This window comes from Triturus cristatus, chromosome 10, assembly GCF_964204655.1.
Source record: "Triturus cristatus chromosome 10, aTriCri1.1, whole genome shotgun sequence".
Classification (NCBI taxonomy): Eukaryota; Metazoa; Chordata; class Amphibia; order Caudata; family Salamandridae; genus Triturus; species Triturus cristatus.
The window spans coordinates 10,867,926-12,021,358 of record NC_140593.1 but is presented as its reverse complement, the minus strand read 5'-3'; the positions used below and the strand labels follow the sequence as shown (position 1 = coordinate 12,021,358).

General features: G+C 45.4%; 1 protein-coding gene across 1 annotated transcript; it reads left to right on the top strand.

Moving 5' to 3' along the window:
* Positions 1–485,905: 485,905 nt before the first annotated feature.
* LOC146788719 (vomeronasal type-2 receptor 26-like) lies at positions 485,906–1,135,381 on the top strand. Its single transcript, XM_085630945.1, has 5 exons — positions 485,906–485,919; positions 486,028–486,325; positions 802,011–802,850; positions 1,077,288–1,077,411; positions 1,134,474–1,135,381. The coding sequence occupies exons 1-5, from the start codon at positions 485,906–485,908 to the stop codon at positions 1,135,379–1,135,381; spliced, it is 2,184 nt and encodes a 727-aa protein (XP_085487071.1).
* Positions 1,135,382–1,153,433: the final 18,052 nt, after the last annotated feature.

Here is a 1,153,433-nt window from a genome sequence, read left to right as displayed (position 1 = left end):
ACGACACCCAGCTGATCCTCTCCCTCACCAACGACCCTGCCACCGCCAGAGCCAACCTACACGAAGGGATGACAGACGTAGCCAAGTGGATGACGAACAGCTGCCTGAAACTGAACTCGGACAAGACGGAAGTCCTCATCCTGGGATCTTCACCCTCCGCCTGGGACGACTCCTGGTGGCCCCCCGCCCTGGGCAGCGCACCCAAACCAACAGACCACGCACGCAACCTGGGCTTCATCCTGGACTCCTCCCTCTCCATGACCAGACAAGTCAACACCGTCTCCTCGTCGTGCTTCAACATCCTGCGCATGCTACGTAAGATCTTCCAGTGGATCCCCACCGAGACCAGGAAGACGGTCACCCAGGCCCTCGTCACCAGCCGTCTGGACTACGGCAACTCCCTCTACACCGGAACCACCGCCAAACTCCAGATGAGACTCCAGCGGATTCAGGACGCCTCAGCACGACTCATCCTGGACATCCCCCGTCGCAGCCACATCTCCGGACACCTGAGAGATCTGCACTGGCTCCCGGTCAACAAGAGAATCACCTTCCGTCTCCTCACCCACGCACACAAAGCCCTACACAACCAAGGCCCAGAATACCTCAACAGCCGCCTCAACTTCTACGCTCCCACACGCCAGCTTCGATCAACCGGCCACGCCCTGCCGCCGTCCCCCGCATCCGAAGAGCCACCACAGGAGGAAGGTCCTTCTCCTACCTGGCTGCCAAGACTTGGAACTCCCTCCCGACCCACCTCCGCCTGACCCAGGACCACCTTGCCTTCAGGAAGCAGCTCAAGACCTGGCTGTTCGAGCAGTAGCGGACCCCCCCTCCCCTAGCGCCTTGAGACCCTCCGGGTGAGTAGTGCGCTATATAAATGCTTTGATTGATTGATTGATTGATTGATTGCATGCCGCCAAACACTCTTAAAACTTTCTTCAGGGCCAAGACCTGCAGATATTTTTTGTTTTACCCACACAAAAAGATCTAGTCTGCAGTGATGCAAATGTAATCAGTCACCTGACAACCTAACCACATGTCTGTTGTCAGGTGGATAGAGTGAACAACACTTTGCTGAAAAGCTTGTCCAGCCAACTGCATCACATCATGATGCGGCAATGGAACAGCAACTCTCGCAAAATAGGTCTGACTTGGTACCTTCCGTTGTGGGCAGGAGGCTGCCACATATTTTAAGAATCCCACTCCTTTCACAAAAGAAAAGAAAAGGAGGTCCAGTGCTAGCATTTGTGCCAGCTTTTCATTGTACAAATGTGCGGTTGGGTTGTTCTGCACATAGGGTCCCTCCTACCTAAACATGCCCCTAATTGTAGCCTCAATTTAGTTTTATTCTAGGGCCACTGACACAGGCATATTTCAAGAAGTAGCTGTTGGTGGCAGACTACAAGTTCATTGTGGTGGTGCAGTCACAGTATGCTGTGGTGTCTCCACGTCACTCAGAGTCTTCATTTTTTTTTCTGCAAATCTGTTTTTATTATTTTTAAAGAATACATGTTTTGGCAGCATACATTACACACAGAAGTTCGGGAGCATATGCAGAGTGTTAATCCCTCTGCCCTAGCCCATACCTGAAATGAGGAGCTCCATGCCCGCGTGTGTGGTGGGTCATGTGCCTTCCATCTCCTAGTGATGAAGCGTTTTGCTACTACGAGCCCCAGGTCCAGAAATAGGGACGTTACCTTGTCTTTGGGCGATCTTTTAAATTGATGTAAAATTTGTTCGGGCCAGTCTAATGGGATGTTACGACCCACACTCCCCTGCAACAACCCACTGACCACTCTCCAATAGGTGCCCAACCCAGGGCAGCTCCACAGCATCTGCAAAAACCCCGCCCCTCGTTCACTGCACCTAGGGCAGAGCGCGTCATTGCGGTGAAAGTACCTGTTAATCAACTCAGGTGTGAGGTAGGCCCTGTGTACTATGAACAGCTAGATTTGGCGGAACCGCATGTTTCTGGGGATTTGCACTGGGCCTTTAAGGACCCTCTCCCACTCCTTGTCTGCTAGCGGCCTCCCCAGGTCCAGCTCCCATTTGCCGCGAAGCTGGCCCAAACTGACCGCCGTGTGCTCCCGTAGCGAAGCCGTGAACCAGCGGACCAGATGTCCGCCCCTTCCCATGACGTGCAGGTATTGCATGGTTAGGTGCTGACTAGGCTCTGTGGCCATGTTCCGCCATTTGGCAGTCAGTCTCGCCATCAGTGAGCGGTGCATAAGGAACCCACCGGGTGGGAGCCCGTCCTCCGACACTAAGTTCTCATACGGTATAAGCTCACCGTCTCGGTATAGGTCCCCCAACGTGTGCACATCTGCTTCCCACCAGCCCGTCAGTGCAGGGGCCGCAAGCACCCCACCGCCTCCGGGGGAACCCTCCAGAGTTATTGCCGGCGCGTATGGAACAACAGCGCGAGTGAGGTACAAAGCCCTCCGAAAGCACTTATGTGCCACAGCCAGAAGGAGCGGCAGCGGTCTCGTAACCGTAGCTAGGGGGTGAAAGAGTCCGGTCACACGTTCCAGCGAGTAAGGTGCTACTGCCGTGGCTGTGTCGTCCCTGCCTCTATCAGCCAACCAGCGGGCAACCCATTGTAGCTGAGCGGCCAGGTAATAGTGTTCGAAACAAGGAGCCGCCAGACCACCCCTGTCCGTTGGCAGGAATAGTTTTACGAGCGCCAACCTGTGTCTGGCAGTGCCCCAAACAAAATCCCGCAGCATCCTAATGAGCCTACCAAAAAAGTTGGGGGGGACATACGTCGGTAAATTAACAAAGTAGTATAGGAGGCGGGGAAGCATGACCATTTTGGCGAGTGCCACCCTGCCCATGGTCGTCAGTGGGAGTGTGCTCCAAAAGTTCACCTGCGACCTAAGCGCCGTGACCGCTCTTCCCAGGTTCCCATCAAATAAGTCAGTCGGGCAGCGGTATATTTCTATCCCAAGGTATCGAAAGGTGCCTTCCCTCCATCGATCCGGCGTGCCATTCAGGTGATAACCCGGGTCCTCAGTCCCTGCGCTAAAAGCGTACAGACAAGATTTACCTGCGTTCACATGGAGTCCCGAGATAGTGGCGAAGGACTGCAACAACTGGGTCAGCTACTCCGGCATGCATCCCACATCTTTAACGTACACTAACAGGTCATCTGCATAGAGTGACACCGGATGAACAGCGTCTCCCAGCGGTATATGATCTCCCAGGGTCGTCCGCACAGCCGCCACCAGGGGCTCCATCGCCAGGGCGAACAGCAATGGGGACAAAGGGCATCCCTGCCGGGTGCCCCGGCCCACCGGTACCGCCTCCGAGACATAGGGGCCCAGCCGAACACGGACCGTGGGGTTCCTGTAGAGTAGGTCAACCATCCTGAGGAATTCCCCATCCAACCCGTATTGTAACAACACCTCGGACAGGTAGCCCCATTCCAGGCAATCAAACACCTTCTCCAAATCTAGGAGAAGGCACCCCGCTCTGGGCCATCTATGCACGGCCTCAGTGGCCACCCTGAAGTACCTCCTGAGGTTTAACGACGTGGACCTCGCAGGGACAAACCCGTTTTGGTCTGCATGCACCAAATGGGGGACCACTGGCGCCAATCGGTCCGCCAGTGTTTTTGCTAGGATTTTGTAATCCACGTTGAGCATCGCCTGGGGTCTGTACGATCCGGTTTAGGCAGGGAAACCAGGAACGCCTCCGGCATGGAGGGGGGGAGCGATCCTTCCTCTAGCGCCTTGTTGTAGAGCGCTCGCAGCAGCGGCGCCAGGGACTCACGGTATGCCTTATAGTACTCCGCAGGCAATCCGTCCAGCCCGGTGTTTTTCCCGATGCCATTGATTGTATCGCCTCCCCAATCTCCTCCAGGGAGAGGGGCCCACTGTTCCCTTGAGGCCACAGGCAAGTGAATGGAAGCCATGAACTCCCCAAGAAGGTGCCGGGGACCTGTCCCCTTAGCCTTATACAGTTGCTTGTAATGGTCTATGAAGGCCCGATGTATTTCGCGCTGTGTGTATACCATCACTCCATCCTCCCTTCGGATTGCTCCTATCGGGTCCCGGCGATCTTCCTGCCGGATTAACCAGGCCAGCAGTCGGCCCGCCCTATCTGCTCTAGCATGCATTCTGGCCGTGTGCGCCGCATAGTTGTGACATCGGAGCCGCTCCATGAGCTCCGCGTGTTTTCCACGGAGATCCTCCAGGCTATGCGAATGCCTACCCCCTCCTTCTCCCTCCCTCTCATACTGCAAGAGTTCATCCTCTAGGCGCGCCAGAGAGTCTGAAAGTGTCTTACGTATGTTCCACTTGGCCCCCAGGCAGTGCCCCCGAATGGCTACCTTATGGGCGTCTCATTCCACCAAGGCACTGCTTGCCGTCCCCTCGATTGAGTGAAAGTATGCTAGAATAGCCGTACCAAGGGAGGAGTGGAACTCCGAGTTCTCCAGCGCGCTCGGCTGGAGTCGCCAGGTGGGCACTGGCGGTCGATCCGCCACCCAGTTAATCCGAAACCACAGGGGGTTATGATCGGAATGCGTCCGCCCCAGGTATTCAGACTGCTCGATAAGCGGGAGCAATGACTGGGAGCCCACTATCCTGTCCAACCGTACGTGCAGGTCATGTACTGCTGAATAGTAAGAATATATCCTATCCCTCGGGTGGAGTATGCGCCACAAGTCATGCAGCGACCAGTGCGTGAGCCAGTCCCCCTGTGCCCGAGTGCTGGACTCCGCTACAGTGGCACAGAGGCGAGGGAAGGATCTGTCCATCTGGACATCCAACACCATATTAAAGTCTCCTCCCAGCATCCAGGGGAGCCCAGCATAAGGGTGTAGAAGCTACGTTAGTCGCACTAAAAAGGAAGCCTGATCCACATTAGGTGCATTTAACCCCTTCGCTGCTGGGGACATTCCGTTGCAGCGCTGGGGGGGGCAGGGGGGCAGCGCGGTGTGCCTGTGCTCATGACGGAGCCGCTCCGTCATGAGCCACAGTTGAGCTGTGCTCATGACGGAACGGTTCCGTCATGACTCCGCCCATTTCCGTTGTCGCCCCGCACAGGCGGGGAAACAGCCCCGCGCAGGCGGAGCGGCCGCCAACAGGATTGTCATGACGGAACCGTTCCGTCATGAGCACAGCGCAACCGTGGCTCATGACGGAACGGTTCCGTCATGAGCGGGGAAGGGGTTAACGAGCCCAGCAACATCTCTTGACCATTCAGCTTCCCCCGCACTAACGTGTACCTGCCTTCCCGGTCCACCACCACCTCTTCGCAATCGAAAGGGACTCCTGCTCGCACCCAGATCAGCATGCCCCGCACATGCGCCGAATAAATGGTGCCGTATGTTTGCCCTCTCCAGCACCTAGAAAGCCTGCGCAGTTCCGTCTGGGTCATATGCGTCTCCTGTAGGAGGGCAATCCCATCAGAGTGTCGCTGCAGATAGGAAAAGATGGAGTAACGCTTGGATGGCATGTGCATGCCCCGTATGTTCCAGGTCACAATGTTAGTGTGCGTCATCGCGAAACTAGCCGAGCAAGCCGGGCTGGGGGCGAAGTGACCGCGCCAGGGGAGGGGGGCGGGCCACGGTCCGGAGGGAGCATGTTAATGCGCTGTCATGGAAACAGTGTAACTATTATGAACAATTTAACAAATAGGGCGTATTCCCAACGGGGCATCCGTCCAAACCTCAGGAATGCTAAGTGATATTGTGCTATTTCAGTGTAGTGCCTGATGGGGTTTTGCGATTGTAGCGACTTGTTGGTGCTAGTTCCCCTCCCTTGTCTCCACTGGAAGAAGGAGGAGCAGTATCGTGCCAAGAATCAAACTGCCGTGTAGGCCCAGTGCAAGTCGCGGCGAAATGAGCCCGCAGGTATGACATCTAGTGACGTGTGCCATGCGCAACCCGTCCCCGCGAGGCCAGCCACCCTCAGCGCTAGTCCTACACCTCCCAGTAGGTCCCAGGGCCCCAGAACCCCCCAACGCGGTGCCATGTCTGGTACGTGGCCTTGTCTAACATGCGCAGTCCCTGCCCAAGTTTTGACATTATAACATCCTATCACACAAGCAGGTCAGCAGTCTGTGGGGTTACCACTGGCAAAATCAAGTTTTCCAAGACCACTGTGGACGGGGACGACGCTCCACTCGTTCCCGGAGCACTGTGCATGCAAATCTCCATTCGACCACTGGTTTGTGATGTTCCAAGTGTCCCCACCACCTCAAGTGCCTCCTGCCGCTTCATCCTTATTTTCTCCGGGCTAGGCGCCACCGGTCCTGGCCGCGCCAGCTGTCATGCCCCCCGACGCCCACGTCTTCTGGATCTTCTCCCTGGGCGGCTGTTGACATCCGAACCCTCGGGCCTCATTCCCGTCCACTGCCCCGACTCCTCCAGCCAGTCCCACACGTCTGCCGGGGAGTCGAAGAAGCGGGTCCCCTCTTTTGCTACCACTCTTACACGGGCCGGGAACAGCAGGAAGTAAGGTAGCGCCAGCTCCCGAAGCTGTCCCTTCACTGCCATGTAGTTGCTTCTGCGCCGTTGTACAGCTGCGGTGTAGTCCGGAAATAGGCTACTGCCCACGGTCAGGTCACCAGACTTTCTAGTTTTACTCAGAACCGCATCCCTGTCCCGGTAGTTGAGGAGCTTGAACAGAAACGGGCAGGGCCGGGCCCCCGGCCTGGGCCTCTGCGCCGGCACCCTGTGTGCCCTTTCCACAACGGAGTGTTGAGATAACACCCCCTAAGGCAGAAGATCCCGCAACCAGTTTTCCACGTATTGCTCCGGGTGTCTACCCTCCACTACTTCCGGAAGACCCACTGCGCGTATATTATTGCGTCGGGAGCATCCTTCCGCATCGTCTATCCGATCTTCGAGTGCATGGACCCGGTCCAGCACATCCTGCAGTGCTGCGCTATGGCTCTGGACAACAGGTTGGAGCTCCTGAAGCGTTTGGCCGTGTGCCGCTACCCTCTCGGCCAATTTGCGATGGTCAGCGTGAAGGAGGGTGAAGTCTGATGTGACCTTATCAATCCTTGTTTTGAGGGACTCCCTTGTTTGGTCCAGGGTAGTGCCGAGTCTCTCCATCGCCACGAGCATGGTGTCCATTTTAGTTGAGAGGGCCGCCATTTGCAGCTCCGTGTCTCCCCCCGGTCACCCCAGTGGGGGGTCCAGGCTCCCGGCACGTAGCTGTCCGTGCTGTGATTTGTCTCGAAGCCGGCCCATCGCGTACTGCTGAGCAGTCGGCATCCACAGCTCATCGCCACATGCCGTATGCACAACCGGGTGTGGTCCCTCCAATCCCGCCGGCACTCTGCTCTGCGCGACCGCCGGAGCTCTGCTCAGTTCCCGGGGCCCAGCCGCTTGGCCGCAAACAGCAGGAGGATGACCGGAGATACCCCACAGTCCGCACGAGCAACAGGCTCCAGAGGGGAAACACACCAGTGAGGTTCCCCAGTCCGTAAGGGGCGCATAGAACTTTTCGCCCCTTTCCCCTCAGGGCAGCGCACCACTTTTCTTGCCCCCCTGATGCGTCGACCAGCAGATGTCCGATCCAGTCCCGTTCCGGCCTTGCCAGGTACACCCAACCGGTGCCCGCCAGCAGACCGCTGTGTGCCCAGGCTCATCTCAGCTTTGCGTCGTATCACCATTCCGGTGCTGCGTCTACTGGAGCACCAGTCGATCCAAGCGCGGCAGCTCCGCCAGCTGGCGTCATGGCAGGGGCCACGCTTCCTCAGACTCTACGCCCAGCTCCCCGGCTCACAGTCTCATGTGGGGCCCCCTACCACTCCGCTGCGTGTCTCCTGGCGCTCCCTGCAGTGTCCGGCACACCCTATGCTGCCGCTGCCTCACACAAAATGGTGCCTCCCACGGAATGGCGCCCGCCTCCGTCTATACCAGGCCTCAGGCCCGCAGCGCAAACAGACTCAGCAACGGGCAGCTCACGCCGCGTGCTCCTGTCTCTCCAGGCACTCCAGGTGCACTTCTGCACCCCTCCTATGCGATAGTTGGCCTCTCCGCCTTACACCATGCATCACCCCCTGATCTCAGGGCCCTCCTCAGCGCACATCGCTCACACCGTCACCGCAGGCTCACTGTATCAGAGGGGCCTGCGCAGGCCCCAGGCCTCAGCTCACCTCGCTGTCCTGACCTCGGCGACAGCCCTCACCACTCGAGGCCGCAGACTCCTCCTTCCCTCCGGATCTCGTCATCACCCTGGGCCGCAGCTCCACAGTACTCTGCTGCCAATTGCTCCGCAGGGCACAGCAGGCCCCCAGCGTGCAGCCTAGTTGAAACTAAACGTTTTCTCCATATCCCGGGATTCCTATAAGAAATATCCTCTAGGAGTTCAGTAACCAATTGATGTTGTTTGCCAATTTGAGAAGCATATAGCTCAACAAGGAATTTAAGGATGACATTATATGACCCTAGAAGAATAAAATCATTAGTAATTACTTGCGACATTTCAGTCAAAGTCAGCCATCCTCCATTCCTCAGAAAATCTGAAACCTTACAGAAACCTACCGAAGCCTATTTTGCAGTAAATTCTGACGATTGCGTAATTCCTGATAATGGTAGAATGCTGGATAGTACGGAGGCTGAATTAATTACAGGAATGAAGTATCTTTTATAAAGTGCTTGTCGTTGCTTAAAAAACCAATGGAGACACTTATAGCGTACCAATTTGGAAGATTTGAACATTGAGAGAGGGGAGTGGATCTGACTTTCCTTACACATAAGATTCACCAAACTATTGATAAAAAGGTTTGACTGTAATTCAGGTTTAAATGAAGCTAATTATTGTACAAAATAAGCATAATAATAATCCCTGAGATTCGGAAGAGCTAAACCTTATTGTTCCACTTCTTCATATAACGTGCTGAGTGCAATACGTGATGACTTTTTAGCCCAAAGGAAAGCTGTAAACATTGATTCTACTTGGACGAAAAATGAACCTGATAAAATGCATGGGATAGTTGAGAACAGAAAATTAAACAGAGGGAGAACAGACATTTTAATCAAGGCCACCCGACCCAGAATGGATAAAGGGAGAGAGTGCCAGCGTAAAAACAAGGCCTGAATTTTTCGAAGGAGCGGTGTGAAATTTAGATGGTATAAATCACTAACATTTTCAGAGAAATATACCCCCAGATATCTTTTAGGTTTGGTGTTAACACAGGAAAGAATATCAGGGTGCAGATCCCAGCTCGCTCTGCCACATTGTAAAATTTCAGTTTTTCTTTTATTAATACGGAACCCACCTAAAGCCTCGTAATTTTCAAAAAGCTGAAAAACTTTAGCCTGAACCTCTATCTCTGGCTTAATAATAAGCATTATGTCGTCAGCACATAATTTCAGCTTCGCCATAGATGGAAATGGGGGACAGATATCGGCACAGTTCCTTATTGCTATCGCCAACGATTTGATAAAGAAAGCAAATAAAACCGGCGATAAAGGGCACCCCTGCCTTGTGCCCCATTTTACTGTGACCCGCCCAATCACCAACGCATTAAGAATGACATTAGCTTCAGCATTATTATATAGATTATGAATCAAGGTCATGATCTTGGGAGGAATACAAAAATAATTTAGAATCCTGAACAATGTCTCCCACACAACGAGGTCAAAAGCCTTCTCTGCGTCTAGTAAAAGGACTAATGCAGGTATCCTCTGTGTATAAAAATAGTTGAGAGCCTCAGTTAAATAGTGTGTATTAGTAGACAGCTGTCGACCAGCAATAAAGCCATTCTTAACCGAGTGGATCAGTTGTGCCGCATATTGATTAAACTGAAGTGATAACAATTTGGTGACTCTTGTTTAATCTGAATTTAATAGCGTTATCGGGCGATAAGAGTTCGGATCCTCGCTGTTCTTGTCTTTTTTTAAAAAACTGACTATATTACCCTGTCTAAAAGTCTCTGGTATTTCCCCCCAATAAAGAATTTATTAATTGAAGAAAAAATTCTGCAAATGAGCTAAAAAAGATTTTAAAAAATTCAGGTGGATACCCATCCGGGCCACAGGCCTTGCCGCTTGGGCGATTCTTAATGACTTCCTCCAACTCTTCCATAGTAAAGGGACTTCCCAGCGATACTTTTTCTAAACCTGAAAGCATGGGTAATTCACTTTTCTGTAGGAAACTTTCTAATAATGTCATGTCCACTGTCTGTTGTTCGCCGTAAATAGACACATAATGCTGTAGCATTATGTCCCCAATTTTGGCTGGGTCGTCGCTATGCAGGGTAGTTGCAGGGCATTTCAGTGCATTAATTTGATTTATAGCAGCTTGCTCCCTGGCTTGCCAAGCTAAAAACCTACCGGTAAAATTGCTTACCTCATAGATTTTTGACGCAGTTGTTGAGAGGAACCTTCACTGTGAGCGTGGTAGTTAGCACTAAGTTCCCTCTTGGCCTGATTGCACTGGCGCTGATTAAGCGCAGAGGGGTTCTTAAGAAATGCGGCATAGGAGGTTTTGATTTTCTGATCCAAAATTCTCTTATCTTCCCTAACTTTTTTTACAATTTCGGCATCTTTACCAATAATTAGCCCCCGAATAAAGGCCTTTAGTGCATCCCATACCACACTCACAGGTGTAGATTCACTATTTCGTAATAAAAATTTCTTAATCTCCGTCCCAATAAAACCCACCCAAGCCTCTTCATTAAAATATTGTCTATTCAACTAACAACGTTTAGGTGATTTAACACAGTCTCCTAGCTGCACCTCAAGCACCAACATTGCATGATCAGAGAAACCATTATGTAGGTTTTTTTGCTCACCATGCCATTCCATTTTGAACCCAGCATATGCCACTGGAATCAGGCTATCCTGGCTGAAGAGGTGTGAAACCTCGAAACCGGTCCTAGAATGCTTGTTTCCAGTCCAGGGAGGACCTGGCCGGGCAGTTCGGGCTGGACTGTTCCCATAGGGCACAGGGTAAAGACTGATTTGCATATGGCTGGGTCCAAACTGGAATGGCATGGTGAGCACAAAAACTATGGATTTAGGCCCAGATCTCTGTACTGGGGTGAATGTACGACATTGTTCTGTATTCTGTCCATCTATAGTTCTTTTTACACAACTTGGAGGAGCATGCTGAGCAGGAACAGGAATTTGAAGTCTTTTTGGGTCCTTCCTTCCGGTTTGAAAAAAAGGAAAAAGAAAACGCTTCTCACACAAAATAAACAACTCCTACATCCTTTTTGAGAAGAAAATCCACTCCAAAAGCCTCTCAGCTGCATCTCAAGCACAAAAGCTGTTAAAGCGCTCTGTTTGCAATCACGATCGGCACTAGGCTGGCGCCGTAGCAGCAGGTAGCTATGCAAGTGAGCATGAAGTCCTGCGGGAGCGCACTAGTAGTGCAAGAAGTCGTGCATGCACTCTCAAGCCGCTCAAGGGTATCTTGGCACTTGTGAGTGAGTGCAAAACAAAACTTGAGGTCGCAAACAGGAATACAACTCTGCTTCAAGCATGAAAGGCTGAATTCTGGAATTCCATTTTTCTCCACAGAGTGCCTAAATTCTGCAAACTCCATGAGCTGAGTTTTACCCCCACGGCCAACTCCTTATCCATACAGACTAGTATCTGATTCTCGAATAACGTGCAGCTGGAAGCTGAATATGGCTCTGCCTTTCCAGGAAATCCTGTAATCCAACCACCATTGAAGCTCGGTTCTTGTCTTCATAGTTAAAGCAATCAATAAAAAGTTACTCCCTTCTGAAAAAGATGGATCTTTAATCACTCGAGCACTCTGTATTGAAGAGGGGCCCAAAATATGGCTTGGATAGAGGATGGAGGAAGCCCTACTATCCTGGCTAGTACACTCAAGGACACTATGGGGCCGATTACGATCCTGGAAAAACCCGGTACAAACCGTGGGTCGAAGCTTTTTCTCCGTCCGACTCGTACCGGGTTGTAAAACTTTACAAACATGCAATTACGATTCGTACGGAAACACCATTCCTGTACGATTCGGAAAAAAGACCAACCGACAGAAAAATACATACAAATGTGATCCGGGACACCGCGGACGTGACGTCCGGACGGAGTTAGGCATGTTTTTACGTACCAGCAATTACGATTCGCACCGACTGCAGTCCGGATGGGAAAATTTTTACGGGACCTAAAAAGTGCCGGAAAAGCTAAGTACGCAGCGATGCGAGCTGATTAGGGGGCCCGGTAAGCGCCGTACCCCACCCCCCACCCCCCGTATGTACAGAGCGTACCCCCCAGCCCCCCGTATGTATGGAGCGTACCCCCCGTACCTCCCACCCCCGTATGTACGGAGCATACCCCCCAGCCCCCGTATGTACGGAGTGTACCCCCGTACCCCCAAGCCCCCTGTATGTACGGAGCGTACCCCCGTACCCCCCAGCTCCCCGTATGTACGGAGCGTACCCCCGTACCCCCCAGCCCCCCGTATGTACGGAGCGTACCCCCCAGCCCCCCGTATGTACGGAGCATACCCCCGTACCCCCCAGCCCCCCGTATGTACGGAGCGTACCCCCACCCCCGTATGTACGGTGCGGACCCCCGCACCATACATACGGGGGTGGGGGTATGCTGGGGGGTACGGTGGTAAGCTCCGTACAAACGGGGGCTGGGGGGTACGCTCCGTACATACGGGGGGCTGGGGGGTACGGTGGTAAGCTCAGTACATACGGGGGGCTGGGGGTACGCTCCATACATACGGGGGGCTGGGGGGTACGGGGGTATGCTCCGTACATACGGGGGGCTGGGGGGTACGCTCCGTACATACGGGGGGCGGGGGGTGGGGTACGGCGCGTACCAGGCACTTGTTTGGACATCTCCATGGTTGCTATTGGAGTTCGCTCCGGACGGTCTTTTTTCCATACAGTTGTACAATCGGACGGATGGGACGGATCGGGCTGGGGGCGAAGTGACCGCGCCAGGGGAGGGGGGCGGGCCACGGTCCGGAGGGAGCATGTTAATGCGCTGTCATGGAAACAGTGTAACTATTATGAACAATTTAACAAATAGGGCGTATTCCCAACGGGGCATCCGTCCAAACCTCAGGAATGCTAAGTGATATTGTGCTATTTCAGTGTAGTGCCTGATGGGGTTTTGCGATTGTAGCGACTTGTTGGTGCTAGTTCCCCTCCCTTGTCTCCACTGGAAGAAGGAGGAGCAGTATCGTGCCAAGAATCAAACTGCCGTGTAGGCCCAGTGCAAGTCGCGGCGAAATGAGTCCGCAGGTATGACATCTAGTGACGTGTGCCATGCGCAACCCGTCCCCGCGAGGCCAGCCACCCTCAGCGCTAGTCCTACACCTCCCAGTAGGTCCCAGGGCCCCAGAACCCCCCAACGCGGTGCCATGTCTGGTACGTGGCCTTGTCTAACATGCGCAGTCCCTGCCCAAGTTTTGACATTATAACATCCTATCACACAAGCAGGTCAGCAGTCTGTGGGGTTACCACTGGCAAAATCAAGTTTTCCAAGACCACTGTGGACGGGGACGACGCTCCACTCGTTCCCGGAGCACTGTGCATGCAAATCTCCATTCGACCACTGGTTTGTGATGTTCCAAGTGTCCCCACCACCTCAAGTGCCTCCTGCCGCTTCATCCTTATTTTCTCCGGGCTAGGCGCCACCGGTCCTGGCCGCGCCAGCTGTCATGCCCCCCGACGCCCACGTCTTCTGGATCTTCTCCCTGGGCGGCTGTTGACATCCGAACCCTCGGGCCTCATTCCCGTCCACTGCCCCGACTCCTCCAGCCAGTCCCACACGTCTGCCGGGGAGTCGAAGAAGCGGGTCCCCTCTTTTGCTACCACTCTTACACGGGCCGGGAACAGCAGGAAGTAAGGTAGCGCCAGCTCCCGAAGCTGTCCCTTCACTGCCATGTAGTTGCTTCTGCGCCGTTGTACAGCTGCGGTGTAGTCCGGAAATAGGCTACTGCCCACGGTCAGGTCACCAGACTTTCTAGTTTTACTCAGAACCGCATCCCTGTCCCGGTAGTTGAGGAGCTTGAACAGAAACGGGCAGGGCCGGGCCCCCGGCCTGGGCCTCTGCGCCGGCACCCTGTGTGCCCTTTCCACAACGGAGTGTTGAGATAACACCCCCTAAGGCAGAAGATCCCGCAACCAGTTTTCCACGTATTGCTCCGGGTGTCTACCCTCCACTACTTCCGGAAGACCCACTGCGCGTATATTATTGCGTCGGGAGCATCCTTCCGCATCGTCTATCCGATCTTCGAGTGCATGGACCCGGTCCAGCACATCCTGCAGTGCTGCGCTATGGCTCTGGACAACAGGTTGGAGCTCCTGAAGCGTTTGGCCGTGTGCCGCTACCCTCTCGGCCAATTTGCGATGGTCAGCGTGAAGGAGGGTGAAGTCTGATGTGACCTTATCAATCCTTGTTTTGAGGGACTCCCTTGTTTGGTCCAGGGTAGTGCCGAGTCTCTCCATCGCCACGAGCATGGTGTCCATTTTAGTTGAGAGGGCCGCCATTTGCAGCTCCGTGTCTCCCCCCGGTCACCCCAGTGGGGGGTCCAGGCTCCCGGCACGTAGCTGTCCGTGCTGTGATTTGTCTCGAAGCCGGCCCATCGCGTACTGCTGAGCAGTCGGCATCCACAGCTCATCGCCACATGCCGTATGCACAACCGGGTGTGGTCCCTCCAATCCCGCCGGCACTCTGCTCTGCGCGACCGCCGGAGCTCTGCTCAGTTCCCGGGGCCCAGCCGCTTGGCCGCAAACAGCAGGAGGATGACCGGAGATACCCCACAGTCCGCACGAGCAACAGGCTCCAGAGGGGAAACACACCAGTGAGGTTCCCCAGTCCGTAAGGGGCGCATAGAACTTTTCGCCCCTTTCCCCTCAGGGCAGCGCACCACTTTTCTTGCCCCCCTGATGCGTCGACCAGCAGATGTCCGATCCAGTCCCGTTCCGGCCTTGCCAGGTACACCCAACCGGTGCCCGCCAGCAGACCGCTGTGTGCCCAGGCTCATCTCAGCTTTGCGTCGTATCACCATTCCGGTGCTGCGTCTACTGGAGCACCAGTCGATCCAAGCGCGGCAGCTCCGCCAGCTGGCGTCATGGCAGGGGCCACGCTTCCTCAGACTCTACGCCCAGCTCCCCGGCTCACAGTCTCATGTGGGGCCCCCTACCACTCCGCTGCGTGTCTCCTGGCGCTCCCTGCAGTGTCCGGCACACCCTATGCTGCCGCTGCCTCACACAAAATGGTGCCTCCCACGGAATGGCGCCCGCCTCCGTCTATACCAGGCCTCAGGCCCGCAGCGCAAACAGACTCAGCAACGGGCAGCTCACGCCGCGTGCTCCTGTCTCTCCAGGCACTCCAGGTGCACTTCTGCACCCCTCCTATGCGATAGTTGGCCTCTCCGCCTTACACCATGCATCACCCCCTGATCTCAGGGCCCTCCTCAGCGCACATCGCTCACACCGTCACCGCAGGCTCACTGTATCAGAGGGGCCTGCGCAGGCCCCAGGCCTCAGCTCACCTCGCTGTCCTGACCTCGGCGACAGCCCTCACCACTCGAGGCCGCAGACTCCTCCTTCCCTCCGGATCTCGTCATCACCCTGGGCCGCAGCTCCACAGTACTCTGCTGCCAATTGCTCCGCAGGGCACAGCAGGCCCCCAGCGTGCAGCCTAGTTGAAACTAAACGTTTTCTCCATATCCCGGGATTCCTATAAGAAATATCCTCTAGGAGTTCAGTAACCAATTGATGTTGTTTGCCAATTTGAGAAGCATATAGCTCAACAAGGAATTTAAGGATGACATTATATGACCCTAGAAGAATAAAATCATTAGTAATTACTTGCGACATTTCAGTCAAAGTCAGCCATCCTCCATTCCTCAGAAAATCTGAAACCTTACAGAAACCTACCGAAGCCTATTTTGCAGTAAATTCTGACGATTGCGTAATTCCTGATAATGGTAGAATGCTGGATAGTACGGAGGCTGAATTAATTACAGGAATGAAGTATCTTTTATAAAGTGCTTGTCGTTGCTTAAAAAACCAATGGAGACACTTATAGCGTACCAATTTGGAAGATTTGAACATTGAGAGAGGGGAGTGGATCTGACTTTCCTTACACATAAGATTCACCAAACTATTGATAAAAAGGTTTGACTGTAATTCAGGTTTAAATGAAGCTAATTATTGTACAAAATAAGCATAATAATAATCCCTGAGATTCGGAAGAGCTAAACCTTATTGTTCCACTTCTTCATATAACGTGCTGAGTGCAATACGTGATGACTTTTTAGCCCAAAGGAAAGCTGTAAACATTGATTCTACTTGGACGAAAAATGAACCTGATAAAATGCATGGGATAGTTGAGAACAGAAAATTAAACAGAGGGAGAACAGACATTTTAATCAAGGCCACCCGACCCAGAATGGATAAAGGGAGAGAGTGCCAGCGTAAAAACAAGGCCTGAATTTTTCGAAGGAGCGGTGTGAAATTTAGATGGTATAAATCACTAACATTTTCAGAGAAATATACCCCCAGATATCTTTTAGGTTTGGTGTTAACACAGGAAAGAATATCAGGGTGCAGATCCCAGCTCGCTCTGCCACATTGTAAAATTTCAGTTTTTCTTTTATTAATACGGAACCCACCTAAAGCCTCGTAATTTTCAAAAAGCTGAAAAACTTTAGCCTGAACCTCTATCTCTGGCTTAATAATAAGCATTATGTCGTCAGCACATAATTTCAGCTTCGCCATAGATGGAAATGGGGGACAGATATCGGCACAGTTCCTTATTGCTATCGCCAACGATTTGATAAAGAAAGCAAATAAAACCGGCGATAAAGGGCACCCCTGCCTTGTGCCCCATTTTACTGTGACCCGCCCAATCACCAACGCATTAAGAATGACATTAGCTTCAGCATTATTATATAGATTATGAATCAAGGTCATGATCTTGGGAGGAATACAAAAATAATTTAGAATCCTGAACAATGTCTCCCACACAACGAGGTCAAAAGCCTTCTCTGCGTCTAGTAAAAGGACTAATGCAGGTATCCTCTGTGTATAAAAATAGTTGAGAGCCTCAGTTAAATAGTGTGTATTAGTAGACAGCTGTCGACCAGCAATAAAGCCATTCTTAACCGAGTGGATCAGTTGTGCCGCATATTGATTAAACTGAAGTGATAACAATTTGGTGACTCTTGTTTAATCTGAATTTAATAGCGTTATCGGGCGATAAGAGTTCGGATCCTCGCTGTTCTTGTCTTTTTTTAAAAAACTGACTATATTACCCTGTCTAAAAGTCTCTGGTATTTCCCCCCAATAAAGAATTTATTAATTGAAGAAAAAATTCTGCAAATGAGCTAAAAAAGATTTTAAAAAATTCAGGTGGATACCCATCCGGGCCACAGGCCTTGCCGCTTGGGCGATTCTTAATGACTTACTCCAACTCTTCCATAGTAAAGGGACTTCCCAGCGATACTTTTTCTAAACCTGAAAGCATGGGTAATTCACTTTTCTGTAGGAAACTTTCTAATAATGTCATGTCCACTGTCTGTTGTTCGCCGTAAATAGACACATAATGCTGTAGCATTATGTCCCCAATTTTGGCTGGGTCGTCGCTATGCAGGGTAGTTGCAGGGCATTTCAGTGCATTAATTTGATTTATAGCAGCTTGCTCCCTGGCTTGCCAAGCTAAAAACCTACCGGTAAAATTGCTTACCTCATAGATTTTTGACGCAGTTGTTGAGAGGAACCTTCACTGTGAGCGTGGTAGTTAGCACTAAGTTCCCTCTTGGCCTGATTGCACTGGCGCTGATTAAGCGCAGAGGGGTTCTTAAGAAATGCGGCATAGGAGGTTTTGATTTTCTGATCCAAAATTCTCTTATCTTCCCTAACTTTTTTTACAATTTCGGCATCTTTACCAATAATTAGCCCCCGAATAAAGGCCTTTAGTGCATCCCATACCACACTCACAGGTGTAGATTCACTATTTCGTAATAAAAATTTCTTAATCTCCGTCCCAATAAAACCCACCCAAGCCTCTTCATTAAAATATTGTCTATTCAACTAACAACGTTTAGGTGATTTAACACAGTCTCCTAGCTGCACCTCAAGCACCAACATTGCATGATCAGAGAAACCATTATGTAGGTTTTTTTGCTCACCATGCCATTCCATTTTGAACCCAGCATATGCCACTGGAATCAGGCTATCCTGGCTGAAGAGGTGTGAAACCTCGAAACCGGTCCTAGAATGCTTGTTTCCAGTCCAGGGAGGACCTGGCCGGGCAGTTCGGGCTGGACTGTTCCCATAGGGCACAGGGTAAAGACTGATTTGCATATGGCTGGGTCCAAACTGGAATGGCATGGTGAGCACAAAAACTATGGATTTAGGCCCAGATCTCTGTACTGGGGTGAATGTACGACATTGTTCTGTATTCTGTCCATCTATAGTTCTTTTTACACAACTTGGAGGAGCATGCTGAGCAGGAACAGGAATTTGAAGTCTTTTTGGGTCCTTCCTTCCGGTTTGAAAAAAAGGAAAAAGAAAACGCTTCTCACACAAAATAAACAACTCCTACATCCTTTTTGAGAAGAAAATCCACTCCAAAAGCCTCTCAGCTGCATCTCAAGCACAAAAGCTGTTAAAGCGCTCTGTTTGCAATCACGATCGGCACTAGGCTGGCGCCGTAGCAGCAGGTAGCTATGCAAGTGAGCATGAAGTCCTGCGGGAGCGCACTAGTAGTGCAAGAAGTCGTGCATGCACTCTCAAGCCGCTCAAGGGTATCTTGGCACTTGTGAGTGAGTGCAAAACAAAACTTGAGGTCGCAAACAGGAATACAACTCTGCTTCAAGCATGAAAGGCTGAATTCTGGAATTCCATTTTTCTCCACAGAGTGCCTAAATTCTGCAAACTCCATGAGCTGAGTTTTACCCCCACGGCCAACTCCTTATCCATACAGACTAGTATCTGATTCTCGAATAACGTGCAGCTGGAAGCTGAATATGGCTCTGCCTTTCCAGGAAATCCTGTAATCCAACCACCATTGAAGCTCGGTTCTTGTCTTCATAGTTAAAGCAATCAATAAAAAGTTACTCCCTTCTGAAAAAGATGGATCTTTAATCACTCGAGCACTCTGTATTGAAGAGGGGCCCAAAATATGGCTTGGATAGAGGATGGAGGAAGCCCTACTATCCTGGCTAGTACACTCAAGGACACTATGGGGCCGATTACGATCCTGGAAAAACCCGGTACAAACCGTGGGTCGAAGCTTTTTCTCCGTCCGACTCGTACCGGGTTGTAAAACTTTACAAACATGCAATTACGATTCGTACGGAAACACCATTCCCGTACGATTCGGAAAAAAGACCAACCGACAGAAAAATACATACAAATGTGATCCGGGACACCGCGGACGTGACGTCCGGACGGAGTTAGGCATGTTTTTACGTACCAGCAATTACGATTCGCACCGACTGCAGTCCGGATGGGAAAATTTTTACGGGACCTAAAAAGTGCCGGAAAAGCTAAGTACGCAGCGATGCGAGCTGATTAGGGGGCCCGGTAAGCGCCGTACCCCACCCCCCACCCCCCGTATGTACAGAGCGTACCCCCCAGCCCCCCGTATGTATGGAGCGTACCCCCCGTACCTCCCACCCCCGTATGTACGGAGCATACCCCCCAGCCCCCGTATGTACGGAGTGTACCCCCGTACCCCCAAGCCCCCTGTATGTACGGAGCGTACCCCCGTACCCCCCAGCTCCCCGTATGTACGGAGCGTACCCCCGTACCCCCCAGCCCCCCGTATGTACGGAGCGTACCCCCCAGCCCCCCGTATGTACGGAGCATACCCCCGTACCCCCCAGCCCCCCGTATGTACGGAGCGTACCCCCACCCCCGTATGTACGGTGCGGACCCCCGCACCATACATACGGGGGTGGGGGTATGCTGGGGGGTACGGTGGTAAGCTCCGTACAAACGGGGGCTGGGGGGTACGCTCCGTACATACGGGGGGCTGGGGGGTACGGTGGTAAGCTCAGTACATACGGGGGGCTGGGGGTACGCTCCATACATACGGGGGGCTGGGGGGTACGGGGGTATGCTCCGTACATACGGGGGGCTGGGGGGTACGCTCCGTACATACGGGGGGCGGGGGGTGGGGTACGGCGCGTACCAGGCACTTGTTTGGACATCTCCATGGTTGCTATTGGAGTTCGCTCCGGACGGTCTTTTTTCCATACAGTTGTACAATCGGACGGATGGGACGGATCGTAATTGTGCATTGGGACTTTAGTTTTCCCATTTGTACGTAAAAATGTCCGGGGACGTGTCGGAGACTTTTCCTGACCCGAGGACGTGTGGGGGAATTTTCCCAATGCGATTTGTATGGACTTTTTCCCATACGAATTGTACTTGGCAGTTTGTACGGCGCTTTTACCATTTGTACGGAAAAAAGTCCAGATTCAATTCGGTTGGGGAAATTTTTTCCAGGATGCTAATCGGCACCTCTATCTTTGTGAAGGATGGAACAGATCTCCTTTCAGACTTTGTGTAACTTCTATGGTGGAAGTGATAGCTAAGACGATAGGGAGTCAATTTGAAATCCCAGGAGTTCCATGCAATGAGAGGAAATATGAATATATTTATTTTAATTGATGATGAAGCCTAGGTCTTGAAGTCCCTGGAATGACCAGTTCAAATGATGTAGCAACAATTGCTCGTCTTGGGCCCTTAACAGAATGAGGTCTAGATAGATAATCAGACGAACACCTCTGGAGTGAAGACTCTGAACTACTGGGTGAATGACCTTAGTAAAATACCAAAAGTACGGAAGACAGGTTGAAGGGGAGCACCTTGAATCTGTACCATTGATCGACTCACACTAACTGGAGAATTTCTGGTGAGGTTGAAATATCAGAATGGAGAGGCACGCATTCTTCAGGAATTTTGATTGTCCTCATGAGCTAAAATAGAGCAACGTTCTCCTGAACTCTTCTGGAACAGAAACGTGCAGAACTAGCATAAGAAAGATGTCAGACCTGACAGCCTTAGGTTGGTCTTCTCCCCAACTTTTATCCTGCCTTCCTCCATTTTTCTGACTTGGTATTTACTGGTACTAGGACACTCTACACTTCACGACTTCTAACCAAGACTAAAGTGCTTGTGGTACTATTGGTTCACACCAACTGGCATATTAATTAACTTGTAAGTCCCTAGTAAAGCGCTAACCCCTCTACCCTGGGCCCGTAAATTAAATGCTACTAGTGGGTCTGCAGCATTCATTGTGTCATCCACTAAAGAGGCCCTTTAGCCATATCTCAGGCCTGCCACTGCAGACCTTGTGTGTGCAGTTCACACTGCCATGTCACCATGGCAAAGTAACCCTTTTGGCAGGCCCAAACTTTCCCTTTTTACACATATACTCTACACCTAAAGTAGGCCCTGGACAATCCAGATGTCAGGGTGCAATGTATTTAGGAGGCTGGATATGTACATTTAAATTGTACATGTCTTGGTAGTGAAAAAACCCAAAGTCTTTTTTCACTGCTGCAACAACTAGCGCTCCTATAGGATAGAATTGGGATTACCTTTTTACATTTCATACTTTTAAATTTCAATTGGGAAGAAATAAAACCAGGAATTCTGGTATCTCCGGATTCCTGCTTTAAAATCCTAACATAAAGTGAAGTCGGATTATAAATTACAATTCGGGAGATGCCACTTTTATACAGCTTAAAACACCACGTCAATTACCAATACTGACTCTTTTTATTTATACCTTTGTTTTTATTCATGTCCAATGTACTTAATAGCAGTGATCACCATTTGTTTTTTCATACATCAATCAATGAAATATTATTCCAATGTTTCACAGAAAAAAATATGAACATATCACAATTATACATTACAAAACATATCTCCCACCCCACAAAAAACAAATTCAATTACAATCATGTACATTACAAAACATCATATACATTTTAAAAAAGTTCTGAATTTGGATGCCCGAGAGGAAATACTCTTTGTAAGCATCTACCACATGAATGTAAATTCCTCCCTACTAGGCCTGTTAGCCTCACAGTACTGAGCTGGTTGGAAACAATGGAGTGACTCTGTTGATATTCAACACCATCTGCCAGAGGTCCCAACACTTAATATTGTTGAGCACTCATTCACTGAAGATGTTTCAACAGATTTCAAACCTTTATTATTTTGAGGTTCTCAACAGGACTCAGAACTAATGTCAACTCTATTCCATTTCTTCAAAGGACACAATCAAACTTTGAAAAAAGGCCTTCCCAGTTGTTTTGACCTCCTACGCAGTTATCTACATTTTTTACCCATGACACCACTGAATGTTACTGATATTGAAATTGGTGTGCTATACAATTGTCTCAGTAAAACTGCATATCAGTGCAAATGTTGTTGTCATTTCCTCCTGCTGAATGGGCATGGCTCATTCGCTTCACTTTGATGTTTCGCAATCCCTATGACTTCAGTGATGTGACATTGATGGCAGCACTCCCCACTCTGAACATTGCTCCAGCGCCACGGCTCCATTTCATAGGCAGGCGGTCGTGCTGGAACTGCAGAGGAAAGAAAGATGAAGCTGGTATGCACAGACTTGCTCATTTTGGTAATACCCTCTGCCAGTTCATACAGCTGGTACATTTGTGGAGTGCCAGTGGCAGTTATTGTGATACGGATGTAGAGTCTGGCAAAGAGATGTGATACCACTTGTGCACAGCCAATAGCTCCTGGTAAAGGGCCCTAATGAAAGACATTGCTGTGTCATGTGTTGTCTGTCATACAGTTTGTGCAGCACAATGACATAATACTGCACACAGTTGTATAGACTTTGCAGAACATAGACTCAGGCATCCGAGCAGGATGGGTTGCAACATGTCTGAAGTAATAACACTTGTCATGTGAAGGAAGCAGTTGTTAGGAACTGTAGTGCAGGGAGTACCTTGACACAGCAACAACCACAGTTAGTTATTCAAATGGGTCCACACGCCATGATTAGGGAGTCCTTAAAGTTGTTAGTTGGGATGATGTTGTAGTGTGGGCTAATCCTACTATTATCAGGGGATCCAGTTGTGGACTTTACTATTGGTGCCTCTACCTGATAACATACTAAAACACGTACTGTAACTTGTTTCCTAGAAAATCAAGTTGAACCATTATGGCTGACTTCCATGCATCGTGTGAGATCACATATAACCAGTACAGGTCACTCAGAGGAACTTCCTTGTAGTGCTTTCCGCTCGAGTTGTTAATTAAGACATGTGTGATGAACATTTTGTACTTTATTCTGCTTTCTGTCTGGCCATTATCCATGACCCATAAATTAAACCCTTAGTGCTTAAGTGACAACAGCAGAGAATGGAACATTTCTGAGAAGATGTCAGTCTCTGTGCTTGCTGACCCCTTCCTCCATTGGCATTGTTTAGCCTGTTGAATGGTGAGTGCAACTATGAATCCCACCCTGGGGTGATCCATATCCCATGGACCCCAACGCTGCTGTCCTGCCACATGGAGATCACACATGTATTTAGTCATCTTAAACTGTATATCTTGGTTCAGAATCTCTGCCTTGCAAACAATAACCCTTGTAGGTGTTGTGAATCTGTGTTCTTGTGCCGGATCCTCCTGAGACATCCACATTTAGAAGTGATCTTCTCTGTATCCACTGGAGCCATTCGGCTTTCAGTTGATGGGCCACCATTTAATAATAAACATTAAACTTGTTGTTCTTTGTCTCCTGTGGTTTGTTACCACTAAGAGACTGGGCAACCAAACAAGTAGCCATTAAATCAGCACATGAAAGTCTTTAGGGGTTTATGTGCATACAGAGTGTCTTGATTAGGAAGAGGGTGGGACAGGTTTAAATCACTATATAAATAGGCACCAGAGCCACAGTGTGCAGATTCTAATAAAAATTAATTTAAGACAAAGACCACAACTCAAGCAAAGTGAAACATTAATTTCGAGTCTTCAAACTATTACTATACCTTTGTCACTATGTGTTGTTGTTTCCTGCCCTCAGCAGGTTGCTTGAATCCTCAATGAATGATACATTGATTTTAAGCCAGATTACAGTTTATTTTCACAAAGACCTGTCTAAGAACAATGTGCAGTTCGACCTTGTTGGTGCTCAGTGACTTATATTTGATATACCTCACTCCAGTGCTGCTGATCACGTTTATTGACGCAGGTGAAGCTCGTGAAACACTAAGCCACAACTGTGTCTTACAAACAACCGATAATCCAGCAACAAGAAGAAATGGGACCCTGATCCTGGGTGCAGTGATGCAGTTTGGAAATGATGCTAAAGCTCCAATACCCGACTTTGAAACGAAACCTGTCTTCATTGACGAGTACCTGTATGTATTGTATCTCAGACTGATGTCTGCTTGTTGATCATATGGGTGTCTGTTACTAGAGCATCACTTTGAATTTTTTTTTATGTGTTTGAATACTAGATGATTAATGGGAAACATTTTATTAACAAAAGGAATCTTCTTCTGAAGGATTAGTGAAGTCGGGGAAAACATTAAAAGTTTCCATGAACCATATGCCAATATTGCATTTCCAAATTTACATTTTTCTCCAAAATATATTTACTCTTCCTCATAAAATAATGTATGATACAGTTGAAAACTGTTTCGCTTGGCACCTGCCCTCTTAACTGACCTTTTTACTGTGCTCAGTTATCCACTCACTTCCTCTATCACTCACTCTCTCTTTATCTTTTAGCTCATGCTATCTTTTTTGTTCACCTTTTCACTCACTCTCACCCCTACATTATTTTAGTTTATGTTATCCTATCACTATCTCTGTCACTTACTCTTCTTTCCACACCTTTTAGCTCATGTTACTCTCTGCTCCCTCCATCACTTCACTCTACACTCCACATATTTTTTCTAATTAGATCACCTCCCCCCTCTATTATTCACTGCTTCCTCTATTACTCACTCTCCTTTCTATACCCTTTAGTTTGTTTTATCCTCTCCTCCTTCTATCACTCACTCTCTTCTATAGATTCTAGCTCATATGACCCTCTCCTCCACCACTCACTCACTCTTGAAATCTTTTAGCTCATGCTATACTCTTCTCCCTCTATCTCTCACTCTCCTGTACACCCTACAGCTCATGTTAACCTTTTCTCAATCACTCACTTTCCTCTGCACAGCTTTTATTTCATGTTATCCTCACACACCTATATCAATCACTCTCCTTGCTAAACCTTTAAGTTCATGTCATCTTCTTGCTCACTTTTTTACTCACTCTTCTCTCTATACCTTTTAATTCATGCTATCCTCTCACCTCCTTTATCACTCACTCCCCTCTCTACAACTTTTAGTTTATTTTATTCTCACCCCTTCTGTTGGTCACTCTCCTTGCTAACTGTTAGCTCATGTTGTCCTCATCCTCCCTTTGTCACTCACTCTCCTCTTCCCATCTTTTAGCTCCTGTTATCCACTCACCCCCTCTGTCCCTCATTTTCCTCTCTAAACCTTTTAGCTTGTTTTATCTTCCCCTCCCTCTATTTCAAATTGTCCTCTCTAAGCCTTTTAGTTTGGATTATGTTCCCTTCCCTCTATAGCTCACTCTTCTCTCTACAACGTTTAGTTCCTGTCATTCGCTCCTTCCCCTATCACTCACTCTCCTCTTTACACATATTGCCTCATGTTATCCTCTCATCCCCTCTATCAGTCACTCTCTCCCTACTCCTTTGTTCATATTATGCTCTCACCATCTCTTTCACTCACTCCCCTTTCTACATCTTCTAACTGATGTTCTTCTTCCACCCCCTCACTCACTCTCCTCTCTATGCCTTTTTGCTCATGCTACCTCTACTCCCTCTCACTCACTCTCCACTGCAAAAATGTTAGCTTATTTTATCACATCCTCCCTCCATCACCTACACTCCTCTTCACACATTTTAGTTTGTAAATGTAAATTGTAAATGTACATTTTATACTTGTATAGCGCACTACTCACCCGCAAGGGTCTCAAGGCGCTTGTACGAATACCGCTGTGGAACCCATCCTGGCTTTCCCTGTGAGGCGTCCACTCCTGGGCACCCCCAAGGTGGAGGCCAGGCATCCTTAGCGTTGTGGGGGCCGTTGTGGAGATTAAGCAAGCTATTGCCCAGAGTTGCAGAGTGGGACTCTATGATTGGAATAGGCACCGAGGCGAGAATTATCAGGTCCCTGGAATTTTTTTGAGCCCAAGACCCGCCAAGGCGGGGAATTGAACCCTGGTCCCGGGCTAGACCTCTGCATCAGGGTCTGCCGCTCTAATCATTGAGGCACACTCCAGTTTATGTTATCCTCTGCTCCCTCTATCACTCATTCACCTCCACAATCTTTTAACTCTTGTTGGCTTCCTCATCTTGTATCACTCAGTCTCCTCTCTATATTTTTAGCTCGTGTTACCCTCTGCTCCGTCTATCACTCACTCTCCACTTCTTTTAGCAGGTTATCCTCTCTTCTCTCTTCACTACCCCATTTAGCTAATACTTTCCTCTTGCTCCCTTTATCACTCATGCAAAGTCTGTCATTCTCTCACCTCCGTCTATCACTGTCCTCTTTCCTCCTTACCTCACCTATTTCTAAAGACATGCATGTATTTCTTTTTTATGCATTTTAAAGTTTTATGTAGTGCTCCTGTACCATAATAATTTGGTGCACTTTGCAACTTGTGAGAAAATACAACCGTAGCAAACATTAATGACAAAGAAAAACAGAGCACTGAAGCCAAGTTAGAACAATTGTGTTCTGGAATGTCTACCAGGTTTAGTGGGTGGAACGGTTCAGGTGCAACCAGACAAGGTGGAATTAAGTCACTGTTGTTTCTAAGTGTTTTCAGACTTGCTGCAGTTCATAGTTTGTAGTGAGGGAGTACCCAGAAGGATTCAGCAGCTCCCACACAGTTTAGCTCCTGTGAGATCTTAAAATTAGCAGTGTCAAGGAATAGAGAGCTCTTTAACGGCCACATATGTTAAAAAGTTAGACATGTTAGGAGACCAGAGTAGTAGGTTATGTTTCCGATTTTAAATGTAATCTTTACTTGGAGGGAAAACAGTGGATTTCTACGAGAACTGGTAATAGGTTGTTGTATTTATTAGACAGACCAATAAGTTATATCTTGAAGCTAGGGGGATGATCTGAGGTACACCAGCCACGTTTCTGTTTCCCAAGCCAGGCTGGGTGAGGAAAAGTGCAATTGTAAAGGTGTTTAGCTGAGCTGGAACAAGAACCTTTATTGATTATTGAAGAAGTGATCCCCTGGTTAACAGCATATATTAAGTGCCTGAGGTTAATCAAATGCTTCTTCTTTCAGTGCAAAACATTTTCACTTGGTTGTTTTTTGGCGCAAACTTCACAATGAAAATAAATCTGCTCCCTCATCTCCAGCTATCCTTTAATATTTTATTTCCGATTATTGCCTTCCTTACACTCATCTCTTCAATTCAATGTAATCTTTAATCGGCTCATAAAACCACAAAACAGTGCGTAACATAAAAAAAAAAAATAATAATATACAAACATTGCGTCATAACAGTTGTAAATTGGAAAATTGCATGAGATAATTCATGAAGGGATGAGAGGTGAAAAAGAAAGTTCAAAGCAACAAACTACTTTTCCGCTATTGAAAACTGGACTCAGAAAGTGACTAAGAGTAAAAGTAAGTCAGAATATTAAAATTACAGAAAAATTGTCCAGCCCCTTTTTCACTACTCACTATCTAAAACTCATCAGAAAGACTAAAAGCAAGTAAGATAGATAAACCACAGTTAAAACATTACTTCCCAACCAAATGTGTTAGTCTTACTGCTGCTGAGAAGAATTTGTCAACCATTATGTAGACATATTCCGTTAGCATCAACTGCCTTCTCTTATTTGTGGCTCCCATTCTCTGCTCATTGTCCTGTCGGTTCTTTCTCCCAAGTGAACTAAGGTTCAGTCACTACCTTGGCTCTTCTGATCTCCAACTCTCCCTCACTGCGCTATGAACCCTCCTCTCCCCCTCTTACCTTCCACTCCATTTCTGATTTACACTGTTCTCTCAATGCCCTCTCTTTCCCCCTCACCCTCTCTCACTATCTGTCTCCTTTTCTCCTCTGTTTCTCATGGCCTTCTGTGTACTCACAACTCCTGCAATTCTTTGATCCTCTTACTCCCTCAGTGCTCTCTTTCATTTTTGCACTGTGTGTGACCCTCAGTACCAGCCACATGGTTGCCGTGCAGCGCTGCTGACCCCATTATTCTCGTTTGACCTCTGTCCTTCACTGTTTTCTCCACACATATCACCCTCTACTGTCCTCTGATCCCTTCACTCCCTCTCCATCCTCCCTCAACATAACATCCACATGTCACTCCTCACCACATCACCACCAGTTAGATTCCTGGTCATCTACATTCCTTGCTTTCTCTCCTCCTCTGTGCTCCCTTGGTCCCCCTCACTGATCTTGCTACACTTCTACTTTTCTCAATACTCTTCTACACCACTTAATCTCTGAGCCCCATAGGCCTTCTGTGGTAGTCCTGGAGGGAACCCTCTTGGGTCCAAAATGATAGTGACATAGTGTGCCCCAACTGTGGAATGTCTCCTCTTGCACTGCCTTGTGTCCCTATAGAATGACTTGTATCAAGTTCATGACTGTAAATCATAGATGAGTTCAATCTGAATTTATTTTCTAGTGGTGGTCTTAGGTATTCTTCAGACCATCAAATTTGTAATGACAAATTTCCAGAATAAGAAGCATGCATTTTTTGTTTTTTATCCCACCCCAATGCATTTGGGACTGGTATAGCCCTTAGTCAGGGGATAAACGATCTTCCCTGTTCAGTAATACACTCACTCTCATGTGCTTCTCTATGCCCAGATCCACATAGCTCTCTTGAGGCCTTTTCCTGTGCGTCTCCAGAAGATGTGATAAAAAACTAATAAAACTTAAAATGCATTCTTCTTATTCTGGAAATAGTTTGCCTGAAATTTGCCATTTGATGCTATCCAGGTAAGCCATTGTTTTTTTCCTTGGGATGCTGCAATAAGCTGGATTTTAGTTCTGTGTAGGAAAACTATGCTTGGCAAATCTGGGGAACCCCTAGTATCTTTACCCACAAAGAGGCACCTAATAAACAAAGAGAGGGAAATGGATAATCTGCTTGGAAAAAAACAATGGAACCCAGACGTGGATTCATTGCAGAAGGGATCTGCACAGCCAGACTGAAGTAAAGAATGACACAGCAGTGAGTTACTTCTTCTTTATTCCAAGATTAGAACAGCTACATCTCCAGCTTGCCGCTGGTGTACACCTCCTCAGGCTCTCTCATCAGCCTCTCACCAACATTCCAACAGAGCCTTCCTCCGAACATTCTAAGGAGGTACCACTAGTGGGAACGGGGTGGGGGGAACTGGGACATACCAAAAAGGGAAAGATACAACACATCTCCCTTCCCAAAGGGAACCCAAACACGTGGCATAAGATGGGAACCTGTAAAGTCAAGTAAAGAAAAGTCCTTCAATACATCATATAGTCTTCATGCCATGTGGGAGCATTTCTGTATCTCTGTCCCCTGCTCTCCTGCTCCACTTCCTGTCTACCACCCTGCCCCAAGGTCTTGTCTACTCCTATAGACCTGGTTTCGCCCTGATTGGTGGCCACCCTATCCATACTCCACATTTTCCCATTCTCAAGTATGACCACATTACCCCTTACCTCCCTGATCTTCTCAGGAGGAAAGAATTTTTCACCTTTGCTGCCCCAGCCGAAGGGCTTTCTTATCCACACCCTTTGACCCGGTTCCAGTGACTTGTGTCTTGCCCCCCATTTCTTGTCGTACCATTGCTTGTATTTACACTATTTGTCCAATACTTTCTCTCTGAACTCACCCGGATCGATTTCCCCTGATTTTCTTCGAGGCATCCAATTTGGAGACAACTTTGTGCCCGCCTTTCTCCCCCTCAAAAGCTCAAAAGGAGAATACCCCGTGGCTAGGTTGGGAGAGGTATGGTAGGACCACAACATGTCTCTTACTGCCGATTCTACTGGCTTGTGTGATGTTACAGCTAGCTGAATGCAACCCTTTAGCAGTCTATTCGCTCTCTCCACCTTCCCGTTGGCCTTAGGACAATACAAAGGTGTGCGAATGTGTGTGATGGACATATCAGCTAGAAATTCCTTCATTTCCTCTGATGCAAATTGTACCTGTATCTGTGATGATACTGTTTGGAATACCTTCTTTGGAAAACACCTCAGTCAAAAACTCAATTAGAGACCTCGTGTTGATTTTGCTCACAAATTTTCACAGACATCTGTTGGAGGATTAGTGTGAGGAGTATGGTAGGGAGGCAGGCTGAGCTTGGTCTGTCAGTTCCAAGTCTTCACTGGAACAGTTCTAATAAGACCTCCTCCTGTGCACGGGATGCAGGGACAGAGCTGGACCAGTAGCTGCATTTGATGAGAGGACGTTGTCCTCTCTTGCTGTCCCATGTGTCCTGCACTGATGGCTTCTGCTATTGCGCACAGCACACACTAAACTACTGAACACTTGTGAACATGTCTATTTCTACAAATAAATATATCTATCCTTCCCACAGTGCTAGATGCTTAGTCAGTTCCATCCTTAACTACAGGTGCAATGCGAGAGGGGAGAGGGCACTAAGACTGTGGATGGTACAGGAAAGGAGATTGGGCTGTGGGGGCCGGTGTGGGAGCCGGGATCACTCTTAGGCTGTAGGCATCAGACAAGAGAGAGTGGTGAAAGCAGGCAAAGGTAGCAGGACGGGGAGCAGCAGAACAGGCTTGCGATGAAGCACTGCAACTGTTGTGATGTAGTGTGGCAGTTGACTGGTCCTGCAGGCTAAGGGTGTGGTCTGTGGTGCAGGTTGGGGAAGAATTTACAGCTCAAGAGGTACTCCTTGGCCCTGCTCTGAGCCCCATCCGCCTTCATAAAATCCACTGTGAAGAAAAGCTGAGGGTCATCTATAACCAGACGTGCTGTTTTTGCTGCTACTGAATAAACTATGTAGACCACCATCTGGGCCCTGTTGGTCTGCATAAAAATAGCGGTCTGCAGGGGCTGCTATTGGAGGGGAGAGTGTGCTGGGGTTACAGCTGGTGTGTGAGAAGGGAGAGTCTGTGGAGGGGGCAGTGAAGTTGAGGAGAGTGAAGTGAGGTTGTAGGTTGGTGTAGGACGAAGGACTGGGATGATTCTTTTGCGACACATGACTGCAGGCTAAGGTTGCAGTGAGAAGAACTTCTGCAGTGCAAGGCAGCTTGGGCAAAACAACCTTTTTGGTTTTGAATGTCACTTATGTAAATGGAGAATAAAAAGCAACCAGGCTCAGATGCTACTGCGTCATCAAGCTGGACATAGCAACCATTATGGATGAGAGAAATCCCTTGATGGGAAGCTCTGTTCACCAATACTTGTACCAGTTATACTGCTGTCGGCTCCCAGAGTAATATTCTGAGGCAAAACTATCACACCATTGTGGAGAGGTCTTCCTGCACACTGCCATGTTATTGTATTGAATGGGGTAGCCATGTTAGGCGAGGGAACTTCACTCAGGTGTCAATAGAAGTAGAAGAAGCACTGCACTCTTTCTCAGCAGCACCAAACATGTTCTGCCCAATCAAATGCTGTAATAGGGTAAATACGTGGGAGAACCCAAAGCCTCTCTGACAGCTGCATTTCTTAAAGCTTTATTCTTTTGCCCACATAAGGTATGAGATGGCTGTACCTAAAATGTACATTTAAGAAGTCATGAAACACATGAAATATGGTGCTTAAATACTCACATTATAACTAACCCTGGGCATAGTTTGCGTTATGCGTAGCTACGCAAACTGTACTCTGCACTACGCGTAGCTACGCGAACTGCATAGTGCGGTAGGGAAATGCTGTTTGTAATGAGTGCACAGTGCCGGAAGCTTGTCCACACTGTGCAATAATTGTGAATGGCATCATGCATAGTGGAAGCGCTTGTTTTCTGTGGCTCGATTAGATTTGTACTCGAGCGGCAGCTTTCTCAACGCGACCACTCGCAATGAGAAACCTGACCTCTCCGCGTTGAGAATCTTGCCGATCGGCAAATTGATGTTGCCGATCGTGAACGAGGAAAAAGTCTCACCGGGATGTTGATTTTGCTCGCTCGCGGTCGCCAACTTGACGTTGAGTACCGCGAGCAAGCAAAAAAATGCCCGCTACGTGTTATTTCACAGTGCTAAGTGCGATTCACGTAGTGCGTAGTTGTGCAAACTACACACACTCTGTGAGAGTAGCGTAGTTTTCCGCCCAGGCCTAATTATAACACTATACATTAACATATGTACATTAACACTTCAAGAATAAGATAAGGAGTTATGTCATGTGTTGTGGAGTACTGGTGATTATCCAAAAGTGTTTTTTAAAACAGTTTTTGTTCAATTAAAAATAATCTTTGTTTTCATTCCTTTCCCTCAATGCTCTTAGTGACTCTTGCTCCATTTCCAACTGAGCCCTTTCTGCCCTTGACTCCCATTGGAAACTTAGCATTAAGTGAAGGACACTAGAGTAATGTGACATACAGTGTATAGTTGGTCACTTTCAATACATATCCTTTTCTGGCAGAAGGCATGTGTCAGATCCAGTTCAGGGGACCTTGAGCTAGTAGGGGCTACTAGGCCTCAGCCATCGGGACAGGGCTGGTTCGCCTGACACAGAGTCTTTCCTAGTATTGTAGTTTCACAAACTTGGCTACATACAAACTCTCAGCACTTGTCTCTCAGTGGTAGCACAATAGAGCAGTCACACGGTTCTCAGGGAGTTAGTGTAGGGGTATGGAAACTCAGAAATCAGATTACCCAGAAGACCAATATCTGTTTGTCCAATCCAGTGCACTATTTTGACAAGGAATGTACTTTGATAGACATGCTTTAAACGGTATACTGCCACTTAGGCGCCTGCATGTTGGGACACTGTCTTTACTGTCTTCTTCTACTGTCTTTCACATGAGTTGCTCCTCTTGTGAGTCTAGGCGGGTCCCCGTTTGGTTAGTTTTGTGAGACATTATTCAAGGTGCAGGTGCAGGTACCCAATTATAATTATGGTTGTGCTCAGTTCAGAACAGTCTCCTAGATACAGCCACACCACAATGCAGATCTCTATGCATTTCACCATCTTGCGTCTCCGATTTCACCCACTTCCAGGAATGGACGGCATGGTTGCAGGAGTATCCCTTGGTTTGCATAGGCTGCTGGAGGATGAGGCAACCAAGGCTGCAGCTGTGAGTTCTCCGCTGAATGCAGGAAATGGAAGTCAGTGAGGACTCAAGGAAGGCTTCTGCATCACTGTGTAGCAGACTGGCCATCATTTACGCAAGTGTCACAACAGCACGTCAGCAGCCATGGAATGCAAGTTGTAAATAATGTAGTGGAGTCCGTCATGTGCACGAGTGTTGGGTAGAATAGAGATGTCCACCATGGACATGGGTTTTCACTTCTGTGGTAACAACAGCACAGGAGTAGGTCTGGGTGTCAGTGGCTACATTCACCATGGGAACAGCTCTTAATTTAAGCAACAAGGTCAACCATGATTGTTTCTATTGCAATGTTGTCTGCCTGCTTGTGATTCCCTCTTGGAACTGCACTTCTAGAGAGACTGCAACCACACTGTTCGGACTTGCAGATACATTTCTGCAGTCTTCTTTCTCCCGGTACACCTTCCACACATGCCTGGCAGTTTCTGGCACTGCCTGGACAGTCACACCTCCTCCTGCTTGACAGGCTCATTCAGTCTCTTAGCAGGCAAGCTGGCTACCAGGTGCTTCAGGTCAGGAGTATAGCTCCTCCACCAAGAAAATACTGCAGTTGATGTACCCTTTCCACTGGGAAGTTGGCTGTCCCACAGACATCAGTTCTGGCTGTTTTACAGCAGTCCTCAAAATATGCTGCAGAATGCTCCCTTGCTGAAAGGACTTGGACGTGGAGTAACAACGATGTATGTTGCTCTCACTTGTACACACTCTAAGCAGACAATGAACGTGGATTCTAAGTCTGCAATCTCATGACAGGTTTGGGGCGGTTCTTCTGTCAAGTGTCCTCTATAGGCTATTTGCCAGACAGAGCCTTCACGGAGAGGGATGCTCTTCAGAGCAGGGTAGTCCCCAGCCTGGATTACTCACAACAGAAGCCCAAAGAATCAGCCTGTTTCTGCAACTGGCTTTTCACGAGCCACACTAAACAGTGATCAGATTGAAGACAAAAACCTGGTTAAACCTAAAAAATCTCTCTCACCCTGAACAACAAAGATGAGAGTCCCACCCAGAATACCTATCCAATGTCAGTACCGCAGGAAAAATAATCAGCAGCTCCACTCAGCAGGAGCAGCTTAAGTGATTTCTAAAGGAGCCATGTCACCTACCTCCATTTTCAGTAATGACACATTACTCTTCCACTGTCTGTGAAAACCATATCACCTACATCATGCTCACAGGAGCAGGCTAGGGGCTTCAACATGGGATCTGAAGGCCTCCATTACTCTGCATGTACTACACTAGTCACACACGCACACAATCTGCTTGAATGTTAATACTAGGATGTACATTACAGATTGATGCAGAACTTTACACAACTGGGGGAGTCTACACAGATTGAAGGTCTAATCGCAATTGTGGATTCACAAAACATGGTATGCTGCCACCACCACTGTACATGCTAATCCCATGGCTGTGGCAGTAATACACTGTCAGCAAAATAAGAGCACAATTGGTGCACCCTTCCAGGTCACAGGACTTCACTTGAGTCAGGGATGGCAGAAGGCCTCTGCACATGTTATATTAGCGTGAGCCTTGAGGCCAATATAATAAATTGGGATATAAGTGAGTCACAGTCTAGCACTCAGGACATGACAACGTGACTTCACACCCCACAGGGAACATTCTTAGTCCTAGAGCATTCTCAGGCAATATGATGTTTTTTATAAATCAATATGGCTACCTTAACATCTTTTCCCTACAAATATGTTTACTTGACTCCTATAAATATCATATATTGTGGGTGGTAAACAGGTGTATATTTGTGTACAATCATTGATGTAAATATACATTATTACCGATCATTATCCATCTCTACATAGTGCACACATGCAGGAATAGCTGTTCTGCACCCTCAAAATATTGAGTAGCTTGTATGTATTGTTTTCATTTCTTCACAAAAACAATGAGTTGGTAGCAAGGAAAGCTGACTGTAGCCAGTAACGTTAGCGCTCCTTGTGACCTGGTACCTACCTTCCCAAAGGGGTACCTTCCGTATGTCCTGAAGAGCTTACCTACAGCTGCAGTGCTGAGAGTAGCCACAAACCCTTAACATGAGGCAGACAATTTGAATAGAGAGAGAATGTTAGGGGCATTCAGACCCAATGAGAGGCCTCAAGGTCATAAATGAAAGGTCCCCTAGAAGATTACAGAGGAAAAAGGGTCGGCCAGCCATAACATCTGAAGTAGTAGTACCTTATAACATCCTGATTCCTTGGCAGTACAACTGAAGGCCTCAGCACCATTACCCCATGCTCTTTGAAGGGCAAACCTGCATTGCGTTTCACCCACCAATTTTACTCTCCTTGCATCTCTACCCCCTGCTTAACCATAATTCCAGAGGCTCAATACAGTTTATCAGATAACAAAACAAAAAAACATCTACAGTCTCTTACCTGTAATTTCGTCAAGGCTTCAACAATCTTTCATCAATATTTCAACTGCCTGTGGGCCCATATCAATGACTAGCTCTGCAGCCAATCCAGTCAGAACAATCGACTCATTGAGTATAGGTATTTTCACAGAGTTAAGTCTGGGTGGTGAACTCTGCTACAATTGCAGAGTTTGTGGAGTTTTTCCCACTCCGTGTTACACAGAGCTCGTGGAGTTTTTTACCTCGCATTCATCAACGTCAAGTTCACGAGTGCAAGCAAGGAAAATCCACCTCCCGGCGAACTTTCTCCTCGTTCGCGATCGTCAACATCAAGTTGGTGAGCTTGAGCATGGAAAATCAACCTCCCAGCGATCGTTTAAATTTCCTCATGAAAGTGGTTGCGTATGCTCGCAACCGCTCACATTGAGAAACTGTCCGTTTGCTTTGAGAAAGCTGCTGCTCGCGTACAAATCTACTCGAGCGGCAGAAATGAAGCAGTGCCCGCTTGCGCTCTGCATGGTGGCATTTGCAATAATTGCACAGTGCGGATAAGCACCTGGCACTGAAAATCACCATAAACGGCATATATCTAATGCTCTCCATCGCTTGCGGAGCTCCACTTAGTGTGGCAGAGTTTTTTCTGCACTTCGCGGAATTCCACATAGCAAAACTCCACGAACTCTGCCCAGGCTTACTCTAAGTGCCTTACATAAAATCTTTTCTAAACCAAAATGCCTCAAAAATATACCTACATTCAAAGAAAATGACCTGCTTTAAGATATCGAAAAGAGATTAGAGTATGGCTGAGGCACAGAAGCAGCAGTGATTTCCACAGGAGATGATTATAAAACAACTGTGGATTAAAGCTGGAGGCATATCTTTTACGAGAACTCTCTCTTGCATTTAAAATTGTTCATCATCACTAGCTTCTACGGAGATTTGACTTCATCAGAGTGCAGGGCTCATAACTTGCTCAGGACGCCGCGTGGTGGTGAGCTGTGACCCTTGACCCTGCTCGCAGGGCCGGTCGCTCCACACACCGCTCGGCTCCCCCCGTGGGTGACCAGGACTCCTGCCCTCACCGCTGCTGCCGCAAGCCCGCCGCCGCACCCGCACTCGTGAAGTAGTATTGTTTTGCCCCAGTGTTTCCTCTGCTGCCTTGTGCCCTGTTAGTGCCTGTTGCCAGTTACTTTGCTTTTTGTTTATTTGTTTATTTGTCCCTCCGTGACTGTGTCCCACTTCTGTGCCCCCCGCTTGCCGCTGCTGCTCCCCTGCAGCCCTGCCCCTTTTCCCTTCTGTGCCCGCTCCCTTTGACGCCCATTGGCCACCCTGCTCCCGCCTCCCAGCAGCTCCTACCTCCCACTTGGCCATTTATGGAGGACGCCGTGCGGTGGTGAGCTGTGACCCTTGACCCTGCTTGCAGGGCCGTTCGCTCCACACACCGCACGGCTCCCCCCGTGGATGACCAGGACTCCTGCCCTCACCGCTGCTGCCACAAGCTCAGCTCACAAACACGCCATCGAACTCTGGGACCTCCTAGACTCCACCAAGCCCGACGTCGCCTTCCTCACGGAGACCTGGCTGAACACCACCTCAGCACCAGACATCGCCATAGCCATCCCACAGGGCTACAAGATCTCCTGCAGAGACCGCACCAACGGAGTGGGAGGCGAAATCGCCATCGTCCACAAAGACTCCATCAGAATCTCAACTAACACTGACGACACCATCACCACCGCCGAGCACATGCACTTCCAGATTCACACTGACCCCAACACAACCCTCAGAGGGACACTCATCTACAGACCCCCCGGACCCCGACCACAGTTCAGCAACACCATCACCGACCTCATCAGCACCCACACCCTCGCCTCCACGGACTACATCCTCGGAGACCTGAATTTCCACCTCGAGAACAACAACGACGCCAACTCCACCACCCTGATCGACAACCTCGCCAACCTCGGACTCAAACAGCTGGTGACGACACCCACCCACGCTGCGGGACACACACTCGACCCCATCTTCTCTGCAAGTCCCCACGTCTCCTTCAACCACACCTCTGAACCCCATTGGACTGACCACAGATGCGTCCACTTCACCTTCAGGAAACCCATCACACACCACCGCACCCAACAGCTGCCGCGCTGCTGCTGGGGCAAGGTCACCGAAGACCAACTTACGACCACCCTCGCCCGGAGACCACCCACCGACCCAGACACCGTTGCAACCAACCTCACACAGTGGATCAATGACTGCGCCAACACCCTCGCCCCTCTCAAGACCGCCACAACCAATCACACCAACAAGAAAGCAACCTGGTTCACCGAAGACCTCCGGATCTCCAAGCACACCTGTCAGAAGCTGGAGAAGAAATGGCTCCACGACTGAACACCAGACAGCCACACAACCCTCAAAAGCACCACCCGCAGGCACCACCAACTCATCAGGACCGCCAAGAGGACCACCTTCAAGGACCGCCTAGGCAACAACGCGCACAACACCAAAGAGATCTTCAGCATAGTGAAAGAACTTTCCAAACCCAGCTCCAACACCAGCGACATCCCACCATCACAAGACCTGTGTGACTCCCTGGCGGACTTCTTTCACCGCAAGATCTCCGACATCCACGACAGCTTCAACTCCGACACACCCGCACCCACCATCGAGTCCACCACCCTTGCGAACACCCGAACCAGCCGCCTGACCGCCTGGTCAAAAGTCAGCGACGAAGACACCATTAAAACCATGAACTCCATCCACTCCAGATCCCCATCTGACCCCTGCTCACACCACGTCTTCAACAAAGCCAGCACAACCATCGCGCCCCACCTCCAAAAAACAATCAACAGTTCCATCGACCTTCCCGGAAATCTGGAAGCATGCCGAGATCAACGCCCTTCTGCAGAAGCCCAAGGCAGACCCCAAGGACCTCAAGTACTTCTGGCCCATCTCCCTGCTTCCGTTCCCGGCAAAAGTGACAGAGAAGATCGTCAACAAACAGCTAACCCGCTACCTCGAAGACAACAACATCCTGGACCTCTCCCAATCCGGCTTTCGCAGCAACCACAGCACCGAGACCACCCTTATTGCCGCCACTGACGACATCAGGATCCTGATGGACAAAGGAGAAACAGCCGCTCTCATCTCATCCTCCTGGACCTATCAGCAGCCTTTGACACAGCCTGCCACCGCACCCTCTCAGCACGCCTCCACGATGCCGGAATTCAAGAGAAGGCCCTGGCCTGGACCACATCCTTCCTCTCCGGCAGAACCCAGAGTGTCCGCCTCCCACCCTTCCGCTCGAAATCCACCGAGATCATCTGCGGCGTCCCACAGGGATCCTCCATCAGTCCGACACTGTTCAATATCTACATGGCACCGCTCGCCCACGTCGCACGACAACATAACCTCAACATCATCTCCTACGCCGACGACACCCAGCTGATCATATCCCTCACTGAAAACCCCCACACCACCACAGCCAACCTCCACAGAGGAATGAAGGCCATAGGCGATTGGATGAAGGACAGCAGACTGAAGCTGAACTCAGACAAGACGGAGGTCCTCATTCTCGGACCCACCCCATCAGCCTTGGACGAATCCTGGTGGCCCTCATCGCTAGGCGCAGCCCCGGAACCCACAGACCACGCACGCAACCTAGGGGTCATCCTCGACTCCACCCTCTCCATGACCAGGCAAGTCAACACCGTCTCCGCGTCCTGCTTCAACACCCTCCCAATGCTCCGCAGAATCTTCAAATGGATCCCTACCGACACTAGAAAAACCGTCACCCAGGCTCTCATCACCAGCAGACTAGACTACGGGAATGCCCTCTACTCAGGAACCACAAACAAGCTTCTGAGTCGACTACAAGGAATCCAGAACGCCTCGGCTTGACTGATCCTCGACGTCCCCCACCGCAGCCACATCACCCCCCCACCTGAGAGACCTGCACTGGCTCCCTGTCAACAGGAGGATCATCTTCAAACTCCTCATCCACGCACACAAAGCACTACACAACACTGGACCCACCTACCTCAAAAACCAACTCAGCTTCCACACCCCCTCCCGAAACCTCCGCTCAGCCATCCTCACCCTCGCCACAGTCCCTCAGATCTGGAAAACCACAGCCGGCGGAGGATCCTTCTCCTACCTCGCCGCCAAGACCTGTAACACTCTCCCAACCAACCTACGACAGACTCAGGACCTGCTGGCCTTCAGGAAACTCCTCAAGACCTGGCTCTTCGATCAGTAGCGCCCCCCCAGTGCCTTGAGACCCTCACGGGTATGTAGCGCGCATTATAAATTGTAATGATTGATTGATTGATTGATAACTAAGGCAGACAGATCATCATCTCATGGCTCCCTTCATGTCAGCAATTCAATTCAGAAGATGTAGCAAACAATTTTATCCGCTCATTCACATTTACCTTTGCTCCGTATTGCACCAAGTCTGCTCCTTCATTTTCAAGTGTTATTGTTAAGCAGATAATAAACAAATCATACTTAAGTATGAAAACTCATCTGACTTTGAGTCATCAGACAATATCTAAAAGTCAAATAATGGATGATATATAATCACACCAAAATAAACACATCCCAAATAGAAATAGTCATATGCAGTAAATTGATCAAACATCACTCATCAACAATATGGCCTCAGCAAGTACGCCTGTAACCAACAACTCAGCTTAAGTGAGGAATCTACAAATAAAGATTATTTGTCTAATACATTTAAAATGCTGTTTGGCATTTCTTTCCCTCATTTTGGCTGCAAAGATATCTCTTCTTACATTGCTTAAAAATGCTTGTCCTGCCCCACTGACGGGTCCCCCCCAAAAGTCGGGTCTAGTTGTGATATCATCAGTGATGTCACTGACCATGTCATGAGTGATGTAATATGTGATGTCATCAGCAGTGCATTGCGGGGGCGTGAGTTATAGTTAGCTGAACTTACTATAACGGGGGACTTTCTATGGTTTTGTAAGAGTGAAATGTCCACCTAACTATAACACCCCTGAAACCTATGTTTTTTTCTCTGAATTTCTAAGGTTTTTTAAATGCTAATTCCTAACTATAACATGCATGAAACCTATGGTTTTTAAGTGAAAAAAAAAATAATAGTACATAATATATACACACACAGTCAATAAAGGTTAACGTAGAGCTATAGTTAGGTAAAACTCTCAGCAACAACTCAATGATTTACTCTGAAAAAAACCACTGAAATTCACCAGTTTTTGTTATCTCAAGCAACTATAACTTGTGTCTTAAAGTTACTATAACTCATGCCCTTGTCAGTCACTGGTAATTACGCCACATATTACATCAGTCATGACATGATCTTTTATATCACTCATAAAATCACTGAACTATCTGAAATGGCATCATTGATGAAAATAATGTGAGTTACTGTAGGGCACACATTTTTGTAGTTTAAGTTTGATTTGTATAGAATAATACCTAACATTTTCCTAACCATAATTAGGTGTTCACCTGTGCTATTTTCATTGAATTCTAAGGGTTTTTACATTTACAATAATTCAGTGGAATAGCGTAGATTGGAGTGGTGTAGTGTGGTGTGGCGTAGAGTGGAATGGCATAGACTGGAGTTAATTAGATTGGAGTGCCGTAAAGCAAAGTGGCATTGAGTGGAATAGCGAAGAGTGGGCTGGAGTAAAGTGGAGTGACATAATTTTGAGGACCATAGAATGAAGGGCATTCAGTGGAGTGTCATAGAATAGAGTGGCGTAGAGTGCAATGGCATCAAGTGAAATATTGTTGAGTGAAATACAGTAGAGTGACATAGAGTAGAATGGCATAGGTTGGGATATCGTACAATTTAGTGTCATAGAATGGGGTTGTGTAAAGAGAAGTGATGTACTTTAAAGTGGTATAAAATGGAGTGACTTAGAGAAGAATTAGTTAGAGTGGAGTGTCATAGAGTGTTGTATAAAGAAGTGTCCTAGAATGGAATAGCATAGTGCAGCATAGAGTGGAGTGGCTTACAGTGGGTATATTAGAGTGGAGTGTTTTTGAGTGAAGTGGCATATAGTGCATTAGTGGAGAGTAGAGTAGCATAAGTGGAGTGGCAAACATTTTAGTGGTGTAGAGTGGAGTGGCTTAGAATGGAGTGATGTAGACTAAAATGGTGTACAGTGGAGTGACTTACATTGGAGTCATGTAGTGTGCAATAGTCTGGAGTGGCATAAACTTGAGTGGAGTAGAGTGGAGTTATAAAGATTAGAGTGGAAAGACATACAGTGGAGAATAGAATACAGTAGAGCAGTGTGGCATAGATTCAAGTGGCATAGAGTGGAATAGAAAAGAGTGGAGTGATGTGCAGTGAAATAGCATTGAGCGGAGTCTCACAGAGTTAAGTGGCATACAGAAGAGTGGTGTGAACTGGAGTGGCATACAGAAGAAAAGTGTACAGTGGAGTGGCAAAGATTGAGTGGATTAGAGTGGAATAGCATAGAGTGGAATGCCATACAGTGGAGTGGGATAGAATAGCCTGGTTTAACGTGGAGTGGCTTAGAGTGAAGTGGTGTAGAGAGGAATACTTTAGGCTGGAATGGTTTAGAGCGAAATGGCATAGAGTGGAGTTACAAAGAAAATAATAGCATAGAGTGGATTAGCGGATTGGCGTAGAGTGGAGTAGCACAGAATGGAGTGACATTGAGTAGAGTGGAGTTGGGCAGAGTGGAGTGGTGTAGAGTTGAGTGCCATAGAGTGGAGTGGACTAGAGGGTAGTGACGTAGAGTAGAATAGCGTAGAATAAAGTGGAGTAGAAAGAAGTGGCATACAGTGGAACAGGCCAGATTGGAGTAAAGTAGAGTGGCTTACAGTCAAGTGGTGTAGAGTGGAATAGCACACAGTGATGGGATGTGCATTGGTGTACAGTCAAGTAGCATAGAGTGGAATAGGATACAGTGAAATGGCATAGAGTGGTGTACAATTGAGTCATGTAGAATAGAGTAGACTGTAGTGGCTTAAAGGTAAGCTGCATAGAGTAAAGTTGCATACAGAAGAAAGGTGCTTACAGTAGAGAGGCATAAACTGGAGTGACATACAATAGATTAGCGTGGAGTGGCGTACAGTGGCATACACTGACATTTCATGAAATAGAGTGCTGTAGAGTTGACTGGCATTCAGTGGAGTGATGTAGAGTGGATGGCATATAGTAGAATACTGTACAGTGGAGTGGCATAGAGTGGAATGGTGTACAGTAAAGTGGCATACAGTGAAATAGCGTAGAGTGGAGTATTATACAGTGGAGCAGTATACAGTGACATGGAGTGGCATATAGTGGATTGCATTAGAGTGGAGTGGCGTGCAATAGATTAAGATAGAGTGGAGTGGCGTATAGGAGAGTGACGTTGAATGGAATGGTTTTGAGTGGAGTAGCATAGAGTGGAGTGTGGCTGTTTTAAAAGATGTAGCGTGAAAGTGTGTGAAGGATGTACATGTAATGTGGCAGGTATAAATGTTATGGTGTGCAAATGTTCATTACTGGAAGAAGGTTTAAATAGTTTAAGTAGTGTTAAAGCTATAAATGTCAAAATACTTAGGTATATATTGGACCATGGTATGCAGAGGTATGAAGCGTTAATTTTGCGATATACGAAGGTAAATGCCGATGAATAGGCAGTACATAATTGGCTAATGTCCCTCTTTTTAAATCTAAAATGTAGTGAGGTAATTTTCTGCAAACCTTTGCTGTGTATTGTCAAGGGACTTAGGCATAGGTATCTATAGGTTTTATTGCTGTTCTCTACCTGTTATCATTTAATTAAAGGGGTACCAGTTAGTGAAGTCCATTTATATTTCTAGATATTTCTATGCTATGAGGATTGTAATATGTGAGGTCATAAGCAGTGCATTGTAGGGGGTAAGTTAAGGTTAGCTCGGGTAACCATAACTGCTGAATTTCTATTGTTTTGTACGAGGGAAATCTGAGCCAAACTAGAACATCCCTGTAAACATTGTTTTTTCAGTCAATGTATATAGCCAAAGGTTACAGGGAGATTATAGTTAGGCTCAGATTACACAACCAGAAACCGGAGCAATTCAGCAATTATATTTAGCTGTGCTAACTATTACTTGCTCCCCGTAATGCACTGCTTATGGCCTCACATATTACATCACTCATTACATTTTCAGTGACATCACTGATGACATCTCAAATGACATCACCCATGGCATCACTGATGGCATCATCCGGTGACTGGGAGTGTTTTTGAAATGTTTATGAGTGTTAAATATATATAAAAAGTTGTATTGATGAATCAGTTGGTGTATGAGTGTTTGTATGGATGATTCAGTGGGTGCATGCCTGACTGTATAAGTGAGTGATTGGGTGTTTCAGTGATTGTATGGATGAGTGACTAGGTTGAGAGAATGTCTGTATTAGTCTGTCAGTTGGTGTCTAAGTGGCTGTATGGGTTGGTGAGTGGATATGTGAGTGGCTTTATAGGTGATTGTTTGGTTGTCTGAGTACCTATATCGGTATATGAGTGTATGTGAGGTTGGGTGAGGGGGTATGTGACTGACTGCATGGATGAGTGTAAATACATATCAGTTCTTTATTGTTTAAGTTAATTAAAACCATAACAATGCAATAACAAAAAAAAGTAGGAAAAAAAGAGCATGTTACTAATTTTTATCCTAAAAGCTGGAAATAGTGTCCCTATCATGAGAGCTGTTAAAATTAGTTTGTGATTCTGTATCGTAAAATTGTTGTCAGGATTAAGGGTTCATCAGATATTAACATTAAAATCTTTTTAACTTTTTAAAATTGCAATAGAGATACTAAACATTACTGGGTTGGCAGTGCCTGCCTCCATCAGCCATATAGTTGTTTTCATAAAATAATACACATTTCATAATTTTACAGGTCAGCTGAGGGTCTGTTGTACCAAGTCCTCTAATGAAGGCTGATCTACAAGTTCGGATCCCTCTGTCTTTAAAAGCCTTTTTTAGGAGCGGTATGCGTTTCGATTTTAAGCTGGGGCAGACACACATGAGATGGATAAAATCTTGCCATGCTGCACCGCATAAGCTGCATGCTTTGATGCCTTTATACTTCCATGCAGTTTGATCAGCCAGGCTTGGTAACCCCAAATCTAATTGCCATTAACTTTCGTTTCAAGTGGGGCGAATAAGTTGTACCAAGGTATTCCGCCGGTCGAAGTGATGTATAAGATTGAAGAACCCTCCAGGCATGGGATCTTTTGGCTAAGGTACATTTGTCTGCTAGTGATGATTGTAGCTTAGCTGCTTTGTTTGTTATGCTGCGGAAGACTTGGAAGGAAGGGTCCTGTGCCATTTTCTGGAATGTGCCGCAACTTGAGCTTGGATCGTCTTCCTTGGCTCGCCACAAGGCGCAATAACAGAGTTTGTTCCAAATTTTAATAGCGGCTTTTTTTCTCCCAATCTCCTGTTTGATGAGGCCGAATTTCAGTTGGACCTGAGTCGGGGAAGCTATCTGGGGTAGACTAAAAACTTTTTTATAGGCGTTTGTTTGCACAGAGTCTAGAAGATTTCCGTCTTTGCCATTTAACACTAGGCTTGCATAGGTTACTGCAGGGAGTAGTTTAGTGGCCACCACTGCTATTAGTGGAATAAAAGAGGGATCATATAGATTTTTTGCAAGGACACAGAAAGCATAAATAATGCTGTTTTCATTTTTTTTCCAGATATTGTCGCTGAAATTGAAAATGTAATCTATTGTCAATATATACCGCCAGGTACTTATAGGTACTGACAATTCCAGGGCTCGTCTCTCCCAGTTTGAATTGATACTGATGTCGCGTACAGTTGCCAGGAGTGGAGGATGTGTATTTGCCTGATCCAAATGGGGTGAAAGATCTGCCATAAAGAGGTTAAATAAGTGGGGGGCTAGGAGACATCCTTGTTTCAGTCCGATCTCTGTTTGTATCGTCCTGGACAATTTTGTGCAATCTGTAATTTTCACTCTGACCCACGTACATGTATACAGTTGTATAATGGGGCATAACATTGTTTCCGGGAGACCCAGGTTCTGTAGTTTACTCCATAACAGACCGCGGTACACACGGTCAAACACAGCATTGAAGTCTATAAAACACAGATATAGTGGTCTATGCAGGCGTTTGCACTTATCAGCTATTGTGGCGAGGGCTAAAATATTTGTTGTTATGCCACATCCTTTGGGGAACCCTGTTTGGTTGAATGGAATCAGCCCTTTTATGTTGAACCATACTACCAAGTCCTCCAGGACTAATGAGGCAAAATATTTTGCTTCCACATCAATTAGTGCGATTAGCCTGCAATTTGCCGGGTCTTCCCTGTCACCTCCCTTGAAGATCGGGTTAATGACTGACGCCTTTCCAGCTTGGGGGGAGGGTATTTGTTAGACCAATATTGTTGTAGATACCTGTAAACGATTTTGCCCAATAGTCAGGATCACCCCTGAAGATGGCCTGCTGGATGCCATTTGGGCCAGGGGCCCCGTCGTTGAGACCCTGTTTTATGATTCTGGAGATATCTTCTACGGTGTAATGTTAACTTTCCAGGGCTTGTGGTAGGGCTAGGGTTGTACCGAGGTCTTGTGGTCCAGGATGTTTCTTCCATGAAAGTTTAGGGTACAGAGATTTGCAGTTACTGTTTGTTACGCTTTTCCGGAATGCTGTAAGATTTTCAAATATTTTACCTAAATGAACTACCCAACCAATCTCTGTTACAGAGGCTTTATTTATTACTTCTATTGATCTTGTTGTGCCATTTACTAGTTCCCAGAAGAGCCTGTTGTTTGTTTGTTTAGCACAAGAAAGTAACTTTGTCCAGAATGTCTCCTGTTGTGCTTTCTGGTCCTTCCAGATTTGATTTTTATACTGCTTCTTGATGATCTTTATTTTCTCCCAGGCGTGATTTGGGACTTTCTGTATGTTATTTTTCCTCACCGCCTTTCTCAGTTCTTTTCTTAGAGAGTAGACCTTGCTTGAAATATTTGCATTGGGCTTAAACCTTCTCTTCTATGTGTAATTAATTGTGGGTGCTTGAGTTAATAATTTGTTTGTGAAGGTGAACCTGTTCTCTACTGAGTTGTTGCCGGATGTGATCTTTGTTTCAATTATTTCTTTATCTAACATTATTAGTTCTGGCAGAGTTTCTACTGACCATCGAATACGTTTCAGGTTAGTTGTAGTCAGTTGGCCCATCTCAATGGGAGCGGGGCGATGTTTAAGATAGCCTGTTTGCAATTGGAGTACCTGACATGAATGGTCACTTCGGGTTGAGTACTTGATTGTATATTTCACCACACGGGTCAGTAGAGCAAGTGTTACAAGTGTATAGTCGAAAATTGACTGGGAGTGGGCACCCTGATAGGTCCATCGCAGAGGAGTGTCATCTTTTGTTCTACCATTTAAGACTTGCAAGCCAAGATGTTCTAGTGCCAGAACCAGCTTTTGCTAATTCAAATCGTGTCTCTTTATTGTAGCGGATGATTGTGGGAGAACAGACCATAGCTCATTATCCGCTGTTAGTTGCTCATCATCATCTGGTGTATAAATAAATATGAATTGAAATCGCCAGTTATTATTATCTCCCAGACTGGGTGTCAAATCTGATTGAAGTGATTATTGACATCAGTTTTTCAGACTGTGCCTCTTTTTTCCTGGTGTTCGGGTGAAAATTGAGGTTAATTAATATTAGTGTTGTCATCTGATTTTTAGGCCCTTGGACCATTTTAATTACTTGTAGGTCTGATGTCGTACTAGGTAGCTGTTTAGTTTTGATGTTTAGAGACGTAGATATATATATTGCTAAGCCACCCTTTGGCCTTCCATGGTTATGTGTTCTGGTTGCCGTTACGTGGTGAAGTGTGTAATTGGGCACCTCCTTGCACTCCATCAGCCAAGTTTCTTGGAGTGCGATGATGTCATAGTACTCCCAGTATGTCGGAACAGTGTTGTCCTGTGGTTCTCTTTTCGCACCTGCGATGTTCCAGGACAAAAAATTTACAGTATTGTTATTGGTGCTTTTTCCCTTTGTGGCGAGTCATTCTATTTTCCTGACGTTTAGGGCTGATGACATCCAGTTCCATTTATTAGTGTCTTGTTGTGGAGTTTGACTGCCCGTAATATCTTCAGAAAGGGTTGCTTTTCCTTTTGCATTTTGTAGTACTGAGTACACTGGGATGTTGTGTTCCTATTTTTTTTATTTCTTTGGCACATTCAGTAGGGTTGAAGGATATCGTGGTTTCGTTGGTCTTGCCATTGTAATGCCCCAACCTTCAATCTCTTGTCAGGCATTCATTATTAGAGCCACTGTTCCATCGTTTTTCCAGGTCAATAGTGTTTTTACCGTGCTACTGTTTTTTTCTTGATGAATAAATTCAATTGACAATAGGTCTGTGGTGGTCAGATGCTTTAAGGTTGGGATTTCAGCTACAAGTCTCAATATGTTTCCTCTATTGAAGAAATCTTGTTGCCCCTGAGAGATGTAGTGGTGAGTCAATATGAACTGCTTATTCAAGGTGTTTTCTTGATTATTGTCCAATGTTATTACTATAGGGGCTGAATGTTGTGAAACCTCTCTTTGATTGATTCTAGGTCTATCGCATGTTTGCGTATTGATTTTGATTGTGAAATTTTCCTTTGGTGCATCTTCTTTTGGGGGGCTTCTTTGCTCCATCTCTGGGCTGCCCTTTGTTTGCACTTGATTATACCTGATATCAGATGTTCGCTTCACAAGAGTCGGTTCACGGTTCACTGTTGCAGATTGAATCTGCCTGTCTGCGCCATTGCCTATTAAGGTTGTAATGAATTTTTAATGAACAATTGGGACATTTAAACTTACCAAAGGAGAATGGTTCTCGCTATAGGACTCTGGGTCCCATCATGCATCTTGTTAACCTATGCACTATGCAAACGGCCACTGGGGGCAGTAAAATTCAATGGTAAATTCCAGAAATGAATAAATAGCGGATATGCAAAACAGCGAGTTTTTGAATGTTCCTTTTGAGCCCAGGAAGAAGGAGTCTTGCTACTCTGAAACGTGTTTGCATGATTAATGAATTTTGGTGCAGGGAGACGGGCAGCAATGTGATAGCCACATGGTTGGAGGGATGTTGAATTGTTGAATGTGCTTCTGTGCACATGGGCACATTGTTGGAATATATATATATATATATATATATATATATATATATATGTACGCTCCAAGGTTGCCCAACCCATTTAAGCAGCACTCCAACAGCAACATGCTTTCAAGCCTTTACTAGGTATGGATGGCATGCCGATTTCTGATTCCGTTAACAGCTTTCCGTCATTCAGCCTGACGCGTTTCAAAGTCTTTAATCTTCTTCCTCAGAGGCTGACGGGTAAGTAAGTGCAAGCCGGTCACATTTTCCCTCATTTAAATAATCCAAATATCACACCCCCAGATGGGCTGCACGATTGAGACGGTGCAAGGTACTGTGGGAATTGTAGTACCAGCTTTATTTCTTCCTGAATGGATGCACAAATGTCACTGCCGGATATTTTAAAAGCCACACATTGGCCTCAGTTGTTGGGATCCATCCTAAATCCTTGTTCCTGTTTCCACATCAGTGCTCAGTAAATACCGAGCCCCGTGGCCCCCAGGATTCTTCGGGTGGTGCACGCTTGGTGGCAGGACGGCCGCCTGTAAATGTACGCTCCAAGGTTGACCAACCCGTTTAAGCAGCACTCCAACAGCAACATGCTTTCAAGCCTTTATTAGGTATGGATGGCATGCCGATTTCAGATTCCTTTAACAGCTTTCCGTCATTCAGCCTGACGCGTTTCGAAGTCTTTAATCTTCTTCCTCAGAGGCTGACGGGTAAGTAAGTGCAAGCCGGTCACATTTCCCCTCATTTAAATAATCCAAATATCACACCCCCAGATGGGCTGCTCGATTGAGACAGTGCAATGTACTGTGGGAATTGTAGTACCGGCTTTCTTTCTTCCTGAATGGATGCACAAATGTCACTGCCGGATATTTTAAAAGCCACACATTGGCCTCAGTTGTCGGGATCCATCCTAAATCCTTGTTGCTGTTTCCACATCAGTGCTCAGTATATATATATATATATATATATATATATATATATATATATATATTACCTACTGGCGGTTGCCAGTAGGTAGTTATAGTTAGGACCTATTTTCCATAGTAAATCCGCAACATTCTATTCCCAATAACTTTGGCGCCGATTGACGAATCTTCACAAAATTTTCAAAACTTTTGGCCAGTTCTGGTCCGCTCCTATCCTGAAAGTCTCAGGATGATTTGCATTTATATTTGTATTTATATAGATATACAGATTATATATATATATATGTTTATATATGTATGTATATATATGTATATATACACATACATATATATAAATGCATATGCATATATATGTGCATATGTGTGCGTGTAGAGAGAGGTAGAGAGTTAGAGGTGTAGAGGTAGAGGTGTAGAGGTAGAGATGTAGAGGTAGAGAGGTAGAGGTAGAGAGGTAGAGGTAGAGGTAGAGTAGAGAGTGGAGAGTGAGTAATAGAGAGTAGAGAGTGAGTAGTAGAGAGAAGTAGAAAGTAGTAGAGAGAGTAGCAGAGAGTGAGTAGTAGAGAGTATTAGAGTGAGTAGTAGAGAGTGAGCAGTAGAGAGTTAGTAGAGAATAGTAGAGAGTGAGTAGTAGAGTGAGTAGTAGAGAGTAATAGAGGGGGAACAACCTTTACAACGCAACTTTTACAACGCACTACCATTACAACGCATTTTTTACAACGCATAATCCATTACAACGCATGATATTACAACGCATGACACTACAACGCATTTTTAAAAACTACCTTTACAACGCATTCCATTACAACGCATACTACCATTACAACGCATACCATTACAACACATAATATTACACTATACTATCCAACACTTACCCTACTGATGCACCCCCTGGAGTTAGAATAGTAATTTTTACCCCTATACTATCCAACACTTACACTACTGATGCACCCCCTGGAGTTAGAATAGTAATTTTTACCCCTATACTATCCAACACTTACCCTACTGATGCACCCCCTGGAGTTAGAATAGTAATTTTTACCCCTATACTATCCAACACTTACCCTACTGATGCACCACCTGGAGTTAGAATAGTAATTTTTACCCCTATACTATCCAACACTTACCCTACTGATGCACCCCCTGGAGTTAGAATAGTAATTTTTACCCCTATACTATCCAACACTTACCCTACTGATGCACCCCCTGGAGTTAGAATAGTAATTTTTACCCCTATACTATCCAACACTTACCCTACTGATGCACCCCCTGGAGTTAGAATAGTAATTTTTACCCCTATACTATCCAACACTTACCCTACTGATGCACCCCCTGGAGTTAGAATAGTAATTTTTACCCCTATACTATCCAACACTTACCCTACTGATGCACCACCTGGAGTTAGAATAGTAATTTTTACCCCTATACTATCCAACACTTACCCTACTGATGCACCCCCTGGAGTTAGAATAGTAATTTTTACCCCTATACTATCCAACACTTACCCTACTGATGCACCCCCTGGAGTTAGAATAGTAATTTTTACCCCTACACTATCCAACACTTACCCTACTGATGCACCCCCTGGAGTTAGAATAGTAATTTTTACCCCTACACTATCCAACACTTACCCTACTGATGCACCCCCTGGAGTTAGAATAGTATTTTTTACCCCTACACTATCCAACACTTACCCTACTGTTGCACCCCCTGGAGTTAGAATAGTAATTTTTACCCCTATACTATCTAATACTTACCTTAAATGTAATTTAATATTATGCGTTGTAATGGTATGCGTTGTAAAGGTAGTATGCGTTGTAATGGTAGTGCGTTGTAAAGGTATTTTTTAAAAATGCGTTGTAGTGTCATGCGTTGTAATGTCATGCGTTGTAATGGATTATGCGTTGTAAAAAATGCGTTGTAAGTGCATGCGTTGTAATAGTGTGCGTTGTAACGTCATACATCCATAATAGAGAGTAGTAGAGAGTGAGTAGTAGAGAGTGAGTAGTAGAGAGTGAGTAGTAGAGAGTAGGAGAGAGTGAGAAGTAGAGAGTGAGTAGCAGAGAGAGAGCAGTAGAGAGTAGTAGAGTGAGTAGTAGAGTGAGTAGCAGAGAGTAGTAGAGAGGGAGTAGTAGAGAGTGAGTAGTAGAAATGGAGTAGTAGAGATTAAAAGGGAGTAGTAGTAGAGAGAGCAGTAGAGAGTGAGTAGTGGAGAGTAGTAGAGAGTGAGTAGTAGAGAGTGAGTAGTAGAGAGAGAGTAATAGAGAGTGAGTAGTAGAGAGTAGTAGAGAGTGATAAGTAGAGAGTAATAGAGTGAGTAGTAGAGAGTGAGTAGTAGAGAGTGAGTAGTAGAGAGTAGTAGAGTGAGTGGTAGAGAGTAAGTAGTAGAGAGAGAGTAGGAGAGAGTGAGTAGTAGAGTAGTAAGAGTGAGTAGTAGAAAATAGTAGAGAGTGAGTAGTAGAGAGAGTAGTAGAGAGTAGTAGGGTAGTAGAGAGTGAGTAGTAGGGAGTGAGTAGTAAAGAGTGATTAGTAGATTAGAAGAGAGCGAGTAGTAGAGAGTGAATAGTAGAGAGGGAGTAGTAGAGAGTGTGCAGTAGATAGTGAGTAGTAGAGAGTAGTAGAGAGTGAGAAGTAGAGAAAGTAGTAGAGAGTAGTAGAGTAGTAGAGACTGAGTAATAGAGTGAGTAGTAAAGACTAGTTCAGAGCGAGTAGTAGAGAGTGAGTAGTGGAGAGTGAGAAGTAGAGAGTAGTAGAGAGTGAATAGTAGAGAGTGAGTAGTAGAGAGTGAGTAGTAGAGAGTAGTGGAGAGTGAGTAGTAGAGAGAGAGTAGTAGAGAGTGAGTAGTAGAGAGTAGTAGAGTGAGTAGTAGAGAGTGAGTAGTAGAGAGTGAGTAGTAGAGAGTAGTAGAGTGAGTAATAGAGAGTGAGTAGTAGAGAGAGTAGTAGAGAGTGAGTAGTAGAGTAGTAGAGAGTGAGTGAGTGGTAAAGAGTAATAGAGAGTAGTAGAGTGAGTAGTAAAGAATAGTAGAGAGTGAGTAGTAGAGAGAGTAGTAGAGGGTAGTAGAGTAGTAGAGACTGAGTACTAGAGACTAGTAGAGAGTGAGTAGTAGAGAGTAGTAGAGAGCAAGTAGTAGAGAGTGATTAGTAGAATAGTAGAGAGTGAGTAGTAGAGAGTGAATAATAGAGAGTGAGTAGTAGAGAGTGAGTTGTAGAGAGTAGTAGAGTGTGGGTAGTAGAGAGAGAGTAGTAGAGAGTAGTAGAGAGCGAGTAGTAGAGTAGTAGAGAGTAGTCAGTCAGTGTCAGTCAGTGTCAATCAGTCAGTCAGTCAGTGTCAGTCAGTGTCAGTCACTCAGTGTCAGTGTCAGTCAGTGTCAGTCAATCAGTGTCAGTGTCAGTCAGTGTCAGTCAGTCAGTGTCATTCAATCAGTGTCGGTCAGTGTCAGTCAGTCAGTGTCAGTCAGTCAGTGTCATTCAATCAGTGTCGGTCAGTGTCATTCAGTCAGTGTCAATCAATCAGTGTCAGTCAATCAGTGTCAGTCAGTGTCAGTCAATCAGTGTCAGTCAGTGTCAATCTGTCAGTGTCAGTCAGTCAGTCAGTCAGCTAGAGCAGCTCTGCTGACCTGGTTCTCTGGCTCTAAAGCAGCTTGCTTGACCTGGTTTCTCTGGCTCTTCAGCAGGTCTGCTGACCTGGTTCTCTGGCTCTAGAGCACCTCCGCTGACCTTGTTCTTAGGCTACAGAGCAGCTCTGATGATCTGGTTCTCTGGCTCTACAACAACTCTGCTGACCTGGTTCTTTGGCTCTAAAGCAGCTCTGCTGACCCGGTTCTATGGCTCTAAAGCAGATCTGCTGACATGGTTCTCTGGCTCTGGAGCATCTCTGCTGACCTGGTTCTCTCCCTCTGGAGCAGCTCTGCTGACCTGGTTCTCTCCCTCTAAAGCAGCTCTACTGACCTGGTTTCTCTGGCTCCACAGCGGCCCTGCTGACCTGGTTCTCTGTCTCTAGAGCGACTCTGCTGACCTGGTTCTTAAGCTCTAGAGCAGCTCTGCTGACCTGGTTTTCTGGCTCTAAAGCAGCTCTGCTGACCTGGTTCTATGGCGCTAAAGCTGCTCTGCTAACTTGGTTCTCTGGCTCTAGAGCAGCTCTGATGACCTGGTTCTCTCCCTCTAAAGCAGCTCTGCTGACCTGGTTTCTCTGGCTCTACAGCAGCTCTGTTTACCCGGTTCTCTGGCTCTAGAGCAGCTCTGCTGACCTAGTTGTTAGGCTCTAGAGCAGCTCTGCTGACCTGATTCTCTGGCTCTACAACAGCTCTGCTGACCTGGTTCTCTGGCTCTAAAGCAGCTCTGCTGACCCAGTTCTATGGCTCTAAATCAGTTCTGCTGACCTGGTTCTCTGGCTTTAGAGCAGCTCTGCTGACCAGGTCCTTTGGCTCTAAAGTAGGCCTGGGCGAAGCACTACGCTACGCTCGCGTAGTTTGCGAAGTTCGCGCTACTTCGCACTACGCGAACTGCACGTAGCACAGTGCGAACAGGCGTAGCGTAGTGTTGCGTAGTGCTGCGGTCATTTTTTGCTTGCTCGCGGTCCTCAACGTCAAGTTGGCGACCGCGAGCAAGCAAAATGACATCCTGGCGAGACTTTTTCCTTGTTCGCGATCGCGAGCATGGAAAATAAACCTCCCGGCGAGATTCCCAACGCGAGAAGGTCAGGTTTCTCATTGCGAGGGGTCGCGTATGCTCGCGACCGCTCGCGATGAGAAACTACCAGTTCGCGTTGAGAAAGCTGCAGCTCGAGGAAAAATCTACTCGAGCAGCAGAAAACTACAGCTCGCACTGTGCAAGATGCCATTTTCAATGATTGCACAGTGCCGGTTGCTTGTCCGCACTGTGCAATCATTGAAAACAACATCTTGCACAGTGCGAACATGTTACTTCGCAGTTCGCGAAGTGCTACGCGTAGCTCGCGTAGTGCGAACTTCACTTTGCGTAGCTTCGCGAAGTGCTACTTCGCGAACTACGCCCACCCTTACTCTAAAGCAGACCTGCTGACCTGGTTCTCTCCCTCTAAAGCAGCTCTGCTGACCAGGTTCTCTCGCTCTAAATCAGCTCTACTGACCTGGTTTCTCTGGCTCTATAGCAGCTCTGCTGACCTGGTTCTCTGGCTCTATAGCAGCTCTGCTGACCTGGTTCTCTGGCTCTAGAGCAGCTCTGCTGACCTGGTTTCTCTGGCTCTACAGCAGCTCTGCTGACCTGGTTTCTCTGGCTCTAAAGCAGCTCTGCTGAACTGGTTCTCTGGCTCTACAGCAGCTCTGCTGACCTGGTTTCTCTGGCTCTACAGCAGCTCTGCTGACCTGGTTTCTCTGGCTCTAGAGCAGCTCTGCTGACCTGGTTCTCAGGCTCTAGAGCAGCTCTGCTGACCTGGTTCTCTGGCTCTAGAGCAGCTCGGCTGGCCTAGTTCTCTGGCTCTAGGGCAGCTCTGCTGACCTGGTTCTCTGCCTATAGAGCAGCTCTGCTGACCTGGTTCTCTGGCTCTAGAGCAGCTCGGCTGGCCTAGTTCTCTGCCTCCAGAGCAGCTCTGCTGACCTGGTTATCTGGCTCTAAAGCAGCTCTGCTGACCTGGTTCTATGGCTCTAAAGCAGCTCTGCTTCCTGGTTCTATGGCTCTAAAGCAGCTCTGCTTCCTGGTTCTCTGGCTCTAAAGCAGCTCTGCTGACCTGGTTCTTTCCATCTAAAGAGCTCTGCTGACATGGTTCTCTGGCTCTAAAGCAGCTCTGCTGACCTTGTTCTTTCCATCTAAAGAGCTCTGCTGACATGGTTCTCTGGCTCTAAAGCAGCTCTGCTGACCTGGTTCTATGGCTCTAAAGCTGCTCTGCTAACTTGGTTCTCTGGCTCTAGAGCAGCTCTGCTGACCTGATTCTCTGGCTCTAAAGTAGCTCTGCTGATCAGGTTCTCTCCCTGTAAAGCAGCACTTCTGACCTGGTTTCCATGGCTCTACAGCAGCTCTGCTGACCTGGTTTGCTGGCTCTAGAGCAGCTCTGCTGACCTAGTTCTTAGGCTCTAGAGCAGCTCTGCTGACCTGATTCTCTGGATCTACAACAGCTCTGCTGACCAGGTCCTTTGGCTCTAAAGTAGACCTGCTGACCTGGTTCTCTCCCTCTAACGCAGCTCTGCTGACCTGGTTCTCTCGCTCTAAATCAGCTCTACTGACCTGGTTTCTCTGGCTCTATAGCAGCTCTGCTGACCTGGTTCTCTGGCTCTAGAGCAACTCTGCTGACCTGGTTTCTCTGGCTCTACAGCAGCTTTGCTGACCTGGTTTCTCTGGCTCTAAAGCAGCTCTGCTGACCTGGTTCTCTGGCTCTACAGCAGCTCTGCTGACCTGGTTTCTTTGGCTCTAGAGCAGCTCTGTTGACCTGGTTTCTCTGGCTCTACAGCAGCTCTGCTGACCTGGTTTCTCTGGCTCTAGAGCAGCTCTGCTGACCTGGTTCTCTGGCTCTAGAGCAGCTCTGCTGACCTGGTTCTCTGGCTATAAAGCAGCTCTGCTGATCTGGTTCTCTGGCTCTAAATCAGCTCTGCTGACCTGGTTCTCTAGCTCTAGAGCAGCTCTGCTGACCTGGTTCTCTGCCTCTAGAGCAGCTCTACTGACCTAGTTCTCTGGCTCTAAAGCAGCTCTGCTGACATGGTTCTATGGCTCTAAAGCAGATCTGCTTCCTGGTTCTCAGCTCTAGAGCAGCTCTGCTGACCTGGTTCTCTGTCTCTAAAGCGGCTCTGCTGACCTGGTTCTTTCCATCTAAAGAGCACTGCTGACATGGTTCTCTGGCTCTAAAGCAGTTCCGCTGACCTGGTTCTCTGCTTCTAGAGCAGCTCTGCTGGCCTGGTTCTATCGCTCTAAAGCAGCTCTGCTGACCTGGTTCTCTGGCTCTAGAGCAGCTCTGCTGACCTGGTTCTCTGGCTCTAAAGCAGTTCTGCTGACCTGGTTCTCTCCCTCTAAAGCAGCTCTGCTGACCTGGTTTCTCTGGCTCTACAGCAGCTCTGCTGACCTGGTCCTCGGCCTCTAGAGCAGCTTTGCTGACCTGGGTCTCTGGTTCTAGAGCAGCTCTGTTGACCTGCTTCTTAGGCTCTAGAGCAGTTCTGCTGACCTGGTTCTCTGGCTCTACAACGGCTTTGCTGACCTGGTTTCTCTGGCTCCACAGCAGCTCTACTGACCTAGTTTCTCTGGCTCTAAAGCAGCTCTGCTGAACTGGTTCTCTGGCTCTACAGCAGCTCTGCTGGCCTGGTTTCTCTGGCTCTACAGCAGCTCTGCTGACCTGGTTTCTCTGGCTCTAGAGCAGCTCTGCTGACCTGGTTCTCAGGCTCTAGAGCAGCTCTGCTGACCTGGTTCTCTGGCTATAAAGCATCTCCGCTGACCTGGTTCTCTGGCTCTAAATCAGCTCTGCTGACCTGGTTCTCTGGCTCTAGGGCAGCTCTGCTGACCTGGTTCTCTGGCTCTAGGGCAGCTCTGCTGACCTGGTTCTCTGCCTATAGAGCAGCTCTGCTGACCTGGTTCTCTGGCTCTAGAGCAGCTCTGCTGGCCTAGTTCTCTGCCTCTAGAGCAGCTCTGCTGACCTGGTTATCTGGCTCTAAAGCAGCTCTGCTGACCTGGTTCTATGGCTCTAAAGCAGCTCTGCTTCCTGGTTCTCTGGCTCTAAAGCAGCTCTGCTGACCTGGTTCTTTCCATCTAAAGAGCTCTGCTGACATGGTTCTCTGGCTCTAAAGCAGCTCTGCTGACCTGGTTCTATGGCTCTAAAGCTGCTCTGCTAACTTGGTTCTCTGGCTCTAGAGCAGCTCTGCTGACCTGATTCTCTGGCTCTAAAGTAGCTCTGCTGACCTGGTTCTCTGGCTCTTAAGCAGCTCTGATGGCCTATTTCTCCAGCTCTAAAGCAGCTCTGCTGATCTGGTTCTCTCCCTGTAAAGCAGCACTTCTGACCTGGTTTCCATGGCTCTACAGCAGCTCTGCTGACCTGGTTCGCTGGCTCTAGAGCAGCTCTGCTGACCTAGTTCTTAGGCTCTAGAGCAGCTCTGCTGACCTGATTCTCTGGATCTACAACAGCTCTGCTGACAAGGTCCTTTGGCTCTAAAGTAGACCTGCTGACCTGGTTCTCTCCCTCTAAAGCAACTCTGCTGACCTGGTTCTCTCGCTCTAAATCAGCTCTACTGACCTGGTTTCTCTGGCTCTATAGCAGCTCTGCTGACCTGGTTCTCTGGCTCTGGCGCAGCTCTGCTGACCTGGTTTCTCTGGCTCTACAACAGCTTTGCTGACCTGGTTTCTCTGGCTCTAAAGCAGCTCTGCTGACCTGGTTCTCTGGCTCTACAGCAGCTCTGCTGACCTGGTTTCTTTGGCTCTAGAGCAGCTCTGCCGACCTGGTTTCTCTGGCTCTACAGCAGCTCTGCTGACCTGGTTTCTCTGGCTCTAGAGCAGCTCTGCTGACCTGGTTCTCTGGCTCTAGAGCAGCTCTGCTGACCTGGTTCTCTGGCTATAAAGCAGCTCTGCTGATCTGGTTCTCTGGCTCTAAATCAGCTCTGCTGACCTGGTTTTCTAGCTCTAGAGCAGCTCTGCTGACCTGGTTCTCTGCCTCTAGAGCTGCTCTGCTGACCTAGTTCTCTGGCTCTAAAGCAGCTCTGCTGACCTGGTTCTATGGCTCTAAAGCAGCTCTGCTTCCTGGTTCTCTGGCTCTAGAGCAGCTCTGCTGACCTGGGTCTCGTGCTCTAAAGCAGCTCTGCTGACCTGGTTCTTTCCATCTAAAGAGCTCTGCTGACATGGTTCTCTGGCTCTAAAGCAGCTCTGCTGACCTGGTTCTATGGCTCTAAAGCTGCTCTGCTAACTTGGTTCTCTGGCTCTAGAGCAGCTCTGCTGACCTGATTCTCTGGCTCTAAAGTAGCTCTGCTGACCTGGTTCGCTGGCTCTAGAGCAGCTCTGCTGACCTAGTTCTTAGGCTCTAGAACAGCTCTGCTGACCTGATTCTCTGGATCTACAGCAGCTCTGCTGACCAGGTCCTTTGGCTCTAAAGTAGACCTGCTGACCTGGTTCTCTCCCTCTAAAGCAGCTCTGCTGACCTGGTTCTCTCGCTCTAAATCAGCTCTACTGACCTGGTTTCTCTGGCTCTATAGCAGCTCTGCTGACCTGGTTCTCTGGCTCTAGAGCAGCTCTGCTGACCTGGTTTCTCTGGCTCTACAGCAGCTTTGCTGACCTGGTTTCTCTGGCTCTAAAGCAGCTCTGCTGACCTGGTTCTCTGGCTCTACAGCAGCTCTGCTGACCTGGTTTCTTTGGCTCTAGAGCAGCTCTGCCGACCTGGATTCTCTGGCTCTACAGCAGCTCTGCTGACCTGGTTTCTCTGGCTCTAGAGCAGCTCTGCTGGCCTGGTTCTCTGGCTCAAGAGCAGCTCTGCTGACCTGGTTCTCTGGCTATAAAGCAGCTCTGCTGATCTGGTTCTCTGGCTCTAAATCAGCTCTGCTGACCTGGTTCTCTAGCTCTAGAGCAGCTCTGCTGACCTGGTTCTCTGCCTCTAGAGCAGCTCTGCTGACCTAGTTCTCTGGCTCTAAAGCAGCTCTGCTGACCTGGTTCTATGGCTCTAAAGCAGATCTGCTTCCTGGTTCTCAGCTCTAGAGCAGCTCTGCTGACCTGGTTCTCTGTCTCTAAAGCGGCTCTGCTGACCTGGTTCTTTCCATCTAAAGAGCACTGCTGACATGGTTCTCTGGCTCTAAAGCAGTTCTGCTGACCTGGTTCTCTGCTTCTAGAGCAGCTCTGCTGGCCTGGTTCTATCGCTCTAAAGCAGCTCTGCTGACCTGGTTCTCTGGCTCTAGAGCAGCTCTGCTGACCTGGTTCTCTGGCTCTAAAGCAGTTCTGCTGACCTGGTTCTCTCCCTCTAAAGCAGCTCTGCTGACCTGGTTTCTCTGGCTCTACAGCAGCTCTGCTGACCTGGTCCTCGGCCTCTAGAGCAGCTTTGCTGACCTGGGTCTCTGGTTCTAGAGCAGCTCTGTTGACCTGCTTCTTAGGCTCTAGAGCAGTTCTGCTGACCTGGTTCTCTGGCTCTACAACGGCTTTGCTGACCTGGTTTCTCTGGCTCTACAGCAGCTCTGCTGACCTCGCTTCTCTGGCTCTAAAGCAGCTCTGGTGAACTGGTTCTCTGGCTCTACAGCAGCTCTGCTGGCCTGGTTTCTCTGGCTCTACAGCAGCTCTGCTGACCTGGTTTCTCTAGCTCTAGAGCAGCTCTGCTGACCTGGTTCTCAGGCTCTAGAGCAGCTCTGCTGACCTGGTTCTCTGGCTATAAAGCATCTCCGCTGACCTGGTTCTCTGGCTCTAAATCAGCTCTGCTGACCTGGTTCTCTGGCTCTAGGGCAGCTCTGCTGACCTGGTTCTCTGGCTCTAGGGCAGCTCTGCTGACCTGGTTCTCTGCCTATAGAGCAGCTCTGCTGACCTGGTTCTCTGGCTCTAGAGCAGCTCTGCTGGCCTAGTTCTCTGCCTCTAGAGCAGCTCTGCTGACCTGGTTATCTGGCTTTAAAGCAGCTCTGCTGACCTGGTTCTATGGCTCTAAAGCAGCTCTGCTTCCTGGTTCTCTGGCTCTAGAGCAGCTCTGCTGACCTGGGTCTCGTGCTCTAAAGCAGCTCTGCTGACCTGGTTCTTTCCATCTAAAGAGCTCTGCTGACCTGGTTCTATGGCTCTAAAGCTGCTCTGCTAACTTGGTTCTCTGGCTCTAGAGCAGCTCTGCTGACCTGATTCTCTGGCTCTAAAGTAGCTCTGCTGACCTGGTTCTCTGGCTCTTAAGCAGCTCTGATGGCCTATTTCTCCAGCTCTAAAGCAGCTCTGCTGATCTGGTTCCCTCCCTGTAAAGCATCACTTCTGACCTGGTTTCCATGGCTCTACAGCAGCTCTGCTGACCTGGTTCGCTGGCTCTAGAGCAGCTCTGCTGACCTAGTTCTTAGGCTCTAGAGCAGCTCTGCTGACCTGATTCTCTGGATCTACAACAGCTCTGCTGACCAGGTCCTTTGGCTCTAAAGTAGACCTGCTGACCTGGTTCTCTCCCTCTAAAGCAGCTCTGCTGACCTGGTTCTCTCGCTCTAAATCAGCTCTACTGACCTGGTTTCTCTGGCTCTATAGCAGCTCTGCTGACCTGGTTTCTCTGGCTCTACAGCAGCTTTGCTGACCTGGTTTCTCTGGCTCTAAAGCAGCTCTGCTGACCTGGTTTCTCTGGCTCTAGAGCAGCTCTGCTGACCTGGTTCTCTGGCTCTAAAGCAGCTCTGCTGACCTGGTTCTATGGCTCTAAAGCAGTTCTGCTGACCTGGTTCTCTGCTTCTAGAGCAGCTCTGCTGGCCTGGTTCTATCGCTCTAAAGCAGCTCTGCTGATCTGGTTCTCTGGCTCTAGAGCATCTCTGCTGACCTGGTTCTCTGGCTCTAAAGCAGTTCTGCTGACCTGGTTCTCTCCCTCTAAAGCAGCTCTGCTGACCTGGTTTCTCTGGCTCTACAGCAGCTCTGCTGACCTGGTCCTCGGCCTCTAGAGCAGCTTTGCTGACCTGGGTCTCTGGTTCTAGAGCAGCTCTGTTGACCTGCTTCTTAGGCTCTAGAGCAGTTCTGCTGACCTGGTTCTCTGGCTCTACAACGGCTTTGCTGACCTGGTTTCTCTGGCTCTACAGCAGCTCTGCTGACCTAGTTTCTCTGGCTCTAAAGCAGCTCTGCTGAACTGGTTCTCTGGCTCTACAGCAGCTCTGCTGGCCTGGTTTCTCTGGCTCTACAGCAGCTCTACTGACCTGGTTTCTCTGGCTCTAGAGCAGCTCTGCTGACCTGGTTCTCAGGCTCTAGAGCAGCTCTGCTGACCTGGTTCTCTGGCTATAAAGCATCTCTGCTGACCTGGTTCTCTGGCTCTAAATCAGCTCTGCTGACCTGGTTCTCTGGCTCTAGGGCAGCTCTGCTGACCTGGTTCTCTGGCTCTAGGGCAGCTCTGCTGACCTCGTTCTCTGCCTATAGAGCAGCTCTGCTGACCTGGTTCTCTGGCTCTAGAGCAGCTCTGCTGGCCTAGTTCTCTGCCTCTAGAGCAGCTCTGCTGACCTGGTTATCTGGCTTTAAAGCAGCTCTGCTGACCTGGTTCCATGGCTCTAAAGCAGCTCTGCTTCCTGGTTCTCTGGCTCTAGAGCAGCTCTGCTGACCTGGGTCTCGTGCTCTAAAGCAGCTCTGCTGACCTTGTTCTTTCCATCTAAAGAGCTCTGCTGACATGGTTCTCTGGCTCTAAAGCAGCTCTGCTGACCTGGTTCTATGGCTCTAAAGCTGCTCTGCTAACTTGGTTCTCTGGCTCTAGAGCAGCTCTGCTGACCTGATTCTCTGGCTCTAAAGTAGCTCTGCTGACCTGGTTCTCTGGCTCTTAAGCAGCTCTGATGGCCTATTTCTCCAGCTCTAAAGCAGCTCTGCTGATCTGGTTCTCTCCCTGTAAAGCAGCACTTCTGACCTGGTTTCCATGGCTCTACAGCCGCTCTGCTGACCTGGTTCGCTGGCTCTAGAGCAGCTCTGCTGACCTAGTTCTTAGGCTCTAGAGCAGCTCTGCTGACCTGATTCTCTGGATCTACAACAGCTCTGCTGACCAGGTCCTTTGGCTCTAAAGTAGACCTGCTGACCTGGTTCTCTCCCTCTAAAGCAGCTCTGCTGACCTGGTTCTCTCGCTCTAAATCAGCTCTACTGACCTGGTTTCTCTGGCTCTATAGCAGCTCTGCTGACCTGGTTCTCTGGCTCTAGAGCAGCTCTGCTGACCTGGTTTCTCTGGCTCTACAGCAGCTTTGCTGACCTGGTTTCTCTGGCTCTAAAGCAGCTCTGCTGACCTGGTTCTCTGGCTCTACAGCAGCTCTGCTGACCTGGTTTCTTTGGCTCTAGAGCAGCTCTGCCGACCTGCTTTCTCTGGCTCTACAGCAGCTCTGCTGACCTGGTTTCTCTGGCTCTAGAGCAGCTCTGCTGACCTGGTTCTCTGGCTCTAGAGCAGCTCTGCTGACCTGGTTCTCTGGCTATAAAGCAGCTCTGCTGATCTGGTTCTCTGGCTCTAAATCAGCTCTGCTGACCTGGTTCTCTAGCTCTAGAGCAGCTCTGCTGACCTGGTTCTCTGCCTCTAGAGCAGCTCTGCTGACCTAGTTCTCTGGCTCTAAAGCAGCTTTGCTGACCTGGTTCTATGGCTCTAAAGCAGATCTGCTTCCTGGTTCTCAGCTCTAGAGCAGCTCTGCTGACCTGGTTCTCTGTCTCTAAAGCGGCTCTGCTGACCTGGTTCTTTCCATCTAAAGAGCACTGCTGACATGGTTCTCTGGCTCTAAAGCAGTTCTGCTGACCTGGTTCTCTGCTTCTAGAGCAGCTCTGCTGGCCTGGTTCTATCGCTCTAAAGCAGCTCTGCTGACCTGGTTCTCTGGCTCTAGAGCAGCTCTGCTGACCTGGTTCTCTGGCTCTAAAGCAGTTCTGCTGACCTGGTTTCTCTGGCTCTACAGCAGCTTTGCTGACCTGGTTTCTCTGGCTCTAAAGCAGCTCTGCTGACCTGGTTCTCTGGCTCTACAGCAGCTCTGCTGACCTGGTTTCTTTGGCTCTAGAGCAGCTCTGCCGACCTGGTTTCTCTGGCTCTACAGCAGCTCTGCTGACCTGGTTTCTCTGGCTCTAGAGCAGCTCTGCTGACCTGGTTCTCTGGCTCTAAAGCAGCTCTGCTGACCTGGTTCTATGGCTCTAAAGCAGATCTGCTTCCTGGTTCTCAGCTCTAGAGCAGCTCTGCTGACCTGGTTCTCTGTCTCTAAAGCGGCTCTGCTGACCTGGTTCTTTCCATCTAAAGAGCACTGCTGACATGGTTCTCTGGCTCTAAAGCAGTTCTGCTGACCTGGTTCTCTGCTTCTAGAGCAGCTCTGCTGGCCTGGTTCTATCGCTCTAAAGCAGCTCTGCTGACGTGGTTCTCTGGCTCTAGAGCAGCTCTGCTGACCTGGTTCTCTGGCTCTAAAGCAGTTCTGCTGACCTGGTTCTCTCCCTCTAAAGCTGCTCTGCTGACCTGGTTTCTCTGGCTCTACAGCAGCTCTGCTGACCTGGTCCTCGGCCTCTAGAGCAGCTTTGCAGACCTGGGTCTCTGGTTCTAGAGCAGCTCTGTTGACCTGCTTCTTAGGCTCTAGAGCAGTTCTGCTGACCTGGTTCTCTGGCTTTACAACGGCTTTGCTGACCTGGTTTCTCTGGCTCTACAGCAGCTCTGCTGACCTAGTTTCTCTGGCTCTAAAGCAGCTCTGCTGAACTGGTTCTCTGGCTCTACAGCAGCTCTGCTGGCCTGGTTTCTCTGGCTCTACAGCAGCTCTACTGACCTGGTTTCTCTGGCTCTAGAGCAGCTCTGCTGACCTGGTTCTCAGGCTCTAGAGCAGCTCTGCTGACCTGGTTCTCTGGCTATAAAGCATCTCTGCTGACCTGGTTCTCTGGCTCTAAATCAGCTCTGCTGACCTGGTTCTCTGGCTCTAGGGCAGGTCTGCTGACCTGGTTCTCTGGCTCTAGGGCAGCTCTGCTGACCTCTTTCTCTGCCTATAGAGCAGCTCTGCTGACCTGGTTCTCTGGCTCTAGAGCAGCTCTGCTGGCCTAGTTCTCTGCCTCTAGAGCAGCTCTGCTGACCTGGTTATCTGGCTTTAAAGCAGCTCTGCTGACCTGGTTCCATGGCTCTAAAGCAGCTCTGCTTCCTGGTTCTCTGGCTCTAGAGCAGCTCTGCTGACCTGGGTCTCGTGCTCTAAAGCAGCTCTGCTGACCTTGTTCTTTCCATCTAAAGAGCTTTGCTGACATGGTTCTCTGGCTCTAAAGCTGCTCTGCTAACTTGGTTCTCTGGCTCTAGAGCAGCTCTGCTGACCTGATTCTCTGGCTCTAAAGTAGCTCTGCTGACCTGGTTCTCTGGCTCTTAAGCAGCTCTGATGGCCTATTTCTCCAGCTCTAAAGCAGCTCTGCTGATCTGGTTCTCTCCCTGTAAAGCAGCACTTCTGACCTGGTTTCCATGGCTCTACAGCAGCTCTGCTGACCTGGTTCGCTGGCTCTAGAGCAGCTCTGCTGACCTAGTTCTTAGGCTCTAGAGCAGCTCTGCTGACCTGATTCTCTGGATCTACAACAGCTCTGCTGACCAGGTCCTTTGGCTCTAAAGTAGACCTGCTGACCTGGTTCTCTCCCTCTAAAGCAGCTCTGCTGACCTGGTTCTCTCGCTCTAAATCAGCTCTACTGACCTGGTTTCTCTGGCTCTATAGCAGCTCTGCTGACCTGGTTCTCTGGCTCTAGAGCAGCTCTGCTGACCTGGTTTCTCTGGCTCTACAGCAGCTTTGCTGACCTGGTTTCTCTGGCTCTAAAGCAGCTCTGCTGACCTGGTTCTCTGGCTCTACAGCAGCTCTGCTGACCTGGTTTCTTTGGCTCTAGAGCAGCTCTGCCGACCTGGTTTCTCTGGCTCTACAGCAGCTCTGCTGACCTGGTTTCTCTGGCTCTAGAGCAGCTCTGCTGACCTGGATCTCTGGCTCTAGAGCAGCTCTGCTGACCTGGTTCTCTGGCTATAAAGCAGCTCTGCTGATCTGGTTCTCTGGCTCTAAATCAGCTCTGCTGACCTGGTTCTCTAGCTCTAGAGCAGCTCTGCTGACCTGGTTCTCTGCCTCTAGAGCAGCTCTGCTGACCTAGTTCTCTGGCTCTAAAGCAGCTTTGCTGACCTGGTTCTATGGCTCTAAAGCAGATCTGCTTCCTGGTTCTCAGCTCTAGAGCAGCTCTGCTGACCTGGTTCTCTGTCTCTAAAGCGGCTCTGCTGACCTGGTTCTTTCCATCTAAAGAGCACTGCTGACATGGTTCTCTGGCTCTAAAGCAGTTCTGCTGACCTGGTTCTCTGCTTCTAGAGCAGCTCTGCTGGCCTGGTTCTATCGCTCTAAAGCAGCTCTGCTGACCTGGTTCTCTGGCTCTAGAGCAGCTCTGCTGACCTGGTTCTCTGGCTCTAAAGCAGTTCTGCTGACCTGGTTCTCTCCCTCTAAAGCAGCTCTCTGACCTGGTTTCTCTGGCTCTACAGCAGCTCTGCTGACCTGGTCCTCGGCCTCTAGAGCAGCTTTGCTGACCTGGGTCTCTGGTTCTAGAGCAGCTCTGTTGACCTGCTTCTTAGGCTCTAGAGCAGTTCTGCTGACCTGGTTCTCTGGCTCTACAACGGCTTTGCTGACCTGGTTTATCTGGCTCTACAGCACCTCTGCTTACCTGGTTCTCTGCACTCACGATGCACGCACCCGACCTCATGAAAATATATGTAAAAATAATATACGTTTATTATAAGTACAAATATGTTATTTTTATAACTATCTTACATAATCTCTTGGCCTAATATGTATATTAAAGACACATACATATCATTTTGGAACTCTTTATTTTTGTGCGGGAGTTGCGCACCCAGCGCGCCCCAGCATGTATACGACATCACGCAGGACCTGCCATCGCCCAAGCATCTCGTACCGTAATGTGCATGTGTCGCGAATGCGCGGGAGCAGGAGTCGCGTACTGGTCGCATACCAATCGCGCACATCACGTAATATTAAATGTATATGATGTAACTGAAAAACACGCAGCCGTCGTACACCGTACGCAGATCCTTCACAACTTTTCTAAAATAGCGGCTAGAATCCACGCACCCACCGTGATGTGTACGACTTGAGAGCGCGACTCATTTTTTTAAAGAAAATACTATAAATATATTAAAATAAAAAATAAAAACAAAAAAAGTAATCAATATTTCAGATTGAATTTTTTTTAATGTTTTTTTTGCAATTTTCAGAAAAATATATAATGTTATTTAATGAATACAATGTTTATAAATGAACAGTTAAAAAACTGCAGAAAATCAGTACAAAAAAATAGGTATAACTACTATCACACTTAAAAATTAGCATTTAAAAAACCTTTGAAATTTATTGAAAAAAAACATAGGTTTCAGAGATGTTATAGATAGAAATTAGCAAAAAACATACGTTTCAGAGACGTTATAGTTAGATATTAGCATTTAAAAAACCTTAGAAATTCACAGAAAAAAACATAGGTTTCAGGGGTGTTATAGTTAGCTGGCCATTTCACTCATACAAAACCATAGAAATTCCTCCATTATTGTTAGTTCTGCTAACTATAAATCGCGCACCCGCAATGTACTGCTGATGATGTCACATATTGCATCATTCATGATATGCTCAGTGACATCACTGATGACTTCTCAATGACATTACTGATGACATCACTGATGACATTATCTATGTGACAATCTGATACATCTCATCATACACTAGTATCAACTTTCATCACTCACTGTAAAATACAGAGTGCCATATTTGAAACCATTGACACACCAATACCAGTTACTACATACCCACTCACTGATTCCTAAGTCTACACACAACTATCCATTCAACAACAGAATCATTTATACAAGCAGTCACTAATTATTAGAACACTATCAAATGCACGTATACACATGTATAGACATTGACACATCTGCAGTCATCTTAGTTGGTTATGCAGTCATCCTAATCACTCATGAAAAAAAATAATCACACTTACATTTACTCACTTACACAATTATCCAACAACACCACATTTATTCAAACACATAGTAACTCATAGATAATATGTTAAAAAATCACCATTATAATTATACACTCATTCATATAGTTACTCTCACAATCACTAACTCTTACACATACTTATTTATATACACCAACTCACACATACAATGCCTTTTATTTGTATACTTTGTTGAAGATGTACAACTAAAACATATATGCGCTCACCAGCACACAAATAAATAGACTCAGTCACCCAAACAACTGTTTCCACATGTACTCTTAAACCTATACACCTAGTCAATCAACCATTCACACATATATATGCATAGAGTTACACACACTCCATCCAACCACACACAAACTCAGTGTCCCACACAAATACTCACCCAACTAATCAATAACTAATATACACACTCAATGTAGTTAGTGGCCAACTGATGCAGCATGTTATACAACAACAGAGACAGTGATGCACACATTCACATAGTTTAGTTACTAATCCATGTATTACGTGGGACACTTTTAAATACTCTCTCAAATAGACAGTCAGACAGCTACTAAATCCTCCATCCAGACAGTTATATATCCACTCAATCTTCAATACAGATTGGTACATATATATGTATATATATATATATATCAAGCCACAGGGGATTGCCCAAAATTAGAGTCGCACTCGAGTGGAGAGAAGCATTTCCCCAAAGCTTTATTTAAACCAAGCAGCCACACTTGCCAGGAAAATTAACAGCATGCGTCCGCATCCCTGACGCGTTTCGAGCAGTCTCTTCCTCGGAGGGTTTTACGGGCGGAAAAGCGCATTGGTGGAGTGCCCTTCCCTTTATACAACATCGCATGCCCCAATTGGCTGCCCTGTATGGGACTCTGCGTGATTTCTGGGAGTTGCAGTCCAAATAACAATCCAAATGGCAGCGCTTTAAAATAAATGCAAATCAAGCTCTACGTGAGCCCCTGGAAAGATCTGGTGCTTCCATCCATGCTCTCTACTCCCACAGTGGAATTCCGTGTATCGGAGCCCCGTGGCCCCGGTAATTAGGGGTGGTGCAGACCCTGCGGCGGGACAGCCGCTAAACATCAAGCCACAGGGGATTGTCCAAAATTAGAGTCGCACTTGAGTGGAGAGAAGCCTTTCCCCAAAGCTTTATTTAAACCAAGCAGCCACACTTGCCAGGAAAATTAACAGCATGCGTCCGCATCCATGTCGCGTTTCGAGCAGTCTCTTCCTCGGAGGGTTTTACGGGCGGAAAAGCGCATTGGTGGAGTGCCCTTCCCTTTATACAACTTCGCATGCCCCAATTGGCTGCCCTGTATGGGACTCTGCGTGATTTCTGGGAGTTGCAGTCCAAATAACAATCCAAATGGCAGCGCTTTAAAATAAATGCAAATCAAGCTCTACGTGAGCCCCTGGAAAGATCTGGTGCTTCCATCCATGCTCTCTACTCCCACAGTGGAATTCCGTGTATCGGAGCCCCGTGGCCCCGGTAATTAGGGGTGGTGCAGACCCTGCGGCGGGACAGCCGCTAAACATCAAGCCACAGGGGATTGTCCAAAATTAGAGTCGCACTCGAGTGGAGAGAAGCCTTTCCCCAAAGCTTTATTTAAACCAAGCAGCCACACTTGCCAGGAAAATTAACAGCATGCGTCCGCATCCCTGACGCGTTTCGAGCAGTCTCTTCCTCGAGAGTTTTACGGGCGGAAAAGCGCATTGGTGGAGTGCCCTTCCCTTTATACAACATCGCATGCCCCAATTGGCTGCCCTGTATGGGACTCTGCGTGATTTCTGGGAGTTGCAGTCCAAATAACAATCCAAATGGCAGCGCTTTAAAATAAATGCAAATCAAGCTCTACGTGAGCCCCTGGAAAGATCTGGTGCTTCCATCCATGCTCTCTACTCCCACAGTGGAATTCCGTGTATCGGAGCCCCGTGGCCCCGGTAATTAGGGGTGGTGCAGACCCTGCGGCGGGACAGCCGCTAAACATCAAGCCACAGGGGATTGTCCAAAATTAGAGTCGCACTCGAGTGGAGAGAAGCCTTTCCCCAAAGCTTTATTTAAACCAAGCAGCCACACTTGCCAGGAAAATTAACAGCATGCGTCCGCATCCCTGACACGTTTCGAGCAGCTGAGTCGCACCACCCCTGATGGTGGGGGCCACGGAGCCCAGATACACGGGGCTCTATCGTGGGGTAAAGAGCGTGGATGGCAACAGCAGCGCTTTCCAGGGGCTCACTTCGAGCTCACTTTGGCATTTATTTTTGAAGCGCTACCATTTGGATGTTAATTTGGACTTCATATCCCAGAAAGCTACGCATGCTAATTGGCGGCATGCGATTCTGCTGTGACTGAATAAAAGGGAGGTGATTCCACGAATGCGCTTCTGGCCCGCTGCTCCCTCTGAAGAAGAGATCACTCGAAACGCGTCAGGGATGCGGACGCATGCTGTATATTTCCTGGCAAGTGCTGCTGGTTGGTGTAAATAAAGCTTTGGGGAAAAGCTTCTCTTTAACCCGAGTGCGACTCGATTTTTGGACCACCCCATGTGTTTGATATATATATATATATATATATATATATATATATATATATATATATATATATATATATATATATATATATATATATATATATATATATATCCACTGAAAAAAACATAGGTTTCAGGGGTGTTATAGTTAGCTGGACTTTTCACTTCTACAAAACCATTGAAATTCCCCCGTTATAGTTAGTTCAGCTAACTATAACTCACGCGCCCGCAATGCACTGCTGATCACGTCACATATTACATCACTCATGACATCACTGATGACATCTCAAATGACATCACTGATGACATCATCCAGTGAATGTGTGTTTTTCTGAAAATTAAATATGTTTTATATATGTATATCTCAAGGTCGATGGAAGAATAAATGGGTATATAAGTGTCTAAATGGATGATTTGTTTTTGAAAAATTGATTGTGTAACTGACTGATTAAGTGTATCATAGTAAATACATGGCTTAGTGAGTAATGTTTAAATATGTAAATATCTGTATCAGTCTCTCACTTTGTGTATAAGTGGCTTCATGGGTTGGTGAGTAGCTACATGGGTGTCTATATAGGTTATTAGTTGGTTTTCTGAGTATCAGTCTGAGTGTCTGCATGGTTCGGTGGGGGGTATTACGTAGTGCATAGTTGCATGAATGAGTGACTCACTGTTTGTATGTGTTGAAGACAGCATGTGTGCAGGACTGTATGGGTGGATGAGTGTGTGTATGGGTGTGTTAGTGAGTGAATGACTGTCTCAATAGTGTTTTTATGAGTAACTACATATGTTTTAAACTAGTATATGTGACTATTGGTGTATATAAGTGAGTATATGTGAGAGTGAGAGATTGAAAGAGTTCCTGTATGAATAAGTATGTGTTTCTATAAGTGATTGTTTAAAAGACTAAGTATGTGTAAGTTTCCGTAGAAGTAAGTGTGGTGGTGTGTGTATAACTGTATATGCAAATGAATGTATGTTTTATTCTTTATTAGCATGAGTGACTATGTGTGTGAGTAACTCTATGGATGAGTGGCATTGTGTAACATGATGTATAGGTGTATGAGTACATATGATGAGTGAATACATGTATGAGTGACTGTATAGGACTGTTGGTGAATGAGTGGATGTGTATGTGGATCTTAGAATTACTGAAGAGGTTGTTGTAACTGGTATTGGTATGTCCATTGTTTTGAAAAGTTTAATCTCTATTTTTGAATGTGTGTATCAAAGGTTATATTAGGGTGAGAGGAGGTCTGCCACTCTATCACAAGGATGATGTCATCAGTGATGTCATTTGAGATGTCATCAGTGATGTCACTGACCATGTCATGAGTGATGTAATATGTGACGTGATCAGCAGTGCATTGCGGGCGCGCGAGTTATAGTTAGCTGAACTAACTATAACGGGGGAATTTCAATGGTTTTGTAGAAGTGAAAAGTCCAGCTAACTATAACACCCCTGAAACCTATGGTTTTTTCAGTGGATTTCTGAGGTTTTTTAAATGCTAATTCCTAACTATAACGTGCCTGAAACCTATGGTTTTTTCTGTGAATTTCAAAGGTTTTTTAAATGTTAATTTCTAACTATGCCTACAGAGATAGGACATGTGAAGAAAGAAGAAAAAATGCACAGAAAGAAAAAAAAGAAGTGCAGAAAGAAGCAACAGAAGTCCTCAAAGACAAAGAAAAGTGCAGGAAGAAGGATAACGTGCAGAAAGAACAAAAAGAAGAGCAGAAAGAAGCCTTGTTGCAAAATCATCCTGTACCCTCAACTTTTTCGGACGGATACTGGTGGTAACTGAGTCTGACTAACCAGTCCTAGAGCCAGTGCTATGTTAAAAGACACTTATAATACAGTGAAAACATCTACATACACTAGGGAACATTATGCGTTGGGGTCCCCCTGTGATTAGCATGACCTCCTCTGTAAGCCCCTAGTATATATTAGGGCAGGGGGATTAAAACTACCTCTTAAAACAGGCCACAGGGCGTTTTTGCACACATTAACTCAGGCCCCGTCCCCCCACTTCACCACTGTGTAAACACGCCCTGTGTCCGTTTTTAGTTGGGAGATTAAGTTCATTTGAATCCTGAGGGTCCCTAGGGTCCAACTAGCCCACTAGGTACCTCCAGTAAGTGCCACAGAGCTGCGTTGCAGAGAGGTGTAAAAAGTGGCACGGCCTGGACCACCTCTCTGCAATGCAGCTCAGTGGCGCTTACTGGAAGCACTTGGTGGGCTAGTTAGCCCCCAGGGGCCCTCAATAGTGAAGGAAAATTATATCCCCAATTTAAAACGTGCCATAGTGAGTGTTTGCACACGTCACCTCAGGCCCCGCCCCCTCCCTTCACCACTGTGTAAACGCGCCCTGTGGCTGTTCTAAGTTGAGAGATTAAGTCCCCTTGAATCCTAAGGGTCCCTAGGGTCAAACTAGACCACTAGGTACCTCCAGTAAGCGCCACAGAGCTGCGTTGCAGAGAGGTGTAAAAAGGGGCTTGGCCTCAGAACACCGGTCTGCAGCGCAGCTCCCTGGTGCATACTTTAGATGCCTGTTGGGCTAGTTGGCCCTCAGGGACCCTCAGTATTGAAGAGGAATTAATTCCCCAACTTACAACTCACCAGGGGGCGCGTTTGCAGAGTGCTGCAAGGAGAGGGCGTGGCCTCCGGCACGATGCCAGTCTTTTATTTATTTTAATTTTTTAAGAAGGGGGGCTGTGTGGTTCCCCTTCTTATTCTAATTTATTGGCCCTGATGACCCCATCCCCCAGGGCCTGTCTCCTAATTATATTTTTTGGACCCCAATCCCCAGGGCCGGCCACTGTTTTTTATTATTTTTAAAAAATATATATTTATAGACACACGTAGGACATGCTGGACAAACCGTACGTACCTATCACCATGACGATTTGCGTGATATTCATTAAAAGGCGACTATGCATACAATGAATCCACGTGGAATGCATTTACACCACTAGTGAAGCTCTGACATGTCTGATGCCCTACCGTGCCTAATCCTGGTAGACACCCTTGTCGTTTATTTATACAAACATGGGTAGCTATTGATGGGCACATTTAATACACATGCACACCAAGCCATTCAAAGGGGATTCGACAAAAATTCGACCAAAACTATGCAAGAAACCCCCCTCATGGTTAATAAAACACACATCCACTGCCGGATGTGTAATACTTTTTATTTTTCTCTCTGGAAAGGGGACGAACATCACTTGAGAGTCACAGCGCGCTCCTGGCAGAGCCCAATGCTGTGTTACACCCACCATTGCCTGCTGAGTGCCACACACCTCTCTGTTGTATTCCACTAGCTAGTGCATATGCTATGACACTCTCTAGCCCATGTGCACTGTAACACCACCCCGTGAATATGTCCTGCCACACTTGTCTTCGCATGGGTTATATTGCCCCATCTAACGTGCCTTCCTCGATGGCTATGTTATAACGCACAGTGCTATGCCATACATATTACAATCTGGGATCCATATCTTTGTCACAGTGCATATGCAATGTTACACTCCCCAGCACATAATTTATATTACAACTTTAGAGACTAGTTAGGTTACACAACACTGCCCTGTGCATATTACACTCCAAGGCGCATATCGCATAGCACGCGCTAGTGCCTGTGCTATCTCGCGCTCTCCAATGAATCTTTCATTGCGCACAATGTATTGCATATTATATTTCACGCCCGGTTCATCTTATATCACACTTTTTGGTGCATAGTTTATACCATACACTATCTAGTTTTCATTTTCAATCGTGCTCTCAGGACTATGTTCTATATAACACTGTGTTCACCTACCCTTTTCACGGGCATTACATTTTGCGATAGGGGGTGGAGGGTCAGGGGGTGTTTCTGCCAAGTGAGCCCCGAGTCACAGTCACAAACGTCCCCTTCTTCCTGAATAAAAGTGAGATTATGCTGCATACTTGTTCATATTTTAAGTAGTTCGCACAGACACACGTTTTAAAAATAATAAAGTTCCAAATACCTGCCTTCTCTGAACAGTTAGCTTGCTGCCCCATCCCCCTCCTCCCTATAATCTGTTGTGTGAATCCATGGACTAGCCTCCTCCCTCCTGCCATGCATGGTCTGATGTGCTGCCACTGCCCTCAATTTAGTATGATGTACCAGTCCACTCCTCCTGCCCTCCATTGCCCAATTCTATGCCCCATCATTGACCTCCTGCTTAAACTCTGTGCTTAGCTTGCTGCCCCTATTCTCCTTCCCCCTGCCCTCCGATGTCTTTGTGCATGCCCCTGCTCCATCCTTTTTGCCCACCATGTTCCATGGACCTGCCACTCCTATCTACTCTGAGTGTTCTGTTGAGCTGCCACTCCCCTCCCACCTGCCTAGCATTGTCAGATGATTGTAACATGTCCCTGCCACCTCCACCCTGCCTGTCAACATGCCATGCCCCTATCCTCTTCCTCCAGTCCTACATGGTCCATTGTACTGCCACACCCTTCTGCCCTCCCTGGTCTGTTGTGCTGCAACTGCTCCTCCTGCCTGCCCCGTGCGGTCTGTTGTGAGGCCCCTTCCCCTGAACTTTCTTGTCTGTGCACAGGTCCTAACCCTCCCTTCTATCCTCCATCGTCCTTTGTGCATGCCCCTGCACCCTCCTTCTTGCCCATCATAGCCATTGTGCTACCACTAACCCTCCCACTTGCCATGCATGGTCTTCTGTGATGCCATGGCCCCTCCCACCTTCCCTGTGTGGTCAGCTAGCTGCTCCTGACCCCCTCCACCTTCCCTCCATGGTCTGTGTGTATGACATCACAGTCTCACTGTTGCTCTTCATGGTGTGTCTTGCTTCTAGTGCCCATCCTGCCTGACCTCCATGGCTATCATGCTGCTCCTGCCCTGCCCCCTTGCCCCCAGCCCTCTGTGTACATGTGCAGACCCCTACTCCCTCCCTCCTGGCTTGTCTGTTCCATTGTAATGCCCCTGATCCATCCCTCCTGCCCTTTATGGTCTGTTATGCTGCAGCTTTCTCTCCTGTCTGTCCATTATGGTCCTGCCTCTTGCTCCTCTGTTCTCTGTTGTCCATGTGCATGGTCCTGTCCCCTCCCTCTTGCTTTCTATGGATTGTTGTGCTGCACTCCCATCCCGCATGCCCTGTGTGGTGTATTGTGCTGCTGCAAACCCTGATGCCTGCCCTGCAGGGTCAGTTTGGTGCACCTCTCCATGTCCCTCCTGTCCTCTGTTATCCAAGTCCATGTCCCTACCGCATTTCCTTCCATGATCCAATGTACCATACTTGCGAACATTTTGAACTTGGTAAAAGGGAGATTTTGAAAAAAAACTGGGTTATTGATTTTCCCCTTTGAGTTACATTGAAAAAGAGGAGATTGTAGACAGGAGACAGATAAAATAAAGCCCATTTGAGCTTAAAAACATTGGACGTTTCCTGGCTGAATCGGGTCTGTTGGCATGTATGGTTGTACTACCATTGCCTCTTCCTTCTGCCCACAATGGTCTATTACATTGCCACAGCCTCTCTTGCAAGTCCTGTATTGTTGGTTCGTTGCCCCTGCCCCCCTTTCCACTGCCCTCCATAGTCTGTTGTGCTGCCACGGCCCTTCCTGCCTGCTCAGTGTGGTTAAATTGTTGCCTTTGCACCCTCCTACCTGCCTTCAATTTTCAGAGTCCGTGCCCCTGGCCTCTGCTTCTCAACAGTATCCTAATGAACAACTAGATTGCTAACATTCTATATTTATTACAAAAGTGTGGAACGCCTGACGTCATCTTGATGTAATCAAAACTTTAATACCTAGAGCATTTCCTTTAGAAATTACATATATGAGAGGGTCTCATTGGCATCAAAATTATGGTTAGTGCTCTAAAAGACTAAAATTAGGACATATTTTCTGAGTTTTCAAATAGCGAGAAAGCACTTTTAAATTATTTGTTACCTTTATTTTTTTTATCCAGTTGACCACTTTATTAAATGTTGCACTTAGGGGAGAGGATGTGGTTTTACTTCCAGAACTGCAGACTTTGCAACTGGGGAACCAGGTTGGAGTTTCTGCTTCAGCTCGACATTCTGTGATTCTGGTCAAATCACTTAGTCTCCCCATGTCTACAACCAAAATGAATTTGTTCTTGTGTGATGTAACCAATGCTCATGTAAAGCACTCCAATACCTGACAAGTCTGCACTATATAACACTGCAAAAACACAAAATAATAAGTGTTTTGCACACTTCTGTCATTGGGCTATATTTGGGCTACATCTGGGTGATTTTGGGCTACATTTGGGCTCTTTTGTCTCCGGTGGCCATCTTGGGAGATTTATTTGTTATGAAGTTTCCTAATTTCCTCATGTACTGCAGTCTCCTCAGTAGGAAATGCTTTCAGTTTTTTACTTTGATTCCATCATGAAGGTATTCAGATATGTCACACATTTGCCATAAATTCTGAATGTTAGCACTCTAGTTGCTCATTAGATCACTTTAGTAAAACTACTGTTCATCATGGAAGTCTGCTCCTGGTATTAAAAGTGCATGTTTCAGTCTGCATGTCAGAATTTTTTAATGAAATAGAAGAGATTTGAGAAGTCACTCAAAATGTGCCGTCATTTTCTTTCTTCAGCATTAATCATAATTTCTATGGCAAAATGAACCCCCTCATTGTGTTCCTTTTTAAATTAAATGTTTTAAGTGTTACCAGTTTATTCCAATCAAGATGGCTTCAGGTGTGCCATACTTTTATCATAATGAAGACAGTAAGCGCTCTAGTTGTTTTTAAGAACACTCTGGGACATTCTGTCATTGGGCTATACTTGGGCTACATCTGGGTGATATTTGGGCTACATTTGGGCTCTTTTGTCTCTGATGGCCATCTTGGCAGACTTATTTGTTATGAAGTTTCCTAATTTCCTCATTTACTGCAGTCTCCTCAGTAGGAAATACTTTCAGTTTTTTACTTTGATTCCAAAGGCATTCAGATGTGTCACACATTTGCCATAAATTCAGAATGTTAGCACTCTTTTTGCTCATTAGATCACTGTAGTAAAGCTACTGCTCACCAGGGAAAACTGCTGCTGGTATTGAAAGTGCATGTTTCAGTCTGCATGTCAGAATTTTTTAATGAAATAGAAGAGGATTTGAGAAGTCACTCAAAATGTGCCCTAATCTTTCTTTCTGCAGCACTAATCATACTTTTTATGGAAAAATGAACCCCCTCATTTTGTTCCTTTTTAAATTAAATGTTTTAAGAGTTACCACTTTAATCCAAGCAAGATGGCTTCAGGTGTGCCATACGTTTATCATAAGGAGGACTGTTAGTGCTCTAGTTGTTCTTTGGAACACTCTGGGAAGCTGCAGTAGAACACAAAGGAATCAACTGACAGTCTCTGCCCTTGTTGATGTACATGTTTTACTGAGAATGTCAGACTTCATTCTCACATGACTGAGAAAGATAATGTGAATTTACAGAAAATAAGCTCTCAGTTTAGCTTATAGATCACCTTCCAAACCTCTGTGGGAAAAGCATGAGAAAATATTTTTCTCCCAATCATGATATCCCAGCAGAAGGCTTTTTCACATGGTGAAATCACCTTAGAACATACCACAATTCCTAAAATGAGTATGGTACCATCAACAAATGATTTATAATGTAACTAAAGTCTTAAAACCTTCTATTAACTGCAATGCTTTTTAATGAGGTGCTATCATGTATATTGGTCCCAAGATGGCTGCCAACACTTCTTGGATGAAGTGCTGACAGCCAATCAGATCTCAGGATGAGATGTGTGGTTAGGCTCCGCCCACATATATATATATGATTTTACTTTTGATTTTCTCAGGAACTACTGAACAGATTGACACCAGACCTGCAAAAGGCACATCCCTGACCTGAGGACTACCTTTCTGCCAAATTTCAAGTAATTCTGTTCAGCCGTTCGGGCTGTACCTTGGACTAAAGGTCCCTATGGAAAATTGTTTTGGGACCCCCCTTTTTTCTCAGCCCCCGCTTGACGAATCCCCCCGAGACTTTCAGGGTAGGAGCGGAGCGGAGCGCCCCACCTATTTTGAAAATTTCGCGAGGATTCGTCCACCAGCGCCAAAGTTATTCCAAATAGAATGTTGCGGATTTCCTATGGAAACACGGTCCTAACGATAACTATCTACTGGCGACCGCCAGTAGATAATATATATATATATATTCACTGAAAAAACCATAGGTTTCACACACGTTATAGTTAGGAATTAGCATTTAAAAAACCTTAGAAATTCAGTGAAAAAACCATAGGTTTCACACATGTTATAGTTAGCTGGACATTTTACTCGTAAAAAACCAATGAAATTGCCCCGTTATAGTTAGTTCAGCTAACTATAACTCGCGCGCCCGCAATGCACTGCTGATGACGTCACATATTACATCACTCATGACATGGTCAGTGACATCACTCATGACATCACTGATGACATCTCAAATGACATCACTGATGACATCATCCTTGTGATAGAGTGGCAGACCTCCTCTCACCTTAATATAATCTTTGATACACACATTCAAAAATAGAGACTAAAAATTTCAAAACAATGGACATACCAATACCAGTTACAACAACCTCATCAGTAATTCAAAGATCCACATACACATCCACTCATTCACCAACAGTCCTACACAGTCACTCATACATGTACTCACTCATCATATGTACTCATACATCTATACATCCTGTTACACAATGCCACTCATCCATAGAGTTACTCACACACATAGTCACTCATGCTAAAAAAGAATAAAACATACATTTACTTGCATATACAGTAATACACACACCACCACACTTACTTCTACGGAAACTTACACATACTTAGTCTTTTAAACAATCACTTATAGAAACACATACTTATTCATACAGGAACTCTTTCAATCTCTCCCTCTCATATATACTCACATATATACACCAATACTCACATATACTAGTTTAAAACATATGTAGTTACTCCTGAAGACACTATTGAGACAGTCATTCACTCAATAACACACCCATACACACACTCATCCACCCATGCAGTCCTGCACACATGCTCTGTTCAACACATACAAACAGTGAGTCACTCATTCATGCATCTATGCACTACGTAATACCCCCCACCGTACCATGCAGACACTCAGACTGATACTCAAAAAAACAACTAATAACCTATATAGACACCCATGTAGCTACTCACCAACCCATGCAGCCACTTATACACAAAGTGAGAGATACACTTAATCAGTCAGTAACACAATCAACTTTTCAAAAACAAATCATCCATTTAGACACTTATATACACATTTATTCTTCCATCGACCTTGAGATACACATATATAAAACAAATTTAATTTTCAGAAAAACCCACATTCACTGGATGATGTCATCAGTGATGTCATTTGAGATGTCATCAGTGATGTCATGAGTGATGTCACTGACCATGTCATGAGTGATGTAATATGTGACGTCATCAGCAGTGCATTGCGGGCGCGCGAGTTATAGTTAGCTGAACTAACTATAACGGGGCAATTTCATTGGTTTTTTACGAGTAAAATGTCCAGCTAACTATAACATGTGTGAAACCTATGGTTTTTTCACTGAATTTCTAAGGTTTTTTAAATGCTAATTCCTAACTATAACGTGTGTGAAACCTATGGTTTTTTCAGTGAATTTCTAAGGTTTTTTAAATGCTAATTCCTAACTATAACGTGTGTGAAACCTATGTTTTTTTCAGTGAATTTCTAAGGTTTTTTAAATGCTAATTCCTAACTATAACGTGTGTGAAACCTATGGTTTTTTCAGTGAATTTCTAAGGTTTTTTAAATGCTAATTCCTAACTATAACGTGTGTGAAACCCATGGTTTTTTCAGTGAATTTGCAAGGTTTTTTAAATGCTAATTTTTTTTTTTTTTCTTCATTTTTTTCAAACATATTTTTAATTTAATTTTTTACCTTTTATAAAGACTATGCTTAATTTTTTAAAATCATTAAATATTTATTTTATATAAATTTTTTAAAATAAACAAGTAAAATTTATTTCTAGATTATTTTTTTTTTTTTTTTTTTTTTTTTTATAGTACGCGTACCGTAAGCTCACGGTAAGCGTACGGTTTACGCAACGTCCGTAATCTATCTACGCTGCTTGCGTATAGTTACGTACTTTGCGTAGCGCGCGTACTGCGCGTGGGACGTATGCGCGCTTACGCAACACGCGCACGTTACGCGGAAGTGCCGGGAAATGACTGTTATGCGCATGCGCGCAAGCGCGTGTCTTTTTTACGCGCACGCGTACTTTTTGCCGTAAGCGCACCGTAAGCGTACCGTAAGCGTACGGTAGGTCATGTGATCATGAAACACAACTTTTGATTGGTTGAAACTACTTTCAGTTCTAGAACTCTCCTACACCACACCCATTCCCCTCATTTCTGCTTGTGATCCCTTGGGAGAAGGAGCTGGTTTGTCTTTGGGATACGATGGCAGAACAGCAGAGCTCTTCTGAGAGTGAGGCTAGCACCAGCAGCACTGTCTTGAGGCAGAGAGCGAGGAAAGTAAAGCCTTCTTATGTTTGGGATTATTTTACTTTTCCAGAAGGCCAGCAAAAGGTGAATGCACCCTTAGTTACTTGCAAGCTGTGTAAGCGTGTACTTTCTAGAGGTAATCCTGACAGGAAGTATTCCTTTGGGAATCACACCATGATGAGGCACCTCAAGGATGTACACAAAAGGACACATGCTCAACTTTTTGGAGGTAACTCTTCAGAAAGACGAGCCAGTACATCCACAGCAGCTCAGCCTGGACCATCACCTGCAGAGCTTACTCCTTCTTCTGCAGCTCAGGTGAGCCCTTCATCTGTGGGGGGAGAATCTCCTTTTGCTGGCCCTCTGGAAATGAACCCTCGATTTCGGAAGGTTGATATTCATTGCACATTTTGTAAAGCTCTAATTTGTTATAGGGAGACCAGTGTTTCCCTAGTGAATAACAAAATAGATCAGCACATTTGTAGCTTTGAATGATTTTCCCATGGTTCCTTTCCTCTGTCCCTGCATGAACACAACGGTTCTTTTAAGAGCCAACCTTATCTTTCATCTTTTTTTTACATTTTTTTTAAAAAACTTTTTTTTTTTTTTTTACCGTAAGCGTACCTTTTTTTTTATTTTTTTAAAAAAACACTAAAAATCATTTTTCACATTACAAGGTCCTTGAGAGACTACAATTATTACTATTGACTTACCATACTCACTGAAAAAAATATTTATTCATTTGTTTTTTTAAAAAATAGTTTTTTAAATGGTTGTAGTTTACGAAAATTTTCTATATCGATCTGAAAAAAAAGAAAAAAGTATTAATATTTTTAAACCATTTTATAATACAGTACACATATTTACATTTTTTACCCAAAAATATTTTTGCCTTATTTTTGCTGTTTTCAGAATATATTGCATTTCACTATAAATTGTGAAAGCAATTGCATTCATCATTTTACAGCGGGCAAAAAAAATTAACAATCTCAAAGATTGTATTAAAAAAGCCCAGAATCTCTTCTCACTTAAACTTATCATTACAGAAATGCATATTATTCTAAAAAAATATCATCTAAAAACAATACTTTTTTCTTTAAAATACCGTCTGATATGTTTGTTTGAGAAGTATAATCACAATATTATATCTCAAATAACTCCAAAATACATCTGATTTTATTTCCTTTAGGCCAAATAGTATTTTTTTTTTTTCCTGGAATAAATTTCCAAGGGAAATCCATTAAAATTCTAAAGTTTAATCTGTGCAGATCTCACCGATTCTCTGTAACATTTTGGTTCACGAAAATTTTTTGAATAATTTATTTAGTCCACAATAGAATTGGTTACTTTTCCACATGGCCAAATAGTAATTTTTTAAATCATTTTTGTAAAAATTTCTAATGGCAGTCCAATAGCATTCCAAAATTTAAAATGTGCAGAAGTTACCGATTATCTCTAATGTATTGGTTTTTCAAAATTGCATTAAAAATTTAAAAAGTCCACATTACAATTGGTTATCTTTCCTTTAGGCCAAATGATAATTTTAAAAAATATTTTTTCTACAAAATTGCAATGGTAATCCAGTAAAATGGTAAAATTATTTTGTCCAGATCTTGCCAAGTCTCTCTAAAATTTAGGTTTCAGAAAGATTAGATAGGAATTTGCTAAATCAAAAGGCAAACGTTGTTTGAAAATCAATTGGGAATCATTACACAGTGTCCAGCCTTTTTCACATTTAAGATAAACTGTGTAATGTCCAGAAGTAACAGTAGGTCCATCATGGAAAATTATTGCAACAGTTACAAAAGTTTTTCCTGAAATTGATAATTGCTGTCCTGTAAACTTCTTTATTAAAGTATCCAATTTTGAACCATCAGCTCTACATCGTTGCATCATTAAAATTACATACTGTCCGTATTCCCTTAAAATTAATGTTGAAAACATGTCAGAATTACACTCACCACATTTCATGCTATGATTAGCATCTTTAACTAATTTTGCAAAAGTGACTGTTTTACTCTCTGGCAATGTCAAATAAATAAACCTTTCATTATCAACAATAGAGCCACATATATTATAACAATTTTCACAACTATGTTCCCATTTATAAGAGAGACCAAAAAAAATGTCAATGGGAACTCCTTCTTCTTCCACTACCTGAAGAAAAAACAACAAGAATTCCTGTGCGTCTTGCTGTACATTTTGAGAAAACTGTGTTCGTCCTGAACATACATCTAAAAGTTTTCTAATGTCAGTAGCACTTTCTATTTGAGTTTTATCTTTACTCAGCTTTTGAAAAAGGAGACTGAGCTCTGAACAGAATCTTTTTCCCTGATTTACTATTATCTGCTCTTGCAAACTTTCCAGATAAAATACAACATTCAGCACTACATTAGCGTAGCAGTTGACACCAGAGCTATTTTCAAAATGACATCCTACAACCTGTTCTTCATTTTCCTTATTCTTTTTGCTTGCAATTACATCACTCCTCTTTTTTTTCCTCTTCTCTACATCTTCATTACAGATATTCTCATTTCTCCTTTTACGAGAAACTACACGTTTCTCCAACACAGGATACTGACCTAAATGAGGAGCATAGGTTCTTCTTAATCTATTATACTCCTTTACACAGTTTGTATCAGCACTAACTTTTGAATCATCAAAGTCAATCATGAATAAACCTGATAATGTTTTGACTCGTGACAAAGCTACATATGCCATACCTTCTTTGAACACCGTTGAACCAATGTTCACAAATGCACAATCTACAGTCAATCCTTGAGACTTGTGGATAGTTACAGCATATGCTAGTGAAAACGGAAACTGCTTCCTACGTACATATAAGTCTTTCACAAGCATGAAACGAACTGAACAACGACAAATGTCTTTAACTTCCTCTATCTGATCAAATTTTATTTTTAAACATTCAATTCCATCTTTTTTCTGATAATTAATAAAACCCACAACTCTTCCCATCGCTCCATTCACTAAGCCTTTTTCAACATCCAAATTTCTCCTTAAAAACACTCTACAGTTCATGCAAACATATAGATTTTTTTCTAATCCTGCTGTTTTGGAGATATTCTTCTCTAGTGAGTCCAATTTATTTTTCAGTTTGCCTGTTACTGTGACAGTAATTCTTCCATCCTCAATTTTGTCCACTGCTTCCAATTTCATGATGTCTTCATTTTCCAATTTCAAAAGCTCCTCATTAAATATTGAGCATTCACGTAGAGTTGGCATTAAGCAGATGACACTTTTGTTTTCTGCAATATTCTTGTATATTTTCTCTGCAACTATTTCTTCCTTTGGAAATAAGTTATGTAACAGCCGACTCTGTAATGCTTTTTTGCCAACTTCTGTGAGTAGTCCAATTCTGATATCTTTCAGAATACTTCCATATTCTTCATCGTTTGCTTGCCTCATATTAGTTGTAAGTTCCTTGTACTCAAAGAAGGACCAAATATTTGTATTTCCAATGCTTCCCAATGACTTCTTCGTGTCTTCATGTGTCACAGTATTAAACACTGGTTGTCCTTTAACTGGAGTAAGTTGCAAAAGATCCCCAAAAACTATGACGTGTTTTCCACCAAATAACACGTCATAGTCTGTCTTCAAAATTTGCTGCATTCTTAAATGCACAAAGGCAAGCATTAAGTTTGATACCATGCTCACCTCATCAATAATGAGAACTTGCATCTTCTTCAATACTCTTGACACTTCTAAGGATGCTTCTCCAGTTAGCTTGTTGAATTGTATTTTGTTCTCATGCTCCACTGGTAACATTAGCAAACGATGTAAGGTGATTCCTTTTATGTTATATGCTGCTAACCCAGTTGGAGCAGTAACCACACAAGACAAAGTAGAGTCCGTTTTTTGCTTTAGGTAGCTTCTGATGACTTTAATTAGGAAACTTTTTCCAGTGCCAGCTTGTCCGCTTACATACATCCTGATTGGATGAAATGATGTGCATGAGCACTCTTTTTTGATATGTAGAAATCCGTGATCAATTTTGTTTTTGATCTCTTCATAAATTTGTTGCTGCTCTTGATTCAGTTGTCTTTCCAAATTTTCTAAGTCTATAAATTCTTCTTGAGCTTGATTCATAGCCGTTTCCACTTCATTCATGGCTATTGATGCTTCATTTTCAACGATTGGTTGTCCTAGGGGATCTTGACTGTATGTTCCTGAACTTTGGCTGTCCTGAGAACTGTCTCTAGCTATTTCTGCTGCAATTGTAGTTTCCTGTTCAATTTCTTCATTTAACATTTGCAGATAAGTTGAGAATGTACTGCATTGTATGCTGTCTTTGCAAGCATTAAAAGAATCTTCATAGCTCTGGAATTCTCCCAGTAGTTCATCCTCTGTACGCCATGGTTTAAACAACTGTAAAAGAGCCAAGTAGTAAAATTCTTTCTTGTCGGTAGTGTCGCAACTCAGCTTCCGGTGATTTATCAAACTTCCTTTGGTTTGCTTCACCAAACATCCTTCTTCACCAACAACTTTATATTTTCCACTGTTGATGTCTTCTGCAGCTTTCCGTGAATAAATGTAGTTCTGCAGCACTTCATAGAGACACATGTTCTCCAGATGATGACTTCTCTTGGGATAATATGTGTCCAACATGTTTGTTTTCAATATGTCTGTACTTTCTGGGTCATTCTCAGCCAAATATTCAATTTCTCCAACAGATTTCAGTACCCGATTTCTCATTGCTGCAAGGCCTAAACTTGCCCAAATTATTCTTCTTGACTTCGAGTAGAGACTTGCAGAAGATAACCTATCTGAACATTCGTAGGATCCAATTTCTCGATGCGATAACATCTTCAAACTGAAACTGTACAGCTTCTTACTGACAGTCTTCTCGTGAGAAATCTCTTCCCACATTTCCTTCAATTCTGTTTTTTCTGATTTCGTAATGTAAGACGTTACATATCGAGCAACAGCAATGGAATTGTCAGCAACATACTGTATATCCATGTTAGCGTTCCACATGGATAAAATGACTGGGTTGTAGTCATTTATATTTTTTGATTCTTCTTTTCTTTTAAGGTTGTAGGTATTCTTAGGTGATTTTCTTGTGATAGTATGTCTCACAGCTGACATAAAACTGTTGACTCTTCCATTTGTAAGAACAGGTCTAGGAAATCCAAATCGACATTTAGTGTAGTATTTTTCTTTGCTCTTGTATTTCCGTCGACAGTATTTTCCACACCGATGACTTTGGAAACGTAGAACTTGCTCCTTTAACTTGTTCTCTTCTGTGCTTTTAGGTATAGCACATGTTGCATATTCTTCAATGTAAGATAACACTGCTTCATCAGTATCTGTTCCAAACTTTGGGGCATCCTTGATCCACAGCAGCATATGAATATGAGGAGCACCTCTTGCCTGGTACTCTTTTCTCCAAAAGAAATCCACTACTTCTCCAAGGGGTGGATTTTTTTTATTGCAGATGAAGGACATCATAGCCTCAAATCTATGATTGAAATATCTGCAAACATTAACCGGATCCAATGAGCACAGTTCTCCTGCTGTCTTGTATTCGATGTTTTCAATGTTTGAATTGGCCTCTCGTAGAAAATCCAGTAAATCATCCCAAGCGTACTCGGCGCAGCTTAGGGTAAGGAACCATGTTGGTGTTCCTAAGTTGCGTAACATGCATTTTAGTTCACCATGGCGTCGGTACCAATATTCATTTGTCCCACGCTGACAAGCCATCAGATTGATCAGTTGTGTTTCCAAATGATCATCTCGGTGCTGCACTTTCTCCATAAAATCCTTAGCAGACACATTTTGTAAATGTACTCCACTTTTTAAAATGTGATTTACTGCATAAGACAGTGCAGACAAGTCGCTTTCAAATAAAAGATGGAACAAATAAGGGATACTTTGTCGAAATCTGGGATCTTCAGCATATAGTCTTGTAGTCCGATACTCAGAAGCTGGAATCTGTTCCGGACGTTCATCGTATCGTCCTCCTTTTCCTGTAGGAAACAGCTGGGGAAAACATCGAGCTTCCAAGCTCTCCTCCCATACACTCACGGGATTTCCTTTCGCTTTCTTCATCTGAAAGAGATCAATATTGTCTCCCATAACTTCTTTCGAATGGAGAGGATGTATGCTAAAATGTTCATAAATTTCTTCTTCCTTTGACTTGTCCACTTTTTCAATTTGTCCAGTTGGTGTTTCTGTGTCTCCTTGTAAATCTTCTTCTTCTTCTTCTTCTTCTTGTATATAAATTGATTCATACCATTTGTTATTTTTTTTCAAATACAAATTTGCTCTTTGTACTTTCCGCACATCTACCAGCTCCTGCCAAATCTTCTTATTCTTTGTAGGGACACCATTAACCAGAATAATTAATGGTTCAGTTTCCAAAGTATCTGCATCAATAGTTTCCATATTTTTTTTCAAATCCAAGGGCAAATACACCACTCTACCTTTTAAACCTCTCAGTAAATCTGAAGGAGGTAATTTACCAGTTTTGGGCTCCATACGTACTATGGTCTGGAACGGATGAACACATTGAATGAGTATAGACTCATATGTATTTAATTCAGAAAGTTCAGCAGGAATAGCATCCAATTCTAAATTATTATGTACAGCTCTGGTCGGCATTCTATTTTCCTCTAACTTGTTGTAGCAGTATTTACAAATACGCTGATCTTCACCCAATTCAAAACAATTTTCAAGAAATATATATGTGGCAAAATCCATCCACTTATAATTATCTTCATTTTCACTCTTTCTGTAGAGATCAACATTCCTAGTTTGTTTTCTATAATGAGTTCTGCGGCAACAAATACAAGTAACATTTGGTCTTTCATTAGAGACTATTGCAAATTTTGTTATGTGATCATTAAATGTGTTACTTACAGAGGGTTCTACATTCTCTTCCACTTCTGCCTCATTTACTGTGTCCTTCTCTGCACTGTTTTGTTCAGGACCAAAGTAACAAAACTGAATTTCATCAACAACCTTCTCTACATCTGATACCGTTCCTCGGAACAGAGCCCTATTCAATTCATTTAACTTTATTGCTGGACTTTTGGCAAAATACAACCGTCTCACAAACTTTCTCATTTCAGTATGATGAACAGCCAGCATCCTAAAATGATGGAAAACACTATTGCACACTTTTCTAGATAGACAAGCAAGAGAATGACCCTGCAAACCAGTATTCTCTCTCACTCTGCATGGATCCAGACTTTGAAGCACCTTAATCTTTTGTTTTACACTTTTTTTACTATATTCTCTTAGAAACTCTCGAAATCTGTCAATAGATTCCTGACGCACAGTGCAAATACTACTACAATTCCAAGTGTACACTGGGGCTTTAGGACGTCTCCCCATTGCCTCATCTGCCATCACTTGTACCTCATCTCTTGGAACCATTATCTCCTTCTCCATTATGCAACCATTTTTTACTTCGTATGAACGACCTCTGGTGTCAACTGCATGCAGCAAACTATTACTTTGAAAATAGCTTTCTTCATTAAAAAAAGGTTCACTACTTGAACTATGCATCCACTTTCCTAAAAACACTTTACAAAAGTTTGTTCTGTTCACTACTCTTTTGCTTTTGCTTTGTGATTTCAGTACATTAACCATTTTATCTAATGTACGCATCCTATTCAAAATTAATATGAATAGTTTCCTTTTTAATTCTAATGCTTTTGCTGCAATGGCTTCAATTTCTTTTTTTCTCTTATAATATTTAGCCTTTTGCTTATATTTCTTTATATCCTTTATCAAATTGGACATAACTCTTCTCTGAAACATTTTTCTACGTATCTCTTTAAATGCTGTTTTTCTGTTTATGTTAAACTTTTCAATTGCAGAAGGTATATTTGCATTAACTAAATCCTCAATTTTTTGCTGTTCTGTAGGTTTTGTTACATTTTTCCGAGAACAGACATTTTGTACATTTTTGTTTGTTTTCAATATTTTGTTTAGGAATTGTTTTTTTTGCTTACCAGAAGATTTTTTCTTTTTCCCAACATCAGCATCTTCTACTAACTTTGGTCCTCCAGTTGTCCTCAAATATAGTTTTTTTTTTAGCGTTTTTTGAACTCGAGATTTTGTAGGCATCTTAAATTTTGTTCACTGTTCTTCAGCAATACCTGAAAAAAACTAAAAAAAAAAATCCTTTATTGTATTTAAATATATTACTACATTTCTTTTCACAACAGTCACAAAACGAAATTTCTTTGCCATTTTGAATGCACACAAACTGCTCTTTTTTTAAAATTTATTTAAATGCACATGTCCAAGCTTTTTTTTTTTTTCAGATCACCACCGTGTGCATTCTCTGTGACTGCCTACACTCCAGCAGGGGCAACCAGCCTTAGTGATGCTGAATATATTTGCATTACAGACTTAAACCTGAAAACCCCACTCGCTTCTAATTACTGTGCATGACTATACACGGCAAGGACATGGGTGTGTGCTAAGCCTCTGCTTCTTCCCCCAAAAATTCGCTCCTCTTTTCCATCTACTGCAACTGTGAAATCACCAGAGCAAGACGCAATAAATTTCTGCCTATAATTCTTCTATGCACACAGAGTCATGTTATCACATTAGTGCCAAAACGAAATTTCTTTGCCAATTTGAAAGCACACTTACTGCTCTTTTTTTTTTGGGCCAAGTGAAAATCTCTTTTTACACTTTGAAATCACTTTTACAGACTGACACATTCTGAAACCTTTTTTTTAAATTTATTTAAATGCACATGTCCAACCTGTTTTTTTTTTTCATTCCACCACCGTGTGTATTCTCTGTGACTGCCTACACTCCAGCAGGGGCAACCAGCCTTAGTGATGCTGAATGTATTTGCATTACAGACTTAAACCTGAAAACCCCACTCGCTTCTAATTACTGTGCATGACTATACATGGCAAGCACATGGGTGTGTGCTAAGCCTCTGCTTCTTCCCCCAAAAATTCGCTCCTCTTTTCCATCTACTGCAACTGTGAAATCACCAGAGCAAGACGCAATAAATTTCTGCCTATAATTCTTCTATGGACACAGAGTCATGTTTTCACATTAGTGCCAAAACGAAATTTCTTTGCCAATTTGAAAGCACACTTACTGCTCTTTTTTTTTCGGGCCAAGTGAAAATCTCTTTTTACACTTTGAAATCACTTTTACAGACTGACACATTCTGAAACCTTTTTTTTAAATTTATTTAAATGCACATGTCCAAGCTGTTTTTTTTTCAGACCACCACCGTGTGTATTCTCTGTGACTGCCTACACTCCAGCAGGGGCAACCAGCCTTAGTGATGCTGAATATATTTGCATTACAGACTTAAACCTGAAAACCCCACTCGCTTCTAATTACTGTGCATGACTATACACGGCAAGGACATGGGTGTGTGCTAAGCCTCTGCTTCTTCCCCCAAAAATTCGCTCCTCTTTTCCATCTACTGCAACTGTGAAATCACCAGAGCAAGACGCAATACATTTCTGCCTATAATTCTTCTATGCACACAGAGTCATGTTATCACATTAGTGCCAAAACGAAATTTCTTTGCCAATTTGAAAGCACACTTACTGCTCTTTTTTTTTCGGGCCAAGTGAAAATCTCTTTTTACACTTTGAAATCACTTTTACAGACTGACACATTCTGAAACCTTTTTTTTAAATTTATTTAAATGCACATGTCCAAGCTGTTTTTTTTTCAGACCACCACCGTGTGTATTCTCTGTGACTGCCTACACTCCAGCAGGGGCAACCAGCCTTAGTGATGCTGAATGTATTTGCATTACAGACTTAAACCTGAAAACCCCACTCGCTTCTAATTACTGTGCATGACTATACATGGCAAGGACATGGGTGTGTGCTAAGCCTCTGCTTCTTCCCCCAAAAATTCGCTCCTCTTTTCCATCTACTGCAACTGTGAAATCACCAGAGCAAGACGCAATAAATTTCTGCCTATAATTCTTCTATGCACACAGAGTCATGTTTTCACATTAGTGCCAAAACGAAATTTCTTTGCCAATTTGAAAGCACACTTACTGCTCTTTTTTTTTCAGGCCAAGTGAAAATCTCTTTTTACACTTTGAAATCACTTTTACAGACTGACACATTCTGAAACCTTTTTTTTAAATTTATTTAAATGCACATGTCCAAGCTGTTTTTTTTTCAGACCACCACCGTGTGTATTCTCTGTGACTGCCTACACTCCAGCAGGGGCAACCAGCCTTAGTGATGCTGAATGTATTTGCATTACAGACTTAAACCTGAAAACCCCACTCGCTTCTAATTACTGTGCATGACTATACATGGCAAGCACATGGGTGTGTGCTAAGCCTCTGCTTCTTCCCCCAAAAATTCGCTCCTCTTTTCCATCTACTGCAACTGTGAAATCACCAGAGCAAGACGCAATAAATTTCTGCCTATAATTCTTCTATGCACACAGAGTCATGTTTTCACATTAGTGCCAAAACGAAATTTCTTTGCCAATTTGAAAGCACACTTACTGCTCTTTTTTTTTCGGGCCAAGTGAAAATCTCTTTTTACACTTTGAAATCACTTTTACAGACTGACACATTCTGAAACCTTTTTTTTAAATTTATTTAAATGCACATGTCCAAGCTGTTTTTTTTTCAGACCACCACCGTGTGTATTCTCTGTGACTGCCTACACTCCAGCAGGGGCAACCAGCCTTAGTGATGCTGAATGTATTTGCATTACAGACTTAAACCTGAAAACCCCACTCGCTTCTAATTACTGTGCATGACTATACACGGCAAGGACATGGGTGTGTGCTAAGCCTCTGCTTCTTCCCCCAAAAATTCGCTCCTCTTTTCCATCTACTGCAACTGTGAAATCACCAGAGCAAGACGCAATAAATTTCTGCCTATAATTCTTCTATGCACACAGAGTCATGTTATCACATTAGTGCCAAAACGAAATTTCTTTGCCAATTTGAAAGCACACTTACTGCTCTTTTTTTTTCGGGCCAAGTGAAAATCTCTTTTTACACTTTGAAATCACTTTTACAGACTGACACATTCTGAAACCTTTTTTTTAAATTTATTTAAATGCACATGTCCAACCTGTTTTTTTTTTTCATTCCACCACCGTGTGTATTCTCTGTGACTGCCTACACTCCAGCAGGGGCAACCAGCCTTAGTGATGCTGAATGTATTTGCATTACAGACTTAAACCTGAAAACCCCACTCGCTTCTAATTACTGTGCATGACTATACATGGCAAGCACATGGGTGTGTGCTAAGCCTCTGCTTCTTCCCCCAAAAATTCGCTCCTCTTTTCCATCTACTGCAACTGTGAAATCACAAGAGCAAGACGCAATAAATTTCTGCCTATAATTCTTCTATGCACACAGAGTCATGTTTTCACATTAGTGCCAAAACGAAATTTCTTTGCCAATTTGAAAGCACACTTACTGCTCTTTTTTTTTCGGGCCAAGTGAAAATCTCTTTTTACACTTTGAAATCACTTTTACAGACTGACACATTCTGAAACCTTTTTTTTAAATTTATTTAAATGCACATGTCCAAGCTGTTTTTTTTTCAGACCACCACCGTGTGTATTCTCTGTGACTGCCTACACTCCAGCAGGGGCAACCAGCCTTAGTGATGCTGAATGTATTTGCATTACAGACTTAAACCTGAAAACCCCACTCGCTTCTAATTACTGTGCATGACTATACATGGCAAGCACATGGGTGTGTGCTAAGCCTCTGCTTCTTCCCCCAAAAATTCGCTCCTCTTTTCCATCTACTGCAACTGTGAAATCACCAGAGCAAGACGCAATAAATTTCTGCCTATAATTCTTCTATGCACACAGAGTCATGTTTTCACATTAGTGCCAAAACGAAATTTCTTTGCCAATTTGAAAGCACACTTACTGCTCTTTTTTTTTCGGGCCAAGTGAAAATCTCTTTTTACACTTTGAAATCACTTTTACAGACTGACACATTCTGAAACCTTTTTTTTAAATTTATTTAAATGCACATGTCCAAGCTGTTTTTTTTTCAGACCACCACCGTGTGTATTCTCTGTGACTGCCTACACTCCAGCAGGAGCAACCAGCCTTAGTGATGCTGAATGTATTTGCATTACAGACTTAAACCTGAAAACCCCACTCGCTTCTAATTACTGTGCATGACTATACATGGCAAGCACATGGGTGTGTGCTAAGCCTCTGCTTCTTCCCCCAAAAATTCGCTCCTCTTTTCCATCTACTGCAACTGTGAAATCACCAGAGCAAGACGCAATAAATTTCTGCCTATAATTCTTCTATGCACACAGAGTCATGTTTTCACATTAGTGCCAAAACGAAATTTCTTTGCCAATTTGAAAGCACACTTACTGCTCTTTTTTTTTCGGGCCAAGTGAAAATCTCTTTTTACACTTTGAAATCACTTTTACAGACTGACACATTCTGAAACCTTTTTTTTAAATTTATTTAAATGCACATGTCCAAGCTGTTTTTTTTTCAGACCACCACCGTGTGTATTCTCTGTGACTGCCTACACTCCAGCAGGAGCAACCAGCCTTAGTGATGCTGAATGTATTTGCATTACAGACTTAAACCTGAAAACCCCACTCGCTTCTAATTACTGTGCATGACTATACATGGCAAGCACATGGGTGTGTGCTAAGCCTCTGCTTCTTCCCCCAAAAATTCGCTCCTCTTTTCCATCTACTGCAACTGTGAAATCACCAGAGCAAGACGCAATAAATTTCTGCCTATAATTCTTCTATGCACACAGAGTCATGTTTTCACATTAGTGCCAAAACGAAATTTCATTGCCAATTTGAAAGCACACTTACTGCTCTTTTTTTTTCGGGCCAAGTGAAAATCTCTTTTTACACTTTGAAATCACTTTTACAGACTGACACATTCTGAAACCTTTTTTTTAAATTTATTTAAATGCACATGTCCAAGCTGTTTTTTTTTCAGACCACCACCGTGTGTATTCTCTGTGACTGCCTACACTCCAGCAGGGGCAACCAGCCTTAGTGATGCTGAATGTATTTGCATTACAGACTTAAACCTGAAAACCCCACTCGCTTCTAATTACTGTGCATGACTATACATGGCAAGCACATGGGTGTGTGCTAAGCCTCTGCTTCTTCCCCCAAAAATTCGCTCCTCTTTTCCATCTACTGCAACTGTGAAATCACCAGAGCAAGACGCAATAAATTTCTGCCTATAATTCTTCTATGCACACAGAGTCATGTTTTCACATTAGTGCCAAAACGAAATTTCATTGCCAATTTGAAAGCACACTTACTGCTCTTTTTTTTTTGGGCCAAGTGAAAATCTCTTTTTACACTTTGAAATCACTTTTACAGACTGACACATTCTGAAACCTTTTTTTTAAATTTATTTAAATGCACATGTCCAAGCTGTTTTTTTTTCAGACCACCACCGTGTGTATTCTCTGTGACTGCCTACACTCCAGCAGGGGCAACCAGCCTTAGTGATGCTGAATGTATTTGCATTACAGACTTAAACCTGAAAACCCCACTCGCTTCTAATTACTGTGCATGACTATACATGGCAAGCACATGGGTGTGTGCTAAGCCTCTGCTTCTTCCCCCAAAAATTCGCTCCTCTTTTCCATCTACTGCAACTGTGAAATCACCAGAGCAAGACGCAATAAATTTCTGCCTATAATTCTTCTATGGACACAGAGTCATGTTTTCACATTAGTGCCAAAACGAAATTTCTTTGCCAATTTGAAAGCACACTTACTGCTCTTTTTTTTTCGGGCCAAGTGAAAATCTCTTTTTACACTTTGAAATCACTTTTACAGACTGACACATTCTGAAACCTTTTTTTTAAATTTATTTAAATGCACATGTCCAAGCTGTTTTTTTTTCAGACCACCACCGTGTGTATTCTCTGTGACTGCCTACACTCCAGCAGGGGCAACCAGCCTTAGTGATGCTGAATGTATTTGCATTACAGACTTAAACCTGAAAACCCCACTCGCTTCTAATTACTGTGCATGACTATACATGGCAAGCACATGGGTGTGTGCTAAGCCTCTGCTTCTTCCCCCAAAAATTCGCTCCTCTTTTCCATCTACTGCAACTGTGAAATCACCAGAGCAAGACGCAATAAATTTCTGCCTATAATTCTTCTATGGACACAGAGTCATGTTTTCACATTAGTGCCAAAACGAAATTTCTTTGCCAATTTGAAAGCACACTTACTGCTCTTTTTTTTTCGGGCCAAGTGAAAATCTCTTTTACAGACTGACACATTATGAATCCACCATGTGTAACTACAACAAAAACAATTCCCATTTCTATTATTCATTTCTTAAGTTACCACATACATCCCCTCTCAAACTGTAAACTCACCTTTAAAATTAGTTAGTTGTGAAAGAAATGTGTCACTCAAACAGCAGATTATCAGAGCCAGGATCTCTGTTCTGTACACCTCTCTCCTCTCAGCAGAACCAGATAATGGCAAACTTTCCCTCTATTTTTCCACACATATACATGTAAGTTTCAAATCTCAGTGCTTCCCCCTTTTTTTCAAATGTAATGACACATTTCTATTGGTTGAAAACCAACCCTTTTCCAAAAGTACCCTGCCCCCAACTTGACTTCTGCCTAGTACCCTTCCCCCAACTTGACTTCTGCCTGCTACCATAGCAACAGCTCATGGAACACTGCTGTGTGCAGTTAGGTCAGAAGTTCGACACACAATGTTTCAATTCCACAGAGCAAGAGTGCTTGACTTTTCAATCCTAACTGCAAATCCATAGTACTGTTCTTTGCTTACACATTTTTTTGTACCAATACAAAACATGCTTCTATTAATTTTCACATACAGCCTAGTTTTTTTTCTAGAATGGTATGAAACAGCCAATCAGTTCTTTTTGTTTTGTAAAAAATATGTATGCCTCCATTTCCAAACTGTCTTTCTTTTCATATTGCCATTCTACTGAAAGACACCTCCTGAGTGCATCCAGTTCTCCTTTGAAGATGTTCACAGTGTGGATTGTAGGGCACAGCTATGTCTTCTGGAGTGAAAAGTTTGCAGAGAAAACAGATATGGTGAGAGACCTTGCTTTGCCAAATGTAGACATTAAATGGATTGGTCAGAGAGGGTTAAAGTGGCACCAATTGATGCCATTGGTGAAATCCTTCATTCAAATCCAACACCCTGACCTCATAATAGTGCACTGTGGTGGCAATGACCTAGGCACTTTGACTGGGGTAGGTCTGGAAATGCTTATGAAGGACACCTTTGCACAACTGTTTACACTTTTCCCTAAAACTGCCTTTGTGTTTTCCAACATATGCCAAAGGCAAAAATGGAACTGGTCCAATCATTTCTGTCCACAGATTGACAAAGCAAGAAAGCACGTCAACAAATCTGTTTCTGCTTTCCTCCGTGACTATGGTTTGGGTGCCATTTACCACAACAACTTGCGTTACGACATGCAAGACATTTATAGAGGAGATGGTGTGCACTTCAATGATGAAGGGAACAGAGTCTTCCTCTTGAACCTTAGACTCTGCATCGGTACTTACTTGTAGGTACCACTAAAAAAATGACTCCATAAACACAACAGCTCTTTTTAGAGCTCCCTAATTTCCAAACTCTTAAATCTGATTTTCATTTATTTATTTTTATTTTTTTTACCGTACGCTTACCGTGAGCTTACCGTACGCGTACCCCGTGATTTTTTTTAAAATCAATAAATGTTTTTTTTGTACTTTTCTGTCCTTCTTTGACCCCCTTACAATTGTTAGGGGGTCTGTAACTCTCCTCATTGCCCCCTTTCCTTGTTTTCACTCTTTTTTTTCAGAGTGAAATACACAAAATGGCGGCCGCCGCTTCCTGGTTTCGGCCGATTCGAATGTTTACTAAGATCTAAGAGCCAATCAGAATCGCGCTCGCGCACGCCACCGTACGCTTACCGTAAGCGTACGGTAAGCGTACCGTAAGCTGGCTCAGATATATATATTGATTTAAAGGCTATTTTCTCAAAATCTACTGAACTGATTTACACCAAACCTACAAAAGGCACTTCCTTGACCTACGGACTACCTCTCTGCCAAATTTCTAGTAATTCTGTTCAGCCGTTCGGGCTGTAGGTCGTTCTAAAGGTCCTATGGAAAAATGCATGGGAAAAACGTGTTTTGGGACCCCCCTTTTATCTCAGCCCCCGCTTGACGGATCCCCCCGAGACTTTCAGGGTAGGAGCGGACCGTAGCGCCCCACCTATTTTGAGAAATTCGCGAGGATTCGTCGACCGGCGCCAAAGTTATTCAAAATAGAATGTTGAGGTTTTCCTATGGAAACGTGGTCCTAACTATAACTACCTACTGGCGACCGCCAGTAGGTAATATATATATATCTATATATATATATATATATATATATAGATATATATAGATATATATACATAGATACATATAATACATATTTAAATTTCAAACTAAACTACATTCACTGGATGATGTCATCAGTGATGTCACCTGGGATGTCATTTGAGATATCATCAGTGATGTCATCAGTGATGTCATGAATGATGCAATATGTGACATCATCAGCAGTGCATTGCGGGCGCGCAAGTTATAGTTAGCAGAATTAACTATAACGGAGGAATTTTTATGGTTTTGTACGAGTGAAATGGCCAGCTAACTATAACACCCCTGAAACCTATGTTTTTTTCTGTGAATTTCTAAGGTTTTTTAAATGCTAATTTCTAACTATAACGTCTCTGAAACCTACAGTTTTTTCAGTGAATATATATATATAGATATATTTAAGCTAACTAAAACTTGTGCCCCTCAATGCACTAAGAATGACATCACATATCACATCACTCATGACATGGTCAGTGACATCACTGATGACATCACTGATGACCTCTAAAATGACATCACTGATGACATTATCATCTAGTGACTGGTAGGTTTTCAAATGTTTCTGTGTGTTAAATATATATACCAAGGTGTTTTTTGATTGATCAGTGGGTGTATGAGTGCCTGTATCGATGGTCAGTAGGTATGTGACTGATTGTATAAGTCAGTGATTAGGTGTTTCTGTGAATGAATGGGTCACTGACTAAGTTGTCTGAATGTCTGTATCAGTTTGTCCGTTGGTGTCGACGTGATTGTATGGGTTTGTGAGTGGGTATATATGGTACTGTATAGGTGATTGATTTGTTGTGTGAGTTTCTGTATGGGTTGGGTGAGAGGGTGTGTGACTGCCTATGAATGAGTGAGGGCATAGGTAAGTGGGTATATGAGTTAGTGATTATCAAAGAAGGGGTCTGTACATGAATGAGTGTGTCTATGGCTGTGTCAGTGAGTGAATGGATGTGTCCGTGGTATATCTGTGAGTAAATGGATATGTGAAAGGCAAAAGGCAATACAGGTAAGTATTACAGTATATCAGTGACTGTATGTATGAGTGACGGATTGTGATAGTGGCTGCATGGGTTAGTGAGTGTGGGTATGTGGGTCTGCATAGGACACTGATTATATGTTAGCATCTGTATAAGTAAGTTATTGGATATGTGTATAACTTAGTAGGTGAGTTAATGGCTGTCTGATTGACTCTATAGGTGAGTGAGTAGGTGTGTGAACAGCTCTATGAGTTACTGACAGTTTGTGAGTGGCTGTATCAATATAGCTGTATATATTAGTGAGTGAGTTGGTGTATGAGTGGCTGTGTGGGTGACTGAGTGTGTGTAGACCAATTAATCAGTGAGTTGATATGTAAGTACTTGTATAAGCACGTCAATGATTTCAAGAATGGTAGTGTGGAAGTTGCAGTGGGTGTATGAAAGGTTACATGGGGATGAATGGGTATGTCAGAGATTCTGAGGATGATGTCATCAGTGATGCCATTTGAGATGTCATCAGTGATGTAATCAGTGATGTCACTGACCATGTAATAAGTGAAGTAATATGTGACATCATCAGCAGTGCATTGCGGGAGTATGAATTATAGTTAGCTTAGCTACCTATAACAGCTGGATTTCTCAGGTTTTGTACAAGTGAAATGTCAGCCTTACTCTAACGTCCCACTAATATTTGATTTTTTATTATATAATATATATATCTATATCTATATCTATATATATATATATATATATATATATATATATATATATATATATATATATATATATATATTTATTTATTTATTTATTGAACAACACTCTTTTCTCAGAGAAATTCTCGTGCACTTGCAGTATTCGTAAATAATCTCGCTCCAGATTATGTTGCTAAAATGGTAGAAAACCATATGAAGATTGGGGTACAATTCGGCCCACTGGAGGGCTGGACCTTGACGATAAAGAATTGAGAAAAGATGATTTGCAATATGGATTGTCATGGTTATATTATTGCCCACTGGAGGGTTGAAAGGTGATGATTACAAAAACAAGGAGATGGTTATAATGAGAAACAAAATGTGAATGAATATGAATATGCTTAACATCATACGTATAAATCTGAAAATAGAAATGAGAAAATTCACTTGTAATGAATATTAGTGGGCTGGTTAGCCCCCAGGGGACCGCAGGATTGAAAAGGAATTAATTCCCCAACTTAAAACGCGCCACAGGGCGTGTTTCACACGTCACCTCAGGTCCCGCCCCCTTCCTTTACCATTGTACAAATATTCCTCTAAAATCAGCCGAACTGCGAATTCCGATTTACTCACCTTTTATCAGGAGAAAATGCAGGGCTGCTTCATTTAAACCAGCACTGGCCCTGAAAAGTAATTCTAAGCGTACTTACCAGTAACTTGTATTTCTTTCCATAGGAATCCATTGTGTGGTTTTCAGCAGAAAAGTTTGTGTCCATTTTTAAAACGTACAAATATTCCTCTAAAATCAGCCGAACTACGAATTACGATTTACTCACCTGTTATCAGGAGAGAACCCAGTGCTGCATGTTTTAGCCCAGCACTGACCCTGAAAAATAATTCTAAGCGTACTTACCAGTAACTTGTATTTTCTTCCATAGGAATCCATTGTGTGGTTTTCAGCAGAAAAGTTTCTAAGTGTCTATTTTCACAAACTAATAATATTCCTAAAAAATCGTCTGTATGACTTAAACACATTCTTTCAACTGTTTACAGGAGATTCGTCTGTGCTGGATCCAGGATCCACCACTAAGTAAGAAAAAGTAATGATAACACTACTTACCTGCTGAGTGAATTTTCTGGCACAGGAAAACATTGGTGATTCTATGGGAAAAAGTTTCTAAGTGTCAACTTTTAAAATACAATATTAATCCTTAAAAATCACTACGGTAACCAAAACACTTTTACTCAACTGTTTACAGGAGATGTCCAAGGACTGAATCTAGCATCCAGTCCTGTGGTTAGAAAAGTAATCCATAAAGTAACTAATTGCATTTGACTAGAAATTCGCATTGAGCTCAATGTTGCTTTGTGTTTGAAATTGTGTTGCCCATTGCAACAACTGTAACTACTGTACTTAAAAGTCTATTGCCTATTTGCAAAGTATTTAAACTAAAGTAATTCATTCTGAGAAAGTATATTTTGTATTGTAATGTATAATGTAATTAAAAAAACTGTTTAAACAATGTAGTAAATCAGTATCAAAAAAATCAGTATAACAATGAATACATTAAAAATTGTCATTTACAAAGCCTTTGAAATTCACTGAAAAAACCATAGGTTTCAGGCCTGATATAGTTAGGAATTAGCATTTAAAAATCCTTTGAAATTCACTGAAAAAACCATAGGTTTCAGGCCTGATATAGTTAGGAATTAGCATTTAAAATTCTTTTGGAATTCACTGAAAAAACCATAGGTTTCAGGCCTGATATAGATAGGAATTAGCATTTAAAAAATCTTAGAAATTCACTGAAAAAACAATACGTTTTAGGGGTGTTATAGTTAGCTGGACATTTCACTCGAACAAAACCATTGAAATTCCTCTGATATAGTTAGTTGTACTAATTACATCTCGCGTGCCCGCAATCCACTGCTGATGATGTCACATATTACATCATTCATGACATGGTCAGTGACAACACTAATGACATCTCAAATGACATCACTGATGACATCACTGATGACATCATCCATATGACAATCATATACACCTTATCATACACTAGTATAACCTTTCATCACTCACTGTAAAATACAGAGTGCCAGATTTAAAACCATTGAAACACCAATACATGTTTCTAAACACCCACTCAGTGATTCCTAGATTTATACACATATCTAATCACTTAGCTATAGATTCACTCATACATGCTGTCAATGATCAATAGAACACTATCAAATATACTTATACACCTATATCGACATTACACCCCAGCACACATCCTAATCACTTATGAAGTCATCCTACTCAATAATGCAAACAATGGATCATACTTACTTTTACTGAGCTATACACTTATAAAAACACCACTTCATCTATTCATATAGATAATAGCTCATACTTAGTGTGTTTTAAAATCACTATTACAACTATACAGTTATCCATACAGTCAGTCATACAATCACTGAGTGTTATGTATACTTATTTATATTCAACAACTGACACATACACTGGCTTTCATTTTTCTAGTTTGTTGTACATGTACCATTGAGACATATATTTGCTCATCGCCACACCCATAAAGATATTCTCTCACCCAAACAACTGTTATAACATGTATTTTTAACTTCATATCCCTACTGAATCAACTATTCACACATCTTTGGGCAGTCACACACCCCTCACCGAACCACACACACATTCACTCTCCCATTCAAATACTCAGTTATCTATTCAATAAATATTATAGACTTTCACGCAGCTAGTAACCAACTAGTGCAGCAGTTTACACAACAACTGACAAAGTGATACAGATATTCACACAGTTTAGTCACTATCCAATATATTTAGTTAGACACTATATAATTAGTCAAGTAAACAGTCAATCACACTGCTACTAAATCCTCCATCCAGATATTTATATTTATATATCCACTCATTCTTCAAGGTAAATTGCTATATATATAACACATATTTAAATAACGGACCAAACCACATTAACTGGATGATGTCATCAGTGATGTCATCAGTGATGTCATTTGAGATGTCATCAGTGATGTCACTTACCATGTCATGAATGATGTAATATGTGACATCATCAGCAGTGGATTGCGGTTGCCCGAAATGTAGTTAGTACAACTAACTATATCGGAGGAATTTCAATGATTTTGTTCGAGTGAAATGTCCAGCTAACTATAACACCCCTTAAACCTATTTTTTTTCAGTGAATTTCTAAGGTTTTTTAAATGCTAATTCCTAACTATATCAGGACTGAAACCTATGTTTTTTTCAGTAAATTTCAAAGGTTTTTTAAATGCTAATTCCTAACTATATCAGGCCTGAAACCTATGTTTTTTTCAGTGAATATATATATATATATATACATATGTTAATATATATATACATATTTTTATAGAAGTATATATTTATATATTTATATAAAACTACAAACATATATATAAATATATGAATGTATCTAAAAGCTGTTTCATTTTAAATATAAAAATGGAGTCACGTACCAGACGCAGTTCTTTGTGTTTTGTGTGCGAACCCATTTATATACTTTCAAGTGTAAAATATAGTGAAATGAATACTTTATGTATATCTTAAGGGTAGTAGTTTACAACTGGAGTAATAAAATGAATATGTAGTAAGGCTAAAGGCAATTTGAAAACAACATTTATGTATTTTGCGGGTTCGCAAAACCATTGCGTTCACTACCGGGCCTTACTTCTTGGACCGCGTAGGAATTGCAGCTCCATAGTGATTTCGAAAAGTGATATTTTAGAATTGATTATTACTTTAATAACTTTGTTTAAAATATGTTGTATCTCCTTGTTTGTTTCCAAGTTGTAATTGCTTTTTTATATGTGTTATTAATACATATATGCAGACAATAATTGCTTCAGGTAAAGGTTACAGTTATGCTAAGATATTAAAGAAACTTGAATATTAATAAGAAAACGTTATTAAACATTTGTTTAAATAATTTCAGGAGACACAGTATGTGCATGTATATCAATAGTCTAGTGCCTGGGTCAGTGGATGAGTGCATGGGCAGTGCTTAAGAGAATGGATGAGTGTATGTGTAGTGTTTGAATGAGAGGTTGAGTAAAAGGGTAGTGTCGGAGTGATTGGATGAGTACATGGGCAGTGTCTGGGTAATTGGATTAGTGCATGGGTAGTGCCTGAGTAAATGGATGAGTGCAGGGGTAGTGCCTCTGTCATTGGATGAGTGCATAGTTAGTGCCTGAGAGAATGCATAAGTGTATGTGTAGTGCCTGAGTGAATGGTTGAGTGCAAGAGTAGTGCCTGAGTGATAGGATGAGTGCATGGGTAGTACCTGGGCAATTGGATGAGTGCATGGGTAGTGCCTGGGTGACAGGATGAGTGCAAGGGTAGTGCCTGGGTCATTGGAAGAGTACATTTTTAAATGTTTAGTGCCTGAGAGAATGGATGGGTGTATGTGTAGTGACTGAGTAAATGGTTGAGTGCAAGGGTAGTGCTTGAGTGATTGGATGAGTGCATGGGTAGTGCCTGGATGATTGGATGAGTGCTTGGGTAGATTCTCGTTGATTGGATGAGTGCAAGGGTAGTGCCTGGGTCAATCGACGAGTGCATGGATAGAGTCTGAGAGAATAGATGAGTGTATGCGTCATTCCTGAGTGAATTGTTGAGTGCAAATATAGTGCCTGAGGAATGGATGAGTGTATGTGTAGTGCCAGAGTGATTGGATGAGTGTATGGGTAGTGCCTGAGTGATTGGATGAGTGCATGGGTAGTGCCTGGGTAATTGGATGAGTGCATGAGTAGTGAATGAGTGAATGGATCAGTGCATGGGTAGTACATGAACAAATAGATAAGTACACGGATTAATGTATGATTGTTGGGATGAGAGCAAAGTTACTCCTTGGGTGAATGCATGAGTGCATGAATAGTACTTGCATCAATAAATGAGTGCATGGTACTGGCTGAGTAAATGGATGAGTGCAAACCTAGTCGTTATGTGATTCATAAGTGTACATGTAGTGTGTGGATGAATTTATGAGTGCTCAGGTTGTACCATATACAATAAATTCTGTTGTTTAGAACTTAGGCCTATTACTACTATGATATGTGTTAAAGTACTTGTTCAAATGAGAAGATACATCAACATTCAAAACTGTCAAATTTTCAAATATAATAAAGAGCACTTTCAATACCCACATGTCCTGTATAATGATGAGAAACTAACACATACACCTTCATCTGCACAAATGCATAAACTACGTGGTGTGAAACAGAGGTATTCTGGTATTTGAAGACTTCTTTGATGTATCATGTCACCACAAATAGGCACAGACACACACATTGAGGTCTTGAAAAACATGGTGAGTCTTACAACAGTGACATGAGAAGAGTTGGCATGTCATATTTGCCTAGCCCTAAAATTGTGAGCTGTCAGTGAATAATGAAGTTGAAAGAGAAAAGTGGGATTTAACATATGATGGCAGATGGATTTGTGTTAATGCTAGTTCATATGAGTGTCTAGAAAGGTACACTTAAAGTAGACCACGTTAATTTAGGTTTCTGCTTCAAATGGAAAGTGCACTCTGTCAAGTTTGAATATCTGCATGCTTTCATGAGCGAGGTGGGGTCAACTTCTACATATATTCTGACAGGTGTTGTACATCTGATGACCCTAACTTAAAAACTTTGTAGCTTATCATACAGGTACACAAATTGTGTCAGTTCTACGAGAGCAATTAGTCACAGAAGCAGACATCTGTTACCTATGTAGGCATCAGAGATGTCCTCGAATAGAGAGTTCAAGAACCACCTGCCCTGTATAATGAAAAGAAAGTAACTCAAAATAAAAAGACAACTATTATTATATGCACTTTTGCAGAAAGTGAGTGTGATACTGCTCCTCAGGAATAGGATGATACTTTTCAAATAGTCTAAAAGTTGTTGACTATGTTTTCTTACATTTCAAGGAATTTAGATACATCATTCAGTAAATCTGTTTTAGAATAAGAGCAGGCAGAGCTGGCATGCTGCCACTACGCGGAGTTCCACAGAGTTTGAAAAAACTCTGTGGAACTCCGCTCTCTCACCCTCCCAAATTAATTAAAAATTGAAAAAGAAGGCATTTACCTGTGTGGTTGCCTCCTCCTCTGCCTGGCTGCTCTCCTTCCAGCTCCTCACCATCCTTCTTCTATGAAAAAACCCTACGTTGTATGCCTTGCGCATGCGAGGAGCAGGAAGGAGAGCGGCAAGGCAGAGAAGGAGGCAGCCATGCAGGTAAGTGCCTTTTTAAAAAAAAAATAATTAATTTATAATAGATAACATTTTCATTTTCCCTTTTTTGATGTTCTCAGATTGCACAGAACTTCACCATACACAGTGATTTGAATGTAACATCATCTTTCAACAGCGAAGACAAAAACAATCAAATTGATTGAACAAAAAAATGCCAAATCAGCATAGCACATCATTATCAATATGTGTAAGAATGTGTTTTCCTATATACACTTTGTCAATCACTTCTTTAATTTATATTAATTCCATTTTATATCACAAATACTTTTTGAAAAAATGTATAATCTCATTTACATCTGATACAATATTGACAACAAATAGATAAACTATTTGCTTTTAGACACAATTTCCAAATATTATAGATATTAGACAAATAATAATGAAAACACTAATTGCAAACACTGATAGATTGCTGTGCTTTCTATTTTTTGTTGACATTTTCTCCAATAGGTCGAATGGTGTTCTCAAAACCTTGTCTGGAGAAATAACATAAGAATTTGGTAATTGAAAAGGCTAGCTAGGTTTGAATTCCACGTGCATCATTGCAATGCGTCTATCTTTTGTTAAACTTTAAATGAACAGTATAATGTCCAGATCTTGTAGTAGGCCCATCATGGAAAATAATACCCACTGTTGCATAGGTTCTTCTTGAAATAGATATTTAAATTCCTTTAAAATTTGAAATTTTTGTTTCCACTCATCTTCCATTTGCTCTTCAACTTTGTAACATTAAAATGGCATATTTTCCTAATCTTTCTATATGTAATGTAGACAGCATCGCTGATCTACAATGTGAACATGTCATATCCTGATTTGCTGTTCTAATCAATTTGTTAAAAGTTGCTGATTTGCAATCTGTTATTGTTAAGTATAGGAATCATTCTGCTTTTTTTGAGTGGTAGAAGTAAATGAATACTCTTCACAGTTATGGTCCCATTTGTAACTTAGTGCAAATTAGTAATCAATGTGTATTCCTTCATGTTTTAATACTCCAAGCATGAGCATTAGAAATTCTTGTACATCTTGTTTTATGTTTAGAGTAAATGTCAATGAACTAGTACATATATCTAAAAGATGTTGAATCACAGAAGCAGTATGTATTTTACTTCTCTCACTTACCAACTGTTGAAATAAATGATATAGTGCAGAACAGATACTGTTTTCACGATTTTCCATGACTTCATGATGAAGATGTGGTAAATGAAACACAACATTCAGAATCAGTCAGTCAGTCATATTAGATGTATTTTGATAAAAACATATCTTACAAGCTGTGAAGCACAAGTTAAAAAACTACATTATACAAGGTACAGAGCATTTTATCAAGTGATAAAAGTACCCTAAGTGACTAAATAAAATAATTCATCAAAAGGTCCTTATGATGGGATAGTTGGCAATAACATTAAAAATAGTATTTACTAGATAAAAATATATAAAAAATGCATTCACAAGGTACAAGTAGCTCTTAGCAGCAAGAATACTTAATGATTAGCTTTCAGGGTTCTCGATCTAATCTTCCATGCCCAACTCAGGAATTTGTCCAAACCGCACGCGTGTAGGGCTCGTGCATCAGATCTTAGGATGCGCAATGCCGCGAGGTGACTGCGGGTACCTAACTCCCTGCAGAGCGGTTTAAGCCATAGTTCCCTTGGCACTTTATAGGCTGGGCACACTAACATGACATGAGCTATTGTCTCAAGGTTGGCTTCGCAATTTGGGTAGGAGGCTAATGTTTGGTGAGGCGCCTTCCATCGAGCAGTCATTTCGCGGGTGAGGAGCGAACCAACCCTGAACTCAAAATACAAAGCTCTGTCATAAGGTTTCTGTATGACATCTAGGTATGGTTCATAGTAGGTGGTATGTTTATGCTGCATAAACTCCTCAAATAGCCTACCTAGTTTACAATCAAGAAAACCCTTATTGCGGACGCAGGACCAATAAACTTTCTTAAGTTCTGCCTTTAGTGGGGAAGTTCTGTTTATCCACACCTCTTTAAGGCCAAGATCGTACAGCAATGTTTTTCGGTCCTTAAGCCATTTGATTTTATACCAACCATCCATGTTCATTATTTCGCTTAACCCCGCTGCATACTTTGCTAATTCTGGGGTCTGCCACAAGCGGGCCCACAGCAGAAGGGGGCAGAGTCTGGCCAGATCTCTAAATGAATGACACCCTAGATCTTGCAGTAGGGGCCTAGTGGGGGTCCTCGGGGCAGCATCGTGAGATCTTTTAAGAATTTACTTTCTGACCTCACAATTTGATCTAGGTTAGAAAAACCATGGAGTTCAGCACCATAAAGGGCTGAACTCACTCCTCTGGCCTTATATATATCAATTGCGGGAGCAATAGGCCTACTTATTTAAGTACGATGTTCTTTGAGTATTGCTCCCGCTACCCTTTTGTGGTTCAAAAGCATTTTTTGTATATGGGTACTCCAGAGCATGGAGTCAGAGATACGGATACCCAGGTAGTCAAACATGGTGACCCTATCTAACGGGACAGAATTTAAAACAGGTGGAGTTCTAAGATTCTTAGGAGGATTCAGGACCGAGTACTTGGTTTTCTTGATGATCAATCCTCTATTGGTGCAGAATGACTGGAAGCCGTCCAACAAGCCCTGCAAGCCCCTCGGGGTCTTGGAGATAAGGAGGGTGTCATCAGCGAACAGGAGGGTGGGAATTTTTTCGTCCACCAGGGCTGGTGCGTCAGATGGTATTTGCTGCAAATGCTCCACCACCCCATTCACCTACAAAGAGAATAGGGTGGGAGCTAAAACACAGCCCTGGCGGACACCCCTGTTCACCGGTATTCTATCCGTCTTCTGCCCCTTGAGCCCCATCTGACCTGGGCGTAATTACCTTCGTGGAGATGTATCAGGAGATTTAAAATATACTTAGGAACCCCCTGGTCCGCAGGACCTTCCACAGGCACCCTCGAGGGACTAGGTCAAAGGTAATCTTCAGGTCTATAAATGCAAGATAAAGACTGCCTTTGCCTATCTTGACCACCTTCCAGTAAAGAAGAATTAACCTGAACACCTGCTCAATTGTGCCTGTACCTGCCCTAAAGCCTGCTTGGTAGTCGGAGAGGATCCTATTTTCATCTGCCCATTCCAGGATTCTCTCCAACACTACCCTCCCAATGACCTTTTGCACAGAATCAATTAGGCTTATTGGGCGATAATTAGCAGGGTCGTCCCTAGCGCCCTTTTTATAAATAGGGACCACCTCTGCTTCTTTCCAGGAATCTGGTATCGGAGAGCCGGTGTCAATGGCATTAATAAGAATGGTAATGAATTTCGCCCATTTTACGGGATCTGCCCGAAGAAGATCTCCAGGAATACCAGCGGGGCCTGCTGCCTTAGCTGGGACTATACGCCGAATGGCAGTTTCCACTTCCAGTTCAGAAAATGGATAGCTGTTTAAATCCCCCGTGCGTATTCTGGGATCTATTGATGTATCTTCCAGTGGGAGATACTCAGAGACAGAATAAAGTTTCAGAAAGTGGTCGTACCAGGTACAACTTGAAATGTTACAGGTGATAGATTCGCTATCGGGCCGTGTATTAATTCTAATGAAGTTCCAAAACCGGCTAGCATCCTTCTCGAGACTGGCTGTTTTTAAATCTTGCCAGTACTGTTCTTCCCACTCTTTTTTGGCACTAGACACTGCCTCCTTATAGTCCCTTCTTGCTTGCTGGATCGTGGGGAGCGATTTACTTTTAACTGCCAAAACCAGCGAGTTTTTTTTTCGTCTACAAGTTTTCGTATACCATGTATTATTACTATTAGGCTTCCCGCACATTAGACGGTAACCTGCTCTAGTAGTCAGACAAAAGAAATTCCGAAGAGTGCTGATTGTTTTTTCATAAATTTTAGGGATTTTCTCAGTGACATCAGGGTCCGTAGAAGCCCCTCTTAATTTCTCTAGAGCCTCTGCCACAGTTTCTCTAATGCCACATAATTTCTTTTTGTCCAGAAGGATTCTGTGCCATTTCAAATACCTATTACAATTAGAGGGAATTACTTCCCTTGTTGGCATTTGATATTCTAAGTCAAGATGGCCAGAATTAGGCAACCATGAAGATTTTAGAGTTAGAGATAGTGGATTGTGATCGCTATCAACTGTCGATGTTATCACCATATCTATTAGGTGCTGCCACAATTTATAATTCAGTAGGATGTAATTGATTTGCGAGGAGCAACCTACCCTGTTATAGGTATGGGCCCCTTTTACATCAGATAGTGACCTGCCATTGGTTGCCCTTAGCCCATATTCTACGGCTAATGAATTCAGTTGGACAGCCAGCTCGGTCCATCTTTTTATCGGTGGGATACTCAACAGAGGAATTCCCCGCTTTGCATCATCCTCTTCGGTGTCTAACACATCCTTGACAGCCAGAGGCTCAAAAGTACAATTGAAGTCTCCCGCTACTAGGATGTGCGAGTCATAGGGGCAGTTAGAGAGCTCAACTTCCAAGGATGCAATTATGGGAGATTCTGCTCCTCCCTTTGTTCCCCGGACATAGACATTGAAAATCTCCAGTGTTCTACCTCCTTGGTTCTCCCGGATGGTCAATCCTAAAAGATCAGGAGAAATACATTGGATCTGTTTAATTGACCAATCCAGGGATATGCTAATCCATACCAATAACCCACCCGATGGACGCCCCTTCCCTGTTTGCGCCGGTACCGCTGGAACTTTATAAGACACAAATCCTACTTTATGATGTGCAATTTTGCTCCACGTCTCCTGGAATATACAAATGTTATAGCCTTCAATAAACCTGTTCCAATCTGGGAAAGAAAGTTTCCTAGAGAGGCCGGCTATATTCCAGGAGAGGATCTTCAAGCTTGCACTATCCACTTTTAGGGGCCCCTTCTTATCAGATAGTTAGGAATGGACGCAATTAGGTTCCAAAGAGGGAATTATAGTGCTGGGGCTTATTGTTACCTGCCCGAAATCAGGAGCCTGGTTATTTGTGCACTGTGAAGCAGTGGTAATTATAGAGACATGAACGGTGGTGCAGGGTCGCATATGTAAAAGATTGATGATTGGGGAATTCCTGTCAGTCAATCATTATCAAGATGCGACCCTCTAGGAGGCTCAATGGTTCCATCCCTCTTAATTGCAATACCTGCCAATGGAGGACATTTAATTGAATATCTGAAGTTGCAGGAGGGCAGGTCCTATACTCTAAAGCCAAAATTCCCTCTGCTAAATGAGGGGATATCAGGGTAAGCTCAATAGTGTCTAATCGTTGAGCTGGATGTGAATGTATAGTAGCCTTCACAATATCCTCTCTTATCAATGAGTAGCAGCCCCTAACATATCTAATCCAGTGTGTGACCTTATTGATTAACGTATCCTCATGTTCGCGACCCACCACCTTAGGAACATTAACCATAAGAACTGTCAGCTTTGGAGATATAGGGCAGGGAAAACGTCCAGCAGAGGGAACTCCTGGCGCTAATCTGTTATGTGTGTTTACCTGGGGTGTAGGAAGAACTAAGGCCGGTAAAGCGTCAGTTAGCTTCCTACGCTGTGTTAACGCCACAGACTCGCTAGACGACCCTACGTTATAATTTGGAATAATACACGCTGATTGATTAGATGCGGGACGTGTCCTACCAATTTGTTTGGGGTTTTTTGGTAATAAATTTGGTGACTGGAGGGCGGCTGGATTTTGTGAAGTGTGATACGATGCTAATATTTCCAAGGAGGCTTTTAAATCTATGACTAAGGCTTTTAGATCCCTCACTTCTGCTGATAATGAGTTAATGGTCGATATCAAAGCCGAAGTCCAGCTACTTGTATCCAGTCCACCCTCTATTCGGACACCATTAGGAACTTCCACTGGACCATAAGTTATCGGATTGCCTAGGCGGGGAACTGATTCATTGGCCAAGGCCGCAAACCTATTGGAGCACACTAAAACAGTAGGCTCCAAGTGGCTCGGCTTGTGCTGTACCAGAGACTAAGCTGGTATCTAGGGGGGGTGAGGTAATTTCTGGAGGAAGAATATTCTGTTTACTACTTGGACCAGGAGGTTTACAGAACATCTCCGGTATATGTGTGCGGGCTACCTTGGAGGATTTACACTGTTTGTCCTTCTGTGGTATATGTATTTCCTGATCTACAGCTGAATCCCCCAACAGTTTATTTCCACAATCCTCAACAAGAGTTTCTATACGATCCATCGCATCAGTTTTGGACATCTTCTTACTACTTTTCTTTACTTTCTTAGCTTTCCTAGGGTCCTGCATTATATTCAGTCCTGAGCCCCCCCTACCCCCTCCATGGCTTTCCTTTTACCCATAGAGATACAACCAAAGAGACAATGTAGCAGATTCAAGTTCCTTCAGAATTTATAAAAAAGTACCTTTAAACACAATCAGGGTTTCTTTGTTGCAGTCCTCTTTTCAATCCCCTCAGTGGCTAATGGCGGACAAAATGTAAAGTGGGAGGCCCTGCCCTGGCTCCTCCTGGCTGTGACGGGCGCGGACGGGCCCGCCCTTGGCCCGGGCTTCGCCTGCGCGCGTCCCGCGCTGCTTGTGCCCTGTGCTGGTTAAGAGGGCCTTTGACGCCCTCTGATGATGCCGATATTCGGCGCTGAGCAGGGTCTTATGGGGGATGCAGTCGATTCACCCCCAGGAGCCGTTCCCCTCACGGCGGCAGCCAGAAGAATGCAGTCCCAAGAAGCCGTTCCCCTCACGGCAGCGTTTGGTGAGGTATGGGGCCGATCTCCTTGCAGAAGGCAGAAATGTTTGAAAGCGCGTCCCCAGAATCACATTAGCATAACAGTTGATACCTGATCTGTTTTCCATCTGGTATTCTACAGTGTCATTATCACTTTTCACTTTTTGTTTTCTTTACGCCTTCAAATTTGTCTTGAATTGAATTCTGATTTTCAACTTTACTTAAATGTTTTATATCTTTTTGTTTGGGACACACTATACATGTCTCATATATTGGACATTCACCTAAATGAGAAGCATAAAGTCTTAAATGATTGTACTCTCTTACACAATTTGCATCAGCAATATGCTTTTTCTCATCAAAATCCATCAAAATCCATCAAATACAAACCAGACAATGTTCCTACTCGAGGCAATGCAACATATGCCATTCTCTCTTTGAACACCGTAGTTCCAATATTTACAAAAGCTCTGTCTATAATTAAACCTTGTGATTTTTGAATAGTTACTACATATGCTAGAGACAGAGGAAACTGTTGTCAAAGAACATACAAGTCTCTTGCAAGCCACACAAGGTTGAAGAAAATCAACAACTTTTCCCATTCTCCATTTACTAATCATTCTTCTACATTCAAATTAGGCCGCACAATTACTCGACAGTTTTTACATTCATGTAAACTCTTTTCTAATCCTGCAGTTTTAGACACAGACTTTTCTAAAGAATATAATTTAGCCTCTAGTTTCTCAGTAAGAAGAATTGTTACTCCCTGATGTTCAATGTTGTCAATAGCTTTAAGTTCCAGAATTTGTTGTTTTTCCAGTTTGAGAAGTTGTTCATTAAATGCAGAAAACTCTTGCAGTGCAGGTATTAGACAAACTAAAGACTTGTTTTCTACAAGAATAATGTGCATTACTTCTGCTGCTGTATTTTCAGATGTAAACAAGTTCCTTAGTATCCGACTGTTTAAAGCTTGCTTACCATGTTCTGTGAAAATACCAATTCTTATGTCGTTAAAAATGTTTCCATAATCTTCATCACCTGCATGTCGCATATTCTTAAAAAGATCATTATATTCAAAGTTTACCCAAATATTTACATTACCAATTCATCCCAAAGATTTTCTTGTGTCATCATGTTGTAGTAGGTCTTCAAATACAATAAAATGTTTTCATACAGAACATCTTAATCTGTTTTTAAAATCTGTTGCATTCATAAATTTACAAACGCAAGCATTAAGTTTGACACAATGCTCACCTCATCAATGATTAAAAGTTCTAATTTCTTCAGTACCTCTGAGACTTCATAACAAGCTCCTCCCAATAGCTTTTGATATTCTAATTTATTATCATGTTCAACAAGTAGCATAAGTAATCAATGTAAAGTAATACCTTAATTTTGTGTGCTGCTAATCCAGTTGGAGCTGTTACGACACAAGATAAATGTGAATCTGTAGTTTTGTGTAGATAACTGGTCTAAACGGTAATTAAGAAACTGTTCAACCTCATCATTTAAAATTTGTAAGTATGTTGGAATAATTGTACACTGAATGCTGTCTTTAGTTGCATTAAAAGATTCTTCATAGCAGTCAAAACCGCCAAGTAATTCTGTCGCACTACGCCAAGGCTTGAACAGTTGCAGAACGGCTAAATAGAAAGATTCTCTATTAAACTCTGTTTTCTGTGGTTAATAAGATTCCCTTTGACATGTTTCACTGAACATCCATGAAATCCAATTACTGCATATTTTTCTTCTTTTATATTTTCTCTAACATTCTTTTTAAACCTATAATGCTGAAGTATTTGATACAGATATAGGTTTACAAGATTTGGACTTCTTTTGGATGTTATGTATCCAACATATTAGTATTTACAATATCAGAGCTTTCTGGCTCATACTCTGCTAAGTGTTCGATTTCTTGTAAAGTTTTCAATACTCAATTTCATTTGGATGCTAGACCTAGACTTAGCCAAATGATTCCTCTTGACTTTGAATATAAACTGGCTGAGCTTAAGTGATCCGAACATTTGTAGGATCCAATCTCTCTATGGAAAAGCATATTCAAGCTGAAGCTCTACAATTTTATGCTAAGATCTTTTCCTTTTTTGTAAACAATGTTTACAGCGTCAATTGTCAAATACAATGCAGAGCTCTGTAACCCAGACGCTGACTGCTACATATTTACAATATAAATATTGTTTTGACATTTAATATATGCATTTTACAAAAGTAAAGGGTGACAGATAGTGCTCCTGAGGCGGAAGCCGGGAGCGGGTGATTATTTTTTAACATTTTAACAGCTTAAAGTGTTTTTAATCTTATATGTGATAACGTGTACCTGACATAGTTGAAACTTGCATTCCGCGGTGTTGGCGCCATCCCAGGGAAGCCCCTCGCTCTTGGACACGCCCACCGACGCTCGGCCACGCCCCCTCCCACACTATTTAAATCACGCAGCTGCACAGCGCGTATTGGTGACAGATAGTGCTCCTGAGGCGGAAGCCGGGAGCGGGTGATTATTTTTTAACATTTTAACAGCTTAAAGTGTTTTTAATCTTTTATGTGATAACGTGTACCTGACATAGTTGAAACTTGCATTCCGCGGTGTTGGCGCCATCCCAGGGAAGCCCCTCGCTCTTGGACACGCCCACCGACGCTCGGCCACGCCCCCTCCCACACTATTTAAATCGCGCCGCTGCACAGCGCGTATTGGTGACAGATAGTGCTCCTGAGGCGGAAGCCGGGAGCGGGTGATTATTTTTTAACATTTTAACAGCTTAAAGTGTTTTTAATCTTATATGTGATAACGTGTACCTGACATAGTTGAAACTTGCATTCCGCGGTGTTGGCGCCATCCCAGGGAAGACCCTCGCTCTTGGACACGCCCACCGACGCTCGGCCACGCCCCCTCCTACTCACCATAAGTGATGTGTTATCATAGACCGCGCAGCGGACGCACCGCTGGCGCGCCGAAGGCGCGCCAAAGGCAAGCCCGTCTGCGCCCGTCCGCGACCATACGGGACCCGGGGCCATAAACCCTGGTCTCCATATCACCCAGGTAAGGTCCTACAGTCCATCGAAACTCCTCAGCATTGGATCTGCAGTTGTGACACGCTGCACCCACAGTTTCCCACCTGATAAACTTCCTCCCCGCTGCCCGTCCTGTAAATACCCCCTCAACACCAAAATCTCTGCAGACACAACCCAGAAATTTTGTATGTATCTGTTGAACTGTAGGTCCCTTCCGAAACACAGCACGGAAATTGCCTTGCTGTTAGAAGAACGTAAACCGGATGCCATCTTCCTGACGGAGACATGGCTCACCCCCTACTCTGAGCCGGACCTAGTTACAGCTTTACCCCCTGGCTATCAAATCCATAGGCTAGACCGGTCGGAAGGGAGAGGAGGAGGCCTGGCTATCATACTAAAGGGTCAGTACCGTTGTCGTACTACCTCCGAAGCAATTCCCGAGTGTGAAAGTCTTGCATTCACTATCGACTTCTCCTCAAATATCTCCTTCTCAGGCACCCTGATATACCGCCCCCCAGAGCCGGCAAAAACGTTCCATAGACTTCTTCCGAACATTATAGCCGAACGTATTATGTCAACAGCCAACCATACTCTTCTGGGAGACCTTAATTTCCACTTTGATAGCCCCACAGACCACACTGCTTTGGAACTAACAGATGACCTAGCAGCATTGCAATTGACTCAGCATGTCTCAGCCCCGACTCATGAAAAGGGCCACCTACTAGACCCGATCTTTAGCAACTGCACGGAGCTGTGGGTCAGCCAACCCACTGCCCTTCCCTGGACTGATCACTACCTAATACCTTTCACCTGGTCTACCGATAAAGCCCCGCGGTCCACCCCCCAACCCAAAGCCACAAGGAACTGGGCGAAATTACCCATCAAGGCTTGGATAAGCAACTTAGAAACCACCTGCCCACCTCATTCCACAGACCCCAACATAGCAAACCAGGAATATGAGGGTTGGATCGAAAAATCTTTGGACGCCACCCTACCCATTCAGAAATCCATACCGAAAAGATTGCACAAATCAGCCCCTTGGTTCTCAGATATCTTAAGAGCAAAAAAAAGTCTATGTAGGAAACATGAGAGAGCATGGCGCCTAGACTTTCTACCTGAGAAAAAGTGCCAATACAAGGAGGCAATAAAGGCTTATAAAGACGAGATTAAGACAGCGCAAACCACCTATTTTTCGGCTAAAATTATGGAAGCTAAATCCAAACCAAAGGAAATCTTCCACTTGGTAAAAAGCTTAACAAAAGTGAATAACTCAGCTCTATCCCTAGCTAAAACACAAGCACAATGTAATGAGCTAGCGGACTTCTTCCATAAAAAGGTTACTAAGATCTACTCCTCCTTTCCTACAGTAGATACAACCCCAATAACAACTATCCAGGCACCACTGAAACACAGAACTCTCAAGGACCAACCTACCCTAGAACATTTTCTCCCCTTAGATCTGGATACCCTCAACCTTTTGGCCCGGCAAATCAAATCTGGCTCCCCACTCGACCCAGCTCCACCAGATGTTATGATGCAGGCTAACCAGGTCACCTTACCCGTGGTATTGGAGCTACTAAACTCCTCCATTTCATCATGTACTGTGCCCATAGGATGGAAGAGAGCTATGGTATGGGCTCTACTTAAAAAAGCCCAATTTAGACCCGGAAGATCACGCCAATTACCGCCCAATTTCTCTGCTCCCCTGGGCAAGCAAAATTCTTGAGAAACACATAAACATCCAGTTAATAAAATTCCTTGAAAACCACTCGTTACTGGATGTTTCTCAGACAGGGTTTAGACCTAGGCATGGAACCGAAACCGCACTGTTAGCGGTTATCGAAGAGTCGCGGAGGATACTGGATCAAGGTGGTTCAGTGGCAGTGATCCTCCTTGACCTAAGTGCGGCCTTCGACACGGTCAGCTATTCCACTCTGCTGAACCGTTTATCGAAGATCGGAATAGCAGGAAACGCACTTAGGTGGCTCAATTCCTTTTTGAGCAACAGAACATTTCAAATCTTTGATGGTGACACAGTGTCAACCAGCAAATCACTGAGCTGCGGGGTGCCACAAGGGTCCTCTCTGAGCCCTGCGTTGTTTAACGTATATATGAAGCCGCTGGCTGGGGTCATCCAACCGTTCGGTATCAAGATCATATCATACGCAGATGACACCCAGCTAGTGGTGTCTCTGACGCAGGAGGGTAACAGGCACTTAACAACAGGCCTTATGAAATGCCTACAGAATGTTAAGGAATGGATGACAGCCTCCTCCTTAAAACTCAACGGAGACAAAACGGAGCTTATGCTCCTGGGCCCACCTTCACCAGTGCCTTTTAGCTCCCTCTGGCCGTCCTGTCTAGGTCCTCCCCCAACCCCGAAGGAAAATGTAAAAAGCCTGGGAGTCTGGTTAGACAAAAATCTCTCGTTCACCACCCAAGCCACCAAGCTGTCTGCCACGTGCTTTGGCTTACTTAGAACAGTGAGGAAAGTCCTACCCCTCCTGCCAATGGAAGCGAAACAAGTAGCAATACAGGGTCTGATTCAATCCCGGTTAGACTTCAATAACGCCCTTTACTTGGGCTCCCCTGAGTCTACCTTGCGGAAGCTTCAACTGGTTCAGAACTGTGCAGCTAGAACCTTGCTTCAGATTCCACGCAGACAGTCAATCAGACTCGGATTACAAAAACTACATTGGCTCCCGGTGAAACAGAGAGTTGCATTTAAGGCATTATGTATTTCCCACCAAGCCTTCTGGAATAAGAGCCCAGCAATCAGCAACAGTCTAGTCACCCATTACCACCCTAGTAGGAAGCTCCGATCTACGGAGGGCTTTCTGGCCTCAATACCTAAAGTTAAAAGAGCCAGAACCGGAGGTAGGATGTTTTCCCTAAATGCCTCCAAGCTATGGAATTCTCTTCCTCTATCACTTCGCTCCGACCCTGACCTGCTATTGTTTCGTAAACAATTGAAGACCTTATTGTTCACACAGTCTCCCTGATCCTGATCACCTCCTCAATGATCACTTCTGTACACCTAGCGCTTGGACACCCTTGGGCAGCAATCGCGCTTTACAAATCTACATTCAATTCAATTCAATTCAATAAACAAAACTTCCCCCAATGCACTGTCCTTGCATCACACATTAAGCAGCATGTACCTGCCTTCTGCATAGATGACAAATCCCACTGGACCTTTTAGATCCCTGCACCACAGACCTGCCCAATTAAACCAGAACAGCAGCATCTCCCACGGAGAGGGGTCCAGGTGGAGGCCTCTATAATCCTCCCACCTCTTCCAGATCTTAAAATGCTTTTGTGGACACCCTCAAGCTTTAAAAATAGGAGCCTCCAGACCCATAATAAAATCAAGAACATTTTGCCATGCTGACAATGAAGGCGGGGTCCCTGCCTTCCACCTCCGTGCAATGTCTTGTTTTGCTAGCATAAATCCCAATAGCATCAGGTGGTGCTTATAAATATTTCCCCCACCCCTTCTATTATATGCAGCACACCAATTTAGGTGAATAGGGGAGCTCCCACCCCAAAACTTCAGCAAGACAGGCCAGTACCCCCCGCAAGAACATCACAAGCACCGTACACTGCCAAATCATGTGAAACAGGGTGCCATTCTCCTGACCACATCGCAAACAATGCTGGGACACTACCAGACCCGCCTTCCACAGCCTAACACGAGTATAATAAATCCGGTGTAGGTAATTGAATTGGATCAGCTGGAGGCGCATTGCTATTTCCACCCCCGATGAGAAGCCACTGCTTCCATCCAGTCGTCTCCTTCCAGAGGACCACGGTCTTCCTCCCATGTCTCCCTAAGTTTATCTAGTGTGGTGGGGCAGTTCGTCACTAGGGAGTGGTAAATCTTGGAAATGTTATGGTCCTGTAGGTCACCCATAAACAGCTTAGCTTCGATGGGACTAAAATCAGGGAGGGACTCAAAGTCTGTAACACTAGGAAGGACAGCATGCCTAAACTGCAGGTATTTGTAAAATTGTGTTTTTGACATCTGAAATTAATGCTGGAGATCCTGGAAAGACTTTAGAACCATGCCTCGCATTACGTCTCCCAGGGTAGAGATCCCAATGTTGTCCCAGTCTGGGAAACCCGCCAAACTGGCCAGTTGTGGCAACCTACCATTAGACCAAAGGGGAGTCTCCTTTGTCAGCCTGCCCCACCACCCCGTCCTTTGCAGAGCCTGCCTCCACATCTGAAATACCACCCTCATAGCGGATGGCAGGGCCCTACGTATGGGAGCCGAATATAAAATAATGTATAGAGTGTTGGACCCCATGTGCCTTCACTCCACTGCATAAGCGGGGTCAGATCTATCTCTATACCACCAGTCAGTCAATATTTTTAGTTGCAAAGCCATATAAAAGAAGTTGACATCTGAAGCGGCCAACCCATCACAATAGGTGGACTGAAAAAATGACCATAGCACCACTCTGGGTGCCCTCTCTGCCCAGAGAAACTGCCCTAGAGCTGAGTTAACCTGGCGAAACCACAAGGAGGGGACGGGGAATGGATAATTCTGTAGTTGGTAGAGCAGTGGCGGCAGCGAGACCATCTTGAAGATGGCCAACTGACCAGGGAGTGAAAGAGGCAAATGGGACCAGGCCCTCAACTCGGCGCGCACACGTGCCCAAACTGGTATGATTTTATTAGGCCTGGGCGGTAAATTCCTTTTCGCTCGTGGAATTTGCGGAATTTGGGTAATTTTGCGTTCCACGAAGAATGCGGAATTGCCCAAAATTCTGCGTTCCGTGGCTTTGCGGAATTTTTTGCTTGTTTGCGTTCTCAAAATCCGTGTACGCGAGATATTTCCCCCCGCGAACAGGAAAAAAAGCATAGCGAACAAGCAATTCCGCGTGTTTGCGGATTTTCTGCTCGTTTGCAGAGATATTTTACCGTTTAGGGGAGCTTTGCGTAGTGCGACTATGGAAATTCCACCCATCCCTAGATTTTATGCTCCCAGGACACCCCTGACGAGTCAGACAAGAAAACCCCCAGATACTTTAGACCTATCACAGTGACCTGCACCGCTGAGGCCCAAACACCCAGTTCCACCTGTTTTTTTCCAAATTTCTTTATTAAGTTTTGTTCTTTTGAAGGTATAGAGCATTTTCATATACAGTTACAAATCACAGATATGACAGCTGATACAATGAACATTCCAATAGTAGACTCAGGAATATAGACAGATACTCTCCTCCAGAGAATTTTCCCAATCAAATAAGGTTATTGTTATGCAATAATCAAACAGTAACTGTAGCTAAGCCAACCCCCCCAACTCCCCCATCCCCCCTCCTCCCCTCCCACCTCCCCCCTGCCGGGTCTATGCAACTTGAGGTCCATGTGTCCTAGGGACCATCGTGGGTCTCCCCATGTCTCCCCCTGACTGTGGGTCCCCCCAGTGAAGTGCATCTCATCTAACGATACCTGTGTAGAATGTGGGGCATGCACCGCTAACACAGTTCCACCTGTTGCCCAAGTGTCCACAGAATGGATTTACTCGGGTTCATGAACAAACTAGACGTCTCCCCAAGATTTCCATACTGCGCAGCAACCTTGGTCCAGTTCTATTGACGTCAGTCAAGAAAAACAGGACATTGTCCTCTTATAACGCAATGCGATCCGATAGTCCCTGGGCCCACTCAAAGCCAGTTACCTATGCATCAATCTGCACCCATGCTGCCAAAGGCTCCATCACTAAGGAGAAGAGAAATGGTGGCAGTGGGCACCTCTGCCGAGTACCCTGTCCAACAGGGAAAGTGAATGAGACAGACCCCGCGACACGGACAGATGCTGTTATGGGCATATATAATGATTTTAAATAGGACAAGAAGTGTGGACCCATATTCAAGTGGTTCAAAAGGGTAAAAAAATAGGTCCAGCTAAGGTAATCAAATGCCCTGTCCATGTCCGCTATCAGGAGTGCATCTGGCACCAGCAGCCCCCGAATAGTATCTATGGCAATGCCTGCCAGTCGGATATTATGTCGCGTCGCCCTCTGAGGCGTAAAACCCACCTGGTCCGAGTGGAGCAAGGAGGCAATATGGGAATGGAGGCTGTTGGCCAAGGCCTTGCCCAAGATCTTAGCCTCAATGTTCAGTAGAGAAATGGGATGATATGATGCATGCTGGTCCTTGGGTCGGCCCGGCTTATTAAACACGACCACCTCGGCATGTCTCCAGTCTTGCGGGAGATACCCACATTCCTGCACCTCCTCCACAACCCGAAGGAGATGAGGTCCTAATTTGGAGTATCTCTTAAAGAACTCCCATTAGGACCTGGGGCCTTCCTAGAGTTAAGATCCCCCAGAGCTGAGTCCAGCTCCTCTGCTGTGAGCGGGAGATCCAGCTTCCCCCGAGCCTCATCGGAGAGTGTGCGGGGTGGGAGGTCCTCTATAAAATGGCAGACCATAGATAGGGATTCTCTCGGGGCATAAAGTTCTGAATTGTATTGTGCGAAGCTCTCCGCTATTGCAGAGGGATCCCCTAGAGTCCTCCCATCAGGCCGCAGAATCCCAGGAAGAACCAGGGGGTGCATGGCTCCCTGACATAGACAATGGAGTAGTTTACTAGATTTATCCCCCACTGTTAAATCCTGCTAAGATGACGCCAGCCATGCCAGTTGAGCCTCATCTGTCATCAAATCGGTGTGTGTTTGTTTTGCCACCATCAACTGTCGACAAGCTTGGGCAACCCCTCCTCCCTACCAGCTCATTCTAGCTCCATTATATGAGCCTCCGACCGCAACAATGACTCCTTCTTAACCCGATGTGCTGAGGAGCAATGGAGATATCCACACCTTGTATGGTCGACTTTATGGGTGGAATGGGTAGATGGGACCCTACGATGAATAAGAATGGCAACTCATCGGGATCCACTCATGAGCCCAGAATGGAAAACCTGAAAATAGCCATATCTAAGAAAGCAGAGGGCCTTAGTCCCCTACAAATGCATCTCCTGCAACATAAGGACATCAGCCCGATAACGTTTGGCCTGATGAAGGATGGCCCCCCTTTTCACTTTGTCCAGCGCCCCCCTGACATTCCAACTCACAATCCGAAGAGCCCCAGTAAGGTGCTGTGAACTAGCTACAGGGGCAGGCATCTACATAATCGGCAGCATCAATGAGCAGGACATGTGACAACCTGTAGAGAAACAGCGGTACATAGCAGCGGTAAAACTGCGGTGAAGTAATAACAACCCCCTTAGACGTGGCACTTGAAGCAAGCAACATCGAGAGAGCAAGTAAAAGACCTACTTCATAATAATCCAGTGAGGGAAAAAAATCATCCCAACAGAACCCCACCCCAATACCTCAAAACTACTGAAGTATCCATTTTGGTGAAAGCGGCACAGGGAGCCCAACCCTCCTCCTCTAATGGATCACCTGAAACCCACGCATAGTTCACAGGCTGCCCCCCGGACCGCAAGAGCCCAACGGGGTGGTAGCCCCAACAGTTGCTTAATTTGTCAGATCAGATATGTACAAAAGTTTGCCATCTGAGAGAATTCTTATTGGGTTACGAGGCCAACTTCCCCGACTGGGGCACCGAGGCTGATCTGCTGGCATCGCTATGGGACAGCAAGCGGTATCTGGATCTTGATCGTCTGATTCCCTTTAAGCTTAAGCAGTTTGCAAACAGATTCACCCATCGAGGAGTTCGACTCCAGCCTTGGTGGTGTGTGTTGTCGCACCCTTACTGTTTCATCTGTCCAATTGAAGATGTCTTCAGACGAGTCAAAGAACAACATGCGTGACTGGTAAACTACCCGCAACCTTGCAGGATACAGGAGAGCATACAGCAGCTTCAAGTCACGGAGGTGTGCCTCATTTTGCCATAAAAGACTGCTGAACCAGTTAAGTATAATCTGGAAACACAAGAATACAAGCATTGTCAGAGTGCAGGGGTTCCTTAAGTCGGGACTGTTTCAGGATAGTGTCCCGATCATGATAATTTAGAATTTTCGCTACGACCGGTTGTGGCCTAGTTCTCGGGGCGATTTCTGTATGAGAGCTCCATGTGCCCGTTCAATGACAAAGCAGCCAGGCATAGATTCTGGGAGAAGCCAACTGATGAGCCACTTGGTCGGGAACTGTTCCATGTCCCCCCTCTCAGCCCTCCGGGAACCCCCACAAAGTGCAGATTACTCCTCCAAGCCCTTCCTTCCGCATCTTCAACACGAGAAGCCAGGCCTCGAGTGATGGTTTCCAGCATCGCCACCTTCTTTTTCAATGCAGTCACAGAGTCCTCCACCTTCGAGACCCTGGTCTCAGCCACCGTAATGCACCCTGTTGCATTCCGCAGATCTTGTCGAAGGAGTAGGACTTCAGAGACCAACTCCCCAATTTTGGTTTCCAGAGCCGTTCTTGACTGTGTGATTGCAGCCATGAGCGCAGCATTGTCCGGGACCCGGCCCTGTGTGCCTCTTTGGTCCGCTGCCTAGGCCCGAGGCCCAGTATAGCGGTCTAAAGTGCTTTGTTTCGCTGAGTCCCCCGTGTGCTTGTCCTTTGTCATGTTGGCAATAGGGCTCCAATACGATGAGTTCACCATCTAGGTTGGCCCCCACATGAAACGCCCAATCAAAATGGATTGGCCCAATCCTGGGTGCACAATAACCTCACCAGACTAAGTTCACACAGTGTGGGCCGAGTTCAGTATGGCGGCTCCTGAAGAGATAGGACACAGGAGGAGATCTCCCACCCACAAGCCACACCGAGCGCTAGCCCGGCCACCTCTGCAGGAAGTCGAAACTCCCCCTAATGAGTATCCCCTCCTTGAACAATCTGGGAAGTGTTGCACCCACCTGGGTGCAGTATCCACCAGACGTCTGCAATGTTGCTGTTCAGCATAGCTCCTCCAATGCCCGTCTCTATAAGCTGATTCAAGCGCTGCCACCACTCCACTCAATACCCGCCTCAAAGACTAGCAGCTCGATTGGGAAACAAGGAAACCCTACCCACAAGGAGCCTGGGTATTTTGTGCTGTAAGGAGACAATAGCTCATGCGGATTAATACTTATCAATATAGTATGTAATCTAAAATAATAATCAAAAAAGAAGCGGGGATTGTGAAAGATGTCAGAAGAAAAGGCAAAGCCGTACACGTTGGTTCTTTTTTTGTGAAGAATGATCTTCGTTTATATTACTAGAATATTTACACAAAAGGTGCACATAGATATACAATACAATTTTGACATTAAACAAACAAATTACAAATTAGTGTCCCAATGAAAAAAACCTAAACAGACAATTAACATACCATACAACATACAAACAAGGTTTCCATTTCACTTTACAAAGGCAATCACATACAATTAATAATTCAAATTAACAACACTTAATTAATATAGGTGTTGATTAGTGATTTGCCTATCGCGTCAACGGCGTTTCGACCCTGTTCCAACTTAAAGGGTCTCGTCAGGACTGTCTAATATAGGGACACCTGAAAGGAGAATAACGAATGTGTGTCAAAAAAAGAGCCAAAAAGTATCAAGAAAGGAAAGAAAATGGGTGATGCGCCTCTCTACCTTAACGTCCAGGACTGGTGTAGCGTATGAATGTGCAGTGACACCGTGTTTGAAGTGAAAGGATAAAATATACTCACAGGTACCCAGCCGGGTGCTGTGTGAGGACAAAAGAAAACCATTATTATCCATACCATGATCTGATCATTAATTTATCAGGTAGGTACCCAAATTTCTACTCACCCCTGTGAGAGGAGACTCACACGGAGGCAGTGGCCCACTGTAAATCGATGCAATCGTAATTGTACGTGATGTAAGGGTCCTTCAATATACCACACCAACCGAAGTTCCAAACTTTTGTATAGCTGTCACCTCGTAGTAGCGAGTCCGATCAACTATGGCAAAAAATACACAAGAGCGGAGGACGGTCGTATTAAAACATCTATAAGGGAAATAAGCCTATTTGGTCTGCAATTGTCCTAAAAACGGGAACCATTGAAGTGGAAAACCAGCTCCTACCTCTCTCCCTGCTTCCGAGTTTACGAGTATCCCGCGAAGTGCTGCAGCAGGCGAACAAGGTCCTGTCTGCGAGGTACGATCACAGCGGTTGGACCGGGAATAGAAAACTTAAGCCTGATTCGCTAAAGAAGAGCCAATAAGGAGCGTCGAACAGTGGTGTTGCTGTGACGCGAACGTGCCGTTGCCTAGTCTTTACAACAGGGTACTATCCCGGCACTCCAAGTAACAAAAACATGTATCACACAGTAAAGTGAAAGACGAACTACTAAAGGACATTGAAACACTTGAACTAGAGATTAAAAACCTCAATCTCCCGGAGCCCACTGAGAAAAACTATCAGATTCTGAAAGACATCCTTAATGGTTACCAGAGATATATCAAAGATAAAAAGATGAGAAAATTCAAACGAGACGAGAATGATTATAAAAATGGCAGAGTATTTACTTTTGCAAAAAAATTCGACGAGGAACGACCAACTAGAGGTCCTAGAAATATGGCAACTACTAGCGCCCCCAATGTACCATCTACCAGTGGGTCAGATATTTCCAGTATCTGTAGCGAAACGAGCAACACTACTGAACCAGAAACCGCTGCCCAGGGTATTCACTTGGACCCCACCACGAGCTCCTCTTTTTTAGAGGAACTGAACCGTTATCGGAAGGGGACTCGGAATATATACAACCGAGACACCTCAAAAAAACTAGAAGGGGCGGGAGGTGGAAACGCAGGGAGAGAAGGGGCAACGAACACCAGATCCTCGGCCCGCAATGTAAAGAATTGATGCAGACGACACACAACCAGCTCAATACGGAGACTGCGATGGCAGAATCTCCTGATCATGTACAAATCGTGAATCTGTCAAACCATGAGTTAACTAAATGTGAGGAACTGGCTCTTATGAAAGGATTGAGCTTTTGTCCAACCAGTAAACCGGACTTTGTTAATATTCATGTCGACTTGTACAAATTTGTGAGAAAAATAAAGCTTAAAAAATACTTTGAGGAGAACCAGACCTCTATTTCTTGTCCTGATCAGGTGATTACACCGTGTGGTAAGACTATTGGTGATGTTGTTAATGTACATGTTCTGTCTTCACTAAATGATGACTCTATCTCTATGTCTAACGTTTTGAGAGATCTGGGGATAGAAATGAACACTAATTGGGATAGTGGGCTGAGGACTGCTTCGCAATTTGTACCCCGACTACCAGCAGATAACATGATTGATGCATTCTACAGAGCTGTGACCAAAGATCTGCATGCTCTGGAGGATAAGTTAAGACTAAAGAACAAACACTACCGATACAATATGTCGAAATCAGAATACTATTCTTTGAAAAAACTCTCGGCCAACACACATCTAGTAATAAAAGAGGCAGACAAGGGAGGCAACATTGTTCTAATGCAAGAAGACGACTATGACAAAGAAGTTATTAGGCAACTATCAGATCATCAGGCCTACACTAAGCTATTAGGAAATCCCTTGAGAAACATCAACCTCTTGATTGAGGCTAAACTGACAACATGGCAAGAACAGGGCTTAATTAGTGATGGAGAAGCTAGATATCTTCTCAACCCTACACCGAAAGCACCCTGTTTTTACGTATTACCCAAGGTACATAAACCAGCTACGTTTCCCCCGGGCAGACCAATAGTCTCTGGTCTGGGTTCGCCTACCGAACGAATTTCGGAGTACATTGATCATTTCTTGCAACCCTTTGTACTTAATCTCCCATCTTATTTGAGGGACACAGGGGACTTATTAAACAAATTGGAGGATATTGAGTGGTTACCGGAAATGTCATTTGCCACATTAGATGTGTGTGCGCTGTATACCAGCATCCCATGGGAAGCAGGCCTACGGGCTCTTAAGGACACATTATTTCAAAGGGATGCTACACTATATGGACATACATTGATGCTTCTTGAAATGACCAAACTGGTTCTGGAAAATAATGTCTTCATGTACAGAGGGGAGTGGTACCAACAAGCAATGGGCGTAGCCATGGGGTGTAAATTTTCGCCATCCATAGCAAACATATACATGGGCATGTTCGAAAAACAACACCTGTGGATGAACGGCCCGTCAGAACTAACTGCACACATCATGTATTGGGGGAGGTACATTGATGATATTTTTCTTATATGGACAGGAAGCCAATCCCAATTCATCTCCCTAACAGAATTTCTAAATGACAACTCGTACAATCTCAAGTTCACTTCAAACTTTAGTACTACACAAGTTGCCTTCTTAGACATTACTCTCTATATTAAAGGCAATAAAATCATGTCAAAAATATACAGAAAGGAAACGGCATGTAACTCTGTGTTACATGCGGGGAGTGCCCACCCCATGACTCAAATCAATGCCATCCCTCTAGGCGAAATGTTCCGCCTCCGTAGAAACTGTAGTGAGGATGAGGTCTTCATGCATGAACTACAACTCCTACAAGAACGTTTCGTGCGTAGGGGCTACACACCAAGGATTCTTGCAACCGCTAGGAATCGAGCACTCTCAACACCTAGAAACTCACTCCTTAAAAAGAGTGGGAGCATGACGAGAAAGAAACTCACTAAGACCAAAGAAATAGGCCTTATAACAGACTATCATGTGGAGAGTATGGCAATCAACAAAATAGTTACAAAGCATTGGCACCTTCTGTTGTGTGATAAATCAGTGGAGAAACATCTCACTGATAAACCCAGAATTATACACAGAAGGAATAAAACGATGAGGGACATACTATGCAATAGTTACCTTCCACCCATGCCTAAGACTCTTTCATGGCTACCTGCTAAACCAAAGGGATTCTATAGGTGCACTCATTGTAACATGTGCCCCTTGGCATTAAATGGTATAAAGGAATTCAAATACAATACACATACGACCCACTACATAAAAGATTTCATGAACTGTGATTCCAAGTTTGTGGTTTACTGCATAGTATGTACCTGCAATCTAATTTATATTGGCAGCATTATTCGTGCTTTGAAGGAAAGGATTCAGGAACACATGAGGGCCATTCGAAAAAATGACCAGAGCTACCCTCTGGCAGTGCACTTCAATACCCTGCACTCAGATGACTCATTGCTCAATATTAAATTTCATGGGATTACCCAAGCCTTCAACCACCCTAGAGGGGGGGATCGCACACTTAATCTCAGAAAACTTGAGGCGCAATGGATTATCAGGTTACGTGCCGTAGAACAGGGAATTAACTTTGATAGGGAATTACAAGTGTTTCTAAGAGACTAAATGTCTGGGTTCCCAATATTTCAAAAACTGCAAGCTGCTATAATATTCAGGTTGGAAATTCTAATAACCTGGTGGGAGACTCCACACATCAAGCGGTACTTTCCCTTCCCTGGTGGCATACTAATCTACCTATGACTGTCCTTCTTTTTGACTGTCCTTCTTTTTTCCTTGTGTTTTCTAGGTCTACTTTGCTTATAGGGCTGTGACGAGATGGAGCATGTCATTGATTAAGATATTTTCGGATGGCCCTTTAAGACGTGTGAGAAGCCATAGAAAGACGCGGAGTAGAATTATTCACTTGAACGAGTTGCTTCTCAGAATAGTTGTTTCCATACTCGGTAACATAATTATCGTTCAAATATGGCCAAACAATTGGCAGGAAGTTTAGTCTTGTTTACTTCGGACTTGGAAACGGGAAGTCCGTCTGGGATGCGAAGTCTGTTTACTCTTTCTAATCTGGATTGAAAAGATCAGTGACGGGACCGTTACAGACTGCCTCCGAGAACTTCCGCCGTACTATGGGTTTGAGGTCCGATGACCGTAACTAGTAAGTGACCTAACGCGAGCTCACGTTTACTTTGAGGACGCCTTTAAGCGTAAGAATGGGAATTTTAGTTCCCTCTAGTAACTTTAATTAATATGTATGTAACGGAATGATTGGCTCTTTTTACAGGCACCTACCACAGTGCTCTCGTGCGAATTCATTCTACAACATGGTTCCGTTACTTTTTGAATAAGTAAGGATTATACTAGTAAGTACTTACGTGCTTGTTTGTAAACACGGTATAAGACGCGTACTATTCCTACTAAGAGAGGTCTGTTTACCGTATTATTGCCTTTTTACATATTGGACACTTAATGTCTTGTTAGAGACTTCAAATTCTATATACGTATTTCTGCATCCCGCAAGATTCATCTAAAGTGGCCCCAACATTTATATTTGGGTGCTACTTGTACTTACCACTGATTTTAGGAAGTGTGCTACTATGTCACACTCCCAGCATCGGGTGATTATGGGGTTCTTTTTGCCTTATAGATTGATTATATTGACTAAACGAATGGTACAGAACTTCGTCTACGGTTACCGCGTAGTATTGACACAAGGATGTGTGCTAAAATACTGAACTGACAGTACACAGAAAACAACCTCTGTGGGGGTAAGACTATATGTTACTTTTATTTTCGCTTGGGAGGGTCTATGCACTACTGGAGGGCACTTTACCCCCCTCCTTAAAATGTTAGACTGTACTCTTTGCTATGGCACATTTACGATTGTTTATGACTCATTACAGAGTAACCATATCCATAGGTCGTGGCGAACGTCCTTCATTTTTCAAATTTCGTCATATATCGGACGTCGCGGAAGGGGCACTACATACTACCTTTGTTCACATCGAGACTGCTAATATTGGTTAGTCTCCTTTAAGTAATGAAATCCTTATTGCATGGATCCAGATTACCTGAGGACCCACTTTGTACCTTTTTTCTTTCCATGTATTTTCGTTTCGTCCTGCCTAGGCACGAACTTGGGGTGCCGCGAAACTACATTAGAAGTGTGAACACAAGCTCGGAATTTCGGACATGGGAAATTCTTAACTACATTGTTCATCCCCCCACTCAGGACCACTAATACAAGGTATACTGATGCCTCATTACAGTTGATGAAGGCCTAATGATTAGGAAACCAATTGACATAATCTCTTATTAAGCCTAGAATGTTACATGATTTCCTTTCATATCTTTATTTTCAGAATACGAGTAGATTCTTCTTACTTATCCTGTTCACTTCGAGGAATGTCCTGCCTTAGAATTGGCACCAGACTTGGTTAGAATACGGTGTGATACCACTTAATACTACTCGACTTAATCAGACAGAAGGTAACGCTATAAGATCTCTTACTTTTCATCTTAACTGACTTTATACAACCCAGCAAAATCGCACCCTGGGTTCCATTGGTTTCTTTCCTCTACTCACCTTTGGTTCATCTTACTCATCACGACGGGTGACATGGTGCTTTGGATCTATTTCTCCTGCTCTCTGGTTAAACCCTAGTATTAGGGTCTTTTGTGAACATTGCTGTAGCCGTGCATGTTTGCTCACATTACCGCTCTTGGACAAATGGGCTTTGTTGCTGAGACTAATTTCGAGACTATGAATTGGTAATATTATAAGGAATGTTTATGTTTAAATGTCTTTTCGGTTTTACTCCAACAGCCTTGAAGAAGTTACATTAGTAACGAAACACGTGTCGGCTGTTTTGAAAACTTCACATTGATGTACTGTACATATATTTGTACTTATACGTGTTATTTAGGCTGTTCTGACAACACTACATTGGTGCACTGTACATATGTTTGTATTTACATGTGTTGCTTGAAGATAAATGGTACTATGTTTCTTGCTATTTTTTGCTAAAACATTGGTTATACATTGTTACATGCTGACTTTAAAACATGTATGTTGACTTTATTTGCTAATTAAAGTATGTACTCATTTTGACTGAACTGCATTGGTGCGGCACTGCTTATTTCCGGAACAATTGTGGGGAAAGTTGCAACTGCTAATTAAACTAGGCCAGACGGTTCGTCTTTCACTTTACTGTGTGATACATGTTTTTGTTACTTGGAGTGCCGGGATAGTACCCTGTTGTAAAGACTGTTCTAACCACTAGCACCATATCCTGGGCCTAGTGGACTTTCGCATCCTAGGTAGTGGGATGCTCTTCTATCCGGATGGGCACCTTGAAAGATGGTTCTAGCTACTAGGGAATAGATGTGCGACCTAATCCCATCACTACCTTGTTCTCAATTATTGTAGTGCCGTTGCCTAGTGACCAGGACCTGCAGACACTCAGTGTAGTTTAATTAAAAGGCTTACAATTGAAATTAGTCTAGGCGTTTGGAAGAAATGAAAGCTGAACTCCGTTCTTAACCGCTACGTTAAAAATAGTAGAAGAACCCATAAAAAACGGGACTGACGGATTGAATATCCACATTGCCAAGGTGATGGACAACTTACAAGTGTACACAGTCATTAAACTTGTCGGAAGCGGTCCTGCATTCTACGGCAGTAATCAATCAGTGGGAACTTGATAAGGGTAGCGGTATAAGAAAACAATTATCGTAGCAATTATTAGGTTGCACGAGGATACAGTGGTTGATAATATCAGGCTTAAATGTACGGACATTGGTTCTGGCATGTAGCAGTAGCAATGACTCTGGTTAATTGAACACTATACAGTGAATGTTACAATTTAAATGTGAAAACAATGGTGAAAATATTAATTGGTTTGAAACAATAAGTAATAAAGCACATACATGACAAACACTACAGCAAGGCTTAAAATCGTTGTCTTATCCAAGACAATATGTTTCAATCAATAGTTAACTGTTCAGTCAAAGGCATTGTAATACTGTACATTCGCTCTTATTTAATACCTGTGACAGTGGATCCCTAACCATATACTTTGTACATCACCCATTGTCACAAAAGTACAAATCAGGCTAGTTATGGAAAAGCATCACAAAGACTCTTTGGATTTTCAGTTGGAATAGTATTAAGAAAAATGTGTTAAGAGAAATGCTAGGTACACAAGCAACATTGATTAGGAAAGGGTAGTAATAAACCCTCGCCATTCCTCAGCTGTATTCAGTCCCTGTAGTATGGAGTTAGTACGTTCAATCCAACGACACTCTAGTCGTTGCAATATCTGCGATAGATCTCCACCTCTTTTCGGAGCAATCACTTTATCTATTACCTGCCAGCGAATGTCATTCACAGTGTGCCCTTTCTCTTCGAAGACTAGCAGGGCACAAGCAGGCTGCCCCCAGTGTTCAGAGGGCATGTCACCAAAGCCCAGGATAAATACCAAATCGGCTGACTTGTGCCACCCCTATTGGGCCACACGCGACCCAAAGAGTCTCACACAGGATGCCTCGGGAGAACCAACACACCCTCCCTGCACGCGGCCCGATCCAGCCACTGAATCTCCATAGGGGGACACAGGGGGGGAGAGGGAGCCAATGGCCCAGCCGTGAAAAGCCCTCCAATCCAGGAATATGGGAGCCAATGTAGTGTGTACAAGGCAGTACAAAAACCCCTCCATGGACCAAAATGACTGCCGATGAATCGCCAGGAAATGTAGGAGGGATGGAAGCTCAAGTCACACTCCCATTGGCTGCTGCAATGGCTGGAATGCCAAAAGCGCCACACAACTGCGTCACTGCACCGCCACTCAGCCCCCCTGCGTGTGGCCCGATCAAACCACTGAGATAAAGGTTGGGGGAATGGGGGCCAGCTATCACCGCCAGGATAGTCCAGCATGACGAGGGGCCCTCCAAGGCCCTGAGCCCACAGGGCAACAGACCCTTCCCCCTATGCAGCCCAAATCCCAGCGAGAGGGTATAGGGAAGGAGGGCCCCAGCACACTCACCTGTCCGCTGCCTCCCCTTAGCAATGGCACCACCAGCATGGCAATTCCTGCCTCGGGGCCGCAAACAGGGGCCAAAGACAGGCAGTAGAGCTCTTCCTCATAGGGCAGGGCCATGCCTCAGCTCCAGCCACGCTTGCGTCCAACCAATGCCCAAACCGGTATGCCAAAAGCTCGGCCACAGGGCCTCCAGGGCCCCACACTCCGGGGAAGACACCTCCTAGTTGCACGGAATCGGCCGGTATTACCATCGCCGTGTTCCCTTGAAGTTCCGCACCCCCTCAGATGGCTCTCCAAGCAAACAAAGCCGACAAAGCAGGAGAAATAAAAGATGTTATTGACGGGCTCAGCGGAGCTCGCCTAAAATGAACTGCCATCATGGCTCACTAGGCCATGCCCCCTCATGCTAAGATCTTTTCTGCCAAAATTTCTTCCCACATTTCTTTCATCTCTGACTTTTCAGATTTTGTAACATATGATGAAACATAAAAAGTAACAGCAATTGAATTATCTGCAACATTCTGAATGTCCATGTTTGAATTCCACATTTTCAAAATAATTGTATTGTAGTCATTATTGCACTTTGAATCTTCTGTTCTTTTTCAGTTCTATGTATTCTTGGGAGATTTTCCAGCTATTGTATCTCTTACTACTGAGAAAAAAATGTTTTACTATTCCTTTAGAAATTATAGAATGTGGGAATCCAAAACTACATTTTGTATAAAAAGTTCCTTTACATTTAAATTTCCATTTGCAGTATTTTCCACATCTATGACTTTAAAAGCGTAACATTTGTTGTCTCAAGCTCTTTTTTCCTCCTTCTTTTGGAATGGCACATATAATATACTGTTCAATGAAAGACAAAACAGTTTGACCTCTATCTGCTTTTGGTTTGTTTTAGTGCACTCTTTATCCATAAGAGCATGTGTTTATGAGGAGCACCTCTGGCTTGGTGCTCTTTTTGTAAAAAGAAATCAGTTACCTCTCCAAGCGGTGGCACACCTTTGTTACAGATAAATGACACCATAGCTAGAAACGTATGGCTAAAATTTCTGCAGACATTTACAGGATCCAAACAACAGAGTTCTCTCTTCTATCTTCAATTCAATGTTTTTCACATATGGATTTGCTTCTTGAAGGAATTCAAGTCAATCATCCCACATATATTCAGCACAGCTAAGTGTAAGACATTATGTAGGTATACCTAGGTTTCTTAACATGGATTTAAGTTAACCATGACGTTGATACCAATATCCATTGATGCCACGTTGGCATGCAATCAAATTCATTACGTGAGATTGTAAATTTTCATCTCTTTCTTGAACTTTGTCCATGAACTCTTCTGCCGAAACATTTTGAACATGATCTGTTTTGAATATATGGCATATAAAAGTGCAGAGGAATCAATTTCAAACAGAAGATTATATATATGTGGAATGCACTGCCAAAATCTTGGATCTTCACATTACAATCTTCTTGAGTGGTATTTGAATGCTGGAATCCGTACAGCTCACTCATCAAATTGTCCACCTTCTCCAGAGGGCAATAGGTGTGGAGAACAATGAACCGCTAATTTATTTTCCCATTCACACATTGCCTCTTTCATTTGAAGTAATTCAATACTGTTTCCTATCAATCAATCAATCAATCAATCAATCATGGAATTTACATCGCGCACTACTCACCCGGAAGGGTCTCAAGGCGCTTGGGGGAGGGGGACTGCTACTGCTCGAACAGCCAGGTCTTGAGCTGTTTCCTGAAGGCGAAGTGGTCCTGGGTCAGCCGCAGGTGGACGGGCAGGGAGATCCATGTCTTGGCCGCTAGGTAGGAGAAGGATCTTCCTCCGGCGGTGGCTCTCTGGATGCGAGGGACGACGGCGAGGGCGAGGTTTGCGGATCGTAGCTGTCGGGTGGGCGTGTAGAAGGTCAGGCGGTCGTTGAGGTACCTTGGGCCCAGGTCGTGGAGGGATTTGTGTGCGTGGGTGAGGAGTCTGAAAGTGATCCTCTTGTTGACAGGGAGCCAGTGCAGGTCTCTCAGGTGGCTCGAGATGTGGCTGCGTCGGGGGGCGTCCAGGATGAGACGGGCGGAGGCGTTCTGGATACGCTGAAGTCTTTTCAGAAGCTTGGCTGTTGTACCGGCGTAGAGGGTGTTTCCGTAGTCTAGTCTGCTGGTGACGAGGGCCTGGGTGACAGTCTTCCTGGTCTCGGTCGGGATCCATCTGAAGATCTTGCAGAGCATGCGGAGGTTGTGGAAGCAAGATGAGGAGACAGCGTTGACTTGTCTGGTCATCGATAGGGAGGAGTCCAGGATGACGCCCAGGTTGCGTGCGTGGTCCGTTGGCTTGGGTGCGGTGCCCAGGGCCGGGTGCCACTAGGAGTTGTCCCATGCGGAGGGCGATGGTCCCAGGATGAGGACTTCTGTCTTGTCCGTGTTCAACTTCAGGCGGCTGATGTTCATCCATTCGGCGACATCTTTCATCCCTTCGTGTAGGTCGGCTTTGGCGGTGTCGGGGTCTCTGGTGAGGGAGAGAATCAGCTGGGTGTCATCGGCGTAGGAAATGATGTTGAGGTTGTGTTGGCGTGGGATGGCAGCGAGGGGTTTCATGTAGATGTTGAAGAGAGTGGGGCTGAGCGACGATCCTTGCGGGACGCCGCAGATGACTTCGGTGGCCTCAGAGCGGAACGGAGGGAGGCGTACTCTCTGTGTTGTGCCGGAGAGGAATAAGATGATCCATTCCAGAGCAATCCCCTGGATGCCGGTGTCGTTGAGTCGTTGGACTAGGGTGCGGTGGCAGACAGTGTCAAATGCTGCGGAGAGGTCAAGGAGGATGAGTGCCGCTGTTTCACCTTTGTCGAGCAGGGCTCGGATGTCGTCGGTGGCTGCGATGAGGGCGGTCTCGGTGCTGTGGTTGGCTCTGAATCCGGATTGCGATGGGTCGAGGGATCCGTTCGTCTCGAGGAAGGCGGCCAGCTGCTTGTTGACGACCTTCTCGATGACTTTGGCAGGGAATGGAAGGAGCGAGATTGGGCGGAAGTTCTTGAGTTCGGTCGGGTCCGCTGTTGGTTTTTTCAGTAGTGCGCTGAGCTCGGCGTGCTTCCAGCTCTCCGGGAAGGTGGCTGTGTCGAAGGAGGCGTTGATGATGTCTCGGAGGTGAGGTGCGATGGTAGAGGCGGCCTTGTTGAAGACATGGTGGGGGCATGGGTCGGTCGGAGATCCGGAGTGGATGGTGTTCATCATGCGTGTCGTGTCTTCGGGGGTCACTGTGGTCCATGTCTGGAGGATAGCGGCGGGGTGTGTAGGTTCGGTCGGTGGGTGCGGGGGTGGAGCGCCGAAACTGTTGTGGATGTCGGCGATCTTGCGGTGGAAGTACGAGGCGAGGGAGTCGCAGAGGTCCTGCGAGGGAGTGATGTAGTTGTTGCCGGTGCTGGGGTTGGAGAACTACTTAACGATGTTGAAGAGCTCCTTGCTGTCATGGGTGTTCTTGTCCAGTCGTTCCTTCAAAGATTTCTTCTTGGTGGTGCGGATGAGCTGATGATGTCTGCGGGTGGCGAGTTTGAGGGCGGTCATGTTGTCGGTGGTCTTGTCGAGGCGCCAGGCCTTCTCGAGGGTGCGGCAGGCCTTCTTGGAGTCCTTGAGTTCGTCGGTGAACCAGGGGGCCTTCTTGCTTCTGGGCCTGGTGAGTGGGTTCTTCAGTGGGGCGAGGTCGTTGGCACAGGAGGTCAGCCATTGCGTGAGGTCGAGGGCTGCTGTGTTAGGGTCCGTTGTCCTGACCGGTGGGTTCTGGCTGAGGGAGGTGGTGAGCTGGTCGACGGTGATCTTGCTCCAGTTTCTGTGGGGAACCTGCTTCGGGTGGTGGTGGACCGTGTTCTTCTTGAAGCTGAAGTGGATACAGCTGTGGTCAGTCCAGTGGAGTCCGGTGCAGTGGCTGTAGGTGACGTGCTTGCTGGATGAGAAGAGGGGGTCGAGCGTGTGGCCGGCGTAGTGGGTGGGGGTGTTGACCAGTTGCTGGAGTCCGAGGTTGGCGAGGTTGTCCAGCAGGGTGGTCGTGTTGCGGTCGTTGTTGTTCTCCAGGTGGAATTTGAGGTCCCCGAGGAGGATGTAGTCGGCGGAGGGGAGGGCATGAGGGATGATGAAGTCCGTGATGTCTTCACAGAACTGTGCGCGTGGTCCCGGGGGTCTGTAGATGAGGGTGCCTCTGAGGGTAGTCTTAGGGTCGGTGTGGATCTGGAAGTGCAGGTATTCGGCGGTGTTGAATGCGTCGGTGGAGTCACTCGAGATGCGAATGGTGTCTTTGTGTACGATGGCGATGCCCCCTCCGGTCTGGTTGACGCGATCCCTCCTGATGATCTTGTAGCCGTCCGGGATGGCTATGGCGATGTCGGGGGCTGAGGAGGCGTTCATCCAGGTTTCCGTGAGGAAGGCGACGTCTGGAGATGCGGTGTCGAGGAGGTTCCAGAGTTCCACGGTGTGTCTGTGGACGGAGCGGGTGTTGATCAGGATGCACTTGAGGTGGTTGCTGTTGTCCGTCTTGGTGGGCTTGGTGCTTGTTTGGAGGCAGGAGAAGTTGCAGGATCGGCAGACGAAGGGTCCATGGGTGTGTCGTGGGGACGCTCGGTAGCACCCGGGGGCTCGGGCGGTTTTGAGTGCGATGAGCGTAGCGAAGTCGTAGGTCCTGCGGGGGGCTGGCGGGCGCGGGGGCCAGGGGGTCTGGCGCTGGGCACGGTCCAGGCGCGGACGGGCGCAGACGGGCTTACCTTTGGCGCACCTTCGGCGCTCAGTCAGTGCTCCCGCTGCGCGCGGTCGCTCAGGAGGCGTCATAAATAAGGAGCCAGGAGGGAGGGTCAGCTGGGAGGCGGGAGCGGGTTGTCCAATGGGCAGTGGGGGGAGGCGGGACTGCAGGCGGGAGCAGGAAGGAGGAGAGCGGGTCAGCGGTGGCGGAAACGGCGGGAAAAACGGAGCAGAAGTCACCGGGGCAGCGTCGGAGGTCAGCGGGCGAGGAAGGGCAGCAGCGGCAGGAAGCAACAGGCAGGAGGCAGGAGGCAGGAGGCGGCGGCGGCGTGAAACCAGGTGAGTGGCGTCAGGCGGAGGATACAGGGTGGGCAGGTGCCAGGCAGCGACAGGTAGGCAGAGCAGTGAAGAGGAGCGACCGGCTGTGGGGGCACAGGGGTCCTATAATTTCTTTCAAATGTAGAGGATGTATAATGTTCATAAATCTCTTCACTCATGGACTGGCCCACTTGAGGTTAGTGTTTCATCTTGTAAGCATATTACTTGTTCATCAACATTTATATTCTTATTATAAATAACACTCTGTACCAGGTACAATGTAGCCTTTCAAAGTTTATTAACATCTACAAACTCTTGCCATATTTATCTACTCTTTGTTGGTATACCATTTACTAGAATAACTACTGGCTCATTTTCCTCTCGCTCTATACAAACAGTTTCAATGTGTTTCTTAAAATCTAAGTATACAACTCTTCCTTTGCAAATCTGTTGGTGGCAGCTTACCTGTCTTAGACTCCATGCAAACTATGGCCTGAAATGGGTGTACAGATTGAATAAGAATAGACTCATATACATTTAAATCTGCCAGTTCCTGAGGAATAGGTACCAGCTCTAAGTGTGTTTTATGTACTGCTCTAGCTGGCATTTTGTTTTCTTCTAATTTGTTGTAACAGTTGTCAGGACTGCGTAATCCAGTCCGCTAAATACGCAAGCTCATTCCCCAGTTGATGAAATATTCCTAAGAGTTCTCCAATTTAGATCAGGAAAGGACTTATTCCTGAAGGATCTTCTTATTTCCTAGATTAGTCTAGGTTATTACCTCGCGGTATTCCAAGATGGCCGCTGATGATGCCATGATGCCATTCGAGGTTAGCAGTCTAGTGGTTGATCCTTTTCTTCTCCTGCAGCTGTGCTCGCAATTGCCCGCGCGGCAAACTGCGCACTTCAACTGTTTACCTGAGGAGTTCGGTCGCAGTTCCTTTGGCGGCGAATTACCAGGGTTTACAGGGTCCGGTTTCGTGAGTAAGAGTATATTAATCTTGAAACTTCGGCTTCCGCAGCTGCGGAAGGTAAGACTGTCATATCTTACTACTTTTGGGAAGTCGTGATATTCTTGAAGAAGGCTTAGACTCAGCCTTGAATTGTGAACATGACTGGAGTAGTATCATGAAGGGAAGCGCAAGGTTCGTGTCCAGTCAGCTTCCACATAGCGCTACAGTCAACTTGAAGTAAGGAAGCATTTCCTTTTCCAGAGTAGTCCATTTTCAATATTGGGTAAACGCTTTCATAAAAGACTGTGAGAGAATAAGATTGAAGTCAAGACCAATGAACATTTGAATGTATGTGTTCTTATATATATATATATATATAAAAGTACTTACCAACCAACGAAGACCTTCTCATCTGTTGGTATTCATCTGAAGACAAGACTGTACTGGAACTTCTTCTGAAAATAGAAAGAGAGACAAATATATACAACGTATTCATTTAAGGTTGCAAGGTAAACACATCGTAAGTCCAGAGAATTGTAATGAGATTTAGAAATATTAATAGAGTATAGATTAATTAGTGTCTTACCTCAACAGAGTCATTTAACACCTGAGATAGAAAAAAAGGCAACCAAACAAGAGAAGAGATAGCCACTTAGTTGAGACAGGTAATTACAGTGGTTTTAGTTGATAAGAAATTAGAAAAGATTGTTTGAGAATTACATGTAGATTTGTTCTGCAGGAAGGAATCTACTAGAAGAAGCAATCCTGTCAGCTGAGCGAGAAGCATCCAACTACTAGAAGCAGTCCTGTCTGAAGAAGCAAGATGTGGCGTTTTTCTCTTTTCTTCCAACTCCCCTTTCCCCCCCCTTGGTTGCCTAGGTTCGCATATATTAATATATTGTGTGCTGAGCATGGGCAACTGGGCTGGGAATTGTGGAACAGTCATCGGCTCCTGCGGAAGTCTAGCCTTTTTGGGACAGGTACTTGACAACAGTACTTATAAATAACTTGATCACTGGCTAACTCAAGCTGACCTTCTACAAACAAAGACCAAATTACTGCCACTTTTCAATGTTTGCTTTTCAACTTTTCATATATAAATCAACATTCCTAGTTTGACTTCTATAGTGAGTACGTCAAAAACAGATGCAACTGTGTTAAACTTTGTAATTTAATCTGCAAAATCATCAGTACTAATCTCTTTCACCTGTTCTTCAACACCTACACTTATCAAACTCTCAGTTTCTCTACATTCCTCTTCTGAACCAAAAAAATGAAACTGTATTTCATCACAAACTTTCTGTACATCTGATACAGAACCATGCAAAAGGGCTGCATTTATTTCACTTAAACATAATGGAGAGGTTTTTACATAGTAAAGTCTCCTCACTAACGTCCACATTTCAATGTGATTTACAGCTAACATTCTTAAATAATGAAAAGTAATTTGGCAAATTTTTTTGAAAGACAAACCAGACAACGACACTGCAACTTAGTGTGTGTTCCTATTTTACATGGATCTAGTCCTTGTAACATCTTAGTCTTCTGTTTAACACTTTTTTTGCATATTTTTGTAAAACAATTGTAATATGTCAATAGACTCCTGATGAATACTGCAAATACTACTACAATCCCAATTATATACAAGAACTTGTGTACGCTTTCCTTGACTTCTTCAGCTATTACTTCTTCTACATTTCTAGGAACCATGTTTTCCTTTGCAATGGGAGAGCCATCTTTCACTTCATAACATTGACCACTAGTATCAACTGCATGTACTAATGTGTTCTCTTAAAAATAGCTTTTTTCATTAAAGAAAGGCTCAGTAATGGAAGTGTGCTTCCATTTACCAATACACGTTTTACAAAAGTTACTTCTATTAACAAGTCTTTTTATTTTGCTTTTCTCCTTCATGAACACCATTGTTTTATCCAATGTTCTCATTCTCTTCAAAATGAATATAACATATATTTTATTTCAGTTCAAAAGCTCTACCTACTACACTTTCAATCTGTTGCTTTTTCTTATAAGCTGCTGATCTTCTGTTTTATCATTATTAAAAAATACTACATGTTGAATTACTCTACTTCTAAACATTCTTCTTCTTATATCCTTATGCTCATCGTGCCTTTATGTAATATGCCTTTTTTTCCATAATCTGATGCTGTTTTACCATGACAGTTTTTGTTTTACTTATGATTTGTTGATAAACATTTCTTTTTCTTTTCAACATTTTCCACATGTTTCAATTTCTGTAAAACAGTTTTAAGAAACTGTTTAGCTCTCTTGCCAGAAGAGTTTTTGTTCCTGTATAAACTTCCGCGCATCATCTAATTTCTTCTTTTCCCTCTTCTTCAAGTAGTACTGTTTTCTTTGTTCTCTTCTCTTTTCATGTTTTCTTGCAATTTTCAATTTGTGTTTCAAGTAAAATAAACATTTACAAAGCAAAGAACAGTTTCAATACTTTGTTACATCAATTAATATTTTAAAATTGATTATATATTAATATTTATAATCATCAATCAGCAGTTGCTTACAATTATATTTTCATTCTCTCCATAATAAATACATATTTTTAACTATATTCCAGTTGTACTATGATCGCTACCTAGGTAAATGATCTACACTTCAGTGACTAAATGCTGTAGTGGGACTAAGAACATTTGTCCAGCTGTCTGTTAACATAAATCATTTTTAAGTTAGTGTCCTCAGCTGCAAAACACATATCAGAATACAGATAGAAGTAGACACATATCTCAGTCATGATAGCATGTTCATATTCAAACTTTCCAGAGACTCATATGCACTAGCATAAACACTAATCCATATGCAAACATGTTTTAAACCTTAGAATGTGTGTGTCTGTGACTCTTTGTGGTGACAAGTTACATCAAACAATCAAAAGAATCCTTCAAATACCAGTATACGTCTGTTTCACACCACATGCTCTCTAATTACTCTCACCTCCTTATAAAGGGCAGGTGGGTATTGAACTCTGTATATGAGGGCTTCTGTGACAACTTAATTTTTAACAGATGTCTGCTTCACTGACTGCATGGTCTAGTAATACCGATAAGATTTGTGTACCTGTAAGATAAGCTACATAGTTTTTAACTGAGGGTCAGAATACATGTAGAAATAGACACATACCTCAGTCATGATAGCATGCAGATATTCAAACTAGACAGAGTGTACTTTCAATTTAAAGCAGACACCTAAATTAATGCTTCCTTCTTCAAGTCTACCTTTCCAGAGACTCATATGAACTATCATAAACACTAATCCATCTGCCAACATTTTTTAAACCTCTCTCCTCTCTTGCAGCTTCATTATTCACTGAGAGCTCAAAACTTTAGTACTAGCCAATTATGAAAGACCATCTCTTCTTATATCTATGTTGTAAGTCTCACCATGTTTCTCAAGACCTCAAAATGTGTGCCTGTGCCTCTTTGTGGTGACATGATACATCAAAGGAATCCTACAAATAACAGAATACCTCTGTTTCACACCACATGCTCTCTAAATTGGTATAGAAGAAGGTGTATGTATGACCTTTTCCTCATTATACAGGGCAGGTGGGTATATTGAACTCTGTAACATAGGTAACAGATGCCTGCTTCTGTGATTGAATGCTCTAGTAGGACTGATATGATTTGTGTATCTGTATGATAAGCTACATAGTTTTTAAGTTAGGGTCATCAGATGCCAAACACATTCCAGAATACATGTAGAAGTAGATACATACCTCAGTCATGATAGCATGCAGATATTCAAACTTGACAGAGTTCACTTTTCATTGAAACAGATACCTAAATTAATGCGGCCTACTTTAAGTGTACCTTTCCCGACACTCATATGAACTAGCGTAAACACTAACACATCTGCAATCATGTTTTAAACCTCACAATCTACGGCCTAGGCAAATATGAAAGACTAACTCTTCTCTTGTCACTATTGTAAGTCTCATACTTTTAAACTTATTTCAAGTATATATGATGTTACAACTAGGCGTGGGCGGAATTTGCGTAGTCGCGATATGCAAAGCACCGTGAAATGCTAAAAAATCTCTGCGAGCCCGCTGAAATTCCGCGAACACGCGGAAGTGCTTGTTTGCAATGCTTTTTTCCTGTTCGCGTTCGCTGTTTGCATGCTCGGAGGGAAATATCTTACGAACACGTATTTTGAGAATGCGAACAAGCAAAAAATTCCACGAAGCAGCGGAACTCAGAATTTTGGGAAATTTTGCGTTCTCCACGGGAAGCGAAATTACCTAAATTCCGCAAATTCCGCAAGCGGAACACAATTTACCACCCAGGCCTAATTACAATGCAAAATATTACAATGCCTACTTTACCAAATTGATTTTTACAGCCCAGCTATCATTACAATGCATACTATTGCAATACAAGCCATTACAACACATGTACCATTGTAATGCCTGCATTGTAATGGATGTTTTGCACACAAAGCGTTATATAGACTGAGATACAGGTTAATAAATCTGCCAACATGTTTTAATCCTCAGCTTTCTCTACTACTTTCATTACAGACTCAGGAAGCACATATTATTAGTATGCACAACCTATTTCAATCTTCATTTCAGTACAATGAAACAGACTACAATTCATGTTCCTACATTTGGTAACATATTTCAAACATCACATTTCTCTTATGCTTTGCAAGCTTTACAAATAATGCATCACAAAGATAAAAATGTCATTACAAACACTGAAGCAATGCTACACAATACATAACACACCTTACACGTTTGTAAGTCACCTCTGAAATACTATTGCAGAATATGAAGATATCAGAAACTCCTAAAAGATTTTCTTTCTCACACAATAAATGTGATGCGCCACTCTCAAAAAGGTAAATCCAGTAATGGCAAACTTTCCCTCTCTTTCTGCGAAAAAATTCATGTAATTAACAAATCAAAATGCTACCTTCATTTTTTCAAATTCTAAAACCCATTTCTATTAGATACACATATTAACCCTTTATTAGTCTCTACTATAAGTTCCCAATATGGTTCTGTAAATTACTGGAGTTAGAAATCCCCTGCGGTGCCGCAAAATAGTGTTGGGAAGGAGTCAAGACCCTGACAGGAAATCAAAAAGATATTTCCATCAATACTAATATTATTTTTTAAGAACACCCCTCTTCTAATCATAGTACTGATCTATCTATCTATCTGTCTGTCTATCTATCTATCTATCTATCTATCTATCTATCTATCTATCTATCTATCTATCTATCTATCTATCTATCTATCTATCTATCTATCTATCTATCTATCTATCTATCTATCTATCTATCTATCTATCTATCTATCTATCTATCTATCTATCTATCTATCTATCTATCTATCTATCTATCTATCTATCTATCTATTTATCTATCTATCTATCTATCTATCTATCTATCTATCTATCTATCTATCTATCTATCTATCTATCTATCTATCTATCTATCTATCTATCTATCTATCTATCTATCTATCTATCTACAATGTTTATGAACAGCCAATCAGTTCTCTGCTTTTTCTAAAACAGAATCTTCTCTAACATTTTAGCTATCTCTCATTCTACCAACTGACTTACTCAGCTACAGACATCTTTTGATGCCTTTCACACATCCCTTAAAAATGTTAACAGTATGGATTGTAGAACAAAGCTATGTTTTCTGGGGCAAAAGTTATGCTGAACACAGAGGTATTAACTAAGACCTAGATTTCCAAAATCCGGATATTAAATGGATTGTACAGAGAGGATTTAAGTGGCACCAACTGATGCCTTTGGTTAAAACCTTGTGCGTCTCCAACCCCCTGACCTCATGATTGTGCACTGTGGTGGCAATGACCTAGGCACATTGACTGGGGTAAGATTGGAAATCCTAATGAAGGATACCTTTGCACAACCAATGTTGCTTTTCCCTCACACAATCTTTGTATACTTTAATATATGCCAAAGACAGAAATAAAAGTGGTCAAAATCAATTATGTCCACAGATTGACAAAGCTAGGGAGCATGTTAATAAAGCTGTTTTTGCTTACATCAGAGATTGTAACATGGGTTCTATCTATAACAACAATCTATGTTTTGACATGCACAACATCTACAGAAGTGATGGAGTTCACTTCACAGACTAAGGGAACAGTGTGTTTCTCAACAACCTTAAGCTGTGTATCCGGACGTATATGTAGCGGCAACAAAATCATAATGAACACAGAGGCTCTTCTTAGAGCCAACCTATAACTTAACAGTGAAAGTTATATGTTTTTTAACATATATACTCTTTATAAATATTTTCCGAATTCGTGAACCCATCGCGAATCTGCAGTACAAAAGCACAAATTCAATGTACCACAACACATTTCACTTTTCAACATTAACTTTCTAACTCTGTCAATTTCAATGTGATTATGAAGTTCAATCTCACTAGCTCTATAAAAATTTACAACTGTAACACTACCTCTGGAATAGTATAGTATTTAATTATTTATTTAAGGTGGATCCATGAATCCAATGCAATGTTACAGTGGGGAGGGGCTGTGGTGAGCAACACAATAGAGTCGTGACTCGCACCAAGTGAGAAAAAAATGAATTATTTAACACCCTGAATTCTCAGAACCAATGTTGGCACCGGGGACCCCTTTCCCCAGCGCCCTGCCATTTTTTTTCTTTCTTTTGTTTTTTAAGGAAGGGGGGCGTCGTGGCTCCCTTTTTATGGGCCAGTTTTGCCCCAGGGGAACCATTTCCCTGGGGCTGCCCAGTACTTTATTTTTAAATTGTTGCTGGGGAGCTGCGTGGCCCACTTCCTGAGGTCAATTTCGGCCCTGGGGACCCCATCTCCGTGGCAGGGCACTATGTTTTTTAAAAAGAAACAATGGGTAGGGGGCCTGCGAGTTCCCCCTACCCAGGCCGATATTACCCCAGGGACCCCATCCCCCGGGGAATGACCACAACATTGGGGACCATGGGTGGAGCCTCAATGCCCACCCGGTCCCAGTAGGCTCCCAGCCTCCTGTGGGAGTCGGCATTGCTTTTGGGCAGAGGGAGCTGCAAACATGTAGCTCTCTCTGCCCAAAAGCAATTCTGCTCCGCTTCATGGAGGCAAAAGCATTTTCAATGGTCTCACTTCCATGAAGCGAAGCAGAGTTTGCTATGGCATGGTAGGAGTAGTACTCTGCAGAGCCCCCGGGCGGTGGTGGTCTCTGGAGCTGCGGGGGGGCCACGTGACCCCCCCACATTTCAAACAACTAGCCAGGGGGAGGTGTTGGTCCCCGGGGCTGCAGTAGGGCTGCGTCCCCCTGACATTAAAGATAATTCATCTCATGGAGGTGGCAGTCCCCAGGTCTGTGGTGAGCCATGAAGCCCTGCCTTCTATGTATAAGCTCCAAAGAGGTGGCGATCCCCTGGTCATGTGGGCGCCCGTGAGGTAGGCCTGTGGAGTAATTTTTGTTCCGCTCGCAGAATTTGCGGAATTTGGGTAATTTTGCGTTCCGCAAAGAACGTGGATTTGCCAAAAATTCCGACATCCGCGGCTTCGTGGTATTTTTAGTTTGTTCGTGCTTTCAAAATGCATTATCACAAGATTTTTCTCCCCGAGCACGCAAACAGCATTTGCGAACAGGAAAAAAGCATCGCAAACAGGCAGAACAAGTAATTCCGCATGTTCACGGAACTTTTGCGTACTCGCAGAGACTTTTTACCATTTCGCGGAGGTTTGCGTAGTGCGACTACGTAAATTCCACCCACCCCTACCGTGAGGGCCCCTACATCATTATTTGGGCCACCAGTGACTTAAGAAAACAAAGCACAGGAGCCCGAGCTTTTTTTTCTTTGAAGTTTTCCGACAGACTCGCTGGTACAACACTAATCCCACTGAAAAAAGAAACAAAAAACTGTTTATTGATTTTTAAAAATTGTCGACATTTTTTTTTGTGACTCAGTTCAACCGAGTCACAAGATGGCTTCCAACTCTTCCTGGTTTGAAGTGTTGGCAGCCAATCAGATCGAAGCCTCGAGATCAGGAGTGTTTGCGGATCCTCTGTGTCCCTCCTTGTACATCTGAGAAATGTTTACATTTATTAGGAACTATTGGACAAATTAAAACCATTTAAGAAAAAGAGTGCACTCTTGACCAAGAGCTACCTTTCTACAAAATGTGGTGTAATTCCATTTAGCAGTTCAGGCTGTAACTGAATCAACAGTTTCCTATGGAAATTAACATGGAGAAAAAAATGTTGGGACCCATCGCTATTTCTCGGCCCGGCTTGACGAATCACCCAAAACTTTCAACACAGAAGCTGAAGTGAGTGGGCTGAATGTATGATGTTATAATGCATACATTTACAATGCATGCCTTTATAACACAGTTTTTACATCGCAACATCCTTTACAATGCATTCTTTTACATCGCATGCCATTACATCGCATTTTCAAAACTACCTTTACAACGCATTCCAATACATCGCATTATACCTTTACAACACATACCATTACAATGCATACCATTACATCGTATTTAAGGTAAGTGTTGGATAGGATAGGGGTAGTAATTACTATTCTAACTCCATTGAGTGAAATAGTAGGGTACGTGTTGGATAGTGTAGGGGTAAAAATTGCTATTCTAACTCCAGTGAGTGCAACAGTAAGGTAACTCTTGGATAGTGTAAGGGTACTACGCATTATAATGGTATGCATTGTAATGACTTGCGATGTAATACCTGAGTTGTAATGACATGCATTGTAATGGCATGTGTTGTACTGACATGCGATATAAAGGATGTTGCGATGTAATGACTGCTATGTACAGGTAGTGTGATATAACGACTGCATTGTAAAGGCTGTTTACAGAGTGGGCCATTAGTTTCGAAAATTTCACAAAGATTCATCAAAAGACACCACAGATATTGGTAAAAGAAAAAACATTTTTTGTGGAGGTAGAAGTAGAGCTTGGGTGATTGCATGTGTTCATGGGTAGTACTTGGTGAGTGGATGAGTGCATGTATAGCGTCTGGGTGAATGCATGAGTAGTGCCTGAGTAAATGGATGAGTGGAATGGTAGTGCCTGGGTGATTGGATGTGTGTTTGTGTAGTGCCTGGTTAATTGCATGAGTGCATGGGTAGTGCCTGGTGATTGGATGAATGCATGGGTAGTCCCTGGGTGATTGATGAGGGCATGGTAGTGCTTAGGTGACTGTATGAGTGTATGGGTAGCACCTAGGTGATTTTCTGAGTGCAAGAGTAGTGCAAGGGTGATTGCATGTGTGCATGGGTAGTGCTTGGGTAATTGGATGCGTGCATGCATAGTGTTTGGGTGATTATATGAGTGCATGAGTAGTGCCTAAGTAAATAGATAAGTGCAAGGGTAGTGCCTGGTGATTGGATGTATGTATGAGTAATGCATGGTTAATTACATGAGTACATCGGTAGTACCTGGGTGATGTGATGAGTGCATGGGTAGTGCCTGGGTGATTGTATGAGTACATGGGTTCAGCCTGGGTGATTGCATGAGTGCATGGGTAATGCCTAAGTGGAAGAATAACTGCATGAGTAGTGCCTGAGTGAATGGATGAATTTATCGGTAGTGGCTAGGTGAGTCCATGAATACATCAGTAGTGTCTGAGTTAGTGGATGAGTATATGGCAGTGCCTGAGTGAATGTATTAGTGCAAGAGTAGCGCCTGGGTAATTGGATGAACGCATGGGTAATATATCAGTGAGGGCTTGAGTGCAAGGGTTCTGCCTGGGTCATTGGATACGTGCCTGGGCAGTGCCTGAGTAAATGGATATCTGCTTGAGTGAATGGGTAACTCTATGGGTAGTGGCTGGGTGATTCAATGAGTGCATGAATAGTGCCAAAGAAAAGGATGAGTACTTGAATAGTGCCTGAGTGAATGGATGAGGGCAAAGTTAGTGCCTGCGGGAAGAAATTAATGAGTGCATGAGAACTGCCTGAGTGATTAGATAAATGCAAGGGTAGTGCCTGGATGATTGGTGAGTTCTGGTCCTTGCATTCCTCACATTAGTGACTACATTAGTTTGGCAGCCCTCATGCTTTGGCATGGGATTTGGATCAAAGAGGAAACAAAATTTACTAAGATGATAATAATGGATTGTTTGGCCATAGATCTCTATAAAAAAATTCCCTGGGACCAATATATTCACAATCTTTTAATAGAATGTATGGTTGTAGTTGACTCTATAGACAAAATGAATATTCTGCATTATAGTGGAAGGGACCTTAAACAGAGACTTATAACATTAAGAGACATTCTCAGAGAAAGGGTATCCTGCACTTAAGCAGAAGTTAAGATCATATTGTGAGGGGCCAGTATCATTGAGTACCCAACCATATTTATTGAGTACAAGAAATATACAACATAGATTTTACTTGGATGGATTGTGTCTGGGTACCGTCCATCCCTTGTTTGAATTCCCAAAGAGAGGCAAGTAGCATTGTTCTCTTCCACACTGCCCCTGTGATGGAAAATCGCCAAAGTCTACATTGCATTTATGCTTTTTTGTTCTTTTTACTGAGATATTAGGAAATATGCATTTTGTTTATTGTTTATTGATAACAAACCTTTTTTATAAACATGCTTTTATCTATATTTACAGTTTAGAAAATGAAATGATCAGTAATGCTGTAATTGTTTTTATACAATTGGCGATCAAACGAACAATAGATAAATCTTATTTGGCGACCCTGACATATGAGGAAATTGGATCTTGAGATACAAAATATTTTAATCATTCACTGTGCAGCTATTGGTCCTTTCAGATCCTGGACTAATATTTTAATCTATTTAGTTAGATATGTATTATATCCTAGTTTGTTTTTTAATCATCCTTTGATTATGCACTTTATGTAATAGAATATATTGGATTGACTGAGGACATGGTAGTCCGGGGGTAACAATGCAAACCGTCCTCTTAAAAAGAACTTGTTGAAGCTTATATTCATTTTTTTTAAATATTGGAATGAAACATTTTAACTGCCTATTTTTAACTTTAATGCACTTTATGAACCAGAATAAACTAGATTGCTTGTGTATATGATATGCTTACTGGAACAATGTATATTCTTTTTTAGACTGCTTTTATGGTTGTATTGTACAAACCGTATAAAACTTCTTTGACTTTGACATTGATTGGTTAGTTCATGGGTAGTGCCTCTGTGAATGGATGAGTGCAAGGGCAGTGCCTGGGTGATTAGAAGTATGTATGGGTAGTGCCTGGCTGAATGGTAAGTACAAGTGTAGTGCTGGGTGATCTTATGACTGCACAGGTATTGCTTGAGTGAATGCATGAGTTTATGGATACTGCCTGGGTGATTGGATGACTGCAAGAGTTGTGCTTGGGTAAATGGACAACTACATGTGGAGTAAAAGCATGAGTTCATGAGTAGGCCTAGGTGATTGGGTGAGTGCCTGAGTAGTGGCTGGGAGATTGTATGAATTGAAGTGTATTACCTTAGTGATTAGATTACTACCTAGGTAGTTGCTGGGGTTTGGACGACTGCAACTGTTGTGCCTGGGAGAGGAAATGAGTATATGAGTAGTGACTCGATGAATCCATCACTAGATTAGTGATTTCACACACATAACAGACAAAAATGTGTTAGAATTTCATTCTGAACATTAATCAACCAAACAACATTCAATATTGTTTCACCAAAACTTGAATTCAACATAGACAAATGTTTTACTATTTTTTACTGTTTTCAGTTTCAAATGGGACAGGTGCAGAGTCACAGGCCAAAGGGTTGGTGAAGGTTTTTAGAATCTGATAATTGCATTTTTGAGAGATCCCTGCTTGTTCGAGAGAAGCTGCGATATGGGTTTTCCTCACATTTTTTAGATTGCGGTGGTAGTGTTTCAAAGCCACTTTGAATTTTTCTCTCTGAGGGATTTTGAGAGCGGCTCCAGTGGCGTTCGAGTCTCCTGCAAGAGCCCTTTTCTAGTCACAGGGGACTCGAGTACCATGGGGCCTGGTACCATTTGATGAAGGAGCGACATTGTTTCAGAGGTGCTAAACTATCTAAAGTAGCAAGTAGGCTAGCATTAAAGGAGGCTAGGCGTTTCTCAACCTTGTCTGTTTCTGCGTGATGAGGTGGGCAAAAGGTACCTTCAAAGTGAGTTGGAGTGGTCAAGTTCCACTTTCTATAGATTTTATTGGGGTAGCATTTGAGAACGCGGGGTGAGCTTTGTGGGTGTTGATCCGAAATCCGACCATGGATGGTCAGACCAGGTCAGGGGAGTTGAAGCAACGTAGAATGTGTCGGGCAAATTAGTTAGGATGATGTCTAATGTGTGCCCCGCCTGATGGGTAGGATCCTTATTTATTACAGTCAGGTTGAGTGCGGCCAGTTCGGACAAAAGAGATGAAGCTTCCGGGTTGTCTAGAATTTCACTATGTACATTGAAGTCTCCGAGGAGAAGGACATTTCTGGAGGAAATAACATGTGGGGAGATAAGTTTAATGAGCTGTGAGGTGGTGTTGGTTAGTGGTCCAGGTGGGCGATATACTAAGGCTTTTTTCCAGCTGATATTGTGGTGTATATTCATACTAAAGATCATTATCTCCAACTGATCGTTACTTATTTGGTCTAAGATGGAAATAGTAGTAGAGTTTTTATAGACTATGGCTATTCCTCCCCCATCCTGTGTGGTCTGTCTAATTTTAGTATATGGTAGTCCTCAGGGAGAGCTACTGATATGTCTGGATTGGAGTGATGTTTAGTCCAAGTCTCTGTTAGGAACACTACCTGGGGATTGTGAGAGGACAGCAGGTCCCATATATTAGCCGCATGTTTGAGGAGAGACCTTACATTGGCCAGGAAACATTTCCAGTCCTTGCTGGAATTTGTCCGGGCAGAATGCTCATTTATTGTGGGATATGAAGCAGCGTCTGAGTTTTGTTTAGGCTTAGTATTAGCTCTCATGGGGAGAGCTGGGTAAGTTTGGTATTTACATTTCCTGCAGGAGAATGGACCCATTACTTCCTTAGGGATGGGGCAGATATTAGTGGGTATCTCTCTGTTAGTATTGATGTTTCTGATCGTCCTCAGCTCTTTACTAGGCTGAGAATGGGCAGAACCAATAGGGGTTCCTGCTCCTGGCGACGACCAGGCGCGGACGGGCGCAGACGGGCCTGCCTTTGGCGCGCTTTCGTCGCGCCAAAGGCAAGCCCACTGTGCACGTCCGCTGCGCGTCTGACTAGGCATAAGTTTTTATAGAGTGAGATCTAGACTGCTAACCTTCCGAGGAGGTAGAAGGGAAGTGGTCAAAATTCACTTCCGGTTTAAGGCGCCTCCCTCCAGACAATCGGAACAATCCGTGCTGGACTGGGGAGAATACCGGGTGAGTGTTTGATCAAGCGTGGGTGGAACACAATGTGCAAAAAGCAATTTAAAATACTTCTAAAACATCAGAGCCCTTTACCAGGTGCTCTCTAAAAAGTAATGCCGAGTAAATACATTTTAAAATAGAGCCGCAAATGAAGTAACAGGGAGCCCTTTACCACGTGCTCCGGTCAGTGCAAGATCGATTACCTTAGTCAACCTAAGCTCGTTTGCTGCACGTCTGACTAGGCATAAGTTTTTATAGAGTGAGAGCTAGACTGCCAACCTTTCGAGGAGGTAGAAGGGAAGTTGTCAGAATTCACTTCTGGTTTAAGGCGCCTCCCTCCAGACAATCGGAACCATCCATGCTGGACCGTGGAGAATACTGGGTGAGTGTTTGAGCAAGCGTGCATGATGGAATGAGTGCATGAGCTGTGCATGCATGATTGAATGACTGTAGCCGTGGTGTGTAGATGAGTGAATGACTATATGAGTGGTATATGCATATTACAATTTTGTGTGTTAGTGGTACATGGGTGATTGCATGAGTGCACAAGTGGTGTATGTATGAAAGAATGAGCTCTGAATATATCATTGGTGATTGAATAAGTGCATGAGTGCTATATACATGATTAAATGAGTGCATGAGTGGTACATGCATGATTTAATGAGTTCATGAGTGGTTTATGGATGATTGAATGAGTGCATGAGTGATCCATATATGATGGAATGATTAGAGGAGTGCTGCATGGATGTTAGTATGAGTGCATGAGTGGTGAATGGATAATCAATTGAGTAAATGAGTTGGGTATGGATTATTGAATTTGTGCATGATTGATGTACAGATGATTACATGAGTTCATTAGTGGTGTATGAATGAATTATCACCAGGACCCTGCATTCCGCCCGACCATTTGGTGACTTTTTCTCCATATACCACTTACCTGGGAACAGAGCGCTGAATTCTGGGATATGGAGTTTCATTGACCATCTCGTCAACCACATACAGGACGAGTCACATTTCAGCAGGGTGGAGCCTTTTTTCAGACCAATAAAGGCGGCAGGACTACTCACCTGGTGACGATGGAGGCCACCTGGAATCTTGGGCGCTGAGGAAGGCAGCATTATGCTGAAATGCATTCGCCTTGTCATCTTGGTCCCATTAAACGCTTCTACGATCTTCCCCCGTTGTGGTCTCTGCTCATTCCTTGTGATGGGATTCGTGTGATTTGTGTTGCGTTGGCCAGAGACGCATTTCAGAGAACCCTGCTTCGTTCTGGGCCGGACCCTTCTGGCGCTGCTACGGCTGTTCGGAGACATTTCACGGTTGTGAAAAGGTCCATGCCCGCCCTGGGAACTGTGAGCTATAAAGCAGTGTGGAGTTATTTGGCCCCATGTGGGCGGCGTGTACACACACAGCTGCCCCTGCGATACAGCTCCTGGGACTCGGGGCTGAAGCGGTGTGGGGATTCGCTGAGGCATTTTTTTGTAACCACAAGCAGGACATTTTGGCTGACGTTATCACCAGGACCCTGCATTCCGCCCGACCATTTGGTGACTTTTTCTCCATATACCACTTACCTGGGAACAGAGAGCTGAATTCTGGGATATGGAGTTTCATTGACCATCTCGTCAACCACATACAGGACGAGTCACATTTCAGCAGGGCGGAGCCTTTTTTCAGATCAATAAAGGCGGCAGGACTACTCACCTGGTGACGATGGAGGCCACCTGGAATCTTGGGCGCTGAGGAAGGCAGCATTATGCCGAAATGCATTCGCCTTGTCATCTTGGTTCCATTAAACGCTTCTACGATCTTCCCCCGTTGTGGTCTCTGCTCATTCCTTGTGATGGGATTCACGTGATTTGTGTTGTGTCGGCCAGAGACGCATTTCAGAGACCCCTGCTTTGTTCTGGGCTGGACCTTTCTGGCGCTGCTACGGCTGTTCGGAGACATTTCACGGTTGTGAAAAGGTCTATGCCCGCCCTGGGAACTGTGAGCTATAAAGCAGTGTGGAGTTATTTGGCCCCATGTGGGCGGCGTGTACACACACAGCTGCCCCTGCGATACAGCTCCTGGGACTCGGGGCTGAAGCGGTGTGGGGATTCGTTGAGGCGTTTTTTTGTAACCACAAGCAGGACATTTTGGCTGACGTTATCACCAGGACCCTGCATTCCGCCCCACCATTTGGTGACTTTTTCTCCATATACCACTTACCTGGGAACAGAGCGCTGAATTCTGGGATATGGAGTTTCATTGACCATCTCGTCAACCACATACAGGACGAGTCACATTTCAGCAGGGCGGAGCCTTTTTTCAGACCAATAAAGGCGGCAGGACTACTCACCTGGTGACGATGGAGGCCACCTGGAATCTTGGGCGCTGAGGAAGGCAGCATTATGCCGAAATGCATTCGCCTTGTCATCTTGGTTCCATTAAACGCTTCTACGATCTTCCCCCGTTGTGGTCTCTGCTCATTCCTTGTGATGGGATTCGTGTGAATGAATGAATAAGTGCATAAATGATGAGCGAGCTGAGCTGTGTGAGATCTGTGGTGCTCCAGTTCGTTGTTTGATGCTGACCGACTGCCTGCCCGCTGCTGCCGTGCTTTACAGATGAGTGAGCGAGAAGGACGCCACCGACACCGCAGGCTCCCACGCTACCGACACCTCCCAGGCTCCTAACCAGCCACCTCACCCACCCGTCCCCCACGCAGTGGGGGCCCTTACACATGGGAGGGAAAGAGTGCGGCTCCACTGACACAGCGAGCTCCATCTCTGCAGCGGGGGAGCATTACCATTGCAAAGGAGCAAAGGTGAACACAGCTCGGCATGGCCACAGCAGGCGAGTGCACCCGTTTCTTAGTTGTTGTACTGGCTGGGATTTTCATTGTGGGACAGAGCAAGAGAAAAACAGAGAGAAGATACTGTGTAAGTGGCGCTTTAGTGACACTACTTGTATCCCCTATAGGGGTCTGCTGCTACAGGAAAAAAACACAAGGATCTGTATTAGCACCAGCATTAGACCCAGCTGCTTTTCAACTTTCTCCAGGCGGTACCCTTTCTGGTCACCTGCTGGACAACAGCTACAGTAGTATCAGTGTCAGGTGATTGGTGCCGCAGGGGGTGCATTTGAGGAGAACTTGAGGGAGATACACGGAGCCCGGCCATCAATGATAACATCAGCAACCCCTCTGGAACGTATAGAAGAACAATATGCAGAAGCTGAGGCAATGCTTTAGTGCTTTAGTGGGGCAGAGCACTGTGCTGATCCTTGCTGTTCCTCGCCTTACTGCCTTCCAACCGCTGCTTTCTGTTATAGAAACAGAGGTAGCTGAAGTAACAAGCTAGCAGTGAGTCCTGCCGACGGGGGTCAGGTTATCAACTGAAGCACACAATCATTGAACAATCAATTGAGTGGAGGTTGTGGTGGTGGTGGAGGTGAGAGTATCTACCCTTTGGCATGAGATGTCCTCTAAAAAATTACGCTCTGGGAGTGTACTTACCTCGTCACCAAGCTGTACAAGTAAATTGAGGAGATCATATAGTGTAACCAGACATCTACTGCATCTTTGTGATAAATCCCACCCAGCCATCACTGGCTTCTTTCAGGAAAATTCCCCAGACTGCTCCTGTGGAGGCAATATTGGGTAAAGAAGGTTTGTTTTCAAAGCCCATCTTAGTAACGCCTCCCCCATGTATAAGGGGGAACCACAGGGAAACTCTTGTGGTCCTGTGCGGAGCCAGATAATGTCCTGTGAAGGGGCCAGGGCCCAGACAAAATTAGGTGCGGAGGATGGCCTAAGTGGACACTCACCTGACACCTCCTTATGTGCAAATCTGTATCCTGGCTTATGTGTTAACCATCCGATCCAACAGTTCCAACAGAACCAGCAGAGTTTACAACATATCCCCTTGAACCAATTAAAAATAGAGCGCCCACCTTTTGGTACACCAACCGCATCGGGTGTTGCCCTGCATGCAAAGTTGGGTCCAGAACATCTCCGTAACCAACAGAGTCAGCTAATTATTTCCTTGAATAGGGAAAAAACAAACTGCAAGACTGTGGCTGTATCTGTTGCCCCTACGGAGGAGATAGGCGCCGACAAGGGAACCAGTGATGATGGTGCACTAGGGTGTGCCAGAGGATTCTGGGAGGATGCCAGGAGGGATGGCTCTGCGATGGTGGAGAAGGTACCAGTTTGTGGAAAATGTAATCCGAGGGAAGACTTAACACTCCCAGAAATTGATATTGAAGCTCAAGCAAGGGGCTGGGGAGCCCCTCGCGACCATGCTGATTAGGATGGTTATCCAATGAGTAGATTTAGGGAGAAGATCACTCCAATTGTAAGCTCCTCCCCTAGGCGTCTCTCTTCGCCTCTTTTATATTATAGTACAAGTCACTTGATTGGTAATTCTTTGAAGTCTGTTTCTGATGCTCATGATGTATTCCTGACTTGTTCACAACCGAAGCTGGGTAATGCGAGGGAACGTGTGCCTTTGGAATATTTTGCCTGTATCGAAAGATTATTAAGTTCCATTTTGTCTTTACTGGAGACATCTGTATTAATGTATGTATGTATGTATGTATTACATTTCTAACGCGCAGGAATCACCCCCGTGGAGGTATCTCCGCGCTAGCATAGAAAACAACGCAGGCTGACATGGTTTTACAAAACTCAGATCTTAAATAATTCCGTCTTGAGGAGTTTTCTGAAACGCATCAAGTTAGAGCAATTCCGTAGAACCTCTGGTAGGGAGTTCCAGTGTTTAGAGGCCAGGAAGGCAACTGTTTTGCCTCCAGTTCGACTTTTCTTAAAACGAGGAACCACCAAAAAACCTCTATTTTCTGACCTCAGATTCCGCTTTGGGCGATACAACTTAAACTTATCCGCCATATTGCTAGGACATTTGCCAAAGACTGCATTGTGTGCAAAGCAACAGAGCTTAAACTTAATTCTCTGACGAATAGGAAGCCAGTGAAGTGACTTCAGAAGTGGCCCAGCGGTGGTGCGTGGAGAATTACTAAGAACTAAGCGTGCGGCCACGTTTTGGACAACTTGTAGTCTACTTAAAAGAGCCTCATTTGCAGATGCCAACAAAGCATTACAGTAGTCAAGGCGACCGATTATCAGAGCCTGAACTAAAGTTTTGCGTACTGTCAGAGGCAGCCAAATGAACACTCTACGCAGCATACTCAGAATGCGATAGCAGGTCCCAGCAGTGGTCATAACTTGATCTTTTATTGACAACCATATGGCCAACTGAACTCCTACATTTTTTGCCACAAGAGTAGGAGAAGGAGCAGGGCCCAACACCGTCGGCCACCATCCAGGTGCCCATGAGGTGAGTGCAGGACCAAAGAACAAGATTTCAGTTTTAGCAGCATTTAGCTGCAAAAAGTGGTCCGTCATCCATTCTGCTATGGCAGTCATGCCTTCCGCAAAACGTTGATCTACTAACTCCCTATCTTTATCAAAATATAGGAGTAGTTGAGTGTCGTCTGCATAAGAAAATGGCTCAAAGCAAAACTTTCTAATAGTTTTGGCAAGGGGGGGCAAGTAAATATTAAACAAGGTTGGGCTCAGGCATGAGCCCTGGGGCACCCCCTTACTGAGCTTCATAGTACGTGAGCGAAATGGGCCTAGATTAATAGTTTGTGTAAGTTGGTCCAAAAAACTCATAAGCCATTTAAGCGCCACCTCCTGCAGACCGATTTCTTTTAGCCGAGATATCAATTTCTGATGACAAACCATGTCAAAAGCTGCGGTTAAATCCAATAGGATCAACATTACTCCTTTATTCTCATCTAAGGCCATTTTAATATAATCCGTAACTCCGATAAGGGTTGTCTCTGTAGAGTGATTGGATCGAAATCCAGACTGTGACGGGTCAAGAGCACCATTACTTTTCGGATATTTTGTTAGTTGCATATTAACATGGCTCTCTACCATTTTGCCCATTAAAGGAAGAAGTGAAATGGGACGGTAGTTGGAGAGCACATCATTCGCCACCTGATCTTTCTTCTTGATGGGAATTATTTGGGCTGCCTTCCAGTCTAAAGGCACACTACCTTCATGTAGTGAGGAATTCAAAATCTCAGCAATAGGAGTGGCCAAAGATGGGGCCAGAAGAGCGAATTTATGTGCCGGCATAATATCTAATAATAGCTCAGATCATATGCTGGAAATGATCTCCCAAATGTTGCTTGAAGTGCAAAAGGCAACAAAATTTGACAACATTAAACACTCACTTAATATACCTACGCAATTGGACGAGCAGACAGATGTTGGGCCTTTTTTACTCATCCCCCGGGGAGAGCAGAGATGCATCTGTGCAAGCAGGAACACCTCTTTTCCCATTGCCCCCATTAAACCTTTGTGAAATCTTGAAAATGAAGAGTTTTGTTTAAGCTCACTTTTTGGGGAGGCTGCAGTGGGCCCCCCTTTGGGAAATGTCATACTAAAACCTTATCCTTTGTTCATTAAGGGAACAAAGGGGGCCAATAGAGCCATTGAGAAAGAAGAGAAAGTTAGGGGTCATATTGGGTGAAAAGGCAGGGGAGAGAGGAAGGGGGAGGTCCCAACCCCATCTGCCTTACATGCCCAACTCCATAACTCATCATTGAAAAGAGGATCAAAAGCAGGGAAGAGTGGAGGTCCTGCAACAAACCTCAAAGGGAAAAATATGAAAACAAAACATAAAAAGACAAGACGACTCCCTAAACGAAAAGTATCAAAATTGTATTTTCCACAGATCCCCGACAGCCAGAGAGATGTTCAGACTATAATAGAGGAGGGCGGTCCCAAAACGCTAGTTGAGGAGGGTGCTCCCAGGAACCCCATTACAGCCCATCTGACTCCTGTCGGGAGAGTGGGGGCTATTGGAACAGCAGCAACTTTATTAATCTGCTACTGCAGTCTCCTCAAGTACCTCATTCTCTCCAGCTTAGTGAGGTGGGAGATCCATTGGGAAGGGGAACGAGAATGGGAGGTGGGGCTCCGATACACAAGACATGGTCGAGAGCTTCGGGGACCAGAGCAGATGGCAACCTAGAGGTGGGGCCTCAATTGCTGGGCAATTTACAGATGGGGTCGAATACAACACTTATAGGGTCAATAGCATTGGATAATAGAAAGTCAGAAGTCCCAACCACCTCTAGTATGTCACACCTGAATATTAAGTCCAATGAGGAGGTACAGGCTGTTAATCGTGGTGATAGGGTGCCTCTATGGATCCCCCCAAAGAGGCAGTAAAGAAAGACAATGTGGCGCAGAATGCTTCACCAACCATTGTGGATCTCATTTGGCTATTTGAGAATGAATCCTCTCTGATAAACAGAGGATTCATCCTCAAACTTTTTTCCAAAATAGGGGCACTGAATTTGATAGAAAGCAGGGATATTTTAAAGTGAATATTATCCTGCATGAGTTACCTTTCGCTCCCTGATAGTGGCCAATTTGGCTCTGCAGCATTGTGAGCAGTTTTTAAAACGAGGGCTAGATATAATGCCTGTATCAGTTTTTGAGGAATATTCTACCATGTGTCCTACAATTCAGTGTCCAAAACCTCTGAGGGCCGGTAATTCTGTGGTGTGAGATGCTATGGGCCCGAATTTGAGTACCCTTTAGGTAATGCCAAAAATATTACAGTTTTATTAAACAAAAGGGGTTGCTTAATAAATTTGGTGTCTGATTCCATAGTTGCCCATCAGGCCCCTGACATGGAAGATGATTTGGCCCAGTGGATATGGGTAGCAAAAGCCCTGAATCCCAACTGACCAGAGGTGGAAAGAAGCGATCCTTTGAGGTAGCCAGGTGGGGGTACTTCTGTCTTGGAATACGGCTGGCTTGGGTCATAAAGAGGAAAAATTGAATTTCTTAAAATCCTTAAATCCTCTGATCATATGCTTACAAGAAGCCTGGTTGTGCAAAGATTTTGATTTTGATGGCTTTATTATTTTCTCCTGTCATGCTAAGCACTCCGAGAGGGGACACGCTAGCGGGGGGTAATTCAATTAATTGGAATCAGAAAGTCTTTTACCATCCATCAAATCTCTGTATCTGCCTCAAGCTGGCATGTTTGGGAGAGTCTTGCAGGCCTACCTTTTTCTGTTGGCAAATCTTTATATCCCCCCTGGGAGACATTTAGACCATTTGTTGAGTATACTCTTTTTATATATATATATTAATGAGATAGCTACCATGGAATAATGCCACTGGAGATTTATGCTAATCCAGATAAATAGGAAATATGGCATATTCCTCATTCCTTTCTACTGGATAAAATAAAATAATAAAAACTGATAAACGTGGATCATACACAAAGCCTACTGGACTATGTGGTTGTTTCCTATCAAATGTTTGGGGCCTGTGAATATCTAGATGTCTCTCTGACAGTAAGGAGTGATCAAAGTGTAATAGGTTTGACATTGGCCTTTAATCTACCTGCAATCAATGGAACTTGGGCCAGGGCTCGGTGGTCTTTAACAAAACAAATGAACGTTCTTTTTGGTCGCAAGAAAATACCACAGAGGTAGGTGTGATAGTGAAGAAAACCTTTGTAGAACAGCAGGACCATGCTTATGCTAATATTATACAGTTCTTTGAGGCCCAAAAGAGGGAGATAAATAATGTAAGGTCTGAATCGACTGGTACCCGTCGGGCAAACCAGGGTACCCCTTCGCTGAAAGTACTAAATCAACAAATTAAGAAATGAACCGTTTAGTCTGAAATAAAAAATCTAAAATTTCCCACGGGTAAACATCAGGAATTAAATCGCCTTAAGTGAGTAAGAAGTCATTATAAACTTAGAGAAAAGAAGAAGCCGCGAGAGCCAAAGTTTCAAAAATGTATTGGCGCTTGATTGGAGAATATTGTGATTCAAGACAGAGGGCTCTCCCCATTCCCATTCCAGAAAGGGAGTGGGTGGACAATATTTCACTATTATATAAATACAACAGTTCAGTGCTTTTTCAGATGCCTGTAACAGAGGAGTCTTCCTTTGTTGAATGAGGTCCCCCATCAAGGGATGAAGTAGTAGGTCACATAAAGAATGCCAGAACCTCCAGCGCACAAGAACCAGATGGTATTCCGATTATGTTAATCAAAAAGGAGTCAGCTGCATGGGGAGCCTTTTTGGTGCCTTTGTTTAATTTTTGTTTTCAAACAAATAGTATTCCCTTCTCTTGGAAGGGGAGTATTATAGTTCCGTTGTTCAAAAAGAGGGCCCAAAAAGTTTACCTACTAGTTTCAGACAGATTGCGCTGTTGGACGCATCTGGAAAAGTATTTGCAAAAAGTATACTGTATCATCTGCAGCAATGGGCCCATGATCAGAACATCTTACCACAGGCAGGTTTCAGAAAGAACCATGGAACCCTGGACAACATTGCGGTTGTCCAGACCATTGTAGAGAAATATGTTTTCTCACGAAGTATGTCAGTTTATACGGCATTCATTGATTTCTCCGCGGCATTTGATAAAGTGGATCATCAGACGCTGTGGAGAAAGCTCTCCCATCTTGGTATGGCACACCATCTCCTGGGCCTTATAATATAATTACATACAGACACTTGGTGCCAAGTGATGATGGGAGGCATTGGTTCCCTACTATATGCAGATGACGTTGTAATTTTTGATTTAATTCCTATTGGCTTGCAACGTCATCTGGATGCCCTGACCAAATATGCAGAGGACCATTTTCTGGAAAACAATATTGCTAAAAGCAACATTTTAGTCTTCTACAAGAAAGGTCTAAGAATAAAGAAATGGTATAAGTGGTTGTTGGTGTATGAAGAACTTGAATTGTTCGACTCATATCTGTATCTGGGGAAGGTTTTTTCAAAAAAAGGGTGAGACTCAGAGCTAACCCTGGGCGTAGTTTGCATAGTAGCACTATGCTAAGCTACGCGAAGTGCACTTCGCACTACGCAGGCTACGCGTAGCTGCACGAGCTGCATAGTGCGGTAGGGAAAATGCAAACGGCGTCTTGCACAGTGTAGATTTGTACCCAAGCGTCAATTTTCTCAACGCGGACTGGTAGTTTCTCATCGTGAGCGGTCGCAAGCATACGCGACCACTCGCAATGAGAAACCTGACCTTCCCACATTGAGAATCTCACCGGGAGGTTTATTTTCCTCGATCGCGTTCGGCAACTTGATTTTGCTGATCGCAAATGAGGAAAAAGTCACGCTGGGATGTCACGGTGATGTTGAGGACCGCGAGCAAGCAAAAAATGCCCGCTACGCTATGTGTTTTTGCACTGTGCTACGTGCAATTCGCGTAGCGCGTAGTTGTACAAACTATGCAAGCGTAGCGTAGTCCTACGCCCAGGGTTACTCAGTGGTACAAAAGGGGGTGGTGATGGACGGAGCATCAGAACCAATCAAACACTCAAACCCAGTCAACAGATCTGGGTTTGATCCATCACCGTTCTTTAGCCCACTCTGCCACCCCAGTTCAGACATGGCCATATGCAAATCAGTCTGACCCTGTGCCTCATGGGAACAGTCCAGCCCGAACTGCCAAGCCATGTCTTCCCTGGACCGGAAACAAGCTTCCTAGGACCGGTTTCTGGCATTTCAGCCGTCTTCAGCCAGGCTTGCTTGAATCCAGTGGCAAAGTGAGCAAGGGACTCACGTCTGAGCATACCCTGCCAACTTATGGCGAACAAAGTGGTACAAAAGGGGGTGGTGATGGACGGAGCATCAGAACCAATCAAACACTCAAACCCAGTCAACAGATCTGGGTTTGATCCATCACCGTTCTTTAGCCCACTCTGCCACCCCAGTTCAGACATGGCCATATGCAAATCAGTCTGACCCTGTGCCTCATGGGAACAGTCCAGCCCGAACTGCCAAGCCATGTCTTCCCTGGACCGGAAACAAGCTTCCTAGGACCGGTTTCTGGCATTTCAGCCGTCTTCAGCCAGGCTTGCTTGAATCCAGTGGCAAAGTGAGCAAGGGACTCACGTCTGAGCATACCCTGCCAACTTATGGCGAACAAAGTGGTACAAAAGGGGGTGGTGATGGACGGAGCATCAGAACCAATCAAACACTCAAACCCAGTCAACAGATCTGGGTTTGATCCATCACCGTTCTTTAGCCCACTCTGCCACCCCAGTTCAGACATGGCCATATGCAAATCAGTCTGACCCTGTGCCTCATGGGAACAGTCCAGCCCGAACTGCCAAGCCATGTCTTCCCTGGACCGGAAACAAGCTTCCTAGGACCGGTTTCTGGCATTTCAGCCGTCTTCAGCCAGGCTTGCTTGAATCCAGTGGCAAAGTGAGCAAGGGACTCACGTCTGAGCATACCCTGCCAACTTATGGCGAACAAAGTGGTACAAAAGGGGGTGGTGATGGACGGAGCATCAGAACCAATCAAACACTCAAACCCAGTCAACAGATCTGGGTTTGATCCATCACCGTTCTTTAGCCCACTCTGCCACCCCAGTTCAGACATGGCCATATGCAAATCAGTCTGACCCTGTGCCTCATGGGAACAGTCCAGCCCGAACTGCCAAGCCATGTCTTCCCTGGACCGGAAACAAGCTTCCTAGGACCGGTTTCTGGCATTTCAGCCGTCTTCAGCCAGGCTTGCTTGAATCCAGTGGCAAAGTGAGCAAGGGACTCACGTCTGAGCATACCCTGCCAACTTATGGCGAACAAAGTGGTACAAAAGGGGGTGGTGATGGACGGAGCATCAGAACCAATCAAACACTCAAACCCAGTCAACAGATCTGGGTTTGATCCATCACCGTTCTTTAGCCCACTCTGCCACCCCAGTTCAGACATGGCCATATGCAAATCAGTCTGACCCTGTGCCTCATGGGAACAGTCCAGCCCGAACTGCCAAGCCATGTCTTCCCTGGACCGGAAACAAGCTTCCTAGGACCGGTTTCTGGCATTTCAGCCGTCTTCAGCCAGGCTTGCTTGAATCCAGTGGCAAAGTGAGCAAGGGACTCACGTCTGAGCATACCCTGCCAACTTATGGCGAACAAAGTGGTACAAAAGGGGGTGGTGATGGACGGAGCATCAGAACCAATCAAACACTCAAACCCAGTCAACAGATCTGGGTTTGATCCATCACCGTTCTTTAGCCCACTCTGCCACCCCAGTTCAGACATGGCCATATGCAAATCAGTCTGACCCTGTGCCTCATGGGAACAGTCCAGCCCGAACTGCCAAGCCATGTCTTCCCTGGAGACAACCGGTCCTAGGAAGCTTGTTTCCGGTCCAGGGAAGGCATGGCTTGGCAGTTCGGGCTGGACTGTTCCCATGAGGCACAGGGTCAGACTGATTTGCATATGGCCATGTCTGAACTGGGGTGGCAGAGTGGGCTTAAGAATGGTGATGGATCAAACCCAGATCTGCTGACTGGGTGTGAGTGTTTGATTGGTTCTGATGCTCCGTCCATCACCACCCCCTTTTGTACCGCTTTGTTCGCCATAAGTTGGCAGGGTATGCTCAGACCTGAGTCCCTTGCTCACTTTGCCACTGGATTCAAGCAAGCCTGGCTGAAGACGGCTGAAATGCCAGAAACCGGTCCTAGGAAGCTTGTTTCCGGTCCAGGGAAGGCATGGCTTGGCAGTTCGGGCTGGACTGTTCCCATGAGGCACATGGTCAGACTGATTTGCATATGGCCATGTCTGAACTGGGGTGGCAGAGTGGGCTAAAGAATGGTGATGGATCAAACCCAGATCTGCTGACTGGGTGTGAGTGTTTGATTGGTTCTGATGCTCCGTCCATCACCACCCCCTTTTGTACCGCTTTGTTCGCCATAAGTTGGCAGGGTATGCTCAGACGTGAGTCCCTTGCTCACTTTGCCACTGGATTCAAGCAAGCCTGGCTGAAGACGGCTGAAATGCCAGAAACCGGTCCTAGGAAGCTTGTTTCCGGTCCAGGGAAGGCATGGCTTGGCAGTTCGGGCTGGACTGTTCCCATGAGGCACAGGGTCAGACTGATTTGCATATGGCCATGTCTGAACTGGGGTGGCAGAGTGGGCTAAAGAATGGTGATGGATCAAACCCAGATCTGCTGACTGGGTGTGAGTGTTTGATTGGTTCTGATGCTCCGTCCATCACCACCCCCTTTTGTACCGCTTTGATCGCCATAAGTTGGCAGGGTATGCTCAGACGTGAGTCCCTTGCTCACTTTGCCACTGGATTCAAGCAAGCCTGGCTGAAGACGGCTGAAATGCCAGAAACCGGTCCTAGGAAGCTTGTTTCCGGTCCAGGGAAGGCATGGCTTGGCAGTTCGGGCTGGACTGTTCCCATGAGGCACAGGGTCAGACTGATTTGCATATGGCCATGTCTGAACTGGGGTGGCAGAGTGGGCTAAAGAATGGTGATGGATCAAACCCAGATCTGCTGACTGGGTGTGAGTGTTTGATTGGTTCTGATGCTCCGTCCATCACCACCCCCTTTTGTACCGCTTTGTTCGCCATAAGTTGGCAGGGTATGCTCAGACGTGAGTCCCTTGCTCACTTTGCCACTGGATTCAAGCAAGCCTGGCTGAAGACGGCTGAAATGCCAGAAACCGGTCCTAGGAAGCTTGTTTCCGGTCCAGGGAAGGCATGGCTTGGCAGTTCGGGCTGGACTGTTCCCATGAGGCACAGGGTCAGACTGATTTGCATATGGCCATGTCTGAACTGGGGTGGCAGAGTGGGCTAAAGAATGGTGATGGATCAAACCCAGATCTGCTGACTGGGTGTGAGTGTTTGATTGGTTCTGATGCTCCGTCCATCACCACCCCCTTTTGTACCGCAGGGTTACTCAGAGCAGATTAAATGGTGTGTTGGTAAGGCTGCCACCCAGGCTGGAACTTTAAACAGATTTTACTAAACCTGTGGGAGATGCCATTTTAACCATGTTATGTCAGTATTTAAGGTTAAAATTCCTCCTCCATTACCATATGCTGCAGAAGTACTGGACAGGAACTATTAGCTCGCATTTGATGGCCGGTTTTTCCACCAAATTTGTAATTTAAACTCTTTGGCTGCCCCACATGTTCTACGCTTGGAATTCCATCTAGTCTCTTCATATACTTCATCCTTGGCAGCGGTCCTGAGGTGGGGGAACTCCCTCTTTTGGGGGGATGAGGGCACCATTAGGACCACGTTGAGAATGGAAATCTTTGTTAAACTAAAGGATAAATCAGCTTTCCTCAGATCATTTGCTTATGCACATGATCTATTTGGGCTCAGTTTAAATTGTGCCTGTATTAAAGTAATTCTTAAGGAAGTCCGTAAGCTCAATTAGCATGGCAAGAGACACAGTTTTAAGTCAATCTAAAGCCTGCAATGACGTGGTCTGTGGGAGTGCCATGGGGAGTAGATCTCAGCCCTACCTTTCTTGGAATCTCCCACATGGGATTAGAAGGTTGATACTACTTTTGAGAACCAACCTGTTGCCCCTGAGAGAAGTGACTGGCATTTGGGAAAAAATTCCAAGAGGGGAGAGAATATGTGAATTGTGTTTTTTACAAATTCAGGATCTTAATCACATGCTATTTGTGTGCCCGGAACATCAAAGGGCCAGGCACATGTTTTTAAGACCATCATTTAACAAATGTAATATTCATTCTGCTCAGGAAGCTCGATCTTTTGTCATGTCCCCACCAAATGAAATGGTTTGCCATAGGATATTTCAATTTTTTTAAACATTTCTGGCTATAAGAGTTTAGTTTGTATGTTGTGACGTTTGTATGTTGTGACGTTTGATGGTTATATATATATATATATATATATTTTCTGTATGTATTTAAAGTATGTCTTTTTATTGTATTGGTGTATTTTTGTGGACCTCCATAGGAGTTCCGTAACAAATAAAAAATTGAATTGAATTGCATGAGTGATACATGGATGTTAGAATGAGTGCATGGATATTAGAATAAGTACATGATTAGTGCAAGGAAGTTAGAATGAGTGCATGAGTGGTGCACGGATATTAGAATGAGTGCATGAGAGGATATTAGAATGAGTGCATAAGAGGTTCATGGATGATTGAAAGAGTACATGACTGCTGAATGGATGATTGATTTAGGAAGTAAATAGAGGTATTAGTGCTAGTATATCTAAGTGAATTCATGTATGAATGGATGCATGGGTATAACAGTACATATATGAATGAGGGAATGGGTGTATAGTGTGCATATGGGTGAGTAAATGGGTGTATCAGTATCTATTTGGGAGAGTGAATTAATGGTTTACTTTGTATACGAATGAGTGAAATAGTGAATGAGTGTCTGTATCAGTCAAAAGTTGGCTGTGTGATTAGCTCTATAAGCAAGTTAATGGGTGGATGAATTTTCTACATAAGAGTGTAAATGGTGTGTGAGGGTTGTATGTGTGAGTAATTGGGTGCATTGCTTTACTTATGAATTATGAATGTGTTAATGATAGAAAAGTGATTTGACACATGCAATCTTGCAGAACTCCATCCACTATGGAAAAAGAAAAACAAATAAAAAATATGTTACATTTTCCTGTTGAAGATTAGAAAATTATACCAATATGCATTACTTATACTGTTACATTTTAATAAAACATTTCAAATATGTTGATTTCGCCTTTTACTGTTCTCAGCTTTCATACTTGTTCACTATAAACAGTGCTCTGTATGAAACATCATCTACGAACAGTGGGAAAAAAAAATCTATGGATTGTAAAAAACAATGCTGCATAATACATCTCTTCAAATCAGTAAACTACGCATAGCACTCAGTACAATTGATTAATTTTTGCCTTTTTGAAAACTTACTACTATAATCACAAGAAACGTTGTTTTTAGCTGTTTCTTATATTTACATATCGAATACAATATGACATATAATTATGAAGCAGATGGTGTTCAAAACATAATTCCCTCTACATTAAATTCAGTGGAAAATAGTGATGATCCATGTACATGAAATATCACACAGCAGTTTGTAGAAGATCTTGTTGGAGAAATAAAAGTTTTCATTTTTTGTTTTTTAAGACAGTTTTAGGTGGTAACTTAAAAGACTGCTGTTATTGTAGTATGTCCACTCAGTATTTATCTGTAATAAGATACTGTAGGATTTCGATGCTACATAAACTCATTTGTTGAATTAAAAGGAATATTTCATTTCTAATATTCTGAAGACATTACCCCAATAGGGCAAATAATATCTAATAAACCACAAATTCATTAATAAATAATACCCTGTACCAGTCTTTACAAATAATCCTCAGAACCTTGGTTAAAGAAATAGGAGATATGTGTGTGGTAATTTCCTAGGTAGTGTTTGTTTTAATTTGAGATTTGTTTCAATGCATTCTGCCCATCCAGATTGGCATCTTAAATACACAGTATAGTGCCCAGACATTGTATTTACCCCTTCATGAAAGATGATTGTCAAAGTAGGAAATGTTCTTCCTGAATTTGATAATTGTCCAGCTACAAAGTTTGATGGTTCAATATTTAATTTTAACCCATCTGGTCTACATCGTTGTAACATTATAATAATGTATTTTGATGTTCTTTGTAGGAATAATGTAGATAAAAGCTCTGATTTACAGTTTGAGCAGGTCATATGTTACTTGGTATGTTTTGTCAATTGCTAAAAAGGTATAGTTTTACAGTCTGGTGATATCAAGTACAGGAAGCACTCTAAATTGCTTACAGTACTGGCGGTGAATTGACAATCTTCACACTTATCCTCCCATTTGTGACAATTCAAATAAGTTATTAATATTTATTCATTCTTCCTCCAATACTCCTAGCATTACCATGGCAAATCAAATTATTGTGCATATTTTTGAATATTGAGAGTAAATACTACTGTTCCAGTAGACATGTCTATGAGATGTAGTAATCCTGAAACAGAAAGTATTATAGTTCTGTCACTGTGTGAAAGTTCAAGCAAACCATAGTGTGCAGAACAAATTCTCTTATCTATTCTTTATTCAAGTTCAGTAATAACATCCAGCAAATTGAATAATATATTAACAATAACATTTGCATAATACTTGACTACTGTAGTGTTGTCAAATTAGTAACCTACCATTTTTTCATCATTTACTAGTTTCCCTTTCTTTGATTGTTGGTGTCTCTTCTCCTATACTTCATTTTGTTCATCATCTGTATTCTGTTTTGTTATCTCCAGGTTTGAACAAATAGCTCATTTCTCATAAACTGAGTATTGGCTTAAATGAGAAGCAAATATACTCCTTAACAGAGTGTATTCTCTTAAGCAGCTAGCATCTGCACTAATTATTTTCCCATCAAAGTCAATCAAAACAAACCAGACAATTTTCTAATTTGTTATAGTGTAACATATGACAATCCTTCTTTGAATACAGTACTATGAATATTTACCAAAGTAACATCCTCACTTAACCCTTGTGATTTGTGGATTGGTTTAGCATATGCTAGTGACACTAGAAACTGTTTTCGCTGTACATAAATGTCTTTGACTAACAAGAAGCAAACAACACATCAACAAACCAGCTTGACACACTCAACCTCATCACATTTTATGATTACATATTCAACATCATCTCTGATAATTAACACAATGTATACCTTCACCCATTGCACCATTTACTAAGCCTTTTTCAACATTTAGATTCTGATGTAAAATTACATGATAGTTTTCACACAGACGTAACTGCTTCTCTAATCCTGCAGTTTTTGCATATCGAGTTTTCTAAAGAATCCAATTTTGCTTGCAGTCTATCTGTCAGAAGTCCTATTACACTCTGATGGTCAATTTTATCAGCAGCTGTAATCTGTACAATATCTTCTCTCTCCAGTTGGAGTAATTGTGCATTAAAGTTTGAGAACTCCTGTAGGGTTGGCATTAAACAAACTATAGACTTGTTTTCTCAACTAAAATAATGCATTAGTTGTATATTTGATGGAAATAATTTGCTGATAAGAAATGTTTTTAAAGCTTGTTTTCCTTCTTTCGTTACAACTCCTACTCTAATGTACTTTAGTATTTATCCTTTAGTATATCTCCTTACCACATATCTGTTGCTTTTTTGCATGTTTTGACTAATTCTTTATATTAAAAAATATTCCCAATTATTCACATTCCCAATACTTCCAAGAATATTTATTGTGTCATCATGTATTAGTGTCTTGAAAACAGGTTGTCCTTTTGCAGTATTAGTTGTAGAAGGTTTCCAAATACAATCAAATTTTTCACCAAACAGTACATGATAGTTTGTTTCTAATACCTGCTGCATTCTTAAATGTATGAAGGTAAGCATTAGATTCGACAACATGATTACTTCATCAATAAGAAGAAGCTTCAGTTATTTTAATACTCTTGCTACCTCATGACAAGCGTCACCTGATAAGTTTTTATATTCCAGTTTCTTTTTTCATGTTCAACAGGTAGTAATAAAAGTCAATGCAGAGTGATTCTTTTAATTTTATGTGCGCCTAATTCTGTAGGTGCAGTTACTAATTATGACAAATTTTAATCTGTAGTCTTACGTAGGTAACTAGTGAGTACTTTAATTAAGAAAAAATGTCCAGTACCAACTTGACCACTAATATTTAGGAGAACTGGTTTAAACGAAGAATACTGAAACTAGTTCTTACCATGCAGGTGTCCATGCTCTAATTTATCTTTAACTTTGCAAAAAAATATTTCTGCTCTTTATTCATTTGCTGTAGTAACTGCTCTAAGTCCTCAGTTTCAGCAGTTGCATGTTGCATTATATTTTCCACTTTATTCATAGCTATAGTTCCGTAATTTTTAATAATTGCATCTCCAAGAAGATCTTGACTTCCTGGTGCTGAACTGTCCATGGTTTTGTCAGCAGCAATTGTTTCCTCCTGCTTTACCTTAACTCTCAACATATTAAGTTAATTTTGAAATATTGATCACTCTATGGTGTCTTTGAAAGCATTGAGCAATTATTCATAACGGTCATACTGTCCAAGTAATTCTGAATCTGTCATAAATTAAACAACTGCAAACGTGCTAAGTAGAAAAAACTCTGTGGTGTGCGAACTCAGCTTTTTGTGGTTGATTAGATTTCCTTTTTTATATCTTATCAAACAATCTTCACATCCAAATAGTGCATATCTTCTATATTTTGAGTAGCATTGCTTCTATATTTATAGTGCTGCAGTATTTCACATTGACACATGTTTTCAAGATATGTTCTTCTTCTTGGGCAGAATATATTTAGCATCTTAGAATTCAGAATGTCTCTACTCTCAGGTTAAAATTCAGCAAAATACTGAATTTTTGGGGAATAATTCAATACTCTGTTACATGTGTTTGCAAGGTCTATGCTCATCCATACAATTCCTTTTGGCCTAGAAAATAAGCTAGTTGAGCTTAACCTGCCTGAGCATTCATATGAACCTATTTCTCCGTGGGAAAGCATTGTCAAAATAAACCTGTACAGTTACTTTGGAAGACATTTTTCAGCTAAAATCTCTATCCACATCTCTTTCATTTATGACTTCTCTGACTTTGATATATATGAAGTGACATAACAAGCAACAGCAACAGATTTGTCTGCAGCAAACTGTAGATCCATCTTTGCATTCCATATCTTCAGAATGACAGGGTTGTAGTCATTAATCTTCTTGTAGGCCTCTGTTCTTCTTAACTTGTATGTATTGTTCGGTGAATTCTGTGTACGGATGTATCTGACTGCTACTAGGAAGCTGTTAACTCTTCTTTGTGAGATGACTGGTCGTAGGAATACAAAAAAAATTCTGTGTATATTTTTCCTTTGGATCTGTATTTTCAATGACAGTATTTTCTACATCTACGATTTTGGAATCGTAGAACGTGTTGTCTTTAGCTCTTGTTGCTTCTGTCCTTTGGGATTGCACAAGTTGCAAACTGCTCTACGAAAGACAACACAGACTCATCACTATCTGTTCCAAACATTGGGCATTGTTTACCCATAGCAGCATGTGAATATGTGGAGCAACTGTACTATGGTACTCTTTGCTCCAAATGAAATCAGTCTCTTCACTGAGAGGAGGATTACTCTTGTTGCAGATAAAATCCACCAGGGCTTGAAATCTGCAGTTAAAATATCTGCAAACATTTGCAGGATCCAATGAGCAGAGTTATCCTGGTGTCTTTTGATTGATGTCCTTTATATTTGACTTTGCCTCTCTCAAGAATTGAAGCAGGTCCTCCAATGCATACTCAGCACAACTGAGTGTTGGAAACCATGTAGGTGCTCCTACATTTTTCAACATGCATTTTAGCTCACCGTGCTGATAATACCAATATTTGTAAGTCCCACTTTGACATGCAATGAGAGTAATCAAATTGTATTCCAGCTTTTTATCTTTTCTGTGAATTTTCTCAACAAATTCTCTTGCAGATAGATTTTGCAGATTTACTCCTGTTTTCAAAATGTGAATAAGACAATGCAAACAAATCACTTTCAAATAGAAGATGTAACATATACATAGACCTGGGAGAAGTTTGCTATTCGTAACTCTGCAGAGAGGAACAAAACTCAGCTGCACTACATAGAGTTCCTCAAGTGGGTGGAGTTTGCCGAAATTGCCAGTTTGTGTCATGATAGAAACATGGAGTGCTTACTATTACTCGCACTCCAAATCGCACATGAACTTCACAATGTGGTTCTCAATTGTGTTCTCATGTTCTAAATCACGTGTGAACTGGACCATGTGGTCCACATGTGCTTGTCCATCTTCTTTTTCTGCTCTCTGTTATGGTGCTGGCCCTGAATCTTAATCTCTCTTTATTCTCTCTAATCCTCCCCCTGTATTACTTATATACCCCTAAGTTTTTTAGTTTTTTTTTATAATAGTGTTTGTGTATTTTACGTTTTTGAGGAAAAAATAGCTTTTTGTGACTTTTGACTTTATTTCCCCTCACTTGCTAATTTCTTTCTACATTTGTGTCTCTTCCTTTTCCTTCTTTTTTCTGCGCCACCCAGCGCCATGGCACAGGGACTACTTTTATGCGGGAGGTGCCGCCTCCCAGGTGTGCATCTGTGGGCGATCTTTGAGGGGAGGAGGAAACAGCACTGTTTTTTTATGTGAAGCGACATCTCCCCTCTATGCGGTAGCAGGGGGAGGTCTGGTAGAGGATGTCCCCTGTTAGAGCATAGGTGGGGCTAGAAGATGGTGTGCCAGTGCATGCAGCACCGCAGCCAGGTTCGCTGCACTGCCGAGCAGCTGACACACCACTTGGCGGACATTCTGGACTGTGAACAGGACCTGCTCGACCTGCTAGGCATTGAGATTCTGGGTCTTGTGAGTATATTAATTATTTGTTGTGTTTGTGTTGTACAATGCTAACTTTTTTTTTTCCAATTAGCATGCTGCTCATACTCAGAGATACGTTATGTTTAGTTTACGCTAGTATATTATTGCATAATCCAGTTTCTGCTAGGTAGGTGCTCAGCGCTTCCTAATTGACCTCTTCATAGGCTCTCGCTTTGGCTGAATAATTAAGAAGCCATTGTAGACCGTTCTCCTGTCACTAAAGGGAATCAGTGAGTAGTGCATTCTCTCTGTGACTTTGTTTATGTAGCTTGTACAGTTCCAAACCATTTATTTCACAATGATGTGTAGGATGCATCTATACATTGCAAAAAAGGGAGACTGAGTTGGTCCATCAAGGGGGTTGAGAATTGGTAATAGAATCAAAGATCATTCACTGCAATGAATTAGTTCCAAATGTAGTTTTTGTTAGGGAAATTTGGAATAGGAATTTATGGGCAACTTAATGATAGTCAATAGACTCGATTTAAAACTAGTAGTACTAAAGGCGATCTATTTTAAGAATTAAAATGTAACTGTGTTTGAGTGCCATAAAATATTTTGTCGAAATTATTAACTAAATCACTCATCTATTATTTGATCTTCTTAATTTCTTTCATCAGCACCCAAGGTTAAGAAGATGGAAGTTCCCGAAGGGTGAAGCTGGTTAGTCGGCACCGACAACCAGCACTACTATGGAGCGCTCTGCTGATCTCAGTAGGTCCTTTTATGATTGTTGTTGACTTTTTAGGGTAGAATCTAAGGGTATTGGAATGTTGGTGCTGTCTATCATGAAGATTCTGATAGCAGGCCCATGGAAGCTAGTTTTATAAACAAAATTGCCATGTTTGTTGTTGCAAAGGCTTACATTTTCTTGCTCACGCTCTAATGCAGTTGAGTTAACAAGACAGTGGCCATGGTCATCATGGATGACCCCCAACCTCCAATGTAGCTTGCTGCTGTCAGATTCATTTATAGTTTCATGCATGGTTGAAACAAGTATGAGGTCCCTCTCCCATTGCATTTGCCAACCAACACAATATGTCTTTCCTTGACCATTATTCCACCCCTGGCTTGTCTAACTTTATGAACCAACCAATCCAATGCCCGGATTGATATTTGGAAGATGCTGTTATGTTAACTGTGGTAGTGTATTGCTGTTGCATTTGGGGTTGTGTATCTGGCATCTAAATTATGTGTAATGTTTTTATATTCAAGCCACAGAAAACATGGATGATCTTGGCTCCAGTGCCACTGCAGGAGGAGATGGGTCAGCTGGAGTGGGCGAAGCAGCAGCAGGGACATGTACTCTTAGGTCACATAATTTCTTGCAATTACTATGCTTACTAGCTATTGCCATGGCATTGTCATCAACATATGATCGTGAAGTGAACCTCCCCCAGCTTTACCAGCCAAAGCGGTGGTTGAGTAATTATCATGGCCTCTTCTATCTGCAACTCAGCAAAAGCTCACATAATGAGCATTGATAGCTCAAGGAAGTTATGAAAGAAGAGAAGGTGAAAAGAAAGGAAATGGTATTTGAATGAAAGGGTGGATGGGTGAAAGGGTGCGTGAGGGATTTAAGGGATGAATGGGCAAAAGGATGGATGAAGGATGGATTATGGTGGCTATGGGTGAATTAGAATGAAAGGATGAATGACTATTTGGATTGTATGGACAAATAAACAAGCTAGATCTTCTCATGAGGAGCATGCCACTTATCAACCAACTTCGCTTAATTTTTATTTTTATTTTATTTTATTGCGTTTGTCAACAAATTTTACAGAAAGAGGAAAAGAAAATACTTTGTTCTCATAATGCGGAGTACATGAAGCACAAATTGACAGGTATTGATAAAGCATTGTCCACACAGAGCGTTAGAAAGTCCATAATCCTAAGTATAAAACAACAATACAGGGTCATGTAGCAAAGACATTTTGACAATCCGGTTCCACAGGACTGGTTGGCTAATCCAATAGTCAATTCATCCTGTGTAATATTTCAATCAGTAAGTTCCAGATGTAATAACAGATAGGAGAGGAGCGTATGCCAGATGTTTTTGGGTCCGGAGGCAAGTGGAAGCAGGGACGAATATACATCACCCGTCGTATCACAATACATCATATCTCTGAGCCATGCCCACACCAAAGGTGGCACAGTTCCTCCCCAATTCAGGAAAACCTGTCTCCTAGCCAGCACTAGCGCAATGACAGGAAAGTGCCTTATCGCTTGACTCAACGGAAGCACATACCCCAGTAGGGCAAGCAAGGGTGTGGGTGAAAGCTCAGTCTCAACCATCTGGTCAAGATTTGCAAACACAGCCTCCCAGTAGACCAGCACCGCAGGGCAGTTCCATGCTAAATGGATAAATCAGCCTGCGTATCCCACATTTCTGTCAGTGGTCAGGTTTTAACGGTCCATCTATGTGAACAACGCAGGGGTAACATAAATTCTGTGTAAGAATTTAACGTGCAGAAGTTTGTGTTTATAATTATTGGACACTAGGCGTGTCTGTTCATAACAGTACACCCACATCTTGTCAGTCACAGGGTGGCTAGGTCCCTCTCAAAGGCTGCGTGAGCTCCACCACCCATCATCGGTCGAAGTGTCTTTCGAAGGGTTAGATGAGAGTCTTCCAGCCCACTTGCACCTGTATTCCCACCCAAATCAAATAGGTCAGCATCCCTCTAAGGGTTTTAAAAAAGGTAACCGTGGGATAGGAATATTCAAAAAGAGATGCAAAAACATGGGCAACACAACCATCTTAATTATTGCAATATGACCCATTATCGATAAAGGCAATGCAATCCATCGGTCTATCTGTATGGAAAGTCGATCGTTAGCCGGACCATAATTTAGCTGCACTAACTCTGAGGCCATGTGATATTTAGTTACCTCAAGGAATTTGGTAGGGTCATCACACCATTGCAACAGGAACTCAAGCGTGAAATGTGTGGTGAGGAAATATTTTGCACCACCTCTCACATGATAGGAGGAATATTTAAGGCCGGTTCACGGACTAACAAAAAAAATGTCATCCGCATATAGCGACGCAAGTAAGGGACCCTGATGAAACCCTATTCCCCGCTGTAGGTGCTGTTCCTGCAAACGCTGCACAAGCGGATCCATTGCGATAATAAAAAGCAAGGGTGATGGTGGACATCTCTTCTGGGTTCCCCTTAATTGTGTGAATCTGTTAGACAAAATCCCATTTATGCATAGCTATACATAGTTGTGCGACTGGGCTAGTGTACAGAAGGCAGACCAATGATCAAAAGTTTGGGGGAAGCCAAGTTTGCTTAAAGCAGAATGCAAGAAATCCCACTCTAGGGAATCAAATGCTTTTTCAGCATCTAACAAAATTGCTGCAGCAGGGAGCTCAGGATTGATTTGGGTAATTACTGCGAATAACGTACGTAGAGTTACTGATGTGGACCTTTTTTGGCATACAACCCGCCTGAAAGGGGGATATAATCTGCCTGATCATAAGCCATACCAGGGGCCTGTAAGCCCTCCAGGCTATCTATGACCTCAATAATTTTGTCTGTACCAATGGGTGAGGTGAGGAACTCCTGCTGTCCCCTGTCAAGTCATACCATTGCTATTTCATTTAGATATTCTGTCAGCGGTTTGCCAGTCGATGGTGAACACATGGTGTAGAGGCGAGTGTAGTAGGAAAAGAAGCATGATTAAATATCAGCGCCATCCGTAACATGGGTGCCGTTTGTATCTTGAATCTGTGTAATATATGTAGCTTGGTGCCTGGGAGCAAGTAAGTGTGCCAGAGTGTGCCCTGGCCTCTCCCACTCCCCATATACCCAGACATGAGCACATTTCCCCAAGTAAGTCATCTCCCGCTGCACCAGCTCCTGGAATTCTCCCAGTAGCTTGGCGCGCTGATGTAACTGAGCAGGGCCTGTGTCGGTCAGTTACCTGGTATCCATTCCCGTAGCTCCCGCTCAGTGACATTGAGTTCCTGGTGAATCGTGTGAAGTACCCTGGACTGTTTAGCAATGCAAATACCCCTGATGTACACCTTAAAGGCCTCCCACAGGGTGGTGTAATGAGGCACTGAACTAATATTTATCTGAAAGTATTCTACGATTGCATCTTGTACTTCACTCCTCAAAACGGTATCCAGAAGTGCTTCAGCAGGGTAGTGCCAAGCCACGGATGGATGCACAACAGTGGGCAAGACAAGTGACAGGAGAATTGGAGAGTGGTCTGAGAGAGCACGTGGCAGGTGGTCCATCTCATGTATTTTAATGAGCAAGTCAGGGATAACATACCATCGATCCATATGAGACCAACTACCGTGCGGCGCCCCAAAAAATGAATACCCCTGAGCAGCCAGGAACCCGTGCCGCCAGGCATCCACCAGGAGGTGTGTGTGTATTAATGTCTGAAGCTCCCTCGTGGAGCAGGGTTTAGTATTCCTTTTTTTTTTTTTTTCTTTCTGTAGCTCCCGCTCAGTGACATTGAGTTCCTGGTGAATCGTGTGAATCGTGGGGTTGATGAATGGATGGGAAAGGAGATTTGGAGAAAGGTTTAACAAACATAAATACTACAACACAAGGACAACATTTATCTGGGCAATGAACAGCAGCACATCATTAGCTATCACTCTGTTACTAGAAGGAAAAAAAGGAATGAGTATGGCGGTGTACATATAAATGTATTGCAAACAGTCTCTCTGCCCCCGAGACCAAAGTTATAAGAAATCAATATTTTTCTCATGTTGCAAAGTTGTGGGATCACTTGTTGAAAGCAAATGTCCTACCACCCAGCGTTCCCCCAGGTCTCCTGATATACATGGTACCTCACTTGTGTGGGTGGGCCAAGTACCTGTGGCAAGGAAGGGAAAAATGTATTGTGCAGACATCAAAATTATCTCTATCACAAAACAACCTAGTTTTGCAAGTAGGCACCTGGGTTTTTGGTCCCAGGCTCAGCGGCCCTCTAGAGAAACATACCAAACCCACACATTTCTGAAACCTAGACACCCAGGAGAGTCTAGCAAGGTGTTACTTGTGTGGAACCCCCCATGTTTTCTTACCAAGAATCCCCTGTCAACTTCAAATTTAGCTGGAAAAAACAGTTTTTCTCACATTTCTGTGTGGGAAAGTTGTGGGGTCACTGGTTGGACACACATTTCCTACCACCCAGTGTTCCCCCAGGTCTCCTGATAAATATGGTACCTCATTTGTGTGGGAGGGCCAAGTACCTGCAGCTGGGAAGGGGCCAACATGTATTGTAGATATATCAAAATAATCTATCACAAAAAGACCTGGTTTTGCAAAGGGGGCACCTGCATTTTCGGTCCCTGGCTTGGGGATCATCTAGTCAATGGTGCATGCAGTGACAGAGCAGTTCAGCAGCCGGAGACAACACTTACATGGTCTTCCTCATGCGGCCCCTTTTCTCATCCCCCTTCTGTTGCAGGCAGTTGCTGGGGGTGTGTTCTAGAGGGACTTGGTTGCACATTGTGAGGAATAGAGTGTTCACCAGTGTGTATCTAAGAGATCCAATGAATCAAGGCTAGACTGAGGGATCTCTGCCATTGAGACATCTGATTACACCTTAAGTAAAGTTGTGTTACACATAAGTGAATGTGGATCATAAAACTGTTTGTGTTTGCCAAACCAGGCTCCCACCCTTGCTATCATTTGGAGGACAGCCACAAACACTCAGGTTGGACACCACTCACAACTCGCAGCTCAACCTCTTCACTCACTGTCAGAGAAAAATACAAATCTAAAAGAAACTGCTGACAGCAAACAGCCATGTATCTATATCTATTGTTATCATTGGGTGAGAAACTGCTTAATGTTAGAGACTAGTTTAGTAAAGTAGCACTTGCTACACAGCCACAGGTTTAGGAGGAATGGGGTGAGAGCAGTAAATTCTGCTTTGCAGCAGGTGCCAGAGTTTTTGCTGAACTGCACCTTCAAGCAGAGTGTGGATTGTGCAAAAAGAACCTCAACATGAAATATGAGCATAATTATAACGTCCCTGTAACCCTTGTTTTTTTTTAGTAATTGTCTAGGTTTTTTTTAACATCAAGTAAGATGCATATCGCAATGCAGGGGGGGTTGAATGCAGGGCCTGGCCTGGCATTGTGCTGCCCTTACCCAAGCTTACTGCTTCTATCCCCTCCCTGCCTTCCATTGTGCAAGCCCATGCCACTGATCCCTCATTATAGCTGTGTGGCCGCTGTTCTGCCACTGCCCTTCCTGTCTGCCCTGAAGAGTTATCTTGCAGCTGCATCCACCTTCTCCCAACCCTCTGCTGTCTGAGTCCTTGCACCATCCCCCTCCATCCTGCCCTGCATGGTCTGATGTGCTGCCATTGCCCTCCATTTAGCTTAATGTCCCTGTCCACTCCTCCTGCCCTCTATTGTCCAACTCTTTGCATCAGCATTGTCCTCCTGCGTATCTTCTGTGCTTAGCTTGCTGCCCCTACTCTCCTTCCCCTTTCACTCTGATGTTCATGAGGATGTACCTGCTACCTCCTTTGTGCCCACCATGTACCATGGACTTCTCACTGCCCCCATCTACTCTTGAATGTTCTGTTGATCTGATAGTGCACTTCCCACCAGTGTGGCATGGTGAGGTGACTGTTGCCTGTCCCTGCCACCTCCACCTTGCCTGTCCAAGTTCCATGCCCCTATCCCGTCCCTCCTGTGCTCCATGTTTCATTTTGCAGCCAATCCCTTCATGCTGTGTTGTACTGCAACTGTTCTTCCTGCCTGACCTGCATGGTATGTTGTGAAGTCCCTTCCCCCTGCCCTCTGTTGTCTGTGTCTAGCCCCTACCCCTCCCTTCTGTCCTCCATGGTCCTTTGTCCATGTCCCTGCCCCCTCCTTATTTCCCACCATGACTGTTGTACCTCCACTGACCCTTCAGTATTGCATGCATGGATTTCTGTGCTGGATCAGCTCCTCCCATCTGCCTTGTGTGTCAGCTTGGTGCCCCTAAACCCCTCCCATCTTCTCTCTGTTACGTGTGTGTATGACATTATAGTCTCACTGTTGCCCTCTGTGGTGTATTGTGCTTCCAGTGTCTACCCTGCTTACCATCCATGGTTAGCTTGCTGCTCCTGCCATGCCCCCTTCTCTTTTCCAAGTACAGACCCCTATCCCCTCCCTACTGCCTTGTCTGGTCCATTGTTGTGCCCCTGCTCCCTCCCACGTGTCCTTCATGGTTCATTCTCTGCAACTTTTCATCCACTCTGTCTGGTATGGTCAGCTTGCTGCCCTTGCCTCTTCCGCCTCTTCCCCCTCTACCCTCTGTTGTCCATGTGCACAGCCCTGTGACCTCCCTATTACTTTCCCTCATTGGTTGTGCTGCACTGCTATACCTCTTGCACTGTGTTGTGTATTGTGCTGCTGTAACGCCTGATGCCTGCCTGGTGCCCTCTAAGGTCATTTTGGTGCCCCTGCCCATCTCCCTTCTGCCCTCTGTTATCCGAGTCCATGTCCATGTCCCCATACCATTCCCCCTGCCATCAATGACCCAATGTACCACACTTGTCAACATTGTGACCTTAGTAAGAGAGAGATTTTGAGAAAAAAGCTCAGGTGCCAGATACAATAAAGCCATTTTGTGATTAAAAATATCAGGAGATCGTGCCCAAACATAAGTGTTGGCATTTATTGTTGCACTGCCACTACCTCATCCTTCTGGCCTCAATGGTCTTTTAAATTACCACATTTTCTCTTGACTGTCCTACATTTTTGGTTTGTTGCCCCAGCCCCCATTCCCCTACCCTACATGGTCTGCTGGTCCATGGACAACTTGTTGCCTTTGTACCCTTCTCCACGAGAGGGTCTTATTTCCATAAAAAGTATTGTTAGTGCTGTAAACAACTAAAATGAGGACTTCATTTCTGAGCTCTCAAATATCGAGAAATCACTTTTAAATAATTTTCCATCTTTTATTTTTTTATTTCGTTGATGACTTTATCATATGTTACACTTAAGGAAAAGTATGTGGTGTTATGGCAAGAGCTGCATGCTTTGCAACTCAGGATTAAGATTCAGGTTTTAGCCTCAGTTTAACATCCTGTGGTTCTGGGCAAATCACTTAGTCTCCCCAGGCCTAAAACCAAAATGAATGTGTCCTTGCGTAATGTAACTGATGCTCATGTAAAGAACTCCACTAACTTCTGGTCAAGTCTGCACTATATAAAACTGCAAAAAAAAATATATAATGTTTGGCACACTTGGGTGATATGTATACTACATTTGGGCTCTTTTCTCTCTGGTGTCCATCTTGTGAGACACATTTGTTATGAAGCTACCTAATCTCTGTATTTACTGCAGTGTTCTCCGTGGAAAATGCTTTCAGTTTTCCACTTCAATTCCATCAAGATGACGTTCAGATGTGCCAACCTTTTGGCATCAATTCAGAATGTTAGCATGCTAGTTGCACATTAGAACACTGTAGTAAACTGCTGATCACCAGGGAGTTAACTGGCAGTCTGTTGCTGGTGTTGTAGTGCTTGTTTTAGTCTACATGTCACAATGTTATAAAAAATAGAATAGGAAATTATTTGAGAACTCACTTAACACGTGTCCTATTTTTTCTTTCTACAGCACTAACCACAATTTCCATGAGAAAATGAACGTATCCATTTTGTTTCATTCAAAATGAAATGTTTTAAGTTTTACCAATTTGATTCAATCAAGATGGCTGCAGGTGTGCCCCAATTGTGTCATAAGAAAGACTGTGAGCACTCTAGTTGTTCTTTTGAAGACTTTGGGAGGCTTTAGTGGAGCACAAAGAAATCAGCTGACAGGCTGCTCCTGTTGGAAGTGTGTGTTTTACCAAGAATGTCAGACTTCATTCTCATATGGCTGAGAAAAATAGTGTTAATTTACAGAAAATATACACTCATCATAGTCCCAAGATGGCTGCCATCACTTTTTTGGTGGACGTTTGCACAACCAATCAGATCTCACCATGAGATCTGTGCTTAGGCTCCACTCAGATATACAGATTTGTATTTACTTTAATATATACTAAACTACAGAACAGATTTACACCAAATAACAGAAGGCTGAGTGCATTTATCACATAAAAAAAGGTGCGATCCCTAGGGGACATTCTAACCTCCAGTCACTTTACCCCCAGAAAGAACCAACAAGGAAAGGGATCATGGTTGCTGAAGAACCAGGAAGGTTTTGTAAAATGCATCACATGTAAGGCCTGTGAATACGGGATTAACCGTAAGAACTATTGCATGATGGACGGTTGCACAATACCGATCAGAGAAAAGATAACGTGCAATACGGAATTTGTCATTTATGCACTAAAATGTGTCTGCAAAAAGCTGTATATTGGCAGTACGAAAAACAAATTGAAATTAAGAATTTTACAGCACGTAAGAGCAATTAGAGATGGAGAAGGCATACCCAGTAGCCTGCAACTTTGATCAACTGCATAATAAATCCTTGTCAACCTTCTCCTATCGGGGTATTAAACACATCAAGTCCCACCCTTTAGGGAAGATGCGCGGCGCAGCAGCCAGGACTAACTGACTCAGGAACCCGGGAACTCGCAGTTCGATCCCCGGTGCGGTGGCAGATCAGCCCAACACCATGTGACTCTGGGCAACACCTTGCTTAATCTTCCCGACGGCCCCCAGAGCCTTGACACCTTCGAGTAATTGTTCGCACTTTACAAATACTGGACATTTACATTTCCCCAAGAGGGGGAATGGAGAGAGTGAGTTACGGAAACAAGAATCCTGGTTGATTTTACTGATGCGAACAGAAACACCACGGGGCCGTAATAGAGCTGCAGAGCTCTTTGCACACTTATGACGTTGTGTATATATGAACTGGACAAGGACTGTGATTTGTCAGCACTGCCATGAATTATAACGCGCAGGATCATCTTTTCTATGTGCATATATTGAAATATTGGGTTCTTCAGAATGTAATTTATGAGCATTTTTTTTTTAAAATGGAGAATGATAAAAGAAACGGGTGTACATCCACACAAAAACCCTGTTTTTTATTAAAAAAATACTGTATATTAATTGAACCAGAGGAAAGGAAAATAGAAAAAGCATCATGCTCTTTTGACCAACTAGCACATTTTATAGATGCCATCTGATTAAATGCAGGGAAAATAATCTTATGTGAACCCGTCATATATAAGATACAGCATAGGAACTTTATTGAACAATCAACATCCTAAAATAGCTGTCCCCTGGGGTTAGAACTAGGATAGTTAAGCACCTTGCACTTTATGACTATTTATTGTAGAATGAAATAGGGCCTTTATTAATGATAAGTGGTTGAGCAGGCACACTATAATTTATTGCTATCTTTGAGATGTCATCAGTGATGTCATGAGTGATGTCACTGACCATGTCATGAGTGATGTAATATGTGACATCATCAGCAGTGCATTGCAGGCGCACGAGTTATAGTTAGCTGAACTAACTATAACGGGGGAATTTCAGTGGTTTTGTACGAGTGAAAAGTCCAGCTAACTATAACGCCCCTGAAACCTATGGTTTTTTCAGTGAATTTCTAAGGTTTTTTAAATGCTAATTCTTAACTATAACGTGCCTGAAACCTATGTTTTTTTCAGTGAATTTCAAAGGTTTTTTAAATGCTAATTTCTAACTATGCCTACAGAGATAGGACATATGAAGAAAGAAGAAAAAACGCACAGAAAGAAAAAAAAGAAATGCAGAAAGAAGCAACAGAAGTCCTCAAAGACGAAGAAAAGTGCAGGAAGAAGGATAATGTGCAGAAAGAACAAACAGAAGATCAGAAAGAAGCCTTGTTGCAAAATCATACAGTACCCTCAACTTTTTCAGATGGATACTGGTGGTAACTGAGTCTGACTAACCAGTCCTAGAGCCAGTGCTATGTTAAAAGACACTCAGAATATAGTGAAAACACCTACATACACTAGGAAACACTATGCGTTGGGGTCCCCCTGTTATTAGCATGACCTCCTCTGTAAGCCTCTAGTATATAATAGGGCAGGGGATTAAAACTACCTCTTAAAATGCGCCACAGGGCGTGTTTGCACACGTCACCTCAGGCCCCGTCCCCTCCCTTCCCCACTGTGTAAACACGCCCTGTGACCATTTTAAGTTGGGAGATTAAGTCCCCTTGAATCCTGAGGGTCCCTAGGGTCCAACTAGACCACTAGGTACCTCCAGTAAGTGCCACAGAGCTACATTGCAGAGAGATGTAAAAAGGGGCATGGCCTAGACAACCTCTCTGCAACGCAGCACAGTGGCGCTTACTGGAAGCACCTAGTGGGCTAGTTGGTCCCCAGGGTCCCTCAGGATTGAAGGGGAATTATTTCCCCAACCTAAAATGCGCCACAGGTCGTGTTTGCACACGTTAACTCAGTCCCTGTCCCCTCCCTTCACCACTGTGTAAACACGCCTTGTGGCCGTTTGTAGTTGGGAGATTAAGTTCATTTGAATGCTGAGGGTCCCTAGGGTCCAACTAGCCCACTAGGCACCTCCAGTAAGCGCCACAGAGCTGTGTTGCAGAGCGGTGCAAAAAGTGGCACGGCCTGGACCAGCTCTCTGCAACGCAGCTCAGTGGCGCTTACTGGAAGCACCTGGTGAGCTAGTTAGCTCCCAGGGGCCCTCAGGATTGAAGGGGAATTATTTCCCCAACTGAAAACGCGCCATAGGGCGTGTTTGCACACGTCACCTCAGGCCCCGTCCCCTCCCTTCCCCACTGTGTAAACACGCCCTGTGGCCATTTTTTAAGTTGGGAGATTAAGTCCCCTTGAATCCTGAGGGTCCCTAGGGGCAAAATAGCCCACTAGGTACGCCCAGAAAGCGCCATTGCAGAGAGGTGTAAAAAGTGGCATGGCCTGCACCACCTCTCTGCAACGCAGAGCCGTGGCGCTTACTGGAAGCACCTGGTGGGCTTGTTGGCCCCCAGGGTCCCTCATGATTGAAAGGGAATTATTTCCCCAATTTAAAACGAGCCACTGGGCGTGTTTGCACACGTCACCTCAGGCCCCGTCCCCTACCTTCTCCACTGTGTAAACGCGCCCTGTGGCCATTCTAAGTTGAGAGATTAAGTCCCCTTGAATCCTAAGGGTCCATATTGTTAAACTAGCCCACTAGGTACCTCCAGTAAGTGCCACAGAGCTGCGTTGCATAGAGGTGTAAAAAGGGGTGTGGCCTCAGAACACCTATCTGCAACGCAGCTCCCTGGCACATACTGGAGATACCTGTTGGGCTAGTTGGCCCTCAGGGACCCTCAGTATTTAAGGGGAATTAATTCCCCAACTTACATCTGGCCAGGGGGCGCGTTTACAGAGTGCTGCAAGGAGGGGGCATGGCCTCCGACGCGATGCCGGTCTTTTTTTTATTTTATTTTTTTAAGAAGGAGGTCTGTGTGGCCCCCGTTCTTTTTCTAATTTATTGGCCCTGGAGACCCCATCCCCCAGGGCCTGCACCATATTTTTTTTGCTGAAAAAAATGTATTTGGCTCTCCCAACGTCTTAATCGGCCCCGGGGATCACAACCCCCGGGTCATGGCCTTTTTAAAAAAAAATCTTTAGGAGGGCGGCTGCGTTACCCCCCTCCTCAGGCCACTTATGGCCCTGGGGACCCCATCCCCCGGGGCCGGCCTTTGTTTTTTATTATTTAAAAAAATATATATTTATAGAAACAACTAGGACATACTGGACAAACAGTATGTACCTATCACCATGATGATTTGCGTTATATTCATTAAAAGGCGACTATGCATACAATAAATCCACGTGCAATGTATTTACACCGCTAGTGAAGGTCTGACGTGTCTGACGCCCTACCGTGCCTAATCCCGGCACCCCCGCCGGAGGGTAGTCTCCAAGTAGACACCCTTGTCGTTTATTTATACAAACATGGGTAGCTATTGACGGGCAGATTTAATACACATGCACACCAACCCATTCAAAAGGGATTCGACAAAAATTTGACAAAACTATGCAAGAAACCCCCCTCATGGTTAATAAAACACACATCCACCGCCGGATGTGTAATACTTTTTATTTTACTCTCTGGAAAGGAGACAAACATCACTTGAGAGTCACAGCGTGCTCCTGGCTGAGCCCAATGCTGTGTTACACCCACCAGTGCCCGCCGAGTGCCACACACCTCTGTGTTGTATTCCACCAGCTAGTGCGTATGCTATGACACTCTCTAGCCCATGTGCACTGTAACACCACTCCGTGAATATGTCATGCCACACTTGCCTTTGCACGGGTTACATTGCCTCATCTAACGTGCCTTCCTCGATGCCTATGTTATAACGCACAATGCTATGCCATACATATTACAATCTGGGATCCATATCTTTGTCACAGTGCATATGCAACGTTACACTCCCCAGCACATAATTTATACTACTACTTTAGAGACTAGTTAGGTTACACAACACTGCCCTGTGCATATTACACTCCAAGGCACATATCGCATAGCACACGCTAGTGCCTGTGCTATCTCGCGCTCTCCAATAAATCTGTCATTGCGCACAATGTATTGCATATTATGTTTCACGACCCGGTTCATCTTATATCACACTTTTTGGTGCACAGTTTATACTATATACTATATTTAGTTTTCATTTTCAATCGTGCTCTCAGGACTATGTTCTATATAACACTGCGTCCACCTACCCTTTTCACGGGCATTACATTTTGCAATTGGGTGGAGGGTCAGGGGATGTTTCTGCCAAGTGAGACCGGAGTCACAGTCACAAACGTCCTCTTCTTCCTGAATAAAAGTGAGATTATGCTGCATACTTGTTCATATTTTAAGTAGTTCACACAGACACACATTTTAAAAACAATAAAGTTCCTAATACCCACCTTCTCTGAACAGTTAGCTTGCTGCCCCATCCACCTCTTCCCTATCCTCTGTTGTCTGAATCCATGGACTAGCCTCCTCCCTCCTGCCATGCATGGTCTGATGTGCTGCCACTGCCCTCCATTTAGCATGAAGTACCAGTCCACACCTCCTGCCCTCCATTGCCCAATTCTATGGCCCATCATTGACCTCCTGCTCAGCTTCTGTGCTTAGCTTGCTGCCCCTATTCTCCTTCCCCCTGCCCTCCGATGTCTTTTTGCATGCCCCTGCTCCATCCTTTTTGCCCACCATGTTCCATGGACCTGTCACTCCTATCTACTCTGAGTGTTCTGTTGAGCTGCCACTCCCCTCCCACCTGCCTAGCATGGTCAGATGACTGTAACCTGTCCCTGTCACCTCCACCCTGCCTGTCCACATGCCATGCCCCTATTCCCTTCCTCCTGTCCTCCATTGTCCATTTTACTCCCACACCCTTCTGCCCTCCCTGGTCTGTTGTGCTGCAACTGCTCCTCCTGCCTGCCCCGCGCGGTCTGTTGTGAGGCCCCTTCCCATGAACTCTCTTGTATGTGCCTAGGTCCTGACCCTCCCTTCTATCCTCCATGGTCCTTTGTGCATGCCCCTTCACCCTCCTTCTTGCCCATCATAGCCAATGTGCTGCCACTAACCCTCCCACTTGCCATGCATGGTCTTCTCTGCTGCCATGGCCCCTCCCACCTTCCCTGTGTGGTCAGCTAGCTGCCCCTGACCCCCTCCCACCTTCCCTCCATGGTCTGTGTGTATGCCACCATAGTCTCACTGTTGCTCTCCATGGTGTATCTTGTTTCTAGTGCCCATCCTGTCTGACCTCCATGGTCATTGTGCTGCTCCTGCTCTGCCCACTTGCCCCCAGCCCTCTGTTTCCATGTGCAGACCCCTATTCCCTCCCTCCTGGCTTGTCTGTTCCATTGTAATGCCCCTGATCCATCCCGCCGCCATTTATGGTGTGTTATGCTGCAGCTTTCTCTTCTGTCTGTCCATTATGGTCAGCTAGCTACCATTGCCTCTTTCCCCTCTGTTCTCTGTTGTCCATGTGCATGGTCCTGTCCCCTCCCTCTTGCTTTCTATGGATTGTTGTGCTGCACTCCTGTCCCGCATGCGCTGTGTGGTGTATTGTGCTGCTGCAAACCCTGATGCCTGCCCTGTAGGGTCAGTTTGGTGCACCTCTCAATGTCCCTCCTGTCCTCTGTTATCCGAGTCCATGTCCCTACCCAAATTCCTCCTGCCTACCATGATCCAATGTACCATACTTGCGAACATTTTGAACTTGGTAAGAGGGAGATTTTGAAAAAAAACTGGGGTATTGATTTTCCCCTTTGAGTTACATTGAAAAAGAGAAGATTGTAGACAGGAGACAGATCAAATAAAGCCCATTTGAGCTTAAAAACATTGGACGTTTCCTGGCTGAAACGGGTCTGTTGGCATGTATGGTTGTACTACCACTGCCTCTTCCTTCTGCCCACAATGGTCTATTATATTGCCACAGTGTCTCTTGCCAGTCCTGTATTGTTGGTTTGTTGCCCCAGCCCCCCTTTCCACTGCCCACTATAGTCTGTTGTGCTGCCACTACCCTTCCTGCCTGCCCAGTGTGGTCAAATTGTTGCCTCTGTACTCTCCTACCTGCCATCAATTTTCAGAGTCCGTGCCCCTGGCCTCTGCCTCTCAACAGTATCCCAATGAACAACTAGATTGCTAACATTCTATATTTATTACAAAAGTGTGGAACGCCTGACGTCATCTTGATGTAATCAAAACTGTAATACCTAAAGCATTTCCTTTAGAAATTACATATATGAGAGGGTCTTATGTGCATCAAAATTATGGTTAGTTCTCTAAAAAACTAAAATGAGGACATATTTTCTGAGTTTTCAAATAGCGACAAAGAACTGTTTTTTTATCTAGTTTAATACTTGATTAAATGTTGCACCTAGGGGAGAGGATGTGGTGTTACTTCCAGAGCTGCAGACTTTGCAACTGGGGAACCAGGTTGGAGTTTCTGCTTCAGATCAACATTCAGTGATTCTGGTCAAATCACTTAATCTCCCCATGTCTACAATCAAAATGAATTTGATCTTGTGTGATGTAACCAATGCTCATGTAAAGCACTCCAATACCTGACAAGTCTGCACTATATAAAACTGTAAATACACACAAAAATAAGTGTTTTGCACACTTCTGTCATTGGGCTACATGTGGGCTACATCTGGGTGATATTTGTGCTGCATTTGGGCTCTTTTGTCTCTGGTGGCCATCTTGGGAGATTTTTTTGTTATGAAGTTTACTAATTTCCTCATTTACTGCAGTCTCCTCAGTAGGAAATGCTTTCAGTTTTTTACTTTGATTCCATCAAGAAGGTATTCAGATATGTGACACATTTGCCATGAATTCTGTATGTTAGCAATCTAGTTGCTCATTAGATCACTGTAGTAGAGCTACTGCTCACCACAGAAGTCTGCTGCTGGTATTAAAAGTGCATGTTTCAGTCTGCATATCAGAATTATTTTATGAAATAGCAGAGGATTTGAGAAGTCACTCAAAATGTGCCCTAATTTTTCTTTCTTCAGCACTAATCATAATTTCTATGGCAAAATGAACCCCCTCGTTGTGTTCCTTTTTAAATTAAATGTTTTAAGTGTTACCAGTTTATTCCAATCAAGATGGCTTCAGGTGTGCCATACTTTTGTCATAAGTAAGACAGTAAGCGCTCTAGTTGTTCCTAAGAACACTCTGGGACATTCTGTCATTGGGCTATACTTGGGCTACATCTGGGTGATATTTGGAATACATTTGGGCTCTTTTGTCTCTGGTGGCCATCTTGGTAGATTTATTTGTTATGAAGTTTCCTAATTTCCTCATTTACTGCAGTCTCCTCAGTAGGAAATACTTTCAGTTTTTTACTTTGGTTCCATCAAGAAGACATTCAGATGTGTCACACATTTGCCATCAATTCTGAATGTTAGCACTCTAGTTTCTCATTAGATCACTGTAATAAAGCTACTGTTCACCAGGGAAGTCTGCTGCTGGTATTCAAAGTCCATGTTTCAGTCCACATGTCAGAATTTTTTTCATGAAATTGAAGAGGATTTGAGAAGTCAAAATGTGCCCTAATTTTTATTTCTGCAGCACTAATTATAATTTATATGGCAAAATGAACCCCCACATTTTGTTCCTTTGTAAATTAAATGTTTTAAGTGTTACCACTTTATTCCAATCAAGATGACTTCAGATGTGCCATACTTTTGCCATAAGTAAGACTGTTAGCGCTCCAGTTGTTTGTTAGAACACTCTGGGACATTCTGTCATTGGGCTATACTTGGGCTACATCTGGGTGATATTTGTGCTACATTTGAGCTCTTTTGCCTCTGGTGGCCATTTTGGGAGACTTATTTGTTATGATGTTTCCTAATTTCCTCATTTACTACAGTCTCCTCAGTAGGAAATACTTTCCGTTTTTTACTTTGATTCCATCAAGAAGGCATTCAGACGTGTCACACATTTGCCATAAATTCAGAGTGTTAGCACTCTAGGTGCTTATTAGATCACTGTAGTAAAGCTACTGCTCACCAGGGAAGTCTGCTGCTGGTATTGAAAGTGCACGTTTCAGTCGGCATGTCAGAATTTTTTAATGAAATAGAAGAGGATTTGAGAAGTCACTCAAAATGTGGCCTAATTTTTCTTTCTGCAGCACTAATCATACTTTCTATGGCAAAATGAACCCCCTCATTATGTTCCTTTTTAAATTAAATGTTTTAAGAGTTACCACTTTATTCCAATCAAGATGGCTTCAGGTGTGTAATACGTTTGTCATAAGTAGGACTTTTAGCGCTCTAGTTGTTCTTTGGAACACTCTGGGAAGCTGCAGTAGAACACAAAGGAACCAACTGACAGTCTTTGCCCTTGTTGGATGTACATGTTTTACTGAGAATGTCAGACTCCATTCTTCATTTTCACATAACTGAGAAAGATAATGTGAATTTACAGAAAATATGCTCTCAGGTTAGCCTATAGATCACCTTCCAAACCTCAGTGGGAAAAGTATGAGAAAATAGTTTTCTCTCAAACATGATTCATGATATCACAGCAGAAGGCTTTTTCACATGGTAAAATCACCATAGAACACACCACAAATCCTAAAATGAGTATTGTACCATCAACAAATGATTTATGATGTAACTAACGTCTTAAAACATTCTATTAACTGCATTGCTTTTTAATGAGCTGCTATCATGTATAATGGTCCCAAGATGGCTGCCAACACTTCTTGGATGAAGTACTGACAGCCAATCAGATCTCACGATGAGATGTGTGGTTAGGCTCCGGCCAGATATATCTATATGTTTAACTCTAATTTTCTCAGGAACTACTGAACGGATTTACACCATTTAAGCAAAAGGCACGAGTCTGTACTGAGGACTACATCTTTGCCAAATTTGGTGTAATTCTGTTCAGCAGTTCAGGCTGTAGCTGCGTCAACAGGTCCTATGGGAAAATGCATGGGGAAAATGTGTTTTGGGACCCCCCTTTTTTCTCGGCCCCCGCTTGACGAATCACCGTGTAATTTTCAGGATAGGAGCGGACCGGAGCTAGCCAAAAGTTTGGAAAATTTTGCGAAGATTCGTCAATCGGCGCCAACGTTATTCCAAATAGAATGCTGCAGATTTCCTATGGAAAATAGGTCCTAACTATAACTACCTACTGGCGACTGCCAGTAGGTATATATATATATATATTATTCACTGATAAAAAAACATTGGTTTCACGGACGTTATAGTTAGAAATTAGCATTTTAAAAAACTGAGAAATTCACTGAAAAACACAGGTTTCATGGACATTATAGTTAGTTGGGTATTTCACACGTAAAAAAAACCCAGAGAAATTCGGCCATTATAGTTAGTTGAGCTAACTATAACTCATGCACTGCTGATGATGTCACCTATTACATAATTCATGACATGGACAGTGACATCACTGATGACATCTCAAATGACATCACTGATGACATCACTGATGATATCATCCAGTGACTGTTTTTCTGTAAACTTTAAAAATATTTTATATATATATATATATATGCCAAGGTGTATTGAAGAATGAGTGGGTGTATAAGTGTTAGAATGGATGATTTAGTAGGTGTGTGACTGACTGTATAAATGAGTGATTAAACATGTCGTACTGAATGCATGGGTTAGTGACTAATCTGTGTGAATGTCTGTATCAGTCTGTTTGTTGCTGTGTAAGCGGTTGCATGGGTTGGTAAGTAGCTACATGAGTGTCTATATGGGTTATTGATTGGTTTTCTGAATATCTGTATTTGTGCCTGGGTGTGCATAGATGTGTGAGTGGGTAATTCACTGGGTGTATCTCGAAGGGTTGCATGAGTGTGTGAGTGTATGTATGGGTGTGTTGGTTAGTGAATGGATGTCTCAGTGGTACATGTGAGAGTAATTACATACATAAAAGGCATTATATGTGAATCTTGGAGTATATAAATAACTATATGTGAGAGGGAGTGATTGTGAGAGTGGCTTTATGGATGAGTGTGTGCTGATGAGTGTGTGCTTGTATCAGTGATTGTATAAGAGTGTAAGTATGTGTTAATATCTGAATGAATAAGTGAGGTGTGTAGGTGTAAATGGGAGTGTGATTGATTCTTTGCATGACTGACTAGGTGTGTGAGTAACTCTATGGATGAGTGGTGGTGTGTGAGTGTCTGTATAGGTATATGAGTGCATATGATAGTGCTGTATTGATGAGTGACTGCATGTATGAGTGACTGAATTGGTAAATGGGTGGATTTGTGTATAGACCTAGGAATAAGTGAGTGGGTATGTAATAACTGATATAAGTGTGTATATGGTTTCGAAAATGGTAGTCTGAATTTTAGAATGGGTGTATCAAAGGTTCTATTAGGGTATGAGGAGGTGCATCAGATTATCATGTGGATGATGTTATCAATGATGTCACTTACCATGTCATGAATGATGTAATATGTGACATCATCAGCAGTGCATTGCGGGAGCATGAGTTATAGTTAGATCATCTAACTATAACGGCTGAATTTCTCTTGTTTTGTATAAATGAAATGTCCAACTGACTATACCCCCTTGAGACCTGTGGATTTTTCAGTAAATTTCCAAGGTTTTTTAAATGCTAATTTCTAACTATCACATCCCTGAAACCTATGGCTTTTAAATTGAATTTCAAAGGTTTTTAAAATGCTAATTTCTAAAGATAACGTCCCAGAAACCTATTGTTTTTTCACTGAATTTCCAAAAATTTTAATACTAATTTCTAACTATAACGTCCTTCAAACCTATGTTTTTTTCATTGAATTTCTACGCTTTTTTAAATGCTAATTCATAACTATAACATCCCTGAAACCTGTTTTTTTCAGTGAATTTCAAAGGTTTTTTAAATGCTAATTTCTAACCATGCCTACAGAGGTAGGACATGTGCAGACAGAGGAAGAAAATAGCAGAAAGAAGCAAGAGAAATGCAGAAAGAGGCAACAGAAGTCCAGAAAGACGAAGAAAGATGCAGAAAGAAGCAAGAGATATGCAGAAAGAACCAACAGAGGTGCAGAAAGAGGTCTTGTTGCAAAGTCATCCCATGCCCCAACTTTTTGCTGACTGGTACTAGTGGTAACTGACTCTGACTAACCAGGCCCGGAACCAGTGCTATGCTGAAAGACACTTAGAATACAGTGAAAATAACTACATATAATAGGGTATACTGACCTCCCCTGTAAGGCCCTAGTTCATAATATGGCAGGGGATTAAAACTACCTCTAAGTCAGTGGTGCAGAAAGAGGCAAGAAAAGTGCAGAAAGAAGCAACAGAGGTGCAGAAAGAGGCAACAGAGGTGCAGAAAGTGTTAGAAGAGGTGCACAAAGAAGGAAGAGAAGAGCAGAAAGAGGCAAGAGAATTGCTCAAAGAAACAACATATGTGTAGAAAGAAGCAAGAGAAGTGCAAAAAAGAGGCAAATGAGGTGCAGAAAGAAGCAAGAGCAGTTCAGAAAGAACCTACAGAGGTGCAAAAAGAGGTATGATGGGTGCATAAAAAGGTAGGAGAGGTGCACAAAGAGGCAAGAGAGGTACAGAAAGAGGCAGGCGGTATACAGAAAGAAGGAAGTGGAGTTCAGAAAGAAGCAACAGAGGTGCTGAAAGAGCAAGAGAAGTTTGAAAGTACCAACACAGGTACAGAAAGAGGCATTAGAGAGGTACAGAAACAGGCAGGAAAGGTGTAGAAAGAGGGGACAGCGGTTCAGAAAGAGGCAAGAGAGGTACAGAAAGAGAAAATAGGGGTGCAGAAAGAGGCAAGAGGGGTGCAGAAAGAAGCAAGAGCAGTGCAGAATGAACCAACAGAGGTGCAAAAAGAGGCAAGAGGAGTGCAGAAAGAAGTAGGAGAGGTACACAAAAAGGCAAGAGAGGTACAGGAAGAGGGAGGAGGGGTGCAGAAAGAAGGAAAAGAAGTACAGAAAGAGGCAAAAGCATTGTTGAAAGAAGCAACAGAGGTGTAGAAAGAAGCAGGAGAAGTGCGGAAAGAGGCAAGTGAGGTGCAGCCAGAAGCAAGAGTAGGTAGGAGAGGTGCACAAAGAGGCAAGAGAGGTACAGAAAGAGGCAGGTGGTATACAGAAAGAAGGAAGTGGAGTTCAGAAAGAAGCAACAGAGGTGCTGAAAGAGCAAGAGAAGTTTGAAAGTACCAACACAGGTACAGAAAGAGGCATTAGAGAGGTATAGAAAGAGGCAGGAAAGGTGTAGAAAGAGGGGACAGCGGTTCAGAAGGAGGCAAGAGAGGTACAGAAAGAGAAAATAGGGGTGCAGAACGAGGCAAGAGGGGTGCAGAAAGAAGCAAGAGCAGTGCAGAATGAACCAACAGAGGTGCAAAAAGAGGCAAGAGGAGTGCAGAAAGAAGTAGGAGAGGTACACAAAAAGGCAAGAGAGGTACAGGAAGAGGGAGGAGGGGTGCTGGAAGTAGGAAAAGAAGTACAGAAAGAGGCAAAAGTATTGTTGAAAGAAGCAACAGAGGTGTAGAAAGAAGCAAGAGAAGAGCGGCAAGAGGCAAGTGAGGTGCAGCCAGAAGCAAGAGTAGTGCAGAAAGAACAAACAGAGGTGCACAAAGAAGAAACAGCAGTGCAGAAAAAGGTAGAAGAGGTGCAAAAGGAGGCAAGAGTGGTACAGAAGCAGTAAGGGTGTAAAAAGAAGGAAGAGAAGTGCAGAAAGAAGCAGCAAAGGTGCTGAAAGAGACGCAAAGGGTGCAAAAAGAGCACGAGAAATGCAGAAAGGAGCAACAGAGGTACTGAAAGAGGCAAGAGAGGTACAGAAACAGGCAGGAAATATGCAGAAAGAGGGAACAGAGGTACAGAAAGAGGAGCAAGAGGAGCAGACAGAGAAAAGAGGGGTACAGAAAGAGGCAAGAGGGGTGAAGAAAGAAGCAAGTGAGGTATGGAAAGAGGCAACAGAGGTGCAGAAAGATGCAAGAGAGGTTCAGAAACATGCAAAGGAAGTGCAGAAGGATGCAAGAGAATTGCTGAAAGAAGTAACAGAGGTGTGGAAAGAAGCAAGAGAAGTGCAGAAAGAAGCAAGAGAGGTACAGAAATTGTCAAGGAAACAGCAGAAAGAGGCAAAAGTGATGCAAGAAAGGAAATAAGGGTGCAGAAAGAAGCAAGAGAGGTGCAGAAAGAAGCAAGAGAGGTGCAGAGAGAGGAAATAGAAGTGCAGAAAGAAGCAACAGAGGTGCAGATTGAGGCAATAGGGGTGCAGAAATAAGAGATAGAAGTGCAGAAAGAAGCAAAAGAGGTGCTCAAAGAGGCAAGAGGGGTACAGAAAATGGCAAGAGCAGTGCAGAAAGAACAAAGAAATTTCGAGAATAAGGCAAAACAGGTACAGAAACAGGCAAGAGATGTGTAGAAAAAGAGAAGAAGGGTGCAGAAAGAAGTAAGAGACGTGCAGAAAGAAGGAAGTAAGGTGCAAAAGGAGGCAAGAGAACTGCAGAAAGAGTCGAGAGAGATGCAGAAACAGGAAAAAGGGGTGCAGAAAGAGGGAACAGGTGTGCAGACATAGGTAAAAGAGGTACCGAAAGAGGGAAGACGGGTACAGAAAGAGGCATGCATAAATTCGCAACAGAGGTGCAAAAAGAAGCAAGAGCAATTCAGAAAGAACCAACAGAGGTGAAGAAAAAGGCAAGAGGGGTACAAAAAGAGGCAAGGAAAGTGCAGAAAGCAACAAACGGATTACATAAAGAAGGAATAGAGGTGCAGAAAGAGGCAGGAGGGAACCAGACAGAAGGAAGAGAGGTACAGAAAGAAACAAATGAAGTGCAGAAAGAAGCAGAGATGCAGAAAGAGGCATGAGGGGATCACAAAGAAGCAAGTGAGGTACAGAAAGAGGCAACAGAGGGGCAGAAAGAGGCAGAGAGGTGCAAACATTAGAAGAGATGTGCAGAAAGAGGCAAGAGAAGTGCAGAAAAAGAAAGAAAGGTGCAGAAAGAAGGAACATATATGCAGAAAGAGACAAGAGAGGCGCAGAAAGAAGCAAAAGTGGTTTGCACACCATTAGTACCAATTTAACACCCACATTTAGCAATAAGTAACAGGTAATCCTTCTAGGTTTACAAAGGAGCTTCCACCACGCTGTAACACTTGTTGCTTCATTTTTGTAACGTTTGAGCCATTTGAGCTAGAAACAAGGCTTTTTTTGTTCAAATCTGCAGATTAGGCAGCAGATGATGAATTATGTGGATAATGCATAAAATGTATAATTGTGCAAAAGTTGGTGAACCCAAACAGTCGCGTAATTCCAGTAGCCCTGCTCATACCTCTGACTAGAGCCAGAAGTGCTCCTCAGGGATTCCTTCTTTTTTGTCTCATTGAGTTCACAGTTCAGCTTCTATGGAAAAGAGGAAGACTAAACCTGAGGATACCACTCCACAAAACAGACTAAACATACAACATAATTGCTCTCCATAACACATAATCCCGCCCTCTTTACACTAAATACCACATACTTTCTATCCACATAATTTCACTGCACAACATACCACATAATTCCACTACATGCAACCTACATCCACTCCAAGAAACATTACTAAAACACTTTTAGATTTACAACACTAATAGCTCTAACTCTTGCAAATGCGAGAACTATTACATTACAAAAGCTTCTTTAACTGGTAGTTGCATTTGAGGAGTGGTGGAGAAAGGGGGCTGGGTCTCCAACCAGCACTCAGGAATTCTGCTATGTTGGACTTACAGGAGGTACCAGGAGGGCTACTTGGCCATGCGTAATGATGTGATCTCTGACCTCATTCAGTCACATCTCTGTCTCATTTTAAGGAGCTACTGGAACGTACTGTAGGCCTGAGCCAGCGGGCAGCGCTGCCCTACAGACACGTGGCGTTGGCTTTTGGGGTACTGTAGTGAGCTGACTACTAAGTGTAGATGCACACAGGCTTGCGCCACTGCATTGCACATGCACATTATGCTTCTAGCATGGCGCTCTGTTCCTTTGTATGTGAACGTTGGCATAACATATTACTATTTACCCTTGTGTATTCTCGTGCACTTCAACTCCACTTTGAACCACGAATATAAGTAACAGTTGGTAGATCCTACTTCAAGAAGGAAGGATGCACTAAACTGGTGTTCTCTCTTAAGCTTGAAATACCCTTCATTTACCTTAAGACGTTTCAACCAATATATTATTTCTCCCTTTTCAGACACTGCGTTAGTTGCACGAAAAAGCACACAGCAGGTGCTCAACCGGTGCTGAAGCTCTGGTCTTTCTGATGCCTTCCATCGTGGTATCAAGACACCATCCCAGACCCAAGACCTGCTGTGCCACCCTGAGAGGCACCCCGGAGTCGGAGCTCATACTGGCACGTCGTTGGACACACCAGTTGTGGCAGGTGAGCAGTGAAGCCTCGATGCACAGTAGATGCATTTGAGCACAATATAATCTCTGGCCTCATTCATATCTCTGTTTCATTTTAAAGACTTGCTGGACCACACTGTTTCTCGCGGACCCCAGCATCCCAGACACACGGGTGACAGGAGGAGAACAGTGAGGGCTGGGTGCAGTAGGCCGACGCTCTGTCTCCTCCTCCCTCTGTTCTTTTTACTCTCCCTCCCCTTCTCCCTTCCACCCACTCGCTCTCTGTCCCATTCTCACTTTCTTCCTTTCATTCTGACTACCTTTCTCTTTCTCTTGGACATGGCACACATACTTATGATTCTTTTTTCTCTTGCAGGTTTTGTGCGCTGCTTCCAAAGGAGTCCCACCCACTTCTTTGATGTTTTACTGTTGTTTGTTCAAATAAAGTTACGTTTCCATTTATTTGTGTTCCTTTAATAAAAGTACAATTTTTTTACCAATAAATAAGTGAGTGTATGGGTCTGTATGGGTCTTCTTTTTCTGCCAGCACTTGTCTGTAGTTTATTGAAAAAATCAACGGTTGATAGGAGGTTATGAGGGAAAACATTTGTAATTTTGTGGTGCACCTACCAATTATAAACCAACAGATTATTACGTGAATGAAGCCTGGGTAATTTTACAACGGCAACGGTTCTATAAGTGTGTCACTTTATAACACCATGAGTACTGCCTGAGTGATTACAGAACCAAAAAGGCACTGCCTAGTGCCACCGAGGCTTCAAGGACTGGAGAGGCCCACCCTGCATATTTAAGTGAATCACCGGAGGTTGCCGATCACGGGTCTTGAGTTGGCCTCGAAGCCCCCGAACAATTCGTAAACAATACCCGTGGAGGTGTCGCTCCCATAGGCTGCAAAATGTCTCAGTGCCCTCCCGCGCCTAATTTGCATGTGAGATTAAGGTCCCCAGTGCTGCAGAGACCCTGGAATATTATAATAGGATTGGCCCCAGAACATTACCCACCAGGGGGCTCATTTAAATGAACGGGTGAGACCCCGCTTCATTTTTTTTCTCCATTGTTACCATCTGGATCCGCTTTATTGAAGAGATACTAGGTTTTCCTCCTCTCGCTTCAACGAGGCAAACAAGAATTTACTATCACAGGGTAGAAGCCATGCTCCCACCCTCTAATAGCAAACATAAATGTCCCGCAGATGCACACCCCAGGACATTGTATGAGCTGTGCCTGGGAGGTGGCGCTCCATAAGGCCATGATGCATTGGTTACTGCATAACTACAGAGTTAGTGTAAACGCATACCAACACCACTTGCACACGTGTAGTACAGCAACCAGAGTGTAGTAAAGATGCAGAGAAAGCCCAAAATCAAAAAATATAAATCCTAACAGAGGTCGGATGACATAGTTTGATGAGCGGATGACCCTGGGATGAGTAGAAATAGCTTCACGAAAAAAACGGGTCTTGAGCAGAACGCAAGGAAGCTAGAAATATTGGTGAGTGCTCCCTTCTTTTTACCTTCTCCCGCTCATCGCTAAATTTATGTAGTGAGGAGCAAGACAGCAGTGGATCCGATGAGTAGATTTATTGCAGGAAAAGAAGACAGCTTAAACAGCCACCAACAGGAGCAGACAGCAAGGCAACCGTCTTCTCCAGCACCATGTACAAACTCCTCAAGATTCCCCTCATGACAGCCCTACATTCTAACATTACATACTTACATTATAGTAGCATTACATACTAACATTCTACTATGACTTACATTGGAATACTACACAGAGCACATGACTTTACAGCAATGAGCTCATGGTTTCATCCACAAGTCTTGAGACCGGTAGGGGTGAGTAGTTTGCTTCCCACTCCTTCCACAGTTATACTACAGCAGCCACTATGCAACAACACCCAGAGCCCATCACTTTACAGCAATCAGCTCAGTTTAATCCCTGAGTCTTCACACCGGTAGGCGTGAGTACTTAGATTCCTACTTCCGGTATAGTATAAACACACAGTAGAGGTCAGTAGTTCATTTCCCATGCCCTGTATGGTATAAACGCCTACTAAAACTACTTCCACAGGTATGCTACAAAGACCAGAACACATCACTTTACAGCAATGACCTCACGGTTTAGACTCTCGGTTTCATACCTGATTGTAACAGCATCTCATCTCAGCACCATGTCACTCTAAGCAACACCGCACTTTCAGTCCAGTAGGAGTAACTACTTTGCTTCGCACTCCCCCACAGAAGTTACAGTGCTCCTATCCTCCTGTTTCCTACTCTTTTCACCCTTTTTCCCCTTTATTCATTTCAATGGAATGACAAAATGGCTGCCAACACTTTCTAGTTGCAACAACTCGCAGCCAATAAGCATCAAGCTAGGGGACAAACATCACTTGAGAGTCACAGCGCGCTCCTGGCAGAGCCCAATGTTGTGTTACACCCACCATTGCCTGCCGAGTGCCACACACCTCTGTGTTGTATTCCACTAGCTAGTGCATATGTTATGACACTCTCTAGCCCATGTGCACTGTAACACTACCCCTTGAATATGTCATGCCACACTTGTCTTCGCACAGGTTATATTGCCCCATCTAACGTGCCTTCCTCGATGCCTATGTTATAACGCACAGTGCTATGCCATACATATTACAATCTGGGATCCATATCTTTGTCACAGTGCATATGCAACGTTCCACTCCCCAGCACATATTTTATATTACAACTTTAGAGACTAGTTAGGTTACACAACACTGCCCTGTGCATATTACACTCCAAGCACGCGCTAGTGCCTGTGCTATCTCGCGCTCTCCAATGAATCTGTCATTGCGCATAAGGTATTGCATATTATATTTCACGCCCGGTTCATCTTATATCTTATATCACACTTTTTGGTGCATAGTTTATACCATACACTATATCTAGTTTTCATTTTCAATCGTGCTCTCAGGACTATGTTCTATATAACACTGTGTTCATCTACCATTTTCACGGGCATTACATTTTGCGATAGGGGGTGGAGGGTCAGGGGGTGTTTCTGCCAAGTGAGCCCGGAGTCACAGTCACAAACGTCCTCTTCTTCCTGAATAAAAGTTAGATTATGCTGCATACTTGTTCATATTTTAAGTAGTTCGCACAGACATACGTTTTAAAAACAATAAAGTTCCTCATACCCGCCTTCTCTGAACAGTTAGCTTGCTGCCCCATCCCCCTCCTCCCTATCCTCTGTTGTGTGAATCCATGGACTAGCCTCCTCCCTCCTGCCATGCATGGTCTGATGTAGTGCCACTGCCCTCAATTTAGTATTATGTACCAGTCCACTCCTCCTGCCCTCCATTGCCCAACTCTATGCCCCATCATTGACCTCCTGCTTAAACTTTGTGCTTAGCTTGCTGCCCCTATTCTCCTTCCCCCTGACCTCCGATGTCTTTGTGCATGCCCCTGCTCCATCCTTTTTGCCCACCAAGTTCCATGGACCTGCCACTCCTATCTACTCTGAGTGTTCTGTTGAGCTGCCACTCCCCTCCCACCTGCCTAGCATTGTCAGATGACTGTAACCTGTCCCTGCCACCTCCACCCTGCCTGTCCACATGCCATGCCCCTATCCTCTTCCTCCTGTCCTACATGGTCCATTGTACTGCCACACCCTTCTGCCCTCCCTGGTCTGTTGTGCTGCAACTGCTCCTCCTGCCTGCCCCATGCGGTCTGTTGTGAGGCCCCTTCCCCTGAACTTTCTTGTCTGTGCACAGGTCCTGACCCTCCCTTCTATCCTCCATCGTCCTTTGTGCATGCCCCTGCACCCTCCTTCTTGCCCATCATAGCCATTGTGCTGCCACTAACCCTCCTACTTGCCATGCATGGTCTTCTGTGCTGCCATGGCCCCACCCACCTTCCTTGTGTGGTCAGTTAGCTGCCCCTGAACCCCTCCCACCTCCCCTCCATGGTCTGTGTGTATGCCATCACAGTCTCACTGTTGCTCTTCATGGTGTGTCTTGCTTCTAGTGCCCATCCTACCTGACCTCCATGGCTAGCTTGCTGCTCCTGCCCTGCCCCCTTGCCCCAGCCCTCTGTTTACATGTGCAGACCCCTATACCCTCCCTCCTGGCTTGTCTGTTCCATTGTAATGCCCCTGATCCGTCCCTCCTGCCCTTTATGGTCTGTTATGCTGCAGCTTTCTCTCCTGTCTGTCCATTATGGTCAGCTAGCTACCATTGCCTCTTGCCCCTCTGTTCTCTGTTGTCCATGTGCATGGTCCTGTCCCCTCCCTCTTGCTTTCTATGGATTGTTGTGCTGCACTCCCGTCCCGCATGCCCTGTGTGGTGTATTGTGCTGCTGCAAACCCTGATGCCTGCCCTGCAGGGTCAGTTTGGTGCACCTCTCCATGTCCCTCCTGTCCTCTGTTATCCAAGTCCATGTCCCTACCCCATTTCCTTCCATGATCCAATGTACCATACTTGCGAACATTTTGAACTTGGTAAGAGGGAGATTTAGAAAAAAACTGGGGTATTGATTTTCCCCTTTGAGTTACATTGAAAAAGAGGAGATTGTAGACAGGAGACAGATCAAATACAGCCCATTTGAGCTTAAAAACATTGGACGTTTCCTGGCTGAATCGGGTCTGTTGGCATGTATGGTTGTACTACCATTGCCTCTTCCTTCTGCCCACAATGGTCTATTACATTTCCACAGCCTCTCTTGCAAGTCCTGTATTGTTGGTTTGTTGCCCGTGCCCCCCTTTCCACTGCCCTCCATAGTCTGTTGTGCTGCCACGTCCCTTCCTGCCTGCTCAGTGTGGTTAAATTGTTGCCTTTGCACCCTCCTACCTGCCTTCAATTTTCAGAGTCTGTGCCCCTGGCCTCTGCCTCTCAACAGTATCCTAATGAACAACTAAATTGCTAACATTCTATATTTATTACAAAAGTGTGGAACGCCTGACGTCATCTTGATGTAATCAAAACTGTAATACCTAGAGCATTTCCTTTAGAAATTACATATATGAGAGGGTCTTATTGGCATCAAAATTATGGTTAGTGCTCTAAAAGACTAAAATAAGGACATATTTTCTGAGTTTTCAAATAGCGACAAAGCACTTTTAACCTCTTCAGCGCTGCGCGGATTCCCGCGCGGTGCTGAAAGTTCTGAGCGCGGGCGGTTCCGTCATAAGCACAGCCCAACCGACGTGCATGACGGAACCGTTCCGTCATCGGCGTTGAAGAGGTTAAATTATTTGTTACCTTTATATTTTTTTATCCAGTTGACCACTTGATTAAATGTTGCACTTAGGGGAGAGGATGTGGTGTTACTTCCAGAACTGCAGACTTTGCAACTGGGGAACCCGGTTGGAGTTTCTGCTTCAGCTCGACATTCTGTGATTCTGGTCAAATCACTTAGTCTCCCCATGTCTACAACCAAAATGATTTTGTTCTTGTGTGATGTAACCAATGCTCATGTAAAGCACTCCAATACCTGACAAGTCTGCACTATATAACACTGCAAAAACACAAAATAATAAGTGTTTTGCACACTTCTGTCACTGGGCTATATTTGGGCTACATCTGGGTGATTTTGGGCTACATTTGGGCTCTTTTGTCTCCGGTGGCCATCTTGGGAGATTTATTTGTTATGAAGTTTCCTAATTTCCTCATGTACTGCAGTCTCCTCAGTAGGAAATGCTTTCAGTTTTTTACTTTGATTCCATCATAAAGGTATTCAGATATGACACACATTCGCCATAAATTCTGAATGTAAAACTACTGTTCACCATGGAAGTCTGCTCCTGGTATTAAATGTGCATGTTTCAGTGTGCATGTCAGAATTTTTTCATGAAATAGAAGAGGATTTGGGAAGTCACTCAAAATGTGCCCTCATTTTCTTTCTTCAGCATTAATCATAATTTCTATGGCAAAATGAACCCCCTCATTGTGTTCCTTTTAAAATTAAATGTTTTAAGTGTTACCAGTTTATTCCAATCAAGATGGCTTCAGGTGTGCCATACTTTTGTCATAATGAAGACAGTAAGCGCTCTAGTTGTTTTTAAGAACACTCTGGGACATTCTGTCATTGGGCTATACTTGGGCTACATCTGGGTGATATTTGGGCTACATTTGAGCTCTGTTGTCTCTGGTGGCCATCTTGGGAGACTTATTTGTTATGAAGGTTCCTAATGTCCTCATTTAGTGCAGTCTCCTCAGTAGGAAATACTTTCAGTTTTTTACTTTGATTCCATCAAGAAGGCATTCAGATGTGTCACACATTTGCCATAAATTCAGAATGTTAGCACTCTTTTTGCTCATTAGATCACTGTAGTAAAGCTAATGCTCACCAGGGAAAACTGCTGCTGTTATTGAAAGTGCAAGTTTCAGTCTGCATGTCAGAATTTTTTAATGAAATAGAAGAGGATTTGAGAAGTCACTCAAAATGTGCCCTAATTTTTCTTTCTTCAGCACTAATCATACTTTTTATGGAAAAAAGAACCCCCTCATTTTGTTCCTTTTTAAATTAAATGTTTTAAGAGTTACCACTTTAATCCAAGCAAGATGGCTTCAGGTGTGCCATACGTTTATCATAAGTAGGACAGTTAGCGCTCTAGTTGTTCTTTGGAACACTCTGGGAAGCTGCAGTAGAACACAAAGGAATCAACTGACAGTCTCTGCCCTTGTTGATGTACATGTTTTACTGAGAATGTCAGACTTCATTCTCACATGACTGAGAAAGATAATGTGAATTTACAGAAAATAAGCTCTCAGTTTAGCTTATAGATCACCTTCCAAACCTCTGTGGGAAAAGCATGAGAAAATATTCTTCTCTCAATCATGATATCCCAGCAGAAGGCTTTTTCACATGGTGAAATCACCTTAGAACATACCACAATTACTAAAATGACTATGGTACCATCAACAAATGATTTATAATGTAACTAAAGTCTTAAAACCTTCTATTAACTGCAATGCTTTTTAATGAGGTGCTATCATGTATATTGGTCCCAAGATGGCTGCCAACACTTCTTGGATGAAGTGCTGACAGCCAATCAGATCTCAGGATGAGATGTGTTGTTAGGCTCCGCCCAAATATATATATGATTTTACTTTTGATTTTCTAAGGACCTACTGAACAGATTGACACCAGACCTGCAAAAGGCACTTCCCTGACCTGAGGACTACCTCTTTGCCAAATTTCAAATAATTCTGTTCAGCCGTTCGGGCTGTACCTTGGACTAAAGGTCCCTATGGAAAATTGCATGGGAAAAACGCGTTTTGGGACCCCCCTTTTTTCTCAGCCCCCACTTGACGAATCCCCCCGAGACTTTCAGGGTACAAGCGGAGCGGAGCGCCCCACCTATTTTGAAAATTTCACGAGGATTCGTCAACCGGCGCCAAAGTTATTCCAAATAGAATGTTGTGGATTTCCTATGGAAACACGGTCCTAACTATAACTATCTACTGGCGACCGCCAGTAGATAATATATATACATATATATACATATATTCACTGAAAAAAACTTAGGTTTCAGGTCTGATATAGTTAGGAATTAGGACTTCATAAGTGATTAGGATGTGTGCTGGTGTGTAATGTCGATATAGGTGTATAAGTATATTTGATAGTGTTCTATTGATCATTGACAGCATTTATGAGTGAATCTATAGGTAAGTGATTAGATGTGTGTATGGATCTAGGAATCACTGAGTGGGTGTTTAGAAACTTGTATTGGCGAGTTGATGGTTTTAAATGTGGCACCCTCTATTTCACAGTGAGTGATGAAAGGTTATACTAGTGTATGATGAGGTGTTTCTGATTGTCACGTGGAAGATGTCATCAGTGATGTCATCAGTGATGTCATTTGAGATGTCATCAGTGATGTCACTGACCATGTCATGAATGATGTAATATGTGACATCATCAGCAGTGGATTGTGGGCGAGCGAGATGTAGTTAGTACAACTAACTATATCAGAGGAATTTAAATGGTTTTGTTCGAGTGAAATGTTCAGCTAATTATAACACCCCGAAAACCTATTGTTTTTCCAGTGAATGTCTAAGGTTTTTTAAATGCTAATTCCGAACTATATCAGGCCTGAAACCTATGGTTTTTTCAGTGCATTTCTAAGGTTTTTTAAATGCTAATTCCTAACTATATTAGGCCTGAAACCTATGGTTTTTTCAGTGAATTTCATAGGTTTTTTAAATGCTAATTCCTAACTATATCAGGCCTGAAACCTATGGTTTTTTCAGTGAATTTTAAAGGTTTTGTAAATAACAATTTTTAATGTATTAATTGTTATACTGATTTTTTTATACTGATTTACTACATTGTTTAAACTGTTTATTTTTAGATATTTTATTTTTTTAATTTCATTATACATTACAATACAAAATATACTTTCTCAGAATGAATTACTTTAGTTTAAATACTTTGCAAATAGGCAATAGACTTTTAAGTACAGTAGTTATAGTTGATGCAGTGGGCAATACAATTTCAAACACAAAGCAACATTGAGCTCAATGTGAATTTCTAGTCAAATGCAATTAGTTTATGGATTCCTTCTCTAACCACAGGACTGGATGCTAGATTCAATCCTTGCACATCTCCTGTAAACAGTTGAGTAAAAGTGTTTTGGTTACAGCAGTGATTTTTAAGGATTATTATTGTATTTTAAAAAGTTGACACGTAGAAAATGTTTCACATAGAATTATCAATGTTATCATATGCAGAAAATTCACTTCGCAGGTAAATAGTGTTAGTGTTACATTTCCTTACTCAGTGGTGGATCCTAGAGCCAGAACAGGTGAATCTCCTGTAAACAGTTGAAAGAATGTGTTTAAGTCATACAGATGATTTTTTAGAAATATTTTTAGTTTGTGAAAATATAGACACTTAGAAACTTTTCTACCTAAAACCACACAATGGATTCCTATGGAAGGAAATACAAGTTACTAGTAAGTACGCTTAGAATTACTTTTCAGGGTTAGTGCTGGGCTAAAAGATGCAGCCCTGGGCTCTCTCCTGATAACAGGTGAGTAAATTGGAATGCGTAGTACGGCTGATTTTAGAGGAATATTTGTATGTTTCAAAAATGGACACTTAGAAACTTTTCTGGTGAAAACCACACACTGGATTCCTATGGAAGGAAATACAAGTTACTGGTAAGTATGCTTAGAATTACTTTTCAGGGTCAGTGCTGGTCTAAAAGATGCAGCCCTGGGTTCTCTCCTGATAACAGGTGAGTAAATCGCAATTCGTAGTTAGGCTGAATTTAGAGGAATATTTGTATGTTTCAAAAATGGACACTGAAACTTTTCTGCTGAAAACCACACAATGGATTCCTATGGAAAGAAATATAAGTTACTGGTAAGCACGCTTAGAATTACTTTTCAGGGTCAGTGCTGGTCTAAAAGATGCAGCAATGGGTTCTCTCCTGAGAACAGTTGAGTAAATCGGAATTCGTAGTTCGGCTGATTTAAGAGGAATATTTGTACAATGGTAAAGAAAGGGTGCGGGGCCTGAGGTGATATGTGTGCAAACATGCCCGGTGGTGCATTTTAAGTTGGGGAATTAATTCCTCTTCAATCCTGAGGTCCCCTGGGGGCCAACTAGCCCACCAGGTACCTCCAGTATGCGTCAGGGAGCTGAGTTGCAGAGAGGTGTAAAAAGGGGCATGGCCTCTGAACACCTCTCTGCAACCCAGCCCCCTGGTGCATACTGGAGGTACCAGGTGGGCTAATTGGCCCCCAGGGGACCTCAGGATTGAAGAGGAATTAATTCCCCAACTTAAAACGCCCCACAGGTCGTGTTTGCAGACATGTCACCTCAGGCCCCGCCCCCTTCCTTAACCATTGTGCAAACGCGCCCTGTGATGCGTTTTAAGTTGAGGAATTAATTCCCCTTCAATTTTGAGGCTCCCTGGGGGCCAACGAGCCCACTAGGTACCTCCAGTATGCGCCAGAGAGCTGCGTTGCAGAGAGGTGTTCAGAGGCCATGCCCCTTTTTACACCTCTCTGCAATGCAGATCTGTGGCACTTACTGGAGGTACCTAGTGGGCTAGTTTGACCCTAGGGACCCTCAGAATTCAAGGGGACTTAATCTCCCAACTTAAAATGCGCCATGGGGCGCGTTTACACACTGGTGAAGGGAGGGGATGGGGCTTGAGGTAACGTGTGCAAACACGCCCTGTGGTGCGTTTTAAGTTGGGGAAAAAATTCCTCTTCAATCCTGAGGGACCCAGGGGGCCAAGTAGCCCACCAGGTGCTTCTAGGAAATGCCACTGTGCTGCGTTGCAGAGAGATGGTGCAGGCTGTGCGCCTTTTTTCATCTCTCTGCTACGCAGCTCTGTGGCGCTTACTGGATGTAGCTAGTGGGCTAGTTGGTTTCTACGGACCCTCAAGATTGAAGGGGAATTATTTCCCCAACTTAAAATGCGCCACAGGGTGTGCTTGCACAGTGGTGAAGGGAGGGGATGGTGTAGGAAAGTGGCTCTATATAGTCTGGACTGAAGTAAAATCAGCCAAACTACGAATTCCGATGTACTCACCTGTTATCAGGAGAGACGTCAGTGCTGCATGTTTGAGCCCAGTACTGATCCTGAAAAGTAATTCTAATCGTATTTACCAGTAACTTCAATTTCCTTCCATAGGACATCATTGCCTGCTTTTTGCTCAAAAAGTTTCAAAGTGTCAATTTTTGAAACTTACAAATATTCCTCTAAAATCAGCCGAACTACGAATTCCGATTTACTCAGCTGTTATCAGGAGAGAACTCAGTGCTGCATCTTTTAGACGTGGGACCCGTGCTCACTACGCCACTGGAGTCAAGCTATCCTGGCTGATGACGGCTGATAGCCAGAAACCGGTCCTAAGATGCTTGATTCCGGTCCAGGGAAGACATGGCTTGGCAGTTCGGGCTGGACTGTTCCCAAGAGGCACAGGGTCAAGACTGATTTGCATATGGCCATGTCTAAACTGGGGTGGTGTAGTGGGCAAAAGAACGATGGATTTAACCCAGATCTCTTGACTGGGGGAGAATGTATGCATTGTCAGCATTCCGTCCATCATTTGTTTGTTGAAACTGCATCTTTTAGCCCAGCACTGACTCTGAAAAGTAATTCTAAGCGTACTTACCAGTAACTTGTATTTCCTTCCATAGGAATCCATTGTGTGGTTTTCAGCAGAAAAGTTTGTAAGTGTGGAGTTTTGGAACTTACAATTATTCCTCTAAAATCAGCCGAACTACGAATTCCGATTTACTCACCTGTTATCAGGAGAGAACCCAGTGCTGCATATTGTAGCCCAGCACTGACCCTGAAAAGTAATTCTAAGAGTAGTTACCAGTAACTTGAATTTCCTTCAATAGGAATCCATTGTGTGGTTTTCAGCAGAAAAATGTCTAAGTGTGGAGTTTTGGAACTTACATATATTCCTCTAAAATCAGCCGAACTATGAATTCCGATTTAGTCACCTGTTATGAAGAGAGAACCCAGTGCTGTATCTTTTAGCCCAGCACTGACCCTGATAAGTAATTCTAAGCGTACTTACCAGTAACTTGTATTTCCTTCCATAGGAATCCATTGTGTGGTTTTCAGCAGAAAAGTTTCTAAGTGTCGATTTTTGGAACGTACAAAAATTCCTCTAAAATCAGCCGAACTACGAATTCAGATTTACTCACCTGTTATCAGGAGAGACCTCAGTGCTGCATCTTAAAGCCCAATACTGATCCTGAAAAGTAATTCTAACCGTACTTACCAGTAACTTGAATTTCATTCCATAGGCTAACATTGATTGGTTTCACTTGGAAGTTCTAAGTGTGGAGTTTAGGAACTTACAAATATTCCTCTAAAATCAGCCGAACTATGAATTCCGATGTACCCACCTGTTATCAGGAGCGACCTCAGTGCTGCATGTTTAAGCCCAGTTCTGATCCTGAAAAGCAATTCTAAGCGTACTTACCAGTAACTTGTATTTCCTTCCATAGAAATCTATTGTGTGGTTTTCAGCAGAAAAGTTTCAAAGTGTCGATTTTTGGAACGTACAAATATTCCTCTAAAATCAGCCGAACTACGAATTCCGATTTACTCACCTGTTATCAGGAGAGACCTCAGTGCTGCATGTTTAAGCCCAGAACTGATCCTAAAAAGTAATTCTAACTGTACTTACCAGTAACTTGAATTTCCTTAAATAGGCTAACATTGACTGGTTTCACTTGGAAATTCTTCTAAGTGTGGAGTTTTGGAACTTACAAATATTCCTCTAAAATCAGCCGAACTACAAATTCGGATTTACTCACATGTTATCAGGACAGACCTCAGTGCTGCATCATTGAGCCCTGTACTGATCTTGAAAATTAATTCTAACCGCACTTACCAGGAACTTGAATTTTCTTCCATAGGATATCATTGCCTCCCACCCCTGTTCCTGTTTAACAGTACTTCCATGAGTCATTGAGCTGACCAGCTCGTGGATGAAGCACCCGCATGCCTGTGAGAGGTATCTGACCTGAGAAAGATGTTGGCAGCCTACTCAGCAAACCCTAAATTTCAAAGACTGTAATCTCTACTGATGACGGTTAAAAAAACAGAAACATGTGTCTAGAGATCTGCACTATCTGCGCCAACTGTGGCGATACACTTGAACACTCTTGAAGGAAGCAAGTAACCGAAACTGCATTTACCACAGTGCCAGGGATGAACCTTCCTGGGAGGTGAAGCGGTGTGCTTCCACCCCTGTTCCTGTTTAATAGTTCTCCAGTGAGTCATTAAGCTGACGAGCACGTGGATGAAGCACCTGCATGCCTGCGAGAGTTACCTGACCTGAGAAAGATGTTGGCAGCCTACTCAGCAAACATCACATTTGAAAGACTGTAATCTCTACTGATGACGGTTAAAGAACCAGAAACACGTGTCTAGAGATCAGCACTATCTGCGCCAACTGTGGCGAAACACTCGAACACTCTTGAAGCAAGCAAGTAACCGAAACTGCATTTACCACAATGCCAGGGCCGAACCTTGCTGGGAGGTGAAGCGGTGTGCTCCTACCCTTGTTCATTTTTAATGGTTCTCCGATGAGTCATTGAGCTGACGAGCTGGTGGATGAAGCACCCGCATGCCTGTGAGAGGTACCTGACCTTAGAAAGATGTTGGCAGCCTACTCAGCAAACCCCAGATTTCAAAGATTGTAATCTCTACTGATGATGGTTAAAGAACCTGAAACACATGTCTAGAGATCAGCATTATGTGCACCAACTGTGTCGAAACACTTGAACACTCTTGAAGCAAGGAAGTAACTGAAACTGCAATTACCACAATGTCAGGGGCGAACCTTGCTGGGACGTGAAGCGGTGTGCTCCCACCCCTGTTCCTGTTTAATAGTTCTCCTGTGAGTCATTGAGCTGACGAGCTGGTGGATGAAGCACCCGCATGCCTGTGAGAGGTACCTGACATGAGAAAGATGTTGGCAGCCTACTCAGCAATCCCAAGATTTCAAAGACTGTAATCTCTACTGATGACGGTTAAAGAACCAAAAACACGTGTCTAGAGATCAGCACTATCTGCGCCAACTGTAGGGAAACAATCAAACACTCTTGAAGCGAGCAAGAAACTGAAACAGCCTTTGCCACAATGCCAGGGGCGAACCTTGCTGGGAGGTGAAGCGGTGTGCTCCCCACCTGTTCCTGTTTAATAGTACTCCCGTGAGTTATTAGGCTGACAAGCTCGTGGATGAAGCACCCGCATGCCTGTGAGAGGTACCTGACCTGAGAATGGTGTCGGCAGCCTACTCAGCAAACCCCACATTTGAAAGACTGTAATCTCTACCTATGACGGTTAAAGAACCAGAAACACGTGTCTAGAGATCAGCACTATCTGCGCCAACTGTGACGAAATACTCAAACACTCTTGAAGCAAGCAAGTAACTGAAACTACATTTACCACAATGCCAGGGGCAAACCTTGCTGGGAGGTGAAGCGGTGTGCTCCCACTCCTGTTCCTGTTTAATAGTTCTCCCATGAGTCATTGAGCTGACAAGCTCGTGGATGAAGCACCCGCATGCCTGTGAGAGGTACCTGACCTGAGAAAGATTTTGGCAGCCTGTTAAGCAAACCCCACATTTGAAAGATTTTAATTTCTACTGATGACGGTTAAAGAACCAGAAACACGTGTCTAGAGAGCAGCACTATCTGCGCCAACTGTGGAGAAATACTCAAACATTCTTGAAGCAAGCAAGTAACTGAAACTACATTTACCACAATGCCAGGGGCGAACCTTGCTGGGAGGCGTAGCGGTGTGCTCCCACCCCTGTTCCTGTTTAATAGTACTCTTGTGAGTCATTGAGCTGACGAGCTTGTGTATGAAGCACACACTTGCCTGTGAGAGGTACCTGACCTGAGTAAGATGTTGGCAGCCTACCCAGCAAACCCCAAATTTGAAAGACTGTAATCTCTACTGATGACGGTTAAAGAACCAGAAACACGTGTCTAGAGAACAGCAGTATCTGCGCCAACTGTGGAGAAATACTCAAACACTCTTGAAGCAAGCAAGTAACTGAAACTACATTTACCACAATGCCAGGGGCGAACCTTGCTGGGAGGCGTAGCGGTGTGCTCCCACCCCTGTTCCTGTTTAATAGTACTCTTGTGAGTCATTGAACAGACGAGCTTGTGGATGAAGCACACGCTTGCCTGTGAGAGGTACCTGACCTGAAAAAGATGTTGACAGCATACTCAGCAAACCCCACATTTGAAAGACTGTAATCTCTACTGATGACGGTTAAAGAACCAGAACCACGTGTCTAGAGATCAGCACTATCTGCGCCAACTGTGACGAAACACTCAAACACTCTTGAAGCAAGCAAGTAACTGAAACTGCAATTACCACAATGCCAGGGGCGAACCTTGCTGTGAGGTGAAGCGGTGTGCTCCCACCCCTGTTCCTATTTAATAGTTCTCCAGTGAGTCATTCAGCTGACGAGCTCGTGGATGAAGCACCCACATGCCTGTGAGGCGTACATGACCTGAGAAAGATGTTGGCAGCCTACTTAGCAAACCGCGCATTTGAAAGACTGTAATCTCTACTGATGGCGGTTAAAGAACCAGAAACACATGTCTATAGATCAGCACTATCTGCGCCAACTGTGGCAAAACACTCTTTTAAAATTTAAAAAAATGGTGCCCACGTAGCCCTGGGAACTGACACCTCCCCGGGAGCTTACTGATGACATGTGAGGGGCATATTCTCCTCACAGACCCGGGGACTGCCAATTCCCCGTGGCTTTATTTTTATTAAAATGTGAGGGGAGAGCTCCTGTCCCCGTGCAGCTCCAGGGACTTCAATCTCCCTGGGGCCTTAATTATTCTATGCAGGTGGCAAGCGGCCCCTGCAGCCCCGGGGACCACCATCTCGCCGGGGCTCTGCATTAAAAAAAATAATATGGGGGCCTCAAGCCTACCCACGGCCCTGGGGACCAACACATCCCTGGGGCATACATAATTTATTAAGTGTGGAGGTCTGTTGCGGACCTCCCCGGGGATTTAAACACAATGGGAGGGGGGCCACGTGGCCCACCTCCAGGAGCCCTTCCTGCCCCTGGGGACTGCCATCCCCAAGGGCAGGCTCCAGCAATGTCCCAGGCTGCCCACCCCCGGGACATTGCAATTTGGTATGGGATGGCAGTAGCACTGCTCCCACCATCCTATAGCAAACAGTGTACTCACTTTGAAAAAGCAATAGCACGTTTCTTTGGCTTGTTCAAAGCAAATACACTTCACTTTCTACCCCCAGGGAGCTGCATGTTAGCAGCTCCCGGGGGTAAAAAGCAATGCTGGCCCCCACAGGAGGTGGGAGCTGGCTGGCACCCCAGGGGCTTTCAGGCTCCCACCTTGGTCCCTTTAAACATGGCCATGCCCCGGGCGATGGGGTCCTCCTCCCTGAAAATAAAATTGAATTTAAAAAAAAGCAAAGCCCTAGGATATGGGGATCCCCACGGCTGCAATCGGAGCCAAAATAATTTTGTTGGGAGGGCCCCTCCCCTTTAAAAAAAATTACGTAAGCAAATGCCTAGCCCCGGCGGTTGGGGTCCCCGAGACCAGAAGCGGCCTCTCAATTTGTATTTTATTGAAAATGAAAAGTGAGTTTAGCCCTGGGGAACAGGGTCCCCGGGGCCCAAAAGTGTCAGGGGAAGGAGGGCCACACAGCCCCCTTCCTAAAATAAAAAGTAAAAAAAGAAGCCCTGCAACTCAACAGAAGCCCTGCTCCCTTTCACCACTTTTCTGCAAACTCACCCTGGCACACTCTAGGTTGGGAAATGAAGTCTCCTTCCCTACTGAGGGTCCTCGGGGGCCAACAAGCCCACCTCTTACCTCCAGTAAGCCCCACACAGTGGGATTGCTGAGAGGTTGTTGGAGGTCACACCCCTTTTCCCACCAGTCTGCAAATGTGCCTCTTGGTGCACTGCTAGTGGAGTGATGAGGTCCCCTTGCTTCCTGAGGGCTGCAGGACTAAAGTGGACTTTATTACCCAAGCAGAAGTGTGCCAGAAGGAGCACTTGCAGAGTGGTGTAAAAAGGGGGCCTGACCTCTGACTACCTCTCAGCAATCCAGCTGTATGGGGTGCACAGGAGGTAAAAGGAGGGCTAGTTGGCACCCTGCAACCCTCAAAAGGCAAGGGGACTTCATCTCCCAACCCAGAGCATGCCAGGAGGTGCGTTTGCAGACTGGGGAGAAAGGGGGCATGGTCTGCAACCACCTCTCAGCAATCCCACTGTGTGGGGCTTATTAGAGGTAACAGGAGAGTTAGTTGACCCCCAGGGACACTCAAGAGGCAAGGGACTTCATCCCCCAACCCAGAGTGTGCTAGGAAGCATGATGGAGGAGTTGTGGGCAAAGGGGGCGTAGCCTGCTATCAGAACTGGGCAATCCTGCTGTGTGAGACATAGTGGAGGTAAAAGGAGGGATAGTTGGCCCCCAGGAATTCCTTGGGGACCAACTACCCCTTCTGTTACCCACAGTAAGTTCCACACAGTGGAATTGCTAAGAGGTCTTCGGAGGCCACGCACCCATTTGTCCACCACTCTGCAAACGTGCCTCCTGGAACACTACTGGTTGGAGGATGAAGTACACTTTACTCCTGAGGGACTTTGGGGGCAAGAAGCTGTCCTGGTACCTCCTGTAAGTCCTATACAGAGGAAATCCTGAGCGTAGTTTTGAAGCCCAGCCCCCTTTCTCCACCACTCTGCAAATGTGACTACTAGTTAAAGAAGCATATGCAATGCAATCGGTCTCGCATTCGTGAGAGTGCAGCTATTGGCTTCGTAAATGTAAACGTTTTTTACTAGTGTTTTTGGAGTGGAGTGGATTTACGTTGTTTGTAATGGAATTATGTGGTGTGTTGTGAAATGAAATAATGTGGATAGAAAGTATGTGGTATTTAGTGTATATTAATTATGTAGAGAGGGATTATGTGTTATGGAGAGTAAATATGCGGTATGGTAGTCTGTGTTATGGAGTGGTAACCTCAGAATTAGTCTTCCTCATTTCCATTGAAGCTAAAATATAAACTCAATGAGACTCAAACAAGAAGGAACTATTGAGGAGCAATTCTGGAGCTAGTCAGAGGTATGAGCAGGGCCACTTGTATTATGAGACTGTTCGGCCGCAGCAATTTTCCCATAATTATACATTTTCTGCATTTTCCACAAAATCCATCATATGTAGCATAATCAGCAGATTTGAACAAAAAATCCTTGTTTCTAGCTCAAATGGCTAAAATGTTACCAAAAATACAGTGACAAGTGTTACAGCATGGTCGAAGGCCCTTTGCAAAGCTGGCATTGTCACGTGAAACTTATTGCTCAATGTGGGTGTTAAATTGGTACTAATGGTGCATAAACCACTCTTGCTTCTTTCTGTGCCTCTCTTGCCTCTTTCTGCATTTGTCTTAATTCTTTCTGTACCTTTCTTCAACTTTCTGCACATCTCTTCTGCTGTCTACACCTCCCTTCTTTCTGTATCTCTATTGCTTCTATTTTCTGCACCTCTCTTGCCTATTTCTACACCTCTGTTGCTTTTTTTGCACTTCTCATGCCTCATACTGTACCTTCTTCGATCTTTCTACACCTCATTTGCCTCTTTCTACACCTCTATTGCCTCTTTGAGAGAAGTGGAGAAGTGTGGCTCAATGATTAGAGCGGCAGACCCTGATGCAGAGGTCTAGCCCGGGACCAGGGTTCAATTCCCCGCCTCGGCGGGTCTTGGGCTCAAAAATTCCACGGACCTGATAATTCTCGCCTCGGTGCCATTCCAATCATGGAGTCCCACTCTGCAACTCTGGGCAATAGCTTGCTTAATCTCCACAACGGCCCCCACAACGCTAAGGATGCCTGGCCTCCACCTTGGGGGTGCCCAGGAGTGGACGCCTCACAGGGAAAGCCAGGATGGGTTCCACAGCGGTATTCGTACAAGCGCCGAGAGACCTCCGGGTAGTCGTGCGCTATACAAGTATCCATACATTTACATCTTTCTGCACTTCTCTTGCTTCTTTCTGCACCTCTCCTACTTCTTTCTGCACCCCTTTTGCCTCTTTCTGCACCTCCGTTGCTTCTTTTTGCACTTCTCTTGTTTCTTTCTGCACCTCTCTTGCTTCTTTCTAAACTTCTCTTGCTTATTTCTGCACCTCTCTTGCTTCTTTCTGCACCACAATCCCCTCTTTCTGCTCTCCTCTTTCTGAACCTCTATTGCCTGTTTCTGTATCTCTCTTATCTGTTTCTGCACTTCTCTTTTGGCACTTCTCTTGCCTCTTTCTGCACCCCTCGGCCTTTCTCTTCACCTCTGTAACTTCTTTCTGCAACACTATTGCTTCTTTCTCCAACCTTCTTGCCTCTTTCTGCACACCTCTTTCTAATGTCTGCATCTCCCTTGCCTATGTCTGCACCTCTTTTACCTCTTTCTGCAGTTCTCTTGCCACTTTCTGCATACCTGTTGATTTATTCTGCACTTCTGTTGCCTCTTTCTACCTGCCTATTGCCTCTTTCTGCCTCTCTGTTAGTTATTTCTGCACTTCTCTTGTTTTTGTCTCCATATCTCTTGTTCTTTCTGAAACCCCCTTCCCTCTTTCTCCACCTCTCCTGCCTGTTTCTACAACTATCCTGCCCCTTTCTGCAGTTCTATTGCCTCCTTTGCCACCTCTGTTGCTTCTTTCTGCACTTCTCTTACCTGTTTCTGCACCTTTCTGCCTGTTTTTGCACATCACTTGCCTCTTTCTACACTTCTCTTGCTTTTTCTCCACATCGCTTGATTCTTTCTGCAACACTCTTGTCTCTTTCATCTCTTCTCTTACTTTCTTCTGCACCTTTGTTGCTTATTTTTGTATTTCTGTTGCCTCTTTCTGTTTCCCACTTGCTTCTTTCTGTACCCCTCTTGCCTCTTTCTGCACCTCTCTTCCCTCTTTCTGGATCTGTCTTGCCTCTTTCTGCACCAATGTTCCCTCGTTCTGCACATAGTTTGCCTGTTTCTGCATCTCTCCTGCCTCTTTCTGCACTTCACTTTCCTGTTTCTATACCTCTGTTGCTTCTGCCCACACTTCTCTTGCCTCTTTATGCAGTTGTGTTTCTTCTTTCTGAACTTTGCTTGCCTCTTTTTGAAATTCTTTTGCTTCTTTCTGAACTTCTCTTGCATCTTTCTGCACCCTTCTTGCCTGTGTTGCACCTTGTTGCTTCTTTCTGAACTTCTCTTGCTTCTTTTGGCACCTCTCTTGCTTCTTTCTGCATCCCTCCTGCCTTACTCTGCACCCCTCCTCCCTCTTTCTTTTTGCGCTTCTCTTGCTGCACACCTCTTTCCTCTTTCTGCACCTCAGTTGGTTCCTTCTGCACTACTCTTGCCTCTTTCTACAGTTCTCTTGCCTCCTTGTGCACTTATGATTCTTCTTTCTGCCTTTTTCTTGCTTCTTTCTGCACCTTTCTTCTTCTTTCTGCACATCTCTTCTGCTTTCTGCACCTCCATTCTCTCTGCACCTCTCTTGCTTCTATTTTCTGCAACTCGCTTGCCCCTTCCTGTACCTTTGTTGTTTCTTTCTGCACTTCCCATGCCTCTTTCTGCACCCTCTTCTCTTTTCATGCACCTCTCTTGCCTCTTTCTGCACCTCCCATGCTTGTTTCTGTACTTCTCTTGCCTCTTTCTGTACCTCTCTTGCTTCTTTCTACACCCCTTTTGCCTCTTACTGCACCTCTGTTACTTCTTTCTGAACTTATCTTGCTTCTTTCTGCACCTCTCTTGCTTATTTCTGCACCCCACTTTCTTCTTTCTGCACTCGTCTTTCTGCACCTCTGTTGCCTGCTTCTGCATCTCTCTTGCCTTGTTCTGCACTTCCTTTGCCTCCTTCAACACCCCTTTTGCCTCTTTCTGTAACCCTCTTTCTGCACTCCTCTTGCCTCTTTCTGCACCCCTGTTGTTTCTTTCTGCACTTCTCTTGCTTTTTCCCCACCTCTTTTGCTTTTTTTCTGTACTACTGCTGCCTCTTTCTGTATCCCTCTTCCCCTTTCCTGCACCTTTCTTGCATATATATACAACTCTCTTGCTCCTTTCTGCAGTTCTATTGCCTCCTTCTGCACCACTGTCCCTTCTTTCTGCATTTCTCTTGTTTTTTTCTGCACTCCTCTTGCCTGTTTCTGTACCCCTCTTTCCTCTTTCTCTACCTCCCCTGCCTGTTTCTGCAACTCTCTTGCCCCTTTCTGCAGTTCTCTTGCCTCCTTCTGCACCTCTGTCGCTTCCTTCTGCACCCCTCTTACCTGTTTCTGCACCTCACTTGGCTGTTTCTTCACCTCTCCTGCCTCTTAGTGCACCTCACTTGCCTCTTTCTTGTCTTCTCTTCCTTTTTCTGATATATATCTCTTGCTTCTTTCTGCACCTTTGTTGCTTCTTTCTGTACTTCTCTTGCCTCTTTCTGTACCTCTCTTGCTTCTTTCTACACCCCTTTTGCCTCTTACTGCACCTCTGTTACTTCTTTCTGAACTTATCTTGCTTCTCTCTGCACCTCTCTTGCTTATTTCTGCACCCACTTTCTTCTTTCTGCACTTGTCTTTCTGCACCTCTGTTGCCTGCTTCTGCATCTCTCTTGCCTTTTTCTGCACTTCTTTTGCCTCCTTCAACACCCCTTTTGCCTCTTTCTGTAACCCTCTTTCTGCACTCCTCTTGCCTCTTTCTGCACCTCTGTTGTTTCTTTCTGCACTTCTCTTGCTTTTTCCCCACCTCTTTTGCTTTTTTCTGTACTACTGCTGCCTCTTTCTGTATCCCTCTTCCCCTTTCCTGTGCCTCTCTTGCTCCTTTCTGCAGTTCTATTGCCTCCTTCTGCACCACTGTCGCTTCTTTCTGCATTTCTCTTGTTTTTTTCTGCACTCCTCTTGCCTGTTTCTGTACCCCTCTTTCCTCTTTCTCTACCTCCCCTGCCTGGTTCTGCAACTCTCTTGCCCCTTTCTGCAGCTCTCTTGCCACCTTCTGCACCTCTGTTGCTTCCTTCTGCACTTCTCTTCACTGTTTCAGCACCCCTCTTGCCTGTTTCTGCACCTCACTTGCCTATTTATTCACCTCTCCTGCCTCTTAGTGCACCTCACTTGCCTCTTTCTGCTCTTCTCTTGCTTTTTCTGCAATATCTCTTGCTTCTTTCTGCACCTTTGTTGCTTCTTTCTGTTTTTCTGTTGCCTCTTTCTGCACCTCACTTGCTTCTTTCTGTACCCCTCTTGCCTCTTTCTGCACCTCTCTTCCCTCTTTCTGCATCCCTCTTGCATTTTTCTGCACCCCATTCCCTCTTTCTGCACATCTTTTGCCTGTTTCTGCACCTCTCCTGCCTCCTGCTGCACTTCACTTTCCTCTTTCTGCACCCCTGTTGCTTCTGTCTATACTTCTCTTGCCTCTTTATGCATTACTGTTGCTTCTTTATACACTTCTCTTGCCTCTTTTTGCATTTTGGTTGCTTCTTTCTGAACTTCTCTTGCATCTTTCTGCACCCCTCTTGCCGGTATCATCACCCTGTTGTTTCTTTCTGCACTTCTCTTGCTTCTTTTGGCACCTCTCTTGCTTCTTTGTGTATCCCTCATGCCTTACTCCTCACCCCTCCTCCTTTTTTCCACACTGCTTTTCCCTCGTTCTGTACCTTCTTTTGCCTCTTTCTGTACTTCTCTTGCCTCTTTCTGCACCTCTCTCCTTCTTTCTGCACTTCTCTTGCTTCTTTTTGCACACCTATTTCCTCTTTCTGCACCTCAGTTGGTTCCTTCTGCACTACTCTTGCCTCTTTCAGCAGTTCTCTTGCCTCCTTGTGCATTTATGATTCTTCTTTCTGTATTTTTCTTGCTTCTTTCTGCACCTTTCTTCCTCTTTCTGCTCATCTCTTCAGCTTTCTGCACCTCCCTTCTCTCTGCAGCTCTCTTACTTCTAATTGCTGCACCTCTCTTGCCTCTTTCTGCACCTTTGTTGTTTCTTTCTGTACTTCCCATTCATATTTCTGTACCCTCTTCTCTCTTCCTGCACCTCTCTTGCTTCTTTCTGCACCTCACCTGCTTATTTCTGCACTTCCCTTGCTTTTTTCTGTACATCTCTTCGATCTTTCTGCACCCCTTGTGCCTCTTTCTGCACCTCTGTTGCTTCTTTCTGAACTTATCTTGCTTCTTTCTGCACCTCTCTTGCTTATTTCTGCACCCCACTTTCTTCTTTCTGCACTCGTCTTTCTGCACCTCTGTTGCCTGCTTCTGCATCTCTCTTGTCTTTTTCTGTTCTTCTTTTGCCTCCTTCAACACCCCTTTTGCCTCTTTCTGTAACCCTCTTTCTGCACTCCTCTTGCCTCTTTCTGCACCTCTGTTGTTTCTTTCTGCACTTCTCTTGCTTTTACCCCAACTCTTTTGCTTTTTTTCTGCACTACTGCTGCCTCTTTCTGTATCCCTCTTCCCCTTTCCTGCACCTCTCTTGCATATATCTACAACTCTCTTGCTCCTTTCTCCAGTTCTATTGCCTCCTTCTGCACCACTGTCGCTTCTTTCTGCATTTCTCTTGTTTTTTTCTGCACGCCTCTTGCCTGTTTCTGTACCCCTCTTTCCTCTTTCTCTACCTCCCCTGCCTGTTTCTGCAACTCTCTTGCCCCTTTCTGCAGTTCTCTTGCCTCCTTCTGCACCTCTGTCGCTTCCTTCTGCACTTCTCTTCACTGTTTCTGCACCCCTCTTGCCTGTTTCTGCACTTCACTTGCCTGTTTCTTCACCTCTCCTGCCTCTTAGTGCACCTGACTTGCCTCTTTCTGCTCTTCTCTTGCTTTTTCTGCAATATCTCTTGCTTCTTTCTGCACCTTTGTTGCTTCTTTCTGTATTTCTGCTGCCTCTTTCTGCACCTCACTTGCTTCTTTCTGTACCCCTCTTGCCTCTTTCTGCACCTCTCTTCCCTCTTTCTGCATCCCTCTTGCATTTTTCCGCACCCCATTCCCTCTTTCTGCACATCTTTTGCCTGTTTCTGCACCTCTCCTGCCTCTTGCTGCACTTCACTTTCCTCTTTCTGCACCCCTGTTGCTTCTGTCTATACTTCTCTTGCCTCTTTATGCATTACTGTTGCTTCTTTATACACTTCTCTTGCCTCTTTTTGCATTTTGGTTGCTTCTTTCTGAACTTCTCTTGCATCTTTCTGCACCCCTCTTGCCGGTATCATCACCCTGTTGTTTCTTTCTGCACTTCTCTTGCTTCTTTGTGTATCCCTCATGCCTTACTCCTCACCCCTCCTCCTTTTTTCCACACTGCTTTTCCCTCGTTCTGTACCTTCTTTTGCCTCTTTCTGCACTTCTCTTGCCTCTTTCTGCACCTCTCTCCTTCTTTCTGCACTTCTCTTGCTTCTTTCTGCACACCTATTTCCTCTTGCTGCACCTCAGTTGGTTCCTTCTGCACTACTCTTGCCTCTTACTGCAGTTCTCTTGCCTCTTTGTGCATTTATGATTCTTCTTTCTGTATTTTTCTTGCTTCTTTCTGCACCTTTCTTCCTCTTTCTGCTCATCTCTTCAGCTTTCTGCACCTCCCTTCTCTCTGCAGCTCTCTTACTTCTAATTGCTGCACCTCTCTTGCCTCTTTCTGCACCTTTGTTGTTTCCTTCTGTACTTCCCATTCATATTTCTGTACCCTCTTCTCTCTTCCTGCACCTCTCTTGCCTCTTTCTGCACCTCACCTGCTTATTTCTGCACTTCCCTTGCTTTTTTCTGTACATCTCTTCGATCTTTCTGCACCCCTGGTGCCTCTTTCTGCACCTCTGTTGCTTCTTTCTGAACTTATCTTGCTTCGGTTCAGCACTTCCCTTGCTTCTTTCTACAGCCCACTTTCTTCTTTCTGCACTCCTCTTTCTTTACCTCTGTTGCCTGCTTCTGCATCTCTCTTGTCAATTTCTGCACTTCATGTAGGAGAGTAGGATCTGCTTCACATGGGTAACCCCACTTTTTGCTGGTGTTTCACTGTCTCTCAAACTTAGTCTGGCTGTGGCCCTGCTAATCAGGACCACAGCCTAACTGCTTCCTCTCTAAAATGGTTTGCATGTACATTAGGTACATATCTAATTGGATTCTGGAGTGCCTTATAAGCCCCAAGAATATGGTATACTATGTACCTAGGGCATAGGTACCTCAGAGGCCTACCAGGGGCTGAAGCATGTATTATGCCACCCCTGGGAAGCACTGCAAAATGGCACCACAGTTCTGCTACTGCAGGCTGGGTAAGGGTGTGCTTGCACCACTTACAGTGGTATAGGCTACCTATATCACTACCATTGCACACACATATAAAACCTATAAGTAACTCCTACGGCAGGCCTTAACAATCCTGAAGGCAGAATGCTTGGTTTTTATGTGAGAGGGTGCCCCTGCATGAGCAGAGCCCCTCTGCAGCGTTCGGAGTATCTCCACTGATGCTGTTTGTGGTGCAGCCTGACCATATTCTCTTAAGTGCATTATAATCTTGCGGTAAATGCTAACTTTGGATGGCTACACGGAAACATGTTGTGTTTGGTGTCATATGCTTTGGAATACTACCCCCCCCCACCAGTTCTGGTGGCAGAGGTAGCATTCCACCCTTCTAGAGGGAGAGTCATGTTCTAACCTGGTAGTACTTTCTAGAGCCCTGGCATCACAAAATGGATGCCTCTGCCACAGACACGGGCCTCCTGCTGCTGACCAAAACTCCGGCAGGGGAGGTCTGGACAATAGGTTTCCTGCCCCAAGGAGGTGTAACCACTTCCCCAGACATGCAGATGTGTATTGGGGCTGGGCGGGAGCACTCTCAGGTGCTTTGAAGTCCTGCACTGGGGGCACACTTGCTGTCCCTGTGCATAGTCCAATTCAAACCAGGTGCAGGGGCTACCTGCCCTTGCTCTGGTATGAAACTGGACAAAGGAAATGGGTGTAACCACCCCTCTTTCCAAACCCTCCCATAGGTGGGCCCTAGAGTATGTCCAACCCCCAGAATTTGTATAAGTATGGGAACCCAGTCCTTGCAACTTTAGATTTCCATGGATGAAACTCTGAAATATATATCCTGGACCTTTGACATTCTATCCTGACTAGAAGACTGAAGAAAACTCCCTTGGAGTCAAGGAGTGACTCCTCTGCTTAGCAGGCACCATAGAAGCAACTGTCCTGTCTGCAATTCTGAAGCTCCCGCTAGACGCCGAAGTCTCTGCATCACCAGAGGTGGATTTCCTGACTTCCCCGAGGCTACCCTGAGTCCACAGCAAAGCTGAGGCCCGTTGCTATTGTGGGTTATGAGGAACCATGACCCATGGGCACCACATACTATTGCTGGTACATCAACTTCCTGTTTATCCTTGAAGTTCTGCTTTGGGCTCTGAGTAGCCCCAGCCTAGAGCACTGACGGCTCTGAAGATCTCTGGGCTCCACTCCACGAGTGACCCGTGGGCTGGGTTCCAGTGCGACCGTTTGAGGCTCCTTCGCGATCGCTAGCCCATTGGTTAGTTGGTCTCCAAGAAGGCAACTCCTGTTCTGCTTGGGCTTCCCTGGTTGCTCCAGACATGCCCTGATGAGTCCCTTAGACCTTGCTGGTCTGCACCATCGTCCTTCTTCTCTTTCTATAAGACTTACCGTTGCCAAGGCTTGTTGGGTCCAATCTGGTCACCCACACTGCAGCACTTGACAAACATTGTGGGACAGCTCGAATCTGGCTGGTGCACTTTGTCGATACCTCCTGGACCTCGTGGCTGAAGAGTCAAGACACCCATCAACTCACCTGAAGCACCCGACATCTCATCTGTGGGCATTGGTCCATCCTGCCCTCGGTCACTGGCAAGTGACCCAGACTCTGTCCTTTCTGCTTTCAGGTTCCTTCCATCCTAGATCCAGGCTTGGATCCCTTCGGACACTTCTCCCCTTCATGGCAGCAGCAGTTCTTCACCAGCTCCCATTTTAATCGACTACGCGATCCAACACCAAAAGACACCTATGCACCCGGCTTCCCTGGGTGAGGTAACACAAGTACTCCGGTGCTCCCGTGGGTGCTAGCCCTAGAACTTCTTAAGTCCAAAAGGGTTTGGTCCTGACTTGATTCTAAGGGTCTGTAATCTTTAATTTTCCAACCGCGACATTGCCCATGGAAGCTAACGGGAACCCATGGTTGTATTTACACACTGCACACAGTCCCCGTGGGTCCCCTGTGTCACTACCTTGGGTGGTTCCTTGGGGTCCCAGCAATTTTACAGGCTTTAGACCTTGTGTCTAGTTCAGTTGTGGTTCTTATACCACTTTATTGATATATTGTTTTGTACGCCCCTAGGGCCCAAATGTGTATTTGTGCTATTAATGTTGATTGCTAATTTGTTAATTAAGTACTTCGAACTCCAGTCTCATAAAGAGACTAGAGGGGTGTGTTTTATCTTAAGTACATATATTTTAAATATATACCTGGTGTGGTTGTCCTTTCATTTGATCATTCAAGAGATTATAGACTGGTAAAACAAGCTGCTTTACATTCCTTCAAGACTTAGCCTGAAGGCTGCTCTCCATAGCTACCACTAGGATAGTTTTCAATAAAGGTTGTCTTTAACCTATTCACCATAAGGGGTTGGTTGGACTGATACAAGGTGCCCACTAGAACTAGTGGACAGCATATATCAGGCCACCTTCTCACACTGGACCTTCGATGTTCTACTTTGCTTAGAAGACTAAAGAAATCTCCTTTGGGGACAAGGAGTGACTCCCCTGCTTGACAGGCACCAAAGAAGCAACTGACAGGTGTGCATCGCTGAAGCTCCCGCCGGACACCAAAGTCTTTCCATCACCAAAGGTGGATTTCCAGACTTCCCCGAGGCTCCCTTGAGTCCACAGCAAAGCTGAGGCCCGTGTCTATCGTGTGTGATGTGGAACCGTGACCCCTTGACACCGTGATATATTGCTGATCCATCATCATCCTGGTTTTCCTCGAAGTTGTGATTTAGGATTCTAGTAGCCCCAGTCTTTAGCATCTCCTGCACCAAAGATTTCTGGCCTCCACTCTACAAGTGACCCGTAGGCCAGTTTCCAGTGAGAACGCTTGAGGCTCCTTTGTGATTGCTAGCACATTGGCTAGTAGGTCCGCATGAAGGCAACTCCTCTTCTTATTGGGCTTTCCTCATTGCCCCAGATGTGCCCTGACTTACCCTTGCTGGGTGAGTTCCCCAGACCTTGCTGGTCTGCACCGCCATCCTTTCTATGATTCCAAGTGACTTGCTGTTGCCAAGGCTTGTTGTGTCCAATCTGGTCTCCGACACTGCAGCACTTGACATACTTTGTGGGGCGGCTCAAATCCAGCTCCTAGTTATCGTTGGTGCCTCCTGGACCTCGTACCTGAAAGTCAAGCCACCCATCAACTCACCTGAAGCACCCGACATCTGTGGGCATTGGTCTATCGTGCCCTTGGTCACTAGTAAGTGACCCAGACTCTGTTCCCTCTGCTTTTAGGTTCCTTCCATCCTAGATCCAGGCTTGGGTCCCTTCGGACACTTCTCCTCTTCACGGCAGCAGCACTTCTTCGCCAGCTTCCATTGAAAATCGACGACGCGACCTGACACCAAAAGACACCTATGCACCCGCCTTCCCTAGGTGAGGTAACACGAGTACTGCGGTGCTCTCATGGGTGCTAGCCCTAGAAATTCCTAAGTCCAAAAGGTTTTGGTCCTGAATCATTTCTAAGTGTCCCTAATCTTTAAATTTCCAACCGCGACATTACCCATAGAAGCTAACGGGAACCCATGGCTGTGTTCACTCACTGCACACGGCCCCCGTGGGTCCCCTGTGTCACTACCTTGGGTGGTTCCTTGGGGTCCTAGCAATTCTACAGGCTCTAGGTCTTGTGTCTAGTTCAGTTGTTGTTCTTATACCACTTTATTGGTATATGATTTGGCACGCCCCTAGGGCCCAAACATGTATTTGTGCTATAACTATTGATTGCGAACTTGTAACTAAAGTACTTTGAACTCCAGTCTCATAAAGAGACTAGAGGGGTGTGTTTTATCTTAAATACATATATTTTAAATATATACCTGGTGTGGTTGTCCTTTCATTTGGTCATTCAAGATATTATAGACTGGTAAAACAAGCTGCTTTGCATTCCTTCAAGACTTAGCCTAAAGGCTGCACTCCATAGCTCCCACTAGGATAGCTTTTAATAAAGGTCTTTAGCCTATCACCATAAGGGGTTGTTTGAACTGAATCAGGGTGCAGACTATCAGCATAGATCAGGCCAACTTCTTACACTACACTTGCCTTTTTCTGCACTTCTTTTGCCTCCTTCTGTACCCCTCTAGCCTATTTATGTACCCCTCTTCCCTCTTCTTGAACTCCTCTTACCTCCTTCTTTTGCCTCCTTCTGTACCCCTCTAGCCTATTTATGTACCCCTCTTCCCTCTTCTTGAACTCCTCTTACCTCTTTCTGCACCTCTGTTGGTTCTTTCTGTACTTCTCTTGCTTTTACCCCACCTCTTTTGCTTTTTTTCTGCACTACTTCTGCCTCTTCCCTTTTTCTGCACCTCTCTTGCCTGTTTCTGCAACTCTCTTGCTCCCTTCTGCACTTCTCTTGCCTGTCTCTGCACCTCATTTACCTCTTTCTCCACCTCTCTTGCCTCTTTTTGTCCCTCACTTGCCTCTTTCTGCACTTTCTTTTACTTTTTTCTGCACATCTGTTGTCTTTTCAGCAACTCTCTTGTCTCTTTCATCACTTCTCTTTCTTCTTTTTGCACATTTGTTGCTTCTTTCTGGATTTCTGTTGCCTCTCTCTGCACCTTACCTGCACCCTTCTTCCCTCTTTCTGCACCTCTCTTGCCTCTTTCATCACCCCTATTCTCGCTTTATGCAAATCTCTTGCCTCTTCTTTCTATAGTTCACTTTCCTCTTTTAGCACCTCTGTAGATTTTTTCAGCACTTCTCTTGCCTCTTTCTGCATTTCAATTGCTTCTTTCTGCACTTTTCTTGCCTCTTTCCCTACCCCTCTTGCCTCTTTCTGCACCTCACTTGCCTCCTTCGGCACTTCTCTAGCATTTTTTCTGCACATCACTTGTTTCCTTCGCAATACTCTTGTCTCTTTCATCACTTCTTTTGCTTCTTTCTGCACCTCTGTTGCTACTTTCAGCACTTCTGTTGCTTCTTTATGCACTTGTCGGCGGAATTTGCAAAGTTGCCTTTTGCAAAATTCCGCGAAATGACAGGAAATCTCTGCAAGCACGCAAAATTTTGCATGCTTTTGGAGATTTTGATGCGCCCGTCAAGTATCGCCTATAAAGTGGTGCTACTGTGTTTGCGTGAGAATAAAACCGACCTGGTCACCGTGTCTTGCTTTATTTATTTATTTATTTTTCATGTTTTCTTGAAAAAAAATTCCCGCCCTTCTCCATCCAGACATGGGGGTAAATCGACTCCTGTTGAGTGACTCTTGTATACCACTGCCTGATATGGATTTCTCTTGCACAATTCTGTATAGCTGAGAGGGGTCGCACAATAATGGCTGCTGGCTGCGTCTACTTTACAATACTGTCTAATGTGGGCAAGTGGCTCTTCACAAGACCAACTGACTGATGAGGATGAATTCTGACAATCCTGGTTGATGGAGCTGACACTTGAACAATACCGACTGATCGAGGGTGGCCATTACAAAAATGAGTAATGGATTTACTTCTGTGCAAAACGAATGTATTGGCAAGGAATTGAGTCCAGCAATTATTAGCATGGAAATGTTCTTGCAGAAGGAATTTAATGCGTTTCATGGACTGTTCTCAGCAGGTGGGAGAAGGACGATGGCTGAGTAAAAATAGGTGTTTATTCAATCCCCTTACATAAAAAAAGGGAATGAAAAATAACAAATCAATAGTGAGATGATTTATCAAAAAAAATGTCGCCCTTCTGAGGCCAGCCGTCTGTAGCCTCTTCTCGCGCCAGGTGCACTGAGCCTGACAGTGGAATCTGACTGTAAATCTCATTCTTTTTCACCCAAAGAGCACAGAGCACAAGAGTCTCTCTTTCAGCCCCAAAGGGCTCTCTGCTGGGCTGCACAAGGGATCATTTCCTGAAGGAGAACACATAGAGCAGAGAGGGGTAAGTGAGTGTTTGTAGGGCAGCAGGAAAGCAGAGGAAGAGAGAGAGGGAGGGATGGAGGGAGGGAGGGAAGGAGGGAGGGAGGGAGGCAGAGAAGTGGACACTCGGGCTCCTGCAAGTTTCTCCATGCAGATGCTGCAATTTGAAAGAGAAAAATGAAAGAAACAGACTGCTTTTCCAGCAACAGAGTTTCATTCGATGTTGGATTCATTTCACTGGGGAACAAATGGAGGAAGTTAGCCAGCAAGTCAGTAGGATCGAGATCATCGAGGTAGAGATGGACGGAAAGAAAGAGAGAAAGGGAGGGAGGGAGGGATGTAGGCAGAGAAGTGGACACTCGGGCTCCTGCAAGTGCTTCCTGGTGAGGTTTAAAAAAACCTCATGCCCCCCGAATTCCATTCCGCTGCGGATCGTGGAAGTTTTGACATTTTCGCATTCTGCGCAGAGTGCAAAAATGCAGAAATTTTGCAAGTTCCGCAAGTGCAACGGAATTTGCCGCCCACCCCTACTTGTTATACACCTCTCTTGCCTCTCCATGTCCTTCTCTTGCCTCTTTCTGCACCTATATTGCTTCTGTCAGCATTTCTGTTGCCTCTTTCTGCACTACTCTTGCCTCTTTCTGCACTTATTTTGGTTCTTTCTGCACTTCTCTTGCTTCTTTCTGCTCCTCTGTTGTTTCTTTCTGCACCACTCTTTCCTCTTCCTGTATCCCTCTTCCCTCTTTATGCACTGCTCTTGCCTCTTTCTGCACCCCGATTCTTTATTTCTGTACCTATCTTGCCTGTTTCTGCAACTCTCTTGCCTTTTTCTGCAGTTCTCTTGCCTCCTTGTGCACCTCTGTTGCTTCTTTCAGTACTTCTATTGCCTCTTTCTGTACCCCTCTTTCTTGTTTCTGCACCTCACCTGCCTCTTTCTGCACCATTTTCCCTCTTTCTGCACCTCACTTGCCTCTTTCTGCACCACTCTTCCCTCTTTCTGCACCTCTCCTGCCTCTTTCTGCACCCCTGTTTCCAAGATCATGCCTGTGTATGCAACGCTTGTGCTTCTTTCTGCAGTTATAATGCCTCTTTCCGTACCTCTATTGCTTCTTTTTGCACTTCTCTTGCCTCTTTCTGAACCACTCTTACCTCTTCTGCACTTATGTTGGTTCTTTCTGCACTTCTCTTGCTTCTTTCTGCTCCTCCATTGTTTCTTTCTCTAATCCACTTTCATCTTTTTGCACCCCTCTTCCCTCTTTATGCACTGCTCTTCCCTCTTTCTGCAACACAGTTCCTTCTTTCTGCACCTATCTTGCCTGTTTATGCAACTCTTGTGCCCTTTTCTGAAGTTCTCTTGCCTCTTTCTGCATACTTTGTATCTCTTTCTGTACCTCACTTGCCTCTTTCTGCATCCCTCTTCTCTCTTTCTGCACCACCCCTGCCTCTTTCTGCACCCCTGTTCCCCTGATCATGCCTGTGTCTGCAACTCTCTTGCCTATTTCTGCAGTTCTATTGCCTCTTTCTGCACCTCTGCTGTTTCTTTCTGCACTTCTCTTGCCTCTTTCTGTACCCCTCTTGCCTGTTTCTGTACCTCACTTGCCTCTTTCTGAGCCTCTCTTGCCTCTTTCTGCACTTGACTTACACCTTTCTGTATTTCTCTTGTTTTTTTCCGCACTTTTATTGTTTCTTTCTGCAACTCTATAGTCTCTTTCATCGCTTCTCTTGATTCTTTTTTCACCTCATCTGCTTCTTTCATCACTTCTCTTGCCTCTTTCTGTACCCCCTTGCCTGTTTCTGTACCTCACTTGCCTCTATCTGAACCTCTCATGCCTCTTTCTGCTCCTATCTTGCTTTTTTCTGACCCCTCTTGTCTCTTTCTGCACTGCTCTTGCCTCTTTCAGCACTTCTCTTCCTTCTTTCTGCACCTCAGTTGCTTCTTTCAGCACTTCTCTTGCCCACTACTGCACTTCTCTTGCTTCCTTATGTACCTTTCTTGCCTCTTTCTGTACCTCTCTTCCCTGTCTGTACCACTCTTGCCTTTTTCTGCACTTTTCTTGCTTCTTTCTAAACCTCTCTTGCTTCTTTCTGCATCCCTTTTGCCACTTTATGCAGCCCTTCTGCTTCTTTTGCTTCTTTTGGACTTTTCTTGCTTCTGTCAGTAACTTACTTCTTTCTGCATCCCTCTAGCATCTTTTGCACCCCTCTTCCCTCTTTCTGTACCTCTCTTGCCTCTTTCTGCACTTCTGTTGTCTCTTGCTGTACCTCTCTTGCTTCTTTCTGCAACCTTCTTGCCTCTTTTTGTATCCCTCTTTCTGCATCACTCCTGCCTCTTTCTGCACCCCGGTTCCTTCTTTCTGTACCTATTTTGCCTAATTCTACAACTCTTTTGCCTATTTCTGCAGTTCTCTGGCCTCCTTCTGCACCTCTAATGCTTCTTTCTGTAATTCTATTGCCTCTTTCTGTACCCCTCTTGCCTCTTTCTGAACCTCACTTGTCTCTTTCTGCACCCCTCTTCCCTCTTTCTGCATCTTGTTTGCCTCTTTCTGCACCTCACTCCCTTCTTTCTGCCCCTCTCCTGTCTCTTTCTGTACCTCTGTTCCCTTTATCTGCACTTATCTTGGCTGTTTCTATAACTCTCTTGCCTCTTTCTGCAGTTCTCTGGCCTCCTTCTGCACCTCTGTTGCTTCTTTCTATAATTATATTGCCTGTTTCACCCCTCTTGCCTCTTTCTGAACCTCAGTTGCCTCTTTCTGCACCCCTCTTCCCTCTTTGTGCACCTCACTTGACTCTTTCTTCACCCCTCTTCCCTCTTTCTGCTCCTCTCCTACCTCTTTCTGCACCTCTGGTCCCTTTATCTGTACCTATCGTGTCTGTGTCTGCAACTCACTTTCCTCTTTCTGCACCTCTCTTGCCTTTTTCTGCAAATAACTTACCTCTTTCTGCACTTCTCTTGCTTTTTTCTACACCTCTCTTGTTTCTTTCTGACACTCTCTTGTCTCTTTCATCACTTCTCTTGGTTCTTTCGGCACCTTGTCTGCTTCTTTCATCACTTGCCTCTTTCTGTACCCATCTTGCATGTTTCTGAGCCTCACTTGCATTGTTCTGAGCCTCTCATGCCTCTTTCTTCACCTCTCTTGCCTCTTTCTGCACCCCTCGTGCCCCTTTGTGCACTACTCTTCCCTCTTTCATCACTTCTCTTCCTTCTTTCTGCACCTCTGTTGCTTCTTTCAGCACTTGTCTTTCATACTTCTGCATGTCTCCTGTCTCCTTCTGCACCTCTCTTGACTCTTTCTGCATTTCTCTTGCCTCTCTCTGCACTTCTCTTGCTTCCTTCTTCACCTCTTTTACCTCTTTCTGTACCTCTCTTCCCTGTCTGTACCTCTCTTGTTTCTTTCTGCACCTCTCTTGCCTTTTTCTGCACTTCTCGTGCTTCTTTCTGTACCTCTCTTACTTCTTTATTCATCCTTCTTCCCCCTTTCTGCAGCCCTTTTGCCTCTTTTGGACAGTTCTTGTTCTGTCCGTACCTCTCTTGCTTCTTTCTGCATCGCTATAGCATCTTTCTGCACCACTCTTCCCTCTTTCTGTACATCTCTTGCCTCTTTCTGCTCTTCTCTTGTCTCTTGCTGTACCTCTCTTGCTTCTTTCTGCAACCTTCTTGCCTCTTTCTGTATCCGTATTTCTGCACCGCTCTTGCCTCTTTCTGTACCCCGGTTCCTTCTTTCTGCATTCATCTTGCCTGTTTCTACTACTCGTTTGCCTCTTTATGCAGTTCTCTGGACTCCCTCTTTACCTCTGATGCTTCTTTCTGTAATTCTATTGCCTTTTTCTGTACCCCTCTTGCCTCTTTCTGAACCTCACTTGTCTCTTTCTGCACCCCTCTTCACTCTTGCTGCACCTCACTTGCCTCTTTCTGCACCCCTCTCCCCTCTTTCTGCACCTCTCCTGCCTCTTTCTTCACCCCTCTTCCCTTTATATGCACCTATTGTGCCTGTATCTGCAACTCTCTTGCCTCTTTCTGCAATTCTCTTGCCTCTTTCTGTACCCCTCTCATCTGTTTATGCACCTCACTTGCCTCTTTCTGCACCTCTCTTGCCTTTTTCTGCACATAGCTTACCTCTTTCTGCACTTCTCTTGCTTTTATCTTCACCTCTCTTGTATCTTTCTGACACTCTCTTGTAACTTTCATCACTTCTCTTGGTTCTTTTGGCAACTCTTTTGCTTCTTTCAGCACTTCTCTTTTCTCTTTCTACTCCTCTTTAGTCTCTTTATGCACCACTCTTGCCTCTCTCCTTACTTCTCTTCCTACCATCTGTACCTCTGTTGCTTCTTTCATCACTTCTCTTGCATTTTTCTTCACTTTTCTTGCCTCTTTATGTACCTCTCATGCTTTTTTCTGCATCCCTTTTGACATTTTCTGCACCACTTTTTTCTTATTTCTGCACATTTCTTGCTTGTCTGTAACTCTCTTGCTTCTTTCTTCACCTCTCTTGCATCTTTCTGCACCCCTCACCCCTCTTTCTGTATCTCTCTTGCCTCTTTCTGCTCCTCTCTTGCTCCTTTCTGCACCCTTTTTGCCTCTTTCTGTATCACTCTTTCTGTACCTCTCATGCTTCTTTCTGTACCCTGTTCCATCTTTCTGCACCTCTCTTGCCTCTTTCTGCAACTCTCTTGCCCTTTTTCTGCAGTTCGTTTGCCTCCTTCTGTACCTCTGTTGCTTCATTCAGCACTTACTTGTACCTTTCTGCACCCCTCTTCCCCGTTTCTGCACCTCAATTGCCTCTTTCTGAACCTCTCTTGCCTCTTTCCGCACTTCTCTTGCTTTTTTACGCACCTCTCTTCTTTCTTTATGCCACTCTCTTGTCTCTTTCATCCCTTCTCTTGCACTTTCTGCACCTCTGTTGCTTCTTTCAGCAATTCTCTTGCCTCTTTCTGAACCACTCTTGACTCTGTCTGCACTTATGTTGGTTCTTTTTGCACTTCGCTTACTTCTTTCTGTTCCTCCATTGTTTCTTTCTGCAATCCTTTTTCCTATTTCTGCACTGGTCTTCGCTCTTTATGAACTGCTCTTGCCTATTTCTGCACCCCGGTTCCTTCTTTCTGCACCTATCTTGCCTGTTTCTGCAACTCTCTTGCCTTTTTCTGCAGTTCTCTTGCCTCCTTATGCACCTCTGTTGCTTCTTTCAGTACTTCTATTTCCTCTTTCTGTACCCCTCTTTCTTGTTTTTGCACCTCACTTGCCTCTTTCTGCACCTCTACTGTCTCTTTCTGTACCCCTTTTCCCCATATCATACCTGTGTCTGTAACTTTCTTGCCTCTTTCTGCATTTCTTTTTATTTATTTTTATTTTTTATTTTTATTGAGATCAGGACAGGAGATCGGAACAACAAAAAAGAATAAAGATTAAAGTATCAGACAATCAAACAAATCAGACAAATCATACAGACAAATCAAAAAGGACATAAAGATACATATCGGTATTCCTGCCAGCATTGTCCAAGTCGACCAAATTACAAACAAATTTAGGTACATCAATCTTAACATAAAGTTGAGGAGCCCCAGATTCTATCTATTTTTTGGAGAGATTTGTGACCTCTAATCCTAGCTAGAGAAGTTTCCATAGTATGAATTTCTTTGACAAGAAGCCACCACTCCATCACGTGTGGTGGGTTACTTGAGATCCATGTCCTAGCAAGGGTCAGTCTGGCACAGCCAATCAGAATATTGCTAAGGTCAGTTTGTGAGGCTACAGATGAGAAATTTAACAGAGGAATGCCTAACAGTACATTAGTCAGACTTAGTGTGATAGGTTGTGACAGAATCTGAGCCATACCCTGGCTGATTTTAGACCAGAATTCAGTAAGTCAAGGACACGTAAACATCATATGTTCAAGATTAGCAGCTGATAGGTTACATTTGGGGCACCTTGTCCGTTCGCTGTTGGAGCGATTGCTGGACCATTTTGAAATTTTTTCTGGAGTATAGTATAGCTGGAATATCGTTTTATATTGTTGTAGTCTCAAACTTGAAGACTGAACCGAACGGTTGAAACTGCTTAGTGAAGATGATATCTGATTAGCAGAAATATTCAAGCCCAAGCGAGAGCTCCATTTTGCCGCAATAATCCCACAGTCGTCCGGTTTAAGCGAGGTTAAAGCTTTATAGCCAAGACTAATAAGTGATCTAACCTGATTAGAGTAGAAACAGTTCCAAATATCTGAATCTAAGATATTTAATAGCTTTATTTTACGTATTAAATAGTCGTGTATTTGAATATATTTAAACTGTGCAGTTAGAGGTAGTTTATAGATTGTTCTTAGTGTCTCGAAGGCCAGAAGACCGTCGTTACCATAGAGGTCCCCGAGTGTTTCTATTCCAGCGACTTTCCACATATAAAATATCCTATCATGAAATATCCCCGGAAGGCCAGGATTGGCCCATAGAGATAATTGAGGATGAAAAAGAGACGTATTACATTTAACCAGGATAAGTTGCCAAATTTTGACAGTGTCTCTGATAGTCTTGAATTTTACCCGTTTGAAATAATTTGGGTCGTTAGCTTTGGCTAAAAACATATTAGAACCCTCGCCTAAAGCAAATTGATAGCAAAAAGGTGCTTGCTTGTCACGGATGAGCAAGCAGCGAAGACGACTGAGGAAAGCAGAGAAAAAATATAATCTGAAGTCGGGAAAGGTCAGACCCCCTTGATTAAAAGGTAATTTGAGAAGATTGATTGACCTACGAGCCTTCTTGTAACCCCATTTAAAGCTGCTAAAGATCCCATCCAGCCGTTTGAAATATGTATTGTTGACGAGGAGAGGTATGGACCTAAATAAATATAGAAATTTAGGTAATATATTCATTTTAATTAAATTGATCCTACCGACCATATTGAGGGGGACCTTATGCCACTTTTTAAGAGTTGTAACAGTTTCTTTAAGGAGAGTCTCGTAGTTAAGTTTAATTATCTCGCTAATATCAGAAGAGATTTTAATGCCAAGATAAGTGGCAGTTCTACAGGTACCTACTATCTGAGTCGGGGGTTTGTGATTCACAATGACTTGTGTTTTATGTGAGTTAAGTTTGTAGCCGGAAACTGAACCGAATTTGTTAGCCTCCTCAGTGATTCCCAGTATAGCTGTCGGTATATTGGTTGAATAGACCACAATGTCATCGGCGTACGCCGTAATTTTTAGCGATTTCTGACCGTGTGTGAAGGGGATAATATTGGAATTAGCTTGTAAAGCGACAAGAAAAGGTTCCAGCGACAACGCAAATAGCAAGGGTGATAATGGACACCCTTGCCGGGTGCCGCGAAAGATTGAAAAGCTCATAGAAGTTAGCCCAGCATAACAGAGCCTAGCCGTGGGGTAGTCGTAAAGAGCCTGTAGCCATTTAAGAAATTGGCCGTGAAAGCCCATAGTAGTCAACGTTGACCAGAGATATTCCCACCCCACTCGATCAAAGGCCTTTTCGGCGTCCAAGAGAATCATACCGAGTGGGGTGGGTCTAAACCTGGCTACGTCGAATGCGGTGATAGCCATATTAATATGGGCAGTAGTATCTCTTCCCATGGCAAAGCCGTGTTGATGAGGAGATACCAGATGAGGGATAAGTGGAGCTAATCGAATAGCAAGTACCTTGGCAAAAATTTTAGCATCTATATTGATACGTGAAATGGGTCTGTATGGCCCACATTGGTCCCCAGGTTTACCCTTTTTTAGAAAAAAAACAATCCTGGTGGTGTTCCAGGATTTAGGAGCCTTCCCAGTGATCCCAACATTACTGATCACATCAGCAAGTAATAGCTTCATTTCCTCAGAGCATATTTTGCAAATATCTAATGGGATAGTATCCTCTCCAGCGGCTTTGCCTGAGGGTAATGTAGCTATCGCTTTTCTAATCTCTAGCTCAGTGATATTTTCAGAGAGCAACGCCATGTTTCCAGTCTGTTTACCCTTAATTAAATAGGATTCCAAATATTCTTGAATCTTATTCAGAGCAGGCTGCTCGTCTGGGGTATATAGTGCACTATAGAAAGCTACGAATTGCTGGAGAATCTGCTCAGGTTGGGTATAAACCATGTTATTTGGACCCTTAATTTCTTTTATAGATGTTCTAGACTTATCATCGGCGATTTTGTATGCTAAAATTTTACCAATCTTGTCACCACTCTCATATTGAGATAAGTGAAATTTATGTAGGCTATTCATATTTTTCTCCAAGAGTCTGGTTTTGATGTTGAGCTTAGAGCGAGCTAGTTTTTGGCAAATATCAGATACATTTGATAGACCCTGTGTCAAAGCCTGTGACAGCTGTTTTTCAAGCATAGTTATAGTGTTACTCATAGCAGCCCAGCCACATTTATATAGAGAGTTCTGCTTTAGAACGAACTGCTGTGTAAACCCGCGTATGCTAACTTTAACTGTATCCCAAACTATGCTGGGTGAAGCTGAGTTTATATTTATTGCAATAAATTCGCCTAAGTTTGCTTTCAATTGTGAGATATAGTCCTTATTGGACAGTAAGTGTCTGGGAAATGTAAATGTCCTGGGTTTCCGACTAGTCTGTGGCATACTGAATGTTAATATAATTGGATTATGATCCGAAGCCACTCTTGGACATAGCTCCATGTCACTATTCTCTATGATATTGTCTGAGGCCCAAGCCATATCGATTCTTGAGCAGAGTTGGTGAGGTGCAGAATAATATGTGAAACCAGCAATAGAGGGGTATATTGTTTGCCAGACATCTTTTAGGTTATGAATACGACCGAGTTCAATAAGAGCGGCTCGGGAACGCCGCATCCTCTGAAATGCTCGATGTCTAGTAGTGTCAATATTATAATCCATAATGAGGTTAAAATCCCCCATTATGATAAGTTCTCCGCTGCTGTCCAAGAGTTCTATATTTAACCTGTCTATAATGAGAGGATCGTCAATATTCGACCCATAAAATACACAGAAAGTAAAAATATTATCATGCCAAAGTATTTGAGCAATAGCCCAACGGCCGGCTTTATCCACCTTAGTTTTGATTAATGCTATATTTAATCCTTTCTGTGTTAAAATGGCAACACCTCTAGTTGGGATACTGCATTCTGAACGCACTATCGCATCGTATCCTAACTGCCCAAGAAGTTTACGGTCTTTATAGGAGATATGTGTTTCGGTGAGCAAGGCTATCTGGGGCTTATAAAGATTGAGCTCTTCAGAGACAAGCCGTCTTTTATTCCGAGCATTAAGCCCCGCAACATTCCAAGCCAGACAACTAATTCTATGCGTCATTTCGACATGTTAAGACCCTTTGCCCATTTTTGATTTTTCGTACAGTGTTGCAGAGAAAAATTGTAATAACAAAATACCTTCCCCTCCGACCTGATCATTTTAACATTTTTACCCCCCCCTAACCCACCCCGACAGAACCATCCTCGGAGGTTCAGCATGGAACTCCAATCCCAGAGAGGAGGAAAACCTCTTATACCCATCTGCCGGTGACTGGGCAGCGCAAAAGAGAGGCAGCAGCGGTGATCAACCTGCTAGACAAACAAACAGTGGATCTATCTTTATTTATATAAGTCTAGAACAATTAATATAGTATAATTGTGAAAGTGCCCCTACCACCGTTTTCCCCTTTCCTTTTCTCCCTTTTTCCCTATCCTACCTTTTCCCTTTTCCCTTTTCCCTTCCCCATTCCCGTAATCCCTCAAACATTATTTGCTCCCTTCCTTTCTCCTCCTTCTCCTTTCCTCCATACCAGCCAACCAATTAGATTGGACACCAGCCTTGATAAACAATTTGAGCAATTTGAACAATCCCTGTCCTCATTCTCCCTTATTGAGGTATGTATATGGTATCCTAGGCCAACGCTTGATGTTGGAAGTCAGGTATTGGTAATCCCTAAAAAAAAAAATATATATAATACCACTTTTTCCCCTGACTTAGTAATGAAAAATAAAGAATGAATCTCGTCTATATCTAAGGTGTTAGTTTGGAGAGAGCCTGTTCTGCCTCCTTCTCATCTGTAAATGTGTATGTCCGCCCACAATGGATGACTTTTAAGCGAGCTGGTTCCTGCAGAAAAACCTGACCACCCAGAGCCTTAAATGGATCGATAAGCTGACGTAGCCTCCAGCGTCTATCCATAGTACTTTTACTGAGATCAGATCTTACAAAGAAAGTGATATAATCAATCGTAACGGGGGAATTAGGCCTAGCTTTAAGTGAAACAGCCTGTCTAAGGAGAAAATTCCCAAAATTAATCAGAAAGGGGCGAGGAAATTTGCTCGCCTTGTTAGCTGTAAAGAGAGGAAGTCTGTGAACTCTCTGGAGCTGGGAGTCCCAATCCCAGTCTGAGAGGTCTGGGAAGGCTTTCTGGAACAGTGACACCATATATGCCCTTGGGTCGGCCCCTTCAGACCCTTCGGGTATGCCAAATAGTCTGAGATTGAGACGTCTTTGTCTATTTTCTATGTCTTCTATCTTGTCCTGTAGCTTTCCGATTTGTTCCTGGTATCTGTTAACCCTACTCTGGTGACAAGCAGTTGTTTCTTCCACGTTCGAAACCCTTTGCTGTAAGGATTCTATGTCCTGAACAACCCCTTCCACTTTATTATTCAGATCCTGAATAGAATGCTGAATCTTGATATTATCCTCTCTTAGTTGAAGAAACTGTAGTTGCGTTTCCTTATGTTGATCAGACAGAGTCTGCAGGATGATATTGAGAGGAAAGTTTTGTTTTTCAGTTCTATCAGAGTCGAGGTCTGAAGGAGGCAGGAAGTTTGTGTGAACGGGAAGAGGGACATCCGAAGGAGTGAGAGCCAGAGTTTGCTTAGAGGTAAAGACATTGCTGATAGATGTTTGCTCCTGAGTGGATGCGATAGTGGAGAAGCCTAGGCCATTTGATGAATTAGAGGCGGGCGGGCAAGAATCAGTGGATGCAGGGAGAGGGGGAGATGAGGAGATTGTTAATGAGTCCGCATGTACTTGAGATTGTATCGGGGACGTTTCTTTTGCTTGGTCTCCTAACAAGGAGCTGACACCAGACAGGCATAGAGCCATCTTCCTGACATTTCCATTGGCCTGAATCCATTTACGAAGAGGGCTATTCTCGACTGTGGGCTTCCCTTGTGGCTTCCCTTGTGGTGGCAAAGTGATAGGGCCGGCTTTAAAAGCAACTGTGGTTTTACCCTTTTTTAGCTTATTTTTGGTCTTAGAACTCCCCTTTTTACGTGTAGTTTTTTTTCCAGTAGCGTCAAAGAGGGTGCAAATGGAGTCCTCCCTACTTCAAACACTCTGGTGGTCTCACCTCTGATTAACGAACCGCCGGAGCTTCCTTTGCTTATTCCCGCTGCCCCGGTTCCGGGGCTGGGCGGGTCGGAAGAGACTCCCTGCGACCTGGAAAATTCAGACCCAAGCCATGACAACGATGCTGAGTCTGATGAGGAACCTGAAATCTCCCTCAACTCTCTGTCAGATTCTCTTTCTGCAGTTCTATTGCCTATTTCTGCGCCTCTGTTGCTAATTGCTGTACTTCTCTTACCTCTTTCTGTACCTCTCTTACCTGTTTACGCACATCACTTGCCTCTTTCTGTACCTCTCTTGCCTCTTTCTGCACCTAAAATACTTCTTTCTGTACTTCTCTTGCTTTTTTGTGCACCTGTTTTGTTTCTTTCTGCAACTCTCTTGTCTCTTTCATCATTTCCCTTGGTTCTTTCGGCACCTCGTCTGCTTCTTTCACTACTTCTCTTACCTGATTCTGTACCCCTCTTGCATGTTTCTGCACCTCACTTGCATCTTTCGGAACCTCTAATGCCTCTTTCTGCACCTCTCTTGCATCTTTCTGCAACCCTCTTGCCTCTTTCTGCACTGCTCTTCCCTCTTTCATCACTTCTCTTCCTTCTTTTTGCACCTCTGTTGCTTCTTTCAGCACTTCTCTTTCTTCCTTCTGCATGCCTCTTGCCTCTTTCTGTACCTCTCTTAACTCTTTCTGCATTTCTCTTGCCTCTTTCTCTACTTCTCTTTCTTCCTTCTTTACCTCTTTTGCCTCTTTCTATTCCTCTCTTCCCTGATTGTACCTCTCTTGCTTCTTTCTGCACCTCTCTTGCCTTTTTCTGCACTTCTCTAGCCTATTTCTGTACCTTTCTTCCTTCTTTCTGCATCCCTCTTGCCACTTTCTGCAGCCCATTTGCTTCTTTTGGACATTTCTTGCTTCTGTCTGTACCTCTCTTGCTTCTTTCTGCCTCCCTCTAGTATCTTTCTGCACCACTCTTCCCTCTTTCTGTGCCTCTTTTGCCTCTTCCTGTACTACTCTTGTCTCTTGATGTACCTCTCTTGCTTCTTTCTGAAACCTTCTTGCCTCTTTCTGTATCCCTCTTTCTGCACCGTTCTTGCCTCTTTCTGCAACCTGGTTCCTTCTATCTGCACCTATCTTGCCTGTTTCTGCTACTCTCTTGCCTCTTTCTGCAGTTCTATGCCCTCCTTCTGCACCTCTGTTGCTTCTTTCTGTACTTCTATTGCCTCTTTCTGTATCCCTCTTGCCTCTTTGTGAACCTCACTTGCCTATTTCTGCACCCCTCTTCCCCCTTTCTGCACCTCACTTGCCTCTTTCTGCACCCCTCTTTCCTCTTTTTGCACCTCTCCTGCCTCTTTCAGCACCTCTCTTCCCTCTTTCTGCAAATCTCTTGCCTCTTTCTGTACCCCTCTTGCCTGTTTCTGCACCTCACTTGCCTCTTTCGGCATCTCTCTTGCCTTTGTCTGCACATAACTTACCTCTTTCTGCACATCTCTTGCTTTTTCTTCAACTCTTGTTTCTTTCTGACACTCTCTTGTATCTTCAGGTTCAGGTTTTAAGGTCTTTATTTCGATAATAAAATCATAAAAGACAGCAAAATCAGCGCATACAGTTTGGACCATGCTTTACAATCACCATATACTGTCCAGTTTACAAGTATTTATTTACACACAATAAAAACAATACATTAAAAAACCCTTGTTAAACATCCCATTTATATTTAGACAACCCGTCTATGTATTTTTTTTAAAAGTATAAAAACAGTAGATAAAACCGTCTTAAACACTATACAATATCCATCATTAGATAAAATGTTTTAAATACAATTCAGATGAGCAATCCTTTCTACCTGTTTTTTAGCTCTGATAATCCAAACCCAGCCAAGAAATTTCGCTGTGCTCACCACAAACAACTCTGAGGTATTGGTCTTTAATACCCGGATGGCCTCCACAGACCTACTGCAGGTGAGGCGTTGGAACAGAGGTTTTATCCATTTTCTATGTGGGTCTTGATACATGGGACAGGCAAATAAAAGATGACCCTCAGTCTCCTTATGGCCAGGACACCACTGACAAAATTCGGTTACTCCAGAAGCCCAATTTTTAGTGAATGAATTCAAAGGCAGAGATCCCACCCGAAACTGATGGTAGAGTTTCTTGTCAAGAGGCCTGGTAATAATATCCCAGTAATTCTCGCGGGAAAGATCCAACTTGTTAGCCAGGAACCTTCCTGTTAGACTGGTAGAGCTAGAAGCAGACACTAGGGTTTGTCGAACTGAGGCCCAATACAATGCTTTAAATTCTTGTTTGGTGGGAAACACATTAGTTTCTGGAGACACCCACAGCTGTTCCAATCCCATTTCAACCAAAATGGTTTTTACCGTGCGTAGCCATGGAATTCTCCGGGATCCCTCAATGGACCTAACTCTTGTATCTTTCATCAATTCTCTTTGTTCTTCCGACACCTCTTTTGCTTCTTTCAGCACTTCTTTTGCCTCTTTCTGAACTTTTCTTACATGTTTATGCACCTCTCTTGCCTCTTTCTGCAGCTCTTTAGCCTTTTTCTTCATCCCTCTGTTGCCTCTTTCTGCACCGCCCATGCCTATTTCCTTACTTCTCTTCTTTCCTTCTGCACCACTGTTGCTTCTTTTAGCACTTCTCTTGCCTCTTTCTGCACCTCTCTTACCTCTTTCTGCACCTATATTTCCTCTTTCTGTATTTCTCTTGCCTATATCTGTACTTCTTTTGCTTCCTTCTGTAAATCTCTTATTTCTTTCTGTACCTATCTTCCCTTTCTGTACCTCTCTTGCCTCTTTCTGCACCCCTCTTGCTTTTTTGTGTTTTTGCACTTTTCTTGTGTCTTTATATACCTCTTATGCTCCTTTCTGCATCCCTCATGCCATATTCTGCACCCCTTTTGATTCTTTCTGCATGTTTCTTGCTTCTGTCTGAACCTCTATTGCTTCTTTATGCACCCCTTTAGCATCTTTCTGCACCCCTCACCCCTCTTTCTGTACCTCCCTTGCCTCTTTCTGCCCCTCTCTTGTCTCTTTCTGCACTTCTCTTGCCTCTTTCTGCACCTCTCCTGGTTATTTCAGAAACCTGCGTGTCTATTTATGCACCTCTAATGGCTCTTGCTGCACATCTTTTGTCTCTTTCTGAAAATCTCTTGCCTCTTTCTGCAACTCTCTTGCCTTTTTCTGCACCCCTCTTCCCTCTTTTTATACCTCCCTTGCCTCTTTCTGCACCCCTGTTGCTTCCTTCTACTCCTCCCTTGCCTCTTTCTGCACCCCTGTTCCCTCCTTCTACACCTCTCTTTCCTCTTTCTGCACCTCTCTTGCCTCTTTATGCACCTCTATTGTCTTTTTCTGCACTTCTCTTGCCTCTTTCTGCACCTATCTTGCTTCTTTCAGCAAGCCAAATGCCTCTTTCTGCACCTCTGTTGGGTCTTTCTGCACTTCTCTTGCCTCTTTCTAGAAATCTCATGTTTTTGAATGAAAGCATTACAATGCACACTTACTTAAATCTGTAATGCTCATCATCTGATTGTCCCCTTTATATGCAATTATATTCTGTCAATTTATGAAGACATCATCTGTAATAATTCTATGTACAGAGTACTTGTCTAAAATACATGACATGTGCACTGTGTTTTATCTCAGTTATTATTCACTTATATTTGCAAAGCTCCCCTCACTTTATCAGTGGTATTTTTGTTCAGATGTTGTTTAGTTCTTTGGGAATAATGTGTCTCTCGATTATTCTTTTTTCATTACCCTATGATACTGGGCTCTGAAATTAATACCATAGTGGATTGTAGACTTATGTTCTAAAAATCAATGTGGATGGGTTACTTCGTCACAATGGTGACGGATATCCCATCCGCTGAAATATTAATTCCATTATATCCTATGGGATTTATATATCGGGGGAAGGGATATCCGTCACTCTGATTACAGAGTAACCCCTCCATCGAGATCTAAATCAGGCCCTTCATTCCTTTTTAATAGAGGACTACCAATCCTACAATATTGACAAACTTCGCGCAATCCAGCAGCCGAGAAATTCTGTGATACCCTTCTATTGGTACAGTTAAGTATCTATCCACTAAGTCCAACAAGCCCATCTCAATCCAAACTTAGTTCTATATATGACTCCTACTAATCAAATTACTAATTCTGATATCCAAGCTCAATTACCTGACCCCCTCTCCATATATTCGAGGGCACCAAATGTAATTTGGCAGAAAAAAGTATTAGAATACACAATCCTCTACTTTCACATTACTACAAACCAATGGATCTTGCCGCCATGGTCCCAAAACACTCATAGATTATAGCGCATACTGAACTCCTAATAATCTTGTTTACCATTAGTGTATTTCATGGACTCTCCTTCTCATGGGAGAGTCCTCATATTTGAATACTACCATACTATAAATCTACTCCATTGTTTACTAGTGTGACACTTCTCTCTACCCATTAAACTTCTGAAAATCAAAGCGACAGCCTGTTGCAAAATGAAAGCAATGCAACCCTAAGTCTACCCTTACACAACTCTATCTCATTTGAGACCATCCTCTTCTCTAAGGCAGATTTCCGTTTCTCTTAAAGAGTGCGCTAACAGCAAAACTACATCCAACTGGTGGAAAATGTTTTCTTATTCAAAAACAGTTAGTCCCTCTCAGTTGCAATCCTTGCCATAATAACTCTGTGATTTCCATCACTCCTATTGCGACTAACTAGTAGCTTATAACAGATAGCTACACACTACCTTTCTGTTAAAATTGTTTCATCAAAAAGTCTTATGAGTTGTCGAATCCAGATTAAAATATGCAACAACCTATATAAACAGAAGGAAACATATTTTCACTCAGAGTTTTCTCTGCTATTGAATGATCAAACCCTAACTTTATAATCATGATCTCTGTACTACTGGGGTACTTGCCCTCGTATCCGAAGTTTAGAAAGAATATATGTACATGCTTACCAAAAAAGAAAAAGGAACAAATATATATATTTGTTCAAACTGGGTTACCTGCTCCATAGGAAGATCAAACTGAAAGACTCCAATCATCATCTACAAGCCTGTTGCTCAGTTAGCTACCTACCACTTAGCTACCTGCCTTCATATCCGAAGTTGAGAAAAATATATATACATACTTTAGAATTACCTCCCTCTGCAACAATTTATTAATGTTCAAAAGCTCCAAAGGTACTAATCACCTAATGTTCTGTAACACTCAGTGTAGGAGAGTAGGATCTGCTTCACATGTATACCCCCACTATTTGCTGGTTTTTCATTGTTTTTCGACTTTAGTCTGGCTGGGACCCTGCTATTCAGGACCCAAGCCTAGCTGCTTCCTCTCTAAAATGATTCCATGTACTTTAGGTACATTACAGATTGGATCTGGGGTGTCCTTATAAGTCCCTATCATATGGTATACTATGTACCCAGGGCATAGGTACTCCAGAGGCCTACCAGGGGCTGAAGCATGTAATATGCCACCCCTCGAAAGCCAGCCAAAATGCCTCCACAGATCTGCTACTGCAGCCTGGATAAGGTGGTGCATACACTCCTTACTGTGATATAGGTTACCTATATCACTACATATATACACACACATAAACCTATAAGTCACTCCAATGGCAGGCCTTAATAATCCTGAAAGGCAGAGTGCTTGGTTTGTATGTGAGAGGGTACCCATGCATGAGCAGAGCCCCTCTGCAGCATAAGGAGACCCTTCTCTGATGAAGTTTGTGGTGCAGCCTGACCATATACTCTTAAGTGCATTATAACAAATGGTAAATGCTAACTTTGGACTGGCTGTACAGAAACATGTCATGTTTGGTGTCAAACAACTTGGAATCATACCCCCACTCCAGTAACTGGTGTGGGAGTATGATCCCACCCTTCTAGAGGGAGAGACATGACTGTACTGGTCTACCTGGTAGAAACCTAATAGAGCCCTGGCATCACAAAATGGATGCTGCAGCCACAGACACGGGTCTGGCCTCCTTCTGCTGACTGAAACTCTGGCAGGAGAGGCCTGGACAATAGGTTTCCTGTCACAGGGAGGTGTAACCACCTAAAAGACAGGTTTATGTGTTTTGGGGCTGGGTGGGAGCACTCTCTGAGTACTTTGAAGTCCTGCACTGGGGGCACATTTGGTGCCCCTGTGCATAGTCCAGCTCAAACCAGTTCAGAGGCTTCCAGCCCCTGCTCTGGCACCAAACTGGACAAAGGAAATGGGTGTACTCACCCCTCTTTCCAAACCCTCCCATAGGTGGGTCCCCAGAGCTAGTCCAACCCCTTCCTTAGATATAAGTAAGGAACCTCTGTAAACAGAACTTTATATTACCCGGGATGAAACTCTGAAGCCAAATCCTGGACCTTTGATGCTCTGCTAAAGACCAGAGGACCATAGAAATCTTCCTTGGGGTCAAGGAGTGACTCCCCTGCTTGGCAGGCACCAATCAAGCATTTTGCCAGTCTGCATAATCAAAGCTCCCGCCAGACTCCAAATGGTAAATGCTATCAGTGGACTGGCTGGACGGAAACATGTTGTGTTTGGTGTCAAACACCTTGGAATCATACCCCCACACCAGTAACAGGTGTGGGACAATGATCCCACCCTTCTAGAGGAAGAGACATGACTGCACTGGATTACCCTGGATGAAATTCTGAAGCTGAATCCTGGACCTTCGACGCTCTGCTCAAGACCAGAGGACTGAAGAAATCTCCCTTGGGGTCAAGGAGTGACTCCCCTGCTTGGCAGGCACCAACAAAGCCATTTGCTGGTCTGCATCATGGAAGCTCCCACCGGACTCCAAAGTATTTGCAGCCCAGGAAGAGGATTTCCAGATGTCTCAGAGGCCGACTCAAGTCCCCAGCAAAGCTGAGACCCGCAACCCTGGCGAGTAGCGTGGAACCGGAACTCCTGTTCACCATGCGTTTCTGCAAATGCATTGACTTCTTAACATCTCTTGAAGTCATGCTTGGGCTGCCTTATAGCTCCCACCTCGAGCACTGAATCCACTGAAGATTGTCGGCCTGGTTATTCCGAGTGACCAGTGGGCCGCCATTTTGTGTTTTGCCTCAAGGTCCTTTCGTTATCCATGGTCTGTTTACTGGTGGGTCCCTGAGGGGGTAACTTTGAATTTCCTTGGACTATTCTGTTTGCTCCAGATATGCTGCGACTTTCCACCAAGTGGTGAGTCCCTCAGACCTTGTTGGTCTGCACTGAAGCATTTCGTTTCTTTCTGCGTGGGTTGCTGTTGCCAAGGCTTGCTGTGTCCTATCACGTCACCGATGCTGCAGCACTCGACATCCTTTGTGGGACAGCTCAAATCCAGCTCCTGGTCATCCTTGACACCTCCTGGTCCTCGTGGCTGAAGGGGGTAACTTTGAATTTCCTTGGGCTTCCCTGGTTGCTCCAGATGTGCCCCAACTCCCCACAAAGTGGTGAGTCCCTCAGACCTTGCTGGTCTGCACCGAAGCATTTCTTCCCTTTCTGCGTGGGTTGCTGTTGCCAAGGCTTGTTGTGTCCAATCCAGGCACCAATACTGCAGCACTCGACATCCTTCATGCAACAGCTCGAATCCAGCTCCTGTTTGTCCTCGAGACCTCCTGGTAGACTTGGCTGAAGAGTCAAGCTTTACCTTCTTCGCCTGAAATCACCCGACATCGGTGGGCATCTGTCCATCGCCTTCCTGGTCACTGGCTAGTAACCCAGACTCTGTCCCCTCTGTTGTCAGTTTCTTCTCCTCTTCGATCCAGGCTTTGCATCTACACGGCTGCAGCACTTCTTTGCCAGCTCCCATTGAAATCGACGACGCGACCCAACACCAAAAGACACCTATGCACCCGGCTTTCCTGGGTGAGGTAACATGAGAACTCCGGTGCTACAAGTGGTGTTAGCTCTAGAACTTCCTAAATTCAAAAGGGTTTGGTCCTGACTCATTTCTAAGTGTCCCTAATCTTTAAAAATCTAACTGCGACTTTCCCCATAGAAGCTAACGGGAGCTTGTGGCTGTGTTCACACACTGCACACGGCCCCCCTGGGTCCCCTGTGTCACTACCTTGGGTGGTTCCTTGGAGTCCCAGCGATTCGACAGGCTCTAGGCCTTGTGTCTAGTTAAGTCGTGGTTCTTATACCACTATTTTAGTATATGGTTTGGCTCGCCCCTAGGGCCTGACGTGTATTTGTGCTATTTTACTGTAATTATTGAAGTGTAACTTATGTGTTTTGACCTCTAGTCTCATAAAGAGACTAGGAGGGTGTGTTTAGTAATAAATATATATATTTTATATAAATACCTGGTGTGGATATCTTTCATTTAGTGACTCAAGAGATTATAGACTGGTAAAACAAGCTGCTTTACATTCTTTCAAGACTTTGCCTGAAGGCTGCTCTCCATAGCTACCACTAGGATAGCTTTAAAAAAGGTTGTCTTTAACCTATAACCAATAAGGGGTTGTTTGGACTAATACAAGGTGCTCACTATAACTAGTGGACAGCATATATCAAGCCAACTTCTCACACTCAGCAAATTCCTCATTGTCTCAAAGGTTGCCTTCATGTTAGTCTTCCATTAGGAATGGTTTCATTGTGTACATAGACGTTTGGCTAACCAATTGAACTACACAGTAGTTTGTAAATATTATAATTCTTCCAAAATGCATGACTATTAAATCACAGCTTCAAGAAACTACTTTGTGCTTTGATAGTCACTAGTGATGTGACCTTTTATCCTTCAGTTCCTATGAGTCAGTCTTAGTCCTCTGTAGTCCCCTTACTCTTTTCACGAAAGGAATGATTAACTTGGTTCAACTCCTCATTACGCTAAATGTCATATTTCATGAAAAAAACGACTGAATGTAGTATGTTTTGTAAAATATGTCTCTCAGAAGTTTTCATCCAGATACTCTCAGTGGAAACTGCCAAGTGGATACTAATACACATGTGCCTGTCCTAATGTAGACTTCTTTTGTATTCCATTAAATCAGCATGTACAGTTCACCGTCTACATTCAGACCATATTGTACACCCTGTAGCTTGTTTATCCAAATGGTTCCTGTGCTCTTAGTTTCTAGTCTAGGTCACCTTCACTCCAGTCTAAAGTTATGTGTTCTATACCCATGAAAAGGATACCATCTAATTGTGTCTATTTATGATTGTCTCTAAAGCTTATGGCTATGGTATATTTTGTGTCACAATTTTTGTTTGCCCTTCTATGTTCCTTCCATTTAGTTTTGAGTCTCCTCATTGTGGAATCTATGTATATTTTGCAACAAATGCAAGTCATAGCATACACACAGATACACATGTTGCAGTTGATAAAAGAAACAATATTTATGAGTCATTATTCCCTTACTGTCTGAAAAGGTATTTTTTTTCAATATGCTACATGTTTACAGCAGATACATTTACTGCATCTGTATGAGCCTTTAGGAGGCATTTCCAGTCTTCACTATTCTCCTTCTTTCTCTTTGTTACTATCTTCATAAAGAACAGTGTCTTAGAAATGTTCTCAAAGTGGGCTCTTTTCTATAAACCACTACCGGATTAGGAAGCAAAAAGTTGTAAGATCCATGTCAAGGTTATACCAGTGTTTTTTCAGAGTCTTATAAACCCTTTTGTTTCCTTCACTATAAGTGGTTATAAATTATACGGTGTTCTTATTCTGGATTGTTTTTTTTTAATTATCTTTGAGAAGTACCTCTCATAGGATATTCTGTTCTCGCGTTTTTGCTTTCTTGATTGCTCCCACATCATAGCCCCATTTTCGAAATCACTCGTAGATATCTCTTGCTATTTTAACATACTCTTTGGAATCACTGCAATTTTGGTTTGAAAGCAAGAATTCCCAGAAAGGTACATTATCTGTTTGCTTTTTTAAGTGGCCTGAATTTGCATGGATTTCTGTATTAATTGCTGTGGATTTCCTATATGATCTGTATTTTAACTTCCCTTCCACTGCAAATATATATATAAATGACTATATGTGAAAGTGAGAGATTGTGAGAGTGGCTGTATGGTTGAGTGTGTGGTTGTATCAGTGATTGTATAAGAGAGTAATTATGTGTTATTATTTGTATAAATAAGTGAGGTGTTTAACTGTACAGGTGAGTAAATGGGTATGATTGATTCTTTGCATGACTGAGTAGGTGTGTGAGTAAGTCTATGGATGAGTGGCAGTGCTTGGGTGTATATATAGGTGTATGTGTACATATGATACTGCTGTATTGATCAGTGATTGCTTGTATGAGTTACTGTTTAGGTAAATGAGTGGATGTGTGTATAGACCTAGGAATGAGTAAGTGAGTATGTAGTGAGTGGTATTGTTGTGTCTATGATTTTGAAAATGGTAGTCTCTATTTTAGAGTGGGTGTATCAAAGGTTATATTAAGGTGTGAGGAGGTGCTTCAAATTATCACATGGGCGTGAGTTATAGTTAGCTCTACTAACTATAACAGACAAATTTCTCTGGTTACGTACAAGTGAAATGTCCAACTAACTATAATGTCATTGAAACCTATGGGTTTTTCAATGAATTTCTAAGGTTTTTTAAATACTAATTTCTAACTATAACATGCATGAAACCTATGTTTTTTTCAGTGAATTTCAAAGGTTTTTTAAATGCTAATTTCTAACTATAACGTGCCTAAAACCTATGGTTTTTTCAGTGATTTTCAAAGCTTTTTAAGTGATATTTTGTAAGTGTTATATGAAAAAATATTTTTGTACCTATCTCGGTGGTTACGTGGATTCAAGCCGCCATATTGCTAAAGTCGTGGTGGTTGCGTGTTTGGTATGTGATGGGTGCGATGTGTCAGGCCTTGCATAATGTCACTTACGTATGCAGTCGTGCTGGGTGCGTGACTCCCGTAAAATGTTTATATTTGAAAAGTTTATGTATATAGTTTTCATATGTGTATGAAAGGAAGAGAATATCTAAACTAAATATTAAAATCACATATTTGTAATTGCAATAAAGGTATATTACTGATAAATATATTTTCCGAGAGTCGCGACTGATGCACGTTTGGTTTGCGATGGGACCGCGGTTTCTGGCCCCGCATTACGCCACGAACGTATGCAGTCGCGCCGGGTGCGCGACTTCCCTAAAATGTTTATCTTCTACAAGTATATATATATATTTTTGTTCTTTGGTGAATCTATCTGTTTGAGTCACTTCTTGCTTGGATATTTTATTATCATTGTATCCTTTGGGATCCAGATTTTTGCCCTGGCTGGCTGTTGTTTTCTTGTGATCCTTCATCTTCAAGTATAACTTTAATATGTGTATTAAAGGAAGAGATTATCTAAACGAAATCGAAAAATCCTATATTTCTATTGTTAAATATATTTATGCCAGCTGAAGGTGCTAGCTATGTGACACGCCCTCCTGGTATGGTGCTACGCGTCTTACCTGCACTTTTGGTGTTCACATGAGACTGCAACGCGTCACCCCCCGGCGTTTGATTTCCACGTGGAGTTTATCACCAGTATGGGTAGAGAGGAGGCAAAATTGTTTGCCTGACAAGGGGGACACAGGATGGCTTTACCACCCCCAGGGCTGCGGCGGCATGTGGATACAGGCCAACACAGTTTGGGACATCACTTGGTGTTATAAGAGACCCCGTCATTGTATGGGCTCTTACGAAGGACTACGCTAACCAGAATGCAGCAGTGCGGATGAGGAGCGCCAAGTGCCTTGCACCTGTGAGGCATAGGAGGGCCAGTAACCATGTGTCTGGGAGTGGTCACAGGTGGAACAACTTCTAAAAGAACCCCCTGAACAGCAAAGAAACAATCTGGAATGGGCACTGATGAAGCCATTGAGGCGGAAACGCATCTGCCCTGCGTTTCCAGAGACACTTTAATGACAGAGCTTGCAAGAATATAAAGCTGTTCTTTTCTGACCCCCGGAGCAGTGTCACACTCTTTTCATAGGAGTGCCTGGTTGGTGTATACATATATATATATACATTATCTACTGGCGGTCGCCAGTAGATAGTTATAGTTAGGACCCTGTTTCCATAGGAAATCGGCAACATTCTATTTTGAATAACTTTGGCGCCGGTCGACGAATCCTCGCGAATTTTTCAAAATAGGTGAGGCGCTACGCTCCGCTCCTACCCTGAAAGTCTCGGGGGGATTCGTCAAGCGGGGGCTGAGATAAAAGGGGGGTCCCAAAACACGTTTTTCCCCTGCATTTTTCCATAGGACCTTTAGACAGAGCTACAGCCCGAACGGCTGAACAGAATTTAATGAAATTTGGCAGAGAGGTAGTCCTCAGGTCAAGGAAGTGCCTTTTGTAGGTTTGGTGTAAATCTGTTCAGTAGATTCTGAGAAAATAGCCTTTAAATCAATATATATATCTGAGCCAGCTTACGGTGCGCTTACGGTGCGCTTACCGTACGCGTACGGTGACGTGCGCGAGCGCGATTCGGATTGGCCGTTAGATCTTAGTAAACATTCGAATCGGTCGAAACCAGGAAGCGGCGGCCGCCATTTTCTCTCTCGCACTCTGACAGGGGGTTGAAAAGCAAAGTGCAAAAACATGTAAAGAGGCTGTTTAGACAGCTCCCAAGCACCTAGCCATGTCGAGGGAGTCCCCAACGATCCCCCAAGTGAAAAAAGGGAATTTTAATTTTTTCGAAAATTTCGTCGATTACGCTTACCGTACGCGTACGGTAATAAATATAAAAAAACATCCACATTCTCACCACCCTGTGTGCAAATGGTGCCCGAAGAGCACCATTTTGTGCATGGCTTATTACATATAAACAAAGCATATATTTTACCTGTCACAACGATGCTCATCATATGTCCTCCATGTGCGCACGGTGCACGAAGCGCATTGTGCGTTCATGGCCCATCTAGCGTAACGTGGGCACGCGGTGCGCAAAGCCCGCGAAGCGCACCGTGCGCGCACGAAACGAACTGCGTTAAGTGGGCGCGCACGCCACAAATGGCGTAAAGTAACTTAGCATTTAAAAAACCATACAAATTCACTGAAAAAACCATAGGTTTCACACACGTTATAGTTAGGAATTAGCATTTAAAAAACCTTGCAAATTCACTGAAAAAACCATAGGTTTCACACATGTTATAGTTAGCTGGACATTTTACTGATAAAAAACCAATGAAATTCCCCCGTTATAGTTACTGTAGGCAACTATAACTCACGCGACCGTAATCCTCTGCTGATGACATATGTGTCTTTATGAAAAAAAAATATTTGTAATATATGTATAGCTAAAATTTAATGGAAGAAGACATGGGCAAATAAGTGTCTAAATATAGTATTAGCATCAGCAGAGGATTACGGTCGCGTGAGTTATAGTTGCCTACAGTAACTATAACGGGGGAATTTCATTGGTTTTTTATCAGTAAAATGTCCAGCTAACTATAACATGTGTGAAACCTATGGTTTTTTCAGTGAATATATATATATATATATTACCTACTGGTAGTCGCCAGTAGGTAGTTATAGTTAGGACCTATTATCCATAGGAAATCCGCAACATTCTATTTGGAATAACTTTGGCGCTGGTTGACGAATCTTCTCAAACTTTTCAAAATTCGTGGTCCGCTCCGGTCCGCTACTATCCTGAGAGACACGGGGTGATTCGTCAATCGGGGGCTGAGAAAAAAGGGGGGTCCCAAAACGTGTTTTCCCCATGTAATTTTCCATAGGGACAGTTAGTCGCAGCTACAGCCTGAACTGCTTAACGGAATTACACCAAATTTGGCATAGAGGTAGCCTTTGGTTCACACTTATGCCTTTTGGTTCAATGGTGTAAATCCTTCAGCAGTTCCTGAGATATTAAAAAGTAAAAAGATATATATATCATGGGCCGCGGATCCTCCCAAGCACGAGCTTTATGCTAATTGGCTGTCAACACTTCAAACCAGAAAGTGTTGGCAGCCATCTCGTGCCTCGGTAACCGAGGCACAAGAAAGAAGTGAAAAAAATGCAAAAAACACAAAAAGGGGGCAAGGTAGAAATACCCTGAACCCCTGGGCCTGCTCAGGGGGTCCCACAAGGACCCCCAAGACCAATTTAAAAAAATTGCGGGATGCGCTTAGGATGCGCGCATCCTGCAGTGAAAAAAAAAATTAAGCGCGGGATTCTGCGCTTTGTTTTTAATTAGCCCCCAAGGGGGCCAAGTCCTGGGGGCAATATGCATATTTGAATGGGGGGGCCAGACAGGCCCCTCAGCCCTGGGGACCGCCACCCCCGGGGCTTTAGTGAATTATGGGGGGGCTCTCACCTCTCCCCCAGCCCCAGGGACTGCCACCCCCGAGGCTTTAATATACATAGGTGGGGCTCAAAGGCCCCCCCAAGCCACGGGGACCGCCGCCCCGTGGCTTCAAAATGACCCTGTGTGGGGGGGCTTGAGCCCCCCGCTACCTCCCCGTTACGGACCCCCACGCCCCGGGGACCACCACCCCCGGGGCTTTAAATTAAGTGGGAGGGGGGCCACGTGGCCCCCCTCCTGTAGCCTTGTTGTGGCCCTGGGGACCGCCACCCTCCAGGGCCGGCTCCTGCAGTGTCCCAGTGTGCTCACCCCTGGGACACTGTAGCTTCCTGCAGGGAAACCTGCTCTCGCTTCAATGAAGCAAAGCCGATTGGTTTTCCACATGGGGAGCAGCATGTTAGCTGCTCCCCATGTGGAAAAGCAATGCCGGCTCCCGCAGGAGGCGGGGAGCCGGCTGGGACCATGGGGGGTTTGGGGACCCCCCCACGGTCCCCAAAGGAGGTGGCCAGGCCCCGGGGGATGGGGTCCCCGGGGCCAGAAGTGGCCACCAGTACCCATCTGAAAACGTTGAGAGAACAGGATGATTTTGCAACAAGGCCTCTTTCTGCTCCTCTGTTTGTTCTTTCTGCATGTCTTCCTTCTTCCTGCACTTTTCTTCGTCTTTGTGGACTTCTTTTGCTTCTTTCTGCATTTCTTTTTCTTCTTTCTTCATGTTTTTTCTTCTTTCTTCAAATGTCCTACCTCTGTAGGCGTAGTTAGAAACTAGCATTTAAAACACCTTAGAAATTAACTGAAAAAAACATAGGTTTCAGGCATGTTATAGTTACAAAATAGCATTTAAAAAACCTTTGAAATTCACTGAAAAAAACATAAGTTTCATGAACGTTATAGTTAGGAATTAGCATTTGAAAAACCTTAGAAATTCACTGAAAAAACCATAGGTTTCAGGGGTGTTATAGTTAGCTGGACATTTCACTCTTACAAAACCATTGAAATTCCTCCGTTATAGTTAGTTCTGCTAACTATAACTTGCGCGCCTGCAATCCTCTGCTGATGATGTCACATATTACATCATTCATGACATGGTCAGTGACATCACTTATGACATCACTGATGACATCACTGATGACATCACTGATGACATCATCCACGTGACAATCAGATACACCTCATCATACACTAGTATAACCTTTCATCGCTTACTGTAAAATACAGAGTACCATATTTGAATCCATTGACTCACCAATACAAGTTTCTAAAAACCCACTCATTGATTCCTAGATCTACACACAGATCTAATCGCTTACCTATAGATTCACTCATACATGCTGTCAATGATCAATGGAACACTATCAAATATACTTATACACCTATATCGACATTACACACCAGCACACATCCTATTCACTTATGCAGTCATCCTACTCACTTATCCAAACAATGGATCATACTTACATTTAGTCAGCTACACACTTCTACAATCACCACTTCATCTATTCATATAGATAGTAACTCATACTTAGTGTGTTATAAAATCACTGTTACAAGTATACAGTTAGCCATACAGTCACTCATGCAATCACTGAGTTTTATGTATAGTTATTTATATACAGCAACTATCACATACACTGCCTTATATTTTTCTAGTTTGTTGGACTTGTACCATTGAGAGATATATTCACACAGTTTCAACACTATCCAATATATTTAGTGAGACACTATAAATTAGTCAAGTAAACAGTCAATCACACTGCTACTAAATCCTCCATCCAGATATTTATATATCCACTTATTCATCAATGCAGATTGCTATATATATCATACATATTTAAATAACAAACCAAACCACATTCACTGGATGATGTCATCAGTGATGTCATCAGTGATGTCATCAGTGATGTCACTGACCATGTCATGAATGATGTAATGCGACATCATCAGCAGTGGATTGCGGGTGCGCAAATGATAGTTAGCAGAACTAACTAGAACGGAGGAATTTCAGTGGTTTTGTACGAGTGAAATGTCCAGCTAACGATAACACCCCTGAAACCTATGGTTTTTTCAGTGTGTATATATATATATATATTCAGTGAAAAAACCATAGGTTTCACACATGTTATAGTTAGCTGGACATTTTACTCGTAAAAAACCAATGAAATTCCCCCGTTATAGTTAGTTCAGCTAACTATAACTCGCGCGCCCGCAATGCACTGCTGATGACGTCACATATTACATCACTCATGACATGGTCAGTGACATCACTCATGACATCACTGATGACATCTCAAATGACATCACTGATGACATCATCCAGTGAATGTGGGTTTTTCTGAAAATTAAATATGTTTTATATATGTATATCTCAAGGTCGATGGAAGAATAAATGGGTATATACGTGTCTAAATGGATGATTTGTTTTTGAAAAATTGATTGTGTAACTGACTGATTAAGTGTATCATAGTGAATACATGGCTTAGTGAGTAATGTTTAAATATGTAAATATCTGTATCAGTCTCTCACTTTGTGTATAAGTGGCTGCATGGGTTGGTGAGTAGCTACATGGGTGTCTATATAGGTTATTAGTTGGTTTTTTGAGTATCAGTCTGAGTGTCTGCATGGTTCGGTGGGGGGTATTACGTAGTGCATAGGTGCATGAATGAGTGACTCACTGTTTGTATGTGTTGAACAGAGCATGTGTGCAGGACTGCATGGGTGGATGAGTGTGTGTATGGGTGTGTTAGTGAGTGAATGACTGTCTCAATAGTGTCTTTATGAGTAACTACATATGTTTAAAACTAGTATATGTGACTATTGGTTTATATATGTGAGTATATGTGAGAGTGAGAGATTGAAAGAGTTCCTGTATGAATAAGTATGTATTTCTATAAGTGATTGTTTAAAAGACGAAGTATGTGTAAGTTTCCGTAGAAGTAAGTGTGGTGGTGTGTGTACAACTGTATATGCAAGTAAATGTATGTTTGATTCTTTATTAGCATGAGTGACTATGTGTGTGAGTTGCTTTATGGATGAGTGGCGTTGTGTAACAGGATGTATAGGTGTATGAATACATATGATGAGTGAGTACATTTATGAGTGACTGTATAGGACTGTTGGTGAATGAGTGGATGTGTATGTGGATCTTAGAATTACTGAAGAGGTTGTTGTAACTGTTATTGGTATGTCCATTGTTTTGTAAATTTTAGTCTCTATTTTTGAATGTGTGTATCAAAGGTTATATTAGGGGAAGAGGAGGTCTGCCACTCTATCACAAGGATGATGTCATCAGTGATGTCATCAGTGATGTCATTTGAGATGTCATCAGTGATGTCATGAGTGATGTCACTGACCATGTCATGAGTGATGTAATATGTGACGTCATCAGCAGTGCATTGCGGGCGCGCGAGTTATAGTTAGCTGAACTAACTATAACGGGGGAATTTCATTGGTTTTTTACGAGTAAAATGTCCAGCTAACTATAACATGTGTGAAACCTATGGTTTTTTCACTGAATTTCTAAGGTTTTTTAAATGCTAATTCCTAACTATAACGTGTGTGAAACCTATGGTTTTTTCACTGAATTTCTAAGGTTTTTTAAATGCTAATTCCTAAATATAATGTGTGTGAAACCCATGGTTTTTTCAGTGAATTTGCAAGGTTTTTTAAATGCTAATTTTTTTTTTTTCTTCTATTTTTTTTAACATATTTTTATTTTAATTTTCTTACCTTTTATAAAGACTATGATTACATTTTTAAAATTCTTTAATATGTTTTTTTTAATATATTTTTTAAAATAAACATGTAAAATTTATTTGCAGTACTTTTTTTCTATTTTTTATTATTGTTTTAGTACGCGTACCGTAAGCTTACGGTAAGCGTACGGTTTACGCAACGCCCGTAATTTTTCTACGCTGCTTGCGTATAGTTACGCAATTTGCGTAGCCGCGCGTACTCCGCGTGGGACGCGTACGCGTGTACGCTACACGCGCACGTTACGCAGAAGTGCCGGGGAGTGACTGTTATGCGCATGCGCGCAAGCGCGTGTCTATTTTACGCGCATGCGTACTTTTTGCCGTAAGCGTACCGTAAGCGTACCGTAAGCGTACGGTAGGTCATGTGATCATGAAACACAACTTTTGATTGGTTGAAACTACTTTCAGTTCTAGAACCCTCCTACACCACACCCATTCCCCTCATTTCTGCTTGTGATCCCTTGGGAGAAGGAGCTGGTTTGTCTTTGGGATACGATGGCAGAACAGCAGAGCTCTTCTGAGAGTGAGGCTAGCACTAGCAGCACTGTCTTGAGGCAGAGATCGAGGAAACAAAAGCCCTCTTATGTATGGGATTATTTTACTTTTCCTGAAGGCCAGCAAAAGGTGAATGCACCCTTAGTAACTTGCAGGCTGTGTAAGCGTGTACTTTCTAGAGGTAATCCTGACAGGAAGTATTCCTTTGGGAATCACACCATGAAGAGACACCTCCAGGATGTACACAGAAGGACACATGGTCATCTTTTTGGAGGTAACTCTTCAGAAAGACAAGCCAGTACATCCACAGCAGCTCAGCCTGGACCATCATCTGCAGGGCTGACTCCTTCTTCTGCAGGTCAGGTGAGCCCTTCATCTGTGGGGGGAGAATCTCCTTTTGCTGGCCCTCTGGAAATAAACCCTCGATTTCGGAAGGTTGATATTCGATGCACATTTTGTCAAGATCTAATTTGCCATAGGGAGACCAGTGTTTCCCTAGTGAACAACAAAATAGATCAGCACATTTGTCGCTTTGAATAATTTTCCCATGCTTCCTTTCCTCTGTCCCTGCATGAACACAACGGTTCTTTTAAGAGCCAACCTTATCTTTCATCTTTTTTTTACATATGTTTTTAAAAACTTTTTTTTATTTTTTTTTACCGTACGCGTACGGTGCGCGTACTTTTTTTTTATTTTTTAAAAAAAACACTAAAAATCATTTATCACATTACAAGGTCCTTGAGAGACTACTGTCACATTATGAAACCACTTTTCAGATTTTTTAAAAAGCCCATGTCCAGACTGCTACACCACAGCTAGGGCAACCAGCCTTAGTGATGCTGAATGTATTTGCATTACAAACTGAAACCTGAAAACCCCACTCGCTTGTAAATACTGTGCATGATTATACATGGCAAGCACATGGGTGTGTGCTAAGAGTCTGCTTCTTCCCCCAAAAATTCGCTCCCCCTTTCCATCTAATGCAACTGTGAAATCACCAGAGCAATACGCAATAAATCTCTGCCTATAATTCCTCTCTGCACACAGAGTCATGTTTTCACATTAGTCCCAAAACGAAATTTCTTTGCCAATTTGAAAGCACACTTACTGCTCTTTTTTTTTGGGGCAAGTGAAAATCACTTTTACAGACTGACACATTATGAAACCACTTTTTTTGATTTTCTTAAATGCACATGTCCAAACTTCTTTTTCAGACCACCTCCATGTGTAACCTGGGTGGTTGCCTACACTCCAGCAAGGGCAACCAGCCTTAGTGATGCTGAATGTATTTGCATTACTGAGTCCAACCTCAAACCCTTAAACTATTCTTTTTTTTTCCAGTACACCTTAATTTATTGTGAAAACATACTCCATATTATTTTACATGTTCCTCACATTTAAATTTCTCCCAAAACAGAAAATGATAAACACAACTACAACATAAACAATTTCCATTTCTATTATTCATTTCTTAAGTTACCACATACATCCCCTCTCAAACTCTAAACTCACCTTTAAAATTAGTTAGTTGTGAAAGAAATGTGACACTCAAACAGCAGATTATCAGAGCCAGGATCTCTGTTGTGTTCACCTCTCTCCTCTCAGCAGAACCAGATAATGGCAAACTTTCCCTCTATTTTTCCACACATATACATGTAAGTTTCAAATCTCAGTGCTTCCCCCTTTTTTTCAAATGTAATCACACATTTCTATTGGTTGAAAACCAACCCTTTTCCAAAATTACCCTTCCCCCAACTTGACTTCTGCCTAGTACCCTTCCCCCAACTTGACTTCTGCCTGCTACCATAGCAACAGCTCATGGAACACTGCTGTGTGGAGTTAGGTCAGAAGTTCGCCAAACAATGTTTCAATTCCACAGAGCAAGAGTGCTTGACTTTTCAAACCTAACAGCAAATCCATAGTACTGTTCTTTGGTTACACATTTTTTTGTACCAATACAAAACATGCTTCTATTAATTTACACATACAGCCTAGTTTTTATTCTAGAATGGTATGAAACAGCCAATCAGTTCTTTTTGTTTTGAAAAAAATATGTATGCCTCCATTTCCAAACTGTCTTTCTTTTCATATTGCCATTCTACTGAAAGACACCTCCTGAGTGCATCCAGTTCTCCTTTGAAGATGTTCACAGTGTGGATTGTAGGGCACAGCTATGTCTTCTGGAGTGAAAAGTTTGCAGAGAAAACAGATATGGTGAGAGACCTTGCTTTGCCAAATGTAGACATTAAATGGATTGGTCAGAGAGGGTTAAAGTGGCACCAATTGATGCCATTGGTGAAATCCTTCATGCAAATCCAACACCCTGACCTCATAATAGTGCACTGTGGTGGCAATGACCTAGGCACTTTGACTGGGGTAGGTCTGGAAATGCTTATGAAGGACACCTTTGCACAACTGTTTTCACTTTTCCCTAAAACTGCCTTTGTGTTTTCCAACATATGCCAAAGGCAAAAATGGAACTGGTCCAATCATTTCTGTCCGCAGATTGACAAAGCAAGAAAGCACGTCAACAAATCTGTTTCTGCTTTCCTCCGTGACTATGGTATGGGTGCCATTTACCACAACAACTTGCGTTATGACATGCAAGACATTTATAGAGGAGATGGTGTGCACTTCAATGATGAAGGGAACAGAGTCTTCCTTTTGAACCTTAGACTCTGCATCGGTACTTACTTGTAGGTACCACTAAAAAAATGACTTCATAAACACAACAGCTCTTTTTAGAGCTCCCTAATATCTTAACTCTTAATTCTTCATTTCATTTATTCATTTTTTTTTTTTTAACCGTACGCTTACCGTAAGCTTACCGTACGCGTACCCCGTGATTTTTTTAAAAATCAATAAATGTTTTTTTTTGTACTTTTCTGTCCTTCTTTGACCCCCTTACAAATGTTAGGGGGTCTGTAACTCTCCTCATTGCCCCCTTTTCTTGTTTTCACTCTTTTTTTCAGAGTGAAATACACAAAATGGCGGCCGCCGCTTCCTGGTTTCGGCCGATTCGAATGTTTACTAAGATCTAAGAGCCAATCAGAATCGCGCTCGCGCACGCCACCGTACGCTTACGGTAAGCGTACGGTAAGCGTACGGTAAGCGGGCTCAGATATATATATTGATTTAAAGGCTATTTTCTCAGAATCTACTGAACAGATTTACACCAAACCTACAAAAGGCACTTCCTTGACCTAGGGACTACCTCTCTGCCAAATTTCGAGTAATTCTGTTCAGCCGTTCGGGCTGTAGCTCGTTCTAAAGGTCCTATGGAAAAATGCATGGGAAAAACGCGTTTTGGGACCCCCCTTTTATCTCAGCCCCCGCTTGACGGATCCCCCCGAAACTTTCAGGGTAGGAGCGGAGCGTAGCGCCCCACCCATTTTGAGAAATTCGCGAGGATTCATCGACCGGCGCCAAAGTTATTCAAAATAGAATGTTGAGGTTTTCCTATGGAAAAGGGGTCCTAACTATAACTACCTACTGGCGACCGCCAGTAGGTAATATATATATATATATATATATCACCTACTGGCAGTCATCAGTAGGTAGTTATAGTTAGGACCTATTTTCCATAGGAAATCCGCAACATTCTATATGAAATAACGTTGGCGCAGATTGACGAATCTTCATGCAATTTACCAAACTTTTGGCCAGCTCCGGTCCGCTCCTATCCTGAGAATTTCACGGTGATTCGTAAAGCGCGGGCCGAGAAAAAAGGGGGGTCCCAAAACGCGTTTTCCCCATGCATTTTCCCATAGGACCTGTTGACGCAGCTACAGCCCGAACTGCTGAACGGAATTACACCAAATTTGGCAAAGAGGTGGTCCTCAGTTCAGACTCGTGCCTTTTGCTTAAATGGTGTAAATCCGTTCAGTAGTTCCTGAGAAATCCAAAATCAAAATCACATTTATATCTGGGCGGAGCCTAACCACACATCTCATCGTGAGATCTGATTGGCTGTCAGTACTTCATCCAAGAAGTGTTGGCAGCCATCTTGGGACCAATATACATGATAGCACCTCTTTAAAAAGCATTGCAGTTAATAGAAGGTTTTAAAACTTTAGTTACATTATAAATCATTTGTTGATGGTACCATACTCATTTTAGGAATTGTGGTGTGTTCTAAGGTGATTTTACCATGTGAAAATGCCTTCTGCTGTGATATCATGAATAATGTTTGACAGAAAACTATTTTCTTATGCTTTTCCCACAGAGGTTTGGAAGGTGATCTATAAGCTAAACTGAGAACATATTTTCTGTAAATTCACATTATCTTTCTCAGTCATGTGAGAATGAAGTCTGACATTCTCAGTAAAACATATACATCCAACAAGGGCAAAGACTGTCAGTTGATTCCTTTGTGTTCTACTGCATCTTCCCAGAGTGTTCTAAAGAACAACTAGAGCACTAAAAGTCCTACTTATGACAAACGTATTGCACACCTGAAGCCATCTTGATTGGAATAAAGTGGTAACTCTTAAAACATTTAATTTAAAAAGGAACAAAATGAGGGGGTTCATTTTGACATAAAAAGCATGATTAGTGCTGCAGAAAGAACAATTAGGGCACATTTTGAATGACTTCTCAAATCGTCTTCTATTTCATTAAAAAATTCTGACATGCAGACTGAATCATGCACTTTCAATATCAGCAGCAGACTTCCCTGGTGAGCAGTAGCTTTACTACAGTGATCTAATAAGTATTTCCTACTGAGGAGACTGTAGTAAATGAGGAAATTAGGACATTTCATAACAAATAAGTCTTCCAAAATAGCCACTAGAGACAAAAGAGCCCAAATGTAGCCCAAATATCACCCAGATGTAGCCCAAGTATAGCCCAATGACAGAATGTCCCAGACTGTTCTGATGAACAACTAGAGCGCTAACAGTCTTACTTAAGACAAATGTATGGCACACTCAAGCCATCTTGATTGGAATAAAGTGGTAACACCTAAAACATTTAATTTACAAAGGAACTAAATGAGGGGGGTCATTTTGCCATAGAAATTATGATTAGTGCTGCAGAAAGAAAAATTAGGGCACATTTTGACTTCTCAAATCCTCTTCTATTTCCTAAAAAAACATCTGACATGCAGACTGAAACATGCACTTTGAATACCAGCAGCAGACTTCCCTGGTGAGCAGTAGCTTTACTACAGTGATCTAATAAGCAACTAGAGTGCTAACATTCAGAATTTATGGCAAATGTGTGGCACATCTAAATGCCTTCTTGATGGAATCAAAGGAAAAAAACTGAAAGTATTTCCTACTGAGGAGACTGCAGTAAAAGAGGAAATTAGGAAACTTCATAACAAATAAATCTCCCAAAATGGCCACCAGAGACAAAAGAGCCCAAATATCACCCAGATGTAGCCCACATGTAGCCCAATGACAGAAGTGTGCAAAACGCTTACTTTTTGTGCATTTGCCATTTTATATAGTGCAGACTTGTCAGGTATTGGATTGCTTTACATGAGCATTGGTTACATCACACAAGATCAAATTCATTTTAGTTGTAGACATGGGGAGATTAAGTGATTTGATCAGAATCACAGAATGTTGAGCTGAAGCAGAAACTCCAACCTGGTTCCCCAGTTGCAAAGTCTGCAGCTCTGGAAGTAACACCACGTCCTCTCCCCTAAGTGCAACATTTAATCAAGTGGTCAACTGGATAAAAAAATTAAAGATTACAAATATTTTAAATGTTCTTTGTCGCTATTTGAAAACTCAGAAAATATGTCCTCATTTTAGTTTTTTAGAGCACAAACCATCATTTTGATGCAAATAAGACCCTCTCGTATATGTAATTTCTAAAGGAAATGCTCTAGGTATTACAGTTTTGATTACATCAAGATGACGTCAGGAGTTCCACACTTTTGTAATAAATATAGAATGTTAGCAATCTAGTTGTTCATTGGGATACTGTTGAGAATCAGAGGCCAGGGGCACAGACTCTGAAAATTGAAGGCAGGTAGGAGAGTGCAGAGGCAACAATTTGACCACACTGGGTAGGCAGGAAGGGCAGTGGCAGCACAACAGACTATGGAGGGCAGTGGAAAGGGGGGCAGGGGCAACAAACCAACAATACAGGACTGGCAAGAGAGGCTGTGGCAATATAATAGAGCATTGTGGGCAGAAGGAAGAGGCAGTGGTAGTACAACCATACATGCCAACAGACCCGTTTCAGCCAGGAAACGTCCAATGTTTTTAAGCTCAAATGGGCTTTATTTGATCTGTCTCCTGTCTACAATCTCGTCTTTTTCAATGTAACTCAAAGGGGCAAACCAATACCCCATTTTTAAAAATAAATCTCCCTCTTATCAAGTTGAAAATGTTCGCAAGTATGGTACATTGGATCATGGTAGGCAGGAGGAATTGGGGTAGGGACATGGACTCGGATAAATGAGAACAGGAGGGACATGGAGAGGTGCACCAAACTGACCCTACAGGGCAGGCATCAGGGTTTGCAGTAGCACAATCCATAGAAAGTAATAGGGAGGACGACAGGACCATGCACATGGACAGCAGAGAACAGAGGGGAAAGAGGCAATGGTAGCTAGCTGACCATAATGGACAGACAGGAGAGAAAGCTGCAGCATAACAGACCATAAAGGGCAGGAGGTACGGATCAGGGGCATTAGAATGGAACAGACAAGCCAGGAGGGAGGGAATAGGGGTCTGCACATGGAAACAGAGGGCTGGGGCAAGGGGGCAGGGCAGGAGCAGCAAGATGACCATGGAGGTCAGCCAGGATGGGCACTAGAAACAAGACACACCATGGAGAGCAACAATGAGACTATGATGGCATACACACAGACCATGGAAGGGAGGTGGGAGGGGGTCAGGGGCAGCTAGCTGACCACACAGGGAAGGTGGGAGGGGCCATGGCAGCACAGAAGACCATGCATGGCAAGCGGGAGGGTTAGTGGCAGCACAGTGGCTATGATGGTCAAGAAGGAGGGTGCAGGGGCATGCACAAAGGAACATGGAGGATAGAATGGAGGGTCAGGACCTGGGCACAGACAAGAGAGTTCAGGGGAAGGGGCCTCACAACAGACTGCGCGGGGCAGGCAGGAGGAGCAGTTGCAGCACAACAGATCAGGGAGGGCAGAAGGGTGTGGCAGTACAATGGACCATGTAGGACAGGAGGAAGAGGATAGGGGCATGGCATGTGGACAGGAAGGGTGGAGGTGGCAGGGACAGGTTACAGTCATCTGACAATGCTAGGCAGGTGGGAGGGGAGTGGCAGCTCAACAGAACACTCAGAGTAGATAGGAGTGGCAGGTCCATGGAACATGGTGGGCAAAAAGGATGGAGCAGGGGCATGCACAAAGACATCGGAGGGCAGGGGGAACGAGAATAGGGGCAGCAATCTAAGCACAAAGGCTAAGCAGGAGGTCAATGATGGGCCATAGAATTGGGCAATGGAGGGCAGGAGGAGTGGACTGGTACATCATGCTAAATGGAGGGCAGAGGCAGCACATCAGACCATGCATGGCAGGAGAGAGGAGGCTAGTCCATGGATTCAGACAACAGAGGATAGGGAGGAGGTGGATGGGGCAGCAAGCTAACTGTTTAGAGAAGGTGGGTATTAGGAACTTTATTGTTTTTAAAATGTGTGTCTGTGCGAACTACTTAAAATATGAACAAGTATGCATCATAATCTCACTTTTATTCTGGAAGAAGAGGACGTTTATGACTGTGACTCCGGGCTCACTTGGCAGAAACACCCCCTGACCCTCCACCCTCATCGCAAAATGTAATGCCTGTGAAAAGGGTAGGTGGACGCAGTGTTATATAGAACATAGTCCTGAGAGCACGATTGAAAATGAAAACTAGATATAGTTTATAGTATAAACTATGCACCAAAAAGTGTGTTATAAGATGAACCAGGCGTGAAATGTAATATGCAATACATTGTGCGCAATGACAGATTAATTGGAGAGCACGAGATAGCATAGGCACTAGCGCGCTATGCGATATGTGCCTTGGAGTGTAATATGCACAGGGCAGTGTTGTGTAACCTAACTAGTCTCTAAAGCTGTAATATAAAATATGTGCTGGGGAGTGTAACGTTGCATATGCACTGTGACAAAGATATGGATCCCAGATTGTAATATGTATGGCATACCACTGTGCGTTATATCATAGGCATTGAGGAAGGCACGTTAGATGGGGCAATATAATCCGTGCAAAGGCAAGTGTGGCATGACATATTCACAGGGTGGTGTTACAGTACACATGGGCTGGAGAGTGTCATAGCTTATGCACTAGCTGGTGGAATACAACACAGAGGTGTGTGGCACTCGGCGGGCACTGGTGGGTGTAGCACAGCATTGGGCCCAGCCAGGAGCATGCTGTGACTCTCAAGTGAGGTTTGTCTCCTTTCCAGAGTGTAAAATAAAAAGTATTACACATTCGGCGGTGGATGTGTGTTTTATTAACCTTGAGGGGGGTTTCTTGCATAGTTTGGTCAAATTTTTGTTGAATCCCCTTTGAATGGCTTGGTGTGCGTGTGTATAAATTGTGCCCGTCAATAGCTACCCATGTTTGTATAAATAAACGACAAGGGTGTCTACTTGGAGAGTACCCACCGTCGGAGGTGCCGGGATTAGGCACGGTAGGGCGTCAGACACTTCAGAGCTTCACTAGCGGTGTAAATACATTCCACTTGGATTCATTGTATGCATAGTCGCCTTTTAATGAATATCACGCAAATCGTCATGGTGATAGATACATACGGTTTGTCCAGCATGTCCTAGGTGTTTCTATATATATATATATTTTTTAAATAATAAAAAACAAAGGCCGGCCCCGGGGGATGGGGTCCCCGGGGCCATAAGTGGCCTGAGGAGGGGGGCAACGCAGCCCCCTCCTAAAGAATAATAAAAAAAAAAGGCCATTACCCGGGGGTTGGGGTCCCCGGGGCCGATTAAGGCCTTGGGAGGGCCAAATTAATTTTTATCAACAAAAAAAATTAGGGTGCAGGCCCTGGAGGATGGGGTGCCCAGGGCCAATAAATTAGAAAAATAAGGGGGGCCACACAGCCCTCCTTCTTAAAAAAATAAAATAAATAAAAGACCGGCATCGTGCCGGAGGCCACGCCCCCTCCTTGCAACACTCTGCAAATATGCCCCCCGGCCAGTTGTAAGTTGGGGAATTAATTCCCCTTCAATACTGAGTGTCCCTGAGGGCCAACTCGCCCAACAGGTATCTCCATTATGCGCCAGGGAGCTGTGTTGCAGACAGGTGTTCTGAGGCCACGCCCCTTTTTACACCTCTATGCAACGCAGCTCTGTGGTGCTTACTGGAGGTACCTAGTGGGCTAGTTTGACCCTAGGGACCCTTAGGATTCAAGGGGACTTAATCACTCAACTGAGAACGGCCACAGGGCGCGTTTTCACAGTGGTGAAGGGAGGTGACGGGGCCTGAGGTGACGTGTGCAAACACGCCCTGTGGCGTGTTTTAAGTTGGGGAAATAATTCTCTTTCAATCCTGAGGGACCCTGGGGGCCAACTAGCCCAGCAGGTGCTTCCAGTGAGCGACACTGCTCTGCGTTGCAGAGAGGTGGTGCAGGCCATGCCCCTTTTTACACCTCTCTTCAAAGGCGCTTACTGGATGTACCTAGTGAGCTATTTTGCCCCTAGGACCCTCAGAATTCAAGGGGACTTAATCTCCCAACTTAAAAAAGGGCCACAGGGCGTGTTTACACAGTGGGGAAGGGAGGGGATGGGGCCTGAGGTGACATGTGCAAACACGTCCTATGGCATGTTTTAAGTTGGGGAAATAATTCCCCTTCAATCCTGAGGGCCCCTGGGGGCTAACTAGCCCACCAGGTGCTTTCAGTAAGCTCAACTGAGCTGCGTTGCAGAGAGGTGGTCCAGCCCGTGCTACTTTTTACACCTCTCTGCAATGCAGCTCTGTGGCGCTTACTGAAGGTACCTAGTGGGCTAGTTGGACCCTATGGACCCTCAGGATTCAAATGAACTTAATCTCCCAACTAAAAACGGCCACAGGGCGTGTTTACACAGTGGTGAAGGGAGGGGACGGAGACTGAGTTAACGTGTGCAAACAAGCCCTGTGGCACTTTTTAGGTTGGGGTAATATTTCCCCTTCAATCCTGAGGGACCCTGGGGGCCAACTAGCCCACCAGGCGCTTCCAGTAAGCACCACTGCGCTGCGTTGCAGAGAGGTGGTCTAGGCCGTGCCCCTTTTTACATCTCTCTGCAATGCAGCTCTGTGGCACTTACTGGAGGTACCTAGTGGTCTAGTTGGACCCTAGGGACCCTCAGGATTCAAGGGGACTTAATCTCCCAACTTAAAACGGCCACAGGGTGTGTTTACACAGTGGGGAAGGGAAGGGACGGGGCCTGAGGTGACGTGTGCAAACACGCCCTGTGGCGCGTTTTAAGAGGTAGTTTTAATCCCCTGCCCTATTATATACTAAGGGCTTACAGAGGAGGTCATGCTAATCACAGGGGGACCCCAACACATAGTGTTCCCTAGTGTATGTATGTGTGAGTGTCTTTTAACATAGCACTGGCTCTAGGACTGGTTAGTCAGACTCAGTTACCACCAGTATCCGTCTGAAAAAGTTGAGGGTCCAGGATGATTTTGCAACAAGGCTTCTTTCTGCTCTTCTGTTTGTTCTTTCTGCATGTTATCCTTCTTCCTGCACTTTTCTTCGTCTTTGAGGACTTCTGTTGCTTCTTTCTGCATTTCTTTTTTTCTTTCTGTGCGTTTTTTCTTCTTTCTTCACATGCCCTATCTCTAAAGGCATAGTTAGAAATTAGCATTTAAAAAACCTTTGAAATCCACTGAAAAAACCATAGGTTTCAGGCACGGTATAGTTAGGAATTAGCATTTAAAAAACCTTAGAAATTCACTGAAAAAAACCATAGGTTTCAGGGGCGTTATAGTTAGCTGGAGTTTTCACTCGTACAAAACCATTGAAATTCCCCCTTTATAGTTAGTTCAGCTAACTATAACTCGCGCCCCCGCAATGCACTGCTGATGACGTCACATATTACATCACTCATGACATGGTCAGTGACATCACTCATGACATCACTGATGACATCTCAAATGACATCACTGATGACATCACTCATGACATCACCCAGTGAATGTGTGTTTTTCTGAAAATTACATATGTTTTATATATGTATATCTCAAGGTGGATGGAAGAATAAATAGGTATATAAGTGTCTAAATGGATGAACAGAATTACTTGAAATTTGGCAAAGAGGTAGTCCTCAGGTCAGGCATGTGCCTTTTGCATATAATTTTTCATTTCATTTATGTACCTTGGAGCTCGTCATAGTAATTGCTGAAGCGCGACGAGGCCTCCGGGTAGTTACGCGCTATATAAATATAATTTTTCATTTCATATATGGTGTCAATCTGTTCAGTAGTTCCTGAGAAAATTGCAGTTAAAAGTACATACATATCTATAGGCGCGCACTGTGCGCGCACCGTGCGCTCACGGTGCCGTGCGCGTGCGTAATTCTGATTGGTGGTTACATGTCAGTCAACATTCGAATCGGTCGAAATCAGGAAGTGTCGGATGCCATTTTGTGTGTTGTGTGTGTGACAGGCAAAAAGAAAGGTGGAGAACGTGAAAAGGGGGCAGGGTTGAGAGTTCCTGACCCCCTAGCCTTTGTCAGGGGGTCCCTGAAGGATCGCAAAGGGTGAAAAAAAGATATATTATTTTTTAAATCGTGGCGTGCGCGCACGGTGTGCGAACGGTGCTCGAACGGTGCGCAAAGGGTACGCGAATGGTGTGCGAGCGGTGCGCGCACGACAGCAATAAATTCATAAAAAAATAGAATTAAAAATAAATTTTAAGTGTTTAGATGATGGTTGGCTCTAAAAAGAGCTGTTGTGTTCATTGAGTGTTTTTTGGTACCTACAAGTAAGTACTGATGCACAGTCTAAAGTTCAAGAGGAAGACTCTGTTCCCTTCATCTGTAAAATGTACACCGTCTCTGGGGAAAGCAGAAACAGACTTATTGACGTGCTTTCTTGCTTTGTCAATCTGCGGACAATATTGGTTGGACCAGTTCCACTTTTGCCTTTGGCATATATTAGAATATACAAAGGTAGTTTGTGGAAAAAGCAACATCAATTGCACAAATGTGTCCTTAACAAGCATTTCCAGACCTACCCCAGTTAAAGTGCCCAGGTCATTTCCACCACAGTGCACAATTATGAGGTCAGGCTGTGGGAGATGTAGAAAGGATTTCACCAAAGGCATTAGTTGGTGCCACTTTAACCCTCTCTGACCAATCCATTTAATGTCTACATTTGGCAAAGCAAGGTCTTTCACAAAACCTCTTTTTCTGCATACTTTTCACTCCAGAGACATAGCTATGACCTACAATCCACACTGTGAACATCTTTCAAGGAGATCTGGATGCACTCAGACGGTGTCTTTCAGTAGAATGGCAATATGAAAAGAAAGATAGTTGTAAAATTGAGGCTTACATACTTTAAAAAAAAAAAGAACTCATTGGCTGTTTCACACCATTCTACACTAAAAACTAGGCTGTATGTTTACATTTTTACAAGCATGTTTTGTATTGGTTCAGAAACATGTGTTTCCACAGAACATTACTTTGGATTTGCTGTTAGGTTTGAAAAGTCAAGCACTCTTGCTCTTTGGATTAGAAACTTTGTGTGCTGAACTTCTGACCTCTCTGCTCACACCAGTGTTCCATGACCTGTTGCTATGCTAGCAGGCAGAAGTCGTGTTGGGGGTAGGGATCAATTGGAAAGGGTTGAAATTTGCAACCAATAGAAATGTGTGCTTCCATTTGAAAAAATGTGGGAAGCACTGTGATTTGAAGTTAACATGTATATGTGTGAAAAAAGAGAGGGAAAGTTTGCCATTTACTGGTTCTGGTTAGAGGTGTACAGTTCAGAGATTCTGGCTCTGATAATCTGCTGTGTGAGTGCCACATTTCTTTCTCAACTAACTACTTTTAAAGGGGAGTTATGAGTTTGAGAGGGGATGTATGTGGTGAATCTTGATATAAATAATAGAAATGTGATTCTTCTTTTAAAGTTGTGTTTTACATTTTATGTTTTGGGAGATATTTAACTGCCTTGAACTTGTAAGATATTATGGAGTATGTCTTCACCATAAGTTAAGGTGTACTGGTATCACTCAGGAATTTTGTTTTGTGACTAGAATCACATCATGAGTCTGTGTGCACACAGGAAATGTTGTCAGAGATTTAATTCGTGTTGGTCTGGTTCTGTAAGACTTGCATTCGTAGGAAAGGGGCAGCTTGTTTTCTTGAACTGTGATGGTTAGCATTCAGCCCAAATCAGTATCTCACAAATGAGAGGCCAATGCTAACACATTTGAAATCGACATGGTAGATTTTCCTTCCACTCCTGCAATGGGTGAGGTTGTTTCTACATGTTCAAAACTCCAATTAACCCTTACCACACATGTACACTCACATGCATCTCTCCAGACTTCATGCAGTTGTGCAAGCGTCCATGCAGATCTCTCTTGCACCTGACAATACACAGTCTCCAGAAGCACACTCTTAGCACACAGCCAGCTGCTTCTCCTGCACTCTCATACTTACTATTCAGAACTGTGTGGTATTTCAGGTAGCAGTGAGTAACGCTAACACATTCAACATCACCAAGGCTCATTTCCTTTGCTGTTGTCTAATCACTCACCCAGGTTACACATGCTCATGGTCTCAAGTAGCTGTTAGGACATATGCTCTTTTCTGCTTCTCAAAACTATAAGGAAAATGTGTCAGGCTGTAACAGTAATTATCACTTGCAAAATCACAGTAGTAAATGTGCTTTCAAATTGCCAATCAAATATCGTTTTCTGCCTAGAATCACACCATGAGTCTGAATGCACACAGGAATTGTTGTCAGAGATTTAATTCGTGTTGGTCTGGTTCTGTAAGACTTGCATTCGTAGGAAAGGGGCAGCTTGTTTTCTTGAACTGTGATGGTTAGCATTCAGCCCAAATCCTTATCTCACAAATGAGAGGCCAATGCTAACACATTTGAAATCAACATGGTAGATTTTCCTTCCACTCCTGCAATGGGTGAGGTTGTTCCTACATATTCAAAACTCCAATTAACCCTTACCACACATGTACTCTTACATACATTTCTCCAGTCTTCATGCAGTTGTGCAAGCATCCATGCAGATCTCTTTTGTACCTGACAATACACAGTCTCCAGAAGCACACTCTTAGTACACAGCCAGCTGCTTCTCCTGCACTCTTATGCTTACTATTCAGCAGTGTGTGTTATTTCAGATAGCAGTGAGTAACACTAACACATTCAACATCACCAATGCTCATTTCCTTTGCTGTTGTCTAATCACTCACCCAGGTTACACATGCTCATGGTCTCATGCAGCTGTTAGGACATGTTGTCTTTTCTGCTTCTCAAAACTATAAGGAAAATGTGTCAGGCTGTAACAGTAATTATCACTTAAAAAACCACAGTAGTAAATGTGCTTTAAAATTGCCAATAAAATATCGTTTTCTGCCTAGAATCACATCATCAGTCTGAGTGCACACAGGAATTGTTGTCAGAGATTTAATTCATGTTGGTCTGGTTCTGTAAGACTTGCATTCGTAGGAAAGGGGCAGCTTGTTTTCTTGAACTGTGATGGTTAGCATTCATCCCAAATCAGTATCTCACAAATGGGAGGCCAATGCTAACACATTTGAAATTGACATGGTAGATTTTTCTTCCACTCCTGCAATGGGTGAGGTTGTTCCTACATGTTCAAAACTCCAATTAACCCTTACCACACATGTAGTCTTACATACATCTCTCCAGTCTTCAGGCAGTTGTGCAAGCATCCATGCAGATCTCTCTTGCACCTGACAATACACAGCCTCCAGAAGCACACTTTTAGCACACAGCCAGCTGCTTCTCCTGCACTCTCATACTTACTATTCAGAACTGTGTGGTATTTCAGATAGCAGTGAGTAACGCTAACACATTCAACATCACCAAGGCTCATTTCTTTTGCTGTTGCCTAATCACTCACCCAGGTTACACATGCTCATGGTCTCAAGTAGCTGTTAGGACATGTGCTCTTTTCTGCTTCTCAAAACTATAAGGAAATGTGTCAGGCTGTAACAGTAATTTTGACTTGCAAAACCACAGTAGTAAATGTGCTTTCAAATTGCCAATCAAATATCGTTTTCTGCCTAGAATCACACCATGAGTCTGAGTGCACACAGGAATTGTTGTCAGAGATTTAATTTGTGTTGGTCTGGTTCTGTAAGACTTGCATTCGTAGGAAAGGGGCAGCTTGTTTTCTTGAACTGTGATGGTTAGCATTCAGCCCAAATCAGTATCTCACAAATGGGAGGCCAATGCTAACACATTTGAAATTGACATGGTAGATTTCCATTCCACTCCTGCAATGGGTGAGGTTGTTCCTACATGTTAAAAACTCCAATTAACCCTTACCACATATGTACTCTTACATACATCTCTCCAGTCTTCATGCAGTTGTGCAAGCGTCCATGCAGATCTCTCTTGCACCTGACAATACACAGTCTCCAGAAGCACACTCTTAGCTCACAGCCAGCTGCTTCTCCTGCACTCTCATACTTACTATTCAGAACTGTGTGGTATTTCAGATAGCAGTGAGTAACGCTAACACATTCAACATCACCAAGGCTAATTTCCTTTGCTGTTGTCTAATCACTCACCCAGGTTACACATGCTCATGGTCTCAAGTAGCTGTTAGGACATGTGCTCTTTTTTGTTTCTCAAAACTATAAGGAAAATGTGTCAGGTTGTAACAAAAATTATCACTTGCAAAACCACAGTAGTAAATGTGCTTTCAAATTGCCAATCAAATATCGTTTTCTGCCTAGAATCACACCATGAGTCTGATTGGACACAGGAATTGTTTTCAGAGATTTAATTTGTGTTGGTCTGGTTCTGTAAGACTTGCATTCGTAGGAAAGGGGCAGCTTGTTTTCTTGAACTGTGATGGTTAGCATTCAGCCCGAATCAGTATCTCACAAATGAGAGGCCAATGCTAACACATTTGAAATCGACATGGTAGATTTTGTTTCCACTCCTGCAATGGGTGAGGTTGTTCCTACATATTCAAAACTCCAATTAACCCTTACCACACATCTACTCTTACACATCTCTCCAGTGTTCATGCAGTTGTGCAAGCGTCCATGCAGATCTCTCTTGCACCTGACAATACACAGTCTCCAGAGGCACACTCTTAGCACACAGCCAGCTGCTTCTCCTGCACTCCCACGCTTACTATTCAGCACTGTGTGGTATTTCAGATAGCAGTGAGTAACGCTAACAAATTCAACATCACCAAGGCTCATTTCCTTTGCTGTAGTCTAATCACTCACCCAGGTTCCACATGCTCACCTGACAATACACAGTGTCCAGAAGCACACTCTTAGCACACAGCCAGCTGCTTCTCCTGCACTGTCATGCTTACTATTAAGCACTGTGTGGTATTTCAGATAGCAGTGAGTAATGCTAACACATTCATCATCACCAAGGCTCATTTCCTTTGCTGTAGTCTACTCACTCACCCAGGTTACACATGCTCATGGTCTCAAGCAGCTGTTAAGACATGTGCTCTTTTCTGCTTCTCAAAACTATAAGGAAAATGTGTCAGGCTGTTACAGTAATTATCACTTGCAAAATCACAGTAGTAAATGTGCTTTGAAATTTCCAATCAAATATCGTTTTTTGCCTAGAATCACACCATGAGTCTGTGTGCTCATAGGAATTGTTGTCAGAGATTTAATTTGTGTTGGTCTGGTTCTGTAAGACTTGCATTCGTAGGAAAGGGGCAGTTAATATGAAAGGATTTGAAAAGCTCAAAAAAAATATAGTAATATATTTAAATTATATAAAGGTATTTTTTTGTTTCTTTTAGGTATTGCTGAACAACACTGAAGTAAATTAAACATGCCTATAAAATCAAGAAAGAGAAAAGAACAGCAAAAACATCTATATTTGAAGACAACTGGACAACCCAAATTAGTTGAAGAACCTCATGTTGGAAAAAAGAAAAAGTCTTCTGGTAAGCAGACTAAGGATTTTTAAAAAAATATCATCAAACAAAGAAAAAATGTTAAAAATGTATCCACTGCAAATAGTGTTTCAAGTAGAAAACAACAAGACAATAGTAAGAAAATACTAAATGCTAATGTACAATCAGAAGCAATAAAGAATGACTTAAAAAGAAAAAGAGAATTTCAAAACATTCGTAGAAAAATGTATCAGAGAAGAGTGATGTTCAATTTGCTGAAGGATGTGAAAAAATATAAGAAGCAAGCAACATTTTATAAGAGAAAGAAATATATTGAATCAATTGTTGCAAAGGCTTTGGAATTAAAAAGAAAACTATTCATTTTAATTTTGAACAGGATCCGTACATTAGATAAAATGGTCAATGTAATGAAGACAAAAAGCAAAAGGAAAAGAGTAGTGAAAAAAATAACTTTTGTAAAGTGTTATTAGGAGAATGGAAGCATAGTTCAAGTACTGAACCATTTTTTTATTGGAGAGAGTTATCTTCAAAGTGAGAGTTTGCTACATGCAGTTGACACCAGAGGTCGTGCTTATGAAGTTAAAGATGGTTGTGTAATGGAAAAGGAGAAAATGGTTCCAAGAAATGAGGAAGAAGTGTTAGCTGATGAGGTTATGGGGAGACATCCTAAAGCCCCAGTGTACACTTGGAATTGTAGTAGTATTTGTACTGTAAGACTAGAATCTATTGATAAATTACGTGACTTTCTAAGAGAATATATTAAAAAAAAAGTGTTAAACAAAAGATTGAGTGGCTTCAAAGACTAGATCCATGCAGAGTAAGAGAGAATACTGGTTTGCAAGGACATTCTCTAGCTTGTCTTTCTAGGAAAGTTTGTCAAAGTGTTTTTCACCATTTTAGGATGCTGGCTGTTCATCATACTGAAATGAGAAAGTTTGTGAGAAGATTGTATTTTGCTAAAAGTCCAGCACTAAAGTTAAATGAGTTGAATAGGGCTCTGTTCCGTGGATCTGTATCAGATGTAGAGAAGGTTACTGATGAAATTCAGTTTTGTTACTTTGGTCCAGAAAAAGAAAGTGCAGGAAATGACACAGTTATTAAAGAAAATGTGGAAGAGAATGTAGAACCCACTGTTAGTAAAAATTTTGAAGATCAAATGACAACATTTACTATCATCTCTAATGAAAGACCAATTATTACTTGTATTTGTTGCCGGAGAAGCCATTATAAAACTCAAACAAGGAATGTTGATCTCTATAAAAAAAGTGAAAAAGAAAATAATTATGAGTGGAAGGATTTTGCTACATATTTGTTTCTGGAAAATTGTTTTGATTTGGGTGAAGATCAGCGTATTTGTAAATACTGCTATAACAAGTTAGAAGAAAATAAATTGCCAGCTAGAGCGGTACATAATAATTTATAATTGGTTGATATTCCTGCAGATTTAAATACGTATGAGTCTATACTCATTCCATGTGTCCATCCTTTTCATACTATAGTTCGTATGGAGCCCAAAACAGGTAAATTACCTCCTTCAGATTTACAAAGAGGTTTAAAAGGAAGAGTTGTCTATTTGCCGTTAGATTTGAAAAAAAATATTGAAACAATTGATGCAGATAGTTTGCAAACTGAACCATTAGTTATTCTGGTTAATGGTGTACCTACAAAGAATAAGAATAAGAAAATTTGGCAGGAGCTAGTAGATGTACGAAAAGTACAAAGAGCAAATTTATATTTGAAAAGAAATAATAAGTACTATGAATCAATTTATATGGATGAAGATGAAGAAGTTTCACTAGGAGACACAGGAATACCAACTGGGCAAATTGAAAAAGTGGATAAGTCAAAAGAAGAAGAAATTTATGAACATTTCCTCATCATTCTAAAAAAGTTATGGCAAACACTATTGATCAGTTTCAGGTGAAAAAAGCAAAAGGAACTCCCGTGAGTGTATGGGAGGAGAGCTTGGAAGCTCGATGTTTTCCCCAGCTGTTTCCTACAGGAAAAGGTGAATATGAAGAACGTCCAGTACAGATTCCTGCTTCTGAGTATCGGACTACAAGATTATATGCAGAAGATCCAAGATTTCGTCAAAGTATTCCTTATTTGTTCCATCTTTTATTTGAAAGTGACTTGTCTGCACTATCTTATGCAGTAAAACACATTTTAAAAAGTGGAGTACATCCACATAATGTGTCTGCAAAGGATTTTATGAACAAAGTGCAACAGCAAGATGATCATTTGGAATCTCAATTGATTAATCTGATGGCTTGTCAGCGTGGAACTAATGAATATTGGTACCGACGCCATGGAGAATTGAAATGTATGTTACGGAATTTAGGAACTCCTACATGGTTCCTTACCCTAAGCTGTGCTGAGTACGCTTGGGATGATTTACTGGATTTTCTTCGAGAGGCAAATTCAAATATTGAAAACATCCAATACAAGACAGCAGGAGAATTGTGCTCATTGGATCCGGTTAATGTTTGCAGATATTTCAATCATAGATTTGATGCTATGATGTCCTTCATCTGCAAAAAAAAAAATCCACCTCTTGGAGAAGTTGTGGAATTCTTTTGGAGAAAAGAGTACCAAGCAAGAGGTGCTCCTCATATTCATATGCTGTTGTGGATCAAGGATGCCCTAAATTTGGAACAGATTCTGATGATGCAGTTTTAACTTTCATTGAAGAATATGCAACATGTGCTATACCTAAAAGCACAGAAGAAAAAAACTTAAAAGAGCAAGTTTTACGTTTCCAAAGTCATCGGTGTGGAAAATACTGTCGACGAAAGTACAAGAGTAAAGATAAATTCTACACTAAATGTCGATTTGGATTTCCACGATCTGTTCTTTCAAAAGGAAGAGTAAACAGTTTTATGTCAGCTGTGCGACATAACATTACAAGAAAATCTCCAAAAAATACTTACATCCTAAGAAGAAAAGAAGAGTCAAAATTTATAAATGACTACAACCCAGTCATTTTATCCATGTGGAATGCTAACATGGATATTCAGTATATAGCTGACAATTCTATTGCTGTTGCTCGGTATGTCACATCTTACATCACTAAATCTGAGAAAACGGAATTGAAAGAAATGTGGGAAGAGATTTCTCATGAGAAGACTGTCAGTAAAAAGCTATACAGTTTCAGTTTAAAGATGTTATCGCATCGAGAAAATGGGTCATACGAATGCTCAGATAGATTATCATCTGCAAATCTGTACTCCAAATCCAAAAGAATAATTTGGGTAAGTTTAGGCCTTGCAGGAATGCGAAATCGGGTACTGAAATCTGTTCGAGAAATTGAATATTTAGCAGAGAACGAACCGGAAAGTACAGACATTTTGAAAACAAATATGTTGGACACATATTACCCAAAAAGAAGTCATCATCTTGAGAACATGTGTCTCTATGAAGTGCTGCAGAACAAAATCTTTACACGGAATGCCACAGAAGACATCAACAATGGAAAATATAAAGTCATTGGTGAGGAAGGATGTTTGGTGAAACAAACAAAAGGAAGTTTGATTAATCACAGGAAGCTGAGTTGCGACTCTCCTGACAAAAAGGAATTTTACTACTTAGCACTTTTACAGCTGTTTAAACCATGGCGTTCAGAGGATGAATTACTTGGAGATTTTCACAGCTATGAAGATTCCTTTAATGCATGTAAAGATAGCATAGAATGCAGTACTTTCACAAATTATGTACAAATGTTAAATGAAGAAATTGAACAAGAAGCTACAATTGCAGCTGAAGTAGCTAGAGACAGTTCGCAAGACAGTCAAAGTTCTGGAACGCTCAGTCAAGATCCCCTAGGACAACCAATCGTAGAAAATGAAGCTGCAATAGCCATGACTGAAGTGGAAACAGCTATGAATCAAGCTCAGGAGGATTTTATAGACTTACCAAATTTGGTACAACAACTGAATGATGAACAACAACAAATTTATGAAGAAGTCACAAAACAAATTGATCATGGATTACTACATGAAAATAAAGAGTGCTCCTGCACATCATTTGAACCAATCAGAATGTATATGAGTGGACAAGCTGGAACTGGAAAAAGTTTCTTAATTAAAGTAATTAGAAGCTACCTACAGAAAAAAACTGATTCACCTTTGTCTTGTGTTGTTACTGCTCCAACTGGGTTAGCAGCATATAACATAAAAGGAATTACCTTACATCGTTTGCTAATGTTACCAGTAGAGCATGAGAACAAAATAGAATATCACAAGCTAACAGGAAAAGCATGTTTTGAAGTTTCAAGAGTGTTGAAGAAAATGCAAGTTCTCATTATTGATAAGGTAAGCATGGTATCAAACTTAATGCTTGCCTTTGTGCATTTAAGAATGCAGCAAATTCTAAAGAGAGACTATGACGTGTTATTAGGTGGAAAACATGTTATAGTTTTTGGGGATCTACTCCAGCTCATTCCAGTTAAAGGACAACCAGTATTTAATACTGTTACACATGAAGACACGAAAAAGTCATTAGGAAGTATAGGTGATGTGAATGTTTGCTCATTCTTTGAGTACAAAGAACTCATTACCAATATGTGGCAAGCAAATGATGATGATTATGCAAGTATTCTCAAAGATATCAGAATTTGGACTACTCACAGAACATGGCAGAAAAGCTTTACAGAGTCGATTGCTATGTAATTTGTTTCCAACAGAACAAATCGTTCCAGAGAAAATATACAAGAAAATTGCATTGAAAAATACTGTAATCTGCTTAATGCCAACACTACATGAATGCTCTATATTCAATGAAGAACTTTTGAAATTGGAAAATGAAGAGATAATGAAAATGGAAGCAGTGGACAAAATACAGCATGAAGGAATAACTATTACATTGACAGGCTATTTGAAAACTAAATTGGATTCTATAGAGAAAAACATCGAAATCAGCTGGTTTAGAAAAAAATCTTTATGTATGTATGAACTGTAGAGTAATTTTAAGACGTAATTTGAATGTAGAAAAAGGTTTAGTGAATGGAGATATGGGTAAAGTTGTGGGTTTTGTTAATTACCAGAAAAAAGATGGAATTGAAATTTTTTATTTTTTTATTTTATTTAAACCAATTCGGCAGTCAAACAGCATATAGACATTGGCAGGCGTAATCAGTTACAATCGGCACACAAATTATACATCTCAATACATGTATCCAACGGAGTATCCTGTTGATTAGGGGGTTACATGAGCCTCGTCTGCAGCTAGTCTGCTTTGTGGGGGACACACATCTCCTCTGTAGTGGTTCCAAGCTCCCCACACTTTACTCCACTTTCCGGGAAAACCCCTAGCCACATACACCGCCTTCTCCCTCCACATGCACCAGTCTAAATCCTCCTTCCACTTCCCCAGACTGGGTGGCTGTACCGCCCCCAACAATTGCGCAATGTTCTGCTTCACAATCATGAACGCCAGCATAGCCCACTGTGTAGTGCACACTTTGAGGTCCGTAGGCTCCCAGACATTGAGCAGGCACCTACGTGCCTCTGGGTGGATGTCAATCCCTAGCATGGCCCGCATAATGCGGTGCACACCTCTCCAATACTCCGTTATCTGCTGGCACTCCCAAAGGGTATGGAAAAAGGTCCCTAGTTCCCCGCACCCCTGTCTACACTCCCCGCTTTCCGCCCTTCCCATACGAACCAGTCCTGGACCCGTTATGTATGTCCTGTGCAAAATATTGAGCTGGACCAGCCTAAGTCGGGCCTGTGTTGCTACCACCCTGGGGGAGGAGACCGCCTCCTGCCAATCTTCATCGTCTAATTCCAGGCCTTCGGCATTCCATCTTTCCATAAGGTGCACCAGCGGATCTTCCATGTTATTGATTAGCTTCTTATAAATAAGGGAGATGGTTTTCTCTGGGATATGTCCGTCTAGGACCCTAGCCTCCAATGGAGACGCCTCTGGCAGCGACCCACCCTCTGGGATCCTTGCCAACAACGCATGCCTGATCTGCAGATACTGGAAGTGCTCGGTGTCCGCCATGCCATACAGCTCCTTGAGGGCTGGGAACGATAGAACCGTACCCTGAACCCACATGTCCTTGATGTGCGCGATCCCTATAAGATCCCACTTGTCAAAGCCCTTGGATTTCCAAAGACTACCCAGTTTTTCGGAACTTCACAGAGGTGTGGCCTGTGTTAGCTTACCGTCCCATCCCAAATGCTTGTTGACCGCATGCCACACCTGGACTGCATGGGCAGTAGGGCCTGTCAACGGGAATCGACCCGGCCTAGCGTACAGCGCCCTAGTATAGTCTTCCCCCGGTATCTGCCACCTATCCATAGCATACCCGGGATCACCAGGGCCACCATGTATCCCATGATTAATCGCAGCCAGCTGGGCCGCCCAATAGTACTTCCGAATGTCTGGGAGACTAATCCCCCCATCATACCAGTTCAGGGTCAGTTTGGTGAATGCAATCCGCGGTCTACCATCCCAAAGAAGCTGCCTCTGGAGGCCCTCAACCTCCTTAAAGTAGGACCCTGGGACCGGATCCATCGTGTTGTGGAGCACGTACAAGAAACACGGGAGCGCCATCATCTTGAAGAGGACGGCCCTCCCCAACATAGAGAGAGGAAGGGACCTCCAACTTGCGACATCCGTCCTGAGTCGCCGCAAGGGCGGGTCCAGATTGGAAGCAAACCGCCGCCCCGGCTCCAGGGACACATAAATCCCGAGGTAACGGAAGCTATCCGCAGCGATCGTAATTGGGCAACCCGGCGGTATCGCTGGTGGATCACCTGCCAGCACATAAATGACCGACTTAGACCAATTAACCGTGTATCCGGAATATCTGCCAAAAATGACTAAGACGTCCAACAAGCAAATCAGCGACGCCCCTGGGGAGGCAAGGTAGAGCAGGACGTCGTCCGCGTATAGGGAGATCTTGTCTTCCCAGTCCGCGGTCCACTGCAGTCCCCGAATAGATTGGTTTTGCCGAACCCAGGCCGCCAGCGGTTCGAGTGCCAATGCAAAAAGCAGCGGCGACAGGGGCAACCCTGACGCGTGCCTCTGCCTAGCTTGAAGTCTGCGGACTTCCGATTGTTCACCACTACCCGGGCCATCGGTTCAGAGTACCCAAGACGGATCCAGCCCAGGAACACCGGCCCAAAACCGAATCTGCGCAGCACCGCAAATAGATAGGGCCACTCTACCATGTCGAAAGCCATGGTGGCATCCAACGAGACCAGGGCCGCCGCTTCCCGTATCATCGGCACCGTACTCAACACCCCGTGCAGGTGGCACAGGTTAAGGGCCGTACTACGATGTGGCATAAACCCCGATTGATCCGGATGCACGAGCGTAGTGATTACCTTCCTTAGCCTCGTGGCCAACAATTTCGCCAGTATTCTGGCTCTGCGTTAAGGAGCGATATAGGCCTATATGATCCGCGGTGTGTCGCCGGTTTACCCTCTTTGTGTATGACGACTATATTGGCGACCCGCTGATCATATGGAAGCCATCCCGCCTCTCTGCTGCACTCAAACATTGCACGGATGTGTGGGGCGAGTTTAGTCGCCGCCAGCTTGTACAGTTCAACCGGGATGCCGTTAGGACCCGTGGCCTTCCCGGAGCGCACCTCACAAATCGCCTGCGCCACCTCCTCATCCGTCAACGGGGACTCCATATAGGCCCCGTTTTCATCCGAGACTATGGGGAGCTTTACATCCCTCAACATCTCACTATTTTCTTCTTCTGTGTACGCCCTGGAGGCACTATAGATCGTGCGGTAGTAGTCAGAGAATGCATCGGCTATGGCCTGTGGCTCGGTGATAGGCTGCTCATCATCACCCTGCAGTTCAGGCACCAGACGTGAGGCCCACTCCCTCTTGTCTAGCCACGCTATCAGCTTACCAGCTGTGTCCCCTAGTTCGTACACCCTGCTCTGGATCCTTCCGCTCTGAGCCTGCGCCCTATTTTTAGCAACAGCACTTAACTCTTCCTGCCGCAGTCTCAACCGGTGGAGGCCTTCAGGGGTCACTCCCCGGGCCATCTGCTCCTCTGCCCTCAGCACCTCTTCCTCCGCTCTAATCAGCTCGGCCTGCCTGTCTCTCTTCTTCCCGGCTACGGCCGAAACCATCTCCCCCCTTATGACCATTTTATATGACTCCCACAGAGTCTGTGCAGAGTCAACCGTGCCTCCATTCTCTCGGAAGTAGGCGTCCGTGGCTTTAATGGCAATCTTGCGGACAATGGCATCAGTCAGGTGCCAAGGGTTTACCGGGGCTATCTTACCAGCTGCGAAGGTTCCCATTCGCATTTGGAGCCACACGGGGGAGTGATCAGAGATACCACACCCCAAGTGACGGATCTCCTGGACGGTATGAGCCTGTGACGCCGGAACCAGGATATAGTCAATACGAGACATACTACGGTGTACGCTCGAAACATGTGTGTACTGAGTCCCATTGGGGTTGAAGGTACGCCACCCATCTACCATTCCCGTTGTTTCCAGAAATCCGGACAGCCACTTCTGGGCGGGCTGCAAACCTCTCGGCGGGTGCCTGTTCATCTCCCCGGCCACCACTGTGTTAAAGACTAGGATCCCCAATGGGAGTGTCAGAAAAACGGAGCCCAGATCCTTAAAGGCATCTGCCTGCAAACCGGGTGGGACATATACGGAAAGAAACGTCGCCGTTCTCCCTTCCCACTGACCCGAGATCCCAAGATATCTACCACGGACATCCATCCATGTTGCCGTTATCGCGAATGGGAAGGAGTTCTTCACAAGGATTCCCACCCCTCGAGACCCAGACGTGAACCCCGAGTGCGCCACCATTCTGTACCCACCCCTATGCAGGGCGCGGCAGTTATTCCCAATTAAATGCATCTCCTGAAGAAGGACCACATCCGGAGCGTGTCTCTTAACAAACTGGCTTACCATCCCTCTTTTCAGTCTATCCCCCAACCCGTTCACATTCCAACTGAGGATGTTGATCCCCAGGTCTCGCTCAGTCCCCATTTCTCCGGTGTGTCCGATGTCCCTCACGTTCCGCCCACCATTCTGACATTGCCGAAAAACACAAAACAACAACAAACAAACTGTCGCCCTAAACCCTATCCCAAACACAACTAAACGTAGAAAGGAGGAGGTAGCCCACTCACCACCCCCAGGTCCCCATCGTCTAAAGGAGGTCTGCCCTCCGTGTCCATCAGGAGTCCATTGCTGCGCTGCCCAGCTCCCACTGTTCGAGTCCCTCCGGGGGTCCGCGACCCCCATACCTGATCACCAGGGTAGGGTCCAGAGGGCAGTCCGGCAGCTTCAAGCCTGCCCCGATACTCCCTCTTCCTCACCTCCGCGCCTGCCACCAGGCCCCCGATCACGCCGCCCCTCGATCCAATCCGCTGCCCCCTCAGTGGTGTCGAAAAACCATATCCTCCACTCACTCTCCACTCGCAATCGGGCCCGGAACATCATGGCATACCTAATCCCTTTATCCCGGAGCTGTTTCTTGACCCCCATGAAAGTCTTCCGCTGCTTCTGCACCAGTTGGGTGAAATCCGGGAAGAAGGAGAAGGTGGCTTTCTCATAACGGAGAGGGGGCGACTTCCAGGCTGGCTGCAGGATAGCGTCCCTGTCTCTAAAGTTAAGCACACGTGCAATAAGAGGGCGGGGGGGCGCCCCCGGCCTGGGGCGTCCACCCGGGACCCTATGCACTCACTCGATGGTGAAAAACTTCCCAAGGCCCCCGGGCTTGAGGTGGTTAGGAATCAAGTCTTCTATGAAGAGATCCGGCGCTGGCCCCTCCGATTTCTCGGGAACCCCCAAAATTTGAATGTTATTCCGTCTAGACCTCCCTTCATACTCGTTCAACTTGCGCTCCCCCAATATACAGAACACCGTGAGGTCGCGGACCTCCCACTGGAGATCCGCCACATCTCCTGTCAGGCCGGCCATTTTAACGTCCAAGGTCTTGACCTTCTCATTGACTTTGGTGAGATCCGCCCTGATCAGGTTGACTTCAATGGAGACCGTATCCAGTCTATGTTCCAGGGTCTCCATCTTACATTCAAGGGAGGATTTGACCCCACCTATGGCGGTCATCACGTCCTGTAGGGTCAGCTCCGGGGGGGGGACCCCCCCGTCCCTCAAAGGCTGGCCCTGGTCCACCGGCGGGTCCCTGGGCTGCGTGTAGCGATCCAACTTGTTTGTCTGGACCTGTTTAGCACCTTTGCTACTTCTGGGCTGGGACTTGTCGGGCTCCACTCTGCTCCCCATGACACCGGCTGGTCACTCCTCTCCTGCGCCGGGGAGCGTCTTACTCTGGCTCGCGGCTCCGACACCGCCACAACACCCGTCTGCCCTCACTTCCCGCCGAGCCCGGCGCTGCACCACTCCGGGCTACGATGCCACTTGAAGATCCACCAAAGATGACCACGTCCAGTACCCCCGCAGCTCCGCCGTGCCACGTCTCAGTATATACCAGGACCGGGGGGCGGGAGACCAGCCAGCCGGGCCACCCCTCCGGCACCCCGACCACCTCGTCAGGGGTACGCCGCCGGCGCCACCAGGGGTTCACCTCCAACTCGGCCCCTCACCGCAGCAATGCTTATGCCGGCATGCCCACATGGCACGCTCCCTCAGGTACCTTATGCCCCCCGGGCAGCTCCGCAGGTCTTCTCACCGGGTCCCCGCCAGCAACAGGAGCGGTCCGCTATATTTTCTACCAGCAGCAGGGCGCCTCCATCCAGTGTGGCCCGAGAACTCTTCCTCGATGTCATTTGAGATGTCATCAGTGATGTCATGAGTGATGTCACTGACCATGTCATGAGTGATGTAATATGTAACGTCATCAGCAGCAGATTGCGGGCGCGCGAGTTATAGTTAGCTGAACTAACTATAACAGGGGAATTTCAATGGTTTTGTACGAGTGAAATGTCCAGCTAACTATAACATGTGTGAAACCTATGGTTTTTTCAGTGAAAATATATATATATATATATATATATATTACTTACTGGCGGTCGCCAGTAGGTAGTTATAGTTAGGACCGTGTTTCCATAGGACATCTCCAAAAAATTTTTTGAATAACTTTGGCGCCGGTTGACGAATCCTCACGAAATTTTCAAAACTAATGGGGCGCTCCGCTCAGCTCCTACCCTGATAGTTTCGGGGTGATTCGTCAAGCGGGGGCCGAGAAAAAAGGGGGGTCCCAAAACATGTTTTCCCCATGCATTTTTCCATAGGGACTTTAGTCGCAGCTACAGCCCGAACGGCTGAACAGAATTATGTGAAATTTGGCAGAGAGGTAGCCATAAGGTCCATGAAGTGCCTTTTGCAGGTTTGGTGTAAATCTGTTCAGTATTTCCTGAGAAATTAGCATTTAAATCAATATATATATCTGTACGCGCACTGAGCAAGTCCTGTGCGCGCACCTTGCCGTGCCCGAGCGCACTTCTGATTGGTTCTTAGATGTTAGTAAACATTCGAATCGGTGGAAATCAGGAAGCGGCGGCCGCCATTTTGTCTCTCGCATAAAGAGGGGGTGAGAAACAAAGGGGGAGAACTTGAAAAGGGGGCAGAGTGGGGAGATAGTGACCCACTAGGCATTGTAAGGGGGTCACAGTAGGACCTTGTAGGGCAAAAAAAAAGATTTATATTTTGAAAAAAAATATCGCCGAGTGCGCGCACCCAGCGCGCACCTGAAAACTTTTTAAAAACAAAAAAATTACAAAAAATTCGCAATTAAGTAAAAAGATATAAGGTGGCTCTAAAAGGAGCCCTTGTGTTTATTGTGTGTTTTTTGGTACCTACAAGTAAGTACCGATGCAGAGTCTAAAGTTCAAGAGGAAGACTCTGTTGCCTTCATCAGTGAAGTGTACACCATCTCCTCTATAAATGTCTTGCATGTTGTAACGCAAGTTGTTGTGGTATATAGAACCCATACCATAGTCTCTGAGGAAAGCAGAAATAGATTTGTTGACGTGCTTCCTTGCTTTGTCAATCTGCGGACAAAATTGGTTGGACCAGTTCCACTTTTGCCTTTGGCATATGTTAGAATATACAAAGGCAGTTTGTGGAAAAAGCGACAGCAATTGCACAAAGGTGTCCTTAATAAGCATTTCCAGACCTACCCCAGTTAAAGTGCCTAGGTCATTACCACCACAGTGCACAATAATAAGGTTAGGCTGTGGGAGATGTAGAAAGGTTTTCACCAAAGGCATTAATTGGTGCCACTTTAATCCTCTCTGACCAATCCATTTAATGTCTACATTTGGCAAAGCAAGGTCTCTCACCATACCTCTTTTTTCTGCAAATGTTTCACTCCAGAAGACATAGCTGTGACCTACAATCCACACTGTGAACATCTTCCAAGGAGATCTGGATGCACTCAGGAGGTGTCTTTCAGCAGAAAGGCAATATGAAATGAAAGACAGTTGAAAAATGGGGGCACACATAGTTTTTTTTATAAAAATAACTCATTGGCTGTTTCAAACCATTCTACACTAAAACTAGGCTGTATGTTTAAATTTTTAAAAGCATGTTTTGAATTGGTACAGAAAAATGTGTTACCAAAGAACATTACTATGGATTGGCTGTTAGGTTTGAAAAGTCAAGCACTCTTGCTCTTTGGATATGAAACATTGTCTGCTGAACTTCTGACCTCTCTCTTCACAGCAGTGTTCCATGACCTGTTGCTATGGTAGCAGGCAGAAGTCAAGTTGGGGGAAGGGTACATTTGGAAAGGGGTTGAAGTTTTCAACCAATAGAAATGTGTGATTTCATTTGAAAAAAAGTGGGAAGCACTGAGATTTGAAATTAACATGTATATGTGTGAAAAAAGAGAGGGAAACATTTTCATTTACTGGTTCTGGAGAGAGGAGAGAGGTGTAGAGCTCTGATATTCTGACTCTGATAGTCTGCTGTTTGAGTGGCACATTTCTTTCACAACTAACTAATTTTAAAGGTGAGTTATGAGTTTGAGAGGGGAAGTATGTGGTGATTTTTGAGAAAAATATTAGAATTGTGAATCTTCTTCAAAAGTTATGTTTTACATTTTGAGGTTTGCGAGATATTTAACTGTTTTGAACTTGTAAGATATTATGGAGTATGTTTTCACAATAAGTTAATGTGTACTGGTAAGAATGAGGAATACTGTTTTGTGCCTACCATCAAACCATGAGTCTGTGTGCAGAGAAGAATTGTTGACTGAGATTTAATTTGCATTGCTGTTGAAAAGTAAGACTTGCAGTTGAAAGAAAAGGACAGCTCCTTTTTAATTGTGATGGTTAGGATTTAGCAGAAATCACTTTGAAAGAAAAGAGAGGAAAATGGTAGCACATTTGAAATTAGCATTAGTTCTGTAAGAATTGCAGTCCCAGGAAAGGGGCAGCCTGTGTTTTGTGCCTACCAACACAGCATGAGTCTGTGTGCATATAGGAATTGTTGGCTGAGATTTAATTTGTGAAGTTGTTGTTCTGTAAGGATTGCAGACCCAGGAAAGGGGCAGCCTGTGCTTTGTGCCTACCAACACAGCATGAGTCTGTGTGCATATAGGAATTGTGGCCAGAGATGTATTTTGTGTTGCAGTTGTTCTGTAAAACATGCACTTGCAGGAAAGGGACAGCTTGTTTTCTTCAAATGTGGTGGTTAGCAGTCAGCAGAAATCACTAAATCGCAAATGAGAGGCAAAAGCTACAACATTTGAAACCAATAGGGTAGATTTTCAATTAAAAATAGCAAAGGCACAGGTAGTTGCCATATATTCAAAACTGAAAATAACCCTTAGCGCACATGCACTGTTACATACATCCCAGCAGTCTTCATGCAGTTTTGGAAGTCTCTTTGCTCATCTGTCTTGTACCAGACAATACGCAGTCTCAAGAAACAAACTCTTGGCACACACGCAGCAGCTTCTCTCACACTCCCATGTGTAGTACTCAGGTCTCTGTTTTGTTTCAGATAGCACTGTGTAACGCAAACACATTCAACGTCATCAAGGCACATTTCGTTTGCTCTAGTGTAGTCACTCACCCAGATTGCACATGCTCATGGTGTGATATAGCTGTTAGGACATGTGGTCTTTTCTGCCTCTGTGATCTAGAAGGAGAATGTGTCAGGCTGTAACAGTAATTATCATTTGTTCTACCACAGTAGTAAATGTGCTTTGAAATTGCAAATAAAATTCTGTTTTCTGCTTAGACGCACACTATGAGGTTGTGTGCGCAGAGGAATTGTGGCCAGAGATGTAATTTGTGTTGCAGTTGTTCTGTAAAACATGCACTTGCAGGAAAGGGACAGCTTGTTTTCTTCAAATGTGGTGGTTAGCACTAAGCATAAATCACGTAATCGCAAATGGGAGGCAAAAGCTAAAACATTTGAAACCAACAGGGTAGATTTCCCATTCAAAATAGCAAAGGCACATGTAGATGCCATATGTTCAAAACTGAAAATAACCCTTAGCACTCCTGCACTGTTACATACATCCCTGCAGTCTTCATGCAGTTCTGGAAGTCTCTTTGCTCATCTGTCTTGCACCAGACAATACACAGTCTCCAGAAACACACTCTTGGCACACACGCAGCAGCTTCTCCAACACTCTCATGTGTAGTAGTCAGCTCTGTGTGCTGTTTCAGATAGCACTGTGTAATGCAAACACATTCAACGTCACCAAGGCCTCATATACATTGTTCTAGTCTAATCACTCACCCTGTAACACATGGTCATGGTCTTAAGGAGCTGTTAGGACATGTGCTGTTTTCTGCTTCTGTAAATGATAAGGGAAATGTGTCAGGCTGTAACAGTAATTTGGTACTATTCGGGAACACTGTTTTGTTCCAAAAAACATAGCATAAGTCTGTGTGTATACAGGAATTGTGGGCAGAGATTTAATTTATGAAGTTGTTGTTCTGAAAGAAATGCAGTCCTAGGAAAGGGGCAGCCTGTGTTATGTGCCTAAAATGATGATATGTGTCTGTGTGCACACAGGAATTGTGGGCAGAGATTTAATTTGTGAAGTTGTTGTTCAGTAAGAATTGCAGTCCCAGGAAAGGGGCAGCCTGTGTTATGTGCCTAAAATGATGGCATGAGTCTGTGTGCGCACAGGAATTGTGGGCAGAGATTTAATTTGTGAAGTTGTTGTTCAGTAAGAAATGCAGTCCCAGAAAAGGGGCAGCCTGTGTTATGTGCCTAAAATGATGGCATGAGTCTGTATGCGCACAGGAATTGTGGGCAGAGATTTAATTTGTGAAGTTGTTGTTCAGTAAGAAATGCAGTCCCAGGAAAGGGGCAGCCTGTGTTATGTGCTTAAAATGATGGCATGAGTCTATGTGCGCACAGGAATTGTGGGCAGAGATTTAATTTGAGAAGTTGTTGTTCAGTAAGAATTGCAGTCCCAGAAAAGGGGCAGCCTGTTGTGTTTACACAAATTATCCCTTAGCACACATGCATTGTTACATACCTCCCTGCAGTCTTCATGCAGTTTTGGAAGTCTCTTTGCTCATCTGTCTTGCACCAGACAATACACAGTCTCCAGAAACACACTCTTGGCACACACGCAGCAGCTTCTCCAACACTCTCATGTGTAGTAGGCAGCTCTGTGTGCTGTTTCAGATAGCACTGTGTAATGCAAACACATTCAACGTCACCAAGGCCTCATTTACATTGTTCTAGTCTAATCACTCACCCTGTAACACATGGTCATGGTCTTAAGGAGCTGTTAGGACATGTGCTGTTTTCTGCTTCTGTAAATGATAAGGGAAATGTGTCAGGCTGTAACAGTAATTTGGTACTATTCAGGAACACTGTTTTGTTCCAAAAAACATAGCATGAGTCTGTGTGTATACAGGAATTGTGGGCAGAGATTTAATTTATGAAGTTGTTGTTCTGAAAGAAATGCAGTCCTAGGAAAGGGGCAGCCTGTGTTATGTGCCTAAAATGATGATATGAGTCTGTGTGCACACAGGAATTGTGGGCAGAGATTTAATTTGTGAAGTTGTTGTTCAGTAAGAATTGCAGTCCCAGGAAAGGGGCAGCCTGTGTTATGTGCCTAAAATGATGGCATGAGTCTGTGTGCGCACAGGAATTGTGGGCAGAGATTTAATTTGTGAAGTTGTTGTTCAGTAAGAAATGCAGTCCCAGAAAAGGGGCAGCCTGTGTTATGTGCCTAAAATGATGGCATGAGTCTGTGTGCGCACAGGAATTGTGGGCAGAGATTTAATTTGTGAAGTTGTTGTTCAGTAAGAAATGCAGTCCCAGGAATGGGGCAGCCTGTGTTATGTGCTTAAAATGATGGCATGAGTCTGTGTGCGCACAGGAATTGTGGGCAGAGATTTAATTTGAGAAGTTGTTGTTCAGTAAGAATTGCAGTCCCAGAAAAGGGGCAGCCTGTTGTGTTTACACAAATTATCCCTTAGCACACATGCATTGTTACATACATCCCTGCAGTCTTCATGCAGTTTTGGAAGTCTCTTTGCTCATCTGTCTTGCACCAGACAATACACAGTGTCTAGAAACACACTCTTGGCACACACGCAGCAGCTTCTCCAACACTCTCATGTGTAGTACTCAGCTCTGTGTGCTGTTTCAGATAGCACTGTGTAATGCAAACACATTCAACGTCACCAAGGCCTCATTTAAATTGATCTAGTCTAATCACTCACCCTGTAACACATGGTCATGGTCTTAAGGAGCTGTTAGGACATGTGCTGTTTTCTGCTTCTGTAAATGATAAGGGAAATGTGTCAGGCTGTAACAGTAATTTGGTACTATTCAGGAACACTGTTTTGTTCCAAAAAACATAGCATGAGTCTGTGTGTATACAGGAATTGTGGGCAGAGATTTAATTTATGAAGTTGTTGTTCTGAAAGAAATGCAGTCCTAGGAAAGGGGCAGCCTGTGTTATGTGCCTAAAATGATGATATGAGTCTGTGTGCACACAGGAATTGTGGGCAGAGATTTAATTTGTGAAGTTGTTGTTCAGTAAGAATTGCAGTTCCAGGAAAGGGGCAGCCTGTGTTATGTGCCTAAAATGATGGCATGAGTCTGTGTGCGCACAGGAATTGTGGGCAGAGATTTAATTTGTGAAGATGTTGTTCAGTAAGAAATGCAGTCCCAGGAAAGGGGCAGCCTGTGTTATGTGCTTAAAATGATGGCATGAGTCTGTGTGCGCACAGGAATTGTGGGCAGAGATTTAATTTGTGAAGTTGTTGTTCAGTAAGAATTGCAGTCCCAGGAAAGGGGCAGCCTGTTGTGTTTACACAAATTATCCCTTAGCACACATGCACCGGTACAGACATCCCTGCAGTCTTCATGCAGTTCTGGAAATCTCCTTGCTGATCTCTCTTGCAGCTGACAATACATAGTCTGCAGAAACACACTCTTGGCACACACGCAGCAGCTTCTCCAACACTCCCATGCGTACTACTCAGGTCTGTGTGTAATGCAAACACATTCAACGTCACCAAGGCCTCATTTTCTTTGCTCTACTCTAAACACTCTCCCAGGTTGCAGATGCTTATGGTATGAAGTAGCTGTTAGGAAATGTGCTCTTTTCTGCCTCTGTGATCTACAAGGAAAATGTGTAAGGCTGTAACAGCAATTATCACTTGATCTACCAGAGTAGTAAATGTGCTTTGAATTTGCAAATCAAATTCTGTTTTCTGGTTAGAAGCACACCATGAGGCTGTGTGCGCACAGGAATTGTGGCCACAGATATAATTTGTATTGCAGTTGTTCTGTAAAACATGCACTTGCAGGAAAGGGGCAGCTTGTTTTTTTTCAACTGTGGTGGTTAGCACTGTGCACAAATTAGTAAATCACAAACAAGAGGCAAATGGAAAAACATTTGAAATTATTGAAAAGTAAAAAAAAATATTTTAATGAATTATAATTACAAAAAGGATTTTTTTTAAGTTCCTTGCAGGTATTGCTGAGCAACAGTGAAAAAAAAAATGCCTTTAAGGACAAGAAAGAGGAAAGAAAAGCAACAACAAGTATATCTGGACAAAACTGGGAAAAAAAAATAGGAGGAGAAGCTGGTGATGGCAAAAAGAAAAAGTCTACTGGTAAGCAGAGCAGAGATTTCTTAAAAAAGATTTTCAAAAAACAAAAAAATGGCAAAAATAACTGTAAAACAAACAGTGTTTTATGTACAAAGCAACAACACAGTCAACAGCAAAAAAAAAAGCTAATGTACAATCAGAAGTATGTCAAACTGATTTAACACGAAAATTAGATTTTAAAAACATTCGTCGAAAAATGTTTCAGAGAAGAGTGATGTTAAATTTGCTAAAAGATGTAAAAAAATATAAGAAAAAAACAAAATTTCTAAAGAAATTTTTTTTTATAGAAAATATTGTAAGTAAGGCTTTGGAAATAAAAAGAAAACTTTGTATTCTAATTTTGAATAGGATGCGTAGATTAGATAAATTAGTGAATGCAATGAAGTCACAAAGCAAAAGGAAAAAAGAAGCGAAAAAAAGTAACTTTTGTAAAGTGTTCTTGGGAGAATGGAAACACAGTTCAAGTACTGAACCATTTTTTAATGAAGAGAGTTATCTTCAAAGTAATAGTTTGTTGCATGCAGTTGACACCAATGGTAGAGCATATGAAGTTAAGGATGGTTGTGTGATGGAAAAAGAGAAAATGGTCCCAAGAAATGAGGAAGAAGTAATGGCTGCTGAAGCTATGGGGAGACGTCCAAAAGCCCCAGTGTACACTTGGAACTGTAGTAGTATTTGTACTGTGCGTCAGGAATCTATTGATAAATTACGTGACTTTCTAAGAGAATATACTAAGAGAATATAGTAAAAAGAGTGTAAAACAGAAGATGAAGGTGCTTCAAACACTAGATCCATGCAGAGTGAGAGAAAATACTGGTTTGCAGGGACATTCTCTGGCTTGTCTATCTAAAAAAGTGTGTAAAAGTGTTTTTCATCATTTTAGGATGCTGGCTGTTCATCATACTGAAATGATAAAGTTTGTGAGAACATTGTATTTTGCTAAAAGTCCAGCAGTAAAGTTGAATGAGTTGAATAATGCTCTGTTCCGTGGATCTGTATCAGATGTAGTGAAGGTTACTGATGAGATTCAGTTTTGTTACTTTGGTCCAGAACAAGAAAGTGCAGAAAAGGACACAGTAAATGAGGAAAATGAGGAACAGAATGTAGAACTCATTATTACTAAAAATGTTGAGGATGAAATGACAAAATTTACTATCACCTCTAATGAAAGACCAAATATTACTTGTATTTGTTGCCGCAGAAGTCATTATAAAATTCAAACAAGGAATGTTGATCTGTATAAAAAAAGTGAAAATGAAGATAATTATAAGTGGAAGGATTTTGCAACATATATATTTCTTGAAAATTGTTTTGAATTGGGTGAAGATCAGAGTATTTGTAAATACTGTTATAACAAGTTAGAAGAAAATAGAATGCCGACCAGAGCTGTACATAATAATTTAGAATTGGATGCTATTCCTGCCGAACTTTCTGAATTAAATAAATATGAGTCTATACTCATTCAATGTGTTCATCCGTTCCAGACCATAGTACGTATGGAGCCCAAAACTGGTAAATTACCTCCTTCTGATTTACTGAGAGGTTTAAAAGGAAGAGTGGTGTATTTGCCCTTGGATTTGAAAAAAAATATGGAAACTATTGATGCAGATACTTTGGAAACTGAACCATTAGTAATTCTGGTTAATGGTGTACCTACAAAGAATAAGAAGATTTGGCAGGAGCTGGTAGATGTACGGAAAGTACAAAGAGCAAATTTGTATTTGAAAAGGAATAACAAATGGTATGAATCAATTTATATAGAAGAAGAAGAAGAAGATTTACAAGAAGACACAGAAACACCAACTGGTCAAATTGAAAAATTGGACAAGTCAAAGGAAGAAGAAATTTATGAACATGTTAGCATACATCCTCTTCATTCAAAAGAAGTTATGGGAGACACTATTGATCTGTTTCAGATGAAGAAAGCAAAAGGAACTCCCGTGAGTGTATGGGAGAAGAGCTTGGAAGCTCGATGTTTTCCTCAGCTGTTTCCTACAGGAAAAGGTGGACGATACGATGAACGCCCAGAACAGATTCCAGCTTCTGAGTATCGGACTACAAGACTATATGCTGAAGATTCAAGATTTCGTCAAAGTATTCCTTATTTGTTTCATCTTTTATTTGAAAGCGACTTGTCTGCATTATCTTATGCAGTAAATCACATTTTAAAAAGTGGAGTACATCTACATAATGTGTCTGCTAAGGATTTTATGGAGAATGTGCAGCACCGAGATGATCATTTGGAAACACAACTGATCAATCTGATGGCTTGTCAGCGTGGGACAAATGAATATTGGTACCGACGCCATGGTGAATTAAAATGCATGTTACGGAATTTAGGAACTCCTACATGGTTTCTAACCCTAAGCTGTGCCGAGTACGCTTGGGATGATTTACTGGATTTTCTACAAGAGGCAAATTCAAACATTAAAAACATTGAATACAAGACAGCTGGAGAACTGTGCTCATTGGATCCAGTTAATGTTTGCAGATATTTCAATCATAGATTTGAGGCTATGATTTCCTTCATCTGCAATAAAAAAAATCCACCTCTTGGAGAAGTAATGGATTTCTTTTGGAGAAAAGAGTACCAGGCAAGAGGTGCTCCTCATATTCAAATGCTGTTGTGGATCAAGGATGCCCCAAAGTTTGGAACAGATGCTGATGAAGCAGTGTTATCTTTCATTGAAGAATATGCAACATGTGCTATACCTAAAAGCACAGAAGAGAAAAAGTTAAAAGAACAAGTTTTACGTTTCCAAAGTCATCGGTGTGGAAAATACTGTCGACGGAAGTACAAGACCAAAGATAAATTCTACACAAAGTGTCGATTTGGATTTCCTAGACCTGTTCTTTCAAAAGGAAGAGTCAACAGTTTTATGTCAGCTGTGCGACATACTATAACCAGAAAATCTCCGAAAAATACATACAACCTAAGAAGAAAAGAAGAGTCAAAATTTATAAATGACTACAACCCAGTCATTTTATCCATGTGGAATGCTAACATGGATATTCAGTATGTGGCAGACAATTCTATTGCTGTTGCTCGGTATGTCACATCTTACATCACTAAATCTGAGAAAACAGAATTGAAGGAAATGTGGGAAGAGATTTCTCACGAGAAGACTGTCAGTAAGAAGCTGTACAGTTTTAGTTTAAAGATGTTATCGCATCGAGAAATTGGATCCTACGAATGCTCATATAGGTTATCATCTGCAAGTCTTTACTCGAAATCCAGAAGAATAATTTGGGTAAGCTTAGGCCTTGCAGGAATGAGAAATCGGGTACTGAAATCTGTTGGAGAAATTGAATATTTGGCCGAGAATGACCCAGAAAGTACAGATATTTTGAAAACAAACATGTTGGACACATATTACCCAAAAAGACGTCATCATCTTGAGAACATGTGTCTGTATGAAGTGCTGCAGAACTACATTTATTCATGGAAAGCCACAGAAGACATCAACAATGGAAAATATAAAGTCATTGGTGAGGAAGGATGTTTGGTGAAGCAAACAAAAGGAAGTTTGATAAATCACAGGAAGCTGAGTTGCGACACTACTGACAAAAAAGGAATTTTACTACTTGGCTCTTTTACAGCTGATTAAACCATGGCGTTCAGAGGACGAACTACTGGGAGAATTTCAAAGCCATGAAGATTCTTTTAATGCTAGCAAAGACAGCATAGAATGCAGTACTTTCACAACTTATGTCCAAATGTTAAATGAAGAAAATGAACAGGAAGCAAAAATTGCAGCTGAAGTAGCTAGAGACAGTTCTCAAGACAGCCAAAGTTCAGGAACACTTAGTCAAGATCCCCTAGGACAACCAATCATAGAAAATGAAGCTGCAGTAGCCATGACTGAAGTAGAAACGGCTATGAATCAAGCACAGGAAGATTCAATCGACTTACTAAATCTGAAACAACAACTGAATGAAGAACAAAAAGAAATTTATGAAGAAGTCACCAAAAAATTGATCATGGATTACTACATGAAAAGAAAGAGTGCTCATGCACATCATTTGAACCAATCAGGATGTATGTGAGTGGACCAGCTGGAACTGGTAAAAGTTTCTTAATAAAAGTCATCAGAAGCTACCTACAGCAAAAAACAGCTTCAAATTTGTCTTGTGTGGAAACTGCTCCAACTGGGTTAGCAGCCTATAACATAAAAGGAATTACCTTACATCGCTTGCTAATGTTACCAGTGGAGCATGAGAACAAAATAGAATACCACAAGCTAACTGGAGAAGCATGCTTTGAAGTTTCAAGAGTGTTGAAGAAGATGCAAGTTCTCATTATTGATGAGGTTAGCATGGTTTCAAATTTAATGCTTGCCTTTGTGCATTTAAGAATGCAACAAATTCTTAAGAGAGACTATGACGTGTTATTTGGAGGTAAACACGTCATAGTTTTTGGAGATCTTTTACAGCTCACTCCAGTTAAAGGACAACCAGTGTTTAATACTGTGACACATGAAGACACGAAGAAGTCATTAGGAAGCATTGGTAATGCGAATATTTGGTCGTTCTTTGAGTACAAAGAACTCACTACCAATATGAGACAAGCAAACGATGAAGATTATGCAAGTATTCTGAAAGATATCAGAATTGGACTACTCACAGAAGTTGGCAAAAAAGCATTACAGAGTCGTTTTCTACATAATTTATTTCCAAATGAAGAAATAGTTGCAGAGAAAATATACAAGAACATTCCTGAAAAAAATACTGTAATCTGCTTAATGCCAACACTACGTGAGTGCTCAATATTCAATGAGGAACTTTTGAAATTGGAAAAGGAAGAGATTAAGAAAATGGAAGCAGAGGACAAAATTCAGCATGAAAGAATTACTTTTACATTAACAGGCAAACTGAAAAATAAATTGGATTCACTAGAGAAGAACATTTCCAAAACAGCTGGATTAGAAAAAATGTTTGCATGAATTGTCGAGTGATTTTAAGGAGAAATTTGGATGTAGAAAACGGTTTAGTGAATGGAGCTATGGGAAGAGTTGTGGGTTTTATTAATTATCAGAAAAAAGAAGGAATTGAATGTTTAAAAATAAAATTTGATCAGATAGAAGAAGTTAAAGACATTTGTCGTTGTTCAGTTCGTTTCATGCTTGTGAAAGACTTATATGTACGTAGGAAGCAGTTTCCGTTTTCTCTAGCATATGCTGTAACTATTCACAAGTCTCAAGGATTGACTGTAGATAGTGCTTTTGTAAACATTGGTTCTACTGTGTTCAAATAAGGTATGGCATATGTTGCTTTGTCACGAGTGAAAACATTATCTGGTTTATTTATGATAGACTTTGATGACTCAAAAGTTAGTGCGGATATAAACTGTGTAAAGGAGTATAATAGATTAAGAAGAACCTATGCTCCTCATTTAGGTCAGTATCCTGTGATTGAAAAACATGTTGCTTCTCGGAAAAGGAGATTTGAAAATATCTGTAATGTGGATGAACAGAACAAAAAAAAAAAGGACAGTGATGAGATAGCAAGGAAAAAGAAAAAGGACAGTGTTGAAGAGGTTGTTGGTTGCCATTTTGAAAATAGCTCTGGTGTCAACTGCTATGCAAATGTAGTGCTGAATGTTGTATTTCATCTTGAAAAGTTGCTAGAACAGATAATAGTAAATCATGGAAAAAGATTGTGTTCTCTGCTGAGTCTCCTTTTTGAGAAGCTGAGTACTGATAAAACTGAAATAGAAAGTGCTACTGATGTAAGAAATCTTTTAGATGTATGTTGGGGTTCTACACAGTTTAAAGAAAATGTCCAGCAAGATGCACAGGAATTCTTAATATATATTTTGAGTGTACTTGAAGATGAAGGAGTAGAAGTAGAAAACTTATTTGGTGTCTCTTACAAATGGGAACATTGCTGTGAAAACTGTATGAACACATGTAGTAGTCATGTTGATTCAGAAAGGTTCATATTTTTACCATTACCAGAGAGTAAATCAGTGACTTTTAGTAAATTAGTTAAAGATGCCAATCACAACATGGAATGTTCTGAATGTAAATCTGACATGTTTTCCACGTTATTTTTACAGAAATATGGTCAGTATGTAATTTTAATGATGCAACGTTGTAGAGCTGATGGTTCAAAATTGGATACTTTAATAAAGAAGTTTACAGGACAACAATTATCATTTTCTGGAAAAACTTTTGTTACAGTTGCAATAATTTTTCATGAAGGACCTACTGTAACTTCTGGACATTACACAGTTTATCTTAAATGTGAAAAAGGCTGGACACTGTGTAATGATTCCCAATTAATTTTCAAGCAACGTTTGCCTTATGATTTACCCAATTCTTATTTATTTTTCTGAAACCTAAATTTTGAAAACTAAAAACTGCATCTGAATAAAGCACTTTTTGTAATTTTAAAGGATTATAATTGAAGATATCACTTAAAAAGGATTTTGAAATTTCTATTTGGCCTAAAGGAAAAGTAATAAAAACAATTTTGGACTCCTTTGACAGAAATTATTTTGGCATGTGTGCTTTTGCGACAAGGTTTAAAGACGGTTTGTCTAGAAAAATGTTATTCATCTAGAAAAGTACTTGTAATATATATGTAATATTTCTAACAAGGTATATTTTAGTGAGGAAAGTTTTAGGGCTTTTTTTAAACAATCTTTCAGATTGTTTTTTTTTTTGCCCGCTGTTAAATGATGAATACAATTGTTTTCACTATTTTAAGTGAAAAATAACAAATTCTGAAAACAGCAAAAAAAGGGCAAAAAATTGCTTTGTAAAATATGTAAAAACATGTAATGCTTTTTGTAATGTATGATTGAATATTAATACTTTTTTTCTTTTTTTGCAGAACTGGAAAGAAAAAAAAAAAAATTCTGTTCCCTTGCAAAATACTTTTAATTTTTTTTTTCAAATTTTTTTATTTTTTAAAAAAAATAAGTGAAAAATATTAGTATTACTCAATCCTCCCTTTTCATGCTTCCATTTCTTCAGCTCTCTTTGTACATTAATTTATTTTTTTTTTTTGTTTTTTAAATTTTAAAAAAAACCTTGGGTGCGCGCAGGGTGCGCGCACCCCCAAAAATAAATAAATAAATAAATCCCCCCAAAAAGTTTTTGGGGTTTAGTTTTTAAGTGGCTCTTAAAAGAGCCCTTGAGTTAATGGAGGGAAACAGGAAAAGAAAAACGAAAAAAAAGAAAAAACATCTATGGCCTACTGCACTCATGGGCATCAAATTTTCTCTGAATGAGATCAAGACTGGTCTTACACACAGAAATAAGTTTACCGCAATCAGTGCAGCGTGTGGACAACCTCGCAAAACAAGGTGGTCCAAAACGAGGTGTGGAAGAAGGCAAAGGCACCACTGCAGAAGAAGTGCTCGGCTGAGCTGCCGAAGATGTGCTCGGCTGAGCTGCTGCAGATGTCGTCGGTTGAGCAGGTGGAGGGTTTGCTCCAGAAGCTCGACGAAAAGTCACTGGATGCATTTTGTCAACATGCCTCAACATAGTGTGAATGCTAAAAGAATATTTCTTGTTAGGATTCCCACGTGACAAGACTTTTTGACAAAGTACACATGTAACTTTAGGTGCATTTACCTTTTTTTGTCCCTCTGGAAAAGTGAAAAACTGCCATGTAAAGCTGTCTTTCTGCTTCCTGCTCCTCTGCCTCTCAAGAGTGTCCTGGTCACTGTCTGAAGATGGTTGCTGTTCAGCCATTGTCTCTCAACAACAGAATAGCTCCTTCTCCAGAGGAATCAGAACTAATAATGAGGGGAGTAGGTGTGGTTTGGGAAGAATCTGGAACTGAAAGTACTTCAAACCAATCAAAAGTGATGATTCTTGATCACATGACTTGCCATGAGGGGATTGGGTGTGGTATTGAAACAATCAGAAACTGAAAGTAATGATAACCAATAAGAAGTGTTGTTTTATTATGCATATAACCCGAGGTGCGCGCACTGCGCAAGCCCCGAGCACGCACCTCGTGATTACGCATGCGCGAACACGTAGGTGCGCATGTGCATACGTCATATGCGCGTACGTAGCGCGCATACGTTGAACACGCGTATACGCGAACGTTACTGCGCGTAATTTAAGCGTATGCGGAAGTAAACCGCGTGGAGCGCGTAGGACGCACGCACGCATGCGTACGTACGTACGCATACGTACTGGGTGCGAGCTCCCAGCACGTACTATGACGTATATATGCGTACGTAAATAACGTACGACGGTATTCATAAAAAACTTATGAAACTGTACTAGGAGCGCGCTCAGAGCGCGCACCTCAAGAATTTATATAAAAAAAAAAAGTGGAGAAAAATTAATTGCAAAAATTAAAAAAACTGTTCAACTTTATCCTATTTGACATTTTTTTTAAAAAGCAAAAACAAATAAAAGAATACAGATAATATATAAATGGATACATAGGAATTTCATTTTTTAAAATAACATTTTTTTTTTTAATTAAATAATTCAAAAATTAGCATTAAAAAAAACGTACAAATTCACTGAAAAAAACAAAGGTTTAACACATGTTATAGTTAGGAATTAGCATTTAAAAAACCTTGCAAATTCACTGAAAAAACCATAGGTTTCACACATGTTATAGTTAGCTGGACATTTCTCTCATACAAAACCAATGAAATTCCCCCGTTATAGTTAGTTCAGCCAACTATAACTCGCGCGCCCGCAATGCACTGCTGATGACGTCACATATTACATCACTCATGACATGGTCAGTGACGTCACTCATGATATCACTGATGACATCACTAATGACATCACTGATGACATCATCCTTGTGATGGAGTGGCAGACCTCCTCTTCCCTTAATATAACCTTTGATACACACATTCAAAAATAGAAACTACAATGTTCAAAACAATGGACATACCAATACCAGTTACAACGACCTATTCAGAAATTCTAAGATCCACATACACATACACTCATCATTCACCAACAGTCCTATACAGTCACTCATACATGTACTCACTCATCACATGTACTCACACACCTATACATCCTGTTACACAATGCCACTCATCCATAGAGTTACTCACACACATAGTCACTCATTCTAATAAAGAATCAAACATCCATTTATTTGCATATACAGTTATACACACACCACCACACTTACTTCTACAGAAACTTACACATACTTAGGTGCCGATTACGATCCGGTAAAAACCGGGTACGAACCGTCGGTCGGAGCGTATTCTCCGTCCGACTCGTACCGGGTTGTAAAACATTACAAACATGGAATTACGATTCGCACGGAAACACCATTTCTGTACGAATCGTAAAAAACACCGACCGACGAAAATATGCATACGAATGTGATCCGGGAATGCTGCGACGTGACGTCGGGACGCTTCCAGGCAGCGTTTCACGAACCAGGAATTACGATTCGAACCGACAGCAGTCCGGACGGCAATATTTTTACGGAACCCAAAAAGTGCCGGAAATGCGAAGTACGGCGCGAAACGACCAGAGTAGGTGGCCCGGTAAGCGCCGTACCCCCCCCTCAGCCCCCGCATGTACGCGCCGTACCCCCCCCAGCCCCCGCATGTACGTGTCGAACCCCCCCGTGTATGTACACCCGAGTACGTGTCGAACAGTACGTGGCGAACCCCCCCGTGTATGTACACCCGAGTACGTGTCGAACTGTACGTGTCGAACCCCCCCGTGTATGTACACCCGGGGGGTTTGACACGTACAGTTCGACACGTACTCGGGTGTACATACACGGGGGGTTCGACACGTACTCGGGTGTACATACACGGGGGGTTCGACACGTACACGGGTGTACATACACGGGGGGTTCGACACGTACACGGGTGTACATACACGGGGGGGTTCGACGCGTACTCGGGTGTACATACACGGGGGGGTTCGACACGTACTCGGGTGTACATACACGGGGGGTTCGACACGTACTCGGGTGTACATACACGGGGGGGTTCGACACGTACTCGGGTGTACATACACGGGGGGTTTGACACGTACATGCGGGGGCAGGGGGGGTGGTACGGCGCGTACATGCGGGGGCTGGGGGGGTTCGACGCGTACATGCGGGGGCTGGGGGGGAACGGCGCGTACATGCGGGGGCTGGGGGGGGGTACGGCACGTACCGGGCACCTGTTTGGACGTCTCCATGGTTGTTATAGGGGTTCGGTGCGGACGGTCTTTTAACCATACGGTTGTACATTCGGACGCCCGGGACGGATCGTGATTCCCCGGTCGGACTTCGCTTTTCACGTTTGTACGGTAAATCGTCCGAGGACGTGTCGGACACTTTTTCCGACCCGAGGACGTGTGGGGAATTATTCCCAATGCGATTCGTATGGTCTTTTTCCCATGCGAATCATGATTGCCAGTTCGTACGGCACTTGTACGATTCGTACGGTAAAAAGACCGGATACGAGTCGCACGGGGAATTTTTTTACCGGATCGTAATTGGCACCTTAGTCTTTTAAACAATCACTTATAGAAACACATACTTATTCATACAGGAACTCTTTCAATCTCTCACTCTCACATATACTCACTTCTATACACCAATAGTCACATATACTAGTTTAAAACATATGTAGTTACTCATAAAGACACTATTGAGACAGTCTATCACTCACTAACACACCCATGCACACACTCATCCACCCATACAGTCCTGCACACATGCTGTCTTCAACACATACAAACAGTGAGTCACTCATTCATGCACCTATGCACTATGTAATACCCCCACCGAACCATACAGACACTCAGACACTCATACTGATACTCAAAAAACCAACTAATAACCTATATAGACACTCATGTAGCTACTCACCAACCCATGTAGCCACTTATACACAAAGTGAGAGACTGATACAGATATTTACACATTTAAACATTACTCACTAAGCCATGTATTCACTAAGATACACTTAATCAGTCAGTTATACAATCAATTTTTTAAAAAGAAATCATCCATTTAGACACTTATATACCCATTTATTCTTCCATCGACCTTGAGATATACATATATAAAACATATGTAATTTTCAGAAAAATACACATTCACTGGATGATGTCATCAGTGATGTCATTTGAGATGTCATCAGTGATGTCATGAGTGATGTCACTGACCATGTCATGAGTGATGTAATATGTGACATCATCAGCAGTGCATTGCGGGCGCGCGAGTTATAGGTAGCTGAACTAACTATAACGGGGGAATTTAATTGGTTTTGTATGAGAGAAATGTCCAGCTAACTATAACATGTGTGAAACCTATGGTTTTTTCAGTGAATTTGCAAGGTTTTTTAAATGCTAATTCCTAACTATAACGTGTGTGAAACCTTTGGTTTTTTCAGTGAATATATATATATATATATATATATATATATATATATATTACCTACTGGCGGTCGCCAGTAGGTAGTTATAGTTAGGACCACGTTTCCATAGGAAAACCTCAACATTCTATTTTGAATAACTTTGGCGCCGGTCGACAAATCCTCGCGAATTTCTCAAAATAGGTGGGGCGCTACGCTCCGCTCCTACCCTGAAAGTCTCGGGGGGATCCGTCAAGCGGGGGCTGAGATAAAAGGGGGGTCCCAAAACGCGTTTTTCCCATGCATTTTTCCATAGGACCTTTAGAACGAGCTACAGCCCGAACGGCTGAACAGAATTACTCAAAATTTGGCAGAGAGGTAGTCCCTAGGTCAAGGAAGTGCCTTTTGTAGGTTTGGTGTAAATCTGTTCAGTAGATTCTGAGAAAATAGCCTTTAAATCAATATATATATCTGAGCCCGCTTACGGTACGCTTACCGTACGCTTACGGTAAGCGTACGGTGGCGTGCGCGAGCGCGATTCTGATTGGCTCTTAGATCTTAGTAAACATTCGAATCGGCCGAAACCAGGAAGCGGCGGCCGCCATTTTGTGTATTTCACTCTGAAAAAAAAGAGTGAAAACAAGGAAAGGGGGCAATGAGGAGAGTTACAGACCCCCTAACAATTGTAAGGGGGTCAAAGAAGGACAGAAAAGTACAAAAAAAACATTTATTGATTTTAAAAAAAATCACGGGGTACGCGTACGGTAAGCTTACGGTAAGCGTACGGTAAAAAAAATAAAAATAAATAAATGAAAAGCAGATTTAAGAGTTTAGAAATTAGGGAGCTCTAAAAAGAGCTGTTGTGTTTATGAAGTCATTTTTTTAGTGGTACCTACAAGTAAGTACCGATGCAGAGTCTAAGGTTCAAGAGGAAGACTCTGTTCCCTTCATCATTGAAGTGCACACCATCTCCTCTATAAATGTCTTGCATGTCATAACGCAAGTTGTTGTGGTAAATGGCACCCATACCATAGTCACGGAGGAAAGCAGAAACAGATTTGTTGACGTGCTTTCTTGCTTTGTCAATCTGTGGACAGAAATGATTGGACCAGTTCCATTTTTGCCTTTGGCATATGTTGGAAAAAACAAAGGCAGTTTTAGGGAAAAGTGTAAACAGTTGTGCAAAGGTGTCCTTCATAAGCATTTCCAGACCTACCCCAGTCAAAGTGCCTAGGTCATTGCCACCACAGTGCACTATTATGAGGTCAGGGTGTTGGATTTGAATGAAGGATTTCACCAATGGCATCAATTGGTGCCACTTTAACCCTCTCTGACCAATCCATTTAATGTCTACATTTGGCAAAGCAAGGTCTCTCACCATATCTGTTTTCTCTGCAAACTTTTCACTCCAGAAGACATAGCTGTGCCCTACAATCCACACTGTGAACATCTTCAAAGGAGAACTGGATGCACTCAGGAGGTGTCTTTCAGTAGAATGGCAATATGAAAAGAAAGACAGTTTGGAAATGGAGGCATACATATTTTTTTAAAACAAAAAGAACTGATTGGCTGTTTCATACCATTCCAGAATAAAAACTAGGCTGTATGTGAAAATTAATAGAAGCATGTTTTGTATTGGTACAAAAAAATGTGTAACCAAAGAACAGTACTATGGATTTGCTGTTAGGTTTGAAAAGTCAAGCACTCTTGCTCTGTGGAATTGAAACATTGTGTGTCGAACTTCTGACCTAACTGAACACAGCAGTGTTCCATGAGCTGTTGCTATGGTAGCAGGCAGAAGTCAAGTTGGGGGAAGGGTACTAGGCAGAAGTCAAGTTGGGGGAAGGGTACTTTTGGAAAAGGGTTCGTTTTCAACCAATAGAAATGTGTGAATACATGTGAAAAAAAGGGGGAAGCACTGAGATTTGAAACTTACATGTATATGTGTGGAAAAATAGAGGGAAAGTTTGCCATTATCTGGTTCTGCTGAGAGGAGAGAGGTGAACACAACAGAGATCCTGGCTCTGATAATCTGCTGTTTGAGTGTCACATTTCTTTCACAACTAACTAATTTTAAAGGTGAGTTTACAGTTTGAGAGGGGATGTATGTGGTAACTTAAGAAATGAATAATAGAAATGGGAATTGTTTTTGTTGTAGTTACACATGGTGGTTTCATAATGTGTCAGTGTGTAAAAGTGATTTACACTTGCCCCGAAAAAAAAAAAGAGCAGTAAGTGTGCTTTCAAATTGGCAAAGAAATTTCGTTTTGGGACTAATGTGAAAACATGACTCTGTGTGCATAGAAGAATTATAGGCAGAGATTTATTGCGTCTTGCTCTGGTGATTTCACAGTTGCATTAGATGGAAAGGGGGAGCGAATTATTGGGGTAAGAAGCAGAGGCTTAGCCCACACCCATGTCCTTGCCGTGTATAGTCATGCACAGTATTTACAAGCCAGTGGGGTTTTCAGGTTTAAGTCTGTAATGCAAATACATTCAGCATCACTAAGGCTGGTTGCCCTTGCTGGAGTGTAGGCAGTCACAGAGAATGCACATGGTGGTGGTCTGAAAAAAAAACAGCTTGGACACGTGCAATTAAATAAATCAAAAATAGTGGTTTCATAATGTGTCAGTCTGTAAAAGTGATTTCAAATTGTAAAAAGAGATTTTCACTTGGCCCGAAAAAAAAAGAGCAGTAAGTGTGCTTTGAAATTGGCAAAGAAATTTCGTTTTGGCACTAATGTGAAAACATGACTCTGTGTGCATAGAAGAATTATAGGCAGAGATTTATTGCGTCTTGCTCTGGTGATTTCACAGTTGCATTAGATGGAAAGGGGGAGCGAATTATTGGGGGAAGAAGCAGAGGCTTAGCACACACCCATGTCCTTGCCGTGTATAGTCATGCACAGTATTTACAAGCCAGTGGGGTTTTCAGGTTTAAGTCTGTAATGCAAATACATTCAGCATCACTAAGGCTGGTTGCCCTTGGTGGAGTGTAGGCAGTCACAGAGAATGCACATGGTGGTGGTCTGAAAAAAAAACAGCTTGGACACGTGCAATTAAATAAATCAAAAATAGTGGTTTCATAATGTGTCAGTGTGTAAAAGTGATTTCAAATTGTAAAAAGAGATTTTCACTTGGCCCGAAAAAAAAAAGAGCAGTAAGTGTGCTTTCAAATTGGCAAAGAAATTTCGTTTTGGCACTAATGTGAAAACATGACTCTGTGTGCATAGAAGAATTATAGGCAGAGATTTATTGCGTCTTGCTCTGGTGATTTCACAGTTGCATTAGATGGAAAGGGGGAGCGAATTATTGGGGGAAGAAGCAGAGGCTTAGCACACACCCATGTCCTTGCCGTGTATAGTCATGCACAGTATTTACAAGCCAGTGGGGTTTTCAGGTTTAAGTCTGTAATGCAAATACATTCAGCATCACTAAGGCTGGTTGCCCTTGCTGGAGTGTAGGCAGTCACAGAGAATGCACATGGTGGTGGTCTGAAAAAAAAACAGCTTGGACACGTGCAATTAAATAAATCAAAAATAGTGGTTTCATAATGTGTCAGTCTGTAAAAGTGATTTCAAATTGTAAAAAGAGATTTTCACTTGGCCCGAAAAAAAAAGAGCAGTAAGTGTGCTTTCAAATTGGCAAAGAAATTTCGTTTTGGCACTAATGTGAAAACATGACTCTGTGTGCATAGAAGAATTATAGGCAGAGATTTATTGCGTCTTGCTCTGGTGATTTCACAGTTGCATTAGATGGAAAGGGGGAGCGAATTTTTGGGGGAAGAAGCAGAGGCTTAGCACACACCCATGTCCTTGCCGTGTATAGTCATGCACAGTATTTACAAGCCAGTGGGGTTTTCAGGTTTAAGTCTGTAATGCAAATACATTCAGCATCACTAAGGCTGGTTGCCCTTGGTGGAGTGTAGGCAGTCACAGAGAATGCACATGGTGGTGGTCTGAAAAAAAAACAGCTTGGACACGTGCAATTAAATAAATCAAAAATAGTGGTTTCATAATGTGTCAGTCTGTAAAAGTGATTTCAAATTGTAAAAAGAGATTTTCACTTGGCCCGAAAAAAAAAGAGCAGTAAGTGTGCTTTCAAATTGGCAAAGAAATTTCGTTTTGGCACTAATGTGAAAACATGACTCTGTGTGCATAGAAGAATTATAGGCAGAGATTTATTGCGTCTTGCTCTGGTGATTTCACAGTTGCATTAGATGGAAAGGGGGAGCGAATTATTGGGGGAAGAAGCAGAGGCTTAGCACACACCCATGTCCTTGCCGTGTATAGTCATGCACAGTATTTACAAGCCAGTGGGGTTTTCAGGTTTAAGTCTGTAATGCAAATACATTCAGCATCACTAAGGCTGGTTGCCCTTGGTGGAGTGTAGGCAGTCACAGAGAATGCACATGGTGGTGGTCTGAAAAAAAAACAGCTTGGACACGTGCAATTAAATAAATCAAAAATAGTGGTTTCATAATGTGTCAGTCTGTAAAAGTGATTTCAAATTGTAAAAAGAGATTTTCACTTGGCCCGAAAAAAAAAGAGCAGTAAGTGTGCTTTCCAATTGGCAAAGAAATTTCGTTTTGGGACTAATGTGAAAACATGACTCTGTGTGCATAGAAGAATTATAGGCAGAGATTTATTGCGTCTTGCTCTGGTGATTTCACAGTTGCATTAGATGGAAAGGGGGAGCGAATTATTGGGGGAAGAAGCAGAGGCTTAGCACACACCCATGTCCTTGCCGTGTATAGTCATGCACAGTATTTACAAGCCAGTGGGGTTTTCTGGTTTAAGTCTGTAATGCAAATACATTCAGCATCACTAAGGCTGGTCGCCCTTGGTGGAGTGTAGCACTGTGGACATGGGCTTTTTAAAAAATCTGTTAAAGTGGTTTCATAATGTGACAGTTTGTAAAAGAGATTTTCACTTGCCCAAAAAAAAGAGCAGTTTGTGTGCATTCAAATTGGCAAAGAAATTTCGTTTTGTGACTATTGTGAAAAGAAATGTAGTAATATATTTAAATACAATAACAGATTTTTTTTTTAGTTTTTTTCAGGTATTGCTGAAGAACAGTGAACAAAATTTAAGATGCCTACAAAATCTCGAGTTCAAAAAACGCTAAAAAAAAAACTATATTTGAAGACAACTGGAGGACCAAAGTTAGTAGAAGATGCTGATGTTGGGAAAAAGAAAAAATCTTCTGGTAAGCAAAAAAAACAATTTCTAAACAAAATATTCAAAACAAAGAAAAATGTACAAAATGTCTGTTCTCGGAAAAATGTAACAAAACATAGAGAACAGCAAAAAATTGAGAATTTAGTTAATGCAAATATACCTTCTGCAATTGAAAAGTTTAACATAAACAGAAAAACAGCATTTAAAGAGATACGTAGAAAAATGTTTCAGAGAAGAGTTATGTCCAATTTGATAAAGGATATAAAGAAATATAAGCAAAAGGCTAAATATTACAAGAGAAAAAAAGAAATTGAAGCCATTGCAGCAAAAGCATTAGAATTAAAAAGGAAACTATTCATATTAATTTTGAATAGGATGCGTACATTAGATAAAATGGTTAATGTACTGAAATCACAAAGCAAAAGCAAAAGAGTAGTGAACAGAACAAACTTTTGTAAAGTGTTTTTAGGAAAGTGGATGCATAGTTCAAGTAGTGAACCTTTTTTTAATGAAGAGAGCTATTTTCAAAGTAATAGTTTGCTGCATGCAGTTGACACCAGAGGTCGTTCATACGAAGTAAAAAATGGTTGCATAATGGAGAAGGAGATAATGGTTCCAAGAGATGAGGTACAAGTGATGGCAGATGAGGCAATGGGGAGACGTCCTAAAGCCCCAGTGTACACTTGGAATTGTAGTAGTATTTGCACTGTGCGTCAGGAATCTATTGACAGATTTCGAGAGTTTCTAAGAGAATATAGTAAAAAAAGTGTAAAACAAAAGATTAAGGTGCTTCAAAGTCTGGATCCATGCAGAGTGAGAGAGAATACTGGTTTGCAGGGTCATTCTCTTGCTTGTCTATCTAGAAAAGTGTGCAATAGTGTTTTCCATCATTTTAGGATGCTGGCTGTTCATCATACTGAAATGAGAAAGTTTGTGAGACGGTTGTATTTTGCCAAAAGTCCAGCAATAAAGTTAAATGAATTGAATAGGGCTCTGTTCCGAGGAACGGTATCAGATGTAGAGAAGGTTGTTGATGAAATTCAGTTTTGTTACTTTGGTCCTGAACAAAACAGTGCAGAGAAGGACACAGTAAATGAGGCAGAAGTGGAAGACAATGTAGAACCCTCTGTAAGTAACACATTTAATGATCACATAACAAAATTTGCAATAGTCTCTAATGAAAGACCAAATTTTACTTGTATTTGTTGCCGCAGAACTCATTATAGAAAACAAACTAGGAATGTTGATCTCTACAGAAAGAGTGAAAATGAAGATAATTATAAGTGGAAGGATTTTGCCACATATATATTTCTAGAAAATTGTTTTGAATTGGGTGAAGATCAGCGTATTTGTAAATACTGTTATAACAAGTTAGAGGAAAATAGAATGCCGACCAGAGCTGTACATAATAATTTAGAATTGGATGCTATTCCTGCTGAACTTTCTGAATTAAATACATATGAGTCTATACTCATTCAATGTGTTCATCCGTTCCAGACCATAGTACGTATGGAGCCCAAAACTGGTAAATTACCTCCTTCAGATTTACTGAGAGGTTTAAAAGGTAGAGTGGTGTATTTGCCCTTGGATTTGAAAAAAAATATGGAAACTATTGATGCGGATACTTTGGAAACTGAACCATTAATTATTCTGGTTAATGGTGTACCTACAAAGAATAAGAAGATTTGGCAGGAGCTGGTAGATGTGCGGAAAGTACAAAGAGCAAATTTGTATTTGAAAAAAAATAACAAATGGTATGAATCAATTTATATAGAAGAAGAAGAAGAAGAAGAAGATTTACAAGGAGAAACAGAAACACCAACTGGACAAATTGAAAAAGTGGACAAGTCAAAGGAAGAAGAAATTTATGAACATTTTAGCATACATCCTCTCCATTCGAAAGAAGTTATGGGAGACAATTTTGATCTCTTTCAGATGAAGAAAGCAAAAGGAAATCCCGTGAGTGTATGGGAGGAGAGCTTGGAAGCTCGATGTTTTCCCCAGCTGTTTCCTAAAGGAAAAGGAGGACGATACGATGAACGTCCAGAACAGATTCCAGCTTCAGAGTATCGAACTACAAGACTATATGCTGAAGATCCCAGATTTCGACAAAGTATTCCTTATTTGTTCCATCTTTTATTTGAAAGTGACTTGTCTGCACTGTCTTATGCAGTAAATCACATTTTAAAAAGTGGAGTACATTTACAAAATGTGTCTGCTAAGGATTTTATGGAGAAAGTGCAGCACCGAGATGATCATTTGGAAACACAACTGATCAATCTGATGGCTTGTCAGCGTGGGACAAATGAATATTGGTACCGACGCCATGGTGAACTAAAATGCATGTTACGCAATTTAGGAACACCAACATGGTTCCTTACCCTAAGCTGTGCCGAGTACGCTTGGGATGATTTACTGGATTTTCTACGAGAGGCCAATTCAAACATTAAAAACATCGAATACAAGACAGCAGGAGAACTGTGCTCATTGGATCCGGTTAATGTTTGCAGATATTTCAATCATAGATTTGAGGCTATGATATCCTTCATCTGCAATAAAAAAAATCCACCCCTTGGAGAAGTAGTGGATTTCTTTTGGAGAAAAGAGTACCAGGCAAGAGGTGCTCCTCATATTCATATGCTGCTGTGGATCAAGGATGCCCCAAAGTTTGGAACAGATACTGATGAAGCAGTGTTATCTTACATTGAAGAATATGCAACATGTGCTATACCTAAAAGCACAGAAGAGAACAAGTTAAAGGAGCAAGTTCTACGTTTCCAAAGTCATCGGTGTGGAAAATACTGTCGACGGAAATACAAGAGCAAAGAAAAATACTACACTAAATGTCGATTTGGATTTCCTAGACCTGTTCTTTCAAATGGAAGAGTCAACAGTTTTATGTCAGCTGTGAGACATACTATCACAAGAAAATCACCTAAGAATACCTACAACCTTAAAAGAAAAGAAGAATCAAAAAATATAAATGACTACAACCCAGTCATTTTATCCATGTGGAACGCTAACATGGATATACAGTATGTTGCTGACAATTCCATTGCTGTTGCTCGATATGTAACGTCTTACATTACGAAATCAGAAAAAACAGAATTGAAGGAAATGTGGGAAGAGATTTCTCACGAGAAGACTGTCAGTAAGAAGCTGTACAGTTTCAGTTTGAAGATGTTATCGCATCGAGAAATTGGATCCTACGAATGTTCAGATAGGTTATCTTCTGCAAGTCTCTACTCGAAGTCAAGAAGAATAATTTGGGCAAGTTTAGGCCTTGCAGCAATGAGAAATCGGGTACTGAAATCTGTTGGAGAAATTGAATATTTGGCTGAGAATGACCCAGAAAGTACAGATATATTGAAAACAAACATGTTGGACACATATTATCCCAAGAGAAGTCATCATCTGGAGAACATGTGTCTCTATGAAGTGTTACAGAACTACATTTATTCACGGAAAGCTGCAGAAGACATCAACAGTGGAAAATATAAAGTTGTTGGTGAAGAAGGATGTTTGGTGAAGCAAACCAAAGGAAGTTTGATAAATCACCGGAAGCTGAGTTGCGACACTACCAACAAGAAAGAATTTTACTACTTGGCTCTTTTACAGTTGTTTAAACCATGGCGTACAGAGGATGAACTACTGGGAGAATTCCAGAGCTATGAAGATTCTTTTAATGCTTGCAAAGACAGCATACAATGCAGTACATTCTCAACTTATCTGCAAATGTTAAATGAAGAAATTGAACAGGAAACTACAATTGCAGCAGAAATAGCTAGAGACAGTTCTCAGGACAGCCAAAGTTCAGGAACATACAGTCAAGATCCCCTAGGACAACCAATCGTTGAAAATGAAGCATCAATAGCCATGAATGAAGTGGAAACGGCTATGAATCAAGGTCAAGAAGAATTTATAGACTTAGAAAATTTGGAAAGACAACTGAATCAAGAGCAGCAACAAATTTATGAAGAGATCAAAAACAAAATTGATCACGGATTTCTACATATCAAAAAAGAGTGCTCATGCACATCATTTCATCCAATCAGGATGTATGTAAGCGGACAAGCTGGCACTGGAAAAAGTTTCCTAATTAAAGTCATCAGAAGCTACCTAAAGCAAAAAACGGATTCTACTTTGTCTTGTGTGGTTACTGCTCCAACTGGGTTAGCAGCATATAACATAAAAGGAATCACCTTACATCGTTTGCTAATGTTACCAGTGGAGCATGAGAACAAAATACAATTCAACAAGCTAACTGGAGAAGCATCCTTGGAAGTTTCAAGAGTATTGAAGAAGATGCAAGTTCTCATTATTGATGAGGTGAGCATGGTATCAAACTTAATGCTTGCCTTTGTGCATTTAAGAATGCAGCAAATTTTGAAGACAGACTATGACGTGTTATTTGGTGGAAAACACGTCATAGTTTTTGGGGATCTTTTGCAACTTACTCCAGTTAAAGACAACCAGTGTTTAATACTGTGACACATGAAGACACGAAGAAGTCATTGGGAAGCATTGGAAATACAAATATTTGGTCCTTCTTTGAGTACAAGGAACTTACAACTAATATGAGGCAAGCAAACGATGAAGAATATGGAAGTATTCTGAAAGATATCAGGATTGGACTACTCACAGAAGTTGGGAAAAAAGCATTACAGAGTCGGCTGCTACATAATTTATTTCCAAAGGAAGAAATAGTTGCAGAGAAAATATACAAGAATATTGCAGAAAACAAAAGTGTCATCTGCTTAATGCCAACTCTACGTGAATGCTCAATATTTAATGAGGAGCTTTTGAAATTGGAAAAGGAAGACATCAGGAAATTGGAAGCAGTGGACAAAATTGAGGATGGAAGAATTACTGTCACAGTAACAGGCAAACTGAAAAATAAATTGGACTCACTAGAGAAGAACATCTCCAAAACAGCAGGATTAGAAAAAAATCTATATGTTTGCATGAACTGTAGAGTGTTTTTAAGGAGAAATTTGGATGTTGAGAAAGGCTTAGTGAATGGAGCGATGGGAAGAGTTGTGGGTTTTATTAATTATCAGAAAAAAGAAGGAATTGAATGTTTAAAAATAAAATTTGATCAGATAGAAGAAGTTAAAGATATTTGTCGTTGTACAGTTCGTTTTATGCTTGTGAAAGACTTATATGTACGTAGGAAGCAGTTTCCGTTTTCACTAGCATATGCTGTAACTATCCACAAGTCTCAAGGATTGACTGTAGATTGTGCATTTGTGAACATTGGTTCAACTGTGTTCAAAGAAGGTATGGCATATGTAGCTTTGTCACGAGTCAAAACATTATCAGGTTTATTCATGATAGACTTTGATGACTCAAAAGTTAGTGCTGATACAAACTGTGTAAAGGAGTATAATAGATTAAGAAGAAGCTATGCTCCTCATTTAGGTCAGTATCCTGTGTTGGAGAAACGTGTAGTTTCTCGTAAAAGGAGAAATGAGAATATCTGTAATGAAGATATAGAGAAGAGGAAAAAAAAGAGGAGTGATGTAATTGCAAGCAAAAAGAAAAAGGAAAATGAAGAACAGGTTGTAGGATGTCATTTTGAAAATAGCTCTGGTGTCAACTGCTACGCAAATGTAGTGCTGAATGTTGCATTTTATCTGGAAAGTTTGCAAGAGCAGATAATAGTAAATCAGGGAAAAAGATTCTGTTCAGAGCTGAGTCTCCTTTTTCAAAAGCTGAGTAAAGATAAAACTCAAATAGAAAGTGCTACTGACATTAGAAAACCTTTAGATGTATGTTCAGGACGAACACAGTTTTCTCAAAATGAACAGCAAGATGCACACGAATTTTTGATGTATTTTCTTCAGGTAGTGGAAGAAGAAGGAGTTCCCATTGACATTTTTTTTGGTCTCTCTTATAAATGGGAACATAGTTGTGATAATTGTTATAATATATGTGGCTCTATTGTTGATAATGAAAGGTTTATTTATTTGAAATTGCCAGAGAGTAAAACAGTCACTTTTGCAAAATTAGTTAAAGATGCTAATCATAGCATGAAATGTGGTGAGTGTAATTCTGACATGTTATCAACATTAATTTTAAGGGAATACGGACAGTATGTAATTTTAATGATGCAACGATGTAGAGCTGATGGATCAAAATTGGATACTTTAATAAAGAAGTTTACAGGACAGCAATTATCAATTTCAGGAAAAACTTTTGTAACTGTTGCAATAATTTTCCATGATGGACCTACTGTTACTTCTGGACATTACACAGTTTATCTAAAATGTGAAAAAGGCTGGACACTGTGTAATGATTCCCAATTGATTTTCAAACAACGTTTGCCTTTTGATTTAGCAAATTCCTATCTAATCTTCCTGAAACCTAAATTTTAGAGAGACTTGGCAAGATCTGGACAAAATAATTTTACCATTTTACTGGATTACCATTGCAATTTTGTAGAAAAAATATTTTTAAAATTATCATTTGGCCTAAAGGAAAGATAACCAATTGTAATGTGGACTTTTTTAATTTTTAATGCAATTTTGAAAAACCAATAATTTAGAGATAATCGGTAACTTCTGCACATTTTAAATTTTGGAATGCTATTGGACTGCCATTGGAAATTTTTTCAAAAATGATTTAAAAAATTACTATTTGGCCATGTGGAAAAGTAAGCAATTCTATTGTGGACTAAATAAATTATTCAAAAAATTTTCGTGAACCAAAATGTTACAGAGAATCGGTGAGATCTGGACAGATTAAACTTTAGAATTTTAATGGATTTCCCTTGGAAATTTATTCCAGGAAAAAAAAAAAATACTATTTGGCCTAAAGGAAATAAAATCAGATGTATTTTGGAGTTATTTGAGATATAATATTGTGATTATACTTCTCAAACAAACATATCAGACGGTATTTTAAAGAAAAAAGTATTGTTTTTAGATGATATTTTTTTAGAATAATATGCATTTCTGTAATGATAAGTTTAAGTGAGAAGAGATTCTGGGCTTTTTTAATACAATCTTTGAGATTGTTAATTTTTTTTGCCCGCTGTAAAATGATGAATGCAATTGCTTTCACAATTTATAGTGAAATGCAATATATTCTGAAAACAGCAAAAATAAGGCAAAAATATTTTTTGGTAAAAAATGTAAATATGTGTACTGTATTATAAAATGGTTTAAAAATATTAATACTTTTTTCTTTATTTTCAGATCGATATAGAAAATTTTCGGAAACTACAACCATTTTAAAAACTATTTTTTAAAAAAACAAATGAATAAATATTTTTTTGAGTGAGTATGGTAAGTCAATAATAATAATTGTAGTCTCTCAAGGACCTTGTAATGTGATAAATGATTTTTAGTGTTTTTTTTAAAAAATAAAAAAAAAGGTACGCTTACCGTACGCGTACGGTAAAAAAAAAAAAAAAAAGGTTTTAAAAAACATATGTAAAAAAAAGATGAAAGATAAGGTTGGCTCTTAAAAGAACCGTTGTGTTCATGCAGGGACAAAGGAAAGGAAGCATGGGAAAATCATTCAAAGCTACAAATGTGCTGATCTATTTTGTTGTTCACTAGGGAAACACTGGTCTCCCTATGACAAATTAGACCTTTACAAAATGTGCAATGAATATCAACCTTCCGAAATCGAAGGTTCATTTCCAGAGGGCCAGCAAAAGGAGATTCTCCGCCCACAGATGAAGGGCTCACCTGACCTGCAGAAGAAGGAGTCAGCCCTGCAGATGATGGTCCAGGCTGAGCTGCTGTGGATGTACTGGCTCGTCTTTCTGAAGAGTTACCTCCAAAAAGATGACCATGTGTCCTTCTGTGTACATCCTGGAGGTGTCTCTTCATGGTGTGATTCCCAAAGGAATACTTCCTGTTAGGATTACCTCTAGAAAGTACACGCTGACACAGCTTGCAAGTAACTAAGGGTGCATTCACCTTTTGCTGGCCTTCTGGAAAAGTAAAATAATCCCAAACATAAGAAGGCTTTTGTTTCCTCGATCTCTGCCTCAAGACAGTGCTGCTGGTGCTAGCCTCACTCTCAGAAGAGCTCTGCTGTTCTGCCATCGTATCCCAAAGACAAACCAGCTCCTTCTCCCAAGGGATCACAAGCAGAAATGAGGGGAATGGGTGTGGTGTAGGAGAGTTCTAGAACTGAAAGTAGTTTCAACCAATCAAAAGTTGTGTTTCATGATCACATGACCTACCGTACGCTTACGGTACGCTTACGGTACGCTTACGGCAAAAGTGCGCATGCGCGTAAAAAAGACACGCGCTTGCGCGCATGCGCATAACAGTCATTTCCCGGCACTTCCGCGTAACGTGCGCGTGTGGCGTAAGCGCGCACGCGTCCCACGCGCAGTACGTGCGGCTACGCAAAGTGCGTAACTATACGCAAGCAGCGTAGATAGATTACGGACGTTGCGTAAACCGTACGCTTACCGTGAGCTTACGGTACGCGTACTATAAAAAAAAAAAAAAAAATCTTGTAATAAATTTTACATGTTTATTTTAAAAAATATATTAAAAAAAAATATTTAAGGATTTTAAAAATTTAAGCATAGTCTTTATAAAATGAAAGAAAATTAAATTAAAAATATGTTTGAAAAAAATGAAGAATAAAAAAAAACCTTGCAAATTCACTGAAAAAACCATGGGTTACACACACGTTATAGTTAGGAATTAGCATTTAAAAAACCTTGCAAATTCACTGAAAAAACCATGGGTTTCACACACGTTATAGTTAGGAATTAGCATTTAAAAAACCTTAGAAATTCACTGAAAAAACCATAGGTTTCACACACGTTATAGTTAGGAATTAGCATTTAAAAAACCTTAGAAATTCATTGAAAAAACCATAGGTTTCACACATGTTATAGTTAGCTGGACATTTTACTCGTAAAAAACCAATGAAATTGCCCCGTTATAGTTAGTTCAGCTAACTATAACTCACGCGCCCGCAATGCACTGCTGATGACGTCACATATTACATCACTCATGACATGGTCAGTGACATCACTCATGACATCACTGATGACATCTCAAATGACATCACTGATGACATCACTGATGACATCATCCTTGTGATAGAGTGGCAGACCTCCTCTCACCTTAATATAAGCTTTGATACACACATTCAAAAATAGAGACTAAAAATTTCAAAACAATGGACATACCAATACCAGTTACAACAACCTCTTCAGTAATTCTAAGATCCACATACACATCCACTCATTCACCAACAGTCCTATACAGTCACTCATACATGTACTCACTCATCATATGTACTCATACACCTATACATCCTGTTACATAATGCCACTCATCCATAGAGTTACTCACACACATAGTCACTCATGCTAATAAAGAATCAAACATACATTCACCTGCATATACAGTTATACACACACCACCACACTTACTTCTACGGAAACTTACACATACTTAGTCTTTTAAACAATCACTTATAGAAACACATACTTATTCATACAGGAACTCTTTCAATCTCTCCCTCTCACATATACTCACATATATACACCAATAGTCACATATACTAGTTTAAAACATATGTAGTTACTCCTGAAGACACTATTGAGACAGTCTTTCACTCACTAACACACCCATACACACACTCATCCACCCATACAGTCCTGCACACATGCTGTCTTCAACACATACAAACAGTGAGTCACTCATTCATGCACCTATGCACTACGTAATACCCCCACCGAACCATACAGACACTCAGACTGATACTCAAAAAAACAACTAATAACCTATATAGACACCCATGTAGCTACTCACCAACCCATGCAGCCACTTATACACAAAGTGAGAGATACACTTAATCAGTCAGTTACACAATCAATTTTTCAAAAACAAATCATCCATTTAGACACTTATATACCCATTTATTCTTCCATCGACCTTGAGATATACATATATAAAACATATTTAATTTTCAGAAAAACACACATTCACTGGATGATGTCATCAGTGATGTCATCAGTGATGTCATTTGAGATGTCATCAGTGATGTCATGAGTGATGTCACTGACCATGTCATGAGTGATGTAATATGTGACGTCATCAGCAGTGCATTGCGGGCGCGTGAGTTATAGTTAGCTGAACTAACTATAACGGGGCAATTTCATTGGTTTTTTACGAGTAAAATGTCCAGCTAACTATAACATGTGTGAAACCTATGGTTTTTTCAATGAATTTCTAAGGTTTTTTAAATGCTAATTCCTAACTATAACGTGTGTGAAACCTATGGTTTTTTCAGTGAATTTCTAAGGTTTTTTAAATGCTAATTCCTAACTATAACGTGTGTGAAACCCATGGTTTTTTCAGTGAATATATATATATATATTACCTACTGGCGGTCGCCAGTAGGTAGTTATAGTTAGGACCTATTTTCCATAGGAAATCCGCAACATTTTATTCCCAATAAGTCTGGTTCCGGTTGACGAATCTTCGCGAAATTTTTCAGACTTTTGGCCACCCTCCGGTCCGCTCCTATCCTGAAAGTTTCGTGGTGATTCATCAAGCGGGGGCTGAGAAAAAAGGGGGGTCCCAAAACGCGTTTTCCCCATGCAATTTCCCATAGGACCTGTTGACGCAGCTACATCCCGAACTGCTGGATCGAATTACACCAAATTTGGCAAAGAGGTAGTCCTCAGTTTAAACTTGTGCCTTTTGCATAAATGGTGTAAATCTGTTCAGTAGTTCCTGAGAAAATTAGAGTTAAAAAGATAGATATATCTATGGCCTCGGAGGATCTGCGCACCCTATGCGCACCCTGAGCACACCCTCTGCGAGCCGAGCACGCACCCTCCCGATCACGCACTGAGTGCTAATTGGCTGTCAAGTGTCTGTCTACATTCGAAACCAGGAACTGTTGGCAGCCATTTTGTGCCTCGGTAGAAACGAGGCTGATTAAGTAAGGGAAATAAGTGTGTGAAAGATGTAAAGGGGGCAGTGTAGAAATACTTTGACTCTCTAGTGTTGCTTAGGGGGTCCCAGAGAGACCCCCTGGGGCCCCCTTTTAAAAAAAAAACAAACGGCAAAATGCGGGCAGGGTGTGCAGATACGGACGAAAAAAAAAAAAACGAAGTGCGGGCTTCCGTGCTTCCTTAATATTTAGCCCTGGGGGGCCAAATCCCAGGGGCAAAATCTGTAAAAATGAATGGGGGCCCCCCAGCCCCGTTGACCGCTATCCCCTGGGGCTAGCAAATAGACAGGGTGGGGGGGCTGAATGGCCCCCCAAGCCCCGTGGACCACCACCCCGTGGGGCTTTATTGTTTGAGGGAGGGGGGCTGTGTGGCCCCCCTCCTGGAGCCCTTGAGGGCCCTGGGGACCGCCACCCCCCAGGGCCGGCTCCTACAGTGTCCTGGGGTGCCATCCCAGGACACTGTTGTTTGATATGAGAGGGCGGGAGTCTCCCATCCTCCCATAGCAATCTTTGTTTGGATTTTGAAAGAGAGAGCAGGGAAACCTGCTCTCTCTTTCAAAATCCAAACAATATTGCTTTTCCACACAGGGAGCTGCATGTCAGCAGTTCCCCATGAGGAAAAGCAATGCCAGCTCCCGAAGGACACGGGGAGCCGGCTGGCTCCCCCACGGTCCCCAACATTTTTAATTAAACCCCGGGGGATGGGGTCCCCGGGGATAATAAAAATTAGTGATAGGGGCTATTTTTTATTTTACGGTAAAATTAGGAGTCGCGCATCCTAACACGTTGGGTGCACGATTTCTCTCGCATAGGGTGCGCGGTTCCTAACGCGTTGGGTGCGCAGATCCAAGGAAAAAAAACTGAAATTTTGGGGAGATAAACATCAATCTTAAGTGTTTCGTTCTTGAGTGGCTCTAAAAAGAGCCGTTGTGTTCACTGAGAGTTTTTGTTACTTATAAGTAAGTACCTATACAGAGTCTAAAGTTGTTGAGGAAGACTCTGTTTCCTTCATCAGTCAAGTGTACTCCATCTCTCCTATACATCTCTTGCATATGAAAGAGCAGATTGTTATTGTAAATGGACCCCATTCTATAGTCTCGGAGAAAAGCAGAAACAGATTTATTCACATGTTTCCTAGCTTTCTCAATCTGTGGACAAAAATGATTGGACCAGTTCCATTTCTGCCTTTGGCATATGTTAGAATACACAAAGGCAGTTTTGGGAAAAAGTTAAATCAATTGTGCAAAGGTGTCCTTCATAAGCATTTCCAGACCTACCCCAGTCAAAGTGCCTAGGTCATTGCCACCACAGTGAACTATTATGAGGTCAGGGTGTTGGAGATGCATAAAGGATTTTACCAATGGCATCAATTGGTGCCACTTTAACCCTCTCTGTCCAATCCATTTAATTTCTACATTTGGCAAACCTAGGTCTTTGTGAATGCCTTTGTTTTCTGCATACCTTTGGCTCCAGAAAATATAACTGTGTCCCACAATCCACACTCTAAGCATCTTGAAGGGAGGTCTGGATGCACTCAGATGGTCTCTGTAAATGAAATGGCAGTTTGAAAAGTAAGATTTTTCTAAAATGGTGGATAAGATGCAGTTTTGAAAAAAGACAAGAAATCATTGGTTGTTTGACAACCTTCTACACTGAAAACTAAGGTGCATGTTTCTGTTTTTTAAATGCATGATTCTTATTAGTCAACAAAAACTGATTGAAAGGAACATTATATATGATACGCTGATATGTTAAAAAGTCAAGCACACTTGCTGTTTTGATTAGCAACATTGTGTGCTGAACTTGTCACCTGTGTGCTCAGTTCAGTGTTCCATGACCTGTTTCTATGGTAACAGGCAGATTGGGGGTAGGGTTCTAATTTATGTCATTTGGAAAGGATTGAAATGTTTAACCAATAGGAAAGTTTGTTAGCTTTTGAAATAATGTGGGGAGGAATGTGATTTGATGTTTACATGTATATGTGTGGAAAATGAGAGGGAAACTTTGCCATTCTTTGGTTTTGCTGACAGGTGCACAGTGCAGAGATTCTGTATAAGAAAATCTGGTGTGTGACTGATATACTTCTTAATCTACAAAACAACTTGAAAGGTGAGTTATTTAATTGTGAGGGGATGTATGTGGTCTATTTGCATTTTAATCAGACTAATGTATTTCTCCTGCTAAAGTTCAGGGAGTACTTTTTTTGTCTACAATCTTATTGACATTGTGTGTGCATGTAGAAACCATTCTGTGATAAGCATTTGTGTTTTTCATATGTTTGCAGACAGATAACTGTATATTTTGGTAGAATTAGAAACCAGCCATTGTTTATGAATTTGCAAAATGAGTCATGTTTCTACCCAAAAATGTAGTACTTGTAGATTAAGAAATGTGTTTTTGTATAGTGCAAAGGATAGTGTTGTTTATTTAGAATCACACAGTGAGTCTGTGTGAATTTAGGAATCATTTTTAGAGAAGGATTTTGGTACTAATGTGTAGTAGAACATTTTCTGTAATGTGTGGAGTCACCTTAGATCTTGTAGACTAGTAAATGTATTTTGTACAAGGGATAGTTGGCTGTCTACAATCACACTGTGAGTCTGTGGGCATTTGGGTAAGGATTGTGAGAGAAGCATTTGGTAACATTGTGTATTTGCTGATAGATAACTGTTTTAAAACCTGTCATGTTGTCAAGTTTTAGTAGCATTAGAAGCCAGTCTTTGCTTATGCATTCATAAAATGAATCAGGCTTTGACACTAAAGTGCAGTACTGAAATATGTAGATTCTGTGCAGTCCCCTTACCCCTTCCACAGTAGTGAATGAGTTTTGGTAAATTCCTAGGGATAGTGTTGCTTGTCTAGAATCACACTGTGAGTCTGTGTGCAATTGGGTAACCATTGTGAGACAAGCATTTGGTAACATCGTGTATTTGCTGACAGATAACTGTTTTAAAACCTGTCATGTTGTGAAGTTTTAGTAGCATTAGAAGCCAGTCATTGCTTATGCATTCATAAAATGAGTCAGGCTTTGACACTAAAGTGCAGTACTGAAATATGTAGATTGTGTGCAGTCCCCTTACCCCTTCCAGAGTAGTGAATGAGTTTTGGTAAACTCCTAGGGATACTGCCGGTTGTCTAGAATCACACTGTGAGTCTTTGTGCATTTGGGAACCACTGTGAGAGAAGCATTTGGGTACTTCATATCTTTGCATACACATAACTGCTTAATAACCTTTCCTGTTCTCAAGTTTTGGTAGAGTTAGAAGGCAGTCATTGCTTATGCATTCACCCAGGAACTGTCCTTGCAATACTGTAAACATTCAGTTAATATCTAAGTAGTAACGGAGTGAGGCAGGCCTTAGCACATGCGTTGATTCAAACGCTTATCCACTATGCATGCAGTCCTCTAACCATCTACACAGTTCTCTTTCACACCTTTAATTCCACAGTCAGTATCCATACGCTTCCAGCAAACACCCTGTCACTCTCCTTGTACTCCTCTAGTGACCCATTCAGCACCATGTACTAATTCATTCACTGCGCAAAAACCCAACCACTTATAAATTCACCCAGGCACTCTCCTTGCAGTACTCTAATCATTCAGTCAGTATCCAAGTACTCATGCAGCGAGCCAGGCCTTAGCACATGGACTGCTTCAAACCCCTATCCACCATGCATGCAGTCCTCTAACCACCTACACACTTGTCTTTAACACCTTCAATTCCCTAGTCATTGTCCATACACTCCAGCAAACACCCTGTCACTCCCCTTGCACTCCTCTAGTGACCCATTCAGCACCATGTACTACTCCATTCACTGCGCCAAAACCCAAACACCTATAAATTCACACAGGCAGTGTCCTGGCAGTACTCTAATCATTCAGTCAGTACCCAAGTGCTCATTCAGTGACCAGGCCTTAGCACATGGACTGCTTCAAACCCCTATCCACTATGCACGTAGTCCTCTAACCATTTATACACTTGTCTTTCATACCTGGAATTCACCAGTCATTATCCATACACTTCCAGCAAACATCCTGTCACTCCCCTTGCACTCCTCTAGTGACTCAATCAGCACCATGTACTAATCCATTGACTGCACCAAAACCCAACCATTTATAAATTCACCGAGGCACTCTCCTTGTCAGTCCCCAGGTACTTATGTAGTGAAGCCGGACTTAGCACATGGACTATTTCAAAAGTCTATCCACTATGCATGCTTGCCTCAAATCACCTATATAACTATCTTTCACACCTTCAATTGCCCAGTCAGTATCTATATACTCTAATAAATATCCTGTCACTCTCTTTGCACACCTCCAGTGATTCATCCAGCACCATGTACTAATGTATTCACTGTGCCAAAACCCAAAAACTTAAAAGATTCATGCAGGCACTCTTCTTGCAGTACTCTAAGGATTCAGACAGTACTCAGGTACTCACACAGTGACCCACGCCTTAGCCCATGGAGTTCTTCAAACGTCTGTCCAGTATGCATGCAGGCCTCTAGTCACCTACACACTTGTCTTTCACTTTTTCAATTAACTAGTCAGTATCTATAAACTCCAGTAAACACTCTTTCAGTCCACTTCCACACCTCTACTGACTCATCTGGCACTATGTAGTAATCTATTCACTACACCAAAACACAAAAACTTAAAAAGATTAATCCAGGCACTCTCCTTGCAGTAGTGTAATGATTCAGTCAGTACCCAGAAAATCATGCAGTGTCTGAGGTCTTAGGTCATGGACTGATTAAATGTCTATCCACTTTGCATGCAGGCCTCTAGTCACCTACACACTTGTCTTTGACTTCTTTAATTAACTAGTCAGTATCTATATACTTCAATAAACACCCTGTCACTCATCTTGCACTCCTCCAGTGACTGATCCAGTACCATGTACTAATCTAATCACTGCGCCAAAACCGAAAAAGTGTAAAGTTTTACCCAGGCACTCTTCTAGCAGTAGTCTAATGATTCAGTCAGTTCCCAGGTACTCATGTAGTGAACCATGCATTACCACATGGACTGCTTCAAATGTCTATGCAGTATGCATGCAGTCTTCTAACCTACTATACTCTTGTCTTTAACAGATTGAACTCCCCAGTCAGAATCCATGTACTTCCAGCAAACACCCTGTCACATCCCTTGCACTCTTCCAGTGACTTATTCAGCACCATGTAGTAATGCATTCACTGTGCCAAAACTGAAACACTTATAAATTCACCCAGGCATGCTTCTTGCAATAGTCTAATCATTCAGTCAGTACCTAAGTACTATGGAGTGAGGCAGGCCTCAGCACATGGATTGATTCAAACGTGTTTCCACTATGCATGGAGGTCTCTAAGTACCAACACAATTATCTTTCAGACCTTCAATTTCCCATTCAGTATCTATAAACTCCAATAAACACTCTGTCACTTCAATTGCACACCTCCACTGACTCATTTGGCACTAAGTACTAATCTATTCGCTGCACCAAAACCCAAAAACTTAAAAAGATTCACCCAGTCACTCTGTTTGTAGTACTCTAATGATTCAGTCAGTACTCAGGTAGTTTTGCAGTGATCCAAGTGTTACTTTATGGACTGTTTCAACGTCTATCCACTATTCATGTAGGTCTGTAGCTACCTACACACTTGTCTTTCACACCTTCAATATCCCAGACAGTATTCATACAGTTCCAGGTAGTTTTGCAGTGATCCAAGTGTTACTCTATGGACTATTTCAAACGTCTATCCCCTATGCATGCAGGTCTAGCCACCTACACACTTGTCTTTCACACCTTCATTATCCCAGACAGTATTCATACAGTTCCCGCAAACACCCTGTCACTCCCTTTATACTTCTCCAGTGACTTATTGAGCACCATGTACTAATGTATTTACTGCACCAAAATACAAATACTTATAAATTCATCCTGGCACTCTCCTTGCAATACTCAAAACATTCAGTCAGTATCAAAGTACTATTGAACTGAGACAGTCCTTAATATATGGATGGATTCAAAGACGTATCCACTATGCATGTAGGTCTCTAATCACCTACACACTTGTCTTTCACACCATCAATATCCCAGTCAGTATCCATACACTTCTAGCAAACACCCTATCACTCACCCAGTGTCTCTCCTTATAGTACTGTAATCATTCAGTCAGTTAGCATGTAGTCTTTTAGTGAGGCAGGCTTTAGGGCATGAACTGCTTCAAAGTAGTATGCACTATGCATGTAGTGTTTTAACCACCATCACACTTGTGCTTCAGGGCTATAGTTTCTTAGTCAGTATTTATATAAAATGTGTTTGTACATTATTTTTTTTTGTCTGAAATTGTATATATGTTGATATTTCTTAATAAGTTAATTACATTTTATGTATGTTTTTTCATTAGCCCTGAAAAAGTCTCTTTTTAGAGACGAAACGCGTCGGCTAAGATTCTTCATGTCTATGTGACCATGACTCTTCATGCTCATGTGATTATGCAATAAAGAAAAGGATTTTTTAAGAAAAGCATATTGACGCCTTGGATATTCTTTTATACTTATTGATTTCTTTGAACAGTACTGAACCCTTTTGTATGCACTGATGACATCACTGATGACATCATACAGTGACTGTGTGTTTCTGTAAAGTTTAAATATGTTTTATATATTTATAGGGAAAGGCCTATGGAAGAATGAGTGCGTGTATAAGTGTGTGAATGAATAATTTTGTAGATGCGTGACTGACTCTACAAGTGAGTGATTAAATCTTTGCAAGTGCGGGCTAGTGACTAAACTGTGTGAATGTCTGTATCTATCTGTCTGTTGGTGCGTAAGCAGCTGCATGGGTTTGTGAACAGCTACATGAGTGTCTATATGGGTTATTGATTGGTTGTCTAAGTATCTGTATGGGTAGCTGAGTGTTTGTGTGGGTGGGGTGTGTGTGACTCTGTGCATAGATGTGTGAGTGGGTGTTTCAGTGGGTGCATGGTTTTAAGAGTGCATCTGTGATGGACTGTATGGGTGGGTGAGTGTATGTATGGTTGTGTTAGTGAGTGAATATATATTTCATTAGTACATGTGTAATTTACTACATATGTGAACAGCAGTATATATGTATGTTGGAGTACAGAAATAACTATAACTGAGAGTGTGTGACACTGTGATTGGCTGTATGGATGATTGTATAAGACCATAAGAATTTGATAGTATTTGTATGAGTAGTTGAGCTTGTGCGTGTATAATTGTATAGGTGAGTAAATGGCAGTGTGATTAATTACTTGCATGACTGAGTATATGTGTGAGTAACTCTATGGATGAGTAGCAGTGTGGGAGTGTCTATATAGGTGTATGAGTGCATATGATAGTCCTGTACTGAGTGACCATAAGTTTGAGTGACTGTACGGGTGAGTGAGTGGATGAGTGTTTAGACGTAAGAGTCAGTGATGGAGAATCTACTTATTGGTGTTGGATTGTCTATGGTTTTGAGAGTGGCAGTATGTAATTTAGAGTGGGTGTGACAAGAAGCATCAAAATGATCACATGAATGACATCATCAGTGATGTCGTCAGTGATGTCATTTGAGATGTCATGAGTGATGTCATGAGTGATGTAGTATGTGACATCATCAGCAGTGCATTGCGGAGGCGCAGGTTATAGTTAGCCGGGGTGATTTGTCAAGCGGGGGCAGAGAAAAAAGGGGGGTCCCAAAACACGTTTTCCCCATGCATTTTCCCATAGGACCTTTAGACACAGCTACAGCCCGAACGGCTGAACAGAAATACTTGGAATTTGGCAAAGAGGTAGCCATAAGGTTAAGGAAGTGCCTTTTGCAGGTCTGGTGTAAATCTGTTCAGTATTTCCTGAGAAAATAGCATTTAAAAGCATATCAATATCTATACGCGCGCACTGTGCAAGCCCCGTGTGCGCACCCTGCCGTGCGCGAGCGCAATTCTGATTGGTTGTTAGATGTCGGTAAACATTCGAATCGGTCGAAACCAGGAGGAGTCGGCCGCCATTTTGTCTCTCGCAGTCTGAGGGGGTGAAAATCAAAGGTGGAGAACGTGAAAATGGGGCAGAGTGGACAGTTCCTGACCCCCTAGCCTTGGTCAGGGGGTCACAGACGGACCCCCAAGGGAAAAAAAAACCTTCTTTTTTTTTTTTAAATCGCGCACTGCGAACCGTGGGTGCTCGGTGCGCAAAGCGCACCGAGTGCCCACAGAGCACGCACGGTGCGCGAAGCGAACCATGCGCGCACGGTTCGCAGTGCACGCTGGGAGCGCGCACCTCGCGATTTAAAAAAAATAATACATAACTTAGCATTTAAAAAAACGTACAAATTCACTGAAAAAAACATAATGTAATATCTGACGTCATCAGCAGAGGATTGCGGTCGCGTGAGTTATAGTTGCCTGCACTAAATATAACGGGGGAATTTCATTGGTTTTTTACGAGTGAAATGTCCAGCTAACTATAACATGTGTGAAACCTATGGTTTTTTAAGTGAATTTGCAAGTTTTTTTTTTTTTTTTTTTAAACCGTTTATTACAGAATCCAAAAAATATACAAAGATGGGCCTACAACCTTCAGGCCGGCCGCTAGCAAACAGAAGGAGCATATAATACAGACAGTAGAACACACGCTGTGGCAGAAGGGAAATCACAGGAGTTGAAAGAGGCGTTTCATTTTTATATAAATAACAACAAAAAACAAGTTCACAAGGCAACCCACAATCGGAAACAACAGCATATGCTCCCCTAGGGGGGGGACCCCACCGATCCATAGGAATATCGAGGGGGGGAATAGGTCAGGACGGGGACTAAGTAGACTCATTGCCCAGAACCGGGAAGACAAACAGGCTAAGGAGACGGGGCCGGTGATGGATCAGGCAGTAGCGGCGGGGTACAGATTCCCCCACGGTAGGCGTTCCAGGGGCCCCATACCTTCACCCATGTCCCAGGCTTACCTCTCGCAAAATTGCAAGGTTTTTTAAAAGCTAATTCCTAACTATAACCTGTGTGAAACCTATGTTTTTTTCAGTGAATATATATATTACCTACTGGCGGTCGCCAGTAGGTAGTTATAGTTAGGACCCCTTTTCCATAGGAAATCCGCAACATTCTATTTGGAATAACTTTGGCGCCGGTCGACGAATCCTCGCAAATTTCTCAAAATCGGAGGGGCGCTACGCTCCGCTCCTACCCTGAAAGTCTCGGGGGGATTCGTCAAGCGGGGGCTGAGATAAAAGGGGGGTCCCAAAACGCGTTTTTCCCATGCATTTTTCCATAGGACCTTTAGACAGGGCTACAGCCCGAACGGCTGAACAGAATTACTAGAAATTTGGCAGAGAGGTAGTCCCCAGGTCAAGGAAGTGCCTTTTGTAGGTTTGGTGTAAATCTGTTCAGTAGCTTATGAGAAAATAGCCTTTAAATCAATATATATATATCTAAGCGCGCTCCGTGCGCGCTGGGTGCGCGCACCTCGCCGTGCGCGAGCGCAATTCTGATTGGTTGTTAGATCTTAGTAAACATTCGAATCGGTGGAAATCAGGAAGCGGCGGCCGCCATTTTGTCAATCGCATAAAGAGGGGGTGATAAACAAAGGGAGAGAACTTGAAAAGGGGGCAGAGTTGGTAGACATAGACCCAGTAGGCATTGTAAGGGGGTCAAAGTAGGACCTTGTAGGGCAAAAAAAAAGATTAATATTTTGTTAGAAAATATTGCCTAGTGCGCGCACCCAGCGCGCACCCGAAAAAAAACTTAATAAAACAAATTTAAAAAAAAACGCATATAAGTGTTTAGATATAAGGTGGCTCTAAAAAGAGCCCTTGTGTTTATTGTTTGTTTTTTGGTACCTACAAGTAAGTACCGATGCAGAGTCTGAGGTTCAAGAGGAAGACTCTGTTGCCTTCATCAGTGAAGTGCACACCATCTCTTCTATAAATGTCTTGCATGTCGTAACGCAAGTTGTTGTGGTAAATGGAACCCATACCATAGTCTCAGAGGAAAGCAGAAATAGATTTGTTGACGTGCTTCCTTGCTTTGTCAATCTGCGGACAAAATTGGTTGGACCAGTTCCACTTTTGCCTTTGGCATATGTTAGAATATACAAAGGCAGTTTGTGGAAAAAGCGACATCAATTGCACAAAGGTGTCCTTAATAAGCATTTCCAGACCTACCCCAGTTAAAGTGCCTAGGTCATTTCCACCACAGTGCACAATAATAAGGTTAGGCTGTGGGAGATGTTGAAAGGTTTTCACCAAAGGCATTAATTGGTGCCACTTTAACCCTCTCTGACCAATCCACTTGATGTCTACATTTGGCAAAGCAAGGTCTCTCACCATACCTCTTTTCTCTGCAAATTTTTCACTCCAGAAGACATAGCTGTGTCCTACAATCCACACTGTGAACATCTTCAAAGGAGATCTGGATGCACTCAGGAGGTGTAATTCAGTAGAATGGTAAATAGAAATGAAAGACAGTTTGGAAATGGAGGCATACATATTTTTTTATAAAAAAAAAGAACTGATTGGCTGTTTCATACCATTCTACACTAAAAACTAGGCTGTATGTGTAAAATAATAGAAGCATGTTTTGTATTGGTACAGAAAAATGTGTTACCAAAGAACAGTACTATGGATTTGCTGTAAGGTTTGAAAAGTCAAGCACTCTTGCTCTGTGGAATTGAAACATTGTGTGGCGAACTTCTGACCTAACTCCACACAGCAGTGTTCCATGAGCTGTTGCTATGGTAGCAGGCAGAAGTCAAGTTGGGGGAAGGGTACTAGGCAGAAGTCAAGTAGGGGGAAGGGTACTTTTGGAAAAGGGTTGGTTTTCAACCAATAGAAATGTGTGATTACATTTGAAAAAAAGGGGGAAGCACTGATATTTGAAATTAACATGTATATGTGTGGAAAAAGAGAGGGAAAGTTTGCCATTATCTGGTTCTGCTGAGAGGAGAGAGGTTTAGAGAACAGAGGTCCTGGCTCTGATAATCTGCTGTTTGAGTGCCACATTTCTATCACAACTAACTAATTTTAAAGGTGAGGTTAGAGTTTGAGAGGAGATGTATATGGTAAATTAAGAAATTAATAATAGAAATGTAATTCTTTTTGTTGAAGTTGTGTTTATTATTTTCTGTTTTGGGAGAAATTTAAATGTGAGGAACATGTAAAATAATATGGACTATGTTTTCACGATAAATTAAGGTGTATTGGTCTGGACATGTGCATTTCAAAAAATCTGAAAAGTGGATTCATAATGTGTCAGTCTGTAAAAGTGATTTTCACTTGCCAACAAAAAAGAGCAGTAAGTGTGCATTCAAATTGGCAAAGAAATCTCGTTTTGTAACTAATGTGAAAACATGACTCTGTGTGCAAATAGGAATTACAGGCAGAGATTTGTTGCGTTTTGCTCTGGTGATTTCACAGTTACATTAGTAGGAAAAAGGGGGAGCGATTTTTTTGGTGCAGAAGCAGACTCTTAGCACACACCCACCTCCTTTCCATGTATAATCATGCACAGTATTTACAAGCGAGTGGGGTTTTGAGGTTTCAGTCTGTAATGCAAATACATTCAGCATCACTAAGGCTGGTTGATCTTGCTGGAGTGTAGGCAGTCACCCAGGTTACACATGGTTTGTGGTCTGAAAAAGCAGTCTGGACATGGGCTTTTAAAAAAATCTGAAAAGTGGATTCATAATGTGTCAGTCTGTAAAAGTGATTTTCACTTGCCAACAAAAAAGAGCAGTAAGTGTGTTTTCAAATTGGCAAAGAAATTATGTTTTGTGACTAATGTGAAAAGATGACTCTGTGTGCAAATAGGAATTACAGGCAGAGATTTATTGCGTTTTGCTCTGGTGATTTCACAGTTGCATTAGTAGGAAAAAGGGGGAGCGATTTTTTAGGTGCAGAAGCAGACTCTTAGCACACACCCACCTCCTTTCCATGTATAATCATGCACAGTATTTACAAGCGAGTGGGGTTTTGAGGTTTCAGTCTGTAATGCAAATACATTCAGCATCACTAAGGCTGGTTGCCATTGCTGGAGTGTAGGCAGTCACCCAGGTTACACATGGTTTGTGGTCTGAAAAAGCAGTCTGGACATGGGCTTTTTAAAAAATCTGAAAAGTGGATTCATAATGTGTCAGTCTGTAAAAGTGATTTTCACTTGCCAACAAAAAAGAGCAGTAAGTGTGCATTCAAATTGGCAAAGAAATTTCGTTTTGTGACTAATGTGAAAACATGACTCTCTGTGCAAATAGGAATTACAGGCAGAGATTTATTGCGTTTTGCTCTGGTGATTTCACAGTTGCATTAGTAGGAAAAAGGGGGAGCGATTTTTTTGGTGCAGAAGCAGACTCTTAGCACACACCCACCTCCTTTCCATGTATAATCATGCACAGTATTTACAAGCGAGTGGGGTTTTGAGGTTTCAGTCTGTAATGCAAATACATTCAGCATCACTAAGGCTGGTTGCCCTTGCTGGAGTGTACTCAGTCACCCAGGATACACATGGTTTGTGGTCTGAAAAAGCAGTCTGGACATGGGCTTTAAAAAAAATCTGAAAAGTGGATTCATAATGTGTCAGTCTGTAAAAGTGATTTTCACTTGCCAACAAAAAAGAGCAGTAAGTGTGCATTCAAATTGGCAAAGAAATTTCGTTTTGTGACTAATGTGAAAACATGACTCTGTGTGCAAATAGGAATTACAGGCAGAGATTTGTTGCGTTTTGCTCTGGTGATTTCACAGTTACATTAGTAGGAAAAAGGGGGAGCGATTTTTTTGGTGCAGAAGCAGACTCTTAGCACACACCCACCTCCTTTCCATGTATAATCATGCACAGTATTTACAAGCGAGTGGGGTTTTGAGGTTTCAGTCTGTAATGCAAATACATTCAGCATCACTAAGGCTGGTTGCCCTCGCTGGAGTGTACTCAGTCACCCAGGTTACACATGGTTTGTGGTCTGAAAAAGCAGTCTGGACATGGGCTTTTAAAAAAATCTGAAAACTGGATTCATAATGTGTCAGTCTGTAAAAGTGATTTTCACTTGCCAAAAAAAAAGAGCAGTAAGTGTGTTTTCAAATTGGCAAAGAAATTATGTTTTGTGACTATTGTGAAAAGAAATGTAGTAATATATTTAAATAAAATAAAGGAATTTTTTTTTAGTTTTTTTCAGGTATTGCTGAAGAGCAGTGAACAAAATTTAAGATGCCTACAAAATCCAGAGTTCAAAAAACGCACAAAAAAAACCTATATTTGAAGACAACTAGAGGACCAAAGTTAGTAGAAGATGCTCATGTTGGGAAAAAGAAAAAATCTTGTGGTAAGCAGAAAAAACAATTTCTAAAAAAAATATTCAAAAGAATGAAAAATGTACTAAATGTCTGTACTGGAAAAAATGTTTTGAAAAGGAATAGAGAGGAAAAAATTGAGAATTTAGTTAATGCAAATATACCTTCTGCAACTGAAAAGATTTATATAAATAGAAAAACAGCGTTTAAAGAGATACGTAGAAAAATGTTTCAGAGAAGAGTTATGTCCAATTTGATGAAGGATGTGAAGAAATATAAGAAAAAGACAAAGTTTTATAAAAGAAAAAAAGAAATTATAGTCATTGCAGCAAAGGCATTAGAATTAAAAAGGAAACTATTCATTTTAATTTTGAATAGGATGCGTACATTAGACAAAATGGTTAATGTACTGAAATCACATAGCAAAAGGAAAAGAGTAGTGAACAGAACAAACTTTTGTAAAGTGTTTTTAGGAAAGTGGATGCATAATTCAAGTAGTGAACCTTTTTTTAATGAAGAGAGCTATTTTCAAAGTAATAGTTTGCTGCATGCAGTTGACACCAGAGGTCGTGGTTACGAAGTGACAAATGGTTGCATAATGGAGAAGGAGATAATGGTTCCAAGAGATGAGGTACAAGTGATGGCGGATGAGGCTATGGGGAGACGTCCTAAAGCCCCAGTGTACACTTGGAATTGTAGCAGTATTTGCACTGTGCGTCAGGAATCTATTGACAAATTTCGTGAGTTTCTAAGAGAATATAGTAAAAAAAGTATAAAACAGAAGATTAAGGTGCTTCAAAGTCTGGATCCATGCAGAGTGAGAGAGAATACTGGTTTGCAGGGTCATTCTCTGGCTTGTCTATCTAGAAAAGTGTGTAATAGTGTTTTCCATCATTTTAGGATGCTGGCTGTTCATCATACTGAAATGAGAAAGTTTGTGAGACGGTTGTATTTTGCAAAAAGTCCTGCAATAAAGTTAAATGAATTGAATAGGGCTCTGTTCCGAGGAACGGTATCAGATGTAGAAAAGGTTGTTGATGAAATTCAGTTTTGTTACTTTGGTCCTGAACAAAACAGTGCAGAGAAGGACACAGTAAATGAGGAAGAAGTGGAAGAGAATGTAGAACTCTCTGTAAGTAACACATTTAATGATCACATAACAAAATGTGCAATAATCTCTAATGAAAGACCAAATTTTACTTGTATTTGTTGCCGCAGAACTCATTATAGAAAACAAACTAGGAATGTTGATCTCTACTGAAAGAGTGAAAATGAAGATAATTATAAGTGGAAGGATTTTGCCACATATATATTTCTTGAAAATTGTTTTGAATTGGGTGAAGATCAGCGTATTTGTAAATACTGTTACAACAAGTTAGAGGAAAATAGAATGCCGACCAGAGCTGTACATAATAATTTAGAATTGGATGCTATTCCTGCTGAACTTTCTGAATTAAATACATATGAGTCTATACTCATTCAATGTGTTCATCCGTTCCAGACCATAGTACGTATGGAGCCCAAAACTGGTAAATTACCTCCTTCAGATTTACTGAGAGGTTTAAAAGGTAGAGTGGTGTATTTGCCCTTGGATTTGAAAAAAAATATGGAAACTATTGATGTGGATACTTTGGAAACTGAACCATTAATTATTCTGGTTAATGGTGTACCTACAAAGAATAAGAACATTTGGCAGGAGCTGGTAGATGTGCGGAAAGTACAAAGAGCAAATTTGTATTTGAAAAGGAATAACAAATGGTATGAATCAATTTATATAGAAGAAGAAGAAGAAGAAGATTTACAAGAAGACACAGAAACACCAACTGGACAAATTGAAAAAGTGGACAAGTCAAAGGAAGAAGAAATATATGAACATTTTAGCATACATCCTCTCCATTCAAAAGAAGTTATGGGAGACAATATTGATCTGTTTCAGATGAAGAAAGCAAAAGGAACTCCCGTGAGTGTATGGGAGGAGAGCTTGGAAGCTCGATGTTTTCCCCAGCTGTTTCCTAAAGGAAAAGGAGGACGATACGATGAAAGTCCGGAACAGATTCCAGCTTCTGAGTATCGGACTACAAGACTATATGCTGAAGATCCCAGATTTCGACAAAGTATTCCTTATTTGTTCCATCTTTTATTTGAAAGCGACTTGTCTGCACTGTCTTATGCAGTAAATCACATTTTAAAAAGTGGAGTACATTTACAAAATGTGTCTGCTAAGGATTTTATGGAGAAAGTGCAGCACCGAGATGATCATTTGGAAACACAACTGATCAATCTGATGGCTTGTCAGCGTGGGACAAATGAATATTGGTACCGACGCCATGGTGAATTAAAATGCATGTTACGGAATTTAGGAACACCAACATGGTTCGTTACACTGAGCTGTGCCGAGTACGCTTGGGATGATTTACTGGATTTTCTACGAGAGGCAAATTCAAACATTAAAAACATAGAATACAAGACAGGAGAACTGTGCTCATTGGATCCGGTTAATGTTTGCAGATATTTCAATCATAGATTTGAGGCTATGATGTCCTTCATCTGCAATAAAAAAAATCCACCTCTTGGAGAAGTAGTAGTTTTCTTTTGGAGAAAAGAGTACCAGGCAAGAGGTGCTCCTCATATTCATATGCTGTTGTGGATCAAGGATGCTCCAAAGTTTGGAACAGATACTGATGAAGCAGTGTTATCTTACATTGAAGAATATGCAACATGTGCTATACCAACAAGCACAGAAGAGAAAAAGTTAAAGGAGCAAGTTTTACGTTTCCAAAGTCATCGGTGTGGAAAGTACTGTCGACGGAAATACAAGAGCAAAGATAAATACTACACTAAATGTCGATTTGGATTTCCTAGACCTGTTCTTTCAAATGGAAGAGTAAACAGTTTTATGTCAGCTGTGAGACATACTATCACAAGAAAATCACCTAAGAATACCTACAACCTAAAAAGAAAAGAAGAATCAAAAAATATAAATGACTACAACCCAGTCATTTTATCCATGTGGAACGCTAACATGGATATACAGTATGTAGCTGACAATTCCATTGCTGTTGCTCGATATGTAACGTCTTACATTACGAAATCAGAAAAAACAGAATTGAAGGAAATGTGGGAAGAGATTTCTCACGAGAAGACTGTCAGTAAGAAGCTGTACAGTTTCAGTTTGAAGATGTTATCGCATCGAGAAATTGGATCCTACGAATGTTCAGATAGGTTATCTTCTGCAAGTCTCTACTCGAAATCAAGAAGAATAATTTGGGCAAGTTTAGGCCTTGCAGCAATGAGAAATCGGGTACTGAAATCTGTTGGAGAAATTGAATATTTGGCCGAGAATGACCCACAAAGTACAGATATTTTGAAATCAAACATGTTGGACACATATTATCCAAAAAGAAGTCAACATCTGGAGAACATGTGTCTCTATGAAGTGCTGCAGAACTACATTTATTCACGGAAAGCCGCAGAAGACATCAACAATGGAAAATATAAAGTGATTGGTGAGGAAGGATGTTTGGTGAAGCAAACAAAAGGAAGTTTGATAAATCACAGGAAGCTGATTTGCGACACTACTGACAAAAAGGAATTTTACTACTTGGCTCTTTTACAGCTGTTTAAACCATGGCGTACAGAGGACGAACTACTGGGAGAATTCCAGAGTTATGAAGATTCCTTCAATGCTAGCAAAGACAACATACAATGCAGTACATTCTCAACTTATCTGCAAATGTTAAATGAAGAAATTGAACAGGAAACTACAATTGCAGCAGAAATAGCTAGAGACAGTTCTCAGGACAGCCAAAGTTCAGGAACACTCAGTCAAGATCCTCTAGGACAACCAATCGTTGAAAATGAAGCATCAATAGCCATGAATGAAGTGGAAACGGCTATGAATCAAGCTCAAGAAGAATTTATAGACTTACAAAATTTGGAAAGACAACTGAACGAAGAGCAGCAACAAATTTATGAAGAGATCAGAAGCAAAATTGATCACGGATTTCAACATGAAAAAAAAGAGTGCTCATGCACATCATTTCAACCAATCAGGATGTATGTAAGCGGACAAGCTGGAACTGGGAAAAGTTTCCTTATAAAAGTCATCAGAAGCTACCTACAGCAAAAAACGGATTCTACTTTGTCTTGTGTGGTTACTGCTCCAACTGGGTTAGCAGCATATAACATAAAAGGAATCACTTTACATCGTTTGCTAATGTTACCAGTGGAGCATGAGAACAAAATACAATACAACAAGCTAACTGGAGAAGCATCCTTGGAAGTTTCAAGAGTATTGAAGAAGATGAAAGTTCTCATTATTGATGAGGTGAGCATGGTATCAAACTTAATGCTTGCCTTTGTGCATTTAAGAATGCAGCAAATTTTGAAGACAGACTATGACATGTTATTTGGTGGAAAACACGTCATAGTTTTTGGAGATCTTTTGCAACTTACTCCAGTTAAAGGACAACCAGTGTTTAATACTGTCACACATGAAGACACGAAGAAGTCATTGGGAAGCATCGGTAATACAAATATTTGGTCCTTCTTTGAGTACAAGGAACTTACTACTAATATGAGGCAAGCAAACGATGAATAATATGGAAGTATTCTGAAAGATATCAGAATTGGACTACTCACTGAAGCTGGCACAAAAGCATTACAGAGTCGGCTGCTACATAATTTATTTCCAAAGGAAGAAATAGTTGCAGAGAAGATATACAAGAACATTGCAGAAAACAAAAGTGTCATCTGCTTAATGCCAACTCTACGTGAATGCTCAATATTCAATGAGGAGCTTTTGAAATTGGAAAAGGAGGAGATCAGGAAATTGGAAGCAGTTGACAAAATTGAGGATGGAAGAATTACTGTCACAGTAACAGGCACACTGAAAAATAAATTGAATTCACTAGAGAAGAACATTTCCAAAACAGCTGGATTAGAAAAAAATCTATATGTTTGCATGAACTGTAGAGTATTTTTAAGGAGAAATTTGGATGTTGAAAAGGGTTTAGTTAATGGAGCTATGGGAAGAGTTGTGGGTTTTAATAATTATCAGAAAAAAGATGGAATTGAATGTTTAAAAATAAAATTTGATCAGATAGAAGAAGTTAAAGACATTTGTCGTTGTACAGTTCGTTTCATGCTTGTGAAAGACTTATATGTACGTAGAAAGCAGTTTCCATTTTCTTTAGCATATGCTGTAACTATTCACAAGTCTCAAGGATTGACTGTAGATTGTGCATTTGTGAACATTGCTTCAACTGTGTTCAAAGAAGGTATGGCTTATGTAGCTTTGTCACGAGTGAAAACATTATCTGGTTTATTCATGATAGACTTTGATGACTCAAAAGTTAGTGCTGATGCAAATTGTGTAAAGGAGTATAATAGATTAAGAAGAACCTATGCTCCTCATTTAGGTCAGAATCCTGTGTTGGAGAAACATGTAGTTTCTCGTAAAAGGAGAAATGAGAATATCTGTAATGAAGATGTAGAGAGGAGGAAAAAAAAGAGGAGTGATGTAATTGCAAGCAAAAAGAATAAGGAAAATGAAGAACAGGTTGTAGGATGTCATTTTGAAAATAGCTCTGGTGTCAACTGCTACGCTAATGTAGTGCTGAATGTTGCATTTTATCTTGAAAGTTTGCAAGAGCAGATAATAGTAAATCAGGGAAAAAGATTCTGTTCTGAGCTGAGTCTCCTTTTTCATAAGCTGAGTAATGATAAAAGTCAAATAGAAAGTGCTACTGAAATTAGAAAACTTTTAGATGTATGTTCAGGACGAACACAGTTTTCTCAAAATGAACAGCAAGATGCACATGAATTTTTGATGTATTTTCTACAAGTACTGGAAGAAGAAGAAGTTGCAATTGATATTTTATTTGGTCTCTCTTATAAATTGGAACATACTTGTGAAAACTGTTATAATATATGTGGCTCTAATGTTGATAATGAAAGGTTTATTTATTTGACATTACCACAGAGTAAAACAGTCACTTTTGCTAAATTAGTTAAAGATGCTAATCATAGCATGCAATGCGGTGAGTGTCAATCTGACATGTTTTCAACATTAATTTTAAAGGAATACGGACAGTATGTCATTTTAATGATGCAACGATGTAGAGCTGATGGTTCAAAATTGGATACTTTAATAAAGAAGTTCACAGGACAGCAATTATCAATTTCAGGAAAAACTTTTGTAACTGTTGCAATAATTTTCCATGAAGGACCTACTGTTACTTCTGGACATTACACAGTTTATCTTAAATGTGAGAAAGGCTGGACACTGTGTAATGATTCCCAATTGGTTTTTAAGCAACGTTTGCCTTTTGATTTAGCAAATTCCTATCTAATCTTCCAGAAACCTAAATTTTAGAGAGACTTGGCAAAATCTGGACAAAACAATTTTAACATTTTATTGGATTACCATTGGAATTTACAAAAAAAATGATTTTACAAATTATCATTTGGCCTAATGGAAAGATAACCAATTGTAATGTGGACTTCTATAATTTTTTATGAAACTTTCAAAAACCTAAAATTTAAAGAAAATCGGTAACATCTGCACAATTTAAATTTTGGAATGTTATTGGAGTGCCATTGTAAATTTTTTCAAAAAAGATTTTTAAACTACTATTTGGCCATGTGGAAAAGTAACCAATTCTATTGTGGACTTAATAAAATATTAATAAGTCTTTCGGGAACCAAAAAGTTACAGAGAATCGGTGAGATCTGTACAAATGAAACTTTAGAATTTTATTGGATTACCATTGGAAATTTAATCAAAAAAGAATTTTTAAATTACTATTTGGCATAAAGGAAATGGATTCAGATGTATTGTGGAGTTATTTGAGATATAATATTGTGATTATACTTCTGAAACAAAAATATCAGACAGTATTTTAAAGAAATAAGTATTGTTTTTAGATGATATTTTTTTAGAATAATATGCATTTCTGTAATGATAAGTTTAAGTGAGAAGAGATTCTGGGCTTTTTTAATACAATCTTTGAGATTGTTATTTTTTTTTTGCCCGCTGTTAAATGATGAATGCAATTGCTTTCACAATTTATAGTGAATTGCAATATATTCTGAAAACAGCAAAAATAAGGCAAAAATATTTTTTGATAAATATGTAAATATGTGTACTGTATTATAAAATGTTTTAAAAAATATTAATACTTTTTCTTTTTTTTCAGATTGATATAGAAAATTTTCGAAAACTAGAACCATTTTTAAAGCAATTTTTTAGAACAATAAATGAAAAAATATTTTTTGGAGTGGGTTGGTAAGTCACCAATATCATGGTTCCTTTTTTTCTACTTCTCTACAATCACATTTTCAATTTTTAATTGTAGTCTCTCAAAAAAAAAAAATAAATAAAAAAAAACATGGGGGCGCGCAGGGTGCGCGCACCTCAAAAAAATTTCAAAAAAAATTTAAAAAAAAAAAATTTGTTTGGTTAAGTTTATAAGTGGCTCTTAAAAGAGCCCTTGAGTTAATGGAGGGAAACAGGAAGAGAAAAACGCAAAAAAAGAAAAAACATCTATGGCCTAGTGCACGGATGCGCATCAAATTTTCTCTGAAGGAGATCAAGACTGGTCTCCCCCACAGAAATAAGAGAACCGCAATCAGTGCACCGTGTAGACAACCTCGCCAAACAAGGTGGACCAACAAGAGGTAAAGAAACAGGTGAAGGCACCATCGCAGCTGAAGTGCTCCCCTGAGCTGCCGAAGATGTGCTCGGCTGAGCTGCTGCTGATGTCGTCGGCTGAGCAGGTGGAGGGTTTTCTCCAGAAGCTCGACGAAAAGTCACTGGATGCATTTTGTCAACATGTCTCAACATAGTGTGAATGCTAAAAGAATATTTCTTGTTAGGATTCCCACGAGATAAGACTTTTTTACAAAGTACACATGTAACTTTCGGTGCATTTACCTTTTTCTCATTCTCTGGAAAAGTGAAAAACTGCCATATAAAGCTGTCTTTCTGCTTCCTGTTCCTCTGCCTCTCAAGAGTGTCCTGGTCACTGTCTGAAGTAGGTTGCTGTTCAGCCATTGTCTCTCAACAACAGAATAGCTCCTTCTCCAAAGGAATCAGAACTAATAATGAGGGGAGTAGGTGTGGTTTGGGAAGAATCTGGAACAGAAAGTACTTCAAACCAATCAAAAGTGATGATTCTTGATCACATGACTTGCCATGAGGGGATTGGGTGTGGTATTGAAACAATTAGAAACTGAAAGTAATGATAACCAATAAGAAATATTGTTTTATTATGTATAAACCCGAGGTGCGCGCACTGCGCAAGCTCCGAGCGCGCACCCCGTGATGACGTATGCACGAACGCGTAAACGCGCAGGTGCATACGTCATATACGCGTAACTAGCGCGCATACGTTGAACACGCGTATACGCGACCGTTATTGCGCATAATTTTAGCGTATGCGGAAGTAAACAGCGTCGAGGGCGTAGGACGCATGCGTACGTACGTACGCATACGTACTGGGTGCGCGCTCCCAGCGCGCACCATTAAGTATATTTGCGTACGTAAATAACGTACGCCGGAATTCATAAAAAACGTACGAAATAGTACTAGGTGCGCGCTCAGAGCGCGCACCCCAAGAATTTATTAAAAAAAAAAAAAAAGTGGACATAAAATAATTTAAAAAATTAAATAAAAAAAAATATCCAAATTGAATTTTTAAAAAAAATAATTTATAAAAAATACAGATAATATATAAATGAATATATAGTAATTTTATTTAAATAAAAAAAAATATCTTTAATTAAAAATACATAACTTAGCATATAAAAAACCATACAAATTCTCTGAAAAAACCAAAGGTTTCAAAAACGTTATAGTTAGGGATTAGCATTTAAAAAACCTTGCAAATTCACTGAAAAAACCATAGGTTTCACACACGTTATAGTTAGGAATTAGCATTTAAAAAACCTTGCAAATTCACTGAAAAAACCATAGGTTTCACACACGTTATAGTTAGGAATTAGCATTTAAAAAACCTTAGAAATTCAGTGAAAAAACCATAGGTTTCACACATGTTATAGTTAGCTGGACATTTTACTCGTAAAAAACCAATGAAATTCCCCCGTTATAGTTAGTTCAGCTAACTATAACTCGCGCGCCCGCAATGCACTGCTGATGACGTCACATATTACATCACTCATGACATGGTCAGTGACATCACTCATGACATCACTGATGACATCTCAAATGACATAACTGATGACATCACTGATGACATCATCCTTGTGATAGAGTGGCAGACCTCCTCTTCCCCTAATATAACCTTTGATACACACATTAAAAAATAGAGACTGAAATTTTCAAAAAAATGGACATACCAATACCAATTACAACAACCTCTTCAGTAATTCTAAGATTCACATACACATCCACTCATTCACCAACAGTCCTATACAGTCACTCATACATGTACTCACTCATCATATGTACTCATACACCTATACACCCTGTTACACAATGCCACTCATCCATAGAGTTACTCACACACATAGTCACTCATGCTAATAAAGAATCAAACATCCATTTACTTGCATATACAGTTATACACACACCACCACACTTACTTTTACGGAAACTTACACATACTTAGTCTTTTAAACAATCACTTAATGAAACACATACTTATTCATACAGGAACTCTTTCAATCTCTCACTCTCACATATACTTGCTTATATACACCAATAGTCACATATACTAGTTTAAAACATATGTAGTTACTCATAGAGACACTATTGAGACAGTCATTTACTCACTAACACACCCATGCACACACTCATGCACCCATAGAGTCCTGCACACATGCTGTCTTCAACACATACAAAGACTGAGTCATTCATTCATGCACCTATGCACTACGTAATATCCCCCAACAAACCATACAGACATCAGACACTGATACTCAAAAAACCAACAAATAACCTATATAGACACTCATGTAGCTACTCACCAACCCATGCAGCCACTTATACACAAAGAGAGAGACTGATACAGATATTTAAATATTTAAACATTACTCACTAAGCCATGTATTCACTATGATACACTTAATCAGTCAGTTACACAATCAATTTTTCCAAAAAAAATCATCCATTTAGACACTTATATACCCATTTATTCTTCCATCGACCTTGAGATGTACATATATAAAACATATTTAATTTTCTGAAAAACACACATTCACTGGATGATGTCATCAATGATGTCATCAGTGATGTCATTTGAGATGTCATCAGTGATGTCATGAGTGATGTCACTGACCATGTCATGAGTGATGTAATATGTGACGTCATCAGCAGTGCATTGCGGGCGCGCGAGTTATAGTTAGCTGAACTAACTATAACGGGGGAATTTCATTGGTTTTTTACGAGTAAAATGTCCAGCTAACTATAACATGTGTGAAACCTATGGTTTTTTCACTGAATTTCTAAGGTTTTTTAAATGCTAATTCCTAACTATAACGTGTGTGAAACCTATGGTTTTTTCAGTGAATATATATATATATATATATTACCTACTGGCGGTCGCCAGTAGGTAGTTATAGTTAGGACCTATTTTCCATAGGAAATCTGCAACATTTTATTCCCAATAAGTCGCGTCATGGCTGTAAAGGTCGAGGGAACTATCGAATACATCTTTGCTGGACTGTGCTTCGTTGCTGTCAAACCCTGCTCAAAGCCTACGGAGTTCAAGAAAATATATATATATATATATATTACCTACTGGTGGTCGCCAGTAGGTAGTTATTGTTAGGAACTTGTTTCTATTCAAAAAGCATTTTTTCTTTTCCCAATAACTTTGGCACGGTTGATAAATCTTCGCAAAAGTTTCAAAACTCTGGTTCTGCTCCGGTCAGCTCCTATCCTGAAAGTTTCAGGGTGATTCGACAAGCAGGGGCCAAAAAAGAAGTGGGGTCCCAAAACGCGTTTTCTCTATGTTATTTCTCATAGGAAACTTAAGACACGACTACAGCACAAACTGCTGAACGGAATTACAACACATTTGAAAAAAGGTAGCCTTTGGTTCAGAAAGAGACCTTTTTTTTAAAGGGTGTGAATCCGTGCAGTAGTTGCTGAGATATTAAAAAAATAAGAGTCAAAAAATCCATTTCCTATAGGAAACTTTATGCAAGGATACAGCCGAAACTACTGAACGGATTTACCCCAAATTTAGCAACAAGGTACTGCTTGGCTCAGAAAGTGACCTTTTTAAAAATGGTGTAAATCTGTTCAGTAGTTGCTGAGAAAATCAAAAATAAAAGTTCCAATATTTAGAGGCACGGAGGATCCGCGCACCTTCCCGATCACGAGCAGCATTCTAATTGGCTGTCAACACTTTAAACCAGGAAGTGTTGGCAGATATCTTGTGCCTCGGTAGAACCTAGGCACAAGAAATCAGTAAAACAAATGCGAAAAACAAGAAAAGGGGCAGGGTAGAAACCCCCTAACCCCCTAGGCCTGCTTAGGGGGTCCCACAAGGACCCCCAGGGCCAAAAAAAGCATTTCGTTTTTAAAAAAAAATCGCGGTATACGTGGAGGATCCGGCCGTGAAAATAAAAACAATGAAGCGCGGGCTCCCGCGCTTCGTTATCAATTAGCCCCTGGGTGGGCCAAGTCCCGAGGGCATATGAAAAATATATTTGTGGGGGCCCAGGGGAACCGCAGGACTGCCACCCCCTGGAGCCTTCTATAAATATTTACGGGGGGCACACAGTCCCCACCGCAGCCCCAGGGACCACCACCCCCTGGGGCTTTACTAAAATATTTGCAGGGGGGGTCACAGGCCCGTCACCCCTGGGACTTGTTTTAAAAATAAATAATGACCTCTGTGGGGGGCTCGAGCCCCCCCACATGCCCCGGGGACCGCCACCTCCCTGGGGCACTGAGATGTCATCAGTGATGTCATGATTGATGTCACTGACCATGTCGTGAGTGATGTAATATGTGACGTTATCAGCAGTGCGTTGCGGCACGTGAGTTATGGTTAGCAGAACTAACTATAACTGGGGAATTTCAATGGTTTTATACGAGTGAAATGTCCAGCTAACTATAACGCCCCTGAAACCTATGTTTTTTTCAGTGAATTTCCAAAGTTTTTTAAATGCTAATTTCTAACTAAAACGTGCCTGAAACCTATGGTTTTTCAGTGAATTTCAATGATTTTTTAAATGCTAATTTGTAACTATAACGTGCCTGAAACCTATGATTTTTTCAGTTAATTTCTAATGTGTTTTAAATGATAGTTTCTAACTATGCTTACAGAGGTAAGACATGTGAAGAAAGAAGAAAAAGAAATGCAAAAAGAAGCAACAGAAGTCCTCAAAGATGAAGAAAAGTGCAGGAAGAAGGTTAACGTGCAGAAAGAACACACAGAGGAGCAGAAGAGGCCTTGTTGCAAAATCATCCTGTGCCCTCAACTTTTTCAGACGGATACTGGTGATAACTGACTCTAACTAACCAGTAGGGGTGGGCGGAATTACCGGAAGTGCCTTTTGCCAAATATTGCAAAACGGCACAAAATCTCCGCGATCTCGTGATATTTCGCGAGATCGCGGAGATTAGTGCTTCCGGTTGGGTGCCCTCGAGTCAGCTGTCTGTCATAGTGTGGGAAAGGGTGGGAAGACGATGCCCACCGCTGGTGTGTGTGGCGGGGCTTCCATGCAGTTCACATGCCGCTTGTTTATAAAGGGCCAGAGACCGATCTGAGCAGCAGATGAGGAGACAGAACCTCCTGGTGTCAGGAGCTACACGGGGGTTGAGCTCGAGAAAGTCGTGGATGCACAGAGCAGGTACATCGAGGATCACAGCCAGGTAATTTTTGACAGTAGATGTGGGGAGAAAAGCACACCTGCCCAGCCTCGACCTTGCTCCCAAATGTTTTGTGCTGATTAATGCGTTACTGAATTTGAGCATCAACTCGGGCCCCTGCTTTATTTATATCTGTAAGTGCTTCCTGTTGAGGTTTAATTTTTGTGACGGAAGCATCGTGCCAGAATGAAACCTGCCCTGCATATCTACCCAAGAAGATGCCACCGTTTTGTGCAATACCTCTACTCAACTGGAGTACATTCTACTGGCTAATCAGTAAGTGCTACCTCGTTGGGTAAATGTATAGTGCTTTTCCTGCACTGCAGGTGCGTAAAGGGCCAGAAGACTTGTCTACAGTGACCGTGTGTGTCTGTAAACGTTGCCACAGCGCCGACGGGCCCCCTTGAGTCAGCTGTCCATCATAATGGGGGAAAGGGCGGGAAGACGCTGCCCACCGCTGGTGTGTGGGGCAGGGCCATACGGGCTGGGCTTCCATGCAGTTCACATGCCTCTTGTTTATAAAGGGCCAGAGACCGATCAGAGCAGCAGATGAGGAGACAGAACCTCCTGGTGTCAGGAACTACATGGGGATTGCGCTCGAGAAAGTCATGGATGCACAGAGCTCCATCAAGAACCACAGCTAACTTTTGACGGTAGAAATGGGGAGAAAAGCACACCTGCCCTAGCTCCCGAATGTTTTGTGCTGATTAATGTGTTACTGAATTTGAGCTTCAACTCGGGCACCTGCTTTATTTATATCTGTAAGTGCTTCCTGTTGAGGATATGTCCGTTCCGGTCGCGGATCGCGGAAGTTTTGACATTTTCAACACAGCTGCCTGCAATGTCGAAATGTCGCAATTTCCGCGAGCGGAACGGAAATTCTCGCCCACCCCTACTAACCAGTCCTAGAGCCAGTGCTATGCTAAAAGACACTTAGAATACAGGTAAAACACCTACATACACTAGGGAACACTATGTGTTGCGGTACCCCTGTTATTAGCATTACCTCCTCTGTAAGCCTCTAGTATATAATAGTCTAGGGGGATTAAAACTACCTCTTAAAACACACCACAGGGTGCGTTTGCACACTGGTGAAGGGAGGGGGGCTGAGCTGATATGTGCAAACACGCTCTGTGGCCGTTTTAATTTGGTAGATAAAGTCCCCTTTAATCCTGACTGTCCTTTGGGTACAACTAGCCCACCAGGTATCTCCAGTTAGTGTAGCAGAGAGGTGTAAAAATGGGCATGGCATGGACCACCTCTCTGCAACGCAGCACAGTGGCGCTTACTGGAAGCTCCTGGTGGGCTAGTTAGCCCCCAAGGGCACTCAGGATTGAAGGGGAATTATTTCCCCAACTTAAAACGTGCCATAGGGCGTGTTTGCACACGTCACCTCAGGCCCCGTCCCCTCTCTTCGCCACTGTGTAAATGCGCCCTGTGGCCGTTCTAAGTTGAGAGATTAAGTCCCCTTGAATCCTAAGGGTCCCTAGGCTCAAACTAGCCCACTAGGTACCTCCAGTAAGAGCCACACGTTGCAGAGACGTGTAAAAAGGGGTGTGGCCTCTGAACACCTGTCTGCAACGCAGCTCCCTGGCGCATACTGGAGATACCTGTTGGGCTAGTTGGCCCTCAGGGACCCCCAGTATTGAAAGATAATTAATTTCCCAATGTACAGCTCTCCACGGGCGCGTTTGCACAAAGGTGAAGGAAGGGGGTGTGGCCTGAGGTGACACATCTGCAAACACGCCCTATGGCATGTTTTAAGTTGTAGAATTAATTCCTCCTCAATCCTGAGGGTCTCTGGGGGCCAACTAGCCCACCAGGTACCTCCAGTATGTGCCTTAGAGCTGGGTTGCAGAGAGGTGTTCAGAGACCACACCCCTTTTTACAAAACTCTGCAATTTATCTCTGTATGGCTTACTGGAGTTACCTGGTGGTCCACGAGTTTTGAAAATTTCGCGAAGATTCGCCAACCGATGCCAAAGTTATTGGAAATTGAATGTTGTAAATTTCCTATGGAAAATAGGTCCTAACTATATATATATTCACTGAAAAAACCATAGGTTTCACACATGTTATAGTTAGCTGGACATTTTACTGATAAAAAACCAATGAAATTCCCCCGTTATAGTTACTGTAGGCAACTATAACTCACGCGACCGTAATCCTCTGCTGATGACATATGTGTCTTTATGAAAAAAAAATATTTGTAATATATGTATAGCTAAAATTTAATGGAAGAAGATATGGGCAAATAAGTGTCTAAATACAGTATTAGCATCAGCAGAGGATTGCGGTCGCGTGAGTTATAGTTGCCTACAGTAACTATAACGGGGGAATTTCATTGGTTTTTTATCAGTAAAATGTCCAGCTAACTATAACATGTGTGAAACCTATGGTTTTTTCAGTGAATATATATATATATATATATATATATATATATATATATGTTTTGAAAAGTTACCCCGCAAGGTGGAGGCACACCCAGGATAGCACAGGTCCCCAAGTGACAGCCTCTGCAATCTGTTGCTGCTACGCGTTTCAAGCCATAAGCCCTTCCTTAGGCAGCTGTGTTGAAAATGAAATGGCAAAACGACCACCAGCAATGCCCATCATTTATGTTTATTACTCCTTGATTACCCATCACGGAATTCTGGGACTGGTAGTCCAAACAAACAATCAGCCCGAAATCGGGTGCCATAATAATTCCTTTTCAATAAAACAATCACCTTTTGAGGAAACAAAGTCATGTGGGGAACATACAATTTCAGCCAGGCACTCCCGTCTCGCAATGCCGCTCGGTGCTCCGGCGGCGGCAAGCCCACACTCAATCTGTGGTGGTGCCGTCCGTGACCAGGGGTCGGTCACTGATATGTTTTTAAAAGTTACCCCGCAAGGTGGAGGCACACCCAGGATAGCACAGGTCTCCAAATGACAGCCTCTGCAATCTGTTGCTGCTACGCGTTTCAAGCCATAAGCCCTTCCTTAGGCAGCTGTGTTGAAAATGAAATGGGGAACTTTAAACCGGCGAACTGGAAAATCGCTGCCCAACTGCCTACCTGCTGGTTTGGACTCCCGCGGAACTGCTCCCTCGTTGCTGGCGGCTCTGTCGCGCCCTGGGCTCCTGTGTTGCTGTGTGTCTCCTGCCTCCACCATCGCTGCCCTTGCAGCTGGGGACTTCATTACCCACACTGCCTAGCGCCGCACACGCGCACGAGCGCGTATAAAGCTCCGGCGCTCACCTTGCAGAGCGGGAACTTTAAACCGGCGAACTGGAAAATCGCTGCCCAACTGCCTACCTGCTGGTTTGGACTCCCGCGGAACTGCTCCCTCGTTGCTGGCGGCTCTGTCGCGCCCTGGGCTCCTGTGTTGCTGTGTGTCTCCTGCCTCCGCTGCCCTTGCAGCTGGGGACTTCATTACCCACACTGCCTAGCGCCGCACACGCGCACGAGCGCGTATAAAGCTCCGGCGCTCACCTTGCAGAGCGGGAACTTTAAACCGGCGAACTGGAAAATCGCTGCCCAACTGCCTACCTGCTGGTTTGGACTCCCGCGGAACTGCTCCCTCGTTGCTGGCGGCTCTGTCGCGCCCTGGGCTCCTGTGTTGCTGTGTGTCTCCTGCCTCCGCCATCGCTGCCCTTGCAGCTGGGGACTTCATTACCCACACTGCCTAGCGCCGCACACGCGCACGAGCACGTATAAAGCTCCGGCGCTCCTCCCGCGTCGCGGGACGCGCGCGGGCGGCGCCGGGCTAAGCCCGGGCAAAGGGCGGGCCCTCTTAGGCCCTCAGAGGCCGATAGAGGCTGGGTTGGGGCTGCCCCCTGTTAAGTGACTGTTGGAGTGTTCCTTCTCTCCTGCAAATAATACAGGTGATTACCAGTCGGTTGGTTAGTGTTTTGTGCAGCTTGGAGGAATAATGTCGAAAGGGTCATCTAAGGCATGCTCAAGGGTTGCGGGTATGGGGACCTTGGATAGTTATTTAAAACAGGCAGAATCTGCCATTGTAAAAGAGATCGCTTCGGTCGAACGTAGATTATCACTGGACCCCATTAGATCAACTGTACCTTTATCACCCGCTGTAGTTTGTTTATCAAATAACACTCTTGAGGATGATGTGCATATACATGAGAATAGGAATGGCTCTTGCATTAATGTTAGTCCTACAATTATGACACCGCCTTCTACCTTAGTGAGTCCTGCTCAAACCTCTCCTGTAGTTCGCACCAGACAATTAAGAATCAGGTCTAATTTGACTGCTGGTGGGGGTAAAACTGTCACGGGGAAAAGGAAGGCGAAGGACAACCCACAGGGTAATAGAAAACCGGCAAAACTTTCTAAGGCTAACAATTCCGCTCCCGGTTTGAATAAAACCACTACCGAGGTTCCTTCCTCGGTTAGTAAGAACCTGGGAGCGGTAGGGAATGATAGTATTAAACCAGCTTTGGGTAGTTTTGCCGATAGAAACAGCGAAAAATTTATGTTAGAGTTCAAAAACATTCTCGATGAGCACCTTAAATCATTTACTGCCCCGTTAATGGTCACCCTAAGGCGCATTGAGGAGCGGCTGAATATAATTGAGTCACATTGTACTCCTAAGGTTTCTCTTCCTGGTCCTAGTACCGGAGCTATTACCTCTCTTAACTCTGTTACTGCCTCGGTTAATAATCTGCTGGATACCATAATCACTATACCTCAACAACCAGCACATCATGGTTTGTCCTTGGTTTCTGGCGTAAACCCACCACCTGTAGTTTCAAATCCTATGAGTACAACTCAAACGCTGGTCTCAGGCCCTCAGAATTTTGATAGGGGCCCCGGCTCTTCATCTAACTATGACAAGAGGGACTCCCTGCATTTACCCGTTGAGGCTTGTCCATACACTATTATTTTAGCTAACGTACCAAAACTGGAAGGGGATACAAGAGAACATTGGACTTCCCTTAAAAACAAGGCCATCCACTTCTTATCCAGAAAAACTGTTTTGGGACAACATCTTGCTAACAATTTTATGATGATTAGAAGGGTTCCTTGGGTGGGTAGAACAAATAAGAGTCTGATAGGCGATTGTATTGTTATAAGTTTCAGATCTCCTAGGCTGGTTGAGGATATACTGAAACAGGCGGGGTCAGTGAGAATCCAGACGGATTTTGTTAATGTTCTTCCTTTGGGCTTTTTTTATCCTCCTTCTCAAGCTGGACCGCCACTGTGTGACCCCTCTAGAGGTACAAGCTTTAACAACTATGCTGTCCCTATTTCTAATAGATTTGATGCTCTCTCAAATCTAAATGATAACGAATGACTAGGGACATTGGCTGAGTGTAATACCCTAGTTAGTGGGGCAACTGGCTGTGATGAAAATATATTGCAGCCATCAGATGATAGTCTTGACGTATCTACCTTTGGTTCACTGGGCAATTTATTTAGATTGGTCAGTTGGAACATAGCCGGGCTAAAAAATAAAATTGATGATCCAGCTTGGCGGGCACTCATTGGTTCAGGACATATCATTAGTTTACAAGAAACCTGGGATACAGAGAACACTTTGTTTGTTGATAGCTACAGGAGTTTTTTTGTTCCAGCTATACCCTCAAATGCTGGGAGGGCAAAGGGTGGGCTGGTTACTCTAATCTCCGCTAGTATATCAGGTCAACAGATCCAAATAGATACAGGTTCACGGAACAGTTTGGCTGTAGAAATTTCCTTGTCTAAGGGAGGCGTTCTTTTAATTGTAAACTTTTATAATTCTTTTGAAAGAGTCACCACAACGGATCATCTCTTAGCTTTAACACGCTTTTTGGCGGCTTACAAAAATGCTAACCATAATGACTGTTTTATTATAATTTCGGGCGACTTCAATATCCACGGCTGTCCTGACATTTGTCAGACTTTTGATCCATTAGGTTCATCTGTACAAGGTGATGCTCATTTTGAGCACTCTGTTCAGGGAGAATGTCTTGAGTCATTGTTAGCAGACTTCGGCCTTATACTCCCTTCCTTGACGTCGGAGGAAATTCCCACTTTTAAAGGGAATGGTAAACACTCTGTCATCGACTACATTTTTATTAGCTTTGCACTTGGTAGCATGATCCACGGTTACAAGGTGATGTGGTCACACTTTAGTGACCATAACCCTGTGGTCCTTAGCTTCTCAGAAACTCTTATCATCCCCATTAAAACTATGGGCAGGACGGATAAACTTAATATCCGCACCTCTGACCAGAATCGCAGGATTAGATGGAACAAAATTATTCCGGAGGACTTCCATTCTAACTTAAAAAGGAAGGTGGGTTCCGAGATAAATACTTGTTTGAACCCGGATGCCGGCAATAATGAAGTATTAGAGGCTTACTCTGTAATTTGTTCACAAATCTCTGCTGATCTTAGCTGCCCAGCTAAGGGTAATGATGATATCGACCTGGGATGGTTTGATAGTAACTGCTCTCTGGCAAACAGAAGGCTGAAGGCTGCTTTACGTTGTAAACCTATCAACAGGCCGATCATTGCTATGTTGAGGAAAGATTATGATAAAGCCTTGAAAACTAGAAAGCGAGAGATTAGAGAGGAGGCTTGGGTGGAACTAGCTTCCGTGGATGTTCTTAGAAATAGTGCAAAGTTCTGGTCTGTGGTGAATAAACCCTATTTTAGCGACGCTTGTAACGGCCAATTAGATTGCAGCATAGGGGAAGATTTGTGGTGTACCCATTTTAAGTCAGTCTATGAAGGGGTTAGAAATGGGGCACAGTCCCCGTCCTCCCCCGTTGTAAATCAATATACTTTATCGGTTACCAAGACCGAGGTAGTCGAGGCCATTGAAAAGATGACAAGCAACAAAGCCCCGGGCCCGGATGGTGTTCCGGTTGATCTTTATAAAACTGACCTCGAGACTTGGTCTGTGGTTTTAATGAATGTTTTTAATAGGATTTGTGTTTCAGGCATCCCGGATACTTGGTCTGAATCCGTGATTATACCTATTTTTAAAAAAGGTTGCAGGGGGGATCCTAGTTGTTACCGCCCTATCTCCCTTATCGATTCTGCAGTCAAAGTCCTAGAGCGTGTAGTTTTGGGGAAACTAACTGCGTGGTTGGAGGATAATGAGACCCTATCTTGCCTACAATATGGGTTCAGAGCAGGCCGAGGTACTATAGATCAAAGTCTGAACCTATATTTACTTATAGGCAAATACACTATTGCCAAAAAAGGGAAATTATATCTTGCCTTCATGGACCTGTCCTCGGCCTTTGACCGAGTAAACCGGTCAAAGTTATGGGACCTGCTTCTTAAGTGTGGCATTGATGAAAACATAGTATTTTTCCTGGCTGATTTACATAGGGATCTCACCGCCACCGTTAGATATGACCGCCTGGGCAACTGTACTGGTAGGATTGGAATTTCGAATGGTGTTAGACAGGGCTGTATTTTAGCCCCCCTGCTTTTTACTTTATATATCAATGATCTAGGTGCTGTTTTGACCAAATCGTGCAAGGACATTCCTAGAGCTGGCAAATTTTCCATTCCGGCATTATTATATGCCGATGATGCCGCCTTGCTAGCACGTACTCCTGTGGGTCTGCAACGTTTGCTGGACTCATTTGCAAATTTTATGAAAGCACTTGATCTTAGCGTGAATTTTTCTAAATCTCATGTTATGATTACGGGGTGTAAAGTAAAAAAAGCTAAGAGTTTGTATTGTGAAGGGCATGTTTTATCCCGCGTTAGCAGATTTCCCTATTTGGGGGTTATCTTTGATGATAGTCTTAACTGGTCTCCGCAATTAGCGGCTAAGCGTAATACTTTTGTTAGGTCCACCTTAGCTGTATTAGACTTTGCCCGCAAATTGGGGGTGAAGCCTATGCAGGCCATTTTGAACATTTATGTTGCTAAATGTCTTTCTATAGCAACGTATGGGGCTGATTTATGGGGAATTAAAGATGTAAAAACTCTTCAAATAGCTGAGGACAAATTTTTAAAATCTATTTTATCTCTACCTCAGTCAACCCCTGCCTTTATTGTTCATCAGGAATGCGGGTTAGATTACCTTGTGGACCGTATTGCTCTAGCTCCCATGTTAAAATGGATTACAACCTGGCTAAACCCAGATTTGGAATTAAACCACGCGATTTTAAAGGATTGTTTATCTCTTGAGTATGGCACCTCCATTCCCTGGATAAACTATGTTAAGAATTTATCCAGAGAATTAGGTCGTCCAGAACTATTTGATGTACCTGGCAGTCTAACTAAGGGGGATTTAAAATGGGTGAAAGTTGAACATAAAAAACGGATAACTTTAGAAAGAGAAGATAAGGAGCTACTTAAACCTTCAGTCAGGGCTCATCAGTTATTAATTACCGCAAACAGTATTGAACCCTACCTGGTCATTGTTAACAACATGCATCATCGTTTTTTACTTACCAGGTTCAGACTGAACAAATTTCATCTTTTGCTCACCGATTTCCCAGGTTGGTCAAGGGAGAAGGACTTGGGAATCTGTTCTTGTGACGGTTTTTCCCTTAAAGATACAGTGCACTTTATCTTCTTTTGTAAACACTTGTCGCCCATTCGTAAAAAACATATTATCCCCCTTATTAAGGAGAAAGGTTTTAGGCAAGTTAAACCTGCCCTTTTATATTTACAATTGCTGGGATCAACGTGGGAGATCTTTAATATTGCCAAATTTCTAGCAATCTCAATGAGACTAAGGAAGAAAATTTCTTGGACACAATCATTATTAGGATAATTCATGAATTGTAACCAGTACCTTGTATGCCTTTTTAATTCATTTGTAGTGTTTAATGTTAAATGTTATTTATATTGTATATATTTACATGCTTTTATGGTTTTTGTTATGAAACCGAATAAAGTAATTTTGACTGACTGACTGAAATGGCAAAACGACCACCAGCAATGCCCATAATTTATGTTTATTACTCCTTGATTACCCATCACGGAATTCTGGGACTGGTAGTCCAAACAAACAATCAGCCCGAAATCGGGTGCCATAATAATTCCTTTTCAATAAAACAATCACCTTTTGAGGAAACAAAGTCATGTGGGGAACATACAATTTCAGCCAGGCACTCCCGTCTCGCAATGCCGCTCGGTGCTCCGGCGGCGGCGAGCCCACACTCAATCTGTAGTGGTGCCGTCCGTGACCAGGGGTCGGTCACTGATATGTTTTGAAAAGTTACCCCGCAAGGTGGAGGCACACCCAGGATAGCACAGGTCCCCAAATGACAGCCTCTGCAATCTGTTGCTGCTACGCGTTTCAAGCCATAAGCCCGCCAGTAGATATATATTATCTACTGGCGGTCGCCAGTAGATAGCTATAGTTAGGACCTACTTTCCATAGGAAAAGCGTTTTTTCTTTTCCCGATAACTTCGGCGCCGGTTGACGAATCTTCGCAAAATTTTCAAAACTTGTGGGGCGCTTCGGTCAGTTCATTTCTTCAAAGTTTCGGGGTGATTCGGCAAGTGGGGGCTGAGCAAAAAAAGGGGGTCCCAAAACGTGTTTTTTCCATGTTAATTCCCATAGGAAACTTTAGACACAGCTACAGCCCGATCTGCTGATCGGAATTACACCAAATTAAGCACAAAGGTAGCCCTTGTTTCAGAAACAACTCTTTTTTTAAATGTTAGTTCCTGAGACATTAAAAAAAAGAGGTCGAAAAATACATTTCCCATAGGAAACTTTAGACACGGCTACAGCTGGAACTGCTGAACAGAATTACATCAAATTTGGCAAAAAGGTAGTGCTTGCTTCAGAAAAGTGTCCTTTTTTAAATGGTGTAAATCCATTCAGTAGTTGCTGAGAAAATCAAAAAATAAAAGTTTTGGTATTTAGAGGCACAGAGGATCTGCGCACCCTCCCGATCACGAGCTTTATTCTAATTGGCTGTAAACACTAAAAACCGGGAAGTGTTGACAGTCTACCGAGTCACAAGAAAACAGGGAAACAAAGGTGAAAAAAAAGAAAAGGGGGCAGGGTAGAAACACCCTGACCCTAGGCCTGCTCAGGGGGGTCCCACAAGGACCCCCAGGGTAAAAAACAATATTTATTACGTATTCATCCTCTTCCACATCGTTATAGGCCCAAGCTGCAGGTTTAGGGAATGTAACAGGCAGTGTAGTGCTCCCAAGCAGGATATAAAGCTATAAAATGTAACACGACCGTCAGTACCTGTTCAAAACAACATATAGTTCTTGCTTTTACCTTCAGCCTAGTCTGTGAAGCAATAACGCTAAAAAGAAGGAGGGAAAATAGTTCATAACATGAGGTATTGAGTGTCCCTCCCACAGTAGCACAGAACTGTCAAAACTCCCTTGTAAAAACAACGAAATAGCAACAGAAGATTTCCGTCCAAACCCTGAGCGGAAGCGCTGGCATGATTCCATTGTTTGTGTGGGCGCTGGGAGGCTGGAAGCGCTGGCATGATTCCATTGTTTGTGTGGGCGCTGGGAGGCCGGAAGCGCTGGCATGATTCCATTGTTTGTGTGGGCGCTGGGAGGCCGGAAGCGCTGGCATGATTCCATTGTTTGTGTGGGCGCTGGGAGGCCGGAAGCGCTGGCATGATTCCATTGTTTGTCTGGGCGCTGGGAGGCCGGAAGCGCTGGCATGATTCCATTGTTTGTGTGGGCGCTGGGAGGCCGGAAGCGCTGGCATGATTCCATTGTTTGTGTGGGTGCTGAGAGGCTGGAAGCGCTGGCATGATTCCATTGTTTGTGTGGGCGCTGGGAGGCCGGAAGCGCTGGCATGATTCCATTGTTTGTGTGGGTGCTGGGAGGCTGGAAGCGCTGGCATGATTCCATTGTTTGTGTGGGCGCTGGGAGGCCGGAAGCGCTGGCATGATTCCATTGTTTGTGTGGGCACTGGGAGGCCGGAAGCGCTGACATGATTCCATTGTTTGTGTGGGCGCTGGGAGGCCGGAAGCGCTGGCATGATTCCATTGTTTGTGTGGGCGCTGAGAGCCCGGAAGCGCTGGCATGATTCCATTGTTTGTGTGGGCGCTGGGAGGCTGGAAGCGCTGGCATGATTCCATTGTTTGTATGGGCACTGGGAGGCCGGAAGTGCTGGCATGATTCCATTGTTTGTGTGGGTGCTGGGAGGCCGGAAGCGCTGGAATGATTCCATTGTTTGTATGGGCGCAGGGAGGCCGGAAGCGCTGGCATGATTCCATTGTTTGTGTGGGCGCTGAGAGCCCGGAAGCACTGGCATGATTCCATTGTTTGTGTGGGCGCTGGGAGGCCGGAAGCGCTGGCATGATTCCATTGTTTGTGTGGGCGCTGGGAGGCCGGAAGCGCTGGCATGATTCCATTGTTTGTGTGGGTGCTGGGAGGCTGGAAGCACTGGCATGATTCCATTGTTTGTGTGGGCGCTGGGAGGCTGGAAGCGCTGGCATGATTCCATTGTTTGTGTGGGCGCTGGGAGGCCGGAAGCGCTGGCATGATTCCATTGTTTGTGTGGGTGCTGGGAGGCTGGAAGCGCTGGCATGATTCCATTGTTTGTGTGGGCGCTGGGAGGCCGGAAGCGCTGGCATGATTCCATTGTTTGTGTGGGCGCTGGGAGGCTGGAAGCGCTGACATGATTCCATTGTTTGTGTGGGCGCTGGGAGGCCGGATGCGCTGGCATGATTCCATTGTTTGTGCGGGCGCTGGGAGGCCGGAAGCGCTGGCATGATTCCATTGTTTGTGTGGGCGCTGAGAGCCCGGAAGCGCTGGCATTATTCAATTTTTAGGTCTCGCCTGAGTCAGCGCTTTAGCGCTGCTCCCGTGAGAGCTTTTGTAAATGGGGGATTTGAAAGTGCAAACTAGTGCTTTCAGGCCACCAACTACAGTTCATATGTGCCGGGAGCGCCCACCATTTGGCAGCCTGCATGATCATTGAGCCGCGCGGCTTCTGAGAACATCAAAGCGGCCGCAAAATGATTACTCTCATTTTAGCGGCCGCACGGCCACTTTGCATAGCCAATAGGTCTCACTTTTGGGACCTTATAAGTATTTAGTTATGCAACTATTGCATAGCTAAACACTTATAAGGTCCCAAAGGCGAGACCTATTGGCTATGCCAATGCTTGTTTTTGTGGGCGCTGGGAGGCCGGAAGCGCTGGCATGATTCCATTGTTTGTGTGGGCGCTGGGAGGCCGGAAGCGCTGGCATGATTCCATTTTTTTGTGGGCGCTGGGAGGCAGGAAGCGCTGGCATGATTCCATTGTTTGTGTGGGCGCTGGGAGGCCGGAAGCACTGGCATGATTTCATTTTTTTGTGGGCGCTGGGAGGCAGGAAAGCGCTGGCATGATTCCATTGTTTGTGTGGGCGCTGGGAGGCCGAGCAGTGTCAGCAGTTTGTACCACGTTAGATGAGGTGAATAAAACCCCCATTTCCCAAAAGGGTTCTCCGTTCAGTTTAGCACCGCCGGGCCTGACAGCAGCGGGCACACAATTCAAAGGGACAATTAGAGCCAGCAAGGAGCCGTGTATTTGACTCCTGCCCCGGGGATGTGTTCATCAGGGGCGGTTTTATCACCACTGCCGGTACTGGCCCTTCTCATTTTGCGCAATCTCGTTACATGTGGCTCGCTTCGCTACTTGACTCGGGCCCCTTTAGGAATACATACTGGAAATCATGTTTGCGATCTAGTTTTATTGCCGAGCTGAAAACATTTAGTTAGACATCAAAGAAGCAGAAAACGCTGACACGGGGATCCTTAGCACGCCAAGTCTATCCTCTTGATAGCTGAAGGAGGAAGAAATGCGATATTCTTTATTTACAACCGAATTTCGAACATTTTGCAAGGTGTCAAGGTGAAAGGTGTTTAGATTATGATACATTCACTATCGGTAGCTCCTCGTTTGCAATGACACAATGCACGCTCAAAACTGACAGGCCAGCACAGTGGTTCCTGAGTGAGTCAATACTGCGTTCCCATCCTTTCCATCCCATACCGCTCTCAGATGCCTCACATGGCGGATCCTGGGTCGCATTCCTTTGCTCTCATGAATATTCATAAGGGATGAAGGCAGGACGCCAGACCCTTTCGTGACCGCTGCTTGTTCTAAGGCTGTGGTCTCAGATCAGAAGTCTGCCTTGGAGTTAGGCATAAGCAAACTTCACTTCATCTTCCCAATCATAATGAAAACATTGATCGATGACATCATCCATAATGCAGCTGTTCGACTCAATAACGTACAAAGGAGAAAAGTCAACCAACACGGAAATCAGCTGAATTCTCCTCGTACCTAAACTTTCCACACAGTGTATTCTGAATCTTGTGCCCACCCGAGCTCATGCCCACACTCGTTCCAGTTCTTTGGTGAAAAGAACGGCAGGTTACATTAGCGTAGCTAGCGGGGGCCCGGGGGGGGCGGTCGCCCCTGGCGGCACTCTTCTGAGGCGGCGCGGTGGTGGAGGCGGCTGTGCCGCACACATGCTTGAAGCGCAAGCGCAAATGCTTGCGAACACTGCTGCACACACGTTTCCAGGCCGGCCTTGAGTCTCCTGGAGACGCGAGGCACGCTGCTTCCAGCAGGCTTTGGGGTTCGGTAAAACTGCTCACGGGCAGCTCTAGCTGCTAGTGACAATTTGACCACCAATCATCACGTCCTGCCGCCCGCGGCGTGTGCAGAGCTAGGGTCAGTTGCAGTTCGTTGGCTGCTAAGCCTGCTGCTAGCAATCGCTGTCTGGGGTTGATCTGGAGCTGTCCTCCAGTCAGTACACTGTACAGTACTGCAGCACCGACCGTCTCAGACTAGTGACGTAAGGCAGCTCAGCATAGTTGTTTTGTGTACGGGGCGCACCTCGACGCCGGGCGTGGCCCCTGCCTCTCCCTGGGCCCTGTGCTGCTGGGCAGGATGATTGCAAAAACAACAATTGATGGACAGAATGCAGAACAATGTCATACATTCACCCCAGTACAGAGATCTGGGCCTAAATCCATCGTTTTTTTGCTCACCATGCCTTTCCAGTTTGAACCCAGCCATATGCAAATCAGTCTTGACCCTGTGCCTCATGGGAACAATCCAGCCCGAACTGCCAAGCCAGGTCCTCCCTGGATTGGAAACAAGCATCCTAGGACCGGTTTCAGGGTTTCACCCCTCTTCAGCCAGGATAGCTTGATTCCAGTGGCATGGAGAGCACGGGACCCACGTCTGGGCATACCCTTCCCACTCGGGGTGACAATTGCAAAAACAACAATTGATGGACAGAATGCAGAACAATGTCATACATTCACCCCAGTACAGAGATCTGGGCCTAAATCCATCGTTTTTTTGCTCACCATGCCTTTCCAGTTTGAACCCAGCCATATGCAAATCAGTCTTGACCCTGTGCCTCATGAGAACAGTCCAGCCCGAACTGCCAAGCCAGGTCCTCCCTGGACTGGAAACAAGCATCCTAGGACCGGTTTCAGGGTTTCACCCCTCTTCAGCCAGGATAGCTTGATTCCAGTGGCATGGAGAGCACGGGACCCACGTCTGGGCATATCCTTCCCACTCGGGGTGACAATTGCAAAAACAACAATTGATGGACAGAATGCAGAACAATGTCATACATTCACCCCAGTACAGAGATCTGGGCCTAAATCCATTGTGTTTTTGCTCACCATGCCTTTCCAGTTTGAACCCAGCCATATGCAAATCAGTCTTGACCCTGTGCCTCATGGGAACAGTCCAGCCCGAACTGCCAAGCCAGGTCCTCCCTGGACTGGAAACAAGCATCCTAGGACCGGTTTCAGGGTTTCACCCCTCTTCAGCCAGGATAGCTTGATTCCAGTGGCATGGAGAGCACGGGACCCACGTCTGGGCATACCCTTCCCACTCGGGGTGACAATTGCAAAATCAACAATTGATGGACATGGCCATGTCTGAACTGGGGTGGCGTAGTGGGCAAAAGAACGATGGATTTAACCCAGATCTCTTGACTGGGGGAGAATGTCTGCATTGTCAGCATTCCGTCCATCATTTGTTTGTTCTAACGCTTTTCGCCCTAAGTGGGATGGGTATGCCCAGACGTGGGTCCCGTGCTCACTACGCCACTGTAGTCAAGCTACCCTGGCTGATGGCGGCTGATAGCCAGAAACCGGTCCTAGGATGCTTGATTCCGGTCCAGGGAAGACATGGCTTAGCAGTTCGGGCTGGACTGTTCCCATGAGGCACAGGGTCAAGACTGATTTGCATATGGCCATGTCTGAACTGGGGTGGCGTAGGGGGCAAAAGAATGATGGATTTAACCCAGATCTCTTGACGGGGGGAGAATGTCTACATTGTCAGCATGCTGTCCATCATTTGTTTGTTGTAACGCTTTTCGCCCTAAGTGGGATGGGTATGCCCAGACGTGGGTCCCGTGCTCACTACGCCACTGTAGTCAAGCTAACCTGGCTGATGACGGCTGATAGCCAGAAACCGGTCCTAGGATGCTTGATTCCGGTCCAGGGAAGACATGGCTTGGCAGTTCGGGCTGGACTGTTCCCATGAGGCACAGGGTCAAGACTGATTTGCATATGGCCATGTCTGAACTGGGGTGGCGTAGTGGGCAAAAGAACGATGGATTTAACCCAGATCTCTTGACTGGGGGAGAATGTCTGCATTGTCAGCATTCCGTCCATCATTTGTTTGTTGTAATGCTTTTCGCCCTAAGTGGGATGGGTATGCCCAGACGTGGGTCCTGTGCTCACTACGCCACTGTAGTCAAGCTATCCTGGCTGATGACGGCTGATAGCCAGAAACCGGTCCTAGGATGCTTGATTCCGGTCCAGGGAAGACATGGCTTGGCACTTCGGGCTGGACTGTTCCCATGAGGCACAGGGTCAAGACTGATTTGCATATGGCCATGTCTGAACTGGGGTGGTGTAGTGGGCAAAAGAACGATGGATTTAACCCAGATCTCTTGACTGGGGGAGAATGTCTGCATTGTCAGCATTCCGTCCATCATTTGTTTGTTGTAACGCTGGGCAGGATGAGGCATGCTGGGTTGCTTGCGCGCTCAGCGCCGCTGCCTGCGGCTGCCTGCCTAACGACGACGCAGAGTAGAAGAGCTTGGTGTTATCGGTGAGTGTCACTCCCAGTCTCACACTCCAGTCACTCTCACTCACACGGTGACGTGACTCGACTTGAGAGTTCATTATAGGCTCGTATATTTATTACAACTAACCAAGGTCCTAAAATATATGAAAACAATTCATTGCCCTTTGGCGGAAAAGGGAGGGAGGTGTAGATATTCATCAAGTGGCTTAAATGCACAATGTGTATTTCAAATCACTGGACCAAACTGATCCTAAACAAATCACTTTACTACGCTGTCGCTCATTTGTGAGTATCAAATCTGAGAGCACTTTGAAGGGCTGAGTTCTGGGTGTGTGCTATTCAACATCCCTTCTTACTGTGGTTTACCAGACAATTATGGTGGCGCACATGCATCATTCATAGGGGCATCTATAGAGTTCACTTTACAAAGTGTCCGAGCCCTCTTGAGTCATTCATGACAGTGCTGCCAGGGCATTGGGTGGGTGGCGCGGTGGGGGGCTTAATATTTACATTCTTTCACTTTAAGCAGATGCCAATCCGGTGATGCAAAATAATGTATTGAAGCGACACACACAGGTTCAAGAAATAACCTCTTTAGTCTGAAAGAGCCTTCGTCTGAGCACCTCTGCTACTATCTGGCACTGGTTGGTTAATCTTCTGACGCACATGTGCACTGGGCTGCCTGGCATGGGCTGCCTGGCCTGGGCTGCCTGGCCTGGGCTGGCTGGCCTGGGCTGCCTGGCCTGGGCTGCCTGGCCTGGGCTGCCTGGCCTGGGCTGGCTGGCCTGGGCTGGCTGGCCTGTGTCACTCTGTGTGCACTTACTGCACTGTCTGCTGCCACAAGTCGCTTTGCTGACCCGGCCCCAGCCTACAATCCTGTAACTCCTTGAGTTAGTAGCTGCTTTCTTCATCTTCAGGACGACGCCACGAGTGGACCAGGATGGTTCGGTTGACTGACTGTATCCTGCCCTAATATAAATAAGTGACAATTCACTTTTATCTCTCCCTTCAGGCTCCCTATACAGTAGGAGCTTTGTCTAGGTTACGATTCATGCCACAGAGGGGTGTGGGTGTGTGTGCACTGACCGATGCGTCGTTCCATTTTTCAATGTATATTTTTATTATGTCGCTGTCCTTTTCCCCCACACCTCCCCCCCTACCTGCCATGGGCTGCAATCTGGGAGATAGCCCCGGGCGCCAGAAGCTCTAACTATTCCACAGGCAGGTTACAAGCTCCAAGTTTATAATGCATTAATTCAGCGGTTCAAGCCATTTAGTGTCAGCAGTGAAACACTTCATGTCATTTAATTGCTGTTAGTTAGGGTATGTCACAGTAATTTTATGTATCAATTTTGGAGGAACGTGCCCACGATAGCTTTAAATACAGCGAGCGTTACTCTGACGAACCATCTATATTTATTTTAAGAAAGGAATAACAAAAGCTTTGGCAAACAGCAAAGGCTGTCTGGGAGACCTGAAAAATGGTTATGATGAAGAAAGTGACACACTAAGATTCTACATTTGAGGGACTGTGGGTAGTATGTGGGAAATATTTTCTGAAAAGAAGTTGACCTTTCATAAAGCTGTAGGTAAATATCTGGAAAGCATTACAATCTTGAGTGTGTGGTACTATCTTGTCACTATAAACGACACCATAAGAACAAAAAATGGCATTAAAAAGGTTTTGGGAGAAATGCAACTTCTAATGATATCATAACTTCCTAAATGCGTGCATCAGTCATTTGATTCATGGAGCACACATTATACCTTGCATGAATGACACACAACAAATGCACACACACAACACACATATAGGTACATACACCACACATAGCACAAGCGTACACACACACACATGCTGGCGCGCACACACAAAACACACACACAACAAATGCACACACACAGAACACACACACAGGCACACACAAAACACATGCAGCACAGGTCCCGGGGCAATATTTTATATATATGTGAAGTGCTGTTGGTAGCACTCCTTACTCAGACACCTGTGGAATACGAGAAAGTGAAGGGAGGCCATCTTATCTCCAAACCGGAAGACGCATCAGAGTGGAGGCTTAATCAACCAACCTGGGGAAGGGATGAATGAATGGGCGCGTCTAACTATGCAGCAATGTAAGTATTAGTGCCACTGTAAATTTAAGATGAGGGAGGCCAGGCATCAGAGTGCTTCCGAGCAAAGCTCAAACCCATGGTCATTCTGCAGAAGGGTGTTAACATAGACCAACTCCAACTAAGGAAAGGATGACAGGGGGCGGAGGGGGTCTGACGGACATCCTTTCATACACAGTCACCGAAAACAAACTCTTAACAGCGGCGCCCATAGGTCATTTACAATTAAGCATGTGCTGCTGCGTAATATCCAGCAAGAAGGGAGGGGTGATTAGGGAATGCCACTGATCCCCGGCCAGAGACCCTGCTGGCCGCACGTTAATCCTTGTGAGGTTGGTGTGAAATAACCAGAGCACAAACAGAAGATATCATTGAAGGAGTGGCCATGGTCAAACTTGAGGGTGAGCGGTCTAGAGTACGTGCTCATAAACGCACACAGCACACACACAAAAACACAACACAACACACAACACACAAGCGCACACACACACACAACAAATGCACACACACAACACACACGCATGTACATACACCACACAACATATGCACACACACAGAACACACACAAAGGCACACACAAAACACACGCAGCACAAAGACACAACACGCACACACAACAAACACGCAGTTGCACACACAATACACATGCACACACATTTACGCACACACACCACATTCCCGCAGAAACACGCACACTCGCAATTGTGCTGCAGGTATGCAGTAGGCACAGTGTCAGTACAAAAGAAAGACATATCATATTACTAAGAAGGCAGAGAGAAACATCATGCTCACTCATAATCACATACACGTGTGCTGACAGACACGTGCACTCAAGCGCACGCTAACAGAGTGCACACACACGCGGAGAGAAAGCGTTGCACTGTCCCCATAAAATACGTTATTGTTGGAAAGCAGAGCAAAATCGCAACGCCACATGTGTACAATTTTATTTACAGTGCACAGAAGATACAATGATGTTTGCTGGACGCTATCTCAATAAGGAAGTCAGACAAGTGAGTGTCACCAAAATGCCGATGAGCCGTTCAATGGCGATGGGTGTGCACTTTAAAAAATACCATCACTGCATTGCTTATTACCTGGAAGTTCCTGAAGGCCCCGTAGAGGTGTGCCATATGCAGTGCCAGGCAGCGGGTCATGCACCTGGCTCTGAAGACCTCCTGTGCCAACTTTGCCCCAGCCCCTTCTTCACGGTCCCTGCACTGGGAAGAGGCAACTGGCAGCACCCCGAAGCACAATAGGGCCCTGCAGTCCACAACCTCACATCCATACGGAGAGCTGGTGCCCTCAACGAGGTGTAACAAACATGGACCAAATGGGGTGATGCGCAGCACCTCTGACACCATGAGCCTGCCCTCCACACTGCCTTGCGCCAGCAGCGTGCAGCAGAATGCCCTGTGCGTGAAGGAATGCAGCCTGGCTCCTTTGGGGACCCTTCCTCCCCAGCTCCTGTGGGGACCCTCACTCCCCTCCTCTGCCTCTGTCTTGTCCCACCCACCGGCCCTGGCACACGAGGCACCAGCCAGGAGCTGTCTGTTTACATCTGGCCTGACAGGAATTTAGGCCCCTCACACATGTCGGAATATTCGCAGAGACCATCAAAAATTGTTCACACAGGACTTTTATCCTGAAAACTGGTAAAACATATAATGATCACATTTGGATGATGCTCCTTTTGTGCAAACTTTTCACCCGCTTTTGATGACGTTAACCTAATTGGCCCGTATTTGGAGCTGTAGAATGAATACACCTTCAGAGAGCGCCTCTGATACAGTTGGGCGCTGTGCCAGGTACATAATTTGCCAACTCCAGAATGTATTTTTACAGGTGGCAGTTCTGACTAATTCCTTCGAGTCTCATTTCACAGAAAGGTAAATGTAATTACGTGTTTTAGGGAGATTTCTGGTAATTGCATCAACCCAGCCTCATAGCCGGTTGCAGAGGGCTACCCTGGCCATGAAAAGCTCTCTACCTGTGTGAGAGGCTCAAACTGCAGGTGGGGGCCTATACCACCCAAGAGGGATTTTAACATCCATTGTCTCTCTAGCCAAAAGGACTACAGAACATTTCACCTGCTAAGGGGAGTATGCCCTTGGGAGGACCAGTAAAGCAAGTCTATACCAACTATTATTGCCACCCTGTCACCCCCTTGTCTTCAAAGCAGCTCCCAATCAGTGGTGTAGCAAAATGTGTGCCCCCCGCAAAGTGTTGACCCTGCAGTCATGCAATCACCCAGGCACTATCTACACACTACTCAAATCACCCAGTCATTAACCATGCAGTTATGCAATCACCCAGATATCACCCATGCACTTTTTCAATCACTCAGGCAATACCCATGCACTCCTACAATCACTCAGACACTACTCATGCACTCATACAATCACTTAGGTACTAGCCATGCACTCATACATGCCCGTACACATTTCTGCTGCACTTACACATTCACTCAAACACTACCCATATAATCTTCCAATCATCCAGACACTACCTGTACACTCATGCAATCAACCAGGTACTTGTTATGAACTCTTCCAATCACACAGAAACTACCCATGTACTCTTCCATGCACCCAGACATTATCCATGCACTCCTCCAATCACCCAGATATTACACCTGCATTCATGCAATCACCCACGCATTACGCATGCACTCCTACAATCACTGAGGCAGTGCTCATGAAGTCTTTCAATCATACCGACACTACCTGTACACTCATGCAATCACCCAGGTACTTCTTATACACTCCTCCATTTACCCAGAAATTACCGATGCACTCCTCCTTGCACCAATGCGCTACTCATGCACACTTACATGCACCCAGGCATTACCAATGCACTCCTCCAATCAACTAAATATTAACCTTGCATTCATTCAATCAATCACTGAAGCATTGCTTATGCACTCCTTCAATCACCCAGGCAGTACCCATGCACTCGTCCAATTACACAAATATTAACCATGCAGTCCTTCAATCATCCAGACATTACCTCTACACTCATAAAATTACCCAGCCATTAGCAATGCACTCTTCCAATCACTCAGGCAGCACTTATGCACTTCTCCAACCATACATGTACTACCCATGCACTGCTTCAATCACCCAGGCATTAGTCATGCACTCCTTGAATGACTCAAGCATTACCTATGCAGTTACAAAATCACCGAGGCATTTCCAATCCACACATTTAATCACTCAGGCAGGTCCGATGTACTCTTGCAAACACCCAGACATTACTCCTATATTCTTGCAATCACCCAGACATTACCCATGTGCTCCTTCAATCATCCACACATTACTCCTACACTTATGGAATCATCCAGGTATTAGCCATACAGTTCTGCAATCACCCAGGCACTAACTATGCACTCATGCAATCACCCAGACATTACTTATGCACTCCTTCATTCACTTAGGCAGTACCCATGCACTCCTCCAGTCACCCAGACATTATCGCTGCATTCATGCAATCACCCAGGCACTACGCATGTACTCATGCAATCACTCAGTCATAACCCATGCGTTTCTTCAATCACTAAGGCAGAACCCATGCACTCATCTAATCAGCCAGGCACTACCCATGTATTCATACAATCACCCAGACATTATACATACACTCATGCAATCACTCATGCATTACCCATGCATTCATCCAATCACCCACACATTACCTCGACACTCACACAGTCTGCATGGCATTACCCATGCACTTACCAAATCACAACGCACTACTTTTCAACTACTCCAATCATCCAAGCACTACCCTTGTACTCATGCAATCACTCAGGCATTACTGATACACTCCTCCAATCACCCACCCATTACCTCTGCACTCATGCAATCACCCTGGCTTAACCCATGCAGTTACAAAATCACCATGCACTACCCTTGCACTACTCCAATCATCCAGGGACTACCTATGCACTCATGCAATCACCCAGGCATTACCCATAAACTCCTACAATCACTCAGGCAGTTCCCATATACTCATCCATTCATCCAGACATTACTGTTACATTCATGCAATCACCTAGGCATTATCCCTGCACTCATGCAACAAGCCAGGCAATACCCATGCAGTCATGCAATCACTAAGGCACTACTCTTGCATTCATTCATTCCCTCAAATCCTATCCGTGCACTCATCCAATGAGTCATTTAATACTGTTGCCCTCATACATTCACTGAGACCCTACTTATTCACTAAAAGCATGACTCAGACATTACCCTTTCACTCATTTTAAATCTTTTTGTGTTTTTTAACTCTTTTAGTAATTTTGTTGGTGGTTTTTTAAACAAACAATTGAAAAAAACAAGGGAATGAACTAAAATATTTTTTCAAAACATTTTGCAATTAAAAACTTGTTGCAAATAATAATTTTTTTAACAACGATGATTGTTTGCAGCAAAAACAATAGCTCCAACAGATTGCTCGCCTGCACACAGACGTTTCTTGTACTGAAAAAACATAGGTTTCAGGGACGTAATAGTTATAAATTAGCATTTACAAAACATTTGAAATTCACTGAAAAAATAACGGTTTAAGGGACGTTATAGTTAGAAATTAGCATTTAAAAAAACCTTAGAAATACACCGAAAAAAACATAGGTTTAAGGGAAAGTCATAGTTAGTTGGACATTTCACTCGTACAAAACCAGAGAAATTCCCCCTTTATAGTTAGTTCAGCTAACTACAACTCGCGCCCCCGCAATGCACTGTTGATGATGTCACATATTACATCACTCATGACATGGTCAGTGACATGGTCAGTGACATCACTGATGACATCACTGATGACATCTCAAATTACATAACTGAGGACATCATCCATGTGATAATTTGATACATCTTCTCACACCCTAATATAACCTTTGATATAACCACTCTAAATTACAGACTACTATTCTCAAAACCAAAGACACTCCAACACCAATAACCACATACCCACTCACTGATGCTTAGGTTTACACACACATCCACTCACTCACTCGTACAGTCACTCATACTTATGGTCACTCAGTAAAGGACTATCATATGCACTCATACACCTATATAGACACACACACACTGTCACTCATCCATAGAGGTACTCAAACACCTAGTCAGTAATGCAAATCATTAATTACACTGCCATTTTCTCAGCTATACAGTTATACACACACCAGCTCTTATATAATCACTGATACAAGCACACATTCATCCATACAGCCACTCTCACAATCACACACTCTCACTTATAGCATGTATATACTGCAACACACATATATACTGCCTTTCACATATGTAGTTACTCACACATGTACCACTAAGATATACATTCTTCACCAACACACCTATACACACACTCACCAACCCATGCAGTCCATCACAGATGCACTCTTGAAACCATGCACCCAGTGAATCACCCACTCACACATCTATGCACAGAGTCACACACACCCCAGCCACACAAACACTCAGGCACCCATACAGATACTCAGACAGCCAATCAATAACCCATATAGACACTCATGTAGCTATACGCAAACCAGTGCAGCCGCTTACACATCAACAGACAGACGGATACAGACATTCACACAGTTTAGTCACTAACCCATGCATTCAGTAAGATACGTTTAATCACTCACTTATAGAGTCAGTCATGCACCTTCTAAATCATACATTCAGACACTTACTCATTCTTCAATACGCCTTTCCCTATATATATATATTAAACATATTTAAACTTTACAGAAACACACAGGTACTGGATGATGTCATCAGTGATGTCACTGACCATGTCATGAGTGATGTAATATGTGACGTCATCAGCAGTGCATTGCGGGGGCGCGAGTTATAGTTAGCGGAACTAATTATAACGGGGGAATTTGTCTGGTTTTGTACAAAACTATAACTTTCCCTAAAACCTATGTATATATATATAAATATGTAAATATATATATATATATATATATATATATATATTGCTCCCAAGTTTGCACCAAAAGCCAGGTCACTCACAGGCGGGTGCTATCTCGTGGCGGTGCCCCATGTATAAAAACTCCAGCTTCCCAAACTTTGTCGTGGTTAACAAAGTCAAGCACTCACGGAGGGGGTTTGTATCGGCTCTTGTTTAATTAGCAGATGAACCAAACAGAAAGACAGACGCATTTCAGAGATTCCTTCATCAGTGTCTGATTTCAGACGCCGCGCGTCAGCATTTAAATTCATTAGCGTCATTAGCATCGCGACAAAAACAATGACGATGGTATTCGCCTTGCTATTACAATACAACTAGGCGGCCATTTTAGAATGGTATGTATCATATGAAAGATTCACTATTCTTGATAAAATACATTCCATTTTTTGATTATCAACAGTGTGCTTTAACAATAATGATTAAATATCAAACATCTTAACAAGATGAGTAATACTATATGTGATGTCGGTTGAACCAGATGGTATAATTCCGTATGTGTTCAAATGATTAAAGTTAATCCCGTCAATCCGAAAACAACTTTATCAACTAACAAAACCGTTTATCGGTTTGTTGAATGAACTGCACTATCATAATAAAGCCGTGTATTGGCAATAATTCTTACTGAGACGATATTCTAAACAAATTTCATCGGACAACAAATCATCACATCAATCAATTGAGCTCATATCGTAAGCAGCACCCCTATTCTCAATACTGGTGCATCAAAAAATGGAAAGGAAAGAAGAGAAAAGAGGGGGGAAAAAGAGGAAAGAAGGGAGGAAGGAGGAAAACGAAAAAAAAGAGGAAACATGAGGAAAATATAGCAGTGACTAAATGTCAGCAAAGTTAAAATTCCGGCAATATTTCATGTATCAAAGGATAAATTATCAAGGAACATTATTTACATAGTACCAGTTTTGAAATCCAGGTCACAGTTAACTTCCCAGATGTACAGCTAGTTCCTCTCCGCTATTTAAACCATAAGGGACCTTGGTGTGTAAATCGATTATATAGCGGGATTCTAGTCGCCGTAATCTTTGTACTCTGTCACCACCCCTGGGATTCACGGGCACGTGATCCAAGCCAAAGTATTGCAACAGCTCCCTGTTGCTCTGGTGGGAGGAGCAGGTGGCCCTTAGCAATGAGATGAAAAAGTGGGCCGACTTTGTGGTTGTCTGGCATAGGTACATTGACGACCTTCTCCTAGTTTGGAGAGGGACGGAAGCACAGGCAAAGGATTTCATATGTGATCTGAATAACAACGATTTGAACCTCAAGTTCACATATGAAATCAGTCCAACAGTGGTAAGCTATTTAGATCTCAAAATAAGCGTAAAAGATGGAGTTCTTGAGACAGAACTTTTTAGGAAGCCCACTGCCGGCAACTCTATCTTGCACGCCGGTAGTAACCACCCTCCTAAACTCATTAATAGTATACCATACGGTGAGTTTCTTCGCCTCAAACGCAACTGCTCTAGAGAGGCTGACTTTGAGACAGCAGCTGCCCACTGTATAAGTAGATTCCAGGCCAGAGGTTACAATAAAGAGGTTTTGATCTCGACACTAAATAAAGTCAGAAGAATTCCAAGGAAATAACTTTTAATCCAAAAAGATGTCAATTCGGCAGGTAGAAAGAAAGAAAATCAGGATGGCAAATTCCACATGATTACAACTTTTTCGGATGATGCCAACACTCTAAGAAAATTGCTAAGAAAAAGCTGGCATATTCTTCAGAATGATTCAGTGATAGGTAAAGATGCCCCAGTAGTACCATTGATTACATTCCATAAATCAAGGTCACTTAATGATAAACTGGTTCATAGCCATCTATCACCGATAGCGCAGTCCAAAGGTACATTGAAAGAAATGCAAGGTTTCTTTCCCTGTGAGAAATGCAGGGCCTGTAGTAACAGCAAAAAGACCCTGAGATATAACATCCAAGGAGTAAAAAAACCCAGAGTCATCGATAAATTCATTACATGTTCCACTACTCATGTTGTCTATTGCCTGATATACCCTTGCGGGCTGAGATATGTAGGGAGTACTATCCACAACGTCAAAATGCGCATTCTTGAACATCAGCGCGCAATAAAGAACAAAGATCTTAACTACCCAGTAGCTAGACATTTCGCCCTTAAACACCAGAGCAACAGGGAGCTGTTGCCATACTTTGGCTTGGATCACGTGCCCGTGAATCCCAGGGGTGGTGACAGAGTACAAAGATTGCGGCGAATAGAATCCCGCTATATAATCGATTTACACACCAAGGTCCCTTATGGTTTAAATAGCGGAGAGGAACTAGCTGTACATCTGGGAAGTTAACTGTGACCTGGATTTCAAAACTGGTACTATGTAAATAATGTTCCTTGATAATTTATCCTTTGATACATGAAATATTGCCGGAATTTTAACTTTGCTGAGATTTAGTCAATGCTATATTTTCTTCATGTTTCCTCTTTTTTTTCGTTTTCCTCCTTCCTCCCTTCTTTCCTCTTTTTCCCCCCTCTTTTCTCTTCTTTCCTTTCCATTTTTTGATGCACCAGTATTGAGAATAGGAGTGCTGCTTACGATATGAGCTCAATTGATTGATGTGATGATTTGTTGTCCGATGAAATTTGTTTAGAATATCGTCACAGTAAGAATTATTGCCAATACATGGCTTTATTATGATAGTGCAGTTCATTCAACAAACCGATAAACGGTTTCGTTAGTTGATAAAGTTGTTTTCGTATTGACGGGATTAACTTTAATCATTTGAACACATACGGAATTATACCATCTGGTTCAACCGACATCACATATAGTATTACTCATATTGTTAAGATGTTTGATATTTAATCATTATAGTTAAAGCACACTGTTGATAATCAACAAATGGAATGTATTTTATCAAGAATAGTGAATCTTTCATGTGATACATACCATTCTAAGATGGCCACCTTGTTGTATTGTAATAGCAAGGCGAATACCATCGTCATTGTTTTTGTCGTGATGCTAATGACGCTAATGAACTTAAATGCTGACGCGCGGCGTCTGAAATCAGACACTGATGAAGGAATCTCTGAAATGCGTCTGTCTTTCTGTTTGGTTCATCTGCTAATTAAACAAGAGCCGATACAAACCCCCTCCATGAGTGCTTGACTTTGTTTACCACGACAAAGTTTGGGAAGCTGGAATATATATATATATGTCAATATCTCGCGCTGCGAACAACGCTAGAAACAGTCGCACTCAGGATAAATTTAAGCAGATAAATTATTTATTGACTTGACGCGTTTCGACACACTGTCTTTGTCAAAAAGTCATACATTGGATAACGGGTAGCCATGTCTTTTTAAAGAAGCATTTCCGGGTTATCATCATAAACATAGAAGACATATTTACATCTATGTAGGTGTATCCTGAACACTTGTTGGAAGAAAGACAATATAATTCAAACAACAAAACTTTATCGTTAGTAATTAGCAACATAGTCACAAATTATTTTCTAAATAAGACAAATTAAGAATTCACGAGTGAATTAATTATAATTGCTCAATCAACAATAAATGGCTCATATGTAAGAAAATACATGAATTCAAGCAAATTGAAGAAATGCCAAGTGGCATATATCTGAAAACAAACACTCGGGCCAGTGCCCGTGGCATATTGTATAAGAGTTCAGGATATAAAGTTTCAAAGGGAATGCAAATAAATCAAAGACCTAAAATCAAGTCTGCCCATGATCAGTTTTAAATTAGAAACATAATAAATCAGTATCAGAATGGCTTAAAAGCAAACACCGGGGCAATAGAGAAAACACAACTCGGAAGGGGGATATAAGCCTAGATTAGGCATAATCAGACCCTGGTGTCTTAGCTGCATGTGCATAGTACAGACAATTAAGGATCTCACAGCCGTGAGGATCTAACGCAGTGGCGTCCTAATGTCGTATGTAAATGACAAATAGCACAACTACACAAAATTATAGAGAGGAGAGAGAAATTCAGCCTAGGTGGACATGGAGATCTTCCTCATGGTTGAGGCCTCCTGGAGTCTTGCTTTGTAACTTCACTATTGTACTCTGATTCCAGGCGTCGCAATTGACATTCCCGGTCTCCTCCTCTCGTGGATGACACAACCCTGTCAATGCCAAAAAATGAAATTTTAGTGCTAATATCTTTGACATTAGGATGTGCCTGATCACAATGTTTGGCTATGGCATAAGACAAATCGCCATTTTTGATCGCGTGCAAATGTTCTAGAACACGCTTCTTCACCGGGAAGATTGTGCTTCCCACATAACGTAGGCCACAAATACATACCAAAACATAAACAACTCAGGTGCCAATTACGATCTGGCAAAAACCAGGTACGAACCGTCGGAGGGAGGCTTTTTTCCGTCCGACTCGTACCCGGTCGTAATACTTTACAAACATGCAAGTACGATTCGCACGGAAACACCATTTCCGTACGAGTAGTACAAAACACCGACCGACAAAAAGATACATACAAATGGGATCCGGGGAAAGAGCCGACGTGACGTCGGGACGCTCTCAGGCCGCGTTTCACGACCCAGGAAGTACGATTCGAACCGACAGCAGTCCGGACGGCAATATTTTTACGGCACCCAAAAAGTGCCGGAAAAGCGAAGTACGGCGCGAAACGACCAGAGTAGGTGGCCCGGTAAGCGCCGTACCCCCCCCAGCCCCCGCATGTACGCGCTGTACCCCCCCCAGCCCCCGCATGTACGCGCCGTACCCCCCAGCCCCCGCATGTACGCGCCGTACCCCCCCCAGCCCCCGCATGTACGCGCCGTACCCCCCCCAGCCCCCGCATGTACGCGCCGTACCCCCCCGTGTATGTACACCCGAGTACGTGTCGAACCCCCCGTGTATGTACACCCGAGTACGTGTCGAACCCCCCGTGTATGTACACCCGTGTACGTTTGAGTCGTACCCCCACCCGTGTATGTACGGTGCGTACCCCCAGCACCGTACATACATGGGTGGGGGTACGGCTCGAACGTATACGGGTGTACATACACGGGGGGTTCGACACATACAGTTCGACACGTACTCGGGTGTACATACACGGGGGGTTCGACACGTACTCGGGTGTACATACACGGGGGTATGGCGCGTACATGCGGGGGCTGGGGGGAGTACGGCACGTACATGCGGGGGCTGGGGGGGGGTACGGCACGTACCGGGCATCTCTTTGGACGTCTCCATGGTTGCTATTGGAGTTCGGTGCGGACGGTCTTTTAACCATACGGCTGTACAATCGGACGCCCGGGACGGATCGTGATTCCCCGGTCGGACTTCGCTTTTCACGTTTGTACGGTAAATCGTCCGAGGACGTGTCGGACACTTTTTCCGACCCGAGGACGTGTGGGGAATTATTCCCAATGCGACTCGTATGGGCTTTTTACCATGCGAATCGTGATTGCCAGTTTGTATGGCACTTGTACGATTCGTACGGTAAAAAGACCGGATACGAGTCGTACGGGAATTTTTTTTACCGGATCGTAATTGGCACCAAAGTCTGTATTGCAGTTTATAAAACAGCTGATTTTCCCTGTTTTACCATTAGCTAAGTTGAATGTCTTAACATTTGTACTGCTGTTGCATGCTTTGCATCTCCCACATTTGTGGAAACCTGGAAGTTCTTTTAACCAGGTTCCACGTGGCCTTGACTTGATTGTGAGGTGGCTATGCACCAAGATGTCTCTTAGCGACTGGCACTTCTTGTATGTTATATTTGGTGTAGGACTGACCTTTTTACCAATAACAACATCATTTCTGACTATATGCCAGTGCTTTTTTACTATTTTGTGAATCTCCTGTGAGGCATGATTAAAGGTGGTAATGAGTCTTATCTCATGTTTATCACTGTTCTTTTCTTTAGGTAACAGTAGGCTGTTTCTGCTTATTTTCTCTGCTTTATCAGTTGCTATTCTGATAGTCCCACCATACTCTCTGTTTTTAAAGCGAGCCCTCATTTGTTGTGCTTCTCGCTCGAAGGCATTCATAGTGCTACAATTACGTTTAGCTCTTAACAATTCCCCATAGGGGATACTGTTCTTAAGTCCCGTAGGATGATGACTGCGTGCATGTAAAATGCTGTTACTGGACGTGGGCTTTCTGAAGAGGCTCGTATTTAATGTTTTATGTTCGACCTCCACAAGAATATCAAGAAATTCAATTCTTGTTTGGTCGGTTATGCTGGTAAACTGTAGGTTTAATTTGTTTACCGACAGGCCTTGGATAAAAATATCTAGAGAGCTTTGTTGTCCGTCCCATATTAGAAAAATATCATCTATATAGCGGGTCCACATCATAACATTGTCGATGTATTGTATGTTATTATAATGCCACAAATGTTCCGCCTCCCACCACCCCATAAAAAGACATGCATACGATGGAGCAAAGCAACTTCCCATCACGGTACCTGTATACTGTTCATACCAGTCATCTTCAAAGAGGAAACAGTTATTGTACAGACAAAATTGTAGCATATGCAATAGTATTTCGGTATGATCGTACATAGTGGTGGGTCTGTCCCTAAAATAGTATTTACATGCTTGTATGCCCAAATCATGTTCGATACAGGTGTATAGTCCAACCACATCAATTGTCGCTAAGATATACGTTTCCTTCCATGGAATTTCCTGTACTTTAGTTAGAAAATCCATGGTGTCCCTACAATATGATGGTAAATTCAGGAAATAAGGACAAAGAAAATAATCAAGATAAATAGAAGTGTTTTCGAGGAGACTCTGTTTGGCCGATATAATGGGTCTCCCGGCGGGATCTGTTGGGTGCTTGTGCACCTTTGGCAGCATGTAGAATACCGGAGTTACTGGTTTCTTGACCAGCAAAAATGAATACTCGTTTTGGCTAAGCATGTCATCCTCGCGCCAGCCATTCAGAAATTTATGGTATTCTAAGATAGTCTTGTTGTATCTTGCCTGGCTGGATCTAAGGTAGCAACCTGAGAACTCAAGTTGCCTCTTAGCCTCTGTTCGGTACTTGTTAATGTCCCATAGGACCACGTTACCCCCTTTATCAGAGGGTTTGATAACAAAGTCAGTCGCTGCTTTTAAGGACTGCATACCAGTCTTTTGCGCAACGGTCAGATTCCTGGCAAAATTGTTGCCCTCATTTTTTCCAAAGGGACAACAGGTCAAGTAAAACAGCCTCATGAAATGTGTCTAATCCATCATGTAACGTTACAGGGTTAAATTTGGAAATGGGTTTAAAGTAATTTCTAGATCTTTTACTGATTTCCATGTCCAAACTCGATCTGTATCCCAATCTCTGGTACCAATTTGTATTTTCCTCATATCAGCCATAGTGTCAATATCCCGTATGGCTAAGGTGGTATCAGCGGGGGTCTGAGACATTGGACGCCTTTGTTTGGAAGTATATAACTTCAGTAGTTTTAATTTACGTAAGAATAAAAACAAGTCAATACGTGTTTTAGCAAAGTCAAAGTTTGCAGATGAACAGAAAGAAAGGCCTAACTCCAAGACCGATCTTTCCTGGGGGGTCAGGGTATGTTGAGAAAGATTAATGATAGTAAAAATAGAATTTGGTTGCTCACCCATCACTTGTTTCTCTTCGATTGCCTGATGCCTCTCCCATGTGGCGTTAAATTGTCGCTGGCCTTCGCCCCCTCTCCTGATTCTTCTCCTTTGTCTTGTCCTCTGCCTCCTCCTTTTCCTCTTCCCCGTGTCGGTTTTTTGGTGGCACTGAGGCTTAGTTGCATAAAACGGTACTCCTCCAAAGATGTAAATGGTCCTCTTTGTAATATTGAAGTGGTATTCCTGTCCTCGTCATCAGACGGAGCGGCGGAACTTGAACCCGATGTTTCTGATTCTAGAACTTGGATTGTTTCCATTCTCTTGTAATCCTTCCTAATTGCATCATATTTTTTGCTGAAGGTACGGATGCGTCCTTGCGCATAATCATTTCTGTCTCTCGTATTTTGTTAATCTGATCTCCATTTCCTTTATAAAATTCATGATTTCCTCCTGATTGGGCAATTTATTGAGTGCTTCACGGAGCTCTTTCAGTTCCTCCCCGATGAGTTGTAGCTCCATAGCCGCATATTTGGAAAGGAGACCAAGCATCTGTTTGCACGTACCTGCCATTAGGGCAGACCATTCCTCTAAAAGTTTAGGGTTGGGATTTTGGTACGTGGGTGTGACCAAGATTCTGAGCCCCCTCGGGACACGTCCCACTTCAATATAGTTGTCGAGGGAGATAACTTCCCAACTGCGGTTAATCTCCTTTTTGCACAATTTTTCAAGCTTGGTGAGGTCTTGTTTTAAAGACCGATTTTCCCACTGTGTCTCCCACAGTCGGCCTCGTGGTATTCGCTTCATTTGCATCGTCAACCTCTAGGAAGATATATGTTCCAAAAAAGCTCAGAGCTTTTGAAGATGCACTCCACAAGGTAAGTTTGACAAAACCTGTTTATTCCATGAAGCGGCATTATGAAACCCAGTTCAATTTTTCCACTGACGTGTTTCAGTGCTTCCAGCACCTTAATCATAGGGTTGGCTTGTAGGTGAAACAAAAACGGACTGCCTCATTTTAATACCCCTATGGCACTCGCTTTTCAGCAAGCGGTATGCCGGGAAAGGTAGTCCGAATTCTTCCTCCTCGGTGAGGTCGTTTCACAAACAATGTTTAACTACCAAATATTTCAATTATTTTTGCAGGCCCTGGACGAACTTTACAACATTCATTTTTTTTTTTGTCGTGGCATTGATTCAATGTTCCACTTGTCTATTAGTGGTGGAACGCACCTTTAGCAGGCATTTTTATTATTGTGAAACAAGTATTGCTAGATGGTTATACACGGTGATTGTGTAGGTAAATTGAGGACAACTGCTGGGCGGCTTAGCCCCGCCCGTCTTACTCTGACGTGGCTTGGATTTCTTCTCGTGAAGCGAGACTATGTGTTTGAGCCAGCGTACGTATACGCATGTATTATGACATTGCATTACTATGTGTACATTTTATTTTTGTGCACATTCTGAGACTTTAACCATCGATATGTAAAGGAGATTATATTCTTACCGTTACATCACGGCTGCCAAGTTTCTGTTTATTGACATGTCCTCTTTTGATTTCTAGTGTTTGCACTCGTGCTAAAACTTAATTAACTACCGCATCCTATGTGCTCTTTTCACGTGATCAAGGCTGTTTACATTCGAAACGCGTTGTGGAATAAACTTGGATATACTGAACTGGTGTCCTGCCCATGATCCTGAGAGCGTACTTTATTTGGACTTTTTTCATTGGAGATAATATTGCCGGTACGCTCTGCCGCCGTGTACACCACTCTTTTCGGGTCCCTGCACTCCAGAAGGAGCTACGCGTGTTTTTGAGATATATATATTACCTACTGGCGGTCGCCAGTACGTAGTTATAGTTAGGACCGTGTTTCCATAGGAAATCTCAAAATTCTATTTTGAATAACTTTGGCGCCGGTTGACGAATCCTCGCAAAATTTTCAAAACTAATGGGGCGCTTCGCTCAGCTCCTACCCTGAAAGTTTCGGGGGATTCGTCAAGCGGGGGCCGAGAAAAAAGGGGGGTCCCAAAACGCGTTTTCCCCATGCATTTTTCCATAGGGACTTTAGTCGCAGCTACAGCCCGAACGGCTGAACAGAATTATGTGAAATTTGGCAGAGAGGTAGCCATAAGGTCCATGAAGTGCCTTTTGCAGGTTTGGTGTAAATCTGTTCAGTATTTCCTGAGAAATAAGCATTTAAATCAATATATATATCTGTAAGCGCATAATGTGCGCGAACTGAGCAAGTCCTGTGCGCGCACCTTGCCGTGCGCGAGCGCACTTCTGATTGGTTGTTAGATGTCAGTAAACATTCGAATCGGTGGAAATCAGGAAGCGGCGGCCGCCATTTTGTCTCTCGCATACAGAGGGGGTGATAAACAAAGGGGGAGAACTTGAAAAGGGGGCAGAGTGGGGAGATATTGACCCACTAGGCATTGTAAGGGGGTCACAGTAGGACCTTGTAGGGCAAAAAAAAAGATTTATATTTTGAAAAAAAATATCGCCGAGTGCGCGCACCCAGCGCGCACCCGAAAAAAAACTTTTAAAAAACAAATAATAAAAAATCGCATTTAAGTGTTTAGATATAAGGTGGCTCTAAAAAGAGCCCTTGTGTTTATTGTGTGTTTTTGGTACCTACAAGTAAGTACCGATGCAGAGTCTAAAGTTCAAGAGGAAGACTCTGTTGCCTTCATCAGTGAAGTGTACACCATCTCCTCTATAAATGTCTTGCATGTTGTAACGCAAGTTGTTGTGGTATAGAGAACCCATACCATAGTCTCTGAGGAAAGCGGAAATAGATTTGTTGACGTGCTTCCTTGCTTTGTCAATCTGAGGACAAAATTGGTTGGGCCAGTTCCACTTTTGCCTTTGGCATATGTTAGAATATACGAAGGCAGTTTGTGGAAAAAGCGACATCAATTGCACAAAGGTGTCCTTAATAAGCATTTCTAGACCTACCCCAGTTAAAGTGCCTAGGTCATTACCACCACAGTGCACAATAATAAGGTCAGGCTGTGGGAGATGTAGAAAGGTTTTCACCAAAGGCATTAATTGGTGCTACTTTAACCCTCTCTGACCAATCCATTTAATGTCTAGTTTTGGCAAAGCAAGGTCTCTCACCATACCTCTTTTTTCTGCAAATTTTTCACTCCAGAAGACATAGCTGTGACCTACAATCCACACTGTGAACATCTTCAAAGGAGATCTGGATGCACTCAGGAGGTGTCTTTCAGTAGAAAGGCAAAAATAAATGAAAGACAGTTGAAAAATGGGGGCACACATACTTTTTTTTATATAAAGAACTCATTGGCTGTTTCAAACCATTCTACACTAAAAACTAGGCTGAATGTTTAAATTTTAAAAAGCATGTTTTGAATTGGTTCAGAAAAATGTGTGAGCAAAGAACATTAGTTTGGATTTGCTGTTAGGTTTGAAAAGTCAAGCACTCTTGCTCTTTGGAAATGAAACATTGTCTGCTGAACTTCTGACCTCTCTGCTCACACCTGTGTTCCATGACCTGTTGCTATGGTAGCAGGCAGGTTGTCAAGTTGGGGGAAGGGTACATTTGGAAAGGGGTTGAAGTTTTCAACCAATAGAAATGTGTGATTTCATTTGAAAAAAAGTGGGAAGCACTGAAATTGGAAATTAACATGTATATGTGTGAAAAAAGAGAGGGAAACATTGCCATTTACTGGTTCTGCAGAGAGGAGAGAGGTGTAGAGCTCTGATATTCTGACTCTGATAGTCTGCTGTTTGAGTGGCACATTTCTTAAACAACTAACTAATTTTAAAGGTGAGTTATGAGTTTGAGAGGGAAAGTATGTGGTGATTTTTGAGATAAATACTAGAATTGTGAATCTTCTTCCAAAGTTATGTTTTACATTTTGAGGTTTGGGAGATATTTAACTGTCTTGAACTTGTAAGATATTAAGGACTATGTTTTCACCATAAGTTAATGTGTACTGGTGACAATGAGGAATACTGTTTTGTGCCTACCATCAAACCATGAGTCTGTGTGCAGAGAAGAATTATTGACAGAGATTTAATTTGCGTTGCTGTTGAAAAGTAAGACTTGCAGTTGAAAGAAAAGGACAGCTTGTTTTTAATTGTGATGGTTAGGATTTAGCAGAAATCACTTTGAAAGAAAAGAGAGGAAAATGGCAGCACATTTGAAAAAAGCATTAGTTCTGTAAGAATTGATGACCCAGGAAAGGGTCAGCCTGTGTTTTGTGCCTACCAACACTGCATGAGTCTGTGTGCATATAGGAATTGTTGTCTGAGATTTAATTTGTGAAGTTGTTGTTCTGTAAGGATTGCAGACCCAGGAAAGGGGCAGCCTGTGCTTTGTGCCTACCAACACAGCATGAGTCTGTGTGCATATAGGAATTGTGGCCAGAGATGTATTTTGTGCTGCAGTTGTTTTGTAAAACATGCACATGCAGGAAAGGGACAGCTAGTTTTCTTCAAATGTGGTGGTTAGCACTCAGCAGAAATCACTTAATCGCAAATTGGAGGTAAAAGCTAAAAAATTTGAAACCAACAGGGTAGATTTCCCTTTAAAAATAGCAAAGGCACATGTAGATGCCATATGTTCAAAACTGAAAATAACCCTTAGCACACATGCACTGTTACATATATCTCTGCAGTCGTCATGCAGTTCTGGAAGTCTCTTTGCTCATCTGTCTTGCACCAGACAATACACAGTCTTCAGAAACACACTCTTGGCACACACGCAGCAGCTTCTCCAACACTCTCATGTGTAGTACTCAGCTCTGTGTGCTGTTTCAGATAGCAATGTGTAATGCAAACACATTCAACGTCACCAAGGCCTCATTTAAATTGATCTAGTCTAATCACTCACCCTGTAACACATGGTCATGGTCTTAAGGAGCTGTTAGGACATGTGCTGTTTTCTGCTTCTGTAAATGATAAGGGAAATGTGTCAGGCAGTAACAGTAATTTGGTACTATTCAAGGACACTGTTTTGTTCCAAAAAACATAGCATGAGTCTGTGTGCGCACAGGAATTGTGGGCAGAAATTTAATTTGTGAAGATGTTGTTCAGTAAGAAATGCAGTCCCAGGAAAGGGGCAGCCTGTGTTATGTGCCTAAAATGATGGCATGACTCTGTGTGCACACAGGAATTGTGGGCAGAGATTTAATTTATGAAGTTGTTGTTCAGTAAGAAATGCAGTCCCAGGAAAGGGGCAGCCTGTGTTATGTGCCTAAAATGATGGCATGAGTCTGTGTGCACACAGGAATTGTGGGCAGAGATTTAATTTGTGAAGATGTTGTTCAGTAAGAAATGCAGTCCCAGGAAAGGGGCAGCCTGTTGTGTTTACACAAATTATCCCTTAGCACACATGCACTGTTACATACATCCCTGCAGTCTTCATGCAGTTCTGGAAGTCTCTTTGCTCATCTGTCTTGCACCAGACAATACACAGTCTAAAGAAATACACTCTTGGCACACACGCAGCAGCTTCTCCAACACTCTCATGTGTAGTACTCAGCTCTGTGTGCTGTTTCAGATAGCACTGTGTAATGCAAACACATTCAACGTCACCAAGGCCTCATTTAAATTGATCTAGTCTAATCACTCACCCTGTAACACATGGTCATGGTCTTAAGAAGCTGTTAGGACATGTGCTGTTTTCTGCTTCTGTAAATGATAAGGGAAATGTGTCAGGCTGTAACAGTAATTTGGTACTATTCAGGGACACTGTTTTGTTCCAAAAAACATAGCATGAGTCTGTGTGTGCACAGGAATTGTGGGCAGAGATTTAATTTGTTAAGATGTTGTTCAGTAAGAAATGCAGTCCCAGGAAAGGGTCAGCCTGTTGTGTTTACACAAATTATCCCATAGCACACATGCACGGTTACATACATCCCTGCAGTCTTCATGCAGTTCTGGAAGTCTCTTTGCTCATCTGTCTTGCACCAGACAATACACAGTCTAAAGAAACACACTCTTGGCACACACGCAGCAGCTTCTGCAACACTCTCATGTGTAGTACTCAGCTCTGTTTGCTGTTTCAGATAGCACTGTGTAATGCAAACACATTCAACGTCACCAAGGCCTCATTTAAATTGATCTAGTCTAATCACTCACCCTGTAACACATGGTCATGGTCATGGTCTTAAGGAGCTGTTAGGACATGTGCTGTTTTCTGCTTCTGTAAATGATAAGGGAAATGTGTCAGGCTGTAACAGTAATTTGGAACTATTCAGGGACACTGTTTTGTTCCAAAAAACATAGCATGAGTCTGTGTGCGCACAGGAATTGTGGGCAGAGATTTAGTTTGTGAAGTTGTTGTTCAGTAAGAATTGCAGTCCCAGGAAAGGGGCAGCCTGTTGTGTTTACACAAATTATCCCTTAGCACACATGCACTGTTACGTACCTCCCTGCATTCTTCATGCAGTTCTGGAAATCTCCTTGCTCATGTCTCTTGCAGCTGACAATACATAGTCTGCAGAAACACACTCTTGGGACACATGCAGCAGCTTCTCCAACACTCCCATGCGTACTACTCAGGTCTGTGTGTAATGCAAACACATTCAACGTCACCAAGGCCTCATTTTCTTTGCTCTACTCTAAACACTCACCCAGGTTGCAGATGCTTATGGTATTAAGTAGCTGTTAGGAAATGTGCTCTTTTCTGCCTCTGTGATCTACAAGGAAAATGTGTAAGGCTGTAACAGCAATTATCACTTGATCTACCAGAGTAGTAAATGTGCTTTGAATTTGCAAATCAAATTCTGTTTTCTGGTTAGAAGCACACCATGAGGCTGTGTGCACACAGGAATTGTGGCCACAGATATAATTTGTGTTGCAGTTGTTCTGTAAAACATGCACTTGCAGGAAAGGGGCAGCTTGTTTTTTTTCAACTGTGGTGGTTAGCACTGTGCACAAATTAGTAAATCACAAATGAGAGGCAAATGGAAAAACATTTGAAATTAATGAAAAGTAAAAAAAAATATTTTAATGAATTATAATTACAAAAAGGATTTTTTTTTAAGTTCCTTGCAGGTATTGCTGAGCAACAGTGAAAAAAAAATGCCTTTAAGGACAAGAAAGAGGAAAGAAAAGCAACAACAAGTATATCTGGACAAAACTGGGAAAAAAAAATAGGAGGAGAAGCTGGTGATGGCAAAAAGAAAAAGTCTACTGGTAAGCAGAGCAGAGATTTCTTAAAAAAGATTTTCCAAAAACAAAAAAATTGCAAAAATAACTGTAAAACAAACAGTGTTTTATGTACAAAGCAACAACACAGTGAACAGCAAAAAAAAAAGCTAATGTACAATCAGAAGTATGTCAAACTGATTTAACACGAAAATTAGATTTTAAAAACATTCGTCGAAAAATGTTTCAGAGAAGAGTGATGTTAAATTTGCTAAAGGATGTGAAAAAATATAAGAAAAAAACAAAATTTATAAAGAAAAAAAAATGTATAGAAAATATTGTAAGTAAGGCTTTGGAAATAAAAAGAAAACTTTTTATTCTAATTTTGAATAGGATGCGTAGATTAGATAAATTACTGAATGCAATGAAGTCACAAAGCAAAAGGAAAAGAGAAGTGAAAAAAGTAACTTTTGTAAAGTGTTCTTGGGAGAATGGAAACACAGTTCAAGTACTGAACCATTTTTTAATGAAGAGAGTTATCTTCAAAGTAATAGTTTGTTGCATGCAGTTGACACCAATGGTAGAGCATATGAAGTTAAGGATGGTTGTGTGATGGAAAAAGAGAAAATGGTCCCAAGAAATGAGGAAGAAGTAATTGCTGCTGAGGCTATGGGGAGACGTCCAAAAGCCCCAGTGTACACTTGGAACTGTAGTAGTATTTGTACTGTGCGTCAGGAATCTATTGATAAATTACGTGACTTTCTAAGAGAATATAGTAAAAAGAGTGTAAAACAGAAGATGAAGGTGCTTTAAACACTAGATCCATGCAGAGTGTGAGAGAATACTGGTTTGCAGGGACATTCTCTGGCTTGTCTATCTAGAAAAGTGTGTAAAAGTGTTTTTCATCATTTTAGGATGCTGGCTGTTCATCATACTGAAATGAGAAAGTTTGTGAGAACATTGTTTTTTGCTAAAAGTCCAGCAGTAAAGTTGAATGAGTTGAATAATGCTCTGTTCCCTGGATCTGTATCAGATGTAGTGAAGGTTACTGATGAGATTCAGTTTTCTTACTTTGGTCCAGAACAAGAAAGTGCAGAAAAGGACACAGTAAATGAGGAAAATGAGGAACAGAATGTAGAACTCATTATTACTAAAAATTTTGAGGATGAAATGACAAAATTTACTATCACCTCTAATGAAAGACCAAATATTACTTGTATTTGTTGCCGCAGAAGTCATTATAAAATTCAAACAAGGAATGTTGATCTGTATAAAAAAAGTGAAAATGAAGATAATTATAAGTGGAAGGATTTTGCAACATATATATTTCTTGAAAATTGTTTTGAATTGGGTGAAGATCAGCGTATTTGTAAATACTGTTATAACAAGTTAGAAGAAAATAGAATGCCGACCAGCACTGTACATAATAATTTAGAATTGGATGCTATTCCTGCCGAACTTTCTGAATTAAATACATATGAGTCTATACTCATTCAATGTGTTCATCCGTTCCAGACCATAGTACGTATGGAGCCCAAAACTGTTAAATTACCTCCTTCTGATTTACTGAGAGGTTTAAAAGGAAGAGTGGTGTATTTGCCCTTGGATTTGAAAAAAAATATGGAAACTATTGATGCAGATACTTTGGAAACTGAACCATTAGTAATTCTGGTTAATGGTGTACCTACAAAGAATAAGAAGATTTGGCAGGAGCTGGTGGATGTACGAAAAGTACAAAGAGCAAATTTGTATTTGAAAAAAAATAATAAATGGTATGAATCAATTTATATAGATGAAGAAGAAGAAGATTTACAAGAAGACACAGAAACACCAACTGGTCAAATTGAAAAAGTGGACAAGTCAAAGGAAGAAGAAATTTATGAACATTTTAGCATACATCCTCTTCATTCAAAAGAAGTTATGGGAGACACTATTGATCTGTTTCAGATGAAGAAAGCAAAAGGAACTCCCGTGAGTGTATGGGAGAAGAGCTTGGAAGCTCGATGTTTTCCTCAGCTGTTTCCTACAGGAAAAGGTGGACGATACGATGAACGCCCAGAACAGATTCCTGCTTCTGAGTATCGGACTACAAGATTATATGCAGAAGATCCAAGATTTCGACAAAGTATTCCTTATTTGTTCCATCTTTTATTTGAAAGCGACTTGTCTGCATTATCTTATGCAGTAAATCACATTTTAAAAAGTCGAGTACATTTACAAAATGTGTCTGCTAAGGATTTTATGGAGAAAGTGCAGCACCGAGATGATCATTTGGAAACACAACTGATCAATCTGATGGCTTGTCAGCGTGGGACAAATGAATATTGGTACCGACGCCATGGTGAATTAAAATGCATGTTACAGAATTTAGGAACTCCTACATGGTTTCTAACCCTAAGCTGTGCCGAGTACGCTTGGGATGATTTACTGGATTTTCTTCGAGAGGCAAATTCAAATATTGAAAACATCCAATACAAGACAGCTGGAGAATTGTGCTCATTGGATCCGGTTAATGTTTACAGATATTTCAATCATAGATTTGAGGCTATGATGTCCTTCATCTGCAATAAAAAAAATCCACCTCTTGGAGAAGTTGTGGATTTCTTTTGGCGAAAAGAGTACCAAGCAAGAGGTGCTCCACATATTCATATGCTGTTGTGGATCAAGGATGCAGCAAAATTTGGAGCAGTTTTATCTTTCATTGAACAATATGCAACATGTGCTATACCTAAAAGCACAGAAGAGAAAAATTTTAAGAGCAAGTTTTACGTTTCCAAAGTCATCGGTGTGGGAAATACTGTCGATGAAAGTACAAAAGTATAGATAAATTCTACACAAAATGTCGATAAGGATTTCCACGACCTGTTCTTTCAAAAGGAAGAGTAAACAGTTTTATGTCAGCTGTGCGACATACTATTACAAGAAAATCGCCAAAAAATACCTACAACCTAAGAAGAAAATACATAAATGACTACAACCCAGTCATTTTATCCATGTGGAATGCTAACATGGATATTCAATATGTAGCTGACAATTCTATTGCTGTCGCTCGGTATGTCACATCTCACATCACAAAATCTGAGAAAACAGAATTGAAAGAAATGTGGGAAGAGATTTCTCATGAGAAGACTGTCAGTAAAAAGCTATACAGTTTCAGTTTAAAGATGTTATCGCATCGTGAAATTTGATCCTACGAATGCTCAGATAGGTTATCATCTGCAAGTCTGTACTCCAAATCCAGGAGAATAATTTGGGTAAGTTTAGGCCTTGCAGGAATGCGAAATCGGGTCCTGAAATCTGTTCGAGAAATTGAATATTTAGCTGAGTACGAACCAGAAAGTACAGACATTTTAAGATCAAACATGTTGGACACATATTAACCACAAAGAAGTCATCATCTTGAGAACATGTGTCTCTATGAAGTGCTGCAGAACTACATTTTTAAATGGAATGCCACAGAAGACATCAACAATGGAAAATATAAAGTTACTGGTGAGGAAGGATGTTTGGTGAAGCAAACAAAATGAAGTTTGATTAATCACCGGAAGCTGAGTTGCGACACTACTGACAAAAAGGAATTTTACTACTTGGCACTTTTACAGCTGTTTAAACCATGGCGTTCAGAGGACGAACTACTTGGAGTTTTTCACAGCTATGAAGATTCCTTTAATGCTTGCAAAGATAGCATAGAATGCAGTACTTTCAGAACTTATGTTCAAATGTTAAATGAAGAAATTGGATAAGAAGCAACAATTGCAGCTGAAGTAGCTAGAGACAGTTCACAAGACAGTCAAAGTTCTGGGACGTTCAGTCAAGATCCTCTAGGACAACCAATCATAGAAAATGAAGCTGCAATAGCCATGACTGAAGTGGAAACAGCTATGAATCAAGCTCAGGAAGATTTAATAGACTTACCAAATATGGAACAACAACTGAATGATGAACAACAACAAATTTATGAGGAAGTCACTAAAAAAATTGATCACGGATTACTACACGAAAATAAAGAGTGCTCATGCACATCTTTTAAACCAATCAGAATGTATGTGAGTGAACTGGAAAAAGTTTCTTAATTAAAGTAATTAGAAGCTACCTACAGAACAAAACGGAATCAACTTTGTCTTGTGTTGTTACTGCTCCTACTGGGTTAGCAGCGTATAACATAAAAGGAGTTACCTTACATCGTTTGCTAATGTTACCAGTAGAGCATGAGAACAAAATACAATACCACAAGCTAACAGGAGAAGCATGTCTTGAAGTTTCGAGAGTATTGAAGAAAATGAAAGTACTCATTATTGATGAGGTAAGCATGGTATCAAACTTAATGCTTGCCTTTGTGCATTTAAGAATGCAGCAAATTCTAAAAACAGACTATGATGTCTTATTTGGAGGAAAACACGTCATAGTTTTTGGGGATCTTTTGCAGCTCACTCCAGTTAAAGGACAACCAGTATTCCATACACTTACACATGAAGACACGAAAAAGTCGTTAGGTAGTATAGGTAATGTGAATATTTGGACATACTTTGAGTATAAAGAACTCACTACCAATATGAGGCAAGCCAATGATGAGGATTATGCAACTATTCTCAAAGATATCAGAATTGGAGTACTCACAGAACATGGAAGGAAAGCTTTACAGAGTCGATTGCTATGTAACGTGTTTCCAAAAGAACAAATAGTTCCAGAGAAAATATACAAGAAAATTGCTGAAAAAAATACTGTAATCTGCTTAATGCCAACACTACAGGAATGCTCTATATTCAATCAAGAACTTTTGAAATTGGAAAATGAAGAGATTATAAAACTGGAATGTGTGGATAAAATACAGCATGAAGGTATAACTATTTTATATAGAAAAGCGAATTGACAAGTAAATTGGATTCTCTAGAGAAAAACATCTCGAAAACAGCCGGTTTAGAAAATAATCTTTATGTATGTAGGAACTGTCGAGTAATTTTAAGACGTAATTTGGATGTAGAGAAAGGTTTAGTGACTAGAGCAATGGGTAGAGTTGTGGGTTTTGTTAATTACCAGAAAAAAGTTGGAATTGAAATTTTAAAGATAAAATTTGATCAGATTGAAGAGGTTAAAGACATTTGTCGTTGTTCAGTTCGTTTCTTGCTTGTGAAAGACTTATATGTACGTAGGAAGCAGTTTCCGTTTTCTCTAGCATATGCTGTAACTATTCACAAATCTCAAGGATTAACTGTAGATAGTGCTTTTGTAAACATTGGATCTAGTGTGTTTAAAGAAGGTATGGCATATGTTGCTTTGTCACGAGTGAAAACATTATCTGGTTTATTCATGATAGAATTTGATGACTCAAAAGTTAGTGCTGATGCAAACTGTGTAAAGGAGTATAATAGATTAAGAAGAACCTATGCTCCTCATTTAGGTCAGTATCCTGTATTTGAAAAACGTGTTGTTTGTCGGAAAAGGAGAATTGAGAATTTCTATAATGAGGATGTACAGAAGAGAAAACAAAAGGAGACTGATGTGAGTGCGAGCAAAAAGAAAAAGGACAATCTTAAAGAGGTTGTTGGTTGTCATTTTGAAAATAGCTCTGGTGTCAACTGCTATGCAAATGTAGTGCTGAATGTTGCATTTTTTCTTGAAAGTTTGCAAGAGCAGATAATACGAAATCATGGAAAACGATTCTGTTCTCTGCTGAGTCTCCTTTATGAGAAGTTGAGTAATGATAAAACTAAAATAGAAAGTGCTTCTGATGTTAGAAATCTTTCAGATGTATGTTCTGGATGTACACAGTTTACACAAGATGTCCAGCAAGATACACAGGAATTTTTAATGTATGTTCTTATGGTACTGGAAGATGAAGGGGTAGAAATAGAAAATATACTTGGTGTCTCATATAAATGGGAACATAGTTGTGAAAACTGTATGAACACATGCAGCTCTAATGTTTATTCTGAAAGGTTCATATATTTAACATTACCAGAGAGTAAATCAGTGACTTTTAGTAAATTAGTTAAAGATGCTAATCACAACATGGAATGTTCTCAATGTAAATCAGACATGTTATCTACGTTATTTTTAAATAAATATGGACAGTATGTAATTTTAATGATGCAACGTTGTAGAGCAGATGGAACTAAATTGGAAACTTTACTAAAGAAGTTTGTAGGAAATCAATTATCAATATCAGGTAAAACTTTTGTTGCAGTTGCAATAATTTTTGATGATGGCCCTTCTATCACTTCTGGTCATTGCACAGTTTATCTTAAATGTGAAAAAGGATGGACACTGTGTAATGATTCTCAATTGATTTTCAAGCAACGTTTGCCTTATGATTTACCAAATTGTTACTTAATTTTTCTAAAACCAAAGTTTTAGATACAAATTTCAGCATCTGAAGAAAGTATTGTTTCAATTTAATTGGATTTACATTGGATATTTCAATTAAAAAGGATTTTAAAATTACCATTTGGCCTCATGGAAAGGTAAAGGTAACAATTGAGGACTTCTTTGACAGATAATATTTTGGTGTACGTGCTTAAGCAGCAAGTTTAACAGATGTTATTTATTGGAAATAGTTATTGTTATTAGAAGATATTTTTTATATATTTGTGACATCTCTATCAAGGTCTGTTTTAGTGAGGATACATTCAGGGCTTTTTTAAACAATCTTTCAGATTGTTTTTTTTTTGCCTGCTGTTAAATGATGAATACAATTGATATCACTATTTTCAGTGAAATTCAATACCTTCTGAAAACAGCAAAAAAAGGGCAAAAAATTGCTTTGTTAAATATGAAAAACACATGTACTGTTTAAGAAAATGTTTTGTTGGATATTAATACTTTTTTTCTTTTTTTCAGATTTTGAAACAATATTTAGGTAATGTAATCCATTTTACTTGCAATTAAAAAAAAAACATTTATTTCTAATTAAGTTACTTTGTAGATCAGGTAAGTTTTAAATATTTGTATTTCTCACACCTTCCTTTTCATGCTCCTTTTTTTTCACCTCTCCTCACTCTGCTTTTCTCATTCCTCTTCTCTGTCTCTTCTTGCTTTACTACTCTTTCGTAACTCCCTCATGCCCCTCTGTTTCTACCATTCCTCCTCTCTCCATCACTCTTTGTCCATCTATGTTAATTTTTTAACCTTCTCCGTCGTTTTCCTTCCCTCACCTTCCGTAACTGTCACTATGCTTTACTCATAGTCACCACTATTCTCCTACTTCACTTCCTCCTGTATGTATCTCACACCTCTTCTCCTTTTTGCATTCTTTCCTTCAATCTCCCTCACTCTGCTTTGCTCATTGACATCCTGACTCCCTTTCTCTCACTCCAGTTTAATGAATCCCTCCATCCCCTCACTCTCCATTTCTCACTTTCCCTTACCCCATTTTCTAATCCTCATGGCTGTAAAAAAAAAGAGAATTAAAAATCAAATTTAAGTGTTTTGATGGTGGTTGTCTCTAAAACGAGCTGTTATCTTTTTTGAGAGTTTAAGTGTAGCTACAAGTAAGTACTGATGCACAATCTAAACTTCAAGAGGAAGATTCTGTTCGCTTCATCTGTTAAATGTACACTGTCTCTTTTATAAATGCCTTGCCACTCCCCTCACAATTTCTTCTTGTTTCTTTCCAAAAGGAGCTGAGAAGGTATCAATTTTCCTTTTAAATTGTAGAACAGCAGTCTAATTCAGGGAGTGAGGAGGAGACCTGGATCCACTCAAAAGGTTTCTTTCAGTAGAATGTGTTTATGAAATGAAAGATAGTTGTAAAATGGAGGCTTACATTTTTTTTATATTAAAAACAAGTCATTGGCTGTTTCAGACCACTCAACACTAAAAACTAGGCTGTATGTTTACATTTTTAAAAGCATGTTTTATATTGATTCAGACAAATGTGTTCCCACAGAACATTAGTTTGAATTTGCTGTTACTTTTGAAAAGTTAAGCACTCTTGCTCTTTGGATTAGAAACATTGGGGCAGATTTACAAGCCCCTTGACCACTTTTGCGGCTCTTTTTCAATGTTAAAAGTGACGCAACAGTGGCACAAGGGGCTTGTAAATCTGCCCCATTTTGTTGTGAAGTTCTGATCTCTCTGGTCACACCAGTATTCCATGATCTGTTGCTATGCTAGCAGGTAGAAGTCATGTTAGAAGTATCCATTTAAAAGAAAGGTGGAGAACATGGAAAGGGGGCAGGATAGAGAATTCCTGACCCCCTAGTCTTTGTCAGGGAGTCCCTGAAGGATCACAAAGGGTAAAAAAACGATTATGTTTTTTAAAAAAAATCATAGGGTGCGCGCACCCTAAAAAAAATGGACAAATAGATGTAAAAAACAAGTTTTTGTGTTTACTTGTTATGTGGCTCTAAAAAGAGCCCTTGTGTTAATGTAGGGACAGAGGAAGAGAAAAATGAAAAAATGAAAAAAACTATGGCCTGGTGCATGAGTGCTGCTCTAATTTCCTCTCAATGAGATCAATACTGGTCTCACCCATAGAAATGAGAGCATGACAGTCTATGCACCGTGTATACAGCCTCCGAAAAGAAGGGCGTATATCCAGAGGTGTAGAAGTAGGAGAAGGCACCACCGCAAAAGAAGTGCTCGGCTGAGCTGCCAATGGTGTGCTCGGCTGAGCTGTTGCGGATGTGCTCGGCTGAGCTGCTGGTGGGTTTTCACTTACAGCTCGAGCATAAGTCACAGGATGCACTTTTTCAACGTGCCTTAACATTGTGTGAATACTAAAAGAGTATTTCTTATTAGGATTCCCACGTGATAAGGTCCGGTGACAAAGTTTGCAGGTGACTTTGGGTGCATTCACCTTCTTTTCGCCTTCAGGAAAAGTGAAAAACTGCCATATGAAGGAGTCTTTCTGCTTCCTCTGTCTCTGTCTCACAAGAGTATCCTGATCACTCTCAGAAGATGGCTGCTACTCTGCCATTGTATCACAAAAACAGATTAGCTGCCTCTCCTAGGGAATCAGAAGTAATAATAAGGGGAGTGGGTGTGGTGTTGGAAGAATCTGGAACTGAAACTACTTTGAACCAATGAAAAGTGTTGTTTCTTGATCACATGACTTGCCTTGAGGGGAGTGGGTGTGGTGTTGGAAGAATCTGAAAGTGAAATTAGTATAAACCAATAAAAAGTGTTGTTTTATAATCACATAACTTCGGGTGCGCACTCCGTGCGCGCACGGCGGATCAAACACGCATGCGCGAACGAGTACGTGTATTACGCGCGTACGATGCACGCATACGCATTACGCGCGCATGCGCAAACGTACTACGTGCGAATGTTACACGCACGCGGAGTACGTCTGTGTGCGCGCACGGAGCGCACACTATGACGTACGCATGCGTACGTAGATAACGTATGCATGCATACACGAAAAACGTACGCATGCGTACTGGGTGCGCGAAATATGACGTACGCATGCGTACGTAGATAACGTACGCATGCGTACACGAAAAACATACGCATGCGTACTGGGTGCGCGCACTATGACGTACGCATGCGTACATAGATAACGTACGCATGCGTAGGGGTGGGCGGAATTTGCGAAAGCGACATCCGCAAATTATCGCGAAAATGTTTAAAATCTCCGCAAACACGCGGAAATATCGCGAAGATGCGGAAGTTTTTTTCCCGCCCGTTCGCGGTATTTTCTGCGTGTTCGCGGCTCGCCAACTTACCCATGCGGTTGCTTGCGGGCGCGGCCATCTTGTTTTCACTCTTCTCGCGGTGCATGATCGCGAGAAGAAAGACGTGATCGCGCGACGCATGACGTCACTGCGGGCGCGAACTGTCGCGAGACAGCGCAAATGGTTAAAACAATACAACATCTCATGGAGAACGCGACCGGATCGGGAAAACTTGTCGGCGAACGCGGGGATTCAGGTAAGGCGATCGCGCGGGCGTGAGAATGTATTATTTTACAGCGCGAGCAAGAACCAAATTATCGCAAAGCTGCGGAATGCGGAAATGTTGACATTTCCGCGCTCTCCGCGGAACGCGGAAATGCCAAATTATCGCAAATTCCGCGAACGGAACGGAAATTTTGCCCAGGCCTACGCATGCGTACGCAAAAAACTTACGCATGCGTACTGGGTGCGCGCACTATGACGTACGCATGCGTACGTAGATAACGTACGCATGCGTACACAAAAAACGTACGCATGCGTACTGGGTGCGCGCTCCAAGCGCGCACGGTAAAAAAAATCCCCCCCCAAAAAAAGAATTAAAATGTATATAAGTTAATAGAAGATATTAACTATGCTGTTTAACTTTATCCAAATAAAAAAAAAAAGCTTAGCCATTCCAAATTAAAGGATACACATAATCTATAAATATATACATAGGTAACTTGTTCTAAAATAAATATATAAAAAATATAATAAAAAATTCATAAATTAGCATTTAAAAAACCTTTGAAATTCACTGAAAAAAACATAGATTTCACACACGTTATAGTTAGGAATTAGCATTTAAAAAACCTTGCAAATTCACTGAGAAAACCATAGGTTTCAGGGGTGTTATAGTTAACTGGACATTTCACTCGTACAAAACCATTGAAATTCCCCAGTTATAGTTAGTTCAGCTAACTATAACTCGCGCGCCCGCAATCCACTGCTGATGACGTCACATATTACATCACTCATGACATGGTCAGTGACATCACTGATGACATCACTGATGACATCACTGATGACGTCATTCATGTGATAAATGAGTGCATCTTCTCACACCCTAATATAACCTTTGAAACGCCGACTCAAAATTTCAGACGGACATTTTGAAAAGCAAAGGTAGTGCAATACCAATAACTACATAACCACTCATTGACTCTTAGGTCTATGTATATCTCCACTCACTCACCTGTACAGTCACTCATAATTACAGTCACTTCATACAGGGCTATCATATGCATTTATACACCTATATAGACAGTCACACACCGCCTATCATCCATTGAGGTACTGACACACCTAGTCAGTCATGCAAATAATTAATCACAGTCAAATTTACTCACCTATACAGTTAAACACACTCAAGTTTACTTACTCATAAAAATACTAACAGATTCTGACGCTCTTACACAATTACTGATACAAGCACACACTCATCCATACTGGGACTCCCACAATCACACACTTTCACATATAGATAGTTATATACTCTTACACAGACATACACTGCGTTTCACATATTTACTTACTGACACATGTACAACTGAGATATACATTCCATCACTAACACACCCTTACAAACAGTCACCCAACCATACAGTCCATCACAGTTGCACTCTTAAAACCATGCACCCATAGAATCCCCCACTCACACATCTATGCATATAGTCACAAACACCCTACCCACACAAACACTCAGGCGCCCATACAGATACTCAGACAAGCAATCAATAACCCATATAGACACAGATATAGCTATTCACAAAACCATGCAGCCACTTATACACCATCACACAGACACATACAGACATTCACTCAGTTTAGTCACTAGTCTGCAGTAAGATACATTTAATGACATAGTTATAGAGTCAGTTACGCACCTAGAAAATCATCCATTCACACACTTGTACACCCACTCATTCTTCAACAGGCCTTTCCCTATATATATTAAACATATTAAAACTTTACAAAAACACATACTCACTGGATGACGTCATCAGTGATGTCATCAGTGATGTCATTTGAGATGTCATCAGTGATGTCATCAGTGATATCACTGACCATGTCATGAGTGATGTAATATGTGACGTCATCAGCAGTGGATTGCGGGCGCGCGAGTTATAGTTAGCTGAACTAACTATAACTGGGGAATTTCAATGGTTTTGTATGAGTGAAATGTCCAGCTAACTATAACACCCCTGAAACCTATGGTTTTTTCAGTGAATATATATATATATATACATAACTTTAATTTGTGTATCAAAGGAAGAGATTATCTAAACTAAATAGAAAAATCATATATTTCTAATTGGAATAAAGTTATATTATTGTTGAATATATTTTCCTGAAGTCGCGCTGGGTGCGTGCTCGTTGCGCGCCCAGTGCGCGAACCCCATACGATTTGAAAGGAAAGCATCTTATTAGTTTACAAGGTTTAGTTTCTAGAATTAGAAGGACCCCCTCCCTTTTTTCATTCCTTCATCTACATCCTAGGAGACACTCCTGTTGTGTTTGCTAGCTACCTCGCACCTTTTGGGGGTGTTTTTTCATCTAAAAAATGGCTGCTTCAACTGATGTCAATTGGTGACAGAGGAAGAAGAAGAGATTAAGGAGGAAGTAAAAAAGAAGAAAGAATCTATTATTTGTGCCTTCTTCAGAATTCCTGATGGGGAGAAGAAGGTCAATGCTAGAAAAGTAAGCTGTACACTATGCCCGGGAGTGCTCTCTTGCGTAAGCGTTTTTTTTTTCCTGTGACACGTCCAGCATGCTCAATCATCTCCAGACACTACATCCTCAGCATCTGGCCCGCGAACAACATCGTCGCGCCCAGAAAGCTGCGCAGCATGATGACCATGATGCTAGACCAAGCACCTCTGTAGTAAACCGTGGATATGACATTTGTCTAGAGTTTGCTAATCTTAAACAACTTTGCATCAAATGCAACGCTATAGTGTGTTTCGGCGAGCAGTCTGTTCATGCTGTGATTTCTGCAACAAGAAACCACAAATGTTCTTTTTTTTGTGCAAATTTGGGCACTTTGTTCTGTTGTTTTTCCTTTTTTTTAAAACACTTCAAAAATGTACAAAATAGTTAAAAAACACAAACAAAATTATAAAAGTGAAAAAAGCCCAGTTCTCTTCAGAACCACCTATTCTGTTTAAAAAAGAGCAATAAGTGTATGGTAGTGCCTGGATGATTGCATGGGTACATATGTAGAGCTTGAGTGACTGAAAGAGTGCATGGGTAGTGCATAAGTGATTGCATGAATGCATCACTAGTGCTTGTGTGATTGGATGAGTACATTGGTAGTGCCTGGGTGATTTCATGAGTACATGGGTAGTCCCTCTGTGATTGGACACGTGCATTGGTAATACCTGACTGATTGCATGAGTGCATGGAATGTGTCTGGTGATTGGACGAGTGCATGGGTAAAGCTTAGCTGATTGAATGGGCGCATGGGTAGTGCCTGCATAATTCGATGAGTGTATGGGTAATACCTGGCTGATTGTATGAGTGCATGGGTAGTGCCTGCCTGATGCGTAAGTACATAGAAAATGTGTGGTGATTGCATAAGTGTATGTGTAGTAGGGGTGGGCGTAATTTGCATAGGAGACCTACGTGGAGAGGCACGGAGAAGAAACCAATCTCCGCACTCTCTGCATAGTTCCCATGCGCAGTTCTCAGAAGAAGACGCACTGCAGAAGGATCAGAGCCCGGGGACGCCGCCGACAAGGTAAGGTTACTCTTAACAATTGTTATTCTTTTTTTTTATTGGAAGCAAAATTCAAACAATCAGTACATCTCTAATAATCCAACACAGGAGAAAAAAAAGAGCGTGGAGTAGAGAAAGCGTCAAATACTTCAGCAATACAAGATACAGTTGTAAAATGAAAATAAATAAATAAATAAAGATTATATGATCCAGAATGCATTTAGACAAAGAGATATATATAAAATATATAGAAATCAAATCTATATAATCGTTTCTAGCCATTTAGTAATCGGGGACCAGATTTTATGGCCCCGTATTCGTTTCTTGAGGCCACATCTTTTGTGAACAGATAGTTCTAAATTATATAACCGGAGAATCCTTAATCTCCAATTACAAAAAGTAGGAGCATCGGCATTGATCCAGTGGGTGGTTATACATAGTCTCGTAATGGACATAGTAATAAAAAGAAAGCTAATTTCAGCACTTTCACTGGATATTCCTTCTGACTCACTCTCCACCCCAAAAATTACCAACTCAGGGGTCAATATAACAGGCATTAATAGAATTAGATTTAAAAAGTGATTAATGTCTTGAAAGAAAGCTCTTAAGCTGGGACATAAAAAAAACATATGAATAGAATCAGCCCCATATAAACCACACCGATTACAGAAGTTATATGAATTCCCCTGGAAGTGAGTCCATTTAGAGATTTTGGCAGGGGAGTAATACAACTCGAAGACAGACGAAAAATTTTGTGATTTCAAACTACCAGACAGAACTACTGAATTTGCCAATTCCAGTGATTTAACCAAATGTATGCCACCTTTATCTAGTTTCCTCTCCCAACGAGCACATTGCGATATTAAATCGTCAGGGGATTCTGTCAACAGGGTCTGATATATTACCCTGATACGTGATTGTCATAGAAGCATTTCAATTATGCTAATTGGACCTAGATTCGCCTGCTCCACTTGTAGTTTAGAGCAAAGAAAACTCCGTATTTCTAGAAATTTAAAAAAATCATATTTAGGAAGGCCGAACTCCTTTTGTAAGAGTGTAAATAGCTTAAAGTTTCCGTCTAAGCTTAGATCACCAATAGTCATAATCCCCAAATCAGCCCATTTAAATGTAGTCCTATCCTGAAATATTGACGGTAGTAGAACATAAGCTGAGAAGGGGGTATATAAATTAATATTGAATATATTAAATCGTTTCCTAATTTTCTTCCAAGCAAAATATGCAGATTTGATTATCTTCAATCTAGTTTTCTTGTAATAGCTGGGTTCAAGAGTTTTAACTAATCTTTGTCGAGCATGTTCACCTAAGAGCATCTCATAAATTGTAGGGTTAGTAGCTTCAGATCTAATTCTTTTGGCGGTAACAAGTATCTCCTTATGCTGCAATAAAGCAGCCAGATGGTATAATAAAAAATCCGGCATACCCCAGCCTCCCCTTAATCTTGGAAGGGTCATCCATTTTATAGCCCTTTTAGGCTTTCGGTAACTCCATAAGAATCGACAACAGATCTGTTCAATTTTAGTGTAAAGAGAGGGTGGAAAAATGAATGGGATTGTTTGAAAAAAATATAAGATTTTTGGAAAGATAGACATTTTAATAACATTGCATCGACCATATAATGACAAATGCAGATGATCTAGTCTCTCCAGAGAAGTATTAATAATATTAATGATAGGTAATATATTGCATTCGGGAATACGTTCTACATCCGGCATAATCCTGACCCCCAGATAGGTAGCCTCAGAGGTTATAATATCAAGGGGGCAGGATTTATCCGAATGCAGACATTGCGTTTTATCCACGTTCAATTTATAACCAGAAAAATCACCAAACTGTTTAGCGCAGATATCCACAGTTGGGAAAGCGAGTCGTAAATTGCTGGTAAAAATAGCTATATCGTCTGCATAGGCCATAGTTTTATACAGGGTGTTGTTCACAATTACAGGCTCAATATTAGTTTCCCTTTCAAGTTTTTCTAGAAAAGGATCAATATAGAGCAAAAATATTAGTGGAGAGCATGGGCAGCCCTGCCGGGTACCTCTGGTGATATTAAGTGTTTGTGAATTTTGACCGGATATACGGATAGCTGCTTCTGGGGATGTATACAGAGCTTGAATGGCTTGAATAAATTCGGGTGAAAATCCTTTCCAGTGCAAGACAGACCACAGGAACCGCCAGGAGACCCTGTCAAACTCTTTAAAATAGGTTTTAACATTTGCCGAAATTTCCTGAGGAACTCTAAGGGGATTCCGTCCGGCCCAACTGCTTTACCAGTTGCTAAAGATAAGATCGCAGTCTCAATTTCATCCCAAGTAATTGGAGAGTTAAGAATCTCGTTTTGTTCCATAGTTACTTTATTCGTGGTTATTCCATTTAAAAATCCCATAATGCTATCAGTAGCAGCTTCTTCTTCGGCCTTTTAAAGTTGACTATAAAAGTTGTGAAATACCTTTAGTATTCCTTGCGGGGTATCCACAATTTGATTGTGCTTATCCTTTATTCTATTGATACCATTATTCACAGCTCTTTGTTTTATACGTTTAGCCAGAAGTTTCCCTGTTTGCTCCCCGAATTCAAAAATGTCTGATCGATATTGTATATATTTAGAAGCAAGTTCTTCTGCATAATAAGAGTGTATTTTGGTTTTAATAACAGAAATTACATTTAAACATTCGTCAATGCGTTGACCCGCACTAATCTTCTTGATAAGCTCTAGCTCTGCTATTGTTAATTTGACTATCCAAGATTTTATCAACTCTTTGGTCTTCCTCTGGAAGTGTAAAGAAAAGCTAAGTGTTTCCCCGCGTAGAGCAGCTTTGAATGCATCCCATATAATGATTTCAGAAGCGGTGCCATTATTGATATTAAAAAATTTGAGGACCCATTTGGCAATATGTTGGCAATAAGCCTCTTCCAGTAAAAGTTTTTTGTCAAATGTCCATGTATTTGTATGCCTAGGAAGACCGTATAGTGGCATCTCAATAATTAATGGGTTATGGTCAGAAATAAGTCTCGGATGTAGATTAATATTGACTTTATCGGCTAACTGTTGTGAGCAAAAAAAATAATCAAGACGTACAAGTTTTTTATGTGGTGCTGAAAAAAAAGTATATCCGGGCTCTCTGGAGTTGTATCGGTAACATATATCCACTAAATCATACTCATTGACCAAGCCCTGTAGAGCCTTAAATGTTTTGTTCTTGCGACCAGAATATGGCACGCTGCTGGTTAGATCAAAATTATGTTCTAAGTGAATATTGAAATCGCCACAGATAACCAGAGGCGATGGCCAGGTAGCAAGTTCAATATTGATATTGTTCAGAATTTCTGGGTCATCTAAATTGGAACCATATATGGAACAAATAGTAAAAAGAAAGCCACTAATATCTGCCACAAGGATCACCCAGCGTCCTAGCTGATCCTCTTTCTTACGCATACAAATGATAGTCCCATATTTTGCTAAAATTGCGACCCCACGAGTGTTGGTACCCTGATGTGTGCAAGCTAAGAGATCAAGGCCCAGCTCTCTAAGTAGGTTGCGGTTGCACCAAGAAATGTGTGTTTCTTGTACACAAAGTATTTCTATGTGTAACTGCTTAATTACTTTAGTAAATAATTTCCTTTTTTTATTGTCGTTAAGCCCACAAATAATGATGGTACAGATTGACAATTTGTCTCTAGCCATTCTCAAAATGTAGTAATTGAATCTGCATTTGGCCAGGGTCAAAATTTCCCGTAGATTTTTTGAATATTGCTGAATTCATCATTATAAATGTTATTTCTCTGTTCGTATAAAGATGTACACACAAAATAAATATATAAAGCATGTCATTTGCCCGTTTTCCCCCGCCACCCCCAGACCCGGTGCCCTGCCCTCCCTGAGATCCCCACACCCATCCCTCTACCCAAGTCACGAGGCATAGGGAACTCAGTCCCTGGTGATGACAAGCGAGACTCAGCCCCGACCAGCGTAAACCCCTTCCCCTCTCTAAGCTAAGGCTAACCAAACATTGTTACGATAAGTATTCCTAGCAAAGCTAAATGGAGGACAGAAATTCTTGAGCTTGAATCTCAGACATAAACAAATGAGTTTGCCCATGAAAGATAATTTTTAGCCTTGCACGGTTTAGAAGAAAAACCTGAGCCCTTTAGCTTGAAAAGCAGGTATCAATTGGCGCAAGAGCCATCTTTTCTCTACCGTAGCCTGACAAAAGTCAGGTCGAACAAAAAAATCGCACCCTTTGGCCTTGCGCTTTTTATCAGTTCTAGCTAGATCATATACTGCTTCTATAGCTACAAAGTTATTAAGTGAAATAAGGATCGCACGGGGTCTTTGCTCAGTTGATACATCAGTTTTCTTGCGGATATTAAAAGGGAAGCGATGAGCCCTTTGGATTTGTGTTTGCCATGTCCAGTGTTGGAGCTCAGGAAATGCTTCGGCAAAAAGTTCTACCACAAATTGTCGGACATCACCCCCTTCTTTCACCTCGGGAATTCCAAGAATGCGGAGATTGTTCCGTCTTGCACGATTTTCAATATCCGTCAGTTTCCACACAGTATCATCCTTGATGGTCTCAATTGTTTCTGTGTGTGATTTTTGGGAAATTAACTCATCCTCTAATTGGGAGATCCTCGTTTCAGCTTCCCCCATTCGAGTAGAGAAATCAGAACAGGACTTGGCAACTTGTCTAATAGAGTTTTGTAGTTTACGGTAAGCCCCCTGTGCTCTTAAGCTCTCAGATTTAGTTTCCTCTCTGAGGGCCATAATGGTTTGATATATTAGAGGAAGCGTGATTTCATCTTGAGCCAAAACCTTGTTATTACCCGCCAGTTGAATCTCTACTGGGATCCCATTGCTGTTCAATCTAGGCGAAAAGGAATAATCTTATGTCATAGAACCAGTTGCCCCCTTGAGTTGGTTTGCTGATACCTCAGAATCATGCGGTGCGGCAGTTGCACCTTGACCCAGCAGGGTTCTGTCATTCTCCTCCTCCCAGTGAGGGCTATTACAATCGCTTTCATCAGCCACAGAGTCATTGGCTGAATGTTCATCGCCGGAGGAATGAGAATAGTGTGAGAGGGAGTAGAATTTATCAGGCGCCTCCTCATCTTTATGGGTTAAAGACACTTCCTTACCCAAACTTGTTGGAAGCACAGACATGGGATTAAACTGGGAGTTACCTGAAGGGACTACAGTACCCACAATGCATTTGGTTTGATGTTCTAGGGTGCCCATACCATTATTATTATCTTGGAAAGTGCTGCAAACAGATTCAGGTGTTTCCAAAACCCCAAAAGCAGTTAGTTCATCAATAGTATGTTTCAAAGGCTCCAGAGTCAGCTCAGATGCTGATAAGTCAGCTGATAGAATTGCAGGACTTTGCAGCGTCAGCTGAGGCACAGTTTGTGCTGCAGCGGTAGATACCGTGAATGGTACATTGATAGATGCAATCGCCGGGTTGCCGGAGTTCGCTTTCCCTTTCCCGTCACATTTAGGAAGTGTCTCTCTATGCTTAACTCCGTGGGCTTTGAACAGGGCGCGTACCATTTTGGGATTGTTCTTATTTATTCCCCCAGCCCCTGAGAGACCCCCGGCGGGAGTACTCACGGAGCAGCGTTTGGTTTCGGTATTCGCTTTGATGTCAGGAACCGGAGCAGAGTTCACTGAAGGACCGCAATTCTTTGATCCTTTCATCCCGGCTTTCGACGGCATCTTTTCCAACACGTACACGCTGCGTGTAGACACAGAGACAGCGCTAAGGGCTTTCCAGGGCACCAGCTGGCACGGCAACGGTGCCTCCCAGAACCAAAGCCAAGATCGCCAAATCATGGAGTACAGATGGGCTTGAAGGTGAGGAGAGGGGGTTTTCACAGCCGGTAGAGGAAGCGAGTCAGCTCACACAGCCACAGCAGCAGCCGCCATCTTGCCTCCTCAATGTTCAACACAATTGTTATTCTAATGTATTTAAGGAGGGCGGGAGGCAGGAGGCGGGAGGCGGGCAGACAACTTCCATTATGCACACGAGTGTGCGGAGATTTGCCCAGTTTCTCCACCTATTATCGCAGTAGGCAGAAGGGCAAATCTCTGCACATTCCATGGTTGGCACAGAGTTGTTCGCCCACCCTTAATGCGTAGTGCCTGCGTGACTGGACGAGCTCATGAGTAATACTTGGGTGTATGCATGGGTAGTGCATAGAGGAATGAAGCAGTGCATGTGTTAGTGACTGGGTCATTGCATGAGTAGATGATTAGAGTACTGCAAGGAGAATGTGTGGTTAATTTATAAGTGCTTGGATATTGGTGGAGTGTTTGGTTTTGTACATGGTAGTGGCTGGGGCTGCAGGAGTGCATGGGGAGTGACAGGGTGATTCCTGGACTGCATGGGTACTACCAGGTTAATTGGAGGAGTGAAGCAGTAGTCGGTGGTTAGAGTACTGCATGGATAGTGCACATGTGTTTGTAGCACTGCATGTGTTAGAGCCTGGGTCATTGCATAAGTACATGGGTACTGACTGGATGATTAGATTACACTAAGGAGAGTGCATGGTGAATTTATGAGTGCTTGGTTTTTGGCAGAGTGATCGGTTAAGGACATGGGACTGGCTGGGTAATTGGAGGAGTGCACAGGTAGTAACAGGGAGATTACTAAACTGTATAGGTAGCACTCAAAGGATTGTAGAAGTTCATGAGTTAGTGCCTGGCTAATTGTATGAGTACATGGGTACTGACTGGATGATTAGAGTACTGCAAGGTTAGTGCATGGTGAATTTATAAGTGCTTGGTTATTGGCAGAGTGATTAGATTAGTACATAGTACTGGTTAGGTGATTGGACAAGTGCACGGGGAGTGACAGTGTGATTGCTGGTCTGCATGGGTACTACCTGGGTAATTGGAGGAGTGAATCAGTAAATGTATGTGTCTTGTAAAGCGCACTGCTGCCCTGAGGTGTCGTGGCGCTGTAGACCGCTGGGGAACCCGTCCTGGCTATCCCTGTGAGATGGTCCCTCCTGGGAATCTCCAAGGTGAAACCAGGCATCCCCGGCGAATGTGGGGGGCCGTTGTGGAGATGAGGCAAGCTAATGCCCAGAGTTGCCGAGTGTGTTCCTGGTTAGAGTAGGTACCGAGGCGAGAATTATCGAGTCCGTTTTGACCCTGGTCCACGACCCTGCCGCGTCAGGAATTGAACCCTGATCCCTGGCCGATTCTCTGCTTGCGGATCTGCCGCCTCTAACCAGTGAGCCACACCTCTCCAGTAGTGTGTAGATAGTTAGATGACTGCATGGATAGTATGCATGTGATTGTAGCACTGTATGTGTTAGTGTGTGGGTCATTGCATGAGTACATGGGTAGTGACTGGATGATTATAGTACTGCAAGGTGAGTGCATGGTGAATTTAAAAGTGCTTGGGTTTTGGCGCAGTGATTAGATAAGGACATGAGACTGACTGGGTGATTAGAAGTGTGCATAGGTAGTAACAGGGCGATTACTGAACTGTATATGTAGTGCTGAATGTATTGTAGAAGTGCATGAGTTAGTGCCTGTGTCATTGCATGAGTACATGGGTACTGACTGGATGATTAGAGTACTGCAAGGAGAGTGCATGATGAACTTATAAGTGCTTGGGTTTTGGCGGAGTGACTGGATTAGTATATGGTACTGGCTGGGTGATTGGAGGAGTGCATGGGAAGTGACGGGGGATTGCTGGAGTACATGGGTATTACCTGGGTAATTTGAGGAGTGCATGAGCAGTGTCTAGGTGGTTAGAGGACTGCATGGGTAGTACACACTTGATTGTAGCAGTGCATGAGTTAGTGCATGGAACATTGCATGAGTACATGGGTAGTGACTGGATACTAAGAGTGCTGCAAGGAGACTGCATAGTGAATATATAAGTGCTTGGGTTTTGGCAGAGTGATTGGATAAATACATGGTGCTGACTGGGTGATTGGAGGAGTGCATGGGGAGTGACAGGGGAATTGCTGGACTGCATGGGTACTACATGGGTAAATAAAGGTATGAATGGCCAGTGTCTAGGTGGTTAGAGAACTGTATGGATAGTGCAGAAGTGAATGTGGTAGTGCATGGGTAGTGTTTGGGTTACTTAATCTTACTTTTTTGATAGTAGATATGAAAATCTTTGAAACAATTTTTTCACTTGTTTATTATAATTTAAATTTAAAAAACATTCAAACTTTATAATTTGGGTCTGTAAAAGAGAATATAAAATACAGTTATAATCTAATATGTTTTTGATCAAGATGAGGAAGGCTGGGTTTCTGTATCTAGGAGAAATGGGAGTAGGGGACATGGGGCAGGTAGAGAGAACCCGACTATAGGTTTCCCCCTATCAGATCACGTTCAAACTCACAACCGATTTAGCTGTCTAGATATGGTGGATTGACCGTTCGTGCCATAGGGTGCTGGCGCCACGAATAAAAACAAGAACAATGTAGTCAACAGTCAATTAGTACCTTTGAAAGAGAAGGAGCTCTCTCTCCACACTAAAGTTTATCCAGAGGGAGGATTAGGGACTACTCATCTAACCTCTATTCCACCTTCTGAGTGGGTCAATCATGGAAGTAACCATGGTTTGAGCCAACTTCGGAGGATGGCCTCGGAAGAGGTTGCATACCTAAGTCCTTCCCCAGTGGCAGATAATTCCTCCTCCCTTAGGATTTTATCCTGTAATGTCGCAGGCTTAGCCAACAAATTGGACAACCCGTCTTGGAGCTCCTTCATTGAGCAGAAAGATATTTGCCTGCTCCAAGAGACGTGGGCAAGAGAAGACATCACCCACACGGGTTTTGCAACATTCTCAACTCCCGCATCCTGGGGGGTAGAGGGCGCCCTTCTGGCGGCCTCGCAATATGGGTTGCCACCGACCTGGGTTGCAGGGCTGATGTACTTCCTACTAACTCGGCAGATATTCTTGCTGTATTGTTGGAATGGCCAAATGCCCAAAGCCTCCTGTTGATTAATATCTATTCCAGGCCAATCAACATCACCCAAGAGTCACCCACTATTGCGGAGCTTGCTCTGTTTTTGAACGACATAGCAGAGGGCACCCCTTATCTCATAGGAGGAGATTTTAATTGCCACTATGAGCCCCTCTTGGGTACCATGGAAGGCCTGGCTATGGAGGAGGATCTCCTCTGGCATATACCGCCCCGCAGGCTCCGGCTGCAAAAACATGGTCCCCCCTGGTCCTACAAATCACCTCTCTAACTTTGAAATACGGCTTGCGGGGATCACTGACATAATATCGACTACAAAAATATAGACTTACAAAAATATCGATGCCAAAATATAGAATGCCAAAATATCGAAGTCCTATCTCCAAACAGGAAATTACAAAAATATCGAATCCAAAATATCGTTGTAAATAATATAGTTAGTCAAAATATCGAATTTTTTAAATGTTTTAAAAGTAATGTTAAATAAATGAAATAATACATATAATTAACTGACACATACTTAAAAATACTTAAATCACAGTAAACTTAATGAATAATTAAAGTAAGTAAAAAAAAAAAATTAATACATATATCTTAACGTGATATTAATTAAAAATATTCAATATTTTCTGTGTAGGATAGCGGGCGCGTAAAATTTACTATTACCACTCCAGTAAGTGCAATAGTAGGGAAAGCGTTGGATAGCGGGAGGGTAAAAATTACTATTCCCACTCCAGAGAATGCAACAGTAGGGAAAGCGTTGGATAGCGGGAGGGTAAAAATGACTATTCGCACTCCAGAGAGTGCAATAATAGGGAAAACATTGGATAGCGTAGGGGTAAAAATTACTATTCCCACTCCAGAGAGTGCAACAGTAGGGAAAGCATTGGATAGCGGGAGGGTAACATTTACTATTCCCACTCCAGTGAGTGCAACAGTAGGGAAAGCGTTGGATAGTGTAGGGGTAAAAATTACTATTCACACTCCAGAGAGTGCAACAGTAGGGAAAGCGTTGGATAGCGGGAGGGTAACATTTACTATTCCCACTCCAGTGAGTGCAACAGTAGGGAAAGCGTTGGATAGCGTAGGGGTAAAAATTACTATTCCCACTCCAGAGAGTGCAACAGTAGGGAAAGCATTGGATAGCGGGAGGGTAACATTTACTATTCCCACTCCAGTGAGTGCAACAGTAGGGAAAGCGTTGGATAGCGTAGGGGTAAAAATTACTATTCCCACTCCAGAGAGTGCAACAGTAGGGAAAGCGTTGGATAGCGGGAGGGTAACATTTACTATTCCCACTCCAGTGACTGCAACAGTAGGGAAAGCGTTGGATAGCGTAGGGGTAAAAATGACTATTCCCACTCCAGAGAGTGCAACAGTAGGGAAAGCGCTGGATAGCGGGAGGGTAAAAATTACTATTCCCACTCAAGAGAGTGCAATATTAGGGAAAACATTGGATAGCGTAGGGGTAAAAATTACTATTCCCACTCCAGAGAGTGCAACAGTAGGGAAAGCGTTGGATAGCGGGAGGGTAACATTTACTATTCCCACTCCAGTGAGTGCAACAGTAGGGAAAGCGTTGGATAGCGTAGGGGTAAAAATTACTATTCACACTCCAGAGAGTGCAACAGTAGGGAAAACGTTGGCCATCGGGAGGGTAACATTTACTATTCCCACTCCAGTGAGTGCAACAGTAGGGAAAGCGTTGGATAGCGTAGGGGTAAAAATTACTATTCCCACTCCAGAGAGTGCAACAGTAGGGAAAGCGTTGGATAGCGGGAGGGTAAAAATTACTATTCCCACTCAAGTAAGTGCAATAGTAGAGAAAATAATAAATGTATTTTTATTTTTAAATTAATTAATTATTAATACAAAAACAAGTATTACCATTAATTACCAATCACACAAGAATTGATCATTTTTAAATACCAATACATTTTTGTTTAATTAATTAACAATTAATAATTAATTAACAAACAATTGTTTTTCAATAACAAACATTAATAAATGCAAATATTACCAATTAATAATTAATTTATAATATTTTAATTAAGGATATACACAAATTATTTAAATAATTTTTTTTTTCCAATTATATTACTTCCCATTATATTCCCGTATAAACACAATACCCGCTACAAATATTAATTGAATACAATTAACATAATTATCAATTTACCTATTAATACTAATTAATTACCAATTAATACTAATTATTTACAAATTAATAATTAATCAACAAACAATTAATTTGCAATACCAATTAATAATTAACTAATAACAATTAAATTACTTCCCACCCTATTCCCCTATAAAGCCACAACCCGCTACAGAAGTAAAATGCAAAATTAAATTAAAGATATATTAATTAACAATATACACAAATAAATTACATAATTATTTATTTACAATTATATTACTTGCCACAATATTCCCCTATAAACACACTGCCCGCTACAAATATTAAATGAATACAATTAACATAATTATCAATTAAACAATTAATACAAATTAATTACCAATTAATACTAATTATTTACCAATTAATAATTAATCAACAACCAATTAATTTGCAATACCAATTAATAATTAACTAATAACAATTAAATTACTTCCCACCCTATTCCCCTATAAACCCACAACCCGTTACAGAAATAAAACGCAAAATTAAATTAAAAATAATTAATAATTCCTATAAATTATTATTTAATAATATATAATTAAATTACTTCCCACCCTATTCCCCTATAAACCCACAACCCGCTACAGAAGTAAAACGCAAAATTAAATTAAAAATAATTAATAATTCCTATAAATTATTATTTAATGTACTATAATTAAATTACTTCCCACCCTACTCCCCTATAAACCCACAACCCGCTACGGAATTAAATTACAAAAAAATAAAAAAACATAAAATTCAATAATTTAAAAATATTCTAACATACATTCCAATATTAATACATACTTTTAACACATATACTAACACTTAAAACACTATAAAAAATCGATATTTTTAACAACTATATTATTGCAATCGATATTTCTTACCTGTTTTTCGATATTCTTCACCACTATATTTTTGCAAGTCGATATTCTGTCCATTCGATATTAAAAACTCGATATTCTTGCTACTCGATATTTGTTTTTCGATATTATGTCTAGTTACCGCCTTGCGGGCATACAATGGAAGGTTTAACTCTGATATTCCGGCAAGATGTACTTTTAACAGGCAGGGTAGCGAGTCTAGGCTGGACTACATTCTGGTCCCCTTGCCCTCCTGGTCGCATATTAAAGATTTTTGGGTTACCAACAGGGACGATAGCGATCATAATGCCCTCGAATTAAATTATAGCCATCCCGGTCCCACGGCTACGCGGGAACAAAGGGAGGCAACTGAGGAGACCCTGGTCCTTGGGAATAATAGGCGTAGTATAAAGTGGGAGTTAATATCTTTCCATCCGGCCAAATTACCCAAATTATATGCACAGGTAGTACCCATTCTATAAAAGGTGGAGGTGCTTATGATGAAAGAGACCACCGTGGACACCCATTTCAAATTAGGACAGCTGCATGCTGCCCTTGCTAAAACCCTCTCCGAATTTTTTACTAAAAAAATTACCAGGTCCAATGGAAAAACATCTGGCCCTCTCTGGTACAATGGGGCCTGCCGCAAGGCAAAAACTGATCTTCTTAGATCAATCAAAGAAGGAAAGGGTAGTGAGGACATCAGGGCGAGGCGATTGGCATACAAGTATTTGACCTCAAATGCCAAAAGTGAGTGGGAACATGATAAATGGATTAAACTTACCAACTCCCTGACCTGTGCGGACTCGGGCAAATTTTGGCGCTGCGTCAACACAGGCTCAGAGGAATTGACATCTGCCATAGAACTCAATATCTTACCTAAGATATGGCAGAACCATTTTCAATCCCTCTACAAATTACCTGATGACGCCAGGGCAGAGCCTAGCCATTCCCACTGCCCCGCTGAGACTGGCGAGCCGTTTACAGTCAAAGAGGTACGTGTTGCCGTCCTTGGACTCGCATCAGGAAAGGCCCCAGGGCTGGATGGGCTGCCGGGTGATTTGTTTAAGCAGGAACCAGATGTATGGTCTCCCTACCTTATGACTCTCTTCAATGCTATTCTGGGATGCATGGCCATGCCAGGTACTTGGCTGGGCGCAGAGATCATGCCAATTTTCAAAAAGGGCTCGCCTCTGCTCCCAGCCAACTACAGACCTATTAGTCTTATAGACGTTCCACAGAAGATCTTTGGCAGACTCATTCTAAATCGACTCCAGGAATGGATTGAAGATTCGGCGAGCCATTATCAAGCAGGTTTCAGAAGAGGTATTTCTACCACTGACCAAATCTTCCGTCTAAATCTTTTATACTGGAAGACGGTGCTGATCGAGGGCGGCAGCCTGTACACAGTTTTTGTGGATCTTCGCGCCGCCTTTGACCTGGTGCCCAGGGACAAATTATGGGCGGTGTTAATGGACCTGGGGGTTCCTACTGACATTCTCTCAATTTTGAGAAGATTGCACCAGGGTAATTTTGCCAAGGTCAGATGTGGAAGAGGAGGCACTCTATCGGACGCTTTCCCCATTGACAAGGGGGTTAGACAAGGATGTGTCCTTGCTCCGACCCGCTTCTGTCTTTTTGTCAACGGGGTTATAAATCATCTCAGCGCCCTGAGTAACATCGATGCCCCAAAGTTGGATGGCAGCAGGGTTCCTGCAATTATGTTTGCAGATGATACCCTGCTGCTTTCCAAATCCCCTATGGGTCTGCAACGGGTCCTGGATGGGTTTGTGAGTTTTTGTGTGGAACGCGGTTTGGAGATCAACGCTGCCAAAACGAAATACATGATCTTCAACCCGCCCCTTACCACACGCGCGAGCCCTACCATAGGGGCCTCTAGACTAGAGAGGGTCTATACCTTTGAATACTTGGGGATAATCATTAATCAGTCTATGACCTGGGACGCACACAAAACAAGGGCAAATATCAAACTGACTCAGTTGGTGGGTGGCATTGCCAGGATGACCAAAGGATTGACCTATAGGCCCCTAGGCCCTCGTATACAAATCTACAAAGTACAGGCTAGAGGGACAGTGATCTGGGGGCACACGCTAATGCAGAAGCTTCAGGTAACGGAGAATACTTTCCTCAGGCAGTTGGCAGCCCTGCCTGTAAGTACACCTCTCCTGCCACTTAGACTATATCTGGGTCTAAGACCGATTTCAGAAGAGTTGGGCCTTAACCTTCTGGTGCAAAATCTGGTCTTCACCGGAACTCTCTAAATACAGAGCCGAGTTGGCAGAGATTTTGCGTCTTTGCAAGAATATACATATTCCATGGTTAAGTTATATAAAGCATACTTGTGAGTTATTAGACAGATCAGATATGTGGCACAACCCTGGAACAGCATGCCCCAGGGTCTCTCGCAAATTAATCTCGAAGGCTTATTACGAGCACTGCCTACGAGATGCTATATCAAACGTGCGGGAGGGGTCCCACACTGCCCATTTCTTGGCCCTCAAAGATTCATACTATCTAGAGCCGACTTTTAATGACATGGGCCCGCCACTAACAAGGAAGCTTTTTATGCAATGGCGCTATAATACTCTGCCTCTTAGGGCGTACACGGCACATTGGGCACACTCAGTTCACACAGTCCTATGCCCATTTTGTAAGCACGAACAAGAGACAGATTTGCATGTTATATTTTTCTGCCCAGCGTACCAAAGACCAAGGATGTACTGGATTCGCCCTTTGCTTAGAAATCTGGGCTTTAGACAGTATCTCCCTGCCTTTAGAATATTGAAGACAGATCTTTCGGTTTCAATAGCCTTTGCTGTTGCTAAATTTTTAATGTCTATGTGGTTCATCCGTTTGCGTTATCTTAAATCACTTCAGTAGATGAACTAACTTGATGATTTATTTTAAACTGAGTAATTTCCTATTTTTTTTAATGAAATATGAATACATCTATATTGTCATGATTTTATTGTATTTTCTGTATTATTTTAGGGTCCGAGAGACCGAAATAAAGATAAATAAATGAAATGAAATATGTTATAGCTTTAAGAACACAACATAATTCTACCATTACATAACATATTCAGTATGCCTTTTTTGCTGTTCTCAGAATCTATTGAATTTCACCATATACAGTGATTGCTCATCATGTACCAGCGGGCAAAAAAATACAATCAATAAGATTGTTAAAAAAAAACAAATCTGTGTTCAATATATTTACAACAAATTTAACGATCTCTTCACAATTCTTAAAATAAACATCCTCAATAACATTGCATATAATACAAAGATCAAATATATGAAATATTTATTTCTAAAACAATTTTGTAAATACAATATGAAAGAACAGAAACCATAATTGAATCAGCAATTCTAGATATCTTCTCTTTAGGCCGAATGATATTTCCGAAATCATTTGTATTGGGAATATTTAAAATAAACTTCTTAATTCATATTCACATCTTCCTGATAGGCCGAATGATGTTTCTGAATTTGTTTGTATTGAACATTTCCAATAATAACCTAATTAATTCCTGTTAACATCTTCCCAATAGGCCGAATGACATTCTCAGAACTTTGGAATCAAAAATATTAGATATGAATTTGGTAATTCATAGGGCAACCGATATTTGAATTGCAAATGGGCATCTGTAGGAAGGTGGAATCTGACTGCATGGTTGCCCCCACTTTTTCCTGGTGTTTTAATGGTTTTTGACTTAGTTTGGCTGGAAACCTGCTATTCAGGACCCCAGCCTATCTACTTTCTCTCATAAATTGATTCCATGTACTTTACGTACACTCCAGATTGGATTCTGGGGTACCCTTGTGAGTCCCTAGTATATGGTATACTATGTACCCAGGGCATAGGTACCCCAGAGGCCTACCAGGGGCTGAAGCATGTATTAAGCCACCCCTGGAAAGCCACCCAAAATGATACCGCAGGACTGCTACTGCAACCTGGGTAAGGTGGTGCATGCACCCCTTACTGAGGTATAGGTTCACTACACCTCACCTATCACTGCACATACAAACCTATCAGTCTTATGGCAGGCCTTAACAATCCTGCAGGCAGAGTGCTTGGTTATATGTGAGAGGGTGCCCAGGCATGAGCAGAGCCCCTCTGTAGCCTTCAGAATCTCTTATTCGCAGTTGTCAGTGGTGCAGCCTGACCATATACTCTTAAGTGCATTATTGCTTAAATGGTTAATGTTAACTTTGGACTGGCTGCACGGAAACATGGTGTGATTGGTGTCAAACACCTTGGAATCATACCCCCACATCAGTTCTTGATGTGAGGATATGATCCCACCCTGCTAGAAGTAGCGACATGGCAGTACTGGTATACCAGGTCGAAATCTAACACAGCCCTGGCATCACAAAATGGATGCTGCAGCCACAGACACGGGTCTGTCCTCCTTCTCTTGACCGAAACTCTGGCAGGGCAGGCCTGGACATTAGGTTTCCTGTCATAGGGAGGTGTAACCACCTCCCAGACAGGATTATGTGTATTGGGGCTGGGTGGGAGCCCTCTCAGAGTGCTTTGAAGTCCTGCACTAGGGACACAGGTTGTGTCCATGAGCATAGTCCAGCTCTGATGAGAAACTGGACAAAGGAAATTGGTGAAGCCACCCCTCTTTCCAAACCCTCCCATAGGTGGGTCCCCAGAGATAGTCCAACCCCTGCCTTAGGTATAAGTAAGGAACCTCTGTAACCAGAATTTTAGATATCCCTGGATGAAACTCTGAAGCTGCATCCTGGAACTTCAACACTCTACTAAAGACTAGAGGACTGAAGAAATCTCTCTTGGGGTCAAGGAGTGACTCCCCTGCTTGGCAGGCACCAATGAAGCATTTTGCCGGTCTGCACCTACGAAGCTCCCACCGGACCCCAAAGTAATTGCAGCCAAGGAAGAGGATTTCCAGACATCGTAGAGGCTGACCCGAGTCCCCAGCAAAGCTAAGACCTGCAGCCCTTGTGAGTAATGAGGAACCGGAACTACTGGTCAGTGGACACTTTTGCAAGTGCATTGACTTCTCAACGTCACTTGAAGACATGCTCAGGGTTACTTATAGCCGCCATCTCAGGCAGTAGATCCACTGAAGATTGTTGGCCTAGTCACGCCGAGTGACCCATGGGCCAGAATTTTGTGTTTCCTCTCGAGGTCCCTTTGTGATCGCTGGTCTGTGGACTGGTGGGTTCCTGTGGGTCCCTGAGGGGGTATCTTTGATTTTCCTTGGGCTTCCCTGGTTGCTCAAGACGTGCCCTGACTCCCAACCAAGTGGTGAGTCCCTCAGACCTTGCTGGCCTGCACCAAAGCATTTCTTTCTGCATGGGTTGCTGTTGCCAAGGCTTGTTGTAGCCAATCTGGGCACAGACACTGCAGCACTTGACATCCTTTGTGGGACAGTTTGAATCCAGCTCCAGGTTGTCCTCGACACCTCCTGGTCCTCATGGCTGAAGAGTCAAGCTTCACCTTCTTCACCTGAAACACCTGACATCGGTGGGCATCCGCCTATCACCTTCCAGTGACCCAAACTCTGTCCCCTCTGCTTTCAGGTTCTTCTCATCTTCGATCCAGGCTTGGATCTCTTCAGACACTTTGCATCTTCCCGGCAGAAACACTTCTTCGCCAGCTCCTATTGAAATCGACGACGCGACCTGACACCATTTGACACCTATGCACCTGTGTTCCCTGGGTGAGGTAACACAAGTACTCCAGTGCTCCCATGGGTGTTCACCCTAGAACTTCCTAAGTCCCAAAGGTTTTAGTCCTGACTCATTTCTAAGTGCTCCTAATCTTTAAAAATCTAACTGCAACTTTCCCCATAGAAGCTAACGGGAGCTCTTGGCTGTGTTCTCACACTGCACACGGCCCCCGTGGGTCCCCTGTGTCCCTACCTTGGGTGGTTCCTTGGGGTCCCAGCGATTCTACAGGCTCCAGGCCTTGTGTCTAGTTAAGTCGTGGTCCATATACTACTATTTTAGTACATGGTTTGGCTCGCCCCTAGGACCTGACGTGTTGTAGTAATGAAGTCAGGATCCATACCAGACCAGGATACTACACGTGTATTTGTGCTTATTACTGTCATATGTGAAGTATTGCTTATTTGTTTTGACCTCTAGCCTCATAAAGAGACTAAGAGTGTGTGTTTAGAAATAAATAGATATTTTATATATATACCTGGTGTGGTTGTCTTTCATTTAGCCATTCAAGAGATTATAGACTGGTAAAACAAGCTGCTTTAAATTCCTTCAAGACTTAGCCCGAAGGCTGCTCTCCATAGCTACCACTAGAATAGCTTTCATTAAAGGTTGTCTTTAACCTATAACCAATAAGGGATTGTTTGGACTGGTAAAAGGTGCCCACTATATTTAGCGGACAGCATATACCAGGCTAACTTCTCAAAGCATCATTACAATTTGTCCATCCTTAATTACATTTTAAATACACAGTGTAGTGTCCAGATCTTGTAGATGCTCCATCATGGAAAATAATTGCTACTGCTTTGAAAGTTCTTCCTGAAATTGACAGTTGACTTGTCGAAAAATCTTTAATATTAGTTTCCAATTTTCTTCCATCTGGTCTGCAATGTTGTATCATTAAAATTACATAATTGTCCAAATCTTTCTACAAAATATGGTGATAACATTTCAGATTTGCACTGACTACATTCCAAATTTTGATTTGCTAATTTTACTAATTTTTAAAAGTCACTGTTTTACAATCTGGTATTGTCAAATATATGAATCTTTCAGTGTCTATTTCCGTGGTAGAATTAAAGGTACAGTCTTCACATTTATGTTTTCATCTGTAACGAAGTACAAACAGATTTTCCATTTGTATTCCTTCATCTTCCAATACTGCAAGCATAAACATGAGAAATGTATGAGCATCTTGCTGAACATTCTTTGTAAATTGTGAAGAACAAGAACATATATCCAGAAGATTCCGAATGCCAGCAACTCTTTGGATTTTAGTTTTATCAGTACTCAATTTTTCAAAAATAGAATACAACAAGGAACAAAACCTTTTTTCTAGGGTTGAGCGGAATGTGCATAGTCGTGCTAGGCAAAGCTCCGCTAAATGGTAAAAAATCTCTGCGAGCATGCAAAATTTCAGCGAACACGCGGAATTGCTTGTTCCGCCTGTTCGAGATGCTTTTTTCCAGTTCGCGACCGCTGTTTGCATGCTCAGGGAGAAATATCTTGCGAACACGCATTTTGAAAGCGCAAACAAGCAAAAAATTCTGCGAAGCCGCAGATCACGGAATTTTTGGCAATTCCGCATTTTCCGTGGATCGCTAAATTACCCAAATTACACAAACTACTCAAGCGAAACAGAAATTACCGCCCAGGCCTACTTTTTTCTTGATTGTCCATAATTTGCTGTTGGACATTTTCTAGAAAAAATACAACGTTCACCACTACATTAGCATAGCAGTTGATACCTGAACTATTTCCTAATTGATTTCCTGCAATCTCTTCAACAGTGTCCTTTTTAGGTCTCACCTGAGCCAGCGCATTAGCGCTGCTCTCGCGAGAGCTTTTGTAATCGGGGGATTTGAAAGTGCAAACTAGTGCTTTCAGGCCGCCAACTACAGTGCATGTGCGCCGGGCGTGCGCACCATTTGGCAGCCTGCGTGATCATTTCGCGGCCGCTTTGATGTTCTCAGTGAGCCGCGGGACCACTGAGATCATCAAAGCGGCCGCGAAATGATTACTTTCACTTTAGCGGCCGCTTTGATGTTTGATCGCGATCACTTTCACGTCTGCACGGCCGCTTTGCATAGCCAATAGGTCTCGCTTTTGGGACCTTATAAGTATTTAGTTATGCAACTATTGCATAGCTAAACACTTATAAGGTCCCAAAGGCGAGACCTATTGGCTATGCCAATACTTGTTCTTTCTGTTTGGAATCTCAACATTGTCTTGATTTTTTTTCTTCTTTCCAACTTCACTACAGAGATTCTCATATCTTCATTTTTGACCTACTACACACTTTTCATATACAGGATATTCACGTAAATTGGAAGAATACAGTCTTCTTAACCGATTATACTCACTTACACAATTTGCATCTGCACTAATCTTTCTCTCCTCAAAATCAATCAAATACAATCCAGATAATTTCTGACTCGGGACAATGCAACATATGCCATTCCCTCTTTAAACAAGGTACTTCCATTGTTTACCAAAGCGCTGTCTATAGTTAAAACTTGAGATTTTTGAATGATGACCGCATATTCTAAAGAAAGAGGAAAGTGTTTGCTACGAACATACAAATCTTTAACAGGCAAAAAATGAACAGAACCACGTCTAATCTGTTTTACTTCTTCAATCTGATCAAATATGATCTTTAAAAATTCAATTCCATCTCTATTTTGATAGTTAACAAAATCAACAACTTTTCCATTGCTCCATTTACTAAACCTTTTTCCACATCCAAATTACGCCGTTAAATGACCCGACAGTTTTCACATACATATAAATTATTTTCCAAACCATCAGTTTTAGATATAGATTTTTCCAAATAATTCAATTTTATTTTTAATTTTCCTGACAAAATAATAGTAGTTCCTTTGTGCTCTATTTTATCAATGGCTTTTATTTTTATTATTTGTTGTTTTTTCAGCTGTAAAAGTCCTTCATTGAATGTAAAACACTCTTGCAGTGTTGGCATTAGGCAGATTATAGATTTATTTTCTCCAATTGTTTTGTATATTCTTTCCGGAACAACATTTTCATTTGGAATCAAGTTTGAAAGTAGCCGGCTTGCAGAGCTTCTTTTCCATGTTCTGTCAATACACCAATTCTTATATCTTCTAGAATGCTTCCATAATCTTCATCACTTGCCTGTCGCATATTTTTCATAAGTTCTTTGTATTCAAATTATGACCAAATGTTGACATTTCCAATACTTCCCAAAGATTTTCTGGTGTCTTCATGCACAAGTGTTTTGAAAACTGGTTGCCCTTTTACAGTAGTAGGTTGCATTAGATCACCAAAAACTATCACGTTTTCCTCCAAATAACACATCATATTCTGTTTTTTAAAATTTGTTGCATTCTGCACAAAGGCAAGCATTAAGTTTGAGACCATGCTCACCTCATCAATAATCAAATGTTTCATTTTCCTTAGTACTCTTGAAACTTCTAAACAAGCTTCTCCAGAAAGCTTGTGATATTCCAACTTGTTTTCATGTTCAACAGATAACATTAGTAAACGATGTAAGGTAATCCCTTTAATGTTGTGTGCTGCTAACCCAGTTGGAGTAGTTACAACACAAGATAATGTGATTCTGTGGTTTTCTTTAAATAACTTGTCAAAACTTTAATTAAGAAACGTTTTCCTTTACCAGCTTGACCACTGATATACATTTCAATAGTTTTAAAAGATGTGCAGTTGAATTTTTTTTTCATGAAGTAAACCATGGTCGATCTGTTGTGTCACTTGTTCATATAGTTCTTTCTGTTCAATATTTAGTTGCTCTTCCAAATTTCCTAAGTTCATAATACTGTGTTGTGCTTGATACATTGCTGTTTCCACTTCACTCATGGTGATTGCTGCTTCATTTTCAAGCATTGGTTCTCCTAGTGGATCTTGACTCAGTGGAGCAGAACTTTGACTATCTTGAGAACTGTCTCTAGCAAACTCAGCTGCAATACTAGCTTTCTGTTCAATTTCTTCATTCAACATTTGGAGATAATTTGGAAAAACTGTGCATTCAATGCTATCTTTACATAAATTAAAATAATCTTCATAGCACTGAAAATCTAAGTAATTCCAGTGCCGTACGCCAAGGCTTCAAGAGTCGCAGAAGTGCTAAATAGTAAAATTGCCGTTTATCAGGAGTATGGCAACTCAGTTTCCTATGATTAATAAGATTTCCTTTACTATGATTCACCAAACATCCTTCTGAACCAATCACTACATAGTTTTCTTCATTTATGTTCTCTGTAATATTTCTCTTAAAACTGTAATATTGCAGCACTTCATAGAGACATATGTTTTCGAGATGAGGACTTCTATTTGGATAGTACGTGTCCAACATGTTCATTTTAATAATATCTGGGCTTTCCTCCGGTTCTTTACTGCTAAATATTCAATTTCTTGTATAGATTTAAGTACTCGATTCCGTGTTGCAGCAAGACCTAAACTAACCCAAATTATTCCTCTTGACTTTGAATATAAACTTGCAGAGGACAACCAATCCGAACATTTGTATCCTATCTCTCAATGGGCCAGCATCTTCAAACTAAAGTTGTACAATTTCCTACTAAGACTCTTCTTGTGGGTAATTTTTTCCCACATTTCTTTCAACTCTGTCTTTTCTGATTTTGCTATGTATGACGTTACATACCGAGAAACAGCAATGGAATTATCCTCAACATACTGGATATCCATATTAGCATTCCACATCGACAAAATAACTGAATTATAATCATTAATATACTTTGATTGCTCACTTTTTTTTAAATTGTAAGCATTTATGGGAGATTTTCTAGTGATGGTATGTCTCACTGCTGACATGAAACTGTTGACTCTTCCTTTGGATATTACTGGATGTGGAAACCCAAAATGACATTTGGTATACAACTTTTCCTTCAACTTGTATTTCCGTTGACATTATATACCACATAGGTGAGTTTAAAACCATAAAACATGTTGCCTTAAGGTGTTTTCTTCTCTTGTTTTTGGTATAGCACATGTAACATAGTCTTCAATAAAATATAAAACAGTCTCCTCTGAATCAGTTCGAAATGTGGGTGCATCCTTGATCCATAAAAGCATATGTATATGAGGAGCACCTCTAGATTGGTACTCCTTTCTCCAAAATAAATCAATAACTTCTCCAAGAGGAGGATTGTCTTTATTGCAGATAAAAGACATCATAGCTTGAAACCAATGTTTAAAATATATGCACACACTTACAGGATCCAAGGAACACAGTTCTCCAGGTGTCTTGATTTCAATGTTTTTAATATTTGAATTTGCTTCTCGAAGAAATTCAAGTAAATCATCACATGTGTATTCAGCACAACTTAGCATAACAAACCACGTATGGGTTCCTGAGTTCCTTAACATATATTTAAGTTCTCCATGACGACGATACCAATACTTATTAGTACCACGTTGACACGCCATCAAAATAATCAATTGAGATTCTAAATGATCATCTCTCCGATGTACTTTGTCGAAGAGTTCCTTTGCAGAATGATTTTAAGGATGAACTCCTGTCTTTAATATGTGGTTCACTGCAAATGAAAGTCCAGACAAGTCACTTTCAAATAAAAGATGAAATATATATGGGATACATTGTTGAAATCTTGGATCTTCAGAGTACAATCTTGTCTGAAATTCTGATGCGGGAATCTGTACTGGTCATTCGTCATATCGTCCACCTTTTCCAGTGGGGAAGAGCGGTGGAAAACAACGAGCTTCCAAACTTTTTTCCCAAACACTCATGGGGGTCCACTTCACTGTCTTCATTTAGAATAATTCAATAGTATTTCCCATCACTTCTTTGGAATGTAAAGGATGTACACTATAATGTTCATAAATTTCTTCAGTTTTGGACATGTCCACTTTTTCAATTTGGCCCCTTGAAATTTCGCTATCATCTCCTAAAAGTATTTCTTCTTCTTCCACCTACATATTTTTGTAGTAATCATTGTTTTTTATGAGATATAACGTAGCCTTTTGCACTTTGCTCACATCTAATAATTCTTGACATGTTTTCCAACTCTTCATAGGAACACCATTAACTAGAATAACTACAGGTTTAGTTTCCTCTTTCTCTACACCAATAGTTTCAATGTTTTTTCTTTAAATCCAACTGTAAATACACAACTCTTCCTTTTAATACTCTTTGTAAATCTGTGGGAGGCAACTTACCTGTTTTAGGCTCCATATGAACAATAGCCGTAAACAGGTGCACATATTGAATCAGAATGGACTCATAAGTATTTAAATCTACCAGCTCCAGAGGAATAGCTACCAACTCTAGGTTAATATTGTAGTGTCTGCACTTCATACTTCCTTTCCCATAGTCTCCTGCCTAGCCCTGTAGAATGCTGTCATTCTTATGATGTGCTAAAATGCGCATAGCTCGAGGATTTCAGTTGAGAGTTAGGGCTGAGCTGGCACCATCCTGCTCCTGGTGGGGTTTTATTTCCTTTACTTTTACTTAATGAATGTACTCTTATCCTGTACCATCTTACTTTAAATAAACATACTGCATGAAATTACGTGGATCTTGAGCATGCTTCACCACACATTTTGATGACGATTTGGACGATCTTCAGCCTCGTTCTGAAATGGACCTTCTATTAACAATCTTCAACCTACTACCTACAAGGACTTTCAATTTCAAGCAACTACAAGATAATGAACTTCGACTTCTTCCTCATGCATACTGGCTAGCCCCACCAGTGACCAATCCACCAGTTGCCCTCTTCCTGAAACTGCCAGTCTCTTCTGTAATTGATGCCCTCTTGAAGCTAACATCCCAGACCTTGGTGCAATTTCCTGCCTAAGAAGAACACCTATTTCCTTCCTGATACCTTCGAAGTGTGTTTCTTCTAAGCGCAGTTTACTACATCAGCCCTCACCTTCCTGCTCCTTTTCCTCATGATTGCCTTCTACAGCAACTAACTACTTCTGCCTGCCTTCGGCATGCCTATCTTGTCTTCCTTCTTTATTTTTCCATCTTTATCCTGTGTTATGTTTTCCTTTTTCTCTTCTAAGTTTTTGTTCTCCTTTGCTTACACTTGCTGTTCTGGTTTTGTGCCTCTTATATAAGTGTGTTTCCTAATGTTTCCTCTTAATGTTCTTCACTGTGTCATTATGTTATTGCTATGGTTATATTGTGTACTTTTTGATTGTGTTTGTAAAGGGGGAACATGTGTAGTGTCTGCACTTCATACTTCCTTCCCCATAGTCTCCTGCCAAGCCCTGTAGAATGTTGTCATTCTTATGATGTAATAGATTGCTGCATAACTCGAGGATTTCAGTTGAGAGTTAGGGCTAAGCTGGCACCATCCTGCTCCTAGTGGGGTTTTGTTTCCTTTCCTTTCACTTAATGAATGTACTCTTATCCTGTACCATCTTACTTTAAACAAACATACTAAATGAAACTACGTGGATCTTGATCATCCTTCACCACAAATATGTGCAGCTCTAGCTGGCATTTTGTTATCCTCTAATTTGGTATAACAATATTTACAAATACGTTGATCACTCCCCAAATCAAAGCAATCTTCTACCAACAAATAAGTTGCAAATTCCTTCCACTTATCATTGTTTTCTTTTTCACTTTTTAAATACAAATCAACAGTCCTAGTTTGATTTTTATAGTGAGTTCGTTGACAACAAATACAACAAATTACCTTAAACTTTGTAATTTCTTCTTGAAACTTTTCAGTACTACTATCTTGCATGTCTTCTTCAACACCTACTTCTATGAATGTCTCACTTTCTCTACACTCTTGTTCAGGACCAAAGTAACAAAACTCTATTTCTTCACAAACTTTTTTTACATCTGATACTGACCCATGCAAAAGAGCATGGTTTAAGTCACTTAAAATTATTTCTGGAATTTTGCGTATTACAATCTTCTGTCTAATTTCCACATTTGAGAGTGATGTACTGCTAACATTCTGAAATGATGAATAACACTTTGACACGCTTTTCTAGAAAGACAAGCCAGAGAATGACCTTGCAAACCAGTATTTCTTCTCACTTTGCAAGGATCTAGTCCTTGCAGAATCTTAATCTTTTGTTTAACACTTTTTTACCATACGCTCGTAAGAAATTTAGTTAAATATCAATAGACTCCTGTCGTATACTACAAATACTGCTACAATCCCAAGTATACATTGGGGGCCTCATTTATGAAAAGTGACGCATCACTGCGTGAAAACAGTGATGCGCCACTTTTCAGTGCGCCCTCCCTGCGACTCCAGTGATGCGTCATATTTACAGTATGACGCATCATGTCGCAAGGAGTCACAGATACGTCAGTATTTCTGACGTATCTGTAGGCGCAAAAGTGACGCATCGCTGGAGTGTGTCACAAAAGTGACGCAACTCCAGCAATGTGTCCTTTCACATGGGGCAAGCCCCATGTGAAAGGGCCTGCGTCAGTCTTACGCCTGCTGTGAGGCAGGCACAAGAAATTGACGCATTTGCACACTAGAAGTGGCGCAGTGAAATCTCGTAGATTTCACTGCGTCACTTCTACGACCCTTTGTTGCGTCAAAATGCCCCCCTTGCATACATTATACCTGGCGCAGGTATAATGTGGCGCAGGGGTTTGCAAAGTGACGCATCTACCTAGATGCGTCACTTTGTAAATATGGCGCAACATGGCGCATGTTTTATGGCACTGGTGACGCAGCGGCGGCGCAAAAGTGACACAGGGGCTCATAAATGAGCCCCTGGGTCTTTACTACATCTCCCTAGAACTTCATCAGCTATCAATTCTTCTACATTTCTAGGAACCATCTTTTCTTTTTCAATTGGACAACCGTTCTTCACTTCATAAGCACAACCACTGGTACCAACTGCATACACTAATGTATTGGTTTGAAAATAGCTCTCTTCATTAAAAAAATGCTCTGAACTTGAACTGAACTTCCATTCACCCAAAAAAATATCACACAAGTTAGTTCTGTTATTTAGTCTCTTCTTTTTACTTTTGGCCTTCATAAAATGTATTGCCTTATCTAATGATCAAATTCTGTTTAAAACTAAAATTAATAATTTCCTTTTTATTTCAAAAGCCTTCTCAACAATAGTTTCAATCTTTTTCATCTTTTTATAAAATGCTGATCTTTTTTTATATTTCTTGCCATCTTTTAATAAATGAAGTGCTACTCTATTGTGAAACATTATTTTCCTTATTTCATCAAATTGATTCTTTCTCCTTTCACCATAGATTGTTTTTTGAAAATGTGATTTTCCATTAATTTCCCCTTTTTTCTTTTCATTCTTCTTTGTTGTTGAGGTATTCTTCCTACTTTCTACATTGTGCAAACTGTTTCTAGTCTTTGAAAGTCTTTTGATACATTTTTTTGTTTTTTATTCTCTTACCGCAAGACTTTTTCTTTTTTACCACATGTTGTAGTTCATCCAATTCTTGCTGTTATCTTTTCTTTAAATAATACTCTTTCTTTTGTTGCTTCCTCTTTACTGTTTTTTTAGTCATGGTAAGTCTTTTTTTAATGATGATGAAGAATATCTGGAAAAAAAGTAATATTTTAATATAAATCTATAAAATATACCATTCTATTACTAAACAAACACGTTCTACATAAAAACGATTTAAACGCTTTGTTTTGAAATCACAATGCATTTACTGTAGTACACAGGTACTAACTGGATAATTGTAGGAGTGAATGAGTAGTGTTTAGGTGTTTAGAAGACTGAATGGGCAGTGGAATGAGGATTGTAATAGTGCATGTATTAGTACCTGAGTAATTGCATAAGTACATGGGTAGTGACTGGATGATTAGTGTACTGCAAGGAAAGAGGATGGTGAATTTATAAGGGCTTGGGTTTTGGTACAGTGATTAGATAAAGACATAAGACTGGCTGGGTGATTCGAGGACTGCATAGGAAGTAACAGGGAGATTACTGAACTGTATGGGAAGTGCGCAGGTGATTGTAGAAGTGCATGTGTTTGTGCCTGCGTTATTGCATGAGTACATTAGAGTACTGCAAGACGAGTGCATGGTGAATTTATAAGTGCTTGGGTTTTGGTGGAATAATTAGATAAGGACATGGTACTGTCTGGGTGATTGGAGAAGTGCATAACTAGTAACAGGAAAATTACTAAACTATATACGTAGTGCTTAAGGGATTGTAAAAGTGCATGAGTTACTGACTGGGTCATACCATGGGTAGTGACTGGATGATTAGAGTACTGCAAGGGGAGTGCATGGTGAATTTATAAGTGATTGGGTATTGGCGGAGTGATTGGATTAGTTCATTGTACTGTCTGGGTGATTGTAGGAGTGCACAGGGAGTGACAGTGTGATTGCTGAACTGCATGGGTACGATCTGGGTAATTGGGCGGATGAATCAGTAGTATGTAGGTGGTTAGAGGACAGCATGGAAAGTGCACATGTGATTGTAGCACTGAATGTGTTAGTGCCTGGGTCATTGCATGAGTACATGGATAGTGACTGGATAGTTAGAGTGCTGCAAGGAAAGTGCATGGTGAATTTATAAGTGCTTGGGTTTTGGCAGAGTGATTTCATAAGGACATGGGACTGGCTGGGTAATTGGAGGAGTGCATAGGTAGTAACAGGGAGATTACTAAACTGCATAGATAGCACACAAAGGATTGCAGAAGTGCATGAGTTAGTGCCTGGGTCGTTGCATGAGTACATGGATAGTGACTGGATGATTACAGTGTGGCAAAGAGAGTGCAAAGTGAATTTATAAGTGCTTGGGTATTGGCAGAGTGATTAGATAAGTACATGGTGCTGGATGGGTAATTGGAGGAGTGCATAAGCACTGACAGGGCAATGACTGCACGGCAAGAGTAGTGCTTAGGGGATTGTAGCAGTGCATGAGTTTGTGCTACTGCTTTACCATTCTACAACTACTTTTAATATTACACCTAGCCAAATAGAAAGCAGGAATCATTCTCATGTCTGAAAACATGCATGGATATCTCTGTACCTCAACACTACGTACACCTCATAAATTCACAGAACAAATTTCAAATTTGAATCAAACGCTAAAAATGATATGGCATATTTCAACAGTACCTCTCTAGAGACTTATGAAAAGCTAGTCTAATCACAAATACCTTAACTCAACATATGCAAGCAGAGACATACCTTACACACAACTCTATGCACACCTTGAAACTTGACAGACTGCACTACCAATTTGAAAGTGACTCCTAGAATTATGAGGTATACTATAAATGTACATGTGATTTTCGCGGAAAGCGTGATGGAGTCGTGAATCCCACCGAAATTATTTTAATATTGAAGCGCAGTACATGTGATTGGAGAAGTCTAAAGGTAGTGCATGTGCACTGCCTAAGTGATAGGAGGAGTGTCAAGCAGAGAAATGCAGAGGAAAGATAAGATCCTAAGAGAACAATGGGATAATTTGGCCAGCGAGTTTAAACAACACAAATGGCTTTGGGGCATATGTTAAAAATATGAGAACCATGGGTTAGAATTTATCTCCTCTAAGCTGTAATATAACCAGTAGCACATTTTTCAAAAATATATACAGCTCCTACTCAGAATGAGGCCCATATAGATCTTCACGTTGCTACACGAGTCCAGATATCGATAACCGAAGTTGAGGATGCTATTGATCAAAGTCTAGGTAACTAGGCCCCTGGCCCGAATGAGCTTTATATTGATATTATCAAGCATTAACCGGAGTTTTGGGTACCGCCTTTACTCAATGTTTTTAACAATCTAACAAATTCTCATATCCGCAAGACATGGTCAACTAGTATTATAGTCCCGATTTTTAAAAAGGGGGACAGGTCCAACCCTAGCTGTTACAGACCTATCTCTGTAATTGAAAACACACTCAAGATACTTGAGTGGGTATTATTTAATACAATTAGGAGCTGGGCTGAGGATGAAAGTATTTTAGATAAATGTCAGTTAGGTTTCAGAAGCAAATTGGGAACTGTAGAGCAATGCCTTAATCTAAATGTAATTATTGGCGAATACACGATAGCTCAACAGTCCCCAATTTACCTGGCCTTCATGGACCTCACCTCAGCATTTGATTTTGTAAATAGATCACGTCTTTGGCTATGTCTTTTAAATTACGGGCTGGATGAGGCCTTAGTACACTTTTTGGGTTACTTACACAGGGATCTGAGGGGCTACGGTGAGGATCAGTAGAGACGGGGCAGTATCAGGTAACATTGTGATTGACAGAGGCTCAGGCAGGGATGCGTACTGCCCCTCTGCTCTTTATCCTATATATTAATGAGTTGAATAATGAGTTGTCTAAATTGACTAAGGACGTCCCGTTGATCAATGGCAACAAGCTACCCTTGCGCGTCTTAGTTGGGGGTTTTGTAGATTTTATGAATAAGCTAGACCTTTGTGCAAATTAAAAAAAATCTTTTTTAATGAGTTGCGGACCCAAAAAATATTCTGTCAATGTAATCAGCTCTGGTTCTGAAAAACTATTATGCACATGCACTTTTCCATATCTGGGCTTGGTATTTTCAGATTTTGGCTCTTGGGCTGCTCATTTGGCACATAGCAGGAGTACATTTTTAGAGGCTACCAACTCGATTCTGTGCTTCCCCCAACCGAGTAGAACTGAGGTAGTGTTACCCCTACTGAAAATATATAGAACATGGGGGCATATCATCAAGCTGGCGCTAAAAGATTATCGCCGCTTTTGCGGCCGTTTTCGGCCGAAAAGCGGCGATATTTTTATCGCCTAATTAGCAAGGCCACGCTAACGCGTGAAACCTTGCTTTAGCGTTGGGATTCCTAACGCCCAGCTTTGCATCTCTAATGAGATGCAAAGTGGGCGTTCCTGACCTGACATGATAGGAGAAATGTCGCTAAGCGACATTTCTCCTATCATCAAGCCCCACGCTATGAAGCATAGCGGCAGGAAAAGTAGCGATAACCCCTGTCATCGCTACTTTCCTTACGCCTGCTTCAGGACTGACTTAGCCATGATTTCCTATGGAGGGTGGATATCATGGCTAAGTTTGTGAGTCCCTATCAGCAAGCTAACGCCACACTACATGAGATTATCGCTGGGTTTCCAGCGATAATCTCACGTTAGGCAGTTAGCGCCAGGATTTTTATCGCTTTTGAGATAAGCGTTGCTAATAGCACGCTATCTCAGCGATAAAAATCCACGCTAGCCGGCGATAATTATCCTAGCGCTAAGTGAGCTGAGCGATAATTATCGCCGGTTGTTGCTGATATGCCCCTCAGTGTTTACCTGCTGCAACATATGGAGCGGAAGTTTGGGGCCATGCGAACTGCAGCAGCATCCAGGTAGAAGAAAATAGATTTTGTCGGAGAGTTTTGGGGGCGTCGATTTGTTCTTCTTCCTTTGATTGCCATCATGAGTTAAAATTACCCTTTATTGAGGACTACACAAGGACACGTCCAGTCATTTTCTGGATAAAAGTATGGCAAAATCCAGCAGCCACGTAAACTAGAGACATCATAGTTGATTGCATTTGTTGTGATAAGGGCAGTGACATACCATGGTTGGGGGCTGTCAAGGCTCGCCCCACCACTGTAAATCTGTCACACATTTTTACAGACCCAGGGAATATGGCAGGCATTAAAAAAAGATCATCCAGGGGGCCCTGTGCGAATACTATGATGACTTGAGTCGTAAGCAAGAAACTTTGAAATCCTCAGTCGCCCGGTACATGGTGGATGCCGATGGCCCCCCCACAAAGCTTCCAGCCAGTTATCTTTTAAAGGTGAGTAACCGCTGGGAACGAATCTTGCTCTTTTGTCTTAGGGATGGCACTTTAAAATATTTACTTTGCTTCCCCTTAGGATTTAATATTAATCTTGAGCAAATGCTTTGTCCCTGTGGAAATCGTGCCAGCCAATCCATGCTACACTTTTTATTTTCTGTGATTTTTATCAAATATATAGCAAGCAGCTGCTGATCCCTTACTTTAAGGCTTCGGCCATTACTGATTTTAAGGTGTCATACAGAGATATTGTCATGCTCAATGGGGAAAATGTAACCATTCATGTTAGTACCTTTCTGAGACTGGCTGTTCGCTCCCCTGCCTCTATGAGTACAGTATAAACAGTTTCAATCGTATGCCCGATATCTGAATTAATCAATATGCGGGCCGCATCAATATCTTGCTGTATGCATTTGATTGTATTATGTTATGTGTCAAAGTGTCTGCATTTTAATATTTCATGCTGTTATATTCTAAGTATTATATTGTTACTACCTGTGATCTAACAATTTAAATTATAGATCCATGATGAATTTGTTGCACTGACCTTTTGCACTATGTATATATTTCTGTGTATTTATAGCACCGTGTTTATCGCACTCATTGTTTTTAACTTCTTATTTATACATGTACCGATTTAATGTTGTGCTGGTATTTTTTATTCTGTACTTTCATGGATATTTCTTTGTATCCGAATAAAGAATTGAATTGATAGGAGGAGTGCATAAATCCTGACAAGGTGATAACAGGAGTGCACGGGTAGTGGCTGGGTGATGATTACATGATTACAGAAGTAATGTCTGGGGATTAGAGGAATACATAGTTAATGCCTGTTGATTCCATGAATGCACAGGTAATAGGTGGGGCATTTTAGGAGTGCAAAACTAGTTCCTGGGTGATTTTATAAGTGCTTAGGTAGTGGCTGTGTGATCGAAGCACTTCAGCAGTAGTGGCTGAGTGGTCGAAGGAGTGCAGTGGTAGTGCCTGGGTGATCGCATGAGAACAAGGGTAGTGCTTGGTTGATTGGAACAGTAGTAGGGTAGTGCCTGGATGATTACATAATCGCATAGGTAGGGCCTACGTGATTTTGAAATTGCTTCTGCACTGCCTAAGTGATTGGAAGAGTGCTTAGATCCTGACAGTGTGATTGGAGCAGTGCAAGGATTGAACCAGTGTATAGCTAATGCATTGATGAATCATTGATGAATCTATGTTTGCAAACATGTGTCTGGGAATTACACAAGTACATAGGTAATGCCTAGTGATTCCATGACTGCTAGGAAAGGTCTGGGACATTTTAGGAGTACATACAAACTGCTTGACTGATAATATCTCTACAAATATATCACAAACCACACATTTGTGCTGCTGCTTTACAATTCTACAACTACTTATAATGTTACACCGAACCAAATAGAAATCAGGAACCGTTCACATGTCTCTGCGATAAGTCTCACCATATTTCTGAAAACATGCATGGATATCACTGTACCACAACACTATGTAAACCTCATAAATTCTCAGAAGAAACTTCAAATGTGAACCAAACACCAACATTTTTGTGGCATATATCAACTGTACCTCTCTAGAGACTTATAAAAACTAGTTTAATCACAATCACATGTGATTGGAGAAGGCTAAAGGTAGTGCATGTGCACTGCCTAAGTGATAGAAGGAGTGCATAGATCCTGACAGGGTGATTGCAGTAGTGTAGGAGTAGTGTCTGGGTGATTGAACCAGTCTATAACTAATGCATTGATGATTACATGATTACAGAAGTAATGTCTGGGGATTAGAGGAATACATAGTTATTGCCTGTTGATTCCATGAATGCACAGGTAATATGTGGGGCATTTTAGGAGTGCAAAACTAGATTCTGGGTGATTTTATAAGTGCTTAGGAAGTGGCTGTGTGATCGAAGCACTTCAGCAGTAGTGGCTGAGTGATCGAAGGAGTGCAGTGGTAGTGCCTGTGTGATTGCATCAGAACAAGGGTAGTGCTTGGATAATTGAAACAGTAGTAGAGTAGTGCCTGGGTGATTAAAACATAATTGCATAGGTAGGGCCTACGTAATTTTGAAAGAGCATCAGCACTGCCTAAGTGATTAGAAGAGTGCATAGATCCTGACAGTGTGATTGGAGTAGTGCAAGGATAGTGCCTGTGTGGTTGAACCAATGACTAGCTAATGCATTGATGAATCTATGTTTGCAAAAGTATGTCTGGGGGATTACACACGTACATAGGTAATGCCTGGTGATTCCACAAGTGCTAGGGAAATGTCTGGGACATTTTAGGAGTACATACAAACTGATTGACTGATAATTTCTCTACAAACATTTCACAAACCTCACATTTGTGGTGCTGCTTTACCATTCTACAACTACGTATAATGTTTCACCTAACCAAGTAGAAAGCAGGAACCGTTCACATGTCTCTGCTATAAGTCTCACCATATTTCTGAAAACATGCATGGATATCACTGTACCACAACACTACGTAAACCTCATAAATTCACAGAACAAACTTCAAATTTGAACCAAATACCCAAAAGTGTGTGGCATATTTCAACTGTAGCTCTTTAAAGACTTAAAAACTAGTATAAACACTAATACCTCGACTGAACATATACACTTCCAACTTCAAAGCAACACCTAAAATCATGCCGGATACTACAAATGTACGTATCCACACACTGAAACAAAATACCATAATCAGTAATAAATATTCCAAAATACAGATAATACTATACAGAATCTATATTAAACAACATTTAAATACATTACAACAAACTGTAGTAAACATTTCTACATTTAAAAATATACGTCAAATTTCAAAGTTTATGATTTATATTTTACCTTTAAAAACAAAGCCAACACATAATACAACTCACACATTTGTAACTCACCTTTCAAATTGATTTCTAGATTATGAAATATCAGAAACTCTGAAAAGATTTTCCTATGCACATAATCAATGTAAGGCACTGCTCTTAGCAAAGGAAAAACAGTAATTTGCAATGTTTCCCTCTCTTTCTCCACAAATATACATCTAAATAACAAATCACATTGCTTACCAGAATATTTCAAATTCTAAAACACATTTCTATTGGTTACACACAAGAACCCTTGCCAACTGACTTCTAAATGAACTCAAATTGCTTCTGGAATTTTTTTGAAGTCGCGACTCCACTGTGCAATGTAAACGATGGCACTGCGAGTCCAAAAATATATTACAAATAATGTTACCACTTCTTTTTTAATAACACACCACCTCTAAAGATAGCAGTAACTTGGGAAATCTCACTGCAATAAGATGTTACTTTAATAATTATAAGAAATTCACATTTTAATGCCACACTTAACTGTCAAACCTACCCCCAATCTGCTTCATTCCTGTTTCCATAGCAACAGTTAATGGAACACTCAACTGAGCTCACAGGTCACATATTCAAGTTTTCAAGTTCACCACACAATGTTTCAAATACACACAGCAGGTGTGGTTGAATTTTCAAAATATGAGCTTATCCTATGTAATGTACCTTTTAAACTTTCTTTTCTAACCAATAAGAAACATGCTTCTTAAGGACAATAACATGCACCCTATTTTCGAATGTACAATGTTCTTAAACAGCCAATCATTTATCTTCCTTTTTAAAAACTGCATTTCGTCCACCATGTTAGATACCTCTCATTCTACCAACTGACTACTTCAGCTACAGAGATCTTTTCCTTACAGACAGACTTCCCTTCAAGATGCTTAGTGTGGATCGTGGGACACAGCTATGTTTTTTGTTGCAAAAGGTATGCTGAAAACAGAGGTATTGACAAACACCTAGCTTTGCAAAATGATGAAATTAAATGAATTGGACAAAGAGGATTAAAGTGGCACCAATTCATGCCTTTGGTTAAAACCTTTTTACATCTCCAACCTCCTGACCTCATGATTGTCCACCGTGGTGGCATTGACCTGGGCACATTGACTGGGGTAGGTCTGGAAATGCTAATGAAGGACACCTTTGCAGAATTGATGTTGTTTTTCCCCTAAACTGTCTTTGTATACTCTAAAATATGCCAAAGACAGAAATGGAAGTGGTAGAATCAATTCTGTCCACAAATTGAGAAAGCTTGAAAAATGTCAATAAAGCTGTTTCTGCTTATCTCAGAGACCATAGTATGGGCTCCATATACAATAACAATCTGCGTTTTGAAACGGATGGCATCTACAGGAGTGTTGGTGTACATTTCACAGATAAGGGAAACAGAGTCCTTCTCAACAACCTAAGGCTCTGCATCGGCACTTACATGTAGCTACAAAAATCTCCCAATAAACACAAGGGCTATTTTAAGAGCCAACCAGTAACTCAACATATAACTTACTTTTAGAAAAAATATCTTGATTTTTTTGCTTGAAGTCGCGCACCCACAGCGACTTCAGGAGCCGAGCACCTTTCGTGTTCCCAATAGGGGGCCGCGCTGAGAGCTGCATATCCTTCGTATACACACTAGGGGGCCACACTGAAAGTCGTGCTAGGGTCGGGACTCCAATTATTATTATTTTTTTTTAAAAAACATCCACTTTCACTAATTTACATTTGCCTTGGGGACCCCATCCCCTGAGGCATGCCCACATCTATGTGGCTTCCTTCCTGGGCCACTTTTGGCCCCAGGGACCACATCCCCCAAGGCCAGGCCTTTACTTTGGAGACTGTGGGGGGAGCCCCAATGCCCCCACGGTCCCACCAGCTCCCCGCCTTCTGGGGGAGCCAGCATTTCTTTTGAGCAAGAGGAGCTTCCCCTTACTCAAAGCAATCTGCTTTGCTTCGTTGAAGCAAGAGCAGGTTTTCCTGCTCTCGCTTCAACAAAGCAAACCAGGGTTTGCTATGACAGGACGGGAGGTGTGCTCCCACCCTGTCATAGCAAAGAGCAGTGTCCTGAGGGTGGGCAACCGGGACACTGCAGGAGCCTGCCCTGGGGGGTGACGGTCCCCAGGGCTATCGAGAGCTCCAGGAGGGGGGCCGCGCGGCCCCCTCCCAATGTGTTTGATGCCGGGGAGGTGGCAGGCCCCAGGGCTGGGGGGTCCATAACAGACCCACAAATTTAAATATTAAGTGCCCCTGGGAGGTGGTGGTCCCTGGCGCAGTGTGGGGGGCTTGAGCCCCCCACACACTATTTTATATTTATAGCCCTGGGGAGGTGGCGGTCCCCGGGGCTCAGGGGGGTCCCACGAGGCCCTCCCACTCATTTTTATTTCTGCCCCGGAGAGGTGGCAGTCCCCGGGGCTGTGGGGGCCCCCACATGACCCTGCTCTGATTGATCTGGCAATGCCCCTGGGACCTGGCCCACCCAGAGGCCTAATTTAAATGAAGCGCGGGAGCCTGCGCTTCATTATTAAAATAATTTCGGTGGGATTCACGACTCCATCGCGCTTTCCGCCAAAATTATAGGGGTCAGGGTGTTTCTAACCTGCCCCCTTTTCTTGTTTTTTTATATTTCTTTTACTGTTTTCTTGTGACTCGGTTCCACCGAGTCACAAGATGGCTGCCAACACTTCCTGGTTTGGAGTGTTGACAGCCAATCAGAATGAAGCTTGTGCTCGGGAGGGGTCATGAACCCACCGCTGCCCTAGATATCAAAATGTTTTCTTTTTCTAATTTCTCAGGCACTACTGAACAAATTTACACAATTTAACAAAAAGGACTCTTTCTGAACCAAGGGCTACCTTTTTGCCAAATTTGGTGTCATTCCGTTCAGCAGTTCGGGCAGTAGCTTTGTCTAAAGTTTCCTATGGAAAATTACATGGGGAAAACAAGTTTTGGGACCCCCTTTTTTCTCAGCCCCACTTCCCGAATCACCCCAAATATTTTAAGACAGGAGCTGACCAGAGCGGGCCACTAGTTTTGAAAAGTTCGTGAAGATTCGTCATACGGCGCCAAAGTTATTGGGAAAACCAAAAAAACGCTTTTCCTATAGAAACTAGGTCCTAACTAAAACTACCTACTGGCGACCGCCACTAGGTAAAAAATAAAATAAATATAAATATATATATATATATATATATATATATATTCACTAAAAAAACATAGGTTTCAGGGGTGTTATAGTTAGCTGGACATTTCACTCATGCAAAACCATTGACATTCCCCTGTTATAGTTAGTTCAGCTAACTATAACTCACGCGCCCGCAATGCACTGCTGATGACGTCACATATTACATCACTCATGACATGGTCAGTGACATCACTCATGACATCACTCATGACATCTCAAATGACATCACTCAGTATTGAAGGGGAATTAATTCCTCAATTTACAACTCGCCAGGGGGCGCGTTTGCACAATGGTGAAGAAAGGGGGCATGGCCAGAGGTGACATGTCTGCAAACAAGCCCGTGGCGTGTTTTAAGTTGGAGAATTAATTCCTCCTCAATCCTGAGGGTCCTTGGGGGCCAACTAGCCCACCATGTACCTCCAGTATACACCAGAGGGCTGCGTTGCAGAGAGGTGTTCAGAGGCCACGCCCCTTTTTACAGCACTCTGCAACGCAGCACCGTGGCGCTTAATGGAGGTACCTGGTGGGCTAGTTGGCCCCCAGGGACCCTCAGGATTAAAGAGGAATTAATTCCTCAACTTAAAATGTGCCACAAGGCGTGTTTGCACACATGTCTCCTCAGGCCCCCCCTCCCTTCACCAGTGTGCAAACGTGCCCCATGGTGCGTTTTAAGTTGGGGGATTAACTCCCCTTGAATCCTGAGGGTCCCTGGGGTGCAACTAGCCCACCAGCTACCTCCATTAAGTGCCACAGAGCTGCGTTGCAGACAGGTGTAAAAAGGGGCGTGGCCTCAGAACACCTCTCTGCAACGCAGCCCCCTGGCGCATACTGGAGGTTTGTGGTGGGCTGCTTGGCCCCCAGGAACCCCCAGTATTCAAGGGGAATTTGTTCCCCATCTGCAAACGCACCAGGGGGCGAGTTTGCAGAGTGCTGCAAGGAGGGGGCGTGGCCTCCGGCGCAATGCCGGTCTTTGATTTATTTATTTATTTTAAGAAGGGGGGCTGTGTGGCCCCCCCCTTCTTTTTCTAATGTATTGGCCCTGGGGACCCCATCCCCCAGGGCCTCCCCCTAATTATATATTTTTTTTAATTTGGAAGGGGGCCACGTTGCCCCCCTCCCGAGGCCTTAACCGGCCCTGGGGACCCCATCCACCAGGGCATGGCCTTTTTTAAAAAATTCTTTAGGAGGGGGGCTGTGTTGTCCCCCTCCTCAGTCCACTTATGGCCCCGGGGACCCCATTCCCCGGGGCCGGCTTTTGGTTTTTTGTTTTTTGTTTAAATTTTGGGGTGTGGCTCCCCTGCCGGGCCACTTGTAGCCCCGGGGACCGCATCCCCCAGAACTGGCCCTCTCCGTTGGGGACCGTGGGGGTCCCCACTCCCCCCATGGTCCCGCCGGCTTCCCGCATCCCTCGGGAGCCGTAATTGCTTTTCCACATGGGGAGCTGCTAAGATGCCCCCACACAGGTTATTTGTTTTTTAAAAAGCCCCGGGGGTGGCGGTCCCCGGCGCTGTGGGGGGCAGTATGCCCCCCCGCAATAACAATTAAGTAGCGGCCCAGGGGGTGGCAGTCCATGGGCTTGGGGGGCCTTAGAGGCTCCCCAACATTAAACTAAGAAGCCCCGGGGGTGGCGGTCCCCAGGGCTGGGGGGGCTGTGAGCCCCCCCGCAATTATGTTTGAAAAGCCCCGGGGGTTGCGGTCCCCAGACCTGGGGGGCCCCTTTGGGCCCCACATCCCAATTCAATTATTACCCACTGGATTTGGCCCACCCGGGGACTAAATAGTAACGAAGCGCGGACCTGCACTTCATGTTTTTTTTCTAATTTTGGCCAAAATTCACGCTGGGTGCGCAAATCTCGCTGATTTTCTTTTTTAAATAAATGCTTTTTTGGGCCGTGGGGGTCCTTCTGGGACCCTCTGAGCAGGCCTAAGGTGTCAGGGTGTTTCTACCTTGCCCCCTTTTCTCTTTTTTTGCATTTGTTTTTCTGATTTCTTATGCCTCGGTTCTACCGAGGCACAAGAAAACTGCCAACATGAGGCACAAGATGGCTGCCAACACTTCCTGGTTTGGACTGTTGACAGCCAATTAGCATAAAGCTCGTGCTCGGCCGCGGCCCTAGATATATATGTGTTTTTACTTTTGAATTTCTCAGCAACTACTGAACGGATTTACACCATGTAACAAAAAGGGTTCTTTCTGAACCAAGAACTACCTCTTTGCCAAATTTGGTGTAATTCCGTTCAGCAGTTCGGGCTGTAGCTGTGTCTAAAGTTTCCTATGGGAGATCGCATGGGGAAAACATGTTTTGGGACCCCACTTTTTTCTCAGCACCCGCTTGACGTATCGCCCCAAAACTTTCAAGATAGGAGCGGACCGGAGTGCCCCACGAGTTTTGAAAATTTTGCGATGCTTAGTCAATAGGCACCAAAGTTATTTGGAATAGAATGTTGTGAATTTCCTATGGAAAATAGGTCCTAACTATAACTATCTACTGGCGACCACCAGTAGATAATATATTCTCAACTGGTGGTCACTAGTAGGTAGGTAGTTAGGTCTGCTTTTCCATGAACAGAGAGTTTTTTGGTTTGCTAGTTTGGCCCAGTTTGTCGAATCTTCACAAAACATTCCAGTTAAAACCTTAATCCACCGCATCTCCTTCCTGGAACATTTTGGAGTGATCCATCAAGTAGCAACCAAGGTAAAAGGGGGTTCCAAAACTTAAACTCCTTGTGCATTCTCAATGGATTTCTTTAGACATGGCTAGATTGAAAACTTCAGAATGGAATTAAACAAAATTAGGCTGAAAGCTAGATCTTGGAATGCATATTGTACATTTTATGACTTGGTGTAAATCTGGTTAGTAGTTTTTGATAAATTTAGGGTAAATATAATTGTATATTTGAACGGTTGGGCTCGCAAGAGTCCCACAAGCCTCCTGCAAGAGCACAAATTCAAACATCAAGCCCTGTGATTGGTTGAGAGGACAGTTTTTCCTGTGAGCTTTCACCCTCTCATGGGAGCGAGAGGCTCCCACAAGTCCCTCAAGAGCAAGTGCTCTGATTGGCTGGCTGTTGGAATGTTAGAAATTAAATCGTGCGATTAGCTGTTTTCTGTTAAACAATTTGAGGTGTTGTGGAAATGGAGTAAAAAACTACATAAGGAGGTAGCAGAAGGCAGCAGAAGGCCACATCTCATAGAACTCTCATGAGATTGTAAATAGCAAAAATGATATAGCTCCATTCTTTAAAACCCTACTACACTCTATGCCACTCTACAGCACTCTATCCCCATTTACTTCACTGTCCATATTTATACTCAGCTCTATGCCCGTACACTCTATTGTACAACTCTCTTCTCCACTCTACGACAGTTTCCAACACTGTCTGACACAGCATTCCACTCTACTGTATGGCACTCTATTTTATTTTATAATAGTTTACTCAACTCTACACTGTGCCACTTTAATGTACGCCACTCCACTCAATACTAATCCATTATACCCTACTCCACGTCACCCCACTTGACTGTACATCACTCCATTCTATGCTATTCCACTATAGGCCACGTCAATCTTCTATGCTCCTCAGTACAGTACACTCCTCTGTCCAGTAGCCCATTGTGGGCTACACTATGGATATCTATTCTATGGCATTGGATGCCTTTCCACTCTACCCCACTCCACCATATGCCAATCCAGTCCACACCACTACACTGTATGCCACGCCACTGTGCTTTTTTCCACTCTAAGCTATTTAACTCTATATCATTCCACTATAATCCACTTTACAGTAATCTACTGTATGTCACTCTACTGTACGCCACTCGACTGTATGCTATTACACTATACACATCTTCAATCTTTGAAACGCTAATGTATGGCATTACACTCTACTACACTCCTTTGTACACCACTCCACTCTATGCTATTCCATTGCACCTCACTTCGCTGTATGCTATTACACTCCACTAAATCACCACTCCATTTGATATCACTCCACTGCATTGTACGCTACTACGCTATACGCTATTATACTCAACAGCACTTCACTGTACAATACTCCACTCTAAGCTACTCTGCTGTATGCCACTTCAGTCTATGCCACTCCACTGTACACCACTCCACTGCATGGTGCCACACTATGATCTTTTTTATTGTACTCCCACTCCACCCTTCACAATTCTACTGTATGCCAGTCCACCCGATGCCACGCCAGTGTAGGATATCCCTCTGTATGCTTCACTAGTGTCCCACAGAGTCTTCTTATTTCTGCATATGCTGTATCACTGGACACTCCCTCATGTTTACCTTTGCCTTTATAACACTGCACTGTGAAGTACTTATTGAAGTCATAGTTTTTAAACATAAACCATCAGTACACTAAGAAAGAGGCAAGTCAGTTGTCATGTTAATGCTGTAGGTGGTGCAGATTAATATAGAGTAAGTTCTGAGCAACATAAGAAATACCTTTGGGTCAAGTTATTGCAGTCTCTACATAATAAATTCAATTACTTACTGGCTGAGCTGTACAAAATGAAACCAGAGAAAGTGGATACATTGGAGCTTACCCACTTAAATTGTGTGATCTTAGCCATTTTATCTCACCAATAGCTCACCAATATTCCTTTTCTCTATTATTCTGTATAAAAGCCTTTTCAAACATGTGGGGTCATTCTGCAGGGAGCTGTAGGTCCCAAACATCATCGGGGCAGTGGAGGAGACCTGCTTAATATTGCACCCGACTCTGCTTGCTTGTGCTATATGGAGCCACCTGTGCTCCCACAGTACAGGCACATGCAGGCCATACAAGGGTGAAGCCCAGGCCAAGGGCAAGACCATCCTGTACCTCTCAGTGCTAGGAAGAGGCAGGGCAGGGCCACCCACCTCATGTCCGCTTTGGGCTCTCTCGTCCTCTCGCCTTCTAGATGGGAATTTCATTTCCTCCACGGCTCATCTAGCCCTGGGTCTTTATGGGCAGGAGGAAGGCTGCAGAATCCCCGGCTAGGCAAAGGACCAAAAGCTCAAACATCTCTTGGCCCAAAACTCCTACTCCAACCCAGAGGGCCCCAAAGCCAGAGGATATCAATAGGTTGATAGAGAACATTGAATCCATACTGGGAGATGGGCAAATTGAGATGTAAGTCCCAAGTAAATCAGCTGGAAGAATTGTTCCCTTATTTACCAACAAACTAATACACGCTTTGCCAAGTCACTCAGGTGAACTCATTGGCGTGGACCCTGGTTCGACAAGTGCAGTACAGGGGGACCCAGATATGTCTGCCATGGCCCATGGACCTCCCGCTCCATTGGCCCTTGCAATTGTTGTGACAAATAGATTTGTGACCCTTGCGGACATCACAGCACCTCAAATGTAATACCACAGCGGGTAGCAACAGAGGAGAGTGGGTGGTGTATCCTGCATGGGTGTCTGCAATGTGACCAAGGGCTTGCTATGACAAAGATTCTCCAAATACAGGTTATTTATTTGAAGGCCCAAGTGTCGACTCCAGCCAATGGCTCTCTGAGGGCCATAATGGTTTGATATATTAGAGGAAGCGTGATTTCATCTTGAGCCAAAACCTTGTTATTACCCGCCAGTTGAATCTCTACTGGGATCCCATTGCTGTTCAATCTAGGCGAAAAGGAATAATCTTATGTCATAGAACCAGTTGCCCCCTTGAGTTGGTTTGCTGATACCTCAGAATCATGCGGTGCGGCAGTTGCACCTTGACCCAGCAGGGTTCTGTCATTCTCCTCCTCCCAGTGAGGGCTATTACAATCGCTTTCATCAGCCACAGAGTCATTGGCTGAATGTTCATCGCCGGAGGAATGAGAATAGTGTGAGAGGGAGTAGAATTTATCAGGCGCCTCCTCATCTTTATGGGTTAAAGACACTTCCTTACCCAAACTTGTTGGAAGCACAGACATGGGATTAAACTGGGAGTTACCTGAAGGGACTACAGTACCCACAATGCATTTGGTTTGATGTTCTAGGGTGCCCATACCATTATTATTATCTTGGAAAGTGCTGCAAACAGATTCAGGTGTTTCCAAAACCCCAAAAGCAGTTAGTTCATCAATAGTATGTTTCAAAGGCTCCAGAGTCAGCTCAGATGCTGATAAGTCAGCTGATAGAATTGCAGGACTTTGCAGCGTCAGCTGAGGCACAGTTTGTGCTGCAGCGGTAGATACCGTGAATGGTACATTGATAGATGCAATCGCCGGGTTGCCGGAGTTCGCTTTCCCTTTCCCGTCACATTTAGGAAGTGTCTCTCTATGCTTAACTCCGTGGGCTTTGAACAGGGCGCGTACCATTTTGGGATTGTTCTTATTTATTCCCCCAGCCCCTGAGAGACCCCCGGCGGGAGTACTCACGGAGCAGCGTTTGGTTTCGGTATTCGCTTTGATGTCAGGAACCGGAGCAGAGTTCACTGAAGGACCGCAATTCTTTGATCCTTTCATCCCGGCTTTCGACGGCATCTTTTCCAACACGTACACGCTGCGTGTAGACACAGAGACAGCGCTAAGGGCTTTCCAGGGCACCAGCTGGCACGGCAACGGTGCCTCCCAGAACCAAAGCCAAGATCGCCAAATCATGGAGTACAGATGGGCTTGAAGGTGAGGAGAGGGGGTTTTCACAGCCGGTAGAGGAAGCGAGTCAGCTCACACAGCCACAGCAGCAGCCGCCATCTTGCCTCCTCAATGTTCAACACAATTGTTATTCTAATGTATTTAAGGAGGGCGGGAGGCAGGAGGCGGGAGGCGGGCAGACAACTTCCATTATGCACACGAGTGTGCGGAGATTTGCCCAGTTTCTCCACCTATTATCGCAGTAGGCAGAAGGGCAAATCTCTGCACATTCCATGGTTGGCACAGAGTTGTTCGCCCACCCTTAATGCGTAGTGCCTGCGTGACTGGACGAGCTCATGAGTAATACTTGGGTGTATGCATGGGTAGTGCATAGAGGAATGAAGCAGTGCATGTGTTAGTGACTGGGTCATTGCATGAGTAGATGATTAGAGTACTGCAAGGAGAATGTGTGGTTAATTTATAAGTGCTTGGATATTGGTGGAGTGTTTGGTTTTGTACATGGTAGTGGCTGGGGCTGCAGGAGTGCATGGGGAGTGACAGGGTGATTCCTGGACTGCATGGGTACTACCAGGTTAATTGGAGGAGTGAAGCAGTAGTCGGTGGTTAGAGTACTGCATGGATAGTGCACATGTGTTTGTAGCACTGCATGTGTTAGAGCCTGGGTCATTGCATAAGTACATGGGTACTGACTGGATGATTAGATTACACTAAGGAGAGTGCATGGTGAATTTATGAGTGCTTGGTTTTTGGCAGAGTGATCGGTTAAGGACATGGGACTGGCTGGGTAATTGGAGGAGTGCACAGGTAGTAACAGGGAGATTACTAAACTGTATAGGTAGCACTCAAAGGATTGTAGAAGTTCATGAGTTAGTGCCTGGCTAATTGTATGAGTACATGGGTACTGACTGGATGATTAGAGTACTGCAAGGTTAGTGCATGGTGAATTTATAAGTGCTTGGTTATTGGCAGAGTGATTAGATTAGTACATAGTACTGGTTAGGTGATTGGACAAGTGCACGGGGAGTGACAGTGTGATTGCTGGTCTGCATGGGTACTACCTGGGTAATTGGAGGAGTGAATCAGTAAATGTATGTGTCTTGTAAAGCGCACTGCTGCCCTGAGGTGTCGTGGCGCTGTAGACCGCTGGGGAACCCGTCCTGGCTATCCCTGTGAGATGGTCCCTCCTGGGAATCTCCAAGGTGAAACCAGGCATCCCCGGCGAATGTGGGGGGCCGTTGTGGAGATGAGGCAAGCTAATGCCCAGAGTTGCCGAGTGTGTTCCTGGTTAGAGTAGGTACCGAGGCGAGAATTATCGAGTCCGTTTTGACCCTGGTCCACGACCCTGCCGCGTCAGGAATTGAACCCTGATCCCTGGCCGATTCTCTGCTTGCGGATCTGCCGCCTCTAACCAGTGAGCCACACCTCTCCAGTAGTGTGTAGATAGTTAGATGACTGCATGGATAGTATGCATGTGATTGTAGCACTGTATGTGTTAGTGTGTGGGTCATTGCATGAGTACATGGGTAGTGACTGGATGATTATAGTACTGCAAGGTGAGTGCATGGTGAATTTAAAAGTGCTTGGGTTTTGGCGCAGTGATTAGATAAGGACATGAGACTGACTGGGTGATTAGAAGTGTGCATAGGTAGTAACAGGGCGATTACTGAACTGTATATGTAGTGCTGAATGTATTGTAGAAGTGCATGAGTTAGTGCCTGTGTCATTGCATGAGTACATGGGTACTGACTGGATGATTAGAGTACTGCAAGGAGAGTGCATGATGAACTTATAAGTGCTTGGGTTTTGGCGGAGTGACTGGATTAGTATATGGTACTGGCTGGGTGATTGGAGGAGTGCATGGGAAGTGACGGGGGATTGCTGGAGTACATGGGTATTACCTGGGTAATTTGAGGAGTGCATGAGCAGTGTCTAGGTGGTTAGAGGACTGCATGGGTAGTACACACTTGATTGTAGCAGTGCATGAGTTAGTGCATGGAACATTGCATGAGTACATGGGTAGTGACTGGATACTAAGAGTGCTGCAAGGAGACTGCATAGTGAATATATAAGTGCTTGGGTTTTGGCAGAGTGATTGGATAAATACATGGTGCTGACTGGGTGATTGGAGGAGTGCATGGGGAGTGACAGGGGAATTGCTGGACTGCATGGGTACTACATGGGTAAATAAAGGTATGAATGGCCAGTGTCTAGGTGGTTAGAGAACTGTATGGATAGTGCAGAAGTGAATGTGGTAGTGCATGGGTAGTGTTTGGGTTACTTAATCTTACTTTTTTGATAGTAGATATGAAAATCTTTGAAACAATTTTTTCACTTGTTTATTATAATTTAAATTTAAAAAACATTCAAACTTTATAATTTGGGTCTGTAAAAGAGAATATAAAATACAGTTATAATCTAATATGTTTTTGATCAAGATGAGGAAGGCTGGGTTTCTGTATCTAGGAGAAATGGGAGTAGGGGACATGGGGCAGGTAGAGAGAACCCGACTATAGGTTTCCCCCTATCAGATCACGTTCAAACTCACAACCGATTTAGCTGTCTAGATATGGTGGATTGACCGTTCGTGCCATAGGGTGCTGGCGCCACGAATAAAAACAAGAACAATGTAGTCAACAGTCAATTAGTACCTTTGAAAGAGAAGGAGCTCTCTCTCCACACTAAAGTTTATCCAGAGGGAGGATTAGGGACTACTCATCTAACCTCTATTCCACCTTCTGAGTGGGTCAATCATGGAAGTAACCATGGTTTGAGCCAACTTCGGAGGATGGCCTCGGAAGAGGTTGCATACCTAAGTCCTTCCCCAGTGGCAGATAATTCCTCCTCCCTTAGGATTTTATCCTGTAATGTCGCAGGCTTAGCCAACAAATTGGACAACCCGTCTTGGAGCTCCTTCATTGAGCAGAAAGATATTTGCCTGCTCCAAGAGACGTGGGCAAGAGAAGACATCACCCACACGGGTTTTGCAACATTCTCAACTCCCGCATCCTGGGGGGTAGAGGGCGCCCTTCTGGCGGCCTCGCAATATGGGTTGCCACCGACCTGGGTTGCAGGGCTGATGTACTTCCTACTAACTCGGCAGATATTCTTGCTGTATTGTTGGAATGGCCAAATGCCCAAAGCCTCCTGTTGATTAATATCTATTCCAGGCCAATCAACATCACCCAAGAGTCACCCACTATTGCGGAGCTTGCTCTGTTTTTGAACGACATAGCAGAGGGCACCCCTTATCTCATAGGAGGAGATTTTAATTGCCACTATGAGCCCCTCTTGGGTACCATGGAAGGCCTGGCTATGGAGGAGGATCTCCTCTGGCATATACCGCCCCGCAGGCTCCGGCTGCAAAAACATGGTCCCCCCTGGTCCTACAAATCACCTCTCTAACTTTGAAATACGGCTTGCGGGGATCACTGACATAATATCGACTACAAAAATATAGACTTACAAAAATATCGATGCCAAAATATAGAATGCCAAAATATCGAAGTCCTATCTCCAAACAGGAAATTACAAAAATATCGAATCCAAAATATCGTTGTAAATAATATAGTTAGTCAAAATATCGAATTTTTTAAATGTTTTAAAAGTAATGTTAAATAAATGAAATAATACATATAATTAACTGACACATACTTAAAAATACTTAAATCACAGTAAACTTAATGAATAATTAAAGTAAGTAAAAAAAAAAAATTTATACATATATCTTAACGTGATATTAATTAAAAATATTCAATATTTTCTGTGTAGGATAGCGGGCGCGTAAAATTTACTATTACCACTCCAGTAAGTGCAATAGTAGGGAAAGCGTTGGATAGCGGGAGGGTAAAAATTACTATTCCCACTCCAGAGAATGCAACAGTAGGGAAAGCGTTGGATAGCGGGAGGGTAAAAATGACTATTCGCACTCCAGAGAGTGCAATAATAGGGAAAACATTGGATAGCGTAGGGGTAAAAATTACTATTCCCACTCCAGAGAGTGCAACAGTAGGGAAAGCATTGGATAGCGGGAGGGTAACATTTACTATTCCCACTCCAGTGAGTGCAACAGTAGGGAAAGCGTTGGATAGCGTAGGGGTAAAAATTACTATTCACACTCCAGAGAGTGCAACAGTAGGGAAAGCGTTGGATAGCGGGAGGGTAACATTTACTATTCCCACTCCAGTGAGTGCAACAGTAGGGAAAGCGTTGGATAGCGTAGGGGTAAAAATTACTATTCCCACTCCAGAGAGTGCAACAGTAGGGAAAGCATTGGATAGCGGGAGGGTAACATTTACTATTCCCACTCCAGTGAGTGCAACAGTAGGGAAAGCGTTGGATAGCGTAGGGGTAAAAATTACTATTCCCACTCCAGAGAGTGCAACAGTAGGGAAAGCGTTGGATAGCGGGAGGGTAACATTTACTATTCCCACTCCAGTGACTGCAACAGTAGGGAAAGCGTTGGATAGCGTAGGGGTAAAAATGACTATTCCCACTCCAGAGAGTGCAACAGTAGGGAAAGCGCTGGATAGCGGGAGGGTAAAAATTACTATTCCCACTCAAGAGAGTGCAATATTAGGGAAAACATTGGATAGCGTAGGGGTAAAAATTACTATTCCCACTCCAGAGAGTGCAACAGTAGGGAAAGCGTTGGATAGCGGGAGGGTAACATTTACTATTCCCACTCCAGTGAGTGCAACAGTAGGGAAAGCGTTGGATAGCGTAGGGGTAAAAATTACTATTCACACTCCAGAGAGTGCAACAGTAGGGAAAACGTTGGCCATCGGGAGGGTAACATTTACTATTCCCACTCCAGTGAGTGCAACAGTAGGGAAAGCGTTGGATAGCGTAGGGGTAAAAATTACTATTCCCACTCCAGAGAGTGCAACAGTAGGGAAAGCGTTGGATAGCGGGAGGGTAAAAATTACTATTCCCACTCAAGTAAGTGCAATAGTAGAGAAAATAATAAATGTATTTTTATTTTTAAATTAATTAATTATTAATACAAAAACAAGTATTACCATTAATTACCAATCACACAAGAATTGATCATTTTTAAATACCAATACATTTTTGTTTAATTAATTAACAATTAATAATTAATTAACAAACAATTGTTTTTCAATAACAAACATTAATAAATGCAAATATTACCAATTAATAATTAATTTATAATATTTTAATTAAGGATATACACAAATTATTTAAATAATTTTTTTTTTCCAATTATATTACTTCCCATTATATTCCCGTATAAACACAATACCCGCTACAAATATTAATTGAATACAATTAACATAATTATCAATTTACCTATTAATACTAATTAATTACCAATTAATACTAATTATTTACAAATTAATAATTAATCAACAAACAATTAATTTGCAATACCAATTAATAATTAACTAATAACAATTAAATTACTTCCCACCCTATTCCCCTATAAAGCCACAACCCGCTACAGAAGTAAAATGCAAAATTAAATTAAAGATATATTAATTAACAATATACACAAATAAATTACATAATTATTTATTTACAATTATATTACTTGCCACAATATTCCCCTATAAACACACTGCCCGCTACAAATATTAAATGAATACAATTAACATAATTATCAATTAAACAATTAATACAAATTAATTACCAATTAATACTAATTATTTACCAATTAATAATTAATCAACAACCAATTAATTTGCAATACCAATTAATAATTAACTAATAACAATTAAATTACTTCCCACCCTATTCCCCTATAAACCCACAACCCGTTACAGAAATAAAACGCAAAATTAAATTAAAAATAATTAATAATTCCTATAAATTATTATTTAATAATATATAATTAAATTACTTCCCACCCTATTCCCCTATAAACCCACAACCCGCTACAGAAGTAAAACGCAAAATTAAATTAAAAATAATTAATAATTCCTATAAATTATTATTTAATGTACTATAATTAAATTACTTCCCACCCTACTCCCCTATAAACCCACAACCCGCTACGGAATTAAATTACAAAAAAATAAAAAAACATAAAATTCAATAATTTAAAAATATTCTAACATACATTCCAATATTAATACATACTTTTAACACATATACTAACACTTAAAACACTATAAAAAATCGATATTTTTAACAACTATATTATTGCAATCGATATTTCTTACCTGTTTTTCGATATTCTTCACCACTATATTTTTGCAAGTCGATATTCTGTCCATTCGATATTAAAAACTCGATATTCTTGCTACTCGATATTTGTTTTTCGATATTATGTCTAGTTACCGCCTTGCGGGCATACAATGGAAGGTTTAACTCTGATATTCCGGCAAGATGTACTTTTAACAGGCAGGGTAGCGAGTCTAGGCTGGACTACATTCTGGTCCCCTTGCCCTCCTGGTCGCATATTAAAGATTTTTGGGTTACCAACAGGGACGATAGCGATCATAATGCCCTCGAATTAAATTATAGCCATCCCGGTCCCACGGCTACGCGGGAACAAAGGGAGGCAACTGAGGAGACCCTGGTCCTTGGGAATAATAGGCGTAGTATAAAGTGGGAGTTAATATCTTTCCATCCGGCCAAATTACCCAAATTATATGCACAGGTAGTACCCATTCTATAAAAGGTGGAGGTGCTTATGATGAAAGAGACCACCGTGGACACCCATTTCAAATTAGGACAGCTGCATGCTGCCCTTGCTAAAACCCTCTCCGAATTTTTTACTAAAAAAATTACCAGGTCCAATGGAAAAACATCTGGCCCTCTCTGGTACAATGGGGCCTGCCGCAAGGCAAAAACTGATCTTCTTAGATCAATCAAAGAAGGAAAGGGTAGTGAGGACATCAGGGCGAGGCGATTGGCATACAAGTATTTGACCTCAAATGCCAAAAGTGAGTGGGAACATGATAAATGGATTAAACTTACCAACTCCCTGACCTGTGCGGACTCGGGCAAATTTTGGCGCTGCGTCAACACAGGCTCAGAGGAATTGACATCTGCCATAGAACTCAATATCTTACCTAAGATATGGCAGAACCATTTTCAATCCCTCTACAAATTACCTGATGACGCCAGGGCAGAGCCTAGCCATTCCCACTGCCCCGCTGAGACTGGCGAGCCGTTTACAGTCAAAGAGGTACGTGTTGCCGTCCTTGGACTCGCATCAGGAAAGGCCCCAGGGCTGGATGGGCTGCCGGGTGATTTGTTTAAGCAGGAACCAGATGTATGGTCTCCCTACCTTATGACTCTCTTCAATGCTATTCTGGGATGCATGGCCATGCCAGGTACTTGGCTGGGCGCAGAGATCATGCCAATTTTCAAAAAGGGCTCGCCTCTGCTCCCAGCCAACTACAGACCTATTAGTCTTATAGACGTTCCACAGAAGATCTTTGGCAGACTCATTCTAAATCGACTCCAGGAATGGATTGAAGATTCGGCGAGCCATTATCAAGCAGGTTTCAGAAGAGGTATTTCTACCACTGACCAAATCTTCCGTCTAAATCTTTTATACTGGAAGACGGTGCTGATCGAGGGCGGCAGCCTGTACACAGTTTTTGTGGATCTTCGCGCCGCCTTTGACCTGGTGCCCAGGGACAAATTATGGGCGGTGTTAATGGACCTGGGGGTTCCTACTGACATTCTCTCAATTTTGAGAAGATTGCACCAGGGTAATTTTGCCAAGGTCAGATGTGGAAGAGGAGGCACTCTATCGGACGCTTTCCCCATTGACAAGGGGGTTAGACAAGGATGTGTCCTTGCTCCGACCCGCTTCTGTCTTTTTGTCAACGGGGTTATAAATCATCTCAGCGCCCTGAGTAACATCGATGCCCCAAAGTTGGATGGCAGCAGGGTTCCTGCAATTATGTTTGCAGATGATACCCTGCTGCTTTCCAAATCCCCTATGGGTCTGCAACGGGTCCTGGATGGGTTTGTGAGTTTTTGTGTGGAACGCGGTTTGGAGATCAACGCTGCCAAAACGAAATACATGATCTTCAACCCGCCCCTTACCACACGCGCGAGCCCTACCATAGGGGCCTCTAGACTAGAGAGGGTCTATACCTTTGAATACTTGGGGATAATCATTAATCAGTCTATGACCTGGGACGCACACAAAACAAGGGCAAATATCAAACTGACTCAGTTGGTGGGTGGCATTGCCAGGATGACCAAAGGATTGACCTATAGGCCCCTAGGCCCTCGTATACAAATCTACAAAGTACAGGCTAGAGGGACAGTGATCTGGGGGCACACGCTAATGCAGAAGCTTCAGGTAACGGAGAATACTTTCCTCAGGCAGTTGGCAGCCCTGCCTGTAAGTACACCTCTCCTGCCACTTAGACTATATCTGGGTCTAAGACCGATTTCAGAAGAGTTGGGCCTTAACCTTCTGGTGCAAAATCTGGTCTTCACCGGAACTCTCTAAATACAGAGCCGAGTTGGCAGAGATTTTGCGTCTTTGCAAGAATATACATATTCCATGGTTAAGTTATATAAAGCATACTTGTGAGTTATTAGACAGATCAGATATGTGGCACAACCCTGGAACAGCATGCCCCAGGGTCTCTCGCAAATTAATCTCGAAGGCTTATTACGAGCACTGCCTACGAGATGCTATATCAAACGTGCGGGAGGGGTCCCACACTGCCCATTTCTTGGCCCTCAAAGATTCATACTATCTAGAGCCGACTTTTAATGACATGGGCCCGCCACTAACAAGGAAGCTTTTTATGCAATGGCGCTATAATACTCTGCCTCTTAGGGCGTACACGGCACATTGGGCACACTCAGTTCACACAGTCCTATGCCCATTTTGTAAGCACGAACAAGAGACAGATTTGCATGTTATATTTTTCTGCCCAGCGTACCAAAGACCAAGGATGTACTGGATTCGCCCTTTGCTTAGAAATCTGGGCTTTAGACAGTATCTCCCTGCCTTTAGAATATTGAAGACAGATCTTTCGGTTTCAATAGCCTTTGCTGTTGCTAAATTTTTAATGTCTATGTGGTTCATCCGTTTGCGTTATCTTAAATCACTTCAGTAGATGAACTAACTTGATGATTTATTTTAAACTGAGTAATTTCCTATTTTTTTTAATGAAATATGAATACATCTATATTGTCATGATTTTATTGTATTTTCTGTATTATTTTAGGGTCCGAGAGACCGAAATAAAGATAAATAAATGAAATGAAATATGTTATAGCTTTAAGAACACAACATAATTCTACCATTACATAACATATTCAGTATGCCTTTTTTGCTGTTCTCAGAATCTATTGAATTTCACCATATACAGTGATTGCTCATCATGTACCAGCGGGCAAAAAAATACAATCAATAAGATTGTTAAAAAAAAACAAATCTGTGTTCAATATATTTACAACAAATTTAACGATCTCTTCACAATTCTTAAAATAAACATCCTCAATAACATTGCATATAATACAAAGATCAAATATATGAAATATTTATTTCTAAAACAATTTTGTAAATACAATATGAAAGAACAGAAACCATAATTGAATCAGCAATTCTAGATATCTTCTCTTTAGGCCGAATGATATTTCCGAAATCATTTGTATTGGGAATATTTAAAATAAACTTCTTAATTCATATTCACATCTTCCTGATAGGCCGAATGATGTTTCTGAATTTGTTTGTATTGAACATTTCCAATAATAACCTAATTAATTCCTGTTAACATCTTCCCAATAGGCCGAATGACATTCTCAGAACTTTGGAATCAAAAATATTAGATATGAATTTGGTAATTCATAGGGCAACCGATATTTGAATTGCAAATGGGCATCTGTAGGAAGGTGGAATCTGACTGCATGGTTGCCCCCACTTTTTCCTGGTGTTTTAATGGTTTTTGACTTAGTTTGGCTGGAAACCTGCTATTCAGGACCCCAGCCTATCTACTTTCTCTCATAAATTGATTCCATGTACTTTACGTACACTCCAGATTGGATTCTGGGGTACCCTTGTGAGTCCCTAGTATATGGTATACTATGTACCCAGGGCATAGGTACCCCAGAGGCCTACCAGGGGCTGAAGCATGTATTAAGCCACCCCTGGAAAGCCACCCAAAATGATACCGCAGGACTGCTACTGCAACCTGGGTAAGGTGGTGCATGCACCCCTTACTGAGGTATAGGTTCACTACACCTCACCTATCACTGCACATACAAACCTATCAGTCTTATGGCAGGCCTTAACAATCCTGCAGGCAGAGTGCTTGGTTATATGTGAGAGGGTGCCCAGGCATGAGCAGAGCCCCTCTGTAGCCTTCAGAATCTCTTATTCGCAGTTGTCAGTGGTGCAGCCTGACCATATACTCTTAAGTGCATTATTGCTTAAATGGTTAATGTTAACTTTGGACTGGCTGCACGGAAACATGGTGTGATTGGTGTCAAACACCTTGGAATCATACCCCCACATCAGTTCTTGATGTGAGGATATGATCCCACCCTGCTAGAAGTAGCGACATGGCAGTACTGGTATACCAGGTCGAAATCTAACACAGCCCTGGCATCACAAAATGGATGCTGCAGCCACAGACACGGGTCTGTCCTCCTTCTCTTGACCGAAACTCTGGCAGGGCAGGCCTGGACATTAGGTTTCCTGTCATAGGGAGGTGTAACCACCTCCCAGACAGGATTATGTGTATTGGGGCTGGGTGGGAGCCCTCTCAGAGTGCTTTGAAGTCCTGCACTAGGGACACAGGTTGTGTCCATGAGCATAGTCCAGCTCTGATGAGAAACTGGACAAAGGAAATTGGTGAAGCCACCCCTCTTTCCAAACCCTCCCATAGGTGGGTCCCCAGAGATAGTCCAACCCCTGCCTTAGGTATAAGTAAGGAACCTCTGTAACCAGAATTTTAGATATCCCTGGATGAAACTCTGAAGCTGCATCCTGGAACTTCAACACTCTACTAAAGACTAGAGGACTGAAGAAATCTCTCTTGGGGTCAAGGAGTGACTCCCCTGCTTGGCAGGCACCAATGAAGCATTTTGCCGGTCTGCACCTACGAAGCTCCCACCGGACCCCAAAGTAATTGCAGCCAAGGAAGAGGATTTCCAGACATCGTAGAGGCTGACCCGAGTCCCCAGCAAAGCTAAGACCTGCAGCCCTTGTGAGTAATGAGGAACCGGAACTACTGGTCAGTGGACACTTTTGCAAGTGCATTGACTTCTCAACGTCACTTGAAGACATGCTCAGGGTTACTTATAGCCGCCATCTCAGGCAGTAGATCCACTGAAGATTGTTGGCCTAGTCACGCCGAGTGACCCATGGGCCAGAATTTTGTGTTTCCTCTCGAGGTCCCTTTGTGATCGCTGGTCTGTGGACTGGTGGGTTCCTGTGGGTCCCTGAGGGGGTATCTTTGATTTTCCTTGGGCTTCCCTGGTTGCTCAAGACGTGCCCTGACTCCCAACCAAGTGGTGAGTCCCTCAGACCTTGCTGGCCTGCACCAAAGCATTTCTTTCTGCATGGGTTGCTGTTGCCAAGGCTTGTTGTAGCCAATCTGGGCACAGACACTGCAGCACTTGACATCCTTTGTGGGACAGTTTGAATCCAGCTCCAGGTTGTCCTCGACACCTCCTGGTCCTCATGGCTGAAGAGTCAAGCTTCACCTTCTTCACCTGAAACACCTGACATCGGTGGGCATCCGCCTATCACCTTCCAGTGACCCAAACTCTGTCCCCTCTGCTTTCAGGTTCTTCTCATCTTCGATCCAGGCTTGGATCTCTTCAGACACTTTGCATCTTCCCGGCAGAAACACTTCTTCGCCAGCTCCTATTGAAATCGACGACGCGACCTGACACCATTTGACACCTATGCACCTGTGTTCCCTGGGTGAGGTAACACAAGTACTCCAGTGCTCCCATGGGTGTTCACCCTAGAACTTCATAAGTCCCAAAGGTTTTAGTCCTGACTCATTTCTAAGTGCTCCTAATCTTTAAAAATCTAACTGCAACTTTCCCCATAGAAGCTAACGGGAGCTCTTGGCTGTGTTCTCACACTGCACACGGCCCCCGTGGGTCCCCTGTGTCCCTACCTTGGGTGGTTCCTTGGGGTCCCAGCGATTCTACAGGCTCCAGGCCTTGTGTCTAGTTAAGTCGTGGTCCATATACTACTATTTTAGTACATGGTTTGGCTCGCCCCTAGGACCTGACGTGTTGTAGTAATGAAGTCAGGATCCATACCAGACCAGGATACTACACGTGTATTTGTGCTTATTACTGTCATATGTGAAGTATTGCTTATTTGTTTTGACCTCTAGCCTCATAAAGAGACTAAGAGTGTGTGTTTAGAAATAAATAGATATTTTATATATATACCTGGTGTGGTTGTCTTTCATTTAGCCATTCAAGAGATTATAGACTGGTAAAACAAGCTGCTTTAAATTCCTTCAAGACTTAGCCCGAAGGCTGCTCTCCATAGCTACCACTAGAATAGCTTTCATTAAAGGTTGTCTTTAACCTATAACCAATAAGGGATTGTTTGGACTGGTAAAAGGTGCCCACTATATTTAGCGGACAGCATATACCAGGCTAACTTCTCAAAGCATCATTACAATTTGTCCATCCTTAATTACATTTTAAATACACAGTGTAGTGTCCAGATCTTGTAGATGCTCCATCATGGAAAATAATTGCTACTGCTTTGAAAGTTCTTCCTGAAATTGACAGTTGACTTGTCGAAAAATCTTTAATATTAGTTTCCAATTTTCTTCCATCTGGTCTGCAATGTTGTATCATTAAAATTACATAATTGTCCAAATCTTTCTACAAAATATGGTGATAACATTTCAGATTTGCACTGACTACATTCCAAATTTTGATTTGCTAATTTTACTAATTTTTAAAAGTCACTGTTTTACAATCTGGTATTGTCAAATATATGAATCTTTCAGTGTCTATTTCCGTGGTAGAATTAAAGGTACAGTCTTCACATTTATGTTTTCATCTGTAACGAAGTACAAACAGATTTTCCATTTGTATTCCTTCATCTTCCAATACTGCAAGCATAAACATGAGAAATGTATGAGCATCTTGCTGAACATTCTTTGTAAATTGTGAAGAACAAGAACATATATCCAGAAGATTCCGAATGCCAGCAACTCTTTGGATTTTAGTTTTATCAGTACTCAATTTTTCAAAAATAGAATACAACAAGGAACAAAACCTTTTTTCTAGGGTTGAGCGGAATGTGCATAGTCGTGCTAGGCAAAGCTCCGCTAAATGGTAAAAAATCTCTGCGAGCATGCAAAATTTCAGCGAACACGCGGAATTGCTTGTTCCGCCTGTTCGAGATGCTTTTTTCCAGTTCGCGACCGCTGTTTGCATGCTCAGGGAGAAATATCTTGCGAACACGCATTTTGAAAGCGCAAACAAGCAAAAAATTCTGCGAAGCCGCAGATCACGGAATTTTTGGCAATTCCGCATTTTCCGTGGATCGCTAAATTACCCAAATTACACAAACTACTCAAGCGAAACAGAAATTACCGCCCAGGCCTACTTTTTTCTTGATTGTCCATAATTTGCTGTTGGACATTTTCTAGAAAAAATACAACGTTCACCACTACATTAGCATAGCAGTTGATACCTGAACTATTTCCTAATTGATTTCCTGCAATCTCTTCAACAGTGTCCTTTTTAGGTCTCACCTGAGCCAGCGCATTAGCGCTGCTCTCGCGAGAGCTTTTGTAATCGGGGGATTTGAAAGTGCAAACTAGTGCTTTCAGGCCGCCAACTACAGTGCATGTGCGCCGGGCGTGCGCACCATTTGGCAGCCTGCGTGATCATTTCGCGGCCGCTTTGATGTTCTCAGTGAGCCGCGGGACCACTGAGATCATCAAAGCGGCCGCGAAATGATTACTTTCACTTTAGCGGCCGCTTTGATGTTTGATCGCGATCACTTTCACGTCTGCACGGCCGCTTTGCATAGCCAATAGGTCTCGCTTTTGGGACCTTATAAGTATTTAGTTATGCAACTATTGCATAGCTAAACACTTATAAGGTCCCAAAGGCGAGACCTATTGGCTATGCCAATACTTGTTCTTTCTGTTTGGAATCTCAACATTGTCTTGATTTTTTTTCTTCTTTCCAACTTCACTACAGAGATTCTCATATCTTCATTTTTGACCTACTACACACTTTTCATATACAGGATATTCACGTAAATTGGAAGAATACAGTCTTCTTAACCGATTATACTCACTTACACAATTTGCATCTGCACTAATCTTTCTCTCCTCAAAATCAATCAAATACAATCCAGATAATTTCTGACTCGGGACAATGCAACATATGCCATTCCCTCTTTAAACAAGGTACTTCCATTGTTTACCAAAGCGCTGTCTATAGTTAAAACTTGAGATTTTTGAATGATGACCGCATATTCTAAAGAAAGAGGAAAGTGTTTGCTACGAACATACAAATCTTTAACAGGCAAAAAATGAACAGAACCACGTCTAATCTGTTTTACTTCTTCAATCTGATCAAATATGATCTTTAAAAATTCAATTCCATCTCTATTTTGATAGTTAACAAAATCAACAACTTTTCCATTGCTCCATTTACTAAACCTTTTTCCACATCCAAATTACGCCGTTAAATGACCCGACAGTTTTCACATACATATAAATTATTTTCCAAACCATCAGTTTTAGATATAGATTTTTCCAAATAATTCAATTTTATTTTTAATTTTCCTGACAAAATAATAGTAGTTCCTTTGTGCTCTATTTTATCAATGGCTTTTATTTTTATTATTTGTTGTTTTTTCAGCTGTAAAAGTCCTTCATTGAATGTAAAACACTCTTGCAGTGTTGGCATTAGGCAGATTATAGATTTATTTTCTCCAATTGTTTTGTATATTCTTTCCGGAACAACATTTTCATTTGGAATCAAGTTTGAAAGTAGCCGGCTTGCAGAGCTTCTTTTCCATGTTCTGTCAATACACCAATTCTTATATCTTCTAGAATGCTTCCATAATCTTCATCACTTGCCTGTCGCATATTTTTCATAAGTTCTTTGTATTCAAATTATGACCAAATGTTGACATTTCCAATACTTCCCAAAGATTTTCTGGTGTCTTCATGCACAAGTGTTTTGAAAACTGGTTGCCCTTTTACAGTAGTAGGTTGCATTAGATCACCAAAAACTATCACGTTTTCCTCCAAATAACACATCATATTCTGTTTTTTAAAATTTGTTGCATTCTGCACAAAGGCAAGCATTAAGTTTGAGACCATGCTCACCTCATCAATAATCAAATGTTTCATTTTCCTTAGTACTCTTGAAACTTCTAAACAAGCTTCTCCAGAAAGCTTGTGATATTCCAACTTGTTTTCATGTTCAACAGATAACATTAGTAAACGATGTAAGGTAATCCCTTTAATGTTGTGTGCTGCTAACCCAGTTGGAGTAGTTACAACACAAGATAATGTGATTCTGTGGTTTTCTTTAAATAACTTGTCAAAACTTTAATTAAGAAACGTTTTCCTTTACCAGCTTGACCACTGATATACATTTCAATAGTTTTAAAAGATGTGCAGTTGAATTTTTTTTTCATGAAGTAAACCATGGTCGATCTGTTGTGTCACTTGTTCATATAGTTCTTTCTGTTCAATATTTAGTTGCTCTTCCAAATTTCCTAAGTTCATAATACTGTGTTGTGCTTGATACATTGCTGTTTCCACTTCACTCATGGTGATTGCTGCTTCATTTTCAAGCATTGGTTCTCCTAGTGGATCTTGACTCAGTGGAGCAGAACTTTGACTATCTTGAGAACTGTCTCTAGCAAACTCAGCTGCAATACTAGCTTTCTGTTCAATTTCTTCATTCAACATTTGGAGATAATTTGGAAAAACTGTGCATTCAATGCTATCTTTACATAAATTAAAATAATCTTCATAGCACTGAAAATCTAAGTAATTCCAGTGCCGTACGCCAAGGCTTCAAGAGTCGCAGAAGTGCTAAATAGTAAAATTGCCGTTTATCAGGAGTATGGCAACTCAGTTTCCTATGATTAATAAGATTTCCTTTACTATGATTCACCAAACATCCTTCTGAACCAATCACTACATAGTTTTCTTCATTTATGTTCTCTGTAATATTTCTCTTAAAACTGTAATATTGCAGCACTTCATAGAGACATATGTTTTCGAGATGAGGACTTCTATTTGGATAGTACGTGTCCAACATGTTCATTTTAATAATATCTGGGCTTTCCTCCGGTTCTTTACTGCTAAATATTCAATTTCTTGTATAGATTTAAGTACTCGATTCCGTGTTGCAGCAAGACCTAAACTAACCCAAATTATTCCTCTTGACTTTGAATATAAACTTGCAGAGGACAACCAATCCGAACATTTGTATCCTATCTCTCAATGGGCCAGCATCTTCAAACTAAAGTTGTACAATTTCCTACTAAGACTCTTCTTGTGGGTAATTTTTTCCCACATTTCTTTCAACTCTGTCTTTTCTGATTTTGCTATGTATGACGTTACATACCGAGAAACAGCAATGGAATTATCCTCAACATACTGGATATCCATATTAGCATTCCACATCGACAAAATAACTGAATTATAATCATTAATATACTTTGATTGCTCACTTTTTTTTAAATTGTAAGCATTTATGGGAGATTTTCTAGTGATGGTATGTCTCACTGCTGACATGAAACTGTTGACTCTTCCTTTGGATATTACTGGATGTGGAAACCCAAAATGACATTTGGTATACAACTTTTCCTTCAACTTGTATTTCCGTTGACATTATATACCACATAGGTGAGTTTAAAACCATAAAACATGTTGCCTTAAGGTGTTTTCTTCTCTTGTTTTTGGTATAGCACATGTAACATAGTCTTCAATAAAATATAAAACAGTCTCCTCTGAATCAGTTCGAAATGTGGGTGCATCCTTGATCCATAAAAGCATATGTATATGAGGAGCACCTCTAGATTGGTACTCCTTTCTCCAAAATAAATCAATAACTTCTCCAAGAGGAGGATTGTCTTTATTGCAGATAAAAGACATCATAGCTTGAAACCAATGTTTAAAATATATGCACACACTTACAGGATCCAAGGAACACAGTTCTCCAGGTGTCTTGATTTCAATGTTTTTAATATTTGAATTTGCTTCTCGAAGAAATTCAAGTAAATCATCACATGTGTATTCAGCACAACTTAGCATAACAAACCACGTATGGGTTCCTGAGTTCCTTAACATATATTTAAGTTCTCCATGACGACGATACCAATACTTATTAGTACCACGTTGACACGCCATCAAAATAATCAATTGAGATTCTAAATGATCATCTCTCCGATGTACTTTGTCGAAGAGTTCCTTTGCAGAATGATTTTAAGGATGAACTCCTGTCTTTAATATGTGGTTCACTGCAAATGAAAGTCCAGACAAGTCACTTTCAAATAAAAGATGAAATATATATGGGATACATTGTTGAAATCTTGGATCTTCAGAGTACAATCTTGTCTGAAATTCTGATGCGGGAATCTGTACTGGTCATTCGTCATATCGTCCACCTTTTCCAGTGGGGAAGAGCGGTGGAAAACAACGAGCTTCCAAACTTTTTTCCCAAACACTCATGGGGGTCCACTTCACTGTCTTCATTTAGAATAATTCAATAGTATTTCCCATCACTTCTTTGGAATGTAAAGGATGTACACTATAATGTTCATAAATTTCTTCAGTTTTGGACATGTCCACTTTTTCAATTTGGCCCCTTGAAATTTCGCTATCATCTCCTAAAAGTATTTCTTCTTCTTCCACCTACATATTTTTGTAGTAATCATTGTTTTTTATGAGATATAACGTAGCCTTTTGCACTTTGCTCACATCTAATAATTCTTGACATGTTTTCCAACTCTTCATAGGAACACCATTAACTAGAATAACTACAGGTTTAGTTTCCTCTTTCTCTACACCAATAGTTTCAATGTTTTTTCTTTAAATCCAACTGTAAATACACAACTCTTCCTTTTAATACTCTTTGTAAATCTGTGGGAGGCAACTTACCTGTTTTAGGCTCCATATGAACAATAGCCGTAAACAGGTGCACATATTGAATCAGAATGGACTCATAAGTATTTAAATCTACCAGCTCCAGAGGAATAGCTACCAACTCTAGGTTAATATTGTAGTGTCTGCACTTCATACTTCCTTTCCCATAGTCTCCTGCCTAGCCCTGTAGAATGCTGTCATTCTTATGATGTGCTAAAATGCGCATAGCTCGAGGATTTCAGTTGAGAGTTAGGGCTGAGCTGGCACCATCCTGCTCCTGGTGGGGTTTTATTTCCTTTACTTTTACTTAATGAATGTACTCTTATCCTGTACCATCTTACTTTAAATAAACATACTGCATGAAATTACGTGGATCTTGAGCATGCTTCACCACACATTTTGATGACGATTTGGACGATCTTCAGCCTCGTTCTGAAATGGACCTTCTATTAACAATCTTCAACCTACTACCTACAAGGACTTTCAATTTCAAGCAACTACAAGATAATGAACTTCGACTTCTTCCTCATGCATACTGGCTAGCCCCACCAGTGACCAATCCACCAGTTGCCCTCTTCCTGAAACTGCCAGTCTCTTCTGTAATTGATGCCCTCTTGAAGCTAACATCCCAGACCTTGGTGCAATTTCCTGCCTAAGAAGAACACCTATTTCCTTCCTGATACCTTCGAAGTGTGTTTCTTCTAAGCGCAGTTTACTACATCAGCCCTCACCTTCCTGCTCCTTTTCCTCATGATTGCCTTCTACAGCAACTAACTACTTCTGCCTGCCTTCGGCATGCCTATCTTGTCTTCCTTCTTTATTTTTCCATCTTTATCCTGTGTTATGTTTTCCTTTTTCTCTTCTAAGTTTTTGTTCTCCTTTGCTTACACTTGCTGTTCTGGTTTTGTGCCTCTTATATAAGTGTGTTTCCTAATGTTTCCTCTTAATGTTCTTCACTGTGTCATTATGTTATTGCTATGGTTATATTGTGTACTTTTTGATTGTGTTTGTAAAGGGGGAACATGTGTAGTGTCTGCACTTCATACTTCCTTCCCCATAGTCTCCTGCCAAGCCCTGTAGAATGTTGTCATTCTTATGATGTAATAGATTGCTGCATAACTCGAGGATTTCAGTTGAGAGTTAGGGCTAAGCTGGCACCATCCTGCTCCTAGTGGGGTTTTGTTTCCTTTCCTTTCACTTAATGAATGTACTCTTATCCTGTACCATCTTACTTTAAACAAACATACTAAATGAAACTACGTGGATCTTGATCATCCTTCACCACAAATATGTGCAGCTCTAGCTGGCATTTTGTTATCCTCTAATTTGGTATAACAATATTTACAAATACGTTGATCACTCCCCAAATCAAAGCAATCTTCTACCAACAAATAAGTTGCAAATTCCTTCCACTTATCATTGTTTTCTTTTTCACTTTTTAAATACAAATCAACAGTCCTAGTTTGATTTTTATAGTGAGTTCGTTGACAACAAATACAACAAATTACCTTAAACTTTGTAATTTCTTCTTGAAACTTTTCAGTACTACTATCTTGCATGTCTTCTTCAACACCTACTTCTATGAATGTCTCACTTTCTCTACACTCTTGTTCAGGACCAAAGTAACAAAACTCTATTTCTTCACAAACTTTTTTTACATCTGATACTGACCCATGCAAAAGAGCATGGTTTAAGTCACTTAAAATTATTTCTGGAATTTTGCGTATTACAATCTTCTGTCTAATTTCCACATTTGAGAGTGATGTACTGCTAACATTCTGAAATGATGAATAACACTTTGACACGCTTTTCTAGAAAGACAAGCCAGAGAATGACCTTGCAAACCAGTATTTCTTCTCACTTTGCAAGGATCTAGTCCTTGCAGAATCTTAATCTTTTGTTTAACACTTTTTTACCATACGCTCGTAAGAAATTTAGTTAAATATCAATAGACTCCTGTCGTATACTACAAATACTGCTACAATCCCAAGTATACATTGGGGGCCTCATTTATGAAAAGTGACGCATCACTGCGTGAAAACAGTGATGCGCCACTTTTCAGTGCGCCCTCCCTGCGACTCCAGTGATGCGTCATATTTACAGTATGACGCATCATGTCGCAAGGAGTCACAGATACGTCAGTATTTCTGACGTATCTGTAGGCGCAAAAGTGACGCATCGCTGGAGTGTGTCACAAAAGTGACGCAACTCCAGCAATGTGTCCTTTCACATGGGGCAAGCCCCATGTGAAAGGGCCTGCGTCAGTCTTACGCCTGCTGTGAGGCAGGCACAAGAAATTGACGCATTTGCACACTAGAAGTGGCGCAGTGAAATCTCGTAGATTTCACTGCGTCACTTCTACGACCCTTTGTTGCGTCAAAATGCCCCCCTTGCATACATTATACCTGGCGCAGGTATAATGTGGCGCAGGGGTTTGCAAAGTGACGCATCTACCTAGATGCGTCACTTTGTAAATATGGCGCAACATGGCGCATGTTTTATGGCACTGGTGACGCAGCGGCGGCGCAAAAGTGACACAGGGGCTCATAAATGAGCCCCTGGGTCTTTACTACATCTCCCTAGAACTTCATCAGCTATCAATTCTTCTACATTTCTAGGAACCATCTTTTCTTTTTCAATTGGACAACCGTTCTTCACTTCATAAGCACAACCACTGGTACCAACTGCATACACTAATGTATTGGTTTGAAAATAGCTCTCTTCATTAAAAAAATGCTCTGAACTTGAACTGAACTTCCATTCACCCAAAAAAATATCACACAAGTTAGTTCTGTTATTTAGTCTCTTCTTTTTACTTTTGGCCTTCATAAAATGTATTGCCTTATCTAATGATCAAATTCTGTTTAAAACTAAAATTAATAATTTCCTTTTTATTTCAAAAGCCTTCTCAACAATAGTTTCAATCTTTTTCATCTTTTTATAAAATGCTGATCTTTTTTTATATTTCTTGCCATCTTTTAATAAATGAAGTGCTACTCTATTGTGAAACATTATTTTCCTTATTTCATCAAATTGATTCTTTCTCCTTTCACCATAGATTGTTTTTTGAAAATGTGATTTTCCATTAATTTCCCCTTTTTTCTTTTCATTCTTCTTTGTTGTTGAGGTATTCTTCCTACTTTCTACATTGTGCAAACTGTTTCTAGTCTTTGAAAGTCTTTTGATACATTTTTTTGTTTTTTATTCTCTTACCGCAAGACTTTTTCTTTTTTACCACATGTTGTAGTTCATCCAATTCTTGCTGTTATCTTTTCTTTAAATAATACTCTTTCTTTTGTTGCTTCCTCTTTACTGTTTTTTTAGTCATGGTAAGTCTTTTTTTAATGATGATGAAGAATATCTGGAAAAAAAGTAATATTTTAATATAAATCTATAAAATATACCATTCTATTACTAAACAAACACGTTCTACATAAAAACGATTTAAACGCTTTGTTTTGAAATCACAATGCATTTACTGTAGTACACAGGTACTAACTGGATAATTGTAGGAGTGAATGAGTAGTGTTTAGGTGTTTAGAAGACTGAATGGGCAGTGGAATGAGGATTGTAATAGTGCATGTATTAGTACCTGAGTAATTGCATAAGTACATGGGTAGTGACTGGATGATTAGTGTACTGCAAGGAAAGAGGATGGTGAATTTATAAGGGCTTGGGTTTTGGTACAGTGATTAGATAAAGACATAAGACTGGCTGGGTGATTCGAGGACTGCATAGGAAGTAACAGGGAGATTACTGAACTGTATGGGAAGTGCGCAGGTGATTGTAGAAGTGCATGTGTTTGTGCCTGCGTTATTGCATGAGTACATTAGAGTACTGCAAGACGAGTGCATGGTGAATTTATAAGTGCTTGGGTTTTGGTGGAATAATTAGATAAGGACATGGTACTGTCTGGGTGATTGGAGAAGTGCATAACTAGTAACAGGAAAATTACTAAACTATATACGTAGTGCTTAAGGGATTGTAAAAGTGCATGAGTTACTGACTGGGTCATACCATGGGTAGTGACTGGATGATTAGAGTACTGCAAGGGGAGTGCATGGTGAATTTATAAGTGATTGGGTATTGGCGGAGTGATTGGATTAGTTCATTGTACTGTCTGGGTGATTGTAGGAGTGCACAGGGAGTGACAGTGTGATTGCTGAACTGCATGGGTACGATCTGGGTAATTGGGCGGATGAATCAGTAGTATGTAGGTGGTTAGAGGACAGCATGGAAAGTGCACATGTGATTGTAGCACTGAATGTGTTAGTGCCTGGGTCATTGCATGAGTACATGGATAGTGACTGGATAGTTAGAGTGCTGCAAGGAAAGTGCATGGTGAATTTATAAGTGCTTGGGTTTTGGCAGAGTGATTTCATAAGGACATGGGACTGGCTGGGTAATTGGAGGAGTGCATAGGTAGTAACAGGGAGATTACTAAACTGCATAGATAGCACACAAAGGATTGCAGAAGTGCATGAGTTAGTGCCTGGGTCGTTGCATGAGTACATGGATAGTGACTGGATGATTACAGTGTGGCAAAGAGAGTGCAAAGTGAATTTATAAGTGCTTGGGTATTGGCAGAGTGATTAGATAAGTACATGGTGCTGGATGGGTAATTGGAGGAGTGCATAAGCACTGACAGGGCAATGACTGCACGGCAAGAGTAGTGCTTAGGGGATTGTAGCAGTGCATGAGTTTGTGCTACTGCTTTACCATTCTACAACTACTTTTAATATTACACCTAGCCAAATAGAAAGCAGGAATCATTCTCATGTCTGAAAACATGCATGGATATCTCTGTACCTCAACACTACGTACACCTCATAAATTCACAGAACAAATTTCAAATTTGAATCAAACGCTAAAAATGATATGGCATATTTCAACAGTACCTCTCTAGAGACTTATGAAAAGCTAGTCTAATCACAAATACCTTAACTCAACATATGCAAGCAGAGACATACCTTACACACAACTCTATGCACACCTTGAAACTTGACAGACTGCACTACCAATTTGAAAGTGACTCCTAGAATTATGAGGTATACTATAAATGTACATGTGATTTTCGCGGAAAGCGTGATGGAGTCGTGAATCCCACCGAAATTATTTTAATATTGAAGCGCAGTACATGTGATTGGAGAAGTCTAAAGGTAGTGCATGTGCACTGCCTAAGTGATAGGAGGAGTGTCAAGCAGAGAAATGCAGAGGAAAGATAAGATCCTAAGAGAACAATGGGATAATTTGGCCAGCGAGTTTAAACAACACAAATGGCTTTGGGGCATATGTTAAAAATATGAGAACCATGGGTTAGAATTTATCTCCTCTAAGCTGTAATATAACCAGTAGCACATTTTTCAAAAATATATACAGCTCCTACTCAGAATGAGGCCCATATAGATCTTCACGTTGCTACACGAGTCCAGATATCGATAACCGAAGTTGAGGATGCTATTGATCAAAGTCTAGGTAACTAGGCCCCTGGCCCGAATGAGCTTTATATTGATATTATCAAGCATTAACCGGAGTTTTGGGTACCGCCTTTACTCAATGTTTTTAACAATCTAACAAATTCTCATATCCGCAAGACATGGTCAACTAGTATTATAGTCCCGATTTTTAAAAAGGGGGACAGGTCCAACCCTAGCTGTTACAGACCTATCTCTGTAATTGAAAACACACTCAAGATACTTGAGTGGGTATTATTTAATACAATTAGGAGCTGGGCTGAGGATGAAAGTATTTTAGATAAATGTCAGTTAGGTTTCAGAAGCAAATTGGGAACTGTAGAGCAATGCCTTAATCTAAATGTAATTATTGGCGAATACACGATAGCTCAACAGTCCCCAATTTACCTGGCCTTCATGGACCTCACCTCAGCATTTGATTTTGTAAATAGATCACGTCTTTGGCTATGTCTTTTAAATTACGGGCTGGATGAGGCCTTAGTACACTTTTTGGGTTACTTACACAGGGATCTGGGGGCTACGGTGAGGATCAGTAGAGACGGGGCAGTATCAGGTAACATTGTGATTGACAGAGGCTCAGGCAGGGATGCGTACTGCCCCTCTGCTCTTTATCCTATATATTAATGAGTTGAATAATGAGTTGTCTAAATTGACTAAGGACGTCCCGTTGATCAATGGCAACAAGCTACCCTTGCGCGTCTTAGTTGGGGGTTTTGTAGATTTTATGAATAAGCTAGACCTTTGTGCAAATTAAAAAAAATCTTTTTTAATGAGTTGCGGACCCAAAAAATATTCTGTCAATGTAATCAGCTCTGGTTCTGAAAAACTATTATGCACATGCACTTTTCCATATCTGGGCTTGGTATTTTCAGATTTTGGCTCTTGGGCTGCTCATTTGGCACATAGCAGGAGTACATTTTTAGAGGCTACCAACTCGATTCTGTGCTTCCCCCAACCGAGTAGAACTGAGGTAGTGTTACCCCTACTGAAAATATATAGAACATGGGGGCATATCATCAAGCTGGCGCTAAAAGATTATCGCCGCTTTTGCGGCCGTTTTCGGCCGAAAAGCGGCGATATTTTTATCGCCTAATTAGCAAGGCCACGCTAACGCGTGAAACCTTGCTTTAGCGTTGGGATTCCTAACGCCCAGCTTTGCATCTCTAATGAGATGCAAAGTGGGCGTTCCTGACCTGACATGATAGGAGAAATGTCGCTAAGCGACATTTCTCCTATCATCAAGCCCCACGCTATGAAGCATAGCGGCAGGAAAAGTAGCGATAACCCCTGTCATCGCTACTTTCCTTACGCCTGCTTCAGGACTGACTTAGCCATGATTTCCTATGGAGGGTGGATATCATGGCTAAGTTTGTGAGTCCCTATCAGCAAGCTAACGCCACACTACATGAGATTATCGCTGGGTTTCCAGCGATAATCTCACGTTAGGCAGTTAGCGCCAGGATTTTTATCGCTTTTGAGATAAGCGTTGCTAATAGCACGCTATCTCAGCGATAAAAATCCACGCTAGCCGGCGATAATTATCCTAGCGCTAAGTGAGCTGAGCGATAATTATCGCCGGTTGTTGCTGATATGCCCCTCAGTGTTTACCTGCTGCAACATATGGAGCGGAAGTTTGGGGCCATGCGAACTGCAGCAGCATCCAGGTAGAAGAAAATAGATTTTGTCGGAGAGTTTTGGGGGCGTCGATTTGTTCTTCTTCCTTTGATTGCCATCATGAGTTAAAATTACCCTTTATTGAGGACTACACAAGGACACGTCCAGTCATTTTCTGGATAAAAGTATGGCAAAATCCAGCAGCCACGTAAACTAGAGACATCATAGTTGATTGCATTTGTTGTGATAAGGGCAGTGACATACCATGGTTGGGGGCTGTCAAGGCTCGCCCCACCACTGTAAATCTGTCACACATTTTTACAGACCCAGGGAATATGGCAGGCATTAAAAAAAGATCATCCAGGGGGCCCTGTGCGAATACTATGATGACTTGAGTCGTAAGCAAGAAACTTTGAAATCCTCAGTCGCCCGGTACATGGTGGATGCCGATGGCCCCCCCACAAAGCTTCCAGCCAGTTATCTTTTAAAGGTGAGTAACCGCTGGGAACGAATCTTGCTCTTTTGTCTTAGGGATGGCACTTTAAAATATTTACTTTGCTTCCCCTTAGGATTTAATATTAATCTTGAGCAAATGCTTTGTCCCTGTGGAAATCGTGCCAGCCAATCCATGCTACACTTTTTATTTTCTGTGATTTTTATCAAATATATAGCAAGCAGCTGCTGATCCCTTACTTTAAGGCTTCGGCCATTACTGATTTTAAGGTGTCATACAGAGATATTGTCATGCTCAATGGGGAAAATGTAACCATTCATGTTAGTACCTTTCTGAGACTGGCTGTTCGCTCCCCTGCCTCTATGAGTACAGTATAAACAGTTTCAATCGTATGCCCGATATCTGAATTAATCAATATGCGGGCCGCATCAATATCTTGCTGTATGCATTTGATTGTATTATGTTATGTGTCAAAGTGTCTGCATTTTAATATTTCATGCTGTTATATTCTAAGTATTATATTGTTACTACCTGTGATCTAACAATTTAAATTATAGATCCATGATGAATTTGTTGCACTGACCTTTTGCACTATGTATATATTTCTGTGTATTTATAGCACCGTGTTTATCGCACTCATTGTTTTTAACTTCTTATTTATACATGTACCGATTTAATGTTGTGCTGGTATTTTTTATTCTGTACTTTCATGGATATTTCTTTGTATCCGAATAAAGAATTGAATTGATAGGAGGAGTGCATAAATCCTGACAAGGTGATAACAGGAGTGCACGGGTAGTGGCTGGGTGATGATTACATGATTACAGAAGTAATGTCTGGGGATTAGAGGAATACATAGTTAATGCCTGTTGATTCCATGAATGCACAGGTAATAGGTGGGGCATTTTAGGAGTGCAAAACTAGTTCCTGGGTGATTTTATAAGTGCTTAGGTAGTGGCTGTGTGATCGAAGCACTTCAGCAGTAGTGGCTGAGTGGTCGAAGGAGTGCAGTGGTAGTGCCTGGGTGATCGCATGAGAACAAGGGTAGTGCTTGGTTGATTGGAACAGTAGTAGGGTAGTGCCTGGATGATTACATAATCGCATAGGTAGGGCCTACGTGATTTTGAAATTGCTTCTGCACTGCCTAAGTGATTGGAAGAGTGCTTAGATCCTGACAGTGTGATTGGAGCAGTGCAAGGATTGAACCAGTGTATAGCTAATGCATTGATGAATCATTGATGAATCTATGTTTGCAAACATGTGTCTGGGAATTACACAAGTACATAGGTAATGCCTAGTGATTCCATGACTGCTAGGAAAGGTCTGGGACATTTTAGGAGTACATACAAACTGCTTGACTGATAATATCTCTACAAATATATCACAAACCACACATTTGTGCTGCTGCTTTACAATTCTACAACTACTTATAATGTTACACCGAACCAAATAGAAATCAGGAACCGTTCACATGTCTCTGCGATAAGTCTCACCATATTTCTGAAAACATGCATGGATATCACTGTACCACAACACTATGTAAACCTCATAAATTCTCAGAAGAAACTTCAAATGTGAACCAAACACCAACATTTTTGTGGCATATATCAACTGTACCTCTCTAGAGACTTTTAAAAACTAGTTTAATCACAATCACATGTGATTGGAGAAGGCTAAAGGTAGTGCATGTGCACTGCCTAAGTGATAGAAGGAGTGCATAGATCCTGACAGGGTGATTGCAGTAGTGTAGGAGTAGTGTCTGGGTGATTGAACCAGTCTATAACTAATGCATTGATGATTACATGATTACAGAAGTAATGTCTGGGGATTAGAGGAATACATAGTTATTGCCTGTTGATTCCATGAATGCACAGGTAATATGTGGGGCATTTTAGGAGTGCAAAACTAGATTCTGGGTGATTTTATAAGTGCTTAGGAAGTGGCTGTGTGATCGAAGCACTTCAGCAGTAGTGGCTGAGTGATCGAAGGAGTGCAGTGGTAGTGCCTGTGTGATTGCATCAGAACAAGGGTAGTGCTTGGATAATTGAAACAGTAGTAGAGTAGTGCCTGGGTGATTAAAACATAATTGCATAGGTAGGGCCTACGTAATTTTGAAAGAGCATCAGCACTGCCTAAGTGATTAGAAGAGTGCATAGATCCTGACAGTGTGATTGGAGTAGTGCAAGGATAGTGCCTGTGTGGTTGAACCAATGACTAGCTAATGCATTGATGAATCTATGTTTGCAAAAGTATGTCTGGGGGATTACACACGTACATAGGTAATGCCTGGTGATTCCACAAGTGCTAGGGAAATGTCTGGGACATTTTAGGAGTACATACAAACTGATTGACTGATAATTTCTCTACAAACATTTCACAAACCTCACATTTGTGGTGCTGCTTTACCATTCTACAACTACGTATAATGTTTCACCTAACCAAGTAGAAAGCAGGAACCGTTCACATGTCTCTGCTATAAGTCTCACCATATTTCTGAAAACATGCATGGATATCACTGTACCACAACACTACGTAAACCTCATAAATTCACAGAACAAACTTCAAATTTGAACCAAATACCCAAAAGTGTGTGGCATATTTCAACTGTAGCTCTTTAAAGACTTAAAAACTAGTATAAACACTAATACCTCGACTGAACATATACACTTCCAACTTCAAAGCAACACCTAAAATCATGCCGGATACTACAAATGTACGTATCCACACACTGAAACAAAATACCATAATCAGTAATAAATATTCCAAAATACAGATAATACTATACAGAATCTATATTAAACAACATTTAAATACATTACAACAAACTGTAGTAAACATTTCTACATTTAAAAATATACGTCAAATTTCAAAGTTTATGATTTATATTTTACCTTTAAAAACAAAGCCAACACATAATACAACTCACACATTTGTAACTCACCTTTCAAATTGATTTCTAGATTATGAAATATCAGAAACTCTGAAAAGATTTTCCTATGCACATAATCAATGTAAGGCACTGCTCTTAGCAAAGGAAAAACAGTAATTTGCAATGTTTCCCTCTCTTTCTCCACAAATATACATCTAAATAACAAATCACATTGCTTACCAGAATATTTCAAATTCTAAAACACATTTCTATTGGTTACACACAAGAACCCTTGCCAACTGACTTCTAAATGAACTCAAATTGCTTCTGGAATTTTTTTGAAGTCGCGACTCCACTGTGCAATGTAAACGATGGCACTGCGAGTCCAAAAATATATTACAAATAATGTTACCACTTCTTTTTTAATAACACACCACCTCTAAAGATAGCAGTAACTTGGGAAATCTCACTGCAATAAGATGTTACTTTAATAATTATAAGAAATTCACATTTTAATGCCACACTTAACTGTCAAACCTACCCCCAATCTGCTTCATTCCTGTTTCCATAGCAACAGTTAATGGAACACTCAACTGAGCTCACAGGTCACATATTCAAGTTTTCAAGTTCACCACACAATGTTTCAAATACACACAGCAGGTGTGGTTGAATTTTCAAAATATGAGCTTATCCTATGTAATGTACCTTTTAAACTTTCTTTTCTAACCAATAAGAAACATGCTTCTTAAGGACAATAACATGCACCCTATTTTCGAATGTACAATGTTCTTAAACAGCCAATCATTTATCTTCCTTTTTAAAAACTGCATTTCGTCCACCATGTTAGATACCTCTCATTCTACCAACTGACTACTTCAGCTACAGAGATCTTTTCCTTACAGACAGACTTCCCTTCAAGATGCTTAGTGTGGATCGTGGGACACAGCTATGTTTTTTGTTGCAAAAGGTATGCTGAAAACAGAGGTATTGACAAACACCTAGCTTTGCAAAATGATGAAATTAAATGAATTGGACAAAGAGGATTAAAGTGGCACCAATTCATGCCTTTGGTTAAAACCTTTTTACATCTCCAACCTCCTGACCTCATGATTGTCCACCGTGGTGGCATTGACCTGGGCACATTGACTGGGGTAGGTCTGGAAATGCTAATGAAGGACACCTTTGCAGAATTGATGTTGTTTTTCCCCTAAACTGTCTTTGTATACTCTAAAATATGCCAAAGACAGAAATGGAAGTGGTAGAATCAATTCTGTCCACAAATTGAGAAAGCTTGAAAAATGTCAATAAAGCTGTTTCTGCTTATCTCAGAGACCATAGTATGGGCTCCATATACAATAACAATCTGCGTTTTGAAACGGATGGCATCTACAGGAGTGTTGGTGTACATTTCACAGATAAGGGAAACAGAGTCCTTCTCAACAACCTAAGGCTCTGCATCGGCACTTACATGTAGCTACAAAAATCTCCCAATAAACACAAGGGCTATTTTAAGAGCCAACCAGTAACTCAACATATAACTTACTTTTAGAAAAAATATCTTGATTTTTTTGCTTGAAGTCGCGCACCCACAGCGACTTCAGGAGCCGAGCACCTTTCGTGTTCCCAATAGGGGGCCGCGCTGAGAGCTGCATATCCTTCGTATACACACTAGGGGGCCACACTGAAAGTCGTGCTAGGGTCGGGACTCCAATTATTATTATTTTTTTTTAAAAAACATCCACTTTCACTAATTTACATTTGCCTTGGGGACCCCATCCCCTGAGGCATGCCCACATCTATGTGGCTTCCTTCCTGGGCCACTTTTGGCCCCAGGGACCACATCCCCCAAGGCCAGGCCTTTACTTTGGAGACTGTGGGGGGAGCCCCAATGCCCCCACGGTCCCACCAGCTCCCCGCCTTCTGGGGGAGCCAGCATTTCTTTTGAGCAAGAGGAGCTTCCCCTTACTCAAAGCAATCTGCTTTGCTTCGTTGAAGCAAGAGCAGGTTTTCCTGCTCTCGCTTCAACAAAGCAAACCAGGGTTTGCTATGACAGGACGGGAGGTGTGCTCCCACCCTGTCATAGCAAAGAGCAGTGTCCTGAGGGTGGGCAACCGGGACACTGCAGGAGCCTGCCCTGGGGGGTGACGGTCCCCAGGGCTATCGAGAGCTCCAGGAGGGGGGCCGCGCGGCCCCCTCCCAATGTGTTTGATGCCGGGGAGGTGGCAGGCCCCAGGGCTGGGGGGTCCATAACAGACCCACAAATTTAAATATTAAGTGCCCCTGGGAGGTGGTGGTCCCTGGCGCAGTGTGGGGGGCTTGAGCCCCCCACACACTATTTTATATTTATAGCCCTGGGGAGGTGGCGGTCCCCGGGGCTCAGGGGGGTCCCACGAGGCCCTCCCACTCATTTTTATTTCTGCCCCGGAGAGGTGGCAGTCCCCGGGGCTGTGGGGGCCCCCACATGACCCTGCTCTGATTGATCTGGCAATGCCCCTGGGACCTGGCCCACCCAGAGGCCTAATTTAAATGAAGCGCGGGAGCCTGCGCTTCATTATTAAAATAATTTCGGTGGGATTCACGACTCCATCGCGCTTTCCGCCAAAATTATAGGGGTCAGGGTGTTTCTAACCTGCCCCCTTTTCTTGTTTTTTTATATTTCTTTTACTGTTTTCTTGTGACTCGGTTCCACCGAGTCACAAGATGGCTGCCAACACTTCCTGGTTTGGAGTGTTGACAGCCAATCAGAATGAAGCTTGTGCTCGGGAGGGGTCATGAACCCACCGCTGCCCTAGATATCAAAATGTTTTCTTTTTCTAATTTCTCAGGCACTACTGAACAAATTTACACAATTTAACAAAAAGGACTCTTTCTGAACCAAGGGCTACCTTTTTGCCAAATTTGGTGTCATTCCGTTCAGCAGTTCGGGCAGTAGCTTTGTCTAAAGTTTCCTATGGAAAATTACATGGGGAAAACAAGTTTTGGGACCCCCTTTTTTCTCAGCCCCACTTCCCGAATCACCCCAAATATTTTAAGACAGGAGCTGACCAGAGCGGGCCACTAGTTTTGAAAAGTTCGTGAAGATTCGTCATACGGCGCCAAAGTTATTGGGAAAACCAAAAAAACGCTTTTCCTATAGAAACTAGGTCCTAACTAAAACTACCTACTGGCGACCGCCACTAGGTAAAAAATAAAATAAATATAAATATATATATATATATATATATATATATATTCACTAAAAAAACATAGGTTTCAGGGGTGTTATAGTTAGCTGGACATTTCACTCATGCAAAACCATTGACATTCCCCTGTTATAGTTAGTTCAGCTAACTATAACTCACGCGCCCGCAATGCACTGCTGATGACGTCACATATTACATCACTCATGACATGGTCAGTGACATCACTCATGACATCACTCATGACATCTCAAATGACATCACTCAGTATTGAAGGGGAATTAATTCCTCAATTTACAACTCGCCAGGGGGCGCGTTTGCACAATGGTGAAGAAAGGGGGCATGGCCAGAGGTGACATGTCTGCAAACAAGCCCGTGGCGTGTTTTAAGTTGGAGAATTAATTCCTCCTCAATCCTGAGGGTCCTTGGGGGCCAACTAGCCCACCATGTACCTCCAGTATACACCAGAGGGCTGCGTTGCAGAGAGGTGTTCAGAGGCCACGCCCCTTTTTACAGCACTCTGCAACGCAGCACCGTGGCGCTTAATGGAGGTACCTGGTGGGCTAGTTGGCCCCCAGGGACCCTCAGGATTAAAGAGGAATTAATTCCTCAACTTAAAATGTGCCACAAGGCGTGTTTGCACACATGTCTCCTCAGGCCCCCCCTCCCTTCACCAGTGTGCAAACGTGCCCCATGGTGCGTTTTAAGTTGGGGGATTAACTCCCCTTGAATCCTGAGGGTCCCTGGGGTGCAACTAGCCCACCAGCTACCTCCATTAAGTGCCACAGAGCTGCGTTGCAGACAGGTGTAAAAAGGGGCGTGGCCTCAGAACACCTCTCTGCAACGCAGCCCCCTGGCGCATACTGGAGGTTTGTGGTGGGCTGCTTGGCCCCCAGGAACCCCCAGTATTCAAGGGGAATTTGTTCCCCATCTGCAAACGCACCAGGGGGCGAGTTTGCAGAGTGCTGCAAGGAGGGGGCGTGGCCTCCGGCGCAATGCCGGTCTTTGATTTATTTATTTATTTTAAGAAGGGGGGCTGTGTGGCCCCCCCCTTCTTTTTCTAATGTATTGGCCCTGGGGACCCCATCCCCCAGGGCCTCCCCCTAATTATATATTTTTTTTAATTTGGAAGGGGGCCACGTTGCCCCCCTCCCGAGGCCTTAACCGGCCCTGGGGACCCCATCCACCAGGGCATGGCCTTTTTTAAAAAATTCTTTAGGAGGGGGGCTGTGTTGTCCCCCTCCTCAGTCCACTTATGGCCCCGGGGACCCCATTCCCCGGGGCCGGCTTTTGGTTTTTTGTTTTTTGTTTAAATTTTGGGGTGTGGCTCCCCTGCCGGGCCACTTGTAGCCCCGGGGACCGCATCCCCCAGAACTGGCCCTCTCCGTTGGGGACCGTGGGGGTCCCCACTCCCCCCATGGTCCCGCCGGCTTCCCGCATCCCTCGGGAGCCGTAATTGCTTTTCCACATGGGGAGCTGCTAAGATGCCCCCACACAGGTTATTTGTTTTTTAAAAAGCCCCGGGGGTGGCGGTCCCCGGCGCTGTGGGGGGCAGTATGCCCCCCCGCAATAACAATTAAGTAGCGGCCCAGGGGGTGGCAGTCCATGGGCTTGGGGGGCCTTAGAGGCTCCCCAACATTAAACTAAGAAGCCCCGGGGGTGGCGGTCCCCAGGGCTGGGGGGGCTGTGAGCCCCCCCGCAATTATGTTTGAAAAGCCCCGGGGGTTGCGGTCCCCAGACCTGGGGGGCCCCTTTGGGCCCCACATCCCAATTCAATTATTACCCACTGGATTTGGCCCACCCGGGGACTAAATAGTAACGAAGCGCGGACCTGCACTTCATGTTTTTTTTCTAATTTTGGCCAAAATTCACGCTGGGTGCGCAAATCTCGCTGATTTTCTTTTTTAAATAAATGCTTTTTTGGGCCGTGGGGGTCCTTCTGGGACCCTCTGAGCAGGCCTAAGGTGTCAGGGTGTTTCTACCTTGCCCCCTTTTCTCTTTTTTTGCATTTGTTTTTCTGATTTCTTATGCCTCGGTTCTACCGAGGCACAAGAAAACTGCCAACATGAGGCACAAGATGGCTGCCAACACTTCCTGGTTTGGACTGTTGACAGCCAATTAGCATAAAGCTCGTGCTCGGCCGCGGCCCTAGATATATATGTGTTTTTACTTTTGAATTTCTCAGCAACTACTGAACGGATTTACACCATGTAACAAAAAGGGTTCTTTCTGAACCAAGAACTACCTCTTTGCCAAATTTGGTGTAATTCCGTTCAGCAGTTCGGGCTGTAGCTGTGTCTAAAGTTTCCTATGGGAGATCGCATGGGGAAAACATGTTTTGGGACCCCACTTTTTTCTCAGCACCCGCTTGACGTATCGCCCCAAAACTTTCAAGATAGGAGCGGACCGGAGTGCCCCACGAGTTTTGAAAATTTTGCGATGCTTAGTCAATAGGCACCAAAGTTATTTGGAATAGAATGTTGTGAATTTCCTATGGAAAATAGGTCCTAACTATAACTATCTACTGGCGACCACCAGTAGATAATATATTCTCAACTGGTGGTCACTAGTAGGTAGGTAGTTAGGTCTGCTTTTCCATGAACAGAGAGTTTTTTGGTTTGCTAGTTTGGCCCAGTTTGTCGAATCTTCACAAAACATTCCAGTTAAAACCTTAATCCACCGCATCTCCTTCCTGGAACATTTTGGAGTGATCCATCAAGTAGCAACCAAGGTAAAAGGGGGTTCCAAAACTTAAACTCCTTGTGCATTCTCAATGGATTTCTTTAGACATGGCTAGATTGAAAACTTCAGAATGGAATTAAACAAAATTAGGCTGAAAGCTAGATCTTGGAATGCATATTGTACATTTTATGACTTGGTGTAAATCTGGTTAGTAGTTTTTGATAAATTTAGGGTAAATATAATTGTATATTTGAACGGTTGGGCTCGCAAGAGTCCCACAAGCCTCCTGCAAGAGCACAAATTCAAACATCAAGCCCTGTGATTGGTTGAGAGGACAGTTTTTCCTGTGAGCTTTCACCCTCTCATGGGAGCGAGAGGCTCCCACAAGTCCCTCAAGAGCAAGTGCTCTGATTGGCTGGCTGTTGGAATGTTAGAAATTAAATCGTGCGATTAGCTGTTTTCTGTTAAACAATTTGAGGTGTTGTGGAAATGGAGTAAAAAACTACATAAGGAGGTAGCAGAAGGCAGCAGAAGGCCACATCTCATAGAACTCTCATGAGATTGTAAATAGCAAAAATGATATAGCTCCATTCTTTAAAACCCTACTACACTCTATGCCACTCTACAGCACTCTATCCCCATTTACTTCACTGTCCATATTTATACTCAGCTCTATGCCCGTACACTCTATTGTACAACTCTCTTCTCCACTCTACGACAGTTTCCAACACTGTCTGACACAGCATTCCACTCTACTGTATGGCACTCTATTTTATTTTATAATAGTTTACTCAACTCTACACTGTGCCACTTTAATGTACGCCACTCCACTCAATACTAATCCATTATACCCTACTCCACGTCACCCCACTTGACTGTACATCACTCCATTCTATGCTATTCCACTATAGGCCACGTCAATCTTCTATGCTCCTCAGTACAGTACACTCCTCTGTCCAGTAGCCCATTGTGGGCTACACTATGGATATCTATTCTATGGCATTGGATGCCTTTCCACTCTACCCCACTCCACCATATGCCAATCCAGTCCACACCACTACACTGTATGCCACGCCACTGTGCTTTTTTCCACTCTAAGCTATTTAACTCTATATCATTCCACTATAATCCACTTTACAGTAATCTACTGTATGTCACTCTACTGTACGCCACTCGACTGTATGCTATTACACTATACACATCTTCAATCTTTGAAACGCTAATGTATGGCATTACACTCTACTACACTCCTTTGTACACCACTCCACTCTATGCTATTCCATTGCACCTCACTTCGCTGTATGCTATTACACTCCACTAAATCACCACTCCATTTGATATCACTCCACTGCATTGTACGCTACTACGCTATACGCTATTATACTCAACAGCACTTCACTGTACAATACTCCACTCTAAGCTACTCTGCTGTATGCCACTTCAGTCTATGCCACTCCACTGTACACCACTCCACTGCATGGTGCCACACTATGATCTTTTTTATTGTACTCCCACTCCACCCTTCACAATTCTACTGTATGCCAGTCCACCCGATGCCACGCCAGTGTAGGATATCCCTCTGTATGCTTCACTAGTGTCCCACAGAGTCTTCTTATTTCTGCATATGCTGTATCACTGGACACTCCCTCATGTTTACCTTTGCCTTTATAACACTGCACTGTGAAGTACTTATTGAAGTCATAGTTTTTAAACATAAACCATCAGTACACTAAGAAAGAGGCAAGTCAGTTGTCATGTTAATGCTGTAGGTGGTGCAGATTAATATAGAGTAAGTTCTGAGCAACATAAGAAATACCTTTGGGTCAAGTTATTGCAGTCTCTACATAATAAATTCAATTACTTACTGGCTGAGCTGTACAAAATGAAACCAGAGAAAGTGGATACATTGGAGCTTACCCACTTAAATTGTGTGATCTTAGCCATTTTATCTCACCAATAGCTCACCAATATTCCTTTTCTCTATTATTCTGTATAAAAGCCTTTTCAAACATGTGGGGTCATTCTGCAGGGAGCTGTAGGTCCCAAACATCATCGGGGCAGTGGAGGAGACCTGCTTAATATTGCACCCGACTCTGCTTGCTTGTGCTATATGGAGCCACCTGTGCTCCCACAGTACAGGCACATGCAGGCCATACAAGGGTGAAGCCCAGGCCAAGGGCAAGACCATCCTGTACCTCTCAGTGCTAGGAAGAGGCAGGGCAGGGCCACCCACCTCATGTCCGCTTTGGGCTCTCTCGTCCTCTCGCCTTCTAGATGGGAATTTCATTTCCTCCACGGCTCATCTAGCCCTGGGTCTTTATGGGCAGGAGGAAGGCTGCAGAATCCCCGGCTAGGCAAAGGACCAAAAGCTCAAACATCTCTTGGCCCAAAACTCCTACTCCAACCCAGAGGGCCCCAAAGCCAGAGGATATCAATAGGTTGATAGAGAACATTGAATCCATACTGGGAGATGGGCAAATTGAGATGTAAGTCCCAAGTAAATCAGCTGGAAGAATTGTTCCCTTATTTACCAACAAACTAATACACGCTTTGCCAAGTCACTCAGGTGAACTCATTGGCGTGGACCCTGGTTCGACAAGTGCAGTACAGGGGGACCCAGATATGTCTGCCATGGCCCATGGACCTCCCGCTCCATTGGCCCTTGCAATTGTTGTGACAAATAGATTTGTGACCCTTGCGGACATCACAGCACCTCAAATGTAATACCACAGCGGGTAGCAACAGAGGAGAGTGGGTGGTGTATCCTGCATGGGTGTCTGCAATGTGACCAAGGGCTTGCTATGACAAAGATTCTCCAAATACAGGTTATTTATTTGAAGGCCCAAGTGTCGACTCCAGCCAATGAAGTAGGGAATTTAAAGAAAGTGAAATCTCCCAAAATAGCCTTGAGGATACAGCATGCCTGATACAAGCCCTAAACACACTTATATATCTCTTCATGATAAGTGCAATCTGTGCAAAAATCATAAAGACACAGCGGTCCAGGTTAAAGGGAGCCCAAATAAGAGACAGCGCAACTCTTACACCACCCCCTATACTCATCAATCAGCAACACCTACGCATGGGGAGAAGTAGTCCAGACCATCGATGTTTGATCAACAATCACACACATAGCGAATACCAAACCACAAGTGATGGTTTGTTTTTAGGAGGAGGCAATAGAGCAACCTTGCTTGGACATCCAACTGTTTTTTTACCAATGTTTCAAAGTATCTGCTGGGGTAAGTGAAGGCAAGGATTTGTTTCAAAATAAATGCATACATTTGATTAGACACATACACAAATGTTTCTCTGTAATCCACTCTGACGTAGTACAAGAGATATGGTTCCACGACCCCTCAAAAACAAATTGGGATTACATGTAGCTCAGAGTAAAACACGTGCAATTGTTGGAAGCCTTGTTGGGCATGGGGCCACGCAAAAATGTTTCCTTTGGCTCATCAATCCAGTACAAGCTTAGCCCACCCGTGAGCCACCACCAGGCCACCTCGGTCTCCTCTGATATCCCACCCGGCAATGAGGCACTCCAGGCTTCCTTGATCGACTGACTCTCCTCGGATACCTCACAGCCTTCTTGGTAGTGGAGATTTTGACTTACATTCAAGCCCCTATGGCAGGGGATATTATGAGCAGTGCCAGCCTCATTGAACCTTTAGGGAGGAGAGTGGGGTTGTCTGGAGTATGCATAGTTGAGTGTCTACCTGCCCTGGCATTTGAAGTTGACAATTACCTGAAACATATCAGTATCTAATCTTGGAATGTTGCAGGCCAAAAAACGAAATTGGGCACCCCAGATTGAGGACAGTTCATAGACCAATTAAATGTGTGTCTTTTTCAGGAGACATGGTGCGTGGAACCAGTATATATGGTGAGCTATTGACACTTTAGCATTCCTGCACCACTGCCAGGAAGTGGCCCTCCTTCTAATATGAGCTTGGCTCTCATTGGGTGCAAATACAAGGCTTCTCTGATTTTCAAGGCATTTGTGTATCAAGGATTGAGGGGGACCCTTATGCATCTATGATATCTACAATTGAGGGGTCAGATGGATATTTAAGCATTTTTTTGGCCCATATAGGAAATCCTTGATCCAATGACCATTTGATCATCCCAGTGGATTTAAATACCACCATTTAGCCCTTGAATAGTCCAGATGAAACTCTGGTGAGACAGAGGATGAGGAATGGGGAATCCCATTGCTGGACATACCTCCCATTAAGAGACACACAGCGGTATCTTATAAGATGCTATCCCCTACACTAGCATGTGACTTGTAGCTCTCCAGTGGATACATCAAATCAGATTCCCATGAGCATCGTACATATATTATGCAAGGACACACTAGCAAGCTTGACTATTTGCTTGTATCCCTGCCTTTATGTGGTTGATATAAAGGAAGTAACAAGATTAGAAAGGCAGCCACAATGCTATTCATTGGACGATGGCTGAGATCACACTTCACCATTAGCCCCCTCCTTCATCCCTTAGTAGGGACTTTGGCCATGCCAACAACAGCTAGTTCTAAGTTGTTATCCATCCCGAGACCCTAAACAGTATAAACAGGGCCTTTCTGATTGACTTGGAGAGCATAGATAATGTCTTTGACTCAGTCACAAGAAACCAGGGCATCCACACCATACATAAGGATTTATGTTTCTTGGTTAGGAACCATTTCCAGTCCTATTATAGGAGGGCTTGCCCCTAATCCACAGCTAATGACTCTTGATTCAACAAGGATTGCCAAAAGGAAACTCCACTCAGCTTTAAAAAGTGGAAACTGTGATCAGATGGATGCAGTATAAAGCAGTGCAGCAGAGGGGCTGTAGTTTGTGGATTCCTATTTATGGGATCCTATTTCTGATGTAGTTAAGTCCACTGACTTCAGAATATTTTGGAAGCTAGTGGCCAAAGGTAGATGACCTGCAGGAACCGCCATGTCCAACCATATCCTGCGCCACACCTGGTGGAAAGATTTTACATCACTCTATGGGAGAGTAGGGGAGGCAGATTTCCACATCCTGGATTTATGCAGTCAAAAGAGGCCTGGCCCATAATTGTACCTCACTATAAACGTTCAGACAACTAGGAGTGCAACAAGGAGTCTTATCCCTGAGAAAGCTGCGGACTGGACAGAATCCCTGGGGATCTCTTCATTGCACTTATCGACAAGTAGTTGAAGTATGTGAATAAACTTACTCCGACACATTTGGGGGCCCACAAATTCCACAATTTTGGCAAGTGACTGATATAGTCCCCATCCATAAGAAGGGCCCGAAGGACATTCCACTCAACTACAGGCCAATTAGCCTGTCAGACTCCTCCCAAAAAATATTTACAACGCAAATCCTTTTCTCCCTTGAAACCTGGATTGAAGAGGTGGGCACCCTTTCTCAGCTCCAGGCAGGGTTCTGAAAAGAAGTCAGTGCAATTGACCAGGTTTTTAGATTTATGACTATATAATTCTAAAATGGTGGCTATTCAGAAGGAGCATCTTTATGTCATCTTCATAGATGTAAAAACAGCTTTTGACTGAGGTTCCTGAGCCAAGGGGACGCCTGCTCCACCTCTTGACACCTAAATGTGTCTGCACTCGGATACCTGTGTACAAGTGCGATGGGGGCAACAAGGAGAGCGCACAGGTCCGATTAGGGTCAGACGAGGGCTGTGGATTAGCTCCTACCCCCTTTGCTCTATACGTGAATGATGCTGTGGCCTCTATAAGGCAATGTAGGGGTGATGAGCCGCTGTTAGTTGGGTGTAGAACACTGAATATGTTATTTGCTGAAGATACCTTGTTAGTATCAAGCTCCACAAGGGGTTTACAGGCTTTGATGAATCAATTTGCTGACTTTAGTAAGGATAAAGGCCTTCTAATCAACCTGAGCCAAACAAAGTGTATGGCCCTTAATCCTCACAGATCTTTCAGAGACTGATTAGTTTAGAAGTCGCCAGTTTGGAAAGGGTCTCCAAATGTGAATATCTGGGTATTAGGTTCCATCCACATGCCCTGGATCCCCCAGGTTAGCGAGTCATTTGACCCTTCATGCCTCAAGGGTGTTAAAATGTTACCATCTTTCTTAAACTCTGCAGGTTTCACCTGCTTTAAACATATATCAGTTAAAAGCAGGAGCATGCGCTCTGTATGGGACCGAACTATAGGGGCCATATAAGGCTTGCACCCCTGGCAACCGGAGAAAAAATCTTTCTTAGATCACCCCTAAACCTCCGTGTGAGCACTCACACTTTTGGACACAGGAGTAAAGGCAATAACAAAGAAGGCTAGGTTTAGACCAATCACTCATAGGCAAAGACTGAGGTCCGCTCCAGCTCTGATTGGCCACTTTCAAGTCTTCCAAGGGATACGGCTATCTTTTCTTAAGTCAAGAATTTCCTGCTTATAAACCTTTGGGGCACGAAGGCTTGATTGAAGAAATCTGTATTGGGCGTGTGTATGACGAGCAGGGGTGCGTGACACAAGTGTAGCAGCCTCACCATCGATGTCATGGACCACGAGTTAACCTGAAGGGGCAGATTTACAGGGCCCATGCGCCACTTTTGCATCATTTTTAATATGGGACAAGTGACACAAAAGTGTCACAAGGGGCTTGTAAATAAGCCCGTAAGTCTGGAGTATTGTTGGATCTTACCTCTGCACAAATAGCTAGGACAGCTAGAAAATTAATAATCCAATTCCACTTTTTCACTCTCTGTGTGCTGATGTTTGTCGAGAATGGAAGGTTGCAACGAGCTGCGGCACTACGTGCCCGAGCTGCCTACCGGAAGGTGAGTTCTTTTTGTACCATTTCTTTTTCAGCCTGGGCTACCCACTCCCAGGGAGGAGTTGGCTCACACCAATCTTGGCATGAAACACTGTTTCATTGCTCTTAGGTTGCTGCCTGCTGAAACAAAACAGGCAATTGTGTGTGCTTTAGACAAATGTCTTCATAGTAGTTGGATTATATGAGCAGACAAAAAATATAAAACAACCAAAAAGATTCTACCATTTACTACTAACGTTAATATATCCTTCCGAATCTGAAACTCTTATATATAGATGGATGGCTGAAATGAGTTTAACCCAATGAATTGACCAGGGTAACACTATGTTTTATTTTGATAACCCTCACACACCAAATGCTCTTTCGGTGTCATGCTTCATCATCAGGTTCTTCCCGCCCTGCTGCGGGACCGAGCATGCTGAGACCAAAGGAAAAGCGGGAGCACTTTTTTGTGAAAAGACAAAGGGCCTCATGTAGGTAACATACTATTTACCGATTCATAAATACCGAATTTTACTGATTCGGTATTTAAGAATCGGTAAATAGTATGTAGGTAAAAAATCGGTAAACTTTACCGATTCGGAAAGTTTCGGTATTACTGATTCGGTATTTACCGAATCGGTAATGAGGCATACCTTCCCATTGATTCCTATGGGCCTGGAGGCCTATAGGAATCAATGGGAAGCCAATCACCATTACCGAATCGGTAAATACCGATTCGGTAATAGGGGGAGCATATACAAGGGTGGCAGGGTGTCACATTGACACCCTGTTGCACCCCTGATTCGTGCATGTGTGCACATGTGGCGCACATACATGCCCTAAGGGCATGTATGTCTGCCACATGGCACTGTCATAACAGCAGAAAATAGATTATTGACAGGTATTCGATATTTATCACCAACCTATATTTGGTGGTAAATACCGAATCCTGAATACAGTCAAACACTCACTTGACTGCTCCCTACATATGAATTAAGGATTCGGTAATTTACCGAATCTGTATTTTACCGATTCGGTATTTTACCGATCCCTTACCGATTCGGTAAATTACCGAATCCTTAAATCATGCCTCATACATCTCAAATGCCTAAATATCGGTCGGTAACTGGATATTTACCGAATTTCGTCCGTTACTGACCGGTATTTAGCTACCTACATGAGGCCCCATGTGTGGTGCAGATGTGAGAGAGGTAGGGTCAAAAGGATTAGTGGTGCTAGTTAAAAGTTATCTGGCTAGTAGAAAAAAATGATTTATTGCTTTCCATAGCTGGTAGCACTAAAAAGGGGAATGGAGGTGATCTATTGTAATGAGATATCACCTTGTAGGTCAAGATGTTTCGAAAGCCATCCCCTTGGCTTTCTCGTCAGGACCATGAAAGATACCTAGTCCACTCAAGCATAAATTAATAATAAATATTATGTGACTATCAATGTAAACTTCGCGCTCACTGGGGTAATACCTCAGAGGTATTACACCGGTGAGCGTGTAGCCATGATGACTGTCTGACTACAGATGCCCTCCCCTCCTGTGCATAGCTCACAAGGCTATAGATATTCTTGAGTAATATTAGTAGTTTTGAAACAGATTCCAAATAGGTATGGTTTTGCATGCATAATTGACCAGCATGTACCGAAGCAAGAAAAAGCGCTGCATAGAATTTTAACGTATGTAACAACAACTTTGCTTTTTGGCAATGGAGGCAAAAGTAAAAGGAACAGAACTCTGCTCTGATGCCCTTGATGAGAAACCACCGCTCTTTAGTTGTGTTTTTCAGGGCCCCAGCTAATGAAATCAAAAGGTCAGTTGTATTTTAATCCAGTTTCAGATACTGTCAGGACGCTCAGCATTATGTAGTCTTTGATCCGGTCAAAGAAGTTGGTTTGTTAAGTCTTATATAAATCTGCATATCATCTGCATGTTGATGGGAAGGAAGACTCTATGAGTTAAAGAAATCCACAAGAGTTTCCAGATAGAATTTAAAGGAGATGGAGGGGGTAGATCCTTGTGTAACCTCCAAGGGTGTTTACAGAGTACTAATCACAAGGGGGTAAAATGGATAATGAAGAGTGAGGTTGATTGTTATTTCAAAAATAGCAACTCTATAAAATAGAGAATATTATCTTCAAAAGCCACCTGCATAATAAGTAACTCAAAGTAATGTATTTTTCTTGCAGCCTTACCCCTCGTTACATTCGACATTTCTTCGCCTTTTTTTTTGCCATTGAGGAGATTAACAAGAATCCTGACCTTTTACCCAACATCACCCTGGGCTTTGAGGTCTTTAATTCATTTCTCAGCGTGGCCCAAGTGACCCTAAGCACAATGGGTTTATTATCAGGAAGAGAAGATTCGGTCCCAGTCCCTAACTACAGATGTCGGTCGAGAGGGGTCCTGGCTGCTGTCATTGGTGACATGTTATCAACCACATCTGCTGCTATGGCAACCATCACTGGGCTCTACAGGCACCTGCAGGTAAGAAGAAGCTTACTTATATGACATGCCTTAGAAATTCTTTATTCTGAAACCAATACAAAGCGAATTTATGTTTCCTTTTAGGCATAATCTCCAATCAATCAATCAGACATTTGTTAAGCGTGATTACTCACACGTAAGGGTCTCCAGCCACTGGGGGTTAGTAGGTTCCAGTCCATCAAGGGGGGCTGTCAGAGAGCCAGGTTTTGAGGTTTCTTGCGAAGATGGGGAGCAATGTTGTCTGTCTGAGGTGGAGCGGAAGGGCGTTCCAGGCTCTGGCAGCGAGGAATGGGAAGGAGCGGCCTCCCGATCTGGTCTTTCTGGTGTGGGGGACCACGGCGTAGGAGAGCTGGGCTGATCATAACGTCCTCTGGGGTTCGTGGAATTTGAGTCAGCTGTTCAGGTATGCTGGTCCGGTGTTGTGGAGGGCCTTGTGGGCATGGGTGAGCATCTTGAAGGTGACTCCAGCTTCGATGGGGAGCCAGTGGATTCTGTGCAGGTGCAGGGAGATGTGGCAGTGTCTTGGCAGGTCGAGAACCAGTCTTGCGGGTGCGTTCTGAATGTTCTGTAGCTTGCGGGTGAGGTTTTTGTTTATTCTGCATAGAGTGCGTTGCTGTAGTCGAGTCTGCTGGTGACCGGGGCATGAGTGACAGTCTTTCTATGTTTTAGGGGGATCCATTTGAAGGTCTTACATTGGAGGCGGAGGGTGAGGAAGCAAGAGGATGAGACGGAGTTGATCTGGCAGTCCATTTTGAGCTTGGAGTCCAGGATGATTCCCAGGTTGCTTGCGTGGTCCGTGTCGGTGGGCGGGCTTCCGAGAGTGGGGGGCCAACAGGTGTTGTTCCAGGTGGTGGGGTTTGGGCACATGATGAGTACTTCTGTTTTGTTGGTGATTAGTTGTAGGCAGCTGTTTTTCATCCACTTGGGCAATGCTTCCATGCCTTCTCAAAAGTTGTGTCTGGTGGTATTAGGTTTGTTGGATAGGGAGAGGATGAGTTGGGTATCGTCTGCGTATGACACAATGTTGAGTCCGTAGGTTCTGATGATGGGGGCAAGCTGAGCCATGTAGACATTGAATAGCGTAGGGCTGAGGGAGGACCCCTGGGGGACTCCGCATGTGGTTGGTGTAGGGTCAGAGAGGAAAGGGGGGTGTCTGACCCTCTGTGTTCTGCCGAAGAGGAAGGAGCGGATCCAGTCCAGGGCCTTGTTTTGGATCCCTGCATCGTGGAGTCTGCGTATTAGGGTGCAGTGAGAGACTGTGTTGAGTGCCGCTGAGAGATCGAAAAGGATGAGGGCTGTTGTTTCTCCTTTGTCCAGGATGGGTGCGGATGTCAACTGTTGCAGCGAGGAGAGGGGTTTCCTTACTGTGTTTTTTTCTGAAGCCAGATTGGGAGAAGTTGAGGATGTTGTGCTCTTCGATGAATGTGGTGAGTTGGCCGTTGAAGGCTTTCTCGATGACTTTCACTGGGAACGGGAGCAGGGAGATGAATCTGTAGTTTTTGAGGTCGGTGGGGTCCACCGAGGGTTTCTTCAAGATGGAGTTGACCTCGGCGTCTTTCCAGTTGTCGGGGAACGAGGCAGTTGCCAGGGAGCGGCTGATGGTGTGGCAGAGCATGGGTGCAATGGTGCTGGCGGCGTTGTTGAAAATGTGGTGGGGACAGGGGTCCATTGGGGCCCCGGAGTAGATTGACTTCATCATCTTCAGTATGTCTTTGGTGGTGAGGGCTGTCTAATTATCGATCACTGGCTTCAAGGAGTCGGGGTGGTTGGTGAGGGCTCAGTGTGTTGGTTGTCTTAGTCGAAGTTGTCGTAGATGCTCTTGATTTTGTGGTGGAAAAAGGTGCTGGGTTTGTCGCAGAGGTCTTGTGAGGGAGGGATGTCGGTGGACTTACTGGTGGGTTGGGCGAACTTCTTTATGATGTTGAAGAGTTCTTTGCTGTTGTGTGTGTGAGTGGAGATTCTGTCTTCAATCACTATTTTCTAGGCCTGGGCTAAATTTCCGTTCCGCTCGCGGAAATTGCGATAATTTGACATTTTCGCGTTCCGCGGAGAGCGCGAAAATGTCAAAATTTCTGCATTCTGCAGCCTAGCGATAATTTGTTTCTTGCTCGTGCTGTAAAATAATACATTCTCGCGCACGCGCGATTGTTTTACCTGAATCCCTGCGTTCGCCTACAAGTTTTCCCGATCCGGTCGCGTTCTCCACGAGATGTTGGATTGTTGGTAGCCATTTGCGCTGTCTCACGGCAGTTCGCGCCCGCAGTAATGTCATTCATCGCGCGATCACGTCTTTCTTCTCGCGATCATGCACCGCCGCGAGAAGAGTGAAAACAAGATGACCGCGCCTGCGAGCAACCGCATGGGTAAGTTGGCGAGCCGCGACCATGCAGAAAATACCGCGAACAGGCAGGAACAAAACTTCCGCATCTTCGTGATATTTCTGGAGATTTTTAACATTTTCACGATAATTTGCGAAAGTCACTTTGGCCAATTCCGCCCACCCCTACTATTTTCCTAATTTTTCTGATGAGTTGGTGGTGGGCGTTGGTGGCGGCTCTGAAGTTGTTGTGGGCGTCTATGGATTTGGTGTTCCTCCAGGTCATTTTGAGGCGGCGGCAAGTGCGTCGGGACTGTTGAAGTTCGGTGGTAAACCATCTGGTTTTCTTGGCATGGGTGTTGTTTTTTTTTGAGGGGGGCTATGGTGTTGGTGCTGTCGGAAATCCATCTGTGCAGGGCTCCGGCTGCAGTGTTGGGGTCGTCTTTTTTCGCTATGGTTAGGGTTGAATTGCTGAGTGATGAGGTTAGCTGGTTGTCAGTGAGTCTGGTCCAGTTTCTTTGTGGGAGCATGTGCTGGTGTCTATGATGGTGGGTGTTCTGAAGGTAAAGTGGACGCATCAATGGTCAGTCCATGGGAGTTCGGTGGTATGGCTAAAGGTGATAGAATTTCCTGTTGTGAAGAGGAGGTCGAGGGTGTGTCCTGCTGACTGAATGGATTTGGTCACGATCTGTTGGAGTCCAATGTTGTGGACGTTGTCCAGGAGGGATGTGGTGCTGGGGTTCAGTTGGTTTCGAGGTGGAAGTTGAGGTCTCCGAGTAGGGTGTAGTTGGTGGCCATGATGGCATGTGGGGAGATGATGTCCATGATGGAGTTGGCGACAGGTCTGCAGGGTCCAGGGGGTCAGTAGATGAGGGTTCCTTGGAGGTTGGTGGTAGGGCTCGCCAGTATCTTGAAGTGAAGGTGTTCCATCAGGTCTGTGGGCTCGTCGGGGAGTGTTCTCAGGTGGGGGGTGGATCTGAGGGTGATGTTGATTCCTCCTCCCTGGTGGGTGGGGCGGTCCTTCCTGGAGATCATGTATCCTTGGGGAATGACGATAGCGATGTCCAGTTCTGAGGTGGAGTTGGTCCATGTTTTGGTGAAGAACACTAAGTCATGGGTGGTGCTGTCGAGGAGGTCCCAGACGTCGGTGGCATGTTTGTGGAGGGATCAGACATTGAGGAGGATGCATTGCAGGGACTTTGGTTTGGGTGTGGTCTTGCGGGTGGGTTGCGCCGGGTCCGGGGTCTTGGCGATGCTGCAGGTCTGCTGACAGTGGTGACAGCTGAAGGGTCCGTGGGTGTCAGCTGGTGATGCTAGCTTGCAGTTGTTGTTCCATCCTGGGTTGAGAGCATGGAGTGCCACTGGGTCATAGTGTCAGTGTTGCGGAGGTCCAGGGTTCCTGGCACTGGTCATGGTCGGGTCGCGGACAGGCGCATACAGGTCTACCTTTGGCACGCATTTGGCATGCCAGCGGCACACCCACGCAGCAGCCGCCATTAAGTAGGTGTTGGGGAGGGCTGGACAGATGGGAGGCCAGAGCGGGGAGAGGAGCTGGATTCAGCCGGTCACGTTGGTCGTGCTGTGGGGGTCACGGGGGCAGCAGCGGCACAGAAAAACGGGCAGAAAAAGGCAAAAAGAGAGGAAAGAGCAGAAATGAGGCAGTGAAAATTTCAAGAAAAGTGGAGGAAAGAAACAGAAGGAGAGTGAGAGGGGGAGATTAAATCAGTGAAAAATGAGTAAAAACTAGGGGTCGACGGAATTTGCGTAGTCGCGCTACGCAAAGCTCCTCGAAACGGTAAAATAAATCCGCAAGAAAGTAGAAATTCTGCGAACACACGGAGTTGCTTGTTGCGCCCGTTCATAATGCTTTTTTGCTATTCACAAATGCTGTTTGTGTGCTCGGGGGAAATATCTCACGAACACGCATTTTGTACACGTAAACAAGCAAAAACTTCCGTGAAGCTATGGATCGCGGAACTTTTGGCAATTCCGCGTTCTCCACAAAATGCTAAATTACCCAAATTCCGCAAATTCTGCAAGCGGAACGGAATTTACTGCCCAGCCTAATAAAAACAGAGGAAAGACACAGAGGGGGAGTGAAAGGGGGAGATTGAACTCAGTGAAAAACAAGAGAACATGAAGGAAAGACAGAGAGGGGGAGTGAAAGGGGGAGATTGAACTCAGTGAAAAACAAGAGAAAATGAAGGAAAGACACAGAGGGGGAGTGAAAGCGGGAGATTGAAATTAGTGAAAAATGAGTGACAACGGACGAAGGACACAGAAGGAGAGTAAAAGGGGGAAATTGAAATCAGTGAAAAACGTGTGAAAACAGAGAGAAAGAGCGGAGCGAGAGGTCCACTTGACGACCAGGGATGAGGCGCAAATAAAACCTGCGGGTGGAGGAGGGCCTCGAACACGAACACTCGAGAGTGCAGGGGCTCGGGGGAAGGCCGCACTTGATGGTGGAGCTGCGAGGGAGGGAGAGCAATTTCATGACAATGAAGTCTGTTTAAAGACTTTCAGTGGGTCTGGACACATGTGAGTCGGGACAGAGGGTGTTCTGTCCATCCACCTCCTCAGCTCTCAGTAGATCCCATGAGTGCCCAGGAGATGGTTCTCGTAGGAACAGCATGGATTATAAGAGAGGAAGGGGGAAGGATGCCTCTATAGTAGGGAGGTTTATATATTCATTATCTATTTATTTATTTGTAGTTTTGTATAGTGCTAGCATTACCTGAGGTTATCAGAGCACTTCACAGCAATACATGTTGGTAACAGTTCGCTTATGCAATCATTCCAGTTGAATTTAAACAAAACACTTCAGATTATACTCATTATGGTGTGTGGCTGAAACTTGCATTTTCTTGGGGAGATGGAGGGCTTTTAAGCTGCAGCCTCCTGTCCAGTAATATCCCACTGTCAACCTTACATTTAAATATTGTTAAGTAAGCAGGGGGTGCAAGGGGCATGTATGATACAGGTTAAAATGCATGTTTGCCTTCACGCTCACCCCCTACAGATACACCTGTTTGCATCTTCCAGTTACAGTCCTTCACTTGCAGAAACAATCGCAATGGACCGCACTCCGCTAGCCCCTCCTCCGGGTCGCCCCTAGGGAAGCTGGTGCATGGAGTTCTTGAGTGGTTCACCCCAGTGGGTGCAAGTAAGTACTTGTTGGACTGATGATCTCTAGACCCGATACATGTCCCGGGTTTTAGAATATCGCCCGAGACATGGCTCGGGTTTCGGGATAACTTCCCTCATCAGTAGAGAAAATAGTTAGGGGTGGAAGAGAGGGCCGCCAAGCAACCGTCAAAGGCCTCTGTGCCCGCACAGGCACGCAGGTGCGTCGTCCAGGAGCTCGTCAGCTCAAAGCTCGAGGGAGCCATTTTTAGAAACAATCGCAATGGACAGCACTCCGCTAGCCCCTCCTCCGGGTCGCCCCTAGGGAAGCTGGTGCATGGAGTTCTTGAGTGGTTCACCCCAGTGGGTGCAAGTAAGTACTTGTTGGACTGATGATCTCTAGACCCGATACATGTCCCGGGTTTTAGAATATCGCCCGAGACATGGCTCGGGTTTCGGGATAACTTCCCTCATCAGTAGAGAAAATAGTTAGGGGTGGAAGAGAGGGCCGCCAAGCAACTGTCAAAGGCCTCAGTGCCTGCACAGGCACGCAGGTGCGTCGTCCAGGAGCTCGTCAGCTCAAAGCTCGAGGGAGCCATTTTTAGAAACAATCGCAATGGACCGCACTCCGCTAGCCCCTCCTCCGGGTCGCCCCTGGGGAAGCTGGTGCATGGAGTTCTTGAGTGGTTCACCCCAGTGGGTGCAAGTAAGTACTTGTTGGACTGATGATCTCTAGACCCGATACATGTGCCGGGTTTTACAATATCGCCCGAGACATGGCTCAGGTTTCGGGATAACTTCCCTCATCAGTAGAGAAAATAGTTAGGGGTGGAAGAAAGGGCCGCCAAGCAACCGTCAAAGGCCTCAGTGCCCGCACAGGCACGCAGGTGCGTCGTCCAGGAGCTCTTCAGCTCAAAGCTCGAGGGAGCCATTTTTAGAAACAATCGCAATGGACTGCACTCCGCTAGCCCCTCCTCCGGGTCGCCCTTAGGGAAGCTGGAGCATGGAGTTCTTGAGTGGTTCACCCCAGTGGGTGCAAGTAAGTACTTGTTGGACTGATGATCTCTAGACCCGATACATGTCCCGGGTTTTAGAATATCGCCCGAGACATGGCTCGGGTTTCGGGATAACTTCCCTCATCAGTAGAGAAAATAGTTAGGGGTGGAAGAGAGGGCCGCCAAGCAACCGTCAAAGGACTCAGTGCCCGCACAGGCACGCAGGTGCGTCGTCCAGGAGCTCGTCAGCTCAAAGCTCGAGGGAGCCGTTTTTAGAAACAATCGCAATGGACCGCACTCCGCTAGCCCCTCCTCCGGGTCGCCCATAGGGAAGCTGGTGCATGGAGTTCTTGAGTGGTTCACCCCAGTGGGTGCAAGTAAGTACTTGTTGGATTGATGATCTCTAGACCCGATACATGTCCCGGGTTTTAGAATATCGTCCGAGACATGGCTCGGGTTTCGGGATAACTTCCCTCATCAGTAGAGAAAATAGTTAGGGGTGGATGAGAGGGCCGCCAAGCAACCGTCAAAGGCCTCAGTGCCCGCACAGGCACGCAGGTGCGTCGTCCAGGAGCTCGTCAGCTCAAAGCTCGAGGGAGCCATTTTTAGAAACAATCGCAATGGACCGCACTCCGCTAGCCCCTCCTCCGGGTCGCCCCTAGGGAAGCTGGTGCATGGAGTTCTTGAGTGGTTCACCCCAGTGGGTGCAAGTAAGTACTTGTTGGACTGATGATCTCTAGACCCGATACATGTCCCGGGTTTTAGAATATCGCCCGAGACATGGCTCGGGTTTCGGGATAACTTCCCTCATCAGTAGAGAAAATAGTTAGGGGTGGAAGAGAGGGCCGCCAAGCAACCGTCAAAGGCCTCAGTTCCGGCACAGGCACGCAGGTGCGTCGTCCAGGAGCTCGTCAGCTCAAAGCTCGAGGGAGCCATTTTTAGAAACAATCGCAATGGACCGCACTCCGCTAGCCCCTCCTCCGGGTCGCCCCTAGGGAAGCTGGTGCATGGAGTTCTTGAGTGGTTCACCCCAGTGGGTGCAAGTAAGTACTTGTTGGACTGATGATCTCTAGACCCGATACATGTCCCGGGTTTTAGAATATCGCCCGAGACATGGCTCGGGTTTCGGGATAACTTCCCTCATCAGTAGAGAAAATAGTTAGGGGTGGAAGAAAGGGCCGCCAAGCAACCGTCAAAGGCCTCAGTGCCCGCACAGGCACGCAGGTGCGTCGTCCAGGAGCTCGTCAGCTCAAAGCTCGAGGGAGCCATTTTTAGAAACAATCGCAATGGACCGCACTCCGCTAGCCCCTCCTCCGGGTCACCCCTAGGGAAGCTGGAGCATGGAGTTCTTGAGTGGTTCACCCCAGTGGGTGCAAGTAAGTACTTGTTGGACTGATGATCTCTAGACCCGATACATGTCCCGGGTTTTAGAATATCGCCCGAGACATGGCTCAGGTTCCGGGATAACTTCCCTCATCAGTAGAGAAAATAGTTAGGGGCGGAAGAGAGGGCCGCCAAGCAACCGTCAAAGGCCTCAGTGCCTGCACAGGCACGCAGGTGCGTCATCCAGGAGCTCATCAGCTCAAAGCTCGAGGGAGCCATTTTTAGAAACAATCGCAATGGACCGCACTCCGCTAGCCCCTCCTCCGGGTCGCCCCTAGGGAAGCTGGTGCATGGAGTTCTTGAGTGGTTCACCCCAGTGGGTGCAAGTAAGTACTTGTTGGACTGATGATCTCTAGACCCGATACATGTCCCGGGTTTTAGAATATCGCCCGAGACATGGCTCGGGTTTCGGGATAACTTCCCTCATCAGTAGAGAAAATAGTTAGGGGTGGAAGAGAGGGCCGCCAAGCAACCGTCAAAGGCCTCAGTTCCGGCACAGGCACGCAGGTGCGTCGTCCAGGAGCTCGTCAGCTCAAAGCTCGAGGGAGCCATTTTTAGAAACAATCGCAATGGACCGCACTCCGCTAGCCCCTCCTCCGGGTCGCCCCTAGGGAAGCTGGTGCATGGAGTTCTTGAGTGGTTCACCCCAGTGGGTGCAAGTAAGTACTTGTTGGACTGATGATCTCTAGACCCGATACATGTCCCGGGTTTTAGAATATCGCCCGAGACATGGCTCGGGTTTCGGGATAACTTCCCTCATCAGTAGAGAAAATAGTTAGGGGTGGAAGAAAGGGCCGCCAAGCAACCGTCAAAGGCCTCAGTGCCTGCACAGGCACGCAGGTGCGTCGTCCAGGAGCTCGTCAGCTCAAAGCTCGAGGGAGCCATTTTTAGAAACAATCGCAATGGACCGCACTCCGCTAGCCCCTCCTCCGGGTCACCCCTAGGGAAGCTGGAGCATGGAGTTCTTGAGTGGTTCACCCCAGTGGGTGCAAGTAAGTACTTGTTCGACTGATGATCTCTAGACCCGATACATGTCCCGGGTTTTAGAATATCGCCCGAGACATGGCTCGGGTTTCGGGATAACTTCCCTCATCAGTAGAGAAAATAGTTAGGGGTGGAAGAAAGGGCCGCCAAGCAACCGTCAAAGGCCTCAGTGCCCGCACAGGCACGCAGGTGCGTCGTCCAGGAGCTCGTCACCTCAAAGCTCGAGGGAGCCATTTTTAGAAACAATCGCAATGGACCGCACTCCGCTAGCCCCTCCTCCGGGTCGCCCCTAGGGAAGCTGGAGCATGGAGTTCTTGAGTGGTTCACCCCAGTGGGTGCAAGTAAGTACTTGTTGGACTGATAATCTCTAGACCCGATACATGTCCCGGGTTTTAGAATATCGCCCGAGACATGGCTCGGGTTTCGGGATAACTTCCCTCATCAGTAGAGAAAATAGTTAGGGGTGGAAGAGAGGGCCGCCAAGCAACCGTCAAAGGCCTCAGTGCCCGCACAGGCACGCAGGTGCGTCGTCCAGGAGCTCGTCAGGTCAAAGCTCGAGGGAGCCATTTTTAAAAACAATCGCAATGGACCGCACTCCGCTAGCCCCTCCTCCGGGTCGCCCCTAGGGAAGCTGGTGCATGGAGTTCTTGAGTGGTTCACCCCAGTGGGTGCAAGTAAGTACTTGTTGGACTGATGATCTCTAGACCCGATACATGTCCCGGGTTTTAGAATATCGCCCGAGACATGGCTCGGGTTTCGGGATAACTTCCCTCATCAGTAGAGAAAATAGTTAGGGGTGGAAGAGAGGGCCGCCAAGCAACCGTCAAAGGCCTCAGGGCCTGCACAGGCACGCAGGTGCGTCGTCCAGGAGCTCGTCAGCTCAAAGCTCGAGGGAGCCATTTTTAGAAACAATCACAATGGACGGCACTCCGCTAGCCCCTCCTCCGGGTCGCCCCTAAGGAAGCTGGTGCATGGAGTTCTTGAGTGGTTCACCCCAGTGGGTGCAAGTAAGTACTTGTTGGACTGATGATCTCTAGACCCGATACATGTCCCGGGTTTTAGAATATCGCTCGAGGCATGGCTCGGGTTTCGGGATAACTTCCCTCATCAGTAGAGAAAATAGTTAGGGGTGGAAGAGAGGGCCGCCAAGCAACCGTCAAAGGCCTCAGTGCCCGCACAGGCACGCAGGTGCGTCGTACAGGAGCTCATCAGCTCAAAGCTCAATTGAGCCATTTTTAGAAAGAGTCGCAATGGACCGCACTCCGCTAGCCCCTCCTCCGGGTCGCCCCTAGGGAAGCTGGTGCATGGAGTTCTTGAGTGGTTCACCCCAGTGGGTGCAAGTAAGTACTTGTTGGACTGATGATCTCTAGACCCGATACATGTCCCGGGTTTTAGAATATCGCCCGAGACATGGCTCGGGTTTCGGGATAACTTCCCTCATCAGTAGAGAAAATAGTTAGGGGTGGAAGAGAGGGCCGCTAAGCAACCGTCAAAGGCCTCAGTTCCGGCACAGGCACGCAGGTGCGTCGTCCAGGAGCTCGTCAGCTCAAAGCTCGAGGGAGCCATTTTTAGAAACAATCGCAATGGACCGCACTCCGCTAGCCCCTCCTCCGGGTCGCCCCTAGGGAAGCTGGTGCATGGAGTTCTTGAGTGGTTCACCCCAGTGGGTGCAAGTAAGTACTTGTTGGACTGATGATCTCTAGACCCGATACATGTCCCGGGTTTTAGAATATCGCCCGAGACATGGCTCGGGTTTCGGGATAACTTCCCTCATCAGTAGAGAAAATAGTTAGGGGTGGAAGAAAGGGCCGCCAAGCAACCGTCAAAGGCCTCAGTGCCCGCACAGGCACGCAGGTGCGTCGTCCAGGAGCTCGTCAGCTCAAAGCTCGAGGGAGCCATTTTTAGAAACAATCGCAATGGACCGCACTCCGCTAGCCCCTCCTCCGGGTCACCCCTAGGGAAGCTGGAGCATGGAGTTCTTGAGTGGTTCACCCCAGTGGGTGCAAGTAAGTACTTGTTGGACTGATGATCTCTAGACCCGATACATGTCCCGGGTTTTAGAATATCGCCCGAGACATGGCTCAGGTTCCGGGATAACTTCCCTCATCAGTAGAGAAAATAGTTAGGGGCGGAAGAGAGGGCCGCCAAGCAACCGTCAAAGGCCTCAGTGCCTGCACAGGCACGCAGGTGCGTCATCCAGGAGCTCGTCAGCTCAAAGCTCGAGGGAGCCATTTTTAGAAACAATCGCAATGGACCGCACTCCACTAGCCCCTCCTCCGGGTCGCCCCTAGGGAAGCTGGTGCATGGAGTTCTTGAGTGGTTCACCCCAGTGGGTGCAAGTAAGTACTTTTTGGACTGATGATCTCTAGACCCGATACATGTCCCGGGTTTTAGAATATCGCCCGAGACATGGCTCGGGTTTCGGGATAACTTCCCTCATCAGTAGAGAAAATAGTTAGGGGTGGAAGAGAGGGCCGCCAAGCAACCGTCAAAGGCCTCAGTTCCGGCACAGGCACGCAGGTGCGTCGTCCAGGAGCTCGTCAGCTCAAAGCTCGAGGGAGCCATTTTTAGAAACAATCGCAATGGACCGCACTCCGCTAGCCCCTCCTCCGGGTCGCCCCTAGGGAAGCTGGTGCATGGAGTTCTTGAGTGGTTCACCCCAGTGGGTGCAAGTAAGTACTTGTTGGACTGATGATCTCTAGACCCGATACATGTCCCGGGTTTTAGAATATCGCCCGAGACATGGCTCGGGTTTCGGGATAACTTCCCTCATCAGTAGAGAAAATAGTTAGGGGTGGAAGAAAGGGCCGCCAAGCAACCGTCAAAGGCCTCAGTGCCTGCACAGGCACGCAGGTGCGTCGTCCAGGAGCTCGTCAGCTCAAAGCTCGAGGGAGCCATTTTTAGAAACAATCGCAATGGACCGGACTCCGCTAGCCCCTCCTCCGGGTCACCCCTAGGGAAGCTGGAGCATGGAGTTCTTGAGTGGTTCACCCCAGTGGGTGCAAGTAAGTACTTGTTCGACTGATGATCTCTAGACCCGATACATGTCCCGGGTTTTAGAATATCGCCCGAGACATGGCTCGGGTTTCGGGATAACTTCCCTCATCAGTAGAGAAAATAGTTAGGGGTGGAAGAAAGGGTCGCCAAGCAACCGTCAAAGGCCTCAGTGCCCGCACAGGCACGCAGGTGCGTCGTCCAGGAGCTCGTCACCTCAAAGCTCGAGGGAGCCATTTTTAGAAACAATCGCAATGGACCGCACTCCGCTAGCCCCTCCTCCGGGTCGCCCCTAGGGAAGCTGGAGCATGGAGTTCTTGAGTGGTTCACCCCAGTGGGTGCAAGTAAGTACTTGTTGGACTGATAATCTCTAGACCCGATACATGTCCCGGGTTTTAGAATATCGCCCGAGACATGGCTCGGGTTTCGGGATAACTTCCCTCATCAGTAGAGAAAATAGTTAGGGGTGGAAGAGAGGGCCGCCAAGCAACCGTCAAAGGCCTCAGTGCCCGCACAGGCACGCAGGTGCGTCGTCCAGGAGCTCGTCAGGTCAAAGCTCGAGGGAGCCATTTTTAAAAACAATCGCAATGGACCGCACTCCGCTAGCCCCTCCTCCGGGTCGCCCCTAGGGAAGCTGGTGCATGGAGTTCTTGAGTGGTTCACCCCAGTGGGTGCAAGTAAGTACTTGTTGGACTGATGATCTCTAGACCCGATACATGTCCCGGGTTTTAGAATATCGCCCGAGACATGGCTCGGGTTTCGGGATAACTTCCCTCATCAGTAGAGAAAATAGTTAGGGGTGGAAGAGAGGGCCGCCAAGCAACCGTCAAAGGCCTCAGTGCCCGCACAGGCACGCAGGTGCGTCGTCCAGGAGCTCGTCAGGTCAAAGCTCGAGGGAGCCATTTTTAAAAACAATCGCAATGGACCGCACTCCGCTAGCCCCTCCTCCGGGTCGCCCCTAGGGAAGCTGGTGCATGGAGTTCTTGAGTGGTTCACCCCAGTGGGTGCAAGTAAGTACTTGTTGGACTGATGATCTCTAGACCCGATACATGTCCCGGGTTTTAGAATATCGCCCGAGACATGGCTCGGGTTTCGGCATAACTTCCCTCATCAGTAGAGAAAATAGTTAGGGGTGGAAGAGAGGGCCGCCAAGCAACCGTCAAAGGCCTCAGTGCCCGCACAGGCACGCAGGTGCGTCGTCCAGGAGCTCGTCAGGTCAAAGCTCGAGGGAGCCATTTTTAAAAACAATCGCAATGGACCGCACTCCGCTAGCCCCTCCTCCGGGTCGTCCCTAGGGAAGCTGGTGCATGGAGTTCTTGAGTGGTTCACCCCAGTGGGTGCAAGTAAGTACTTGTTGGACTGATGATCTCTAGACCCGATACATGTCCCGGGTTTTAGAATATCGCCCGAGACATGGCTCGGGTTTCGGGATAACTGCCCTCATCAGTAGAGAAAATAGTTAGGGGTGGAAGAGAGGGCCGCCAAGCAACCGTCAAAGGCCTCAGGGCCTGCACAGGCACGCAGGTGCGTCGTCCAGGAGCTCGTCAGCTCAAAGCTCGAGGGAGCCATTTTTAGAAACAATCGCAATGGACAGCACTCCGCTAGCCCCTCCTCCGGGTCGCCCCTAGGGAAGCTGGTGCATGGAGTTCTTGAGTGGTTCACCCCAGTGGGTGCAAGTAAGTACTTGTTGGACTGATGATCTCTAGACCCGATACATGTCCCGGGTTTTAGAATATCGCTCGAGGCATGGCTCGGGTTTCGGGATAACTTCCCTCATCAGTAGAGAAAATAGTTAGGGGTGGAAGAGAGGGCCGCCAAGCAACCGTCAAAGGCCTCAGTGCCCGCACAGGCACGCAGGTGCGTCGTCCAGGAGCTCGTCAGCTCAAAGCTCGAGGGAGCCATTTTTAGAAACAATCGCAATGGACCGCACTCCGCTAGCCCCTCCTCCGGGTCGCCCCTAGGGAAGCTGGTGCATGGAGTTCTTGAGTGGTTCACCCCAGTGGGTGCAAGTAAGTACTTGTTGGACTGATGATCTCTAGACCCGATACATGTCCCGGGTTTTAGAATATCGCCCGAGACATGGCTCGGGTTTCGGGATAACTTCCCTCATCAGTAGAGAAAATAGTTAGGGGTGGAAGAGAGGGCCGCCAAGCAACCGTCAAAGGCCTCAGTGCCCGCACAGGCACGCAGGTGTGTCGTACAGGAGCTCGTCAGCTCAAAGCTCAATTGAGCCATTTTTAGAAACAGTCGCAATGGACCGCACTCCGCTAGCCCCTCCTCCGGGTCGCCCCTAGGGAAGCTGGTGCATGGAGTTCTTGAGTGGTTCACCCCAGTGGGTGCAAGTAAGTACTTGTTGGACTGATGATCTCTAGACCCGATACATGTCCCGGGTTTTAGAATATCGCCCGAGACATGGCTCGGGTTTCGGGATAACTTCCCTCATCAGTAGAGAAAATAGTTAGGGGTGGAAGAGAGGGCCGGCAAGCAACCGTCAAAGGCCTCAGTGCCCGCACAGGCACGCAGGTGCGTCGTCCAGGAGCTCGTCAGCTCAAAGCTCGAGGGAGCCATTTTGAGAAACAATCGCAATGGACCGCACTCCGCTAGCCCCTCCTCCGGGTCGCCCTTCACTTGCAGCTGACCCATAGGAGGTGCCTTGAGGCTGTTGCCTCACAGTACCTTATGGATGCCTGAGCTGGATGTAAGGAGATCCCTGCAGGAAGGGAGTGATCTGGCTCAAGAGCCGGACATTCTGATAAAACACTGGCCATTGCTGTACCTTCAAGTCTGCCTACAAGCCTCCCTAATGGTGACACTTGGGTGACTGCACAAGAGCAAGCAGTTCAGTGCCTCTGTGCAGAGAAGAAGGAGCTATTCCATCACAACCCTGATGAAGAATGCAAGAATGTCAATGAAGTGAGAGGCAGCAGTGTCATGTATTTCATGCATGGCCCGCCGCGGTTTTCACAATGTTGTCCTAACTGTGCCAGTTGTAGGCTTTAATTTCCTTTGTGCATGTTACTATATAAATCCGCTTGCCTTTGTGCCACATTGTACTTTCACATGGAACCTGCATATTTTGTTGCATTCTGTTCTTTTCCTGGGATTTAGTCTGAGCACCACCTACAATGTCAAACAACAATGTCCCTTGTCATTCACTCTCACACTAGCACCTAGACATAACACAAGAATGTGGCTGTTGTTTATGTGTATACATATCCTATCATAGATGAGTACATGAGCTACAAACAGACACATGTAATGAGAGTTCTGAGTCAAGAGCCCTGCATCTGCAGAGATTTAGAGCATCCATCTGTGTATGCTAAGTTATGGGATCAGTCAATAATCTCAGGGATCTTTCATATAACCACATAGCTTTAGGAGCAGTGGAGGGAGGTTAGGTTACTCTTTCTTATAAAATGATACAGCTTTTCCTCGTATATGGATTATTAACCATGCTGACAGTGTTTTTACTATTCATTTGCTTCCTAATTGTGGCACATAAACTGCATTTCAGAGCACAATACTTTGAATAAATATTCTAAGCATTCCTCGTGTCTCCTTATTATCTAACTGTGTACAAGTATGAGTGAGACAGTGAAAGGGTGTGTCTTGATTAGGCCTGGGTGGAATTCCAAGAGTTTTACTTTGTCGCACTCCGTAAAGTGACAGAAAAAGTCTACCACACTCCGCGGAGCTCCACAAGTGATGGAGCATGTTAGGTCGAGCTGCTCACACAGATTTTAAGAACCAGGAGTTTGTCCCACACTGTAAAATCAGCGCAAATGGCACTTCACATCATGCCTGAGATTGCTGATGCTTTTTGCTGCTTGAGTGGGCCTCTAACTCGAGCAGCAGTTTCCTCAACTTGAGTGGCAGATTTCTCAACGTGAGCGGTCGCGACCTGCTGTAAACGCCCACATTGAGAAATCTGTCCGAAAGGAGGTATAGAATGATTTGTTTCTCATGAACACTCGCAAACTTACTGCTGGTGAGCCACACAGGAGAAAAAACACCTCTTCACGTCACATCGCAGAGTTTTGTGGAACTCCCCACGCAATGCAAAATGAGCAAAACTCCACAAACTCTGCTGGCAGAGCGGAATTCTTTGCCCATTGCTAGTCCTGTTACAGTGATCCCTGAGAGGGTCGAGATTGTTGTGCTCTGGGGTGCCAATTCACTGGTTTTCTGGTAAGGTTAGGAGCGCAAGTGAGGCACTATTGGTTGTCAGACTCGGGCACATAGGTATTAAGGACATATGGTGTCCCAGTCCTTGCATACTGATGTTCTATGGTCCCAAGCATAGTTCTGTTCCAGAGCAAAATCCCTGCAACAGCAGGACCTCCCAGGTGAGTCACAGGTTGCCTCAAAATGGAGACCAATGAAACCACCTGCCTTGTCTGACCCAGCAATGACTATGTCTGCGGTGGTATACTCTGGGAGTAGAGCAGATGTTGGTTCTGCCACAATAACAATAATTAAGGCAGAAAGACATGTAGTTCTCTCTGAGAGGACTAGTATAGGGACAAAATCACATCTGCTGTTGGTAGCTGCCACTGATTCTACCTCTGTAACCTGTGTCGCAATTAAAAGAAAGTTTGAAATGTGCACAGGCAGGGTGAAGATGTTTGAGTTTCACAAATCCACCATACTTTTTCATGATGGACACCCAAAACTATTTACTGACAGCCACAGAATGCCAGAAGAATATCAGAAACATTTCTAAGAAATCCCAATTCTACCAATACAGGGGCTTTTTCACATTAATAAGAGTAGATATTCTACAATTACTCATATCTAAATGCCATCATCTGTGGACGAAACAACATTTTTTAAATGATTTTTTTACCATTGATCATCACTTTGGAAATATATTTACTTCTGCCTTTGACAAAGGTTAACCACTGAATTTGAAAAACATTTCAAGGTTGCAATGGGTCTGAGATGAGTTCCTGATTACACACTCACAAATGTGCAACTCTATGTGTTTGCACAAACATACAGGGTATTGCCTTCATGTAATGCTCCCTCCCCACTCATCTCACACCCTTGGTTGTAGACCTACTTCAGTGAAAAGGGATTTACAGTCATAAATTGGAAACAGGTAAAATACGAACCCCCGAAAAGTATGTGTGTGCCTATCAACCCAGACCCCCTACTGTCAAAGCAAAGAAAAATAGTTTTTCTTGCTTCTACAACATAAAAACGAGCTAAACAGTCACTAGCACTACTGCCAATTTGAATCACTGCTGTGTGTTTGCTCACTTTAAAACCAAGACCTACTGTCACACTCCATCAGTTCATTATGAGAAGCCAACATGTTTCATTGCCATTTAATAACTTTCTGGCAATTTCTTCAGGGCTAGGGGTCAATCCTCGCCACACTGTGATTTCAATAATGTACCCGGTGGTTGCATACACCTTGCATACCAGCAGCCACCTTTCAAGGTATGTGTACGCGTCCAGAATACCACAATGTACTTATTACGGTTGCGCTCTGTCAGCTGCCCTTTAGTTAGCGTCTGTCCTAATCACTCCGCGCCCCACAAAAAAGGGTATATCACCTATCAAGCTAATGCCCTTCCCTCTACCCATGGAAGGGCATCTGAGTGGTTATCAATTTGTATAAAAATACACCTCAACCTCCATATTTTGAACTTGGACATAATCTCCCCAGATGTTCTGGGTTTAAAAATTACTCTTCCCAAGGGGAGTTGCTTATACATATACAATGTGTATTGCAGGCCTAGAAGCAAGAGCATGGAATCACCTACTCTAGCCATCTTGCAAACGTCTGTGTGCTTAATAGTTCCAAGTGACCAGATATTGATAGGGGGTGAACTCAATATACATTCCGAACCCATATATAGCTATGACAAGATTTTAGAATAGGAAGTTGAGAGTTGGGGCATTTCATCCCTTAATACAAAGCAGCTCGTTCCCAGTTCAGTCGCAGCATTGCAGGTTGTAAGCTTTACGCTGGTTGAGAGTCTGCAATGGCAGGTCTACCTCCAATTACAGGGAGCTCAGACATATAGGAAAGGCCAGTATCTTTAAAAAATAGATTACATCATGATCGGGGCTCCTATGTGGGACATGCTGGATGATTTCCATGTAGACTCCAGGGCGGAAAGTGATCATTACCCCTTATGTCTCAAATTATGGTGTCATGGGACTCAATCCCATCCTATAGTTGCTTCTCTAACAACAACCCCAACACTGGCGAATAACCGCAGATCCGCTAACTTGCCTGCTTTACTAAATAGCACAGGAACCCTCAGAGAAATATATAAAGCCTTTGCAGAGGTGTTCCCTGAAGACACCGCCCTAGCCTCTCTATGTGCTCCCACCACAGATGCACAAACTAAACTGCCACCAGCCTTGAAATCAATCCTGAGCAGGCCCCCTCTAAAGAAAACAACACCAAAGTAGAAAGCAACCTACGGTACACAAAAACGTGCCCTGAAGCAAAAACGGCTTTAATAGATGCTCTAAAAATAATAATTTGCAAGAGGTGCGTGTTCTGAGATGCCTTCATAAGACACTAAGGGAAGCCCGGTCAGCCCGGTCAGCCTGGGAGGAAGCATGCTGGGAGGACCTTGTGATGGCTGCCAAAATGGGGGATAATGCCCTCTTTTGGAAAATGATCATGATTGGAGTAGGACTGCAACTCCAGAGATAGACGGCCACCTGAACCCAGGGTCCTGGGTGGCTTATTTCTCCCATTTATATGAGCAACCCCTGATGGACACCTAGGCACAATCCACTCTTTTTATTGATCACATTAGTTCAGATCCATATTTTATGCCTGAGGAGACTAGGTCAGACATTCTCTCAATTAAACTTGGCACGGCCCAAAGGTCCAGCTAAAATCCCTGGAGATGTGTTCCATCATGACTTGGCAGTCCGAGTTCCCTATTTCCATTGGTTGACTAATGCAGTAGCAGCAGGAGCCCCTATCCCTCACACTTGGAAAGGGGCAGAAATCATACTCATCTTTAAATCTTTAAAAAGGGGGAGCGGGGAAACTCAGCAAACTACGCACCAGTTAGCCTACTTCATACCCTGCAGAACGTCTATGCTTGACAATTGTTAAGAATTATTAAGTAAACTTAACGATTGTATTCAGGAACTAGAGATCTTTTCCCCATACCATAGGGGAGTGAATCAAGGATGTGTTCTGGCCCCTACCCTTTTTTCTCTATATATTAACAACCTAGTGATAGCTCTCCTCCTAGGGAATATAGATGCATCTAAACTGCACTCCGATTTGCCATTGCCCCAGACCTGATGGACAACCAGCAGCTCTTGACTAATTTTAACTCTTATTCTCTAGCTAAGGGCCTCAAAATCAATATATCAAGAACCTGATTTATGACTGTTAGATCACACAAAACATTAAACAAGCTATCTCTCTTGGAAATGAAAATAAGGAACAAGTATCGATATTTAAGAACCTGCAGAGAGGTGTAAAAAGGGTCGAGTCCTGGACCACCTCTCTTAAACGCAGCGCAGTGGCGCTTACTGGAGGCACCTGGAGGGCTAGTTGGCCCCCAGGGACCCTCAGGATTGAAGAGGAATTAATTCCGCAACTTAAAACGCGCCACTGGGCATGTTTGCACACATGTCACCTCAGGCCCCGTCCCCTCTCTTCACCACTGTGCAAACACGCCTGTGGCGCATTTTAAGTTGGGGGATTAAGTCCCCTTAAATCCTGAGGGTCCCCGGTGTCCAACTAGCCCACTAAGTACTTTCAGTAAGAGCCAAAGAGCTGCATTGCAGAGAGGTATTAAAAGGGGCATGGCCTGGACCACCTCTCTGCAACTCAGGCCTGTGGCGCTTACTGGAGGTACCTGGTGGGCTAGTTGGAATTAATTCCCCAACTTAAAACACGCTACAGGGTGTGTTTGCACACATGTCAACTCAGGCCCCACCCCCTCCCTTTACCACTGTGCAAACACGCCCCGTGGTACGTTTTAAGTTGGGGAATTAAGTTCTATTGAGTCCTGAGGGTCCCTGGGGTCCAACTAGCCCACCAGGTACTTCCAGTAAGCGCCACAGAACTGCGTTGCAGAGCGGTGTAAAAAGGGGTGTGGCCTGGACCACCTCTCTGCAACCGAGCCCTGTGGCGCTTACTGGAGGTACCTGGTGGGCTAGTTGGCCCCCAGGGACACCCAGTATTGAAGGAGAATTAATTCCCAAATTTAAAACGCGCCACAAGGCGTGTTTGCAGAGTGTTGCTGGGAGGGGGCGGGGCCTCCGGCACGATCACGGTCTTTTTTTTTTTAGAAGGGGGGCTGTGTTGAAATAAATATATATATATATATATTTATATATTTTTTTCAAAATATATATATTATATATTTTGTATTATTCATTTAAAAATATATATATATTATATATATATATTTAAAACCCTAAACCCGCCCTGAACCCCAAAAATACCCCAGCACCCCAAAACCTAAACTCACCCTGAACCCTAAAATTAGCCCCTACACCCCAAAACCCTAACCCACCCTGACCCCTAAAAATACCTCAGCACCCCAAAACCTTAGACCCACCCTGAACCCTAGAGTTACACATTACACCCCAAAACCATAACCCACCTTGACCCCTAAAAATACCCCAGTACCCTAAAACCTAATCCCACCCTGTACCCTAAAAATACCCCTTACATCCCAAAACCCTATCCCACCCTGACCCTTAAAATTTCCCCTGTACCCCAAAGCCTTAAACATACCCTGAACATTAAAAATACCCCCTACTCCCCAAAATTAACCCATCCTGACCCTCAAAAATACCCAAGTACTCCAAAACCTGAATACACCCTGAACCCCAAAAATACCCCAGCACCCCAAAATCTTAAACCTACCTTGACCCCTAAAATTACCCCAGCACCCCAAAACCTAAATGCACCCTGAACCCCAAAAATACCCCAGCACCCCAGCACCCCAAAACCTTAAACACACCCTGAAACCTAAAAATACCCCTACACCCCAAAACCCTAACCCACCCTGACCCCTAAAAATACACCAGTACCCCAAAACCTAAACACACCCTTAACGCCCAAAATATCACAACACCCCAAAAAATTGAAACCCACTGTGACACATAAAATAACCCCAGCTCCCCAAAACCTAAATGCACCCTGAACCCCCAAAATACCCCAGCACCCCAAAAACGTAAACACACCTTGAATCTTAAAAATATCCCCTACTCCCCAAAGCCCTATGCCACTCTGACCCCTAAAGATTCCCCAGCTCCCCAAAACCTTAAATACGCCCTGAACCCCAAAAATACCCCCTACACCGCAAAACCCTAACCCACCCTGATATCTAAAAATACCCCAGCACCCCAAAACCTAAACTCACCCTGAACCCTAAAATTAGCCCCTACACCCCAAAACCCTAACCCACCCTGACCCCTAAAAATACCTCAGCACCCCAAAACCTTAGACCCACCCTGAACCCTAGAGTTACACCTTACACCCCAAAACCATAACCCACCTTGACCCCTAAAAATACCCCAGTACCCTAAAACCTAATCCCACCCTGTACCCTAAAAATACCCCTTACATCCCAAAACCCTATCCCACCCTGACCCTTAAAATTTCCCCTGTACCCCAAAGCCTTAAACATACCCTGAACATTAAAAATACCCCCTACTCCCCAAAATTAACCCATCCTGACCCTCAAAAATACCCAAGTACTCCAAAACCTGAATACACCCTGAACCCCAAAAATACCCCAGCACCCCAAAATCTTAAACCTACCTTGACCCCTAAAATTACCCCAGCACCCCAAAACCTAAATGCACCCTGAACCCCAAAAATACCCCAGCACCCCAGCACCCCAAAACCTTAAACACACCCTGAAACCTAAAAATACCCCTACACCCCAAAACCCTAACCCACCCTGACCCCTAAAAATACACCAGTACCCCAAAACCTAAACACACCCTGAACGCCCAAAATATCACAACACCCCAAAAAATTGAAACCCACTGTGACACATAAAATAACCCCAGCTCCCCAAAACCTAAATGCACCCTGAACCCCCAAAATACCCCAGCACCCCAAAAACGTAAACACACCTTGAATCTTAAAAATATCCCCTACTCCCCAAAGCCCTATGCCACCCTGACCCCTAAAGATTCCCCAGCACCCCAAAACCTTAAATACGCCCTGAACCCCAAAAATACCCCCTACACCGCAAAACCCTAACCCACCCTGATATCTAAAAATACCCCAGTACCCCAAAACCCAAACGCACCCTGAACCCCAAACATACCTCAACACCCCAAAAACTTAAACCCACCCCGACCCCTAAAATTTCCCCAGCACCCCAAAACCCTAACACACCCTGAACCCCAAAAATACCCCAGCACCCCAAAACCTTAAACGCACTCTGAACCCTAAAAATACCCCCTACACGCCAAAACCCTAACCCACGCGGACACCTAAAAATACCCTAGTACCCCAAAACCTAAACACACCCGGAACCCCAAAAATACCCCAACACCCCAAAACGTTAAACGCACCCTGAATCCTAAAAATACCCCCTACACCTCAAAACCCTATACCACCCTGACCCCTAAAAATATTCCAGCACCCCAAAACCTAAACACACCCTATACCCCTTAAATACCCCAGCACCCCATAACCTTAAACGTACCCTGAACCCTCAAAATACCCCCTGCACCCCAAAACCCTAACCCACCTTGACCCCTAAAAATTCCCCAGTACCCCAAAAACTAAACATACCCATGAACCCCAAAAATACCCCATGCACCCCAAAACCCTAACCCAACCTGACCTCTATAAATACCCCATTACCCCAAAACCTAAATGCACCCTGAACCCTAATTATATGCCCTACACCCCAAAACCCTATCACACCTGACCCCTAAAAATATCCCAGCACCCCAAAACCTAAACACACCCTGAACCCCCTAAAATACCCCAGCACCCCAAAACCTTAAATGCACACTGAACCCTCAAAATACCCCCTGCACCCCAAATCCCTAACCCACCCTGACCCCTAAAAATACCCCAGTACCCAAAACCTAAATGCACCCTGAACCCCAAAAATACCCCAGCACCCCAAAACCTTCAATGCACCCTGAACCCTAAAAATACCACCTGCACCTCAAAACCCTAACCAACCCTGGCCCCTAAAAATACCCCAGTACCCCACAATTAAACACACCATGAACACCAACAATACCCTAACACCCCAAAACCTTAAATGCACCCTGAACCCTAAAAACACCCCTACCCCTAAATCCCTATCCCACCCTGACCCCTAAAAATATCCCAGTACCCCAAAACCTAAATGCACCTTGAACCCCAAAAATACCCCAGCACCCCAAAACCTTAAACATACCCTGAACCCTCAAAATACCCCCTACACCCCAAAACCCTAATTTACCCTGACCCCTAAAGATACCCTGGCACCCCAAAACATAAATGCACCCTGAACCCAAAAAATACCCCAGCACACCAAAACCTTAAAAGCACCGTGAACCCTAAAAATACCACCTTCACCTCAAAACCCTAACTCACCCTGACCCCTAAAAATACCCCAGTGTCCCAAAACCTAAAGGCACCCTGAACCCTCAAAATACAGCAGCACCACAAAACCTTAAACATACCCTGAACCTTAAAAATACCCCCTACACCCCTACACCCCAACCCATCCTGACCCTCAAAAATACCCCAGTACTCCAAAACCTGAATGCACCCTGAACCCCAAAAATATCCCAGCACCCCAAACCTTAAACACACCCTCAAACCTAAAAATAACCCTACACTCCAAAACCCTAACCCACCCTGACCCCTAAAAATACACCAGCACCCCAAAACCTAAACACCACCTGAACGCCCAAAATATCACAACACCCCAAAAAATTGAAACTCACCGTGACACCAAAAATTACCCCAGCTCCCCAAACCCTATCCCACCCTGAACCCCCCAAAATACTCCAGCACCCCAAAACCTTAAATGCACACTGAACCCTCAAAATACACCCTGCACCCCAAATCCCTAACCCACCCTGACCCCTAAAAATACCCCAGTACCCCAAAACCTAAATGCACTCTGAACCCCAAAATTACCCCAGCACCCCCAAAACCTTAAAAGCACCCTGAACCCTAAAAATACCACCTGCACCTCAAAACCCTAACCCACCCTGACCCCTAAAAATACCCCAGTACCCCAAAACCTAAACGCACCCTGAACCCCAAAAATACCCTAGCACCCCAAAACCTTAAACACACCCTGAACCCTAAAAATACCCCATTTACCCCAAAACCCTAACTGTTAGAAAAGGTAGACGGACCGGGAGGGTCGGCCGGGGTCAGGAGGAGAGGTCTCCGGGGAGAGCCGTCTCCAGCGATCGTACAGACAAGTAACTTCCCCCCCCACAGACAGATATCACACACGGATAAGGTTCAGTGTTCTTTATAAGCACTTATTTAAGGTACGGTTGAATGGTACAAGGAGGTCTGGACTCAGGGGTCCCCTCGATTAGAGTCTCGCAAGGTAGGGAAGGGGGTAGCGGGACAGTCTATTTACCAATCAGGTAGTTCGGATGAGATGATGATGAGCTCACAATCCTCGAGCTTGGTGGTTAGGTGGTACGGTCCGCGGCAGCGCCAGCAGGTCCCGGTGAGGATGGTCGATACAACGGGCCGCGGCAGCGCCAGCAGGTCCCCGGAAGATGTACGGTCCGCGGCAGCGCCAGCAGGTCCCGGTGAGGATGGTCGTTACAACGGGCCGCGGCAGCGCCAGCAGGTCCCAGGAAGATGGTCGATGTTCGGTCCGCGGCAGCGCCAGCAGGTCCCGGTGAGGATGGTCGTTACAACGGGCCGCGGCAGCGCCAGCAGGTCCCAGGAAGATGGTCGATGTTCGGTCCGCGGCAGCGCCAGCAGGTCCCGGTGAGGATGAAGGTTGCAGGAGGCCGCGGCAGCGCCAGCAGGCAGGACGATGGTTCACAAGAGCGGGCTACGGCAGCGCCAGTAGACCGTCAAGGTTGAGTTCACTCGGTGTCTCTCGACTCCAGGATACAACTGCCTTCCTGCTCCGGAGCTGCCTCAGTTATAGGGCTGGTGCCCTTTGATGTCCGGACCCTCGCACTTGGAGGTCGGAGGGTCCGGGATGAAGGTGTCCAGACACCCAGCAGGGGGTGGAGCCAGTGCCTGGGGGAGCTGGGGGCGATCGGCACCTGGCGGGGGAGAGCCCTTGACACTTCGTTCTCCCATTGACCTGCCAAGTGGTCCGCTCACCTCCTGGGTGGATGGTGGTGCCGGGATGTCGGGGCCGGCCAGGCCCGGGGTTAGGGTCGAGGTGAGGCCACGCGGCCGCGTGGTGCAGGGCCCAAGATGGCGGCTTGACCCGGCCGGGGAAGCCGGTGGGGCTGGACCCCGTGATGAGGAGGGGTCCGAATGCAGAAGATCCGTCGGGAGACGGGGTACAGGTGCTTTTCGCGGGGATATGCCAGGTGGGCCGGAGCTCGGGCCCTGTCGTGCGGGGAGGGAGCAAGCCGTCTGTGAGGCCTGTCCAACATGCGTCCCCCCCAGCTGAAGGCGGGGAGAGTCACCCATCTCCTTGGGGACTCTCTTCGTCGAGGCGGAAAAAGCGGGACAGGCCATCCGCGTTGGCGTGGTCTTGGCCTGGTCGGTGCTCCACGGTGAAGTCCATTCCCTGCAGGGAAATGGACCAGCGCAAGAGTTTTGGGTTCTCCCCCCGCATCTGCATCAGCCATTGCAGGGGTCGATGGTCGGTTTGTACCCGGAAGTGGGTACCGAAGAGATAGGGTCGGAGCTTTTTGAGGGCCCACACCACTGCAAATGCCTCCCTCTCGATGGTGCTCCAACGCTGTTCTCGGGCCAGGAGACGTCGACTGATGAAGGCCACCGGCTGGTCATGACCTTCGGGGTTCAAATGAGAGAGGACGGCTCCGATGCCGTGGTCGGAGGCGTCGGTCTGCACCACAAATTCCCGACTGTAATCGGGGGCCTGGAGCACAGGGGCGGTGCACAGGGCGGCCTTCAGCTTCTCGAAGGCCGCTTGACAATCAGGAGTCCAGTTGACCCGCTTCGGTTGGTTCTTGGATGTGAGACCCGTGAGGGGCCCCACGATGCTGCCGTAGTCCTTCACGAACCGCCGGTAGTAGCCGGTGAGCCCCAAGAAGGCTCGGACCTCGGTCTGGGTGACGGGGGGCTGCCAGGACTGGATGGCAGCAATCTTAAGTTGTAGTGGGGCCACCAGCCCGCTTCCCACTTGGTGTCCCAGGTAGGTCACAGACCCCTGGCCAATTTGGCACTTGCCGGCCTTAATGGTGAGGCCGGCCTGCTGGAGGGCTTGTAGGACCTCTTGGAGGTGACGGAGGTGGTCGGACCAGTGGCGGCTGTATACAGCGATATCGTCCAGGTAGGCAGCGCTGAACTCTTCGAGCCCCGCCAAGACCTGGTTCACAAGGCGTTGGAACGTGGCGGGGGCATTCTTCATGCCAAAGGGCATGACCTTGAATTGATAGTGGCCATCGGGGGTAGAGAAGGCTGACCGCTCCTGAGCCCTGGGTGTGAGGCCGATCTGCCAGTAGCCCGCCGTTAGGTCGAAGATACTAAGGTAGCGGGCGGCCCCCAGCCGGTCGATCAGTTCGTCTGCTCGGGGGATGGGATGAGCGTCGGTCCGGGTGACAGCGTTCAATCCCCGGTAGTCGACGCAGAATCTCAGTTCAGGTGCGGTGCCGGGGGCAGCGGCCTTGGGAACTAATACAACCGGACTGGCCCAGGGACTGTCCGAGGGCTCGATGACCCCGATCGTGAGCATCTTGGCCACTTCCTCCTGTATGCAGGCCCGTACCCGATCTGGTAAGCGGTAGGCCCGGTGCCGGACAGGGGGACTGTCCCCGGTGTCTACGTCGTGCAAACACCAAGGGGTGACCCCGGGGGTGAGGGAGAACAGGGCAGCGAACTGCAGCAGGAGGTCCCGGCAGTCCTGGCGTTGCTCCGAAGTGAGGGCGTCAGAGAGCCGGACCCCGTCCACGGAGCCGTCCTTCTCCTGAGTCTTCAGGAGATCCGGGAGGGGCTCGGAGTCTTCTTCTGCACCACTGTCTGTAGCCATCAAGAGGCTTAGTTCTGAGCGCACAAAGTGTGGTTTGAGCCGGTTGGTGTGGAGGACCTGAAGGGGATTCCGGGAGGACCCCATGTCGATGAGGTAAGTGACGGGGCTTTTGCGCTCGACCACCTTGAAGGGCCCCGTCCACTTATCCTGCAGGGCACATGGTTCGGTGGGGGACATCACCCATACTTGCTGCCCAGGCTCGAATTCAACGGAGGAGGCATTGTGATCATACCACCTCTTCATGTCCTCCTGGCTGGCCTCGAGGTTCGCCTTGGCCATCTCCCTGAAGCGCCGGGTCTGGTTTCGTAAGGCCAGGATATATTTGAAGACGTCTGGAGGGGTCGTTAGGGGGGCCATCTCCCAACCTTCCTTGACTAGGCTGAGGGGCCCTCGCACAGGGTGCCCGTACAGGAGTTCGAAGGGGCTAAAACCGAGGGACTTTTGGGGAACTTCCCGGTAGGCGAAGAGGAGGCACGGGAGCAGTACATCCCACTGGCGACGGAGGGGCTCTTCCAATCCCCCAATCATCCCCTTGAGAGTGCGGTTAAACCGCTCCACTAGTCCGTTCCCTTGGGGGTGATAGGGGGTCGTGAATCTGTAGGTGACCCCGCATTGTTGCCAGAGGGACTTCATGTATTTGGATATGAAATTCGTACCTCGGTCGCTGACGACTTCTCGGGGGAAGCCTACCCGGGAGAAGATCCCCATCAGGGCCCGGCCAACCACCGGAGCTGTCACTGTCCGTAGGGGCACCGCCTCGGGGTAGCGGGTGGCATGGTCCACTAGTACCAAGATGAACCTGTGTCCTTGTGCCGTGCGGGGGTCCAGGGGCCCCACAATGTCTATCCCCACCCTCTCGAACGGGGTGGTGACCACAGGGAAGGGTTGCAGAGGGGCCTTCAGCTTCCGACCACTCTTCCCGCTGGCTTGGCATGTGGGGCAAGATCGGCAGTGGTTCTGGACGTCATTCCTCATTTTCGGCCAGAAAAAGTGGGTCACCAGGCGACTGTACGTTTTGTCCTGGCCCAGGTGTCCAGCCAGGGGGACATCGTGGGCCAGGTTGAGCAGAAAGTCTCGGAAGCGGAGCGGTACCACCAGAACTCGACCGGTCCCCAGCTCGGCGATTCTTTGCTCGCTGTAGAGCAGGTCGTTATCCCAGTAGACCCAGTGAGTTCCGGTGGTGTCCCCGGCGTTTTGGGTGCTGGCTTGTTGGCGGAGTCCCTCGAGGGAGGGACAGGTCTTTTGTTCCTGGCGGAACTGTTCTTGGGTGGGCCCCCCTTCTTGACGCCACTGAGCCAGATCCGGAAGGTCCTGGTGTTGCGCGTCCTCTTCGGTAGTCGGGTCCGGGAGGTCGGACTCGCCGTTGTCCTCTACGGGGGCAACCGGGGGCGGAGGTGCTGGCCATCCGGTTTCTTCTGATCGGGGGGCGGCACGGGCGGCCATGGATCGGGTGGTTATGCAGGCCCAGTCCGGGAGGCCCAGCATCCCCAGGTGCTCTCTTCTCTCGACGGTGGCCCACGGGGAACTCTCGAGGTCATTCCCCAGGAGGCAGTCCACGGGGGCATCGTCCCGGACCGTCACCTTCAGTAGGCCGGAGACCCCTCCCCATTCAAACGGGACGCAGGCCATCTTACACATACTCTCAGAGTTATCTGCCGAGCGGACGGGGCAGAGAATGTTCGGCAGGATCTGCTCGGGCTTCACCAGGTGACAGCGGACGGCCGTCACGCTGGCGCCGGTGTCACGCAAGGCCTCGGCTCTCTGTCCATTAATGGTCACCCACTGACCGTATTTTCTGGTGTTGGCGGGTAGGGGAGCCCGCGGGACCATGTCTCTTCCCCCTAAGCACGCCAGGACCATGGCGGCCGGTTCCCACCCTTGCTGGGCCGGCTCATACTCTTCGGGTCCCTCCGATGATTGCTCTTCCCCTAGGGCAGCGGCAGCTACCTGGCGGGGCTTAGGTGTTTGGTTTAGCGGGCAGCTCGGGTCATTGGCGTAGTGGCCTAGTCGCTGGCACCGGTGGCACGTGACGTTGGCTCGGTACCCAGGCCGCAACGGGGGGTTGCCCCGGCCGGCCGGAGGCGGGGTGCTGGCCACGGGTGTTGCTGGTAAGGCGTCTCTCCCTCGCCCCTGGCCCCCTCCTCCTCCCCGAGGACGGTGCTGGCCTTGGTTGCTTCTGTTCTGGTCGTGTGGCCCTTTCCGGCCCACTCGGGTGCTTTCCCACCGGTCAGCTTCGGCGGCGAGCTGCCGGGGGTCAGTCAGCTTACTGTCGAGTAGGTGCTGCCTGAGCTCGACGAAACAGTTGTTTGACAGGTGCTCCCATACCATAAGGTTGAAGAGTTGTTCGTAGGTGGTGACCTGACTTCCCTTGATCCAACCCTCGAAGGCCCGGCTGAAATAGTTCACGTATTCTACCCAAGTTGTACCTGGGATCCGGGTGCAATCTCTGAACCTCTGGCGGTACATCTCGGGCGTGAGGCCGTAGCGGGTGAGGAGGGCAGCCTTCATGTGGTCGTAGGACGACATTTGGTGATCGGGGAGCTGCAGCAGGGCATCGCGGCCCTCGTTGATAAATCTCCCCCAAAGTCCGGCTCCCCAATCACTCCGGTCGATCCGGTGGGAGGTCATTGCGATCTCATAGGCTTTAAACCACTGTTGTATGTCGTCTTCTCGGACATACTCGCGGACAACATCCTTGGGGATATGAACTTTTTTCTCAATTGGCCCCGGGGTGTGTGGTCGCTCAGGTACCCCCAGTTCCTTATTTGTTAGAAATGGTAGATGGACCGGGAGGGTCGGCCGGGGTCAGGAGGAGAGGTCTCCGGGGAGAGCCGTCTCCAGCGATCGTACAGACAAGTAACTTCCCCCCCACAGACAGATATCACACACGGATAAGGTTCAGTGTTCTTTATAAGCACTTATTTAAGGTACGGTTAACTGGTACAAGGAGGTCTGGACTCAGGGGTCCCCTCGATTAGAGTTTCGCAAGGTAGGGAAGGGGGTAGCGGGACAGTCTAGTTACCAATCAGGTAGTTCGGATGAGATGAGGATGAGCTCACAATCCTCGAGCTTGGTGGTTAGGTGGTATGGGCCGCGGCAGCGCCAGCAGGTCCCGGTGTGGATGGTCGATACAACGGGCCGCGGCAGCGCCAGCAGGTCCCCGGAAGATATACGGTCCGCGGCAGCGCCAGCAGGTCCCGGTGTGGATGATCGTTACAACGGGCCGCGGCAGCGCCAGCAGGTCCCAGGAAGATGACTGTTGTAGAAGGCCGCGGCAGCGCCAGCAGGTCCCGGTGAGGATGGTCGTTACAACGGGCCGCGGCAGCGCCAGCAGGTCCCAGGAAGATGAAGGTTGCAGAAGGCCGCGGCAGCGCCAGCAGGCAGGATGATGGTTCACAAGAGCGGGCTACGGCAGCGCCAGTAGACCGTCAGGGTTGAGTTCACTCGGTGTCTCTCGACTCCAGGATACAACTGCCTTCCTGTTCCGGAGCTGCCTCAGTTATAGGGCTGGTGCCCTTTGATGTCCGGACCCTCGCACTTGGAGGTCGGAGGGTCCGGGATGAAGGTGTCCAGACACCCAGCAGGGGGTGGAGCCAGTGCCTGGGGGAGCTGGGGGCGCTCGGCACCTGGCGGGGGAGAGCCCTTGACACTTCGTTCTCCCATTGACCTGCCAAGTGGTCCGCTCACCTCCTGGGTGGATGGTGGTGCCGGGATGTCGGGGCCGGCCAGGCCCGGGGTTAGGGTCGAGGGGAGGCCATGCGGCCGCGTGGTGCAGGGCCCAAGATGGCGGCTTGACCCGGCCAGGAAAGCCGGTGGGGCTGGGCCCCGTGATGAGTAGGGATCCGAGGGCAGAGGGTCCGTCGGGAGACGGAGTATAGGTGCTGGTTGTGGGGATATGCCAGGTGGGCCGGAGTTCGGGCCCTGTCGAGCGGGGAGGGAGCAAGCCGTCTGTGAGGCCTGTCCAACATGCGTCCCCCCCAGCTGAAGGCGGGGAGAGTCACCCATCTCCTTGGGGACTCTCTTCGTCGAGGCGGAAAAAGCGGGACAGGCCATCTGCGTTGGCGTGGTCTTGGCCTGGTCGGTGCTCCACGGTGAAGTCCATCCCCTGCAGGGAAATGGACCAGCGCAAGAGTTTTGGGTTCTCCCCCCGCATCTGCATCAGCCATTGCAGGGGTCGATGGTCGGTTTGCACCCGGAAGTGGGTACCGAAGAGATAGGGTCGGAGCTTTTTGAGGGCCCACACTACTGCAAATGCCTCCCTCTCGATGGTGCTCCAACGCTGTTCTCGGGCCAGGAGACGTCGGCTGATGAAGGCCACCGGCTGGTCATGACCTTCGGGGTTCAACTGAGAGAGGACGGCTCCGATGCCGTGGTCGGAGGCGTCGGTCTGCACCACAAATTCCCGACTGTAATCGGGGGCCTGGAGCACAGGGGCGGTGCACAGGGCGGCCTTCAGCTCCTCGAAGGCTGCTTGACAATCAGGAGTCCAGTTGACCCGCTTCGGCTGGTTCTTGGATGTGAGACCCGTGAGGGGCCCCACGATGCTGCCGTAGTCCTTCACGAACCGCCGGTAGTAGCCGGTGAGCCCCAAGAAGGCTCGGACCTCGGTCTGGGTGACGGGGGGCTGCCAGGACTGGATGGCAGCAATCTTAAGTTGTAGTGGGGCCACCAGCCCGCTCCCCACTTGGTGCCCAAGGTAGGTCACAGACCCTTGGCCAATCTGGCACTTGCCGGCCTTAATGGTGAGGCCGGCCCGCTGGAGGGCTTGTAGGACCTCTTGGAGGTGACGGAGGTGGTCGGACCAGTGGCGGCTGTATACAGCGATGTCGTCCAGGTAGGCAGCGCTGAATTCTTCAAGCCCTGCCAAGACCTGGTTCACAAGGCGTTGGAACGTGGCGGGGGCATTCTTCATGCCAAAGGGCATGACCTTAAATTGATAGTGGCCATCGGGGGTAGAGAAGGCTGACCGTTCCTGAGCCCTGGGTGTGAGGCCGATCTGCCAGTAGCCCGCCGTTAGGTCGAAGATACTAAGGTAGCGGGCGGCCCCCAGCCGGTCGATCAGCTCGTCTGCTCGGGGGATGGGATGAGCGTCGGTCCGGGTGACAGCGTTCAAGCCCCGGTAGTCGACGCAGAATCTCAGTTCAGGGGCGGAGCCGGGGGCAGCGGCCTTGGGAACTAACACGACCGGACTGGCCCAGGGACTGTCCGAGGGCTCGATGACCCCGATCGTGAGCATCTTGGCCACTTCCTCCTGTATGCAGGCCCGTACCCGATCTGGTACGCGGTAGGCCCGGTGCCGGACAGGGGGACTGTCCCCGGTGTCTACGTCGTGCAAACACCAGGGGGTGACCCCGGGGGTGAGGGAGAACAGGGCAGCGAACTGCAGCAGGAGGTTCCGGCAGTCCTGGCGTTGCTCCGAAGTGAGGGCGTCAGAGAGCCGGACCCCGTCCACGGAGCCGTCCTTCTCCTGAGTCTTCAGGAGGTCCGGGAGGGGCTCGGAGTCTTCTTCTGTGCCACTGTCTGTAGCCATCAAGAGGCTTAGTTCGGAGCGCACAAAGTGCGGTTTGAGCCGGTTGGTGTGGAGGACCCGAAGGGGGTTCCGGGAGGACCCCATGTCGATGAGGTAAGTGACGGGGCTTTTGCGCTCGACCACTTTGAAGGGCCCCGTCCACTTATCTTGCAGGGCACATGGTTCGGTGGGGGACATCACCCATACTTGCTGCCCAGGCTCGAATTCAACGGAGGAGGCATTGTGATCATACCACCTCTTCATGTCCTCCTGGCTGGCCTCGAGGTTCGCCTTGGCCATCTCCCTGAAGCGCCGGGTCTGGTTTCGTAAGGCCAGGATGTATTTGAAGACGTCTGGAGGGGTCGTTAGGGGGGCCATCTCCCAACCTTCCTTGACTAGGCTGAGGGGCCCTCGCACAGGGTGTCCGTATAGGAGTTCAAAGGGGCTAAAACCGAGGGATTTCTGGGGAACTTCTCGGTAGGCGAAGAGGAGGCACGGGAGCAGTACATCCCACTGGCGACGGAGAGGTTCTTCCAATCCCCCAATCATCCCCTTGAGAGTGCGGTTAAACCGCTCCACTAGTCCGTTCCCTTGGGGGTGATAGGGGGTCGTGAATCTGTAGGTGACCCCGCATTGTTGCCAGAGGGACTTCATGTATTTTGATATGAAATTCGTGCCTCGGTCGCTGACGACTTCTCGGGGGAAGCCTACCCGGGAGAAGATCCCCATCAGGGCCCGGCCAACCACTGGAGCGGTCACTGTCCGTAGGGGCACCGCCTCGGGGTAGCGGGTGGCATGGTCCACTAGTACCAAGATGAACCTGTGTCCTTGTGCCGTGCGGGGGTCCAGAGGTCCCACAATGTCTATCCCCACCCTCTCGAACGGGGTGGTGACCACCGGGAAGGGTTGTAGAGGGGCCTTCATCTTCCGGCCACTCTTCCCGCTGGCTTGGCATGTGGGGCACGATCGGCAGTGGTTCAGGACGTCATTCCTCATTTTCGGCCAAAAAAAATGGGTCACTAGGCGACTGTACGTTTTGTCCTGGCCCAGGTGTCCGGCCAGGGGGACATCGTGGGCTAAGTTGAGCAGAAAGTCTCTGAAGCGGAGAGGTACCACCAGAACTCGACCGGCCCCCAGCTCGGCGATTCTTTGCTCGCTGTAGAGCAGGTCGTTATCCCAGTAGACCCAGTGGGTTCCGGTGGTGTCCCCGGCGGTTTGGGTGCTGGCTTGTTGGCGGAGTCCCTCGAGGGAGGGACAGGTCTTTTGTTCCTGGCGGAACTGTTCTTGGGTGGGCCCCCCTTCTTGACGCCACTGAGCCAGATCCGGAAGGTCCTGGTGTTGCGCGTCTTCTTCGGTAGTCGGGTCTGGGAGGTCTGACTCGCCGTTGTCCTCTACGGGGGCAACCGGGGGTGGAGGTGCTGGCCATTCGGTTTCTTCTGATCGGGGGGCGGCACGGGCGGCCATGGATCGGGTGGTTATGCAGGCCCAGTCCGGGAGGCCCAGCATCCCCAAGTGCTCTCTTCTCTCGACGGTGGCCCACGGGGAACTCTCGAGGTCATTCCCCAGGAGGCAGTCCACGGGGGCATCGTCCCGGACCGTCACCTTCAGTAGGCCGGAGACCCCTCCCCATTCAAACGGGACGCAGGCCATCTTACACATGCTCTCAGAGTTATCGGCCGAGCGGACGGGGCAGAGAATGTTCGGCAGGATCTGCTCGGGCTTCACCAGGTGACAGCGGACGGCCGTCACGCTGGCGCCGGTGTCACGCAAGGCCTCGGCTCTCTGTCCATTAATGGTCACCCACTGACCGTATTTTCTGGTGTTGGCGGGTAGGGGAGCCCGCGGGACCATGTCCCTTCCCCCTAAGCATGCCAGGACCATGGCGGCCGGTTCCCACCCTTGCTGGTCCGGCTCATACTCCTCGGGTCCCTCTGATGATTGCTCTTCCCCCAGGGCAGCGGCAGCTACCTGGCGGGGCTTGGGTGGTTGGTTTAGCGGGCAGTTCGGATCGTTGGCGTAGTGGCCTAGTTGCTGGCACCGGTGGCACGTGACGTTGGCTCGGTACCCGGGCCGCAACGGGGGGTTGCCCCGGCCGGCCGGAGGTGGGGTGCTGGCCACGGGTGTTGCTGGTAAGGCGTCTCTCCCTCGCCCCTGGCCCCCTCCTCCTCCCCGAGGACGGTGCTGGCCTTGGTTGCTTCTGTTCTGGTCGTGTTGCCCTTTCCGGCCCACTCGGGTGCTCTCCCACCGGTCAGCTTCGGCGGCGAGCTGCCGGGGGTCAGTCAGCTTACTGTCGAGTAGGTGCTGCCTGAGCTCGACGAAACAGTTGTTTGACAGGTGCTCCCATACCATCAGGTTGAAGAGTTGTTCGTAGGTGGTGACCTGATTTCCCTTGATCCAACCCTCGAAGGCCCGGCTGAAATAGTTCACGTATTCCACCCAAGTTGTACCTGGGATCCGGGTGCAATCTCTGAACCTCTGGCGGTACATCTCGGGCGTGAGGCCGTAGCGGGTGAGGAGGGCAGCCTTCATGTGGTCGTAGGACGACATTTGGTGATCGGGGAGCTGCAGCAGGGCATCGCGACCCTCGTTGATGAATCTCCCCCAAAGTCCGGCTCCCCAATCACTCCGGTCGATCCGGTGGGAGGTCATTGCGATCTCATAGGCTTTAAACCACTGTTGTATGTCGTCTTCTCGGACATACTCGCGGACCACATCCTTGGGGATGTGAACTTTTTTCTCAATAGGCCCCGGGGTGGGTGGTCGCTCAGGCACCCCCAGTTCCTTATTCTGTTTGCGCAGTTCTATTTCCGCCAGTCGGCGCTCGTGCTCGAGCGTTATTTTTTTCTCTTCCAGTTCTCTTTGTCTCTGCTTTTCTTCTCGTTCCTCTCGAAGCCGCATATGCTCGAGGTTGATTTTCTGTTCAGCTAACTTAAGTTCCCCATCCATCTTGAGTCGTGCCATCTCTAATTCGTGTAATCTGACTCTGTCTCTTTCTCGTATCTCCTCCTGTGAGAGGCCCGTTCCCCGCTCCTCGGGAGCCGTGGCGTTCCCCTCTGGTGTGATGCTGTTTTGGTCTGGTGTGACGCTGCTTTGGTCGGAGGGTCCTGCGACCCCAGTTTCTGTCCATGACTCAAGAGCGCGCTTTAGATCATCCTTGGTACTTAGGCCGGTGGTAGCAATGCCAAGTTCTATGCAAAATTGTCTCAGTTCGCGGTGGTTGTATTCTTCTAATTTCTCCATTTGGAACTTCTCGGTGGAGCTGCTATCTTTGGTCGACATCGTGCTTTGTCGTGGGGTGAGCTACTCTCTGTACGATTACGCGTTGATTCGGATCGCGCCGCTGGCCACCAATGTTAGAAATGGTAGATGGACCGGGAGGGTCGGCCGGGGTCAGGAGGAGAGGTCTCCGGGGAGAGCCGTCTCCAGCGATCGTACAGACAAGTAACTTCCCCCCCACAGACAGATATCACACACGGATAAGGTTCAGTGTTCTTTATAAGCACTTATTTAAGGTACGGTTAACTGGTACAAGGAGGTCTGGACTCAGGGGTCCCCTCGATTAGAGTTTCGCAAGGTAGGGAAGGGGGTAGCGGGACAGTCTAGTTACCAATCAGGTAGTTCGGATGAGATGAGGATGAGCTCACAATCCTCGAGCTTGGTGGTTAGGTGGTATGGGCCGCGGCAGCGCCAGCAGGTCCCGGTGTGGATGGTCGATACAACGGGCCGCGGCAGCGCCAGCAGGTCCCCGGAAGATATACGGTCTGCGGCAGCGCCAGCAGGTCCCGGTGTGGATGATCGTTACAACGGGCCGCGGCAGCGCCAGCAGGTCCCAGGAAGATGACTGTTGTAGAAGGCCGCGGCAGCGCCAGCAGGTCCCGGTGAGGATGGTCGTTACAACGGGCCGCGGCAGCGCCAGCAGGTCCCAGGAAGATGAAGGTTGCAGAAGGCCGCGGCAGCGCCAGCAGGCAGGACGATGGTTCACAAGAGCGGGCTACGGCAGCGCCAGTAGACCATCAGGGTTGAGTTCACTCGGTGTCTCTCGACTCCAGGATACAACTGCCTTCCTGTTCCGGAGCTGCCTCAGTTATAGGGCTGGTGCCCTTTGATGTCCGGACCCTCGCACTTGGAGGTCGGAGGGTCCGGGATGAAGGTGTCCAGACACCCAGCAGGGGGTGGAGCCAGTGCCTGGGGGAGCTGGGGGCGCTCGGCACCTGGCGGGGGAGAGCCCTTGACACTTCGTTCTCCCATTGACCTGCCAAGTGGTCCGCTCACCTCCTGGGTGGATGGTGGTGCCGGGATGTCGGGGCCGGCCAGGCCCGGGGTTAGGGTCGAGGGGAGGCCATGCGGCCGCGTGGTGCAGGGCCCAAGATGGCGGCTTGACCCGGCCGGGAAAGCCGGTGGGGCTGGGCCCCGTGATGAGTAGGGATCCGAGGGCAGAGGGTCCGTCGGGAGACGGAGTATAGGTGCTGGTTGCGGGGATATGCCAGGTGGGCCGGAGTTCGGGCCCTGTCGAGCGGGGAGGGAGCAAGCCGTCTGTGAGGCCTGTCCAACATTATTCTGTTTGCGCAGTTCTATTTCCGCTAGTCGGCGCTCGTGCTCGAGCGTTATTTTTTTCTCTTCCAGCTCTCTCTGTCTCTGCTTCTCTTCTCGTTCCTCTCGAAGTCGCATGTGCTCGAGGTTGAGTTTCTGTTCAGCTAACTTGAGTTCCCCATCCATCTTGAGTCGTGCCATCTCCAACTCGTGTAATCTGACTCTGTCTCTTTCTCGGATCTCCTCCTGCGAGAGGCCCGTTCCCCGCTCCTCGGGAGCCGTGGCGTTCCCCTCTGGTGTGATGCCGTTTTGGTCTGGTGTGACGCTGCTTTGGTCGGAGGGTCCTGCGACCCCAGTTTCTGTCCATGACTCAAGAGCGCGCTTTAGGTCATCCTTGGTACTCAGGCCGGTGGTAGCAATGCCAAGTTCTATGCAAAATTGTCTCAGTTCGCGGTGGTTGTATTCTTCTAATTTCTCCATTTGGAATTTCTCGGTGGAGCTGCTATCTTTGGTCGACATCGTGCTTATGTCGTGGGGTGAGCTACTCTCTGTACGATTACGCGTTGATTCGGATCGCGCCGCTGGCCACCAATGTTAGAAAAGGTAGACGGACCGGGAGGGTCGGCCGGGGTCAGGAGGAGAGGTCTCCGGGGAGAGCCGTCTCCAGCGATCGTACAGACAAGTAACTTCCCCCCCCACAGACAGATATCACACACGGATAAGGTTCAGTGTTCTTTATAAGCACTTATTTAAGGTACGGTTGAATGGTACAAGGAGGTCTGGACTCAGGGGTCCCCTCGATTAGAGTCTCGCAAGGTAGGGAAGGGGGTAGCGGGACAGTCTATTTACCAATCAGGTAGTTCGGATGAGATGATGATGAGCTCACAATCCTCGAGCTTGGTGGTTAGGTGGTACGGTCCGCGGCAGCGCCAGCAGGTCCCGGTGAGGATGGTCGATACAACGGGCCGCGGCAGCACCAGCAGGTCCCCGGAAGATGTACGGTCCGCGGCAGCGCCAGCAGGTCCCGGTGAGGATGGTCGTTACAACGGGCCGCGGCAGCGCCAGCAGGTCCCAGGAAGATGGTCGATGTTCGGTCCGCGGCAGCGCCAGCAGGTCCCGGTGAGGATGGTCGTTACAACGGGCCGCGGCAGCGCCAGCAGGTCCCAGGAAGATGGTCGATGTTCGGTCCGCGGCAGCGCCAGCAGGTCCCGGTGAGGATGAAGGTTGCAGGAGGCCGCGGCAGCGCCAGCAGGCAGGACGATGGTTCACAAGAGCGGGCTACAGCAGCGCCAGTAGACCGTCAAGGTTGAGTTCACTCGGTGTCTCTCGACTCCAGGATACAACTGCCTTCCTGCTCCGGAGCTGCCTCAGTTATAGGGCTGGTGCCCTTTGATGTCCGGACCCTCGCACTTGGAGGTCGGAGGGTCCGGGATGAAGGTGTCCAGACACCCAGCAGGGGGTGGAGCCAGTGCCTGGGGGAGCTGGGGGCGATCGGCACCTGGCGGGGGAGAGCCCTTGACACTTCGTTCTCCCATTGACCTGCCAAGTGGTCCGCTCACCTCCTGGGTGGATGGTGGTGCCGGGATGTCGGGGCCGGCCAGGCCCGGGGTTAGGGTCAAGGTGAGGCCACGCGGCCGCGTGGTGCAGGGCCCAAGATGGCGGCTTGACCCGGCCGGGGAAGCCGGTGGGGCTGGACCCCGTGATGAGGAGGGGTCCGAGGGCAGAAGATCCGTCGGGAGACGGGGTACAGGTGCTTTTCGCGGGGATATGCCAGGTGGGCCGGAGCTCGGGCCCTGTCGTGCGGGGAGGGAGCAAGCCGTCTGTGAGGCCTGTCCAACACTAACCCACCCTGACCTCTATAAATACCCGATTACCCCAAAACCTAAATGCACCCTGAACCCTAATTATATGCCCTACACCCCAAAACCCTATCACACCTGACCCCTAAAAATATCCCAGCACCCCAAAACCTAAACACACCCTGAACCCCCTAAAATACCCCAGCACCCCAAAACCTTAAATGCACACTGAACCCTCAAAATACCCCCTGCACCCCAAATCCCTAACCCACCCTGACCCCTAAAAATACCCCAGTACCCAAAACCTAAATTCACCCTGAACCCCAAAAATACCCCAGCACCCCAAAACCTTCAATGCACCCTGAACCCTAAAAATACCACCTGCACCTCAAAACCCTAACCAACCCTGGCCCCTAAAAATACCCCAGTACCCCAAAATTAAACACACCATGAACACCAACAATACCCTAACACCCCAAAACCTTAAATGCACCCTGAACCCTAAAAACACCCCTACCCCTAAATCCCTATCCCACCCTGACCCCTAAAAATATCCCAGTACCCCAAAACCTAAATGCACCTTGAACCCCAAAAATACCCCAGCACCCCAAAACCTTAAACATACCCTGAACCCTCAAAATACCCCCTACACCCCAAAACCCTAATTTACCCTGACCCCTAAAGATACCCTGGCACCCCAAAACATAAATGCACCCTGAACCCAAAAAATACCCCAGCACACCAAAACCTTAAAAGCACCGTGAACCCTAAAAATACCACCTTCACCTCAAAACCCTAACTCACCCTGACCCCTAAAAATACCCCAGTACCGCAAAATCTAAAGGCACCCTGAACCCTCAAAATACAGCAGCACCACAAAACCTTAAACATACCCTGAACCTTAAAAATACACCCTACACCCCTACACCCCAACCCATCCTGACCCTCAAAAATACCCCAGTACTCCAAAACCTGAATGCACCCTGAACCCCAAAAATATCCCAGCACCCCAAAACCTTAAACCTACCCAGAGCCCTAAAATTACCCCAGCACCCAAAAACCTAAATGCACCCTGACCCCCAAAAATACCCCAGCACCCCAAAACCTTAAACACACCCTCAAACCTAAAAATAACCCTACACTCCAAAACCCTAACCCACCCTGACCCCTAAAAATACACCAGCACCCCAAAACCTAAACACCACCTGAACGCCCAAAATATCACAACATCCCAAAAAATTGAAACTCACCGTGACACCTAAAATTACCCCAGCTCCCCAAACCCTATCCCACCCTGAACCCCCAAAATACTCCAGCACCCCAAAACCTTAAATGGACACTGAACCCTCAAAATACACCCTGCACCCCAAATCCCTAACCCACCCTGACCCCTTAAAATACCCCAGTACCCCAAAACCTAAATGCACTCTGAACCCCAAAATTACCCCAGCACCCCAAAACCTTAAAAGCACCCTGAACCCTAAAAATACCACCTGCACCTCAAAACCCTAACCCACCCTGACCCCTAAAAATACCCCAGTACCCCAAAACCTAAACGCACCCTGAACCCCAAAAATACCCTAGCACCCCAAAACCTTAAACACACCCTGAACCCTAAAAATACCCCATTTACCCCAAAACCCTAACCCACCCTGATCCCTAAATATACCCCAGTCCCCCAAAATCTAAACGCATCCTGAATCCTAAAATTACCCCCTACACCCCAAAACCATAACCAACCCTGACCCCTGAAATTACCCCAGCACCCCAAAATGTAAATGCACCCTGATCCCCAAACATACCCCAGCATCCCAAAATCTTAACTGCACCCTGAAACCTAAAAATACCCTTACACCCCAAAACCCTATCCCACCCTGATCCCTAAAAATATCCCCGTACCCCAACACCTAAACGCACCCTGAACCCCAAAAATACCTCAGCACCCCAAACCCCAAACATACACTTAACCCTAAAATTACCACTGGACCCCAATAACATATACCCCTACAGACCAAACCCCAAACTTACCTTATACTTACATGTAAAAAATATACGCTTTTACCATTCATTCATTTACAACTAATTTTGTTGTAAAATCATGTGTGGTAAAAGCATATAAACTGTAATGCCATGCGTTGTAATGGCATTACGGAAAATTGTATTTGAGTTGTCATGGTATGCGGGGTTATGGTATGCGGGGTATAATATTGGTTGTAATAGTTGTTTACCCTCCATCTCCCATTGAGCACTCCCTAAATACCGATGTTCTACGATGTAAACATAAAAAGAGTAGGAGAAGTAATCAGACTAAGGCCCCTTTTGTATTGGTATCAGGGTTTGTAAAGCACAGCTACTCACCTGTCAGGGTCTCAAGGCACTGTGGCAGGGGGGATACAGCGGATTAGACTGAGGGGCTGATTAGGATGTACCATATGGCTGTTAGGGTCATTGTCGACATTGCTATGTTATCATGAGCTCTGCTGCCTTGATGCTGCTTTTGCACACGTTACTACATGACTTTATTTTGCAAGACTGTTTGTGCCTTTCACATGAGAACCGTCTGCTTTCTGCGTTCTCTGCCTGTTCCTGGAGTTTAGTCTCAACACGGAGTGCAAGGTCGATAAATAATGCCCCTTGTTATTCTGTTCTGGTCAGTCATTAGCATTTAGACAAAACATGTTAAGCACAGCTGCGGCTGCTGGAACCCGGTCCCTTGATATCGTGGGTATGCATGTTGGGTTAAGACACACTTGGAGAGGGACTTTTCTAGGGAGAAGAGCTATACCGCTCCTATGATGTAGAAATACCATCTAGGCACTAAGGTATGGGGTCTGCTAACAAAGCACAGAGATCTTCTTTAATATAATAAAACTTCTTCTTTCCAAGGGGAGGGTGGTTCGGCCTTATAGTCCTTTATCCACTATCTATGTACGATAATATCCCCTTTCATAATCTATGGGCTTGCTACAATGCTAACTGTATTAGGTTTACGCATTTTGCTGCTGGTAGTGGCTTGTATACTGCATTATAGAGCACTATAGTTAAAAAAACGTTTTGAACCATAACAGTGAATCTGTCAATTCTTATTGGGGACAAGCATGAGTGAGTGAGCGAAAGGGTACGTCTTGCTACCTCCATTCCTGAGAGAGTCGGTAGTGTTGTTTTTTGGGTTGTCTAATCATTTGTAGCTTCGTACTTATGTAGGAGAAAGAATGATGAACTACTATCTAGTCGGTTCTTGGATTTTGGGTACTGAGGAGGTAAGAAGGCTTAGCCCCGTACCCCGAGGTCCTGTTTTCCTGCGCATAGTTATGTGTATGTGCTGAATCCCCGCAACAGATGGTAGTGAGACCGCCACCAACAGGCTGTCGGTGGCAGTCTCCCCATCATTTTAAGCAGCTTTCACACCCTCCATATTTTGATGGCAGGTGGTGTGCTGGCGGGCAGAAAGCCTGACCACCATGGGTCCTACAGTAGCAATCAGTCCGATTGCCTGTTGGACCGCTCCACATCCCCCAAATGGTGGCAGTGCCTACCAGGCACCGCCATAGGGATAACAATTGTCCCTTCCCGCCAACCTGTTCACTGCGGTTCATCTGCCATGAAAAGGCTTACGGGGAGGGACATTGGGCAGCCGTAGTGGGCCCCCCTTCAACTCCTCCTCAGATATGGGATCTGGGGGGAACCTACAAATCCCTGTACCATGTGACAGGCACTGCATGGTGCCTGTCACATAGTGCAGGGAAATGTAAAACAGAAGCGCAAGCCACTTTCTCCTGTCTCTCCAGCAGCCTTAAACAGCATCTTACACTTTCACTGTCAAAGTGAAAGATGCTGCTTAACGCTACTGGAGGCAGCGGAGTCAGACAGTTTGACCACATACAAATTCCACTTTAGTCTATGTTCTGTTGCTAGCATTATAGCAGTCTGCTATGAACTTCTTTTCTCTGTGGCCAGTATTGAAAAGACTAATTGCATAGTAACAGAGAAATTATTGAATATGCATGTGATTGCACTTCTGCAGTACAATCCGATTTTTTAAAAAACAGACCAACGTGAATAGGTTCCTACTGTGTGAGAGGGTAATAATTGGGGCCACCAGAATTATGTGGAAGTGGAGGGCAAAATATGCCGCAGGGTTGAGTAAATTATGTGGCAAGAAAAGGCAAATTACGAGGCACAATGCCACACATTTTGTGACGGTATTACTGCATTATTTTGCCATTTTGTAAACATGCTAACACTGTCTGAGCTTTGGCTTCACCTCATTAGTACCAGTGGAACACCTAAATATAGCGATAAGCAGCAGATAGGTGACCAGTCAGGCTTTGTAAAGGGCTTTCAGCAGCGCTGCAAGGAAATGCATGAGTTCTCGGATATCCACTTTCGGCAGTGCCACAGACTTCAGTCCATGTTAAACTAGGATAGGCCCAGGTGATGTGACATTACATTAAACAAATATATGCCTGGGCCTCCGGGTGAACAACTAGGAGGAAAGATTGCGGGCTTTCTCCCCTGGTCTGTTTCCTGTTGTGAAAAGATTCCATTTTGTGTGGGGCATCTGCTTTTGGTGAATATCACTCCTGTGCACGAGTGCCTTCTCGTGGGCTCTTAGGTCTTCACGATCTGGCTGGGGAGCAGACTTATGCATGGCCCTGTGGGACATTTTAAGTCATGACTATGGTCACTGCAAAATATTCTAAAGGAAAACATCACAAAGTTATTGAAACATATCTGTTAAGGAGCGTAAATAATCGTAGCACAATAAAAATAACTTGGCTCTAAAATGCATTGAATGGAATCATGTTATGTGTTCTGGAGTGTTAATGTTCTTTCCAAATTAGTTATGAGATTTAATTTAAAAAACTTAATTTATGAATTTCAATCTTTTGTTACATATTGTTATAGCCTGCTTGCAGAGCGCACACATTCAAAATCACTACGGATAACAGAAATATTTGTAGTGCGCAACACAAATGCTCAAATAATAATACAGATAACATTTTTAATAAAACAGATTGAGGTAGTTCGTTATTTTATGAGAGGTGTAATTAGATGTATAAGAATCACGATATTGGTCTTGTATATGAAGTTCTTAAAGAATCTTTTGTATTTTAGATGCCCCTGATGAAGGAAAATCCTGAAATGCATTGGGCAGTTCTCAATAAAGATGAGACGTGTGAAAGCTATCACCGCTCCTGTGTTTATGTGATTATCTCTGCTCTGGATTATGAATGGATAAAATGAATTGAAGAAAGAGAAAATTGGTGAAAAAATATTGAGTAAAAAGATTGGATTAAATTGAAGAATAAATTAATAATTTGATTCATTGGATTCATTCAAATACCCGGCTGTGCGGCTTGAGTTGGGTCCATTGTGTTCAGTTATAGTTACAGCGCTATTGGGTGGAGCGCGAATCAAGCAGGCATGCCAACAATAATAAAATTCAGTAAAAAAATTTGGAATATAGGGTGTGCATCTCACTATTGTTGAATTCTCACAGTATGATTTTTTCCGTCCTACCAGTGAGTTTGCAACCAAGGGCGTAAATGTTTTATGGAAACGTGGAACTATTGGTATAATATGCACATAAACACAAAGATAAAGTACACAGAAGTATGGCTTCTGGTCACAAACGACGATGAGAATCGTGAAGAGAACAGACATTTAGAAAATGAAAAATAGGACCTTTTTTCTAACGAACACTTGTTGTTTTTTTAACGAACACTTGTCGTTTTGAACACATTCGCAGTAATTAGTAAATTGTATATATTTTTTAGGGGTGATTATACTGAAGGTCACAAACCATTGACAATATATTATGCAAATTTAGTTAGTAAGATGGTCTTATTGTTATTTGGGTTGGGGAGAGTGCAACATAACCCTTAAAGGTTCGGAAGGATGCATTCTGGGTAATGTAGTATAGCTTGGTGAATTAAGTGATTGAGGGCGCGTCCGGAAGATGAAAAACCTGTGGTTTAATGCAGAGATTACACGTGACTAATCACCTGGTTGAAGTTGGGGAGGGGTGATAAAGCCGCCATATTTGATCGCAACATTTGAGCCCATCATGAAGGTGAAGGAGATCAGTGCTGCAGCACCTTTTGGAATGTTAACATACTGATAGGAGTTGAGCATGTTTGTTTTGGAAGAGTCGGCATGTTACAAGCTACAGTGGCAGAATTATAGACGTAATGCAATATGAGTCACGGTGAGTAGATTTAGTTCCGAGTAGTTCGAGGACTTGAATAAACATCTCGAATAATTATGGGAGTTATGATAGTTACGCTTTGCAGGTTTTAGTTTAAATGCAGCGGATAATGCCGTGGGTTTTTGAAGAAGGGATTGTAATTGATGTCATTTTAAATGCAGATTAAAAACCCCAGTAAGAGCCACAGATAACGGGAAAAGGCCTTTAGGGATGTATCATCCCAAAAGGGCATCGCAAATTTGCGATTCTCTATTTTGCAATTGCATTTAAGGAATTGCAAATTGCGATTCCTTAAATGCAATGTAACAAGCACCCAAGTTATGCGAATTCTCCTTAAGAAATCGCAAATTACCACCAACTTCAAGTTGGTGGTAATTTGCGATTTCTTTGAAAGATGCACTTTTTGGCATTTTTCAAAGTGCCATGTGGCACACATACATGCCCTTAGGGCATGTATGTGCGCCACATGCGCACACATGCTCATTTCAGGGGTGCATCAGGGTGTCCTTATGACACCCTTGCACCCTTGAAATTATTCTCAATTTGCGATTCTCTAATTGCGAATCGCTAATTGAGAATGTCTTCCCATTCATTATAGGAATGAATGGGAAGGTATTCCTTAATTGCGATTCGCAATTTGCTAATCGCAATTAAGGAATGCCAAGGAATCGCTAACAATTTGCGAATTTTTACTTACATCTCGTTTGCGATTCCCAAATAGCGATTCTCAAAAAATCGCTATTTGAGAATCGCAAATAGAGATTTTGATACATGTGCCCCGTAATCAATCCTAGAATAGGAGTTGTGCGGGGCAGAGTAAAATGTATAGTCTCTTGTGTCTGGATGTTGGAGACGCCATGAGTCTTTAAGGTTAAATCTGGAACAAATTCTATGAAGGATCTCCTGTGCGCGTGTTGGATGGTATTTGCATTTTGATTGGCGATCTTTTAAGGGATCCATTGGCATATTAAAGTCCCCTCCTAGTATGATAATGTCGTCTTGTGGGATGTTCTTGAGATCTTTTCCCAGAAGTTAGGATCATCAGAGTTAGGGCCATATATGTTGATCACATGAATAGGGTCGTCTCCCCTCTGCAGGTGTGTAACTAGTACCCTTCCCTCCTCATCATGCGTGTGTGAAATCAGGGTGATGTTGGATTTTTTAGCTATGAGGGTAATGACACCTTTTTTTTGTGGATTGCTGGTGAGCTAAACGTATGAGAGATCCAGTTGTGTTTGATATATCCCGCATCATCTTCTGATAATTTCGTTTCTTGGAGCAGGATGATGTCTCCTTTGGTTTTAGCTAAGTACTCTAAGATTTTCCTGCGTTTGACTGGGTGGTTTAGACCCTTAACATTCAGAGATACAATGTTTAGGTCCTCTGTTATGGTTTTATTTTGAGCCATCTTAGGATCTAGTTATCGCTAACGGTTGCAGTATAGCTGTTTTCTTGTGGGGGGGTAAGCTGCATAATTATTGGTAAGCTCTGAGTGTGAGTGATGGCTGTTGTTTGGTGCAATGAGTTCGGAGCAAATATATAATCTATACCATATAGCATATCTGATGTTTCTGCATAGACAGGAAAGTAACCTAAGTATACATAGACAGATCCTACACTAAAAGAAAGTAAAACGGAAACAACCATAAGTTAATTTACCCCTTGCCCTCCTCCTCCCCCCTTCCCCTCCCTCCCCTCCCTCCTCCCCCCTCCCCGAAATAATCGAGTGCAGGAGCTGCGACGGCAGGACCGTCTGTTGGCAACTCGGATAGTAATACATCATTATATTGTCAGGAGTAACAATTTCAGCAATGCAACGTTAGGAGAAACATTAGTGAGAACCACCATGAGGTTAACACAGAGATAATTAGGAAGCCACTGAGGGCTAAACGTGTCATTGAGTGGTATAATGTTGTGAAAATGTTAGCAACGTCAGTCACAGTCTAAGGAAGATGTTGCCTTAGGTATCGCCTTAGTAGCTGTTATTTGTAGAACGATAATGTGGTCGGTGGTAGTACCTACTAAGGGTGAAGTGGCATCTTATTAGAGTAATTAGTAATGGTGCAGGTTACAAGTAGGAGGTTTGAGCACCATGGTGGACTCTTCTACATTACAAGACCAAAACTGTGCTCCAGTTCAAACCAGTTTAACAGTTTAACATTATAGAAACTGAAGGAACCTCTTGAGAATCCACATTAGTAGCTATTAATGGCAGAAATATTACGTAGGGCTATGTCAGAGGTTTTATGTATTGCATAGATGGAAAAAAGATGAGCCATGTAACACCCATAAAAAGGATACTAAGTCTTCCTTTTGTTGGAGGAGCCCAAAGAGATGTCCATCTCCTGGGCAGGACTTCCGTTTAAGGGTCGTGCCAGGTCTTGGGGGTCTGTAAAGATGAAAACCTTCCCGTTATCCACTATTTTAAAATACGAGGGGCCTGCAAATGAGAATTGAATATTTTTCTCTCTCAACTTGTCTCGCTGTTGAAGGAAGCCTTTCCTTGTGTCTACAGTTTCTTTCGAATAATCCTGTGTGAAAATTATTTGTTGACCTTCCCAGGTTACTTGGTGGTTTTTCCTTGCGAAGTTCAGGATAGCTTCTGTGTGTTGGTATCGAAGGGGTTTACAGATCATGGGGCGAATGCCTTTTTTGTTAGAGGAAGCAAAAGTAGGCATTCTGTGGGCTCTGTCTAGTTCCAAGCCGTGGTTGAACTTTATCCCCGTAATCATGGGTATCCAAGACTCCAGGAAGGTCGCACATGATGCCGCATCAGATTCTGACCCTTCTGGAATTCCAAAAATGCGTATGTTTCCTCATCTGTTACGGTCCTCAAATTCTGCATTATGTTTCTTTAGATCATTAGTGACAGTGCGAAGATATTCAATCTCTTTAGTAGCTTGGGCTGACACATCTTCGACATCGCTTATTCTTTGCTCGACTTCACCTATTTTTGAGTTCATGGTATTCATATCTGCGCGGATCGCTGTGAGTTCCAGTTGCATGGCGTCTGTATTTTGTTTTGTAGATTTTGCCAGATCATGTACATCCGCTAGTTTCTTCAGTATCATGTCCATTGTGCCGCTTAGATCCGGTTTGACTTTGATTGGCGAGTCTGAGAATGCTGGTTCTGGCTTTGCCTTCTTATACGAGGTTCTGCTTTCTTTGTCCGCCATTGCAAAGAGGGTTGAGGTGGGTACCTTTACAGTTACTTAGATGTTAAGAGTAGTGAAGCTTCTGATTTCTTTCTGATGGCGTCTGAAGATGTGGTGGGTTAGAGATTATCCAGAGTAAAGTCTGCTCTTAATAGGCCGCAGAAATTCAGCGTCAGGGAATTAATTTTGAGTTATAGAGGCGGCAGGGCGTAGAGGGTGTAGGGTCAAGACCAATTTTATGACAAAGTTAATCTATGGCATAGGCAGTGCACCCTGTGCAATGTGATTAGACACAGTAACGTGTTAGATAGCAGGAAAGGGCGATTGTCGCTTGACGCCTCACTTTATTGCTTCGCTTGATGTAGCGCCTTTATACTAAATAGTGCTGTTCAGTACTGCTTAATACTGTTATATAATTGTTAATGCTGGTGAATGCTGCTGATGCCTAACACTGTTTATGCTTAATACTGTTTACTGCTGCTTAATGTTGTTGGGCTTAACACCCCCCTCAGTGAGCTTCAATAGGCACCAGCTGTGCAGCAGAGCATTATTGATCCAATTTGGCAACGGAAACCCTCCAGGTCTTCATTGCATTACAAGCGTCGCCATCATCGACAACCCAGGCGAGGTCCGTTTGCTGCACTCCTCGTCATTACCATGTGGGTGACTGAAACCTTGTTATGATGTACATGCTGGTCTCCGTTTCAGATGCTGGTCTCCGTTACAGATATTCCCGCATAATCAGGAACCGCCGCTGCTTGTCGCTACCCCCTCAGAACTTCAGCATTTGCCCCGCCATCTTGGAAACAGGTTACTCGAAGTTTTTTTCCTCTAATGCCTGCGCTGTGGTTGACACTGGGTGGTGGGTGATGGCGGGAGGCAAATGCGGGCAATCAGCGTAATCATAGTCGCACTTCGAATGTTAGTGTCGTAAACATTAGCACAGACTGTGATGTGAGGTTGAGAATGAGGTATGAATATCTGCTCACAGGGCGGCCATTGCAGGGTCAGGCAAAGCGTGCTGCTAGCTTGTGGCGCTGAGAGATTTAATCTTCCTGCTGCTGCAAAGCGGTTGCAATTTTAGCATATAGCACCCACCTTCAAGGTTAGAAGATCACACAGGTTGCTGTAGCGAAGCAGTGTAATCACGGTGTGCGGTAGAATCGCATCTTCTTGGTCGTTTTGGGCATCACCGCCATTTCTGCAATCCAGGCGGGCTCCGCTCGTTTCTAAGTTGCCGATCTTCCGAGCAGTTAGAACGTTAGTACTCGGTCACAGAATGATCCCCACACCATTATGGGAAGAAGTCTGGTCTCCGCTTCGTTGTTTCTCGTTTTTAACCCCTGATTGCCGCCTGAATCGCTCCTCCGTTTTGCCGAGCGACGGGATTAGGCAGCCATTACCGCCGCCGTCCAAGCCGGGTGATTTTCTGAGGTTGATCGGCAGGGTGTTCCATGTATTGGAGATGAGGTAGTAGAAGGACATTCCTCTGGTTCTGGTCTTGTGGATTCGTGGTAGCCAGGGAAAGCTGGGCAGAGATGAGGAGTCTGTTGGGTATGTGGAATTTGAGACGGTGATTCAGGTATGCAGGTCTGGCACTGTGACGTGCTTTGTATGCGTGGGTGAGGAGTTTGAAGGTTATTCTTCTGTCGACTGGGGCCAGTGGAGGTCATAGAGGTGTTGAGTGATGCAGCGCCACACTGGAGAATGTTGAGTATTTGTCTTGCTACGACATTCTGGACATTCTGGATTCTTTGGAGGAGATTCTTGGTTGTGAATTCTCGGTTGCCACCTCGGCTTAATTTAGGTACTACATCAATTACATAGTACCTAAAATGACTAAGGTTATTATTGTGATGTTGTTTAAAGTGATGGGCCATCAGATAAGTACGATCAGAATGTACTATGGCTCTTATGTGTTGTAGTATTTGTTTGTGTACTAATTTAGGGGCATATTATCAAGGACGGAGTTAAAATTATCGCCGGTTTAGCGGCAAAAAACTGCCGCTAAAGCAGCGATAATGGGCTTGATAATATGCCCATGAGAATTCCAATAGAAGCCCATGTTCACACCAGAACATGGACTTCTATTGGAATTCTCAAGGGCATATTATCAAGCCCATTATCGCCGCTTTAGCAGCAGTTTTCTCCTGCTAAACCGTCGATAATTTTTAACGCCGTCCTTGATAATATGCCCCCAGTGCTCCCAATGTAACGTAACTTACACGAACAATCAAGACCATAAACTGCTAATTCAGTTTTATGCATAAGACATTTGTCAATCTTGACAGGTCTATCATGCAATGGGGAATGGTTCTGGGTCATGTTGGTGCCAAATTGGCAAGCTCTACAGGAATTACATTTGTAAAATCCCTTTTTGGAATTCATTTGAAATGTCATCAGTGATGCCCTTTTCTTTTCCGTCCCCCCCTGAGTCCCAGAACCATGGCCAAGGGAAAGGGCAATGGAAAGGCCAAGGGAAAGACTGCTTGCAGCCACTGCCATGACCACCTTCCCTGCGGAGGGCGGCGCCCACATGGGGTGCAGCCATGGGCCTTATTTAGTGAGGCGGAGGTTGCTGCACTTGTTTTTTTCGTCCATGCGCCACCTCCCCTTAACCCTGGAGGTAGGCCTGGGTCTGGGTACGGGCTCCCGGAGCATCACCAGTGGTGGGGAAAGGTGCGCCAGGCAGTGTTTTGTTTCTCTGGTGTCCGGCGCACCGATAACCAGCTGACACACTGGTGGTCCGATATCCTGGACCAGGAGCAGGACCTGCTGGACCTGCTAAAAGTGCAGGTCCCGGGGCTTGGTGAGTAGCTATTTAATTATTACTACTTTGTGTTCTTCTGCTCTGTGTTATATATTGCGAATATATATTTTTTCTGAACAGCAAAAATGCTGCTGCTTACATTGCAGGTAAATTACGTTTAAAAATCTGCTGTGATTGTTATGACATAGGTGCTTGGTGCTAACAATCTTACTTGTTTGCAACTTTGCGCTTGCTTGGCATGATTATGTAAGAGTTTACTTTAGAGAACTTAAGTTAGATAATGCTAGAGAGACTCTAGTCCTTTCTTTGTCCTCCTGCCACTAAGAAGAGATAGTGGTGGATTGATAGGTTTAGTTACTTATTAGTAGGTAATTTTTAGTGGTGTTCATGACGCATCCTCTGTCACGTCACGTGCTGCTGAGTGCTGCTTACCCCAGTCCTTAGTAGAACCTTTTGTAGTTTGTTTAGTGAGTGGTAATAGGCTTATCACTAGCAGAACATCAGCAGCAACCAACCAGCAATTTTAGTGTATGCCAAAATGTATGCACGTCCTTCATCAATGCATTTTTGAGGACCAAAATAAATGGAAATGCAGACTTAGTGAACAATTGGACCATCTGGAATAGGTGGGCTAGGTCAGGTGATACTTAGGCTTAGTTAGTATTCTGAAATCAGAATGGAACACTGGATTAGTGATCATAATAACTAGGCGGTCCATGAATCCCGCAATACTACTTATTGCAGTGGTTGTTACCAAAAATGTGTTTGGAGCGATTTAAATTAAAAAAAACAACATTTTATTTGTTTCACACCAATCATTATTGTTTGTCTCTTTCTTTATTATATCTTACATGATCAGCACCTAGGGGCAAGAAGACGGGGTCAGACTCGGCGGAAGCAGGACAAGATGCCTCCCAAGGCCAGGACTGCTCCTCTACTGCGGACTCTGCTGCTGGCCCCAGTAACTCCTCCAGTGGTTAATATTGATAATTATATTTCCCTAACTTTTACTGCACCGTATTTTTTTGAAGTATTATTTTGGTTTCCTAATTCTATTTTTTACAAAATCTTCTTCGATATAGACTATCTGTTTCTAAATTCTTGTTATCCCTGCCTCTAACTGCTTCTGCTATGACTCTTGGTACTACTACGAGTAGTCTGTCTGTAGCTAAGCTTGCCCAGTTGGCCAATCTTTATTTAAAAGGTTTGAAATAAAACTCAGATTCACCAATAGCTCTACCCACTGAGTCCAGTCCTTTGGGTTGTCCTCTTCTAGTCTTCTTAATTTTGAGGCTTTTCGACAATTCCCACCAACAAAATGCCCAACCAGATATTTTACTCTTTTTGATAGAATAGTACATACTACTACTGTTGTAGGGATTCTGCACATACAGAACTATGCACAACAAAATAGGATGTTGGTGATGGGAGGTTGGACCTTCCTCACTCCTCAGAACCCACCACAATCCCCTGACCAGCTTGCTATAGTGTCCCATTAGCGCCCGAACCCCCGAAGAAACCCAATGATTAGACAACCCAGAACATAACACTCCCGACCTCTCTGAGTTGCAGAAGCAATGCACACCCTTTCGCTCACTCACTCGTGTAAGTCCACACCAAATACCACAGAGTCTATGTAAGTTCAAAAGATTTATTTTCAACTAACAAGCTCTGTACGCTGTTCTATAATGCAGTATATGAGCCAGCACCAACAGCAAAATGCATAAGATTAAAACAATAAACATTGCTACAACCACAAGTCCATAGAAGACAAAAGGGGAACTCATGATAACCACCCTCCCCTTGGTAGGAATATAGTTTATATAAAATTATAAATGAAGGTCTCTGAGCGGATTCTGGGGGACCCCTCACCCTGGAAGAACCTAGAAGTACTGGTTACATCATAAGCTCTGCAAAGCTCTGGTCCGTAGAAGGGAATCTTCCACCTGTTATGAGAAAAATGGTGCGCGTTAGTATATTGAAAGCATTTCTCAGTCGTGCCAAAAAGTGTAGCATTTTTATGGCTAAGCAACGCGGAGTAACCACCAGAACTCCATAACAAAGTGACTTGTTGTTTGACCTTGTACGCAGTGGTCAGACAGTAGCAGTATGAGCTCATGTTGGCTCAAAGGCGTCTTACACAACAAGCTGTGAGGTAAGATGCGCAAAAATAAAAGACAGTTAGAATGGTTGTATGGCTCAGACTAACTTAGTAATGACTAGAATGACCCTAGGGACCATATAACACTACTAGTGTCTACTCTACTCTTGTACCTGACTTGCACTAGTGATGTATGTTGTATATGTATGTATTAACTTTTTTTCAATCTTGCTAGTGAAAAAGAATAAATAGGGGGAGGTGAATATGGCATCTAAAAAATATGTAATGTTTTTTCTGGGCGCACTACCAACCACCAGTGCCGGGGCCACTGGCGATGGTGAAGCGGCCACTGAGGGAGCAGGAGATGTGGCAGTTGCAGGAGGAGCTGTACGGGGTTAGCCATCAGCAGTGGCGAGCGGTGGAAGTTATATTCCTTACTTATTGACATTACACTCGCTGCAAGAGTGTACACTGTACTATTGAGGGAGACTAAGTTGTTGTGAACAACAGCTGAAGAAGATGACCTTTACTTAGCATTAGCAATAGCATTAGCTGCAGGAGTTGAGTAACTAGTAATGGCCTCTTCTATCTGAGTTCAGGTGAGCTGTGAAAGTATTATGGAGAAGATTAAATGTCGGATCAGATGACCTTGATGGATGGGTTAAACGAAAAGGGAAAGAAGGGTGGAAGGAGGAAGGACGGGCGAGATTAAATATTTATGACTGACAGAGAAGGATATGTAGGATGCATGCATAGGTGGCTGATAGGAATCAGATGCATGGGTGGTTGAAAGCCTGAAACTCCCACAAATGTTAGGCGCCAAGGAAGTGGGAGGATAGATAGGTACAACAATTGTTATATACTGTGCTTGCTCGTGCTACTGTTCCACTATGTGTAGAATTAATTTGTCTTACTGTTTTGCTAAGAGTATATTGTTACAATAGTCTTGTTTTTTCTTCTTGATATAGCTACTCCTTCCAAAGGGAAACCAGACAGGAAGAAGTTGGCAGCCATGGCCCGACGCTGGAAGCTAGAGGCCAATCAAACTGAATACCGGCGGCGGGTGGTTCTGGCGGAGGAAGAGGAGGCAGCAGCAGCTGCAGCCACCTCCAATGTCCTGGGCCTCAGCCAGTCCCAGGCCCCTCCAGTGTTACAGCGCAGCCGTCTGGCAGCTGCACGCTGCTGCACTTCTTTATCTAGCACTGCAGCCCCCGTGTGGATGCAATTGTCAGGTATTGAAGCGCCACATGGCCCACTAAGAGGAGCGTAATAATGTCCTGGAGAAGTGAGCCCGCCGATGAGAGTTGAGACCCATTTTGCTCTTTTTTATTTCTTTTTTGGTGGGTGGAAATTGGGCATTGGGGATTATGGACATAGACAATTGGTTGGACCTTTTTGTTTCGGACATTGGTTGGGGTTTGGGAGAGGGGTTGGTCAGGTGTTGTTGTGGGATTTTTTACAAAGTTTATTTTTGTTAGGGAATTAAATTATATTTATAATTTACATACAATGTTGTTAATGTTTTGTGGGGGTTACTGTTTTACATCACACTGTTTCCTTGCTGCTGCAGGGCCACAGCCAGTGTTTGATTTAAATAATTGGCTGATTTTGTAAGACACAACAAGATACATGTGGTACCCCTCACTGAGTGACTTGTCCTACTAGTACTGTCAGTCTCTCCTCCTTGTCTATGCATTCTGCAACTGGACTCAAGGGGTGTGTGAATCAATGAATTAATTTCCATTATTAATTATGCCTCCCCTAATCTTCTTCTCTTACCTGTGCTTGATGTTTAACTTAGGCACAGCGATGGCTGCATGGTGACGAATGGTTTGGTTTTGCCATGGTTGTGGTGGTAGTAGTAGACACTTGCAGTAACATTTGCAAAAAAGGGAAAATGAGACAGTCAGTCGCCTGAGAGAGACTGCGGGAGGAGTAGTAGAACGAAGTACAGTACAGTAGACAAGAAGACTGCCAAACAATAATAATAATGATGATTAGCAATTCTAAAGTAAAATAAAACATAATTGTGGCGGGGATAGCCTAGTACAACAAGTTACAAATTGTAGTTGTGTCGAGTCACTCGACTAGGCCTACACTCGACACAAGCGTAACCTTTAGTGCTGTGATATGAACTTGGGCTATACCTTCGAAAGAACAAAACTTAATAAAGAAATTTGGAGAAAAAAAAACCTTTAGTGCTGTGTAGGAGGATGACAAATCCAATCACGCCAGCAATTAATGATGATGGATTACGTTCCTTTGGAAAAAAAAAATTGACCTTGCAAATATACTGATAATGGGTGAGCAAGCAGAAGAAGATCCTCGCCTCGCCTTGAAATTTAATTAGTGTTGCTTTCACCACATCCGCCCCAACAAACGTGTGATCAATTATTGGTGTACATTTAATTTAGTCACACCTCAATAAATCACACAGCCCGGGGAAAGAGGGTTAGGGTTTGATGAACGGTTGGGAAGGGGGGTTTTGGGGAAAGGTTTGACAAAGAAAAACACTACGCATGGACAAACAAGAAAACACAATCTTGGCAGACAACCGTATCCATAAATCTATTAAGGGAGAAAAATGAAATGCATGCATGATGATGATAACTTGATGGTTATTGATAAGCAGTACTTACTATCTACTACTAGAGAATTAGACAGTACAGGGCAGCAGTATATTATGCAATTTGCCTTGCCTGTCTCCCCTCAGAGAGACACAAATTACATACAGTTTCTGTTCTGCTGTACCGTGCTTACTTTAAAAGATAGCAAGGAAAATTAAAAAAGACCTGTAGGGATGAATTACAAGCAGAAAACAAACATAATAACAACACACATTCGTAATGATTGAAGATAACAAATTAATCAAATTATTTTAAAAAGATGATGAATGTTGATACTGTTACTGTATCTTATCCTGGTCAAATTGGGGAGTTGCATCTCAGCATTCCTCTTGGTCCTCCCTTCCAAGGGTGCTCTGTTCATCAATCTTGGGTGACGTCACTGCCTGCCTGGACGATGCGGGTTGGTAAGGTAAGTGTGAGTTGTTTTTCCCAGTATAGCACAGGGTAAGGGCCGGTCTGTAATTGTAGATGGAAAAACAAAAGGGATGTTAAAAAATCGAAGAGAAAAAAAAATGCATACATTACGGTGGAGTGCAACAAGAACACTTTCAGAGGTGGCATGGATACATCATGTCCATTCTGTTTCCATAATTAACCTAAAACAACAACAGGACTGAGCAGGCCCATGGCACCCGTGACCCATCCTCCATTTAGCGTACATTTTGACAAAGGCAGACAAAGCACATATACAGCCACATAGTGTTGTAAATTAAGGCAGAATGTGATTAAGCATTTACTGAAAACATTAGTGTTTCCCTTTTATCGTGTTTTCCTCATTATGTTGGCCGAAGTCCGGACTCCATTTTGTATTGACATGCTGCCACGTGTTCACCACGAGGAGAGTCCGACCTCTGTGTTAGTTGCTCTTGTAATCTGCCTAGCAACAGTTATAAATAGCTCCCTCTTGTCCGTCTGGCGCATGCCCAGACTTGACCACATCTGTTATAATTAGCTTTGCTTGACCATGTGTTTTCGCGGGCCCAAGGAGTGTGTTAGCTCCGCCCATGTATTGATTTGGTATCGAGAATGACCCTAAATGGTAATGTTCTTCAACTCTGTGGTATCCACCCACTCATGAGCCCCTCTGTTGTGTATAAAAGGGGACAATGTACGCAAGTTCTTTGTGCTACTCCTTGCAATACTGAAGAGTGTTGTGTGGATTGTAGGACCACCCTTAAGGGTTAATAAACGTTGTTTTTGTACTTTGCAGTTTCCGTGCCAACTTCCTTATAGATTTCGTTACAGAAGAGCGAACCCTTGTCTCTTGCGGGCCTAGCTGGGGCTTGTATTCATCAATTGGCGCCCGTCACGTGGGGCTCATCGGCGACTCGGATGCCCGAAGGACTGGTCGCGACGAAGGTGAGGAGTTTGGCCGGGGACGTGATCACTGCCAGCGGCGTCTTAGCCTTGGCATCCCGAGGTTTTTCTTCCTTCCCTTCCGAGCTGACCATCTGGGTGGCGCCGGTCATCGACTGAGACCTCTTCTGTCGGTCCTGCCGTGAGAGCCGTTTGGGCGATTGTGGAGCTTGGCAGTTGGAACCTGGACTCTTGATTGGTAAGAACCGTTGTACGGTACTTGCTCCGAGTTTTGAAGCCTGGTCTGGCTATTTGAGTTTGATTGATGGTGACTAGTCATATTTTGAATTTGTCTTTGTGGAAATATATGCGTTGCAACACATATAGGCAGGTAATGTGGAGAAATTTCTCCGGAGCTGTGTAAACTTTGAACGGCGCAACGATTAAGTGCCATTTTTCTTGATAATACTGCATATTTTGCATTATTCCTAGCATGCCTGCTTTTAGCGCACTTCGTAAGTGGTGCTGCTGTCTTGGGAACCGGTTGAACCTCGAGGAATCTGCTCCAGCTCCCCCAGAGGGGACTCCTAATAGGGATATGTACGTGAAGCATGGTCTTTCTTCCATAATGTACAGCACGTTATGGAGGAAATATACTAGGAAGGATCCTGAGTTGCGATGGCCTTTGTATGGATCGTTTGATATACGTAAGATTGAGTATGTGGAACAGTGTATGTGTAAGCGACGTGCTCGTCAGGATATGTTTGAGTGTGTGCGATTATGGGTGAAGGAAGTGCGTGAGCGAGAGAAACGTGAGAAAGCGCTGTTTGATAAGGAGCAACGAAAGAATGATCATATGCGAGCGCAGGAAGCGAAGCGTCGGGAGGACAAAGAGCAAACGGACAGACAAGAGAAAGAGCGTAGGCTACAAGTTTCGGGTCAATATGTTGTTCGTCAGCCGCTTTATCCTGTCCTTAATAATCCTGATGACGATTTTTATTTACTAGATCGCTCTCCGCCCCCTTATGTTGGCGCATCTGCTCCACGGCCGCAAGATTCTGGCCCGGCTCCGGGTAAGGTCGACACACGGTCCATGTTATCGGCCGAGTATATGGCTGAGCTTCGGAAACTTTCCCTTCGTGCACTTAAGGGCAAGATGTCTATGGATGAGTTGTTCCATGCTTGGGGGTCGTGGCAAGATAGAGAGAGGGTGTATTTTCTGTCTCATTTTTCAGAAGAAGTAATTGCTGCTTTCCGAAAATATTCTAGTGTCCTTGAGCCTGCCGACGTGTCTTCGGATGCCGGAGCATTACGTAATGGTGTTTTTTCTCCCCCTAAGGCTTCTGAGGCGGCTCGGCGGCTGTTCGCTTTGCGGGACGAAGTGCTGGCCCTTAGAGAGAAAGCACGTCAACAAACGGAGGAGGAGAAGCAGTCGGATTCGTCTGCAGCAGGGGGCCACCCATCCGCCTCCCAGTCAGATAAGGATGACATAGTGCATGCTAAACCAATGCGAGAGGCGGCGCCTTTGTATGTTCCTCCTAAGGGAGCAGGGACTAGCTCGGATGTTAACTCCGCCGATGCAAGGGGATATTTTGTATATAATTGGGTTTATACTCCATGGCATAGGGCCGATGTTATGGCATTAAAGAATGCGCTGCCCGACCCCCGCAAGAATCCAGCGGCCTTCTATGAAGAAGTCGAGGGGGCCTTGAATTCTTGCATTATGACCTTAGCGGATATAGACCTATTCTTTGGCCTTATCCTACCGCCGGATACGTGGCGCTCTGTTCGGAAGGTAGATGATGCGGTTGCCTTCAAGGCCCGGTGGTCTGACCTTGAGGATGAGGATAGGGAACGGAAGCCCGCACAGAAACCACCCCAGAATATTTTAGATCTCCCTGCGGCTATTGTGGCTAAGTTGAAGACGATTATCCCCCCTAAAAAGATTGACTGGAACATGTTAGCTGCATGTAAACAGAAAGTTGACGAGTCAGTCGCGGACTTCTTTACGCGCTTTGAGGAGACGTTTCATGATTTTAGTGGCCAGTCGCTTACTGACGACACGGGCCGCCACCTTTTCGCGGACAAATATGTGGCTAATCTGCTGCCGGCAGTTGCGGCCCGGTTAAAAGCGAGTGAGAGTTCTTGGTCCTCCGCGACACCGACGGCCCTTCTGACCATTGCCCAGTATTATGAGCGTCAGGAGCACGAGGCGAAGGGCCAGGAGGAGAAGAAATCGAAAGATCTTAAAACCAAAGTGATGTTAGCACAAGTATATGGCCCGCCCCGCCGGGGTAATAATAGTAAGGGAAGGGGCGGATCTTATGGTCCCCCTTCGGGCCGATCGGATTTGAATAGGAACCAGTGTGCGTATTGCAAGCAGTTGGGCCATTGGGCCAGGGATTGCCCAGCGTTGCGTGCTTCGCGTCAGGGGCACACTCCGGGTGGCCCGAGAGGTAGAGGGGGCTTCTCGAACTTTAGAGGGAATTCCAACGATAATGCCCGTTTCGATACGGCTGGACAGCACCGAGATAGCTCGAATGTTTTTGATCGCCAGCACCAGTATCATGTATCGGACATCGATCGCTCAGGATATCATGATTCTCAGCATGCATAGGAATGCGTAGGATGGGGGTCCGAATCAGTTGAGGTGCCGGTCGATCAGACGGGTCCTTATGTATCGGCTGAGGTTTTAGGTTCTACTGATCAGTTCCTAGTGGATACAGGAGCGACACGTAGTGCATTGTCTAGGTACTTGGTTCCGGGGGCTCCCCCATCCGGCTCAATAGTTACATCGGTAGGGTTTGACGGCACACTCTCCCGAAGCCCTCTTTCACAGCCCCTTGCATTTAAAGTTGATTGTTTTTCTGCGCCTTGTCCGTTTCTGCTTGCTCCGTACACACCGGATAACATTATGGGCCTTGATATGTTAAAGTACTTTAGGGCTACAATTCGTTGTTCCCCTGAGGGTGTGAGGGTGATTTTAAATGACAACTACCCCCGATCTGGGCGGATGTGTACAATCTCAGAGGATGCGTTGTTGGCTACCCTCCCCCAAGCTTTATGGGCGACTTCGGACACAGATGTCGGACAAATGGTGATTCCTCCGGTCCACATTAGTGTCCAGGAGGGGGCGGTACTACCACGCCTCCCACAGTATCGTATTTCCCAGGAGGGCGAGGAGGCTCTCATACAGATTGTGCAAGACCTGATCGCAGTGGGAGTAGTGGAAGAAGTTCCCTATAATATCTGTAACAGTCCGATTCTCCCAATTTTGAAAAAGGACACGGATGCAAAAGTCTATCGGTTTATAATTGATTTGAGGGAGGTAAACAAGATCGTGATACCTCAGTACCCGGTGGTTTCCGATATCACGACGTTGCTTACCTTGGTCCCGCCTACGGCGACCATGTTCTCAGTGATTGATTTGAAAAATGCCTTCTTTTCTATCCCCATTCACCCTGATAGCCGATTTCTTTTTGGGTTTACATTAAACAATAGATCTTATCGTTTTTGTAGAATTCCCCAAGGCTATACAGAAAGCCCTAGTATTTATAGTCAGGCTTTGAAGCGACAGTTGGATTCCTTTGTTTTACTTGAGGGGGTCGCCCTCATTCAATATGTCGATGACATCCTGTTGGCGGCTGACACCCTGGAGTTGTGCGAGAAAAGTACGATAGCCTTACTTTCCTTTTTAGCATCCCACAATCACAAGGTCTCTAGGAAGAAATTGCAATTCTGTAGACCAAAGGTGACTTATTTGGGTCACCTTTTGTCTAAGGAGGGGCGTGCACTCACACCAGATCGTATCCAAGTAATTTTGGACACACCAAGGCCATCCACGCAGAAGGATGTGCGTGCATTTTTGGGTCTTGTTTCTTTTTGTAGACAGTGGATATTGGGGTTTTCACACATAGCTAAGCCATTACTAGCGCTCTTGACAAAAGACACGCCCATCCCGATCCCCTGGTCAGATGAGTGTGACGCTGCTTTTCAGCAATTGAGACAGGCCCTTTGTTCAGCACCAGTGTTAGGGACCCCTGATTATGCAAAACCCTTTTCGTTGTATGTGCATGAGAAAGATGGATGTGCATTATCAGTCTTAGTGCAGATGCACGGCGATAAGCAGCGCCCTTGTGCATACTTTTCGGCTGTACTTGATCCTGTCGCCCGAGCATTGCCGGGGTGTTTTCGCTCGGTTGCGGCGACAGCTGTGTCAATACGGCAGAGTGAAGGAATTGTATTGTCCCATAAACTGTTGGTGTTAGTTCCCCACGCTGTTGATGCCCTGCTTAATCAAACAAAGACGCAGCATTTGACCAGTGCCCGTTTAACGGGATATGAGTTGACGCTTTTAGCTCCTCACATTACGTTAAAAAGGTGCGTGACATTAAACCCGGCCACATTGTTGCCATACCCCGAGACACAGCCTGAGGCACAGAAAGCGCATGATTGTATTCTTGTGACTGAGGAACAAACAAAGGGTCGTATTGATCTCCAGGATACGCCCTTTTCAGATGTAGATGGAGAGTTGTGGGTGGATGGATCATGCCTGAAGCTACCAGATGGTACGACTTCAGCAGCATATGCAATTACCACGTTACAGACGATAGTGGAGACAGCACGCATACCACAGAAATCAGCCCAAGCAGCGGAACTGATAGCGTTAACACGAGCGTGTGAGCTTAGTACAGGATTGTGTGTGAATGTTTACACAGACAGCCGCTATGCCTTCGGAGTAGCGCACGATTTCGGCCTACTCTGGAAGGAGAGAGGGTTTCTAACGTCACATGGGGTGCAGATAATGCATGGGGAGTTAGTCCACAATCTTTTAACTGCATTGACATACCCAAAGAAAATTGCCATTGTTAAGTGTAGTGCCCATAGGAAAGTAGTTGATAAGGTTGGAGAAGGGAATGCGTTAGCGGATCGAGTAGCACGGGAGACTGCGATGCAGCCCGGTACTACTGCCATGTATGTAGTGAAGTCACAGGTGGAGAGATGGCATGATGCGAAGGAGGAAGTGCGAGAAATACAAAAGACCGCTTCTGACAAAGAGCGGGAACAATGGGCTAGCGAAGGAGAACTGGATGACGAGGGTTGCTGGAGAAATAAGCAGATGGATAGATGGAAATTACCCACGGCTTTTGTACAACCTATGGTCCAGATGGCACATGGGCTAGCACATGTTGGAGCTTCCGCAATTGTGAAATTGCTTACCCAAGTCTGGGAGCATCCAGAGATTGCTAGCACGGCAAAGAGGGTGGTGCAGACCTGTATGATCTGTCTGAAGTATAACCCAGGGAAAGGCACGCGAACTCCAGCAGGAGGATTTGCGACACCCACTGCACCCTTTGAGGTTCTGCAGATGGATTACATCCAGCTTGAGCGCTGTAACAATTTGAAGTATGTTCTAGTAGTGGTTTGCGCCTTCAGTAAATGGGTCGAGGCGTACCCTGCGAAAGACAATACTGCAATGACTACAGCGAAGCTATTGCTGAAAGAGTTTTTCCCCCGATACGGCGTCTGTAGACTTCTGTGGAGTGATAATGGCCCTCACTTTGTAGCAGATGTTATAAAGTATGTCTTGAAGGGCCTAGGCATCACCCAGAAGTTCCACGCCGTGTTCCACCCTCAGTCTGCAGGACTAGTCGAGAAATATAATGGTACACTGAAGCTTAAGATCGCCAAAATTCAAGCTTCAACGTCTTTGACTTGGCCAGACGCTTTGCCACTGGCGTTATTGTCAATTAGGTCGGTGCCACACTCTCGAACCGGCCTTACACCCTATGAGATTGTATTTGGACGCCCAATGAACATTTGGGGTCCACCAAGGCCTAAGGCTGTGTATGATGTACCTTGTGTGATGATGAGTGATTATCTGGCACAGTTAACGGATAACTTGGTTTCTATTCATCAACAGGTCCGAGAGGCGCTCCCTGATCGGTCTACCGGTGAAGGACATGGTCTCCGGCCTGGGGATCATGTCATGGTGAAGACCTTTGACAGAACGAACAGTTTGGAGCCGAGATGGGTCGGACCTGAGCAAGTCCTTCTTGCAACGAGGACGGCACTGCGAGTCTCGAACAGGAAGAATTGGATTCATTCCCTGCACTGTCGAAAGGTACCGCCCGGATTGGTGGAGTCTGCCGTGCTGACCGATCAACGAGACATCCTAGCAGCAGAGACAGGCCGTGCTGCAGAGCCAAACGACACTGAGGAGCTCTTTCCGGACCATACGACTTCTGGAGGAAGGCGATATCATCTGCGACCAAGGAAGTGAGGTTTCCAGTACCGGGACATACTGTCAGAACGGCCCTTGGGTTAGTGAAACGGAGAGCCAATGAGGCAAGGGGGGGGGATCAGCCCTGCATTAGTGTAGTGACACCCGTCTTGGCCCGCTGGTGAAGAAATCAACCGCTGCCCAAGGGGAAGAGTTCTGACAGACTTTTAGTTTCAGGAAGATATCAGGGTATTGTTTCCTTTGACATGGAGAAGAAGAAAATTCTTTGTGCGTTGGGGTTCATGCTAACAGTAGCTATCATTGGTATAACCACATGGTTTGTGGAGGAGGCAACTCCAGCCCGAGAGACACTTGTGTTGACGACTCCAGTGCCTGCGGAGCACTACTTTTATACATTGCCATATCAAGAGTTGAAGCATCGACAATCCTATTTGAATAACACTTTCATTCAGATGCTGCATCACACCCACGTTGCTACAAATGCTACGAACTGTTGGATATGTGGGATGATGCCAGCCCATCAGAAGAAAGGAGGCACGCCATTCATACCACTTCCTTTCTCTCACAATGGCTCTTGTAGAGCATGGTACACTCTGTTGTTTGCCACTCGAAAACCGACAGTGGGACGATTGCTTTTCAGACTTAATAAAGAATGCCATCAGGACAAGAATGGATACCCACAAGCGAATGGGACAATTTGGGAATGGGAAGAGTACCGACCAGACAATGAATCCATCCCCTATATCTTCACGAACACCAGAGACACTGTGGGGAAGGATAAATTTGTAATCCAAGTAGCACAAGCCCAAGCGGACCTGTGCGTCCAGAGTGTGGGTTTTATCCCTGTCGGTGTCAGTGATTGTATAACTGTGTTAAACATTGATGGGTTAAATAACAGCACCTTCCTAGCATCCCATAATACCTATTTTGTATGTGGAAATAAAGGTTATTACCGTTTGCCGGCTGGGTGGTCTGGGGTATGCTATGTATCATTCCTATTACCTCCTGTATTCTTAGCACCTGCGTCATATCATAAGGATTTGAAATTGCTGAATAATGTGACTGTAAATAGATATAAACGTACTCTATCTATTGATGAGGTGGATCAAACAGATACCAGCTTGCAACAGTATATTGATTTTAATTTAGGACTGTTTTTCTTTGTTGGAGCCGCTCTGAATAGTAGGAAGATCCGAAGATTAACAAGAGTGGTAGAAGCTGTGACTAATCAGACTGCTGCTGCTCTTGGGAATCTTACGGAAGAATTACAGATTACCAGGATTGTTGCATTACAGAATCGTATGGTATTGGATGTGATGCTAGCTGATCGAGGAGGAGCCTGTAAAATTATTGGAAGTAGCTGCTGTGTGTTCATCCCTGATCATACGCCATCCGTTTATAATGCCATTAATAAACTGCACAAAATAGCGGCTGAAGTCCACACAGAAAACGGCACTTGGTCCTTTTCTGGATGGTTTTGGGCGTTGGTTACTGCCTGGGGTTGGAAGGTTCTAACTGGTCTCTGTATTATTGTAGCAATTCTGTTCCTTTTCTGTATGTGTATTCAATGTGGACCATTGTGCTGTTCCGTATGCATTTCATTCTGCATTCCAGATAAGAAAGCTATTGCCGATGTTGCCCGCCAGAAGGGTCTAGCTAAAGAGGTTAAAGGAATGATGATAATTGACATATACAATGATTATTCTTGGAAGCCAGATGTCTTCAGTAAATGCTGAAAGGGTCGTCTGTTGTAAATTAAGGCAGAATGTGATTAAGCATTTACTGAAAACATTAGTGTTTCCCTTTTATCGTGTTTTCCTCATTATGTTGGCCGAAGTCCGGACTCCATTTTGTATTGACATGCTGCCACGTGTTCACCACGAGGAGAGTCCGACCTCTGTGTTAGTTGCTCTTGTAATCTGCCTAGCAACAGTTATAAATAGCTCCCTCTTGTCCGTCTGGCGCATGCCCAGACTTGACCACATCTGTTATAATTAGCTTTGCTTGACCATGTGTTTTCGCGGGCCCAAGGAGTGTGTTAGCTCCGCCCATGTATTGATTTGGTATCGAGAATGACCCTAAATGGTAATGTTCTTCAACTCTGTGGTATCCACCCACTCATGAGCCCCTCTGTTGTGTATAAAAGGGGACAATGTACGCAAGTTCTTTGTGCTACTCCTTGCAATACTGAAGAGTGTTGTGTGGATTGTAGGACCACCCTTAAGGGTTAATAAACGTTGTTTTTGTACTTTGCAGTTTCCGTGCCAACTTCCTTATAGATTTCGTTACAGAAGAGCGAACCCTTGTCTCTTGCGGGCCTAGCTGGGGCTTGTATTCATCAATAGCATTTTCCAAATTAAGTGACTTAATCAATGCACCGCTGTCAGTCATACCACTACACTCGACTCTACCACTACACAGACATGTAGGTCTGCTGTGGTTGTTGTTGACTTGTTTACCTTTTATGCCACTCATGAAACGCCCTGACTTATTCCATCAATCATCTCTGCTCCTACTGAGTGACTGCGAAGATATTATGTCACTGTGGTCATCATCATGGTGTTGTCCAACTCAGTGTGCAGTGTACAGAGTAAGTCCACATGCCATATTGAAAATGCAATGGATCGGCCTGCAGTAGAAGTACAAGTTTGTTATTAAAAACAAGAAGGGAAACATTGACTTGAGTTACTTTTAGTGTGTAGATTAAATATTAGTACACAGTGAATTCACTTCATGCAAAACAAACGACAACAACACAAATCACTCAGTCAGCGTCCAATGCATGCCATAATTCATTACCTGTTCCTTCTCATCTTAAGTTAAGGGGCAGTCTCTCACGACTCGGAAAGGAGGATAGCTATTGTAGTCATCATGTTCCGCTTGTTTTAGAGGGACTCAACAAGGCAACATTTTCTTTTTTCTTCTATTATTCTACATCCAATCATCATCTGGCTTGAGGGAAATGGATTTATGGCGAGTCAGGAGGATGGAGGAGCAGGATGCGGAGAAGTGGACTTCAGTTAAATGCAGACAGGTGCAACTCCATTATGGCAATAAAAAGACTAGACGACAGTGGTGATGGATTTGTTGTGATTCGAAGTTTCGAACCCGAAAGACAGACACACACAAATAAAAGTAAATAAGGAAGGAAGAAAGTAAGAATTTCAAGCCTAGTTGTCAGGGAAGTATAGCTCGTCCTCAAACTCTGGGGGTTCAACCAGAAGTAGGTAATCATCTAACACACTACTTCTGTCACCTAAGTCTCTCTCCTCATCTTCCTGCATTGATTCACGTATTGTGGAATTTGGTGGTATAAAGTGCTGATTTATTTTGATCATGATTAACCTCTCCACGGTTTTGGGTGAGAGACTGGTCTTTTTCACTGTTACAATGACACTAGCAGCACTGAAAACACATTCAGAAGAGGCACTTGCGACAGGGCAAACCAGATAGTTTATCTCCAGCCTGCTGAGCACTGGCCATTGGCACCTTTTTCCATACCAATACCGCAATGGGTTTTGATCAATGTAGACCTCTGTTGGGTCATCCAAATAGGCCTGGACCATCCGCTCAGTGTTCAGGGGTGCTGCACTTTGTTTGGACTCTTTGGTCTTTGCATCAGCACTGGACTTAGCAAGCCCTTGCTGTAAATACCAATCCTGTGCCGATATTACTAGGGCTGATGACCCGGTTCTTGCTGTTGTCAATAGTGTTAGTGACTATTCTGAGCCAAAGGCACTTTTCTCAGGCTCTGAAGTAAATCTTGACACCGGATACCCTGCTGCAGTACTTGTGGAATTGAGTAGCTGGCCTTTAATTGACAGCCGTTCATTTTCAAAGTCACTGGCTGCCTCAGCTATCCAAGTTTTGTACCGGGCAACTTTCAGTTCTGAAAAAGGAATTACTGTTCAGTGCCGCTTTGTACCGTGTATCCAGAATTGTGACACAAATGTAATGTTTTTCTGACACATTCTTAGTTTGCACCCTTAGATTTTCAGCTAAGCAACGGGATAAGCTTTCCACCAACTCATATGCTTCATTTTTTTCCTCCACAACTATGTACGCTTCAAACACCTCCTTCAGCTGTTACTCTAGCATGTGCAACAACGGGTTAGCTTGGCCCATAGTACAGTCCTGCTTGCTAACTTCATGTGTGAAGACCTCAAAAGTAAGAAGCATCTCTGTTAGGCATTTAACTAGGCACCATTGGTTCATCTGAAGGGTCATGCCTTTCACAGTAGCATCCCCTCTTTGCATAACATATTCATTGATTGGTCTGTACTGCTCAAACAGACGGTCAAGCATGTAATAAGTTGAGTTTGAATGTGTTGCCACCTCCTGGATGAGTGCTTTGACTGGCATTCTATAGACACATTGAATTATCCTCAGCTACTTCCGGGATTTAAAAGAATGGCTGAAATGTGTGCATATTCATCGGCAGGTGGTCAGTAAGTTGCTTACTATGGCTTCTTTTTTTCAGAAAGTCTTGAACAATAATGTTAATGCAGTGCACCAAGCATGGGACCCTGACATATCTACCATCCTCCATGGCCTTAAGTACTGCCATTATCCGTGACAACAAAACCAATCTTAAGCCCTTTTGGGTGCATCCATTCAAAGACCTTGCTGTTAAAATCTTCTAAAATATTTGCAGCAGTATGAGATTTCTCCATGCCGAACATGGCTACAGTTGCATGTTTCCGAGTAGCATGAAAAATCTCGGCAGTGTCAACAACACCTGCTTCAGATATCTTTTCTGTAACCTCCACAAAAGAGATCCAGTGTGCAGTGATGCACATGTAATCAGTGGCTTCGCAACTGGTCCACGTGTCTGTTGTCAGGTGTATATTGTGAACAGCACTCTGCTGCAAAATCGTCCAAGCAATTCTAGCACATCATGATGTAGAGCTGGAACAGCAACTCTGGCGAAATAGGACCAGCTGGGAGCCTTCCATTTAAGGCAGATGGCTGACACAAATTCAAGGAAACCCACCTCTTCCACAAAAGGAAAAGGGAGAAGGTCTAGCGCTAACATTTTAGCCAGCTTTGCATTGTACAAATGTGCCATTGGGTGGTTACGTTTGTACTGCCCCTCCAACCTAAGCATGCTGTCAATGGTAAGCTGAATTACTTTCCTTTGTGGTGCAGCTGTCTTCTTGAACCCAGTTAGGCTCAACAACGCACTTTTTTTCATTGCAGTACTCTTTTACCTTGGTGTCTCAGTCTGACTCTGAGTCTGACTCTTAGTCTTCTTACTGCGGTCCCACTGAGATGTTGCTGAGGATGTGGGCGGTACCACTACACTGCTGGGGACAGGGCTAGAAATATCTCCCTCTTGTTCACCTTCCACCGCGATCATATTTTCTTCTACTTCTTCATCCCCACCAACAGCAATGGGTGCAATTTGACTTTTTTCTTGTATGCAGTAGGTGAGCCTCCCACTGAATTATGTGGTGTTTTTTAGATGACTTTTTTGGCCTCCGGTACCATAGTTTGTACCAAGCTTACCCTGCCTAACAGCAAGTTGATAAATTGAGCATATAGCAATGTTCTCCTCCTTACTGCTAACCAAAAAGAAGTCTCAAACTGGGGAGGTGAACTTTCTGGCACTGCTGGAGGTGCCGCTTTCAGTGCCAGATGAACTGGAGGGTGGGCGTGGAATTTGACTCTGTGCACTTACAGTACCACTACCTACTGAGGTGGTGGCTGAGCTGGATGCAGTTCCCTGCCGGGCCTTAGCAAATGCAAATATGGAACCTGGAGGTGGTGTTACCTGTCTTGGTGGTATCCGTGCTACATCCCTTGCAGCAATTTTGGATAGGGTAATAATGATGGTCTCCATCTCCTCTGGGCCAGGAGTGATGTTCATGATGACTGGCTAGTCATCATCATCCCCCTTTTCTACATCTACCTCCATAACTCTAAGGCTTTCTGGAACCTTCCTTTTCACTAGCCTTGTCTTGTGGCATGCATCACTCTCATACTGGGCTGGTGGCTTCCAAGTGGCATCTAGATCATCAGAAGTGAGGCTTGAAGAAGAAGTTGACGGACTAACCCTCCTTTTCCTTGCTGGGGATCTGGAAGACAATGGATCTTCTGAAAGTGTGGCTCGCTCCTCTTCGTCTGCAGGAAGCTCGATTTCCTGAACTGCCCTTACCTTAGGAGGAACAACTACTATTGTGGGGTGTTGTTGCGGCTGTTGTTGCGGCTATTGTTACCCACTTATCTGCTGAGTTTCTGCCTGCGTTGATTGGGTACTACTTTGCGATAATGACATTTCAACATCACTGCTCATTAGTAGACTGGCTACCTCTGCAACAGTCTTGGGCTAGGGCCTAGGTTGGTGGGGTGAGCCCGCTGATGTGGAGGTGAGGCTCCCAGCTTGGTCCCCAGACACCGCTGATGCAGGCCTCATTTTCTGTATCCAAAAAAACATCTTGGCCGGCACACTAGTCTTGGTAAGTGCCACTTCCTTCTTCTGTTCCTTCTTCTCACTGGCAACTTTCTTGGTACTGGCGGACTTGGGACCTTTCTTTGGGGCCATCTTCTTCCTTCCGATGTCAGCAGAACACTAGTGCACAAGTTGGAGAGATGTGTGTGGTCACACGTTAACGTGACGTGGTGTGCAGCAGAACGTCTGTCTGGCAGTACAACGGGTGATGATGACACCTCCTTCTCTGTCTTTTTGAGCACCCAAAAGCAAACAAGCTAGGAGAAGAACATCAATGAAATGTGGCATTTGTTGTTGTGGTTCAATTACTACTAGAACAAACAAACAAATATAACACGTTACTTAGTGTGTGGTGGTCACACTTGTTAGTTTTATATTATTACATTTTATTAACACAGTTAAAGTTATAAAAACATAACAGTGTAGCTATTTGTGAGATTTTGACAACAAGGGATTTCATGGTATACTGTGTACACTCAGGAAGGATAGGAAAGAAGAAGAACAAAAACAAAAATACAAGTGTAATGGAAGTGGAACCTGTTTGGCATTAATTTGCTCATCACATGATTCAGGGAGCTGCAGCTGGCAAAGGGGATGGAAGCAGTAACCAAGAGGAACATAGGAAAGACATAAAGGCATATATGGCAAAAGCAGCACACTACACACTACTAAAATACCACCAGAAATGGCCACCAGACACATGGAAATTCACAGTAACAAGCAACAAGCAGGAGGCCTGGAAAACAATGAACTGAAACGGGCCTATAATAGCCAGGCAAAGGAGGCATGCAAAACAACACAGCTTTAATGCAATAAAATGCAAAAACGAAAATCTACAGGGCTAAACAGGGTGTGCAAGTTACACAACAAACACACCACATACACACAGCAAAGGCATTTATTTAACACACACCAAAAAAGTTAAATGCCCCCCCAAAAAAGACATTTTGCAATTCAATCCAATTCCATCCATGCCCTAAATGATGTTTAAATTCAACAGAACATACAGAAACAGTTGTTTCATGCACCCATCACTACATCTGAGCCTACTGGATGAAAGGCATATTGGCAGGCTAGGGCACAAGCTTGCAGACCTATGGCAAAAGCACACTGCCTGGCTTCAAAACGGCCACCAGCCACATGGCCAGGCCCACAACAAAAAGAAACTAAAGGGAAGACAGACAATGCATGCCTATGGCAAAAGCACACTGCCTGGCTTCAAAATGGCCACCAGCCACATGACCAGGCCCACAACAACAACAATTCTAGGACAAAAAGGAACAAAGGAAACACATGCAGGCCTATATGGCAAAAGCAGCACACTTATAACTACCACCAGAAATGGCCACCAGCCACATGGACAATCACAGTCACAACAAGCAACAATCAGGAGGCCTGGAAAACAATGAACTGAAACAGGCCTATAATAGCCAGGCAAAGGTTGGATACTAAACAACACAGCTTTTAATACAATAAAATGCAAAAACAAAATTCAAAAGGGCTAAACAAGGTGTGCAAGTTACACAACAAACACAACACACACACACACACACACACACAACAAAGGCATTTATTTAACACACACCAAAAAAGTGAAATGCCCCCAAAGAACACATTTTGCAAATCAATCCAATGCCATCCATGCCTTAATTTATGTTTAAATTCAACAGAACACACAGAAACAGCTGTTTCATGTACCCATAACTACCTCTGAGCATACTGGACGAAAGGCTTATTGGCAGGCTAGGCCACAAGCTTGCAGGCCGATGGCAAAAACACACTGCCTGGCTTCAAAATGGCCACCAGCCACATGGCCAGGCCCACAACAACAATAAATTAAAGGGAGGACAGGCAATGCAGGCCTATGGCAAAAGCACACTGCCTGGCTTCAAAATGGCCACCAGCCACATGGCCAGCCCCACAACAAGAAACCTTCATCTTTAGATAACAAAGTATGAATAAATATTCATAAGGCTACTTGGAAACCAGGCAGGGGCTATTGTCAGGAATCACTGGAGGTTTCCTCCCTCCACCTCCACAGTGGCTACCATTTTCTCTCTACAAACCCATCAAAAAGCAAGTAATCCCTTTAGTTGGAGTACTTGTTGGCACCGCAGAAATTCCAACATGGCTGCCAACATTCTGACACTGCAACTGCACACCGCTGTTTAGCAGTCTAGTGTTTCTAGCATCAACTGCCTGAGGAATGTTCTTCAACATTCCTCTGTGCACTTCACTGAGGAATTCATAGGAAGAGCACCTGTTATCACAGCGTCGTGGAAGTTAGTCAGGGTAGTCGCGGTTCCACGGGGTTAGATTCGCCGGTCAACTTACATACTTAAAGAAAAGGTTAGCACGTTTATTTCTGTTTAATTTAAAACTAAAAATTCTGTGAGGAATTAAATAGGTCAAAGTTGGCGTGTTTATATGCAAGCCGGTAGAAAAGACCTTGTGGTATTTGTATTCCTGAGACATTTCTTAGTCAGTCTTCCTTGTCTTCTCCTTGCAGCGTCTGTCAGGAGATTCCGAGTTGGCCAAAGGTTTGTTGACTGGAATGCGGGCACTTCAAGCCTTCGTGCCACATTAACAATGTTATGAGGAATAAGGTAGTTCAAAATTAGAACGCACCTGTTGGGAGCCCTCCTCTGACGGCTCTCGAGATATTCCTATAGCATTTTAAAATAAAAGAAAAGAATGCAAGGGGTTGCCTTTTGGCAGCATTTCTAGGAAACTTAAAATTAAATGCGAAGCCTAGAGAAATAAGACGCTTCGTTACAAAATCAGAAAGGGCATTATATTACTAGCTAAATATAGCTCAGTTTGTGGTGAGCTCGTTTGTTGGGAACGCTAATGTAAAAGTGCCTTCCAAATTCGAAACTTCACATTATTTATCGAGGCTAGTTTAAATGCAGCAAAAGAAAAAATGGTGTAACTGCAAGCACAAACTTAGTATATAGCGCCACCTGCTGCCCTAAAACGAAAGTTTTTTCCAGATTCTCTGAGTTACTAACTAGCTGGAGATTTGGAACCTGCTGATTAGAAGAAGGGTCAGGAATACATTCCTGTTACTCCAAATAAAGACTTCACGTTCAGTTCTTCACAGTGAGTAGGCCAAAAGAAAGAAACAACAAGGAACATATACAATTAGTAGATAATAGAAGTTCATACTCACCGGTTATTTCTCACCTCACGACAATGTAGATCAGGAGCTGAAGAAACCTGAAAAAAACAAGCGAGAGAACTGAGTGAAGACTTCTCATACGAATAGTCAACCAACAAGGAGAAGTAAGAAGAGGGGCAAGCTCAAAACTCCTTCCTGGTAAGATAAGTAATCCATTGTAAAATATAAAAGTAAGTTTAAGGTTTTCACAGAAATTTATGAATGTAAATGTTTAATCTAGACGGAGAGTAAGAAGTAAGACGAAGCAGTACTAGCAGAGTTTTGGATCTGTCTCTACTCTGTCCCAACCCCTTTCCCCCCTTTGAAACTTACCTGCGATGGAATTCTAAATGCCTAGCAGGGGAGGTTTAACCTTGGAGATTGATTACAGACAAAGTGAACAGAAAGGAGAACGTAAGAGGGAGTTTAGATCTAGTGTTCCCCACTTCGATTGAGTCAAGACAGAATCCATGAGGTCAGCAGAGAATACTTCAGGAACAGAGCCAATGCAGATCGGAGTAGTCAGAGGTCCACTCTCTAAGGATGAAAAGGAAAAAAGAAGATTAAATAAACTGTGTTTGTATTGTGGCGGAAGTGGATATTTTGTTAAGAACTGTTTAAAAAGACATAAGTTGCCGACAAAGGAGAAGGGAAACTAGAGGCACCACAGGTAAGCGGATTTGGACCTGTGGATGCGGATGGAACTACAACTCCAACAAGTCATCAATTGGCAAACACAGTACAAGTCTCTTCACCCCATCTGGTAATGGCTGTAACACTAAGGTTCAGGGGTAAAATTTTAACTGGAGTAATCGTTGTGGTTGATTCAGGAGCTACTGGAAACGTTTGTGACCTCAAATTCGCTGGCCACATCGGTTTACAAGCTGTCAAAAAGGAAAAAAGCGAAAAGGTCCGTGCAGTGGATGGTACAGAGTTAACTTCCGGACCTATTACTAGTCACACAGAATTAGTACATATGACTACAGTCGAAGGTCACCAAGAAACATTGCAGTTTAATTTAATAGACGCCCCCCAATTTCAATTAATTTTAGGTCTTCCATGGCTAACCGAACACAACCCGTTGAATGACTAGGGAGCCCGAACTATTCAACTAAATTCAGACTACTGTACAAGCCATTGTTTTGAAAAATTTACAAATTCTACTGTACTTGGTGCGGTTACTCAGTTATGCACAAATGGCACTTCCGTATGTGTGATCCAAACTACGGAGATACCAAAACCATATCAAGATTTTGTAGACGTTTTTGATGAAATCAAGGCCGAGACACTACCTCCCCATAGGCCTTATGACTGCCAGATCGACATGGAGCCGGGAGCTAACCTACCCTGCAGCAGAGTTTACGCGTTAACTGAGAAGGAAAATATCTACTTGAAGGAATATTTAACAAAAAATCTCGAGAATGGATTTATCCGACCGTCTCAGTCCCCAGTCTCTTCCCCCCTTTTTTTTGTTCTGAAGAAGGGGGGGGATCTCAGGACTTGCATCGACTTTAGGGCAATCAACAGGATAACCGTCAAAAGCCGATACCCATTACCTCTCATATCAGTTCTAATTGATCAAGTAAAAGAAGCAAAAATCTACACTCGTTTAGATCTACGAGGAGCATACCATCTCGTTAGACACAGAGAAGGTGACGAGTGGAAGACCGCCTTCAGAACCAAATTCGGGCTTTACGAGTATTTGGTAATGCAGTACGGTCTTTGTAACGCACCTGCAGCGTTCCAGTACTTCATCAACAATGTTTTAAGCGAATTCATTGATCAATGTGTTATAGTGTACATCAATGACATTCTGATTTATTCAAATACGACTGAAGAACATCATGACCAGGTCAGAGCAGTTTTACAACGTCTACGAGAGAACTCTCTATACGTAAAATTGGAGAAATGTCTATTCAATACTGATACAGTGGAATTTCTGGGCTTTGTGTTATCGCCTAATGGAGTTCAAATGGATGCGCAGAAGGTGAAGGCAATAACTGACTGGAAATCTCCTACCTGTGTCAAGGAGGTTCAGAGTTTTATCGGATTTTCCAATTTTTACAGACGATTCATTCATGCGTTCTCTACTAAGATATTACCTCTGACTCGTCTTCGGAAGAAAGGCGTTCCGTTCCAGTGGTCCGAAGAGGCGGAACAGGCCTTCCAGTTGATGAAAACCAGTTTCATTACTGCACCAGTATTACTCCATGCTGATCCCTCGGAACCGTTCTATTTGGAAACAGATGCTTCAAACTTAGCCATCGGAGGAATACTCTCTCAGAGGCATAAAGACACTGGACAATTGCATCCAGTGGCTTATCGGTCACGCAAACTCAACCCTGTGGAATGCAATTATACAATTACGGAAAAAGAACTCTTGGCAATTAACCCCTTCCATGCTGCGCAGATTCCGCCGCTGTGCTGACGGAATCTTGCGCGGGCGTGGTCATGACGGAACGGTTCCGTCATGAGCACAGCTCAACCGTGGCTCATGACGGAACCGTTCCGTCATGAGCACCGAAGGGGTTAAGGATGCCTTCAAGGAGTGGAGGCATTACTTAATGGGGGCTAAACACACTGTAACGGTGTTCACAGATCATCGCAATCTAAAATTCTTGTGATCTGCTCGTACTCTTACACCATGCCAGTTACGTTGGTCCCTGTACTTTGCGGATTTTGACTTCGTTATCACTTTTCGTCCTAGATCTAAGACTGGAAAAGCTGATGTCCTTTCTAGATTGGATACAGAGAATCAAACCCCAGTCATTGACAATCAACAAATCATACCTGATGACAAATTCATCTGAATGATTTCTTTGGAACCCTTTGAACAACATGTTCGAAATTCAATGTCAGACCTGGAGATGAAGACTTGGGCCTCAAACGATCCTCAATGTCTCATCCGTAATGGCCTTCCCTACCAAGGTTGCACTCTCTATTTACCCACCAAGGAACTCCAGTTGAAAGCAATGCAGGAATGCCATGACAACCCTCTCGCTGGTCACAAGGGAATTTTAAAAACCGAAGATTTGCTCAAGCAAAGTTTTTGGTGGCCCTTCATGTGTAGAGATGCTCGTCAATATGTTTTGAGCTGTGAACCTTGTGCAAGGGGAAAATCAGATAGGCAGGCCCCAAAAGGTCTCTTACAACCCATGCCCACCCCCCCATATCCTTGGCACACGGTTTCACTAGATTTGATTATTGACTTACCTTCATCTCATGGCTATGACACAATTCTTGTAGTTGTTGACACCTTCAGTAAAATGGCACATTTTGTTCCCTTCAAGGGGACACCTACTGCCAAACAACTGTCCCAACTTTTTAATCAACACATCATCCGCCTTCATGGGATTCCTAAAGTACTCATTTCCGACCGGGGCTCCCAGTTTCTCACATTATTTTGGAAGGCTTACATTCAAGGTCTTAATATTGATCATCGCTATTCCACTAGTTTTCATCCTAAAACAGATGGTCAGACGGAACGCGTTAACCAAGAACTAGAACAACATCTCAGACTATATTTGTTAGATGAGGAGGGTGACTGGCCTGACCATTTATGGACTGCTGAGTACGCCTATAATAATGTCCTTAATGTATCCACAGGTTTCTCCCCTTTCTTCATAAACTCAGGCAGACATCCCAATTCCTATGCAAATAATTTTGATAATCTTCACATCCCTGCTCTTCAAGAGATTGCCCATCAGTTATCTAAAATCCATCATTCAGTGACCCAGAATTTGTCAATAGCAAAGGCACGTTACAAACATTTTGCTGATCGAAAACGTAGAGAACAACCTGGGCTTCTTGTTGGGGATTTAGTATGGTTATGTACTAAAAATCTCAGACTTAAGGGTCCCCGTAAATTTCAGCCCCGTTTCATGGGCCCGTACCCCATTGAAAGGGTCATTAATCCAGTCACTTATCGACTTTCTCTCCCTGGCACTACCAAAATTCATCCTGTCTTTCATGTATCTCTTCTAAAACCAATTCACCCGGGGTTGCGTAGACTTTCCCCTCCTGACCCTCTGACTCTTAATGGTGAGGCAGAGTATGAAGTTAAACGAATTCTAGACTCTAAATTAATTCGCAACAAACTTTTCTATCTCATTGATTGGACAGGCTATGGTCCTGATGAACGTTCCTTGGGAAAAGAGTACTGATGTCCATGCTCCTCGTCTAATTAAAGCATTCCATGCCAAATTCCCTAATAAACCTCGTCAGGAGGAAACCCCGTTGGGAGGGGGTACTGTCAGGAATCACGGGAGGTTTCCTCCCTCCACCTCCACAGTGGCTACCATTTTCTCGCTACAAACCCATAAAAAAGCAGGTAATCCCTTTAGTTGGAGTACTTGTTGGCACCGCAGAAATTTCAACATGGCTGCCAACATTCTGACACTGCAACAGCACACCGCTGTTTAACAGTCTAGTGTTTCTAGCATCAGCTGCCTGAGGAATGTTCTTCAACATTCCTCTGTGTACTTCACTGAGGAATTCATAGGAATAGCACCTGTTATCACAGCGTCGTGGAAGTTAGTCAGGGTAGTCGCGGTTGCACGGGGTTAGATTCGCCGGTCAACTTACATACTTAAAGAAAAGGTTAGCACGTTTATTTCTGTTTAATTTAAAACTAAAAATTCTGTGAGGAATTAAATAGGTCAAAGTTGGCGTGTTTATATGCAAGCCGGTAGAAAAGACCTTGTGGTATTTGTATTTCTGAGACATTTCTTAGTCAGTCTTCCTTGGCAGTTCGGAACAGTTCTAGCACCTGACTGACGCTTGTCTTCTCCTTGCAGCGTCTGTCAGGAGATTCCGAGTTGGCCAAAGGTTTGTTGACTGGAATGCGGGCACTTCAAGCCTTCGTGCCACATTAACAATGTTATGAGGAATAAGGTAGTTCAAAATTAGAACGCACCTGTTGGGAGCCCTCCTCTGACGGCTTTTGAGATATTCCTATAGCATTTTAAAATAAAAGAAAAGAATGCAAGGGGTTGCCTTTCAGCAGCATTTCTAGGAAACTTAAAATTAAATGCGAAGCCTAGAGAAATAAGACGCTTTGTTACCAAATCAGCAAGGGCATTGTATTACTAGCTAAATATAGCTCAGTTTGTGGTGAGCTCGTTTGTTGGGAACGCTAATGTAAAAGTGCCTTCCAAATTCGAAACTTCACATTATTTATCGAGGCTAGTTTAAATGCAGCAAAAGAAAAAATTGTATAACTGCAAGCACAAACTTAGTATATAGCGCCACCTGCTGCCCTAAAACGAAAGTATCAATTAAAGGTTTTTTCCAGATTCTCTGAGTTACTATCTAGCTGGAGATTTGGAACCTGCTGATTAGAAGACGGGTCAGGAATACATTCCTGTTACTCCAAATAAAGACTTCATGTTCAGTTCTTCATAGTGAGTAGGCCAAAAGAAAGAAACAATAAGGAACATATACAATTAGTAGATAATAGAAGTTCATACTCACCGGTTATTATTCACCTCACGACAATGTAGATCAGGAGCTGAAGAAACCTGAAAAAGACAAGCGAGAGAACTGAGTGAAGACTTCTCAAACAAATAGTCAACCAACAAGGAGAAGTAAGAAGAGGGGCAAGCTCAAAACTCCTTCTTGGTAAGATAAGTAATCCATTGTAAAATATAAAAGTAAGTTTAAGGTTTTCACAGAAATTTATGAATGTAAATGTTCAATCTAGACGGAGAGTAAGAAGTAAGACGAAGCAGTACTAGCAGAGTTTTGGAGCTGTCTCTTCTCTGTCCCAATCCCTTTCCCCCCTTTGAAACTTACCTGCGATGGAATTCTAAATGCCTAGCAGGGGAGGTTCTGAGAGGGGCATTGGTACTTAGCGTCATTCTGCTCCTGTGTGATATACATAAATTGGAGGTACTGGCCTTGACAGCTATACACCACCTTCCTAATATCTACGCACAAGGTTCATCACACACATCATCCTCATACCCAACAATGGCCAACACAAGAACAAGGGACAAAGGGACTCTATATACTTGACTATATAAATACAGCACTTCTTGCTAGCAGTAGTTAGAGGGAACTGAGACTTCCAGGCCGACACACTGACCAGAGACGCAGAGGCTCCTGAACGCAGACACTCCAGCTGACAGTGGTCTGAACATCCATTGCGGGGTGTCCAAATCGAGACCAAGAAGGGCTCTGACATTTCTCATACTTCAGGTAATGGGTTTGACTAAATCCTAGAGGGATTCTTGGCTTTTACACCTACTCATATGCTAGGTACACTTAGGTACATCTAGATAGGCAATGTAGGAGTACACGCACTTTCATTATGCATTTTTATTTATTCATGCTAATTGCACAATCGTAGAACTGTACTATCCGTTTATATTCATAGTACTGCTAATCATATATCTCTGCGACTGTCTAATGGTTGTTACTAGGGGTGGGCGGAATTTCCGTTGTTACACTATGCAAAGCTCCGCGAAACGGTAAAAAATCACGCAGAAATTCCGCGAACACGTGGAATTGCTTATTCGCGATGCTTTTTTCCTGTTAGCGAATGCTGTTTGCTTGCTCAGGGGGAAATATCTCGCGAACAAGCACTTTGAGAACATGAACCATCAAAAGATTTCGGGCAATTCCACGTTCTCCGCGGAAAGCAAAATTGCCCAAATTCCGCAAATTCCACGAGCGGGACGAAATTTACCGCACAGGCCTAGTTGTTACAGCTCATATATTCTACACAAGAATAACAACTGTTCAATAAACCTTTTATTACAACACCCAGACTGTTTATTCTGTGTACCTCTGAGATAACCTAAATGTGCACGAGTGACCGAGCGAAAAGTAGTACATTTTTTCCATGGTCTTGAGAGATCAGGGTTGTCATGTTTTGAGGCTGCCAGAAACGAATCTCTCCCCGATAAGAGGAGGCACTAGTGGCACTGTGAGCTAGCATATATGCAAACAGGCTAACATACGCCATGGGGTGCTCAGAGTTAGTCTGTCACCAATCCTACAGATTATGTTATCCAACATGCAGGTCCTGCATGGGTACTATAGGAACTACACGACGAGGCACCACCAACGTTGGTAAGGCACTTATTTAACAGTAGAATCTGAGTAGTTCAGTCATGCTAATTCTCAGAGACCCCTACTCTCAAACACCAGAGACATCTGGAGTGGGTGGGCACAAACTCCGCCACAGCTGAGTAGGCAAAATATCCTCGCTATTGGCTGCTGGTTAATCAAGCTTGAAGGACATAGTGTCTTTAAAAAATGACTGAGACTGGAGCTGAAAATAACACAGTTATAAATCTACACCTCTCGAAGCAGAAAAAGAGGTGGATGGAATTCTGATTCCACCTAAATTCAGACGTACTATCACCCTGAGACTACTCGAACATGGTTTAAAACTAGGGCTGGCTTAGAAGTCTTTGTGATTGAAGCACACCAATGAAACAAAACAGAGGTATTCTATTTGTTTGTTACATTCCCAGACGCAGATGCTAGAACACACACTTTTCCCTCTTACACAGAGGGAGATGCACCAGCGAAATATGGTCCCTGCGAGGACATAGAGGTTCCGCTCACGTACCAGGAACATTTTTACTAGTTTAAAGGCGTCCTACCCCACTTAAGAAACAGAGTAAGATTAGGCCCACTCGAAGAAGACGAGTCAACATGGCCCGTACTAGCAGGCTACACACTGATACAATGCCACAACCAGACTTACTCACACAACACAAAGATTTAATTAGAATCTATAGAAACTTGACTCAATACATCATGAGGACTTTCAGTTGGAACTAATGCTACTCAATCCCAGGGTACACCAACTAAAATAATTTCACAAAATTGCACGGGGTAATGGGCAAAATGCCCACGAAACACGAACAAATACCATTCTGGGTAGTTCAGAAAATAACTCAGCTCCAAGCTGTATTTTCAAATACTAACATGTTTGAAAAACACAGAGGTGCCAATTACGATCCTGTAAAAACCGGGTACGAACCGTCGGACGGAGCATATTCTCCGTCCGACGCATACCCGGTCGGAACAATATACAAACATGGAAGTACGATTCGCACGGAAATACGAATCGTACAAAACCCCGACCGACGAAAAAAAACATACAAATGTGATCCGGGAAAGCGCCGACGTGACGTCGGGACGCACGCAGCCTGCCTTTCACGAACCAGGAAGTACGATTCGCACCGACGTCATCCCGCACGGAGAATATTTTCCGGCAGCCAAAAATTGCCGGGAAATCAGGACGACGCGACCAAGGAGTACCTGCACGCGACGGACAGACATGGACCCGAACCTACGTGTCATCCGGGCCTCATAGCAGTCGACCTCCTCTACAAGTTCTGACGCAGACTCCGCAGAAGGTCAGAACAACAAAGGGAGGGGGGAAAGGGGGGGCAGGAGCAGGGGCAGGCCACAAAACCCCCACCCAAGTCACACAGCACACATGCCCTGGACATACCTGACCCCCAGGCCCTGGTCACCACGAGGGGGTGTGGGCGTGTCCAGCAAAGCCAGCGCCCGCCACAACGGAAGTGATTGACGACGCGAACCAGTAACACAACAATACAGGTACGTCCCGTACCCACGCCTTAAGAGCGTGGGTACGAGTCGTACCACGCCCACACCTACGTCACCCCAACAATGGCGGGACTGCTCGTACCCACGTGGCAAAGGCCTGGGTACGGCCCGCACAAGCATTCCACAGTGTGGGTACGGATATGTACGGACCGTACCCCCACCCGCGTATGCATGGAGCGTACCCCCCACCCCAACAGTGTGCGTACGGACTGTACCCCCACCCCCGTATGTATGGAGTGCACCCCCACCCCAACAGTGTACGTACGGACCGTACCACCCCCGTATGTATGGAGCGTACCCCCCACCCCAACAGTGTACGTACGGACCGTACCCCCACCCCCATATGTATGGAGCGTACCCCCACCACAACAGCGTATGTACGGACCGTACCACCCCCCGGATGTATGGAGCGTACCCCCCACCCCAACATTGTACGTACGGACCGTACCCCCACCCCCGTATGTATGGAGCGTACCCCCACCACAACAGCGTATGTACGGACCGTACCCCCACCCCCGTATGTATGGAGCGTACCCCCACCACAACAGCGTATGTACGGACCGTACCCCCACCCCCGTATGTATGGAGCGTACCCCCACCACAACAGCGTATGTACAGACCGTACCCCCACCCCCGTATGTATGGAGTGTACCCCCCACCCCAAAAGTGTACGTACGGACTGTACCCCCACCCCCGCATGTATGGAGCGTACCCCGCACCCCAACAGTGTACGTACGGACTGTACCCCCACTTCCGCATGTATGGAGCGTACCCCCCACCCCAACAGTATATGTACCGACCGTACCCCCACCCCCGTATGTATGGAGCGTACCCCCACCCCAACAGCGTATGTACGGACCGTACCCCCACCCCCGTATGTATGGAGCGTACCCCCACCACAACAGCGTATGTACGGACTGTACCCCCACCCCCATATGTATGGAGCGTACCCCCCACCCCAACAGTGTACGTACGGACCGTACCCCCACCCCCGTATGTATGGAGCGTACCCCCACCACAACAGATAACGTACGGACCGTACCCCCACCCGCAAATGCATGGAGCGAACCCACACCCGTGTATGTTCAAAGCGTACATATCCTGATATAGGAGGGTTGGGTGCAGAGTCCTCCCAGCAGTGCCCAGACGCAGGAGGGGTGTGTGCAGAGTCCTCCCAGCAGTGCCCAGACACAGGAGGGGTGTGTGCAGAGTCCTCCCAGCAGTGCCCAGACACAGGAGGGGTGTGTGCAGAGTCCTCCCAGCAGTGCCCAGACGCAGGAGGGGTGGGTGCCTAACACTCCCAGCAGTGACAAGACATAAGAGGGGTGTGTGCAGAGTCCTCCCAGCAGTGCCCAGACACAGGAGGGATGTGTGCAGAGTCCTCCCAGCAGTGCCCAGACGCAGGAGGGGTGGGTGCCTAACACTCCCAGCAGTGCCCAGACACAGGAGGGGTGGGTGCCTAACACTCCCAGCAGTGCCCAGACATAAGAGGGGTGTGTGCAGAGTCCTCCCAGCAGTGCCCAGACACAGGAGGGTGGGTGTCTAACACTCTCAGCAGTGCCCAGACACAGGAGGGGTGTGTGCAGAGTCCTCCCAGCAGTGCCCAGACACAGGAGGGGTGTGTGCAGAGTCCTCCCAGCAGTGCCCAGACACAGGAGGGGTGGGTGCCTAACACTCCCAGCAGTGCCCAGACATAAGAGGGGTGTGTGCAGAGTCCTCCCAGCAGTGCCTAGACACAGGAGGGTTTTGTGCAGAGTCCTCCCAGAAGTGCCCAGACTCAGGAGGGGTGGGTGCCTAACACTCCCAGCAGTGCCCAGACACAGGAGGGGTGGGTGCCTAACACTCCCAGCAGTGCCCAGACACAGGAGGGGTGGGTACCTAACACTAACAGCAGTGCCCAGACATAAGAGGGGTCAATCAATCAATCAAAGCATTTATATAGCGCACTACTCACCCAGAGGGTCTCAAGGCGCTAGGGGAGGGGGGTCCGCTACTGCTCGAACAGCCAGGTCTTGAGTTGCTTCCTGAAGGCGAGGTGGTCCTGGGTCAGGCGGAGGTGGGTCGGGAGGGAGTTCCATGTCTTGGCGGCGAGGTAGGAGAAGGATCGTCCTCCTGTGGTGGCTCTTCGGATGCGGGGGACGGTGGCGAGGGCGTGGCCGGTCGATCGAAGCTGGCGTTTGGGAGCGTAGAAGTTGAGGCGGCTGTTGAGGTATCCTGGTCCTTGGTTGTGTAGGGCTTTGTGTGCGTCGGTGAGGAGTCGGAAGGTGATTCTTTTGTTGACCGGGAGCCAGTGCAGGTCTCTCAGGTGTCCGGAGATGTGGCTGCGGCGGGGGATGTCCAGGATGAGTCGTGCTGAGGTGTTCTGGATCCGCTGAAGTCTTTTCTGGAGTTTGGCGGTGGTGCCGGCGTAGAGGGAGTTGCCGTAGTCCAGACGGCTGGTGATGAGGCCCTGGGTGACCGTCTTCCTGGTCTCGGTGGGGATCCACCGGAAGATCTTTCGTAGCATGCGCAGGATGTTGAAGCACGACGAGGAGAAGGCGTTGACTTGTCTGGTCATGGAGAGGGAGGAGACCAGGATGAAGCCCAGGTTGTGTGCGTGGTCTGTTGGTTTGGGTGCGTTGCCTAGGGCGGGGGGCCACCAGGAGTCGTCCCAGGCGGAGGGTGAGGCTCCCAGGATGAGGACTTCCGTCTTGTCCGAATTCAGTTTCAGGCGGCTGTTCTTCATCCATTCGGCTACCTCTTTCATCCCTTCGTGGAGGTTGACTCTGGCGGTGGCGGGGTCGTTGGTGAGGGAGAGAATCAGCTGGGTGTCGTCGGCGTAGGAGATGATGTTGAGGTTGTGCTGGTGTGCGATGTATGCGAGTGGGCTCATGTACACATTGAAGAGGGTAGGGCTGAGCGAGGAGCCTTGAGGAACGCCGCAGATGACTTCGGTGGCTTCAGATCTGAATGGGGGGAGGCGGACTCTCTGTGTCCTGCCGGCGAGGAAGGAGATGATCCACTCCAGTGCCTTCTCCTGGATTCCGACGTTGCTGAGTTGCTGCACTAGTGTACGGTGGCAGACAGTGTCGAAGGCCGCGGAGAGGTCTAGGAGGATGAGGGCCGCTATTTCTCCGTTGTCAAGCAGAGCTCGGATGTCATCGGTGGCTGCGATCAGGGCGGTCTCGGTGCTGTGGTTGGCCCGGAAGCCAGACTGCGAGAGGTCGAGGGATCCGTTCGTCTCGAGGAAGGCAGCCAGCTGCTTGTTGACGGTCTTTTCGATGACTTTTGCAGGAAACGGGAGCAGCGAGATGGGGCGGTAGTTCTTGAGGTCGGTGGGGTCGGCTGATGGCTTCTTTAGTAGAGCGCTGAGTTCGGCGTGCTTCCAGCTCTCCGGGAAGGTAGTGGTGTCGAGGGAGGTGTTGATGATGTCCCGCAGGTGGGGTGCGATGACAGCGTCGGCCTTGTTGAAGACGTGGTGAGGGCAGGGGTCGGTAGGAGATCCGGAGTGGATGGAGTTCATTGTGCGGATGGTGTCTTCGGTGCTGATCGGGGTCCAGGCGCGGAGGGTGGTGGTGGGGGGCGGTGGTTCGGTCGTTGCGTGCGTCGGTTGGGAGCTGAAGCTGTTGTGTATGTTCACGATCTTGTTGTGGAAGTAGGAGGCAGGGAGTTGCAGAGGTCTTGCGAAGGGGTGATGTCGTTGTTTCCGGCGTTGGGGTTGGAGAGCTCTTTAACGATGTTGAAGAGTTCCTTGCTGTTGTGTGCGTTGTTGTCCAGTCGTTCCTTGAATGCGGTTTTCTTGGTGGTGCGGATGAGTTGGTGGTGTTTACGGGTGGCGAGCTTGAGGGCAGTCATGTTGTCCGGTGTTGGGTCTCTGCGCCAGGTTCTCTCGAGGGCTCGGCAGTTCTTCTTGGAGCTCTTGAGTTCGTCGGTGTACCATGGGGCTTTCTTGCTACCGGGTCGGCTAGGCGGGGTCTTCAGGGGGGCGAGGTCATCTGCGCAGTCGCTGATCCACTTCGTGAGGTTGGTGGCCGCTTGGCTGGGGTTCGTTGCGCTGGTGGGTGGGTTCTTGCTCAGGGCGGTTGCGATCTGGTCGGCTGTGATCTTGTTCCAGCTTCTGCGTGCAACCTGTTGCTGGTGATGGTGGGTCGTGGTCCTTCTGAAGCTGAAGTGGACGCAGTTGTGGTCCGTCCAGTGGAGTCCGGTGGCGTGGCTGAAGGCGATGTCCTTGCTGGATGAGAAGACGGGGTCGAGTGTGTGTCCGGCGTAGTGGGTGGGGGTGGTTACCAGCTGCTTGAGTCCGAGGTTGGCGAGGTTGTCCAGCAGGGTGGTGGTGTTGCGGTCATTGTTGTTCTCAAGGTGGAAGTTGAGGTCCCCGAGGAGGATGTAGTCAGCGGAGGGGAGGGCGTGCGGGCTGATGAAGTCGGCGATGTCTTCGCTGAATTGTGTGCGTGGTCCCGGGGGTCTGTAGATGAGGGTGCCTCTGAGGGTGGTCTTGGGGTTGATGTGGACCTGGAAGTGCAGGTGTTCGGCGGGTGCGATGGTGTCGTCGGTGTTGGTCGTGATGCGGATGGTGTTCCTGTGGATGATGGCAATGCCTCCTCCGGTGTTGTTGTTGATGCGGTCCCTTCGGATGATCTTGTAGCCGTCTGGGATGGCGATGGCGATGTCGGGCGCTGACGAGGCGTTCATCCAGGTTTCCGTGAGGAAGGCGACGTCTGGTGTGGTTGTGTCGAGCAGGTTCCAGAGCTCGACGGCGTGTCTGTGGACGGAGCGGGTGTTGAGCAGGATGCACTTCAGGTGGTTGCTGCAGTTGCTCGTCTTGGTCTTGGGTGGTGCTGGAGTGGTGTAGGTCCGGATGCAGGTGAACTTGCAGGAGTTGCAGTGGAAGGGTCCGTGGGTGCGTCTCGGGGTGGCTCGGTAGCATCCTGGGATTCGACCGGCGTTGAGTGCGTTGAGGGTGGCGGCGTCGTACGTCCGGCGGGTGGGCTGGGGTCTGCGGGGGCCAGGGGTCCTGGCGCTGGGCGCGGTCCAGGCGCGGACGGGCGCAGATGGGCTTACCTTTGGCGCACCTTCGGCGCTCATTCGGCGCGCCCGCTGCTCGTGCACGCTGTGCTTGGGCCACTCTGCCATGTGTGGAGAGTGGGGGGGCGGGGCGAGGGAGGGGCAGCTGGGAGGCGGGGAGCGGGACTGCGAATGGGGAGTGTTGCAGAGGAGAGGGGTGGGGAGCGGGGAGGTGGCGGGAAGCCCGGCAGGGGCCGGGGGCGCCGAAAGCACAGGGGGACAATATTACAGTACTAACAGAACGGGGATACAAAAATAAAACAGGGGGCTGACAAAACTACAATACTGAACCAGAGCGGGGATACAGAAAATAAAACAGGGGGCTAGCAGTACACCGGGGGAAACAGCGACGGAGTTACAGAGGTACAATCTTACCAGGAGCCGAAGCACAAGGGGAGACAGGAGGAACGCGGTAACAGCGCGGCGCAGGCGGGGCAAGGGCAGCAATCAGCGGGTACAGCTGGCAGGGTCCCGGCTGCGGGCAGCGGCGGCACTGGAAGGAGCGAGGGGCAGCCTGGTCGCACTCACGAGGATTGTGCGAGGTGCGTGGGGGTGACCGGCCCAGAGGGACAGAGGTCACTGCACAGCGCCTCGCCCGCCTCGTCCCATATGGTCCAGTGGGAGGGAGGGGCAGCTGGGAGGCGGGGAGCGGGGCGGCGAATGGGGAGGGCTGAAGAGGAGAGGGGCGGGGAGCGGGAAGGTGGCGGGAAGCGCGGCAGGGCCGGGGGTGCCGAAAGCACAGGGGGACAATATTACAGTACTAACAGAACGGGGATACAAAAATAAAACAGGGGGCTGACAAAACTACAATACTGAACCAGAGCGGGGACACAGAAAATAAAACAGGGGGCTAGCAGTACACCGGGGGAAACAGCGACGGAGTTACAGAGGTACAATCTTACCAGGAGCCGAAGCACAAGGAGAGACAGGGGGAACGCGGTAACAGCGCAGCGCAGGTGGGGCAAGGGCAGCAATCAGCGGGTACAGCTGGCAGGGTCCCGGCTGCGGGCAGCGGCGGCACTGGAAGGAGCGAGGGGCAGCCTGGTCGCACTCACGAGGAGTGTGCGAGTTGCGTGGGGGTGACCGGCCCAGAGGGACAGAGGTCACAGAGGGGTGTGTGCAAGTCCTCCCAGCAGTGCCCAGACACAGGAGGGGTGGGTGCCTAACACTCCCAGCAGTGCCCAGACACAGGAGGGGTGTGTGCAGAGTCCTCCCAGCAGTGCCCAGACACAGGAGGGGTGTGTGCAGAGTCCTCCCAGCAGTGCCCAGACATAAGATGGGTGTGTGCAGAATCCTCCCAGCAGTGCCCAGACGCAGGAGGGGTGGGTGCCTATCACACCCAGCAGTGCCCAGACGCAGGAGGGGTGGGTGCCTAACACTCACAGCAGTGCCCCTGGAAAGAAAAGGGTGGAGTACCCACAGATCCAATGCCCACAGTCAGGTGCACAAAGATCCTGCAGTACATGTACCACATGTGTGCGAGGCTGGGAGTATACACATGCATAGCGCCGATAAGAAACATGTCCACATGAAGTCATGTCAACAGTCTACATACACAAGTACAGTTACCACCAAGGACGCCACGAATGATGCAGGTGGAGACATCGCTCAGCATGCATGGCCAAAGTCTAACGAGTCCGTCGCACACCCAGCCAATGTAGACACAGCTCAGCACCACATATTGGAATGACCCTGCAGGGAAGATGTCAGGTTACACAGAGGAAGGAACACACCTTGGGACGATGTCACCATGCAGTAACTGCTTACATGAACAAAGTTATGTAGCCAACAGCTTGTGATGGCACACAGATACCAGGGTCCACCCTATGACCAGCACAAGACTACAATTCCCACACACCCAACACATCATCACCACCCAAAATAATGGAGCAGGTCTACCAACAGCAATACCAGATAAACAGTAGTGTACTAAGGAAAAAGAAATTGCTTTATTCAGCATCCAAAAATCAGTTTGTCCCTTGAAAGTTCAAAATGTTCAATGCCCATAGGGCAATCCAAAGTTCCAATCCAGGTGGGGGACACAGTGGGACGTGTGTCCCCTAGCTTGCCTGCACAGTCAGACTCCTTTGTCTTCCAGAGGGGGGGCATCATGTGGGGGGGAAGGACCAGGCACCGCAGGGACATGAGGGCGAAGGGTAGGCGTCGTGGGTGCAGGGATGGAGGACTCCACCACAGGGGGTGGGGCAGCGCCAAAGGCGGAGGACAGGATGGCGCCGCACACCTTAGCAAGGTCCTCCAGTGACTCCCCTGCACCCGAAGGAACCACAGGCCCCAAGGAGGGGGGGGTCGGAGGGATGGGTCGCAGCGCCACTGGGGGAGGGTGTGGACAGGGGGGGGACTCAACTCCCCTGCCGGTGTCCTGCCTCCACCGCTTGCGGGGTGGTGCCACACTGGGGCTGATGGACAGACTCGCCAGGACGGACCCTGTATCGGACTTTTGGCCAGGAGAGCTGAGGGGAGGGGATTTGGAGGGAGTGGATTTTGTGGAATGCGGACTCCCACTCTGGCTGCGTGTCGTACGTTTGCCCCCCGACCCAGTAGGTGTGCCTACTTCACCCTGTGTGTGCGTGCCAGGAGGTGTGCGTTTGACCTTCCCAGCTGGTGTGGTGCCTGTGTCTGTTGTGGTGGGTGCATGCTGACGTCTGGGTGTACGTGGGACAGGCATGGGAGTGGGAAGTGTGGATGGGTCAGGGGTAGGGGGTTGGACGAAGCGCTGCAGGAGACCCACTGCTGCAGTCAGTGTCGAGTCAATGGACCTCAGCAAGTTGCGTTGGTCAGCCTGCGATGAGAAAATGCCCTCCAAGTATGCCTCCATGTTGTTCAGCACTTGGCTGTGGCCATGGAGGACATAAAGCATCGCAGCCTGACCAACCTGCAACTGCCGCTGGATGTCCACAGACTCGGCATTGGCGGAGGCAGTGGAGACAGGGGCAGGGGGTGCGGTGCCTGGCAGGAAGGAGACATGTGGTGACCGGGCACGCTGGGAAGGGACACGAGCAAGTGGGAGGCGGCTGATGGCAATGGAGGGGGCGGGGAGAGATGTTGTGCCGCTGTCAGCTGGTGGTGCAGCCTCCGCCCACTCGGAGAGCTCAGCCTCGGACCTGTCAGCTTCATAATCTGTGGTGGCACTGGACAGGTCCTCGGCCTCACTCCCCACCGCCTCAGTTCCACACGATGTGCCAGCCAAGATGTCACCGCTGGCACTGGTGCTCGGTCCCTCCGCTCGGTCTGTGCTGATGTCTCCCTCCATGTCCCCCGACGATGCTGTGGGCAAGGTGAAGAGACAGGAATTAATCATACACCTGTATACATATGTCACATGAGTCCAATCTACATAGGTTACAGTGCATAGCCTGAAAAGAAAGATGAGTAATATCTACAACACACGGTACATATGTAGGCCCTGCAACACACAGTTAGTTGACCCACCATGCCACTGAAAAACTATGGAGAGCATGACACAATTGCAAATTACATGAAATAGATATTGACAGAGGAGCCAGCCTCTGGGGACAATCCAGCACTGCATCTGCACCACACAGCGTTGCCGCAAATAGGGATGAGCAGGGACCAAATCCATGAACTTGAGGCACATGCTGCATAGGTAATACTGAAAACATGCCCACCATGACTGGCTCACTGCACCTTGTGTGTATGTCCAGACAAACATCACACACTGGCCAGACCTAGCAAGGAGATTTCAGGTTTTGACATGTAGGCCTTGCCCGCACCAACCACCCCCTACATGAGACAATTTGTTGAGACACAGGAAGCACTTACATCTCTTAGGCTGGGTGAAATACACGTGGGCTGGAAAATATCAAGATTGGACACGATACCCAAGGTGCGCCTGTCCAAATAATCATGTACAAATGGGCATCATCAGATGATTGTAACAAGACACACAGGCACTGGCCACCGTGAGTATGAACAAGGAAAATCAGGTCAGGCTGTACAGTGGACACATGCACTACATTTTACGTCAATATACATGGTGCCAGGGGACAATGGCACAGAGCACAACCTATGCTGTAGACGCTGAGAGTGTCCACATTTAGTGATGACACACATGACACCTAGGAAAATATGCCCCAGGGGACAGTAGTGGCCACACAACTCCATGGTCCTGAATGGGAATGACTGCAACACACGCCACCATCCCTGCACTATGCGTATCGCACACTCATGCAAATCATGTCACAAGCCACAACATAGGACATGCGTGCTGTAAGGCATTACACTTGAGAGACTAACTCCCATGTCTGGACTCAGCATCAGTGCCAACTGACATGGAACCCACAAGTACTGAACTGGACAGGGCACAGGCAAGGTCCCAAAAGCTGTTACACACCACCCCCACACATGATGCTACAGGCATTGGTCACTGTTGGACCGGGCCTCGTGGCGTGGTCCTTACCCCCGTGGATTGTGGCCGTTCCCCGCCCCGGCATTCACGGGCCACCCTTCCGAACTGCACCAAGACCCCTCATTCCGAGCCGCACGAGGTCGCATACCCCTCGGGGCTCCGCCATCTTGTTGGCATCCACGTGACTCTGTGCTCCAGCCGGCGCACCCCGCTCAACCCGGCCTCGGCCCCAGCGAAGCCCCGACATCGAGGCACCAAGAACTGGCCAGGGGGTGCCACTGGAACCATTCACCGCCCCCGGCGGAGGACAGTATCGATGAGACCCCCAACTGTCTTCCCATCCCTAGGTGTGATCGCCCTGCAACTCTCTTGGGCCTGGCGCCCCTCCTGCTGGGTGTCTGGCCACCTCCACCCGGCCTCTCCGCCCCCCCCGGGCGCCAGGGTCCGGACATCAAAGGGCTCCAGACCTATATCTGGGGCAACCCCGCCACAGATCGGCAGTTGTATCCCGGAGTCGAGAGCCCTGCTGATTGAATCGCGGCCGACCCTACGGAGAAGAACTCTTGCTTGAACTATCACGAGCCCTGCAGACTGCATCGCGGCTCCTTCTTGTGGAAACCTTGAAGCCCCCCGGAACATCGGGGCCCTGCTGACGCTGTCGCGGCCCAACCTCGCTGAAACCTCCCTCGGAGCCCTGCTGACGACGTCGCGGCTCGAGCTGAGCAGAAACCATATTGAGAGCCCTGCTGACCTGATCGCGGCTCCCCACGAACTGAACGCCAGAGCCCTGCTGACGCCGTCGCGGCTCGACCCCTCCGAGATCCGGAGGTCCTCCAGCTTGAGGATAAGAACTGGGCCCCAGGTACCCTCGTACCGAGCTCCTGCCAAAGACTGTCCCGCTACTCCTACCCTTTGAAAGAGACACTGAGACTTTTGGTGGATCCCTCGATCCCTTTCATGTAAATGTTGATCTCGTAACCTTTTTAATGCTGATAAAGAATTGCTCGTCTTGAGACAACCTCCTTGAGTCCTGTGTGGTGGTGTTACTGTGCTGGTTCATGATAGGAGACGGATCTCTCAGGAGGCTTCTCGGCAGCGCTCGGCTACTTCGTGCAGTGTGAGGGCCCCCCCCTTGGTGGTCTCGCCGACTCCTCGGGGTCTGCCTTCCAACATTTGGTGGCCAGCGACGGGATCCGAGCCGAACGCAGTACGTACCAGCCAGTACCCACTAGCTACCCATCCAGTCGAACAGTAATCATGAGCAGCCAGGAAAACAACGCGACCACGGAGTTCCAGCCCGAACGGTTGGAGGAATATACGCACAAAGAATTAAAACAGTTCTGCAAGGACAAAGGCATTGCAACCACCGGCCTAGGTACCAAAGAGGAGATGCAGAAAGCTCTGAGGACCTGGCTGGAGGCCGAGGCAGGCCACTCCCAAGAAGAAGGTCCCTTGCCCCTGACTGAGGCCACATCAACCGCACTGACTCCGGCAACCGGAGGAAGAAAGAGCCTAGAAACCGGCCTCTCTGAAGAAGAAATACGAGAGCGGGAGAAGGTCCGGAACCACGAACTGGAGCTCGCACGACTGCGGATGGACGGCGAACTCCAGCTGGCGGAAAAGAAACTGGCCCTAGAGCAGCTACAGCTTCAAGAGGAGATAGAAGAGAAGAGACGGCACCGAGAGTTGGAGGAAAAGAAACTGACCCTTGAGCACGAGCGAAGTCTCAAAGAGCTCGAAATCAATGCCAAGAACGGGGGGACCAACACCCCCAGTACTAGAGACACCCTACCGCCTGCCGAGGCCAAGGTACATATCCCGAAAGAGGTCGTCAAGGAGTACTATAAGAATGACGACATCCAACAATGGTTCAAGGCCTACGAGGTGGCCATGACCTCTCATCGGGTGCCCCGAAAGGACTGGGTTACAACAAACAAATGATGGACGGAATGCTGACAATGCAGACATTCTCCCCCAGTCAAGAGATCTGGGTTAAATCCATCGTTCTTTTGCCCACTACGCCACCCCAGTTTAAACATGGCCATATGCAAATCAGTCTTGACCCTGTGCCTCATGGGAACAGTCCAGCCCGAACTGCCAAGCCATGTCTTCCCTGGACCGGAATCAAGCATCCTAGGACCGGTTTCTGGCTATCAGCCGTCATCAGCCAGGATAGCTTGACTCCAGTGGCGTAGTGAGCATGGGTCCCACGTCTGGGAATACCCATCCCACTTAGGGCGAAAAGCGTTACAACAAACAAATGATGGACGGAATGCTGACAATGCAGACATTCTCCCCCAGTCAAGAGATCTGGGTTAAATCCATCGTTCTTTTGCCCACTACGCCACCCCAGTTTAGACATGGCCATATGCAAATCAGTCTTGACCCTGTGCCTCATGGGAACAGTCCAGCCCGAACTGCCTGTCCTGCCGAAAGGACTGGGGCGCCGGCCTGTGGGGGCGATTCCTGAGTGAGGGTCGAGACACACTGCTCCAGCTGCCGGAGGAGGTGATGACCTCCTACGTTCACATGAAGGAGGCCCTGCTCACCCGCTACGGGCTAACCGTGGAAATGTACCGCCAGCGGTTCAGAGACTGCAAAAAGATCCCGGGTACCACCTGGGTGGAATATGTGGACTTTTTCAGCCGAGCCCTAGAAGGGTGGATCAAGGGTAGCAAAGTCACCACCTACGGGCAGCTGGTCGACCTCATCGTGTGGGAACATCTCTCCAACAATTGCTTCGTGGAACTGAGACAACACCTCCTCGACAGCAAGATGACCGACCCACGAAAACTCGCCGTCGAGGCCGATCGATGGGTCAAATCCCGGGTCCCCCGGAACTCAATGGGGGAGTACCAGAGGAACCCCACCGGACCCCCCCGCCAACGCGGTGGAGGGGGAGGGCCGAACAGGAACCGGGACCCCCCCGCCGGGGCCCCCAGGAGCCCCCCTCGAGGGCCACCGCAGCAACAACTCTCCCCGAGCCCAGCCCGAAGGGGGGCGACCCCGGCCAGACCCGGACCACGGCCACCAGTAACATGCTACGGCTGCCAACAAACCGGACACTATGCCAGCGACCCGGTCTGCCCCCTGAACCGAAGAAGCGGGGCCGGCGGGCCCCCGCCTCGACAGCTGGCGCCCGCCGCCCTGGGAGAGGGAGAAGAGGAAGAAGAAACCCTCGACCGAGGGACCACCGAATGGGAGCCGGCAGCCATGTCCCTGGTCTGCCTGGGTAGCCGAGAAACGGTGCCCCGCACCCCCATCCCAAGCAACACCCAGAAGTACAGGCAGCAGGTCACCGTCAATGGACAACGGGCCGAAGCCCTTCGTGACACCGGCGCCAGTGTCACCGCTGTCCGCTGCCACCTGGTGACCCCCGAACAGATCCTACCCAATGTGCTGTGCCCCGTCCGGACGGCCGACAACAGCGAAAGCCTGTGCCAGATGGCCCTGGTCCCCTTCGAGTGGGGAGGGGTGACCGGCCTGCTAAAGGTGACGGTCCGCGATGACGCACCCGTAGACTGCCTCCTGGGGAACGACTTGGAGAGTTCCCCCTGGGCTCAAGTAGAGCGACGAGAGCACCTCCGAATGCTGGGACTATCCGACTGGGCCTGCGCCATCACCCGGTCCATGACCACCCGGGCCCCCCGCTTGTCCTTGGCCCCCGGTGCCGCCCAGCCCGAGGGGCTCGCACCACCCCCCGCGGCGAGGGGGAGGCGGACACCGACCCTGGACCTAGTGAATCCTCCCCCGAGGAGATTGCTTCCCCGTGCGCCCTACCAGAACTGGCACAATGGCGACACGAAGGGGGCCCCACCCGGGAGCAGTTCCAGCAAGAGCAGCAGTCCTGTCCCTCTCTCGAAGGGGTCCGACAACAAGCGTCCGCACAAACCAACGGGGACCAGACCGGCACCCACTGGGTATACTGGGACGAGGGCCTGTTATACAGTGAGCAAAAAGTGGCAGAACTCGGGGCCAGCCGCGTGTTGGTGGTCCCCCTCCGCTTCCGGGAGTTCCTGCTCAACCTGGCACATGACGTGCCCCTCGCCGGACACTTGGGGCAAGACAAAACTTACAGCCATCTGGTGACCCACTTCTACTGGCCCCGGATGCGGAGAGACGTGGACAACCACTGCCGGTCCTGCCAGACCTGCCAAGCCAGCGGGAAGACGGGGGGCCGGGTCAAGGCCCCCCTCCAGCCCTTTCCAGCCGTCAGCAACCCGTTCGAACGGGTCGGAATCGATATCGTGGGGCCCCTGGACCCCCAGACCGCCCTGGGCCACTGCTTCATCCTGGTCCTCGTGGACCACGCCACCAGGTACCCGGAGGCGGTCCCGCTAAGAACTATAACGGCCCCCGTGGTAGGCCGGGCCTTGATGGGGATCTTCTCCCGAGTGGGATTTCCCCGCGAAGTGGTGAGCGACAGGGGCACAAACTTTATTTCCAAATGTTGGACAGGCCTCACAGACGGCTTGCTCCCTCCCCGCTCGACAGGGCCCGAACTCCGGCCCACCTGGCATATCCCCGCGACAAGCACCTGTACTCCGTCTCCCGACGGACCCTCTGCCCTCGGACCCCTACTCATCACGGGGTCCAGCCCCACCGGCTTCCCCGGCCGGGTCAAGCCGCCATCTTGGGCCCTGCACCACGCGGCCGCATGGCCTCCCCTCGACCCTAACCCCGGGCCTGGCCGGCCCCGACATCCCGGCACCACCATCCTCCCAGGAGGTGAGCGGACCACTTGGCAGGTCAATGGGAGAACGAAGTGTCAAGGGCTCTCCCCCGCCAGGTGCCGATCGCCCCCAGCTCCCCCAGGCACTGGCTCCACCCCCTGCTGGGTGTCTGGACACCTTCATCCCGGACCCTCCGACCTCCAAGTGCGAGGGTCCGGACATCAAAGGGCACCAGCCCTATAACTGAGGCAGCTCCGGAGCAGGAAGGCAGTTGTATCCTGGAGTCGAGAGACACCGAGTGAACTCAACCTTGACGGTCTACTGGCGCTGCCGTAGCCCGCTCTTGTGAACCATCGTCCTGCCTGCTGGCGCTGCCGCGGCCTTCTGCAACATTCATCTTCCTGGGACCTGCTGGCGCTGCCGTGGCCCGTTGTAACGACCATCCTCACCGGGACCTGCTGGCGCTGCCGCGGTCTTCTGCAACATTCATCTTCCTGGGACCTGCTGGCGCTGCCGCGGCCCGTTGTAACGACCATCCTCACCGGGACCTGCTGGCGCTGCCGCGGACCGTATATCTTCCAGGGACCTGCTGGCGCTGCCGCGGCCCGTTGTATCGACCATCCGCACCGGGACCTGCTGGCGCTGCCGCGGCCCGTACCACCTAACCACCAAGCTCGAGGATTGTGAGCTCGTCATCATCTCATCCGAACTACCTGATTGGTAAATAGACTGTCCTGCTACCCCCTTCCCTACCTTGCGAGACTCTAATCGAGGGGACCCCTGAGTCCAGACCTCCTTGTACCATTCAACCGTACCTTAACTAAGTGCTTATAAAGAACACTGAACCTTATCCGTGTGTGATATCTGTCTGTGGGGGGGAAGTTACTTGTCTGTACGATCGCTGGAGACGGCTCTCCCCGGAGACCTCTCCTCCTGACCCCGGCCGACCCTCCCGGTCCGTCTACCTTTTCTAACATTGGTGGCCAGCGGCGCGATCCGAATCAACGCGTAATCGTACAGAGAGTAGCTCACCCCACGACAAAGCACGATGTCGACCAAAGATAGCAGCTCCACCGAGAAGTTCCAAATGGAGAAATTAGAAGAATACAACCACCGCGAACTGAGACAATTTTGCATAGAACTTGGCATTGCTACCACCGGCCTGAGTACCAAGGATGATCTAAAGCGCGCTCTTGAGTCATGGACAGAAACTGGGGTCGCAGGACCCTCCGACCAAAGCAGCGTCACACCAGACCAAAACAGCATCACACCAGAGGGGAACGCCACGGCTCCCGAGGAGCGGGGAACGGGCCTCTCGCAGGAGGAGATACGAGAAAGAGACAGAGTCAGATTACACGAATTAGAGATGGCACGACTCAAGATGGATGGGGAACTCAAGTTAGCTGAACAGAAACTCAACCTCGAGCATATGCGGCTTCGAGAGGAACGAGAAGAAAAGCAGAGACAGAGAGAGCTGGAAGAGAAAAAAATAACGCTCGAGCACGAGCGCCGACTGGCGGAAATAGAACTGCGCAAACAGAATAAGGAACTGGGGGTGCCTGAGCGACCACACACCCCGGGGCCAATTGAGAAAAAAGTTCACATCCCCAAGGATGTGGTCCGCGAGTATGTCCGAGAAGACGACATACAACAGTGGTTTAAAGCCTATGAGATCGCAATGACCTCCCACCGGATCGACCGGAGTGATTGGGGAGCCGGACTTTGGGGGAGATTTATCAACGAGGGTCGCGATGCCCTGCTGCAGCTCCCCGATCACCAAATGTCGTCCTACGACCACATGAAGGCTGCCCTCCTCACCCGCTACGGCCTCACGCCCGAGATGTACCGCCAGAGGTTCAGAGATTGCACCCGGATCCCAGGTACAACTTGGGTAGAATACGTGAACTATTTCAGCCGGGCCTTCGAGGGTTGGATCAAGGGAAGTCAGGTCACCACCTACGAACAACTCTTCAACCTTATGGTATGGGAGCACCTGTCAAACAACTGTTTCGTCGAGCTCAGGCAGCACCTACTCGACAGTAAGCTGACTGACCCCCGGCAGCTCGCCGCCGAAGCTGACCGGTGGGAAAGCACCCGAGTGGGCCGGAAAGGGCCACACGACCAGAACAGAAGCAACCAAGGCCAGCACCGTCCTCGGGGAGGAGGAGGGGGCCAGGGGCGAGGGAGAGACGCCTTACCAGCAACACCCGTGGCCAGCACCCTGCCTCTGGCCGGCCGGGGCAACCCCTTGTTGCGGCCTGGGTACCGAGCCAACGTCACGTGCCACCGGTGCCAGCGACTAGGCCACTACGCCAATGATCCGAACTGCCCGCTAAACCAATCACCCAAGCCCCGCCAGGTAGCTGCCGCTGCCCTAGGGGAAGAGCAATCATCGGAGGGACCCGAAGAGTATGAGCCGGCCCAGCAAGGGTGGGAACCGGCCGCCATGGTCCTGGCATGCTTAGGGGGAAGAGACATGGTTCCGCGGGCTCCCCTACCCGCCAACACCAGAAAATACGGTCAGTGGGTGACCATTAATGGACAGAGAGCCGAGGCCTTGCGTGACACCGGCGCCAGCGTGACGGCCGTCCGCTGTCACCTGGTGAAGCCCGAGCAGATCCTACCGAACATTCTCTGCCCCGTCCGCTCGGCAGATAACTCTGAGAGCATGTGTAAGATGGCCTGCGTCCCGTTTGAATGGGGAGGGGTCTCCGGCCTCCTGAAGGTGACGGTCCGGGACGATGCCCCCGTGGACTGCCTCCTGGGAAATGACCTCGAGAGTTCCCCGTGGGCCACCGTCGAGAGAAGAGAGCACTTGGGGATGCTGGGCCTCCCGGACTGGGCCTGCATAACCACCCGATCCATGGCCGCCCGTGCCGCCCCCCGATCAGAAGAAACCGAATGGCCAGCACCTCCGCCCCCGGTTGCCCCCGTAGAGGACAACGGCGAGTCCGACCTCCCGGACCCGACTACCGAAGAAGACGCGCAACACCAGGACCTTCCGGATCTGGCTCAGTGGCGGCAAGAAGGGGGGCCCACCCAAGAACAGTTCCGCCAGGAACAAAAGACCTGTCCCTCCCTCGAGGGACTCCGCCAACAAGCCAGCACCCAAAACGCCGGGGACACCACCGGAACCCACTGGGTCTACTGGGATAACGACCTGCTCTACAGCGAGCAAAGAATCGCCGAGCTGGGGGCCGGTCGAGTTCTGGTGGTACCGCTCCGCTTCCGAGACTTTCTGCTCAACCTGGCCCACGATGTCCCCCTGGCTGGACACCTGGGCCAGGACAAAATGTACAGTCGCCTGGTGACCCACTTTTTCTGGCCGAAAATGAGGAATGACGTCCTGAACCACTGCCGATCTTGCCCCACATGCCAAGCCAGCGGGAAGAGTGGCCGAAAGCTGAAGGCCCCTCTACAACCCTTCCCTGTGGTCACCACCCCGTTCGAGAGGGTGGGGATAGAAATTGTGGGACCTCTGGACCCCCGCACGGCACAAGGACACAGGTTCATCTTGGTACTAGTGGACCATGCCACCCGCTACCCCGAGGCGGTGCCCCTACGGACAGTGACCGCTCCGGTGGTTGGCCGGGCCCTGATGGGGATCTTCTCCCGGGTAGGCTTCCCCCGAGAAGTCGTCAGCGACCGAGGTACGAATTTCATATCCAAATACATGAAGTCCCTCTGGCAACAATGCGGGGTCACCTACAGATTCACGACCCCCTATCACCCCCAAGGGAACGGACTAGTGGAGCGTTTTAACCGCACTCTCAAAGGGATGATTGGGGGATTGGAAGAGCCTCTCCGTCACCAGTGGGATGTACTGCTCCCGTGCCTCCTCTTCGCCTACCGGGAAGTTCCCCAGAAGTCCCTCGGGTTTAGCCCCTTCGAACTCCTATACGGGCACCCTGTGCGAGGGCCCCTCAGCCTAGTCAAGGAAGGTTGGGAGATGGCCCCCCTAACGACCCCTCCAGACGTCTTCAAATACATCCTGGCCTTACGAAACCAGACCCGGCGCTTCAGGGAGATGGCCAAGGCGAACCTCGAGGCCAGCCAGGAGGACATGAAGAGGTGGTATGATCACAATGCCTCCTCCGTTGAATTCGAGCCTGGGCAGCAGGTATGGGTGATGTCCCCCACCGAACCCTGTGCCCTGCAAGATAAGTGGACGGGGCCCTTCAAAGTGGTCGAGCGCAAAAGCCCCGTCACTTACCTCATCGACATGGGGTCCTCCCGGAACCCCCTTCGGGTCCTCCACACCAACCGGCTCAAACCACACTTTGTGCGCTCCGAACTAAGCCTCTTGATGGCTACAGACAGTGGCACAGAAGAAGACTCCGAGCCCCTCCCGGATCTCCTGAAGACTCAGGAGAAGGACGGCTCCGTGGACGGGGTCCGGCTCTCTGACGCCCTCACTTCGGAGCAACGCCAGGACTGCCGGGACCTCCTGCTGCAGTTCGCTGCCCTGTTCTCCCTCACCCCCGGGGTCACCCCCTGGTGTTTGCACGACGTAGACACCGGGGACAGTCCCCCTGTCCGGCACCGGGCCTACCGCGTACCAGATCGGGTACGGGCCTGCATACAGGAGGAAGTGGCCAAGATGCTCACGATCGGGGTCATCGAGCCCTCGGACAGTCCCTGGGCCAGTCCGGTCATATTAGTTCCCAAGGCCGCTGCCCCCGGCTCCGCCCCTGAACTGAGATTCTGCGTCGACTACCGGGGCTTGAACGCTGTCACCCGGACCGACGCTCATCCCATCCCCCGAGCAGACGAGCTGATCGACCGGCTGGGGGCCGCCCGCTACCTTAGTATCTTCGACCTAACGGCGGGCTACTGGCAGATCGGCCTCACACCCAGGGCTCAGGAACGGTCAGCCTTCTCTACCCCCGATGGCCACTATCAATTTAAGGTCATGCCCTTTGGCATGAAGAATGCCCCCGCCACGTTCCAACGCCTTGTGAACCAGGTCTTGGCGGGGCTTGAAGAATTCAGCGCTGCCTACCTGGACGATATCGCTGTATACAGCCGCCACTGGTCCGACCACCTCCGTCACCTCCAAGAGGTCCTACAAGCCCTCCAGCGGGCCGGCCTCACCATTAAGGCCGGCAAGTGCCAGATTGGCCAAGGGTCTGTGACCTACCTTGGGCACCAAGTGGGGAGCGGGCTGGTGGCCCCACTACAACTTAAGATTGCTGCCATCCAGTCCTGGCAACCCCCCGTCACCCAGACCGAGGTCCGAGCCTTCTTGGGGCTCACCGGCTACTACCGGCGGTTCGTGAAGGACTACGGCAGCATCGTGGGGCCCCTCACGGGTCTCACATCCAAGAACCAACCGAAGCGGGTCAACTGGACTCCTGATTGTCAAGCGGCCTTCGAGGAGCTGAAGGCCGCCCTGTGCACCGCCCCGGTGCTCCAGGCCCCCGATTACAGTCGGGAATTTGTGGTGCAGACCGACGCCTCCGACCACGGCCTCGGAGCCGTCCTCTCTCAGTTGAACCCCGAAGGTCATGACCAGCCGGTGGCCTTCATCAGTCGACGTCTCCTGGCCCGAGAACAGCGTTGGAGCACCATCGAGAGGGAGGCATTTGCAGTAGTGTGGGCCCTCAAAAAGCTCCGACCCTATCTCTTCGGTACCCACTTCCGGGTACAAACCGACCATCGACCCCTGCAATGGCTGATGCAGATGCGGGGGGAGAACCCAAAACTCTTGCGCTGGTCCATTTCCCTGCAGGGAATGGACTTCACCGTGGAGCACCGACCAGGCCAAGACCACGCCAACGCGGATGGCCTGTCCCGCTTTTTCCGCCTCGACGAAGAGAGTCCCCAAGGAGATGGGTGACTCTCCCCGCCTTCAGCTGGGGGGGACGCATGTTGGACAGGCCTCACAGACGGCTTGCTCCCTCCCCGCTCGACAGGGCCCGAACTCCGGCCCACCTGGCATATCCCCGCGACAAGCACCTGTACTCCGTCTCCCGACGGACCCTCTGCCCTCGGACCCCTACTCATCACGGGGTCCAGCCCCACCGGCTTCCCCGGCCGGGTCAAGCCGCCATCTTGGGCCCTGCACCACGCGGCCGCATGGCCTCCCCTCGACCCTAACCCCGGGCCTGGCCGGCCCCGACATCCCGGCACCACCATCCTCCCAGGAGGTGAGCGGACCACTTGGCAGGTCAATGGGAGAACGAAGTGTCAAGGGCTCTCCCCCGCCAGGTGCCGATCGCCCCCAGCTCCCCCAGGCACTGGCTCCACCCCCTGCTGGGTGTCTGGACACCTTCATCCCGGACCCTCCGACCTCCAAGTGCGAGGGTCCGGACATCAAAGGGCACCAGCCCTATAACTGAGGCAGCTCCGGAGCAGGAAGGCAGTTGTATCCTGGAGTCGAGAGACACCGAGTGAACTCAACCTTGACGGTCTACTGGCGCTGCCGTAGCCCGCTCTTGTGAACCATCGTCCTGCCTGCTGGCGCTGCCGCGGCCTTCTGCAACATTCATCTTCCTGGGACCTGCTGGCGCTGCCGCGGCCCGTTGTAACGACCATCCTCACCGGGACCTGCTGGCGCTGCCGCGGTCTTCTGCAACATTCATCTTCCTGGGACCTGCTGGCGCTGCCGCGGCCCGTTGTAACGACCATCCTCACCGGGACCTGCTGGCGCTGCCGCGGACCGTATATCTTCCGGGGACCTGCTGGCGCTGCCGCGGCCCGTTGTATCGACCATCCGCACCGGGACCTGCTGGCGCTGCCGCGGCCCGTACCACCTAACCACCAAGCTCGAGGATTGTGAGCTCGTCATCATCTCATCCGAACTACCTGATTGGTAAATAGACTGTCCCGCTACCCCCTTCCCTACCTTGCGAGACTCTAATCGAGGGGACCCCTGAGTCCAGACCTCCTTGTACCATTCAACCGTACCTTAACTAAGTGCTTATAAAGAACACTGAACCTTATCCGTGTGTGATATCTGTCTGTGGGGGGGAAGTTACTTGTCTGTACAATCGCTGGAGACGGCTCTCCCCGGAGACCTCTCCTCCTGACCCCGGCCGACCCTCCCGGTCTGTCTACCTTTTCTAACACCAAATACATGCGGTCCCTGTGGCAGCAGTGCGGGGTCACGTACAAATTCACAACCCCCTATCACCCTCAGGGGAACGGACTGGTTGAGCGGTTCAACAGAACCTTAAAGGTAATGATCCAGGGCCTGGAAGAGCCCCTCAGGCGGAGATGGGATGTCCTGCTGCCGTGCCTCCTGTTTGCCTATCGGGAGGTCCCGCAGAAGTCCCTGGGGTTCAGCCCGTTTGAACTATTGTACGGACATCCGGTCCGCGGACCGCTCAGCCTGGTCAAGGAGGGCTGGGAGACGAAGCTCCAAGGCGCCCCCCCTGACGTCTACCGATACCTCCTGACCCTCCGAAACCAGACCCGCAAGTTCCGAGCCATGGCCGAAGCCAACCTCGAGGCCAGCCAGGAGGACATGAGGCGGTGGTACGATCGGAACTCCTCTACCATCGAATTCGAGCCAGGCCAGAGAGTCTGGGTCATGGCCCCGGTTGAACCCGGCGCCCTCCAGTACAAGTGGACCGGGCCCTTCAAGGTAGTGGAGAAGAAAAGCCCCGTCACCTACCTAGTCGACCTGGAGTCCCCCCGGAACCCCCTCCGGGTTCTACATGCTAACAGGCTCAAACCCCACTTTGCCCGGACCGAACTGAGCCTGCTACTGGCGACCGACGAGGGGGGCGAGGACGACTCCGAGTCCCTGCCCGACCTCTTGCAGTCCAACGTCCATGACGGATCCATCAAAGGTGTCCAACTCGCCTCTTCCCTGACCCGGGAACAGCGTGACGACTGTCAACAACTGCTGCAGGACTACGCAGCCCTCTTCTCCCTCTGGTGCGTCCACGACGTCGACACCGGGGAGAGCCCCCCGTGCGACACCGAGCCTACAGGGTACCCGACCGAGTGCGGGCTTGCATCCAGGCCGAAGTAGCAAAGATGCTGGCCCTGGGGGTCATCGAACCCTCCGACAGCCCGTGGGCCAGTCCTGTCGTCCTGGTACCAAAGGCCGCGGCTCCCGGCCACCCCCCGGAGTTACGATTCTGCGTAGACTACCGAGCCCTGAATGCGGTGACCAAGACGGACGCCCATCATATACCCCGGGCCGACGAACTCATCGACCGCTTAGGGGCCGCCCGCTACCTGAGCACGCTGGACCTCACCGCCGGGTACTGGCAGATCCAGCTCACCCCCGGCGCCCAAGAAAGATCCGCCTTTTCTACCCCGGATGGGCATTACCACTTTCGGGTGATGCCCTTCGGAATGAAGAACGCCCGGGCCACTTTCCAAAGACTCGTAAACAAGGTTTTGGCCGGGCTCGAGGCCTTCAGCGCGGCCTACCTAGATGACATTGCCGTGTACAGCAACCACTGGGCGGAGCACCTCCTTCACCTCAAAGCCGTCCTGGCCGCCCTCCAGCGGGCCGGGCTCACGATCAAGGCCAGCAAATGCCAGATCGGCCACGGATCCGTGACCTACCTGGGCCATCAAGTGGGAAGCGGGCAGGTGGCCCCTCTCCAGCCAAAAATCGATGCAATCCAGCCCTGGGAAACCCCCCACTACCCAGACGGCTGTCCGGGCCTTCCTGGGTCTCACCTGATACTACCGGCGGTTTATCCGGGACTATGGGAGCATTGTTGGCCCCCTCACAGAGCTCACGTCCAAGAAGCAGCCCAGGAAGGTGCACTGGACACCCTGCTGCCAAGCAGCCTTCGAAACCCTCAAGACAGCGATGTGTACTGCCCCTGTGCTGCAGGCCCCTGACTACAGTAAGGAGTTCGTGGTGCAGACGGACGCCTCCGAGTATGGGATCGGGGCCGTCCTGTCCCAGGCCGATGAAAAGGGGCTCGACCGACCAGTGGCCTTCATCAGCCGACGGCTACTGCCCCGGGAGCAGCGATGGAGCACCATCGAGCGTGAAGCCTTCGCTGTAGTGTGGGCCCTTAAGAAGCTCCGGCCCTATCTCTTCAGTACCCACTTCCGGGTCCAGACCGACCACCGGCCCCTGCGGTGGTTAATGCAAATGCGGGGCGAGAACCCCAAGCTGCTGCGGTGGTCCATCTCGCTGCAAGGGATGGACTTTGATGTTGAACACCGGCCCGGCAATGACCACGCCAACGCCGACGGCCTGTCCCGCTTCTTCCGCCTTGACGAGGAGAATCCCCAAGGAGATGGGTGACTCTCCATGCCTTCGGCTGGGGGGGACGCCTGTTGGACCCGGCCTCGTGGCGTGGTCCTTACCCCCGTGGATTGTGGCCGTTCCCCACCCCGGCCTTCACGGGCCACCCTTCCGAACTGCACCGAGACCCCTCATTCCGAGCCGCACGAGGTCGCATACCCCTCGGGGCTCCGCCATCTTGTTGGCATCCACGTGACTCTGTGCGCCAGCCGGCGCGACCCCGCTCAACCTGGCCTCGGCCCCAGCGAAGCCCCGACATCGAGGCACCAAGAACTGGCCAGGGGGTGCCACTGGAACCATTCACCGCCCCCGGCAGAGGACAGTATCGATGAGACCCCCAACTGTCCTCCCATCCCTAGGTGTGATCGCCCTGCAACTCTCTTGGGCCTGGCGCCTCTCCTGCTGGGCGTCTGGCCACCTCCACCCGGCCTCTCCGCCCCCCCCGGGCGCCAGGGTCCGGACATCAAAGGGCTCCAGACCTATATCTGGGGCAACCCCGCCACAGATCGGCAGTTGTATCCCGGAGTCGAGAGCCCTACTGATTGAATCGCGGCCGACCCTATGGAGAAGAACTCTTGCTTGAACTATCACGAGCCCTGCAGACTGCGTCGCGGCTCCTTCTTGTGGAAACCTTGAAGCCCCCCGGAACATCGGGGCCCTGCTGACGCTGTCGCGGCCCAACCTCGCTGAAACCTCCCTCGGAGCCCTGCTGACGACGTCGCGGCTCGAGCTGAGCAGAAACCATCTTGAGAGCCCTGCTGACCTGATCGCGGCTCCCCACGAACTGAACGCCAGAGCCCTGCTGACGCCGTCGCGGCTCGACCCCTCCGAGATCTGGAGGTCCTCCAGCTTGAGGATAAGAACTGGGCCCCAGGTACCCTCGTTCCGAGCTCCTGCCAAAGACTGTCCCGCTACCCCTACCCTTTGAAAGAGACACTGAGACTTTTGGTGGATCCCTCGATCCCTTTCGTGTAAATATTGATCTCGTAACCTTTTTAATGCTGATAAAGAATTGCTCGTCTTGAGACAACCTCCTTGAGTCCTGTGTGGTGGTGTTACTGTGCTGGTACATGATAGGAGAAGGATCTCTCAGGAGGCTTCTCGGCAGCGCTCGGCTACTTCGTGCAGTGTGAGGGCCCCCCCCTTGGTGGTCTCGCCGACTCCTCGGGGTCCGCCTTCCAACAGTCACGTGGATTAACTGCCAGCCTAGATAACCTTGTGAAGGAGTGACTACACACAGACCAGGGAACACATTGCAAGGAGGGGAAGGGAGGCAGGAGAGCACCGCTATACTGTGGGTAACAGGATATGCACAGCACATTTAAACCCTGGCAGTGTATCCATGCAACTGCGCACTTACAAATGCTGGTGACACACAACAAACACACATGTACCTACCCCCTTCCTGCTGCTGCTTCTCCTGTAAGCGCCTGTCCAAGTCTGGAAAGACCACCGCCAGCACACGCTTGTGGATGTGGGTCAGACGGCGGCGCCCACGGTTCTTATGGGTCTCAGGTGAGTCCCCCAGCAGGACCCGTGCAATCCTCCGCGTCCAGCACCGGATATCCTGCCAGCATTTTCTCACCTGGGCCAGGCGCCGCTTGCGACCATCCGTCCTCCTCACGGCACTGACGGCGTTCATCCAGATCTGCTTTTTGGCAGAGGCGCCTTCCTGTGAGGATGAACAAGTGACACAACATCAATACACCTGGCACATGTCACAGAGACACATATTAGAACAATTTTGCTGGTTACAACAAGGCATAGTATGCAGCCAACGCATTGCACCTTTGTCATAGGGACATTATCCTCTGGGGAAGGGCAAAAGCAGTACGTGCCATTGAAAGTACACAGGTGGAATGAGGGCAACGACACAATCAATGATCCAGGCTCACACTGTGCATCACAAGCTACACCAGGATTATGTGCAGCACCTCAAAGCAGTCACATGCCACAGGCCACTGACGCTGCCTCAGCAGAGTACACAGACACACACAGGCACAGGCCATTCACCTGCAATTGGCAACTGCAGCTACAAACCTCACTCTGCACATGTGCCACTAGATTGGGTGGGGTAACAGGTGTGGGGATGGCTCATCACGGCAGACACACATCACTGTTCCGTGCACACAGCAGATGGCCAGGGTATACCCATCCCTCATGCAGCTGGGGTGCTACCCTCCACATATGCACCCACCCACATGACAGGGGACTCACACACACACCAATGTCCAGGGTACGAACACATCATGTGGACACTCTCAGCACAGCTGCAAGACACAAACACACATCTGTGGGTACAGTCACCTGTCACACTGGGGTGAACACAGAATCACATGAGGACTGTAGAAACAACATTCCATGGAGGATTAGAGAGGCATATTGTGGCATGCACCATGCAGTGATTGTCACTGTGAACACAATGCAAGTGAGGACAGCAGACATGCACCACAGCATGTTCTGGCTGGGAGACATCAGGCATTCCCCCCCCTGGGACCCACTCTACAATACGATGCATGTGTGTCACACCTGGACACAATGCCAGAAGTGACAGTCACATAAAAGGGACACAGTCTGTGCTAGTGCACTCAGCACTCATCTGATACCCTGGCCGGCCATACAGCAAGGGGTACTGTGGGAGGATGACATCCAGCAATGCCAGATTCTCCTCCAGGGTGAAAGGCTGGGCCCTCTCTACAGACCTGGAAATGGTGCCAGGGAATCACGAGCAGCAGCAGTGTAGTAGAATCCAAATATATGCAGGCAAGTGCTCTCTCATGGGACCTGGGTGCCTTTTATCAGCCTTGCTGGCCTGTTGCATGCACAGGAGTACAGAGTGATTGGTCACTCACATTTGCATCCTATGTTTCCTCCAATCCCTTTAAACCTAGCACAGTCAGTGTTTTTTTTTTTTCTTCTTGAGCATGATGTCAACTCCACAACCACTTTGCAACAAAGTAGATTCATTCAAACCGACTTTTGCTGTGCACCTGCTGGAAAAAAATTCATACTTTAAACTTGGTCTCCATGATAACCAGCATGCATGTAGACCTTTATACTTGTCCCTCATGTGTCCCCTATGTAATTTGGAGATTCACACACAGGTACGGTGCGTTCCGGGGCCCTAGGGCACCCCAAATGCATAGCAACGGCCCGTACAGGCGTGTGTACGGTCCGTATCACTATGGGAGTGCTGCCGTAGGCCTACCCATAGTGATAGTGAGAGTACGCGCATATGTACGGTCCGTATCACTATGGGTATGCATACGCGAGCACACCCATAGTGATAGTGAGCGTACAGGCGTGTGTACTGTCCGTATCACTATGGGTGTGCTCGTGTATGCGTACCCATAGTGATACGGACCGTACACACGCCTGTACGCTCACTATCACTATGGGTGTGCTCGCGTATGCGTACCCATAGTGATACGGACCGTACACACGCCTTTACGCTCACTATCACTATGGGTGTGCTCGCGTATGCGTACCCATAGTGATACGGACCGTACACACGCCTGTACGCTCACTATCACTATGGGTGTGCTCGCGTATGCGTACCCATAGTGATACGGACCATACACACGCCTGTACGCTCACTATCACTATGGGTGTGCTCGCGTATGCGTACCCATAGTGATACGGACCGTACAAATGCCTGTACGCTCACTATCACTATGGGTGTGCTCGCGTATGCGTACCCATAGTGACACGGACCGTACACACGCCTGTACGCTCACTATCACTATGGGTGTGCTCGCGTATGCGTACCCATAGTGATACGGACCGTACAAATGCCTGTACGCTCACTATCACTATGGGTGTGCTCGCGTATGCGTACCCATAGTGATACGGACCGTACACATGCACGTACGCTCACTATCACTATGGGTAGGCCTACAGCAGCACTCCCATAGTGATGGGGAACGTACACACGCCCTCAGGGCGAATGTACGGTGCCTTACACACATAACAGTGGTGACAGGCAGCACACAGAAAGGAATAGAGCTGACATACTTGTCCATGGATGGACATCAAGGCATTGTCTGGCCAGTACTACATGTGTGGGGCACAGGTGTGAAAGGCTGTGAGGTGGCACAATACTCCTGAGTTGTGAAGGCAATAGACGTATGATCAGAAGTGTACAGATGTTATGTGTGACGGTGCTATATGTGCCAGACATGCCCTTCACTCCTTTGACATGTGTGCATGTCGTACAGCACACTTGAGATGAGCGTCACTGGCGTGGCACAGTCATCAACACACGCAAGTGTCCCCTGATGCCCGCTACAGGGGTTACCACACCAGACATGTCACTACCCACGGTGCACGATGTGACTATGTCATGTATGTGTGGTGTGTTCACATTAGCTTGATGTTGGTGTTCCCTCAAAAGCATCTGCTGTTGCTGCAACCAACATGTGTCTGTGTGTAGATGGACATGGCACACTGTTACGCACACCAGGCCACATGTGGTATCGGATGTAAGGTGTGTATGTATGCATGGGACACGGAGTAGCGTAACAATGACCTGTCTGCATCCTCTCAATGTATGTGTGGTCAGTCATGACATGTACACCTTCATGGCAAGGTGTGTGGGCTGTCCTAGTGTAATGTCATGTGACCTGTGGCTCTAGTGTTCCGCTACCTGTCTCTGCAATCAACATCCTACTTCTGCTGATATGTTGATGTATGTCACTCCTGTATTGCGTCTGGCTGTTCACTTACACTGGGACACAGCTAGTCCCATGCCATGGGATGTGGAGGTTCACAATCTCCGTGTGTAACTGGGTCTTGGTAGGAGTGTCACCTGGCAGCCATACGTGTCCAGGGCATGTAGCACATACCTGACTCCCTATGTAGCATATGTGTATTGACAGATTAACATGTGCTCAGTACATATAAATTGTTGTTATAGTGCACTCACTCTTCCTTGTCACTTCCAAATTACTGCAGAGCGCCGCTTCTTCGCTGACCTATTCCAGACTTGGCTGACATGCGGGAGAATGACTGTATACGCTGCTACCGCTTCCCCCAACCGTTGATTGAGGAGTTGACGGCAAGGCTGGCACCACACCTGCAATCGCTGCACAGGTATCCTACGGCACTGACAGCCAAGCTGAAGGTAATGGCAGCCCTGCATTTTCTTGCCACGGGTACCTTTCAATATACCATAGCTCATGTTGGTGGCATGTCCCAGAGCATGTTCAGCCGTGTGCTGCATGATTTTTTAGAGGCCATGTTGCTTCACCTGGATGAGTTCATCCATTTCCCAACTCCTGAACTGTTGACTGGTGTCAAGCGTGGATTCTATGCCCTGGGAGGGATGCCCCATGTCATTGGGTCCATAGATGGGACACATGTGGCTTTGTTACCACCACGGGCACAGGAGGTAGCATACAGGAATCGCAAGCACTACCACTCCATCAATGCCCTTGTGGTGTGTCTGTCCAACATGGTAATTTCACATGTCTGTGCTCGTTTTCCAGGATCAGCACACGATGCCTACATCATGAGGCGTAGCAGGGTGCCTGAAATGATGACGCAGCTGCGCAACAAACGAGCATGTGTTGTTGGTGGGTACACTCTGTCTGTCCTGTATTTTGCGTAGACTTCCAGCCCGACCGCTTCCCCTGTCCTACTTATGTCCATGTGGTTTCCATGTAGGGGACGCTGGCTATCCCAACATGCCATGGCTGATCACACCTCTCCGCAACCCCATCACGCCGGCCCAGCTCCGCTACAACACCGCCCATGGCCGGACAAGGCGAGTGATAGAGAGGACATTTGGCCTCCTGAAGAGCCGATTCAGGTGCCTACACAAGACCGGCGGCGCACTCCCATATGCCCCGGCGAAGGTCTGCAAAATCTTCATGGTCTGCTGCATGCTGCACAACATGGCAGTTGAGAAAGCTGTGCCACTCATCCTGGATCAAGATGATCAGGACCATCCACCCGTGGAGGACGAAGGGCTTGGCAATGGGGCTAGTGATGTGGAGGATGTGGTTCCGCAAGAGGACATCCGGAGTCGCCTCATACGCGACTTCTTTGCTTAGTGGTGAGTACCAGTGTCTGAGTGTGCACGCATTGGTCCCCGTGGGGCATGTGTTGCATGTGTGTGTCCATCTGCATGTATGCCACTTGAGTCAGAGGTGTGTGTGGATGTGTCATTCGAGTGATGGTGCCAGTGATGAGTGTATTTCCACAGTCATAATTGTGACCTAGCATGTTGTCATCCTTACATGTCTCGAGTACATGCACATGCAAGTGGATGTGCTTTTTGTTGCTGACTTCTTGTGTGTCTCTCATCCCCAGGTACTTGCGCATGCCGTCTGCTGGTTGCATTGTTGTGGCACTGCTATTCCGCATGGACACGTCATCGTGTGCTGACTCAGCGTTACACGCACGGACAAGTTTGGAAGTCTCCTTAGAGTAAGGGATGCATCAGGGGTGTATTGGGTGTGGCAGTTGTTCACGATGTGTGCACACTGCCCCTGCCGATGTTTGGTTCCTCTGCAGACATGTCGCATCAACATGGGACACATGACATGTAGGTGGATACACCTGAATAGATGGTCAGACTTGTTGACAGTCATCTGTAATGGGATAGTGGATTGTGATGATGGCATCAATGTGTGTAACACTGCCCTCGGACACATACGGTTTGTATTGGCTTGACATGGCGTGGGACTTCCACATCAGAGGATCTATGTTGTATGGCAGCCTCTCCGTGAGCAGCAGGGGGTGTTTAGCTGTTACCCGACACTTGTGTGCCAGTTCCATGGATATCAAGCATTTGTGGTGCAGAAGGGGGGTGCCAGTGTTGGACCCACATGTTACTCAACATGACCTGTGTATGTGTACTCCGAGTTGCCTCTGCATTCAGGAATACATAACTAATAAAGGTGTCCCTATGCCTCCAAGGTGCCTCTTCTCAGTCAATGCTGGTGTGTTGCCACGGTGCATACGGCATGTCTGGCATGGTTTTCAGTGATAGTGGCTATGTGTCTATGTGTAGAGTAGCAAGATGCATGCTGTTTGTCTGGGATTAGACTCTGTGTTGTGCATGATGTCCATGACTGTGTGGGTATTGTGACATGTGCCATCCCCATGCATCCAACGTTGGCCAGGCCACCATTCTCTGCATCCACCTCAAGCTTGCAGGACATGGTTCTGCCACCTGTCTACACATACCTGGGTGCCCCCCAGGACACTCCACATGTTCCCTGACCTCTGCGAATGACTGTTGCTGTACTCACTATGTCTGTCGGCACGGTTGTGCGGCCACCCCCTCAGCTGGTTGGGCACATCACGGGTGTGTCTGGTGCTCCATGTCTGTCTTGCCTAATACATTGTGACCCATGTGTGTCCTGTGCCAGACTCAGGCCCCAGGGTATGGATGGTTGAAGTCATATGGGAACTCAGGCATGGTTAGACTTTTCAAGACACATGTACGGTAATAATGCAAAATGTAGCCATCATCTCTTGATCGTGTAAGTTTTTATTTGTTTTGGGGTACGTGTTGTAAGTTCACTGGGGGAGTTGGTATCCGTGCCATTGGAAATTATCAGAGTCGATGGCACAGTCTTTGTGAACATTGGTCAGACATTGACCAGCAAGTCCATGTGGCAGAGAATGTCATTTGCTGCTGTGCTGCTGTTGGGCCAGTGGGCCAGGTGCCAGGTGCCAGGCCAGGTGTCCTGGGAGATGGTGCTGTTGCGCCGACCCTCACGGTCTTTTCCGTGGATGACCCGCCCTCCTGCGGGGACCCTCAGAAGCAGGCCGTGACGATGTCTGGGATGCTCCGTCGGATGTATCCTCCTCCTCCTGATCCCTCCCTGTGGGTGGTGATGTTCTTCGCCTGGTGGCACAGGGAGGGTTGCCCATGTTGTCGGCTATCCGACGGAGTGAACGGTCAATTCCGTCACAAGCTCAGCCTGTCTGTCCTCCATCCGCCCTTGGTGTCGCAGTAGACAGGCATGTTGCTCCGCATGTTGCTGGGCCTGCTGGGTCTTGATCTCCTCGAGGGTCCCCTTCATCTCATTGAGGGTGAACACAACCTGGCTCATGCCCGTGTTGTCCTGCCGGTATGTGTCCAGGATGTTTCGGACAAGTGAATATACCGGTTCCGCAGCCAACTGGTCAGGCTCGCGCCTCCGCCATCCTCCACTCCCACCACCCCTGCCCACTTGCGCCTGGCCTGCCCTTGTGGGCACATCGGGTCTCCGGGACCCCTGAGGGGTGGCATTTGCATTGTCGCCTGCCTTCTCCTGGGTGCCCAGTACACCGTGTCCCTCCTGGTCAGCCTGGCTGCGTTGTGGTGGTGGGGCAGGGATCCTGGGTGTCTCCTGGGATGTGGCAGGAGTTGGGGTGGTGGTTGGCCCAGTTGTACCTGACGCAGGTGCTGCAGGTGGTTGGACACCAGAGGGGCCAGGTTGGTCGGGGTCATCCACAGAGTGGTGAGAGTTGTCGCTGCCGGTGGGCTCGTCATCCGGCAGAGCCAGGTCCTGTGAGTCTTCCCCCCCAGTGTTGGGGGGTGATCCACGACGTTGACCTGTGTGTGAGAGAGACAATGTTATTATTGTTCCATGCAACATCCATGTTTCATTAGTTTCAACGTTTGCACATTTCCTCTGGGTATTTGGATATGTCTTGCATTCCACTCACAGTGCACTTGTGCATGGGTATGTCCCTTGTCCACAGCTTTTGAGACTTTACCTATGTGTGACACAGTCTTACTTGCTGCTTCAATTGTGACTGCAGTCAGCAGTGGAGTGAGCAGGTGTGGCGAGCCACGCATTGGCGCCTTCCGTGTTGCACTGTACGTGGGCACATGGAGTTGTTTCACACACTTATATAATGCAGGTAGCTGGCGTTGTGCTCGTGCACAGGTTGAGACATGGCCCAGTGTTTTGCCATGGAGAAGAGAGGGGGATTCAGGCACTGGCCACCCTTGTCTACATGCACGCAGTCCACCTGCTGACGAGCAGACATTCCCACACCACCTAAGGCTGGATTGGTCTCCCTGTGTATCCCTTTCTCACTCCCTCTCTGTCCCCCTCTCCCTCCCTTCCTGTGTCAGCCTCCTCCCTCTGTCCGTCTCCCTGTGTCTTCCTCCCTCTCTCTCCCCCTCTCCCTCCCTCTGCGTGTCACCCTCTGTCACCTCAGCCCAGCTTCCTAGGCACACACTTTTTGAAGATCTTTGAATGGCCCTTGGCTTGTTCATGTGAGTGTGTTTGTGATCTCCAGGCACCCATTGGGTGTAGTGTCTGTGTCTGCGCTGCTGCTGTGGTGGTGTGTGCTGCCACTCTTTCACAGTGTTGGCTGTTCATTGTCTGCTGTCATGTGCAAAAAGGTGCCTTCAACCCCATGTCTTAATGCAAGGCCTCCGCCATTTGCAGGCAAGTCTTTCCTGTGTGGGGACACACTGTTTGGCTGGGTGTGACCTAGGCCATATGGGCAGAGGGCATTGTTGTCTGTTTCTGAGTTGCACTATGTGATTTTTGAGGCCCACACTCCCGCCATCCGGGTTACCGTGTCTTGTGTTGGTGTTTTCTGTGGCCTGTGACTTGGGATTGTCTAGCTGGGTGCATGGGGCATGGTGGCGCTAGTGGCATATGCGTGTTTATGGGGTGTGGTTGAGTCATGCGATAGCTTTGGGGTGGTTGCGTGCATGATTGTGAGTTTGGTTGTGGATGACGTTCCCCCCATGTGAGGTGAGTTGTTTGTGTACTCACCAGGCTCTCGGAGTCCTTCTACTCCATCCACTGCCACCACCGGCAGTATGGCCATCACCCTCTCCTCCCAGGGATGGTATTGTACGCGTCTGCAGGGCGGCCCTCCTCCAGTGATGTTGGCCTGGGTGTGGTCCTCGGTCATTTTGGCTCGGACCCTCCTCCGCAGATCGTACCAACTGGCTTGGCATTCATGCCTGGTCCTTCTGGTGGCCGCAACAGCATTCACAGCATCGACAATCCTCTGCCACATGGCTGTTTTTTCGGATATGCTGGTCTGTCTGACCAATGTTCCAAAGAGGTGTGGCTTGACTCTGAGGATTTCATCGACAAGGACCTCCAACTCTCGGCTAGTGAACTTTGGATTCTTGTTAGTGGGCATGGTGAGCGGTGTGGGTGTGGATGGTTGTGGGGGGTGTGGGTGTGGATGGTTGTGGGGGGTGTGGGTGTGGATGATTGTGGGGGGTGTGGGTGTGGATGGTTGTGGGTGTGTGGGTGTGGTTGTGCAGGTGTTTGGGAAGGTGGTTGTGTGAAGGTGTGCAGGTGTAAGGTGTAGTGGAGGTTGTTGTATGGTGCAGTAGTTTCTAGGGGTGGGCGTAGTTCGCGAAGTAGCACTTCGCGAAGCTACGCAAAGTGAAGTTCGCACTACGCGAGCTACGCGTAGCACTTCGCGAACTGCGTAGTAACATGTTCGCACTGTGCAAGATGTTGTTCTCAATGATTGCACAGTGCGGACAAGCAACCAGCACTGTGCAATCATTGAAAATGGCATCTTGCACAGTGCGAGCTGTAGTTTTCTGCTGCTCGAGTAGATTTTTACTCGAGCTTCAGCTTTCTCAACGCGAACTGGTAGTTTCTCATCGCGAGCGGTCGCGAGCATACGCGACCACTCGCAATGAGAAACCTGACCTCCTCGCGTTGGGAATCTCGCCGGGAGGTTTATTTTCCATGCTCGCGATCGCCAACTTGCAGTTGCTGATCGCGAACAAGGAAAACGTCTCGCCGGGATGTCATTTTGCTTGCTCGCGGTCGCCAACTTGACGTTGAGGACCGTGAGCAAGCAAAAAATGACCGCAGCACTACGCAACACTACGCTACGAGTGTTCGCACTGTGCTACGTGCAGTTCGCGTAGTGCGAAGTAGCGCGAACTTCGCAAACTACGCGAGCGTAGCGTAGTGCTTCGCCCAGGCTTAGTAGTTTCTCTGTGTGGTCTGGCAGCTGTGGGTCTGTTGCAAAGGATCATGGTTTGTGTGTGTTGGGCCTTTTTATTGGTCCATTGGTGGGTGTGGCTGTGTTTGAACTTTGGGTGGGTGGGTTATAAGGTGTGGTTGTGTTTTGGTCCTCTGTTTGGGAGTTTGGCAGTTGCAGGTCAGTTAATGTGTTGTATTTGTGCTTGTTGGACATGTTTTGTGGCTTTGTGCGATTCAAATGGAGTCTTCTTGTGTATTTTGACTTTGTCCTGGTTGTGTACGTGTGTTTTTAGCGTGTGTACGGTGTGTACATCGGCCATTTTATTGTACAGTGCTGTCCTTGTCTCTGGCTTGGTACGACTCGTACATGCGCGATGTTGGGTGTAGGTGCTGGTGTTGGGGCCTGGGGTGCGCTCCGTACTTAGACTGTTGGGGTCGGGGTACGCTCAATCCATGCACGGGTGAGGGTATGGTCTGTACGTACACTGTTGTGGTGGGGGTACGCTCAATCCATGCGTGGGTAAGGGTACGGTCCGTACGTACACTGTTGGGGTGGGGGGTACGCTCCATACATACGGGGGTGGTACGGTCCGTACATACACTGTTGGGGTGGGGGTACGCTCCATACATACGCGGGTGGGGGTACGGTCCGTACATACACTGGTGTACATGCACGGGTGGGGGTACGGTCCGTACATTCACTGTTGGGGTGGGGGTACACTCCATACATACGCGGGTGGGGGTACGGTCCGTACATACACTGGTGTACATGCACGGGTGGGGGTACGGTCCGTACATTCACTGTTGGGGTGGGGGTAGGCTCCATACATACGCGGGTGGGGGTACGGTCTGTACATACACTGGTGTACATGCACGGGTGGGGGTACGGTCCGTACATTCACTGTTGGGGTGGGGGTATGCTCCATACATAAGCGGGTGGGGGTACGGTCCGTACATACACTGGTGTACATACGCGGGTGGTGGTAGGGTCCGTACATTCAATGTTGGGGTGGGGGTATGCTCCATACATACGCGGGTGGGGGTACGGTCCGTACATTCACTGTTGGGGTGGGGGTACGCTCCATATATTCACGGGTGGGGGTACGGTCCGTACATACACTGTTGGGGTGGGGGTATGCTCCATACATACGCGGGTGGGGGTACGGTCCGTACATACACTGGTGTACATGCACGGGTGGGGGTACGGTTCGTACATTCACTGTTGGGGTGGGGGTACGCTCCATACATACACGGGTGGGGGTACGGTCCGTACATACACTGTTGGGGCGGGGGTACGCTCCATACATACGTGGGTGGGGGTACGGTCCGTACATACACTGGTGTACATGCACGGGTGGGGGTACGGTTCATACATTCACTGTTGGGGTGGGGGTACGCTCCATGCATACGCGGGTGGGGGTACGGTCCGTACATACACTGGTGTACATGCACGGGTGGGGGTACGGTCCGTACATTCACTGTTGGGGTGGGGGTACGCTCCATACATACGCGGGTGGGGGTACGGTCCGTACATACACTGGTGTACATACACAGGTGGGGGTAGGGTCCGTACATACACTGTTGGGGTGGGGGTACGCTCCATACATACGCGGGTGGGGGTACGGTCCGTACATACACTGGTGTACATGCACGGGTGGGGGTACGGTCCATACATTCACTGTTGGGGTGGGGGTACGCTCCATACATATGCTGGTGGGGGTACGGTCCGTACATACACTGTTGGGGTGGGGGTTCGCTCCATACATACGCGGGTGGGGGTACGGTCCGTACATACACTGTTGGGGTGGGGGTATGCTCCATACACACACGGGTGGGGGTACGGGCCGTACGTGCATGGGTGTATATACACGGGTGGGGGTACGGTCAGTACGTACGGGGGTGTACATGCACGGGTGGGGGTTCGGCACATATATACGAGGGCTGGGGGGGTGGTTGTGCACGTACATACGGGGGCTGGGGGGTTGTTCGGCGCGTATGCGGGCACATGTCTCCATGGTTGCAATGGGAGTTCGGTGCGGACGGTGTTTTATCCATACGGTTGTAACATCGGACGCACGGGATGGATCGTTCTTGCGCGGTCGGACTTCACTTTTCACATTTGTATGGTAATTCGTCCGGGGATGTGTCGGACACATTTTCCGACCCGAGGACGTGTGGGGAAATATTCCCAGTGCGAATCGTATGGACTTTTTCCCATGTGAATCGTACTTGGCAGTTTGTACGGCACTTGTACGATTCGTACGGTAAAAAGACCGGATACGGGTCGTACAGGGAAATATTTTCCAGGATCGTAATCGGCAACAGAATGTTAACAATCTGCTTGCACATGGGGATAACACCACAGTTAGAGGATTGTACCACAGTCTTTGCTGCCATATATACCAAAACTCATGGTATTCCTTCATTAACGGTGATACCTGATGTATTGAGACAATTACAGAACGAGTACGGAGCAGAGCCTGCTCTGAACTTAGAGATGAAGTTATTAAATAACTATGAACAGGTATCAGCCATAATACTGGCTAATATTAAAGGGGAAGCAGCGTCAGTGGCAATCTTCCAACGCCTAAGGGAGCTTGATCCTTTAGATCAACAACACGAACTACCCAAAATAATTGAAACTGCATACGCAGAATTAGGCAGAGACAGTTTGGGTGGGAAAGCTTTAAAACCACAACTGATGGGCAGTCCTGACAAGGACACTTCTAAGCAGAGACCTGCTTCTTCTTCTTCTAAAAAGAAGTGGGATAATAAAAAACAAACAAACTATACAGAAAAGAGATCTCAATCCTGAGGTAGATCTCGTCCACAGGAGCCCTCTGAAAAGAGGCACAGCCTTAGGAATAGGGATAATATTAGGAAACCTGATACACGTTCCTCTCTTTCCTTTCAGGGCTCAATGAAAACTACTGAGAGAGAAGGACGGTCAGAACACAGAGAAGAGCGTAAAAAGTCCACAGACAAGCAACACGCTCAAGACTATACTTCCAAAAAAGAAGACAAGCCAAAATCACAACCTCAATTTAAGAAAACAAAAGTTGCAGGTCTGAAGTTCAGACATGCCCAGAATACTGAGGATGCAGCTTCTGAATGGGGAATGGGCTCTGGCGATGCTAGACAGTGTGGCAGAAGTAACAACAGCTTACCAGAACCTGATGGAATTTCTGGTGACAGCGGACTTGAATGATTACATGACAGTGGAAACACCAGACACCTGGGTGAGCGTCCTACATTAGTTACACAAGATAATATTTCAGATGGAGGGGGACAAGCCCGGGAAAGTAAAGGGTCTCTTTTGGGAAAATCTGTCATCCAGGTATGGCATCCTATTAGCAGAACAAGATTGGCCGCTAGCATTCGTTATGGAGTGCCCAAGGAGAAAAAATATAATTTTTCCATCTTTTTCCGACTTCGTTCCGATACATCTTAAACATGTATATGCACAGGAGTAGGCAGTAGCCCTAGCTCCAGCATTGTATACAAATCATGCCATATGGGATGAGGACTCAACTCACCACATGATCCTGTTAAAAGTTTCACCAAATGCTCAGAGGCAATGCACTATAAAGCAAGAAGATAAAAAACAGGTCAGGGAGATCCTAGGTCAACTTGAATACCAGGGGGTGATCGAAAATTGTACCTCACCTATTAACAATACTTTGTTTCCCGTATCAAAACCAGATAATTCATAACATCTAGTTTTAGATTACAGACATTTAAACGCTTGCACAAAGACAGTTGCTGTCCAAAACACACACAGTGCAGTATCGATTAATAACATTGTGCGGAAAAAATACAAACTACACTTGATATCTCAAATGGATTTTTCTGCCAAAATACAGCACCTGAAAGCAGGTATTTGCCCGCATTCTCAGCGTTGGGGTCCCAAAGACAATTTTGTCAACTCCCCCAAGGGTATAAGAATAGCCCAGGGGTATTTTCACCAAGAGTAACTGAGTTACACCAACATTTTGATGAAGAAGCATTGTCCTATGTGGATGATATTTATCTTACAGGCGACGACTTAGAGAGACACTTGAGCAGAGTGAGAACAATTATTATGGGATTCACTTCTGAGGGCTACAAATGTAACTTTAAAAAAATAAAAAATAGCCCACCTCAGTGGCCTGTTTTTAGGATACGAGCTCTCAAGCGAAGGAAAAAAGTCTGTCAGCTAACTTTTTAGAAAAGTGTACTCTGCTCCATCCTCAAACAACATTAAAAAAAATTGCAGTCAATCTGGAATTCCTAAATTTCTGCAGAACATACATTTTGGATTACGCAGAAAGAATATGGGAATTAGACCATAATAACGAAGAAAAATCACCAGCTGTGGTAGACAATGGTTTAACAACCTTGTCCTCCAAGATATATTCTTTAGGCAACATTGCGTCTTCTGCGATAGACATCCTAGAACAAGATTTGGCCATATTACAACATGGGCAATCTCAATTACGTTCTATCATGTCATTGAGCTGGATGCTGCAATCTTTGCGTACAGGCTTTGTGCCTTGGCGTTTTATAAATGGTACGTCTCTGTTTTCTGAATATAATCTAACAGATAAACAGGTTGAAATGGCACAAAGGGGAACAAAATATACAATCCTGCGTTTTGAAAAACTGGACCGACTTCCATTTACAGTAGCGGAAGCTCAATCTGCTGAACGGCTTGTCCATGGCCACATAACTCTACTGGTCACTACTATTCAGTTTCAAAATTGCCTTCCAGTGAAATACACTAATTTTTAAACACAAATCTCTCTTTACATTTCAATGAACTGGCACATTTTATAAACTTGTGGGCACGGACTTGTGACATCTTTTAAAACTATTTTTAGAGTAATACCAACTTTTATACATTCTATTTTTTCCAGTGTGTTTGGTGGGTTCCCGCTGCTGCTCATCTTGATTTGTGGCATTATAGTGCTGTTCCTGCTATTCACTGCAGTTGTAATTGAGCACATGCTACAGCACTTTGGAATGGTGCCCCTGGACATAAGGAGTTTTGTTTGACCTTCCGCTATGTTTACTTTACCTCTGTGCAACCTGTGTTTCATTGCATCCGGTGCCCCTTCCAATGGGGCCTGGACGTTTGCCTGGCTATGCCTCCATATGCTGCGCAGGATTTCAAAATGTTGATGAGTCCCTTAGTGGCCCATTACCGGGACTGTTTCTTGGGCATGCAAATTGTCCAAAACCCAGCGCTATGACCAGTGGTTGGAGATGATCCCTGTCCAATAGCACAGCGTCTTCTAGATCTCAGTATCATCAAAATCAACACAGGTTGTCCCAAGATGATCTTGTCGACTGCTGACATCGAAGAGCATGTTTGTTCTTGAGATCGGCTCACTTGGATGGCTGAACATTTTTCTTTGGAAATCTTGGATTTCTTGTTGGAATAATTTGCTTTTCACTTGTCATCCCATGTCAGTGGCCCCGGCGAAATGCTGTAATTGATTTCAAGGATTAAAAAATATATATTTTTGCAATGGCCCGTGTCTGTACAACAATGTCTGAACTATTTTTTCAAACGCTTTGGATAGGCCTAAATCCTGATTTCTGTTGTCACTTTGATGCTGCCATTCTGACCAAGGGGAGGGTATCATATGTCTCATGCAGCCCCACTGTTGTGTTTTCCTATGTTAGCCTCAGGACATTGATTGCTACACTTTGCAATGCACACGTTACTATACAAACATATTTAGCTTAGTTCCAAGCTGTACTTTCACTCAGAACCCACTGCTGTTTTTGCATTCTGTTCTTTCATGCAATTTAGTCTGAACACCATAGATAAGGTCAAACAAAAATGCCCCTGTTCAGGCTCTAGCAGCTAGACAAAACACACAATTGCAGTTATTGTTTGGGAACATGAACTCTGTCATAGGTATGCACAGACAAACAAATACACACAGAGAGGCCCATTAGTATAGTGGGCAGATCGCCAACCACCTGTATGGCGGTGGCGATCTGCCCACTAAAAAACACCGCCCGCTTAAAAATTCCCCCGCCATATTAACATGGTGGGGGGGACCCCGGTGGACGAAAAGACCGTCCGCCGGTTTTGTGCCCGGTCGCAGGGTCGACCAGGCGGAAAAAGAGCTAACATGGTGGCGGTGTCAGGGAGACACCGCCATCCATATTAGCATACATGCGGGCATGTGCCTTTGCCGCCACAGAAAGGCAGGCGGTCTTTGCCATTGGGATTCTGGGGGGTGGCGGTGCACATGGGGGGTACCCACCTGCAGTTCCATGCACAACATGGCAGGCACCACACGGTGCCTGCCACATTGTACATGGAAGTGCATGACATGACTTCCTGGCATTGCGGCGGGCTGTGCTGAGTGCACCGCCCGCCGCAATGTTAGGAATGCAGGATGCACCTGCCAGTGTGGCGGGCGCATCCTAATGTCTGCAAAGGGACCCCGGCACCGATGGCAGGGGGTCCCATTCCCCGATAGGATGGCGGGCAGACAAAGTCCGCCCGCCATCTTAATGACCCTCCTAGAGAGGAGATTGCAACTACACCTGAGATGTAGAATGTTCATCTGTGCATGCTAAGGTATGAGGTCCACTGCAGATACCCAGAGATCTTCTAATATATCGTCACTTTGCTTCTGTAGAAGAGGAGGGCGTTTAGTCTACCCTGTCTAATATCATAACATCTTTTATGAATTATGAATTATGAATTACTTACTATGCTGACCATATTTGTGTTAGGCGTTTTCTTACTTATTGTGGCATGTATACTGCATACTACATATTTTAAACTTTTCTCAAGTCTCTGTCAGATCTTATTGTGGAAAACTACGAGTGTGAGAGTGAAAGAGTGTGTCCTATCACCATCATTCCAGAGAGGGTCGGAAGTGTTGTGTTCTAAAATGTCTAATCACTTGTCCCTCTATGAGTGATTAGGAGGGCAAATGAGACATTATACCTAGTCCGTCCTGGGATCACGGGTACTAAGGTTGCAGGATGACTCAGTCCCTGTCTGCAAAGGTTCTATGGTCCCAAGCATAGCTCCGTGACTCCACAGAATCCCTGCAACAGTTTGAATGCCGAGCACAGACCATTCAGGTGTAAGTGGGGCTGTACTCAGCTCCGCCCCATCCTGCCAGTTGCTGCTCCATTGAGGCACAGCTAATCCCTTTATTGTGTGACTGTCTGGAAGTAATTCAATAAGTATAACTGTCAGCTGCACCCAGTAATGTGACTAAAGACAGGTTGCAGGCACAAAGGGCTAAGGGAAGGAAAATGCCACCTTTCTAAAAGTGGCAGTTTCAAACTTGTAATGAAAAATTCAACTTTACCATTAAGGAGGATTTATCATTACAGTTTCATAGGTATACCAAACATGACTTATCTACATGCTCCCAATTGGAAATTACACTTATTAAATGTAATGAGCAATCCCCACTGTTATCCTGTGGTGGATGTAGACCTCACTGTAACGAAAAACACATTTAGAGTGTGTTTCACTACCAGGACATGCAAAATGTAATAGTACACAATAGCGGCCCATGCAGGTGAGCGCTTTGGGGTGGTGCGGAAAGCGCAGGGCAGTGGTGGGTGGGGGTGACAAACAAGGGGATAGGGAATATAAAATAAATATTTAAATATTTAAATAAGGCCACCTACCTTGCGCTCAAAGCATCTCCGGCTCAGCCCTGGTCCTGAGTTGTGCTGCTCTGTGGAATACAGCCTTTCCACTGCCATGGTCTGACTAGCCCTGGCATGTTTCAAAGCACTGACAGGGACCCCATTCACCTTGACCTGGTGGAATTGATGACTCCTACCCTTATGCATCACAAGTCTCCTACCCTTATGGATCACATTTTCCTCTGAGTTCACACCCCTACTAAGGGAGATAAGGGCATGATCTACTTCCTGCCCTGGAGTCTACCTACCCCTAAGGCCATATTGGCCAACCCTGTAGAGTTTTCAAGATGCAGAGGATTCTTACCATGAACTTGCACAGGAAAAGATGTTGCCTTTTCCCAACTCCATCTCAAGGATACTCTGGAGACCGTTTACAACTTGTCTCCAAAAGACCCCCAGGGGGGAGGGGCAGTGGATAAAATAACAAACAACAGAAGAGGCTGATTCAGGACCACTGATTTTTTCAATTCCTCTCTTCAGTAATGGTTCGCTCTGGATTGTTGTTGGACTGGGAATACCTGAGGAAACTAAACATGAACAATTACTGCAACCCCTTTTCTACTCTATTCTTTCTTGCGTTAATTATTTCCTTATGTGCTTCCAACCTACTCAGCATCCTGAAAGACTGCGCTTCTCTTCTTTTATTTGTATTCAGTTCTTTATACTGTAGTAAAGTCTTTTTCTTTTTATTCAGTAAAGAATTCAAATGGTGTTATCCTGTAGTATATTTATTTATATATCACAATTTATGCTGTTTCTGATCCATTCTTATTCCTCATGAAGTGCCTATATGTATGCTAATATTCTACCTACCCAAACCTTCTGAAAGTTGCTTTTCTCTTCAACCAGTGTGTAAGTTCTTTTCTTATTATATTCATGATTGAATCTGAATAACTATTTTCATGTGTTACAGATATTGCTAAATTCGTCACATTTTACAGGTAAACTTTCTTTTTCTTATATTTATAAATGTATGTATATAAGTGCTTTAATGTGACTCCTTCTTAGAATTTCATGAAGTCTATATTTGGCCACTTAGCTTAATTTTCTTTTTCTTCGCAGGAACAGAGGAAAATGCTACTGAGGGTCTTCTCTTCTTGCTCAATTCATCCGAAGACACTCTGAGATAGATGGGAGGAGCAACGTTCGTGAGCGATGCCCAACACGGGTCCTCACTTCAGGAAATAACGAAGTGCGCAGACTCTGTGACTGAACACTACAGGAGGTCCTACTCCAGACGAGAAACAGGACGGAACAAAAACCGAGAGCAGATACTGTCGAATATCTAGGGAATTCAAATGAGGACACGGAGCAACTTTGATAAGGTACTCACTCTAAGACTACTTCAATGAAGTTGGCTGTCACTAGGGAGCACATGCTTCACCACGATTGCAATCAGCTCGTGGAGAAAAACACTAGACTGCAATATGGGTAGGAGGGTCGGCAGCCATCTTTAAGTTTTTTTTATGCCACAACGTTTTCCAAATGAAGTCTTTGGTCTGATCTCCTCTCTTCTTGCAGCATTTCCTGATCAGTAAGGCTCATACACATCTAGTTAGGGGATCTAGAGGTCTGACAAGAGGTTCCACCAGTGGGTGGTTTCTTTAGATAGACAGATTCTCCCTCCTTGTGTCCTACACGAGAACAATCAAAGCAGTGGTGTTAGAGATGGGGCGCACTGGGCCACTTTCTACTGGAACCTCCATCTTTCTTCTCGGAATGCGCATAGGAACCCTTTCCTTCGCCCTCAGTCTGGGACTTGTCTGTGTCTCCCGTGACTTACCCCTGACTCTGCTGGGGGGAACCTGAAACACTCTTCCCGGGTACCTTTTTGGACATTCTGGTGCTGACCCAGATGTCAGCCTCCTCAGCAAGCTTCCTGGGGCCAGTCAGCTTACAGCTAGGTGTTGCCGCAGCACTGTAAAACAGGTATCGAGCATGTGTTCCCTTAGAATTAGGTTGCACAGCTCAACAAATTCATTTACCTTGCTGACCCTTACCCAGCCATTCAGTGCCTTGCTGGAATAATCTAAGAAGTCCACTCAGGTCTGTTTTCAGAATTTTTGGCTGTCCCTGAACCTCTGTCTTTACTTCTCAGGAGTCAGCCCAAATTAGGTAAGTAGAATGGCCTTCATGGGGTTCATACTTGGTTTGGTCCTCTACCTCAAGTGTCAAGAATGTGTCCCTCCCCATCATGGGCATGTAGCGCCACAAGCTACATTCTCAGTACTTCTCTGAGACCTTGTGTGCTGTCAGATCTACTTTGTATGCAGAGAACCATTTCATTATATCATCTTTCACCACATAACTTACCACCAGATCTTTTGGTATGCACACCCTAACCTCTCCATTGTACACTTCTGGTACACTGCCACCAATATTGCTGGACTCCATCTGGTTTCCTTCAAGTACAACTTACCATCCCCCTCTCCTCCATGGACAGTCTCTTTTCCTCCAAGAGTCGCTCAGCCTTCAACTTCTCCAGTCTACTCATCATGTTTTGGAAAGGCAAAAGGGACCACTTGCAATCACAGACCTGTGTGCAAACACCTGGCACAGCTCATATCAGCCTTTTGTCCTGTAATTGCCGACACAAAATACTGTTGAATTTGGTAATAGTTATGACATATTATCAGTGTTTGAGCACAGTGAACTCAACAGGCTGCAATACCTTATATTGAATCAACTAATAATGATCATAAAAAAGATTTTCTCTGATGGTAGAATGAGCCACACATGCCTTCAGATGGCAGCAGCAGCATATTTAGGTACTTAGAAAACAAAATAAAGTGTTAGATTGTACTTCTCAAGCAGCAGTCAATGGAGAAGGTCTTGACTGCATTATATATCTGCATTGTACAATAATACTCAGATAGCACTTACCATCAACAGTCCAGCACGTTGAAACACTTGCCTGCGTGGTATCTCTGCTACTCCATGTAGAGTGAGTGGTCCTTGGAGGGTTGATTTGGAACACCACCGTGCATAGTAAGGTTACAACAGTGAAATATAAACTGACTTTTTTAAGAACACAAGTTTGTTTCTGTGGCAAGACAGATGAATGTTGTATTATTAGAGGCGTTTTTCTGAAAATGCATGTGAAATATAGCATTACATGATGTTGCTTTGACAATTTAAATGCAGATACAATAGCAATAGTCAATTCCTAAACCTATGACAGAGCTACAAGAATTCACTTTCCAGGCCAAATGGCATTCAGAGTGACACCTTTAGGATCAGCGTTTGTTTGGCAGCGCCATGTGAAAGATGCACTTTTTGAATTATTGGTGTAGGTCGATGCATCTCTGTATGTCCCTGAACACCAAACCACTGCCATTTAAGGGACGGCACTCAGGATCGCGATCTGTCCGCACGTAACAGCGACCAACACAAACATTTATAAGACACACCGCTTATACAGGATGTTTTGACACAGCCGTCTCTCTCCGTAATAGGCTTGATAAGATTGTACAAATGCTTGCAGACTCGCATTTAAATAAATCTCGTTGTACTTTTCACAGTGGACTGAGGCTGTCCTGTCCTCAATTTCCTTTGGCAGCAAAGCAGTTCACAGCCTGTCTGAATCTTCCTGAGCCCTCAACCCTGCTGTGCGCTATCTTTAAGGCCTGATAATTGGCTTGTGTGCAGCCTACATAAAGGGGCTTGCTGAAAGTAGGCACTTTCAAATGCAAGCGTTAAAAGTCAAGCCATTTGTCAGGACATAAACTAACAAAAACACAGGGCCTGGTGGTAACAGATTCCATGTGTTGGCACTGACATGTTGCCTTAGGCTGTACTCCTTTTCACTGTAATCTAATCTTTGAGAAAGGAACTCCCAGGAGACCACACTTGCCTCTGGTGCACTGTGGTCTTGTTAACAGGCCACTGCACTGAGTTAGCACTGTGCAGGTATGTTACTAATGGTTATACTTAATAAGCAGCTACCTACATCATTTTCATATGAAGTCTCTTCATTGATGTCATAACTACACTTTCACAATTGAATAATTGACATTCTTGCTTTCTCAAATGTGCTTCAAAATGCACCATTTGCCCACCTTTTTTTCCAAATTTACCCTGGGGGAGAACTCTCCCATGCCTCCCTAAAGGCAGTCGGGCTTGGTCTCTTCACACGCTCTCCACATGGCACTCCTGGAAATCTTTTATGCCACACCACTTTCAGATGTCACCAGCCACCAGAACTTATTTCCTGGATGGAATGAGAGGATGATGGAGACAAAATATAGGACAGCCCTAGACCCACACAGGTCCCCAGGTTGCATTCTCTTACAATATCTTCAAGAAGGAACTACTCACTGACATCCAGACTGGACTAGATGGTGTAGTGGGGTTAGACACCAAACCCTGGGGGGAGATACAGGTTCACATATTGCATTATCGATGGAAGAAACAGCAATAGGACAAGGAAAAGCAGGAGCAAGCCCAAAGAGACACCACCAAATTGATGCAACACAAATTGAAGAAGATCACCCTAGAAGGGGCCACTTTGGCAACTAGCATAAAGAAGAAACCACCAGTCTTAAAGGGAACTTCACCCCAAGACCCTAGGGGATATTCACCCAATCCTAGCGACTGGCGTCAGGGAAGCTGGCCACAGCCAAACCTCATGGAATGCCACTATTGTCACAGACCAGGTCAAATGGTCAATCGATGTCTCCTAGAAGCATACCACAAACAAAAAGGCATAATCCAAGGACAGCCCACATAAAATAGCCATCCACAAAATCAAGCCCAGAGCAATGCCATTACAGCTTGCAGTCAGCCCCAGGGAAATAAGGCTACCAGTGCCCCTCCACAGCAGGGATCAGACTGTTTGCCAAATTCATGTCAACAGTCACAGCAGACAGGGAGCCCAGCCAAGAAAGGTCCAGGCCATGGCTGCAGCACAGAGGGGGGACTGTTTGGGGAGGTACAGATACATTTACTTACCTACATCCATAACAGCTGTGTAGGGTGCAAACTACTAGTTCGATCAGGAGGCCACACCAGAGTTGCCATCCAGGTGCTTACAGGAGCCTAGGCCTCCCCCCACTATTGGTCTCCCATGGTGGGGCTGACTGACCACACCTGAGGGGAAGACAGTCTGACAAGGAAGCTAGGTGCCCCCCAAGCTGGTGCATAAAAGCCGACAACCAGGATCAATCATCCAAGTCCAACTTTGGGTGATCTACATGTGTCTTGCCAATTTCAAGGTTTTCTACCAAGTGGAGGCACTTTTTTAGTTCCAAAACCAGGCAAATGCTCCAATGTCGGGAGCCGTGTTCCGTACATGCATAGGGCAAAACACAGAAAAACACAATCACCCAATCCCAGCCTTTAGAGGAGAATCCATTGAGTCCATTAACATTACCCACATTGGACCAAGCACGACCAGTCTCTGTGGTACACCGACCCTCCATGCCGCCATGGAAAGGGGGGTGGGGATTTGCTTTTGGTGCCCATTGCGGACCCCAGAGGGGGTCGGGGTGAACTTGGGGGGTACCAATGTTACCCCCTCCATTTCCATACACAAGGTAGCAGGCACCGCTCGTTGCCTGCCACATTCTGTGTGGAAATGCACACCATGGCACTTTGGCATTGCGACGGGTGCTGCTTACAGCAGCACCCGCCAAAATGTCAAACATGCAGAATGCGACTGTCAGGGTGGCGGTTGCATCCCAATTAGCGGTGCAGGACCACAGCACGTCTGGCGGCTGGTCCCAGCCCCGCGAGGATCACCCACCATCCTAATCACCCCCATAGTTGTTAAAAATATTGTTTTTTTAGTTAGTATGTATTTTAGTATGTATTTTAAATGTATGTACTCTATGTTTTTTTGTCTAAGTATTGCTTTTGTTTTTTATATATGTGTTAAATTTTTAGTAGTTATTGATTTTATTTTAATTTAATTTAATGTTGTGTTTTAGTTCTGTAGCGGGTTGTGGGTTTATATGGGATTAGGGTGGGAAGTAATTTCATTATAATAAATTAAATATAGATTTTTATTTATTAGTATTTATTTGATTTAGAAGTTATAGTGTTAATTGTGTGAATTAATTTATTATTAATTAATTAATAATTGGCTGTTAATTTTTATTAAATAATTAATTGGTAAATATGTTAATTGTGTCATTTTATAAGAAGCGGGTTGTGGGTTTATAGGGGAATAGGTTGGGAAGTAATTTAATTATAATTGGATTATTATTTTACATTAATTAATATGCATTTATGTAATATTTTATACAGTTAATTGAGAGAAATATTTCATTATTCATTGTTTATTAATTGTTTGGTAATTATTAATAATTAATTGGTATTTATGTTAATTGTGTCATTTTTTTAGGAATGGTAGTGGGTTGATAGGGGAATACAGTGGGAAGTTATTTAATTTTAATAAAAGTATTAATATTTTTACATGATATTAATGTAATTTTATTTTATAGTGTTAATTGTGTGAATACATTTATTCATAATTATTTAAAATGTGCTTTTTACTTGTTATTAATTAATTAATTGATTCATTGTTAAATAATTATGTTAATTGTGTTAAGTTTTTAGAAATGTGTGGTAGGGCTTATAGGGGAATAGGGTGGGAGGTCATTTATTTATAATTAATTAATTATTTTTTAATTAATGCTACTTAATTAATTAAAATTTAAATATAACAATTGTGCAATTAATTTGATGTGTGAGTTGTGGGGTTTATAGTGGAATATGGTGGGAAGTATTTTTTTTTATTAATTAATTATTTGTGGTGAATTCATATTAATTTCTTAATGTAAATTTAGTTCGGGAAATTGTGTAATTATTTTTAGGTGTGTGTTGTGTTTATTGGGGTAGAGGGTGGAAAATAATTTAGTTTTATATTAATTAACAATTATTTGTTGATTAATATTCATTTAATTCTTGATAAATATTTTTGGTAATTGTTTATTTTTATTTTGTTTGTGGATTTTGGTTCTATAGGGGTAACATTTGGTCAGTACATTAAGTTCTACCTTTTTAATGTGTTGTTTATTATAATATTTATTTAATTGATCATTAATTATGTTAATTATGGAGGTACACTTTTTTTAAATTTAGATGTGTGTTGTAAATTGTTTAGTGTTATAGGGCAGGAACAACAAAATATTTAATGGATGTAATAATTGATGTTTTTAATAAAAAATATTTTTTTTTACAAAATATTCATTTGTTTGTTATTTTTTTTAAATTGTTTTAACCCCTTCGGTGCTCATGACGGAATGGTTCCGTCATGACCCACGGTTGAGCTGTGCTCATGACGGAACCATTCCGTCATGACCACGCCCGCGCAAGATTCCGTCAGCACAGCGGCGGAATCTGCGCAGCATCGAAGGGGTTAAATTAATCTTTGTATGTAATCTTTAGATTTTTTACCATCATAATATGTTTATAAGTTTTCTATTCTTTTTAATTTTTATATATGTTTTGTTTTGTTGTTTTTTATTATCTTTTGTAATATAGTTGATATTTTCTTTGTTTGTAAACTGGAATAGTCCTCAGTTGGAATAGTAATTTATACCCCTCCGCTATCCAACACTTTCCCTACTGTTCCATTCGCTGCAGTATAAATAGAAATGTATACCACTCCACTATCCAACACTTTCCCTACTGTTGCACTCACTGGAGTGGGAATAGTAATTTGTTCCTCTCCGCTATCCAACACTTTCCCTTCTGTTGTACTAGCTAAAGTGGGAATAGTATTTTTTACTCCTTTAATATCCAACATATTCCCTACTGTTGCACTTGTTGGAGTGGGAATAGTAATTTTTACCCCTCCGCTATCCAACACTTTACCGACTGTTGCACTCATTGGAGTGAGAATAGTAAATTATTACCCTCCGCTATACAACACTTTTCCTACTATTGCATTCACTGGAATGGGAATACTAATTTTTACCTCTCCACTATCCAACACTTTCCCTACTGTTGCATTCGCTGGAGTTGGAATAGTAATTTTTTCCCCTCTGCTATCCAACACTTTCCCTACTGTTGCACTAGATGGAGAGGGAGTAATAATTTTTACTACTTTGCTATCCAACATATTCTCTACTGTTGCACTCGCTGGAGTGAGAATAGTAATTTGTTCCCCTCCGCCATCCAACACTTTCCCTACTGTTGCACTAATTTGAGTGGGAATAGTAAATTATTCCCCACCACTATCCAACACTTTCTCCACTGTTGCACTCATTGGAGTGGGAATAGTAAATTGTTCCCCTCCGCTATCCAACACTTTCCCTACTGTTGCACTCATTGGAGTGGGAATAGTAAATTATTCCCCCTCTGCTATCCAACACTTTCCCTACTGTTGCATTCGCTGGAGTTGGAATAGTACATTTTAACCCTTCGCTATCTAACACGTTCCCTACTGTTGCACTCGCTGGAGTGGGAATAGTAGTTTATACCCCTTCACTATCCAACATTTTCCCTACTGTTGCACTCAATGGAGTGTGAATAGTAATTTTTTACCCTCCACTATTCAACTCGTTCCCTACTGTTGCACTTTCTGGAGTGGGAATAGTGATTTTATCCCCTATGCTAGCCAACACTTTCCCTACTGTTGCACTAGTTGGAGTGGGAATAGTAAGTTTTACTCTTCGGCTCTCCAACCTATTATCTACTGTTACACTCGTTAGAGTGGGAATAGTAATTTCTACCCCTCCGCTATCCAACACTTTCCCTACTGTTGCTCTAGCAGGAGTGAGAATAGTAATTGTTTCCCCATTTCTATCCAACACTTTCCCTAGTGTTGCACTTGCTGGAGTGGTAATAATAATTGTATTCCTTCCGCTATCCAACACTTTCCTTACTATTGCATTCACTGGAGCGAGAACAATAATTTGTACCTCTCCGCACTCCTACACTTTCTCTACTGTTGCACTCAATGTAGTGCAAAATGTAGGTTTACAAAGTATCAATTATTTAGGTGCCGATTCCAATCCGTTAAAAAATGTTTACGTACGACTCGTATCGGTATATTTTTACGTACGAATCGTACAAGTGCCCTACAACCGGCGAAGTACGATTCGTACGTGAAAAATACATACGAATAGCGTCGGGAAAAGTGTACGAGTGGGAGCCGGACATATTTACGTGCAAATCGTAAAACAGAAGTCCGAGCGCGCAATTACGATCCGTACCGCCCGTCCAAATACACAACCGCATGTAAAAGGCCCGGTACGGAGCGAACGCAGTAGCACACATGTACACGGGTAAACTTGTGCACGGATACGAGTTGTTTAGCCCCTCTCCCCCCGCATATGTCAGCACCGTACCCCCTCCTGTCCGCACTGTACCCCAGCCCCGCACCTGTATGCGCCACAACCCAGGTCCGTACCCCAGCCCTGTGCTGTACGTGCCGCACACCAGGCCCGAACCCCAGCCCTGCACCTGTACGCGCCGCACCCCAGGCCCGTACCCCAGCCCCGTACCTGTATGCACCGTACCCCAGGCCCATACCCCAGCCCCGCACCTGTACGTGCTGCACCCCAGGCCCGTACCCCAGCCCCGTACCTGTACGCACCGTACCCCAGGCCCGTGGTGCCTGTACGCGCCACACCCCAGGCCCATACGCCAGCCCAGTACCTGTATGCGCCGCACCCCATGCCCGTACCCCAGCCCTGTGACTGCACGCGCCGCACCCCAGGCCCGTACCCCAGCCCCGCACCTGTACGCGCTGCACCCCAGGCCCATACCCCAGCCCCATACCTGAACGCGCATCACCCCAGGCCCGTGTCCCTGCCCCGTACCTGTACGAGCCAAAGGAGGTTGTGTAAGTTAAGGTGTAGTTAACTACACCTTAACTTACACAACCTCCTTCACAAAGACCCCCTCTTCACATTCACACCCACACTGTCACATTCACACCCACACATCCACAACCATCCACACCCACACCCCACACCATGCCCACAGACAAGAATCCAAAGTTCACAAGGGAGGAGCTGGACATCCTCGTCAACGAAGTCATCAGAGTCGAGCCACAGCTCTTTGGAACATTGGTCAGACAGACCAGCATAGCTGAAAAATCACGCATGTGGCAGAGGATCGTCGATAGGGTGAATGCTGTTGCGCCCATCAGAAGGACCAGGCATGAACGCCAAGCCAGGTGGTACGATCTGCAGAGGGCAGTCAAGCGGAAGATGAACGAGGAATGCGCCCAGAGTAACATCACTGGAGGTGGGCTGCCCCACAGGCGGTACATTACCATCCCTGGGAACAGAAGGTGATGGCCATGCTTCCGACGGTGGGAGTACATGGAGTCGAAGGAGTCGCAGAGCCTGGTGAGTACACAAACAACTGACGTAACATGGGGGTAATGGCATCCACACCCCAACTACACCAAATGCACGCAACTACCGCCAAGCCCTCACCGGACACAACCACACTCAAAAACCACGCTCATGCCACTAACATGTCCATGCCCCATTCACAAAGCAAGGCCATGCCATGTCCCAGGCTACACAAACCACAAACCCAAGACTGGATGTCCGGGATGCTGGGAGGGTGGGGCTCCCAAAACACATTGTGCAACTCAGAAAAAGACACCATTGCCCTCAGCCCATATGGCCCAGGTACATACCCATGCACCATGCCCAATGCACAGGGACTGGCAAAGTACTGACAAGGTAGCTGACACTTGGCCCTGCTGTATGCAGCACAAGGCCTTCCTGTGACCACTGTACGCTCATATATCTAGCACAGGAACTCACATTCACGTTCATGCCAGCATGCACCATGAGTGGACAGACACATCACCTGGGAGACCCAATGCCAAATCACACTACACACAACAGCTCCCCCGGTCACACACCCCCCTTACACAAGCACACACCCCTGGGGCAGACAACAGATTAACCCACTCTCACAATGGACATGTGACACAACAAGATCAATCCATAGCCAAATAAGCATCCTAGGCAAAATTCTACAGGTCAAACTCAGGAGAACATATCAATCTGTCCCTCACAACATACTCATCCACAAGTGGACATTGAGAGGAATGCTAGGCACATCTAACTACCTGGAGGAACTGTGCCGACTTGAATATGTATGAAACATGGATGTTGCATGAAACAGCATTAACATTGTCTCTCTCTCACACACAGGGCAACGTCGTGGATCTCCCCCCAACAATGGGGGGGAACAATCACAGTCCCAGACTCGGCGTGAAGATGATCCCACCGGCAGCGACGACTCTCACCACTCCGTGGATGACCCCGACCTACCTGCACACTCCGGTGCCCAAGCCCCTGCAGCACCTGCTTCAGGTACATCTGTGCCAACCACCACCCCCATTCCTGCCACGTCCCAGGAGACACCCAGAAGCCCTGCTCGCACTAAACAACAGAGCCAGTCTGACCAGGAGGGGCAAGGTTCTCCGGGCACCCAGGAGGAGGCAGACAACCCCGCAAATGCCATCCTTCAGGGGTCCCATAGACCCGATGTGCCCACAACGGCAGGCCAGGCTCGTGTGGGCAGGGGTGGTGGGAGTGGAGGCAGGCGGAGGCGCGAACCTGACCAGCCAGCTGAGGGAACAGGTATGTCACACATACGCCACATCCTGGACACATACTGGCGTGACACCAGGGGCATCAGCCAGGTAGTGGGGACCCTCACTGAGATGAAGGGGACCCTCGACGAGATGAAGAACCTGCAGGCCGATAAACATGCCAGTCAACAACAACACCAAGGACGGATGGAGGCAAGACTGGCTGAGCTCCTGGCGGTGCAAAGGGACATGAGCCAATCACTCCGTCGGATCGCCGAAAACATGGGAAACCCTCCCTGTGACACCAGCACCAGCCACAGGGAGGGAGGAGGAGGAGGAGAATTTGTCTGACGGAGCATCCCAAACATCGTCAAGGCCTGCATCTGAGGGTCCCCGGAGGAAGGTGGGTCGTCCACGGAAAAGACCGTGAGAGTCAGCGGACCATCCACATCTCCCAGGTCACCTGGCCTGGCACCTGGCCCTCTGGCGCAACAGCAGCACCTCATCCAATGATATTCTCAGCCACATGGACTTGCTGGTCACAGTCTGACCAATGATGACCAACACTGTGGTCTGGACTCTGATGACTTGAAATGCCAAGGATACCATCTCCCCCTGTGAACTTTGGATTCTATGCACCCGGTAGAGCACCTTATTTTATCTACCAAAACACGCACCCCACCGCAAATAATTTTTTTTTTTTTTTTAATGGGATGTTGCAGTCATTTTGCATTAGTGCACAACATATGTGTGTGTAAATGTCAAACTATGCCTGAGTGTTGAACTAACTCCACCCATCCACACCCTGGGATCTGAGTCTGGTACAGGACACACATGGGTCACAATGTATCATTCTATGCTGACATGGAGCACAATACTCACCCGTGATGGCCTCAAGCTGCTGAGGGGGGGCTTGCAATACTGTGCGGACAGACCTATTTGGAAGAGTATCATTAAGGCGTAGAGGTCATGGCTCATGTGGAGGTTCCCAGGGAGGGAATCCCAGGTATGTTTGGCCAGGTGGGAGAACTATGTCCTACATGCCGGAGTACGGTGGATATGAAGAATGGTGGCCAGGGCAAGGTTGGATGCACAGAGATGGCCCAACGGGGTCTCGGATGACAGACGTACAAGGTTGGTTCTGGGTCGGGGTTGTGGACTGCCTCCTGAGTGTGGGTGGGGAGTCTGAAGGTCATCCTGAGGCAGGTAGTGATCCATTGCAGCTATCTCTGGTAGACGGTGATGTGGCTGGGGCGCCGGATGTTGAAGCTGAGGTGTGCAGATGCACCTTGGATGTGGACAAGTTTCCCGGGAGTTTGGATGTACTTGCCGGTAGAGGGCAGGGCAGTATTTGACACGGATGTTGTCGTGAACCTGGGGGAATGTCTGTCTTTCTTTGGAGTGGATCTATCTGTGGATCATGTGCATAATGCAGAGTGTGTTGCAGCATGAGGTACAGATGCTGGGTATTAGCATGGCAAATGTGAGCGAGCAATACATGATGCACACCATCTTGTGTGCGTGGCCACTGGGTGCTTATGCAGGGCTCTTGCGGGTGGGACACAAGCAGTTGACCCAGCTGTAAGGGGACAATCCTCAGATGATCACCTCAGTCCTGTACAAGTCCAGCCTCAGGTGGCTCATGTTCAGCCATTTATCAATGGATCTCATGCATCCTTGTATATTGCAACTGGCAATATCTGCGTCTTTGGTGAGGGTGAGGAGCACCTGGCTGTCAATGGCATACGAGCTGATGATGAGGTGCTGTGCGCATGTGATGGTGGAGAGAGGGGTCCTGGACACATTGTAGATTGACACGCTGAGAGATTATACCTGTGCCATGTGCCAGACGACGACACCATACTATATGCTGAAGCCTTGAGTCCCACTCCCATGGCCTTGCTGGGGTACAGAGCTGGTGGGGAGTAGGAGGGACATGACCTGATTGGTGTGACAGGGCCTGGTAGGCTTGGCAGCACTGTGTAGGCAGTTGAAGTTGCACACTCATCATGCAAAGGTGTTGTGTGTGCGCTTAGGGTATGCCTGAGAGCAGGCGGTAGATTTGCGGATGGACATTGCTTGGAGGGTGGCTGCACCATCAGACTGTAGTGTGATGTGGGTCATGCAAGGACATGAGGGTTGTGCAATGTGCACGTTGCATGTGCTGACGGTCCAGCCTTTAGCACCGCGTGGCCACAACAGTGGCACAGACAAGCTGATCACAGCCAAATGAATGGGTCGAGGGAGGAAGGGAGGAGCATCTTTGAGGTGTGTGTGTTGCCAAATCTGGATACTTTGTGGGCCCTTGCTGCAGGGCCCGCGGCAGCAGGCGGCATGTCCTGGAAAATATGCCACAAGTTGCACACAAAGACAAGGATGTCAGAAAGGACAACTGCAACAGGCGTATGTAAAGGAAGGAGTGTCCGGTTTACCTTGGCACACCCAGAGACAATGCATGCACAATCACCAAAGATGACTGACACAGGATCAGGAAACTGAAGTCCGAGCTGAGCACAGGAGACACACCCTCAGCAGGTGTTGACGGCCCATTGTGGGGACCAACATGCCAAAATACATATACAACCATGTACTTCATACACAATAGAGATCATAATCCATGAAGAACTGCATGCATGTTGCTAAACTACACATGGACTCATATGCACAATCTTTGACAACTATGCCAGAGATGCTGCATGCAAAGTGGAAAGAGACCTGCATTGACAGAGATGAGGCACCTTGGAGTGTCAGGAACACCTTTATTAGTCAGGCTCACACTAAGGGAAATGCATCAATATGAACAGACTCACAGGTCATTTGGCTGACCATGTGGGACCTACACTGGACACCCCTTTCAACACACAGATGTGGTAAATCCTATTGATCTGGCACACAAGTGAAGGGGCTGAGCCAAACACCCCCTGCTGCACACGGAGAGGCTGCAATTCCCCATTGAGCCTCTTATGGGGATGTCCCACACTATGTCCACCATTAGCATCCCGTATGTTCCTGAGGGACGTTTTACACACATTGGTGCCTTCATCAGAATCCACAAACCATTACAGATGACTGTCAGGAAGGGTGACTATCAATTCATGGGAGTCATGCTACATGTCATGTGCCCCATGGTTAGTCGACATGTATGCATGGTAACACAACATGCACAGTAGCAATCCCCACATATTCCAAACACGTACCACCCCCAAAATGCCTTGCTGCACTCCTTACCCAAAATGACTTTTCACCATGTCCGTGCATGGAACGCTGATTCAGCACACGTTGCAATACTCATGAGGAATAGCAGGAGGCCAACGATGACACGAGCAGACGACAGGCGCAAGAACCTGGGGATGACAGGCACACAACAAGTTAGCGAAAAGACAGTTATCCGCAGACATGGTCATGTACTCTACAGGAATAATGTTGTCACCATGCTAATTTAAAAATTAGTGTCTCAGCTAAAATGTGTGGAATGACATCATCACTCGAATTACACATCAGAACACACCTCTAAGTCACTTAGCATACAGTCAGCTGGACACACACATTGCAACACATGCCACACAAGGCTCAAAGCGTGCACACTCAGACACAGGGACTCACCATTATGAGAAGAAGTTGCGTATGAGCTGACTCTGGTTGTCCTCTTCCTCCTCCTCCTCACTTGCCTCGTGCCCAAGCCCTTCATCATCCAAAGATGGATGTTCCTGCTCATTGGGATCGAGGATGAGTGGCACTGCCTTCTCCACTGCCATGTTGTGCAGCATGCAGCACACAAGGAATATTTGGCAGACCTTCACCGGGGCTTATGGGAGGGACCCGCCTGTCTTGTGAAGGCACCAGAATCTGCTCTTCAGGAGTCCAATCGTCCTCTCAATCACGCGCCTGGTCTGCCCATGGGCGTCGTTGTAACGGTGTTCTGCGGCTGTTCTGGGGTTGCGGAGAGGCGTCATCAGCCATGGCATGTTGGGATAGCCAGAGTCCCCTATATGGAAACATCATGTGAAGAAGTGTGTCAGGAGATGCCGTAAGATACAAAGATAGTGCTAACCACAGGACAAACAGAGTATACCCACCAACAAGACATGCTCGTTCATTGTGCAGCCGCAGCATCATTTCTGGCACCCTGCTACGCCTCATGATGTAGGCATCGTGTGCTGACCCTGGAAAACGGGCACAGACATGGAAAATCAGCATGTTAGGTAGACACACCACAAGGGCATTAATAGAGTGATAATGTTTACGGTTGCGAAAAGCTACCTCCTGTGCCTGTGGTGGTACCAAAGCCACATGTGTCTCATCAATGGCCCCAATTACATGGGCATCGCTCCCAGGGCATAGAACTCACCCTTGACACCTGTCTATTGCTCACGAGTCGGAAAATGGATGAATTCATCCAGGTGCTCCAACATGGCTTCTAAAACATCATGCAGGACACGGCTGAACATCGTCTGGGACATGCCACGTACTGGTTGCAAAAAAATGTAGGGCTGCCATCACCTTCATCTTGGGATACCTGTGTCGCGGTTGGAGGTGTGGTTCCAGCAGGGCAGTCAAGTGCTCAATCAACCCTTGCGACAAGCGGTATCGTCTTATGCAGTCACGTTCCCTCATGGCACCCAGGTCTGGCATTGGTTGGGGGAGAGGCGGTGCCCTGCAGAAAATTGGAAGGAAGAACGAAGAGTGAGTACATAACAACATCAATGTCAATGAACTGAGCACATGCTCAACTGCTACTACACATCTGCTAAATACAGAGTCTGGTCTGTGCAATACATCCAGGACATGTATGCCAGCCAGGTGATACTCCTATGAAGACGCAGCTAGACCTGTTGATTGTCAAGGTCTACATTACATGCCCTGAAACTAGCTGTGGGCCAGTGTAAGTGAACAGCCAGAAACATCACAGGAGTGACATACATCCACATATCTGCATTCGAAGGATGTTATCTCATACAGACAGCTGGCGGCAAGCTAGACGCACAGGTCACATGTCATGAGAAATTTACATATCACACACATTGCGATGAAGGGGTACACGTGAAAAACGAAAACACAGACATGGAGACAACGCAGATATGTCCTCATGTCAGAAATTCATGTTCGAACAATCCTGACACACGTAACGTGTGAATCCACATGTGGCATGGTGTGCGTATATGTTTTCCATGCCCATATACACACAGACACATGTTGGATGCAGCAACAGCAGATGCAGTTTACGGAACACCAACAGCAAACTCATGGGAACACATGACACACACATGACATAGTCACATCGGGGCACGCTGGTAGTTAGATGTCAGGTGTAATTATCCGTGTCCCTGGCATCAGGGGACAGCTGCGGGTGTTGGTGACTGTGCCATACCAGTGAAGCAGTGCTTGACACATTTGTACTACATGCACACATGTGCAAAGTGTGAAGGGGAAGTGTGCCACATAGTGCCCCATCACACATGGCATGTGTACACAGGTCATCACACATCTATTGTGCTAAAACATGAGGAGACATGTGCCATATCACTGCCTGACACACATAGTCACTGCAAAAGAAGAACTGCTATGACAATGACTTGATGTACAGCCTTGTGCGAGTCTGAGACCTCCATTCCTTTCCTGTGCACTTCCTATCACCAGTGTAAGATGTGAAACGCACCGTACACACGCTCTGAGGGCGTGGGTACGGTCCGTATCACTATATTGGTGTTGGCGTAGGAGTACGTGTGTGTGTACGGACCGTACACATGTACGTGTACGACCAGTGTGTACACGTACGTGTACAACGGTAGTACACGGACGTGTACACATTGGTGGTACACATACGTGTACTACCATAGTACACATTCGTGTACTACCATAGTACACATACGTGTACTACCATAGTACACGTACGTGTACACACACTGGTGGTACACGTACGTGTACACACTGGTGGTACACGTACGTGTACTACCGTAGTACACGTATGTGTACACACACTGGTGGTACGTACGTGTACACACTGGTCGTACACGTAGGTGTACTACGGTAGTACACGTACGTGTACACACACTGGTGGTACACGTACGTGTACACACTGGTCGTGCACGTACATGTACTTCCGTAGTACACGTACGTGTACACACTGGTGGTACACGTACGTGTACTACCGTAGTACATGTACGTGTACTACCGTAGTACACGTACGTGTACATACACACTGGTCATACACGTGTGTGTACTACCGTAGTACATGTACATGTACACACTGGTGGTACACGTACGTGTATTACCGTAGTACACGCATGTGTACACACACTGGTGGTACACGTGCGTGTACTACCGTAGTACACGTATGTGTACTACCGTAGTACACGTACGTGTACTACCGTAGTACACGTACGTGTACACACACTGGTGGTACACATATGTGTACACACTGGTCGTACACGTACGTGTACTACCGTAGTACACATACGTGCACACACTGGTGGTACATGTACGTGTACTACCATAGTAAATGTACGTGTACACACTGGTCATACACGTATGTGTACTACCGTAGTACACGCACGTGTACACACACTTGTGGTACACGTACGTGTACTACCGTAGTACACATACGTGTCCACACTGGTGGTACACGTATGTGTACTACCGTAGTACACGTACGTGTACACACTGGTGGTACACGTACGTGTACACACTGGTCGTACACGTACGTGTACACATATGTGTACTACCATAGTACATGTACGTGTACACACACTGGTGGTACACATTCGTGTACACACTGGTCGTACACGTATTTGTACTACCGTAGTACACATACGTGTACACACTGGTGGTACACGTACGTGTTCTACCATAGTACATGTACGTGTACTACCGTAGTACACGTACGTGTACTACCGTAGTACACGTACGTGTACACACTGGTCGTACACGTACGTGTACTACCATAGTACATGTATTTGTACACACTGGTGGTACACGTACTTGTACACACTGGTCATACACGTACGTGTACACACTGGTCGTACACGTACGTGTACTACCAGTGCGTACACGTACGTGTCAAACGTACTGTGCAACTGGTGCCGTAGGGGTATGTGTGAAACGCACCGTACCTGTGTGTGGCTTGTAAAATTACATAGGGGACACATAAGGGACAAGTCTTAGGGCCTAAATGCATGCTGGTTGTCATGGAGACCGAGTTTCCAGTTTAAAATTTTCCATCAGGTGGCCAGCAGAAGTCGGTTGGAGACAATATACAATGTTGCAAAGTGGTTGTTGACTTGACATGATGCTAAAATTTTGAACCATGCAACGGCACTCACTGGTGTATGTTTAAAGGGATTGGAGGAAACGTAGGATGCAAATGAGTCTGACCAATCACTCTGTACTCCTATAAATGAAATAGGCCAGCAAGGCAGATATAAGTCAGCCAGAACCCATGAGAGGGCACTTGCCTGCACAACCTTTCATTCAACACCACTGCTACTGTCTTTGCTTCCTCTGGCACCATGTCCAGGTCTGTGGAGTGGGCCCAGCCTTTCACCCATGAGGAGAATGAGGCGTTGCTGGAGGTCATCCTTCCACAGTACCCCAGCCTGTATGGGAGACCAGGGGAGCAGGTGAGTGCTGACTCCACTATCTTTGACTGTGCAACTTTTTTGTGACTGTCACTTCTGGCATTGTGTCCAGGTGTGACAGACATGCAATGTTGTTTAGAGTGGGTCCCGGGGGGGGGGGGGGGAATGGCTTATGTCTCTCATGCAGAGCATGATGTAGTTCATATGTGCACTCCTCACTTGCATTGTGATTACTGTGACATTCACTGCATGGTGCATGGCACATTGAGCCTGGCTAATCCTCTTTGGCATTTTTGTTCTATAGTCCTGAGGTGATTCAGTGGTCCCCCCGGTGTGACAGGTGACTGTACCCACAGATGTGTGTGAGTTGAGTGGAGCTGTGGTGAGAGTGTGTACGCCCCCTGGACATTGATGTGTGTGAATGTTCCTTGTCATGTGGGTGAGTGTCTATGTGGAGTGTTGCACCACAGCTGCATGGAGGAGGCAACTGCTCTACCCATCTGATGTGAGAAGGAAGCCGTGCTGTGTGTCTGACTTGGTGAGCTAGCCCCACACCTGTGACATCCCCCAGCCAAGTGGCACATGTGCAGAGTGAGGTTTGTATCCGCTGATGCCATTGGCAGGTGATTGATCTGTGCCTGTGTGTGTCTGTGTACTCTGCTGAGGTTGCGTCAGTGGCCTGGGGCATGTGACTGCTTTGAGGTGCTGTCCATCAGCCTTGTGTTGCTTGTGATGCACAGTGTGTGCCATGATCAGGGAGTGTGTTGCACCCCTCATGCCACCTGTGTACTTTCAATGCCATGTAGTGCATTGGGGCTTCCACAGAGGCAAATGTCCCTATGACAAAGGTGCTATTAGTTGGCAGCATATTATGCCCTGTTCAACAAATCAAAGATGTTCAAATGTGTGTCTCTGTGACATGGAGCAGGTGTAGTGATGATGTCTCACTTTGTCATCCTCACAGGTAACCGCCTACGAAAAGGGGAGAATTTGGAAGCGGGCCGTCAGGGCCATGATAGCGGTTGGGGGTCGCAGTCGGCGCCTAGTCCTAGTGAGGAAACGCTGGCAGGACATCCGGTGCTGGACCAGGAAGATCGCCCGGGTCCTGCTGGGGGACTCACCACCACGCAAACACGACGGGCGCCGGCGCCTGACCCACCAAATGAAGCGTGTCTTGGCGGTGGTCTTCCCTGAGATGGATAGGCGGTTACAGGAGAGACAGCAGCAAGGAGGGGGTATGTACATGTGTGTTTGTTGTGCATCACCAGCTTTTGGAAGTGCTCAGTCGCCTGGATACACTGCCAGGGTTTATATGTGCAGTGCATATCCTGTTCCCCCAAGTCAACCGGTGCTGTTCTTCCTCCCTTCCCCTCCTTGACATGTGTTCCCTGGTCTGTGTGTAATCACTATTGCACATGGTCATCTAGGCTGCAAGTTTATCAAGGTGCACACTGCTTTCTGCATCATGTGTGGGGGTGGTCTGCCTATGCCCTGTCCTGTTCAGTCATTTGGGGGTCCATAATTGTTGGCACTGATGCTGAGTCTCAACATAGGAGTGTGAGGTTTCATATGAACAGACTTGCAGCATGCATGACCAATGTTGTGGCCTCAGACATGATGTGCATGAGTGGGAGATATGCATAGTGCAGGGACGGTTGCTCCTGTTACAGTCAGATCATTCCAGGACCATGGAGCCGTGTGCCCACTACAGTCCCCTGAGACACCCTTGCCTCGGAATCATGTGTGTCATCCAACACTGTGCCCATTCTCTGTGTGTTCAGCATAGGTTGGCCTCTGTGGCATTGTTCCCTGGCCTCATTTGTATTTATCGAAAGTGTGCTACATGTGTCCACTGTACAGGGTGGCCCCATTTGGCTTGTGCATACTCACACTGGGCAGTGCCTGTGTGTCTATGTACAACTAACTGTTGATGGTTGTTTGTCACAAATATGTGTGGGCAGCCTCACGAGGTGATGTTGATAACATTTAGGAATTCTTCAAGCACATTTTAGTGAACCCAGATTAAGAGGTGTAACTACTTGATCTGTCTGAATCACATTGTCTCAGGTATGGGGGGTTTGTGCGGGCAAGGCCTACATGTCCAAACCTTATGTCTCCTTGCCAGGTCTGACCTGTGTGTGATAATTGTCTGGACAGACACTCAACATGCAGTGACCCAGTCATGTTGTGCAGGGTTTAATGTTTGTGCTTTGCAACATGTGTAAAAAGTTAAAAGACATGGTTCCTGCTCATCCATTAGTGGCACCAGTGTGTGGTCCAGATGCTACGTAGTTTGGTCTGTGTGTGCTGACATCTGTGTGGACAATCTTGGTTCCCTTGAGGGTGTCTCCTCAGTGCAGGTGCTCCTTATTCCGACACACTTGCAGGCCCATTAGCTAATGCATTGTCCTGTGTTTGGACATGTATGCCACTCCACATGACAGGCAGTGGCTCAGATGTGTTGGCAACTGTGTCATCATGGTAAGGATGGACATGTGACAGGTGGCAAGTTGTTAGTCAAGAAGTCTTGTACAGTGGCACTCACTACACTTGTCAACATTTCTCAATGTTTTATATGCTTGACCTTGATGTTTTGCTGTGAAGGACAATAATGTGCCTGCATGACAGATGTCTCCCAAGGAAGTGCACAAGACACCACCTTTACACTTTGCGGGGACACGCTGGCACGTTTCAAAGAAAGGCACAGTTCAAAAAACAGTTGTTTTGAGATCATACATATACATGTTCCCACAGTGTGGTTGCATTTGGGTTAGTCCTTGGTTGTTGCTGATACCAACTTATGAGTGTCAAGTCATCCAGACCACCGTGGTGCCATGTATATGTACTTACTGATACCGCATTTCTTCCTAACAGTGGCTTATTTGAATAAGGCTGGCAGCTCAGACAATGACTGTGTAAATGTAGTTTTGTGTGCACCTCCTTGTGTGACTTCTGTTATACAGGCACATGTGTGTTCTGTTCACAAAGTGGCACATTCACACATTCTAAACATGTCGATTGTGTAAAGTGTTGTGATTCCCAAGGAATCACAATGTATTTCTTTTGGGTTTCCAAAGTACTCACAGGTCTCTGAGTGTGGGGACACCTTCAGCATTGGCGTCTGTTATTTGGCCTTGGGTGCACCAATACTGTTTCGCTCACAGTGAACAAGAGGTGGCATGCCTTCATAGTCTTGCTGTGCTAAACTGTTCCCAGACACTAGCTTCTCAGTATATTTGGATTTCGAGTTCTTTGCTGTTGTGTCCTAATTTTCCTTGTTTCCAAGTGGCATGGTGGGTCAACCAACTGGGGAGTGCAGGGCTTACATTAGTGCGGAGTATTCTAGATGTTACTCATGATGCATTTCCTGATATGCACTGTGACCTATTTTGTTTGGACTCATGTGTCAGATGTATACAGGTGACTGATTCTTTTCTGTATCTTCACCTTGCCCATAGCATCATTGGAGGACACCGAGGGAGACACCGGCACGGACCTGGAGGAGGAATCCAGCACTGGTGCCACCACTGCTGGCGAGTCGGAGGAAGCAAGTGGCACGGAGGGCGAGGGGAGTCAGGCGGAGGACCTATCTAGTACCAACACCGACTACGACGCTGACGGGTCCGAGGCTGAACTCCTCGAGGGGGCAGAGGCTGCTACAACACCTGGCAGCAGCACTACATCTGTCACCGCCCCCTCCATTCCCATCACCGCCCTCCCAGTTTCTCCGGTCCCTTCTGTCTGTGCTGGGCAACACCATGTCTCCTTCATGCCAGGCACCGCACCCCCTGCCCCAGTCCTCCCTGCTGCCCTCACTGCAGAGTCTGTGAACATTCAGCGTCAGTTGCAGGTTGGCCAGACATCGATGCTGACTGTCCTCCATGGCCACACCAGACTGCTGACACAGATGGTGTCGTACATGGAGGGCATGTCATCAGCGATGTCTGACCAACGGATGTTGCTGAGGTCCATGGACTCTTCAATGATGGCAGCAGTGAGTCTCCTGCAGCGCTTCGTCCCCCCCTACCCCTGCACCATCCACACCACCCACTCCCATGCCTGTCCCAAGCACACCCAGACATTCACAGTCATGCACACCACCAGACACAGGCAGCACATCAACATGGAAGGGCAAGTGCACACCTCCTGTCAGGCACACTCAGGGGGATGAAGGCACACCCACTTGGTCTGGGGCACACAGGCATGCACGCAGCCACAGTCTGAGTTCGCATGCCTCACTTACCAGTCCCTCCAATGGCACTCCCCTCGGCTCCCCTGCCGAACAATCTGAGAAGGAGAGCTACTTGGCTGTGCTGGGCCTCAGCCCCACTGTCTCGCCAGCCTGCAAATGTGCAAGGCACTCCACGGGTAGGGGAGTTGAGTCCCCACCCCTGTTCACCCCCTCCCCAGTAATGCTGCAACCCATCCCTCTGACCCCCCCTCCTTGGGGCCTGTGGTTTCTTCGGGTGCAGGGGAGACGCTGGGCGACCTTGCAGAAGTGTGCAGCAACGTGCTGACATCCACCTTTGGCGCTGCCCCACCCCCTGTGGTAGAGTCGTCCGTCCCTGCACCCACCACACCTACCCTTCCCCCTCCTGTCCCTGTGGTGCCTGGTCCTTCCCCACATGACACCCCAGTTGACGAACCTGAGTGTTCTCATGTGCAGGCAAGCTAGGGGAGACGTGTGGCTTTGTGTCCCCCCCAAGGACTTCATATCTGGACTGGGCTATGGCCTTTGTAAATAGTGTCCTTTAATACCTTTTGATTTAATGCTGAATAAAGCATTTTCTTTTTCCTTTGAACAGCATTGCATATCAGGTATTGATGTTGGTGCAGATGCTCCATGAGTTGGGGTGGTGGTGATGTGTTAGGGTTCTGGGAAATGTTGTAGTGTGATGCTCATGGGGTGGACCCTGGTATCTGCGTGCCATCACAAGGTCTATGCAAAGAATCTTTGGTCGGGTATGCTCTTTCTGTTTGGAGACATTGTACCAAGGAGTGTTACCTCCTCTGTGGCACCTGACATCTTCCCTGCAGAGAGTTGCACAATTGTTGTGTTGACCTGTGTCTACATTTCCTTTGTTGGTGACGGATCCCTTCAACTCTGGCCATGCCTGATCAGCAATGTCTCCGGCTGCATCGGCTGTGCCATCCTTGCTAGTCACTGTACTTGTGTATGGAGTATGTTGAAATGCCTTCATGGAGAAATTCTCCCTTTTCAGCACCATGCATGTGTGTAATCCCAACCTAGCACACATATGGTACTTGTTCTGCAGGGTATTTGGGCACCTGACTCACAATTGTGGGCATTGTATCTGTGGTAACTCCACCCTATTCCTTCCATGAGAGACAACATCTTGGTGGCTGTCCCAGCACCTGTACATTCTTATCAGTCCTGGGATGTGCGTGACAGTGTGTGTTCCCTTTGGCTCTCTTAGTTTAGTAGGCATTGAAATTACTATAGAGTCTTGTGGCATGATCTCAGTGTGTGTATTGTGCTGCATCTGCCAGGGGTGGGTATGCATGTGTCATTTGTCCTCACACCCACATGTGGTGTGTCATGCAGTGGGGAAAAGACATCCATCCTCATGGGAGTGGGACACTGCTCTCACTGATGTGTTGTTATGGCACTATCAACATATTCGAAAATTAGGGATGCGTACATACACCCATGGAGTTGTGGTCATCCGATACTGATGTACACACCCCCATGTCTCTGTCCAGTGCTGGGAGTGATAGGCACCCACCCCCATGTCTCTGTCCACTTCTGAGAGTCCTCTGCACCCACCCCCATGTCTCTGTCCACTGCTGGGAGTGATGGGCACCCACCCCCATGTCTCTGTCCACTGCTGGGAGTGATAGGCACCCACCCCTCACATGTCTCTGTACACTGCTGGGAGTGATGGGCACCCACCCCCATGTCTCTGTCCACTGCTGGGAGTGATTGGCACCCACCCCTCACATGTCTCTGTCCACTGCTGGTATTCCTCTGCACCCACCCCCATGTATCTGTTCACTGCTGGGAGCAATAGTCACCCACCCCATGTCTCTGTCCACTGCTGGGAGTGATAGACACCCACCCCCATGTCTCTGTCCACTGCTGAGAGTGATAGACACCCACCCCCATGTCTCTGTCCACTGCTGGGAGTGATAGGTACCCACCCCCATGTCTCTGTCCACTGCTGGGAGTGATGGGCACCCACCCCCATTACTCTGTCCACTGCTGGGAGTGATAGGCACCCACACCTCACATGTCTCTGTCTACTGCTGGGAGTCCTCTGCACTCCCCCCATGTCTCTGTCCACTGCTGGGAGTGATGGGCACCCATCCCCATGTCTCTGTCCACTGCTGGGAGTGATGGGCACCCACCCCCATGCCTCTGTCCACTGCTGGGAGTGATAGGCACCCACCCCCATGTCTCTGTCCACTGCTGGGAGTGATAGGCACCCACCCCTCACATGTCTCTGTCCACTGCTGGGAGTCTTCTGCACCCACCCCCATGTCTCTGTCCACTGCTGGGAGTGATAGGCACCAACCCCTCACATGGCTCTGTCCACTGCTGGGAGTGATGGGCACCCACCCCCATGTCTCTGTCCACTGCTGGGAGTGATAGGCACCCACCCCTTACATGTCTCTGTCCACTGATGGTATTCCTCTGCACCCAACCCCATGTTTCTGTCCACTGCTGGGAGTGATAGGCACCCACCCCCATGTCTCTGTCCACTGCTGGGAGTGATATGCACCCACCCCTATGTCTCTGTCCACTGCTGGGAGTGATGGGCACCCACCCCCATGTCTCTGTCCACTGCTGGGAGTGATAGGCACCCACCCCCATGTCTCTGTCCACTGCTGGGAGTGATAGGCACCCACCCCTCACATGTCTCTGTCCACTGCTGGGAGTCCTCTGCACCCACCCCCATGTCTCTGTCCACTGCTGGGTGTGATGGGCACCCACCCCCATGTCTCTGTCCACTGCTGGGAGTGATGGGTACCCACCCCCATGTCTCTGTCCACTGCTGGGAGTGATAGGCATCCACCCACCCACCTGCCCGCACCCTTGGTGCAGTACACTGCTCTCCTGGGCATACACTCACCCCAATATACTGGTTAGATGCTGAACCAGGCCCTATGACAACATTCGTGGTGTGTGTACGCCTAGTATCACTAATGTACTGTTGCCCTAGGGGTACGCGTGATGCGGTCCGTACACACGCTCTCAGAGCATGGGTACGGTCCGTACCCCTACGTCACCACAACAAAGGTGGTACGCCACGCGTACCCCTACATCACCCCAACAATGGCGGTATGGCCCGTACCCACGCCCTCAGAGCGTGGGTACGGTCCGTACCACCATTGTTGTGGTGACATAGGGGTACGCGTGGCGTACCACCTTTGTTGTGGTGACGTAGGGGTACGGACCGTACCCACGCTCTGAGGGCGTGGGTACGGGCTGTATCACGTGTACCCCTACGTCACCCCAACAATGTAGGTACGGCCCGTACCCACGCCCTCAGAGCATGGGTACGGTCCGTACCACCATTGTTGTGGTGACGTAGGGGTACGGACCGTACCCACGCTCTGAGTGCGTGGGTACGGGCCGTACCTACATTGTTGTGGGGACGGGACGTGTCCATGTCCACTTCCGTTGTGGCGGTATGCAGGCATTGGTGGACACGCCCCCCAAAGTGACCAGACCCTGGAGGTAATGTATGTACATGATATATGTGTTAGAAATTGGGTAGGGGTTAAGTTTCCTGCCCCTCGCACCCCCCTTTGCCCCTGGGTGTTGTTCTGACCTTCTGCGGTGTCTGTGTCGGTTTCTGTGCACCAGGTCGTAGGCTAGGAGGGCCGGGATGACACGTAGGATGGGGTCCATGGCTGTCCGTCACGTACAGGTGCTCCTTCTTCACGTCGTCCTCAATTTCCCGGGAGTTTTTGGCTGCCGTAAAATATGAGCCGTGCGGAGTGACGTGGGCACGAATCGTACTTGCTGGTCCGTAAAATGCTGCCTGACCCCATCCGGACATCACGTACGCGATGTCCCGGATCGGAATTGTGGGTATTTTTTCACCGCACGTAGTTTTTTACGATTCGTACAGAAATTGTATTTTTGTACGAATCGTACTTGCGGGTTTGTAAGGTGGTTTTCCCATGTACGAGTCGGACGGAAAATAAGCTCCGTACGACCATTCGTACCCGGGTTTTACAGGATCGGAATTGGCACCTTAATGTTTCAATTTATAATGTATTATTTTTTTATTAATTTTTCTGTTACACATGTATATATATATATTTATAATTTTCTATATATTTATAACATTTTAAAATTAATTAAAATAAAATAGTTTTTAATTAAATATATACATTTATATTATATTTTATATATGTATGTTTATTTTTTTATTAAATGTATTACTTATAATTGTTAAAATGGACAAATACATCTAAATAATTTGTTTAAAGTTAATTTTATTATTTAATTAATTTTACATTATTTTTTATACATATAAAAAACAATATTTTGTACATCGATATTTTTTGCAACAATATTTTTTTGATATTTTTGTACTTAACATGATAAATATAGGACGGTTGATATTTTTGACAACGATATTTATGTCCCGATACTGTGGTGGTCGATATTCTGTCAGTGATCCCATTCCAGCTACATGCAGAGACTAGAGGGATGCACACATGTCAACAAGTCCAACACCAAAGCACTCAATGTCAACACACTAAATTACCCCACCAAAGACTTCATCCAGGGCAAAAAGTCTACACCTGCAACTGATATATTCCAGATAGGTATTCCAATATAGGCTCAGGTAACATCGTAACCTTTCACCTACACTCTCCACTACAATTCACACATAACAATTCTTGGGGACTGACCTTTTACCTAGATACTACACTGGACAAAGAAAGTGGGATTTTCCCTGGTAAAAGCCTCATACATTATGCATGAGGATTCTTGGAAACTCAGATGGACTATCATCTCCTGTATAAAAACTATGTATAAAGTTATTTCCCAACGTCATCCTAAATCCTACAAGTGGCACAGCAAGGTAGAACCCCCAGGGAGACTTTTGGGTATATAAACATCACATCTTGCAAAGACAAACAGAGAAGATCAGGACTTCCAAGCCGACACACTGACAAGAGACGCTGAGGCTCATGCATGCAAATACTCCAGCTCGAAGTGGTCTAACATCCCTTGCAGGGTGAGCAACTCGAGACCAAGATGGGGTCCCGCAGTCTCTCACTTCAGATAATGGGGTTGACTTTTTCCTAGAGGGATTCTTGGCTTAAGAGCTACACACATGATAGGTACACTTAGGTTCATCTTGTTAGGGTAGCATCGTAGGTGTACACATTTTATTATCATGTATTTTATATACATGCCTATATTCATGGTTATAGCAAAATGGTAGAAATCTACCATCCTTTTACTTTCGTAGGGCTTCTAATCATTTATATCTATTACTGTCTAATGGTTGTTTCAGCACACCTATTGTACACTAGAATAACGACTGCTCAATAAATGCTTATTGAAAAACTTTCATATTGTTTATTCTGTGTACATCTCTGAAACCAAATGAGCAAGAGTGACTGAGCAAAAAGTAGGACACTTTTTCCAAGGTCCTGAGAGATCAGGGTTGTCATGTTCAATAGTTGCCAAGAACTATTCTCTCCTTGGTAAGAGGAGTTTCTAGTGGCACTGTGAGCTAGCTGGTACACAGGCCAACATACCCGGTGGGGGTGTCTGGAATCAGTTTGGACAGCAAGCCCACAGTGAATATTGTCTAAAGGAGCAGATCCTGTTTAGGTTTTATAGGAAGTACACAACAAAACTGTGTACGGAAGTGAAAGCAGGCCAACTTCGAAGGGCCCTATCGAGTAATATTTTCCACAGCAACCACCGTCAAGATGGAAGGAAGAGAAGCCTTGTTCCACTTCTCTGACGTACAACCTAATTGTTGAACTAGGGCACACCTCTCTGAAAATCACCTAATATTTAAACATACTCTGTTTCTTACAATTGCACGCACCCCCATGCAAGTCAAAAGGATGCCGGCACCCCCATGCAAGTCAAAAGGATGCCCACACCAATTAAACAACCTTTTTTAACAGAGCAGCCCACAAGGGAAAGTACTGTCCCCACCCTATCAAGGAGAGAAAGGAAACAAGTAATAGTAGCACTAAAATTAACTTAAACTCATCATTCCACAAAAATGCTAGCACCTCATTCCACGGCCCACTAGAGAATGTTGCGCACAGTAAATCATAGAGTGTGCCAGGAGTAAGAAAACACATGAAAAACTGCCTAACAATGTGTTTTTTCCAAGCTAACCAATAACCCACAGCTTTTATCCTGCAAGTCTGCAATCTAACCAAATGTACACCATCATTGCAGCAGCTGCCACCTCTTCAGCTGAAGCTTCCAAAATAAATTTCGATCACAGCCTCCAAAAGGGACTTCCACAAGCCAACCACTCAACAGCTCAAAGAACACAGACTACAAATTGACTTTACAGCCATTTTTTGATAACAAACTTTTTGCTCTTCACCAAGACCTCTGGGCACTAAGACGACAAACATCTCCCCCGAAAACGATCCTCAAGCCTACAAATGCTACCAAATTATGTACCCCTGCATTTTTGTACATACTCTGCTCGTGCGCACAGTCGGTCCCTGAAACTTGCCTAGTCCCATGACACCCTCCTTGTCATTCTTGCCACATATGCGCAGAGACCTCTTGCACCTCAATATATATATATATTTATATGGCAGTCGCCAGTAGGTAGTTATAGTTAGGACCAAGTTTCCATAGGAAGAACATTTTTTGTTTTGCTTATAACTTTGGCATCGTTTGATGAATCTTCATGAAATTTTCCAAACAAATTCTTTGTTCATATGAGCTCCTATGTTGTAAGTTTGGGGGTGATTCGTCAAGGGGGCCTGAGAAAAAAGGGGGGTCCCAAAGATTGCTTTGTGCTTTCCTGATGGCTCCTGCTACTCGCTTATGATTTAACAACATTTTGTCCAGATGGAATCTCCAATTCATCTTGTCAGAGAGTCTTACCCACAAATAATCAAAGGTTTTGACTCTCTCTAGCTGGGTTCCATCTAGGATAAGGCTAGTTCTAAACTGTTTGCAAGGGTTAAAGCCCATGCAGAAAAGATGGAATCTATCTAGCAGCTTCTGTAGACCAGCGGGAGTTTTGGAGATGAGCAATGTATCATCGGCAAAGCGGAGGGTCGCGATTTTATCACCAGCCAGAGTGGGTGCGTCGGCAGGATCTTTCCCCAAAAAATCAACCACCTCATTCACGTACAATGAGAATAGGGTGGGAGCCAAGACGCACCCCTGGTGGACCCCCCTGCTGACCATGATGCTATCAGTAACTTGGCCCTGGGAGCCCCATCTTACACGAGCGTAATTATCCTCGTGTAAGCCAATCAATAGGTTTAGAATTTGTGGTGGGATGCCCATTTCTGCTAGAACTGACCACAACTTCCCCCTGGGTACCAAGTCAAACGCGGTCTTAAGATCAATAAGGGCAAGATATAGGCTGCCCTTACCAATCACTACCACTTTTCAGTAGAGGAGGAGCAACCGAAAAACCTGATCAATAGTCCCAGTATTCCTTCTAAACCCCGCTTGATATTGAGAAATGATACTGCCATCATCAATCCAATCCTGAATCCTATGTAGGAGAACCCTGCCAACCACCTTCTGAATTACATCTATCAGGCTTATAGGCCTGTAGTTGGCAGGGTCCTACTTATCCCCCTTTTTCTATCTTGGAACTACTTCGGCTCCTTTCCAGGAGTCTGGGACTGGTGCGCCCTTTGCAATTAAGTTAATCAAAAGCAAAATATAGTTAGCCCATCTGACTGGTTCTAATCGGAGTAAGTCACCCGGAATACCATCCGGGCCTGCTGCTTTGGCAGGAACGATGCAATTAATTGCATCTACAATTTCTGTGGTGTTGAAAGATATGGCTTCATCAACAGGGTGTGGATAGTGGGTGTATTCTAGTTAACCAAGGAATCCTGTTGTGAGTATAGTTTAGAGAAGTGGGCATGCCACTCTAAATTAGTGATATGGTTGGGTATTGGAACAGTACCTTTGGAATCAGCAGCTTTAATCAAATTCCAAAAGACTGTGGAATCCCTTGGGTTGCAGGCATCTTTAAGTGCCTGCCAATACGATTCCTCCCAATCACGTTTAGCATTTTTGATGGCAGCATTGTATTCTTTCCAAGCTTCTCTAATTTTCAAAGGAATTTTCCTTTTAAGGGCAAGAGATAAGGCTTTCCTCTTTATCCTACAACCCTTAGTGAACCAGGAGTTGAGCCCTTTTTTGTTTTTATATTTGGGATTAGGGAATTGCCTAATCTGAAAGTAGGAACTCATCTGACTGATAGTTGCTTCATAAATAAGAGTTGCCTTAGATGTTGCTAGTGGGTTTATGTCAACTGCCTCCAATTCCTTAGTTCTGATCGACAGGATTTCAGAAATAGACTGGATTTTAAAGTCTTGCCCAACAACCTTCGTCCACTTCAGGAACCTGCCAGAATTGGAGGGGACAACATCTTTAGTGAATAAAATAGGAGCATTGCTTGAAGCTTGCTCGGACCATGTCCAAGAATTCTTCAAGCGGCAGGACAGAAAATTATGGTCGCTATCCACTGTGGAGCCAATTACCATATCAGTAGATACATTCCAAAGGTGGATATCTAGTAGAATGTAATCAATGCGTGAGGTGAGCCCTACTCTATTGTATGTGTGGGCTCCTAAACAGTCAGATGGAGCTCTGCCATTCAACGCCTTCAAACCAAATTCTGAGGTGATAGCATTAATTTGGATAGCCACCTGAGTCCACTTCTTGATGGGTACTAAGTCTAGGGAAGGTATTCCCCATTGGAGATCTTCATCTGCTGTCCCCAAGAGATCATCCGAACCCAAGGGTTCGAAGGTACAGTTGAAGTCTCCTGCTACCATGATTTTTGCAAGTGCGTGGCAGCTGCTTAGTTTTTCCACAAGAAGTGAGAGGATGGGCGAAGTCTTACCCCCAGTTGTCCCTCTTACATAAACATTAAAAAGTTTGAGGGTTTCCCCTCCCTTTAATCCTTTTATAGTGAGCCACAGGATGTCTTGGGATGGAACTACATGTTGTTTTACTGTCCACCCCAGATCAATGCTGACCCACACAATCAGGCCACCGGATGGGTGCCCCTTTCCAGCATGCACTGCTGGAGTAAAGAAAGTAGTATACCCTGACTTATGGAGTGATGTCAAACTCCAAGTTTCCTGAAAAATACAGAGATGGTGATCATCAACTAAGCTACTCCAATGGGGCAATGATACTTTATTCTTGAGCCCTGCAATGTTCCAAGAAAGGATCTTTAAGGGAGTATTGCACGGCTCGGGTTCAGTAGCCACCACATCAGTAGCTATGTCATTCATCAATGTGGAAGAATTGATTGTTGATTGGTCGTAACCTGGAGCTTCCTGTCCTGCCTGGTCTGTATTAGTAAAAATGACAGGAGCAGCATGGAGAGTCAATCCCCCTGGTGGTATAGAGTCTAAGGGTAAGTTCTTAAAAACATAGGGGTAATTAAGAGCGAGCCCTTCACAACCCCTTCGGCCTGGGTCAACAGTAGATCCTGCGCTATGGCTTCGAAAGATAGCCATGTGCGGTATATCATACAAAGAGGGATAGGGGCAGCCAGGCAAAGTATATTTTCCCTGATAAAGATGTTTATTCTACCTCGGATTCTGGACAGGGGTAATGGGAAGTCAATCGATTTGTCTCAATGGTGAGGGAAGACCACACTCTAGAGGTTCCTGATGGCAAACTGCTCTTTTCTCTACTATAGGTGGACAGTGCCTAATCTGTATTGAGGACGACTCAGGAGAAGATGTACAATACTCCAGCGCAAGCAGATTATCCGCCAGATCTACATTTGACAAGGTTAAATCAATATTGTTAAACGCCCTATTTGCAGATGGGCACCTACTTGCTCTTAATATTTCCTCCCGTATTATAGAGCGGCAGCCTCTGATATGCCGTAGCCAGTGAATAGACTTATTCACTAGCGATTCTCTACTCTCAAAACAACATGTGGGGTTTAGTTTAGGGACATTAACCATAAAAACAGTGTGCATTGCATTCATTTGGTCCCTATGATTAAAGGGAGGTAGGGGGTTCATTGGGACCCACAGTTTTAAGTGGGTCTGGGATTGAGAATCAGATGGTAAGATGGTACTCCTAGAATTAGGATATTTTTTAACTAGGGAATGATTCTCGAAAAAATTATTAGTACGGGGAGCTTGGGGTATATTGTGAGCATTATATTTATGGTCATACACACAGTGGGGCACAGAAACCTGTACCATTCCTGGCCCTTCTCTCCCTTTCCCAGTACTTGGTATTGTGAAGGAGGGACACTCTAGGGTGGGTGGATGCTGGTTTGGGAGGCAGACTGAAGGAAAAGACCTGACTTTGGAGGTGAGTCCTGTAATTACATTTTTTAAAGATTCAACCTCGGCCTTAAGAGACTGGACGATTTTAATCAGATTATTGTCAGGGCATTTACAGAAACAAGTTCCATTCAGGTGAGTTTGAGGGAGCGAAATGGGAGCCGTAATTTCCACCGGTGTGGTAGTGGAAATGTCTGCTAAAATTTCAAACCTGAACAGGGTATTGGGATACCTGATTGGCTCGATATTAGGCTTGGCGGGTCAGCCTGTGAATCCAGGGCTATAGCTACGGTTTGTTTGTGGCCCAGGATCTTTAGTGATTGCTCATCGGATTTATATGATGATTTTTTAAACATTGGTGGTATGATAGTTGTCGAGGTGACTTTTGTATTAACTACTGTTGGGAGGAGAGCAGGCGGTTTCTCGATCAGAAGATCCTCACACTCTCTGACAAGGGTGTCTATCCGATCCATGACACAGTTGTCAGCAGCGCTTTTGGGAATCTTCCTGGCCTTTTTTATCTTCCCTACACAAGTGTTAGAGCCGCTACCACCCCCAGCCCCCTCCATAGTTTTCTGCTTCCCCATTTTGACACCAAAAAATGTACAGCAGGCCAAAAGTACAATAAAAGCTATATTAACAATAAAGTTTTGATTATTGTTCCTATTTTTTTATGGTTTCTAGGGAACGTGCATTTGTTCATATGTCTCTCAGTACTTTAACGAGACAGTCATGTGTTCACAGTACCTCTACAATATGTTCGGCTTGCTGGCATGAGGAAGTATGAAAGTAGGCACAGCCCAGCCTCCTCCAGGCGATGACGGGCAAGGATGGGCCCGCCCTTGGCCTGGGCTTCGCCCGGGTGCCGCCCGCGCGCGTCCCGCGCCGCGGTGGGTGCTTCGGTGCTATGAGCGCGTCTATCAGGTAGCTCCTCCCCTTCTCGTCAATGCCTGCAGCACCTAGAGCAGGAAAAAGGGATTCTGGGGGTTGGAGTCCACTAGACTCGAGTGGCCCTGGGCGATATCACTTTGCCTGCAGCGACGATCCTGGGACTCCCGTCCCACCAGGAAAACACAAGCAGCGATCCCCAATGGCAGCAGCACACGGAGCAGGCAGTCGGCACGTCCTGCGCTGCGGTGGATGCTTCGGTGCTATGAGCGCGTCTATCAGGTAGCTCCTCCCCTTCTCGTCAATTCCTGCAGCACCTGGGCCGGAAAAAGGGATTCTGGGGGTTGGAGTCCACTAGACTCGAGTGGCCCTGGGCGATATCACTTTGCCCGCAGCGACGATCCTGGGACTCCCGTCCCACCAGGAAAACAGAAGCAGCGATCCCCAAGGGCATCAGCACACGGAGCAGGCAGTCGGCGCGTGCGGAAGTAGTGTGAGTTTGTGTTTATACAATACAGGGAGTGGGAAGCGAACTACTCACCCCTACCAGTCTCAAGACACGTGGATGAAACCATGAGCTCATTGCTGTAAAGTCATGTGCTCTGTGTAGTATTCCAATGTAAGTCATATTAGAATGTTAGTATGTAATGCTACTAGAATGTAAGTATGTAATGTTAGAATGTAGGGCTGTCGTGAGGGGAATCTTGGGGAGTTTTTAAACGGTACTGGAGAAGACGGTTGCCTTGCTGTCTGCTCCTGCTGGTGGCTGTTTAAGCTGTCTTCTTTTCCTGCAATAAATCTACTTATTGGATTCACTGCACTCTGCCTCTTCACAACATAAATTTGGCGATGAGCAGGGGAAGGTAAAAAGAAGGGAACACTCAATAATATTTCCTTGCGTTCTGCTGAAGACCCGTATTCTTCGTGAAGTTGTTTCTACTCATCCCAGGGTCATGGGCTCATTGAACTATGTCATCCAACCTCTGGTAGGATTTATATTTTTTGATTGTGGGTGTCCTCTGCCTCTTCACTACACTCTGGTTGCTGTACTACACGTGTGCAAGTAGTGTTGGTATGCATTTATACTAATTCTGTAGTTATGCAGTAACCAATGCATCATGGCCTTATGGAGCGTCACCTCCCAGGCGCAGCTCATTCAATGTCTTGGGGTGTGCATCCGCAGGACATTTATGTTTGCTATTACAGGGCAGGAACATGGCTTCCACCCTGTGATAGCAAATCCTTGTTTGCCTCTTTGAAGCGAGAGGAGGAAAACCTCGTATCTCTTCAATAAAGCGGATCCGGATGGTAACAATGGAAAAAAAAATTAAGCGGGGTCTCAGCCGTTCATTTAAATGAGCCCCGTGGTGAGTAATGTTCCGGGGCCAATCCTATTATTATTATATTGCGGGGTCTCTGCCGCACTGGGCACCTTAATCTCACATGTAAATTAGGCGCGGGAGGGCACAGAGACGTTTCGCAGCTAGGGGATCGCCACCTCCCCCGAGTATTGTTTACTAATTGTTTGGGGAGCTTCCAGGACAACTCAAGTCCGGGAATCGCAACCCTCCGGAGCTTTACTTAGATATGCAGGGTGGGCCTCGCCAGTCCCTGAAGCCTCGGTGGCCCTAGGCAGTGCCTTATTAATTCTGCAATCACACGGGCAGTACTCATGGTGTTGTAAAGTGATACACTCATAGAACCCTTGCAGTTGTAGAATTACCCAGGCTTTATTTATGTAATAGTCTGTTGGTTTATATTGTGTAGGTGCACTGCAAAATTACAAATGTTTTCCCTCATAACCTCCTATCAAACGCTGATTTTCACAATAAACTACAGACAAGTGTTGTCAGAAAAAGAAGACCCATACACTCACTTATTTATTGGTAAAAAAAAATAACCTTTATTAAAACAAAACAAATAAATGGAAACACAACTTTATTCGAAAAAACAACAGTATAACATGACATACGTGGGTGGGACTCCTCCGGAAGCATCGCACAAAACCTGCAAGACAAAAAAGAAATATAAGTATGCGTGCCATGTCCAAGAGAAAAAGAAAGGTAGTCAGAATGAAAGGAAGAAAGTGAGAATGGGACAGAGAGCGAGTGGGTAGAAGGGAGAAGAGGAGAGAGAGTCAAAAAACAGAGGAGGAGGAGACAGAGCATCAGGCTACTGCACCCAGCCCTCACTGTTCACCTCCCGTCACCCGTGAGTCTGGGACGCTGGGGTCCGCGAGAAAGAGTGCGTTCCAGCAAGTCCTTAAAATGAAACAGAGATATGAATGAGGCCAGAGATTACATTATTATCTACGACAACATTGCTTGCCTGCACCTGTGCACCCAGGCTGCTGCACCCCAGCCCCTTCCCCCGCACTGTGCTCAATTGCAGCTCCTGCGCACCGAGGCTTCGAGGCTCACCTGCCACAACCGGTGTGTCCAACGATGTGCCGGGGCAAGCTCCAAGTCCAGGGTGTCACTCTCTCAGGGTGGCACAGCAGGTCTCCGGATGGGGACGGTGTCTTGATATCACGATGGAAGGCGTCAGCATGCCCAGGGCATCATTACGGGCTGAGCACCTGCTTTGCCCATTTTGGTGCCACTAACTCATTGTCTGAAAAGAGAGAAATAATATAATGTTGGAAACATCTTGAGGTAAATGAAGGTTTATTTCAAGCTTAATAGAGAACACCAGTTGAGTGCATCCTTCCTTCTTGAAGTACGATCTACCAACTGTTGGTGGTAATCATGGTTCAAAGAAGAGTTAGAGTGCATGAGAATACACAAGGTTAAATAATAATATGGTATGCCAACGTTCACATAAAAAGGAACAGAGCGCATGCTAGAAGCATAATGTGCACGTGCAATGCAGTAGCGCAAGCCTGTGTGCATTTACACTAGTAATCAGCTCACTACAGTGCCCCAAAAGCCAACGCCTCATGTCTGTGGGGCAGTGCTGCCTAATGGCTCAGGCCTACAGTACGGTCCAGCAGGTCCTTAAAATGAGACAGAGATGTGACTGAATGAGGTCAGAGATCACATCCTTACGCACGGCAACATCTATTGCCTGCACCTGTGCACCCACGCTTCTACACCCCAGCCCCTTCCCCTGCGCTCAATTGCAGCTTCTGCACACCCAGGCTTCACTGCTCACCTGCCACCACCGGTGTATCCAACGTCATACCAGTGCAAGCTCCAAGTCCAGGGTGCCTCTCTCAGGGAGGCACAGCAGGTCTTTGGTCGGGGACGGTGTCTTGATATCACGATGGAAGGCATCAGCATGCCCAGGGCATCATTACTGGCTGAGCACCCGCTCTGCCCATTTTGGCATCACTAACTCAGTGTCTGAAAAGGGAGAATTAATATAATGTTGGAAACGTCTTGAGGTAAATGAAGGTATATTTCAAGCTTAATAGAGAACACCAGTTGAGTGCATCCTTCCTTCTTGAAGTACGATCTACCAACTGTTAGTGGTAATCATGGTTCAAAGAAGAGTTGGAGTGCATGAGAATACACACGGTTAAATAATAATATGTTATGTCAACTTTCACATACAAAGGAACAGAGCGCATGCTAAAAGCATAATGTGCACGTGTAATATAGTGGAGCATGCCTGTGTGCATTTACACTTAGTAATCAGCTCACTACAGTGCCCCAAAAGCCAACGCCACGTGTCTGTAGGGCAGTGTTGCCCGCTGGCTCAGGCCTACATTACGGTCTAGCAGGTCCTTAAAATGAGACAGAGATGTGACTGAATGAGGTCAGAGATCACATCATTACGCAAGGCAACATCACTTGTTTGCACCTGCGCACCCAGGCTGATGCAACCCACCCTCCCACAGCACCATGCTCAATTGCAGCCCCTGTGCACCCAGGCCCCACTGCTCACCTGCTGTCTTTGTGTGTCCAACACGAAGGCCAGCAGGGTTCACAATTCAAATCGAGTTTTGATTGCCAGGATGGTGTACACCTCATGGATTCCTTTTTTTTATTGCGCATTGTGATATGCGAGGTGGATGCGGCCATATCACCTGTGGCAGTGTGGAAGAACTGGGACATGTGGCGTTGTCGTTATTCTACGTATATGTATGCAAAGTGGGCTGGGCTTGCGTACGCCAGGCCAGTGTAGGGGTATGAATAATTATTCCGGGGACCTGGGCATTGTTCAGTTCCTGCCTGGCCAGGAAGTGTACTTATGTGTGTGTCCCTGTTGCTGTTTTGACGTTGCACAATCCGCAATTTACATTAATGTAGCATGTATCGGAAGGGAGGCAACTATCGCTAATGAGATGCTGTCCAAAAGCATTGAATGGCCAACATCACATGTCTTTGTCAAGCTTGTGGATATGCGCAGACATGCATGTCAATGGTGTGCGGTACTATTGAAAGTGTTGCTATCGCGAAGCGCACATGTGTGAATGTGCTCGGATGGAGGGAGGATCTGCAGTTAAGCTATATCATACACAGGGATAATGCTCATCACAGTCAAGCAATGCATGCCAAACCTGAATCTGAAAGTGTCACATATGACGCACTACTATACTGGTAAAGCCTGACAACAGAGCATACTGCAACACAAATCTACACATTACTCTTTACTGTTTGTCACATGTGATCTAGGATGTGCACTCTACCCATGGCTGATGATACCCCTTTGAGCCACCAATATCCAGGCCGAAAGGCAGCACAATAACGCGCACACACACCAGGGGCATCGTGTAACACACATTTGTTTTTTGATGTAACGTTTCAGATGCATGGCCATCACACGTGGAAGGCTACTGTACTGAAAATGGATATTGATCAAGATGATCGTTGCTTGTTGTGTGTAGTATAAGATATGTGTACACAGCAAAAAAACATTTCAGAAAAGCTCTCTAAGCAGAAGAGGTGTCTCTCATCAAACGCTGTAGAGAGAATGACTAAAATATGTGGTGTCCTCCAAATGTTACAATGGGAAATGTTATGAATCAATCAAATGCTTTTTTATAAGGTCACATGGCAATCGTGCACCGAGCGTGCATGGAGGCTGCACAGGGCACGATTTTGAGAAAATATATTTACCATAATATAAGTTTACTACAGTTAGAAATATATAAATGTTTAAAATATTTTAAAATATCACTTGCTCTCATATACACTTTAAACTTATTTAGATATAGTTTTGAGACATAAAAATAAATGAGGGAATGGCCTACCCGGTGTGACACCATACGTCTATGAGGTAACACAGGGCATGGCAGTGTGCACTCATCACATACGCAACGTGCAGCGGGTGCGACCCCATACGTACATGACGTAATGCGCGACTTGGTACTGCGTACCCGTCGCATACCAAAGTAGCAGCTGGCGCGACCTCATACGTATATGATGTTATGCGGGACGTTGTGCCACAAACCCGTTGGATATGAAATGAGCATCATTTACAAGTTTAGCAATATGGCGGATAGGATTCGCGTGCTGATGGAGCTTGGTACACTACTGGTACGGTACTCCAGTTTTCTCCCCAAAAAATAAAAGATATACGCATTTTTTTTGAAGATATAAAACATTACATAATTTTTAAAGTTAAAAAAAGGATAATAGAGTTCCAAAATATTACAAAAAAATAGAAAAAATAAATGTTTTATAAATAATAAAATATGAAAATAACATTTTAAAAACTTTTGAAATGCACTGAAAAAACCATAGGTTTTACAGACGTTATAGTTAGGAATTAGCATTTGAAAAACCTTTGAAATTCTCTGAAAAAACCATAGGTTTTACAGACGTTATATTTAGGAATTCGAATTTAAAAAACCTTTTAAATTCACTGAAAAAAACATAGGTTTTACAGATGTTATAGTTAGGAATTAGCATTTAAAAAATCCTTAGAAATTCACAGAAAAAACCATAGGTTTCAGGGACTCACATAAAATCAGAGAAATTTGCCCATTATAGTTAGTTGAGCTAACTCTAACTCGTGCACCCGCAATGCACTTCTGATGACATCACATATTACATTGCTCATGACATGGTCAGTGACATCACTGATGACATCTCAAAATGGCATCACTGATGACATCACTGATGACATCATCCACGTGATAATCTGATGCACATACTGATGCCCTTATATAAACTTTGATACACCCACTCTAAAATACAAACTACTATTTTTGAAACCATACACACAACAATGCCAGATGCTAATTACCACCCACTATTTCCTAGGTCTATACACAGATCCAGTCACTTATAGAGGTGGGCGGCAAATTCCATTTTGCTTGCGGAACTTGTGAAATTTCGGCATTTTTGCGTTACGCGCGGAACGCAAAAATGTCTAAACTTCCGCGATACACGGCGGAACGGAATTTGGGGGGCATGAGGTATTTTAAAACCGCACCAGGAAGCACTTGCAGGAGCCCGAGTATCCACTTCTCTGCCTCTCTCCCTCCCTCCCTCTCTCTCTCCATCTCTCTCTCCCACTCTCTCTCTCTTTCTTTTCATCCGTCTCCTCGATCTCGATCCTACTGACTTGCTGGCAAACTTCCTCCATTTGTTCCCCAGTGAAATGGATCCAAAATTGAATGAAACTCTGTTGCTGGAAAATAGGTCTGTTTCTTTAATTTTTCTCTTTCAAAGTGCAGCGTCTGGATGTAAAAAGTAGAGAGTGGGAAACTCTCCACGTAAAAAAAAAACCTGCTGAATTCTGGATAAAATCCATTGTTTACTTTTTTTTGTTTCCTTATGTGTGATATTTGTGACATTTGCATTGTGCTTGGAGGTGACAGAATGTCTCAGTGTGATAGATGCTCGCCGCTGACAAATGCAGTGATCCCAAGGTCACAAGTTTTACCCTTGCTGTCAGGGAGTGGAGCCATTTCTGCACTCCCAAGCAAACAATTACTACAGTTCTCGACTGTAGCTATTTATAGTGCCCGAGAGTGAAACCGCTACAGCTGCCTGGGAGTCTGTGGAGCCACCAATAGTGCCTGGGTGTACAGCCATCACTAGGACTAAGGAGTGCAGCTGTTACCTGGGTCAGGGAGTCAATCTATCACGACTTCCAATCATCATTCATGCCTGAAAGTGAAATCTCACTAAAGCCCAGAAGTGCAGCCATCACTAGTGCCTGAAAGTGTCAACATTTGGGGATACCCGAGAGTTCAGTCCTCATCAGTGTCTGTGTGTCCAAATATCATTAGTGGCTGAGCGTGCCACCCTCACTAGTGCCTAGGAGTACAGACATCATTCGATACTCTTCAACTACAGTCATCACCGAAACAGTGTACTGATGGGTTGTGAGTGCACTAATGGCTTGGAAGTGCACTGATGAAATGTAGTTTATTGGTGTCTGGCAGGGAGGTTTGTTGTGTACGAATGCCTAGGAGAGACTGTCAGCACTGGCACCCTGCAGTATGCTGACAACCTGGAGTTGCACAGACAGTTGTGCACGTGCTAGCTCTATGCAATACACTAGCTGATGTGAAATACAAAAGTGTCTGGATGTGCTCTATTTTTCTGACAGTGCATAGTTGTGTTGAGGTGCTTTAGTGTGGAGCTCACATGATTGCCCCAAACATCTCCTTGCTGAATGTCATTGCTCTAGCTTTTGGCAGTGCACTGTCAGGATCGATGCACGGGCTCCTTCAAATAGCCCGTAAGAGCGAGGTTCAACAACCCTCAGCAAATAAATAAAATAAATAAATAAATAAAGCAAGACACAGTGACCAGATTGGTTTTATTCTCACGCAAACACATAGCACCAGTTTACAGGCGATAATACTTTTGACGGGTGCAGCTAAATTTCTTGCAGTTTTGAGGAAATTTGCAGAAGGCAACTTTGCAAATTCTGCCCACCCTTACACTTATACATGCAGTTACTCATCAATACAGTACTATAATATGCACTCATACACCTATACATACAGTCACACTCCGCCACTCATCCATAGAGTTACTCACACACCTAGTCAGTCATGCAAAGAATCAATCACATACCCATTTACTCATGAATACATTTAAACACACATTAACTCAGTTATTTATACACACACCACATCACTTATTTATGCAGATACTAATACATACTTACTGTCTTATACAATCACTGATACAAGTAGACACTCATTTATACACCCACTCTTCAAATAACTTACTCTCACGTATAGTCATTTACATATTGCAACACTCACATATACTGCCTTAAAACATATGTAGTTATTCACACATATATCACTGAGACATTGATTCACTCACCAACACACCCATACACAGACTAACTTATCCATACCACCCTTCGGAGATGCACTTTTGAATCCATACAACCAGTGAATCACCGACTCAGACATCTATGCACAGAGTCACACACCCCCACCCACCCACACAGACACAGAAATTAGCATTTAAAAAGCCATAGAAATTCACTGAAAAAAACATAGGTTTTAGGGAAAGTTATAGTTAGTTTGAAATTTCAATCATACAAAACCATAGAAATGTCCCCGTTATAGTTAGTTCAGCTAACTATAACTCACGCCCCCGCAATGCACTGCTGATGACGTCACATATTCCATCACTCATGACATGGTCAGTGACATCACTCATGACATCTCAAATGACATCACTAATGACATCATCCAGTGACTGTGTGTTTCTTTAAAATTTAAATATGTTTAATATATATAGGGAAAAGCGTATTGAAGAATGAGTGGGTGCATAAGTGTCTGAATGGATGACTTAGTAGGTGCGTGAATGACTCTATAAGTGAGTGATTAAACGTATCTTACTGAATGCATGGGTTAGTGAGTAAACTGTGTGAATGTCTGTATCCATCTGTCTGTTCTTGTGTAAGTAGCTGCATGGGTTTGTGAATAGCTACATGACTGTCTATATGGGTTATTGATAGGTTGTCTGATTATCTGTATGGGTGCCTGAGTGTTTGTGTGGGTGGGGTGTGTGTGACTCTGTGCATAGATGTGTGAGTGGTTGATTCACTAGGTGCATGGTTTCAAGAGTATGTCTATGATGGACTGTATGGGTGGGTGAGTGTGTGTATGGTGTGTTAGTGAGTGAATGTGTATCTCAGTGGTACATGTGTGAGTAAATACATATGTGAAAGGCAGTATATATGTGTGTTGGAGTATATAAATGGCTATAAGTGAGAGTGTGTGATTGTGAGAGTGGCTGTATGGATGAGTGTGTGCTTGTATCAGTGATTGTATAAGAGTGTAAGAATGTGCTAGTATTTGTATGAGTAATTGAGCTGGTGTTTGTATAACTGTATAGGTAAGTAAATGGCAGTGTGATTAATTATTTGAATAACTGACTAGGTGTGTGAGTAGTATATATACGCACATATATATAAACATACATACATACATTATATATTGCCAACTGGTGGTCGCCAGTAAGTAGTTATAGTTAGGATCTTTTTTCTATTCAAAAAGTGTTTTTTTCTTTTTTCAATAACTTTGGCACCGGCAGATGAATCTTTGCGAAATTTTCAAAATGTTGATCCTGCTCCAGTCAGCTCATATCCTGAAAGTTTGAGGGTGATTCACCAAGCAGAGGCCGAGAAAAAAGGGAAGTCCCAAAACGGGTTTTCTCCATGGTATTACCCATAGGAATCTTTAGACATGACTACAGCCCGAACTGCTGAAAGGAATCACACCAAATTTGGCAAAATGTAGCCCTTGGATCAGAAAGAGAACTTCTTTAAAATGGTGTAAATCCATTCAGTAGTTCCTGAGAGATTCAATAAATAGAGGTCAAAAATCAATTTCCGATAGGAAACTTTAGACACGGTTACAGCTGAAACTGCTGAATGGAATTAAACCAAATTTGGCAAAATAGTAGTGCTTGGTTCATAAAGTGACCTTATTTTTAAAAGGTGTAAATCCGTTCAGTAGTTTTTGAGATATTAAAGGAATTTTTTTTTTATATATCTGGCCGGGACCTAACTACACAAGCAAGAGCTTGGCTCTAATTGGCTGCCAACACTTCAATCCAGGAAGTGTTGGCAGCCATCTTGGTGCAATGCTTTTAAGGTCTCGCCTAGTGACGCAGCGCTTCTGCTGTACACTACACAAACAGAACTGCACTGCCCTAAACCCTAAAACACTACCCCAGCACGACTCTACAATGCCCAAACACCACTGCACTTCCCTAAAACCTGAAACACTACCCACAGCATGACCCCCTACACTGCCCGGACACCACTGCATTGCCCTAAACCCTGAAACACCAACCCATGACACCCTACACTGCCCGAACACCACTGCACTGCCCTAAACCCTGAAATACCACCCCCAGCATGAACCCCTACACTGCCCGAACACCACTGCACTGCCCTAAACCCTGAAACACTACACCCATCAAGACCCCTACACTGCCTGAACACTACTGCACTGCCCTAACCCATGAAACATCACCTCCAGCAAGATCCCCTACACTGGCCAAACACCACTTCCCTAAACCCTGAAATACCACCCCCAGCATGACCCCTACACTGCCCGAACACCACTGCTCTGCCCAAAACTCTGAAACACCAGCCCCAGCATGACCCCATACACGGCCCAAACACCACTGCACTGCCCTAAACCCTGAAACAGCAGCCCCAGCATAACCCCCTACACTGCCCAAACACTACTGCACTGCCCTAAACACTGAAACACCACCCTTCTGCATGACACCCTACACTGCCTGAACACCACTGCACTGCCCTAATCCCTGAAACACCACCCCCCACACGACCCCCATAAACTGTCCAAACACCACCTCACTGCCCTAAACCCTGAAACACCAGCTCCAGCACGACCCCCTACACTGCCCGAACACCACTGCTCTGCCCAAAACTCTGAAACACCAGCCCCAGCATGACCCCATACACGGCCTGAACACCACTGCACTGCCCTAAACCCTGAAACACCAGCCCCAGCATGACACCCTACACTGCCTGAACACCACTGCACTGCCCTAATCCCTGAAACACCACCCCCCACACGACCCCCATAAACTGTCCAAACACCACCTCACTGCCCTAAACCCTGAAACACCAGCCCCAGCACGACCCCCTACACTGCCCGAACTAAACTGCACTGCCCTAAACCCTAAAACGCCAGCCCCAGCACAACCCCCTTAAACTGTCCAAACACCACCTCACTGCCCTAAACCCTGAAACACCAGCCCCAGCACGACACCCTACACTCCACGAACACCACTGCACTACCCTAAACCCTGAAACACCAGCCCCCGCACAACCCCCCACACTGCCCGAACACCACTGCACTGCCTTAAACCCTGAAACGTGAATGAGAAGGATGTCCTTTGGACAGAGTGGATTAAATGCAAACAATAGTTCTTCCACAACAAGCCTCAATCAGTCTCTATTGTCACATTCATTTGTCCATACTGAGGAAGATTGAAATATATATTCACAAATACATACAGATACAATATGTCATTAATAAAATTACACATCCGTGAAAACAATACATAGGACGTAGAACCCGGTACTTTCGTGTTTTGTATTCGTTAACTAGCGCCCGTGTTAGCAGATTGTGTAGTTTATTGATTGGTAATTTGTTTTTATTTAAGCTTACGGTTTATTAATGATGAATAATTATTTTATCAAATAACCCTTTTTTCTTTATTATATTTTGAACAACTAATAAATTAATCTGTGAAGCCAGATTTTTATAACTTTGTTTTGTTTATTTTCTGACAATATGTATTTCAATCTTCCTCGGTATGGACAAATGAATGTGACAATAGAGACTGATTGAGGCTTGTTGTGGAAGAACTATTGTTTGCATTTAATCTACTCTGTCCAAAGGACACCCTCCTCATTCACGTTTCAGGGTTTAAGGCAGTGCAGTGGTGATTGGGCAGTGTGGGGTGTCGTGCTGGGGCTGGTGTTTCAGGGTTTAGGGTAGTGCAGTGGTGTTCATGGAGTGAATGGTGTCGTGCTGGGGCTGGTGTTTCAGGGTTTAGGGCAGTGAGGTGGTGTTCAGGCAGTTTATGGGGGTTGTGCTGGGGCTGGCATTTTAGGGTTTAGGGCAGTGCAGTTTTGTTCGGGCAGTGTAGGGGGTTATGCGGGGGCTGGTGTTTCAGGGTTTAGGGCAGTGCAGTGGTGTTCAGGCAGTGTATGGGGTCATGCTGGGGCTGGTGTTTCAGAGTTTAGGGCACATCAGTGGTGTTCGGGCAGTGTAGGGGGACCCCCTACACTACCCGAACACGACTGAACTGCCCTAAACTCTGAAACACCACCCCCAGCAAGACCCCCTACACTGCCTGAACACCTCTGCCCTAAACCCTGAAACACCACCCCCAGCAAGATCCCCTACACTGCCTGAACACCACTGCCCTAAACCCTGAAACACCACCCCCTGCAAGACCCCCTACACTGCACAAGCACAACTGCACCACTGCCCTAAACCCTGAAGCAACACCCCCAGGAAGACCCCCTACAATGCCAGAACACCACTGCCCTAAACCCTGAAACACCACTCCCCGCAAGACTGCCTACACTGAACGAACACCACTGCACTGCCCTAAACCCTGAAACACCAGCCCCCGCACAACCCCGCATACTCCACGAACACCACTGCACTGCCCTAAACCCTGAAACACCAGCCCCCGCATGACCCCCTACACTGCCCAAACACCAATGCACTAACCTAAACCCGGAAACACCAGCCCTGCATGACCCCCCCAAACTGCCCGAACACCACTGCACTGCCATAAACACTGAAACACCAGCCCCCGCACGACCCCCTACACTGCCCGAACACCACTGCACTGCCCTAAACCCTGAAACACCAGCCCCTGCACGAGTCCCTACACTGCCCGAACACCAGTGCACTGCCCTAAACCCTGAAACACCAGCCCCAGCACGACCCCCTACACTTCCCGAAAACCACTTCACTGCCCTAAACCCTGAAACACCACCCCCAGCAAGAAACCCTATACTGCCCGAACACCACTGCCCTAAACCCTGAAACACCACCCACTGCAAGACCCCCTACAATGCCCGAATACCACTGCACTGCACTAAACCCTAAAACACCACCCCCAGCATGACCCCCTACACTACCCGAACACCACTGCACTACCCTAAACCCTAAAACACCACCCCCTGCATGACCCCCTACACTGCCCGAACACTCCTGCACTTCCCTAAACCATAAAACACCAGCCCCAGCAAGACTCCCTACAGTGCCTGAACACCACTGCAGTGCCCTAAACCCTAAAACACAAGCCCCAGCATGACCCTCACACTGCCCAAACACAACTGTACTGCCCTAAACCCTGAAACACCACACCCAGCACAACATCCTACACTGCGTAAACACCACTGCACTGCCCTAAACCCTGAAACACCACCCCCTGCACGACCCACTATACTGCCCAAACACCACTGCACTGCTCTAAACCCTGAAACACCAGCCCCCGCATGACCCCCTACACTGCCCGAACACAACTGCACTGCCCTAAACCCTGAAACACCAGCCCCAGCACGACCCCCTACACTGCCCGAACACCACTGCCCTAAAACCTGAAACACCACCCCCAGCAAGACCCCCTACACTGTCCGAAAACCACTGCCCTAAATCCTGAAACACCACACCCTGCAAGACCCCCTACAATTCCCGAACACCACTGCACCACTGCCATAAACCCTGAAACAACACCCCCCCAAAAAGACCCCTACACTGCCCGTACACCACTGCCCTATACTCTGAAACACCACACCCTGCAAGACCGCCTACACTGCCCGAACACCACTGCACTGCCCTAAACCCTGAAACACCACCCCAGCATGACCCCCTACACTGCCCGAACACCAATGCACTGCCTTAAACCCTGAAACACTACCCCCAGCACGACCCCCTACACTGCCCGAACACCACTGAACTGCCCTAAACCCTGAAACACCACCCCAGCATGATCCCCTACACTGCCTGAACACCACTGCACTGCACTAAACCCTAAAACACCACCCCCAGCATGACCCCCTACACCACCCGAACACCACTGCACTACCCTAAACCCTAAAACACCACCCCCAGCATGACACCCTACACTGCCCGAACACAACTGCACTTCTCTAAACCATAAAACACCAGCCCCAGCAAGACTCCCTACACTGCCAGAACACCACTGCACTGCCCTAAACCCTAAAACACCAGCCGCAGCACGACACCCTAGACTGACTGAACACCACTGCTCTGCCCTAAACCCTAAAACACCAGCCTCAGCATGACTCCCTACACTGCCCGAACACCACTGCTCTGCCCTAAACCCTAAAACACCAGCCTCAGCATGACTCCCTACACTGTCTGAACACCACTGCTCTGCCCTAAACCCTGAAACACCAGCCCCAGCAAGGCACCCTTGCACTGCCCGAACACCATTCCACTGCCCTACACCCTGAAACACCAGCCCCAGCATGACCACCTACACTGCCCGAACACCACTGCACTGCCTTAAACACTATGGGCCCGATTCACAGAACTAACTTAAGACAAAATCCTAAACTTACTACTTTTGGTATTCACAGATGTTAGGATTTTGTCTTAAGTTTGTCTTAAGACAAACTTAAGACAGACTTAATACAGTCTTAAGACAGACTTAAGACAGACTTAAGACAGATTTAAGACAGTCTTAAGACAGACTTAAGACAGTCTTAAGACAGACTTAAGTTAGGATTTTGTCTTAAGTTTGTCTTAAGTCTGTCTTAAGTCTGTCTTAAGTCTGTCTTAAGTCTATCTTAAGTTTGTCTTAAGTCTGTCTTAAGACTGTCTTAAGTCTGTCTTAAGACAGTCTTAAGTCAGTCTTAAGTTTGTCTTAAGACAAACTTAAGACAAAATCCTAACTTCTGTGAATACCGAAAGTAGTAAGTTTAGGATTTTGTCTTAAGTTAGTTCTGTGAATCGGCCCCTGAAACACCACCCCCTGCACGGCCCCCTATGTTGCCCGAACACCACTGCACTTCCCTATACCCTGAAACACCACCCCCTCATGACTCCCTAAACTGGCTGAAATCCACTGCTCTGCCCTAAACTCTGAAACACCACCCCCATCACACCCCCCTACACTGCCTGAACACCACTGCACTGCCCTAAACCCTGAAACACCACCCCCCACGACCCCCTACACTGCGTGAAAAAAACTGCTCTGCCCTAAAACCTGAAATGACACCCCCCAGCACGACCCACTACACTGCCCGAACACCACTGCACTGCCCTAAACCCCAAAACACCACGCCCCAGCAAAACCCCAAACACTGCCTGAACACCACTGCACTGCCCTAAACCCTGAAACACCACCTCCAGCAAGACCCCCTACACTCCCCAAACACCACTGCACTGCCCTAAACCCTGAAACACCACCCCCAGCAAGACCGCCATGCTGCCCGAACACTATTGCACTGCCCTAAACCCTGAAACACCACCCACAGCACGACCCCTACACTGCCCGAACACCACTGCACTGCCCTAAACCCTGAAATACCACCCCCGCTCATCCCCTTACACTGCACGAACATCACTGTTCTTTCCTAAACCCTGAAACACCACTCCCTGCATGACCTTCTACACTGCCTGGCCACCACTGCACTGCCCTAAACCCTGAATTACCACCCCCTGCAAGACTCTCTACACTGCCCGAATAGCACTGCTCTGCCCTAATCCCTGAAACAACACACCTAGCAAGTCCCCCTACACTGCCCGAACACCACTGCACTGCCCTAAACCCTGAAACAGCACCCCTAGCAAGTCCCCCTACACTGCCCGAACACAACTGCATTGCCCTAAACCCTGAAACACCACCCCCAGCAAGTCCCCCTACACTGCCCGAACACCACTGCACTGCCCTAAACTCTGAAACACCAACCCCTGCATGACCCCTACACTGCCCGAACACCACTGCACTGCCGTAAACCCTGAAACACCACCCACAGCACAACCCGCTACACTGCCCGAACACCACTGCACTGCCCTAAACCCTGACACAACACCCCTAGTAAGTCCCCCTACACTGCCTGAACACCACTACACTTCCCTAAACCCTGAAACACCACCCCCAGCAAGACCCCCTACACTGCCCAAACACCACTGCATTGCCCTAAACCCTGAAATACCAACTCCTGCATGACCCCCTACATTTACCGAACACCACTGCACTGCCCTAAAGCCTGAAACACCACACCCAGCAAGACCACCTACACTGCCCGAACACCACTGCACTGCAGTAAACCCTGAAACACCACACTCAGCACGACCCTCTACTCTGCCCGAACACCACTGCACTGCCCTAAACCCTGACACACAAGCCCCAGCACGACCCGTACACTGTCCACACACTACTGCACTTCCCTTAGCCCTGTAACACCACCCCTGCGTGACCCCCTAAACTGCCCGAACGCCACTGCAATGCCGTAAACCCTGAAACAACACCACCCAGGATGACCTCCTACACTGATCAAACACCACTGCACTGCCCTAAACCCTGAAACACCACCCCCTGCATGACCCCCTACACTGCCCGATCACCCCTGCACTTCCCTGAACCCTGAAACACCACCCCCCAGCAAAACCCCCTACACTGCCCGAACACCACTGCACTGCCCCAATCCCTGAAACACCACCCCAGCAAGACACCCTATACTGCCTGAATATTACCGCACTGCCCTAAACCCTGAAACACCACCCCCAACAAGACTCCCTGCACTGCCCGAGCACAACTGCATTGCCCTAAACCCTAAAACACCACCACCAGCAAGCCCCCCTACACTGCCCGAACACCACTGCACTGCCCTAAACCCTGAAACAACACCCCCTGCACGGCTCTCTACACTGCATGAACACCACTGCACTGCCCTAAACCCTTAAACAACACCCCTAGCAAGTCCCCCTACACTGCCTGAAGACCACTACACTACCCTAAACCCTGAAACACCACCCCCAGCAAGACCCCCTTCACTGCCCAAACACCACTGCATTGCCCTAAACCCTGAAATACCAACTCCTGCATGATCCCCTACATTTGTCGAACACCACTGCACTGCCCTAAACCCTGAAACACCACCCCCTGCAAGACCCCCTACACAGTCCGAACACCACTGCACTGCCCTAAACCCTGAAACACCACCCCTGCACGACCCCCTGCACTGCCCGAAAACCACTGCACTGCCCCAAACCCTAAAACACCAACCCCAGCACGACCCCTACAATGCCCGAACACCACTGCACTGCCCTAAACCCTGAAATACCACCCCCGCTCATCCCCTTATACTGCACGAACATCACTGTTCTGTCCTAAACCCTGAAACACCACTCCCTGCATCACCCCCTACACTGCCCGACCACCACTGCACTGCCCTAAACCCTGAAACACCACCCCCTGCAAGATTCTCTACACTGCCCAAATAGCACTGCTCTGCCCTAAACCCTAAAACATTAGCCCCAGCACAACCCCCTACACTGCCCGAACACCACTGCTCTGCCCTAAACCCTGAAACACCACCCCCTGCACGACCCCCTACACTGCCCGAACACGACTGCACTGCCCTAAACTCGGAAACACCACCCCCTGTACAACTCTCTACACTGCCCAAACACCACTGCACTGCCCTAATCCCTGAAACAACACACCTAGCAATTCCCCCTACACTGCCTGAACACCACTACACTACCCTAAACCCTGAAACACCACCCCCAGGAAGACCCCCAACACTGCCCGAACTCCACTGTACTGCCCTAAACCCTGAAACAACACCCCTAGCATGTCCCCCTACATTGCCTGAACTCCACTGCACTGCCCTAAACCCTGAAACACCACCCCCAGCAAGACCCCCTACACTGCCCGAACACAACTGAATTGTCCTAAACCCTGAAACACCACCCCCAGCAAGTCCCCCTACACTGCCCGAACACCACTGCACTGCCCTAAACCCTGAAACACCACCCCCTGCATGACCCCTACATTGCCCGAACACCACTGCACTGCCGTAAACCCTGAAACACCACCCACAGCACAACCCGCTACACTGCCCGAACACCACTGAACTGCCCTAAACCCTGACACACCAGCCCCAGCACGACCCGTACACTGTCCAAACACCACTGCGCTTTGCTTAGCCCTGAAACACCACCCCTGCATGACCCCCTACACTGCCCAAACACCACTGCACTGCCCTAAACCCGGAAACACCACCCCCTGCACGACCCCTACACTGCCCGAACACCACTGCACTGCCGTAATCCCTGAAACACCACCCACAGCACAACCCGCTACACTGCCCAAACACCACTGCACTGTCCTAAACCCTGACACACCAGCCTCAGCACAACCCGTACACTGTCCAAACACCACTGCACTTCCCTTAGCCCTGAAACACCACCCCTGCATGACCCCCTACACTGCCCGAACACCACTACCCTGCCCTAAACCCTGAAACGCCACCCGCAGCATGACCCCCTACACTGCCCGAACACCACTGCACTGCCCTACACCCTAAAACACCATCCCCAGAATGACCCCTACACTGCCCGAACACCACTCCACTGCTCTAAATGCTGAAACGCCACCCCCAGCAGGACACCCTACACTGCCCAAACACCACTGCACTGCCCTAAACCCTGAAACACCACCCCTGCAAGACTCTCTACACTACCCGAATAGCACTGCTCTGCCCTAAACCCTAAAACACCAGCCCCAGCACAACCACCTACACTGCCCGAACACCACTGCACTGCCCTAAACCCTGAAACACCATCCTCAGCTCAACCTCCTACACTGTCCTAACACCACTGCACTGCCCTAAGCCCTGAAACACCACACCCTAGCACAATCCCCTACACTGCGCGAACACCACTGCACTGCCCTAAACCCTGAAACACCACCCCCAGCAAGACCCCCTACAGTGCCCGAACACCACTGCACTGCCTTAAACCCTGAAACACCACCCCCAGCATGACCCCCTACACTGCCCGAACACCACTGCACTGCCCTAAATCATGAAGCACCACACCCTGCATGACCCCCTACACTGCCGAACACAACTGCACTGCCCTAAACGCTGAAACACCACACCTTGCACAACCCCCTACACTGCCCGAGCACCACTGCACTGCCCTAAACCCTGAAACACCACCCCCTGCATGACCCTCTACACTGCCCCAACACCCCTGCACCGCCCCAAACCCTGAAGCACAACTCCCAGCACGACCCCCTACACTACCCGAACTCCACTGCACCGCCGTAATCCCTGAAACACCACCCCCTGTATGAACCCCTACACTGCCCGAACACCACTGCACCACCCTAAACCCTGAAACACCACCCCCTGCATATCCACCTACACTGCCCGAATACCACAGCACCACCCTAAACCCTGAAACACCCCCCCTGCATGACCCCTACACTACACAAACACCACTGCACCGCCCTAAACCCTGAAACACCACCCCCAGCACAACCCCCTACACTACACAAATACCAGTGCACAACCCTATACCCTAAATCTACCCCAAGCATGACCCCCTACACTGCCAAACATCACTGCACTACCCTAAACCCTAAAACACTACCACCAGCATGACCCTCTACTCTACAGAAACTCCACTGCAATACCCTAAAACCTAAAACACTACCCTCAGCATGACCCCCTACATTACTCAAACACCACTGTGCAACCCTAAACCCTAGAAAAGTAACCACCACCCCATGCCCAATCCCCCTTACTTTTCACTCCTTGTGGTCCCTCTCTCCTCATGGTTCCTGCTTCATGTCGTCTCTGAGGGGCGGTGCATATCGTTGTGAGGATACAGAACAGCCTTTGTTTCCTTACAACAACGTGTATCGTCTACAGTTTTTTTTAGAACTCATTGTCATTTACCATACATAACTGCATAGGAATGACTTTGCAATGTACAACGCATGCGTGGTAATGCATGCATTGTAATGGTATCGCAAAGTAAAAATTGTGTTGTAACGGCTGTTTACTGATCGAAGCTGGCCCCTGTTCTTCAGTGAGTCTTTTTTTGATAAATTAGGAGGAAGGAATGTGTTTTTTTTTACCGAAAAGTGTATTCCCGTCTGTTGTATTGTGATAGTGTCTGCTTGGCCTGGTTTCATTTCCGGTGAGAGAGTGGAAGAGTCTGTTTGGATCTAAAGGGGTTCTGCTGTTGGACGGGGCCGGCGTGACACATCATCAGAAAACATAGCTAATGGAAAGCGTTGTCCCCGAAGTGTGGAGCAGTGCCATGAGAGGTCAATGAGTGTGCGTCCCACCGCAGTATGACCGTACCGCGTGACCCATGTGCTGCCTCCAGTGTACGGAAGGCAGAAATGGAATCCATCACAGGTCCTCTTGAAGACCGTTGTAGCACTAATTCTATATTTTGGAATTAGGCATTTTAACCTTGTTGTTCCTGCTAGATACAAAGATACAAAGAGAAGATCCTGTGTTATTCAGTGCCCTTGTTACCTTTTCTGTGGGTAGTGGTGCTTGTCACTTCGCTGTCCCCGACAGTGCACACGACTGGGCTCCCCACCTCGTGTGCCATCTGCAGGGCCTCTGCCCTCAGATCACTGGTTTCGGTTTCTGGAGTGGCAACATAAACAGTTGCTCCCAAAGGCCTAGCCTGAACACTTAGGTGAATATCCCCTGCACTAGCATTCTGCAGAAATTCTTTCCTAACTCTCCCACGTCAATGACGATGTCATAATAGCACGGCTCCACTCGGGACACTGTATGACATCACAGGAGCCATAAGAGGACGTCGTCGGCGTGCTGATGACAGTTCCACCCATTTTTTCCATGCCACCGAGGTAAACAGGTGGACCGACATATTTTCACATGTATACATAGTATACTAAATATATATATAAATGCATAACCAATAAAGGCATAAAGAAATAGCAACAGATCAAGCATTTCTCACTATTGAAACATAAGCATGATTAAGACATATTAAAAACATTCATGCCAAACAGTAAAAGCATCTTTTTTTGTAGAAACAGGTGGACAATGGGGAGGCAGATGGGACAGTGAGGAATCCACAGACAGATACTGTATCCACCAGAAAATGCGTTACCGAAGGTAAGTAACTTGCTCTTCTGATGGAAACTTCCGCCTGTTGATTCCTCAACTTTTGAATAGAATCCTCAAGCCGTACCGCACCCGGAGGAGGGTGTCCACCTGACTAGACCAACAAACCTTTCAAAACAGACCGAGCAAAATGGACACCCCTCCTAACCTCCGAATCCAATAATAATCAAATAATTTTTTGTTGAAATATTATTAATACATTTAGACAAACACTTAAAGGAAAACTTTTATTTATAATTAATTTAAAGATATTTCATACTTTACAAATTATGCAGAAGTGCACACAACTATCGTGTAGGGTACGCTAAGGGTGCGCGACTTCTGTATAATACATTTTTTTTAAAGTAATGAGTATAGTTTTCCTTAATAAAATTATTCACAACTTTTTAAATATATATATAGAGTTTTGACTAATTCATATTCATCTCACGGCCCGGCGAACTTGCTCCTTAGGGGTTGGAGCGTATGCAGGGACCCAAGGAGCCTTAAGGATTGTAGTTTGGCACACAGCGCTTTGCCTTGCAAGACGCCTACCCACATGGATTCATTTCTATTTCCCCACACAACACCATCCCAATAGTGAAGCATCTTGGGAGTTGGAGTGCCTACAGCGCTGCTTAAGGTGTGTGATCACATGATTGGTGGATGGTGCCTGTTCTTACCAATGAGAGGACTGGAAGACTAATGTAAGCGAGGGTGAGACTGTGTTCCTTCTCAACAGCGGCACCTGAGGAAGGCCCTACCGGCCGAAATGCATCCCCGTGGGGCCTCTTCCTTTCTCTCCGAGGGAGGTTCCTCCTGCTATATATATATCCACACTCTCTCTCCACCCCGTGTGCAAATGGTGCCCAAAGGGCACCATTTGTGCATTGCTTATAAAATATACGAAAAATTAAAATTTTACCTTTCAAAACGAAGAGCATCATATGTCCTGCATGTGCGCACGGTGCGCGAAGCGCATCGTGCGTACATGGCCCATCTAGCGTAACGTGGGCACGCGGTGCGCGTAGCGCACCGCGTGCCCACCGTGCGTGCATGGCACTAACTGCGTAAAGTGGGCGCGCGGTGCGCGAAGCGCACCGCGTGCTCACTGTGCGCGCACGGTGCGCGAAGCGCACCGTGCGCGCACAGAACGAACTGCGTTAAGTGGGCGCGCATGCCACGAATGGCGTAAAGTAACTTAGCATTTAAAAAACCGTACAAATTCACTGAAAAAACCATAGGTTTCACACACGTTATAGTTAGGAATTAGCATTTAAAAAACCTTGCAAATTCACTGAAAAAACCATAGGTTTCACACATGTTATAGTTAGCGGAAATTTTACTGATAAAAAACCAATGAAATTCCCCCGTTATAGTTACTGCAGGCAACTATAACTCACGCGACCGCAATCTTCTGCTGATGACATATGTGTCTTTATGAAAAAAAAATATTTGTAATATATGTATAGCTAAAAATGTATGGAAGAATACATGGGCAAATAAGTGTCTAAATACAGTATTAGCATCAGCAGAGGATTGCGGTCGCGTGAGTTATAGTTGCCTGCAGTAACTATAACGGGGGAATTTCATTGGTTTTTTATCAGTAAAATTTCCGCTAACTATAACATGTGTGAAACCTATGGTTTTTTCAGTGAATATATATATATATATGATTCAAAGATGTCCTGCAGCTTTAAGGACGCCACTCCACGAAGTTTTGTTCAGCATGAACTTTTATTTTCCAGGACCAGCTTGTTTCATAAAGAGTTCAATTGCATCCCTAACGCGTTTCGAGGAAGCATGCCTCTTAATCATAGGGAAAAGCTGTCAGTTCTTGTGCAAAGACACCACGCCTCTTTTATCCCGTTTAGCATACTGCTCGCAGGTGAGTAATCCTTGATGTATGCTGGGAGTTGTGGTGCCTCAATTCATCCCCTCCAGTGGGGGCCGAGTTCTAGCACATTAGTTCGCTTTAATTTGATTGTTAACCCTCCAGTGGGCCTCCGAATAAAAACCTGGTCCTGTAATTTGAGAAAACTTCGTGCCGCACATTCGCTGTGAAAGATTCCAGCTAGCAGCCCCGCCATACCACTCACGCGGGCGGTGCATCCTCCACGACTGGACTGCCGTGTTGAAAAATGATTCAAAGATGTCCTGCAGCTTTAAGGACGCCACTCCACGAAGTTTTGTTCAGCATGAACTTTTATTTTCCAGGACCAGCTTGTTTCATAAAGAGTTCAATTGCATCCCTAACGCGTTTCGAGGCAGCATGCCTCTTAATCATAGGGAAAAGCTGTCAGTTCTCGTGCAAAGACACCACGCCTCTTTTATCCCGTTTAGCATACTGCTCGCAGGTGAGTAATTCTTGATGTATGCTGGGAGTTGTGGTTCCTCAATTCATCCCCTCCAGTGGGGGCCGAGTTCTGGCACATTAGTTCGCTTTAATTTGATTGTTAACCCTCCAGTGGGCCTCCGAATAAGATGTCATCAGTGTTGTCATGAGTGATGTCACTGACCATGTCATGAGTGATGTAATATGTGACGTCATCAGCAGTGCATTGCGGGCGCACGAGTTATAGTTAGCTGAACTAACTATAACGGGGGAATTTCAATGGTTTTGTACGAGTGAAAAGTCCAGCTAACTATAATGCCCCTGAAACCTATGGTTTTTTCAGTGAATATATATATATATATATATATATATATGTTTTCCAAAAGGTTGCTATCCAGAACGTTGAATAACTACCAGCGGCACACCCAGGGACGAGTTCAATAAAGATTTATTGCCTCAGAAAAACAACAGTACGACGCGTTTCGGCGAAGCCTTTGTCAAGCGCTTGACAAAGGCTTCGCCGAAACGCGTCGTACTGTTGTTTTTCTGAGGCAATAAATCTTTATTGAACTCGTCCCTGGGTGTGCCGCTGGTAGTTATTCAACGTTCTGGATAGCAACCTTTTGGAAAACGGATTTAGCGGAACTGTGTCCGCTGCTGGCACCGGCGTCAAAAGGAAGGTGAACAGCTTCTCACAGAACTTTTTGCACGATATATATATATATATATATATATATATATATATATATATATATATATATATATATATATATATTCACTGAAAAAATCATAGGTTCCAGGCTTGATATAGTTAGGAATTATAATTTAAAAAACCTTTGATATTCACTGAAAAAACCATAGGTTTCAGGCCTGATATAGTTAGGAATTAGCATTTAAAAAACCTTGAAAATTCACTGAAAAAAACATAGGTTTTCTGGGTGTTATAGTTAGCGGGACATTTCGCTCGTACAAAACCATTGAAATTCCTCCTATATAGTTAGTTGTACTAACTACATCTCGCGCACCCGCAATCCACTGCTGATGATGTCACATATTACATCATTCATGACATGGTCAGTTACATCAATGATGACATCTCAAATGACATCAGGGAGTGATGTCACTGACCATGTCATGAATGATGTAATATGTGACGTCAGTAGCAGTGCATTGCAGGGGCGTGAGTTATAGTTTGCTGAACTAACTATAACGCCGGAATTTCTATGGTTTTGTACAAGTGAAATGTCCAACTAACTATAACGTTCCTGAAACCTATGTCTTTTTCAGTCAATATATATATATACACACATATATACATATATATTTTACATTACCTACTGGCAGTCGCTAGTAGGAAGTTATAGTTAGGACCTAGTTTGTTTAAAATTGAGGAGGGTTAATAGTGCAGAATGCTTCGAGAGATCTTGTGCTAACTTCCTTTGGAGTGCAACTTCTGCTTTGAAAAATGTATATGTATATATATACATATTCACTGAAAAAAACATAGGTTTCAGGGACATTATAGTTAGTTGGACATTTGACTCATAAAACCTGAAAAATTTGCCTGTTATAGTTAGTTGAGCTAACTATAACTTGCGCGCCTGCAATGGACTGCTGATGACATCTTATATTACATCACTCAATACATGGTCAGTGACATCACTCATGACATCACTGATGACATCATCCAGTGAATGTGAGTGTTAGACCTGGCACCTTGGCGTGAGTCTCCCTTCCACTTTTTTGTTGCTGTGCCTCATGTGTTTTGCTGGTGTTGGCTGCTCAGAGCACTGTGTCACTGCCAACCAGTGCCACAGTGCAAGTGCTCCCTATGTAAAATATATATGTTGGTTGGATTCCATAATTGGCTTATTTGGTTTACTGTCAGACCCCAGTAAAGTGCACCAGGAGTGCCCAGGGCTTGTAAATACGAATGCTGCTGGTGGGCTTGCAGCACTGGTTGTGCCACCCACAGAAACAGCCTGGTAAAATGTGTCTAAGGTCTGCCGTTGCAGAACCTGCGTGCAGTCTGGTACTGTCATGCTGACTGGGCAAGTGCACCTACTTGCTAGTCCCTAAACCAAGGGCAGGGTGTATTGTAAGCATAAGGTAGGACAAGCCCTGATGTGTATGGCATGTCCGAATAGTGAATTACAGCCATTTTTGTTTTTCACTATTGCAAGGGTACCTGTTCTCATAGGCCAGAATGGGCTGTTAGAATTGTTACATTCTATGATTCAGACCCAGGGAACATGGTAGAAAATCGAGTTTAGTATGCCTGAACTCAGAATAATAAAATACATCTTTTAGTAAAGTTTATTTTAATATTCTGTGTTTGCAAATACCGCTTTTAGAAAGCTGGTATTTACTTGCCTAACCATTTCAGCCCACCTCTGCTATGATGTGTATCTGCTGTCTGGTTTCTGTGAGTGACAGGGCTGGGGAATCCCAGAGGGCAGGGCTAGGTAGCCTGGTGGTGAATAGAGAGATTGACATCCAGATGGGTGGGAGGAGTACATCTGGACTCTGAATAGGGCTGTGCTCTGCCACCACAATGCTGACTCCACCTCCTGTGGAGCGGCTGATGTCTCTGCCCTGCGCCCTGAATTGAAAGTCAGAGTCATGTCAACAAAGTGCTCAGGAACTGGTTCTGGCTGGGCAAAGGCCCCTCTACCCCAGAGGAACAAAGGAATTAGGGATATAAGTATTGGGACCCTGCTCCCAAGAAATTAGATCCTGCTTGACAAGAAGAACCTCTGTCTGAGGAGAAGGAACCGGGAAAGCTGTAAGGAGGAGTACTGTCCCTGTCCTGGGGGGCTGGCCCGCAGTGGTTGCCTTGCTGCTGAAGGAGAGGAGAAAGATTACCAAGAAACTTTATTTCAACTTGTGCTTTAAGATCTCCAAGGGCTTATGACTGAGCTTGCCCCCTGAACGAAGTCCCAGGACCAGTGGACTTCATCCGCCTCGCCATCCGCTGCTGGAAACACTGTTTTCAGCATCTGCCGAGGCCGGGAGCTGGGTACGCTCCGTACCGCCAAATCGTATCCAGCAAAGCCCCGTACCCGCTTGTTTCGCCTCAATCAATGCGTTCCACGATCCGTAGATCGCACCGTGACTGGCCGACTTTGCCGCTACAACGCTGTGCTCCCTCGAATCAACTGGTTGGTACGATTCGCACCCTGCGCTGAAGTTTAACGCTGCCGTTCGCATCGAAGGAGGGAGTACGCACCGTACGTCCGCTCTGCACCGCAGCCAAAGACTAAGAGCCGCTCCCACAGTTCGGCACGTACGCCGCAATGAACAGCCAAAGCACCGTACACCGTCTGGTCCCCTCAAGTATCGCAATTCAAGGTCCCTACGAACCGTAAGCTCGCACCACGAAAGGAGGACATCGCAGCGTACAACGCATTGCTTTCACCGCAGCATCCGTGATGAACTCTCCAAAAACTAAGGTACTGTGTACGTTTCGCCCCGTAGGGTGTACGCTTCGCACCGGAGTGTCCGCAGCACTTCCAGACTCATTCTGTAGGCCACTTCATCCCCGTACGGGCCAAACCACGAAGAACAAAGCACACAGAACATTTTAAATACACTGTAACAAAGAACTGTTGATTGCTAATAGTATTGTGGGCCTTTTTATCGTTATTTGGTCTTGTGCTAAGCCTGATATAAAATACTTATTTTTGATAATCCCAGTGTGGAGTCCATTTGTGGTGTTGTCACTATGTTACTGTATGTGGTCACAAATGCTTAACCTATAATGCTCTGAGATAGGCCTTGTCTGCTCGCGCCAAGCTACCTAGAGGGTGAGCAGGGGTTGTTTAGGAGTGTAACCCCATTACCCTGACTAGAGGAGAGGATCCCTGCTTGTCACAAGTACCTACCTGTGCCAACCAGAGGTCCCCAATTCTGTAAAGTTCAAATATTTTTCATATATATCTATGACAAGGTCTATTCAAGAATAAGTCAATGTCAAAAGTGCCTGAATACATTATTTAGTAGATGCATGACTGACTCTATAAGTCACTGATTGAATGTATGTTACTGAATGCATGGATTAGTGACTAGACTGTGTGAATGTCTCTCTTAGTCTCTCACTTGGTGTGTAAGCAGCTGCATGGCTTGGTGAGTAGCTATATCAGTGTGAATATGTGTTTTTCATTGATTGTATGAGTATCTTTATGGGGGTCTAACTGTCTATGTGGGTGTGTGGGTGGTGTCTGACTCTGTGCATACATGTCTGAATGGCCGATTCACTGGTTCTATAGATTCAAAAGTGCATCTCAGAAGGGCTGTATAGATAGCTGACTGTGCGAACAGGTATGTTCATTAGTGAATTGATGTCTCAGTTGTATATACGTGAGTAACTATATATGTTTTTACACACTATATGTGAGTGCTGGGGTGTATAACTGACTACGTGAAAGACAGTGATTGCAAGAGTGTCTACATACATTAATGTGTACATGTATTAGTGATTGTATAAGAGAGTAAGTATGTGATAGTATCTATATAAATAAGGAAAGTGATATGTGTATAAATAAGGCAGGTGTTGTGTATATATCTGCTTAGGTGAGTACATGGGTGTATGATTGATTTTTGGCATGACTGAATAGATGTTTGTGTAACTCTATGGATCAGTAGCACTGTGTAAATGTATATATACGTGTATGAGTGGATATTATACTGATGTAATGATGAGTGACACCATGTATGAGTGACTGTATTGGTGTATATAGATAGAAATCAGTGGATGGATATCTAGTATCTGGTATTGGTGAGTCTATGCTTTTCAAAACTGTTGTCTGTATTTTAGAGTGTGTCTATCAAAGATTATATTACAGTGTGAGGAGGTGTGTCAGACTATCACGTGGATATTGTCATTAGTGATGTCATCAGTGATGTCATGAGTGATGTCACTGACCATGTCATGAGTGATGTAATATGACGTCATCAGCAGTGCATTGCAGGCGCGCAAGTTATAGTTAGCTCAACTAGCTATAACAGGCAAATTTCTCTGGTTTTATATGTGTCAAATGTCCAACTAACTATAACGTTCTGAAACCTATGGTTTTTTCAGTGAATTTCTAAGGTTTTAAAATGCTAATTCCTAACTATAACGTCTGTAAAACCTATGTTTTTTTCAGTGAATTTCAAAGGTTTTCTTTCATATTTTAATATTCATAAAACCAATATTTTTTCAAAATGTTTTTTAATATTTTGCAACTCTATCATCCTTTTTTAAAACTTTACAAATTATATAATCTTTTATATCTTCCCCACAAAATATGTATATATATATATTTTTTTTTTTAGAAAACTACAGTCCTGTACCGGTAGTCTACCAAGCTCGATAAACCCGCGAATCCTATCCACCACATTTAAATGATGCGCATTTTGTATTTGACGGGTTTGTGGCACCGTGTCCCGCGTAACAACATGTACATATGAGGTCACGCCAGCTGCTACTTTGGTATGCAACGGGTACGCACTACGAAGCCACGCGTTAAGTCATGTACGGATAGGGTCACGCCCGCTGCGTGTCGTGTATGCGAAGAGTGCATGCTGCCACACCCTGTGTTACATCATAGACGAACGATGTCGCTCCGCATACGCCATTCCCTCATTTTTTTGGGTCTCAAAACTATATCTAAAAAACCTTAAAGTGTATATGAGTGCAAGCGATAATTAAAAATATTTTAAACAGTTATATATTTCTAACTCTATTAAACTTATATTATAATAAATATATTTTCTCAAAATCACATCGGATGTGGTCTCATTGCGCAATGGCTGCGCGATTGCCATGTAACCATAAAACAAAGCATTTCATTTGTTCATAACATTTCCCATTGTAACAGTTCGAAAATGCCACCCATTTTTGTCAATATCTGTACTGCATTTCATGAGTCACACCTTTTCTGCTTAGAGAGCTTTGTTCAAAACTTTTTGCAATATACACATATCTTAAACTAGACACAACATGCAACCATAATTTTCATCAATATTCATGCTCTGTAAAGGAGCCTTCCACCTATGATACCCATACACCTAAAAGTTACATTACCGAAATTTTCTCCAATACCACAGGTAACATGGTTGCATACGCTGTCCACAACACAACGTAATATAGTACGGCCCAGAGACAGTATCATGCATTGATAATGAACACACGGACACAGATAGATAGTGGAAGTGTATACGGGCACGTACACTCAACTCCTTTTTATTACCATGGTGAAATATCCAGTGACTTCTGAGCTGGATGTGTGTGCGGAAATTCTAAAGCAGCCTGCAGACAATGGTTGCTGCTAGCATAACCTACAACAGTAATCATTGGATCACACACAGAGATTCAATATTAAAAGAATCAATAATTTATGCTGCAGTGAGGTAGGGACAGTAGATGTGAAATAATTCAGAAATAATTCCATCGTAAAAGAACAACAACTTGTGGTATACTGACACACAATTAATAGATCTGAAATAATACACAAAAAGATTATATCATAAACACTCCATCAGTTCTTATGCACTCACATAACCACATCAAAAGCATTCAGCATGTGCACAGCCACCGATAATACCTGCTGTAGACAGGCCGTACTAGGAGCAATATCTGTTGCCATCAACACTGCATCATCTGCAATACCGACTCAAGCTGAATTATGAACACTGCTGTCTGCAGAGTAGGCCATAGAGAGCGGTTACAAAGAACCCACAGATACGTAAAGTGACTTCACCTACCCAGTTTGTCATCAGCGAAGCAACAAAAAAGAGTGTGCAAAGCCTGCAATGATACATATGCATGGTTCAGACAGTACACACTGGAGCAACGTTTTTTCCTACAGGACTACCTCATCTACAATAGCGACTCAATCTCAATTGTAAACACTGCTGTCTGCAGTGTAGGCCAGAGTGAGCTGTCACAAGGGCCCACAGACACAGGGCATTCACTTGAGCTCTACAGTTTGCAATACACAAACTCAAAAAAACTTGTGCAGAGCCCGCAATGATGCGTATGAGTAGTGCAGACAGAGCACACTGGAGCAATGTATTTTCCTACAGGACTGCATCATCTACAATACCAACTCAATGTCAAATGTGAACACTGAAGTCTGCAGTATAGGCCAGAGTGAGTGTTCAGCAAGGCCTTACAGCCACGTGGGATTGACTTGAGCTCTACAGATTGCTACACACGAAGCAAAGAAAACGTGTGCGGAGCCCGCAATGATGCGTATGAGTAGTGCAGACAGAGCACACTGGAGCAATGTATTTTCCTACAGGACTGCATCATCTACAATACCAACTCAATGTCAAATGTGAACACTGAAGTCTGCAGTATAGGCCAGAGTGAGTGTTCAGAAAGGGCCCACAGTCACGTAGGATTGACTTGAGCTCTACAGATTGCTACACACGAAGCAAAGAAAACGTGTGCGGAGCCTGAAATTATGAGTATGAGTGGTGCAGACAGGGCACACTACAGCAATCTCTTCTCTTACAGGACTGCATCTTCTACAATAGCAACTCGATCTGAATTGTGAACACTACTGTCTGCATTGTTAATTAAAAGCAGTACTCACACATACAACCATCAATACATTTTCTCACTCCCTCTTTACAAAATAAAACAACATAAATTACAGAGAACTCTACAATGAATAAATCAAAACAATTCGAATTGGGATTTCATCTCTCCACAGTCTACAGTCTAATTTCACTAAACCTATAACTGATATAAAAAAACTTCTTGAAGCAAGTATACAAAAACAATATTGTGTATGTTTCAATAGACGTTCTAATTACTTAACTACTGGATTCTGTAATTCAGCAATTGTTCCAGTGCGGAATCCAAAATCCTCCCTACGTCACAGACCAAAGATCACACTACCACATTCTATCCATACATTCACTGGTGGGGCCCATAACACCAACATTCATACTTCAATGGTCTGTTTCCCTAGGAGGCGATTGATCCAAGCGCTGGCATGAAAGGAATATCTCTAACTCCAAAGGGAACTTAGATCTATACCACTATACCTTACCGTTTACCTATATCCTTTTCATGCTATTCAACGGATCAACTAGTTGGAGAGGTTTGAGACTATTAATATCCTTATTACCTTAAATTAGACAGTTCTCTTCAATAAATGACACAACTCATTTATGATCAATAATAAACATTTTATCTAAATTAATAAGACCTGTAAGGAAATGTAATGCAAACAATTCGAATGACCATATTTACCTATTCTGGCTAAAGTCGTCCTCTAAGTCCGCCAGATTGTCTTGCAGTACGCTACAGTCCCAACAAAGGGTTAGGGACCATAGGAACAAACCCGTCAATCTATGCCCTTAATTGATTTCAGTTCATCAGGAAAATAGGGCAGCAATTCAGTTCGTCAGAAGTTCAAGAAAGCTGTCCTGCAGAGTCACCGTCTTCTCCGTCAGCATAACGTCAGGAAATCATGAAGGCAATCAAAAAGCGATGGCGATGGCCCTCTCTATTATAGTATTTTATAGGAAAAAAATGTATAGAAATGTATCGAAAATAAGGATTTCAGTCCATCCGATTGGTCGGACAGGGGTCATCCACCCTGTTTCCCACACAGTTATGTCCATGCTGTCATTATACTTGTCAGTTCGGGTTCTTTAATAAAGTTCTTTGTTTGTAAGGTTGGCAACTTTCCCGGTGCGGCCTTGACGGGTACAGCTTGCCTGGGGTCGTGCTAAGGCCATAGTCGCTTGTCGTTTGCGCAGGCGCACTTCACTTAGGACCATGCGAAGTCGCTCATGTCTCGTCAACTACGAAAGGCAGCCATCTTGTGGCAGGCCCAAATGGTCAACTTAAGCAAAAAAACACAAAAACGTAATTAATATATAGAAATAACTTATAAAATGTTATTCCCTCGCTAATACCTATATGTGTGTATATTTATCTAGGAAAAGCAACACTCATTGCGGTTTATACTCACATTTATAAAGCACAAATAAATAAAACATTACAAAAGCAACATTTAACATGCAATATTCTATTTATCTATCATTAGTATGCGTACATATTTTAGTTTACGTATTAATTAGGCCATGCAAATGCAAATCCCACGTGTAATTCATTTATTAATAAGGTTGATTAAAGATCACTTCAAACAACTAGTAAAATTACAATTAAGTAATTATTCTAATTAGTATAACATGCAAATGGAGAGGGTATACAAATTTTTGTATTTTTCCTGCTCCAGCAATCCCCTCTTTGGTGATTTTATTACCACAATCAATCAAAAAAAATTCCCTTTTTCATCTGAAATGTGTTCTTGCTCTTGTTCAAAATTCGGTTTCCTCAAATTCTTCTCTTTTTGCCTTTTTGTACATACTCTCTTTCCACTCTTCTAATGATATCTCCTCCAAATCTCTATCTGGATCTTTATCTTTTCTTTTTAAGTTTTCTCTTCTTATTCTCTTTTTAGTTTTCTTGTTTTTGCAACACAAACAACCTAATCTTATCACTAATATTATTGAAATTACACATGTTAGTGGAAACAATATTTTACCTATAAAAGTGCTACCTATTTTAACTAAGAAATTTTTAATAGCTGATATCTTTTTACCAATTCTCTCCCAAACACCTTCAACCTCCAGTGGTACAATTTCTTTATGCAATTCAGTGATATTTCTAATATAGACCTTTAGATCTTTTCTTTCGTCTGGAATGTAAGTGCAACAATGTTGAACTTTCAGCATTCCACAGACTCCACCCTCTTTTGCCAAAAATATATCAAGGGCAAGTCAATTTTGCATTACCATAGCACACATGGCAACCATTTCAGTGTTAACCAATAAGAATCCTCCAGCAGTGCTTGTTGACAAGCGATCCACTACAGTGGATAATTTTCTAATTTTATTTGCATTCAGAGATATTTCCACTGCTGGTATCAATGCTCCAAAAATGTCTCCTACAATCTCTGCCCAAGACTCTCTCTTTCCACGTGTTATATGATTGCCTAAAACATGTTCTCCATCTTCTCCTCTGTCTATATGGAAGATTTTTGGAAATACCAGGCCTACATAACATGTGCCATACCAATGGTCTGGCAAACGATAATATGCCTTATTCCCACAGATAAAATATAGTCCAGGAAATACTGGATCTCTTCCACCTTTAAATCCCCATCCACCCATGATTCGGTATGTATCATGGCACTCACTATTACCTAAAAAGTAATTATCATATGCAGTTTGATTCCTTCTTATGCAAAATTTCCCTTTCTGAGGCCTATCCAAAGCTATTGTTGGCAAAGATTCGCCCTTCATCAAATGTTTCTCCATCTCTATGTCCCAAGCTGTTCTCTCTACCCTTCCTTCTTCTGTTTTTCTGTGCATTTTATGTCTTCTTTCCTCAACCATATCTAGAAATGTCTTTTCTTCTTTCTGAAAACTGCAAGTTAGATTATTCTTGAATACAGCTTCTAGTGTTAATTCATTCGTCTCTAAGAAAAATTCACCTAATACTTTAGCAGGTTTTACCCTATTTAATTTATTATTAGCAGGTATTAGTGCAAAGATGTTATCTATATCTGAAAAATAATATTCTAATTTACCTGTTTGATAAAACAAACTAGCTAAAACACTACATGTTATTCCATATGTTACTGGAAGGTGATGATAAGTCACTCCTTCTGCAACTGTGGCTGTAACTGCATGCAGACGTAGCAGTCCCTTACATCCATCGTTTTTACATATTCATACAACAACTTCGAAAATACATTGTTAGAAAAATCATTTATGGATCTATCTTTGTGTAAATAATTTCTGTTTATTGCTGTCGGTACTACTTTTGGAATCTTCCCTACTCTGGTTTTACTCTCTTTATGTCCTTCTAATGTATCTATAGTAACTTTGAAAGATATTCATCATCATCATCATCATAGTCTTTATTTCGGTCACTATGGACCATAAAAGAATACAACATATATACACTTTATGAGTTAAATATTAAAGAGTTAGATTGAATAAATAAAAAGAAGTCCATAAAACAGTCATATAAAAAACATTTCAAATTTAACATGTGATATTCTTGGACATGATGAGTCGATTGCGGATAAACCACATAGCTGTCAAGAATTTAGCGACTGCAAATACCATTGGGGGGGATAGATCTGACTTCAGAATTCTATATGCAGGGTAATAGTTCCTAAAACCTAAATTTCTAAGGAGTGGGACGAGCCAATATTTACGGGGTGTGTTATACGCTGGGCAGAAAAAAATGACATGCAAATCATTCTCTTGCAAATGTGGGCATACTTGACAATTCACTGTAGTATGTATTTTAGACCAGTGTTCAGTATGTGCCCTCAATGGAAGAGTTCCATACCGCCACTGCATATTTAACTTCCTTGTTATTAATGGCCCCACGTCATCAAAAACGGGTTCTAAGTAATAATAATCTTTGATAACAAGGAAGTGTTTGGATAAGGATTCCTGGCGTGAGGACTCAGTTATAACCCGTAGCTTGTACTCGTAATAAACCTTTGTTAGGGATCTACGAGAGATCCTAGTGCAAGCATCTTCCGGGTTTGACCACAATTCCGGTCTCCCCAACATTTCAAAGGTGTGCTTGATGTATTTAAACCATGGTATTTGTAGCACTTTGGGAAGGCGCAAGATTTCTGCAAGTTCAGCTCTGTAACTAGATAGCTCCTGCGAGCTCCATATTCTGCGCCAGAAAGTCAAGGGTTTGAGTCCCAACTCCTCAGCAATTGGTCTTAGACCTAGGTCGAATCTTAGCGGGAGAAGTGGGGTACTAGTTGGCAGTGCAGTCAATTTTTTAATGAAATTATTCTCGGTTATCTGTAATTTCTGACCAGCTATATGCCCCCAGATGTCACCTCCGTATGTTACTGCCCCTCTTGCCTGAGTTTTGTAAATGTGGAGCGGTGGGCCGAGTGGTTTGTAAGATGACCCAGATAACATCCTACATATACCACCTGTTAGCTGCACCAGTTTTAAGTTTGCCTTGGTTATGTGCGAATCCCAGGTCATAAATTGATTAAGAGTGACCCCCAGGTATTCGAAGGTGGTAACCCGATCTAAACTGACAGGCCCTATCATTGGGTTAGGACGGGTTGAGAGGGGTGGGTTGAAAATCATGTACTTGGTTTTAGTCGCATTGATTTCCAGACCACGCCCCTCGCAAAAGTTCGTGAACCCATCCAAAACCCGTTGCAAGCCCATGGGGGATTTAGAGAGCAACAGGGTGTCATCTGCAAACATAATTGCAGGCACCCTGTTGCCATTCAACTTCAGGGCATCGATGTTACTCAACCCTGTCAGAAAATGTATGACCCCGTTCACGAAGAGGCAGAACAGGGTTGGTGCAAGCACACAGCCCTGTCTTACCCCCGCGTCCACGGGGAAGCCATCCGAAAGGGCTCCCCCTCTGCCGCACCTCACCTTGGCGAAGTTGCCCTGGTGCAGTCTCATCAACATTAACAAGATGTCAGCCGGGACACCTAGATCCTTTAGTACTATCCATAGTTTATCCCTGGGTACCAGGTCAAATGCCGCTCGTAGGTCCACGAAGACCGTGTACAGGGTACCACCCTCAATTAGCGCAGTCTTCCAATATAGGAGGTTAAAACAGAAGATCTGGTCTATAGTTGATACACCCTCTCTGAACCCAGCCTGATACGGGCTCAATATCTCCCGCTCTGCAATCCATGCCTGTATGCGGTTTAATAGCAGTCTACCGAAGAGTTTTTGGGACACATCGATAAGACTGATGGGTATGTAATTGGAAGGGAGCAGAGGAGATCCCTTTTTGAATATTGGGACGATCTCTGCGCCCAACCAAGTGTTTGGAACCTCCATACCCCCAAGGATAAAATTGAATAAGGTCAGTAGGTACGGAGCCCAAACAATAGGTTCGTCTTTAAATAGGTCACCTGGCAGACCATCCAAACCAGGTGCCTTACCTGGTGCCAGCCTGCCTATTGCCTCTTGGACCTCAATTAGTGTAAATGGGGGCCCTTTTAGTTCGTCTCTCTCAAGATGGATTGGATTAGACCGAGCACCGTTGGGTACTCTATATAAAGACTTAAAATGATTTTGCCAAGCCGTGGCTGAAATGTTCGGCTCAATTGCACTAGACTGCATTTCACTTCCTGTATTCACGAGACGCCAGAATACACGGGAATCTCCTCGTGCCAAAATAGTTGTGAGTTTCTCCCATTTTTCAAGCTCCCATTCCTTTTTTGAGTGGCCAGTCAAATATTTATAAGCCGATCTCCTTGCCCTAATCTCCTGAATCTCCTTCCCCTCCTTTGTTGCAGCCAGGAGTTCGGTTTTAGCCTTACGGCATGTAGAATTATACCAAGAGGGGCAAGGAGGACGTCTGTTACTCCCTTGTTGGGTGGAAAAAAGAATGTCAGAAACTGCTAGTATTAAATCTTCGTGTAACGTGCCCCACGCTTTCGAATTATCATCAATATTGTCTTGTTTTGTTAATGCGAGGACTTTTACAAGTATGGGTATAACCCGAGCATAAAGCCTAGGTAAATTCTCTGGATTAGAGACTAATCTCTCCCACTTCACTCTACGTCTGTTGCTCGTAAGAACTAGGCCCATCTCAGATGCCGAGCTCTGTTCCCTCCTGGCCTCATGAGCGGGGAGATTATATTCCAACTCCAATGCATCATGGTCACTATCCATCCTAGGGGATACCCGAAAATCTTTAATTAGTGACCACGATGCTAAGGGAACAAGAATGTAATCCAGTCTTGATTCCCTACCACCTCTGTTATATGTGTATTTTGGTGGGATATCTGATTTTATCCGACCATTGCAGGCCCGGACACCAAATTTTAAAGTTAGTGATGTAATTTGGACAGCCAAAGGTGTCCATACTCTTGGGCCTGGTGCCTCCAATGGGGGTATTGACCAGAGCGCATCCTCCTCATCAGCCAAAGCATCTGATGGGCCGTAGAGTGGCTCATAATGGCAGTTTAGGTCACCTCCAATTAAAAAAGGAGTACCTGCAGGGATTTCACTTAAGACGTCCGCGAGTTCCTCTATGGTACGTGATTCATGGCCGGTATTAACTGGTCGGGAGTAAAGATTTACCCAAAAAAGTTTATTTGAGTTTGGCCATTCAAGTAAAACAACAAGAATGTCCTCCTTAGTGAGTGGGAGTAGAGTGGCCCTACATCCCAAGTCTACCGCCACCCAAATTGCAAGTCCGCTCGAAGGGCACCCCTTACCCCCCCATTTCGCCTGTAGGGAGAATGTGGCATAGCCTACGTATGTCACCTCTTCACACGCCCAGGTTTCTTGAAACATACATATATCTTTACTCTGGACATAAGTGTTCCATTCTGGGCAGTGTAGCTTATTAATCAGGCCAGCCACATTCCAAGATAATAGTTTTAGTGGGGGGGTAGTAGTGGTATCAATAAATTCATTTGGGGGAAGAACCCTACTTGGATGTTGGACCGGGAATATGCTAGTAGGTGTGTCAATAACTTGGGAAATCTCTGGCTCCGCAACAGGAACTGGGGGGGGGGGCAATCAGCTTAACTGTATCATTAAAAGTGTCAACCTTCCCGATATTACCTTTCACATTGGGGGAGTGTATGCCCCTATCCTCTCTGTTACCCTTCCTTCGCTGTCAATCTACCTTATCTAATTTACTATATCTATTCTGGACGGGAAAATAGTCAAAGTACGATGTTCTAGTCTGGCAGGGGATTCTCCTTTCCCTTGTGCCCCACCAACTGCCTCTTCTCTGTACTAATTCCCAACCTCCCTCATCCTGATCTTGTGGTGAGGGTGGGTAGAAGAAAGATAATGGTAGAACCTGGATTGATGTCCCCCTGTCACGGTATGGCCAGTTAGATATATAGGAGACGGTCAAAGGGTCCCTAAAATTAACCAAGACACATTCTCCATCAATGGATTTCCTAGTGCCACCCAGCCACGGAACTCTTCTGACCATCAGGACCTCACTCCTTATTCCATCAGGGAGCGGTCTATTAATAGAGAGCCAGTTAATAATCTTGTTTTTAAGGGCTTCAGCTGGTTCTTTCATGGATTGTTTGAGTTCGGGAATACCTGCCAAAACAATTGTGTATGGGCTAGCCTCTGGTGGTAAATTAATTAACCTATGCTTACTGTCATTACCGTTGCTCGGGCCCTCGTTTCCGGTCGTAGTCACTTTCTCCTTCACACTTCTATTTGATGCCTGGCCGAAGGCCGGTAAATTGGATTGTAGGGAAGGGAGTTGAGTCTTTATGTGATCAGTGACAGGGCTCGGTTCTTTGTCTGGGGGGAGTATTTTTGTCATCTCATTACTATGGCTCATCCCTGTGGCTAGTGAACTGCTGTCTTTGGGACGGGTAGCTAATATATAAGCCATTTCCTTTTCAATGTTCTGCAAGGAAGTTTCGATCTTTCCTAGCCGCACTTCCAAAGGTTTCAACAATATCCTCATCAAGCTACGAATGTCAGAGAGGGTAATGTCCTCCTCTCCCGAAATTATACAAGTATTGGGGAATTTCTCACTTGACACATGTGATGGTGAAAGCCCATTTTTTTGCATTGTGGTTTGGCTTTTCTTAATTGTACCATTCTTACCCCCCTCAATTGGAATTGAGTTTTTAGCAATTTTCCGCTTTTTTCCTCGTGGACTCTGTGCCCTCTTCTTACTTTTTGGGATGGCTCCTTCCCTTTCCCCCAACTTATGCAATACAAGCTTATGAGGCCCGGTGTTTGTTCCCTCCTTGGCATGCAGATTGTTATTAGGAACAGTTTTAGTTTGGGCAGGCTTTGATGAGGTAATGGTATTATACTAAGATCTGCCGGGGACAGTATTGAACAGTCTATGTTAAGAGTAGTAGAATTACATAAACCGGCTATATTAGACATATCAATTGGTCCCCTACCCCCAGCTGCTGACAATCTGCGTTCAGATCTTTGTTCAGGGGTAATAGCTGTAGCTAGGGGGCCCAAAGATGATCTCCTTACCCACTCATTTTCTTGGGAGATACGTCGTTCTAGAGAAGTAATGTCTTCAATTAGTAATGTTCCAGCCTTAGCAAAATAGGTGTCCAAGGTACATTGGGGCTTCCCGGCCGCCGTCGTGGTCTTACTTCTTGTCTCTCTCGAGGTCATTCTCCAAGTGCAGATTTTCGGTGAGTGCAGAGGGACAAGGGTGGGCACGATACAGGGGGGATAGCCCAAGACCAATCTCGACCGATCTCGAACGGACTCAAACGGCCCACTCTTTGCCCGGTCTTCGCCCCGAGCATCGGCCCGCGCGCGTCCCGCTAGCGCGTGGCCACAGGATATGTAAAATAGGGGGTGAGTATGGAGGAGGAGCTAGCGGGAAGAGGCCCCAGGTGCAGCGGTGATTACCTCGCTATGCACACTGGTCCTCGCAGTCCCGCCAGCAGAAAGGGCACACACACGGGCTCCCGGAGATGCAGGCAAAGTCCTTGGCAGGTGTGTAAATAGTCCCCAGAGACTCTGGACAACGCAATCCTCAGGTAATCAGCGGCGAGCGGCAAAGATATTACAAGAGCAAGTATGCTCCATAGAAGCATTAGTAATCCTGTACAACAACAACACACTTTACACCATCTTCTCATGAAGGTACATCTACCTTTGCTACTTTCTATGTTAGCCATTTTGCTAAAATGGACCGTGTCTTTTGACTTAGCCTCTTCTATTCCACAACTAGTTTTCTAACCAAAGGTTCTAAACCTACTAGGTTCTACCAGTTCTATTTTCTTTGTTTTACTTTATTGTTTCTTCATCAGCAACTTTTCTTAATTTAATCAGTTTGGCATTTCATCGTCCTTTGCCTTCTCTTCATAATCGGGATACAGAATTTCCTAAACTTGCGTTTCTTCTTCTCCAATGTCGGATAAAAGAACTCTCAGGATTTCTGATTCTTCTTCTTTAACCACTTTTAGTACAGTCTCCTCTGGATTTCCTTGACTATCTGCCTCTTGCTTTCTGTCAGGCAGAGCCACATACGTCCATTCCGGCGACTTATACTTTTGGTTTGGTTTCTTTGTTCTTCTGTTTTCTCTAGTTATATTTGTTTCTTCTTCTTTCGACTTTTCTTGACTCGTTATTTCATTCACCTGTTCAGCTCTTGGTGAATTCACTCGAGTTAGTCGATATCGCAATCTCTTTATTTTGTTTGGCCATACATCATCTTTGGCAACTCTTTTCAATTTGATTCCTTTGTCATTGTTTTCATTTCTCCAAGCTCTTTTTCTTACAACTCGGCCTTCTAGAATTTTGTTTTCACTTTCTTCGGATTCTGTCTCTACTTGCTTTTTCTTTCCAACATTCTCTTTTTACACCACTTGTTCTGATTTCCCTACTTCTGTCCCTCCTCGAGTCTCCAGCACGCAATCTTCCTGCTGGCTACTTGTCCCTTCACCTAGCTGGATGTTGCAGTTCCCTACACCTCCTCGGGGGTCTTCCGCAGAAATCTGTCCCTCTCTCTCTGTACCTGTCCCTTGTTCATCTAAATTAGATATTTCAGGTGGAATTTCTCTCAGTCTCTCATCTGGGACTTCCTTTTCACTTATTCCTTTTATCGACTCTTCTTTATCTTTTTCTCTGATCTTCTTCTGTTCTTTTCTAGAGTCTTTCTTTCTCTGCTCGTCTTCAGAATCCGAGCTAGTATCAGAGATCTGCAGTCTCCTCCTCAGAGAGATGCTTCTGGGGACCAGTGATGAATTTTGCTCTGTTTCCCCCCTTTCAGAGTTTTCTCCTGCTTTTGGTTCTCCGACTCAGTACTTGATTCTGATTCGTCAAAGTACTCTTTTCCTGTGCTCTCCACCAGTTTGGAACTCTCAGAGTATTACTTGCATGAATCCAGTTTTTCAGTCCTGCACACTTCACTGCTGTGGTTGTTGTCAAGATGGCTTGTTTTGGTTTTCCCCACCTTGGGACCAAACAGTTTCTTCTTCTGTGGACCTTTATCCTTACCCAGTCCCCTGGGCTCAGATCATGCACTGGCTTTCTTTCAAGGGTGGTGGCATCCGCTCCAACCTGATGAAACACAGAATGAACTGCGTCAGCCAGGCTTTTACAGTACTCCAACACCATGTCATCAGATATTGTCATCAATTTGTTGACTGGAATAAATACGTGTCTCATCGCGCGTCCCATGATAATTTCATGAGGCCTCAGCCCTGTAGTTCTATCTGGAATAGCTCGGATGGTCATCAACACCAGAGGCAAGACATCGGGCCATTTCATATCTGTGGCCAAACACATTTTCCCTATTCTGTTTTTGATGGTACCATTCATTTGTTCAACCACACCTGAAGCTTCTGGTCGATAGGCACAGTGTAGTTTTTGTTGTACATTCAATGCTTCACTAATCAATTTTATGATCTCATTGTGGAACTGTCCTCCACGGTCTGATTCAATTGTTACTGGAAACCCAAATCTAGGAATGAATTCTCTCAAAAGCAGTTTTGCCACTGTCATGCCATCATTTCTTCTTGTTGGAAATGTTCCACCCACCTGGAAAATAAGCAAACCATGACTAACACATACCTCAATCTGTTACAAGGAGGCATTTCAATGAAATCTACTTGCATTCTGGTAAAAGGTCCTCCTTCTCGGCCTATGGTTCCTAGGCTTACTACTGTTTTTCTCCCAGGATTGTATTGCTGACATATTAGACATCTCTGGCATAGGCTTTCTGCTACAAGTCTGAATTTGGGGTTGTACCAGGTCTGCTTAAAGGACCTGATCATGGCGTCTCTCCCTGTGTGTCCCTGGCCATGATACATCCGTGCCATGGTAGACATCATGCTATCAGGCATAACTGGTCTTCCATCTCTGTAAACCCACACCTGATCTTCTTCCCTTGGGGCACATCCTGCTTTTATCCACTGTCTCATTTCCTCATCTCCTGCTTCCTCCTGCAATTGTCTCACTTCTTCCCATGTTCCTACAACGTTAGTAAACATCAAAGGGCAAGAAAATGTTTCTTTCTCCTTAGCCCGATTGATCGAATTCTGATTTCTGGCACAATATTGGGCAATGTCATTAGCATAGTGATTCCCTGTAGAGATATAATCGCTACCATGACCATGAGCTGCACATTTCACAACGGCCAATTGTCTAGTCGCCTCAATTAATTTCCCAACCACTTCAGCATTCTTGATTGGAGTTCCACTTGAGGTTAAGAAACCTCGGTGTAGCCATAATTGGCCAAAGTCGTGGACAACTCCAAAGCCATACTGGCTGTCGGTGATCACAGTCACTCTCACACTTTTCCCAATTTTACATGCTCTGGTCAGGGCCACTAATTCCGCCACTTGAGCTGATTTTATGCCATTTAAATAAGATGCTTCCAGAACCGCTGCATACTGCATATGCTGCACTCAGCACTCCTTCTTCTGTTCTCAAACATGATCCATCAACAAAAATCACAAAATCACTTTCTGACAATGGCACATCTTTTGCATCTGGTCGGGGTTTTGTGCAAAAATCGAGTACATCCAGACAATCATGATCCACTTCATCTCTGACTTCTACTCTCTCTGTATCAGGCAATAATGTTGCAGGATTCACATTTAAGCATCTCACAAGACTCACATTGGTTGCACCTAATATGACCTTTTCATACTTAGTCAGCTGACTATGTGTCATACACTGAGTACGACTCACAATTCCCTCACTCTGTTCCAGACTTCGACATGTAGCAGCTACTGCTTTCAAACACCCAGGTAAGACTGCAGCTACTGGGTCAAGCATGGATGAATAATATGCAACTGGTCTCTTCAGTTTTCCATGTTTCTGTATCAACACAGAGAGTGCACATCCGTTTCTCTCACTGCAGTACAATTCAAATTCTTTCTCATAGTCAGGCATGCCTAGTGCAGGTGCTTCACACAACCCATCTCTCAATTGTTTGAATGCTGCCAATTCTTCCTTGTTCAAATCAATAGGATCCTTTACATCACTTCTTGTCAAACGCACCAAAGGTTTTGCAATCAGGGAAAAATTACTTATCCACTGACGGCAATACCCTCCCATTCCCAGAAACATTCTCACCCTTCTTTGGGTCATGGGGGCTCTCAATCCTTTTATGATTCTGATTCTGTCTATCGTTATTTTTCTCAATCCTTTCTCAATGTTGTGCCCTAAATACTGTACTTCCTTGTTGCTAAATTGCAGTTTTGATGGTGACACTTTCAATCCTCCATCTGCTAGGTGATTCAATAGTGCTATAGTGTCAACTTCACAAGCTTTGCGAGTCTTCGATGTCACAAGGAGATCATCTATATACTGCACTAATACTGAATTTTCAGGCATTCGTAGACTTTCCAAAGACTTTTTCAACAACTGCTTAAATATTGAGGGGCTTTCTGTATAACCCTTGGGATTCGGCACCATGCCAAAATACGGTCTCCAAACCGAAATGCCAAAATCTGCTGACTGTCATGGTGCAATGGGATGGAAAAGAAAGCATGGCACAGATCAATCACGGTGTACCATTTCTCATCATGGGAATCTGATACAATATCACTGATGGATTTGGTACAATTGGACAATATGATACAAAGATTTTGTTCACTTTGCTCAGGTTTTGCACTATCCTGAACTTCCCATTAGGCTTTTTCAGTCACATTATGGGTGAGTTACATGGACTGCTCATTATTTCTCTCAGAATTCCTTGCTTAATCATTTTTTCTATTATTGGAGTTACTCCTTCAATAATTTCTGTTGTCAATTTATATTGAGGAACATTGGGATAGCTTACTCCTTCTTTCACAGTTATTTTTATTGGATCTACATTTCTCATTAGTCCTACATCTTCTCCGGTAAAATCCCAAACTTCTGCTTTCACAGAATTTTTAAATTCTTTAGGCAATTCTTCTGGGTTGAATACAGCATAGGTTCCAACCGTATCATTTTCTCTATTGGCTAATGTCATTTTATACAATACATCATCATATGGTGTTTCAAATGCTATTCCATCGGGAGTACAAAATATAGTGCAATTCATTTTATACAGCAAGTCTCTTCCCAATAAATTTACTGGACTGGTGTCGCACACGACAAAGCGGTGCATTTCTGAGAATGTCCCTATACTGACTTTCACTGGTTCTGTAAGGTAAGTCTTAATCTGTCTGTTGGACACTCCAAGTACTTGGATTGTTTCATCCGAGAGAGGAAGATTCTTGACATCAGCTGATCTAACAGTTGATCAAGTAGCACCAGTATCAACTAGAAAAGTAATATTTTCATCATTAACTTTCCCATCCACAAATGGACCTGTCTGGTCTACTTCTAGAGTTGCGCCAAGTACGCACTCTTCTTCCTCCCTTCGGCACCGTCAATAGCATTCTTCTGCATCGCTTTCATCGCGTTGCAGCCAATACTGCGAAACAGTGTGTGCGCGTTGTTGATTATTTACCTGTTCTTCATCGTAGAATCCCGTTTCATTACTATACTTCAGTGTGTTTCTGCTCTGTGGAAAGGGTGGTTTTGGCACCTGATTATGTGGTGTAACAATCTGCTGCTGTTGCTGCAGTTGGCCACTCACCTCACTCTGCACCTGTGGATTCAATGAGGAATTTCCGTTATTAGCACTGGGGGGGTATTTACATTCGGATTTCCAATGCCCTAACCTACCGCAATTATGACATGGGAACTTCTTTTTAGCTGCTTCTATATTAAAATTTCCTTTTCCTTTTCCTGGACTAAATTTTTGTTTGGTTCCTGGGTTATTTGTTTGTTCTACTAATTGAGCTTCTTGTCTCTCTGCTACCTTTACTTGAGCCCACATAGCCTTTTCTTTTAATTTCCATTGCTTGGCTTCGATTTCATCACTAAAATATTTAGCATGTCTCAGTACTTCATCTATTTTCTTATTTTGCCAATCAACTGTATGCTGTTTTATCATTTCACTTATTTCTGGACGTAAGCCATATACAAACCTGTATACAAAATGACTCAAATCTTTCTCACTCAGATTCTCATCTCCACTAAATTGTTTAAAGGCCAGTATTAATCTTTCATAATAGGCATGTACTGACTCCTTACTTTCTTGATGTGTCCGGTCTATTTTTACCCAATCTGTTTCTTTAGGAGGTACTTTACATTACCTCAGGATCTGGTGCTCCTGTCTTTGGATCTCTAGGGTATTCTTGAGTTGGCCAATCTATCATCAGCTTGCAGTCTGTCCACAAGTCTGCTGGCACTAATATGTCAAATAGGCTATTCAGATCTATCCACAATACTTTGGACAATTTCACAAATCTGTCCACCTGTCTATACCACTCGGCGGGCTTCTTGCGTAGTCTAAGGAAATCATTGGTAAAAGACAAAATGTCCTGTCTTGTCCATGGAACATGTACATATCCTCCTCCTGGAATCTCTCTCATTGGGTATTCTGTCGCTACCCTTTCCTTTTCCCTCACAGGAAATGCGGTAATCATTTTGTCGGAAGCCTCATCACGTTTTCGGTACCACCTACTTTTCCATTTCTCCACGTCTCCCCACTTTCTCAATAAGACAATTACATCCTTTATCTGACTTATTCGTCCTGCGGTATTCACATTTTCAATGTCCTTTTCAGTAAAATCAACTCGATAAGGTTTTTGCAATACTTTTACATTTTCAAGGTCTATTCCCATTTCATTTGCTACTTCTCCTAACCTTTCATGTAGATTTTTTGCTCTCCATGTTACACTTTAGCACAGAAATAATAATTCCTCATCTTGGTAAGTTTTTAATTTGTCTGTAGGGATAGTTCCTACTATTAATTCTTCTAGTATCATTCGTAATTTGACCACATCTATTGATTGGGATTCTTTATCTTTCTTCTGCAGGCCTTTTAACCATTCACTCAATTCATCTGGTGATAGTCCTACCTGATTCTCTGTATTATCCTGTTTCATATTCTTTTGTGGTTCTAACAATGATTTTTCTATCGCTCTATCCTTCTCGGGACAATTCGGGCTTATAAACGGATTGTTTGAGACAGTTGGTTCAATCATGCTTATTGTCTGTCTCCATGAACTTTCTTTCTGACCCTGTTTTGGTTGTTCAGTCTGCTTATGACTTCTATAAGGAACTGTCAGACAATGTTCACTATCCTTTTGTTTATCAAATATAGGTACTACCGGACCTATTGTTACCGGAACAGTTACTGCTTCCAGATTTTTAGTCAATTCTCTTATTTTCTCTGTCAATTCTAGGGTAGTTCTGGCCAATTCTGCTGAATTTTTTCACCATTTACTCTACTTTCTGTCTGCTTTCCTACCTCACTCACAGAGTTACCTTTCCCTAAATCTGGCGACATAGTCTCAGTCTTGATAATCCATAATGTTTCTTTCATTGGGGCACTTGGTGTCAACCTCTCTGGCTCTGGACGATATGGTGGTGGATTTTAATAAAATACATCATCTAGAACATCATCTTTTGACTCACTCACTCCATAATCTCTGTTTCCTACATTATGTCTTTTCTCAGTACACTTTCGCACTTCATTCTCTCCTGTAGTTCCTACGGGAAATAACCCTTCAGTCATGTTCGCATTCCGCCACCTTTTCATTCGATCATCATGCGTTTCCTGTCCATACGGTCTACCAAACATAAACCTGTAACCTCTACCATTTTCTCGTTCATGCATTTCATCCTCCCATTCAGTCAATGCCTCAAATTGCATCGGTCTAGGTTTTGGCTCTAAAGTCATCATCCTTTCTCTCAGGTTTCTCAGAACTGCCAAACTAAATGAACCATGTTCTGGGAAAGCCAAGATTCCATCGTCCCTCGTATACTTAACCCAGTTATCTAACCAGATACAAGTATGATATCCATATTTAGCAGCCATAAAGGATGCAGGAGTTTTCGGTGGAGGAAGTAACTGTCCTCCCCTAGTCACAATCGGTTTGTCCTTTTTAAACCACTTCTTGATTCTTCCGAACCATGTTTTCTTCTTTTCTAGCGGATTGTAATACATTTTCCTATCTTTCATGTATCGCTAGTCTCTTCTTACAACTGTACGCTGTCTTGTCCAATTGCAGCGCGACTCACACTAACGCACCAATCCAGAGCGTCTATGTCACCCCGCTGACTCTCCAATCCCAGCGCGACTCACACTAATGCACCAGTCAGAAACGTGAACGTCACCCTGCAATTCTCCAATCCTTAGCGCGGCATACACTGGTGAACCAATCAGGAGCTTTCTACACCTCCAGACTGCTAGCCAATCCCAGCGCGGTCTTTCTGACGTCAGCAGCCGCTGCTCCTGCTCCTACTTCTACTGACCCCTCCTTTACAAAATCCTTTCGGTAACTTTCTTAAACTTCCCAAATTTACAATTCTGTTAGTAACTACATAAAAACATCTCCATGGTCCGCTTCGCTAACCCAAGAACTGTAAAAAAAACCTTTTTCACAAGAATTCAGTCTTTCCCGAGAGCAGCGCTTACCTCTGCCCTTCTACGGAATCGTTACTTCCATTGATAAAGTAGCACATCCCTCTACCTTACCCTTCTTTCAAGCATCAGTTAACCGCTTCTCTAGAATTAAGACACCTAATTGGAGACCCAATCCTCCTGAGAAATAAAAACAGAGTTTCGCAATTAACCGGAATGCCTTTCCATTCACACACTTTCACACAGGAAAAAGTAGAACATTCACACAGAATTCTGTCTTTCCTGAGAGCAGCGAACAGTCTGTTCTGCTACAGAATTATAACATTTGTTAACAAAGCAGCGCTTCCCTCTGTTTTGTCCTTCTATCAAGCTCAGAAAACACCTGCTACCTTTTCAGTGATAAGCGTTATCAGAGTACCTTCTGGTCTCCTGGTACCTAAGACCAAAATTTCACAGGAAACCTTTGCTGTCATACACACGTCTTTCATACAGAAAATGTCTCTAATGGCAACACACGACGATGCTACCGAATCGAACACAGAATATGCGTCGTGCAACTTCACTTGTCACACGTTTCTCCCGCGTACCTACGGGCAACAACAATTCCGTCTTTTCCGAGAGCAGCGCTTACCTCTGCTCTACTACGGAACTATTACAAATTTCCGACTTCCTACATCCCAAAAGCCGTGCAAACAACATAAAACACGACGTAACTCAACATAGAATGTTAGTACATAAATCAATCAATAATCAATAACCCATAAGCAATGTACAAGCCATAATCGCTAAACCTCAACAATAGTTAACCATCATCCTGCTACCAGAAAAACTGTTCCAGCGCGGAATCCAAAATCCTCCCTACGTCACAGACAAAAGATCACACTACCACATTCTATCCATACATGCACTGGTGGGGCCCATAACATCAACATTCATACTTCAATGGTCTGTTTCCCTAGGAGGCGATTGATCCAAGCGCTGGCATGAAAGGAATATCTCTAACTCCAAAGGGAACTTAGATCTATACCACTATACCTTACCGTTTACCTATATCCCTTTCATGCTATTCAACGGATCAACTAGTTGGAGAGGTTTGAGAATATTAATATCCTTATTACCTTAACCTAGACAGTTCTCTTCAATAAATGACACAACTCATTTATGATCAATAATAAACATTTTATCTAAATTAATAAGACCTGTAAGGAAATGTTATGCAAACAATTCGAATGACCATATTTACCTATTCTGGCTAAAGTCGTCCTCTAAGTCCGTCAGATTGTCTTGCAGTACGCTACAGTCCCAACAAAGGGTTAGGGACCATAGGAAGGAACCCATCAATCTATGCCCTTAATTGATTTCAGTTCATCAGGAAAATAGGGCAGCAATTCAGTTCGTCAGAAGTTCAAGAAAGCTGTCCTGCAGAGTCACCGTCTTCTCCGTCAGCATAACGTCAGGAAATCATGAAGGCAATCAAAAAGCGATGGCGATGGCCCTCTCTATTCTAGTATTTTATAGGAAAAATCAATGAGAAATGTATCGAAAATAAGGATTTCAGTCCATCAGATTGGTCGGACAGGGGTCGTCCTTCCTGTTTCCCACACAGTTATGTCCATGCTGTCATTATACTTGTCAGTTCCGGTTCTTTAATAAAGTTCTTTGTTTGTCAGGTTGGCACCTTTCCCGGTGCGGCCTTGACGGGTACAGCTTGCCTGGGGTCGTGCTAAGGTCATAGTCGCTTGTCGTTTGCGCAGGCGCACTTCACTCAGGACCATGCGAAGTCGCTTATGTCTCGTCAACTACGAAAGGCAGCCATCTTGTGGCAGGCCCAAATGGTCAACTTAAGCAAAGAAACACAAAAACGTAATTAATACATAGAAATAACTAATAAAATGTTATTCCCTCGCTAATACCTATATGTGTGTGTATTTATCTAGCAAAAGCAACACTCATTGCGGTTTATACTCACATATATAAAGCACAAATCACTAAAACATTACAAAAGCAACATTTAACATGCAATATTCTATTTATCTATCATTAATATGCGTACATATTTTAGTTTACGTATTAATTAGGCCATGCAAATGCAAATCCCACGTGTAATTCATTTATTAATAAGGTTGATTAAAGATCACTTCAAACAACTAGTAAAATTATAATTAATTAATTATTCTAATTAGTATAACATGCAAATGGAGAAGGTATACAAAATTTTGTATTTTTCCCGCTCCAGCACAATCAGCGCCCAATCTAAATTGTGAACCGTGCGAACTGCAGTCTACACCAAATCCAGTGGTCATTCACAACTCACAGCCACATACCGTTGGATTCAGAAGCACGGAGTTGGTTGCACCTGATCAGATACACAAAAATCATCACAGACTTTAACTTATGACATCCTCAATCATAGAATCAAGACCCCATTTCATTGTTTGCACCTGCTGTACCATAGTATACTCCACCGACTGCTGTCAACCAAGCCCAATAATCATGTATAGCAGTTAGCTATGGAATCACAGACTGTGATGCACCTCAACACACAAACATCTGTAAAAAGTAAGCAGCAGGTAATATTGGACATCATCCATTGTGGGATCAAGACACCGTTCTACAGTTGGGACCTAAAGTTGGATGAACCTGATCGACGAGAGTACCTTCATCTCCACTCTCAAATGCAGTTCTAATATCGTCCATTGTGGAGTCACCACATCGTTCTACTTTTGGAACCTAGAGTTGGTTGTAGCTGGTAGAAGGGAACACCTCCATCTCCACTCTCAGATACAGTTCTAACATCATCCATTGTGGGATCAACACACAATTGCACTGTAGGGACCTAGAGTTGCTTTCACCTCATCAGAGGGGGTACACAGAAATCATCACAAACTGTAACTTCTAACATCCTCAATCATATAATGAAGACCCAATTTCACTGTTTGGACCTGCTCTACCACTGTTTATTCCAGCAATACCAGTCAAATAAGCCCAATAACCATGTGCAGCACTTAACTACAGAGGCACAAAATCTGATTCACCTCAACAGACGGAGTTCTGTGAAAAACCAGCAACAGGTAATATCGGACATCGTCCATTGTGTGATCAAGACACCATTCCACTGTTGGTACCTAGAGTTGGTTGCACCTGGTCGAAGGGAGTGCCTTTATCTCCACTCTCAGATGCAGTTCTAACATCGTCCATTGTGGGATTAGGACACCGTTCCACTGTTGGGACCTGTTGGACTACTTTGTAAGTAGCATACAGAGCACTCCACGGTGCTGGGCCTCAGGCTAGGCGCTGTGTGCCTGTGTCGCGGTAGCCAGCATTGATCTCAGGAGCCTTTCCAGCCTGCAGACCTCGGCCAAGAAGCTTCCGCCAGCACATGGTGGGCCCTCTTTCACATACGGCAGTGTCGAAAGGTGAACTGTGAGGCAAATGTGCATCGCAGCGGCCATGACCCACCGTTGCTCACGGCGTCAGCCTCGTGGCGGTGTAAGCTACGTAGACCTGGCAGACACATTCCCATTCCGGAAGAGAACCACACCCAGCGAAACGTGGCTTTTATTCATACCCCTATGCTAGCCTTGCGTACGTCGAGCCAGCCCACTACGCTAAAGATTTGGGTGGGGAGGAGGCAAGTACGCACTATGTTTCCGTTTCACACTCCCTCTATAGCACACCCTATCAACCCTACAAACCTCACAGAGCTCCTACCCTCCTCTTTCCCACTTTTTTCTCCCTTCTTTACCCTTACTCGCTTCAACCGAATCACAAAATGGCGGCCAACACTTCCTAGTTGCAACCGCACGCAACGCTCGCAGCCAATCACCAGCAAGCTTGTGCTCGTAACGCCTCAGCCAATCAGATGGGCGAATTCCCAAATATCGTTATCTGTAAATTTTGATATTTCTCAAAAACTACTGAACGGATTTACACCAAATAAACAAAAGTGTGCTTTCTAGATCGAGACCCTTCTCCCTTCCAAATTTGGGGTAATTCCGTTCACCCATTCGACCTGTAGCCTTGTCTAAAGTTTCCTATGAAAATTAACATTGAAAAAACAAGAGGCGGGTAGGAGCGCTGTGAGCTCTGTGGGGTGGTTAGGGTATGCTATACAGGGAGTGTGAAGCGAAGTATTCACCCCTACCGGTGTGAAAGTGCTGTTTTGCCCAGAGTGAGATGGTGCTGTGGTGAGGTGCCGGTACAGTCGGGGATGAAACCGTGCACCTAAACCGTGAGCTGATAGCTGTAAACTGATTTGCTCTAGGCGCTGTAGCGTACTGGCCACTGTAGCATAGCTGTGCAAGTGGTGTTAGTATGTGTTTAGACTATAGCGGGAGTGGGAAGCAAACTACTCACTTCTACTGGTCTGAAGACTCAGGGATCAAACCGTGAGCCTAAGCCGTGAGCTGATTTCTGTAAAGTGATATGCTATGGCGGATGTAGGATACTGGCCGGTATGGCATAACTGTGTAAGTATTGTTATATGAATGAGTAAATTCTATAATGAAAATAAAGTTAGGATACGATTACCAGACTGTGCCAACCAGTTCCTAAACAATGTCGTGTTTTTTGATCTTGATCGTCAGCTTGTGAGCAGAGGCGGAGGATGAGCTAATTTGTGTGAAAGGGCTTTGTGGATAACAGGCAGCCAGAGAGATGTGTGCACAGAGAATAGACATGGTTTTAAAATGGATGTCGGGTTTCGGCTAATTTAGCATGTAAATAGCGTCTTTGCATAGGCCATACATCACCCTTCCCTGGTTAGGCTGGAGACATAAGGGGCAGTAATGAAAACAGAGTTCAAATGCCTGAGCATAGTTAGAAAGTTATTATATGAGAATAGTTCAATTGTAGCGTATTAAAAAATTTGATAGGAAAAAGTCAAAAAAGTTGGAAAAAATCAATCCAAGGATAACGTGAATTTCTTACAAGTCTTGGAGATTGCAGTCTGGAAGTTCTTCAGTGGCTTGAGATGCAAATGTTCCAAGAGGCGATTGTTGCCATCGTGTGAGAAAAGCGAAGCGATCCAATTCATATCCTGGAAGGGACAGTAATGTTCCTCGAATGTTGGAGTGGCAGTTTGAATTGGCAGGCAATCTGCAATGTTGTCAAAGGTCGCACATTGCAGGAGATCTTTCGTGGCTGCGCAGGAATCCCATTCCGCCAGGATACCTTTTTGCGTTGCATCCGCCAATTCTCCACTGCCCGAACAATCAAGTTCATGGTTTTCAAGATACTCCATTACCTGCTGGATATCGGGAGCGATTGGTGGGATGTTGGCAATGCATAGATCCATTCACCAGTCGAATGGGCAAGTTTTGCAATAAAAAGATGTTTGCGCGCAGATTACATATGTGTAAATAAATATCATGTTGTAGCTGGCTCCGATAATAGATAGAGGCAGGCAGCCGAAAAGTTGTTCCATTTTTTCACGGTACTGATGTAGGTTCACGTAGCGGCGTATTCTGTCCGACATGAGTGTTACCACAGGCACCCATACAGATACTCAGACAACAAATCAATAACACATATAGACACTCATGTAGCTACTCACCAACCCATGCAGCCGCTTACACACCAACTGGGAGACTAATACAGACTTTCACACAGTTTAGTCACAGTTTAGTCACAGTTTAGTCACTAACCCATGCATTCAGTAAGACACGTTCAATCACTCACTTATACAGTCAGTCTTGCACCTACTAAATAATCCGTTCAAGCACTTGTAAATCCACTCATTCTTCAATACACCTTCGCATATATATATATATATATATATATATATATATATATATATATATATATATATATATATATATATATATATATATATATATATATATATATATATATATATATATATATATATATATATATATATTACCTACTGGCAGTCGCCAGTAGGTAGTTATAGTTAGGACCTATTTTCCATAGTAAATCCATAACATTCTATTTGGAATAACGTTGGCGCCCATTGACGAATCTTCGCGCAATTTTCTAAACTTTTGGCCAGCTCCGGTCCGCTCCTATGCTGAAAATTTCACGGTGATTCGTCAAGTGGGGGCCGAGAAAAAAGGGGGGTCCTAAAATGCATTTTCCCCATGCATTTTCCCATAGAACCTGTTGACGCAGCTACAGCCCGAACTGCTGGACGGAATTACACCAAATTTGGCAAAGAGGTAGTCCTTAGTTCAGACTCGTGCCTTTTGCTTAAATGGTGTAAATCCGTTCAGTAGTTCCTGAGAAAATCAAAATCAAATTCACATATATATCTGGGCGGAGCCTAACCACACATCTCATTGTGAGATCTGATTGGCTGTCAGTACTTCATCCAAGAAGTGTTGGCAGCCATCTTGGGACCAATATACATGATAGCACCTCATTAAAAAGCATTTCAGTTAATAGAAGGTTTTAAGACTTTAGTTACATTATAAATCATGTGTTGATGGTCCCATACTCATTTTAGGAATTTTGGTGTGTTCTAAGGTGATTTTACCATGTGAAAAAGCCTTCTGCTGTGATATAATGAATCATGTTTGACAGAAAACTATTTTCTCATGCTTTTCCCACAGAGGTTTGGAAGGTGATCTATAAGCTAAACTGAGAGCATATTCTCTGTAAAATCACATTATCTTTCTCAGTCATGTGAGAATGAAGTCTGACATTCTCAGTAAAACATGTACATCCAGCAAGGGCAGAGACTATCAGTTGATTCCTTTGTGTTCTACTGCAGCTTCCCAGAGTGTTCTAAAGAACAACTAGAGCGCTAACAGTCCTACTTATGACGAACGTATTACACAGCTGAAGCCATCTTGATTGGAATAAAGTGGTAATTCTTAAAACATTTAATTTAAAAAGGAACAAAATGAGGGGGTTCATTTTGCCATAGAAAGCATGATTAGTGCTACAGAAAGAAAAATTAGGGCACATTTTGAGTGACTTCTCAAATCCTCTTCTATTTCATTAAAAAATTCTGACATGCAGACTGAAACATGCACTTTGAATACCAGCAGCAGACTTCCCTGGTGAGCAGTAGCTTTACTACAGTGATCTAATGAGCAACTAGAGTGCTAACATTCAGAATTTATGGCAAATGTGTGACACATCCGAAAGCCTTCTGTATGGAAGCAAAGTAAAAAACTGAAAGTATTTCCTACTGAGGAGACTGCAGTAAATGAGGAAATTAGGAAACTTCATAACAAATAAATCTCCCAAGATGGCCACCAGAGACAAAAGAGCCCAAATGTAGCACACATATCAACCAAAATGTAGCCCAAGTATAGCCCAATGACAGAATGTCCCAGAGTGTTCTAACGAACAACTAGACCGCTAACAGTCTTACTTATGACAAAAGTATGGCACACTTAAAGCCATCTTGATTGGAATAAAGTGGTAACACGTAAAACATTTAATTTACAAAGGAACAAAATGAGGGGGTTCATTTTGCCATAGAAATTATGATTAGTGCTGAAGAAAGAAAAATTAGGGCACATTTTGACTTCTCAAATCCTCTTCTATTTCATAAAAAAATTCTGACATGCAGACTGAAACATGCACTTTGAATACCAGCAGCAGACTTCCGTGGTGAGCAGTAGCTTTACTAGAGTGATCTAATGAGCAACTAGAGTGCTAACATTCAGAATTTATGGCAAATGTGTGACACATCTGAATGCCTTCTTGATGGAACCAAAATAAAAAACTGAAAGTATTTCCTATTGAAGGGACTGCAGTAAATGAGGAAATTAGGAAACGTCATAACAAATAAATCTCCCAAGATGGCCACCAGATACAAAAGAGCCCAAATGTAGCCCAAATATCACCCAGATGTAGCCCAAGTATAGCCCAATGACAGAATGTCCCAGAGTGTTCTTAAGAACAACTGGATCGCTTACTGTCTTACTTATGACAAAAGTATGGCACACCTGAAGCCATCTTGATTGGAATAAACTGGTAACACTTAAAACATTTAATTTAAAAAGGAACACAATGAGGGGGTTCATTTTGCCATAGAAAATTATGATTAGTCCTGAAGAAAGAAAAATTAGGGCACATTTTGAGTGACTTCTCAAATCCTCTTCTATTTCATTAAAAAACTCTGATATGCAGACTGAAACATGCACTTTTACTACCAGCAGCAGACTTCCGTGGTGAGCAGTAGGTTTACTACAGTGATGTAATGAGCAACTAGAGTGCTAACATTCAGAATTTCTGGCAAATGTGTGACATATCTGAATACCTTCTTGATGGAATCAAAGTAAAAAAATGAAACATTTCCTACTGAGGAGACTGCAGTAAATGAAGAATTAGGAAACTTCATAACAAATAAATTTTCCAAGATGGCCACCAGAGACAAAAGAGCCCAAATGCAGCACAAATATCACCCAGATGTAGCCGACATGTAGCCCAATGACAGAAGTGTACAAAACACTTATTTTTTGTGTATTTGCAGTTTTATATAGTGCAGAATTGTCAGGTATTGGAGTGCTTTACATGAGCATTGGTTACATCATACAAGATCAAATTCATTTTGGTTGTAGACATGGGGAGATTAAGTGATTTGACCAGAATCACAGAATGTTGAGCTGAAGCAGAAACTCCAACCTGTTTCCCCAGTTGCAAAGTCTGCAGCTCTGGAAGTAACACCACATCCTCTCCCCTAAGTGCAACATTTAATCAAGTGGTCAACTGGATAAAAAAAATAAAGATTACAAATAATTTAAAAGCTCTTTGTTGCTATTTGAAAACTCAGAAAATATGTCCTCATATTAGTTTTTTAGAGCACTAACCATAATTTTGATGCAAATAAGACCCTCTCATATATGTAATTTCTAAAGGAAATGCTCTAGTTATTACAGTTTTGATTACATCAAGATGACGTCAGGCGTTCCACACTTTTGTAATAAATATAGAATGTTAGCAATCTAGTTGTTCATTGGGATACTGTTGAGAGGCAGAGGCCAGGGGCACAGACTCTGAAAATTGAAGGCAGGTAGGAGAGTGCAGAGGCAACAATTTGACCACACTGGGCAGGCCGGAAGGGCAGTGGCAGCACAACAGACTATGGAGGGCAGTGGAAAGGGGGGCAGGGGCAACAAACCAACAATACAGGGCTGGCAAGAGAGGCTGTGGCAATATAATAGAGCATTGTGGCCAGAAGGAAGAGGCAGTGGTAGTACAACCATACATGCCAACAGACCCGTTTCAGCCAGGAAACGTCCAATGTTTTTAAGCTCAAATGGGCTTTATTTGATCTGTCTCCTGTCTACAATCTCCTCTTTTTCACTGTAACTCAAAGGGGAAAATCAATACCCCAGTTTTTTTTCAAAATCTCCCTCTTACCAAGTTCAAAATGTTCGCAACTATGGTACATTGGATCATGGTAGGCAGGAGGAATTGGGGTAGGGACATGGACTCGCATAACAGAAGGGACATGGAGACATGGAGAGGTGCACCAAACTGACCCTACAGGGCAGGCATCAGGGTTTGCAGCAGCACAATACACCACACAGGGCATGCGGGACGGGAGTGCAGCACAGCAATCCATAGATAGCAATAGGGAGGGGACAGGACCATTCACATGGACAACAGAAAACAGAGGGGAAAGAGGCAATGGTAGTTAGCTGACCATGATGGACAGACAGGAGAGAAAGCTGCAACATAACAGACCATAAAGGGCAGGAGGGACGGTTCAGGGGCATTACAATGGAAAAGACAAGCCAGGAGGGAGGGAATAGGGGTCTGCACATGGAAACAGAGGGCTGGGGGCAAGGGGGCAGGGCAGGAGCAGCAAGATGACCATTGAGGTCAGGCAGGATGGGCACTAGAAACAAGACACACCATGGAGAGCAACAATGAGACTATGATGGCATACACACAGACCATGGAAGGAAGGTGGGAGAGGGTCAGGGGCAGCTAGCTGACCACACAGGGAAGGTGAGAGGGGCCATGGCAGCACAGAAGACCATGCATGGCAAGCGGGAGGGTTAGTGGCAACACAATGGATATGATGGGCAAGAAGGAGGATAGAAGGGAGGGTCAGGACCTGGGCACAGACAAGAGAGTTCAGGGGAAGGGGCCTCACAACAGACCGCGCGGGCAGGCAGGAGGAGCAGTTGCAGCACAACAGACCAGGGAGGGCAGAAGGGTGTGGTAGTAAGATGGACCATGTAGGACAGGAGGAAGAGGATAGGGACATGGCATGTGGACAGGCAGGGTGGAGGTGGCAGGGACAGATTACCGTCATCTGACAATGCTAGGCAGGTGGGAGGGGAGTGGCAACTCAACAGAACACTCAGAGTAGATAAGAGTGCCAGGTCCATGGAACATGGTGGGCAAAAAGGATGGAGCAGGGGCATGTACAAAGACATCAGAGGGCAGGGGGAAGGAGAATAGGGGCAGCAAGCTAAGCACAGAGGCTAAGCAGGAGGTTAATGATGGGCCATAGAATTGGGCAATGGAGGGCAGGAGGAGTGGACTGGTACATCATGCTAAATGGAGGGCAGTGGCAGCACATTAGACCATGCATGGCAGGAGGGAGGAGGCTAGTCCATGGATTCAGACAACAGAGGATAGGGAGGAGGTGGATGGGGCAGCAAGCTAACTGTTCATAGAAGTTGGATATTAGGAACTTTATTGTTTTTAAAATGTGTGTGTGGGAACTACTTAAAATATGAACAAGTATGCAGCATAATCTCACTTTTATTCAGGAAGAAGAGGGCGTTTGTGACTGTGACTCCGGGATCACTTGGCAGAAACACCCCCTGACTCTCCACCCCCATTACAAAATGTAATGCCTGTGAAAAGGGTAGGTGGACGCAGTGTTATATAGAATATAGTCCTGAGAGCACGATTAAAAATGAAAACTAGATATGGTCTGTGGTATAAACTATGCACCAAAAAGTGTGATATAAGATGAACCAGGGCGTGAAATATAATATGCAATACATTGTGCGCAATGACAGATTCATTGGAGAGCGCGAGATAGCACAGGCACTAGCGCGCATTATGCGATATGCGCCTTGGAGTGTAATATGCACAGGGCAGTGTTGTGTAACCTAACTAGTCTCTAAAGTTGTAATATAAAATATGTGCTGGGGAGTGTAACGTTGCATATGCACTGTGACAAAGATTTGGATCCCAGATTGTAATATTTATGGCATAGCGCTGTGCGTTATAGCATAGGCATCGAGGAAGGCACGTTAGATGGGGCAATATAACCCGTGTGAAGGCAAGTGTGGTATGACATATTCACGGGGTGGTTTTACAGTGCACATGGGCTAGAGAGTGTCATAGCATACGCACTAGCTGGTGGAATACAACACAGAGGTGTGTGGCACTCGGCGGGGCACTGGTGGTTGTAACACAGCATTGGGCTCAGCCAGGAGCACGCTGTGACCCTCAAGTGAGGTTCGTCTCCTTTGCAGACAGTAAAATAAAAAGTATTACACATCCGGCAGTGGATGTGTGTTTTATTAACCATAAGGGGGGTTTCTTGCATAGTGTGGTCGAATTTTTGTCAAATCCCCTTTGAATGGCTTGGTGTACGTGTGTATTAATTTTGCCCATCAATAGCTACCCATGTTTGCATAAATAAACGACAAGGGTGTCTACTTGGAGAGTACCCACCGGCGGGGGTGCCGGGATTAGGCACGGTAGGGCTTCAGACACGTCAGAGCTTCACTAGCGATGTAAATACATTCCATGTGGATTCATTGTATGCATAGTCGCCTTGTAATGAATATCACGCAAATCGTCACCATGATAGGTGCATACGGTTTGTCCAGCATGTCCTAGGTGTTTCTCTAAATATATATATTTTTTAAATAATAAAAAACAAAGGCCGGCCCCAGGGGATGGGGTCCCCGGAGCCATAAGTAGCCTAAGGAGGGGGGCAACGCAGCCCCCCTCCTAGAGAATAAAAAAAAAAGGCCATGACCCGGGGGTTGGGGTCCCCGGGGCCGATTAAGGCCTTGGGAGGGGCAAATTAATTTTTTTCAACAAAAAAAATTAGGTTGCAGGCCCCGGGGGATGGGGTCTCCAGGGCCAATAAATTAGAAAAAGAAGGGGGGCCACACAGCCCTCCTTCTTAAAAAAATAAAAGAAATAAAAGACCGGCATCACGCTGGAGGCCACGCCCCCTCCTTGCAGCACTCTGCAAACACACCCCCTGGCCAGTTATAAGTTGGGGAATTATTTCCCTTCAATACTGAGGGTCCCTGAGGGCCAACTCGCCCAACAGGTATCTCCAGTATGCGCCAGGGAGCTGCGTTGCAGACAGGTACGCCCCTTTTTACACCTCTCTGCAATGCAGCTCTGTGGTGCTTACTGGAGGTACCTAGTGGGCTAGTTTGACCCTAGGGACCCTTAGGATTCAAGGGGACTTAATCTCTCAATTTAGAGCGGCCAGAGGGCGCGTTTACACAGTGGTGAAGGGAGGGGACGGGGCCTGAGGTGACGTGTGCAAACACGCCCTGTGGCGCGTTTTAAGTTGGGTAAATAATTCCCTTTCAATCCTGAGGGACCCTGAGGGCCAATTAGCCCAGCAGGTGCTTCCAGTAAGCGCCACTGCTCTGCGTTGCAGAGAGGTGGTGCAGGTCGTGCCCCTTTTTACACCTCTCTTCAATGGCGCTTACTGGACTTCCCTAGTGGGCTATTTTGCCCCTAGGGATCCTCAGGATTCAAGGGGACTTAATCTCCCAACTTAAAACGGCCACAGGGCGTGTTTAAACAGTGGGGAAGGGAGGGGACGGGGCCTGAGGTGACGTGTGCAAAGACGTTTGTGGCGCGTTTTAAGAGGAAATTTAATCCCCTGCCCTATTATTTGATATTTGATATTTGAGGGGGTATTTCTAAAGCGCAGCGTTCGCTCCGGAGGGAGCATCATGGCGCTGAAATTCCTGAAGGCCCAGTCGAGGTAGCAGTAAGAGGTTAAATGGCAGCTTTGGTGAAATCGTCGGGAAGGTTAAAAATCCAGGTCTTTAGAAGTTTTCTGAAAGGTTTTTCAAGAGTTTGTTGTCTAAGATTTTTGGGCATGCTGTTCCAGGCTTTAATGGCCAGGAAACTTAAAGTTTTTCCACCTTTCGTCTTCAAGTTGTACCTAGCGGGGAGCATGAGGTTGTCCTGGGCAGATCGGAGAGATCGGCTCGGATTGTAGTGGGGGAAGCGTCTGGTGAGATATTATGGACCAGTTTTGTTAAACGCCCGAAAGGCTATAATCAGTATTTTAAAAAGTATTCTTTTGTGGAGGGGGAGCCAATGTAGGGATCTTAGAGCTGCGGAGATAGATGATTTTCGGGGCAGTTTTAGGACCATTCGGGCAGCCGTGTGAAGAACACTTTGAAGTTTGGTCAGTGTGGACTTTTTTGTCCCCGCCAAGAAGCCGTTACAGTAATCTAGGCGTGAGATTATGAGGGCTACTGTTACTGTTTTCCTGGCGTCAAGTGGAAGAAAGTCAAAGAACTTTCTTAGCGATTTTATTATTCCAAAGAATCTGCCGGCAACATTCCTGGCGTGCTGGTCGAATGATAAATCAGAGTCGAAAAGGACACCGAGGTTCCTAGCTGTTGTTACTAGGGGCTTACAGAGGAGGTCATGCTAATCACAGTGGGACCCCAACGCATAGTGTTCCCTAGTGTATGTAGGTGTTTTCACTGTATTCTGAGTGTCTTTTAACATAGCACTGGCTCTAGGACTGGTTAGTCAGACTGAGTTACCACCCGTATCCGTCTGAAAAAGTTGAGGGTACTGGATGATTTTGCAACAAGGCTTCTTTCTGCTCTTCTGTTTGTTCTTTCTGCACATTATCCTTCTTCCTGCACTTTTATTCTTCTTTGAGGACTTCTGTTGCTTCTTTCTGCATTTCTTTTTTTTCTTTCTGTGCATTTTTTCTTCTTTCTTCACATGTCCTATCTCTGTAGGCATAGTTAGAAATTTGCATTTAAAAAACCTTTGAAATTCACTGAAAAAACCATAGGTTTCAGGGGCGTTATAGTTAGCTGGACTATTCACTCATACAAAACCATTGAAATTCCCCCATTATAGTTAGTTCAGCTAACTATAACTCGCGCGCCCGCAATGCACTGCTGAAGACGTCACATATTACATCACTCATGACATGGTCAGTGACATCATTCATGACATCACTGATGACATCACTGATGACATCATGCTTGTGATAGAGTGGCAGACCTCCTCTCACCCTAATATAACCTTTGATACACACATTCAAAAATAGAAACTAACATTTTTAAAACAATGGACATACCACTACCAGTTACAATAAACTATTCAGTAATTCTAAGATACACATACACGTCCACTCATTCACCAACAGTCCAATAAGGTCACTCATACATGTACTCACTCATCATATGTACTCATACACCTATACATCCTGTTACACAACGCCACTCATCCATAGAGTTACTCACACACATAGTCACTCATGCTAATTAAGAATCAAACATCCATTTACTTGCATATACAGTTATACACACACCACCACACTTACTTCTACAGAAACTTACACATACTTAGTCTTTTAAACAATCACTTATGGAAACACATAGTTATTCATACAGGAACTCTTGCAATCTCTCACTCTCACATATACTCACTTATATACATCAATAGTCACATATACTAGTTTAAAACATATGTAGTTACTCATAAAGACACTATTGAGACAGTCATTCACTCACTAACACACCCATGCACACACTCATCCACCCATACAGTCCTGCACACATGCTGTCTTCAACACATACAAACAGTGAGTCGCTGATTCATGCACCTATGCACTACATTATACCCCCCACCGAAGCATGGACACTCAGGCACTCATACTGATACTCAAAAAACCAACTAGTAATCTATATAGACACTCATGTAGCTACTCGCCAACCCATGCAGCCACTTATACACAAAGTGAGAGACTGATACAGATATTTACATATTTAAACATTGCTCACTAAGCCATGTATTCACTAAGATACACTTAATCAGTCATTTATACAATCACATTTTCAAAAACAAATCACCCATTTAGACACTTATATACCCATTTATTCTTCCATCGACCTTGAGATATACATATATAAAACATATGTAATTTTCAGAAACACACATATTCACTTATTCACTGGACGATGTCATGATTGATGTCAGCAGTGATGTCATTTGAGATGTCATCAGTGATGTCATGAGTGATGTCACAGACCATGTCTTGAGTGATGTAATATGTGATGTCATCAGCAGAGCATTGCGGGCGCGCAAGTTATAGTTAGCTGAACTAACTATAATGGGGGAATTTCAATGGTTTTGTACGAGTGAAAAGTCCAGCTAACTATAACGCCCCTGAAACCTATGGTTTTTTCAGTGAATTACCTACTGGCGGTCGCCAGTAGGTAGTTATAGTTAGGACCCCTTTTCCATAGGAAATCCGCAACATTCTATTTTGAATAACTTTGGCGCCGGTCGACGAATCCTCGCGAATTTCTCAAAATAGGTGGGGCGCTACGCTCCGCCCCTACCCTGAAAGTCTCGGGGGGATCCGTCAAGCGGGGGATGAGATAAAAGGGGGGTCCCAAAACGCGTTTTTCCCATGCATTTTTCCATAGGACCTTTAGAACGAGCTACAGCCCGAATGGCTGAACAGAATTACTCGAAATTTGGCAGAGAGGTAGTCCTCAGGTCAAGGAAGTGCCTTTTGTAGGTTTGGTGTAAATCTGTTCAGTAGATTCTGAGAAAATAGCCTTTAAATCAATATATATATCTGAGCCAGCTTACGGTACGCTTACCGTACGCTTACCGTAAGCGTACGGTGGCGTGCGCGAGCGTGATTCTGATTGGCTGATAGATCTTAGTAAACATTCGAATCGGCCGAAACCAGGAAGCGGCGGCCGCCATTTTGTGTATTTCACTCTGAAAAAAAAAGAGTGAAAACAAGAAAAGGGGGCAATGAGGAGAGTTACAGACCCCCTAACATTTGTAAGGGGGTCAAAGAAGGACAGAAAAGTACAAAAAAAACATTTATTGATTTTTTAAAAAATCACGGGGTACGCGTACGGTAAGCGTACGGTTAAAAAAAATAAAAATGAATAAATGAAATGAAGAATTAAGAGTTAAGATATTAGGGAGCTCTAAAAAGAGCTGTTGTGTTTATGAAGTCATTTTTTTAGTGGTACCTACAAGTAAGTACCGATGCAGAGTCTAAGGTTCAAAAGGAAGACTCTGTTCCCTTCATCATTGAAGTGCACACCATCTCCTCTATAAATGTCTTGCATGTCATAACGCAAGTTGTTGTGGTAAATGGCACCCATACCATAGTCACGGAGGAAAGCAGAAACAGATTTGTTGACGTGCTTTCTTGCTTTGTCAATCTGCGGACAGAAGTGATTGGACCAGTTCCATTTTTGCCTTTGGCATATGTTGGAAAACACAAAGGCAGTTTTAGGGAAAAGTGAAAACAGTTGTGCAAAGGTGTCCTTCATAAGCATTTCCAGACCTACCCCAGTCAAAGTGCCTAGGTCATTGCCACCACAGTGCACTATTATGAGGTCAGGGTGTTGGTTTTGCATGAAGGATTTCACCAATGGCATCAATTGGTGTCACTTTAACCCTCTCTGACCAATCCATTTAATGTCTACATTTGGCAAAGCAAGGTCTCTCACCATATCTGTTTTCTCTGCAAACTTTTCACTCCAGAAGACATAGCTGTGTCCTACAATCCACACTGTGAACATCTTCAAAGGAGAACTGGATGCACTCAGGAGGTGTCTTTCAGTAGAATGGCAATATGAAAAGAAAGACAGTTTGGAAATGGAGGCATACATATTTTTTTCAAAACAAAAAGAACTGATTGGCTGTTTCATACCATTCTAGAATAAAAACTAGGCTGTATGTGTAAATTAATAGAAGCATGTTTTGTATTGGTACAAAAAAATGTGTAACCAAAGAACAGTACCATGGATTTGCTGTTAGGTTTGAAAAGTCAAGCACTCTTGCTCTGTGGAATTGAAACATTGTGTGGCGAACTTTTGACCTGACTGTAGACAGCAGTGTTCCATGAGCTGTTGCTATGGTAGCAGGCAGAAGTCAAGTTGGGGGAAGGGTACTAGGCAGAAGTCAAGTTGGGGGAAGGGTACTTTTGGAAAAGGGTTGGTTTTCAACCAATAGAAATGTGTGATTACATTTGAAAAAAAGGGGGAAGCACTGAGATTTGAAACTTACATGTATATGTGTGGAAAAATAGAGGGAAAGTTTGCCATTATCTGGTTCTGCTGAGAGGAGAGAGGTGAACACAACAGAGATCCTGGCTCTGATAATCTGCTGTTTGAGTGTCACATTTCTTTCACAACTAACTAATTTTAAAGGAGAGTTTAGAGTTTGAGAGGGGATGTATGTGGTAAATTAAGAAATGAATAATAGAAATGGAATTCCTTTTGTTGAAGTTGCGTTTATCATTTTCTGTTTTGGGAGAAATTTAAATGTGAGGAACATGTAAAATAATATGGACTATGTTTTCACAATAAATTAAGGTGTACTGGAAAAAAAAAGAATAGTTTAAGGGTTTGAGGTTGGACTCAGTAATGCAAATACATTCAGCATCACTAAGGCTGGTTGCCCTTGCTGGAGTGTAGGCAGCCACCCAGGTTACACATGGAGGTGGTCTGAAAAAGAAGTTTGGACATGTGCATTTAAGAAAATCAAAAAAAGTGGTTTCATAATGTGTCAGTCTGTAAAAGTGATTTTCACTTGCCCAAAAAAAAAAGAGCAGTAAGTGTGCTTTCAAATTGGCAAAGAAATTTCGTTTTGGGACTAATGTGAAAACATGACTCTGTGTGCAAAGAGGAATTATAGGCAGAGATTTATTGCGTATTGCTCTGGTGATTTCACAGTTGCATTAGATGGAAAGGGGGAGCGATTTTTTGGGGGAAGAAGCAGACTCTTAGCACACACCCATGTGCTTGCCATGTATAATCATGCACAGTATTTACAAGCGAGTGGGGTTTTCAGGTTTCAGTCTGTAATGCAAATACATTCAGCATCACTAAGGCTGGTTGCCCTTGCTGGAGTGTAGGCAGCCACCCAGGTTACACATGGAGGTGGTCTGAAAAAGAAGTTTGGACATGTGCATTTAAGAAAATCAAAAAAGTGGTTTCATAATGTGTCAGTCTGTAAAAGTGATTTTCACTTGCCCGAAAAAAAAAGAGCAGTAAGTGTGCTTTCAAATTGGCAAAGAAATTTTGTTTTGGGACTAATGTGAAAACATGACTCTGTGTGCAAAGAGGAATTATAGGCAGAGATTTATTGCGTATTGCTCTGGTGATTTCACAGTTGCATTAGATGGAAAGGGGGAGCGATTTTTTGGGGGAAGAAGCAGACTCTTAGCACACACCCATGTGCTTGCCATGTATAATCATGCACAGTATTTACAAGCGAGTGGGGTTTTCAGGTTTCAGTCTGTAATGCAAATACATTCAGATTCACTAAGGCTGGTTGCCCTTGCTGGAGTGTAGGCAGCCACCCAGGTTACACATGGAGGTGGTCTGAAAAAGAAGTTTGGACATGTGCATTTAAGAAAATCAAAAAAGTGGTTTCATAATGTGTCAGTCTGTAAAAGTGATTTTTATACTTCTGAAACAAACATATCAGACGGTATTTTAAAGAATGTTATGTTTATGCAAAAAGAGATTGTGGGCTTTTTTAATACAATCTTTGTTATTTTTTTTGCCCGCTGTAAAATGATGAATGCAATTGCTTTCACAATTTATAGTGAAATGCAATATATTCTGAAAACAGCAAAAATAAGGCAAAAATATTTTTGGGAAAAAAATGTAAATATGTGTACTGTATTATAAAATGTTTTAAAAATATTAATACTTTTTTCTTTTTTTTCAGATTGATATAGAAAAATTTCGAAAACTACAACCATTTTTAAAACTATTTCTTTAAAAAACAAATGAATAAATATGTTTTTTGAGTGAGTATCGTAAGTCAATAATAATAATTGTAGTCTCTCAAGGACCTTGTAATGTGATAATTGATTTTTAGTGTTTTTTTTAAAAAATAAAAAAAAGTACGCGCACCGTACGCGTACGGTAAAAAAAAAAGTTTTTAAAAACATCAATAAAAAAAAGATGAAAGATAAGGTTGGCTCTTACAAGAGCCGTTGTGTTCATGCAGGGAGAGAGGAAAGAAAGAATGGGAAAATTAGTCTCTGTGACAAGTGTGCTGATCTATTTTGTTGTTTACTAGGGAAACACTGGTCTCCCTATGACAAATTAGATCACGACACGAGGCACATCGAATATCAACCCTCCGAAATCGAGGGTTCATTTCCAGAGGGCCAGCAAAAGGAGATTCTCCCCCCACAGATGAAGGGCTCACCTGACCTGCAGAAGAAGGAGTGAGCTCTGCAGATGATGGTCCAGGCTGAGCTGCTGTGGATGTATTTGCTTGTCTTTCTGAAGAGTTACCTCCAAAAAGATGACCATGTGTCCTTCTGTGTACATCCTGGAGGTGTCTCTTCATGGTGTGATTCCCAAAGGAATACTTCCTGTCAGGATTACCTCTAGAAAGTACACGCTTACACAGCTTGCAAGTTACTAAGGGTGCATTCACCTTTTGCTGGCCTTCAGGAAAAGTAAAATAATCCCATACATAAGAGGGCTTTTGTTTCCTCGCTCTCTGCCTCAAGACAGTGCTGCTAGTGCTAGCCTCACTCTCAGAAGAGCTCTGCTGTTCTGCCATCGTATCCCAAAGACAACCCAGCTCCTTCTCCCAAGGGATCACAAGCAGAAATGAGGGGAATGGGTGTGTTGTAGGAGAGTTCTAGAACTGAAAGTAGTTTCAACCAATCAAAAGTTGTGTTTCATGATCACATGACCTACCGTACGCTTACGGTACGCTTACGGCATAAGTGCGCATGCGCGTAAAAAAGACACGCGCTTGCGCGCATGCGCATAACAGTCACTACCCGACACTTCCGCGTAACGTGCGCGTGTGGCGTAAGCGCGCACGCGTCCCACGCGGAGTACGCGCGGCTACGTAAATTGCGTAACTATACGCAAGCAGCGTAGATAAATTACGGACGTTGCCTAAACCGTACGCTTACCGTGAGCTTACGGTACGCGTACTAAAAAAAAATGAAAAAATAGACAAAAAGTACTGCTAAAAAATTATACATGTTTATTTAAAAAATTATATTAAAAAAAAATTAAAGAATTTTAAAAATTTAATCATAGTCTTTATAAAAGGTAAGAAAATTAAAATAAAAATATGTTAGAAAAAATAGAAGAAAAAAAAAAAAATTAGCATTTAAAAAACCTTGCAAATTCACTGAAAAAACCATGGGTTTCACACACGTTATAGTTAGGACTTAGCATTTAAAAAACCTTAGAAATTCAGTGAAAAAACCATAGGTTTCACACACGTTATAGTTAGGAATTAGCATTTAAAAAACCTTAGAAATTCAGTGAATGCCCGCAATGCACTGCTGATGACGTCACATATTACATCACTCATGACATGGTCAGTGACATCACTCATGCCATCACTGATGACATCTCAAATGACATCACTGATGACATCACTGGTGACATCATCCAGTGAATGTGTGTTTTTCTGAAAATTAAATATGTTTTATATATGTATATCTCAAGGTCGATGGAAGAATATGTGTGTGAGTACCTCTATGGATGAGTGGCATTGTGTAACAGGATGTATACGTGTATGAGTACATATGATGAGTGAGTACATGTATGAGTGACTGTATAGGACTGTTGGTGAATGAGTGGATGTGTATTTGGATCTTAGAATTACTGTATAGGTTGTTGTAACTGGTATTGGTATGTCCATTGTTTTTAAAATTTTAATTTCTATTTTTGATTGTGTGTATCAAAGGTTATATTAGGGGAAGAGGAGGTCTGCCACTCTATCACAAGGATGATGTCATCAGTGATGTCATCAGTGATGTCATTTGAGATGTCATCAGTGATGTCATGAGTGATGTCACTGACCATGTCATGAGTGATGTAATATGTGATGTCATCAGCAGTGCATTGCGGGCGCGCGAGTTATAGTTAGCTGAACTAACTATAACGGGGCAATTTCAATGGTTTTTTACGAGTAAAATGTCCAGTTAACTATAACATGTGTGAAACCTATGGTTTTTTTCACTGAATATATATATATATATATATATATATCACCTACTGGCGGTCGCCAGTAGGTAGTTATAGTTAGGACCACGTTTCCATAGGAAATCCCCAACATTCTATTTTGAATAACTTTGGCGCCGGTCGACGAATCCTCGCAAATTTTTCAAAATAGGTGGGGCGCTATGCTCCGCTCCTACCCTGAAAGTCTCGGGGGGATTCGTCAAGCGGGGGCTGAGATAAAAGGGGGGTCCCAAAACGCGTTTTTCCCATGCATTTTTCCATAGGACCTTTAGACAGGGCTACAGCCCGAACGGCTGAACAGAATTACTAGAAATTTGGCAGAGAGGTAGTCCTCAGGTCAAGGAAGTGCCTTTTGTAGGTTTGGTGTAAATCTGTTCAGTAGATTCTGAGAAAATAGCCTTTAAATCAATATATATATCTGATCCAGCTTACGGTGCGCTTACGGTACGCTTACCGTACGCGTACGGTGGCGTGCGCGAGCACAATTTTGATTGGCTCTTAGATCTTAGTAAACATTCGAATCTGCCGAAACCAGGAAGCGGCGGCCGCCATTTTGTCTCTCGCACTGAGAGTGATGTTTTAAATATAAAGCACAAAAACATGTAAAGGGGCTGTTTAGACAGCTCCCACACACATAGCCATGTTGAGGGAGTCCCCAAAGTTCCCCCAAGCCCAAAAAAGGAATATTTTTTTTTTCGCTAATTTCGCCGATTACGCTTACCGTACTTGTACGGCAAAAAATTATAAAAAAAAAAAAATATCCACACTCTCCCCACCCAGTGTGCAATTGTGCATGGCTTATTAGAGATGAGATAACCAAAAATATTAAAAACAAAAATAAAAAAAAATAAAAAAATCCACACTCTCTCCACTCCGTGTGCAAATGGTGCCCGAAGGGCACCATTTGAGCATGGCTTATAACATATACGAAAAATTAAAATATTACCTTTCAAAACGAAGTGCATCATATGTCCTCCATGTGCGCACGGTGCGCGAAGCGCATCGTGCGTACATGGCCCATCTAGCGTAACGTGGGCACGCGGTGCGCGTAGCGCACCGCGTGCCCACCATGCGTGCACGGCACTAACTGCGTAAAGTGGGCGCGCGGTGCGCTCACTGTGCGTGCACGGAACGAACTGCGTTAAGTGGGCGCGCACGCCACGAATGGCGTAAAGTAACTTAGCATTTAAAAAACCGTACAAATTCACTGAAAAAACCATAGGTTTCACACACGTTATAGTTAGGAATTAGCATTTAAAAAACCTTGCAAATTCACTGAAAAAACCATAGGTTTCACACATGTTATAGTTAGCGGAAATTTTACTGATAAAAAACCAATGAAATTCCCCCGTTATAGTTAGTGCAGGCAACTATAACTCACGCGACCGCAATCTTCTGCTGATGACATATGTGTCTTTATGAAAAAAAAATATTTGTAATATATGTATAGCTAAAAATGTATGGAAGAAGACATGGGCAAATAAGTGTCTAAATACAGTATTAGCATCAGCAGAGGATTGCGGTCGCGTGAGTTATAGTTGCCTGCACTAACTATAACGGGGGAATTTCATTGGTTTTTTATAAGTAAAATTTCCGCTAACTATAACATGCGTGAAACCTATGCTTTTTTCAGTGATTATACATATATATATATATAAAACATATTTACACTTTACAGAAACACACATTCGCAGGATGATGTCATCAGTAATGTCATCAGTGAGGTCATATGAGATGTCATCAGTGATGTCATCAGTGATGTCACTGACCATGTCATGAGTGATGTAATATGTGACATCATCACCAGTGCATTGCAGGCGCAGTAAATGCAAGATTCAATTCATTATTGTTGACACAGTTCACAAACTCATTCGCTGATTCAATGGACCCATTCCAAATAATGCAGATATCATTGATAATTCTCCACCAGCGTATAACATGAGCCACATACAGCTCACTGTGGGTGTGCCTAAGCACATGCTCCTCCTGTCACGGCTCCCCGATTCTCCTCAGGATCTGGGCGATGCTTAAAGGGGTCCACCTCCAGACATCCCCACACTCTGATTAAAAAATGCTACAGAGTGTGAGGCCATCAGGCGAGGGAAAGGATAGGGTAGGATCTGCGTGGGAAGGGACATCTGCAAAACAAAGAACATGTGATTACTATCTACTCTCACGGTTCCCTACTCTCATAAGGTCTCACTAGTGAATTCTCATACCTGCCAGTGTATCTCCCTGAATACCAATCTTCTCTCAGAAATGGCAGGGTAATCATATATACTGCAAAACAAAACAAAGGCAAACACTTTAACGCAGGAATCCCTGACGATACATTCCTCTACCCCTTCCACACTCCTTCGTCCTCATACGTACCAAACAACTCCTCCCCACATGCCTAGTACTTAGGAACCGAAGAAATAATAACAGAACAGCGGCTAGAAGAACCCTTTTAGTCAGGGCTTCTCTCTCCCACCAATAGGTCTTGAATACTTCAATGTCGAACCCAACTCCCACTCCGTGGTTTTCCTGCAGGCTCCGAATATAGTTAAACAAAAAGAAAGCAATGGGCCGGCTCCACCCACATGGCTGCCAGATGGCCCCTAACAATGAACACAGCTATAACAAAGAACTCCTTCCACAACGGTCGTCTTGGCTCCAGCAACGGTTTTGTCCGCCGTGCGCTAATCCACGGCTTACCTGACCCTGTGTGCTGGTTTCCTGGCGTGCTGCTCCGGAGAAGCGGAGAGAGAGGGAGAAACTCCCCGTCTGTTGAGCATCCAAGGCGCCTTGAGGCGAATCACGCCGTTAACCTGAACTGTTCCGTTGAATAGTCCTGGGAACCCCTGCCGATAACCCACGGCTGGTTCCTTCCGGGTTTCACGAAACTCTCCTCCTTCGCTGGAGGCTTGATTAATTGAGCAGCAGCAGCTCGCAAATCCGCTGCTGCTTCCTGGTTCCAGAATCACGAACAACGCCCTGACGCGTTGTTCGTGTCTATAAAGCCATTAGCCCCTCCCCTCCTCTGGGGTTGCTGGGACTTGTAGTTCCGTTGGAAAAGATGCTCGGAACTATGTAGGCGCCCTGGCCCTCAAACCCTGACACCTCCCACCAGCCAACGTGTAAACACGCATAGCTGGGAGAGAAGCAAGCCCCCATGGCTACGCCCTGGAGTTGCTGAAATAGCTCAATATTGAACATAAAGTAGTTATCATGTAGACAGATCTCTATCATTCGTAACAGCATAACATTAAGGTGCCAATTACGATCCTGTAAAAACCGTGTACGAACCGTCGGACGGAGCATATTCTCCGTCCGCCGCGTACCCGGTCGTAACAATATACAAACATGGAAGTACGATTTGCACGGAAATACCATTTCCGTACGAATTGTACAAAACCCCGACAGACGAAAATAAACACACAAATGTAATCCGGGAAAGCGGCGACGTGACGTCGGGACGCACGCAGCCTGCCATTCACGAACCAGGAAGTACGAATCGCACCGACGTCATCCCGCACGGACAATATTTTCCGGCAGCCAAAAACTGCCGGGAAATCAGGACGACGCGAACAAGGAGTACATGCACACGACAGACAGACATGGACCCGAACCTACGTGTCATCCCCGCCCTCATAGCAGTCGACCGCCTCTACAGGTTACGACGCAGACGCCGCAGAAGGTCAGAACAACAAAGGGAGGGTGGAAAGGGGGGTGGGGCAGGAGCAGGGGCAGGCCACAAAACCCCCACCAAAGTCACACAGCACACATGTCCTGGACATACCTGACCCCCAGGCCCTGGTCACTACGAGGGGGTGGGGGCGTGTCCAGCAAAGCCAGCGTCCGCCACAACGGAAGTGCTTGACGACGCGAACCGGCAACACAACAATACAGGTACGTCCTGTACCCACGCCTTAAGAGCGTGGGTACGAGTTGTACCACACCCACACCTACGTCACCCCAACAATGGCGGGACGGCTGCACCCACGTGGCAAAGGCCTGGGTACGGCCCGCACAAGCATTCCATAGCGTGGGTACGGATATGTACGGACCGTACCCCCACCCCCGTATGCATGGAGCGTACCCCCCATGCCAACAGTGTACGTACGACCCGTACCCTCACCCGCATATGCATGGAGCGTACCCCCACCCCAACCGTGTATGTACGGACCGTACCCCCACCCCAACTGTGTACGTACGACCCATACCCTCACCTGTGTATGCATGGAGCATACCTCCACCCCAACCGTGTATGTACGACACGTACCCTCACCCGCGTATGCATGGAGCGTACCCCCACCCCAACCGTGTATGTACAGACCGTACCCATACCCGCGTATGTATGGAGCATACCCCCACCCCAACAGTGTATGTACGGACCGTACCCCCACCCGTGTATGTATGGAGCGTACCCCCACCCCAACAGTGTAGTACGGACCGTACCCCCACCCGTGTATGTATGGAGCATACCCCCACCCCAACCGTGTATGTACGGACCATACCCCCACCCCGACCGTGTATGTACAACCCGTACCCTCACCCGCGCATGCATGGAGCGTACCTCCACCCCAAACGTGTATGTACGACACGTACCCTCACCCGCGTATGCATGGAGCGTACCCCTACCCCAACCGTGTATGTACGGACTGTACCCACACCCGCGTATATATGGAGCGTACCCCCACCCCAACAGTGTATGTACGGACCGTACCCCCACGCGCGTATGTATGGAGCGTACCCCCACCCCAACAGTGTATGTACGGACCGTACCCCCACCCGTGTATGTATGGAGCATACCCCCACCCCAACTGTGTATGTACGGACCGTACCCACACCCGTGTATGTATGGAGTGTAGCCCCACCCCAACAGTGTATGTACAGACCGTACCCCCACCCGTGTATGTATGGAGCGTACCCCCACCCCAACTGTGTATGTACGGACCATACCCACACCCGCGTATGTATGGAGCGTACCCCCACCCCAACAGTGTATGTACGGACCGTACCCCCACCCGCGTATGTATGGAGCGTACCCCCACCCCAACAGTGTATGTACAGACCGTACCCCCACCCGCGTATGTATGGAGCGTACCCCCACCCCAACAGTGTATGTATGGACTGTACCCCCACCCCAACAGTGTATGTATGGAGTGTACCCCCACCCCAACAGTGTATGTACGGACCGTACCCCCACCCGTGTATGTATGGAGCGTACATGGCCAGACACAGGAGGGGTGGGTGCAGAGTCCTCCCAGCAGTGCCCAGACACAGGAGGGGTGTGTGCCTATCATTCCCAGCAGTTTCCAGACGCCAGAGGGGTGTGTGCAGAGTCCTCCCAGCAGTGCCCAGACAAAGGAGGGGTGTGTGCCTATCATTCCCAGCAGTGCCCAGACACAGGAGGGGTGTGTGCAGAGTCCTCCCAGCAGTGCCCAGACGCAGGAGGGGTGTGTGCAGAGTCCTCCCAGCAGTGCCCAGACACAGGAGGGGTGGGTGCCTATCATTCCCAGCAGTGCCCAGACACAGGAGGGGTGTGTGCCTATCATTCCCAGCAGTGCCCAGACGCAGGAGGGGTGTGTGCAGAGGCCCCCAGCAGTGCCCATGGAAAGAAAAAGGGTGGAGTACCCACAGATCCAATTGCCACAATTGTCAGTCAGGTGCACAAAGACGCTGCAGTACATGTAACACATGTGTGCGAGGCTGGGAGTACACATATGCATACTGCCTAAAAGGGAACATGTTCACATGAAGTCATGTCAACAGACTACATACACAAGTACAGTGATCACCCAGGATGCCACGAATGATGCAGGTGGAGACATCGCTCTGCATGCATGGCCAAAGTTAAAGGGGTCCGTCACACACCCAGCTAATGTAGACACAGCTCATATTGGAAACACCCTGCAGGGAAGATGTCAGGGTACACAGAGGAAGGAACACACCTTGGGACAATTTCACCATGCAGCAACTGCCTACATGAACAAAGAAACTTAGCTAACACCTTGTGATGGCACACAGATACCAGGGGTCCCCCCTATGACCAGCACACTACTACATTTCCCACACACCCAACACATGAACACCACCCAAAATCATGGAACAGCCCCATCAACAGCAATACCACAAAAGCGGTAGTGTTCTAAGAAAAGCATGAGCAAAAAATGTTTGTGTGGATAAAGTTCAATATTTACAAAGCCCATAGGGCAGTCCGTTAGTCACAGCTGGATGGGGAACACAGTGGGACACGTGTCCCCTAGCTTGCCTGCACAGTCAGACTCCTTCGTCTTCCAGAGCGGGGATGGCATCATGTGGGGGGAAGGACCAGGCACCGCAGGGACATGAGGGCGAAGGGTAGGCGTCGTGGGTGCAGGGATGGAGGACTCCACCACAGGGGGTGGTGCAGGGCCAAAGGCGGAGGCCAGGATGGTGCTGCACACCTTAGCAAGGTCCTCCAGCGACTTTCCTGCACCCGAAGGAACCACAGGCCCCAAGGAGAGGGAGGGGCGGAGGGATGGGTCGCAGCGCCACTGGGGGAGGGTGTGGACAGGGAGGGGGGGACTCAACCACCCTGACTGGGGACTCCCTTGACCGCTTGCCGGGTGGTGTCACTGTGGGGCTCAGGGACAGAGCGGCCATGAAGGAGTCTTTGCCGGATATGTGGCCAGGAGAGCTGAGGGGGAGGGATGTGGAGGGAGTGGAGTTGGTGGAATGCGGACTCCCACTCTGGCTGCGTGTCTGACGTTTGCCCCCCGACCCAGTGGGTGTGCCTACTTCACCCTGTGTGTGCGTGCCAGGAGGTGTGCGTTTGACCTTCCCTGCTGGTGTGGTGCCTGTGTCTGTTGTGGTGGGTGCATGCTGACGTCTGGGTGTACGTGGGACAGGCATGGGAGTGGGAAGTGTGGATGGGTCAGGGGTAGGGGGTTGGACGTAGCGCTGCAGGAGACCCACTGCTGCAGTCAGTGTCGAGTCAATGGACCTCAGCAAGTTGCGTTGGTCAGACTGCGCGGCTGAAATGCCCTCCAAGTATGCCTCCATGTTGTTCAGCACTTGGCTGTGGCCATGGAGGACATTAAGCATCGCAGCCTGACCAACCTGCAACTGCCGCTGGATGTCCACAGACTCGGCATTGGCGGCAGCAGTGGAGACAGGGGCAGGGGGTGCGGTGCCTGGCAGGAAGGAGACATGTGGTGACCGGGCACGCTGGGAAGGGACACGAGCAAGTGGGAGGTGGCTGATGGCAATGGAGGGGGCGGGGAGTGATGTTGTGCCGCTGTCAGCTGCTGGTGCAGCCTCCGCCCACTCAGAGAGATCATCCTCGGACCCGTCAGCTTCATATTCTGTCGTGACAGTGGACAGGTCCTCGGCCTCACTCTCCTCCGCCTCAGTTCCACTCAATGTGCCAGCCACGATGTCACCGCTGGCACTGGTGCTCGGTCCCTCCGCTCCGTCTGTGCTCATGTCTCCCTCCGTGTCCCCCGACGATGCTGTGGGCAAGGTGAAGAGACAGCAATTAATCATACACCTGTATACATATGTCACATGAGTCCAATCTACATAGGTTACAGTGCATAGCCTGAAAAGAAAGATCAGTAACATCTACAAAGCAAGGTACAGATGTAGGGCATGCAACACACAGTTGGTTGACCCACCATGCCACTGAAAAACTATGGAGAGCATGACACAGTAGCAAATGACATGAAATGTAGTTTGACAGAGGAGCCAGGCCCTGAGGACAATCCAGCACTGCATCTGCACCACACAGCGTTGCCGAAAATAGGGATGAGCAGGGACCATATCCATGAACTTGAGGCACATGCTGCATAGGTAATACTGAAAACATGCCCACCATGACTGGCTCACTGCACCTTGAGTGTATGTGCAGACAAACATCACACACTGGCCAGACCTAGCAAGGAGATTTCAGGTTTTGACATGTAGGCTTTGCCCGCACCAACCACCCCCTACATGAGTCAATTTGTTGAGACACAGGACGCACTTACATCTCTTAGTCTGGGTGAAATACACATGGGCTGGATAAATGCAAGATTGGACACAAAATACCCAAGGTGCGCCTGTACAAATAATCAAGTACAAATGATTTTAACAAGACACACAGGCACTGGCCACCATGAGTATGAACAAGGAAAATCCGGTCAGGCTGTACAGTGGACACTTGTACTACATTTTACGTCAATATACATGGTGCCAGGGGACAATGGCACAGAGCACAACCTATGCTGTAGACACTGAGAGTGTCCACATTTTGTGATGACACACATGACACCTAGGAAAATATGCCCCAGGGGACAGTACTGGCCACACAACTCCATGGTCCTGAATGGGAATGACTGCAACACACGGCACCATCCCTGCACTATGCGCATCGCACACTCATGCACATCATGTCACAGGCCCCAACATAGGACATGCGTGCTGTAAGGCATTACACTTGAGAGACTAACTCCCATGTCTGGACTCAGCATCAGTGCCAACTGACATGGAACCCACAAGTACTGAACTGGACAGGGCACAGGCAAGGTCCCAAAACCTGTTACACACCACCCCCACACATGATGCTACAGGCATAGTACACGTGGAGAAAGTGCCAGCCTACATAACCTTGTGAAGGAGTGACTACACACAGACCAGGGAACACATTGCAAGGAGGGAAAGGGAGGCAGGAGAGCACCGCTATACTGTGGGTAACAGGATCTGCACAGCACCTTTAAACCCTGGCAGTGTATCCATGCAACTGTGCACTTACAAATGCTGGTGACACACAACAAACACACATGTACCTACCCCCTTCCTGCTGCTGCTTCTCCTGTAAGTGCCTGTCCAAGTCTGGAAATACCACCGCCAGCACACGCTTGTGGATGTGGGTCAGACGGCGGCGCCCGCGGTTCTTATGGGTCTCAGGTGAGTCCCCCAGCAGGACCCGTGCGATCCTCCGTGTCCAGCACCGGATATCCTGCCAGCGTTTCCTCACCTGGGCCAGGCGCCGCTTGCGACCGTCCATCCTCCTCACGGCTCTGACGGCGTTCATCCATATCTGCTTCTTGGCAGAGGCGCCTACCTGTGAGGATGAACAAGTGACACTACATCAATACACCTGGCACATGTCACAGAGACACATATTAGAACAAATTTGCTGTTTACAACAAGGCATAGTATGCATCCAACGCATTGCACCTTTGTCAAAGGGACATGATCCTCTTGTTGTAAATTGAAACAGCAATGTGATTAAGCATTTACTAAAGACATGAATCCCTTTCCTTTAGATCATGCTTTCTCCGTTATGTTGACCGAAGTTTGGACTCCATTTTGTATTGTCATGCTTCCACGTGTTCTCCACGAGAAGAGTCCAACCTCTGTGTTAGTTGCTCTTGTAATCTGCCTAGTAACAGTCTATAAATAGCTCTTTTGTCCATCTGGCGCATGCCCAGACTTGACCACATCTGTTATCAGTTAGCCTTGCTTGACCATGTTTTCGCGGGCTCAAGGAGTGTGTTAGCTCCGCCCATGTATTGATTCAGTATCGAAAGTGACCATAAATGGTAATGTTCTTCGGCCTCATGTTGTATCCACCCACTTATGAGCCCCTCTATTGTGTATAAAAGGGGTCCATGTACGCAAGTTCTTTGTGCTACTCTATGCAATACTGAAGAGTGTTGTATGGATTGTAGGACCACCCTTTCAGGGTTAATAAACCTTGTCTTTGTACTTTGCAGTTTCCGTGCCAACTTCCTTATAGATCCCATTACAGGAGAGCGAACCCTTGTGTCCTGCGGGCCTAGCTGGGGCCTGTATTCATCAATTGGCGCCCGTCACGTGGGGCTCATCGGCGACTCGGATGCTCGAAGGACTGGTCGCGACGAAGGTGAGGAGTTTGGCCGGGGACGTGATCACTGCCAGCGGCGTGTTAGCCCTGGCATCCCGAGGTTTTTCTTCCTTCCCTTCCGAGCTGACCGTCTAAGTGGCGCCGGTCATCGACTGAGACCTCTTCTGTCGGTCCTGCCGTGAGAGCCGTTTGGGCGATTTTGGAGCTTGGCAGTTGGAATCTGGACTCTTGATTGGTAAGAACCGTTGTACGGTACTTGCTCCGAGTTTTTGAAGCCTGGTCTGGCTATTTGAGTTTGATTTGTGATGACTAGTCATATTCTGTATTTGTCTTTGTGAAAATATATGCGTTGCAACATATATAGGCAGGTAATGTGGAGAGATTTCTCCGGAGCTGTGTAACTTTGAACGGCGCAATGATTAAGTGCCATTTTCTCTATAATATTGCATATTTTGCATTATTCCTGAGCATGCCTGCTTTTAGCGCACTCCGTAAGTGGTGTTGCTGTTTTGGAAACCGGTTGAACCTCGAGGAATCTGCTCCAGCTCCCCCGGAGGGGACTCCTAATAGGGATATGTATGTGAAGCATGGTCTTTCTTCCATAATGTACAGCACAGTATGGAGGAAATATACAAAAAAGGATCCTGAGTTGCGATGGCCTTTGTATGGATCGTTTGATATACGTAAGATTGAGTATGTGGAACAGTGTATGTGTAAGCGACGTGCTCGTCAGGATATGTTTGAGTGTGTGCGGTTGTGGGTGAAGGAGGTGCGTGAGCGAGAGAAGCGTGAGAAAGCGCTGTTTGATAAAGAACAACGGAAGAATGATCATGTGCGAGCACAGGAAGCGAAGCGTCGGGAGGACAGAGAGCAGACGGACAGACAAGAGAAAGAGCGTAGGCTACAAGTTTCGGGTCAATATGCTGTTCGGCAGCCACTTTATCCTGTCCTTAATAATCTTGATGATGATTTTTATTTACTAGATCGCTCTCCGCCCCCTTATGTTGGCGCATCTGCTCCGCGGCCACAAGATTCCGACCCGGCTTCGGGTAAGGTGGATACCCGGTCCATGCTGTCGGCCGAGCAAATGGCTGAGCTTCGGCAATTTTCCTTCCGTGCACTTAAGGGCAAGATATCCATAGAGGAATTATTCCATACTTGGGGGCCGTGGCAGGAGAGAGATAAATTGTATTTTCTGGGTCATTTCGCGGACGAAGTGATTGATGCTTTCCGGAAACGTTCTGGTGTTTTTGAACCTGACGATGTGTCATTAGATGTTAAAGCATTGCGTAATGGTGTCTTTTCTTCTTCTAAGGCTCCTGATACGGCTCGGCGGCTGTTCGCCTTGTGGGACAAGGTGCTGGCCTTTAAGGAAAAAGCGCGCCAACGAGCAGGGGAGGAGAAGCAGTCGGATTTGTGTACCACAGAAGGCCACCCATCCACCTCCCAGTCAGATAAGGATGTCGTTGTGCATGTTAAACCAATGCGAGAGGCGGCGCCTTTGTATGTTCCTCCTAAAGGAGCGGGGACTAGCTCGGACATTAACTCCGCCGATGCTAAGGGATATTTTGTGTATAATTGGGTGCATAGAGCTGATGTTATGGCATTAAAAAATGCGTTGCCTGACCCCCGCAAGAATCCAGCGGCCTTCTACGAAGAAGTCGAGGGGGCCTTGAATTCTTGCGTTATGACGTTAGCAGATATAGACCTGTTCTTTGGCCTTATTCTACCACCGGATACGTGGCGATCTGTCCGAAAGGTAGATGATATAGTTGCCTTTAAGGCTCGATGGTCTGACCTTGAGGATGAGGATAGGGAACGGAAGCCCGCACAGAAACCACCCCAGAGTATTTTAGATCTCCCTGCTGCTATTGTGGCTAAGTTGAAAACAGTTATCCCCCCTAAAAAGATTGACTGGAATATGTTAACTGCATGTAAACAGACAGCTGACGAGTCAGTTGCAGATTTCTTCACGCGCTTTGAGGAAACGTTTCATGACTTTAGTGGCCAGTCGCTTACTGACGAAACGGGCCGCCACCTTTTCGCGGATAAATATATGGCCAATCTGCTGCCGGCAGTTGCGGCCCGCTTAAAAGCGAGTGAGAGTTCTTGGTCCTCCGCGACCCCGACGGCTCTCCTGACTATCGCTCAGTATTATGAGCGTCAGGAGCAAGAAGCAAAGGGTCAGGAGGATAAGACATCGAAAGATCTCAAGACAAAGGTGATGTTGGCACAAGTATATGGCCCGCCCCGACGGGGTGTTCACAGAGGTAGGGGAGGATCTTATGGTCCTCCCTCGGGCCGCTCTGATTTGAATAGGAACCAGTGTGCGTATTGTAAGCAATCGGGCCATTGGGCCAGGGATTGCCCGGTGTTGCGTGCTCCGCGTCAGGGACATATTTCGGGTGGTCCAAGAGGTAGAGGGGGTTTCTCGAACTTTAGAGGGAACTCTCACGATAATGCTCGTTTCGATACTGCTGGGCAGCACCGAGATAGATCAAATGTTTTCGATCGCCAGCATCAGTATCATGTGTCGGAGATTGACCGATCGGGGTATCATGATTCTCAGCATGCATAGGAATGCGTTGGATGGGGGTTCGAATCAGTTGAGGTGCCGGTCGATCAGAAGGGTCCTTATGTATCGGCTGAGGTTTTAGGCTCTACTGATCAGTTCCTAGTGGATACAGGAGCGACACGTAGTGCGTTGTCTAAGCAATTGGTTCCGGGGGCTCCCCCATCCGGCTTAATGGTTACATCGGTAGGGTTTGACGGTACACTCTCCCGAAGCCCTCTTTCACAGCCCCTCACATTTAAGGTTGATTCTTTTTCTGCGCCCTGTCCGTTTCTGCTTGCCCCGTACACACCGGACAACATTATGGGCCTTGATATGTTAAAGCATTTTAGGGCTACGATCCGCTGCTCCCCTGCTGGTGTGCGGGTGATATTGAATGACAACTACCCCCGGTCTGAGCGGATGTGTGCGATATCAGAGGATGCGTTGTTAGCTACCCTCCCTCGTGCTTTGTGGGCAACTTCGGACACAGACGTGGGACACATGGTGATTCCACCGGTCCACATTAGTGTCCAGGAGGGGGCGGTGTTACCACGCCTCCCACAGTACCGTATTTCCCAGGAGGGTGAGGAGGCTCTCATACAGATTGTGCACGATTTGATTGCAGTGGGGGTAGTGGAGGAAGTTCCCTATAATATCTGTAACAGTCCGATTCTCCCCATTCTGAAAAAGGACACGGATGCTAAGGTCTATCGGTTTATAATTGATTTGAGAGAAGTGAACAAGATCGTGATACCACTGTACCCAGTGGTCTCCGATATCACGACGTTGCTTACTTTGGTCCCGCCTACGGCGACTATGTTCTCAGTGATCGATTTGAAAAATGCCTTCTTTTCCATTCCCATTCACCCCGATAGTCGATATCTTTTTGGGTTCACGTTAAATAATAGATCTTATCGTTTTTGTAGGATCCCCCAGGGCTACACAGAAAGCCCTAGTATTTACAGTCAGGCTTTGAAACAACAGTTGGATTCTTTTGTTCTGCTCGAGGGGGTCGCCCTCATCCAATATGTCGATGACATCTTGCTGGCGGCTGACACCCTGGAGTTGTGTGAAAAAAGTACATTATCCTTGCTTTCCTTTTTAGCATCCCACAATCATAAGGTATCTAGGAAGAAATTGCAATTCTGTAGACCAAAGGTGACTTATTTGGGTCACCTTTTGTCTAAGGAGGGGCGTGCACTCACACCAGATCGTATCCAAGTAATCTTGGACACACCGAGACCATCCACGCAGAAGGATGTGCGTGCATTTTTGGGTCTTGTCTCCTTCTGTAGGCAGTGGATATTGGGGTTTTCACACATAGCTAAACCATTGTTAGCGCTTTTGACAAAAGACACGCCCATCCCGATCCCCTGGTCAGATGAGTGTGATGCTGCTTTTCAGCAACTACGACAGGCCCTTTGTTCAGCACCAGTGTTAGGGACCCCTGATTATGCAAAACCCTTTTCGTTGTATGTGCATGAGAAAGATGGATGTGCATTATCAGTCTTAGTGCAGATGCACGGCGATAAGCAGCGCCCTTGTGCATACTTTTCGGCTGTACTTGACCCTGTCGCCCGAGCATTACCAGGGTGTTTTCGCTCGGTTGCGGCGACAGCTGTGTCAATACGGCAAAGTGAAGGAATTGTGTTATCCCATAAGCTGTTGGTATTAGTCCCCCATGCTGTTGATGCCCTGCTTAATCAAACAAAGACGCAGCATTTGACCAGTGCCCGTTTAACGGGATATGAGTTGACGCTTTTGGCTCCTCATATTACGTTGAAAAGGTGTGTAACGTTAAACCCGGCCACATTGTTGCCATACCCCGAGACCCAGCCTGAGGCGCGGAAAGCGCATGATTGTATTCTTGTGAATGAGGAACAAACAAAGGGTCGTATTGATCTCCAGGATACGCCCTTTCCAGATGTAGATGGAGAACTGTGGGTGGACGGATCATGCCTGAAGCTACCAGATGGTACGACTTCAGCAGCGTATGCAATTACCACGTTACAAACGATAGTGGAGACAGCACGCATACCGCAGAAATCAGCTCAAGCAGCGGAACTGATAGCATTAACACGAGCATGTGAGCTCAGTACAGGATTATGTGTGAATGTTTATACCGATAGTCGCTATGCCTTCGGAGTAGCGCACGACTTCGGCCTACTCTGGAAGGAGAGAGGGTTTTTAACGTCACATGGGGTACAGATAATGCATGGAGAGTTAGTCCACAATCTTTTAATCGCATTGACATACCCAAAGAAAATTGCCATCGTTAAGTGTAGCGCCCATAGGAAAGTAGTTGATAAAGTTGGAGAAGGGAATGCGTTAGCAGACCGAGTAGCACGGGAGACTGCGATGCAGCCCGGTGCTACTGCCATGTATGTAGTAAAGTCACAGGTGGAAAGATGGCGTGATGCGAAGGAGGAAGTGCGAGAAATGCAAAAGACCGCTTCTGATAAAGAGCGGGAGCAAAGGGCTAGCGAGGGAGAATTGGATGAGGAAGGCTGCTGGAGAAATAAGCAGATGGATAGATGGAAATTACCTACGGCTTTTGTACAACCTATGGTTCAGATGGCACATGGGCTAGCACATGTTGGAGCTTCCGCAATTGTGAAATTGCTTACCCAAGTCTGGGAGCATCCAGAGATTGCTAGCACGGCAAAGAGGGTGGTGCAGACCTGTATGATCTGCTTGAGGTATAACCCAGGAAAGGGTACTCGAACTCCAGCAGGAGGATTTGTGACACCCACTGCACCCTTTGAGGTTCTGCAGATGGATTACATCCAGCTTGAGCGCTGTAACAATTTGAAGTATGTTCTAGTAGTGGTTTGCGCCTTCAGTAAATGGGTTGAGGCGTACCCTACGAAAGACAATACTGCCATGACTACAGCGAAGCTGCTGCTGAAAGAGTTTTTCCCTCGATACGGCGTCTGTAGACTTCTGTGGAGTGATAATGGGCCTCACTTTGTAGCGCATGTTATAAAGTATGTCTTGAAGGGCCTAGGCATCACTCAGAAGTTCCACGCCGTGTTTCACCCTCAGTCTGCAGGACTAGTCGAGAAGTATAATGGTACACTGAAGCTTAAGATCGCTACAATTCAAGCTTCGACGTCTTTGACTTGGCCAGACGCTCTACCGCTGGCGTTATTGTCAATTAGATCAGTGCCACACTCTCGAACTGGCCTCACCCCGTATGAAATCGTCTTCGGGCGCCCAATGAATATTTGGGGTCCACCAAAACCTAAGGCTGTGTATGATGTACCTTGTGTAATGATGAATGATTATCTGGCACAGTTAACGGATAACTTGGTTTCTATTCATCAACAGGTCCGAGAGGCGCTCCCTGATTGGTCTACCGGTGAAGGACATGGTCTCCGGCCTGGTGACCATGTCATGGTGAAAGTCTTCGACAGAACAAACAGTTTGGAGCCGAGATGGGTGGGCCCTGAGCAGGTCCTCCTCGCAACGAGGACGGCTGTGCGAGTCTCCAACAGAAAGAATTGGATCCATTCCCTGGACTGTAGGAAGGTGCCGCCCGGATTGGTGGAGCCTGCCGTGCTGACCGATCAACGAGAAATCCTGGCTGCAGAGACAGGCCGTGCTGCGGAGCCAAACGTCACTGAGGAGCTCTTTCCGGACCACGCGACTCCTGGAGGAAGGCGATATCATCTTCGACCAAGGAAGTGAGTTTTCTAGTACCGGGACATACTGTCAGAACGGCCCTTGGGTTAGTGAAACGGAGAGCCGATGAGGCAAGGGGGGGGGATCAGCCCTGCATTAGTGTAGCGACACCCGTCTTGGCCCGCTGGTGAAGAAATCGACCGCTGCCCAAGGGGAAGAGTTCTGACAGACTTTTAGTTTCACGAAGATATCAGGGTATTGTTCTTTTTGACATGGAGAAGAAGAAAATCCTTTGTGCATCGGGGTTCATGCTGACGGTAGCTATTGTTGGGATAACCACATGGTTTGTGGAGGAGGTAACTCCTGCTCGGAAAACACTTGTGTTGACGACTCCGGTGCCTGCGGAGCACTACTTTTATACATTACCGTATCAAGAGTTGAAGCATCGACAGTCTTATTTGAATAACACTTTCATTCAGATGCTGCATCATACCCACGTTGCTACGAACGCTACGAACTGTTGGATATATGGGATGATGCCAGCCCATCAGAAGAAAGGAGGTACGCCATTCATACCACTTCCTTTCTCTCATAATGGCTCTTGTAGAGCATGGTACACTTTGCTGTTTGCCACTCGGAAACCGACAGTGGGACGATTGCTTTTCAGACTCAATAAAGAATGTCATCAGGATAAAAATGGGTATCCGCAAGCGAATGGGACAATTTGGGAATGGGAAGAGTACCGACCAGACAATGAATCCATTCCCTACATCTTCATGAACACAAGAGACACTGTGGGAAAGGACAAATTTGTGATTCAAGTAGCACAAGCTCAAGCGGACCTGTGTGTCCAGAGTGTGGGTTTTATTCCTGTCGGTGTCAGCGATTGCATCACTGTCCTGAATATTGATGGGTTGAACAACAGTACCTTCCTAGCGTCCCATAATACCTACTTCGTGTGTGGAAATAAAGGTTATTACCGTTTGCCGGCTGGGTGGTCTGGGGTATGCTATGTATCATTCCTATTAGCTCCTGTATTCCTAGCACCCGCATCTTATCATAAAGATTTGAAATTGTTGAATAATGTGACTGTAAATAGGTATAAGCGTACTCTATCAATTGATGATGTGGATCAGACTGATACCAGCTTGCAGCAGTATATTGATTTTAACTTAGGACTGTTTTTCTTTGTTGGAGCCGCTTTGAACAGTAGGAAGATCCGAAGATTAACAAGAGTGGTAGAAGCTGTGACAAACCAAACTGCTGCTGCTCTTGGGAATCTTACGGAAGAATTGCAAATTACTAGAATTGTTGCACTGCAGAATCGAATGGTATTAGATGTCATGTTAGCCGATCGAGGTGGAGCTTGTAAAATTATTGGAAGTAGCTGTTGTGTGTTTATCCCTGATCATACGCCATCAGTTTATAACGCTATTAATAAGCTACACAAAATTGCAGCTGAAATCCATACAGAAAACGGCACTTGGTCCTTTTCTGGATGGTTTTGGGCATTGGTTACTGCCTGGGGATGGAAGGTCTTAACTGGTCTCTGTATCATTATAGCAATTCTGTTCCTTTTCTGTATCTGTGTTCAATGTGGTCCATTGTTCTGTTCCTTATGCGTATCATTCTGCATCCCAGATAAGAAAGCTATTGCCGATGTTGCTCACCAGAAGCGTTTAGCTAAAGAAGTCGAAGGAATGATGACAATTGACATATATGATGATTATCCTGTCAAGCCGGATGTCTTCAGTAAATGCTGAAAGGGTCGTCTGTTGTAAATTGAAACAGCAATGTGATTAAGCATTTACTAAAGACATGAATCCCTTTCCTTTAGATCATGCTTTCTCCGTTATGTTGACCGAAGTTTGGACTCCATTTTGTATTGTCATGCTTCCACGTGTTCTCCACGAGAAGAGTCCAACCTCTGTGTTAGTTGCTCTTGTAATCTGCCTAGTAACAGTCTATAAATAGCTCTTTTGTCCATCTGGCGCATGCCCAGACTTGACCACATCTGTTATCAGTTAGCCTTGCTTGACCATGTTTTCGCGGGCTCAAGGAGTGTGTTAGCTCCGCCCATGTATTGATTCAGTATCGAAAGTGACCATAAATGGTAATGTTCTTCGGCCTCATGTTGTATCCACCCACTTATGAGCCCCTCTATTGTGTATAAAAGGGGTCCATGTACGCAAGTTCTTTGTGCTACTCTATGCAATACTGAAGAGTGTTGTATGGATTGTAGGACCACCCTTAAGGGTTAATAAACCTTGTCTTTGTACTTTGCAGTTTCCGTGCCAACTTCCTTATAGATCCCATTACAGGAGAGCGAACCCTTGTGTCCTGCGGGCCTAGCTGGGGCCTGTATTCATCACTCTGGGGAAGGGCAAAAGCAGTATGTGCCATTGAAAGTACACAGGTGGAATGAGGGCAACGACACAATTAATGATCCAGGCTCACACTGTGCATCACAAGCTACACCAGGATTATGTGCAGCACCTCTAAGTAGTCACATGCCACAGGCCACTGACGCTACCTCAGCAGAGTACTCAGACACACACAGGCACAGGACATTCACCTGCCATTGCCAAATGCAGCGACAAACCTCACTCTGCACATGTGCCACTAGACGGGGGGGGCTCACAGGTGTGGGGCTGGCTCTGCACGTCAGACACACAGCACAGCTCCCTGCTCACATCACATGGGCAGGGTATATTCATCCCTCAGGCAGCCCGGGTGCCACACTCCACATATGCACCCACCCACATGACAGGGGACTTACACACACACCGATGTCCAGGGTACGAACACATCATGTGGACACTCTCAGCACAGGTACACAGAACTAACACACATCGGTGGGTACAGTCACCTGTCACACTGGGCTGACCACATAATCAAATGAGGACTGTAGAGGCTACATTCCCAGGAGGACAAGACAGGCAGAATGTGGCATGCACCATGCAGTGATTGTCACAGTAAACACAATGCAAGTGAGGACGGCAGACATGCACCACAGCATGCTCTGGCTGGGAGACATCAGGCATTCCCCCCCCCTGGGACCCTCCTACAGTACATAGCATTTGTGTCACACCTGGACACAATGCCAGAAGTCACAGTCACAAACAAGGGACACAGTCTGTGCTAGTAGACTCGGCACTCACCTGATACCCTGGTCGCCCATACAGCAGGGGGTACTATGGGAGGATCACATCCAGCAATGCCAGGTTCTCCTCCAGGGTGAAAGGCTGTGCCCTCTCCACAGACCTTGATATGGTTCCAGGGAATCAGTAGCAGCAGCTGGGTCGTAGAATCCAAAGATGTGCAGGCAAGTGCTCCCTCATGGGACCTGGCTGCCTTATATCTGCCTTGCTGGCCTGTTTCATGCACAGGAGTACAGAGTGATTGGTCACTCACATTTGCATCCTATGTTTCCTCCAATCCCTTCAAACCTAGAACAGTCAGTGGGTTCTTATTGTGTTTTTTTTTTAGCATGATGTCAACTCCAGAACCACATTGCAACAAAGTGGATTCATTCAAACTGACTACTGCTGTGCACCTGCTGAAAAAAATTTAAACTTTAAACTTGGTCTCCATGACAACCAGCATGTATGTAGGCCTTTATACTTGTCCCTCATGTGTCCCCCATGTAATTTGGAGTTTCACACACAGGTACGGTGCGTACCGGGGCCCTAGGGCACCCCAAATGCATAGCAACGGCCCGTACAGGCGTGTGTACGCTCCGTATCACTATGGATGTGCTCGCGTATGCGTACCCATAGTGATAATGAGCGTACAGGCGTGTGTACGGTCCGTATCACTATGGGTGTGTTCGCGTATGCGTACCCATAGTGATAGTGAGCGTAGAGGCGTGTGTACGGTTCGTATCACTATGGGTGTGCTCGCGTATGCGTACCCATAGTGATAGTGAGCGTACAGGCGTGTGTACGGTCCGTATCACTATGGGTGTGCTCGCGTATGCGTACCCATAGTGATAGTGAGTGTACAGGCGTGTGTACGGTCCGTATCACTATGGGTGTGCTCGCGTATGCGTACCAATTGTGATACGTAGCGTACACACGCCTGTACGTTCACTATCACTATGGGTACGCATAGACTTTACAAGACACATGTAAGGTAATAATGCAAAATGTAGGCATCATCTCTTTATCGTGTAACTTTTTATTTTGGTTGGGGTACGTGGGGGGGGTATGACATGAGGGGCTTTCCGGGTGTGTGGAATCCAAAGTTCACTAGGGGAGTTGGTGTCCTTGCCATTGGAAATCCTCAGAGTCCATGCCACAGTCTTTGTCAACATTGGTCAGACAGTGACCAGCAAGTCCATGTGGCAGAGAATGTCTTTTGCTGCTGTGCTGCTGTTGGTCCAGTGAGCCAGGTGCCAGGCCAGGTGTCCTGGAAGATGGTGCTGTTGCGCTGACCCTCACGGTCTTTTCCGTGGACGACCCTCCCTCCTGCGGGGACCCTCAAAAGCAGGCCGTGACGATGTTGGGGATGCTCCGTCGGATGTCTCCTCCTCCTCCTCATCCCTTCCTGTGGGTGGTGATGTTCTATGCCTGGTGGCACAGGGAGGGTTGCCCATGTTGTCGGCTATCCGACGGAGTGAACGGTTAATTCCCGTGAGCACCGTCACGAGCTCAGCCTGTCTGTCCTCCATCCGCCCTTGGTGTCGCAGTAGACAGGCATGTTGCTCTGCATGTTGCTGGGCCTGCTGGGTCTTGATCTCCTCGAGGATGGACACAACCTGGGCCATGCCCGTGGTGTCCTGCCGGTATGTGTCCAGGATGTTTCTGACATGGGAATATACCGGATCTGCAGCCAACTGGTCAGGCTCGCGCCTCCGCCGTCCTCCACTCCCACCACCCCTGCCCACTTGCGCATGGCCTGCCCTTGTGGGCACATCGGCTCTCTGGGACCCCTGAGGGGTGGCATTGGCGTTGTCGCCTGCCTCCTCCTGGGTGCCCGGTACACCGTGTCCCTCCTGGCCAGCCTGGCTGCATTGTGGTGGTGGGGCAGGGATCCTGGGTGTCTCCTGGGATGTGGCAGGAGTGGGGGTGGTGGTTGGCCCAGTTGTACCTGACGCAGGTGCTGCAGGTGGTTGGACACCAGAGGGGCCAGGTTGGTCGGGTTCGTCCACAGAGTGGTGAGAGTCGTCGCTGCCGGTGGGTCCGTCATCCCGCAGAGCCGGGTCCTGTGAGTCTTCCCCCCCAGTGTTGGGGGGTGATCCACGACGTTGACCTGTGTGTGAGAGAGACAATGTTAATTTTGTTCCATGCAACATCCATGTTTCATTTGTTTCTAAGTTTGCACATTTCCTCTGGGAATTTGGATCTGTCTTGCATTCCACTCACAGTGCACTTGTGCATGGGTATGTTCCTTGGCCACAGCTTTTGCGACTTTACCTATGTGTGGCACAGTCTTACTTGCTGCGTCAATTGTGACTGCAGTCAGCAGTGGAGTGAGCAGGTGTGGCGAGCCATGCATTGGCGCCTTCCGTGTTGCACTGTACATGGGCACATGGAGTTGTTCCACACACTTATGTAATGCAGGTAGCTGGCGTTGTGCTTGTGCACAGGTTGAGACATGGCCCAGTGTTTTGCCATGGAGAAGAGGGGGGGTTCAGGCACTGGCCACCCTTGTCTACATGCACGCAGTCCACCTGCTGACGAGCAGACATTCCCACACCCCCCAAGGCTGAATTGGTCTCCCTGTGTGTCCCTTTCTCACTCCCTCTCTGTCCCCCTCTCCCTCCATCTGTGTGTCAGCCTCCTCCCTCTGTCCGTCTCCCTGTGTCTCCCTCCCTCTCTCTCCCCCTCTCCCTCCCTCTGTGTGTCACCCTCTGTCACCTCAGCCCAGCTTCCTAGGCACACACTTTTTGCAGATCTTTGAATGGCCCTTGGCTTGTTGATGTGAGTTTGTTTCTGATCTCCAGGCACCCATTGGGTGTAGTGTCTGTGTCTGCGCTGCTGCTGTGGTGGTGTGTGCTGCCACTCTTTCACAGTGTTGGCTGTTCATTAGCTGCTGTCATGTGCAAAAACGTGCCGTCACCCCCATGTGTTAATGCAAGGCGTCCGCCATTTGCTGGCAAGTCTTTCCTGTGTGGGGACACACTGTTCGTCTGGCTGTGACCTAGTCCATATGGGCAGAGGGCATTGTTGTCTGCCTCTGAGTTGCACTATGTGATTTTTGGGGCCCACACTCCCGACATCCGGCTTACCGTGTCTTGTGTTGGTGTTTTCTGTGGCCTGTGACTTTGCATTGTCCAGCTGGGTGCATGGGGCATGGTGGCGCCAGTGGCATGTGCATGTTCATGGAGTGTGGTTGAGTCATGCGATAGCTTGGGGTGGTTGCGTGCCTGATTGTGAGTTTGGTTGTGGATGACATTCCCCCCATGTGAGGTGAGTTGTTTGTGTACTCACCCGGGTCTCGGAGTCCTTCTAGTCTGTCCACTGACACCACCGGCAGTATGGCCATCACCCTCTCCTCCCAGGGATGGTAGTGTACGGGTCTGCGGGGCGGCCCTCCTCCAGTGACGTTGGCCTGGTTGTGGTCGTCGGTCATTTTGGCTCGGACCCTCCTCCGCAGATCGTACCACCTGGCTTGGCATTCATGCCTGGTCCTTCTAGTGAACGCAACAGCATTGACAGCATCGACAATCCTCTGCCACATGGCTGTTTTTTCGGAAATGCTGGTCTGTCTGACCAATGTTCCAAAGAGGTGTGGCTCGACTCTGAGGATTTCGTCGACAAGGACCTCCAACTCTCGGCTAGTGAACTTTGGATTCTTGTTAGTGGGCATGGTGAGGGGTATGGGAGTGGATGGTGGGGGGGTGTGGATGGTTGTGGGTGTGTGGGTGTGGTTGTGCAGGTGTGTGTGTGAATGTGATGAGGGGGTGTTTGTGAAGGTGTGTGTGTGAAGGTGTGCAAGTGTAAGGTGTAGTAAAGGTTCAAGTATGGTGCTGTAGGTTGTCTGTGGGGTCTGGCAGCAGTGGGTCTGTTGCAAAGGCTCATGGTTTGAGTGTGTTGGGCCTTTTTATTGGTCCATTGGTGGGTGTGGCTGTGTTTGAACTTTGGGTGGGTGTGTTATAAGGAGTGGTTTTGTTTTGGGCCTCTGTTTGGGGTTTTGGCAGTTGCAGGTCAGTGAATGTGTTGTTTTTGTGCTTGTTGGACATATTTTGTGGCTTTGTGCCATTCGAAGGGTGTATTCTTGTGTTGTTTTGCTTTGTCCTGGTTGTGTACGTGCGTTTTTAGCGTGTGTACGGTGTGTACTTCGGGAATTTTGTTGTACAGTGCTGTCCTTGTGTCTGGCTTGGTACGACTCGTACATGCGCGATGTTGTGTGAAGGTGCTGGTGTTGGGGCCTGGGGTGCGCTTCGTACTTAGAATGTTGGGGTGGGGGTAAGGTCCGTACATACGCGGGTGGGGGTACGTGTCGTACATACAAGGTTGGGGTGGGGGTACGGTCTGTACATACAAGGTTGGGGTGGGGGTACGCTCCATGCATACGCGGGTGGGGGTACGGTCCGTACATAAACTGTTGGTGTGGGGGTACGCTCCATACATACGCGGGTGTGGGTACGGTCCGTACATACACGGTTGGGGTGGGGGTATGCTCCATACATACACGGGTGGGGGTACGGTCCATACATACACTGTTGGGGTGAGGGTACGCTCCATGCATACGCGGGTGAGGGTACGGGTCGTACATTCACTGTTGGGGTCGGGGTACGCTCTATACATACGCGGGTGGGGGTACGGTCCGTACATACACTGTTGGGATGGGGGTACGCTCCATACATACGCGGGTGTGGGTACGGTCCGTACATACACAGTTGGGGTGGGGGTACGCTCCATACATACACGGGTGGGGGTACGGTCCGTACATACACTGTTGGGGTGGGGGTACGCTCCATGCATACGCGGGTGAGGGTACGTGTCGTACATACACGGTTGGTGTGGGGGTACGGTCCGTATATACACGGTTGGGGTGGGGGTACGCTCCATGCATACGTGGGTGAGGGTACATGTCGTACAAACACGGTTGGGGTGGGGGTACGGTCCGTACATACACAGTTGGGGTAGGGGTATGCTCCATACATACACGGGTGGGGGTATGGTCCGTACATACACTGTTGGGGTGGGGGTACGCTCCATACATACGCGGGTGTGGGTACGGTCCGTACATACACGGTTGGGGTGGGGGTACGCTCCATGCATACGCGGGTGAGGGTATGTGTCGTACATACACGGTTGGGGTGGGGGTACGGTCCGTATATACACTGTTGGGGTGGGGGTACTCTCCATACATACGCGGGTGTGGGTACATGTCATACATACACGGTTGGGGTGGGGGTACGGTCCGTACATACACGGTTGGGGTAGGGGTACGCTCCATACATACACGGGTGGGGGTATGGTCCGTACATATACTGTTGGGGTGGGGGTACGCTCCATACATACGCGGGTGTGGGTACGGTCCGTACATACACGGTTGGGGTGGGGGTACGCTCCATGCATACGCGGGTGAGGGTACGTGTCGTACATACACGGTTGGGGTGGGGGTACGGTCCGTACATACACTGTTGGGGTGGGGGTACTCTCCATACATACGCGGGTGTGGGTACGGGTCGTACATTCACTGTTGGTTTGGGGGTACCCTCCATACGTAAGCGGGTGAGGGTACGGGTCGTACATACACGGTTGGGGTGGGGGTACGGGTCGTACATACACGGGTGTACATACACAGGTGGGGGTTCGGCGCGTACATATGAGGGCTGGGGGGGTGGTTGTGCACGTACATACGGCGGCTGGGGGGGTTGTTCGGTGCGTATGCGGGCACATGTCTCCATGGTTGCTATGGGAGTTCGGTGCGGACGGTGTTTTATCCATCCGGTTGTAACATCGGACGCACGGGATGGATCGTACTTGCGCGGTCGGACTTCACTTTTCACATTTGTACGGTAAATCGTCCGGGGACGTGTCGGGCACATTTTCCGACCCGAGGACGTGTGGGGAATAATTCCCTATGCGATTCGTATGGACTTTTTCCCATGCGAATTGTACTTGGCAGTTTGTAAGGCACTTGTACGATTCGTACGGTAAAAAGACCGGATACGAGTCGTACGGGGATATTTTTTACAGGATCGTAATTGCCACCTATCTTGGTGGAAGATGATATTTCTTTTGTCGAGGTAGAATTTAACTGCATGTAATCCGTCTGAATGGCGTATGCTTGTGTAGAGGGAACAAATGTCCATGACAATGAATAAATATCCCTCTTGTCAAGTGACCGTTTGTACAGTGGATAAGAAATGGTCAGTGTCTTTGATGTATGATGGTAATTCCTCAATAAATTCATGAAGGAAAAAGTCCACGTATTTAGATATTTTTTCAGAAATAATTGGTCTCCCTGGGATGGGCACTTGTTGTTTATGCACTTTAGGAATAAAATATAAAACAGCAGTGATCGGAAAATCAACTTTCAAAAAACTGTGTTCATTTTTATTCAAAAGACCATCCCTTTTCCATTGTCCAAGTTCTTTGTGGATGGTGCCTTTTAGTTTTCTTGTATCATTGATTGTGGCCTTCCTATAGCAGAATTCATCGTTCAAATGACGGTATGCTTCCTGTAAATACTGACTTTTTGCCCATAACACAACATTGCCTCCCTTATCAGCCTTAGTTATGATTACATCAGTGTTATTCTTCAATTTATTCATTAACCCCTTGAGTGCCCCGCCCTTTCCCCCTCCTGTGCCGGGCATTCTATTAGCGGGCGGGGTTCATGACGAGATAGTCTCGTCATGGGCACAGCGCAACCGCGCTCCATGACGAGACTATCTCGTCATGGGCATAGTAGAGGTTAAGATAGAATATTGTTGATCATGATAAGATCGATGTTTACTGGTTTTCAATATTTTTTCATTCAGCACTTTAAGATCTTGGATGACGCAATCACTAAAAATGTCCAAAGCATCTTTTGGCATGAGTGGAAGAAAAGTGGAGTTTGGGCGAAAAGGGCTAAATGCTGGTGAATTTCCAGTAGTGCCTAGATTAGATAGTTGTGGTTGGGTTGCCCAATCAGCGTCATCTGAATTATTGACAAGAGCATGTATTGTTTTAAGATTGGTCACATCACTGGCGGCAAGTTGTATGCTGGGTTTGTCAGAGATTGCAATGTTGGCAGCAGTGTTAGAGGCTTTGCTAAGTTTGAAGTGTTTCAATAATTTCAGTTTTCTTATAAACTTGAAAACGTCAATTCTGGTTTGAACATATTTGAAGCGACTTTTAGGGCCGTCGCCAGTAGGTAGTTATAGTTAGGACCTATTATCCATAGGAAATCCACAACATTCTATTTGGAATAACTTTGGCGCCGGTTGACGAATCTTTGCAAAAGTTTCAAAACTGGTGGGGTGCTCTGGTCCGCTCCCTGTGTGATTCGTCAAGTGGGGGACAAGAATAAAGGGGGTCCCAAAACATGTTTTCCCCATGCAATTTTCAATAGGAACCTTTAATCACAGCTACAGCCCGAACTGCTGAACGGAATTACACCAAATTTGGCAAAGAGGTAGCCCTTGGTTCACACTCATGCCTTTTTGTTAAATGGTGTAAATCTGCTCAGTAGTTCCTGAGAAAATCAAAAGTAAAATCACATATATATCTGGGTGGAGCCTAACCACACACCTCATCGTGAGATCTGATTGGCTGTCCGCACTTCATCCAAGAAGTGTTGGCAGCCATCTTGGGACCAATATACATGATAGCACCTCATTAAAAGCATTGCAGTTAATAGAAGGTTTTAAGACTTTAGTTACATTATAAATCATTTGTTGATGGTTCCATTCTAATTTTAGGAATTGTCATGTGTTCTAAGGTGATTTTACCATCTGAAAAAGCCTTCTGCTGGGATATCGTGAATCATGTTTGAGAGAAAACTATTTTCTCATGCTTTTCCCACAGAGGTTTGGAAGGTGTTCTATAAGCTAAACTGAGAGCTTATTTTCTGTAAATTCACATTATCTTTCTCAGTCAAGTGAGAATGAAGTCTGACATTCTCAGTAAAACATGTACATTCAACAAGGGCACAGACTGTCAGTTGATTCCTTGTGTTCTACTGCAGCTTCCCAGAGTGTTTCAAAGAGCAACTAGAGCATTAACAGTCCTACTTATGACAAACCTATGGCACACCTGAAGCCATCTTGATTGGATTAAAGTGGTAACTCTTAAAACATTTAATTTAAAAAGGAACAACATGAGGGGGTTCATTTTGCCATAGAAAGTATGATTAGTGCTGCAGAAAGAAAAATAAGGGCACATTTTAAATGACTTCTCAAATCTTCTTCTATTTCATTAAACAATTCTGACATGCAGACTGAAACATGCACTTTCAATACCAGCAGCAGACTTCCCTGGTGAGCAGTTGTTTTACTACAATGACCTAATGAGCAACTAGAGTGCTAACATTCTGAATTTATGGCAAATGTGTGACACATCTGAATGCCTTCTTGATGGAATCTAAGTAAAAAACTGAAAGTATTCCTACTGAGGAGACTTTAGTAAATGAGGAAATTAGGAAACTTCATAACAAATAAGTCTCCAAAGATGGCTATCAGAGACAAAAGAGCCCAAATGTAGCACAAATATCACCCAGATGTAGCCTAAGTATAGCCCAATGATAGAATGTCCCAGGGTGTTCTAAAGAACAACTAGAGCGCTAACAGTCTTACTTATGACATAAGTATGACACACCTGAAGCCATCGTGATTGGAATAAAGTGGTAACTCTTAAAACATGTAATTTGCAAAGGAACAAAATGAGGAGGTTCATTTTGCCATAGAAATTATGACTAGTGCTGCAGAAAGAAAAATTAGGACACATTTTGACTTCACAAATCCTCTTCTATTTCCTTTAAAAATTCTGACATGCAGACTGAAACATGCACTTTGAATACCAACAGCATACTTCCCTGGTGAGCAGTAGCTTTACTACAGTGATCTAATGAGCAACTACAGTGCTAACATTCAGAACTTATGGCAAATGTGTGACACATCTGAATGCCTTCTTGATGGAACCAAAGTAAAAAACTGAAAGTATTTCCTACTGAGGAGACTGCAGTAAGTGAGGAAATTAGGAAACTATATAACAAATAAGTTTCCCAAGATGGCCACCAGAGACAAAAGATCCCAAATGTAGCACAAATACCACCGAGATGTAGCCCAAGTATAGCCCAATGACAGAATGTCCCAGAGTGTTCTTAAGAACAACTAGAGCACTTACTGTCATACTTATGACAAAAGTATGGCACACCTGAAGCCATCTTGATTGGAATAAAGTGGTAACTCTTAAAACATTTAATTTAAAAAGGAACAACATGAGGGGGTTCATTTTGCCATAGAAAGTATGATTAGTACTGCAGAAAGAAATATAAGGGCACATTTTGAGTGACTTCTCAAATCCTCTTCAATTTCCTTAAACAATTCTGACATGCAGACTGAAACATGCACTTTCAATACCCGCAGCAGACTTCCCTCGTGAGCAGTAGCTTAACTACAGTGATCTAAGCAACAGAGTGTTAACATTCTGAATTTATGGCAAATGTATGACACATCTAAATTAGGCCTGGGCAGTAAATTCCGTTCCGCTCGCGTAATTTGCGGAATTTTGGTAATTTTGCGTTCCGCGGAGAACGCGGATTGCCCAAAATGCTGCTTTCCGTGACTTCGCGAAATTTCTTGCTTGTTCGCGTTCTCAAAATGCATGTTCACAAGATATTTCTCACCGAGCATGCAAACAGCGATTGTGAACAGGAAAAAAGCATAGCGAACAAGCAATTCCACGTGTTCGCGGAATTTCAGCGTGTTCGCGGAGATTTTTTACCGTTTCGTGGAGATTTGTGTAACGCGATTATGCAAATTCCGCCCACCCCTAATCTAAATGCCTTCTTGATGGAATCTAAGTAAAAAACTGAAAGTATGTCCTACTGAGGATACTGTAGTAAATGAGGAAATTTGGAAACTTTATAACAAATAAGTTTCCCAAGATGGTGCAATTTTTTTTTTAGAGACTAATTAGGAGTCTCGCACCCAGCACTGGGCTCAGGCGGCCCCCTGGTGTGCATGCGCTGGGTGCACGACTCCTAACGCGTCAAGCACGTATATGACGTCACGTGCAAGCGCGTGAGCGTTGCGTAAAATAATACAAATGTGTCGCGTATGCACCTGGAGTCCCGTACTGGTCGCATAGCAATCACACAGGAAAATACTCACCCAATGCACATCCTAGGTGAATCCTACACAACAATCCTAAAATGGCGGCTAGGTTCCACGCAGCGATTGAGAAAGGTACGCTTTGGGTGTGTGACTCCCCCCAAAAAATAGAAAAAATAAATAAAAAAAATTATATAAATATATTTTTAAACAAATAAAACAAAAACATGTATTTATTACTAAACACAGCCTCCTAGCCTCTTTATGAAACTAGAGGACAAAACCCATAAGTTACACTTCAATAATCACAGTAAAATAGCACAAATACACGTCAGGCCCTAGGGGTGAACCAAACCATACACTAAAATAGTGGTATAAGAACCACGACTTAACTAGACACAAGGCCTTGAGCCTGTAGAATCGCTGAGACCCCAAGGAACCACCCAAGGTAGTGACACAGGGGACCCACAGGGGCCGTGTGCTGTGTAAGAACACAGCCGCGAGCTCCCATTAGCTTCTATGGGGAAAGTCGCGGTTAGATTTTTAAAGAATAGGGACACTTAGAAATGAGTCAGGACCAACACTTTTGGACTTAAAAAGTTCTAGGGCTAGCACCCACGGGAGCACCGGAGTATTCGTGTTACCTAACCCGGGGAAGCCGGGTGCATAGGTGTCTTTTGGTGTTGGGTCGCGTCGTGGATTTCAATGGGAGCTTGCGAAGACGTGCTGCTGCCGTGAAGATGCAAAGTGTCCAAAGAGATCCAAGCCTGGATCGAAGATGAGAAGAACCTGACAGCAGAGGGGACAGAGTCTGGGTCACTAGCCAGTGACCCGGAAGGTGATAGGCAGATGCCCCCGATGTTGGGAGATTTCAGGTGAAGGATTTGAAGCTAAACTCATCAGCCACGAGGACCAGGAGGTGTCAAGGATGACCAGGAGCTGGATTCAAGCTGTCCCACAAAGGATGTCAAGTGCTGCAGCATCGTTGCTCAGATTGGACACAACAAGCCTTGGCAACAGCACCCCTTGCAGAAAGAGAAGAAATGCTTCAATGCAGACCAGCAAGGTCAGAGGGAGTCACCACTTGTTTGGAATTCAGGGCACATCCGGAGCAACCAGCAAAGCCCAAGGAAAATCAAAATTACCCCCTCAGAGACCCACCAGTCAACAGACCAGAGATCGTGAAGGGACCTCAAGACAAAACACAAAATGGCAGCCCACGGGTCACTCGGGGTGACTAGACCAACAATCTTCAGTGTATTCAGTGCCTGAGGTGGGGGCTACAAGTAAGCCCAAGCATGACTTCAAGAGATGTTGCGAAGTCAATGGACTTGCAGAAATGCATGGTGACCAGGAGATCCGGTTCCAAACTACTCAAGAGGGCTGCGGGTCTCAGCCTTGCTGGGGACTTGGGTCGGCCTCTGAGAAATCCTCTTCCTGGGCTACAAATACTTCAGAGTGCAGCGGGAGCTTTGATAATGCAGACCAGAAAAATGCTTTGTTGGTGTCTGCCAAGCAGGGGAGTCACTCCTTGACCCCAAGGGCGATTTCTTCAGTCCCCTGGTCTTGAACAGAGCATTTAAGGTCCAGGATTCAGCTTCAGAGTTTCGTCCAGGGTAATATAAAGTTTTAGTAACAGAGGTTCCTTACTTATATCTAAGGAAGGGGTTGGACTAGCTCTGGGAACCCACCTATGGGAGGGTTTGGAAAGAGGGGTGGCTACACCCATTTCCTTTGTCCAATTTTGTGCCAGAGCATGGGCTTGTCTATGCACAGGGACACCAAGTGTGACCCCAGTTCAGGACTTCAAAGCACTCTGAGAGTGACAGGAAATCTATTGTCCAGGCCTCCCCTGCCGGAGTTTTGGTCAGCAGCAGGAGGCCAGACCCATGTCTGTGGCTGCAGCATCCATTTTGTGATGCCAGGGCTCTATTAGGTTTCTACCAGGTAGACCAGTACAGTCATGTCTCTCCCTCTAGAAGGGTGGGATCATACTCTCACACCAGTTACTGGTGTGGGGATATGATTCCAATGTGTTTGACACCAAACACGACATGTTTCCGTGCAGCCAGTCCAAAGTTAGCATTTATAATGCACTTAAGAGTATATGGTCAGGCTGCACTACAAACAGCATCATAGAAGGGTCTCTGAATGCTGCAGAGGAGCTCTGCTCATGCAGGAGCACCCTCTCACATAAGAACCAAGCACTCTGCCTTCAGGATTGATAAGGATTGCCATGGGAGTGACTTATAGTTTTATATGTGTGTATATATGCAGTGATATAGGTAACCTATATCACATTAAGGGGTGCATGCACCACCTTACCCAGGCTGCAGTAGCAGACCTGTGGTGTCATTTTGGGTGATTTTCCAGGGGTGGCATAATACATGCTTCAGCCCCTGGTAGGGTTCTGGGGTACCTATGTCCTGGGTACATAGTATACCATACACTAGGGACTTATAAGGGCACTTCAGACCTAATCTGTAATGTACCTAAAAAACATGCAATCAATTTAGAGAGGAAGCAGCTAGGCTGGGGCCCTGAATAGCAGGGTCCCAGCCAGACTAAAGTTGAGAAACAGTGAAACATCAGCAAAAAGTGGGGGTAAACATGTGAAGCAGATCCTACTCTCCTACAAGGTGTTCCAACAACGAGCTTACTGTTCATTGGCTGTGAACCATTGAACATAGAAGTGTTGCCAGCCATTCCGTCCCCCTACGTGGAGTAGCAAGGACATCTGATTGTCTCACATGTTCTAAGTAGGACCTTCCGGAGCTTAATGTTTATTGGCTGCGAACCATTGAAAGTAGAAGTGTTGCCAGCCATTCCCTCCCCCTCCGCGGAGTAGCAGGGACATCTGATTGACGTGTTCCAAGCAGGATCTTCCAAAGCGTAATATTCACTGCCTGTAAACCATTGAAAGTAGAAGTGTTGGCAGTCATTCCCTCCCCCTCTGCAGGACACCATGGACATTTTATTGACTAAAGTGTTCCAAGCACAAGTTTGCCCCTTATTGGCTGGGAACGGTTCACTGTTGTCAGCCATTTTGTGATGCACTTCAAAGGAGTACGGGGAAAAAAGTATTAGAGGGGAGGGTAGGAACACTAATAACTCTGTGCAGTGGTCACAAGGTGGTGGACAGAGACTGTGAAGGTAAAAATTGTTTTTTATTTATTTTAAGGGACATTTATATAATTTGCGTGGGGCCTAAAAATCATGGTGGGAAAATAATAGAGTGTGTTGCGGTCTTCTTTTTATTAAGTCAGGGGGGGGGATACTACCCAAGAGCACTATTTACTTATAATGTGGTGTTTACTTTTCTGACGGGGAGTGCTGCATCTTTGGAGCAAATATTATAATATGGAAGAGGGGTTGAAAAATCAAAGCGCGCTTTTGTGGTCTTCATTTAAATACAGTTCTGAGTAGGCTACTTCTCGGGAGCAATGTTTACTTATAATGTATAGTTATAGTGCGGTGCTTAATTCTGTCACGGGGTGTGCTACTTCCTTGTAGCAAAATAGTAGGTGTGGTTGCGCTGCAAAAACTTTAGTCTAGGTTTGAAACAGTTTTTATAAAGCAATCACAAATATACTTTCTTAGGAAAGTGTAGCTGTATATATCAGAGGGGTGACAAATAAAAACGCAATTCATAAAATATCCCTTAAGCGTGGACACCCCGTCCCTTTTTTTGTTGCCTATAGTTTGTAAAAGTGTTGCCCCATATTCTTGCTAATGTAAGAGTGCATCAGTTACTTTTAGATAAAGTAGAAAAGAATTGCTACAAGAAACACTCCCGCACTACATCATCTCAGGTCACAACAACAATAACAAGTAAAAAACAATTAAACACAAATGGTGTCACATCACATAGAAATGTACGCTTCATCAAAACATGAAATGAAGCACTATGTATACTATTTTTTTTAGGAACTACTATTTTATAAAACATTAGCAGTGTTACAAGCTGTGAGGTAGTAAGTTATCAACGGAATTAACTGTAGTATATGTTGTTAACTTCTCGCACAGATAGATCTCCAACCTCTTTGATCTACTATAAAGTCACAGCATTAAAACATACAGGGTGAGTTTATAGTATTCCACAGGAGAACAAGACTAAGGACCACAACAAAAAAATCTAAATTTTTACCATTTCTGTTCTGTAGAACTCGGGAAAGTTCTGTCGTAGTGCTTAGAGGTCGCTCACTGCTCCGCTAAGAGATCACGTACTCCTTTAAGAACATAGAGGATAGTAGTAGAATATACACTACTATTCCTATATATTCTATAGGGAGAGGGAGACAAAGCTCACCTGAAATGCCTGCTACTTAACTGCAGATCAGCGGTGAAACATGCCACGGACCTTGCATATCTCATCCTGGCTCAGGAACTTGACCTTCTCATCCTCACCGAAACCTGGCTCACTGACTCCTCGGGACCCATCCGTGACATTTTAGTCCCGCCCAGCCACAACATCATCAGACTCGATCATGGTAAGAAAACGGGTGGTGGCATAGCCTGTATCTACCACAGCTCTCTCTCAGCAAAACAATCCCGCTCAGCTAATCTCTCATCCTGTGAATATTTATGCGACCCTTGACCCTACCAGGTAGGTCGCTCCCCCTCCGCACAGCACCGCATGTGTGTCCCTGCCCCAGCTGCCGCTGCTGAGGAAGTTCGAGGTCCTCTTCCACCCGCAGGCTACCACCTGGGCCTCATCCCTGGTGGCCAGTGGTAGGCCGTAGGTTTGTTCTTCTCCGCTTTTTTCCAATAAATATTGTATTGTATTGTATTGTAGTGTATTGTTTTGATTGTTTTCACTGTATTTCCTGTATTGCCATTGTCTTCATTACTGTGCCTGTGCCTGCTGTTCCCCGTCTTTCCCCGCTGCCTGTACTTGATCTATGACGTTTTTCCCTCTGTTCCCCCTGTACTTCTGTGCCCTTTTGCCTTCTGTAAAACCCGTTTTTTTTAGCCCTTTTGCCTTCTGTGCCACTCACTTCCCCCTTGTTTCCTGTGCCCTTTGCCTTCTGTAACACCCGTTTTCACCTGTTTTCTCCCTCGTTTTTTGAGCCCTTCTGCCTTCTGTGCCACTCACTTCCCCCTTGTTTCCTGTGCCCTTTGCCTTCTGTAACACCCGTTTTTCCACTCGATCTTGTGCCCTTCCCTCTGTTCCCTTCGTCATCCCTCTCCTCCCCTGCCGCTGTGTCCCCTGCGGCTCCACCCCCCTGACTGCCCATTCACTGCCCCCGCCTCCCAGCTACTCCTCCCTCCCAACTCCCCATATATACTGGCCGCTGCGCAGCCGCGCCTGGACCGCACCCAACACCAGAACCCTTGGCCCCTGCTCCCGCCACGATGACCGCTGCCGCTACGATGCCAGCACACTCCATGCTCTCAACCGTGGATGGACCCTCACCTGCTTCAAGGCCACCCCGAAACGCACACATGGTCCCTTCACCTGCCGGAACTGTAACAACTCCAGCCTGAGAGCCGACGAACCACCCGCTAAGAAAGACCACACCCACCTGTGATGCATACTACTGAACACCCGCTCCGCACGCAAACACGCCGTCGAGCTCTGAGGCTTGCTCGACACAACATCCCCGGACGTTGCCTTCCTGACAGAGACCTGGTTGAACGACTCCTCCACACCCGACATCGCCATAGCCATCCCAAACGGCTACAAGATCACCCGCAGAGACCGCACCAACGGAGTCGGAGGAGGAATCGCCATCGTCCACAAGAACAGCATGAGGGTCGAGACTAGCACCGACGACGTGCTCAGCACCACCGAACACATGCACTTCCATATCCACACAGAGTCCAACTCCACCGTCAGAGGCACCCTCGTCTACTGACCCCCCGGACCCCACCCCCAGTTCAGCGACTCCATCACTGACTTCATCAGCACGCACGCCCTGACCTCCACCGACTACATCCTCCTCGGAGACCTGAACTTCCACCTTGAAAACAACAACGACAACAACTCCAAAACCCTAATCGATAACCTCGCCAACCTCAGACTGAAGCAACTTGTAACAACGCCCACCCACTCCGCCGGCCACATGCTCGACCCCGTCTTTTCCTCAAGACCGCATGTCTCTGTCTGCCACACCACCAAACTCCTATGGACCGACCACCGCTGCATTCATTTCACCTTCCAGAAACCCACCACAAACAACAGCGCATCCAATAGATCCCCCGCCGCTGCTGGAGCAAACTCCAACTACATGCAAACCTCGCTCTCAGCCCACCCACCGAACCCTCTTACACCGACGATGCTACCCACAGCCACAAACGCTGAATCGAGGACTGCACCAACACCCTTGCCCCACTGAAGAAACCCCCCCACAGAGACACCATCAAGAGGGCCAGCTGGTTCACCCCAGAACTCCTAGCCTCCAAGCAAGCCTGTCGGAAACTAGAGAAGAAATGGCACAGCGAACAAACTCCGGACAACCGCGCAGCACACAAGGACACCATCCGCAACCACCACCACCTCATCAGGGCTACCAAGAGAACCTCGTTCAAAGACCGCCTCAACAACAATGCACACAATAGCAAGGAGCTCTTCAACATCATGAAGGAACTCTCCAACCCCCGCTCCAACACCAACGACATCCCGCCATCGCAAGCCCTGTGCGACTCCCTCGCTACCTTCTTCCACCGCAAGATATCAGACATCCATGACAGCTTCAACACCCAGACAGCCCCAACAGACAGCAACACAACAGACCCTCCGCACACCATCGACCATGACCCCCTGCTAGCCTGGGCCAGCGTGAGCATCGATGACACCATCAAGACCATGAGCACAATCCACTCCGGCTCCCCGTCAGATCCCTTCCCGCACCACGTCTTCAACAAAGCAAACAGCTCCATTGCACCCCACCTGCGCAACATCATCAATCTCTCCCTCGAGACCGTGACCTTCCCAGAGAGCTGGAAACACGCCGAGATCAACGCCCTACTAAAAAAAAACAAGGCAGACCCAAGAGACCTCAAGAACTTCCGGCCCATCTCTCTGCCTCCCTTTCAGCAGACAGCTAACCTGATACCTAGAAGAAAACAGAATCCTGGACCCTTCCCAGTCAGGGTTCCACAGCAACCACAGCACCAAGTCTGCCCTCATTGCCGCCACCTACGACATCAGGACCCTGCTTGACAATGGCGAGACCGCAGCAATCATCCTCCAAGACCTCTCTGCCGCCTTCGACACCGTCTGCCACCACACACTACGCTCACACCTCCATGTCGCAGGGATCCGAGACAAGGCTCTGGAATGGACCACCTCCTTCCTCTCCAGCAAAACCCAGAGCGTCCGCCTCCCCCATTCCGGTCCAAAGCCTCCGAGATCATCTGTGGCGTACCCCAAGGATCCATCCTCAGCCTGACACTGTTCAACATTTACATGGCCCCGCTCGCACACGTCGTATGACAGCACGACCTCAACATAATCTCCTATGCCGACGACACTCAACTGATCTTCTCCCTCACCAAGGACCCCATCACCACCAAAGCCAATCACCACGAAGGAATGAAGGCCGTCGCTGACTGGATGAAGACCAGCCGTCTGAAGCTGAACTCGGACAAGATGGAGGTCCTCATCCTCGGCACCAACCCTTCAACCTGGGATGCCTCCTGGTGTCCGACGTCACTGGGAGCAGGCCCGACACCCACCGACCACGCACGCAACCTGGGAATCATCCTCGAATCAACGATCTCAATGACCAAGCAGGTCAATGCCGCCTCCTCCTCCTGCTTCAACACCCTCTGCATGCTCCACAAGATCTACAGATGGATCCTGACAAACACAAGAAAGACAGTCACCCAGGCCCTCATTAGCAGCAGACTCGACTACGGAAACACTCTCTATATGCGGGAGCCCCGAACAAGCTCATCAAATGATTACAACGCATCCAAAACGCCTGGCACAACTGATCCTCAACATACCACGCCACGGCCACATCACCCCCACCTGAGGGACCTGCACTGGCTCCCCGTCAGCAGCAGGATATCCTTCAAGCTCCTCATCCACACACACAAGGCACTCCACAAGACCGGCCCAGCCTACCTCAACAGACGGCTCTCCTTCTACATCCCCAACCGCCAGTTACGCTCCGCCAACCTCTCACTAGCCACTGTCCCGCGCATCCGAAGAACAACCACCGGCAGGAGATCCTTCTCCCACCTCGCCACCAAGACATGGAACACCCTCCCACTGAGCTTACAACAGATACAAGACCTGCTGACCTTCAGGAGGATGCTTAAGACCTGGCTGTTCGATCAGTAGCGGCCCCCTCAGCGCCTTGAGACCCTCCCGGGTATGTAGTAACCCTGGGCGTAGTTCGCGTAGTCGCGCTTCGCGAAGCTTCGCGATGATGTCATTGCACTTCGCGACCTTCGCGAAGCTTCGCGAGCTTGCGTAGTTGCTTGTGGCAACCTGTTCGCGATGGCTTTTTCTTGTTCGCGAGCGCGGTAAGCATGTTCGGGGAACTGTTTGCATGCTCAGGGGATATATCTCGCGATCTTACCCATGCGGTCGCCAATGGGCGCGGCCATCTTGTTTTTCTATAGTCCCGCCGCTCGCGATGCCTTATTTCCTGTTCCGGGTCGCGGATAACGTGTTCGCGATGTGCATTGACGTGTTCGGGAGCGCATTTTACTTGTTCGCGATAAATAGTACATGTTCGCAAGAAATATCGCGCGAACTTACCCACGCGGTCGCGACTGGGCGCGGCCATCTTGTTTTTCACTCTATGCCATGTTTCTGGGCCTACTTTTGTATCCTCCCTTTATCATAGCAATCCTTTGTCTTTAAAGCCTTTTTCCTGACTTTTTTTAGTTATTATCTATCTCTCTGTTTGCCTCAGTTTATATTTTGCATTTTATTTCTACTTTTACTGTGTTTTTGTTACTTTTATAAAGTTCTTTCTATCTTCTTCCCCCTAACTTTTTTTCCCTTCGGACTTTTCTTTTCCGCCTCCCACCCACCCCAGAACCATGGCCAAGGGCACACCAAGTCCCAAGGGCAAGGGACCTGCAGGCGCAGAGAAGCGCCGCCTGCCTTGCGGCAGAATGCGTCCTGCAGGGGTGCAGGCCCGGCAACTGTTTGGGGAGGAGGAGGTGGCGGCTCTTGTTTTCTTCATCCAGCGCCTCCTCCCCTTGACCTTGGCAGCAGGCGGCAGGCCTGGCTCCGGGTACGCTACCCAGGAGCGGCACCGTCAGTGGGCGAAGGTGCGCCGGGCCGTGTTCCGGTGCACTGGGATCCGGCGCACCCACAACCAGCTAGCTCACCGGTGGTCCGACATCCTGGACCGGGAGCAGGACCTGTTGGACCTGCTAGGTGTCGAGGTCATCGGGCTTGGTGAGTAACTGATTGTGTATATTAAATTAGATGAACAACAAGATTACTGCTACGTGCCAAGCGTTGCTGGTAAATTACGTTCCAAAAAGCAAAATGTTCTTTGATTTAAGGACCCAGGTGCACGGTGGTACTCTTACTTGTTTGCAACGTAGTTTGCGCTAGCTTGTGCTGATGCTGATTATGTAAGAGTTTACTTTACAGAACTGAAGTTAGGTAATGCGATTTGCTAGAGAGACTCTAGTCCTTCCATTGTCCTACTGTGAAATAGTGGTGGATGGATATTGGATACTAGGTTTAGTTTGTTAGTAGTAGTTACTAATTGTTTTATGCGGTCTGCGTGACGCATCCTCTGTCACTGAGTGCTGCTTACCCCAGTCCTCCGTCGAACCTTTTGTACTTTGTTTAGTGGGTGGTAGGCTTAGCATGGTCAGTCAGTAGCAGAACTAGATCAGCATTATGCAACCAACCCACAATTTGTTGTATGTATGCACTAATGTATGCAACTATGCATGTGTCCTCCATCTCATCTATGCATTTGATGGCTGAAAAAAATTGAAGTGCAGACTTAGTGAACAATTGGCCCATCTGGAATAGGTGGTGTAGGTCAGGTGGTACTTACTAGGCTTTGTTAGTATTTGGAATCAGAATGATCAAGGAACACTGGAGTGTTCATAAATAAGTAGACGATCCATAAATGCACTAGGAAGCAGCCAGTAGTCGATCCATCTGATTAGATAGGTCAATTTTATTGCACTTGTTGTTTCCTAAAATGTTCTTTGACTTATTGTTTTTCCAAATGATTTATTATTTTTCTCACAGCACTCCTTAATGTTGGTCTCTTTCTTTATTATATTTTACATGATCATCAGCACCACCCAGGGGCAAGAAGACGGGGTCGGAGTCGACGGGGGAACCCCAGGACCTCTCCTCTACTGAGGCTCCTGCAGCTGGCCCCAGTAAGTCCTCCATTGGTTAGATTGACATTTATATTTCCCTAAATGTTATGTTACTGCATCTTTTTTTTCCCAAACTGTAAAATATGGTTCCACTTTCTGAATCTCTTTTTTACAAAAGCTTACTTCTTTGACCTTGACTATATGTTTACTAATTCTGTTTATCCCTGCCTCGAAGTTGCTTCTAACTCCCTCTGCTATGACTCTCTGTGCTACTAATTCTACTACTACTATTACTATTATTACTCTGTGAGTAGCGAAGCTTGCACAGTTGCCCACTCTTTAATAGAAGGTTTTCTTTGCAACAATAAAACTCTGATTGACCAATAGCTCTAGCCACTGGGTCCTGTCCTTTGGGTTGTCCTCTTCAAGTCTTCTCAATGTTGAGGCTTTGACAATTACCACAAACAAAATGCCCAACCAGATATTTGACCAGTATTTTTGATCGGATAGTACATGATACTACTATTGTCTAGGATTCTGCAGAGCCACATACAGAACTATGCACAACAAAATAGGATGGTGCTGATGGGAGGTTGGATCTTACTGATCACACCTCAGTCCGAAGAACCCAGGATCCCCTAACCGACTAGCTATAGTGTCTCACATTAGGGTCCCACTCCCGACCCCCCCACGAAGACGATACACAATGTTGATGATGACTGAGACAGAGACAACCCAGAACATAATAACAAACACCATTTTGCTCACACAATTGTGTAAGTCCACTCCACCACACCAAATACCACAGAGTCTATGTGTAAGTTCAAAAGGTTTATTTGAAACAAGTATCAAACTCTGTACATCGTTAATATGAAATTTAATTTACGACAGCCATAGTCAATAAGCCAGCAAAAAGCCTAACATTAAAACAGTAAACATTTACAAGTGCATGATTGACAACAAGAACAAGAGCCAAGATTTTTTTAATTCTGGAAGATCCCTCACCGTAGAACGTAGAAATACTGGTTACATCATCTTGCATCCAATATGCTCTGTAAATCTCTGGTTTGTAGAAGGGAATCTTCCGCCTATGATATATGAGAAAAACGCTGCGAGTTAGCCGTTAGATAGTATACTGGTGAATGCTAGCATTTTGCAGTCATGCCAAAAAGTGTAACATGTATGTGTGATGGCTAAGCAATATAAACTAAACAAAGTCAATATGTTGTTTTTTTTTCGACCTCTTCACTTGTACGCAACAATCAAGCGGCCTTAAAGGCATCTACTGCACATGTCAATAAGCTGGCAGGTATAATATGCACCAAAAAAGTAGTAGTCGACATGATGAATCTAAAAGGGTTACTCATGGCTCAGGCTAACTTTCAAAAGAGTAGAGTAGGACTAGATGACCCTAGGAAGTGAAACCATATCCTACTAGTGTCTGTCTACTGACTGTACTTACTGTCTAGTGCTGATGTATGTTGCATCGCATTAACTTTTTTTTCAATGTTCCAAGTGAACACTTAAAATAGGGGGAGGGTTTACAGGCATCTAAAAAATTTGTGATGCTTTTTTCTAGGCACACTACCATCCACCAGTGCCGTCGGGGCCAGCGATGCGGCCATTCCGGAGGGGGCAGGCGAACTGGCGGCACCTGCAGGAGACACAGGGCCCAGGGGGGATCCAGCAGCAGTGGCCGGCGGCGGTAATTTATATTCATTACTTCTTGACATTACAGCTAGATGGAACTGTGTTCACTATTTCACTGTACTGTGCGACTTATTATACAACGGTTGAAGAAGACACCCTTTACGTAGCATTACCAGCGTGAGCAGAGTAACCAATGGCCTCTTCTATTTGACTCCAAAATCAGCTGTGAATGATTTATGGAGAAGACAAACTCAGATCAGATGACCTTGATGGATGTGTTGAACATAGAGGGAAAGCACTAAGGGTGGAAGGACGGGCGAGATAAACAATATGACTGACCGGCAGAGAAGGATATGTTGTTGGAAGCATGTATAGGAGTCTGATAGTAATAAGATCAGATGCATGGGTTGTTGAAGGATGGGTGGAAGGTGAAAGAATGCCTGCCTGGGTGGGCGACACAGTATGGGTGGATAGTACTAGATAGCAAGAATCAGCGGTGTTTTTGGTTCAAACTCAAAGCCAAGGCAAGGAAGGAAGGAGCAGAAGCATGGGTGTTTGTTGGTGAAACCAACTAAGGTTTGTTAAGAGATATATACAAAAGGATAGACGTTTACTTTAATGGATGTATGCCTTGATGTACTATCACCAAGAGACAGTATAGGTGGAAAGTGTCACTGGAGATTCTTACTTTGAAGAAAATGTAACAGAAACTGCGCGACAGTAGCAAAGCCTAGAGGAATCAAGGTAGTATTATGAGCATACAGTACACTTGCAGTAGTTTGCAAGCACGTCATATATTATCAAGCGGAAACCCCTTCCTCCCACTCTGGGGACCACTCCCTACCTATTATTATTAATGTATTTTCGATTGGGGCAGCCAGCCTGCAAAGGGTGGCCTATCTGTTGTTTAATGTTTATGTATATTGGTTACACAATCAATGAAAGCAAAGTACCCTCTGCAGTAGCGGTTGGTGGTGGGATTGTTGGCGGGCGGTGACATGGGGAGGGGACGGGTGGGTGGCACTGGCGAGTAAACTGTGTATTACTGTTACGGCCAAATACAGGTAATCAACATAAAAATAAATAAAACTATTTTCAAGGTGCGCACTGCACCGCCGAATGCGATGCAGTGTGTGCTACTGTGTGCAGCAATGGTTTTTTTTAATGTATTCTTTAATTACCTGTGAATGTCCTTAATCCATCGTTTACTATCCCCACCCTGCACCTTCCCACGTCACCGACCGGCAGCACTCCCACCACCGACCGCTACCGACCTGATGTCGTATATCGTATTAGCACTAGCAGCATCTATAATATGAATATAAGCAATGATCGTTGGATCCGATAAATAATCAGCCTTTTTGTAGTACCCATGGCAGGGTGTAAGTGAAATTGTGCATGCCATTTGCCCTCATTTAACAGAGTATGACCAGTGCCAACGGCCGTAAGGCGTCAGACAAAAAGATGAGCTTCCCCACCTGCAGACAGTAGTAGTAAATAAAACTAACGTGAGTCTGCATCATGTGGCTCATATCTGTTTCTCTTGGGTGCAAGCTTAGCTGATGGACCTGGCATGCCGCCTACAACAAGGTCATGTAATTGGGCTAAACTACAGATAAGAACAGCACGACTGGTGTACCGGAGTACATACATAGTACGATTATATTTATAAATAATGTCTGAAACGGTCACAAATGTTAGAGTCCAAGGAAGTAGGATTAGAGATACTTACCCCAGCACCAAATCCCAAATGTTATGAACTGTGCTTGCTAGTGATACTGTGACACTATGTGTTGAATGATTTTAGTGTTCCTGTTTTGCTAAGAGTATTGGCTCCAACATGTTCTTTTTCTTTCTTGATATAGATGATAGTCCTTCCACTAAACCATCAAGGAAGGAGTTGGCCGCTAGGGCCCGGCGCCGGAAACTGGAGGCCATCTGCGAGCATTATCGCCGGCTGGTGGCTCAGGAGGAGAAGGAGGAGGAGGCGGCTGCAGCTGCAGCCTCCTCCAATGCCCCGGGCCCCAGTCAGGCCCGGCCTCCACTTTCACGGCACCGTGGTCCGGCATTCGCCCGCCGCGCCTCTATTTCCAGCACTGCTGCCCCCCACCCTGGATGTAACTGTAGGGCATTTCGCCGCCAGCTGCTCCGCCGGATGGCCCGCTTGGAGGAGAACATGGAGGAGCGGGTAAAGATCCTGGTGGACAAACATCTTAAGGCCCGCCGACAATAGAGGACCTCGTCGTTTGCCCCTTTTTTAATTCCTTTTGTTGGTGGGTGGGTTTGTGGGCGTTGGGGTTTTCTACAGACATTGGGACTTTGGACTTTCGTTTCGTTGGGGTTAGGGAGGGGGGTGGGTTAGGTCAGAGCGGGATAGTTTATTTTTGTTAGGGGACATTAAAAATATACTTGCTATTTATTTATACGATGTTAATGTTTTTTGTGGTGGGTTACAGTTTGCCAAATTCATTGTAAGTTACATGGTTGTTTACTTTGTTTCCGTGCTGCTGCATGCCCACAGCCAGTGTTTGATTTAAAAGATCTGCCGATTTTGTAACACACAAACCGATAGATGCAGTACCCCTCACTGAGTTATTTTTAATTGTCATAATAGTACTGTTAGTCTCTCCTCCTAGTCCATACCTCCCACCAAACTTATCTTACCTGTGATTGATGATGAAGTTCGGCACACTGATGGCTGCATGGTTGGTTTCCCAAATTGACGGAGTAGATGCCATTATTGTGGTGGTAGTAGTAGACACTGGCAATAGCGTTTGAAAAAAGAAAGAGAAAGTCACTTGACTGAGACTCTGGGAGGAGGAGTGGAACAGAACACAAAGTAAACTACAGCATGGGTGGTCAAGCAGAAGAAGATCCTTGCCCTGCCTTAGTTGAAATTCAATTAGTGTTGCTTTTACCACATCTGCCCCAGCAAGCGTGTGATCAATTGGTGTACATAGTCATCACATCACACCTCAATATAAATCACACAGCCCGGGGGAAGAGGGTTAGGGATTGATGATTGGATGGGAAGTGGGGTTTTGGGAAAGGTTTGAGAAAGAAAAAAGGACAATATGCATGGACACAACAAAAGTAAAACACAATCTTGTAAGACGACCATGATCCATTATCAAAGAAATCAAAGTATGAAGTGAGAGAAAGCAAATGCATGCATGCTGAGGAGGATAACTTGATGGTTACTGATAATGAGTTGTACTATAACTACTATGACCCAATGAGACAGTACAGTCAGGGACGAAATTGAAATTTGCCTTGCCTGTCTGACGCCCTCAGAGCTCAGACCAAACCCAATTACATGCTGTACCGGGCTTACTTTTATTTTTCAAGCTAGCTAAGGAAATTAAAAAAAAGTTGGATCAATTAACAAACAAACCACAACACACAGTCGTAATGATTAAAGAGAAAAAAGCAAGCAAATAAATGTAAAGACGAATGATGATACTAAAGTTACTGTATTATCCTGGTCCAAATGTGGAGTTGCATCATTCTCGTCATTCTTCTTGGTCCTCCCTTCCATGGACACTCCGCACATCAATCTTGGGTATCACTGCCTGCCCGATGCGGATTGGTAAGGTACGTGTGAGTCGTTTCTCCCACTGTAGCACAGGGTAAAGGCCGGCCTGTAAGTGTAGATGGTAAAACAAACGGGGTATTGAAAAATTACAGCATTTACAACAATAAACTCAATTACAGTGGAGTGCAAGACAACACTCTGGAGAGAACACTTTCAGACTGAGGCAGCTTGGATAGGCTACATAGTGTGTCACTGTCTACTCTACAGCATTAAGGTACAACAACAACGGGACAGGATTCAGGAGCCAGCACAGCCACAGAACAGGAGAACCGCGGCACAGGCCAGGCACCCTACCCCTTACTTACATTTTGACCGAGCCAGAGAAATGTCATATGCACTGCAGCAACCTAGAATTTTCCCAATGAAGTGACTAAATCAAAGCGCCACAGTCCGTCATACCACTACACTCTACTCCAGTCCACACCACTAAACGGACATCTAGCCTAGGTCTGCTGTGGTTCTTGTTCAAACTTTTTACCTTTTATGTCAGCCCATGAAACGCCTGATGCGGATTGGTAAGGTATGTGTGAGTCGTTTCTCCCACTGTAGCACAGGGTAAAGGCCGGCCTGTAAGTGTAGATGGAAAAACAAACGGGGTATTGAAAAATTACAGCATTTACAACAATAAACTCAATTACAGTGGAGTGCAAGACAACACTCTGGAGAGAACACTTTCAGACTGAGGCAGCTTGGATAGGCTACATAGTGTGTCTACTCTACAGCATTAAGGTACAACAACAACGGGACAGGATTCAGGAGCCAGCACAGCCACAGAACAGGAGAACCGCGGCACAGGCCAGGCACCCTACCCCTTACTTACATTTTGACCGAGCCAGAGAAATGTCATTTGCACTGCAGCAACCTAGAATTTTCCCAATGAAGTGACTAAATCAATGCACCACTGTCCGTCATACCACTACACTCTACTCCAGTCCACACCACTACACGGACATCTAGCCTAGGTCTGCTGTGGTTCTTGTTCAAACTTTTTACCTTTTATGTCAGCCCATGAATCGCAGTTATTCCATCAATTTTCTCCAATCCAACTGACTGTGTGCAAAGATAGTATGCTCAGCATCCTCAATGATGGTGACCGTGTGGTACGTATTCTCCAACACCAACTCAGTCTGTAGTGACTGATTAAGTTTATAATATATTCCATATTACCAAATTACAACGGATATTGGCCGGCACCTGCAGTGGTAGGAGTACAATGTGGTCATTATTAAACAACAAGGAAACATTAACTGTCACCACACCTGAGTCACTTTTACTTTGTTGATAAACTAGTATAGTTCTACTTCATGCACAATTCTTTGTAGTCAGCCAGCATCCAATGCAATGCATGCCACCATCATTCACAATAATCACTCATTACCTGTCTTGGTGTTCTCTTTGGCTGTCTGATCTGATGCCTGCCTAGCCTTCTGCCAGTCAGTGATGAGTTTCTTTCGGATTGGAAACAAAATGGAATATAGGTGGAGTCACGTTTCACTTCTTATGGAGGGACTGTTAGAGGCAACCTGTATTGTACTATTCTCCATCTCCATCCAATGTCTGACTTTCTTGAAATGTACTTGGGAAAGTAAGGAACATGGAGCAGGACCCTGAGGAGTGGAGTGGACAGTTATGCACAGACGTGCAACTCCAATAGGGAAATAAAAAGAGGAGACTGTTGATGGCTTTGTTGTGAATATAGATTTTGAACCAGAAAAACAGATACACACAGTCACACACAAATAAAGGAAGGGAGAACAATTTGAAAGCCTAGTTGTCAGGGAAGAGGAGCTCGTCCTCAAACTCTGGTGGTTCGGACAGCAGTACGTCTAAGAATCCACTACTTATGTCATCAAAGTCGCTCTCCTCTTCCTCCTGTGATTCACGTATTTTGTACTCCGGTGGTATAAAGTGTTGATTCATTTTGATCATGGTTAACCTCTCAACACTTTTGGGCGAGAGACTGGTCCTTTTGACAGTAACAATGGCACCAGCAGCACTGAAAACACGCTCTGAAGAGACACTTGCAACAGGGCAAGCCACATACTTTATCGCCAGCCTGCTGAGCACTGGCCATTGGCTTCTTTTCCCATACCAATACACCAATGGGCTTTGCTCCATGTAGACCTCTGTTGTGTCATCTAGATAGGCCTGAACCATCCGCTCAATGTTCAGGGGTGCTCCGATTTCCTGGGCCTCTTTTGCCTTTGCATCAGTCATTGATGTGCAATACCCTTTCCGTAGAAACCAATCACCTGCCGTTTTTGTAAATGTGCCTGATGATCCTGTTGGTGCTGTTGATGTTATTGCTGCTGGCAGTGTTGACTGCTGGGAGGCAAACGCACTGCTCTTGGCTTCTGAAGTAGAACTTCGTTCTGGGTGCCCTGCAGTACTTTTTCTGCCCTGGAGGGGCGGGCCTTTAATGAAGATCCTTTCGTTTTCAAACTCAAAGTTTTGTACTGGGCAACATTCACTTCTGAAAAAGGAATGACTTCATTACTGCGCAGCAATAATTTGTAACGTGGATCCAAAATTGAGGCAGTAATGTAATGTGGATCTGACAGAATGTTATTTTGAATCCTTGTATTGTGAGATAAGCGAGGGGATAAGGTGTCTGCCAAAGAATGTGCGTCTACTTTGTCATCCACACCTGCGTACATTTCTGCCACCTCCTTCAGCTCTTGCTCTAGCATGTACAACAATGGGATAGCTTGGCCCATAGTACAGTCCTCCCGGCTCACTTCACGGGTGAAGACCTCAAAAGGAAGTAGCATCTCTGTCAGGCTTTTGACAAGGTCCCATTGGGCCATCTCAACTCTCATGCCTTTTACTGTAGGATCCCCTGACCTTTTCATGACATAAGCATTAAGTGGTATGTACTGCTCAAACAGACGCTCAAGCATGTAATACGTTGAGTTCCAACGTGTTGGCACCTCTTGGATGAGTGCTTTGACTGGCATTTTATGCTCACGTTGAATCACCCTCAGCTCCTTCCGGGCTTTAAAAGAATGGTTGAAATGTGTGCATATTCTTCTGCAGGTGGTCAGTAAGCTGCTGACTTTGCTTTCATTTTTCAGAAAGTCTTGCACAACAATGTTAATGCAGTGTGCCAAACATGGCACCCTGAAATAGCCACCATCTTTCATGGCCCGAACTACATTACTGCCATTGTCCGTGGCAACACAACCAATGGTAAGACCTCTTGGTCGCAGCCACTCAAACACCTTGCTGTTAAACTCATCCAAAATGTTAGCAGCAGTATGAGATTTCTCCATTGCAAACATGGCTACAGTTGCATGTTTGCGAGTGTCTTTAAAAATCTCAGCGGTGTCAACAACGCCGTCAGATATCTTATCTTTAACACCCGAAAAAGAGACCCAGTGTGCAGTGATGCACATGTAATCAGTGGCTTGGCAACTGGTCCACATGTCTGTTGTCAGGTGTATACTCTGAACAGCACTCTTTTTTAAGGCTTTTCCAAGCAATTCCAGCACGTCGTGATGTAGTGCTGGAACAGCAACTCTTGCAAAATAGTAGCGGCTGGGAACTTTCCATTTTGGCCAGATGGTGGTCACAAACTCAAGAAAACCCACCCCTTCAACAAAAGAAAAAGGGAGAAGGTCCAGTGCTAACATTTTTGCCAGCTTAGCATTGTACAAACGTGCTATTGGGTGATTGCGTTCGTACTGCCCCTCCGGCCTACTAAACATGCTAAGAATGGTAGGCTGCATGGTATTCCTTCCTGTGGTCGCACTTTTTGGGCCAGCAGTACTCCTTGGTGTCTCAGGCTGGCTCTTACTCTTGTGCCAATGAGATGTGGCTGAGGATGTGGGCGTTACCACTGCAGTGCTGGGGACAGGGCTACTTTGTGTACCACTAGCACAGAGAATGTCTCCATCTTCTTCCTGTTCCACCGTGAGCGGACTTTCTACTCGTTTAAGCCCAACAGCAATGGTTCCAGTTTTGATGAGCCTAAGGTGCTCCTCCCACTGGATTGCGTGGTGTTTTTTCAGATGGGTCATTTGGCCTCCGGTACCATAGTTTGTACCAAGCTTTCCACGGCTAACACAGGAATGACAAACGGAGCATACAGCAATGTTCTCCTCCTTTCGGCTAACCGTAAAGAAGTCCCACACTGGGGAGCTTAACTTTTGTCTCCTGCTGGAGGTGCCACTCCCACTTCCAATGCCGGATGAACTGGAGGGTGTGTGTTGAATTTGACTCTGTGCAGGACCACTACCTACTTCTGCTGAGGTGGTGCTTGTTGTGCTGGATGTAGGATGCTGCCGGCCCTTTGCTAATGTAAATATGGAAGCTGGAGGTCATGTTGGTGTTACCTGTGTTGGAGGTATGCGTGCTACATCCCTCGCATCCATTTTGGATAATGTAAAAATGTTGCTCTCCATCTCCTCAGGCCCGGGAGTGATGTTTGTGATGACTGGCTCATCATCATCATCATCATCAACCTGCTCTTCTACATCAACATCCATAAGTGTAAGGTTTTCTGGAACCTTCCTTTTCCCATGCCTGCTCTTGTGATGTGTTTCCCTCTCAGACTCAGTTTGTGGCTTCCAAGTGACATCTAGATCATCAGAAGGGGGGCTTGGTGAAGAACTTGATGTACTAACCCTCCTTTTCCTTGCTGGGGATTTAAAAGCCAATGCAACTTCTCAAGGAGTGGCTTCCTCTTCTTCCTCTGCATGAGGCTCAATTTCCTGAACTGCCCCTACTTCGGGAGGAACAACAGCTACTATCGCGGGCGGTGGCTGCGGCTGTTGACCACTTATCTGCTGTGTTGATGATGTTCCCTCCTGCGTTGATTGTGTACTACTTTGAGATAGCGATACGTTTAGTTCAGGCTCAGCATCACTGCTTTCTACCATAAGGCTGGCTACCTCTTCCACACTCATCTGCTTGGGCATGGGTTGGTGGGTTGGGCCCACTGATGTGGAGGTGCTGCCCCCAGCTTGCCCCCCCGACACCCCTGCTGCAGGCCTCATTTTTGGTGAACGAAAAAAGGTTTTGGGAGGCACACCAGACTTAAGTGACACTTCCTTCTTCTTCTGTTCCTTCTTCTCCATGGCAACTTTCTTGGTACCGGAGGACCTGCTACCTGCTTTCTTTGGGGGCATCTTCAACAGATGTCAAAACAGCACTCAGTTGCACAAGTTGCAGAGATGCCTGGTCAGGTCACTGACACGTTACGTTGTGTACACTACAGCAGCAGGACGTCGGTCTGGCACCACAACAGTGGATGATGATGACACACCTCTGTCTTTTGTGCACCTAAAAGGAAAAAAGCCAGAAGAACATCAGTCAAAAGATCCATAATATAATATATAACTTATTAGTGTCTCGTGGGTGGTCATCACAATTATTAAATTTCATGAAGTAAGTGAACAACATCAACAGTATAGCCAGCCATTAAGAGACTGACAAGGCCAGGGATCCTGTTGTATTTGTACTGTGTACACTTAGGAAGAAGAATAGCAAGGAACAAAAACCCGCCGTGATGATTGCTGAGTTGTACCCCTGGGCCTACTGTACGACTAGGCCACAAGTTTGGACGCCTATGGCAAAGGCACAATGCATGCCTTCCTAAAATGGCCGCCACACACATGCTCAGCCCACCCACCACAATAACAAACAAAAAATGATTGCAAAGGACAGGAACAGGAAGTTGTAGTGTCTGTGGAACTTAATCCCTCTCAAAAAAATGTTTTCCAGACAAATAGCAGCTTCTCCCTGCTCCAAACCTACAGCTCAATGACAGCCTGAGGAGTTTTTTGTGCAGAAATGCACAAAAAAGCGTTTTCGAGGTCTATGTTGCTCGCGAGATATTGTTTGCCAGATTGCAAAAGCTGCGTGTTCGGGATCGCGAACTGTACAAAAAGGCTTTCTCGCGTGCGCGAACACGCATATTGCGAGCGCAAAAATGACGAAAACTGTAAGTCCGCGTTGTTGCGCTGTGCAGAGTTACCGAAAGTTCGCGAGCTGAATCCCTTGCCTTACATGCTGGCCAAAAAAGCCCAATTTGTTTAGCACACACCCAAAAAATGCTATTGCACCCCAAACACACCTTTTGCAATAAAATCCAAAGCCATCCATGGAGTAAAGGAAAATCACCAGACAACACCAACTGTACATTTAAATCACGCACCACAGATTGGAGGCTGACTACCTCTGGGCCTACTGGAAGACTACTAGGCCACAAGCACACACATCCAACAAAGGTAAATCACACACACACACCAACAGTGAAATACACCACAGCCACGTTTAGCATTTCAATCCTATGCCATCCATGCCCTACATGATGTAGAAATTCTACAGACACCACAAAACATGGACCCATGGGTACCCTACTGGCTGAAATTGCAGAGAAAAACAACTAGGCCCCTATTGAAAGTAGTACAGGCCACCCACCACAACAATAATTTTTAAAAACAATAAAAATCCCAGAACAATGTAGGTACAAACAAGCCCCAATGAAACAAACACACCAATTCTCCAACTTACTTGTAGTAAATTAAATCTCAAATCAAAAATTCCTCAAATAAATCCAATCCAATGGTATGATGCAGCAGACAGACACAAAAAGTGATCCTTCCAGCTCCAAATCCAAATGAAAGTGAACAACACATGCACAAAGCACGTGGGAGGAGCCTGCTGGACAGGAACAGGAAGTTGTAGACTCAGGGGCCCTTCCTTCCTCTTGAAAAAAAAGAGTTAAAAAAATTAAAGGACTCTTTCTTACACAAAAGACTACAGCAAGATCACAATCTGAGGAGTTTTCTGAGCATAATGATCATTTTAGAGAAGGTTTTATGAAGCTCGCGAGATATTCTTTGCCAGATTGCAGTTTTTCCATGTTCGGGATCGCGATCTTACCAAAACAGCCGCCGGAAGTCAGCTCGCGCGCACAAATGACGTGTTCGGGGTCGCACACTGTCGCGGGCTTGGGCAGCCACAGTACAAATCTCGTGGCGCTCGCGAACAGACAGAAAAGCAAGTTGGCGATCGCAGAATCAAGGTAAGATGTTACCGCGCGCGCGAGAATGAATATTGAGCACGCGAGGAAGCAAATTTACTACGCTACGTGCTAGATTGCGTAGCAATCTGCAACTTCACGCTCTACGCGAATCGCGAAGTTACCTAAACTTCGCAAGCTCCGCGAACGGAGCGTAGTTCAACGCCCAGGCTTAGTATGTAGTGCGCTTTACAAATGATTGATTGATTTATTGATTGAATATAACTAGCAAGCACAGACCCATATGTAGCATCCACATCTTCTACCACCCCCCGAGACCCAACCTCCAGTTCATTGAACAAACTATGGAATCCATCTCCTCCAACCTGGGTCGACACTCCCCCCAGATCTTCCTTGGAGACTTCAACCTCCACTGGAATGATCCACATGATCAGGCAGTTAACACACTCAAAAACGTCCTAACTGACCTCCCCCTGACCCAATTCTGCGACAGTCCAAAGCACAAACTTGGCTCGACCCTAGAACTTATCATTGCCAATCCCAACTCCATTCAACTCGACTCTAATCTCCCCTGTGACTGGTCAGACCATCACTATATCACCTTCCGTATCTTTGAAAGTTGGAACTCCACAAGATCCCAGCCGCTAAAACAAAAACAGTGGAAAACACCGCTCCATAATACCAATATTAATGAGCTCATATCTCACTGTCATATCTCCCTTCTGCCCACTGCCAACATGGACAACGTTCACGATCTCACTGAGCACTATAACAACACCATGTTGTCTGCCCTGAATGCAACTGCCCCCCTTCAACTAAAAAGCAAATCCATCAAAGACTCCAATCCTTGGTTTAATGACAGCCAAAAGATGGACAAACGCAGCATTAGATTAGCAGAACGTGCTTGGAGATCAGCTCTTTCCACGGATCTACTAAAAAACTCTCAGACAGAAAAGTAGCAGATACAATACACTCATTAGAAAGGCAAAAGCAACCTTTTTCAAAACCCCACTTGACAAAGCCAAAAATCACCCGAAAAGACTTTTTGAGCTGATTAAGTCACAAACTAATAACACCTCCGGCCAATCACCTCACATCTACAGCCCTCAGCCAAACTGCGATGCCGTTGCTGACTTTTTCCTCGATAAAGCGAATAAAATCAATGCTGACCTCAACTCGGCTTTCTCCAAACTCCCACCCTCTCCTGACTCCTCCCTACCTGCCCCCTATTACGCGGAGCTGTCTCTCCCCCAAAAACAACGCTTCTTGGAGCCAATTTATGCCCTTCAATGACACTACCATCCTCAGCATTCTATTGACCCTGAAATCCTCAAATCACTTCAATGACCCCTCCCGCTTACTTCTTTAACCCCTTCGGTGCTCATGACGGAACGGTTCCGTCATGAGCCACGGTTGAGCTGTGCTCATGACGGAACCGTTCCGTCATGACCACGCCCGCGCAAGATTCCGTCAGCACAGCGGCGGAATCTGCGCAGCATGGAAGGGGTTAAAGAAATGATAAGAACATTAGTCCCGCTCCGGTCCAAGATCATCAATGCTTTGCTTCGCTTTGCTTTGCTTCTCCTAGGGGAGATCCCGGACTGCCTGAAGGCCAGCCTAGTTCTCCCTATTCTAAAAATAACCACAGCTGACCTTGAAGACCTTAATAAATATCGACCAAACACAAACATCCCTACCCTGGCAAAACTCCTCGAGAAATGTGTACATGAAAAACTGCGCAATCACAATGACCAATTCCTACTCCTCGACCAATTCCAATCGGGCTTCCGGAGAGCTGGAAACACACAAGATAAACGCCCTTCTCAAGAAACCCAAGGCAGACCCAAACGACCTCAAGAATATCCAACCCATCTCCCTGCTCCCGTTCCCGGCGAAAGTCATCGAGAACACAGCCAACAGACAACTAACACACTTCCTGGAGGAGAACTACATCCTGGACCCCTCCCAATCCAGCTTCCACAGCAATCACAGCACCAAAACCGCCCACATCGCCGCCACTGACGACATCAGGACCATACTGAACAACGGTGAAACCATAACCCTGATCCTCAGGGACCTCTCGGCCAACTTCAACAACGTCTGCCACCCCACCCTGCACACATGCCTCCAGGACACAGGGATCCGAGACAAAGCCCTTGACTGGATCACCTACTTCCTCACCGACAGAATCAAGAGAGTCCGCCTTCCCCCTTTCTGATCCGAAGCCACCACGATCACCCAAGGATCACCCCCCAGTCCAATCCTTTTCAACATCTACATGGCACAGCTCTCCAACATCGTCCGAGCACACCACCTCAACATCGTCTCGTATGCCGACGACACCCAGCTGATCCTCTCCCTCACCAAGGACCCGGCCAATGCCAAATCCAACCTCCATGAGGGAAAGAAGGCCGTCGCAGATTGGATGAAGACAAGCCAGCTGAAACTGATTTCAGACATGACAGAGATCCTTATCCTCGGCTCCAATCCCTCTGCGTGGGACGACTCCTGGTGGCCGACCACACTGGAAGCTGCCCCGACACCCACCAACCACACACGCAACATGGGATTCATCCTGGACCCAACGCTCTCCATGACCCAGCAAGTCAATGCAGTTTCCTCCTCCTGCTTTAGCACCCTCTGCATGCTACGCAAAGTCTACAGATGGATCCCCACTGAAACCAGAAGAACGGTCACCCAAGCCCTCGTCAGCAGCAGGCTGGACTACAGCAACGCCCTCTACGCAGGAACCACGGCTAACCTCCAGAAGAGACTCCAACGCATACAAAACGCAGGCAACCCTTGACCCTGTTTTCAGGCAGGTCGCTCCCCCACGCCACACAGCACCACCTGTCCCTGCCCTGTGCTCGCTGCCGCTGTAAGTTTGAGGCCCTGACTCAGCTGAGTCTCTCTGCCACCCCCGTGCCCCCTGTGCCCCGTTGTTGCCCTGCTTATTTTCTGTGCCCCACTGTTGTGACTTTTTCGTTTTTGTGCCCCTTTGTTGCCTTGCTTATTTCTGTGCCCCATTGTTGTGAACTCTTCGCTTCTGTGCCCACTGCTGCCCTTGTCTCTGTGCCCCATTGTCTCCCACCTCCTCTGCTCTCCACACGTTCCTGCCCCTGCGTCCCCTGTGGCCCCACCCCCTGCTTGACCATTCATCGCCCCGTTCCCGCCTCCCAACTTCTCCTCCCTCCCACCTTCCCTTAAAAGGTGGCCGCTGCGCGGCAGTGCTGCTGGCGTTCCAAAGGCACGCCTAAGGCAAGCCCGTCTGTGCCTGTCCGTGCCTGGACCGTGCCCAGCACCAGACCCCCTGGTCCCTGCGAATGCCACGAAGCCCGGCGCCGCTACGACACCAGCACCCTCCACGCACTCAACACTGGATGAGCACACACTTGCTTCCTGGCCACCCCGAAGCACACCAAAGGACCGTTCTCCTGCCGGAGCTGCAGCTTCTCCAGCCTCCGAGCCGCCAAGCTGCCCAACGTGACAGGATGCAACCACCTCAGATGCATCCTACTGAACACCAGCTCTGCACGTAAACACGCCGTCGAACTATGGGACCTGCTCGACACATCCTCCCCGGCTGTCGCCTTCCTGACAGAGACCTGGATGAATGGCTCCTCGGCACCCGACATCACCATAGCCATAACAGATGGCTACAAGATCACCCGCAGAGATCGCATCAACGGAGTAGCAGGTAGAATTGCCATCATCCACAAGAACACCCTCAAGGTCTTAACCAACTCCGACGACACCCTCAGCACTGCCGAACACCTGCACTTCCAGATCCACACTGATCTACAGAACCCCCGGACCCTGACCTCAGTTCAGTGACTCCATCTCCGACTTCGTCAACACGCATGCCCTCACCTCCATGGACTACATCCTCCTCAGAGACCTGAACTTCCACCTCAAGAACAACAGCGACACCAACTCCACCACCCTTATCGACAACCTCGGACTCAGACAGCTCGTTACAATGCCCACCCACTCTGCTGGCCACACGCTCAACCCCATCTTATCCGCAAGCTCCCTCATCTTCTTCAGCCACACCACCGAACTCCACTGGACCGACCACCGCTGCATCCACTTGACCTTCTGGAAAACCACCACGCACCACTGCACCCAACAGACCCCCCACCACAGCTGGAGCAACATCTCTGAAGACCAGCTAAACACCGCCATTGCCCGAAACCCACCCAACGACCCCAACGACCCTGACACCGCCGTCAGCAACCTCAGACATTGGATCGACAACTGCGTCAACACTCTTGCCCCCATCAAGAACGTCTCCGCCCGCCTGATCCTCGACATCCCTCGACACAGCCACATCACACACCACCTGAGAGAACTGCACTGGCTCCCCGTCAACAAGAGGATCACCTTCAAGCTCCTCACCCACGCACACAAGCCACTCCATGACACTGGACCAGCATACCTCAACAGACGACTCACCTTCTACACCCCAAACCGCTAGCTCCGCTCGGCCGACCTCGCCCTCGCTACCGTCCCCCGCATCCGAAGAGCGACCTCTGGAACGGACCGTTCTCCACCTCACCGCCAAGACATGGAATACCCTCCCCATCCTCCTACAGCAGACCCAGTACCTACTGACCTTCAGGAAGCTACTCAAGACCTGGCTATTCGAGCAGTAGCTGCACCCCTCCCCCCTAGCGCTTTGAGACCCTCACGGATGAGTAGTGCACTCTACAAATTTCTGATTGATTGATTGATTTCCGCACATCTTATCCTTGGACTCCCCCGCCATAGCCACATCACCACCCAACTGAGAGAGCTGCACTGGCTCCCGGTCAACAAGAGGATCACCTTCAAGCTCCTCACCCACGCCCACAAAGCACTCCATAACGCCAGACCAGCATACCTCAATGAATGACTGTCCTTCTATACCCTAAACTGCCAGCTTTGCTCTGCCGACCTCTCCCTTGCCACCGTCCCATGCTTCCGCCGAGCGACCACCGGCGGCAGATCATTCTCCCACCTCGCCGCAAAGACATAGAACACCCTCCCCACCCACCTGCGTCAGACCCAGGACCTGCTGACCTTCAGGAGACTTCTCAAGACCTGGCTGTTCGACCAGTAGCTGCTCGCCCTAGCCCCCTTAGCACCTTGAGACCCTCACGGGTGAGTAGCGCGCTCTACAAATGTTTTGGTTGATTGATTGATTGGCCACAGCACTGAGACAGCCATCACTCATATAGTTGATGATGCCCTTTCTATGCTTGACCAGAATGAAGCCTGCCTTCTAATACTACTCGATCTCTCATCTGCATTTGCCACGGTCCAACATGACAACCTACTTAACCTACTGGAATGTAGGATGGGACTCTTAGGCACTGTCCTCAAATGGTTTGCCTCCTTTCTCAACAACAGATCACAAAGAGTCAAATCCAATCAGGCTCTCTCCAACTCCAGTCCCTGCACACTTGGTGTCCCACAAGGATCCTCACTCTCCACCACGCTCTTCAACCTTTTCATGGAACCACTGACTGCTATCCTCAAAGCCTCCAACATCCAATACCACATATATGCAGATGATACCCAACTTTACATGAAATTATCATCACCAGAAGATATCCAGTCTCTCAATGGCACCCTGCATAAAACCCTAAACTGGCTTACCTCCAACCACCTCAAACTAAACAACTCAAAACTGAATTCCTCCCCATTTCACCCACTAAGCAAACCCTCACTGTGGTGAATTTCCTAACAAACCTCACCACTCTCAACTGCACACCACACAGCATTGTCTCCACTAAATTGTTGGGGGTTGTACTCGACAATAATCTAAACATGCAAGACCACATTAGAGCATTGACCAAAGGAGCGAACTTCCAACTGAGCATCCTTAGAAAACTCAAACCTTACCTCCCACAAGATGACTTCAAATTGTCTGTGCAAGCACCAGTCATCCCTAAACTCGAATACGGCAGATCTCCTCTATGTGGTCTCCCAAAAATCAATTTAGCCCCACTAAGAGCATCTCTGAATGCTGCGACCAGACTTGTCACTGGTTCCAAGAAATCCAACCGCATCAGGCTGGACCTGAAATCGCTCAACTGGCTCCTATTTGAGGCAAGGATCCAGCTAAAAATTGCCTGTATGACCCATAGAGCACTACACTTCAATACCCCTCTCTACCTGAAAAATAAACTTGAACTATCTGGTAGTGCCCGGACCTCAAGGAGCACCAGCACGATGCTCCGTAAACAAAAGAAATTCAAAAAACTGAAAACTGAAAACCTACAAACGTACTTTCTTCGGCATTGCCCCGAGAATATGGAATGCCCTACCTGTTGAAACAAGATGCTTCTCTAGAAGCTACTCTCCTGTTGCCCTGCCTGTTTTTAGCTGACTTTGATACCAACTGGCCTCTCAGAAGGACATAAATCGCCCTCCAATGTGTCATTGTTGTTTCCGAATATATCTTGTCGTAACTGCTACCTGGCCTCTGTCACTGCCCATTGTCGCCCTCCCTCTTGTCATTGTTGCCCCGATGTATATTACCTCATTTGTCTTAATTGTTCTCCCGCATTTATCGACCTGTGTCGTCCTCAACCCTTATGTGAAGCGCTCTGATACCCGCTTGGGTCATGTTCGCACTATACAATACTTTAAATAAATCAATTAAAAAAAAAATGTGACTATGCCATAATAACTTACAACTCTGTAATATGTTTTTTTGTCGCAAAAGAAGAATCCAACGGTAGAAAACGGAACCTGCATCACAGGATGGACATGAGTAAATAACTCGCAAAAACAAAACTAATGGATCAACGGGTGTGTTTTATATACTTTTTGGTTATTGAGTATTCTATGGAAGGAACATGCGGCTCCGCCCATTTAGATGTCACGTTTTACAGTTGACACATGCTCATGTTTTCTCTGTTTAACTTGTGCACGTGTTGGGAAAAGTTACAAAATGTGAAGCAGTAAAGGTTTCGATTTCAAGCTTCACACATATAAGCTCCCCAACATACGTTGGAGAGCTTAAAAACTATTACCCGACAAACTGTGTCATTTCCTTTCTCGTGACTAAAAACATCTATTAATTGCCGTAATTCTAAATAGAAGTTCAGAAAAGAAAAAAAATGCGTGCTAATATTTCTCATCACTATGGTTTTAAATTTAAAAAATGCCAGCATTTGTAAAGCGTACAGCTACCTCCAGAGAGGTGTCCCAGTGCTCAGGGCTTCGGGAAGATTAAGCAAGGTATTGCCCACAGTGACATAGTGGTGGGCTAAGGTGCCGCCGGAGCCGGGAATCAAACTGTGAAAGCTGTTGTTCAAAGTCAGGTATCATAGCAGCTAAGTCACACTTTTTCCACACTTAGGGCTAATTAAATTATAACTTATAACAGCCTACTGTTATAGTTTGTTTTTCACTACAAAAAGTATGCACTTCTTCTTAAAAGTCAGTCAGTCACGTACTTACTAAATCCTCCATACAGACACTTATACACCCACTCATTCTTCAATACAGCTTGGCATATTTAAAACAAAATTAAACTTTACAGAAACACACAGTCACTGGATGATGTCATCAGTGATGACATCAGTAATGTTATTTGAGATGTCATCAGTGATGTCACTGACCGTGTCATGAATGATGTAATATGTAACGTCATCAGCAGTGCATTGCGGGGGGGTGAGTTATAGTTAGCTGAACTAACTATAACACCAGAATTTCTATGGTTTTGTACGAGTGAATTGTCCAACTAACTATAACGTTCCTGAAACCTATGTTTCTTTGCAGTGAATTGCTTTGGTTTTTTAAATGCTAATTTCTAACTATAACGTGCCTGAAACCTATGTTTTATTAGGTAATATATATATATAACCTACTCGCCAGTAAGTAGTCATAGTTAGGACCTAGTTTCTATAGGAAAATCGTTTTTTTGTTTTCCCAATAACTTTAGTGCCGGTTGACGAATCTTAGTGAAAGTTTCAAAACTAGTGGCCAGCTCCGGTCAGCTCCTGTCCTGAAGGATTCGGGTGATTCATCAAGCAGGGGGCGAGCAAAAAAAGGGGGTTCCAAAACACATTTTGCCCATGTTATTTTCCATAGAAAACTTTAGATGAAGCTACAGCCTGAACTGCTGAACGGAATTACACCAAATTTGGCAAACAGGTAGGTCTTGGTTCAGAAAGATAATTTTTTGTTGAACAGATCTGAGCAGAAGAGGTGTGACACAGCGGCCAGGGGTCCTGACTCCGGACCAGAGGGTTCACGGTTCGATCTCCGGCTCCGGTGCAGGTTAGCCCAGCACAATGTGACTCTGGGCAATAGCTTGCTTAATCTTCCCGATGGCCCCCAGCGCTGGGACATCTCTCCGGGGGTAGCTGTGTGCTTTACAAATGCTGGCATTTACATTTAAATCCAGCGTCATTCCTAGAGACTTAGTCGAATCCACTAGAATCTGGATACTGTTTAGTACAGTGATCATATTGGTCCATTCCTTGATCCTGGCAGAACCTTTAGGAGGGGAGATCAGAAGGCATTCTTTTTTCTGTGAGTTAAGCTTAAGATGATTGCCAGATAGCCATTCAACTGTTCTCTGCAGTGTTTCGTTAGTTATGTTGATCTCTTCTGGTGATGTAATCTTCATATACAGCTAAGTGTTGTCTGCATACATGTGGGAGGAAATGTTAGCCTGTTGTAATACTTCTGTTAATGGTTTGATGTACAGATTTAATAGTGAAAGGGGGTAGAGTTGATCCTTCTGGAACCCCAATTGAATCGAAGATGGTGGGGATAGCTTGTTGTTCACCAGGAATCTTTGTGATCTGTTCTCTAGGAAGGAATTAAACCATTTCTGGACTGTTACCGATAAGCCCACCCTATTCTCCAGGTGGTCTAATAATTTGGGATGGTTTACGGTGTCACATGCAGATGATAGGTCAAGAAGGACCAGAAAACAGGTTTTGTTTCGGTCGAAGGCAAGCAGAGCGTCATCTACTATGTGCAGAATAGCTGTTTCCATACTGTGATCTGATCTGAACCCTGATTGGCAGTTGTTTAGTAGCTAAAATTTGGTAATGTTTTGACTCAGTTGTTGTTGAGCACATTTTTCTAGTACTTTGGCTAGGAAGGGAATGGTTGTTACCGCCCGAAAGTTGTTTGGGTCTGAGGGGTTCTCAACAGGTTTTTTTAAGAGAGGGATGACCTGGCCAGTTTTTTGACAGTCAGGAAAAGGTCCTTGGGCTAGCGATTCATGTATTAGTTTAGTCCAATAGGGGATGACCATGTGGTTGAATGTGGGCCCACATTTTGCAGGAAGAGGGTCATTGTAATGGTTATTCACTTTCAAAGTTAGTAAGAATTTTGCAATGTCATACTGGTCATGTAGTTCTACTAGTAGGGTTCTAGTACATATGCTGAGTTGTGCATTTGAAGTGGGTGATACTTCAACAAGACTACTTTGAAATGCACAAGGGCCCTTCCATTCCTGCCCTGGTTCCAGACTCAGTACAGGGGACGTTGCAGCTCTTTGAGTGGAGACAGGCAAAGCTCTATTCATGTGCAAGTGTCATCTCCTCCTGCAATTTTGCTCAGGATGACCCAGCAGCCTGGTAATGGGCCATCAGAATGTGAGTTAAACACCTCAGCTCTCTTTGTATGTGACTGTTTAGAAGGAATGCACACAGTCCAGCTGTCACCCACCCGAGATGTATCTTCAGAGACAGTTAGAGGTACAGAATGGTTAAAATAAGAAAATGACACCTTTCTAAAAGTGGCACTTTCAGACTTAGAATGTAAAAACCAAGGTTACCATAAGTTTGTGATTCTAAAATGTGAGTCAAGAGACACCAAACTTGAAATATCCATCTTGTCCCAATTGGAAATTACACTTATAAAATGTAATCCCAATCCCAATGTTAACCTATGGGGAATATAGGTCCTGCAGTAGCGAACAATTAATTCAACATGTAAAAGTTCAACGTACACATCCTACTTTTTAAATACAATACACCCTGCCCTTGGGGCAGTCTACAGCCTACATTTGGTATGACTACTATAGGTCACAAAGGAAGGTTTAGGCCTGGCAAGTAAATTATCTTGCCATGTTGACATGGCAGTTTAAACTATACACAAAGACTCTGCAATGGCGGGCCTGAAACATGTTTAAAGAGCTACTAAAGTGGGTGGTACAATCATTGCTGTGTAGCATTTAATTTACAGGCCTTGGGCACATGTAGTGCACTTTATTTGGGACTTATAAGTAAATTAAATATACTAATTATGGATAAGCCAATGTCATGTTGTTTTAGAGATAGAGCACGTGCACTTTAGCACTGTTTAGCGGTGATAAAGTACCCAGGATCCTAAAGCCTGCAAAAATGTAGTCAGAAAAACTGGAGGTCAAAAAGCAAAAAAGTCAGTGGAAATTAGGCCAAGGATTCCAGGCTAACATGTGTACCCCTCAGCTGAAAATGGGGAGAGGTACCCAACTATTGGGGAGTTCTCATTACTAAAGCAGAAGAACCTGGAGAGACGATTAGCATTTTAGTGATCTATTCCAGGATGATGCTCCACTGTAAAGTCCATTCCCTGTAGGAGGATGGACCACCTCAATAGTTTAGGATTCTCACTCCTCATCTGCATTAACCATCTGAGGGGCCCGTGGGCTGTCTGAACCTAGAAGTGAGTGCCAAACAGGCATGGCTTTAGCTTTGTCAGTGCCCAGACCACAACATAGGCTTCCCTTTCTATTGAGCTCCACCTCTGCTGTATGGGAAGTAGCCTTCTGCTACAGGTTGATCTAGGCCCTGTTCACTTATTTGTGACAGCACAGACCCTACACCCACCATACTCTGAGGCATTTGTCTGAATAATAAATTCCTAGAAGACGTCAGGAGCCTTGAGCATGGGTGCCATGCACATGGCCTCCTTCAGGGTGTCAAAGACTTTCTAGAATGCCTCTGTCCAGATCACCTAATGGGTCTGCTTCCTAAAAGTCAGCTCTGGTAATGGGGTAACAATGGTGTGAATCTCCTGTAATAACTATTGAGGCTTAATAAGACTCTACCCTCTGTTTTGGGTCTTGGGGGTTTCCTATCAAGAATTGTCTCTATCTTGGCCTAGAGGGGCTGCACCTTGCCACCTTGCAGTTGGTGACCCAAGTAGACCACAGATCCCTGCCATGTCTGGCACATACTGACCTTGATAATCAGGCCTGCCCTCTGCATAGCCTGAAGCACTTCCTTGAGGTGACACAGGTACTCCTCCCAACTGGAGCTGAAGACCGCAATAGTATCTAAGTAGACAGTATTGAAGTTCTCCAACCCAGCCAGGACCTGGTTGACCAAACCCTGGAAAGAGGCAGGGGTGTTCTTTACCCGAAGAGCATGACTCAGAACAAGAAGGCCCTTCTGGTGTGGAGAACTCAGACCTCTCTTTTGCCCCTCGGGCAAGGCAATTTGTCAGCACCCAGATGTTAGGTCAATCATACGGGTGAACTTGGCAGCTCCAAGTCAATCTAGGAGCAGGAGTGGCCAGAACTCACAAAGTTTTACTCTACAGAATTCCACTGAGTTCCATAAAGACTCTGAGGATACCACAGAGTTCTGACCACCCCTAGCTAATTGATCAGCTGTGTAACAGAATTCGGCTAGATTGCCTCTCTGCTTAAGCCCCTTGGCACCTGCTGCAGGAGGAAGTGCTCTCTAGTGAGCACCGTGCTGCAAACTATTAAATTGATGCAATGAGACCCTGTGGCAAAAAGGAATAAAGTCTCAGAGGGGAGGCTGTGGATGACTGAACAGGGGCATGTCGTCCTTCAGTAAAAGTGGCGTTTGCCTTGTTTCTTCAGGGGATGAACTTAAGCATTAAACTCAAATATTAAAACCGACCTTGAGAACAAAACCAGATCCAAGGGAGGAGGTCAGAGAAAACACTCCCTGTCCCACTGTCGTGCAAGGCCCCCTTAAATATTAGCTCCACCAAGAAGAAGCCAGCGGTGATCACCAGCAAGAAGATGAACTAGCACATCTAACCCACGGCCCCAGAGCTGCGAGCTTACACTTCTCTAAATAGCTACAGCCAGAAGTGTAACTACCCCCTGCCACTGTCTGTACAGATACTATCACTGCAGTCCCAGCCCTGTGGGCTATGCATTGCGTTTCCTATGAGACTTACTCATATAATTGGATAACTAAACCCTGACCAAAGAGTGTGTTGCTGTGCTGTTAGCAAACTGCCACACTTCTATTGTCAAGTTATTTCTAGTGAAAAGAAAAGCAGTCGCGAAACAAGAAGCTTGCTGATTGGCGCAGAGGAGTGCCTGTGGTGCGATGGCTCATGAATAAGTGGCAGCAACCAAGGTATACAGTGTAACTCCAGGAAGTGCTTGCTGCGGCTGGAGCTCGGATAGGCTGAGCTCTACCTGGGTGTCATGGGAAAAGACTTTCCCTGGTTAACTACTGAGGATCCTTGTAAGGAGCAGAAGTGATGAATCCAGGGTCAGTGAACCAATACATTCTGGCATGCACATGCTTTTCTTGTTGCCACTGTCTAGTGGTTTTTGCCTTTACAGAGGATCCATTATTGTCTCTAAAATAGTTATTTATTGTGGTGGACCAATACACTGAGTGATTTGTAGTCCTATACTAACTAACCCTCAGACTCCTTGCCCGGGCCCCAGGCATTTGTATTGGAATTGGCCCATAGTCCTAGTTGAGATTGTAAAAGCAGCAGGAGGCAGGGCACCCCTTGAAAGTCTTCTGAAAAAAACAAAAGTTAGGTTTTACCCACTTTTCTTTTCTACCTCCCTACTGCCTGCCCTCCCCTGCCACCTTCATCGTCTTCTCTCCGCCCACCGAAAGCTCCGCTTCCTACAGTAAACAAAATAAAGGAGTGCACTGCTTGCTGACCCATGAATTTACTTCAGACACGCGCAAGATGAAATTCTGTGAACTTGTCCAGTATTTAGTGTGGTTTTGCCAGGAGTTTCAAAATGGAATTAATTACTAGGATTTTAACTTCAGTAGTGGTTATAATTCCCCATTACAAGAGAGACATGGAATTACTAAATTCCTCCAATTCTGCCCACCCCTATGTATGAGTTCATCAGTTGTGGTGATGGGGTGCACATGGCTCCTAGAGGCTTCATTAAGCCTTTGTTATTCCACACAGAAACAAAGTTCATATGTGACACCTGGAGGGGAAACCTTGGGGACCAGCATCACTGGCCTGGATGAGGGCTCTTTGTGGGCTCAATAACCCCTAATGGATATTTTGGAGACCTCTTCCTTAATACCCACACTAGCAAGAAAGCCAGCTGGTTCACCGAAGACCTCCAGGCCTCCAAGCAAATCTGCCGAAAACTCGAAAAACTTGGATCTGTGAACGAACACCGGAAAGCTACACAGCCCACAAGAACGCCACCAGCAGACACCACCACCTCATCAGAGCCGCCAAAAGGACTTCCTTCAAAGACCGCCTAGACAACAACGCACACAACAGCAAAGAGCTCTTCAACATCAAGAAGGAACTCTCCGAAACTGCCCTCATCGCCGCCACCGATGACATCAGGACCCTGCTGGACAACGGAGAAACCACGGCCCTCATCGTCCTGGACCTGTCAGCCACCTTCAACATGTTCTACCACTGCACACTACAAACACGCCTCTACGACGCCAGAATCCAAGAGAAGGCCCTGAACTGGCAGAACACAGAGCATCAGCCTCCTCCCCTTCCGCTCCGAAGCCACCGAGATCATCTGCGGTGCACCACAAGGCTCATCCCTCAGCCCAACGTTGTTCAATGTCTACATGGCACCACTCGCACACATCGCATGGTGGCATGACCTCAACATCATCTCCTATGCTGACGACACCCAGCTGATCCTCTCCCTCACCAAGGACCCCCACACTGCCCAAACCAACCTCCACGAAGGAATGAAGGCCGTCGCCGACTGGATGAGAAACAGCCGACTGAAGCTGAACTCGGACAAGACCAAGGTCCTCATCCTCAGATCCACCCCCTCAGCCTGGGATGACTCCTGGAGGCCGACTGCACTAGGAACACACCAACACCCACCGACCACGCATGCAACCTAGGGGTCATCCTCGACTCTACCCTCTCCATGACGAAGCAGGTCAACGCCGTCTCCTCCTCCTGCTTCAACACCCTATGCATGCTTCGGAGGATCTTCAAGTGGATCCCCACCGAAAAAAGAAGGACGGTCACCCAGGCCCTCCTCAGCAGTAGACTGGACTACGGAAACGTACTCTACGCAGGAGCCCTGGGCAAACTCCTGAAACGGCATCAACGCATTCAGAACGCCTCCATACCCCTGATCCTCGACATCCCTCACCGCAGCCACATCACACCCCACCTGAGAGACCTACACTGGCTCGCGGTCAACAAGAGGATAACCTTCAAACTCCTCACCCACGCACAAAAGGCACTCCACAACACCGGACCAACATATCTCAACAGCCGACTCAGCCTCTACAACTGTGGTAAATATTTTAATTACCTGTACTATTTTTGATGCGGAAAATTATTAAGAATAACTCAGTATAATGAGAGGCAGAATCCGTGGTATTAGAGGTTCTAAAAGGGCTTTATTCCTTATACAATTCGAATTGCAGGCATCATATTCCATCACCACGGAGGTTCAGGAAGTGAAGGCAATACATTGTTGACAGGTAATCATTTTTATAGAAAAGGCATTACAATGAAACAGATGCAGAAGGCGTAACGGCTGATAAAATAGATAAAGATATGCATGCGTAACTAAAATAGGCGTAACTAGGCGTAACTAGAAAACGTCATTATACACGATGTCACAAATGGGTGGATCCATGAAAGAATCCTGCAATGTCAGCAGAAATACTTGGCAGAGATGCGCGCGCAGCCGCATGACGTGTGATTGACGTGCAACTAGGGGGTGAAGGGGACTTGACATTTAGCTCTACATGTGGAGACAGAAGTCTGGGGGGTCAAGTCAACCTAATCCCAAATCATATCTAACATCCTATGTTTAAAGAACTATGTTATCCCAAGGGAAAGGTCCCTCGAACAAAAATCTATTCTATACTGACTGTGAGTGCGTGTACAAGCGTCTAAGTGTCTACATGAGATGCGAGGGGCAGAAATCTTCCATAGTAACAGGGCCATGAATTACTTGCATGAAGACAGAGAAGCCGGGCCCTTTGCTCGGTAGCTGGAAGGATGTTTACTTAAACCACTAGACAGGAATGCATTGGATGAGGAGCGGAGCAGATAATCTTGAAGGTGAAATACAGGTTTTGGCAGGCAGACAGGCCGAAGTCAGGCACCGTTAGCTGCGCAGGGAGTAGGACAAAGTTCATGGATACAGATGCGAGCTCAGACTGGAGCTGTCAGAGGTAGAAAGCAGGGAAAGGCTTGATGGCAGCATTCAGGGCCTACTCGCCTGAACTGCAAAATGGAGTAAATGAACCATATAAAGTCGGTGGCCTTTCATACTTAGGAATGGAATATCCGGCCCATTCATGGCGGATCTGAAAGAGGACATGTTGACGGTGGACGCACATGTGTTTGCGTCTTCATAACTGGAACTGGAGGGAACATACATGTACTTGTAACTTATACATGGAGCCGTTGGGGTCTAAGATAGGGGACATAACTGATCACAAAATTCATATTTCCTCACAACCCCACCCGCCAGCTCCACAGACCACACCCTCGCCACCGTCCCCCGCATCCAAAGAGTGACCGCAGGCAGAAGATCATTCCCTCACCTCGCCGCCAAGACATGGAACACCCTCCCCATCCGCCTGCGGTAGACCGAAGACCTTATGACCTTCAGAAGACTTTTCAAGACCTGGCTCTTCGAACAGTAGGAGCTTCCCCCCTCCCCTAGTGCCTTGAGACCCTCGCGGGTATGTAGTGCACTTTACAAATGCCATGATGGATTGAATGTTAGCCCTCACTTTATCAGAAAACCTGTAGATTTATGTTTTTACACGTGGGCTATCTCAAGTGTCAATATCATTGGTGCACCATGCAGTGAGCATTGGGGTAAGTGAGAAGAGAGAGGCAAACTGCCCCAACAACTGGAGGCAGTCTCTCTGTTTATCTAGGGCCAGTGTAGGGAAGAGGCTAACATGGTCCACTGACCCATCCGGCTCTTTGGAATATAGGAGGTCGGGAAAGGCTCACTTTCCTCTTTCACCCCATCATCAGTTACCAAGAGCATGTTAACCTGAGACCTCTCGGAGTGGCACTTGAGGCGAATACCATGCAGGACCCTCAAAGGGTTCCTAGGAGTTTGGAGGTCCACCAGGTAGGTGACATCGCTCTTATAAGGCTCTTTCACAGGATGACCATACAGAAGTGCAAAGGGAGTAAAACCAACCCCTTTTTGCAGTACCTCCATGTATGCAAACAAAAGGCACAGCAGGAGCATGTCCCACGTATGCCTCATGGTGTCTGATAGACCCATCATCATTCCTTTCAGGGTTTGTTTGAACATCTCAACCAACCCTTTGGTTTGAGGGTGGTAAGGAGTGGGGAACTTTTAGGTCACCCAACATTCCTTCCACATGACCTTCATGTACTACAACATGAAGTTGGTACCCCCAAACAGATACCACCTCCTTGGGGAAACCCACAGGGGTGAAGATCCCCAATAGTGCACCGGCCATGACAGATGCAGTCACCATCCTCAGGGGAATAGCTTCCAGGTACCAGGTGACATGCTCCACCAAGATCAGAATGAATTTGTTGTCCATGAATCCAAAAGCGCAGTGATATCGATTCCCACCCTGTCAAAGGTAAGGGTGGGCGTAGTGGGCGTAGTGGGGCTATGTGAAGCAGCGCGTAGTGTGCCCAAATCTACGCACACTACGTGCTCCGCGTAGCCCCACTACGTGCCACCTGCCTCCCTCCCGCCCTCCTTTTAAAACATACCCTGAATTTATAATAAATAAAAGTAAAGACACTTACCTGAAGCGCGGCGTCTCCGGGGCTCCCTCTTCCTGGTTTCCAACTTCTTCTGACAAATGCGCATGCGCGGATGCGCAAGCAGGTTCCCCAGTTCTGCCACTTCCTCCCTTGTAGGTACCATGGCTTCCCCCTCATGGTACCTACAAGGGAAGGAAGGTCAGTTATTCCAGGCTTCAGGTCCTTTTGACCACCCTCTTGGGCTGCCATGGACTGTGTGGTCAGACACACCCACTCATTCAACCCTAACAGCTTGACATGGAACCTAAGCTAGACCTCCTTCCAGGCATTATGCTTCAGGTGAAGAATGAATATGGAATCAACCTAGATCTGTGACTGGGATGAGTGTCTAAAAAGGTTCAGTGCTCTATCCATCATTTCCTTGTGTTTTCTTTGTCTGTTCTAAGTTGGCAGGGTATGCCCAGACATGGGTCCCTTGCTCACTTTGCCACTGAATTCAAGCTAGCCTGGCTGATGAGGGGTCTTACAAAATTGGTCCCACAAAGCTTGTTTCTTGTCCAGGGAATACCTGGCTTGGCAGTTCAGGCCGGACTGTTCCCATGAGGAATAGGGTCAAGACTGATTTTCATATGGCTGAGTCTAATCTGGGGTGGCAAAGTGACCCAAAGAACGGTGATGGATAATACCCAGAGCTATGACTGGAGGTGAGTGTCTAAAAAGTTTCAGTGCTACATCCATCATCTCCTTGTGTTTTCTTTTGTTCACCCTAATTTGGCAGGGTATTCCCATCATGGGTCCCTTGCTTACTTTGCCACTGGATTCAAGCTAGCCTGGTTGGTGAGGGGTGTTATCTTAAACCCGGTTGCAGGATTTTTGTTTCCGGTCCAGGGAAGACCTGGCTTGGCAGTTTTGGCTGTACTGTTCCCATGAGGAACAGTGTCAATACTGATTTGCATATGGCTGGGCCTCAACTGGGGCAGCAAAATGATCCAAAGAACGATGATGGATTCAACCCAGATCTGTGACTGAGGGTGAGTGGCTAAAATGTCTCAACTCTCTGTCCATCATCTCCTTGTTTTTGCTCAGGTCATTACCCAGCAGACAATCCACAGGTATAGACAGACTGATAGCTATCTTAAGCAGACCTGAGAATCCCCCATTCAAAGGGAACTAGAGCCTCTGGATGGTGGCTCTCACGGTTGTCAGCTGAAATCAATTGAACAAATTAGGAACCACCTGCTCTGAAGACACCAGATGACACCGAACGGTTGTCATGCTGGCTTCTGTGTCTCACAGAGCCTCCACCCTCTGCCCATTAGTGTTGACCAACTGACTATACTAGGAACCAGCGCTTACAATGCTGTCTCCACAACGTGCTACCTTTACAACACGGTTGTTACAATGACCAAGTTGTTACCATGCGTACATTATATCGCAAGTTGTTCAAACGACTTGCTGTAGGGAGCGCGCTGGTGTTGGATTTACAACCCAACACCTTCCCTGCTGTTGCACAAACTGAAGTAGGAATAGTAAATAATACTATTCCTAAGCCCAGCGCACCCCATACAGCAAGTCATTGTAACGACTTGTATGTAATGGTATGCGTGGTACAAAGCAGTCGTTGTAATGACCGCATTGTAAAGGCATGCACTGTATTTGCATGCATTGTAAAGAGACATATTCATTATATTTTCTAGTATTGTCAGGCATGTGAGTTCTCTGCACTTTCTTTCTGTCACCCAGGGACACTAGGGTAACCTCTGCACTATCCCCCAGACTATCGGGGACCATCTCCTCCACAAGTGATACACTAATCAACTCCAGTGACTGCCCACCATTGGGCGGCTTGCCCGCTTGGGACACTTGACATTTCCCTTGAACTGCCCTTCCTGCTGACACTCAAAGCACTTCAAGGGTTCCTTCCCTCAGACTTACTATTGGGGAAGCACTTCTTCTTTTAAGTAAGGGAGTGAGAACCCTGACAAACATGACTTGTTTGTGGTCCTTTAGTGAACTCCTTGTTTTTTGTGTTTGTCCTCCCCCTCCTTCTGGTGAGGACCCTGCCCCCCCTTGCAGTGATCCCCTCAGATACCTTCTTATGGACCCTGTTTCTCTCCCATCACTATGTCTCCTTAGCAAGCTCTGTCGGGTCAGTGAGTTTACCATCCACAAGGTGTTCGCACAGATCTGGGAAACAATGACTGAACAGATGCGCTTGTGCAATCACATTGTACAACCCCTGTTTAACCTTCACATCACTGTCCTTCACCCAACTATCCAGTGCCTTGAAAAAGGAATCCACACAATCCTCCTAGGTCTGTTGTGAACGGTTCTAACTATCCCTTAATTTCTGTCTGTACTTTTTGTGAGGCCAGAACAAACTTCCTGATTAGGGTCTCCTTCATGATGCGAAACCTCATCCTCTCACCCCTCTAGGGCCAGGAGGGTGACCCTCCCTTGACTATGAAAGTGCCTCCAGACACCAGCTCCCCAATTATTCCCAGGGGCCTTGTGCATCTGCAGAGTAATCTCATAGCCCTCAAATCATCTATCTATGTTGCCTCCCACCACAAAATCAGAAACAACATCCTTGGGAATGTGGACCCTTCTCTAAGTAGACACTACAGTAATGGAGCCACAACTGGACTTTACTTGCTTAGCTTTGAAGTCCAGTTCCTTTATGCTCCTCTCATGAGCCAATCACTCTAGTATAAGCTTCTCCTCCATGGCCAGTTTGAGCTGCTCCATTGCCAACTTTTTCATTTTCTCTTCCTCCTCCATAGCCAATTGCATTTGCTTTTCCTCTAAATTGAGCTTTGCTTACTCCAATCTGAAATTATTCTCCTCACTCTGTCTTCCAGATCCTCTGGGGTCAGGCCTTTATTATATACACTACCCCCTGCTCTGTGGGAACCTCCACTCTGTTGACTCCCTGCCCCACAGGCAGATCCAGATTCACCAGTGAATATACAATGTTATAACACATGTAATTACAACGCATGCTTTTGCAACAGTCTTTACATCACAACTACCATTACATTACATGATTTTACAACGCATGCCATTACAACACATTTTTTAAAACTACCATTACAACTCATTCCACTACAATGCATACCATTGCAACACATACAATTACAATGCATAATACTTTTAGGGCAACAGTAGGGTACGTGTTGGATGGTGTAGGGGTCGAAATTACTATTCCCACTCCAGTGAGTGCAACAGTAGGGTAAGTGTGGGATAGTGTAGGGGTAAAAAATACTATTCCCACTCCAGTGAGTGCAACAGTAAGGAACGTGTTGGATAGTTTGGGGATACAAATTAATATGCCCATGTACCCTGAAATCAATACCACCCTAATACTAAAATCTCCATTACTTACCTTATAATGCGTTGTAATGGTATATGTTGTAATGGTATGCATTGTAATGGCATGCGTTGTAGTGACATGCGTTGTAATGGCTTGCATTTTAATGGCATGCGATGTAAAGGCAGTTGTGTTGTAACTGTTTCGTTGTAAAGGTAGGTTGTTGTAATGACTGCGTTGTAATGGATGTTTCCCTTCACCAGTGAATCCAGCTCTATGTCATAATCCTCTGTAACCGCATCATCTACTTCTGGGGTCACAGAGAAATCCTGGGCAATCTAAACATACCCTCATTGACTTTTATAGCTCTACCTTCTAGGTGAAGCCCCTCATGGAAACCCTAAACCACTTGCAGAAGGTTTTGAGCTGGGGGCAGTCTAACTCTCCAACTGGGCCATCTCACACTCCATGGTTGTAGGTGCAGATACAGGAACTCGAGTTGGAGACATTATTTAAGGAAAAAAATGCCAATCAGTGAGATTTGAAAAATTTAAAATCAGAAAGAGTAGGGAAAATATACCAATGAGGATCAGAGACTATTGATTCAAATTGGTCCTATATATGGATGGTAGTGCGTAGCAAATTACTGTAAGATACTGCATAAAATGAAGTCCTATCCTCACCGCTGAACATCAATGTTATAAATTGCATTTCTGGTGGGTAGAAGTATGCAACCTGTCCAAGCAGGTAACACAATCCTAGTCAGGGTAAGCCAGATACACACCCTAAATTAACCTGTGTACACCCCCTGATAGCTTGGCACAGAACATTCAAGCTTAACTTAAGAGGCAATGTGTAAAGTATTTGTGCAGCATTTCCAACAGTAAAACAGTGTAAGGCCCATGAAAAAAATCCACAACAGTTTTAGAAACATAGAGCTTAATTTGATGAACAAAACAAGACCAAAACAACAAAAATCCAATAAGTGGAAACACATTTATGAATTTTTAAAGAATATCTTGATTTATAGTACTTAGAGTCATAAAGCGCCATCCGGGGCTATCTGGTCGCAGTGATCCAGGTCAAATCTGAAAAGTCAAGCAGACCGCAATGGAGCGCAGGTCAGATACAGGAGCCAATCAGAGCCCTTGCAAACACTACCTTCACGGAGAAAGCGTCAATGTCAAGGAGCAGCTGTGAAGGGTGGTCAGAAGCAATGTATTGGTATCAATCCAAAGGATTGTAGGAGATGTGTCAGTTCTGAGTTGCACGATTTGGGTATGCTTCGGTGTTGAACCCCTGGCCTTGTTGTCAAGCTATGCTTTCAGCAGTGTAGAGTTCTTGAAGCAGAGATGCGTTAAAGGCAAATTCTTCTGTTCTGACCGGCGCATAGCAGATGGCACATGGATACTCGCATAAATATCCAGCAGGAAGCAGGGCAGGCACAGAACTGCCAGCAAGCAAGAGGGCAGGCACAGAAGAAAAGGAGAATTTGAAGTGCACAAGGTCCCTGCCCATCTTGCTCTGGCTTCAGACTCACTATAGTGGGGCTGGCCATTATTTGTGTGTGGACTATTCAGATGCAAGTGTCAGCTTCTCCCTCCCTTTTAGATCAGAAAGAACCATCTACCTGGTGAAGGGCCGAACGAATGTGAATGACACACCTCAGCTCCCTTTGTGTGTGATTGTCTAGACGGAATGACAAAGCCCAGTTGTCACCTACCCAGACATGTATTTAGAGACAGGCAGAGGCACAGAATGGTTAAAGTATGAAAATGGCAATCTTCTAAAAGTAGCACTTTCAGACTAACAATTTAAATTCCAACTTTACCATAAGTTGTGATTTTAAATTGTCAGTCCAAAGACACCAAACGCAAAATATCTATCTTGTCCAAATTGGAAACTACACTTATAAGATGTAGTGAGGTAATCGCTAATCGCAATGGTAACCTAAGGAAAAGATAGGCCTTTCAGAAATTACAAGACAATGTAATCGTTTTTCACTACCAGGATATATAAAACTTAAAAGTATATATCTTATATGTATCAAAAAAGAACGTTTCGGCCTGGAATGTGGATTATCTTGCCAGGTCAACATGGCAGTCTAAACTGCACTCCCCGGCTCTGCAACAACAGGCCTTACACATGCTTAAAGGACTACTGAAGTGATTGGTACTATCGGTGCTGCAGGCTCACCAGTAGCATTTAATTTTCAGACTCAGGGCAAATGTAGTGCACTTTACAAGGGACTTATAAGTAGATTAAATTTGCCAATTGTGGATAAGCTAACGTTACCTTGTTTTAGGAAAACAGCACAAGCAATTTAGCACTAGTCAAAAGTGGTAAAGTGCCCAGAATCCTAAAGCCAGCAAAAATGAAGTCAGCAAAACAGGAAGTCAGAAAGCAAACAAGTCAAGGGGAACCCATGCCAAGGCTGCCAGATCGAACAAGTATTTAAACAGAATGACAACAAAACTAATGGTGTTACTTCTGTTTTGGATATGATATTGGTATTAGCAAACACCAAATAATAATAATAATAATAATAATACTGGGTTTTGTAAAGCGCGACAGCTACCTCGCGAGGAGGTGTCCCGGCGCTAGTAGAACACAGAAGACATGGGAAGTAGTTAAAATTAGCAATTAAAAATTAAAAAGCTAGCGTGGTTGGTTAAAAAGCCAGGTTTTTAGCAGTGTCTTAAAACAGGATTCGGAAGGGGCCTGTTGAATTTCTTGTGGCAGGGTATTCCACAGAGCGGAGACGTTAGCCGAAAAAGTCCGACCCCCGAGTCGAGCCTTTTTCGTGCGTGGGACTGTCAGTTGAACACGGCAGTTAGACCGCAATGCGCGGGTTTGGGAGTATCTGGGAAGACGGTTTTTCAGGTATACTGGACAGGAGCCATGCAAAGATCTAAAAGCCAGCGTTAGTGCTTTAAACTTTATTCTGCTGGCAACTGGCAACCAGTGCAGAGATCGAAGATGCGGAGAGACTGACTGCTTGAGTGGAATTCGCAGTAACAGTCTCGCAGCCGCATTTTGAACTACCTGAAGCTTTTGTGTCAGGTATTTTGGTAGGCCTAGGTAGAGTCCATTGGCATAATCCAGCCTTGAGGTCACAGTAGCGTGGATAACCGTTTTTCGGCAGTCTTCTGGTAGGAGTCTGAGGATTTTACGAAGATTTCTCAGTTTGCTCGTACAACATCCGGCAACTTGTTGGATATGGGAGGTAAAGGACATGCAATCATCCCATCTCACTCCAAGATTTTTTGCCGTGTGACTGGGTGATGGGGCAGGACCCATCTCCGACGGCCACCAAAGATCTGACGCGGGCGGGGAGCCCTTGCCAAAAAAGATAACCTCAGTCTTATTGGCATTAAGTTTTAATTTATTAGCGTTCATCCAGTGGGCTACATCTTGAAGACAGCCTTTGAAGTTAGAAAAGGACTCTTGCGTGATCTCGGAGTACGGAAATACCCACTGTGTGTCATCGGCATATGAAATTGCCTTGACACCCCATTTGGCAATTAGCGTAAAGAGAGGAGCAAGGTAGACATTGAACCAAAGGGGGCTTAAGGCTGACCCCTGCGGGACTCCATAGCCAAGGGGCTTGGGAGCCGACGAAATCGTTCCAAGTGCCACCTTCTGGGTTCTCTGGGATAGGTAGGAGTGTACCCAATCCAGCGCCTTATCCTGAATCCCTATCTCGGCCAGCCGGCTGAGTAGTCTGGCGTGGTCCACCGTATCAAAGGCGGCCGACAGATCCAGGAGTACCAGCATTGCTGAGTTCCCTGCATCCATCGACCACCTAACTGACTCGGCTACCTCAATAAGTGCTGTTTCCGTGATAAAGCCGGGCCGGAAGCCAGACTGTGTTTCATGGAGAATTTTGTTTACTTCTACAAATTTACTCAGCTGGCGCTGTATGACTTTTTCCAACATTTTTCCCAGGGCGGCTAATAGGGATATCGGGCGGAGATTAGTGAGATCTTCCGGGTCCCCGTTAGGCTTTTTCTTTAAGGGCAGGAGGGTAGCATGTTTCCATGCATCCGGAAATATGCCCGAAGCAATGGAGGAGTTCCAGATATGATGAAGTGTAGGAGCTATGAAGTCGGCTATAGAGCTCCATAATTTTGCAGGGCAGGGGTCGTCGGGTGAACCAGATTTGCATCGGAGCAGTTCTTGCCGTACCTCACTCACGGGGATATTGAGGAACTGGGTGAAAGTCTCACTTAGCTCGCTCTTATTCGCGAGGTCCTGTTTCACTGTTTTTATTTCTGGTCCAAAAGAGTCGTAGACCTTTTTAATTTTTTGATCAAAGAACTCAGAAATTTGCTCACAAAGCATAACTGTTGGAGCAACCTCCCTCTCAATGCACTTTGGTTTAAAAAAAGACTGTACTATTTTGAAAATCTGTTTGCTAGACTGTTCTGCCTGTAGAATCGAGTCTGCATAAAAACGTTTTTTATTTTTCCTAATAGCTTTCCGTAGATTTTTAGAAGCTTCTTTGTACCTAATCTTTTCCTCCAGACCATAGTTTGCTCTCCAGAGTCTCTCCAGCTTTTTACAAGCTGATTTCTCTATTCTTAGCTCCTGCGAAAACCAGGGTGCTGAGGGAGAGTCTCTTTTGGATAAGGCACGGGAAGCTGGCGCAATGGAGGAAACCATCTTTCCAACCCACTCGTTGAGGAGTTGAGCATCAATATTGGCGTTGTTTGTCAGGGATGGGGTAGTCTTTTCCAGGACAGGGCCCATAGTCTCGGGGATCAGCTTCTTTCATTGTCTTTTTAGGAAGTAACATTTACTGGACGCAGAAATGTCGTGCGCCAAGTTCAGTGTAAAAGGGACAAGTGAGTGATCGGACCAGGTCAGAGGGAGTGGATCCTCGGACAGCATATTTTTGATATTAGAGAAGATGAGATCAATAGTATGGCCCCCCCTATGTGTAGGGCCCTCATTGATCAGTCTAAGACTGGCCGTGCTTAAAGTAGCTCTAAGTAGCTCTGCCATGGCACAGTCGGATTTATCCATGTGGATGTTAAAGTCACCCACCACAATAAAATGGGGGTGGAGGAGCGAGCTCTGAACAATCATGTCCAGTTGGATAGATAAGTTAGAATCTGCGCCGCCGGGTGGGCGATAAATCACCAGTCCTGCTAATGAGAGCTGAGGACTTGCCTGAAAGCAGAAGTGGAGGCCTTCAATTCCTTGAATAGTCGTAGGTGCTGAGGAGGTTAGTCTTAAGTGCTCTTTAAAAATGATAGCTACGCCACCGCCTCTTTTTGTCCCAGAACGGTTGGCGAGGCATATTTTAAATCCCAGAGGGACTGCCAATGCAATGGAGGTCAAGTTGTCTTCCTTCATCCATGTTTCTGTTAAAAACAGGATATCCCATTCCTGTTCTTCAAGTAACAGCCAGACATCATCAGCATGTTTGGCCAGGGATCTACAATTCAGTAGTCCGGCTCTAATGCCTATCTGAAGTGGAGATTTGGGATTAGGAGGCCTCACAGAATTTACGTTGCCAAAGACTATCTCACAAGTGTTACAAATCTGAGGAGGGGCGAAGGTCAGAGGGTCTGTAGAGTGCGGACAGCATTTAAAGGGGGGAGCCAGAGCCTTTAGGTCCTCACCTGACCACACTATCCTTTCACCCTGAGATCCCTCGCCAGCAGCATGTCTGACCCCGGCCGCGGTCTGGTCGCGGACGGGCGCAGACGGGCTTGCCTTAGGCGCGCCTTCGGCGCGCAAACGGCGCCCCCGCTGCGCCCGTCCACTGCGCTTCCGGTGGAAACACATGATAAATAGTGGCGGAGGTAGGGGTGTGGCCTGTCAGGTGGTGGGCGTGGCCTGCGTGTCCCAGGGCAGGGCGTCCACTCGAGAAAGTATCCCGTGGCATAGGGGGATCGAGGTAGGAAAGTTGTCAATCACCTTAAATACACACTCGAAGTAGTAAAATAAAGTCTAAAATCACTTCAGTTTACACAGTAATACAATTTTAAAAACGCTAGCTAGACTCTCCCGGCTTCCGCCTCAGGAGGTCAAAGTGTTCTGCCTCGCGCTAGGAGTGGCACGCTATTTGAGCGTTCGTTCGTCTAAAAAGGGGCATGGCCTGTCAGGTGGTGGGCGTGGCCTGCGTGTCCCAGGGCTGGGCGTCCACTCGAGAAAGTATCCCGTGGCATAGGGGGATCGAGGTAGGAAAGTTGTCAATCACCTTAAATACGCACTCGAAGTAGTAAAATAAAGTCTAAAATCACTTCAGTTTACACAGTAATACAATTTTAAAAACGCTAGCTAGACTCTCCCGGCTTCCGCCTCAGGAGGTCAAATGCAGAGTATGACCAGTCCTATGTGTAGGACCCTGTATGTGTTTATTAAGCCCTATTGTTTCCATAAAATCTAATCAAATCAGGTGTTTGTTAAGTGCGGTTACTCACCCGTAAGGGTGTCAAGGTGCCGGCGGGTGTGGGGGGTTCACAGGTTCCAGTCCATCAAGGAGGGGGTCTGTTGAAGAGCCATGTTTTGAAGTTTCTTGCAAAGATGGGGAGCGATGTTATCTGTCTGAGGTGGAGTGGAAGGTCGTTCCAGGCTCTGGCCACACGGAAGGAGAATGAGCGACCTCCCGATCTGTTCTTTTTGGTGCGGGGCTGATCGTAGGGTCCTTTGGGGTGTGTGGAATTTGAGTCGGGTATTCAGGTATGCTGGTCAGGTTTCATGGAGGGCCTTGTGAGCGTGGGTTAGCATCTTGAAGGTGACTCTAGCTTTGATGGGGAGCCAGTGGAGTGGCCGCAGGTGCTGGGAGATGTGGCAGTGTCTAGGCAGGTTGAGGACCAGTCTTGCGGCAGCGTTTTGGATGTTCTGTAGCTTGCGGGTGAGGTTTTTGTTTATTTCGGCATAGAGTGCATTGCTGTAGTCGACCAGGGCATGAGTGACGGTTTTTCTGTGTTCGCGGGGGATCCATTTGAAGGTCTTACGTAGGAGGTGGAGGGTGTGGAAGCAGGAGGACGAGACAGACTTGATCTGGCGGTCCATTTTGAGTTCTGAATCCAGGATGATTCCCAGGTTGCGTGTGTGGTCCATGGGGGTGGGCGGGCTTCCAAAGGCAGGGAGCCATCAGGTGTTTTTCCAGGCATCTGGATTTGGGCACATGGTGAGTACTTCCGTTTTGTTGGTATTTAGTTGTAGGCAGCTGTTTTTCATCCATTTGGCGACGGCTTCCATGCCTTCTCGAAAGTTGTGTCTGGCGGTGTTGGGTTTGTTGGATAGGGAGTGGATGAGTTGGGTTTCGTCTGCATATGACACAATGTTGAGTCCGTAGGTTCTAACGATGGGGGCGAGCGAAGCCATGTAGACGTTGATGTGTACCATAGATGTAAGTAATTCAGCTGGTTTTTTGTCATCCCTGTTGTGAACTCTGAAGTTAAAGTTTTCAAGCACGAACAAATTGGAGTGTGTGATAAGTAGTGGGCTGAGAAAGTTCACTAAGATGTGATCAAAATTAGAATCAGGTTAGCATGATATCACTAGGTTATATTTATTGGCAGGCAGCTGAAAATTAAGGGCCATTAATTCACAGTTTGGCAGGGGAGCCAGAGAGAGTGGTGTTACCTTTATAATATTGAACCACAATACACCAGAGCACACCCGATCATTATATCTCTAATCCAACACAGAAGTCAAAGGAGGATAGAAAAAAAGAAAAAAATTCCCACACAAAACATTTCAGTTATGCCAATGATCAAATGTCCTTTCAATTGAGAGCCAGGCACAATCTTGAATAAGGTCTTTCCATTAATTTTTATTTCCACTATTCAGAATACGCAGAACAGCAGCAGCCGACGCACGTTTCGCCCCCTGGGCTTTATTAAGGCTCTAATTCAAAAGTAGTCAGGTCCGATTCTTCTCGAACCTGCTTTGTATATATTGGCCTCCGTAATAAGAAGTTTATCTAAGCTAAGCTTAGCTGCCGGTCACAACTCTACACACATGCGAGAAGACTCAGAATGGACTTATCAAGGTCCGATTGATTTTATTAGCGACAAAAAGATTGAAGTGGTCCTTGTATCTGTGGGGCTACGCACTGAAAAGGATCAAGCAGTTTGCAAGCAGATACACTTCCTATTACGGAGGCCAATATATACAAAGCAGGTTCGAGAAGAATCGGACCTGACTACTTTTGATTTCGTGGCTTGATAAAGCCCAGGGGGCGAAACGTGCATCGGCTGCTGTTGTTCTGAAAGGGAAATAAAAATCAACGGAAAGACCTGATTCAAGATTGTGCCTGGCTCTCAATTGAAAGGACATTTGATCATTGGTATGACTAAAATATTTTGTGTGGGGTGTTTTTTTCTTCTTTTTCTCTAGTCTCCTTTGACTTCTGTGTTGGATTAGAGATATCATCATCATCATCAATGTTTCTTTATTTCGATTGAATTTACAATCATAAAAAGTACATTTAAGACATTTAAAACAGTACAACATTATAAAAATCGGTTTGCTCATTGACTGCTATGAAAGGCAGGCATTTTACATATAAGCACTAACACTCTAAGTACAAAAATAATAGCACAGTAGTCAGTAAAAATGTAGAAATTCGGTTTGCTCAGTGGCTGTTAAGGAAAGCAGGCGTTTAGAGGTAAACGCTAACACTCTATATACAAGAATAATAACAGAATAGTCAATAAAATCTTAGGGAACAGTTGCCAATAGTTGGGAATGAGTTTTCAAGCAGGCTTTGAGAAAGCAGGCTATGGTTTTGGCAACGTACCAGGTATCTAGATATTGAAGTGCCAAAAGAGCCGGTCTGCATCTTCTCAGTCCTAAGTGTCGGAGCAATGGAACCAGCCATCGTTTCCGCGGGGACTTATAGAAACCGCAGAAAAAGGTTACATGCAGAGTTGACTGGCGAGTAATACCGTCACAGGGACAGTTTGTTGGTTCCCGTGACCAGTCTAAGGGTACAGGCAATAAGACAAGACGATAAAATACATCAAACCGAAATCTGGTTAAAACATACCTCTCATAATTTGACAGAAAAAATGACAAATAAAGTTGAATGCCATGCGGAAATTGGACCATCGTTAAATGAGCATTTGACTTTTTAACGAGTTCAGAACACAAACGAAGATTGCTTAAGTGGTCAGCACATAGCTTTTTCAAGGATTTTCTAGATATATCCGATAAGGATTCAGGGTCAGTAAAATAAGCAGGGTGATTCAAATCTGTCAAAAATCTTGAAACATATAGCAGCCAAGGAATCTTTTTCCAATGGGACAAAGTGAGACAGTCAGATATTAATGACCTAGTTAGATGACATTGCTCCTGAGTCCATATATGGTGCCATAGTAGAATCGGCTGGTAGCTAATGATATCAGTCAGATACTCCCGACCGAGTTCCACATGTGTGCCGAATGTAGGAGCACTACGGGGGAGGGCTAATATGTATTTCAGAAAGTAGTTTTCTATAATTTGTAACTCATCTGTAGACACATAGCCCCAGACTCCGGCACCATATGTAGCCACACTCATGCATTTAGCTTGGTAGATCTGCAAAAGCACAGTAGGAGCGGGCTTACCCAGTTACCTAGAGAACGAAGTCAGTGCAGAAGTGGTGCGTTGAAACTGCAGTTTTTTGCTGGATATAGCAGATTTCCAGGACAGATGGTTATCAATAAGGATACCTAGATAGGGGTAGGTAGTGGCAGTTTCTAGTCTAGTCTTCTCAATAAAGAGTGATTTACATTTTTGGGCTCTCTTCCCGATATTCATTACGAAAGTCTTAGATTTATTGACTTTGAGACCAAGAGAAGACATAAATTCGCAATATTTTTCTAGTTGGATCTGAAGTTGATTGGGTGTCCTTGCTAGGATAACTGAATCGTCTGCATACAATAATGCAGGGATAGGGCGGGAGCTTATGCAGGGTAGATCTTTACTATCAACCAACATCGCTTGCTCCAGTCCGTTAGTATAGATGTTGAATAGGAATGGAGCAAGGACGCATCCCTGCCTTACGCCTTTTTCGATATTAAAGGGTTCGGTAAGCTCCCCTTTGGTACCGTATCTCACACAAGCTTTTGCATCCGAGTATAGCTCTCGGAGAAAATTCAGAAGTGCGAGATCTATGCCCAGATTTTTCAAAATCGCCCATAGCTTGGAATGGATTACGCAATCGAATGCGGAACTCAAATCCACATAGACTAGATGAAGTTTACCGCCTTTGGCCCCAACGTATTTGCCTATGAGTAAAGTCAGGTTTAAGGCCTGTTCCACAGTGCCCAGGCCCTCCTGAAACCCAAACTGTAAGTCAGTTAAGATCTTATTCTCTGTAGCCCAGTCCCTTAATCGCTCCAGAATTAGTCTGCCAGCTACCTTGCCTAGGGAATCCAAAAGGGAGATGGGCCTGTAACAGGCTGGATTGTCCCGATCTCCCTTTTTGAAAATGGGCAGGAGCACAGAGGTAGACCAGGAATCAATAAGGCCGATCTGGCTAACTGCAGACATGACCTGTGTGACAATTGGAGACCAAAGATCTATATTGCTCACAAATATGTCTAAAGGGACCCCGTCTGGACCGGGCGCCTTACCGGTCTTTGAAGCAGTCAGTGCTGTGATTATCTCCTCTAGATCAAAGTGGAGGTCAATGGGGAAGATGTTATTACTAGTAGGAGCTTCCACATCTGGTCTGGGAACCTCCGTTGTCAAAGAGTTATCCGCAAAGATCTGCGAGTAGTGTGCTACCCATTTATCAGCAGGTACTGCCACATCTAGATGCTGTATCGCAGTTTCATCAGCTAGAAAATGGGCCTTAACTGTTCTCCAGAACATAGTGGAGTCCTTGGTTAGAGTACTCTGGTGTAGTTGGGCCCAGAGATTCTTTTTTATTTCCCGTTTACGGGATTGCTGTGCCATCTTATAGTGTTTCCTCAGGGAGGCAATTTGGGGCTGGTCCCTAGTCTGTTTGCGTAGAGCATTTTTCAATGCACGCTGCGCTTTACGGCAACGGAAATCAAACCACCCTCTTGAATCCTTATCATTGTCACGAGACCTGTGGGGACGGGTGAGCTCTTGTCTGATAACTTCTAATATCTTAATGAAGCTGGAGAGGATCAGTTTGGGGGAAGATGACGTCTCCAAACAATGGTGGATAAAAGGAAGAGTTTTTTGGATGATCTTACTAGTGATCTCTGTGGGATTGGTCATCGTCCATTTGACAGTATAACCGTTAATTTTATTCATCTCCAGAGAGTGCTGCGCTAAGAGGCTTGTTTTTGGGCAGGCTGAGGATGGAGTATTTAATACTATTGTTATGCTATTTGAGTAGTGGTCGCTTGAGGGGTCGGTGCCAGTTATAAATTGCTTCAATCGGTTTTTTAAGGGTTGAGAGCATAAGATAAAATCGATGGTTGTAGTAGCACCTCTACCATGAAAAGTCGTCTTGAACTCTACAGCAGGACATACTAAAATGTTCGCAAATTCAAGTTCTAGTGCGAAGATACAGGTGTTTAGTGCATGACCCACTGCACTGTGGGTGAAGTGGGCCAGGGGGACATCATGCTCGTCTAAAAGCCCACAAATACCTTTGCCATGATTGTTACACAGATACACATTGAAATCCCCACCCCATACAATATGACAATTTAACTCTTGACTCATAGCTTTTTGGTCTTGTAAATACGAAGTAATTTCCGACAGAGATTTTACACAGTCGTTGGGTGGAGAGTTATTATACATATTGATGCGATAATAACAGGAGTTATTGTCTGGAACTATTTTAAGGATTTGAAAAATTGACGAAACTGACGGAACTTCCGTGATCGTAAAAGGGATTAAATTGGAAACATAGATGGCTAAGCCGCCCTTAGGTCTCCCATGAGTGGACGGTAACGAAGGAAGGTGAAATGTTTTAAAACCCTGAATATGAATAGGGTCAATTGCCCAAGTTTCTTCTAGGCAGATTAACTTAAATTTGTTAGTTACTTCCACCCAGGACTGAAGATGGATTTTCGATCTTAGGCCAGCTACGTTCCAGAATATAATTGGAAGGTCCTGGGTTGATAGTAACGTAGAATTTGTAGCCTGAGGTTCAGCAGAGGGATGTGGGAGTTGGGACAGGGGCTGGGTGGTTATAGCAGAAAGAGGAGGGTTGGGTTTAGACTCACTGGGTTGGGGGGTAGTAGATTGTAGATTTGGGAGCGGGTCTGCGGGGGTAGCTGACATGGTGTAACACGTGACCTGGTGAGGAGAAGATGACTGCTGGTGGATCGGGGTATACTGGGGAGGGGAAGACTTAGACTGGGTACCATACGAAGATGACGAGACGGAGCCGGCCGCCCGAATGATCTTACAGGGGTCTTTTGGGTTAGGAAAGACGCTGTTGTAGCTGCTGTCTATCATGGGTAGAGATGGTAGTCAATCCACCATATCCAGGCAATCATATCGATTGGATAGTAGTGGACCTCTCCAGTTACTAAAGTGGCCTGGTGGTGGGTTGCTAAAGCCATACCCCGACCACTGGTTTCGGTCTCTGATTCCGCCCCAGTTTCCTACCCTCATCCAGGACCACGGAGGGCCTGCGTTACGTCGTGTGTTAGGGGGATAGAAGTACGACAAATTATGGGTAGCTATCCCTTCGGTAGAGGTTTGATCACCCCAAGAGCAGACATGCTCGACTGTATTAGGATTTTCAAAATTTACTATTATACAGTCACCCTGAATGTTTTTTGGTTGGTTGCCTAACCAAGGCACTCTACGCACTGTAGTAACTCTGTTGTCCATAAAGATTGGAAGCGGTCTATTGTTGGACAACCAGAAGATTACTTTATTTTTTAGGGACCAAATCGGTTCGTCCTGATTTGGGGGGAGTTCCGGAACCCCAGTCATTATTACTACATATGGAGAGGCCTCGGGTGGAAGATGGATGGGGGAATCTTTCTATTACGATTATTAGGAATGGTGTTGAATCCAGTAGCAATATTGGATTGGACAGGAGCGGCAGTGGGGCCTATTGAGGTGGAAAGGGAAGAAGGAGGGTTAGATTGGGAAAGTACTGTTGATTTAGGATTGGTTACGGGGCGGGGTGGTAAAGGATTAGAGGATTTAGGAGGTGGTTGCGGCTTGTTTATAGATGTTAGGGAATGATTTTGAGTAGTCTTCTCGGAAAGTTTCTGTTTGTTAGAATTGGGGTTCTGCGCGGAGGTTCCTGGTTTTGATGCTTTGGCGTTTGGAGTGTTTGAAGTAATGGGCCTGCCTTTCACCAAGTTGGGATCCTTCTTGTTACCTGTACTTTGGGATAGTACAAGGGACAGTTGGGTAAGTTGAGACTGCACCATATGTAAAGCCTTTTCTATGGGTTCCAAGTGAAATTTAAATAGATCACCAATTCTGGTGAGCAATAGGCTATCATTGGTACATGCATTGGTTGTAAGATTGCCATGCACCATATCTCCTCCACTGTAAATGCTGCTTGAGCTGGTGGAGCTAATGTTCAAATTAGCAGGAATAGAGTCCTCTTTTTGAACATTTAACAGTGAAGGAGAATGATGGAGGGATGAAAGGTTAGGGTTTTGCGGGGGAGAATTAGAGGCAAGAGGAGTTACAGAGATGGTTGTAACGGAAGGAATAGTGGAACGAGGAAGCTTAGTGGTTGTCTTCCTCTTTGATTTTTTAGGGATAGCTCCTTGTCGTATACCTCTAGCCATTGAGGAGGAGGGGGTGTTATCTGGTTGGGTAGCAAAAATAACAGGAGATTTTTCCAGGGATTGATGGGAATCAGACAAGTCCAAAGATGCAGAAAGGTCCACTGTGCAGGGAACGGTGTGCGTTTCTGCATGCACTGTCACTGGAGGGGGTAGATCAACAGGACGTAAGGGGGTTTTTGCAGTGCCCAGTAGGCCCATCGAAGAGCGTCTGGCAATCGTCAGGTCCTGTGAAATCCTTCGATCCAGTAAGATAATGCCATGCTCAATAGCATCGTTGGCTTTAGTTATAAATTGGTCAATTGGGCCAATGACCTCACCAGCGGATTGAGCCTGTTTTTTAACTGTGTTCCTAGTGGTTCTCGGAGACATTGTATCATGAAAAGTTATTACGATATTAAGGAACAATGAATATTCTCAAGCCAATATTAATAAAATCAATGTGAAATATCAATGGCAGAATATTAAAACATCAACTGTAAATGGGGTGGCCCAGTCCAGTCCTGCCCGGTCTTGAACGGGCTTAAACGGGCCCGCCCTTGGCCCGGGCTTCGCCCGCACTTCTCCCCGCGCGCGTCCCGCGTTGCGTTTGGAGCTGGTCAATTTATAATAAGACAGTTAGGGGGCGTGGCCACCGGGGGAAGAGGCACCAGCTGTTAGATGTAGGGGCTGCTGGTCCTCGCAGTCCCCCGGTAAAGGCAACAGGTAGCCCTGGAGTCAAGTGCACGCTGGGAGCGTGCAGGCTGTCCGCCGAATGCGGAGAAGCTCCCACCAGCGGCACGACCCTTCTTAGCGGAACAAATAGCAGTGCGTCCTCTGTTGGCAGCGTTTCCTGGACCTTCCTAATGGCAGAGAGAGTGATTTCAAGATGAGCGGCACCCGCGAAGCGGGTGTCGCGAAATGTAAGTAGGCGGCTGAGGGGGGCGTGGCCGCCGGGGGAAGAGGCACCAGCTGTTAGATGTAGGGGCTGCTGGTCCTCGCAGTCCCCCGGTAAAGGCAATAGGTAGCCCTGGAGTCAAGTGCACGCTGGGAGCGTGCAGGCTGTCCGCCGAATGCGGAGAAGCTCCCACCAGCGGCACGGCCCTTCTTAGCGGAACAAATAGCAGTGCGTCCTCTGTTGGCAGCGTTTCCTGGACCTTCCTAATGGCAGAGAGAGTGATTTCAAGATGAGCGGTACTTTCTCACTTACACATACTCTCCAGATGATGTTGTAGATCTGAGGATTATCACAAGGTCAATGTTCCCACTATCACCAATAGTTAGTACTTGTATAGTGTGTCCAACAATAGTAAACGGAATATCATTCCAAACATCCTCATGGAAAGTAACCAGGTGCACTCATGTCTGAGGGTATCAAAGTATAACCAGCTAATAAAGCAGGCGAACCAATAATGAAATGAAGCACAAATAATACGGCTCCGCAGTCGTTATTCCGAGCAAGTACTCATACGACTTGGAAACATAGCAGAGAGTTCAATGAACACAATGCGTCAATCCAGCAATAGAAACAGTACTTGCGGTTGGATTGCAGCTGATCAACTGAAGGCACTTCCTAGCGCGTGTAGAACTGCAGATGAACTGTGACGACTTAATCTCCGCTCAGCACCAAACCATAAATAAACGAGGCTCCGTAAGCACAGAGGCTCTGCTTCCAGAGTAGCGCGACCTCGCGCTGACCTAAAGCAAGCAAGAGATATAATGATCGGGTGTGCTCTGGTGTATTGTGGTTCAATATTGTTCTAGGTGTGAGTTCCTAGGAAAGATATACCCTGGTGGGTGGGTATAGTAACATCATATGAGCACCTCAAACAAATACTGTTGAATTGAATTATTTAGACTGATTTTCATCAATAGATGTGCAGATCATCAAGCAAACCCACAAGGCTCTGGAAATAAATTACCTTTATAGTATGCCTGAAGATCGCCACTGTCCCACCTCCTAAACTTCCCTTTCTGGGTACCTGTATCCCATATTCCTCGGGCAAGCCTTCCCAAATTCTGGATTTATGTCCGATGAGGCCCATGTTTCCATAATAATTTGAATATCTGTTCCTGTGTCCTTAAGTAGGAATTTAACTTCTATGGTGTCCTTATGGATTTAGACTTAGTGAGTCCACAATGGAAGACTCCCTTCCCTTTATATATATTGGCACTATCTATATTGGTGGTTTGCCCTCCTGGATCGTGGCATTGTAACTGAGAAAAAGGAGGCCTCAGGGCAAGAAGCTCTTGTCTACCTTCTCCACTTTACCTGAGTGCTAAGGTCATGGAGAGCTCTGTGTTGTGAGGGAAAACCAGCATAGGGGCAGGCGGTGTGTGCGGTTGATGTGCCAATACGTGAGGACAGACTTGCCTTTATGGCATGCCCACTGGGTGCCCTTTACATGTGTCTCCAGGTAATCTCCCAATTCATAGGGTGGGATATGCAGTGTGCAAAATAAACTATACCTACCAAGATGGCATCTAGTGGGAGTGCTTCTGGTGGGGGGTAAAATAGGATGCCCTGTCGCAAAGGCCTCGCTTCAATCAAATGTGCAAAAGCGCGATCAAGCAACAGCGCAACAGTCTATCAGCAGCTGGTTATTCTAAACAGGAATTGATTTTTAAATGAAAGTGGACTTGTTCTGGCTCGTAATTTCCAAGTGCAAATTTTTAGTGCAGAGCGTAAGAATTCCAGCAATTCACTTAGCAGGGAATTTTAAGGCTGTTTCATTAAAACAACTAAAAACAGCATACATCACAATCAAACAAAAATGTTAAAAGGAAACATTATGTAGATTAGTTTCTGCAGGGCGTCCACAGCCCATCTCCCATTAAATAGGATGGGAAGAGCAGTGTGCAAATAAACTAGATCTCCTACCAAGATGCCATCTAGCGGGAGTGCTTCTGAAGGGGAGGTAGAAACTCATAGGTTGAGTCCATATAGATTAAAGCAAAGGGTATGAACATATTTGATCCATTTCACTGTGAATAGGTAGCAGACTTCCGGGAATGAGAAAGTACTTTGGAACTGAAGGGATGTGTAACAGTTTCGCAAACTACAGCACTTCTGTGAAAAACATCTTGAAACACCCATAGCTTTGTAAAGTGTCCAATAGCTCATGTCCATATCTTTGTGAGGTCAGCTATGGTGCCATGGATCCAGTCTTCAATTACAGAAATCAGTTCTCATCCTTTTACCGCACTGTCCCGAATGAGATCCAGATCCACAAGCCATGAACCATCGGCCAGTGATGTGTGTTCATGGAGGTTGGTGCAATATGTCTAATAGCTAATATTATGTCTTCCTCAGGTCAGCTATGGTGCCATGGATCCAATCTTCAGTGACAGACAACGCTTCCCATCCTTTTATCGCACTGTCCCCAATGAGATACACGAGGCACGCGCCATCGCCCGCCTGCTCCAGCACTTTGGCTGGACCTGGGTTGGGATCCTTATTTCAGATGATGAGAGCGGAAGGAATGCTGGTGAGGAGCTGGAGAGAGAGATCACCAGGAGTGGAGGCTGTGTGGCCTTCCTACAAAGAGTCGGCAAGTCCTGGGTCAGAGAGAAGGAACAGATTTTTAAAACAATCCGTGTTTCTTCTGTCAATGTGGTGATAGTTCACTGTTCATTTGCTTACATATATTCAGGCCTCCTACGGCACTTGCAAAGACTGCCTACTATAGTTTGGATCACTTCTGCAGTCACATCACATCTGAAAGATTTTATAAATTACTCTGGAATGAATATTTTCAGTGGTGCACTGGAATTTTCCATTCTTAAGGGACAGATTCCTGGACTGACACATTTCTTGTACAGTGTGAACCCTTTAAATTTCTCAGACAATTCCATGTTTGTGTGGCTTTGGGTGCTAGCATTCCATTGTTCTCCTGATTTACTGGATAGGACTTTTGCCTATGAATCCTACTTCCCTCATTGTACAGGGAACGATACAATGAGAGATTTGGACCCCTTTATGTACGATGCTTATAATTTCTACATCACTTACAGTGTTTACACTGCGGTCTACGCAGCTGCTCATGCCTTACACAACATGATCTCATCCACAGCCCACTCAGGACATCCCTCAGAGAGTGGAAGTCTAGAGAAGGACTTCCAACCATGGCAGGTAGGGGAGTCACTTTCTAATTCTAAATATATATACATGTCAATCAAATATAATATGGCACACATAGTGAACATTTGATGTCATTCCCCAAGATATAAACACATTTTCCAAATTAGGCATTTTGTACAGTGTTGTTTGTCAGCATGAAGTCACTTCTGAGCCCCTGTCACAACTATTAAAGATAGGTTTATAATTTAAAGACAGTTTGCAGCTATTCATCAAGCCTTTGATGCAAACAAGTCCAAAGGCTTGATTTGAGATTACTGTACAGTACAAACCTGCATTTGTGTTTGAAAATAGTCATAAACTAATGAATGCAAGTGCTTTGAGCTACTTTGCGCTACTTTGTGCGAATGAGGCAGCCCACCAATCCATGGATTTTGATGCAATTCACAATTCTTTTAGAAAGATAAACAAAACTTTTACCCCAAAATGTATGCCTGCTCGAAGAAGGAATAAAGTTTAGGGAAACTTTTCTTTTCTCAGATCTCTTTCAACTTTGCCTGTGTGATGAACTGTACAAATAGAAACTTCAAAAAGTGTTCAACTTGGCAAAAGCACAGTGTTTTTTACAGGAAGAGTCTCCTTCCAATAAACACTATGCTTACCATTAAGCCCACACCCTCACTAGTGCAAGAGCGTGTATATTGGCACAAGGCATCCTAAATTGTGGTATGATTGAGTGGAGCATTATCTTGCCCCAGACCGACCGCACAGCTGCATTGCGCCGCATTGGCAAATAGTTAATTTTTTCTCCATTATAATCCATTTTTAAACATCTATTCAATTCTTATTATATCTCCATATTTTGCGACTGATACTCCGAATTCACACGCGGGATGTTATGCCATTCTCAAGTTTCTTATGTTAAAGCTGTGCCCATCCGGACCTCTGGCTAAAACACGACAAAAGCAGGAGTTCGTCCAAAGCAGCGTTTATTTAAAAACCAATACATTTCGGGCTAAGAGCGCCCTTCGTCAGGGGTAACTGTGAATAGCAATAAAACAAATATCCATCATTACAATGACCATAGATCAACATCTTATGTAATCACCAAAACAATCAAAAAATGTCAAAAAATGTCTGAACCCCTTATACCCTTTCACCCCGTCCTCAATATGAGCAATATGTATTAACACAAGTACCCCTCTGTTCTCATGGTGAACCAAGTTCTCTGTTCAGCCAATTTCCTTTGTTTCACCCCCTATATTCTGCAAAACAAACATCCGCCCTTTCTCCATGTAAATTTAGCTTTATATCACATCCTTGTTCACCCCTCACTTATCTACCCCTCCACATACATACTGCTTTCTCCTCATCCATTAATTAAACTCACCCCCCTTGAACCTTTTACTTCTCACACCTTCTCACTGCATACTCCTCCACCTCAAACTCCTCAAACTCCTCAAACGTTTTCAATGATTGCGCACTGCCGGATGCTTGTCCGCACTGTGCAATCATTGAAAACGGCATCTTGCGCAGGGCGAACAGGGTACTACGCAGTTCACGAAGTGCTATGCGTAGCACGCATAGTGCAAAGTGCACTTTGCGTAGCTACGCGCAGCTCTACTTCGCGAACTACGCCTAGGTTTATTTGAAACCAGGCTGGCACTCATGGTTGGCAATCCTGCCCTCCCTCTTCTAAAGCTTTTACATAATTCAAGACATTGCCCTTTCTGCCTAGTTTCTCCCATTTCTTTTAAACTAATGCTGCTGATTTTTAACACTGCACACTAAAGCAGTTATGTCCAGTCCCCAGTGTATGTGCAATGGCTCTTAAAACATGATAAATTGTCTAAATTCTAATTGACATATTTAGCTCCCCAATATACCAATGGCACGGGAAAGGTAAAGTATTGCTCGCGGACTGCAGCACAGTTTGTTCCATACACTAATTTGCACCCTTTAAATATGTAGGTGAATTTGTCAAAATAACCCTTTTTGACTGGTGGAAATATTACTTTTGAAAATTAAATGTCACTTCTAAGGCCATTTAGCCCACAAGGCAGAGTATCTGGTATTTAACAGTGCAACAAGAAAGGGTTTAATATTTGCATCTTCCTACACTGAATAGCCCCAAAACCTATTTTTACTATTAGGGCTGTACCTTTCCTATAAGAAAATACCAAAGCTAAAATAAAGGCATAATGCTAATAAGTTTGAATTGGGGGAAGCTACAGAGCTCCTTAAACAGCTATTTTTAATATGTAATAAAAAAAATCCAATTCAGTGGTGAAGTGGGTTTTTTGATAAATATTTAGGAAAAGTGATTTTTTAAAAGTTTCCTTTAACCTGCCTACATCTTTAGTAGGTTTATTAGCATTACTCTACTGGCAGTTGGCTTGCCCATGCCTTCCTTTAATAAGATCTGAAAACAGCTCCATCAAAGAGCCATCAAAAGCTTTGGCTTTGTTGAGAGGATATATTGTGATGAGGAAGGTGACTCGTCCCATCTCAGGAAGTTCAGCCAGAAGGATCTAAGAACTTAATTAATTTGAAATGGTGCAGATCAGCGAGTTTGGCAGATGGGTCAGCCACCAAATGTATGGCTGTTCATTAGCTTTTCCAAACTCTAAATGACCCCCACATCACACACTTATCAACTTGGTAACTCCTGACATCTCAATTATTACCCTCCAGCCTACCTCACTGACTCACCCACCCTCTTATATACTCAATCATTTGATCACTCATTCACTTTCCACTCACTGACTCAATTTCGTGATTGATTTTTTACCCTCAACATGTCTTGAAATTAGCCCTTCAGTTGGATAAAACAAACTCAGTTTTGCACAAAAAGTAAAGTTCAGTGATAACACTCAAAGGAGTTTCCTTCTATCCAGCGCCATGAAGGGATCTTTTCAAATCTGCATGGGCAGTGTGTCATAAAGAAAAGTGCTTACAGTATCTACCATTACAACAAACAAATGATGGACGGAATGCTGACAATGCAGACATTCTCCCCCAGTCAAGAGATCTGGGTTAAATCCATTGTTCTTTTGCCCACTACGCCACCCCAGTTCAGACATGGCCATATGCGAATCAGTCTTGACCCTGTGCCTCATGGGAACAGTCCAGCCCGAACTGCCAAGCCATGTCTTCCCTGGACCGGAATCAAGCATCCTAGGACCGGTTTCTGGCTATCAGCCGTCATCAGCCAGGATAGCTTGACTCCAGTGGCGTAGTGAGCACGGGACCCACGTCTGGGCATACCCATCCCACTTAGGGCGAAAAGCGTTACAACAAACAAATGATGGACGGAATGCTGACAATGCAGACATTCTCCCCCAGTCAAGAGATCTGGGTTAAATCCATCGTTCTTTTGCCCACTACGCCACCCCAGTTCAGACATGGCCATATGCAAATCAGTCTTGACCCTGTGCCTCATGGGAACAGTCCAGCCCGAACTGCCAAGCCATGTCTTCCCTGGACCGGAATCAAGCATCCTAGGACCGGTTTCTGGCTATCAGCCGTCATCAGCCAGGATAGCTTGACTCCAGTGGCGTAGTGAGCACGGGACCCACGTCTGGGCATACCCATCCCACTTAGGGCGAAAAGCGTTACAACAAACAAATGATGGACGGAATGCTGACAATGCAGACATTCTCCCCCAGTCAAGAGATCTGGGTTAAATCCATCGTTCTTTTGCCCACTACGCCACCCCAGTTCAGACATGGCCATATGCAAATCAGTCTTGACCTGTCGTACTTTAATCTTCGGGACCGCGTAGGGGACAAGGCCCTACCCCTGTCTATCCTGGTATTAGCGAACCGCAAATGGTAAATGCGGCATGTACGAGTGCTTTACTCGTCGTTCTAGCTCTGAATGCACTGCGTACACGTTATTCTGCTGTACTACGCGGGTTCCATTTTGGAAGCAGTGGCCATCTTGTCATTGCCCTCACATAGGCTATAATGGAGCAAATACGGGCCTCACAGTACATGTGCTTTCCCGTGACTTCTCGGTGACCTGGGCAGCTGGCTCTGCTGCCCCGGGTCAAACTGGTCTCACGAGCTCCCCTTCCTCCGTCCACCTGTGATTAGCATCAGGGCTCGACCCATCATAAAACCCTTCTCATCCTCCACAAACCCCCGGCTAATCTCTTCTACACCTGCTCGTTCCTGCTTTATGACTTGTTTCCCAAAACAGGAGATGCTCATGTTTATTGGGGGGTCTGCTTACATCTAACGTGGGATCTGAACCTTATTGTGTAAATCATTGTGAGTTGGCCGAACTGGAATGTGGGATGGTCATCATGACTCTGCCTTTTCTTTGTAACATATCCCTGTATATTGCCGTTTCATAAAACTCAGGAATGTATGCTTGAGGCCGAAAAAGGCCTATTTAAGACGAAGTCCGTTTCCATGATTTTCAGCAGTCTCCTGAGAACATACACGCTGTTGTACTTCTAGGATACCTGTCATTGGTCTGCAGCCAATAAACGATTCTTTGACTTCACCTAGAAGACTCTGTGTTTCTGTAGGTCCGGAACAGGGTGAAACCCAGAAGTCATAGGGTGTGTGCCCCTGCACCGCTGGGTCTAAAATACCCAGTACTTCAGTTTGGCGCCCAACGTGGGGCCGATTTCAGCGGTACCAGTCCAAGCCAGAGGTTCGTGAGGAGCTTCGTGTGGAAATTCCGGAGGAAGGCCGCCACTTCATCGACCCCTGCATGTCGACGTGGTCCGAAAGTCTTTTCTGCGAGGTTCTCCGCGTCCCGACGGCTACGAAGGACTGCTGCCCTGATTAATCGACCTGTTTTGGACCCTTGACGAGTTTGAGAGAGCGAAACAATCGAGAGAGTCTTCTGGTGACGTCATCGATCAGCAATATTCAGTTAAGTATAAGTGGAGCGTCTCCCATTTGTTTTGGTATCCCTCGGGATCGTTTGGTTTGATTTGGTAATTGGTGATTTGGTGTTTGCAAACCCCAAAGCCAGAGGACTCGTGTATTCACGAGACTATCGTAATCGATAATCCTTTGACGTTTGGATCTAGACTAGTGAGCGAAGATGCCTGGTTCTGGAATATTTGGTAGATTATTCTGTTTGGGTTGTGGAAAAGATTTCCAGCTAGAGGAATCATGTCCGGTTCCTCCGGTTGGAACTCCAACTTATGAGCTCTATGTAAAACATGGCGTGGGCCCCATTGCATATAACGAAGTATGGATCCACTACACTAGGAAAGACGGTGTTTTAAAATGGCCCCAAAATGGTAGTTTCGATACCGATATTTTTGATAATTTGGAAATTAAATTGTTTAAGAAGAAAGCCCGGCCGGCGATGTTTGACTCTTTCCGCTTATGGCGAAAGGAAGCCAAACAGAAAGAAATTAAGCTAGCGAAAAAGAATAAAAGAGAGAGAGGTATGTCAGTAATGCAGGCAGCTGTACAATTTAGAGACAATGAGGAGGAGCAGATGAACGAGCAATTGCATAGGCAGCGTAAGTTAGGGATTGACAAATGTTACCCGGATTTACCACACTCTAGGCAGAATGAGTCCGAAGACAAGGAGAAAGATCCCCTGATGTCACATTTGTTGAGTTCGCCACCCCCATATGCGCAAAATGCCACGGCGCCTCCCCAGCTTGTGAATATGCCACCTCCAGTTAATATATTGCAAGCTTTGCCGCAACCGCCTGCTGCTGTGCAGCCGGCTCTTATTCATGTAACGCAGCCCTCTCAAGGGCCGCCAGTTGTGCTTCCAACTGCCCCCGCACTTCCTGTGACTTTGCCTAAATTAGCAGCTGCCTCTCCCAACACTTTTCCTTGCACCACTTCGGTACCTATTTCTACGTCCTCTTTTCTTCCCTCTGTTTTCCCCCCTGTTTCTGCCTCAGCTTCTCCTTCAGCGCGACAGCGTTTAGCTAATGTGGTTACTTCATTAATGTCGCCTCTCTTTGAGTTGTCTGGTGCGACTCCTGGTTTGCAGCGTAAGCAATTGCGTAGTCAGTTGCCTACCCCTGATGAGAAGAACGTAATAGACAGCATGGCGCGTAGATGGATTGTTTTCCCTTCATTGTATAATGTGGAATCAGTTGTTAATGTCTTCCATCAGTGGGATGCCCCGAAGCAGAGATATGTGTTTGAAAAAATGTGCGAAATTCTCTGTGAGGAATTGGAGGATAGTGGTAGAAATCCGAGGCCACAAGAATTGTGTAGAGTGAGGTTTGATTTTGGAGCTAGTATGATTGTGGACCGCGATGTAGATAAAGCAGTTGCGGTTGTATTGTCCTTCAGGAATGATGATTGTCAACAGTCATTGTTCGAACAGGATGTCCTTGTGGGGAAAAAGGAAAAAGCGCGACAATACCCCATGAGAGAAGTGCCCCCGGTATGGAAAGAAGCGGTCGCAGCTGTTGGTGCTAACCCCGCTGTGGCAGCACATTTCCAGCGTGTTTGGGTGCATGTTCCATGGAAGCGTTCTGAGGTGTTAGCGCTTAAACAGTCCTTACCTGATCCCCGTAAAAACCCAGCAGGTTATTATAAAGAGTTGTCACAGACGGCAGGGTCATGTGTTATGAATCTGGCTGACATAGACATGTTGTTTGGTAATGTTGTTCCACAACCCCTATGGGGGTCAATCCGTAATGCGGATCATGATGCAGAACTAGGGGATACATGGGCTAACATTATTGCTGCTGATGCAAGACAAACTGGTGGCGCGAAACCTGAGCCTCTAGTAGCTGAACTGCCTGGTAGAATCATCACGTATATGAAGACACTAATGCCAGCAATGCGCGTAAATTGGGACAAGTTATCTGCATGCAAGCAGAAAAAGGATGAGACAGTGTCAGACTTCTTTACTAGGTTTGAGGAAACGTTCATTGATCACAGTGGGCAGGATATGAGTACTGAGGGTGGCCAACGGTTATTTGTGGATAAGTTTGTGCAGAATTTACTTCCCGACCTGTGTAAAAAGTTGAAAGATTCGGAGAGTTCTTGGGCTGTTTCCTCTTCAGCACAAATACTGGCTACTGCACAGTATTATGAAAACAGAGATAAAGACGAGAAAGATAGAACAGAGAAGAAAACAGTGGAATTGAAGACAAAGGTCCTTTTACAGCAGGCCTATCCACCACGCGGAGGTCAGAACAATTATAGGCAGCCCCCAGGTGTCTATCACCAGCCCCAACAGTTTCAGAACAATCAGCAAATGAACGGGTATTATCAGCCACGTGTCCCTGTAGGTCCCAATCAGTGTTCATACTGCAAGGAGGAAGGTCATTTTAAATATAGTTGCCCTAAATTAATGCAGCGGAATGGTAATATGTATGGCGTAAGAGGTAGAGGTGGTCAGCAAGCTCTTAGAGGTAGAGGGCGTGGAAGTGTTCCCCAGAACGCGCGTCCTCTGCCGCCTCAGAATGCCATTAATAGCTTTGATCAGAAAGCTAACGCGACTAGTAATACGGCCCAGTATTATAATAATGATTATTATGCAGAGGATGGTGATGCAGAAAATAATGATTACTAGGACAGCCGTAGACAGAGAGAGGGAGTTGTTTCAGTGCCAGTGGATCAGAGCGAACCGTATGTTGAGGTGACTACAGCGAATGTAACGGAGCCTTTTCTGCTAGACACTGGTGCTGCAAAGAGTTCAATCATGCATTCCAAACTCCCTGGCGCACCTTTGTCTGGCAATATAAATGTTTCAGTAGGTTTTTCTGGCGCCCCTGTTAGGAATCCGATTTCTAGTCCCATGTCACTTTCGGTTGGACCTTGCGAGCTGAAAGCACCCCTAATCCTGACAACAGGTTGTGGTGAGAATTTGCTGGGATTGGATTTGCTGAAAAGATTGCACGCTACACTGTATTGTTCTCCGTCCGGAGTACAACTTACATTAGGCAAGAAAGTGATTTCCCCGATGTATTTGTCCAAAAATACGATGCCACCTGAACTGTCATCCCTTCCAGATGCCCTTTGGGCTACTGGTCCCAATGATGTGGGCCTCTTGGAAATACCGCCATACGTGGTGACTTTAAAGGCTAATGTCAGACTGCCACGTGTTCCCCAGTACAAAATCTCTAATGAAGGCCAGAAAGCATTGTTAGACATTGTCCACGACTTCATTAATAAGGGTGTGATTGAAGAAACAAGAGGCAACGTTTGCAATAGCCCGATTTTACCTGTCTTAAAACGAACGGACCCTTCACAGCCTCCTGTTTACAGATTTGTGATTGATCTTAGAGAGGTTAATAAGATTGTTGTGCCACAGTTTCCAGTTGTCCCTGATATAACTGCCTTATTAACGATGATTCCAGCCTCTGCTGCATGGTTTTCAGTGATCGATTTAAAGAATGCTTTCTTTAGCATCCCAATTGCAGAGGAGAGCAGAGACATTTTTGGGTTCAGTCTGGGAGGCCGAAGCTTCCGCTTCAAACGCGCTCCCCAGGGCTACTGTGAGAGTCCATCCATATACAGTCAAGCTTTGAAAGCGCAGCTTGATGCACTTGTTTTACCTAGTGGCGCTATCCTGATTCAGTACGTGGTCGATTTACTAATCGCTGCAGATACTGAAAAGATCTGTAAAGAGGCCACATTGTCCCTGTTGCGTCACTTATCTGCTTTTCATCACAAGGTGTCTTTATCTAAGCTGCAATATTGTCGACAAGAAGTGACCTATTTAGGTCATCTCTTATCGAAGGAGGGAAGGAGACTGACCCCAGAGAGAATTCAAGCCATTGCACAGTTGAGTGTGCCAAAGACACAGAGAGAAGTACGTGCTTTCTTGGGCATTACCTCATACTGTAGGCATTGGATCCCTAGCTTTTCCTTGCTGGCGAAACCTTTGTTAGCCTTAACATGCAAAGACACACCGAATCCTATCCCATGGTCTGAAGAGTGCCAGAAAAGTTTTGTGGAATTGCGTAATGCATTGTGTTCGGCTCCTGTGTTGGGTACTCCTGACTATAGCAAGCCTTTTACATTGTATGTCCATGAGAAAGATGGATGTGCGTTGTCAGTGTTAACACAGCCTTTTGGTGACAGACCGCGCCCGTGCGCGTATTTTTCATCCACCTTGGACCCTGTAGCGAGGGCATTGCCAAGCTGTCTGAGAGCGACAGCTGCTGCAGCGATGTCTATCCGACAATCTGCTGGTCTGGTAATGGATAACACATTGATCGTTATGGTTCCACATGCTGTAGACACATTATTGAATAGAACCAAGACACAACACTTGACTAGTGCACGCTTATCGGGCTACGAGCTTACACTGTTAGCGAATCACATACACATAAAAAGATGCAATACGCTGAATCCAGCTACGTTGTTGCCGATTCCAGCAGACTCAGATGAGATTGAGCAACATGACTGCCTGTTTAGAACGGAAGAAGAGACGAAAGGAAGAGTGGATCTGAAAGATACTCCCCTGACTGAGTGTGATGGTACCTTATGGGTAGATGGTTCATGCTTTAAGCTCCCTAATGGTGACACGACCGCTGCATATGCTATCACGACTTTACAAACGGTTGTGGAAACTGCACGAGTGCCACATAATTCGGCCCAAGCTGCAGAGTTAATCGCACTCACGAGAGCATGCGTGTTGTCTGAAGGAATGAGAGTGAATATATATACAGATAATTAGTACGCCTTTGGCGTGGCTCATAATTTTGGGCGACTGTGGAAAGAGCGTGGGTTTCTGACGTCACATGGAGCTAAAATCCAGAATGGCAAGTTGGTGAATGATCTCCTTGAGTCACTGACCCTACCGTTGCAAGTTGCGGTCATGAAATGCAGTGCGCACAGGAAAGTTACAGACGATGTTGGTCGTGGGAATGCGTTTGCTGATGAGACTGCGAAAGAAACGGCACAGAATGTGAAGACTAGAATGTATGTTACAGGCCCCGCAAGATGGGTTAATGATGTAGGAATGTGTGAGAACACAATAGAGAGTGTGAAGTCGCTTCAGGCTGAAGCCACAGAGGAAGAGTTAAGCAAGTGGAGAGATAGTATGGGTAAGTTGGATGAGAATGGTTGCTGGATTGATCTGACAGAACATAGACGATGGTTATTGCCTGATGCATATGTGCTTCCAGTAGTTACTATGGCGCATGGAATGGCACACATCAGTACGAAAGGAATTTGTAAGTTGTTGGCTCCAGTATGGCAGAATGTTGGAATTCCCAGGTGTGCAGAGAATGTGGTCAAGAATTGTATGGTATGTTTGAAGTATAACCCTGGTAGGGGAACCCCAACTCCAGCCGGTCACTTTGCACCCCCATCATGTCCATTCGAAGTTTTGCAGCTGGACTTTATTCACATGGAAAGATGCAACAACCTGAAATATGTACTAGTGGTTGTTTGTGCTTTCTCAAAATGGTTAGAGGCTTATCCTCTAAAAGATAACACTGCCCTGTCCACAGCCAAAGCCCTCGTGAAAGAGTTCTTCCCCAGGTTTGGAATGCCGAGAATGGTATGGTGTGATAATGGGAGTGAGTTCGTGGGTAAAGTGATGAAGAATGTATGTGAAGGATTAGGTATCCAGCAGAAGTTTCATGCTGCAAATCACCCCCAATCAGCTGGATTGGTAGAGCGCTACAATGGAGCCTTAAAGCTCAAGTTGGCCAAAATTCAGGCGAGCACTGGTCTTAAATGGCCTGATGCTCTGCCTCTAGCACTCCTGTCTACCAGAATGACGATACACTCACGAGTGGGACTTAGTCCCTACGAGGTGGTCTTTGGCCGCCCGGCTAATGTATGGGGTGTGCCAAGGCCCACGAAATTTAGTGAATTAGAGCATCCAGTGCTGCTCGATTACCTGTATGATTTGACTGTTAAACTGCGTGTTTTGCACCAACAGGTACATGATACTCTCCCTCAAGCCTCTGAAATTCCTGGACACCCTATCAACCCTGGTACATGGGTCCTGGTCCGGAATTTCCAGCGCAAGAGCAACGACGAGCCCCGCTGGCTTGGCCCTCATCTTGTTCTACTATCGACAAGATCAGCAGTGCGAGTAAAAGGGAAGAAGCACTGGATTCATGGTACCCATTGCAAGGTAGTCCCCTTGCCTTTGCCATATGACCAGTGGGTCAAGGAGGGTATCGCCGACTCTGAGACAGACCCTGTACCTCGTTTCATACCATTCAGTGATGCACGCCTAAGAGACACAGTTTCAGACCAAGAGAGTGACAATATTCTGCAGGAAGCTGTGCCGCTATCGAATCGACTGGACACCACTCAGCCTGAACTTTTGTTTCGAGACCAAACGGCACCTGGCCGTCTACGTTATAATTTGAGACCTAGGCCCATGGACAAATAAAGATTTCCTTACTATTTCCCTTTTTGACATTTTTTACTCTCCCATCTGAAAGACTTTCTTGATTTTTTGTTTTTCGAACCACCATCCGGGTTCTGCCGCAGGGTCGCGGTGTCAAGACTTTGGGGTACAGGCCGAAGACGTTAGGTCGACGGTTCTGGTTGGTCTAGGGCGTTTCCCTGGACTAACAGGCGTACTCCTCAGCAGAAGAAACTCACCCGCCGCGAGCGGCCCGAGTAGAGGATGGAGTTTTTTAACCCCTTCGGTGCTCATGACGGAACGGTTCCGTCATGAGCCACGGTTGAGCTGTGCTCATGACGGAACCGTTCCGTCATGACCACGCCCGCGCAAGATTCCGTCAGCACAGCGGCGGAATTTGCGCAGCATGGAAGGGGTTAAGATGGAGAGACCGATTGAGGAAATGAACTTTAAAGCCAGGATTTGTAGAATTGTAAAAAGTAAATGTTTTGTCTTTTTGTGCCTTTTCACACTGTGTAGTATCATGATGTTTATTGTAGGACTTGTGTTTTTTTTCTGCTCAAAGGCCCATTGCACCTACCGAACAGCCTACACCTCTTTCTACTGCCTCCTCTCACTCTTTTCACCCTTTGCCTGAGCACGAACAGACCAGACGATCGGAGTTCGTAAATAACTCGTTTATCCAGCTCTTGCACCAGCACCAGCTAGTAGTGAATACGACCAATTGCTGGGTCTGTGGGTTAATGCCACATACCATTAACAAGGGTATTCCCTACCTGGTGCTACCGTATAGTTCAAATGGATCGTCATGGGCATTCCAAACCATGTTTCTCTATGCTCTAGAGACGTACTCCCCTCGCCAACCGCGTTCCATCAGACCCATCACCAATAATAAGGCTTTGATGAAAGGAGTTGCCGATATGAGTAGAGATATTGACGCATACTCGTCCATTCCTAAAGAAGAGTTGAGACCTTATGTAGGATGGAACGCGACGGGGTATAGTATTAGTCTGGGTGAAAGACAGCGACAAATCTCATCTCCAATCTGGGTTGTACCCCACATGGGTCGGTTCTGCTTACAGGGTAATGGTCAGAACCCTAGGGCTCAACTGGGTAGAAGTGACTGTACTGAAACGTACACTTTCCCGTCACAGTTTTCCCCTGCGTTTCTAGCTGCCAAGGGCACATATTTCATCTGTAATGACCGAGCATATACATGGTTGCCCCCTGATTTCTCGGGCACATGTTATATTGCGAATCTGCTACCGCCAACATTCACTGCTGCCTCTGATTATCACAAGACGAGAGTTGTGAGAGGTGTGATCAGTAAGGATGACACTGCCGGTCAGGAAGCAGGAGACTTCTTCTTGGGTTTCCTGCCGTTTTGGGGACCTATGGTCAATAGTAGGAACCTGAGACAGCTGACACGTGTGGTTGAATCCACTATAAATGTAACGGCTGGTGCCCTTAGTAATCTGACAGCTGAGCTCCAAGCGGATCGCCTTATGACTTTACAGAACCGCATGGTTCTAGATGTTATTCTTGCAGACCGCGGTGGAGTATGCAAGGTTATCCAATCCAGTTGCTGCATTTTCATACCAGATAACGCTCCAACGGTGTATCAAGCCATCTCCAAACTCCATAAAATATCTGAAGCCATACACGTGGATAAGGGAGATTGGTCACTGGTGGGATGGTTCTGGGAACTGATATCTGCCTGGGGTTGGAAAGTTCTGATGGTCATTGGAATGATCTTAGCCATTCTTTTCCTGTTCTGTCTGTGCATACAGTGTGCTCCTGCGATGTGTGGCCTTTGTGCTACCTTGTGTGTAAGGAAGCCTGTATCAAGGGACGAGCTAAGTAATAGGATGATGCTACAGCAACATCTCCATGACTTTGCGGACATTGACCTAGACTCGGATTGAGATGAGTATAGTGATTGCCTATGTAAGGGCAAAAGGAGGGTCTGTCGTACTTTAATCTTCGGGACCGCGTAGGGGACAAGGCCCTACCCCTGTCTATCCTGGTATTAGCGAACCGCAAATGGTAAATGCGGCATGTACGAGTGCTTTACTCGTCGTTCTAGCTCTGAATGCACTGCGTACACGTTATTCTGCTGTACTACGCGGGTTCCATTTTGGAAGCAGTGGCCATCTTGTCATTGCCCTCACATAGGCTATAATGGAGCAAATACGGGCCTCACAGTACATGTGCTTTCCCGTGACTTCTCGGTTACCTGGGCAGCTGGCTCTGCTGCCCCGGGTCAAACTGGTCTCACGAGCTCCCCTTCTTCCGTCCACCTGTGATTAGCATCAGGGCTCGACCCATCATAAAACCCTTCTCATCCTCCACAAACCCCCGGCTAATCTCTTCTACACCTGCTCGTTCCTGCTTTATGACTTGTTTCCCAAAACAGGAGATGCTCATGTTTATTGGGGGGTCTGCTTACATCTAACGTGGGATCTGAACCTTATTGTGTAAATCATTGTGAGTTGGCCGAACTGGAATGTGGGATGGTTATCATGACTCTGCCTTTTCTTTGTAACATATCCCTGTATATTGCCGTTTCATAAAACTCAGGAATGTATGCTTGAGGCCGAAAAAGGCCTATTTAAGACGAAGTCTGTTTCCATGATTTTCAGCAGTCTCCTGAGAACATACACGCTGTTGTACTTCTAGGATACCTGTCATTGGTCTGCAGCCAATAAACGATTCTTTGACTTCACCTAGAAGACTCTGTGTTTCTGTAGGTCCGGAACAGGGTGAAACCCAGAAGTCATAGGGTGTGTGCCCCTGCACCGCTGGGTCTAAAATACCCAGTACTTCAGACCCTGTGCCTCATGGGAACAGTCCAGCCCGAACTGCCAAGCCATGTCTTCCCTGGACCGGAATCAAGCATCCTAGGACCGGTTTCTGGCTATCAGCCGTCATCAGCCAGGATAGCTTGACTCCAGTGGCGTAGTGAGCACGGGACCCACGTCTGGGCATACCCATCCCACTTAGGGCGAAAAGCGTTACAACAAACAAATGATGGACGGAATGCTGACAATGCAGACATTCTCCCCCAGTCAAGAGATCTGGGTTAAATCCATCGTTCTTTTGCCCACTACGCCACCCCAGTTCAGACATGGCCATAGGCAAATCAGTCTTGACCCTGTGCCTCATGGGAACAGTCCAGCCCGAACTGCCAAGCCATGTCTTCCCTGGACCGGAATCAAGCATCCTAGGACCGGTTTCTGGCTATCAGCCGTCATCAGCCAGGATAGCTTGACTCCAGTGGCGTAGTGAGCACGGGACCCACGTCTGGGCATACCCATCCCACTTAGGGCGAAAAGCGTTACAACAAACAAATGATGGACGGAATGCTGACAATGCAGACATTCTCCCCCAGTCAAGAGATCTGGGTTAAATCCATCGTTCTTTTGCCCACTACGCCACCCCAGTTCAGACATGGCCATATGCAAATCAGTCTTGACCCTGTGCCTCATGGGAACAGTCCAGCCCGAACTGCCAAGCCATGTCTTCCCTGGACCGGAATCAAGCATCCTAGGACCGGTTTCTGGCTATCAGCCGTCATCAGCCAGGATAGCTTGACTCCAGTGGCGTAGTGAGCACGGGACCCACATCTGGGCATACCCATCCCACTTAGGGCGAAAAGCGTTACAACAAACAAATGATGGACGGATGGGTATTCCCAGACGTGGGACCCGTGCTCACTACGCCACTGGAGTCAAGCTATCCTGGCTGATGACGGCTGATAGCCAGAAACCGGTCCTAGGATGCTTGATTCCGGTCCAGGGAAGACATGGCTTGGCAGTTCGGGCTGGACTGTTCCCATGAGGCGCAGGGTCAAGACTGATTTGCATATGGCCATGTCTAAACTAGGGTGCTGTAGTGGGCAAAAGAACGATGGATTTAACCCAGATCTCTTGACTGGGGGAGAATGTATGCATTGTCAGCATTCCGTCCATCATTTGTTTGGTGTAACGTTTTTCGCCCTAAGTGGGATGGGTATTCCCAGACGTGGGACCCGTGCTCACTACGCCACTGGAGTCAAGCTATCCTGGCTGATGACGGCTGATAGCCAGAAACCGGTCCTAGGATGCTTGATTCCGGTCCAGGGAAGACATGGCTTGGCATTTCGGGCTGGACTGTTCCCATGAGGCGCAGGGTCAAGACTGATTTGCATATGGCCATGTCTAAACTGGGGTGGTGTAGTGGGCAAAAGAACGATGGATTTAACCCAGATCTCTTGACTGGGGGAGAATGTATGCATTGTCAGCATTCCGTCCATCATTTGTTTGGTGTAACGCTTTTCGCCCTAAGTGGGATGGCTATTCCCAGACGTGGGACCCGTGCTCACTACGCCACTGGAGTCAAGCTATCCTGGCTGATGACGGCTGATAGCCACAAACCGGTCATAGGATGCTTGATTCCGGTCCAGGGAAGACATGGCTTGGCAGTTCGGGCTGGACTGTTCCCATGAGGCGCAGGGTCAAGACTGATTTGCATATGGCCATGTCTAAACTGGGGTGGTGTAGTGGGCAAAAGAACGATGTATTTACCCAGATTTCTTGACTGGGGGAGAATGTATGCATTGTCAGCATTCCGTCCATCATTTGTTTGGTGTAACGCTTTTCGCCCTAAGTGGGATGGGTATTCCCAGACGTGGGACCCGTGCTCACTACGCCACTGGAGTCAAGCTATCCTGGCTGATGACGGCTGATAGCCAGAAACCGGTCCTAGGATGCTTGATTCCGGTCCAGGGAAGACATGGCTTGGCAGTTCGGGCTGGACTGTTCCCATGAGGCGCAGGGTCAAGACTGATTTGCATATGGCCATGTCTAAACTGGGGTGGTGTAGTGGGCAAAAGAACGATGGATTTAAACCAGATCTCTTGACTGGGGGAGAATATATGCATTGTCAGCATTCCGTCCATCATTTGTTTGGTGTACAGTATCTACCATGCCATCAGTCCCTGTCACACTAAGCCCAAGTGGACCTAATGGCTGCCAAAGTTGTCAATGTTCTGGCTGGGGGAATTATTTCATACTGAGATCAACAGATCAACATGGCCTCCATAGTAACTTTATAGACTAGCCCAGAGAAGAGCAGAAACAGGTTAAAGAATGGCCACTGCAGATGTCCAACATGTACCCTATTTAGAACATAACTCCCCAGTGTGAGACCAAAATCAAAAAGTGTGGCTTAATCAAAAGAGAAAGAGAGAGCTGGAGAAAGAGAGAGAGTACATTGAAGTTGAAAAATTGTAGTTGTAATTCTTTCACAACAACCTCTGATTAAAGTAAAACATATCAAGCAACATATCATTTTGCTACTGGTGAGTCATACTAAGGAGTTAGTGATTAATAAATCTTGTCAGCAACTATTACTTTGCTTTCACCAAGAAAGGCACACAGATTGAAGTTCAATAATGGTACACTATGGGAGAGTTCTGGACAAGCTAGCTTAGTTCTGCTTCTCAAAAACAGTCATACAGGTCATATTTTTTATCCAACATACTCCCTTTGGCAAACACTCATATATGTATGTATATATGAATGTATGTATGTACGTATGTGGTATTTCTTTATTGCAAAGCTATCCAAAAGACAGTGGAGCACTGTACAAAGTCATGGCCAAGCATGAAGTCAATAACTGATAGAAGAGGTGGCAGGTTTGTGGACTGTTATTGCATTGTGATATAGGGTTCTTTAAAGAGGTGATTTATCAACTCTTTCCCAAATTGGAAAAAGGGATGTTGTTTCACATCCTGTGTGCATAGATGGAAAAGACCTGTTGTCTTTTTTTCTTCCTTACACTTCTTAATCTGTAGTCTAATGGTGTCATGGCCCCAGGTGTGCTACGATCCACCAGAGATTGTGTCAGATGCACTAACCTGAGCTATCCTGAACCCAGCAGGAGCGATGTTTATAATTATTCTACCACGCCCCTCACTGTTATGTGGACTGCATTTCTGATGGCCTGTGTCACAATGAAGGGAATGGGGGAATGGGACAAAATAATAAAGAAACAAGATCACATCCATTGGTTCAATGGACACCCTTGTCTGTGGTTACCAAGTAGGCATGGTCCTTGATGTAATAAAAGGTGAGCATTGAGGATGTGGAGTACACTATAATATAAAGGTAAACATAAACTGAATTACCCACAGATCTTCACACCCAATGCAAGCACTCCACTGTGCATCCCACCCCACTCATTCCAGTATCTGTATCATGTGTTCATGCAACCACATCAACAGGTAGCAGAGGATCTTTGCTCAGGAAGATGACAGATTGTTGCACTCAGTTAAGTCACTGAATAATCGCATGAAGGAGTGGAGCTCTTCTCCAATCCAAAAGTGCTGTGGGGCAGCTCTCACACGTGTTCCACAATAATGAACTGGCCAGACCTGGACATTGTAGGAAGCTGGGCATGAGATGCCGAGAGCAGTGTGATATGTGCTAGCAGTTACAGTCCTATATATACAGACTTGTTACATTTGCCTAAAGCTGCTGTAGCAAGATTCTATTGTAAGGCATTAAAGATGCCCCCTTGGGGTTGTGTGACTGGCAGTGTGACTTACTGTACAGTTTTAGATGCACCGATGTTCACTACAGGTCCGTTACAAAGGATGACATGCGTACATCCGCTGCAGACTCGTGAAACAGGATGACGACGTACACTGCAGGCTTGAGAAGCATAATGATTTGCTGATGTCCTCTGCAGAATCGTGACTCAGTATCAACTATATGCCATTATCATGAAGCTGCTCTGAAGATGCAACGGAGGCTGCACAGATTCCTGATTGCCTAGCATCTTGGTGTAGTCGGGGAGTGCCTTTATAGTCCTGGTCCAATTAGAATGGCTGATGAGTGGGGGACTCATTTTCTAGTTGTATAATCACAAGGCTCATACCATAACATGTTCTCAGTGACTATTTTCCTGATTGTATAATCATTAGGTCCAGGCTGGGTGTCTCATTTCCTGATTGTATAATCATCAGGTCCAGTCTGGGTGACTCATTTCCTGATTGTATAATCATCAGGCCCAGCCCATAATGCAATGATGTCACTATAAGAACTACACACAAACTATATGAGGTGAGAGTACATACACAATCAGAAGCACAAGTGGAAAGCCCACAGATACTCGACACAGATGCATATGGGTTATAAATGTGGGTTTATGGAGAGTACATCCATCAAGATCATACAGCGCCTGTCTAGGGATGCACATCACAATAACAAGCGTCATATATGGTGGTGTATGTCCACCTGACAGCTTGTCTGCATGATAAGTGTGGTGCTGTTTGTGATAGCTATGTAAATGATGGAGCTAGTTTTCATGAGTAGGTGGGCAGCCAAAGGGTACAGGTGGAGTTTCATCATGATTGGGTGATGTTATCATATTTCTAAAGACCATGGATAAGACATGATGCATCTTATTGAATGCCCTTAATGGGTGTCAGTGTGGAGTCTAGAAGGTCATGGAGTAGGGCATTACCACTATCAATATGTGAGAGTGTGTGGGCTTGAACATCAGTTCTGAAGTCACATTCTGGAAGACATGGTTTGACTTACTTTAGAAGAGAGAGCTGGTAGCAGGTCAGGATTCGATGTGTGAGGCATTGGCCTTTCTCTTCGGTTCTCTCAAATGTCTTTGGTAGTCATTGAGGGCTGTCTTGAAGGCAGTCTTGCCAGTCATGTCTTTTCTGCCATCTCCTTTCCAGTTGTTTCAGTGTACCAGTTAGCCTGCTTGGTGGATCTTCTGTAGTTGTTGTTGCTGATGGGAGAGATGCTGTTGGAGCACTTGGTGATCGATTGTTAAAGTTTCTGACTTTTTGGTCTAGGTTGTTGGAGGAGATGGAGTGGGTGGTGTTGAACACATTGATCCAGGTGTCCTTTAAGACTTTGCTCCAGCTGCAGTGGGGGGTGTTAGGTAGACTGGGGGTGAAGGTCAGTGAGCTGGTGATGCTGAAGTGGGTGATGGATTAATCGGTCCAAGTGAGTTTCATGGTGCGGTTGTACCTGATGCAGTCACTGATAGTGAAGATGGGGGTCTAGCATGGGGTCTGCAGTGTGCATGGAGTCCTGGTAGAGTTAGGTTAGTCTGATCTTATTTATGCTGTTGCGGAGGTTGGTAGCATTAATGTCATTGTGGTCGTCAAGATGGAAGTTGAGGTTTCCGAGGAAAATGTAGCTGTAAGAGTCCATGGCAAGGGAGGAGATGAAGTCAGCACTGAAGTTGCAGAAGGCTGGATGTGGTCCTGGAGTATGGTACGTGAAGGTGCCCCTGATGGTAGTTCTGCTGTGTGCTTGGAGTCAGAAGTTGAGGTTTTCCATTGCTGGGATGATATTGTCATTTGTGGTGGTGCATTTGATGGTTTCCTTGTGTATGATTGTGATCCCTCCATCAGGCTTGTTGATGTGGTGGTGGGTGAGCTTGCATCCTTTGGGTATTGTGGTGTTGATGTTGTGTGCAGAAGTGGCGTTGAGTCAGGCCTCAGTGCAGAAGAGGACATTGGGTGTAAGAGTGGAAATGAGGTCCCAAAGTTCAGTAGTGTGTTTGCATAGTGGGAGTGTGTTGAGAAAGGCTCATGCAAGATGGTGTTTTTGTTCAGATGGTGTCTGTGGTGTGCTCAGGGTGGGGCTGGTGAGTGGGCTGGTGTGTGTGTTATGGCATCTGATGTGGCAGTGGTTGGAGGTGAAAGATCCTAAAATGGAGTGTGGGTCAGCACAGTGGCATTGTTTGCTATGGTGTCCAGGGTTGAGGATGTATAGTTCAGTGATGGTGTATCTTCAGGGGTGTCAGGGCCAGATGTCATGGTGCTGGGCATGGTCCAGGTGAGAACGAATACAGAGGGACTTACCTTTGGAGCACCTTTACCATACCAGCTGTATGCCCTCTGCACACTTCTGCTGAGCGATTGCATTGTGGTCTGCATTAAGTCCTGGGGTGGGCAGGGCTTCTGTTTGCAGGAAGAACAGTGAGCAGGAAAACTCAGGTAGAGGTGGTATCACTGGATCAGGCTGGGACAAGGAGCAACTGTGTTGTCTGGGAGGTTAAAGTCACCCAAAATTGTGACGTGGACATGTCAGATGGATCATGTTGTGAGGAGATGTGAGAATTGGTAAGTGCAGTCCTTGTTCTGCCTGTGAGGTCTATAGAAGAAATGGAAGGGACTATGAGTTGCAAAGAGTGAGAAATGTCATGTCAGCAGCTTTATGGAGTAGAGTGTTACTTGTTTTCCAAGGGAATAAGACCAGCAGGATTGATAGATTCTTATGTGTATAGTCCACACAATAGATGCTGTAACCTGTGTGAAGATGGACAACAAGCATATGCGAAGCTGTGGGTGTGTAAATGTTTCTGTGATGAATAGGGCATCATGCTTGTGACAGATATCCCCAATGTCTGTTGTGTAGAGTACTGCAGAGTGAGCGTTGATGAGCATGAGTTGGAATATGTGTTGTGTAGTTTGAGGGTGTGTGGAATGTATTGGATGTGTAGAATGGTGGGTCTATGTGATGTGGGAATATGCCATGTGAGAGTCCGGGTTATCTTCATCTAGGTACGCTTGTGTAGATTGGGAGTGTGGTGTTCTGGTTAAGGCACATGATTATATGTTATCGTGTAAGTTTAAATGGTAGAGAGGTTCTTAACTAAAGTCCTGGGATGCCTTGAAGAGTCGACTGAAAAGGGAGGAGGCAGAAAGTGTTATCAATTCCTGTACAGATGGATAATAGGAACTCCAGTGATGTCACTTCCTGTGCAGATTTCTATTAGTAAATGCAGTGTTTTCACTTTCTTTGATGATGGATGATGGGAAATTAATTCCTCTTGCCTGGTATCTTCTTTTATCAATGGTTTTGATGAGACACCAGTGATGCCACCTCCAGTGTGGATGGATAATGGGAAATCCATTGATAATGAATAATGGAAAAACAAGTAATGTCTCACTTTCTGTACAAATGGATGATGGGAAAAAAATGTGTGGTGCATGGTGGACTGTGGTGCATGACTTCATATTTTGGGTGATTTTGTGCTTCCTTGCTCAACTGTGGGTGAACAAAGCAAACACAAGGAGATGATGGATGGAGCGCTGAAACTTTTCAGACACTCACCCCCAGTCACAGCCCTGGATTGAATCCATCATCATTATTTAGCTCGCTTTGCCACCCCAGATTGTACCCAGCCATATGCAAATCATTCTTGACCGTGTGCCTCATGGGAGCAGCCCAGCCCGAACAGCCAGACCTGGTAATCCCTGGACCGGAAACCACAATCCTGGCACAGCTTTCGGGGTTACACCTCTCATCAGCCAGGCTAGCTTGAATCCAGTGACAAAGTTAGCAAGGGACCTATATCTGGGCATCGCCTGCCAATTTAAGGCAAACAAAGCAAACACAAGGAGATGATTGATGGAGTGCTGAAGATTTTCAGACACCCAGTCACAGATCTGGGTTGAATCCATCATCATTCTTTAGCTCACTTCGCCACCCCAGTTTGGACCCAGCCATATGCAAATCAGTCTTGACGCTGTGCTTCATGGGAACAGTCCAGCCAGAACTGCCAAGCCAGGTCTTCCCTGGACTGGAAACAAGAACCATGGTCCAGTTTTGGGGTAACAACCCTTATCAGCCAGGCTAGCTTGAATCCAGTTGCGAAGCGAGCAAGAGACACACGTCTGGGCATACCCAGCCAACTTAGGGCGAAGAAAGTAAACACAAGAAAATGTTTGAAGGATCTCTGAAACATTTCAGACACTCATCACCAGTCACAGATCTAGGTTGAATGCATCATCTTTCTTTAGCTCACTTCGCCACTACAGTTCAGACCCAGCCATATTCAAATTAATCTTGACCCTGTCCTCAGGGGAAGAGTCCAGCCTGAACTGCTAAGCCAGGTCTTCCCTGGACCGGAAACAAGAACCATGGTCCAGTTTTGGGGTAACAGCCCTTATCAGCCAGGCTAGCTTGAATCCAGTGGCAAAGTGAACAAGAGACCCACGTCTGGGCATACCTTGCCAATTAAAAATGCACATACGGGGTGTACTTTGGACAATAAATTGTGCCAGGCATGTATCGTTGAATTAATTGAGCCAAGTGCACTGTGACACCTCAAAGGGTCACAGAAAAGAGCCTGAGAGAGGGAAAGGGGGCAGCTGCTTCCCTCTCAATGTACAGATGCAGCAAGTTATATGGGCCATAGAGCCAGTAGTGTGCATGCAAATTCTGAGCTGCCCTATAGTATAGCTCCTGGTCTGGTGTACTCAACCACCCCATATTTATAGGCAAAGTACGAATGTCCCACTTAACCCTGGGTTTTTTACCAACCCAGGCCAATCTAATCATTAGTGAGCATAGGGTAGCAATTAATGACCTCGCGAGTAACATTGCAATATTGTGAAACAGAAACAGGAACCTAGGAAGTATAACCACTGTCATTAGGGCTATACGCCCCATTAAAAATACCGTCAGCCTGATCCAGCAATCAACATCAGTCTCTAGTTTGTGAATCGCTGTGCCATAGTTATGGTTCATTACTATCTCCGGGTCCGTATGTATTTGGATGCCAAGGTACTGCACTGAGTCAGCGAAATTCAAACGTCGAGGGACTCGTGGATGGAGTGAGAGGAAATAATATCGAGTTCTCCTAGATAATGCACAATCCAGAAAGGACATCAAAATGAGTCACCTCTCTGAGAACAGGAGAAAGATTCATCTCTTATTTGTGAATATACAACTAAGTGTCTTCCGCATGATCTTATAAGATGAGGTGGTAACCAGGAAAATACAGCCCCCTATGGCCATGATATTCTCTCAAAGCACAGGCCAGTAGCTCTGAAATATTCACATATAGCAAAGGTGATAATGGGCAGCCCTATCGCGTGCCTATAGTAATCATAAGAGGTCTGTAACCAAATTACCAATGCAAACCTGAGCCAAAGGGGCCATATTTAGCACATTCACTAATTGCAGAAATATTTCCCTAACTTCAATGCGGTGCAGGACAGTCCTCATAAAGGCCCATTCCACGAAGTCGAACGCCTTTTTGGCATCTAAAAAAAATGGTAGCTGCCTTCACCTCAGGCTCAACGCGTTGTATTAAAAAGAATATGGTTCTAAGATTAACCTTTATGCTATGGCCTGGCATGAATCCTGTTCGGGGCTGACTATAAATGGGACCACAGAAGCTAGTCTATTTGCCAAGATTTTAGCAAAAATCTTGGTGTCAACATTTAAAAGTGACAGGGGCTTATAAGAGGAACATAGGTTGAATTGCTTACATGGTTCAAAAGAGTGAAAATCAATTCTTCCAGTATTGAAGGTGGCATACCGTTAGCATCACCCATCTCCTCGTATAATGTAAATAAGTGGAGTATGAGCAATTCCTGATATGTCTTGTAAAAAAAGACAGTGAGGCCATCCATACCAGGGGCATCCGCAGCTCGCATGTTCTTTAATACCTCAAGGATCTCAGCAGGCTCCGGGAGGGTCATAAGGTGCTCTCTCTGTTCTGGGGTGAGACACGACATGAGTATGTGCTCCAAGTAATGAAGTATAGCCTCATAGTTGGCAGTAATTCATGAATTGTACAAAGCGGCATAGGATCTGCAAAATCTGTCCGCTATTTGTTCACTGTCATAGAGGGACTGTCAAGTTTTGTCTAGTATTTCTGTGATTTTTTTGACATCTCTCCTAGAACGCATCAGCCCTGCCAGAGTAGCTCCAGGTCCTTCCCCATACATCCTAGCCGTTGAGTATTACCCATGTGTGTAATTTCACTGTCCACCATGTCATAATTCTCCTTAAGCTTCGTCTTGATGTCATGCAGGGTTTGGGGATCACTGTAACCTTGATGTTTCCTCTCTAACTGTGCAATTTCTACTTCCAATTTCATGAGTCTACCTCTCAAAGACCTGAGAACCCATACATGCTTTGCAATGGTGACCCGCTGATAGAGACTTTAAATGTCTCTCAAACTGTCGTAAACTTGTCGACTGTGCCTATGGTATTATAAAGTTCTGCCTTAAAACGGGGTCTAATAAGGAATAGGGTGGGAAGCACCAGACGAATAGCTCAAATTTTCAAGGAGGAAGTGCTAAATCTAAAATTATTGGTGAGTGGTTATAGTAGGTCCTCGGAAGAGGATCACATTTAATTACTCTGGAAGCTAAGGTTTTGGACACTTACCAAAACCCAATGCGGGTGTAAATGTTGTGTACAGCCAAATAATGTATATACCCAGTGGTTTCTGAGAGCTTATGTCTCCATATGTCGATTAAATACAGTTGCTCCATTAAAACCAGGATCACCTTAGCCTTACTATTGCAATCACTGAGAAAAGTAGAGGCAACAACCTATTCCTGCTCAGCGTCCACTGTGTCACTCTCCAATGACAGCAGCACCCACCACAATGTTGAAAATGCATGTTGTGCATTACAGTGCACTATGTGGCAGGTACCGCACGGTGCCTTCCATTTAGTGTACTCAAATGTAGGGGGGTACCCATGCACATACACCTCCCCCCATTGGGGGCCTGCAACAGGCCATCGAACATGATCTCCACCAGCCTTTTCATGACGGTGTCGCCGTCATGGAAAGGCTGGCTCACAGTCTGTATCATAATATGGTGGATGTGCCTGCTAGGCACCGCCACCATTTTATGCATGCAGACCGCTCCGCCAGGCATTCGGTCCGATTGCCTGTGGTTCTGTGGTGGACGGTCTTTCCGTCCGCCATGGTTGCAGTCTAGATCCCCCACCATCGTAATGTGGTGGGGGGAAATTCACGGTCCGATGGCGGAAAGACTGCTTCCGCATGGCGGTGGTGGCGGTCCTTCCGCCATTGTAATGAGCCCCTTAGTCTCTGGTCCGGTGTCTGTACCTGAATTTAGTCACTAGTTGTTACTGCCGCCAGACACTCTAGATGATTTTAGCAAACTATTGTGACTTCTGTTGTGCTGTCTAGTAGAGTCAGAGCCCACTCTCTTCTGAAGCAGAGTCCTCAATATGTGTGTCACGTCTTTTATCTCAGCCACCTTCTTCTTTTCAAATTGAGGTTTTACTGTGGAAATTTTTCTTCCTGTTTTATTATGAAGTCAGAAGAGCATTGTGACTCCTTCATCTGTTTCACATACTCCTCCAATCTGCGCACTGATCGACCTCCTCTCTCCAAGCATTTTTTTGGATGACTCCTAAAAGGAACGAGAAGGATGTGTATCAGTGGCCTTATACCTTTAATGCTGTTTAATTGTTTCATGGTAATGCAAATTGTAGCTCATCTCAGAAGACTCCTGTGGAGGAGATTCACCTTGTAATTTAATCTTGTCTTTATTTTTCTTATTATCCCAGCATTCTTTTAAAGACTCTGGTGCCTGTTTTGGAGTTATCCTTTTCAGAATTACACTTAATTTGTGGTTTGTTAGGTCTGGCTCCCAAATTATCCCAACCTCTAGATGTATAGGCTTGAGCAATAATAAGTTTGGCAGTTCTCACTCCTGATTCACTAATGGTATCTGGGTGAGACATTGCTATACCGCCAAATGCTGCTGCTTCCGCTTTAATAAAACTAGAAATAATTCAAGAGTCTGCAGCATAATTGCTAATAAGATTAATTCCCTGATCCAGGGCATGGGCTGCCCTGTATCCATTTTGAAATCTGTGTAATCACCTCTAGCAAAACAGCTATTGATTTTGTATAAATAGCAGCACTTACTGTGCCCCACGTGGTGCAGTTTTCTACCGGGGGAACCATCTCCAAAGGAAGGCACGTTGTGAGAATTATATGTTTATCTTGGGGTCCTGTATGGGGAAACACTGCTTCAAGCTGATTTTTTTGTGCAACCCAGAACGGAATCTGCTCCGGTCTAAGGGGAACCTTACCTATAACTGCATTAACAGTCACTGGACTTATTGTGGGCATCTCCAATGTTAGTTGTGCAGATTGAACAGCCCTTGCTGGGGTTGATGTTATGGCTCTCATAACAAATTGTATTAGTTGTCTGTATAGTGTAATTATAGCTGCATAAAGTCTACAAATTTCTGCTGTTGTGAGAACTCCTATTTGCGGATATGGTCTATAGCTGGCTAGGACTGGCCATGTTACCTCCTCATTACTGAGGTTACCCAGTCTGACATTTTCTATTGTCTATGGTAGGGTACCTTGGATGAATGTGAAGGAATCGAAGGCAACTCAAAATAGTTTTTAAAAAGACATACTTCCACTATATTTTTTATAATATCAAGGGCTCACAATAACACGAGTGCAGGGTGACTATCATACAAATATTTCAATTATAATTAACAAGGTTTTAAAAACACATATTATTCCTTATCATTGTTTTATAAATTCCTTTGTACACATATAAATATTAGTAATCTAACTACTCAAACATCTCATCATTCATGTCCTCATGCATTCACCTCACCTAAACACTATAGGAACAAAACATAGAATCTGTGTAATGTAGGCTTATGTTAGGTTTTGATAATGATTGCAGGCAACTTGACAGTACTTTTTATCAGAAGAATGCAGAGATTAAATGAATATGTAAGGAGAGTGGATTAAATAAATGTGCATTTAGAATCTGCTAGTTGCTTCGATTTACCCACGTTTCAACACAATGTGAGGGAAATGTGTTTTTTTGTACAAAGTTTGAGGCTTGCAAGGAATTTTGGATAACAGAACCCAGTGAAAGCCAGACAAGTCACCCCATCCTGGATTCCCCTGGGTGTCGACTTTTCACAAATGTATAGGTTTGCTAGGTTTCCCTAGGTGCCAGAAGAGCTAGGGTTCAAAATCTACAGCTAGGCACTTTGCAAAAAAAGGGTCAGTTTTCACTATAAAAATGAAGTTTGTCCATGTTGGGTTTTGAGCCGATTCCTGTCACGGGCACTAGGCCTACCCACACAAGTGAGGTACCATTTTTATCTGGAGACTTAGGGTAACACAGAATTGTAAAGCAACTGTTATTACCTATTGACTTTTAATGCATGTCTTCCTTTCAAATGAAAGACAATGTGTAAAATAGAAGTCACTTATCATGCTACTGTGGTTACTTACAATTTCGGAAATGTGTAAATAGCTACTGTTTGTAAACTCTATATTTTGTTCCAATTTCAGAAATAGTTATGTGTCTTTCATCCCGATTTTTCACTGTATATATTTTGCCAAATTAATTGCTATATACCCCGTACATAATAAACCATTGCAAGACGCTGCTCAGTTATTGGCTCTGGGTTACTTGGGTTCTTGGTGATCCTACACGTCATATATACCCCTGCAACCAGAAAGGTCTAGTGGATGTAACGGTATATTTGTTTCAAACATCTGTCATAATTAGAAGAAGTTACAGGTGAAAACGTTGGCACAAATGGCTGTTTTTTTCAACTCATTTTCAATTTTTAATATTTTCAACCTTTAGTTTCTATAAAGAAACCTTGAAGGATCTTCACAAATGACCCATTTCTGAATTCAGAATTCTTGACAAATTTTCTAAAATGTACAGCTTTCCAGGATCCATTATTGCGATCATACCCATTTCTACCATTAACTGAAAGAAGGTTGAAAGCACAAAAATTGCAAAACTAGGCTATGTCCCAGTAAAATGCCAAAAGCGTGTAAAAAATGTTGGTTTTCAGACAAAAGTCTCTCAGTCCCTGAAATCTGGAAAAAATGTGATTTGAGCCCCACAAACCCTTTGTTGATACCATTTGCAAGGGGAAAAACAGATGCTTTAATTTGCAGAACTTTTTTTCACATTTTTCACAAAAAAAAAATGTTGCTGTATTTTGGCTAATTTCTGGATCCCTTCCAGTTGAATACACAAACCCTGGTACCTTTAGAATTCCCATGATGTTGGAAGAAAAGGACATAAGAACAGTGACTCCCCAAGGAAATTTTGGATACAGATCTTATTCAAATTGACCATGGCATTTCAAACATTTATCGAAGCAATTGCATTCTTGCATACAATACATGTACTAAAATGATTAATAGGACAGTGCAGAATAATGTTACCAGCATTAGAAGTATGATGAAGAGAATAAACAGTTCAGCCATTGTACAATTGCTTTGATTCTATGAATACAGATAATTGTACTCCTACCTAGCACTGCCTATTCTCTAAAGTATAGGGTGTGATGTCCACCAGAATACCGTAGAATGGTCTAACGCCCATTTACCTGTGGGTATGTGTCACCTGGTTGCCAGTTACAGTATAGAGCAGGCCTCTGCCCCTCCCAGGATGGTATTGACATTTTGTGTAGTGAACTTAGTCCTTGTACAGAATGTCTCAGGGCCTGATAATATGCTTTCAAAGAAATGTAAGTGTAAGCAAACAAATTTCTAAGAACATTATCCCATACGGCTGCGCAAGCAAATATGTGTTAAAAGTCATTGTTTAAAAAGGATGTCAACTTTAAATGTGGAAATGTAAAATGGCGGTGTTCTGCACTTGGGGCCTATGCACCCACACAAGAAGGCATGCCTACTGTAAATTAAGCCCTCATCTCCAGTGGCTGAGGCCCTCATCACATGTACATTATGGTCTGTGTTATCATCCCATGCCAAGCATGGTAAATGGAAGCTGGTACTGCAAGTAAAACTGGCTCTGATGCACAGGCCACAAAGTAAGGCAAAGTACACTTTTTTTTAAAGTGCATATCTCTTTGTGTCTGAGTCAGACTCTGACCTTCTGTAGCTGCTGCTAGAAATGAGCCACAGAACTCACATTCCATGCACATGTGTGTGTTATTTGCAAATATAAAATCTTTAAAAAGAAATATTGAAAATAGATAACTGAAGAACTTTATCTATTGCTGCCAATAGGGCAAATGTTACCTGTGAGCCATTCACTGTTGCTAGCTGTGGCACTGAACATGGCAGGGATTGAAGGAGAAATACAAAACTATACATCGACTTTATTGGAGTTTTTAAGGAGCAGGGTTGATTCATAGATCTGCACCCATCACAGCTGCAAAGAAGACCCTTTTCTTCTAAAATACTGATGCAGGTAAGGCTGCAGCCCGAACTGCTGAACGGAATTACACCAAATTTGGCAAAAAGGTAGAGGTGGGTTCAAAAAGTGACTTTTTTTAAAAATGGTGTAAATCTGTTCAGAAGTTGCTGAGAAATTCAAACATTAGTTTCGATATCTGGGGCAGCGGTGGGTTTGCGCACCCTCCCGACCATGAGCTTCACTGTGATTGGCTGCCACGACCACAAGCTTCACTTTGATTGGCTGCCAACACTCCAAACCAGGAAGTGTTGGCAGCCATCTTGTGACTCGGTAGAACCGAGTCACAAGAAAACAGTTGAAAAAAGATTAAAAAAGAAGAAATGGGGGAAGGGTAGAAACACACTGACCCCCTAGTCCTGCTCAGGGTTCCCACAAGGAACCCCAGGCCCTTTTAAAAAAAACTTCTGAATGCACACTGGGTGCATGAATCCTGAGGATATAATTAAAAAAAAATTACGCGGGTCTCCCCCTATTCATTTAAATAAGCTCCCGGGTGGGCCAGGTTCTGGGGGCAATCCTATAATTATATTGCAGGGGCCTGTGGGGCCTTCACAGCCCTGGGGACCGCCACCTCCCCGGGGCTATGTATATTAGGTGCGGGAGGGCACACAGCCCTTCTGCAGCCCCGGGGACCGCCACATTCCCTGGGCTTGTTTTAAATTATTGGGGGGCCTCTGAGGCCCCCCAAGCCTCCGGGAGCACCACCCCCGGGGCTTTAATTAAATATGCCGGGGGGGCCTTGAGGGCACCCCGAAGCCCCTATTGAAAATGGAGGGTGGGGGGCCGCACAACCCCCCTCCTGGAGAACTTGATGGCCCTGGGGACCGCCAACCCCAGGGCCGGCTCCTGCAATTTCCTGGGGAGCCCACCCCCGGGACATTGTTGTTTGCTATGAAAGGGTGGAAGCATGTCTCCCGTCCTGTCATAGCAAACCCTGGTTTGCTTTGTTGAAGCGAGAGGAGGAAAACCTGCTCTCGCTTCAATGAAGCAAAGCAGGATTGCTTTTGGGCAAGGAGAGCTGCATGCTAGCAGCTCCCCTTGACCAAAAGCAATACTGGTTCCCGCAGGAGGCGGGAAGCCGGTGGGACCGTGGGAGTATTGGGGCTCCCCCCACAGTCCCCAACAAAGAGGTCAGGCCCTGGGGGATGGGGTCCCCGGGGCCAGAAGTGGACAAGGGAAGGGGGATCACTCGCCCCCCTTCCTAATGATTAATAAAAACACTCAAGAATTGGGCATTCCCCAGGGAATGGGGTCCTCGGGGCGAATATAACTTAATGAAAGTGGACTTTTTTTAAAGAAAAGTTTGGAGTGGCGATCCTAACGTGGCGCTGAGCACGGCCCCCTAGTGTGAACGCGCTGGGAGTGCGGCTCTCAGTACAACCCCCTAGTGTGAACGTGCTGGGTACGTGGCTCTCAGCGCGGCCCCCTAAAGAGAACGCGCTGGGTGTGCGGCTCTCAGGCCAGCCCCCTGGTGTGAACGCGCTGGGTACGCGGCTCTCAGGGCGGCACCCGAGTACTTTACAGGTCTCTAAAAGACCATTTACCTGTTAATGAGGCTTTGTGTTGTTTTCACCCCTTCTTAGAGCCCCTGCATCCTCACTCTGCCTATGACTGGAAGAATTAGCCCCCCCCGAAATTTTTATCAGCCCCCCAAAATTTGTCTCTAGCTACACCCCTCACTGGCGTACGCCAGCTCTGCCGACTCCGCTTACGCTTACAGAATTCCATAGATTATATCCGTCATATGTCAATGATCCAGCTGTGGGGCTGGGAATATCTTGCAGACAGGATTCTGGGCCTTTATTACCAGTGCTCCACGGACCCAGCAGCTCGCTTTAGGGGATCCAGTGGTAGGGACTGCGGGGATCCAACAGTCAGAATTCCTTGATCCAGAGATCAACGACCTGGGACGGTATCCACTGAATGAGAATGCAGTATACCACAATGAGAACTCCAAGCTCCTGGACTCAGTTTTCCAGGCATCCGTGCGGTATTCCCGCTAGCCAATGGCCCAGATTTTAGTGGGCGGGGTACTACTGCAAAGGCTGTGGGGGTCCCATAGCAAAGAAGAGAGGAGTTGGCCTAACAGTTAGGGCGGTCGACTTTGAATCTGGGGAACTGGGTTCGAGTCTCAGCACTGACGTTGAACATCCTGGACAAATCACTCAATCTCCCCGTGCCTAACAAAAACATTAATGTGTCCTCATGTAATGCAACTGGTGCTATGTAAAGGGCTCTGATACCCGATTAGGGTCAAGTTCGAGCTAAATAAAACTCTGTAACATACAATAAAATAAAATAAAGGCACGTGCCTCAGGAACCGGCGCGGTGCCTGCTCACTCTTGTGTAGCGTCAGCTCTCCCGAGGCTTGGTTTGCAATCCTGATGCTCCGCCGGGGTTGCCACTGTTTGGCAGCCAATTGGAACCAAGCTCGTGTTCGGGGGTTAGGCTCCGCCAACATATGTACATATCCAATCCCTAAGCACTTATAAATTCACCATACACTCTCCTTGCAGTACTCTAATCACCCAGTCTCTACCCATGTACTCATAGAATGATCCGGACATAGTTACATAACCAAGGTCTTCCCCACTGCCAGAGGTGACAAGGTTGCGTGCGCAGTCAACAGCACAATGTAATGTGGTAGGGCCCAGGGCCATCATGCATACATAATGAATACACTAACATAGTTAGATAGATAGTGAAACTGGCTGCGGGCACGTGCACCCGGACGCTTTTTGTTACCAGGATCACGTGTCCAGTGATGCCTGTGTTGGATGCGTGTGCGGTGAGTGTAAGCCAGCCCTCAGGGAATGGTTGGTGCTGGCAACAACTACAACAGTGATCATTGGATCACACACAGAGATTCAATCATAAAGGGTCCATGACTTGTGGTGCACTAAGGTAGGGGCACCAGATCTTAAATCACACACAAAAGATTGTATCATAAAGGGTCCATGACTTGTGGTGCAGTAAGGTAGGGGCACCAGCGATGAGCATGCTCATGTAAAGAAATTGTTAATGTCCCTTCGGGATATTCCTGATGCCTGAGATGACATTCTTGTGTCCAGTGTCTACAGCACCAAAGTCAATCATAAAGAGTCCATGAGTTGTGATGCACAGAGTTACTGGCACCTGAAGAGCTCAGCGTGTGCGCAGCCAGTGATGATGCGTCGTCAAGGCAGGCCACACTGGATGCAATGTCTGTTGCCTAATGGACTCTGTAATTAATAAATGAAGACTCAATTTTAATTGTGAGCCCTGCTGACCGCAGTGTAGACCGGAGGCAGCGGTCAGCAAGGGTACATAGCCACATGGTGTTGACTTGAACTGCACAGTGTCAGTTGCACCTGAAGCACTCGGCTTGTGCGCAGGCAGCGACTCTGCAATTAATGAATCAAGACTGAATTTGAATTGTGAACCCTGCTGACCGCAGTGTAGGCGTATGGAACAAAAGATGAAATAAATATGGAATACAGTGTCGAAATATTCGATCTTCTGAGTACGATCTTGTTGTACGATATTCAGATGCTGGAATCTGTACTGGTCGTTTGTCATATCGTCCACCTTTTCCAGTTGGGAAGATCTGTGGAAAACAACAAGCTTCCAAACTTCTTTCCCAAATACTCATGGGAGTTTCCTTCGCTTTCTTCATTTTGAAAAATTCAATAGTATTTCCAATCAGTTCCTTTGAATGTAAAGGATGTACACTATAATGTTCATAAATTTCTTCACTTTTGGAGATGTCCACTTTTTCAATTTGGCCACTTGAAATTTTGCTATCATCAACTCAATCGGTTTCTTCTTCTTCCACATACACATTTTTGTAGTAAACTTCGTTTTTTGTTAGACATAACGTAGCCTTTTGCACTTTGCTGATATCTGCTAATTCTTGCCATATTTTTCGACTCTTCGTAGGAACACCATTAACAAGAATAACTACAGGTTCAGTTTCCTTTTTCTCTACAGCAACAGTTTAAAGTTTTCTTTTTCAATTCTAAAGGTAAATACACAACTCTTCCTTTTAAGCCTCTTTGTAAACCTAATGGAGACATACGAACAATAGCCTGAAACTGGTGTACTTTTGCCTAATGAATTCTGCCTCAATAAGGCCATATGGTGGTGACTTGTGGTGCACTGAGTTAGTGGAACCTGAAGCACTTAGTGTGTGTGCAGGCAGCAATGATGCATGGTCCAAGCGGGCCGCACTTGGAGCATTGTCTTTTGCTTACTGCACTGCTCCATGTGCAATCGCGACTTGATCTGAATTGTGAGCCCTGCTGACCGCAGTTTAGGCCAGAGGCAGCTGTCAGCAAGGGCCCACAGCCACGTGGCATTGACTTGAGCTGCACAGAGTTAGTGGCACCTGAAGCACTCAGCGTGTGCGTAGCCAGTGATGATGCATGGTCCGGGAGTGCCGCACTGGGAGCAATGTCTGTTGCCTACTGGACTGCGTCTTCTGCAATTGTGACTTCATCAGAATTGTCAGCCCTGCTGACCGCAGTGTAGGTGGGAGGCAGCGGTCAGCAAGGGCCAACAGCATATGTCCAGCCCTCGAGATGATGTACTTTATGCTCCTGAAGTACTGGGACCAGCTCCCTGGACACCTTGTTGCATATTTTGTTGTGCACGTCGCATCTGCTCCCATGCAAAAGGTTTGGGGTGGATTGTCTAGAGGGGCTTGTACATGCTCGACATGCCACAAGAGTATTTTTTGTCACTACCTCTAGACAAAATGCGTGGACGGAGACTTCAACTGACCTTCCTTGCGTTGACTCTCTTTTCTCCATCTGGGATGGTGAAAAATGTCCACACGATGGAGTCTGGTCTGTTTTTGGGAGTTGGTTCTTCTATCTCTTTTCGTCATCAGAAGTATGTTCTTGCTGAGGATTGGAAGAAGCCATTTCCAAATCTTTCGAAAAAACATCCCAAAAATGTACAGATTAGCTGCAGAAACACAACAGGTGTCTCTCCTGTGAAGCTGCAGAGAGAATGACTAAAATGGGTGGGGTCCTTCAACTGTTAGAATGGGAAACCTTATGAACCAATCAAATGCTCTCTTTTAAAGTCAGTTGGGAGTCAGACATTGAGCTGCACAGAGTTAGTGGCACCTGAAGCACTCAGCGTGTTATCAGCCAGCGATGATGCTTGGTCCTGGCAGGCCGCACTATGAGCAATGTCTGTTGCCTACTGGACTGCGTCATCTGCAATCGTGACTCGATCTGAATTGGGAGCCCTGCTGTCTGCAGTGTACGCCGGAGGCAGCGGTCAGCAAGGCCCACAGCCATGTCGCGTTAAGTTGAGCTGCACAGTTAGTGCACCTGAAGCACTCAGTGAGTGTGCAGCCTGCGATGATGCATGGTCCAGGCAGGTGGCTCTGGGAGCACTGTCTTTTGGCTAATGAATTCTGCCTTAATAAGGCTACATGCCAGTGATTTGTCGTGCACTGAGTTAGTGGCACCTGAAGCACTCAGCATATGCACAGCCAGCGATGATGCATGGTCTGGGCGGGCCACATTGGGAGCAATGTCTGTTGCCTACTGGACTGCGTCATCTGCAATTGTGACTCGATCTGAATTGTGAGCCCTGCTGTCTGCAGTGTAGGCCGGAGGCAGTGGTCAGCAAGGGCCCACAGCCAAGTGGTGTTGTGTTGAGCTGCACAGTTACTGACACCAGAAGCATTCCGCGTGTGTGCAGCCAGCGATGATGCGTGGCCCGGGCAGGCCGCACTGGTAGCAATGTCTGTTGCCTACTGGACTGCGTCATCTGCAATCACAACTCGATTTGAATTGTGAGCCCTGCTGTCTGCAGTGTACACCGAAGGCAGTAGTCTGTACAGACATAACTCTGCGGTGCAGCACCACTGGGTTCACAGGGGGCCTGTGTCAAGGAGGCTGGCGGTCACGGCGGTGGCCTCATGGCAGGTTGAGGGCCGGCGCTCTGGCAGATGCATTGGCCTTCCCAGAAGTGAACCACGCCCAGAGCCCCGGCCTATTTATTCACACTCCTACGCTGGAGTGGTGAATGTTGGACCAGCCCACTCTGCTTCCACTTCCGCTTACAGGGGGGGACGACACAGCTACATGATCGAGATCTTCCACACAGCCTGAGGTAACATGGTTGCATCCACTGTCCACAACACTACAAGCACCAGCAGTATAAGTTCACATGGAGAGGTCTGTGCTCTGCATAGTGAGGTCTGTCCAGCACATCACTGCTACACTTGGCATTGTGTGCATTGTTATTGATGGGTGACTTGCCTCCTTCGCACATACTTGGTTCCCACCTCTCCCAACATTCAGCTATTGTGTGGCTGAGGGACCATGCCATTTTGGGAAGGTTGGCTGTCCTATTCTGTGCTGCCTCGATGGTAGTAGGGGGGTCCGGGGGAGGTCCTGGGGGGGTGGCGGTGGGTGTTGTGGCCTTCTTGGGTATCGGAGCTGCATGATCAGTAGCTCCATGACATGTGTTGGTCTTCAGATGTGGCTCTGGGATTGGCTCCCTTTCATACTGTAGGTAGTCGTCCTGGTTTACACCAGTAAAAGGCAGAGGTTACATTCTTACTGATAACACAGATTATCACCAGTTTTTTTGAGATTTGGCTGGTCATTGAAAATATCAGTAGTGGTGTTTTCATGTTTTTTTGCACGGGAACGCCTACTCTGCATATTATTAGCGTTAGTTGTCGCTCGCATTCATGGCGATGTTTTTTGCGGAAGTTATCGCTGGTAAACTGGCGATTTCGGTAGTTTTCACCAGGTTGAAAATGGGATGCTAATTCTTTTGCCACTTTTGCTGCGCTAAAGTGCCGATAACTCAGCAATAAGTCCTTGAGAATACGCCCCATAGTTTTTTTTAAAAAAATTCTCTGGATTCCTGCACCCAACTGCTTTTTAAAAAAAAGAATAGTAATCATTTTTGGGCCCTGGGGCTTTTTGTGGGATCCCCTGCTTTTTGTGGGATCCCCTGAGCAGGCCTAGGGGGTCAGGGTGTTTGTACTCTGTGCACTTTTCTTGTTTTTTTATCTTTTTTCTTGTAATTCCCATGTAGCTACAACAAAGTCCTAATAAACACAATGGCTCATTTTAGAGTTATTGGCACTTTAGCGCAGAAAAAGTGGCAAAAGAATTATCGCCCCATTCTCAAGTTAGTGCACACTGCACATTGCCCACAGGCTGACGGTACCAACACAACAGACAATCAGCATCCTTACACAGACAAAGCTGCTGGCTGCGCTGCACCTGTTGGTCTCTAGTACCTTCCAACTAACAACTGCGAGAGTCGGAGAAGTCTCACAGCCAGCCCTATTAAACTTCCTCACATGTTTTGGATGCATGTCTTCAAAAGCAACGTAGGGCCTCTGTATTCGCACCACCCACTCATCCTAAAAATTCGTAGTATTCCTGCAGAACCAACCCGAACCTGACACGTTGCCAGACGCCTCTGTGCTCCAGATCCAACATTGTAGTCACTGAAACAGGGGTGCACCAGGTCATGAAGTCTATTGATCAACAGTAGTGGAAAAAGAGGACTTTATTTGAAAAACATAAATTAACAGCACAAAAACATCAAACAACGAGTGGCATTGTCAACGGGGAACATCAACTTGTGGATCGACATAAGTGTAGATTCTCCTGGAAGTTCCAAAACACAGTATTCAGAAACCTGTTAGATAAATAAAGACAATGGTCAAGCGTTAGTATGGTCAAAAACGTAGTATGGTACAATGTATTGCACTTGGACAAACCGGAATGCTTGCAGGTATGATCAATCCTGCACAAAATGACCATAACATAAGTTCTTGTGGTCGTAACATTCGTAGGAAACAAAAGGAACGTTACAACCACACAAACTTCTGTTACTGTCTTTTTATGCAGTATTTATCATACCTGTAAACATCAAGGTTCATTTCAGCTTGATACACCTGCATTTTCACTTCACCCACACTGCGTAGGAACAGCTGGAGACCAAGTAAGGGAACCACACCATAGCAGGCTTCCTGCACGTGTTGGGGGCAACTGACTGCACACATGTGCTACTTGTGCCCCCTACCAACACTGCACACAATCACTGCAACAGAAACCACACGCATTCCAACAATGTGCAGGCAAAACTGGACCACTGGGGCCTGTACTCTAATGTTGTCGCATGCTTTTCAGGCAGTGTGCATGAATCCTACATCTTTTGCAAACATCCCAGCCCTGGTCCCCAGACCAGTCCTCCGCCCAGAGATGACTGCCCGACCCTGCGCACCCAGATCTCAATGCTCACCTGCCACCACCAGCCTGACTTCAACAGGGCCCACCACGTGCCAGAGCAACCTCTTCAGCTGTTGCTGGATTTCGCGGCACAGGCCCCCAATGCATTCTGCTGCACCGCGCCGAGGAGTCATGCATGTACAGCCAGCTGCCTTTGGCGTACACATCCATATTTTCCGACTCTTCGTAGGAACACCATTAACTAGAATAACTACAGGTTCAGTTTCCTCTTTCTCTACAACAGTAGATTCAATATTTTTCTTTAAATATAAAGGTAAATACACAACTCTTCCTTTTAATCCTCGCTGTAAATCTCTGGGAGGCAACTTACCTGTTTTAGGATATATACGAACAATTGCCTGAAACGGGTGCACAGACTGAATCAGAATGGACTCATAAGTATTTAAATCTACCACCTCTGGAGGAATACCTACCAACTCTAGGTTATTATGTACAGCTCTAGCTGGCATTTCGTTATCCTCTAATTTGCTATAACAATATTTACAAATACGTTGATCACTATCCAACCCAAAGCAATCTTCTACAAACAAATACGTTGCAAATTCCTCCCACTTATCATTGTTTTCTTTTTCACTTCTTAAATATAGATCTACATTCCTAGTTTGATTTTTATAGTGAGTTTGTCAAAAACAAATACAAACATAATTTGGTCTTTCACAACAAATTACCGTAACATTGTAATTTCTTCTTCAAACTTCTCAGTGCTCCTATCTTCCACGTCTTCTTCAACACCTACTTCTATGAATGTCTCACTTTCTCTACACTCTTGTCCAGGACCAAAGTAACAAAACTCTATTTCATCACAAACTTTTTTTACATCTGATACTGACCCATGCAAAAGAGCACTATTTAAATCACTTAAAAATATTGCTGGACTTTTTGCATAGTACAATCTTCTTACTAACTTCTGCATTTGAGAGTGATGTACTGCTAACATTCTAAAATGACGAAAAACACTTTGACACACTTTTCTAGAAAGACAAGCCAGAGAATGACCTTGCAAACCAGTATTTTTTTTCACTTTGCAAGGATCTAGTCCTTGCAGCATCTTAATCTTTTGTTTAACACTTTTCTTTACTATACTCTCATAAGAAATTTCGTAAAATATCAATGGACCCCTTTTGTGTGCTACAAAAACTACTACAATTCCAAGAATACATTTGGGCTTTAGTACGTCTCCCTAGAACTTCATCAGCTATCGCTTCTTCTACATTTCTAGGAACCATCTTTTCTTTTTCAATTGGACAACCGTTCTTCAATTCAATCAATCAATCAATCAATCAATCAGAACATTTGTAAAGCGCCGTAAGGGTCTCAAGGCGCTGGGGTGATGCTGCTACTGCTCGAATAGCCAGGTCTTGAGTAGTCTTCTGAAAGCTAGCAGGTCCTGGGTCTGCCATAGGAGGATGGGGAGGGTGTTCCAGTTCTTGCCAGCAAGGTGGGAGAATGATCAACCACCGGGGGTCACTCTTCGGATGCGGGGGACAGTGACGAGGGTGAGGTCAGCAGAGCGCAGCTGGCGGTTGGGGGTGTAGAAGGTGAGTCGTCTGTTGAGGTATGCTGGTCCGGTGTTGTGGAGTGCCTTGTGTGCATGGGGGAGGAGCTTGAAGGTGATCCTCTTGTTGAGGGGGAGCAAGTGCAGGTCTCTCAGGTGGGGTGTGATGTGGCTGAGGCGAGGGATGTTGAGGATCGGGCGTGCAGAGGCGTTCTGAATACGTTGTAATCATCTCAGGAGCTTGGCTGAGGTTCCTGTGTAGAGGGCATTTCCGTAGTCCAGCCTGCTGCTGACGAGAGCCTGGGTGACCATTCTTCTTCTTTCGGTGGGGATCCACCTGTAGATCTTGCGGTGCATGTGGAGGGTGTTGAATCAGGAGGACGAGATGGCGTTGACCTGCTTTGTCATGGAGAGAGTAGAGTCGAGGATGAACACCAGGTTGCGAGCATGGTCGGTGGTTGTTGGTGCTGTTTACAGTGCAGTCAGCCACCAAGAGTCATCCCAGGCCCAGGGGGTGGAGCCGAGGATGAGGACTTCTGTCTTGTCCGAGTTTAGCTTCAGACGGCTGTTCCTCATCCACTCGGCGACAGCTTTCATTCCTTCGTGGAGGTTTGTTTTGCCGGTGAGGGGGTCCTTGGTGAGGGCTAGGATCAGCTGAGTGTCGTTGGCGTAGGAGATGATGTTGAGGTCATGTAGTCGGGCAGCAGGGAGTAGGTGAGTGTGTGGGGTTGCCGCGTAGACTGCCAAAAAAGTATTATCGGGTAAAGTACCACTCATGGCGCGCAGGTGCTGGTCCAGGGCTCGTCAGCCCAATGGCTCAAGGGAGCCTTAATACAACAAATTCGATTGGCCGCACTCTGCTCGTCTTACCAGCATGTAGCCCCAAGGAAATGTGGTCCATGTAGTGGCGACGGCGATTACGCCTGTGCCAAAGTGTTCGAAGAAAGTAAGTGTCGCATTAGCCATCCCTGGACACGTGTTTCGAGGTAGTTGCCTCTCGTCAGCAGGGAGTAGGTGAGTGTGTGGGGTTGCCGCGTAGACTGTCAAAAAAGTATTATCGGGTAAAGTACCACTCATGGCGCGCATGTGCTGGTCCAGGGCTCGTCAGCCCAATGGCTCAAGGGAGCCTCAATACAACAAATCCGATTGGCCGCATTCTGCTCGTCTTACCAGCATGTAGCCCCAAGGAAATGTGGTCCATGTAGTGGCGACGGCGATTACGCCTGTGCCAAAGTGTTTGAAGAAAGAAAGTGTTGCATTAGCCATCCCTGGACATATGTTTCGAGGTAGTTGCCTCTCGTCAGCAGGGAGTAGGTGAGTGTGTGGGGTTGCCGCGTAGACTGCCAAAAAAGTATTATCGGGTAAAGTACCACTCATGGCGCGCATGTGCTGGTCCAGGGCTCATCAGCCCAATGGCTCAAGGGAGCCTTAATACAACAAATCCGATTTGCCGCACTCTGCTCGTCTTACCAGCATGTTGCCCCAAGGAAATGTGGTCCATGTAGTGGCGACGGCGATTACGCCTGTGCCAAAGTGTTCGAAGAAAGTAAGAGTCGCATTAGCCATCCCTGTGAGGTTCTGGACTTTTAAGAGTCCAGAGGTGTCAGGGAAACAACACCCGAAGACCCCTGAGTTCCTTCCTGTCTCGGTGCACAAAATAAACAGAGACGCGGGTTTCTCGATGGTGGCGTCAAAGACCAAGGTTTATTTACTGCAGGGACACAAAAGTCATAGGAACCACACAGAGGCAGAATCTACGAGACTGTTCAAATTGCATTAAGTGGGTTGCGCCTTAAATACACGAAATATGTCTTTAGGCAACATTACACAAATATTTCTCATGCCCAACCCGGTATCCCAAACAGACAATAAATATACATCAAACAATAATTAGTCGTAGGTCTTTGGTATTCGATCAGGTCCCCTTGTCAGTTTTCCATTCTTTGCCCGATCCTCCCCATCATAAAAATCGTAACCTCCCCATTGTAAAAGCCCAGAAGGAGAGGAGTATAGCCAGGTGCAAAGGATTGAAAAGTAGGATAAGAGGTGTTTATGGATCATAAACGGGCATGGCTACCATCTTCGGCCTCTTAGTCAGGACAATGGTCACGAGAACCAGTATAGCAGGACTGGCCTCAGGCAAGGGAGGCGGCTTGATTCTGCCTAGTCATGCAGCGTCAGCCTTTCTCGGGGCTCGAGCTTACGTGTCCTTAACAAGGTGATTCTGCCGGGGTCATCGCCCGTTCACTGACTATGTGAGGGCAAGAAACAAAATGGATGCCGTATCTAAAATGGATGCCATGACTTAACAACAGAATGCCCTATTTCTCAGTGAATTCATGTTAGTTGCGCAGCGAAAACACTGTCATGTATATAATGGATCATTTGCGGTTCATTGGTACCAAAATCGTGTCAGTACTACGATACCGAATACACGGGTTCGGATTGCTACAGAACCTCACCTGGACACGTGTTTCGAGGTAGTTGCCTCTCGTCAGCAGGGAGTAGGTGAGTGTGTGGGGTTGCCACGTAGACTGCCAAAAAAGTATTATCGGGTAAAGTACCACTCATGGCGCGCAGGTGCTGGTCCAGGGCTCGTCAGCCCAATGGCTCAAGGGAGCCTTAATACAACAAATCCGATTGGCCGCACTCTGCTCGTCTTACCAGCATGTAGCCCCAAGGAAATGTGGTCCATGTAGTGGCGACGGCGATTACGCCTGTACCAAAGTGTTCGAAGAAAGTAAGTGTCGCATTAGCCATCCCTGGACGAGTGTTTCAAGGTAGTTGCCTCTCGTCAGCAGGGAGTAGGTGAGTGTGTGGGGTTGCCGCGTAGACTGCCAAAAATGTATTATCGGGTAAAGAACCACTCATGGCGCGCAGGTGCTGGTCCAGTGCTCGTCAGCCCAATGGCTCAAGGGAGCCTTAATACAACAAATCCGATTGGCCGCACTCTGCTCGTCTTACCAGCATGTAGCCCCCAGGAAATGTGGTCCATGTAGTGGCGACGGCGATTACGCCTGTGCCAAAGTGTTCGAAGAAAGTAAGTGTCGCATTAGCCATCCCTGGACAAGTGTTTCGAGGTAGTTGCCTCTCATCAGCAGGGAGTAGGTGAGTGTGTGGGGTTGCCGCGTAGACTGCCAAAAAAGTATTTTCGGGTAAAGTACCACTCATGGCGCGCAGGTGCTGGTCCAGGGCTCGTCAGCCCAATGGCTCAAGGGAGCCTTAATACAACAAATCCGATTGGCCGCACTCTGCTCGTCTTACCAGCATGTAGCCCCAAGGAAATGTGGTCCATGTAGTGGCGACGGCGATTACGCCTGTGCCAAAGTGTTCGAAGAAAGTAAGTGTCGCATTAGCCATCCCTGGACACGTGTTTCGAGGTAGTTGCCTCTCGTCAGCAGGGAGTAGGTGAGTGTGTGGGGTTGCCGCGTAGACTGTCAAAAAAGTATTATCGGGTAAAGTACCACTCATGGCGCGCATGTGCTGGTCCAGGGCTCGTCAGCCCAATGGCTCAAGGGAGCCTTAATACAACAAATCCGATTGGCCGCACTCTGCTCGTCTTACCAGCATGTAGCCCCAAGGAAATGTGGTCCATGTAGTGGCGACGGCGATTACGCCTGTGCCAAAGTGTTCGAAGAAAGTAAGTGTCGCATTAGCCATCCCTGGACACGTGTTTCAAGGTAGTTGCATTTCCTCAGCAGGGAGTAGGTGAGTGTGTGGGGTTGCCGCGTAGACTGCCAAAAAAGTATTATCGGGTAAAGTACCACTCATGGCGCACAGGTGCTGGTCCAGGGCTCGTCAGCCCAATGGCTCAAGGGAGCCTCAATACAACAAATCCGATTGGCCGCATTCTGCTCGTCTTACCAGCATGTAGCCCCAAGGAAATGTGGTCCATGTAGTGGCGACGGCGATTACGCCTGTGCCAAAGTGTTTGAAGAAAGAAAGTGTTGCATTAGCCATCCCTGGACAAGTGTTTCGAGGTAGTTGCCTCTCATCAGCAGGGAGTAGGTGAGTGTGTGGGGTTGCCGCGTAGACTGCCAAAAAAGTATTTTCGGGTAAAGTACCACTCATGGCGCGCAGGTGCTGGTCCAGGGCTCGTCAGCCCAATGGCTCAAGGGAGCCTTAATACAACAAATCCCATTGGCCGCACTCTGCTCGTCTTACCAGCATGTAGCCCCAAGGAAATGTGGTCCATGTAGTGGCGACGGCGATTACGCCTGTGCCAAAGTGTTCGAAGAAAGTAAGTGTCGCATTAGCCATCCCTGGACACGTGTTTCGAGGTAGTTGCCTCTCGTCAGCAGGGAGTAGGTGAGTGTGTGGGGTTGCCGCGTAGACTGTCAAAAAAGTATTATCGGGTAAAGTACCACTCATGGCGCGCATGTGCTGGTCCAGGGCTCGTCAGCCCAATGGCTCAAGGGAGCCTTAATACAACAAATCCGATTGGCCGCACTCTGCTCGTCTTACCAGCATGTAGCCCCAAGGAAATGTGGTCCATGTAGTGGCGACGGCGATTACGCCTGTGCCAAAGTGTTCGAAGAAAGTAAGTGTCGCATTAGCCATCCCTGGACACGTGTTTCAAGGTAGTTGCATTTCCTCAGCAGGGAGTAGGTGAGTGTGTGGGGTTGCCGCGTAGACTGCCAAAAAAGTATTATCGGGTAAAGTACCACTCATGGCGCACAGGTGCTGGTCCAGGGCTCGTCAGCCCAATGGCTCAAGGGAGCCTCAATACAACAAATCCGATTGGCCGCATTCTGCTCGTCTTACCAGCATGTAGCCCCAAGGAAATGTGGTCCATGTAGTGGCGACGGCGATTACGCCTGTGCCAAAGTGTTTGAAGAAAGAAAGTGTTGCATTAGCCATCCCTGGACATATGTTTCGAGGTAGTTGCCTCTCGTCAGCAGGGAGTAGGTGAGTGTGTTGGGTTGCCGTGTAGACTGCCAAAAAAGTATTATCGGGTAAAGTACCACTCATGGCGCGCTGGTGCTGGTCCAGGGCTCGTCAGCCCAATGGCTCAAGGGAGCCTTAATACAATAAATCCGATTGGCCGCACTCTGCTCATCTTACCAGCATGTAGCCCCAAAGAAATCTGGTCCATGTAGTGGCGACGGCGATTACCCCTGTGCCAAAGTGTTCGAAGAAAGTAAGTGTTGCATTAGCCATCCCTGGACACGTGTTTCGAGGTAGTTGCCTCTCGTCAGCAGGGAGTAGGTGAGTGTGTGGGGTTGCCGCGTAGACTGTCAAAAAAGTATTATCGGGTAAAGTACCACTCATGGCGCGCATGTGCTGGTCCAGGGCTCGTCAGCCCAATGGCTCAAGGGAGCCTTAATACAACAAATCCGATTGGCCGCACTCTGCTCGTCTTACCAGCATGTAGCCCCAAGGAAATGTGGTCCATGTAGTGGCGACGGCGATTACGCCTGTGCCAAAGTGTTCGAAGAAAGTAAGTGTCGCATTAGCCATCCCTGGACACGTGTTTCAAGGTAGTTGCATTTCCTCAGCAGGGAGTAGGTGAGTGTGTGGGGTTGCCGCGTAGACTGCCGAAAAAGTATTATCGGGTAAAGTACCACTCATGGCGCACAGGTGCTGGTCCAGGGCTCGTCAGCCCAATGGCTCAAGGGAGCCTTAATACAACAAATCCGATTGGCCGCACTCTGCTCGTCTTACCAGCATGTAGCCCCAAGGAAATGTGGTCCATGTAGTGGCGACGGCGATTACGCCTGTGCCAAAGTGTTTGAAGAAAGAAAGTGTTGCATTAGCCATCCCTGGACATGTGTTTCGAGGTAGTTGCCTCTCGTCAGCAGGGAGTAGGTGAGTGTGTTGGGTTGCCGCGTAGACTGCCAAAAAAGGATTATCGGGTAAAGTACCACTCATGGCGCGCTGGTGCTGGTCCAGGGCTCGTCAGCTCAATGGCTCAAGGGAGCCTTAATACAACTTGCCCTCGCCAAAGAAAGACTTGCCCTGGCCCGAGAGCAGAAATTAAGTGGGTTAGATCCCACTGGTGGCAGCATTCTCAATAGAGAGAAAGACAGGGGTATAGACACTAGACACCTGAGTAAAATAGTGCCCCCCTTTAAACAAGGGGACGACATCCACAAGTGGATAACTGCTTTGGAGAGGGCCTGCACTGTCCAGTGCGTCCCCCCAAGTCAGTGGGCAGCTATACTGTGGCTTTCCTTTGAAGGTAAAGGAAGGGACAAGCTCCTCACTACGAGAGCTGAGGATGCTAACAACTACCAAGTCCTGAAGAACACACTGATTGATGGGTTCGGCTTAACCACGGAACAGTACCGGGTGCTGTTCCGGGACACCCAGAAAATTCAGTCTCAGGATTGGACTGACTTTGTCGATTGTGCCACTAAGGCTTTGGAAGGCTGGTTCCTGGGTAGCAAGGTTACTGATTACACAGGATTGTACAATCTTATCATGCGAGAACAGATTTTAAACAACTGTCAGAACCAATTGTTGCATCAGCACCTTGTCGACTCGGATCTGACCTCTCCCCAAGAATTGGGAAAGAAGGCAGACAGATGGGTCAGAACAAGGGTCAAGCAGAACCAGAATCAGAACCAGGGTGGTCAGAAGAAAGCAGACCAAAAGGGTAGTAACAGGAACAAACAAAATGACCAGAAGTCTTTGACAGGTCCCCAACAAACCAAAGAGGGTGGGGGTCAGGCTTCACAGAAGAAGAAGACTCAAGAAGGCCAGTCAAAAAGGTGGTGCCAATACTGTAAAAGTAAGACTCACTGGTTTAGTGAGTGCACCAAGAAAGGATGGCAAACTCCTGCCACTGCAGCCCCTAAGGCACCTGCACCCCCTAGTACAGTCAGCAGTGGTAGTGCGCCTCCCAAGGCATTAGTTGGGTTAACCTTGGGAACCGAGGGGAGTGACGACTTAGTCAGCACGCTCACTCAGGCCGTCCTTGTCTGTACAGGGGATATGGATATGTCCCCTGATGCCAGTCCCAATACTTTGGGCAAATACAGACAGACACCTTTGATCAATGGAAAAGTGGCTCAGGCCTACAGGGACACGTGTGCCAGTGTCACCATGGTGACGCCTAACTTTGTGGACCCTGGACAGATCATGCTAGGTACCGATTACCTAGTGACCAATGCCAGCAACGTCAGTACCAATCACAGTATGGCAGTTGTTGATTTCTCCTGGGGAGGGGTAAGTGGCCCGAAAAAGGTTGTGGTTAGTTCAGACCTCCCCGTATAATGTCTGTTGGGCAATGATTTGGAAACGTCACAATGGTCAGAAGTGGAGCAGAGGACTCACATGGAAATGTTAGGCTTTCCAGCACATGTCCTTGCTGTGTCCAGGTCACAGGCCAAAAGATGCCCCACTGAACAGGTACTGGATCCTGGAGGAACGGACCAGACACCTTCCAAGAAAAGGAGCAGTAAGGGTAAGGCTTCGCCTTCCCCCTTGCCCCAGGTCATGGATCAAGTCTCTGAGGAGGCTGACCTTAAAGAACTGAGGGAAACTGAGCCGAAAGAGCTTGAACCTGGCCAGGTTGAGTTTCTGGGCTCAGGGGGACCCTCCAGGGAAGACCTGGGGAAGGCACAGTTAGACTGCCCCTCACTTGAACCCCTCAGACAGCAGGCTGCTGCTGAGGCTGCAGGGAACGCCACAGGTACCCACAAAGTGTACTGGGACGATGGACTCCTGTACTCCGAGGCAAGAGAGCCCAAACCTGGCGCGACCAGGAGGCTGGTCATCCCCTTGTCTCTGAGAGGTTTCCTTCTTACCTTGGCCCACGAGATTCCCCTTGCAGGTCACTTAGGCCAGAATAAGACTTGGGACAGAATTGTTCCACACTTTCACTGGCCCCACATGTCCGAAGATACGAAGGAGTTTTGCCGCTCCTGTGTCACTTGCCAAGCCAGTGGTAAGTCAGGTGGCTCGACAAAGGCCCCCCTCATACCACTACCGGTGGTGGGGGTACCCTTTGAATGAGTGGGGATCGACATTGTCGGACCAATGGAACCCCAGACAGCATCAGGGCACAAGTTTATACTGGTGGTGGTGGACCACGCCACCAGGTATCCTGAAGCTATTCCCCTTAGGACCACTACAGCACCTGTGGTGGCACGGGCCCTACTTGGAGTGTTCTCCAGAGTGGGCTTCCCTAAGGAGGTCGTCTCAGACAGAGGTGCAAACTTCAAGTCGGGATATCTGACTGCTATGTGGAAGGAGTGTGGTGTCAACTACAAGTTCACCACACCCTATCACCCACAATGCAATGGGCTTGTTGAGAGATTCAACAGGACCCTAAAAGGGATGATTCACGGACTACCTGAAAAGCTTCGGCGGAGATGGGATGTCCTGATACCCTGCCTCTTGTTCGCCTACAGAGAGGTCCCGCAGAAGGGGGTTGGCTACAGCCCTTTTGAGCTTCTGTTCGGACATCCTGTAAGGGGACCCCTTTGCTTGGTAAAGGAAGGATGGGAGAGACCTCTCAGAAAGCCGGCATCAAACATTGTGGACTATGTGCTCGGTCCTCGCTCGCGGATGGCCGAGTACATGGAAAAGGCATCTAAAAACCTTGAGGCGAGCCAAGAACTACAAAAAGCTTGGCACGACCAAAAGGCTGTCCTGACTGTGTACCAGCCTGGACAGAAGGTGTGGGTGCTGGAGCCAGTGGCCCCAGCAGCACTCAAAGACAAATGGTCTGGGCCCCACACGATCATTGAGCAAAAGGGAGAGGTCACCTACTTGGTAGACCTGGGAACTCCCCGGAGCACCAACAGGGTGCTCCATGTAAACAGGCTCAAGGCATATGTCGACAGGGAGGGCATGGGCTTGCTCATGGCCACAGATGAGGGACAGGAGGAGGAGAGTGACCCTCTCCCAGACTTGCTCTCTCAGAACCCTGACGATGGGTCAGTAGATGGTGTTGTCTTTTGTGGCAGCCTCTCTGGACATCAACAAAAGGATTGTAAACAGGTTCTTCAATCCTTTCGACATATGTTCTCTCTGACGCCCAGTCAGACCAATTGGTGTACCCATGAGGTCGACACTGGGGACAGTCTGCCCATAAAGAGTAAAATCTATCGGCAACCTGATCATGTCAGAGACTGCATCAAGACAGAGGTGCAGAAAATGTTGGAGCTGGGAGTCATTGAACCCTCGGACAGCCCCTGGGCTAGTCCCGTAGTTCTCGTGCCGAAACCTCACACCCAGGGCGGTAAGAAAGAGATGAGGTTTTGCGTGGACTACAGAGGTCTCAATGCAGTCACTAAGACGGACGCCCACCCGATACCAAGAGCAGACGAACTTATCGACCGGTTGGCTTCGGCCAACTACTTAAGTACGTTTGACCTGACAGCTGGGTATTGGCAAATCAGGTTAGCTAACGAGGCCAAGCCCAAAACAGCATTTTCTACCCCGGGTGGGCATTATCAGTTCGTGGTAATGCCCTTTGGTTTGAAAAATGCACCTGCCACCTTCCAAAGGCTGGTGAATCGAGTTCTCACTGGGTTGGACGACTTCTGTGCGGCGTATCTGGACGATATCGCTGTCTTTAGCGCCACCTGGGAGGATCACCTGGTCCACCTGAGGAAAGTGTTAGAGGCCCTGCAAAAGGCAGGCCTCACTATCAAGGCCACTAAGTGCCAGATAGGGCAGACACAGGTTGTATACCTGGGCCACCTTGTAGGTGGAGGCCAGGTTCAGCCATTGGAGAGCAAAATACAGGCCATCCATGACTGGGCTCCTCCAACCACCCAGACTCAGGTTCGAGCTTTCTTGGGCCTGACTGGTTATTACTGGAAATTTGTCAGAAATTATGGATCCATTGTGACCCCGCTAAATGACCTGACAAGTAAAAAGATGCCAAAAAAAGTTCAGTGGACAGCAAGCTGTGAGAAGGCATTTGATGACCTAAAGCAGGCCATGTGCACAGCACCTATCCTAAAGAGTCCAGACTACTCCAAACCATTCATTGTCCAAACAGACACTTCGGAGCTGGGTGTGGGAGCTGTTCTATCTCAACTGAATTTTGATGGTCATGACCAGCCCATAGCTTTTATTAGCAGGAGGCTGACCCCCAGAGAGAAGAATTGGTCAGCTATTGAAAGGGAGGCCTTTGCTGTGGTTTGGGCCCTGAAGAAGTTGCGGCCATACTTGTTTGGCACTCACTTCAAGATTCAGACCGACCATAAGCCCCTCTTGTGGCTAAATCAAATGAAGGGTGAAAACCCCAAACTACTTAGGTGGTCCATTTCCCTACAGGGGATGGACTTCACAGTGGAGCATAGACCTGGCACTGATCATGGCAATGCAGATGGGCTCTCCAGGTATTTCCACTTAGAGCAAGAAGACTCACCTGGTCAAGGTTAGCTTATTGTCCCAAAGTTTGGGGGGGGGTCATGTAGGAGAGTAGGGTCTGCAATCCTATGATCACCCAGATTTTTTGCTTTTGCTTTATTTGTTTACGACTTTCCCTGGCTGTGGGCCTGCCAATCAGACCCACAGCCTAGCTGTTCTCTCTCGAAATTAACACACATGTACATTAGGTGCATCCACTAATTGGAACTGGGCCGCCTTGTCAGTCCCTGTCTCAGCATACCACAGGTATCCAGGGCATCGGTGTACCCAGGGCCTACCGGGGGCTGCAGCATGTATTATGCCACCCCTGGATGGCCGCCCAAATCTGACACAACTGGCTGCACGACAGCTGGGGCAAAGTGGTGTAATCACCCGTTGCTGTAGGTGTAGTATCCCTACACCTAACCCTAAAATGGACACATGGATTCCTATCAGTCACTCCTATTGCAGGCCTTATCAATCCTGAAGGCAGAGTGCAGGGAATCATGTGGGACGGTGCTCTGGCACGAGCTGAGCCCGTCGACGGCTTGCGGAACCAAGTCCTAATAGCCGTTCCATGGTGACGCGGGCCAACTCCTTTGACATGCATTATAATCCTTGCGGTTATTTGCTAACTTTGGCATCGCATCACCTACACATGTCGAGTAAGGTGTCATACGAATTGGAATATGAACCCCTCGCCAGTTCTGGCGACGGGGTTAGCATTCCCCCCTTTTAGAGGGGCACGACATGGAAGTAACCTTGAACCCCGGTTAAAGTTGACTCAAGCCTCAGCATCACAAAATGGATGCTGCCACCAGACACAAGTCTGACCTCCTGCTGCTGGGAGACCTTCCAGCGAGGGGAGCTTAGACGAAGGGTTTCCTGTCGAGGGCGGTGTTAGCACCATGCCAGACAGGGTTTGTGTATCCCAGGTAGGCAGGGCTGAAAGGAAGGTGATTGCAAGTGGCACCCCGGTGCTCACTGTGCATAGCCCGGCTCAAACCAGTTTCGGGGGCACACCAGCCCCTGAGCTGGGGCGAAGCCGGACAAAGGATAGGGGTGTAACCACCCCCCTCCTGGCCCCACCCATAGGTAGGACCTAGTCACGGGCCAGCCCCTTTTCTTAGAATAAAGGTAGGAGCGAGTCCCCTTCCCAAATTGGATAATTCTGAATCTTGAACTACTTTCCATGAAAGGAACTCTTGACTATTTTCTGAAGACTCTCCCTTGTAGCTAAGGAGTAGCCACCCTGCACCAGTAGGCACCACCTAAGCGCTTGCGGTTTGCTGTAAGTCTCTCCTACGGATCAAGACTGCCCAGCTCGACGAGACCCGAGTTCCCTGCCATCTCTGACCTTTTACCTACATCATCAGCCCAGCTGAGAGTCGTAGCTGTGACAAAACCTGCGGGACCGGCCATCTTCAGAACCTGCACGACGCTTATCTAGCACGTCCACCGAGGGACCCTCGAGTGAGTGCACCTAGGGTTTGAGAAGCCCTAACCCTGAGCAGCTCCAGCACCGAAGTCTGCCTCCCCAGCATCCACGAGATCTGCGTGGGGGCCCTTCTGCTCCTTGCTGTTCACCGCATTGTCCGACCACTCGCCGACCGGCTTGTGGCCCTCTTCACGACGCACCCCGATAGTTTCATCACCGGTCTGGTGGCTCCAGATTGGCTCTTGCTCCCCTTCAACAGAGGAGTACCCCGGGCCCTCCTGGTCCACTCCAGATGTCATCTTGACTCCCCCACGTGGGCTTGCCACTGCCAAGACCTGCTGCCCCACTCCTGGGCCCAGCACCATCGACAGCAGACACCTTTGTGGGACAGCTCGCCCTCCATCCTGGTCGCCGCCGCGCCTCCTGGTCCGAGGAACAGCCGAGTCCGACGTCATCCACTCACCTGGTCCAGGTGACTTCAGCAGGTACCCTCCTGGTGCCCACACAATCGCTGGCTAGCGGTTGAGAACTGAGTCCCCTCTGCTTTCAGGTTTCCTTCATCCCCGATCCAGGCTTGGATCTCGCTGAACATCGTCACTGGTCGCCTGCCAGCAACTCTTCTTTCAGGCTCCTGAGACTACAACGAGGACTCCCGACATCTTGCCGAACCTCCCGCAGCCGCAGCCTCTGGGCTAGGTAACTCGAGCATTTCGGTGCTCCATCGCAGGTTCGCTCTACAAGTGTCCAGTTCCTTTTTCGTTTAGTCCCACTGATCGGATCACTCCGGAATCAGTAACTTTAGACTTTCTAACCTCTCCCATTCCACTTGCAGTGTAATGGCTTCGTGCCCTCGGGCATTTGTGTAAATTGTGCAACCAGAAGTATTTTCCTAATAGTTTTGTATTGTGCTTAGCTCCCTGACTCATAAAGAGCCAGGGTAGTCTTGTTATAAATAAATACCCCTTTATTTTCATAACAACTTGTGTGGTGTCCTTTCACTTGGTGTTCAAGGGGTTTATGTGATGGTAAACAGCTGGCTTAACACGCCCTCTAGAGTTTAGCCTAAGACTGCTCATATCCACGCTACTAGGATAGCTGGTCTATAAGGTTGACTTACAACCAATCATCAATAGGGGTCGTTTGGAATGATACACAGTGATCACTAGAATAGTGAGCACTATATATCAGGCCAACTTCTCACACCTGTGCCAAAGTGTTTGAAGAAAGAAAGTGTCGCATTAGCCATCCCTGGACATGTGTTTCGAGGTAGTTGCCTCTCGTCAGCAGGGAGTAGGTGAGTGTGTGGGGTTGCCACGTAGACTGCCAAAAAAGCATTATCGGGTAAAGTACCACTCATGGCGCGCTGGTGCTGGTCCAGGGCTCGTCAGCCCAATGGCTCAAGGGAGCCTTAATACAACAAATCCGATTGGCCGCACTCTGCTCGTCTTACCAGCATGTAGCCCCAAGGAAATGTGGTCCATGTAGTGGCGACGGCGATTACGCCTGTGCCAAAGTGTTCGAAGAAAGTAAGTGTTGCATTAGCCATCCCTGGACACGTGTTTCGAAGTAGTTGCCTCTCGTCAGCAGGGAGTAGGTGAGTGTGTGGGGTTGCCGCGTAGACTGCCAAAAAAGTATTATCGGGTAAAGTACCACTCATGGCGTGCAGGTGCTGGTCCAGGGCTCGTCAGCCCAATGGCTCAAGGGAGCCTTAATACAACAAATCCGATTGGCCGCACTCTGCTCGTCTTACCAGCATGTAGCCCCAAGGAAATGTGGTCATGTAGTGGCAACGGCGATTACGCCTGTGCCAAAGTGTTCGAAGAAAGTAAGAGTCGCATTAGCCATCCCTGGACACGTGTTTCGAGGTAGTTGCCTCTCATCAGCAGGGAGTAGGTGAGTGTGTGGGGTTGCCGCATAGACTGCCAAAAAAGTATTATCGGGTAAAGTACCACTCATGGCGCGCAGGTGCTGGTCCAGGGTTCGTCAGCCCAATGGCTCAAGGGAGCCTTAATACAACAAATCCGATTGGCCGCACTCTGCACGTCTTACCAGCATGTAGCCCCAAGGAAATGTGGTCCATGTAGTGGCGACGGCGATTACGCCTGTGCCAAAGTGTTCAAAGAAAGTAAGTGTCGCATTAGCCATCCCTGGACACGTGTTTCGAGGTAGTTCCCTCTCGTCAGCAGGGAGTAGGTGAGTGTGTGGGGTTGCCGCGTAGACTGCCAAAAAAGTATTATCGGGTAAAGTACCACTCATGGCGCGCAGGTGCTGGTCCAGGGCTCGTCAGCCCAATGGCTCAAGGGAGCCTTAATACAACAAATCCGATTGGCCGCACTCTGCTCGTCTTACCAGCCTGTAGCCCCAAGGAAATGGGGTCCATGTAGTGGCGACGGTGATTACGTCTGTGCCAAAGTGTTCGAAGAAAGTAAGTGTCGCATTAGCCATCCCTGGACACGTGTTTCGAGGTAGTTGCCTCTCATCAGCAGGGAGTAGGTGAGTGTGTGGGGTTGCCGCGTAGACTGCCAAAAAAGTATTATCGGGTAAAGTACCATTCATGGCGCGCAGGTGCTGGTCCAGGGCTGGTCAGCCCAATGGCTCAAGGGAGCCTTAATACAACAAATCCGATTGGCCGCACTCTGCTCGTCTTACCAGCATGTAGCCCCAAGGAAATGTGGTCCACCTACTTTGGCACAGGTGTACTCGCTGTCGCCACTACATGGACGATAGTTCTTTGGGGCTACAGGCTGGTAAGACGAGCAGAGTGCAGCCAATCGGATTTGTTGTATTAAGGCTCCCTTGAGCCATTGGGCTGACGAGCCCTGGACCAGCACCTGCGCGCCATGAGTGGTACTTTACCCGATAATACTTTTTTGGCAGTCTACACGGCAACCCCACACACTCACCTACTCCCTGCTGACGGGAGGCAACTACCTCGAAACACGTGTCCAGGGATGGCTAATGCGACACATGCTTCTTTTCACTACTTTGGCACAGGTGTACTCGCCGTCGCCACTACATGGACCATAGTTCTTTGGGGCTACAGGCTGGTAAGACGAGCAGAGTGCGGCCAATCGGATTTGTTGTATTAAGGCTCCCTTGAGCCATTAGGCTGACAAGCCCTGGACCAGCACCTGCCCGCCATGAGTGGCACTTTACCCGATAATACTTTTTTTGGCAGTCTACGCGGCAACCCCACACACTCACCTACTCCCTGCTGACGAGAGGCAACTACCTCGAAACACGTGTCCAGGGATGGCTAATGCGACACATACTTCTTCTCACTACTTTGGCACAGGTGTACTCGCCGTTGCCACTACATGGACCATAGTTCTTTGGGGCTACAGGCTGGTAAGACGAGCAGAGTGTGGCCAATCGGATTTGTTGTATTAAGGCTCCCTTGAGCCATTGGGCTGACGAGCCCTGGACCAGCACCTGAGCGCCATGAGTGGTACTTTACCCGATAATCCTTTTTTGGCAGTCTACGCGGCAACCCCACACACTCACCTACTCCCTGCTGATGAGAGGCAACTACCTCGAAACACGTGTCCAGGGATGGCTAATGCGACACATACTTCTTCTCACTACTTTGGCAGAGGTGTACTCGCCGTCGCCACTACATGGACCATAGTTCTTTGGGTCTACAGGCTGGTAAGACGAGCAGAGTGTGGCCAATCGGATTTGTTGTATTAAGGCTCTCTTGAGCCATTGGGCTGACGAGTCCTGGATCAGCACCTGCGCGCCATGAGTGGTACTTTACCCGATAATACTTTTTTGGCAGTCTACGCGGCAACCCCACACACTCACCTACTCCCTGCTGACGAGAGGCAACTACCTCGAAACACGTGTCAAGGGATGGCTAATGCGACACATACTTCTTCTCACTACTTTGGCACAGGTGAACTCGCCGTCGCCACTACATGGACCATAGTTCTTTGGGGCTACAGGCTGGTAAGACGAGCAGAGTGCGGCCAATCGGATTTGTTCTATTAAGGCTCCCTTGAGCCATTGGGCTGACGACCCCTGGACCAGCACCTGCGCGCCATGAGTGGTACTTTACCCGATAATGCTTTTTTGGCAGTCTACGCGGCAACCCCACACACACTCACCTACTCCCTGCTGACGAGAGGCAACTACCTCGAAACACGTGTCCAGGGATGGCTAATGCGGCACATACTTCTTCTCACTACTTTGGCACAGGTGTACTCGCCGTCGCCACTACAAGGACCATAGTTCTTTGGGGCTACAGGCTGGTAAGACGAGCAGAGTGCGGCCAATCGGATTTGTTGTATTAAGGCTCCCTTGAGCCATTGGGCTGACGAGCCCTGGACCAGACTGACGGCTGCGCTAACGCTACGCTGTGATTTTAAAATTATTGTTGGTGATAAAAATAGAGTGTGAAGTTTTGTTGTTTTAAAAATTGTATTTTTCCTTCAACAATTGTATATTTGCTGCTGTGTCGTCACTAAAATATTTTACCTGCTCCCCCCCACTGACCGCATTGCCTGCACGTAAAATTTTGACAACACCATTCACCATTTGGGTGTTTGCATTCGTTCACGATCCCATCTTGAGAGTAGGGGTGAGACGCCCAAGACGGGTCCGAGGCCGCGCTCTAGTTGAAACGAGCACCGCCTACCACACCCTATTTAAAGGCCATTATGGTCGCGTGCAGCGTACACGCGCTGCTTCGTGCCGGAGGTGCGCCAGAGGTAAGCCCGTTTGCGCCCGTTCGCGCACGGAACGCGACGGACGCGGAAAATGCTGTTCCTCTGTTCACGGGTGAGTTTACCTACTCCCGTGAAGAACTCTTAAGATCGAACCCCAGCGCCAATACTCAACCCTTGTCCAAGCCTCATAACATTTGCAGAGGTCCAGAAACACTGTCTTGCGGTCTACTAAATGTTAGATTGCTTTGTAAACATCACGAAGAAATTGTGTTCCTTATCGAGTCCGAACATATCGATATACTTTTCATGACAGAGATCTGGACCAGAGCAGATAGTATGGTGGACCTGGGCCTAGCCTGCCCTCCAGGTTATAAAATCAAACATAAACCCCGAGTGGGAGCCAGGGGAGGTGGAGTTGGCATAATTTTTGAGGACTCCTTATGTCTCTCCCAGATTGATATCAAGGCCATCTTGGGCTACGAACTACTGGGTTTTTCCCTAAATAGTCAGGGAGGAGCCCTATACTCTGGCCTGCTGTGCTATAGATCTCCGGCTGGCTCCTTATCAGAGGTAACAGGGCTCATTGACCTGTTCCATGATTTATTTAACTCCCACACCAGACTTCTGGTATTGAGAGATTTCAATCTATAGCCTGATGGACCAATGGATTCTGCTTTTAGAGACCTGGAGCAGGCCTGTAGTAATGTACAGCTGAAACAGCTAGTTACCCTGCCGACTCATTCAAAAGGTCATATTTTAGATATGATTTTTGCAGATGTAGGGAATGTAGCTTTTCAGAACACTCAACCTCAATGCTGGACAGACCATGCGTTGGTTCACTTCACCCTTTCTCTTCCCGTAGCCTCTATGAAGAAAGGCAGCTTAGGCACTGCTAGGGTGGGTAGACAATGGTCCAAGCTCGTGAAGCAGTCCACTCTGCCTGCCTTACTTCCGACGGGTTTTTCGTTAGGAGACAGTGTGGACGCGAGCTATAAAATGCTTAGTCAACGAATTGTGAATTCGCTTGACTCATTAGCCCCGTTGCGAAAAATTAGAGACAAACCCACTCCTGCTATGCCATGGTTTTCAGAGGAACTGCTCCAATCTAAACTCCAGTGCAAGAGGATGGAGCGTGCCTGGAGGAAACAGTATCGGCAATCTGATAGAGCTTGTTATAAGCAAACCCTGGCAACTTATAAAGTACAGATTAGATGTGCCAAAGCTAAATTCCTAGAGGACTCCATATTGTCGGCGGCAAATAAATCTCAGGCGCTGTTCAAAATTGTCAAAGATCTCTCACGCCCTGCCTGTATTGCTAATGATGTCCCTGTTTCTCAATCTTTGTGCGACTCATTGGCACAGGCCTTTGAGGAGAAGATTGCTACCATCTTGAACAATCTCGCTATTTCATCAAGTTCCGTCACTCAGCCCTTGCCTACTCCCACTTTGACATCTGTCATGGAGGGTGATGTCGGTCCAGAACGTCTAAATAGCTTTCGGTTCCATCCTTTGAGGAATTTAGTGCTCTGGCTGATAGCGTCTCCTCTGGCTCTCCCCTTGATCCACTTCCCCACAAATTTTGGAAGTTATTTCGGGAAGAACTCTTTCTGCCATTATTTGCGACCTGTTGTCAATCTCTCAGGTCTGCACGAGTACCGGATTGCTGGAAGTTGGCAGTGGTGTCCCCTCTTCTTAAGAAGGAAACTTTGGACCCTTCTTGCCCTGCCAACTACAGGCCCATTTCCCTTCTTCCTTTCCCAATTAAAATCTTGGAGAAATGGGCCACAAAACATCTTTCCAGCTATCTGGAGAGTAATGCTTGCCTGGATGCGGCTCAATTTGGATTTAGACCAGCCCATGGGACAGAGTCAGCATTGGTGACTGTGCTTGATGACCTCAGGACGCGTGCCGACCAAGGTTGGGCAGCCTTTTTAGTGCTGCTCGATATGTCGGCCGCGTTCGATACGGTCAGCCATGTGATCTTGCTCAGGAGGCTGGAGGAAGTGGGGGTGACAGGCTTGGCCCTTGATTGGCTGACGTCTTATCTGGATAACAGACACCAGGTAGTGGCCCTGCCACCGTTTAAATCTACTATCAGAAGGGTTGGTCAGGGTGTGCCTCAAGGGTCAGCCATCAGTCCTATTCTTGTTAATCTTTATCTCTGCCCCCTGATCAAGTTGATAAAGTCTTTTGGCATCACAGTCACCAACTACGCGGATGACACCCAACTTATCTTCTCGTTTGAGGGTAAGGAGGCGGTGTCACAAGAGATCTTTCATCGCTGCATGACTTCCACGGCAGATTGGCTGTGTCACAACTCTTTGAAATTTAATAGTTCAAAAACTGAGGTTCTATACTGTTCAACTGACCGCACTCCCAGGCCTCTTCCATTGAATTTCTGGCCACCATCCTTTCAGGGCACCAGTTCATCAGCAGACTGTGTGCGGAATCTGGGAGTTTTCTTCGGCTCCAACCTTCAATTGGATGCTTCTGTTAATAAAACAGTGGTTACGTGCATGGTGCTGCTTCGCACGTTAAGAAAAATTTTACCTCTACTCCCAGCGCAGGCAAGACCAGAGGTAGTGCGGAGTACCATCTTAAGTAGACTTGACTACTGTAACGCACTACTTCTGGGAGCTCCTGCGACTCTGGTGGGTAAACTGCAACGCGTGCAGAATTGTGCGGCTAAACTGGCTCTGTCACGCCGGCATGTGGATTCTTCCATCGCCGCACTCAGGGACCTCCACTAGCTGCCGGTCCCTCAGCGGATCGAATTCAAAGCCCTTTGTATGGTATTTAGAGCCCTTCATGAACAAGGCCCCATTCCTCTACAGAACATGTTCTCTTGGTATACTCCGTCTAGATCTCTCTGCTCTGCTACAGCCTGCTTGGTGGTAGTTCCAAAAATCCTGAGGACTCAGCTGGGAGGCCGGTCCTTTAGATTTATAGCAGCAACCCTGTGGAACTCTCTACCGCTGGCTTTGAGGAGCATGGGAGATCTCCCCTTTTTCAAGAAAGCCCCGAAAACTCATCTTTTTCCAAGATTGGCGTAATTTTCTTACGCAGTGGATTGTTTTTTATTGTGCAGGTCCCATCAACAGTCTAAGCGCCACGATGCCCGCCAGGTGACAGTCATTGCGCTATATAAGTATATCCATACATACATACATACATACCAGCACCTGCGCGCCATGAGTGGTACTTTACCCGATAATACTTTTTTGGCAGTCTACGCGGCAACCCCACACACTCACCTACTCCCTGCTGACGAGAGGCAACTACCTCGAAACACGTGTCCAGGGATGGCTAATGCGACACATACTTCTTCTCACTACTTTGGCACAGGTGTACTCGCCGTTGCCACTACATGGACCATAGTTCTTTGGGGCTACAGGCTGGTAAGACGAGCAGAGTGCGGCCAATCGGATTTGTTGTATTAAAGCTCCCTTGAGCCATTGGGCTGACGAGCCCTGGACCAGCACCTGCGCGCCATGAGTGGTACTTTATCCGATAATACTTTTTTGGCAGTCTACGCGGCAACCCCACACACTCACCTACTCCCTGCTGACGAGAGGCAACTACCTCGAAACACGTGTCCAGGGATGGCTAATGCGACACATACTTCTTCTCACTACTTTGGCACAGGTGTACTCGCCGTCGCCACTACATGGACCATAGTTCTTTGGGGCTACAGGCTGGTAAGACGAGCAGAGTGCGGCCAATCGGATTTGTTGTATTAAGGCTCCCTTGAGCCATTGGGCTGACGAGCCCTGGACCAGCACCTGCGCGCCATGAGTGGTACTTTACCCGATAATACTTTTTTGACAGTCTACGCGGCAACCCCACACACTCACCTACTCCCTGCTGACGAGAGGCAACTGCCTCGAAACACGTGTCCAGGGATGGCTAATGCGACACATACTTCTTCTCACTACTTTGGCACAGGTGTACTTGCCGTCGCCACTACATGGACCATAGTTCTTTGGGGCTACAGGCTGGTAAGACGAGCAGAGTGCGGCCAATCGGATTTGTTGTATTAAGGCTCCCTTGAGCCATTGGGCTGACAAGCCCTGGACCAGCACATGCGCGCCATCAGTGGTACTTTACCCGATAATACTTTTTTGGCAGGCTACGCGGCAACCCCACACACTCACCTACTCCCTGCTGACGAGAGGCAACTACCTCGAAACACGTGTCCAGGGATGGCTAATGCGACACATACTTCTTCTCACTACTTTGGCACAGGTGTACTCGCCGTCGCCACTACATGGACCATAGTTCTTTGGGGCTACAGGCTGGTAAGATGAGCAGAGTGCGGCCAATCGGATTTGTTGTATTAAGGCTTCCTTGAGCCATTGGGCTGACGAGCCCTGGACCAGCACCTGCGTGCCATGAGTGGTACTTTATCCGATAATACTTTTTTGGCAGTCTACGGGGCAACCCCACACACTCACCTACTCCCTGCTGACGAGAGGCAACTACCTCGAAACACGTGTCCAGGGATGGCTAATGCGACACATACTTCTTCTCACTACTTTGGCACAGGTGTACTTGCCGTCGCCACTACATGGACCATAGTTCTTTGGGGCTACAGGCTGGTAAGACGAGCACAGTGCGGCCAATCGGATTTGTTGTATTAAGGCTCCCTTGAGCCATTGGGCTGACGAGCCCTGGACCAGCACCTGCGCGCCATGAGTGGTACTTTACCCGATAATACTTTTTTGACAGTCTACGAGGCAACCCCACACACTCACCTACTCCCTGCTGACGAGAGGCAACTACCTCGAAACACATGTCCAGGGATGGCTAATGCGACACATACTTCTTCTCACTACTTTGGCACAGGTGTACTCGCCGTCGCCACTACATGGACCATAGTTCTTTGGGGCTACAGGCTGGTAAGACGAGCAGAGTGCGGCCAATTTGATTTGAACTACTGAACCCTATTGTGAACTTTTAACGTGCACGTGCCATTGAATGTTCGCTAAAATGTTGCAAAAATATACTGTTACGTTAAAAAAAAATTAACTTTTAACCTGCAGGTGTCTTAGAAGGTTCTAGAAAGTGTGGTTATAAAATAGGTTGAACTTGTGACCTGTATGTGGCACAGAATAATAAGTAGCTTTTCGGAAGGAAAATTCAAAATTTACCAATGGAGGCATGTTTTGGAATGTCGCTGAAGGAATGAAAAATTCTGATTTGTTCTTTACATGTATTTATGTGTGGAGCGACAGAGAAATTGTGCCATTCCTGGTTTCATTCTTGATGAAGTCGGAGCTTTACATGTACTATGTGAGAAAGAAAGAATTGTATGCATGTGTCATATGTGTGTCATTTGAAATCTGGATAACAGAAATAAACAAGGTGTGTTATGTGTTTTATAGTATTGATTAAGTATTTGAGGTGATGTTTTTAATTTTGAAAGTATTTTTTATTTCAAAGTGATATAGTGTTAGTAAAGTGTGGTGTTTGATATTCGTTATGAAATATGCATAACATTTGAGCTGTTGTTATAAGTATTTTATATATGTTTAGGAATTTTTCACAGAGAAGAAGTGTAGTTTGTCATCTTTATAGGACTGTATTGTTTTGAAAATGAGGTACAGGGTTAATTTGAGTTTGTAATATATTTGGGGATATAAAGAAAATATTGCATGTTTGCAACTGATACTTTTTGTGGAAATAGTGGGGTTGGGGGTGGTGGTAGGAGAAATGTGTTATTAAGTTAAAAACGATAAAACAAAATGCAGAAATGTTATGTGGGTAGGGTGTGGTCTTATTTTTGACACTGAGAGGTAGGTTTGAATGTAAGTCAGGGTAGGTTGTTGTACAGTGGAGCCGTGTACAGTGTTTGGAGATTACATGGAGAGGAGATGGAGTTAGGAAAAGTGATACGCTCTTTTTATATGTACGCATAGTTTGAATCATGTGATCCTAAGTTGAGATAAATATGAATATGGTTTCTGGTTTGCATTTGGGTATAGTGAATAGTTTTTGTAGTTTCTGACTAGTGAATAATAAAAAGGTAGATATACTAAAATATATGGTAGTAAACATATTAATTATTGTCTGTTCTTATGGAATAGAAGTATTTGGGGAGTGCTTCTTTAGAAGAGATGTTTTATAAATGTGTGAGAGATAAAAAAATGTAAATGTGCGGTATATTTTCCGTATGACTTTGTTGACATTAGATAACTACATGTGACTATAAGTGATACTGTTTGTCAGGCTGTGTCGCTGTGGCGGATATATGTAGGTGTTGAAGTTGTTCGTGTTTTACTGTTGGTGAGCTTCACTATCATTTTTGAGACACTCGTCAATTTATTCATTCCATTTAATATCTTTAATATAGATACAGTAAAGGGACTGTATATCAAAAGTTTGGGAATTAGAACTTTGGTTACTCTCCCCATGCCCTGCTGTACACTCTACAGAGTGTTTAAACGGCTTTCATAACATATAGATGTCTAGCTAGTAAAGGTGCTGTAGTTCGACTGGGCCAATTTATAAACCGTGCTATGGGATGGTTTATGTTTCACCCGCCAATTTGCATGTTTGAATATTTTTTGCTGATAAGTGTTCCGGCAGAAACCTGTTAAAATTAACGTTGTATATGGGTATAGTGGCGCTACTGGGAATGGGGGGGTTTCTGTTTGATTTTGTGCGGTTAAGCAAGGGCGGGGGTGGATGTGGGGGAGGTGGTTATGTTGCAGATTGAAGCACAGAATATAGTAACGTGCAGATGTCAAGCTACTAAAGGTGATCTAGTACCACTGGGAGCACTTATAAAGCGCCCTATGGCATGGGAAATATTTTAGTCGCAAATTTGCATGTTTTAATATGTTTTGCTGATGAGCGTTTCGGGAGACATCTGTTGAAGTTAAGGCTGTGTATGGCTATAGTATTACTTCTACGTTTGCTTGGGCTCTTTCTTTTATTGCGTAAAGTTAAGCAAGGGCAGGTGTTGAGGTGGTGCAGTGGTACTGTGACTATTTATAAATCGTCTTATGGTATGGTGTATGTTTGAGTTGCAAAATTGTAAGATTTAATAGCTTTTGCTGATGAGAGTTCCGGCAGACACCTGTTTACATTAAGTCTATCTATGGCTATAGTGGTGGTAACGGGAGTGCAGCGGCTCGTTGTTTGATTTCGTAAGGTTAAGCATGGTATGGGTGGGGGTGGGGGATGTGAGTATTTTGCTGATTATAAGACGAACATTTGTAATGTGGGCATGTGTAATTAGAAAAGGTAATGCAGTTTGAGTGGGCCTATTTATTAACCATGCTATGGTATTGTTTATGTTTTTCCCGCAAATTTGCATGTTTGAATACTTTTTTTTTATAAGTGTTCCGGCACACACCTGTTAAAATTAAGCCTGTGTATGGGTATAGTGGCGCTACTAGGAATGGTGGGGGTTTCTGTTGTATTTCGTACGGTCAAGGAAGTGTGGTAAATATTTAATTACCTATACTATTTTTATGCGGTAAAGTCTAGTAAGAATAACTCAGTAAAAATAAGAGTCAGAATCCGTGGTATTAGAGGTTCTGAAAGGCTTTATTCCTCTACAAAGGAATAATGGTTCGAACCATAGGCATCAAATTCCATCACCACGAAGGTTCAGGAAGGGAAGGCAATACATTATTGACAAGTAAAGATATTTATATGAAAAGAATTACATTGAGACAGATGCAGGAGGCGTAACAGCTGATAATACAGATAAGAATACACATATGTAATGAAAAAAGGCGTAAACTAGAAACGTCATTAAACATGATGTCACAAGTGGGTGGATCCATAAGAGAATCCTGCAATGTCAGCAGAAATACTTGGCAGAGATGCGCGCACAGCCGCATGACGTGTGATTGACGTGCAACTAGAGGGTGAAGGGGACTTGACATTTAGCTCTACATGTGGAGACAGAAGTCTGGGGGGTCAGGTCAACCTAATCCCAAATCATATCTAATATCTTATGTTTAAAGAACTGTGTTATCCACAAGGAAAGGGGCGCACAGGGGCTATGAATTACTTGCATGAGGACAGTGAGGCCGGGCCCTTTGCTCGGTAGCTGGAAGAATGTTTACCTAAACTACTAGACAGGAATGCATTGGATGAGGAGCGGAGCAGATAATCTTGAAGGTGAAATACAGTTTTTGGCAGGCAACAGGCCGAGTCAGGCACCGTTAGCCGCGCAGGGAGTAGGACAAAGTTCATGGATACAGATGCGAGCTCAGACTGGAGCTTTCAGAGGTAGAAGGCAGGAAAAGGCTTGATGGCAGAATTCAGGGCCTACTCGCCTGAACTGTAAAATGGGGAAGTGAACCACATAAAGTCGGTGGCCTTTCATACTTAGGAACGGAATATCCGACCCATTCATGGCGGATCTGAAAGAGGACATGTTAACGGTGGACGCACATGTATTTGCGTCTTCATAACTGGAACTGGAGGGAACATACATGTACTTGTAGCATGTACATGGAGCCGTTGGGGTCTAAGATAGGGGACATAACTGATCATCAAATTCATATTTCCTCAGAAGGGCGGGGGTGGGTGTGGTGGAGGTGGGTATGTTTCTGATTAAAACACAGAATTTAGTAACGTGCAGATGTCGAGCTACTGAAGGTGATGTAGTACCACTGGGAGCACTTATAAAGTGCCCTATGGCATGGTATATGTTTTACCCGCAAATTTGTATGTTTTAATATGCTTTGCTCATGAGCGTTCCGGTAGGAGGTTGTTGAAATTAAGCTCTTGTATTGGTTAACCCTGGGCGTAGTTCGCGAAGTAGCGCTTCGCGTAGCTACGCAAAGTGCAGTTCGCACTACGCGAGCTACTCGTAGCACTTCGCGAACTGCGTAGTACCTTGTTCGCATTGTGCAAGATGTTGTTTTCAATGATTGCACAGTGCGGACAAGCAACCGGCACTGTGCAATCATTGAAAACGACATCTTGCACAGTGCGAGCTGTAGCTTTCTGCTGCTCAAGTAGATTTTTACTCGAGCGGCAGCTTTCTCAACGTGAACTGGTAGTTTCTCATCGTGAGCAGTCACGAGCATACGCGACCACTCGCAATGAGAAACCTGACCTCCTCGCGTTGGGAATCTCGGCGGGAGGTTTATTTTTGATGCTCGCGATCGCCAACCTGATGTTGCTGATCGCGAACAAGGAAAAAGTCTCGCCGGGATATCATTTTGCTTGCTCGCGGTCGCCAACTTGAAGTTGAGGACCGCGAGCAAGCAAAAAATTACCGCAGCACTACGCAACACTACACTACGTGTGTTTGCACTGTGCTACGTGCAATTCGCGTATTGCGATGTAGGGCGAACTTCGCACACTACGCAAGCATAGCGTAGTGCTTTGCCCAGGCTTAGTATTGGTATAGTGTGTTTGCTAGGTTTGGTGTGGCTCTTTCTTTAATTTTGTACAGTTTAGGAAGGATGGGGAAGAGGATGGTGCAGTGTGCCCATTTATGAATCTCTTTATGGTATGGTATATGTTTTTCTGGCAAATTCCCATGTTTTAATACTTTTTGGTGATGAGTGTTCCAGCAGACAGGTACAAAAATTACACAACATTTCTGTGGATAAGACATCTTCGTGCTGATATACACTCTTGTACTGTTGTAGAAGGCTGATAGCGTTGATGTAAATTGTAGATTTTAATGGAAGGTTACACTGTTTGTTTGTTACTATGGTATAGTTAGGGTTCTAAGTGGGAGAAAAAAGTGGGGGTGCTCTAAAAGGGGGGACAAAGCTCTTAAAGGGGTGTGGGCTATGCATGTTGGGGGGTGGTCTAAATCAAGATAAGTATCATTGTGTGCATTAGAAAATCCTCTCCAATTATCGTAGGTTCGGAAAAAAACTTTGTTTAAAGGATTTCCCTTTCTTCTACAACATGGATAACCTAGCGTGATATCTCCAGTTCTCAGTAGTGAGCAAAGAGAGGGCCGAAAATAGAGCCTGGTAGAGAGTCGTTTGGAGGCTGCCTGAACATAAGTGCCGGTCCCCAGACCCGGCCCAATTAAAGCGAAGTATCCGTGCATCCTAAGCACTGCGCCATTCAACCATCTTTTAATTGATGGATATATTCCTACTTATATATATACATAAATCTGTTTGTCCGCTTACCTTAAGCATCTATGAGTGCACTCACCTATTGTAAGCACTGTGCCATTCATGGAGCGATACGACTATATATGCATAGATATATCTGTCCCAGAATCAATCCTAAGCATTTATCAGCCCACCCATCTATCATAAGTACTGGTCTTGGCATTCATTCATCCTTCCATCCATCCATACATTGATACATTGATCTATGTATCTATCCATTGATGCATCTGGCCATGCATCCACTCGCCCTTTATTCAACTATACGTTGTTATTTCCGTGGATCGTCCGCCCCGATCTTAAATACGATGTATTATACTCATCTAGCTACCCTCTTAATGCGTTGAAAAGGCTTGCGAGAAGCACTGACAGGCAGATTTTTTAATAAAGAATAACAAAGGTTTGAGTTACTCTTTGTGGAGCATACTTCAACACCGTTCTCTTTTTTTTTATATTTAATTTTTTATTTTTTTGTACAATTCAGTGAGGCCAAAAATACTTAGCAAAACCAAAGAAAATGATGGACGGAGTGTTGAACATTGCAAGCACTCACCCCCAGTCAACTGATCTGGGTTTAATCCATCACCGTTCTTTAGCCCACTCTGCCACCCCAGTTCAGACATGGCCATATGCAAATCAGTCTGATCCTGTGCCTCATGGCAACAGTCCAGCCCGAACTGCCAAGCCATGTCTTCCCTGGACCGGAAACAAGCTTCCTAGGACCGGTTTCTGGCATTTCAGCCATCTTCAGCCAGGCTTGCTTGAATCCAGTGGCAAAGTGAGCAAGGGACTCACGTCTGAGCATACCCTGCCAACTTATGGCGAACAAAGCAAAACCAAAGGAAATGATGGACGGAGTGTTGAACATTGCAAGCACTCACCCCCAGTCAACTGATCTGGGTTTAATCCATCACCGTTCTTTAGCCCACTCTGCCACCCCAGTTCAGACATGGCCATATGCAAATCAGTCTGATCCTGTGCCTCATGGCAACAGTCCAGCCCGAACTGCCAAGCCATGTCTTCCCTGGACCGGAAAAAAGCTTCCTAGGACCGGTTTCTGGCATTTCAGCCATCTTCAGCCAGGCTTGCTTGAATCCAGTGGCAAAGTGAGCAAGGGACTCACGTCTGAGCATACCCTGCCAACTTATGGCGAACAAAGCAAAACCAAAGGAAATGATGGACGGAGTGTTGAACATTGCAAGCACTCACCCCCAGTCAACTGATCTGGGTTTAATCCATCACCGTTCTTTAGCCCACTCTGCCACCCCAGTTCAGACATGACCATATGCAAATCAGTCTGATCCTGTGCCTCATGGCAACAGTCCAGCCCGAACTGCCAAGCCATGTCTTCCCTGGACCGGAAACAAGCTTCCTAGGACCGGTTTCTGGCATTTCAGCCATCTTCAGCCAGGCTTGCTTGAATCCAGTGGCAAAGTGAGCAAGGGACTCACGTCTGAGCATACCCTGCCAACTTATGGCGAACAAAGCAAAACCAAAGGAAATGATGGACGGAGTGTTGAACATTGCAAGCACTCACCCCCAGTCAACTGATCTGGGTTTAATCCATCACCGTTCTTTAGCCCACTCTGCCACCCCAGTTCAGACATGGCCATATGCAAATCAGTCTGATCCTGTGCCTCATGGCAACAGTCCAGCCCGAACTGCCAAGCCATGTCTTCCCTGGACCGGAAACAAGCTTCCTAGGACCGGTTTCTGGCATTTCAGCCATCTTCAGCCAGGCTTGCTTGAATCCAGTGGCAAAGTGAGCAAGGGACTCACGTCTGAGCATACCCTGCCAACTTATGGCGAACAAAGCAAAACCAAAGGAAATGATGGACGGAGTGTTGAACATTGCAAGCACTCACCCCCAGTCAACTGATCTGGGTTTAATCCATCACCGTTCTTTAGCCCACTCTGCCACCCCAGTTCAGACATGGCCATATGCAAATCAGTCTGATCCTGTGCCTCATGGCAACAGTCCAGCCCGAACTGCCAAGCCATGTCTTCCCTGGACCGGAAACAAGCTTCCGAGGACCGGTTTCTGGCATTTCAGCCATCTTCAGCCAGGCTTGCTTGAATCCAGTGGCAAAGTGAGCAAGGGACTCACGTCTGAGCATACCCTGCCAACTTATGGCGAACAAAGCAAAACCAAAGGAAATGATGGACGGAGTGTTGAACATTGCAAGCACTCACCCCCAGTCAACTGATCTGGGTTTAATCCATCACCGTTCTTTAGCCCACTCTGCCACCCCAGTTCAGACATGGCCATATGCAAATCAGTCTGATCCTGTGCCTCATGGCAACAGTCCAGCCCGAACTGCCAAGCCATGTCTTCCCTGGACCGGAAACAAGCTTCCTAGGACCGGTTTCTGGCATTTCAGCCATCTTCAGCCAGGCTTGCTTAAATCCAGTGGCAAAGTGAGCAAGGGACTCACGTCTGAGCATACCCTGCCAACTTATGGCGAACAAAGCAAAACCAAAGGAAATGATGGACGGAGTGTTGAACATTGCAAGCACTCACCCCCAGTCAACTGATCTGGGTTTAACCCATCACCGTTCTTTAGCCCACTCTGCCACCCCAGTTCAGACATGGCCATATGCAAATCAGTCTGATCCTGTGCCTCATGGCAACAGTCCAGCCGAACTGCCAAGCCATGTCTTCCCTGGACCGGAAACAAGCTTCCTAGGACCGGTTTCTGGCATTTCAGCCATCTTCAGCCAGGCTTGCTTGAATCCAGTGGCAAAGTGAGCAAGGGACTCACGTCTGAGCATACCCTGCCAACTTATGGCGAACAAAGCAAAACCAAAGGAAATGATGGACGGAGTGTTGAACATTGCAAGCACTCACCCCCAGTCAACTGATCTGGGTTTAATCCATCACCGTTCTTTAGCCCACTCTGCCACCCCAGTTCAGACATGGCCATATGCAAATCAGTCTGATCCTGTGCCTCATGGCAACAGTCCAGCCCGAACTGCCAAGCCATGTCTTCCCTGGACCGGAAACAAGCTTCCTAGGACCGGTTTCTGGCATTTCAGCCATCTTCAGCCAGGCTTGCTTGAATCCAGTGGCAAAGTGAGCAAGGGACTCACGTCTGAGCATACCCTGCCAACTTATGGCGAACAAAGCAAAACCAAAGGAAATGATGGACGGAGTGTTGAACATTGCAAGCACTCACCCCCAGTCAACTGATCTGGGTTTAATCCATCACCGTTCTTTAGCCCACTCTGCCACCCCAGTTCAGACATGGCCATATGCAAATCAGTCTGATCCTGTGCCTCATGGCAACAGTCCAGCCCGAACTGCCAAGCCATGTCTTCCCTGGACCGGAAACAAGCTTCCGAGGACCGGTTTCTGGCATTTCAGCCATCTTCAGCCAGGCTTGCTTGAATCCAGTGGCAAAGTGAGCAAGGGACTCACGTCTGAGCATACCCTGCCAACTTATGGCGAACAAAGCAAAACCAAAGGAAATGATGGACGGAGTGTTGAACATTGCAAGCACTCACCCCCAGTCAACTGATCTGGGTTTAATCCATCACCGTTCTTTAGCCCACTCTGCCACCCCAGTTCAGACATGGCCATATGCAAATCAGTCTGATCCTGTGCCTCATGGCAACAGTCCAGCCCGAACTGCCAAGCCATGTCTTCCCTGGACCGGAAACAAGCTTCCTAGGACCGGTTTCTGGCATTTCAGCCATCTTCAGCCAGGCTTGCTTAAATCCAGTGGCAAAGTGAGCAAGGGACTCACGTCTGAGCATACCCTGCCAACTTATGGCGAACAAAGCAAAACCAAAGGAAATGATGGACGGAGTGTTGAACATTGCAAGCACTCACCCCCAGTCAACTGATCTGGGTTTAACCCATCACCGTTCTTTAGCCCACTCTGCCACCCCAGTTCAGACATGGCCATATGCAAATCAGTCTGATCCTGTGCCTCATGGCAACAGTCCAGCCGAACTGCCAAGCCATGTCTTCCCTGGACCGGAAACAAGCTTCCTAGGACCGGTTTCTGGCATTTCAGCCATCTTCAGCCAGGCTTGCTTGAATCCAGTGGCAAAGTGAGCAAGGGACTCACGTCTGAGCATACCCTGCCAACTTATGGCGAACAAAGCAAAACCAAAGGAAATGATGGACGGAGTGTTGAACATTGCAAGCACTCACCCCCAGTCAACTGATCTGGGTTTAATCCATCACCGTTCTTTAGCCCACTCTGCCACCCCAGTTCAGACATGGCCATATGCAAATCAGTCTCATCCTGTGCCTCATGGCAACAGTCCAGCCCGAACTGCCAAGCCATGTCTTCCCTAGACCGGAAACAAGCTTCCTAGGACCGGTTTCTGGCATTTCAGCCATCTTCAGCCAGGCTTGCTTGAATCCAGTGGCAAAGTGAGCAAGGGACTCACGTCTGAGCATACCCTGCCAACTTATGGCGAACAAAGCAAAACCAAAGGAAATGATGGACGGAGTGTTGAACATTGCAAGCACTCACCCCCAGTCAACTGATCTGGGTTTAATCCATCACCGTTCTTTAGCCCACTCTGCCACCCCAGTTCAGACATGGCCATATGCAAATCAGTCTGATCCTGTGCCTCATGGCAACAGTCCAGCCCGAACTGCCAAGCCATGTCTTCCCTGGACCGGAAACAAGCTTCCTAGGACCGGTTTCTGGCATTTCAGCCATCTTCAGCCAGGCTTGCTTGAATCCAGTGGCAAAGTGAGCAAGGGACTCACGTCTGAGCATACCCTGCCAACTTATGGCGAACAAAGCAAAACCAAAGGAAATGATGGACGGAGTGTTGAACATTGCAAGCACTCACCCCCAGTCAACTGATCTGGGTTTAATCCATCACCGTTCTTTAGCCCACTCTGCCACCCCAGTTCAGACATGGCCATATGCAAATCAGTCTGATCCTGTGCCTCATGGCAACAGTCCAGCCCGAACTGCCAAGCCATGTCTTCCCTGGACCGGAAACAAGCTTCCTAGGACCGGTTTCTGGCATTTCAGCCATCTTCAGCCAGGCTTGCTTGAATCCAGTGGCAAAGTGAGCAAGGGACTCACGTCTGAGCATACCCTGCCAACTTATGGCGAACAAAGCAAAACCAAAGGAAATGATGGACGGAGTGTTGAACATTGCAAGCACTCACCCCCAGTCAACTGATCTGGGTTTAATCCATCACCGTTCTTTAGCCCACTCTGCCACCCCAGTTCAGACATGGCCATATGCAAATCAGTCTGATCCTGTGCCTCATGGCAACAGTCCAGCCCGAACTGCCAAGCCATGTCTTCCCTGGACCGGAAACAAGCTTCCTAGGACCGGTTTCTGGCATTTCAGCCATCTTCAGCCAGGCTTGCTTGAATCCAGTGGCAAAGTGAGCAAGGGACTCACGTCTGAGCATACCCTGCCAACTTATGGCGAACAAAGCAAAACCAAAGGAAATGATGGACGGAGTGTTGAACATTGCAAGAACTCACCCCCAGTCAACTGATCTGGGTTTAATCCATCACCGTTCTTTAGCCCACTCTGCCACCCCAGTTCAGACATGGCCATATGCAAATCAGTCTGATCCTGTGCCTCATGGCAACAGTCCAGCCCGAACTGCCAAGCCATGTCTTCCCTGGACCGGAAACAAGCTTCCTAGGACCGGTTTCTGGCATTTCAGCCATCTTCAGCCAGGCTTGCTTGCCAAAAATACTTAAACAAAGTTCATAACATTAAAAAAACACAGTAAATCAGGGACATATACACAGATAGAGCCATAATGCGACATAGATGATCAATAATTTACAAACATACATCCAATACTAATCATTAAAGTATATTACTATACCCAATTAGTAATCGGCTCCCATATTGCAGGCCTGCCTTTTAGTTTATAAAGGGCGGTTTCCAAATTATAAAATGAAATAAGCTTAGCCCTCCAGCTGACAAATGACGGAGGTTCGTGATCAAGCCACTGAGATGTTATACATAACCTCAAAACCGCCATACATATAAACTTCAACACCGTGTTTTAAACAAAGGTACATCTAGAGAAAGAAATGTAAAAGAGCTTTTAAGTGTAATACGTTAATTTAGAAACATAACGTTTTGTCGAGTTGTTTATAGATACACTGTTTTAAAGTGGCCGTGACTATACTAACAGACACTGAATACCTGTACTTCTTATATTTGAGAAAGTATACCAGAGAGCTAATTTGGGGTGGTGAGAACCTTGAGTTCTATATTTCCATGTGAAGTACAGTATAGGAATATAAAAGTAATTGGAATGCTTTTGTGTTCATATGAAAGAGGGGGTGTGAGAACTTAGTGAGGCAGGCAAAGTGTGTGTTTTCATAGCACTGAAACAAGACAATGTGTAAGGTGAGAGCAGTGCTGGAGTTGCCGTGCTGTTGTTGTTTGCAGAGGCGCAACCAGAGGGAAATTCAGGGGGAGCCTAATTCTTTCAGCAATAGGCAGTGTGGGCATGCAGTGTTGTATAAAGGGGTGAAAAAGAACAGAGTCTCCTTTACAAAAAAATGATGTTTTGAAGACCGGTGAAGTACTCAGGTGCGGCTCTGTGTGTGCCCGGGAAGCTGTGTCAGAGAGTCTGGGGCAATGGGCGTTGCGCGCCTGGTGGTCTGTCTGCTAATCACCCCACCATGATGTTGCTGGTGCGTTGCAAAAAGAGAAGGGAAATACTGAGAGAAAATGGCTCTCTTTAAAGGATTTCCCTTCTCCTACAATGCAAGTCACTTGGCATGATGTCTGAACCTGAAAGTAGTGAGCAATGTGCATGCTCTCACAGTGTCACTGCAGTGCAATAAAGAAAAAAAACAGATTACGTTGGTAAGGTCAGAAAATAGAGCCCTATAAAGACCCGTTTCGAGGCTCCCAAAAATAAAGTGCTGGTGGTCACATCCCCACAGACACCCCCTCCAGTTAAAGCCCTGGGTGCAGTGTTATGTTTGAGAAGTTGTTGATAAAATTTGATAGGCAATAATGGAAATTTTTATGTGTGCTGTTTGGTTGATAATATCATTCTAAGTACATAGATTACAATTTTAAAAAATACTATTCATAAAGTTGTGTGCCGTGTGTTGCAGAGAAAGTGGTATGGGGTGGTGGGGTGTGGCAGAGAGGTGAAAAGTATGAGGTAGAGCAGTTATATATATATTGTAAAGGAGTATGTAAATAATGAAATAAATACTTGCTGTATGTTCTATGGCACTACTTGTCATCCTAGTGCTCAACTGTCGTGCTCCATCACGTTTCAGCACTGGGTCTGGAAGTTGTTAGTGGAAGTTTTGCAATTGTATGTTTTTATTTTCACATACTGAAGAAATGTGAAAAATAATTAAATCTATATTTGGTTTTTCAGAAAATTATTTCGTTTGGATTGAAATTTGGAAATGCCTACAAGAAGTGAAAAAAAAGAAAAGAGAAGAAAAATATATATTTGACGAAAAGGAAAGATCTTGAAGTAGAAAAAAACGCGAGTAGTAGAGAAAGTGTTTGTTTGAGTAAAAGCAAAAGACAATTTTTGAAAAAAATATTACGAACATTGAGGGGCTGATTCCGATGCCAGGTCGGACAGCCATCCGAGAGCTGTCCGTAGGCTTACCATGCGACCAAAACGTACCCGTAGCCGGTCTGTCCTGTAGAGGAAGTACGATGCGCACAACTGCCAAAAACACGACCGACATGTAGGCTGTGATTCAAGCTCCATTTTCCGTCCGAGCCGCAACCCCAAACGCCGAACTCAGTCAGCCGGAAGCAGTATCGATAGCAGTTTCCGGACTGACAAGTACGATGCGTACTTCCTATGCGCTGGACGGGTCGCCACGTACGGCACGTCACAGCATCCGGAAAACAGGCATATCAGCTACGATTCGCGCCACAACTCAATCCACGGCAACGAGATGGACCAGCTTGCAGCGGGTACGAGACGGAGCAACAAGCAGCATGTACGACACGAACACAACATGAATCCCATCACGCAGGTCATACCAGTACTCTACACCTATGACCGGATCAGGAACCGACGCCGATGGCACAGGCGGTAAGTCAGACACCTACCACACAAACAAACGACACGTACCCGCAAAATGGCACACACACAGGGGATCCACATCCTGGCCACTAACAACAGGCCACCATAGGGGTTGTATGGCCAGCACCACTACCACCCCCACCCATAGGGTGCATGTTGACCATCACTACTGCTACCCCCACTCATAGGGGACCTGTTGCCCAGCACTAATGCCACCCCCACTCATAAGGGGCCTGTTGCCCATCACCACTGCCACCCCCACCCAAAGGGGACCTAGTGCCCATCACCCCTGCCACCCCTACTCATAGGGCTTATGTTTCCCATCACCCCTGCCACCCCTACTCATAGGGTACCTGGTGCCCATCACCCCTGCCACCTCCACTCATAGGGGACCTATTGCCCATCACTACTGCCACCCCCACCCAAAGGGGACCTGTTGCCCATCACTACTGCCACCCCCACTCATAGGGCTTATGTTGCCCATCACCCCTGCCACCCCCACTCATAGGGATTATGTTGCCCATCACCCCTGCCACCCCCACCCATAGGGCATATGTTGCCCATTACTACTGCCACCCCCACCCAAAGGGGACCTGTTGCCCATCACTACTGCCACCCCCACTCATAGGGCTTATGTTGCCCATCACCCCTGCCACCCCCACTCATAGGGATTATGTTGCCCATCACCCCTGCCACCCCCACCCATAGGGCATATGTTGCCCATTACTACTGCCACCCCCACCCATAGGGGACCTGTTGCCCATCACTACTGCCACCCCCACTCATAGGGCCTATGTTGCCCATCACCCCTGCCACCCCCACTCATAAGGATTATGTTGCCCATCACCCACGTCACCCCCACCCATAGGACATATGTTGTCCATCACTAGTGCCACCCCCACCCATAGGGGACCTGGTGCCCATCACCCCTGCCACCCATACTCATAGGGGACCTGGTGCCCGTCACCATTGCCACCCCCACTCATAGGGGACCTGGTGCCCATCACCCCTGCTACCCCCACCCCTAGGATGAGTAATGCGCCTCACATCAATATACTCCAACATTAGGTATGTCAGCAAAATACATCCCCCCTAACATCATGACAACAGTGTGTAGTCTGTGACAAATGCCCACAACAGTGAATATGACTTTGAACATAATATGTAACTAACAGCACATGAGTGACCAAAAAATGAGTGTGGCCTACACAAGGCAAGCATCACTATAGCACTGTGTCAATGTAAAAATAACACCACCTCACTGTGTAGAACGAAAGTTAAGTGTGGGCTTCCAAACTGCAGCAGATGTCGAGCATTGTGGTGATGGGGTCTAATCCCCGCTCATCACAGTGACCAAAAGGTAAGTGTCATCATGGTCAAAGATGCAAATAACAAACAGCATGGATGATCCCTGCTCCCAACACATTAAACACTTCTGGGGCGAAGTAGTGGTTGTGTCCCATTCCCACAGAGATGTGGTGAGGCTAACATTTCTGTGAAAACATAACACACTCTCGGACATGTGCAGACAGGCACCACACATGAGGGCTGTCAATGCATACAGTGTATAATGACACAAGAGCAGAAGTGACCATCACAAAGCATACACACATCTCGAAAATAGACACACTAATCAAACAAACCTGTGGAGACTGTAGGTGGCAGCTCACAAACTCCCATTCCATGCCAGCAATGGCACCTAACAACCAGGATGAATGTGCACAATGATGTGATGTGACTCACAGGGACAGCAGGGTAAATCACAGAAACAGCATCCAGACAATGCCCCACAAAAGTAACACCAATGCACTGATGCAGATGCACAATCACAAACAGGCACCCTCACACTGCACATCTGACACAACATATGTGTGTGTGTGTGTCTCAGTATCCCCAGGCAAATACACAACACATGATGGGGGGTCGAACCACAGTGACACAGATGTGGACACAGTGCCATACAAAAGTAAACCATCATTGGGACACCTTTAGTGGGCAGCACAGCAGACACATGTGACACAAGCTGGAATGAACACCAACTAACACAGCGAGAGACTGACACACAACAGCACTACCCCCAGTGACCGGATAATGGTGTGACACAAGCATGCATGACACCTCCACTGTGATGACAAAGGCAGATGTCGCACTAACTGGGAAACCCAGACATGTGTCCTTTACCACAAATGTACATCACACATACACAAACACTAATCACTCAGCATGGCCCCTCATCCATGGACAAACGGGAGCTAGGGGACCACCCATGCAAACATTTACATCAGTCCACCCTCAACACCACACACCCTGAACTGCAACAATGTGCATCTGTGAAGCCCACATGGACAGGTGACATTGCACATGCACCCATGACAAACACAGGAATGTTGGGAGGAACTAAGGTGCACAGACTCATCACACAAGGACAGTTTGCAACCCTGGGGAATGACAGACATACTACACAGTATGCGGTACATGGCCATCACGTCAAAGCACATGTAACCTTCAGAATACCTGCCACAGTCCCAGGACAATGCAGAATCCAAGGAGAACCACAAGGCACACATACTGATACCTGCCAACATGGCAGCCATGAACCCGACATGTGGGAGCAGTCACACACACATACACATGTCTCAATCACTGAAAGGTACCACCTAGGGACAACTACATGATATTGCAAATAAACAAGTGCCTCGGGGAACCATGACTGTGTCCCATCTGTGTCATCATCACCACTCAGAACTGACAAATCCCAATGATGATACACCAATTAACAGTAGTGTGTCATGCACCCACACATCTGGTATCCCATGGCAAAGTAGTGGGCTGAACCCAGTATCACTCAGCAAGCATCAACAACAGGAACATATCAAGGGAACACTGCCTGTGTATGAAAAGGGATGTGGAGTGGACACACACACATGTTCATACAACACACACCATGGGCCCAGGCTATGTCTCAGGACAACACACTTACTTGAGGGGACCCAATTCCTGTGGAAGACCAGCTGTGCCAAACATATTCACAGCACATCTCACTCATGTCAGCAGAACAGTCAGCCATCAGTTACCACACAATGAAGACTCTGGTCACAACAGCCTGGGTACCTGAGTCTAGCCTAAGTCATCTGCACATATTCAAAACATATGTCTAGCAAGTTGCACAGAGGACCCAGTTGCTCCTATACCAATGATGCACACACCTGTAGGTCCAGTGTTGATGCGCACAAAGTCTGTGAAATTGACAAATTGGACAATGGGAAGCACATCATATGTGCATGGGTGCAAGCCAGAGATGTGACCATGCAAATGAAATGTTCACAGAGATGTTCACAAACAGTTGATCATGACACACCCAGGTAGCTGCAAAGGATGACATGGATACCCACCAGAATAGGATACATATCTCATGGACCACATGGAGTAACTCACATCAACACATCAGTATTCAACATTGGAAACCAAGCATTACAGGTGCAAGGGCATGTTAAACAACATCAACATAATGTACAGCTAAATCAAGTTCACAGGGAGATAGAAAAAAGCTTTATTCAGCATATTAAAAGTTAATAATATTAATAATATCATCTTTATTCGGTTTTTTACAATTTTAAAAACCATAAAAGAACACTTTTTAAACGATACAATACAAAAAAAACACATGTATCAAAACATAAATATATGGTGGTTAAAACCATTCAGGTATCGTATAGTCTCAGACCAAGGATTCATCAACCTAAACTAAAACTAAAATCAGGCTCCATATTACAGGTTATTCCTATGTTTTACAATGCATCTTAAAAAGTTAAGGACATGATAACAGATCAGTTCGGAGTCTAACATTTGAAGACGTAACATCGCCGGGCGACATTGTTTTAGTCCCCATTGCTTTAATACAGGTAGTAACCAAACCTTCCTATGTGGATGATAAAATTTACAAAACAGAATAGTATGTATATTTGACTGTATTAATACTTCATCACAAGGACAAATAGTGGGAATCAAATCCCAACAGTTTCTATCGGGAAAAGAAACTAATCTGTAAAAGAAATCTAATCTGAATCTTGTCAGCAACATTCTATGATAGGTGCTAATCTCTAATGTTAAGTATGGTTGAATGAAATAGGTGGTCTGAATCAGATTGGCGTGAAGGGCCGATGGTTTTATTGCCACAGAAGTCAACCTTAAGGACTCCAAATGCGTTAACGCCAATTTTTTCAGCGCCCTCTTTGGTATTTCGATAATTTTTTGGGGGTTGAGATAATATTTCTCTATGCCAAGATCCTTGAAGAAATTTCTTACATAGGATAGCCATTTTATCTTTAGAGGGTGATCTATGGTCATTGAGTCTATCAAGATTTCCTGCGAAAAAACGTTATTATCGGAAGTCCAGATACGTCGCCAGAGCAATAGGGGCTGAATTCTTATCAGGTCCTCGAGGTGGGGTATTCCGAGCTCTAGGTGGAGAGCGTATACTGAAGTGCTCGTTGGTAAGGCTAAAAGAAATCTCAAAAAATTATTTTCAGAAACCTGAAGAGCACTGACATCTACGGATCCCCACACTCCAGCTCCGTAGAGGGCAATCGCCTGGCATTTAGCTGTGTAGATTTTTAAAAGCTCCACTGGTGGCCTTTTCCCTAGTCTCTGTGAAAAACTTGTCAGGGACATTATCGCTCTTTTGAACAAGTGACATCTAGCCTCAACTGCTGATCTCCAATTGAGCCCGTCGTCAATCATTAACCCCAGGTAGCAATACTTAGTAGTCACCTCCAATTTTTGATCTTTGAGATAGATGTTCTTTACTCGCTTTTTGGATTGACCGGCTACCATAACAAAGGTTTTTTTGACATTGACTTGTAGGTCCAGGCCACCCATAAACTCGACGTATCTATTTAGGGATTTCTGCAGTTCGCAAGGGGTGCGGGCCAAGATGACTGCGTCGTCTGCATAGAGCAAGGCAGGTATCAAACGCCGTTTTACCCGCGGTAGGTCCAACGCCCCCCTCAACATCTTCACCTCCAAACCATTTGTATGCAAGGAGAAGAGGAAGGGGGCGAGGACACACCCCTGCCTAACTCCTCGCTCCACTCCGAAAGGCGCGGTCAATTCACCCTTCAAGCCAAAACGTACCCTTGCAGAAGCCCCTGAATATAACTCTCTCATAAAATCTACGAGAGGGGGGTCCACTCCCATACATGTCAGGATGTTCCAAAGTTTTATGTGTAAGACACAGTCAAAAGCAGCCGATAAATCTACATAGACCATGTAAACCGTTTCTTTTTTTGCTTGGCAATATTTTCCCATGATCAGAGTAAGATTAAGGGCCTGCTCCACCGTTCCAAACCCCTCCCGAAATCCAAATTGAAGATCTGAAATAATATTTCCCTCCTCGGCCCACTGCCGAAGTCGTTCAAGCACAACTCTACCAACCACTTTGCCTAACGAGTCCAAGAGGGAAATGGGACGATAACAGTTAACGTCTTGGCGATCTCCTTTTTTAAAGATTGGGACCATAATTGACTTTGTCCAGGAATCAGTCAGCCCCACTTTTGCCGCTGCAGTACATACTCTAGTAAGGATGGGGGACCAGAGATCCGAATTAAATTTAAACAGGTCTACTGGAACCCCATCAGGGCCAGGGGCCTTCCCACTCTTACTTGCTTTCAGGGCCGCTAAGACTTCCGTAATGTCAAAATATAAGGAAATGGGATAGTCAACGTTTGGGAGAGAATGTGCTGAACCTTTGCTACCGGTTACTGTATCTTTAAAAATCTTGGAGAAATGAGCCACCCACGTATCTTCATCGATGGCCACTTCTATCTTAGAGCTGTCTAAATCCAGAAAATATGGTGTTTTGACAGTACGCCAAAAGACCGAGCTATTCTTTGCTGCAGCACTGGAGTGTAAATCATCCCATAATTTCTTTTTTAGTTCAATAATTCTTTGCTTTCGTGCATTAACATATTGGCGCCTCAAGAATTGGATCGTTTCTGGAACTCTATCTGTTTTTTTAAATTCCTTTTTTAGATTGGCTAGGGCCGTGGTGCAGGAGTGATTAAACCAACCTTTGTTGGTTGGAAGTGACCTCCTTGATGTTGTGGTAAGAAGTTCCTTAATCTTCTCTAATATTTGTGTGAAATTAGTTAAAATTTCTTCATCAGATAACGATAGATCGAGGCAATTGATTATATTTATATAAGCCTCTTTTACCAGTTTCCCAGTAATTTCTTCCGGGTTGATCACCTCCCACTTCAATGTATACCCATTTGTCCTGCCTAGCTCCAATTTGTTTTGTGCGAGAGTTGTCGCTATGGCGTCCGTTTCAGGTTGAGCTTTCATTCGATGTAGTTCTAATCTAAGAGCAGAATGATCGCTGAAAGTGTTTATTAACACCTCACAGGATCTCACTCGGGGGGACAAACCTGACGAGAGAAAGATGTAATCTACTGTCGTACTATAGCCCCTACCCACGTACGTTGGTTGTAAGAGATTTGACCCTAGAAATAATTCATTTATTATTTCAAGTTCTAACTCCCATAACATATTGTTCATGGCAGTCCCCACTTTACTATGGGTAAAGTGCATAATAGGAGCGTTGTTTTCATCCACAATTCCACATCTGTTTTTTCCGACGTGTGGACATGGATGTATATTTAAATCTCCACCATATATGAAATGGACTGGGCCCTTACCAACTATAGAGTTATTTCTCAATTTCTCCTTAATATTGGCGATAAGAAACAGAAATTGCTCATCCTCAAGATTGTTGTACAGATTGAGCAAGACGATGGGCTCAGTTTTTTTGGGAAGAAGCTTTAACAGTTGGAAATTTGGGTCCGACGCGACCAACGATGTTTTAAAACAATTTACCGTATTGGCAATATATGTGATCAGCCCCCCCTTAGGTCTACCAATGCCACCTCCCGAAGCTGGCGTAAAATATGTTTGAAACCCAGGGAGATGAAGCTCCGTTAGAGACCAAGTCTCCTGTAAACATATAATTTTCCCCTGTTCTAGGAAATGTACCGAGTCATCTTCAATTTTGGAGCGAAGCCCCGCTATGTTCCAGAAAAGAATAGATAGCGGGTGCGATTCTGCGTTAGTCGCTACATCTTGAATTGGACAATTCATTGTGGCATTAGATATTGAATGTGATGTACTATGGTTGATGGCTTTAGATGGAGTTAATGGTCAGTCAACCATTTCGAGGACACTAAATCTATTGTCCATTGGGATCCCAAAGCAGGGTTCCCTTTGAGTTGGTTCTCTGTTTAACATCCGCTGTGGGTGGGCACCCCATTCATCTCTTCCTCCACCCCAAAATCGTGGTCCCGGTATATGCCGGTAACCACCATGCTCGCGGAAGCGGGAACCCACTGTTTGCCATTGGTTAGAATAATTGTCATGAGCTAAGACTGTTATTTCCCGGGGAGGAGCATTGTTATTTGAGAACTCCCTGAGAAACCTAGAGGGATAGAAGAAAGAGAGTCTCCTAGTTCCTATTTCACCATTAGTGTTTGGAAACTCCCAGGAGCATATGTAATCCACCACCCAGGGATGTTCAAAAGAAATCAAGATGCAGTCTCCCGGTATCGTTTTCCTACTATTCCCCACCCAAGGGGTTCTACGGACCATCAGAATCCTAGACGACCCGGGTTCTGTGATGGGGCGATTATTGTTTAACCAGTACTGGACCTTGTTTTTCAACGACCATGTAGATTCCACAACATGATCTTCTAGCTCGGGTACTCCTGTCATAACTACAACATATGGACTTGCTTCCGGTGGCAAGTCTACCGCCAATCTAGTTTTAGGGAATCCCCTCGTATCAGCTCTGCTGGTATCAGTTGTTGCTATTTTAGGAGCCTGCTTATTTAAGGTCAAAGTATTGATTTGATGCAACGATTTTTTCCCCCTAGGTGAAGGAATTTTAGGACCTGACGTTGGTGCTATCGGAACATTAACCTGCATAGAGTTTATATTAGTATTAACAGTAAGTTCTTCTGCTCTCTCTGTAATACGTACTTCGGAAGGTTGTACTTCAAAGGGAGACTCTATTTGAGCAGTTTCGTGGGTTTTTTTATTATGCGTGTGTGGCAGCTTTTGAGGAGGTGGCTTAGATCCCCTCTTTGTCTTATCCCCTAATACTTGTTTAGGTTTTAGGATATTAGCAAGATGATGTAATTGTTGCTCCATCCGGGACAGTCTTAATTCGAGTGGAGCAATAGCAATTTTTAAGAGCTCTGCTATGGTATTTATTAGTTGTGAGTTTACATTTCCACTTTGCGTGTTACTCGGGGGAAAATGAAAGGAATTTACTACGCTGGTGGAATCTGGACTGTCATGTAGGGACTGGTTGATAGCTAAGTTGTCAGGAGGGTATTCGTCTTGTGAAGGTGTTGTAGCTTTTACTTCGTGTTGGATACTAGAGTCATGATAGATTGAATTTTTTACATTTTTCTTTCGTTTCCTGATTGCTCCCTCCCTCCTGCCTCTGATGTTCCTTATTTCCTCTGGAGTTATTTCGGGAATTAATTCTGGGGTCCTTTCTATGTCCATGCTTAGTTGGAAGTCAGAAAGTTGAGAGGCCGATAGATCTACGTTATTTGGGAGGCTTCTCCTACCCTTGGAAATCGTCCCGCACCCCCCATTGGCCTGGACCTCGGGGGTTTTTGCATTCTTTAGATTTCCCATGGACGACCTTTTTGCCAATGCAAGATCTAGAGACACCCTGCCTTCAATTAGACTAATGCTTTGATCAATAAAGGTATTTGCCTTGGTAATAAAGTCATCCATAGGACCCAAAGGTTTTCCCTCTCCCCCCTTTACTTTAGTTTTGCTTCCTCTCGTGAGAACCATGTCCACAATAATCCAATGCAATTGTTCGCCAACTAATATTAATGAGAAAATAAAACCAATCAATCATGGAATGATCATACACAGATGAGAGTGACCTGACGGTCGGTGATAATCGGAAAAAGCGATCCACTGACTCAAACAGACTCGTTTTTAGGGACGGGGCCCGGTCCGGTCTCTTCCGTTCTCTGACGGCCTCAGACGGCCCGCCCTTTGCCCGGGCTTAGCCCCGGGCGCTCCCGCGCACTCCCGCGTAGCGGGAGGATGGATCCTTAAATAGGTGGGGTGTATAGGGACGGGGCGTGTCGTCCAGGGAGAGCAGGCCAGGTGGAAGCAATTGGCCACGCAGGGGCTCCTGGACAATGGAGTCCCCTGCAGCTCGCAGCCCTGTCCTCTACCGCTAACCCCGCTAGAAACAGCCCCGTTTCACACCACCCTCAAGATGTGTGGTGGGCGCTGCGGGACCCGCGCTGCGGGTCCGGCGAGTTGCTGGCGCTGACAGGGGCACAAAAGAGTCACGCTGTAAATCCCACGTCGAACTGGCAGCAGAGATAAATCCCAGGAGTGGAGAGTTTGGGCTCTGTTTTAAGCAGGCGGCTATGCAGGGGGGCGTGTCGTCCAGGGAGAGCAGGCCAGGTGGAAGCAATTGGCCACGCAGGGGCTCCTGGACAATGGAGTCCCCTGCAGCTCGCAGCCCTGTCCGCTACCGCTCACCCCGCTAGAAACAGCCCCGTTTCACACCACCCTCAAGATGTTTGGTGGGCGCTGCGGGACCCGCGCTGCGGGTCCGGCGAGTTGCTGGCGCTGACAGGGGAACAAAAGAGTCACGCTGTAAATCCCACGTCGAACTGGCAGCAGAGATAAATCCCAGGAGTGGAGAGTTTGGGCTCTGTTTTAAGCAGGCGGCTATGCAGGGGGGCCTGCTTAAAGTTAAACGTCTGTTCAAACAAAAGGCCAATGGCCAGTCCATGTCCAAATGCCAAGGAGTGAAATAGAGTGACAAATTCAGAATATTAACAGTTAAACATCTGTTCAAAAAAAAGGCCAATGGCCAGTCCATGTGCAAATGCCAAGGAGTGAACTAGAGTGACAACTGTCACACGTTGCTTGCCTGCACTGCTAAGGACCGGGGTCATCCCCTCAAAGGGGCATACATGGGGGCAGGACAGGCACTGCAGGGACAGGATCAGGGCACAGCAGAAGGAGGCAGTGAAGAGGTGGTGGATGCAGGCGAGACACATGCAACTGCAGTGGAGCTGACTGAAGTGGTGAGTGCAGTCACAACTGTGGAGCACAAGTCAGATGGTGTGGATGCCGGCACAACTCCAGTAGGCAGGTCAGATAGAGTGAATTGGGTCCCCACTGCAGTGCCCAAGTCAGACGGGGTGGTCGTGAACTCCACTGCAGTGCCTATATCCATGGGAGCGGAATGGGGTGCAGGTGAGGTTGACAGGACGGGGGGGAACACGGCCCCCACATCAGTGGCACTAACCGTCTGACCAGGTGTGGAGGAGCAAGTGGTAGGGGGGAGGGCATTAGCATTTTGGTGATGGTATATCTGTGGGTGGGGGAACCCGGGGCAGGGAATGGCAGGGGAACCTCTGGAGTGTTGGCCTGGGGGATGGAGGACGGAGACTTTGCCTTGGAGCTGCGTGGTGGCGGGGCGGTCTTGCTCTTCTGGCTCCGGGGGGACTTGTGGGTGGGGGTCTCAGTCTGACTGTGAATGGGGGAGGGTGTCAGGGTGTGAGGGGCACTCCCCTCTGTGTGTGGGGACTTCCTCTTCCCCTTGTAAGATGGATCTGCTGGGTCAGTGGGGAAGAGGCCAAGGTCACAGAGGAAGAGCTTCTGGGGAGATGGGGTTGCAGGCGAGGCAAGGGAAGGGGGCTGGGAGGGAGAGGTTTCGGAGGACTGCGGAGTGGTTGTGGATGACTGTGTGTGTGTCTGCAAACCAGCCCCTGTGAGTGTGGTATTAGTCCCCTGCGCTTGCTTGTGTGCAAGTCTAGCCCTTGGTTTGTGTGTTTGTGTGCTTGGGACAGGTAGGGTGATAAGAATCGTGGGTGGTACAGGGGTAGGAGGGATGTGGGACTGTTGAAGGAAGGACACTGCTGATGTCAGGAATGAGGCCATGGACTGATTGGTCCTCTGTAGGGCAGACATGCCTGATGAAATGCCCTCCATGAATGACACCAGTTGCGTCAAGAGACTTGTGTGTGCATGGAGGACCTTCAGCATCGACGTCTGCCCCACATGGATCTGTCTAAGTAAGTCCACAGACTCCTCACTCAGGGCATCAGGGGATACAGGGGATGGGGATGCGGTGCCTGGCACAAAGGAGACATGCTCACGAACACGGGAGTCTACAGGGACCTCTGGGAAGGGAGCCGATGGGAGGGTGGTGTTGGTGGTGGCGTGGACAGCCTCACTACCTGGGGTTTGGTGGCTGCTGACACCCGCCTCCACAAGGGAGTCATCCTCAGAGCTGCTGTGGCCCTCAGCTGGGGGTGATGGTGCTGAAGACTCCTCTGTGTGGCTCCACTCGCCCTCCGTGCCACTGGGTCCCCCCGACTCCTCTCCTTCTGTCCCTGTTAGGCTTTGTGGCTCTTTCTGGTCTGTGGAGCTGTCCCCTCCTGTGGCCGTGAATGTATCTGGATAGGAATAGGAAGAAAGAGAACAACCTCAGTCACCTACACTGACTGCACACACCACAGTGAGTACATCACATCACAGGGCAAGGCCTGGCATCATCAGCTGAACACAGCTCAAAGTGCCAACACTGTTTAGAATATGCCAATTGTCATTCTCAACATCAACCATGGCACACATATCCCTCCTTGACTTGCACACATATGTCTGTTGCATGTTGGATGCTAATACCCCAATGTGCCCACATGCACCACCTACACATTTGTTGGACATGCAATTGAACATGTAGGAGTATGTCACTATACACACAGCACATCTCTTGCTACTGACTCAGTACAGGTGTCCGGATGAAGGGACGGGCAGAGACTCATTTCACATGCCTGTGATGCATGCCAGCAACACACACTATGATGTTCTAATTTCCTGATGTGCAATGCCACAATGGGGTGCATGCTGCACACTTGAACACAATGCAGGATCACCCATAGCAAGTTAAATGCCATGGCACAGGCATTCCCTGAAAGTCAGTAAACGCTGTCTCCTGTCATAGGGGCAGGGCATCCAGACAACAAAAATATGCACTGACTCACAATCCTAGCTCAGGGGTAAAGGTAACTCTGCAGATGACCGGCACACTTGCCCATCCCCTGTCAACAACATATTCAGGACCCAGAAGAACCCACATCGTTCAAATTAGACATATGAGTCTCTGCAAACACAACTCCCTGTACATTAACACATCACAGTCTGCCATGCACGTAACCCAGCTGCATGAAGGACACAGTTGCATACACCATTGTGCACTGTCAGATGATCACACACCTACATGTCACACAGGTCTTGTCTCTCACAGTCATATCTCAGATGTCCAGCTGACCATCTGGATCATGGACACCCCAGTTGTACGTAACAACAAGCCACACCCTAATGACACAGAGGCAGACATCTGAGGGCACATGTCACTAAGCACAACCTGTAATATCATACACAGGAGTGGGATTACAGATTGTTTCTAAATGCCCATGAGGAGGCATGACTGGCCAGGTCTACATGAAACAGTGTTTGGCCCTGGACAGTAGTCAGGTGGCTATGCAAGTGTGACATACTTGATACACATACTCCTGAGGCACCAAAATTGGAGTGCCTTTCTGAATGAGTTTGTTTGGAATACCCCAGCCACATGTGGTGAGTCATACCAGCAATTGGAACATATCTCGAGGGCACACACAGATCACGTCAGATCCCAGGCATTGGGCAAACAATTTACTCACCCAAGAAACACACAACAGAGTCATGGTAACAGATGCTGTCCGGTAGATGAAACATAGCTGACTGCAGGGACACAATGCCCTAGTGAAACAAGCAACAGACTGTAGGGACCACACCTGTGGAACAGATGAGGAGGGTGCATCACACAATTGAGGGACCTGAGTATTGGACTACAAGACCTACGTAATGTGGAAGTGTGACCAGGCCAAAAGACTGCAATTAGCATGTCAGACATAGTACACAGATCAGGCATGGACTTACCCCCTTCCTGCTGCTGTCTGGCCTTCAGCTGCCTATCCAGGTCCGGGAAGACCACTGCCAGGATCCGGAGCATGTGGGGGGTCAGGGTCCGGCATACGCCCCTCTGGTGCGGAGGTGACAGCTTCAGCTGGACTCTAGCTATCCTCCGGGTCCAGCCCCGAAGGTCCTGCCACCTCTTCTGGCAGTTGTGTATCCGGCCCTTATAGACCCCCACCGAACGAACAGCCCGGGTGATGGTCATCCATATCTCCTGCTTCTGGTGGGCATCAACCTTTGAGGATGACAAAGTTAAAAGTACATTAACACACATGCCCCAGATTTGTGCTGCACACATTTGGATATACATGTCATCATCACAAAGGGGAAATGAGTCACACAGGTAGTACAACCATGGGGAAGGACACATCACCTGCATGTCTGACATGTGAACAATGCCTGGGTAGTTTAAGCTTGCACTAATGCACTTTAGCAGCAAGACACCTGTTCATTACAGGTACCTACACACTTTGGGTGATGAAAGTAGTCAGTGAGAATACTTGCCACTGGTGTACACACTGCTAGTCCTGCTAGTCAGACAACATGCATAATCAGGAAGACAGTGGACAGCACACTCACCTGCTCCCCTGGTGTCCCATAGAGCTTGCTCTGGAAGGAGCCCGTCCAGCAGGGCCTGGTTCTCCTCCTCAGTGAAGGCTGGGGCCCTCTCCAGAGTACGTGCCATTGCAGGAGCCAGAGGATGCAGAGACAGCAGCAGTGGTAGCAGGGATGTGGTCCAGTAGCATGTAGTGCAGGCAAGTGAGCTTCCTGGGTTGCAGGCAGCCTTATATCTGTGCTGCAGAGGCATAATCTGTGCCATGTGTCCCAAGTGATAGGTGCAACACGGTTGCATTCTATAAATCTGGTTAATCCATGGAATTGTATGACTCGTACACGCCTTCCGCATCGTTCAAATCTTCACCTTCATGAAACACTGGAAATTGCAACATTGTTGTAGGCATCCAACTGAATTTCTTGTGCACAACTCGTACAAGTTTTGAATCCGCATCCGTCTCCATGACAGTACAGAGCCAATGGGTACACCCGGCTCAGTCAACTGACTGTACAACACGTATTTTGAAAATACACATGCACCCGTCTTCATACGATTTAATGGCCAAGGCATATGCCTGTCTCAGACCATGACTGCCCGACGCATACGCATTGTCACCCGCGTCGGACATCATTGCAGTCAATGACAAAGCGTACGCACAACTCCGTCATGGACCATGCAATGCGTACAAATTGTCACCCTTGTCGGACATCATTGCAGTCAATGACAAAGCGTACGCACGGTCGTTCATTGACCGTGCAATGCATACGCATTGTCACCTGTGTCGGACCTCATTGGTGTGACTATTCTACGGATTCAACACACAATTACTAGCCAGGGACACATGTGCACACCTACCACATTACAGCAATTGCCACACAGTGTCCCATGGCATGTAAGGCTGCATTCCCTGGGTGTTGGAGGGGGCCACATTTGGTTTGTTGGGTGGCACTTTTGTGCAGCCACTCCCAGGCTGTGCACGTGTACATGGGGGCAGAATCCTTTGTGTGTTGTGCCCATTACCACTATGATGTGCAATTGTACAGTAATGGGCATGAGTCACGGACACAGTTTCATGTTGGATATGTTTGGGCCATGTCACATACACCCTGAGTCCAGGGGGTGATGGGACGTACATCACAGTGTGACCTGTAGCCACAGTACTGATGTGAAACCACAGTCTGTGTACAAGTTGTGTCTCAGATGTGTCTGATCAAATGTGCCCAATGGGTGACAGTCTCCACATACATGTGGTATATGCATCAACCTTGATGGTGTGTGTGTCTAAGAGACGTACATGTAGGGCCTGCGGGAACAACAGTGACCACTACCTGTGGGACTCACGCTTGCCTTGTGGTGTGTACGTGATTCGCTATGTCCATGCCAGTGTCGATGTGGCAATACAGGAACCCTAAGTTTCTGCATGGCAAAGATCTGTGATGCCTGTGAGACATCAGGCCTCACTTGTCACTGTGGTGTGTGTTTGTAACGTCACAGCAGTACATAGGTCGGGTGACACAGCCAGATGATTGTCCATTGCACTACATGGGACTCATGTGGACATGTGGAACTGAGATGTGAGGTTATGGTCATGTAGGTGATATGTGTGTCCATGCCCAACAGCACACACCTCAATACATTGTGAAATGTCATGATGTATCATGTGATATTGAGCCTGGGCATGGCCACATGGGTGGATGAACTGACAATCTTCCTTTGTGCATCTCTGTACTGCAGGGCACCAGTTGTCCATTGACCATTCCCAGACCTTGCGACTGCATCAGACGGTACCGCTTCACCAGGCCAGTGATTGAGGAGTTGGCGGAGCAGTTGGCGCCACATCTGCTCTCTGGCCGGACATACCCTCCAGCACTGATCCCAGAGGTGAAGGTGATGGCAGCCCTGCACTTCTTTGCTACGGGTACCTTCCAGTACACTGTGGCTACTGCTGGTGGTATGTCACAAACGATGTTTAGTCGGGTGCTATGCGATGTCTTGGAGGGGATGTTGCATTTCCTAGACCTGTACATCAAGTTCCCGAGCCCAGCTGAACTCCCTGAAATAAAGGATGCCTTTTATACGCTGGGGGGCCGAACGTCATCGGATCAATTGATGGGACAAATACGGCACTGATACCACCACAGGCACATGAGCAGGCATACCGGAACAGGAAGCACTACCACTCCATCAATGCTCTGGTGGTATGTGCTGCTGACATGTCCATCACACATGTGTGTGCACGGTTCCCTGGTTCTGCTCACGATGCCTACAGAATGAGGAGTAGTCGCATTGCAACACTGATGTCACAGATGCCAGCTCAGCATGTCTGGCTTGTCGGCGTGTACTGACTGTTTCTCATTGTGTGTGTTTGTCAATGTTGTATTCCACATCCACACTCCTCATCCGGAACCCTGTGACACCAGCCGAGCTGTGCTACAATGAGGCACATGGTCAGAGCAGGAGGGTGATTGAGCGGACATTCGGCCTCCTGAAAAGACGCTTTCGCTGCCTGGACAAGACCGGAGGGGCCCTCCCATATGATCCAGCAAAAGTGTGCAAAATAATCCTTGTATGCTGCATGCTACACAACATGGCAGTGTGGAAGGAGGTGCCACTCTTCCAGGATGACGATGACCAACCTCCGACACCTGTGGAGGATCCCGGCCTGGGCCAAGATGCCAGTGATGATGAGGGATGAGGGTGACGTCTGCTCACAGCTCATCAACAACTTCTTCACCTGAATGTGAGTTTCCAGGGTTGTTATATCAATGTATGGAGTTAGCCTGGAATGGGTTGTGGCTGCTCTGTTGCTTCGGTGTGCCCCTTGACCGGATGCATGCAGTGATGTGTCCATTCAGGTGGTGTGTACTCCACAATAGGGTAGTACTGCTAACTTGTTTTTGTGTAGGTTTCTTGCAACATGTTTTGTGCATGTGTATTGCATTTCTCTCCTGTTCTGCTGTGCTTTTGACTGTGTCTTGTGTCTGTCCTTCACAGGGTACTTTGCCTGTTGTTTGGTCAACACTGACCCCCAACGATCAGAATCCAACACCAGTGTGGAAGTTGTCAATTCCTATCAACTGATGTACCACACATCCCTGGACTTCAATTCTCTGACACTTTGTGACCTTGTGTGAGAAGGTGGCCTGATATATGCTGTCCACTAGTTCTAGTGGGCACCTTGTATTAGTCCAAACAACCCCTTATGGTGATAGGTTAAAGACAACCTTTATTGAAAGCTATTCTAGTGGTAGCCATGGAGAGCAGCCTTCAGGCTAAGTCTTGAAGGAATGTAAAGCAGCTTGTTTTACCAGTCTATAATCTCTTGAATGATCAAATGAAAAGACAACCACACCAGGTATATATTCAAAATGTATGTGTTTAAGATAAATCACACCCCTGTAGTCTCTTTATGAGACTACAGTTCGAAGTACTTTAGTTACAAGTGTTTAAGCATCAGTAAAAGCACAAATACACGTTTGGGCCCTAGGGGCATTCCAAACCATATACTAAAAAAATGGTATAAGAACCACGACTAAAATAGGCAGGGTGCCTATTGCCTCTAGAATCGCTGGGACCCCAAGGAACCACCCGAGGTAGTGACACAGGGGATCCACGGGAACTGTATGCGGTGTGGATACACAACCGCGGGTTCCTATTACTTTCTATGGGGAATGTTGCGGTTGGAATTTTAAAGATTAGGGACACTTCAAATTGAACTAGGACCAAACCCTTTTGGACTTAGACATTTCTAGGGCTAGCACCCTCCAGAGTACCGGAGTACGAGAGTTACCTCACCCAGGGAAGCTGGGTGCATAGGTGTCTTTTGGTGTTGGGTCGTGTCGTCGATTCCAATGGAAGCCTGCAAAGAACTGCTGCTGCCGTGAAGAGGAGAAGTGTCTGGAGAGATCCAAGCCTGGATCTAGGATGTAAGGAACCTGAAAGCAGAGGGGACAGAGTCTGCGTCACTTGCCAGTGACCTAGGGCAGGATGGACCAATGCCCACAGGTGTCGGGTGCTTCAGGTGAGTTGATGGGTGTCTTGACTCTTCAGCCACGAGGTCCAGGAGGTATCGACGAAGTACACAAGTCGGTTTCGAGCTGACCCACAAAGTCTGTCAAGTGCTGTCAAGTGCTGCGGTGTGGGCGACCAGAAAGGACCCAACAAGCCTTGGCAACTGCAAGTCTCAGGAAATCAGAGAAAGGAATGCGGTGCAGACCAGCAAGGTCTGATGGACTCACCAGTGAGGGTAAGTAAGAGCAAGTCTGGCACAACCAGAAATGCACAAGTTAAGTGGAGTTGCCTTCGTGGGAACCTGCTAGCCAATGGGCTAGTGATCGCAAAGGAACCGTGAGTGGTCGCACTTGGAGGTGGCCCACGGGTCACTCATGGAGTGGAGACCAACAATTTTCGGTGCAGGAGGTGCTCAAGGCTGGGGCTACTTGGAGACCAAAGCACAACTTCGGGGATGACCAGGAAGGTGTTGTTGCTGCAAAAGTTCACGGTATCCAGGGGTCATGGTTCCACATTACCCACGATAGCCACGGGCCTTAGCTTTGCTGTGGACTCAAGGTAGCCTCGGGGAAGTCTGGAAATCCACCTCTGGTGATGCAGAGACTTTGGCGTCTGGCAGGAGCTTCAGCAATGCAGACCGGTCAGTTGCTTCTTTGGTGCCTGCCAAGCAGGGGAGTCACTCCTTGACCCCAAGGGAGATTTGTTCCGTCTTCTAGTCGAAATAGAAAGTCAAAAGTCCAGGATATATGTTTCAGAGGTTCATCCAGGGTAATCTAAAGTCCTAGGGACTGGATTCCTATACTTATACTAAGTTTAGGGGATGGACTAACTCTAAGGCCCCACCTATGGGTGGGCCTGGGGTGGAGGTGGTTACACCCCTTCCCCTTTGTCCAGTTTCATGCCAGAGGAGGGGCTGAATGCCCCTGCAACCGGTTTGAACTGGGCTATGCACAGGGTCACCTTGTCTCAGTGTCTCAAAAGCATTCTGTGAATGCATTCACCCTGCCCCAATACACATCAGCCTGTCTGGGAAGGTGGTTACACCTCCCTGTGACAGGAAACCTATTGTCCAGGCCTCCCCTGCCGGAGTTTCCCCAGCAGCAGGAGGCCAGACCCGTGTCTGTGGCAGTGGCATCCATTTTGTGATGCCAGGGCTTTGAAAGAATTTAAGCGGGTTTAGCCAGTGTGAACATGTCTCTCCCTCTAGAAGAGTGGAATGCTATCCCCGCTGCCAGAACTGATGGGGGGCTAGTATTTCAAAGTGTTTGACACCAAACACGACATGTTTTGATGCAGCCATTCCAAAGTTAGCATTTACTGCGAGGTTATAATGCACTTAAGAGTATATGGTATGGCTGTATCACAGAACAGGCATAAGGAAGTATTTCCGAATGCTGCAGAGGGGATCAGTTCATGCTTGGGCACCCTCTCACATAAAACCAAGCACTCTGCCTTCAGGATTGTCGAGGCCTGCCATAGGAGTGGCTTATAGGTTTATATGTGTCTGTATAATAGTGATATAGATAGCTTATGTCACAGGTTGCAGTAGCAGACCTGTGGTGTCATTTTGGAGTGCTTCCTAGGGGTGGCATAATACATGCTGCTGCCCCTGGTAGGCCTCTGAGGTACCTATGCCCTAGGTACATAGTATACCATATATTAGGGGCTTATAAGGCACTCCAGAATCCAATTAGATATGTACCTAATGTACATGAACGTCATTTTACAGAGAAAGCAGATAGACTGGGGCCCTGAATAGCAGGATCCCAGCCGAACTAAGTCATAATCCAGCAAAACACCAGGCAAAAAGTGGGGGCAACCATATAGTCAGATTCCACCTTCCTGCATAGTGTGTCCACTGTTACGTAGAATTAACTTGCAACTATTGTGGAATAAGCATGTTGCTGATGTGTAATGAACCTGTGTTACGCTTTGTTATGTGTGTTGTCTGTCTTCCCACATCTGACTGACATCTGCTTACCTCTCCTGTGGACTTGTTACCACTGACTGAAGTTGGTGTTGTGTCTGTGCATGCCAATGTGTTTCAGGTCAACATCATTGTGTGGGATGGGTGACATGGCCATGGTGAGTATGTGTTGCGGTGCCATGGTGGTGTGTCTCCCTCACATGTGTCACATCAGCATGACTCACCTAACGTTGGTCACATTGTAGCAGTATTTGGCATGCACTGTGTTGTGTAGCAGATCAACATCTCCATGACACATGACAAGTTGGAATCACAGCAGAGGCAAGCATGGTGTACTGGTGAGTTTATTTATGAACATGTGTGAGGAAAGTGCACAGGATGGTGGGTGCTGTACATTGGGATTGGAATCCAAAGTTCACATTAGAGTTGGAAGTGCTGGTAGATGAAATGTCCAGAGTAAAGTCCACAGTCATCTGCTGCATTGGACCAACATGAACCCTCCATGTCATGGGGGCGAGTTGTGTGCGATTGGACAAGGTAAATGGGTTGCGCACAAAGGACATTGTCCAGAACAGGTTTATTGGCCCTGGGGGATGTGCAGGGACATCTGCCTCTCACATGTCCCTCTTCGGATGACCCCTATTCTTCCTGGGGGGGAATCCTCAGGTGCATGCCTCTGCGGTGCAGGGGACTCTCCGCCAGAGTCCTCCTCCCTCCCTGTGGCGCTGGCAGATGGTGTTGCAACAGATGTAGTGGCCACACAGGGAGGTGTAGACAGGTTTGTGTTGATCTGGCGGAGGCATTGAAGTATGTCCCGAAGCACCGCAGTAAGGGCATCCCACTTGGCCTCCATGTGGGCATGGTAGGCAGCCTGATCCTGTTGCATGTCCTTGAGGATCCCGACTACATGACGAAATCCTCCGGTGCTATCCTGGTATGCATCTATGATGCATGCCAGTTAGGGGTCATCGTGCAGTCCAGACCCCTCTGCAAGGCACGCCCTCAGCCTTCCACCCCTCCCAGCACCCCTATCCACACGGGCAGGTCCAGCGGCGGTACGCACAGGTGACACTGGGACCCCTTGCGTGGTGTTTCTGGTGGTGTTTGCTGTATCTTCCGGGGGGTCCTGTGTCCCTGTGCTGTGGGTGTTCAGTGGCCTTGGTCTGTCCGTGTTGGCGGGGGTGCCCTGTCAGTTTCCAGATGCTGGAGGTGTGGGTACAGGGGGCGCAGATGTTGGTACTGCTGGGGCTGCATGATGACTCGCACCGGAGGGGCCAGGTTGGTCGTCGTCATCCGAAGAGGAAAGAGACAGAGTCAAACCAGAGAGCTCAGTGTCCAACAGAGTCTGGGACTGGGAATCCTCATCATTTGGTGCTGGGTGCCCAGCACCACCTGTGTTTGGAAGAGACACACAATGTAAGTTATGTTTCTACATGCATCAATGGATCACAAACATGACATTTTCTACTTTTCTAACAGATGCCTGCCTGTACACTGCTTTTTCCCAGCTTGTCACGGACAGAGTTTGATATTGTTGTTGCCCATTTCCCAGCATGGCCTTGTGCTCCCCACAACAGAGCTCAGTGTCAGAAATCTTGTCAGTCCCTTCCCACTCCCTGTGGGGTGAGCATGGTTCAGTGTGAGCTTGCTGGGCCATGTGAGTGGGTGTGGAATGTCTGTGACTGCAACTCCCGTCATGCTACTGGCTATACCCCCCTTCCCAGCATACCAATACTTCCCTCCTCTTGACTCTGCTTCCCTGTGAGGGGGTGTGACAGCAATGGCAAGATGGCTGACTGTGAAATCCTAGTGTTTGTTTGGCTACAAGTCCAAAGAGAGCCCCTGTGCTTCACACAGCAGCACCCAGTACGGTGTATCTTTTGCCAATATTTCACAGAGGTGTGGGTCAATGCATTCTACACGGTGAGTTGTGTGGAGTTTGTGTTGAGGGGTATGTGTGTCTCCACACGCTGGTAAGTATGTTCAGAGCTGTCAGCCCTCCTTCCCACCCGGCCAGACATCCCACCATGAAACGTGCTTCCATTGTAGGGTGTGCAAGTTGTCTTTCAGGATGTCAGTCAGTGGTGTCCTGCTTCTGATTTGCGCACATGCCCTAGCCAGGCCTTGTGCTCCCCAGAGCAGGGGCCAGTGTCAGCCATCTTGTTAGTCATTTTCCACTCCCTGTGATGTGGGCATGTTTCAGAGAGGTCTTGATGGGGGAGGGGGAGCATTATCTGTGACTACAGGCCCCGTCATGTTTTTGCATACACTCACTTCACCTGCATCCCCACTATTCCTTCCTGTCAGTCCTCTGCACTGTGAGTTAGTGTGTTTGTGGTGGCAAACTGTCTGGCAGTGTCGATTTAGCTTTGTGTCACTGGCTTGCTCTATTTGTTTGTAGGTTGACACAGTTCCAAGTCACTATGAGATGGCAGGTATTGTGCTTGTCTGACTGGCATACACATCTTGGCATGATCATCTATTGGCTACTGTAGCTTTGGGTGCGGTGCATGGTTTCACTGTCCCCTTGCCACACAATCTTGGGTATGTTGTTTGTGTACTCACCAGGCTCTGGTATGTCTGTTAGCCCATGGACGCTCTCTGGGGGTAGGATGTCCCGCACCTTCTCCTCCCAGGTCCTGAAGTAGACTAGTTTGGCAGGAGGACCACTGCCGGTATGCTGACTCAGGGCGTGATCTTTTTCTATGAGTTTCTTCACCTTTCTGCGCACGTCATACCACCTGTTCTGGATATAGTCCTTTGTGCACCATGCTGGTACTTGAGCATTCTCCTTGTCCACAATCCTCACCCACTTCTTTGTTTTCTGTGAGATGGGGGTCCTTTGGACCAATGTACCAAACAAATGTGGCTCTACTCTGATGATCTCGTCTACCAGCACTTCTAACTCACTATCTGTGAACTTTGGATTCTTCTTTGGGGGCATGTTGATGGGTGGTGGTGGTGAGCGATGTGTGTGTGAGGGTACAAGTGAGGGTGGGTTGGTGTTGGTTTTGCTAGCTGTATGTGTGTGTGCTTTTGGATAAGGTGCTGATGGTGTGTGGGTTGTGTGATGAGTGAGTTGTGAGTGTGTCTGTGGTTGCTGTGTAATGGTGTTTGCTCTGGCTGTGTCTCCTGTTTGCAAGGGATGATGGTAGTGATTGTAGTCCTTTCTATAGTTGGAGTTGTGGGTGTGTCTTTGTCCCAGGATTTTTTTATTTGATATTTATTGCCTTTGTCATTGCTTGTTTGGCCCTTTTTTTGTTTTTTTTCCTTTGGGTTTTCTAGGCATGAAGGAGATGTTCTTTTGACGGATACGGAGGCTGGTGTAGTCTCGTGCGGGCTTCTCCCCCTTGTTCACATTGCCTATCTTCTGTGTTTCACACGCGTCGGTCGCGGGAACTCCATTACTTGTGGGCCTGGTTGTCTGTGTGTGTCGGTCGTGCGGCTTGGTCTCCGTGCGAGTTGGTCTGGTTTTACACGCATTGCATCATACTGCGCGGATAAGACATCGCGGGTACGTGTCGGTCGGGTTCATTCCGGGTTCGTGTTGGTCAGTGAAATTCACGTTGGTTTTCCGAACGGATCACTATTTTCCCTACGGCTCGGTCGTACGGCTTATATTCTGTATGTGTCGGTTGTGATTCACTCGCGTTGCATCGTACTGTACGGGTCGTAAGACGCCGGTCCGTGTCGGTCGGTATTCGGTCCGGGTCCGTGTCGGTCGGTTCGTTTTGCAGCCGGAATCGGAATCGGCCCCTGAATGAGAAAAACCTCACACAAAGCAAAAAGAAGAATTTTCCAAGTAAGGTGAAGCAGAGTTCAATTTCAAATACGAGGAAAAAGAAAGATGATGAAGAAATAGTATCTGGTACTCGGAGACAAAAACAATTTCAAGAAATTCATCAGAGACTTTTTCGATCTAGAGGATTCAGAATGTATTGAAAACATGCAGCAAATATAAAGAATGTTCCAATTCAAAGAGAAGCCATATCTGGGGGGGGGGGTTCCTTCTGGCCACCAACTATCCAGGATGAGGGGTAACATTTCTTCCAATGGGCAGAATTTCTGTTTTATCAGTGTTACATTGCAAATGGTTATCCCTCATCCACTGTATAACTTGTGATAGGCAGATTTTGAAGTTCACTTCGGCATCTGTGTTATTGTTGTCAAGGGAGACGATCATTTGGGTATCGTCAGCGTAAGATGTTACTTCGATTCTGAAGGAGCTTATAAGAGAGATGAGAGGGGCCATATCAATATTGAACAACAGAGGACTTAAAGAGGAGCCCTGAGGGACTCCTGTGGTTATGATTTTCTCTGTTGAAAGAAAGGGGCCTAGGGATATAGTTTGTCTAGGATTGGTTAAGAATGATTTAATCCATTCTAAAGCAGTGCCTGAGATGCCGCCGTGTTCGAGTCTCTTCAAGAGGATGTCATGTGAGATAGTATCGAACGCGGCCGATAGATCAAGTAGGATCAGGACTGCTTTCCTTCCCTTGTCTGCTAGAGTTTTTAATGCCTCCGTGACCTCCAGAAGGGCTGATTCCGTTGAGTGCCTTGGATGGAAAGTTTCAAGCTATGGTGTCTTTTTATCTGTAATAAAAATAATCCACCTCTTGGAGAAGTTCAGATTTCTTTTGGAGAAAGGAGTATCAAGCAAGAGGTACACCTCATATACATATGCAAGTATGGATCAAGAATTCACCTAAATTTGGAAATGATTCTGATGAAACAGTATTGTCTTTCATCGAACAGTATGTGCCATGCGAGATTCCAAGAGAAGGAGGAGATAGAAGCTTGAGACAACAAGTTTTACATTTCCAAAGTCACTATTGTGGAAAGTATTGCAGAAGAAAATACAAGTCTAAAGGAAAATTATCCACCAAATGTCGGTTTGGTTTTCCCCGTCCAGTCATTTGTAAAGGAAGAGTAAATGTTTTTTTTTCTGTGAGGCACACAATAACTCAGAAATCTCCAAAGAATACCTACAACTTAAAAAGAACAGAAGTGTCAAAATATATCAATGACTACAATCCAGTCATTTTATAAATGTGGAATATGAACATGGGCATCCAGTATGTTGCGGATAACTCAATTGCTGTTGCACGTTATGTTACATCATACATAACAAAATCTGAAAAAACAGAGATGAAACAAATGTGGGACGAAATTGCACAAGAGAACAGTCTTAGAAAATAATTGTACAGCTTTAGTTTGAAAATGCTTTCCCACCGAGAAATTGGATCGTATGAATGTTCAGACCGCTTGTGTTCTTCAAGTTTGTTTTCAAAGTCACGAGGAATCATTTGGGTAAGTTTAGGTCTTGCCTGCAAACAAAATAGAGTGTTGAAATCATTGGAAGAAATGGAACAACTAGCAGCAAATGAGCCAGATAGTACAGACATTCTTAAAACTAATATGTTGGACACCTACTATCCGAAAAGGAGTCAACATCTGGAACAGCTATGTCTGTACGATGTACTTCAACATTACAGCTTTAAAAGAAATGTTAAAGAGAATTTAAAACAAGGAAAGTTTGCAGTAGTTGGATGTCATGGTTATTTATTAAAACATGCAAAGGGTAATCTTATAAACCACAAGAAACTTAGTTGAGAAACTGCACATAAGCGAGAATTTTACTATTTAGCACGTCTGCAGCTGTTTAAACCATGGCTGGCGAAAGTGAATTACTTGGAGAGTTTGACTGGTAGGAAGATTCTTTTAATGCTTGTAAAGATAGCATTTGATGTCCAATTTTCAATACATATTTAAACATGTTGAATGATGAAGTTTTACAGGAAAAGACTATTATAGCTGAAATAGCTCATGAAAGTACTCAAGATAGTCAAAGTAGTGGTCCATGTAGTCAAGATCCTCTTGGAAAACCAAAGCTGGAAAATGAAGCAGCGATTGCTATGCATGAAGTCGAAATTGAAATGCAACAAGCACACAAGGAGAATGTAACATTGGAAAAGTTAGAAGAACAAGTAAATGTTGAACAGAAAGAAATATATGTGCAAGTGAGAGAACGGATAGAACATGGTTTGTTGCATGAAAAAAAAGAATGTCTGTGTTCATCTTTTAAACCTCTTCTGATGTAAATCAGTGGTCAAGCTGGGCCAGGTAAAAGTTTTTCAATTAAAGTTTTGACCAGTTATCTTAAAAAAACTACTGGTTCACATTTACGTTGTGTGGTAACAGCTCCAACTGGATTAGCTGCACACAATGCTAAAGGAGTTACTTTGCATAGATTACCAGTGGAGCATGATAATACATTAGAATATCAGAAGTTGTCTGGAGAAGCTTCTTATGAAGTGTCAAGAGTGCTGAAGAAAATGAAACTTTTAAATATTGATGAGGTGAGCATGGCCTCAAACTTAATGCTTGGTTTTGTACACTTAAGAATGCAACAGGTATTAAAAACAGATTACGACGTTCTCTTTGGGGGCAGACATTTAATTGTATTTGGAGATCTGCTACACCTAACCCCTGTAAAAGGAGAACCAGTGTTTAAAACTCTTCTACATGAAGACACTAAGAAATCTTTGGGACGTATTGGAAATGTGAATCTGTGGTTACATTTTGAATATAAAGAACTCACTCAGAATAGGCTATAAGCAAGAGATGAAGATTATGCAAATATTCTAAAAGATGTAAGAATTGGTGTTCTAAGCAAACATGGTAAACAAACTTTTCAAAGTCGTCTACTAAAGAACTTGTTTACAAATGAAAACACACCAGCAGAAGTAATGTACAAGAAAATGAGAGAAAACAGTCTATAGTTTGCTTAATGCCTACAGTGGAAGAGTAGTATAGAGTTAATAGAGAGCTTATGAAATTGGAAAATCAAGAAATAGTTCACATTGAAGCTATTGATAAAACAGAGCATCAAGGAATAACAATTGTTCTTTCAGAAAAACTACAGACTAAATTGTATTCTTTGGAAAAGTCTTTATCAAAAACTGCTGTCTTTGAAAAAAATGTAGATGTATGTTTAAACTGTCGGGTAATTTTGAAGCGTAATCTGAATGTAGAAGAAGGTTTAGTGAATTTAGCAATGGGGAAAGTTGTTGATTTTGTGAAATATCAAAATAGAAATGGAATTGAATATTTGAAAGTAAAATTTGATCAGATTGCAGAAGTAAGACAGATTGCACGTTCTGCCGCACATTTTTTGCTTGTAAAAGACTTGTTTGTTCGTAGAAAACAGTTTCCCTTCTGTTTAGCATACGCAATAACTATTCACAAATCACAAGGTTTAAGTGTAGATAATACTTTGGTAAATGTTGGAAAAACTGTGTTCAAAGAGGGAATGGTATATGTTGCATTATCTCAAGTTATAACGTTGTCTGGTTTGTATTTATTTTTAATTTTGATGAGAACAAGGTTAGTGCTGATGTTAATTGTGTAAGAGAATATAATTGTTAGAGAAGGCATTATGCTCCAAATTTAGGTGAATATCGTATTTATGAGAAATATGTTGTGTGTTCAAAATGCAAATATGTTGAAGAGTTAACTATGGTTGAAAAGCAGAAAGAAAATCAACAGAAAAGAAAAGATATAAAGAAGCAGAAAATACAAACAAGTGATGATGTTGTTGGATGCCAATTAGAACATGCTTCTGGTGTCAAGTGCTATGGTAATGTCATTCTAAATGTTATATTTTATCTTGAAGATGTTTGTGGTGAAATTATGGAAAGTCAGGAAAAAACTTTATGCTCTGCACTCTACACTTTATTTCAAGAACTGAGAACTGATAGAAGTAAGATTAATTCTGTTTCTGGTATTTGCCAACTGTTGGATTCATGTCCTTAACGTTCAGTGCTAATATACAGCAAGATGCACAAGAATTTCTGATGGTTATGCTTGGAGTACTAGAAGATGAAGGAATTCAGATTGAAAGTTTATTTGGACTCAGTTACAAATGAGAACATAAATGTGAAGAATGTTTATTATCTTCAAGGACTATAGTTGACAGAGAACGATTTTTATATTTAACAATACCTGACTGGAAATCTGTACCATTTTCCAAATTAGTAAAAGAAGCTGAACATGAGATGATGTGTTCTCATTGTAAATCAAGAAAGCTATCTGCATTATGCCTACAAAGATATGGAAAATATTTGATTATAATGCTGCAACGCTGTCGAACAAATGGAAGAAAAGTGGAAACTAAAATTAAAAATTTTGTTGCTAATCAAGTTTCTATTTCTGGAAGAACTTTTGCAACAGTTGCTATTGTTTTCCATGCTGGAAGTACTACTACAAGTGGACATTCTACAGTTTATTTAAAGTGTAATAATGGTTGGAGTCACTGTAATGATACACACTTGGAAATCAAACCGAGATTTCCTTATGAGTTATCCAACTCATACTTAATTTTTCTGAAACAAAGATTTTAGATACACTATTCGGTTTTAATGGGAAGGTGTATAGATCTTTGAGGAATTCATACTGGATGCTTTCAAAGTGAAAATTTTGATATATTGTCTGGCGTATTGGGAAAATGTGCAGAGAAACTACGTAAGATCTTGAAGGTATTCATACTGGATGCTTTCAAAGTGAAATTTTTGATACATTATCTGTGTATTGGGAAAATCTGCAGAGAAACTATGTAAGATCATTAAGGAATTCATACTGAATGCATTCAAAGCGAAAATTTTGATATATTGTCTGGCTTATTGGGAAAATGTGCAGAGAAACTACGTAAGATCTTGAAGGTATTCATACTGGATGCTTTCAAAGTGACATTTTTGATACATTATCTGGCGTATTGGGTACATTTGCAGACAATCTACGGAGTAAAGGTAAGCTTTGAACATTTGAAGTACTATTGGATGTGTTATTTGTGTTGATTTTGTATTATATTTGAGAGAATTAGTTTTTTTTTTTTAACAATGTAGTTTATTGGGTTTTTTTCCTGCTGTTTATGATGAAGCTACACTGGCATTACAGTGAGTAGTGAAGTTAAGTAGTAGCTGGTGACAGCAAAAAAAAGGGAGAGAAATTGTTATCTGAATGTTATATTGTTTTGTATTATTTAAAAACTCATTGTAATTTGTGAAATGTATTACGTTACATAGTACTTTTGCATTTTTATTTTATGTAGTTGAAAAGTTAGAAAAAATAGTATTAATGACAAATACACAATAGTAGTTCGATATTTAAAAAACCTTTGAAATTCATTGAAAAAACCATAGGTTTCAGAGACGTTGTATTTAGAAATTAGCATTTAAAAAACCTTCGAAATTCACTGAAAAACCATAGGTTTTACAGACATTATAGTTAGGAATTAGCATTTAAAAAACCTTAGAAATTCACTAACAAAACCATAGGTTTCAGGGACGTTATAGTTAGTTGGACATTTAACTCATCTAAAACCAGAGAAATTCGCCTGTTATAGTTAGTTGAGCTAACTATAACTCGCGTGCCTGCAATGCACTGCTGATGATGTCACATATTACATCAATCATGACACGGTCAGTGACATCACTGATGACATCAATGATGACCCCCTAGCACTGCTCAGGGGGTCCCACAAGGACCCGCAGGGCCAAAAAAAGCATAGTTTTTAAATCGTCGACATTCGTGCACCCAGTGCGAATTTCAGCAGAAACTTTTAAAAAGACAAAGCGCAGACTCACACGCCTTGTTATTATTTAGCCCCCTGGTGGGCGAAGTCCCAGGGGCATGTGAACATGTAATAGCAGGGGCCCAGGGAGGCCCCCGCAGCCCAGGGGACCGCCACGCCTGGAGCTTTCCATAAATATTTACGGAGGGTTCATGGCCCCCCACAGCCCCAGGGACCGCCACCCCCGGGGCTTTGTTTTATTTATGTGTAGGGGCCTCCAAGGCCCCCCAAGCCCCCGTGACCACCAGCCCCGGGGTTTTCCTTAATCATTTTGTGGAGGGCACATGGCCCCCGTGCTGCCCCAGGGACTGCCAACCCCTGGGGCTTTTATTTTTTAAATAACACCTGTGGGGGGGCTTGAGCCCCCCACACACCCCGGGGACTGCCACCTCCCCGGGGCACTAATATTCAAATTCGGAGGTCCGTAGCGGAAACCTGCTCTCGCTTCAATGAGGCAAAGCGGATTGCTTTCCCATAAGGGAAGCTGCATGTCAGCAGCACCCCTTGTGGAAAAGCAACGCCAACTCCCGCCGGAGGCGGGGAGCTGGTGGGACTGTGGGGGAATTTGGGTCCCCCCACGGTCCCCAACGGATGGGGTCGGCCCCGGGGTATGGGGTCCCTGGGGCCAGAAGTGGCCCAGGAGGGGGGCCACTCAGCCCCCCTCCCTATAAAAAAAAGGCAGACTAGCCCAGGGGGATGGTGTCCCTGGGGTCATAATTGGCCTGAGGAAGGGGGCCACGTGACCCCCCCTCCGAAAAATAAAAAAAAGCAATGGCCAGGCCCCGGGGATTGGGGCCTGGGGGCCAAAAGGGGCATCAGGAGGGGGGCCAGGCAGCCCCCCTCCATAATAAAAAAAAATATTTGGCCATGCCCCAGGGAATGGGGTCCCCGGGGCCGGAATGGCCTATGGGAGGGGGGCCCACACAGCCCCCTTCCCGTTAATATATATATTTTTTTTTTAAATTGGGTTCAGGCCCTGGGGGTTGGGGCCCAAAAAAAGTCAAAAGAAGGGGGGCCACACAGCCCCCCCATCCCAAAAAAAAATAACAAAACACATGTGATAGTTCCGGAGGCCCCGGCCCCGCCCCCTCCCAGCAACTCTCTGCAAACGCACCTTGTGGCGCGTTTTAAGTTGGGGAATTAATTCCCCTTCAATACTGGGGGTCCCTGGGGGCCAACTAGCCCACCAGGTACCACCAGTAAGCGCCACAGGGCTGTGTTGCAGAGAGGTGGTCCAGGCCACGCCCCTTTTTACACCTCTTTGCAACACAGCTCTGTGGCGCTTATTGGAGGTACCTGGTGGGTTTGTTAGACCCCAGGGACCCTCAGGATTCAAGGGGACTTTATACTCCAACTTAAAATGCACCACGGGGCACGTTTGCACAATGGTGAAGGAAGGGGGCAGGGCCTGAGGTGACACATGTGCAAACACGCCCTGTGGCACATTTTAAGTTGTGGAATTAATTCTTCTTCAATCCTCAGAGTCCCTGTGACTAACAACCCCACCAGGTACCTCCAGTAAGCACCACTGCACTGCGTTGCAGAGAGGTGGGCCAGGCCACGTCCCTTTTTACACCTCTCTTCAACATAGCTCTGTGGCACTTACTGGAGGTACCTGGTGGGCTAGTTGGACCCCAGGGACCCTCAGGATTCAAGGGGACTTAATCCCCCAATTTACAACGTGCCAGGTGGTGCGTTTGCAGAGCGGTGGAGAAAGGGGGCATGGCCTACCTCTCACCAATCCCACTGTGTGGGGCTTACTGGAGTTAAAAGGTAGGCTACTTGGCCAATAAAGGACCCCCAGCAGTGAAGGGGACTTCAATACCCATCCAAGAGCGTGAAAGGGAGCGTGTTTGTAGAGTGGTAGACAACGTGGGCATGGCCTGGTACAAGTACTTACCAGTGCTGCTGTATGGGACTGACTGGAGGTAATAGTTTGGGAAGTTGGCCTCCAAGGATGTCCTTGGAGGCCAACTACCCCTCTTGTACGTCCCACACAGTGGGATTGCTAAGACGTCTTCGGAGGCCATGGCCCCCTTTCTCTACCACTCTGCAAACGTGCCTCGTGGCAGACTACGGGATGGGCGATGATGTCCAATTTAGTCCTGAGGGAGTTTGTGGGCCAAGAATCCCTCCTGGTACCTCCTGTAAGTCCTATGCAGCGGAATTCCTGAGCGTTGGTTGGACACCCAGCACCCTTTCTCCACCACTCTGCAAATGCGACTACTAGTTAAAGTAGCATATTTCTGCACCTCTGACTTAGAGGTAGTTTAAATCCCCCTGCCCTATTATTTACTAGGGCCCTACAGAGGAGGTCATGCTAATCATAGGGGTACTCCAACGCATAGTGTATGCAGGTGTTTTCACTGTATTCTAAGTGCCTTGTAGCATAGCACTAGCTCCAGGCCTGGTTAGTGCGAATCAGTTAACACTAGTACTCGTCTGAAAAAGTTGTGGGCACAGGATAATTTTGCGATAAGGTCTCTTTCTGCTCCTCTGTTGATTCTTTCTGCACATGTCTTGCGTCTTCCTGCACTTTTCTTCATCTTTGTGAAATTCTGTTGCTTCTTTCTGCATTTCTTTTGCTTCTTTCTGTGCATTTTTTCTTCTTTCTTCACATGTCCTACCTCTGTAAGCATAGTTAGAAACTAGCATTTATAAAACCTTGGAAAATTCACTGAAAAAACCATTGGTTTCAGGCACGTTATATTTAGAAATTAGCATTTAAAAAACCTTAGAAATTCACTGAAAAAAACATAGGTTTCAGGGACGTTATAGTTAGTTGGAGATTTCACTCGTACAAAACAATGGAAATACCCCATTATAGTTAGTTCACCTAACTATAACTCGTGCCCCCACAATGCACTGCTGATGACGTCACATATTACATCATTCATGACAAGGTCAGTGACATCACTTATGACATCACTGATGACATCATCCATGTGATAATACAATGCACTTCCTCACACTCTAATATAACCTTTGATATACCCACTATGAAATACAGACTATCATTCTCGAAACCATCGACACACCAATACCAGTTACTATATACGCACTCACTGATTCCTAGGTCTACACACACATCCACTCATTCACCCATACAATCATTCTTGCATGTAGTCACTTATCAATACAATACTATCATAAGCACTCACAGACATACACAGACACTCACACACAACCACTCATCCAGAAGTACTCACTCACCTAGTCAGTCATGCAAAGAATCAATCGCACTTCCATTTACTGACCTATACAGTTATACACACACCACATCACTTATTCAAACAGAAACAAATGCATACTTATTCTCTTCTACAATCACTGATACAAATACACACTCATCCATACAGCCACTCTCACAATCACTGACTCTTATGTATAGTCATTAAATACTTCAATTTTCACATGCACTGCCTTTTATGGAGTTTCTTCGAGATGTACAATTGAGACATCCATTCACTCACCAACACACCCATACACACTCACCCACACATACAGCTGTTTCCACATGTACTCATGAACCCACACACCCAGTGAATCAACTACTCAAACATGTATGTACAGAGTGACACATTTCCCACACAGCCACACACACACTCGAGCACCAATACAAATACTCTGGTAAACAATCAATAACCCACATAGACACTCATGTAGTTACTGACCAACACATGCAGTAGCTTATACAAAAGCAGAGAGACTGATACAGATATTCACACAGTTTAGTCACTAACCCATGCATTCAGAAAGACACATAAAATAACTCACGTAGTCACACACTTACTAAATCCACCATCCAGACACTTAGACACCCAATCATTCTTCAGTACACCTTGCTATATATATAATACATATTTAAACTTTAACCCCTTCGACGCGCTTGACGGAACGGTTCCGTCATGCACGTCGGTTGGGCTGTGCTTATGACGGAACCGTTCCGTCATGGCCCCGCCCGTGCACGGAATCTTCAGCGTGGCGCGGAAATCCGCGCCGCGCTGAAGGGGTTAAAGAAAAACACATTCACTGGGTGATGTCATCAGTGATGTAATCAGTGATGTCATTTGAGATGTCATCAGTGATGTCATCAGTGATGTCACTGACCATGTCATGAATTATGTAATATGTGATGTCCTCAGCAGTGCATTGCGGGGGCGAGAGTTATAGTTAGCTGCACTAACTATAACAGGGGAATTTCTATGGTTTTGTACGAGTGAAATGTCCAATTAACTATAACACCCCTGAAACCTATGGATTTTTCAGTGAATATATATATATATATGGGTACTGACTGAATGCTTGGAGTACTGCAAGGAGAGTGCCTGGGTGAATTTATAAGTGTTTGGGTTTTGTCACAGTGAATGGATTAGTACATGGTGCTGAAAGGGTCAAAGGAGGAGTGTAAGGAGAGTGACAGGGTGTTTGCTGGAGTGTATGTATACTGAGTGGGGAATTGAAGGTGTGAAAGACAAGTGTGTAGGTGGTTAGAGGAATGCATGCATAGTGGATAGGGGTTTGAAGTAGGGGTGGGCGGAATTTGCGTAATCGCGTTCCGCAAATCTTCGCGAAATGGTAAAAAATCTCCGCGAACACGCAGAAATTCCGCGAACACGCGGAATTGCTTGTTCGCGATACTTTTTTCCAGTTCGCGATCGCTGTTTGCGTGCTCGGGGTGAAATATCTCGCGAACACGCATATTCAGAACACGAACAAGCAAAAAATTTCGCGAAGTCGCGGAACGCAGATTTTTGGGCACTTTCGCGTTCTCCGCGGAACGCGAAATTACCCAAATTCCGCAAATTCCGCGAACGGAACGGAATTTACTGCCCAGGCCTAGTTTGAAGCAGTCCATGTGCTAAGGCCTGGCTCACTGCATGAACACTTGAGTACTGACTGAATGATTAGAGTACTGCAAGGAGAGTGCCTGGGTGAATTTATACGTGTTTGGGTTTTGACGCAGTGAATGGATTAGTACATGGTATCGAATGCAGGGCACAAGTCCTAAAAAAAGAAGTGGGGGGACGCTGTCACCGGAAGTGACGTCACGACAGGAATCTCCTGGGTATTCGTATGCCTTTAGATGAAAGGTGGTCTGCACCCTACCTCGCGGAGGCTGCGTTTAATCCCCCCGCAGTGAATGCAGGTAGACAGACGTTCTGAATGAGCTCTGATCTCGCTCCAGAGAGGCCAAAGAGTGAAGTCCAGCTTTTGGGCAGGGGGGACGGCGTCCACCCGGTAAAAACCTGGTAAAATAAGTGGGGGGACGCCGTCCACCCGCGTGGTACCCCGACTCGAGCCCTGATCGAATGGGTCACTAGAGGAGTGCAAGGGGAGTGACAGGGTGTTTGCTGGAGTGTATAGATACTGACTGGGGAATTGAAGGTGTGAAAGACAAGTGTGTAGATGGTTAGAGGACTGCATGCATAGTGGAGAGGCGTTTGAAGCAGTTCATCTGCTAAGTCCTGGCTCACTGCATGAGTACCTGGGTACTGACTGAATGATTTGAGTACTGCAAGGAGAGGGCCTGGGTGAATTTATAAGTGTTTGGGTTTGGGCGCAGTGAATGGAGTAGTACATGGTGCTGAATGGGTCACAAGAGGAGTGCAAGGAGAGTGACAGGGTGTTTGCTGGAAGTGTATGGATACTGACTGGGGAATTGAAGGTGTGAAAGACAAGTGTGTAGGTGGTTAGAGGCCTGCATGCATAGTGGATAGGCGTTTGAAGCAGTCCTTGTGCTAAGGCCTGGCTCAGTGCATGAGTACTTGGGTACTGACTGAATGATTAGAGTACTGCAAGGAGAGTGCCTGGGTGAATTTATAAGTGGTTGGGTTTTCACACAGTCAATGGATTAGTACATGGTGCTGAATGGGTCACTGGAGGAGTGCAAGGGGAGTGACAGGGTGTTTGCTGGAGTGTATGTATACTGACTGGGGAATTGAAGGTATGAAAGACAAGTGTGTAGGTGGTTAGAGGACTGCATGCATAGTGGATAGGGGTTTGAAGCAGTTCAGGTGCTAAGGCCTGACTCACTGCATGAGTACCTAGATACTGACTGAATGATTAGAGTGCTAAACGGAGAGTGCCTGGGTGAATGTATAAGTGGTTGAGTTTTGACACAGTGAATGGATTAGTACATGGTGCTGAATGGGTCACTAGAGGAGTGCAAGGGGAGTGACAGGGTGTTTGCTGGAAGTGTATGGATACTGATTTGGGAATTAAAGGTGTGAATGACAAGTGCGTAGGTGGTTAGAGGACTGCATGCATAGTGGATATGGGTTTGAAGCAGTCCATGTGCTAAGGCCTGACTCACTGGATGAGTACTTGGGTACTGACTGAATGATTAGAATACTGCAAGGAGAGTGCCTGGGTGACTTTATACATTTTTTTTTTAATTCTTTTTATTAAAAATCTTCATATACCATATATTGCAATACAGCACAGCATAGAATACATCCATTGGTAACTATACAGAAAAACAAAGAAAACAAAACAAAAACCCTATCTATCAATTATAATAGAAAATAGCTTGTGTGATAACTCATAAATCGTTCTTTCAAATAGGGTAATGTAAACAACATGGCTAAATTTTACTCCATTTGCTCTTTCCATCTCCGTATTGGATCCCAGATTCTCAAACCCAGCTGCCTCCCCTTTCTACCTTTACGCTCATAGATCCATTTTTCTAAATTATAGGCTGCCAAAAGATTGGACAGCCATTGATTCCTTATGGGAGGTGTTTTATCCATCCGTGCTCTCGCTATCACAAGTCGAAATACTGCCATGGCTACAAAAATAAAGTCTCGATTGATAGCATCACTATCTACAATTATTCCCAGTAAAATCACAGTTGGTGTAATTGTAATTTGAATCCCGAGGAACATCCCCATGAATCCCTCCACCTCCTTAATCAGCGTAGAGAGGTGGGGGCAGGTAGCGAAAATGTGGACTAAATCCGCCTGTAATTGATTACAACGTGGGCAATGAATCCCTAGAGTACCACCCCATTGTGTTATTCTAGCCGGTGTATGATACAAGCAATATAGAGTTTTATAATGCTGTGATTGTAATGGTGCCGAGCAGAGCACTATACGTCCCAAATCCAACGATTCCTGAAAACAGGCATTCTCAATACCCAATTTCATAACCCATTTATCGCCATATTTAGCAAGATCATCTGTTTTGCCAGCTACTAAACTTGCATAAAAACTGCGTATCTTGCAATCTCCCTCCTTCTCAATCTTATCTAGAATTTCATTATTATTAAACCCTATTGTCCCTCCTCGCTTATTATTTAAAAAACTTCTAACCTGCAGATATTTGAAAAAGCTCCTACTGTCTATTTGATATTTAGTTACTAAGTCAGCAAACTGCACAATCCCTTCTGGACCAATCATATCCCCTATCCTCCTGATCCCATTATGTTCCCATGTTGCAAAGACCAAATCTGCGAATATCTCCCCTGGTACGGATTTATTCTTAAACATTCGGGTATATCTATTATACCTGCCCAACCCAGATTTTTATTAACAGCAGCGATAACTGTCTTAAACCTTGTTCTTTTGAAGTAGGAGAAATCCGTACAGTTTAAAAAACAATTCTTGGGTGACTTTATAAGTTTTTGAGTTTTGGCGCAGGGAATGGATGAGTACATGGTGCTGAATGGGTCCCTGGAGGAGTGCAAGGGGAGTGACAGAGTGTTTGCTACAGTGTATGTATACTGACTTGGGAATTGAAGGTGTGAAAGGCAAGTGTGTAGGTGGTTAGAGCACTGCATGCATAGTGGATAGGGGTTTGAAGCAGTCCATGTACTAAGGCCTGGTCCCTGCATGAGTACTTGGGTACTGCTGAATGATTAGAGTACTGCAAGGAGAGTGCCTGGGTGAATTTATAAGTGCTTGGGTTTTGGCACAGTGAATGGATTAGTACATGTTACTGAATGGGTCACTGGAGGAGTGCAAGGGGAGTGACAGGGTGTTTGCTGGAAGTGTATGGATACTGACTGGGGAATTGAAGGTGTGAAAGACAAGTGTGTAGGTAGTTAGAGAACTGCATGCATAGTGGATAGGCGTTTGAAGCAGTCCATGTGCTAAGGCCTGGTCCCTGCATGAGTACTTGGGTACTGCTGAATGATTAGATTACTGCAAGGAGAGTGACTGGGTGAATTTATAAGTGTTTGGGTTTTGGCGCAGTGAATGGATAAGTACATGGTGCTGAATGGGACACTGGAGGAGTGCAAGGGGAGTGACAGGGTGTTTGCTGGTGTTTATGGATACTGACTGGGGAATTGAAGGTGTGAAAGACAATCGTGTAGGTGGTTAGATGAATGCATGCATAGTAGATACGTGTTTGAAGCAGTCCGTGTGCTAAGGCCTGGCTCACTGCATGAATACTTGGGTACTGACTGAATGATTGGAGTACTGCAAGGAGAGTGCCTGGGTGAATCTATAAGTGTTTGGGTTTTGACACACTGAATGGATTACTACATGGTGCTGAATGGGTCACTAGAGGAGTGCAAGGGAAGTGACAGGGTGTTTGCTCGAAGTGTATGGATACTGACTGGGGAATTGAAGGTGTGAAAGAAAAGTGTGTAGGTGGTTAGAGAACTGCATGCATAGTGGATAGGGGTTTGAAGCAGTCCATGTGCTGAGGCCTGGCTCACTGCATGAGTATTTGGGTACTGACTGAATGATTAGAGTACTGATAGGAGAATACCTGGGTGGATTTATAAGTGCTTGGGTTTTGGAACAGTAAATGGATTAGTACATGGTGCTGAATGTGTCACTAGAGGAGTGCAAGGGAAGTAAATGGTGTTTGCTGGAAGTGTATGGATACTGACTAGGGAATTGAAGGTCTGAAAGACAAGTGTGTAGGTGTTGGAGGACTGCATTCATAGTGGATAGGTGTTTGAAGCAGTCCTTGTGCTAAGGCCTGGCTCCCTGCATGAGTACTTGGGTATTGCTGAATGATTAGAGTACTGCAAGGAGAGTGCCTGGGTGAATTTATAAGTGTTTGGGTTTTGACACCATGAATGGATTAGTACATGGTGATGAATTGGTTACTAGAGGAGTGCAAGGAGAGTGCCTGGGTGAATTTATAAGTGGTAGGGTTTTGGCGCAGTAAATGGATTAGTACATGGTATTGAATGGGTCACTAGAGGAGTGCAAGTGGAGTGATAGTGTGTTTGCTGGAGTGTATGGATACTGAATGGGGAATTGAAGGTGTGAAAGACAAGTGTGTAGGTGGTTAGAGGCCTGCATGCATAGTGGATAGGGGTTTGAAGCAGTCCATGTGCTGAGGCCTGGCTCACTGCATGAGTACTTGGGTACTGACTGAATGATTAGAGTACTGCAAGGAGAGTGCCTGGGTGAATTTATAAGTGTTTGGGTTTTGGCACACTGAATGGATTAGTACATGGTGCTGAATGGGTAACAAGAGGAGTGCAAGGAGAGTGACAGGGTGTTTGCTGGAGTGTATGGACACTGAATGAGGAATTGAAGGTGTGAAAGACAAGTGTGCAGGTGGTTAGAGGCCTGCATGCATAGTGGATAGGGGTTTGAAGCAGTCCATGTGCTAAGGCCTGGGTCACTGGATGAGTACTTGGGTACTGACTGAATGATTAGAGTACTGCAAGGAGAGTGTCTGGGTGAATTTATAAGTGTTTGGGTTTTGGCACACTGAATGGAATACTACGTGGTGCTGAATGGGTCAGTAGAGGAGTGCAAGGGGAGTGACAGGGTACATTTATAAGTGGTTGGGTTTGGCACAGTGAATGGATTAGTACATGGTGCTGAATGGGTCACAGGAGGAGTGCAAAGAGAGTGACAGGGTATTTGCTGGAAGTGTATGATACTGACTGGGGAATTGAAGGTGTGAAAGACAAGTGTGTAGGTGGTTAGAGGACTGCATGCATAGTGGATAGGCATTTAAAGCAGTCCATGTTCTAAGGCCTGGCTCACTGCATGAGAACCAGGGTACTGACTGAATGATTAGAGTCCTGCAAGGAGAGTGCCTGGGTGAATTTATAAGTGTTTGGATTTTGGCGCAGTGAATGGAGTAGTACATGGTGCTGAATGGGTCACAAGAGGAGTGCAAGGGGAGTGACAGGGTGTTTACTGGAGTTTATGGATACTGATTTGGGAATTGAAGGTGTGAAAGACAAGTGTGTAGGTGGTTAGAGGACTGCATGCGTAGTGTATAGGGGTTTGAAGCAGTCCATGTGCTAAGGCCTGGGTCACTGGATGAGTACTTGGGTACTGACTGAATGATTAGAGTACTGCAAGGCGAGTGCCTGGGTGAATTTATAAGTGTTTGGGTTTTGGCACACTGAATGGATTACTACATGGTGCTGAATGGGTCACTAAAGGAGTGCAAGGGGAGTGACAGGGTGTTTTCTAGAAGTGTATGGATACTGATTCGGGAATTAAAGGTGTAAATGACAAGTGTGTAGGTGGTTAGAGGACTGCATGCATAGTGGATAGGGGTTTGAATCAGTCCATGTGCTAAGGCCTGGCTGTCTGCATGAGTACTTTGGTACTGACTGAATGATTAGAGTACTGCAAGGAGAGTGCCTGGGTGGATTTATAAGTTGTTGAGTGTTGGCGCAGGAAATAGATTAGTACATGGTGCTGAATGGGTCCCTGGAGGAGTGCAAGGGAAGTGACATGGTGTTTGCTGGAGTGTATGTATACTGACTGGGGAATTGAAGGTGTGAAAGACAACTGTGTAGGTAGTTAGAGAACTGCATGCATAGTGGATAGGGGTTTGAAGCAGTCCATGTGCTGAGGCCTGGCTCACTGCATGAGTACTTGGGTACTGACAGAATGATTAGAGTACTGCTAGGAGAATGCCTGGGTGACTTTATAAGTGCTTGGGTTTTGGCACCGTGAATGGATTAGTACATGGTGCTGAATGAGTCACTAGGGGAGCGCAAGGGGAGTGAGTCCTAGAGCCAGTGCTAAGCTAAAAGACACTTAGAATACAGTTAAAACACCTACATACACTAGGGAACACTATGCGTTGGGGTACCCCTGTGATTAGAATGACCTCCTCTGTAAGCCCCTAGTACATAAGTGGGCAGGAGGATTAAAACTACCCCTTAAAATGCGCCACAGGGTGCTTTTTCACACTGGTGAACGAAGGGAGGGGCTGAGCTGACATGTGCAAACAAGCCCTGTGGCTGTTTTAATTTGTGCAGTGGCGCTTACTGGAAGCACCTGGTGGACTAGTTGACCCCCAGGGTCCCTCAAGATTGAAGGGGAAATATTTCCCCAACTTAAAATGCACGACAGGGCGTGTTTTCACACGTCACCTCAGGCCCTGTCCCCTCCCTTCACCACTGTGTAAACACGCTCTTTGGCCATTTTAAGTTGGGAGATTAAGTCCCTTTGAATCCTGAGGGTCCCTAGAGTCCAACTAGCCCACTAGGTATCTCCAGTAAGCACCACAGAGCTGCGTTCCAGAGAGGTGTAAAAAGTGTAACAGCCTGGACCACCTCTCTGCAACCGCAGTGCAGTGGCACTTACTGGAAGCACCTGGTGGGCTAGTTAGCCCCCAGGTTCCCTCAGGCTTGAAGGGGAATTATTTCCCCACCTAAAAACACGCCATAGGGCGTGTTTGTACACATGACCTCAGGACCCGTCCACTCCCTTCCTCACTGTGTAAACACGCCCTGTGGCCGTTCTAAGTTGAGAGATTAACCTGGTGGACTAGATAGCCCCCAGGGTCCCTCAGGATGGAAGTGGAATTATTTCCCCATCTTAAAACCTGCCAAAGGGCGTGTTTGCACACGTCACCTCAGGCCCCATCCCCTCCCTTCGCCACTGTGTAAACGTGCCCTGTGTCTGTTTTAATTTGTGAGATTAAGTCCCCTTGAATCCTAAGGGTCCCTATGGTCAAACTAGCCCATGAGGTACCTCCAGTAAGCGCCACAGAGCTGTGAAGCAGAGAGGTGTAAAAAGGGGTGTGGCCTCTGAACACCTGTCTGTAACGCATCTGCCTGGCGCATACTGGAGATACCTCTTGGGCTAGTTGGCCCTCAGGGGCATTCAGTATTGAAAGAGAATTAATTCCCTAACTTACAACTCACCATGGGGCGCGTTTGCACAATGGTGAAGGAAGGGGGCGTGGCCTGAGGTGACATATCTGCAAACACGCCCTGTGGGGCGTTTTAAGTTGGAGAATTAATTCCTCCTCAATCCTGAGGGTCCCTGGGGGTCAACTAGCAGACCAGGTACCTCCATAATGCGCCAGAGAGCTGCGTTGCAGAGAAGTGTTCAGAGGCCATGCCCCTTTTAACAACACTCTGCAACACAGCTCCATGGTGCTTACTGGAGGCACCTGGTGGGCTAGTTGGCCCCCAGGGACCCTGCTAATGAAAAAAAAAATGAAGCGCGGGCTTCCGTGCTTCGTTTTGATTTAGCCCCTCGGGGGGCCAAGTCCCGGGGGCAATTTCTTTATTATAATGGGGGGCCCAGAGGGGCCCCCCAGCCCTGGGGACTGCCACCCCCCGGGGCTTAATAAATAAATAAAATACCTGTGTGGGGGGCTCGAGCCCCCCCACACGCCCCGGGGACCGCCACCTCCCCGGGGCACTAATTACTTAAAGTGGGGGGGTCCGTTACGGATACCTGTTGGGCTAGTTGGCCCTCAGGGACCCTCAGTATTGAAGGGGAATTAATTCCCCAACTTACAACTGGCCAGGGGGCGCATTTGCAGAGTGCTGTAAGGAGGGGGCGTGGCCTCCAGTGCGATGCCGGTCTTTTATTTATTTTGTTGAAAAAAATTAATTTGGCCCTCCCAAGGCCTCATTCGGCCCCGGGGGCCCCACCCCCTGGTCATGGCCTTTTTAAAAAAAATTATTTAGGAGGGGGCTGCGTTGCCCCCCTCCTCAGGCAACTTATGGCCCCGGGTACCCCATCCCCCGGGGCCGGCCTTTGTTTTTTATTATTTTTAAAAAATATATATTTATAGAAACACCTAGGACATGCTGGACAAACCGTATGTACCTATCACCATGACGATTTGCGTGATATTTATTAAAAGGCGACTATGCATACAATGAATCCAGGTGGAATGTATTTACACTGCTAGTGAAGCTCTGACGTGTCTGAAGCCCTACCGTGCCTAATCCCGGCGCCCCTGCCGGTGTGTACTCTCCAAGTAGACACCCTTGTCATTTATTTATACAAACATGGGTAGCTATTGACGGGCACATTTAATACACACGCACACCAAGCCATTCAAAGGGGTTTCGACAAAAATTCGACCAAACTATGCAAGAAAACCCCCTCACGGTTAATAAAACACACATCCACCGCCTGATGTGTAATACTTTTTATTTTACTCTCTGGAAAGGAGACGAACCTCACTTGAGAGTCACAGCGCGCTCCTGGCTGAGCCCATTGCTGTGTTACACCCACCAGTGCCCGCCGAGTGCCACACACCTCTGTGTTGTATTCCACCAGCTAGGGCATATGCTATGACACTCTCTAGCCCATGTGCACTGTAACACCACCACATGAATATGTCATGCCACGCTTGCCTTTGCACGGGTTATATTGCCCCATCTAACGTGTCTTCCTCGATGCCTATGTTATAACGCACAGCGCTATGCCATACATATTACAGTCTGGGATCCATATCTTTGTCACAGTGCATATGCAACGTTACACACCCCAGCACATATTTTATATTACAACTTTAGAGACTAGTTACACAACACTGCCCTGTGCATATTACACTCCAAGGCGCATATCGCATAGCACGCCTAGTGCCTGTGCTATCTTGCGCTCTCCAATGAATCTGTCATTGCGCACCATGTATTGCATATTATATTTCACGCCCGGTTCATCTTATATCCCACTTTTTGCTGCATAGTTTATACCATATACTATATCTAGTTTTCATTTTCAATCGTGCTCTCGGGACTATGTTCTATATAACACTGCGTCCACCTACCCTTTTCACGGGCATTACATTTTGCGATGGGGGGTGGAGGGTCATGGGGTGTTTCTGCCAAGTGAGCCCGGAGTCAAAGTCACAAACGTCCTCTTTTTCCTGAATAAAAGTGAGATTATGCTGCATACTTGTTCATATTTTAAGTAGTTCACACAGACACACATTTTAAAAATTATAAAGTTCCTAATACCCACCTTCTCTGAACAGTTAGCTTGCTGCCCCATCCACCTCCTCCCTATCCTCTGTTGTCTGAATCCATGGACTAGCCTCCTCCCTCCTGCCATGCATGGTCTGATGTGCAGCCACTGCCCTCCATTTAGCACGATGTACCAGTCCACTCCTCCTGCCCTCCATTGCCCAATTCTATGGCCCATCATTGACCTCCTGCTTAGCCTCTGTGCTTAGCTTTCACCCCTATTCTCCTTTCCCCTGCCCTTCGATGTCTTTGTGCATGCCCCTGCTCCATCCCTAGTGGGCTATTTTGCCCCTAGGGACCCTTAGGATTCAAGGGGACTTAATCTCCCAACTTAAAAAACGGCCACAGGGCGTGTTTACACAGTGGGGAAGGGAGGGGATAGGGCCTGAGGTGACGTGTGCAAACACGCCCTATGGCGCGTTTAAAGTTGGGGAAATAATTCCCCTTCAATCCTGAGGGCCCCTGGAGGCTAACTAGCCCACCAGGTGCTTCCAGTAAGCACCACTGAGCTGCGTTGCAGAGAGGTGGTCCAGGCCGTGCCACTTTTTACATCTCTCTGCAACGCAGCTCTGTGGCACTTACTGGAGGTACCTAGTGAGCTAGTTGGACCCTAGGGACCCTCAGGATTCAAATGAACTTAATCTCCCAACTAAAAATGGCCACAGGGCGTGTTTAAACAGTGTTGAAGGGAGGGGACGGGGTCTGAGTTAACATGTGCTCTCTCTTCCAAATACCAAAGGAGCCCTGTCCTTTGCACCATCCTTTTTGCCCACCATGTTCCATGGACCTGCCACTCCTATCTACTCTGAGTGTTCTGTTGAGCTGCCACTCCCCTCCCACCTGCCTAGCATTGTCAGATGACTGTAACCTGTCCCTGCCACCTCCACCCTGCCTGTCCACATGCCATGCCCCTATCCCCTTCCTCCTGTCCTCCTGTCCTCCATGGTCCATTTTACTGCCACACCCTTCTGCCCTCCCTGGACTGTTATGCTGCAACCACTCCTCCTGCCTGCCCTACGCGGTCTGTTGTGAGGCCCCTTCCCCTGAACTCTCTTGCCTGTGCCCAGGTCCTGACCCTCCCTTCTATCCTCCATGGTCCTTTTTGCATGCCCCTGCACCCTCCTTCTTGCCCATCATAGCCATTGTGCAGCCACTAACCCTCCGGCTTGCAATGCATGGTCTTCTGTGCTGCCGTGGCCCCTCCCACCCTCCCTGTGTGGTCAGCTAGCTGCCCCTGACCCCCTCCCACCTTCCCTCCATGGTCTGTGTGTATGCCATCATAGTCTCACTGTTGCTCTCCTTGGTGTGTATTATTTCTAGTGGCCATCCTGCCTGACCTCCATGGTCATCTTGCTGCTCCTGCCCTGCCCCCATGCCCCCAGCCCTCTGTTTCCATGTGCAGACCCCTATTCCCACCCTACTGGCTTGTCTGTTCCATTGTAATACCCCTGATCCGTCCCTCTTGACCTTTATGGTCTGTTATGCTGCAGCTTTCTCTCCTGCCTGTCCATTATGGTCAGCTAGCTACCATTGCCTCTTTCCCCTCTGTTCTCTGTTGTCCATGTGCATGGTCCTGTCCCCTCCCTATTGCTTTCTATGGATTGTTGTGCTGCACTCCCGTCCCGCATGCCCTGTGTGGCGTATTGTGCTGCTACAAACCCTGATGCCTGCCCTGTAGGGTCAGTTTGGTGCACCTGTCCATGTCCCTCCTGTCCTCTGTTATCCGAGTCAATGTCCCTACCCCAATTCCTCCTGCCTACCATGATCCAATGTACCATACTTGCAAACATTTTGAACTTGGTATGAGGGAGATTTTGAAAAAAAAACTGGGGTATTGATTTTCCCTTTTGAGTTAGATTGAAAAATAGGAAATTATAGACAGGAGACAGATCAAATAAAGCCCATTTGAGCTTAAAAACATTGGACGTTTCCTGGCTGAAATGGGTCTGTTGGCATGTATGGTTGTACTTCCACTGCCTCTTCCTTCTGCCCACAATGGTCTATTATATTGCCACAGCCTCTCTTGCCAGTCCTGTATTGTTGGTTTGTTGCCCCTGCCCCCCTTTCCACTGCCCTCCATAGTCTGTTGTGCTGCCACTGTCCTTCCTGCCTGCCCAGTGTGGTCAAATTGTTGCCTCTGCACTCTCCTACCTGCCTTTAATTTTCAGAGTCCGTGCCCCTGGCCTCTGCCTCTCAACAGTATCCCAATGAACAACTAGATTGCTAACATTCTATATTCATTACAAAAGTGTGGAACGCCTGACGTCATCTTGATGTTATCAAAACTGTAATACCTAGAGCATTTCCTTTAGAAATTACATATATGAGAGGGTCTTATTTGCATCAAAATTATGGTTAGAGCTCTAAAAAACTAACATGAGGACATATTTTCTGAGTTTTCAAATACCGACAAAGCACTTTTAAATTATTTGTTATCTTTATGTTTTTTATCCAGTTGACCACTTGATTAAATGTTGCACCTAGGGGAGAGGATGTGATGTTACTTCCAGAGCTGCAGACTTTGCAACTGGGGAACCAGGTTGGAGTTTCTGCTTCAGCTCAACATTCTGTGATTCTGGTCAAATCACTTAATCTCCCCATGTCTACAACCAAAATGAATTTGATCTTGTGTGATGTAACCAATGCTCATGTAAAGCACTCCAATACCTGACAAGTCTGCACTATATAAAACTGCAAATACACACAAAAATAAGTGTTTTGCACACTTCTGTCATTGGGCTACATGTGGGCTACATCTGGGTGATATTTGGGCTACATTTGGGCTCTTTTGTCTCTGGTGGCCATTTTGGGAAATGTATTTGTTATGAAGTTTCCTAATTTCCTCATTTACTGCAGTCTCCTCAGTAGGAAATGTTTCATTTTTTTACTTTGATTCCATCATGAAGGTATTCAGATATGTCATACATTTGCCATAAATTCTGAATGTTAGCACTCTAGTTGCTCATTAGATCACTGTAGTAAAGCTACTGCTCACCACGGAAGTCTGCTGCTGGTATTCAAAGTGCATGTTTCAGTCTGCATGTCAGAAATTTTTAATGAAATAGAAGAGGATTTGAGAAGTCAAAATGTGCCCTAATTTTTCTTTCTGCAGCACTAATCATAATTTCTATGGCAAAATGAACCCCCTCATTTTGTTCCTTTGTAAATTAAATGTTTTAAGTGTTACCACTTTATTCCAATCAAGATGGCTTCAGGTGTGCCATACTTTTGTCATAAGTAAGACTGTTAACGCTCTAGTTGTTCATTAGAACACTCTGGGACATTCTGTCATTGGGCTATACTCGGGCTACATCTGGATGATATTTGTGCTACATTTGGGCTTTTTTGTTTCTGGTGGCCATTTTGAGAGGCTTATTTGTTATGAAGTTTCCCAATTTCCTCATTTACTACAGTCTCCTCAGTAGGAAATACTTTCAGTTTTTTACTTTGATTCCATCAAGAAGGCATTCAGATCTGTCACACATTTGCCATAAATTCAGAATGTTAGCACTCTAGTTGCTTATTAGATCACGTAGTAAAGCTACTGCTCACCAGGGAAGTCTGCTGCTGGTATTGAAAGTGCATGTTTCAGTCTGCATGTCAGAATTTTTTTATGAAATAGAAAAGGATTTTGGAAGTCACTCAAAATGCGCCCTAATTTTTCTTTCTGCAGCACTAATCATACTTTCTATTTCAAAATGAACCCCCTCATTTTGGTCCTTTTTAAACTAAATGTTATAAGAGTTACCACTTTATTCCAATCAAGATGGCTTCAGGTGTGCAATACGTTTGTCATAAGGTGGACTGTTAGCGCTCTAGTTGTTCTTTAGAACACTCTGGGAAGCTGCAGTTGAACACAAAGGAATCAACTGACAGTCTCTGCCCTTGTTGGAAGTACATGTTTTACTTAGAATGTCAGACTTCATTCTCACATGACTGAGAAAGATAATGTGAATTTACAGAAAATATGCTCTCAGTTTAGCTTATAGATCACCTTCCAAATCTCTGTGGGAAAAGCATGAGAAAATAATTTTCTCTCAAACATGATTCATTATATCACAGCAGAAGGCTTTTTCACATGGTGAAACCACCTTAGAACACACCACAATTCCTAAAATGAGTATGGTACCATCAACAAATGATTTATAATGTAACTAAAGTCTAAAAACTTCTCTTAACTGCAATGCTTTTTAATGAGGTGCTATCATGTATATTGGTCCCAAGATGGCTGCCAACACTTCTTGGATGAAGTGCTGACAGCCAATCAGATCTCACGATGAGATGTGTGGTTAGGCTCCGCCCAGATATATCTATCTTTTTAACTCTAATTTTCTTAGGAACTACTGAACGGATTTACACCATTTAAGCACTACCTCTTTGCCAAATTTGGTGTAATTCCGTTCAGCAGTTCGGGCTGTAGCTGTGATTAAAGGTTCCTATTGAAAATTGCATGGGGAAAACATGTTTCGGGACCCCCTTTATTCTTGTCCCCCACTTGACGAATCACACAGGGAGCGGACCAGAGCACCCCACCAGTTTTGAAACTTTTGCAAAGATTCGTCAACCGGCGCCAAAGTTATTCCAAATAGAATGTTGCGGATTTCCTATGGATAATAGGTCCTACCTATAACTACCTACTGGCGACGGCCCTAAAAGTCGCTTCAAATATGTTCAAACCAGAATTTACGTTTTCAAGTTTATAAGAAAACTAAAATTATTGAAACACTTCAAACTTAGCAAAGCCTCTAACACTGCTGCCAACATTGCAATCTCTGACAAACCGAGCATACAACTTGCCGCCAGTGATGTGACCAATCTTAAAACAATACATGCTCTTGTCAATAATTGAGATGACGCTGATTGGGCAACCCAACAACAACTATCTAATCTAGGCACTACTGGAAATTCACCAGCATTTTTTCTCGGCCCCCGCTTGATGAATCACCGTGAAATTTTCAGGATAAGAGCAGAACAGAGCTGGCCAAAAGTTTGGAAAATGTCGCGAAGATTCATCAATCGGCGCCAACGTTATTCCAAATAGAATGTTGCAGATTTCCTATGGAAAATAGGTCCTAACTATAACTACCTACTGGTGACTGCCAGTAGGTGATATATATATATATATATATATATGAAGACACAATCCAGGCACTGAGTTTAGTGGAACCAAACGTGCAGGAATGGACCACAAGGTGACTGCAGATTTCTTTATGTGTAATTTATTTCTCCCACAGCAGCATGACGCGTTTCGACCGGGTCACCCCGGTCTTGATCACATGACATGCCGGAACCAATAGAGTGATTAAATACTTTCATTCAAAGGTATAGCCCACCCACTTATTGCATGAAACTAAACAACAGACTATATAATGCATAATTGTTGGAAAACACGTATTTACACATAAATATCAGTATAATATACATATATTCGAAAACAGTGTAACAGAAATATTTCATTTCAGAACAAATAATAGTTATTATATTAAATAAGTACTGAACAGGAAAATATATTAGTAATCTTTTTCTGAGATGCAAAATGCATGTTAAAATAAATGGCTAGTGCCCGATTACTAAGAAACACATGTATTGACCAACTAGAATAATGCTAATCTGTGAATATTGCTCATGTATGTGGTACAGCACCTTATGTGATACAATTAGTGCATTAGAGCAATAAAAATTACTATAAAAAATCATAACTATACTGGATGGACCTAGACGTTAAAAGTTCAGAATTGGCGTCCATATAAAAAATATATGTTTATAAAGTGCTTGTGCAAAAATACTATGTGCAAAAATAGCTTACTAGTGCAGGAAGGAATAAATACAAAACAGAACAGATGCTGATATCAGAGAAAACAACGTATCTCTGAATGGAAATCGGAGAAAGAGAGTCAGTATGTATACATAGAATTCCATATGTTTGAACAAAAATAATGTATATGTACGCAGAGGCATATTCTGTTGAAAAACAGTCAAATAAAGCAGCCCTGAAAAATAGATGTTCAGCATTTAAAAAACCTATATGCGTTCATTATGGATTTGCTCACTGAAATGGTATGTATATTTAAGATATGTATATTTAAGATGAACCACCATAACAATATTACCACTAGCTGTAATGGATCAATAATCAAGATTCCAATACCCCACAGACACTGAATAAAAAACTAGTAAAACCGGAGAACCAGTAAAACCAGTTAAAATTCAATAAAAGTGAAGTCTTAAATCACAAATGGCAATCATGCTAAAATGGTATATAAATATGTTAAGCTATAAATAAATCAATAATATAACAAAAGACGGAAACTCAAGATTAAGTTAATGCAATATCAATACATTAAAGGAAGTTATATAAGTCTTCCCCCGTTTTAAGGCCATTGGTATCTTGGTATCTAACTGCAGGATATACTGACTCTCCAATTGGCGCAATTTCTTTTCTCTGTTGCCTCCTCTTACCAAACGTGGGACTGCATCAATTACAAAATAATTAAGATCTTTTAAATTATTATGATGCACCAATTTGAAATGTCGTGCGACTGGATATGTAGGATCCGAATTCACAATCGCACGCAAATGCTGCAGGATACGGTTGAAGATTTGTAATTTAGTACTACCTATATATTGTAAATGAGAAGTACATTCTAATACATAGACAGCATGGTCTGTTTTGCATGATTGTAAATAAACCTCTAATTTTACATGGAACAGGGGAAAAAGCATCAGAATATTCCTGTTTATTGATCCCAAATTTACAGGCTCTACAGGAACTACACTTGTAGAACCCCGTTCTGTTAGACAACCAATGCTTAGTTTCTATTACTTCAGGACTGGTTTTAACTAACGCATCTCACGTGGATGGTGCCCTTCTGAAGGCAATAGCAGGCGATATATCTAACTCAGGAGCCAATGTAATATCTGTTTGTAAAATAGACCAGCTTTTGTTTAGAATCTTTCTTATCTGTTTTTCTTGGCAGCTAAAAGTGGTTATGAGCCTAACCAATGGTTTTTTTGGTTTCCACTCTGGAAGTGTTTTCCAAAGTTGTACATTCAGTGCCAAATGACTCAGCGGGTTTGCCATCTGTGTTCATAACTCTACTGATGGCATTTTGTAAATCATTGGTTTTATAACCCCGAGCCTTAAATCTTTGTTTGGATTCATTTAAACAATTGTCTAAATCAATTTCATTGCTGCATATCCTTTTCATTCGTAAAAACTCCCCATAAGGGATGCTTTTAATCGAGGGTCTCGGATGGGTGCTGCTTGCATGAAGTATTGAATTCCCTGCAGTGATTTTCCTATGTAACTTGGTGTGTATAGAATTGTCTTTGATATAGATTTCTACATCTAAGAATTCAACTTTTTGATTGCTAATAGTAGCTGTGAATTCAAGATTCAATTTGTTGTTATTAATTTCATTTACAAAAATTTGAGCTGATTCTTTAGCGCCCTGCCAAATTACAAAGACATCATCTATATAACGCCACCAATTGGTGACGTGAAGTGCTAGTGTATCTTTGTGTGTGTGCCCGAGGACATGTTCCTCCCACCAGCCCACGTGCAAACACGCGTAGCAGGGAGAAAAACATGCCTCCATAGCCACACCTCTCAGTTGTTGGTGCACTTCCTTGTTGAAAAGGAAAAAGTTATTAATTAGGCATAGTTCAATCATTCTAAGCATCATCTTATTATGTTGATTATACAATATGCTTCTATTTGCAAGAAAATGGCCAATAGCTTTTAGTCCATCACTATGGTTTATGCTAGTGTATAATGAGCATATATCCATAACAATAAAATAACAGTCAGCATTCCAGGTAACACCTTGTAGTTTGCTTAAAAAATGTCCAGTGTCTTTGACATATGATGGAAGACTTTCTACATACTCATGTAGAAAAAAATATACATATTTAGACATTGGTTCTAATAACCCTCGTTGTGCTGAAATAATAGGTCGACCAGGTACAGGAATTGTTTGTTTATGAACCTTGGTAATAAAATTTGTGGGCGTTATAGGGTAGTCTGATTTAAGAAAACCATGTTCTTCCTTGTTAATTAGGCTTTCTCTTTTCCATTGCGCCAATTCTTTGAAAATTAGATCTTTTACCACTTTCAGTTCTTGAAAAGAAGCTTTTCTATAGCATGCTGGGTCATTAAGATGTTTCATAGCTTCCTTCATATACGCATCACGAGGCCACAAAACGATATTTCCTCCTTTATTGGCTTTATTTACTATTATTGCGTTGTCATCACCAATCTTGTGCATCAATTTCGAGTATTGCTGCTCTGCATAACTCCTCTTTTTGATCTTATGGGCTAACATTTTATTTAATTCCTTGAGGTCTTCAATAACAACCTCACCGAAGATATCGATAGCATCTCTGGGCATTATAGGGATGAACGTAGATGGTGGGCGAAAAGGACTTAGTGCCGCACTTGTAATAGCAATGCCCATAGGTTCAAGATCGTTTTGCGTATTGGAAGTATTTTCATCTGAATGACCCGCCAAATTATAAATAGTTCTTAAAGTGGAGACATCAGAAACCTTGAATTGATTACTGGGTTGAGTTTCAGTCACACGCGAAATTGCCATATCTGTCACTTTATTCGATTTGTGAAATTTGATTAGCTTAAGCTTTCTGATAAATTTGAAAATGTCAATACGTGTTTGTACATATTTGAAAACAAGTAAAGACAGGATGCGGACCTGTGTATAGCTGAGCACTGTTCACAAAGTGTCTAAGCTGACACTGACCAATTTAATTCATAGTATTTGTTTAATTTTCAACAAGGAAACCAAATATTCACTGAATCATTTCATTATGTTCAGGTGTAAAACAACAAATAAAGTTATTACGGTTTGTACCAAGACAAAATTATAAGCTGTATGCATCAGACTCATTTACATACAGTGTTCATGTATAACGTAACTTCAATACATTTGATATCAGCATTTCAATATATGACATGGTTACAACACAACAAAGAATAGAATGCCCAATGCATTTCGGAACCACTGTTCCTTCGTCAGGGGCCAATCTGCGAAAAAAATAAAAAATAAACCATTTCAATGTTTGAATTGTTTTTTAGGGACTCAATCTCTAGCAATCAATTGTGTGCCAAGCACACCTCAAAACGAGTTACCTGTGTGTGTGTAATATTTGATTTCTGTTGAGTGAGGAACCTCGTGATTCTGTAGATGTAGAAAGTAAACCACATGGGGTTAATCTAACAACTGGGACCTTAAATCAAGGAAGTGAACATTGATATGTGGTGGCGCGATGGATTCATGATCTTACCTCTATCAAGATACTTTGTGGCTCTGTGTGGAAAAAGTGAAACATGTCAACAGACAATAACGCGAAGAGTTGTGGCGTTTACATTCAGAGAAAGACTATCCGATGTAAACTTGGTCTAGGCATTGAAAGTGGGTAAAAGATCTTACCTTAAGTCTAAGTGTGTAGTAAGCTATGGAAACAAGAGGGGAGAAAGAAAGCCAGGAAATTAAAAGCGGCTCTGGGTCAAATTGTAAGGCTGGTGAACCAACGTAGTGGTCAGTTGAAGAATCCTTACCTATTGATAAATAACGAGCCAGAGAAACCGACGGAACGCCTCAGCAAGTGAACGAGTTGTCAACGGACTGAAAAGGTCCGGATGTTTATATGATGGGAAAACCGGAACGTGAACCGGAAATACTTAAACTACTTGAACAAACCTCGAGGGCGAGTACTGTCAGTAACTGAATGCCTAATCGGTAGGCACACGTGGGCGCCATCTTGGAACGGGGTGAGGGGACTAAAGGATGCAATGATATATCCACACCTGTTAGATGTGGATCATACTAAAAGTGAAACAATGTTGCTAAGGAGTGAAACTGAGGTGTGGTACGCCTCGTGTTCATCATACTTGCACGACATGCAATGGGGGAGTTGCCATGGGAGGCGCGCGGAAGCGCCATCTAGGAACGGACTAAAAGTTGGCGAAAAAAGAAAGTGAAGTGATCATATACGGAGAATAAAGAGTTGTATAACGGGGAAGAAATATTCACCATATGCTTCAATACGTAAGCCTTCAATGCCAAACAATTAAATAAATAGGGGACCCTAGAACCTACGATATTTACCGTGACACGATATCTAAAATATGCATACACAAGAAAACAGAGAGAAAATGAAGAGGTCCTAGCTTATGTAAAGGACATTGATTAAGTCCTCAGAGGAGAGGGCTGCTACTCATGTTATGCTATCCAAACATATGAAGAAGTATGCGTGTTTAATGAATAAAGAGGTGTTTTAAAAGGACAAACAGTACACCTGGTAAGAAGGGAGACTGTTCTGTGGCTGTTTACAAAATAGCGCTAGTGTGAGTTTTTGTGTGGTACTATGGTGCTTTACTTATGTATAAGGTATATCTGTCAGTCTCGGGTTGCTGGCTTTGGTAGGTGATCGCGTGATTAGATGAAACATGACATATCTAACCTGTCATTAAGCCCTGTAGGTATCAAGGTATCCAAGTATTTGGTCCAAAAGACCTCCCTTTGTAGGAGTCTCAGGTGATTATTGACTCCTTGTCGTTGTTCCACATGCTCAATAATTTGGAATCTAAGTTGCGATATCGAGTGGCCTGATTCGTGCCAGTGCAACGCTAGAGGTGAGGTTTTGCTCAAAGTCCTAATGCGACTTTTGTGTTCTGTCAGTCGTATTTTCATTTTCCGTTGAGTTTTTCCGATGTATAGTTTTCCACACGGGCATTTGATCCCGTAGATTACATTGGAGGTATTGCAATCACTGGTGTGTCGAAGTATAACATCCTTGCCTGTGGTGGGGTATTTCAAGATATTTCCTGGAATGACGTTGTTACAATGTGAACAGTTTTGACATTTTAATGTTCCTTTATTGGTGTTGATGGTGTGAGGTTTTTTTGTGGAGAAAATTAGTTCGCGTAAGTTTTGACCCCTGGTATAGGCATGTAAAGGCAAGTCACGAAAAATGTTATTAAAATCTGTTTCATTGGAGAGTAGTTCCCAGCGTTTATTGATGATTTTTTTGATAGCAGGTGAGCTGGTCGAAAATTTTGATATAAACACTATATCTGATTTGTTTGTTTTTTTAACAGATGTCAGCAGTTCTCTCCGTGGTTTTGCCAAAGCTTTTGCTGCGCAAGAGTCAATGATAGTTGAGGGGTAACCTCGTTGCTGGTATTTCTCTTTTTGAGCGTGAATCTGAGTTATGCTGTCGGATGTGTTTGAACAGATGCGTTTAATCCGGATGAATTGCGAGTAGGGTAGATTGTTGATAAGATTGTTAGGGTGAAAACTGGAGAATTGTAACGCGTTATTGCGGTCTGTGGGTTTGGTGTATATGGTGGTGGTAAGACCGTGTCCATCTGCATTTTTATGAATGGAAACATCCAAATATTGAATGGTTTGAGTGTCAATTTTGTAGGTGAATTGAATCCTGGGATCATGGGAATTTAAGGTTGTAATCATTTCTTCAAATAGTTGCTGTGTGTTAGTCCAGACCAGGAAGATGTCATCGATGTATCGACAGTATGTATAGATGTTTGACCACCACTGTGGAATGTCCATTATATGCTCCTGTTCAAACATGGCCATGAAAATGTTGGCGTACGATGGAGCCCCCGGAAAACCCATCGAGGTTCCCGAGAGTTGAGCATAAAATTGTTCGTTCCATTTGAAGTAGCTGTGATGAAGGCAAAAGTGAAGTAGTTGTAGTATGAACACTTTTTCTATGTCAATGTCTTCGCGTTGAAGGAGGGCCCATTCGACTGCCTCCATGCCTGTAGAATGAGGAATTGAAGTATAAAGGGCCACCACATCGATGGTACACAAAAACCAAGTGGATTGAATGTTAGGTTGGATTAACTCCAGTTTCTTGAGAAAGTCTGTGGTGTCCTTAGTGTATGACCACCAGTTCTGCACGAACTTCTGCAAATAGTAATCCAGAAATTTACCCACTGAATCAAAGATTGAGCCACAACCCGAAACAATGGGTCTGAAAGGTGGTTGATGTAAGTTTTTATGTATTTTGGGTAACATGTAAAGATGAGGTCTGCGTGGATCTGATGTAGTGAGAAACTGTCTGGTCTGTTCGTCAATCCAACCTGAATCGTATGCTTTTTTCAGAATGTCTTGTAAAATGGTTTCCAGTTGTATTGTCGGATCAGTTTGTAGAGGCAAATAAGTTGTTTGATCATTGACATGGGTGTTAACTTGTTGTAAGTAGAATTCTGTGTCCATTATAACAATGGCTCCTCCCTTGTCCGCGGGTTGGATTGTAATATCTGAATTAGTTGCAATGGTTCTCAATGTGATTTTTTCTTTGTATGTCAAATTTTGGTGTTTGTTGGAACGGAGAGTCAAGTTTTGTATGTCCTTTTTCACCATGATCTCAAAAGTATCCAGCATCTTATGGGACACTGGAGCTTGGAAAGTACTTCGTGGCTTAAATTTTTTTGGTGTGCCAGAGTCTGGAGTTGCTTCTGTAATTACGACGTTAGAGAAATAATGCCGTAAACGTAGTGACCGCATGAACTTGTAAATTGTAAAATGCTACATCAATTTCCAATTGGTTTGCATGGTTGGTTGGGACAAAGGACAAGCCTCTGTTCAGGACTGCTTTCTGGTGAGATGTGATGTCAACTGATGAGATGTTGATAATCAAGGAATGTTCAAATGGAACGAACAATTTTATGCTCAACTCTCGGGAACCTCGATGGGTTTTCCGGGGGCTCCATCGTACGCCAACATTTTCATGGCCATGTTTGAACAGGAGCATATAATGGACATTCCACAGTGGTGGTCAAACATCTATACATACTGTCGATACATCGATGACATCTTCCTGGTCTGGACTAACACACAGCAACTATTTGAAGAAATGATTACAACCTTAAATTCCCATGATCACAGGATTCAATTCACCTACAAAATTGACACTCAAACCATTCAATATTTGGATGTTTCCATTCATAAAAATGCAGATGGACACGGTCTTACCACCACCATATACACCAAACCCACAGACCGCAATAACGCGTTACAATTCTCCAGTTTTCACCCTAACAATCTTATCAACAATCTACCCTACTCGCAATTCATCCGGATTAAACGCATCTGTTCAAACACATCCGACAGCATAACTCAGATTCACGCTCAAAAAGAGAAATACCAGCAACGAGGTTACCCCTCAACTATCATTGACTCTTGCGCAGCAAAAGCTTTGGCAAAACCACGGAGAGAACTGCTGACATCTGTTAAAAAAACAAACAAATCAGATATAGTGTTTATATCAAAATTTTCGACCAGCTCACCTGCTATCAAAAAAATCATCAATAAACGCTGGGAACTACTCTCCAATGAAACAGATTTTAATAACATTTTTCGTGACTTGCCTTTACATGCCTATACCAGGGGTCAAAACTTACGCGAACTAATTTTCTCCACAAAAAAACCTCACACCATCAACACCAATAAAGGAACATTAAAATGTCAAAACTGTTCACATTGTAACAACGTCATTCCAGGAAATATCTTGAAATACCCCACCACAGGCAAGGATGTTATACTTCGACACACCAGTGATTGCAATACCTCCAATGTAATCTACGGGATCAAATGCCCGTGTGGAAAACTATACATCGGAAAAACTCAACGGAAAATGAAAATACGACTGACAGAACACAAAAGTCGCATTAGGACTTTGAGCAAAACCTCACCTCTAGCGTTGCACTGGCACGAATCAGGCCACTCGATATCGCAACTTAGATTCCAAATTATTGAGCATGTGGAACAACGACAAGGAGTCAATAATCACCTGAGACTCCTACAAAGGGAGGTCTTTTGGACCAAATACTTGGATACCTTGATACCTACAGGGCTTAATGACAGGTTAGATATGTCATGTTTCATCTAATCACGCGATCACCTACCAAAGCCAGCAACCCGAGACTGACAGATATACCTTATACATAAGTAAAGCACCATAGTACCACACAAAAACTCACACTAGCGCTATTTTGTAAACAGCCACAGAACAGTCTCCCTTCTTACCAGGTGTACTGTTTGTCCTTTTAAAACACCTCTTTATTCATTAAACACGCATACTTCTTCATATGTTTGGATAGCATAACATGAGTAGCAGCCCTCTCCTCTGAGGACTTAATCAATGTCCTTTACATAAGCTAGGACCTCTTCATTTTCTCTCTGTTTTCTTGTGTATGCATATTTTAGATATCGTGTCACGGTAAATATCGTAGGTTCTAGGGTCCCCTATTTATTTAATTGTTTGGCATTGAAGGCTTACGTATTGAAGCATATGGTGAATATTTCTTCCCCGTTATACAACTCTTTATTCTCCGTATATGATCACTTCACTTTCTTTTTTCGCCAACTTTTAGTCCGTTCCTAGATGGCGCTTCCGCGCGCCTCCCATGGCAACTCCCCCATTGCATGTCGTGCAAGTATGATGAACACGAGGCGTACCACACCTCAGTTTCACTCCTTAGCAACATTGTTTCACTTTTAGTATGATCCACATCTAACAGGTGTGGATATATCATTGCATCCTTTAGTCCCCTCACCCCGTTCCAAGATGGCGCCCACGTGTGCCTACCGATTAGGCATTCAGTTACTGACAGTACTCGCCCTCGAGGTTTGTTCAAGTAGTTTAAGTATTTCCGGTTCACGTTCCGGTTTTCCCATCATATAAACATCCGGACCTTTTCAGTCCGTTGACAACTCGTTCACTTGCTGAGGCGTTCCGTCGGTTTCTCTGGCTCGTTATTTATCAATAGGTAAGGATTCTTCAACTGACCACTACGTTGGTTCACCAGCCTTACAATTTGACCCAGAGCCGCTTTTAATTTCCTGGCTTTCTTTCTCCCCTCTTGTTTCCATAGCTTACTACACACTTAGACTTAAGGTAAGATCTTTTACCCACTTTCAATGCCTAGACCAAGTTTACATCGGATAGTCTTTCTCTGAATGTAAACGCCACAACTCTTCGCGTTATTGTCTGTTGACATGTTTCACTTTTTCCACACAGAGCCACAAAGTATCTTGATAGAGGTAAGATCATGAATCCATCGCGCCACCACATATCAATGTTCACTTCCTTGATTTAAGGTCCCAGTTGTTAGATTAACCCCATGTGGTTTACTTTCTACATCTACAGAATCACGAGGTTCCTCACTCAACAGAAATCAAATATTACACACACACAGGTAACTCGTTTTGAGGTGTGCTTGGCACACAATTGATTGCTAGAGATTGAGTCCCTAAAAAACAATTCAAACATTGAAATGGTTTATTTTTTATTTTTTTCGCAGATTGGCCCCTGACGAAGGAACAGTGGTTCCGAAATGCATTGGGCATTCTATTCTTTGTTGTGTTGTAACCATGTCATATATTGAAATGCTGATATCAAATGTATTGAAGTTACGTTATACATGAACACTGTATGTAAATGAGTCTGATGCATACAGCTTATAATTTTGTCTTGGTACAAACCGTAATAACTTTATTTGTTGTTTTACACCTGAACATAATGAAATGATTCAGTGAATATTTGGTTTCCTTGTTGAAAATTAAACAAATACTATGAATTAAATTGGTCAGTGTCAGCTTAGACACTTTGTGAACAGTGCTCAGCTATACACAGGTCCGCATCCTGTCTTTACTTGTTTTCACGCCTAGTGGGAGAGGACAAACTCCCACATAGCTGACGCACCATTATTCTCACCTTGAGGATCTTTGAATACGTTGATTTACCATTCGGAGTGCTCCCTTTTACTATTATCGTTGTACATATTTGAAGCCATTCTTGGGGCAGAAGGAAAGCCCGAAAGCTAGAAGCTGATTTTCTGCGTCATTGAGGTCAATATTGGTCAGGTTGATAACAGTATTGGAAGTGGTGTTGGTATTGGGGTCTAGTTGTTCGTGCGTTGATTTCCCCTCCCTCTCCCTCTTTGACCTTTCTTGAAGCCTCCTCTGTTTGCGCCTCTGTTTGCGGCGCCTGTTCCGCTTGTGACATTGGCATTCTCCGGTAACCTCGGTCTCAGCGTGTGTCTGCGATCTTCTATCATAAACCCCAATTCCTCTGATTGTGCAAAGTTAGTTTGGGGATACAATGATGCTGGCTGATTTACTAAATTGCCATCATTTGAGTCGAGGCTACTAACAACTGAACTTGAATCTGTATCTGTAGTAGCCACATTTACATCATCCTGTACAGGAGCCGGTGATGTTTTATCGGACATTGCTTGTCTTTTCACAGTTTCAAACTTTTTGGCAAAAGTGAAAATTCGTCCACTTTCATAATCTTTTTGTCCTGTGCAAATTTAAAGACTTTCAGCAATTTGATAGTTTCCTCTTGTTTATCCAAACGTTTCTTGATGTCAAGTTTGCCTTTATGCACTAATTCATGTTGGCCCAATGCTTCCAATTCCAGGTTAACTACATCAATCTGTTTAACAATGTCAACTCTGTCGATTTCTGCATATTTTATTAAAATGCAAACCATATTCATAGAGGCTGCAAGATTGTTGACTGCCCATTCGTTTAGCATCAAAGGGTTGGGGTTTTCAAAAGATGGAGTGATGAGGACCCGCAACCCTCTAGGGACTCTTCCCACTTCTTTATATTTTTCTAGTGATTTCTTCTCCCACCATTTGGTTAGTTCAGTGCGCTGTAATTTCTCCAGTTTTTTTAAAAGTGTCTTTCCATCCTTTTTATCATTAATGACTTCGCTAGCACCAGTGTTGAAATTATTAGTTTCTGGCAAATCCGAAAAGAGAGCGTCAGCCACCGCTTCACGGTCCCGAAGCACGTCCGCTGCTGCCGCCATGGCGGTAATGAACTGGGAATTTGTTATACACTCAAGTGAAGGTAACGGCCAGAATATACTTGAGTAGCTCGTTCAGTCTCATAAACCATTTGAAAATCTTTGCACCCGCTTAGAGTCTGTAAGTCTTTTAAAGTTAGGCTGCTTCCAAATGCTCACCTCGGATTTAGAACCGGTTCCTTTTCGGCATCCTCCGACTCCTCAAATTTCCCTGGCTCGATCCTTCAGGCTTCGCAAAAATGGTAGTCGCCGTGTACTTCCTCCTTACGTGACCGCGGGGGGGCTGGCCAAATATACTCCTTCCGGGTTGAATTACAAAACGCCACAGCCGTAGCCATAGCGATATTTGCTGCATTCACATATATATATTTGTTCAAACCAAAGCCAAAGGAGCTTACAGAGGCCCATTTCAGGAGAAGTTGCTTTAATCCAAGTACCACTGCATACATGCTCCTTCTAGTCCAACATGTTTCAGCGATACTGCCTTGAGTGGTCACAGATTGCCTCGCTGTAGGCATATTTATATGTTACTAACCACGTGACTTGTTCAATTCTGCATCTCCCACAATGCATCAGTTCATGTAACGATGTTCAAACTGAGATAACACTCATATTGCTGGAACATAGAATATGTACTCACAACCATTTGATGCATTGGTTAATACTGGAATTAAAATGGAACAGTCTCGTAACATGTTTAAAAATACTTGGCATTACCTGAACTGCAAGCTTCTTTTCCTGAATGATCAATGGGGAGGTGCATCCCCATCAAATCCCTTCCAGCGCCTCAGCTGTTTTTGCTTTAGTAGCATCTCCCAAGTGGGTTTAGCTGCGGCGAGTGGGTCATGCCGCCTTATGAAACCAACAACAAGAACTCCAAGCAGGCAGCCCCGACCCTTCAGGGCGTCCTCACAGACGAGCACAGAGACTCTCGCCAATTCAATGTTAAAACCAAAGACAAAGGAGCTTACAGAGGCCAATTTCAGGAAAAGTTGCTTTAATCCAAGTACCCATGCATTCAGTAAGATACATTTAATCACTCACTAATAAACTCAGTCACACACCTACTAAATCCTCCATCCAGACACTTATACACCCACTCATTCTTCAATACACCTTGCCATATATATAAAACATATTTAAACTTGATAGAAACACACAGTCACTGGAGGATGTCATTAGTGATGTAATCAGTGATGTCATTTGAGATGTCATCAGTGATGTCATCAGTAATGTCACTGACCATGTCATGAATGATGTAATATGTGACGTCATCAGCAGTGCATTGCGGGGGGCGAGTTATAGTTAGCTGAACTAACTATAAAGGTTGAATTTCTGTGGTTTTGTACGAGTGAAATGTCCAACTAACTATAATGTCCCTGAAACCTATGTTTTTTTCAGTGAATTTCAAAGGTTTTTTAAATGCTAATTTCTAACTATAATGTGCCTGAAATCTATTGTTTTTTCAGTTAATTTCAAAGATTTTTTAAATGCTAATTTCTACCTATAACGTCCCTGAAACCGATCGTTTTTTCAGTGAATTTCAAAGTTTATTTAAATGCTAAGTTCTAACTATAATATAGCACTCGCCTTTTCAGAGTGGTGGAGAAAGGTGAGCGTGGCCTCCAAACACCTTTTAGCAATCTCACTGTGTGGGATTTACTGGAGGTAGTTAGCCCCCAACGTCAACCTTGGGGGCCAACTACCCCTTTTATTACCTCCAGTAAGTCCCACACAGTAGGATTGCAAATTTGTTATATCAGGCCAACCTCCTCCCTGCACCACTGTGGAAATGTGTCCCCTGGCACGTTGTAAGTTAGGGGATTAAGTCCCCTTGATGCCCACCAGATACCTCCAGTAAGTGCCACAGAGCTGCGTTGCAGAGAGGTGTTCTGAGGCCACGCCCCTTTTTCAACCACGCTGCAAATGTGGCTTCTGGCGCAAATCTGCTCGGAGGATGAAGTCCACTTGTCTCCTGAGGTCCTCAGACACAAGTGGACCTCATCACCCCACCACAGTGCACCAAGAGGCGTGTTTGGAGAGTGGTGTAACAAAGGGGCGTAGCCTCGGACCACCATTCTGCAATGCAGCTGTGTGGCGCTAACTGGAGGTACCTGGTGGGCTAGTTGGCCCCAAAGAACCCTGTAGGAGAGTAGGATCTGCACTTATGTTGCCCCCACTTTTTTTCTGATGTTAACGCTGGTTTCTGGCTATAGTCAGGCGGGGACCCTGCTAATCAGGGCCCCAGTCTCTCTGTTCTCTCTAAACAACTTGGAGTGCATATTAGGTGCACTAATAATTGGATACTGTGGTACCTTATGAGCCCCTAGTGTATGGTGCCTTAGGTACCAAGGGCCTAGGTACTTCACAGGCCTACCAGGGGCTGAAGCAGGTATTATGCCACCCCTGGGAAGCAGACTAAATCTGACACCACAGGCCTGGGTGAGGTAGTGTTAGCACTCCTCACTGAGATATAGGTTCCCTATATCTCACCATACACATACATATAAACCTATCAGTCACCCCTACGCAGGCCCTATTAATCCTGAGGGCAGGGTGCTTGGTTTACATGTGAGGGGATGCCTCTGCCTGAGCAGGGCCCCTCTGCATACCTCAGAGTCTATTCTCTGTGGCTGTTTGTGGATGCGGTTAAACCATAAATTCTTAAGTGCATTATAACTTTGCGGTAAATGCTAACTCTGGGATGACTGCATCAAAACATGTCGTGTTTGGTGTCAAATGCTTTGCAATCATACCCCCACATCCGTAACTGGTGTGGGAGTATGATCCCACCCTTCCAGAGGGGTACACATGTACCTACTGTGGTAACAAGATAGAATCCTGAAAGAGCACTGGCATCACAAAATGGATGCCACCAGCACAGACACTGGGCTGCCCTCCTACTGCTGACCGAAACTCGCAGTGCAGAAGGCCCAACAATAGGCATCGTGTCACAGGGAGGTGTAACCACCTCCCAGACAGGATTTAGTGTATTGGGGATGGGTGGGTGCAGTCCTAGAGTGCTTTGACGTCCTGCACTGGGGAGCAGTAGGCTCCTCTGTGCATATGCCAGCTCAAACCGGTTCAGAGGCTACCTGCCCCTGCTCTGGTGCGAGACTGGACAAAGGGAAGTGGGTGTAGCCACCCACTCCCCTGGCCCTACCATAGGAGGGGTTATAGAGCTAGTCCCTCCCTTCCTTGTAGTATAAGTTAGGGAACCCTTGCCATTGCAAGTTAGATATCCCTGGATGATGCTCTGAAGATGAATCCTGGATCTTCGACGTGCCATTACCTTTGGAAGACTGAAGAATCTCCCTTGGAGTCAAGGAGTGACTCCCCTGTTTGGCAGGCACCAAAACTTTGAATCAATGGTCGCAAACTTTCCCGCTCCTGCTGGAGTCCAAAGTCCCTGCAGCCCTGGAAGTAGATTTCCTGACTTCTCAAAGGCCATCGTGAGACCCCAGTGAAGCTGAGGCAAGTGGACCCCACGAGTGACGAGAAACAGCAATACCCGTGTACAGTGCACTATTTTCAAGTGCAATCCCTCACGACATTCTATGAACTTGTGCTTTGGACCACGTATGATCCAAGCCTCCAGCATGATTTCCACTAAAGATCAGAGGCCTACCTCGTTCTGAGTGACCGTGGGCTCCTGTGAAGTGAATCCTCATGAGGCATTTCACAATCCCTTGCCCATTGGCTTGTGGGTCCCTTGAAGAATTTTCTACCAAACCAAAGGGCTCCTCTGATTGCTCCAGGCCTGCCCTGTCTTACCCTTGCTGGGTGAGTCCCTCAGACTTTCTTCACTTTCTACAAGAGTTGCTGTTGCCAAGGCTTGTTGGCTCCAATCCGGTTACCGACACCTCAGTACGCTGCAGACTTTGTGGGACACTCCGAATCCAGCTCCTGGTCATCGTCAACACCTCCTGGACCTCGTGGCTGAAGAGTCAAGACACCCGTGATCACCTGAAATCTACCGACGACTGTGGGCATCCATCTTCCTGGCACCGGGTCACTGGCAAGTGACTTTGAACACTGTTTCCTCTGCTTTCAGGTCTTCTTTCTTCTGAATCCAGCCTTGGATTCCACCGGACACTTCTCCTGTCTTCACAAGCAGCAAGTCTTCTTTGGCTCCCATTGAAAACGATGCCGCGACCCGACACCAAAAGACACCTATGCACCCGGCTTTCCTGGGTGAGGTACCTCCTTCACTACAGGGCTCCTGTGTGTGTTGGCTCTTGAACTACTTACCCTGTAAGTGAATTGCTTGTAGACTCTCCCGAAGTACCCTAGAACTTTGAAATTCCAACCGCGACTTGCTCCATTGATGTCAATAGGGAACCCGCGGCTGTGTTCTCACACTGCACAGGTCTCCCATGGGTCCTTTACTTACCTTCCTTGGGTGGATTAGTAAGGCCCCAGCGCTTCTGAAGGCCCTAGGCCTTGTCCCCTTGCAAGTCGATATTCTTTACCCTCTTTTTTAGTATATGGTCTGGTTGTTGTGAAACATTGATTTGTGCATATGTTCCTGACTTCTAATCTCATAAAGAGATTAGTGGAGTGTGTCTAGTAATAAATACATATATATTTTATATATATACACCTGTGTGGTGTCTTTTCCTTTGGTAATTCTAGAGATTATAAGGTAAAACAAGCTGCTTTACATTCCTCTGAGACTTAGCCCGAAGGCTGCTCTCCACAGCTACCACTAGGATAGCTTTCTTTAAAAGGTTGTCTTAAACCTATCTACCATAAGAGTCGAATTGAACTGGTGCAAGGTGGCCACTATAACTAGTTACCAGCATATGCCAGGACAACTTCTCACAAACCCTCAGTATTCAAGGGGACTTAATTCCCCAATTTAGAACTCACCAGTGAAATAGTGAGGGGAGAGGGGGTGATATCACACACTTACACCATTGGTAGGGTGTTAACTATTAAAGTAATCAGACTTTATAAAATATTTAAAGGCACCCATGAGCATGTAGGCAAAAACCAATAGATGTGTCATCCAGTTGGCTTTCTTCTGATTGAATTTGGATTGAAAATTGAGGATGAGCCACATATAGTTGAAATAGGGGCGGGGGGGCTTTAGACAGAGAGTATGCACCTCTGCCTTTACTGTGTAATGCAGTTCTGACACCAACCACAGGATGGCGCTGTGTACAGATGTTTGTGATGAAGTAGCTTGAGGGTGAGGTTTCTAGTTTTGTTATGCAGTCACTTGTTATGAAGCTGACTGACTCTTAAGTCTCTTGTGGTTTCTAGAGGTGCGTATGTTAAAATTCTTTGAAAGAAAAAAGTGTCCGAGCTGGCAGGCTCTATCAAAAGAACTATGTACCCGAGGAAGCTTTCAAAGGCAGAGTCGACAGGCAGTTTACTTCTAAGAAGGTGCACCAAATGTGTTTTTCTCAGTGTGCTGTACCTTTTCTGAGACAACTGGCTGAGACAAATGGAGGATTAAAAGTTGATAAACTGAACACCTCATTTCAAATCTACACCTTTCTTAAGGTGCCTCTTGGCAAAAGCAGGTCCTTTAAGTGTTTCACAGGGACCTGTAAAGATTACAAGATTGGAGAGAGGATGTGATGTTACTGCCAGAACTGCTGACTTTGGAACTGGGGAACCAGGCTCGAGTCCCGGCATCAGGTCCTGTTCTGTGATTCTAGGCAAAGCGAAAAAGTATATCTGACCATGTGTAATGTTACTAGTGCTCATGTAAAGTGCTCCAATGCCCTTGGGCTGACTTTGCACGATAATAAACTGCAGAAATAAATACACATAGGGTTATTTCAAAGGCGGCTTGTAGCAAACACCGAGGTTTCAGTTCGAGTGTTGCACATGCAACACAGCCATGCATAGAACGTGTGGCCAAGTGCAGTCCACTGGCATACTGTCTTCAGTGTCGAGCAAGGGAGCTATGCGTCTTAAGAGTCCAGGTTTTGGCAAGTCTTAAAGTACTTCTCAACACCCATCTGTGACAATGAGTGCGGCACTACACTGCCAGCCAGAGAAAATATGATGCACGCATATTTTAAAGATGCTAGTCTGATTTATTGCAGTGCTTTATGATAACAAAGGGCCTCATTTATGAGGTTTTGCCGCAGGGAAGCGCAACCGGCCTTCCTGCTGCGCTTCCCTACAGCAAAAGAAAAGGGCAGAAATGCACCATATCTATAAGATACGGCGCATACCTATCCTTTTCCCCTGCGCCGGCGCACAGTGGGCTGCCGAGCGCCAACGCAGGCACCTCTGCACCATGGTGCAAGGGTGCCTGCGTGGCGGGATGATTCTACAGGAAGGGAAACCTCTCTGTACAAAAATAATCACAAGAGGCGTTTCCTCTTTCTACGTGTTCTATAGAATGCAGCACACATACAAAAAAGGAAAACGAGGAGAAATAAAGATATTTCTCCCCGTTGCGCCTCCCTTATGCCTCCCCTGGGGAGGCGTAAGCTTTTGGCGCTGCCTCAAATTTACGACTTATCGTAAATCTGGGGCAGTGTCAAAAGGCCATGGATGTTGCTGGAAACGCCCCCAGCTACACCCATTGCACACCCCTTTAACGCACAACACTGCATTAAAGGGACTGATATTTATCAGGCAGTATTAAGCCAAAATAAGTGGCTTAGTGCTGCCTGATAAATATCACACAGGCTTCTGCGCCATGGAACATCACAAAAAGTGACTTTTTGATGGCACAAGGGGTCTCATAAATGAGGCCCAAAGTGTGTAGTGGTACCATGTGTCACATGTAGATTCAAATGCAGCAAAAAGACTCCTTTATTTATTTGAAAATACTTTGTGTTCTTCTCCCCATGGGATGCGATAGGGCACTTTACAACTACCAGCAACCCACTGCTCACAGGTGGTTTGGGCAATAAATTAATCAGCCCTGCGGGGAATATGCACACAAAGGGGGAGTCAGGGAAAGGTTAACCCAGAGAGTTGGTGCCGCATTTCTTTCAGGCTGTCCTAATATAGCCAGGGTCACTGGAATTATGCCATAGTGCAGCTACAGCGATTATTGCATAATTACATATTTGCTGCATTCGCAACATAATCTATTATCTGCTGCATAATCTGCAGATTTAAATTTTTTTTTAAACGGTTCAAAAGTAAAAATATTTTTTACAGTGTTGCCATGCTATGGAAGGCTCTTAGCATAGTGGCACTGGTCACCTCTCTGTTGCTTATTGCTATATTTGGGCTTTAAACTGATACCAATGCCCAGAGAGTGTTACCAAGTTTAAAAATGACGAAATAGTTAAATACTATATAAAAAAAACTGCAGTATTCTGCTGCATAATTTGCCTTTTCTTGCTACATAATTTTCTCATACCTGCCACATAAATTAGCCTTCTCCTGCAGCATAATTCCAGTGGTGATGACTATAGCTCAGTGCAGGATGAACCTATAGAGACATAGGTGTTCATAACCTGGACTACGAATCAGTGCCTCCATTTAGACTCACAACTAGTTCCAGATATATGAGATAGGATTTGACTTAAAGAGGGAAGTGGAAGACCGGGCAAATGGTTTTATTTTTTTTTATGTGGGGTTTTTAAGTGTTTTCCATGGATGCATTTGTGGGAGAGGCGCTCTTGAATCGCTCCCCCACCCTTTTATGACAGGTCGATGATATCCTATTTAAGAATTATATTAAATCCAAAAATGTGTTGCTGTATTTGCTAGCGACCATCTCACCATGGGCCTCTGTAGCACATTTGTGAACAATGTACTTGGAAAGTTAACTTCCCTCAGTGCACTTCTGTCGCAGCCGTTTCTAACTCTCAAGCAATCTTGCTAACTCCTTTGCCTTTTTTGAGAAAGGGTGCTTATGAGTCAAGTTCACTATGAGGTATAGAGTCGTTTCCAGAGGGGAGCCTCAGTGTTCAGTACTATGACATGGAGTACGGCACACAACATGCAGTACCACACACGAGTGCTAATGGGGCTCTGTCGGATCCTCAGTGTTCAATACTATGACATGGAGTACGGCACACAACATGCAGTACCACACACCAGTGCTGATGGGGCTCTGTCGGATCCTCAGTGTTCAATACTATGACATGGAGTACGGCACACAACATGCAGTACCACACACGAGTGCTGATGGGGCTCTGTGGGAGCCTCAATGTTCAGTATAATGACCTGGAGTACCTCACACAACATGCAGTACCACACACGAGTGCTGATGGGGCTCTGTGGGAGCCTCAATGTTCAGTATAATGACCTGGAGTACCTCACACAACATGCAGTACCACACACGAGTGCTGATGGGGCTCTGTGGGAGCCTCAATGTTCAGTATAATGACCTGGAGTACCTCACACAACATGCAGTACCACACACGAGTGCTGATGGGGCTCTGTGGGAGCCTCAATGTTCAGTATAATGACCTGGAGTACCTCACACAACATGCAGTACCACACACAAGTGCTGATGGGGCTCTGCGGGAGCCTCAATGTTCAGTATAATGACTTGGAGTACCTCACACAACATGCAGTACCACACATGAGTGCTGATGGGGCTCTGTGGGAGCCTCAATGTTCAGGATCATGACCTGGAGTACCTCACACAACATGCAGTACCACACACGAGTGCTGATGGGGCTCTGTGGGAGCCTCAATGTTCAGTATAATGACCTGGAGTACCTCACACAACAAGCAGTATCACACACGAGTGCTGATGGGGCTCTGTGGGAGCCTCAGTGTTCAGTACTATGACCTGGAGTACCTCGCACAACATGCAGTACCACACACGAGTGCTGATGGGGCTCTGTGGGAGCCTCAATGTTCAGTATAATGACTTGGAGTACCTCACACAACATGCAGTACCACACACGAGTGCTGATGGGACTCTGTGGGAGCCTCAATGTTCAGTATAATGACCTGGAGTACCTCACACAACATGCAGTACCACACACGAGTGCTGATGGGGCTCTGTGGGAGCCTCAATGTTCAGTATAATGACCTGGAGTACCTCACACAACATGCAGTACCACACACGAGTGCTGATGGGGCTCTGTGGGAGCCTCAGTGTTCAGTACTATGACCTGGAGTACCACACACAACATGCAGTACCACACACGAGTGCTGATGGGGCTCTGTGGGAGCCTCAATGTTCAGTATAATGACATGCTCTATAACACACAAGAATGCTGGTGCCGGGTACTATAGCATGCAGTACCTCACACAAGAGTGCTGTTTGGGCTCGGTGATCCTGTGATCTCAAGTTGTCAACAGAGGTGCAACTAGAGCCAAATTTCGGGGGGGGCTACTAAAACGTTCAGGGGGGCTGACTCTTCCAGCAATATACAGAGTGGAGATGCAGGGGCTATAACAAGGGGGGGAACAACAAAGCCTCGTTAACATGCAAATGGTCTTTTAAAGACCTGTGAAGTACTCGGTGCGGCTGCGATAAGACGGTCGCCAACCCAGGAAGCTGTGTCAATCCGGGCTGCCACACACGGGGGGGGGGGGGCTGAAGCCCTTTGAGCCCAATGGGCGTTGTGCGCCTGCATGTCAATGGAGAGAGTCGACAGATTATTGTGGTGAGCAGGTAACAGGAAATGATGTCACCGCCATATACTTCTTCGGTGAAGGACTGAAGGTTCCTCACTTGAACCAGGAGATGATTGTGCTGGTAAATTGTATGAACGTGAGCCTTTTGTTTTCCCTGCAAAATGTATCTTTGAAAATGTACGCATGAATATCCTTGTAACTAAACCGGCATCAAGGATGAACTCAAACTTTTCAAACATAGTTCTATCAAGCACGTCTCCATCCTTCCCGTGAATCATAAAGCGCATGTTCTGCACCTTAGGCCCTGGCTTCAGTGAACTGATAACGTGCCTGAGGCAGAGAGAGTCGGGAATCCCTGCTTATCACATTGTACACAATATTTGCTGCTAAGATAATGTGTTATCATTGTTTAATGAGATAGTCCAGTTAGAGCATAATTCAATTCACACAAGTCTGCCTCATGACCCAGTTCAGCAGCAGAAAACTCGGATACCACTTGTTTCCATCAGAAACTCAGCATAGAAATGCTGAAATAGAACTCATTGTTGAAATATCACTGGCCAGATCTACCCAGATATTTTTCCAAACATCACTCTGTGATCAAGCGCTGCACTCAGTATCTCTGTGATTACTTCTGCATGATGAGAGCAGACTCAACCTTGCCCTGCCACACCTTCCTCTTCAACACATAGTGCATGACCACAGCCCTTGGCTCTTTGTCACCATGCTCTGCCATGCCTTCCTCTTCAATAAGTAGAGTATGGCCACAGCCATTGGCTCTTTATAACCAAGCCCTGACACACGTATCCTGGCACTGTCCACTGAATAGCTCCAGTTATTGCCTTCATGGCCTGCCATCATGACCAACTCCTGCAACACCTATCAGTTCAATCTGACCTGTCTGCCCAGTGCCAGCATCCAACGCTCTTCAGCAGGCATGGTGTGGTCTCTACCACTGATGTCCATCTTGTATCAATAGCACATTCGTTGCCTCAAACCTAGTGCAGCAGCTATTTCCCTGCATGCTCTGTCTACATAACTAAACTGGACAATAAAGTTACCATGTGGTGCATTGATTTGGAACCTTTATGACCTGTGACCCACCAAAAAGGCTTTAATCACAACCGCCCGTGCAACAATGAAAGTAGCAGCTCAGTCAGGACCCTATTCATTCTACTGTAGGTATTATTGCAATGTGTGGTTATTTATTTGCTGTGTCCACTTTCTGTTTCTCTGTCTTCTTCTAGTTACATCATTACATGAGGGATCTTCACTTTAATACTTCCTCTGGTGATGAAATCTACTTCGATGTTCTCGGGGACCCGCCCACGCGCTTTGACATTTTTAACTGGTTTTACCATGGTCTCGGTAACTCTTCAAGAATCAAAGTGGGAAGCTTCCATAAAAGCCCTTCAGGGGAGGAACAGCTCATCATTGACGACAGAGCCATTCATTGGCACCCCGACTTTACACAGGTAATGGCTCCTGTCTGAATTGGGAACAAACTTGGAAAAAAGGTGAGAACCACATGGATGTGCAAGAATGAGAATAATCAACAGAGAAGCAATTGTTGCCTCATTTTGAGTTTGTATCAGCAGGTGAACCACAATCTATCACAGTTCAGTTGCCCCACTTAACTCTCAGGCACATATTTACAAGCCATTAGCGCCACTGGAATGTCACTTTTTTTATGCTCCGGTGGTGCTCTATGCAAGCTCATATTTAGAAGGCTGCGCTAAGCCATTTTGTATGGCTTACCAGTGCCTTGCGAATCTGGCCCTCTGCAACAGTTTTCTGCAGCAAAGGGACATGCAATGGGTGTTGCTGTGTGCGTTCCCAGCAACACCCATGGCTTTCTGACACTGCCCCAGATTTACAAGGATCTGTATATCTGAGGCAGCACTAAAAATGTGCCTTTCAAAAGGAGGAATTAATGGAATGGAATGGAAAGGAATAATATTTATATATCGCATGGCTACCCGGAGGCATCCCAGCGCCTGTGGTGTAATGAGTAGAAATTCTTTTATTTCTCGTAATTTTTCCTATATAATATTTTGATGCACTGCAGCACAGCAAGCCTTCCTGCTGCACTGCTGTGCATCAAAATAAAAGGGTAGGAATGAGCAGTATCCTTGAGGGTGCCTGCGTTGATGCACGTCATCCCATTGTGCACCAGTGCAGGGGAGAAGGACAGGTATCAGTATCTATGAGGGTGCCTGCGTTGATGCACGTCATCCCATTGTGCACCAGTGCAGGGGAGAAGGACAGGTATCAGTATCTATGATGGTGCCTGCGTTGATGCACGTCATCCCATTGTGCACCAGTGCAGCGGAGAAGGACAGGAATCAGCATCTATGAGGGTGCCTGCGTTGATGCACGTCATCCCATTGTGCACCAGTACAGGGGAGAAGGACAGGAATCAGTATCTATGAGGGTGCCTGCGTTGATGCATGTCTTCCAATTGTGCACCAGTGCAGAGGAGAAGGACAGGTATCAGTATCTATGAGGGTGCCTGCGTTGATGCATGTCATCCCATCATGCACCAGTGCAGGGAGAAGGACAGGTATCAGTATCTTTGAGGGTGCCTGCGTTGATGCATGTCTTCCAATTGTGCACCAGTGCAGGGGAGAAGGACAGGTATCAGTATCTTTGAGGGTGCCTGCATTGATGCACGTCATCCCATTGTGCACCAGTGTAGGGGAGAAGGACAGGTATCAATATCTATGAGGGTGCCTGTGTTGATGCATGTCTTCCCATTGTGCACCAGTGCAGGGGAGAAGGACAGGTATCAATATCTATGAGGGTGCCTGCATTGATGCATGTTATCCCATTGTGCACCTGTGCAGGGGAGGACAGGTATCAGTATCCATGAGGGTGCCTGCATTGATGCATGTCATCCCATTTTTCACCTGTGCAGGGGAGAAGGACAGGTATCAATATCTATGAGTGTGCCTGCGTTGATGCATGTCATCCCATTGTGCATCTGTTCAGGGGAGAAGGACAGGTATCAATATCTATGAGGGTGCCTGTGTTATTGCATGTCATCCCATTGTGCACCAGTGCAGGGGAGAAGGACAGGTATCAGTATATATGAGGGTGCCTGCGTTGATGCCTGTCATCCCATTGTGCACCAGTGCAGGGGAGAAGGACAGGTATCAGTATCTATGAGGGTGCCTGCGTTGATGCACGTCATCCAATTGTGCACCAGCGCAGGGGAGAAGAAAAGGTGTCAGTATCTATGAGGGTGCCTGCGTTGATACACGTCATCCCATTGTGCACCAGTGCAGGGGATAAGGACAGGTGTCAGTATCTATGAGGGTGCCTGCGTTGATGCACGTCATCCCATTGTGCACCAGTGCAGGGGAGAAGGACAGGTATCAGAATCTATGAGGGTGCATGTGTTGATGCACATCATCCCATTGTGCACCAGTGCAGGGGAGAAGGACAGGTATCAGAATCTATGAGGGTGCCTGCGTTGATGCATGTCATCCCAGTGTGCACCAGTGCAGGTGAGAAGGACAGGTAGCAGTATCTATGAGGGTGCCTGCGTTGTTGCATGTCATCCCATTGTGCACCAGTGCAGGGGAGAAGGACAGGTATCAGTATCTATGAGGGTGCCTGTGTTGATGCATGTCATCCCATTGGGCACCAATGCAGGAAAGAAGGACAGGTATCAGTATCTATGAGGGTGCCCGCATTGATGCACGTCATACCATTGTGCACCAGCGCAGGGGAGAAGGACAGGTATCAGTATCTATGAGGGTGCCTGCATTGATGCACGTCATCGCATTGTGCACCAACGCAGGGGAGAAGGACAGGTATCAGTATCTAAGAGGGTGCCTGCGTTGATGCACGTCACCCCATTGTGCACCAGCGCAGGGGAGAAGGACAGGTATCTGTATCTATGAGGGTGCCTGCGTTGATGCATGTCATCCCATTGTGCAGGAGAGAAGGACAGGAATCAGTATCTATGAGGGTGCCTGCGTTGATGCATGTCATCCCATTGTGCACCAGTGCAGGGGAGAAGGACAGGTATCAGTATCCATGAGGGTGCCTGCGTTGATGCATGTCATCCCATTGTGCACCAGTGCAGGGGAGAAGGACAGGTATCAATATCTATGAGGGTGCCTGCGTTGATGCGTGTCTTCCCATTGTGCACCAATGCAGGGGAAAAGGACAGGTATCAATATCTATGAGGGTGCCTGCTTTGATGCATGTCATCCCATTGTGCACCAGTGCAGGGGAGAAGGACAGGTATCAGTATCTATGAGGGTGCCTGCGTTGATGCACGTCATCCCATTGTGAACCAGTGCAGGGGAGAAGGACAGGTATCAATATCTATGAGGGTGCCTGCGTTGATGCATATCATCCCATTGTGCACCAGTGCAGGGGAGAAGGACAGGTATCAATATCTATGAAGGTGGCTGCATTGATGCATGTCATCTCATTGTGCACCAGTGCAGGGGAGAAGGACAGGTATCAGTATCTATGGGGGTGCCTGCGTTGATGCATGTCATCCCATTGTGCACCAGTGCAGGGGAGAAGGACAGGTATCAGTATCTATGAGGGTGCCTGCTTTGATGCATGTCATCCCATTGTGCACCAGTGCAGGGGAGAAGGACAGGTATCAATATCTATGAAGGTGGCTGCATTAATGCATGTCATCCCATTGTGCACCAGTGCAGGGGAGAAGGACAGGTATCAGTATCTATGAGGGTGCCTGCGTTGATGCACGTCATCCCATTTTGCACCAGTGCAGGGGAGAAGGACAGGTATCAATATCTATGAGTGTGCCTACGTTGATGCATGTCATCCCATTGTGCACCAGTGCAGGGGAGGAGGACAGGTATCAGTGTCTATGAGGGTGCCTGCATTGATGCATGTCATCCCTTTGTGGACCAGTGCAGGGGAGAAGGACAGGTATCAGTAAATATGAGGGTGCCTGCGTTGATGCACGTCATCCCATTGTGGACCAGTGCAGGGGAGAAGGACAGGTATCAATATCTATGAAGGTGGCTGCATTGATGCATGTCATCCCATTGTGCATCAGTGCAGGGGAGAAGGACAGGTATCAGTATCTATGAAGGTGGCTGCATTGATGCATGTCATCCCATTGTGCACCAGTGCAGGGGAGAAGGACAGGTATCAGTATCTATAAAGGGTGCATGTGTTGATGCATGTCATCCCATTGTGCACCAGTGCAGGGGAGAAGGACAGGTATCAGTATCTATGAGGGTGCCTGCGATGATGCACGTCATCCCATTGTGCACCAGTGCAGGGGAGAAGGACAGGTATCAGTATCTATAAAGGGTGCATGTGTTGATGCATGTCATCCCATTGTGCACCAGTGCAGGGGAGAAGGACAGGTATCAGTATCTATGAAGGTGGCTGCATTGATGCATGTCATCCAATTGCGCACCAGTGCAGGGGAGAAGGACAGGTATCAGTATCTATAAAGGGTGCATGTGTTGATGCATGTCATCCCATTGTGCACCAGTGCAGGGGAGAAGGACAGGTATCAGTATCTATGAGGGTGCCTGCGATGATGCACGTCATCCCATTGTGCACCAGTGCAGGGGAGAAGGACAGGTATCAGTATCTATAAAGGGTGCATGTGTTGATGCATGTCATCCCATTGTGCACCAGTGCAGGGGAGAAGGACAGGTATCAATATCTATGACGGTGGCTGCATTGATGCATGTCATCCCATTGTGCACCAGTGCAGGGGACAAGTACAGGTATCAGTATCTATGAGGGTGCCTGCGTTGATGCTTGTCATCCCATTGTGCACCAGTGCAGGGGAGAAGGACAGATATCAATATCTATGAAGGTGGCTGCATTGATGCATGTCATCCCATTGTGCACCAGTGCAGGGGAGAAGGACAGGTATCAGTATCTATAAAGGGTGCATGTGTTGATGCATGTCATCCCATTGTGCACCAGTGCAGGGGAGAAGGACAGGTATCAGTATCTATGAGGGTGCATGCGATGATGCACGTCATCCCATTGTGCACCAGTGCAGGGGAGAAGGACAGGAATCAGTATCTATGAGGGTGCCTGCGATGATGCACGTCATCCCATTGTGCACCAGTGCAGGGGAGAAGGACAGGAATCAGAATCTATGAGGGTGCCTGCGTTGAGGCACGTCATCCCATTGTGCACCAGTGCAGTGGAGAAGGACAAGTATCAGTATCTACGAGGGTGCCTGCGTTGATGCATGTCATCCCATTGTGCACCAGTGCAGGGGAGAAGGACAGGAATCAGTATCTCTGAAGGTGCCTGCGTTGATGCATGTCATCCCATTGTGCACCAGTGCAGGGGAGAAGGACAGGTATCAGTATCTATGAGGGTGCCTGCGTTGATGCACGTCATCCCATTGTGCACCAGTGCAGGGGAGAAGGACAGGTATCAGTATCTATGAGGGTGCCTGCTTTGATGCACGTCATCTCATAGTGCACCAGTGCAGGAGAGAAGGACAGGTATCAGTGTCTATGAGGGTGCCTGCGTTGATGCATGTCATCCCATTGTGCACCAGTGCAGGGGAGAAGGACAGGTATCAGTATCTATGAGGATGCCTGCGTTGATGCATGTCATCCCATTGTGCACCAGTGCAGGGGAGAAGGACAGGTATCAGTGTCTATGAGGGTGCCTGCATTGATGCATGTCATCCCATTGTGCACCAGTGCAGGGGAGAAGGACAGGTATCAGTATCTATGAGGGTGCCTGTGATGATGCACGTCATCCCATTGTGCACCATTGCAGGGGAGAAGGACAGGTATCAGTATCTATGAGGGTGCCTGCGTTGACGCATGTCATCTCATTGTGCACCAGTGCAGGAGAGAAGGACAGGTATCAGTATCTATGAGGGTGCCTGCGATGATGCACGTCATCCCATTGTGCACCAGTACAGGGGAGAAGGACAGGAATCAGTATCTTTGAGGGTGCCTGCATTGAGGCATGTCATCCCATTGTGCACCAGTGCAGGGGAGAAGGACAAGTATCAGTATCTATGAGGGTGCCTGCGTTGATGCATGTCATCCCATAGTGCACCAGTGCAGGAGAGAAGGACAGGTATCAGTATCTATGAGGGTGCCTGCGATGATGCACGTCATCCCATTGTGCACCAGTACAGGGGAGAAGGACAGGAATCAGTATCTATGAGGGTGCCTGCATTGATGCATGTCATCCCATTGTGCACCAGTGCAGGGGAGAAGGACAGGTATCAGTATCTATGAGGGTGCCTGCATTGATGCATGTCATCCCATTGTGCACCAGTGCAGGGGAGAAGGACAGGAATCAGTATCTATGAGGGTGTCTGCGTTGATGCATGTCATCCCATTGTGCACCAGTGCAGGGGAGAAGGACAGGTATCAGAATGTATGAGGGTGCCTGCGTTGATGCATGTCTTCCCATTGTGCACCAGTGCAGGAGAGAAGGATGGGTATTAGTATCTATGAGGGTGCCTGCGTTGATGCATGTCATCCCATTGTGCACCAGTGGAGGGGAGAAGGACAGGTATCAGTATTTATGTGGGTGCCTGCATTGATGCATATCATCTCATTGTGCACCAGTGCAGGTGAGAAGGACAGGTATCAGTATCTAAGAGGGTGCCTGCGTTGATGTATGTCATACCATTGTGCACCAGTGCTGGGGAGAAGGACAGGTATCAGTATCTATGAGGGTGCCTGCGTTGATGCATGTCATCCCATTGTGCACCAGTGCAGGGGAGAAGGACAGGTATGAGTATCTATGAGGGTGACTGCGTTGATGCATGTCATCCCATTGTGCACCAGTGCAGGGGAGAAGGACAGGTATCAGTATCTATGAGGGTGCCTGCGTTGATGCATGTCATCCCATTGTGCACCAGTGAAGGGGAGAAGGACAGGAATCAGTATCTATGAGGGTGCCCGCGTTAATGCATGTCATCCCATTGTGCACCAGTGCAGGGGAGAAGGACAGGTATCAGTATTTATGAGGGTGCCTGCATTGATGCCTGTCATCCCATTGTGCACCAGCGCAGGGGAGAAGGACAGGTATCAGTATCTATGAGGGTGCCTGCGTTGATGCACGTCATCCCATTGTGCACCAGCACAGTGGAGAAGGACAGGTGTCAGTATCTATGAGGGTGCCTGCGTTGATACATGTCATCCCATTGTGCACCCGTGCATGGGAGAAGGACAGTGTTAGAAATGGGATTTCTGGTTGGCTAGGGTTTGCGCCAAAGCCAGGCAGAAACCACCACTCTAGTCAGGGCTGGGGAGTTACACGCCAAAGATAACCCCTGCTCACCCCCTTGGTAGCTTGGCACGAGCAGTCAGGCTTATCCCGGAGGCAATGTGTAAAGCATTTGCGCACGCACCCAGCAACAACACCCAAGGCCCACCACAAAGGAAACTCCACACAAGGTATTATATAAAAAATAGCCTTTGTATTACACCACAACACATTAGATAAAAATCACGCAATTTACACTGTGCCAACTGGCATGAGCAGAATTTACAGGGGACTATTTACACAAGACAGGGCCACAGGGGCCACTGTCAAAATTAGCACAAATCACCAAATGTAAATGTAAAAAGGTAGAACAAATAATAAATGTAGCGCACAACCAGTAGCCACCGGTAACAGGTAAGTACCACCTACGCAATCCTAAAACCTTTAGGTACACATCACGCAGAGGAACTGTGAACATACTAGCATCATTTCTACTAGAAAGAAAACAATCTCCTATGCATAAACACAGTTAGGCATAAACTTAGCATAAAGACATTGCGCAGGCGCAAAAGTTCACAATTAAAAACAACCCTGTACCCTAGGTGAGGGTACAACACAGCAAAACTGTCCCCAGGCCAACTTGGCCTCTCAGGGGCTCAAACGCCCTTTGTCCCGCAGAGTCAGGGCAAGGCTGCGCAGGCTGCACAAGCCAGGAGCAACTGAGCACAGCCTACACGTTGCAGCTGCCCACTAAGTGCTGGGCAGCTGAGAAAATGCTGGGGCACCCCTGTGCCTTTTGAAACATATGCCCTGCGTTGGAGCCTCTCTGGGCTCTTGAACAAATGATAGGGCCAACGTGGGAGCCTCACAGGGCTCTTCAACCAATGTGCCTCGCTGGACCCTCACAGGTTCTAAACAAACAATCTGCCCCCGTAACTTGGAGTGGCCTAGCGCTCTAAGATAAAGATTGCCCTTCTCATTGGAGCCTCTCTAGGCTCTTACACAATGTGCCAGTCGTCGTCGGAGCCTCACAGGCTCTTTAACACTGCAGAAATGCCCCCGTACGTTGGAGCCTTCTCGGGCTCTTAACACTGCAGAAATGCCCCGCGTACGTTGGAGCCTTCTCGGGGCTCTGAAACAATATGCCCCCTTGGAGTCCTTCTGGACGGTCTAAAATACTGCCCTCGCAACAACGTGGGAGCGGCCCGCTGCCTTCAGGGGCCGTTCCTCTCAGCAAGAACAAATGCCCCCGAGTCCCCCTCCGGGACTGAACAAAGACTTGCCCCACACGTTGCAGCTGCCCGCTGTCAGAGGGGGCAGCTGGGAGACACCTTGCACAGGGGGCCGGCCACCTTTCAATGTGGCCCGACACGCCCCACACAACCACCGAGGACTGCACCCCACTCACCGGCTCTCTTCTCCTCCGGTCTCGTGGGGACGGCGGCCGCTGGGCTGCACACGCGGCCCTCTTCTTCCTCCGATAGGCGGGGTAGGCTCCCGCCGAACCTCAGGCTCCGCTTCCTCTTGCTGCGGGGCTCTCCTTCACCGACGGAGGTGGGGTAGGCTCCCGCCTTCCGTCCGGACTCCCGGCTTACTCTTCTCTTCCTGGTCTCTGTCCCTTCCGCAGCAGCCTGACTTCCTGAGAGCCCGGCCGTGGGGGTGATTCTAGACTGCGGCAATAAGAGGGGTAGGCTCCCTCGTTATAAGAAATATACAGCGGGGTGGGCACCCGCCGTGAAATACAAAGAAATAAGCGGTGTGGGCACCAGCCAACGAGCACACCAATGCGGGGTGGGCACCCGCTATGAATCCAGGGCAAAGCGGGGGAATCCCTACGTCGGGGTTCCCTCCTAGGTTATCGTCGCGCCGCGCTGCTGGCCACCGATGCAGGCGCTTCTCAGCAAATTAGTATAGCGCTCCCCAGGCGCTTTGAGCAAGGTCCAGCAACAGAGTCCTGGCAAAGTTCAGGCAGGTAGGCAGGGGGCAAGGCTGGGCCAGGGGCCAGCTCACTGGGCCCTTCAGGCGGGAAGGCAGTCCCAAGTGGCGGTTCCTCCTGGCCTCCAGCAGCAGCAGCCCCCCTCAGATAGGATCCTGGAAGAGAACATTTTACTTGGGGTCACAGCCCCATTTTATACACAGGTTTACCTTTGTTTCAAGGTGCAGGGAAGGGGTGAACCAGTTACAACTGGTTCCTGAGCACTTTAATTTGCTCAGCCCCTCTCCCTATTCACAGAGCAGGCCAGGGTCATCAGTCGCACCACAGGGGGCGGAGCCAGCATTGTGTGGGGAAAGCCCAGCCCTATTCAGGTCCTAGGTGTACTCCTCCAACCCATCTGGCTGCTGATCTCCCCATTCACCACTGGGTGACTCATCCTGACTCTGGGGATTCCCTAGCCCATCACATGACCTCAGCCAGCCAATCACGCGACAGGCAGTCACTGCTCATTTATGCCAGTGTCTAAAAGTGGCACTTCCATACTAGCTACATGGACACCGCACACATCATCGCACAGCATTTCATCACACGAGTCCGCACATACCAAACTCGCACCTGCACTCCCCACGCATCAGGAACTACCAGGGACACATACATTCCCCATGCATTCCTATGGGAGGGCAGGCCAACCTCACTACACGCACGCACTTTACCCTGGGACACAGTGGTAAAGTGCGCAGAAACCAAAAATCACTAACACCAGGTCACAATAAAAAGCCAACACAACCCCCTTCCAGCAAAAACGCAGGGTAGGCCAATCACCACCGTGATGGTCTTCCTTGCTTGGGGCGATAACACACGGACGCAGGTCCGCAACGGCAGGGACACTCTCCGGTTTTACGCCACTCTGAATTCAGGTGGTTCCCTCTGAAAAAACTTGGCGGACTAACTGGGCTTCCCCACTGGTACTCCTCAGCTGTCCGCGGCCAGGACCAGGGCCTAGGCCACCCAGGTCCCACTGGTCCTTGCCTAACCACAGAGTGGGGGGTAGTAACACCTGGCACATAGCAACCATTCTCCACTCTACCCCTCATCAGGGCAGTTCTAAACTGCCACTGATCCTCCAGCCTAGGGTCTGTACCCTGAAGCTGACCAAGCGTCACGGGCGAGGCTCTCCTCCCCCTACCTCTTCTTCTAGGGTTCCGCCCTCTCTTCCTCTGAGAGGCGACCTCGTAACGCAATTCACCTACCAGCTCAGGACCCCTCCCTGAGGACTGGTCTCCCAACCTAGGGTTTCACCCCTCCGGTTGCACCGGGGTCAGAGGTGGGCTCTCCCACCCTCTGCACCCCCTTCCAGAGTCCTGCTCCCTACCAACTGGGGCGGTACCACTGGAAAAAGAACCGGTCAGGACACTGGTTACAGTCGTCCTACCCTTCAGGTCAGGCTGATCCTGAACCTGGCCTCCCAACCTCTGGTCTAGAACCTTTGGTGGAATAATTGCCTGGCACTCCAGGCCTTCTGGGGATTCACACGACATCCCCCTGAGGCTGACAGATGACCCATGTGTCGTGTGACTATCTGTCTGGCGCAGATCTCCTGTCCCCTGTCCACCTGACAGTGCGTGAATATCCCCCAGAACAGAAGTGGCGCCACCCGGGTCCCCCCAAGAAGATCTAGCCCAACTGGCTAGTCCCTGGTCCACTGGTGCATCCACTGGGAAACTCATCCCCCAATCACTCCTCCCGCTGGACTCCTGTACCCTCCCTACCGGAGCTGTACTGCCAGACTCTAGAACCACAGGAGCTCTGTTTACAGGCGCTCCAGGTCCTCTACTCACTAGGTGATCCTCCTCAAATGGACTAACCGGACAGCCTAGGCCCCCAACCTGGTGTTCCCTGAAGAAACCATCCAGGCTCTGAGACTGGGTTTCGGGCCTCTGGGGACTCGAAGTCACCCACTCACTCCTACTCCACTGAGATAGGCTGTGAGCCCCTCCACCCCTCTCACTACTCTGCGACCTAGCTGGGCTACTCTGAGCCTCTTCCCTCATACTGGACGGAAAGATACCTGAGCCACTACTGCTAGAAGTACTCTCCCATTCCTCATCAGAACCTGGGGCACTTTCCCAAAAGGTCTGCTTCCTTTGCAAGTTTCCATGGACTAGCGAACCCACACTCTAACAGGTGTTTGCGCAACCCGGGATAAAAACTACTGAATAGCTGCTCTTTGATAACCAGATCATACAGTCCGTCATAATCCCGTTTCGTGTTAACCTTTACCCAATCATCCAGTGCATCATCACATTCATCCAGAAACCCCTCCCAAGACTGGTGAGATAGCTTCCTACTGCCCCTGAATTTCAACTGGTACTCCTCCTCCTGGGAAACAGGTACCAGACTGGGGGAACTGGGACTGGGATGTCCTGCACTGGACTCTATATCGCTGCCACCACTGGACTCAACCCTCCCTGGGGAGCCCAGAAAACTAAGACTGCGCGCAGGGGATAGTCTACCCTCCAGAGCTGATTTCTCCCTGGTGAAGGCCCTCTCAGCCTCCTCTATCCTCTCCTGCGCTAAGACCCTCTCGGTCTCAAACTTTTTCTCCTCCACATTGAGCTGTGCTATTGCCTTGGCATGCTCTAACCTGAGCTTCTCCAACGTCAGCTGATGCTCCCTTTCTTACCTCCTATCTACCCACTCCTCTGGGGACAGGAAAAGGGATGGGGTGCTGCTCCTGACACTGGACCCAGCAAGGGACTCCCTATCTATGGGGTCTCCACTATCTACTGGCGTCCCTGTCAGGTCACTTTCTTCCTCCTCTTCAGATTCCTCAGGGCTCCCCTCAGACCCACCACCCTCTTGGCGTGTGGCCCGGGCCCTATCTTCCTCACGGCGCTCACGTTCCCATTCATCCTTTTGCCATAGGATCAGGTTGTCCCTCAGTTTGGACTGGGTGTCTGACTCACCCACCTCTATGTCTCTCTCCTCACAGAACCTGACCAACTCTAACATACTGTATCTAAACAGACCACAGAAATTAAAAGCTGGCTGTGTAGTGAAGAGTATCCTAATACGTACATACATTGCTAAGTTAGCATAACCACGTTAGATGTTAGAAAGCCATCTTGCTGCTTTTGCGCACAACACTGCAGTTACATGTTATTGATTGAGAAACTGCTTGCTTGCGTTTTTTCCACACATGAGAACTGTCTGTTGTTAACATCCCTAGCAGTGAGCTGCGACCTTGGTCTGTACACAGTGTAACAGAAACAGTCTGGGTCGCTAGACAATGCATGTTTTCCATTTCAGGTTGATCGACTCACTATTTAGCCATAACACACATGCAGCTGCGAATACCTGAAAGTCGGGTGCTTTTAATATTGCAGGCAGCATGTTTAACACACATTCCGAAGAAGAGCCTTCCTGCGAGAAGACTTCATCTGCTCCTGTGATGTGATTTCACTAAGCTGATCTTTGAGGTAGGGGGTTCCCCATTCAAGCCTAGAGACCTTTTATTAGTCTAATAATATTAGCTCATTAGCAAAGGGAAGGTGGCTGTAACCCACTGTCATTTATAATATGATTTCTCCCTTTATTTTCTATGGTATTGTAACAATGCTGATGGTTTTGATATTAATCATGTGTCTGCTTGTATTAGCCAAGGTACTGCATCTTAGGACACGTGGTTTATAGAATAAACTCTTTTTATTTTTACTGTGTCTTTGTTTACTCTTGTTGTGGACTGATATGAGAATAATATACGAACAGGTATTTCCGATTCCCACCATTCCTGAGAGTACACTGAGTCGCTTGTTCTGGGTTGTCTTTTCATTGGGACCTCCGAGCTAAACCTCGGATAACGAATGGGACACTTATGCTAGCCGGATACGGGGTCTGGGTTCTGAGGTGAGTTTCTGGTACACCACAATTCACTGAGGTCCTGGTTTCCTACGCATAGTTCTGTGTATAAGCAGAATCCCTGCAACATGGCGCACCTAACGTTTGGTCTATTAATTTGAAACGCCTTAGTAGTGCTTATATTAGTCCACGGCACCCTCACTCTTGTTTCCGGATAACAGGAGTGACGGATTCAGACCTACATATTACTATCGTACTAGGTTCCTTCAAGATTGATCATTAAAAAGGTTTCTGAACCCTTGTGCTACTGATTAAACTAGGTGTAGTTTGTCTTTATGGCGGTCGAAATAGCCGCTCATAGCCGTGCAGCTCTGCGACGTCATTTGTCGCAGTATGGGGTGCCGGACACTGGCCTGGCTGTGATCTTTGTGGTAGGAGCCGATGCTGCTTACCCGTATGAGTTGTTTTACTCATAGGTGACTATTCCGGCGGTGAGTGAAGACGATAATACGTTTCATTCATATACTGCCACTGCCATGCCAGCGAACTATACTCCGTATAGGATACAAGAAATACCAATTTCTGCTTGGCAGCATCCTATTTGGTTTAATGGCGCCCTTCCCCATGCGGTTATACCGGCGAGAATGGGCCATTTGTCCATTGCAGGGGCCACATGGCCGGTACTGGCCGGATTTACGCCTCATCCCCGCTACTTACAAGCAACGGTGGCTGAGTTGCGTGTACTCCACACAGCTCTTTTTACAGTACATAGGGCTTTAGTGCAGTACGTGTCACGCAATGTGCAGGTGGGGGCACCTGCTGTTGCGGGACACCCTACTGAACACCATGCGGTGGTCATTAGTCCTGTTATGGTTAATTCGGTTATGGGCAAGCGCCCCCAGAATAGGGATGACTTCCCTTATTGGCTTGCTGAGAAATTTGACCAAATAGAAGCGGTTTATCCAACTACAACTCCTGTGGAGAAACACAGGATCCTTACCATTAGTTTGCCGAAAGACTTGGTCCCAGATATAGCTGATTGCGAAAACTGGGGCAAGGTATTTGCAGCGACATACTCGAAGTGCTTTGGCACTCCGTCTCTGTCAGTACTGCCCTCCGTTATTAAACGTGTTCAGGAGAATCACGGTGCGGAGTCTGCGGTAGAATTAGGGATGCGGCTTGTTGGACAGTTTGATTTGGTGGCTACTTTGATACTGGGTAACCTCAAAGGTGATGCTATGCAATTCCAAGTTCTTAATGAATTGAAGAAAGTAGCAGAAGAAGAGAAGCCGCGGGAGTTCGCAAGAATAATCTCGAATGCCTATAAACAGGTTGGTCGTAGCGCTTTGGGCGTTAAACCAGTTGTGAAAACTCCCGATTCTAAGCAGCAAGGTAAGGCAGACTCGTCTGGTAAGGATGACCGCCCAAATTTTCCGAAACAAAATTGGCGATCAAAACAAGAGGGAAAGCAGCAGAAGAAACAGGGGTCTCGGCCTGCATCTCCCGTGCAGTCAAGTAGTGAGCGCACCTATGATCTGCGTGATCGTGCTACTATTAAGTCACCTGATAGATTTCAGGTTTCTGAACAACGTTCTCCTCGTTCTTCACAGGAAACATCGGCTTCACAGTCCGGTGAAGGAGGCTGTGGCAAAGGTCGGGGTGCTCCGCAAACACGAGATCAACCCCGACAGACTGAAGGTGAAGGCAAGCAAGAAGAGTTCGCGAGACAAAGAACCCCGTTTCAGAAAAAGAAAGTGGCTGCACTGACGGCGAGGTATGCCTCAGATAGTGCGGACACGGCTTCGGAACCGGACATGGGCTCTGACGCTGCTAGACAGCGCAGCGGAACTTACCATAGTGCGTCAAGCGCTGCATCCATTTCTGGCGGCGACAGCAACTGATACCTTGGTTGTTGTTGAAACAGCTGACACCAGAGTGGCACCCCCTGATAGACTCTATGAGATAGTATTACTTATAGAAGGTGACATACAACGAACAATAAAAGGGATTTTTTGGGATAATCTGACGACCTCCTATGATATCCTCTTAGCGGAGGCAGATTGGCCCCCAGCTTTCATTTTAGACGCTCCTAGAGGGGAGGAAGTAATCCTCCCGTCCTTTGCGCACACAGTGCCAAAGGACCAGGCTAATCAGTTCGCTGAGGAGTGGGCACTGGCGTTAGCACCAGCATTGTATCGTACTCAGGTGGGTTGGGATAGCTTGTCCCCCTGCCATGAGATTCTATTGCGGTCCATGCCCCAGCCACAGCCCCAATATCCTATGCATTGTGAAGCAAGACCGCACGTCGCAGCAATCCTTGACCAATTGGAATATCAGGGTGTTATTGAGACTTGTGTGTCACCTATGAATAACCCTTTATTCACTGTGACGAAGCCTGACGGGTCGTACCGTTTAGTTTTGGATTACCGGCACTTAAATTCGCATTGCCGGACCTGCGCTGTACAGAATACTCACAGTTCGGCTCTCGTCAACAGTCTCGTGCGGAAAAGATTTAAACCCACACTTGACATTTCCAATGGTTTTTACAGCCATAACCTGTCCTCACTAAGTAGTCATGGGACAGCGTTTACCTCTGGCGGCAAACAGAAACAGTTTACAAGATTAGCCATGGGCTATAAAAACAGCCCTGGCGTCTTTGCCGCATGCGTGGTCTCTCTCTTAGAGAGAATAGACCCGGACGCATTCTCGTATGTCGACGACATTTATCTCACGGACGACGAGTTGACACCGCATCTGTGTCACGTTGACAATATTATTACGAGTTTTGCAGACTACGTCTACAAATTCAATTTTGCAAAGTCTCATATTGCGGAATATACAGTGTTGTTTTTGGGCTACGAGCTCAACAATGAAGGTAGAGGATTGGCTCCTCACTTTCTGGAGAAGTGCGCATGCTTGCGTGCTCCTACAACATTGAAAAAATTACAGTCTTTGCTGGGCTTTCTGAATTTCGGTCGAACTTATATTCCTGATTATGCCCAGTGTATCAAGCCACTTTATGCCTTGGTACAACCTTCTTTTTCGAAGTCTAGCTGGCAGCTAGAGCATTCAGCTATTTTGCAGTCGTTACAGGCTGATCTTCTTGCTTCAAAATATTTACTAACGTGTGATAACCACACTAACCTGGTAATAAGAATAGTACCGGGCGCAGTGGGTTTCACGTACTTAACGTTCAATGAGGGCGATACAGTCCCCATTGCGTACAAATCTCACTTGTATACCTCTGCTGAACTGCGCTTTTCCACTGTCGAGAAAGTTCTGACAGCAGTACAGATGGCGATCCTTAAAGAACGCGCACTGTCACAAGGGAATTGCATGTTGGTTGTGACACCATATCCTGCCCTTGAGGCGGTGACAAAAGCAAGTGTACCAAATTCTAAAGCTTTGCATCCGAGGTGGATACAATGGGCCACGACATTGACATCGCCAGATGTCACTTACATCTTTGACGCCTCATTACAGACTCAGGAGTATTTGCAGTATGAGTTCGTTCATCCTGCCCCTCTGTCTTTGCGCCCGCTCGAAGATTACCATTGTGTCATTTACACTGACGGTTCGGCGCAACCGGCGATTGGATCGAAGCATGCCTTTTCAGCGGCTTGCGCAATTGTCGTAGGTACATTCTTAAATGGTGAATTCCAGTCTGATGTCGTGCATACGCAGTCATTAGGTGATTGTACCGCACAATTGGCGGAGCTTCGGGCTCTGGTGCTAGCACCTGAGTTTGCTGATCCCCCGCGTCACTACTCTTATAGTAAGTGACTCTTTTTATTGTGTCCAGTCATACAACGACAATCTACACTTCTGGTCTCAAAATGAATATCGCGATACCAAAGGTAGCACAACTAAGCATAAAACGCTTTGGGTTCGGGTGGCAGATTTTAAAGAACGTCTGCCACTCGTGAATGTTATTCACACTCTTGGTCACCAACGACTTGGTGTCCATGCTGTCGGTAACAGCTTGGCTGACGAGGCAGCAAAAACAGCAGTGGCAACATACTTAGTAGCAGCAGTTACAAGATCCAAAAGTAAGATTGATGATGACATCTTGGCAGCTATTGCTGCTACAGAGAAGGGAAGTGATTATCCGAAAGGTTTTCCTTCTCGTTATTTTTATCACTTAAGTCATGATAACGTCCCGTTAGTAAGGATTAACGACGTTGGTGACAGAATTATTCCCAACGCGGACTGCAGACCATCTCTGATACTAGCAGCTCACGAGGGCTTGGCGTCTGCGCACGCCGGCGTTTCAGCTACTGTATCTTTGTTACAACAACGTTACTGGTGGTTCGGTTTATGTAAACAAACGCGCACTTATGTCCTCGATTGTGACATTTGCCAACAGATTAGACCTTCAACTGTTGCGCGGCCACCTCAAACTCAGTTGTACATCTCTAATAAACCGTTTGGATGTGTCTATTTAGATCACTGTGGTCCTTTGTCCTCTGATACTGCGTACAAGTATATCTTGGTTGCAGTGGATTCGTGCACACGTTTTCTATGGGTGTGGCCACAAAGGAGTGCTGATTCACGGACTGTCATCAGGGATTTGCGTGTCTTTGTGGGAACTTTTGCATGTGGTACCCTTCATTCTGATCAGGGCCCTGCGTTCGCCTCTAAGGCGTACAAAGAAGCAATGAGAAATTTGGGGGTCCAAGTCAAATTTTCGTCTCCCTACCGACCTGAGGGTAATAGTGTGGTGGAGCGAATGAACCGTGACTTAAAGCAATCTTTGACAGCACATGTTTTAGGGACAGGCCGGAACTGGCTAGCCCATTTGTATAATGTTCAACGTGCACTTAATAATCTCCCTCGAAGGTGTCTGGGTGGGCGAACCCCACACATGATGCTCTTCGGAATCAGGATGTTTGTCCCGGACCTTGATGGTCTAGACATGGCGGCGTCAGCCGCACCCTTTGACGTAGATGATCACTGTGCTGTTTTGCAGACTCTACAAGAAGCCAGAGACACTCTATCGAAGGAACATTTGCCCTCCACATCTGATGCTGAGCTCCAGATTCCGGTAGTCGGCTGGCTACCTCGAGTTGGAGACCTGGTCCGTGAGAAGGTGGAGAACAAGAAGGAGTTTGGCCCCTCTTATCGTGCACCGGTTCCAGTGCTTGGCGTGCAGGGTACAAGAACAGTCATTTTACCTCCTCTTCCTGGTCGCAAGGATAACAGGTACATCTCTATTGACAATGTCAAACCACAGCGAGTGGCCGATACTACTTAGCATGACTCCAGCGGTGTCATGCCCTGCAATGCTGAGAAATTCTGTGATAGCCCCTCCATCTACCAACTTGTCTGATGTTGCCATTGAGATGCAAACAGTTGCTGAGCCCTTGATACAACCACCCGTTGGTGGTCTGCCTGAGGAGACTGAGTATGCTTATCCTACAGATGTGACTTTGCCAGTTTTGCAGTCAACAGCGATTGCAGAGTCATGTTTCTCCTTTGACATTAACTCAATGACTTCCAATGCCCCCTCGAAGATTTCTATTTTTGCTGTCTGGTTTAAAAGACATTTTTTGGTTGCCCCTTGGACTTATATTTGGCTAGTGCTCATAAGCATATTTTTGTTTATGTCCATTGGATTTGTAGTGGTATTTTTTCGCCTGATAAACGGACACTATCTTAAAGAAAGGTCTACAATTAGACTGATGGATGGAACTTTGGCCCACCCACTCCTCTTCACACATCATGAAAAGGGACCAGACTTTTGTGAACATTACTGCCTAGCCTGTGTTAGATGGTATTGCGTGGGATGCTGTTAAATTCCAAATTCATGGCCCTACAGAGGTCATCAATGTACCTAATGTATTTCGTGTTTCTATCGGTGATGTGGTTAAACAAAACATTCGTTCTGATGATTGGGACGTTCATGCCATTGAAGCACTGTTTTCTAATTTGAAATACTATACCGCATTTGATGCTGAAGATTTGTATTCAGACACTGCAAATTATGGAGAACAGTTTTTTTTTTCAACATTATGGTAATCATTTTTTGCATAAAGCGAATACGTTTCGCAATTTTGTAAATTATACAAAATGGGAACATTGTCCGACACCAATTTTAGGTAGCTCCTCCACATTGGTAGATAAATACACATATTTTTCTGATTTCAGTGTTTCCAATCCTGCCTCCTTTTATTTTAAATTGGCAGCAGAGTCTGAATCGAAAGTGAGGCTGACACATACTAAATTATTATATTCTAAATCATTTATGGATGAGTTGTCAATCAGAGGTTATGATCTATGGAAGGCTACTATTGATCTTAAATCGGTTTGGGGTTCCAAACCGTGGTGGGTTCAAGGAACAGAAGCTTTACATCGTGCCTGCCTTATACCTAATCACATGTTGTTTTTAAATTCAACAATCTTCCAAACCACCTGTCTTGGATTGGCTACTACGAAAAAACTAAATTTTCCCTCTATTCCGGATCTGGGTGCTTATCCGAATTGGGATAACCAAACAGATCTATCCCTTGATGCGTTGCAGTCATCTATCTCTAATACATCCTTCAATATTTCTAAATTAAGTCCAGAAGGATGGTTAATATGGCAAAAGAGTTCAGATTCCTGTCAACATCGATTTCTGGGTATGCAACCTGGATATACTCAGGTGCGCGTGGATCCTCGCTTTGAGTCCTCGCATACAGTAACCACCTACTCAGTAGGGAAGTTATGTCAATCTTGGCTGCAACACTCCACCTTAGCATCTGTTAAACTACATTTATCTAAATTAAATGACAAAATAGATTTGAATGATTTTGTTAAAGGCCCGGTGGGTGGCAGGTCCAAACGATGGGTTTATGCTATGTACAACGAAGTATTGAAGTTAGCGCAACTGCCAGCGATCACACAGATATTCCGGGACTTTGTTTGTACCGGTGTCATAACGTTCCCAACAAATGCAGACTACATTTTTGGAATGAATACCACAAATAAATGTTTTGGCAGGAAATTACCTGTTACACCAACTACCTTGTCTTAAACACAGGTCGCGATATCCTGCAGAGCCATTCCTTTAATACAAACTGGCGCCACCTACATTTACATATTTAAGTGGATGAAAGACCGAAACAATTCACAGGATCAACTGTCGGTGGCTTTCCCTCGCCTGCAGCCACGTGTCCCAGCCTCCCGCTGACTGGCATGGGCATGATTTGTGATCATTTGTTTTCCTTCCCTATGTGTGTGGCCTAACTTAGCGCAACTGCCAGCGATCACACAGATATTCCGGGGCTTTGTTTGTACCGGTGTCATAACGTTCCCAACAAATGCAGACTACATTTTTTGAATAAATACCACAAATAAATGTTTTGGCAGGAAATTACCTGTTACACCAAGTTAATGCACATGGAAATTGCTCTTACTAATTTTATATACCGCAAACACGACCTGAAGGTAGGTTTGGGAAATATTTCATTAAGGCATTACATGCACTCCATATGTCCCAGCCACCCGCTGACAGGCACGGGCAGGATTTGTGATCACGAAATATGCACAGTGGCACAACAAAGTAGGCTGACAGAAATGAAGAGCGTCAGTCAGATGGCTTTATTTACCTTATTTATGTTGCCAAGGCATGTGCTGATGACAGGCTTTCTGCCCAGCGCAGCCAACATCAGAAAAAGCAGGGCATCATGTACATGTTTTAAAAAATATGTTCGAATGAGCTCTGCACGGCCGTGTCTCCTTCTCGCACTGAAGAAGTGGTGCTAACAATGCCGGGCTTCTTCCATGTCCAGCTTTCCATTGGAGGCAGGCGAAAACAAATGTATTTGTGCCCTTTCAGCACAACTGTGCAAAGTGTGCAGTATTGATGGCACTGGGTGTACGAAGGAAGTGTGCCGTGCCGCTAGCCCCTTACCTTCACTATGTGTGTGGCCTAACTTAGCGCTCCTGCCAGCGATCATACAGTTCTGTCAGGGTGGCTATCTGTGTGGTGATACCAAATACGAACAATCAATACTTGCACTTTGGAATAGCGATGCATGTTATGATATGTTATGATAAGGTTTTGTTATGCTATTTTATGCTATGTTATGTTCATTTGTATGGTGCACTAATCACCCATGAGTGGACGGAGCCGCTTGAGGAGAAATGTAGGCATGTAGTCCCTGTGGTGTTATTCAAGGAATAAATAAATACATAACAGGGGGTACGTGTTCCTATAGGAAGAAACAATGTCAAATATAAAGTGTATGTGGAAATGATTCAATTAAGGAGAGGGTCTTCCCACATGGAAGTCTGAGCCCTGAAACACCCAGATGGGTATCATGATTCATCCTGGGGCTTTGCTCCTCGTGGGGCCAGGACTGCAATTACACACGGGCCTGACTAGAGGGCTACTTGCAAAAAATCTTCTGTTTAAGCCGTATAGGTGAGTGGAGGTCTGTAAATTTAGGGTTGAGTGTATGTGAAGAGAACTGTGATTACAACTACCTAAGGAAATCAAGGAGGGAATTCAAAGAGCCAAGTCTTATCCTCTTCTGGAACTCAAGAAGTGAGGAGGAGGCTCTGATGTGATGAGGGAGGTTGCTCCATGTTTTTGTGGAATGTAAGAGAATGAGAGACCTTCTGCTCTGCTTTTACAGCTATGTGTGGTGTGTGCAAGTAAGAGTAAAGTAAAGCAGAGTTGTTTGGCAGGCTGGTGGACGTGTATGTGACTTTTGAAGTAAGTTGGTCTAGTATTGTTTAAAATGTCTGTGTACATGAGAAGGTGGAATAACATGTGCTTATGCATGAGGAGCCAGTGAAGCTCTTTGAGGTGAAATGCGATGTGGGTGCGGTGTGAGAGGTTACATTTGAGTCTTGCAGTACTGTTCTGGATGATCTGAAATCTGAGAATAAATTATTTGGAGATTCCGACGTATAGTGCGTTGTCGTAGTCTAGACAGCTAGTAAAGCTAGCTAGCAAAGTGTTCTTGCATAACTGTCCTTCTGGTGTTCTGGGGCATCATCTTGAAGTCTTTTATAGTATATGTAGGATGTGGAAGCAGGAGACACTCTCTCCATTGACTTGTGCCATCACTGGGTCCTCTAGGAAAACCCCCAGGTTTTTTGCAGGGTTGGTAGATGTTGGTCCTAGCTCCAATGGGCAAAAGTTGTAGCCCCATGAAAAGGTCCTGGTTCCAAAGATCAGAACCTTGGTCTTGTTAGAGTTAAGCTTAAGACAGATGGTTTGCATCCATTCTGCTACCATGGTCATGCATTTGGTGAAGTTGGTTCTAGTGGCAGTTGTATTGCCCATAAGGGAGAGGATGAGTTGGGTGTCATCGGCAAAGGAGATGACGGTGATGTCTTGTGATTGGATGATGTTAGTGAGCGGTGTCATGCAGATGTTGAATTGGGTAGGGCTGAGGGACGATCCTTGAGGGACTCTGCAGATCAGGTGCTTGAGAATTGAGAATTGCTTGTTGATGGCTTTCTTTTGCAGCAAGGCAGTCTGTCTTTGGAAGCTGTTCCTGTTACATAATCAGTTTGACTTGGCTGGCTCAGGTACAGACACTGGGACCAATTCATCTGGACAAGGAAGAAAAGGCAGAAAATCAGAGAACAATATCTTTTATCTTGGGGTAGGAGAAAATCAGGCTTGTGATGTAGAAAAACGATCCAAATTCTGGCATGTGCTCATTTCGGTTCAGTTTACATTTTTAACTAGAAGGCTCTCTTCTCTTAACATTCACGCTTGCCCACATTCTTGGGTGACACGTTTAACAAATACTGCTCTGGACCCCCAATCAAACAATTTAATGTGCTGATAAATTCATTTCAGAGACAGAAGTCAGTCTAGACAAGGTTGTTTCTACTATCAAACACAGCCTTGTAGGGAATGTCCTGGACCTGATGGTGTCTTTATGAAATTCTACATATTATGTTACAATAATGTATATTGCACACAAATCACCCCCAGAGGGTTATCTCGGCACAAGGAGCCTCCTGACACCATACCACTGTCACCACAAAAACTATCCCTAAAAGAGTTCATTTTTAAGTGATTTACTACATTTGAGATGATCCGTACAGAAACATAATTGTAAAGGGAGAGCATTCCAGTAGAGAGGAGCTAGAGAGGAAAAAGCTCTGCCCTCTAAGCGAGACTTTTTAATCCAAGTGATTACAAGCAGCCTTTTTCCATGTGAGCAAAGTGCCTTTTTAGGACTTTACAGAGTGTGCCTCGAGGTTAAGCATTGTGGGCCCTTCCCTATTAGGGCTTTGCGAGTCATACAATAGATCTTAAAGACAATCTTCTGACGAACTGGCAATCAATGTAAAGACGGTAAAAGAGAAGCACATGAGGACCTTGCAGGAGCTTTGCAGATAGGAGGGCTGCTGTGCTTTGCACCACCTGTAGTTTTGTCAACTAGGACTCATTGATAGAAGCGAGTAAAGCATTGCCATGATCCAAGTGACTCACCACTAAGGCTTGGACAAAGGAAGAAGCGGGATGGCACTTCTTCACAAACGAAACATTTAAAAACAAAGTCCTACAGTTTTGCAGACCTGAGCTTCCAAAGACAGGGATTGGCCCAGGAACACTCTAAGATGTTTAACAATCATCTTTGTGGTTGGAGCAATACCAACTTCTTGTGACCACCAGTTTGAGGCCCATAGGTTGGAATCTGTTAGAAATGGGGGTCTCTAGTTGGCAGAGATAGGTACCTTTGTCCAGACCCCTGGAGCGGAACCCCCTTGCTGAATTGTCAGGGCACCTGTGGCAGGTGTCCTGCACAATTCGCCGACCAGTTCAGGGGTTCTATCCTGCAACTCGGATCCCAGCCTAGGGTCTGTACCCTTAGACTGGCCAGAGCTTCAACTGCCTTTGGATCCTTCGCAAGACCTTCAAATGGATACACCCCAATACAGAAAAAACGTCACCCGCGCTCTCACAACAAGCAGACTGGACTATGGCAACACCTTCTACGCCGGAATAAACAGAACTCTCCTATGCAGGCTCCAAACCATCCAGAACACCACAGTCAGACTCGTCCTCGGAAACCCACAACACAAACACATGACCCAATACCTATGAGACCTCCACTGGCACCACATCGAGAAGAGAGTAACCTTCAAACTGCTCATGCATGCCTACAACTCACTCCAAAACATCAGACCCAAATACCTTAACAAGAGAGTTTGCTTCCACGTACCGAAGAGAAATCTCCGCTCCGCCGACCTCTCCCTCGTAGAGATGCACAACATCCGCAGAACCGGAACAGGTGGAAGAGCCTTCTCCTACGTCACAGCCAAAACCTGGAACGAGCTCCCAGTCAACGTCAGACGTTCCCCCACTCTGAATGCCTTCAGGAGGAGCCTCAAGACCTGGCTATTTGACTGAATCGGAGCTGCCTCCTCCCCCCTGCACCTTGAGAGCCTCAAGGGTAAATAACATGCTTTATAAATCCCTGATTGATTGATTGATTGATCTGTCTCCTTGCACTCCCGGTCCAGCTACCTCAGCCTCTTGTCACAAGTACGAATCAGATTCCTCACATCACGAGCCAATTTTTCCCAAAATGTTTCCTCCTCAGGGCCACTGCCCTCTTGGTATTCTGGCTGGGGATCCTCCCCCTCAGATTCCTCCTCAGAGTCATCTGCTAGTGTTGCGTCCCAGCGTAGCACCTCAGAGCTATGCAAGGCTGCCTCAAGATCCTGCCTTGTGGATCGCATCTTCACAGGAAGCCCCCTCTCCTTACAAAATACTTTTAGTTCCCTCATCTTGTAGATGTGCAGGTGCCAAAAGTTGACTTCCATTTTGATAAGGCCCAACAGGTGCAACAATTAACCAGAGTTCCAACAACCAAATTACACCATATTCACCGCTAACCACCAATGTTAGAAATGGGCAGCTCTAGTTGGCAGAGGTAGGTACATTTGTCCAAGTAGGGACCCTTGCTTCTAGTCAGGGTAAGGGGGATCCACTTCTAAAATAACCCCTGCGCACCCCCTTGGTAGCTTGGCATGAGCAGACATGGTTATCTCAGAGACAGTGTGTAAAGCATTTGTGAACACATACCGTAATACAGTGAAAACACTACAAATGGACACCACAACAGTTTAGAACAAGCATTTGCAATGCAATAGGTCTCACATGTATACGAGTTTGAGCTATTGGCATTGTAAATGACAATGCTTTTTATTTAATTTTGGTTTTTTTAAAACATAAATAAAAGGCACTGTCATTTACAATGCCAATAGCTCAAACTCGTATAAATGCGAGACCTATTGCATTGCAAATGCTTGTTTATGTGTGTTTCCATTTTGACATAAACCTGTTTTCCATGTCATTTTTTTTTTTAATTAGATTGTGTTTAGAACTAGGCGGCTTGATAAAACAATCAAATATAACACCTAAACTATTTTTTTTTTAAACGACTGAAACGGTTCTAGAGGTCTAATCTGAAAACGGTTGGAAACGCAACACAAAAAAATAGTGATAGCCACGAGTATTTTTTTTTTAAGGAAATGGCTGACGTAACAAGCCTTAAGATGAAGCTTTGAGTAACGTCCTTTTTTGCATGTTTTAAGACGGACAGAAAGGCAAAACCTTATATCCCCAAAATACAGAAAGAAAATGTTGAGACGCCTCATTGTGATCATATCTATGAGAGAAATATGGAACACAATCGGTGTGCAAGCCTAAAATTAGCAGTGTATCCTTCAGTGCAATCGACCCCTTTTTGCTGCGACGGGGAAATGCGCTTGTTTATTATGGGCACAAGAGACGGCACACGGGTTTTTATTCGGTGAATAAACAGCCACACAATTTACATTTTATAACAGGGCAGTGGGTGAGTGGGGACATTTTTTTTGTTTCAATTGGGAGTGTGTTTATCATCAGTCTGAAGAGCAATACCCCAACCCCCACCGCCAGGCATGGTGGGTGGGTCCACTCCCCCTCTTTAGTTGCCATGTGAGTTCTTAGGAAAATATGGCGATGTTCGGCAACATCAAAACGTAGCAAGAAAAAAAGCACGTTTGAGGGAGCAGTGGTAGGGCTGATAGAAGAGGAGGATTGGGAAGACTTTGTTTTAGTCACATCCTGAATTACTCATCGAGCTCATTACTATAAAGCGGGCAGATTTTAAACTGGGTACTCGACTAAAACAGAAACAGCCTCTTTTATTAGCAGATCCTGTGCTACGGATACTCACACGGATCACTGTAACATGGATTGTCACCAGTGAAAATGTACGTTTTTTGAGTCTGAATCACCCTATGATTCACCTTCAACCCTATCAGTGAAAGAGAAAAGAATTATGTTCTTTCCTTTCTCGAAGAAGAAAAAAATCCTTTTCCACAGTAGAAACAAAGGCTCGGTATTAGTTGTCCGGGGCCATTCAATGGTAGGGCCGTCATGCCAAAAAGCGATAATTGGCGGATGTTTAACTTAGTGGGACCCCACTGGCCTCCTGAAAGCACCAACATGTATTTTTCTTAAATCACACAAACCGATCTACCTCTCCTTCCTAACAAAGATGTCCTCGGCACTTTAAAAAAACAACAGTCTGTTTATACCCACAGAATTACCGGGGCATCGTCCAGCATTTTGAGGAAAAAATAAATAAACAGCGTCGGAAAAGAAAAGCGTGACAGCAATGAGGGGCAAGCTGCCCCGGTAATCGCGATCGCGATCACATCAAAGTGGCCCGCGAAAGTGAAAGCAAACGAGTGCTTTCAGGCCTCCAAATGGTGCGCGCGCCCGGCCAACGCACATGCACTGTATTTGGAGGCCTGAAAAGCCACTGTTTGCACTTCCAAAACTCGCTTACTATAAGTCTCGCCAGAGCAGCGCTAAAGCGCTGTCTCAGCGAGACCTAAAAATGAGTAATCTTTATCTAAACCAAACAAGACCAAAACGTAAAAAATCCAACATACAGTATTAAAAATATGACTTTCAAATGGTAGAAATATTTCAGTTCAAACCAAGTTGCAGATGCAACACTTTTTACGAAAAGTACCTTGAATGTGTCACTCACACAAACAAAAAGGGTCACAGGGAAGGTGATGCGTCTGTTCCTTACACTCAGGGAAGGTGATGCGTCAGTTTCTTGCTCTGGGGGAGGTTATGCGCTGGTTCCTTATTGCTGCCCAGGGGAGATAATGCGTCAGTTTCTTACTGGAGAGGAGGTGATGCATCGGTTTATTACTGCGTGGGGAGGTGAAGCGTCAGTTTCTTACTGGAGAGGAGGTGATGCATCTTTTTTTTACTGCGTGGGGAGGTGATGCGTTAGTTTCTTACTGCATCCCCAATGATGTGACAGACTGGCGCCTCAATGTGATGCAATGATCTGTGATGAGGCATGGGTTTTTGCAGCCGCACAGCAGGCCTTGCATCGGAATCGGTGTTGTGATCTCGGACTTTGGAGATCGGTGCACTTGATGTACAGTGCGGTAATTTCTCGATCCGCGGGAAGGCGCTGCGATGATTTCTCCTGCGATGCATGGGAAACAGGTGCGGACGCGTCGTGCTTCTCAAAGTTGTGTTACTTTTCCCCGCTTCCAGAGGCAAACAGCCTGCAGCGGTCCAAAACAACAGCAGGCACCTCTTAGCAGGAGCGAAATCCCAGCAAGGAACTTCAGGAGAACTGGTGGTGAAGTCGTTGTGTCCCTGAGACTTCAGAACAGGAGCCAAGCTCAGTTTCAAGCCCTTGGAGATCTTTCTCAAGCAGGGGACACAGCAAAGTCCTTTCTCCTTTCCTTGGCAGCAACTAGCCTCTGCAGGCCAACCTCAGACAGCAAACCGCACAGGGGCAGTATTCCTCCTCAGCTTCTACAGCTCTTTTTCTTGGCAACGGTTCCTCTTGATTCCCAGAAGTGATCTAAAAGTCTGGGGTCTGGGACCCTCTTTTGATGCAGTAAATCTCTTTGTTCTCTTCTCCTCCATTGTCAGTGTGAGTCCTGGCTCCAGACACACCAGAGGGGGGCAGAGCCATCAACGATCGAGGTCCGTGTCCTTTTAGTCCATGGAGCAGGAAACGAAAAGGAGCAGAGTAGTTTTACATATATATATATATATATATATCGAGAGTACTCCTACGCCCGCAGCTTGGAAAGCGCCTGTAAGTCCACAGAAGGGAGCACGGACCACTGTTCGATGCTTGTGATAGTTGTTTATTTCACCCGAGGTAAGCCAGCCATGACGCGTTTTAACTCCGTGGAGCCTTGAACACATGACACGCCATGAAGTCACCTGCTCATTTAAATAAATTTTTTTCTTTGTGCTCTCTTTTTTTGTGCTTAGTTACAACTTCCGGTCAAGTTTAAAGTGACAGTGCGACTTAGTGCAAATTTTAAATTTTCGTGAGGGGTTGGTTGGTACACATCTCGGTAAAATACCACGGTCTCAGTTAAACGTTATACATACACAGCCGTGTATGTGTGCAAACAGCCATTGATAACATCTGTTGTTAAGTGACTCATTAAAAGAATTGCGTTAAATACATAAATACATAAATAAATACATAAATATGTATAAATAACATTGTACACACATGTAAATATTTAAAAAACAAATATGTGGGTTTTGCTAAAATATGGGAGATAATTAAAACGAAAAAGAATGGATAAAACTTAATCACAAATTTGTTTAAAATCCATCTATTGTTGGGTACACAATTTTGGTTTAAATACCATGTCTGTGTCTTATTATCTCTACATGTGTGCATTCCGCTATAATGAGTGGTGCTTTTATGTTGTTTTGGCTGTGAGATCTGTTATCTAACCCCTGGTTTATGAAGTAAGTGAAAGAAAAAGAAGTGTAAAAAAATATATAAGTGCAAACATAGGCGTAAGTTATCTCAATTATTGTAAAAAAGCCTTTCTACAGAAAATTGTTGATTTAAAATACACCTAAAAATGACAGTGAAAATATGTATATGTTAAAAAACAGGATAAAGATGTTGGGTATCCTGCCAAAAAAGGGGACTTCGTAGAGTAGTGAGGCCGCTCTATGTTACCCTATCTGAAATGCGTATCTCTTCTGTAGATTATTAGGGTAAAATAGACCGAGGTACAACAGAAAGTATCTGTTGTAAGCCAATAATATGTTAAATTGGAGAGATTCATGAGAGGCGATAAAGTCATGTGGATTTGGGGTGCAACCATGTAGTTTTAATCCACAGTTAATCTGTTTCAGAGATAAGTATACATGTCTTCTGTTGCGTTCAGGCCATTAGGGCTCTTGGAGTCTAGTTCTAAAATAAAACGAGTCTCCATTTGTCTGAGAATCCTTTCTTTGTTGCCACCCCGTTTGTTGAATGGCACACAGTCAATGATAAAGTATTTAAGAAGTTTAGGATTTGAGTGATGGTTTTCAGCAAAATGGCGAGCCACCGGATAGGTAGGGTCTTTATTGGTGATTGCTCGAATATGTTGTTGCCCTTTTGTGCCCCTGCAGCTTAGTACTTCCCACGTATCTAAGCTTGCAGGGGCACTCCAGGATATAAACAACATATTCCGTTTTACAGGAAAGGGCTTTGGTGATAGTCTGTTCTTGATCACTGAATGCAGTCTTGTATGTAAGTGTGTTCACCCCGCATTGGCAGGCTTTACAACTGCTGCATTTGAAAAAGCCCTTCCGCTGACTGAGCCAGCTACCTTTAGATTTTGCAGTAGGATTATTCTGCACTAGTTTATCACGCATGTTGCGTGCCCTTCTGTTGGTAATCGACACTTTGGCAGGAACAGTGGGACCTAAGATGGGATCGTTCCTGATTAGAGGCCAACTTCTCTGTACAATTGTATTTATTTCAGAATGCTGTTTGCTGTAACCCAGTATCATCCGAAATTCATCTTTCTTGGGACAAAGTGTGGTGTTCGGTGTACATATTGATGATTCGTTAGAGTGTATTTTGAGGAGAGCTGCTCTGTCTACTGTTGCGCATTTGGTAATAGTTGCATCTATGCATTTTTTGGAGTAGCCTCGTTGGAGGAACCTTATACGGCTGTTGTTTTGGGCTTTTAGTAGTTCCTCCTCAGTGCTACAGATTCTCTTTAGCCGAATCATTTCGCCGTAGGGAATACTTTGAACCAAATGTTTAGGGTGTAGACTGGTTGCATGGAGGACAGAGTTGACAGCTGTAGATTTGCGATGGATTTTTGTTTCAATACTACTAATATGTATGTAAATTTCAACATATAAGAAAGTAACTTTGAAGGCACTGATGTCATATGTGAAATTTAGATTGATGTTATTAGTATTGAGCTTGTCAACAAAAGATTTTGCCTCTAACTCGGTTCCGTCCCATATTAAAAACAAATCATCAATGTAACGCCACCAACATTTTACATTGTTGTTAAGGATGTCTGAAAAGTTTCTGTGTAGGATCAATTCTTCCCACCACCCCATGTGGAGGCAGGCGTAGCTTGGTGAAAAACGTGCGCCCATCGCCACACCTCGTAGCTGTTGATAGATACAATTCTGAAATAAGAATAAGTTATTGTGCAGACAAAAGTCAATCATGTCCATGAGCATCTTGCTGTGGGCTTTGGAGATAGGTGCTCGCTTGTCAAGGTAGTATTGGACAGCTTTGAGACCGTCTAAGTGATTGATGCTTGTATACGAAGCTGTAATGTCCATTGTTATTAGTAGGTATCCTTCCTTCCACTTGAAATTGTAGATTTTGGTTAGGAAATCCCCAGTGTCTCTAAGATATGAAGGAAGTGCCTGTACGTATTCGTGTAGGAAATAGTCAATGTATTGAGACATGTGTTCTGTTAAACTGTTCCTTGCCGAGATGATGGGGCGTCCTGGTGATTTATTTGGATTTTTATGTAATTTTGGTATGAAGTAGATTTCTGGAGTTGAAGGTGAGTTGTTTCTTAGGAAGCCATATTCATCTTTATTCATCAGCCCCATACTTCTCCACGCCATAAGTTTGCTGTAGTAGCTCTCACAAGTCAACTTGAGTTTTAGAGGATCGCTTCTCCTATAGCATTGAGTGTCTGTGAGTTGGCTGAGGGCTTCAGTGTTGTAGTCTTCCTTAGACCAAATTACAAAATTTCCGCCCTTGTCGGCATTCCTTATATCAATGTCTTGATGACTAGACAGCTTTTTCATGAGTTGATTGTATTTGATGTTATGTTTTCGCATTTTGGTTTTGCTGTGCTTTTGATCTGATTTGTTGATCTTAAGGTTCAGATTTTTTAGACCCATGATTATTTGTTCGTGGTATACATCTATAGCATCCCTTGGCATAATGGGTACAAAGACTGAGCGTGGTTTAAACTTGGATGTTGGTTTTAATATTTCAGTATCTGAAGTCTTGATAGTTGCTGCTTCATCTTGAGCATCTGTAGATGAGGCCAATGATTGTAAGTCTTTATATAGTGGCATGTCATCGCTTGTTAAACCATAGATTTGTGGAAATCCGCTGAGAGGAGGTGATGCTGTTGTTATGCTTTTGGGATTGGTTTCTTGCATCAAATGGTATTTTCTTAGTTTTAGTTTACGGATGGTTTTGTATACATCAATTCTGGTCGCCGCATAGTTAAACGAACTTTCTGGGCAGAAAGAAAGTCCCAGTGATAGGAGTTGTAGTTCGGCGGTGTTCAGGGCCAAGGATGTCAAATTGGTCACCGTGATGCTCTGCGTGAGTATTTGATCTTTGTCTATTTTCGATTCCACCTGCGAGTTTGATACCGCCTGGACGAGTCTCCTTTGCTGTGCCCTTCTCCTTTCTCTTCGTTTGATTGTTTTTTTGTTGTTTGTTGCGGCGGTCTTTTTGGTCGAAGTGTTTGTTTCCTCTCTTCGACTAAAAAATCAAGCTCCTCCGCGAGAGATATGGCCACAGGAACTCTTTTGTCTCAAATGTCTGCCTCTGTTTCACTTTCTATTGCGGAGCTCAAGTCTGATGTTGATGAGTTGACTTGATGTGTTCCCTTGTAATTTGTGGGTCTTGTTTGTGAATCCACATTGAATTTGGAAATTTTCATGTTTTCGTATTTTTTTGCGAAAGTGAAGATGCGGCCACATTCATAATCCGCTTTGTCGCGGTGATATTTATATGTCTTCCGTTCTCTGATCTTGTCTTCTTCTTTCTTTAAGCGTAGCAGCATTTCCTCTTTTAGTTTTTCAGATTCCGCTTTCTGGTTCATGTCCGCTATTTCGACGTTCAGAATGTCTATTTGTGTTTGTAGCTTAAGACGATCTGACTCTGCATATTTCACTAGCAGCATCACTAGTTTTTTGGAAGATTCTAAGTTAGTTTCAGCCCACTCCTTAAGCATCTGGGGATCTGGTGTTTCGTAACTTGGGGCAATCAGTATACGGAGCCCTCGAGGAATTCTTCCGACGTCCAGATATCGCTGTAAGGAGCATCCTTCCCACCACTTGCTTTGTTCTCCTTTCATGAGTTTCTCTAGGCTCCGGTATTTGTCGCGGAGACTTGTATTTCTGGTTGTTACTGGTGCATTATGGGCTATGTAGTTTGAGTCCGGCATGTTAGAGTCGTCAAACATAGCTGAAGCGGCAGCCTCACGGTCTCTTAGCGTGTCGGCTGACATTACCTCGGGTTGCTGATATATATATTTTAATTATTTGTAGACTTGAGGATACGTGGAACTAAAGATCAGTACTATATAGTCACACTGTTCAAGTCTATGGCACACCCCTCTACCCAGTGTTAATGCGTATTGTGGAATACCACTCCTACCTCGCGGCTGCTGTCGGCACTCCTCGGGTCCTCCGACTTGAGTTGGTGCTGTCCTGCTTCGCCTGGCTGTGTAGGTTCGTGGTATCCACTGATTGTGTGTTGCTGGGGGGCTGAACCGACGATAATCCTCCCGGATTGGTTTTTGGTGTCTGTTACCAGACGGCGTCTTCTTTGAGTGCTGTCAGCCCAGAAGCGAGGGGGGGTCCATGTGAAACCGGAGAAGGTTACAACTTCCGGTCAAGTTTAAAGTGACAGTGCGACTTAGTGCAAATTTTAAATTTTAAATTTTCGTGAGGGGTTGGTTGTTACACATCTATATGTATATAATTTTTTGGGTGGTAAAGTTATAAGTAGTACAGGCATATCGGTTTGAAATAAAAGACTTTTGTTGTTATGGCCTTAGTTCTATATATATATATACGTTCTATATATATATATATGTGTGTGTGTGTGTGTGTATATATATATCTATATTGCAGCCAGGATTTACGACAGGATTTTCCTATGCACTTCGTGCTTGACATCACCTTGAAAAGCGAACTGGAAGCTGAAAACAGTGGTAGTGGGATTTCCCTGTTGTGAACTGTGGCCGAGGTATGGAACTTTCCTTTTATAGCGTGTATTGCACTTGGGACACAGTTAAATCAGCGAAGTTTTGCCAAAAACGACATTGGGAACAAGTAAAGCTAAAAGGACAGAAGTGAAGCATCGTGGGAGATGAAGTCCCGAAAAGAAAGTTAATATGAAATAAATGTGGCAACGAAGGAACACAGTGAACATAAACCACTTGGGGCTTTAGGATTAACCTAAAGAAAAATGAAAAGACTGTACTTACCTTCGCTACATAAAGAACATATAAATAATGGATGAAATTCTGAACACTTGAAAATGAAACTGTTCCTTTAATTTGGAAGAATTGTCCCTTCTCAATGTTTAACAAGTTACGTTTTTAAAAGCTAACAAACCCACCGTAATTGCAGCTAGTGGCATATGATTAAGAGTCGCATGACTCGAAACGCGTAATGCCTGTTTGTTTTTTTTCTTAAATAAAGAACTGTTGAACAAGCACTGTTGGTGTGGCCCGTTTGACGCTGCTGGAGGAAGCGCGCGTTTTCCTGAGGAGATATATATATATATATATATATATATATAATTTTTGGGGTGGTTCTATATATATATATATATATGTTCTATATATTACCTACTGGCGGTCGCCAGTAGGTAGTTATAGTTAGGACCACGTTTCCATAGGAAATCCGCAACATTCTATTTGGAATAACTTTTGCGCCGGTCGACGAATCCTCGCGAAATTTTCAAAATAGGTGGGGAGCTACGCTCCACTCCTTCCCTGAAAGTCTCAGGGGGATTCGTCAAGCGGGGGCTGAGAAAAAAGGGGGGTCCCAAAATGCATTTTTCCCATGCATTTTTCCATAGGACCTTTAGACACAGCTACAGCCCGAACGGCTGAACAGAGTTACTTGAAATTTGGCAGAGAGGTAGTCCTCAGGTCAAGGAAGTGCCTTTTGTAGGTCTGGTGTAAATCTGTTCAGTAGTTCCTGAGAAAATAGCATTTAAATCAATATATATATCTGAGCCAGCTTACGGTGCGCTTACCGTGCGCTTACCGTACGCGTACGGTGCCGAGCGCAAGCTCAAATCTGAGTGGTTGTCACATGACTGTAAACATTCGAATCGGACGAAATCAGGAAGTGTCGGCCGCCATTTTGTGTGTTTCACACAGAAAAATAAAGGGAGATAACGTGAAAAGGGGGCAAGGAAGAGAGTTACAGACCCCCTAACATTTGAAAGGGGGTCAAAGAAGGACACAAAATTACGAAAAAAACATTTATTAATTTTTAAAAAAATCGCGGGGTACGCGTACGGTAAGCTCACCGTACGCGTACGGTAAAAAAAAAAATTAAAAAAAAAATGAAATGCAGATTTAAGTGTTTAGATATTAGGGGGCTCTAAAAAGAGCCGTTGTGTTTATGAAGTGATTTTTTAGTGGTACCTACAAGTAAGTACCGATGCAGAGTCTAAGGTTCAAGAGGAAGACTCTGTTCCCTTCATCAGTGAAGTGTACACCATCTCCTCTATAAATGTCTTGCATGTCGTAACGCAAGTTGTTGTGGTAAATGGAACCCATACCATAGTCACGGAGGAAAGCAGAAACAGATTTGTTGACGTGCTTTCTTGCTTTGTCAATCTGTGGACAAAAATGATTGGACCAGTTCCATTTTTGCCTTTGGCATATGTTAGAAAACACAAAGGCAGTTTTAGGGAAAAGTGAAAACAGTTGTGCAAAGGTCTCCTTCATAAGCATTTCCAGACCTACCCCAGTCAAAGTGCCTAGGTCATTGCCACCACAGTGCACTATTATGAGGTCAGGGTGTTGGATTAGCATGAAGGATTTCACCAATGGCATTAATTGGTGCCACTTTAACCCTCTCTGACCAATCCATTTAATGTCTACATTTGGCAAAGCAAGGTCTCTCACCATACCTGTTTTCTCTGCAAACTTTTCACTCCAGAAAACATAGCTGTGCCCTACAATCCACACTGTGAACATCTTCAAAGGAGAACTGGATGCACTCAGGAGGTGTATTTCAGTAGCATGGGAAAATGAAATGAAAGACAGTTTGGAAATGGAGGCATACATATTTTTTTAAAATAAAATGAACTCATTGGCTGTTTCATACCATTCTACACTAAAAACTAGGCTGTGTGTGTCAATTTATAGAAGCATGATTTGTATTGGTACAGAAAAATGTGTTACCAAAGAACATTAGTTTGGATTTGCTGTTAGGTTAGAAAAGTCAAGCACTCTTGCTCATTGAAAATGAAACATTGTGTGGTGAACTTCTGACCTAACTCCACACATCAGTGTTCCATGAGCTGTTGCTATGGTAGCAGGCAGAAGTCAAGTTGGGGGAAGGGTACTTTTAGAAAAGGTTTGGATTTCAACCAATAGAAATGTGTGATTTCATTTGAAAAAAGGGGGAAGCACTGAGATTTGTAATTAACATGTATATGTGTGGAAAAAGAGAGGGACACATTGCCATTGTCTGGTTCTGCTGAGAGGAGAGAGGTGAACAGAACAGAGATCCTGGCTCTGATAATCTGCTGTTTGAGTGACACATTTCTTTCACAACTAACTAATTTTAAAGGTGAGTTATGAGTTTGAGAGAGGATGTATGTGGTAAATTAAGAAATGAATAATAGAATTGGAAATCCTTTTGTTGAAGTTGTGTTTTTCAATTTGTGTTTTGGGAGAAATTAAAATGTAAGGAACATGTAAAATATTATGGAATACGTTTTTACCATAAATTAAGGTGTACTGGTATAAATGAGGAATACTGAAACCAAAATTTCAACATGTGCACAAGCAGACTCTTTGCACACACCCAGCTGCTTACCCTGTAGAAACATGCATAGTATTCTCAACCGAGTGGGGTTTGAGGTTGCAGTCAGTAATGCAAATACATTGACCATCACTAAGGCTGGTTGCCCTTAATGGAGTGTAGTCTGTCACCCAGGTTACACATGTCCCTGGTCTCAAAAAGCTGTTTGGACATGTGCAGTTTACAGAATCTGAAAAGTGGATTGAAAACGTGTGAGACTGTAAAAGTAATTATCACTTGCCTAAAAAAAGAGTAGTAAGTGTGCTTTCAAATTGGCAAAGAAATTTCGTTTTCTGCCTAATATGAAACCATGACTCTGTGTGCAAAGAGGAATTGTTGACAGACATTTATTGCGTACTACTCTGGTAATTTTACATTTGCATTACTAGGTAAGGGGCAGCTATTTTTCTGCACAAGCAGACTCTTTGCACACACCCAGCTGCTTACCCTGTAGAAACATGCATAGTATTCTCAACCGAGTGGGGTTTGAGGTTGCAGTCAGTAATGCAAATACATTCAGCATCACTAAGGCTGGTTGCCCTTGCTGGAGTGTAGTCAGTCACCCAGGTTACACATGTCCCTGGTCTCAAAAAGCTGATTGGACATGTGCAGTTTACAGATTCTGAAAAGTGGATTGAAAACGTGTGAGACTGTAAAAGTAATTATCACTTGCCTTAGTAAGTGTGCTTTCAAATTTGAAAAGAAATTGCATTTTCTGACTAATATGAAAACATGACTCTGTGTGCAAAGAGGAATTGATGGCAGAGATTAAATGCGTACTACTCTGGTAATTTTACATTTGCATTACTAGGTAAGGGGCAGCTATTTTTCTGCACAAGCATACTCTTTGCCCACACCCAGCTGCTTACCCTGTAGAAACATGCATAGTATTCACAACCGAGTGGGGTTTGAGGTTGCAGTTAGTAATGCAAATACATTCAGCATCACTAAGGCTGGTTGCCCTTGCTGGAGTGTTATTGGGATTTTTACTTGCAGGAAAGGGGTACATAGTATTTTAAGATTTGAAAAGATCAGAAAAAATATAGTAATATATTTAAATAAAATAAAGGATTTTTTTAAAAAAAAATTTCAGGTACTGCTGAAGATCAGTGAACAAAATTTAAGATGCCTACAAAATCCAGACTACGGAAAAACCACAAAAAAAATCTATATTTGAAGACAACTGGTGGACCAAAAATGGCAAAAAATTGTTTTTGGAAAATATGTAAATATGTGTACTGTATTATAAAATGTTTTATTAAATATTAATACTTTTTTCTTTTTTTTCAGATTGAGAAAGATACTTTTTGAAAAATTGAACCATTTCTCTAGCAATTAAAATTAAATTTTAATTAATAAATAATTTTTTGAGTGGGTAAGGTAAGTCAGAAATTTCATGGTCCCTTTTTTCCACTTCTCCACAATCACATTTTCAGTTTTTCATTGTAATCTCTCAAGCACCTTGTAATGTGGTAATTGATTTTTAGTGGGTTTTTAAAAAAAAAAAAAAAAATTACGCGTACCGTACGCGTACGGTAAAAAAAAATCAAAAAAAAGTTTAAAAAAATATATAAAAAAAAGTTGAAAGGTAAGGTTGGCTCTTAAAAGAGCCGTTGTGTTCATACAGGGACAGAGGAAAGAAAGAATGGGAATATTCGTCGGTAGGACAAATGTGCTGGTCTATTTTATTGTTAACTAGGGCAACACTGGTCTCCCTATGAGCAATTAGACCATAACAAGTGGCGCACCGCATTGTAACCCTCGCAAACCGATGGTTAGTTTCCAGAGGACCAGAAAAAGGAGATGCTCCCCCCATAGATGAAGGGCTCAGCTGACCTGCCGAAGATGGACTCGGCCCTGCAGATGATGGACTAGGCTGAGCTGCTGTGGATGTGCTTGGTTGACTTACTGAAGGGTTTCCTCCAGTATGTCGAGCATATGTCCTACCGTGTACATCATGAAGGTGTCGTAACATAGTATGATTCCCGAAGGAATACTTCTTGTTAGGATTCCCTCTTGAAAGTACACGGTCACAAAGCTTACAAGTCACTAAAGGTGCATTTACCTTTTTCTTGCCCTCTGGAAAAGAAAAATACTCCCATATGAAAGAGCTCTTTTGTTTCCTCCTTCTCTGCCTGATGGTAGTGCTGCTAGCCTCACTCTCAGAAGAGGTCTGCTGTTCTGCCATCGTATCACAAAGACAACTCAGCTCCTTCTCCTAAGGGATCACAAGCAGAAATGAGGGGAATGGGTGTGGTGTAGGAGAGTTCTAGAACTGAAAGTAGTAAAAACCAATCAAAAGTGTTGTTTCTTGATCACATGACCCAACGGGCGCGTACGTTACGCTTACGGAGCGCTTACGGAGCGCTTACGGTAAAAGTACGCATGCGCGTAAAAAAGACACGCGCGCATGCGCATAACAGGCACACCCCTTCACTTCCGCGTAACATGCGCGCGCAGCGTACGCGTTACGCGCCGCGCGCGCATTACGCACATCTACGCAAATTGCGTAACTGAACGCAAACGGCGTAGAAATCTTACGTACTTAAAGCAACACGTGCGCTTACCGTACGCGCACGTTAAAAAAATAGTAAAAAAAAAAAGAAAAGGGAAAAAAAGATTCACTATGTTATACTACTATATCTTACCTGTTTAGTTTAAAATAAAGGTGAAAATAAAAAACATATTGTAGAATTTTTAAGATTTAACCATAGTCTTTAAAGAGGATATAAATTTAAAATAAAAATATGTAAGAAACATTGCAAAAAAAAAAAAACGTTAAATATAAGAATTAGCATTTAAAAAACCTTGCAAATTCACTGAAAAAACCATGGGTTTCACACACGTTATAGTTAGGAATTAGCATTTAAAAAACCTTAGAAATTCAATGAAAAAACCAGAGGTTTCACACATGTTATACTTAGCTGGACATTTCACTCATAAAAAACCAATGAAATTCCCCCGTTATAGTTAGTTCAGCTAACTATAACTCGCGCGCCCGCAATGCACTGCTTATGACGTCACATATTACATCACTCATGACATGGTCAGTGACATCACTCATGACATCACTGATGACATCTCAAATGACATCACTGATGACATCACTGATGACATCATCCTTGTGATACAGTGGCAGACCTCCTCTCACCCTAATATAACCTTTGATACACACATTCAAAAACAGAGACTAACATTTTCAAAACAATGGACATACCAATACCAGTTACAACAACCTCTTCAGTAATAGATCCACATACACATCCACTCATTCACCAACAGTCCAATACAGTCACTCATACATGTACTCACTCATCATATGTACTCATACACCTATACATCCTGTTACACAATGCCACTCATCCATAGAGTTACTCACACACAAAGTCACTCATGCTAATAAAGAATCAAACATACATTTACTTGCATATACAGTTATACACACACCACCACACTTACTTCTACGGAAACTTACACATACTTAGTCTTTTAAACAATCACTTCTTGTCAGGGAAGCAAATACCGTCGCTACCCTCAATTTGCATCAGAAAAGATCTCGAGTGACGGTTAAACCCTCCTGCTGTAACGTTTGGACAAATGCCTATTAGAGATTAAGCGCACCATTTCAAGATGGCCGCTTGACTCATCAGAACTATCTAAGTACTGTTTGACGCACGGGATCTCGCGAGATACGAGGTTTCGTGCGTCAGCGAAGAGCGTTCTAATGCGCACTTCAATTTAGTCCTTTGTAAGAGAAGTTGTGTTTTGGGTGCACTCCGTAGAATTTGAGTAAATTCAAGTGTGCGTCACATGTTGGTGGCGAATTCTTCCGTAAGCTGCGGAAGAGGGATAGTGAAGAGAAAAATTCCGAGTTCAAGTATTAAGGGAATATTCCTTCACAGTCCGTCTGAGAGCCTTCAGTGAGTGAAGAGATAAATAATTTCCAGGTGTGAAAGAAGCAGTAATATTCCAAGAAGAACTTAGCAGCCTTCCTGCTCCGATGGGAAATCGTCGAGTTTAGGGAGCTTAAGAATTCGTGTCTGGACTTCAAGAAACAAGTAAGATCAACCGTTAAAGACTAGAAATTCTTGTACTCATTTGCTGAATGTAAAGAGACCACGCTGCCTGGCGAATTCCCCCCCCTTCGTTATCTCCCCGCTTGCGTTCTTCCCTATACTCTCCTTCCTCACTTTCCTTTTACTTACCTTTTTGCGCGCTTCCCGTTGAAAGCCAAGAAATGCCTGTGGATCATCACATGAATCAGAACTATAGTCCATTAAGACTCTGTGATCAGCCCGCCATTCACCAAGAGCAGTGCAGTCCTCGCTAGCAGTAGAACCCCCTTGATAATCATTCAGTCAGACTACACAAGGTAAGAGGATAGAAGGGGAGGCAAATGAGTAAAGAGACCTGAGGAGAGAATAGGCAATCACCTGACTGAATAATATCTCTTTGTGCATTAGGTTGATAGAAACACATGCCAGAAGTAGTCAGCTGAACCCGAAGAGGAGCTCAAACTCCAGCAAACCTGGGTAGGGAAGGTAACAACAAGAGAGAACCGAAGCAGTTAGGTATTTAGAGTAAATAAGAGTTAAGTGATTGCTCCCTCTGTGCATTAGGTACTCCAGACAACAATATCAAGAATAGAAAAAGGAGTCAAGAAAAGCTTGAGTGTCTCTTCTTGTCCCATTCCCCTTTCCCCCTGCCTGGAGCCATTGTATTCTACGGTGCATTCCGGGAGGCGGGCATTGGGAGCTAGCAGCGTTCTGCCTCCGTGGGAATTCCGACACAGCTTCTGACACTTATAGAAACACATACTTATTCATACAGGAACTCTTTCAATCTCTCACTCTCACATATACTCACTTATAAACACCAATAGTCACATATACTAGTTTAAACATATGTAGTTACCCATAAAGACACTATTGAGACAGTCATTCACTCACTAACACACCCATACACACAGTCATCCACCCATACAGTCCTGCACACATGCTGTCTTCAACACATACAAACAGTGAGTCACTCATTCATGCACCTATGCACTACGTAATACCCCCCAACGAACCATGCAGACACTCAGACTGATACTCAAAAAACCAACTAATAACCTATATAGACACCCATGTAGCTACTCACCAACCCATGCAGCCACTTATACACAAAGTGAGAGACTGATACAGATATTTACATATTTAAACATTACTCACTAATCCATGTATTCACTATGATACACTTAATTAGTCAGTTACACAATCATTTTTTCAAAAACAAATCATCCATTTAGACACTTATTTACCCATTTATTCTTCCATAAACCTTTAGATATACATATATAAAAAATATTTATTTTTCAGAAAGACACAAATTCAATGGATGATGTCATCAGTGATGTCATCAGTGATGTCATTTGAGATGTCATCAGTGATGTCATTTGAGATGTCATCAGTGATGTCATGAGTGATGTCACTGACCATGTCATGAGTGATGTAATATGTGACGTCATCAGCAGTGCATTGCGGGCGCGCGAGTTATAGTTAGCTGAACTAACTATAACGGGGGAATTTCATTGGTTTTTTACGAGTGAAATGTCCAGCTAACTATAACATGTGTGAAACCTCTGGTTTTTTCATTGAATTTCTAAGGTTTTTTAAATGCTAATTCCTAACTATAACGTGTGTGAAACCCATGGTTTTTTCAGTGAATATATATATGTGTGTGTGTGTGTGTGTATTTATATATTCACTCAAAAAAACATAGGTTTCAGGCACGTTATAGTTAGGAATTAGCATTTAAAAAAACCTTAGAAATTCACTGAAAAAACCATTTGTTTCAGGGGCGTTATAGTTAGCTGGACTTTTCACTCGTACAAAACCATTGAAATTCCCCCGTTATAGTTAGTTCAGCTAACTATAACTCGTGCGCCCGCAACGCACTGCTGATGACGTCACATATTACATCACTCATGACATGGTCAGTGACATCACTCATGACATCACTGATGACATCTCAAATGACATCACTGATGACATCATCCAGTGAATGTGTGTTTTTTCTGAAAATTACATATGTTTTATATATTTATATCTCAAGGTCGATGGAAGAATAAATGGGTATATAAGTGTCTAAATAAATGATTTGTTTTTGAAAAATTGATTGTATAACTGACTGATTAAGTGTATCTTAGTGAATACATGGCTTAGTGAGCAATGTTTAAATATGTAAATATCTGTATCAGTCTCTCACTTTGTGTATAAGTGGCTGCATGGGTTGGTGAGTAGCTACATGAGTGTCTATATAGATTATTAGTTGGTTTTTTGAGTATCAGTATGAGTGTCTGACTGTCTGTATGGTTCGGTGGGGGGTATTATGTAGTGCATAGGTGCATGAATGAGTGACTCACTGTTTGTATGTGTTGAAGACAGCATGTGCGCAGGACTGTATGGGTGGATGAGTGTGTGCATGGGTGTGTTAGTGAGTGAGTGAATGACTGTCTCAATAGTGTCTTTATGAGTAACTACATATGTTTTAAACTAGTATATGTGACTATTGGTGTATATCAGTGAGTATATGTGAGAGTGAGAGATTGCAAGAGTTCCTGTATGAATAAGTATGTGTTTCTATAAGTGATTGTTTAAAAGACTAAGTATGTGTAAGTTTCTGTAGAAGTAAGTGTGGTGGTCTGTGTATAACTGTATATGCAAGTAAATGGATGTTTGATCCTTTATTAGCATGAGTGACTATGTGTGTGAGTAACTCTATGGATGAGTGGCGTTGTGTAACAGGATGTATAGGTGTATGAGTACATATGATGAGTGAGTACATGTATGAGTGACTGTATAGGACTGTTGGTGAATGAGTGGATGTGTATGTTGATCTTAGAATTACTGAATAGGTTGTATTGGTATGTCCATTATTTTGAAAATTTTAGTTTCTATTTTTGAATGTGTGTATCAAAGGCTATATTAGGGTGAGAGGAGGTCTGCCACTCTATCACAAGGATGATGTCATCAGTGATGTCATCAGTGATGTCATTTGAGATGTCATCAGTGATGTCATGAGTGATGTCACTGACCATGTCATGGGTGATGTAATATGTGACGTCATCAGCAGTGCATTGCGGGCGCGCGAGTTATAGTTAGCTGAACTAACTATAACAGGGGAATTTCAATGGTTTTGTACGAGTAAAAAGTCCAGCTAACTATAACGCCCCTGAAACCTATGTTTTTTTCAGTGAATTTCTAAGGTTTTTTAAATGCTAATTCCTAACTATAACGTGCCTAAAACCTATGTTTTTTTCAGTGAATTTCAAAGGTTTTTTAAATGCTAATATCTAACTATGCCTACAGAGATAGGACATTTGAAGAAAGAAGAAAAAACGGACAGAAAGAAAAAAAATAAATGCAGAAAGAAGCAACAGAAGTCCTCAAAGACGAAGAAAAGTGCAGGAAGAAGGATAACATGCCGAAAGAACAAACAGAAGAGCAGAAAGAAGCCTTGTTGCAAAATCATCCTGGACCCTCAACTTATTCAGACAGATACTGGTGGTAACTGAGTCTGACTAACCAGTCCTAGAGCCAGTGCTATGTTAAAAGACACTCAGAATACAGTGAAAACACCTACATACACTAGGGAACACTATGCGTTGGGGTCCCCCTGTGATTAGCATGACCTCCTCTGTAAGCCCCTAGTGTACAATAGGGCAGGGGAGTAAAACTACCTCTGAAAACACGCCACAGGGCGTGTTTGCACACCTCACCTCAAGCCCCGTCCCCTCCTTTCCCCACTGTGTAAACATGCCCTGTGGCCATTTTAAGTTGGGAGATTAAGTCCCCTTGAATCCTGAGGGTCCCTAGGGTCCAACTAGACCACTAGGTACCTCCAGTAAGCACCACAGAGCTGCATTGCAGAGAGATGTAAAAAGGGGGACGGCCTAGACCACCTCTATGCAACGCTGCACAGTGGCGCTTACTGGAAGCACCTGGTGGGCTAGTTAGCCCCCAGGGACCCTCAGGATGGAAGGGGAATTATTTCCCCAACTTAAAATGCGCCATAGGGTGTGTTTGCACACGTCACCTCAGGCCCCATCCCCTCCCTTCCCCACTGTGTAAACACGCCCTGTGGCCATTTTTTAAGTTGGGAGATTAAGTCCCCTTGAATCCTGAGGGTCCCTAGGGGCAAAATAGCTCACTAGGTACGTCCAGTAAGCGCCATTGAAGTGAGGTGTAAAAAGGGGCACGACCTGCACCACCTCTCTGCAACGCAGAGCAGTGACGCTTACTGGAAGCACCTGCTGGACTAATTGGCCCCCAGCGTCCCTCAGGATTGAAAGGGAATTATTTCCCCAACTTAAAACGTGTCACAGGGCGTGTTTGCACAAGTCACCTCAGGCCCCGTCTCCTCCCTTCACCACTGTGTAAATGTGCCCTGTGGCCGTTATACGTTGAGAGATTAAGTCCCCTTAAATCCTAAGGGTCCCTAGGGTCAAACTAGCCCACTAGGTACCTCCAGTAAGCACCACAGAGCTGCATTGCATAGAGGTGTAAAAAGGGGCATGGCCTCAGAACACCTGTCTGCAACACAGCTCCCTGGCGCATACTGGAGATACCTGTTGGGCGAGTTGGCCCTCAGGGACCCTCAGTATTGAAGGGGAATTAATTCCCCAACTTACAACTGGCCAGGGGCGCGTTTGCAGAGTGCTGCAAGGAGGGGGCGTGGCCTCCGGCGCGATGCCGGTCTTTTATTTATTTAATTTTTTTAAGAAGGAGGGCTGTTTGGCCCTCTTATTTTTCTAATTTATTGGCCCTGGGGACCCCATCCCCCAGGGCCTGCACCCTAATTTTTTTGTTGAAAAAAATTAATTTGGCCCTCCCAAGGCCTTAATCGGCCCCAGGGATCCCAAACCCCGGGTCATGGCCTTTTTTTTTTTTATTCTTTAGGAGGAGGGCTGCGTTGCCCCCCTCCTCAGGCCACTTATGGCCCCGGGGACCCCATCCCCCGGGGCCGGTCTTTGTTTTTTATTATTTAAAAAATATATATATTTATAGAAACACCTAGGACATGCTGGACAAACCGTATGTACCTATCACCATGACGAATTGCGTGATATTCATTAAAAGACGACTATGCATAGAATGAATCCACGTGGAATGTATTTACACTGCTAGTGAAGCTCTGATGTGTCTGACGCCCTACCGTGCCTAATCCCAGCGCCCCCGCCGGTGGGTACTCTCCAAGTAGACACCCTTGTCGTTTATTTATACAAACATGTGTAGCTATTGACGGGCACAATTAATACACACGCACACCAAGCCATTCAAAGGAGATTCGACAAAAATTCGACCAAACTATGCAAGAAACCCCCCTCACGGTTAATAAAACACACATCCACCTCCGGATGTGTAATACTTTTTATTTTACTCTCTGGAAAGGGTACGAACATCACTTGAGAGTCACAGCGCACTCCTGGCAGAGCCCAATGCTGTGTTACACCCACCATTGCCTGCTGAGTGCCACACACCTCTGTGTTGTATTCCACCAGCTAGTGCGTATGCTATGACACTCTCTAGCCCATGTGCACTGTAACACCACCCCGTGAATATGTCATTCCACACTTGCCTTCGCACTGGTTATATTGCCCCATCTAACGTGCCTTCCTCGATGCCTATGTTATAACTCACAGCGCTATGCCATACATATTACAATATGGGATCCATATCTTTGTCACAGTGCATATGCAACGTTACACTCCCCAGCACATATTTTATATTACAACTTTAGAAACTAGTTAGGTTACACAACACTGCCCTGTGCATATTACACTCCAAGGCGCATATTGCATAGCGCGCACTAGTGCCTATGCTATCTCGCGCTCTCCACTGAATCTAACATTGCGCACAATGTATTGCATATTATATTTCACGCCCCGGTTCATCTTATATCACACTTTTTGGTGCATAGTTTATACCATAGACGATATCTAGTTTTCATTTTCAATCGTGCTCTCAGGACTATGTTCTATATAACACTGCGTCAACCTACACTTTTCACGGGCATTACATTTTGCGATGGGGGTGGAGGGTCAGGGGGTGTTTCTGCCAAGTGAGCCGGGAGTCACTGTCACAAACGTCCTCTTCTTCCTGAATAAAAGTGAGATTATGCTGCATACTTGTTCATATTTTAAGTAGTTTGCACAGACATAAATTTTAAAAACAATAAAGTTCCAAATACCCACCTTCTCTAAACAGTTAGCTTGCTGCCCCATCCACCTCCTCCCTATCCTCTGTTGTCTGAATCCATGGACTAGCCTCCTCCCTCCTGCCATGCATGGTCTGATGTGCTGCCACTGCCCTCCATTTAGCATGATGTACCAGTCCACTCCTCCTGCCCTCCATTGCCCAATTCTATGGCCCATCATTGACCTCCTGCTTAGCATTTGTGCTTAGCTTGCTGCCCCTATTCTCCTTCCCCCTGCCCTCTGAAGTCTTTGTGCATGCCCCTGCTCCATCCTTTTTGCCCACCATGTTCCATGGACCTGCCACTCCAATCTACTCTGAGTGTTCTGTTGAGCTGCCACTCCCCTCCCACCTGCCTAGCATTGTCAGATGACTGTAACCTGTCCCTGCCACCTCCACCCTGCCTGTCCACATGCCATGCCCCTATCCTCTTCCTCCTGTCCTACAAGGTCCATTGTACTGCCACACCCTTCTGCCCTCCCTGGTCTGTTGTGCTGCAACTGCTCCTCCTGCCTGCACCGCGCGGTCTGTTGTGAGGCCCCTTCCCCTCAACTCTCTTGTCTGTGCCCAGGTCCTGACCCTCCCTTCTATCCTCCATGGTCCTTTGTGCATGCTCCTGCACCCTCCTTCTTGCCCATCATAGCCATTGTGCTGCCACTAACCCTCCCGCTTGCCATGCATGGTCTTCTGTGCTGCCATGGCCCCTCCCACCTTCCCTGTGTGGTCAACTAGCCACCCCTGACCTCCTCCCACCTACCTTCCATGGTCTGTGTGTACGCCATCATAGTCTCATTGTTGCTCTTCATGATGTGTCTTGTTTCTAGTGCCCATCCTGCCTGACCTCCATGGTCATCTTGCTGCTCCTGCCCTGCCCCCTTGCCCCCAGCCCTCTGTTTCCATGTGCAGACCCCTATTCCCTCCCACCTGGCTTGTCTGTTCCATTGTAATGCCCCTGATCCGTCCCTCCTGCCCTTTATGGTCTGTTATGCTGCAGCTTTCTCTCCTGTCTGTCCATTATGGTCAGCTAGCTACCATTGCCTCTTTTTCCTCTGTGCTCTGTTGTCCATGTGCATGGTCCTGTCCCCTCCCTATTGCTTTCTTTGTTTTGCTGCACTCCCGTCCCGCATTCCCTGTGTGGTGTATTGTGCTGCTGCAAACCCTGATGCCTGCCCTGTAGGGTCAGTTTGGTGCACCTCTCCATGTCGCTCCTGTCCTCTGTTATCCGAGTCCATGTCCCTACCCCAATTCCTCCTGCCTACCACGATCCAATATACCATACTTGCAAACATTTTGAACTTGGTAAGAGGGAGATTTTGAAAAAAAACTGGGTTATTGATTTTCCCCTTTGAGTTACATTGAAAAAGAGGAGATTGTAGACAGGAGACAGATCAAATATATCCCATTTGAGCTTAACAACATTGGACGTTTCCTGGCTCAAACGGGTCTGTTGGCATGTATGGTTGTACTACCACTGCCTCTTCCTTCTGCCCACAATGCTCTATTATATTGCCACAGCATCTCTTGCCAGTCCTGTATTGTTGGTTTGTTGCCCCTGCCCCCCTTTCCACTGCCCTCCATAGTCTGTTGTGCTGCCACTGCCCTTCCTGCCTGCCCAGTGTGGTCAAATTGTTGCCTCTGCACTATCCTACCTGCCTTCAATTTTCAGAGTCTGTGCCCATGGCCTCTGCCTCTCAACAGTATCCCAATGAACAACTAAATTGCTAACATTCTATATTCATTACAAAAGTGTGGAACGCCTGACGTCATCTTGATGTAATCAAAACTGTAATACCTAGAGCATTTCCTTTAGAAATTACATATATGAGAGGGTCTTATTCGCATCAAAATGATGGTTAGTGCTCTAAAAAACTAAAATGAGGACATATTTTCTGAGTTTTCAAATAGCGACAACGAACTTTTAAATTTTTTGTAATCTTTATTTTTTTATCCAGTTGACCACTTGATTAAATGTTGCACTTAGGGGAGAGGATGTGGTGTTACTTTCAGAGCTGCAGACTTTGCAACTGGGGAACCAGGTTGGAGTTTCTGCTTCAGCTCAACATTCTGTGATTCTGGTCAAATCACTTAATCTCCCCATGTCTACAACCAAAATGAATTTGATCTTGCTCATGTAAAGCACTCCAATACCTGACAAATCTGCACTATATAAAACTGCAAATACACAAAAAATAAGTGTTTTGCACACTTCTGTCATTGGGCTACATGTGGGCTACATCTGGGTGATATTTGGTCTACATTTGGGCTCTTTTGTCTCTGGTGGCCATCTTGGGAGATTCATTTGTTATGAAGTTTCCTAATTTCCTCATTTACTGCAGTCTCCTCAGTAGGAAATACTTTCAGTTTTTTACTTTGGTTCCATCACAAAGGCATTCAGATGTGTCACACATTTGCCATAAATTCTGAATGTTAGCACTCTAGTTGCTCATTAGATCACTGTAATAAAACTACCGCTCACCAGGGAAGTCTGCTGCTGGTATTCAAAGTGCATGTTTCAGTCTGCATGTCAGAATTTTTTTATGAAATAGAAGAGGATTTGAGAAGTCAAAATGTGCCCTAATTTTTCTTTCTGCAGCACTAATCATAATTTCTATGGCAAAATGAACCCCCTCATTTTGTTCCTTTGTAAATTAAATGTTTTAAGTGTTACCACTTTATTCCAATCAAGATGGCTTCAGGTGTGCAATACGTTTGTCATAAGTAGGACTGTTAGCGCTCTAGTTGTTCTTTAGAACACTCTGGGAAGCTGCAGTAGAACACAGAGGAATCAACTGACATTCTCTGCCCTTGTTGGATGTACATGTTTTACTGAGAATGTCAGACTTCATTCTCACATGACTGAGAAAGATAATGTGAATTTACAGAAAATATGCTCTCAGTTTAGCTTATAGATCACCTTCCAAACCTCTGTGGGAAAAGCATGAGAAAATAGTTTTCTGTCAAACATGATTCATGATATCCCAGCAGAAGGCTTTTTCACATGGGAAAATCATCTTAGAACACACCACACTTCCTAAAATGAGTATGGGACCATCAACACATGATTTATAATGTAGCTAAAGTCTTAAAACCTTCTATTAACTGTAATGCTTTTTAATGAGGTGCTATCATGTATATTGGTCCCAAGATGGCTGCCAACACTTCTTGGATGAAGTACTGACAGCCAATCAGATCTCACGATGAGATGTGTGGTTAGGCTCCGCCCAGATATATATGTGATTTTGATTTTGGTTTTCTCAGGAACTACTGAATGGATTTACACCATTTATGCAAAAGGCACGAGTCTGAACTGAGCACTACCTCTTTGACAAATTTGGTGTAATTCCATTCAGCAGTTCGGGCTGTAGCTGCGTCAACAGGTCCTAGGGGAAAATGAATGGGGAAAAAGCGTGTTGGTACCCCCCTTTTTTCTCGGCCCCCGCTTGACGAATCACCGTGAAATTTTCAGGATAGGAGCGGACCGGAGCTGGCCAAAAGTTTGGAAAATTGCGCGAAGATTCGTCAATCGGCGCCAACGTTATTCCAAAAAGAATGTTGTGGATTTCCTCTGGAAAATAGGTCCTAACTATAACTACCTACTGGCGACTGCTAGTAGGTAACATATATATATATGTATATAATTTTTTGGGTGGTAAAGTTATATGTAGTAAAGGCATATTGGTTTGAAATAAAAGACTTTTTTATTGCCTTTGTTGTTCTGACATACAGCCTTTGTGTAGATCCCTCAATGTTTTTTTCAAAGTAGCTAACAGTTGAATTAAATGAAAATGAAAATTGGTAGGAAAAAATGTTCAATTGTGACAACATTTTTATTTGTAACTTCTCCTCATGATGGCTGATTTAACAAAGTAATATGCCATTACATCTGCTAGAGACTTCTGTTTGTGGGGATATATAGGGTTTGTGGCTTTTCCAAGAACTCAAGGAACCCAGAGCCAATAACTTAGCTATATCTTGCAATGTTTTTTCATTATTTAATGAGTATAGAGAAATTCACATGGTAAAATTATAAAGAGTGAAAAATAGGTATCAAGGAAACCTATATAATAACAGGTGAATTAGAAGGCAATTCTCAAAACGTCTTCTTTCTTACTCACTGGCTTACATTTGGAAAGCACAAATGCAGAGAAACACAATTGGTAATATCACTTGTTCTACTATTCTATGTTCCCCTAAATCTTCTAACCCAAATGTTACCACACTTGGGTGGGTAGACCTAGTTTCTGCAATAAGAAACGTCCCAAAGCGCAAAATGGGCACATCACATATTTCCACTGAAAACTGACCCTTTTTTTACAATGTGGCTAGCTGTGGGTTTTGGAACCTAACATTAGCAGGCACCTAAGTAAACCTAGCAAATCTGTGCATTTTTCAAAAGTAGATATCAGGAAAAATTCACAGTGGGGTGACTTGCTTGTTTCTCACCAGGGTTTCTTACCCAGAAGTCCCCGCAAACTCAAAACGTTGACTAAAAAAACATTTTCCTGACATTTCTTTGATTGAAAGTTATGGAATGTTTAGGCAGAAACTGTCGTCCTACCACCTACACTCCCCCACGTCTCCCAATAAAATGGTGCCCCACATGTGTGGCTAGGGCTAGTGGCCGCAACAAGAAAGGTGGCAAAACATAACATAGACACATCACATTTTTCCACTGAAAACAAACCCATTTTTGCAAGTGGCAACCTGCACATTTTTGAAAACTAAACACCTGGGTAAATCCTTGGTGGGGTGACTTGCATACCTCTCACCAGGTTTTCTTACTCACTCTTTCCTTGCAAACTTTAAACTTTGACTAAAACTTCCTACCATCAACCATTCCCCTACGTCTCCCAATAAAAATGGTACCTCATGTGGGTACAGCTAGTACCTGCAACAGGAAAGGCCCCAAAATGCCTTTTTTCCACTAAAAACTGATCCTTTTTTTGCAATGTGCCTGGCTGTGGATCTTAGGTCCTAGCTCAGATGACACCTAAGGAAACCTAGCAAACCTGTAAATTTTGCAATACTAGAGACCTAGGAGAATCCACGGAGGGGTGATTTGTGTTGATCCCTCCATGTTTTCCTACCCATAAGCCCTTGCAGACATCAAACTTTGACTAAAAACATATTGTCCTCATATTTCTGTAATGGAAAGTTCTGGAATCTGCAGGAAGCAACTACTTTCCTACCACCTACCATTTACCCAAAAATCCTGATAAAAATGGTACCTCACTTGTTCTGCTAGGGCTAGTTATTTATGACACAAAAGGCCCCAAAACACAACATGGACACATCACATTTTTCCACTGAAAGCGGACTCGTTTTTTTTTGCAATCTGCCTAGCCATGGATGTTGGGCACTAGCTCAACCACCCAAAGGGAAACAGCAATACTGTACATTTTTGCAAACTGTACCCCTAGGATAATTCATTGTGGGGTGACCTATTTCACTTCCACCAGGTTTTCTTTCACACAAGCCCCATAACTATGTTTATTGAATTTATTCTAAAAAAACAATACTCAAAAGATTACAATACTGCAGTTTACAGTGTGCATTGAATCACATTAATATTCACAGCAATGTTGTTATAGTTTGTGGTACCTTACTCTGTTGAACCAAGAAGGAACAGGGAGAGAGAGGGGGAAGGGGGGAGGAGAGGCATAAGTGAAGGAAAGGAAGGAGAGGGAAGGGTGGAAGGGGAGGGGGAGCCACTCAGTCAATAATAACTAAGTGTATAATGACTTATAAAAGTCCCTAGTAGTCTCTAGTTGTTGCCTCAGGATCACTTTTGCAGGGATCATTTGTGCCCAAGACCAGCAGCTCAGAGTGGCCAAAGGCTCCAGAGGGGATATTTCCTTCTGGGTTGGTAACAGTTGCATCACCTCGGTTCTCTATGCGCGTGCACAGGTATATCTCCAGAGGGTACCAGATATCTTTAGGTGTAGATTTTGCAGGCATCAAGTTCCAATAAGCTGATAGCTGTTCCTGACATTAGGCAGCGTCTTGAAGCCATGTCACTTCCAGCGGCAGTGGCTGCCTTTCCCTGTGCTTCGGAACTTGTACCTTTACAAGGAACAGGAGCATGGGCGTAAGTTTGCACATGTCCAACGGGACATCCTATACATTGCTTGATAATGCAGCCCTCGGCGAGTGGTCCAAAGCAAATCCCGTGATTGCCACAATAGCATCAGAAACCACCTGACAGAATCTCTGCATGCCAGACCAAACCCATGCAAGAGGAAGGAAACGAGCACTGGGTACGGGACAATGCACACAGCTCGCCTCATCAATCAGTCCCATCTTATGCAGTCTTACAGGAGTTCAGTATAGGTGGTGCAGGAAATTAAAATGCACCCAGACACAGGTGATAGTTAGGGAAGAGGACATGAGATTGAGTGCAGGAAATGTTCCCTTGCTCTTCTGTGAGGGGGCTCCCCAGATCTGCTTCCCATTGTCCGCAGGCACGGGACTGACATACAGGTGCGGTAACCTACATCTTTGTATAAAGCCTTTTGACTAATCTCCGCAGGAATGGGATTGTTATGGGTTGACTCAAGCACTTGAAATGTGGAGGAGTCTTGGGGAAAGAATTGTGCATCAACCTAATTGCCGCCCTGAGCTGGTTGTATGTAAATATGTCTAGCAAGGTCAGATCGGTGCCCGGAATGGCCTGCTGTGGTCTGCCAAAGATGCCTTCTGGATATATATCTTCTATGGAAGTTAGCTGCAGAGAATGCAACCTAGAGCGGGTGCCAGCGTTGCTCATGTTTGGTAAGGAGCAGCACAGTCGGGCTCCTGCCCTCAGCCTGGTTGAAATGCCGCATCTGCCTAGATAACACATACTGTTACCAGCACAGTCGGGCTCCTGCCCTCAGCCTGGTTGAAATGCTGCATCTGCCTTGCCGAGGCTGCCAGCAGCTGGTCCTCATGCCAGCACCGAGGTGGTTGTGTTCTCTCTGAGGCCTAGGACTTGTGGGAACCCTGTCTAGATAGTTCTATATAACTAGGTGTGGAGTGCTTAAAAGCGACACGTGATAAGAACCTTACATTTAGGCTACACATTGTAAACAAGAGAGGACCCTGGAACTGCTCTGGAGCTTTAAATAATCTAAAGCTGGGGGTGGAGGCACATGGGTGCCATCAATCCCGTAGCCTTACATGAATGGTCTGTGCCTACATTAGGAGGAGCTTCAGTGTTAGAGAGCATTATTTTCTCCAGATCTCTGGACTACCCACACTGACATGTTTTCAACTGTCCCGGAAGCAGTTACAGGTGATGATCTTGAAACACTTTCATAGACCCTTGAACAAGAACCTGTGGAGCGCCATCATGGTCCCTGAGCACTTAGGGTGTGCCACAGATAGGAGTGTAAACTAATTAAAATTCCCTGGGTGATCTCTTGTCTTTAATGCAGAGGTGCAGTGGTTCTGGGACCAGCACTGTGCTTAATTTGTCCGCCCGTCAGCACTCGGCAATAGAACTGTGTGTGAAACAAGACCAGCGAGAGCAGCAGTCAGTCCCCGTTGACGAGAGCCAGCCTCTGCCCAGGAGACTGGCAGTCCTCATAGCAAATCCCGCTCCTCCTGATAACAGTGCTCCTTTTTGAGTACAGCCCTGCCAATCTGATGCCAGCTGTGCCTCGCCTGCCCTCCTCCAAACTCCCCCCGAATCTACACTGCTCTGGAGGGCCGAGGTATCCTGCTGTTTATTTACTGCTGTGGAAAGCTACGTCCGAGGAAGTGCACCAAGGTTTAAAAAACTGTACTTTTTCTGAAACCTCTCTTATGACATACTATCCTGGTCTAGTACAGCAGCCTATTAAATGAATCTTAGCCTAATAATCTCACTTTCCTTGCGTTCATGCATTCTCATCATTACTGTACATTCATTTATTATTAGGTTGAGCTTTGATGACCTGTTATATCTCTTCTGTGGGGTTTGGCACACCCACCAATTGCCATTAGCTGTTATCTGGGTCATTTACAAATGCTGGCTTGTTATTGGTGCATTTCCTTAAATGTTCCTCCTTTGTGGGCTTAGCTCCCTCTCTGGCAATTTCACTAAGAGATTGTTTTGTTTGGCCATCACACTGTACAGCGTGGGATGGCCTCTCCTCTCCACTCCCTCACGTATGATTTATTTTTTAAGTCGAGCATGAGCCAGCGCGCATCCGCTGCTCTGTGAGGCTTCTTGTAAGTACTCTAAACTACTCCGTGTGCATCTGATTCCTCCCACATATAGGATTGGATTTTGCGTGTGTCTTTCAATAATGAAAAATGCAAATGGCTAAAGGCAAGTGCATGTCTCACCTTCTTTTTTAAAGTTCACTCCCACTGCGTTTTGCTCTTGGGATCGAGCAGCGGTGAGCAGGCCATCCAAAGGCACAGATTGCTTCTCCATGCCCCGTGTCCATCATGGCACACATCCCCTCTTTCAAGCCCGGTCACGTCCCGCACAGGGGTCAGGCTGGGCGGGCTCTTGAAGGAAGTGGCCCTTAGGGGCCACCCGGGTTACTTACTACCACCTGCTATGCCTTCCCAAGAATGAAGAGTCAGTCAGACAGTAGAGAATACAAACTTACATCTTTATTAGCAATACTCTGCAGAGGAGTCCATCATGACCTGCACCCTAGGATGTCTGTTGAGGGACTGGCCCCCCAACAGTCTCCAGTGGATAATCATTCCTCCTGTGAACTCCCCAACCACACCCACAATGGAAAACTACGGGCCTGGGCCGAACATGACTCAGTAGGATGAGCTAACACCTGCCAGATGAGTACATGTTATTGGGGCTTCAAGGCCACGGTGCTGGGTCTCAGCATCTCCTAACTTGGGAGCAGAAACTACACATTTGGATAAGTTTGCGAGGGCAGAATGGCCCATTCATTATTAAGTCAGAAAACAGCCTTGAGCAGAAGAGAAAATAATAACAAAATGCAGAGTTTTGCTGAGGCAAGCATTATGAGGAGTGAGGCCTAACTTGGGCACAGTCTATGAGTTAACTGAAGCCTGCACATTACGGGGATAACTCAGTGGGATGCATAAAGTGAATACAAATGGCGTCTATTTAGCCACACACTACTAACCTAATATAGCATGAAACTAGTGTGTTGCAGGGATGGGAATGTCAAGACTAACAGACCCTGTTTTTAGCGGAAGTGGCTAAATGCTTTATTTGGCTATCCGGTAGGGTCTTTACAAGTCTATGGGGGGGCAAATGCATAGGTACTCATGTGACAATCATTTAACACTGGAAAAGAAAGAAACACACTTAATATGAAAATACAACTAATACTCAAAGATGCCCTCATCTATAAGCATCGGATCCTGGACACCCTGCATCATCATAGTAGAGACTTTATTATCACGCCCTGAGAACCTAGGAGAATGGGTGAGCTTGGTCACGTAGTAAGTGCAACATGCAGGAAGGCATTTAATACATAACACCTGCAACAGCTATTAGGACAATTAGACCCCAGAGCCACCCTCAGAGGGGCCATGAACCGTTATCTTGGTGAATTTCTGAAGCAAGTCGGTGTAATTTCTGTATTGCAGAGTATACTGTAGGGGCGCTATCAGGAATGTATACGCAGCAACTGCTGCCAATGACACGACAGGATCCACCCCTATCAGTCAGAATGAAATCTAAAGCCATCTGATTTTGAAGAGCAACAAGTCTCGTAGCATGAAGTTCGACTGTTATATTGATCAGTATACCTGCAGTAGTAATAATGACTGCCTCAACTACTCTGGCAAGGCGACAAATATTACGGCTATTGAACATGAGATCCCAAAATGGCAGAATTCCTTTCATTATGTCATTGAATTGCTGTAAAGAGGTATCTGTCTGATTAATATTGTCTGTATTGTCTATTCTCTTAAATTGGGGCTGGGACACTACTACGCTGTAGGCGATGAGTCTTGTGATAGTAGGGAGGGGCTATATAGACTGGGGAAAGGAGGTAGAAAAGGTAGCACCTTCCAGACCATCCCTCAGGGAGCAATACATAACCACGAGCACCACAAACAATATAAACATTAGGCGGTGGAATCAAGGGTGGACATTTGGGCATCCTCAATATGGAAGTGGTGCATTTACTGCCCCCCACCTCTATGTCTCCTGTCGCTTGAACACAAAAAGGAGCCAGTACATCTACCACTGCCAGGGGTATGGGCTTATCTTTGGTGACATTGCGTGTTTGGAAGGATTGGTAATATTCTGATACATTGAATAGCGAAAACCTATCTCTATCCATCTGTGTTCTGTTTGCCTATTTACCTTGATCTGCGGCCCTGAGGCAAGAATTTAAGAACACTCGGTACATCCATCCATCTCCAGGGGAAACACCAGATAGGCACCTATGATTGAAATACACATTCATTGTCAAAGAACGGAAACCAGTGTTTTTTTTGTCCAAGGACTCAACTTGGGAGAATGAGTGAGAATCAAACTAAGTAAGTTGAACCACCCCTCACAACTATTAACATAGGATAAGGGCATAGGCAGCAAGCTCTCACTTTGATGCGTGACAGAAGGTAGCAACCCACACACCCAAAATGTCTTTGCATTATAAACAGCAAGCGTTTGGTGCAACGTCTGAATAAGAACATTATCCTTATAGGACTTCCGGTGTTCCTCTTTGTGAGGTGCTAAGGTACCAAAAATATGCTCAGGAGGAGTTTGCGTGGTTTTATCCAAGCATGCACAGGATATTTCTCTTCTAAGAAGAACAGCACCCCAAATACAAATTGCAGAGAAAGCAAAATTATTACAACAAACACTATTTTACTCTTAGTGGACCAAGAGGACCAAACAGGCCCATCTGAAGTTGGACACAGAGCCGCAAATGGCTGCTCCTCATCAGGGATAGGATGACCAAAGGGATACATTTAGAAAACTTCATGGGAAACTTATATGTGTCATAAGGGAAAATAAATATTCACCGGCTTGGGCCACTATTGCAACAACAGTACCAGGGGGGCAAATGTCACCCAGCGTCCATTTAGAGCCTAGCCGGTAGGCTCCAATTGTTCATCAATGACGGTGCTATGAAGCACTACTACAGGGGAGCTGCGCAATCGCAGCCCTTGCTGAAAAAACAAATCCTCTTCTTTCAGGATAGGGCACCCTCCCTCCTGGGCAAGTGCCCTCAACTATCCTGTCCAGCATCCAGGGCAGTGCACCAGTGTTGTTCACTCTAGTCTTATACAGGTACCTTAGGCACAGCACCTGCGCTCTAAGCTCAAGTCCTTCCCTAACTCCTAGACTGTTCGGCTGGTGCACCGTTCTTCTTTCGGGGCCTCAGATTATATTTTGTTACTTCAGGCACTGTTTCATCAACAAAAAGGGCAGAATCTCAGGATCAGGTGGGCATCAAGACTCAGAGTCGGGTGTATTGGAAACAGAGTTATCCGAGGCAGCCCTTATCTCTGGGGGAATCGCCTCAGACAGGGCTGCGTCATTCTCTTCGTCCGTCCGCGCCCACCTTAATCGGGCATCAGAGAAGGGAATGAAGCATGGCACCCTCTCACACTCCTGATCAGCGATGTCGTCGTTGACCGAACGGTTATACGGGAGCGGAAGGGACACCCACTTCACATGAGATGCATGTATGCAGTGTTTTCTGACATCTAAATTTACAGCTGTACAAGTGATGAGAAGAACGATGACAGTCCCCTTCCACCTCAGCTCCAAACAGCTTTTTCAATGAAATTGTTTAATTATTACATAATCTCCGGGCTGTATTCGGTGCCTGGGCCCCTCTGGTACTGGCTGTAATGCGTCATGTATCTGTTGGTGAAGAGAACGAAGATCTTTAGACAATTCAAACAAATAGTCTACCAACAGGGGGTACTCTATCTCAGAAAAGCGTGTTGGTCTTGGGACGCCCCAAACATTAGCAGGGCATCCAAAGACAACTTCATAGTGGGACAACCCTGTCCTAGAATGCACAGTCACTCTGGTAGATAGTAAGGCCAAGGGTAACGCATCTGGCAATCTCAAACCAGTGCTTTCTTTAATCTTTAGTAGTTTCAGTTTGAGAGTACCATTGTACTTCTCAACCAGGCCTGCTGACTGAGGGTGGTTCGCTGCATGAAACTTCTGCTTAATATGCAAGCCGTTGCATACCAATTCAATGGCCTTTGAATGGAAGTGACTTCCGTCGTTACTCCAAATCACGCGTGGCAATCCTTATCGCGGGAAGAACTCTTTTAAAATTAGTGGGGTAAGCTCAATCCATTTACTGAATGCTCAAATCACTGCCAGCACATACTTCAAGTTATTCACTCATTCCATTTTGATGAAATCCATCTGGTAAACCTCGAAAGGGAAGAAATGCGGTGCAAAGTTACCAGTGGGTGTAGGAGTGCCTTTTCCAGGATTATGATTTCAACACATTTTACAATGCTTCAGTAGGTGTGCGTCTGCCTTAATGATATTATCATTCTGCCATGCTGGGTCTAGTAGCTTGCATATTACTTTGGCACAGATATGCGCTGGGCCATGAGCCATGGTAACAACAGGGAGCACGTAGGATTTAGGTAGTAACCATAGCTGTTTCCCAGACAAGTCAGTCCAACACCCATCCTCGTCCAAACGACCCGTTGTCAGGAATCAGCCAATCAGTGCAGCGACCATCTCCCTGAGCAGCAATAGAGGAAAGAAATACCATAGAATCAGTTGCTACCCTCGGTGGAGAAGGCTATATCCACGGCGGAGGTTACTGGACCGAGTAATTTTCAAGGTGCTCCAGATTCACCATCGCTGGATTTTCAAGATGGCCGCCGACGCTTGGAATCCGAAAGGTGAGCAGTCTAGTGTTCTAAGGAAGCAGAAAGACAAGTGCGCGCGAGTGATTAACGCTCCTCGCACTTCAACTGAATCCCCTGAGGCGAAAGCAGCGTCTTCCCGCCGCGCCTGTCAGTTCTGAGGTATTTCGTTTAGAGACACTTTCGGAAGCTGAAGTAAGTGTCTCAGAGAAAATTCGAAGAATTCCGTGAGTAGCGTTTTGAGTATTCAGAAGGTGAAGCACCAGAACTTTTTGTGAGAAAACCTTTGCCGAACTAGTCCAGGTTTTGAATCTGTTTACAAGAGTTATCCATCGTTCAGTCAATTGCAAGTCTTTAAAAGAAAAAACAAAATTAACTAAAAGTGAGACGATAACTGTTAGAGTCGGGGATCTCTGGTTGGCGCAAGGTTGCCCTTGTGTCAAGCAGGAACCCTCTCCTCCACGTCAGGGCGCAGGATAACCCCTTTTGAATGACCCTTGCTCACCCTCTAGGTGCGTGGCGTGAGCAGCCAAGGCGATTCCTCAGGCGTTGTTGGTTAAGCACTTCCAATCATACACACAGTAAATACATTAATCCCCCCAGAAACGGACACCAGACTTGGATATATATAAAAATACGATTCTTTATGTAAAAATAAGGTATATATATCTCAACAGACTTATCACAAGACCAATAACGTTCTCGCTAGGCCACCAGGTTATACAGCAGGCAAATGTTCTGGGTTCGTAGTTTCTTTACTTGTAGTTCCAGTACTCCCAGAGATCGGTTCCGGCGAACGGGGAAATAAGGCGTTGCGGGCCCCGAGCCCGATACTGGAGCTTCTTTCGTGATGTGGAGAGTCGGCACGGGTCGGTGCGACTCTCAGCTTGGGAAGTGTTCTTGGGTCCTCAATCAGCAGGTGTGGGCAAGTAGGCAGGCGCGGCCCGCGACCCTTTAGCACGGCGGTGCAGGAGGGTCTCCACAGCGGGGGCGGCGCGGCCTGAGATGTCCGAGGATAGCGAAGCGGAGTCACAGGGCACAGTCAGTGCAGCTGGATGACCCGGCGTAGATCACAGTCGTCGGACGGCTTCCGGCAGGAGGGGTGATAGCGCGTTCAGCGCGCTCCAGTGGCAGGCGGTGACAGGGATGCAGGCGGCCTGGCCCGGGGACAGAGAGCGGCTCGGGACGGAGCGGGGCTCTCACGGGTTTGAGGCAGGCGAGCTTCTGGGTGTCACGTCCCTAGGAGGGGCGATGAGGGGCGCAGTCTCTTTCCAGCGGGATGCACACACGGCTCGAATTGGAGGACGAGCAAGAAGCACAGAGAACCCACTGTTCCTGGGGTTCAGTTCAGGGGGCAAGCTCAGATCAAGCCCTTGGAGAATGTTCAAGCACAAAGTAGCAAAGTCTTTTCAGTAAGTCTCTTCCTCTCCTCTCTCAGCAAGGCAAGCAGCAGGCCAGCTCCTCCGGCGTCTTCTTCTCCTTCTAGTCGGGCAGAGGTTCTTTGTGGTAAACAGGATTCTGATTTCTTAGGAGCCAGGCTCCTACTTTTATACCATGATTCTTTTGTTCTTTAGCGCCAGGGGGCCTAGGCCTGGCTCAGTCCAGTTCTGGAGCACTTTGTTATGGTGACTCTGCTCTTTCCTTTCAGCAGCAGGGCAGAGACATCAGCCGCCCCACAGGGGGTTGCGCCGGCTTTGTGGTGGCAGAGCACAGGTCTATTCAAGAGTCAAGGTGTACTCCTCCCACCCATCCAGGTGTAATCTCTCTACCCACCACCTGGCAGCCAACCTGTCTCTGGGGATTCCCCAACCCTGCTCCTTACTGTTGCTGGGCGGAACACACACACATACAGCAGAGGCGGACTGAGATGGTCAGGTCAGTAAATACTAACTTTCTAAAAGTAGTATTTACAAACCCAGGATACTAAAATAAACTTGACTACAAGAAGTATTTTATTATTCTGAGTTCAGGCATACCAAACTTGACACTCTACCATGCTCTCTGAGTCCACTGGGGTCACAGCATTGGCGTGACCCCGGTAGCCCATTCTGGCCTATGGAGAGCAGGTAGCCTTCAATAGTGAAGAACGGGAAGGGCTGTAATTCACTACTAAGACATGCCACACACATCAGGGCATGTCCTACCTTATGCCTACAATGCACCCTGCCCTCGGGCCTACCAGAGGGGTGGCTAATATGTAGGTAAGGGAAGGTTTAAGGACTGGCAAGTGGGGGCACTTGCGCAGTCAGTGCGACGGTCCGGGACCGCGCACAGGGTCTGCGGTGGCAGACCCTAGACACACTTTACAAGGCCGCTTCCGTGGGTGGCGCAACCAGCGCTGCAAGCCCACCAGCAGCATTGGCATTCACAAGCCCTGGCACCCCTGGTGCACTTTACTGGGGACTGACAGTGAATCCAATAACCCAATCATGGACATCAATTACAGGTACACTTTACTTAGGGAGCACTTGCACTGCGGCACGGATTAGCCGTGGCGCAGTGCCCTGAGCGGACAACACCAGCAAAACAGTCGAGGCACACCATCAAAAAGTGGAAGGGAAACTCATGCCAAGGTGCCAGGTCTAACACGTGTCCCCTCCAGCTGAAATGTGGGGAGAACTACCCTTGCCCAGGGGGTTCCTCGTCACTAAGGCGGAAATACCTGGACAGACCGTCAGCGTTGGCGTGATCTGTACCAGGACGGTGTTCCACCGTAAAGTCCATACCCTGTAGGGAGATGGACCACCTCAACAGCTTCGGGTTTTCACCCCTCATTTGCATCAACCATCTGAGGGGCCTGTGGTCCGTCTGAACCCGGAAGTGAGACCCAAACAAGTAGGGTCTTAGCTTCTTCAGCGCCCAGACCACAGCAAATGCTTCTCGCTCAATTGCACTCCACCTACTTTCCCGTGGAAGTAACCTCCTACTGATGAAGGCTACGGGTTGGTCCCAGCCCTCCTCAGTCATCTGTGAAAGAACAGCCCCTACACCATGCTCTGAAGCGTCTGTCTGGACTAGGAATTCCTTGGAGAAGTCAGGGGCCAAGAGCACGGGCGCCGTGCACATGGCCGTCTTCAGGGTGTCGAAAGCTTTCTGACAGGTGTCAGTCCAAATCACGTTCCTGGGCTGCTTCTTCGAAGTCAGCTCTGTCAAGGGGGCAACGATCGTTCCATAGCCCTTGACAAACCTCCTGTAGTACCCAGTGAGCCCCAGGAAGGCCCTCACTGCGGTCTGCGTCTTGGGGGGTTCCCAAGCCAGGATGGTCTCAATTTTGGGTTGCAAGGGTGCCACCTTGCCACTCCCCACTTGGTGTCCCAAGTACACCACGGAACCCTGCCCGATCTGGCACTTGCTTGCCTTGATCGTGAGGCCTGCTCGGCGCAGCGCCATCAACACTTCCCAGAGGTGGCGCAGGTGTTCAGGCCAGGTGGCACTGAACACCGCGATGTCATCCAGGTAGGCGGCACTGAACGCATCCAGCCCAACCAGTACCTGGTTGACCAACCTCTGGAAGGTGGCAGGGGCATTCTTCATCCCAAATGGCATGACTTGGAACTGGAAGTGCCCATCTGGTGTAGAGAATGCTGACCTCTCTTTGGCCCCATCGGTCAAGGCGATCTGCCAGTACCCAGACGTTAGATCAAACGTACTGAGGAACCGGGCAGCCCCCAGCCGATCAATGAGCTCATCAGCTCTGGGGATGGGGTGCGCGTCAGTCTTCGTGACTGAATTGAGTCCTCTGTAGTCCACACAGAACCGGAGTTCAGGTGTGGCTCCCGGCGCAGCAGCCTTTGGGACCAAGACCACGGGGCTGGACCAAGGACTGCTGGAGGACTCAACCACCCCTAGCGCAAGCATTTTGGCGACCTCCTCCTTAATGCAAGCTCTGACCCTGTCAGTTACCCGGTAAGCCTTGTGCTTTACAGGTAAGCTGTCTCCTGTGTCCACATCATGGACGCACCAATCTGTGACACCAGGAACCAGGGAGAATCGGTCGGAAAACTGTCCCAGCAAGTGGCGGCAATCTTCCTGTTGTTCGGGCGTCAGGGTGGGTGAGAGGTTAACTCCATCCACTGACCCATCTTTCTCAGAGGCCACTAAGAGGTCAGGAAGAGGCTCGGTCTCCTCTTCCATTCCATCATCAGTGGCCAGCAGCATGCCCACTTCGGTCCTCTCCAAGTGGGGCTTAAGGCGGTTAACATGTAGGACCCTCAAAGGGTTCCTGGGAGTCTGCATGTCCACCAAGTAGGTGATAGGACTTTTGCGCTCCACAACCTCAAATGGACCGGTCCACTTATCCTGAAGTGCACACGGCTCCACTGGGGCCAAGACCCACACCTTTTGTCCAGGTTGAAGCTCTACCAGAGTGGCATTCCGGTCGTACCACCGCTTCATCTCCTCCTGGCTGGCTTCCAGATTTGCCTCAGCAAGTTGCCTGAAACGCCGAGTCTGGTTTCGGAAGGCCAGCATGTAACTATATACATTCTGGGGAGGTTTCCTGGGAGATTGCTCCCAGCCTTCCTTCACCAAACTCAGAGGTCCTCTTACCGGGTGACCATACAGAAGCTCAAAGGGGCTGAACCCTAGAGACTTCTGCGGCACCTCTCGGTAAGCGAAGAGCAGGCATGGCAAGAGGACGTCCCACTTACGCCTCATTGGACCGTCCAGGCCCATGATCATGCCTTTGAGGGTTCGGTTGAATCTCTCAACCAACCCATTTCCTTGGGGATGGTAAGGAGTGGTGAACTTGTACGTTACCCCACACTCCTTCCACAGGGATTTCATATACGTGGATATGAAATTGGTCCCCCTGTCGCTCACCACCTCTAGAGGGAATCCCACTCGGGAGAAAATTCCCATCAGTGCCCGTCCCACCACGGGGGCCGTCACTGTCCTCAGAGGGATGGCTTCAGGGTACCGGGTGGCATGGTCCACCAAGACCAGGATGAACCTGTTGCCCAGGGCTGTCTTGGGATCCAGAGGCCCCACAATATCAATACCCACTCGTTGGAATGGTGTACCGACCACAGGGAAAGGTTGCAGAGGAGCCTTGTGCTTCCCTCCGCTCTTACCACTTGCCTGGCAAGTCTGACAGGTTCTGCAGTAGGAATCGGAATTCTTATGCATTTGGGGCCAGTAAAAGTGGGTGACAAGCCTGTCATAGGTCTTGTCCATCCCCAAATGTCCTGCTAACGGCACATCATGAGCCAGCCCCAGTAGGAAGGTTCTGAACTTCTGGGGTACCACCAGCACACGGGCTGACCCAGGTTCAGCAGCCTTAGGCTCGGAATACAGGAGGTCACTCTCCCAGTACACGTAGTGTGTTTTGGCCTGAACACCATTGGCCTGGTCTGCAGCCTGCTGCCGCATACCCACGAGAGAAGGGCATTCTTTCTGCTCCCTGCAGAATTCCTCCCTGGAGGGACCTCCTTCTTGCTGCCAATGGGTCAGCTCAGGCAGATCTCCCAGTTCGGCAATCTGTTCCCCGGTAGGCTCCAGAGTATCCCCCTCAGGGTCTACTTCCTCCTGGGCCGTGGGAACTTCGGGGGCCGGTTTCCCGCGCCTCCTGCGCCTTCTCCCTAAGGCCGGTTCCTGGACCTCTCCCTCAGGCTCCAGGACCCTCTCAACACCCCTACTGGCGGCCATGGACCGGGTGGTCACGCACGCCCAGTCGGGTAGACCCACCATCCTCAGATGCGTGGTCTTCTCCACCTTTTCCCAAGGGGAACTCTCCAGGTCGTTCCCTAGCAGACAGTCTACAGGCATGTCAGTTCTCACAGCGACTTGTAGAGTACCAGAGACCTCCCCCCACTCAAAGGGAACTTGAGCCATTGGACAACGACTCTCTACGTTGTCAGCATTGACAACCCTACAGTAGGCATTGGGTACAATCTGCTCTTGAGACACCAGGTGTTGCCTCACCGAGGTCACGCTGGCTCCTGTATCTCTAAGAGCCTCAACCTTCTTTCCATTGATGGTCACCACCTGCCCATATTTCTTAGTGTTAGAGGGTAGGTAGGTTACAGGGACCATCTCACTGTCTCCTAGCGAGACTAGGGTCATCTGCCCGGGACCCCCACCCTCCTGGACTGCTACTTCCTCCCCAAAGTTAACACTAGCTACTTGCCGGGGGGGAGCACCAGTGGGTGCGGTCTTACCAAACAGGCGACACTTAGGATCAGAGGCAATGTGACCCGGATCACCACACTTATAACAATTGAAGGGCCCCTTTGGAACAGGTCTACCTGTCGGGGCCCCGTTCTGCTGCGGGGTTGGGGGAGGCTGAGAACCCTTCTGCTGGTTCCCTTGGGAATTACTTTGGGGGCCTTTTTGGAACCCCTTCTGTTTACCCTTGTCCCCCCCACTCTTCTGCTGGGGACCCTGCCCACCTTTGGCGGAGTCTCCCACTTGACCCTTGTGGACCCTGGTGCTGAGCCAGCGGTCCGCCTCCTCAGCAAGCTTCCTCGGGTTGGACAGCTTGCTATCAATCAGGTGCTGGCGTAGCTCAGGAAAACATTGACTGGACAAGTGCTCCCATGCAATTAAATCAAGCAGCCCTTGATAATCATTCACTTTGCTACCCTTCACCCAACCATCCAGCGCTCTGCAGAAAAAGGTCACATATTCCACATACGTACTCTCAGGGATCTTCTTGGTCTCCCTGAACCTCTGTCTATATAGCTCAGGAGTTAACCCATACCTGGTCATTAAAGCTTCCTTCATATGGGGGTATGAGGTTTGGAGATCTAAGGGTAAATCTAACAGTGTGTCACGCCCTTCAGCAAGGAACCTTCCCCACAACCCCGCTCCCCAGTCTTTCTCAGGGACCCGGTGTGAGGACATGGCCACCTCGTAGGCCCTAAACCACTGCCCTATGTCATCCTTTCTGAAATACTCCTTTACTACATCTTTGGGGATGTACACCTTGGACTCTACCTGCGCTGGTGGAGTGCTGCCACCAGAAGGAGCGGTGTCCAAACTTTTCGCCTTCAGCTCCAACTCCTTCAATCTGATATCATGATCCATTTGGCGTTGTTGTGCCTCCAGGGCCAACTTCTGCTTTTCCATTTCCATCTGTCCTGCCAACTTTGCCATCTCCATTGCGTGTGCCCTGTCTGCTGCCCTGTCTGCCAGCTCCTCTGGCGACCGGACTCTGCTGGGCTCCTCAAGGTTGTCGGGTGGAACGATGTCCCCCGCATTCCGTGGGTCTCGTGACTCCTTCCAGGCTCTCAGCGCCTTGGCGTACTGGGTTCTCCTCTTGAATCCAGCATGGGGGACTCGGAATTTTACACTGTAGCCTTTCAATTGCTCCATCGAGTAGCCTTCCAGTCTCTCCCAATCCACCTCATCGATTCCGGAAATCACAGAGAGTGCTCTCCCAGCGGAGTGTGAGCCAGGCATGGTTGCAGTAATGGCAGATGTCTCAACAAAGTTCAACAATTACAAACCTGTGGCTGCGTTATTTGGTCTGCTCTCACTATCTGGTGATTAATAATTCACTGTATGCAAATTACAAGTGCAAATCCGAAATCCCAGCCGCTGCCAACAATGTTAGAGTCGGGGATCTCTGGTTGGCGCAAGGTTGCCCTTGTGTCAAGCAGGAACCCTCTCCTCCACGTCAGGGCGCAGGATAACCCCTTTTGAATGACCCTTGCTCACCCTCTAGGTGCGTGGCGTGAGCAGCCAAGGCGATTCCTCAGGCGTTGTTGGTTAAGCACTTCCAATCATACACACAGTAAATACATTAATCCCCCCAGAAACGGACACCAGACTTGGATATATATAAAAATACGATTCTTTATGTAAAAATAAGGTATATATATCTCAACAGACTTATCACAAGACCAATAACGTTCTCGCTAGGCCACCAGGTTATACAGCAGGCAAATGTTCTGGGTTCGTAGTTTCTTTACTTGTAGTTCCAGTACTCCCAGAGATCGGTTCCGGCGAACGGGGAAATAAGGCGTTGCGGGCCCCGAGCCCGATACTGGAGCTTCTTTCGTGATGTGGAGAGTCGGCACGGGTCGGTGCGACTCTCAGCTTGGGAAGTGTTCTTGGGTCCTCAATCAGCAGGTGTGGGCAAGTAGGCAGGCGCGGCCCGCGACCCTTTAGCACGGCGGTGCAGGAGGGTCTCCACAGCGGGGGCGGCGCGGCCTGAGATGTCCGAGGATAGCGAAGCGGAGTCACAGGGCACAGTCAGTGCAGCTGGATGACCCGGCGTAGATCACAGTCGTCGGACGGCTTCCGGCAGGAGGGGTGATAGCGCGTTCAGCGCGCTCCAGTGGCAGGCGGTGACAGGGATGCAGGCGGCCTGGCCCGGGGACAGAGAGCGGCTCGGGACGGAGCGGGGCTCTCACGGGTTTGAGGCAGGCGAGCTTCTGGGTGTCACGGCCCTAGGAGGGGCGATGAGGGGCACAGTCTCTTTCCAGCGGGATGCACACACGGCTCGAATTGGAGGACGAGCAAGAAGCACAGAGAACCCACTGTTCCTGGGGTTCAGTTCAGGGGGCAAGCTCAGATCAAGCCCTTGGAGAATGTTCAAGCACCAAGTAGCAAAGTCTTTTCAGTAAGTCTCTTCCTCTCCTCTCTCAGCAAGGCAAGCAGCAGGCCAGCTCCTCCGGCGTCTTCTTCTCCTTCTAGTCGGGCAGAGGTTCTTTGTGGTAGACAGGATTCTGATTTCTTAGGAGCCAGGCTCCTACTTTTATACCATGATTCTTTTGTTCTTTAGCGCCAGGGGGCCTAGGCCTGGCTCAGTCCAGTTCTGGAGCACTTTGTTATGGTGACTCTGCTCTTTCCTTTCAGCAGCAGGGCAGAGACATCAGCCGCCCCACAGGGGGTGGCGCCGGCTTTGTGGTGGCAGAGCACAGGTCTATTCAAGAGTCAAGGTGTACTCCTCCCACCCATCCAGGTGTAATCTCTCTACCCACCACCTGGCAGCCAACCTGTCTCTGGGGATTCCCCAACCCTGCTCCTTACTGTTGCTGGGCGGAACACACACACATACAGCAGAGGCGGACTGAGATGGTCAGGTCAGTAAATACTAACTTTCTAAAAGTAGTATTTACAAACCCAGGATACTAAAATAAACTTGACTACAAGAAGTATTTTATTATTCTGAGTTCAGGCATACCAAACTTGACACTCTACCATGCTCTCTGAGTCCACTGGGGTCACAGCGTTGGCGTGACCCCGGTAGCCCATTCTGGCCTATGGAGAGCAGGTAGCCTTCAATAGTGAAGAACGGGAAGGGCTGTAATTCACTACTAAGACATGCCACACACATCAGGGCATGTCCTACCTTATGCCTACAATGCACCCTGCCCTCGGGCCTACCAGAGGGGTGGCTAATATGTAGGTAAGGGAAGGTTTAAGGACTGGCAAGTGGGGGCACTTGCACAGTCAGTGCGACGGTCCGGGACCGCGCACAGGGTCTGCGGTGGCAGACCCTAGACACACTTTACAAGGCCGCTTCCGTGGGTGGCGCAACCAGCGCTGCAAGCCCACCAGCAGCATTGGCATTCACAAGCCCTGGCACCCCTGGTGCACTTTACTGGGGACTGACAGTGAATCCAATAACCCAATCATGGACATCAATTACAGGTACACTTTACTTAGGGAGCACTTGCACTGCGGCACGGATTAGCCGTGGCGCAGTGCCCTGAGCGGACAACACCAGCAAAACAGTCGAGGCACACCATCAAAAAGTGGAAGGGAAACTCACGCCAAGGTGCCAGGTCTAACAATAACTAATTGAAAGTTCAGAGACTAATTTAATTAACAAGCAAAAGAGAAAAGTGCAGAACTTGAATTAGCACTAATTATCTGAGGAGATACCAAGTCCTAAATATATATATATATATATGTATCTAGCAACCAACATTACCAGGAGTTTATACCAGCGCACAAATAAGAAACAGCAGCAAGCAAGACGCAAGCGTAGCAGAGTCTACCCACGACTTCTGAAAAAAGCATCAAAATAGAGAGCAGTTATCCTCCAAATAATAACAGGTAAAGAAGATTAAAGAAGTAGTGAGGGAGAGTAAAAGAAAGAACTAGTAGGAGATTGTGTTTCTTAAAGATTGTTATGCTAATCTGTTACAGGTGTTCCTTCAAACACGATTGAGAGCAGAGCAGAGTTGAAGGGTGAACTTAGATGCGCCTGACTGGAGGAGTCTCTCTTTTGTCCCAATTCCCCTTTCCCCCCAATTAGTGTTTTTGGTTGAATATGTTAGAATACATAGACCGGAAGCACTGGTAGAGGGAATTTGGGAAATAATCTTCTGCTTCTGAGGAAGTCGACTAGAAGAATCTGACACCCGTTCTCTCCTCCCACATTGCCAATTCACCTAGAGTCGCCTCACCATAGATTTCCCTGACATTTTCCAATGTGTCCCCGAGCATTCCATTGTCTGGGACCCACCTAGAGGGACCTGCAACAAACATCTTTTTCATCTTTGATCGAGCTGTCTCCTTAGCTGTCTGGTCTGCGAACGCATTTCCCCTCCCCACATCATCTGTGAAGGCTTTATGAGCGCTACATTTTACTATTGCTAACTAATCAGGAAGTGTGAATGTGGACAGCAATCTGTGTATCAATGAGATGTTCTGTATTCACCGTCCGTGCGAAGTTAAGAACCCTCTCTCTGACCAGAGGCGCCCAAATTATGGGCCACCCCAAATGCGTACTGGCTGTTGGTGTAGATATTAACAGCCAGTCCCTCACTCAACTCACAAGCCCTGAGAAGGGCAACCAACTCTGCAGCTTGGGCCGATTGATGTGGGATACGGGATGCCTCAACTACAGTGTGTAACATTGTGATTGCATAGGCTGGAGTGGTGGTGCCATCTGGTAGCTTGAAACAAGAGCCATCAACATATAATTCCCCTTGGGGTCAGATAAAGGAACATCAGTCAGATCTATCCGTCCTTTCGTTACTTCCTCAGTCGGAAATAAACAATCATGGACATCATTGCCCTTTTCTTCCGAAGGGAGGGGTAGTAACGTGGCTGGGTTCAGAGTGGTACATCTTTTGATGATAATGTGTGGAGCAAACCAGGTCAGCTCATATCCAGTCAGACGTGCACAGGTAAGGTGCTTTGTCTTTGTCTTGTTCAAAAGCGTATCCTCAGCATGAGGTACCATTACTGTGAGATCAGTATCAAGGACAAGCCCTGCCGATTGTTTGATAGAAACTGACGTAGCAGCTCACAGACAGCTCAGGAGAGTCTGTCGACGTTATCGAGCATGGCAGAGAAGTAGGAGGAGGGTCTCTGCTTACCACCGAAACCCTGTGTTAGAACAGAAAGCGTGCAATTGTCCGCCTCATGCATGTAGAGCACAAAAGGCTTCTGATAATCAGGAGTACCAAGCACAGGAGCAGAGCAAAGCGCAATCTTTAATTGCTTGAAAGCTTCCTGGCATGAAGATGTCCAAGGCAGGCGTTCATGCACATCTTTGGTGGTCAGGTAAAGAAGGGGTTTTGTTAGTAGGGAATAGATAGGGATCCAATGCCGACAATACAAAATTATCCCAATGAACGCGCGTACCTCGCGTTGGGTCTTAGGGACAGGCATATTAGTAATAGCAGCTATGCGTTCAGGTGTTAGTCTGCGACGCTCCAACAGTAGGTGACCTAAGTAGGTGACCTCCTGTCAACAATATTGAAATTTCAAAAGTGATTCTTTGTGTCCATGATGAGCCAAATGCACAGATAATTTAACTGTGGCTTCTTTGCAACCATCCTCAGTGTCCGAAGCCACAAGGAGGTTGTCAACGTACTGCAACAGCACATTACGAGGGGGAAGCTCCAAAGAATCTAATTGAGCTTTCAAAGCTTGACTCTAAATACTAGGACTTTATGTATAGACTTGTGGAGCACAGCAGAATCTAAAGCTCTGACCGGCTATTGCAAACCCAAACAGATATCTGCTATCCATATGGATGGGTATGCTGAAGAAACTATTCTTTAAGTCCATGACAGAAAAGAATTGTGCAGATGGGGGAATCATTGTCAGGATCGTGATAATGTCTGGGACCACAGGGTACTGGGGAACCACAATCTTATTTACCTCTCTCAGGTCGATCACAAATCGGTAAATGTCAGGATGGGCATCAGAAGAGTCCAAGGGTGTCTTTTTAAGAATAGGAAGAATAGGGCTATTGCACACATTCGCCACTGTCTCCTCAACCACACCAGACTTAATCAAATCCTGAATATTTGTAATATGGCCATTTCTCCTGCCTGCGAGATCTTGTACTGGGGAATGCGTGGCAATTTGGCATTATCCTTTATCTGAATGGAGACCAGTGCATTCTGAATCAACCCCACATCTGTGTTCCCTGTAGCCCACATTGGGGTTGGCACATCTTTCAACTCTGCAGGGAGGGGAACATCTTTTGCAAAGCATGCTTTGCACGGGCCACCTGTGATCCAATAGTCATGTATACACCATCAGGAGAACAAAACCTTTTTAACAAATCCAGTCCCAGCAAATTCTCCCCACAATTGGACATCAATAAAAATGGTGAATCAACCGCGAAGGGACCAACAGTCAATGCAAGAGGTTTGGAAATGGGGCTAACAACCGGCATACCTGAAAAATCCACCTAAACATTATCACAGACAGAGTTGCCCCCGGGACCAGTGAATGGGAAACAGAGCTATTCATAGCCCCTGTATCAACTTACCCCATTGATTTGCTCCATTTTTAACACCGGTCATTTCCCGGCATCCTGGAAAATAGCCTCCATTCTCACTTTGCTCAAAAAAACTAACTAAGACCCAAAAGACCCGAGCCATTTTAGACCCATCTCTCATCTCCCAATCCCGGGTAAGATGATTGAAAGGGCTATGAATGGTCAACTTAGCTTGTTCCTTCAGACCAACTCACTTTTAGACACCACGCAGTTTGGATTTCATGCTGAACATAGCACTGAATTGGCATTAATAAAATCCACAGACAAGATTAGGGAGGCTCTAGATCAGGGCAACGCTGCCATACTTATCATGCTGGATCTCTCGGCCGCATTTGATACGGTCCATCATGAAGTCTTGACGGACCGTCTATCAGCGGTCGGAGTCCAAGGCAAGGATGGGACCTCCTGAAATCGTTCCTAGCTCATAGAATACAAACTGTGGACCTCGGTAGAGACAGTTCTAAGCCTTTCTCTCTCCCATGTGGAGTCCCACAGGGGTCTACGCTCAGCCCGACATTATTTAATATATATGTCGCTCCGCAGGCAACCTTGATCAAATCTTTTGGATTCCAGTTGCCCTCTTATGCCGATGACACACAAATTGTGTTGTCAATCCAAAAAGGGTCAGAGGCTGAGACTGCCACAAAATGTCATATCTGCATGTAGGCGATCGCAGCCTGGATGGCATCAAACTGCCTCAAACTTAATGCAGAAAAAAACGAGGTTTTATTATTCGGGAACACTGCCAACCTTTGGACACCGGACTGGTGGCAGACTACAATGGGTGGGCCTACTGTTCCAGTGGAAAAGGCAAAAAATCTCGGAGTGCTTATTGACTCGAAACTTTCTCTTGATGATCAGGTTAGCTGGGTTGTTTCATCCTGCTTAAAATTCTCCGTAAATTCAAATTTGTCCTCCCAGAAGACTGCCTGAAAACTGTAGTCACTGCGCTCATTCTGTCATGGTTGGATTATTGCAACAGTCTCTACATTAACATCCAGAAAGAAACATCTGTCTAGACTCCAGATCGTACAGAATGCGGACGCCAGGATGCTCACTGGTCCACCCAGGTTTATTTCAGTAAGGGTAGGTCTCAGAACTCTTCACTGGCTACCTGTGGCATTACGGATTCAGTTTAAGGCCATATGTATAGTCTTCAAAGCCCTTAATGGCATGGGCCCCGATTACCTGAAACACTCAATTCAGTGGTATGTTCCGGGGAGAGCCTTGTGCTCCCTGCAAACTAAACTCGCTATTCTCCCCCGCTATAATAAAACCAGCTGGGGTGGTAGGAGTTTTTGCTGCTGCGCCATTAAGGCATGAAACAGCCTTCCTCTCCATCTCAGGAACTCAACAGAGCTTTTTTCCTTCAGGAAGGGATTAAAAACTTGGCTATTTACCTAAATGATCCTCCCATCCAATCGTCATAGCTTCCTCTTTTGGTAGGTAGCGCATAGCGCCAGGACACCTCTGGGTAACAGAGCGCTTGAAAAATTTCAGTAACATCAGTAACATAACTGGAATTTTTTTTGTGGTGCCCTGTAGATCAGCAGTGACGTAGGGTCGGCGCTGATCTAGAGGCACAGGAACTGGTCCATTACCCTGTCCCTGGCTGTCCTAGCTGTGAGACAACCCAGTCACCTTGTCCATGTCATAGTCATCATGGTAGTACTGTCGGCTCCGAGGGTCGTCAAAATAGTTCCCGCTTTGCCTATTGTATGTTGTGTCCTCTGACTGCGTTCCCCTTCAGCCTCCTCCTCCTCCAGCACATCCTCTAAACCCTCAACCTCTCCTCTCTGCAACAACTCTGGACACTCATTCCGCCAATGTCCCTCCTGCTTACAATATGTACATTGGTTGAGCCCAAGGAGCGCACTTGAAACACCACCTATATTAGATCTGGGTAACCGCTGAGCCGAACGCGAACCTCTGCCTCTCCCCCTTGCAACCTGCTGCATCAACACTCTCGTCTTCAAATCCGTTGACTTTTTCTCCACCTTCTCTTTTTCCTCATTCTCTCTATGCTCGTAGTACTGTGCCATACTCGAAATCATGGACGGGGATGATGTTGTCCAGGTACTTTCCGAAGCCTGCAACCTGGTTGCAATCTCTGGAAGCAAATTAGTGACAAATCGGTTAATAAACGAACACCACCCTCCTGTGACAGGTCCTGATCACTAAAATCTAGAAACACTCCTTCAAATCTAGTAAAGAAATCCAAAAATCTTTCATCCTTCTTCTGACGACATGGAGTCAACTTATCCCAAGCCACTCTTTTAGGCAGGATAAGGGAGTGCATGTAAGTGATAATACGACCAGGTAAAGCTAGGAGCTCTGCTTTCGGCTTATTGCCGGGCTTGTGCTCCTTATTCCACGCATTGATCTCATCCCATGCACCACCTAACTCCAATGCATGCTCCTGTGTATGTACCTGCCTCCATATGTCCACCACTACCAGTAGATCAAAGAACAATTCAATATCAGCTAACGTCATTACTGTGGAGGAGGCCGCCTCCGTCAATTCCTTATAATATGCAGTGGGATTTTTCCGGGGGTCTGGCAGCTGACTCTTTAGGGATAGGGCCTCACTCCTCTTCCAAGGGACATAGATCCATTGCACCTGGAACCGAGCATCAACCTGTGGTCTAATTACAGTGTCCATGGAGTCACGCATTTCTGGTATTTCAGGATGGTAAATGGGATGGACCTCCCTCATAGGGTGCTGTAGCCCCTATTGTCGGAACCTTTTGGAGCAGTCTGCCACGGTACCCCACCAGTGTTGTTACATTGCCAAAACCTCATTAGGAGCCATACCTGTAGCATATACCCTGTCCCGTATGCCATAGATGATCTGCGGTGCAGCACACTGAAAACACTGTTCCTACAGTCCTATTAGTGTGGCCAACATGTGCTTAAGAGCATGCTGCTGTACAAAGGGTTTATATTCTCTTATCACACTCCACACATCTCCCACACTATAGATCGTGTTCCGAGCCCACTGAGCTGCTTGATTTGCCACCATTTGCTTTTCTTCATCACCCACAGCAAAACGCACCAACACTTTCTCCATGCGGTCTCGCTCTGCTGCCCAATTCTCTTCATGCATCCCACGCACAGGCGTCTCAACGTTTGACAGTATTTGGGGGTTTACACCCAAGGGGGAAAGAGCAGATGCAGAGACAGGTACCATCATGTAGGGAGACAGGGTTGTATGAGTGAAAGGGGGCGTAGCAGTTGAACCGGAACTAATAGACAGGACAGGAGAACTTACAGGCTCCTGCCCCTGTGAATGGCATGGGTGGAGGAGAAGCAAATGGGGCCGGGGCTAAAGTAGTAGTGCCAGAAACAGACACACTATAAAGAGCGGCACTAGAGGCCGAAGACTGGTATATCTGTTCAGGGGCGTAAGGAGGTGGGGGGCGAGAATCCAATAGCTCTTCCTACAAAATCATCACCTTCCTCTCTAGCAACATAACATTTATCAGTCTGTAATTGGAGCTTTCTATCTGCACATTCTATACCTTTCTCTACCCTTTCCCTCTTATAGGCCACTGCTTTCTGTATTATAGTTTGCGTGTGTCTCTTCAGGGCCGCTTTCTCTGCACTCATACTGCGCTGCTTTGCTTCTTTCTGCCACTCTCTTAGAGAATCAAACATCGACTGACTGCTCTTTTTGGCGAACAATTTATCCTACAAGAAATTCAATCTCTGTTCATCAAAGGAGCAAGTAAGTGGCCACTGTAACTCAGCATCATCCCTCGTAAATTTAAGCCACAACTTGCTAAACATAATAGGGTCAATACCGTATTTGACATATACGTCATAATTTGGAGAACCCTCCGGAGGAGCAGGCTGGCTCTCTTCCAATCGAGCATCAGTAGAACAACATCAACATCCAAAATATCCAGGCTTACTTAGATAAGGCATCTTAATATAAGACACATACACCGTTCCCAACGAACAAATACAACATCAACAAAAATAATAAAAGGAAAATAAAAAGAGAACAATTGTTCAAGAACGAAAACAAAACGGTCTGCAAACCGCCCACTGCAGTCCGGAGACTGTACCAAGTTCAAGAAGACAGGCGTTAGCCCCAGACCTTTTGCAATGAAAAAGAAACCAAATTACTGGTTGGTCTGGCAGACTGTTCGCAAACACACTGTATCTTAAAAAAAAAGTGTCCGCAAACCCACCAAGTTCAAACCAAATTAGCCCAAAAGACCGTACCAAAACACAGCCCGTTCAAGCAAGACAGTCAGTCAGGAGACTGTATCAAGACTAACCGTGGGCAAAGAACTCCACTTCGCCCACAGAGTGGGCGGAGTTTTGCCTGCTCTGCGCTCCATCAATTAGGCGGGGTAAGCAAAACTCTGCACACTCGTGACGGAGCGGAGTTGGCCTCCCACCCGCCTCCCACCCGCTCTATTAACAAGTATGTGTAAGTGTAAAAAAACTATTTAAAGACCATGAAAACTCCTTACCTTATCTGCGGTGTCCCCGGGCTGCCCTCTTCCTCCATCATGACTTCTTTGTGAAAACTAGAGCCCTGCGAACATCCAAAGAACAGGTAACATGGGAATCCCCCTCCGTTGGCAAATCAGGAAGGATCCCCTCCTGTTGCAAATGGAACCAGGAAGAAACCTTAGACGGAAAAGCCGGATCAAGCCTCAAAACAACCCAAGCCTGCAGGAACTGTAAATAAGGGAAAGATATGAGAAAGGCACCCAATGTCCCCAACCGACAAGCGGAGGTGATGGCCAACAAAAACACCACCTTAGCTCTCAATCACAACAAGTCGCATCCAACAAGGGCTCAAAAGAGGGCAACTGCAGACCCCGCAAAACAGTAGGCAAATCCCAAAAAGGCACGATCCCAGGAGAAACCGTCCGACGAAGCTTACAGCTCTGAAGAAGCCGACTCACCAAAGGGGCACCAACCTCCAAGGAGGCCCCAGGACTCCGGCAAGCATGAACCGCCGGCAACTGAGCAGACAAAGTGGAAAGGGAAAGGCCCTTCAAAAAACCATAAAAAAGAAAATCCAACACAGATGCAGGATCAACCAGCACAGGATCCACCCCATGGGAAGAACAGCAAGAGACAAAAGAGCCCCGATGATTAGCATAGCATTAAGGGTCGAAGGCCGACACGACAACTGGATGTCACGAGCCACCACAGAAGAACAGCCTAAAGACACCAACGTCAACCGCTCAAGAGCCAGGCTGTCAACTGCAAAAAACAAGGACAAGGCAGAGACAGGAGCGGAAACTGAAGAGGAGCCGGAACCAAAGGAAGTCGTACAAACTGACACCCCGCCAGCCGCACCAGGAGAGGAAACCAAAGGCGGTGAGGTCAGCGGGGAGCAATCAACAGGACTGACACCCTCTCCCCCAAATCTTCTGCAGCACCCTCGGGAGGAGGGGAAAAGGAGGGAAGGCATACAGAAGGCCAGGGAATCGAAAGAGCATCCATCGTCTAAGTCTGAGGACAGATCACCTCGGAACAAAATCGGGGCAGAAGAGCGTTGTGAGGAGAGGCAAAGAGATTGATCCAGAGAGAACCCGAACCAAAGACAAAGAACTGGAACAGAGGAAGAGAGAGATTGCACAGAACAGGGGATGGAAAGTTGCGGCTCAAACCATCCGCATGAAAATTCAACTGTCCCAGAATGTATACCGCCCTCCAGGCCAACAGGTGAGACTCCGCCCAAGCACAAATCATTGACGCCAACAGATTCAGAGATGCGCCCTTGGTCCCCCCCTGACGGTTCAGGTAACAACGAGCCACCTCATTGTCGGTACGAACCAACAGATTTGTCCCAGGGAGAGAAAAATGAAAGAACTGCACTGCCTCCCAGATAGCCACCAACTTCCGCCTGTTCGAGGAACGGGCGCTGTCCCTCTGAGACCACTGACCTTTGGCCTCTAAGGACCCCAATGTGGCCCACAATGCCAAAGACTGGCATTCGTGGTCAACAAAAGGGGAGGAGGAAGACAAAACCACACCCCCTTCTCCAGATTAGGAGTGCAAAGCCACCAGTCCAAGTCGTGAACCAGGGCTGGAGCGAGAGGAACCAGAGTCTCATAATGCACCCAGGAGGAGTCCCACTGAGCCAGCAGATGAGTCTCCAAGGGCTTGAGATGTAGATGAGCCCAAGGAACCATAGCAGTGGTGGCAGCCATCAACCCCTGGACCTGCAACCAAACACGAGCCGGGGCAGAAGGACGACTCAACAGATCCCGCAACAGAGTCTGCAAGGAAAGGATCCGAACAGGAGGAAAAAACACCACTCCCAGAGAGGTGTCGAACAGACTCCTGATGAACTGAAGTTTCAGAACAGGATCCAGATGAGACTTGGCCAGATTCAACTTGAACCCCAGATCCTGGAACAAGGTCAAGGTAGCCTCCACCGCAAGAAGAGCTTTAGGAAAGGAGGAAGTAGAGATCAAACTGAGGAAAATAAAAATGATGAGGCCTATGTGTCCCCATGTGCCCCCCTAACGCTTATGTGCACATGCATGTAACCTATGCATTCCCCTCCATGGCCTTTCTATCATGATGCTTATGCTATAATGTGGCCTGCCATCATCCAGTCTCCCATGGGAGAAACGACAAATCTGTATTGAGGCCTACACGTTTTGCATCATGTTTTCCTGCACCACATGAAACCCCGTGTTTTGTGGCTCAGCCAGACGCGAACAGAGGTTTCAGGCCTCAGACGTTCAGAAAGCTGCAGCTGCGTATCCTTGGCCTTGCACACTTGGGCCTCATCCAAAGGGGCCCTGTCAAAAGGTGCCGAGACAGTATTGAGCATGGTTATCTGCTTACTCCTACAGAGCCGCATTCCTGCCTGGAGAAGGAGGGATCAACATAACCCATCAGCAAAGGAGAAAGCCTAGCCTTACTGTCTCTGTTTGTGAGATTGCAAAGCTCACGTCAGTAAAAAGCCCATAGCCCCCATGTAAGGCCTCTGCAGTAAATGAAGTAAATGAAGAAATAGATGCCACATCGGCTCTTGGTGATGGGCAACCTATGTCACAAATCAGTCCCTGCTCCAGACATCAGATATCAGATAAAACAAGATGTGCTGGTCGTCCTGACACCGAAGGCCTCACTCACTGAAGGCCTGACTCCTAGACTTCCCGGTTGCATAACAACCCTTCCCCACGTCAGTTACACGTCATGCTCGAGTTGAACTCAAGTAAGGCAAAGTTCCAGTACAATTCCAGCAGATCACGCAACCCCCCTCCAGGTATCCACCCACCTATGACAAATCACCCATTACCATCAAGTGGACGCCCACATGGACGCCTACCTTCACACCTACTTACACGCCCACATGCTCTTATCTCATTCTCTTTTGCTCTTTCTCGCTTACGTACATTATGGAAATGTATATATACTGTACTCTGTGAATAATGTTTTGAGAATACTTTGAGACCCTTCCTGATCCCTTGTGGTGATGGTAATATTCTCCCTATGACTCGAGTTATTGGAATAAAGCCCCTTTTGAACCTGATACCACAGACTCAGCCTCTTGCTTTATGCATGATCCTATTGATATTCTGAAATTCAGAGAGCGTAATATTTTATTTACGACATAATGGCGCCCGAACAGGGACTATTCTCTTTCCCCACACGTCGGAGATGAAGGTACAGTTTTGCCCCCTTCCACAGCTGTGACGGACTTCAAGTACGTACGTCGCGGGTTTTCCCGCCAACTCCCTCAGGCCAACGAAGGAGACGGACTGCGACCAGGCATCCATACGAGGCGGTGAGGAACGCAGATTGTCCTAACCCAGAGCCCAGCCGCGAGAGAGCTGTGTCTGAGGTTTCTGGAGATCCACCTAAGATACGCCATTCCCCGCGCAGCGTCAAGTTTCGGAGGCCTTCGACTTCAAGTTCAAGTTCAAGTTAAAGTTCAAGTTCCGCTTCCCGGTGAGTTTTCTAATGGGGGTTGCAATCAAGGCGGGTTCTCACTTGTGAGACCTGTATGTTCAAGTGCATGCAGCTAGAGTTATAGGAAATAGAGATCTCAAAGTATTGAAGGTGCACCGATATAACTGTATGACTGTTATTTTCCTAGTCAGGTTCAGTTAGGTTTGAATGTGTCAGGTTTTATGTAAGTTTGTTTTATTATAGTTTTTGTTTCTACAGCGCTATTGTGATTTTTGTTTTTTGGCTACATTCCAACATGCCGTTATTTTCGAAACTGCGTGAAATATGTACCAGAAAAGGTGTACTAGAGGAAGCAGTTAACATTCCGCCTAGGGACACACCTGGACATTTCATGTACTGTAAGCATGGTTTAGATGCCGTGTTGTTTTTAGAACTATGGGTAGATTACACGAAGGATTTAGAGACAAAATATAGATGGCCTATCACAGGAACGTGGGATGGGAAAGCATTATGAAAGTAGAGGAAGGAATATGGAAGAGAAAATCTAGACCTGCTCAGAAGGATGCCATTGAGTTGTGGCGTAAGGAGTCACATAGAAGAGCAGAAAAAGAGTTCCACAAAATTGAAAGAAGTAAGGATGAATCTGAGAAAGCCAAAGAAAAGAAATTACGGGAGGAAGGGGAACGAGTAAAAAGAGAGCAGACTGAAAGAGAAATGAATACTGTCGTTGCTGGTATTTACCCCGTCCTTTCAGAGGAACTAGCGAAAGTGACTCCAGTAGAAAGACCCATTAGAGTGCCTCCGCCAGTACCCCGAAAAGTAAAAACAGCATCCGACAGGTTCATCGACACCTATCTAGAGGAACCACCACCAGCCTACGTGAACGGATCTTTCCCTGCACCCTCAACGCCAGAACAGCTCCAGGAGCTCGAGGACGGCGGGGAAGGGGGATCCGGGACAACGTCAGGTTTACTAAAAATAATAGATGACCTAAGGGGTGGTGATTGAGACTGATTTGAACATTTGTAATTCACCGGTCCTTCCTATTCTTAAAAGAACTGACCCCAATATACAACCTGTATATAGATTAGTTGTGGACCTGCGAGAGTTAAACAAATGTGTGGTGCCACAGTACCCTGTGGTCCCGGACATCTCTTCGATATTGACTGCCATTGATGCGAATGCTACGTTATTTACAGTGATAGATCTGAAGAACGCATTTTTCAGTATTCCAATTCATCCGGCCAGCCAATATCTTTTCGGTTTCAGTTTAAAAGGTCGCAGCTTCAGATTCACGAGAGCACCACAGGGCTTCACGGAAAGTCCTAGCATTTATAGTCAGGCACTGAAGAGACAACTGGACAGTATTCACATGCCTAGCTCTAGAGCACTGATACAGTATGTCGATAACATTCTCATCACTGCACGATCGGACCATGATTGTGAAGATGCTTCCCTGATGGTTTTAAATTTTCTGGCTGACAAGGGGCACAAAGTGTCCCCTTCGAAGTTGCAATTCTGTGAACAGCAAGTGGCGTACCTTGGGCACTTGCTATCCAAGGAGGGTAGGAGACTGACACCTGAGCGTATACAGTTAATTTCAGGCCTTTCACAGCCCACGACACAAAAGGAGGTACGTGCATTCATTGGCCTCACTTCATATTGCAGGCAGTGGATTCCCCAGTATGCTTACATAGCCAAGCCCCTAATACAGTTGACGACACAGGAGGCAGCCTCTACTAAAGTCCTCCCTTGGACACAAGAACACACTGTGGCATTTGAAGAATTAAAGAGAGCTTTATGTCAAGCACCAGTTTTAGCGATCCCTGATTACAACAAATCTTTTATGCTTTTTGTGACAGAGCGGGATGGAACAGCACTATCTGTCCTCACACAAGATCTTGCAGGAAAACACAAGCCCTGTGCTTATTTTTCTAGTACATTGGACCCAGTAGCACAGGCTTTGCCTGCGTGCCTAAAATCGGTTGCAGCAACGGCCTTAGCCATAAGACAAAGTGACTCGATAGTGCTGGGCCACCCCCTGACAGTACAAGTACCGCATGCAGTTTGATAGATCAAGCCCTCTTGAACCGAGGTGGAAGACGCCGAAATTGGTGTTGCTCACCACAAGGACCGCCGTTAAAGTCGAGGGACGGAAAGGATGGATACATCTCCACCATTGCAAACGTTACTTTGGGAATAACTGTACTTTCCAAAAGAACACTGACTGCTTGGACTGTGAGCCCCCTTTACTAGAGGAGACTCCGCAGCAGAAATATAAAGCTAAACTTAGATCTCATAAGTCAGAACCCGTTTGATCGATTAAGTCCACTAGGTGGTGAAGCGGTTGAACATGCATTCTTGCTCGCATAAGATCTCGAACAAAGCGAACGAGAGAAAGAGCAAGATGAAAAGCAAATACTGTAAAATATTACGTGGCAGATGTATAGTTACTTTGATTTTTCTATCTCTACTGTGTATCACGATAATATGTATCAGCTTAATACTACATGTTATTTTTCCTCCTATTGCTTCACTCTTACACTCTTCATCTAATGATACCACAAAACACACATTTAGTGATCTGCCATCCCATGAGTTATCGTATCGACTTGCTCTGCGCAACAATACCTTTATTCAGATGCTGCACCATTCACATCAGACTAGTAATGCTACAGACTGCTGGGTCTGTGGCCGACTTCCCCCATATCAGAAGGTAAAGGGAGTGTTGCCTCTTTTCCCTTTTCCGTTCTCCCATAATGGTTCTTGCGGAGCATGGTTTGCCTTAATGACATCAATAAACGGTGATGCCAAAGAATGTCAAGAGGAGGATTGTAGGGGCGAGTGGGTATGGGGTAACTTGAATAAAGTCATGAACGAAGCATGTTTCCCAGATGAAGAGGGTCTTCCCCAAATGAAAGGTACAGATCTAGAAACTGAAGAGTATCTGCAAGGAAATGCGACCCTCGATTTTATAGTGTTGAATGTAAAGCCCCTACACATGTCAGGTCCATCTTCAATTACTGTTCTGCCAGTGAAAGGGAACTTGTGTGTCCGAAAAGAAGGCTCAGTACATTTGGGGCACAGTGAGTGTGATACTATAATAGTATTCAAAGACAAAGGAAAGTCCTATTTCAGAGCATCACGACACACCTACTTTATTTGTGGCCAGACAGCCTATGTGCAGCTGCCCTTAGATTGGGGTGGGACTTGCTACATATCATTTATTCTACCACCCGTTTTCTTGGCCCCATCGAGCTATCATCAAGATCTTCGGCTCACACTTGTCAGACACAGACGAGGGCTCGATGCCTCTGGCATCGACCAAACTGAGACAGCTTGGGAGCAATATACAGATTTCAACAAAGGATTCTTTTTCTTCATAGGTCCCGTCCAGAATAGAAAACTTATCCGAAGGTTAACAAGGATTCTAGAAACAGTTGCTAATGTGACTGCATCAGCCCTGGGGAACCTGACCCAGGAACAGTATGCTATGAGACTGGTCGTTCTTCAGAATCGTCTTGTTCTTGACGTCATCCTGGCGGATAGGGGCGGGGCTTGTAGGGTCATCGGTTCTAGCTGTTGCGTTTTCATACCTAATAACGCACCATCTGTATACAAAGCAATAACGAGGCTCCACAAGATTGCCCAAAGCATACATCAAGACCCAGGCACGTGGACTTGGTCCGGTTGGTTCTGGGGATTAATATCGGCATGGGGATGGAAAGTGTTGACCGTCTGTGGGTTGATACTATTAATAATATTCAGTTGTTGCCTATGTCTGCAGTGTGGCCCGGCCATTTGTGGCCTGTGTGCTACTGCATGTGTTCCACATCCCCATTCACAGAGTATTGAAAATGGAAAAATAATGCTGCAAGCACAGATCGACTGTCTCATGAAAATAGAGGTTACATAAGGGGTTCACATGGGAACAAGGAGGGAATGAGGAAAATAAAAATTATGAGGCCTATGTGTCCCCATGTGCCCCCCCAACGCGTATGTGCACATGCATGTAACCTATGCATTCCCCTCCATGGCCTTTCTATCATGATGCTTATGCTATAACATGGCCTGCCATCATTCAGTCTCCCATGGGAGAAACGACAAATCTGTATTGAGGCCTACACGTTTTGCATCATGTTTTCCTGCACCTCATGAAACCCCGTGTTTTGTGGCTCAGCCAGACGCGAACAGAGGTTTCAGGCCTCAGACGTTCAGAAAGCTGCAGCTGCGTATCCTTGGCCTTGCACACTTGGGCCTCATCCAAAGGGGCCCTGTCAAAAGGTGCCGAGACAGTATTGAGCACGGTTATCTGCTTACTCCTACAGAGCCGCATTCCTGCCTGGAGAAAGAGGGATCAACATAACCCATCAGCAAAGGAGAAAGCCTAGCCTTACTGTCTCTGTTTGTGAGATTGCAAAGCTCACGTCAGTAAAAAACCCATAGCCCCCATGTAAGGCCTCTGCAGTAAATGAAGTAAATGAAGAAATAGATGCCACATCGGCTCTTGGTGATGGGCAACCTATGTCACAAATCAGTCCCTGCTCCAGACATCAGATATCAGATAAAACAAGATGTGCTGGTCGTCCTGACACCGAAGGCCTCACTCACTGAAGGCCTCACTCCTAGACTTCCCGGTTGCATAGCAACCCTTCCCCACGTCAGTTACACGTCATGCTCGAGTTGAACTCAAGTAAGGCAAAGTTCCAGTACAATTCCAGCAGATCACGCAACCCCCCTCCAGGTATCCACCCACCTATGAGAAATCACCCATTATCATCAAGTGGATGCCCACATGGACGCCTACCTTCACACCTACTTACACGCCCACATGCTCTTATCTCATTCTCTTTTGCTCTTTCTCGCTTACGTACATTATGGAAATGTATATATACTGTACTCTGTGAATAATGTTTTGAGAATACTTTGAGACCCTTCCTGATCCCTTGTGGTGATGGTAATATTCTCCCTATGACTCGAGTTATTGGAATAAAGCCCCTTTTGAACCTGATACCACAGACTCAGCCTCTTGCTTTATGCATGATCCTATTGATATTCTGAAATTCAGAGAGCGTAATATTTTATTTACGACAAAACAATCATCAATATAGGGAAACACAGAGAAACCCCAATGCTGCAAAACCCCCATAGCAGGAGCCAATACCTTGGTAAAAGCTCTGGGAGCAGTGGAGAGGCAGAACGGCAAAACCTGAAATTGGAAATGCATCCCTTGAACTGCAAACATCAGGAACCGCTGACTGGCAGGATGAACCGGAACGTGAAAATAGGCATCTTCTATGTCCAGTGAAGCCAAAAATTGCCCTCCTGGATGAGGGGAATGACAGACTGCAAGGTGACCATCAATCAATCAATCAATCAGGAGTTTATATAGCACACTACTCACCCGTGAGGGTCCCAAGGTGCTGGGGGGCACGGTTCCGGATCAGTCGAAGAGCCAGGTCTTGAGGTCCTTCCTGAACATGTGCAGGGTCAGGGAGTGTCTGATGTTCACAGGTAGCTTGTTCCAGGTCTTGGCTGCGATGTAGGAAAAAGCTCCCCCACTGGTTCTGTGTCTGCAGATGTCACCCATGTGAGTAAATTGCGACTTTCACTCAATAAAGAGGCTTCAGCTGCCCTCAAAACAACCAGTCAAAACCCGCTAGGGGAAGGCGAAGCTGGACCCAATGGAGGCCCGGGACCCCCCCGCCCAGTGCGAGAGCCCCGAAAAGGGAGCAACCAGGATTGGTCACCCCAGGGTGGTAGACGGCCCTCGCAATCAGGGGGCATGTTAGTAAGCAGCGAGGGGGTTTGGGAAAGGAGAAAAGGCCACCCTGTGCACATACTCCCCCCTCACTGAAGAGAAGTAGACTTGAATCCCACCTACCTACTCCAGATGAAAGGTGGGCATCACAGCCGCAGGGATAGAGGGGAGGTGGAGAAAACCCTAGAATGATAGACAAAGGAGATACATTGCTAGAGGGAGATGGAAGACTCACACAGCGTCCTTGGCATGCCTCAAGGCAAGGGCACTGAGGGAGCCAGTGGAGGATATAAGCCACATACAGAGTAGATGTGATGCTCCCGCTGTGCCCTTGGGATGCCTCACGGCAGGGGTACTAGAGGAGTGAGAGGTCAGAAACCAGCACCAGGCTGAATAGATGAAGTGCTCACATGGAGTCCTTGGGATGCCACATGGCAGGGACTTGGAGGAGTGGGGAGGGGCCAAGAAGGCAAGCGGGACGGCACTTGCAGCCCGGTCTGGTCCTGACGGACACCCACCAAATAGGTAGCAAGTTGAAGCCTAAACCATGGAAACAGTGGCTCAGGTGGTTGGTCCCTGAGGGCAGACATTAAAAAAAGAATGGACTAAAAGGACTATGGGGTAGATTTACAAGCCCCCTGCACCACCACTATGTCACTTTTTGTGACGTACTGGTGGCGCAGGGGGCTCCTCCATATTTACAAGGAGAGGAAAAGCCACCCTGCATGACTTTTCCTCTCCTCGTAAATATGGCCCCTTCACACGCAGCACGAGAAATCGTAAATCTGGAGTTGCGTGTGAATGCTACGCCACCCAAGAGGTGGCATAGCGAGGCGCAACGAGGAGAAATGTTTTAAATTCTCCTTGTTTTTTCCTCTTTCAATATGTTCTGCATGCTACAGCACGCATTGAAAGAGGAAAAAGCCTCTTGTGATTGTTTTTCTGCAGGAAGGTGTCCCTTCATGCACAAAAACAATCTCCCCACAATGCAGGCACCCTTGCACCATGGTGCAAGGGTGCCTGCGCCGGCGCATGGCTGCAGTTTCTGCGCCAGCGCAGGGAAAGCACAGAGATGCGACATATTCTGGTAAATATGTCTCATCTCTGTGCTTTCCAAACTAATGCAGCACAGCGCAGCAAAATGACTTGCTGCACCGTGCTGCGTTACTTTGTTGTAAATCTGCCCCTATAACTTCAAACACAATATAAGTGGCAACAGAATGTTTTACATGAACATGAAATTGGCAATATGGATAAATGTTATGTTATAATAAACTACGACCTTTTAAGGCACCAAGCACGTGGTCACTGTTGTATGTCAGAGATTAAGCGGGACACAGATGGAAGGGTGGGGGAGGTGACTCGCCGCCTGGGAGGGGTTTTCATCGAGCTTTCCTCGGACCTTCCATATGTCCTCTATAGTGACGACAAGCCTTTGCCACTTTCGGAGGGAGATGAAAAGTGATGGAATGTGTGTTCTAGGTGCTCACTGAAGGTTAGACCATTCTCTTTTCCCTGTGGAAAGGATGAGTCCACCCTAGTGTCCACAGGCTGCATAAGAAAAATAAGCAACAACTATCTCTTTGTTGTATAGAATATTGAAAAGGCTCCTCAGGCTTGTGGCAGAAGACTAGAGCAGCTGAGCTGGGAAAGCAGATTCGATCCTCGCCTTGGCTCAGTCAACATCCTGTCAATCAAAAAATGAAAAGTTTGCTGCTGTAGAAAACTAAAAAATGAGTCTCTTTCAACTTACATCAAAGGCAGTGACGAGTTGTGCTATTGCAAGGGTATCCAAAACCCAGCAACCCTACTCCTTAAATGCAAGGCTTTACGTGAGTCGGGTTCACCTTAGTCTCAAAACCAGGCAGATATTAAAAACAGTAATTACAAGGTGTCGCTATCGGACGTTGTTGTAATAATATCCTGAACTCTTCAGAAACAAACACCAATCGGGAGAATAATAACTCTGAAAACTATTAAGGTAATGCAGTACTCCTCCCCAAGGCATCAATACAGAACATGCACACCGTGGCCCCGGTGTCTCTGGTGCAGGTGTGCCGCAGCCTGGCGCTCTCAGCATGGCTGCACTCGTCCGATCTGAGGTGGGTTCACTTTAAGTTCCAAACTTACTGGATTTGTTTTTATGTTATTTTTTTAACACGTGCAGTGTTTTGAACAATGCAGTTCTTTCCAGTACACCTTTCCCAGAAAGAGCAGCCCAGAGTTACTGTAGCAGTGACAACGCGGCCACCTCGCATGTAGTAAAGCTGTACTGGATTTGTTGTTAACATGCGCCCGTCTTCCACGTTTACATACAATCCCTTCCAGAGCAGACCACAGGACACATGCTTGCTTTATAAATACCATCTGCACTTTTAGTATATTTCGTATGGACACTTGTGTGGGTGGGACAAGGGCCTGTGGCTGTGAAGAGCCCAAAACATAGGGATTAAGAATGTTATATACAGATATCCCGGCACTCAGAAGTAGCAACTATTAATCATATTGGTATGTAACCAAAACAGAAACCATTGGATGTTATCACAGTATCACTGGCAACCAAACAGATATGGATTCATACAAAATGCGTACAGTTTTTTTTTTTTATTTAGAAAAGCATTGTACAAAAAACATCACAATTCTAAAACAAGACCACGAAAAAAACGATGTTCCCTAAGTGAGTATAACTTTGAGAGACGGTTCATAAAAAGATAATTGTAGTTTCAAGGTCTTGATCCAAATGAGCAACAGCCGACACGTGTTTCATCACGTCTTGTGACTTCTTCAGGGCTGTGAAGATAATAGCATGATCTTATTCACACTGCGCACATATATACAAAGAGTATACCCCAATTTGTTGGGAAATCTTTTCCTCAAGTCAGAAAAAAGGTGAAAAGAAAAAAAGGGAAAAATAGGACCAGAAAAAGAAGGTACCGTAGAAAGATATACAGAAAGGAAAAAAACGAAAAAAATGAAAAAAGGGAGGAAAGAGTTTTTTTTTCCTCCCTTTTTATTTTCCAACCAAAATTAACCTCGAAATGTGAGAATATAAAAAAATGCGAGAAAGACCCATTAACACACCGTGCGCCAAGTTAATAATGGTCAAAGGTGATGGCCAAGCATGATCATGCTCCCCTAATCATAATCGTATCACTAACCTCTTTCAAATGTTTTAAGGTTCCTATGTTATTTTGACAATTGATATCCGATATTTTCTTCAATAGTAGGCAAGTGTTTCCAAAAGGTCTATAAGGAAAAGATATATATAGACTGTGTCTTATTATCAAAATTCCATAATAGTACTGATTCAGACATCAGAGTGTTTATTTATTGATAGTAGAAAATACCGGCACTTATTACCAGGTTTCTATAGACATCGTCCACCTATTTCTTACAGTTCAGTTTTTGAGGGAACTGTCAGCACAGCTAGTTCGCGAAATGTATCTCAAAAGAATGTTCTGAAAATAAAAAAAAGGATGGAGGAGAAGTGGCCATCAGAATAGTTCATCCCATCATTCCAATAAATGATGGCATTTTCATTAGGATACTATACATACGTTATATCGTAAGTTGTGAAGTGTTCTCACCGCACGTTCGGCCCAAAAAGATCTACGTTATATTGCATTCTATCCCGTTGTTCGGTCTTCATTCCATATTTCATATGATCGTTTCTAAGTAATAAACGATGATTCCACAAAGGAATTATCTATCAAATATTCTATTAGAGCGGATTATTAGTAGTCATATCTATTATGACAATTACTATTCTTCTTTGAAAATTTAAAGCTATTCTTACTCATTTAATCTTTAGTATCACCATCACAGTCGTCAAAATCTCAGCAGTCTATGATAGGCCCTGTATGTGTACAACATATTTAAAAAACATATTACTTTCTTTCGAATTATTGAGAAATATAAGATTGTAATGTTTTGTATACAATAATGTCCATTGTCGTTCATCATTAGGAAATCCAAATGGAATATAATGTCATTATTCAGCCGGTCAGTGCCACTATCATAAGGCATTAGTGTCCCAGAATTTTTTCTAATGTCAATAGAGATAATAACAACTAACATAAGCAAAGATTATATATTAGTTGCAGTTACCGTTCGTGAGAGTCGGTACCTAGTCACTGGTCCCGATATTTGTTGTAACTACCTATACTCAAAAATGACACGTGTTGTATATTCAAATAGTTATGTCGGCAAAACCTAATCGCGACTTTTCTTTTGAATATCCTCCATTTCTTGTGGGGACACTACAAACTGCTCCAAAAAATGATCTTACTTGATCAATAAGCCAATTTACGTTTTACACAATATTAAAAACATCTATCCACACACGAGACTAGCAGACCGAACATTTCGCTTACCTCACAGTATTATGTAAAGTGTCAAAAGCGTGGGCCCTGCGAGATACGTCCGGCAAGAGACCATGTTCGAGTTGGCGGTCTCGTTTTTAACACCGATCGAGAAACTGACGAGACCGGAAGTAACAATGTACGTCAGAAAATAGTCACCTTATCAGTTTCTATCACCCCATATTCAAAGCTAGTGTTACTAGACCGCCGAAGACGGAGGCCATATTAGGAGAGTGTTATAATGTGTTTATACATGGAAGTCAACCAAGTAAAACTGGATTATCAATTTTTTGAGATTCGTTCTATATATTTTTAATGATATTCATATTCAATTTCCATATTAAGTAAGAGAACAGCATTGAAAAGAGTATGTGTCATGTGGAGTATTTTTATGAAAATGCTAAACGCGTACAGGACATGTCTAGAAAGTTTTTTACTCCTGCATCTAGAAAGCCATTCCCTCCACCTGTGTCATTATTTTAGAAATTAGAAAAAGTGTCAGAAAGAGAAAAACATATCTAAAGTGTGTGAATCCGAAAAGAAGGAAAAGAAATTGGTGACATTTGTTATCCATCATTTTTCATTACATCTGTAATTTTTTCATTGGAATACATTTGTTGTGACCACATGGTGTCATTACTGATTTTCACAAAACAAATACATTTATTGTGATCGTAAACATATCTAAAAGCAAAGAGATTTGCTTTGAACATTGAATTCTTTATGTCCCCCACAAGGACATAGAGTTGGTACCTATAGAATCTTCATTATCACTGGGCCCCTCATTTCTATTGTACAACAGATAGACCAATAATTCATTGGGCTAAAAACACATGCAATTCTTTAGCAAAATTGTGCCCCATTTCTACCGCTCGCAATTTAATAATCCACTGTGTCTCTGTCCTTCTCAGTGTCAGTATTCTGTCGCCACCCCTTGGCCCACTTGCAGTGTGTGAAATCCCATGGAATCTGATTTTTTCTATTTCCTCCATTGTGTGTTTCTGTTTAAAGTGTACCGCGAATGGATAGCTACAATTGCTGTTTCACACTGCCCTGACATGTTCTTGTATCCTTTCCCTTAGGGGTCGTATGGTACTTCCCGCATAAATTAGTCTGCAACAACAGATCATACAATATACCACAAAGTTGGTATTACAATTTATGAATTGTTTGATGGCATATCTTATTGCTGTGTTGTATTGAAATTCAAAAGTTTTATTTGCTGCGAACTGGCAGATGTTGCAGTTGGTACATTTAAAAAAAACAGCTGGTTTAGATGGTAACCAAGTGGTTGCCTTCTTTTTGGGAGGCAAATAGCTTGGACAGAGAAGTTCTCTCAAAGTAGTACCCCTTCTGTGTACTACAGTGGGATTATTGGCAATGTGTCTTTCTATTGATTTGTCTAATCTCAAGATATGCCAATGTTTTCGAAAAATGTTATAGATGTGGTGACTATGTGTATTGAAATCAGTCACCAATGAGATCTTACGTTCCCTATTCTTATTTTTGTCATTCTTTCCTGTTTTTAATAGGCATGACCAAGACGTTTTCTGTATTTTATTTTTGGCACAATCTAATATTGCCTTCGAGTATCCTCTCTTTTGGAGTCTTGACTGCAATTTTTGGAATTCAGTTAAGAACACTGAGTCTTCACTACAGTTCCTTTTGAGTCTAGTCATTTCCCCCATAGGGATTGAGTTTAATTGGGACTTAGGATGAGCGCTACCAGCATGCAGCACTGCATTGCAAGCTGTGGGCTTTCTGAACAGTCTTGAGACGATTTTATTGTCTTTTGTATATAGAATTACATCTAAAAATTCTATTTCCCGTTTTCTAATCTTGTGGGTGAATCTGAGGTTGTAAGTGTTATCATTTAGATGTGTCAGCAAATCTAGGAGGCATTGGTCGCCACCTGACCAGAGAATAAAGATGTTGTCAATGTAGCGACCCCAATAGACGATGTGTTCTGTGAGTTGAGTATTTGACATTTTCCACAAGTGTTGTTGTTCAAAATGACCCATGTAAAGGTTAGCATAGGACGGAGAAAATTTCAAACCCATGGCTACTCCTATCATTTGTTTGTACCAAATGTCCTGATGTAAAAAAACATTGGTTTCCAGAGTAAGGCATGTTAGATCTAAGAACATCTGTGTATGTTCAAAAAAAGTTGCATCTCTGTATGATAGACATTCTGCTAGAGCTTGTAAGCCATTATCCAGGGGTATGCAAGTATAAAGAGAGCAGACGTCCATTGTAACAAATGAGAGATCATTGGTCCATTCTACATCCTCTAATTTACTCAGGAGGTCCCCCGTATGCCTTATGTAGGAGGGGAGATCTGGGAACATTACGGAAAGTCCAAAAACGTCTTCATCTCATCCAGAATTGTGGGAGACCACCGGGTATCTCTAGAGTGGGGCCTCAGTCTGGCACTGCTGTCCCTCAAAAACTGTTCAGCATACAAATTAGTCTGCTCAACAATCTCACCCAAAAATACATCATCCATGAACAATTGAAAAAACTGTAGAGGTAATAATGTTTCACAATCCACTCTACACCCTGCATCACCACTAAAGGCAGGCAACACTGTCTGCATCATGTTTGGATCAACCCAGAGTCCAACACTTCCAATTGGAAGCCTTAAAGCCCCAGGCTGAAATCCAGATGCCTCTTGCACCATCGGCACATCAGTGTCCTCCTCTAAAACAGGCAATTCATCAGCACTGAGAGAAGCTTCATCTGCACTGAGAGTAACTTCATCATCCGATCATTCCATGGGGAGATAAAACTCACTGCCTGAATCTTCCCCTCCATCCTCTCCCTCAGACGCACTGTCAGTCTCATTATCCTGCTCAGAGGAAGATTCAAGAAGCATACCAACCACCTGCTGAGCAGTCATTCTACGGCTAGCCATAATGCTTACTAATAAATGTAATTTGTCAAACAAGTCATAAAACAACAAACCCTTTGTAAGAAAGAAATAAACGAAATGTAGCTTTATCACAAAGACCTATATACTCCAACACTATACCATTCACTTACCAGAAGCAGCTAGACTCACCACCACCTACTCTGCACAGACACATTAAGGACCAACAGTATCTCACGAAAAAAGAAACAAAAAAGAAAATTACACATAAGACACCACAAAACACGCTAACAGAAAAAGGACAAATGGCAGACCAAGGTCAAGCACATCCAGACCACATGTATAATAAATTTGAAAAAATGGTGCAATCACTCCCCACACCCACTGTCCGGAGGTGTCAGAAATCGCCAAGTTTTCAGGAAAAGAATGGAAGGTGCACTCTTTGTGAAGTCAATACACATGGATATTAATCTGTTCAAAGGGTACTTCTTTTTATTCAAATTGATCTTTAAAAACTGGCACACAGCCAACGCGTTTCGTTCCCGATTTTTTTGCCAGAAGGAACTTCATCAGGGCTCTTCTGTGTGTAGCTGGTCTGTAGCAGTAGCAAGTAGTTAAAGTAGATTTGAATCTTTTTTTTTTTTTTAAGTTTTATTAAAATCAGCATTGATAATTTCATAATTACATTCAAAGAAGTTTTAGTCAATACATAATCAATACATAAAGAATACCTCAATCAGACCCAATTGATTATTGGCGCCCATAGTGCTAACCCAAATTTCTTTTTTCTTCTGTCTTTAAGTTTATACAAAGCAATTTCCAAATTATACAAAGCTAACAGTTTAGCCTTCCAAATAGAGAAAGACGGTGAATCCAAACTTAGCCATTGGGAGGTGATACATAAACGGAAGACAGCCATACATAAAAGCAGAAACCCCTTCTCAGGTGTTGAACGCTTTCTGATATTTACCCCAAACTCATATCCAAATAACACTAATTGAGGTGTAATATCAACAAGCACTCCCAGAGCTGAGTTCAGAAAACATTTTACCTCCTTCAGCAAAGGGGCCAGTATAGGACATTCATAAAACATATGCACCGAATCAGCTGCCCTCAAGGCACATCGAGGACACACGTCCCCCCGACTAGTCTCCCATTTAGCTTTCTTCGCTGGGGAATAGTATAAATCAAAAATAGCCATATAACATTGACTTTTGAATCTACCTGATAAAAGAACGGCATCCACCAGGCCCAATACAAGCTTTAAATCAATGCCTACTACCCCCAACCTTCTATCCCAGCGTTGCTCAAAGTGTACAAGGTCATCCTGCTGGGTTGCCATTATAAGTTTAAATAGTTGAGAAATCTTACATCTCCCCTTTATAGACTCCAATATCGAGTTCTTTCCCAGACTAATACGCCCTCTTAAATTAAGTTTATCTAAAAAACTTCGAATTTGAAGATATTTAAAGGAGTCCGAGCGTTGCAGCCCAAACTTCTCCTGAAGTTCACAAAACAACATCATTTGATTATTTAAAAAGAGGTCCCCAATAGTCCTAATCCCCTGAGTATTCCATCTCAGAATAGTTGAGTCGCAAAAGATTACAGGAAGCTTCCCTGTTGTTCCTAGAGGCATATAGCTATTATATTCCTTTAAAATAAACTGTTTACAAACTTTGCGCCAGACTGCAGCTGCAGCCCCAAAAATCTTAAAAACGGGTTCTTTTATAATAACTTGCCTCAGAGAACTTAGAAAATAAATACCTAGCTTCAGGTCCCATGATGAGCTCATATATAGAAGGAAAAACAGATGGGTCTTTATACATCTGAGTACCAAAAAACAATATCCCCATATGCTGAAGCATCGCAGCCCAATAATAATAATGAAATTGGGGGATATCCAACCCCCCCTTGCCCTTGGTAGATTGAGCCATTTAAAAGCTCCCCTTGTCCTCTTATAACCCCATATAAAACAAGAGCACATTCTTTCTATCTTTATAAAGATTGAATTGGGTAACAAAAGTGGAATTGTACGAAATAGATAAAGAAATTTAGGGAAAACAACCATCTTAATAACATTGCACCTGCCATAGAGAGACAGGTGCAAATAATCCAAATTCTCTAACATTTTATTGGACGAGGCTAACATTGGGTCAAAATTTAGATTAACAATAGTTTGTACCTTTGAGGCAATTTTGATGCCCAAATAAACAGCCTCTGTCACTGTGTTAACACCTGTCAAAACCTCTGTACCCGTAAAAAGGACTTGTGTCTTTTGTAAGTTCAATTTGTAGCCGGAAACGGCACCGAACTCCAACGTCAAAATTTCAATACGTCTCATCGTTTTGACCACGTCCCCTGTAACAACAGCCACGTCATCTGCGAAAGCTAATACTTTAACAGATTCCTGCATAGGTTTAACTGACTTAATCTCTGGGTCTTGCTCAATTTTGATCAACAGAGGCTCAATATAAAGAGCAAAAAGAAGGGGAGAGCAGGGGCAGCCCTGACGAGTGCCCCTGTAAATCTTAAACTCCTCAGAACACTTCCCGGATATACGAACTGTCGCAGCAGGACGGATATAAAGAGCTTGCGCTGCCTTGATAAAGGATAATGGGAAACCTTTCCATATGAGAACCGCCCATAAAAAATCCCAGGAGACCCTGTCAAATGCCTTCTCGGCATCCAACAGGGCCACCCCGATTGAAGCTTCAGAGACCTGAGCCCAATCCAAAAGAGATATTATTCGGCGAACATGATCAGTAGTGCCTCTCCCCGCTATAAACCCGTGCTGACGTTGTGAGACTAGGGGTGCAATAACCTTCCCTAACCTTCTAGCAAGAAGCTTAGAAAAGATCTTGCTGTCTGAATTAATCAATGTAATTGGGCGATAGGAAGCCGGTTCAAGCGCATCCTTCCCTTTCTTTTTAAAGACTATTATGGTTGTCTTAGATCATGAATCCGGTATTATACCATTAAATGCCTGCTGAAATAGAGAGAGTAACACCTTGCGCAATTCAACCTGAAAAATACTGTAAAACTCCAAGGGGATCATATCCGGCCCCATCGCTTTCCCCTGAGGTAAAGATGCCATCGCCAACTCAGTTTCCTCCCCGATTATTGAATTAGAGTGCATATCCTTCTGGACCGACCCTAAACATAAAGAAGGGATTTCCCCCAGATACTCCCCCGAGTCCATAGTTTTTCATTTTCATACAGCTTTTGATAGAAGTTTTTAAACACCTCCCGGACCCCAACCTCCGTTTCTTGTATTGAACCATCTCTATCCTTGATTTTATCAATCTTAGTTTGCATCTGTTTTTCACGTAATCTATTGGCCAAAACCTTCCCCACCTGCTCCCCATATTCATAACATTCCCTTCGGAAAGTTTGATATTTAACGGCTGCTTCATCAGCATAATGCTGAAAAATTAGAGACCTCCGTATAGCCACGTTATTTTGGGATACAGAAGCGTCCGACCTGTCCTTAATCTTTTGAGCTAGCTCGCATTCTGCCATACTTAGATCTAGAATGCGTTGTTCCAATCTATGCTTCATAGTTTTATGCTTCTGTACCACAAATCTCAAGGTTTCCCCCCTTACACCTGCCTTAAATGTGTCCCAGACCACTGTGTCTGGGGCCGAATTTTTATTAACTAAAAAAGAACTTGATATGATCCCGGTACTCCTGATCGAATAATAGTTTCCTATCAAAGGTCCAATTGGACATCGGAGAAGGCGCAACAGAAATTTCAAATTTTAACACAAGGGGATTATGGTCCGAGATTAGTCTCGGCAGCAGGGTAATTGAGGCTTTTTCCAATATCACAGATGAGACCCATATATAGTCGAGCCGAAACAGTTTATGGTGGGGAGCTGAGTAAAAAGTATAGCCTAGCTGTCCTTTATTAAGCCTGCTCCAGGCGTCGTATAGACCCTGATTCCTAGCTAAGTTATACAGAGTCCTATAAACTCTTGGCTTTCTCCCCACATACGATAAACCTGAATTAATATCGATTGACTCATCCAAATGTATATTTAGATCCCCACATAGTATGACAGGTTGGGCCCACATAGAAAGTTCCAGATTAAGGAGGTCATATATTTCAGGTTCGTCCAAGTTTGGCCCATAAACTGAACAAATAGTTAATACCTCCATATTTCCAAACATTGCCTCAATGATCACCCACCTATCCACTTATCCTCCTTATATTTCTTACAGGACAGTACCCCCATCTTGCAAAGAACTGCCATGCCCCTAGTATTAGTAGATTGTTTTGAGCACGCAATCAGCTCCATCCCCAGTTTTTTAAGCCACGCCCTATTGGCCCAAGCAATGTGCATCTCCTGGAGACAGAGAATATCCCAAGAAAGTCCTCTAGCTATCTTTGCCAACACCTGCCTTTTTTTAAAATAGTTCAGTCCACAGATATTTAAAGTACATAATGATATAGTTTTCATTTTGTTCTTTCAAATTTGAACATTTACCCCCAGCTACATATCTGGACCGGGCCCCAGGTCCCTTACACATATCTTAAAAAGTACAAACATAGCTATGTTGCTAATTATTTTATAAAGAAAAACCTCTTGTCTCAAACAAAATAACATCAAAAAATATATCAATGCTGATTTTTTTTTTACACCCCCCGTCACCACCCCATGCACGAACCCCCAACACCGCCCATACCCCCACCCCATCCAACTTCCCCCCTCCCATCCCACCCCTACCCATCCCATGAAGCACTAGGACAATAGTCCCGGTAGATGAAGAGTCGGGCCACCCACCTCCCCCCCTCGGCCCCCCAATATCCAAAACATTAAAGATGCTTAAATTATAGCCAAATACAATATATATTTCGACAAGTCCTAAGTCCGTGAAAGAAATAACTATAAATTCTGCAGAAATTCCTTAGCAGAACATTCTTCCGTGAACACTGACGACCGTCCCTTGACGACGACTTTAAGCTTCGCCGGATTTTGTAAGAAAACCTGCGCTCCTTTTCCTTGGAACTTCGGGATGAGCTGTCAGAGTCTCCACCAGAGGTCCACAGTTGCCTGACAAAAGTACAGACGTACAAAGAATTCGAACCCCCTGGCCGGGCCATATCATAAAGAGCTTCTCGTGCCAGGAAATGATTTCATGAAATTAAAATAGCTCTTGGGAGGAGGTTTTCTTGACCCACCGGTTTCCTCTGATGGAATGGGAACCGGTGGGCCCTCTGAACCTCTACCTTCCAGTCCCAGCTAGTGACCTCCGGAAAGGCCTCAGAAAAAAGTTCGACTACAAACTTCCGGGGGTCTGAACCCTCCTTCCCCTCAGGAACCCCAAGAATTCTAAGATTATTACGCCTTAGCCTATTTTCAATGTCCGTGATTTTCCATAGGTAGTCATCCCTATGAACATTCAAAGCTGCAATCTCTATCTTTTGAGACACCAGATCGTCCTCTAGTGTTGAAAGCCGTGTCTCAGCTTCTCCAATTCTTATGGCAGTATCTGCACATGACTTAGCAACCCTACTGTTGGAAAAACCCACTCCCACTCCGCAGGGTGGTGGTGGACTTCCCGAACACACTGTGGTAGCTTGGCTCGAGTGGTCAGGAAACAGGCACCGTGCTAAGCATACAATATACCCATACAATAACCATGCGTGCATCCGTTCCAAAAACGACTCTACACCGTAAAAATTATGAAAATATCTTTCTTTATCTTTTTCTCTTAGTTGCTGATTGGGAAAATAAATAAGACAATCACAATATACAAACTTTTTAGATAGTGCAGGTCAAATAAATACTGGTTTATGGATTCAATAAATAGGGGTGATCATAAATATAAAAGACATAAATATACGTGCAGGTAATACAAGCAATTAAATATTCTGAGGCAATAAATACTGTAACCAATAAATATTGTGCATCAATAAATACTGTGGACCAATAAATACAGTGAAGCAATAAATAGGTTAAACACAATAAATACAGTGCCCCCAATAAATAATTAAAAGTATACAGTAGCACTCATATAATCAGATCACTTTTAAATTCCTAAGGGCTGATTTGGCCCAGGCACAGCTTGTAGGGAAGTGGAAGGCTTGAGGGGGTCTACTCCCTGGCTTGGACAAGGCTGAGGCCTAAACTGAGGTAGATCAAGGGGGGAATACCAGTGCCCTGGCTCTCTCTCTCCACACAACCTCTCTAGATTAGTCCCAGCTCACCCCTGGCACAGGCAGGTTGGTTCCAGCACCTCCCTAGCCCCTTAGAGCAGTCTCTCAGGTCTCCACAGGGCCTTAGGCGCCCTCTACTCCACTTACTGCCCCTTTTTCTGATGTTCCGATGCCGCTGGAGTCGTGTCGACGCCGTGAGGCGGTTCCGGTTCGATGTCGGCGGCCTCGGCGCAATGTCAGTTCTTGACGACGCCGGTAGGCGGTTCCGGTCCGATGTCGGCGGCCTCGGTTCGATCTCGACCTCCGATTCGATGGCGTCGGGCAGTCTTTACTCGATGTCGACTTCGGGCGGCTCCGGTCCGATGGCGACCTCGGCTTCGATGACGTCGGCCGGCCTGGCCTCGATGTCGACTTCCGGCGGCTCCGGAGTGCGATCTCCACTCCCGACCTCCGATGCTCCTCTCCTCAGGTTTCCGGCGACTCCGGAGTGCGATCTCCACTCCCGACCTCCGGCACGCTTCACCTCGGTCTCCGACGACTCCGGAGGGCGGACTTCACTCCTCCGATGACGCCGCTCACTCGACCTCGGTTAACTTCCTCCTCAACCTCTGGTATTCCTCACGACCTCCGTCGGCGCCCTCTCTCGACCTCAGGCGGCTCCGGGTACGACGTCTGCTTCTTCAGTCGGCGCCGCTTCTCCACCTCGGGCTCCAGGTCTCAGGCTACTCGACGCCGGACTCCAGGGAAACCAGTTTTCAGGTCAGAATCTTGCTGTTCTCTGTTTCTAAGGCCTGTTCCTGCTGTCCAGGTCCTTAGGATGGTTTTTCCTGCTTTTTCCCCACACAGGGCTCCAGGCTGGGCTCAGTCAGCAAGGACTAGTATCAAGGGTGGGTTTCTGGACCCCACTCCAGGCACAAGTTTCCACCCCTGCTGCCTCACTCCTTCCTCCTTCACTGTTGTGCTGCTCTCTCTTCACCAGTCAGGTGCCAACTGCCAGCGCCAACTGCCAACACTCTGTCCTAGCTTCCCAACATTCTAAACCGCCTCCAACGGTCACAGAGTTCTGGAATGTTCTGGAAGGTGCTAGTAGGTTCCAGTGGATGCTGGTGATGTCACAGGTGGCCACCATTTTGTGCTTCAGGCCCTCAGACAGAAGTTTCAGGGGTAGCTAAAATGGCTCCCTGAATCTGTAGCAACACGAAAAAGTCTGGTGGTTCCCAAAAAGGAAAAATTCAAACAGGGGTTGAGGCAAAAGTGGGACAAAATAAATAATGATGAGGAGGGACCACCCAAAGGGCTGACAGGTCTAACACGCGTCCCCCCCAGCTGAAAGTGGGGAGAGCTACCCAACCCCTTGGGAGTTCTCATCACTAAGGCGGAAATACCTTGAGAGACCGTCTGCATTGGCGTGGTCCACTCCAGGCCGATGTTCCACCTGAAAGTCCATTCCCTGTAGGGAAATAGACCACCTCAACAACTTGGGATTCTCCCCCTTCATTTGCATCAGCCAACGAAGGGGTCTGTGGTCGGTCTGAACCAGGAAGTGCGAGCCAAACAGGTATGGCCGCAACTTCTTCAGAGCCCATACCACTGCAAAGGCTTCACGCTCTATTGCACTCCACTTCTGTTCCCTGGGAAGTAGTCTCCGGGATAGGAAGACCACGGGTTGATCCAGACCCTCTTCGTTGAGTTGCGATAACACTGCCCCAATGCCATGTTCTGATGCATCTGTCTGGACAATGAACTCCTTGGAAAAGTCTGGGGCCCTTAAGACCGGGGCCTCGCACATGGCTTTCTTCAATCTCTCAAAGGCTTGCTGACAAGCCTCCGTCCAGACTACCCGTCGAGGTTGTTTCTTGGACGTGAGCTCCGTGAGGGGGGCTACGATGGTACCGTACCCCTTCACGAAGCGGCGGTAGTATCCCGTGAGGCCCAAAAATGCTCGAACCTCAGTCTGTGTCTTGGGGGGTTCCCAGGCCATGATGGCCTCGATCTTCGCCTGGAGGGGTTGCACCGCTCCCCTACCCACCAAGTGTCCAAGGTACACTACCGACCCCTGCCCGATCTGGCACTTGCTGGCCTTGATCGTCAATCCAGCTTGTCTCAGGGCCTGGAGAACAGCTTGCAGGTGACGCAAGTGATCCTCCCAGCTGTTACTGAAGACGGCTATGTCATCCAGATAAGCAGCAGAGAAACTCTCCATTCCGGTGAGGATCTGGTTTACCAGGCGCTGAAACGTGGCAGGTGCGTTCTTGAGCCCAAAGGGCATCACACAGAACTGGTAGTGGCCATTGGGCGTGGAGAAGGCTGACCTTTCCCTTGCTCCATCTGTCAAAGAGATCTGCCAGTACCCCGAAGTAAGGTCAAAGGTACTTAGATATTGGGCAGCTCCCAGCCGGTCAATCAATTCATCCGCCCTAGGGATCGGATGAGCATCAGTTTTGGTCACTGAGTTCAGTCCCCGGTAGTCCACACAGAACCTCAGTTCTGGTTGGGCACCCGGTGGTGCAGCTTTCGGTACTAACACCACCGGACTGGACCAGGGGCTGCTAGAAGGTTCAATCACTCCTAGCTCCAGCATCTTAGTGACTTCACTATGAATGCTGGCCTTCACCTTGTCTGACATCCGGTAGATCTTGGACTTCACAGGTGGGCTGTCCCCTGTGTCCAAGTCATGGACGCACGGGTGAGTCCTACCCGGGACAAGGGAGAACAACGAAGAGTACTGCCCCAGGACCTGGCGACAGTCCTCCTGCTGTTCAGGAGTTAGAGATGGGGAGAGAATCACTCCCTCCACCGACCCATCCTTTTCTTGAGACGCAAACAAATCGGGGAGAGGCTCGCTTTCCACGTCCTCTCCTCCGTCAGTCACCATCATCAAGATGACTTCGGGCCTCTCATGGTGGGGTTTGAGGCGGTTGGCGTGCAGCACCCGTAGGGGCTGACGAGGGGTCTTCAGGTCCACCAAGTAGGTAGCCTTACCCTTCTTCTCCAACACCTCAAAGGGTCCTGACCAGCGATCCTGGAGGGCGCTAAGCTCTCCTGGTTCGATCACCCACACCTTCTGGCCAGGCTCCAACTCCACCGGGTGAGCATTGTGGTCATACCACGCCTTCATCACTGCTTGGCTGGCTTCCAAGTTGTCAGAAGCTTGCTTCCACAACTTAGCCATTTGGCTCCGGAAGGCCAGCATGTAGCTCACCACATCCTGGGGAAGCTTTCTGGGAGTTCTTTCCCATCCGTCTCTCACCAGGTTGAGAGGTCCACGTACAGGGTGCCCATACAGAAGCTCGAAGGGGCTGAAGCCCACTCCCTTCTGTGGCACTTCCCGGTAAGAAAAGAGTAGACAGGGTAGGAGGACGTCCCATTTCCTCCGTAGGCTTTCAGGCAGACTTCTGATCATGCCTGTCAAGGTTTTGTTAAACCTCTCCACCAGACCATTGGTCTGGGGGTGGTAAGGAGTTGTGAACCGGTAGGTCACTCCACACTCCTTCCACATCGCCCGCATGTACGCTGACATGAAGTTGGTCCCCCTGTCGGACACAACTTCCTTGGGAAAACCCACTCGGGTAAAGATTCCCATCAGGGCCCTAGCCACAACAGGTGCTGTTATGGTCCTCAGAGGTATTGCCTCTGGGTACCGTGTGGCATGATCCACCAGAACCAGGATAAACCTGTGACCAGCTGATGTTGGCGGATCTAACGGACCCACAATGTCGATGCCCACCCTTTCAAAGGGGGTGCTAACGACAGGAAGTGGTTCCAGGGGAGCTTTCAGCTTCACCCCTGTTTTCCCACTGGCTTGGCAAGACACACATGTCCGGCAGTAGGTATCGGACGACACTTTCATCTGAGGCCAATAAAAGTGTGGGACAAGACGGGCGAAGGTCTTGTCTTGCCCCAGGTGTCCTGCCAATGGTATCTCGTGAGCCAACTCCAGAAGGAAGGCTCGATAACGTTGAGGGACTACCAAGGCTCGTGACGATCCGTGTAGGGGTGCCTTGGGTTCACTGTAGAGTAGGCCATCCTCCCAGTAAACACTGTAGTTCCCTTCAACGTTCCCTGCTGCCTGGGCTTGGGCCTGTCGCCTCAGCCCCTCAAGGGTAGGGCACTCCCTCTGGCCCTGGCAGAATTCCTCCCTGGACGGGCCTCCCTCCACGTGCCACTCGGCTGGGATGGGTAGGTCCTCCAGGTTGGTAACGTCCCCCACCGCAGACTCCTGGTCCACCACCTCCGGTGGCCTATCCGTCCTACGGGGTGGGGACGCCGAGGCAGGCTCCTCCTGTCCTCGGTTCTTCCCTTGACTGGCAGCTGGCTGGGCCTTTGTTCCAGGCTCCAGCCGGAATGAACTCCCTCTTCGGGTAGTCGCGGACCTTGTGCTAACACAGGCCCAGTCAGGTGTACTCAGCATCTCAGTGTGAGTCCGGTACTCCACCTCCTTCCAAGCGTTGTGCTCCATGTCATTCCCCAGCAGACAATCGACTGGCACGGCAGGGCTTACGGCAACTCGAAGTGAACCTGCAACCCCCCCCCATTCAAAGGGAACCTCGGCCACGGGATAGTGACCTGTTCTGCCGTCAGCCATCGCGGCTGGGTGGAGTACATCGGGAATTACCTGCTCTGGAGACACCAGTTGACTACGCACCATAGTCATACTGGCTCCTGTGTCTCTCAGAGCCTCCCCTCTTTGGCCGTTGATGGTGACCCACTGCCCATACTTTGCGGTATTTGCGGGCACCTGGATCTTAGGAACCATCTCCCGTTCTCCCAGGGACACTAAAGTGACACCCGCCCACTCCCTTCCCTTAGTTAAGGGCATCTCCTCCCCGAGCACTACACTAGCTACTCCGGGGGTCTTTCCTCCAGTGGGAGGGGGTGGTCGTTTCTGGCACTTCGGATCTCCTTTATAGTGTCCAACGCCACCGCACTCGTAGCAATGGACAACCCTTGGTTGCTGACTCTGGCCAGGATTAGGGTTTCTGGGTGGGTTAGCCCTAGGGGTGAATCCAGTTCCCTTTCCTTGGAAGTTATTTTGGGGGCCTTTGGAGAACTCCTTTTTCTTTTCCCCTCCCTCTTTCTTCTGGGGGGCGCCCTGTCCGGCCTTTTGAGGATCCCCTCCAGTCCCCCTTGTGGACACCCGGGTACTAGCCCAAATGTCCGCCTCCTCAGCAAGCTTCCGGGGACTGGTCAGCTTGCTATCCACCAGGTGTTGCCGCAGTTCAGGGAAACATTTCTCGAGCAGGTGTTCCTTCAGTACTAGGTCAAACAACCCCTCGTAGTTCCTCACTTCACTGCCCTGAATCCAACCTTCCAGTGCCTTCTTTGCATAGTCCAGGAAGTCCACCCAATTCTGTGTGCCCAGTTTGTGACTACCCCTGAACTTCTGTCTGTACTTTTCGGGTGTTAGTCCAAACTTCCTTATGAGCGCCAGTTTCATGGTGGGGTAGTGGGTCTGCTCATCCTCTTCGAGGGCCAATAAAGCATCCCTACCAGCTGAAGGCATGTACTTGTACAATCCCCCTCCCCAGTACTTCTCTGGAACCCCATGGGCCCTCAACGAGACCTCATAGGCTGCTAGCCACTTGGCGATATCATCACCCACCCCATAGCTAGCTACTATGTCCTTTGGCAGGTAGGGTTTAGGATCCCTGGTGATCTCTTGGGTTTGGCTGCCACCATTAGGAACAGGTTGTGCCCCGATTCTCAAGATCTGAAGATCTATTTCTTTCAGTCGTAATTCATGGGCCATCCTCTGCTCCTCCTTCTCCTTCTCCAGCCTTGCTAAGTCCCATGTGAGCTGTCTCTTCTCCCTCCGGTCTGCTAACTCCACTTCAGACAAGCCACCGCTAGAGGCACGGCTGCCCTCCCTAGAAAGTGTCCTGGGCCCTGCTGACAGGTTCCCCACCTCAGGTTGGTACATCTCAGCCCCCTCGGGGTCAGGCTCTCCATCCCTGTCTTCCTCCTCAGCCTTGCTTTCCCTGCGTGCCTCCCCCCAAGCCCTTAAGCTGGTTTGGAGTGCACCCTTCTTTGCTCCTGGGGGACAGTACACCCCCTCCCGCTGGCAAAACTCCCTGAGTTGGGCCACAGTGTACGTTTCTAGATTTTCTAGTACAAACTCCATCTTGCCCACTCAGGTTAGAGGACAGGTTTTGTGCAGTAACAATGCAGGGGGGTACCTTTAATAATACCTCCTCCCACCACCAGAGTAAATTTGGAAAAAACAAAAACCCACAATTAGGAAGGCCGCTTTGAGAAAACTCCCGGTGTAGGCCTATGGACTACCCACAGTTATTGTTGAGTATACGTAGGCACAGCTCTATCCCACCACTGAACACCAATTATGTTGGAAAAACCCACTCCCACTCCGCAGGGTGGTGGTGGACTTCCCGAACACACTGTGGTAGCTTGGCTCGAGTGGTCAGGAAACAGGCACCGTGCTAAGCATACAATATACCCATACAATAACCATGCGTGCATCCGTTCCAAAAACGACTCTACACCGTAAAAATTATGAAAATATCTTTCTTTATCTTTTTCTCTTAGTTGCTGATTGGGAAAATAAATAAGACAATCACAATATACAAACTTTTTAGATAGTGCAGGTCAAATAAATACTGGTTTATGGATTCAATAAATAGGGGTGATCATAAATATAAAAGACATAAATATACGTGCAGGTAATACAAGCAATTAAATATTCTGAGGCAATAAATACTGTAACCAATAAATATTGTGCATCAATAAATACTGTGGACCAATAAATACAGTGAAGCAATAAATAGGTTAAACACAATAAATACAGTGCCCCCAATAAATAATTAAAAGTATACAGTAGCACTCATATAATCAGATCACTTTTAAATTCCTAAGGGCTGATTTGGCCCAGGCACAGCTTGTAGGGAAGTGGAAGGCTTGAGGGGGTCTACTCCCTGGCTTGGACAAGGCTGAGGCCTAAACTGAGGTAGATCAAGGGGGGAATACCAGTGCCCTGGCTCTCTCTCTCCACACAACCTCTCTAGATTAGTCCCAGCTCACCCCTGGCACAGGCAGGTTGGTTCCAGCACCTCCCTAGCCCCTTAGAGCAGTCTCTCAGGTCTCCACAGGGCCTTAGGCGCCCTCTACTCCACTTACTGCCCCTTTTTCTGATGTTCCGACGCCGCTGGAGTCGTGTCGACGCCGTGAGGCGGTTCCGGTTCGATGTCGGCGGCCTCGGCGCAATGTCAGTTCTTGACAACGCCGGTAGGCGGTTCCGGTCCGATGTCGGCGGCCTCGGTTCGATCTCGACCTCCGATTCGATGGCGTCGGGCAGTCTTTACTCGATGTCGACTTCGGGCGGCTCCGGTCCGATGGCGACCTCGGCTTCGATGACGTCGGCCGGCCTGGCCTCGATGTCGACTTCCGGCGGCTCCGGAGTGCGATCTCCACTCCCGACCTCCGATGCTCCTCTCCTCAGGTTTCCGGCGACTCCGGAGTGCGATCTCCACTCCCGACCTCCGGCACGCTTCACCTCGGTCTCCGACGACTCCGGAGGGCGGACTTCACTCCTCCGATGACGCCGCTCACTCGACCTCGGTTAACTTCCTCCTCAACCTCTGGTATTCCTCACGACCTCCGTCGGCGCCCTCTCTCGACCTCAGGCGGCTCCGGGTACGACGTCTGCTTCTTCAGTCGGCGCCGCTTCTCCACCTCGGGCTCCAGGTCTCAGGCTACTCGACGCCGGACTCCAGGGAAACCAGTTTTCAGGTCAGAATCTTGCTGTTCTCTGTTTCTAAGGCCTGTTCCTGCTGTCCAGGTCCTTAGGATGGTTTTTCCTGCTTTTTCCCCACACAGGGCTCCAGGCTGGGCTCAGTCAGCAAGGACTAGTATCAAGGGTGGGTTTCTGGACCCCACTCCAGGCACAAGTTTCCACCCCTGCTGCCTCACTCCTTCCTCCTTCACTGTTGTGCTGCTCTCTCTTCACCAGTCAGGTGCCAACTGCCAGCGCCAACTGCCAACACTCTGTCCTAGCTTCCCAACATTCTAAACCGCCTCCAACGGTCACAGAGTTCTGGAATGTTCTGGAAGGTGCTAGTAGGTTCCAGTGGATGCTGGTGATGTCACAGGTGGCCACCATTTTGTGCTTCAGGCCCTCAGACAGAAGTTTCAGGGGTAGCTAAAATGGCTCCCTGAATCTGTAGCAACACGAAAAAGTCTGGTGGTTCCCAAAAAGGAAAAATTCAAACAGGGGTTGAGGCAAAAGTGGGACAAAATAAATAATGATGAGGAGGGACCACCCAAAGGGCTGACAGGTCTAACACGCGTCCCCCCCAGCTGAAAGTGGGGAGAGCTACCCAACCCCTTGGGAGTTCTCATCACTAAGGCGGAAATACCTTGAGAGACCGTCTGCATTGGCGTGGTCCACTCCAGGCCGATGTTCCACCTGAAAGTCCATTCCCTGTAGGGAAATAGACCACCTCAACAACTTGGGATTCTCCCCCTTCATTTGCATCAGCCAACGAAGGGGTCTGTGGTCGGTCTGAACCAGGAAGTGCGAGCCAAACAGGTATGGCCGCAACTTCTTCAGAGCCCATACCACTGCAAAGGCTTCACGCTCTATTGCACTCCACTTCTGTTCCCTGGGAAGTAGTCTCCGGGATAGGAAGACCACGGGTTGATCCAGACCCTCTTCGTTGAGTTGCGATAACACTGCCCCAATGCCATGTTCTGATGCATCTGTCTGGACAATGAACTCCTTGGAAAAGTCTGGGGCCCTTAAGACCGGGGCCTCGCACATGGCTTTCTTCAATCTCTCAAAGGCTTGCTGACAAGCCTCCGTCCAGACTACCCGTCGAGGTTGTTTCTTGGACGTGAGCTCCGTGAGGGGGGCTACGATGGTACCGTACCCCTTCACGAAGCGGCGGTAGTATCCCGTGAGGCCCAAAAATGCTCGGACCTCAGTCTGTGTCTTGGGGGGTTCCCAGGCCATGATGGCCTCGATCTTCGCCTGGAGGGGTTGCACCGCTCCCCTACCCACCAAGTGTCCAAGGTACACTACCGACCCCTGCCCGATCTGGCACTTGCTGGCCTTGATCGTCAATCCAGCTTGTCTCAGGGCCTGGAGAACAGCTTGCAGGTGACGCAAGTGATCCTCCCAGCTGTTACTGAAGACGGCTATGTCATCCAGATAAGCAGCAGAGAAACTCTCCATTCCGGTGAGGATCTGGTTTACCAGGCGCTGAAACGTGGCAGGTGCGTTCTTGAGCCCAAAGGGCATCACACAGAACTGGTAGTGGCCATTGGGCGTGGAGAAGGCTGACCTTTCCCTTGCTCCATCTGTCAAAGAGATCTGCCAGTACCCCGAAGTAAGGTCAAAGGTACTTAGATATTGGGCAGCTCCCAGCCGGTCAATCAATTCATCCGCCCTAGGGATCGGATGAGCATCAGTTTTGGTCACTGAGTTCAGTCCCCGGTAGTCCACACAGAACCTCAGTTCTGGTTGGGCACCCGGTGGTGCAGCTTTCGGTACTAACACCACCGGACTGGACCAGGGGCTGCTAGAAGGTTCAATCACTCCTAGCTCCAGCATCTTAGTGACTTCACTATGAATGCTGGCCTTCACCTTGTCTGACATCCGGTAGATCTTGGACTTCACAGGTGGGCTGTCCCCTGTGTCCAAGTCATGGACGCACGGGTGAGTCCTACCCGGGACAAGGGAGAACAACGAAGAGTACTGCCCCAGGACCTGGCGACAGTCCTCCTGCTGTTCAGGAGTTAGAGATGGGGAGAGAATCACTCCCTCCACCGACCCATCCTTTTCTTGAGACGCAAACAAATCGGGGAGAGGCTCGCTTTCCACGTCCTCTCCTCCGTCAGTCACCATCATCAAGATGACTTCGGGCCTCTCATGGTGGGGTTTGAGGCGGTTGGCGTGCAGCACCCGTAGGGGCTGACGAGGGGTCTTCAGGTCCACCAAGTAGGTAGCCTTACCCTTCTTCTCCAACACCTCAAAGGGTCCTGACCAGCGATCCTGGAGGGCGCTAAGCTCTCCTGGTTCGATCACCCACACCTTCTGGCCAGGCTCCAACTCCACCGGGTGAGCATTGTGGTCATACCACGCCTTCATCACTGCTTGGCTGGCTTCCAAGTTGTCAGAAGCTTGCTTCCACAACTTAGCCATTTGGCTCCGGAAGGCCAGCATGTAGCTCACCACATCCTGGGGAAGCTTTCTGGGAGTTCTTTCCCATCCGTCTCTCACCAGGTTGAGAGGTCCACGTACAGGGTGCCCATACAGAAGCTCGAAGGGGTTGAAGCCCACTCCCTTCTGTGGCACTTCCCGGTAAGAAAAGAGTAGACAGGGTAGGAGGACGTCCCATTTCCTCCGTAGGCTTTCAGGCAGACTTCTGATCATGCCTGTCAAGGTTTTGTTAAACCTCTCCACCAGACCATTGGTCTGGGGGTGGTAAGGAGTTGTGAACCGGTAGGTCACTCCACACTCCTTCCACATCGCCCGCATGTACGCTGACATGAAGTTGGTCCCCCTGTCGGACACAACTTCCTTGGGAAAACCCACTCGGGTAAAGATTCCCATCAGGGCCCTAGCCACAACAGGTGCTGTTATGGTCCTCAGAGGTATTGCCTCTGGGTACCGTGTGGCATGATCCACCAGAACCAGGATAAACCTGTGACCAGCTGATGTTGGCGGATCTAACGGACCCACAATGTCGATGCCCACCCTTTCAAAGGGGGTGCTAACGACAGGAAGTGGTTCCAGGGGAGCTTTCAGCTTCACCCCTGTTTTCCCACTGGCTTGGCAAGACACACATGTCCGGCAGTAGGTATCGGACGACACTTTCATCTGAGGCCAATAAAAGTGTGGGACAAGACGGGCGAAGGTCTTGTCTTGCCCCAGGTGTCCTGCCAATGGTATCTCGTGAGCCAACTCCAGAAGGAAGGCTCGATAACGTTGAGGGACTACCAAGGCTCGTGACGATCCGTGTAGGGGTGCCTTGGGTTCACTGTAGAGGAGGCCATCCTCCCAGTAAACACTGTAGTTCCCTTCAACGTTCCCTGCTGCCTGGGCTTGGGCCTGTCGCCTCAGCCCCTCAAGGGTAGGGCACTCCCTCTGGCCCTGGCAGAATTCCTCCCTGGACGGGCCTCCCTCCACGTGCCACTCGGCCGGGATGGGTAGGTCCTCCAGGTTGGTAACGTCCCCCACCGCAGACTCCTGGTCCACCACCTCCGGTGGCCTATCCGTCCTACGGGGTGGGGACGCCGAGGCAGGCTCCTCCTGTCCTCGGTTCTTCCCTTGACTGGCAGCTGGCTGGGCCTTTGTTCCAGGCTCCAGCCGGAATGAACTCCCTCTTCGGGTAGTCGCGGACCTTGTGCTAACACAGGCCCAGTCAGGTGTACCAGCATCTCAGTGTGAGTCCGGTACTCCACCTCCTTCCAAGCGTTGTGCTCCATGTCATTCCCCAGCAGACAATCGACTGGCACGGCAGGGCTTACGGCAACTCGAAGTGAACCTGCAACCCCCCCCCATTCAAAGGGAACCTCGGCCACGGGATAGTGACCTGTTCTGCCGTCAGCCATCGCGGCTGGGTGGAGTACATCGGGAATTACCTGCTCTGGAGACACCAGTTGACTACGCACCATAGTCATACTGGCTCCTGTGTCTCTCAGAGCCTCCCCTCTTTGGCCGTTGATGGTGACCCACTGCCCATACTTTGCGGTATTTGCGGGCACCTGGATCTTAGGAACCATCTCCCGTTCTCCCAGGGACACTAAAGTGACACCCGCCCACTCCCTTCCCTTAGTTAAGGGCATCTCCTCCCCGAGCACTACACTAGCTACTCCGGGGGTCTTTCCTCCAGTGGGAGGGGGTGGTCGTTTCTGGCACTTCGGATCTCCTTTATAGTGTCCAACGCCACCGCACTCGTAGCAATGGACAACCCTTGGTTGCTGACTCTGGCCAGGATTAGGGTTTCTGGGTGGGTTAGCCCTAGGGGTGAATCCAGTTCCCTTTCCTTGGAAGTTATTTTGGGGGCCTTTGGAGAACTCCTTTTTCTTTTCCCCTCCCTCTTTCTTCTGGGGGGCGCCCTGTCCGGCCTTTTGAGTATCCCCTCGAGTCCCCCTTGTGGACACCCGGGTACTAGCCCAAATGTCCGCCTCCTCAGCAAGCTTCCGGGGACTGGTCAGCTTGCTATCCACCAGGTGTTGCCGCAGTTCAGGGAAACATTTCTCGAGCAGGTGTTCCTTCAGTACTAGGTCAAACAACCCCTCGTAGTTCCTCACTTCACTGCCCTGAATCCAACCTTCCAGTGCCTTCTTTGCATAGTCCAGGAAGTCCACCCAATTCTGTGTGCCCAGTTTGTGACTACCCCTGAACTTCTGTCTGTACTTTTCGGGTGTTAGTCCAAACTTCCTTATGAGCGCCAGTTTCATGGTGGGGTAGTGGGTCTGCTCATCCTCTTCGAGGGCCAATAAAGCATCCCTACCAGCTGGAGGCATGTACTTGTACAATCCCCCTCCCCAGTACTTCTCTGGAACCCCATGGGCCCTCAACGAGACCTCATAGGCTGCTAGCCACTTGGCGATATCATCACCCACCCCATAGCTAGCTACTATGTCCTTTGGCAGGTAGGGTTTAGGATCCCTGGTGATCTCTTGGGTTTGGCTGCCACCATTAGGAACAGGTTGTGCCCCGATTCTCAAGATCTGAAGATCTATTTCTTTCAGTCGTAATTCATGGGCCATCCTCTGCTCCTCCTTCTCCTTCTCCAGCCTTGCTAAGTCCCATGTGAGCTGTCTCTTCTCCCTCCGGTCTGCTAACTCCACTTCAGACAAGCCACCGCTAGAGGCACGGCTGCCCTCCCTAGAAAGTGTCCTGGGCCCTGCTGACAGGTTCCCCACCTCAGGTTGGTACATCTCAGCCCCCTCGGGGTCAGGCTCTCCATCCCTGTCTTCCTCCTCAGCCTTGCTTTCCCTGCGTGCCTCCCCCCAAGCCCTTAAGCTGGTTTGGAGTGCACCCTTCTTTGCTCCTGGGGGACAGTACACCCCCTCCCGCTGGCAAAACTCCCTGAGTTGGGCCACAGTGTAAGTTTCTAGATTTTCTAGTACAAACTCCATCTTGCCCACTCAGGTTAGAGGACAGGTTTTGTGCAGTAACAATGCAGGGGGGTACCTTTAATAATACCTCCTCCCACCACCAGAGTAAATTTGGAAAAAACAAAAACCCACAATTAGGAAGGCCGCTTTGAGAAAACTCCCGGTGTAGGCCTATGGACTACCCACAGTTATTGTTGAGTATACGTAGGCACAGCTCTATCCCACCACTGAACACCAATTATGTTGGAAAAACCCACTCCCACTCCGCAGGGTGGTGGTGGACTTCCCGAACACACTGTGGTAGCTTGGCTCGAGTGGTCAGGAAACAGGCACCGTGCTAAGCATACAATATACCCATACAATAACCATGCGTGCATCCGTTCCAAAAACGACTCTACACCGTAAAAATTATGAAAATATCTTTCTTTATCTTTTTCTCTTAGTTGCTGATTGGGAAAATAAATAAGACAATCACAATATACAAACTTTTTAGATAGTGCAGGTCAAATAAATACTGGTTTATGGATTCAATAAATAGGGGTGATCATAAATATAAAAGACATAAATATACGTGCAGGTAATACAAGCAATTAAATATTCTGAGGCAATAAATACTGTAACCAATAAATATTGTGCATCAATAAATACTGTGGACCAATAAATACAGTGAAGCAATAAATAGGTTAAACACAATAAATACAGTGCCCCCAATAAATAATTAAAAGTATACAGTAGCACTCATATAATCAGATCACTTTTAAATTCCTAAGGGCTGATTTGGCCCAGGCACAGCTTGTAGGGAAGTGGAAGGCTTGAGGGGGTCTACTCCCTGGCTTGGACAAGGCTGAGGCCTAAACTGAGGTAGATCAAGGGGGGAATACCAGTGCCCTGGCTCTCTCTCTCCACACAACCTCTCTAGATTAGTCCCAGCTCACCCCTGGCACAGGCAGGTTGGTTCCAGCACCTCCCTAGCCCCTTAGAGCAGTCTCTCAGGTCTCCACAGGGCCTTAGGCGCCCTCTACTCCACTTACTGCCCCTTTTTCTGATGTTCCGACGCCGCTGGAGTCGTGTCGACGCCGTGAGGCGGTTCCGGTTCGATGTCGGCGGCCTCGGCGCAATGTCAGTTCTTGACGACGCCGGTAGGCGGTTCCGGTCCGATGTCGGCGGCCTCGGTTCGATCTCGACCTCCGATTCGATGGCGTCGGGCAGTCTTTACTCGATGTCGACTTCGGGCGGCTCCGGTCCGATGGCGACCTCGGCTTCGATGACGTCGGCCGGCCTGGCCTCGATGTCGACTTCCGGTGGCTCCGGAGTGCGATCTCCACTCCCGACCTCCGATGCTCCTCTCCTCAGGTTTCCGGCGACTCCGGAGTGCGATCTCCACTCCCGACCTCCGGCACGCTTCACCTCGGTCTCCGACGACTCCGGAGGGCGGACTTCACTCCTCCGATGACGCCGCTCACTCGACCTCGGTTAACTTCCTCCTCGACCTCTGGTATTCCTCACGAACTCCGTCGGCGCCCTCTCTCGACCTCAGGCGGCTCCGGGTACGACGTCTGCTTCTTCAGTCGGCGCCGCTTCTCCACCTCGGGCTCCAGGTCTCAGGCTACTCGACGCCGGACTCCAGGGAAACCAGTTTTCAGGTCAGAATCTTGCTGTTCTCTGTTTCTAAGGCCTGTTCCTGCTGTCCAGGTCCTTAGGATGGTTTTTCCTGCTTTTTCCCCACACAGGGCTCCAGGCTGGGCTCAGTCAGCAAGGACTAGTATCAAGGGTGGGTTTCTGGACCCCACTCCAGGCACAAGTTTCCACCCCTGCTGCCTCACTCCTTCCTCCTTCACTGTTGTGCTGCTCTCTCTTCACCAGTCAGGTGCCAACTGCCAGCGCCAACTGCCAACACTCTGTCCTAGCTTCCCAACATTCTAAACCGCCTCCAACGGTCACAGAGTTCTGGAATGTTCTGGAAGGTGCTAGTAGGTTCCAGTGGATGCTGGTGATGTCACAGGTGGCCACCATTTTGTGCTTCAGGCCCTCAGACAGAAGTTTCAGGGGTAGCTAAAATGGCTCCCTGAATCTGTAGCAACACGAAAAAGTCTGGTGGTTCCCAAAAAGGAAAAATTCAAACAGGGGTTGAGGCAAAAGTGGGACAAAATAAATAATGATGAGGAGGGACCACCCAAAGGGCTGACAGGTCTAACACCTACGAAGGGAGTTCTTAACTTTCCTTAAAACATTCTGGGTGTGGAGACTTTCTGCCTGCGCCTCTGCTCTATGCGCCAAATAACATCATAGATAGTGTCCAGTGTAACTTTCCGATGCTCTCGGCCGATAGGATCAGCAGTACCGGATAGTGGAGGCAATGTAAAAGGCTGAGTATTAATTTGGGGGTTAGGCGAGTTTAAATAGGCCCAGTTTGAGGAATCATCGGACCCTTGTAAACTCCCCAAGTATCACGACTTGCTGGCCGCACCAATCTGCAATCCTCAGGAGCGAAGCTATTTCTCACCTTCCCGGACGAGATCGCAAGCCCCCTACAGTATTATAGCAGCAGGCTTACAGATACCCCCAGGGAGCGATGAGCAGACTCGGAACTTCAAAGGAACTTCAAAGGAACTCAGAGTGGGAGGGAACCATGGTATAGTAGTCAATAGTAGTTACTGTGTAAAAAGAGAAAAGAACAGGTTATTAATACTCTACTCCAGTTGTATAATGTACGGAATGGGAGGTATCAGAGCTATGCGACTAAGAGAAGGATTGTGAATGGTCTCCACTCACCTGTGGTAGTATAACGCAGGCCAAAGAGAAGAAACAGGAAATAGCGTTATAGTCCAAGAGAGGCCTTTGTTAACCCCTTCCATGCGGGGCGGATTCCCCCGCGGTGCTGAGCGCTGCTTGCGCGGGCGTGGTCATGACGGAACGGTTCCGTCATGAGCACAGCTCAACCGACGCTCATGACGGAACCGTTCCGTCATGAGCGTCGAAGGGGTTAATAATACTCTATTGTGGCTTCGTTTGGTGCTCTCCGTATTACAATCATACAGAGTGTCTTTTTCAGGGGAGCCGAGAGTAATGAATAATCACAAGTCCTTGTGTGAAGGAACGCTGAGTTCGAAGAAAAAATGAAGGATATAACACAACTCCCAGCAGAAAATAATGGCGGCTCAAGTTGTAGTGCGCTTCGCGATGTGATTGCTAAATACGGCGTTCTTAATAAGAGTTCACCAAATGTAATCAATCTTCGTTTATCGAAGTCCTTAAAGTCTTTGAAAAATGAAAATGAAGGAAATCTTGCCAGCGAAACGTTTGTAGCAAGTGGCTCACCTAAATCAATAAGTTCTGTCTTTGTTCCGGTCTTTAAAGAATTCACTTATTATCCGGAGTGTAGCAGGGTGAAGAGCGATATGACGCCGGGGGTTTGTGGAGCTTCAGATACGCTGTCAGCGGCACGCAGTTTTACAATGTTGCAAGGTTTCAATGTAGCAAGGTAAGAGCGATCTGCTGTCAGTGGCACGTAGCGCTCCAAGGTTGCTGGGTGAAAGGCGATGTGCCTTCAGGGGCATGCAGAGTTTCAGAGTTGCAGTATATCCACAATAATCGTAGTAATCATCACAGGCAGGAATCACCACAGATTGGATTCGCAACAGGCAGGGTTCTCAACGGATCGAAGAAGCCAAGCAATTACGGGGAGAGGCGTTTCTCTATTTGAAGAGCTCGAATGCTCTGATTCGCTGTCAATCATCATGGGACCACTCGAGTGATCTGATTCGTTGTCAGGTCACATGGGACTACTCGAGTGATCTGATTCGTTTTCAGGTTGCATGGGACCACACACAATCACTCTCACCCTCCCAAGGCATTATGGTACTTGTAGTGAAATATGGAAAAGTGTGATTCTCTAAGTTTGAGACGTTGTGCGGGTAACACCAAGGCGGATAACTTTCCTCGAACACCATCCTCAGACATTTGCTTAGCTGCTAAACCATTGCCTGTCTCCTCTGCCCCTGAACTTCCCCCGTCTAACCAATCTTTCACCAGGCTTTCGACCGAAGAGCGGTTGGACAGAGAATAGAAGTCTTCTCCAATAGAGACTTTATCCAGAACTTCAATGCCGCATCCCCCGGCTTGCGCGGCACCTAATGTTGGTCCAGAGTTCCCTAGAGACTCACCGTGTTCTCTATCCTTCACTCGCTCAGTGACCTTCGCGCCCATAGAGATCTGATGTCCATCACCGGGATCCCCTTCACTTTGCAAGTTTATAGGAATCGTGCTCGGAGCCATCTGAGCCTGCGACAGAACTACAGCTCCCAAAATGCCTTTTTCTGGGTTCTCAACAACAGGCTCCGTGCTCCGACAGCTAGCCTCGGTTCCCGGTAACACTCACGTTAGTGCGACTGGCACTGCACCCACAGTCTCGAGAACAGATCTCACACAGCTATGGGCATCCGAGACCAATACCGAGGCAGGGGGTTGCGAGCTGCTGAGGTGGATTTCCGATGCTTTAGCTTCACCCTCCTGTACAAGCTTCTTATTCACCCGGACTTTAAATAAAGCCGGGACTTTGGGCCGTACATCAGACGCTGGGGTTTCTTGCCCCCCCCCGGGCACCTTGACCGGCATCCATATGACATGAGACCCCCTCCTGAGCCGCTGCGGGAGTCTTTCCAGCTCAAGCGCCTCCAGTTGATACAGGACGCGTCTTCACCTGTGAGCCGGACGGCTTAGGGCGGAGAGCCCGACTCGATCCCTTAGATGCCATGGAGCTCTGTAACCGGAGCTTCGACTCGGAAGGGGTCCCAAACTTTACGGCCACACGGACACAACAACGATGAAAAAAGGTCACTTTGAGGGCAAGCGGTAGTCGCCAGAGCATCCTTCAACATTGCCCACGTTCACGGAAACCAGAATCACTGCTTCTCAGGTACGCATAGCATAGCACTCGGAGGCCGAGAGGAAGAGCGGCCCGCTCAAGCGGCCAAACGTTTAGCCACCATCTTGCTTCTCTGACAAAGTAGATTTGAATCTTAAACGGCAAAATTGGCCTCAGAAACAATATGTATTGTAGTGTCTAATACCTCAGGTATATAATGTAATCAAGAGAATATAGAAGATCCAGTAAACGCTGTACCGTCCAAGGAATTTATTAAAGTGACAGCATACTGTATGTTCTATTAGAGCAACGTTATCTCCAGGAGCAGCATAATAACCGGCAGATCAATTTGAATAAAAATAAGTACCCTTTGAACAGTCCCTGTGGTGAAAAGTCTAGGTATTAAAATAGACTCTGATCTCACCATGGCTAGGCAAGTTACATCGGTTGTGGGGACATGCATTGGCCTCCTGAGGCAATTACGTAAACTTGTGCCCCTCCTGTCAACGACCTCATTGCAGATGATTGTGTCTGCTACCATTATTTCAAGTCTGGATTATGGCAATGCCTTGTACATTGGCCTACCATTAAACTTGATCAGTAAATTGCAGGTGGTGCAGAATGATGCAGCCCGTCTGATTTTTGGCCTGCCCAGAAGGGCGCATGCCTCTGACCTCCTTACCAAACTGCACTGGCTGATAATGAAGCAAAGGACCATCTTCAAAGGCCTCTGCATCACTCATAAAGCCCTATACGGCCAGGCCCCTGCATACATTAAGGAGCGCTTTCAAATATATACCCGAGACGTATTCTGCGGTCCTCGGAGGCGGGTCTTTTAGTCCCCCATCAGTTTAAACTCACCTCCAAGGGGGGCAGGGCTTGTTCGACTCTTCTTCCACATCTCTGGAATAACCTGCCGGAACACCTGCGCAAGGAGCCCGTTCTTTTGAAATTCAGGAAACTTCTTAAAACTATCCTGTTTAGAGAGTCATGAGAATAACACCTCACTTTTTCTTATGTTATTGCATGGTACTAGGACGCTATCTTCCTCTCCAAAGTGCGAAGAGACCAGTTGGTGAATCTGCGCTATATAAAAGTTCTTTAACATAACATAACATAACATTATCCGTGTGTATTGACTTCACAATGAGTGCACCTTTTGTTTTTTCCTGAAAACAACGCAAAACACATCACAAAGAATTTCATGCACAAAACACTAACTAAATATGCTGCTATTATGACACCACTTACAAAAAATTCATTTAATTTGAGTAAACACAACGAAAAGGTTTTTCTTACAAAAAAAAATGCAAACTACACAAAACTGCAGATCAACCCCTGCCGAAACCGCTAAAAAGAATCAAAAGCTTTGCACTAGAATAAAAAGGAGAAAAAACACATTAGACAATCACAAATGCAAATAATGCACTAGTCCACACACTATCCACCAGCCAAGCAGAGGTGGCAGGTGGGCCTAAAATCATAAGGCCGATCTGCCCCCACAGGGAGCAGAAACAGCCAAATAATTCACCCTCATAAAGGGAGAGCGACCCTTGCCCACAGGGTCACTCCCCTACACCAACATTTAAAAAGGCCTGGTGTCTAGTGGCTTCTGCCCTCCTAGGGGACAGATGGGCCTGAAAACATATGCCGATCTGCCCCCAGAAATGACCATAATAAATACCCCATAAAGGGGAGCAACCCTTGCCCAAGGTGCTGGTCCCAAACAACTCAAACAATCCCTGGTGTCTAATGGCTTCTGCCCCCCTTGGGGACAGATGGGCCTAGAATAACAAGGCCGATCTGCCAACAAGGGGGGCAGAAATGGCCGCAATAAATGATTCCCTTGCCTAAGGGGCCGCTCCCAAAAAACATATATAAAACAAATATAATAATCCCTGGTGGCCTAGTGGGCTCACAGGGACTTCTTTATATATAAATATTAATTTGATCTGCCCCCACCAGGGGCCCAGACCACTAAAAAAAAAATGGTAGCCCCCAAGGGGAGCAACCTTTGCTCAAGGGGCCGCTCCCCGATACAAAGGCTCTTTTTAAATAAAAAAACTAAATACCCTGGTGGCCTAGTGGTCACATAATGTCTTTTTTGATTTTTTTTATAGATCTGCCCCCCCCCCAAGGAGCGTTACAACAAAGGTCAAGACTGGTTTGCATATGGCTGGGTTCAAACTGGAATGGCATGGTGAGCAAAAAAACGATGGATTTAGGCCCAGATCTCTGTACTGGGGTGAATGTATGACATTGTTCTGCATTCTGTCCATCAATTGTTGTTTTTGCATTTGTCACCCCGAGTGGGAAGGGTATGCTCAGACATGAGTCCCTTGCTCTCCATGCCACTGGAATCAAGCTATCCTGGCTGACGAGGGCTGAAAGCCTGAAACCGGTCCTAGGATGCTTGTTTCCAGTCCAGGGAGGACCTGGCTTGGCAGTTCGGGCTGGACTGTTCCCATGGGGCACAGGGTCAAGACTGATTTGCATATGGCTGGGTTCAAACTGGAATGGCATGGTGAGCAAAAAAACTATGGATTTAGGCCCAGATCTCTGTACTGGGGTGAATGTATGACATTGTTCTGCATTCTGTTCATCAATTGTTGTTTTTGCATTTGTCACCCCGAGTGGGAAGGGTATGCTCAGACGTGAGTCCCTTGCTCTCCATGCCACTGGAATCAAGCTATCCTGGCTGACGAGGGCTGAAAGCCCGAAACCGGTCCTAGGATGCTTGTTTCCAGTCCAGGGAGGACATGGCTTGGCAGTTCGGGCTGGACTGTTCCCATGGGGCACAGGGTCAAGACTGATTTGCATATGGCTGGGTTCAAACTGGAATGGCATGGTGAGCAAAAAAACGATGGATTTAGGCCCAGATCTCTGTACTGGGGTGAATGTATGACATTGTTCTGCATTCTGTCTTCAATTGTTGTTTTTGCATTTGTCACCTCGAGTGGGAAGGGTATGCTCAGACGTGAGTCCCCTGCTCTCCATGCCACTGGAATCAAGCTATCCTGGCTGACGAGGGCTGAAAGCCCGAATCCGGTCCTAGGATGCTTGTTTCCAGTCCAGGGAGGACCTGGCTTGGCAGTTCGGGCTGGACTGTTCCCATGGGGCACAGGGTCAAGACTGATTTGCATATGGCTGGGTTCAAACTGGAATGGCATGGTGAGCAAAAAAACGATGGATTTAGGCCCAGATCTCTGTACTGGGGTGCATGTATGACATTGTTCTGAATTCTGTCCATCAATTGTTGTTTTTGCATTTGTCACCCCGAGTGGGAAGGGTATGCTCAGACGTGAGTCCCTTGCTCTCCATGCCACTGGAATCAAGCTATCCTGGCTGACGAGGGCTGAAACCCCGAAACCGGTCCTAGGATGCTTGTTTCCAGTCCAGGGAGGATCTGGCTTGGCAGTTCGGGCTGGACTGTTCCCATGAGCCACAGGGTCAAGACTGATTTGCATATGGCTGGGTTCAAACTGGAATGGCATGGTGAGCAAAAAAACGATGGATTTAGGCCCAGATCTCTGTACTGGGGTGAACGTATGACATTGTTCTGCATTCTGTCCATCAATTGTTGTTTTTGCATTTGTCACCCCGAGTGGGAAGGGTATGCTCAGACGTGAGTCCCTTGCTCTCCATGCCACTGGAATCAAGCTATCCTGGCTGACGAGGGCTGAAAGCCCGAAACCGGTCCTAGGATGCTTGTTTTCAGTTCAGGGAGGACCTGGCTTGGCAGTTCGGGCTGGACTGTTCCCATGGGGCACAGGGTCAAGACTGTTTTGCATATGGCTGGGTTCACCTGGAATGGCATGGTGAGCAAAAAAACGATGGATTTAGGCCCAGATCTCTGTACTGGGGTGAATGTATGACATTGTTCTGCATTCTGTCCATCAATTGTTGTTTTTGCATTTGCCCCCCCCAAGGAGGGCAGACCTAACCACAAAATGTTCTCTCCCAAGGGGAGCGACCCTTGCTCAAGGGGCTGCTCCCCGACACAAAGGCACTTTTAAATAAAAAAATAATTCCCTTGTGGCCTAGTGGTCACATAATGTCTTTTGTTTAAATTTTTTTTTATAGATCTGCCTCTCCCAATGGGAGCTGACACATCCATGAAATGTTTCCCCCAAGGGGCCGCTCCCCAACACAAAAGGTCCTTTAAAAAAAAAAAAAAGCATTCCTGCTGCACGATTGCACCGCATGCGCGATCGTGCAGCAGGAATGCTTGAAAAAGACATTGGAGAAAAGGAAAACACTTTCTTTTCCTCCAATGCCTTTTCTAAATCACCCCCACCCTCCCCGAGGACTAACTCACCTCTGCTCTGCCAGACGCACAGGAGGCAAATTGCTTCCTGGGCGAACAGTTTCTTGTAATGATGTCAGCGTGTGAGGCACGGGGACATCATTACATGATGTGGTGGGGGTCCGGGGGGGGTAAAGCGGAAGGGCCTCCCCTTCGATTGTGGGTGGGGGCAGGTTTAGAGGCGGCCCGCGGAGGGAGCGCCAGCGCTTCCCCCGTGGGCGGGTGCTAGGACGGCCGGGAGCCAACCAATGCACACCCCCACCATGACGTCAGACAGCTCACGGCGGTTCGCCGCATTGAAAGGGTCAAAATTCATTCTATCATTCAGCATAATTTCTAAGTATTTATACTGCTTTACTGATTCAATCAATAACCAATTGATTTCCCATAATTCCTTGTCCAATTTATTTGATCCTATCGCCATCATTTTCATTTTTTTAATATACATGTGAAGACAATTTGTCATCTGCATATTGTAAATATTTTACAGCAAGGCCTGCAAAATTTGGAGAGTGCGCAATAACATTTTGCTGAGAGTATGGCAAACCGGAGATAAAAAGATTAAAAAGGCATGGGACAAGCACACAGCCTGTTTGAGGACACTATGTGTTTCCAAAGAGCGTGTGGTACAACCTCCATCACCCAATCTGACCTGCAACCATGTATTTGAGTAAAGGAATATGATCATATCTCACAGCTGCTTCGGGGTGCCCCATGCTGATAGCTTTGCCCTAAGTAGGTTACGAGGATCAGAGTCAAAGGCCGCTTTTAGGTCCAGAAAACAAATATAGAGCTTTTGTTTTTTAGATTTTGTTCTCTCTACCAGCAAAGTGAGTAGTAACAAGTTAGTAATCGTTGACTGCCCCTGCAAAATCCGGTTTGGGAGATTGGAATTACTTTCCTTTTCATCATCCATTCTTCCAAGTCACTAAGTAGACCTGTGTAGTAATCACTCCACGCAGGTAGATGAAGTTCAGGAGGATTTATTCATGTTAGTTACAAGATCATTAATACAGCTGTAATTCAGCCGCACCAGGAGCAGCCAGCAAGGCGCTCAGGCCTTCTCCAGCTGCCTAAATCATACAACAACATTCGATGTCGCGTCATCTCTAGAGCGTTCCACTGGTGGAGCAGTCGATGACATGTAAAGCATAACAACCACGATACTACATATCCTCCTTTCCTTCAGAAGGTAAACAGAAAAGAGGAAAATATATCAGATGTAGAAGCTAGAAGAACAAAAGAGAGAGGAGAGTACTAGAGAGAAACAAAGCAGAGGTAGAGAGAAAGAAAGCACCAAAAATCTTAAAGAAACAGATAAACATAACCTGTTTCCCATCCTCCTTTCTATAAATGAGAGAAAGAAATAAAGAAAGAAAGAGAAGCCATCAATGAGAACTCTCTGTACACCAACTGGCCAGGTAAGTATGCGAGAGAGCAATCCACATCAGGCGAAAAGTAGAAGAAGACAGAGAAGAAGAGAATTAACTTATACAACTTCTCCTCCTCGTCGCCATAAAATTGTAGTAATCACTCCACGCAGGTAGATGAAGTTCAGGAGGATTTATTCGTTAGTTACAAGATCAGTAATACAGCTGTAATTCAGCCCCACCAGGAGCAGCCAGCAAGGAGCTCAGCCCTTCTCTAGCTGCCTAATTCATACAACAACATTCGATGTTACTTCATCTCTAGAGCGTTCCACTGGTGGAGCAGTCGATGACATGTAAAGCATAACAACCACGATACTACAACCTGTTGCAAAGATTTCCCCCCTATGTTGGCTGGTGCAGTCAACCTGTAATTGGCTGGATTGTCAGGTAGGCCACTTTTGTAAATTGGCTGTATTATGCTGTCGTGCCAGGATTTCGGGACCAAATTACATTTTACAATGTCTTTAAATAATTGTGATAAAAGTCTTGACCACAAGACAACCTTGGCTTTAAATGCGGCTTTCGGGATCCCATTTGGGCCTGGCGCCCCGTTTGATTTAATCTTCCTTATCAATGTTTTTACCATATCCTTCTGCGATGACTCAGACACTAGCATTTGATTGCCACAAGGATTTTCTGTGTCATCATCCTCGCTGCTTAAATTAGTTGGTGAAGCAGACGGATGACGTCCTAATCTGAGCCTAGGGCATTTACAGGAGAAGCCCCATATAGGGTGGAAATGAAAGACTCCCAATCTGACACAGTAATGTTAGCACTATTATTTCTCCTGTTGCCATAGTCAAGGTCATTAATTGTGCCACAAAATGCTCTCAAGTTATTGAATTTACTAGCATGGTGTAATTTAGCCCATAGACCTTTGTGATGTGCCCTGTTTGCCTTCCAGATCTCGTTTCTTTAAGCTTTTCTTAGGCGCTTTAATGTGCATAATTTAATAGATTTGATGACACTATTTGGTTGACTGCAGATTGCCTGGGAAGCTTTATTAAGTGCATTCTTTTGTAGATATAGCCTATATGAATACCAGATGTTTCTTTTTGGCTTAATAGTATTCCCGCTAGACGTTGTTTTTGCAAGAAAGTGGTCCACAAATAAAGAACAAAGACACGTCCAAATATCAGCTTTTGATTTTTCGTGTGATGCTCATTCAGTGTTAGTTGTGTCGTTGGATCTATTTAGACCAAATTCTCTCCTTGTTTTGCTGAGGGCCATGCCAGCCTTTTCAAATTATAAGCAATATGCTCTGAGTCAAGAGTTCTTGAGTTTGGTAAATGAGCCACTGCGAGTGATAATGTAATGGATTGGGGATTATGGTCACTTTCACTCTTGGGACCACTTGAAACCCTATAAGGTTGGTCGACAATTGATTTGAAATAATGGTATAAGCAACGATGGAATGTTTTTGTGAGTTTTTAAATGTTAGAGCACCAGCCATATTATGTTGGGTATCCTCCTGTAGCAGAATAAGATAACATTTTTGTAACTGGGAATAAAACATCTTCGATAGAACTGTGTCTACCTTCTTTGAGTTCCCAGTAAACATGTGCATATTAAAATCTCCCAAAATAATAAGACTGATTGCAGGATATTGATAGGATAACGTTTTAATTATTTCCCATAGGACGGTAAGCTGCATTGTCTTTACTGCTCTTCTTATACTCAAATAAGCGGTTAGAAAAGTAATTAGTAATTTAAATTCAACCTTGATGCATAATAGCAAATCCAATTGGATTTCAAATACATGATAGCTGACATCCAGATCCAATGACACATAAATAGAACGCCCACCTTTTGCATGGCCATAAGCAGATGAACAACAAGGGGCTCATAGCACATTTTCCAAGTTACGTGGAGCATTAAGATTTTAAAGTTCTGAATAAAATGTATTGTCTCTTGGTCTTATAACAGCATTGTTAGGCCATGAACATTCCATGAGCAAATGGTAATATATGCCTGTTCTTTCTATTTATCCAGGCTGCCCAACCATCACCCTATCACATCAAGATTCTTATGAAGATTCCCTTTGCTGAGTGCTTTTGGGAGCCAGGCCCAGTCATCTCTTGGGGCTGAATATTTATTACATTCTTTACAAATTTGTGATCCCGACCTGCAGCTTGTGATCTCAATGCAAGAAGAGAACTCAGGGTTGCATAACGGACCTATTGCTCCTTTCAGAATACTATTGTTTCCCCCATGATATCCATTTGACATCAAGTTTTTGGGGATATATCTCTTTTCCACCACCTTGGGAAGGAGCGGAGTTGGATATTGGGTATCTGTGCATCTTCCTATTTAGATCTCCTATTTATCAAATTGGAGATCATATTCAAGAATTCTGTTACTCATCTGCTCATGACGCCATATGGTTCAAGTTGCCTCAAGTATGGGAGTTTTAGCGTCCTGTTTGAATTAGACTGATTCTAAGGCATCTGATGTTTAGTTGCTTAACTCTGGGATTGAGGATAAGAGCTTCAGTATTTTGCTGCAATTTAAAATATGGTGTAGGCCCCTTGAGTCATACAGTGTAATAAAGAGTAGCTTTGTAGGAGAGTCGGTACAACTGTCCCCGTTGGTTTCTTCATAGATCGATGATTGAAAAGTGATGTGATTGTAATTTGACTTGTAGCTTGTGACCTCGAGTCTCTGACTGTCTTCTACCGAAGCGACTTGACTGGGTTCACAGTTTCTTTCAGATTTAACTTCATATCAGTTTTTACCAGTCGGTGAAGAAAACAGTGAATATGTAGTTTTATTTTCATGTATGGCTCTTAAACTGCTTTGTTGTTTTTGTCCACCGCCGATAACTGAATGGCTCAATTTACTGATAGAACCCTTTGCGCAGAGCCATGTCAAATCTCACAACTATTTGAAACTTTTTCATTTTGGGGAAGTACTGGCTTGACCGGGGCATCCTTAAGAGAAACCAACATATCCAAAATTCACACATTTACGGTTCCTTTGCCCCCTTCTTCTACTGTGCGAGGCTTTTGTTCAGATGATTGAAAAATCTGATCATTTTCCTTTGGGATATGAGCTGTACTTAGGTTAGTTGGCATGAGTTTTTATTGATTCTATTGAGAGCTTTTCTTTGTTTGTTTCTTGCTCTTTTAGTGAGAACAAGTGTTTCTGAGCTAGAGAATGATTCTGAATTATTTATAACAAGATTAGCCTCACCGATGTGCATTATATTTTCTTGATTAGCTTTGCTTTCATTAGGAGCAGCCAGAGAGGCTTGGGCGCTGTTAAAACCACTTCCTTGCCCTATTGTGGGGATGTTACTTCTTTTTTCCTTTGCTCTCGAGATTCATTGATATTAATGCCCTCATTTCCATCCATCTCCTTACTTGCTTTTCGTGAGAGGCTTGTTTGTATGTTTGGGCATTCGATGCTTTGATGACACGGCTGTGGCTATCATTAATTACATTTACTATCTCTGGTTTATTCTCAACTGACATTCGTTTGACTTCATCTAATAAAGAACCAACCATATTCAGTAAATTGGATATTTTATTTATGATGTGAGCACAGGTACAGGTGATCATTTGATTGTCTCTATCGGATTGAGCCCTTGCCACTAAATGTCTTTAGTTGAGTAATTTAGGATCGATCCCTGCAACATAAAGGGCCCGAATATTCAATATATCCACCTGGATATTCAATTTATCTCAATGGTAGTTCAGGGCTGTGGTTATAGTGTCCATGGTTTCAAGCAAACTGTCCCATATTTCTGATTGAAAGTTTATAGAGTCCTCTTCTTGTCTTGTTCTCACAGAGAAAAGGGTGTCATATTTAGCTAATAATGATAAATCAGCAGAATGTAAAGGATTATTCATAGAGTCGTAATTCTCTAGTTTGTACGGCATATGAGCACATTCAAGGTCTATTACCTCAGGGATCAGAGCAGGTTTGAAGTCAAGGTTTGTTCTTCCTGTTGTAGGTGTCGGACTGAAGGGATCTATTTTAATTCCACTTTTCAGCCTTGAGGGCACTTCTGGTCGTGTAATTTGACAGTTTAGGTCCCTATTATGATTGGATTAGACTAATTTGCCTGGTGACAATATAAGGGAAGGCAGGAATACATCATCACCTGTGGTTGTCTCAGTGCCTGATGTAATATTAATCACCAGACTTAAGTCCAATTACGCTCTATCTGAGAATGCACCCTCATTATCAACATTTTCAGACCTTTTCACTGATCTGTTGCTATTATTAGTGGTTGCCATTGTCCAATTCCTGGTCCTACTGTCGATATTTCTAGACTTAAATGTTACAGCTGAGGTACAGGGAGCATGAACCTGGGCTTTTATGACCAAAGGGTGATAGCCCGGTGCCTGAGTAGAGGCTGCGTTGCTTACTTCAGATGGCTTTTGTGGGCTTGTTCCAACACCTGTATATTTTTTCGTTGAGACTCCCCCAAAATGTTGTTGGAAAATAGGTGTTGTTAGAACTGATTTTATACAGCTTAGTTCTTTTGGTGTTGTACCTCTGTTCATTTTTGTTTGAATCCCGGGGACAATTTTACTATCCTTGATCTTCTTTGAGAATTTAAAATAATCAGTGATGGATGAAAGAAAGGCCCTAGTACGATCATTTGGAAGATTCTCTTTGCTAATATTTGGGTGTTGACCCACTAGAGGGCAGGTCACAGTTGGACATAGCAGATTTATACTTTCCCCAGTTAGTATGCCTGGCCCTCCTCAAATTGTCTCAGGATCAACTTTTCCCAATCTTCTTTTCTGCTGCTTTGTCTGCTGTTGTAACGCTGCCCCACACAGGCGGGCGGCCCTCATAGTCCTGCAATTGTACTACTCTCGAGGCCTGGATACTTCTATGTTTTACAGTCAAGCTCAACAGTGAATTTCAGGCGTATGTTAAATTTATTTCTGGATCTCCCACACTAACATTATCACATCTGCCCTGCCTCTCTTCCCATCAGATTCCTCACACTGAGTTATAACATCTTCCTCACATCTCAATCTCTTTGGACCCTCACACTGATAGTATCACATCTGCCCAGCATCTCTCACTCCCTGAATTGTTCACACTGATATTATAATGACATGTATCACACATCTCTCACTACCTGGATCCCTCACACTGATATTATTATGACATGTACCACACATCTCTCACTACATGGATCCCTGACACTGATGCTATCACATCTGCCCTGCATCTCCTCCTCCCTGGATCCCTCACACTGATGCTATCACATCTGCCCTGCATCTCCTCCTCCCTGGATCCCTCACACTGATGCTATCACATCTGCCCTGCATCTCCTCCTCCCTGGATCCCTCACACTGATGCTATCACATCTGCCCTGCATCACCTCCTCCCTGGATCCCTGACACTGATGCTATCACATCTGCCCTGCATCTCCTCCTCCCTGGATCCCTCACACTGATGCTATCACATCTGCCCTGCATCTCCTCCTCCCTGGATCCCTGACACTGATACAATCACATCTGCCCTGCATCTCCTCCTCCATGGATCCCTCACACTGATGCTATCACATCTGCCCTGCATCTCCTCCTCCCTGGATCCCTCACACTGATGCTATCACATCTGCCCTGCATCTCCTCCTCCCTGGATCCCTCACACTGATGCTATCACATCTGCCCTGCATCTCCTCCTCCATGGATCCCTCACACTGATGCTATCACATCTGCCCTGCATCTCCTCCTCCATGGATCCCTCACACTGATGCTATCACATCTGCCCTGCATCTCCTCCTCCCTGGATCCCTCACACTGATGCTATCACATCTGCCCTGCATCTCCTCCTCCATGGATCCCTCACACTGATGCTATCACATCTGCCCTGCATCTCCTCCTCCATGGATCCCTCACACTGATGCTATCACATCTGCCCTGCATCTCCTCCTCCCTGGATCCCTCACACTGATGCTATCACATCTGCCCTGCATCTCCTCCTCCATGGATCCCTCACACTGATGCTATCACATGTGCCCTGCATCTCCTCCTCCCTGGATCCCTCACACTGATGCTATCACATGTGCCCCACAGCTCTACCTCCCTGGATCCCTCACACTGATGCTATCACATCTGCCCTGCATCTCCTCCTCCCTGGATCCCTCACACTGATTCTATCACATCTGCCCTGCATCTCCTCCTCCCTGGATCCCTCACACTGATGCTATCACATCTGCCCTGCATCTCCTCCTCCATGGATCCCTCACACTGATGCTATCACATGTGCCCTGCATCTCCTCCTCCCTGGATCCCTCACACTGATGCTATCACATGTGCCCCACAGCTCTACCTCCCTGGATCCCTCACACTGATGCTATCACATCTGCCCTGCATCTCCTCCTCCCTGGATCCCTCACACTGATGCTATCACATCTGCCCAGCATCTCTCACTCCCTGGATCCCTCACACTGATGCTATCACATGTGCCCTGCATCTCCTCCTCCCTGGATCCCTCACACTGATGCTATCACATGTACCACACATCTCTCACTACCTGGATCCCTCACACTGATGCTATCACATCTGCTCTCCATCTCCTCCTCCCTGGATCCCTCACACTGATGCTATCACATCTGCCCTGCATCTCCTCCTCCCTGGATCCCTCACACTGATGCTATCACATCTGCCCTGCATCTCCTCCATCACGGATCCCTCACACTGATGCTATCACATCTGCCCTGCATCTCCTCCTCCCTGGATCCCTCACACTGATGCTATCACATCTGCCCTGCATCTCCTCCTCCATGGATCCCTCACACTGATGCTATCACATCTGCCCTGCATCTCCTCCTCCCTGGATCCCTCACACTGATGCTATCACATCTGCTCTGAATCTCCTCCTCCATGGATCCCTCACACTGATGCTATCACATCTGCCCTGCATCTCCTCCTCCCTGGATCCCTCACACTGATGCTATCACATCTGCCCTGCATCTCCTTCTCCCTGGATCCCTCACACTGATGCTATCACATCTGCCCTGCATCTCCTCCTCCCTGGATCCCTCACACTGATGCTATCACATCTGCCCTGCATCTCCTCCTCCCTGGATCCCTCACACTGATGCTATCACATCTGCCCTGCATCTCTACCTCCCTGGATCCCTCACACTGATGCTATCACATCTGCCCTGCATCTCCTCCTCCATGGATCCCTCACACTGATGCTATCACATGTGCCCCATATCTCTACCTCCCTGGTTCCCTCACACTGTTGTTATCGTATGTGCCCTGCATCTCTCACTCCCTGGACTCTTCAAACTGATGCTGTCACATGTGCCCACATCTCTTTCTCCCTAGGATCCCTCACACTGATGTCATCACATCTTCTCTGCATCTCTTAATCCCTGGATTCCCTCACACTGATGCAATTACATTCTCGCATCTTTCACTTCCTGAATACCTCTCACTGACCCTATGACATCAGCCCCTTATTCCTTTATTCTCTGATCTCTCACATGACAAACTACAAATTCTTTCTCAGTCCTCAGGATGTGTGATAATGTTGCATGTCCCCTTTGTTTCTTCCCTGTTGATGTCTCACACATCTCCTTCTCTTCCTCTCTCCAGATCCCTCACTCTGTCTGCAGTGAGAGTTGTCCTCCTGGATACAGGAAGGTCCCTCTAAAAGGGAAACCTGTCTGCTGCTATGACTGCGCCCTCTGCACAGAAGGAGAGATTACAAACAAGAGCGGTAGGTGATAAAGCACTGCGTGCCAACCAATGATCCTTTTCAAAGACCCAAATGAGAAGATGTGTAACTTGCTCATCAGTGTAAGTTACTTTGGCAAATAACCCTCTTCATTTGAAATATTTACTTTACATATGTTCACCATGTCAGTCACATGGAAATAAAGTTATGAGAACAGAATGATAATATTTTAGGATCTGCCAGAGCTAGAACTAGTCCATGGTCATCAATTAAACCACATCTCTTTTTCTATTATTCCCTCTCCCCCTCCATTCTCCCAAGCCAGTGCTTGCTTTGAGGTGCTGCGACTGGTACAGTCACACTAGGTGCCAATGTCAAGGAGGAGCCCTCTGCATGGCAGGCTGAACTGAGATAAGAGCATCCTGCAGAGATATTTGTGTGAGCAGCATTTTCAGGGGGTATTTACAACAGCATGATAACTCTGGTGATTAATGCACTCGGAGTGATCTAAGATTTGTCTTTCAAAGTTTTGACCCATGAAATAGTAGCATAGAGGGTTAATGTTCCTGCTGCAAAGCACAACATGTGACATGCAGATCACAGATTAATATTTTATGTAGATAGTGTATTGGATTATTGTTTTTATCACATAGATCGTTCTGATACTTGGAGTTCAAAAGTGTCAATCCTTCAGATATAACACATTGAGCTATGAACCGGCCTCAACGTCTTGCATGCAAATTGAAAGGCAGAGGTTTAGAACCTAATTGTTTTCTTCCTCTCAATCCTTTGTTATTCCACCATTGCTTAAAAGGCATCCTGTGGGCAGCAATGCAAGTTTATTAGCTTGACTCCTCAATCATGCGTTACATTTATGGGCAGATTTAAAATGACTTTGTGCCTGGATTTCATCACAAACTTGTGAACCTGATGCAAACTATTGTTTTGGGGCTTACTTTCCAGCACAAATACTAATTTGCACTGGACAGTAGCCCTAAGTAACACAAAGAAGCACTCTGCATTAGTTAGGAAAGGAGGCAAACCATGGGTAGCACATGAACTTTCCCATGCACTCACCCATAGATTTTGATTTCTATCTACTAACTTCAGTATGAAAGAATTGACATAAATAAATAATGCATCCATGAGGCAGATTTGAAGTTTAAAAAATGATTTCTTTTCTCCGAACCTTTCGAACTGTACATACATGCTGCACAGTGCAACACACATACAAAGTGGTACAGGGTCACACTTTGTCAAATATAGAATTTTGTGCTGGAAGGGCAACCTTCCAGTATAAAACCTAAGTTTGGCATCACCTGAACTCCCTTGCATATTGGTGCAAGTGTGTTTGCATTGGTGCAAGGCAGCCTAAGGTATGCAAACACTGGAGGAGAGAGCAACAGCATCATATATTAGGCCCCCTTCGTTTCTCCATGGAAATTACTATAAAATGTAATGCCTACCTGTGAGAAAGTCATCCTTTTTACCCCAATCACCCCCATTGTTTGATTGATACTGGTCGTAACTCACTCTGATTGTGCCCTGGGCCATGCGAACCAGACCCAGGGCCAGTAGTCTGTGTAAAATGTACATGGTAATTAGGTGAAAATGCAATTAATATGAAAAACAACCTGAAAGCCCCTAGTATATGGTAGGGCATGTAGGTTTAGAGGCCCAGCAGAGCTGATGCACTTGAGTCTGCGTTGCTGTGCTGTCTGCTGTCATTTTCAAGGCAGCTCTGCTTTGTGGGCTGCCTTGAAAAGTAAATTATATGCAAATTCAACTTTGGAATTAAAGGTACTTCTAAAGTCTCAAACTAGCTTACTTTTACATATGCTACCCCAAACGTCACCCATAGGTGCCCCAGGGGCAGGTTGCCCCAGGGGTAGGGTGCCTGACAACTATAAGCAGGAACATTATATAAGGATGTTTTATATGCCCAGGTGAGGAAAAAACTGCTAATTTCATGTTTTCCCATCGTAGCACATGGGCTTCAACTGCTATTGATAGAAGCAAGTTAAAAATGTACTTCAAAATATTAAAGTGATTGCTAGAATAAATCCAACAACTTGCTATGGTTAGATTTATTATAACTATCACAGAAAATAAGTTATAGAACTATGTTTTCCGATGTAATAAAAAGCCAGCCTTCCAGCAGTCTCTCCTGATTGACCAGCCTTTGACAGGCTGAGCCAAGCTCCTCTGATGAAGGGTGAAGTAGCCGATATCGAGACATAGGGCATCTGGTAGGAGGAGATCTGCACGCTGCAGAGCAAAAGGCAGGGTGGGCATGGAGTAGCTAAACTGGTCTTCAAAGAGGGAATGATAGTTAGGACAGGGCACAAGCTCAGCCCCACTTCCTGTACCCCGAGCCAGACAGGAGCCCCACTAATTGAATTAGCGGAGGGACTTGAAGGGAAGTGTTAAGGAAATGTAGCCAGGCCAGTGTGTTGGCTTAGCCAGATCTTAACCTCCAGGGGATAATTTCTACATTTTGGATTTTAAAGGAATAGTGTTTCTGGGACAAGAATATGCCACACTTTGGAGGAAGGGGTCATACCTGAGGGTGGCACCCTGCCATCCATTGATCAGGGGTGCCCCCGGCTTATCACCCAAGACCACAACATGTTAAAAGAGATCCACTTGCATCATCTCCAGCAAGAAGAAACCAGTTGACTACCTTCAGCTGGACTTTAAAGGATTTGGCCAGGTGCATTGTGGGAAACATAGTAACAACATCCCAAGGAGCAACTCAGAGCTTCTGTAACCTTGGATTTGTGTTTTTACCCTTCAGAACCCAAATGGTCAATCTGGAAGAAGATGCAGAAGTTTGGAGAAGATTAGAGAATTTTTGGCAAAAATCTCCATAAAGGTGACCAACCCATTGACGGTAGTCAAGCCGGAGACGTCAAATTACGACCCGGCCTGAGATTCACAATTGCCCCACTGAAGCTCAGGAGCTTTTTGTCCTTGACAAGACTTCCAGTAGATAACCTATAGATCACGCTGAACCAAACATCTGTCAAACCCGGCCTGACAAGGTTCCTTGCTCGATGTGCCGTACTTTAGAATTTGGGACCGCGTAGGAGGCAGGGCCCTACCCCTGTCTATCCCCGTAATAGTGAACCCCGAATGGTTAATGCGGTATGTACAAGTGCTTTTTTGTAACGTTTTAGCTATGAATGCACTGTGTATACGCTATTTCACATCACTTCGTGGGTTCCATTTTGTATCGGTGGCCATCTTATGGTTGCCCTCACATAGGCTATATAGCATGAAGCGAAAACGGGCCTTTTTGAGCACATGTGCCTTTCTTTGACTTTTCTGGGACCTGGGCAGCTTGGCTCCGCTGCCCCAGGTCAAACTGGTCTCACGAGTTCCCCGTCCTCTGGCCACCTGTGATTAGCATCAGGGCTTGACACACCATAAAGTCTTTTCATCCTACACAAGCCTCCAGCTAATCTCTTTCGCACCTGGCTGTTCCTGCTTTATGGCTTGTTTCCCAAAACAGGAGATGCTCATGTTTATTGGGGCCTATCGATATCTGATGTGGGATCTGAGCCTTGCTGTGTAAATAATTGCGGGCTGGCTTAACTGGAATGTGGGATGGTCATCATGACTCTGCTTTTTCGTTTTGTAATGTATACTTTAAATGACCATGCCATAAACCTACGAATGTATGCCTGAGGCAGGAAATTCTGTATTTAAGGAGAAGCCCGTTTCTGTGATTTTCAGCAGTCTCCTGAGAACATACACGCTGTTGTACTTCTAGGATACCTGTAATTGGTCTGCAGCCAATAAACTGATCTTTGACTTCACCTAGAAGACTCTGTGTTTCTGTAGGTCTGAAACAGGAAGAACCCCGAAGTCATAGGGTGTGTTCCCCTGCACCGCTGGGCTTAAAATACCCAGTACTTCAGTTGGCGCCCAACTCGGCGCGATTTCAGCGGTACCGGTCCAAGCCAGAGGTTCGTGAGGAGCTTCGTGTGGAAATTCTGGAGGAAGGCCGCCACTTCATCGACCCCTGCATGTCGACGTGGTCCGAAAGTCTTTTCTGTGAGGTTCTCCACGTCCCGACGGCTACGAAGGACTGCTGCTCTGATTAATCTCCCTGTTTTGGACCCTCGACGATTTTTGGTAGAGCAAAACAATCGAGAGAGTCTTCTGGTGACGCCATTGATCATCGATATTCAGTTAAGTATAAGTGGAGCGTCTCCCAATTTGTTTGGTATCCTTCGGGATAATTTTGGTTTATTTGGAGTTTGCAAACCCCAAAGCCAGAGGACTCGTGTATTCACGAGACTATCGTAATCGATAATCCTTTGAAGTTGGGAACTAGACTAGTGAGCAAAGATGCCTGGTGCTAGTGTATTTGGAAGATTATTTTGTTTGGGTTGTGGAAGGGATTTCCAGTTAGAGGATTCATGTCCGGTTCCTCCAATTGGAACTCCAACTTATGAGCTTTATGTACAACATGGCGTGGGCCCCATTGCATATAATGAAATATGGATCCGATACACCAGAAAGGACGGTGTTTTAAAATGGCCCCAAAATGGTAGTTTCGATACAGATATCTTAGATAATTTGGAAGTAAAATTGTTTAAAAAGAAAGCCCGGCCGGCGATGTTTGATTCTTTCCGCCTATGGCGAAAGGAAGCCAAACAGAAGGAAATTAAGCTAGCGAAAAGAAATAAGAGAGAGAGAGGTATGTCAGTGATGCAAGCAGCTGTGCAATTTAAAGATAATGAGGAGGAACAAATGAGGGAACAGTTGCACAGACAGCGCAAACTAGGGATTGATAAATGTTACCCTGTTTTGTCACCCCTTGTGCAAGATGACACAAAAGAGAATGAGAAAGATTCCCTTATGTCCCATTTGTTAAGTTCGCCACCCCCATATGCGCAAAATGCTACAGCACCTCCACAGCTTGTAAATGTGCAGCCTCCAGTAAATATGCCGCAAGCCTTCCCGCAGCCGCCAGCTCCTCTTCAGCTGGCTCCTATCCCTGCAGTGCAGCCCTCTCAAGTGCCGCTGGTTTTGTTACCTGTTACCCCCGCGCTTCCAGCAACTTTGTCTAACACGCCAGCGGTTTCCCCTGGCGCTCCTTCTTACACTACCCAGGTACCTGTATCTGAATCTGTTTTTCTTCCCTCTGTTTATCCCCCCGTTTTCGCCTCAACTTCTCCTTCAGCACGACAACGACTAGCTAATGTAGTTACTAGTCTAATGTCGCCTCTCTTTGGGTCATCTAGTGCGACTCCTGCCTTACAGCATAAGCAATTGCGCAGTCAGCTGCCTGATTCTGACGAGAAAGAGGTGTTAGATCATCTGGCGCATAGGTGGATTGGTTTCCCTTCATGCTATGATGTGGAATCAGTTGTTGATGTGTTTCATCAATGGGATGCCCCGAAACAGAGGTATGTGTTCGAGAAAATGTGTGAAATTCTCTGTGAAGAATTGGATGATCATGGTAGAGATCCAAGCCCTCAGGAGTTGTGTCAAGTGACATTCGATTTTGGGAAAGGTACGATTGTGGGCCCCGATGTCAATAAAGCAGTTGCGACCTTATTATCCTTGAGGAATGATGATTGTCAACAGCCGTTGTTTACACAAGATTTCCCTGTGGGGATAAAGGGAAAAGCGCGACAATACCCTATGAGAGAAGTCCCTCCGGTATGGAAGGAAGCTGTTGCGGCTGATGCCGCTCATGGTATTGCTGCTATGCCAGCACATTTTCAGCGTGTTTGGGTACATGTCCCATGGAAGCGGTCTGAGGTGTTAGCACTCAAGCAGACATTGCCTGATCCCCGTAAAAACCCTGCAGGATATTATAAGGAGTTATCACAAACTGCAGAATCATGTGTCATGAATCTAGCCGATATAGATATGTTGTTTGGAATGTTGTTCCACAGCCTTTATGGGGATCCATCCGTTATACGGATAATGCTGCAGAGTTAGGGGGTACATGGGCTAATATCGTTGCTGCAGACACTAGACAAGTTGGTGGTGCAAAACCTGAGCCTTTGGTAGCTGAGCTCCCTGGTCGAATTATTACCTACATGAAAACTATAATGCCTGCGATGCGCGTAAATTGGGATAAACTATCCGCATGTAAGCAGAAGAAAGATGAGACAGTGTCTGATTTCTTTACCAGGTTTGAAGAAATGTTTATCGACCACAGTGGTCAAGACATGAGCACTGAAGGTGGCCAACGGTTATTTGTTGATAAATTTGTGCAGAGTCTACTTCCTGAGTTGTGTAAGAAATTAAAAGACTCAGAAAGTTCCTGGGCTGTTTCCTCTTCAGCGCAAATACAGGCTACTGCACAGTATTATGAGAATAGAGACAAAGATGAGAAGGATAGAACAGATAAGAAAACGAAAGAACTAAAGACAACGGTCCTTTTACAGCAGGCCTATCCGCCACGTGGAGGACAGAATAATTATAGGCAAACACAAGGTATCTATCAGCAGCCCCAACAGTTTCAGGGTAATCAGCAAATGAATGGGTATTATCAACCACGAATCCCTGTAGGTCCCAACCAATGTTCATATTGCAAAGAGGAAGGTCATTTTAAATATAGTTGCCCTAAATTAATGCAGCGTAACAGTAATGCGTATGGCGCAAGAGGTAGAGGTGGTCAGCAAGCTCCTAGAGGCAGAGGGCGTGGAAATGCTCCCCAGAACGTGCATCCTCTTCCACCACAAAATACCATAAATAGCTTTGATCAGCAAGCCAACGCGACTGGTAATACAGCTCAGTACTATAATAGTGATTATTATGCAGAAGATGACAATGTAGAAGATAATGATTACTAGGACCGCCGTAGACAGAGAGAGGGAGTTGTTTCAGTGCCAGTGGATCAGAGCGGACCTTATGTTAAAGTAACTACAGCAAATGTAACGGAGCCCTTTCTGCTGGATACTGGTGCTGCAAAGAGTTCAATCATGCATTCAAAACTCCCTGGCGCGCCTTTGTCTGGCGAAATGAATGTTTCAGTAGGTTTTTCTGGCGCCCCAGTTAGGAACCCGATTTCTAGTCCTATGTCACTTTCTGTTGGACCTTGTGAGCTAAAAGCACCCCTCATTCTAACAACAGGTTGTGGTGAAAATTTGCTAGGCTTAGATTTGCTAAAAAGATTGCATGCAACACTATATTGTTCTCCCTCAGGAGTACAACTTACATTAGGCAAGAACGTGATTTCCCCGATGTATTTGTCTAAAAATGCAATGCCACCTGAATTGTCATCCCTTCCGGATGTCCTTTGGGCTACTGGTCCCAATGATGTGGGTCTCTTGGAAATACCGCCATATGTGGTCACTTTAAAAGCCAATGCCAGATTGCCACGCATTCCCCAGTACAAGATCTCCAATGAAGGTCAGAAAGCATTGTTAGCAATTGTCAGTGATTTGATTAAAAAGGGTGTAATTGAAGAGACAAGAGGCAACGTTTGCAATAGTCCTGTTTTACCTGTCTTAAAACGAACGGACCCTTCACAGCCACCCGTTTACAGATTTGTAATTGATCTTAGAGAGGTTAATAAGATTGTTGTACCACAGTTTCCAGTTGTCCCTGATATAACTGCCTTGTTAACCATGATTCCAGCCTCGGCTGCATGGTTCTCAGTAATCGATCTAAAGAATGCTTTCTTCAGCATCCCAATTGCAGAGGAGAGCAGAGACATTTTTGGCTTCAGTTTAGGAGGTCGCAGCTTCCGCTTTAAACGCGCTCCCCAGGGCTACTGTGAAAGTCCATCAATATACAGTCAGGCTTTAAAAGCGCAGCTTGATGCACTGGTTTTACCCAGTGACGCTATCCTCATTCAGTACGTCGACGATTTACTAATCGCCGCGGATACTGAAAAGATTTGCAAAGAAGCTACATTGTCATTGTTGCGTCATTTGTCTGCCTCCCATCACAAAGTGTCTCTCTCAAAGCTGCAATATTGTCGACAAGAAGTGACCTACTTAGGTCATCTCTTATCGAAGGAGGGAAGGAAACTGGCCCCAGAAAGAATTCAAGCCATTGCACAGTTGAGTGTGCCAAGAACACAGAGAGAAGTGCGTGCTTTCTTGGGCATTACTTCATACTGTAGGCATTGGATTCCCAATTTTTCCTTGTTGGCAAAACCTTTGTTAGCATTAACATGTAAGGACACACCGAATCCTATCCCATGGTCTGAAGAGTGTCAGGAAAGTTTTTTGGAATTGCGTAATGCATTGTGTTCAGCTCCTGTGTTGGGTACCCCTGACTACAGCAAGCCTTTTACATTGTATGTTCACGAGAAAGATGGTTGCGCATTATCAGTGTTAACACAGCCTTTTGGCGACAGACCGCGTCCATGCGCATACTTTTCGTCAACCTTGGACCCGGTAGCGAGGGCATTGCCAAGTTGTCTGAGAGGCACAGCCGCCACAGCTATGTCTATTCAACAGTCTGCTGGCCTAGTAATGGATAACACATTGATTGTTATGGTTCCACATGCTGTGGACACATTGCTAAACAGGACCAAGACACAACACTTAACTAGTGCGCGATTATCTGGTTATGAGCTGACACTGTTAGCAAACCATATACACATAAAGAGATGCAACACGTTGAATCCAGCTACACTATTACCAATCCCAGCAGACCTAGATGAGATTGAGCAACATGATTGTCTGTTCAGAACAGAAGAAGAGACGAAAGGGAGAGTAGATCTTAAAGATACTCCCCTGACTGAGTGTGATGGTACTTTATGGGTGGATGGTTCGTGTTTCAAGCTTCCGAATGGTGATACAACTGCTGCATATGCTATCACGACTTTGCACACGATTGTGGAAACTGCACGTGTGCCACAAAATTCGGCTCAAGCAGCAGAATTGATTGCCCTTACGAGAGCATGCGTGTTGTCTGAAGGAATGAAAGTGAACATATATACAGATAGCCAGTACGCCTTTGGCGTGGCTCATAGTTTTGGGCGATTGTGGAAGGAACGTGGGTTCCTGACTTCGCATGGAGCTAAGATTCAGAATGGCAAGTTGGTGAATGATCTCCTTGAGTCGCTGACCCTACCATTGCAAGTTGCGATTATGAAATGCAGTGCGCACAAGAAAATCACTGATGATGTTGGTCGTGGTAATGCGTTTGCTGATGAAGTCGCGAAAGAAACAGCAAAAGATGTAAAGACTCGAATGTATGTTGCAGGCCCTGCCAGATGGGTTGGTGATGTTGGAATGTGTGAAAACACAATAGAGAGTGTAAAGTCCCTTCAAGCCGAAGCCACAGAGAAAGAGTTAAGCAAGTGGAGAGAAAGTATGGGTAAGTTAGATGAGAATGGTTGTTGGATTGATTTGTCAGAACATAGGCGATGGTTGTTACCTGATGCATATGTGCTTCCAGTGGTTACTATGGCACATGGAATGGCACATATCAGTACGAAAGGAATCTGTAAGTTGTTGGCTCCAGTATGGCAGAATGCTGGAATTCCTAAGTGTGCAGAGGATGTGGTCAAGAATTGTATGGTATGCTTGAAGTACAACCCTGGTAGGGGAACCCCAACTCCAGCTGGTCATTTTGCGCCTCCATCATACCCATTTGAAGTTTTGCAGCTAGATTTTATCCACATGGAAAGATGCAACAACCTGAAATATGTATTGGTGGTTGTCTGCGCTTTCTCAAAATGGATAGAGGCCTATCCTCTAAAAGATAACACTGCTCTGTCCACAGCCAAAGCCCTTGTGAAGGAATTTTTCCCTAGGTTTGGAATGCCAAGAATGGTGTGGAGTGATAATGGAAGTGAGTTTGTGGGTAAAGTGATGAAGAATGTTTGTGAGGGACTAGGTATAAAGCAAAAGTTTCACGCTGCAAATCACCCCCAATCAGCTGGATTAGTAGAGCGCTATAATAGCGCTCTAAAACTCAAACTGGCCAAAATCCAAGCGAGCTCAGGCCTTAAATGGCCTGACGCTCTGCCTCTAGCACTCCTGTCCACCAGAATGACCGTGCATTCACGAGTGGGACTTAGTCCCTACGAGGTCGTTTTTGGCCGCCCGGCCAATGTATGGGGTGTGCCAAGACCGACGAAATTCAGTGAAATCGAACACCCAGTACTGCTTGATTACTTGTATGATTTGACGGTTAAACTGCGTGTTTTACACCAACAGGTGCACGATACTCTCCCTCCGGCTTCTGAGGCTCCAGGACACCCCATTGATCCTGGCACATGGGTGCTCATCAAAAATTTTCAGCGGAAAACCAACGATGAGCCCCGCTGGATTGGCCCTCACCTCGTACTACTGTCTACAAGATCAGCTGTTCGAGTGAAGGGGAAGAAAAACTGGATCCACGGCGCCCATATCAAAAGGATCCCTTTGCTTCTGCCGTATGACCAGTGGGTCCAGGAGGGTATCGCTGACTCTGAAACAGACACTGTACCTCATTTTGTGCCGTTCAGTGATGCACGCATAAAAGGCACAACTTCAGTGCAGGAAAGTGACGATATTTTGCAAGAAGCTGTGCCACCGTCAAATTGATTGGACACTGCAGAGCCTGAACTCTTATTCCAAGATCAAACAGTACCTGGCCGTCTCCATTACAATTTAAGACCAAGGCCTATGGACAAATAAATATTCTTTTTCTTTTACCTTTTTATTTTTTGATAACCAGAGCTCTCCCATCTAATTTTGTTTTTCGAACCACCATCCGGGTTCGGCCGCAGGGTCGCGGTGCCAAGACTTTGGGGTACAGGCCGAAGACGTTAGGTCGACGGTTCTGGTTGGTCTAGGGCGTTCCCTGGACTGACAGGCGTACTCCTCAGCAGAAGATACTCACCCGCCGCGAGCGGCACGATTAGAGGATGGAGTTTTGTAAGATGGAGAGACTCACTGAGGAAATGAACTTTAAAGCAAGAATATGTAAAATAATGAAGAGCAAACGTTTTGTATTTTTATGCCTGTTTGTATTATGTAGTATGGTAGTGTTTACTGTAGGATTTGTATTCTTCTCCTCTCAAGAGCCCATTGCACCCACTGTACCGCCTATACCTCCTCGTACTGTCTCCTCACACTCTTTTCACCCTCTTCCTGAACATGAACAAGCTAGACGGTCTGAATTTGTAAACAACTCGTTTATCCAGCTCCTGCACCAGCACCAACTAGTGATGAATACAACCAATTGTTGGGTGTGTGGTTCAATGCCACATACCATTAATAAGGGTATTCCCTATCTAGTGCTGCCGTATAGTTACAATGGATCGTCATAGGCAGTCCAGACCATGTTTCTCTATGCACTAGACGCCTACTCCCCGCGACAACCGCGTTCCATCAGACCTAGCACCAATAATAAAGCTTTAATGAAAGGAGTTGCCGATATGAGCAGAGATATCGACGCATACTCATCTATTCCCAAAGAAGAATTGAGAGCTTATGTAGGGTGGAACGCGACGGGGTATAGTATTAATCTGGGTGAAAGACAGCGAAAAATCTCATCCCCAATCTGGGTCGTACCCCACATAGGTCGGTTCTGTTTGCAAGGTTATGGTCAGAATCCTAGGGCTCAACTGGGAAGAAGTGACTGTACTGAAACGTACACTTTTCCGTCACAGTTTTCCCCAGCGTTTTTGGCTGCCAAGGGTACATATTTTATCTGCAATGACCGAGCATATACATGGTTGCCCCCTGACTTCTCGGGCACATGTTATATTGCAAATCTGCTACCGCCAACATTTACTGCCGCCTCCGACTATCACAAGACCAGAGTTGTGAGAGGCGTGATTAGTAAGGAGGATACTGCCGGTCAGGAAGCGGGAGATTTCTTTTTGGGTTTCCTGCCGTTTTGGGGACCTATGGTCAATAGTAGGAACCTGAGACAGCTGACTCGTGTGGTTGAATCCACTGTTAATGTAACGGCTGGTGCCCTTTGTAATTTGACCGCTGAGCTCCAAGCGGATCGCCTCATGACTTTGCAGAACCGCATGGTTCTAGATGTCATACTCGCAGACCGCGGTGGGGTATGTAAGTTATGCAATCTAGTTGTTGCATTTTCATACCAGACAATGCTCCAACAGTTTATCAAGCCATCTCCAAACTACATAAAATATCTGAGTCCATACACGTGGATAAAGGAGATTGGTCACTGGTGGGGTGGTTCTGGGAACTGATATCTGCCTGGGGTTGGAAAATTCTGATGGTCATTGGAATGATCTTAGCCATCCTTTTCCTGTTCTGTCTGTGCATACAGTGTGCTCCTGCGATATGTGGCCTCTGTGCTACATTATGTGTAAGGAAACCTGTATCGAGGGACGAGCTAAGTAATAGGATGATGCTACAGCAACATCTCCATGACTTCATGAATATTGACCTAGACTCGGATTGAAATGAGTATAGTTATTGCCTATGTAAGGGCAAAAGGAGGGTCTGTCGTACTTTAGAATTTGGGACCGCGTAGGAGGCAGGGCCCTACCCCTGTCTATCCCGGTAATAGTGAACGGCGAATGGTTAATGCGGTATGTACAAGTGCTTTTTTGTAACGTTTTAGCTATGAATGCACTGTGTATACGCTATTTCACATCACTACGTGGGTTCCATTTTGTATCGGTGGCCATCTTATGGTTGCCCTCACATAGGCTATATAGCATGAAGCGAAAACGGGCCTTTTTGAGCACATGTGCCTTTCTTTGACTTTTCTGTGACCTGGGCAGCTTGGCTCCGCTGCCCCAGGTCAAACTGGTCTCACGAGTTCCCCGTCCTCTGGCCACCTGTGATTACCATCAGGGCTTGACACACCATAAAGTCTTTTCATCCTACACAAGCCTCCAGCTAATCTCTTTCGCACCTGGCTGTTCCTGCTTTATGGCTTGTTTCCCAAAACAGGAGATGCTCATGTTTATTGGGGCCTATCGATATCTGATGTGGGATCTGAGCCTTGCTGTGTAAATAATTGCGGGCTGACTTAACTGGAATGTGGGATGGTCATCATGACTCTGCCTTTTCGTTTTGTAATGTATACTTTAAATGACCATGCCATAAAACTAAGGAATGTATGCCTGAGGCAGGAAATTCTGTATTTAAGGAGAAGCTCGTTTCTGTGATTTTCAGCAGTCTCCTGAGAACATACACGCTGTTGTACTTCTAGGATACCTGTAATTGGTCTGCAGCCAATAAACTGATCTCTGACTTCACCTAGAAGACTCTGTGTTTCTGTAGGTCTGAAACAGGAAGAACCCCGAAGTCATAGGGTGTGTTCCCCTGCACCGCTGGGCTTAAAATACCCAGTACTTCAGATGTCGAGAGAAAAAGCTTCAAAAAAGTAAGGTAGTCAGAAGGTAAAAACTTGCCAGGGCACTACCGCTAAGTGTATACAGGCGATCGTGGTTGGCCTGAAACTTTGACTTTGTCCCGGTTAAGCACAACCGGAGCACCCAAAATGGTGCTTTTAGCTTTTAGGCATTAGAAAGTGTTTATTCTTTAAAGATCAATGTCTCTGGTTTCCTACATTGTATTTTTCTTTTTATGGTGTCATTTTAATCATAAAAGTATTTCCTATTTTTATAAATTGGTGTTGGATTTTTATTGTGTGATGTTGCTTACTTATTTAACATATTGGTGTTTTTAAATACTATACACTCCTGTTTCCTAAGTTAGGCCTGCATGCTCGTAGCCAGCTTACAAGGGTTGATCAAGGGGTCATCTTTCCAGACCTTGACTGGACCTTACATTGTGATTGTAGCCATATTACTAGTGGTAGGTACCTACCTACACCTACTGATAAACTACATTCCAACCCTACCATTGAGGATGACACGTGACTCCTACATCTTTTAGTCATTATTGTTCTAAGTAACATTGCCTACTCATAGATTTACATACTTTTAAGGCTCTCTGTATGTAATGTAAATCACTAGGACAGTCTTCTTTGGGATGATTAGCGCTATAAAATAAATACATGTCAGGTGGGGGCTAAGGAGAGATGGGGGCACCATTGGCAGGTGGCAGAGAGGGAATGAAGAAGAAGTTATGATGGAGCCAAGCAACAATTGTTGCACTGGGCGACACTAATGATGGTGACGGCCCTCTCTCTACCCCTCAGTGAAAGGCCTTCTCTTCCTTTCTTTCAGTTTTCAGGATCATGGACCACTCACTAGACCCTCTTCCCCTGTCAGCACAGAGCACTCTCTGTACCTTTATGTTTGCTCTGTGCAGTGTGGTCTCTCTTCTTCCTTCTGTCCCCTCCTTGCAACTCATCTTTTTTATGTGTGTCTTTGTCAGTCTGTCGGCCAATCTCTCTCTCTCTGTCTCTCTACTCCTTCATACTCTGTCCTTCCTACTCGCTTTCTCTTTCCCCCAGTTCTCTCTGTCTGTATCCATCCATCTACATGTTTTCATTCCTTTTACTCTCTCTCTTCCTACACTGTTTGTCTCCATTTGGCTCTTTTGTTTCCTCTATCCAATGTTGTCTTCCCTTTCTTCTCCCAATTCTCCCTGTTTCTCTTGCATTCTGCTACTCTGTCTCTGTATTTTGTGCTCTCCTACTCTCTACATTGTCTGCCTTTCTCTTCATTTATGTTTTATCTCTTCTGTCTCTCATCCAAACCACCTATACCACTATACTCTCCATTAGATCATCTATACATGTGTGCATGAGACAGAGGTGAAGTTAAAAAAATACAGAGGTTTGAATTAGAGGGGGAGAAGCAAACACCTATAGTATCAAACAAACAGAAGAGATAAACTAAGAGAGACAGAAGGGGCCAAGGAGGGGCTTATGAAAATATCAAAGTTCAGGCAAAGATGTTGATACTCAGGTCAATTTAGGCCAATTCACAAGCTGCATTTTGTAGCACAAACAATAGTGCTGCTCACATAATACAAAGCACTATTCACCAACCTACATGCAGAGGCCTACGTCTCGGTCGCTCGCATTATTGAAATACCGAGACCTCTATCTCGTTAGAGGGGATCTCCATAAACATACATCTATGTTTTTGTTGTAAATGTGGATTAGGGGCAGGGAGCAATTACTGGAAAATGGGGAATACTTACTACAAACTGAGAGGGGACTAGAGAGGGTTAAGGAGGAGTTAAGGGAGGCTCAAGGCTGGGTTTAGGGAGGGACAAGCATTAACACTCAAATGAGTAAGGCCATTGCTATTCACAGACCTAGAGTAAACCCAGCACCACGCACAGCCAACTACTGGCACTGCAACACTCCTATAGAAATAATAGAGGCAGGGGCGTAAAATAACACTATACAGCAAATACTGTTAAAATAAATTATTGTATTTTTTATTTTTTTAATTATATATGTAATTTCACACTACAAACCATTTTCCCATGTGTTGTACACATAAGTGGTCCCACAAACACCCTGTATTCCACCCATTGGGTCAGGGTACGTATACCCTGACCCCTTCTATCACTCTCATTGTTTAATTTCAGCTTCCAGAGACCGTGTCCTGTTACATAATATGGTGGCCGGAACTTTCTATACAGGTTGCGGCCAGCCAATCACAGCATTCCTGTTGGTACATGAATTTGCGACTCATTGCAAAATAGGTCAGAAGGATTTGTGCCTCTGGATACACAAATTTGTTTTTACATCAATATCTCAAAGACTACTGAATGGATTTACACCAAATAACAAAAAGGGCTCTTTCTGGACCTAGAGCTACCTTTCTGGCAAATTCGGGGTAATTCCGTCCAGCGGCTTGGGCTGTAGTCGTGTTCAATATCCCTATTGGAATTATCACGGGAAACACACTTTTTTTGCCACCCTTTTTCTTAGCCCCTGCTTGACAGATCCCCCCATAAATTTCCATGTACAATATAACCAAGGGGAACATTTTTGGGGGAACATTTTGTGAAGCTTTTTCAACCTGCGCCAGAGATTTAGACAGGTCAAAAAACACTTTTTCCATGGAAACTTTCTCCAGAAAAAGTCCTTTTTGTTATTTGGGGGCATATCAGAAACAACCGGCGATAATTATCTCTAAGCGCACTTAGCGCTCAGATAATTATCGCCGGCTAACATGGATTTTTATCACTGAGATAGCGTGCTATTAGCAACGCTTATCTCAAAAGTGATAAAAATCCTAGCGCTAACTGCCAAACATGAGATTATCGCTGGAAACCCAGCGATAATCTCACGAAGTTTGGCGTTAACTTGATGATAGGGCCTCACATACTTAGCCATGATATCCACCTTCCATAGGATATCATGGCTAAGTCAGTCCTGAAGCAGGCGTAAGGAAAGTAGCGATAACAGACATTTCTCCAGTCATGTCAGGTCAGGAAAGCCCACTTTGCATCTCATTAGAGATGCAAAGCTGGGCGTTAAGAATATGGGCGCTAATGCAAGGTTTCACGTGATAGCGTGACCTTGCTAATTAGGCGATAAAATTATTGCCGCTTTTCGTCCGAAAACGGACGCAAAAGCGGAGATCATTTTATATCGCCTCGTTGCTAATATGCCCCTTGGTGTCAATTTTTTCAGTAGTTTTTTAGATATTACAGAAAAAACTCTATCAAAGGTGCAAAATGTATTTTGTATTAATATAAAATAGTATAACATTTGTTTAAATGTAATAATACATGTAACTTTAGGTGTTTAAAAAATGAATATATTTATATTAGTTTTGTATATAATTTTGGGTAATATTTTACTACATAATAAATAAATATAAACATGTCACTTTAGGTAGGATTTAAAAAAATTAAATCTATGAAAATAAATCTATGTTATATTTAATATATTTCAATTAATATATATTTAGTTAAAAATTATCCTAATTGTGGTGCAGTATTACTTTATTTTTTTCTACTGAGAAAATTCATATTTAATTTTAAGTTACCTTAACAGTTACCATGGAAATATGTTTTAGATGTTTTTTTAAAGTTGAATATATTTGTTTTAAATTTCACTCTACTTTACCATGGGGAAATATCCACCCAGTGGTGAAGATTTCCGCCTATATGTGAAAAATTATTAGTTGTAACTTTCCACTTTAAAAAATGAGGCTTTTCCTCCATGCTTCATGGAGTGGGGAAACATAACTCTACACTATGGGGCCGATCGGTCAGAGCCTTTACAAGCCGCATCGTAATGGAAAGCTCGGTTTTGGTTCTAGGTGGTCAGATAGTAATCCAGCTGCTCATTCTGGCTGGCTTTCGACGGCTAGTCTGAATCCCACCAGGAATCTCAAAAGTGGGCCTTTCCACCCTTGTGATAATGATGCACAGTTTTCAGCATGGTTTCCATGCCGGCCTCTCCGACATGGAAACCATGTCAGAAAGTGTTTTGGAGGCCCACTACATGGCCCCCTTGGGTGTGCAGCCTCTGGTTGAGGGCCTTGTTGATCCCTGCACCCTATACAGGGATCAACAATGGTGCAGGGATGAACCACACCCCTCATTTACTCTTGGGAGCATGCATTAGAGACGGTTTACAGCCATAATGCATACACCTATAGTGAAATGTAGGAATGTGACTGAACAGTTTTCAGTTGCACACTAATTAGGGGGGTGGGACCACTGACCGGGTGTTGGTCGGTCCCAGGACCAAGTCAGGCGGAAGGAAGACTTACCGACATCGCAATAAGGCCCTATATAGTAAACATACACTCGGAAATGGTGAAAAGCCAAAAAGAGAAATTTGCTACAATGAGTTAACTTGAACATGTGGATTTTCTCATTTGTGAATTTCCTACATTTGGTTATTCACCATTTCCAAATGTAATATTAATAAATATTAATTTTTAACAAACATTAAAGAAAAGAAATAACCTAGCAATTTTATTTTCAGTTACTATTTAGTAAAATTAATCACAAATACGGTTTAATTAATGTTTTTTTTAAATGTTGAATGTTTTTTTTTTTTAAATTACTGTTATTTGTTAAACTAATTACAAAGGTAATTATTAATTGTGTATACTTTTTAAGACACATACACACATATGAACATAATTTAAAAGTAAACATAATGTAATTATTTTAAAATTCTTTTTCTACTGGGTGTTTTATTGCGTCTCTGCTCCCATTATTTTCTATGGGAGTGGTTTGCACAACTGTGAGAGGCCTTGTGTGGAGCTAAACTTATTACAAGGCTTGGCTGGAGTTTGTTTGCTACTGTTGTTTATTGTTTTTGTACTTTTGAAAATATTTTTATTTTTTTATTTGTATACAACTGGGTGGAAAGCAGACACCCTACCACAACAAACTCAACATGAACTTGAGGGTTTAATACATCACTTGATGCAGTATCACTCCCTAATATCTCCAAGTCAGTCGTAAAGGGCCCAATGGTAAAAAGAAACAGATACTTCAGAGAGTAACAGTACATTGTATTATAAATGCAATTTTGATGCAGCCCAGACTCGCCCTGCGTACCTGACCACCTTCCTCATCAGAGCATGTCATCCATGACTTGTCTCCAAACTCCCTACACTTTGTTGAATTTCTTAGGACATCCCCGGCTTTGTACACAATTTTTTTGTAGCTCATACACCAATCCACATTGGTCTTGCAACTTCTCTTCTTCAGGACCTCACTACTAGGGTGGGTGATAAATTCTGCAAGGCTGGAGAATTTGCAGAGTTTTTCTCACAGCACATTCCACATGGAACGTGGAGTTCAGACAAAACTCTGTCAACTGCAGTGTGGTGGAGGTTTTTCTCATCCGCAGCTCCTCAACTTTAGGTTTTCAAGAGGGTGAGGGAATTTGCATCCCCTAGTGAAATGTTGTCAACAGAGGCAGTAGCAACAGGTTCACACTGAGAAAAGTGCCATCCCTCAACAAGCCCACATGAAGCTCACTCTCATTAACTGTAGATCACTCGCTAAAAATAAGACAGAAATCTATGACTATCTCACAGACCACCAGCCTGAGGCCCTGTTTTCACAGAAACCTGGCTTAACCAAGACTCTGCCCCTGACATACTTGAGGCGCTACCTAACAACTATTGCATGCTGAGACAAGACCGCACCCTAAAATGCGGAGGCGGAATAGCTATAATTTTCCATCCATTCATCAAGTGCACGCTCGATAAAGCTCTACTAGGTAACGCGGAGGCAGCCCTCTTTAGCTTAACCCGTTGACCGCGGCGTAAAATTTGCCGCTGTGCGGGTGTTTAAGTGCGCGGGCGGGGCCGCTAGGCCAACGGATGTGCGCAGCACTACGGAGGTAGTGCTCGCGACGGCCGTACCCCGACAGGCTAATCGAAAGGGTTAAGCAGAGCCAATGGGACCATAACGAATGGTCTCCTATCTATTGCCCACCAGAACCATCCAATGATTTCATAAATAATCTTATGGATCTGGTAACCCAGTTGGCGCTGAAATACAATAATCTCATAGTTCTAGGTGATCTCAATCTCCACATTGATGACCACCTCAAAACCAAGGCACAAACCTTATGCAAGGAACTTATCAGTATACAGCTCGAATTCAAATCTGCGGCGCCAACACACCACGCAGGCCACCTGCTTGACCCTATTTTCTCGAACCACACGGGGCTTGTAGTAAAACAACCTGTCCCAGTCCCATGCTCTGATTATCACCTCATTGAATTCTGTATACCTTTACCTAAACAACGCCCTATGGAAAACGCTGAACCCCCTCGCCCATGCAGAAACTGGTCCAAGTTTAACCACAAGAGCTTCTCCAAAGCACTTCAGAAAACACCACCGCTATTGCATAATGACGCCGATTCGGCAAATACTGCAATTAACAAATGGATAACAGAGGCGCTCGATGATGCAGCCCTACGGACCACTAAGACTCCTGAGAGAGGGTCTAAATCAGCACCCTGGTTTAATGAGGAGCTTAGAACCGCCAAACAGGGTTGCAAGCACATAGAACGGAAATGGAGAATTGCCTTCTCCAAAGAAGTGAAAGAAGCTTACAAAACAGTTCAGAACAAATACCATTGCCTCCTCAAAAAGAGGCGCTCCATGTACTACAGAGAGAGAATTGACATGGCAAAAAATTCCTCCATTTAAATATACGCCACGCTTCAAGAGCTCTCATCCCTTGAGAGAACACTCGCAATACCTCACAGCTCTGTTGAGAGATGCAACGTTATTGCAGACTACTTCCACCAAAAGATATTCACTACATATAACACCTTCCCTGAGGAAGCCCGCAAGGACCTTAATGAAACTAATGAGGAAGCTACTGAGACAAGCGCGCCGTTCTTACTCGAGTTTCTCACCCACCCCTATAGTGGCGCTCAAGGAAACGGCCTTTCAAATAAAAACGGGAAAAACGGAATGCACATGAAAGCGTCTGGGTTTTTCTCTGCAAATGGTATCAAAAAAGGGTTTGTGGGGCTGAAATCACCATTTTCATAGCTTTTAGGGAATGACAGACTTTTGTCAGAAAACCAACATTTTTTACACAGTTTTGGCATTTTTCTGGAACATAGCCTTTTTTTGCTATTTTTTGTGCTTTCAACCTCCTTCTAGCTAATGGTAGAAATGGGTCTGAAGCAATAATGGATCCTCCAAAGCTATACATTTTTGAAAAGTAGACAATTCAGCAAGGGGTCATTTGTGTAGTTCCATCAAGGTTTCTTTATAGAAACAAACAGTTAAATATAGGAAAAAATGAAAATTAGCTGAAAAAAACAGCCTTTTGTGTCAACATTTTTACCTGTAACTTCTTCTAATTATGACAGCTCTTTGAAAGCAATATACCGTTACATCTGCTTGACCTTCCTGGTTGTGGGGATATATAGGACTTGTAGGTTCACCAAGAACCCGACGATCCCAGAGTCAAAAACTGAGCAGCAATTTGCAATGGTTTTTTATTATGTTCTGGGTATATAGCAATTATTGTGGGAAAATGTATATATGGAAAAATCGTTATGAAAGACACCTATGTATTTCTGAAATGGGAACAAATTAAGGAGTTTAATAACAATACATATTTGCACATTTTCGAAATTGGGAATACTCATACTAGCATGAGAATTATCGGTCATTTTTCAAAATGACTTATTTTTTACACAAAGTCCTTCATTTGGGTGGCAGAAATGCATCAAAAATGAATAGGTAATAACAGTTGCTTTACAAATCTGAATTAGCCACAGTCTCCCATTAAAAATGGTACCTCACTTGTGTGGGTAGGCATAGTGCTCACAAAAGGAAATGGCTCAAAACCCAACGTGAACACACCATATTTTCACAATGAAAATGTACCCTTTTTTTGCGAAGTGTCTAGCTGTAGTTTTTGAACACTAGCTTTGCCAGCACCTAGTGAAATGTTGCAAACCTATAAATTTTATAAAACTAGACGCCCAGGGGAATCCAGGATGGGGTGAGTTGACTGCCTCCCACCAGGTTCTGTTACCCAAAATCCCTTGCAAACCTAAAAAATTGTCCAAAAAAACACATTTTACCCACATTTCTGTGGTGGAAAGTTCTGGAATCTGCGTGCCTCCACAAATGTCCACCCACCTCGCGTTCCCCAAAGTCTTACAAGAAAAATGGTACCTCACTTGTGTGGATCAGACTAGTGCCCGCGACAGGAAACGGCGCAAAACGCAACGTGGTCACACCTCAATTTCGCAGTGAAAAATGACCCTTTTTTGGCAAAGTGTCTAGCTGTAGTTTTTTAACCCTAGCTCGGGCACCTTAGGAAACCTAGAAAACCTATACATTTTTGAAAACTACACACCCAGGGGAATCTAGGATGGGGTGACTTGACTGTCTCCCACCAGGGTCTGCTACCCAGAATCCCTTGCAAACCAAACAAATTGTCAAAAAAAACAAATTTTCCCCACATTTCTGTGGTGGAAAGATCCGGAATCTGCGTGGATCCACAAATTTCTACCCACCCCGCATTCCCCAAAGTCTTACAAGAAAAATGGTACCTCACTTGTGCGGATCGGCCTAGTGCCCGTGACAGTAAACGGCGCAAAACGCAACGTGGTCACACCTCAATATCGTAGTGAAAAATGACCCTTTTTTGGCAAAGTGCCTAGCTCTAGTTTTTGAACCCTAGCTCTGCGGGCACCTTGGGAAACCTAGCAAACCAATACATTTTTTAAAACTAGACTCCCAGGGGAATTTAGGATGGGGAGACTTGACTGTCTCCGACCAGGGTCTGCTACCCAGAATCCCTTGCAAACTTAAAAAATTGTCAAAACAAACACATTTTCCCCACATTTCTCTGGTGGAAAGTTCCAGAATCTGCATGGATCCACAAATTTCCACACACCCTGCATTCCCCAAAGTCTTACGAGAAAAACGGTACCTCACTTGTGTAAGTCGGCCTAGTGCCCGTGACAGGAAACGGCGCAAAATGCAACATGGTCACACCTCATTTTCGCAGTGGAAAATGACCCTTTTTTGGCAAAGTGCCTAGCTGTAGTTTTTGAACCCTAGGTCTTTGGGCACCTTGGGAAACCTAGCAAACCTATACATTTTTTAAAACTAGACTCCCAGGGGAATTTAGGATGGGGAGACTTGACTGTCTCCGACCAGGGTCTGCTACCCAGAATCCCTTGCAAACCAAACAAATTGTCAAAAAAACACATATTCCCCACATTTCTGTGGTGGAAAGATCCGGAATCTGCGTGGATCCACAAATTTCCACCCACCCCGCATTCCCCAAAGTCTTACAAAAAAAATGGAACCTCACTTGTGTGGGTCGGCCTAGTGCACGCGACAGGAAACGGCGCAAAACTCAACGTGGCCACACCTCAATATCTCAGTGAAAAATGACCCTTTTTTGGCAAAGTGCCTAGCTGTAGTTTTTGAACCCTAGCTCTGCGGGCACCTTGGGAAACCTAGTAATCCTATACATTTTTGAAAACTAGACACCCAGGGGAATCCAGGATGGGGTGACTTGACTGCCTCCCACCAGGGTCTGTTACCCAGAATCCCTTGCAAACCTAAACAATTGTCAAAAAAAACACATTTTCCCCACATTTCTGTAGTGGAAAGTTCCGTAATCTGTGTGGATCCACAAATTTCCACCCACCCCGCGTTCCCCAAAGTCTTACGAGAAAAACAGTACCTCACTTGTGCGGGTCAGCCTAGTGTCCAGAACAGGAAATGGCACAAAACGCAATGTGGTCACACCTCAATATCGCAGTGAAAAATTACCCTTTTTTGGCAAAGTGCCTAGCTCTAGTTTTTTAATCCTAGCTCTGCGGGCACATTGGGAAACCTAGCAAACTTATACATTTCTGAAAGCTAGATACCCGGGGGCTTCCTGGGGGGTATGGCTTGTGTGGATCCCCCAATGTTTCCTTACCCAGAAACCCTTGCAAACCTCAATTTTAGCTGAAAAAATCCCTTTTTTCACACATTTTTGTGTGGGAAAGTTGTGGCATCACCAGGCTCACTCAAATTTCCTACCACCCAACGTTCCCCCGGGTCTCCCGGTAAAAATGGTGCCTCACTTGTGTGGGAGGCCCAAGTACCCACGACAGGCAAGGGCCCAAAACTTAGTGCGTAGTTTTCAGAAATGTGTGGGTTTGGTAGGTTTCCCTAGATGGCCACCGAGCACGGGGCCAAAAACCCAAGTAAACCCCCTTGCAAAACCAGGTGGTTTAGAGATAGGCAATTTTGATGTTGCCTCACTACGTTCTGAGCCCTTGCCTTTCGCAGGTACGTGGGCTTCCCACACAAGTGAGGTACCATTTTTACCGGGAGACCAGGTCAACTTTGATGCTGGAGAACACTCCTTGAACACAACAAAAGCATCGAAAGTTGCTAAATTGAAGAGATGGATGGCCAACGTCTTATACCAAATGTAAGCCTTACGAATAGCAGTGTAAGGTTCCAACCTCTGATCTACTCTATCAACACCACCCATGTGCTTATTGTAGTCTAAAATGCACACAGGCTTGCGCACTTCAGAAATCTGACCCCAAACAGCCACAGGTGAAGTACTCTCATCATGGATGGTAGTCAGCATGTACACATCCTTCCTGTCCACAAATTTCACAGCTAGTAGTTCATCACTACGCAAGGAACTGCACTGTCCCCTCAGAAGTTTTCTGCAAACAAGCTGTTTTGGATAACCTTTACGGTTAGAGCGAATTGTGCCACAAGCAAAAGTGTCCACTTTGAACAATTCCTTAAACAATTGCACAGCAGTGTAGAAGTTATCAAGGTACAAATGGTGGCCTCTGTTAAACAGTCCTCTAGCAAGATCCTACACAATTTTCTCAGAAACTCTAAAAGTGGACGGACAACCAGGGGGGTCAATAGTGGAATCCCTAGCAGTGTACACACGGAAATTAAAAACATATCCTGTCCTACTCTCAGACAACATATACAGCTTAATTAAATAGCGTGCCCTCTTGCTAGGGATGTACTGCCTAAAAAACAAACGACCCTTGAACAAGACCAAAGACTCATCAATAGATATTTCTTTCCCTGGAGTATAGGTCTCTGAAAATTGATCTACAAAGTGATCAAGAACAGGCCGAATCTTAAAAAGACGGTCACAGTCAGGGTGATCTTGTGGCAACGCCAAAGAATTATCGACAAAATGCAGCATCTGTAGCAAAAGCAAATACTGATCACGAGTCATAACTGCAGGAAATATGGCCGTTGCCATCAAGGGACTGGTAGACCAATATGAAGCCATGGACGGCTTCCTTATCAAACCCATCAATAAAGTCACACCCAAAAACTTCTTCATTTCTTCCAAATTTGTGGGAGTCCACCGGGTAGCTTTAGAGTGGGGCCTAAGATTGTCACTGTTGTCCCTCAAAAACTGTTCAGCATACAAATTAGTCTGCTCAACAATTTCACCCAAAAATACATCATCCATAAACAACTGAAAAAACGGTATAGGCAAAAAATGTTCACAATCCACTCTACACCCTGCAACACCACTAAAGGCAGGCAACACCGACTGCACCATGTTTGAATCAACCCAGACTCCAGCACTTCCAGTAGGAAGCCAAGCAGCCTCAGGCTGCAATGCAGATGCCTCTTGCACCATCGGCACAGCAGTATCCTCCTCTAAAACAGGCCCTTCATTTGCACTGAGAGTAGCTTCATCTGCACTGAGAGAACATTTATCATCCGATGATTCCATGTGGAGAGAAAACTCACTGCCTGAATCTTCCCCTCCCTCCTCTCCCTCAGATGCACTGTCAGTCTCATAATCCTGCTCAGAGGAAGATTCAAACAGCATACCAACCACCTGCTGAGCAGTCATTCTACGGCTAGCCATACTGCTTACTAATAAAAGTAATTTGTCAAACAAGTAAACAACAACAAACACTTTGCAAAATAAGTAATAAACAAAATGCACCTTTATCAGAAATACCTATATACTCCAAAACGATACCATTCGCTTGCCAGAAGCAGATAAATTCACCACCACCTACTCTGCTCAGACACAGCATGGATCAACAATATCCCACTAAAAAAGAAAGAGAAAAGAAAATTACAGATAAGACAATGCAAAACACATCGCAAAGAATTCCATGTACAAAACACTAACTAAATAGGCTGCCATTATGACACCACTTACAAAAAAATTCATTCATATATGACACAAATACTAATTTGGAGTATATACAACAAAAATGTTTTTCTTACCAAAAGAATGCAACTACGCAAAACTGCAGAACACCACTGTCGAAATGGGGAACAGGAATCAGAATCTTTACACTAGAATAAAAAGGATAAAAAAACATTACAATCACATATACAAATAATGCACCAGTCCACACACAATCCACCAGCCAAGCTAACGGGTAGGTGAGCCTAAGAGTATAAATAAAATATTCACCCCCATAAAAGTTGAGCAACCCTTGCCCTTGAGGGCACTCCCAAGCACTAAAATAAAAAAATAAAAAACACAGGTGGATAGTGGCTTCTGCCCCCCTTGAGGACAGATGGGCCTAAAAACATACTGCTATTCTGCCACCCAAAGCGGGCAGAAATGACCACGATCCCCCTCCCATAAAAGGGAGCGACCCTTGTCCAAGGGGCCGCTCAACAACATAAAAAAAAAACCCGGGTGGCCGAGTGGCCCTACAAATAAACAAATCCGCCGATCTGCCCCTCAGGGTGGCAGAAATGGCCAAATTAATACTCACAAAATGGGAGCAACTTTTGCCCAAGGGGCCAAGCCACACAAAAAAATCCCTAGTGTCTAGTGGGTGTCAGGAACCTAGTGAACGTCATTTCTGTAATGGAGAATCAGAATTGCAATCGTAGGGTTATTGTGAAGCCCTCTAGTTGCAATTGTTGGGTAAACGTCTAGGCGGAATTGACCCCTTTAAGATGGCCGCCCTAATTGCTAATTCTTCTGATGTACTTGTGCTAAGGCATGGATATCGCGTGATCCGAGATTTCATCCTCGGCGCGCGCGCATTCCATTGCGCACTTCAATTTGAGTCTTGACAGGAGTAGAAGTTATTTTCGTGTCGCGCTACAGTTTTTGTCAAAACTGGTAGTGTCCCTCTTAGTTAATGCACATTCTCTTCAGAGGAGTAGAGTAGCATTCAGACTAGTTCGTCCTCATCACAGCTCCTCGTTTTGGGCAGTTGGTCATCTGTGCTGCCCCTTCCGCTGAGAAGTTCAAAGCTTCCCTCTGCTCGTCGAATTCCTGAGAAGCTTCCTACTGTTTCACGGCTCCGGTAGGCTACCGTCAAATACGAGCTGAGCCAGTGGAATACCATTGTGAACAGAGACAAGTAAGAGTTAGACTTGGTAAAGACTGCGTCGTGAACACAGCAAGTTACAACTCTGTGATAATAAATGCTCAATCTCCTCTTTTCCCCCCCCCGCCTTTCATGCGTGCTTCCCTTTTCTTACCTCCACCCTTTTCTCCTACCTGGCTTCCTTTTTTGCGCGTTCAGTCCTAGGAGCTGAGCATAAGGAAAAATCAGCTTTCATTCCAAGGCTTCGCCTTCCCTCCCAGAGATTTGAAAAGCAATGAGTACTGACTATCGTTTTATCAAGAAGACTACTCAAACTGCTGTATGTTGTAAACCAGACTCCTCCATTGGGTAGTCGCAGAATTAGCGAGAAAGGTAGGAAGAGAGGCCCATAGAAGAATTAGAGAATTAGGTTAGGAAGGGAGTTTAACTGTTCCTTTTCTCTCCCATGTGCACTAGGAAGTCGCTGTCCCTCAATCCCAGCTGCAATCTTCTGAATATACAGAAAAAGAAAGAAGAGAAGCAATACTCACGCAGAACCTGGTAGGATACAAAAGAGAGAGAGAGAGAGATCGTTAAGGAGGAAGAAGTCAGAAGTAGGTACAAGTGTAGTATTGAAGTGTTGTCTCCCTCTGTGCATTAGGTGCTCCCGTATCATCTAAGAAAGACGACGAAGGAGTTCAGGTCCAGCACGAGTGTCTCTTCTCTGTCCACTTCCCCTTTCCCCCGGCCTGGAGAAGCTGCTTAACGCAGTGAGCTCTGGGAGGCGGGCATTGGGAAAAAGCAACATTCTGCCTCCGTGGAGATTCCAGCGCACCTTCTGACAGATTGAAGTGCCCACGAATTTCCTTCACCCAGGCAGAATGGCTGAGGGATTTAGTTTAAAGGCTTTAGGAGAAATGTTAGAGGGAATTCAGCGAGAAATGGGGACACTTAGTGAAGACAACAAAAATTTAAGGCAGGATATATTAGCTTCCCGTCAAGAGACAATGTTACTCTCTAAGAGGGTTAGTGAAATCACGACAGGAGTTTCCATGTCCCAGTCCTTGTCTAGTAACATTTCAGCTGACCAAGACCAACGCACAGTAGCACAGGTAGTGCATTCAGTTTCTCCACTCATTCCTTTGGCCCCCCCAGAAAGATTTAGTGGAGATCCACAAAAGGCCCAGCTTTTTCTCACGCAGTGCTCCTTACATTTTATGTGTCATTCTACTCTCTTTCCAGATGCTCAGTCACGAGTAGCCTTTATATTATCCTACCTGAGTGGGGATGCTGCAAACTGGGCCATGCCTTTAGTTTCACGGGATGATCCTTTTTTGTATGACTTTGAACGTTTTAAGGCTGAATTTTTGAGGATCTTTGATAGACGCAGAATCTCCCAAGCTACAGACAATGAATTGTTAGAGTTGCGTCAGGGATCCAAAGACCTTATAACGTATTTGACTCATTTTAATAAACTTTTAGTAGAAACAAACTGGCCAGAGGAAAAAAGATCTGCCCTATTCTATCGGGGATTACGTGATGATATCAAAGATACATTGGCACAGATTCCGAATCGGCCTACAGAGTTTTCGGAATTGGTGGACCTGGTGTTGGAGATTGATTTCCGAAGTTCAGAGAGAAAAGGAGAAAAGAGGTCACGAGATATTCGATGGAATATTCCACGATTTGATAGAGCAAGAGCTGATCAGAGTAAGAGTTCAGGAACTTCCATGGAAGGTGAACCCATGCAGATAGGATCTGTTCGCGGTCCCTTAACCCGAGAAGCGAAAGAACAAAGAAGACAAAAGAAGCTCTGTATGTATTGTGGGAGTGCTGGACATTTTGTGAAGGAGTGTCCTAAGAGACCTAAGACCGTAGCTTCGGGAAACTCCCAAAACCATCTGTAGGCGGAGTCGCTCAGGTGGTGCAACAAGGGAATCAGACTCCTGTGAGCCATCAAATTATGAATACCCTTAAAACTCTAAGTCCACATTTAACTTTGCAAATGACTGTACGATTCAGCAAGAAAGAAATCACAGGAGTGGTCATCATGATTGATTCTGGGGCCACTGGCAACTTTTGCGATATTAAATATGCCAGAAAGATGGGAATCCAAGCGGTGCTTAAGGATCGTAAGGAATCAGTTAGAGCAGTTGACGGAACCAACCTCTCTTCGGGCCCTATTACACATCATACAGAATTGGTGGAACTCATTCAGTCCAACGGCCACCGAGAGAATATCCAATTCAATTTAATTGATGCCCCGCAATTTCAAATTATCCTAGGTATTCCGTGGCTCTCCTTGCATAACCCTAATATTGATTGGGAACATCGGACAGTCAACATGGATTCATCCTTTTGCTCAGAACATTGTTTCCCTCAAGCTGAAGAGATTTTGGAGCCCTCGCTAGCAACTCTGTTGTCCTATGGGGGAGGATCCATTGGAGTTATCGATACCTTGGAGATTCCAAAGGAATATGAAGAATACAAGGAGGTATTCAGTGAACAAGAGGCTGAGAAGTTGCCACCACATCGTTCTTATGACTGTGCCATTGACTTGAAACCAGGAGTTGCTCTGCTTTGCAGAAGGACTTATGCTTTGACCGAAGCAGAGAACGGCTACCTTAAGGAATATCTCGATAGATACCTTGCCAACGGCTTCATTAGACCGTCTCAGTCGCCGGTCTCTTCTCCGCTGTTCTTCATTCCGAAGAAAGAAGGTTCCTTAAGAACGTGCATAGACTATCGTGCAATTAATCGAGCAACTATTAAGAACCGTTATCCACTACCATTGATCTCTGTTCTTCTTGATCAGATTAAAGATGCTCAGATATTCACCAAACTAGATCTGAGAGGGGCCTATCACCTTATTCGTATGAAGGAGGGGCATGAATGGAAAACTGCCTTCAGAACCAAATATGGATTGTTTGAATATCAGGTTATGCCATTTGGCCTCTGCAATGCCCCAGCGGCCTTCCAACATTTTATCAACGACATCATGGGAGATTTGTTGGATAAGACTGCTGTCATCTATTTGGATGACATTTTAATCTTCTCCAAGGATCCTCAAGAACATTCTGGTCATGTTCAGGCTGTACTAGGAAGGCTACGTCAACATCAACTGTATGTCAAATTAGAAAAATGTGCTTTCAGTGTACAGTCAGTAGAGTTTCTGGGATTCTTAGTGTCTCCTGGTGGGATCACAATGGACGCTAAGAAGGTTCAAGCTGTAATAGAATGGCCTCCACCTAAGAATGTAAGAGAGATCCAGAGCTTTTTGGGGTTTGCCAATTTCTATCGCCGGTTTATTCAAGGATTTTCGCAAAAGATTGTCCCGATTACTCGATTGCTCAAAAAGGGTGTAAAGTTCCAGTGGTCAGTTGAGGCGGAACAAGCTTTTGAGTACCTCAAGAAGAGTTTCACTTCAGCCCCAATCTTGCTTCATGCGGATCTAGCCGAGCCATTCTATGTGGAAGCAGACGCTTCAGATCAAGCTATTGGAGGAGTCTTGTCCCAACGGCACAAAACTACTGGGCAATTGCATCCTGTGGCATATCACTCAAGAAAACTTAGTCATGCTGAGATCAATTACACCATTGCTGAGAAGGAGTTATTGGCGGTCAAAGATGCTTTCGCCGAATGGAGACATTATTTGCTTGGAGCTCGACATACGGTTACAGTATTCACCGATCACAAGAATTTGCAATTCCTCAAGTCCGCACAAACTTTAACTCCTCGCCAATTGCGATGGTCCCTTTATTTTGCAGATTTTGATTTTGTAATTACTTATCGTCCAGGAAACAAGAATGGCAAGGCGGATGCCTTATCACGAATTCAGACAGAAGCCTCAGAACACCCGATAGATACACAGCCGATCATTCCAGAATCAAAGATTGTATGTACCCTCTCTCTGACCGACTACAAAGAAGAAATTGGAAAACACATGTCTCCTTCTGAAATGACAGAATGGGCAAGTCAGGAAAAGGGAAGAGAGATTGTGGATTCTTTACCATACTTTAATGGAACCCTCTATGTGCCTACTGAGGAGATTCGAGAACATGTTATGAAAGATTGTCACGATCACCCTTTGGCTGGCCATAAGGGCACCCTGAAAACTACCGATCTAATTCAACGTTACTTCTGGTGGCCCCACATGAAAACCCAGATTAAACAATATGTAGATTCCTGTGAGTTATGTGCCCGAGGGAAATCCACTAGACAGGCTCCCCAGGGGTTTTTGCAACCATTACCCATCCCAAAGCACCCTTGGCATACTGTCACATTAGATCTGATAGTGGATCTACCATTGAGTAGAGGTTACAACACAGTATTGGTAGTAGTAGACACCTACACTAAGATGAGTCACTTTATCCCAGTAAAAGGGGTTCCTTCGGCTCCACAGTTAGCTAAGCTTTTTAGTGAACATATAGTAAAGATACATGGGATTCCCAAGATTCTAATTTCTGACAGAGGTCCCCAATTTGTGTCCCACTTCTGGAGAGCCTTTATGAAAGGTTTAGGAGTAGAGGTCAGACTCTCCACTAGTTACCACCCTGAGACAGATGGTCAGACCGAGAGGATGAATCAAGAGTTGGAACAGTACCTTCGGCTGTTCCTTCTGGATCAAGGAGGCGATTGGTCCGACCTGTTGTGGATGGCTGAATTTGCACAAAATAACGCAAAGAATGTCTCCACAGGTTTTTCCCCATTCTTTTTGAATTTTGGGAGGCATCCAAATCCTTTTACCACTCAAGGAGATTTTGGGGTACCTTCAGTTAAGGATCTATTCACAGAGTTATCCTCAGCTCATAGGTCAGCGGAATCTAACCTACTCAAGGCAAAAGAAAGTTATAATAAGCAAGCAGACAAACATAGGAAGAGAGCAAGAGAGTATCAAGTGGGAGATTCAGTTTGGTTGTCCTCACGTCACCTCAGATTGAAAGGCAATCGAAAATTTCAGCCTCGTTTTGTGGGTCCTTTTCCTATAGAACAGGTCTTGGGTCCAGTGACTGTTAAATTGAAACTACCTGCTCATTTGGGTATCCATCCTGTCTTTCACGTTTCCCTCTTAAAGGCTGTGGCATCAAATCTTAGGAAAAGTAAGACACCCCCCCCTTTAAAAATTGAAGAACATTTAGAGTACGAAGTTAAAGGGATCTTAGATTCTAAAAAGATTAGAGGAAAACTATTTTATCTAATTGACTGGAAGGGGTATGGTCCTGAAGAAAGATCCTGGGAACCTGCAGAAGAGGTTCATGCTCCATTACATATAAAACGTTTTCATTTGCACCACCCCTTCAAACCAAGACCGATCAATCGGTCATTGAGAGGGGGTACTGTCAGGATCCTAGTGAACGTCATTTCTGTAATGGAGAATCAGAATTGCAATCGTAGGGTTATTGTGAAGCCCTCTAGTTGCAATTGTTGGGTAAACGTCTAGGCGGAATTGACCCCTTTAAGATGGCCGCCCTAATTGCTAATTCTTCTGATGTACTTGTGCTAAGGCATGGATATCGCGTGATCCGAGATTTCATCCTCGGCGCGCGCGCATTCCATTGCGCACTTCAATTTGAGTCTTGACAGGAGTAGAAGTTATTTTCGTGTCGCGCTACAGTTTTTGTCAAAACTGGTAGCGTCCCTCTTAGTTAATGCACATTCTCTTCAGAGGAGTAGAGTAGCATTCAGACTAGTTTGTCCTCATCACAGCTCCTCGTTTTGGGCAGTTGGTCATCTGTGCTGCCCCTTCCGCTGAGAAGTTCAAAGCTTCCCTCTGCTCGTCGAATTCCTGAGAAGCTTCCTACTGTTTCACGGCTCCGGTAGGCTACCGTCAAATACGAGCTGAGCCAGTGGAATACCATTGTGACCAGAGACAAGTAAGAGTTAGACTTGGTAAAGACTGCGTCGTGAACACAGCAAGTTACAACTCTGTGATAATAAATGCTCAGTCTCCTCTTTCCCCCCCCCCCGCCTTTCATGCATGCTTCCCTTTTCTTACCTCCACCCTTTTCTCCTACCTGGCTTCCTTTTTTGCGCGTTCAGTCCTAGGAGCTGAGCATAAGGAAAAATCAGCTTTCATTCCAAGGCTTCGCCTTCCCTCCCAGAGATTTGAAAAGCAATGAGTACTGACTATCGTTTTATCAAGAAGACTACTCAAACTGCTGTATGTTGTAAACCAGACTCCTCCATTGGGTAGTCGCAGAATTAGCGAGAAAGGTAGGAAGAGAGGCCCATAGAAGAATTAGAGAATTAGGTTAGGAAGGGAGTTTAACTGTTCCTTTTCTCTCCCATGTGCACTAGGAAGTAGCTGTCCCTCAATCCCAGCTGCAATCTTCTGAATATACAGAAAAAGAAAGAAGAGAAGCAATACTCACGCAGAACCTGGTAGGATACAAAAGAGAGAGAGAGAGAGATCGATAAGGAGGAAGAAGTCAGAAGTAGGTACAAGTGTAGTATTGAAGTGTTGTCTCCCTCTGTGCATTAGGTGCTCCCGTATCATCTAAGAAAGACGACGAAGAAGTTCAGGTCCAGCACGAGTGTCTCTTCTCTGTCCACTTCCCCTTTCCCCCGGCCTGGAGAAGCTGCTTAACGCAGTGAGCTCTGGGAGGCGGGCATTGGGAAAAAGCAACATTCTGCCTCCGTGGAGATTCCAGCGCACCTTCTGACAGTGGGCCCAATTAAAAAAAACATGGCCATCTGGCCCCCTGCGAGGCAGACACAGCCACAAAGATTGAGCCCAAAGGAGAGTGACCCTTGCCCAAGGAGTCTCTCTCCACAAATGAACTCCCTTGTGGCCTAGTGTGACCTACATTAAACAAGCATTTGCAATGCAAACGGTCTCGCCTTTGGGACCTTATATGTTGAATATAAAGTTAGACAGAGGTCATGATTGTTGGAAAATCCCCCTCCATCTGGGATACAACCTGGTGGCCGCAAACATTGAGCCCTATCCCTGAGCCTAAAACCGAGGATTAAAACCTAGCAGTGTGGCTTGATCCCAAACTCTCTTTTGAGTCTCAAACCAGAAAGGTGGCAGGGAGATGTTTCAGCACCTTGAAGATGTTAAAGGAAACCCTTGACTTCCTGCCGGTGTCAGCCAGGAAAACCATACTCCACACTCTGGTGACCTCACAGCTAGATTATGGAAAAGTTCTATGTCTGGGTGCAACAAAAGAATGCATGACATGCCTCCAACGCATTCAAAAGGCAGCGGCACGCCTTGTCCCCAATCTTCCCAGCCGCTCTTCAATGACAATAGCCCTGGACTCCCTTCACTGGCTGCCGATCGAGAAAATAGTTCTTTTAAGGCCTTGTGCTTTTGCCACAAAAGCCTATAGGGGAAAGACCCCAGCTACCTACATGACTTCATCACCCCTTACAATCCCAGTCACCAGCTACGCTCAACGGGAGCACACTTACTTCAGATCCCCAGGATAAGGAAAGCTAGCATGGGCTACCTGGCAGCCCAAAAATTTAATACTCTCCCTCTCTGGCTATGTGTTGAGAAATCTGAACCAACCTTGAAAGTTGAAAACCTGGCTGTACAAACAGTAGCTCAATAGTCTTTAGCTTTCTTCTTGCAGATGTGCTTCTAGCACGGGGACACACCTTTTGGGGGTAGCCAGGCGCTCTACAAATGAAGCATCATCATCATAATCATCATCATTCGAGTAGAAAATCAACTTGAGCTGCAGAAAGAAGAAGCACGCTCTGGTGCACCGTGTGGTGCCATTCACACTGAATTTACAATGTGGTACAAGCTCTGAGCGCTACAAATCAGCATAAGCAGCATGGCATGCCAAATTCTGAATGCTCACAGAACTCTGCATCATTACATAAAAACTCTCTGAGTTCCGCCCACCCCTGCTCACTACTCCACAACATGCAAATGATATCCTGCTCGGCTACCATACGAGCTGTACAGCAAAAGAGCAAGGCATATCTGTCTAAAGACTTGTTGCTCCATATGCCCAGGGCTACCAACTGGGGGGTCAGTTTGATCGTACAGTTTAAGACTCTGAGAGACACCTATAAATTCCCCCCCCAGTATTGCAAGAGGAATGGACAGTCCCACAAGATTTGGACTATGGTCTCTCTCTGTCGACAGCCTCTATTACAGCTGTATGATTAAATCTTCTCCATTCAGAACAGTCGAATATAGCATGTTACTACACATGCTATTACATCGCATTCCATTACAACGTGGTCGTTACAATGACCGCGTTGTTAGAACGCGATACCTTTACATTGCAAGTCATTAGATCGGCTTGTGGTAGGGGGCACGCTGGACTTAGGAATAGTATAATTTACTATTCCAACTCCAGCATGTGCAACAGTAGGAAAGGTGTTGGAATAGTAAATTGTAGTATTTCTTAGTTTAGAGTGCCCCCTACACCAAGTCAATCTAATCACTTGCGATGTAAAGGTATCATGTACTAATAACACAGTTGTTGTAACAACCACGTTATAAAAGCACTGCAATGTAAGGGCAGCGTTGTAAACGCTGTTTCCCCTTATCGAGGGTATCTGCAGGTTGCTCCCTGAATCGTCATCCTCCATTTTACCGAGGACCCCCTCCCATTTCTCCCTGAGGCTATCCAGTGGGGGGTGCTATTTTGTAGTTGGGTGGAGTATAGTTGAGACATCGCATGGCTGGTAAGGGGTGGGCCTAACACTCTGTACCGCAAGGGAGATTCACCTGGGGCCTCTATCAGGACCTCCACATGTGGGCGAAGGAGGTAACTTTGGGCCTCATTACAATGTCAGTTAGAAAGCATTCAGACTGACCCCTTGTCGGAATCGTTTCTGAACGACTCGGTTTCGCGGAGTCCGACCGATCAATTACGATGGTTCCAAACACTGTTTGGTCTGACTCCCATTGACTTCAATGGTAGCCTGTGTTCGGACAGACAGCACAGGCTCCCATTGAAGAAAGGGGTGGTGTAGAAAACCTTGCACCCTGTGGCGGGCACCCCATGGTTCTAAAGAGGGAACCCATGGGTACCCCCATGGGCCCCAACCTGAGGCCTCTGGGTGAAGGGGGGCCTGCTACAGACCCCCAAAGTCAGTATCTGACAGCAGTTCCATTGTAAGACAAACTGAGTCAGAAAGGCTGTCCAAATCCGACATCGTAATAAGTCCGTCAGAAACGCAGTCCATAGACCTATACGATTCAACTCGGAACAACTTGGTTTCTGCGAATGCCGGTTGGCACCAAGTCGTAATCGATCAGTTGGAAATGTTTCCAAGTCTGTCGGAAACATGGGTTCCGACTCCAGTTAGAGAAAATTAGAATGCCATTCGGAACATTTCCGACCAACATCGTAAAGAGGCCCTTAGTTGTTGGCGTCTGAGGTATTGCCCATCTGGAGAGTTCATATTGGTTTTCACGTTCCTGGTATGGAATCATCTCCTACCCCCTCACTATGTCCCTCACCTAAGATATTCAAGTCAGTTCCCATTTGGCATGGCCATTCATCGCCCATAGCTCCCTAAGTGATCCGAGGTCCATAGGTTGTTCTCCATTGTCACTTTACCCCTCCCACCCAGGACGCTGGTGGCTTTTTTCTGTCTCTACCACCACGTGTGTAGGCACCAGCAGCAGAGATAGTTCCTTGTTGTCGTACAGACACCAAACATACATTTCTGGCTTTATTGCTCCCCTGTCTGCCATCACCAATGGCTCGTTTTGAGACACATAAACTCAGTCATTGATTATCTGAAGTTGGGTCACCAAGTAGTATAAGTGGGGTTCAGGGAGTTTTGTGTGTTTCCTGCATGGCCCATTGTAATTTTCCTTAGGGCAGCCTACTCTGCACGTAGTGGGCCTCATTTTCTTTTGCACATGTTAATATAATAACACCCTTGCGTTTGTGTTCTTTTCTTTGCTTGAGATTTAGTGGTCCATTATGATGTTGGGCGGTGCTGGTGGTGCAGAAAAATGCTTTTTTCCACCCGCGAGCAGCAGTCCTCACATCCACCATATTAGTATGGCCAAACATACCCAATTTCCTGACCGCCGTGGTGCGACGCGCACAGCCATCAAAGTTCACTCGCCACAGCGGCGGTGGGAGCCAACGGAGACTCGTGCGGAATGACATCTGCCCCGCTCCACAAATTGGGATGTCACAAACAAGCAGACGCACGACACCGGAGATACTGCCCAACCAGAGACGGCGGAAGCTCGACAGTGGAGCATGAAACCAGAGTCCCGGTCCACACCACCCGGTCATGACCGCCATGGATCCAGCCTTACACGTCTTTCCGGTGCTGTACTTGCTACATCACCAGGAACTAATGGACTGCCACAGACACCACCACAAGTACGCATTAACACAAACACAACACACAAAACATGGGCAGACACAGGGTCCAAATCCACATTAGACACCCTGGTGGGGACAGGGACACATCGACAATGGCACCCACACATCACCCACCTGCCACCAAGTCACCCCTCTGCATCCTGGACACACAGCTACCACCACCATGCAGCAATGTTCCGTTCACGTCACCGCAGCGGTGAACACAAGGGAATACATGTGCACAATGCAGAAGGCAGAGCCAGTGCCTGGCATGGGCAGGGCACAAAGACCACAGGACCACACCCCCTTCCACCACACACTAGCATACCCCATGAAAGCACATGCCATGTGCCCCTACTGTGCACCCCATGCACCACACAACAAACAATCATGGAGACAGACACTGCAGGAGTGGCTGCACAGGAACACACAACACACAGCACAGTAGCACAGGGCCAGGGAAACATACACACCACCACAACACCACATTCAGGGAAACAAAAATCAAGGAAAAGCACCAAATGAACACATACCAGGAATTAACATCCAAATGGACACACAGTCTGCATAGTCACACATACATACCACAGACTGACACACAGACACATACACACCCCACATGCCAACAGCAATGGAGCACAACAAATAGGGAAACCAAAGTGGGCTGCACACAAATGGAAAGCCATGGAGACACACAACAAGCATGTGTACATCACATGCAAGACAAGGAACAGAGAACAACACCCTCAGACCATCAAAGCACACATGGCTGGTGCAGTCAGTGAGGTCAAACCACACAAACACAGGGAGACAGCAAAGCAAACCATGAATAGCACAGGGATGAAAGGAGGGCCCTGAAGTCAAACTGTGAACAGCCACACATGTATACAACTACTTCACAGGAGTACACAAGCAGCACTACTCACAGGGCCCATTGACACACACCATGACTGAAAAACACCAGTAGGAATCTACACACATATCCCCCCTAACACCAGCACCACACAACACCAGTGACAAACACACTGCAGGCTGGCAATACTTGCCAGTCAATACACACACAAACAATCACACACCCTGGTGATAGCCACAAACATCACACACACAATGGGATGCCACAAAAATGTCTTCACAAAAACAACAGACACACACATAACCCAACAGAAACACACACAGAACCACATCAAGAACAGACATGCCCTGTGCAGCTAAACTGTGGAAAGGCAATGGGAGCACAGACACAACAAGAGTGCACAACCTCATCATTCAGGAACAATGCACAGACAGCATAACACAACACACACAAGAAGTGCACCATCACAGACCAAGACAGCCACATCAAACAAACAACAGATGCACAGGCACAAAAATCACATAGCAAACACAGCAAGACATCAGGGGATGCACACCAGGCAATGACAAGGCAACATACACACACAGCACTGCATGCACAACAAGCAGTGTATGCACACCAAGCATACCAGCCACACACAGACATCAGTCACAGAACAGCAACCCACACAACACCATACAGTACAGCACAAAGACAACAGCACACCCAGGAAGTAAAGCAAGAACACAGCCAACACACATACATCCAACACAACACCAACAGATGCACAAGTCTGGGACACAAAAGTGGACACAACTTTACCAGAGGACTGTGCAGCACACACATTTGAACTGCATAGGAGCAACCATGTCTGACAAACAGCACCAGAACATCATATACAACCCATTGGTGAAATGCCCAGAGTGACACATTGACCCTGGCCAAGCGACTGCACCACAAAGCACAGTGTCACAAATTAAGTGATGGGGAGGCACACAAACATGTAAACCAAGGGGATAGCTGATACCAAAGAGAAGTGTACTGCATGTCAGTAGGGCACATGGCAGGAGTGTACCATACACAAAGAGAGGGATTACAGACCCACAATGGGTAGGCATCTGAAGCACAGATAGGGGATGGTATGACAATACACACAACATGCCACACTGGAGGCAAGAAGGCACCATGTGACAGCAATGCATGAGAAAACACAACCACAATGGCAGTGTGGAACAGCAGGTCTGCACAGTCTCCACAAACAGCAACAAGACACATGGATGTGCAACAAAACACAACACTGACTTGCCAGTCACACACTCTGCATAATCACAAGTGACAAAAACAACAAGTAGGAGTCATACAGAACTGCAAGGACACACCAACACACTGTACAGTGCACAACATACAACTCACACATGTGCATACAACCACATCCACAGGGCTGAACAATCAAAACAACAGACATACAACTCCTGGGTGACACATGTGTGTAGTTGACAATGCAGGGGCATGCACACATCAACACTCCCGACAAACTCACCCCCTTCACACTGCACACTACCTGACCATCCACGAGCACAAATGGAAAGTAAGCCATGGGACTAGGATGACTGGACATCACAAGATGACCACACACATACACCACTGGGCACACATAAAGGAATAAGACACATACATGATGACCCTGGCCAGCCTGCCTACAATACTGTGTGCAAAAACCCACTCTGTGCTGGCAGTGCCCCCCAACCTGACATGTGTACAATATAGCCAACATGAACAAATTAAGTAAATGACAACTGCTAACCATTGTAGATTGACACCATTTCCCCCACAGGTATCTGGGTCAGGAAGAACTGAAGACCCTGTCACCCCTGAAAAAAGAGAGTAAGTGAGCCCAAACATTGACTATGTTGAAGTGGCACACGGACCATGTGGCACAGTAAACCATATACACACAGCAAAAGAACTTTATTCAATAAGGACACTGATAAAATAGACAACTGGAGCAACTGTCTTTAGTCACATATTGCACAGATAGGCACCATGAGAACAGAAGAGCAAGGCACAAAATGAAGAGCATGTCCATGTGAAGCTGCCTAGGGAATGTGTGCGACTGTACCTTCCCATGGTCAGCAACACAGTCAGTGGGTAGCAATGTGCAGAACAGGCCTATGTGTGTGAGAGACAGGTGTGTGAGGGTGATTAACACTCAGACTGGGAGCTGGCTGTGTCTCGGGGACTGTTGGGGTACTTGACTGGGGAGAGAGTGGAACAGCTGAGGTAGAGCTATCAGTATCTTGGCAAGCCGGAGGGCTCCTTGGACCAGGTGGAGTGGTGGCACGTGGAGGTAGAGCCACGGTGTGGCTGGGAGATTGTGGAGGGGTGCCTTTCCACTTCTTAGGGATCCTAATTGGCTTGACTGACTCTGGATCAATGGGAAGTGGTGTGGACACAACAGGAACACTCACCACCAAAGCTGCATGAGGTGCAGATGCTGGCAGCCCCTCTAGTGAGGTGCTGGACCCAGCTGAATGCTTTGCCTGGCTTTGCCATTGCCCCCCCTTCCCCTGTTTACTAGGTGTCACCCCTATAGTGATCTCCTTCCCCTACTTCACTGGACTTGGAATGGAAGTCAAGGTGGTGGGTGAATCTGCCTTGGAGCCCTTCCTAGGTGTACCCTTTGCATGCACCACCTCCTTGGTGGGCACATACACTGTATGCTTCTCTTTGCGAGATGCTTTAGGGTCAGGAGAGTCCTTGGATGGGGATGCCTCTAAAGCATGCGCGCCTGAGGTCTGCTGCTTTGCTATTTGTCCCCTGGTGTCGCCTGACAGGCTTTTCTCTCTGTGCTCTGGGGTGGCTTTGGTCTTCTGTAGGGGTGGTGTCTGCGCCCAGGACTGCTTGGGTTGCTGCTGCTGTGTGCTTCGTGTGCCATATTGTGACTTTGATGTATGTGGATTGTGGTCACTATCGTCAGACATGGTCACTGCCAGGGGGGCGGACAAAGGGACCGGAGCTGGACTGTGAGTATGTGCCTGTTGAAGGGCAGATGTCACTGTTGAGGACAAAGCCTGGACAGTCCGGAACAGTGAATCCACATCAGAATGTATGCCCTGCATGAAAGCAACCACCTGGGCCAATTTTTTGTCGTGGTCAATGAAGGCATTGAGGGGAGATGTTTGGCCTACACACAGCTGGCACAAAAATCCCACAGACTCAGCACTGATGGCAGCAGGGGGGACAGGGGCAGGGGCAGCGGTGCCAGGGGTGAAGGACACTCTTCCCTTCTTACTGAGGTGGACACGGGCAGCACCAGAGGAAGTGGCTGGGAGGGTGGACACTGGCCACTGTGTGGTGGAAGACGATGCAGAGTCCCCATTCCCTGTGCATGCCAACATAGATGCATCCCCGCTGGCATCAGATGATGTGGTGCTTTGATGACCAAATCTACATGTTGCACACCACCCTGTGCAATCACATTGTGCCAACTCACTATATAGACTCAAGCAGTGCATGGAAACTGGAACCTCAGGCATGAGTGAGCCATGTGATGACCACACAGCACAACACCCTACTTGTGGCTCTATTCAACCACACACCTAACTAGCTCTGAGCACACCTAGGGACATGATGGGGGCACACTACTTGTTGCCAATGATAGATCTGGATGGAACAGGAGGGGACAACACAGACACAGACTTCAGCATGACAGCCCACAATGGTCATTAGCCCATGCCACCCACCATGTTGTACTTTGGTGACAAAAGACTGGTCCACATTGTTGTCAGATGTCTAGGCCTCCCCAATCTGGGTGCATGCAATGGACGCATTGATGAAGGCACTGTCAGATCGGGCACACTGCCGTTCCCTCCCATGGGATTCCCAAGACTACCCCAATGCAGAAGAAACCTGAAGAGCACAACTCAGAATGCAATGTGATGCACAGCATCCAAATCACCTTTGTAAATACAGGTAGGGCAAATGCATGACACCGGCACCCAGCCCAGCAGCCACTTACATGCCATTGCATCACACTACCAACATCACATAGACCAGCACTGGCACAGGCTCTGTACATATGCAGCCACTACCAGCCAAAGTCACCCTCCCCAAATGCTCATCCCTGGCTTGCTGCTGATGCTCCTTCAAACATGCACCCCATTAGTGGTTTCATGCTGTGCCATGTCAAATGCCCAGTGCGAGCAAGCAGCCCCAAGGTCATCTCCCCCACGTTCTTTGCCAACCGGCTGATGTCGTCCCATCTCTTGTGGCAGTGGGTGCACCATCGGTTTGAGACCACCAGAGCTCACACCTTTGCTGCAGTGGCCCTCCACACGGCCTTACGCTGGGGTACCATGAGCTGCAGGCATGGGAGATGAGAGGGGGAAATTATCAATGACACAGTGTCATGTACCGACATCTATCAGTATAGCAGCAAGATACAAACTCATCACATATCCAACGATATGTCTACCAGAGACTAGAGTACATCTCACATGGTATATCTGCATGGGAAAAGCTGATGTAAAAGCATGCAGGTGTGAGGGGGAACACAGTCCCTGCACATCTCACACACATGCAGGATGCCTGCACTGAAACATCTATGTAGCCTGCCCACACCTCCAGTCCATTGTTGGCTTGAGCAACACATACATCACAAATCAACCTGTGTTTGGGGGTAGACTCAATGTGTCCAAGACTGCGCAGCCCTCAATGTCCCTACCATGTGAATAGATGACTGTGTCATGGATGTCACATTGAGGGACATGATCTCACAAATCCAAAATCCTCTTCACAGGGCCGGTCATGTGCAATCCACAGTGCTGAGATGGCCCATAGCTGGAGTGCAATGTGAAAAGACTGATGTAATACTCTGTAAGTGAAGTGATGTGTCCTTGTCTTTGTGGGCGGGGACTGTGCTGGACAGCTGGGCACACACTGAGATGGACTACAGGGCCACACACAGCCATTCAGCCAAGCAATCACTGTCCTGACTCCTGCATGAACAACCTTCTGCGTCACTGTATGGCTGACAACACATCATAGGTCACTCATACATACATGTGCAGGCAGGCAAACCTGTGGCATTGGGTACACACACCTTCCCCCTGGAGACAGCATGTCAGGCAGTGCATGACACAACCCCACACTCCCAGGCACGTACTGCATCAGTCCAACCATATGTGTGCCACCCTGACCTACACCCCCACTGTTGAGGACTTTTGGGGCACCATATAGCCTTGGGTACTGTGTGAGCACCTCGTCCACCAGGACCTCCAGCTCATGAAGGGACTGGCACGGATCATCTCTGGCCTTGCCATCACTGTGGACATGAGACAACAGCAGAGGAATTGGGTGGTGAGGGGTCTCAGGCAGCAGTCCCTGGATGCAGCAGCAGGTGAGGGGTCTGAGGCAGCAGTCCCTGGAGGTAGCAGCAGGCAGCAGGTGAGGGGTCTCAGGCAGCAGTCCCTGGAGGCAGCAGCAGGTGAGGGGTGAATGGCAGCAAGCTCTGGGAGCAGTGGAAATGTGAGGCTCACTCCCACACATATATAGCCCCCTGGGGTCATTTAAAAGGTGCCAAGCTGCAGCAATTGGGGGTCCAGGTCTGCCTCTTTCAAATGCATCCAATGACCGCCTCTGCGGTGGCGGAGCACGCCCACCGCGATCTTCAAAATTGCATCATTCCATCACTACCAAGGTTCCCATTGGCTCTAGGACAAGCTCCATGGCGGTGACACACCGCAGGTGCATGGTGTGGGCTGGCGCAATGGTTCATCTTTCAAATGCACCCAATGACCGCCTCCGCGGTGGTGTAGCATGCCTACAGCGATCTTCAAAATTGCATCATGCCACCGCTATCAAGGTTCCCATTGACTCCAGGGCAAGCTCCATGGCGGTGACACACCGCAGGGTCCCGGTTTTGCGCTAGCACGATGGTGCATCTTTCAAATGCATCCAATGACCGCCTCCGCGGTGGCGGAGCACGCCTACTGCGATCTTCAAAATTGCATCATGCCACCACTTCCAAGGTTCCCATTTGCTCTAGGACAAGCTCCATGGCGGTGACTCACCGTAGGGGCATGGTGTGTGCTGGCGCAATGGTGCATCTTTCAAATGCATCCAATGACCACATCCGCAGTTGGCGGAGCATGCCTACAGCGATCTTCAAAATTGCATCATGCCACCACTATCAAGGTTGCCATTGGCTCTAGGGCAAGCTCTATGGCAGTGACACACCGCAGGGGCCAGGTGCGCGCTACCACAATTTTGGCGATGGAGCATGTCGACCGCCATTTCCCCATGTCTCCATGACTATCACTACTGCACTTGTGTGAAAAGGGGGTGCTGGTGACACACCGCCTGTGCCAGGTGGTAGCTACCGCGATATGGGTGCCATACATTGACACGAGGCACTGCTATTCAGGTGGCGGAGCATGCGAACCGCCATTTCCCCATGTCTCCATGCCTATCACTACCGCCCTTTAGTGAATGGGGGTGCTGGTGACACACCTCGGGGCCAGGCGGGAGCTACCACAAAATGAGTGCCATGCATTGACATGAGGCACTGCGATTCAGGCGGCGGAGCATGCCAACCGCCATTTCCCCATGTCTCCATGCCTATCACTAACGCATTTGTGTGTATGGGGGTGCTCGTGACACACCACAGGGGAGAGGCGGTAGCTACTGCGATATGGATGCCATACATTGACACAAGGCACCGCGATTCAGGTGACAGAGCATGCCAACCGCCATTTCATCATGTCTCCATGCCTATCACTACCGCGCTTGTTTGAATGGGGGTGCTGATGACACACTGCCGGGGCCAGGCGGTAGCTACCGGGATATGGGTGCCATACATTGACACGAGGCACCATGATTCAGGCGGCAGAGCATGCCAACCACAATTTCCCCAATGTCTCCATGCTTATCACAACCGCAATTGTGTGTATGGGGGTGCTGGTGACACACCGCCAGGGCCAGGCGGTAGCTACCGCGATATGGGTGCTAATCATTGACACGAGGCACCGCGATTCAGGTGGCGGAGCATACCAACCTCCATTTCCCCATGTCTCCATGCCTATCACTACCGCACTTGTGTGAACGGGGGTGCTGGTGACACACTGCCGGGGCCAAGCAGTAGCTACCGCAGTGAGTGCCATACAATGGCAATGGCCATCAGGCAAACATCAACAGTGCACAGTACCCACATGGTCAATGGCACATCATTTTGCACACGATGCCAATGTTCCATTTACTCCACTGGTGACTACACATGCTATGTTTGTGTGTGTGATTTCGTAGATTGGCCTGTACTCACTCACAAGTTACTTATGAATTTGATGGTCGTGTAGGCAGGACAGTGTTGTTCTGGACTCTACAGTGTATACATGTCAATGTGTTGAGGTGCAGTGACAATCACAGCAATGCTCGCCTCAATGAATGATCTATTGTGCATGACCTCTCATGTCTGCTCATGGGCACATTCGTCATTCCTGCGCCGACTGTGGTCATTGTGTGGCAGATGTGTGCCAAGTTGAAATGACGCATGAAGGTGTGATAGGTACAGCATCTAGGTAGGAGACAGTGGGGTTGATTTGTTACACATATGCTAGATGCTATACTCCCAGTTGTGCCCATGTGAAATGTGACCATATCCCTATGTGCATTCACATTGACCAAGGTGGTGTTTGAGGTTTTTGTTTTGTGTAAGTTGACAGGTGTGCCCTTTGTGTAGCTGAAGGTGTCGCTACATGTAAGCTTGTCTGTCACTCAATATTGATAACAGTCTTTGTTATCTTTGTGTCATCCAGACCGTGAGATGCTGTGCCCATCTCATGATGTATTAGATTGACATGTGTCCACTTTCATCTCACATAGGAGGAGGCTAAATCTGATTTGTCACTTGACGGTGCTGGAGGACATGGGGGATGTGGCGATCATCCAGAAATGCCATCTGGATAGAGCCACCCTAAAAACCCTTTGTGATCTGTTGGAGTCCCACCTGCAGCCTCACCGGACATATCCAACAGCTTTCACCCCTACTTATAAGGTGATGGCGGCCCTGCATTTTTTGCCACTGGATCGTTCCATGAGACAGTGGCCAGCGCTGGTGGGATGTCACAACCGATGTTCATTATGGTTCTGCGTGATGTACTGTCCACCATGATGATATACAAGGACAGATACATCCATTTCCCCAGGGGTGCTGAATTGCCAGCTGTGAAGGGAGACTTCTATCCCCTTGGCCACATCCCCAATGTTGTTGGTGCCATTGATTGCACCCATGTTGGGCTTGTGCCACCACCAAGTGAGCACATTTGCAAGAATCGCAAACCTTGCCACTCCATAAATGTGCAAGTGGTGTGCCTGGCAGATATGATCTTCTCCCACGTGTGTGCCAAATTCCCAGGCTCTGCCCATGACTCCTACATCCTGCGGAACAACATTGTGGCCCTCCTGATGGCTAATCTGCTTCCCGAGCGTGCATGGATTGTGGGTGAGTATGCCTAGTCGTATGGCGTGCTGGGTGTGTGACCTGCTGCCATCTGCCTCAGCGACACTGCAATGTATATTTGTGTTTCTCATACCTAGGTGACTCTGCATATTTCAACCGTCCCTGGTTGCTGAGCCCACTGTGGAAGCCCAGGACCCCAGCTGAAGGCCGCTACAATGAGGCACATGGGAGGACATGTCGTGTGGTGGAGCGTACATTTGGTCTGCTCAAGTCACGTTTCCGATGCCTGGACAAGACCGGAGGTGCAGTGGCATACTCGCCCAGGAAGGTGTGTCAGATTGTAGTGGCATGCTGCATGCTCCACAAACTAGCCATTTGCAAGTAGATTCCCCTGCTCCTGGAGGATGGTGAGGACCCTAGGCCCCAGCCTGCAGACCAACCCGTGTCCAGTGATGAGGACAGTGGAGAGGAGGAAGGTGTTGACCTGCATGAACAGCTCATCACCTGCTACTTCACTTGAAGGTGGATGACAATGTACAACATATCCATTGTCTGTTGATATTGCTGTTGTCGTGAAGGGTATGTGAGAATTGTAACAGCAGCCAGTTGTACACTCAGCAGCGGATGGCAATGTTTCTGGGACAGGTCATTTGGGAACATCTACAGGACGTGTATGTTGACACTTGTTGCCCATTGTGATGTGTGCATGTTGGGTTATCCTGATAGTAGGTGTTGTGTGATGTCTGTGATGCCACACCCAGACCAGTGAATGTTGTTCTGTTGTGTTTCCCTAGGTGCCTTCAACTTCTCCTTACCTACATACAGCCCATACTCCTGGTACATTGTGATCATGTTGAAAACTGTACATCCTGCAATAAAGACGGAGCAGACAAATGTTTGATTGATTGACACGACAACATGTGTGTAAGGATATATTATTTGCAATGGTGACAAGTGAGGGGTTGTACATTTCCAATTAGGTGGTGGTGGAGCAGTGAGCTGACAGTTATGGTAAATGAGATAATCGAGTAGTCACCACATTGATGTGGTGACCCAGTCCAAAAGACAGATGCCATTCACAAGGCAGTGTGGGGAAGGACAGTCCAAAAAGTCAATGCAGTGGTGAAGATGGTTGCCATCATGGCTGGCTCCGTGACTGGTGTCTGGCAGGTGCTTTGCCTGCAGATATTCCCAGGATCTTCTTAGGACGGCCCCTTTGTCATTTGGCAGGGGGGGCCTGCTTCAGGGCCAGTGGGGTCTGAGGACTCACCCCTCTCTGTGGGCGCAGGGTAGGATGGTGAACTGTCGTCCTGCGGCCCACCAGAGGGAGGTAGGGGTGTTGATTGTGGTGCGGGCTTGTCCCTCAGTACCGCCACTTGCTGGCCCAAGAGGTCCACAATTTGTCTCATGCTGGTGTTGATGGACTTCATCAGCAGGAAGAGCTTGTGCAACAGTTTGTCCGACCGGCCCGTTCGTCCCTGGGCCTGTTTGTATGTGCCAAGGACTCTGGTGATGTGTTCCAGGGATTGGGTCTCAGCCTCCTGGTGTCTGTGGTTGACCATTCCCCTCCCACCTACCCTGCTGCCATGGACCTGTTGCCTCACCACTGTGTGCACCCATATCCTCTCCCTGCCCACTTCTGTCGGTGGTGTGGGGTAGTCATCCTCTGGGACAGGGAGGGTGTTGCACGCAGCACTGGTGGTGGTGGTGGTGGAGGTGGTGGTGGCAGTGGCCACACAGGCCATAACAGCAGGGGTCTGCAGTGAAGTTATTATTACCGCAGATGTGGTGGGGGTATGATAGGGTCCTGGGACCTGTTGCTCCCTGGCACACCAGATGGGCCGGCTTCGAGCTCATCTTCCAGGGAATCCTGGGAGTCAACTTCCGAGAGTCCATGTACCGGGGGAAGACTGGCTTTGCAGGTTGCTGGTGTAGTCCTCTGCAGTGAGTTCTTGGTCACCTGTGGATCAGATGGGAAATGGTCATTGTAGTGCACCCCACAAGCTTTGTGTTAGCTGTGTATCATTCACTTTTTGTACACTGCACAATTGACTGATCATCACATTGTTTACCATGTGCACTACTGTGATTCCTGACAAGATGCAGTGGTACATGCGTTACTTGTCCATGGTTTGAGGTGTCAAGGCATACCATGCGACCCGTGCATAATTCATGATTACAGGGACCTGTTGCCATCTAGGGACTGGCACAACATGTTTTTCATTGAGGACTCTTTGTTTTTGATTTTTCTGACCTGGCAGGCGTCACATGGACTGGCCATTGCCATTTACTGCATACCTTTGTCCTGTCATGTGCATATCTTGATTTGGACCACTACACATGCTTTCGTATTTGTTGAATGGTCCTTGTTGCACTTGCCCCATGGTGATGCACATGTCAATAGGCGCCCACACTTCTTCTACATGTCTATTGGTGTGTCACACTTTGGTAGCTGTCACTTTTTCCTTAGCTTACCTGTGTGCACACTGTGAGTGGCAATGGGGTAGGTGAGCATATTTGTGCAATGAGAGATCTGGTTTTGTCATATGGCACCATTTCTTTTGTGGTGAATGTGTGGGTGCACATACTGGCTACTTACCTGTAATGTGCTCACATTTGGCTTTGTTTTGTGACACATCTGTGTGTGCATGGTGGAGGCCTACATCCTGCTCAGTGGGGTCACAAGACAGTATAATATGTCTACCTACTTGTAAGTTTGTTTGGTGTACTGCAATGGCTTCCAACTGCTTCTGGGTGGAGGGAGGGCTCCATCCTAATGAGGTGTGGGAAAGGGGGCATGGTGGGAGTGGGAGTGCAGGCCTCCTAACCCCAGACACCCTCCCAGGGAAGATGGCTACCTACCTGTAAGTTGGTTTGGTGTACTGCAATGGCTTCCAACTGCTTCTGGGTGGTGAGTGCTCCATCCTGCTCAGGTGTGGGAGAGGGTGCATGGTGGGAGTAGTGGTACAGACCTCCCACACACAAATACCCTCACTTTGAATGTGGCTACCTACCTGTAAGTTTGATAAGGTTAATGTACTGGCTGACACTTGCTTCTGGGTGGGGTGGGGGAGGGCTCCATCCTTCTCAGGTGTGGGAGAGGGTGCATGGTGGGAGTAGTGGTACAGGCCTCCCACTCACAAATACCCTCACTGTGAAGTTGGCTACCTGCCTGTAAGTTTGATGAGGGTAATGTAATGGCTGACACTTGCTTCTGGGTGGGGTCTGGGGAGGGCTCCATCTTGCTGATGTTGTGGGACAAGGGGGCCTGGTGAGAGTTGTAGTGCTGTCTGCCTGTACACATGCCCACATGGTAATGTTGGTAGCTACGTTTGGGGGAATGTGAGTGCGATCCGTGAAACATGTTTTTGTGAGTGTATGGTGCAGATGGATGGAATTTGTCCTAGGTGGTGTAGCTTTGTAGTTGTGCAAGGCAGTACATATCAGTGCGGTGGTAGTCATTTGTTTGTACTTACCAGCCTCCATTCCCCCGGCTACTCCTGTGAGACTCTCTGGATGCAGTATGGCAAGCACCTTCTCCTCCCATGATGTGAATGGTTTTGGTGGAATGGGAGGGCCACCGCCAGTCCTCTGAGCCAGCTCAAGGTTCTTGCTTGTCCTCTCTTTGACAACCCTCTTCAGATCATGCCACCGCTTCATGATCTCCTTTTTGGATCTTGGGGTGGTCCCTACTGCATTGACGCTTTGGACTATCCTTGCCCACATTTGTGTCCTTGTGACTAATGGTTTCTTCTGGACCAGGCTACCAAACAGTTGTGGTTCTACTTTGACTATCTCATTTACCATGACTGTCAACTCACTCTGAGTGAATTTGGGCATTTTATGTGTTACCATGGTGTGTGGTGTGCAAAGTGGTTGTGGGTGCAGGAGTATGAGTGGTGGGTGTGGTTGTGATGTGTATGGTGTGTGATGTGCAGGGGTTAGTGGTGCAGGTGTGGAAGTGGTGGTGGTGCAGTGTGAGGTGTGACTAGTGATGTTGTGTTATTTGCCTCTCCTTTAAGCTGGTGTGTGTGTGTCCCTTCCCTGCTGGAGTATTGCAATGGATTGTGGTCAGGGAAGGGGCTGGTTTTATACTCAGCTATGTGGGTGTGTCCAAATGGAGTATTGCTGTCAGGTGTGGTGTGTGTGTTGTCCTGGGAAATTTATTTTTCTTTTTGCCATGTGATTGTGTCATTGGGGTGTATTTTGTGTATTTGGGGGGCATGGCTAGTTTGCTGTGTGCACTTTTTAGCCTTATTGTGGGTTTTTTGCTTCATCCGCCATAATTTTCACGGATCGTCCACAGCGGTGGCTGTGCTGCAGCTCCTCAGCTGGCTCTCCCATTCATTCCAGTGTGCAACCGAGGTGGTCGGAAACAGCAGTACGTACCGTGGGACCGTCGGGATATCCTAATTTCCCATGCGGTGTCTCGCTATGCTTGCAGCGGGTTGGTGTTTTTCCAACACGTATCCGACCGCCGCAGATGGATTTTGGCAATCACTACCCGCTATGGGTGGTTTTTCTTTGCCCTGTTCCGCCACAGTCATTGTTGTTTGGCGGATCATCCTAATTTGGCCACCGGTTTTACCACGGTGCCGGGGGGGCGGTTGTTTTCTGCTTCCATGGTGGTCGGGGTGGTTTTCCGACCACCATCCTAATAGGCCTCTTAGTCTGAACACCACTTGCACGGGCAAACAACAATGTCCCTTGTTAATCTTTCAGGTCAGGCACTAACACCTAGAAATTGCATGAGAATGCCATTGTTTGTCAGTAAGCATGTCTAGTCAATAGATGAGCACTGGAGTCCAAAAACACACATGGGGCAAGAGTTCTGAGACAAGAGCATTGCAGCAATTGAGATGTTGAATAGATGTGATAGAATATCGAGGAACAAATTTCGACTCACCATAATATCGAGTGGAAAATATCATAGAATGGAAATATCAAGTGCAAGAATATCGATTTGAAGGTAAGTAATTTCAATTTTTAAAATATAGAAGTCATTAATATCATATCCATAAATATAGTCGTTAAAATTATTGTTTTTAAATAGTTATGTTTTAGAGTAGAAATTTTAAATTTATGTGACATAATTATTTGGTTAGAAACAAAAGGAGGGACTAACGAGGCCGTTTTCCACTCACAAGGGAATGGGAGGTCCAGTAGGAACAAGGGCCCCTAGTACAATAATAACAAAGAGTGTTCCTATAGTTCCTCGAAAATAGAGTTGTATCAACGTGAAGGCTGGGGTGAGTTAAATGTACCATGTAGGCCTAAAGGGAAATCCATATGTTGGATTTAAATGCCCTCACACACCCTTGCAGGTGTCATGCTTAATCATTTGGGCTGCTCCTCGCCGGGCCGGCGGTGCAATGCCTAGCGGGCTCCCTAAGAAGGGGCACTTTGACGGAGATCTTCTATCCGGCTGCCGTGTAGGTGAAGTGCGGGTGTGGGGCCTGGTTAATGTAGATATCAAGTAGTGAAATTAAAAAAAGGTAAGGAGTGCCTGATGAAAGTGAGTTTTATTCTGATGGCCTCCTATCTTAGTTTAAAAGCGTGTGTACATGACACTATACGAGTGTAATGTCTCATGTTAAAGTGGCATGTAATTTGTAAGAGTCGGTCAACATGTTTCTCGCTTGGAGCAGTTATGCTCGCGATTCTTCAGGACCTTAATGGAAAAAGTTATCTACATTCATCAACCTACTTAGGTTAGGGTTTTATGTCAGTCTACGTCTTTACTTCCAGACTCAATACCTGTTAAGGTCAGGGGCTACCTGAAAAGGAGAAAGGTATGGTCAAGTAAATATACAGGTACTTTTAATAAAAACACTTGGTAAAGCCTTCAATGCGAGTCACACTCTATAGCTTGAATTAAAAGTAGTGCGATTTCGCAGCATATGTCACAGTTAATAATGATCCGCAGTCGTGCATCCCTCGGTGAGCTAAAGTGACTATTCACCGGTGTGGAACATCTAAAGAGGGTGGCACATGTCCGTGTAAAGTTGACTCACCCTAGTCAGTTACTATCCTGGCCTCAACAGTACTCGGTGGGCTTGTACACGGGTATCACTTCCTCAAGTTGATAGGACGGTGTTAGGCGAGATATACAACATTCATATGAACTGATGTGGTCGTATTAAAAACACAAAGAATAAACGTCAGAGCAGTAGTCTATAGATTCGAGATTCTATTGCAATAAGGTTATTAACCCCTTCGACGCTCATGACGGAACGGTTCCGTCATGAGCGTCGGTTGAGCTGTGCTCATGACGGAACCGTTCCGTCATGACCACGCCCGCGCAAGCAGCGCTCAGCACCGCGGGGGAATCCGCCCCGCATGGAAGGGGTTAATTATTTTCATTAAAAAAAAGTGCATGGAATGTCAATGCCCCATGTCATATCCTCATCGTAAGCCCTTTACTGAACTCGCCTGTTGTTTTATGGACAGCAGAAGAGTGTATAGTGGCACCAGGATGGGGGAAGGAGGGTGGGTGGGGGGTGTACCGGATGAGTCAATTGGGATGTAGGACATCGTCACCTGAAATTTATAACAAATAAAGTTAACATAATAGTTAGTGTCATGCAGGACCCCCATTAGAGTATGGTCATTTGGTGTTGACACAAGGTTTGGATCATGTTGTACACCTTGTGCCTATTGTATCTACTAATTATTGGTAGTCCATGCTTTACGATACCCTCTCCACCGAGTCCGGAAGGTGGCGTGGTGGAGAGAGAGAGAGGTAGGACTTCCTGTTTCATGCTCAGAACTGAGTAAAGTATACACACAACAACAATTCTCTATATGTTGTCATGCTAGCGACGCTTCTGAACTCCATTTCAACATGGCAGCCAAAATAAACGGCCTCCGGACGTCATGATGCCAGTATTTGACACAATGTTTACAAAAGCATCACATGACCCAATTGCGCGTCACATGACATGCCCATCGACATAAGTCCTACCTCTCTCTCCACCACGCCACCTTCCGGACTCGGTGGAGAGGGTAGGTCGATTTACGGTAGACGGGAAGAAGACGCGTAAGTACTCAAACCAGCATAGCACTCTTGACTTTGTTTAGTACGTATATCTGCCACTACGCGTATCATAACATGGCAAACACGAGGAGATTACTTTCTTTTACAAAATAAACATAAGTTATGTCGACCCTCCCACATGATCAATAGCAGGTATCGTCTGTGTACTTAGGCTAAAATCGCGCACAATAATTCTTCCCCATATTTAACGCTGTGTACATAGAATCGCAACGGGTACAATGCGAGGAGGACACTTTGACTAACGTAACAATCGTAATGAGGTGTCCATAACCAATTCTCAAACCGGTCACATCGACCCCTCGCAAGTGAACTCGCCTGTTGTTTTATGGACAGCAGAAGGCATATTTACAATGCCCCTGTGGCATTTTTACTGAGCGTCACTTTTGTGATTCTACGGAGGCGCAGTGTGCCGACCTATAGCTACAAGGCCAAGCAAAGCAACTCTGTGTGGCTTTTCATGGCCATGTCAATATGCATTAAGGCATTGACTTACTCTGCCTGAAAGGGACATTCCATGGGTGTTGTTGTGGGTGTTCCCACGCAACACCCATGGGTTTTGACACTGCCTCAGAATAACAAAATCGCGTAAATCTGGGTCAGTGTCAAAGCTAATGCCTTCCCAAACAGACGTAACAAGGAGAAATGTGTTCATTCTCTTTTTCCCTCTTTCTATGTGTGCTGCAATCCGAAGTATACCTAGAACGAGGGAAATGTCCCCTTTGATGTCCCTTCGTGCCCAAAAATATTCATGCCAACAACACAGACATCCTTGCACAATTGTGAAAGGGTGCATGCTTTGGCACTCGGCTGCAGTGTGTGTGCCAGCGCTGACAGAAAGGACAGGAATGCGCTACATCTTGCGGATACAGTGCATTCCTGCTCTTTTCTTTTGATGTGGAGAAGCACAGCTGGAAGGCGTGTGGCGCTGCCCTATGCCAAAATATTGTAAATATGTGCCTCAGACTTAGGGTCTTAAGTTAGAATTCAGATGTAAACTTAGACTTAAGGTCTGAACGTAGAATTGAGGTCTAACCTTTGATGTCAGGTCTAAAGATAGACTTCATGTCTAAACTTAGACATCAGGTCAGGTTGAGAATCTGGCCCCCTTCCTCTTTAGTTTACACAAGACTTGTTCCATGCTACTTCAGTAAACCATATCACCATTAGAAGAATAAATTCAGAAAATGCCTCAAGCACCCCCTTCTGAAGAAAAGCTCTTGGGTGCACCACTCAGATCAGAGTATCCCACCTGTGTGGCAAAGGGACAGTCAACTCACAACATCTGTCAATCCAGGATATTCTGCACTATGGCATTCAAACATTATGGGAAGAATCGGTTCTAATTCGACTAGGATAACATATGCTTCCTCAAAAAAGTGGTACAAGCAAGCCTGGCTGAAGACGGCTGAAATGCCAGAAACAGGTCCTAGGAAGCTTGTTGCCGGTCCAGGGAAGACATAGCTTGGCAGTTCGGACTGGACTGTTCCTATGAGGCATAGGGTCAGAGTGATTTGCATATGGCCATGTCTGAATTGGGGTGGCAGAGTGGGCTAGAGAACAGTGATGGATCAAACCCAGATTTGTTGACTGGGTGTGAGTGTTTGATTGGTTCTGATTCTCCGTCCATCACCACCCCCTTTTGTACCGCTTTGTTCGCCATAAGTTGGCAGGGTATGCTCAGACGTTGAGTCCCTTGCTCACTTTGCTACTGGATGCAAGCAAGCCTGCCTGAAGATGGCTGAAATGCCAGAAACCGGTCCTAGGAAGCTTGTTTCTGGTCCAGGGAAGGCATGGCTTGGTAGTTCGGGCTGGACTGTTCCCATGAGGCACAGGGTCAGACTGATTTGCATATGGCCATGTCTGAACTGGGGTGGCAGAGTGAGTTAGAGAACGGTGATGGATCAAACCCAGGTCTGATGACTGGGTGTGAGTATTTGATTGATTCTGATGCTCCGTCCATCACCACCCCCTTTTGTACCGCTTTGTTCGCCATAAGTTGGCAGGGTATGCTCAGATGTTGAGTTCCTTGCTCACTCTGCCACTGGATTCAAGCAAGCCTGGCTGAAGACGGCTGAAATGCCAGAATCCGGTCCTAGGAAGCTTGTTTCCGGTCCAGGGAAGACATGGCTTGGCAGTTCGGGCTGGACTGTTCCTATGAGGCACAGGGTCAGACTGATTTGCATATGGCCATGTCTGAACTGGGGTGGCAGAGTGGGCTAGAGAACGGTGATGGATCAAACCCAGATCTGTTGACTGGGTGTGAGTGTCTCATTGGTTCTGATGCTCTGTCCATCACCACCCCCTTTTGTACCGCTTTCTTACATTATTCTCAAAAAAGCAGCACTTTTTATTCTGAAAAATACTTAATAGGACTGATTCAAATTAGATTTGATCAAGCAACCATGGAGAATATTTACAAGGGGGTTGTGCCACTGGAATGGCACTTTTACGAATGTTCTGGTGGTGCATTGCCCTGCATCAGATGTATAAAAGTGGCGTTAAGCGTTGTAAATATGGTGCCCTTTTATGAAGGTATCTGCATGAAAGGGGTGTGCAATGGGTGTTGCTGTGGGGTTCCACCGCAACACCCATCTTTTTTTGATGCTGCCCCAGATTTACATGGAGGCGGCGCCATGCAGCAGCTGGCATTAAAATGGCGCAACGAGGAGAAATACTTTTATTTCTCCGTAGCTTTTGCATCCTGCAGCACACATAGAAAGAACAAAATGGCATTATTGATTGCTTATGTCAGAATGTATCAGAGGAAAACTTTGAGGGTGTGATAATTATCCCACAACTCATCATTCCAGGATCGGAAGTTAGACTCACACCTGCAATCAGGGTCTACACGAGAGTAGTGGACTCCCGAATCTGAGGTCAAAGCAGCCCAGCTAAGCAAGATTCCCACCTCTCTGTAACATTCGCCGAAGACGCTCCCCCGACTTAGGACCAGTGCAAGAGGTCTGACAGCAACAGAAGAAAAATAAGAATAACACAAGTCAGTCAAATTACAATCCTGCTAAGGGTTAGAAAGTCCACTTGTGTTTGAGAAGAAAACATTCTGGCAAAAATTCTATGGATTTCATGTGTACATTTCCTCACAGCCTTTTGTTGTTTACAGTATGATATTTATCTATTTCTAGTTCAAAATCTGACAGAGGAAACCTTAATTATAGAACAAAAGAGCTGTGCGTAGAGGTGTTGGGACGTCAAGATCGTGTCCACACTGCAGAGGAGGGGCCTTGATGTGAATGAGGATTATGTAAAATCAGGAGACTGGATTAAAACATTGAGCAATTCACATAACGTAGCCTAAGGGGCTGCATTTCCAACCCAGCAGCACCAGGGTACATACAACAGGGAGTCTTTTTCCAAGTAGGGGCAAGACTCTGACATTACAGGTGCTGCTAGATGACCCCTTCTCTAAAGATATTCTTTTATTGGCTCCGGACATGCCTCTGTGAACAGGAGCATCTTCCTGTTGCCTATGTGCATGACCCATTGCAGACTAATACATACATGTATGTGGATACGATGAGTGTATCCACACCCTACAGCCAATCACTTCAAAAATACTCTGCTACTGCTCCAAGGTTTGTGAGGGATTTTATAAGAAACTCAAGCTCTGTGGGGTGACTCCTGCAAGCTGACAGCTGCTCCTATGTGTGTCCTTCTTGACACCTCAATGGAGATTCCGGGTCAATATGCTTTTTTACTAATGACTTGCAAGGCCCAGTGTGCATGTTCCACAGACAGTACACCCACACACAGGTACACAGAATGACTCTACTGTGTCACATTCCACTCATCTCTACCTACTTGAAAGCATCTTCTGTAATACTGAAAAATTTTCTTTTCCTGCAGATATGGCAAACTGCTTAGCATGCCCTGAAGACCAATGGTCCAATCAGAAGAGAGATGCCTGCATTCCACGGGTGGTAGAGTTCCTGGCCTATGGGGATCAACTGGGAGTAGCCTTAACCTCCATTACAAGTTTATTTTCCCTCTTCACTGCTGGAGTGCTGGGAGTCTTTATCAAATACAGGAACACACCTCTGGTTAAAGCCAATAACAGGGATCTTAGCTACATCCTCCTCCTCTCCCTCCTGCTGTCCTTCCTCTGCTGTCTTCTTTTCATTGGACGTCCTTCAAAGACTTCCTGTCTCCTCCGGCAAACGGCCTTTGGGATCATTTTCACTATAGCTGTTTCTTCAGTTTTAGCTAAAACTATCACAGTGATCATCGCCTTCAATGCCACAAAGCCGGGCAGCAAGCTCAGAAAGTATGTGGACCCACGAGTTTCCAGCTTTTTGGTGCTCTTCTGCTCACTGGGGGAGGTGGTGATCTGTACTGTGTGGCTCTTCCTCTCTGCCCCATTCCCAGACATTGACACCAGATCAGAAACTGGGAAGATGATCTTACAGTGCGACGAGGGTTCTGTTGTTGCCTTCTACGCTGCGGTTGGTTACATGGGATTCTTGGCTCTTCTGAGTTTTGTTGTTGCCTCCATAGCAAGAAAGTTACCAGCTACTTTCAACGAGGCCCAGTTTATCACCTTCAGCATGCTGGTGTTCTGCAGCGTCTGGGTCTCCTTCATCCCAGCATACCTGAGCACCAAGGGCAGGTACATGGTGGCCGTGGAGATCTTTGCCATCCTGACTTCCAGTGCTGGACTGCTGGGCTGTATCTTCATCCCCAAAATCTACATCATCCTCCTTAGGCCTGAGCTCAACACCAAGGAATATCTAATGGGGAGACAAGGGACCACCTGAGACTTACAGGACTGGGATAGTTGTATCTCACAATAAAGAGTGACAAATTATCGTTCTGCAACAATATCAAGTGCAGAATATTGGATAGCACTATATCGTCAAGGTGGGCATATATGTGTTTTTAGATTTACTATTCTTAACTTCACCTCTATGGGCCTGATTAGGATGGCGGATGGACTCATGTGTAACCCATCCCTGTACTACGTGACAGGCACCATGCAGTGCCAGTTACTTGGTACAGGGATCTATTGGGGGGCACCTACATAGGTGCCCCTCCACACCCAAAGAAAAGGCCTTGGGGAATAGGGGGGCCCGCTACAGGCCCACAATGTCCATCCCATCCAGCCTTTCCCACCATGGGTGACCTGTCATGGAAAGGCTGGTGGGGAGGGACCATCCTAATCCCTACGGCGGTGCCTGGTAGGCACGGCCACCATTTTAGGCATTGGGAGGCCCTCCACCGACCGGTGGCCTCAAGCAGCCCGTCGGATGCATGGCAGTTGGTCTTTCTGCCTGCCTGCACCCCGCCCACCATCAAAATATGGTGGGTGGAAAAGCAGTATAGGATGGCGGGGAGACTGCCACCGACAGCCTGTCGTTGGCAGTGTCCCCGCCATCCTAATCAGCCCCTAAATATCATGACAACATATATATCATCAAGGCATATCGGTGTGGAGGTAAAACTATTAAGGGGATTTAAATCACCCTTGCGTCACTCAAGAATGTGCAAGGGCCACTCAAACCATAGCGAGGATTCATCAAGCCATGCGTGGCCCGGAGTGGCATGATAAATCCAAAGTGACGCAACTCAAATTGATGCATTGCATTACTCTGCCCTGGGAAGGGGTTCCATGGGTGGATGTGTGGTTGTTCCCAAGTATCCCCCCATGGAATCTGAAGCATTTGCAGATTTACCAATACTAGTAGACCTGGGAATATATCAGACCTGCTATGCCTTCCCAGGTGAGGCATAACAAGAAGAAATATCTGTATATCTCCCTGTTGCTTCATCTTTAATGTGTGCTCTACTCTACAGCACACATAGAAAGAGGAAAAGACCTCAGGAGAATGTTTGTGTGCAGGAAGAGTCCCTTCTTGCACAAAAAGAACCTGCTCAACACACAGGCACCCTTGCACCATGGGGCAAGGGCGCCTGCATTGGTGTTAGCCAGAGCATTATGTGCCAGCGCATGCCAGCCAGAGCATTGTGTGCCAGCGCAGGGAAATGACAGGAATTGTTAAGTATGGCACATTTTTGCCCTTTCTCCATCGCACAGTGCAGTGCAGCACTGATATCTTGACCTACCAATGTACCCACCTTGACAATACAGCTGCAGACGCTGTCCTGACTTGATATTTTTGCAGGCCAATATTCTGCACTCAGTTTTGTGGTAGAACATCCACTAGAGCGCAACGTATAATGATCAAATAGGTGTCATGTTGTACTGGTGTATTGTCACAGTTCATAATTTACACACAAATAGCTTTGTGTTGTACAGAGCAAAGTTTTACTGACTCTAAAATGTGACCGTTAGTGAATACTTTATCAGCTTGTTGTTCTAGTGATCAAAGCTTTACTGTTGAGAGCGATGATTTTGATTTAATTAAATGTGTGCCTAACATTATATTTTTGCACTAAAAGTAAAAAAAAGCACTTTGCAAAACTGTATTTTCCTGTGTTGTCAGAACTAGGTGCAAACTAGGCCTAAACTCCATCTTGAATTCTAAAGCAGCCATGATTTGTGTTTTCATTTCTTCTCTCGTCGCATGTGACAAAATGTGCATCATGCGTTGACATGCTATTCTTGAGGGATGCCGGAGGAAGAATTTACTACATTTCAAGGCTCCTACTGTCTGTACTCCTGCAGTGCCCTTTACGGTTTGAGATTGTAAGTGTGTAAGTGGAACTTGATTTGTACTGAGACATCTGGTTGCATTAGGGAATATTCAATTATGGGTTGGTGTTGGGATGGTGTTAAATGATACAGCCTTCCATTTTGTGTTCTATTTGTCACCTTATGCTGACAGTGTGATTTTCATTGTGAAATTTATTCCACAAATAGTGATTTTGGATGTGTTCTATGTCTGGTTTGCCATGACTTTAGAGAGCGGACTCACGTTAGTCTGTCTCCTGATTATGACGTAGAGTATTTACTCTGAGATTTGACTTCATGTCCTTCTCTTTGCTGCATTTGACTCAGCCTCATCCTAATTGCCTGTATTGATTTGCCATGCATTTTGACTAACTATTAATTGTGGCTTCTGTATCGCACTTTATTATTGGACAAATCTTCATGGGTTCAAAGGCTTGTAGCAGGTTTATTCAATCAAAAATGCTGATTTATTTAATGCCCCACTGGTATCTGTCAGGGACATTGCCTCATATGTTTTTGAGGTTAACACCATCTTCGATCCTGCACAGGTGCTGTATCTTAGATTATCTTATGAGATGACATCAACACTTTCTTGAACATGAGGTACATTAGACACTACCTTAACTGCATAGTGTTGCTGGAGGATTGCATGGGTTGTATCTGGAAGTTGAGGTTCAATCATGTTACAAAAGCATGAGACACAGCTGTCGAAGGGGATGTACCATCTGTGGTGCTTCATAAACCCAATAGAAGCTCTTTCATCTAAGCCTGTCTTAGGGGCTCATGCCATTGCTGCATGCTGGGGACTGACTACCGGTAAGGCGGCGGTCCCGCTAAGTGAATTATGATGTGCCCGCCATTATGGGGGCGCATCCGGGGCCCTGACCATTGCGGATGGTTCTGCTAGCTGCAGCACCGTTCCCAATGTGAAAATGCCACATAGTGCATTTCCCTGCACTACGTGGCAGGCACCACACGGTGCCTGCCATTTTGTGCAGGGTAATTTGTAGGGGGGGTCAGTGCTCAACCACCCTCCTCCCAAACAGAGGGGGCCCGCAACGGTCCCCCAAACCCAATCCCCGCCAGCCTTTCCATGAAGGCCGGTTTAAACACACATCATTTTAGGCACCCTGCACCATCCACCAGGCAATCAGACCGATTGCCTTTGACGGTGAAGTGGCGGACAGACTTTGCATCTGCCGCGCTACCCACCGTCATCCTAATTGGGCAGTGGGAAAATCGTGTGCGATGGCGGAAGGACCGTCACTGGAGCCCAGCAGTAGCGGTCCTTCTGCCATCGTAATTACCCCCTTAGTGAGGTGCTGAGTTGGCCAGCCTTAGTGAAGCACAGTTACCGCTTGATGATACTGTAGACCCAGGAAGACATTGAAATCACTGCCTCCTCCGCTCTTTCCTGATGACATTGGGTTGAACATCAAAACTAGTGACAAGTCAACTCATCGCGGCTGCAGAGTGTGACAACTATTGTCCAGCTATTGTGTATTCTTTCGCTTCAGTGTCACAGCACCTGCTAACTGTACTGCGGCTCAGTAACCATGAACCATGGTCTATCCGAAGAGCAACCTGGCAATTGCTGCATGATGCTGTTCACATGCCACACTCGACCAAGCGCTGAAAGCGATATATCCTGCAGTGACACCCAACTGCAGTGCCTACTCACAGCATTGATTACATGCACTATACATGGAAAGTCACTGGGTTTGTAATGAAAACTGACTTACAATGGGTAGACCAGCAGACTCCCCACCTGGCTACCACCAGCGGTAATTGAAACAGTGGCACTGCTCATGTCGAGAGCCACTCAAAAAAGAGAGTAGCACTCTCTCGCCCCCTCTCTCTCCATCCCTCTTTTCTTTCTCTCTCTCCATCCCTCTTTTCATTCTCTCTCTCATCCCTCTTTTTATTCTTTCTCTCCATCTTTTCATTTTTTCTCTCATCCCTCTTTTCATTCTCTCTCTCCATCTCTCTTTTCCTTCACTCTCCATCTCTCTCTCTTTTTTCTCTACCTATCTCTATCTCTCTTTCTCTCTCCCTCTCTCTTTGTCTCTTTTTCTCCATCTCGCTCCCTTTCTCTGTCCCTCTCTATCCCTCCCCCTCTCCTTCTGGCACTGAATGGATCACAAACAAGTGTAATTGTTCTTTGCAAAGAAACCCTATCTACTCATATTTGGATTAATCGATAAAGTGTATAGTGAATTAAAACCATTATACCAAAATGTATTTTAAAAACATCACAATGAGATATTTCCATGCTAAAAATGATAAATGCTTTCAGAACAGCAATTTTTCATATGAGATCAGTAAGGAAAGTCTTTCCAATGGGGTAGCTACTTAATTTCCTGTGTCGCTTTTACCTGTAATTGTTTTGCACTCACCAACTGGCAAACTTCACAACCCTTATGTTCAAAGCAGTATTTTCAGGGTTGAGGGCCTGTATGAGTGCGTTTCTACAAGTTCTAACTCCGACTTGGTTAAAATACCCTCTTAAGAGTTTTTTTCCTTTAGGCAGGTAACCCGGGCAAATAGTTAACAGGTGAACAATCAGCTCTGTACTCCCCCCCACAGCCGGCATTTGTCCATTTATTTTGTCCTGGACCAGACAGGGATCTGATCCCGGGAGGACTGGTCACCAAAATGCAGCTGCATAAATGACAACTTTAAATGGAAAGGGTATGCTTGGCTGTAGTAAGACTGAGGTTTTAAAACTTTGTAGGAGTTAATAACTTGTCAGGTGTGCCGCTTCATGGCCAGAGTGCTTTGTTGTCCTAGAAGGAAAGTGCATTGGTGTTAGAATTGATATTTCTCTTAAATTATTTAGATGTTCAAGTTCCATATGATTTTTGCTTGGAGAGATTATATTACATTGTTTAGATAAACATATAGCCCCTCTTCTGAGTTGACTGAATTTATTTCCTGCCAGACCCGAGTTGTCACAGTGTTGTTATCAGCCTGGTGGAAGGAGTGACAGATTTTCAAGAAGGCTTTTTTAACAGACTAGCAATGCTTTGTGAGGCCAAATTCAAGGCACAACTGGGCCTGTGAGGTGTGGTTAGGCAATATAACAACTGAGCAGCAGGTCTTAACTGTTAGTAGATCTAAAAAAAAAACATTTTTCCTCCCACAAGTTTGAAGCCATATGCTAAGGTGGACAGACGTTTGGCTACCATCACCTTATGTGGAGGACCAAGGATGGGATCATGCAAGGTTTTGCAAGCTGCCGAAATCCTGATGTTAAAGACGCAGACTTTAGCTCCATGGTCTCCATGTGTGGGATGGAGGACCTAACAGAATAAAAACTCTCCAATATATTTATAATGTGAGGTGCACTCAAGGCGAGATTCGCCTATGGACCAGGCCCCTGGAGGTCGACATTTTTTCGTGAAATTTACTACTTTAGTTTTAGAGAGGGTCCCTTCTGTGTTTAAAATATTTTTTATTCAGTTTGTGATAACAGAAAACATACCAAAAAGAACTACGAAAAGGTACAAACGTTAATCTAATAAAACAATATGTAAGTAAATAAACATTATAATTTATAAATAAGCATCAAGAATATTTTTTAAAAGTACCTATAACACAAAAATCATATCACTGTAAACGAAATTAAAAGGACAGCATCATAATTCTATATCTGCAGCTTTATAGAGCTACTAAGTTAAGAGTTAAGCCTAACCATAGAATTTTATACTATACTAACACTTACTAAAGATTCAAATTCAAATAATCATCAATTGGTTTCCAAACATTTTGATAATTCAGAGTATTATGAATGGTAGCAGATAATGTCAAATTAGCACCTCTTGTAGTAAAAATTTTCCAAGCCCACCACCTATGAACTGATATTAATAAGGTATGTTTCTAATTAGTAGTAATTGTCTTTAAAGCTGTGGAAATTAAGAAATCAAAAAGTTTTGTATTCAGCAGAGACATTTTAGAGGAGAGAGAAGAGAATTTACAAAAAACTATTGTATATGATAACGTATCTGTAACATGCAATATGTGAGTAATTATCTGCCAAACTTCATCACAGAACTTCTTAACAATATGACAATCATATAACATACGTCTTAACAAACCTATTTTTAAAGAACAGTTTTAAACAGTAGAATTTATTTAAAATTGTGCATATAATTTTAATGGGGTCCATAGACAATTACAAAATATAAAGGAATTAGTTAGATATGAAGTTACAGGCAACCATTCCAAGACAAAATTCAACCAAATCTTACTTCATAAACCCAAAGATAAAGACAAATCTAATTCTTTATTCCAAAAAACAGATACAAAATTGATTATACCCCCACCAGAAATATAATTTTTTTTATATAACAATGACACCACGTGGGTTGAAGATGCAATTGTTTGGAGATAGACTTCTAAATCAGAAGAAACTATTGAAGGAAAGTCATTCAGGAATGAATGAAGAATAGAGTTACAGAGCAGTTCATATATAACAATATCTGACGGTTGCAAATGAAATCTTTGTTGTAATTCATCAAAATTCATCAAAACCTAAAAAGGCATTATTATAGTAAATATCTTTAATATAAAAAATACCAGCTCTGTCCATGAAATCCCAAAATTTGTGCGACGAGCTAATTTTAATGACGGATTATGCCACAAAGTTAAATTCAATGTATGTGAAAAAGAACACTGGAAAATATGATCTACATTATGTAAAATCAGTTTAGTAGATTCCAACATTTCTGATTTCTTTAACAAAGCAGAACAATTTGAAATTGTAATTAAAGCTGGTAAAGGAAATGGTGATACTACATTTTGTTCAATACAAAGCCATGAAGGTGAATTATTATGTTCTAAATGCGGTAACTAAAAAATACTTTGTTTTAAAATACAAGCTTTATGATACACAAGTAAATCTGGTAAACCAAACCCACTATTGTTTTTAGACAATTAATTAATTTAGAGAAATATTTGTCAATGGTCCTATAACATTTAAGAGGGAGTTGAACAGGTATCATTGAAAAAAGATAAAAAAGTTTAGGAGCCACAATCATTTTAATTGCATCCAATCTTCCTGACATAGATAAACACAAGGAGGACCATTTTTTTCTATACAATTTCAAATAGCAGTTAATAGGGGTTCATTTGCAAAAAGAAAAAGTAAGGGAGATAATGGCCAACCTTTCCTAGTTTTCCTAAAGAGGAAAAATGTATGGGAGAGTCGACCATTAATAAAAAGTTTGGCAGACGGACTAGAGTAGAGAGCTGAAATCATACGAACAAACAATGTACCAAAATGGAAAACAGACAAGGTGCAAAAAAGGTGTTGCCAATGAATTTTATCAAAAGTCTTTTCCACATCTAATGCTAGAACACCTGCTGAAAACGGCAATAATGATCCAGCATCAATTGCATGAAATATTAATTTTGTATTATTTGTTGAATGTCAATTTTTCATAAAGCCATACTGGTCCACATGTATAATATGAGGAAGAACAATAGCTAATCTAGTCACAATCTTTTTAGCATAGAGTTTACAATCTTGATTTATTAAAGAAATGGGGCAATAATTTGTAACCAGAGAAGAATCTCTATCCGGTTTTGAGAGGATTATAATTAGCGCACCAGAGAACAACCCCGAAGTAGACCCGGTATTACTAGGATAGGAAAACAAAGAAAGCAGATGCGATGAAAGCTGAGGTGAAAACTCTTTATAAAAGTCTGCAGTAATGTCACCTGGAGATTTGTTTAACTTCAGAAATGTAATTGCTGAAATTATTTCATCTAAAGTAATAGGAAGATCCAATTTAGTTCCATCTTCTTGTGAAATTGTAAGTAAACCACAGCCTTTCAAAAAATGATCACTATGCGCTATATACAGATATTGGTTTGATATCTAAATCTGAATAATATTGCATAAATTCATTAATTATGTAACTGTGAGATAAAGCAAATGAACCATTTGAATTTTTTTAATATGGAGATAGTTAGCAAGAGGTCTTACAGATCTATTGGCACCAAAGCAAAATTGACCCTTGTTATTAGAGATTTGAATGCCTGCTCTTTTGCTTAAAACAGAGTTCAATTCAAACAACATTTCTGCAATTGTACCTTATATTTGATGTTATTAGAGGTAATATATAGACGTTCATATTTGGCTATTTGTTTATCCAAATCTTTAATTTTAGTATTAAATAATTTATTTTCATGTGCCATAATGGAAGTAGTTTATCCTCTGATATATTTAAATGCATCCCATTGATTAGTGATGGATGTCAACCCTTCAGAGTTGAATGAAAAATACTCATCAATTGCAGATTTTGGCTTATTTTTGTCATTAAGAACAATATTGGTATTCATGCACCAACAACCTTGACCATGTTGACGGAAGTTGCAAGATAAAATGCATGATATCAGAACATGTAGAGAAATATTTACATTCTGAACAGTGGGATTAGAAATTGAGGATATTGTACTATGAGAAATTAAAAAATAATCAAATGAAGAATAAGAATTATGTAGATTAGAAAATAAAGTAAACATCTACCATTTTAGTAGTTTTATCCCCTTGCATGCTGACGACGGCTTCCAGCCGTCGTGCATTACGGTGGGCGTGTGCGCACGACGGCTGGGAGCCGTTGTAATCCCGAACGCCCGTTTATTTCTCCCACACAGCGGGAGAAATAAACCAGCACGCAAGGGGTTAAAGAAGGATTTGAGAGTGAAAAAAGCTTTTGTTGGACGGAGTTTGGTTTGGGAGATTCTATCCAGTAAAGGTTCAGAAATATGATTAAAATCCCCTCCAATGATCAGAGGATCATTACCCAATTTTAGAACTTCTGAGGTAAATCTGGAACAAAAATTAGGATCATCATTTGTTGGCCCATATACATTAATTAGGTGTAACACCTTATTGTCAATTTTATTATTGACTATAATTAAATGACCATCAGAATCAGAATGTTTATGCAAAATCTGAACATGTTATTTTTTTACTAAAAGAATCGCAACTCCATTTTTCCTATTGAGAATCGGAGACGAAATAATAGAACCCACCCTTGTTTTATTCACGTAAGATAAAACTGTATCATCTACATGAGTCTCTTGAAGTAAACATATATCTGCTTTATACCTAGCTAAATAATCTTAAACCTAAGTGCATTTAACAGGGTGCTGTAAACCTTTAACATTACATGAAACAATTGTAATACTGTTCACGCTAGACATTATGAAAAAAGAACAAAGATAGATAAAAGGATTGACGAGTCAGATAGAATGAAAAAGAAATGTAGCTCTAAATCCAATAAAGGAAAGAAAAGAAGGACTCAGACTGACACAAAAAATAAACATTAGACAACATGGTAACATAAATAGTCCTCTTGAAATGCACACATGCATGCCAAGAATAAACATACATAACATGCCCTTAAAAAATACTCTAATCAAAAGGCTAGCAAAACAGAAATTCAAATGTCATTGAGGTCAGATATCCATCTCATTTGTTTCCATGGAGGACTGCGACTGTTGATCCAAAAAGCGACAAAGATCATCTGGTTGCTGAAAAGACTTAGAAGACCCATCTTTCCATATTTGCATAGTAGACAGATCAAATAAACCATATTTATAACCAGCATTTCTCAGTCTGGATTTAAGATCTGTGAATTCCTTGTGAATGTTGACAGTTTCCTTAGAAAAATCTTGATGAATAAAAATGTTATTCCCACTGACCATAAAAGAAGGAATGTCTCTGGCAGAATATTGTATCAAAACTAAATGGTGATGATGCAAAACTTTGCAAATCATTTGCAAAGGCTTCTCTTGTCTTGAATTACGATGAGAGGGAATTCTATGTGCCTTATCAATCTAACATTTTTCTGGAAATTTTATGCGTAAAAGACCAGGTAATAAGTTTTCTAAATATAACCAGCAGTCATTGCCTACTACATCCTCTGGTAAATAAACAATTTGCAGATTATATTGCCAATTGCGGTTTTCTAAGTCCAGTAATAATTTATTAATTGGTACTATTTTAGCTGCAATAGGTAGACGATGGTCAATTTTAGATGTATTATCCTGAATTGTAATAGCATTGTCAGAAATTTTCATGGAAAGACCAGCCATATCTTTTCGCAGATTTTTTATTTCAGCCATTATCTGTGGAGGAACGCACAGCTTGCAATTGCTCTAGTAAAGTAGATCATGAAGGCTCATTAATATCCTAAATAAGGGCTGTGCAGCAGATACAACCAGCTGTGGGAGTGGCCATGCCACAGCTGTGCCCTTTCCTGGAAGTCACTCCACCCTCCTGACAGGAAGATTCAGCAGCACCAGCTCCCATGACACCGTAGGGCAGCTCACCTCATGTTGTTCCTCCTAATCATCAGGAAAAGGCACAATAAGGTAATAGCCAGAGAGTGCTTACCAAAAGAAACCTCCTCATTTTTTTCAAATTGGTAAAGCAAGCCTTATTATTCAGCGAATCGTCGATAACAGGCACACTACACTGCAGCTCAGCGGGAGGCGGCGATCTTGATCGGCACACTCGCACAACTGCTGAGACGTTCACTTCTAATTTCTTCTGCTGTGTATAAGAGAAAATGATGTTTAAAAGGCGCTGTAAGCCTACTGGGGTTAGATTCATTAGTAGCAAGTCATTCGCGAGCAAGATGTGCGTCGAGGGTGAACCACCAAGTTTTGGGGGTAACCTTTTAAGGTGATTAGAGCATGTGGTAGGTCTGAAATGTATATGTCGAACAACACTGGGGTAAGAACACACCCTGCTTCAAGTCCTTTGTTGTCTGTATCTTCTGTGAAGGTTTTGTACCATCTCCCAACTTCACCCTGAACTAGGTTCAATTTACAAAAGTTGACATGCTTTTAGAATATTGGTTGGGATTCCAGTTTGCTCTAATCACTGTCATGATAAGTCACATGGGACCTATGAAACGCGGCTTTAAATCCACAAAACAATTGAAAAACGTGGCTTTGATGGTAAGGGTGGATCTCATATGAATATTGAGGGCAGTTAGATTTGACAACGTGCCCTGCCATGTGTGGAAACCAGATTGATTCCACAGAATAAGGTCCAGGAAGTTGGCCCACGCTGCTAGGTCATGAAAAATTAGACTTGCAAAGTATATGGCTTCAAGATATAAGCTCATGATCAAGAATGCTCATCCCTCGACCCTAATAAATTGGACGCGTTATTGGTCCATGCCATGACTCTGGTGTCAACTGGTTCACCAGCACTGAGTTATATAAAAGATGAAGAGATTTAAGCCAGTATTCGATGTTGCATTTAAAGAGTGCAGTGTGCAAACCATTGGGGTCCGGAGCCTCGTCGTCCTTGCTCCCCCTAATGATATCTTCAACGGTTCATACATTTTGTTCAGTTGGTTTTGTGGGCCCAGTGTCAACATCAGCCAATGCTGGCAACTTGTTTGTTTGATTACATGCTTATTCTTTAAACTCATTGTGAGCTGAAAATGTGAGTCCTGTGTTTTTCCTGTCGTGCTGTATGAATTTAAATCGAGTACCTTATTGTTATCTTGTAATAATTCACTGATCGGGTTGTGGTTCCTCAGGTACAGATCCCATAACTCCTCAGTGACATTAAAGTTGCAGGATAATGATTTATTGATATCATTTATGATTTCCCAAAAGGCTTTTTTTTTTTTTTTACTTGCATGGATGCTGGACCTGGGCCATCTTTTTTGGCTCTCTACAGAGCACACTTATAATTCTGGTACATAGTTCTCAATGTCTCCAGCTGCATTGTATTCATGGTATTCTTTTTTAGTTTAGGGTATACTCTGTTAAGTGACTTCCTTACGGAGATTAGCTGTTTGGTTACCCAAGGGTGAAGTTTCCCTTCGATAGTCACCCTCTTCCCTTGGACTTACAATACTTCTTTAGCTCGCCGTTAGTCTGGAATATTCCAGACTAAGGGCCTAATTTAAATTGTGGCAGATGGGTTACTTTGTCACATGCGGATAGTAAATTGTCATCCAGCCTTAGTTCTAAGAGGCGTCGACGTTTCGACCCGACACAGTGTAGGGGACCACTGAATGCCTCAAACACGGGCCTTCATCAGGACTAGAGAAGTGGGTGATGAGAATATCGCGACCTGGATGAAGGCGTCAACCAAGTTTGACAACAAATGCAGAAAAACATGAGTCGAAATAGGCCACTAGGCTCCATATCATCAGGTGTTAACGATCCACCTGGATAACAAAATCATCCAAGACTGCCCAACACAAATCATTTCTGTGGCCAACGTGAAATGAGACACAGATGCTGGATAAGATAATTGAATTATCACATAAAGACCACAAATGGAACCATTTCGAATGGCTCTAACCTACAAGGTGGACACGCATCACCAAGAAGTAACCAAAAAAGCCATTGGCCACAGAAGTGATTTTTTGAAAGTTTACTATCACCATGTTGACAAAAGTAATGACTCAACTGTGCCCTCTATATGATAGAGATAATGCCATGCCTATACATTTGACAGGCGTGTAGATGCAGAAATACACTTAACAAAAGGATCAAGAACCCTCAAAATCCTATCTTCTTTCACGCACACCTTCCCAGAGCACCATCCTATTTCTAATTCCTTACAATCCCGACCCCTTATGTGATTGATTCAAATGTCTATGAATAAATTAGTAGGTTTTCCCAAAATTTCAACTAAAAACTGTTGATGTGCATATATGTGTATATGTCTTCTTTCCGAATTCAATTGTTTTTTGCTGCCTTTCCCAACAAGTGTTTTCTCATACATTGTGAAAATGTTCATTTCTATAATCACCCCTCTTTGTGGTGTCTGCCTCCCATGATTGGACCATTGTTTGTTTGCATCATGTATGAATGTACACAAAATGCACGGATCTTTATACATACTCCACCCTCCATTGTGGTCATCAAGTCCAATGGCTCTCAGTTCTTGCTTGATTGATTGCATTAAGGCCGAGCACAGTTTTGTTCATCATTTTGAGCATTTCCCACCAGGTTATTTGCAACCAGTAGTCATTCACTTTTGTGTGCATGGTGAAGACGGATATGGACCCTACCACTGATACTAGGGCACCAGTGAACAGTCTGAACTCCTCTGGAATGTCCTTGTACTGTGCCCAGCCAAAAGAATCAGCATGCTCTTTTCTATAGAGCCTGATGCAACAGAGTTGTCTTTTTCCTTAGCAGGTGTTGGTACTTTGCAGTGTTATAAAATTGTGATCACTGATCCCTTCATATGGTGTGTGTGAGGCGTTGAGTGTTAGCTGATTGCTTGGTATGATGTTGGGGTGAGCATACATCTGTGTTCTATTCTGCTTAGAGGTATGATGGAACTGTCAGACCTGGCATCCTCCTCTCCCTTGGACCATTTCTTATTTGGCAGTTACTTGGAAAGCTTTTAGGGAAAGGAGAAGGCAAATTATCATGGCATGGAGAGCCTGGAGCAGGGCTAAAAGCTTGTCAAAGTTTGCCAGAACTATGGGAATGAACTGGGACGGCTGGAGGCTCTAGTGAACCCCCTGTACTGACTGGGTGCTATGTTGTGCTTCGCCATCTGTCGGACCTCAAGCATGTGCTGTGGATGCTATGGGATATTCACTATACCAAGCGTACAGGAAGCCTGACTCCTAACACTGGAGGACAGCTCTGTTTGTTAAATAAAAGGGGGCATCTATTTGGCTGGAGGCCACTAACATTGTTAAAACATTGTTCTAGGGACTACACAGCAAAGGCATTCCAGTCCCGGCTGGGTTTCTGAGAATGGGGACCTTTTTACTTGGTAATTGGAAGCCATCCGATTTGACTTGTGGATGTGGGGATCTAGGGGGCATATTTACAAGGCGGCGATAAAAATTATCGTCGCTTTTGTGGCCGTTTTCGGCCGAAAAGCGGTGATCATTTTATCGCCTAATTAGCAAGGTCACGCTGACGCGTGAAACCTTGCTTTAGCGCCGGGATTCTTAACGACCAGCTTTGCATATCTAATGAGATGCAGAGTGGGCGTTCCTGACCTGACATGACAGGAAAAATGTCGCTAAGCGACATTTCTCCTATCATCAAGCCCCACGCTATGAAGCATAGCGGCAGGAAAAGTAGCGATAACCCCTGTTATCCCTACTTTCCTTACGCCTGCTTCAGGACTGACTTAGCCGTGATATCCTATGGAAGGTGGATATCATGGCTAAGTTTGTGAGTCCCTATCAACAAGCTAACGCCACACTTCGTGAGATTATCGCTGGGTTTCCAGCAATAATCTCACGTTAGGTAGTTAGCGCTAGGATTTTTATCGCTTTTGAGATAAGCGTTGCTAATAGCACGTTATCTCAGTGATAAAAATCCACGTTAGCCGGCGATAATTATCCTTGCGCTAAGTGCGCTTAGCGATAATTATCGCTGGTTGCTGCTGATATGCCCCTTGGTTCCCACATTTAAACAGTGGTCAGGGAACTGTCATGCCTCCCTGATCAGACTGCCATCCCCTTGGAGTGTGGCTGACTAACCCTGCCCTGGGTGATTTGCAGCAGACTGGGGCCTAGGCTTCAGTAGGCACCCTGAATGGCAAACTCTTGTGAGGATACCCGATCGACAGCACATATACCGCAGCCCTGAGTTTCCTGAATGCAAGTAAAGGCTTGAATCTCTAATGTTGTCCCATTTGCCTTTCTTTTGAGTTTTAGTACAGCAAATGTTAAGGTGTATGCAAAATGGATGCTTGCATTGGGGGTGTTACACTACTTCACATTTGGGTTCTACATCAGTGCGAAGGCATTGCTTCCCCGAGCAGTTACCCCTCCCTCCTGCGGTTGTGGTACTGGTCCTTGTTGGTACGTGTCCCTGTCTGTGGCTTTTGATGCCATGTGTTAGTCCAACTAACTGACTCTTGTTGTGGTGGTGAGGAAGCAGACTGACTTCCCTGCAGCTAAAGGTGCATTCAGGTTTTCTCGTTTTGTGGATGGAAATTCGGCTGGGACAGACCCCGATCACCAACTTCCGCTTCTGATATGCCCTTAGCCTGCATCTGTTGGCCATGTGGCCCATTCTGTCAATAGTGACATTCTATAGGTCTGGCTGCTGTCAACCTCCCTGATTTCTATTGTTATTGTTATATTAAAAGCCCCAGGTTTATTGGGGTGGAGCCCCCTTCTGAACTGGTGCTTTTGCCATGTACTTCCATGGGTTTTATGTGCTCCATTCCTTTTTACTAAGGGTGGGCGTAGTGGGCGTAGTGGGGCTACGTGAAGCAGCACGTAGTGTGCCCAAATCTACGCACACTACGCGCTTCGCGTAGCCCCACTACGTGCCACCCACCTCCCGCTCGCCCTCCTTTTGAATAATATCAGCAATGTAAAATAAATTAAAGTAAAGAGACTTACCTTAAGCGCGGCGTCTCCGGGGCTCCCTCTTCTTCGTTTCTAATTTCTTCTGACAAATGCGCATGCGCGGACGCCCGCGCATGCGCATTTCTCGCAAGAAATGCGCATGCGCGGGTGGATGGGTGGCGGGTGGCAGGCAGCTACGCTTCGCCCTCGGCGTGTGCGTAGCGCTGCCCTGCTTCGCCTACTTCGGAAAGTGCGAAGCAGGCAGCGCTACGTACACTACGTGGGCGAAGCGTAGTGCTACGCCCGGGGTTACTTTTTACTTGTTGATTTTTGACCATGTGGCTTGGGGCCATTTTGTGCAGCCAGCCAGTGTGCTTTTTCCACAGGCTTGCATGTGTTCATTGCTCTCCATGCCTCATGTTGCAGGGATTCTTCACAAAGACAGAACTATGCACAGGATTATAGGAAGTTGCTGTATAGGGACTGGGTCTTCCTACCACCTTAGTACCCAGGTGCCCAGGACCAACTAGCTATAGTGTCTCACTTGCTCTGCTCTCTTACTCACTCACAGAGAAATAAATGATTAGACATCCCAGAACACAACACTCACAGATCTCTCAGGAATCATGGTAACAAGACCCAACCTTTCGCTCGCACTCTTGTACTTGTCCACAATAAAATCTGACGTGCCATAACATGCAGTATACGTGCCACAACAAGCAGGAAAATGAAAAGTACAAATATAGTCAGCAAAGCAGCTAGTCCATAAATCATGAACGGAGATGTCATCATGGAAAGACTATAGAGCCTAACCTCCCTCCCCTTGCCACGGAGCAATATTATTATATGTTAGAAGAGCTCTGGGCTGTGTCAGCAGACCCTATACCTTAGCGTATCGATGGTAGATCTACATCATAGGTGCTGTCTCGCTCTTATCTCTGGAAAGTCCCTCTCCATGCATGTGCTACCTATTCGTGCATCCCACGAAAAAAAACAAAGTACTTTGTCCAAACAACAGCTGCATCAGTATGTTTTGTCTAAAAGCTACAGTCTGGCCGGAACAAAATAACAAGGGGCAATGTTGTTCGACCTTGCACATAATGTTCAGTCAAAATCCCAGGAACATGCAGAGAGCAAACACAGCGATGAGTTCTCAAGCGAAAGCAACCAAATAAAATATTGCAAAAAATAAATACATGTAGTAACATGCGCAAAGCAGCAGGCAGGCTGCAATGTGCTCATGCTAACTTAGTGAAGACTACAATGTCCCAATGGGCGACGTGACACTCATTGGTCACTGATGTTGTTTGACGATGTGGCCTGAGGATATTTTGTGCAGTCAGTCCGTGTGCTTTTGTCATAGGCTTGTATATATTCTTTGTTCTCCATGCCCCTTTGTTCACTGTTGTTGTTTGACCATGTGGCCGGCAGCCATTTTATACAGCCATCCAGTATGCTTTTTCCATAGGCTTGCAGGTGTTCTTTGCTCTTCATGCCTCATTGGTTGCTTTTGTTTGACAATGTGCAGCCAGCCAGTGTGCTTTTATCATAGGCTTACATATATATTCTTTGCTCTCCATGCCTCCTTGCTTGCTGTTGTTTTTTGACCATGTTGCTGGTGGCCATTTTGTGCAGCCAGCCAGTGTACTTTTTCCATAGGCTGTAATGTGTTTTTTGATCTCCATGCCTCTTTACTTGCTGTTGCTGGTTTGAACATGTAGCCGGATGCCATTTTGTATATTCAGCCACTTGTGCTTTTGCAATAAGCTTGCATGTGTTCTTTGTTCTCCTTGCATCCGTGCTCACTGTTGCAGTTTGACCATGTGGCCGGCAGCCATTTTTTACAGGTAGCCAGTGTCTTTTTGACATAGGCATGCATGTGGTATACGTTTTTTAGTATGCTTGAGGATTATTGTAGTATATGTTTATTATGAATTTGATTATGATGAACAGTGCTTTATATTATATGTCGTTTTTTTAAAAATTGCACCTGCAACTTCTTGACTCCCAATAGGTTTCTCCTACTCCCTTAGTACAAACATTACTAATTCATTTTTCATTCTTTGTATTTTAATGTTTACTTTATTTTTTATGTTTGGCTTATTCTGATTTGTTTGTATTTAATTTCAATTATTGTAATTTTTTCACTGATTTTGTTGTTGCATTTTGCTTCCATTCATGATCCAGCCACCCGTTGGCTGCCATAGGCTTAAAGCCACACAACAGCATTCTTATTTTTAGGTATTATTCTATTTCCCCCGGGACCCTCTACCTGCTGTAGGGTAGGTGTACTACACAGACACTAGCATCATTCATTTTTTAATGATTATTCCTTTTCCCCGGACCACATTGCTTGCTCTTCGCACTCTAGCCTTCATTGTTTAAGGATTATTTCATTTTCCCATGTACCTCCCTGACTGCCACGAGTGTCTCCTTTACAGTAGATGCACATAAAGCAAAGAGCTATATCTGTCTGTTCTGTTTTAACCTGATTGAAAATGAAATGATATGTCATGGTTGTGTGGTTTGACTTTAAAATGGTTGAATATATTATTGTTAATTATTATCTAAGTAACCAACCACACTAAATGATATTGTCTTTATGTATACCAATTCAAACTGCAACAACAATGCCATGCTTCACTAAATGTTTTTCTTGCATGTAGGCTTTTAGGAGCACAAGAGAAGAAACATCACCTACAGTACTGCCAAACAGAAGGCCTGCCCGAAACATGTGACCACACAGCACGTGACGTCAGTCCTCCATCCTCTTCTACCTGTGCAGTCAGTGCCACTACCAACAGGCAGCTTTAAGATGGCTCCAAAGAAAGGTTATGCCAAGAAAGTGGCCAGTGA

What these genes read in the sequence shown, in the direction of transcription:
- LOC146788719 (XM_085630945.1), top strand. An exon ending in AGGACTTCCAACCATGGCAG is followed by an intron (nt 802,851 to 1,077,287) that starts GTAGGGGAGTCA and finishes TCCTCTCTCCAG; the next exon opens with ATCCCTCACTCTGTCTGCAG. An exon ending in AGAGATTACAAACAAGAGCG is followed by an intron (nt 1,077,412 to 1,134,473) that starts GTAGGTGATAAA and finishes CTTTTCCTGCAG; the next exon opens with ATATGGCAAACTGCTTAGCA.